The following is a 1,018,125-nucleotide window of genomic DNA, read 5'->3' as shown; positions in this document are numbered from 1 at the left end:
CCAGGTGAGCCACTGAGGCTCAGGGAGGACAGAGGTGAAGGATCTTGCCCCAGTCACAGGAGGAATCACAGGCAGAAAGGGGGAGATGGAAAGAGGTAGGAGGGAGAGCAGGGAAGGAGAGGAGGGACTGGAGGGGGCAGAAGGAAGGGGAGGTGGCTGTCCCAGGATGGGGTCAGGGGCCATCCTCAAAGTCCAGCTTCAGCTTCTCCAGGTTTTTGCCCACATCCTGGGACAGGGGGCTCCTCTCCCCCTGGACATTACTCATCCGGTGGGCAGCTGTGCCTGCTAGGAAGGCCTTCTACCCACCTCCCAGACATCCCACAGGGAAGCAACTTTCACTCCCAGACCGCTGGTGCTCCCCTGCCTCCCAGGCCTGGGGTGGGTGTGGGTGTGAGGATGCTGCAAGGTAGTGGTCAGGACACAAGCATCAGCATCGGACATCCCTGGTTCAAGTCCTACTCAGAGTGGGAAGGACACAGACTTTGCAGTGATTCCTTGTGTGTGACTCCCAGCTTCACCACTCCTGGTTGTGTAACCTCAGACAAATGCCTTGACCTCCCCTGGCCTCAGCTTCCTTATCTGTCAAGTGGGGTATTCCTAGTCTCCCCAGGCCACTGAGGGGCATGGTGGGAATGGATAAGAATGTGGGTGTGAGCTGTATGCATGGGAGGGATTGATTATGTTCCAGTATGTGCCTGCTAGGAAGGCCTTCCACTCACCTCCCAGACATCCCACAGGGAAGCAGCTCATGTTCACTGAGCACTGACGGGATGACTGGTCCTACATGAAGTCCCAGGAAAGACCTGTGCATGAAGTCCCAGGGAAGACCCTGACCTGCTCCCTGTGCAGGCAGGGTAGACAGACACTTGAACAAATAACCACAGTCCAAGACACAAATGCAGATCATTTTCAGATGCATTTAATTCTGAACAGCCCTGTGAGGAGGGCAGGACAAAGATTATTATCCCATTAGACAGATGAAGAAGCTGAGGTCCAGATAAATCAAGTGAGTTGCTGAAGGTCACACAGCAATGAGGGGCAGAGCTGGGTCTTGACCCTGGAGCCCTTTTCACTCTGGGGGTACCAGGCCTGCCAGAAAGGTTATCACCAAAGTGTTCTGGAAGAGTGACCTCCTCAAACTTTTCCTGTCCTCAGACTGGCTTGTGGCCTGAGAGTCCGCTATCAGCACATCATAACCTTTGGCTAAAAATGTGCTAAAAATGTGCCAGCCCCTCCAGTGTCAATCAAATGGCCATCAGTCATTTACACTTGAGTGTGGAGAAGCCAATCAGATTTTATGGGTTGGAGATGAGAAGGAATCTTGAGTGTTTGGACTTTTGGGTGGGAAACTGGAGATATGAGAGGAAAGGTTGACAGCAGAGAGAACTCAGGAGGTGGGTGGGGAGGGAGTCATGGTTAACTGGAGGATGGAGTGAGTCCGCATGACCTAGACACCTCTGCGTACCTCACCTCCATGAAGTATAACCAATATCTGGCACTCGTGGAGCACTTAGGATATACCAGACACTGTGCTCTCTCCTTTTTTTTTTTTTGAGATGGGGTCTTGCTCTGTCACCCACGCTGGAGTGCATTGGCATGATCTCAGCTCACTGCAACCTCCAACTCTCCAGTTCAAGCAATTCTCCTGCCTTAGCCTCCCGAGTAGCTGGGACTACAGGTGCATGCCCAGCTAATTTTTTTAAAAACATATTTTAGTAGAGACCGGGTTTCACCATGTTGCCCAGGCTGGTCTCCAACTCCTGAGCTCAGGCAATCAGCCCGCCTTGGCCTCCCAAAATGCAGCCGCTCTCTCCTTTAATCTTTTTGTTTGTTTGTTTTTAAGACAGTCTCACTCTGTCGCCCAGGCTGCAGTGCAGTGGCACAATATCAGCTCACTGCAACCTCCACTTCCCAGGTTCAAGCAGTTCTCCCGCCACAGCCTCCAGAGTAGCTGGGACTACAGGTGTACACCACCATATTCAGCTAATTTTTTTGTATTTTTAGTAGAGATGGGGGGTCATCATGTTGGCCAGGCTGGTCTTGAACTCCTGAGATACCCCTGCCTCAGCCTCCCAAAGTGCTGGAATTACAGGTCTGAGCCACCATGCCCGGCCTCTCCTTTACTCTTCATGGCAACTGTTATCTTTCTTTTTACAGATGAGAAAAGGGAGGCACAGAGAGGCTAAATAATTTGCCCAAGATCACACAGAAGCAGAGGAGCTGAAGGGTGGACCCAGGCAGGCCAGCTCTGCAGCCCCTGCTCTTGGCCACCATGGGCTCCTCCTCTGGGCTAACCCAGCCCTTGCCAGAATCCTACATGGAAAGTATTATCATCCCATTGAATAGAAGAGGAAATGGAGGCACAGAGGGGCCCCAGGATGGCAGAATTAGTAACTAGGGTTTGGGGGAGCTAGGATTAGACCCAGGTCTGAAAGCCAGGCCTTCCCTCTACCCTTCCTACTTGCCAAACACCCGGGCCCCATCCTGCCCAAGGTCAGCAGCCCAGGTGGCAGGATGTGCTTCTGGCTGGTGCTGGCCTTGGGGAGCACTTGTTTTTCGCTGGAGGAAGCAGCAGGTGTGGCCTTCTTTATGGAAATGATCCTAACTGGGTTGGAGCCAGGACTCCCCACCAACACACACCCAGGCCAGGAGGACTTAAATAGGACTAGGTCAGAGCTTCTAGGCTTGGATGGAGGGGCTGGAATTTGGGAGAGGGGCTCGGAGGTCAGTCCCATTTTCGTAAGCCTCTTGCCCTCTGGACTCCATATCTCCTGCTAATCGCACTCCTTGGATGAGACAGTGACATGGAAGTGCCTCCCAGCTCAGCCCTGGGGAGACCTCTCCAAGGACAGTGAAGGAAGCTGGGGGCATGCCCCTACCCTTCTTTCTGGAGCAGAGCCCTGGGACCTTCTGGAGTCCCAGTCGGGCTGGGGTCTACAAGGGTTAAGACTCCAAGTGACTTCTCTGTCTGCCCCTCATGCTGATAAAAGTTTCCATTCAAGGAAGAACTGCCTTAGGGCTGCCAAGTTATCCTGATTCTGTCATTGTAGCATCAAGGTGGGGGCCTTGGGCCTTCCCAGCCTCTTCAAGGGGGCATTCTTGGGTGGGATGTGGCTCCTAACTGGTGTCACCACCTCAAAGGCCAATATCCCAAGACCCAGAATTCCCATGTTGGACTCAGGGACTAGCGAGATCACCCTGACTCCTTCTGCCAGGGCCCTTTAAGAGCCGCCCATCCCGCCCATGAGTGCTCCTGCTTAGTGAGTCAGACCCTTGCATTAGGCCCCAGGGGAGGAAAAGAAACAGGCCTCAGAAAGCACTTGGAGGGGCAGGGAAGGGCTTGGAAGAAACCTGGCTCAGAAGATGGTGCCCTCCCCTCACATCTTCCCAGACTTGAAGGGGCATCTTACTTCTGAGCTCCCCACAGCCCCAGCCTCCTGGCTGTCTCTCCTGGCTGCTGAAATAAAGGCCAAGCCCTTTTATCACCTTTGTTATGTGACCCTGCCTGCTGGTTGGGCCTCATCTCTCACCCCTAGTTCTTTGCTTTCAGGGCCACACCAGCCCTCTTGACTGTTCTTGAATCCATCATGATTCTTTCTACCCCAGGGACCTTGCACTAGCCAGCATCTTGCTGCGCTTCATCCCATCTCAATTGGCTAATGTGGGAGAGGCATTTTCTTTACACACCCAGAGAAAATAGAGCCTGCTACCTTCCAAGACTGAGATGGTTGGAAGAAACTTTTTGTATTGTAGCTTGAGGGTGGGAAGGAGAAGACACAATTTGAGCATAAGAAGGTGAGCTGGAAGCTGGGCACGGTGGCTTATACCTGCAATCCCAGTGTTAGAAATGCTTGTTCTCCACTGCTGCAAAGAAATAGCACTCAAACATAAATTTAATTTTCTCAGCAAGGCAATTTTTAGTTTCTGTAGAAAGGGTGCTCCTCATAGATGGAACAATGGTGAGAGCACAGTTGAACAAGGGAGGGGAAAGGGTTCTTATTCCTGACCAAGGTAATCACTGCTGCTATGTTGTTCCCCTGTTGGCTAAGGTTGGACCGCACGGTCTAAGCTAATTCCGACTGGCTATTTTAAAGAGAGCAGGGGTATGAGCCAGAGTGGCGAGGTGAGTAGTTTGGCAGGAAGGACAGTTAGGAACAGGTAACTAAAGGTGACTTACATCAGAGCAGGTGACCTACATCAGAGCAGGTGACCAGGGGCGACTCAGGTCAAAGCAGGTGACCGGGATGAGTCAGGATGGAGCAAGTGACCAGGGGAACAGGTGTGAACTACTGAATAAAACTGGTGGAAAAGGTTGTTTACTGAAATTAGAAGCAAGGGGGCGAAGAGAACCAGGAAGTTAAACTTTAAAATGGAGAATTAAAGAATAAGAGAGCTGAACATACAGACATACTGATTCCTTGAAGAAAAACTTGGGGTTAACTATATTTAACATGAGCACTTTGGGAGGTTGAGGCAGGTGGATCACTGCAGGTCAGGAGTTCGAGACCAGCCTGGCCAACATGGTGAAACCCCGTCTCTACTAAAAATACAAAAATTAGCTAGGTGTGGTGGCGGGTGCCTGTAATCCTAAATACTTGAGAGGCTGAGGCAGGAGAATTGCTTGAACCTGGGAAGTGGAGGTTGCAGTGAGCTGGGATTGTGCCACTGCATGCCAGCCTGGGTCACAGAGAGACTCCGTCTCAAAAAAAAAAAAAAAAAAAAAAAAAAAAAAAAAAAAAAAAAAGGTGAGCTGGAAATAAGCTCAGGCTCGTGAGCAGTTTATCTTCTGGAATAAAGTCGTTTGCCTTTTTAAAGGCTCTGTCTTCCTCCATTTCTACCAGAAACCAGACCTCTGAGGGCTCCTTCCCCTCCCACCATCCTCAGGATCTGAAGCCCTGGTCCTCCCTCACTTCCTGTCCAGCACTGGAACCCCGTGGGACAGAGAGTGTGTGACAGCTCCTGCAGGAAGCTGGTCAGACGAGGAGAGTGCTGGGTTAAAGGGGATACATTTGGAAGGTATCCAGGGACCTGATCAGGGAGGACCGTGAGTCCCAAGGAGAGAAGTTTGGATTTCTTCCTCCAGTCACCATGGAGCTTGGAGGGTTTGGGGGCAGCTGCCTTGGAAGGGCTGAAAAGAGGTGGACGGCACTGGTGAGACAATCCCTTCCCCCTCCCTCTACCCTCCAGCCACAGAAGAAGGACTCCCCAGCTCTTGGATACAGCACTTTAATGCCAGTGGGCCTTTAGGATAGGGAGGAGTTGGGAGCCAATCTCCATCTCCGCACTCCTAACCCAACTTCCACCACGCTGGAGGAGACACCAGGGTTCCAGCTGTGAGCCTGGTGCTTGCCTTCTGCTACAAGCCCCATCCCAACCTCCTTGGAGACTTCTAGCTCAAGCTCTGGAGGAAATCCACCAGCAGGTGCTCAGGGAAGCCAAAGTCCATCTGCAGCAGCAGGAAGCCCTGAAGGGAGGGGCAGTAGGAGAGAGGGGCGGGCTGGGCTGACTCCCAGGCCACCAGAAGGGAGCCAAGCTGGTAGAGGCCCCTCTGTCTGTCTCCCCAACAGCCCCCAGTCACCCCAGGAATCCTGTCTGGGCCTCTCTCCCCAGGAACAGGGGCTGGTGAGGGGGGCTTTGTACTCACATCTCGAGTGATAATCTCGGGGTTGATGATGTCGAAGAGGCTCAGGCCTTTGCTGTTCATGAGGGCTGTAAACACTACCTCGAGCCCTGGGGCAGGGGACAGAGCCCCAGTCAGCCCTTCTTGGGGAGCAAGGCCGGCCCGAGGCTCTGCCACCCTGGGTAGTGGGAGATGCTGAGACCCTTTTGGACCAATATTCTGTAAACATGTGTTTCACTTTGATTTAGCAGAGTGAGCAAGTGCTTCTGAGGATGAGGAAGAGCAGAGTTTGCCTGGCGGCAGGGCTTGCCACTCTGCTGCCAAAAAAAAGTTCCCTTCTGTCCCAAACTTGAGCTCCCAACCCATCCACAATGGCCACATGACCTGCAGTTAGCTGAATCTACCCTGCTAGGAAGGAAACTTTCCCACACAGCTTCTCAAAGTGTTCTTTGCAACCACACAGAGTGGTCTCCTTGCAAGTAGTTGTAGGAACCATTTAATCCACATCCCCTAGTTTTAGCTTCATGGTTCAGATGGGGAAAATGAGGCCAAGAGATGCCAAGACACCCCACTAGGATCATTCCAGTTTCCACGCCCTTCCTCTCCTACCTAAGCCATGTGGACAAGCAGATGTTCAAAAGGAAAGCACAGTCAGCTCAACATACTCTGTGGGGAAGGGAGCAGAAAGCTCTCAGCAGAGCCTGGTCCAAAATACCCCCAGCACACGTGTGCTATGGTATCTGAGAGTCTACCATCCGAGTCACCTCAAAGGGATAAATATTCTACCATTTCAAGGTCAAAAGGAAAATTGGGAATCATCAAGTTCAACATTCTTGTTTCACAGAAAGGGAAACTGAGGTTCAGGGCTGGGCTAGAACTGGGTCTCAGATTCCCAGCCCAGGGCTCTTTCTGCTATATCAGGTTACTATTAGGAGACCTGCATCCTGAAAGTGGGTTGAGCCATCCCGCGGGGTGGCAAAGATAATATTCTGCAGGTAAACCAAGAACAGGGGTCTGTGCATCTGGCCGAGTCATTGGCATGCAATGCCACCAGCAGGGAGAGGAAAGGGGGCCAGGACCGCTAAGTATCAATGACTGGGAAGAGGGGCACCTGAAGCTCTGCCTGGGAAGGGCCCACAAGGTGAAATGGGAAGCTCTGTCAGGCTCGGCACCCAGTTTCCCCTCCAGCCCACACTTACGAGACATGACCTCAGGGATGCCCACAGTGGTGATCATTGACTGCAGGAAGCTCTGGATGGACTCGGAGCTGCTCTGCCAATCAAATGCCCATGGTGAGTCCTCCCTGGAGCACAGAAGTGACCCACAGGGCAGATGCTGCACGGCCTCGACAAGCATTCATCCTCATGCCCATCCGTGAAAAAAATACATCCAACCCACTCCGTTTTCCTGCCCCAGACGGTGCCCCTCCTGAGTGGTCTTTCCTTCGCCCTGGGGAGGCCCAGGATTGCTAGCCCATTCCACAGAGGGAAAATTGAGGTCCAGGGAGGGGCTGCTTGGCCAGTACTCTTCTGCCTAAACCCCAATCCATACCACCACACTCTCATTTTTGCAGCTCAAGGGCTCTCCCAAGACATGGCAGGGAGAAGAAGGGTCACAAGAGACACAGCATGGACCACCTGGTCCACATTCTTTTGGTCTGGTTGCCTGATTTCCTTTAGGGCCCTCCGCCTGCTTTCTTTAAGGCAGGAGGTCCCACAGGACTTATTTCCCCCAGTCTATCCAAGACTACCTACCTCAGTCAAGTTGGAAACAGTCTTTGGTGTAATCCTGAAATAAAAAAGAGATGATAATTTGACCCTCCATTGGGCCCCCTCCTGTAACATCCCCTGGGAAAGAAACTCTAAGAATAGCAGCCAGTGCTTCTGTCTCATAGCTCAGGCCCTTTGGGGCACTCTCTTGAGATTTGCTATTCTCTTGAGATTTGCTATTCTGGCGGCCAGGCCTTTGCTCGGGCAGTGCTCTCCTCCTGCCAGGCCCTCCCTCCATTCTTCCTGGAGCCCCTCCTTCCCCACGAAGATTCTACCTAGGCAGGGTCTTATCTCCCTGCAGTCAGCCCATATGCCCCAGAGGAAAGGGGCCACATTTCCCCACCAACACCCCGCCCTGTGCCTGAGACTCCAAGGGGCCAGGGAGAGGTTTGCGGAGTTGACCGCCCCCTCTCTTCTCTGCAGCACATACTGGAAATCCAAGAGGCTTAAGAAGAGCTTTTTCTTAGAATAGGAGGCCTGGATGGTAGTCACGATATCCTGGGGAGAGAAACCAAATTTGCTGTGAGCCAGGGCTCTTCCCGAAGCAGAGAGCAACCCTCCTAGCTCAGGGCCCCTGATTCTTTCCACTGAGGGACTGGAGAGGCAAGGGTGACATGGGAACCAGGCTTAGCTACTGCTCTTCTGAAAACCGAGGAAAGTTCCCCAGCACCTGTGGCTGTGGGGTTAGGACCTGAGAAGTCACTTTCTTTTTCTTTTCTTCTCTTTTTTTGTTTTTGAGACAGTCTCGCTCTGTCGCCCAGGCTGGAGGGCAGTGGCACGATCTCAGCTCACTGCAACCTCCACGTCCCAGGTTCAAGCGATTGTCCTACCTCAGCCTCCCAAGTAGCTAGGACTACAGGCATGTGCCACCATGTCCGGCTAATTTTTGTATTTTTAGTAGAGATGGGGTTTCATCATATTGGCCAGGCTGGTCTTGAACTCCTGACCATGTGATCCGCCCGCCTCAGCCTCTCAAAGTGCTGGGATTACAGGCGTGAGCCACCGTGCCCGGCCGAATAATTCTTTTTTTAACAAATGCTCAATGTTTCAGATTCTTAACAACAAAAAAATAAGTAAATAAAATAATATGTCTACATCCACATGAGAAAGCCAAAAGGAATAAAACAGAAAAAGGAAAATAATACAAAAATTAAAGAGATATTTAAAAGGCTAAATAAACTGGGCACAGTGGCTCATGCCTGTAATCCCAACACTTTGGGAGGCCAAGGTGGGTGGATCACTTGAACCCAGGGATTCGAGACCACCTTGGGCAATGTGGCAAAACCCTGTCTCTACAAAAAAATACGTGGTGGTGCACATCTCTAGTCGGGAAGCTGAGGTGGGAGGATCACTGCTGCACTCCAGCCTGGGCAGAAACAAACAAACAAACAAACAACAACAAAAAAGAATGGCTAAATACAATGTGCTATCCTGGATCAGATCTTGGAAAAGAAAAAGGGTATCATCAGTGGAAAAACTGGGGAGATTCAAATAAAGTTTAGAGTTTGGTTAACAGTCATGCACCAATGTTAATCTCTCCGCTATGACACTGTAGCATGGTTATGTAAGATGTGGACAAAGCGGGAAGTGGGTGGGGGATATATGGGAACACTCTGTATTTTGCAACTTTTATTCAAATATAAAGTTACTCCAAGATAAAAAGTTTATTTAAAAATAACAAAGCACCAGAAGGAAATGCACCCAGTAACCACATCGAAGGCCCCTGGAGAAGGGGGTTATGGTGACAGTGGTTTTCTTCTTTCTATTTTTCTATATTTTCCACAATGTGCTTGTATCGCTCTTGTCTTTAGTTCTTAATGTATTAAGAAATATTGGCCGAGCACAGTGGCTCATGCCTGTAATCCCAACACTTTTGGAGGCTGAGGCGGGTGGATCACTGGAGGTCAGGACTTTGAAACTGGCCTGGCCAACCTGGTGAAACCCCGCCTCTACTAAAAATTAGCTGGGCGTGGTGGCACGCGCCTGTAGTGCCAGCTAGCTACTGGGGAGGCTGAGGCACGAGAATCGCTTGAACCAGGAAGGTGGAGGTTGCAGTGAGCCAAGATTGCACCACTGCACTCCAGCCTGGGTGACAGAGTGAGACTCTGTCTCAAAAAAAAAAAAATTGAAGATATTCTAAGGAGCATTAAAGATAATACTGATTCTTAATTCCTTATTTGTAATTATAAAATCAAACAGGATCTGAAAACTACAAGTTTTTTCTTAAGTTTTGTTGGCAAAACCTGGCCATTGTCTAGGAAGCTATGTATGGTATTTATCTTGCTTCATATGAGGAGAAATGCCAATTGAGGCATTTGAGGAGAATTGATTGTGGGGTGCCACCCCACACCGTATTGGGGTGTTCTGCAATATATCCAGTGTCTATACACTATACTACTTTTACAAATTCACAGAAGTTCTGAATTTGGAAACCCTTGTGGCCCTAATGAATAAAGGGTTGTGGACTCGGGTAATAAACACCATTGTCCACTGCTCAGCTTAAGGAGGAAAATATTGGCTGGGCGTGGGGGGCTCATGCCTGTAATCCCAGCACTTTGGGAGGCTGAGGCGGGCAGATCACTTGAAACCAGGAGTCTCAGACCAGCTGGGCCCACATAGCGAAACCCTGTCTCTACTAAAAATACAAAAAATTAGTCAGGAGTGGTAGCGCATGACTGTAATCCTAGCTACCTGGGAGGCTGAGGCATGAGAATTGCTGGAACCTGGGAGGCAGAGGTTGTAGTGAGCCGAGATTGTGCCACCGCACTCCAGCCTGGGCAACACAGTGAGACTCTGTCTCAAAAAAATAAATAAATAATAAATAAAAATAAGAATGAAAGAACATGTGCTTGGCATGGTGGCTCATGCCTATAACCCCAGCAACTTAGGAGGCCAAGGCAGGAGAATTGCTTGAGGCCAGGAGTTTGTGAACAGCCTGGACAACATAACAAGACCCCGCCTCTAAGGAAATTTTTTTTTTTTTAAATTAGCCAGGTGTGGTGGTGTTTGTCTGTGGTCCCAGCTACTCAGGAGGGCTGAGGTGGGAGGATCACTTGAGCCCAGGATTCAAGGCTGCAGTGAGCTATGAGTGTGAGGCTGCACTCCAGCCTGGATGACAGAGTGAGACCCTGTCTCTAAAAAAAATAAAAATAAGAAAAGAGAGAAAATATTACCTAAGCTGTGGAAACCACGTGTGTACCCCCTCGTTACTTGCATGATGTGATTTTGATTGTAAGGAGCCATGTGCAAGAGACAACCAGTGCCAGCAGAGGTGGTGAGAAGGATCTGGAGGCTTTGGAGACCCCCAGGCCCCTGCCCTCTGCGGCCCATATGTGAGTCAGGTTCCCCCCCTACCACCTCTCCCTGCACCTGCCTCACCTCTTCAAATGTGTAAGCTACAGAATGTTGCTGGTCTGGGCGTGGAAAGAGGAATTTCACCATCACTGAAGAATTGACCACGACTCCCTTGTCTTGGCAGGAGATCTTGGGCATCTTGAGGCAGTGGACGGTGACTTGGGCCTGGCTGGGGAAGCCGCCGACAACCTGTGGAAGACAGGGGTCCCATGGCCAGGACAGGGGCCCATCAGGGCAGCAGCAGTCCATGCCCTCGGAGATGGGAAGGACAAAGCTGACTCGGGGCCCCAGGGCTGGGGAAAAGAAAGTAGCTTGGGGTAGTGCCCAAGCCCCAGGCTGTGCAAATTAGGACTCTTGTCCTCTCTGGGCCTCAGTTTCTCATCTGTGTGCTAGTGAAGCTATTCCTACCCTGAACTCCTCTCTCAGGATGTGCTGAGGATGCCTTCACTTAGCCTTCTGGGCCTCACTTTCCTCATCTGTAAAATGGGGATAATCATAGATCCTACCTCATAGGGTTGTCCTGAGGATGGAATGAGATAATCTGTGGAAAGAGCTTAGAACAGGACCTACTGCATGGTAACCCTCTGAGGGAAGCTGCTGTAGCAGCTGGGCTAGGGGTGGGGATAGAGCAGAGAGCGCAGGAGCTGCGGGCCATATCTGCAGGAGCCCAGCATTTTCCAGGGCATCCCAGAACAGAACGTAAAACTGCAGCTGAGGAGTATTTAAAGGAGAGACACACCAGGCTGTGGCACGAGGGGACCTGACCTAGTCAGGGAGGTGGGAGAGGCCTTCCCTGAGGTGGCAGGAGGAGGAGCAGATGGGATGGGGGAGGGCAAACCATTCTGGCAGAGGGGACAGTGTGGACAAGAGCCCTGTGGAAGGAACATGGCCAAGATAAGGAATGCGCAGGCAGCCAGCGGGGCTGGGGAGTGTGGCCTGAGGACCTTCGATTACAGCCTGTGGGACTGGGCTCAAGGAGATCACATGCCCCAAGAAACCACTGAACCGCTGGATACACAAGAAAAGGTTTCGTTAAATACATAGCTCAGCTCAAAAGAAAGAAAGGGGCGGCGGGGTGCGGGAGCTCACACCTGTAATCCCGGCACTTTGGGAGGCTGAGGCAGGAGGATCATTTGAGATCAGGAGGTCAAGACCAGCCTGGCCAACATGGTGAAACCCCGTCTCTGCTAAAAATACAAAAAAATGAGCTGGGCACAGTGGTGCAACCCTGTAACCCCAGCTACTCGGGAGGCTGAGGCACGAGAATTGCTTGAACACAGGACGCGTAGGTTGCAGTGAGCTGAGATTGCGCCACTGCACTCCAGCCTGGGGAACAAGAGCGAGACTCTGTCTCAAAAATAAATAAATTAATTAATAAAATAAAATAAAATGAAAATCTCAGTGGGTAAGTAAACAAATAAGACACAGCTGTAAAAAGAATTAATGAACTAAAAAGATACTTGGAGAAACTATCCAGAATTTAGGATAGAGATAAAAGAGATGGAAAACACGACAGAGCAACTAAGAGACACAGAAAATGGAATGAGATGGCCCAATGTGTGTCTCATGGAAATTCCAGGAGGTAGGCATGGAGAAAATAGGGATGGGGCAATCATGGAAGAGAGAGTGATGAAGAAATTTCCAGAGCTGATGTGCCAGGTACTGTGGCTCACACCTGTAATTTCAGCACTGAGGCAGGAGAATTGCTTGAACCCGGAAGGTGGAGGTTGCAGTGAGTTGAGATTGTGCTACTGCACTCCAGCCTGGGCCACAGAGCAAGACTCTGTCTTTAAAAAAAAAAAGAAAAGAAAAGAAAAGAAATTTCTAGAGCTGACAAAAGACCTCATCAACTTTCAACTAAACAGTTACAATTACGCTGGGTGGGAAACAACTAGATGAAGAAGTAGACAGGATGAGAAAATGCAGGGCCCTGGAGGCCATGGGAGAGCGTTTAGCCTGTATCCTACACCGGCTTTAAGCAGGCAGGTGAATGACCAGTTTTGTTTCTTGAAAAGATTGTTCCGGCTGCTGTGGGGAACAGATTATTGGAGGGTATCAGGACACAGGGAGACCCACCAGGAGCTACAGATGGGTCCCCACTAGAGATAATGGTAGCCTGGGGAGGAGGTGGAGACAGACAGAAATGGAAAGACTAGAAATAGGACATCAAAGGAACAGGACTCAGACAAGGGGCTAAGGGAGAAGAGCAGGTCAGGGGCCTGCCCAATATTGTGAGTTGCGTATGTGCAGGGAGAGAGACATCACAGAGCCGGGGAAGGCTGGATGGTCTGAGTTCAGAAGGGAAGAGGGACCGTCCTCTGTTAGAACAGGAGAAGGGCCGCAGGAAGGCGCAGGTGTGGGTGAGTGGGTTGCGACTGGCAGCAGCGACGTGGGGGGGAAGTTCTGTTGGTGGCTCTGCTCAGCTCTCTGGTAAGCAGGTTGTGTGTGGAGAGGGAAGTGGAAGGTAGACAGGAGGGGGCAGCTGGAGATTTGAGGATGGCAGGGAAGGCCTGAAGAAGTCATTGCAGTGGGTGGGGGAGTGAGGTGACCAGAAAGCTGAGGGAGGCTTACTCAGAAAGCACGAGGTCCATTTGAGGTAGGAGATCATGGGTTCTTAGTGGAACCCTGCACTGAGGAGTGGGATTATGAACATCATTGCCACTGGGCATAGCAAGAAGAGGCTGCGACCTCCAAGGAGCTTGCCTGAAGTCAGCTTTGGGATCAGGAGTAATCAACAGTCACTTATTGCTGGGGCCCTCTGAGCCCAGAGTTGTTCCTGGGGTTCCAGCCCCCTACAAGTCCCTATGCCTGGGTAATGGAGCAGGGAATGGAGCATTATCTTTGGGGGCAATAGAGCTAGGTTCAAACCCAGCCTTGCCATTCACTAAGTTTCCCTGTGTGTAAAATGGGGACGGTTTGACCGCCGCACTCATAGGGTTGGTGTGAGCACTGAAGGAAGTCACACACACTAAGCGCTTCACTCCATGCCGAACACCCGAGTAGGAGCTGAGTTCGCTGTTATAATTGTTGCCATTGGTGTTGTTATTGGCTGTGTGGGGGCTCTTGAAGCCAGAGCAGGATTGGGGTGTGTGAGATAAACCCCACACAGGGGCAGGGGGCAGTTACCTCTTGGAAGATTTCCTGGTTGGTGTTGAAGCCCCAGGTCTCCAGCACTGCCTGAAAAGAAATGAGGAAGTTGGAGGGTGGGTGGAGTAAAGTCCACTCCTCAGAAGAAAACTTCGCAGGGACCAAGGGCAGTTTCAAGGACTGGACCCCTCCTCAGATGCAACTCCCAACCTCCCAGACAACATGTGAGATGCTCCGGGCAGGGTGTGGAACAGGGAACCCCTGTCCCGGCTGGAGGCCTGGCTTCTGCTCCCCACTGTGCCCCACGCAGGCTGTGTGACCTTGCACAAGTCTCTTCCCCTCTGTGGGCCTCAGTTTCCTCATGAGTTCAATGACAAGCACAGCCTGGAAACTACCTAAGCATTTCTAGTACAGTATAGGTGAAGAGTACAGGCTTTGGGGCCACCTCTTACAGGCTGTGTGATCTTCAGTAAGTCACCTACCTTCTCTGAGCTTTGTGGTTTTTTGTTTGCAAAACAGAGGTAACAGTACTTATTTCACAGGATGAGTGCAACAAAACAAAGTGTAGCAAATATAACTGCAATAAATGTAAGACTAATATCACCTTATATTTAATGCACAGTTACTACGTGCCAAGTTATATCTATACCTAAATCTATTGATCACTCTGTCTATCTATCCATCTATCTATCTGGCAACACATAGTTGACTCCAGTAAATGCTGGACTGTATTTTTTTCTTGAGATGGAGTCCTACTCTGTCACCCACACTGGAGTGCAGTGGTGCCATCATAGCTCACTGCAGCCTCAACCTCCTGGGCTCAAGTGATCCTCCCTCCTCAGCCACCTGAGTAGTTGGGACTATAGGTATGCACCGCTGTGCACAGCAGATTTTTAAACTTATTTTTATTTTTGTAGAGACAGGGGTCTCCTCATATTGCCCAGGCTGGTCTTGAACTCCTGGCCTCCAGGGACCCTCCTGTCTCTGAGAGAAGAGAGACAGACCCTCTCATATTGTTTTATATTGTTTTATACTCAGAAAAAGAAAGAGAAGCGAAACTAAAGGCAGGTAGCCCAATGCCTAGAAACCAGACCCAAAACCAAGGAACCAGACCCAAAACCAGGCCTGGGCCTACCTGACCTAAGCCTGGTAGTTAAAGATGGACCCCTGACCTAACCAGTTATGTTATCTATAGATTCCAGACATTGTATGAAAGAGCATTGTAAAAATCCCTGTCCTGTTCTGTTTCGTTCTGATTACCGGTACATGCAGCCCCCGGTCACGTACCTGCTACTTGCTCAATAGATCACGACCCTCTCATGCAGGCCCCCTTAGAGTTGTGAGCCCTTATAAGGGACAGGAATTGCTCACTCAGAGAGCTTGGCTCTTGAGACAGGATTCTTACCCATGCTCCCGGCTGAATAAACTCTTTCCTTCTTTAACTCGGTGTCTGAGGAGTTTTGTCTGCGGTTCGTCCTGCTACATCTCAGCCTCCCAAAGGATTGGGATTACAGGTGTGAGCCACTGCGCCCAATCTGGACTTTACTGCTATTGCTCCAGCTTAGGTGGTCCCTAGTTCTTTTGCCCACCACCAAGTTTCCGAGTTTCCTCCCTCCTCCCCATGCGTGTGCACACACACACGTACCACATGCCATCTGGATTCCCTAGCAGCCCAGCCCCACCCACTCACCTTGAACTCGTCTCCCATCAGGCTGAGCATGAGGCGGCCATCCTGGAAAGTTACCTTGGCCAGGGAGTGGAAGACTCGCTCAGAGAACCAGAAGTACAGCATGCGGGAGTCCCCCAGCAGTGCGGGCGAGAAGGTGGGGAGGGGGAGGTCCTCTGAGACATTCTTGTAGATGAAATGACCCTGGAGGAAGCCAGGATGCTGGCTGGACCCTGTGTGTCCCTACTGGGCTCAGGTCCAGCTTCAGGGAGATTGGGAGGAGCCCCAGCATTCAGCCCAGAGTGCATATGGGGAAACTGAGGAAACAGCTGTACCCAGTTTCCCCCAGCGGGGCTTTCACTCATTCAACAAATACTTCCGGAGTGCCCACTATGTCTCAACCACTGTGGGAAGTGAACCAGACAGACGTGGTTCCTGCCTTTACAGGGTTATATTCAAGTAACGACATTGGTCAGGAGAGCTGGTGACCACGGACCTCCAGCTCCCACCCCGCCCCAGCTGACCACCAGCCCTGCCCCTGCAGAGGGCAGTCCATTGACCATCAGCTCCTGGAGGCCAAAATCAGGAAAACAAGCTACTGCCCAGTCCCCCGCCCATCTAGATCATCCAGCCCATGGGTTGTGAACAGGCTTCAGGAGTGGCCAAGAACCTCTGAAATGATCCTTCTGTCCAGTTTTCTAGGGAGAGGCTCTGTTACAAAGATGGCTGGGTCTGCCCTAAAATCTTCTCCAATCTCTCCCTCCATTCTGTACCACTTAACTTTTAGCTGGTCTCAATATTTAGCTGAAATAAATTCCTCAGTTTCCCTTGCAGCTAGGGTGGGGTCCTGCGATCAAGTTCAGGCCAACGGGCTGTGAGCAGAGTGGGTGTGGTGGTCAGGCCAGTCAGCCAGGACCCTGGGATGAGGCCACGCCTGGGGCTGGCTGAGAACACGTGGAAGGGGCTTGCGAGCCTGACACCCTGCAGCCTCCAGATCCCCCGGGGCTGCAGATGCTCAGACTGCAACAGAGGGAAATAACTGTCTATTGTGTTTAAGCAGCTATTATTTCAGATTTCTTTGTTACAGAAATCTATATCCTAAGTAATAGAGGGTCCAAAGCTTTTGTCAATACCCCCCGGGGGGGGGGGGGGGCCACAATCCACTGCTGTAGAGGATGACAGAAGCCAAATAAGCCCTCTAGGAAGGAGCTGGTGCTTTGCTGGGATCCTTGTAGTGGGCAGTCCTGGTGCCTGCAGAGAGGGGTCAGGGGCACGTCGCTGTGGCCTGCCCTCCTCACAGCATCAGGAATGCGGAGGAGTATCAGGAATGCGGAGGAGCGCCCCGGAACTCTTGGCTGCCATAAGGTTGAAGCTGGGGGACGGGGTTGTCAAAGCACAGTAAAGGACCAACTCCCCCTGGGGAAGCTGGGCCCTGCCCCACCCTCCCACAACTCCTACCTTGTGATGGGACTCCAGGTAGGAGGCTGTGATGACGGGATCACCTGTCAGGGAAATGTCCACCCCAATGTCTCCATCTGAAAGGATGCTGGCTGCAGGAGGAAAAGATCAAGGCAGGGCCTCAGGATGGGGGAATTGCCCTGAGTCACCGCTCCCCTGCATCCACACAGCTACCCAACCCTCCAGCCTCAGTGTTCCCCTCTGTAAAGTGGGACCTGGGTGTGCGGGGAGGGGTGTGGCACTTTTTCATTCTCTCTTTTCCCAAGTCTGTCTGTCTGGGTAGGTAGAGCCCTTCTAGAAGGTTGGTTCAGAGCAGAGTCCAAGACTTGGGCTGAAACCCAGCTCTGCTCTGTACTGCATAGGAGAGTACAGTACATGGATGAGTGCCCAGCCATGTGAGCAATCTAATTATCTTTTTTCCTAATCTACTTCCAGGAGAATCTTGGAGTCCTCTTGGACTTAATCACCCATTTGTCCTGAGTTCTATAGAGTTGCCCAACGCCACACAGCTTGTGCGGCTGCAGCCCAAAGGGGCAGAGATTTGCCAAAGTATGCTCATAACTAATCATCAATTGTCAGAGCCAGATAGAGCCCATGAGACCTAGACAGGAAGAGTGATGGTCCCAAGGCCACGTAGTGCAGCAGGTGGCTTTCTGGATCCCACTGCTGTCTTCTGAGGCATGCAGACAGAAATGCACTCACCAGCCCTTGTCTGGACAAAATCGGCCATGATGTTAGAGATGACGTTGATCTCTTTGCAGATCTGGGGCAGATAGAGCAGGTGCTTTCCAGGCAGGAAAGGAGGCCAGAGGCAGTGCCTCCTTCCAGCTGCGTGGTGGTGGCAGTGCTGGGAACCAGCACAGGGGACTGGCCACATGGAGAAGGTGGGAGTGGCACCTTCTCAGGGAAGGGCAGGGAGGAAAGGGCTCCAGCCTCCTGGACATGGCCCTGGACCACAGGGAGTCAGCCAGCCTCACTCACCTGTCCCTTCAGGACCAGCTTCAGGGTGAAGGAGATGAAATTTGTGAACAGCTGCTTGATCCACCCAGGCCTGAAGGCAGCAAGCACCACAATGAGCCCCTGACCAGTCCTGTGCATCCATGGAGCGCCTAGTGTGTACCAGGCACCGTTCATGGCTCTGTTGGCCCTGACTCTTGCAGTGCAGGAAGTAAGAATTATCACTCCCATTTTGCAGCTGAGAACACGGAGCCTCAGACCCAAGAATTAACTGTGGCACCATCCCAGAATTCCTCGGGAGGGCCCAGCTCCTGTGACGCTCACACCTGTCACACACACGAGAACGTGTCGAGTCCAAATTCATACATGTATCCGTCTGCTCCAGAATCAGAAAATGGCCTGAATAGAGGTCTCCTCTCCAGACCCCACCCACCAGTTCCCTTCTGCCTTCCAGGTTTGGCATTGGTTACATGACTAGGGTCTCTCCAAACCTTGTTATCTTCCTCTGTGCAATGGGGTTAACCCACAGCTCCTTGACAGAGGGTGTCGGCCAAGACAAAAAGCCCCACCCTGGGAAGCAGGAGAGTAAAGTATCTAGGAACTCAGCTTCTGGGGTCAGAGAATGCTGGGTTCAAATCCTACTCCCATCCCTTAGTGGCGAGCTGTGTGTCCTCAGCAAGTTACTTAGCTTGGCTAGAGTTTTATCTCTGAGTTAGTGTGGTGCTTGGAATGCAGGATGCACTCCGTAGATACGAGCTTTTCCTTTCTAACCTCTCCGTGACTCAGTTTACCCATATGTAAAAAGAGGATGATAACAGAATCTATACCCTAGGGTTGGTTTTAAGGACAAAATCAATTAATTCATGAAAAGGGCTTGGAATAGTGCTTTGCACACAGCAAGTTCTTAATAGCTGTTAGTTACTAGCTGTTGGTTATTGTTGTTTCCAGCCTTTGAGGGTGTATTGATGGGAGGGGGTAGGAAGTGACCCCACTGAAGGTATTGCTGCCCTCAGGTTTGGCCACCCATAAGCATGCCCTGTGTGGGGTTGAGCCTGGAGGGGGCCATGGACATGCTAACAGGATGGGCACGAGCAGGAATGGGGGCCACAGGGTGGTGTACTTACTCTCGCTCCCCTTGGAGATGCAGGAGCAGCTTATGGAAAGACAGGTAGCAGTCAGGGGCATCGGTCCGCACTCTACCAGAGTCACAGGCTGCAGGGAGACCCGACACGACCTCAGGGCAGCCTCCGCTATCAGATGGTATCCACATGCTGCCCAGGCCAGTCAAGAGCTTGGCCAGCTCTGGGGTCCCCAACCCTGCAAACTTCCCAGGCCGGGCCTCCTTTGGTGGCCCCAGAACCCTCTGCCTGCACAACCTCCCCCTCTGCTGAGGCCAAGCCCTGGAGTCCAGCTCCCACTTCCCCAGAGGACGCTTGATACATACTCAGCTGTGTGTTGATCTGGAGGTCAATGGCAGAGTCAATCTCGAAGTCAATGGACTGATCAATACCCAGCCTGGAAAGAGCCAAGGACCCAGGACCCTCATTCAGCCCTCCAGCCCAGAGAGGGCCAGGGCATGGGGCATCAGCTGACAGGAATGCTTACCACCAGGCAGTGGTGTAGCCATACTTCAGGGTCCCCTTGAAGACCACAGACACGTTCTGAATGGAGACATCAATGGACTTGGCTTCCAGCAGCTCCACCTGGCTGCTGGCGATGGACAAGTGGCTGATCTGGATGCTGGGAAGGAATGGAAGTGAGGAAGGATGTCGGGGGTCATCCAGGGAGCCCAAGGAGTGAGCCTCCAATTTTGTCTAGGCGAGGGTGGAAGATAGAATCATGGCCCCCAAAATGTCCTCCTAATCCACAGAACCTGCAAATATGTTACCCAACATGTCAAACCCTGGGTACCACACTCAACTCATGTTACCCATATGCAAGTATGGTTAAGTTAAGGACCTTGGGGTAGGTGGGGAGATGATCCTAGATTATCTGGGTGGTCCCAATACAATCACAGGGTGCCGAAAAGTGGAAGAGGAGGCAGAAGAGGAGAGGAAGGGGAGAGGTGACCAGGGAAGAACGCCCGGAGAGAGTCAACCCTGGTGTGCTGAAGATGGAGGGAACCGTGCTCACAGGGAGATTTATATCTAGAAATGCCTATCTTTAAAAAAGAGAAAGATCTCAACTCAATAATCAAACTTTCCACCTTACGGAACTTGAAAAATAAGGGCAAACTAAGCCCAAAGCTAGCAGAAGGAAGGAAGTAATCAGGATCTTAGTGCCTACGAATGAAATAATAGAAAAACAACAACAATCGGTGAAAACAATAGGTGGTTTTTCCAAAAGATCAACAAAATCAACAAACCTTTAGCTAGACTGGCAAAAAAAAAAAAAAAGAAGACTCAAATTACTAAAAACAGAAATAAAAGCAAGGCCATTATTACCAGTCTTACAGAAATAAAAGGAATTATGAGAGAATACTACGAACAATTGTGTGTCAACAAATGAGGTTAACTAGATGAAATGAAATGGACAAATTCTTAGAAATGTAAATGGTATATGAAGAAGGGTGAAAATTGATTCGGAAGAGTATCAATACACCACCAGAGGTAAAGTTAGATCAAAAATAGGTTGGTGGGCCAGCGTGGTGGCTCACACCTGTAATCCTAGCACTTTGGGAGGCCGAGGAGGGCAGATCACCTGAGGTCAGGAGTTCATGACCAGCCTGGCCAACATGGTGAAATCTCGTCTCCACAAAAATACAAAAAAATTAACCGGGCATGATGGTGGGCGTCTGTAGTCCCAGCTAGTTTGGAGGCTAAGGCAGGAGAATAGCCTGAACCCACGAGGCGGAAGTTGCAGTGAGCTGAGATCGCGCCATTACACTCCAGCCTGGGCAACAGAGCAAGACTGTCGCCAAAAAAAAAATAGATTGACAAAACGTTGCATGTCTATATCAAAACATCTCATGTACCCCATAAATATATACTCCTACTATGTACTCTCATGTACCCCATAAATATATACGTCTACTATGTACTCACAAAAATTAAAAATAAAATTAAAAAAAATAGATTGGCAAAGACTTCTGGTATAGGAAACAACTAGATTGCTCCAAATTCTTCTTCTTCTTTTTTTTTTTTAATTTGTTCTTTCTTGTTTGTTTGTTTGAGATAGGGTGGCTCTCTGTTGCCCAGGCCAGAGTGCAGTTGTGTAATCACAGTTCACTGCAGCCTCGAATTCCAACGATCTTCCTGCCTCAGCCTCTGGAATAGCTGGGACCACAGGCATGCACCAACAGTGCCTGGCTAATTTTTGTATTTTTTGTGCAGATTGGGGGGTCTCACTATGTTGACCAGACTCCACATTATTCTAAATGCTCTAATTTAGAATTAGACCCTACTACAATCTCCAATCCTCTTTCAGTTCTACAGAAATTTAAAGCTCATACCATTGTTTTTTTTTTTTTTTTTTGAGACTGAGTCTGGCTCTGTTGCTTAGGCTGGAGTGCAATGGCACGATTTCGGCTCACTGCAACCTCTGCCTCCTGGGTTCAAGTGATTCTCCTGCCTCAGCCTCCCTAGTAGCTGAAATTACAGGCTCCCGCCACGACATCCAGCTAATTTTTGTACTTTTAGTAGAGACGGGGTTTCACCATGTTGCCAGGCTGGTCTTGAACTCCTGACCTCAGGTGATTCCCCCACCTCAGCCTCCCAAACTGTTGGGGTTACAGGCATGAGCCACCATGCCCAACCCGTTTTGTGTGTGTGTGTGTGTGTGTGTGTGTGACAGAATTTTGCTCTTGTCGCCCAGGCTGGAGTACAGCGGGCAATCTCAGCTCACTGCAGTCTCCACCTCCTGGGTTCAGTGATTCTCCTGCCTTGGCCTCCCAAGTAGCTGAGATTATGGGCATGCACCATCACGCCCAGCTAATTTTGTACTTTTAATAGAGATAGGGTTTCACCATGTTGGCCAGGCTGGTCTTCAACTCCTGACCTCAGGTGATCTGCCTGCCTCGGCCTCCCAAAGTGCTGGGATTATAGGTTTGAGCCACTGAGCCCGGCCGCGTACCAAATTTTTGAGTGGAGTCTCTTCTGGTAATAGCTGCGTAAGCTCCTAATACACTAACCTCCTTGGATGACTAAATTCTTGACCTCCGCACAGAATGCAATAAACACTATCTGAGACATTACAGAGTAAGTGAAAACAGTCAGACTGGGCCAGGCTGTGGCTCACGCCTGTAATCCCAGCACTTTGGAAGGCCAAGGCAGGTGGATCATCTGAGGTCAGGAGTTCGAGACCAGCCTGGCCAGCATGGTGAAACCCCATCTCTACTAAAAATGCAAAAAAAAAAAAAAAAAAAAAAAAAAGATTAGCCGGGAGTGGTGGCATATGCTTGTGGTCCCAGCTGCTCGGGAGGTTGAGGCAGGAGAATCGCTTGAACCCAGGAGGCAGAAGTTGCAGTGAGTCGAGATCGTGCCATTGCACTCCAGCCTGGGTGACAAGTGCAAAACTCTGTCTCAAAAACAAACAAACAAACAAAAAAACCCACAAACAAACAAACAAACAAAAAACCCAGCCGGGCTGCAGGGGAGATGCCGGGTGGAGGAAGAGAACAGCGCAGGGTGCATTTCTCCATTTTCACAGATTCTGGCATGAAGCTGGGCTCCGGCTCTCGCTGTGAGAAAGGACAGTGGGAAAAGTCCCTTTCAAGTTCTTGAACTCTGGTAGATCATAGTTTTTCTGGCCTAGAGAACCAGAGGACAGGATTTGGGACAATCGCAGCTGCTGGAAAGCAGGGGGGAATACCACAAATGAGAAAGTCAGAGCAGGGAGCTTCCCTCGCCCTAAATAAAAGGAGATGGAGGCAAGCCAAGGAATGGGGGAAGCCTCTAGAAGCTGCAGAAGGCGAGGGAATTAATTCTCCCCTATAACCCCCAGAAGGAATCTGGTTCTGCTGACAGCTTGATCTTAGCTCAGGGAGAGTCATGGTGGACTTCTGGCCTTTTAAACTGTAAAATGGTAAACTTGTGTCATGTTAAGCCACTAAACTTGGAGTGATTTTTTTTATGGCAGAAAACAGGAAACTGATACAGACGGCTTCTGGGAGGAGGTGACACCAGATGGAGGGTGGGAGTTTGGAAGATAGTAGGTGGCTCAGCTTGGAGGAGGCCTCAGCTAGGCCCCGGGGGCAGAGGTGGAGCTGCACAATGGGAGAAGCGTTGGCCCTGGGGTCTTGGTGTAGGTACAGCAGAGGATCTGTGCCACCTGTGCCGCCGGGGACTTGGTCAGAGGTGGGGCTCAGTGAAGATCCTTAGGAAGCAAGGATCAGAGAGGAGAGACTGCAGGCAGGGAGGCCAGTGGGCCACATTCACTCTCATATCCCTCTACCCTTGCTGAACTCTCCCCCAGGGCCCGGCTTGAGCACATGGAATATGACACAATAGAAGCGGCCATCACGTACCAAACACATGCTGTGTGGCAGGCACTGTGCTGAGAGTTTATACACATTTCCTGGTTTAATCCTCACAGCTACCCACGAGGTAGTCACTATTGCTGTACCCACTGAACTGAGACAGAAATGGCTCAGACAGCTTATGTGGCTTCAGAAAACCTCAGTAGAAGGGAATTTGATCCTGGGTCCATCCCACTCCAAATCCCATATTATAAGCCACTATGACACACTGTGCCCAGCAAGGAGAATCCACGTATATCTAGCTTTCCCGGTCTGTTCTGTTCTATTTTATTCCATTCGCTTTAGAGAGAATAGTGTGAAGAATTCTCATCTTACCCATGATCCAATTTCATCTGACATTAATCATGGCCAATCATATTTATGGCCAATCATATTTTATTTCTACCCCACTCATATACGTTTGGGATAACAGTTATATATTAATGACTATGACATCTAGTCTATGGCAGTCTGGTCTTACTGAATTATTGCTGATTTATTAAGGATACTATTTCTTTAACTTCTCAACGCTTTTGCCATGTCTGACCTCTTGCAACACATAGGTCTAGGATAGCATTATCCTCTTTTATTTCTTAGCAACAGAGTCTTGCTCTGTCACCCAGGCTGGAATGCAGTGATGCAATCATAGCTCACCGCAGCCTTGACCTCCCCTTGGCCTCCTGAGTAGCTGGGACTGCAGGCACGCACCACCACGCCCAGCTAATTTTTAAATTTTTTATAGAGACAGGTGGTCTTGAACCCTGGCTGAAGTAATCCTCCTACCTCGGCCTCCCAAAGTGCTGGGATCACAGGCATGAGCCACTGGACCTTGCCCATTATTGTCTTTTACAGAAGCCTAAACTGAAGCCCAAGGTCACACAGAGGGCGTGGCTGCGCGAGACCTGGGACGCCCCACAGCACCCGCTAGCGGCGGGAGTTTTCCTGCAAAAGGCGAAATGGCATCCAGCACCGCTGGCGCCCCCTGGTGGCTCAGAAACATTTACCAAGACTCGAGGCCCAATGTGCGCGGGTAGCAGAGACCACCCCTGGGGAGAGTGTTTAGCAGGGCTGGGGAGGAGGAGGAGATTGGCTTTAAGACAAAGACAAGGTCCCTGAACAATGTCTGCCCCACCCTTGGGGCCTCAGACCGACACACAGACCGGGACTCAGGCTCCAGGGCAGCCTGAGGTGCCATGAAGGTGGCTGAGTTCCCGATACTGAGCTGAGTTTGCACATGAGCTCCGCCAGGCTGCTAAACCTCTATCAGCTCCTGTTTCCGTGTTTGTTAAGCAGGGTCATCCGGGCGATGGCATTATCCTCTTTTACAGAAGAGGCTAAAATATATGATAAAGATTAAGATAGGCCGGACGCTGTGGCTCACGCCTGCAATCCCAGGACTTTGGGAGGCCGAGGCGGGCGGATCACTTGAGGTCAGGAGTTTAAGACCAACCAGGTCAACATGGTGAAACCCCGTCTCTACTAAAAATACAAAAATTAGCCGGGCGTGATGGTGGGCACCTGTAATCCCAGCTACTAGGGAGGCTGAGGCAGGAGAATATCTTGAACCCGGGAGGTGGAGGTTGCAGTGAGCTGAGATCGTGCCACTGCACTCCAGCCTGGGTGACAGTGAGAGACTCCATCTCAATAAATAAATAAATAAATAAATAAATAAATAAATAAATAAATAAAATAAAGATTAAGATAGATAAAGGGCCAGGCGTGGTGGCTCACGCCTGTAACCCCAGCACTTCGGGAGACGGAGGTGGGTGGATCACTTGAGGTCAGGAGTTGGAGACCAGTCTGGCCAACATGATGAAACCCCATCTCTACTAAAAATACAAAAATTACGCGGATGTGGTGACGTGTGCCTGTAATTCCAGCTACTCTGGAGGCTGAGGCACGAAAATTCCTTGAACCCAGAGACGGAGGTTGCAACGAGCTGAGATTGTGCCACTGCACTCCAGTCTAAGTGACAGAGGGAGACTCTGTCTCAAAAAATGAAAAACAAGAAAGAAAAAAATATATGATAAAGGTGAGGATATTGTTTGTAAAAGCACCTGGCCCACAACCGACCCTTGACTGTTACCATCATCCCAAATAAAGTCAAGATAGTAATTTTAGGCTTGGGGTGGGGGACTGGTTAAGCCAAGAGTTCAAGACCAACCTGGCCAACATAGCAAGACCTGTCTCTACTATAAGAAAACAACATTTATAAATTTTTTTTAAAAATACTTATTTTGCTGAGATTTTTCTACCCTACCCCCCATTCACTCCCAAATAAGACCTCCATCTTCCCAGGGCAGTGGGAAAGGACCCTTTGAAGCCTGACTCTTAGAGGGGCTGTTGGAGAGGTTGATACACTCCAATAAATCCCCCCAGGGCACCAGGGGATGGATGGTGGGGGTAGGGAAGGTGTCAGGCTCTGGTTCCAAATCAAGGGGAGAGACCTGAGTCCCCCCGCTGCTGCCTTTCCTCCCTGTGGGCTGGGGGCAAGCCCCAGGCTGTTCCTCCTGCCTCCCTAGCCTGGTCACACCCGAGGCCCGACTCACTTGTGCAACCCGTACTTGACTTGGCCAAGGAGCATCATGGCCTTCTCGCCCGTGATATCTGGGTAGCTGGCTCGCTGGAAGGCGGTCTGGATCACCTTGGCAGTCTCTTGGTTCACTAGAGGGGAGGGCAGTGGCTGAGGGGCTGCAGGCCCACGCCAAGCCCCCTGCTCCCACCCCCAACTGGCCTTGGCCATGACTCAGCCTCTCTGAGATGAGGCTCCCAGCAGGCCTTAAACCTGAGGGGTTGGACTGGGCCTCCCTCTGGGTTTAAGGTTGATGGAAATTCTAGGGGACACAGAGAGCTCTGACCCTGACCCCAGCCAGAGATCCTGATCATACCCTAGCCTCTGGATCCTGACACATGGGAACCCCACTATCCTAGCAAATGGGGCAGCCCTGAGCCCAGCCGCACACTAACCCTAGCCTCACCCAGACGATGCTGTGACACTCTCTGTAGTCCTGGGGGCCTATAATTCTGGCTTTTGAACTTGGCGATATTCTATTTTAGAAATTGTATCATTTAGCCTCCCTATACCCTTATTATATTGAGCAAGAGACTGAGGCCCAGAGAGGGCAGGGGAGCTGGCCAAAGTCACACAACAGTCAGTGATGGTGCCTCTGTCACCTGAGCTCATGGCAACCCCTGACTTTGGCCATAGAGTGACCCCCAATACCAAATATACACCAACCTCCTAATATTTACCCCCTGACTCAACCCCCTAACCTGGCTCAGATCTGAACCCTAACTCGAAACCCAGTGATTCTGGGTCTCAGACAAACACAAATCCCTATACCTGGCTGTTTGCTACGCAGCTAGGACCTTCTCACCAAAGAACTTGACCTTGAAGGCGAGGTCAGGAGGGGGTGATGACAGCTCCGCTCAGCCCATCTCCGTCCCAGGGCACTCCTCTCTCTGGGCTAGTGTGGCAGCCGGCTTCAGGGCTGGCTTCAGGCCAGGGAGGCTCCTGGCATAGTGGGTGTCCATGAAAAGATCCCTGGCAGGGCAGACAGATGCACTGATACTTACACACCAGGAGGGCAGGCTTGGTGATGCGGCACACGATGCCTGCCTCGTGCGAGGTGCCTTTGGAGCAGGCATGGGCATTGCCCAGCAGGGCCAGGGTCAGGACGGTGGCAGCCAGCATGGTTATCAGGCAGTGGTGTGTAAGTGGCCTGAGCCGTTCAGCCTGGAGCCCGTATATGTATGTCCGCCCAGCCCCCACGGAACATGAGGCTCTTCCGGGCAGCAGGGTCTTCCTGGCCCCAGAGATTCACCTCCTTCCTGCCCAGCCCCTGCGGCCTCCTCTCGAGTTCAGAGCCAGACATTCAACAAGAGCACCCCAACTTCTACTTGTCTCCCCTCAACCATCTGCACCATTTTTGCCATCCCTTATGTTATCTGGATAATTGCTTAATATGTTTCCATGAATTCATTTATTTTTTACTTAAATACATATATCTAGGAATAAACTTTCTCTCTCAGTTGCCAAAATACAATGACTATGAGAAAAAGACATTGAATTCTTGCCAGATACTGTTGCCCGACAATGACCCCAAGCTTGAAGCCTGCTGTTGCATGTAAAGTAAAACTCAGTAGAAAAAGGGAGAGGGCTTCATGGGTGCTAGAGAAACTCTAGCATCGACCTTTCCCTTGCTCTGATTTGAAAGCTTGAAAGGATAATGTCCTCACTGTAGTATTCCATGGCATTTGACGCTGCATCTGGGTACCCCAGAAACAGTCCTCTATGTAGACTTTCCTTAATATGCATAAAATAACTCTGGGTGGGTATATAGCCTCTGAGATCATTGGCTGCCTCCGGGAGAAACTGGGTATCTGGGGGAAAGGGGCGGAGCAGGGGGAATGTCTGTGGCATTTGAATTCTGAGTTGTGTGAATGTGTTATCTTTCAAAAAATTACAACATACAGTACTTTACCTACAGCTGGGGCCGAGAACTGCCCTGCAGCAACTGTGACCAGATGGCCAAATGCTGCCTCCTCAGAGCCCCTAGGAAGGAGCCAGGGCTGCAGGGATGTGGGCAGGATGCTGTGCCCCAGGCAGGGCCAAGGAAACATGAGTCGGGATGGCCTTGCTCAGTCGCCTCTCAGGGGGTCCTGCCCTAGTCCCGAGTTTGCACCTGCTCCAAGCCCAAAGCTGCCCAGAACCACGTGGGGAGCCGGGCTGACCCTCACTGTTTCCCAAGGCTCAGAGACATAAGCTGATTGCCCCTGGGCACCAGCCCTCGGGTTCGTACCCACAGACCTCTGGAGCCCCCTCACTGAGTGAGCACGTACCATCGGCCCTGCCAGGGTGGGGGCTGGAGGTGAGCCCTTTAGCCCAGGCCTCCCCAGCACCCCGTCCTCCGATCAGGCTGGAGGAACTTCATTAATGGGCTCTATTTATCCAGAAACGTGAGGACTTCCCGGCGGCTATTGTCTTCTTGGCTGTTGTTTCTGTTCCCTTCCTTGGGCCACGGAGGGCAATGACCGAGGGTGCCCCTGGCCAGGGTACTGGCGGTCAGTGGCTGGGCCTGGAGAGAAAAGGGAGGTGGGCCCCATCCTCTAGTGCAGCCTGGGTGCTGGGGGCCTCCCAAGGGTGGGAGACCCTGGGGATAATGGATTAAAAAAAGAAACAAATAACTAAACCAAAAAACCAAAAGAGCCCATCCTTTTAAACTTAGAATCCTGCACCTTAGACTCTTAAAACTTAGTAAGAATTATACTAATATCAGCTGTATTTTAGAGATAATGCTTTTTTGCATTATCGCATTTAATCTTTTTAAAATTATTTTTTAGTCTTTTTAAAATTGTAGTAGAATTTAATTTACTGCATAATGAAAACTTACCACTTTAACCATTTTAAAGTGTACAATTCAGGGGCATTTAGTACATTGACAGTGTTATGCAGCCATGAATTTAATTCCAGAACATTCTCATCACCCCAAAATAGAGCCCCACATCCAATAAACAGTCATTCCCCATCCTGCCCTTTCCCAGCTCCTGGCAACCATAAATGTGCTTTCTGTCTCTATGGATTTGCCTACTCTGAACATTTCATGTAAATAGAGTCATACAGTGTGTGTGATCTTTCGTTCCTGGGTTCACTCTTTTCTTTCTCTCTTTCTTTCTTTCTTTACTTCTTTTTCTTTCTTCCTTTCTTTCTCTTTCTTCTTTCTCTCTCCCTTCCCTCCCCTCCCCTCCCTTCCCTTCCCTTCCCTTTCTTTCTTCCTTCTTTCCTCCCTTTCTTTCTTTCGACAGAGTCTCGCTCTGTCGCCCAGGCTGAAGTGCAGTGGCACAATCTCGGCTCACTGCAACCTCCACCTCCCGGGTTCCAGCAACTCTCTTGCCTCAGTCTCCCGAGTACCCAGGATTACAGGTACCCACCACCACACCCAGCTAATGTTTGTATTTTTAGTAGAGGCGGGATTTTGCCATGTTGGCCAGGCTGGTCTCAACTCCTGACCTCAAGTGACCTACCCGCCTCGGCCTCCCAGAATGCTAGGATTACAGGTGTGAGCCACCATGCCTGGCCTATGTCCCTTAGAGGAATGTCTTCAAGGTTTGTCTGTGTTGTAGGCTGTGTCCATACTCCATTCCCTTATACGCCTATACCGCACTGTGTTGGTCCCTTCACCCGTCGGTAGGCATCTGGGTTGTCTGCTATCTCATTCACTCTTCACAGCCACCCCCAGGATGCCTTGATTGCCCTGCTTTATAGGTCAAACAGTGAGGCAGAGAGACGTTAAACTACAAGCTCCAGGTCACATAGGGACAGAAAGCCAGGATTTGAGCGCTTCAGGAATTTGGGCTCAGTGCTGGTCCCAGCTTCTAAGAATACCGGAGTCAGAGGGCAAGAGGCTTGGGGTCACGGAAGCTCACCCTCTCTCACAGGGGAGACACAGCTCCTGGGGAAGGGAATCCCTGGGACAGGGAGGGGCGGGATAACCTGCACCCTCTCCCGCCTCTGTAATCATAACCTGTAAAACCTTGTCATGGAGGAGAATGCAAACCCCATGTGAATTTTTAAGCAGACTTTGCTTTTCAGAAGAATTTTAGATTTTCAGAGAAACTAAGCAAGTTTCCCATATACAACCCATACTGAGTTTCCATTATTATTATTATTGTTATTATTATTGAGACAGGGTGTCGCTCTGTTGCTCAGACTGCAGTGCAGTGGCGTGATCCTGGCTTACTGCAGCCTCAACCTCCCAGCTCAAGCGATCCTCCTGTCTCAGTCTTCTGAGTAGCTGGGGCTACAGGCATGTGCCACCACACCTGGCTAATTTTAAAAAATTTTTTGTAGAGATGGGGATCTCACTGTGTTACCCAGGCTGGTCTTGAACTCCTGAGCTCAAGAGATCCTTCCGTCTCAGCCTCCCAAAGTGCTGGAATTACAGGCATGAGCCACCGCCCCGGCCTCATTATGAACATCTTGCATTCATACGGTATATTTGTTACAATTAATGAATCAATGTGGATACATTACTGAAATCCATGGTTATTCAGATGTCCTTAGTTTTTACCTAATATCTTTTTCCTCTTTCAGGATCCCGTCAAGAATACATCACATTTGGCAAGGCATGGTGGCTCATGCCTGTAATCCCAGCACTTTGGGAGGCCAAGTTAGGTGTATTGCTTGAATCCAGGAGTTCGAGACCAGCCTGGGCAACATGGCGAAATACATCTCTAAAAAAATACAAAAATCAGCTGGGTGTGGTGGTGCACGCGTATAGCCCCAGCTACTTGGGAGGCTGAGATGGATGGGAGGATCACTTGAGCCCCAGAGTTCGAGGCTGCAGTGAGCTGTGATTGCGCCACTGTACTGCAGCCTGGGTGACAAAGCGAGACCATATCTCAAAAAAAAAATCACATTTAGTTGTCACATCTCCTTGTAGCTGTGACAGTTTCTCTTGTTTCTGATAGTCTTGACAGGTTTGAGGAGCAGTGGTCACGTATACTGTAGGATGCCCTTCTGTTGGGATCTGTCTGATGTTTTTCTTTTCTCTTTTTCTTTTCTTTTTTTTTTTTTTTTTGAGATGGAGTCTCACTCTGTCAACCTGGCTGGAGTGCAGTGGCACGATCTCGGCTCACTGCAACCTCCGCCTCCCGGGTTCAAGCGGTTCTTCTGCCTCAGCCTCCCGAGTAGCTGGGATTACAGGCACCCGCCACCGTGCCTGGCTAGTTTGTGTATTTTTAGTAGAGACAGGATTTCACCATGTTGTCCAGGCTGGTCTCAAACTCCTGACCTGTGATCCACCCACCTTGGCCTCCCAAAGTGCTCGGATTACAAGCGTGAGCCACCACGCCTGGTCTGATGTTTTCCTTATACTGGCATTACGGGCTGTTGTGAAAAGGGTCGCGGAGGTAAAGTGCCATTTCATCCCATCATATCCAGGATGCCCACTATCAACATAATTCATGACAGCTGATGTGACCTCGATCACTTGGCGGAGGTCGTATTTGTCACATTTCTCCACTGTGAAGTTAATTCTCCCCGCTCCCCCTTCCCGTACTGTACTCTTTGGAAGAAGGTCACTAAGGCAGCCTGGAGTTGTGTGTGCCCTCCTGTAGGGTGGAGAATCTACAGAATTCATTTGGAATTCTCCTGCACAGAAGATTTGTCTCTTCTTTCCCGTTTATTTTTATTTTTATTTATATATTTATCTTATTTATATATTTATTTATTTTGAGACAGGGCCTCACTCTGTTGCCCAGGCTGGAGTGCAGTGGTGAGATCACAGCTCACTGCAACCTCCGTCTCCCAGGCTCAAGCAATCCTCCCTCCCCAGCCTCCCAAGTAACTGGAACTATAGGCATGCCCCACCATGCCCAGCTAATTTTTGTGTTTTTGGTAGAGACAGGGTTTCATCACAGTGCCTAATCTGGTCTCAGACTCCTGGGCTCAAGTGATCTGCCCACCTTGGCCTCTCAAAGTGCTCTCCCATTTATTAATATGAATGTATTAAATCATTTATGTTAGTATAGACTCATAGACACTTATTTTATACTTTGGGCTATAATTTGATGCTTACTTTATTTATTTTGTTGTTCAAGTTGCTCCATCTTTGGCCACTGGGGGCTCTTTCAGTTGGCTCCTGCGTCCCTGTGTCATATCCCTATCAAAGTGGGCTTTCCCCCTTTTTTGGGCCCCATGTAAATATATACAGATAAAACACGAGCTTTTTGGTACACTTCCACCTTGCTGTGACAACCCAAACTGGGGCCAGGACTAGGGTAAGGCAAGTGCCTGACAAAATTTAAGGGGTGCCAGAAAAACTTAGTAGCCACCATTTAAAAATCAAAATTATGGACTCGGCATGGTGGCTCACTGTAATCCCAGCACTTTGGGAGACCGAGGTGGGTGGATCATTTGAGGCCAGGAATTTGAGACCAGCCTCCAACATGGTGAAACCCTGTCTCTACTAAAAATACAAAAATTGGCCAGGTGTGATGGCGGACACCTGTAATCCCAGCTACTCGGGAGGCTGAGGCAGGAGAATCACTTCAACCCAGGAAGTGGAGGTTGCAATGAGCCAAGATTGCGCCACTGAACTCTAGCCTGGACAGCAGTGTGAGACTCTGTCTCAAAAAGAAAAAAACAATCAAAATTATGGACTCAAATGAATATTTGCACACCCGTATTCATAGCAGCATTTTCCATAGCAGCCAAAAGTGGAAGCAACACAAGCGTCCATCAATGATGAGTGGATAAACAACATGTGATATATCCACACAAGGGAATATTATTCATCTTTTAAAAGGAAGGGCATTCTGACACACACAACAATGAGGATGAACCTTCAGGACATTATGCCAAGTAAAATGAACCAGTTACAAAGACAAATACTGTATGATTCCACTTATATGAGGTATCTAGAGTAGTCATATTTAAGAGCCAGGAAGTAGAATGGGCAGGGTGCGGTGGCTCAGACCTGTAATCTCAATGTTTTGGGAGGCTGAGGTGGGAAGATCGCTTGAGCCCAGGAATGTAAGTCTGGCTTGGACCATGCAGCAAGACCCCATCTTTCCAAAAAATAAGTAAATTAGCAGAGTGTGGTGGCGTATGCCTATAATCTCAGCTACTCAGGAGGCTGAAGTGGGAAGATCCCTCGAGCCCAGGAGTTTGAGGCTACAGTGAGCTGTGATTGCATCACTGCACTCCAGCATGGACAACAGAGGGACACTGTCTCTAATAATAATAATAATAATAATAATAATAATAATAATAATAGAATGGAGGTCACCAGAGGCTGGAGGAAGAGAGAACGGGGAGTGAGTTCATATTTAATGGAAATAGAGTTTCAGTTTTTCAAGGTGAAAAGAGTTCTGGAGATGGGTTGTATAATAATGTGAATGTATTGAACGCCACAAAACTGTACACTTCGAATGGCTAAAATGATCAATTTTATGTTATATATATATTTTATATAATAAAAAATCAAAATTAATGCAAAAGGTCTATAATGGACAAAGTATCAGAACCTTAAGTAAACACTGAATCAGTATTACTAATTTTCTCATTTGCTTCCATGTCCAACAAGGCCTGTTGCGGCCCTGTTGTTGAGTCAGTTCCACGGCAGAGCAGGGTGACAGCCCGCTGACCCCAAGTTCTTCCTCCATCCACTCAGTCATGCCAAAATCGCGCCTTCAGAGGATAAGCCCAGAGAGAGGAATCTGTGGCAGAGCTGAGCCCAGAACCCAGGTGGAAAATTCCCACCCTAGGTGGGCGTGGTGGCTCACACCTGTGATCCCAGCACTTTGGGAGGCTGAGGTGGGCAGATCACTTGAGGCCAGGAGTTCCAGACCAGCCTGGCGAACATGGCGAAACCCTGTCACTACTAAAAATACAAAAATTAGCTGGGCTTGGTGGTGTGTGCCTGTAATCCCAGCTACTAGGAAGGCTGAGGCAGGAGAATGGCTTGAACCTGGGAGGCAGAGGTTGTGGTGAGCCAAGATCACGCCATTGCACTCCAGCATGGGTGACAGAGTGAGACTTGGTCTCAAAGAAAAAAAGAAAAGAAAAGAAAAATTCCCACCTTACCAATACAGGGATTCCATCCATCCAAGCTTGGCCATATGCATCACGTATTTAATTAATAGCAAGAACTAGCTAATCAGTTAAGAATTTCGAGATGTGGAGATTATTCTGTATGAATATGAACGGAAGAGGTAAGAAAGAATTAATTATTTATTTATTTTGAGATGGAGTCTCCCTCTGTTGCCCAGGCTGGAGTGCAACGGTGTGATCTTGGCTCACTGCAACCTCTGCCTCCCAGGTTCAAGTGATTCTCCTGCCTCAGCCACCTGAGTAGCTGGGATTACAGGTGCGCGTCACCATGTCCAGCTAATCTTTGTATTTTTAGTAGAGACGGGGTTTCGCCGTGTTGGCCAGGCTGGTCTCTATCTCCTGACCTCGAGTGATCTGCCCACCTCGTCCTCCCAAAGTGCTGGGATTACAGGTGTGAGCCACCACGCCTGGCAAAGAAAGAATTTTAGAAGTCCAGGCAAAGAAATCAGGGGAAACTTCCTGGAAGAGGTGGCCTTAGAGGGCAAAAGGGAGAATTGGTGAGTGGAAGCAGCCATAGGCCAGTTGGTGGAGCAAAGCTTTGAGAGCCAGTTGAGCTAGCAGGGCAGAACCTGGACGAAGCCTGCTTTCCAGACTCCAACTCAGTGGTGTGCTGGTAAAAGTTTAACAACCAGCTCTTGGGGGGCCAGGCAGGAACCCCAATCTGTAGTCTTTGCCAATTTATACCACACATATTTACCTCCCACCATGGCCAACTTCAAGCTATGAATGTGATGCCACTGAATGCAGAATTGGTAAGAAATACACAGTAGCACACAATTCTACAGTATAGCCATTTCCACTATACGGATCCAATCAATATCAATAACCACAAAGCATCAATAATAGTATGCTGGACAGTCTCTGAGCCTACTTAGGCTCAAGAGGCTGCCCAGTAAAAATAAATAAATAATAATGATAGTGCACTGTAGCAAAGTAATTCACAAGTGATGAGTTTTGAGTGTTAACTTTGTTCACCTCAGCCTCCTAAGTAACTGGGACCACAGGGATGTGCCACCATGCCTGGCTAATTTTGTGTTTATTTTTTGTACAGACCAGGGTCTCCCTGTGTTCCCCAGGCTGATCTCCAACTTCTGGGCTCAAGCGATCTTCCAGCCTTGGTCTCCCAAAGTGCTGAGATTACAAGCGTGAGTCACGGCACCCAGCCTATTATTTTATTGTATTTTATTATTTTGAAAGACAGAATCTCCCTCTGTTGCCCAGGCTGGAGTGCAATGGCGTGGTCTCAGCCCATTGCAACCTCTGCCTCCTGGGCTCAAGCAATTCTCATGCCTCAGCCTCACGAGTAGCTGGAATTACAGATGTGAGCCACCACACCCGACTAATGTTTTTGTATTTTTAGTAGAGACAGGATTTTGCTATGTTGGCTAGGCTGGTCTTGAACTCCTGACCTCAAGTGATCCACCGCCTTGGCCTCCCAAAGTGCTGGGATTACAGACATGAGCCATCACGCCCAGCCTATAATTTTGTTTTTAATAATAGCTGTGTTCAATAATTGGCTCACAAAATTCCTGAAAATTTAACAATTGACTCCCATGAGCAGACCAGGCTTCTCCAGCCCTCTTTGAACTGCATGAGACTGCCTCTTGAAACTTAAGAAGCTCCAAACCTTACATCCCACCAAGGTTTGCGCTGGGACAATGTTCTGAGCTCTGTCCTCAAGCATGTGTTTCTCCAGGTCATTGACCTACGGCAGGAATGCCCGGCCCCTTCCTCAGCCCTTGGTTGCAAACAGGAGGCCACAGGCTCCTCACGTCCTTCCAGTCAAGGCGAAAGGTCTCTCCTTGCAGCCTAGAGTGAAGCCTTCCTGCCCCAGCTGGCTGACCCCTCATTCTGCCTCTCTCTTGAACCCAGAGGCGTCTTGATCCCCGGGCCCCACCTCTGCAGGACAGAGCCAGGATTTCTGGGAGGGGTTATTACAACCATCCCCCATCTCTTAGCCTGGGACTTTCTGCAAAAGAGTTAGGGGAGTAGGCCACAGAGCAATGGCCTGCCTTAGGTCACAGCTGCTTTTAATCCCAGCTCCCATCAGGCCTGGGTAGAAGCCCTGCCACCTCAAATCACCAGGCACAAAGTCCCCGCACTGGGGCAAATCATAATGTTGGGCCTCTCTTTTGCCCCAGCCTCTCCACCCTAAGTTTATTTTCATCTTGACAGCACCCCATTCCTCCCACCTAATCCCCACATTCATCTTCCCTTCTTCACGATCAACACTCATTGTCTTAATTTTTTGTATTTTCAGTAGAGATGGGGTTTCACCATCTTGGCCAGGCTGGTCTCGAACTTCAGACTTCGTGATCCCCCCGCCTCGGCCTCCCAAAGTGTTGGGATTACAGGCGTGAGCCACCGCACCTGGCCGCAGAGAGCCTTATGAGGACGTGTGCGTGGATATGTGGGCACAGATATGCACGTGTGCACAGATACACACACACCACATACACACTAGCACCCAGCTACACCTGCTTGTGAGACACACACAGGTACACCTGTATGCCCACAGCACCTACCCCAAATACACACACTCAAACATCTTGGTATGCACCTCATTTTTTAAAAGACATTTTCATGGACTATACATTCACAGAGCTTTTAGCATTCAGTGTTTCCTGCAACCTCAATCCTTCAGGAACCACGGTCATGATGCTGTCTTTTCTGCATCTGCCCTAGACTGTTATTTACTTAACCTTTTCAACGGACTGACTTTTTTACTTATGTGGATTTTAAAGGGGAGCTTTATATCCCCACTTTAAATGGAAAATACATTTATCTAATACATTGAAAAATAGCATGCTATTATAATCAAGTGTTTTTGGCTTTGCACGGTGGCTCATGCTTGCAATCCCAGCTACTTTGGTAGGCCAAGGCAGATGGATCGCTTGACGTCAGGAGTTCAAGACCAGTCTGGTCAACATGGTAAAACCCTGTCTCTACTAAAAATACAAAAATTAGCTAGATGTTTTGGTGGGTGCCTGTAGTCCCAGCTACTCAGAAGGCTGAGGCAGGAGAATTACTTGAACCTGGGAGCCAGGGACTACAGTGGGCCAAGATTGCACCACTGCACTCCAGCCTGGGCAACAGACGGAGACTCCATCTCAAAAAAAAAGAAAAAAAAAAAAAAAGAAAAGAAAAAAGAAAAAAAAGGAAAAGAAAGAAAAAGAAAAAGAAAAAAAAAGTGTTCTTCCACCTAGAACGGTTTTGCACACCCGTCCCTGGGTCCCGTGTGCCACTCTGGGGAAGTGCTCCATTATTTCACTCCAGCCTTGTGATCCCTGTGCGGTGGGCAGAGCAGGTTTTATATTTCACAGGGTCTGTTATGATGAGGAAGTGAGAATTCAGTGGGGTGATGTGACTTCCTCCAGGCCCCACGGCTGCAACTCACACCAGCTCCCCTGCCCCACATCTGGTGCCCTTCCCTGGGGACAACCCCTCTGGCCTCATCCCTACAAATCACCTCCCCTTTCAGTCTAATGCCAGCAAGAAGGTTGTCATCAGAAGAGACCATCCACCTTCCCTGCGGCGTATCCTCCAGTAGCACCTCAAGGTGGCGCCTCCTAGCCAGCCAGGGCCACCGCTCACCCTCCCAGGGCTCTGTGCAGCCCTCCCTGGCCCCGCATCCTCCACCCTGCCCTCTGTCATCAGCCATCCAGTGCTTATTCCCCAACCCACTTCTTGGAACTTTCCCTCTACCTTCATGCTCTGACCTGGGGTCTGCTGCCTTCCCTGCAGGCCTCAGTGGGGCTGTTCTTCCTCCCACACGCCTCCTCGCTCTTCCCTCATAGAACTCCAGCTCCTTGAAGTACACAACATCAGACTCTGCTGCTCCCGCCCCATGGTGCTGTGGTGGCTCCCATCCCATCTCGACCACATCCCGTTTCTTACTGCAGGTCTCTGGCCCTACGTGCTGTGGCTCCATTTCTGGGCCTGATCTCCACAGCTCCTCTGGGCTCAGCTTCAGACACCTGCCACCGTGCAGGACACACACATACAGGACACACGTACCCGCTCCTGCCCCAGGGCCTTTGTCCTTGCAGTTCTTTCTGCTTAGAGGCTCTTCCTCCAATCTTTGCTTGGTTTGCTCATCATTCAGGTGTCACCTCTTCAGAGGCCCTCCCCGACCACTGTCTAACCACTCCTCCTCCTGGTGTCGAAACCACTGCACTCTAAAATGTCCCCTGCCACGTTATCCCCTCTCCTTTCCATGCTTTTTATCCTAGCCCTTGTCATTTTATGTCTGCTTGTTTCTTTGTAGTCTCTGTTGACCTGCCAGGGTGTAGAGCCCACAAGGACAGGGATCACCTGCAGCAAGTGAGTCCCCAGGAGCTAATGGGTGAGTGCTGACAATGTGGTACATATGCCTACTCAGGTGCTCTCCAGCCAGCTGTGTGCACACAGATTCGCAGCCTATCCATGTATAGGCACCTACGCAATCAGGCACACAGATTCTCATGTACACAATGGGCTTCAGAGGGTCCAACTCTGCAGCTGGGTCAGTGGTGCTGTCCCACCCCACCCTCCGGGTCCCTACACCATTTAAATCTCATCATTTCCACCCTGGAGACATCCTTCCAGATGAAGCCTGCCTCTTCCTGCCAGCCTGCCTGGCCTGGTCCCTGGAGTGGGAAAGCTTTAGGAGGCACAGAGCAAAGCTTCAGGCCCTCCCCAGGGCCACCCCCACCTGCCTTTGCTCTCAGGCAGAGCCAAGGGGAGGGGACCCTGCCTGAACAAATGACACAGCCTGCCTGGAAGCAATTCCCACCCCCACTGGCCAATGCACTACACAGGGATAAGGAACTGGACCTCACAACCTCCAGAGCCGGCCTCTGTGTCAGTCAGGGTTCCTCCAGAGAAACAGATCCAATAGCGTATTCATTAACTTCTAGAAATTGTCCTACACAGTTGTAGGGGCTGGCTAGACGTGTCTGAAGCTGTAGGGTAGGATGGTGGGCTGGAAACTCAGGCGGAAGCTGAGGCTGCAGGCCATAGACTTAATTGCTCTGTCCTTGGGGAACCCTGAGTTTTGCAATTAAGGTATTTCAGATAATTAGATGAGGCCCATGCAGGTTAATCACATCTGCAAAATACCTTCATAGTAACAACTAGATTCACGGGGTTTTTGTTGTTTTTTCTTTTATGTTTTTTTGTGATAGAGTCTCACTCTGTTGCCCAGGCTGGAGTGCAGTGGCATGATCTCCACTCACTGCAGCATCCACCTCCCAGGTTCAAGCGATTCTCCTGCCTCAGCCTCCTGAGTAGCTGGGACTACAGGCACACACCACCACGCCAGGCTAATTTTTGTATTTTTGGTAGAGATGGGGTTTCACCATGTTTGCCAGGCTGGTCTCAAACTCCTGACCTCAGGTGATCCGCCTGCCTCAGCCTCCCAAATTGCTGGGATTACAGGCGTGAGCCACCAAGCCTGGCCTAGATTCGTGTTTACATAACTGGGCCTAGCCAAGTTCACACATAAAACTAATCATTACAGTACTCTCTTTGTCAACCTGGCACCTGTATGCATCTCCTTAAACCACACTTAATCTCCAGATAAAGACAGTAACAAAGCCATACTTCCACCTAACATGACTCAACCATCCTGCATACAACAGAAAACATGCCAATCCTTTCCCCATAGAGGCTGCAATGTCCTTGGGTGATGTTTACTCTTCTGCTTGACATTCTGTCACTTCAATGCTGTGATGATCCATCTTATGTTCGGTGATAAGGGAATGAGAGAGGAAAGAAACAAAAGAGTTTTTTTTTTTTTTTTTTTTTTGAGATGGAGTCTTGCTCTGTCACCCAGGCTGGAGTGCAGTGATGACCCACTGAGTGCAGTGACTCAGCTCACTGCAACCTCCACCTTCCGGGTTCAAGCAATTCTCCTGCCTCAGCCTCTTGAGTAGCTGGGATTACAGGTGCCTGACACCGTGCCCGGCTAATTTTTGTATTTTTAGTAGATATGGGATTTCACTCTGTTGGCCAGGCTGGTCTTGAACTCCTGACCTCGTGATCCACTTGCTTCAGCCTCCCAAAGTGCTGGGATTGCAGGAGTGAGCCACCATGCCTGGCCTAAAGATTTGTTTTATATCTATAATATGTATTAGATATCATAGCATACAAGTTTGTATATGAATATACAAATATATTAATAACAAAATAAGGAACAGTGTCGGCCACCTACCTTTTGGTCCATGTTTCAGCCAGCCAACCAACCAACGAACCAAACAACCAACCAACCAAGTTAGAGCCCTTTCTAACCCCTCATGCTAAAGCACTGAGTTAAGAATCTCTGCTTAGTGGGCCCATATCATTACGTTCAGCCAGATCCAACACTATGGTCCTTCCGTGATCTCACAACCTTAAAATCTACTCCCATACATGTCTCTTGGATTTGTCTGTGTAAATTGGAAAAATCATGCAGTTCTTTTGGTGTGTAACACACCTCTTCATGGGTCACAGTGTGTACCTTTGTCTCTGGGGCCTGGTGGGACTTGAGTCTAGTTACAGGTCCAGAAGAGGGGAAGGGCATAGGATCCAAGAAGAATCAGAAGTGCCCTGCAAGACAGCTACCTCAGGGAAGGCCACAGGGTTTCTCAAAGGGCTAAGAAATTGTGATGAGGTCAGGCACGGTGGCTTACGCCTATAATCCCAGCACTTTGGGAGGCCGAGGTGGGTGAATCTCTTGAGGTCAGGAATTCGAGACCAACCTGGCTATTGGGGTGAAACCCTGTCTCTACTAAAAATACAAAAAAATTAGCTGCGTGTGGTGGTGCGCGCCTGTAGTCCCAGCTGCTCGGGAGGCTGAGGCAGGAGAATTGCTTGAACCCAGGAGGCGGAGGTTGCAGTGAGCTGAGATTGCACCACTGTACTCCAGCCTGGGCAACAGCACAAGACTCTGACTCAAAAAAAAAAAGAAAGAAAAAGAAAAAGAAAGTGTGATGATTACAAGGGTAGGGAAATAACACCTGCACACTCGCTGCCAATCTGTGTCCACACAGCTGGACCCAGGGAGGGGTAGATGGGCTGTTTCTACTGGCAGGGAACATAACAGAATTTAGGGATTCAATGTCCCCAGCTTTACTGGAATCTTCCCTTATGTTCCCATTCCAATTTTCAAGTTGCCCTCACTTTAACTGAAGACGCCCTGCAAGGCTGGAATTTGGGAATTGGATTTGCGACATAATTCAGCCACGTGCAAGATGAGACTTTGGGTTTCCTTTTCACAAATCTCAGCCCTGGCCAGGCAGGGTGGCTCACAACTGTAATCCCAGCACTTTGGGAGGTTGAGGCAGGCAGATCACTTGAGCTCAGAAATCTCAACCCTGCAGCTACAGGAGATAGGGGTCTCTTCTAAGGAAGTCACAGCAGTTTTTATGCAGAGCTTGAGCTGGGAATTTGAAACCTTGAGCTCCTCCTTTTTTTTTTTTCTCCACTTTGTCCAGTGTAGTTGGGAGCAACCAGCCAATTTAATACTTCCTAGTTTGACTACAATGTTCTAAGGGGTGGGGGGTGTAAAACATAGCCAAGGACAGATGCAGGGGACAATATGGGTGCTAGCTCATGCTTGCACTCTCCCCTGCATCATGTGGGTGGTGTCTTCTCCCAGTTATGACAGGGGTAACGGAAGGGATGCACTGCAGGATTTCTGGACCTGACTGGGTGACTTCCACAACCTCCTCTGAATTCATGCTCAGTCTCCAATCATGGAGGACCCTGAGGCTGGGAGTGCTGTGCTTCCAGTGCTTTGCATGGTCAAAAGGGGAGCCCCGGCTTCCCCTTTTCTCCAGTCTCAATCTCCCTACCGTCTTCATACTTATGTGGAATTCTCTTCAGTTCCTCCCACACCATGTTCCCTCTGCCTTTGCACAGGCAGAGCTCTCTTCCTGTCTTCGCCTGTCACTCCTGCTCACCCTGCAGCCCTTGTGTCGGTGGCACACTTCCATTGCTGCACAGGAGTACTGGGATGGGGCTGTGGATGTTATTTCCCTGTCCTCGAACTCATCACACCTGTCTGCCATCGCTGCTGTACTTGCCACCCACAGCCGACTACAAGACCCAAGAGGGGAGGGGCCACGCCCAACCTATGCCTCATTCTGTCTCCTGGCCCCCAAGCCATATTTGGCACATGAGGACTGCTAAAAAAATTGTAGAGGAGGTCCACTCCTGAGAGGGAGTATTTCTAGTCTCAGATCTGCCAGTTAGGGGTTTGAGACCTTGGACAGGTCTCTCATCTCTGCAAGCCTCTACAAAATGGGAGAACACCTAGATTGCAGGACTAGCTGATAAGACAAAGAGACTATCCTACACACATCCAAGTACTTTGAAAAGGACCAAGTAATTATTACATAAAACCTGGGATTCTCCAGGGGACCTGGAGCCTCCCCCTTTGTCAGTCAGACTGTAGACAGGTATGGCTTCTCATCTCCCTCCTGGCTATGTAAAGAATATTTATCTCCTAAGACTATACTTTCAGGGATCATTTCTGTGGTTGGTTACCAGAGAAGTTTCTCTGAACATGTAGAGCACTGGTAAAAAAAATAAATAAGAAGTCATTTATTTATTTTTTGAGACAGAATCTCACTCTGACGCCCAGGCTGGAGTGCAGTGGTGTGGTCTTGGCTCACTGCAACCTCCCCCTCCCGGGTTCAAGCAATTCTCCTCCCTTGGCCTCCCGAGTAGCTGGGATTACAGGTGCCCACCACGACGCCCAGCTAATTTTTGTATTTTTAGTAGAGAAAGGTTTTCGCCACGTTGGCCAGGCTGGTCTCAAACTCTTGACCTCAAGTGATCCGCCTGCCTCAGCCTCCCAAAGTGCTGGTATTACAGGCATGAGCCACCGTGCCTGGCCAAAAATAAATTAAAATAATTTTATCTCCATTGGTTATTGTGTAAAATGTCACATCTAACACAGTATGTTTGCTACGTAGAATGCCAAAGGTGGTGTTGATTTAGTAACTCATTACTAAATTTCCCAAAATGAGGCACATGGATAGTCCTGGGCCATTCTCAGGAAGGGAAAGCCCCAGCTTCAGGCATATTAAAGGACCCAGAAGGCCTGCAGTGAAGAAATCTATGAACTTGGATCAGCCTGAGGGTTCCAAAATGTACTTGATCATGAAGCTCATTTTTTAGGGGTGGGGGGGGGTGTGTGTGTGGGGGGGGTAGAGTGTTTCTTCTACAGAACTAGGATTCAAGAAATTGCACCTTAAAAACACAGACTTAGAAAGCTGCTATAGCCAGAGCTGAAATCTGGGGCTTTTTCAGTTATTTACTTGTTACTTCATAATAAAGGCCCAAACCAATAATTTTCTAAGTATTCAGAGTGGTGTGTGGCCCATGATCATGGCACATTGAGTAGCTGTGGTGGAAGCACTGAATTTCTGCCATGTCCCACCTGTCAGCCGTCTTAGGCCTTAATTGCTAAGAGTCCTGCTTGCCCCAGTGGGGATGGGGTGTCAATCTGAACCCTGGTTAGCTCTGTTCAGGGGCACCTTCCTGGCACTATTTATTTTGGGCCTGTAGAACCCAGAGTTTAAGCCACAAACTGACATTTCAGGGGGTAAAATCCCCACTCCTTCAGAAACAGATGGTACCACAGCTGCCTGGGGCCTTGGGCCCCTTGCCAAATGGTGATGGCCTTGCCTCTGAAAAGCAGCAGGCTTTTCCACCCAAGACTTTGGGAATTCTTAATGTCTGTTTTCCTAAACCAGCAGGACCTCATTCCCAAGCATGTGCAGAATCCAGCTGTTTGGCAGGAAGAACACGTCCTGTGGCTGAGCTTTTACTCCTGCTGCCACCCTTCTTACCTTGAGCTGGAGAGAAGGTGAGTCATTTCATACCTCATCATTTTTCCCCCATCATTTCATACCTACTCTAGTTACAAGTCATTTCTTCCTTGAAGCAAACTATCTCTTCACAATTTGTGAATATTCATTGCCTTCTGATAGTTCTGTTCTAGAGGCACACAGTTATTTGAAACTTTTTGCTATTTAACTCCTTACAAAAGGGTTTCAGTTGGCTTTGAAAGCATAACCACACATAAAACATCTTTGTACCTACCCAGCGTCTTGCTATGAGTTGTTTAGTGAATGTTTATCTTAGGTAAACAATGTTTCCAATGAGGATTAATTTAAATGACCACAATCGTGATAGAAAAGGCTGATTTATTTTGCCAAATAGAACACCTACACATAACATTACTCACGTAAAAATATATAAAACTTTGCTTTAAAGATTAGTCCCTGGCTGGGTGCGGTGGCTCATATCTGTAATCCCAGCACTTTGGGAGGCCGAGGTGGGCAGATCACCTGAGGTCAGGGGTTTGAGACCAGCCTGGCCAACATGGTGAAACCTCGTCTCTACTAAAAACACAAAAAATTAGCCAGACATTGTGGTGGGCACCTGTAATCCCAGCTATTCGGGAGGCTGAGGCAGGAGAATCGCTTGAACTCAGGAGGTAGAGGTTGCAGTGAGCCGAGATCGCGCCACTGCACTCCAGCCTGGGCAACAGAGCGAGACTCCATCTCAAAACAAAAACAAGACCACCACCAAAAAAAACAAAAAAAGATTAGTTACCACAGTAGTACTTAAAGGATTAAAATCACAAACATAAGCTCAGCTTACAAAAACATGAAATTTGAGCTGGTGAAACTATTGCAGATTTGCCAAGGTGAAACCACTAAATTTACTACATTTAAATTTGGGGAATTTAACTTTGATGGGTTCCTATATAAGCCAGTACTGTTTAAATCAGGAAATGGGGGGAAACACAGGTATATTCTTAGTAAATTAAAACTTTCAAGCTGAGTGTGATGGCGCATGCCTGTAGTCCCAGCTGCCAGGGTGGCTGAGGCAGGAGGTGGCTTAAGCCAGGAGTCTGGGGCTGTAGCCAGCTACCAGCCCACTTGTGAGTAGCCAATGTACTCTGGCCCAAGGAACAAAGCGAGACCCCATCTCAAAAACAAAAACACCAACAAAAACTTTCATGGCCTTACCTGATCATTCTTACCAGCAAAAACAGTCCTCTTTTGAAAAACAAGCATTCAGGTTAAACACCGACAACTCAGTTGTTGACTGTCTAGATACAACAAACGCAGAGTAAACTGCTAGGATGACAGGAGTCTCTGCCAGGGTCATTCATAGTAAAACTTTATTGAACAGAAAACCCAGCAAAGGTTTTCACCTCCGCAAAGTTCCCCTTAGTTTAAAGTAAAGCACTGCATTTTAAAAAGCAATTATACATAAGTCTTTCCTAGAAAAGTCCTGCTAAAACATGTCTAGCAATTTCATTGATTATATAAAGTAGTACACTTAGTGTAATTTAAACATTCCAACAGGAATCAAATCGTACCAGCAGAACCACTTCTGCATCTATGACTTCTATGTACAAACACACATGCAGACACACACATTTGGAAAAGTTCCTCAAGCATAGACATGCAACACCTAAGGCCTTCTACTTACAGTGCTTATTAAACTACATACAGTATATATTAAAGCTCTTCAGAATAAAGACATGAGAAGCCTTGGGCATTTTTTGTTCACCAATTTGTATCACGGCTTCACGTTTCTGCTTTTGCTTGCTCACAAAAGCATATCATCATCCACACTGTTTTTTAAAAACTCATCATTGCCATGTCCAGGAGAGGCAATCTAGCTGGAGTCAGGTGATCCAGTCCATTCCTGTCAAAGCCTCCAACAGCTACAGCACAAACACCATCAGTTTGCGATGGCTGGGGGGCCTTCTGGAAGAAGAGAGGCAAAGAAAGTCTTGAAGACAAGCCATGCTGTGCTCATAAATGAGGGGCTGGTCTGCTCGCCATCTAGTACATCCCTATCTGGAGGGAGGTGGTTGGGGTCTTCAGTTTCAGGATCAGTGCCTTCCTACAGGTAATGAAACAATGAGAAAACAATTAGGGCTGTGATGAACACCAAATAATGTTAGGAAAGGGCAGGGTAAATCCCTGCCCCCTGCCCCATAGGCACAGCAGCAGGCAGCCAGGACCCCAGGGAATGATGCCCTAGGCTGGATAGGGCTGTTTCTCAGGCTTCCACAGCACAACTTTGTTGATGTTGTCATAGTTTTGACTGCTCCTGGCAGCAAATATCAAATGAAACAACTAGATCTGCAACTATTATTATTATTATTTTTGAGACAGAGTCTCACTCTGTCACCCAGGCTGGAGTGCAGTGGTGCGATCTTGGCTTACGGCAACCTCCACCTCCCAAGGTCAAGCCATCCTTCCGCCTCAGCCTCCCTAGCAGCTGAGAATACAGGCACGCCCAACTAATTTTTGTATTTTTAGTAGAGACGGGGTGTCACCATGTTGGCCAGGCTGGTCTTGAACTCCTGACCTCAGGTGATCCACCTGCCTCAGCCTCCCAAAGTGCTGGGATTACAGGCGTGAGCCACCACGCCCAGGCTTCAACTATTATTAAACTAGTAGTTAACCACTTCATACCAGTTCCTATGGTATAACACACTGTTACAGACCACTGAACGCTCAAAATAGTGGGTTTAAAAAAATGTTATTTACTTAAGCCAAAATGCAAATTGCCACATGTCAAAAATATGTGATAGAATGTGATGGCACATTCGACGTTTTAAAAATAGCTGCTGCTCCAAGAAGAAATGTGAACAAATCATGAAATATTTAGCCCAATAAAATGGTAAACCACAAGCTGGCAATCTAAAGGTTGAGCATTGGAGAGCCTGGCATATCACGTCAAGCTCGCCTGGGCTTCGTGGGAGGCTCCATACCTGTAAGTTATTGTTGGGGTCCTGATTTACAACGTCAGGAGGAGGACCATCATTTGGGAAGTTCTGAACCGGCCTCGGTCTAAATGGAAACCACCCAACGTGATGCCTTCAAAGGAAGCACATAAAAGTCCATCTTAGCTGATGTCACAGTGAGACTTACTCAAGAATCCAAGGCTCCCCACCTTTAATCACAGCAGCACCCTGATAAGCTCACTGCAAGACCCATCTACAGAGGCATTTGATCACACTGTCTCCCAGACATTCTCACCAGTCTGTTAGGTCCTTGAAGGCAGGGACTGTGTTTTATTCATCATTGCACACCCAGCCATATAAACAGCACCTGGCACATAGTATGCACTCAATAAATGCTTATTTATATGAACTAAATCTTACCCTTGAAAACCTGAACAGAGCGGGGAGAATGCATATACCTACAAAGCTATAATTATATATAACATAATGACAACCTACATTTGGTCATTTAAATATATGATTCTAGAGACTACAGAAAATATTAACTAAACGTTTTATTTGAAGAAACCAATTAAATCCCAAGTCTTAAATATAATGAAATATTAACAATGATTACTTGTGGATATTTGAGTGTTCATTATATTCTACTTATTCCCCTTTTTTATTTTTAAAAGCTAAAATAAAAATCCATTTCTACTATACAGGAAAATTTCTTCTTTTAGTTTCAACCACGAAGACCCATCACTCTAGGCCAGGCTTTCTCAGCTTTGGCACTAGTGACATATTGAGCCAAATATTTACTGTGGGAGTTGTCCTGTGCATTGTAGAAAATTCAGCAGCACTCTTGCTTCTACTAACTAGATGCCAGCAGGACCACTTCCCCTAGATGTGACAACCAAAAATATCTACACATTGCCAAATGTCCCCTGGGTAGAGAGGGTACAAAACCACCCCCAGTTGAGAACTACTGCTTCGGGCCACAGCTAAAACCAAATGTCAGGTATGTGAAGGTTCCCTTGCCTTTCAGGGCCATGCTAACAGTCAGTGCCTGACTTTACCCTGGAAGGCAGCTGTGGCCTGATAAAGGCAAATGTGTTCTCATTCAAAACAAATACAGTTTTCTGTTCCATGCCTCAGTATGGCTACATAATTGTGGTTTGTGAGCCTGGAAGGTAAGGTAGCTTATCTAGAGGACAAGATAATATTCTTATATTAACACAGGATTGATATGTTCTTGGGACCATACAACCAAGCCATGAATTCCTTGTATTGAAAGTGCCAGAATACATACTATTTATTATGTATTTATTCTAAGACAGGGTCTTGCTCTGTCACCCAGGCTGGAGTGCAGTGGTGCGATCTTGGCTCACTGCAACCTCTGCCTCCCCAGTTCAAGCAATTCTCCTGCCTTAGCCACCCAAGTAAATTACAGGCCCGTGCCACCACACCCAGCTAATTTTTTGTATTTTTAGTAGAGACGGGGTTTCACCATATTGGCCAGGATGGTCTCAAACTCCTGGCCTTATGTGATCCTCCTGCCTCGGCCTCCCAAACTGCTGGGATTACAGGTGTCAGCCACTGCACCCAGCCACAGAGTGATATACTATTTAAACACATCTCCTTCTACAGTAACTGAGACTGCTCAAAAAAGAGCAAAATCTGGCCAGGCGCAGTGGTGGCTCACGCCTGTAATATCAGCACTTTGGGAGGCCAAGGTGGGCAGATCACTTGAGATCAGGAGTTCGAGACCACCTGGCCAACATGACCAAACCCCGTCTCTACTAGAAATATAAAAATTAGCCAGGCATGGTGGTGGGCGCCTGTAATCCCAACTACCCAGGAGGCTGAGGCAGGAGAATCGCTTGAACCCGGGAAGCGGAGATTGCAGTGATTGTGCCATTGTACTCCAGCCTGAATGACAGAGCGAGACTCCATCTCAAAAAAACCAAAAAACAAAAAGAGCAAAATCTGCTTAGTGTGAACACAGTGTAGTGTAATTTATATTAGAGAAACCATCTGCTTACAGGTACATAACAACGGTGGCCCCCATGACCATGAGGAATCTGCTCAGGGAGGAGTAGAAGTAGAGGATACTGAGAAAAACAGAAAATGTAGCTGCTGAATAGGTCCAATCCAACCAATCTCGATTTATTTCATCATCTTCTTCCACAATAGGGCCACCTTGTGCATTCATCCGCAAATTTTGATTGGCTCCAGGATTGACAACCACTTGAGGAGCAGCATTCTGATTGGCAGGCTGGTTTTCAGCTGGAAACTGGTTGTGAATAGGGGCTGGAGCAGGTGCAGAGACCACAGGTATCTCTTGTGCACTTGGTGGTGGAACAAAAGCCCCTGATGCAGCAGTGGCTGCTAAACTAAAATAAAAACGACAGAGGCAGATACTGTTGAGACCAAAGCACCGTGAAGTCTGTGGCTTATTTACACAGCAGTCTTTTACTGTTAAGAATTTCAAGTAGGTAGATATGCCTTTGATTTTTCTTCAATTTAGTGAAGAACTTCCTTACTAACTATATCTATAAATGCCTTTTCTAAGAAAAGCCACAAGGTGAATTTCACCTGGAATTAAACATCAAGCCCACTGTAAGATTATGGCACAGTAGCAAATTAAAATCCTCACAAAACTTTGAAGATAGCACAAATTGAAAAGAAAATAACATGTTCTAAATAAAGTCACTAAACTATGTATCACACAAAAGCACCCTTGTGTCAATATACAAATCAGGTAGCAGCTGTCATTTACACTCTACTCTACCCACAGACCAAACAGAGCAGGGCTCTGCAGACTGATGAAAATACACTCATCCCTCCATTCTGAACTTTACAGGTAACACGGATAAAATTCCCCTCAATTCCCGGGAGCCCTGGCCACACCCAGCATGGCGGGAAGGACTCACTATTGCATGTAGTACTGTCGTGCATATATCTGCTGGAACCAGGAAAGCTGAAGCCACCCATAGGGTGTGTAACCGGAGAAACCAGGACCCAGGCCTTGGAATGCCTGCTGGGCAGCTTCAGGCCTATACATAGATTTAAAAAAACACTCATTTTGAGTGGGTTGAATATGAACAAATGAAAACTAAGTTTAAATTAAAATCAAGAATTCAAATCGAAGAGACAGAAGAATGGAATTTACGGCAGTTACATGGTAAATGACTGCATGATGCACCCATGTACCACAAGCACAGAAGGTACTAAATGACACAGCACTTCTACCACAGTCCCATCCCACAGGAAAACAACAGCCCTTGCCACCTACTTGCTGAGTGCACAGATATATAAACAACCTTTTTGGGTTAAGTAGATCCCACCTCAGTTTTGACTTGTTGAGTCTCACTGCAGGTCTCAACCCACTGTTCATCTTTTAGAGAGCAGCTCAAAAGCCACATTTCTCCCAGTCTTTCCTGAAGGAAATCTCTCCCATCCTCCCAATATCCACTTCTTCCTCCATCCTCCATCTGAATCTATAGTGAAGTGTGCATGTGGTATCACCTGTGCATGCTTACTGACCACCGGGGGTCCTGTACAGGCTGCTGGATCCACAGCAATCTCATGAAGGAGATTTTACAAGGGGAACCCAAGTACAGCTCAGGGAAGACAGGGGCTTTGCACGAGGTCACTGAGCTAGTAAGTAGCAGGGCTGGATTTCAGAGCTGGTCTGATGTCAAATGCACGCTTTTCTTTTTTTTTGAGATGGAGTCTCGCTCTGTTGCCCAGCCTGGAGTGCAATGGCGCAATCTCGGCTCACTGCAAGCTCCACCTCCCGGTTTCACACCATTCTCCTGCCTCAGCCTCCCCAGTAGCTGGGACTACAGGCGCCTGCCACCACACCCAGCTAATTTTTTGTACTTTTAGTACAGACGGGGTTTCACCGTGTTATCCAGGATGGTCTCAATCTCCTGACCTCGTGATCCGCCCACCTCGGCCTCCCAAAGTGCTGGGATTACAGGTGTGAGCCCGCGCCCGGCCAAATGCACGCTTCTTTAATCAGGCCACGCAGCCCTCAACTTCACAGGGCAGGTGTATGCGAGTCATCTTTGGCTTTGTGCTTCTTACACAGTCAATTTCTTCAGTACCACATCACAAAATTGAAATCATAATAGAATTGCCCAAAGATCAGAAATTGGTTATGTGGTCATTCCTGCAGGTCAACTCATATCCTTAAGCAAAGTTGTATGTACTGGCTGTTCAATAAATATTTGTTAAAGGAAATCAAGTTTAAATATGGTGAGATTCAGAGAGTCAAATATGAGCCTCAATTCTCAAGTTAAGAATAGTTGAATCAGAATAAGGGAAGTAGTTTTAAGTTTTTCTAACCAATAATTTTCTATCCAATAATTATCCAATTTATATGCTGACAATCTTTTAACTAAATTCCATACACAGAGTATTTCTCAAATAGTATTCCAATACAAGTAAGCTTTGGTATGATGCTGTTTTTGATCATTTAAGAAAATTACAGTGCATGGAAATAAAATGATAAGTGCTTTTAAGATTTCTGTTAGATTTGATAATGGCATTCTAGATATACAAGATAACTAAAAGGTTTTCATAGTTATATACTGAAGAATATAGGAATGAAATAACATGATGCCTGGGAATTACTTTTAAATACTTTTTTTTTTTTTTTAAAGGGAAAGGGTAATAGATGAGCTATGGTAAAACTCTGATTGTTATTTATTAGGCCTGGGTGATGGTGTGGGGATTAATTATCCAGTCCCCACTGTTGTGTATATTTGAAAGCTCCATTCGGGGGAAAAGGAAGAAAAACTCATTCCTAAAACACCTGGCTTTATAAAATATTGTGTATAAAAAGTACTAGAAAAAGGGGGACGGAGAATTGGAGAGTTACAGAATTGCAACTTGCAGTTAACGAATTTTTCCCCAAAAACAATGTATTCCAAGAGCTATAAAAATCCAAATAACAGAGCATTTAGTTCTGACTTTCGCTCTAAAGAAAAGCTTTAATAGTTATAAGAAATTGGCCAATTTTTCTAGTACCCCCAAGTCTTTGGAAGGACACTTCTTAAACAGTCTCTCCCTTGTTGTCACCCATTGTTACAATAAAGCACAAAGCCACTCAGCAAAGCAGCTGCACAATGCTTACGACAGCTGTTTTCTCCTGCAGCAGCACTAATTTCCTATCGTGACGGCAACCAAGCGGTCAGCACAATGGAAGGATAAAACGCCTACATTTTCTTTTTTTTTCAATATATGCATTACCTACTTTTTAAATTTGTGTGTACTAAAAGGCTGTGTATTAAGAAAAGTTAAACATATAAGAGATCTTTAAAGCGAAGCTATTTATAAAGCAAAATTCTGTATGTTTAAAAGTTGATTATATACGTGTAAACATACCTTATTCTTAAATTGATGCAAACGAGGAACATTCATGTTGCATAAGCCAAGATCTTTATTATAACACTCACCTTGAGATGTTTTCCCATCCAGGGGAAGAAAGGTTCCGAAGAACTTCCCTTTGCCTTAAACCATCACTTGAGGAATCCTCAGGATACTGTCCCCGATTAGAACCAGCAGGCTCCTCTGTGGATTCAGCCACCTAAATAAGTGTAACATGAACACAGAACAAAGGAGCTGATGCAACTGTCTGAAATCAAGCAAAAGGAATTATTTTGCTGTCAAGGGCTTACATCTCCTACCCCCCACCTCTGAACGTGACAAAATTAAATAGAAGCAACGTTATGTAAAAAATAGTCTGACATTTATTCAACATAATTTTCAATACATAGATGCTAAAATATTCATATTTTTTCCCTAGAGTACGCTACACTTTCATTAAAATCTTCCAATGAAGTTGTCATTGGTGAGAAAGCTTCCTGATAATGGTGCTAAATTTACTCATTGCAGACATCTGACCAACAAGATTTATAAATACAACCCAGCCCACAACTTTCTAAAATAGTATTCCAATATAAGTAAGCCTTGGTATGATACTGTTTTTGATCATTTAAAAAAATTACAGTGCAGGGAAATGAAATGATAAAGTGCTTTTAAGATTTTTGTTAGAACTGATAATGGCAAAATAGGGAACTTCCTATGCTCTGTTCAGATGTTCTAGGAAATATAATACAAATTTAGAGTGCATCACTACATTAGAATACTAATACCATATATGTGAATAAACATTGTGAAATGAAAAATAAATGGTTTCGTGTGTCATATGTAAGTCTTTAGAGCCAGGTCTAGTGGCATATGTCTGTAGTCCCAGCTACTCAGGAGGCTGAGGTGGGAGGATCGCCTGCCCTCAGGAGTTTGAGAAAAGCCTGGGCCACACAGCGAGACCATCTTTAAAAAAAAAAAATTCTTTAAAGATCACTTGATAAAGACTCTGATCTTTTCCTATCCAACTAATCACAATGAAAATTTCTAAAAGAGATATATTCACTTTTGTACTCTTTATATAAAACTCTATATTAAAAAATTTTATAATTTTTTATAAAGAGTTCTTCAAAGTTCTCCTTTGAAGAAACTTGCTATATGCTAAATTCAATAAAAACCCAATTAGTGTTAGTTCAGTAATCTAGATACACAGTAACCACAGATCAAATCATATCCCATAAGATAGTGCAATATGTAACTCCACCTTTCTACTGCAGCACTAACGGAACAATCTGCTACTATTAACCCAACACTTGTGTTGATAATACAGTTTCTAATTCCTAGGAAAGAAACAAAATATTACTTGGTAATAACACCATACAGTCTCTCGATAAAAGTTTTATCCAACTTCTTTTATTACTCCCCTGAAAGTCTGAATGATACAAATTGTTACCATCATGAAGAGGCAGACACACCTTGGCGTTGATTTCTGGCATTTTTGAAGGACTCTTCACATTGCACACCAGATGCAAAACATGCCGTTTTTCCTGCTAAAAGTAATACGAAGGTACTTAAGGACCTGAACCTAACCTGGTGAGTGCTTAAAAACATTCAGAAGTTAATGTGTAAGTGATGTACCTTTGGAAGCAAGTCCCTGAGACATTGGTGATCCAACAACAGCTTCCCAGAATAAATTAACCTCTGGTCCTCTGGACGCTGATCATGGAAAGAAAGAGTAACACAGGTCAGCATTTCACCCCTACAAGTTCCTAAACACAGAATAAACTGTTTTATACAAGTAATTTGAATATGTGTGTTTCCCCCCAGCATCACGGGAAAACACTTTCTCAAAAGCCCCATATACAAGACTTCTATTTAGAAAGTGTCTAACTTTAACTGGTCTCTAACACGCAAATAAATACAGAATGGCAAATTATCGGCTGGGCATGGTGGCTCATGCCTGTAATCCAAGCACTGTGGGAGGCCAAGGCGGGCAGATCACCTGAGGTCAGGAGTTCGAGACCAGCCTGGCCAACATGGTGAAACCCCATCTCTACTAAAAATGCAAAAATTAGCTGGGCGTGGTGGCTTGTGCCTGTAACCCAAACTACTCAGGAGGCTGAGGCAGGGGAATCGCTTGAACCAGGGAGACAGAGGTTGCAGTGAGCCAAGATCATGTCACTGCACTCCAGCCTGGGCGACAGAGTGAGACCCTATCTCAAAAAAAAAAAAAAAAAAAAAAAAAAAAAAGAACGGCAAATTATCTCCAGTCCAAACTTAACTCCCAGGTAAACTAATTCCTATTACTAAAAGCAACAAACAGCAAACAGGGAACCTACAACCAAATTGAGTTTGGTTTCAGAGAAAACTCAGAGAACTCCCAAGGCCAGCCTTAACCAAAATCACCCAGCAGTGCCCCAAAATAATGTGAAGCTATTCTAAACTGAAGCCTTCACAGACAATTTCCTGGCATACAATGCAGTTATAGAGGAGATGGCGTGTGGGTGACATTATACACAACCACCCTGTGAGATTTAGTATCCCTATTTTAAGGGAGGAAAGTCTGAAAAATTGACTTGTCCAAGGTCATCTGCTGCCACAGTGTCACAATTCCAACCCCTCTTCTCCTCCATATCAGTGATTTTAACGCCATGGGGACTGCACACTCTTTTATACAAATCTCATTTTTAAAATCTATTTGAAACTCCATCTAAATTGTACTTAAAAATAATGGCCTCAAATAATATTAACATATAATCTGTCTATTGGAGATCACTAACGTGTTAATCTACTCTTGCCAGAATAACTGATTATGCGAAACCTGGAATAAAGGTGTTCCTGCCAAGTAGCTTCAGATAATTAAAGCAAGCTGTTTAAACAAACAAAACAGCAAAAAGTGCATCTACTTATCCACATACATCAGAACTTTTTGACACTGTGTAACTAAACCAAAATAAATATACTGAATGCTGTGTTCACCGTTTTTCTGACGGATGAGAACTTTAAAAGTAAATGCTAATACATACATGAATTTGGAAAACAGTACCTTTTGTATATGTAGGGTCCTGCATTTATTACAGAGTTCAACCACTAGAAAAGGCTGGAAAACCACAGCTGCCAGTGGTTTTGAATTATTTTCCCCCTTTTAAAGGCCTAACTTGATATTGAGTGTTCACACAGATGGCTGATTTGAAAAATATTAAGTAAAGCAAACAACTATTACAAAGTAGGCCTTCTCATATTATGCCATTTTCTACTACAGAAAACAAATGATAAGTATGTTTCAGCCATAATAATTTTTAGACACAAATTTGTATACCTGAGAGGTATTTGTTTACAATGTTAGGTCTTCAGACTGAACAGATGGTAGCGGCATTCCTCATCAAAGGAAGACCTTAAAAATCCTCCTCCAAAATCCTGCCTTTTGCCATATGATGCAACCATAGGCTACACCTGCTTCACCAATTTGTGTACCCAATAGTCATTCTCATGGCAACACAGCCACCCAGTTTCTTGGAAGCAGCTATGGTGAAACTGAAAAATGTGCCAGGGTGAATTCTAGAGGACATGGAATGCAAGCTTACTAAATAAATATGCAAATTTCAAAATAACAACTCAGAAGGAAAACTCACTTCTAAAACATTCTTGACCATATGAAACAAAAACAGACACAGGCGCTACCACAAGCTGGAACTCACGACTTCACTATCTTTTCCTGCCCGGATGCCCTCTCCTGTGTGATGAAGAATTATGCTCGTGGGCAGTGAAGAACACTGCTGACACTTACATAATATCAGAGCAGAAAGTAAATACAGGAAGGGCCAGCTTACAGCCTCATCACGTGGTGGCCAGGGCAGGCGGTGCTAAGGGTGATGTTGACAGATGCGTCAACCAAAACAAAGCAAGGAAGTCTTGCTAATAATGGAGAGGCTGCCGTCCTAAAACCAGACTGAAGGCGACTCCTGCCTGCTTCCCTTCTCAGTCGCTCTTGGTCAGAAAGTGCACGGGGCTCCACCCCGGGACTCGGCAATGGCTGCTCGGTCCAGTGCGACAGGGAGGGGCACGGCGGAAGGTGGCCAGGGAGGAGAAGAGCCACGTCCTGCTTCTGGGTGTGGGGCCTTCCGTCCACAGTGTCTGGGCGGTCCCCAGGTTTCTCAAGCCACGGCCCCGGGTGGCACCTGCCCGCTCCTCTCCCTGCAGAGAGGCTGCGTTCAGAAACCTCATTTTGCAGCACGGATGTTTTCTTACTTCTAGCCATTGGATGCAAGCCCAATTAGGAACACCGAGTTCCCTGGCCGCTGGGGGGAAACAGGCTTGGAGGGTGAAATGACTCGCCCAAGGTCAGGCTGCTGATTACTGACGACTCCTGGGCAACAGAGGGGCGCCCGCGTCGGCGGGGCAGGGAAGGGGAGACCACAGCCCTGGGGGAGGTGACCGGCCGAGCGATCGCAGCCGTCAGCGGGAGGAGGCCACAGGACAGGGCAGCCGGACGTGGCATCCCCAGCAGAGGGCGGGGGGCCACAGCCTAGGGGCGGGAAGTCGGGGCCGCTCTCACCGGACGCTCGGGGTAGACGCGGCTCAGGTGGGCCTTGAGGTGGCCCACACTCCAGCCGCGGTCGCCACTCAGCTCCAAGTCGCGGTGACGCTGGTTGGGGCTCTTCACCAGGAGCGTGACGGGCTCGGGTTCGGTCTCGGACTCCATGGCGGCGGCGGTGTCGGGGCTCCGCTGCGCTCCTAGGTGCCAGGCAGGCGGCGTCTCAGCCGCCCGCAATCTCTGCAACGACCGTTCACGTCTCTGGGGCGCGCGCCCCCGCTTCGGGCGCCTTTTATAGAAGCCCCGCGCCTGGCTCTGCGGACAGAACGCTCTGTGGCTGCCGCCCATTGGCTGAGGCGGAGGCACTGTCCCAACGTGGCCCAATCGGCGTCCGGATCCGGGTGGCAGAGGGCGGACCGAGCACGTGGGCACGGGCTGATGCAACCCGCCGCCTCTGCGTCACCCAGAGGCGCGGCTGTGCCCCGGGAACCTGGGTTCGGTGGCCATGTTTGGGTGCGCTGCAGGCCGCGCGGGGAACTTGGTCTGAGACCTGCGAGGCCCCCAGCTCGGGTGGCTGAGGGCGCCCGAGGCAGGGGGTGGGGAGTGGGGTATCCCAGCAGACCCCAGTTTAGCAGTCTCTGCAAATTATTTCCTCACAAAGCCGCACCCCCACCCTTTTTCACCCCAGGTGTCAGTGCCCACTTCCCTTTTTCCTGCCTCTGTGGCCCCACGTGGAAACCTACGGGGAAGCCCGTCCTACAGGGGGAGCCTACCCACTCGAACCCTCAAAGAACGGCTGGGCGACCCCGAGTGCAAGCCCACCTAGGAGAACTCCACGTGCTCCTAAGAAAGACAACGAAGGAGCAAGGCCAGATTTTCCTTGGGCTGGGAGGATGGAGGCATCCAGGCAGCTGTTGCCAATTTCCCTGGGCCTCAGACTTGAACGTTTGGGACATCACCCTAATGATGATTGACAAGTCAGCCACAGTCCTGCTCACGCTGGAGTCCCCCTCAAAACGCGTCACTTTATAAGATACTCACACATGCAACCGTTAAATTGGGGCTGAGACGAGGAGGGCGGGGTTCTCCGATTCCTGAAGTGGGACCATAAAGGCCTCTTTATTGTAGGCGTTCCCTCCTCCTCCTCTGTAGGAAAAAAAAAAAAAAAAAAAAAGGCTTGAAAAACAAAACTGACATTGCCCCGGCTCCCTCCTTGTTCCAACCCCCTTGGGACATCTGTTTTTTCAGGTGTTGTCAGGAGCTTGTCAAGGTCAGGAAGGTAACAGGAGGAGCCTGGTCTGGTTGGTGGGTATATTCATCTGCTGCAGCTGCCATAACAAAGTGCCACAAACTGGATGGCTTAAGACGGGGTCCCCAACCCCCCTGGGCCACGGACCACTATGAGTCCCTGGCCTATTAGGAACCAGGCGGCACCGCAGGAGGTGAGCCACCAGCGAAGCTTCATCTGTATTCACATCTGTATTTACAGCTGCTCCCTATCGCTGCATTACCACCTGAGCTCAGCCTCCTGTTAGGTCAGGGGGCGTTAGATCCTCACAGGAGCCGAACCGTATTGTGAACTGTGCACGCAAGGGAACTAGGCTGTGCTCCTTACGAGAATCGAATGCCTGATGATGGGAGGTGGAGCTGAGTTGGTGATGCTAGTGCTGAGAGTGGCTGCAAATACGGATTAACATTAGCAGAGAGGTTTCACTGCACAGAGGCCACCATAAATCAATTGCTTGCAGACTCATATCAAAACACTATCAGTGAGTGGCAAGTGACAAGCTGCATCTGGTGGCAGGCTTTACAATGGTAAGTGTATGTACTTCAGTTGTACAGCTGCATCTGGTGGCCTTAAAAGTACGTTTGAGGCTGGGCGAGGTGGCTCACGCCTGTAATCCCAAAATTCTGGGAGGCCGAGGCGAATGGGTCACAAGGTCAGGAGTTCCAGACCAGCATGACCAACATGGTGAAACCCCGTCTCTCCTAAAAAATACAAAAATTAGCCGGGCATGGTGGCACATGCCTGTAATCCCAGCTACTCAGGAGGCTGAGGCAGGAAAGTTGCTTGAACCCGGGAGGTGGAGGTTGCAGTGAGCCGAGATTGTGCCATCGCACTCCAGCCTGGGCAACAGAGCGAGACTCCGTCTCAAAAAAAAAAACAAAAACAAAAACACAACAACAACAACAACAACAAAAAAAACAGTATGTTTGAGACAACTTCAAATCTCCACGTTCTGGGTTAAAGTCTAGGCTTTAATCCTGAGATGGCCACAAAAACACTGAAAAGCCTGCTTTCATTTCCAACATCCTTTTTTTTTTTTTTTTTTTTTTGAGACAGGGTCTCACTCTGTCGCCCAGGCTGAAGTGCAATGGCACGTTCTCGGCTCACTGCAACCTCCGCCTCTCTGGTTTAAGCCATTCTTGTGCCTCATGCCTCCGCCTATCAAGTAGCTAGGATTACAAGAGTGCACCACCACACTTGGCTATATATATAATTTTTATTATTTTTAGTAGAGACAGATGGGGTTGTGCTATATTGGCCAGGCTGGTCTTGAACTCCTCGCCTCAAGTGATCCAGCTGCCTTGGCCTCCAAAAGTGCTAGCAGTACAGATGTGAGCCTCCATGCCTGGCCTATTGCAACATCCCATCTCTGTGAAGCAGGGTTTTCTGCAGTGACAGCAGCCAAAATGTGTAGACTCAACATAAGCACCATACTTCGGGTGTCACTGTCTCCTATCACCCACAGATGAGACCGTCTAGTTGTAGGAAAACAAGCTCAGGGCTCCCACTGATTCTACACCATGGTGAGTAGTATAATTATTTCATTATATATTACAATGTAATAATAATAGAAATAAAGTGCACAATAAATGTAATGTGCTCAAATCATCCTGAAACAATGCCCCCACCACCCCACCTCTGGCCTGTGGAAAAACTGTCTTCCACAAAACTGGTCCCTAGTGTCAAAAAGGTTGGGAACTCCTGGCTTAAGAAACAGAAATTTATTGTCTTGGTTCTGGAAACTGGAAGTCTGAGATCAAGGTGTTGGCAGGGTTGGTTCCTTCTGAGGCCTCGGGGGAGAATCTTCCAGGCCCCTCTCGTATCCTGATGGTTTGCTGGCACTTTTTTTTTTTTTTTTTTTTTTGAGACGGAGTCTCGCTCTGTCGCCTGGGCTGGAGTGCAGTGGCATGATCTCGGCTCATTGCAAGCTCCGCCTCCCGGGTTCACACCATTCTCCTGCCTCAGCCTCCCAAGTAGCTGGGACTACAGGTGCCCGCCACCACGCCTGGCTAATTTTTTGTATTTTTAAGTAAGGACAGGGTTTCACCGTTTGCCAGAATGGTCTCGATCTCCTGACCTTGTGATCCACCCGCCTCGGCCTCCCAACATACTGGGATTACAGGCGTGAGCCACGGCGCCTGGTCGATTTTTTTTTTTTTTTTTTTTTTGAGACAGAGTCTCGCTCTGATGCACAGGCCAGAGTGCAGTGGCACAATCTCGGTTCACTGCAACCTCTACCTCCCAGGTTCAAGCAATTCTCCTGCCTCAGCCTCCTGAGTAGCTGGGACTACTGGCGCCTACCACCACACTTGGCTAATTTTTGTATTTTTAGTAGAGATGGGGTTTCACCATGTTGACCAGGCTGGTCTCAAACTCCTGACTTCATGATCCGTCCACCTCGGCCTCCCAAAGTGCTGGGATTACAGGCGTGAGCCACCGCCCCCAGCCTGCTGGCACTCTTTGACGTTCCTTGGCATATAGAAGCATCACCCCAACCTGTCTTCATCTTCTCATGGGTTCTCCTTTTGTAGGTCTCTTCACATCATCTTCCCTGTGTGCATGTCTGGCTCTGTGTCCACATTTCTTTTTTCCATAAGAGTACCAGTCATCATGGATTGGGACCCACACTAATAACCTCATCTTAACTCCATCATCTGCAAAGGCCCTATTTCCCAATGCTGCCACATTCACAGGTACTGGTGGTTAGGGCTTCAGCATCTCTTTGGAGGACTCAATTCAGTCCACAATAGTCAATCTTAATATAACACACAATACAGGGTGATTTCTTTCTCAGCTGTCTTTATATTAAGATGAGAGGTTGAGGGCTTTGGAAATAAATTGTCCCCACACTCAGCTTTCTGCAAGTGGTTTTGGTCGGCTGAGAAGGCTCTAACCTTTTTTTGTTTTTTGAGACGGAGTCGTGCTCTGTTGCCCAGGCTGGAGTGCAGTGGCATGATCTCCGCTCACTGCAAACTCCACCTCCCAGGTTCAAGCAATTATCCTGCCTCAGCCTCCCAAGTAGGTGGGATTACAGGTGCCCACCACCAAGCCAAGCTAGTTTTTGTATTTTTAGTAGAGACAGGGTTTCACCATGTTGGCCAGCCTGGTCTTGAACTCCTGGCTTCAAATGATCCACCTGCCTCGGCCTCCCAAAGTGCTGGGATTACAGGTGCGAGCCACCACCTGGCCTAACCCTTTTTTCATCAAAGCTGGCTTCATGGGTGTGAGACCCATGTAGTGGATGGGGCCCCATGCTTGGTTTAATGCTCTGCTATTATCTTTAAATTCTTAATAAATTTTAAACAGAAGCCTTGCATTTTCATTTTGCACTGGGTCCCACAAATTCTGTAGCTTTTCACACATCAGGATGGGAGATAATAACTGATTATGATCTGGTAGTCTTGCAACTAGGGAGAAGCTAACCAGTGGAGCAAGCCCAGGTAAAACCAACATAGGCATTAAAGGAGGCAGCAAGGCAGGAGGTGACAGCTGCATTGAGAAATCAAATATGCCAGTAGTGTGGTTTCCCCTCACCTGCAGTGACAAGCCTCAGGGCCCCTTAAGACGTTAAGATATCTTATCCCTTTCCACTCAGAAGAAAGAAAGTTTAGGAGTGTGATTTTGCATTTTCTTCCCCTAGGGAAAAGGCAATCTAATTTCTGTGATTCTCTCTTGAGTTATCGCCTGGTGAGATAGCTCCTTTTAAAGAAATTTGGGGACAGGAGTGGTGGTTCATGCCTGTAATCCCAGCACTTTGGGAGACCAAGGCAAGCAGATAACTTCAGGCCAGGAGTTCGAGACCAGCCTGGCCAACATAGTGAAAAATCATCATCTCTACTAAAAATAGAAAAAAAATAGTCAGGCATGGTGGCGGGCACCTGTAATCCCAGCTACTGGGGTGGTTGAGGCAGGAGAATCGCTTGAACCTGGGAGGTGGTGGCTGCAGTGAGCTGAGATCGCGCCACTGCACTCCAGTCTGGGAGACAGCGCGAGACTCAGTCTCAAATTAAAAAAAAAAAAAAAAGAAAAGAGAAATTCGGTGATTCTGCTTATAGCACATTTAGGAAAATGTTAAATACAGGTCAACAAATGTGCCAGGAATAGAAAGATAAACACAGCATGACCCTATTCTCAATGACTTTACAAGTATAATGAGGATGCTAACAAAAACACAGAAATAAAAGACTATCCCAAAGTCGAATACATTTCTGAAGGACTTATGATTACATTGAGAAAAGAAGAGAGGGAGTCAGAGAAAACTTGATGGAAGAGGTAGAATTTGAGCTGAATTCTGAAGGATGGGTGAGATTTGAATGAAAGTAATAATGGCAGCAATTACTGACTAAACACCATGGAGTGCCAGTGACTTTATACGCAGAATTTGTATGGGCAGGTAGAGCTCAGTGGTTAAACTCATGGGGCCACAGCCCAACTGCTTGTTTTCAAACCCAGCTTTTGCCACTTACTATGTGACCTTAGCAAGTTACTTAACCTCTCTACCTAATTTTCCTCATCTGTAAAATAGGAAAATTAGGAATAATAACAGTATCTTCTGTTTCATAGGGTTTTTGTGAGGCTTAAATAGCACAAGTTGTCAAAGTTCTTGGGACAAACCCAGACATTTACTATGTGCTCAATCAATGTTAGCCATTAATATTTAGAGGACTGGACTGAGTCCAGTACAGTGGTTCCCAAATCTGACTGCAACAAAATCACTCCAGGAACATTTTTTTTTTTTTTTTTGAGATGGAGTCTTGCTCTTGTCACCCAGGCTGGAGTGCAGTGGCGTGATCTTGGCTCACTGCAACCTCCGCCTCCTGGGTTCCAGCGATTCTCCTGCCTCGGCCTCCCAAGTAGCTGGGATTACGCCTGCCACCATGCCCAGCTAATTTTTTTTGTATTTTTAACAGAGACAGTGTTTCTCCATGTTGGTCAGGCTGGTCTTGAACTCCTGACATCAGGTGATCTGCCTGCCTTGGCCTCCCAAAGTGCTGGGATTGCAGGCGTGAGCCACCACGCCTGGCCAGGATATATTTTTAAATAAGAATAATGACCACATCATTATATTAAGATAATGATAATATCAGATAATAGTGATTGGTAAGACTGGAAAAAAGTCTTGGGACAAGCTTAGAAAACACTTTGAATGGTCACCCTTGGGAGTTTGGGCCTTATTTTGTGGACAATGGGAGGTTTTTGAGCAGTAGAAGGGACAGATCAGAATCAGTATGGATCCACGTCATTATGGAGGGGGACAGACTCCAGGCCAGGAGACTGATCAGTTCATTCAAGAGGAGATGAGGGCCAGGATTAGTGGCTCATGCCTGTAATCCCAGCACTTTGGGAAGCCAAGGCAGGCAGATCACCTGAGGTCAGGAGTTTGAGACCAGCCTGGCCAACATGTCAAAACTTTGTCTCTACTAAAAATACAAAAATTAGCTGGGCGTGGTGGTGGGCGCCTCTAATCCCAGCTACTTGGGAGGCTGAGACAGGAGAATTGCTTGAACCCCAGGAGGCGGAGGTTGCAGTGAGCCAAGATCACACCACTGCACTCCAGACTGGGCAACAGAGCAAGACTCCATCTCAAAAGATATATATATATATAGGCCGGGCGCGGTGACTCATGCCTGTAATCCCAGCACTTTGGGAGGCCGACACGGGTGGATCACGAGGTCATGAGATCGAGACCAGCCTGACCAACATGGTGAAACCCCATCTCTACTAAAAATACAAAAATTAGCTGGGCATGGTGGCACGCGCCTGTAATCCTAGCTACTCGGGAGGCTGAGGCAGGAGATTTGCTTGAACCCCGGAAGCGGAGGTTGCAGTGAGCCAAGATCGTGCCACTGAACTCCAGCCTGGTGATGGAGCAAGACTCCGTCTCAAAAAAAAAAAAAAAAAAATAGGAAAAAGAAATAAAGTAGGAGAGAAAGCATGTGAGGGAATGCAAGTTAGCAAGCTGAAGGGAAATCCACAGTGTTCAATGGGATTTCTGGAAATGTGGAAATGAAAGGAACATGGAAACTCTTTAAGTTGACTGTGGTAGTGCTGCAGTGTTGCTGTCTCTCTGCCATGATCTAATTCATGTCTGCATTCTGAGATGGGGACAGGAATGGAAGAATCAAGCGCTATCTTATTTTACAATCAGGCTGTGAAGGTAGAGCCTTTGCAAAACCCAAGTCAGCAAGAGATCATTGCCAGTAATCATGTTTTATTTGAAGTAGTCTGGTGTCTTAGGCCCTGCTGAACTTCTATACTTTGTTTTTTGAACTCTTGGGGTTTTTTTTGTTTTTTTGTGTTTTTTTTTTGGAGTAATTTAAACTCCAACCAGAATCTGTGCTTTTTATGGTCATTCTGAAGTCCTAATTTGACCACCCACATAAGCCACCTTCTTTAGCCCAGGAAATGGACGTCCTGTTCCATACTCATGAAACCCTTCCCACAGCAACTCTCCTGCCCTTGCTAAGCCAGAAGCAGCTTTCCTTCTGTACAAAAAGTAGCCCCCCAAGGCAAACCCTCCCTTAACATTGTGGCCCATGACGGGGAAGTGTTTTTGTTTGAAGGAAGGAGGAATCTCAGACTGTGGTTATCAACTTTTGAGGACTTGGGGCAACCACTTCCCTGTTATTCCCCTGTGCGACCTGATTCTTTTTTTTCTTTTTTTCTTTTTTTTTTTTTGAGATGGAGTCTCGCTCTGTCACCAGGCTGGAGTCTCGCTCTGTCACCAGGCTGGAGTGCAATGGCATGATCTCGGCTCACTGCAACCTCTGCCACCTGGGTTCAAGCAATTCTCCTGCCTCAACCTCCTGAGTAGCTGGGACTACAGGTGCGCACCACCACGCCCAGCTAATTTTTGTACTTTTAGTAGAGACAGGGTTTCACCACGTTGGCCAGGATGGTCTCGATCTCTTGACCTCGTGATCCACCCACCTCAGCCTCCCAAAGTGCTGGGATTACAGGTGTGAGCCACTGCGCCTGGCCGCTACCTGATTCTTAAAGGTGTTTGTTATACACAGTTTTTAAATGGAAGAAAATGAAAACAGAGCTAGTTTTTGAGAACCTCAAAGTGTCTCTTGAATAGGAGACACCAGAGGGTAAGACCAGTCAAGACTGACAACGGGGGCCAAGCTATGGCAGCAGAACAATAGGTCTGATAGTTAAACTCAGCCCTTAGAAAGTTTTACAGTGTACCCAGAGTTGCTGGATAAGTCAATATAGAATTACCAGATGACCCAACAATTCCTCTCCTAGATATCTATCTACCCAAAAGAACTGAAAGCACTTTTCACAAAAATTTGTCCATGAATATTCATAGCAGCATTATTTATAATAGCACAAAAGGTGGAAACCACCTGAAGGTCCACCAGCTGAATGAATAAGCAAAATACGGTATATCCACGCAATGCACTATTATTCAGCCTTAAACAGGAATGAAGTGCTGATACATGCTACAAGATGGATGAGCCTTGAAAACACGATGCTAAGTGAAAAAGCCAGACAAAAAAGGCCACATAAGGCCACATATTGTATCTACTTACATGAAATATCTAGAACAGGCAAATCCACAGAGACAGAAAGCAGATGAATGCTTGCCAGGGGTTAGTGGGGATTTACTGCTTAATGGGTCCAGAATTTCCTTTCGGGGCGATGAGAATGTTTTGGAATGAGATAGTGGTGATGGTTGCACAACACCGTGAATGTACTAAATACCACTGAATTATACTTTAAAATAGTTCAGGCCGGGCACAGTGGCTCACACCAGTAATCCCGGCACTTTGGGAGGCCGAGGTGGGCAGATCACCTGAGGTCAGGAGTTGGAGACCAGCCTGACCAACATGGCGAAACCCCGTCTCTACAGAAAAAAAAAAAAAAAAAATTAGCTGGGCCTGGTGGCGTGTGCCTGTAATCCCATCTACTTGGGAGGCTGAGGCACAAGAATCGCTTGAACCTGGGAAGTGGAAGTTGCAGTAGCCGAGATCTCACCACTGCACTCCAGCCTGGGTGACAGAGTGAGACTTTGTCTCAAAAAAATAAAATAGTTAAAATGGTGAATTTTGTGTTATGTCTTTTACCACAATTTTTTAAAGACCTTGGCCTGGCACAGTGGCTCATGCCTATAATCCCAGCACTTTGGGAGGCTGAAGCTGGAGGATCGCTCAAGGCCAGGAGTCCAAGACCAGCCTGGGCGTGAGACCCCATCTCTCTCTCTTTTTTAATAAAATAAGAAAAGAGAAAGAAAGAAAGAGAAAGAAAGAACAGGAAAGAAAGAGACAGAAAGAAAGAAAGAAAGAAAGAAAAGAAAGAAAGAAAGAAAAGAAAAGAAAGAAGAAAGAAAGAAAGAAAGAAAGAAAGAAAGAAAGAAAGAAAGAAAGAAAAAGAAAAAAAAAAGACCCTGCTTGGGCTTCCCTGTTCGGGCTTCCGTGTTCTGAGTGCTACTCCCCAGCCTTTCTTCCAAGAGTGGGAGGAAGGCAAATAAAATCACCTCCACCACACATAGGAAACTTTCACTGATTACTCCAACAAAGGACTTAGATCCTGGAGAGGACAGGTAGATGGGAGGCATCTACCTGATTTGGTTGTCTCTCCAACAGTAAATACTTGCTTTTGCCCTAGAGCATGCCAGGTTTATGGCTCTCCCTGGCTGACCAGGTTTGGATCCAGGACAAACAAGAGTCAGGTGGAGCCCGCCCTCCAGGCCAGCATCTAGGGCAAGGGTCATGGCTGAACTCGGAGGCCCCAGGTAACCTCTGAAGCCCACATTCTTTTTCTCCCATCACAGCTTCCTTCTAAATATTCTGATTGCTGTCCAGCGTTTTACTTTAAACAGAAAAGAAAAAAACATGTATCTTAAATGTCATGTACCTTTTCTTTCTTTTTTTTTTTTTTTTTTTTCTTTTTTTGAGATGGAGCTTCACTCTTGCTGCCCAGGCTGGAGTGCAATGGCACAATCTTGGCTCACTGCAATCTCCGCCTCCCAGGTTCAAGCAATTCTCCTGCCTCAGCCTCCCGAGTAGATGGGATTACAGGCGCCTGCCATCACGTCCGGCTAATTTTTGTATTTTTAGTAGAGACGGGGTTTCACCATGTTGGCCAGGCTGGTCTTGAACTCCTGACTTTGGGTTATCTACTGGCCTCAGCCTCCCAAAGTGCTGGGATTACAGGCGTGAGCCACTGTGCCCGGCCTCGTGTACCTTTTCTTGTACACAGAATATTCTGTACCCTAAGTAGGATTTTGATCTTGTATTAGTTTCTTTCTTTCTTCACCCAGCAAAACTCCCACCTTCCCCAAGCTGACTTCAGACTAGACCCAGCACTTCAGCAAAGATGCGTAAGACACCAGAAATAGCTTAGGCAACATTTTTGTTCAAATGGTGGGACTTTTGATCTCCTCCATGAATTTATTTCTGCTTGCTCAGCCCTCATATTAAGTCCTGGACTTATCCTCCTGTCTTTATTAGCCCATTGCAAACATCTGCACTTATTCCTGCAACTCTTATCTCTGACGTGGCCCAGTTGGCCTTTCCTGCCCTAGGCCCATATCCATCACTGAGATCTCAGGAATTAACCCCTGGGTGTAGTTCTTTGTGTACAGGCTCCAGTCTCCTCCCCGATACGTGCCTTGCCCCAGTACCCCTGACATTAACCAACCCTGTCTTTTTCCAGGAAAGGACCCTGAATATCACAGCACTGAAGGAGGTTCTTCCCTCCCAGCCCACCTCCTCGGTGTGCTTATAAGAGCATACCTGCATCTAATTTGGTGCATATCTTAGCAGCCTTTTCTTTTTTTTTAATTTCAACTTTTATTTTAAGTTCTGGGGTACACGAACAGGTTATGCAGGTTTGTTACGTAGGTAAATGTGTGCCATGGTCATTTGCTGCAGAGATCATCCCATCACCTGGGTATTTCTTTTTCTTTTTATCTTGTTTTGTTTGTTTGTTTGTTTGTTTGAGATGGGGTCTCACTCTGTCACCCAGGCTGGACTGCGGTTGTGCAATCTCGGTTCACTGCAGCCTCTGCCTTCTGGATTCAAGAGATTCACCTCCCTCAGCCTCCCGAGTAGCTGGGACTACAAGCGCCCGCCACCACGCCTGGCTAATTTTTGTATTTTTAGTAGAGATGGGATTTCACCATGTTGGCCAGGCTGGTCTCAAACTCCTGACCTCAAGCAATCTGCCTGCCTCAGCCTCCCAAAGTACTGGGATTACAGGCATGAGCCACCGCACCCGGCCACCTGGGTATTAAGTCCAGCATCCATTAGCTATTCTTCCCCATGCTCTCCCTCCCCTCAGGCCCCTCCCACACTGACAGGCCCCAGTGTGTGTTGTTCCCTCCCACGTGTCCATGTGCTCTCATCATTCAGCTCCCTTTTCTGATCTGAAGGTTTACCTGTCTGCAGATACAGGTAGTGACCTCCAGGGATCTCTCTCAAGATCTCACTCAGCACCTTTGACAACTGGCTCACAAGCTTCCCCTCCACCCTTTGCCCATTTTAACAACTCCAGCGTCCAGCTCACACTCTCAGGATATTTAGCTCACTTCCCTTTATCTTGTCTCCACTTTCCTCTACCACTCATTGGTATGATCCATTCATTCATCGTTCATTCATTCATTCTGCAAACATTTATTGAGTGTCCACTCTGCTAAGCCCTGTGCTGCACCCTAGGGTAAGAGATGAATCAGATATGTTCACCCTCAAAGCTGACATGCAGTCATTCAGCTGTTTCAGCAGTTAAGATACTGAAATACTCCTGTGCCTGTTGGGTCCATAGCCCCTGCCCCGAGTGCCCTTCGGCTGCCCTGGGCCCTCCTCTGGTCTCCCTGCCATCCAGCAACTAAAAGGTACATCTCAAATCCCGCCTTTGTAGACCTCATAGGCAAATGGTGGACACCTTAGAGTTTGGTGTGCTTAAGATGTTTAGTTCCTCCAGAATGTCAAGCTGTGAAGTGCACACGTACTGACCACAAACTGTGTTCTTCTCCTTCTCCCCATCTCCCACATCAACTGCATATTCTTCTTTGTTGTTGTTGTTTGTTTGTTTGTTTGTTTGTTTGTTTTAGAGACAGGGTCTCACTCTGTTGCCCAGGCTGGAGTTCAGTGGCACCATCTCAGCTCACTGCAGCCTCAACCTCCTGGGTTCAAGCCATCTTCCTACCTCAGCCCCCAAACAGCTGGGACTACAGGTGCATGCCATCATGCCTGGCTAATTTTTGCATTTTTAGTAGAGATGGGGTTTTACCATGTTGCCTAGGCTGGTCTAGAACTCCTGACTTCAAGTGATCCACCTGCCTTCGCCTCCCAAAGGGCAGAGATTATAGGTGTGAGCTACCGTGCCCGGCCCACTGCATGTTTTTGTTGTTGTTTTGGGTTTTCTTGAGACAGAGTCTCACTCTATTGCCCAGGCTAGAGTGCAGTGGCACGATCTCGGCTCACTGCAACCTCTGCCTCCCAGATTCAAGCGATTCTCCTGCCTCAACCTCCTGAATAGCTGGGACTACAGGTGGCCACCATCATGCCTGGCTAATTTTTTTTTTTTCCCCCTTAGAGACAGGGAAAAAAAACCTGTTGGTCAGGTTGGTCTCAAACTCCTGGCCTTAAGTGATCCGCCTGCCTTGGCCTCGCGAAGTGCTGGGATTACAAGCATGAGGCACCGCGCCCAGCCTGCGTGTTCTTTTTGTCTTCATGCTACTAGCATTTCAAGTCTTGTCAAGTCTTGCAGCTCACTTCTGGTCTCCCCATCCAACTGGGAGCTCACGGTCATCATTCTTGAATCCCTCCCTCGTGCCTTCTCCTTCCCTGTTTGCTTGGCCAGCCCCATTGTTGGGAAACATGTCACCTGCAATTTCCATGTTTGCTTTCTGACCTGGTGCTCAGGGGCCCTGCCAGGGCAGATCACAAGGGCAAGGGTCCTGAGAGTTTTGCACCCCAGGGCTACCAGACTTCAGCTACGCCTTTCCTGCTGTGTGGCAAAAATGTCCCCACGTTTTGTTGATTCATCATTGCTACCTTTTCTGCAGTTATTCTTTTGCTTGCATCATCAATCTCTCCCCTCTGACCTATCGATACACTCAGGTCTCTATTACTCGCCCTCACTCTGTAACAGAGACATTTATTGTTCAATGAATATTCATATCTTCCCCCAAATTTCCCAGCACCCTTGCAGTTAGGTGGAGCCATGTGACTATTTGGCTTTGGCTAATGGGCTTTGAGTGGAAATAAATAACGTCCCTTCTGGGTGGAAACACTTAAAAGCCAGTGCGTGACCCTCCAGCTCTCTTTTCCCTTCTTCAGTGAGCTGGAAACTACTGGTCAAGGTGGTGGCTTCCCAAGACAGGAGTAATTTTGATCGTTGAGTCCCGATGTGGAGAAGAGGAACCCCGAAGAGCTGCCTGACTGTGGTAGGAATATTTGTAACAGAAACAGAACTTTGTCTTGTAAGCCTCTAACATCGAGAGGGCAATTTGTTACTGCAGCATAGCCTAGCATTACCCTAATACACGCCCTACGATAACAACAGTCAAAGCACTTTCCTTGAGTCTGTTATTCCCTCAGGTTTCCACTGTATCTCCCTCAATCTCTCCATTGCTGGCTTACTCAAGTATGAAGTCTCTAAGCAGGGCTGCTGTTTTCTTTTCCTGCCCACAAATTCATTCCTCAGTCCCTGGCCCCTGACCTGCCGCTTTACCGAATTATTCACTGCAAGGCTCCCAGTGATGCCTCAACCCCAAATTCAACAGCACCTTCAGTGGCTCCAGCCCCTTTGCAGACAGCTACTACATGGTCGACTCTGAGCTTCTTTGATCCCCTTCTCGGGTGCCTCCTCGGTGATCTGAGTTTTCCTCCTGTCCCTCCAATGCTCTTTTCAAGTCTGCCTCACCACTGACCCTTCTTCATTCTGCCTCCTAAATATAGCCCTTCCCAAGGTCTAGCCCTGTTCTTTCTTTGTACTTTCTCTCTTGATCTCACCCAAGCTATGACTTCCATGTCCCTGACCAAGAGCATGACTGCCAAATCTATTTATGGTCACTGCTCTCAAAGAGCTGCAGGCTAACAGGGGAGCACCTTGAGCCCTTCCCAGGTTCCAGGACCACAGTTCTGACCACCTGGGCATTCTCACACTTAAAGTACCAAACCCAAATCAATTTGCTTTCTCTTTCCCTTCAGCATTAAGCCTGTTACTCTGCCCTTCATATGACAGGACTGCTACTTCTCCTCCTCCTTTTTTTTTTTTTTTTTTGAGATAGAGTCTTGCTCTGTCACCCAGGTTGGAGAGCAGTGACACAATCACAGCACTGCAGCCTCAACCTCCCAGGCTCAAGTGATCCTCCCACCTCAGCCTCTGGGGTAGCTGAAGCCACAGGTGCGCACCACCACATCCAGCTAATTTTTTTTTTTTTTTTTTTTTTTTTTTGTAAAGAAAGGGTTTCATCATGTTGCCCAGGCTGGTCTCAAACTTGTAGGCTCAGGTGATTGCCCTGCCTTGGCCTCCCAAAGTGTTGGGATTACAGGCGTGAGCCACCGTGCCCGGCCAAGTCTTATTTTCCTATACACACTTCCCTCACACTCCAGGAAAACTGGCTTGTTTCTTGTTCTCCAGACATGCCCGGGGCAATCCTCACTCTGTCTTTTGCTCAAGCTACCCCTGCTGCCCAGAAATCCTTCTTCCCACCCCAGATCTCATTTCTCTCTTTCTATTGAATCCCACCAATCTCTGGAACCTATTAGGCCAAATAATGATCTAGACAAACTCGAAATCCTTGGATCCAAAGGCTCACACTACAGGGGAGTAGGAAGTGGTGGGCTGGGAAGGGCAGTGGGTTGGGGGTGACAAAGGAATGTGTACCCCTTTTGTACACCATGTTCCCTATAAAGACTTTCCTAATCCCCTTGACCTTATGTGTTTGCTCCCTCCTTTGCAAACGTAGAATGTTTTATTTGTAACTTTTATGAGTTAAAATAAAACCACTTGTCCTTTCTTGCCGCTGTCTTTCATCTATCAGACATTTTGCTCTCTGGCCTCCCAGCCAGGTGGTTCTTCTGAGAGTATTTACAGAAACTGTATTTGTGATGGCTCCACTTTTAGGAAGTGGGTGCGTATGTTGTACTTTTGCTTTCGGTCACAGGATGAAACCTCACTTCAAGTGGGAAATTACCAATGAAGCCAGTGGCTGGGCTTTCCTGCGCCCCATTTCTGTGAACATTCTTGGAGTTGGCAGCATTTTTTCCCTGATATCCTGAGCTGTACACAGCTATGAACCAAACCTGGCTGCTTTGCATGTGCCTGAAGGCCTCCCAGCCAGGTGGTTCTTCTGGAACATTCCAGCTGGTCTCATCCCTGTGAACCCCTCCTCCCCCTCACCACTCTAGAGAGTCCAGGCAGGGGTCTAGAAGGGAATTCAGTCCACACGGGGACTCTCCATGTGCTAAGGAGGCCCACAGCTTTCTGCCTGGGTAAGCAGAGCCCAGAGAGCCCATTGGGTGAAAAATAGGTGGTACTGCAATTACTTCAAAGCCATAGGAAGTCTGGGCAGGCACTGAGGGAGGATACTAAATCTGGAGGCTGAAATGCTGAGGGCAAAACTGGGAGCTGACTGGGCAGGGATCCCAGGGGAGAGAAGGGAGGAGCCCCTGCTGGGGTGGCCACTGGGGCTGAGGCTGGCCCTGGCCCTGATGGTTCCCTCCTCTGCCAGCACAGAGGAAGGGAAGGCTTCAAGGATAGTACTTCCCACTGCACAAACTCCTAAATGGGAAGCATTTTGTCATCCAAAGGCAGGGACAGAGAGGCAGTGTGGCCCTATATCTCTTATGCTAATAGGCCAAATAATCATCTAGAGAAACTCGAAATCCTTGGATGCAAAGGCTCACACCACAGGGGAGTAGGAAGTGGTGGGCTGGGAAGGGCAGTGGGTTGGGGGTGACCAAGGGATGTGTACCCCTTCCCCTTAACCCCCACCTCCTGATGCAGCCACAATTTTTGTCAACCACTCCTGGGCCAAACCACAGTCACTGTTGGGTCAGCTGGCTGGGGACACCTGTTCTGGTCCAATTCTTTCATTTCATAGACTGGAAGCCTCCCAGAGACGCGAAGGGGCATATCTGAGGTCACACAGCCAGTTTTGGGGAGACATTGAAACTCAAATCCCAGTCACCTGGTGGCCTTGCCATGGCTCCTTCACTCAACCTGTTACCTCTCTGTGTCAGGCAAGATGGGAAATGCTGGGGGACTTTGATAAAGGCTGAGAAAAATGGTTCCCCGTGAGTCTGCAAATGCATGGAAGAGAATCAAAGGGAAAATAAATGGCTCCTATAAATATTTATGTTGAAATCTGGCACTATGACCTGCAGAACCAGTAGGGGCTCCGAGAAGAGTTCAATCCAGGGTTGGAAAAACAATAGTTCATTTTTTCAAAACACTCAGCAGAGTTGAAAAACAGTGTGTTCCAAAACAAATAAGTTCCGTTGACTGAGTGACCATAGTTTTTATTCATTTCATTGTTTATGGCCTCGCTGTTAAAGCTTTTTATTTTTTTACAAAGCTATTATTATTGTTAAAAACATACTATTTCTGACATTGTGAAAATTTTTTTTTTGACACCCAAAGCCAAAACATTCTGTTTTTTGGACCAAGGACTCTTTGAGGTTTGAAGAACCAGAAAATTGTTTTCTACGTGGCTCTAGAAAGGCCAACACTCCCTGATGGATGCTTCCCCTTATTTCGAGTTAAGAATTATCCCAGGATCCAGCTCAATGGCTGGGAGGCAGGCCCATCCTCCAGGTCCCTCAGGAGCACGAGAGCTGTTCCTAGTCAGCTTGGCCGTGCCCCAGTCCCTCGCAGCAAGCCCTGAGGCAGTCAGACAGTGGGGCTTCAGAACAGCCTGGGAGCCCCAAGCCTTCTGGGCTTTGCAGTGGGATGACCTGAGAAATGCTAACATCCTTTGGGTTGTAACTCCAGAAAGGAGACTTCAGACCTCCTTCTAAAGTCTAGAAGTCTTTAGTCTCCTTCTGAAGCCTAAAGTGTAGGCACTGCAGCAGTCTTGGAGGAGGCTGATGAAACCCAAAGATGTCTGTTCCTTCAGCCACCCCAGTGCCATCGGAAGAAGGCACAGGCAGTCGTCCCACCAAACAACTCACCTTTACGCTTCTTGGTTATGTCTAGAGCTGCAAATACCCTCTCACTTGGCCTCACCCACTGGCATTCGATGGCAGTGCTCTTGCACCCTAGCTCTGGGGGCTCAAACACTGGGGATGTTCAATGTGTAGTGACCTGAAGGCCTTCCGTGAGCCAGGTATAGGTCCTTTCTCCATCTCCCTTGTCCTAGCTTCTCTCCCACCTCCAACCCCACTCTTAACAGCCCCTCCCTGCCAGCCCCCTCTGCCGCCTGCTCTTTCCATCTCTTGCAGGTGGCTCCTCCTCCCCTCTCCTTTCACCTGGTCTCGGGCTAGGCTTGGCTCGGACCTGCTCCTGCCTATCTGTTCCTTGCCAACCTTGCCATCTCTACACCCCTCTCCACATCTTCATTCCTGACATCCTTGTCGTCTGTTCTTAACCATGCCTGAAATCTTACCCTTGCCACTAGACTCCTTCAACCTTGCCCCTTCTTTAAAACTCTTTTTTGACTCTCCTGCCATCAATACCCCTCCTCACGTGTTCTGTCAATCTGCTTTTCTTCCCGGTGAGATGAGCTGGGAAAATGGCAATGACACCCAGCCGTGGCCTTTCCCCAGCTCAGCCAGACTCCCTGTGTGTGGACAAATGCAAGGCACAACAGAAAGGTGGCCGTGCCTTTCAAATGTGTGGGTCCCCACCCATGAGTGGATCCCAAAGTCATTTTATTGGATTGCAACCAACAGTGAAAAATAAACAGAACAGAACATACTGGAGGACGTCCCCCAGGGAAGGGTAAGTATTGTTTTGTGACATTTTTGTTTTGGTCGTTTCCGTGTGTGTGCGCTGCAAGTCTCAGTGTGAAATATATTTCTTACTGTGTGTTGCAACCAAAAAAGTTCGAAAAGTCCCTCGTCCAAAGAACCAGTGAAGACATCAAAGACCCCTTATTGAAAGTGACGGGAGTGAGAAGTGGTTCAAGAAATTTGCCTGGGCCGGGCGCAGTGGCTCAGGCCTGTAACCCCAGCACTTTGGGAGACTGAGGTGGGTGGATCACCTGAGGTCAGGAGCTCAACACCAGCCTGGTCAACATGGTGAAACCCCATCTCTACTAAAAATACAAAAATTAGCTGGGTGTGATGACAGGTGCCTGTAATCCCAGCTACTCGGGAGGCTGAGACAGAAGAAATGCTTGAACCCGGGAGGAGGTTGCAGTGACCTGAGATCATGCCATTACACCCTAGCCTGGGCAACAAGAGAAAAAACTTCATCTCAAAAATATATATATATATATATTTGCCTGGCTGTGGAGGCTCAGAGAGAGACCTGCATTCCTTAGAGAGCCTGTAGGTCCTACAGGTGAGGCTCCCATTCTCCTATTGGAGGAAGCAGGGCATGATTTAGGAACTTTCACCCAGGAAGGTCTGTAGAAACTGTCAAGATTCACGCCCAGCATTGGGACTCCAATTTGCATACAAATCAAAGACTGAACTCTTAATTAATGGTCATCAAAATCAAAAGAAATCCTTTAAAAGGAATAGGATGCTTTAGAGAGTTTTCCTTGCAGCTCCATCTGCTATTTCTCTAGCCCATAAACACAAGACCCAGGGAATGTGTCCCATGGAAGTGGAGTCCAGCCAGATTTGGAAATCTACCATCTTTTTCGGTGAGATCATCAGATGCTGCCACTTAAAGTGCAACAGAACATGAGTCTCATCCCTGTGGACTAGAGGCTATCAAGTTCCAACTTATCCCACACACTCAGAGCTGTGGACAGGGATGTCAAAGCCTGGAGTTACTGGCAGTAAAAGGTGAGCACGTTTTCCTGGTTTCCTCGGATCAGGATGACTGGAGGTCTGAGGTCCTGGGACAGGGTCTCCAGCCAGGCCATGTACAGCGAGCTGGGGCACTTCCCCTTCCTCCCTATGGGCAAAGTGCTGCAAGGCATGAAAAAGTGGTAGAAGAGAGATTACCACGGGGCCGCTCCACACGCCCAGCTCCCAGTTTGTTTTCAGAACAGCGAGTCTGTTTACTGTCCCTCAGAGCTCCTTCCACCCACCCTAAGAATGACCTCCCCACTTTCCGCACAAACATGACCCAGAATGGACCTTCTGCCGTGAAGCGTTTCTAAACAAAGCCATGGCCCACAAGCCCTATGGGATCTAGTCCTTGCCAAGCCCACGACCTCACCTCCTCCCACCCTCGCCTTGCTCACCCCCGATGCCCTGTGGCTTTCTTTCCATTCCTAAAAAAATGCCAAGCTCACTCCTGCCTCCAACCTTTGCACTTGACGTTCTCCCCACCCACCGGGAAAGGAGCAGCCCCAGCTCTGCACCTGGTCACTTCCTTTGAGTCAGGCAAGTGCACCCACCTCCTCCCTGATCACTCCTCCAGGGCAGGCCGCCCACGCCTCTTCCTCACATCACCCCACTTTACTGCCTTCAGAGCCCTCCACAGTCCCAACAGCATCTTCTGATTTATGTGCTTGTCTCCCCACATTAGAATGTTCGCTCACAAGCAGGCCAGATCTGTCTTATTCACCCCCCTTTTCCCAGTGCCTAGAACACAGTCTGATACAGTCAGGCTCAGTATATATTTGTTAAGTGGGCGACCCTTCCCTATCAGGCCACCCACTTCATGCCAGGCTTGCCTCTCCAGCCCTGTGCCGGCCTGTGGCCACAGCAATGTGATATGTTCCTGTTCATTCATTGTCCAGCTCAGCGTCTTTGTCCTGCCTCCTGCCCTGTGCAGGAGGCCCTGGGAGCAAGACTCCACCGCTGCCTATGGGGAGGCCCCTTGTCTTAACTGTGCAATGCTGCGTGAATAAAAAGATGCCCTGGGAATGCTGTCCAGCCATGTCTTCCAACTATTTCAGGAAGTGACTTTTCTACTATCTGGAGAATTCCAAAAATGCATTGGGATGGCCACAGCTGCCCAGCTCTGGGCTCCAGGAGGGTCTGTGGGCTCCAGCAGTGTCTCACAGGTCCAGCTGGTGCCGCATGAAGTGGGGGCACCAGCACCTTCCGTGGGACTCACTTGAATGTCTGTTTTCCCCAAGTACATCCCCCTGGGGAATGGGCAGGGCCCGCAGCACCGCACTCCTTCACAGGTGGGAGAACTGGGGCGGGAGGAGGATGCTGGAGCGCTGAGGTCAGAGCCAGGCTCTGGCGTCCGAGTCGTGGCTTTGCCACTTCCTCAGCCAGATGACCTTTGCAGAGTTTCTCTTCCCTAAAGCAAGCACACAAAAACCTCCCTCGCAGGATGTTTGTGATGCTAAAGCCGGCAAAGCACACGCAGGCACAGCACAATGCCTGGCACACAGTGAGCGCTCTGTAAGGTCAGCAGCTGTCATCACCACTTAGTACTGACCAGCACGCGACAGCTAAGCCAGCGGCGGCAAAGCTGGAATTCGAACCGAGGTCTTGACATCTTCCCTCCGCAGCAGCCTCTGCTCACAGCAACTCCAACCTCCTCTGAGAAGGGTAACTGGGATCCTAAACAGCTATGTCACACTTGAAGTTCCATCCACAAAGCTTCACCTGGGACAAGCCCTACCCTCCTTTAGAAAGCAATGTCCCGGGCCAGGCATGGTCACACCTGTAATCCCAGCACTTTGGGAGGCCGAGGTGGGCAGATCACTTGAGCCCAGGAGTTTGAGACTAGCCTGGGCAACATGGTGAGACCCTGTCTTTACAAAAAATACAAAAATTAGCTGGGCATGATGGCACATGCCTGTGGTCCCAGCTCCTCAGGATGCTGAGGCGGGAGGATCATTTGAGCCTGGGAGGTCGAGGCTGCAGTGAGCATGATTGCGCCACTGCACTGCAGCCTGGGCAACAGAGTGAGACTCTGTCTCAAAACAAACAAACAAAAAAAAGGTCTCAAAAATTAGGGAAGTTGGGTTGGACCAAGGCCATTTCGTTAAGCTATAGTCATCTGAGTTCAAATATTTAGTGACTTTCCAGGAGAAAGGGACATAGGAGTACCGAGACCAAACTCTCCTGACTGAGCAGTTATGCAGGAGGCGGACAACATCCAGGAAATAGTACATGATTTCAGGGACTGAATTCAGAAACTTCAAAGGCCACGAGAGAAATGGTGCCTGCACCATGGGGGTGGGGAACATCCAACACACCTGTGGCAGACTTTCAAGCTTCAGCATGGAGTTCCCTCCCCCAACACAGCCTGTCCACCTGTCCGAGAGACAGCTGTCTTTAAAATCACCCCCGCCCCCACACCAATCAATGACGTGCTCTATTCCTGCTCACAGGATGTGCATGCCTTGAGCTACTAATCTTCAGAAATAAAGCTGTTCCAGAACAAAGGAACATTTTTTCAGAATTACATCTCTTAGCCACAAAGAAAGGCGACTTCAGATCTAACCTAGATGTGAAAGACAGCCCTGCATCAGAACCACGGTCACAGGCTCCAGATGCAATTCCCACTTCCTGTCTGCAAGACCCTGGCCAAGTTGCTTAACTCCTCTGAAGCTGCTTCCTCATCTCTAAAGTGGGAGTGAGGGGGTGATTATAATAGAGTTTTGAGGCCAGGCACAGTGGCTCATGCCTGTAATCCCAGCACTTTGGGAGGCCAAGGCAGGTGGATTGCTTGAGCTCAGGAGTTGGAGACCAGCCTGGGCCAACATGGTAAAACCCTGTCTCCATAAAAAAATACAAAAAACTAGCCAGGCCTGGTGGCATGCGCCTGTAGTCCCAGCTACTCGGGAGGCTGAGGTAGGAGGATTGTTTGAGTCCCGGGAGGTGGGGGTTGCAGTGAGCTGAGATCTCACTACTGCTCTCTAGCCTGGGTGACAGAGTAAGACCCCGCCCCTAAAACAAAGAAAATTATAGGACCAAAGAGGCCCAAAGAGGCCTGAGTCACAGGTTACAGAAAGAGAAAAAACAACAAAAAAAAAAAAACAAAGAGGTTGCCGTGAGCTGAGATCCTGCCACTGCACTCCAGCCTGGGTGACAGAGTGAGATGCTCTCTTAAAATTAGGGCTTTGCAAATTCATAAGGCCTATTGCCTTGAGTACCATATAGAGGCCCAAGCCATGAAATGCAATGTTGATTATTACTATTTTGATTATTGCTGCTTGGCTTTGAGGAGGGAGTGTTTTTAGAAAAAAAGAGGCATCTGGACCCAACAGGAATATGTTGCTAGGCTAGTCAAAGCTTGCTGGGCTTTTTATGAGGCTGGTTTATCAGCTGTGCTGGGGTAGCCGAGCTCAAACCCGGGGCCATTTGATAACCCACTGATTAGTGAACAGCAATCAATCAAGTGCTGCCTCAAACCGGCTCTAGAAAATGCTCCAAGCACGCTCTCCCAGATGCTAGACAATGTGATCTAATCATTTCACGGAGGCTTGGGAGATTTTTTTTTTTTTTTCCCTTCCTCAGAATTTCTGGGCTCCACCCTAGAGCCTGGTCTGGAAGGCACTGAGGAACTTGCATTTTTCACAGTCCCCTGGTGGTTCTGATGAAGCGGACCCCCTGACTGAACTTGTAGAGAAACACTAGGCATGGCTCCAGGTTGGAGATTAGTGATGGAGAGATGCAGCTGCTCTGTCCTCCCGGTGGACTTGGCCCAATAGCTGGGGCCTCTTTGGGCAACAGCTGTAGCTACTGGCATGGGGTGGGATGCCCTGGGCAGGGGTCTTCTCTTGGGTCACTGGATTTATAATTACTTGTATTGGCAAATCCCACAAAGGCTGGTGGGTGGGGGATTGATTTTCCCTGTGAGTTTGGGGGATGGTGGTAGGGATGGGGGGTGGGAAGGGAGAGATTCCAACAGGTGGTCACCTCCCGGGATGAAATTCTTCATCTTATGGCTTAAGAGACTGAGAGACTGATTCTTTTTTTTTTTTTTGCTTTCTTTTTTTTTCTTTTGGTAGTGACAGGGTCTCACTATGTTGCCCAGGCTGGTCTCCAACTCCTGGGCTCGATCAATCCTTCAGCCTCAGCCTCCCAAAGTGCTGGGATTACAGGCATGAGCCACTATGCCCAGCTGAGACTGACTCATTTTAATGACAAATAAACTTAGAATCACAGCATGTTAGCGTGAAAGAGAATCTTGGAAATACTTTTGTTAACTCTTTATAATTAGGGAAACTGAGGCTAGAGAGACATGGGGTCTTACCCAAGGCCACACAGTGGGCTAATGGCATAGACAAAATGCACACATGCCTCTCTGAACAGAGGTGGCATTCATTAAGCCGTGGTCTGGCACACCCATGCACACCCACCAGGCACCATGCCCAAGGAAGAGTCTGGGGAGGCGTCCCAGGACAAAGCCATTTCCACTGTCTTGCGCTCAGACCCAGCGCTCACCCTGGACCAACCTTGCCCTAGGAACATTCTCTGCTAGGTGTTGGCAAGAGGTTTGGAGATAAGCCCAGCCCCTTTCCTTATCACCGTTCTCCAAGGAAACATGGGGCACTTTCTTTGTACAAAAAAATCATGTCCCTAAAGCCCCAGGAAGCATTGTTCTGGGCAGAGCCAGCTTCCTGGGTGTGCAACCAGCACAGTCACATGGGGCCTTCTGCTCAGGAGGGTCCCTTGTTTATCTAATGCCCTGCTCTCACTGTCTTGACATTCTTCTTTTTTTCTTTTTTTCTAATGCCTTAAGTCACACAAGAAAATGTTGCAAGTGGCAGTTCAACCCAATTGACTACACTATAAATTATATCACTATCTGCAGCTGGGCACCGTGGCTCACGCCTGTAATCCCAGCACTTTGGGAGGCTGAGGTGGGTGGATCACCTGAGGTCAGGAGTTTGAGATCAGCCTGGCCACCATGGTGCAACCCCATCTCTACTAAAAATACAAAAAATTAGCCGGGCGAGGTGGTGGTATTCAGGAGGCTGAGGCAGGAGAATCACTTGAACCCAGGAGGCGGAGGTTGCAGTGAGCTGAGATCTCACCACTGCACTCCAGCCTGGGTGACAGAGTGACTCTGCCTCAAAAAAAAAAAAAAAAAAAAAAAGTTATATCACTATCTGAGAAATAAATACAATCATTCTTTAAAAAAAAAAAAAAAAAAGCACACACTGGCACTGGGGACATTGGGCATGAGGAATACTGAGTCCCAGGGGCAGACTGACAATGGTCTGCTTCTGGTCTGTTGTTAGACTTCTGCACTCTTACACCCATCTGCTAAGAAGGGTTTGCACACTGCATAGGATATTAGGAATCATGAAGAATTCTACATGCTCTACTGTCTACTGGCACATAGGAAGTGATTGGGAAGAAGAGAAACTATAAGTCAGAACCATTTGCTACAGTCTGAATATTCATGTCCCCCCAAAATTCACACGTTGAAATCCATATCCCCAGAGTGATGGTTTTAGGAGGTGGGGCCTTTGGGAGATGATGAGGTTATGAGAGTGGAGCCCTGTGACCTACGAATAGGATTAGTGCTCTTATAAAGAGGCCCCAGAGAGCTCCCTGGCTCCCTCTGCCAAGTGAGGACACAGAAAGAAGGCCCATCCATGAGTCAGGAAAGGAGCCCTGCCTCTGACTCTGAATTTACCATGCTTTGATCTAGGACTTCCCAGCCTCTAGAACCATAAGAAATAAATTTCTGTTATTGATAAGCCCAGTCTAGGGTATTTTGCTATAGCAGCCTGAATGTTCTAAGACATGATTTCTGAAAACTGCTGTCGTGTATGGAAGTAGCGTTTGAGTATTATCCAAGCACATTTCTAGCTCTGTCATCCAGGCTGGAGTGCAGTGGCATGATCTTGGCTCACGGCAACCTCTGCCTCCCAGGTTCAAGCAACTCTCCTGTCTCAGCCTCCCAAGTAGCTGGGATTACAGGTGTGCACCACCATGCCTGGCTAATTTTTTTGTATTTTTAGTAGAGATGGGGTTTCACCATGTTGGCCAGGCTGGTCTCAAACTCCTGACCTCAAGTGATCCACCCGCCTTGGCCTCCCAAAGTGCTGGGATTACAGGCGTGAGCCACCATGCCCAGCCCCAAGCACGTTTCTAATTGCCTGAACCACTCTCCTGGTGACAAAATTCCGCTAATTGGTAAAAGCAAAAATTTTACCTCTGTCCTGTCAATGAAGAGTAACTGGTGCTGGTGCCTTTTGAATTCTCCTGGGCATCTTTTTTTCATGTGAGAGTTTTTAGTTTATTAATCTTCTTGTAAAAAATCCACAATGGCTGCAGATAACATCACTGCCGCCCCTTTACTCCTTTGGCTGTGATCCAATCTCCAGCCCACCTTTTTTGCCAGCACCAACGTGGCCTTTACAGTCCCCTTAACTTCCTTCATTCTGTTCTTGCATTCCTTTCATTGCTTTCTTGAGGTCTTTTTCTTCTCATACAGGTCATGTCTTGCAAGTCTATGTTTGGGTTCACTTTTCTTTGCATAATCCAAGGAATCATAAATCATGCCAAAGCTAGTTGTCTTGCCACCACCAAAATTAGTTCTAAATCCAAATGCAAAGATGATATCCAGTGTGGTCTTGTATATTTTGGCCAGTTGGTCCTGAATTTCTATCTTAGGTACTGTTGCCTTCCCAGGGTGAAGGACATAGATGACCATTTGTTTCCTCTGAAGTAGTCAGTTGGTCACGACCTTCCTAGTTTGGATACTTACTGATTCATTCAGGATGGCAGTCAGTCCTCAGACATCCAGGGAGGAAAAACCCTCATGGACATCTTAAGACAGACTGGAGGTCCAGAAACCTCCAGGTCAGGTCTCCAAACTGGTTGCTCAGCTTCTAGCCTTTGATGAGACCTAGGAGGATGCGTATCCTCAAGCTTTATCTACTTATCTGCTAGAAGCCATTGGCCAATTTCAGTCTGAACCCATTTGCTGTTTTGATCTTCTCAAAGGGGCACTTACACTACATAAAAGAAACATTGCTGGTGCTCTCCTGAAAGAGGGTATTGCAGACACAGCAGTAAGGGATGCATGCAACTTATACAGTACTCAAGCAACAGAAGTAGGGGGAAAATAGTTTGAGTTGCTTTTATCACCCTCAATGGACCACTTGTTCTGAGGTCTCCTCTCATGAATCTAATATCCTTAGATCCTGGCATCTGCAGTCTAGGTCAAATGGTGACAAGTCTGGGAATGGGTTGTATCACCAGAGCTGAAGGATCCCTCCTATCTGAGCACATCTTCCTAGAACAGTGTGTGGCGCTAGGTTTTTGGGGACCTTCTTGCCAGAGAAAGCAAGCTTGATGAGGCACTTGTGGTTGCTCTCCAAGGCAGGATGCATTTTGCAGATTTATGGAAACGTTCAAACAGGTGAAGGTTGAAAAATGATACCCTGACGTTTCATGCCTACGTCATCATCTGTCTACATCAATGATCAAACTATGATCAGTTGTGTTGAACCCCCACCCCCTCCTCCTTTCCACCACTGTGAGATTTTTTAAAAAACAAATTCCATACATCCTATGTGAGGATGTAAGGGAGACTGCTTTGAAAGGGAAGACCACAGACCTTCTTAATATTTTCTGAGCAAGGTGCCCCACATTTTCATTTTGTCCTAGGCCTTGCAAATTGTGTAGTTGGTCCTGGCTTCAGGCTATGAACAAGCAGTTTCCACGAACATTTCGGCTGTCCTGCAGAACCTGGCATCTGCAGTCCAGGTCAGATGGTGACAGGTCTGGGAGTGGGGTGCATCACCAGAGCCAAAAGATCCCTTCTGTCTGATTCTCAGGTGGTTGGCCCCCAGGAAATGTAGGAGAGGCCAGTTACTTGCCTTGGCAAAGACCCCTTGTCCCCTGAGCTGAGGGCTTGGCTGATCATGTTCTTCTTCTTCCTTTTTTTTTTTTTTTTTTTTTGGAGACAGAGTTTCGCTCTTGTTGCCCAGGCTGGAGTGAAATGGTGCAACCTCGGCTCACCGCAACCTCTGCCTCCCAGGTTCAAGCAATTCTCCTGCCTCAGCCTCCTGAGTAGCTGGGATTACAGGTATGCACCACCACGCCCAGCTAATTTTGTATTTTTAGTAGAGACGGGGTTTCTCCATGTTGGTCAGGCTGGTCTCGACCTCCCGACCTCAGGTGATCTGCCCGCCTCAGCCTCTCAAAGTGCTGGGATTACAGGCGTGAGCCACCACGCCCGGCCAATCATGTTCTTCTTACAGGCCTCAGAGAGAGCAGAGCCACCCTGAGACCTTTGCTGCATAGCTCTCACCTTCCATCCCACATTCTGCTTGCTCAGCCCTGGCTAACACACCCAGGGGTAGCTCAGAACTGGACGTGGGTCCAGTAGGAACAGCCAGGGCTAGGACAGGCCTCTGTTTCTGTTGCTCAGGCTTGGAACCAACATCAGCTGGGAATGGCCGATAGCCAAGGAGGGCCAAGTAGTTCCTGAACAACCAGGAGTTGATGTCCCTCTGGAAAGAGCTGGGTTCCCTCTTTGCCAAGTGGAATTTGGTAGGAAAAGGCAGCCAACAGGAAACAGCAATGGCAAGGGGAGGTCACTGATGCCTGGGACACGTGAGGCCCTCGACCCCTGCCAGCTGGAGCTCAGGTGTGGGGCAGGCTCAGGCCCAGCCACATGCTAAGAATCACCAGGGCTATGTTTATGGGAACTTTGGCCCTTCTGCTTCCTAGGGGAAGGCTTGGGCCCTCCGTGGTGCCCCTGCTGAGCCCCTTCCCAGAGCTGAGACACCTGACTCTGGACAGACTGGTCCTCCCACCAGCCAGGCACTACTTACATGACGATGAGAGCAGCATCTCGGGAGTAATCCAGCAGAATCTCATTCAGCCTCACCTGCCGAAGGGACTGGGCAGGAGAAAGCCGAGTGGTCACTTCCCATATCATCGAAGTCACTCAATCCTTCACCACGTCTATGGCCTCATTAACATTTTCAACTGGATTCATGATTTACCTGTAGACTCTGCTGCCTCATAAATTCTTATAGAGTCTCCTGTCTCCAGGAAGAAGGGGACCCTCAGAGTAATGGAGCACCAAGCTCACCTCCTCCAAGAAGCATTCTGTGGCTTTTCCTTGCCTGACTTTATGACCATAACCAGCAGGGTAGAGGGAAGAGAGAACACCTTACTAGGTTCAGATCTCAGCTCTCACATTTCGTAGCAGAGAGAACTTGAGCAAGTCAGGTTGCCTCCCTGACCTTCACCGTCTTCATCTGTAAAATGGGTATGATGATACCTTCTCCAGGGGAATTTGGGGAGGATCAAATGAGACAACCTATGCAAAAGCACCCGGCAGAGGGCCTGGTACACAAAAATACTCTATAAAAGAGAGGTTGCCCCACTTCTTCTGTAACAGAATATTGGAAGGTCTTCTTCGGACATGAGGTTTTATTCAGCATTTTCCAAAGAGCCAGATGGCTGCATGGGCCCTTTGGGGCAGGGTCTCGGGGCTGACAGATTAGAGAAGTCCCCAAAACTTGCGTGGGACTGGGTTGGGGGTGGGAGACTCCTTCCAACCCAAGGCCTAGCTCAAATTATTCAGAAATGATTGACACTCAGGAACTGATCGTGGACGGATGCCCTATCCTGGAGACCAAGAGACCGAGGGGAAGGGAGTTAACCTGGGTAAGGGATTCTGGACCTTGCACTGTAGTTATTTGGGGCATACAAGTCCTTGTTGTGGGAAGTGTCCTGCACATCGTAGGATGTTTGGCAGCATCGCAGGTCTCTCCTCACTGCCTGACAGTAGCAGCCCCACCCCTGAGTTGTGGCAAACAATAATGTCTCCAGAGATTGCCAAATGTCCCCCAGGGGGTAAGCTCACTTGTGGTGGAGAATGACTGACACTGGGGGTAGAAGTAGGACCCGGCCCCTGCGCCCATCGCTCTTGCTCGCACTCCTAGAGCCTGCCCCACCTTGACACAGTCAGAGCATGGCTACAGGCACACACCCTTTCTTAGCCCTTAGAGTCCTGAAGGTGCTGTCCAGGAAGGGGCACCATAGCTCTGAGCTGTGGCAGGGGTAGGGTCTAGAGGCTAAGCAGGGAAGGTCAGGCAGCCGTGTTGGCCCACAGGACAATTTTTTTTTTTTTTTTTTGAGACGGAGTCTCACTCTGTCACCCAGGCTGGAGTGCAATGGCACAATCTTGGCTCACTGCAACCTCTGCCTCCCAGGTTCAAGCGATTCTCCTGCCTCAGCCTCCCGAGTAGCTAGGATTACAGGTGCCTGCCACCATGCCCAGCTAATTTTTTTTGTATTTTTAGTAGAGATGGGGTCTCACCATGTTGGTCAGGCTGGTCTTGAACTCCTGACCTCAAGTGATCCACCTGCCTCGGCCTCCCAAAGTGCTGGGATTACAGGGGTGAGCCACCACGCCCGGCCTAACAGGACTAATTATACCTTGGCTGTCACCATGAGTCTCAGAAATCTCTTCCACCCGGCATAGAGGAAGTATGGAGGAGGAGGAGGACTCCGGGCAGTCAAGCCCACTGCCGGAGCTCACTCAAGATGGGCAGGAGGACCAGGCTCCCAGGTCAAGGATAGCACTGAGTTCCACAGCCGGGTTACCCATCAGCCTGAGCGACTGTGGCTTGAGGATACCTCAGGGGCCGGAGTGGAAGGCAGGGTGGAGGATCGAGGGAAGGGGCTGGGGGAGCTCAAGACATGCAGGACACCCGTCCTTGACCCAGTGATGTGTCGCGTTTCCCACCCCCACCCCTCTCTGCACCTTGACTCTGTTCTTCGTAATCTCCTCATCTGAGATCTTCCAGGGGCAGTCCCGCCGCATCTCGTTGACAGTGGCCTCATCCTTGAAGCCATCATTCAGACGGAAGGGTGCAATCATGTCCTCAAACCTCTTGGTGCTGGGGACGAGAGAGTGGGTTGAGGCCGGCTGAGATGATAACCCCATTTCTAGGGGTGCCAGGTCCCTGCGGGGAGCTGGCAGTGTTGCCACAGCTCCCATTTTCAGGCTGAAACCCATCGGACACTGCCATTTACAAAGTGGCTTCCATGTTGAATTCAGCTCTGCTGGCTGGGTCTGGCATCCAACTGAACTTTCACAAGTTGCCCACAACCACTGACCTGTGACCCACCCGACCATCCAGCAGGTATTTACAGAGCATGATTCTGTACCAGGCTCTGTGCTACACAACAGTGAACAAATCAGATTGTGTCCCCAGTCCTCACAGAGCCACGGTGATAAGCAAGTAGCAAATAAGTATGAAGTGGAAGCTTATGAAGGGACAACCAAGTACTGGGACAGAGAATAATGGGTGGGGAAGGCCCTTCTGGGACCTGAAGGAACTCTGTCCTTGCAAAACCAGCCATGCATGGGACACAGGGTGCAGAAGCGAACAGAACTGAACATGCAGAAGCCCTGAGGCAGAGCGTGTTTGGCTCATATGAGGAGCAGTGAAGGATCCTGTGTGCTGGAGCAAGGTGAGTGCAGGGAAGGGTGGGAGGAGGTGAGGACAGGCAGGCAGAGACAGCCCAGTCAGGCAGGGCTTCCTTATCTGCCCCAAGTGAGACCAGAAGCTGCTGGGGGGTCTTCTGTGCGATGTGACTCACATCATTAAAGACAGAGATTTAGGGCTGGGGCCGGGCACAGTGGCTCACGCCTGTAATACCAGCACTTTGGGAGGCTGAGGCGGGTGGATCGCCTGAGGTCAGAAGTTCGAGACCAGCCTGTCCAACCTGACGAAGTGCTGTCTCTACTAAAAATACAAAAATTAGCTGGGTGTGGTGGCACACACCTGTAATCCCAGCTACTCAGAGGGCTGAGGCAGGAGACTCACTTGAACCCGGGATGTGGAGGTTGCAGTGAGCTGAGATGGTACCACTGTACTCCAACCTGGGTGATGGAGTGAGACTGTCTCAAAAAAAAAAAAAAAAAGAGAGAGAGAGAGAGATGTAGGGCTGATTGGCATTCAGATGATGCTATCTGAAGCCACAAGGATGGATGAGCTCACCTGGGACAGAGTAAATGGAGAGAAGGGAAAAGGGTCAGGGCCAAACCCCAAGGATGCCAGCAAGGGCAAGTGAGGTCAAGGAGGAAGAACCAGCAGAGGAACTGGAGGAAGGGCCCCTGATGCAGGAGGAAACCAGTGGAAGGGGTGTCTTGGAAGCCAAAAGAAGGAACGGTCTCAAGAAGGATCACTGTCAAGTGCAGCTGAAAGGTAGAGAGAGGACTCTGTGGGTGTGGCAACGTGGAGGTCACTGATGATGCTGGCAAGAGTGGTCTCAGACAGCGGGGGCAGTGGGTTGGGAGCGGGAGGATTAGGGGAAAGGAGGAGGGGTCAACAAAGAGTGCAAACATCTTGGAGTCTGGCTGTGCCAAGGAGGAGAGAAATGGTCCAGGAGCTGGAGGCAGATGAAAGGTCAATGGAGGGGATTTTTAAAATAAGATGCTAGGCTGGGCGCAGTGGCTCACGCCTGTAATCTCAGCACTTTGGGAGGCCAAGGCAGGTGGGTCACCTGAGGTCAGGAGTTTGAGACCAGCCTGGCCAACATGGTGAAACCCCATCTCTACTAAAAATACCAAATTTAGCCGGGTACGGTGGTGTGCTCCGATAATCCCAGCTACTTGGGAGGCTGAGGCAGGAGAATTGCTCGAACCTGGGAGGCAGAGGTTGCAGTGAGCTGGGATTGCGCCACTGCACTCCAGCCTGGGTGACAGAGCAAGACTCTATCTCATAAATAAATAAATAAATAAATATAAATAAATAAATAAATAAAAATCAGATGGTAGATGGGGTCTGTATGTTGCTCCTGCTGTCTCTTCTTCCTGGAAGATCTCCCTGATCTCTTTTTGATCATCAAGGCCAGCCTTTCGCAAGGCTTTGCTTTTCCACCAACAGAGACAATCCTACTCTCCTTGGCACCCTGATCTGTCTCTGCAGCATTGCAACTGCCCTTGGCTTTCACCAGCCTGCAGCCATGCTTGGAGGATGGGGCTGCAGATTCCTCATCTCTGCCTCTGCAGCACCAAGCACAGCTCCTAACAAATGGTTGGAGCCAATGTATGCATCACTATTACACAGCTCCTTTCTGCTTGTCTTGATTTCCTTCCCTGTCCAGATGGGGGACATCCTTATGGCTGGGAGACGTAAGAGAAAAGTTAGGGCTAGGAGGTCAGGAGGAAACATACCTTAGTGAGGAGACAGTCCTAGAAAACCTCACGCACACTGATTGACAAAATACAAATCCTGTTTGTAAATGTCTTATTTGAGGAAGACGGAGTTACACCATTCGGAAAGCAAACAGTCTCTGCTGAACCTGCCATTGGTCACTGCTACAAATTCACACAGGGGTTTGCTTAAAATCTGTGCTCTTGCCCTTGCGTGGAAGGAGGAAGGAAGTTGTTGCCCAGGTCACTCACCTTTTCCCCTCTCCCAGCACCAATGTGTTAACACAATGTCAGGGGCTGCAGCCGCCTTGCCCTGTGGTCCCCTCAGCCCCAGGGAGGGGACAGGCCCCGGCCACAGCCACTGCAGAAGTTGTGCCCTCTGACACATCTAGGAAGGGCTTGGAGGAGAGACCCTTGCTCCTAGTTTACCAAGGAAAAAGGGGGCAGCCGGCGGAGGGGTCTCCAGACACACAGTTGGCCCTTCTGCCTGGAAGCCCCAAAACAGAACTTACTGCTCAGCCCGAGGGTTCTGGTTGATGTCAGGGAGGATGTGGACTTCATGGAATCCCAGTCGGAACTTGCTCAGCAGAGAAATGATCCTGGAGGACACATGGAGAGGTTTATTGTTATTACTTTTTCTTGAGACAGCGTCTTGCTCTGTCTCCCAGGCTGGAGTGCAGTGGTGCAATCTCGATTCACTGCAACCTCTGCCTCCCAGGTTCAAGCGATTCTCATGCCCCAGCCTCCCAAGTAGTTGGGATTACAGATGTGTGCCACCACGCTTGGCTAATTTTTGTATTTTTAGTAGAGACAGGGTTTCGCCATGTTGGCCTCGGGTGATCCTCCTGCCTCGGCCTCCCAAAGTGCTGGCATTATAGGCTGGAGCCACCATGCTCAGCCTGAGAGTTTTAAAAATGTATTTCTTCATTCAACTAATTTTCACTGAGCACCTACTGACTACATAGCAGTGAGGAAAATAGATCAAAGCCTGCCCTTGTAGAACATGGGGGTAGGGGCAGACAGGAAACGAATACCCATAAAATGGGTTAGATGATGACAAGTGAAATGGAAAAGTAATTGATCAGACTTTCCCAAGTATCTGGTGGCCATCTCTGTACTAGCGCACCCCAAATTTTCACATGTCTACGCATCTGCTGAGGATCTTGTTACCACGCTGATTCTGATTCGGCTGGTCTGGGGTGAGGCCTGGGATTCTGCATTTCTAACACACTCCCAGGGGATGCAATGCTGCTGGTCCACAGACAACACTTTGAGTAACAAAGGTCTAGGGAATAGGAAAGTTGAATAAAGGAAATTCTAGAGCGGCTGAGGAAGCGAAGATAACCCACAAGAAACTAGGTACAGACCCAGGAGTAGCAAGACAGACGGCGCTGACTTAGCATCTAACAGGGAAGGAGAAGCCTACTGTGGTTTGTAGCAGTCAGGGAAGACTTCACAGAGGTGGCGGTCTGGCTGGACGGTGAAAGAGGGGTAAGATTGTTACAGGCCAAAGTGGGTGGGGCAGGGGAGGGTCTACACTGATATTACCCAAGAAGCCTTCAAAACAATATACCTGGCCGGGCGCAGTGGCTCATGCCTGTAATCCCAGCACTTTGAGAGGCCGAGGCGGGTGGATCATGAGGTCAGGAGATCAAGACCATCCTGACTAACACAGTGAAACCCCGTCTCTACTAAAAATACAAAAAATTAGCCGGCCGTGGTGGCAGGTGCCTGTAGTCCCAGCTACTCGGGAGGCTGAGGCAGGAGAATGGTGTGAACCTGGGAGGTGGAGCTTGCAGTAAGCCGACTGCACTCCAGCCTGGGTGACAGAGCAAGACTCCATCTCAAAAAAAACAAAACAAAACAAAACAAAATCAAACCAACAAAAAAATACACCTGCCTGGACCCTTCCCCCGACCCCCTTGCCCACCATTGAGTCAGAACCCCTGGGAAGGACATGGTTTTGGTAATGCCCCAGGTGATTCCGATGTGCCAGCCTGGTTAGGGACCACTGGACTGGTTGGTGGGGAACAGTCAAAAGGAGGGAAGGCATCGGGGTGCAGGGGGGTGGAACAGGGCAGTGAGGAGCTGGCTGGGATGCATGGAGTGTGCTGGGAGAGAGGAAGAAATGGGAAACAAGTCTGGAGGACCAGGCTGGGACCCAGCAGGCAAGCCGCTGCTGGTCCCTGATCTTGGGGAGTGAAATTTTGAAAGCAGAGCTGTGGGCAGATTTGTCTTGGTGTGCAGTAGAAGCGGAGGCTGGCAGGCTTGGGCAGTGCCTAGGCAAGGGCAGCATAGACCTGCCCCAGGATTATGTAGAGAGCAGAGGATGTGGCCCAAGAAGGGACAGAGGGAGGCAGAGAAGGGTTACCTAACCTTCCCACCAAGGACATGCTGTTAGCCCAGGCTTCCATAGCCTTGAGCTATACCAAACCTACTGAACCCAGCTTCCATTCAGAGCCAGGACAGGAAGCAGAGACTGCAGAGCAATCTCGTATCTTATTTACTTTTTGGAGATCACAGAGAAGGCAGATGCTGCTTTTCCCAAGCAACACTTTCCTTAGCATTGCTGAAAAGGGGCTTTCCCAGGAGAAAGTTCTTAGTGGGGGTGAGGACAAAGTGATAGGATTGCTGGGTTTCCCTTAACTCACACTGCGGGTGATAGAGAATGGAGCACGAGAGGCCATCCTGGCATAGGACCGGGTGGTGTAGGCCGGGGGATCCCCTCCTACTCTGACCCTGGGGCATCACAGCCAAGATAGTTGCAAAGAGCACTAGAGACCGGGCAGGAGTTCTTCTCTTTGGCTAATTAATTGGATGACTTTGGGCAAACTGCCCCATCTGTCTGTATCCTCCAGCCAACCTCCAGCCTACCACCTCCCACCTCACCTGAACTTGCTCAAAGCAGCAGCTGCCCAATTCCACCTGCCGACATCTGTCAACTCCATACTTGTGTGCCACCTGCCTTACTATTTACTTCCTTTTCTGTTTAAACCAACTCACATTCTGAATTAGATACTTTTTTTTTTTTTGAGATGGAGTCTTGCTCTGTTGCCCAGGCTGGAGTACAGTGGCACGATCTCGGCTCACTGCAACCTTCGCCTCCCAGGTGTAAGTAATCCTCCTGTCTCAGCCTCCTGAGTAGTTGGGACTGCAGGCACATGCTACCATGCCAAGCTAATTTTTGTATTTTTAGTAGAGGTGGGGTTTCACCATATTGGTCAGGCTGGTTTTGAGCTCCTGACCTCGGCTGATTCACCCACCTTGGTCTCCCAAAGTGCTGAGATTGCAAGCATAAGCCACCACGCCTGGACCAAACTTAGATACATTTCAAAGGGAAATTTTATATCATTATAAAATATTATTATTTAAAAAATAGAGATAGCATCTGTTCTTTCACCCAGGCTAGAGTGCAGTGGTGCAATCATAGCTCACTGCAGCCTTGATCTGGGCTCAGTGATCCTCCTGCCTCAGCCTCAAGTAGCTAGTACTACAGGCACATGCCACCATTCACAGTTAATTTTTTTTAAAGTTTTTTGGTAGAGATGGGCTCTCACTATGTTGCCCAGCCTGGTCTCAAACCCTTGGCCTCAAGCAATCCCCTGCCTTGGCCTGCTGCCAGAGTGCCAAGATTTATAGGCAGAGCCACTGTGCCCAGCCAACATCACAATTTTAAACAGAAAACCAGCACCTCTTGCCAGGGAGAGGTGTCCAATAAAACCCATGTCGATAAACCAGGGTCACTAAGTTCTGGCCAGATGCCATTGCCTGCCAAGCCCATGCGTCCAGCCTACTCCTCTTGCTCAGGGAGACAAGCACAGGTTACCAAAGGGAAGGACGGGCCAAGGCTAAACCAGGACTTTCTGCAGAATCAGCCCCAGAATTGGAGGAGAATTAAAAGGCACTTCTCACCAAAAGACTCAGTGGTATTTGCTGCCTCAACCCCTGGCCACTAAAGTCACCTCTTGTCTCACCCAGAGTCTGCATCCCATGCATTGGAGACACTGCCTTAAAGCAGGGGCCCCTGATCCCTGGGGCTGCCAACAGGTACTGGCCATGGCCTGTTAGGAACCGGGTGCATGGCAGTGAACGCAGCTTTATCTGTATTTACAGCCACTCCTCATCGCTTTCATTACCATCTGACCTCTGCCTCCTGTCAGATCAGCAGTGGCATTTGACTCTTAGAGGGCCACGAACCCTCTTGCAGGATCTTAGAGGGCCACGAACCCTCCTGATGATCTGTCACTGTCTCCCATCACTCCCAAATGGAACCATCTAGTTGCAGGAAAACAAGCTCGGGGCTCCCACTGATTCTACATTATGGTGAGTTGTATCATTTTTAAATTATATGTTACCATGTAATCATAATAGAAATAAAGTGCACAATAAATGTAATGAGCTTGAACCATCCCAAAACCACCACTCTCCCCCAAGCCTGTGGAAAAATTGTCTTCCACGAAACCAGTCCCTTGTGCCAAAAAGGTTGGGGACTGATGCCCTAAAGGATTCTAGCCCCTACTTCATTTCTCAGGAGGAGGCGTGTTCTCCAGCCTTCATTTCCTTTTTTCAAAAAATTATATATAAATTTTTAAATATATATAAAATATTTATATAAAAATTTAAAATATTGGCTGGGGGCAGTGGCTCACACCTGTAATCCCAGCACTTTGGGAGGCTGAGGTGGGTGGATCACTTGAGGTCAGGAGTTCGAGACCAGCCTAGCCAACATGGTGAAACCCCATCTCTACTAAAAATACAAAAAAACTAGCTGGGCATGGTAGCGCACGCCTCTAATCCTGGTTACTAGGGAGGCTGAGGCAGGAGAATTGCTTGAACCCAGGGGGCGGAGGTTGCAATGAGCCGAGATTGTGTCACTGCACTCTAGCCTGGGTGACAGAGCGAGAATCCATCTCAAAAAAAAAAAAAAATTAAAATATATAAAAATTTAAAACATAGAGACAGGATTTTGCCATGTCACCCAGGTTGGTCTCGAACTCCTGGACTCCTGGATCCAGCTGCCTTGGCCCAGCCCATCCTTCATTTCATACAGGTTCCTCCTGGAGGAGATTTGTTTTTTGTTTTTCTTTTTTATCTTTTTTTTTTTCTATTTTTCTTGTCTTTTTTTAGCTTTAAATTTAAAAAATGGATTCCTTTTCTTTCTTATTTTTATGCTTCTTGTTATCCAAACCCAGAGATTTGTGACTTTACAACCTAACTCCCCTCCCTGTCGTAGCAAAGCCTAGGGCATCTGCATTTATTGAAGGGGGCAGGAAACCAGAACAACTTCTGGAATGGAGAGAAACCTGCTCCTGCTCCTCCCCACTGCCATGGCCTGGAGAGAGCTGGCCCTGGGCTTTGGGACAATCTCAGTGCCCACCTGGGGGTGGTGGTAGAGGATCTAGGGTAGGGGACAGCCTTGGGTGGAGCTAAGATGACACTGGTCCCTGCAGTCACCCCCGGGCCAGCCCTCCACACTTACGCCTTTCTCTCCTGGTCCATCCTGTTAATCTGGCCGCCTACGAACACACGGATCTTGCATTTGCTCCACCTCTTCTTGCGGCCAAGGAGATAGGGAATGAGGAGGGTGAGGCCTGGCAAGGAGAGTCCCCGTGAGTCATGACAAGAATACACTCAGGACAGAGCACTATGTGAGTTCCTGCCCCGCTCTGCCATTAGCAAACCCCTTCCTCTCCTCGCTGGACCCCAGTCGACCCATCTGTATAATGAACATGGCTGACTGAACTCAAGTCGCACACGGTGCTCTGTGGGGTAGGGTTTATTTGTGCTTGTGCAGCATATTTAAATAAACAAGCTGGCGGCCGGGCACCATGGCTCATGCCTATAATCCCAGCACTATGGGAGGCCGAGGCAGGTGGATCACCTGAGGTCAGGAGTTCAAGACCAACCTGGCCAACATGGTAAAACCCTATCTCTACTAATAACACAAAAAATTAGCCGGGCCTGATGGTGCACGCCTGTAATCCCAGCTACTCAGGAGGCTGAGGCAGGAGAATCACTTGAGCTCAGGAGGCAGAGGTTGCAGTGAGCCGAGATCACACCATTGCACTCCAGCCTGGGCAACAGAGTGAGACTCCATCTCAATAAATAAATAAATAAATAAATAATAAAAATAAAAATACAAAAATTAGCTGGGCGTGGTGGCAGCCGCCTGTAGTCCCAGCTATTCAGGAGGCTGAGGCAGGAGAATTGCTTGAACCCAGGAGGCGGAGGTTGCAGTGAGCTGACATCATGCCACTGCACTTCAGCCTGGGCGACAAAGCGAGACTCCGTCTCAAAAAGAATAATAAAAAACAAAAGTCATTTAATAATTGAGGAGTTTCACATAAAAATCGAGGTCATTGGCAGTTCTTGAAGAGTGAATATTTGACCAGCGTGTGGGAGCCCTCATCCCTCTCTGTTGTCTCTCCACACAAGACCAAGGGCCAGCTGTCACATATCACCTTGTAATCCTCTGTGCCTCATTTTCCTTATTTATAAAGCGGAGTTAATCATGACAGCTCCTACCTGGGGACTGCATTAGGTAGGGAATTCCCTGTCAGGCAGGTAGTAAGTGCTCAGCCTATTTTGGCAGTTATTAATAGGACTCGTTCCATTGGAGCGAAGACATTTTCTTTCTATCTGTGACTCTATCAAAGGTAGGAGCAATAAAGCTGAAAGTCACTTTTTTTTTTTTAATGGGAGAGGTTATATTTCATTGTGAAGTGAAAAATATTCCTCCAGCTTTCCTGGGCACCGCCCATCTCCCCATTTATATCACCTGCCTGTGCCCCTAAGGGCCATCCAGTCAGAAGTTTCCATCTCATGGCGACTTCAGCTCTTCTCTCAAAGCTTCCCATTTTATAACCAAAAAACTAGAGGCCAGACAGAGGGGTCCCTCTGGGCTCCCCTGAGCTCACTGCTGGGCCCAGGAGCCCCTGTCCCCTTTGAGAGCAGGCCAGGAAGGAGAAGGAAGGAAGACCATCACCACCCTGCCCCCGCCGGGCAGGAGGGCTGATCCAAGGGGGTCACTGACCTCCATCGTCAAAGAGCCAGTAGATGTCTATGGTCTTCTTGCCCTGCTCCGACTGGAAGATGGTGGTGGCCTGCTCCTCCTTCACCAGGGCCTTGGGGTCCACTGCAGGAGGTGGGGGCGGGTCAGAGCAGAGCCAGCTGCCACGCATCCAGGCAGGCCTGGCCCAGGGCCCCACCAACGCCCCTTCTGATGTTGAACACGGGTTCTCTGGCAGGTGGAACAGGAACCGGGGCCCAGGACGCTCAGTGCTGTGATGTGCCCCTGCCCTGCTTTCAGCTTCTCTCTCCCGGGATTCTGGTGAGTACTGGGGGTGGGGGCAGTCCCAGAGCCCTCTGGGTAGGTAGGGAAGTGCACTCTCCATTCCCTTAAACACCCCCTGCACCCTTCACAAATGCCCACAGCAGCCCTCCCGCCTGCACTTCAGGCCCCCTGTCTCCCAGAGTGGTGGTGGGAGAGGACGAAGGAAAATCCCACCCCACCCTGCATGGCTAGAGGGGCCTTGGCAGGGGTGGGACAAGGGCCCCAGAGCCTGCTAGGTGGGTCCCCATGATGCCGTGACCCTGAATTCTCCACCTCCTGGCAATATTTTTTCTTTTTTTGAGACAGGGTCTCACTCTGTCACCCAGGCTGGCAATGTAGTGGTGCGGTCACAGCTCACTGCAGCCTGGAACTCCTGCCTCAGCCTCCCACAGTGCTGGGATTACAGGCATGAGCCACTGCGCCTGGCTGCTGGCAATCTTTGACACGGCCAAGCCCCTCCAGTTCCCAACTCCAGTTACTCAGGCACCACTGTCACAAGAAAAAACCACCTGTCCTCGACCAAGTTCCCAAGTGGCCCACCCCTAGCCGCCCCACAGGGCGAGAGTGCCCTGAGCTCTGAGTGGGAACACTGACAAGCGCCAGAGACTGATGGCCTGGCACCTCTGGCGCTGGCTTCCTTCCCGTCCTCCGCTGGGTCAAACACGGGGTTAACTGCAAAAGAAGAGGCAGCTTTGTTCACAGGCTCTCCTTGTCTGAGGGCACCGTGGGTTCCTCCTTGACAGGGCTCCCTTAATGCTAGGAAGAAAGTCCCGACGCCCCGCCTGGCCTCCACGGCCCCACTGCACCTGGCCTTGGCCTCCCTCTGACCTGCCTCCTGCCCGGCTCCTCACATTCCAGTCGCGCCTGGCCTCCTCTTGCCCCTCAAACAGGCCACGTTCATCCCCACCTTGGGCCGTGGCGGTGGGTGCGCCCTGAGCTGGAACATACGTCCCCTAGCCCTGGCCTCCTCAGCAAAAGGCCCCCTCCTGAGGGAGGCCTTCCCTGGCCACTACGCCCTGCACCCGTTTTCTCCAGACACTCTCACAATCTGAAATAACTTATGGGTCCACTGGCAAGTGTCTGCTTTTCCCTCTGGAGTGTCAGCTTCTCAAGAGCAGAGGCTTTTTGGCTTTTGGTGTGCCTGTAACCCCAGCACCAAGAGCAGCGTTGGTCAGGAGTGGAGTTACTGCTCTGTAAATATTGGTGGCATAAATAGTTATTGACCAGCTGCCATGTGCCAGACATGCCCTCAGCAATGGCACAAATGAACGGATCCTGCCCCTGGCTGCAAGAGACGCGGACTCCAAGCTCCCAGTCTCTCCAGCACTGCCTCTCATTTGTTGCCATACACGTTATTGCTTTCACACACCTCTAGATATTTCCTTTTTTTTTTTTTTTTTTGAGACAGGGTCTTGCTCTGTCACCCAGGCTGGAGTGCAGTGGTGCAATCACGGCTCACTGCAGCCTCAAACTCCTGGCCTCAAGCGATCCTCCCACCTCAGCTTCCCAAGTAGCTGAGACTCCAGACACGTGCCACCACACCTGGTTAATTTTTTGTTTTAGTAGAGATGGGGTCTTGCTATGTTACCCAGGCTGATGTTGAACTCCTAGACTCAAGCGATCCACCTGCCTCAGCCTCCCAAAGTGCTGGGATTACAGACACGAGCCACCACACCCAGCCTCTCTAAATATTTCTAATTCAGAGTCTGCAGTCATATATGACTTTAAAATGCAAAACACATCCCTACTCAGTGGACCAAAATGCCCGGTTCCCATGGTCATTATGTATTTTCATATTCTGGCATCTTCCTGCAGGCATTTTCCTCTCCCCTCTTTCCTGGTTTTCTATTACATCTTTTTTTTTTTTTTTTTTTTTTTTTTTGAGATGGAGTCTTGCTCTTGTCACCCAGACTGGAGTGCAATGGCGCGATCTTGGCTCACTGCAACATCCACCTCCTGGGTTCAAGTGATTCTCCTGCCTCAGCCTCCCAAGTAGCTGGGATTATAGGTGTGCACCACCCTTACACCCAGCTAATTTTTGTATTTTTAGTAGTGACAGGGTTTCACCATGTTGGCCAGGCTGGTCTTGAACTCCTGACCTCAGGTGATCCACCTGCCTTGGCCTCCCAAAGCGCTGGGATTACAGGCGTGAGCCACCATGTCCGGCCTATATTAGATCCTTTTGCCCCGACCCAATTGTGATTTGGGGAACCCTGAGTTCCAGTCCTGGCTCTGCCCCAGCTGGGAAGCATGACCTTGAACGCGTTGCTTTCTCTTTCTGGGAAAACTGATGGGCTCTAAGGGACCATTAAGAGGCGACTTTCTACGAGTCTGTAACCTTTTATTTCTTACTCATTTTTCCCTCTGCCATTTAAAAACAAAAAATGTGTTCTAGAACTTTCTGGGAGTGGGTGGGGCATGTACTCACTGTGCGCCTGCATCATCTTGGACACGTTGAGTCCCTCCCGCATCCTCATGACACACACGCCATAGTTGAAATCAAAGGCATCACTGGAAAGAAAGGAGGTGAGGTCTAGCTTCTCCCCCAGCTCCCACTGGGAAGGTGACCTGGCACCCAGGAGACCAGATGTCTAGAGTTGGCTCTGCCTCCTACCACGCCCTTTCTGTTCTCTGGGCCTCAGTTTCCCCATCTGTATCCTGTACAGGCAGAATTGGAGAGTACTCCAGGACTCCTCCAGCTCTACAGTCTGTGGCACTGTGGATCCTGCAGATCCGGTACTCGGGGGAACCAAGTCAGCCCTGTCCTCCTGATACATTTGGATAATCCCCCACAACTCAACTCTGCCCATGGAGGTGGGGATGCTAATTATTCCCTCCATTCTATGGATGCAAAAACTGAGTTTTGGAGAGTAACTTGACCATGGTCACACAGCTAAGGGAGTGAGCAGCTGGGATTAGAATCACATGGCTGAGACTGTGGACCAAAGGACAGACATGCTCATGAGAGGAGCTTTACTCCTGCAATAGGCTGTCTATAAAGATGTCTGGAGGCCGGGCGCAGTGGTTCACGCCTGTAATCCCAGCACTTTGGGAGGTCAAGGCAGGCGGATCACCTGAGGTCAGGAGTTCAAGACCAGCCTGGCCAACATGGCAAAACCCCATTTCTACTAAAACGTACAAAAATTAGCCGGGCGTGGTGGTGGGCAACTGTAATCGCAGCTACTTGGGAGACTGAGGGAGAATCGCTTGAACCTGGGAGGCAGAGGTTGTGGTGAGCCAAGATCGCACCATCGCACTCCAGCCTGGACGACAGAACGAGACTCTGTCTCAAAAATAAATAAAATAAAATAATTAAAGATGTCTGGAAGACTCTTGTTCCAAAGGTGTATGTACTGCCTGATTGACACAGTGCCCAAGAGCCCACCCACCACTGGGGTTTGGGCCAATGGGCTGCGCACTGCCCTCCCTGGGCTCCTTAGATCACATATCTCCAGGACAAGGACCTTTCAGGCCCTGCTTTTTGAAGGTTTGGAATGTTGGAGCTGGAGGGAGGCTGGAGATCAGGTATTCTATCAGTTGCTGCTGTAATTCTGTTAGCACCTGCTGAGAGGATTGCTCCGAGTCCTACAGCTGGTTAACAGCATACCTGGAAGCAGGTCTCAGGGCCCCAATCCTCAGCCTCATGTTGTTCAGTGATATCTCACACAACAACATCAACACAGAAAAGCCACTGAGGGAGGCATCTCTGGACCTCACACAGCAAGCACTGATGAAGAGTTTGGAGTCAGCCCTGAAGTCCCCAGGGAGTTCCGTCCTCAGGGCCTGGTTTCACTTCCCTGTTCAGGGGCACCACCTCAGAGCTCTTGAGCTGGTTCCCTGTGCACCTTCTGGAGCCCACAGGGAGGCATGAGGTTCTCACCTAAAAACTCACATTTGCAGTTACTCTGAAAAATTAAAAGATCTGGCGGCCGGGCACGGTGGCTCACGCCTGTAATCCCAGCACTTTGGGAGGCCAAGGTGGGCAGATCACGAGGTCAGGAGATCGAGACCATCCTGGCTAACACGGTGAAACCCCGTCTCTACTAAAAATACAAAAAATTAGCCGGGCGTGGTGGCGGGCGCCTGTAGTCTCAGCTACTCAGGAGGCTGAGGCAGGAGAATGGCGTGAACCCAGGAGGTGGAGCTTGCAGTGAGCCGAGATCGCGCCACTGCACTCCAGCCTGGGCAACAGTGTGAGACTCCGTCTCAAAAAAAAAAAAATTAAAAGATCTGGCAACATTGGGCCCACATTTCTGCACGGGCACTAGAGCCCATTCTGCATGGACATGAGCCAAGTAGAAGCCACTCTCTCTGGGTTGCCACAGTCTCCACTGCTCCCTATCACCCCATGCCTGGCCCACTTCACTCATGGTGCTATCTGCCTGGCCCCAGCTGGCTTTGGTGTCCATGACTCACAGGTCAGAGACGGGCATCTTCCGCCTCAGCGTGTTTCTTCTTTAGCTTTGAGAAAATGGACTCAACTTCTTTTTCAAAGATGGGGTCTTGCTCTTTCGCCTAGGCTGGAGTGCAGCAGTGCAATCTTTGCTCACTGCAGCCTTCAACTCCTGGGCTCAAGTGAGCTTCCTGCCTCAGCCTCCCAAGTAGCTGGGACTACAGATGCCAGCCACTTTGCCCAGCAGGACTCAACTTTTTAAGCACCCACTACTTCTTTTCCACTTCTCAAGGCCCAATGGGCCCAAATTAACAGACCCCAAGCCCCTTCCTCTCCCCCGACTCACTGGAGGATGCCAATGTAGTCTTCCACTGTGGCCGGGTGAGCCGACTGCCAGTTCTTCTTGAACCCGACCACCAGAATGTTGGGCTTCATTCTCCCGAGACCTGCGGCCTGCCAGGGGATAGGGGTGAGATGGGGAACCCATCAGAGGGGCAGAGTTGGTGATCCACCTGGCCAGGGCCTCAACTTTCTGATGTCTCCAGATGTGCTGATTCTCAAAAAAAAAAAAAGTATATATATATATATAATCTTAAAAATTTTTGTTTTGCACAAAACAAAACTTTATTGGGAGAAAGATGACTGATGGGAGGAAATATCTGAATTCCAGAATCCTCGATTCTAGTTCTCGCTTGGTCACCAACACCCTACATCCCTCCCAGTGCCCCCAAGAGTTAGAATTGGCCAAGGTGACACCAGCCCCCACAGGCTTCCAAGTCAGTTTCCCAGGTCCTGGGCATTCCGAGAAAGTGCCCAGAACCAGCACATCTGGAGACATAAGAAAGTTGGGGCTCTGGCCAGGCATGGTGGCTCATGCCTGTAAACCGAGCACTCTGGGGGGCCGAGATAGGTGGATCACCTGAGGTCAGGAGTTAGAGACCAGCCTGGCCAAAATGGTGAAACCCCGTCTCTACTAAAAACACAAAAAAACTAGCCGGGTGTGGTGGTGGGTGCCTGTAATCCCAGTTACTCAGGAGGCTGAGGCAGGAGAATCGCTTGAACCCGGGAGGCGGAGGTTATTGCAGTGAGCTGACATCACACCATTGCACTCCAGCCTGGGTGACGAGCAAAACAAGTCTCAAAAAAAAAGTTGGGGCTCCTTCTGCAGCAAAAGGGGCTTAAGCAAAGGGGCCGCCAAGACTTTCTGCCTTCCAGGTTGTGCCACCAAGCCGTAAGTCCTGTAGGGGAGCCCCCAGTCCATGGCACCTGCATGAGGATCTGGACGCCTCTGCGGAGGTCCTCGGCAATGACATCCGAGTAGAAGGCCTTGATCTTCCTCTTGTTCAGCCACTTGGTGTGCCCGTTGGCAATGAGCTGGAGCTCAGGCATCCTCTGCTTGTGGGGTCCCTGTGGGTGGGAGGGGCAGGGGACATCACCAGCTGCCTTCACCCTCCAGCCTGAGATCCAACCCCTCTCCTGCCCTGGAGGCTGCCCCAGGGGCTTGGCAGCACCCACGGTGCCCTTTTCTTTTGCCCAGATAAGGGAAACACAAGGAGTGGGGGAGAAAGTGGGGAGGAAGGGAGAGGGAGGGGGCAGAAAAGAGGCAGGGCAGCTGGGGGAGAAGCCAGCAAGAGGGGCCAGGAAGGTGAGAGAATGGGGTCCATGGGGGAAGCCTGGCTGGGTGCCCCTTGCTCCGCATCCCCTCGGCCCCCACTCTGTGGGTGGACATCACACCCAGGCGACTCCCCCAGGAGCTGTGTTGGCCAGGCTGGTCTCAAACTCCTGACCTCGGGTGATCCACCTGTCTTGGCTCCCCAGAGTGCTGGGTTTACAGGCATGAGCCACCATGCCTGGTCCCCTGTGCCCCTCCAGGGGCCACTCACGATGAGCACGTGGCCACAGATCATCAGGCTGAGGTTCCGGGTGAAGGTGCCCACAAAGTCCACCAGGGCCGGGCGGAAGTTGGGGGGCCCCGTGAGCACCAGGCACTGGGGGCTGAGGAGGGAAGGGAAAAGGGCAGGAGCCATCAGGAGAGAGCCCACGGGGGTCTGGGTGCGAAAGGCACCTCCCAGGCTCCCTGAATGGTGGTGTGGCCACCAGCATGACCCTATATGCTTGGGGCCTCGGCTTCCCACCTATAAATCCAGGGTGACTTTTGGGGCCCTTCCTGCTCTTTTGGTGACCTCCACACTAGTCTCCCTGGTCCTTCCTGCTCAGGCCACAAAATGCTACCCCCCATGCATGTCCCCTGCCCTGCCTAGCCCAGCACGGTGGGGGAAAAAACAAAGCCTGGGAGTGAGGAAACCTGTCACTTACAAACTCATCAGTTACCCGGGAAGGTGACTCAGCCTCTGCATCGAGAGGTAGCAGAGGGCAGTGGTCAAGGGCCATGACCTGAGTCAACTGGAGCCAGACTTAATCGGCCACTCGCCAGCTGTGTGACCTGGGGCCAGTTACTTAACCTCTCTGTGCCTCAGTGTTCTTGGGACTGGGTTAGTAATTTCCTGGACCTCAGCCGGTTCTTGTAAGGCTGTGTAAGGCACTTTGCAAGTGCCTCGCTCATAGTAAGCATGACATAAATAGATATTGCCAATAATTATTAGGATCTGGTGGGAAGAGGATGGCAGGTGCATAAACCTCCTCTACAAAGAGGAGAATCAGCTTTGAAGGGTACCCAGGGGAGGTTCGTCACCATTGGCTCTGGTGATACTGTGATGGGAGCTGCAGCAACAATCACCTCAACAACAAAGCACGTTTCCACTGTGGAAACCGAGGCATGGGGAGGCCCCTTGACTTGCTTGGTCCCCATCAGGATATGTCCACCCCTGTCTTGTGGTGGCTGGGTGGCTCCTCCATGTCTGTTCCCTCTCTGAGTGGAGGCTGCACACACCCTGGATCTGCCTGGGTCAGGTGACAGGTCTAGGCTTGGAAACTCCCAGGGTGGAGCCATCACTGGCCCCGGGGTCCCAGATGGGTCCCGGCAGCTCTGCTCACCGGTAGTTCTTGATGTGGTCTTCCACCTCATTGAGGCCCACCGAGTAGCTGAGGGCCAGGTTGTAGGAGCCAGCCTGTACCGAGGAGCCCCAATTTACCTCTGGGAGAGCAAGGGAGCAGCGGGGGTGAGAGCAGAGTTAGGAATCACTAGAAGAAACCAGACACGTGGACAGAGGTAATGTCGGCCTTCTCTAGGCACCGGGCACCCGTGGGAGCAGGGCCACCTGGGATGGGCAGCCTGCAGGGTGGAGGCCTGCGGACCGCGTGGCTGCACGTTGGAAAGTTACACATCAAGGCCAGGCGCGGTGGCTCACACCTGTAATCCTAGCACTTTGGGAGGCCGAGGCAGGCGAATCACCTGAGGTCAGGAGTTCAAGACCAGCCTGGCCAACATGGTGAAACCCTGTCTCTACTAAAAATACAAAAGTTAGCCAGGTATGGTAGCATGCACCTGTAATCCCAGCTACTCGGGAGGCTGAGGCAGGAGAATTGCTTGAACCCGGGAGGTGGAGGTTGCAGTGAGCCAAGATTGTGCTGCTGCACTCCAGCCTGGGTGACAGAATGAGACACTGCACCCCAGTCCCCCCCGAAAAAAGTTACACATCAAGCTCCACACGATATCCTCTTGCCTTGCCAAACCTTTGCAATGGCCTAGAAGCCCGGGTTGACACTTAGAATCCCAGGCTTTCTTAGAGTCCTGTTTCCTGCCCTCAGGTCGCTGCCACCCCAGGGTCCCTGCCTGCAGCCAAGTAGAGACCTTGCCCGGAGTCCAAGCTTTGTCTGCCTGCCATCCACACAACCAGCCCTCAGCCACCTCTGAGGCCTAGGTGTGCACAGCAGCCTGCTGGCCCCTCTTGGGGGACAGCCCTAGGGAAGAGGCTGAAGCAGGCCCTGGAAGCTCACTCAGGGTCCTTCGGACAGGGGATTCCAGGGTCCTGGGTGCCCAGGGGTGGCTTAGAGGTCGAGGCATAGGCCCTGAGTGGGGACATCCCCTGGGGTTTCTTGCCACATCGGGAGGGATAAAGGGGAGGGGCAGAGAGGGGCCCTGGACAGCACAGAGCCTGACTCAGGGCCCTCCGACTGGGGTGGAGGGCAGGGCCGCCTGCATGGCTACCCTGGGGGAGGAGGGCCGAGGCCCCGCAGCTGAGATGCGCACCTGGCTTCTTGTAGATGACATAGAGCAGGAGGAAGAGCACCACGCCAATGGCGATGAGGGCCGCCCACCAGGTGAGGAGGAACATGATGACCACGGAGATGATAGCCCCAAACAGCGCCGCCCACTTGTTGTAGTATTGGAATGAAGGTCTCCACCCTGGGCCAAGGGCACCAGTCAGTGGGCATGCCTGGCAGTCGAGCCTCTTTCTAGGCCAGAGCTGCTGGGCAGGGCCTGGCAGTAATGCCAGCAGTGCCCAGAGCCGGGGTCCCAGCCTGTACCCACCAGCCATGAGCACCACCCACCCTGCCTCCTGGGCTGGGTCTACAGGCTCTGGGGCAAATCACACGCCTGCTTCGGCTGGCATTTCACCAGGAGCATCCAGCTCTGGCCAAATACAGCCACGGGACATCCCATGTCAGCAACAGCACCAGCTCCCATGGTGCCAAGGGGGTGAGATGGAAGGGGAAGGACATGATTCTGCCTGGCTCCCCACCAGCAGGCCAGGCCAGGGCTGCCACTAGTGACAGCTGCCTCATGGTGCAACTCCAGGGCCATCATACACATTGGGGTCTATGTAAAAGGTGGCCTAGTAAAAGACAATGGCAATTTGGAGCTGGTTAGAAAAAGTCTTCCTCAGCCAGGCACAGCTGTAATCCCAGCACTTTGGGAGGCTGAGGCGGGCGGAACATGAGGTCAGGAGATCGAGACCATCCTGGCTAACACGCTGAAACCCCATCTCTACTAAAAATACAAAAAATTAGCTGGGCGCCTGTAATCCCAGCTACTGGGGAGGCTGAGGCGGGAGAATGGCATGAACCCGGGAGGTGGAGCTTGCAGTGAGCCGAGATCGTGCAACTGCACTCCAGCCTGGGCAACAGAGCCAGACTCCATCTCAAAAAAAGAAAAAGAAAAAGTCTTCCTCAAGACTCTTTATTGCCATCTGCCAGAAGTTTTCCATCATAAACATGCAAATGTATGAAGTCTATGATATGAATGGTGCCTCCCAGAGTTATGCAGTGTGCAACCTGCAACACTGTCCGTGACAGCCCTAGCTGTGACTTTGGGCAATTCTCTTTCTCTGAAGAACCAGGCTCCTGATTCCTGTAAAACTGGGGAAGGAAAAGACTGGAAAACCCCTACAGATGGTAAACAATGTATGAATCCATGTAAAGTGCACACTGTCAGTGCACGAGAAAGGAGAGCCGCTATTATTATTATCATTATTATTATTACTATTATTTGAGACAGAGTCTTGCTCTGTCACCCAGGCTGGAGTGCAATGGCGCGATCTCTGCTCACTGTAACCTCCCCTTTCCCAGTTCAAGTGATTCTCCTGCCTCAGCCTCCCGAATAGCTTGGATTACAGGTGACCGCTACCACATCTGGCTAACTTTTGTGTTTTTGTAGAGACAGGGTTTCACCATGTTGGCCAGGCTGGTCACAAACTCCTGACCTCAAGTGATCCGCCCACCTCCGCCTCCCAAAAATGCTAGGATTACAGGCATGAGCCACCAAGCCCAGCCGAGAGCTGCTATTATTATATTAATGTTCCCTTTCAATGGTTTTAAATTGAGAGGTGACCTTGGGCTGCCAACCTCCACCCATGCCTCCCACTCCCACCCCATGCCCCAGTTCCCCCTGCCCCCTGGGTGCCTCCTCCTGAGGTGGGTGAAGGGTTTGCTTACCAGGCGAGTTGGTGATGGAGGCGTGGAAGCAGCTGAAGTTGATGAGGGCATAGGAGCAGAGGAAGAAGTTGGAAATGATGGGGGCTATGGTGTTGAGCTCAGCTTCGGGGACCCAGGGAGAGAGAGGACAGCCTGTTGGGCAACTCTGCCAAGGACTGGCTTGGCACCCTCCTTCCCAGGGTGGGGGGCCCCAGACAGGCCACCAAGGCTCAGTCAGTCTCAACCTTCTCATCTGTGAAATGGGTCCACCTCATCTGTGAGATGGGTCCATCCTTTTGTGAAGCTCAAAGGGATGGTGTCTTGTAAACTGTAAGTGCCCAGCTTTTAAGACAGTGGGGGTCAGTGTGAGAGTAGACCCCATCAGGCTATGGGATGACCAACGGTAGTGGCTGTCACACTGTTTTGACCACAAATGACAGCAAGAAATACTTTTTTTTTTTTTTTTTTTTGAGACGGAGTCTCGCTCTGTCACCCAGGCTGGAGTGCAGTGGCGTGATCTCGGCTCACTGCAACCTCTGCTTCCTGGGCTCAAGAAATTCTCCTGCCTCAGCCTCCCTAGTAGCTTGGATTACAGGCATGCACCACCACGCCCAGCTAATTTTTGTATTTTTAGTAGAAACAGGGTTTCACCATGTTGGCCAGGCTGGTCTCGAACTCCTGACCTCAAATGATCCACCTGCCTCGGCTTCCTAAAGTGCTGGGATTACAGCCGTGAGCCATTGTGCCTGGCCAGAAATACATTTTGCAATGTGGCCCAGGACACCTAAGGCTGTAACACAGCTCCACCCCACTGGTACCCCAGTGGTAACCCACCCAAGAACTGCTTCCTCTTCCCTGTCTCCCTGTTCCCCTCCCCTGCTACTCCCCCAGCACCCCAGATAAACTTTTACATATGAATCCTTGTCTCGGGGCCTGCTTCTGGGGATCCCAAAACACGACGTGCACCAATGTGCCAGGTCCTCTGTCCATGATTTCATGTAATCACCTAAGAACCCTGCCCGGAGCATCTGAGATCATGGTCCTCAGTCTGAAGTCAAGTCAGACCCCCTCTAGATGAAAGGACATCGAATCTGCATCAGGGTACATTGCAGGGAAATGTGTTTCTGGGCCCCGGTGAGCAGGAAGCAGAGACGGGGCCGGGGAACATCAAGTCTGACCAGACTTTTCCATCCCTCCCACCTCTTCATGTGGTCCAGGACCCAGTAGTGCCTGGTGCCTGAAAAGCTTACCTTGGGTAATAGTGACTAGGCTATCAGGGCAAATCTCATGGACTGTGATACCAGCCTGAACGGCATGGATTCACTGTTGGCAGGAGGGTGCCCATGAGCCCAGGGAGGCTGGCCAGTAGTCTACCCCCATCCCACTCCTGCATAGGGAGCAGGGGCCAGGGGACATCATGTTGCAGCATGGCCACTGCCCGTGCTTGGTGTGGCCACCTCTCTCCTCGCAAGTTCTGCCTCCGTGGCTAAGTAAATTAGGCAAATATCGGGCATGTGCACATGTGAGTATGTGTGCACATATGAGTGCGTGTGCATATATGAATGCATGTAGGTCTTCCTGCACAGGTGGTCTCTTCCTGCCCATCTGAGACACACCTGTTAGGCACTATTGCTCCCATTCTGCAGATGAGAAAAATGAGGCTCAGAGAGGTGAAGTACCTTGTCTAAGGTCACACAGCTGGCACATGGCAAAGCCTGGATAGGAAGTTGATCTAATGAACCGATTACCTGGGCTCTTTTCTCTTAAGACATCTACCACCTTGAAGCCCAAGGAGTCTAGAAGCCCTAGGCCTGAGGAACTAGGTTTGTCTAGTTTATATACCTATGAGGATACTGACCAGCCATTGGTATCCCATCCCAAGGAGGGACCAGTCAGCTTGTCCCATGCTCCAAAGGTGTTCTGGGGTTCATTTAGGCCTAGGGAGGGGGATGCTAGCTGCCAGGACACGTGAACGCAGACCGGGGGAACAGGTAAGTTCTCTTCTAACAAAGCAGAAGGCTCTGCTGCCTGACATGGTTTGGGAGCCACCCTGCCTGGAGGTGGGAAGGGGAAGGATCACATGGCCCCCCGATGTCTCCTCCCAGGTGGGGCCTCACCCCTCAAGACTTAGCCTCTTAGTGCCCACTAACTGTCAGGCCCGGCGGGGAGATGAGGAGGCAGGAGAAGAGCCCGGCCCCCAAGACCCTCATGGCCGGCCAGGGGAACAGGAGGCCAGGCCCTGTGAGCCCTGGCAGAGCCTTACCGATGATGATGAAGGCCACGGCGATGGCGTAGGCCAGCAGGTAGCCACGCACGGGCTCCTTGTTCTTGCCGTAGCCTTTGCCGAAGAAGCCGATCAGTGGGTACAGCTGGTCCTCGCAAAGGCACTGCAGCACCAGATGCCGCACTCACCCTTAGGCTGGGACCTGCCACTTCCCCTCCCCTGGGGCCACCTGAGCTCCAGCCCCGGCTCGGTGCCCTCTGTGACCTCCCTAACCTGGGTCCTGGTGTCTGTTTCTATTAAACAGGGATGCTCACCCCCTCCACCCTCCCCGCCCTACCGTAAAGACAGTAAAAGAGCATGACTGGGGGATGGATGGCTTCGGGTAGAGCTTGAATGGTGGAGTTGTGGACAGGATGCTGGTGGCACAGGTGGGAGTTTGGGGTGGGGACTGCAGGTGTTTGTCAAGTCGGAGGGGGCTGCTTCCTTCATGAGTTTGCTGATAGCTCCTTTTCCCTTCTGGCTAGAGACCCCAGTCTAATGACACCTTCAGGTGTTTGTAGCAGTCACCCAGGGACCCGCCCTATTGTGCCTCTAGCCCAGGCTCCCCACCCCCTGTCATCTCGACCCCTTTCTGCGGCCTCACCTGGAAGACTTTGGCAGCAGAGACAAGGCAGGCCAGGGCAGAGGAGAGGGTGGCCCCGAAGATGCCAGCCGTGATCAGGGGCGCGAAGCCTGACACCATGCTCATGGTCTGTGGGGATTTGGGGCTCAGGGACTCCACGGTGGGGGCTGAGCCAGGAGCCCCATCTGTGGCACTTCATTCCCTACTGCGGGCAGGGGCTGGGTCCTGAGCCTCCACCTGAGTCCACAACCCACCCCTGGAGATCCCAGTGTCCACCCACAGGTCGGGACTGGACAGACCTGGGCTCTGAACCCCTCTCTCCTAAGCCTAGGCCTCAACCCCCAAAACTATGTCCCCCCAACAAACTTCCAGGCCTGCAAGGGGCCCTGCAGCCTCCACCCAGCCCCCACTGTGTCTGGTGGGTCAGCTCTCCTGGCAGTACCTGGTAATAGTTGATGAGGCCGTAGTGGCAGCTTTGCTGCTGGGTGCACTCGGTGAAGTTCCAGCCATAGCTGCAGGCCAGCCCCTCGCAGGCACCCCAGCCAGGGGTCACCGTGTCATTCAGGACCCCAGAGGCATCACGCACCACGCAGGAGCCTGAGAGGAGGAAGGAGAGCATGGGGAGGTCTGCCTTCCCTCCTTACTCTGTCCTCTTCCAGCCCCACCTCTGCAGAGGGCGAGGTGCTGCAGATGATGGGCAGCTGTCCCTTCATTATGCAATGATAATGATGACAATGAAGGTGTGCCCGGAGCCATGATAAGTACTTTACAATAACCTACGAGCAGGCATTACTATTATTTTTGTTGTCGTTGCCATTTTACAGAGGCGCAGAGAGCTTGAGTGACCAAGATCACAATGTCCTCCTTAGATCGGAGACCTGGATCTCAAGCCTTGAGTGGCTGTGAGCTGGACCAAGTCCCTTGGCCATTTGTGAACAGCTTGCCTCAAACGGGGCCACTGGGAGGAAGTACACCTGTGAGGATCTCAGTTCAAGGCAGGTGTTAACAGCCCAGACCTGGGCTCAAAGCCTGGCTCCACCATTCAGTGGCTGTGTGACCCTGGGCAGGTCACTTAACGTCTCTGAGCCCCCATTTTCTCCTTGGTGAAATAGGGAAAATGACAATGATAGGACTGGCATGCAAAGGGCGGGGCACATGGGAAGTCAGTTGCTGGTATTATCATCATCATCATCATCATCATCACTCCTAGATTTGTCCTGTAGGATCTTCACACTCATGAATCTGGGCCTTCAAGGGACCCAAGGAGCCTGGTCTGACCCCACCACGCCCACTGCCATGAAGATGCTCTGATCATTGCCAAGATACCCCAGAGATAGGTTCAAGGCTTCACATCCTAAGGTCTCCACACCCTCCCAGTCCAGCTCTCCCTGTTGTTAGAGAGTCGAACCCCACCCTCTGATCCCCTCCAGTGGTCAGGGTTTTGGGACACTGCAGGATGGAGGCCAGGTCCCTCCCCCTCCTGACTGGCTGGGCCGGCCACTTACCAATGGTGGCTGAGATGGCCAGGTAGGAAATGGTCGTCCAGAAAATGGCCATGAGGGTCCCCTTGGGGATGGCTATAGCAGGGTCCTGCAGGAGGGAGGGAGAGAGGGAGGGAGGGAGGGAGAGATGGAGGGAGGGAGGGAGAGAGAGAGGGAGGCAGGGAGGGAGGGAGAGAGGGAGGGAAGGAGGGAGAGAGGGAGGGAGGGAGGACATTAGGCAGCCCCTGGGCCTCCTTCCAGGCCTGTCCTCCTTGTCTAAGGCTGAGGCTGGGGGCAGCAACCTCTGACCTTGGCCCCTCAGAGTCCCTGTTCCAGCACAGAGAGGAAGGAGCCTCATGACTGAGGACCCCCAGAGAGGGATGAATACAACCAAGATCACGGGGCAGAGACTCCACCCAAGGCCCTGGGAAATGGAGGCAGAGAGAAGAAATTCAACAGCTCCACGCCTGCGCCATGGAGGACACTTGGCCAGGGTTTGCTTTGAGGGTGGTAAGGGCGGGGGCAGGGTGGTGGGCTCTGGAGTCGGCCTGCCCGGGTTCACTTCCAGGCGGCCAGCTGGGCAGGGGGCTGTGCTCTCACACCCCGGCCCCTCATCTGTCAGGGATGTTGGTGAAATAAATTAATCCACATTGACATCCTAGACCAGGACTCCCCTCCCCGCCAGCCCTCACGGCATGTTCAATCATTATGCACCAATTGATTTGTCTGGTTCCTCAACCATAAATAGGATACACCCCAAATTTTCTCCTTCCGTTCTAGGAAATAAATCTCTGCTCGTATTTTCTTGCTTTCTTTTTTTAAATTATTTTTTATTTTTTGTTTTTTTTTTTTTTGAGACAGAGTCTTGCTCTGTCACCCAGGTTGGAGTGCAGTGGCATGATCTCGGCTCACTGCAACCTCCACCTTCTGGGTTCAAGCAATTCTCCTGCCTTAGCCTCCCAAGTAGCTGGGACTACAGGCATGCACCACCACTATAGGCGCCCTAATTTTTGTATTTTTAGTAGAGACGGGGTTTCACCATGATAGCCAGGCTGGTCTTGAACTCCTGACCTCAAGTGATCCACCCACCTCGGCCTCCCAAACTGCTGGGATTACAGGCGTGAGCCCCCGCGCCCGGCCGCTCGTATTTTCTTAACAGTGATAACAAGCCTTCACGAACACAGCATGTGTTCCACTCTTCTAGGCACTTTCTCAAATGTAATTTCCTGAGAAGTGGCCTGGGCACCCCTGCACAGCTGGTGGGGAAACTGAGGGCAGAGAGCTGCGAGGAGGACACAGCTCTGGGCCTGACCACACCAAAGTCAACAGCCTCGGGCTCCAAGGACTGATCCTGGGTGCAGCAACACAAGCTGGGATTTTTACAGTAAGTTCAAGACCTGCTCACTTTCCAGACACAGACCCCAACCTGAAGGCAAAGGCCAGGCCTGCCATGGGAAGTCAATTTATAAACCCCCCCAGCCTTCCCTGGGCTGTTCTGCTCACCATCCAGTTAGCAGATGGCACCGCAGATTAGGAGCAAGTCAAGTGTGTTGGGGGGCTGCCAGGAGGAGGTGGGAGGGAGGATGTGGCAGGCCTGGGGAAAATGGGAACAGAGGTGTAGAGCTGGAGTCTCTGGAGCCCAGGTCTGCTGGGATCTCCAAGCCTTGGCCAAGTGCCCTCTGTGGCCCAGATGTGGAGCTGTTGAATTGCTTCTCCCTGCCTCGGTCTCCCAGGGCTTTGGGTGGAGTCTCCACCCCAGGGCTCTGCAGGGCCCCTGTAGGCATGGACCTGCCAGCCCTGCCCGGTAAACCTGTTTGACTCAACTGGGCCATGCACATGGGGTCCCCAGACCCAAAGCCAACAGAACACGCCAGCCTCCCACCCTGCCTCTAGTGGATTGAACAGTGTCCCCCAAAATTCACATCCACCCAGAACCTCAGAATGTGGCCTTATTTGGAAACAGGGTCTTTGCAGGTGCAGTTAGTGAAGCTGAGGTCATACCGGATTAGGGTGGGCCCCAAATGCAATGACTGGTGTCCTTACAAGGAAAGGACCCACAGATGAAAGAAGGCCATGTGAGACAGAGACAGAGATTGGAGTGATGCAGTTGCCAGCCAAGGAAAGCCACTGTCAGCAGCCACCAGAAATTAGGAAGAGGCAAGGCAGGATTCTCCCCTGGGTTTTCAGGGGGAGCTTGGTCCTGCTGACACCTGGATCCCGGACTTTTAGCCTCCTGAACGGGGAGGGAATATAGGTCTGTTTTTAAGCCACCCAATTTGTGGTGAAAACACAAATACACCAGCCATCAGCCCCCATCCTGCCTCCTGCATCTAGATCTGAGATCTCAGCCCCTGGATGTGCTGGGAAGAGGCAGGCAGAGAAGAGGTGAGCTGGGTAGAGGTGGGCTGAGATGTGGACCTGGATGTGCCTAACTCTGAGACTGTTGCCCGGGGATTTAACAACGTTAGGCACATCCAGGTCCACATCTCAGCCCACCTCTTCCCTGCTGTGTGCACTGGGAGAAGCCCCTTAACATCCCTGAGCCTCAGTTTCCCCATCTGTGAAATCAGAAAATAACTTGGCAGGTGACAAGTGCCCATAAATGTGAGCTGTTGGGGTGGGGACAGGATTGCGCACAGGGGCATGCCCTGAGGCAGCACAAAACATATTTGTTAGATGATGAAATTGTGATGTAGTTGAGGCCTCTCTGTTTTAGAAACTGGCATTCCGGCTCCTCTGCCACCTGTGTAGTCCTGGGCAGGCCCCCGAACCTCTCTGACCTTGGCTTGCTTGTCTATATCATGGTAAAAATGACAATGATAACAAGAAGCCCTTAGCTCCTGCTCTGAGCCAGGCACTATTCTAAGCACTTTACATGAATTAGCACATGGAATCCTCCCCACCGCCCTGCAAGATGGGGGCTGTACTCGTCCCATTTTAGAATTGGGGAAGCTGAGGCCCAGGGAGTTTTAAAGGGACTTGCCCAAAATGTCACAGTGAGGGCTCCACAAACAGTGGCTCTGCTGCTGAGGATGCTGTCCCACAGGATGGGTGGAGGCCATCCAAGAGCCCCTTAAAGCTTGAGGGCATTTAGGACAGAGTGCAGGCACGCGGGCCTCATCCAACTTCGAGACAGCTGACGCCTGCTGGTTGGTAACCTAAAAAGCTTGATGAGGCATCGAGATAAATTCCCAGGCAACGATCTATTGAGACTGCATGGAATCCAGGCTGTCTGAGCACAGGCCCAACCTCTGCGGGACCTCAGGGCAGGCAGACCAGGCCTCTGCTGGCCATTCCCCAGACAAAGGAGAGGAGCCAAACCAACGGCTGTTCTCCAATTTCCAGGCCCTGCCCAACACCGCCTGGTGCATAGCTGCTTAAAGCCACGCTGGCTTCACAGTCGACTCCATGTGCATTCCTTTTTTTTGCAGGGGATGGGGTTTGAGATGGAGTCCCGCTCTGTCACCCAGGCTGGAGTGTAGTGGCGCCATCTTGGCTCACTGCAACCTCCGCCTTCCGGGTTCTAGCAATTCTCCTGCCTTAGCCTCCCGAGTAGCTGGGATTACAGGAGCCCACCACCACACCCGGCTAATTTTTATGTTTTTAGTGGAGACTAAAACATAGTTTCATCATGTTGGCCAGGCTGGTCTCAAACTCCTGACCTCAAGTGATCCACCTGCTCTGGCCTTCCAAAGTGCTAGGATTACAGGCATGAGCCACTGTGCCTGGCTCAATGCACAGCTCTTAATTTGCTTAAGAAAATGCATCAAGGAGCGCCTTCCAAATGAGACTGGAGGTTTGGGGTAGGGGTTAGCTGTGATTTCCAGTGTGGGGCTAGCTCCCCATTCATCACCCCCTCTTGCCTGCCACCTCCTTTGAGCAAAGGTTCCGCCAGCTTGTCACCTTTCAAAGCCCAGCTCTGGCGCCTCCTGCACCCAGAAATTCTGCTGGAACCCCTGCCAACATCAGTCTCTCCTTCTCCCTGCTGGTGCAGCACTTTGTGCTACTGCTCAAACACTGCATTTCACCATGATTCAGTCAACAAACATGTACAGAGCACCTAGTATGTGCCAGGCTCTGAGCTGGGAGGGAATAGGGAGACAGAGGCAAGTCTCTGTTCTCCAGATGCCGGGGCAACAGATACGCATTTGGCCCCACATCATTATGCTGGGGGAACCATGACTCTGATGGAAGGGCTGGGAGAGATGATAGTTGAAGGCGGTATTTGAAAGAGAAACAGGCCAGGAGCAGTGGCTCACTCCTGTAATCCCAGCACTTTGGGAAGACAAATCGGGTGGATCACTTGAGGTCAGGAGATCGAGACCAGCCTGGCCAACATGGCGAAACCCTGTCTCTACTAAAAATACAAAAATTAGTCAGGCGTGGTGGCAGGTGCCTGTAGTCTCAACTACTCTGGAGGCTGAGGCATGAGAATCACTTGAACCCGGGAGGCGGAGGTTGCAGTGAGCTGAGATCGTGCCACTGCACTCCAGCCTTCCAGCCTGGGCGACAGACCGAGACTTCATCTCAAAAAAAATAAAATAAAATAAAATAAATAAAAGAGGCTAGGCATGGTGGCTCACCCCTATAATCCCAGCACTTTGGGAGGCCCAGGCAAATGGATCACCTGAGGTCAGGAGTTTGAGACCAGCCTGGCCAACATAGCAAAACTCCATCTCTACTAAAAAATACAAATATTAACCAGGTGTGGTGGCAAGCACCTGTAATCCCAGCTACTGAGGAGGCTGAGGCAGGAGAATCGCTTGAACCCGGGAGGCGGAGGTTGCAGTGAGCCAAGATCATGCCATTGCACTCCAGCCTGGGCAACAAGAGCAAAACTCCATCTCAAAAAAAAAAAAAAAAGAAAGAAAAAAAAAAAAAGAAAGAAAGAGAAACAGAACAGACTTTCAGGGTAAAAAAGCAAGCATACAGAGTTGCAGGTAGAGAGCGCAGCACAGGCAAAGGCGTGGAGGAGGGACAAGGTAACACGGGCAAAGCAGTAGAGCCTCAGGGCTGCAGCAGGCTCATGGGACGGGTGGCACTGGTCAGGGATGAGGCTAGAGCTGGAGCCTTGAATGCCAAGCCAAGAAGCCTGACTGCAGCAAGGCAGTGGGGAGCCCTGGGAGGATGTCAGCCCAGCAAAGATGTGCATGAGCAAGGCTGAGCTCTTAAGGTCACAGCTGGGCCAGTCTTCCCCTAAGGCTGAGAGTTCTGGGAACTAGGGAGGAACCTAGCCATTCTGTGGTGTCCCTCAAGCCTAGAACGCAGCTGGTCTTCATAAACAACCTCAGAACGGAATGGAATCGGTTGGATTGGGTTGAACTGAGCTGAGTTGGACTGGACTGGATTTTAGAAGCCCTGCCTCCCAGGTCAGCGGCAGATGCCACTAGAGCAGGGAGCAGGATTCTGCTCATAGGCCCTGTGCGGTGCCAGGACACAGGAGGGGCAAGTATTCTGCTCACCTTGAGGTCTCCGGATATGTTGGCCCCTGCCAGGATGCCTGTGGCCGAGGGGAAGAAGATGGAGAACATTCCAAAGAAGGTGCCATCTGGACCCCGCCAGTCAGGCACCAAGTTCTGGACAAAAATGTCCGCTGGAAAAGCAAGGCCTGATGAGTAAGGCTCACCTGGAGGGCTTGACCCTCCTTGCTGGGACCCACTGGGCAGGCAGCCCCTGACCATGGGATTGGGTAATCCCATCCTCCCAGTGTCCACACAATGGGCCAGATTCCTGGGTAGAGAGTCCCTGTCCCCAGAGCCATGGTCAGGGCCTTGATCAGCACATACCCCGGTAGCTGAAGAAGCCTTTGGAGGCCTTGTCCTCAGATGGGGGGATCAGCGTCCCCACTAAATAGTTGGCAAAGGAGACCATGATGACAAGGAAGAACAGCACCTGGGCCTGGGGGGGCGAAGGACCCCAGAGGTCAGATAGTCTGGTTCTACCTCTCTGGGAAGCCCCGCCAGAAAATGATTTGCCCAGGGCCCGTTTCTCCATTATTCACTCACTCATTCATTCAACACCCATTATGCAGCAGGATCTGTTCAAGGAGTTGGGAATATAGCAGTGAACAAGACCACCTAAGCCTCTTGTCTTGGCTGATAAATAAGGAGGATGAATTTAAAGTAAGAAGGGGTTTGGGAGGCCGAGGTGGGCGGATCACCTGAGGTCAGGAGTTTGAGACCAGCCTGGCCAACATGGGGAAACCCTGTCTCTACTAAAAATACAGGCCGGAAACAGTGGCTCAAACCTGTAATCTCAGCATTTTGGGAGACCGAGGCGGGCAGATCACCTGAGGTCAGGAGTTCGAGATCAGCCTGGCCAACATGGTGAAACCCCGTCTATACTAAAAATATAAAAATTAGCCAGGCATGGTGGTGGATGTCTGTAATCCCAGCTACTTGGGAGGCTGAGGCAGGAGAATCGCTTGAGACCAGGAGGCGGAGGTTGCAGTGAGCCGAGATCACGCTTCTGCACCCCAGCCTAGGTGACAGAACGAGACTCCATCTCAAAAATAAATAAATAAATAAATAAATAAATAAATAAATAAAGAAAGAAAGAAAGAAGAGGGAGTGTGATGGGGACTGGGTAGAGCTCATTTAGCAGGATGACCTGGGAAGGTGTCACCAGAGAGAAGGTGTTTAGCAGACACCTTAAATGGGAGAACAAACAAGCCAGAGAACTGTCCAGGGAATTCAGCTCAGGGCATCCAAGGAAGAGCGAGGAGGCCACCCTCTGACAGCTGCAGGTCAGAGAATGCGGGGAGAGGACAGGCTGCAGGGGCCAGGTCCTGCCCTGCCTGTAGGGCCTGTCCGGCTGAGTCTGCCAGCAGGATCCATGATTCAGTTGAAGGCCACACCTCCCCAGGCTCCCTCGCAGCCATGTGTGACAGCGATAGTGAAACTTCCAGATGGTGCCATAAAAAGAAAGAGAAAAGGGAATTCCCTCCCTTTCATTTCCCCCTTCTTTGCTTTCCCTCTGACTGGAGGAGATGTGGGTATGGTAGACCAGGTGGACAAAGGCCACGGCGCAGGGATGGAGGGAGCACAAGACGGAAGGAGTCTGGGTGCCCGGCCCCCTGAGCCACCATGCCCACCCTGGGCCATGTGGACCTAGGTTGTCACACAAAAGAGATACAAAGCAGCAGGGCACAGTGGCTCACACCTGTAATCCCAGCACTTTGGGAGGCCAAGGCGGGCAGATCACTTGAGGTCAAGAGTTTGAGACCAGCCTGACCAACATGGTGAAACCCCGTCTCTACAAACAATATAAAAATTAGCCGGGTGTGGTGGCAGGTGCCTGTAATCCCAGCTACTCGGGAGGCTGAGGCAGGAGAATCTCTTGAACCCGGGAGATGGAGGTTGCAGTGAGCCGAGATGGTACCACTGCACTCCAGCATGGACATCGAGCGAGATTCTGTCTCAAAAAAAAAAAAAGAAAGAAAAGAAAAAGAAAAGGCAGAGGACCAGGGAGGGCCCAGGCCTGGCAACCCCCGCTTCTCCACGTGACCACCTCCACCTTTCCCTCCTCCATGGCCTCCTCACCTTGGACTCCCACTCCATGCCAGCCAGGGAGATGGCCAGCAGCACAGTGACCGAGACCACGCCAATGATGCGGATGTCGTTAATGGGGTCCACGATGGGTGCCCCATACTCCTGGGGAGGGAAAATGGGCCAGGCTGCAAGCCACCCTCTGAATTCCCCATCCCCCAGACTCTGCCCACCTAGGAGGCACCTCCTGTGCGGTGCACTCTGCTAGGACGATGTTAACTCAAGCACCACCCCTGCCATCGAGTCCCCAAAGCAGCTGCTGCACGGGCCTGGACAGTGTGGCTCTAAAGGCCACACACACCCCCAAAGGGGACTTGTGGGAAAGCAATGGCCTTTATTTGATGAGATTGTCACTCTCACCCACAGTGATCAGGCTGTGGTTCCTAATGGGTGAAGTCAGGCAGAGCAGCAGGAGGGCCCAGCCCAGATGGGGCAGAGGAGAGTGCAATGGGCTGCCCGGATCCCTCTACCCAGGGTCCAGCCCCCCGGCCTCACCTGGAGCAGGTCCCGCACGGTCTCTGCAAAGCCCACCGTGTGCATGGCCACACCCACGGCATTGGCGAAAGCGAAAATGAGGCCGATGGAGCCCCCAAGCTCTGGGCCCAGACTCCGGGAGATGAGGAAGTAGGTGCCACCTATCAGGGCAGAGCCGGGAACCATGAAACCAGATGAGTCGGTTGGCTGGGGTGGACTCAGGGCAGGCAGAGGCCAGGAGAGGGTGGCCACAGGACCCATGGGGCAGGAGATAGCTGAGGCCATCTCGTGGTGTAGACAGCCTGCCTAGAGCCCTCTCCCGGAACCACAGGAGCGGCTGGGTGTCCCATTGGGTTGGGGAAGTTGGGAGTCCTGTTCCCAGGATTAGGAGCCCACGAGAGGAGGGCCTTGGTGGAAAGGGGGATGGCCCACCTGACTTGACCTTGCCATTGGTGGAGATGGCTGAGATGGAGAGGCCTGTGATGGAGGTCACCGTGACCGACAGCAGGATGATGATCCAGGTCAGGACTGCAGGGGGCACCCAAAGCTTAGGCAGGGCATTTCCCAAGGGAGGAGCCCCAGTTTGCCTACTCATTCACCATGCGATCTACGTTCATCTCCCTTCTCTGAGCTTCAGTTTTCTCATCTGAAAAATGGGTCTCTGTCACTTTGAGAGGCCGAGGCGGGCAGATCATAAGGTCAGGAGTTCAAGACCAGCCTGGCCAACATGGTGAAACCCCGTCTCTACTAAAAATACAAAAATTAGCCGGGCATGCTGGCACATGCCTGTAATCCCAGCTACTTAGGAGGCTGAGGCAGGAGAATCGCTTGAACCCAGGAGGCGGAGGTTGCAGTGAGCCGAGACCACGCGACTGCACTCCAGCCTGGGTGACAGAGTGAGAATTCGTCTCAAAAAAAAAATGGGTCTCTGTCTACCTCCTGCCATACTCTGAATAGCCAGTGAGCCCTTGAGCCAGCATTTATTGGATTGTTAGGTATGGAGGGGAAGCTACCCTCGTTTAATAATAAAAAATAAAGTAGCAGTTACCACTCCGTGATCACCTCTGGGAGCCAAATCTGCGCTGTGTTTTTACTTGCATCCTGTAAAAGCCACAACGGTTCCATGAGGTAGGTTCTGTTATCACCCTCATTTTCCTAATGAGGAATCCAAGGCTCAGAGAGGTTAAGAAACTTGCCCAAAGTCACATAGCAGGCTACAGAGCTAGCATCTGAGTCCTGTTCTGTCCAGAGTGCAGCTTTCTTTTTTTTTTTTTTTTTTTTTGAGATGGAGTTTCACACTCTGTTGCCCAGGCTGGAATGCAGTGGCGTGATCTCGGCTCACTGCAGCCTCTGCCTCCCAGGTTCAAGCAATTCTCTGACTCAGCCTCCCGAGTAGCTGGGATTACAGGCACCTGCCAACCACGCCTGGCCAATTTTTAAATATTTTTAGTAGAGACAGGGTTTCACCATGTTGGCCAGGCTGGTCTTGAACTCCTGACCTCGTGATCCACCTGCCTCGGCCTCCCAAAGTGCTGGGATTACAGCCTCCCAAAGCATGAGCCACCGTGCCCGGCCAGAGTGCAGCTTTCTAACCTGCACGCTTTGAGGTAGAAATGGGCTCTGAGAGGTTAAGTGGCTTACTGAGGGCAAATAGCCCTTAGGCCTGCTGACCCCATGTCCAGCGTGCCTCTGCCACACCACCCTGACCCCTGTCACTGCAGGGGCCCGAGACTGAACCAGGGAGGAGAAGGTCTGGCCGTTTGGTCTCTGCACCTCAAGTTTAATCCTGCAACCTTGGGGTCTGGGAAGAACGGGATTCAGGCAAGCTGGGAAGAACGGGATTCAGGCAAGCCCTCCCTCCTCTTCCCCAGAGGGGCACTCACCGATGCCTGCCTGGGCCGTAATCCAGGGCAGCCGCAGGTAGAGGATCACGCCCCAAATGTTGAGCATGCAACGAATCTGGGAGGACAGGGGGGTCAGAGGCCACCTGGATGGACACCCCAAGGCCAAACGACAAGTCCCTGTCCCTTGCTATGGCAGGGTATCGAGCACCTAGGCCCTGGGGACACCTGGGTCCCTTCTTCACCCACTTCAGTAGGTTCCGAGTCTGGTTCTATGGGGCAAGAGGGTGAGAGGCAACCAGAGACCCACCTATCCCTCCCACCTATTTTCCCACCCTCCCGTTGAGTCCTGACGCTAGGCTACCAGCACTGTTAGCCCTCACTGTATCCATCCCAAGCCCAGGATCCTGTGTCTGCCAGCCCCAACCATGGCCCCAGTGGTCAGCAGTTGATCCAGAGCCTGGCATTTACAGGGAGCTCAGCAAATGCCAGGTGAGCCAGCGCCCCATGTAAGAGCAGATATCAGAGCTCAGGTGGCTGTGACTTCAGCTTCCAAATTTAAAGCAAAGCCAGAGGCCGAGATGGAGGCTGAAGCTTCCAGGTGGGAGGGGCTGGTGTGGTCGCTGGCCCCACTGAGTGGCAGGGCCGTTCCCGGCTCTGGCAACACAGCCCAAGAGGGAGATCCCAGCTCTGAATATGAGCATCTGGGGGTCGGGGAGGGCTCGTGGTTCAGATGGAGAAACGGAGGCACAGCCAGTTGGCAGCGTTAAGATCAGAACCCCAGCCTCCTGCCTCCTGGAGCAGGGCTAAAGCCTTCTACATCCCATAAGATCCCCTCTGTAAAGTCCCATAATGTCTCCAAAGCCAAGTGTCCTTGATTGTCTTACTGTCTGGAAACAATCCTGCTCCTCACTATAGCAAACCTTTTCCTTCCCTTCATGGAGGAGAAAAACACATTTACGGATTTGTGTGTTTAGTGCAGCCCCCTGGTGGCTTTTTAGGGAAACACAGTTTCTTCTAATTACTCCCCGGCAGGCATTAATCTATTGTCTATTGATCTATTAACTCATTGAATTCATTGTACAGATGGGGAAACTGAAGCCCCACCAGGGCCTGAGAGTCAGAGCTGAGCCTGGATGGAGCTCTGCCACCCCACCCCCATTTCTGGACATCACGCATCACCCACACCCCACTCACCATCACCCCCTTGACCCAGCCGAAGCGCACGGGCTCCTCGGGGTTCTTCTCGCTGCTGGTGCCTGCCTCGCCCTCCACCAGCCCATCAGTCATCTCGTGGCTGGGCCGGCTGTCAAAGGCCAGGGCATGCAGGTGTCTGCCTTCCTGCTGGCAGCCCAGAGACCACAAGTCAGGCAGGTAGGGGTGTTAGGGACGGCGTCTCTGCATCCAGCCCACTGACCTGCACCACTGCGCCCCATACCGAGCACCCCCCGACCCCTCAGCCCACTGGGTGTTGAGCTGCTTGAGGGGCTTTTAAAATGCTCCCTAGGCCAGGAGCAGTGACTCACGCCTGTAGTAAAAGCACTTTGGGAGGCCAAGGTGGGTGGATTGCTTGAGCTCAGGAGTTCAAGACCTGCCTGGGCAACAAGGTAAAACCCTGTCTCTACTAAGAAATACAAAAATTAGCTGGGCATGGTGGTGTGCACCTGTGGTCCCAGCTACTCAGGAGGCTGACATAGGAGGATCTCTTGAAGCCAGGAGGTGGAGGTTGCAGTGATCCAAGATCAGACGCCATGGGAGACTGGGAGTCCTGGGCGCTCCTGCTCATAACACCTCCTCCCCCTGGGAGAGCAGTGGCCTTCGAAGTGATTAGGCAGTTGCCCAGACTTGTAACGGGCGACAGGATTATCATCACCCTGGAGAGGTGAAAGCTTGTCCAAGGCCATATAGTTGGTCCCTGGAGGGCTGGGTCTTGAAACCAGGCCTCTACCTCTGGGGCACTGGGAGGTCTCCTAGTTTGTGCCCCAACTGACTGACACCCTCCTCTGGGGCTTTCTTCCTGGCACTTCATCTCAGTATGGAGCCAAGGGCCATGTCTTGGTTTGCTCTGGGGTGGAGAAAAGGCCTGCGAATTTAGTAAGTCTTAGCCTCAGAATCAAGAACAATTCTGGGCTGGGCGTGGTGGCTCATGCCTGTAATTCCAGCACGTTGGGAGGCCAAGGTGGGTGGATCCTTTGAGGTCAGGAGTTCAAGACCAGCCTGGCCAACATGGCAAAACCCCGTCTCTACTAAAAATACAAAAATTAGCTGGGTGTGGTGGTGCGCTCCTGTAATCCCAGCTACTCGGGAGGCTGAGGCAGGAGAATCACTTGAACCCAGGAGGCGGAGGTTGCAGTGAGCCGAGATCACACCACTGCACTCCAGCCTGGGCGACAGAGCCAGACTCCGTCTCAAAAAAAAAAAAAGAAAGAAAAAGAAAAGAAAAGAAAAGAAAAAAGAACAATTCAGCCCAATTGTCATATGGGAAAAGTGAGGCCAGACAGGGGTCATGACAATCCACCTTCCAGCCCTCCACTCTTCACAGTCCAGCCTCCCGGGCAGCAAACCCGGCGAGCCCTCTCTCTGAGGTGAACCTTCCCAGGCCCTTCTTGCCCTGTCTCTTTCAGGGGTGTGCAACCTGCTTGCATGCTTCTACTCACTGGAAGCTCATTACCTCTCTAGGCCTCCCACTCTAGCTTTGGGTTGCTAGTGATTGGCTAATATACATTCCAACATGTGCCCAGATTTCTGCAGCTCCACTATTTCACTGGGGCCTCTCAACCCAGGAAGAAGACTCTCCTCCATCCCCATGGCACAGATGACCGAACTGAGGCTCAGAGAGGTTAGGTAGCTGGGTCGAGGTCACACCGCAAGGAAGTGGCCAGTCTTCTGAGACAGCACTTACCTTGAGGAAGGAGTGCAGGTCAGCCAGTGTGGGCCGGACCTTCCGGGGCTCACCAGGCTGGGTGCTGTTGGCATAGTGCTCATATGCGGGCACCACATCGATCGTGTTGTAGCCAAATGTGCGCATGCAGAAGGTGCTGCTGTGGGTCAGGTGGCTGGGGTGGCTGCTGTCATAGGCAGCTGGTGGAGAGGGCTCATCACTGCTCAGCAGTGTGCTGATGGTGAAGCGCCCGCTGCACAAAGTGGCGTCCCCAGGTGTCTCTGTTGTGGTCAGTTCTGCCATTGTCGCCTGGGTGTCCAGGGAGGGGCCAGGGTCGGCAAGGACACACAGGGTGGTTTTATAGGCTGCGTCTGCACTGGGGAGGAGGCAGGGAGGTTGGCCTAAACCGCCTGTGGCTGGTGAGCAGGGTCCCCGGACAGGGCCGGAGGCAGAACACCATTTGATTGTGGAGATAGGGGACCCGCCTTGGATCTGGAGGGCTGGGCTGGCCCAAAGCCAGCCACTCCCTGAGTCCTGGAGTGGCTCTTCTGAGTCTGGGGGCAGCAGAGATCTTCAGCCAGGATCCAAGAAGGAGTTGTCAGAGAGGACCCTGAGGGGCCCCATAAGGGATCCTAGAGATAGCCTGGTGGCTTTGTAGCAGGACGAGCTGCAGTCAAAACTCCTCAAACACCGAGTTAAAGAAGGAAGGGGTTTATTCGGCCCGGGGGCATCGGCAAGACTCCTGTCTCAAGAGCCGAGCTCCCAGAGTGAGCAATTCCTGTCCCTTTTCAGGGCTCACAACTCTAAGGGGGTGCGTGTGAGAGGGTCGTGATTGATCGAGCAAGCAGGGGGTACGTGACTGGGGGCTGCATGCACCGATCATTAGATTGGAACAAAACAGGACAGGGATTTTCAAAGTGCATTTCTATAAAATGTCTGTAATCTATAGATTACATAACCGATTAGGTCAGGGCTCGATCTTTAACTACCAGGCCCGGGGTGTGGCGCCGGGCTGTCTGCTTGTGGATTTCATTTCTGCCTTTTAATTTTTACTTTTTCTTTCTTTGGAGGCAGAAATTGGGCATAAGACAATATGAGGGGTGGTGTCCTCCCTTAGCCTGAGGACACACTCTGGGTCCTACTCTATGAGAGTTCAAAAACCTCTCATATTAGTATTTGGTTTTAAAAAATTTATTTAATATTGGGAGGCTGAGGTGGATGGATCACCAGCCTGGCCAACATGGTGAAACCCCGTCTCTACTAAAAATACAAAAATTAGCCGGGCATGGTGGTGGGCACCTGTAGTCCCAGCTACTTGGGAGGCTGAGGCAGGAGAATTGCTTGAACCCAGGAGGCAGAGGTTGCAGTGAGTCCAGATCGCGCCATCGTACTCCAGCCTGGGCGACAGAGCAAGACTCTGTCTCGAAAAAAAAAAATTATTTAGTAGTTTTGAATAGATGAATTATATAATTTTTTTTTTTTTTTTTTTGAGACAGGTTCTGGCTCTGTCACCCAGGCTGGAGTGCAGTGGCACAATCGCAGCTCACTGAACCCTCAACCACCAGACTTCAAGAATCCTCCCACCTCAGCCTCCCAAGTAGCTGGGGCCACAGGCATACACCATCATGTTTGGCTAATTTGTTTTTACTTTTTGTAGAGATGGGGTCTCAAGTCACCCCAACCACCTGACCCTGGTTGCCCAGGCTGGTCTCAAACTCCTGGACTCAAGTGAGTCTCCTACCTCAGCCTCCCACCTCCCAAAGTGTTGGGATTGCAGGCGTGAGCCACTGCGCTTAGCTGGTATAACATTTAAAAAGATGTATATATATACACATACACACACACACACACACACACACTCTCACACAAAGTTAGTCTCTCTAGCTCCAACCTGTCTCCCAATGTCTATGTGTACCTCCAGAGACATCTACAAGTAACTCCAAACCAGAGCTCAGCAGGTCAGAATTGTAATCCATATCCACCAATAGACTGACAAGCCCTGGGGCTTGGGACCAGGCGGTGGCCTCCAGGGCCCCTAGGCATCACCCAAAGTGTGGGCCATGTTTCCCTGGGCCCTGCCTGCACGGCCATTGGGTTATAAAGCTTGGGGAGCCAGCGCCTTTCCTGGCTCCTGAAGCCATCCCAGACAGGGCACCCCAGCTCCCATAGGAGCAGTCACCCTACCAGTGCTGGACCAGATCAGGACCCGATTTTGCCAGCACTCTGAGGCCACACCTTGCATGCAGGTGGCATGGGAGCAGCACTCTTGTTACCAGAGGTGCCTAAGCCATTGCAGGGAGGCAGTGGTGGAAATTTGAGCTGTCAGGGGATGAAAGAGGTGAGTTAGGGTCTGGAGAGATGAGTTAGTGGGCGCACACTTGATGTGTCACCAGAAATGGAGGGCGTATTTTCCCAGCTGTTGTGAGGGCTCTCAGTGTCAGCCCCTATGGTGCTGGCCTCACCTGTTGTCACCTTTCCTCCAAGAGGCCAGCATTCAATGACTGACGGATGTGGCTATAAAGAGCTGACACCCTGCCCCAGCTGAGGCTTTGGGTATACACCGAAGCTCACTTCTCCCTCTGCCCAGCCCTGCTTCCTTCCCTTCTACCCACAAGTACTGACCACAAGAGGCTCCCTGTTGAATGCCCTGCACACACTCCCCTATCTTGGAGTCTGCTACTCAGGAGTGGGGTGATCTAGCGGCTGACCAGAAAATCACTGATCTCTTTGTCACCTCTGCTGAGGTTTCCATCTTGCAGCCATTCACCCAACAAACTTTTATTGACCACCCACCATGCCATAGGTGGCGACAGGAGCCAAGGACACACATGGTGGGCACTGCGCCTGTGCTCATGATGCTGCTGAGTTCGTTCAGGAAATCAGCATGGAAACAGATCAGCCCAGCTGTGTAGTGAAGGTAGCAATGGGAGAGATGTCCCTGGAGGAGGGTCAGGGTAGGGACAACCAGGGAAGGCTTCTGGAGGAGGGGACCCCTGACCTGATTCTTAGAGAATAAGTTGCTCTTCCTAGAGGCAGGGGATAGAAAGGCTATTGCCAGGTGTAGACATCTGAGCTTGGCTTATGCTGTAGCTCTGGTCATCCTTGGGAGGGACATGGAGGGACATACTTCCTCTCCCTCCCTACCCCTGCCTCTCGGGCTTGGGCTCACAGAGTTCACACAGGTCCCCCAGAGGACTGGCTCCATGGTGCTCGAAATCCTTAGGGCTCCATGACCCCCAACAGCCAGTCAGCACTGGATGATTGAGAACTCACAGGAAGGCCTGGCTGGCTCACTCTGTCCCTCTTGCTAACCTCTTACTCCTATTCCAGAGGTGCTGGGGACAGGTGTACCCACCCAGCTGTAGGGCCAGGCAGAAGGGGTAGATGAAATGCTCAGCCTGTGTTAGGGCAGCAAACACTGTTGGGGAATCCACCTCCAAGATGAGTGTCTAGGAGTCCCACAAAATCATGGATAAGTTTTCATACGTCAGTGCACTTTTCTAGGGAGGAGACAGAAATTTCATCCACCTTGTTAGACTCACAAGCGCAGGGATCTGGCCCTGTTTTGTTCAGGGATAATCCCAAGCAACAAAACAGTACAGAGTGGGTATTCGACAAACGCTTGTTGAATTATGAAGGGGACGCAGAAGCGAAGAGGGCAAAGGGTGGTTCCATGGAAATCCTTGGCTGACAGAATGACCCCAAGCGGGGCTGATGAAAGTGGCCACTCCACAGGCCCTCCCAGCTCAGCATTCGGCCTCTAGTTTCGCATCTAGAGGTGAGCTGAGGATAACAGGACCTCAATGACAAACCCCAAAGGTTACGATCACTGTGCACTTTTTTTTTTTTTTGCAAAGCTTATACATTTACCATATGTGTTAATTTTTAAATCTTCTCAGGGCGCCTCTTAATGACCCACAGGCCTCCCTACCCACTTCCCTGGATTCCCAGCCCCTCCTCAGAGAGGCATCTGCCAGTGGGGCTGAAGGCTTGAGGGCCCCACCCTGGCTTTGTTAGGGGAGAGGATTTGTGGAGGCCTCTCTCTGCTCATTACCTCCCATTGGGCCCTCGGGGTAGATCTTATCACTCGTCTCCCTTTTAAACTGCCATTTGACTGGCGAAAATCATAGCTGCCCTTTATCTGCTCACACCATTCCTACACACCCTGTCCCTGGGCAGCTGTGGAAAATTCTTGATTAAGATCTCACAGAGGAAGGAGCCTGAGGGGGCCTGGGCTGGTTTCCAGCAGTGCTGTGGTCCTGGGCAGAGTGAGGGGCCCTGACTGTGCTTGCCAAGGGTGACCTTGGGCAAGTCACTTGCTCCTCCCTCCAGAAAACCCTGGCCTAGACAGCTCCAAAGTCCCTTTCTGCTCTGGAGGGGTACATTTGCTGCTTCAAGAAACCTCTTCTGCCCCTCTGCCTCTCTATGGGGTAAGAGAGGGTTTTAGCAGGTCCCCTGGAAGGACTCATCAATAGGACATGCCAAGAGACTGTCAGACACCTTGTCCCAAAGCACAGACCCCCAGGAAGGGGAAGATTGCATTTGGATGGAATTTAATCAATTTCAGAAATGTTTACAGAGGCACTCTTTTTGATGGTTGGTGGGGACACAGTGCTAGGTCACACACAGTCCCTACCTTTCAGGACTCTGGCTTCCAGGAGAACCCATGGGCCAGGCCTTTCTGATCTGAGGTTCTATGTACCTGGAACAAAGCCCTTGATTTGGCCACAGAGTCTCAGTTCTCGCCGTTTCTGTATGACTCTGAGCGTGAAATTGACCTGGGTGAACATCAGCTTTGCAGCAGCAAAATAGAAATGACACTTCTACCAGGCATCCCTCGCCCCTGGCTGAGTGCAGCGGGCCCCTCGGATCTCCTGGCTCTCAGACAGAACAGGAGCAGTGAAGAAACTGAAACTTTCAGCCGTCAGGAAACCAGAGATGCGGAAACCCCAGAGAAGCAGAAACCCCAGATGCAGGTCCTGAAATGGTGAGGACAGAAGGCCCTGCTGCAACCTCAGAATCTCGGGGCCTCCTGTCTTTGCGGCTACAGAGGCAACTCAGCATTTATTGTGCTCCTCCTGTGTACCAAGCACTGGACCTCACAGCCTAACCTGGCAGACAGACCAGCAAGGAGATCATGCAACTGGCCAGCAGAGGAGGAACGCTGTCCAGAGGAAGGAGAGGGGAGAGGGGAAGGGAGGTGTGTGGGTGAGGGTGGAGGGGAGATGACAGGGGAGAGGAGGGAAAGGAGCTCAGGAGGGGTGTGGTCATTGCAGGGGGAGAGGCAGTGGGACTGAGGCCCACATAGTGCTGTGGGGTGGGGAAAGGAGGGAAGAAATACTGGGAGATGAGGCTAAAAGGGATCCAATTGTTTCTTCATTCCACTGCGTTTATTGAGTGCCCACTGCATACCATGCCCTGTGCTAGGCAAGGGAGGCACCACAGGGAACAAGACAGAGACCCTGCCCTCCTAGAGCTCACATTCTAATGGAAGAGACGGTAAATAAACAAGCAAGTATTATAATACATTTAGTGATAAGTGCTGTTAAGAAAACAAAGCTTTTTTTTTCTTAGGAAGGGTACATTAGGCCTCTTTGAGAAATTTGAGCCAAGCTCCAACAATGAGAAGGAGCCACCCACATGTGAGCAGGTATGAGCACAGGGGTTCCAGATGAGGGCAAAGCATGTGCAAAGGCCCTGTGGCAGGACTGTGGTGTGGGCTTCGAGACTGGCAAGGAGGCCTGTGTGGCTGGAGCAGAGGGACCAAGGAGTTGGCATTCAAGACATGTAAAAGGGAACATCCAGCCTTATAGGCCAGGGTTAGAAGTGTCCTATTCTATTCTGCAATGGTCAGGTTTATTTTTACAAGCTTATTTTGGCTGTTGTCTGGAGAATGGGCTGAGGGAGAAGGGCTAGGTAAGACTAGTCAGTGGGCATGGTGGCTCACACCTATAATCCCAGCACTTTGGGAGGCTGAGGCAAGCAGATCACCTGAAGTCAGGAGTTCAAGACCAGCCTGACCAACACAATGAAACCCCGTCTCTACAAAAATACAAACATTAGCTGGGCATGATTGCGGGTGCTTGTAATCCCAGCTACTCAGGAGGCTGAGGTGGGACAATTGCTTGAACCCGGGAGGCGGAGGTTGCAGTGAACCAAGATTTCCCCATTGCACTCCAGCCTGGGCAACAGAATAAGACACCGTCTCAAAAAAAAAAAAAAAAAAAAAAAACTAGTCAGGGTCCATTGGAGGTACAGGACAGTGATGGCCAGACTTGGGGAATAGCTGTGGGATGGCAGGATGGTAAGAAGGTTTGGGAGCTGAGACAGATTGTGAAGGCAGAGCCAACAGAACCAGCATGTGGATTTGTGTGGGGCAGGGTTCAAAGGAAGGAGGGACATGGGAGAGCTCTATGGGGGAAATTATTGTATTGTTTCCAAGTAGAGAACCCTGATGGGAAGGCCTTGAAGGCCAGGGTAAGAAGCCTGGCCTTTGTCCTGGGGTCTCAGGCCCCATCTGTTTCTGAAAAGCTGGCCCAGGGCAGCAGTGGTGTGGTGAATGGTGCAAGGCAGAAAGAAATGGGGCCAGGGAGGGCCAGGTGAAGGCTATGGCAACAATCAGGCTGGAACAGACAATGACCCTGGCTATGAGTTCCAGGGCCCACCCTTGACTACTCACAGACTTCGGCATCACACTGGAACCTCTAACAAATGCTGATTCCAGGGCCCCACCTTGGAGATTCTGTGGACCTGGGCAAGAGGAGGTGAGGGGCAGACATCAGAGTTTTTTGAAAGCTGCCAGGTGATTCTGAGGAGCAGTCTGGGCTGAGATCCAGTGAGCTACAGAGGACAAGCTTTCACACACAGACTCCCACCCCAACCCCATCCCCAGGTCCTTGCGTCCGGCCCGGTCCCACGAGGCTCGCCTGGAGAGGATGGGTATGATGCAACCCTGGTGTCGTGAAATAGCCGGGTAAGAGGATGCGCTGCTCGTCGGCCTGATTCACAACACCAGCTGCAGCAACGATACCAGAACTCCGCCGGCTTCCTCCTCTGGGCTGTGGCTCCTCCGGTTTTGAGACAGTGATGAACCCATACAACATCTTCCCCAACCAATGGCTCCCCCAGGCCAGTATGGCACCAGGGCTCAGGGGTGCATATAGTGGAATCTGGGTCCCTGCCCGCAAGGGGCTCACAGACTTGATGTTCATGGGGAAGAGGGGAACAGACATAAAAAAAAAAAACCTGTACAATGCAGGGGGTGCAGAGAAACAATGGAGGTACTGAGCACTGGGAAGGCCTGGGAAGCCAGAGGCTGGACTGCAACCTCTCCAGCAACCAGGATCAAGAAATTGAGCCTTGAGGACGGGTGCAGGGGCTCACGCCTGTAATCCCAGCACTTTGGGAGGCTGAGGCGGGTGGATCACGAGGTCAGGAGATCAAGACCAGCCTGGCCAAGATGGTGAAACCTCATCTCTACTAAAAATACCAAAATTAGCCAGGCGCAGTGGCAGGTACCTGTAATGCCAGCTACTTGGGAGGCTGAGGCAGGAGAATCGCTTGAACCCAGGAGGTGGAGGTTGCAGTGAGCCGAGATTGCATCACTGCACTCCAGCCTGGGTGACAGAGTGAGACTTTGTCTCAAAAAAAAGAAAGAAATTGAGCCTTGAGGAGCACACAGGTGTGTCTATTGCAGTCCTGGTCCTCTACCTGGACAATGTTATAGCAGTTGGACACTAAGGTAATTGAAGCTATCGATAGCTAAAGCAAAAAAGGAAACATATATGATGAGTTAAGACATTTTCATTGTTAAAGGAAGGACTCCCAGCCAGGTGTGGTGCCTCACGCCTGTAATCCCAGAGCTTTGGGAGGCTGAGGTGGGAGGATTGCTTGAGCCCAGGAGTTCAAGGCTAGCCTAGGCAACATAGAGAGATCCTGTCTCTACAAAAAAATTTTAAAAATTAGCCAGGCATGGTGGTGCACACCTGTGGTTCCAGCTACTTGGGAGGCTGAAGTGGGAAGACCACTTGAGCCCAGGAGGTTGAGGCTGCAGTGAACTGTGTTTGCCTGGCTCCAGTCTGAGATCTTGTCTCAAAAAAAAAAAAAAAAAAGAAAGAAAGAAAGAAAGGAGTACTCCTAGTTCCTTTTTCTTCACGGACAGACTTAAAAAAAAAAACAACAAAACCCTATTTAGCCAACATTCATTCCATACTTGTAGATATTAGTAATGCATTAAACACAATCTGGCTATTTTGAAGGACACACAGAAGGATAAGGCATGGTCATCATCCTCAGAAGCATACAGTTCATCAGAGGAGGTAGCCAACAAATAGCCACAAGCTGAGGCGGGAAGACATAAATCCCTGGATAAAATGCTACACGGGTTCAGAGAGAGGATGATTTCCTCTGGCTTGTACCAGGGTAGAGTGAAGTAGATGACACAGAAAGCAAAAAGATAAGCAATTATTTAAGAAGGACAAAGTCCAATGTTAGCCTGGAGCTTCGTGGCAGCTCCAGGCAGAAAGCACAACGATGATCAGTAGTCACTACCTGATGAAAGAGTGAGATTTACTTTCTTCCCTTCTTCCTCCTCATTAAAAATAAATAAATAAATAAATAAATAAATAAATAAATAAATCCCCATCAACTCTTTATCTGTCCATGCAGGTTTAGCTGGTGCTCAGCCCTACTGCATCAACACGAACTGGAGCAGTAATTCTAATAAAAATTCAGTCCTGTAATAACAGACACAAGCATATGTTCCTCCACCCTGATGACTCTGCCAATGTGCTCTCCAAGAAACCAAGGACTCGAACCCATTGTCTTCACTATCTTTGACCTTTCTTTTTTCTGAGACAGGGTCTCACTCTGTCACCCAGGTTGGAGTGCAGTGGCACGATTACAGCTCACCACAGCCTCACCTCCCAGGCTCAAGTGATCCTTCCATCTCAGCCTCCCAAGTAGCTGGGACTACAGGCTGTGACTACACTACACCCAACTAATTTTTTAAACATTTTTTTGTAGAGACAGGGTCTTGTTGCTCAGGCTGGTTTCGAACTCCTGAGCTCAAGTTATCCACCTGCCTTGGCCTCCCAAAGTGCTGGGATTACAGGCGTGAGCCACTGTGCCTGGCCAGCCTTTCATTTTCAAATTTCATTGGAAACCTTTTCTTTTTTTCTTGAAAGCAATAGGGGAAACATGATCATTCTGTTCCATTTTGAATTCCACAGGTAGACTTCCAATCAGAACACTCTTTAATGGATATTTTTGGAGTCTAGGGGCCTATGACTTGCTCCTGTGACCAGAAGCAGGAGGCCTAGAATCTCAGAGCTGCTTTTGAAAGCTAAGCTCCCCGACCCACTCTCTCAAGCCAGGCCCAGTCCAGGGAGTGAGGAAAGATGTGAGCCGAGAGGCCTGGCTGAGATCTGTACAGCCTGCTTTCTGACCTGGTGCTTTTAGGTCACTGTTTGTCAAATGGAGATAATTCTACCCAGCCATGGGTTTTCCGATGATATTAAGAGGGGATCTGTGAAAGCAGCATTTTGGAGGACATTAATAATGCTCTGCAAATGTAAACTTTCTGGTTTTTTTTGGTTCTAGCCCTTAAACTACCAGAAAAGAAAGGTGGGAGAAAATGTACTCATCCTCTACTTGTTTAAGGCAGTGCTCTTTGGTAAGGGCAGCTGCTACATGTTTTTGTTTGTTGGTTTGTTTTTAATTTTTAAAAGTTGAGGCAGAGGGAAGAGTGGGAAGAGGAGGAGCTCAGGTCCAAAAGCAGAAACGCAAAGAGTTGGCTTTTAGAGTCATCAGAGCCCAGGCCTTGACAGGCATTGCATGCATGTAAAAGCAGAGAACGTTCAGCGTCCTAGAAGCTCAGTGTCCAGAGGCTCTCCAACATCATCTGGTTGACTCTCCGCCAGATACCTGAAATAAGCGGCTTACTTCCTTACCATCCCCCAGCAGAGCTGTAAAGGATCTTCTGCCAGTGGTCACCCAGCACCCCAGGGTTCAGATGCAAGAAGACACAGGGGCTTCCCTCCAATGGGAGTCTGCACTCCAGGCTGGGGCCATGGTGGACCTTCATGCTCTGGCTCGGTGCAGGTCCTGCAGGGTATGGAGCCCCACAGCAGGAAGTTTGAGGGGTGGCCTGGAGAACAGAAGTCGGCTCCTTACCCCGAAGGAGCTTGCAGTTAGCAGCAGCACTGTGCACTGAAGAGGCTCGGGACAAGCCCATTCAGGGCACGTGCCTGCCAGTGGTGAATGCAGGAAGGCCAGGGGCGGCCGAACACTGGGAAAGAGCATCTTTGATCAGGGTCCCCGGGCTCCAGCCAGAGCTGTCAAGTGCTCATTCACTTGTGATCTCCTTAAAAATGTGCCCCCTGAGCCCCTCACACACAATGATGCTCTTTAATGTGTTTTTTTTTTTTTTTTTTTTTGAGAGGGAGTCTCACTCTGTTGCCTAGGCTGGAGTGCAGTGGCACAATCTTGGCTCACTGCAACCTCCAAAGCCATTCTCCTGTCTCAGCCTCCCGCGTAGCTGAGATTACAGGCGCGCGCACCACGTCCAGCTAATTTTTTTGTATTTTGGTAGAGACGAGGTTTCACCATGTTGGCCGAGCTGGTCTCGATCTCCTGACCTCAAGTGATCCACCTGCCTAGGCCTCCCAAAGTGCTGGGATTACAGGCGTGAGCCACCGCGCCCGGCCTCTGATGCCATTTTTAATGGTTAACTTCCCAACATTAAAAACCATGTTGGACGGCTAGGCTGGCTTTGACCTTGATGGGTATAGAGTTGGCAAGCTGACCCAATGGGACTTGGGGTGGTGCATGTTTTTCCCTAACCAGATAGAATTTGTATCTTCCTATTTAGTACATCTCAGACATTGTATGAAAATCTGTGTTGGGGAAGGGGTTTGGGGGATTTCCACATTTAGAAAGATCCACAGGCCTACTTCATCACTCCCTGCTTCAGTCACAGCAATGGTTCCTGACCCTAGCAGGGCATGAAAATCACTCGGAAAACTTCTAAAAAACAAGAATCAGTGCCTCGGCCCCTCCCCAGGCCAATTAAGTGGGAAGCTCAGGGGGCAGGGGCTAGGAAATCAGTAGCGGCAAGAATTCCTTGGATGATTCTAAGATGAAGCCAGGGCTGTGAATTGCAGGGCTGGCGCTGTGAGCTAGAGGAAAGAAGACGTTAACTAAGGCTGTGTGCAGCACAGAATCTGGCTCTTCTTGATAAAGGGATTGCTGATCTCAAGTTGTTTTTTTTTTTAAAGTTATCTTTCATGTTGTAAAATGCTTTTAAAGAGCTTTTTCTCTCCTGGTTAGACACAGGAATACATAAACTGGCTACCAGCCCTTTTGTGCTGGATTCATTGCCCAAGGACAACAGGTAACCTTATAATTATTGGTTTGCACAGAAAGTGTGTGCCCCCAAGTCAGACCACCCCTGACTCATCTCTCTGCCTCATGGGCCACATACACCCCAGGTGCCCTCCATACCTGCCACACACTTACCTCTTGAACAAGGGAGATGCCCTAGTCAGGCTTCTGCTTGGCCAGGGAAGGGATAAACATGAGGCCTGGGACCTCTGGCAGGCCCCTCAACTCACCTGAGTCCTGCTGTTTCTCCTGCTTCAGGGTCATAGGAGAGATTAACAGCTGCACGACACCGCTGGGGCATATGAAGCAGGCCAGCTGCAGCCAGGCCGAAGGGACCTGGGGGTCCCTGCATCCTGGGCTAGCAGGATGGCCACACCCACACAGTGTTCTCCCATCCCTGTAGGTCTGAATCCTGGTCACTTGCAGACAGCTCCTGCATCCCGGCCAGAATCTTTCCCCTTCATATGGCCCTTCCTTGTGGCTTTTTTTTTTTTTTTTTTTTTTTTTTTTTTTTTTTTGACACAGGGTCTTGCTCTGTCACAGGGGCTGCTGAAGTGCAGTGGCTCAATCTCGGCTCACTGCGCCTTGAACTCTGCCTCCCAGGTTCAAGCTATCTCCTGCTTCAGCCTCCAAAGTAGCTGGGACTACAGGCTTATGCCACTACACCTGGCTAATTTTTGTATATATGTATTTAATAGAGACAGGGTTTCACCACGTTGCCCAAGCTGGTCTCAAACTCCTGGGCTCAAGTGATCCTCCTGCCCCAGCCGCCAAAATGTTGGGATTACAGGTGTAAGCCACCATGCCAGGCTCCTTGTGGCATTTCTTAAGGCTTCCTATTTGATTATGGTGTCTGTGTGCACACGTACATAACCTGCTTCTCTCTTTTCCCCAACCACACAGTGAACCTCAGAAAGCAGGGATTGCACCTTAGTCTCAGAAATCACCCCACAGTGGGCCGGGCACGGTGGCTCACGCCTAGAATCCCAGTACTCTGGGATGCCGAGGCTGGCAGATCACTTGAGTCCGGGAGTTCGAGACCAGCCTGGGTAACATGGCAAAACCTCGTCTCTACAAAAAATACATAAAAATTAGCTGGATGTGGTGGCGCGTGCCGGTAGTCCCAGCTACTCAGAGGATTGAGGTGGGAGGATCGCTTGAGCCCCCAAGGCAGAGGTTGCAGTGAGCTGAGATCGTGCCACTATACTCCAACCTAGGTGACAGAGTGGGAGCCTGCCTCAAGGGCCATGGTGGGTGCTAAATGGATGAGTGAAGCTCTTGAGTCAGCCTGGAAAGAGAGACCCTTATAGGAAGAGGCCCCTTATTGTCTCTCACCCCAGTAAGAAGGAAGCTCCTTGACGGCAGAGATCTTGATTCAGGTCACCATTGTGACCCTGTGCCTAGAACAATGCCTGGCACAGGGCAGACCCTTAAACATTTGTTGAACTGCATTCTCCACTTGGCAGTTCCTAAACAAACAGGAACCACAAGTTGAACTTGACATGTCAATGTCTTTCCCCATTAGCAAATTTTTGGCTCATCAATGTTGACCTAATTTTGTCTCTTATCAAAAAAAAAGGCATCCCTGAGGTGGGAGTCATTGATTTGACCTGCACCCATGTGCAGGCCCTGTTGTGAAGGGCAGAAGCCCAGTGGTGGAGGACATGCCTACAGCCTTGGAGACCGTCTCCACAAGGCAGGGAGCTGGGTGGCCACAATGAACTTTTATTTATGGAGAGCCCCCTGTGCGACAGGCAACAGGTTTTAACTTCCTCTTCCCAGTGGCCTGATGGAATAGAAACTGGCGTGCCTGCTTCCTACAAGAGCAAACTGGTTCAGAGCAATGGAAGGACTCGCAGCTCCCAAGCTCTGAAGCCTTGTGGTGCAGGGTGGCTGCCTGGCCAGGACTTGCTCCCTCCGGCCAGGGCACGGTCATTCCATGTTCCTTACCTTTCCCTCTTCCCATCCTCCGCCTCCTGCTGTTGGGAAGACCCTTACTTGCAGAATTTAGTTTTCAAAGAAGTCTGACATTCTTGTGCTTTCTGATGCTACTGGCAGCTGCCAGCCACCAGAGGGCCACATCTTAAACGTCTGTTTTTGAAGGAAAAAAGTGCTCTATTTGGTTTGGTTCGAATTTTCCTAAAAATTCAAGCCAGCTGCTCCGTCAAGCTGATCAGAGACCCACCCCGAGTGTGGTAGGGTCAGTGGTGTGGTGGGGGTGATGCCTCTAGACTGGCGCTACGGGAAGGAGACATTTGGGAAAACTGAGGAAAAAGAATTTCCAGCCAACCTCTCCAACGAAAATGTCTCTCCCCAATAGCACTCCCAGCAGGCAGCTTCCCCAGCCTCTGGGGCCTCACTTCCCACCATCAGTCCTCATATTTCTCTGTGGCTGTTTGCTTCTCAGGGCTTCTATGCAAACCTGGCCATTTCCAGGAACAGCTGAGGTGCCACTCATGTTGGGGGGACCAATGGCCTTAAATTTGTCTTCTTCCCTTGCCATCTGGGTGGCATTTTAATGGTTGTAACTGAGGACCCAGAAAGAATCTTCACCCCACTGAAAAGCCTATAGCTCTTAAGAAACCTGAGGCCGGGCGTGGTGGCTGAAGCCTGTAATCCCAGCACTTTGGGAGGCTGAGGTGGGCGGATCATCTGAGGTTGGGAGTTCGAGACCAGCGTGACCAACATGGAGAAACCCTGTCTCTACTAAAAATACAAAATTAGCTGGACATGGTGGCGCATGCCTGTAATTCCAGCTACTTGGGAGGCTGAGGCAGGAGAATCACTTGAACCGGGGAGGCGGAGGTTGTGGTGAGCTGAGATTGCACCATTGCATTCCAGCCTGGGCAACAAGAACTCTGTCTCAAAAAAAAAAAAAAAAACAAAAAAACCCAAATAAACAGGGCCACCCTTACCCCCAGAGGCCCTCTCTCCATCTGCTCCCAGCCCCTGAGAGTCTCCCTCCACAGCCACAGGCTGCCAGCCCCAGCTCCAGGAGGTGCTGTGCCATCCCACAGGAGGCCATTAAACCGGCTGATGGGGTCTGAGGCCCAGATTCCCAGGTGACTCATCAGGAAATGGCCTCCCAGATGCCAGCACAAGCTGAGGGCCCCAGGCAAAGGGGAGGGGCTGAAACTCTTTTGTGGAGCCCCTTCAGGGATAGCACACAGGTGTGGAGCCCCTTCAGGGATAGCACACTGGGCCACTGGGCAGCTGACCCACGTCACTTCGGAGCTCCTGTTAGGGCAGGTCTCCAGGTGGAGAGATATGAACACCCTACCTCCTTAGCCATCTGCATATCCTTGAGCAGAATCCCATGACCCAGATCCTAAAACATCTGCCCTGGTCAAAAGCACAGGCAGCTACTGTCTAAGAGAGCAGGAGACATCTGTCCCAAGGTCAGGCCCAAGCCTCTTCTGCCACCCCACCAAAACATGGCCCCCAAATTCCGGCTCCCCTTCCCCAAGGCCAATAAGTGGCTCTCAACCCCCATTTAAAATGCTTTCCACTGAAGGTCTAAAATAACGGGTTACAGATCTTAGCTGTTCCTAGCCCCCAGAATGCATGCCACATGCTGGGTTTATCACCAGAATGCTTCTGACTTACTGTCCCACCACAGTCAGAATCTGACCTTTCCCGCCAAGAATTCTGAAGTTCAGGGGGAGAAAGCACAAATTCAGAGCTGGGATGGGAGTCCTGTACTTACAGAGACCTCTGGGGACTTCGCAGACCCAGGGACTGGATAGGCCTTAGGAGCCTTCTTTGCAGGGAGTGGAGAAGGGGCCTGGCTCATTAACCCCCGAGGCCAGGTAGAGGCACTTCTGTCACCTTCTGAGGAGCCCCCAGGCTGTGCCTCAGCTAAAGATATTCCCAGGAAAGGCCTGAGAGAGGTTTCTGCTCCACTGAAGGACTGAACAAAGAGGGCACATGGCACTCTGGGAGAATATTCCAGAAATTTACTGGCTACAGACAGGGATAGTGGTGAAGGAACCATCCTAAACAGAGTAAATGCAGAAGTTACTGTACAGAAAGGAACATGCAGAACACATCCACCAACGCTCTCCCACCCTCTCCCTTCTCCCACAAGCACCACACAGAGTGACTCGAGAAAAGCAAAAAAGAAAAAAAGGAAAATAATCAGTCAACTGAAAAACGCAAAGAATTCTCCCCCACTGAGTTTCTAACACAAGTTACTGATCAAGTGAGAAAAGGCTGTACTTTGACTCTTTCCTTTCTTTCTAAAATACACAGTATTTGAAATTCCTGGTTGAAAAACACAGTAGATGACAGCCACTGAGGTCAACTGGGGCCCACATTATCCCGCTCAGCTGCCTGCCTAGCTCTTCAAAACTGCGTATCTCAGTCATTTCCGATGCCCACACAAGCACAAACAATGCACAAAATCAGGGTAATCCAATTCCACTAGAGAGTTCCCGGCAGCCCGTGGCAGGCCTGAAGGTCTCTGGGCAGCTAGTATCAGCAGAGGCAAGCCCAGATAGGGCAGCCACATAGAACTGGGACATACTTACACTAGGAACTTCTTCACTGTTTATCCAAAATGCAAACTTAATTGAGTGTCCTATATTTTTATTTGCTAAGTCTGACCCGGATGAAGGGGACTTACCTGCAGGCCATAAAGCCCCTGGGTGCCACCTGAAAGCCTGCCTAGGCCAGGTCTGCTGAGGCCACCAAAGCATATGTTCTGATGCTGAAGTCCCCTCTGGGATCACTGGCTCCCCACTTCCTGTTCAAACAGAAGCCAGTGTCTGGGGCAAACTTTTTTGCCCTCCCCATCCCCAAGAAATAGAAGCTCAAGGGCAAAGGCAGCCAGGCGTACAGATTGTGCTAGCGCAGAGCTGGGTTTCTGCCAGCACCCCGTCCCTTTTTCTTTTTAAAGATCCGGCCTTCATTATTCACAGTACATCAAATTTCCACCCCCTTCTCAATGTTTCCCTGCTGCTGTGCAGCTCTGCAAGTTTCTGTCTTTGAAGGAACAGCCCTGAGTCTCATCTGATCCTGGGAGACATTATTCTCCTCCACCTTCTTTCAGACTGAATGCCTATTAAGGGCCCCCATGGTGAATCACGGAGTCTGAATCTAGGCACGTGGAGCTGATCCAGAGGATGTGGGGAGGAGCTTGGCACAGGAGGACAAAGCAAAGCATCTGCTCATTCAAATATCTGCTGAGCAATCTACTGTGGGCCAGATACCCCAGAGAGGGCACACAGGAGAAGCATATTGCAAAAACCAAGGTTAGGACAGGAAAATATCCTCTTTCTCTGGGTTAGCAACTTAGAACCACAAGTACTTCACTTAGGTGATCCTGGACAAAAAACGAAAAAAAACGAGCCTACTTTTAAAGAATTATGCACAACTCTGGGAACAAATCAGTGCTTAATTTACCTCAGATATTCCAGCTACCTAGCACGGCCCAGCACACAAAGAGGTTTTGAAATGATCTGCGGCAATGGAATCTTGGCTGATAAATACATGTGGCCTATCTAGCCAGTCACAAGTTATGTGCGTAACAAGGCAAAAAAGCAGCACAGACCACTTGAAATCTCTTTTCAGAACACTTTAGTAATTTTTAACTTTTTTCCTTTTCAGTTGGAAACAAGTGGCAGAAAGATTTATTTCCTTCCTGTCCCTGCCCTGTGAGGGATACCAATATATTATGGAATTGTCAGAAGATGGCGGAAGATGGGAAGACTTGTGGATTCAGCGTAGGATAAAGAATGGGGGATATTTTCTTCCACAGTTTAGACAACTCCTGTTTAATGAGATGCTGACTTCTTCCTGGTATTTCTGAGATGCAGGAACAAAAGCCCAATTCTGATATAAAACACACATTTCCATCAAGAATTTTATATGTAACACTTTCTCCCAATTTGCTGACACAGGGCTCAATTCCTTTCCCAGCTGACTGAGGCTAAGGGAGAGTTCGCAGTCAGTGTGGGGACTGCCAAGACTTTGTCAGGCCTGGGTCAACCCGCCAGCCCAGGGGTTCATTTTCTGACTCAGCATTCAGCATGCTCAAGTCACTTCCTGAGTGGCATGCTGGAAATTTGGCAACTGATGTGAACCACCTAATGAACTAGACAAAGGTTCTGGTGCCTAGTAGAGAAAAAGGATAGTAGAGATCCAGTCTAAAGCAGGAAGGCGTTGGCAGAGTTGCATATAACTGCTAATTTAGTATTAAGGGTTCTGGCTAGGTGCAGGCAATGGTAAAAATTCAAAGAGAGAAAAATCACCCTCAGGTTTTTTTTGGTCAGCAAATGCTGGACACTGCGGAAAAGTCTGTAGTTCTTTGCTTTAAAGTTGCCTGTTCTAGGATTTAAATGATGCATCAAGAGTTAACAGTGGCTGCCAAATTGTCCTTAAGAGGCTCTAATTAGACTGTAAGTTCGCGGAGGACAGGAGCTGGGTCTGCATCCTGGCCCCAGTGTAAAATGCGCACTTCTTGCTCTTTGATGAGCCCGCCCAGCTCATGAGTGATAAAGGAAGGCATCTGCTGTGGCAGAGCTCACCAGTTTCGCTTCAGTTTTCCCTCTGAGGTTGGGGAGTCAAAGAGTTTTTTGTTGCTGTTGTTGTTGAGCCAAAAGAAGAGAATCTGTGAAATTAAATCTCCAGGCCTCTGAAAAGGATCCAGATCAAGTCAGTACTTTCCTTTGAGTGTTTCAGTGAGTTTATTATGAGCCATTCTGAGACAGGAACAAACCCTGACAGTCTCAAAGTGCCCCCAATTTCATTAGAAAGATCGAAATCTCACATCTGGAAGACAAGACGCCTAGTGCCACTTTCTCTTAGTTTCTCTGGGTAAATAGTGAAATCCTGGCCCAACATCTAAGGAAAGAGTTAGTTCTCTGAAAAAGTGGGCTGAAGATGAGTTTTTAAGATAATAACCTGTCACAGGGTCAGGACTTCTGGGCATAAGCTGTAATGATGGGTACATGACAACCTGATGTTGTGGCCTTGCAAATTCAGCCTGTTTCTCATCTCTGCACAATTCCAGAGGCCTGTGCTCAATCGCACAATCAGCTTGTAGGACAAGAACTGGGATTTGCTCCATCTGAGGCCTGGCCCTTCTGGTATGAACCTACTTATCTTCTTTCTCCTACAAATGTCTCTCTCAGCAAGTCCTTAACTGCCAACCAGTGACCACTTTTCTCCCAACTCACAGCTCCCCTAGCAGAGCAGCTCAAGGTCTGGCTGCTTTTCTCTCCCTTCTCATTTTAGGACTCATCTACAGGTCAAAGAACCTCATCCCCTGGATGCAGGGCTGGTGTGCAGTTCTCTTTGGGACAAGGAGAACTGCAGGATGCAAGGAAAGGCAAATCCACGATTCTCATGGGATAGTGAAGAAGAGGTAAGCCAGGAGCAAACATGTATTTAAACAACTTGAGCCTTCTCATTTGTGGCATTGTTATATTTCTATCCGCAAGTAAAATCTAGTATTAGAAAAACAAAGCACTAAGTTGCACTTTATGAAAAGTCCAGAGTACTCTTATTTTTATTTTTGAGTCAGAGTCTCACTCCATCGCCTAGGCTGGAGTGCAGTGGCATAATCTCGGCTCACTGCAACCTCCGCCTCTTGGGTTCAAGTGATTCTCCTGCCTCAGCCTCCCGAGTAGCTGGGATTACAGGCGCCTGCCACCATGCCCAGCTAATTTTTGTATTTTTAGTAGAGACGGGGTTTCCCCATGTTGGCCAGACTGGTCTCAAACCCCTGACCTCAAGCGAACCACCTGCCTTGGCCTCCCAAAGTGCTGGGGTTACAGGCGTGAGCCACTGCACTCGGCCAGAGTACTCTTTATTTTTTTGAGACGGAGTATCGCTCTTTCACCCAGGCTGGAGTGCAGTGGCATAATCTCAGATCACTGCAACCTTCGCCTCCCGGGTTCAAGCAATTCTATCTCAGCTTCCTGTGTAGCTGGGATTACAGGTGCCTGCCACCATGCCTGGCTAATTTTTGTATTTTTAGTATAGACGGGGTGTCACAATGTTGGCCAGGCTGGTCTTGAACTCCTGATCTCAGGTGATCCACCTGCCTTGGCCTCCCAAAGTGCTAGGATTACAGGTGTGAGCCACCCCACCCGGCCAGGAGTACTCTTTTTTAAAAAGCACTATTAAATCATTTGATTAGCTTAAATCAGCACATATAAGCAGGGCACAACTTGCTAAATCAAGGCCTCTGCAGGGCTCATGTTTCAAGACTTTCTAGTAAAGCTCAATTGAAGATAGTCCTCCAGGGTGACAAGATGGGACTAGAGGAGGAAGGCAGAACACAGCTCCACTGACCCTCAGGCCGCATCCTTCCTGGAACATGGAATCCTACTGATAAGCAGCAGTTGGTTCCATTATCTACAGATTATTTCTTCCCAAAAGAAAAGGTAACAATTATTTTAACAACTGGGGGACAGTGGGGATGACCACACCCTGTGACAAGACAGAAACTTCTCCCTACAAGCAAAGGCACCTTTGGGGACCCTTTGGGGATCTTAATATTCTGCTGGGAAAGAGTCTACCTCAGGGAGCCGTCCATCAAACCAGCAGAGCAGACCACTGCCCAGTGTCTCAAGGCTCCAGTTGGCCCATTCAGGAACAAACACGACCTAATTTGCTCTCTGGTTTAGTCTAGGGCTTTGGGACTGATGGTGGGGGAAACAGAGCAAATGATGGGTGACAACTACTGCTCAGGGAGCAAACACCCATGGTGCTGATGCCATGTGGTGGTCTGGATTCTGTACATTGCAGACTCAGCACGTGACCCATGAGACTGCCTGGCCAATTACCTTAATGAGTGGGGAAGGGGGTCGTCTGAGCAGAGGAACTGACCACCAGAGAAGGGAAACAGGGGCTTAAACGTCTTTCTAGGAGGGGTGTGTACAAGTCCGAGCAGTCAACTCACAGTGGAGCAGCTACAGAGGAGTGCAGTGGCAAGGTTTACCCCTTCCTTAAGTGCAAGCTGGGGGCACTTGCAACCTTCCTTCTTAAGGCTTTTTCTAGGTCTATGCTTTTATCTCCACTGGGTTTGCAACAGAACGGCAAACTGATGAATCCTGCAATCAGAGCTGATGATTTGGGGGATGGTCTTGGACCATCTGGACTTAAGTCACACTCTAGAAGAGGAGGACATGGAGTGCTTGATATTTCACACACAAATCTTATATCTTCAAAGGCTGAGGTTGACTTTCACATTCAAATAAAAATGTGAAAATGAATCGTGACTCTGCTATATGGAATATTATATCTAAATAAAAGTAACTCCCAAAGGCTTTGTTTCCTGGCTCATTTTGGGTAGATTTTTAATTAAGGTCAATTTAACCAAATAATGAATATCTACATAGCCTCTCATTCCCTGGCCCAAGAGCTAGTGATGGTATTTCCCATTACACAGATAAAAATGTAAACAAAATTTCAAAGGAAAAAAAAAAAAAAGAAAATAAAAGAATGTTGAAAAGAAATACAAATCAAAGAAATTTATTGGTGTTGACAAAAATACATAATACAGAAACCAAAACAAAACACAACAGAAACAAAACCAGAAACCCCAGCCTAGTGGGCCCATGTGCCTGATGTACTGACAGTGTGCCGACCCAGACTCCCCCAAAGCATGGCACTTAATTCATGAGGACCTCCATCTGCACCAGCCTCGCATTGGTGTCCCCAGATGTTCGGTATGGTATCATTCCAGCAAAGGTAATCAGGGTGCGGGCTTGACTTCGGAGTTGCTGAGAGAGAAGGGAAGGAAGGGAAGGAAATCGGTTAACTTTCGAGTCAGGGCACTATTTCATATTCTTCCATCCTCTCTTCCATGTTCTTCCCTCCTCTACCCCAGCGTGTCAGGGACAGATCCCTGATGGGTGGATGACAGTCATACCCTCCTCTGTCACATTCCTTCAACATGACACAAAGTTAGCAAAGCTCGTCCCCCGAGTCCCCTGTTCCACAGGCATCCAAACCCATCTATTAAGCAAAAAGCAGATGGGTTTGCCAGGCAAGCCGCCTCGCCCCAACACATTTGGCTAGCTTTTGACACAGCCCTGAGCTTCAGAACTGCCTGCTCCAATCTTCTGAGCCTCTCTCTCTGGCTGGTTTCTGTCCATCTGCTTTCACAGGGATCTGACTCTCCAGAGCCCCATGAAGCCCTTGTAACACCGTGGGAGGCAAGGGCTGTGACTGTGCAGTCCCAATCCAGCTCTCTTCCTCCCATGCATCTTTCCTCTTCCTTCCTTTCATTCCTCCTGTTTCTCCCTTCCTGACATACATGCTTAGCCCTTCTTTCCCCAGGCAACAGTATTTATGGAATTCCCGGATTGTTCAGGAGGGAAAAAGGTGGCCCTACAAATTTAAACCAAATCTGGACTAGAAAGGGAGAATCTACCACCAACACCTTTCTGGACTAGTAACAAGAATTTAAAGAAACACTGAAGAGTCATCTACTAGGCTTACTTAAGGACCATTCCAGAAGAAAACGGAAAAGCAAATGCTTTTTACCTGATGTGTAAAACAAACTAGCGAGTGTATGTCCTTATTAATGTCCAAACAAAAAGAAATCTGACTTTGTGATGTGAATATCCACTGTATTTTCTTTAGAAGTGAATAAAAGGGCTCTCATTAAATGAGCTCTAGGGATGTTCAAGTAAAAGGATTCACCCCCTTACTAGGCAGCATCTCACTTTAAACCATGAAACCAAGGACGTCAGTGGGCTTGCAGACTTCTTGGGCACGCAGCTTTTATACATAACCTTTTACTTAATCCTATCCCTCCCTACCTTTCAGAAAAAGAAAGAAAAAGGAGAGTGGTGGGCAAAAGGAAGGCAGGAGAATGATCTTCAGACATGAGACATGGCCTGCCAGGGGACCAGCTCTTCTCAGTGGGCAAGCCCCACTGAACTGTAAGCAGCACACAGAGCACCAGGAAGTATCCACCATCTCAATACTCACATTCACAAACATCACTGCACTGGGTTTCTATCATCAAAAAAGATTCCTGCCAAATGGTGGGCACCATGAACCCACCGCTGGCACATCTGACATTTAGACTCCTATCTGTCCAGGGTAGGCAGAAGACCAGCAAATGCTCTGGTGCACACCTGGATGGGCTGACCGCTTCAGTGGACCACTCTTGAGCACTGTTACCCACATTCCTAAAGGTGGAAATTTCCGCCATCTTTCACTAAGCACAAGTTTTGTCAACAACAATGCCTGTGGGGTCACAGTGGAAAGAGCTCACAGACATCTTGGAGGCAGAAGACAGATCAAGGCTTCTTGGCTGCCAAAACGAGGTCTGATGTTAGACACTGAGATGCTGAGAGTCTCATCAAAAATTAAGTGGAAAGGTTAAAGGAAAGGTAATTTTAAAAAACACTATTGTGGGGCCCGGATTACAGGTGCTCACATCTGTAATCCTAGCACTTTGGGAGGCCGAGGTTGGGGGATCTCTTGAGCTCAGGAGTTCGAGACCAGTCTGGGCAACATGGTAAAATTCCATCTCTATATAAAGTACAAAACTCAGCTGGGTGTGGTGGTGCGTACCTGTAGTCCCAGCTACTTGGGAGGGTGAGGTGGGAGGGTGGCTTGAGCCCAAGAGGTAGAGGTTGCAGTGAGCTAAGATTGTGTCATTGCATTCCAGCCTGGGCAACAGAGCCAGGCCCTGCCTCAAAAAAAAAAAAAAAAAAAAAAAAAAGCAAACACCATTGGACTGTCCCCTTATGGTTTAATTGGGTCAAAAAAATACCTTTGCTCTTTTTTTTTTGTAATCAGACAACATATGCTGTGAGCCCCAGGGTTCTAGCTACCTGGACTCCACTTGACCCATGCACTGCTGGAGGTCCCACAGGCAGCAGAAAGGGCACAGGTGTCAGAGAGACCCAGCCTCCAGACATGGCCCCTTCACCTACCTGCCACCTGAGGGCAGTTGCTTCCCAACTCCACAGCTGTTTCCTCAGCTGTGAGAGGGGATAAGATGCTGTCCTAGTTACCTCTCTAGGGTCACTGTGAACACAGGTGACAGGAGAAACAAGGGTTCACATTAATGTGTTGATCAAAAATAAAGTATGGTTTTAATAAAAGTGTTCACTAATGAGCTAGGACTAACAAAATAAACTTATCTTTTAAAATGTGCAGGAAGTTCTTATGGAGTCAACTAGAAATTAGCATTCTGTTTGATTTGTTAAAAGGTAAGATTTGCAGACCTAGCACATCTTTTTATTTTTTTAAGCTTGAGAAGAGCAGCAATCCCTTTAATATTTGATTTCCTCTGGGAGCCTCCTAACACGAGATTTATCCAGCTGCCAGGTACTGAGGAGAAAGAGCAGTTTTGGGTCATGTGGTCTCATAAGAGTGCAACGGATTCCAAACCAGAAAGGTGGTGCTTAGCAATGTTTCTCGCGAATGCTGGGATCTTACAGAGTCGCGGTCCTCGATGACTCGCTGGGGCCTGGATGACGAGGATGGACTTGTCCCCTTCAGCCTCTTAAACTGTGTGAACAAGATGTTCATGGTGGCAAGAAGCACTTCTGAGAGGTTGTGCCTGATCTACATAGAGAGAAAAACAGAGTAAAGAAAAAGAACCAAGCCTTTGGGGCCAACCACAGATGGAGGGAGGGTGGGCTGCTCCAGGCAGGCCTGGTTGCATCACTCCTCACCATTGCCAGGTGGAGAGCCACACAGTCACCCAAAAGGAGCTGATGGCACTGAAACGTCAAGTGTGAGAAAAAAACCCAAGCAATGCTGCTCAGGTCAGGTGGTTACTGTTCCTGCTCCTTTATGCTGTTTTTCCCTTAGTCAGGGGCAGTGAGCCAAAAGCATGCTGACATCTGGTTAGCATTAGGCTTAGACTGGCCAGCAGAGTGGCTGCCATTAAATAATTTGAACTTGAATGTCAGGAGGTACAGGTGCACACGCTACTTCTCCACAGTCCCTACCACTCCTCACTCTCTCAAACTCACTGGGCTGTTTCCACTGGATCTGCATGACCCTACCAGAGTCCTTGGGAGTGTCTACAAGGCCAGGCCCTGGTGTACCACTTTAATCCCTGATGCAATGAAGAATGCATTCAAGGAAAGGCTAGAAATAACAAACGAGCAAGTGGCTAAGGGTAGAAGCCACAGCAGGTATAAAGGGAAGGTCAGCAAGGGGCAAGACCTTCTGAACTGTGTGTACCACAGCAGTCAACATCCCTCTTCATGTGCAGAACTGGCCTTACTTCTTTCTCTAAAACAGAAACTTTTTTTTTTTTTTTTTGAGACAAAGTCTCCCTCTATCGCCCAGGCTGGAGTGAAGTGGCGCAATCTCGGCTCACTGCAACCTTTGCTTCCCGGGTTCAAGTGATTCTCGTGCCTCAGCCTCTGGTATAGCTGGGACTACAGGCATGCGTCACCACGCCCGGCTAATTTTTGTATTTTTTAGTAGAGACGGGATTTTACCATGTTGGCCAGGCTGGTCTCGAACTCCTGACCTCAGGTGATCAGTCCGCCTCAGCCTCCCAAAATGTTGGGATTATAGGCGTGAGCCACCGCACCTGGCTGGAGACATTTTATAAAAGGCATCTGCTCAATGAGGAAGAATTGTAAACTGCAAGACCACTAGTGACATCCCAGAGCCAGGCAGCTGGTTCTAGAGTCTATAGTGTCGACAGCTGAGTTGAGTGTTTGTAGTTCTAGAGAAGAATTTACCTGGCCCACACACTGGAATGACTGGGGGAGGTCTGGGCTGCAGCAATCAGGGAAAACAGAATCTCTGGGGTCTAGGCATGAGGGTTTTTAGAAACTTTTCTAGAGATGCCAGTATGCAGCCCAGCTGAGCACCCTAGGCTAGATGCTGGCAATATGCTAGAAACCCAACGGACAGTGGCTCTGGGGCTTATGGGGTGATAGCTTAGTCCACGGTCACTGCATTTGCTTCTTTAGACAAAACAGATTGGCTGGGTACGGTGGCTCACGCCTGTAATCCCAGCATTTTGGGAGGCCGAGGCGGGCAGATCACGAGGTCAGGAGATCGAGACCATCCTGGCTAACATGGTGAAACCCCACCTCTACTAAATATACAAAAAATTAGCTGGGCGCGTTGGCGGCACCTGTAGTCCCAGCTACTCGTGAGGCTGAGGCAGGAGAATGGTGTGAACCCGGGAGGTAGAGCTTGCAGTGAGCCAAGATCGCACCACTGCACTCCAGCCTGGGTGACAGAGTGAGACTCCTCCGTTTCAAAAACAAAAAAAACCAAAAAAAATCCCAAAACAGATAAGGGAGGGCAAAGGTGGCAGTGAATCATGATGTGTTTCATGTACCCAATGGAACTACTTATAAGATGATCAGAGTTAAGCACTAAAATACCCTCTAGCACAAGCGGATAATAGAAGAATTAAACCAGACTTCACAGATCAACCAGAAACCTGTTTCTCCCAAGAACATGTCAATCACTGAAGTGACTGTATTTTCTCAATTAGGAATTCAGACAATAATCTGATGGGGATGTATGCACTCACAGAAAAGCCAGGCCAAGGTATCTGAAAGGGAACCACTCTGGAAAACTCAGTCTGGATAGTTACTGTAACTAGAATTCTTAAAGCTGTTAGGTACAGGAAAAGAAAAAGCTTTTGGTGGAAGTGGGGAAAAAGGAATTCCACAACTCAGGAAGAAGGAACTTACTTCATCACTGAAATTTCTGAAGGCAGCCACTCTCTCTTCCACACTTTCCTGATTCAGGGGCACCAGCTTCAAGCGCTCAATGATCTGTTTAAAACAACCACCGGCCCCATGTAACACAACCATCACAGTCATTTCATCTCTCTACATGTAAAGTCAGCACCTCACATACTCCAAAGGGCTTCTTCATAGAAAACGCCATTCCTCCTTGTACACACAAAGGCTTTGATTCTAACTAGCTAACTTAATTCTTATCCTCATTTCCTGACACAATTTTTAAAATTCTGAGATTGCAAATTACTTTGAGAAACTTATCTGTTTTCAGATTAAAGGGGAAAGGAATAGGCAAAAAAAAAAAAAAAAAGCCACACAGGAAACTCCTTCTAAGTCCCAGGATTGTACTTGTCCTTCTTCATACAACAAACATACTGGCAACAGCTCCTTTGTTTTAAGTAAATTCCATGAAGTGTTTTGAATTTTCGAGGGTGTACATTAACCTGCACTTCAAACACCTTTCCTGAAACTTACATCAAAAGCTCTATCAATATGACCACTATGATACTCGTCAAAAAAGGTGATCAAGTCCAAAAGAAGATAGAACGTGGAGTCCACAAATTTATTTGCGCTTATTCCTTGAGCCCTATACCTGAAAGACAAAAACGGGGTGGGGGTAGTAAGAGTGTATCAGGAATTTCTGTGTAATCCATAACAGTGGAATAGCATTTAAAAAGACAGTGGGGTGTGGTGGCTCATGCCTGTAATCTCAGCTACATGGGAGGCTGGGGCGGAAGGACTGCTTGAGGCCAGGAGTCAGAGACCAGCCTGGACACACAGCGAGACCCCATCTCCACAAAATATTAAAATATTAACTGAGTGTGGTGGTACATGCCTGTAGTCCTAGTTACTCAGGAGGCTGAGGTGGGAGGATTGCTTGAGCCCAGGAGTTCAAGGTTACAGTGAGCTATGACTGCACTACTGCACTCCACTCCAGCCTGGGTGATACAGGGAGACCCTGTCTTAACGTACAAAAAAATGTATAAAAAGCATCAAAACCTCCTGAGCTCTCTGGGTGAAGTTAATTAAAGAGTGTAAAATGGTGTTTATTTTGAAACAGCCAAGCACTGATAGTGGATTTGGTATGAATCCACCTACAGGTACTCCACCGCATGAAGCGTGGTTCTCCAGCCTTGATCATCATCTCAGCATCCAATCTTCATGAAAGGTAGGAGGTCATGATGGGCAAAAAGCCGAGCGGCCCTCACTGGGGATTGTTTGCTAGTTGGAGATATCTCATTTACCAAAGAATGTTCTTTTTTGTTACCCCGGGAAGGCACCCCAAACCCAGTTTTCTCTGGGTCATTTTACTAGGAATATCTACAGAGAGCGCAAAAAGTAATGTTGTTAGCCTCAGCCTGGGACTTAAACTAGTTAGAAGTCTGATAATTCAGTTAACTCACTGGGGATCCAGGTAGTCTGAAACACTGGCCACGACACCTCTAAGAATCTCCCCCATCCAACCATCACTAGCTTTGGTCTTGAATGCCTTTGAGAGGGCTGATGAAAGTATACAACAGTCTACAGGCGAGCATAATGCTTAAAATTAAGCTTTATGTGCATGATTAAAATACTGAGATGCCCTTTCATACCCATTTCTTTGGCAAAAATGTTAAGTTTGATAGTACCAAGTACTAGTTCTGATGCGGGGACAAAGGAACTCACACAGTGCTGGTGGCATGGTGAGTTAGTAGAACCACTTTGGAAAGCTGTCTGCTGTTACCTAGTAAAGCTGAACATGCATTTGGGCGGGCATAGGTGGCCTGGCACTGGCAGTGGCACCCTCAGGGTCCCATGGAGCCAGCTCCTGGCTTACCGTTCGGCAATGGAGAGTGCCATGTTCTTCAGCCTCTCCTTGTTGGATTGCGGGGCACTGATCTGGGGGACGACAGGGCTCAGCAGTTTGTTCATCAGCTCCAGTACCTTGTCAGCATTCTGCTCAAGTTTTTAAAATTAAGGAAGCAATCAATAAAGTAATCAATAAAAGGAACAACTATATAATGCCCCCTACCCACCAAAGAGAACTTTCTGGGGTGATGGATGGAAATGTTTGGTATCTTGATCTGGATGGTGGTTACAAAGATATACACCTATCAACAATTTGTCAAGCTATACACATAATTGTTGCACATTTTTCTACATCTTAATTATACCTCAATCAAAACATTTTTTACCGCCTCCCAAGTTCAAGCAATTCTCGTGCCTCAGCCTCCTGAGCAGCTGGGATTACAGGCATGCACCACCATGCCTAATTTTTATATTTTTAGTAGAGACGGGGTTTTGCCATGTTGGCCAGGCTAGTCTCGAACTCCTGGCCTCAAGTGATGCGCCTGCCTTGGCCTCCCAAAGTGCTGGGATTACAGGCGTGAGCCCCTGCACTTGGCCTATAGCTGTTTTTTTGTCTACTTTTCTCAGTTGATAAAGGAGAGAATGTAATCTTGTTTAGGTCATAGAATCCTTAGCAGTTATCATATGTTCTTAGTCATCATTTGTTCTTCGGTAGAAACATGTATTCTAGTCCTCTCAAAACGCCCAGCTGTGGTCTTATTTTCTTTCACTCCTTCCTGCACACTGATGTGGTCTTATTTTCTAACACCACTGTTCCCCAGTGTGTCTGTGGCTGCCAGGGTCAGCATAATGTAATTTTCAACAGTGGCTTCACCATCGAAATGTGATGGATGCTAATTCTGCTGCCAAGTGAGACAACAGTTCAATGCCTGCAGGACATCCTTTCAATATGTTGTTTGGTCAGAAAAATCTTATGGGCAGAAATAATGCTGTAAAATGGGAATTCTGTCCTGACTGGACCATTAACTGTCTAAGCACTAGAGCAAATGCCTCTGCAGGGAGGGTGCTACAACAATGACACTGTCCAAGTGGCTGCACATTTAATGCCAAAAGGCCAGCAGACCTGTGAAGTGCAAAAGAAGGAAGTGGGCACACTTTACCTTGGCAAGGTCATACAGCTTTGCTGCCTCTTCAAACAGTCCTTTATTTTCTGCCACGGAAGCAACTTTGTTGATTATAGGCTTTGTGTCACTAGTAAACTTATCTATGACTCCAGGCTGACAAGACAAATTATGGAGGGGGAGGAAGAGAGAGACGGGTGCACAGAGCTATTATTTTAAACACAGAGAACCAATTAGGATCCAAAAAATACTTCAAGTGAAATTGCTTGCCCTGGGCAACGCATATATTTCATCAGCCAGACTCTGGCTTTCTTGAAGATATAAAGTCCTATTAAAACTATAAAAGAGACCAAGGAAACTACACATGAAAGGGCAGACTTACTAGAAGCACAGAGGAGTCAGCAATAAGACATCTGTGCTTTCTAATTTTCCAAAATGACCCAGAGAGTCAGTGAAATCAATGATTTTAAGTTTGCTGATAAGTAGGAACTAGAGAGAAAAATCAGGAGGCTTAGAAAAAATATCTGAAAGATTTTGGATTTGCTTTCTAAGACAGATGGCAAAAGGAACTCAGTGCTGAAAAAACACACAGCAAGTGGTAACAGGACATTTCTTTTTTTTTTTTTTTTGAGACAGAGTCTTGCTCTGTCTCCCAGGCTGGAGTGCAGTGGCGCGATCTCGGCTCACTGCAAGCTCTACCTCCCAGGTTCACACCATTCTCCTGCCTCAGCCTCCCGAGCAGCTGGGACTACAGGCACCCACCACCATGCCTGGCTAATTTTTTTTTATTTTTAATAGAGACAGGGTTTCACCGTGTTAGCCAGGATGGTCTCGATCTCCTGACCTCATGATCCGCCCGCCTCGGCCTCCCAAAGTGCTGGGATTACAGGCGTGAGCCACCGCGCCCGGCTGGTAACAGGACATTTCTTAAAAAAAATCACCATCACCACTCAACAGCAACTAAATGGTCAGGAGAGCATGAGAGAGGCCTTAGGCACCCTGGGAGAATGAAGGCAAGTGCATAACATCTCTGCCTGGCCATTCTGCTTCTCCACTAGCGCTGGACTCTCAGGGCTAGACCAGGTCAAGGTGGCTGGACCAGGTTGAGGTGACTTGCCCTGCCACTTGGGAGGTAGCAGAGGATAAGGTCTTATCTATGTTTCTAGCTCTGTCAACTCACATACAGTAGGAGCCTCCTGGCCCCAGTGCAGCCTGTTAAAGAAGAAACTATGCAAAGCGCTCAGCACAATGCCTGGTGATTGTCATTGCCCAATAAGCAAGGCCACTGTCATCAGCACTGTCACTTGCCTTTCTTCTGAGGTAGATGGTGTGAGCAGTGTGAGCTCATCTACAGATTGCTGGGTCCAAATCACTCATTTTTACAAATGAGAAAACTCAGTCCCTGAGGGGCAAGTGACTTTCCAAGGGCCACAGGGAGATTCAGGGTCATGACTGGTCTCTGACAACAGGACCTCTGACCCTCCTGCCATGACAACCAATGGGCATAGTGAGTCCTGAAATCCCTCAAGCTTCCAGAAGTATTTCCAGGGTCACTGTGGAGTTCAAAGCCCTTGGAAACTGCATTTTGAAGGAGGTCAAGTGCACGTCTAACTTTCCCATCTTGGGAGAATGGGTGCAGTAATCAATTTCTTTTCCTTGCATGCTTTCTGAGCCAAGAATGGCAGAAATGTATAATAGCATTCTCAGCTCAAAAAATGACAGGCATGAACAAATGAATATTCTGAACATAATAAAAAAGCTATGTAATCACAAATTAACATATTTTAAGGAGATATAAGTGTGTGTAAAACCAAGGTCATCATTTGGGCCCATAATTTTCATTCCATTTTTTAAATTAAGCAACTCTGTTCAGATTTGCATCTTTAGTACCTTGAATCTTAAAATCTAAGTGTATTTTTTGATATTTATAAATCCCCAATGGCTAACGAACATTTCTCTAAGGATGCATTTAACTCACCTTTCTACTTCCGTCATTCTCTAGTTTCCCAAGAATCATATCGAACTGTGGAAGGAAAAAAGTTTACTCAAATTATTGGACAAAGATATAAACATACTCCATAAGTCTTCAGAGAAAAAAGAGGGGAATCAAATGGGATGAATGGGATAAGTCTTAGGCAAACTAAAAATCAGTGTGACTGAAATAAATATTTTCATTGTTAGAAACCAAAGAAACTCCAAAAACTCCCTAGGCCTTATCCACCACAACCATATTGAAGTAAACACGCAATACGGAATGAGCATGGGACATGCACACTGAAAACCATGGGGAGGAGAGAAAAGGAAACCCACTCACCTCTCGGCTTTCAATCACAAGCTCACTCACACAGCGCAGAAACATGTTTTCTCCTTGACTATCTTTCTCATCCCTGTAAGGGAAATAAACAACTCAGTTTCCAGTCTGGACATGAGGTCTCTAACAGTCATTCTCAGAATGGCAGAAATTGAAACTAGCTGAAGTAAATGGTCAAAAGCAAATGTTACCTGAGGAAATAGAAGTACTGGAGGGCTTCCCTTGGGTCCGTGGACTCAAACTTCCGGGTGTACAGCATGAGGAGCCGCACAAAGTTCAGCCGCCGCATGCAAGGAGGGTCACCAGGCTCGTGGCTGACTGCATTGTGGGGGTCAGAATGGGTCACAACCACACTGCCCCTCTGATCCATGCAACCCAGAAACTATGGAAGCTGAATCCACAGACCCAGCAGCATCTACTCCTGCAGCCCAGTCAATGTTTGCTAATATAAGCTTTGGCCAGTCCCTTTTACCATCCTATCCTCAATTCATCCCCAGGCCCAGAGTGGAGAAAACAGCACTTTGCCATAAATTACTAATATGCTGGTCTTTGAATGAAAACATAATCCAACTGACAATTATGGCATGTGCTCTGGGATGACTTTGCTGCAACAATAAGGAACCCGCAGCCATTCATCCACATTTACTTCCTCTCTCTCCCCTGACTCTCTCATCCCAGGCAGGTATGCACATGCCTGGCTGGGGTTTCCAATGTCATTAAAGCCAGCCCTAATGGGAATCAGACCCATAACTCTAGGGGCTGCTTCTTCAGCATTTTCCAGGCAATCAGACTGGCCACAAAGCTAGTACTTTGAATCACTTTATATACTTAACTTTCAAGGGAATACTAATGCTGGGGGGTGGGGGGGAAGCAGGAACCCTTAACACTAATCATCTAAAAAGCTCAACTGTCCGCATGCTCTAAAATGACTGGTACCCTTTGCTCAAATCCTTATTGGTTGTGGTTTTGTGGCCACCGTCACCCAAAGGGGGACGTGCTGTGGTTACATTACTGTCAATCCAATCCCAAATACTCACGGAGCTGAGCACTCTGTCCAGAGGACTTTAAAAGCAGCTTCAGCTCAAACAGCACCAGTGCTACATGGACAGCATGGCAGCGCAGCCGCTCCATGCGGAAAAGAAAGGCAACTGCTGCTTCAAACTGCGCTGTCAGGAACAGGACTTGGAAGTAGAGGAAGGGTTGCTGGTTCACCGTAAAGTGGGACTCGCCTGGGAGAGAGGAGAGGAGAGGAGATAAAACCAACTTAGAAAGAAGGGGCTCACTGGTGGCCCAACCCCCAGGCAGCAGCCCTGTGAGCCCACAGGACTTGCTGGACAGGAAGAAAGCACCAGATTGAGTCTGAATTGATCAAGGGGGCCCTGAATACAGTAAACTGCCATGTGAAATGTGACCTGGCTCCTCCACCTTCTCTAGACCTCATAACATTACTGGAAACTGTGACTGTGCTGTAGAACTCCAACTGCTTGCATTAGGTGGGAGAGAAACAGAGCTAAGGACCTTAAAATGGACCACAGAGAGTGTTTATCTCCTTTACCCTGTTAAGTCACTCAAGGAGAGAAATGAAGATTTCAAAGGAGCGTCAGTTTACTCACAGTCACAGAAATCTGAATGCAACAACTGGTAACCACTATTTGGAATCTTCTTTTCTTCTCAGTTTTTAAAAAATACGGGAAAAAAGAAGAAAGGCTGTTTCTCTCTCCTTTGTTCTCAGATCTAGTGACTGGTACGATCGACTAGGAAGCAACAGCTAAGTCTTCTTTTTCTCTCCCTGAGCGTATGTCTACTAGAACAGTTCAAAGAATTAGAGAAAACAGATTATTGTGTATGACCATATAAGTTTTATGTATTTCTTAAGGCCACATGCCCTTTATTTGAATTTGGAATGGTAGTTTTGTTGTGTTTTGCCTTGACAATCTATAGGAGTTTTGGAAGAAAGACAAAAGTTCAGAGATGAAAAATTTTCCCAGAGGAAAACTGAAGTAGTCACCTTAAGTGGACAAGAGAAGGGAAAGGTGGTTATGTCCAGAATCTTACCATAGTCTTCCAACAACTGCTTCTGGAACTGTGAGAGAGTGAGCCTGTCTTGTGGGGAGCTGGTGCCATCGTCATCAAAACACACTTGGTTCAACTAAATCCCCAAGAGAAACACATGCATTGGTACAAATGACACCCTGAGCCACATGCACAGAGTTGTAGCTGTTCAGCAGCCATGCTCAACGATGTCAGCTGGAAGCTGTGTTTAAGGCTATGGTTATGAGCTGGGAATTACACAACAAAAAATGGGGACAGAAGACGAGGAACCCACTGGTCCTGATCACTGTATTGGCATCATACATTAAGCAGGTAAAATCTTTGCGGGGACATGAGCACAGAAAAGGGGTAAAGCCCTATGTGGGCAGGGGAAACAGTGCCTACCTTCAGCCACAGGTAATCCTCAGTTTTGTCCGCCACTTCACTCTGGTTGTCGGTGACGTCACATCTGCCAATGATACAGTACACGGCCCGCTTGTAGGGATCTGTATTGTTCCTGAGGGCCCTACGGTAATGCAGCCGGAGCTTGTTTTCCGTAGCTGGGGACAATCTACAGACATAAGGGAACAGACAGATAGATACATACTCAATAAAGATCCTCAAGGGCATCTGAAAGCGTCCCAGGTCCCAAACACATAAAAGCAGGGAAGCCTTCCTTCATCCGGGGTAAGAGACACTGTCTCTGCCCCATCCCCTCCCCTCGGTACCATCGCTTTAACCTGACTTGCAACTACCTGCACCTGTATCTATTGGCCTGCCGGTTTTCTATTTGCTGAGGCCTTCATGGGCAGGTGAGAAATGCCAGGGAATTAGAACTCCATTGCACAACCCAGCAGCACTCAAGCAGTGATAGACAGGAGTGAATCCTTCCCTTAACTGTCTTAGCCCCTCTCTGGCCTCCACACTCCCTTATTCATGTGAGATCACCTCCTAAATAAACAACTTGCACTCAAATCTCCTTCTGGGGGAACCTTAAGACATTAACCCTACTTTAAATTCTAACATGAGCAAGACAGGGGCTTCTGGTTTGAGGCAATCTCTTGATATGACATTATTAATGCTGCCAAGAAAAGTATCCTAGTTTTTCACAAGTACAGCTACAGTAACCGCCATCATTTCTTCTACATACATGTACATATATATAACCTCAGTTTGAGTATGAGCTTAAGTCCAATTACATTAGCAAAATCCAAGGAAAATTAATGCTTAGCAGTTCCTTAATGCAAGAGAACTTAAAGACTTAATGAATCAATTCAATGATTATATTTCAATTTTACTAACTTCTAATTCTAGCCTTTAAGCTACGAAATACATGACAACATATTTTCATATTGGTTGACCAAAAAAGCATTAAGTGTTAACAAGTGTAACTTTTAAAAAGTCCCATTTTATAAAGCATCCTTGATGTGCCTTAGATTTACAGAATAAGTCAAATCATGCTCCTGAACCTGGCCCTCCCTTGTAGGAACAGAAAAATTCCCAAACACAGATGCATGCATGCCTAGACATCAGTGTCAGAATGGGGCATTCTTTTAATGTTTTCACTCCTTATTCCCAAGAGAGTTATATTTGCTTTCAAAACTTCCTTTTTCCCCCAAGCAGAAACTTGTTTTGGGCCCATCCAGGGAAAAGAGAATAATGACAGTGAAGGATGCCCCTTTGATTCTGCATGGCTGCCCCTGGGTGTGCCACCTCATTCACCATACCTTCTGTCCTTGCTGTTCATGTACTCCTGGAACCAGGTTTTAAACTCTCCCAGCTGGTGCTGGGCTCGATTAACTACCTGTGAAGCGGCAAGCAGGTCTCCACAGCGCATGCAGTAGTAAATTAGTGCCCACACAGGATGGCCTTCCACCTCTCCATCCTAAAAGAGGAACAGTTAAGTGCTCAAAATAAACAAGGAAAAGCTGACTGCTTTCATATGTGCTAAAACCGAGCTAAGCCCCTCTCCTTTATAATATGTCACTTAATCTTCAGAACAGCTCCCTGCAGTGAGAACCATTAACAGCCTTTTCCTGTTTTACAAACAAGGAAACTGAGGCATAGAGGGGTTAAGTCATCTGTTCAAGTAAGCTGTTAAGTGGCAATATGGCTCCAGAGCTTTTCCTCTGAAGTGCTATGTACCCAACTTGATCCAAAGCCACCCTGTGGTTTTTCCATGGAATCCCAGGGGCCCATAGTAACTGGGTGATGTTCTTTTGTGATAATATACACACATGCACTCCTACAATCCCACAAAGCAAAGGCTAAAGATGTCACTGACCAGTAAGAGACTATCCTTATAGTACTCAAGTTTATAAAACGTCATAAACATTTTACTCAGTATCTTGGTGTCAGGTACTGCTGGGCACTGGGGATCTGAGAGACAGCTCCGTTCCCACTCTCTGAATACTACAGCTTATTTATCCCAAGTCTGGTTTTGCCATTTGTCTGCACAGCGGCCTGCGCTTACGCTTCTGTCTTTGCTTTTCTTCAACTCCTCCAGAAGTAGACTTCAGGCCTATCTTGGCACTTCCACCCTTCCCTCAACAGGACTCTTTCTAAAACCCAGATCTGAACTTGCCCACTTAAACCCCTTTGAGCTGTTTAAGTCCAAAGTGCTGGGCCTGGCACTTAAGGCCTTCACTAGTGGGCCCCAAGCTTGCCAAGCCCTACTGTGCACCCAGTCCTCCAGATACTCTCTCCTGCCTCCATGCATTTGTGCATGTGTTACCTCCTCCTGGAATACTCTTTTCCAAAACTTCAGGTTGGTGAACTCCTATTCTTTAAGAGCAAGTGCGAATCTCACCTTCTTTATGCAGCTAATCTCCTCTGTATCCTGCCACCCTTTGCATAAGGCTCCAGTTTAGGGCTTTGCATTACTGTATGATAATCTCCCCAACTGGACCACGAGCTGAGAAGAGACCACATCCTAAAAACTACATTCAACTCCATTCTTCCAGCTGTTTTAGCCAAAAATCTCAGAAGTCATCCCTGACTCTGCCTCTCACACTCAAATCCATGTTCTTCAGCAAGTCCTATTGGCTCAGCTTTCAAAACATGTCCAGAACCCAATGACATCTTCTCCATGCACTCTTCTCCACCCGGAGCTGAGTCCACCATCACCTGGACTTCTGTACTATCAGCCTCCTAAGAGGTCTTTACCTTCTGTCCTCACCCCTCTCTGGTCCCATCTCCACACAGTAGTCTCCACAGATACCCTCATTTTAACTGAAAATGCCCATCTGAGGGCAACTGCTCTGGGGGTGTAACTGATCACACAGAGAAAGTTGTCAGTACCTGTAGTCCAGGCAAGGGAGCTGGCAGTTTAATGTTCAGGAAACTTCGAACCAACTGGTAAGTCCCAGGCACCCCGCCCAGCTGGGCCTGATGCAAATTTCCAAAGACAGTCACAAGGGTGTAATTCTTATAACTGGAAAAATTTTAAAGGAAAAAACAGGGAAGACTGAAAACATTTATTACACATCTCTATGCCCATACCCATGACATTACACTGTAGCTTGGAAGGGCAGGGCCTAGACTTCAAGCTCAATGCAGAAGAGGAAATAGTACATGCTTAATGAAGCAAACTACATTATTACTCAGTGGGCTGTGGATCACAGTAGATTTCTCATCACTGCGGAAACTCAAAAGAATCCCTGGAGGAACACAACTGTGGACTTCAAATACATTAAGGGTGGATATACAGAATAATAATTGCTCCAGCTCACAGCCTAATGTTCTGGTTGGTTCTTGTTAAACTTTTTATTTTGAAAACTTTCAAACCTACAAAAAATTAAAAGAATAGTTCAATGAATGCACATAACCTTTTACCTAGATTCACCAATTTTTAACATTTCTTTATGTTTTCTCTCTACACATACACATAACATTTTTCTCCCCTCAAACCCCTTGAAAATATGTTATAAAAATGAGGGGCTACTTTATCCATAAATACCATATGGCTCTGAAGAACTAGGACCTTCTCCTGCCTAACCTCAGTATCATTATGATACCAAGAAACTTAACATTAATTTATTATTATCAAAAATATAACCCACATTTCTTAATAGTGTCCTTTACAGTTTTTAAATCCAGAATCTCATCAAGAAAATATAATTGTCAAGCCACTTTCCCTTAATCTAAGATAATTCCATTAATTCTACCACTATTTTTGTCTTTCATGACAATGATCTTTTTTTTTTTTTTTTTTAAAGAGGCAGGGTCTTGCTGTGGTTCCCAGGCTGGGATGCAGTGTCTATTAACAAGTGCCCTTATTTTTTTTTTTTGAGATGGATTCTCACTCTAGTCGCCCAGGCTGAAGTGCAGTGGCATGATCTTGGCTCACTGCAACCTCTGCCTCCTGGGTTTTCAAGCATTTCTCTTGTCTCAGCCTTCCAAGCAGCTGGGATTACAGGCGTAGGCCACCACGCGCAGCTAATTTTCGTATTTTTAGTAGAGATGGGGTTTCACCATTTTGGCCAGGCTGGTCTCGAACTCCTGACCTCAAGTGATCCTCCCGCCTTGGCCTCCCAAAGTGCTGGGATTACAGGCATGAGCCACCATGGCTGGCCCACAAGTGCCTTTAAAGCACTCTACTGCCTCGAACTCCTGGGCTCAAGCAATCTTCCCCCCTCAATCTCCTGAGTAGCTGGTGCTAGAGGTACATGCCACCATGCTCAGCTGGACACTGACCTTTTATTTATAGAGTCCAGTCCAGCTGTCTGGTAGAATATCTTGTAAGCTGGATCATTATTTGATTCAGGTTCAATTTTTTTGCCAGTAGCCCTACATAGCTAATGCTGGCACTTCCCACTGAATCCCACAATGAAGTAGGTAGTAGGTTTGCTTCTTTATTGGTAACACTAGATATGATTCACTTGCTTGAAAGATGTCCACCAGATTTCTCCGTTACAATTTATTATTCTCTTTGTACTTAATAAGTAGTCTGTGGGGCAATACATGGAAGTCATGCAAGTATTCTATTCACCAACAATCTTTTACTCAACGGTTTTACTTTCCATTGATGGTCCTTGCCGCACCAGTTATTACACTGGTGGTCGCAAAATGATGATTTTTCTACCATTCCCTCTTCATTTATTTGCTAGCATGCTTCTTAAAATCCTCTGCAGTGGTTTTAAGTGTTTCCATACCAAGATTAAATAGTCCAATTCACAGATACCCAAATATGTGGTTAATGTAATAACTTTCTAAATATAATATGTTCTTGTCAAAAACAAGAGACTACCTCAAAAAGTCAGGTGTTCAACACCAGGTTAAGTAAAACAACAGAGAGAGTAAAACAACCTAAATCTTAATAACAGGAAACAGACTCAACAAAAAAAAATTTTTTTTTTTTTTTGAGACGGAGTCTCATTCCGTCCCCAGGCTGGAGTACAGAGGCGCCACCTCGGCTCACTGCAATCTCTGCCCCCCGGGTTCAAGCAATTCTCCTGACTCAGCCTCCTGAGTAGCTGGGACTACAGGTGTGCACCATCATGCCTGGCTAATTTTTGTATTTTTAGTAGAGAAGGGGTTTCACCATGTTGGCCAGGATGGTCTCAATCTCTTGACCTCGTGATCTGCCCACCTCGGCCTCTCAAAGTGCTGGAATTACAGACGTGAGCCACTGCACCCAGCCGACTCAATGAAATTTTATGCAGTTATGAAGAAAAATACACGTCAAGAACAGGGGGAAAAAAGAAATATAACAAGGTAATAGGAGCCTCTAGATGGTATACAGGTCCTCCCCTCTTTTTTCACGTCTTATTTTTAGCATCTTCCAAAGTTTCTATAATAAGGATGTATCATTTTTATAATGAAAAACAAACAAAATTTAACAAATGTTAATGAGTTCCCCATCATTGGAAGTTTTTTTTTTTTTTTTAGACGGAGTCTTGCTTTGTTGCCCAGACTGGAGTGCAGTGGCACGATCTCGGCTCACTGCAACCTCTGCCTCCCAGGTTCAAGTGATTCTCCTGTCTCAGTCTCCCAAGTAGCTGGGACTTGCGCCAGGTGCACACCACCACACCCAGCTAATTTTTTCTATTTTTAGTATAATCGGGGTTTCACGATGTTGGCCAGGCTGGTCTTGAACTCCTGACCTCAGGTGATCCACCCACCTTGGCCACCCGAAGTGTTGGGATTACAGGTGTGAGCCACTGCGCCCGGCCTGGAAGTATTTATAAGCAGAGGTTGGATAAGAAATTGAGGAGTTCTGTAGCAGCCAGGACAAACAGATGCCCACTATGGTCTCTTCCAATTTGAATTAAGACAGTCCATGTGCTGACAAGGGCCTAAGCTGAAGAAGTCTAAATTCCTTGAGGGCTAAGAAATATATATCATGCCTCAAATCTTGGAATGTGGCAGGGAAGAGACAGACCAATCCTGTATTTTCACAACATTTCAGCCTTGTAATTGAAAAATTATTTGGGACTGGTCTACTTTGCCATCTGGTGCATTACATCACTTGAACTATTATATGCATACTGTCAGTGAATCAGCAGCAGAGAAAAATATTTTAAAACTCAGTATAATTATTCTAAAATACCCCCTTTATCAAAGGTGACAATGAATGCTCACAAAAGATGCCATGAGAGAGTGATGCCACTAGAGTGAAAAATAAACTTAAGATTACAATTATGAACAGGAAATTCCCAAATAGCTCCAAGAAGCACCATTAAAGAAATTAATGGAACAAGATAATTTTTAAAACTAAACGAAAAGACTAAAAGAAATGGACTGGCTTACCAGCAATTTAAAAACAAGGAAAGCAGCCCAGTACCATTGGTGAAGTCAAGGACCAATGTTAAGGATTAGGGTGATCAAGAAAAAAGTAGTCATGAGCAGTCATACACTTACACTCACTGAAAAAAAATAAAAATTAAAAAAAATCCTAGGCCAGGCACGGTGGCTTACCCCTGTAATCCCAGCACTTTGGGAAGCTGAGCCCAGTGGATCACCTGAGGTCAGGAGTTCAAGACCAGCCTGGCCAACATGGTGAAACTCCATCTCTACTAAAAGTACAAAAATTAGCCAGGCATGGTGATAGGCAACCATGCTATTCAGGAGGCTGAGGCAGCAGAATCGCCTGAACCCGGGAGGCGGAGGTTGCACAGAGCCGAGATCACACCATTACATTACAGCCTGGGCAACAAGAGCGAAACTCCATCTCAACAAAAAAAAAAAAAAAAAAAAAAAAAAAGCTGGGCATGGTAGCACACACCTCGGGAGGCTGAGGTGGGAGGACTGCTTGAGCCTGGGAGGCAGACGTTGCAGCGAGCCCAGATTATGCCACTGCACTCCAGCATGGGTGACAGAGCCAGACCGTCTTACAAAAAAAAAAAAAATTCCTGGAAGTTTTTATATAGTATAAGAAATTCTGACTCATTTTGCCGACTGGTAACAAATAAATGCTACTATGTATGTAGGTTCTTTATGGCTGAAGATTGATAAACCCAAAACTTAAACACAAAAATTCAGCCAACGCTTGGATGAATTATTTTATAAACCCTTTATTCCTATACTAGGAGAATAAAAATCCATTTTGAGCTCCAGATTTTTCTTAACCAGGGAATGGAAGCTAGTGAGTATAATGTGTCTGATGGTGTTCATTTCAGTAGCTCTCATGTAATTAATACAGTATTTGGTATAAAAACCTATTCTCTGCTGTACCAAGTTTGAATTACCTCAGTAACATACAAGGAAATCTTCTGACTTCCTAATGAAGTATTGTTTTATTGACAAAAGGCGATCTTACTGCAAGGCTGCTGGCAGGTGCAGAGGCTGAGTGGCAAAGGCCTGCAATTTAGCAAGTGTATTCAACTTGGCTTTCTCTTCTCAGGCCAGCAGGGAGGGGCCCAGCACCCTGTCTCTAAAATAAAGAGATTCTATTGCACACTCATGACAACCCCTGCTGGCCAATTCAGAGTTGGAAGGAGTGTCCACAGGGAGGGATGATGGCATGGGTCCTACTAACGAAGGGAACAATACTTTGGGCACAAAGGCACTGCCACAAACCCCTCAGTGACCAGCTCTGATTGGTGAGGAGGTGGCAAAGAAAGCCAGGCATAAATCACAGGCATTATCAGCTCGGAATGACCCTGACTTATGGGAATTAACCAAGTAGAGTCAGAACAAAAATAAGGGGAAACGAGTTTTCCTAGGGTTTGAAGGTAGTAACATGCCTGGGAGTAAAATTAAAATGTGGAGAGAAAAGAGCCTAAGGAGTAATGGCTGAACCACATTAGAAAAAGATTATGACCTAAGGCACTACGGCCTTACGTATTAAGAGTGTGGAGAAAGAAAAAGGGAATTCGAACAGTGCTCATTTACCATGATTTTTTAACGTGTGATTTTTATACCACTGCAGAAACAGTCCTGGTAGGGAAGTGAAACAGGATTTCTGAAACAGGATTACAACTCTGAACCTTGTTCAATTTAACATAATAAATCTTAAATTATACCTACAGCACACTTAGCCTGAGGACAACTTAAGATCTGAGAAACAGTTGACTGCAAGGGATGTGAAAGCCAGCCCCACTGTGCTACTGCTGCCTTACCTCTGCTCAAGGTACGCCAAGGCCTGCCTGACAAACTCCATGCGCACTTCCACGCTGCTGCGGTTCTTCAGGGCATCAGTTGCCGGTGTCAACAACACGTCTGTCATTTGTTTTACCATGGTCCACATGTCAGAAATGCTCTGCACATAAATGAAACTGCATGTGACAATGCTGCAGGGCCAGAGAAATTATCTAGTTCTTTGTGGCACTCTGACCTCCAAAGGAGGCAGAATGTGGTGGGGGATGAGGTTAATGTCATCTGTCTGTGACGGCTAGGCTTAAGCTCAGTGCAGAAGATGCGTCTCTGCTGGCCAGACTTCAGAGTTCCATCTACCGATGAGCACCCCTGCCCCTGCCCTGAGTTGGTTTTCAGATCAATTACTATTCCAGGTCTGACATAACCATGTACATAATTAAAACCACACCCAAGTCACGAGAACACTGAATCTCAGTGGGTCATCCCTTCAGAGACAAGGAATCCATTTATAATCATCCAAAGTTCTAGAAGTTTAAACTCAAAGAGCTGCATTTCAGTCCTTACAAGGTTATCTGAGTTTCTAAAGGCTTAAAATAAGAGTTTAACCTAATAATACAGGTTTTTGTCCTCCCAGAGACGCTCCAGGGGTCACTGCTCTTACCTTACTTGGTGAGCGTCACAGCCTCCCATTTTCCTTCCCACTCACTCCCTTCAAAAGACGCCTCCCAGGAAAGGAGCGGGTGTTCTTTCCTCTGTGTTACCACCACACAGCTGGGACTCCCTCTCCCCAGAATCCTTCTGCCTGTAAATCGCTCCTTAAAAACAACGTGTTCCCTGAACCCTTGGCAATACTTTAAATGTACGAGTCCTTGCAGGATAGCACTGATTGGAGAAAAAGCAGGTTTATACTTGTTCCAAAGCAAAAGAGAAAAGCCTGTTTTCATGGTCTGTCTCAAAAATTAAAACTTTAGAATGTCCAGACAAATGTGACTCTTCCTAAGTGGTGGAATGATTGGTGAAACCTGACTTTCTTCTTTAGATCTGTTTACATTGTCTTATATTTTAGTATTTAAAAAAATTAAGCTTGAGACCATCCTGGCCAACATGGTGAAACCCCGTCTCTACCAAAAATACAAAAAAAATTAACCAGGCATGGTGGCAGGTGCCTGTAGTCCCAGCTACTCGGGAGGCCGAGGTAGGAGAATCGCTTGAACCCAGGAGGTGGAGGTTGCAGTGGGCCCAGATCTCATCATTGCACTTCAGCCTGGGCAACAACAGTGAAACTTCATCTCAAAAAAAAAAAAAAAAAAAAAGAAAAGAAAAGAAAGAAAGAAAGAAAGAAAAGAAAAAGTTACTTTTTTTTTTTTTTTTTGAGACAGGGCCTCACTCTTTGTCACCCAGGCTGGAATACACTGGCATGATCATGGCTCACTGCAGCCTTGGCCCCCCCTGGACTCAGGTAATCCTCCCACCTCAGCCTCTCCAGTAGCTGGGACTACAGGTGCATGCCACCACACCTGGTTAATTTTTCTATTTTTTGTAGAGAAGAGGTCTTGCCATGTTGCCCAAGCTGGTCTTGAACTCCTGGGTGCAAGCAATCCACCCACCTCAGCCTCAAAACGTGCTAGGGTTACAGATGTGAGCCACCACACCGGGCTGAGCAATTTTTAAAAAGACAAAAAAAATCTGTGTATGGGTGCTTGCTTCCATAATAGCCTTCCCTCCCTTCTTCCTTCCTCCTAGCCACCCACCAAGTAGTCATCCATCCCCCTCCCCCCCCCTTTTTTTTTGCCCCTTATGGGAGAAAACTGGCCAGGAATAAGGGGTGAGGCAGGAGAACAAATAAAGGCAGTATATGTGTGTGTGTCAGAGGAACAGAACCAGTGGTATATAAAGAATGCTCACAAAGGCCCCACCAAGTCAAGTTCGAGGGCTCACAGGTGTGAAAAGCCATCACCTTGACAATTCTGCTCTCATTAAGGAGCCTACTAGATTGTGTAAGGAGGGAAACTGGTGAGTGGGGAGTAAAAGCCTGATGGGACTTCAAAGCAAATACAGCTTGAAGAGAACTCTTGTGACTATCAATTGATACTGGCAGGGCCTTTTGAAGATGCATTTTTAAAAATTCATCATCAAGAAAACCACCCAAAGTTATTTAAAATAAAACTGAAGAACAGTTAACATTTCATTCCACAGAATGGCGTGTCTCCGCAGCACATTTCAACCAAATCGGCAAGTTGCTAGCCCCATCGGAACACTGGACCCCGGTTTCTACCTGAGTTAGCTCTAGGTGCTACCTTATCATCCAGCTCTGCGACGGAAGCACAAAGGTCCACCAGGTTAGGCTGCAGGTGTCCATTTACAATTTTCTCATTATAGATATAAATCTGAAATGATAAAAAGCAAAGTAAATGGCAAAGTATCTATTTTCTCTTCTTTTTAAACCTCCTGAAGCAGGCAATGGCCGGCAAAAGCTTCGGCCAACCTTTCCTTCCTTGGAGTGGCTGAGCCATCCAGACTGGCCAGCTCCCCAGTTGCATTGGGGTTGTGGGTAACACACCAAAGCTAACTGCCACCCCGCCTTCCAAACACCTGAGGAATGGGAGCAGCGGGGTCCAGGGGGAGAAGAACCACAGGCAGGTCTGTGCCTCTCTGTCCTAGTGAGGAAGCACCCAGGGGAAGACAGGAGAATGGAAGGGCTCTGGCTGCTGCTTCCTAATAACCAAGGCAAAGGACTCAATTCTTTCAAAAGGACTGAATGGCCCTGGTATAGGGTTCATGGATGGAGTGGGGAATGTTGGGCACTGCCTCCCTCCACACGTGTTAGAATAGCAGGTGTGGCACATGTGGAATATCCATTTCTCCTGGAAAGAATCTCTGTTCTTCAGGTAAAATTTTCTTAAGGAAAATGAACTAAGGTATGGGAAAGCCACTCTTACTTTAGATTTTATTTTCAAGGAGCTAAAATGATGATAGTAGAAATCATAAATTCACTCTTCTAGATTTAGAACTAGTTAAGTCCTGGTAGGGAAGTGAAACAGGACTTCACTAGTTAAGATTCAGAGCTTAACTAGTTCTAAATCTTAACTAGTTAAGCTCTAAATCTTCTTGTGGAAGATTCTACTTTGTATATGAAGTCTTTGCTCTCCCATAGTAGTGATGTTAGACAAATCATGACCCTGTTGAACTGTAGTTTCCTCTACGTTAAATGGGGGAACATCGGTATCATTCATCTTCCAGGGCTGTTATGAAGATTAAATGGTTTCGCTGGGTGCAGTGGCTGAAGCCTTTAATCCCAGCACTTTGGGAAGCCGAGGCAGGTGGATCACCTGAGGTCAGAAGTTCAAGACCAGCCTAGCCAACATGGTGAAACCCTGGTCTGTATTAAAAATACAAAAATTAGCCAGGTGTGGTGGTGCATGCCTATAATCCCAGCTACTTGGGAGGCTGAGGCAGGAGAATCACTTGAATCTGGGAGGCAGAGGTGGAGGCTTCAGTGAGCTGAGATCGCACCACTGCACTCCAGCCTGGGTGAAAGAGCAAGACTTCGTCTCAATCAATCAACCAACCAATCAATAAAATGGTTTTAAACCATGACGTAGTACTTATTCACTCAATGAGCATTTCTTACAGGCCTTCCTTTGCAAGGTACTGTTCAACATGGGATATAAAGCTTCACTCTTTAGTGGAGAGGACAGCCGTGTAAACAGACACAATATTACGGTGTTGTATGTGCTATGAAATGTTAGTTTAATGACATCTTTAGTCTCTGCAGGTGTAGAAGACACACAGTCTCTCTTCTCAGAAGCCTGTATTTCATCAGGCTTCTCTCCATGGCAATAGAGGAGTCAGCCATATAATGAAGGTGAAGGGTAAAGGATGCAGATGCACAGGGGGAGTAAAAAGAGAGAGGTATAAAATTGGAGCAGGAGGAAATAAATGAAGGCCAGTGGCAAAACATGAAGGGGTTGGAAGGAAGGGATCTCATGTGTGGGAAGGTGATGAAGCTGGGGGCTTCAGCTGCCTGGAGTCTGACGTGGCAATGGCACCCCAAAGAAGAGAGACTTTCAAAAAGACATTTAGAAAATTTCTCTCAACAAAGGGTAAAAGAGGGACTTCTGATAATACCATCAGCTAACCAGGTAATTCAATTCATGTGGAATGCCACTGTCTAAATAACTGGCAGCTGAAGAGAGACCCCTTGGTTAAAGAGCCCAGGGTCTAACAGTTTCTCACTGTCCCCTGCTCACCTCCACAGCTTCCCTGTTTTTGCCTCCAACCACCCTACTCCAGGCTGGAGGAGGATGAGGTGGGTAATGTTGAGGGCCACAAGTGGGATCCTTGGGTCCCCCCTCAAAGAATCTGGGAGGTGGTAATGGCTGAGCAGATATTCCTGGACCACTGCTGGTGGAGGATAATCTTAAGGGGATGGAGGCCCACTGCCCTCAATTCAAGAAACAGGATATTTTTCCTTCTTTGTACTTTGTGGGAGAAAGCAGCAAATTACAATAAAGCACAAAGTTGGCTGGCACTGCTTTATTTAAAAAGTCAATTCCAGCTATGTATGGTCCTCAGGGTGGTTTCAGTCCAACAGAATTCCTGTGCTTACCACAAAGCATCTCAGTCCATATCCATACTATTGGACGGTCCTCATCTACAACCAGAAGGATGACCCCTAAAATATTATGAGCTTTTCTAGGACAACAGTGGTATTAAGTAGTGAATACACTATGCTTATTAAGACAAAAAAGCATTTAGAAAATTTCTTTCAACAAAGAATGAAAAAAGGATTTGTTAATACCAACAGCCTACCAGGTAATTCAGTTAATATGGAACTCCATTTGCTAAGCAGCGCAGTTACCTGAAGCTTTACTGTACATGGGACTATTGCCAAAAATGCATACTGAGATGCCATGGTCAGTGTAAAGGACAGATTTCAATTTCCTCAAATCAAATGTGAGTAATTCTATTACCCTATTTGATAGAATTCTCCAGTGGCCTATGCTAAAATATTAACTAGTTCTCTAAATGAAAAAATACAACTTGCTTTCAGGGTTTGACTTTTACAAGTTTTTGTTTCCTTTTACTCCCTAGAGGTTCACAAAGGATTTTCCTGGCTTAATCCCCCTTAAAATCACACTCACTTGCCGCGCATAGGCCATCTCGATGTTATCCAGAGAGCTTCGACCAGGGGGTCCCACATCACTGATGTAGCTTGGCTGTGGATAAATACACATTCAGAATCAGTTAGGGACAGTATTCAGTCACGTGAAGAAATCAAATCACATCATAAACATATTCTTGTCTTTAACAGAGCTGTGAAAAGTCTATTTCCTAGTTAAGAATTCCTCAAAGTGATGATTTTAGGGATTTCAATAACATGCAACTTTTACTATGAACACATGAGAAGAGAGCAGGCATGAGATTGGATTAACTAAAAAAGAGTGAGGGGCTGCATAAACCCTATCGATACCTCAATGACTGTTTCTGGAAATGTACATCTTTCCAACATTCTGTTTGAATCTCAAGCCCCCTCTCTACCTCATCCTCCCTTCCCATGTCTTCACACTAGTGAGGCCATTATTTTTATCAGTGGGCTTCTTTTTCATCAATCGTATCAGGCAGTTGAGGGAAAGCAGTTTATAGAGTCAAACACCTGATTCAGACATTTCCACACTAGAATCCACACTAAGACAACAGCTGCTGATTACTTTTCTGTTATCTGAAGATGTGAGACCAGGGCAAGTTGGACATTCATTCAGTAAATATTTGCTAAGTGCCTGCCACATGCACAGCTGTACATATATCCATCTCCATAAGAACAAAAACCAGCCAGCCTGCGAAGCCTGTCCCCAAAGAGCTTACAATCTGAAGAGGAGAGTGCAATAAAAATACAGTCATATATTACTTAAAAATAGGATAGGTTCTGAGAAATGCATCATTAGGAGATTTCGTCATTGTGTGGACTTCATAAAGTATACTTACACACACTAGACGGTTTAGCCTACTCCACACCTACGCTGTATGCATAGCCTATTGCTCCTAGGCTACATACCTGTACAACATATTACTATACTGGATACTGTAGGCAACTGTAACACAATGGTAAGTATGTATATATTTAAATATAACTAAATATAGAAAAGGCACATAAAAATACGGTATAATCTTATGAAGCCAGCCACCATCACATATGCAGTGCATGACTGTGTATGAAAAAAGTTTCAGTCTTTTTTAAGAAAGAATATTCATCTTTAGCCAAGCTTATTTCTTCTGTAAAGAAGTACAGATCAAAATTAGGTAAATTCTTAAGTTCCCACTGACTAGTTTGTACTGTAGCATAGCAGAGATCAAATTCTTTAAGCTTATCTCATTTATAAAAAAAAGCTGAATGTTCCATACACTAAAATCTAAAATAAATCAAAGTTTAAACTAGGCTTTCTGCGAAACCAATGGGGAAGATAACAGCCAAGCTTCCCAGCACTATGAAGCTGGTAAAAGGAAGAGTACAGTGGGCATGCACCAGGAGAGGGGGAGAGAGGGGAGAGGAGTTATCAGAAAGGCAGTTTGAAGCCCCTGGTTCTGGAGAATGAACACTGGACTGTCAAGGATGCCTGGGTTCCAGGAGGGCCACTTCACTTCCTGGCTTTGGCTTCTGGAGCAAAGCACCTCCTCAGATTCCCATTAGTCAAATGAAGGGGCTATCCTAGGTGATCTTGAGAGGTCCCCTCAGCTCTGATCTCCAGCTATCACTGGTATTAAAAGAGCTTAAACAGTTCACTGATCTGGGTAGATGCTGCTGGCTGGCACAATGACCACTCCCAATTCCTACTTCTCACATCTTTACACTCTGCCACCTTTCAAGCTGGCATTTAGAGTTATTAGGTTGGTGCAAAAGTGATTGCAGGTTTTGCCATTACTTTCAATGGCAATCACTTTTGCACCAACCTAATAAATGTACCCAATAGTGTGCTGGTAAATGTTTTTTAACAGCCAGCTCTTGGGAAAAGGGATGATGGGTAGCATTGCTGGTGTCTGCGGTTTAAATTCTCCCACCATGGCAGATTTCAAGCTATTCAAGGTGATATCAACTAGACTGCAAATTCCTTGAAAATTCAAGAACAGGTCTTCATGTGTTGATCCCTATACACCACTGAATATACCCTTTTCCAGACTCTACTACATCAAGGAATGGCACACCCTAGTTCTAGCCAATGAGATGGAAACACAAGCCTGCTAGTATAATTGAGGACAGCTTCTGCTTTTACTGATTGGAGGGTTGAGGCGGGGGGCCCGTCATGGCTTTTCAGCTCTCTCCCCTTCTTTCTGCCTTGAATGCAAATATAATGTCTAGAGCTCCTGCAGCCATCTTGTGAACCTAAGTAGATAGATGTGCTAGAGAGGGTAGTGTACCAGGACAGAAAGGTGTTGGGTCCCTGACGGCACTGCAGAACAACTGGATTAACATCAACACTCTCCACACCTGCAGACATCTTGGTAGGTGAGAAATATATACCCCTATTCAAGCTACTAAAGCTCAAGGTTTCCACCTGTCACAGCTGAAAGCATTCCTACCTGAAACACAGATTTAATTTAAAAAACCACTGGGTTACAATAATAACAACAGCTATTAATGAGCACTTACTATGTGCCAAGCACTGTTTGAATTTCCATGTTATTAACTCCACAACCCTATGAAGTAGGTACTTTTATTTATTTATCCATCTTACAGGTGAAGACACAAAGGCACACAGAGAGGCGAAGCAATTTGCCCAAGTTCACTTCAGTAGGAAGCAGTGGAGCTGTGGCTTGAATCCACAGTCTGGCACCACACTCTGTATTCTTTGCTACTGCTCTATCCTGCCTGCCAGGGCTGCCCAGGGCAACTCTCCAAAAACATTCATCACAGAACAGTAGAGAGTAGTAGTAGTAGTAGTGGTAGTAGTAGTGGTAGCAGCAGTAGCAGCAGCAGCAGCAGCAGCAGCAGCAGCAGCAGTAGTAGCTGGAAATCCTGGATCCACTACTTACAACAATGTGACCTGGAGCATACTGCTGCCTTTAAGCCTCAGTTTCCTTAGCTGTAAAGTGGGGGTGGTAATGGTATCCACCACAGAGGATTGGGATGAAGATTAAATGGGGAGAAAAATGGTATGAATCCCTACCTCACAGCACTGTTGTGAGGAATAAGTGGAAGACTTCAACACAGTGTCCAAGATATGGTCAATAAACGCTAGCTGTTATTACTTTATAAACAAAAAGAAACCACCACAACGAACACAGGAGCAAATCCTACGCTCAACAACAACAGACAGATATGGACACCTCAGAAATATGACCTAAAGTATTTCACTTTGTGCAGGCTGAAAGTCTCATTTCATTTTTCTACAATGAATACACATTCCTTGTTTGATGGAAGCCCCCCCAAGCCCCCCGGCCAGGGCATTTTATACTTCTGGACTCATTCTGAGTCTTCCTATTAACACTATATTAAGGACTGTTCTCTAAGACAGCCACCTTTCTAAAACAGAGCTATCCAAAAGCTGGAGATTCCACAGTCTTTTTACAGGACACAGCACTAAGCCTGTTAATTCCAGAAACCTAGTCAAGGAGAATAAACAAGGAAATGAAAAGGAGAACAGCACTAAAGCATTTTTGCAAGGACACAGTTGTTGTAGCTAAATATACATGAGCAGCCTTGAGAAATATTTTCCAGTGCTAAAAACCTAATTTTTAAAATTATCCATTTAAACAGTAGCTGGGTATCAGCCTTCAAATTTCCATTTAAATTAATTTTGCCTAATGCTCTTGTTTTCAAACATACCTATCCTTCAGTTGCCCTTGACCAAGCCGCTATTTCACCGCACATAAAGTCAATTATCCACAAGAGGATGTGTACGTGCACATTCCTGAACAGAGGAACCGGCAAATATTTAGCTGGAATTCCACAGCCAGGGACTGCCTGAGGGCTGGGAAAGCCATCAATCTCTGGGGTTCTCTGCACTGGGGCTTGGCGGAGCCATAGCAAGGACGACAGGACAAGATGACAGGAGCAGGGAGCCAGAGACCAAAAGAGCAGGGAAGACAACAGGGTTTCTTCTTTTAGAAGAAAATGAGCAGCTCACCCAGGAGTCTGGAGACAGATACGTGGAAAAACAGCAGCCTCTGGGAGCACAAACTGAGAAAAATCTCGTCAGAGTAGATGGTGTTCCCAAGACAGCCATTCCAGGACAGGATGGGGACCGAAAGTGGCAGGAGGGAACCGCAAACTTGTATTAAGCACCTACTATTGTACAAAGTGTATTCAGGGATGCATAAAACTCTTTTCCCAAGGAAAGCACATTCTAGTTAGAAAAAAACGAAATGCAGGCAGGGCGTGGTGGCTCATGCCTATATTCTCAGCACTTTGGGAGGCTGAGGCAGGCGGATCACTTGAGTCCAGGAGTTCAAGAACAGCCTGGGTGACATGGCGAAACCCCGTCTCTACAAAAAACAAAAACAAAAATTAGCTGGGTGTGGCGGAACGCGCCTGTAGTCCCAGCTATAATACTTGGGAGGCTGAAGCAAGAGGATCGCTTGAGCCTGGGAAGCGGAAGTTGCAGTGAGCTGAGATTGCACCACCGCATTCCAACCTGGGTGACAGAGACCCTGTCGCAAAGGTGGGGGAGAAAAAGAAAAAAAAGGAATGCAACTAGCACTCCTAGCAAAATGAATATAGGGTAGTAAGAAAATATGATACTGCAGATGGAAAAGAATTTAATTTCTAAGTGGAATGTTTTGGCTTTATGTAAGCAAAATGGAAACACGGTGATTAATTTACAATAGTTAGCTTTAAAATTTGTAGGCAAAAGTCCGGTACTACTAGGAAAAAAACACCAACCAGGGACCAGAGAGGACTAGGGTCCTAAATGCAACCCAGCTAATAACTGTGTGACCTTATTAACCCTACTAAGATTGTTGACCATGGACAAAATGAGAGGAATACTTGGGCCACACATAGGCTGGAACACTATTAGAACTACTAAAAAACGACAGACACCTATGTGTACTAACCTAGGAGAAGTTGTAAAATATGTAAAACAAAAAACATAATGCAAAATTATAGGAACTAATATATAAAATGGTACTATTTGAGATAATAAATCGTAAGATATACAGATGTGCATGTAAGCCCCTGGGAGAAACTGGAAGGGTGTACACCACTGACAGGTTGTGTTTGGGTGCAGGATGGGGAAGAGCAGCAGAGTGGGTCTACATTCCTCTACTGTCAGAAAAGCGCACAAGATCAGACAAGGGCCTGTTGAGATGAGGTTTTTAAAAAATCTTTTTGAAAGAGCAGCAGAGCACTTTCTATACCTGAACTCCTACTCAAACCCCTAACAGGTGAACTGGGTCCATCCCCAAGGAAACTGCCAGGGAGCCACAAAATACAGCTCAGAATCCTATGGTCTGCAGTTTTCAAACTGTTAGTTCATATTCTACTATATTTCATTTCATCTAATAGTCCACCTATTGTAAAACACTGTTATGTATCAATAAGAAATTTTAAAATGCTGTTAATGATATACTGCTGAATTTAAGACATATCCTGATTTGAGAGATGTTGAGATGTAAAACAGATGCATGACTGAGAAGTGATGGAATATGGTATTAAGAGTTATCAAAATTAGAGACTATGTTCAACATACACTGTTTACATATCACAGTGTGGAATGTTACCATCATTATCTATACTTATTAAGCCACAGTTTAGCTTCTCTAGTGAGATTTCCTGCTGAGTCATGTTCCAGACAATACATTAAGGGATTGTTCATAGACTATGTCTAATAGCACAAAGCAGCCACTAGACTACACTCAGGTTAAATTTACCTTTAAATGTTGTTTTAAAAGTTGGCTAAGGTACATCATAGATTCCCCAAACTGCTCAAATCCTGCATGCTGTCATGCAAGCCTCAATAGGGAAGTTCTTCCTCATGCTGAGCAGATGCAAAAACTGCGATGTGAGGATTCGTAGCCAGGGGTCTCATTTTTGTTTCAAAGCACATCATTTTTATTCACACCACAACTGAAAGAGTTAGTAACAATCTTTCAATTCCTACTTTCCTCTAAAAAGTATACCTTTTTCTTCCAATGATATCCTAAGGAAATTAATTTCCCAAATTGACTCTATGCTACTGAAGCATCATTTCCTTTATTAAAACTTGCTAGGGGGGCCGGACGCAGTGGCTCACACCTGTAATCCCAGCACTTTGGGAGGCCGAGGCGGGCAGATCACGAGGTCAGGAGATCCAGACCATCCTGGCTAACACAGTGAAGCCCCGTCTCTACTAAAAATACAAAAAATTAGCCGGGCGTGGTTGCGGGTGCCTGTAGTCCCAGCTATTCGGGAGGCTGAGGCAGGAGAATGGCACGAACCCGGGAGGTGGAGCTTGCAGTGAGCCAAGATCGTGCCACTGCACTCCAGCCTGGGCAATAGAGCGAGACTCTGTCTCAAAAAAAGAAAAAAAAAAAACAACTTGCTAGGAACAGATATTACCAATGTCTCCTTTAGAAGGAACTGGGGGAAACTCCTGTTATTGGAAGGTGTGGGGGAAAAACATGTTTCAGAAACCACTATATCCTAGTCTACTTTTTGCTAAACAAACAAACAAAAAAAGCTTTGAGCCTCTCTTCATATTAAATTACCAAAATTTGGACATTTTCCTTCAAGTGTTAAGGTCAGCTCAAAATTATGTGAAGCTGTCTTCTTAACTAATGACTCTGTATTCCAACGACCTTATTCCTGACAATAAGGTGCCCAGAAAATAATGTTTTAGATATTGTCATACCCCTTTAATTATCTCCTCTATTTATATGCAAAGATTTTTTTGATTCCTAACAATACTTTATAAATCAAGGAAAACACTTAAAAAGAGATGGATCCATATTAAAATGATTGAAGTAAAAATGTGTATCTTACCAAATACCAACAATCGCACAAAGAATGCTAGAATATGCTGACTGTGTACACTATGCTAGGCACTGGGCCGGCCACTTTACATATTCTACATTCCTTACAACAACAGTTTTTTAAGAAAGACATTTCATGGCCAGACGCAGTGGCTCACACCTGTAATCACAGCACTTTGGGAAACAGAGGAGGGCAGATCACTTGAGGTCAGGAGTTCGAGACCAGCCTGGCCAATATGGTGAAACCCTGTCTCTACTAAATATACAAAAATTAACCAGGCATGGTGGCACATGCCTATAATCCCAGCTATTCGGGAGGCTGAGGCATGAGAATCACGCCATTACACTCCAGCCTGGGTGACAGAGTGAGACTCTGTTTCAAAAAAAAACAAAAACAAAATGATATTTCATAATGAGGAAGCCCAGGCTTGGGGACCCAAAGCCTGCTGAATACCAAAACCTGTCTTATGCCTTTTACATTGTGTAGTCTCCTATAAAGAGGGTGGACAAGGTGTCCGTCCATGTGAAGTATCACCTTTCCATTATTTTGAAGGAAATCATATGGAAAAGGCCTATAAAAACACGAGGTTCCACATACACACTGGAATGGTTAAATTTAAAAAGACAGAAAACATCAAGTGTGGCAAGGATATGGAACAAATGGAATTCTCACATACTGCTGGTGGGAGGGTACTCCAATATAACCATTTTGGAAAACAGTTTGGCAGTATCTACTAATGCTGAACATATGCATACCCTCTGGCTCAGCAATTACCCTCTTAGGTGTACCCAACAGAGATGCAAATATGTGCTCACCAAAACACACAAAAATGCTCACAATAGTACTATTTATAAAAGAACTGGAAACTAAAAGGTTCACCAATACTAGAATGGATAAACAAATTGCAGTTATACTGTTTAGCCATGAGAATGAATGGCTTAAAAGTACATGCAATAATATACAAAAGGTTACATAAAAGCAGCTAGAAACAACAGTAGATACTATATGACTCCATTTACATAAAGTTCAAAAACAGGCAAAATTAATTTATGATATTGGATGTCAAGATAGTGGTTTCCCTTGTTGATAGTGGGTGGTGACCAGAAAGGACCACAAAGAGGATTTCTGGGGCGCTTCTGACCAGAAAGGACCACAAAGAGGATTTCTGGGGCGCTGGTAATGTTCTGTTTCCTCATCTGGGTGTGTTCTATCTGTGACGATTCATTGAGTTGTACACTTTTTAAAAATTTTTTAATTTTTTGAGACAGAGTCTCACTGTGTTGCCCAGGCTGGGTGTACAGGCTGGGGTACAGTGGTGCGATCACAGCTCACTGCAGCCCCAACCTTCTGGGCACAAGCGATCCTCCCACCTGAGGCTCTTGAGTAGCCCGGACTACAGGAGCATGTAACCATGTCCAGCTAATTAAAAAAATTCTTTTTGTAGAGACGGGGTCCTACTATGTTGCCCAGGCTGGTCTCAAACTCCTGGATTCAGGTGATCCTCCTGCCTCAGCCTCTCAAAATGCTGGAATTACAGGCATAAGCCACTGCACTCAGCCTGAGTTGCATACTTACGTCTGTGCACTTTTCCATCTATACGTTATACATCAGGAAAAAAGTTCAAACAACAAACAACAAATCTGTAAGATTCCAGAAAAGGGCAATTCCCTGGATAATCTTAAGAAAGACCTGTATGCATCACTTGCCAACATTTACAAACTACTCTGCCAGGTGTCACAACAGAGATAGGAAAAGCATAGATAACTCCCTTCCAAGGGGACTTGAGGTCAAGTAAGAAGAGTCTACTAAACAGATTATTCTATTTTTAAGAGAAGAGCAATCAAGAAAGAACATCCCATTATCAATTTATAATTACATCCAAATCCCAATACAGAACACAACCTATTAACACCATTTTAAAAAGTGAAGTTTATAAAACCATGAGCTGTTCTAATTATTTGCTCAGATTCACAAAGAATTGAGAAAGGAACATTAGGCTGACCAACGATATTACACATTTGTTTTTCGTTCCCAAAGACTCTGATTTCAGTCTGAAATCTTTAAGTCTAAGAAATAAGGAACAGGGTCCTTAATGAGCAATTTCCCAACACAATGACTTTGGCATCTATTTATTTGGGGGCTAGTTTAATAAAACAAAACCAAAAACCCTGGTGTTTAAATCAGGAACAAACCAGGAATAGATACCGGATGTGCAGTTAACCTTTGCCAACCTACCTATCCTTGACCTAGACTTCAGTAGAGTAAGAGTCCACAGGCCAACCGTCCTGGGTCTCACGAGCATATTATGTGTCTCTCTGAGCCTCAGTTTTCTTATTTCGATGTGCAAAAAGAATCTTAGCTACTCATGAAACAACTTCTGGGGAAAAAAAGACTTATCAGGAAGCACTGATGATATTACCTGAAAACACCTAGCACCATAATTTTTGTAACGTAATTTTAAATCTTCACCTCTAAATTACATGAAACTGCTTTTTAAAAGATAATAGGGAATGGCTATTATGGGTCAGGTGCTTTACATTATCACTAATCTTCCCCAATAATCTCACTTCAATCAGTAAAGACCCTGAAGGTCTGCAGGGTTAATTAAATAACTTGGACAAAGCCTCAGAACTAGTCACTGCTGATTTGGAAAAGCTAGGAAAAAGCCCAGGGCTGTCCTCCCTCAACACCAGGGTGGTAAATGTGTGGCAAGCCCTGGCTCCCTCTGGCACAAAGGCAAAAATCACAGCTAAAGGGAGACAATCTTTTTTGCTGCTCCTGGATGTAGCCTCAAAATCCCTCTCAGGAAAGACCTCTGGGATACATGAAGGGAAAAAAGAAAAAATGCAGAACAGAGCATGCAGTAAGCTAACGTTTCTGTAAGAAGGAATGGGGATAAGAACATACGGTCTCATATACCTGTATAAAGACACTTCGCAAATTTACACAAGAAAGTACTAATAGTGATTACCTATGGGGAAGACAAAGGGAGAAGAGAATAGGGTATTTGGGGACAGGGTGCTTTAATATCTGAATCATACAACCACACTGCATATATATATATATGTATTTATATATATTTATATATGTATTTATATATATTTATATATACATATTTATATTATGTATTTATATACATATATATGTATTTATATACATATTTATATATGTATTTATATATGTATTTTTATATATATTTATATATGTATTTATATATTTATATATGTATTTTTATATATGTATTTATATATTTATATATGTATTTTTATATATTTATAAATATATGTATTTATATATTTATAAATAGTTATAAAAATGTATATTTATATTTATATAAATTTATATATATTTATAAATATTTATATAAATTTATATAAATGTATATATTTATAAATATTTATATAAATTTATATAAATGTATATATATAAATATTTATATAAATTTATATAAATGTATATATTTATAAATATTTATATAAATTTATATAAATGTATATATTTATAAATATTTATATAAATTTATATAAATGTATATATTTATAAATATTTATATAAATTTATATAAATGTATATATTTATAAATATTTATATAAATTTATATAAATGTATATATTTATAAATATTTATATAAATTTATATAAATGTATATATTTATAAATATTTATATAAATATATTTATATATTTATATAAATATATTTATATATAGTTATATAGTTATAGAAATATATTTATATATAGTTACATAAATATATTTATATAACTATATAAATATATTTATATATAATATATAATATATAAATACACATATATATTTATATAAATATTTATAATATATTTATATGTGTGTATATATTTTTTTATATTTATATATTTTTATATATTTAGAAATATATATATTTTATATATTTAGAAATATATATATTTATATATATTTTTTGAGACAGAGTTGCCCTTTGTCACCAGGCTGGAGTGCAGTGGCGGGATCTCAGCTCACTGCGACCTCCGACTCCCCTGGTTCAAGTGATTCTCCTGCCTCAGCCCCTGGAGTAGCTGGGATTACAGGCACACGCCACCAGGCCCAGCTAATTGTTGTTATTTTTAGTAGAGACCAGGTTTCACCATGTTGGCCAGGATGCTCTTGATTTCCTGACCTTGTGATCCACCCTCCTTGGCCTCCCAACATGCTGGGATTACAGGCGTGAACCACCGCGCCCAGGCCACACTGCCTATATTTTTAAATTAAATTTTAAAAAGAGGGAAAAAAATCTCAACTTAGCACTACTGTCAGTCAATTAACACTGGCAATTAAGAAAAGGGCTACTTAACATAATCATTCTATAATACACTGCTTCAATATATCCCTAATAGTTCAGTTAGTATGAAGTTAGCTACAGCCAAATGATTCACTCAACAAATATTTCCTGAGCATCTACAGTATTCCAGGCACTGGAGATAAAGGAATAAACAAAACAAAGATCCTTATCTTCAATAAGCTTATATTCTAATGGGAGAAAGAGACAATATAAAGACATAAAACATATACTATGGCACATAGAAGGATGTGCCAGAAAGAAAAATACAGCAAGAGAAGGGGATATGCAATGTGTTGAATAAGAAGGGGTTGGTTTGGATTTCAGGGCCTTGGAAGGTCTGAGATAGCAATGGGTAAATATCTGAAGGAAGTGAGAGAGACTGCCATGCAGTCCTTTGGGGGAAGAGCATTCCTGGCAGAAGCAATAGGAAGCACAGAGGACTGGAGGCAGAGGCAGGGCTACCAGGTTTGCCGAAGGAACCTGTAAGAAGCCTGTTCGGCTGGTGCAGCAAGAGCAATGGGGAAAGCAGCACAAGATGAGCTTGGAGAGGCAACAAGACCATGTCATGTAGGGACCCACATGTCAAAGTGAAGACTTTGGTTTTCATTCCATGTGAGATGAGAGTCACTGAAGGGTTCTGAGCAGAGAAGTGACACAATCTAACCTGTCCTTTAATAGTTGCGTTCTTGCTGCTGTGTTGAGAAGAGACTGTAGCAGCGTCCAACAGCAAAAGCAGAAAGAGTGGTCAGCAGCCTCTAAGATGGCCCCAGTAACTCCCACCTCCTGGTAGTCAAGCCCTTGTATAATCCTCTCCCCTGGAGTGTAGGCTGGATTTAGTGACTTACTTCTAACCAACAGAGGTGGGATACTACTTTTAAGTTATAGAAAGATGATAGTTTCTGTCTTGGGGGCTATTTAGCTCTCCCTTGGACCCATTCCCTCTTGTTCTAGGGGAAGCAAGCTATCATGCTGTGAGCAGCACAATATAGAGGCCCATTTGAAAAGAAAATAATGTCTGCAGCCAAGAGCCAGAAAGGACCTAAGGTTTGCCAACAGCCATATGAATGACCTTGTGAGTAGATGCTCCTTGCATCTAGCCTTGAAATGAGTGCAGCCTCGGCCAATACCCTGATTGTGCTTAGAGACCCTGAGCCAGAAATACCAAGTAAGAAGCTACACACTTGTTTTCAAGAAACAAGGTTTGGAGTAATCTGTTACATGGCAATCACAACAACCAGTTAGGAGGCCAAGTTCAGTAATCCAAGCAAGAGATGACAGTGATTTGTACCAGAGTGTTAAAAGTGGAGGCAGTGAGAAGTGGTTGGATTCTGGGTATATTTTAAGGTAGGGTTAACTGGATTTGTCAACATGTGAAAGAGACTGGGTGTGAGATGGGCAAGATGGAGAGGACAAAAGTGAGGCTGAGGTGTCTGATCTGAGCAAGTGAAAAACTGGAATTGCCATTTATAAAGATAGGGAACTCTGTGAGAAGAGAAGGGGGATAGGGAAGGAGTTGCTATCATGACTCAATTCTGGACATATTTAGCCTGTGAGGGCAATGAGACATACAAGCAGAGCCAAGAAGGCAACTAGATAAATTAACACTGGCTAGATAAATTAACCAGATAAATTAACACTAAGGTTCAAGGCTGCAGGTGTAAATCTGAAACTCTTTGACATACAGATGATAGGTATTTAAAGCCCCAAGCCCAGATGAAATCACAGGACAGTGATTGAGAGAGAAACTGAAGAGGTTAAGGACTGAGCCCTGGGACACTCAAACCTATAGAGGTCAGGGAATTTGAGGAAAGCTCAGCAAAGGAGACTGAGAAGCAGCAGGCAGACATGTTGGAGGCAGTCCAGGCAAATGCAGCATCCTAAAAGCTAAGTGAAGAAAGTGTTTCAAGGGGAAGACAGTGATCCAGTGTGCCAAAAATACTAGTCAAGTAGACAAGTATTCTTTGACTTCATGTTTTTATTAACAATAGTTTATCTTTTGCATTCAAGCTACCTCGCTTTCTTGAGTAAAGTCAAGGGCGTCTTCTCCTGATGCCAGCAGTGTGTGCAGAATTCGCTGTTTCACTTGCTCCCACTCAACCAACATTGACTCCCGATGGTACTCCTCAGCCATGCCGAAGGTCTGCCAGAAAGGAACAGAGAACAATGACCCTCAGGAAAAAAACAAAAAAAACATGGTTTAAGACCCAACAGAAACCTAAAGCCCTCCAGACCAACCACTTCTCCATAGGTAGAGAAAAAGCAATCTACTTTAAAAATTATCTTTGAAGAATTTACTGGCTGAGGGTGGTGGTTTACACCTGTAATCCCAGCATTTTGGGGAGCCAAAGCAGGCAGATTGCTAGAGCCCAGGTGTTCGAGAGCAGCTTAGGCAACATGGCAAAACCCTCTCTACAAAAAATTAGCTGGGCACGGTGGTGTACACCTGTAGTCCCAGCTACTTGGGAGAGGTGGGAGGATCACTCGAGCCCAGGAAGTCGAGGCTGCAGTGAGCTGTGATCGCAACATTGCACTCCCTCCTGGGTGACAGAGCAAAACCCTGTCCCAAAACAAAACAAACTGCACTCCAACCTGGGCAACAGAGCAAGACCTTATCTCCAAATAAATAAATAAATAAATAAACTTACTGACAACTGTTTGCAACATACCGTATTTCACTGATTTTAAGACATTTTAATAAAACTTTGGTAAAATATAAACTTTTTTTTTTTTTTGAAACAGAGTTTCACTCTGTCGCCCAGGCTGGAGTGCAGTGACACGATCTCGGCTCACTGCAACCTCCGCCTCCACGGTTCAAGTGATTTTCCTGTCTCAGCCTCCCGAGTAGCTGGGATTACAGGCGCCCACCACCATGCCTAGCTAATTATATTTTTACTAGAGACGGGGTTTCACCATGTTGGCCAGGCTGGTCTCAAACTCCTGACCTCAGGTGATCTGCCCACCTCGGCCTCCCAAAGTGCTGGGATTACAGGTGTGAGCCACCGTGCCCAGCCCACATAAACCATTTTTAAGTGTATAGTTCAGTGGTATTAAGTACATTCTCATTATTGTGCAATCATCACCACCATCTCTTAGCTCCTGGCAACCACCACTCTACTTTGTTTCTGTGAATTTGACTACTCTAGGTACCTCACATAAATGGAATCATACAGTATTTGTCTTTTTGTGAGTGAAATAAGCCAGAGACAATCAGCATAATGTCCTTAAGAGTTGTAGCAAGTGTCAGAATTTCCTTTCTTTTTAAAGCTGAAAAATATTCCACTGTATGAATATACCACATTTTCTTTATCCATTCATTCACTGATGGACACCTGGGTTGCTTCCACTTCTTGGCTTTTGTGAATAATGCTATAAACGTGGGTGTACAAATATCCCTGCTTTCAATTCTTCTGGGTATATACTCAGAAGTGGAACTGCAAGTGGAACTGCATGGTAATTTTATTTTTAATTTTGTGAGGAACCGACATACTATTTCCATAGAGGCTGTACCATTTCACATTTCTACCTGCAGTGCCCAAGGGTTTCAATTTCTCTACATCCTCACCAACACTTAATACGTTGTTTTCTGGTCACACGTGGTGGCTCATCCCTGTAATCCCAGCACTTTTGGGAGGCTGAAGCAGGCAGATCACTTGAGGTCAAGAGTTCAAGACCACCCTGGTCAACATGGCAAAACCCTATTACTACTAAAAATACAAAAATCACCTGGGTGTGGTGGTGTGTGCCTGTAATCCCAGCTACTTGGGAGGCTGCGACATGAGAACAGAGGTTGCAGTGAGCTGTGACTGCACCACTGCACTCCAGCCTGGGCAACAGAGCAAGACTGTCACAGAAAACAAAAACATAAAAACCATATATATATATATATTTTTTCCCTGTTTTTTGCTTGTAACCATCCTAATCGGTGTAAAGTGGTATCTCACTGTGGTTCTGATTTATGTTCCTGTAATGATTAATGATGTTGAGCATCTTTCCATGTGTTTATTAATATAAACATCTTTATAAAAGCTCTGAAATTAGATCGTATGTCATAGCAGTATTTTTTCTTTGTAGCATATAAAATAATGACGGATTATAAAATCAATAGTATCTTACGATATAATAAACATCTAAGATAAGAAAAAACAAGTTTCTCCCAGTGTTTTATTATTATTATTATTTTTTTTTCTGTTGCCCAGGCTGGAGTGCAGCGGAACGATCTCAGCTCACTGCAAACTCCGCCTCCTGAGTTCATGCCATCTTCCCACCTCAGCCTCCCAAGTAGCTGGGATTACAAGCATGCACCACCACACCTGGCTAACTTTTGTGTTAAGACTTTTAGTAGAGACAGGGTTTCACCATGTTGGCCAGGCTGGTCTCGAACTCCTGACCTCAAGTGATCCGACCGCCTTGGCCTCCCAAAGTGCTGGGATGACAGGCGTGAACCACTGCACTAGGTCCCAGTGATTTGATTTGATTTTTTAAAGAAACACTAAACTTTCATAGGAGGAAGCAAACCAGTAAAAGAAAAAGAGCCCTCTGGGATTAAACTGCCTAACAAGCTACTCAAAGTTACTGAAAAGCCACTGTCTACTGGTAGTTGCAGGTAGCTGCCAAAATAAAGGCATTCAGAAGGAAAATAAAAAAGAAAGGAAGTCTGGGGAGGGGTTGGGAGAGGGAAGAAGGAAGATGACAAAAAAAAATCTGAGAATTAAAACAACATAGATAGATTGAATTATGACCATTCTCAGCCTATTATTCTCCAATTGGCAGACCAGGTTTCCCATCAGCTTAAGCCTTTTCAAAAAGCCATTTCATTTACAATCAGATTGGCATCTAATTAGGCAGCAATAAGGGAATGAGTATTAGCAATGCCTGCTTTATTATTGGCAACACAGATAATTTATACTGATAATATTGATATGCATGAGCTTTGGGGAACTGTTAGAAAAATCACATACATATACTCTTCCTACAATTGGGATGTTTCGTTTCAGACCAATATTTGTTAAAATGTGAAAAAAGGACATCAGACATACATACACAGAGACACGTGATTAGGAAGAAGGTTGGTGCATTGCTGGACCCTTTTCTAATACATATTCTGCAGACACAGGAGAAATGATAATTACAAATTTTAAAAACAGTCTTCCAACTGTTTTTTTTCTTTTCACTGAGAGTCAGGCAGAATGGACCATTCCAGTCAGTTAGCCTGAGCTGAAAAATACCCAGAGAAAAACCTTTGCTTCTTGCTCACATCTGTAAACTTTAAACATGAAAGTTATGCATTTTAAATCAAGAGAAGTATGATGGAACACAAAGGTGGGGTGGGGGGGGGGGAAGAGATAATTTTCTTAGAAGTTGTCCAGAAAGAATGGACAAGTGTGAGCCACAATTTTGTCTAAAACTTTCCTACACAGTGGTCAAACCAACTGCCTCCTCAGCCTCTAGCCTCTCCCAGCAAGGTAAAATGTAGGGCCTGGTGGCATAAGGATCAGGTAGGGTAGAAGTTAGGAGGCAGGGGGAGGTTGATACGCTATACAGCCTACTGAGCTGCAACACGAAGTGAGCACACCACAAAGTGTAGCAAGTCTTTTTTTCTTAAGGACAAGACCTCTGGCTAAGAGTGGCAGAGTAGCAAAGGCAATTAAAGAAAACAGACAATACACCACCCACAGAGACTGCTGAAGAGGACAGTGGAGACAGACTTTCAGCATCAGGTAAGGGTCAGAATGACGACAGTGGGAATTAACCATTCCCTGTTAATTGGGCTGCCTGCCTGTGTGCCAAGAACTCCTGCTTAGCACTTTGAAAGTACTTTGAAAACTATCAGCTTTCCGGGTTCAAATCCTCAGATATATCTGAAAGTATGCCAGGCTACTCATTTAGAAACACCCTCACAACCTGAATGAACAGTGCTGTAGTTCTATTTACCATTAGTGTGATAAGGAGCTTCAAATAAAAATAAATGGCCCAGGTGGGCAAATTGCTTGAGGTCAGCAGTTCGAGACCAGCCTGGCCAACATGGTGAAACCCCATGTCTACTAAAAATACAAAAATTAGCTGGGCATGGTGGCAGACGCCTGTAATCCAAGCTACTCGGATGGCTGAGGCAGGAGAATCACTTGAACCCTGGAGATGGAGGTTGCAGTGAGCCGAGATCACACCATTACACTCCAGCCTGGGTGACAGAGCAAGACCCTGTCTCAAAAAATAAATAAATGATCCAATATCAAAATTCTCTTCCCTTAATTGCATCACCCCCAGCTTATCTTAATTAGAGGTAATGGAACATTCAATCTGTGGGCTAATCAGGGATGATCAGCCACCCATCTGTCCCATTCCAATCTATTCTGTTTATATCCACATCTGAACCATTGAACTAAAGTGCAAAGAAGAATGCTAACTAGAGGAACTAATGAGAGGGAATCAACAGAACTGCTCAACTAATAACTAAGAGAAGAGGAGGGCAATGAGAGTCTAAGGTGAGGTGGGAAGCAGTGATAAGAAGAAACTCAATAGAAAAGAAAAAGGATAAACTGGAAGTGTGGAGAGATCTAAAAATTAAAAGGAAGGCAAAACAATCCACAGAAAATGACAAAACAGTGGAGAAATTATTATAAATTAAATCTGAGTCTTTCAAGTTTTTGTTATGTGTGGAAAATATTTCTCTTTGAACACAGTTAAGAAAAAAAGCATGGGAAGAATTGGACAGCTGAATTAAGAGCAGGTGGGGGGCATTTGAACCCCATTTTCATAAAGGGAAGAGGGCAATATGCTGTGACTTCACACCTGTTTATTACTGCACTGTTGCTGGCTTTTAGAAACAATGTATATGTTCTGATAATGTTGTTCTGTTTTTGCCGGGATGTACCAAATGGGGAAAGACAGGACACACTTGTGGTTTTGTAGCTTGTTTTCTTGGCATTTCAGCAGGACACTGGCAAGTTATTCAAACATGAAATCGTCACAAAAATACCAGAAAGTTGCTCACTTTTTGTGTGAAAATGATTCTTGCTCAGTGGCAGTTTCCTGGTGTCCAGACAGGTCAAAGGTCTCCCCCTAGGCTGGCTCCCAACACTGGAATGCCTCCCTCACAAACACATATGCACACATTTTGCACTGTGGTATGTCACCTAAATGTTTTGGCTGGCTGCACATTTAGTCTCAGTATGGCACAATGTTCAGAGACTGCCAATTCCAGAAACACATTCTGCGGGGTAAATGGATTAATAAAGCTTGGTAGCATTCAACAATCCTAATTTAATTTCACTGGTCCTTTACAGCAGGAGAATCAATGTTGGTGAGTAACTAACTTAATGTGTGAACCAAAAAAAACCCTTTTAAAAATATTTTCAGATCTGAATCAAGTGAATTTCTCTGTATCTATGACTAAGTACTATTGCCAACAATATAATTAATGAAATTTTGGGGATTTTATTTATTTTTTTGAGACAGAGTCTCACTCTGTCACCCTGGCTGGAGTGCAGTGGCACGATCTCAGCTCACTGCAACCTCTGCCTCCTAGGTTCAAGCGGTTCTCCTGCCTCAGCCTCTTGAGTAGCTGGGACTATAGGTGTGCGCCACCACACCTGGCTAATTTTTGTATTTTTAGTAGAGACAGGGTTTTGCCATGATGGCTGGGCTGGTCTCGAACTCCTGACCTCAAGTGGTCCACCTGCCTTGTCCTCCCAAATTGCTGGGATTACAGGCGTGAGCCACTGTGCATGATGGGAATTTTATTTTGATAACTAAACATATCAGTCATTTAATGACTTTGGAACATTTCCTTATAAACTGGAGCTGGCAAGTCTCCCTGCTGCCCTATTTCACCTCAGTACTACTGAGACATGTTCACCTTCACAGAATATTTTAATAAAGCACACTGAGAAGCAGCATTTTTTTCACTTTATTATTTTTGAACTACATAATAAATTTCACTGGATATAAGAATTAAATAAGTAAACAGCAAAACAGAGGTGTCACTTCAAGCCTACACCCTTTGCAGAGAGGGCCACTGCTAGCTGATGGAATGTATCCTGCCAGCCTCCTTCCTGGGGAAAGCTGCACTTCTAGAACCAATTCCACAGGACAACTAGCCTTTCTTTTCCCTCACCAAAAGGCCCCAGTAGCCCAAAAATCTCTTTCACTATAATGGGATGTTATGGAAAGGTTTTGATATTTGGATCCTTGTCAGAAATAAATGGAGATAACTCACATGTTAGTAAACAATCTTTGAGTATCTTGCAGGACTGCTTGTTGCAGAATACTGTTGCACATATAATGGCTGCTCTTTGGCGGACTTATTTACCATCTTTTCAAGCATGGAGCTAGTTTCATGTGTGTGTGCTTTTTTTATTTTTTTTTGCTTGGAGAAATTGTTAATATAAAAGGTGGTCCACTCATATTGTGTAATAAAAGGAAACTAAGTTGAAGGAAATTGTCAGCGATCACAGCTGCTTTTCTGAACTGCTGATTCAGTAGAAACCAAAATGCCATTTACACAATAACAATGAAACCACTAATTTTCTGGTCTTTCCATTTTAAGATTAATTTAATAGTTAATTGTCCAGTCCAGTGTCTCAGATGCATTTCAGTCACTAAATACATACAGCGTTATAAAGCATGGTATTCTCCTCAAAAAATGGTTCCTGTAGAACTCTCTCTGTAGGAGAGAACTGGGCATAGGATAGATTCCAGCTTCCAGATCCCACACTCCCCTAGTATATACTGCTACCCCTCATCTGCTTTTTTTTTTTTTTTTTTTTTTTTGAGACAGGATCTCGCTCCTCATTCTGTCCCCCAGGATGAAGTGCAGTGGCGTAACTCGGCTCACTGCAGCCTCTACCTCCCAGGTTCAAGCAATTCTCCCACAACCACTGGAGTAGCTGGGACCACAGACGTGTGCCACCATGCTTAGCTAATTTTTTGCATTTTTTGTAAAGATGGGGTCTCACTATGTTGCCTAGGCTGATCTTGAATTCCTGGGCTCAAGCGAACTTCCTGCATCAGCCTCCCAAAGTGTTAGGATTACAGATGTGAGCCACCACGCCCAGCCCTCTTGCCCTCATCTGTATACATCTATATTTTAGTTAATTTTCTTACCCTCTTCCGGGACTCTTCAATGGCAGACAGCAGGGCATTGTCCTTCTCATTCTTCAGGAAGCCCTATAAATGGGGGAAAATTAACACAACTTAAAATTAACTTTCAAAAAATCGAAAGTATACTGCAGGGCAAACAATAACCATAATGGTATCTACTATGCTACCTACACCTCACAAAACTCTCCCAACTTGAAAACATCAACATAGATGACTTTTACAGATGTTTCTTAGTTTCTTCCATTCTGGGAGCACATGATGATTGTTAGAAAGTAAAGTCCCCATGAAACAACAGTGTGGGGTTCTATATCACATAAACATGTAAAAAGTGGATCAAAACTGTCCTTCAAAATTCCTAAATGGCTCATATTGCAGATATAGCCTTGGTGATGGAGCTAATCACATTTCCTCAGTCTATATTTCTCTGTTGGTTTAAATTAATTTCTTCCTAACATTGATGACATCATCATTGCCCACTTGTCGATGTGCTTTTCACTTGTTGGCCAATATCTGGGAAATTCTAAAAATCCTTTCTTTACACATTTCTTCCAGCATTTTGCCATGTGCACTCTCTGTTTCAGGTCTGATGATGTCCACTGCTCGTTTAATATAGGTGAGGTGAAAAGACAGCCTACAAGTCTAGTTTAATATAAACAGGTTAAATGTCTGTAACACAATGGCCAAAAGGATAGGCTTTGAAATTTGACAGTTTCAAATCCTAGTGCCTCCATTTACTACTAGTAGCAGGACTTTAGCCAGGTCGCCCAAACTCCCTAAACCTCAGCTTATTTGTTTGTAAAAAAAATAAGATAATGTAATCAAGTTATTGACCCAAGGCTCAATACATGTAGCTCTATTATTAGGATCGATTAGATTTAGGTCTGTTGGTGACTTCCATTAGTGAAAGAGATGCCCAGGATGACCTCTTTGCTGCTGTTCATTGTCCTTATTTGCTTCAGCCGAGATCTGACAGGAAAAGGGCTGAGACATTATTCTGATAGCCACAGTTGCAGACAGACAGACAGATATACAGAGTGCACTTCCCCGCCAACACCTTGCTCTTCATACAAGGGGGCAGTTTCTTTTCCATAGCTTGGGCTGGTGGGGGGCTGAGTAGCAACAAGGAAGATGACCCATCAATTGACATGTAGAGATCAAAGTCTTAGTTGTAATATGAAGAACTCAAGTTACCTTACACATCAGATCCACCTATAGGTGGTACAAGCATGCAAGGTACAAGCATGTCACTACTGGTGCATTTATACATGTCTAAAATCACTCTGTCACCCAGGCTGGAGTGCAGTGGCACAATCTCGGCTCACTGTAAACTCAGCCTCCTGGGTTCAAGCAATCCTCCTGCCTCAGCCTCCCAAGTAGCTGGGATTACAAGCATGCACCACCACACCCTGCTAGTTTTTGTATTTTTAGTAGAGACAGGGTTTCACCATGTTGGCCATGATGAGGCCAACACGTTGGCTCAACCGCAAGTGATCTGCCTCCCAAAGTGCTGGGATTACCGGCATAAGCCACCGCACCCAGCCTCGTGTTTCTGCTTTTTTTTTTGAGATGGAGTCTCACTCTTTTGCCAGGCTGGAGTGCAGTGGCGCCATCTCGGCTCACTGCAACCTCTGCCTCCTGGGTTCAAGCGATTATCCTGCCTCAGCCTCCTGAGTAACTGGGACTACAGGCACGTGCCACCACTCCAGCTAATTTTCGTATTCTTAGTAGAGATGGGGTTTCACCATGTTGGCCAGGATGATCTCGATCTCCTGACCTTGTGATCCAACCGCCTTGGCCTCCCAAAGTGCTAGGATTACAGGTGTGAACCACCGTACCCAGCTGTGTTTTTGCTTTCTAAAGAAACTTTGGGAAAATGTAATACAAAGTAGAATTTGGCAAAAGCTTTTCAAATGACAAGCTAAATTAAAACACAATCGTTTTCTTGCATTGGAAACTTACTGTCATGGTTAGTTTTTGATCATTTTATAATTTAGCAACTGTAATGTTTTAGTATATAGTCAAGCATCATTTAATAACAAGGATACATTCAGAGAAAGGCTCCTACTAGGCGATTTCATCATTGTGTGAACACCATACAATATACTTACACAAACCTAGATAGTATAGCCTACTACACCAAGCTGCATATGGTTTAACTTGTTGCTCCCAGGCTACCAACCTGTACAGCATGTTACTGTACTGAATACTACAGGCAACTGTAACACAATGGTAAGTATCTGTGTATCTAATTATAGACAAGGTACAATAAAAATATGGTATTGTAATCTTATGGGACCACTGTTGTATATTTGGGTCTGTCCTTGACCAAAACATCATTATGTGGCACATTAGTGTATTCTGTTCAGTCTTTTTAAGAAGGTGGGGGAGGCAGGTTGGGAGGCAGGATAATATTGGGGATATACATTTAAATAAAACATTACTAATTATAGATTTCCCAGATTCCTTACATATTGGCCTATGTCTCCCCAACACGTGCTGTCACACCCCAAAAACCTGGGCAGTGCACTGGGATGGATAGGAACAATGACCAGCAGCCCAGGAAATAGTTCCCTCTTAAAGACTCCATGGCCGAGCACGGTGGCTCACGTCTGTAATCACAGCACTTTGAGAGGCCAAGGCGGGTGGATCACTTGAGGTCAGGAGTTCGAGACCATCCTGGCCAACATGGTGAAATCCTGTCTCTACTAAAAATACAAAGATTAGCCAGCCGTGGTGGCGGGCGCCTATAATCCCAGCTACTCGGGAGGCTAAGGCAGGAGAATTGCTTGAACCAGGGAGGCAGAGGTTACAGTGAGCTGAGATCACGCCACTGCACTCCAGCCTGGGTGACAGAGACTCCATCTCAAAAAATAAAAATAAAAATAAAAAGACTCCTCCAGCACAGCCTCTCATGCAGCTCTGAGGACACAACATGAAGACTCTCCAAATACATATACTGATAAGGGGGGTAGGATGGGGAATGGCATCGGTCATTTGCCTAATAATGTAATGACATCAATAAACCAGAGCACATAAAGCTAGGAACCCACATGGTTCATTCAGAAGGGCAGCTTGTCACCACCTACCTGCTTTTGGCTATCACAGGGGACCCAGACACAAAACAATGGCAGATTTTAATGGGCCTTGTTTGTACCTTTCACAGCAAATGATTATGTCAAGTCAACAAACCTTTAGTATAAACACATTTTCATTAGTGGTCTCCAATGTGGCTAAAGCTAAAGGCTTTAGTGTCACGGTTCACAAACAAAGCTATGAAACTATTATCAATGACTAATGCTCCCAAACAATGAGTAGGCATGGATTCTGCTCTGTGGCACCTTTTTGTGGCTGCCGCTATGCTGCTGATTGTCCAAACAAGCTACGTTTGGGGGTAGTGGGGGAGGGGGGAGGGGATTACCACTGCCTCACAAAGCCTGGTCTAATATTTTCTTTTTGGTTGTGGGGAGGGGAGGGACCTGGGTTAAGTCTGGTGTTCTGTCATATTCCTTCTCTGGGCTTCTTCTGTTCTTCCCAGTCAATAATGACCAGCCTATCCAATTCTTTTTTTTTTTTTTTTTTTGAGACAGAGTCTCGCTCTGTCGCCCAGGCTGGAGGGCAATGGCACGATCTCGGCTCACTGCAAGCTCCGCCTCCCGGATTCAAGCCATTCTCCTGCCTCAGCCTCCCGAGTAGCTGGGACTACAGGCGCCTGTAACCACGCCCAGCTAATTTTTTGTATTTTTAGTAGAGACAGGGTTTCACCGTGTTAGCCAGGATGGTCTCGATCTCCTGACCTTGTGATCCGCCCGCCTCGGCCTCCCAAAGTGCTGGGATTACAGGCATGAGCCACCGCGCCCAGCCTATCCCATTCTTTTAATGACACCCATGTTCACATCTCTCTGTCTCTCTCTCTCTATCACACACACACTTACAACACAAATGCAAAGCAATGACCACATTTGTTGAAAAGCAAAATAATATTCTGCAAGAAATGCAATTCCCAAATTTCTGAGAGATGAAATTTCAAGTAAGAATGAAACAGAAGAAAAAAAAGACATTATTGTTTTGGGATAGATTACTCTGGTCTTTAAAATATTTACTGTAAAGCTACATTTTAGAACTCTCAATAAATTAAATGAAGCGTGTGTGTGAGTCAAACCTCACCCACATATAAACAAAGACCATTAACCATTACATACTTAAAAAACTGGGCTCTAAGCACAAACTGAGCCCACAAAATAGATTTTGAATTTTAATTTTTCATCCTTTCTTCCTTTCTAAAATGAAGTGCTAAATAGGTTATACATCATATTTTATTTTAAAAAACACACGTGGTCTGTCTTTTCAAAATATTTTTAAAAATAATAACACATCTATCTATCTATCTATCTATCTACCTACCTACCTACATACCTATCTATCTATCTAGAGATGGAGTCTCGCTCTGCCACCCAGGCTAGAGTGCAGTGGCGTGATCTCGGCTCACTGCACCTCCGTCTCCCGGGTTCAAGCAATTCTTCTGCCTCCTCAGCCTCCTGAGTAGCTGGGACTACAGGCACACGCCACCACACCCAGCTAATTTTTGTATTTTTAGTAGAGACAGGGTGTCACCATATTGGTCAGGCTGGTCGCGAACTCCTGACATCGTGATCTGCCCGCCTCAGCCTCCCAAAGTATAAAATAGTAATTTATACATCAGAATACTGCTGGGATCTGTGTGCCATCTAGTGGCAGTGAGTTTCTTTCAAATAACCCACACCTCAAGGAAAAGTAACAGCCCACTGGAATTAAAGAACTAAAAAGCTGGGCAGAACCATACCTGCCTCAGTCCAGGTCCCCCACAGATCTCCTGACTTCCCTTTCCTACCCATGTGTTTCCTTTCTCTCCAAACTCCTTCTCCTGTGATACGCCTCTCATGCCTCACCCAGGAGATGTACTCGTATAGCTTATGGGAAAATGAGTTCTCTGGAGGAGGGAGCTGGAATGTGAAGGATGAACTGGCTCCCTGCCACTGAGATGCCCCGTGGGTACAGAAAAGGCCCAACAGTTCACCTCCCACTGGTAGATGCCAACATCTAATGATGACCCCCAGAGCTCCCCATCACTACTATCCCTTCATTCCCATCAACAAGCACTTGTAATTGCTCACAGTCCCCCATTTGATCCTTCTGCTGTGGGTCAGCTCAATAAAGAACACCTCCCAAAACATCTGCAGGCCAGCTAGGTAAACTAACTCCTCCTGACTTCCCCATCTGTGTACTGCTCCTCACTGCCAGGGTGCTGAAACAGACCCTTGCCTAACTGGCTCCTCAAATGTGTTTTGGTTTCCAGCTTTCTATAACACATAATAGCCACCATTCAGGAAGCAATTAAGGGCCAGACACTGCTCTAGGCAATTCAAAGACATTATTGCTAATCCTTTAACAATATGAAAGAACAGACATGATCATCCCACTCTCCCCTACCCCCATCCCCTGCCCCATTTTACAGGTAAGAAGCTGAGATTTCCACATTTAACTAACTTGAGCAAAAATTCCCGACCAGGAAGAGGCAGAGGCAACATTCAAACATAGTTCCGGCTCTCAAGACCAACTATTTCTGAGATACTTAAGGAAGAGTAAACCTCTAAACAGCAAAAATAAAAAAAAAATTCTCTCTCTAAAAGGATGGAACCCAGGAGGAGAGTAAAATTTCCTTAAATTTGTTTTCATCATCAGGCTACTCTTTACAAACAATAAAGTTGAGGCTCAGAGAATGCTTATGGCATACTAATAATAGCTAACACTTAAATGGTGATCACTTTGTGCCAGGTATAAGTGTGTTACACACATCTGGTTCTAGCCCTCATTTTTAACCCAAAGCTACTATCTCTCAATACTACTTAACTGGATCATACTTTGAAGTATATCCTTAATAGAGATTTAAAAGTTGAGTGAGCTGTACAAAACGGTTTCTTGAGCCTCTACCAACTTAAAAGCTCTGTGGGGTTCTATGTCCAGATGACCCAGTTCATACGTAGCAAAGTTCAGACTCAGAACCCAAATTTTGTGACCCCTTGTTTTCCCTCTTCCACGCTCCATGCTATCTCTCATCATAGCAAATCAAGGTGAGATAAACTGATATTTTATGTTTGCACATTTATTCCTCCCCCCCCCATACATTACATAGGAAAGAAATGAAACAACAAATGTCAAGTTTTTGGCATTCCTTTAGAACAGTGGTTTTCAAAATATGAATCAGAACTCATAACTGGGTCATGAAATCAACCAGTTTTTTGTTTTTTTGTTTGTTTGTTTTTTAAGAGATGGGGTCTCGCCCTGTTGCCCAGGCTGGAGACAAGTGGCACAATCACAGCTCACTGCAGCCTCAAACTCCTGTGCTCAAGTGATCCTCCCACCTAAGTCTCCAGAGTAGCTGGGATTATACATTCTTGCCACATCCGGCCCAATCAGCATTTTTAAATAAAATAAATGCAACAGAGATATGTGGTATGGGTATTGATTTGTGAAACTTTTGTTTCAATTATATATATGTAATTGTATGTGTGTATGAGTCACAGTCTAAAAGCTTGAACTCATTGCTTTAGAGGTCAACACCATAGTGTTCCAAAATAGTGCTATTATTGTTGTAGAACAATAAATGCTACACATCTGTCCAAGCAGTATCTCCAGTCGTGTGTTCCATCTTTGACAGAGAAAGTGCTTCGCTGCCTTGCAATGTATCCTAGCAAAGAACAACCCAGAACGTAACATCGAGGTTAACTTGATTCTCCTAAGGAATGTGTAGTCACATCTCAAGGACCTGGCAGCCAAAGTGGCTCTTAAATGGCTCAGGTCAAGAAAGGCATGAAACTGCCTTATTTTTACCTATCATGCAAACTCTGGGTTTCAGAATACATATGGCAGCTAATTCCTACTGTAGAAAAAGGGAGCGAGCAAAAGGATGTTTTTGCCAAATGGCCAAATTCTCTTGGCTTATTTGTTCCCAAAAGTGAAAACTACAATAAATAAGAGCCTTTGTGAAAAAAAAAATTCAGTGTCCACCTTAGCCAGGAAAGTCAGATGGCAAAAAAGTACTCACATCGGTTCTTTCACAGTTCTGTCCTTCCCACCTATAGCAGATAAGTGATTGGACAGTTGGACAGTTACATAGAGTCTGAATTGATGAACATACAAATTTCCTGTTAAAATAAATAAACAAGAGCCTAATTTGGGCTTACAAGGCAACAGTCATGTTTTCATGACATTCAAAACACAAGAGACTATCTCATGTCTCTTTCCATTAAACAGACCAACCAGCAATCCACCATATCAAAATGTAAAAGTGAGGCATCTACAGCAGGCTGAACATTTACCAGAAGGTACCTGGTATGACACAAAACTAGGTGCCGGGTGCTACAAAAATCATGTGTCATCTCTCATTTTAATATGTACAATACATACAAATTAATAGGAAATCTGCAGCCAACATTCCAAATCAAAATAACATCAACACAAAATGAGCAGTGGCATCAGGAATGGTCATTGTTGTTGAAAAACCATTGCTAAGACACAAGCAACAGCTAGAAAGCAATGAAGGAGGAAAGAAAATATAATAAAGCAGTTAAAAATTAATCAATAAAGGATCTGCTCCAAGATAAAACAAGAAGTCCAATAAGTATTGGAATACTGTTGAGTATTCAGTTGGTACTAAAGTTAGTACTTTAGTTAGTGCAATGGAGAAGTACCCACATTCTAAGAAGACAGGAATGTAAGTTGTACCATTACTTTGCTTCAGCTCATTCTAAGTAAAATACTCCCTGAACCTCTCCCAAACCTTCTTGCCAATTTCTGAACAAATGAATGACCTCTTCTAAAAACTTCTCTTGGATAAAATTGGTACAAAGATAAAAAACTACTTATGGAGAAAATGAGGAAGGATGAAATAAGATACTGTTTTCAGATGAGCACAACAGAAATCCTACCAGTACCTGGAGAGCCTCTGGGCTTATCAGACGGTGTGGACTCGCTTTTCATTAGCTCCCTTTTGTGGTGCCTACACGGAGAGCGCCTCAAGGATTTTTTCAAGTGCAAAGAGATGTTCATTACTGATAAAGCCCAGAAAATGAACAGAGAAATTTTTTAATTTGAGCAGTTTCAAGATTTGGGTGAACTTCTATAAGGGTTTATAGCATGTTTGGTTATTTCATTAGACACTATTACTGCAATAAAATAAGAATACATAAAACGTCAGCTTACAAGGCCCATGAGAAACTGAATTTCCTTCTGCAAGGAATACAGACTGAATAGCAAAAGTCCAGGCTCTATTCTCCAACTCAGATATTTAAAGTCCCACTGCTTGTTTTTTTGTTTTGTTTTGTTTTGTTTTGAGATGGAGTTTTGCTCTTGTTGCCCAGGCTGGAGTGCAGTGGCACCATCTGGGTTCACTGCAACCTCTGCCTCCCAGGTTCAAGCAATTCTCCTGCCTCAGCCTCCTGAGTAGCTGGGATTACAGGCGCACACCACCATGCCCAGCTAATTTTTTGTATTTTTAGTAGAGACAGGTTTTCAGCATGTTGGCCAGGCTGGTCTCGAACTCCTGACCTTAGGTGATCCGCCTGCCTCGGCCTCCCAAAGTGCAGGAATTACAGGTGTGAGCCACTGCACCTGGCCCCACTGCTTGTTTTCTACAAAAATTTTAATACTTTAAATTGTTTGTTCACAGATTGCATATATAACTTCAAAAATAACCCTGCAGAAAGCAGTGCTAAGCGGGCAGAGCTGACATTCGCCAACTGTAATATGTTTTTAATGCTGTTATATGATTTCTTGCTGTGCATTTATGCAAAAGCCTAGCTGCTCTCATTCAGCAGGTGGCAGCAGACGCTGTAAGAGTGGCTGTGGAGTTCCACCATTTGCCAGCTCAGCAGATCCATCACTGCTGCAGGCAGCTCTGGAGCCACAGGTGGCAGACCTTGGCGATATAACATGGCACTGTGTGGGCACCAGGCCATCTGTCACTGTCAGACTGCTGGGTCCCATTTTGTACATGGTTTCTGCTATTGGGCTAAAAAAAAGGTTCACACAATTATGTGATGGATTTGTGTCCATTAAGGCAAAACAAATTATTTGCCCCCATGATTTAAATTGGTTTTCAGAATGGTCTATAAGTTCTCACAGGTTAAAGAGAATTGAATGTGCATAAGGTGATTCAAAACCTGACAACACATGGCACTGGGCAATGCCTCCTTCTGGACCAGCAAAGGGCTTTACAGGCAACACTTTAGCCCAAGTGTGCTGGCATGCTTGGTCCCTTCAGGGGCATGCCATTACAGCTGTGATATAACTCCATTTGCACCTTTGCCTTCTGGGAAAGCCACAAGCCTTAGAGACACTAATGTAAGTCTATCCAAATGCCTTTTGCAGACCCTACCTACTACCACCCCTCCACCTCCCAAAAAAGAAAAAAAAATTATCATGCAACAAAAACCCAACTTCAAAGATTTCAGCATCGGGTAAAAAATAAATAAATAAATTAAGATGTGGGACTCACCATGACCCAGAGGTGAAAGCTACAGGGAAAGTCATCTGCAATAATGGGGACATGCCATTCCTGTGGTGGGGTACTGAGGAGACCAGAGATGCATGACACATCTCCCTTGTCAACACAATGTAGGCACATAACTACTAGATGGCTCTTCTGATACCTACACCACAGTATCAAGCTAGGGCTGCTTAGTGCATCTGTTGCTGCACTTGGGGAGGAAGGCCAAGGTTAAGGGCATTCCTATGATGGCCATTTAAATCTCCGTGCTACTACTGCAAAGCCAGTTCTGCCCTTTTCAGGGGCCCTGGGGCATTTCTGTTATTTGCACTTCTCTCTCTGGTCATCCCAGGAAGCAGTCCTTCCAGCTCAGTTACTGAAGGGCTCTGAGACTCCGTATGGAGTGCAAACAAGTTAAGGGCATAATATAAATGAATAAAATGATAAATGATGGCCACCCAGGCACTAATGGAAAAAATGCTTCTCAGCAGAACCTCCCTCTTCTCCAAAATCCAGCAAAGCCCTATGCTACCCTTTTAGGGTTGTAGAAGCAACTTTCCTTTGGAGGTCACAAGAGGCATAGGGAAAGGAATTGACTGCTCTGTACTGCTACTTTACCACCTCCAGAAAATCAGGCCAGAGCCCGTGTCCTAGTGAGAAGGGCCGTGATGCAGCAGGATGTGCCAGGCTGTGGTGGAAGGGCCTCTGCTGGCCATCCTCTCTCTCCTCTCCTGGGAGGGTAGGGGAAGCAGGACCGACAGAAGTCCAGTGGGGGAGGGAGAGCAGCCAGGCAACTGCTGTCAGACTGCTGAGGTAACCCCAGGAGAGAAAGCAGGGATAACTCTGAGCATTTTATCCCCCTCCCGCAATCACTCCAAAAAGGTTAGGGCTAAACTTTGGAGACACAAGAAAAGAGAGGATTTGGAAGAGAAAATGGTTCAATCTAGCTTCACAAATGGAATATTAACAGTGTGTCACAGTATGTCTGGCTTCAAAGAGCAGCAGCAGAGCCCTCTCCTCACCCAAGGTATAAATAGATCTAAAAAATATGAATCACATAGTCACGCTAAGGTGATGGGCAAGATAAGATAAGGAAGATACATTCAGGGATGATAAAAAATGCTTCAATATGTCTTCAGGGAACTGATTTCCACCTTGGAAATGCATTAATCCACTTCCAAAGGACTCTGGATGCTAAAACCGCACTGCAGTATAAAATGGGAATGCATCAATAGTGGCCTTTATCATGACCAGCATTCCTTCCCACAGCTCCCGAAACCCACCCTACAAGAACCCACTAAAGCAATTCTTTACTATTTAAAGCACACACACAGATCCCCAGCTTTGTCATATCTAGTGTCTTTTTCCCTTTGGAAAAAAGAAACAAAAGCAAGATTTGGGGGCCACGAGCAGGAAAGGATAGCAGAGGGTGTGTCTCGCAGTCAGTCAGGTAGGAGCTGAGCAGCTTTGCCAGGCTGGTTTCTACAGTGCTCAGGATTAAGCCTCGAGTTCTACTTAGCAAGCACAAGGAGCACTGTTAGTCAGGACAATGTTTGGGAACCAAGTCTCACATTTCCCTGCTGGTATACGGTGTCAGTCATTTACACTGCAGTCGAAAATCACAGCTCCTCCTGCTATGCAGCAATGCTTATGCTGATGGGATTGGAGCACCAATCATCACAGATCTGTTACAGAAAAGGGAGCTCTGGTTTTGCTGCAGTTTCTTCTTATTCAAACATTCTTTCTTCAAAAATGGATTTGTTTGGAGACTACTGAAACAAACAGACCTTCCCTTTTGTAATTTCCCGTTCTCTTAAATGGAATTCGTCAAGGTATTCCTTTGTTAACAGTATTGGTGATTTCACACTCTCTAAAACCTTAATTAAGTTTGGAAACATTGTGACTTTACCCTGTCAGAGCTGAGGAATACTGCAGAATGCAACACTCACCATTGTCACCACAGGTATGGAAAACTGGAAACACTGCTTAGCTGGAGTGGCAAATACAGGCAACAGAAAGAGAGATGGTAAGACCATTATTCAAATACAAATTGCCTGAAACTGACAGCGAGCTAAAACCTTTCACCTAGCTCATCCTTACTGGGAGGAGAAGGGGAGACTCTGCCCTGCAGGACCCCTCAAACCTAGAGTTAAAAAGGTTGTGACCCACTAAAAGGACATGTCAGAATGCCTGGCTCCATCCTAGCTTACAGCACATGAATGTAACAACTCTGCCCATCCCAGGAGACTTCACCGTTCATGCCGAGCCAACACAATGGACCCAAAAGCTCAACTTGCAAGATAGAGTTTATTTTTAAATGTTTGTTTATAAATGCTTAGCATCTTCAACACAGGCCCAGCAAGACTCCAAGCACAGCTCTGTAAGTAATTTCTGGCACAGCTGAAAAGGAACATCTCTGTGAGTTAGGTTGCTAAGGCAAAGACAAGACAGACTTTGCTGAAAGCTCAATCCATTAGATCAATCAGTCACCAGCAAGCTGGCAGAGACAGACATGGAGTCAGATGCAGACAGAGACACAGCGCAGCACAGATTAGGAGTCAGGTGGTCCAGATTTAGGGCAAAATCGACTGCTTTCCAGATGTATGACCTTGAGAAAGTTATTTAACTGCAGTTAAGCCTTCCTTTACTTAACTATAACATGAGCTGATTGCACTAAACCCTAAGGCCAGCAACAGAACTCCAACTTCATGAGAGGTGGGAACAGGTGAGAAATCAACACTGTCATTACCACTATGACTATTGTTCACATGCAAAATAATCCATACCTTGAACCACAAAAGAAAGAAAATAAGCTTTGTTTTTGAAGGTGGCCAAAATATATATTTTATATATAAAATAACTAAAACCCACAAAGAGCTAGAATGAAAACCAGAGACAAATAACATAGTTTCGTAGGAATGCTACTTCACCTCACCATAAAGAAGCACACTGTCCTTTGTTTTCTAAAAATTCACCCTATGTTGGAAGGAGTAAATTTTTATACTAAAAAAGAAAAAGAAAGCATAAGGCAAGGCATTTCAGAAGTATTAACACAAAGTACTTTAAATTCTATTTTAACCATACTTGCCATCAATTTCTTAGAAGGAACATTTGAAGCCATCTACATATAGTGCTAATTAAATCTTTACTTCGAAAATCTCAAAATTTTTATCTTCTAACAATAAAAAGTGGCTGTAAATAGGCAAGGCAGAGCTCCTAAAGGTGTCTTCGAACTTAATTTAAAGAAAATAATTCGTGCGGTCCACCCCTTATCACAGTGTTCCTGGTGACGCCATTTTACTCCTTCCTCTCTGCCATCTTAGTACCACGGAATGTTTCCTAGCGAGCTGGCTGACATGCTTGCTTATCCACATTATGGTACTGCCAGAGCAGTAAAAGGTTTGATACAAATACATTTTTTGTTGCAAAAAGAACCAATCCCTGACTATTCACTATCAGCCAGGCTAAAATTTCATGAGAAAACTGAAGAGTTTCCAGATTGAAGAGGTTCAGGAATCCCCTACAAGTACCAGAAAGGAGAGGCTCTTCCGAGCAGCCAAACTTGAGTAGACCATGGTGGAGGCAAAGAAAATAGGAAGAAACTGGGTCTCTCCTACCTCCCCCAGGGTACTTAATACCTAGCCTTATTATAAAGCCAAAAAAAGGAAAAAAGACCAGGATCTTCAACCAAGTTTTACTGCAAAAATTTCCAAGGGAGGCTTTGTGATACCCCCCATGTCATCCAACCAAACATTTTATGCAAACAAATCTGCAGTTAAAATGGAGTTCTAATTTGCTGACCTAAAACTCTTTCATTTTAAGGTGCAAGCCTCATAAAAACCAAGGGAAAAGAATCCCTTTGCATTCTACCATATATTTAAACATGTTAAATGCTGTCCCCATAATTAAAAATAGGTTTTGTGAGTGATTTTAGCACATGATTTTAATTATTCATCAGTAATTTAAGTTAATGAGAAGTATGAATTTATCACTAGTCATAAATGGAAATGACACTTGAGAGGAAAAAGAAATCTGAGATCTAGGCTCTTATTCCGTAAGTTAATATTTGCGCCACAGATTTATGGATCTTGTAGGATTCTAACCAGGGCTTACAACAACCGAACCTTCCTATGTCAATGAAAAGGCTGATGTGAAGAAAATCATTGTCTCCCTAGTTTCCAACATCTATTAATTAGAGAAGACAGCACTCAGTGAGTAGGATAAACAGGAGCTAGTGCAACAAGAGCTAGAAGAACAGCTGGCTTTATAAATTTGATATCAAGTTAAAAGGATTTTCAGATACCCAGTTCTGTGAAGCTTCAACTCCTGAAACAGCTAATAAAGCATGTTGAGCAAATTCTTCATGGTAAAGTTTACTATAAATTACATGCACTATAAATTCTTCGGGGTTTAAAAGATAAAAATTCTTCAGCCTTTAAAAGAAACACAAATCAAAGTTAAAATCCACTTGTTTCCTCTTAGTAACAGTATAAAGGAACAAAGAAATAAGCCGGGTCAAATCCAATTAATTTTAAGAATCAAGATTTATAAGCTTACAATTACAAACAGGAGTTTTACACAAGCAGCTTTGAAGTCACAACTATTAATTAAGCAGAAGGCACTAAAAATTATCCCCATGAGTGAGAGTGAAAGCCTCAATCTATTGATCTTTGAAAACAAAAATCTTGTTTTGTCAAAACATTTGTTTCTTGTGTATTTTAATCAGCTATTATAGGTCATTAACCCGGAAGCATTTTCATTAAAAACAAGAGCAAAAATAAGACACTAAAATTAAAATCCAGCAATTCTTTTCAGGAATGGAAAACAGACTGCTTTTAAAAGACAGTGAAAAGAAACCTGAACTCTTTTAAATTTACTATATTCAGATTTCTTTTTCCTCTCAAGTGTCATTTCCATTCATGACTAGTGATAAATTCATACTTCTCATTAACTTAAATTACTGATGAATAATTAAAATCATGTGCTAAAATCACTCACAAAACCTATTTTTAAGTATATATATCACACCTGGTTTTTGAGAAATACATTAAAAAAAAATCCAGTGTAACGCAGAACCTCTGCGTTACACTTTTCATATTTGCAGCGTTCATTTAAAAGTCTATTTTGCATATTCAACCAAAAGCAAATTTTCAACCTCTCCCCGTTATATGAGTACAAGAAATACTTACTGTAGACAAAAGAATTCCATTTTCTTTCTGGGAATATTCTCCACCTTCCTAAAGAACTCCTCTATACAATGTGCAAATTCATTTTCTTAGTTTTACAGTAACAAAGCTCCTGTGCCATGGAACCTAATGTAAATGAAATGGCCTTGCAGCTGCCTTCAGAATACAGCTCACCTCGACCATGATACAGCTAATTGTTAAAAATGGTGGCTGAGACATTTTCCATACATTAAATTAAGCAGCTCTGATGAAGGCGCTGGCATCCACCCACTTCAGACAAAGGAAAATAATTTGCAACTGTACCAAGGCGTGGATAATTGAGTCATCTCCCATACAGGGTCAGTGTTAGAGGTTTCCTCCATCTTTACAAAATGCAAACCACATCTCATTGTCTCATCTCAGAAATCGATTCTTTGCAATGCTGCACTGGGTCAGAGTTTCAAAGGAATCTTAGTCATGGGTAAATCCAGAACTCCAATGTCAAGAGGAGCCGAATTCTCACAGTTCCTCTCCCTCTGCTGAGCAGCTCTCCTGTATTCCCCAATTGACAGCTCCTCAAGTCTTCCTATTGTTAAGAGTAAAGAAAGTCCCCACACCTCCAAAGGGAAATAAACCCCTCAACTAGGGTGAACAATTTCCAAGTACATGCTTCAGAAAGAGGTCCAGACCCCACAGGTCCCACAATACAAATACATTCCTTAGGATAAAAAGCCATATGCATCATCATATTTTGTTGTTGCTTTTAAGAGAAGACAACAAACAAGCTGCTTTTTAATGCCGAATTAAATGTATTGTATCTTTGATATTAAGGTATTAAAAGTATTGCAGGCAACATTTATAATTCTATCACCCTCCAGATAATGCTTACATGACTTAGGAAGTTTTCATTTCACTTACACAAATTATATTCTCTAGCCAAAAATTTGAAATATACTTAAAGGACTCCTATGATCTCTTTTGAGGCTGAATTTAAGAAATAAAAAAGAACCATCTCAATTTAAATTGCCAATATTTAGTAAATACTTAGGAATCCTCCTCTTTGGTGTTACTGTTTAGTTCTTCTCATTTCAAGCCTTATGCTAAAACATTTCCTGTGAGATAGTTCAAAAAAATCTCTAATAGTACTTTTTCCCTAATCACCAAATATAAAGGACTGAATTCCTAAAGAATCCTACACACAGACACACCACACACACAAACAAACACACACACGCATTCACTCTCACCTGCAATCCCAAAGAAGGATCTGGTTTTAGCAAATAAAATAAATTCTATTTTCATATTCCACCTCATACAAGAATTTTGCACTTCACATGTATCTCCTTTAAAAATCCTAAAGACCACACTACTTGCTACTTAAAGAAGAAGTTCACAAAAATCCCAATAACCAACTATTTAAATATTTAAGCAAATTCTGCCCCACCCAATACATTTTTAAAAGAAAAATATTAGAATGGCAAGATACAAATCTGAACAATTCTCAGAAGAATCAAGTACTTCTTCTATCAAATGAGTTAACTGCTTCCAAATTTATCTCAAATTTTCAACAAACCAAGACCTTGTCTTTCAGAGGCACTGCAACAACATGCTGCCACTCTATTTACCAGGGTGCATTTGTCTTAATTTCTTTACAAAACACGGCCAATCCTACCTGCAGCTCTTAAATTTAAGGAGTTACAGAACGGTCGATGCTGTCGATCACTGCAGCTCTTCCATACCTTCTTACATGAGATGAGCTCTGTCGGAACCAGTGCTCAAGTTTTTCCCACCCCAAACTGCCTGAATTGAGGGATGGGGGTGGGGAGAAGGACAGAGAGAAGAGAAAAAGAGAGAAAGAAGAAAAAGGAAAAGAACAACCCCTCTGCAAGTGCTGATGTGACTGAAGCACTAAAGAGTCAAATTAAACAATGAGATTGCAGGGTCCCTTTAAAAAGGGTGCACTGCAGCCCCCGGAGCACAGCATCACCATTCGTTGTGCGCTACACAAATTCAGAGAAGTCAGCCATCAGTTTGAAAGCACAAACTGATGGGAGTAACAGTTTATAGGTTACAGAAGGGTATTTTATTGTTAACGGACTGTACCAAGTTAAGATTTAAGAGGGGGAGAGACAACATGTAGGCAAGGAATGCTATGATACTTTTTTTCCCCAACCCAAACCACTGCAATTACTCTGATGTGAATCTTTGATGACTTCCGACATCTTGCATGGTTAATAATTGCTTCAGCTGTCATGTTTGGTTAATGTGGAAAATGCATTTGCTGCATTGTGATGCAGTGCTGTGGCCACAGATTGTAACACCAGTTGTGAAGCTGGTCCCTTAACTGAGCAGCAGGAATTTGCACATGCCATGATGCTAAAATAAATGGTAGTTAAAAGATTTTATACAGCAGCAGACAGATTCTGCCATTTTAGTCTACAGTATGTGTAGATACAACATACAGAAGCATCTCGGATCATTGTGCCCTTGTCAATTGTACCGTCCTTCAAGCAGAACAGTAAATTCGCCATCTTAAATGTTTGGCCTCTTAGTAGTTAAAAGATTTTGATACTGTTTAAATAACTATTCAGATTAATTATAGCTTTGAAAAGAACAGAGGTTATTTGCATTTCAGGAATATACAGCCAATGAAACTGTCACTGACACAGGAAAATGCAGACCTTTTATTAACATATGCTCAGCTCAACTGTCACTTCTTTGCACAACATTTAGGGGAAAATATATGATGTGTAAGTAATGAATATTCCCATTCTACTGCAATGATTTTTAAAAGTGCTCCTCAGGAAGGGATTTTTTTCCTCCATGTTTTAACATATAACCTGAAAATTGAAGACTACATTAAAATATTATCATGATTTTCACTGTCAAAAAAGGAAATTCAGTGCGGCAAACAACTGTACAATTACAGGAAAGCTTGTGAAAAAGCAAAGATAGAGCCACGCTAAGACCAAGGCACCAGATGATTAAAGTCAGGCTGGTCAGGTGATGGGCCATCATCATGGTGCAGACTGCAAAAGGAAAATAGAACCATTCTCTCCTCAAAAACAAAAACCACAAACCCTAAGATTGCAATCTGTTGGTTGCAAAACCAACATCTATACTGCAGAATCTGAAAGACACATAATATTTGCCAATTTCATGATGTATTTTTATATAAATATTAACTTGGCTATTTAGCATACAGAATTTGACTACTGACGGTTCTTACTCACCTACCATCATCATTTTTGTATTTTAAGAAGCAAAACCAACTTACATTGCTCCTTTAAAAGAATAAATATAATTAACTTATTTCTTACATCAGAACTTTTGCCAATTAAATAAATACCCAGAGTTGAGATGTTTCAGACATTTCTGCCTTACAAAAACAAACAAAAAACCCCAACTAAACTAAAAAGAATGAACATAGGAACACACTGGTGTCTGAACAGTGAATAACAATGAAAGAACTTATGTTACTAGCATAAAAATCAACTCATGATTTCCTTTGTTTTATTCATTGTGATAACACCAAATGCATAATTTGGAGGTGCATGTGTTAACAAGCACTGTAAAGCTGAAGAGCTTTCTAGTTTTCTTACCCTAACTTAAAATTAACTGCACCAACAGTGCTATGTGGTGCCATAGCAGATGTCACAGTAGTTGTAGCTAACATTCAACAATCAAGCTTTTTTTGTTCCAGACCCAATACAAGGTACCACTAACAGCTGAGAAAACTGCACAAGGAGGGAGGGAGAAACGTGTGTGTTGAGGGTAGCTTTGAAATTAACCAGGCTCAGCTTATGCTCCAATTACTGAACAAAAGACAATCCTGGGGGACCTCTCTGAACCAGTACAAGAAGCAAACTCTTTTGTTTCTGATCAAATAAATACTGTACTGGAGCATGGTGGATATATAGCAATAGGAGTCTCTGCCTGGGGATGAAAAGAACCCGAAGACCCAAGTGTGGTTAAAGTCAAACTATTTCACGGATGTAAAACCTGTTCCCAAGGGATACATCTGAGGTTCACTACAGGGGAGTAAGAAAACCCTCTTTATTTACTGAAAAAAACTTCACCAAGTCACTGTTAAGACATTTTTCCTCTTTAGTATTGCCAACAAATAAATTAAGAGGGTATTTCTTTATGCTAGAATAAATTCTAAATCAGCTCAGCCCCTTCTTCCTCCAACTACGAGTATCCTAAGGAAACTAGATGAGTGGCTGGCTTGGAGTTGCAAGATATGCTGGCTGGAAAGGACCTCTGAGCAGAAGTGTTAACTATCCTGCCTTCAGACCCCAGATGCCTGAATAGGTAAGGAGGTCACAACAAAAATGCTACAAAGAAGCCACCTTACAAAGGAGGTGCTTCTCTACTTATTCGTCACTAACTGAACATAAAGTGATCTATTCCTAAATTTGGTAGTCCATTGTTTAATTTTGTATTTTGGCTTTACATAACCCTAGACACCAAAAACTAAAGCAAAAAGAAAAGGGTTAAAAACTAACGGGTCCAGCATTCATTAATATAAGGGATTAAAGTGGGCTCACTTAAACAAATGTAGAGATTACAGTCTAGAAAAGGGAGCTATTGAACTTTTGTGGTTCAAGTAGAACTATAATAATTGCCAGGTAAAATAATATTCAAGTGAACAACTGTAGAGCTCTACAGTACAGTGACCATATATAGAACTTTACCCAGAAAAACTTTTACAGATACTTGGTGGGCTCTGCTCTGTCTTCTGCCAGGTTCTCCAGGCTGCTGGGAAGATCAATAGTACTGGTGGGTAAGTGCTTTTAAGAGTAAAGAAGGAAGCCAGGTGAGGCTGAGTGATGACTCCCTCTATGAGCAAACTCCCAGCTTTCTGAGATATAGCTGGGAGAGCTGGGTCCCTGCTCCCTTTCCCCCCCACCACTACCAACCTCCTCCTGGCTTCTTCTCCTCACTGAGACCTTGGCCCTTTGCCTCCTGCTAAACATTTCTCCTATTACACATTCATTTCTACTGCCACAATTCTTCTCTCTAGGCCTGTGGCTCTTGAAAATTCTGTATGGAGCTGTTTTCTGAGAAATTTTCTTACCCCATCTCCAAATGCTTCAGGAGCATTTCCACAGTGATAGCTTACCAGAACATCAGAAACGGAAATGAAATCTCAACTCTCAATCTAGTTAATCTTCCAATTCCTTAGCCTCAACAAAAAGCACCCATCCTTCTCCTTGCCCCAAACCTCACATAATTTCTGAACATCCTTCTTAAGCCCATCAGGCACCACGTGTGGCAGATGTTTTATCCCAAATGTCCCTCACACATCTTTTTCCTCTGTTTTCTCAGCTACCACATTGGTCCTGGCTGTTGTCACCTCAAAGCTGTATTACTACAATTGCCTCTGAATGTCATCTAGCAGCTATCCTTCCACTGGCCAAACCAACTTCCATAAGTACTGCCATGCCCTCCCTCCTTTCTGCTCAATATTTACCTGCTTCGAAACTTTCAACACCTACCGCCTACACTCCACTGCCTGGCAGTCACTCCTTCCATGTCTGACTGCCCTTCCCTGACAGATTTTACTTCTTAGCACATAACTTCCATTTCTTACCTCCCTGACTTTGGTCAGGTTATTACTCTTCTTTCACTTCCTGCAAGCTAAACCCATTTCATTTTTCAAGGCCCATCTGTTCCAGGGAGTCTTTCCCAACTACCCCAGAATTCACTCGTTATTAACCGCTTCCACGCCTCTGAATTCCCATGGCATTTAGAATCCTGTGTCGCTCTCATTCAGTCTGTCCATCACTTTTCACAGCTTGGACAGTTTGATCTTGCAGGAATGTCGGTGTTGGCTCTATAGGTAGAAGACAAACTTCCAGAGGGCAGCATCCAGAATTTGTATTTATTCGAATTATCTCCATAGTGCTGTCCTTAACAGGCACTGAACAAAACCACTTCTTAACTTTTATTAGTGTCTACTAGGCCCTGCCCAGGTAGATGCAGGCAGTTATACTTAAAGGGGAGCTAAGTATTACTTTTGCTTGTTCTTTCAAATCTTTTCAGCTCCCTGAGATAATTCCAGCCTTAGGTGGTAACATACTAAGGCGGTTCTTGGCCAATGTGCCGAGGCACTAAGCTCTTCTTTGTGACTAAGCATCATTACCAACAGTATTCAATTCCCAAAGTTGGCTTCCTCATTATATGCAACTAGAGCCACGGAAGTTCGGGGAAAATGAGACGGCCTGACCCAAAGTCAGTGGTATGGCATTCACAGCTCATCTGTCCTTACTAATTAGCTGAGAATGAAGAAGCAATTCTGCTAATTTATTGCAGACATTTCATCCTGAATATTATTTTAAGTGAGGAACACCAGATTTAGGCAGTCAATAAAAAAAAAGAGAAGATTTCTGCACAGCCTTATTTAGCACTAAAACAAATTACAGTTCATTCTCTCTTGCTGATACCCAAACTAGACTGCCCAGGAGTTAAGAAACAACAGGGAAAAGTAAGCTTTCCCAGCTAATAAGTTCCTGCTGCCCCAGAGTGGTGGTTCTGACTTTGATATGACTATAAACCAAAAGGGTGAGAACAGGGTTTATAAGTGGGCCAGATACGAAATGCACCTCGGTGAAAGAAATTTCAGAAGTAAGATTTCCATTTTAAATGTGTTTTCAAGAAGTAGTTCCCCAATAAAAGCAATTACTAATGGGAAGAGGCTAAAATGGGAAGAGGAAGTATAGTCCTCAATATTTCTCCAGGGCAATTCACTACAGTTTTAAGCAGCCTTCCAGATTTCTAAAAATCAAAATGGGAAAGGCTCTTTTCCTATCAGTCTGTCTCTGTTTCTGTCACACACACACACACACGTGCGTGCACACACACACACGCTCACTCTCTCTCTCAGCATCTATTAAGCCTTGGTATTTAGACAGAGGGAACAAATGAGACTTTCAGCAAGAACTTGCAGAATATGTGAAGAAGTTCTACCACAGTAAAAAATAAATGAAATAATAAGATATATGTTAACTGGATTCATAGCCACAAAATTTCAGGCACAAAGAGACTCAAACTCAGGTTCTGGCCCAGGTCCTAGCTTTGGGCCCAAGACCTGGCTTTCTTGTTTCCTTACAGAGAGAGCTCTTGGCACAGCACTATGGGACACGTACTGAGAAAAACTGCATGGGTGCCTACTAGAGCCCCAGATTTCATGGAATTTTAAGTCATTACATGGGGGATGGTGGTGGTTGCACAAGAACGGCTTCTAGCTTGTTAATTCTTGTTACCAATGTACTTTTCACAACAGATGTATTTCTTGCCAGGTTGATTGTAAATAGAATTCTTTTAAACAAATTCTATTTTAAATTCAGCAGGGAAGCTGTTATTTGAAGGAATACTAAAGCTGAACATTGTCCCAAGGTTTCTTTTACAAATCTAGATATTCAGATTTGGATTTGCTTATTAAAAGCAGAGTCCATCATAATTTTACTATTATGTTAAAGAAAAGACACTAAAACCTTAATTTTTATATAGTTTTTGCACATATTTATTATTTGTGCTACTATCTGGAAAACAGTGATATGGCCAGATACTGGTAAGAAAAATACAAAATAAAAGACTCCTCGACAGAAAGAAAAGGTTTATTAAAATTATCCAACCCTCAACGATTTAAACAAGGGGGAAAAAAACTGTATTTCTTTCATTATCAGGTTATAATTTTACACACTGACATAAATAAAATGTAGCTTTCTCAAAGTTTTCTATGAAGAAAACTTAAACGCAAAATTCTATTTTTTCATCAATCCCTATTATAAAATTGAAAATAGCATTCCTCAAAGCAATAAAAAAAAAATCTGGCACCAACAAATAAAAGTATATTCAAGGATATAAACTTTAAGAAAAAAAATATATATATATAAAATAACCAGAGTAAAAATGATGAGAAATGACAGTAAAATGAATTTGAAACAGCAACTATGGTGATGACCTGTGGGTTACTGGTCCTACATAAATGGTGCAAGAGGTGAGGGGGCCCCTGCCTTTCTTTACCCCTACTTCAGGTCAGGATAGACAACCATGGCAAGGGAGGGGTGGCCTTGTCTATGGGGCCCTATAAAATACTGGGTTGGGCTTTCATCGCCATACCTGTGCCCTCCTTATCTCAAAATAGGGGCACAAGGATCTGCAATTCTAACATTTTTTTGGGAAAAACAGGCTGATTCTAAAATCCGCTTTCCCCACACTGTTCTCTCCATCAGGCTTCCAGCAGGGACGGGCAAATGGTTTTAAAAACAATGGCCCAGTTTTATCGACATGCTTCTTAACAGTAAGTCCTCCAGCAAACTACTGAGGAGACCAAAAAGTTTCCAGTTCTACTACTTTGCCATCTCACACCCTTAAGATACTGGAGCATTTTAAGTAGCCAGTTTCCCTCAGGAAAACCTACAACACTGAAACTGTAGTAAGAATGGGGACTATATTATATCTACTTAAAGTGCTTAACACAGCATCATGCACAGAATAAGTGCTCAACATGACTGATTAACCTATAAATTGCTGAGTATTATTATTCAGAAGTTCTAGAAATGTCTACATAACTCCAGATGGTCATCAGCCTTTTCCAACTGTAGTGTTTCTTGGCAAACTATCATTTAGCATTTAATCTGGTGAAGTGTTCCTATGAAGCTACCTACACATTACTAGAACTTAATTCGGGCTGGGCGCGGTGGCTCACATCTGTGATCTCTGCACTTTAGGAGGCCAAAGTAGGTGGATCGCTTGAGCTCAGAAGTTTAAGACCAACCTGGGCAACATGGTGAAACCCCATCTCTAACAAAAATACAAAAAATTAGCCAGGCATGGTGGCATGTGCCTGTAGTCCCAGCTACTCGGGAGGTTGAGGTGGCAGAATCACTTGACCCTGGGAGGTGGAGGTTGCAATGAGCAGAGATTGCACCACTGCACTCCAGCCTGGGCAACAGAGCGAGACTGTCTCAAAAAAAAAACCAAAAAAAACAAAAAAAACCTTAATCTGGTGACTGATAGGACTACCCACATATGATTTCTAAAATCAAGCAGTGATCAAGTCCAGTGGAAAGCATACTGAAGCTAGAGTCAGAAGAACTGGGTTCTAGGCAACCAAATCATCCACCTCATGCCTCAGTTTCTTCATCTGCGAAATGAGAAAATACCACCACACCAGCATAAAGTAAGAGCACTGCATATATTTTCAACTATCTATACAATAGGATTCTCTTCAAAGCCAAGAGAAGCCATTTCAAATGATTTCTAAAACACAGGCAGCACATTTTAATACATTTTTCAAATATGCAGACTGATTTAGACATTTCCAAAGAAATACTTATTCTGCTTCTCTGCTTTCTCTCATGGCATCTGTTGTTACTAGCAGCTAAGGAAAAGTAAAATCTAATGTCATTAACAGTAGACCCAAGATCCCTAGCACACATTTAATGGTGGGGGTGGGGGGCATACAGAGAGAAGCAAATGAAAAGGTGAACAAAATGAGAATGAGAGGAGCTGGGAAAAAGGCAGAGAAATCAGGTTAATGAATAAAAACAAGTCCATCTTTCATCTCTCCTGGCTCCTACTGATGGCAGACGGTGTATTTAATCTGCTGAGAGACCAGATTTAAGGCCTCCTTTTGGCATAGTCCATCCATGAATTATTAACATTTGCAGAAGCAACAGCACATCCGCTCACAGCAATCAGAGAGGATAATGATGATTAACTAAAATGGGATTATTAATCCTCCCACTTCCCTTTCCCATGTCTCCCTCTCTTCTTTATTCTCCTCTGGGCTCTGACTACTTTTTAGGTAGTATATTTTGAGCTACAGCCTTAATATCAGATTCAATACCTCTATGATGAAAACAATTATAACTGACAAATTATAAGTCATAAGTTTTTAAATATATATGTTTTAAACATATATTATATTGAACACTATGTCCTTGATGAAGCAAAGATAAAAACAAAGGTGGTTATAAATTCTTTATGGACTCAAACACTTAAAAGATAAATACACTGCTTTGCAGTCTGCTTTGTTTACAGTTTGTTTAGTGAAAATTCAGTATTAGTCCACAGGTGGACTGAGTTTAAAAGTTGGCAGAGACACCTAGAAAAGCAGGTTTACCTACAGTAGACTTCTGTTATCACTTAATTCAGTACATCTCAAGCTGGAGTACTTGCTAAAACACAGACTCTGGGTCGCACCCTCAGAGATTTGGATTCAATAGGTCTGCGGGGAGCCTGAGAATCACATTTCTTAAAAGTTCCCAGGTGATGCTGATGCTGCCGGTCTGAGCGCCACACTCTACAATCACTGACCAAAAGGCTTTTCTCTGGTTGCCAAAGGTGTTCAGGGCAGGAGAGGAATGGAGTAGGAAATTAAACCCAACCTGAGCTAGAAAGTTAATACAAAGACAGAGATGAGATCAGTGGCTCCTTCCCCTTCCTAACCCCCAAGGAAAAGCCTAGATGCCTGAAAGGCTCTGCAATGCGTTTGTTGCTCCAAAATAAACCCCATCCCATAACACTGCCCCATCCTCAAAAAAGAAAGTAGAATGAATAGTTAACAAATAGTGAAAAGCATATATGAGGTTGGGAGGTAGATTAATTTACAACTTCATTTCCGAAACACAAGAAATGCAACCAAATGTATTCTTTTCCTTGGTCAGTTTCTTCCCCGTTCTCCCCCTACTTAGATTTGGCTTTAATGTATAATCAATCATCTAATAATAAATAAGTTGCAACTCTCACCTCAAACCTTGGCTTACTAAGTACTTGTGAGGAAAAACCAATTCAAACTGTGTCTACTCTGCTCTCACCACACAATGACAATCAACACAGAAGACTTCCTTTTGGGTTTTTATGGAAGCTTCCTTATGTAGGCATGCCTGAGTAAACCACTGGCCACTGGTGATCAACTTAACCTTCAGATCCTCTCTCTTCCCAGCAGGCTGGAGGAAACAGGGTCCAAGACCAATTACATATTTCGCACTATCACAGTACTGTAACAGAAAACTCTTACAGGCCCTCAATACCAAGCTGAGTCAGACACTAAAAAACAAAGGTAGAAAATTAGCAGAGGCTTCAGGCAATGGCCAAAGTAAGGAAATGCACTTCAGGGTACATATTACAAGAGCAGAACATGAGCAAACTGGCTAGACAAATAAAACTAGATTCCATTTATTTGGGGTTTGCAAATGCAGAAAACACAAGTAATGAGAGTATGTAGGGCAGTGGAGAAACAAGGAAGAGGCCCACCTCTGATAGACAGCAAGGCTAGGCTTCCACAGAGCTTCCGGGCCCCTGATGGGGAAATGTCATTCCATAGAAAACAGGTAAGAAATGGTCAGAGGAAAGGCAGGGACAAAACATTAAGAAATTCGACCAGTGGTGAAAGAACTAGCTTAGTGTCTTTGCAGAAAAGAATAATATGGCATTTACCCAATGAATCCATCACTTGATGCCTTCCTCAGCAAGGCATAAGAAAAGTAAGACTACAGGACAAGGTATAAAGAATCTGGAGTCCAATCTCACTCTCCAACTGTGCTCATTCCACAGGAAGATAGCTTTGGTGGGTGCATACTGCCAAGCTGTGGGAGCCATTCTAACAGCCATGTTTTAACAGCTAACACTTGATCAGAAAAATGAGAAAAAATTCTACCCAACCATGTTCTTTACCCTTTTTCTGCCCTCAATACCGCTGAGGCATCTGGTACACTCCCATTAGCAATGGCAGCTCCTGCTGACAGCCAGTCTAAAAAGGCTGAGGCAAGGGGACAGGTGGCAGAGAGAGGGATGCAAAGGACAGAAGGAAAGCAAAAGTGAAAGGAAGAAAGGAGAAAAGACCAAAAAAGAAAAAGAAAAAGAATGAAAGGGAAGGGAACAGAGAAGGTGGTATCCAGCATAAAACAGAAAGCAAAATAATGGCAAAAACAAAAACAAAACCAAGAAATCTTTCCTTCAATCTGTTCTAAAACCCCTGACATTCCTTCCAGTCCACCTAAAGTTCCAAATATGGCATTTGTTTCAGTTTGCTACTTTTCATTTGCTTGGGAGCAATGACCTACTCAGATAGCATAAACCCAGCACCACGTCACATAAAGGAAAACAGCAGTAAACTATGTCAGCAGTATCAACAAACATCAGTATCACTTTTTGTTCCAAAGTATATCTCAGATGGAAAAAATGAGGTTTATCACCACTCAGTGTACAGTCCACAGAAGCCAATCACGCCAAATTACTCTTCTAAGTAGCATTTCCATCCCTAATTTAGTTAACCAGCAAGTCTTCCGTGCTGGAGGGAATAAATGGAAATGTCATCCCATAGAAAACAGGTAAGAAATGGTCAGAGGAAAGGCAGGGACAAAACATTAAGAAATTCGACCAGTGGTGAAAGAACTGGCTTAGTGTCTTTGCAGAAAAGAATAATACGGCATTTACCCAACCAATCCACCACTTGATGCCTTCCTCAGCAAGGCATAAGAAAAGTAAGACTACACGACAAGGTATAAAGAATTATTTGGGTTCAAGTTCCACCTTTTACAGTAACTAATCTATCTTAGTCTCAATTTCTTCCCCTTTTAAATAAAGATGATGCCAACACTCAATCAATCCATCTCATACACTGCAGTGTGGAACAAGAGAATGACAAAGCCCACTGTAAAGTATTATACAAATGAAAAGATTACGATGATGTGTCCCTCAAACTTCATACAAAGTTCCAGGCCTATTACTTCCCCCTAAATCTTCCAAATTAGGACAAAGTCACAGAACTTCTCAATAACCAGCCTTCCAAATAGTTTGAGAGGACAATGAAATGATGTAAGGGTTGTTCATGAAATCAGCACATCTCTGATCCCTTTTAGCACATAAGGAAGCTTTTCCGTTACAGAATAAAGGAACAGACTGTGTGTCAATTTATAGGAATTGACCAATTTTGAGCTAAGAGGGTCACGTGTTTTTTTGTTTATTTTTTTTTTAAATTTTTCAGTAGAGATGGGGTTTCACCGTGTTAGCTAGGATGGTCTCGATCTCCTCACCTCGTGATCCACCCGCCTCAGCCTCCCAAAGTGCTGGGATTACAGGCTTGAGCTACTGCGCCCGGCCTATGAGGGCCACTTTTACAGTCTATTTCTAACACACACTTCATGTACCAGTCCCTCACTTCTCTATTATCAATTTTCCTTGTCATTTCAAACAAAAGATGTCTACCGTTTCAAGTATGCTGTTTAAAAAGTTCAACACTCCCCAAATGGTATCTGTTCTAACAACTTCAAGGGGGAGTACAACAGTCAAGAAAGTGACTATGGAGCCATTTTCCAAATTTTCTGAAGTAAGTCCATCTTATTTGTGTGATTGGAGGGGGTGGTGGAAGTCAATTTCCCCCCCCTTAAAGCCATTCGGTTCTCATTTACTCTCAAAGTCACAGATTTAATGTTTTTGTCATCTCACTCCCTCAGCCTTAACTCAAGGGGTGAAAACACACCCTTTATTCCAGTCAAAAGATGCCCAGTCTGTGAAAGAAGATGGTGAAAGTTTTTTGTGACCAATGATGACTTCTCCAACCACTCCTAAGCCCCTGGCCAGCTCTCTCCATAAACAGGACACTGCACCAGCCCTTCAGCTAGATTCTAATTTCAACTCCATGCCAGCAGAGTGGAACCAGGCAAACCTAATTGTCACCTACTCTTGCATACTCACTGACACCCCTTCTCCCTTCCCTGCTTAGTCTTCTCTTCCTGATTCTGTTATGTTAGTTTGCGTTTGTTTATAAAAGCCAGATAGCCCAAAGAGTACCAGTTTGCAAGACATCAGGTGTTAATGTTCAGCTGAATGTCAATTCCTCACTTTTTTACTCTTAGACGTGAATAATTTTGCTGTAGAGAAATCTGTCTTGTATTCTGGAATATACACACAAAGTTGAGGGCTTTGTGTCTTTAAAACCAAATACACATAATACCCTTAGACAGACAAATCATATTATACAATACAAGATTTCAACATTCCGGCACACTGCCAGGGCTTAATGGCCAGTCAGACGCTAAGTAAGGAAATGGGTTTGCATTAAACCTACAAATAAGTCAACAATCAATAGTTCAGTATTACAGTAAAAATTTGATGTGCCCTTTAAATTGCTTCTAGCATCATGCTTCTAACTCAAGTTCAGCTTCAGAAGCAAAACAAAACAAAGATGATCAAGCAAAAAGCTGAACACAACCTATTTTCACAAGCACAAAGCTTTGGCATTTTGAAACTAAAAGCTGCTCCAGGATTTCACAGAAATCCTTTACAGTGTACCTGTAGGGCAGCAAACCTGAAAAATAATAGGCTGAGCTTTAGACAGTAAATTAAACTGACAGCTCAGCAAGCAGAAAACTATGGCAAAAAAAAGCAAGCACCTGGAGATAAACGGATGAAGCAGGTTTGGTCTTTCTGTAAAACTGAATGCCCCTCAACCACCACCTCCCAACGCTCCGCAAGAGCTCACATCAGGGTTGAGAAAGTACGCTCCAGCTTCTCCCTCAATCAACGTTATTTTACTACCAAGCTTGTGTAAATAAGAGCTATGCCTACCACATCCATTCAAAAGACACTTTTCTCCGGCACTGTGGGCTTTCTACTCTTTATTTTGCTCTAAATGAATGATCAATTATACTTCTATTTTATACTTTCACTAACTTTCCTCCTTCTAATACATCCTGAAAAACTTCCCTCCTTCACTAAAACAGTCTTAGTCTGCAAATGCAATTTAAATCCTAGGCAGCTAAGAGCACAGTATTGGACTCAAATCAACAGACTGGAGCTCTGGTCTGGCATATCTAGCCTCTGTAAGCCTTAGCTTCCTCATCTGTGACATGGGGTTAACAGTAAGTATCCACCTCAGAGGGTTGCTGGGAAGATTAAATGAGCAAGCCTAGGAAGTGCTTAGCACACGTCTGAACATAATAAATGCTCAATAAACCTTGGCTTTGCTTCCCTGATGTTAGCTGGGGTAAGACAAAAGTCAATTTTTTTTTTTTTTTTTTTTTTTTTTTGAGACAGAGTCTTGCTCTGTCCCCCAGACTGGAGTGCAGTGGGGCAATCTCGGCTCACTGCAAGCTCTACCTCCTGGGTTCACACCATTCTCCTGCCTCAGCCTCCCGAGTAGCTGGGACTACAGGCGCCCGCCACCACACCAGGCTAATTTTTTGTATTTTTTAGTAGACACAGGGTTTCACCGTGTTAGCCAGGATGGTCTCGATCTCCTGACCTTGTGATCCGCCCGCCTTGGCCTCCAAAGTGCTGGGATTACAGGCGTGAGCCACCACACCTGGCCAAAAAAAAAATTTTTTTTTTTTGAGACAGAGTTTTGCTTTTGTCACCCAGGCTGGAGTGCAATGGCGTGATCTTGGTTCACCACAACCTCCACCTCCCGGGTTCAAGCAATTCTCCTGCCTCAGCCTCCCGAGTAGCTAGGATTACAGGCATGCGCCACCATGCCCAGCTAATTTTGTATTTTTAGTAGAGATGGGGTTTCTCCATGTTGGTCAGACTGGTCTCAAACTCCCGACCTCAGGTGATCCACCCACCTCAGCCTCCCAAAGTGCTGGGATTACAGGCGTGAGCCACTGCGCCCGGCCAAAGACAAGAACGTAATGTGTCTCTGGTACTACGTTTCACTGCAACGGTGAGAAACAGGGAAGGAAGAAGGAAGGAGAAAAAAACACAACTATTTAAACTTGTGGTGCTCAAAATATGGTCAAAGGAGCACCGGTCCACAAATGGTTTGCTCCCAGTCTGCAGCAGGTAAGTGCAAAGACTGACAATAAGGATTTAGAGATTTTTACAGCAAACTGAGTAATTTTATAGCTAACAAATCCCATTTTAAAAAGGGCTTGTATTTTGCATGTCTTTTTTTCCTAGTAATTTATTTTTGTTATATTTTATAAAAGTATCTCTCAGTCTGAGACAAAGTGAAGAAAAAAACTGGTTTGAGAAGCACTGATTCAGTAAAAGCACCTTTTGAATGAACAACACCCACCACTATATTCATTCAATGCTAAGACATCTGGGGCAGTTTAGGACCTCATTACAGAATTAAATGATCCTGTAAATGCCCATGAACTTTCAAGGGTCCGCCAGGCCCTGCTCATTTAGAGACGGGTCCTCCTGTTGAGAAAGATTGATGTGCACTGTGAGAGAACCTACTAGAAGAAGAGAGAAAACTCCCAGGGAATATCACACTAGTGTATTTTGGTACCTTGAGCAAATCAAGCATATCATATAACCTTCCATGGCGGTTTCTACCTGTCCCTAAGATGGCAACAGCATTTTTAAATAGACTATTTTTTTAAAAGAAAAGGGAGGAGTGGAGGAAACTCTCCCCCATATCCTTTTGTTCATCCCATTCAAAGAAATAAACCAAATTAGTCAGTAATTTTTAAAAATCAGGAAGTAAATCCATACTCCCACTTACATTCTGCTGACCTAACCCTCCCTCCCTTTTGTTTTATAAATTAAACAAATAGTCTAGTCTTCATTGCAAATATGTCTTATAAGACAAGGGTTCTTTCTGAATAATTTCTTGGCAGCTGTGTCACGCCCAGCCCTGCTCAGCAGATTCTGCTGCAGTGCTTCAAGTGCTGCAGCTTTCTGGAAAGCACAGGCAGGATTTTGCTAATGGCATTTCAGCCTCACAGCCACTCCACAGTGAGAGGCAAGGACTGGCCCTTCTGTCCTCCAGGATAATTAAAGTGGTGCGTGCACCACTGCTGATCTTGTGATCGCTGCAGACCAGCAGCTGTCAGAATCAAGGGCCTTAGCCCCAGCATGGCTGTCAGCAACCTGGGCTTGGGGAACACATTCAGCCTCTCCATATCTGAAGTGCAAGATGGAAGCTGAGCATCTGTGAAATGGAAAGATGCTTTAAAAGAAAGCGATACACACTGGTTCTTAGAGCACTGCAGCACAAGAAAATTCTAAGTCTAGGTCTTGTCAGTAGGGGATGTTACCCATCTTACCTCCCAGCTTCTTTTCCTGGTCCCTACCAAACAAACAAATGAAAAGAAGTAAAGCCAAGGGTCTCCCCTCTATGTAATCCCCTCTCTCGGTTCCATCGCAGATCATGGATTTTTAGTGAGACACTACCAACCTGGGCCCCAAAGTTTTGTAACTGAGAAGCCTCAGTTTGCCAACTGCCACATCAGGCTGCAGGCCTGCACAGCTTTGGATTGAACATTCCAAAAACAGAAATAAGAGATCACAAGGTGCTGTGGCAAGCAGATCAAAGTGGCACATGGGTAAAAGGCTGCCATCTGAGAACAACAGACTGGTCTACAGTAAAACAATTCAATATTTGACAAGGCTTTAACCACCATTTAAATCACAACCACTCCAGTATCAAATAGTTCAGCAGATAAAAAGACATGCCCATTTCTGGTTCCTGCAACCGAGCAATTTATAGATGCCAGACTGAAGATGTCAATCTATGTTTCTCATCTCCAGAGTGCTGGGGCATCAGTGGTATCGGCAGGTTAAGAGATAGCTGGTGAAGGAGGGAGGGGATGACTCAACTCCAGTTCAAAGGCACCAGAGCCTGGCCAATATCTGAAGTCTTCTATTAAAACGTTAAATGTTTCAGCCACGGGGCTTGTTCCAGAATACTCTTAGAGAACCATTCCAACTTCTTTCTTCTTTAAGTTGGTAATTGATATTCTCTTGCTCACTACAGGATATAAGAAACCTCCTAGAAGACAAAAAAGCCTGTCATTTCCAGCTCGTTCAGAATGCATTCAGCATCCATTTACTTGCTTCTTCTGAAAGCCTTGCATTCAGGAGTAAGTGTGAATGGATAAATAAAAAGGCTGAAATCTTATATCCCTGGCTCACATAAAAGCAGTTTTTCACATTTTCCCTGACCCATTTTTATTCCAAAGTTACCATTTTTAATTCCATTCACAGAATACTTTAATGTAATTGCATACTTTGCCACCAGACCACAATGCCTACCTTTTCCCTTATCATGGACAGGCAGAAAAATTAAATCATTTCAATTTCTTACCACTGTGATCAGCATTAGGCTACCTAATTATAAACATGAAACAGGATGGCACATTAGCCTGCCTCTGTGAAGACATTATTTTTTTTTGTACAGGTTTACTGGTTTTTACCAGCTCTAAGATTTATACTGGGTCAGGGTTTAATGACAAGGAACAGCAAATATGTTTATTAAGTAGGTGTGATGTAGACACCACTGTGTTCATATAGGGGACAAAGCTTGGCACCACTTATTGTCCCTCAACCAGAACAGGGCACAGTAAGATGTAATGTCTTTTCTACATGCAATTCAGTCACTACACCCAAATCTTGGCCTAAAATGTACCCGGTGTTCCAGGAAAGGATTTCTCTTCAACTAACAGACTTTGGATCTGGTGATAATCAGATTCATCACTCCTACTGAGCCCAGGAGCATTAACTATAGGTTGTTTTAAGTCCAGGATGGGCAGCTGTCATAAGCTGAGAAACAGCAAGATTCAAATATCCATTAAATCCCTCTAAAAACTCAAAAGAAAGGGTATCATGAACATCCTGTTCATTCTCTTAGGGACAAGAGGAATATAACAAAGGAGATCAATAAATGCAAATGCTTAACTAAAAGCCTTCACACCATTAGATTCCACGGAATAGTCTCTCATATTTTTATATTATGTGAAAATATTTAGAGAGCAAAGTCTTATTCCTTCAGGGTCCACAGTCCATTAGTTCAAAATCATCCAATTTGGGCTAGATCACCATTTTGTGCAGAAGAGCCTACTCAGGCATATTAAGAACAGAAACAAGATGGAAGATAGGGATGTTCTGCCTACTTAAACCATTTCTCAGAATCGTTACACAAATTATCAGTAGGCAAACAGATGCAACTCTTAAGAACTTCATCTCTTCCTTAGATTTGCTAAAGCAGCTCTGGTAATAATACTTTTCCTTGGTAAACATGCTTAGCAGTTTCAGTTTCAGAAACAGATGAAAATGACAACTGCATTTCTTTCAGCCTTAGAATTAAGATACTGTTTACCCATTCAGACTGTACTTTCCCTTGACTGATTCAAGCTAAGGAAATTTTACTGCACTTTTTCTTCAATATTAATATTTTGCCAGTAATTCCTGAAGAGCTATTCGCATATTAATCATTCTAGGCAAATCTGACCCTCTTTCCAACAAACTGCCACAGGATTTCCGCAACCTGTTCCCAACCAACAACTTGCCAGTACTACAAACATCCAATTAGTGAGCAACTACTTTTCCTCTTTGCTGTTATATATAGCTGCATTTAAGGAGCAGAAGATAGAAAACTAAAAGATAGACTATAAAAATAATTCAGGTGATAAGGGGTTACAAGACTATTGATTCATTTTTTAATTTTATTTATTTTTTGAGACAGAGTCTCTCTCTGTCAGCCAGGCTGGAGTGCTGTGGTGCCATCTCAGCTCACCACAACCTCCACCTCTCGGGTTCAAGTGATTCTCCTGTCTTAACCTCCTGAGTAGCTGGGATTACAGGCGTGCACCAACATGTCCGGCTAATTTTTGTATTTTTAGTAGAGACGGGTTTCACCATGTTGACCAGGCTGATCTTGAACTTCTAACCTCAAGTGATCTGCCCGCCTCGGCCTCCCAAAGTGCTGGGATTACAGGTGTGGGCCACCGCATCGGCCATTGATTCATTTTTAAACTTACCAAAATCATTTAGTTTCTTCTTTCTATTTAAAAGACAAACTAAAAGTGGTTTGAGCATATTCTACATTTCCAAGGACAGGAAAAGGAAGAAAATAATGAATATGTTATAGATACAGTGTGGCAAGCAAAACAAGTTTTTAACAGTCAATTATTATCACACCTTTAGTCTTACATATGATAGTTCAGTTTCCCTAACTCTAATTTTTTTATGGTTATTTTATCCTGTTTATCACTTCTTTTCCTCTTTACTTACATAGGACAGATTTCCATCTGGAGATTTAGGCAGATTATGAAGACCTTCAGAACAGAGTCTTTTTTTTTTCTTTTGGGTAGAAGGGGCTGAATTTTCACTTAACTATGATTAGAATTGGCAGCTAAGTCAATTCCAACAACATAATCTAGATTTCTATTTACTTTGTAAGGGAACATTCAGAAAGTTTTGTCTTTTCCTAAGCAGGGAAGCCAATATACTATATTTGGAGGCTGTGGGGAAAACAGGTCTATTAAGACTGTGGAAGAGGTGATATCTAAGGAAAGCCTTAGGGTCTTAGACTGAAATTAGGGCTTGGATGTTCCAGGACAAGTGAAGGCAGTGAGCAAAGATATGTTATAAAAGAAAAAAGAATGCGTTGGGCATTTACATACACACACACACACCCACACACACACAAGCAGTTCCTTCTACCTTGGAAAAATGCCAAAATTTAATCCTATCTATACTTACCTTAAAAACTACATATTTAATAATTTAAGAAGCAGAGAGTTTCTAGTTGAAAAATGTCTCTAGATAAATCTCTCAAACACATTACAGACTGTTAACATGTTTAGAAAGAGTAACTACTATTAAATTCTGAAATCAGATATAAGTAGTCACCCTCATTTCCCAAAGGCTCAAAGGAGAATGAGGAGGATGACATGAGAAACTTAGTTGGGACCTGCAGTACTGAACAACTAGCAATGGATATCTTATCCCAATACTGCCCATGGATATGAAATGGAGTTAGATTTGAAGATGTTTCATTCTTTACAGTAACAGTTTTAAAATTTCTGGCACTATAAGTACAGTGGGTTGAAGTGTGTGTCCCACAAAAAAGATATGTCCAAGTCCCAACCTCTGGTCCTTGTAAATATGACCTTACTTGGAAATAGGGCCTTTGCAAATGTAATTAAGGATCTCAAGAAGAGATTATCCTGGATTTAGGGTGGGTCCTAAATCCAATGACTGGTGTCCTTATACGACATGAAAGGTAGACCTGACACACACAAGGAAGAACCCTGTGAAGATGGAGGAAGAGACTGAAGTTACACTGCCATGAAAGGTAGACCTGACACACACAAGGAAGAAGCCTGTGAAGATGGAGGAAGAGACTGAAGTTACGCTGCCATAAGCCAAGGAATGTCAGGAGCCAATCAGAAGCCAGAAGAGGAAGGAGTCTCCCCTAGAGCCTATGGAGAGTGTGTGGTGCTGCCAATACCTTGATTTCAAAGTTCAGGATTCCAGAACTGTGACAGAATAAACTTCTGTTGTTTTAGGCCACCAAGTTTGCAGTACTTTGTTACAGCATCCCTAGGAATTTAATATAGTAAGTTTGGCAATTATTTATTATTGCTCTGCAATGGTCTAATGCCATTAAAAATATTTTTAATTATTAGGGATACATCATATTTATTCATGTTGTACATGTGATACTTTGATACAAGCATACAATGTGTAATGATCAAATCGGCAATCAGGATACCCTTCGCCTCAAGTGTTTATCATTTATTTGTGTTAGAAACATTCCAATTCCACTCTTAGTTATTTTGAAAGTCTAATGCCATTTAAAAATATTATAGCCTAATGCTGGGAAACTGCAGCTCCCATTTTCATGGCCAATTCAGGCTATTTCTGCACAGACTTCTTGAAATATACATGCAATCTAGTGAAAAAACCCAGAATATAACTGGACTACGTAAATTTGCACTTTATTATTATATAATACACGTATCCATGACACATTAGGTCTGTTCAGACCACAGTAAAGATGTGCAATATGCCGTCAATATTTTTTTCTCCAACGACAGAAGTGAGCAAGTGGATCTCTGTGAGAGGACGCATACTCCCAAGCACCACAAAGTCATTTAGAACAGATCCAGTACAGCTGTTTTAGTAGCATGTCCTGTTATCACTCTTCACCTCTATTACACAAATGTAGGCCTTCTTTATGACCATTTCCAAAAAATAAAATCAATAAACATTAAAAAAATTCTACTAGTATCATCCCTACATATATTTAAGTGGCGTTTCTTTAATATACTACCTTTGGTGGTCACAGCAATTTTTTAAAAATGCATTCACAATGCACGCAAACATTATTGATTATGACAAACAACAAAATGGTAACAACAAAAACCCATATTAATTTCAAGATCCATTAGAAGCAGAAGGAAATATAATCAATGTTTACCAAATAGAAAAAGACAATGCATAAGTGGCAAAATGCCTTTAAGCTTATAAGTAATGCAAACGATGGATAGTACAAAGTCCTGGATGGTATTTGTCAAAGAATGCATCAGCATTTCCTTTTTATAACAGTACTTTAAGTGGCTTATAAACTGACATAATAATTTCCCTCTGACTGACAGCACATGGAATTAGGGTGCATTCTCACCTCAAAAAAAAAATGCATTGATTGAAAAACAAAAGTTCAATTACAAAAGTCCACCACATTTATGGTATGTGAATTATATCTCATTTAAGCAATTAAATGAAAAAAAAAGTCCATCAAATAGTATATCTGGCTTTTCTAAAGACAAATCACTGAAAATGTCCAAGTTTACTCTTCTTGGATAACCAACACATTATGAGAAGAATTAAGAGGAGGATCACTCCATGCCAGGAATGCAAGCTGGCTTGGCTCTTATGCTTGGTTACTAAACAAGAAGTCAGGGAAGGATACGTGTATAGGAAGTTTAAGCACAGGTCAACTGAGCCACACAATACAACTTAAAACCTCCAATCCCTACTGATAAAACGGAGTTCCCCCAGATCAGGCCAAAGCTAAATTTTCTCCTTTAAGCCTTTGCTGGCAAGAAGATGAAGTGAACAGAGAATTTATTTCAAAACTAGTAAGCCTTAAACTTTTACTTCAGGTCTAGATGATCAATTCCTAATTAATCAAAAGTTATCTTGGACTGACCATTTTGCATTTTTGAAGCTATTCTGGAACAGCACAACGAAGAGGTGAGTTGTTTCTGGTTTTTTTTTTTTGGTTTTTTTTGAGACAGGGTCTTGCTCTGTCACCCAGACTTGAGTACAGTGGTGCACACAGGAGGGACTCACTGCAGCCTCAACCTCAACCTCCTGGACTCAAGTGATGTTCCTGCCTCAGCCTCCCCCTGTAGCTGGGACTACAGGAGTGCGCCACCATGCCCCGATAATTTTTTATCTTTGTAGAGACAGAGTAACGTAGTTTGAATACATGTCTCTGCCAAATCTCATGTTGAACTGTAATCCCCAGTGTTGGGGGTGGGGCCTGGTGGGAGGTGACTGGATCATGAGAGCAGATTTCTCATGAATGGTTTAATACCATCCTCTTGGTGCTGTCCTCATGACAGTGAGTTCTTACGAGATCTGGTGTTTGAAAGTGGCACCCGCGCCTGCCCCCAACTCTTTCTAGCTCCTGCTTTCACCATGTGACGTGCAAGCTCCCACTTTGCCTTTTGCCATGAGTAAAAGCTCCCTGAGGCCTCCCCAGAAGCAGATGCTGGTTTTATGCTTCTTGTACAGCCTGCAGAACCGTGAGCCAATTGAACCTCTTTCTTTATATATTACCCAGTCTCAGGTATGTCTTTATAGCAATGCAAGGATGGCCAAAAACAGGGGGTATCACTATGTCGTCCAGGCTGGTCTTGAACTCCTAGGCTCAAGCAATCCTCCCACGTCAGCCTCCTACCATGCTGGGATTAGAGGCATGAGCTACTGTGCCTGGCCAAGAGGTGAACTTTTGAAATGGAAGCATCCTTAACCTCAAAGTTCAGAGACTTCCCAGTGGTACAGGACCAAAGCTCTGATGCACTCATTCCAAATTAAGAAATTCTCTTTGATGTAACTAAGCATATATTGTTAGAAAACCATCTAATGGCAGTGTTGAAGGAGAGTATTCTTCCATTAAGTAGAAGGTTAGATGAAATGATCATTATGACTCAATACATTTACAAACCTGTCAATACCTTAAGGTAAAAAAAATGGAGTTTCACATCACTGGAAATGCATGAAGTGCATCACAAAATGCTGTTGAGTATTCCAAATACCTACTCCAAGAATATCAAAGAAAATGTAAAAAACACTTTGTTTTTCAAACAAACAATTTCTCTGGTATTTTCAACATTAAAAACGAACAAAAACCCTTTCAGCAGGTGCCATTTCTTTCCACATTATTAGGGATGCTCCCAAAATACATGGTGATTATTCATCCCTGTTACATGTATTTGTTAACAGAGAGCCTCAAGCAGTTGTACGGGGGAGGGGGGCTAAAACTTAAAAAAAAAGTTTAAAAAGTATACATGCCATTTCAAGATTACATGGAAATGAGAAGGCAACTATGAGTTGACATGCAAAAATGATTTAGCATATAAAACTGGAAAAACTGGATTCTCATACTTTGGGAACATAGCAGCAATAGGAGAAATATCTATAGTTCTTCAACTCTCAACGCAAAGTAGTTTTAGGTTTCTGAATTCAAATAAATGCAGGAGAAATGTGGCCATTAGATGGACTAAAATGGTTCTTAGGAAGGTTACTAGGATAGAGAGTATTAATTCAAATTGAGCCCAAATAATATTGCCCATTTCTACTAGAATTTTCAGGTAAATCCTCTCATTTTCAGGTAAATCAATGATAAAAAAATAAAATGGTGCCCCACTGTCCCTTCACTCTAACGCAAATGTAGTGTTCCAATTCCTCAAAAACTAAACAGACCGTGAGTTTTTTCCTTAACAATTTTATGTCAGTTTCTGATTAGATTAAAACAGCTATCAATTGCTTGTGGCATGTTTGGTTAAATGAGACTGGAGTGCTCTATTAGACTATTTCCTGGTGCCACTAATGCAGCCAAACACTTCTTGGAAATCATTGAGTAGGTTTCAGTAAATAGTACTCTAAGTTTTCCCCAGCTCTTTGCCAACCAATACAAGCAAGATGTAAAAAAGAAATGTGGAAGACGAATAGTAAAATTATTTGAGATCTAGCAAAGAAAGCGAAAGAAACTTGCAACTAATGTCTCTGAGCCTTGGATTAAGCCCAAGGAAGGAAGAGAAATCTGTTCTCCTAATTATAATAATCTAAAAAGTGCAGGTTGGAATTGCTTTCTTAAATTCAGCCACACAGAGAGCTCTGAAAATAACCCAATGTTTTCCACTATACCTCCAAAGCTGAATCTACTGTTCTCTTAATATCTGAGGAAGAAGAAAGTTAACAAAGAAAACTGAAATTCCTCAATCTGCTGGCTAATAAAGGGCCAGGGTCTTCAGCCTAGGTTATATGCTCTGGGTTCCACCTGCACTTGGCAGCCCTTACCTGAATGTCAGTGTCCTTCACAGGCTCAAGAGGCTCAAAGGTGGTGGCTGCACTCAGACTCTCCAATCGCTGGGAGATGTGCGATATGTCAAGTCCCCGAGACCCGAGGAGAACTGACCTATGTAAGGATATAGAATAGGGAGATATAAGTAAGGGGAAAATTAGGATTAGGACATCTAATATGCTTCATCAAATACTAGAGAGCATTTTTAATTCAAAACTTCCTATATACTGCCCAGACACTTTTACATAGTTGTTTTATATCTTTCCATAGACATCACCTGGAATAAGAGCCATAACACTGTACTTTGTAGTAACAGATTCAAGTTCTAATCATGCCTGAATTTGAGAGCCTTGTCTAGAATAAAACGATACTACTACCATAGACTAGACTGCTCCAAACATGTCATAGTAAAGAAACCCATGAGGTACATGCTATCATTCATCCCCATTTTATGGATGAGAGAACTAAGGTACAAAGAGGTTAGCCAGGTTGCCCAAAGTCACAGAGTCAGGAAGTGGCAGAGGCAGGTCATCTAGTTCTGCGGCACAAGCCCCCGCTTTTTTTTTTTTTTTTTCTGAGACAGAGTCTCACTCTGTCGTCCAGACTGGATTGCAGTGGCATGATCTCGGCTCACTGTAACCTCCGCCTCCCAGGTTCATGTGATTCTCCTGCCTCAGCCTCCCGGGTTGTACAGCACAACTCTTAACCACCATCCTACACTTACAGCCTCCGTAGATGAATACAGTGAACTACAATATTGTAGAAGTTTCAGGAGTAACCTAGTATAAACGTCATTCATGAGCTAAGGAAACTAAAGGTTCAAGGTGATCAATGATTTGCCCAGGGGCAATCAAACCAGAATTCAAGGCCAGTTCTCCATGGCTTCCCTTCAAAAGCCAAACACCATGTTCAGCACATCTGCAGGTTCCCTCTCTGCTGCCCAGTCTAATAATATAGGAGGCTGTTATCTGATCAGTAAATGCTTTTGAAGAGAAATGGGAATAATATAGCCATCTTTATTTCTACTCACCTGGGGCAATGTAACAATGCAAGGGTAGTTTTTTAAAGAAAAGGTTGCACTAATATCTAGAACACTCTCTGTAAAAAAGAAACTTAGGGGAACTCGTAGTGTAGCGGTGGGGTGGGGTCGGGTCGGGTCAGGTCGGGTCTAGTCTGGTCTAGTCTAGTCTATTTTATTTTATTTTCAGACAGGGTCTTGCTCTGTTGCCCAGGCTGGTCTCAAACTCCTGGCCAAGAGATCCTCCTGCCTCAGCTTCCAAAAGTGCTGGGATTACAGGCGTGAACCACCACATCCAGCCCATTAATTTGTAGACTGTTCTTGGATTATAAATTAGTACCAAAAACTCTCACTGATAACATTTGTGTTCACTTTGAGTAACTTAGTAGTCAGAGAATTTGGCAGCACATGTAACCCTAACACCTACAGGTATAACACCTAAAAGTTTCAATCCTGAACTAACAGACTTACTGGAGAAGAGAAAGGATTTCGCATATGTAGTTCTAATCCAATAAATACTACAGCAACAGATTACATTTACCCAGAGGTTCCTTCCTATAGATTTTTGTCTCTTCCACGTCAACTATGATGCCATCCCTGGAGCTTTCCCTCCAGGTTGCCATATCTTGCCTCTCTCCTCTAATAATCCTAAAAAGTTAACTCTCTAAAAGAGTGGGTCTCCCTTCTCAAAAGAAGACATTTATGCAGCCAACAAACATATGAAAAAAAGCTCAATATCACTGATTATTAGAGAAATGCAAATCAAAACCACAATGAGATACCATCTCATGCCAATCAGAATGGCGATTATTAAAAAGTCAGGAAACAATAGATGTTGGCAAGGCTGTGGAGAAACAGGAATGCTTTTACACTGTTGGTGGGAGTGTAAATTAATTCAACCACTGTGGAAGACAGTGTAGCAATTCCTCAGGGATCTAGAAACAGAAATACCATTGACCCAGCAATCCCATTACTGAGTATATAACCAAAGGATTATAAATCATTCTACTATAAAGACACATGTACATGTATGTTTACTGCAGCACTATTTACAATAGCAAAGACTTGGAACCAACCCAAATGCCCATCAATGATAGACTGGTTAAAGAAAATGTGGCACATATACACCATGGAATACTATGCAGCCATCAAAAAGAATGAGTTCATGTCCTTTGCAGGGAGCTGGATGAAGCCGGAAGCCATCATTCTCAGCAAACTAACACAGGAACACAAAACCAAACACTGCATGTTCTCACTCATAAGTGTGAGTTGAACAGAGAACACATGGACACAGGGAGGGGAACAACACACATAGGAGCCTGTCAGGGGGTGGGGGGCAAGGAGAGAGAGAGCATTAGGACAAATACCTAACGCATGCAGGCCTTAAAACCTAGATGACAGGTTGATAAGCATGGCAAACCACCATGGCACATGTATATCTATGTAACAAACCTGGACATTCTGCACATGTATCCCGGAACTTAAAGTAAAATATTTTAAAATTAAAAAAAAAAAAAAGAGTGGGTCTCAACCCTGGCTGCACATTAGAATCACCTAGCTTCAGGAGTAACCTAGTCCAAACTTTCCTCCCAATGACTGTGATTAGTTGTGATTAATATTGGACTCAAACTCCTGGGCTCAAGAGATCCTCCTGTCTCGGCCTCCCAAGTAGCAGGAACTAAGGATGCTTGCCACTGCACCCAGCTTTACAATTTATCATTTAAAGTATACAATTTGTTTATTTATTTACTTATTTATTTTGAGACAGTCTTGCTCTGTTGCCCAGGAAGGAGTACAGTGGTGCAATCTCAGCTCTCTGCAACCTCCAGCTCCCAGGTTCAAGCAATTCTTGTGCCTCAGCCTCTCTAGTAGCTGGGACTACAGATGCACACCAGCACACTCAGCTAATTTTTGTATTTTCACTAGAGACAGGGTTTCTCCATGTTGGCCAAGCTGGGGTTGAACTCCAGGCTCAAGTGATCCACCCACCTTAGCCTCCCAAAGTGCTGGGATTACAGGCGTGAGCAACCATGCCTGGCCTACAATTCAGTGATTTTTATGTATTCATAAAATTGTACAATCATCACTACAATCAATTTTAGAATATTTTCATCACCCCAAAAACAACCCCTGACCAATAGGTGGTGATTCCCCATTTCCCCACAAACCTCCCCCATCCCCTGGCAACTACTAATCTACTTTCTGTCTCTATAAATTTGCCTATTCTGGACATTGCTCATAAATGCAATCACACAATATACAGTCTTTCTAACTGCCTTCTTTCATTTAACATAATGCTTTCAAGGTTCATTCATGTTGAAACATGTATCAGTACTTCGCTCCTTTTTATTGCCAAATAGTATTCCACTGCATGGACATACCACATTTTATGTATCCATTCATCAGTGGATGGGCATTTGGATTATTTCCACTTTTGGCTATTATTTTCAAAAGTTGCCATGAACATTCCTTCACAAGTTTTTGTGTGAGTATACATTTCCATTTCTCTTAGGTATATACCTATGAGTGGAATTGCTGGGTCATATAACCCTATGCTTAATCTTTTGAGGAAATGCCAGACTGTTTTCCAAAGCAACTATACCGTTTTACATTCCCACCAGCAAGGTATAAAGATTCCAATTTTTCCCACATCCTCGCCAACACTTGTTACTATCTTTTTGATTACAGCCATTGTAGTGGCCCACTTGTTTAAAGCTATTATAGAAAAAAATTAAAAACACAAAATTTTGGGAGCCTCCGAACAGCTACCAGAGAATGTAGAGAAATGTCTGGATATCCAGGCAGAAGTCGGCTACAGTGGCAGAGCCCTCATGGAGAATCTACTAAGCAGTGTGGAGGGGAAATGTGGGGTTGCAGCCCCCACAAAGAGTCCCCACTGGGGCACTGCCTAGTGGAGTTGTGAGAAAAAAGCCACCATCCTCCAGAATTCAGAATGGTAGACCCACTGATGGTTTGCACCATGTGCCTAGAAAAGCCACAGGCACTCAACACTAGCCCATGAAAGCAGCCAAGGGGGCTGTACCCTGCAGAGCCAAAGCAGCATAGACGCCCAAGGTCTTAGAAGCCTACCCCTTGCATCAGTGTGCTTGGATGTGAGACATGGAGTCAAAGAAAATTATTTTGGAGCTTTAAAATTTAATGACTGCCTTTCTGGGTTTTGGACTTGCATGGGGTCTGTAGCCCCTTTGTTTTGGCCAATTTCTCCCTTTTGGAATGGGAACATTTGCCCAATGCCTGTACCCCCATCGTATCTTGGAGGTAACTAACTTGTTTTTGGTCTTACAGGCTCATAGGCAAAGAGACGTGCCTTGTCCCAGATAAGACTTTGGACTTGGACTTTTGAGTTAATGCTAGAATGAGTTAAGACATTGGGGTTCTGTTTGGAAGCCATGACTGTGCTTTGAAATGTGACAAGGACATGAGATTTGGGAGGGGCTAGGTGTGGAATGATATGGTTTGGCTCTGTGTCCCCACCCAAATCTCATGTCGAACTGTAATCCTCAACATTGGAGGGGGCACCCAGTGGGAGATGACTGGACCATAGGGGCAGACTTCCCCTTTGCTGTTCTCATGACCGTGAGTTCCCATAAGATTTGGTTGTTTAAGCGTACGTAGCACTTCCCCCTTCACCCTCTATCCTGCTCCATCATGTGAAGATGTGCCTGTTTTCCCTTCACCTTCTGCCATGATTGTAAGTTTCCTAAGACCTCCCCAGCCACGCTTCCTGTACACCCTGTGAAAATGTGAATCAATTAAACCTCTTTTCTTCATAAAAAAAAAAAATTAAAATAGTAAACCTCCTTATACCCATCACCCAGCCCCAACAATTTGCATGTCGTAGCCAACCCTGTTTCATCTACATCCCTACCTATTTTTCTCTATCAACAAATATGCTTATTTGTTATATCCAAGATATTGCCTAATTTTTTCACAACTTTTAAAGTTGTGTTTGTTTAAATGAAATCCAAATAAAGTCTCTACTTGTGGATGATTAATATGCCTCCTAAATCTCTTTTCATCAACAGGTTGCCCCTCTATCTCATTTTTTTCTTATAATCTTTGTTGAAGATTCTGGATTATTTCTCTTGTAAAGCAGTGTTACTCAAGCTTTAAATGTACATGTGATGACAAAAGTACAGAGCAGAAAAAAAAAGTGCATATGAATCACCTGGAAAGCTTGTTAAAAATGTAGATTCTGATTTAATAGGTTTGGGATGGAGCCTGAGAGTCTCCATTACTAAAAAGCTCATGGTTGATGCTGATGCTGTTGATCCATTGACTACACTCAAAGTAGCAAGGCTATAGTTCCCCACAGAAAATGTTTTACTGACGGAATCCCCATGATATCATTTAACATGCTCCTTTATCCTCTCTATTTCCTGCAAATTCAAAGTTCCAAGGGTTTGATTAGATTGAGGTGCCACTATTTTTATGGCTAGATTACTATATACTTTTCATCAAGAGGTATTTAATATCTGGTTATCTCTATCTGAAATATTTGCAGTCTTGATGATGATTGCTTAGATCCATTTACTCCTCAGTAGTTGCAAAATGGTGGTATCCTAATTCCATCTTCATTAGCTGGAATACTTCCATTCCAAGAAACTCTAAAATCAACTATGTAATTACCCTGAATAATGAGTTGGTTCTCTAGTATTCTCCAAAGGCGATCAATGAGTTTTGTTTTAGTATATAAACTCATAAATTTTAAACATATTTGATATGTTTCAATCCAATGCAGTTATTATCCTAATTGATGATCAAATAATCTCATCTTTGGCCAGTAGAAGCCTCTTCAACTTGGTTTCTGGGTCCTTCTGACATGTGACTGTCCTAGCATCATTTGTTGAAAAGACTGTTCTCTTCACAATGAATGGTCTAGGTACCCTTGTTGAAAATCAGCTGATCACAGACACATGGGTTTATTTATCTGGATTAATAATTCCATTCCAACAATCTACATGTCTATCCTTATGCCAGTACCATAGTCTTAATTACTGTGACTCTGTAGTAATTTCTGAAATTGCAAGTGTGATTCTTCCAACTTTCTTCTGCTTTTTAAAGATTGTTTTGGCTATTCTAAGTCTCTTGTATCTCTATATGGATTTTAGAATCAGCCTGTCACTTTCGGCAAAAAATCCCAGCTGGGATTTTGATAGAGACTGTGTTGAATCTGCAGACCAATTTAGGGAGTATTAATATCTTACTATTAAGTCTTCTGATCCATGAACATGGAATGTCTTTCACCTGCTTTCTTATACAAATGATAGAGTACTAAATACTTTTCTCTACCCTGCATTTTTTACTTAATAATATGTCCTGGAATCACTCCATGTTACTGTATATTCTCATTCCTTTGTACTACTGAAGAGTACTCTACTACATAGACATACTACATTATTCCACTAGTCACCTACTGATGGACATTTGTTTGTTTTCAATTTTTGCTATTACAAATAATGCTGTAATGAATATCCCTGTGCACAGGGTTTTCTTGTGTGTGTTTTTTACCAGTATATCTTTGGGACAAAACCCTAGAAGTGGAATTGCTGGGTCAATTTTGCTAGCTATGTCTAAATTTTGTCCCATGGTGCTGTACTCTACCAGAGACACATAAGGATGTATCCAGTGCCAAAATAATTTTAATATATACCAGGATTTTGAGAACCTCAGAATTTAAAAATTATCTACTAGAATTGTCAGAAAAGAAAGGTCATTTAAGTAGTTGACACCTGTAGAAACTGTTCAGTGTGTGGCTTATGCAGTGTACGGCTTATACGATGCATATGCAGGGAGAGAAAGGACTGATGAAGGAGACAGGGAATCTAGGGTAGGGACAGCTTTATAAATAAAGCTTGTACTAGAAACTTCAGTCTGTAAGGGTGCAAAAATCCTTGGAAGGTTCCCTGCCTTCTACCTGCTTCAATTCCCAAAAGCCAGGCAGTCCCACATGAGCAGAAAGTCATGGAAGCTGGAGTCTCCTTCCAGTTCCAGGAGAGTAGAAGGACAAGGACTGTTCCCAGCATACAGGGGAAGCATATAAAATGTCAGGAGGCCTGGGTTCAAATCTCACCTGTCACTCACTGAAAATATTGGATACATCACCTTTCTAAGCCTCAGTTTCTTCCTCTGTTGAATGTGGGGGAAAATGCCTATCCTACCTCTCAGGCACTGTAGACCAGTCAGGAGAGTGCCTGTGACAATCCTTCAGAAACTGAAAAGTACCATACAAATATGAGGAATTCCTACTAAGTTGGATTTGAAATTCTGGCTTGGCCACTCACTATTTGACTTTCCTCAAGTTTAAAACACAGATAACACTTTCACAGGGTTATTTTAAAAAGAAATTATATAATGCGTGTAAAGTGTGTGGCACAGCGCCTAACAAACAGTAAGAGCTTAAACAACAGCTTATAGTATTATCACAAGGAGAGTTATAATCTGCTGTAAAACTTTGGGGTAATAAATGTTTATATATGCTTTGCGTGAACATGGAGAAGTATGTGAAAAAATAAGCAAATTAATAACATCCAACATTAATTACGTTGGATGACAAAGTTAGGGAGAAAGAGTGACTACTGGCTTTTTCTTTATACACATCTAGCTTGCCTGATTTCAGAGTTTGAATGGAAAAATCTAGTGTGGTGTCTTTGGTGAGAAAAGAGGGATATGCAATTGATGATGGGCACCCTCCAACCTCCTGGGCTCAAGCAATCCTCCTACCTCAGCCTCCCGAGTAGCTGGGACTACAGGTGTGTGTCACCATGCCCAGCTAATTTTTTGTAGATGGGTTTTGCCATGTTGTCCAGGCTGGTCTTGAACTCCTGAGTTCAAGCGATTCACCTGCCTCAGCCTCCCAAAGTGCTGGGGTCACAGGCATGAGCCACGGCACCCAGCTCAATATTCTGTTTCAGTTGATAAAATGTGCACATGGGTATTCATTCATTTTATTATTTATACCAGGAGTCAGCAAACTTTTTCTGTAAACAGCAGATAGTAAACATTTCAGGCTTTGCAGGGCACATGATCTCTGTCAAAACTACTCAACTCTCATACTGTAGCACAAAAGCAGCACAGACAATACAAATAAGCCTGGCTGTGTTCCAATAAAACTTTAAGGCTGGATGTGGCTCATGGGCTGTAAACCCCGATTTACATTTTTATATATGTTAAGCATACTCTTCTTCATGTGTGAAAAAATTTAACAATAGTAAAAGATCAAACCACACACGTAAAAAAAGCTATCAAAGCTATTCTCTAAAACAAAATATTCAACACAGTGTATTTGGACAAATAAATAAATTTGGCACATAACATTTCAATCTTAAATCTACAATCTAAAATCTTAAAGACAGAATTTTCTTCCAAAACTTATTTCATGTAAGAAAATTTTTCCTACTCAGTTCTCTCTTCTGCCCTCATCTTGTATGTACTAAAATATTCACACCACACTTTATGTCTCTGCCTATCAAGAAGATGGAAAAATACAGTCATCAGCCCTTTGGTTTCTTTTTAAGCACCTGCCCCACCCTATGCCCATTCTTTCAACATTCCAACTTCCTCCTCCCTAAAATAATGAATTTAAGGTAGAAAGAAATGAAAAAGAATGGAAATTTACAAGAGAGCATGACCGATAATTGTTACCAAGAAAACATTTTCCCTTTTTGCTCTTAATAGGCTGTAAAGCTGATGCAATTAAATTATAACTATAGCAACTAAGATGGCATCATGGGCCTTTCGCTCCAGCAGTATCTTTGCATACAGCACAGAGCCTGCATGCTCAAGACTGGGGGTAACTGCAGGCAGCCAGGAGTAGCAGGTAAGGAGCCTGCAGGGAAGGCAAGTTAGTAGAAGTGTCTAAAGGCTGGTTGGGCTGTGAGAAAGCAGTGTAGGGAAGCAGTTGGCTGCATTTAGCTGCAAGGCTGTAGGGTAAAAAATCCCTGCCAGGGTTCCTCTGACTTGCCTTTACCAATGCCAACAGAACCAAAACCAACTAGTTATTTTAGAAAATAACATTTTGGGGAGGTCTACAGAAGAATTTCCACAACATCCTTACTGACTCGACAGAGCAGCCAAAACAGTCAGCTCTCAAGAACAAGAATGTAGCCCACTCCTACATAATACTCCTGTGACATCTGTTAAATGCTTAGAGCAGACAATGTCCCACATTAACACCAGCACTTAGTTCTTTCTCAAGTTCAAGGAATGAAGACTGAGGAGATGACCGACAATTTTCCGTATTTCCTGCACAGAATCTCAGTGTCTTTCCGGACCCATCAAAGGCACAAGTAGCAGCACCCTCTCCATCCTCCTATGCCCTTCCATCACAATCAGAGTAGTATGCACTCTGGAGTCAACCTCACTAGGTTTGAATCCTGACTTTACCACTCGCCAGCTGTGTGATCTGGAAGAGTTACTTGTCTTCTCTGAGCCTTTGTTGCTCAACTCTAATGTGGAGATTGTAGCCTAATGATGGTTGTGAAAATTAAGCAAAATCTCACGTCTAGCCAAGCTTGTAACACACAGTAAATAACCAGTAAATCACATTTCTTAAGGAAAGCAGCATAGTTTTTTTCTGCCCCACTCCCCACATTATAAGCTCCTTGAGAGCAAGAACCATGTCTAATTCATGGTTGTCACCCCAGAGATGGTCCAGACCTGGCACAGCGTGGACCTTAAACACGTTTGTGGAATCAACAGCCCAACTGATGCTGTGTGGCAGCAGTGGCTGCCAGCTCAGTCAGTCAGCACTTTTCCCCAGCTGCACTCTCTTAGGGCTCACCCACTCTCCTGTTCTACAATCAGCTGGGGGCACTGTATTTCCAAGGCCTTTCAGAAGCAGCCTCCCGGGTCACTGACAACAAGCAGACAGAATCACTCCTCACTTGGATGGTTTCTCGTCACTAACTGCTCATCAATTTCTTCCAAATGCTCTTAAAAACTGTCCTCATCACTGAGTGCTCTCTAGCTTTGAAGGTAAAACTTATCTGTGGGGCCCATACATATTAACATAACGGGAGCCATTTATGACCCAATGATCATTGAACCCAAGCAGGAACTTCTGTGACCAGATTCAGCATGACAGGGCTCTTTCACCCCCTCCCACCTTGTGATCATCTCTCCCTGTGATATCAGCTCATAACTTGGTGAGGCAGACAGGCTAGAAAACCTGAGAGGCAGGGAAACAAACCAAGGCTGCTGTCCTGTTTACAACACCTTTCTGAGTTCCGAAGAATCTGGCTAGTGGCTGTCATTCACAGATTGGATCTGAATTCAAGGCAGGAAAGAAGAAACAGATCCTGCCCGCAAGCCACCCAGTACTAATGCTGTCTCCCTACCAGTACTCACGCCTTGACATCTGCCGTCTCCTGGGACGTGCGTGTTAGGGTACGGGAACGCAGGCGCTCTCCCGCCTGCTGGATCTCCTGTAAGTTCCGTTCCACATGGGGAAGCTCTGAGATGCCCTCAGTCTCAGCAGCAAGCTGTTCAGCTTGCTGAAGGAGCTCACCAAACCCCTCAGTATCCATTGGAGATGCAGATCCTAGATGGGAGAAAAAATGAAAAGATCTAAATCAAGGGAAAGACAGGTTTCAAACACTGCCTGAATCTGTTACAAGCTTAACAAAACAGCAGAACTTTTTGTAAACAGACGAGGACACAGCTCATCAACAAGCAGGATTTGTTCCTGAACATAGCCCAAGAACAGGCCCGACAGAGAAAATGAGTCAGGCTGTGAAAAAACAGATCATTTCTGTGCATATTGACAGCCCCAAGATTGATTTCTGCCATCAGAACAAATGCACAGATATCAAGTCACAGACCAGAATTCCTGTCTCCTTTCACAGACTCAAAGCAGATAAGGAAATGGAAACCACTGTGGCAACCTCTAGGAGGCTTAAAGAACAGTCAACCTGCACCTCTTATTCTCCACCCATCTTAGAAAAACACTACCACCCCAAAAGCACCAGGCAATTTATAAGACCTTATCTCAAATGATCCTCATAACCACTCCGTGAGGAACAAAGAAAGAAGAACAAATTCCAATCCACAGAGGCTGAGTTACATGCCAAGAATACTCTCTACTGTGATTTGGCTGAACCAAGACCAGGAAAACAAAGGCATTCTTCGGACTAACCACCACTAACTCTCCCTCTCTCCCCTACTGTTATTCTAACACACCTGCTCCTTCACTAACATAGAAGAAATTCTTCTTTTTTTTTTTTAATACTCATGTCCAGGTCTCCATTCACACATTCTTTATCTTACAAGGTTAATGAGAGCACAGATCTGTGCCTGCTTGTTATATATGACATTCGGGACATTAGATTTGTTACTGTACCTGCTACTTTTAGAAATGCCAATAGTACAGAATATATACTGCACTATTCTTATATAAGGTTCTTGACCAAGAGAATGTTTTTAACTCCTACCACTAATTAAATCAACAGAAAATAAAAAGTAGCACCATGGTAAGAAAATTGGGCACAGTGGCTCACGCCTGTAATCCCAGCACTCTGGGAGGCCGAGGCGGGCAGATCGCCTGAGGTCAGGAGTTCGAGACCAGCCTGGCCAACGTGGTGAAACCTCCATCTCTACTACAAATACAAAAATTAGCTGGGCATGGTGGCACACACCTATAATCCCAGCTACTCGGGAAGCTGAGGCAGGAGAATCACTTGAACCTGGGGGGCGGAAGATTGCAGTGAGCCAAGATCACACCACTGCATTCCAGCCTGGGCAATAGAGTTGAGACTCTGTCTTGGAAAAAAACAAAAATTTACATTGCTAAAAGGTTAAGAAGAAAATCTTTTATTAAAAAAATTACTTGTACAATAGCTCTTGTTATACTTTTTTTCCTTCTTTTGGGAGACAGAGTCTCGCTCTGTCAGCCAGGCTGTTGTGCAGTGGTGCGATCTTGACTCAACGGCAACTTCCGCCTCAGATTCAAGCAATTCTCATGCCTCAGTCTCCCAAGTAGCTGGGATTACAGGCATGCACCACCACACCCAGCCGGGGTGACACTACCAGCTTTTTTGTATTTTTAGTAGAGATGGGTTTTGCCATGTTGGCAAATAATTATATGTCAGCTATGAAGCACAGGTTAATTGTCAAAAGGACACTGTTACTGCCATAAATCCATTAAGAACTTTTAAAAATGAGCATTAAAGGACATTAACTTTAAAGGCAAAGGCAAAAGGTTAAAACAAAAATAGCTCAGCTGGAGTAAACATAAAGACACTTTGGTATTCTTTATGAAGTTCCAAGCTGACTTTAATATTCAACAAAAATTCACGTACACAATAACTCTTAACCTCAAGTTTCTAAACATATATTGTAATTTTTTTGACCCATATAATCAGGCTGTAATTCGCAATCTTTATTGTGAGAAAATGGAGATGAGAGAATTAGGAAGGTATCCTCAGGGAGAGAGAAGGAAACACAAGAATTTTGAGAAGAGGGGCATTTTTAAACAACTACTCCGGCCTGATAGAGAAATGTGTTTTCTCAGGAATGTTCAAGGCCAATGACATTCTACTAATTACACGAAACCATGGTCATTCACCAGAAAGGGAAAAGAAAAACAAAGCATTCCCTTCTCCAGAATCCCACCCCACCCCTCCGCCCATTATTTTTACTCTAAGATAAAAATAATTTTTCTAACAGAGTCAAGGAAAAGAAAATACTTTTTTCTTTCATGAGGAAAACTTTGGAAATCCCTAAATAAAGAACTGAATGAAGCAAAACTTTTCTATGATTAAAAAAGAAGACAAAAAAAGACAAAGGAAGAAAGAAATACAACTAATATTTCATTCCTACGTCAGACAAAGGAAATGCTCACCTTCTCAAATGACCAGCCCACCCCCAAGATTTTGAGCAATGAATTTAAGTAATTAATACAGAATCAGTCATTTCCTTTAACATGGTCTAATAAAGATTTTTTTAAGTTAATTATATAGAATTGTTTTTGACAATGGTAAAATAAAGGTTGAATCTCTGAACAACACCCTAAACGTAATATCCCAAAACTGGGCTCTAACTTTTCATCCACAAAACCTGCCCCTTGGCCTTCTCAGTGTGTGAAGACTTCATTATTCAGTTGCTTGGACCAAAACCCATGATGGCCCCATAACTCACATCCTACATCCAATCAACCAACAAAGCCTTTCAAATCTACCTTCAAAATATATCCAGAATCTGCCTGTCCTTGCCATCTCTACCTAGACACCTCCCCACATCCAAGCTGCCTCCCTAGACTCTCTCAGCAGTCTCCCTCCCTAACCTCCCAGCTTCAGCCCTTGCCTCCCACAGTCTATTCAGTCTATAGCAACCCGGCAACCAGTGATCCTTTTACAGTCAGTCAGATCACATCCCTCCTGCTTAAATCTCTTGTACAGAATGAAACCCTACAAAAGGGGCCCCACCCCCCTCATCACTCAGACTCATCTCCAGCCCTATCTCCCTCCACTCCTTTCATGGGTGCCAGCCACTCTGGGGCCTCTTTGCTGGTCCCCAACAGATCAGGCACATTCCTGCCTTACAGCCTTTGCACTCTGTGTTTCCTCTACTGGAATGCTCCTCCCCCAGAAACACTCAAGGCTGACTCCCTATCTGTTTCGGCTCACCTGTCACTCTGCCTTTGAGGCCAACCTAGAAAGCTATTTAAAAATACAAGCCACCCCCCAGCAATCCCCCATCTCCTTTACTGTCTGTCACCTCTGCGAGAATATAAGCTGCACAAGCACAGTGTTTTGTTCACTGACGTACCCCAAGCTTCTACAACAGTGCCTGGCACATAGCAGGTACTCATTTTTTGAATGAATAGGAGGTGTTTTTTCTTCCGTTGGTGAGAGTCTGTCCTTCTCAAAGGCTTCCTGCACTCCTTTGCCAAATGGGCACCCACTAGCAAGCAGAGATCTGAACAGAAACATTCCCTTCCAGTTGGTATCAGACTACCAACTGATACTTAACATTTCTGAGGCAGCACAGCATAAGGCAGTGACAGTCTAAATGGCATGAATTCATATCACACTTGGTCCAGACTAGTGCTTTCCCTCTAAATACCAAGACCAAAAACCAGGTGAACAGAATTACAAACCAAAAGAAACAGATATATATAGAAAGAATTTTGCTACATAACTTCAGGGTAGGAGTAAAAAGAAAATAAGCTTGTTCCACATCTGCACAGAGGAAGAGAGATATGTATGAAATACTATATTTGGGAAAAACTGGATCTGTCCTGCATTATTACTCAATCAGTAGAAATTAATTATACAAAAAAGTTTTATTAAAGTTTCCAAATTTATACATTTTTTGTTACCATCATTGTGCAACTAAATCTATACTTTGATATATTAATCATCCCACTGCGCTAAAATGCTTCAATTTATGGCTAATTTCATAAATTTAGGACAATTTTTATCCTCACCACAAAATATCAATTTAGCCACAAAATAGAGAGATTAAACCACTAAATCAACTTTGACCCAAGAGACTAAAAACTAATCATGAAAATAACCTCGGTAAGCTTTGTCCAGCAGAAACAATTAAAATGATCTATGGGGGAAAAAAATTGAAGTCCAAGCCATGTGTTGGGAAAATCTGGCCATGTAGCCTGGACACCAGCTGCATCCTTGGGGAACTATGGAGGAGAGGCACAGGAAGAAGCAACACTAAGAAACCACGGAAGCAGGACCCGGAGCAGTCAATGCAGCACAATTGGGGCTGGACAGGAAAAGGAGCAGCAGGGACAGCAGAACAGCACTAGGGCTCCTCTATGACAGCAGTGACTAAGACCTTGAGTGTGATTGGGAATCTTTTGGCAAGGCAACACTGGCAGGCACTTCAGAGAGCATCGCAAAGTATCAGGGCCTTGGGCAACAAATTACTCTCCCTATAAGTAGGACTTGGCAGAAGTGCTACTGAGCCTCCATAGAAACTCCTCAACAACCTGGGCAACTGAGAACCTTAAAATGAATGGCAAACTTATCATTGCTGTTAGAAGGCAGGATTGGTTACACTTGTGGGAGGAAGGACAGAAGTGGAAGGATGAGGAAGGCTTCAAGGGGGCTGGCAATTTTCAGTTTTTTGATCTAACCGTTGGTTGATAGTATGCTCACTTTTCAGAAAATTAGTCAATCTAGACTCATGATTTGTGCATCATACTTCAATAAAAAGCTCCCCACCCCACTGCTGCTGCCAATCAAACAAAGGACAATGACCCACCTTTTTTCAGAAGCTGCAGTAGGATACCCCACTATGCTAAAAATAAGGAAGGTTCTCAGTGGGAAGCTCCCATAATGCAGATCTCTTCACCACACCTAGAGGATGCTGAGCAAATAAACTAAATGAAAACAGTAAAACCCACAGTTTGAAAGAGAGGGCTCCTACCTAGAGCTAAACCAAGGGCTGGCCAAACTTCTACTTCCTCATGCTGGTCTGCGTTCACCTGTCATTTAGTGTCTAAAACACATGTCCCTTTAGGGCATATCAACATTCATAAATGAGGTGGAAAAAAATTCCCAAACTGCATATAAGGTGAAATGAACTAAATATAAAGGCAGAGCAAAAATGCACAAAATAATTTCAGTTCATTTACTATTAACATGTGAGTCTTATGAAAAATAAAATCATTTCCACATTCCAAATATAACTATGTTAAATATTTAATCGAGCTAGAAAGAGTAGATACTTAAATATTCAAACAGCCAAGCACTTCTAAACCATTGTAAATCAGTATTCTCAAAGAGTGGCCCCCTTCAGGATTTTGTAGATGGTCTGAATCTTAATCTGTTATAGTATTCATGCTTATTATATTAAAATCCCACATATCTGTTTTCTGATATTATTAGTTCATTGGTTTCTTTTATTTTTAAAGCATCAGCCATGAGTAGAATACCTCTCTTCCTTTACTCAGGGCTTATGGACTCTCAAGCTGGGGAATCACTGAGTCATCCCAGAAATAGCTGTTACTCACTAGTTCTCTAGACTTAAGCCTATGTTACTCCGAGGATATACTCCAGAAAATTAAAGCACCAAAGCTACAAAGGGAAAAGGAAAATGAAACAAAGGAAGCTACAAAAGAGCCTCAGAGCCATACATCCTAGACATATCTGCCAAACGCTTGCCCAGTTTCTAGTATCCTAGGGCAAGAGTGAGCAAACTCCTTCTGTAAAAGGACAGGTAGTGAATAGTTTGGGCTTTGTAGGCCAGGCTCTGTAGCAACTACTCAACTGTGCTGTTGTAGCTTGAAAGCAGGCATAGATAATATGTAAACCAACAGGCGTGGCTGTACTTTAATAAAACATTAATCATGAACACTAAAATTTGAGTTTCATATAATTTTCACATGGTTATAAAATATTTTTCTCTGGATTATTTTTCCCCCGAGGATCCAAAGACGTAAAAACCCTTCTTAGTTTATTTGGCACATAGGCCATAGTTTGCCAACTCTTGGGCCTAAGGTATTTAAGCTAGACTTGATAAGTAAGCTACCCTAACTAGGCCCCAGTGTGAAAACACTGTTAAAAAGATAAAATGAATGACACAATAGGTGTGTTGCCATCTCGTTTCCTCTTTAAACTGTTCATTTGGAGAGCATATTTCGGGAAGAAATCTGTTTTGTAAATGATGATGCCTGTCCCATTGACCTAATGCACAGGATGCTAAAGGGAATCCACTGCTCTTTGTAAGTATAACGCAACATGTTAAACCCATGTGAATTTTCCCTTTTCCTTATCACCCACAATCCAAACAGCCCAGTTATGCAAGAAATACAAAGGGCTGAGAAAAAGATGAAAGAACAAAGACAAAGCCATCTGTCTTTTCTTCCATGTTAAAGAAATCTCTCTCCATTCACTGACTTGCATGGGGAGATGACACCAGCTATTTTCCTGCAGAATTTCAATATAATCAAACAATACTGACTGAGGAATTCTAATTTAGTAAAATGTATGTAGTAACATACCCAAATATTGTCTCTTTCAACTTCAAAGATCATGCAACCTAAAAAAGACAGTTGTTAGCACTGCTATTTTTTTTGATGTTGTCAAAGGGGGAGATTTTATATACATCAGAGAAAGTAACAGATGTTGCTATTTATATCCTTTCTTCCAAATGTACAACTGACAATGATCTTCCTTTTTTGATTATTTTAAATAATTATTTTTGATTATTTTCAATATTTTAAATAATAACAGTAAAATAACAGTAAACAGTACTGTTTTTAATAACAGTAAAAGAAATGGAAAATAAAAACATATTTTAGACGGAATGGGTGAGAAGATTACACTGTGAACCCAAACACCTGGTTCCAATCCAGACTGTTCATTTACTAGCAGATAAACTGATTTACCTCTGAGATAAAACCCCAATTTCTCTGTCTCAATTTCCTCATCAATCAAAAATGGTAATTCCTACCTACTTCAAGGAGTTGTTGATACATAAAATTATCTTATAAACTCTGCTGATTTATATCATTGTAAAATGCTATTTTAGCTTTTTTCCCAAGTTGCCAATTTGGCAACATTTTGTCATTTAATCATAAACATCTCTGCTTCAAAAAATCTTTTAGTAAATATTTAATCCCAAATTATAACTTATTTAATCACAACTTTATATCATTAAGTAAGAACTTCTGGAAGACAATTAAAATGTTTAAATGTATGTTGTATTGCCCACTACCAAATATGCTTTTTATTATAAATCCAGATTTCCATAATGAAGGTGTGATTCAAAAGAAATTTAGCATTTAATTTTAAGCAGAAACTTTGCCCTCAAACCTTATTAATCAGACTATGACAGGAGTAAAACACAAGAATGGTGTTCAACATTCTTGTGAATGATTCTTTCTTTTCTCATCCAAGATTGATGAGAAAAACCTCCACCCAAGGTATCAAAAGTTTAATACTGATTCTGTTCTCCTCTCTTTTGAATACATAAACTAGCTAGATGACAATATCATTCCACTTTTTACTATTATCTGTCAGCTGTCAATTACAACAACAACCCCCAAAAAATTAAATCTTGACAGACATCATTGTTTCAGATGCCTCTGGAAGAGAGAGGAGAGGAAAAAAAAAATTGTTGGAAAGTGCTTTAGAGCCCTGTGAGACTAAGTAAAAGAGACCTTATCATTATTCAGAAGCTCTGGAGAAAACAAAGACCTAAAATAAATTAACCTAGACAGAAGAAAAAGACTTGGGTGATTTAGTAGCAGTACTGCCCTCAGTGACTCAATGTTTGCAATAAGGAATGGGTAGTATCAGCTTTCCTGATACATAAAATATCACTTGTATTATTTCCTCTTCAATGAGCAAAGAGAAGTAATAACCTGGCATCACAAAGAAAAATAAATTATCCACATAGTAACTTTCTGATAAACTCTTGGCTGTCCAGCAGAAGGCCCAGCTGGGAAGAAAGTGCTGTGGACTACAGCTTGGCTCCATCCCACGCCAGCCCTCTGACCCTGGGGCTGGATCGTCTCTGGATGAGGGGGTTGCTCAGGTGATCTCTAAGGGCCTGCTCACCTTAAAGAATTTACAAATGTGAGATGTTTTAATTCGGTCTTTAAACTTACTTGATGCTTCCTGGGAAACAGCCCCATTTTAGTGGTGATGGAAATTATCTCTACAGAGAACCTTAGGAATGATACTAGTTCTGTCTTACAACTAGCATAAACAGGGGCAGATCACCAAGTCGGCCCCAAAGGGCCTGTGGCTTTGGCTCTGGCTCTGGCTCTTCTCTCTAAACCAATGCTACTCAACTTTGCCCCACAGGGGGCATTCAGCAATAGCTAGAGACATTTTTGGTTGTCACAACTTGGGAGGCAGAAGGTGTGCGGATTCTAACAAAAGTCTGGGTCCCTACCATTATAATTTTAAAACCATTGCATTTACAGAATTATCCCACTTGGGCTTTTTATGGCAGTATATTCATACCTTGGTATACCACACAGCAATGGAAAAGAAACTACAGACTACACAGAACATGGATGAATTTCACAGACATCACAGTGAGCTGAAGAAGCCAGATACAAAAAGAAAAAAAAAAAGGCACCGTATGACTCCATTTATATGGATCTTAAAAACAGAAAAAATGAATCTATGGGACTAAAGATCAGAATACTGGTTATCCTTGGGAGTGTAGGGGGAGTGCTGATTGGGAGAAAGCACAGCAGAGCTTTTCGGGTACTAAGGACTGAACTGTGTTCTCTCAGAATTCCTGTGTTGAAGCCCTACCCCACAATGTGATGCTATTTGGAGATGGGGTCTTTGGGAAGTAATTAGACTCAGATGAGGTGACGTGGGTGGGGTCTTCAGGATGGGATAAGTGCCCTTAGACACACCAGAAAGCTTGTTTTCCTCCACCTACCTCTCCCCACACATACACATCAAAGAAAGGTCTTGACTACACACTGAGCAGCGAGGAAGAGGGCCCTCACCAGAACCCAACTATGCTGGCATCCTGATCTCGGACTTCCAGCCTCCAAAACTGTGAGGAAATAAATTTCTGTTTAAGCCAGAACAACAGATATTTTGATATTTTATTATGGTGATCTGAGCTGACCAAAGTACCAGAAATGGTTTATATTTCAATATGGACAGTGGTCACATAAGTGAATAAATGTGTAAAAATTCCCTAAGCTGTATACTTAAGGTTGACTCACAGTTTTTTAGAAGGAATAGCAAGAAACAAAGCACTGACTTAGCAAGAAACAACCTAGCATTACCAAGGTGAGAGTTGGGAGACTTTTCTACTTTTCATTTGATTCCCTTGTCAGGGCAAATTCTTTTCCATGAGTATATGTGATCTTACATAATTTTTAATAACTTGTTAATTTTAATATTGCTCTAAATTCCCTACTTCAGAGTGTGTGTCTCACCACTGCCCTTGAAGCCTCAATGGCAATGACTGTCAAATCCACACCTGCCCCCGTGCACTCAAACTCCAACCGTGAGTTTCCAGGCACCACTGGTGCATCTCCTCTCAAGCACATAACTGTCACACCCACCATGTCTCCAAATGCAGTTATCCACCCCCAACTCCTCCTCCGCCTCTGCCCCTGGCTTCTGTCTCCCAGGTTCTAACTCAGCCTGTTCCTTTGCATCTCTGTGTTACCTCAGATTGTTTACTTACAGGTGTCCCTCCACTCTCAGACTCAGAAACCAAACACATGTAGATACATTTTTCCATAGCAAGCAGGCAGGTATTCCTCATTATCCAAACTATTGCTACTCTCTAACTAAAACTCAGGAAACGAAATACTACAGACTCAGATAATATGATATTCCTCACTCTCCAAACTCTCATTACCGAAACAGATTATTTATTTATTTATTTTTGAGATGGAATCTCGCTTTGTTGCCCAGGCTGGAGTGCAATAGCGTGATCTGAGCTCACTGCAACCTCCACCTCCCGGTTTCAAGCAATTCTCCTGCTGACTCAGTCTCCTGGGTAGCTGGGATTACAGGCACGTGCCATCACGCCAGGGTAATTTTTGTATTTTTAGTAGAGATGGTGTTTCACCATGTTGGCAAGGCTGGTCTTGAACTCCTGACCTCAGGTGATCTGCCTGCCTCAGCCTCCCAAAGTGCTGGCATTACAGGCGTGAGCCACCGCACCCAGCTCCTAAAAAGATTTAAATAGCATGGGGTATTTATATTTTTGCAACATCCTCTAACTATTGCTTTCATCCCCATCACTATCACCTAAGGCCAGACCTTCATTCCTTTAAGTCTAAGTCCTTCTTACATGCTAGAACATGGCCTTCCTCCTCCTAGCCCTGCCCCCAACTCTATGCACCCTACTCTCTGTGGCCACCTCTAGCTTCCTTTTTTTTTTTTTTTTTGAGACGGAGTTTCACTCTTGTCCCCCAGGCTGGAGTGCAATGATGAGATCTCAGCTCACTGCAACTTCCACCTCCCAGGTTCAAGCGATCCTCCTGCCTCCGCCTCCCGAGTAACTGGGATAACAGGCACGCACCACCATGCCCAGCTAATTTTTGGGGTTTCACCATGTTTGCCACGCTGGTCTCGAACTCCTGACCTCAAGTAATCCGCTCGCCTTGGCCTCCCAAAGTTCTAGGAATACAGGCGAGGGCCACTGCGCCCAACCCCACCTCTCTTTCTGACACGGCTGTTGCCCCTGCTCAAAAAACCTCACTGGCTCCCATTCACAGGGATCCATCCGGGTGAAACACTGCTTTTAACTTTCTACCTCCCAGAATAAACCTTGTGTACCAGTCACTTGATTTACTTGGTCCCTGACTATCCTTGCACATGTCCTGCTCTGTGCCATTTTTCCCAAAAAGAAACACCTACCCAATCTTCCACTGCAGCCCTGAGCTCCAGCCAGCTCCTTCACTCTTTAGCTCGATGACTTTGGGCAAATTAATTACTCTCTCTGGGCCTCATCTGCGAAATGGAAAAATAACTGCATCTCCCTCGCCTGTCACAAAGTAACCACTCAATAAACATTAGCTATCATTATTACCACCAACTCAAGTCCTACCTACCAAATGGTCTTCCTCAATACACATTACCTACAGAAATTTTCCCTCATCTAAATTCCTTTTACTCCATTCATTTATTTGCCCGACATCATCTCCTGAGCTCTGTCTGTGTATGAGTCCCCACTATGGGCTTTATTTGTATAATCTAATGTCATCCTCACAGCAGACCTCTGGTGTCCAAAGGGACCAACTGGTACACAGGTTTTTCAGCAGGGCAACAGCCGTGTCAGAAAGATAGAGATGGGCACAGACAGTAGGGTGCATGGAGTGGGAGGGGTTAGGGGGAGGAAGGCCGTATTCTAGCATCTAACAAAGACTTGGACCTTCCCCATCTTCCTCATTTCAGTAAATAGTATCTTCATGCTAGAAGTTGCTCAGGTCTAAAACCGTGGCATTGTCCTTGACTTCTTTTCTCCTCTTATACCCCACATTAGCAATTCATTTCTACACTACATTTATTCATATATACATGAGTCAGACCCACTTTTTGTCTCTTCTACCACTATCATCCTGGTGCAAGCCACTCTCATGTGTCACATCTGGGTGATACAGTAGCTTCCTGTCTCCCTGTTCTTACTTTGTCCCCTCCCACTTCCCAGTCTGTTCTCCACACCACACTGGGAAGGATCCTCTAAAGGGGCTCAAACCTTCAATAGCCCCCGTCACTCACAGGCTGAGATCCAAAGTCCTTACCCTGTGCTGTGAGGCCTACATGACTGTCCCCGACCCAACTCCTTCTGTTACCACTCTTCCCCAGGATTATGTACTTTGGTCCTATGGCCTTCCACTCTTCTTCAAATATGCTAAATACACTGCTGACATGGGCTTTCAGTCACTGTTTCCTCTGCATCTGCAGGAATATTCTCCTCCAAAATACCTACCTAGCTAACCCCCTTAATTCCTTCAAATCTCTGCTCAAAGGTTTCCTTTTTAAAGAAGCTTCTCAGCACACCCCAGCTAAAGCAGCCCCACCGTCCACTCTACCACATTTCTGTTTTACCTCGTTGGTAGTATGTTATCAATTTCTGGCATCACATGCCTACCTGTCTGTTCATTTATTGTCTGTCTCCTAACAGGCTCCTTGAGTCTGGGAACCTTGTCTGGTCTGTCCACAGCCCCATTCCCAGTGCACTGAACAACAGCACCTAATGCTCAATAAATATGTGTTAAATGAATGAAGGAAGGAAGAGAAGACTATAACTTTGGTGTACCTAACAGATCAATGTAGGAATTTTTGGCAAGGTTTGAGAAAGTTTCTTCTGGCTGTTAGCAACTGTGTATGGGGGATCTAGCTGTTGGAGGACACTGTTGAAACTATAAAAAAGTATAAAGCTATAAAATATTTCAAACGTTATGTTATTCAGGGGAGAAGAGATGGAGGTATTAACAGACATTAATACAAGGCAAATAAGTGAGCTAGGAGGACTCTAATCTATCAAAACAAAGGGGATTCTCATATCTCTATGTCCAGCCCAACTCTTTTCCCAAGCCAGTGTTTCCAACTGTCCACCTAATACCTACACCTGGATGACTCATGGGTGCCTCAAACTACACATGTCCCAAATCAGACTCATCACTTCTCTCTCCTTAGCCACTGCCACCAACAATGCTTCCTTCTCGTGGGTTCCCAGTCTCTTTTGGTAAAACAATTAGCACACAGTCAGGTAAGCCAGGAACCACCTTCGAGTCACCCCAGCGCCCCTTTCACCTCCTCAACACTCAGCCAATCTCAAGATCTACTTCTCAAACCTTTTGCAAAGTCATACCCTCATCTCTCGCCCCTTCTCTGACTTGCACGCCGACTAAGCCTTCTTGTTCCTCCAATCAACCTCCCCATGGTAAGGGAGGTCTTTCTGAAATGCTTTCCTGCCTTAAGTCCATCAGGGACACCTTCCATCCCCTACAGAATAAGATGCTCATGTTTTGACAGAGCTATAAAGGGTGCTCTCCATAGAACAGACACTGCCACCCTTACTATCCTCATCCCTTGCTGCCTTCCCCCAATTATATACCCTAGCAATTCTCTATTCTTTGGGGTGCCTGTTTCCTCCCTTCATACTCCTGTACATGCTAAGTACACACTCTCTATAACACATCCCCACCCCTATCTTGTCACATGGGGAACTCCTATGTATGCTGCAGCCAGCTGGGAAAGTCCCACCTATGCCAACCCCTCCCACACTACTCTGAATCTTCTATACTGTTCTTCCCTAGTGCAGCAGTTGTGATTATTTCATCACACATATGTCTCCCTCTCTAGTGGCAAATTTCCTATAGGGTAAGGTCCACAGATGCTCAACTCTGAGTCCTCAGCATTAAGTCTGGCACATAATAGGATCAGATACATATTTGTTGAATTAAAGTGACCTGTTCCCTGAACACACCAGTGAAAGATCTTCCCTCTAACTCCATATTCTTTAAATAAACTTTTTCATGAGGAGTGGGCCCTCTCACCTTCGGATCTTTGCTCCAACCTGTCCCCCTCCTTGGCACATCCATCTTTCTGTCAACCTTATTTTCTACATCAGTCTATCAAGAGGCTGGTTCAGACCCTCAGGCTCACCACATCTCCAGCTGCTCACACTGTAGGGTCTTTGCACCTGCTCTACCCACTACCAGCAATGCTCTCAGATAGTCCCATGACCTGCTCATTCATTTCAAGCAGGTCTCTATTCAAATATCCCTGTCCTCCTTTAAGAAACAGCCCTGACATCACACTTCCTATCTGTGCTTTTATTGCTAGTGGTACCCTCCATAGGCTTATCAGTTCAATGAGGGCAGGCCTGTCTCATTCACCACTGCATCCCCATGCCTGCGAGAGTGCCAGTAACATTCATCTAGTTCATATTTTTTGAGCACCTACTGTGTGCCAGACCTAGGTGCTAGGAACACATCAGTGAACAAAACAGATAAAAATCCCCTCACTCACATTCTACAGGGGGAAGACAACAATACACAAGAAAAATACGTGAAATATAAGTGCTAAGAACAACTAAAGCAATGAAGGGAGGCGGGAAATGGGGAAAGCTTCACTAGGTGCCTCCCTAGTGAAGACCTGGAAGAAGTGAGTGCAAACTACATGGATATTAACTTGCAAGCACAAATGCCCTGAGGCTAAAGCATGTCTGACGTTTGGAAAGGGAGGGAGCAGAAAATGAGACTGGGAAAGTAACAGTGGGTCAGATTATGTAAAGCCTTATAGCTCACTGTAAAGGGGTTTGTCTATCATTATTAATGAGATGGGGACCCATTGGAGGGATTTTTTTTTTCTTTTAAGTAAAGGAATGATACGATCTGACAGCCTGTGTTTTAAAAAGATCCCTCTAGCTGCTGTGCAAAAAACAGGGGCCAGGACAGAAGCAGGAAGACCAAATGGGAAACTATTTCAATAATCCAAACCAGAGGTGGTGACCTGGCCCAGGGTGGCAAGTATTATTTGTGGCGTGAAAAACAGAAGGCTGGGTGTGGTGGCCCACACCTGTAATTCCAACACTTTTGTGGGAGGCCGAAATGGGCGGATCACTTGAGGCCAGGAGTTCAAGACCAGCCTGGCCAACATGGTGAAATCCTGTCTGTACTAAAAATACAAAAATTAGCCAGGTGAGGTGGTACACGCCTGTAATCCCAGCTACTTGGGAGGCCGAAGTAGGAGAATCGCTTGAGCCTGGGAGGCAGAGGTTGCAGTCACACGATGACACGAGATCGCACCACTGCACTCCAGACTGAGCGACCGAGGGAGACTGTCTCAAAAGAAAAAAAAAAAGGAAAGAAAAGAAAAAGAAAGACAGCAGTCAACGATGGCTCAAAGGTTATTAGCCAAGGTCTTTCCTATTATTGACATGAGAAAAAAAAGGCAACAGGAGCAGTTTGGGGAGAGTAATGAAGGGGAGCTTGCTAGCCCTCTCTTGGCATGTTTAATTTGAGTTGCCTATAACCCATCTCAGTGGAGATATTAAGTGGGTGGCTGGATAAAGGTCAGGGGTGAGGCCTGCGATGGAGATATAAATACGGAATCTGTTAGCCTCTGATATGTAGGTATTTAATGCTATGAAATCACCATCAATGAAAATAAAAATATTGCAAACACAAATGCACAAAGGAGAATTTAAAGAAAAAAAAATAAAGAAGAAAAGCTAGGATGACCGAGGATACCCTCCCACATACCCTGGAAAGAATACAAAAAGGTGACCCTCGCTTTTGCTGAAAGACAACTCGGTCAAAATAAAAATTAAATAAATAAAACCTCCTTCCCACGTCTAGCAGAAGGGAAAATCCAGACCAGAGGCTCTGTCAACGTGTCTTTCATACTTTCACCAAGGACCCATGGGGTCGGCCCCATAATTTTTTCAAAAGAAACCCAGTGAACTTGGGCATCGCCTCTGCAGGGAACGGGATGGAGTAAGCACAGAGAAGGGCGGACCACCCCTGGGTTCCAATCACCAGCATCCTCCTGGATGTACAAAAGGTAAGCCAAGGGTTGGGAGAAGTTCCCCTCGCCCCAAAGACCCCTTCCCTCGCAGAGCAACGCCTCCCTACAGGGTGTGCCCACGAGGCGTAGGCAAGCAGGCAGGGCACGGTCAAGAAGGTAAGCAGGCGGGGCGTTGTGGCGCAGGCTTAGGCAGGGTGGGCTCGCGGGGCACGAGGTGGAGGTGAGGGCAGGGGGGTGGCGCGAGGGCACCACAGTGGGGAAGGGGGAGTCGGGAGGCCTAGGTTCTGCATTCAGAAAGTGGACGAATGAAAGGCACCCCCAGGGATGCAGCCCGACTCCAAGCCTCGGGGGCGGCTCGACAAGGCGTTGTGTCGCCGGCGTCAGGCGTGCCCGGCTGCCATGAGGAGAACGGGAAGTGTGAGCGGCGGGGTTCCGAGCGTGGGGACGGCGCTCCACCCCGTCACGGGGTCCTGGGTTCAAGGACAAGCCCAGGGTCGCAAGGACGCGACCAGACACACCCTTACCTTGTGCTACAGCCGTCTCCGCCGCTCAGGTGCCGGCTTGAGGACGCGGCCGCCGCTTCTCGCGCCGCTCTCCCCCGCTTCCTGATTGGCCAAGGCTGGCCGCTCCCAGAAGCCCTCGCGCGGTGCGACGCCAAGTGAACTTTATGGAGACCCGTGGGGGAGGACAAGAACAGGGGCGGGGCCGGGGGCGGGGCGGAGGTGGGGCCTTGGGCCAAACCGTCACCCCTGGGCCACAGGCAGCCACGGACCTCGCCTTTCCCACTTGGTTAGAGTCGGCTCTGCCGGGAAAAAGCGATTCCAGAATTCCCTAAGTTAAAGGAATTTCTTACTCCTTCTTGAGCGCCATCCAAGGGCCAGGCCTTAGTCTAGGAACTGGCAACACGGTAGCGACCACGTCAGACAAGATCGCTGCCCTCATTGAGTTACCAGGTTGGCAGGGGAAACAAAAATGTAATAAATAACTGCACTTTGCAAGAAGAGCTATGAAGAAAAAACAGGGTGATGGGAGAGAGAATGCTTGGATGTTGAAGGGAGGCCTTTCTGAGATGGCGACGTCTTGAGCTGAGTAAAGAAGGATGAGAAAGGATGGGGCTTGCAAAGTTCTGGCTTCAAAGAATTCCAGGCAGAGGGAACAAGAGTGAAGTCTCCAGGGGAAGCCAGCTTAGTGTTTGGAGACTAGAAAGAAGGGGTGTGCGGCTGGAAGATGGTGAGTAGGGACAAGTGGGGTCAGACTCATCCATATGATGGCTTATACACAACAGAAATTTTTTTCTCACAGTTCTAGAGGCTGGGAAGCCTTAGATTAAAGCACCCGCAGATTCAGTGTCTGCTGAGGGCCTGCCTCCTAATTCATAGATAGCACTTGATATGGTTTGGCTCTGTGTCCCCACCCAAATCTCACCTTGAATTATAATCCCCATAATCTCCACATATCAAGGGTGAGACCAGGTGGAGGTAACCAGATCATGGGGGGCAGTTTCTGGCATGCTGTTCTCACAATAGTAAGTCTCATGAGATCTGGTGGTTTTATAAGCGTTTGGCATTTCCCCTGCTTGCACTCATTCTCTGTCCTGCTGCCCTGTGAACATGTGCCTTCCACCATAATTGTAAGTTTCCTGAGGCCTCCCCAGCCATGCGGAACTGTGAGTCAATTAAACCTCGTTTCTTTATAAATGACCTGGTCTCAGGTATTTCTTCACAGCAGCATGAGAACGGACTAATATAGCACTCTTCTCCCTGTAACCACACACAGAAGGGTGAGGGGAGCTCTCCAATATTTCTTTTATTAGGGGTCTAATCCCATTCATGAGGGCTTCACTCTCATGACCCAATCACCTACCAAAGTCCTCCCCTCTTAATACCATCCCAATGGAGGGCAGAGTTTCAACATATAAATTTGAAGGGGGAGGACACAAACATTAAGAAGTCTATAGCAACTAGTGTCCAGCTTTGTTTATTTTTAATACCTCACACCAGCATATTGTGAGTTCTCTATAAATAATTGGTGCTGATTAACAATATGTATGAATGTGGCCTTTGCCCTGAAGCTATTATATATGTAACCAGACCCCGCTATGGTCAGAGAATATCCACAAAGATAATAGTATCTTGCATCTGAATAATGTTTTATACTTTTACCTTGCTTTTCCTTTATGTAAAAAAAAAAAAAAAAAAAGAACTTTTAATGACATAGACAAATGCTTGTGCAATATTGCCAAATGAAAATTCCGGACACTTGGCTTTTAAAGCTGAATATTTCTACATTGTAAAACCCAGCAATTCAACTCCTAGATATATGCCCTAGAGAAACTCTTACACATATGCATCAGGAGTTATAAGCAAGAATCTTCATAGCAGCACAGTTCATATTAGCAAAAAACTTGAAACAAGCCAAATATCTGTTAACCAAAAAAAAAAAGGATAAATAAATTGTGGGATATTAGGCAATGGAGCATTACACAGCAGTGAAAAATGAGTGTGCTTCAGCCACAGATACACCATGGATGAATCTTGGAAACATAATGTTAAATGGAAAAAGTGGCCAGGCGCAGTGGTTCACGCCTGCAATCTCAGCACTTTGGGAGGCTGAGGCAAGAGGGTAGCTTGAGCCTCAGAGTTCAAGACCAGCCTGGGCAAAATGGTGAAACCCTGTCTCTACAAAAAATACAAAAAAATTGGCTGGGCATGGTAGTGTGCAGCTGTAGTCCCAGCTACTGGGGAGGCTGAGGTGGGAGGATCACCTGAGCCCAGGAGGTCAAGGCTGCAGTGAGCCCTGGTCGTGCCACTGTTCTCCAGCCTGTGCAACAGAGTGACACCTCATCTTAAAAAACCTTGCAGTTTTCCAGATGGTCTTCCCATATACCTTCCTATCCCCAGAGATAACCACAAACTGACATTTCATATTTATCATTCCAATGTTTTATAGTTTTATCACAAATGTATCTGTGCATAAACAATATATTATTTGTTTTTTTTGGTTTGTTTTTTGTTTTCTTGTTTTTAAGAGAACTGGGTGCATTGGCTCATGCCTTGCCAGAAGAGCTTCCTTAAACATCACTTTATCTGAGCTCAGAATCTTTCAAGAGCCTTTGCCTTGAGAATTGTTCTGAGATGTGCCCCAGAGCCCCCGCAAGGCCCCTTTCTCAGAGGTGGGGATTTTCAAGCTCTTTCCTACTTAAAAGGGAGCTGGGTGGTGGTGGAGAGTCCTTACCTTCCCTCATTTAGTCCTACTGGGTCCCAAACATTATTTAACAGAATCCTGTTTTTCAAAGGAAGTATTTGATGGAACCCTGTATTGTAACACAGATTTTGCATGTCTTCTATACATACCAAGTGTATAACTCTACCTTTTTTGGCTGCATGATGATATCAAACAAACACATGCCTTTGTACTCTCGTCTGGTTGAATTGCGCTTTTGAATATTCTTAGTCTTCAGATGAACTCATTGAGTATATGGGATGTGTATTCAACGCACTATACCGTATTACCAGACATTTGCTCTCTAATGGGACGTCTTTTAACACTTGGACTCCCCTGTGGAGCGTTCCTGCCCCAAATCTCAGTCCCTGTGTTTTGATTGGTGGCATGTGACTCAGGCCTCGCCAATCAGAGCAGAGTAGTGCAGTACCCTGGCCACAGGGACTGGTTCAGGAACTGGTTTATAACCCAATAGGATCAAGAAAATGCACTCTTAAGATGTTCTGCTCAGACACTTATCTTTATGACTGGAATAAATTAGAACTGTGAAGATGTTTTTGTAGGCATTATCATTCCTTTCAAATTTTTGTTTGTTTGTTTGTTTGTTTATTTTGAGACAGAGTTACACTCTGTTGCCCAGGCTGGAGTGCAGTGGCACAATCTTGGCTTATTGTAACCTCTGCCTCTCAGGTTCAAGTGATTCTTGTGCCTCAGGCTCCCTAGTTGCTTGGATTACAGGTGTATGCCACCACGCCCAGCTAATTTTTGTATTTTTAGTAGAGACGGGGTTTCACCATATTGGCCAGGCTGGTCTGGAACTCCTGACTTCAAGTGATCTGCCCTCCTTGGCCTCTCAAAGTGCTGGGATTACAGGCATGAGCCACCATGCCCGGCCTGTTTGTTTATTGTCCACAAGGGAAGAATTTGTCTGGGGAGGAAGACAATACAGAAGAGAGCAATGTAGTGATGGAGAGAGAGCCTGTACTCAAGTGACATTGTGACACAGCTTCTGGATCAAGCTGTGCCTAAAGCTAACCCTATCCCTGGAATGTTTTGTTGCATGACCCAGAAAATTTTATTTTTTGCTCAATTTCACTGAGGTTTTACATCACTTGCAATCAAAATAATCCTGAAGGATGCAGGTATTACTTGAGCCCTTATAACGTCTCATCTAACATGCTTGTTATAAGGTCAATAGGCCAGAATTCAGTAAGCTTAATTCAGTAAACTTTTCCCAGTCGAATTGCTTTTCCATCACATGCAATATAGGGAGGTATTTTCCACAATGTCAAGAAGAATGTTTTCACCATCAGATTACATTTTATTCTACCCATTAACAAAATAATATTAAACAGTTCCATTTACAAAGAAGCTGAGAAAGTCTTATTTTCATGTTCATTGCATTTTGTTCCACAATGACATTGTAACTTGGCAAGGAATACAGAATTATATTGCATGGTTTTGTTTCTGTGTAAGTTCAATGAAGACAATGGTCAACTTTAATTATTAAAAAGATGAGGCTTTTAGATACACGGCATTACAAATTTGCTTGAACCCACAGAATGTACACCACCAAAAGTAAACCCTAATGTAAACTACAGACTGGGTGATCATGATGCGTCAAATGGGCTCATCAGTTGTAAGAAATGTACCACTCTGGTGGGGGATGTTGGTAATGGGAGAGGCTAGGCGTGTGTACAGGCAGGGGGTATGTGAAAAATCGCTATACCTTTGGCTCAATTTTGCTGTGCTCCTAAAACTGCTCTAAAAAAATGTCTATTAAAACATTTTTTAAAGTAAGGCTCAGCCGGGCACGGTGGCTCATGCCTGTAATCCCGGCACTTTGGGAGGCTGAGGCAGGCAGATCACTTGAGGTCAAGAGTTTGAGACCAGCCTGGCCAATATGGTGAAATCCTGTCTCTACTAAAAATACAAAAATTTGGCTGGGCGCGGTGGCTCACACCTGTAATCCCAGCACTTTGGGAGGCTGAGATGGGCGTATCATGTGGCCAAGAGATTGAGACTATCCTGGCCAACATGCTGAAACCCCATCTCTACTAAAAATACAAAAATTAGCTGGATTGTGATGGCACGTGCGTCTAGTCCCAGCCACTCGGGAGGCTGAGGCAGGAGAAGCGCTTGAACCCGGGAGGCAGAGGTTGCACTGAGCCAAGATCATGCCACTGCACTCCAGCCTGGTGAAAAAATAAATAAATAAAAATACAAAAATTAGTTGGGGTGGTGAGCACCTGTAATCCCAGCTACTCAGGAGGGTGAGGCAGGAGAATTGCTTGGACCTAGGAGGCAGAGGTTGCAGTGAGCCAAGATTGCACCCCTGTACTCCAGCCTGGGCAACAGAGCAAGACTCCATCTCAAATAAAAAATAAAAGTGATTCATTGTTCTTCTTGTGACTTTGTGGGGAAAGGGCCTCCATTTGACCTCCTTTCATTTAGTCTCTTGAAAAATATTTGTTGAGTGCTGCTGTGTGCTGAGTGCTGGGGATTCAGAATGAATGAAATTGATGAGATCCCTGGCCCCATGGAGCTCACATTCTAACAGGGCAAACACACAATAAACAAATGAACAGATTTTGGGGAAGGTTAGTTTCAGGGAGTGATAAGCCTGTATATAAAAAAAATAGAAAGGGCCAGGGGCAGTGGCTCATGCCTGTAATCCCAGCATTTTGGGAGGCTAAGGTTGGGGATCACTTGAGCTCAGGAGTTCGAGACCAGCCTGGGCAATATGGCGAATCCTCATCTCTACAAAACATACAAAAATTTGCCGGGTGTGTGGCACGTGTCTGTAGTCCCAGCTACTTGGGGGGCTGAGGTGGGAGCATCACTTGAGACCAGGAGGTCGAGGCTACAGTGAGCTATGATTGAGCCACTGCACTCCAGCCTGGGCGACAGAGTGAGACCTTGTCTCAAGAAGAAAAAAAAAAAAAATAGAAAGTGCAGCTGAGGGGAGTGAGTGCTGCTTCAGCTGGGGAAGTAATGGAAGACCTCTCTGAGGAGATGGCATCTGAGCAGAGACCTGGATTCCCAAAGGAGCAGCCATGTGGAGCTATGCGGGGTCAGCAAGTGTCAAGGCCTCTGGGACAGACAAGATTTCAAAACACACCTTCTACTTACCACCAAATCAAACAAACACACCAAAACCAGAAAACTCCAGGCCCAGGTGTCTTCACTGGTGAATTCCTTCAAATATTTAAGGAAGAAATAATACGAATCTTACATGAACTCTTCCAGAGAACAGAAAAAATAAGAACACGTGTCAACTAGTTCAATGAGGCTGGCATAACCTTGATTCCAAAACCTGGCAGGACCCTACAAGAAAAGAAATGGAAGAACAGCCCTACTAAACATAAAGGCAAAAATCTGAAATAAAATATTGAGAAACCCAATCTAGCAATATAGCAAAAGGATAATACATCAGGATCATAGGAAGAATTATTTTTTACCAAGAATGTAACATTAGAAAATGTATGTAATTCTCCACACTAACAACATAAATGAGAAATATAAATGTTTATCTTAATAGATGCCAATAAAAAGCATTTAATACAATTCAACATGTATTTATGATAAAAACTTTTAGCAAAGTAGGGATAGAGGGGAACTTAATCTGATGCAGGGTATCTATAAAAAACTTTCAGCAAATATCACTTAATGGAAAAATATAAATATTTCTCCTAAAGTCGTATAAACATAACAAAGATGTCAGCTGTTACCATTTATATTCAACATTGTATTAGAGGTCTAAGCCAGTGCAGTAGGCAAGAAGGAGAAATAGTAGGCATAAAGATTGGCAAGAAAAAAATAAAATCACCATCATGGACAGATGACATGAATACATAAGAAGAAAACCCAAAATAATCTACAGACAAAATATTAAAATTAATTAACGAAGTTAGCAAGCCTGTAAAAAAAGGTCAGTGTACAAAAATTAATTATATTTCTATATATTTGTGAAAAATAACTGGAAAATGAACATTTTAAATGATATCATTTGCATTAGCATAAAAATCATATAAATAGGATTAAACCTCACAAAAAGATGTACAAGATTTTGATGCTAAAAACTACAAGGCATTAATGAGAGCAACTCAAGAAGACCTAAATAAATGTTGAGATAAGCCATGTTTTTGGATCAAAGACTCAAGATGCCAGTTCTCCCCAAAGTGATTTATGGATTCAGTGCAATCCCAACCATAATCCTAGCACATTTTTAATGGAAATTGACAAGCTGATTCTAAAATTTATCTGAAAATGCAAAAGGCCAAAAACATTCTTTTCAGACATTCTTAAAGAAGAAAATGTGGGAGAGGGACTTATGCCTCAAGATTTCAAGACTTATTTAAAAGCTGTCATAATTTAAAAAGGATGATCTTGGCAAAAAAATGAATAGACCAATGAAACAGAATAGAGAGCCCAGAGACAGACCCACACTTATATAGTTATCTGATTTTAAAAACAGTAACTCAGGTGGAGAAAGGATTCTATTTTCAATAAATGGTATTGAATCTATTGGCTCTATAAAAAATTTAAAAAGAACAGCAGCATTCATCTCATCCTTACCTCACACCATAAACCAACAATGAATTCCAGATGGCTTATAGACCTGAATGTGAAAAAAAAAGTACAATAAACTTTCTTAAAGACAAGATAATAGGCTTAATGACCTAGAGGTTCTGGGGGTTGGCAAACATTTCTTAAACAAGACACAGTAAACATTAACCGTAATGAAAAGACTGATAAATTAGATGGAACCGAGAGAGTGAAAGGCAAACCACTGGAAGAAGTTTGCAATACACTAATCTAAGACTCATATCTAGACTATATAGAGAACTCTTATAAATCAAGAAGAAAAAGACAGATCCTGTTAGAAGTGGGCAAAAACCTAAACAGGTATTTCACAAAAGAGGATATGTGATGGTTAAATTGTATGTGTCAACTTGACTGGGCTATGGGATGCCCAGACATTTCATCAAATGTTATTCTGAGTGTGTCTGTGGGGGTGTTTCTGGATGAGATTAACATGTGCATGGGTAGACTGAGTAAACAAGATTGCCCTCCTTAATGCAGGTGGGCTACATCCAATCAGTTGAAGGCCTGAGAAAAATGCAAAGGCTGAGTAACGGAGAATTCCTTCTACCTATCTTTAAGCTGGGACATGGGCTTTTTTTTTCTGTCTTTCGACTCAAGCTGAAACATTAGCTCTTCCTGGGTCTTGAGACTGTCAGACTGGGACTGGAACTACACCAACCACTCTTCTAGGTCCTGGGTCTCCAGCTTGATGACTGCAGATCTTGAGACTTGTCAACTTTCATAATCATATTAGATCAATCAATCAATCAATCAATCTATCTATCTATCTATGCACACACATCTGATTTGTTGTGTTTCTCTGTAGAACCCTGACTAATACAATATCTGACTTGCCAATAATATATGCAAGGTGCTTAACACAGTTGGTCATCAGGATAATGCAAATTAAATCCATAATGAAAAACCACTACATATCTGTCAGACCAGAATAACTAGATATTTTATGGAGGATACTTCCACACAATAAAATGCACTTGTTTTAAGAGTACACTTAGATATGTTTAGTACATGTATATATCTGTATGACCATCACCACAATCAAGACGTAGAACATTTCCATCATCCTGATGTTTCCCTCATGTCCCTTTGCAGTCAATGCCTGTTGGCTAAATTTCATGTAAATGTAATCACCCTTTATCTTTCGTGTCTGGCTTCTTTAGCTCAGCATCATTTTTTTTATGTTTGTCCATGTCTGTATCAATAGTTCATTCCTTTTTATTGATGATTAGAATTCATTATATGGATATATCACATTTTATTTATCCATTCATCTTTGTTTTGTTTTGTTTTTTTGAAACAGAATCTTGCTCTGTGGCCCAGGCTGGAGTGCAGTGGTGTGATCTTGGCTCACTGCAACTTCTGCCTCCCGGGTTCAAGCGATTCTCCTGCCTCAGCTTCCCAAGTAGCTGGGATTACAGGCATGCGCCACCACACTCCACTAATTTTTGTATTTTTAGTAGAGATGAGGTTTCGCCATGTTGGCCAGGCAGGTCTTGAACTCCTGACCCAAGTGATCCACCCACCTCGGCTCCTAAAGTGCTGGGATTACAGGCGTGAGCCACTGCACCTGGCTTATCCATTCATTTTGGTGGATGTTTGGGGTTATTTCCAGTTTTTGGCTATGAGGAATAAAGCTGCTGTGAAAATTCTTGTATAAGTTTTTGTGCAAACATATGTTTTCGTTTCCCTTGAATAAATACCTAGCAATGGAAATTCTGGGTCATATGATGCATATATATATATAACTTTATAAGAAAATGCCAAATTATTTTCTCAATGGTTGTATCATTCCCACCAGGAGCAATGTATGAGTTCCTGTTGCTCCAATCTTTGTTCACACGTAATATTGTCAGGTTTTTTCTTTATTTGAGGCATTCTAATAGACATACAGAGTATCTCATTGTGGTTTTAGTCTTCATTTTCATGACAACTAATGATGTTGAGAAAATGGCTACACTTTAAAACTGACAATACTAACTGTCCAAGAGGTTGTGGAGCAACTGGGACCATCATATGCAGCCGAGGGTTTATAAACAGGGACAACCACTTGGGAAAACTGGCAAAATATATTAAAGCTAAATATACACATACTCTATGACCTAGTACATCTATCTATCTATCTATCTATCTATTTACCTATCTACCTATCTTCAGCATAAATGTGTACATATTTTCATTAAAAGCCATGTACACCAATGTTCATAGCACCATTATTTGTACTAGCCCAACAGGGGAAACAACCCAGAATTCCATTAACAGAAGAAGGGAAAAATAAATTATGTTGTGGTCATATAATAAAATAATTCAGGAAAAAAAAGAATGAACTCCATCCTCAAGCAACAACATGAATGAATCTTGCAGACATAATGTCATACAAAAAAAGCTAGACACAAAAGTATAATTTCATTTATATAGAGTTCAAGTAAGGAAAAACTAATCTATGGTGACAGATGTCAGGACAGTGATTATCATGAAACAGGGAGAGGTTGTTGCCTGGGAAGAGGAATGAAGGAAACTTCTGAGATCTCTTAATGTTCTATTTCTTCATCTGGATGCTGAGTGCATGGATGTATTCACTTTTTAAAAATTCATTGAGCTGCACATTTAAGATTTGTGCACTTTACCATACATATGTTATTCATTATGCTACAATAAAAAGTAAAAATAAAATAGAATATTCCCTTCACCATGGAATATTAAATATTTTTGCAATCCGAAATTCATGTCACTTTCCCTGATAGTTTGCAGTCTGGAACCTTGCTTTCCTTCTTTGGTATTCCCCACAATACCTAGCATGTGGTTCATGGAAGGAAAGCAAGAAATATTTCTTAAATAACAGAATCCAGCTCCACTAATTGTTACCCCCTATCTTGAGCTGCTGCTTCCAGAGACGATTTCTTAGTGGGGAGTCGCAAATTACATAAAGCTTGGTGAGCTGTGGATGAGTGATTAGCAATATTCTTCAAAAGTCATTAAAAGCTTTGGCTAGGCAAAGTGGCTCACACCTGTAATCCCAGCACTTTGGGAGGCTGAGGCAGGGAGATCACTTGAGGTCAGGAGTTTGAGACCAGCCTGGCCAAAGTGGTAAAACCCCGTCTCTACTAAAAATACAAAAATTAGCTGGCATGGTGGCACGCACCTGTAGTCCCAGCTCTCAGGAGGCTGAGGCAGGAGAATCACTTGAACCCAGGAGGTGAAGGTTGCAGTGAGTCAAGATTGTGCCACTGCACTCCAGCCTGGGTGACAGAGTGAGACTCTGTCTTAATTTAAAAAAAAAAAAAAAAGCCATTAAAAGCTTAAAAGGGAAGCTTCTTACTTTGCCTTTCAGATGGGTTTCATGTCAGCGGCACAGAAGGTGACTTGACATTATCCAGGATAGCAAACAGGCTTTCTCTAGAACACCAACCCCTGGCAATTGGTTGAGTTTGTGGGAAGCCAAGGGTTAAGGATAGTGAGAGCAAATCCCAAATCCAGGCCTGGCTAGTTTTTATATTTTTAGTAGCGACAGGGTTTCACCATGTTGGTCATGCTGGTCTCAAACTCCTGGCCTCAAGTGACCTGCCCGCCTGGGCTTCCCAAAGTGCTGGGATTGCAGGCATGAGCCACTGCGCCCGGCTTAGGACTGGACTATTTTGACTAATCAGAACTGAACCAGTTTGAATCCTTCATTTGTATAAGCAGACCTAATTGAGAATTTTCCCTACTGAGGCCAGACTCTACCTTTATTCTTCCCAGGGTAAGCTTTCACTTATGCTGAAGACTGTGCCTCCCCATTCTGCAGATTGTTTTCCATATATGTAGAGAGAGAAAATAAAGCTCTCCCTCTTCCTCTGCAGATCTCATGGTCTTTTGTTAATGGCAGCTTTATTCATAATAATCCCAAACTGGAAACAATTCAGATGTCTACCCACAGGAGAAAAATGGATAAACAAACTGGAATAGCCACCCAGTGGAACACTACTCAGCAATGGAAAGGAACATACCACTGACTGCTGCACCAATAGAAATGAATCCCCAAAACCTATGTCAATTGAAAGCCAGACATAAAAGAATACATACTATGAGATTCGACTTATCTCAAATTCAAGAACAAGCAAGCTTATCTCTAGTGATAGAGGTGAGAATAATTGTTCCTTGAAACTATGGGCCAGGAAAGAGCACAGGGAACTTTTTGAGGTGTCAGAAATATTCTATATCTTGAGCTGAGTGGCAACATAGGAGTATACATACGCAAAAATTTACTTATTTATCTATTTGTGTATTTATTTATTTATTTATTTTTTTGAGATGGAATCTCGCTCTGTCACCCAGGCTGGAGTGCAGTGGTGCAATCTTGGCTCACTGCAAGCTCTGCCTCCCAGGTTCAAGTGACTCTCTGGCCTCAGCCTCCCGAGTAGCTGGGACTACAGGCACCCGCCACTGCGCTGGGCTAATTTTTTGGTTTTTTAGTAGAGACGGGGTTTCACCATGTTAGCCAGGATGGTCTCGATCTCCTGACCTCGTGATCCACCCACCTCTGCCTCCGAAAGTGCTGGGATTACAGGCGTGAGCCACCGCACCCGGCCCTATTTGTGTATTTATTTAATGTATTTTTTTTGAAGTAGGGTCTCACTCTGTCACCCAGGCTTGAGTGCAATGGTATGATCTTAGCTCACTGCAACCTCTGCCTCCCCGGCTCAAGCTAACCTCCCACCTCAGCCTCCCAAGTAGCTGGGACTACAGGTGCAGGCCACCACGCCCAGCTAATTTTTGTATTTTTTGTAGAGACGAGGTTTCACCATGTCACCCAGGCTGGTCTCCAACTCCTGGACTCAAGCAATCTGCCCACCTCAGCCTCCCAATGTGCTGGGATTACAGGTGTGAGCCAGTGGCCATGGCCATAAAAATTTATTAAGCTGTACACTTAAGATTTGTGCATTTTACTGGATGTAATTATTTCTCAAAAATTTTAAATTAAGGAAAAAGTGATTGACAGCAATTATTCCACTTGAGCCTTGCAATAACTTAGGAGTAGACAGGGCAGAGTTTATCATCATTATGTATCCTATGGGGAACCTAAGCTCCAAGGGGATTGAATGACTTACCCAAGTCATATAAGGAAAGAGTGGCAGACCAGGACTTGCACTCAAGTCTTCTGAAATCAAGGCCAATCTGGGCACAGTGACTCATGTCTGTAATCCCAGCACTCTGGGAGGTCAAGGCAGGTGGATCACTTGAGGTCAGGAGTTCGAGACCAACCTGGCCAACATGGTGAAACCCCATCTTTACTAAAAATACAAAAATCAGCCAGGTGTGGTGGTGCAGACTGTAGTCCCAGCTACTCGGGAGGCTGAGGCATGAGAATTACTTGAACCCAGGAGGAAGGGGTTGCAGTGAGCCGAGATTGCATCACTGCACTCCAGTGTGGGCAACAGAGTGAGACTCTGCCTCAAAATAAAAATAAAAAAATAAAATAATAAAAATCAAGGCCAGTGCTTTTTATCTCAAGAAAGCCTCCAAGGTGAATTTAGAGCCCTTCGTTAACTCTATTAAGGAATTATCCAGAGAAGTCCTTACATGGACATTTCTGCCAGCTTTCTGAATTGAGATTGGAATATATCCCACACTCATTAATCAGCAGCAGCTGACTATCAGATGACATTGTCAAGGTGGTAGGTTTTTTTTTCAACATCTGGTTGTTTTATTTGTTATTAAACATACTGACTGTTGAATGAGAAAAATCCCCATCCTACACATCTCTCCATTGCTGCTGTTTAAAAACAGCTTTGCCGACATCTATCAACTTTGTTTATGTCAAATTGCACAATTTGTCACTGATGCTGAATTTGCCAAAAGAAAAGTGAATTTGATTGACAAGGCCCAAGGGCTTCTCTCTCTTCCTTTTCAACATTCCAGATGTTTAAAAAAGTTGGATCCACTCCCAGGAAGGCTCATCTGTGGGTGAAAAATGTACCAAAGGAGCTTGGAGGATATGGTTTCGGTTTTTGTAGAAACTTTGCCTCCAAGAGACCCCATCTTCTTGATTGGTTCAAATTACCCTCCAATTTTAATTGCCGCCTTTCAATGGAGCCATCTGTTTCAAGGCCCATCTGTCAAGGGCTCTCTTGTGGTTGATTATTAAATGTATTTGCAGCTGGAGTTTCAAGAAAAAAAACTTAAATGATAAAAGAAAAGTGTCCCCAAGAGTGAAAGTAGAAAACAGAAACAGACTTGTAGCTATTGCCACTCTTAGAAATCAGAGGACTTAGGCCAGGCACGGTGGCTCACGCCTGTAATCCCAACACTTTGGGAGGCTGAGGAGGGTGAATCACTTGAGGTCAGGAGTTTGAGACCAGCCTGGCCAACATGGTGAAACCCCATCTCTATTAAAAATACAAAAATTAGCTGGGCATGGTGGTAGGCACCTGTAATCCCAGCTACTTGGGAGGCTATGGCACAAGAATCGCTTGAACCTGGGAGGCAGAGGTTGCAGTGAGCTGAGATCACACCACTGCACTCCAGCCTGGGTGACAGAGAGAGACTCTGTCTCAAAAAGAAAGAGACAGAGAGAGAGAGAAAGAGAGAAAGAAAAAAAGAAAGAGAGAGAAAGAAAGAAATCAGAAAACTTAGTCCTTCTCTGCAAACCCAGAAGAAAATTAATATCAGCAAACCAGTGTGGAGAACAGTAGTGAACACAGCTGGCTTTGGGGCCTTCCAACACCCTTCTTTGGTAACTATACCAAGAACCTCTCCCCGTTTACCTTCCAGGGATTTACTTCTTTCACATTGTGGGTATTCTTATGGAGATAATGGTAACCCACCATGAAAGGTTGTTACAAGGATTGAGCTACTTAATACATGTTAAAGACTTAGAACAGAGTTTTGCATATGGTAGGTGCTCAGTAAGTGTTAACCATTTTATTTTTGGCAAGGCCAGTGGCCCCAGTATTCTAGAATTGAGTAGAGGTCTCCTCGCCCCACCAGTGCAAAGCTGTCAAGTACCCTACACACATCATAAAAAGTTGCAATTTTTTATTTTTATTTTTTAGAGACACGGTCTTGCTGTGTTACCCAGGCTGGAGTGCAGTGGTGCAATCATAGCTCACTGTAACCTCACACTCCTGGGCTCAAACAATCCTCCTGCCTCACCTCTGGAGTAGTTAGGACTATGGGCACATACCCACCATGCCCAGTTATTTTTAAAAATTTTTTGTTGAGATGCGGTCTTACTATGTTGCCCAGGCTGGTCTCAAACTCCCTCAAGTGATTCTTCTGCCTCCGCTTCCCTGGGATTACAGGCGCAATTTTTGTTTTGTGCATAAATTTCACTAGAATGGAAGCCCTTGAAGGCTTTGTGTCCATTAGTGGGTGTTCGGTGAATGTTAGTTTAAAAAGGTCCTGAATGAGCTGCCAGGAGACTCTCAGAATGGAGGCTCCAATCACACAAGTTATCCAATTGCTTGAAGCAGAGTCTTAACTCAAATTTGACCCAAACTGGGGCTAACACTGGCATGTGTGGCATAGCAGGGAAGACCAGCTCCTATACATGACCTCTCTTGGGGGTCAGCCAGTTCAGCTGTTCTGTAATGTAACTGTCTAGATCTTATCAGCCTTGAGGGATAAGACTGTGCCCAATGCTGGCCACTGGGCAGAACTCAGACTTCAGTAAACCAACACCACAGTTCTGAAAACCGTGGGACACACAAGCTGGAGGCTGTAGCCCCCTGGTTGATGGCTGTCTTAGAGGTCTCATTCTTTTTTAGAATAAGAAATAATTTTTTAAAATCGTGAAAAAGTCAAGCAAAAAGTCAGGAAAGAGAGGATGCGCAGGCAAAACCAAAACTTTCTTTATCCATCTGGCTGACAATGTTGTAATTGCTTTTCATGGAAAAGTATGTTTACGTGCTTTTTTAATCCCTAAGTGTCTTCACAGCATTTACTTTTTGTAATGTATTTGATTTTGTATTATGAGAAGTCTGATTTTTAGTTTCATGGTTCAGTTAAAATTGGGAAGTATGTGGCCAGGTGCGGTGGCTCATGCCTGTAATCTTGGCACTTTGGGAGGCCAAGGCATGAGGATTGCTTAAGGCCAGGAGTTCAAGACGAGCTTGGGCAACATAGTGAGACTTGTCTCTACAAAAAATGTTTTAAAATTAGCTGGGCTTGGTGGCATCTGCCTGTAGTCCCAGCTACATGGGAGGCTCAAGCAAGAGGATTCCTTGGCCTGAGGAAGTTGGGGCTGCAGTGAGCTGAGATCGTGCCACTGGACTCCAGCCTGGGCGACAGAGGGAGACACTGTCTCAAAAAAAGATAAAAATTCAGAGGTGTGAAGGAAGAGTTTTTATTCCAATATGGTCTTAATTTTTTTTTTTTTTTTGAGACAAGAGTCTTGCACTGTTGCCCAGGCTGGAGTGCAGTGGCGCGATCTCGGCTCACTGCAACCTCTGCCTCCCGGGTTTGAGAGAGTCTCCTGCCTCAGTCTCCTGAGTAGCTGGGATTACAGGCAGGCACCACCATGTCCAGCTAATTTTTTGTATTTTTAATAGAGACGGGGTTTCACCATGTTGGCCAGGCTAGTCTCAAACTCTTGACCTCATGATTTGCCTGCTTCAGCCTCCCAAAATGCTGGGATTACAGGCCTGAGCCACCACACCTGGTCATGGTCTTCATTTTTTAAATAACCAAATTCTCTGCTGTTTTTTGAAAATCTATGCTGGCAAAAATCAACTTTTCTATTTTGTTTTTCCTGAAATTAATTACCACAAATAAAATGAAAATATGTTCACTTCAAGCAAAGCCCTGTGTAGAATAAGCCATTACTATACGTGTGCAATGAATAAAAGAACTACAACAACCTGATCAGAACAGGAATAATTTCTGTGCTGTGGGTTTGGCTGGGCAGGGCTTAGCCCATTGTTTCATTACACCTGTTGACAACAATGACATTTATAGAGGCTGCAGGGAACTAGTTAGGCCTTTTTGGCTTGTTTTTGTCTTGTCCTTCTGCCTTCTGCCATGTGAGGAGACAGTGTCCAAGGTGCCATCTTGGAACAGAAACCAGACCTTCACCAAACACTGAACCTGTTAGCACGTTAACCTTTGTCTGCCCAGCAGCTCCAGAACTGTAAGAAATAAAGTTCTATTATTTATAAATTACACCGTTTGTGGTATGCAGTCATAGCAGCACAAACAGGCTAAGCATCCATTAACAAAAACCAAGAAGTTGATTTTCCCTATCCCCTCACAGGAATAGAAATTAGACTTCAAGCCAGGTATAGAAATTAGACTTCAATTCAGCTACGTAAAGAAACAAAAAGCAATGGTGACAATAATACCAACACTTAGGGGCTTGAACAAGATAAGACATTATTTCTGTCACATGAGAGAAGTCTGAAGAGAAGCCATCTAGGCTAGGTGGTGGCTTCAGTCATCAAGGACCCGGCCACCTACATTGCTGCTCCCCCATCCTTAGCATCCTGCCTCAGTCTCCAAGATGGTTGCTGGAGCTCCAGCCATTATGCTCTTGTTCCAGCCATTAGGAAAGAGGACAGGGACCAGAGCGGCACCTCGTCCCTTTCAAGGATACATTCCTAAAGTTTTACGTCCACTTCCACTTACAAATCATCGGACAAAACGGTCACGTGGCCACTCTTGGCTGCCAGATAGTCTGGGAAATGTGGTTTTGGCTGTATGTCTACGTCCCAGACACTTGTGAGGTTCCTATTACTAAGAGGAAGAGGGGATAGATAGTGGGGCAAACCCATTGTCTCTAACCCACAATTTCTTGGGTTCTTAAATTCTGGGTTTCTTGTTCTATGTGGCAGGTGTGTGTGTGTTTGTGTGTGTGTGCGTGTGTGTGTGCGTGCACACTCAAAGGCATGTATGTTAGGGGAAATGTTGTCAACCAGGGCCAAAAAAAAAAAAAAAACCAATAGTGCTTCATTATCTGAGACCAGTGGACCTCAAATTTTAGTGCATAACAGAATTACTTGAGAAGTTCATTAAAAATATAAGTTGTCAGTAGGCAAATATTCTTAGAAAACTAGCACTAAACAAAAGAGACAAAACGATAAACTGGTCCTCAGGAAAAATGAAAACTTCTGATAATCAAAAGATACCATTAAGAAAATGAAAACTGTGGCCGGGTGTGGTGGCTCACGCCTGTAATCCCAGCACTTTGGGAGGCCGAGGCAGGCAGGTCACTTGAGGTCAGGAGTTCATGACCAGCCTCGCCGAGTTGGTGAAACCCCATCTCTACTAAAAATACAGAAATTAGCCAGACGTGGTGGCACATGCCTGTAATCCCAGCTACTCAGGAGGCTGAGGCAGAAGAATGGCTTGAAACTGGGAGGCGGAGTTTGCAGTGAGCCGAGATTGTGCCACTGCACTCCAGCCTGGGCAACAGAGTGAGACTCCCTCTCAAAAAAAAAAAAAAAAAGAAAATGAAAAGTGGCAGTTTTCTTGGTGCAGCTGGCAGCATGTTGGTCTCATAAGCTGAAGAAAATGAAAAGGCAAGACATAGACTGAAAGGACATCTTCTCAATACACATATATGACAAAGGACAGGTATCCAAAATATACAAAGAACTTCTGTAAATTAATAATTTTAAAAAACCGATTTTTTTAACGAGCAAAAGATTTGAATAGGCGCTTCATAAAATACAATATAAAAATACCAATGAACACATGAAAAAATAGTCCACATCAGTAGTCATCAAGGAAATCTAAGTTAAAGCCACAATGAATAACACTTCATACCAGTAGAATGGCCACAGTTTAAAAGTCTGACACTAGCAAGTGCTGGCGGGAATGTGAAGCAACTGGACCTCCCATATTCTGCCAGTCGGGGGTGTAAAATACTACAACCATTTTAGAATATGGTTTGGCAGATTCTAATAGGGCCCCAGCAATTCCACTTCTTGGTATCTATCCCAGAGAAATAAAAGAACAAGTCCACAAAATGACTTGCACAAGAATGCTTATAGCAGCTTTATTCATAATATCCCCAAACTGGAAACAACCTAAATGTCCATCAAAGAAGAACGGATAAACAAACTGTGATACATGTATACAATGTAATACTACTTAGAGATATGAAAGAACAAACTCTTGACACATACAACCATATGGATGGATTTCAAAAACACTGGGTTGACTAAAAGAAACCCGAACAAAAAAGTACACACTCTCTGATTCCATTTATATGAAGTTCAGGAACAAGCAAAACTAATATGGGATAAAATCACAATAGTGTTTTCTGGTCAGGGAGAGGTGAGGTATTGACTGGCAGGGGGATGAGGGAACTTTCTAGGGTGATGACATGTTCTAGATCTTGAATGAGATATGGGTTACATGGTGGTGTACGTTTGTCAAAACTAGTCAAACTGCTGTTAAGATTTGTGCATTTTAGCTGGGTGTGGTGGCTGACACCTGTAATCTCAGCACTTTGGGAGGCTGAGGCAGGTGGATCACCTGAGGTCAGGAGTTTGAGACTAGCCATGGCCAACATCTCTACTAAAAATACAAAAACTAGCCAGGCGTGGTGGCATACACCTGTAATCCCAGCTACTCAGGAAGCTGAAGAAGAAGAATTGCTTGAACCCAGGAGGGCGAGGTTGTAGTGAACCGAGATTGTGCCACTGCACTCCAGCCTGGGTGACAGGGCGAGAGTCCATCTCAAATATATATATATATATATATATATATATATGTGCATTTTATCAAATGTAAATGTAATTTTACCCCCAAAATTCTGTGTATGTGGGCGCAGTGGCTCACGCCTGTAATCCCAGCACTTTGGGAGGCCGAGGCGGCGAATCACTTGAGGACAGGAGTTGGAGACCAGTCTGGCCAACATGACAAAACCCTGTCTCTACTAAAAATACAAAAAACTAGCCAGGTGTGGTGGCGTGCTATTGTAGTCCCAGCTACTTGGGAGGCTGAGGCAAGAGAATTGCTTGAACCCGGGAGGCAGAGTTGCAGTGAGCCAAGATCCCACCACTGCACTTCAGCCTGGGCAACAGAGCGAGACTCCGTCTAAAATTAAAAAAAAGTTATGTGCGTGTGTACGTGTGTGTATATAAATTGCTAGCCCTGAGCTCAGAGATTGTGACTAATGAGATGGGGGAATTGACATTTTGGGGCATTTTTATTACCCCTTCTCCCCTGGGGAATTTTGATGTAAGTAGACAGGATGGACAGGGGTTGCTCACGCTGGGGAGGAAGGTGTGGAGGCGTGTGGCTCTGAAGGGAGTGGTTCCCCAAAATCTGGAGGACCACAAGGTCTTGGGTCTGCTGCACACAGTGCCCTGGAGGAGGCTCTCAGATACTGCTGGTACCAGAATGTCTGGGGACACTGGTGCCTAATACTGGGATCTTGGGGGAGTAGACAGGGTCCCATTGTGGAGGCTTGTGGTCAGTGGTGAGGGTGGCTGGGAGGGCATCTTTGTGGCCTGCTGAGAGCAGCTGCGGCCAATGGCCGCACAGTGGAAGCACAGCCCCGAAGCAGCCTTGTTTGTGCAGCAGGATGCCTGGTGACAACAGTGTCCGGGCTAGTAATCACAGTCACGGGTGACATTAGCTGAGCACTTCATCAATGCTAAGTTTTACATGTATTTACTCATTTCATTATTCCCATTTTAGGGATGAGAAAACTAAAAATCCAGGGGGATTTTAGCAACTTGCCTACCTCACACAACTAGCAGCAGAGCCAGGATTTTAACCCAGACAGTTCCAGGGCTCAGGTCCTTACCCTCTGGGCTGGCCTTCCCCCTCCACTGCCCCCGATACCCTCACTTTTCTGAACATTGGACTCATTCCTGTAGCTGGAGGTAGAGGATGGAAACTCAAAAGATGATTGAAGATTAAAAAACAAGATGATTGAGGCTGGACTTCTCAAAACCTTGGTGAGTGGGAAGCCACAACCGCCTGCATGGCCAACCTGGTCTTGTAAATGATTAAAACGGCAGGTGTGATGCATTAGGGAATAGTGGGGCCCGTGGCAGGACTGCTTTAAAGGGGGTGGCCATTACTGAAATGTGCCCTTGGGGCCATGCAGAAACAATGGCCCAGGGCTCCAGAAGATCCAGGTTTTTTAAGATTTTGATTTTTATAGCCCATGTTGCAGAAAAATAAAACATATCTGTAGGTGTGCTGCAGCCCAGGGTGATGGCAATATCTGCTCTCCTCTCACTCCTGGGTGATCTGCACCAGGATGGGCAGCAGGCCAGTGACCTTCAGAGGCCCAGGCCTTTGAAGGATGAGGGTGCTTAGCCCTGTGTGAACCCACTCTCCCCTGCACCTTGAACCAGGGCTTTCTGAGACTGCTCTCCTGCCTGCATGCCCCCATCTCCTAACAAACAGGAGCTCCATCTCAGACTCAAATGATCCTCTGCCAGGTCTTTCCGTTGCTTTGTCCAAAGGCCTACACATGTGCCAAAGTTCAGGGTTATCTCCCCTCCACCTTTCCCTTTGTCTCCAGCCACCTTTCTGCTGACTGATTTTGTTGTTTCTTTTTATAATTCCATTTGGGCTGTCATGCGGCCCGATCTTCCATCTCATTCCACATCCAGCTGCAGCCTGAGCTTGAGTGTTTGTGAGCTTTGCAGCCAGATATGAACAGAAGACAGATTCATTTCCTGCTGCCTGCTTCTCCAACCCCAGATCTCCCAGTTTGATCCGAGAGCCCTGAAGATTTGCCTTCACCCGGCGCCCCCCAGATGCTTCTTTTTAAGCCTTGCTTGTAAATAGGTGTCAGTAAGGGTCTCACCATGCAGGATGTGGGCGTGTGGGTGCTCCAGATCCCCCCACCGGCTGTCACCATCCCCCTGCTGTTGCCAGTGCATCCCTTGAGGATGCCTGGCAGGTTACACCCCACCCCGGGGGCAAATGGTGACTGACAACAGAACAAGCGCTCACCTGCTTGCCCCACAGCAGGACAGTTCAGTGGGAGGAATTTGTTCTAGAGCACTCTGGATCAGGCCGAGGCTTTCCCCTTCCATATTCGGCTTCTTTTGCTCCTCTAATAAGTCAGGCATGTGGAGCCCTAAGGAGCTAAAAGAAAATTGGAAATGAGCTTAGCTGGCAAGAACAGACACAGGGGTAGAGGGGAGTGAATGTTCTGAGAAATAGGGTCAACAGCAAACAGCTCACTAGCACCCAAACATCCTGTTGCAAGCATTCAGCTCACAGCCCACCTGCACCCAAGCTTCCTGTCTGCAAGCCTTCAGCCCAGACAGCACAACTTTATAAAGTCCCCTGCAGCCCCTGCCTTTTTGCAGACAGCATTCCCTCTGCTATGTTGCTCGTTGCTCCCTTGGAACATATGTCCCGCTTTTCTCTAATAAATCTACCTTTCTTTCCCCACAACTGTCTTGGTAAATTCCTTCACCACCTGTGACACTGACCCCAGAGGGTCAGTTTTTTATTTGTTTGTTTGTTTGTTTTGAGACAGAGTCTCACTCTGTCGCCCAGGCTGGAATTCAGTGGTGCCCTCTCGGCTCACTGCAAGCTCTGCCTCCCAGGTTCAAGTGATTCCTGCCTCAGCCTCCTGAGTAGCTGGTATTACAGGCATCCACCACCACGCCCGGCTAGTTTTTGTATTTTTAGTAGAGATGGGGTTTTACCATGTTGGCCAGAATGGTCTCAAACTCCTGACCTCAAGTGATCTGCCTGCCTCGGCCTCCCAAAGCGCTGGGATTACAGGCGTGAACCACCGAGCCCAGCTAGCCCCCAGGCAGTCGTTGACCATGATAACGTGCACCCGAATCCCTGTCTCCAGCTCTGCATCTGAGAAACTCGGACATAAGACAACTCCTTACAACACTACAGTGGGAGAAGGGGTGTCTGTGGGCAGAAAAGGGGCAGCGGTGGGCTAAGTGGAGACCAAGGCAAAACACTCCCATGCTTCCATTACCAAAGGCAAGGCATGTAAATCCTACATGTCATAGTGAAAAATTAAACAATCTCAACCCTCCAACAACAAGGAACAGACTCAATATATCATAAAACATGCTTATGATACATATTATGCCATCATTAATGGTGCTGTATGAAGTATTTAAAAAGGTGATATTTATTGAAGCTCAAGAAATGGGTACATGGGGGTTCATTTTACTATTCTCTCTACCTTTGTATATGTTCGAAATTTTCCATAATAAAATGTATGTTAAAAATGGATGGAGAAATTGCTGTAGTATATTGAGTGGTATTTAGAAAGAACTCACACTGTATAGTTAGGTGAAAAACTGGCTAATATATAACATAGTAAGTCTATATGTATGTGGATTTTTTTAAATATTAAGAAATTGAGAGGCCAGATGTGGTGGCTCACGCCTGTAATCCCAGCACTTTGGGAGGCCGAGGTGGGCGGATCATGAGGTCAGGAGTTCGAGACCAACCTGGCCAACATGGTGAAACCCTGTCTCTACTAAAAATAAAAAAATAAAAAATTAGCCAGACATGGTAGTAAGGCCTGTAATCCCAGCTACTCAGGAGGCTGAGGCAGGGGAATCGCTTGAACCCAGGAGGCAGAGGTTGCAGTGAGCCGAGATCACGCCACTGCACTCCAGCCTGGGCGACAGAGTGGGACTCCGTCTCAAAAAAAGAAAAAAAAAGAAAGAAAGAATTTGAAAGCTGGGTGCTGTAGCTCACACCTGTAATCCCAGCAACCGGGGAGGCTGAATGGGAGGATGGCTTGAGCCCAGGAGTTCAAGGCTTCAGTGAGCCATGATTACACCACTGTGCCCCAGCCTGGGTAACAGAACAAGACCCCAAAGCTTAAAAAAAAAGAAAAGAAAAGAAATTGAAATGTACTTTCCCATTGACCCAGCAATTCCACTATAGAGAAATCCACACGGGAAAGGACATAGGTACAGCCTAAATGTCCGTTAATAGGAAAATGGCTTTTAAAACTGTACCATATTAAGCTGGGCTCAGTGGTGCATGCCTGTAGTCCCAGCTACTTGAGAGGCTGGCTCATGCCTGTAATCCCAGCACTTTGGGAGGCCAAGATGGGAGGATCACTTGAGGCCAGGAGTTTGAGACCAGCCTGGGCAACACAGTGAGAACCCTGTCCCTACAAAAAATAAAAATAAAAAAATTAGCCAGATGTGGTGGCCATTGCCTGTAGTCCCAGCTGCTTGGGTAGCTGAGGTGGGAGGATCACTTGAGGCCAGGAGTTGCAGGCTGCAGCGAGCTATGATAGTGCCATTGCACTCCAGCCTGGGGGACACAGCAAGACCTTGTCTATAAAAAAGAAAGAAAGAAAGAAAGAAAATAAAGAAAAACAAGGGCCGGGTGTGGTGGCTCACACCTGTAATCCCAGCACTTTGGGAGGCTGAGGCAGGTGGACTGCTTGAGGTCAGGAGTTCGAGACCAGCCTGGCCAACATGGTGAAACCCCGTCTCTATTAAAAATACAAAAATTAGCCGAGTGTGGTGGTGTGTGCCTATAGTCCCAGCTACTCAGGAGGCTGAGGCAGAAGAATCACAGGAGAATCGCCTGAATCTGGGAGGTGGAGGTTGCAGTGAGCCAAGATTGTGCCACTGTACTCCAGCCTGGGTGACAGAGCGAGACTCTGTCGCAAAAAAAAAAAAAAAAAAAAAAGAAAAGAAAAGAAAAGAAAAAAGAAAGAAAAGAAAAGTGTCTATATTTCTATGTATGTAAAGAATAGTCCAGAGTGCTATTTATTACCCTGATGAAGTGGCCATCTGATCTGAGAGGTGACAAGGGTTGAAGGGAAAGGACCAGGAGTGGGGCTGGCTGACTACTGAGACTTAAGACTTATCTGCTATATTTTAATTTTTTACAAGAAGAATATATTTGTCTATCATGCATAATTAAAAATTAATAATGCCCAAGACTACATGTATATACACTAAAGTGTTCACAAGGATCCTCTCTGGGTGATGAGTTTCTTAGTTCTTTTCTATAATTTATGAATTTTCTACTGCAAGCACATATGACTTCAGCAATCAAGGTTGGGGGAGGGAGGAAGGGAGAAGAAAGAAAAAAGAAACTAAAGTATCATTATTGTGCCAAGATATGCCCCCACTTTCACCTCCGGGGTGCATCCAGTTCATTCTGCCTACTCAAGGCCTCCCCATGCAAGGTTTCCTGATCCCCAGCCCCTCCCTCCTAAAAGAGGCTGCTCTTTCCTCAGTGCTCTCTGAGCCTTGGATAAGACCCCCCATAGCAGACACAAACCCCACAGGCCCACACTGGATGGATGTGTAGGTTTCCATACCCAGGGCAGGCCCTCCCTGCTGGCCTCTGACCTCCTGGCAGCATCCCCTGACCCCACTCTCCACCCTGAGCCTGGCCCCTGGGCATCAATTATAGTTGGTGAAATTTACATTATTCAGAGACCTTCAACAGAGAAGAGGAGTCCTTCACATGTGCCTTTCCCTCCCCACTTGGGGCTCCTTGTGCATCCCAGGGGTCTTCTTACCATTTCTCCCACCCCAGTACTCCCAAGGGTGCATTGCCACCCCAGCTTCTTGCTCACCTGTTCTTTCTCACTAAGCACCTATTGTGTGCCAGATATTGTTCTGGGCACTGAGATACAGCAAATAAGTGAGCGGCCCACAGTGACATGCTCAGTAAATGGCAGAGACAGGACTTGACCCTAGGCCTTCAGATGCCATGTCCGACACTGACTCCAGAACCTCATACCCCAGAACCATTGAGGGTGAAATTCTTGTTTTTATTAGAGCCACAGCAGCAATCACGATTCATTTCTTGGCACTCATCTGCCAGTGCGGTTATTCTGAAGTTCAGGGCAATTACTTCACAATTGCCTTTGCTGTTCTTATTCCTTCCTTGACTGAATAAATCTTTAAGGTAATAAGAAGGGAAAATATAGTCAGATCTCCTCTGGGCCTGTAAAACCAAGATGTGAGATCATTATATTGCTTCATGTTCTAAGTCAAAAAGATAGAATATTTTAATGCATCATTATAAAGCATCTTTTCCTATAACGACATAATATATGTCAACTTATAATTGCTTTCCTTCAAATACTGCTCCTATTTCCAAAGAAGGAGATCTTTAATTTGCAAGTTTGCCTTGTCTGACTTTTTTGTTTTGTTTTTGTTTTTTGTTTTTTGGAGAAAGGGTCTTGCCCTGTTGCTCAGGCTGGAGTACAGTGGCATAATCACGGTTCAATGCAGCCTCGACCTCCTAGGCTTAAGCAATCCTCCTGCTTTGGTCTCCTTAGTAGGTGGGACCACAAGCACATGCCACCATGCCTGGCTAATTTTTTAAATTTTTATTTTGTAGAGACGAGGTCTTGCTACGTCCCCCAGGCTGGTTTCAAACTCCTGGGCTCAAGCAATCTTCCCATCTCAGCTTCCCAAAGTGCTGGGATTATGGGTGTGACCCACGGTGTCCAGAGTGTGACTTATTTCTTAAGTATACACCCTGCCACTTAGGTATTTATTTATTTATATATTTTTATATATTTATTTATTTATTTTGAGACAGAGTCTCGCTCTGTCGACTAGGCTGGAGTGCAGTGGTGCCATCTTGGCTCACTGCACCCTCTGCCTCCCAGGCTCAAGCAATTCTCCTGCCTCAGCCTCCCAAGTAGCTGGGACTGCAGGCCTGCACCACCAGGCCTGATTAATTTTTGTGTTTTTAGTAGAGATGGGGTTTCACCATGTTGGCCAGGCTGGTCTCAAACTCCTGGCCTCAGATTATCCACCTGCCTGGGCTCCCAAAGTGCTGGGATTACAGGTGTGAGCCACTGCGCCCGACCACACCTTGCCATTTAATGTCTGCATTAAGAAAGAATTTTTCCATTTACAAGATCCCTGCCCTTATGGAGTGCGGAGTCTGTCAGGGGAGATAGACAACACATCAAATAAAAATATGGGAGGTTAGATTATGACAGAGGCTCAGGGAAAAAAATAAAGCTGGAAGAGGAGTGGGATGGGTTTCTGACGGGGAGGGAGCTGAGTGAAGACTTGAGAGAAGTGAGGGAGGGAGGGAGGCAGCTGGCAGAGCATCCCAGGCCCCCAGGCAGCAGGTGCAAAGGCCTCAAGGCAGGAATTCTTGGTGATCTTGGGGAAAAGGAAGAGGCAAATGTGGGTGGTGGGAGAGAGTCATGAAGGGCCTTTTGGGCCAACATAAGGACTTCAGCTTCTACTCCAAGAGAAATGGTGAGCCATGGAAGGGTTTGGAACAGAGGAGTGACCTGTTCTGCCAGGATGAATCCCGTGGCTGTGCTGAAAATACATGATGGTTCTGGCTGCAATCGCCTGAAGTATCTCCCAGCCTCTTGAAACTTCATTGTTATTGCTATTAAACACCCAATTAATGATGGTTTCCCTTAGGATTTCTTGACTTTACAATGGTGCAAACACATTCAGTAGAAACTGTACTTCGAACACCCATACAGCCATTCACCTTTTCACTTTTGGTGCAGTATTCAATAAACCACATGAGATGTGCGACACCTTCTTATAAAATATGCTTTGTGTTAAATGATTTTGCCCAATTGTAGGGTAACGGAAGTGCTCTGAGTGTGTTTAAAGTGGGCTAGGCTAAGCTATGATGTTCAGTAGGTTAGGAGTATTAAATGCATTTTCAACTTACAGTATTTTCAACTTATGATGGGCTTATCAGGATGTAGCACCCGCCTGCCCCCTGAAGTCAAGGAGCATCTGTATTGTTTAATCTAAAAACAGCCGAAGAAGTTGACTTCTGCCCAAGTCTAAACCTCAAATAACCATTTTATCTGGGCTGGATGGACAGGGAGGTGGCCCAAGCCTGGAAACTGAGAGTCAGCAAGACTCCTCACCCTCAAGGTCACCCAGCTCACTGAGTCACTATAGCAACAGCTCTGACACCCCACGACACAGGATTCCCAGATGGTCTTGCTCCTAACAATGTGCTGGAAGGTTCTGCGCATTAATTTGTCTATTTCTAATGATCAGACAAATTTGGAAAACACTGCTTTGACACATAAGATGTTCCTGTCTTATGGCACCCTAAGTGTGTCTAATTATCTCCAAGTATACAAAATTCTCAAAAATATACTCACAGAAAGAATTCAGATGCACTGGATCATAAGTTATACATGCATTTCAAGTAGAACCTTTAGCAGCAGGAAGGGTAGGGGCAGAGTGGGTGTCCTAAACATTCAAACTACGGTAGGCCCGAGGAAAATGGGCAGGTCACTGCTTATTCCAGCACTTGCTAACTCCAGACTATTTTCTCAAGGGCCTGTGTGTGCACCTCTCACGTGATCTGAGCTGTGAGCCCCAGGGCTTCTTTCTAGAATCTAAGGAAAGCAAGTCTGACTGTCTTAACCTTTTTTTTTTTTTTTTTTTTGACAGGGTCTCACATTGTCACCCAGGCTGGAATGCAGTGGCACAATCTCAGCTCACTGCAGCCTCGACCTCTCAGGTTCCAGCGATTCTCGTGCCTCGGCCTCCCAAGTAGCTGAAGTTACAGGCATGTGCCACCAGGCCCAGCTAATTTTTGTATTTTTAGTAGAGACAGGGTTTCATCATCGTCTTAACCTTTGCATGTGCTACTTGGGGTGACTACGCACACTGAATTGGGAGCTCCATCAGCTTGCAATAAAGAGAAATGACCACCAGGGGACAGCAAACGTCCAGTAAGCAAAGTCAGTGCCTTTAGAAAAAGTACTCAGGCTTTGCGGAAGTGAACAGAAGGGCGGGGAATCTGTGACAGTGGGCGGCGGAGCACTTAAATTCTTGGTAACCATAGCTGAATTGTGTTACTGATTTTTTTTTTTAACATACCCAGCTTTCAACCTGCCTAGAATCCCCCTACCTTTATCTAGGATCTTAATTTTAAGAAGGTACTTACTTGATAAACTAATCAATGCGTTAAACTAGTTCTCAACTGGCACTGGTATTATTTTGCTTCCCAGGAGCATTTGGCATAATTTAGGAAAATTTTTGTTGTCACAATTAGGGGTATATAATACTACTGGCATCTAGTAGGTTGAGGCCAAGGATAATGCTAGACATCCTACAATGCACAGGACGGCCTACAGCAAAGGATGATCTGAACCTACATGTCGATGGTGACAACGCTGAGACAACTTGGGTTAAACCAACAAAGTCCTGCCTCTCATGATGTGAAACTTGAGCTCCCCGTGTCTCTTCTCTCTGTAGCCCAGCGCTGATCTAGGATGTAGCAGGGGGAATCACCCGTAATGTCTGGGAAAATAAGATATTATCGCTGTCCTCAAGGAATGACAGTCTGCAGGAATTGAAATTTCAGATGCCTACAGGGCCAGGGAGGTAATATAAAGAGATGAAGCAGGCAGGTAGGAGATGGGATGAGGAGTGGTGAGGAATGGGGCAAGTTGGAGAACGCGGCTCTAAAAGAACAACCACCACTTAGCTCAGCTTGTTGCCATGTATAAAAGTGGGCCCACAGGCCAGGCGCAGTAGCTCACACCTGTAATCCCAGCACTTTGGGAGGCCCAGGTAAGTGGATCACCTGAGGTCAGGAGTTTGAGACCGGCCTGGCCAACGTGATGAAACCTTGTCTCTACTAAAAATACAAAAATGAGCTGAGTGTGGTGGTGGGCTCCTGTAATCCCAGCTACTCAGGAGGCTGAGGCAGGATAATCACTTGAACCCAGGTGGCGGAGGCTGCAGTGAGCCAAGATCGTGCCACTGCACTCCAGCCTGGGTGACAGAGTGAGACTCTATCTCAAAAAAGAAAAAAAAAAGTGGGCCCACTATTGCCAGACCTCCAGCAGTGGGGAATAAAAAGCGGTGACATTTGGGCCAGTTCTTGAAGGATCAGCAGAATTTTGCTGGGTGGAAAGGAAATAGGTGAGAATTAGTATTTCAGACAGGGATGTTCCAACCAGAAGCTGCAAATTGACCAGATCTGGCCCTCTGACTTTTCTTTGGTCCACACAACCTTTTTCTTTCTTCTCCTTTCTTTTCTTTTTCTTTTATTTTACTTTATTTTATCTACTTACTTACTGAGACAGGGTCTCACTCTTTAGCCCAGGCTGGAGTGCAATGGCACAATCACAGGCCCCTACAGCATTGACCTCGCAGACTCAAGCAGTCCTGAGCCTTGGCCTCCAAGTAGCTGGGACTCCAGGTGCAGGAACAATGCCCAGCTAATTTTTTTTTTTTTTTTTTTAGTAGAGATGGGGTCTCTGTTGCACAGGCTGGTCTCCAACTCCTGAGCTCAAGCAATCCTCCCACCTTGGCCTCCCAAAGTGTTGAGTTTGAGGTGTGCCTCTTTTATCTTATCTTCTTTTTTTTTTTTTAGTTTAAGCTCTTAGAACTGACACTTTTCTTTTAATGCAACTTTTTATTGCGGTAAAATATGCATAGCATAGAATTTACCATTGTAACCATTTTTAGATATATAACTCAGTGGCATTAAGTACATTTACAATGTTGTGTAACCATCACCACCATCCATTTCCAGAACATTTGCATCATCTCAAGCAGAAACTCTGTACCATTAAACAATAACTCCCCATTCCCTTTCCCACTAGCCCCTTGTAACCTCTATTCTGTTTTCTATCTCCATGAATTTGCCTCTTCTAGGCACCTCATGTAAGTGGAATCATAAAATATTGGTCCTTTTATGTCTGGCTAATTTTAGTTGGCATAATATTTTCAGGGTTCCACACAATCTTTTTAAAACTTGGATATTTTACATAAAAATCTGGATTTCTGGCTTGTCCTAAAAAATTGCAAGATTTGAGTGGCCTAAGAATGGTTTCACATTTTCAAAGGTTTTTTTTTTTTAAGAGAAGGAGGAGGAGGAGGAGGGGGAGGAAGAGGAGGAGGAGGAGGGGGAGGAAGAGAAAGAGGAGGTAAAGAAGAAAGAGAATATGCAACACAGATTGTATGTGGCCCACAAGGCCTAAAATAATTACCCTCTGGCCCTTTACAGAAATGTTATGCAGACTTCTGGCCTGCATAATAATAAAATACAGTATAGCAATTAAGAACTGATGAGTTTTGAATATTTATTCCCTTTATTTTATTTTCTTTATTTTGATTTTTTCTAAGATGGAATCTTTCCTGTCGCCCAGGCTGGAGTGCAGTGGCATGATCTCGGCTCAATGCAACCACCACCTTCCAGGGTTCAAACAATTCTCCTGCCTCAGCCTCCCGAGTAGCTGGGATTACGGGCAAGCACCACCACACCTGGCTAATTTTTTTGTATTTTTAGTAGAGACGGGGGTGTCTCACCATGTTGGCCAGGCTGGTCTTGAATTCCTGACCTCATGATCTGCCTGCCTCAGCCTCCCAAAGTGCTGAGATTACAGGTGTGAGCCACCGCACCTGGCCTATTCCCTTTATTTTTAATATAACTGATGTAATTGTAAGTTTATATAATTTTTAGCAAAGGCTGGGTTTGAAAGTGGTTTGCAAACTTTCTGAAAATTTAACAATTGACTCCCATGAGCCAGTACTGGCTGGCTTCAGAACCACTGTTTATCTTTCCATTTGTTTAGAAAGTCTTAATATCTCTTAATAAAGTTCTATAATTTTCCCTGTAACAATTTTGAACATCATTTGTTAGATTTATTCCTGGGCACTTGGTATTTTCTGATAATGCTGTACATGGGATTTACTCTTTCATTGCACTTCTTAGTGGTTTGCTCCTGGTATATAGAAATACAAACAACTCTTGGAGGTACACAGTCACTTTACTAAACACTCCTATTATTCCTAACAAGTTAAATGTATATTCTTTTGTTTTTCTATGTAAATGAATGCATTACCTGCAAATAATGACATTTTATTCCTCCCTTTCCAATCTTGATGCTTCTAATTCCTTTTTCTTTTTTTATTCCTCTGGCTGGGACCTCCAACAGAATGTGGAGAGGAAGTGACAGTGGGCATCTTTGTCTCATTCCTGACTTTGAAGAGAATCGCTCTAGGTTTTCTGGCATATTTGGGTTTTTTTGGGTTTTTTTGTTTTTGTATTTTGCTTTGCTTTGTATTTTGTACTCCCTCTGTCACCAGGCTGGAGTACAGTGGCAATGATCATGGCTCACTGTAGCCTCAGTGGGCTCAAGTGATCCTCCCACCTCAGCCTCTTGAGTAGCTAGGACTCCAGAAGCCTGCCACCATGCCTGGATTTTTTTTTTTTTTTTTTTTTTTTTTGGGTAGGGATGGGGGTCTCGCTGTGTTGTCCAGCCTGGTCTCAAACTCCTGGGCTCAAACAACCTCCCCACTGAGCTTCCCCAGTTACAGATGTGTGAGCCACTGCACCCAGCCTGTTTTGTTTTTTAAATGAATATGCCTTACCAGGTAAGCCAGTGACCAGTTCATTGGCTCTTCGCTCCAGATCTACCCTTCTCTTTCTGCTCTGTGACCATGGAGGAGGGCTTCATAAATATTTCTCCTGGGCCATCCGGAGCATGGTGAAGCATGTCAGAAGGCACTGGAGGGACAGTGGAGGAGGAAGGCATTTTCTCCTCCGGGTTGCCGGGTGTCTTTTGATGGGTTCCTGTAGGGCGCTTTCTCCAGCACAGTCTGTAGAATGCAGTTTCTCCAGCACCCAGCTCCTACGGGGCACGGTTTCTCCAGCACTTGGCTCTCACAGAGAGTGATTTCATAGACTGAATGCTCATGTCCTCACCCCTAAATTCCTATATGGAAGCCCTAAGCCCCAAGGTGATGATATATGGAGATGGGAGCTTAAGAAGGTAATCAGGGTTACATGAGGTCACAAGAGTGGGACCCCCATGATGAGATTAGTGCCCTTATGAGAAGAGCCATCAGAGAGCTCTCTTTCTCTCTGCATGTTAAACTGAGGAAAGGCTATGCAAGGACACAACAAGATGGAAGCTGCCTACAAGCCAGGAGGATGGCCTTCCTCAGAACCCAACCATGCTGGCACCCTGATCTCAGACTTCTGGCCTCCTGAACTGTGAGAAAATAAATTTCTGTTGCTTAAGCCACCTAGTCTATGGTATTTTGTTATGGCAGCTAGAGCTGACTAAGACAGATGTTTCTCTAGCTCCCAGGTTCTATAGCATGGTGTCCAGCAGCAGCCAGTGGCCCAGCAGCTCCCTGGCATCCTCTCAGGTGACTGACTTTGTAGCAAGTTTCAAGGTGCGATGCCATTCTGTGGACAACAGCTTTCCCCAGCACCCCAGATGGCAGATTCCCAGCAAGTCCCATCAGCAAGGCACTTTAGTGACGTCTCCACCAAACACTAAGCCAGGGCTGAGCCCTCCCCATCAAGGTCTGCATCCCAGCCCTGGGGTGGCTCTGCTTCCTCCCTGGGTTCTCTAGCATCCGTCTCTAGCACAGGCCCAGGGTAGCAGCTGCTGCCTATATCTGCCATTCCTGCATCCTTTCGAGTTTCCTTTACTCTTACCATCAGTTCTGTTACTCCAATCCCCTGTTAATAAGTCTTTACAGTAAACTTTAACTTTCTCTGTTCAAAATACTGTCTCCTGATTGGACCTTGGCTGATTGAGCAGGTTAAGAAAATTACCTTGTAATTTACAAAGAATCCTTATCATCAATGGTTGTCAAATTTTATCAAATGGCTTTTTTCTCCTGTACCTATTGACACAATCTTATGTTTTTTTTCTCTTTTACTCCCCTGTGGTAACTAATATTTATTTACTTTATCATATTCAACTTTCCTTACATACCAGAACAACTTCGTCATAATGTATTTTGTTATGCATTGTTGAACTAGATTTTTAAAAGATCATATTAGGCTGGGTGCAGTGGCTCATGCCTGTAATCCCAGCACTTTGGGGGGCCAAGGAGGGCGGATTGCTTGAGCTCAGGAGTTCGGAGTAGCTTGGCCAACGTGGCAAAACCCCGTCCCTACTAAAAATAGAAAAAGTAGCTGGGTGTAGTGGCACACACCTGTAATCCCAGCCACTCGAGAGGCTGAGGTGCAAGAATTGCTTGAAACCAGGAGGCAGAGGTTGCAGTAAGTTGAGATCGCACCACTGTACTCCAGCCTGGGCAACAGAGTGAGACTCTGTCTCAAAAAAACAAAAGATCATATTAAGCATTTTGCAACCATATTTATATATGAAATGGGCCTAACAGGAAGCCTTTAGTTCCTACTCAGGGTAGCACTGCATATTAACTGGATAATTAGAAATTACTTCAACTGCTTTCCAGGCTTCCTTCAGTTCTTTCGCAGGTCTTACCTGATAGTAGCAAGTTAGCTCAGTGGTGGAAAGGAGAACACTCAATAAATGGACCTGACGGCTCACCAGGAAACATGGAATTGGATCCGTCTCAACTCCATATGCAAAAATACATTCCAGATGAGTGAAGGACTTAGATATCAAACACAAAACTTTAGAAAAAATATTTTAGATAGTTTTAGATATTCAAATATCTTTTTGACCCTGAAATAGCAAAACATTCCTTAAACAAGTCACAAAAGAATTGATTATATAATAAAATGTGATACATTTGACCACTTTAAAAGTAAGACCTTGGCCAGGTGTGGTGGCCTCACACCTCTAAGCCCAGCACCTTGGGATGCTGAAGCAGGAGGATCCCTTGAGCTCAGGATTTCAAGACCAGCCTGGGCAACATAGGGAGACTCTGTCTCTATGAAAATTAAAAAATTAGCCAGGTGTGATGGCACATGCCTGTGGTCTCAGCTATTCAGGAGGCTGAGGTGAGAGGATGGCTTAAGCCCAGGAGGTCAAAGCTGCAGTCATTACAGGATCTTTGGGGTGTCAATTTTCTGGCCGGACACCTCTGTGGCTGGTGGCACCTTTGCAAGAGTTCTTGTCCTGCATCCAGGAAGAATGAGCTATGCAGACAAGCGAAGGGTGAACACGATGAAGAGGAGCTTTATTGAGTGTTAGAACAGCTCAGACGAGACCCACAGTGAGTAGCTCCTCTCTGCAGGCAGGTTGTCCTTACTGTTCAGCTCTCAGCAGGGAGGAGGCCTTGGAGAGGGTAGCTCCTCTCTGCTACTGGTTGTCCTGTTGTCTGCCCAGCTCCTAGGAGAAAGGAGGCCCTGGAGTGGGTTGCTGGTAGTCCTGAGGTCTCTGCAGGTCTCTGAAACTCTCAGCAGAGAGGGTAGCTCCTTTCTGCAGGTGGTTGTCCTGTAGTCTGCTCAGCTCGGTCTGGGGCTTTTATGGGCCTTGAAGGGAGGAAGGGCACACTGATTGGCCCATGGGTAGCCATGGGCGGGCCCAGAAAAGACACTGTAAGTTCCTACTCTGGTCAGTGGGACAGGCAGCTTGGCCCCCAGCCTTCAGGCCCTCCTTGGCTTAAAGGTGGGGTCTCACCAGGACCACCCACTTCCTCCCAGGAATCTGTCCGCTTTCTGCTGTAGTTCATGGCCCCCAGGCTCAGCCCAGACTTTGCTCCCACATCCCAGTGTGCACTGACAGCAGGGAGAAGCCAGGCAGTGGGAGCAGACACTTCTGAGCCTGTGTGGGCATAGGGGGGCCTTCTCGCTCCCCCAGGAGTGAAGGGATGCCTGAGTTTGCAGCCACAACTTGGGTGGTTGCAGCCCCACCCAGGGGGGCAGAACTCCTGCCTGCTTCTGGCCCCCCAAGAACACAAGGTGGCTCAGATCTGCAGCCAGAGTTTGGGTGGCTGCAGCCCCATCTAGGAGGGTGGGGCTCCTGACTGATCTGTGGAGTGTGCAGCCTGCATGATGGCAACGGCAGCCATCTGGAGTGGTGGCAGCTGCCATGACAGTGAGCCCTGATGGCATCACTGCACTCCAGCCTGGGTGACAGAGTGATAGCTTGTCTCAAAAAATAAAAGTAAAAATAAAAACAAATAGAAGTAAGATGTTTTGCCCATGAAAAGACTCAGTCAGGCAGGAGATGCAATTCAAACATATATAAAGAGCATCTATAATGCAATAAGAGTCATACAAGTAACTCATAGAAAAATGGGTGCAAACAGAAAGTAATGAAGTACTGAAAAAAAAAAAAGATAGTCTGTAAGGATAGGGATATGTCAAAGGGACACAAGAGCCACCTGAAAGAGCCCCCAGTTCCCAAAGCTGGAACAATTAGAGCAATGCAATAAACTGGTATTGGATTATAACCCAAAGTATAAAATACACATCCATGAATCCATTCTGATATAACTAAATAATTGAATATATAAATAAAGGAGAAGAAAAAATATCTCCTGTATAAAGGAATTCCAAATAATTTACATAGGTCCTTGCCCTCAAGGAGCATAACTTCCCATTCCTTAAGTGTGGGCTGCACATAGTGACTTTTTTTTTTCTTTGAGACAGGGTCTCACTCTGTCACCCAGGCTGCAGTGCAGTGGTGTGATCAGGGCTTACTGCATTAATCTCCCAGGCTCAAGCAGTCCTCCCACCTCAGCCTCCTGAGTAGCTGGGACTGTGGGTGTGCGCCATGACAACTGGCTAATTTTTTAAAATTTTTACTAGAGATGAGGTCTTGCTATGTTGTCCAGGCTGGACTCGAACTCCTGAGCCCAAGCAGTCCTACCTGCCTCAACCTCCCAAAGTGCTGGGATTACTGACATGAGCTACTGTGCCCAGCCCATAGTGACTTCTTTCCAAAGAATACAGCATGTAAATGGAAAGAGGAGGAAAAAAAAAAGAGTAACTTCACAGTGGAGACACCAGACAACCACTAGCTCAGCCAGGTAATCACGGTCATCATCAATAGTGATAAGTCATATTGATAGTATTATACCATTGATACTGCATGATGAGGAAGACCCTGTTGCTTTCTTCCCAGAAACCCATAATTCCAATTTAAGAATGAGGAAAACATCAGAGAGATTCCAGCAGAGGGATATCCCACAAAGCATCCGCTCAGGACTCCTCAAAACTTTCAAGGTTACCAAAGCAAGGAGAATCTGACAAAATGATCACAGCCCAGAAAAGCCTATGAAGATCCACAAACTACGTGGTATCTTGGATGGGACCCTGGAACAGAAAATAGGCATTAGGCAAGAAATCGAGAAAATCTGAATGGCATTGGACTTTAGTAAATTTTTTAAAAATTGTTTGTTTGTTTGTTTTTTGTTTTTTTTTTTTTGAGACAAGGTCTTGCTCTGTCACCTAGGCTGGGGTGCAGTGGCACCCTCACGACTCACTACAGCCTCAAACTCCTGGGCTAAAACAATCCTCCTACCTCAGCCTCCCGAATAGCTGAGGCCACATGTGCATGCCACCACGCCTGGCTAATTTGTTGTTGTTGTATTTTTTGTAGAGACAGGGTTTTGCCATGTTGCCCAGGCTGGTCTCAAACTCCTGAGTGCAAGCGATCTGCCCATCTTGGCCTCTGAAAATGCTGGGATTACTAGGGCCGTCACGCCTGGCCTAGTAAATTTTTTTGAATGAGGCAAGATATAGACAGGCATTTCTCAGAAAAGGAAATATACAAATGGTAATAAATATACGAAGATCACTAATAGACATCATTAGTGATCAGGAAAATGCAAATTAAAGTCACAATGAGAAACCATTTTGGACCCATTCGATCTGCAGAAATTTAAAATTCCAATGTACCAAGAGAGGATGTGGATCCATAGGTTCTATTTCAGCCCTGAGGGCCATTATAAGGACTCTGACTTACACGGAGTGAGACAGGGACCAGTGAAGCTCCTATAAATAAAGGAGAAGAAAAAAATCTCCTGTATAAAGGAATTCCAAATAATTTATGTAGGTCTTTGCCCTCAAGGAGCATAATTTCCCATAGTGGGAGAGGAAGATCCCCTTAGCTTCTGGGCTGAGCGTAGGGTTCAGGTAGTAAGGACAGACTAGGGAGAGCAGGTTGGAAGCTGGGGCAGTCATCCAGGAGAAGCAGGTGGTGATTTGGACTCATAGGAGGGGGGATGGTAGGAGTTTATGGGGTGGTGGGAAAGTGACGGGAGCTGGTTTGATGCTACACTGTCTTCTTTCAGTCTATGTTGAATTTATTTGTGTCCTTGACTCCCCTGTCTTCATGCCATAGACTGAGGACCCCAGGAGGGCAAGGATTATCTTATTCACTATTATTAATAAGTCCTTGTCACAGGCCCAGCACAGTGGAAGTAGCCAGGAATTAATAAATTAATACCGCCAATCGCGTTGTTTCCTTGTCCCTTAACCCTTTGTGGCTCCCTATCACCTGGGAGGTGATCAAACAAGACTCTTTCCCATCTCTAGGCCTTTTCTTATCATCCCCTCCTCCATGAGAAGCAACGGTCCATACCGGGGTGGGTGTGCTGGAGGGGAGTCAGGGGTGCCAAGGACCCTGCACACATGCCCTCTTTGGCCTGTTTCCCTCTAGGTGAGCTTGCCTTGGGGATTTTGGCTTGGCTTTTTCTTTTTCTTTCTTTCTTTTTTTTTTTTGAATCAGAGTCTCACTGAATCACCCAGGTCACTGAGACTGGAGTGCGGTGGCACGATCTTGGCTCACTGCAACCTCTGTCTCCTGGCTTCAAGCAATTCTCCTGCCTCAGCCTCCCTAGTAGCTGGGATTACAGCCACGTCCCACTATGCCTGGCTAATTTTTATATTTTTAGTAGAGACAGGATTTCACCATGTTGGCCAGGCTGGTCTCAAACTCCTGACCTCAAGTGATCTGCCTGCCTCGGCCTTCCAAAGTGCTGGGATTACAGGTGTGAGCCATCATGCCTGGCCTTGCCTTGGCCTTTTCTTCCGTACCAGGGATTCAGCCCATGTGACCCACCAGAATCTGAAGAGCCACTTTGGACTGTTACAAACTTTGAATCCTTGCCAGGAAAGTAAGTTTTCCCAGGTCTGAGAGTGGCAGGCCCCAAGGGCAGGAAACGCCTACCTGCTCACTCAAGGGCGTGTCTCATAGGCCCAGACAAGAAGGAATGTTGCCCCAGGATGAGTCAAGATATCCAGTTCCCCATCCAGTTCCGCCCTCAGAGTCTCAGGCCCTGGAGGTCAGGTGAGGACAGTCTTGCTTGGTCACAGTGGCTGGCCCTGTGATGCCATGGAGAAAGCCCCCTCATGCCACCAACACCTTCCCCACCAAAGGGATGTCTGTCCAGACTCTGGTTGCAAGCAATAAAATTAAGCTGAGGCAGGAGAATCGCTTGAACCTGGGAGGCGGTTGTTGCAGTGAGCCAAGATCACATCACTGCACTCCAGCCTGGGCGAGAGAGGGAGACTCCATCTCAAAAAAAAAAAAAAAAAAAAAAGAAGAAGAAGAATTAAGCTAAGGGTCATTTGCTAGAAGGGTAAAAGGTGGGGGCTGTGGGGTCATTCTCAGGAATCAACAAATGCTGTGGGGTTGGGGTGTGCGCCTGCGATGGGTGCCCTTTGAGACACATTCTACTCCACGTCTCAGAGTTCCCAAAGGGAACATCCGATCGACTGAGGCTCCCTGGAGAACACGATTCTGGCCCTGCAGCTTTTATAGCTGAAGCCAGACCCTGGCTCTCCCCTCCCTTCAAGGCTGTGCCCAAAGGAGGCGGGGGAATTCTCCTAAAGTAAATTGGGGAGATGGATACCAGACAGTCAAACTTTACCAAAGCCCATGCCAGCCCAAATGCACCCCCAGAGAGTCACTTCTCTGGGTGAAGCATTGCCCTGTCTCTCTGAAGGACCACTGATGCTGGCAAACTCTCCCAGGCTGGGAAACCCAAGATCATTGACCCACTGGTGTAGGTTCCGGGTTAGCCTTACTCAGGTTTCAGGGGGGTACACCCACCCCCAGGATGGAAATGATATTTCGAATGGGCAAAAGTGGCTGGTGATGGGGCACAGGTCTATACCCCGGCTTTGTGAGGCTGCCTCTGGAATCCCCAGGGGACCAGTCCACTGAGCCCTTCATATCACATAGGCCTGGGTGACAACAATAGCTTCCCAGCCTTGTCTCTGCTCCTTCCCATGCGGACTCAAGAATCCCCAAGTCTGTCCAGCAGAGGCAGAGGCTCAGAAGAGGGAGGGGCTCTGACTCCTGAAAAGCAGCCAGCCCTTCCATCCCACCCTAGCCTCCCACTCCCTGCATAGAAGAGTTGTGGGTTTCGGCAGGGAGGGAGAATCTTTCTCTATGGAGGGTGAAGGGGGCCAGAAAGGAATTAAGGATGGCTGATGAGGGTGAGGGGAACTAGGGCCAGCCTTGCTGACTTCACGGCTTTGCCCAGGGCAGGAGGTGGATGTAGTACTTCGGCCATCCAGGGATGGCCCCAGGGATCACCCTGAAAAGGTGGCTCTTGTAGCACCATTCACAATAGCAAAGACATGCAATCAATCTAAATACCCATCAGTGACAGACTGGATAAAGAAAATGTGGTCCATACACACCATGGAATAGTATGCAGCCATAAAAAAGAACAAGACCATGCCTTTTGCAGGAGCATGAATGGAGCTGGAGGCTATCATCCTTAGCAAACTAAAGCAGGGACAGAAAACCAAACACTGCATGTTTTCACTTATAAGTTGGAGCTAAATGATAAGAACTTATGAACACAAAGAAGGAAATAACAGACAATGGGACCTCCTCAGGGGAGGCGGAGGAGGGAGAGAAGCAAAAAATATAACTATTGGAAACAGCTTCATACGTGGGTGATGAAATATTTACAACAAACCCCCATGACATGTGTTTATCTATGTAACAGACCTTCACATGTACCCCTCAAACCTAAAATTAAAAAAAAAAGAAAAGAAACCTGGAAAGAAGGAAAAAAAAAAAAAGGTGGCTTAGTAGGTATTGTGATGCCACAAATGAAGCCAGGTAAGCGTCCCATGGGGACACACAGGTGTGTGATTCAGGTTCTTCCCCGACCTCCACTCCTCACGGGAGTCTGAGCAGACTTGCTCAGCCACATCTGCAGACAGACATTCTGAGAGCCCTCACATGCCTGCACTACCTCCACCCCACCCTGACTCCTGCTTCCACCATACATGGCTTCCACCATCACCCCGACCCCCTCCAACCCCGTAAGCTGAATTTGTCTTTAGATTAGTTCCATTCTCCCAGGGTGTAAGGAAGAGACGCACATGGCCTTTAGTGACGGGACACAGCCTATTTGCAGGTGTGCTGGGTATTTTCTAGACGCACTCTCCACCCTCCTCCCGCCACCCAGAGAGAGGGAGGGAGCGGTAGGGCCAGCATCTGTTTGGGTTCAGCCAATGAGTGCATTGGCAGGAGATGGGAGACGAGAAGAGGAGGTCACAGAATGGAGAGGAGGTCACAGAATGGACTCCCTCTTCACCGAGTTGTGTGGCAACCTGAGAGTCACAGCTCCCATTGGGACACCCTCTCCTGCAGCTACTTTCTCTGGGTTCCAGGGATAGCCACGCCCGGGCCTGGCAATTGCTCCCCAGTGTTGCAGGCCTGGGAGTCTTTGCATCTTTTGTTCATTTCTTTTAATCCTTCCTGCTCCTTTGTAAAGAACCCCCTTATTAAACTCTCCCCAATGACTCACTGATCTCCTGCCAGGACTCTTCCTGGTATAGGAAGAAACTCTACAGTGAGTCTCAGGGTGTGCAGAGTCCCACGTCCCACTAGGGAACCTGAAGGTGGCCAGATTCTCCTCCCCACTGCCAGCCAGTGGACTTCCTGAGACTTTGAATCCTAAGCTGGAGGCAAAGAATTCAGTGAATAGTTTAGAACTCATTCATAGTACCAGTGGCCAATGGCAGTGGTGGGGGCATTTGGGAACAGCAGAAGCAGTGGTGACAGCTGTGTAAACTGCTGCAGCCCAGCCGGGCTGCTCCTGTGACATGACCTGCTACCTGACCCCTCACAGCAACCACCCATTTTCTGAGCCTAGTTTTCCATCCTTCTAGTTGACTCCATGGGTCTCCAGTATCTTTCCAATGAATTTGTTCTGCCTAATTTAGCTGGAGTCCATTTCTGTTGCTTGCATCCAAGGAACCCTGACTGATACAGAGTTTGCTTTCAGGATTCAAAGGGAGGTGGGTATCACTGGGATCCCAGTCAGCAGATGTTCAGCCTCTCTGGGTCCCTAGAGGACTGAGATATATAGCAGTTCCCACGGAAAAGCAGGCATGTGGTTTGGTCTAATTGTCCTCATGGCTACTATTTAGGGTGGGTTCTTTACTATTCTCATGATGCAGCTCCAGTTTTATCATGAGCTCTGGCAGCCCTGTTAGCCCCTCAGGTCTCTCAGAAGAGAGGATCTGAGTGGTTCAGTTTGCCTTTGTCATCCACATTGGGCAGTGTCAGGGCAGCCCCCCCCCAGAAGAGTTAGCTTCCTGCTTTGTCCAGCCTACCCATCAATGCTCTATCTGCTGTGGCCAAGATGTGACCGTGTGAATGAATGAATGAGTGAATGAGTAAATGGGTTTTGTTTTGTTTGTTTGTTTGAGATGGAGTCTTGCTCTTGTCGTCCAGGCTGGAGTGCAGTGGCGTGATCCTGGCTCACTGCAACCTCTGCCTCCTGGGTTCAAGCGATTCTTCTGCCTCAGCCTCCTGAGTAGCTGGGATTACAGACTCGCGTCACCACACCCTGCTAATTTTTGTATTTTTAGCAGAGACTGGGTTTCACCTATTGGCCAGGCTGGTCTCAAACTGCTAACCTCAGGTTATCCACCCACCTGGCATCCCAAAGTGCTGGGATTACAGGCTTGAGCCACCACGCCCAGCCTGTTTTTGTTTTTGTTAAGGCCAATTGCAGTAACTTTATTTTAATGGGTTTTCAGACTCACTTTCTGTGGGGCTCTTTAGGTGAGGCTGTGTCATTAGTCAACCATCTTCACTGTGGAGTCCTAATCACTATGATTTTGTTTTATAGATCATGAGGATTCATTCAAATTGTCTTTGCTTCCATTCCTTCATAGTATGTTACATGGTGCGAAAGTACATCTTTCTTTCTCTAGTACATTGTATTCAAACAGGTTGCTGCTGCTTCTCCATTGTCATTCATCTTTTCATCATCTTCTTATTCTTCTTAGCACAGTTAGCACACGACATATTATCTTCTATGCCTAGGGATGGAAAAACGCAGGCAGGTAACATGAAGAGAGAAATCATCTTCCTGTGAGTGGTAGGCACCCAGGCCTGACCTGCATGAAACTGCAGGTGTACCCAACCCTTTGTGTCTACCGAGATAAGTCTGCCATGGACCATATGACACCCCACACCAGAGGCTTACCTCAAAAAGGCCTCAACAGAAGCAGGAATAGAACATGAATTCACAGCCTTAGGCTGAACAGCTCTCACAGCAATTCTTGCCCATGATGCCAACATGGCTTCCTGAGTTGAACTTATCACTTCAAATGTATTAGTCTCTTCTGCTTTCTCATTCATCTCATGACTTTTCTGAAGCCTTGCTCTCCTGGTCAATGCCTTGTGTTTCCTCAACCATGGCTGTAATCTGGTCTCCTGTGACATTTCAGGAATATCTTGCTGTTGTTCAGGGTAAGCGTGTCTATGGAGCCTCAGATAAACTTCTTTTTTTTTTAGATGGAGTCTTGCTCTGTCACCCAGGCTGGAGTACAGTGGCGTGATCTCGGCTCACTGCAGCCTCCACCTCCCAGGTTCAAGTGATCCTCCTGCCTCAGCCTCCCATGTAGCTGGGACTACAGGTGCATACTACCATGCCTGGCTAGTTTTTTTTGTTGGTTTGTTTGTGTTTGTATTTTTAGTAGAGACAGGGTTTCACCACATTGGCCAGGCTGGTCTCGAACTCCTGACCTCAGCCTCAGCCTCCCAAAGTGCTGGGATTACAGGCGTTAGCCACCACGCCTGGCCCTCAGATAAACTTCTATTTTCTTGCCATTAGGACTCAAAACTCGTTGTTGACACCAGTTCCACAAAGTCTCCCGACACAACTTATTAAGGGAGGCAAAATGATTGGCAAGGGAAAGACTGGTATTTTGCATCTAGCTTTTGTGGAGCTGTGAATTGTTTGTTTGAGGTAGATGAACTTTATTGTGTTTCTTAGGCTTCTCCGGTTTGACATCAGAAGTTGAAGAAACACTTATTCTATATTTGGATCATCTTTAACTGGCACCAATGTCAAAATCACACTTTCCTCATCATCTATTTCCCCCTCAAAGAAATTATTCTTGCTGCTATCAAAATTTGAGTCTGACATTTTCAGCAACACCCCTGTCTTGTCCATTCAGTGACAAGTTTTTTAAAAAATTAAGCCAGGCACGGTGACCCACGCCTGTAATCCCAGCACTTTGGGAAGCCCAGGCGGGTGGATCGCTTGAGTCGAGGAGTTTGAGACCAGCCTGGGAAACATGGTGAGACCCCCGTCTCTACCAAATAATCTGTTTTTGTTTTTTGAGACAGGGTCTTGCTCTGTCACCCAGGATGGAGTGTAGTGGCATGATCACAGCTCCCTGTACCCTCGACCTTCCAGGCTAAAGTGATCCACCCATCTCAGCCTCCTGAATAGCTGGGGCTACAGGTGCACACCACCATGCCTGGCTAATTTATTTGATTTTTTTTTATTTTTGTAGAGACGTTTCGCCATGTTGCCCAGGCTGGTCTCAAACTCCTGGGCTCAAGCGATCTGCCCTCCTTCACCTCCCAAAATGTTGTAACTACAGGCATGAGCCACTGTGCCCAGGCGAGTGAATGTTTTTCTCCTGCTCCCCTGGCCCAGCTAAATCGCATTCTTCTCCCAAGGCGTCGATACCTCTGTCTTAACCTGTCTCACGCCCAGCCTATCCCAGAGTCAGCGTGGAATGGGTGCTTCTCCTGGCAGTAGAAATCTTTAGCCCCCATGTGGCTCTCTGTCTCAGCCCAGCAGCTGCATCTTGCACTGGTAAATAACTGCTCCCTGAATTCAACAGAGACTTGAATAAGATCTCCAACAAAGGAATTGGCTCTTATTTATATATTATCTTACCTCTCTGTGGGCAGTACAATGGTTTACATACTGAACGGGGTCCCATAAGTGCTCATTGAATTAAGTAGAGAACATTTATGGATCACCTACTGATTGTCAGACACCACACCTGGCCCATACTTACTGAGGACTTGATATGTTCCAGGGACAGTGCTCGCCACATTCAACCTCACCACAACTCTATGGCGTAGGTCCTATTATTGTCCCCACATGGCAGTTAAGAAATGTGAGGCACAGAGAGACCACATAATTCGACTAACTAATGGAGCTGAGGGTCTAGCCAGGCAGCCTGGCTCCAGAGCTGACGCACTTAACTGCTTTACCAGGCTGTTTCATGATGGTGTGCTTGACACTGAAGCCTCTGGAAATTAAACAAGGCATTCCAATAAGAGCCACATCAAAAAAAAATTGAATGACTGTACATTAATCTCTCCAACAGACATCACAATAATCATGTCCCACCCAGCCCCAAGGAAGATGGGGCTCAGGACTGGGGGTGACGGATGGAACAGGATGCCACTTCACACCTGACTTGGAAAAGAAGCCGTAAGTTGAACGATCATGTTTGTCAGACCTGGCAAAAACATTTTGTACCTATCCCTTCAGAGTTTTGGCAGCTGCAGTTTCCCAAAACAGAGTTATGAAACCAGCAATGGCTGGGTGAATGAAATGCACCAGCAATGGCTGGGTGCATTTGTGACTTTGGCACCAGGGCTTCTGGATCAAATCTCAGACAAACAGGGCAGTGCCCACATCACGCTCCTGCCCATGCCTTATGAGGTCTCTGTCAGATTCTCTCCCCAGAGAATGGCACCTCAGACACCAACCCAACCTCAGTGAAGTGGTGTTTCCCTAGCATGAGCCCCCGAGGAAGCTTAAACCTACCCTCTGAGCTTGGTTTGGTCTCCATGAAGACATTTGCCACACTACATGTTGAGGATTGCCAGCCTCTCCCTCCACAGCCAGCTGGAAGCTGGGCACCTCCAGGTTCCCTCGGCCACCAGGACAGGCAGCCACATGTTGGAGAGTTGCCCAAATACCAACTGGGATGGAAAATATCTCCTGGTCCTGAGACCAGAGAGGAACTGGCAGAGGCCATTTTATTTCACCAAATAATTCCGTGTGACTGCTTCAGTGGGTTGCAAACCTAGGTACTTATTAAAAATTAAAAGGTAGGTTCCCTGGGCCCACTTAGCCCTAAACAAATTGGAAAGGGGGCTGCAGGGGTGGGGGAAGTGGAATACCGGCTGGAGCACTTTTCCAGCCTCTCCAAGTGATTCAGCTGTGCAGCCAGTGAGGCCATCCTTCAGATGAATGAGGCACGTGGCCTCTGCCCTCCCCTCTCCAAACGGAACATGGGCTTCTCCCCTCACACAATCACACATTGGTCTTCTGTTCCCCCAGTGCCAGACTCTTCCCCACTTCCAGACCTTTGCTGGAGCTGTGCCCTCTGCAGGAATGCAGCTCTCAGATCCCAGTGGAAAGAGTTCTTCATTTGGGCTCACCCCAAGTGCATTCAGTCACAGCACTTTCTCCTTTATAAGATTCCTTATTCTATAATTCTCTCTCCCCTCAGCAGTCCATAAGCTCCCTGTTCCCCTCACCACTGAGGACCCCATGCCTGTGTATGCAGTAGGTGCACCATAGGTGGCTGGTGAGTATAGGCTGTGTCACAGCTACACAAAAAGGGCAGCTACTACCAGTTAACCGTTGCTAGAGGGTGGTAGAATAAACCCCCTAGTTTGCCATAGTTCACAAAGGAGAGCCAAGGCCAGGCAGGATTGCAGGAACCTTGCACCCAGACCCCCACTGCCATGGTCCCCTCTCTGAAATGCCCCACAATCTGGGTTTCCTACAATCCAACTGGAACCAAGTGCCATATACCCAGTGACAAATGAGGTGCCCAGAGCCAGAATAGTCTAGATGAATTTATTGCCATTCACATATTTCATAGAAAAAAAGATGAAGCAAACGGGTCAGGGTTGTACAAAAAAAAAAAAAAAAATCCAGGTTTATATAGGTTGCTCTATTTACATCTGAGAGCACAGCTGTCCTGGCATCAGGCACAGCAGCTGCACTTGTCTGACGTCCCTTTGCAGATGCAGCCCTGGGCACACTTGGCACAGCCCACAGGGCAGCAGGAGCAGCAGCCTGGAGAAGAAGGGGAGAGTGAGAGGTCAGAACAGACTCAATCAGGCACCTCCCTGCCCCAACAGAGGCCTGGCTCGAGCCCTGCCTCCAGCCCCAGAGGACCATCATTTCAGGATGGCATGGCTTTGTCAGAAGAGAACTGGTAGATCTTTGGGATGAGGGTTTTATATGAAAAAGCTGCCCAGCCCCACCTGAGTCTGGGACAGGACAGAAGACTGGACAGGTAGAGATTGGGGGTACAGGAACAAAAGGAGGCCAGTTCCCCAAAACCTACCCTTAAATGAGGAAAGTCTTCACAGCCAGACAGGGGGCAAATCCCTGACACAGCAGTTCTGGGGCAGGCTAGGGAAGCTCTGGGCTGCCCCTGCAGAAAAGGACTGGATCATTAGGTTTGAAATCACCCGGGGTCTTCCAGATCCTGGGCCTTAAGTGCTTCAGGACCCAGAAGGGTGAAGAAGGCTGCATCAGGAGGCAGGAGACCTAGGTTCACATTCCAGCTTTGTTCCCAACACTATCTGGTAACCTCTCTGGGCCTCAGTTTCTAGTTTGGTAATAAGAGGCTGGGACTCACCCATTTTTAAGGCAATTTGAGGTCTGATTCTGAATCAGGTGTTGAAGGAGGGGTTTGGGGAAGCTGGTCATTGGCCTGCCCCTGCCTGCAGAGCTCTGGGTTCCCTGCTCTAACTTGGCCCATCCCCCAGATTCGCAGGGAAGGCCCTGCACTCACTCTTCTTGCAGGAGGTGCATTTGCACTCTTTGCATTTGCAGGAGCCGGCACAGGCACAGGAGCCAACTGCAAGGAAGAGAAAAAGGCAGTGAGCGTGGAGTGAGATGCAGAAGGTACAGCAGCTGGTCAATAACGCTTCAGTGACCCCTCCTCTGTGCTGCAGGACCAGCCCTCAGAGCTCCTTTCCCACTCAGGGGAGAGGAAGAGAAACCCCATCTCCTCTCCCTTCATTTTGGGAAGGGCAAGTGTCCTGTTGCTTTTACCGCACAAGCAAGGTCCCAGGCTCCAGACACAGCCCAGGAAGGCTAAGACAGGAGGCCAGAACCTTCTGTCCTGAACTCCGAAGAGGCAATGGCCCCCCACTTCCCATCCACCCTGACTGCTCAGAGCCTGGTCAGAGCATTGGGGCTCAGCCAGCAGCCCCCTGACCAACTGGGTGACATGGAGCAGGACAGCCTTGGGCCTCAGTATCCTCAACTCTAACTTAGAGGCACAGGGAGGCGAGAAGTGGTCTCAGGGACGTGATCGGGAAGAAAGCACCTAACGAAATAAAGGAGCCCCTTCAGCTCAGAACTTTAAATGCGACTTCTTCAAACCCAGGAAGAGTCTGTACTGTGGCTGGGAAACGGGCATCCCAAGGCGCGGAGCTAGGTGTCCCTTACCAGGCGAGCAGGAGCAGTTGGGGTCCATTTCGAGGCAAGGAGAAGCAGGAGTTCCCGATCAAGAGGAAAACACGCAGCGGGACAGATGAAAAACGTGATGGAGCCCAGAAGCCGGCGGCTCTCTTTATAGTCCGGGAAGAGGGCCGGGCGCAGAGGCCCCTCCTCGTCCTTGCACCCGCCCCTGCTGAGTCTGCACCGCCCGCGATCCTGGGCCGGGTGCAGCAACCCGTGAGCCCAGCGCCGGGCGCACCGCGGGGCCTGCCCCTTTGGCTCCACCTCGTTGTGAACCTGGCAGTACGTGGCGTCCCTGGCGTGTTGCCTGCCCTTCCCAATTTCCCTGACATTGCCTGCCTCTCCCTCTCCTAGGCGTGCCGGGAAACTCGGAATCCCGGTGGTCTACACACCCCCAGCCCCCGCTCCACTGTGTGTAGCTTTGCATTTCCCAGAGTCCCTGGATCACGTCCCTGGATCGGCGGGAGCGGTGAGCATAGCGAGGGAGCAGTGTGCAAATGAGAGGCAGAGGATGTGACACTCGGATTTCCTGCATTGCCGGTCCCTGTCCCCGTCCCCACCTCGGTCTGTTGGCCACGTTTCTCTTATGTCTAGGGACAGAACAGACACAGGGCTCTGGCCCCGTCCTTGCATTCTCCACTCTTGAGAGGCTGAATGGGCACATTTGCCCAGGTCCTCCTTTGCATAAAACTCTCCAGGTCTCCCCACAGCCTAGCCGGGCACCCCACCACAGGATGACAGTTTGGAAAATGTGGAATGCTCCCAGAAAAGGGATCATTTTAGGTGATATGCGGATTCCGGATTAAATTAAAATGCAAGAAACAGGGTTATTTTTCCTTCCATATTCCTATTACTCGACATAACATTAATCCGTGTTAGGCCCTTTTTAGTCACTTTGCATCTTTGAACCCTCACAGCAACCCTAAAGGGACATACTTCTATTTATGAACCCATATTCTAATCTGAACAACAACAATAAAAGGAGTTCAAGCCACCAGCCCAGGGTCAGAGGGCTGCGAAGTGACACTGCTGGGTCTGAATCCGGTCAGAGTCCCAAAGCAATGATGAAGCTTCCCTTTGGCCTAGGTATATTCATCTCTTTACTGCTTGAAATCTTTAAACAAAACCAAGCATCAAGGTCAGTCCTGGAAGCAAAACAGAGATGCAGAGGGGATATGAATAAGCATAATTTGATGGCAACCTTCTATGTCTGGAAGTTAAACTGATTCTTTTTTCAGTGGTGCTAATGAGTTTGCTTTTCATATAAAAATATCTAAGGAAATAGGAATCATTTGAAAGAAAAACGTTAAGTCACATATTGGTGCAGGTGGTAGCAGAACTGGCAGGCATCCTTCCGTTTCTGTGATGGGGACAGGGACTATCTTGCTCATGGCTTTATATTTCTGGAGTGAATCCCTATTTTGTGGGCAGAGTGCAGGACACTGTCAGGACCACAGGTCAATGCTCATGTGGCTGATGAGAAAGACAGAGGACACACAGGGAGGGACTCCAGGCCTGGCTCTTTTGTCTGGAGTAAAAATGTCAACTATGCTATCGTCTGAGTCCATTTGGGCTGCTATCACCAGATGCCTTAGACTGGGTAACTTAAAACAGCAAAATATATTTCTCTCAGTTCTGGAAGCATGGAAGTCCAAGGTCAAGGCACCAGCATATTTGGAGTCTTGTGAGGGCCCCGTTCCTCATGGATGTCTCTTTCTTGCTGGGTCCTCACATGGTGGAAAGAGTTAAACAAGCTCCCTCAGGCCTCTCTAATTAAGGCACTAATCCCATTCATGAGCACTAGGTCCTCTTATTTCAGTCACCTCCCAAATGCACCACCTCAATACCAACACACTGAAAATTAGATTTGCACATATGAATATTGGAGGCACACGAGCACCATAGCAGCCATGAATAAAAATAACAAAATAATAGTTAATATTATAGATCATTTGCCATGTGCAAGGCACCATTCTAATTTCTTTATACCTATTAAATCATTTATTTCTACAAGTCAGACCCCATTACAGTCATATGCTGCTTAGGGATGGGAATACATTCTGAGAAATGCATTGTTGGCTGATTTCATGTTGTGCAAACAGTGTAGAGAGTGCAATAACAAACCTAGAGATTATGGCCTACCACAGACCTAGGCTATGTGATATGGCCTATTGCTCCTAGGCTTCAAACCTGTACAGCATGCTACTGTACTGAATACTGAAGGCAATGATAACACAGTGGTATTTGTGTATCTAAACATAGCTAAACATAGAAAGGTAGAGTACAGTTACCTTATAACCTTATAGGACCACTATGCTATATGCAGTGCATCTATAACTAAAACGTCCTTATACAGCACATGATGTATTATTATATTCTGCCCCTTTTACAGTGCAGGAACTGAGCCACAGAGAGGTTGTGTCACCCAGGTATACATGATGACACATCCGGGATTGGCACTCACACAGGCTGACCATAGAATAATGCCCTCAACCACAAGCCTGTGTCACCCTGTCGTGTGACACATGAGGACACTAACTCTGGCACAGAGGCACAGTGGTAAGAGCACTGAGCTGGCAGTCAGAGCCTCTGAATAGCTGTGTGTCCTCTCTGGCTTCAGTTCACCAGCTATCAAGTCAGGGTCACAATTGGGCTAACTAACCATGGGCCCTTCCAGCTCTGGAATGTGAGGGGCCGGGCTTAGCATCCATTGACAGCGTGATATTTCACTATGGCGAGGGCATGAGGACACCCACAGCATAGATTGATTCATGCCTTTACTTCTAAACTATGTGACCTTGGGAAGATTGCTTAACTCCTTTAGAAGACAGTACAACTCCTCTAGAAGACAGCACCATCTCACCAAACCCTTCACATTCACTGTTCTCTGGTTTGTGTGAAGATCAAATGACTTGAAAGGTGGGAAAGGCTTGTTCTCTGTCTGAATGCTGGAGCAGTGTCTTATCCTGGAGAGCAGGTGCAGGAGGTCATCCACATGCCCTTGAGACCAGAACAGCAAGACTCCAAATCCATCTCCAACTTCCAGTCCACATAATACCTGCAGGCAGATGGGCCTTTTCCAAGGAGCTTGATGGGAGCTAACAGGATTGTCTGTCTAGAAAGTCCACATGGACAAATGATTATAATAGCACTGTTCAGTAAGCCCTAGGCCACTAGTACCAGGCCACTGTCCCATTTGATCCCTACATGGAAATATAATCTCCTGTATACAGATGAGGAAATGGAGGCTCAGAGAGGTTAAGTGACTTGTGCAGGCCACACAGCCAGTCAGGAGTGAAGTGGGCTGTGAACCCGGTTGTTTGACACCAAAGCCTGCACTTGGCCCAGGCTACCTTCTGAAATTCCCTCATCACAAAGAGCACCTGCAGCCCATCTAGGTCTTGACTCCTGGGCCACTTGTCTCATCTTCCCTGTGATTGAACCTCGAATAACAATTCCCTGAGCAGATAGCTGGAGGTACCAGCTGTTGGTAGCAATGATCAATCCTCATCCTTCTCAATGAACACCACACACCTTCAAAGTACAGAATATGCCATCACCCCTGCAGAGGCGGAGTCAAAATACTTCACCTGGGAACCCCAGTTGCTATCTATAGTCAGCTTGCCAGGACGATGCTGGACACTTTGCTCCACCTGCCTATTCACTGCACTGGCCTGAAGTAACCAAGGGCTGGAATTTGAAGGAGACTGCAGCCTGACCTTGGGAGAAACTTCCAAAGATTCAGAGCCAAGTCAGAACAAGGAGCTCTCAGGGGTAGCGAGAGTTCCATGAGTGACATGGTGCCGTTCAGGACTGATAGTTCCTTTTGGACATGTCCAGGCCAGCACTGCTGAAGGTGTGTGATCCACGCACGAGGGTCAGTCTACAAACTGTTCCCAGTCTGAAATACGCAACCTAGAACATATACGCAATGTTTGTAAATTTTTATTTTTCTGTTTTTTTATATATTTATTTAAATATAGTCATATATTTTGTTTTTCATACATTGTTTTTTGTATGTTTTTTGTTTTCATATATTTATATTTATTAATAATTTGCCTGTTTAATATTAAAAAGTAGATTTTGTTTTTATATTTCATACTAATTCATTTTAGTTCATTTTCCCAAAGCTTAGGTCTGTTACAGATGCCCACGCCTATGCCATTATATCTCTTACATGTATACTGTTTTTTTGGGTTTTTTTTGAAATGGAGTTTCCCTCTTGTTACCCAGGCAGGAGTGCAGTGGTGCAATCTCGGCTCATTGCAACCACAACTTCCCGGGTTCAAGTGATTCTCCTGCTTCAGCCTCCCAAATAGCTGGGATTACAGGCACCCGACGCCACTCGTGGCTAATTTTTGTATTTTTAGTAGAGATGGGGGTTTCATCACGTTGGCCAGGCTGGTCTTGAACTTCTGGCCTTTTGTAATCTGCCCACCTTGGCCTGCCAAAGTACTGCAATTACAGGTGTGAGCCACCATGCCCGGCCTACATGTATAATGCTTTTACATTTTTTTAGCAGAGACAGGTAATGTGATTTGTCTTAAGGCACTCAGTGTGTAAGGTGATAGGACATGGTACCAGCACCCATGTGTCTGGACTCTCAATGCAATTGCTTATCCCAGCTCTGTTGGGTATCAGATCACTTTTTTCCAAGGCACACAAAACAAAACTGAGCCAGAATAAAGTCAACTTTTATTATCATTAACATATTTTATTTTTAAAAACCCAAATGTACTAATGGGTCAGGGTTGTATGGAAAACAATTCCAGGTTTGTACACTTTCTACTTCTGGGAACAGAGCTTTCCCTACATCAGGAGCAGTAGCTGCACTTGTCAGTGTCCCTTTGCAAACACATCCCTGGGCACACTTGGCACAGCCCACGGGGCAGCAGGAGCAGCAGCCTGGGGAAGAAGGGGAGAGTGACAGGTCACAGCAGACTTGAACAGGCACCTCTCTGCCCCAACAGTGGGCCTGGCTCAAGCTCGCACCCAGACGCAGAGGAGCTTTAGTTCCGGATGGTGTGCTCTGTGAGACAATGGTGGATCTTTGGAGTGACAGCCTTCCTGTGAAAAACTTGCTCAGCCCCACCTGAGCCAGGACAGAGCAGAAGACTGGACAGGCAGTGACTGGGACTGTGGGGACAAAGGAAGGGCAATTCCCCAGGACCATACATTTCAGTGAGGAAAGCCCTCAAGAATCAGGTCTGTGGTTGGCCAGCTGGTACATTCTTGTGACCTCAGTTTCCCCATTGTTAAGAATGAAGGTTGGGTAGGAATCAACCATCCCTAATGTTCTTCCAGCTCTGATCCTGAATCCGTTTCAGGGGATGTGGGAAGCTAGTGATGAGCCTGCTCCTGCCTGCAGAATCTGAGATCCCTCCTCTGACTCAGCCCAGCACCCCCGCTCCCTGTGATTCCCAGGGAAGGCCCCGCACTCACTCGTCTTGCAGGAGGTGCATTTGCACTCTCTGCATTTGCAGGAGCTGGTGCAGGTGCAGGTGAAGAGAAAAAGGCAGTGAGCAGTGAGTGTGGTGCAGGGTTAGGAGCAGGCCCTCAGCATCCTCCTGCTCAGTGCATGGGAAACCTGGTACCTTGTTCCACTCAGGCACACGGAAGCCCAGCTCCACCTTTTTTCCCCACAGGCTGGGATGGGCAGGCGCCCTCCTAATTTTACTCCCCAAGGCCTTATATCAGGAATCCCTAAGAGGCAATGCTCCCTGCCTCCCATCCACCTCAGGCAGCTCTAATGCTGGACAGAGCACTGGGTCCCAGCCCGGGAACCCACTGGCTATCTGGGTGACCTGGCAGTTTTGAGCCTCAGTCTTCTCGCTTCAAAAATGGGAGGGCCACTTTGGGAGGCCGAGGAGGGCGGATCACGAGGTCAGGAGATCGAGATCATCCTGGCTAACACGGTGAAACCCTGTCTCTACTAAAAATACAAAAAAATTAGCCGGGCGTGGTGGCGGGCGCCTGTAGTCCCAGCTACTCTTCAGGCTGAGACAGGAGAATGGCGTGAACCCGGGAGGCGGAGCTTGCAGTGAGCCAAGATCGGGCCACTGCACTCCAGCCTGGGCGACAGGGCAAGACTCCGTCTTAAAACAAAACAAAACAAAACAAAAAACAAACAAAAAAACAAAAAAAAGTGGGGGGGCGCTGGGAAGATGGCAACATTCCAAGTGGTAATGAAGGCGCTTGACAGGGAAAAACACGAGAAGTGCAAAGTAAAGGAGGCCACTTTAGGAAGAGCTAACATGCACCTCCCTCCTGCCCCGGGTACATTCTATCCTCTGGAATGGAAATGGATACTCTAAAGCCCCGAAACCCGGTATCCCTTACTAGTGGAGCAGGAGCAATTGGGGTCCATTACGAAGCGAGGTGAAGCTAGAGTTCCTAAGGGAGAGGAGAAGAAGCAGTGGGGCAGGTGAGAGGCGTGGTGGATTCTAGGAACCGGAAGCTCAATTTATAGTTAGAAGAGGGGGCCGGGTGCAGAGTACCCCTCTCACCCACCCCCACGCGGAATCCGCGGCGCCTGCGGTCTTGGGTTGAGCTGTGCGCAGCAGGCGGGTCAGGCGCACCATCCCCTGAGCGCAGCCTGGTGGGCTCCCGGGCACCGCCCCTTTGGGGCCCGCTCGTGCGGGAGGGGCTATGCTGCCAGAGGTACGCGCCGCCCCTGCCACCCTGAGGGCCATTTCCCATTCCCAGGTGGTCGCGCTGTCCCCACCCCCTCCATTCTCCCCGCCCCGCACAGTCGTCCTCAGCTTCGCCTCTCCCGGGTCCGTGTGCATCCGGGTCCATCCTCTTGCTCACCTTCTTCATTGGCTAGAGCCGGGAGCAGAGCGAGTGAGCAGTGTGCAGATGAGCCATGGTGGAGGTGACTTTTGCTTCTCCCTCGCCCTCCCCCCTCATTACCTGTAACTCTTCCCACCTAAGACCCTCAAACTCTTTTCCCCTGTAGACAGATCGTGGCGACCACGGGTCGGCCTCTCTCTCTTCCCTCCATGCTCCTCCTCTGAGGTGATGGCGGGCACATTTGTCAGTTTCCTCCTTTTCATATAGTTCTCCAGGACTTACCAGGCCTGCCAGCCACCCCACTGCAGGATGGCAGTTTTGAAAATGAGGGATGCCCTCCAAAGAGGATGACTTTAGGTGACATGCAGACCCTGCGGTCAATCAAGGAGAGAAGTGGGTATTTCTGTTCAATGTTCTTATCATGTAACATTTAGAATGTGCCAGGCCTCTTTGAATCATTAATTCCTTGAACACTCCCAACAATCCTAAAGGGAAATTTTCACTCGCATCCTTGTGAAGAGACCACCAAACAGGCTTTGTGAGAGCAACAAGGCTGTTTATTTCACCTGGGTGCAGGCGGCCTGAGTCCGAAAAGAGAGTCAGCAAAGGGAGATAGGGGTGGGGCCGTTTTATAAGATTTGGGTAGGTAAAGGAAAATCACAGTCAAAGGGGGGTTGTTCTCTGGCGGGCAGGAGTGGGGGGTCACAAGGTGCTTAGTAGGGGAGCTTTTGAGCCAGGATGAGCCAGGAGAAGGAATTTCACAAGATAATGTCATCAGTTAAGGCAGGAACAGGCCATTTTCATTTCTTTTGTGGTGGAATGTCATCAGTTAAGGCAAGGCAGCGCATTTTCACTTCTTTTGTGATTCTTCAATTACTTCAGGCCATCTGGGCGTATACGTGCAAGTCACAGGGGATGCGATGGCTTGGCTTGGGCTCAGAGGCCTGACAGAAATACTATTTATGACCTGTTTTACTAATCTGACTGTCAGGCCTCTGAACCCAAGCCAAGCCATCACATCCCCTGTGACTTGCACATATACATCCAGATGGCCTGAAGTAACTGAAGATCCACAAAAGAAGTAAAAATAGCCTTAACTGATGACATTCCACCATTGTGATTTGTTTCTTCCCCGCCCTAACTGATCAATGTACTTTGTAATCTCCCCCACCCTTAAGAAGATACTTTGTAATCTCCCCCACGCTTAAGAAGTTTCTTTGTAATTCTCCCCACCCTTGAGAATGTACTTTGTGAGATCCACCCCTGCCCACAAAACATTGCTCTTCACCGCCTGTCCCAAAACCTATAAGAACTAATGATAATCCACCACCCTTCGCTGACTCTCTTTTCGGACTCAGCCCACCTGCACCCAGGTGAAATAAACAGCCATGTTGCTCACACAAAGCCTGTTTGGTGGTCTCTTCGCATGGACGCGCATGAAACTGACAACTATAACAAGAAGTTTAAATAACTTGCTCAACATCACAGAGCTAAACAGTTTACACTGATTTGAATGTAGCCAGCGTTTCAAGAGAAAGTGTCCAAGATCAAGCCTTCCTTTGGCCCAGGTTTGTCAGCACTTCTCTATTGCTGGTAATCTTTTTTTTTTTTTTTTTTTTTTTTGAGACGGAGTCTCCCTCTGTCGGCCAGGCTGGAGTGCAGTGGCGCGATCTCGGCTGGCTGCAATCTCTGTCTCCCGGGCTCAAGTAATTCTCCTGCATAAGGCTCCAGAGTAGCTGGGACTACAGGCGTGTGCCACCATGCCAAGTAATTTTTGTATTTTTAGTAGAGACCGGGTTTCACCAAGTTGGCCAGGCTGGTCTCCAACTCCCGACCTCAGGTAATCCGGTCGCCGTGGCCTCCCAAAGTGCTGGGAATACAGGCGTAAGCCACCGTGCCCAGCTTTTTCTGACTATCTTCTATGTGTGGAATAAGACTGATTTTCATTTTCACTGGTGGAAAAGAGTTGGCTTCAAATAAAAAAAATACTTAAGAAAATATCAATCACTTCAGTGTTATACGTTAAGTAAAATACAGTGACTGTGAGTGCAGAAATGACATTCTTTTTCATCTGACATGAAGCATGGAATCTTGCTTATAGCTTTATATCCCTAGTGTTGATGACTATTATATGGGAAGAGCAAATGTCCCTTTTGACCACAGGACACATGTTCATGTAGTAGATGAGAATAGCAGGATACACAAGTGAGCATATCTGGCCTAGCTGTTTTGTCTGTGAGTAAATAAATATCCCCCATGCTATATGTAATGAGAGAAAAAAAAGCAACAGTTAATGTTATAGATGACTCACTGCTTGCCAGGCACCATTCTAAGTTCCTTACATGAATTAAATCATTTAATTTTACAAGCAGCTATTATTATACTCCAGCTGATGAGACTGAGACACAGAGAGGTTGCGTCACACACATCGTGGCAGAGTTGGGATTTGCACTCATACAGGCTGACTGCAGCATCATGTCCTTACCCCATGCTCTATGCCACCAAGTCAACACAAACATGATGATGCTGAATGTCCTCATATTCCACCTCTGGGATGCAGCGGTGGAAGCACGTTGAGTTGGCAGTGAGACCCCTGTGCATAGCCGTGACCTCCCTGGGCTTCCGTTCCTATCTCTCAAGCCAAGAGCAAAATTTGTTCATCTCAGAGAGTATTAATCATTTCAATGTGAAATGATACATAAAATATGCACATGGCAGCAGAAATGGCAGTCATTCTATATGTGACATGAGGCACAGCATCGTGCTCATAGCTTTATAACCCTGTGTTGATGACATTTTTGTGGTTACAGTGACTGACTCTCTGGTCCACAGGACCCGTGTTTGAGTGGTAGATGACAGTTACAGTATACACAGCTAGGCACTCCAGGCCTGGCTGCTTTGTCTGTGAATAAACAAATATCCCCTACGCTATGTGTAATGATTGTTTTAAAGAAGCAATAGCCAATATTATAGACTACTCACCACTTGCCAGGCATCATTCCTCATTCTCTCTCTCTCTGTCTTTTTTTTTTCTTGAGATAGAGTCTTGTTCTGTTGCCCAACCTGGAGTACAGTGGCACGATCTTGCTGACTGTAACTTCTACCTCCTGAGCTCAAGTAATCCTCCCTTCTCAGCCTCCAGAGCAGCTAGGACCACAGGTGCATGGCATCACATCGTCTAATTTTTGTAATTTTTGTAGAGACGGGGTTTCTCCGTGTTGCCCAGGCTAGTCTCAAACTCCTAGGCTCAAACAACCTTCCCACCTCTGCCTCCCAAAGTGCAGGTATTACAGGCATGAGCCACTGTGCCCGGCCCACACTCTCATTTAATCCCTGCATTGAGATATAATCTCCTTTCTACAAATGAGGCACTAGATGCTCAGAGAGTGTGGGTGACTTGCCCAAACCACACAGCCAGTAAGTGCTGGAGTGGGCTGTGAACTAGGACTGCCTGACAACTAAAACTACACCCTAGGCGCTGGCTGCCTTCTGAAATCGCTTCACAGGGAAGCAGCAGGTAAGCGTGGTCCTGACTTCTACACAAGGAGATTCATCTTCCTCTTTGACTGAACATCAAATAGCATTCCCTCCAGAAATGGAGGGACTAACTTGTCATTAACAAGACATCCAGGGACTCTTTCCTTCCTAAGGAACATCACCACACTCAGCAAGCTGCACAATCTGCCATAGCTGTATTCTGAGAACTTGTGTAAATAAAGTATTAGTAATTATGGAAATGATGAAATCACAAGCAAAATTCCAAAATAACTTCATCTGCAACCCACGATCACATTGCCTCTTGCCAGGAGCATGCTGGTTTGAAGTAGTCAAGGGCTGGAGCTTGAAAGAGGAACAAATGAAGCCTGACCTTGGGAGGAACTTCCAAAGATTCTGAGCCAACTCCCAACAGGGAGCTCTCAGGGTTCAGCGAGTGTCCTGAGTGTGCTGTCTGTCTGTGACGCTGGCTAGGCCAAGCCTGATGGTTCCTCATGAGAATGTCCTGGCCTGTGCTGCTGAAGGTGTGTGGTCCACAGTGGGGCCAGTCTGCTGTTTCCAGTCTTTAATGCAAATCACCCATGAACTTAAGTGCAGAGTTTGTAAATCTTCCATTTTTCTGTTATTTCTGTATGTATTTATTGATTTTTTTGTGTAAAATGTAAAACATGGGTTCTATATTTTGTGCTTCATTATCTTCATAATTAATATTACTTTATTTACAAAGGTTTAGTCTGGGATGGATAGAAAATGAAAACTGTCCCTTCACCATGGAGTTTGAGAAGCCCCGTGGAGGATTCAAGTAATTTAGGCATTGGAATCCACCTCCTGTGGTCACTTTCAAGCCTAAAATCTGCTGAGGAACTGAACTTGGGCAGGGAAACCTGAGAATAAACATGAGGAATGGAGAAGTCTCTGTACCACATTTAATATGAGTGGAGCTGATCGCGTATGTCCCCATCCCCATATGAGCCAGGACAGTGCAGGTTCATTTTACAGAAGATGGAGGTCAGTGATGTAACGGGGCTCACCTGAAGGCACTCAGACTGCTCAGCACTCACATTTCCATCCAGAGCCCAGTCTTTAAACTCCCAGTTCAATCTCCCACCCCAGTCCCTCATTCCAAAAAACACAACAGGAACCAGAACGGGAATCAAGTCTAAGTGTTTAATTATTATTCACATATTTCACAGAAAAAAAGGAATGTAGCAAATGGGTCGGAGTTGTAGAAAAAAAAATCCTGGATTTTACGTGTCATTCTGTTTTCATCTGACAGCAGGGCTGTCCCAACATCAGGCACAGCAGCTGCACTTCTCTGACGCCCCTTTGCAGATGCAGCCCTGGGCACACTTGGCACAGCCCAGGGGGCAACAGGAGCAGCAGCCTGCGGAAAAAGGGAGAGAGAAGTCACAGCAGACTTGACCAGGGAGCTCCCTCTCCCAACAGCAGGCCTGGCTGGAGCTCAGACTCCAGCCCCAGAGGAGCCTTAGTTCAGGATGGCACGGCTTTTTCAGGAGACAACTGGTGGATATTGGGGTGAGTCTTCCTATGAGAGACTGCCCAGCCCCACAGGAGCCCTGGACAGAGCAGAAGACTGGAAAGGCAGTGACGGCCTAGGGGGACAAAGGAAGCAGGCACTCAGGGCCAGCCTTGGGTTCCCTCCCAACCTTAGCCACAGCCCCAGATTCCTGGAGATGGCCCCGCACTCACTCTTCTTGCAGGAGGTGCATTTGCACTTTTTGCACTTGCAGGAGCCGGCGCAGGCACAGGAGCCACCTGCAAGGAATATAAAAAGCCAGTGTGTTGTGAGTGAGATGCAGAAGGTACAGCAGTGGGTCAATGAGTGTCCAGTTCCCCCTTCTCTGTTCAGGGCCAGCCGTCAGAGCTCCTTTCCCACTCAGCAGAAGAGAAGACCCATCTCCTCTCCATTCATGCTGGGAAAACCAAGCACCCTCCGTTTGTATTCCAAAGGTAAGTCCCAGGCTCCAGGCACAGCCCGGGAAGACTGCGACTTCGACTTTCTGTCCTGAACCCTGAAGAGGCAATGTCCCCACCTAGCCAGTGCCTCCCATCCAATCCGGCTGCTCAGAGCCAGGTTAGAGAATTGGGGCTCAGCCAGCAGCCTCGTGACCAACGGGGTGATGTGGAGCAGGACAGCCTTGAGCCTTAGGACCCTCAACTCTGACACAGAGGCACAGGGAAGAGGGACATGCTCTCAGGAGCTTGGCCAAGAGGAAAGCAGTGGACGAAGTAAAGAAGTCCCCTTCAGCTCAGATCGCAAAATATGACCTCCTCAAACCCAGGGACACTCTCTATGGTGTCTGGGAAAATTTGGCATCCTAAGGCACAGAACCCGGGCGCTCCTTACCAGCCTCGCAGGAGCAGTTGGGGTCCATTGCAAGCCGAGGTGAGACTGGAGTTCCCAAGCGAGAAGAGAAGAGGCAGTGGAACACGTGGAGGGCGTGGTGGAGTGCAACAGTTGGCAGCTCCTTTTCTAGTCAAGGGAGGGAGCCGGGTGCAGAGACCCTGCCCCGCCCTTGCACCCGACCCACTGAGTCCGAGCCGCCCGCGGTCCTGGGCTGGGCTGTGCGCAGCAGACGGGTCGGGCGCAAAGTACCCTGAGCGCAGGTCGGTGCACACCGCGGGGACGGCCCTTTCGCAGCGGCTCCCGCGGGAGGCGCTGTGCACCCGGGTGACCTGCTTGTTTCACCCTGCCGGGCCTGCCCAGTTCCCTGAGATTACCTGCTACTCCCGCCCTTTGGCGTTCCGCGTGCCCCGAGATCCTGACCTGCGCCCCACACCCCGGGGCCTGCCCACCCCTGTCAACAGCTAAGGCTTTCCTGGAGTCCCAGTGCAACCCCAGTCTCTTGTTCAATTGTCTGGATTGGTGGGAGCAGAGAGCACAGCGAGGGAGTAGTGTGCAAGGGACATGCCGAGGATGCGACCTTCAGATCTCTGGCATCGCCTGTTCCTGTCCCCGTCCCCACCTCAGTTCTTCGGCCACGTTTCTCCTGTGCACAGCAACACGGAAGACACAGGACCCTGCCTCCCTCCCATCAAAGTATACTTATTCATATCCCTCTATGTCTCTGTTTTGCTTCCAGGACTGACTGTAATGCTTGGTTTTGTTGAAAGATTTCAAGCAGTGAAGAGATAAGCATACCTAGGCCATAGAGAAGCTTCATCACTGACCTCTCTACCTAGGGAAGCTGACAGGATTCACACCAAGCAGTGCTACTTCCCAGCTCCCTGACCCTGGGCTAGTGGCTTGAACTCCTTGTCATTGTCCAGATTAGGAATACGGGTTCGTGAAAAGGACTCACGTCCCTTTAGGGTTGCTGTGAGGGTTCAAAGACAGAAAGTCATTAAACAGGGCCAAACACAGACCCGTGTAACGTAGAGTTATTAGGAATATGGAAGGAAAAATAACCAGCGCTCTTGCTTTCTAATTTAATGCAGGATCTTCATATCACCTTCAATGATCCCTCTTCTAGGGACTCGCCACACTTTCCAAACTGCCATCCTGTAGTGGGGTAGCCGGCTAGGCTGTGGGGAGACCCTGGAGAGATTTATGCAAAGGAGGACCTGGACAAATGTGCCCATTCAGCTCCTCAAGAGTGGAGAATGGGAGAGGCAGATCCCTGTTTCTTCCGTGTTACTGAGCACAGGAGAAGCGTGACCAAAGGACTGAGGTGGGAACGGGGACAGGGCGGATACTGCCAGAGATGCGAAGTTCGCACCCTTGGCCTGCCCTTTGCACACTACTCCCTTGCTATGCTCCCCGCTTTGGCAGATCCAGAAAGTGGAGCACAAGACTGGGGTTGCCCTCGACTCCAGGAAAGGCTTAGCTATTGACTAGAGACCTGGGCGTTGGTGAAGGTGAGGGGAAAGCCAGAATACTGGGGTAGGCGGAACGCCAAGGGGCGGGTGTAGCAGGCAACCTCAGGGAAGCTGGGAAGGCCTGGCAGGGTGAGAGAAGCCGCACACGGGGGGCACAGCGCCTCCCTCGCGAGCCGGTGCGAAAGGGGCGGTCCTGCGGTGTGCGCCCAGCTGCGCTCAAGGGACCTTGCACTTGGCCCATCTCCTGCGCACAGCCCAGGCCAGGACCGCGGGCGGTGCGGACTCAGCGGGCTGGGCGCAAGGGCGGGGCGGGGCGTCTGCGCCCGGCCCCGTCTCCTGACTATAAAAGCAGCCGCTGGCTGTTGGGCTCCACTCCGCCTTCCACGTGCATCACTGCCTCTTCCCTTCTCGCTTGGGAACTCTAGTCTCGCCTCGGGTTGCAATGGACCCCAACTGCTCCTGCGCCGCTGGTAAGGGACGCCCGGGTTCTGTGCCTTGGGATGCCAAATTCCCAGACACCATAGAGAGTGTCCCTGGGTTTGAGGAGGTCGTATTTTGCTATCAGAGGTAAAGGGGACTCCTTTATTCGTCCAGTGCTTTCCTGTTGGCCAAGCTCCTGAGGGCATTTTCCTCCTCCCTGTGCCTCTGTGTCAGAGTTGAGGGTCCTGAGGCTCAAGGCTGTCCTGCTCCACGTCACCTGGTTGGTCACAGGGCTGCTGGCTGAGCCCCAATTCTCTAACCTGACTGAGCAACCGGATTGGACAGGAGACATTGGATAGGAGGGGACATTGCCTCTTCCAGGTTCAGGACAGAAAGTCGAAGTCTTCCTGGGCCATGTCTGCAGCCTGGGACTTTCCTTTGGAGTAGAAATAGGAGGGTGCTTGGTTTTCCCAGCATGAATGGAGAGGACATGGGGCTTCTCTTCCTCTGCTCTGAGTGGGAAAGGAGCTCTGAGGGCTGGCTCTGCACAGAGAAGGGGGAAGTGGACACTCATTGACCCACTGCTGTACCTTCTGCATCTCACTCACCGTTCACTGGCTTTTTCTCTTCTTGCAGGTGTCTCCTGCGCCTGCGCCAGCTCCTGCAAGTGCAAAGAGTGCAAATGCACCTCCTGCAAGAAGAGTGAGTGCGGGGCCATCTCCAGGAGTCTGGGGCTGTGGCTAAGGTTGGGAGGGAACCCAAGGCTGGTCCTGAGTGCGTGCTTCTGGGGAACCGGCCTTCCTTTGTCCCTGTAGGCTGTCACTGCCTGTCTAGTCTTCTGCACTTTCCAGGGCTTATGTGAGGTGGGGCAGCTTTCTCAAAGGAAGACCCATTCCAATGTCCACCAGTTGTCTCCTGACAAAAACCATGCCATCATGAACTAAGGGTCCTCTGGGGCTGGAGGGATGGAGACAGGCCTCTGTTGGGGCAGGGAGTTCTCTGGTCGAGTCTGCTCTGACCTCTCAATCTCCTTTCCTCCCCAGGCTGCTGCTCCTGCTGCCCTATGGGCTGTGCCAAGTGTGCCCAGGGCTGCATCTGCAAAGGGGCATCGGAGAAGTGCAGCTGCTGCGCCTGATGTCGGGACAGCCCTGCTCCCAAGTACAAATAGAGTGACCCGTAAAATCCAGGATTTTTTGTTTTTTGATACAATCTTGACCCATTTGCTACATTCCTTTTTCTGTGAAACATGTGCATAATAATTAAACACTGACTTGATTCTGGTTCTGGTTTCTGTTGTGAATAAGGGTCTGGGGTGGCAGATTGAACTGGGAGTTTAGAGACTGGGTTCTGGATGGAAATGTGAGTGCTGAACAGTCTGAGCGCCTTCAGGCGAGCCCCGTTACATCACTGACCTCCATCTTCTGTAAAATGAACCTGCACTGTGCCGGATCATATGGGGATGGGAACATATGCGATCAGCTCCACTCACATTAAACGTGGTACAGAGACTTCTCCATTCCTCATGTTTATTCTCAGGTTTCCCTGCCCAAGTTCAGATCCTCCGCGGATTTTAGGCTTGAAAGTGACCACAGGAGGTGGATTCCAATGCCTAAATTACTTGAATCCTCCACGGGGCTTCTCAAACTCCACGGTGAAGGGACAGTTTTCATTTTCTATCCATCCCAGACCTAAACCTTTGTAAATAAAGTAATATTAATTATGAAGATAATGAAGCACAAAATATAGAACCCATGTTTTACATTTTACACAAAAAATCAATAAATACATACAGAAATAACAGAAAAATGGAAGATTTACAAACTCTGCACATACGTTCATGGATGAGTTGCATTGGAGACTGAAAACAGCAGACTGGCCCCACTGTGGACCACACACCTTCAGCAGCACAGGCCAGGACATTCTCATGAGGAACCATCGCCAGCGTCACACACAGACAGCACACTCAGGACACTCGCTGAACCCTGAGAGCTCCCTGTTGGGAGTTGGCTCTGAATCTTTGAAAGTTCCTCCCAAGGTCAGGCTTCATTTGTTCCTCTTTCAAGCTCCAGCCCTTGACTACTTCAAACCAGCATATTCCCGCCAAGATGTAGTGTGATCGTGGGTTGCAGATGAAGTTATTTTGGAATTTTGCTTGTGATTTCATCATTTCCATAACTAATATTACTGTGTTTACAGAAGTTCTCAGAATACAGCTATGGCAGATTGTGCAGCTGGCTGAGTGTGGTGATGTTCCTTAGGAAAGAAAGAGTCCCTGGATGTCTTGTTAATGACAAGTTAGTCCCTCCACTTGTGGAGGGAATGCTATTTGATGTTCAGTCAAAGAGGAAGATGAATCTCCTTGTGTAGAAGTCAGGACCACACTTACCCGTTGCTTCCTTGTGAAATGATTTCAGAAGGCAGCCTGCGCCTAGGGCATAGTTTTAGGTGTCAGGCAGTCTTATTTCACAGCCCACTCCACCACTTACTGGCTGTGTGGTTTGGGCAAGTCACCCACACTCTCTGAGCATCTAGTGCCTCATTTGTAGAAAGGAGATTATATCTCAATGCAGGGATTAAATGAGAGTGTGGGCCGGGCACAGTGGCTCATGCCTGTAATACCTGCACTTTGGGAGGCAGAAGTAGGGAGACTGTTTGAGCCCAGGAGTTTGAGACCAGCCTGGGCAAGATGGAGAAACCCCGTCTCTACAAAAAATACAAAAATTATATGGCTCTGGTGGCCTGTGTCTGTCCGAGCTACTCTGGAGGCTGAGATGGGAAGATTGCTTAAGTCCAGGGTATAGAGGCTGCAGTCAGCCAAGATTGTGCCACTGCACTCCAGGCTATGCAACAGAATGAGACTCTGTCTGAAAAAAAAAAAAAAAAAAAAAGGAAAAGAAAAAAAGAAAATAAGGGAGTGACCTGGCTGCTGCCTAGGCTTTAATAAACAATGGTGATTATGATCATTCTCTCTGCACTGACTTTCTTGGAAAAAGATACCATTAAATCCTAACTCACTCCTGGAGAAAGGCTCATTGGTTTAGAAGCATTGCTCTGGGTGGGATGCAGTGAAGCGGTTGCATACCTGGCTGATCCAGTGCCAGGAAGAGTGTGGATGTTCTCCTGCAGAAAGTCCTCTGTGATAAGACGCTCCCCCAACATTTGAACACACATAAAATCCTTTCCCATTCTTCATGTCATTTGACCTTCATGTAACCTGTTGAATGAAGGTCACAAGCTTCAGGACAGGGACAGAAAATATTCAGGGGCTGGTGTGCCTGAGTCATCTTTCAGAAGAATTAAGCAACCTCCCCAATGCCACACAGCTGAGAAGGAAAGGGATGGATGAACCTATAGTACGGCTGGCCTCTGGCCCTGCCCACAGCTGGCAGATCATGGCATCCCTAGATGCCTAACCCTGCCAATCTCTGTTCAAAGCTATAAAGGACTTTGGAGATGAACAAATTTTGCTCTTGGCTTGAGAGATAGGAACTGAAGCCCAGAGAGGTCCATGGCTGCTATGCACAGCGATCTGACTGCCAACTCAATGTGCTTCCAAAGCTGCCTCACGGCCAGACATTCAGCATCCTCATCCTTGTATTGACTTGGTGGCATAGAGCATGGGGTAAGGTCATGATGCTGCAGTCAGCCTGCATGAGTGCAAATCCCACCTCTGCCACTTTGTGTGTGACACAACCTCTGTGTCTCAGTCTTATCAACTGGAGTATAATAGTATCTGGCTTGTAAAATTAAATGATTTAATTCATGTAAGGAACTTAGAATGGTGCCTAGCAAGGGGTAAGTCATCTATAACAATAACTGTTGCTTTTTTTTCTCATTATACATAGCATGAGGGATATTTATTTACTCATAGACAAAGCAGCCAGGCCAGATGTTCTCACTTGTGTATCTTGTTATTCTCATCTACTACATGAACATGTGTCCTGTGGTCAAAGGGACATTCGCTAACACTAGGGATGTAAACATATAAGCAAGATTCCATGCCTCATGTCAGATCAAAAAGAATATAATTTCTGCCCTCCCAGTCACTGTACTTTACTGAACATACAATATTGAAGTTATTAATATTTTCTTAAATATATTTTCATTTAAAGCAAACTCTTTTCCAGCAGCAAAAATGAAAATCAGTCTTATTCCACACAAAGAAGATAGTCAGAAGAAGTATAAATGTGTGTCGTATGTGTGTGTATATATATTACAGTTATAGATTGCTTTTGTCACGGCTTATGGTTCAGCTTGTGGCTTGACATTGTTTAAAAGATTTCCAGCAATAGGGAAATGCTGATGACATACCTGGGCCAAAGGAAGGCTTGATCATCGACACTTTCTCTTGAGAGGCTGGCTGGATTCAAATCAGTGACAACTTTTCCATTCTGTGATGTTGAGCAAGTTACTTAAACTTTATGCTATAATTGTCAGATTAGTAAAACGGGGTTCATAAACAGTGTTTCCCTTTAGGATTGCTGGGAGGGTTCAAAGAAGCAATGATTTAAAGGGGCCTGGCAAAATCTAAATGTTATATGATCGCATCGAAGGAAGAGAGAGGGGATGATCCGTGGTCGCCAGGTTCTGTGTACAGGGAGAACCAGTTTGAGGGTCCTAGGTGGGAAGAGCGACAGGCAATGTGCGGGGGCGGGGGGGGGGGGAGCGGAGGAGAAACAAAAGCCACCTCCACCGCCGCACATCTGCACACGGCTCACTCTCTCGGCTCCCAGCTCCCGCCAATGAAGAAGGCGAGCACGAGGATGGAGCTACACACGGACACGGGAGAGGCAAAGCTGATGACGAAGGTGCAGGGCGGGGGATGAGGATAACGCGACCACCTGGGAATAGAAAATAGCTCTCAGGGTGGCAGGGGCGCCACGTACCTCCGGGAGCATAGCCCCTCCCGCACTAGCGGGCGCCAAAGGGGCGGCCCCAGGGGGCCCACCAGGCTGCACTCAGGGGATGGTGCTCCCGACTCGCCTGCTGCGCACATCCCAACCCAGGACCGCAGGCGCCGCGGATTCCGCGTGGGGGTGGGGGAGGGGGTGCTCTGCACCCGGCCCCCTCCTCTAACTATAAATTGATCGCCCGCTTCATGGAATCCACCATGCCTCCCACCTGCCCCACTGCTTCTGCGCCCCTCCCTTAGAAACCCCAGCCGCACCTCGGCTCGAAATGTACCCCAAGTGCTCCTGCTCCACTAGTAAGAGATACCGGGTTTCGGGCCTTAGGATCTCCATTTTCATTCCAGAGGATGGAATGTCCCCGGGGCAGGAGGGAGGTGCGTGTTAGCTCTCCCTAAAGTGGCCTCCTTTACTTTGCACTTCCCGTGCTTTCTTCCTGCCAAGCGCCTTCATCACCACTTAGAATGTTGTCATCTTCCCAGTGCCTTCCATTTCTGAGGCTAGAGGACTGAGGCTCAAAACTGCCCTGCTCCGGGTCACCCAGATAGCCAGTAGGGTCCTGGGCTGGGACCCAGTGCTCTGTCCCGCATTAGAGCTGCCTGAAGTGGATGGGAGGCAGGGAGCATTGCCTCTTAAGGATTCCTGACATAAGGCCTTGTGGAGTAAAATTAGGAGGGCGCCTGCCTATCCCAACCTGTGTGGAGAAAAGATGGAGCTGGGCTTCCGTGTGCCTGAGCAGAACAAGGTACTAGGTTTCCCATGCACTGAGCATGAGGATGCTGAGGGCCTGCTCCTAACCCTGCACCACACTCACTGCTCACTACCTTTTTCTCTTCCCTGCACGTGGGTCCTGCACCTGCGCCAGCTCAGAGTCAAGCATCATCTTGGCACACGCCTGTAGTCCCAGCTAACTCTGGAGGCTTAGGCAGGAGAATTGCTCGAGCCTGGGAGAGGGAGGTTGCAGTGAGCCGAGATTGAGGTTGCAGTGAGCTGAGACGGAGCCGCTGCACTCCAGCCTGGCCGACACAGGGAGAATCCGTCTCAAAAAATAAAATAAAATAAAATAAAAAATAAAAGATTTCCAGCAATAGAAAAGTGCTGATGACATACCTAGGCCAAAGGAAAGCTTGATCATGGACAGCTTCTCTTGAGAGGCTGGCTAGATTCAAATCAGTGATAAGTTTTCAGCTCTCTGATGTTGAGCAAGTTACTTAAACCTCTTGTTATAGTTGTCAGATTAGTAAAACGGGTTCATAAATAGCATTTCCCTTTAGGATTATTGGCAGTGTTCAAGGAATGAATGATTTAAAGAGGCCTGGCACATTCTAAATGTTACATGATAAGAACATTGAAGAGAAATACCCACTACTCTCCTTGATTGACCGCAGGGTCTGCATGTCACCCAAAGTCATCCTCTTTGGAGGGTGCCCCTCATTTTCAAAACTGCCATCCTGCAGTGGGGTGGCTGGCAGGCCTGGGATAGTCCAGGAGAACTATATGAAAAGGAGGAAACTGACAAATGTGCCCACCATCACCTCAGAGGAGGAGCATCGAAGGAAAAGAGAGAGAGGCCGACCCTTGGTTGCCACATTCTGTCTACAGGGGAAACGATTTTGAGGGTCCTAGGTGGGAAGAAGGACAGACAATGAGAGGGGAGGGCGAGGGAGAAGCAAGTCACCTCCACCGAGGCTCATCTACACACTGCTCACTAGCTCTGCTCCCTGCTACAGCCAGTGTAGAAGGTGAGCACGAGGATGGAGCTGCACACCGACCCCAGAGAGGGAAAGCTGGTGGCGACGGTGCGCAGAGGGAGGAAGGGAGGGGTTGGGGATAGCATGTAAGAGATATAATGGTATGGGCATCTGTAACAGACCTAAGCTTTGGCAAAATAAACTAAAATGAATTAGTATGAAATATAAAAACAAAGTCTACTTTTTATACTCAACAGGGTGGGAAAGGATTGTTCTCTGTCCAAATGCTGCAGCAGTGTCTCATCCTGGAGAATTTTGTGCAGGAGGTCATCCACATGCCCTTAAGACCAGATCAACAAGAGACCCATCCTCAACTTCCAGTCCACATAATACCTCCAGGCAGATTAGTGTTACCCTAGGAGCTTGATGAGATGTAACAGGATTCTATCTCCAGGAAGTGCACGTGGACAAATGATTATAACAGCACTGTTTATTAAGCCCAAGCCAGGTGCCAGGGCACTATCACATTTAATCCCTACATATATTTATAATCTGCTTTCTACAAGTGAGGAAATGGAGGCACAGAGAGGTTAAGTGACTTGTGCCAGCTACACAGCCAGGAAGGTGTGAAGTGGGCTGTGAATCTGGTTATGTGACACCCAAACTTGCACATGACCCACGCTGCCTTCTGAAATGCCCTCTTCACAAAGGGCACCTGCGGGCAAGCATGGTCCTGACTCCTGGGCCACTTGACTCCTCTTCCTCTGTGATTGAACATCAGATAGCCATTCTCGAACCAGTAGCCAGTGGAACCTACTGTTGGCCTAACTACCAGTCACCAGGGTGACTCCTCTCTCCTTCTTGAACAGCAACACACCTTCCAACTGCAGAATATGCCATCACCACTGCGTCAGCACACTCAACATCCTTCATCTGCACCCAGTCCTTCTCATGACTCTGCGTTGCCGAGATGACGCTTTCCTCCACATCTCCAGTCACTTTGCTGCCCTGAATTAATCAAGGTTGGAATTTAAAGAACAAAAATAGCTTAATCTTGGGAGAAACTGCCAAAGATTCAGACACAAGTCACTACAGGGAGCACTCAGGGGTCGGAGAGTGTCCTGTTGGTGACACTGGGCCAGCCAGGACTGATGGTTCCTTGTCAGGATGTCATGACCACTGCTGCTCAAAGTGTGTAATCTACACACTAGGGCCTGTCTGCTGTTTACAGTCTGCAGTGCACGGCATCCATCAACATATACATAGTTTATAAAGTTGTAATTTTCCTGGTATTTCTTTTTATATTTATTGAACTTTTTCCTGTTGAGTCTAAAAATGGATTTTGTAATTTTTTTTATGAGCTCTCCTTCTGTCACCCAGACTGGGATGCAATGGTGCAAACATGGCTCACTGCAGCCTTCAATTCCTGAGCTAGATGGATTCTCCTGCCTCAGCCTCCAAGTAGCTACGATTACAGACTTGCTCCACCACATCTTGTTAAGTGTTTATTTATTTATTTAGAGACAAGGGTCTCCCTATGTTGCCAAGGCTGGTCTCAAACTCCTGGTGTCAAGTGATCTTCCCTTTTGAGCCTCTCAAAGTATGGGGATTATAGGTGTAAGTCATCCTGCTCCGCCAGATTTTGTATATTGAATTTAATTTCATGACTTCCATCATTAGTATTATTTCATTTACCAAGGTTTAGATGTGGAATGGATAGGAATTAAAAACCCCTCCTTCACCCTGGAGTTTGAGAAGCCCGGTGTAGAATTCAAATAACTAAGGGGTTTGATTCCATTCCGTGTAGTCACTTTCTAACCTGAAATCCAAAGAGGAATTGAAGTTGGGCAGAGAAATCAGAGAAGGAACAGGAGGCATTGAGAAGTTTCTGTGCCACATTTGAGAATGAAGGTGATCCTGTATTCTGGATCCCCACCAATGACCTGATGAAGTGTTATTCCATTCTACAGAAGAGGAAGCACAGTGAGGCAGCCTGGCTTGCCTTAAGGCACTCTGATTGTTAGGGACTCAGATTTCCATTTAGAGCCCAGGAGTCTGCAACCCTAGTTCGATCCCCCACCCCAGTCTCTGATTTCTGAAGCACATAAGGGAAACTGAAGTCAGAATCGGGTCTAAAGTGTTTAATTATCACTCACATATTTCACAGGAAAAGGAATGTAGCAAATGGGTCAAGGTGGTATCAAAAAAAAAAAAAAATCCAGGTTTGTACATGTCTCTCTGTTTACATCTGGGAGAAAGGCTGTCCTGGCATCAGTCGCAGCAGCTGCACTTCTCTGACGCCCCTTTGCAAACACAGCCCTGGGCACACTTGCTACAGCCCATGGGGCAGCAGGAGCAGCAGCCTGGGGAAGAAGAGGAGCATGGGAGGTCACAGCCAACTTGCCCAGGGACCTCCCTCCCCAACAGAGGCCCCCAACAGAGCCTCCAGCCCCAAAGGACCCTCAGTTCAGGAGGGTATGGCTTTGTCAGGAGACAACTGGGAAATATCTGGGGTGGGTCTTCCTATGAGAAAGCTGCCCAGGCGCCCTGCACAGGGCAGAAGACTAGAAAGGCAGTGACAACCTACGGGGACAAAGGAAGGCCAGTTCCCCAGAAGCATGCACTCAGGGCCAGCCTTGGGTTCCCTCCCAACCTTAGCCACAGCCCCAGACCATGGAGATGGCCTCACACTCACTCTTCTTGCAGGAGGTGCATTTGCACTCTTTGCACTTGCAGGAGCCGGCGCACGTACAGGAGCCACCTGCGAGAAAGAGAAAAAGCCAGTGAGCGGCGAGTGACCTGCAGGAGGTACAGCAGTGAGTTAATGAGTCTCCATTGCCCCCTCCTCTGTGCGGGGCCAGCCCTCAGAGCTCCTTTCCCACTCAGAGCAGAGGAAGAGAAGCCCCATGTCCTCTGCCTTCATGCTGGGAAGGCCAAGCAGCCTCCTGTTTGCACTCCAAAGGAAAGTCCCAGGCTCCAGGCACAGCCTGGGAAGACGGCGACTTCGACTTTCTGTCCTGAACCCCGAAGAGGCAATGTCCCTGCCTCCTATCTAATCCTGCTGCTCAAAGCCTGGTCAGAGCACTGGGGCTCAGCCAACAGCCCTGGGACAAACCGCATGACGTGGAGCAGGACAGCCTTGAGCCTCAGTACCCTCAACTCTGACACAGAGGCACGGAGAGGAAGGAAATGCTCTCAGGAGCTTGGCCAAGAGGAAAGCACTGGACTAAGTCAAGGAGTCCGCTACAGTTGAGATCTCAAAATACGACCTTCTCAAACCCAGGAACACTCTCTATGGTGTCTGGGAATCGAGCATCCCCAGGCACGGAACCCGGCGTTCCTTACCAGCGGCGCAGGAGCAGTTGGGGTCCATTGCAAGCCGAGGAGAGACTGGACTTTCCAAGAGAGAAGCGAAGAAGCAGTGGGGCAGGTGGAAGGCGTGGTGGACCCCAACAGCCGGCCGCTGCTTTGATAGTCAGGGGAGGGGGCCGGGCGCAGAGACCCCGCCCCGTCCTTGCACCCGCCCCGCTAGTCAGCGCTGCGGGAGGTCCTGGGTGGGCTGTGTGCAGCGGAAGGGCCGGGCGCAAGGTGCCCTGAGCGCAGCTCGCTGCACACCGCGGACCGTCCCTTTGGAGTCCGCTCAAGCGGGAGGCGCTTTGTGCCTGGGTGAGCGGCTTCCCTGCCCTCCTGCCCGCCCTTCCCAGTTTCGCCAAGATTGCCTGCTACACCCGCCCCTTGGGGTTCCGGGTACCTGGAGATCCTGGCCTTCGCCCCGCCCCCCGGCCCCGCCCCGGTCCTTCGTCAACAGCTAAGCCTTTCCTGGAGTCCCAGTGCAACCCCAGTCTCTTGCGCCACTGTCTAGATTGGCGGGAGCAGGGAGCCTAGCAAGGGAGTAGTGTGCAAAGGACAGGCCGAGGATGTGACCTTCGGATCTCTAGCATTGCCTGTCCCTGTCCCCCCACCTCAGTCCTTTGGCCATGTTTCTCCTGCGCACAGCAACACGGAAGACACAGGGCTCTGCCCCCCTCGCTTCCATTCTTCACTCTTGAGAGGCTGAATGGGCACATTTGTCTGGGTCCTCCTTTGCATAAATCTCTCCGGGGTCTCCCCACAGCCTCGCCGGGCACCCCACTATAGGATGGCAGTTTGGAAAATGTGGGATGTCCCCAGAAGCGGGATCACTGAAGGCGGAGTTTGCGGTGAGCCGAGATCGCACCATTTTTGCACTCCACCCTGGGCAACAAGAGTGAAACTCCCTCTCAAAAAAAAAAAAAAAAAAAAGAAAAAGAAAAGAAAAAGAAAAAGAAAAACTTAACATAAGAAGTAAGAAAGACAAGTGGTTAATTCCCTTCAATATTACTAGCAGTTGCTTAAGGTTGAGTCTGTGCCAGTCTCCTTTTAATCATTTTCATTGTTTGAACCTTTACAACAATTGTAAAGGGAAATACTACGCATGAACCCATATTAATAAATGGACACCTACAACAAAGAAAGTTCAAGGAACGTGCTCATCATCACGGAGCTAAAAAGCTGTGCACTGATTTGAATCCAGCCAGCCTCTCAGGAGAAATTCTCTGAAATAAGGCCCAGCTATGTCTTCTCTATTGCTGGACTTCCCTATGGCTTGAAATCTTTTAAATAATAACAAGTCAGGCCGGGCACCGTGGCTCACGCCTGTAATCCCAGCACTTTGGGAGGCCGAGGTGGGCAGATCACTGCAGGCCAGAAGTTCAAGACCAGCCTGGCCAACATGGCAAAACCCCATCTCTACTAAAAATACAAAAATTAGCCAGGCGTGGTGGCACGAGCCTGTAATCCCAGCTACTTGGGAGGCTGAGGTTGCAGTGAGCCAAAATTGTGCCACTGCACTCGAGCCTGGGTGACAGAGAGAGACTCTGTCTCAAAATGGTAATAATAATAATAATAATGACAAAGTCGCCAGCTCAACCATGGGCAATGACAAAAGCAATCCATAAGTGTAATAAGCATATATATATACATACATACATACACATGCACACATATATTCTTTTCTGGCTATCTTCTACATATGGATAGGACTGATTTTCATTTTTGGTGGTGGAAGAGAGTTTGCTTTTCATAAAAATATATTTAAGAAAGTATTAATCATTTCAATGTGAAATGATAAATAAAATGTGCACATGGCAGCAGAAATGGCTGTCATTCTATTTGTGACATGAGGCACAGCATCTTGCTCATAGCTTTATAACCCTGTGTTGATGACATTTTTGTGGGAATAGTGAATAACTCTCAGGTCCACAGGACCCGTGTTTGAGTGGTAGATGACAATGACAGCATACACAGCTAGGCACTCCAGGCCTGGCTGCTCTGTCTGTGAATGAACAAATATCCCCTATGCTATGTGTAATGATTGTTTTAAAGAAGCAATAGCTAATATTATAGACTACTCACCACTTGCCAGGCATCATTCCAAGTTTCTTACATGTATTACATTATTTAATCCTACATGCCAGATGCCATTATTATGCACCTTTTACAGGGGAGGAGACTGAGACACAGAGAGGTTGCGAGGCACAGCTAAAGTGACAGAGGCGGGATTTGCATTCATGCCTGCTAATGACAGCATCATGCCCTCACCCACCACTCTATGCTACCAAGTCACAAGAAAGATGAGGACACGGAAAATCTGGCCCAAAGGCAGCCGTGGGAAGCACATTCAGTTGGCAGTCACTTTCCCCCTCCACAGCTCTGTGACCTCTCTGGGCTTCAATGCTCATCTCTCAAGCCAAGTGCAAAATCGGTCTATCCCGAAGCATCTTTATAGATTTGAACCAGGGTAGACAGAGTTTAGCATCCAGTGATTAGCAGATCATGCTCTGCCAGCTGTGACCAGGGGTAACATAGGTTCATGCATCCCTTCACTTCTGAGCTCCGTGGTCTTAGGCAGGTTGATTAACTACTCTGGAAGACAGCACAGGCACTCCAGGCCCTGCATATTTGCTGTCCTGGTTCTGAGGTCTGTGGCTCTCATTCCCAAGGTTCTGTGAAGATCCAGTGATATGAAGGCTGAGAAAGGCTTTTGTGTCTGTACAAATGCCAAGCAGCAGCATCTTATCCAATACCACATTCCTCCCGGCAGGATCACCAGGCTGCAATCTCATTCCCAGCATCTAATCCAGAGTAATGCTTCCAAACCTATGAGCCTTTCTCCAGGAGGTCGTTGGGATTTAACGGAATTTGTCTAAGAAAGTAGTGTAGGCTATGTGCAGTGGGTCACACCTGTAATCCCAGCATCTGATAGGCCAAGGTTGGCGCATCACTTGAGATCAGGAGATCGAGACCAGCCTGGCCAACAGGGTGAAACACTGCCTCTACAAAAATACAAAGCTTAACTGGGCGTGGTGGTGTGCGTCTGTAATCCCAGCTACTCAGGAGACTGAGGCGGGATAATCGCTTGAACCCGGGAGGCGGAGGTTGTAGAGAGCCGAGATCCCACCACTGCCCTCCAGCCTGGGCAACAGAGGGAGACTCCATCTCAAAAAAATTAATTAATTAATTAAAAATAAATAAAAAGAAAGTCAGTGTAGAGAGAATAATCATCAGCCTCATTATTTATTTATTTTTTACATTTTTCTTCTTTTTTTCTGTTTTCTTTCAGAGATGAGAATCTTACTTTTTTTTTTTGGCGGTGAAGCAGGCTGTGAACCAGGACTGCCTGACACGAAAATCCATGTCCTAGGCTCAGGCTGCCCTCTGAAATCTCCTCTTCACAGGGAAGCAGTGGGTAAGGGTGGTCCTGATCTCTAGGCCAGGAAATTCATTTTCCTCTTTGATTGAACATCAAATAGCATTCCCTCCACAGAGCCGGTGGGACTAACGGTTGGCTTTTATTATAAATCAGCCAGGGCCTCACTCCTTAATGAGCACCACCACACCCTCCAAACTGCAGAGTCCTCCATCAGCCCTGCATGGGCAGACATGAAGAACTTCTACTGCAACGCACAATCACACACACTGCACCTTGCTGGGAACATGCTGGGCATTTCTCTCCACATCTCTAGTCGCTTTGATGTTTTGAAGTAGGGAAAGCCTGGAATTTAGAAAGAAGAACAAATTCAGCTTGAGCTTGGGTGGAGCTTGCAAAGATTCAGAGCCGGCTGGGTGCGGTGGCTCACGCCTATAATCCCAGCACTTTGGGAGGCTGAGGCAGGCAGATCACGAGGTCAGGAGATCGAGACCATCCTGGCTAACATGGTGAAACCCCGTCTCTACTAAAAATACAAAAAATTAGCCAGGCGTGGTGGCAGGCGCCTGTAGTCCCAGCTACTCGGGAGGCTGAGGCAGGAGAATGGCGTGAACCTGGGAGGCGGAGCTTGCAGTTAGCCAAGATCGCACCACTGCACTCCAGCCTGGGCAACAAAGCAAGACGCCGTTTAAAAAAAAAAAAAAAAAAAAAAAAGATTCAGAGCCAAGTCACAACTGGGAGCTCTCAGGGGTCAGTGAGTGTCCTGTCAGTGACACCAGGCAGGCCAAGCCTGATGGTTCCTGTGGGGACGTGCTGGGCAGTGCTGCTCAAGGTGTGTGAGCCACACCCTGGGACCAGTCTGCTGATTCCAGTCTGCAATGCACATAAGCAAAATATGGGCAAAGTTTGTGAATCTCTCATTTTCCTGTTATTTCTGTGTATACTTATTGAAACTTTTCCTGTTGAATCTTAAAATGGTTTCTGTATTTTGTGTTTGATTTCATTATATCTGTAATTAATATTATTTTATTTACAAAGGTTTAGGCCTGGGATGGATGGGAATTAAAAACTGTTTCTTCACTGTGGAGTTCGAGAAGCCCCGTGTAGAGCTCAAGCAACTGAGGAGTTGGATTCCACCCTGTCATCACTTTCAAGCCTAAAATCTGATGAGGGACTGAAGCTGAGCAGGGAAATCAGAAAATAAAAATGAGAGATGGAGAAGTTTCTCTGCCACATTTGCACATTTGACATGACCGGAGGCGATCATGCATGTCCCCCCGACCCCGTCATGTGATCCCACACAGTGCAGTTCCATTTTACAGAAGATGGAGCTCAGGGAGGTAACCGGGCTTGCCTGAAGGTATTCAGACTATAGGGGCTCACATTTCCATCCAGAACCAGGTCTTTAAATTCCCAGTTCAATCCCCCACTCCAACTGTTATTTCCAAGCCACAGAAAGGAAAAGGAGAGTCAGAATCAAGTCAAAAGTGTTTTATTGTCTTTCACATATTGAATAGAAAAAAGAATGTAGCAAACCCATCAGGGAAGTTAAAAAAAAAAAAATCCAGGTTAGTACTGGTTGCTCTATTTATGTCTGGGAGCAGGGCTCTCCCAACATCAGGCACAGCAACGGCACTTCTCTGATGAGCCTTTGCAGACACAGCCCTGGGCACACTTGGCACAGCCCACGGGGCAGCAGGAGCAGCAGCCTGGGGAAGAAGGGGAGAGTGAGAGGTCACAGCCGACTTGACCAGGAACCTCTCTGTCCCAACAGCAGGCCTGGCTGAAGTTCAGCCCCCACACCCAGAGGATGCATTTTTAGGTTGGCACAGCTGTGTTCTGATGGTACATTTGAGGTTTGTGTCCCAATAGAAAAAGTCTGCCCTGACCCATCTGAGCTCAGAGCAGAAAGCCTGGAGAGGGAATGACACAGCCAACAGGGGCAAAGGAAGACCAGTTCCCAAAAGCATGCACTCAGGGCCAGCCTTGTGTTCCCTTCCAAGCTTAGCCACAGCCCCAGATTCCTGGAGATGATCCCACACTCACTCTTCTTGCAGGAGGTACATTTGCACTCTTTGCACTTGCAGGAGCCGGCGCAGGCACAGGAGCCACCTGCAAGGAAGAGAAAAAGGCAGTGGGCAGTGAGTAAGATGCAGAAGGTACAGCAGTGAGTCCATGAGTGTCCAGTGCGCCATCCTCTGTGCAGGGCCAGCCGTCAGAGCTCCTTTCCCACTCAGAGCGGAGGAACAGAAGCCCCATGTCCTCTCCACTCAGGCTGGGAGGGGCAAGCACCCTTCTTTATATACCCCATCAGGAAGGTCCCAGCTCCACACACAGTCCAGGAAGACTGGGGCTGGAGGCCAAAACCTTCTGTGTTGAACTCTGAAGAGGCTATGTCCCCCACCTCTCACCCTTCCCGGCTGCTCAGAGTTAGAGCAGAGCACTGGGGCGCAGCCAGCAGCCCCCTGACTAGGTGGGTGACATGGAGCAGGACAGCCTCGATCCTCAGAATCCCCAACTCTGACTTACAAGCACAGAGGAGGGAAATGCTCGCAGGAGCTTGGCCAAGAGGAAAGCACTGGCAAAAGTAAAGGAGTTCCCTTCAACTCACATCTCATAATGCAACCTTCTCCAACCCAGGGACACTGTGGACAGTGGCCGGGAATGGGTATCTCAAGGCCCAGAGCCAGGCGTCCCTTACCTGTGGTGCAGGAGCAGTTGGGATCCATTTGGAGCCAAGACAAGCCTGGAGTTCCTAGGCAAGATATGAGAAGTCAGTAGGGCAGGAGGAAGGTGTGATGGAGCCCAGGAGCTGGCTGCTTCCTTTATAGTCAGGGGAGGTGGTGGGGTGCAGAGGCCCCGCCCTGGCCCTTGCACTCACCCCTGCTGAGTCTGCACTGCCCGTGGTCCCTGCCTGGGCCGTGAGCAGTGACCTGGCCTGACTCAGGACTGTTATCATCGTTACCTTCCCTGGATACCGTGTGCAACCCCAGCCCCGTGTTCAACTTTCAGGATCAGCAGCAGCGGGAGCACAGGGAGAGAGTTGTGTGCAAAGGACTGGTGGAGGCTGTGACCTTTGGATTTCCCACCTTGCCTGGGTATGTCCCCACCTCGGTCCCTCAGTCACATTTCTCCTGTGCACAGCAACAGGACAGAGACACAGGGCTCTGTCTCCCTCCCTTCCATTCTCCACTCTTGAGAAGCTGAATGGGGATATTTGTCCAGGTCCTCCTTTGCATAAATCTCTCCAGGGTCTCCCCACAGCCTAGCTGGCCGCCCTACTACAGGATGGCAATTCGGAAAATGTGGGATGTCCCCAGAAGAGGGATCATTGAAGGTGACATGCAGATCCTGGATGAAATTAGAAAGCAATTTCCTTCCATATTCCTATTATTGTACATAACATTAATCCATGTTAGGCCCTGTTTAATCACTTTCAATCTTTGAACCCTCACAGCTACCCAAAAGGGACACACATTCTATTTATGAACCCATATTCCTAATCTGGACAATGACAATACAAGGAGTTCAAGCCACTAGCCCGTGGTCAGAGGGCTAGGAAATGATACTGCTGGGTCTGAGTCCTCTCAGCTTCCCAAGGGAGAGAGGGCACTGATGAAGCTTCCATCTGACCTAGGTATATTCATCTCTTTACTGTTTGAAATCTTTAAACAAAACCAAGCATCAAGGTCAGTCCTGGAAGCAAAACAGAGATGCAGAGGGGTATGAATAAGGAGAATTTCATGGCAACCTTCTATGTCTTCATTGAGTCCTAACCAGGCGCTAGGCCACTATCACATTTCATCCCAATGTAGATATATAATCTTCTTTCTACAAATGAGTAAATAAAGCCTCAGAGAGATTAAGCACCTTGCCCAGGTCACACAGCCAGTAAGGGATGAAGTGGGCCGTGAACCTGCTTGTGTGACACCAAAATGCCTGCACTTTGCCCAGGCTGCTTTCTCTTCTTGTTTTATTTTAATTTTTTGTTTTACATAGAGAGAGGTTCTTACTGTGTTACCCAGGCTGGTCTCCAACTTCTGGCCTCAGGCAATTCTCCTGCCTTGGCTTGAGCAGAGCATGACGTGAGCCACTGAAGTGTTGTGAGCCACTGTACCTGGCCAGGCTACCTTCTGAAATCCCCAATTCACAAAGCACCTTTAGGCCAGCATGATGCTTACTGTTGGGCCATGTGACTCCTCTTCCTCTTTGAATATCAAATAGCAATTCCCTCACCAAACAGCCAGATAACTAACAGTCGCCATGAAGTACAAGACACCCAGGGCCTTCCTCCTTCCTACTGAGCATCACTGCACCTTACAACAGATGTGCAGCGTTAGTATTTTATTTTTCCTGTTATTTTGTTCTTCACATCTGTTTTGAGATTTCTTTGTTGAACATAAGAAATAACTTTGTATTTTTATTTTTCATACTTATTCATTCTATTTATCTCACCAAAGCATAGGTCCATGACTGATTCCTGTGCCCTCATATCATCTGGCCCGATGCTCTTACATTTTTAGCTAGGAAACGGACCTGAGACAGGTGACCCGACTTGCCTTAAGGCACTCAGCATAAAGGATGATCCCAGCTCTGCTGGGTCTGAGGTGTCTTATTTCAGGACACCCCCTCAAAAAAACCAGAGGCAGAATAAGGCCAACAATGTTTATTATCATTCCCATATTTCACTTAAGAAAACAGACATAGTAAATGGGTTAGGTTTGTGTTTAAAAAAAAAACTAGATTTGTAGGGGTTGCGTTATTTACAACTGGACGCAGGGCTGTCCCAACATCAGGCATGGCAGCTGCACTTCTCCAATGCCCCTTTGCAGGTGCAGCCCTGGGCACATTTGGCACAGCCCATGGGGCAGCAGGAGCAGCAGTCTGGGGAAAAAGGGGAGTGAGAGATCAGAGCAGGCTTGACCAGGGATCTCCCCGACCCAACAGAGGCCTGGCTCAAGCTGTGCCTCCAGCCCCAAAAGACGCTTAGTTCAGGATGGCATTGCTCTGTCAGGAGACAACTCCTGGATCTTTGGGGTGAGAGTCTTGCCATGAAAAAGCTACCCACCCTTCCTGTGCCCAGGACAGGGCAGAAGACTCCAGAGGGAGTGACATGCTCTTTGCAGTAAAAGGAAGGACAGTCTCCTAGAATAATACACCTAAGTGAGGAAAGTCCTCAAGTATCAGGCCTGTGCTTGGCAGGCTGGTGTGCTCTCTTGGTGTCAGTTTCCCCCTGGTAAGAATAAAGATTGGGAATTAACCATCTCTCGTGTTCTTCCAGCTGTGATCCTAAGTCATTTGCTGAAGCAAGGGGATGTGGGAAGTTCGTCATTGGTCTGCTCCTGTCTGCGGAGGTCTGGGATCCCTCCTTTGACTCTGCCCAGCCCCCAGATTCCCAGGGAAGGCCCCACACTCACTCTTCTTGCAGGAGGTGCATTTGTACTCTTTGCATTTGCAGGAGCTGGCACAGGTGCAGGAGCCACCTGCAAGGAAGAAAAAAGCAGTGAGGAGTGAGTGTTGTGTGCCTCCCGTCCACCTCAGGCAGCTCAGTGCTGGACAGAGCACTGGGTCCTAGTTCAGCACACCTTTGGCCTTGAGGGTGACCTGCAGCCGGGCAGTTTTCAGCCTCAGTCCTCTCGCCTCAGAAATCGGAGGCACTAGGAAGATGGCAATGTTCTAAGTGGTGATGAAGGCTCTTGGCGGGGAGAAAGCTCGAGAAGTGCAAAGCAAAGGAGTCCACTTTAGGAAGAGCTCAAAATGCACCTGCCTCCTGCCCCAGGGATGTTCTATTCTGTGGTATGAAAATGAAGATCCTAAGACCCGAAACCAGGCATCCTTTACCAGTGGCTCAGGAGCAGCTGGGGTCCATTCGGAGATCAGGTGAGGCTGGAGTTCCTAAGCCACAGGCGAAAAAACAGGCGGGCCGGTAGGAGGCGGAACAGGAGCAGGCCGCCTGACTTTACAGTCAGGGCAGGGTGCTGGGTGCAGTGGCCCCGCCCCAGGTCTCGCACCAGCCCAGCTCAGTGTCAGCGCTGCCCAGGGTTCAGGGCGGGGCTGTGCGCACCAGGCGGGCCGGGCGCAGGATCCTCCTTAACGTGGCTGTTGCGCACCCTGGGGGCGGCCCTTTGGCTCACGCTCGCTTAGGAGGGGCTGTGCTCCTGGCGGTACGCGGCGTCCCTGCTATAATCCCGGCCCTCCCGAATTTCCCGGAGATTGCACTCCATTCCTGCCCTTGGGCGGTCCGGGAACCCAGCCTCAGGTGGTCGCGGTATCCCCACCCCCGCACCCCGCACCAGTGACGTGAGCTTCGCCTCTGTGGGAGTCCATGTGCTACCCCAGCCTAGTGCTCACGTCCCTAGATAAGACCGAGGCGGGAAGCGCAGCGAGGGAGTTGTGTGCAGAGGACCAGCCTCCCATGTGACCTTCGACCCACCTGCATAGTCACCCAGGTCCTTTGGCCTCATTTTTCCTCTTCACAGCAACAGGCCAGATACAGGGCTCTGCCTCCCTCCCTTCCATTCTCCACTCCTGAGGGGGCGATGTGCATATTTGCTTAAGTCCTCTTTTGCTTTAACTTCTTTTGGGCTTCCCACAGCCTAGCTGGCCCACCAGGACTAAGGACATCCAAAGCTTGGGACGTCACCAAGGGAGGGATCTTTTCCCTGATGTGGTGACCCTACATTAAATCAAGAAGCATGAAAAGTGCTTATTTCACTTTCAGAATTCCTGACTATTGCCGAGCTTTTGGTCTTGGCCAGACCCTGTTTAGTCACTTTGGCTATCTGAACCCTCTCAGCAACCCTCGAGGATAATACTCTTTATGACAGCATCTTACTAATCAGACAACGACAACACAAGGAGATAGGTAACTAGCCCGAAACAGAGGGTGGAAGTGCTGAGGCAAGAGAATAGATTCTGGAGGCAGTGAACCTAAGGCTGATTCACAGTCTTTCTAGAACTAAACCAAAAGGAAAACCCCAACTTTCCACACCCAAGTAACAAAAGGACCAGAGGCTACTTCGTTTGCAACTCCTCCCCACTTTGTCTGCATGGGAGATGAGAAATTGAAAGTACCTCTGATTTGCCCCTTATGGCAACCAGTTGGGCTGGTCTTGGGCTACGTCTTCATTTGCACAGGAGTAACTTTGTAACTTCACTTCAGCTTCTAATTGGTTGATTTCTGCAATCAGTCAGACTGATAGCGGGCCACTACTTCATGTACATAGGGTGTACACTAAGTAACCAATGAGAAACCTCTAGAGGATATTTAAACCATAGAAAATTCCATAACCAGGCCCTTGAGCCACTCGCTGGGGCCAGCTCCCACCCTGTGCAGTATACTTTTGTTTTCAATAAATCTCTGCTTTTGTTGCTTCATCCCTCCCTTACTTTGTACATTTTGTCAAATTCTTTGTTCAAGGTACTAAGAACCTGGGCACCCTGCACCGGTAACAGTAGTACTGTGGGTCTCAATCCAGTCAGCTTTTCAAGGGAAAGAGGTCAAGAGCAAACTTTCCCTTTGGCCTGGGTATGTCTTCAGCACCTCTTTACTGCTTGAAATCTTTAAACATAAACAAACGTCCAGGTCAATTCTGGAAGTGACAGAAGGGATGTATATGTAATTTTATGGCTACCTTCCATATCTGCAAGTGTGACTGATTCTTTTTCTCAGTAGTGTCAAGGAGTTTGCTTTTCCTATAAATATATTAAAGAAATATGATTACTTAAGAGAAAATGTTAAGGAAAATAACAGTGCAGGCGATAGCAGAAATGGCGGGAATCCTTTTGCATTTGTTATGCAGACAGGGACTGTCTTGCTCGTGGCTTTATATATCCAATATGGATCCTTATTTGTGGACTAGTGGAGGACCCTCTCTGGGCCACAAGTCACGTGCTCCTGTTATTGATGAGAACAACATGGGACACACAGCTAAGCCCACCAGGCCTGGCTTATTTGTCTAGAGGTAGAAAAATATCCCTATGCTATGAATAAAGATTAAAATCAAAGCTATTACAGGCTAGTCAGCACAAGCCAGGCACCATTTTAAGTTCTTCACATGTTTTAAGTGATTTGCTTCTACCAGCAGACTCTATTATTATGTCAATTCACAGTCGAGGAGACTGAGCCACAGAAAGGTTGCGTCACCCACATATAAGTGATGCAGCTGGGATTTGCACTCATGCATGCTGACTGCATCATGGTGCCCTCAACAACCACCCTATGCTACTGTGTCATGTAAAACCCAAGGACACTGAAAATCTGGCACAGAGACAGCAGTGGGAAGGACACTGAGCTAGCAGTCAATCCCTCTGCATAGCTCTGTGACCTCTCAGCCTCAACATGCCATCTCACCCATCAGAGGCACAGCTGCACTAACTAACCAAGGTCCCTTCTAGCTCTGAATTGTGACAGACAGTTCTACAAAGGAAGAAATGGAGGCTCAGAGAGGTTGAGCAACCTGCCTAGGTCTCACAGCCAGTAGGTGGTGAAGTGGGCAGTTAAACAAGACTGCCCTGACCCTGAACCCCATGCTCTTTGCACAGCCTGCCTTCTGGAACCCTCTCTTCAAAAGGAGTACCTGCAGGCCAGCATGGTCCTGATTCCTGGCCCGCTTGACCCCTTTACTTCTTTGAACATCAAACAGCAATTCCCGCAACAAATAGCCAGAGGAACTAATTGCTGCCATTAATTACAAGTTACCTGGGGCCCCCTACTCCTTCCTAGTGAACACCACCACACTTTAGAAACTGCATAATATGCCATCACCTCCGCATAGGCGGACTCAAAGTACTTCATCTGGAACTAATCCTTCTCTGTACTCCATCTTGCTGGGAGGATCCTGGGTAATTTCCTCCACTCCCCCAGTCACTTTGCTTGCCTGAATTAACCAAGGGCTGGACTTGAAGGGGGAACGGATTTCAGCCTGACCTAGGGAGAAACTTCCGAAGATTCAGAGACGAGTCACAACATGGAGCTCTCAGAGATACCCAGAGTCACATCAGTGACCCTGGACAGGCCAAGACTGATGGTTCCATGTGGGGATGTCCTGGCTGGTGGTGTTGAAGGTGTGTGACCCACATACTGGGGCCAGTCTGTGAACTGTTTCCAGTCTGAAATATACATCCTAGAACAAATGTGTAGTGTAATTTTATTTTTCCTATTTTGTCTTCCATATATTTACTGAAATTGTCCTGTTCAATATAAAAAATGGATTTGGTGGGTTTTTTTTTGTCATACTAATAGATTTTATCTTACCAAAGCTTAAGTCTGTGACAGATTCCTGTGGCATTATATCATCTGTCATCACGCTGTTAGATTTTTATTTAAGAAACTGACCTGAGGCAGGTACCTGATTTGCCTTAAGGCACTCAGTGTGTAAGATAATAGGACAAGGTCCCAGCACCCAGGTCTCTGGACTCTCAATGCAATCCACCATCCCAGCTGTGTTGGGTATGGGGTCCCTTATTTCCAAGGCACACAAAGAAAACCAGAGCCAGCATTAAGTCAGCAACTTTTATTATCATTCACATATTTCATTAAAAAAATACAGTAAATGGGTTAGGGTTGTATGGAAAAAAATTCCAAGTTTGTGCAGGTCACTCTTTCTATATCTTCCAGCAGGGCTTTCCAGACATCAGGCACAGCAGCTGCACTTCTCTGATGCCCCTTTGCAGATGCAGCCCTGGGCACACTTGGCACAGCTCATGGGGCAGCAGGAGCAGCAGCCTGGGGAGAAGGGAGAGTGACAGGTCAGACCAGACTTGACCGGGGACTTCCCTGCCCCCAAAGAAGCCTGGCCCAAGCTCTGTCCCCAGCCCCAGAGGACACTTAGTTCAGGATGGCATGCACTGTCGGAGATGGGAGATAAGTGGTGGATCTTTCGAGTGAGGGTCTTCTGTGAAAAGCTTATCTCCATCTGAGCCCCAGACCTGGCAGAAGGCTGGAAAGGCAGTGACTGGGGTTATCAAGGACAAAGGAAGGCTGGCTCCCCAGAACCACACACTTAGGGGAGGAAAGTCCTTAGGTGTCATGTCTGTGCTTGGCAGGCTGGTGCACTCTCTTGGCCTCAGTTTGTCTATTTTAAGAATGAAACTTGGGAATCCATCATGTCTAAAGATCTGGCTCTGATCCTGAATCAGTTGCTGGGGAAGGGGATGTGGGAAATGGATCATTGGCCTACTCCTCCATGCCCAGCTCTGGTTTCCTGCCTCTGACTTGGCTCAGCCCCAGATTCCTGGAGATGGCCCCACACTCACTCTTCTTGCAGGAGGTGCATTTGCACTCTTTGCATTTGCAGGAGCCAGTGCAGGTGCTGGAGCCACCTGCAAGGAAGAGAAAAAGGCAGTGAATTTTATACAGAAGATAACAGCAGTTGGTCAACAAATGCTCCCAGCTGAGTGCATTGCCAGGCCTGATAGATAGCTCCTGTCCAACTCAGGGCTCTATGAAGCCTAATCTTACTTCTATCTGTAGAGGCTAGGATGGGCTTTATGTCCTTAATCCTGAAAAACCAATAACTCCTGTCTCCCATCCACCCCAGGAACTGCGCAGAGTACTGGGGCTCAGCCTAGCAGTCCCCGACTACCTGGGTGACATGGAGCAGGAGAATTATGAGCCTGAGTCCTCTTGCCTCTGAAATGGGAGGCATTAGAATAGGAATGTTCTAGGGATGATGAAGGCGCTGAGTGGAAAAGCACTAGATCAATGAAATAAATGACTCCACTTAGCTAGAACTCAAAAAACACCTCTACTCCTAGGGACATCTATCCTGTGGTGGGGAAATAGGTATCCTAAGGACCAGAAACCTAGCATCCCTTACCAGTGGCGCAGGAGCAGTTGGGGTCCATTTCGAGCCGCGGTGAGGTTGGAGATCCCAAGCAAGAAGTTGAGAGGCTATAAGGCGCACGTGGAAGGCCTGGTAGGGCCCAGCAGCCAGCGGCTGCTTTTATGGTCAGGGGAAAGAGGGCCGGACGCAAAGGACCCGCCCCGCGCCTGCGCCCGCCCCGCTGAGTCCGCCCAGCCGAGTCCGCCCCGCCCGAGGTGATGACCTGGACTGGGCTTTGCGCAGCAGAAAGGCAAGGCGCACAGTCCGCTGAGCTCCCCTGGGTGCGGACCACGGGACCACCCCTTCCCCGCTTTGGCGCCCGCTAACGCGGGAGTGAGTTTACGCCCGGGGTACGGGGCGTCCCCGAGGTTCCGGTCGCCTTTCCCAGTTTCCCCGAAGTTGCCTTCCACCCTAGTCCCCGCGCGTTCCGGGAACCCAGCCTTGGCGTTTCGGTCGCCTCCACCCCACCCCTCTCACGGTTTTCAGCTCGGCCTGTCCCGAAGTCTGAGTGCAGCCACAGCCTGCTGCTCCAGTCCCCGGATCGGCGTAGTGCAGAGCGTGGAGCGTGCGGTAGCGAGCGAGTTGTGTGCAGAGCACCCGCCACCGATGTGATTTTCGTTTCTCCTCGCTGTCGCCTTGCCTGTCCCTGTCCACACCTAGGTCCCTCGGACCCGCTACTCCGTACACAGCAACACGGGAACACGGGTCGGCCTCTCACTCCGTCCATTCTCCTCGCCTGAGAGGATGTGGGGGCACATTTGTCCAGGTCCTCCTTTGCAAATAAATCTCCATGCTCCCCACGGCCTAGCCGGCCACCCCACTACCGTCTGGCAGTTCTGGACATGTGGGATATCCCCAAAAAGGAGATGACTTCATGTGATGTGCTGACCCTGCTTTAAACTAAAAAGCAAGATGGGGGAGGTGGCGGGAAGCTGTAGTCCAAGCTACTTAGGAGGCTGAGGCGGGAGCATCACTTGAGCCCAGGAGTTCCAGTCCTGCCTAGTCCACATAGCAAGTCAACTTCTCTAAAAAAATAAAATTAAAAAGCAAGACATCCAGTTATTTCCCTAAAGTATACCTGACTAAGGCATAACATTGAGTCTATACCAGTCCCTTTCCAATCACTTTCATTCACAGCCACCACTGGAGTGACCTACCAGAGGATGAACACACTCTTCACCATGGGAGGGCACCAAGCCATTCTTTAGGGATCTGTCCTCATGACCCCAAAAGCTCCCACTAGGCCCCACCTGCAATAGTGGAGGACACATTTCAACATGAGATTTGGCAGTAACAAAATATCTAAATCATAGCACGCATGTAGGATTCAAGAAACTAAGAAGTTGGGTTCCAGCACTATAGCCACTTTTAAGCCTAAAATCCAATGTGGATCTCAAGTTGTGGAGGAAAATCAGAAAATAAAAATAAGGGATGAAGTTTCTGTACCACGTTTGGCATGAGACTGGAAGCGATCATGTATGGTCCCCACCCATATGGTGTGGCAAAGTGCAGTACCATTTTACAGAAGTGTAAACTCAGTGAGGTAACCTGACTGGCCTGAAGGTGTTCACATTATTAGTGACTCACATTTCCATCCAGAGCCTGGTCTCTAAGCTTACGGTTTAACCTCCACCCCAGTCCATTTTTTCCAAGGCACACAAAGAAGACCAGAGTAAGATTCAAGTCAAAATTGTTTTATTGTCACTCACATATTTAATATAAAAAGAAATGCAGCAAATGGCTCAGTATTGTATAAAAAAAAAATCCGGGTTGTGCAGGTTGTTCTATTAACATCTGGCAGAAGAACTGTTCCCACATCAGGCACAGCAGCTGCACTTCTCCGACGTCCCTTTGCAGACACATCCCTGGGCACACTTGGCACAGCCCACGGGGCAGCAGGAGCAGCAGCCTGGGGAAGAAGGGGAGAGTGAGAGGTGGCAGCTGATTTCACCAGGCACCTCCCTGCCCTAATAGCAAGCATGGCTCCAGCTCAGACGCCAGACCCAGAGGAAGCTTTTTTCGTCTGGCATAGCTCTGTTCTGAAACCATAGATGGTACAGTTGGAGTTTGCATCCCAAGAGAAAAATGCTGTTCTGCCCCATCTGAACTCAGGGCAGAAAGCTGGGAGAGGGAATGAAATGGGCAACGAGGGCAAAGAAAGCCCAGTTCCCCAGAAGGATGCACTCAGGGCCAGCCTTGAATTCCCTCCCAACCTTAGCCACAGCCCCAGATTCCTGGAGATGGCCCCGCACTCACTCTTCTTGCAGGAGGTGCATTTGCACTCTTTGCACTTGCAGGAGCCACCTGCAAGGAAGAGGAAAACGCAGTTGGCAGTGAGTGAGATGAAGAAGGTACAGCAATGGGTCAATGAGTCTCCAGTGCCCCCTCCTCTGTGCAGGGCCAGCCTTCAGAGCTCCTTTCCCACTCAGGACAGAGGAACAGAAACCCCATGTCCTCTCCACTCACGCTGGGAAGGGCAAGCACCCTCCTGTTTCACCTTATCAGGAAGGTCCCATGTGCACATACAACCCAGGAATTCTGAGATTGCCAGCCAGAACCTTCTGTCCTGAACCCTGAAGACTCAACGTCTCTAGCTCCCCATCGACCCTGATTGCTCAGAGCCTGGAGGAGAACACTGGGGCCCAGCCAGCAGGACCCTGACCAACTGGATGATGTGGAGCAGGACTGCCTTGAGCCTCAGTATCCTTAACTCTGACTTAGAGGCCCAGGAGGGAGGGCAGTGCTCTCAGGGGCGCGATCAGGAAGAAAGCACCCCAAGGAAGTAAAGGAGTCCCCTTCCGCTCAGAACTTAAAATGCCACCTCCTCAAACCCAGAGACCCTCTGTACTGGGGCTGGGAAATGGGAATCCCAGGGCGCAGAGTCGGGCTTCTCTTACCAGTGGTGCAGGAGCAGTTGGGGTCCATTTCGAGCCGCGGTAAGGCTGGAGATCTCAAGCGATAAATGGAGAGACTGCAAGGCGCACGTGAACGGCGAGGTGGAGCGCCTCAGCCTGCGGCTGCTTTCCTACTCAAGGGAGGGGGCCGGGCGCAGAGGCCCTGCCCCGCGCTTGCACCCGCCCCGCTGGGTTCGAGCCGCCAGCGGTCCTGGGCTGGGCTGTGCGCAGCAGAAGGGCCGGGGGCACCAACCCCTGAGCTCCACTCCCGGCGCGCCGCGGGACCGCCCTTCTGGCGTCCCTTCGCGCGTGAGGGGCTGTGCGCTCGGCGGTATGCGGTGTCCCCGAGGTCCTGGCCGCCTTTCCCAGTTTCCCCGAAGTTGCCTTTGCCTTCCACCCTCCTCCCCGCACGTTCCGGGACCCCAGCCTTGGCGTCGCGGGCGTCTCCACCCCACCCCTCGCCCCGCCGTTTTCAGCTGGTCCTGTCCCGGAGTCCCGGTGCAGCCCTCCTGCTCCTGTCCCCGGATCGGCTGAGTGCGAAGCGGGGAGCGTGCGGTAGCCAGCGAGTTGTGTGCAGAGCACCCGCCACCGATGTGGCTTTCGTTTCTCCTCGTCTCCCGCCTTGCCTGTCCCTGTCCACACCTAGGTCCCTCGGACCCGCTCCTCCGTACACAGCAACACGGGGAACACGGGTCGGCCTCTCTCTCCCGTCGATTCTACTCGCCTGAGAGGATGTGTGGGCACATTTGTCCAGGTCGTCCTTTGCTGATAAATCTCCATGCTCCCCACAGCCTAGCCGGCCACCCCTACTACCGGCTTGCAGTTCTGGACCTGTGGGATGTCCCCAAAGAGAGATGAGTTCAGATGATATGCAGACCCTACTTTAAATTAAAAAGCAAGGTGGGAAATTAGCCGGGCGTGGTGGTGGGCACCTGTAGTCCCAGCTATCCCGTGGCTGAAGCAGGAGAATGGCATGAACGCAGAGGCGGAGCTTGCCCTGAGCCGAAATAGCGCCACTGCACTCCAGCCTGGGCGACAAAGCGAGACTCGGTCCCAAAAAAAAAAAGAAAGAAAGAAAGAAAGAAAAAGAAAAAAAGCAACGTGGGGAAGGTGGCGGGAAGCTGAAGTCCCAGCTACTTAGGAGGTTGAGGCGGGAGGATCACTTGAGCCCAGGACTTCAAGTCCTGTCTAGTCCACATAGTGAGTCAACGTCTCTAAAAAAATAAAATTAAAAAGCAAGACATCCAGTTATTTCTCTGAAGTATACCTGACTAAGGCATAACATTGAGTCTATACCTGTCCCTTTCTAATCACTTTGACAGACAGCTCTGGAGTGACCTACCAAAGGAAGAACTCACCCTTCACCATGGGATGGCACCAAGCCATTCTTTAGGGATCTGTCCTCATGGCCCCAAAAACTCCCACTAGGCCCCACCTGCAATAGTGGAGGACACATTTCAACATGAGATTTGGCAGTGACAAAATATCTAAATCATAGCACCCGTGTAGGATTCAAGAAACTAAGAAGTTGTGTTCCAGCACTATAACCACTTTTAAGCCTAAAATCCAATGTGGATCTCAAGTTGTGGAGGAAAATCAGAAAATAAAAATAAGGGATGAAGTTTCTGTGCCACATTTGGAATGACACTAAAAGCAATCACGTATGGCCCCCACCCATATGGTGTGCACAATGCAATACCATTTTACAGAAGTGTAAACTCAGTGAGTAACCTGGATGGCCTGAAGGTGTTCACATTGTTAGCGACTCACATTTTCATCCAGAGACTGGTCTCTAAACTCCCGGTTTAACCCCCACCCAGTCCATTTTTTCCAAGACACACAAAGAAGAACAGAGTAAGATTCAAGTCAAAATTGTTTTGTCACTCACATATTTAATATAAAAAGAAATGCAGCAAATGGCTCAGTATCCTATTTTTAAAAAATCCAGGTTGTGCAGGCTGTTCTATTTACATCTGGGAGAAGAGCTGTTCCCACATCAGGCACAGCAGCAGCAGTTCTCTGACATCCCTTTGCAGACACAGCCCTGGGCACACTTGGCACAGCCCACGGGGCAGCAGAAGCAGCAGCCTGGGGAAGAAGGGGAGAGTGAGAGGTGGCAGTAGACTTCACCAGGCACCTCCCTGCCCCAATAGCAAGCCTGGCTGGAGCTCAGAACCCAGACCCAGAGGAAGCTTTTTTCGTCTGGCACAGCTCTGTTCTGAAACCATAGGGGATACAGTTGGGATTTGTGTCCCGAGAGAAAAATGCCGTTCTGCTCCATCTGAACTCAGGGCAGAAAGCCTGGAGAGGGAATGACATGGCCAACAAGGGCAAAGGAAGCCCAGTTCCCCCAGAAGGATGCACTCAGGGCCAGCCTTGAGTTCCCTCCCAACCTTAGCCACAGCCCCAGATTCCTGGAGATGGCCCCGCACTCACTCTTCTTGCAGGAGGTGCATTTGCACTCTTTGCACTTGCAGGAGCCGGCGCACGTGCAGGAGCCACCTACAAGGAAGAGAAAAACGCAGTGGGCAGTGAGTGCGATGAAGAAGGTACAGCAGTGGGTCAATGAGTCTCCAGTGCCCCCTCCTCTGTGCAGGGCCAGCCCTCAGAGCTCCTTTCCCACTCAGGACAGAGGAACAGAAGCCCCAGGTCCTCTCCACTAACGCTGGGAAGGGCAAGCACCCCCCTGTTTTACCCCACCAGGAAGGTCCCAGGTGCACACACAACACAGGAATATTGAGATTGCGAGCCAGAACCTTCTGTCCTGAACCCTGAAGAGTCAATGTCTCCAGCCCCCCCATCCTCCCTGATTGCTCTGAGCCTGGACAGACCACTGGAGCCCAGCCAGCAGGAACCTGACCAACTGGGTGATGTGGAGCAGGACTGCCTTGAGCCTCAGTATCCTTAACTCTGACTTGGAGGCCCGGGAGGAGGACAGTGCTCTCAGGGGCGTGATCAGGAAGAAAGAGCACCTAACGAAATGAAGGAGTCCCCTTCCGCTCAGAACTTAAAATGCAACCTCCTCAAACCCAGAGACCCTCTGTACTGGGGCTGGGAAATGGGGATTCCAGGGCGCAGAGACGGGCTTCCCTTACCAGTGGCGCAGGAGCAGTTGGGGTCCATTTCGAGCCAAGGAGATGCTGGAGCTCCCACCGAAGACGCGAATAGGCAGGCAGGCAGCTGGAATGCGCGCCGGAGCCCTGCAGCCCGCTGCTCCTTTTTTCAGATGGAGGTGGGGCCGGGCTTAGAGGTCCCGCCCTGCGCTTGCACCCGCCCCTCTAAGTGCGCGCTGCCCGCGGTCCGGGGCCGGGCTGTGCGCAGCGAAAGAGCCGGGCGCACCACCCGCTGAGCTCTGCGCGGTGCGCACCGCGGGACCGCCCCATTTTTTGGCCGCTCGCGCGGGAAAGGGCTGTGCGGCTGGCGTCCCAGAGGTCCTGGCCGGCTTTCCGAGTTTCCCCGAGGTTGCTTACCAGCTTTGTCCCCGCGTGTTCCGGGACCCCAGCCTTGGCGTCGCTGTCGTCTCCTCTCCACCCCTCCCACCGTTTTTAGCTGGGCCTGTCCCAGAGCCCGGGTGCAGCCCTCCTGCTCCCGTCCCCGGATCGGCTGTGTGCGGAGCACGGAGCGTGCGGTAGCGAGCGAATTGTGTGCAGAGCACCCGCCACCGATGTGGCTTTCGTTTATCCTCGTCACTCGTTTTGCCTGTCCCCGTCCACACCTAGGTCCCTCGGACCCGCTCCTCCATACATAGCAACACGGGGAACACGGGTCGTCCTCTCTCTCCCGTCCATTCTCCTCGCCTGAGAAGATGTGGGGGCGGCACATTTGTCCAGGTCCTCCTTTGCATATAAGTCTCCATGCTCCCCACAGCCTAACCGGCCACCACAATACCGGCTGGCAGTTCTGGACATGTAAGATGTCCCCAAAGAGAGATTACTTAAGGTGATATGCAGACCGTGTTTTAAATTAAAAAGCAAGATGGGGGAGGTGGCTGGAAGCTGTAGTCCCAGCTACTTAGGAGGCTGAGGCAGGAGGATCACTTAAGCCCAGGAGTTGGAGTCCAGCCTGGACAACATAGAGAGTCAACGTCTTAAAAAAAAAATACAATTAAAAAGCAAGACATGCAGTTATTTCTCTTCAATATAGCTGACTATTGCATAACATTGAGTCTATACCAGTCCCTTTTTAATCTCTTTCATTCTTTGAATCCTCACAGCAATCCTAGAGGGTAATACTATTGATGAACCGGTTTTGCTAATCAGAGGACTATAAAGAAAATAGTCCAAGTAACTGGCTGGTGGTCACAGAGATAAAGCTGTGCACTGATTTAAATCCAGCCAGCCTCTTAAAGGAAAGTGTCCGTGATAAAGCCTTCTTTTGGCCCAGGTATGTCATCAACACTTCTGTACTGCTGGAAATCTTTTAAACAACAGGGGCCGGGCAAGGTGCCTCACACCAGTAATCCCAGCACTTAGGAAGACTGTGGCAGATGGATCACCTGCGGCGAGGTGTTCAAGACTAGCCTGGCCAACGTGGCAAATCCCCGTCTGCACTAAAAATACAAAAATTATGGTGGTGTGGTGGCAGTCTCCTGTAATCCCAGCTACTTGGGAGGCTGAGGCAGGAGAATCACTTGAACCTGGGAGGCAGAGGTAGCAGATTGCGCCATTGCACTACAGCTGGGTGACAAGTGCGAAATTCTGTCTCAAAAAAAGAAAAACAACCAAAAAAATCCCCAAATAAGCAACAGGAAGCTACCAGCTCTACCATGGACAGTGGTAAAAGCAATCCATAAGTGTGATACACACACACACATATTAATTTGGGGCTATCTTCCACGTGTGGGACAAGATTGATTTTCATTTTTTCTGGTGGAAAAGAATTTGCTCTTCATAAAAATACGTGTAAGAAAATAGTAATCATTTCTGTGTAAAATATTAACTAAAACATGGTGCAGGTGGTAACAGAAAGGGCAGTGATTCTTCTGTATCCGACATGAAACACAGAATCTTCCTCATAACTTTATGTCCCTAGTGTTGATTACAATTTTGTGGAAACAGCGAAAGGCTCTCTTTGGACCACAAGACACGTGGCATGTGGTAGATGGGAATAACAGGATACACAGCTGAGCACTCCAGGCCTTTGTGTGCAAATAAATAAATATCCCCTATGCGCCATAAAATGATCAAAAAAAGCAATAGCTAATATTGTAGACCGCCCATCCCTTGTACCATTCTAAGTTCCTGATATGTATTAGATCCTTTAATCCTATAAGCCAGAGGTTAGTATTATGCCCCTCCCACAGTGGAGGAGACTGAGCCACAGAGAGGTTGTGCCATGCAGCTGAAAGTAACAGAGGTGGGATTTGCACTCATGCATGCTGACTCACCCACCACCCTCTGCCACCAAATCACATGAAAGATAAGGACACTGAAAATCTAGCACAGAGGCAGCAGTAGGAAGTGCACCCTGTGGACAGTCATGTCTCCCTGCACAGCTCTGTGACCTCTCTGGGTTTCAGTTCTCATCTGTCAAGCCAAGAGCAACATTCGTCCATTCCAAGGAGGCTTTGTGTCTTTGAACTGAGATAGGCAAGATTTAGCATCCAGCGGCATCGTAATCTACCAGCTGTGGCCAGGGCCACAGGCCAGGTGTAGAATAGGTTCATTCATCCCTTTACTACTGAGCTATGTGACATTGGGTAGGTTACTTAACTAATCTGGAAGACAACATAAGCACTCCAGGCCCTGCATATTTGCTATCCCAGCCTTGAGGCCTGTGACTCTTGTTGCTGAGGTTGTGTGATCAGATGATATGAAGGATGGGAAAAGCTTTTATGTCTGGTCAAATGTGAGGGCAGCATCTTATTGAAAAGCACTTTCCGCAGAAGGTCATCCACACTCTTCCTGGTAGGATTAGCCAGGTTGCAATCCCATTCCCCGCATCCAATCCACGGTAATGCTTTCAAACCCATAAGGTTTCTCTTATCTTTGGGATTTAACAGGGTTCATTGTCCATATAAGCCAGTGTAGAGAGAATGATCATAATTGATACTATTTATTAAGCCCTAGCCAGGGGCCAGACCATGCTGTCATTTAATCCCTGCTTGATATAATCTCCTTTCTACAAATAAGGAACTGGAGGCTCAGAGAGTTTCAGTGATGCACTCAGGCCACACAGCCAGTACGTGGTGAGGTGGGCTGTGAACCAGGACTGCCTGACACCAAAACCCATGCCCTAGGCACAGGCTGCCTTCTGAAATCTCCTTTTCACAGGGAAGCAGTGGGCAAGCATGGTCCTGACCTCTAGGTCAGGAGGATCATCTTCCTCTTTGACTGAATGTCAAATAGGATTCCCTCCACATAGCCGAGGGAACTAATCATTGGCTTTAATTAGAAGTCAGCCAGGGCCTCACTCCTCCCTAATGAGCACAGCACACCCTCCAAACTGCAGAATCTGCCATCATTCCTGCACGGGCAGGTGTGAAGTATTCATGTGGAACCCATGATCACACACACTTCATTTTGCCAGGAACTTGCCGGGCATTTCCTTCCATATTCCCAGTCACTTTAGTGGTTGGAAGTAGTCAAAGGCTGACATGTCAAAGAGGAACAAATTCAGCCTGAGCTTGGGAGGAATTTCCAAAGATTCAGAGCCAAGTCACAACAGGGAGCTCTCAGGGGTCAACGAGTGTCCTGTCAGTGACACTGGGCAGACCAAGCCTGAGGGTTCTTTGTGGGGATGTGCTGGGCAGTGCTGCTCAAGGTGTGTGAACCACACACTGGGGCCAGTTTGCTGTTTCCTTTCTTTTCTTTTTTTGAGAGAGAGTCTCAGTTGCCCAGGCTGGAATGCCGTGGTGCAGTCTTGGCTCACTGCATCCCCTGCCTTCGGGGTTCAAGCGATTCTCTTAAGCTTCTGCAGGCTGTGCATAAGTGTGGTACAGGCATCTGCCTCTGGTGAGGGCCGCAGGAAGCCTACCTTCCTGGCAGAAGGCCAACAGGGAGCAGGCACATCACTAGAGAGACAAGAAACAAGAGAGTAAAAGGGATGATGCCTGGCTCTTTTAAACAGCCAGCTCTGGAGTGAGCTACCAGAGGAAGAACTCACTCTTCACCACGGGATGGCACCAAGCCATTCTTTAGGGATCTGTCCTCATGACCCCAAAGTTCCCACTAGGCCCCACCTGCAATATTGGAAGTCACATTTTGACATGAGATTTAGTAGTGACAAAACATCCAAATCATAGCACACTTGTAGGATTCAAGGAACTGGGGAGTTGGGTTCCAGCACTGTAGCCACTTTTTTCTTTTTTTTTTTTTTGAGATGGAGTCTCGCCCTGTTGTCCAGGCTGGAGTGCAATGGCGGATCTCGGCTCACTGCAACTTCAGTCTCCCGAGTTCAAGCAATTCTCCTGCCTCAGCCTCCCCAGTAGCTGGGATTATAGCTACGTGCCATCACGTGTGGCTAATTTTTTGTATCTTTAGTGGAGACAGGGTTTTACCATGTTGGCCAGGCTGGTCTCAAACTCCTGACCTGGTGATCCACCCACCTGGCCTCCTAAAGTGCTGGAATTATAGGCGTGAGCCACCGTGCCTGTCCTGTAGCCAATTTTTTTTATTTTTTTTTATTTTTGAGATGGAGTCTCGCTCTGTCGCCCAGGCTGGAGTGCAGTGGCATGATCTCGGCTCACTGCCAGCTCCGCCTCCCAGGTTCACACCGTTCTCCTGCCTCAGCCTCCGGAGTAGCTGGGACTACAGGTGCCCACCACCATGCCCGGCTAATTTTTTGTATTTTTTTTTAGTAGAGACGGGGTTTTCACCGTGCTAGCCAGGATGGTCTCGATCTCCTAACCTCGTGATCTGCCCACCTGGCCTCCCAAAGTGCTGGGATCACAGGCGTGAGCCACTGCGCCTGGCCTATAGCCTTTTTTTTCTTTTTTTTTTTGAGATGGAGTTTCGCTGTTGTTGCTCAGGCTGGAGTGCAATGGCACGATCTCGGCTCACCGCAACCTCCGCCTCCCGGGTTCAAGCGATTCACCTGCTTCTGCCTCCCAAGTAACTGGGATTATAGGCATGCGTCACCACGCCTGGCTAATTTAGTATTTTTAGTAGAGACAGGGTTTCTCTATGTTGGTCAGCCTGGTCTCGAACTCCTGACCTCGGGTGATCAGCCCGCCTCAGCCTCCCAAAGTGCTGGGATTACAGGCATGAGCCACCATGCCTGGTGTTTGTTTTTTTTTGAGAGGGAGTCTCACTCTGTCACCCAGGCTGGAGTGCCCTGGTGGGATCCCGGCTCACTGCAAGCCCCGCCTCCCGGGTTCATGCCATTCTCCTGACAGCCTCCTGAGTAGCCGCGCCCGGCCTGTAGCCGATTTTAAGCCTAAAATCCAATGTGGATCTGAAGTTGAGCAGGAAAATCAGAAAATAAAAAGGAGGGAAGGAGTTTCTGTGCCACATTTTACGTGAGACTGGAAGCAATCATATATGCCCCCCCACCAATATGGTGTGCACAGTGCAATGCCATTTTACAGAAGTGTAAACTCAGTGAGGTAACCTGGCTGGCCTGAAAGTGTTCACATTGTTAGTGGCTCACATTTCCATCCAGAGCCTGGTCTCTAAAATCCCGGTTCAACCCCCACCCAGTCGTTTTTTCCAAGACACACAAAGAAGAACAGAGTAAGATTAAAGTCAAAATTGTTTTTATTGTCAGTCACATATTTAGTATGAAAAGAAATGCAGCAAATGGCTCAGTGTTGTATTTTTTAAAAAATCCAGGTTGTGCAGGTTGTTCTATTTACATCTGGGAGAAGAGCTGTTCCCACATCAGGCACAGCAGCTGCACTTCTCCGATGCCCCTTTGCAGACGCAGCCCTGGGCACACTTGGCACAGCCCACGGGGCAGCAGGAACAGCAGCCTGGGGAAGAAGGGGAGAGTGAGAGGTGGCAGCTGACTTGACCGGGCACCTCCCTGCCCTAATAGCAAGCCTGGCTCGAGCTCAGAACCCAGACCCAGAGGATGCTTTTTTTCGTCTGGCACAGCTCTGTTCAGAAACCATAGGGGGTACAGTTGGGGTTTGTGTTCCACGACAAAAATTCTGTCCTGCCCCATCTGAATTTAGGGCAGAAAGCCTGGAGAGGGAATGACACGGGCAATGAGGGCAAAGAAAGCCCAGTTCCCCAGAAGGATGCACTCAGGGCCAGCCTTGAGTTCCCTCCCAACCTTAGCCACAGCCCCAGATTCCTGGAGATGGCCCCGCACTCACTCTTCTTGCAGGAGGTGCATTTGCACTCTTTGCACTTGCAGGAGCCGGCGCACGTGCAGGAGCCACCTACAAGGAAGAGAAAAACGCAGTGGGCAGTGAGTGAGGGGAAGAAGGTACAGCAGTGGTCAATGAGTCTCCAGTGCCCCCTCCTCTGTGCAGGGCCAGCCCTCAGAGCTCCTTTCCCACTCAGGACAGAGGAACAGAAGCCCCATGTCCTCTCCACTAACGCTGGGAAGGGCAAGGACCCTCCTGTTTTACCGCACCAGGAAGGTCCCACGTGCACATACAACCCAGGAATATTGAGACTGCGAGCCAGAACCTTGTCCTGAACTCTGAAGAGTCAATGTTTCCAGCACCCCCAACCCCACTGATTGCTCAGAGCCTGGACAGAGCACTGGGGCCCAGCCAGCAGGCCCACGACCAACTGGGTGATGTGGAGCAGTTCAGCCTTGAGCCTCTGTATTCTTAACTCTGACGTAGAGGCCCAGGGATGAGGGCAATGCTCTCAGAGGCGTGATCAGGAAAAAAGCATCTAACGAAGTACTGGAGTCCCCGTCGCTCAGAACTTAAAATGCAACTTCCTGAAGCCCAGAGACCCTCTGTAATAGGGCTGGGAAATGGGGATTCCAGGGCGCAGAGCTTCCCTTACCAGTGGCGCAGGAGCAGTTGGGGTCCATTTCGAGCAAAGGGGATGCTGGAGCTCCCACCAGTGAGGCGAACAAGCAGTCAGGCAGTTGGAAAGCGGAATGGAGCCCGGCAACTGGCTGCTCTATTTATAGACGGAGGTCGGGCCGGGCGCAGAGGCCCAGCTCCGCGCCTGCACCCGGCCCGCTGAGTCCGCACCGCCCGCGGTCCTGGGCTGGGCTGTGCGCCGCAGAAGGGCCGGGCGCACCACCCCCTGAGCTCTGCGCGGTGCGCACCGCGGGACCGCCCCTTTGGCGCCCGTTCGCTCGGGTGGGGCTGTGCCCCCGCAGGTACGCGGCGTTCCCGAAGTGCAGGCCGCCTTTCCCAGTTTCCCCGAGGTTGCCTCCCACCCTCCTCCCAGCGTGTTCCGGGACCCCAGCCTTGGCGTCGCGGGCGTCTCCACCCCACCCCTAGCCCCGCGGTTTTCAGCTCGACTTGTCCCGGAGTCCGTGTGCAGCCCACCTGCTGCCGTCTCGGGATCCGCTGAGTGCGGAGCGGGGAACGTGCGGTAGCGAGCGAGTTGTGTGCTGAACATCCGCCACCGATGTGGCTTTCATTTCTCTTCGTCCCCCGCCTTGCCTGTCCCTGTCCACACCTAGGTCCCTCGGTCCCGCACCTCCGCATATAGCAACACGGGGAACACGGATCGGCCTCTCTCTCCTGTCCATTCTCCTCGCCTGAGAGGATGTGTGGGCACATTTGTCCAGATCCTCCTTTGCACTTAAGTCTCCATGCTCCCCACAGCCTTAGGGCCACCACAATACCGAATGGCAGTTCTGGACATGTGGGATGTCCCCAAAGAGAGATTACTTCAGATGATATGCAGACCCTGCTTTAAATTAAAAAGCAAGGTGGGCGAGGTGGCGCCTACTGCTGTAGTCCCAGCTACTTGGGAGGATCACTTGAGCCTAGGAGTTCGAGTCCAGCCTGGGCAACATAGGGAGTGAACGTCTCTAAAAAAATAAAATTAAAAAGCAAGATAGGCCGGGAGCGGTGGCTCACACCTGTTATCCCAGCACTTTGGGAGGCCGAGGCGGGCGGATCACGCGGTCAGGAGATGGAGACCATCCTGGCTAACATGGTGAAACCCCGCCTCTACTAAAAGTACAAAAAATTAGCTGGACTTGGTGGCGGGTGCCTGTAGTCTCAGCTACTCGGGAGGCTGAGGCAGGAGAATGGCGTCAACCCGGGAAGTGGAGCTTGCAGTGTGAGCCAAGATCGCGCCACTGCACGTCAAAAAAAAAAAAAAAAAAACAAAACAAAACAAAAAAAAAAACAGAAAAAGAAAAAAGAGAATAAAAGAAAAAGAAAGAAAGAAAGAAAAGAAAGAAAGAAAGCAAGATAAATGGTTATTTCTCTTCAATATTGCTGATCTCTTCAATATTCCCGGCTGAATGCACAACATTGAGTCTGTGCCGATCTCTTTTTAACCACTTGCTTTGTGATCTTAAAGAAAAATACGATTTATGAACTTGTATTACTAAACAGACAGCTACTACAGAGTTAAAGTAATTGGTTCAAGTCACAGAGCTGAAAAATTGTCACTGATTTGAATCCAGCCAACCCCTCAAGAGAAAGTGTCCATGAATCAAGCCTTCCTTTGGCCCAGGTATGTCATCAGCACTTCTCTCTTGCTGGAAATCTTCTAAACAATGGCAAGCCACAAGCTCAACCATGGGCAGTGGCAAAAGCAATCCATAAGTGTAATATATATATATATATATACACACACACACACACACACATTTATAGTCTTCCTAGCTATCTTGTATGTATGGATAGGACCGATTTTCATTTTTGGTGATGGAAAAGAGTTTGCTTTTCATACAAATATATTTAAGAAAATATTAATCATTTAAATATAAAATGATAAGTAAAGTGTGCAGGTGGTAACAGAAATGCCAGTCATTTTATATCTGACATGAGGCAGAGAATCTTGCTCGTAGCTTAATAACCCTGTGTTGATGATGATTTTGTGGGAGCAGTGAATGGCTCTCTTTGGACCACATGACACATGTTCATGAGGCAGATGACAATGAGAGAATACACAGCTAGGCACTCCAGGCCTGGCTTCTTTGTCTGTAAGTAAATATCCCCCAAGCGATGTATGATTATTATTATTTTTTTTAAAAGCAATAGCTAATATTGTAGAATGCTTGCCAAGCAGCATTCTAAGCTCCTTACATGTATAAAGTTCTTTCATCTTACAATCCAGATGCCATTATTATGCTCCTATTACAGGAGACACAGAGAGGTTGTGAGGCACAGCTAAAAGTGACAGAGGTCGGATGTGCACTCATGCATGCTGTCTGCAGCATCATGCCCTCACCCATTGTATTAGTTTGTTTTCACACTGCTGATAAAAGACATACCCGAGACTGGGCAATCTACAAAAGAAATGGACTTACAGGTCCACATGGCTGGGAGGCCTCACAATCATGGCGGAAGGCAAGGAGGAGCAAGTCATGTCTTACGTGGATGGGAGCAGGCAAAGAGAGAGCTTGTGCCGGGAAACTTCCATTTTTAAAACCATCAGATCTCATGAGATTCATTCATTATCACGAGGACAGCACAGGAAAGACCTGCCCCCATGATTCAGTTACCTCCCACTAGGTTCCTCCCATGACACTTTGGAATTGCGGGAATTAAAATTTAAGATGAGATTCGGGTAGAAGCACAGCCAAACCATATCTTTCCACCTCTAGCCCCTCCCAGATCTCAGGTCCTCACATTTTGAAACCAATCATGCCCTCCCCACAGTCCCCCAAAGTCTCAACTCGCTTTAGCATTAACTCAAAAGTCCACAGTCCAAAGTATTATCTGAGACAAGGCAAGTCCCTTCTGCCTATGAGCCTGAAAAATCAAAAGCAAATTTGTTACTTCCTAGATACAATGGTGCTACAGGCATTGGATAAATACAGCAATTCCAAATGGGAGACATTGGCCAAAATAAAGGGGCTACAGGCCCCATAAAAGTCAAAAATCCAGCAGGGCAGTCAAATCTTAGAGCTCCAAAATGATCTCCTTTGACTCCAGGTCTCACATCCAGGTCATGCTGATGCAAGAGGTAGGTTCCCATGGTCTTGGGCAGCTCTGCCCCTGTGGCTTTACAGCCCCCCTCCTGGTTGCTTACATGGGCTAGCATTGAGTGTCTGTGGCTTTTCCAGGCACATGGTGAAAGCCGCTGGCGGATCTACCATTCTGGGGTCTGGAGGATGGTGGCCATCTTCTCACAGCTCCACTAGGCGGTGCCCCAGTAGGGACTCTGTGAGGGCTCTGACCCCACGTTCTCTTCCACACTGCCCTAGCAGAGGTTCTCCATGAGGGCCCCACTCCTACAACAAACTTCTGCATTTCCATACAACTTCTGAAATCTAGGCAGAGGTTCCCAATTCTTGACTTCTGTGCACTCACAGGCTCAACATCATGTGGAAGCTGCCAAGGCTTGGGGCTTGCACCCTCTGAAGCCACGACCGGAGCTTTACATTGGCCCCTTTTAGCCATGGCTGGAGTGGCTGGGATGCAGGGCACGAAGTCCCTAGGCTGCACACAGCACAGGGACCCTAGACCCGGCTCATGAAACCACTTTTCCTCCTAGGCCTTTGGGCCTGTGATGGGAGGGGCTGCTGTGAAGTCCTCTGACATGCCCTGGAGACATTTTCCCCATTGTCTTGGGGATTAACATTCTGCTCCTTGTTATTTATGCAAATTTTTGCTGCCAGCTTGAATTTCTCCTCAGAAAATGGGATTTTTTTTTTCTATTGCATTGTCAGGGTGCAAATTTTCCAAGCTTTTATGCTCTGTTCCCCTTATAATTCTGAATGCCTTTAATAGCACACAAGTCACCTCTTGAATGTTTTGCTGCTTAGAAATTTCTTCCACCAGATACCCTAAATCATCTCTCTCAAGTTCAAAGTTCCTCATATCTCTAGGGCAAATGCAAAATGCCACCAGTGTCTTTGCTAAAACATAACAAAAGTCACCTTTGCTCCAGTTCCCAGCAAGTTCCTCATTTCCATATAAGACTACCTCAGCCTGGACTTTATTGTCTGTATCACTATCAGTATTTTGGGCAAAGCCATTCAACAAGTCTCTAGGAAGTTCCAAACTTTCCCACATTTTTCTTTCTTCTTCTGAGCCCTCCAAACTGTTCCAACTCTTGCCTGTTACCCAGTTCCAAAGTTGCTTTTTTTCCTCTTTCAGAGATGAGACTCTCACTTTTTTTTTTTTTTTTTTTTTTGATGAAGTAGGCTGTGAACCAGGACTGCCTGACAGCAAAACCCATGCCCTAGGCTCAGGCTGCCTTCTGAAATCTCGTCACAGGGAAACAGGGAGTAAGTGGGCCCTGACCTCTAGGCCAAGAGACTCATCTTTCTCTTTGATTGAACATCAAATAGGATTCCCTCCACATAGCCAGGGGGCACTAATCATTGGCTTTAATTACAAGTCAGCTAGGGCCTCACTCTTTCCTAATGAGCACCCCCACACTCCCCAAACTGCAGGACCTGCTATCACTCCTGCATGGGCAAACAGGAACATCTGCAACCCATGATTACACACACTGCATCTTGCTGGGAAAATGCTCGGCTCTTCCCTCCACAGCCCCAGTCACTTTGATGGATTGATACAGTCAAGGGCTGAAATTTGAAAGGGAAAATTCAGCTTGAGCTTGGGCAGAACTTTCTTTTTTTTTTTTTTAATTGTTACTATACTTTAAGTTTTAGGGTACATGTGCACAATGTGCAGGTTTGTTACATATGTATACATGTGCCATGTTGGTGTGCTGCACTCATTAACTCGTCATTTAGCATTAGGTATATCTCCTAATGCTATCCCTCCCCCCTCCCCCCACCCCACAACAGTCCCTTGGTGTGTGATGTTCCCCTTCCTGTGTCCATGTGTTCTCATTGTTCAATTCCCACCTATGAGTGAGAACATGCGGTGTTTGGTTTTTTGTCCTTACGATAGTTTGCTGAGAATGAGCTTGGGCAGAACTTTCAAAGATTCAGAGCCAAGTCACAACAGGGAACTCTCAGGTGTCAGCAAGTGTCCTGTGATGCTGGGCAGGCTAAAGCTAATTGTATCCTTTTTTCTTTTTTCTTTCTTTCTTCTTTCTTTCAGAGTCTTGCTCTATTAACCAGGCTGGAGTGCAGTGTGAAGATCTCTGCTCACCGCAACATTCACCTCCTGGGCTCAAGAGATCCTCCCACCTTACCCACCCCCCCTCACCCCCAACCCGAGTAGCTGGGAGTACAGGCACATGTCACCAAGCCCAGTTAAATTTTGCACTTGTTGTAGAGACAGGTTTCGCTGTGTTGCCCCGGCAGGTCTCGAACTCCTGAGGTCAAGCAATCTGCTGGCCTCACCCTCCCAAAGTGCTAGGATTACAAGGTTGAGCCATTGCCCTCAGCCCAGCTGATGGTATCCTTGTGAGGTTGTCATGGCCAGTGCGGATGAAAGTGTGTGATTCACACAATGGGACCAGCCCAACGTTTCCAGTCTGCAGTGTACATCACTCATGAACATATGTGCAGAGTTTGTAAATCTTCAATTTTTCTGTTACTATTTTTTTTTTTTTGAGATGGAGTCTTGTTCTGTCACCCAGGCTGGAGTGCAGTGGCACGGTCTCGGCTCACCGCAACCTCCACCTCCCAGGTTCAAGTGATTTTCCTGCCCCAGCCTCCTGAGTAGCTGGGATTGCAGGTGCCTGCCACCACGCCCGGCTAATTTTTGTATTATTAGTAGAAACGGAGTTTCACCGTATTGTTCAGGCTGGTCTCAAAATCCTGACCTCGGGTGATCCGCCTACCTCGGCCTCTCAAAGTGCTGGGATTACAGGCATGAGACACCATGCCTGGCCAATTTTTCTGTTACTTCTTTATGCATTTATTGAATTCTTTCCTGTTAAATGTGAAAAATTGTGTTTTGTATTTTGTGTTTGATTTCATTTTCTCCATAATTGACATAATTATTTTTATCTTCCCACCTAAGAGGACATATCCTCCACCACACCTCTCAGCAGGACAGTTTACTCATCAACTTGCCATGTTTTGGCCAAAGCCAAAATTTTGAAACAAGTGTCCATCTGGAGCACCAAGGCTCAGGCCGTGCAGCCTTCCCCAGCCTCAGTGTCACTTGGTGTCAGGGGTCGGGGGTTGGGGGAGCAGGTAGCAACATCTCAGCCTTGAGATGGCTTCCCTTTTCTTCTTTGTAACCAGATTTTGAAACATTGTTAGTTTATTTTTATTTTATTTTACTTTTTAGTTTTTGAGATAGGGCCTCACTCTGCCACCCAGACTGAAATGCAGTGGCACAATCTTGGCTCACTGCAACCTCCGCCTCCCGGGCTCAACTAATCTTCTCACCTCAGCCTCCCAAGTAGCTGGGACTATGCCAGGCTAAAATTGCTAGTTTCATCAGGCTCTGATCCACAGTGACATTTTGCTATCTGCCTCCTGAGTGTTTTACATGCCAAAATTAAAAAAAAAAGGTTTATATCTGGGATGCCTAGGTAGTAAAAATTTCCTTCACCATGGAGTTTGAGAAGCCCGGTGTGGGAATCAAGCAGCTGAGGAATTGGATTCCACCCCTGTCATCTCTTTGAAGCCTAAAATCTGAGGAGGAAACTGAAATTGGTCAGGGAAATCAGAAAATAAAAACGAGAGATGGAGAAGTTTCTGTGCCACATTTGATATGACCAGAGGTGATCATAGATGTCCCCCCATTATGACCTGGCACAGTGCAATTCCCTTTTATAGAAGATGAAGCTCAGTGAGGTAACCTGGCTTGTCAGGAGGTGCTCAGATTGTTAGAGACTCACATGTCCATCCAGAGCCTGGGTCTCTAAACTCCAGGTTCAATCCCTAACCCTGGTCCATTAATTCAAAGCCACATAAAGGAAAGGAGAGTCAGAATCAAGTCAAAACTGTTTTATTGTCATTTACATATTTAATAGAAAAAGGAATGTAGCAAATGCTCAGGGTTGTATGAAAAAAAAAAATCCAGGTTTGTACAGGTTGCTCTGTTTACATCTGGGAGCAGGGCTGTCCCCACATCAGGCACAGCAGCTGCACTTCTCCGACTCCCCTTTGCAGACGCAGCCCTGGGCACACTTGGCACAGCCCATGGGGCAGCAGGAGCAGCAGCCTGGGGGAAAAGGGAGAGTGAGAGGTCAGAGCAGACTCAATCAGGCACTTCCCTGGCCCAACAGCAGGCCTGGTTTGAGCTCAGACTCCAGACCCAGAGGATGATTTTTTAGGTTGGTACAGCTCTGTTCTAAGACCACAGGTGGTACCTTTGGAGTTTGTGTCTCAAAAGAAAAAGGCTGCCCTGCCACATTCGAGCTCAGAGCAGAAAGCCTGGAGAGGGAATGACATGGCCAACAGGGGCAAAGAAAGGCGTTCCCCAGAAGCATGCACTCCAGGCCAGCCTTGAGTTCCCTCCCAACCTGAGCCACAGCCCCAGATTCCTGGAGATGGCCCCGCACTCACTCTTCTTGCAGGAGGTGCATTTGCACTCTTTGCACTTGCAGGAGCTGGCGCAGGCGCAGGAGACACCTGCAAGAAGAGAAAAAGCCAGTGAACGGTGAGTGAGATGCAGAAGGTACAGCAGTGGGTCAATGAGTCTCCACTGCGCCATCCTCTGTGCAGGTCCAGCCCTCAGAGCTCCTTTCCCACTTAGAGCAGAGAAAGACAAGCCCCATGTCCTCTCCACTCATGCTGGGAAGGGCAAGCACCCTCCTATTTCACCCCACCAGGAAGGTCCCAGATGCACACACAACCCAGGAGGACTGGGATTGGGGGCCAAAACCTCCTGTCCTGAATCTCAAAGACGGTGTTTCCTGCCTCCCACCCACCCTGCTTGCTTAGAGCCTAGACAGAGCATTGGGGCTTGGCCAGCAGCCCCCTGATCAACCAGGTGATGTGAAACAGGACAGCCTTGAGCCTCAGGACACTCAACTCTGACTTAGAGGCACAGTGAGGAGGGCAATGCTCTCAGGAGCTATTCCAAGAAGAAAGTACTGGACGAAGTAAAGGGTTCCCTTCTGCTCAGAGCTCAAAATGCGACCTCCTCAAACGCAGGGACACTGTACTGTGGCTGGGAATTGGGCATTCCCAGGCGCAGAGCCGGGGTTCCCTTACCAGTGGCGCAGGAGCAGTTGGGGTCCATTTCGAGCCAAGAAAGGACGGGAGAGGCGAAGAGGCAGTCAGGCAGCTGGAAGGCGCGTTGGAGCCTGGAGCCAGCTGCTCCTTTTGCAGGCGGAGATGGGACCGGACGCAGAGGCCCCGCCCCGCGCTTGCACCCGCCCCGCTGAGTCTGGGCCTCCTGTGGGTACGTGGAGGGACTGTGAGCAGCAGGCGGGCCGGGCGCAAGGTGTGCACCGCGGGTCTCTTGCTTGGCACCCGCTCACTCGCTCGCTCGCTCAGGCCTGTGCGCCCGGTCGTCCGCGGCGTCCGTGCCGTCCTGCCCGCGCAACTTCCCCATTTTCCCCATTTTCCCCATTTCCTTGTGGTTGCTGGCCATCTCCGTCCCCGAGCGTTCCGGGAACCCAGCCTCTGGTGGTCGCGATATTCCCACCCCCACCACCCCATGTGCGGTATTTCGCCATTCCCGGAGCCGGTGTGCAACCCCAGCTTCGTCCCTGGGTAGGCCTGAGCTGGGGAGCGCAGCGAGGGAGTTGTGTGCAGAGAACAGTCATGGACGTGACCCTTACTTTCTGTCCTCCTGCCCTCCAGCATTGCCTGTCACTATCCCCGCCATGGTCCTTCTGCCACTTTCTCTTGAGCCCAGCAACACGGTGGAGGCGAGCCCTCCCTTCCATTCCCCATTCCTGAGAGGTTGTATGGGCACATTTGTCTGGGGCCTCCTTTACATAAAATTCTGCAGGGGCTCCTCCAAAGCCCCTAGCGTGCCCACCCAACTCCAGGAGAGTAGTCCTGAAAATGCGGAGTGCTCCCAAGGGCGGGATCTGCTTAGGTGACTCCAGACCCGGAGGATGCAGAAGCTACGTTAAATAAGAAAGCAAGAAGTGATTATTTACCTTTCAATTTTCCTATTACGCAACAATCTGCGTGAGTCTGTTTAATCATTTTAGTTTTTTGAGCCCCCTCAAGAACAATAAAAGGGAAATACTATTCTGAACACGTTTTTCCAATGGAAAAACTAAGGCACAAAGAGCCTTAGTAATTTGCCCAAGGTTATGGCTCTATGAAATGGTGCCACTCTACCTGAATCCAGCCAGCTTCCCAAGAGGAGGAAAGAAAACATAAAGATTTGGTCAAGATATGTCTTCAACACCACTGTGCTGCTTACACTTGTTATTATTATCATTGTTTTGAAACAGGGTCTCACTCTGTCATCCAGGCTGGAGTTTAGTGATGAGATCATGGCTCACTGCAGCCTCAGTCTCCTGGGCTCAATCTATCCTCCCACCTCAGCCTCCCGAGTAGCTGAAACTACAGGTGCAGGCCATCATGCCTGGCTAATTTTTTGCTCTTTTTTATTTTTTTGTAGAGACAAGATTTCATCATGTTGCTCAGTCAGGCTGGTCTCAAACTCCTGGGCTCGAGTGATCCACCTACCTTGGTTTTCCAAAGTGCTGGGATTACAGGCGTGAGCCCCTGCGCTGGTCTGCTTGAAATTTTTTAATCAGGGGCCGGGCACAGTGGCTCATGCCTGCAATCCCAGCACTTTGGGAGGCCGAGGCGGGCGGATCATGAGGTCAGGAGATCAAGACCATCCTGGCTAATATGGTGAAACCCCGTCTCTACTAAAAAAATACAAAAAGTTAGCCGGACGTGGTGGTTGGTGCCTGTAGTCCCAGCTACTCGGGAGGCTGAGGCAGAAGAATGGTGTTAACCCGGGAGGCGGAGCTTCTAGTGAGCCAAGATTGCGCCACTGCACTCTAGCCTGGGTGACAGAGCGAGACTCCGTCTCAAAACAAAAAAAAAAGAAATTTTTTAATCAGGGAGAAGCATCAATCTCGACCCTGGACAGCTTGAAAAGTGATGGAGATGGGAAATTTATTAAATATGTATATATACACAAAATACACATTAGAGTAATCGATATGTCTGTAAGTAAGACTGATTCTTGATTTTAGCATTGGTAAAGACTTTGCATTCATTTAAATATATGTGACGATTAATTTTATGTGTCAACTTGACTAGGCAAAGTGCCCAGTTCCTTGGTCAAATACCAGCCTAGATATTGCAGCAAAGTTATTTTTTAAGATGTGATTAACATTTAAATCAGTAGTCTTTGAGTAAAACAGATATCAGAGGGGATTTATCAAGTGTTACCTGCCCATTCAACCTGGGAGTGTCCAAAGGACACCACTTTCACCACATCTGTGAGAAATAAATTTGTGAGGGGCGCCCTAGCATCCTGGAAGAGCTCTGTGGTCACCCTTTTCTGCAGGTAGAAATTCAGTGGAAACTGCTGCCACTGAATTGGGAATCCTATATGCAATGGCAATAATTTGGTCCCGATGTGGCAGGGGCCAAGGGACAGCACTTAATTGCCAAAGGCAGCATGGGCCTGGTTATTGTCATGGATGGCACAGTCAAAGCAGAATAGGATGACTTGCAGGCCAGGTGCAGTGGCTCACGCCTATAATCCTAGCACTTTGGGAGGCTGAGGCACGTGGATCACTTGAGCTCAGGAGTTTGAGACCAGCCTGGCAAACACGGGGAAACCCTGTCTCTACCCCTCCAAAAATACAAAAATCAGCTGGATGTGTTGGTGCCTGCCTGTAGTTGTAGCTACTTTGGGGGCTGAGGTGGGAGGATCATTTGAGCCTTGGAGGTTGAGGCTGCAATGAGCCATGTTGGTGACACTACTTTCCAGCCTAGATGAGAGAGTGAGACCCTATCTCAAATAGAAGGAATAGTATGAGTCACAGAGACCTGTGGTGTTGGTTAGTTGATCATGGTAGTCATATGAGCAAATAGAGGAGTCAGCCTACAAAAATCTTACTCATCTGTAGAATCAAAATATCTGTTTCCTGTCCCCATGACTTTATGCTTTACTGGTCTCAAGGTATTAGTCCAAAAGGAGGAATGCTTCCTTGGGAGACACAATGATTCCATCAAACTGGAAGTTATGACTCCCACCAGGCCACATTGAGTCCTCAGACTTCTGGATCAACAGGCAAAGAGGCCAGCACTGTGGCTCACACCTGTAATCCCAGAACTTTGGGAGGCCGAGGCGGGTGGATCACCTGAGGTCAGGAGCTTGAGACCAGCCTGACCAACATGGAGAAACCCCATCTCTACTAAAAATACAAAATTAGGCGGGCGTGGTGGCGCATGCCTGTAATCCCAGCTACTCAGGACGCAAGTCAGGAGAATTGCTTGAACACAAGAGGCAGAGGTTGTGGTGAGCTGAGATGGTGCCATTGCACTCCAGCCTAGGGAACAAAAGCGAAACTCCGTCTCAAAAAAAAAAAAAAAGAAAAGAAAAGAAACAACAAGAACAACAAAAAAACAGGCAAAGAAAGGAGTCACTATTCTGGCTAGGGTGATTGTGGCTACTTCTTGGTAATCACAATCTCTGCAATCAAGGTAAGGAGGAGGATGTCTGGAATACAAGAGATCCCTTAGGGTGTCTCTTATTACTACCATGTCCTGTGATTGAAGCCAATGGAAAACTTTAACAACCCAACTGGGACAGGAATGCATGGCCCAGACCCTTCCAGAATGAAGGTTTAGGTCACCCCACCAAGTAAAGAACCACCATTGGCTGAGGTGTTTACTGAAAGCAAATGGAATAATAGGTCATAAAAGAAGGAAGTTATAAATAGCAGCTATGACCATGTGACCAGTTACAGGTAAGGAAATGAGGAATGTCATTGTTATGGGTATTTCTTCATTATGTTGTTATAAATGTGTACGTGTGTATGTGTGTGTGTGTGTGTGTGTGTGTGTGTATGCATGTGTGGCAAATATTTTTGTTTTCTTCCATCTCTTATCCCTTTGTCATGTAACAGAGGATGTATTGACTTTACATCACAATATTTAAGTATTGCTAACTTTATATCATAGTATTTAAGTTATAGGATGTCAAGGAACATTCCTCAAGGATTTTGCAGTCACTTTTGGGGAGAGAGTTTGTGTCATTTCAGACATACACAGGACAGTTGTTTCACATTAGGTGGAGGTGTGACCTTGTTTTAACGTTAAGTATAGTTTAAGGAGATGTTTATGTATGCCAAATTAACAAGTGGTGGACTGCAATGGTTAGTTTTATGGGTCAGCTTGGCTAAGTTATCACACTCAGTTGCTTGGTCAAACATTAATATAGATGTTGCTGTGAAAGTGTTTTTTAGACCTGATTACCATTTAAATTAGTAGGTTTTGGCTGGGCATGGTAGCTCATGTCTATAATCCCAGCACTTTGGGAGGCTGAGGTGGGTGGATCACTTGAGGCCAGGAGTTAGATAACATGATGAAACCCTTTCTCTGTTAAAAATACAAAAATTAGCTGCTTAATCTGTTAAATAAAATACAAAAATTAGCTGCTCTTTGAAAAATACAAAAATTAGCATGGTGGTGCATGCCTGTAATCCCAGCTACTTGGGAGGCCGAGGCAGGAGAATGGCTTGAACCCGGGAGGCAGAGGTTGCAGTGAGCTGAGATCGCACCACTGCACTCTGGCCTGGGTGACAGAGCTAGACTGTCTCAAAAAACAAAATAAAATAAATCAATACATTTTGAATAAAGCAGATTACTCATTATAATGTGTGTGGGCCTCATCCAATCAGTTGAAGGCCTTAAAAGGAAAGACTGAGGTCCCTGGAAGAGAAAGGAATTCTACCTGTAGACCGCCTTCAGATGAAAGACTGTAACATCAACTTCTGACAGAATTCCCATGCTGCCAGCCAGCCTTGCAAAGTTTAGACCAGCCATCCCCACAATCACATCAGCTAATTTCTTAAAGCTTTCTTTTTATCACTGTCTATCTAGGGACATTTTATTGGTTCTGTGTCTTGGGGAAAACCATGAGTAATACAAATATATCTTGGAAAATATGAATCATTTAAAGGAGAATTTTTAGGTAAAATTGTGGTGTAGGTGGTAGCAGATATGGCAGGCATCTGTTTGTATGTGCCACAAGGGCGTGGACTGTCCTGCTCATGGTTTTCTATATCCAGTGCTGATCAGAATTTCATGGGAAGACTGAAGACTCTCTGGACCACAGTTAACATGCTCAGATAGTTGATGAGGAATGTAGAGCTCACATGGCTAGGAACAGCAGGCCTGGCTTATTGGTCTGGAGGTAGAAAAACGTCCCTATGCTATGAATAAAGATAATAAAATTATAGCTAGGTTGGGCGTGGTGGCTCATGTCTGTAACCCCAGCATTTTGGTAGCCCGAAGTGGGTGGATCACTTGAGCCCAGAAGTTCAAGACCAGCCTGGACAACATGGTGAAACCTCATTGCTACTAAAAATATAAAAATTAACCAGGCGGGGTGGCATGTGCCTGTAGTCCCAGCTACTCAGGAGGCTGAGATGGGAGGATCACCTGAGCCTAGGAGGTGCAGGTTGCAGTGAGCTGAGATCACCCCACTGCACTCCAGCCAGGGTGACAGGGTGAAACTTTGTCTCAAAAAAATAAAATAAAATAAAATAGAATAAAATAAAACAAAATAAAATAAAATCATACATAATATTGTAGTCTGCTTGATACATGGCAGGTGCCATTCTAAGTTCTTTGCATGTATTAAGTCATTTGCTGTCACCAGCCAGACCCTATTATTCAGCCTATCTTACAGTAGAGGAGACTGAGGCACAGAGAGGTTGTGTCACTCAGGTATAAGTGACACAGCTAGGTTTTGCACCAATGCATGCTGACTGCATCATAATGCCCTCAACCACCACCCTATGTCACCATGTTCCGTGAAAAACAAGGACACTGAAAATCTGGCAGTGAGGCAGCAGTAGAAAGAGCACCGAGCTGGCAGTCATGCTCTCTGCATAGCTCTGTGACCTCTTTTGGCTTCAGTATGCCACCTCTCAAGCCAGGGACACAATTGGACTAACTGACCAAGGGCTGACCCAGCTCTGAACTCTGAGAGGCAGGGCTTAGAGCCCAGTGACATCATGATCTGCCAGCTGTAGCCAAGATGAGAGGCCAGCTATAGTGAAGGTTCCAGCCTCTGACTTCTAAGCTGAGTGACCTTGGGCAGGTTGCAGGTCCAGAGAAGTTACTTGTCCAGGGTCACACAGCTAGTGAGTGGCACAGCAGGGTGAATGCAACCAGGCCCCAGCAGATGCTAACGGCCTTCTAACATAGAGACACCAAGGAGGAAGAATAAGGGCAAGAAGCCACAAGCTTGGTCCTCAGGAAGCTCAGGGGCTGGGGGAACAGAGAGGAGGAGACCCCATCCAGCCTGGGATGAGGTGGGCCATTGCCTTGGGCCTGAGGGTCAGAAGGTGTTTGCCAGGCAGGGAGGGGGAAGGATTTGTGTTCTAGCCTGGGGAGGGAGGAACTAGCGGGAACACTGGAATCACCCTGAGACATTTGGAAGGGAAAATGACGTCTGGAAGATGACAGAATCAGTTTCGTCCCTGCACGGTCACTCTTTCACTGGCTCATGGGGTATTCAAATGATAGGAAAAATTAGAATGGTTCTTACGTTTGTTCAAATGCTGTGGCAGCATCTTAATCCCAGAGGGCTTTGTGCAGGAAGTCATCCACCCTCCCCCTGGTACACAGTCAGGAAAGCTTCATTCCACTCCCCAGCCTCTGACCCAGAGTAATTCTTCCCAGACCCGTTTTTCCCCAAGAGCTTATCAAGAGAGATTCTGTCTCCAACAAAGTCCATGTAAACAGAGTGATCCTAGTGGTCATTAAACCCTAGCCAGGAGCCAGGCCAAGATCTCATTTAATCCATAAATAGGGATACCATCTTTTTTCTACAGATGAGGAAATGTAGGCTCAGAGAGGTTGAGTGACTTGCCCAGGCCACACAGCCAGTGAGTGGTAAAGTGGGCTGTGAACTAGGACTGCCTGACATGAAAACCCATGCCCTTGGCGCAGGTTGCCTTCTAAAACTCTCTCTATAAGGAGCACCTTCAGGCAAGTGTGCTCCTGATTCCTGGGCCAAGGCACTCATCGTCCTCTTTGAACATCAAATAACATTCCCTCCGCATAGCCAGGGGGACTAACCGTTGGCTTTAATTACAAGTCACTCAGAGCTTCACTCCTTTCTAAAAAGCGCCACCACACCCTCCAAACTGCTGAATGCCATCACCCCTGCGTGGGCAGACAGGAAGAACGTCTTCTGCAACCCATGATCACACACACTGCATCTTGCTGGGAACATGCTGGGCATTTCCCTCCACATCCCCAGCCACTTTGATGGTTTAAGTAGCCAACGGCTGAAATTTAAGAGGAGTAAATTCAGCCTGACCTTGGGAGGAACTTACAAAGATTCAGAACCATGGCAAAACGGGGAGCTCTCAGGGGTGTGCGAGTGAGTGTCCTGTCAGTGACACTGGGCAGCACAAGCCTGACGGTTCCTTGTGGGGATGTCTGGATCAGTGCTGCTCAGGGTGTGCCAGCCACGCACTGGGGCCAGTCTGAGAACTGTTTCCAGGATGCAATGCACACCCTTGGACAAATGTGTAGTGTTGGTAATTCTTTTATTTTTCCTATGTTAATTTGTTCATATATTTATTGAAAAGTTCCTGTTGAATCTAAAAAATTGTCTTTGTATTTTGTGTCTTTTAAACTTTCATTTTCTTATTAACTCCTTATTTTACCAGAGTTTAGGTCTGTGACTAATGGAGAACAAAACAAAACAAAACAAAACTGGTCATTCACCACTGGGAGTTTGGGAAACCGGATGTCAGATTCCAGCCACTGGGGAGTTGGATTTCACCCTCTGTAGTCACTTTCAAGTCTAAAATCCCACGAAGAACTGAAGTTGGGCAGGGAAATTGAAAGTAAAAGTGAGGAATGAAGAAGTTTCTGTGCCACATTTGACGTGAAACTGAAAGTGATCATGTATGTGTCCCTCCTGCTCCCATATGATCTGGCACAACGCCATTCAGTTTTACAGAAGCTGAAGCTCAGTGCAGTAGCCTGGCTTGCCAGAATGCACTCTTTCTTAACGGCTCACATTTCCATCCACAGCCCAGGTCTCTGCCCTCCCAGTTCAATCCCTCACCCCAGTCCCTTATTTTTAAGGCATATAAAGGAAACCAGAGACAGAATCAAGTCAAAGCTGTTTTATTATCATTCACATTATTTCATAGAAAAAGGAATATAGCAAACGGTCAGGGTCAGGGTTGTACATAAAAAATCCAGGTTTGTAGAAGTCGCGTTATTTACATCTGGGAGCAGGGCTGTCCCAGCATCAGGCGCAGCAGCTGCACTTGTCCGACGCCCCTTTGCAGATGCAGCCCTGGGCACACTTGGCACAGCCCACAGGGCAGCAGGAGCAGCAGCCTGGGGGCAGACAGGAGGCGGCAGAGATGAGTACTAGGGACACCGGGAATAAGGATTCCTGCTCTCCCTGATAAGGATCACTGAGGAGGCAACAATTTCCGCGCAATGGGGCATCCCCGGACTGCTTTAATTCCCCTGAGGATGGTGGAGAGGGGACAGGCTGGAGGACAGGGAAAGGGTAGAGGAAAGAGAGGATCCCACTTACTTTTCTTGCAGGAGGTGCATTTGCACTCTTTGCATTTGCAGGAGCCGGCGCAGGTGCAGGAGTCACCTGCAAGGAGAAAAGACAGAGGTGAGAACCGTCCCTGGATACCTGAACAAGGGACGGCGTACTAAGAGCCCGGGGCCGAGTTCCTCAGTCCACAACCGATTCCTGGGAACTTGAGCAAGCCATTAACTCAGATCTCCTTAACGGTAAAAAGGGGGCTCCGAATAACCTAGAATGGAGAGAAAGATACCCCAAAACTCTTTGGGAAGGAGCAACTCCTGTCCTGCAATTGAGTGACCAGAGAAAGAAAGAGGGGTCAGAAATTGCTTCTCTAGCGCTACAGTCTACACTGGGCATCCCCAGCCTCTTACCGGCGGCGCAGGAGCAGTTGGGATCCATGGCGAGCTGAACAGGCGGCTAGAGTCGGGACAGGTTGCACGCGGGTTCGCTGGGACTTGGAGGAGGCGTGGTGGAGTGCAGCGCGGCAAGCAGTGTTTATAACTAGAAAGAGCCGGGACGAGTGCAAAAGCCCCGCCCCGGCCGGGCGCTGCCTGCACACGCCCCGCGCTGAGTCACTTGCGGCTCCAGGCGAAACACCCGGCCGCGCGCACTGGGCCGGGCGCACCCGGCTCTGCACACGGGCCGCGGGCGGTCAGTTCCCTGAAGGCGGCCCACTTGCGCCCCGGGGACGCCTCGGCGCGGAAGGGGCTGGGTGCATCGGCAGGACACAGTGCAGCGGGAGGACACAGTGTACCGGCCGCTGGGTGCCCACGCCGTGCGCCTCCGCCGTGTGCACAGCTCCCCTCCCTCCTGTCCTGTACTCGAACCTGAGCCGTTAGCGCGCGGGTGAAAGCGGGACTTGGGAATGCTGCTTGCATTCCCAAACCGGTTGGAAGTGCAGACAGGTTACAACTCTGTAGCAGCCAAGGCTTAATAATTGTGCAGCATCACAGTAAACCCGTGGGGTGGTATCCGTTGCATGTTGAGTACTTTTAGCGTGTAACAGGGACTGTAGGAAGTGTGTTGTGTGTGAGATGTCACTTAATTCTGTAGCAACCCATAAGATAAGGACTCTCCAGTATTCTCATTGTAGAGAGGAGAAACTGCAGGTCCAGAGAAGTTAACTTGTCCAGGGTCACACAGCCAGTGAGTGGCAGAGCAGGGTGAATGCGACCAGGCCCCAGCAGATGCTAACGGCCCTCTAACATAGAGACACCAAGGAGGAAGAGTAAGGAGAAGAAGCCACAAGCTTGGTCCTCAGGAAGCTCAGGGGCTGGGGGAACAGAGAGGAGGAGACCCCATCCAGCCTGGGAGGAGGTGGGCCATTGCCTTGGGCCTGAGGGTCAGAAGGTGTTTGCCAGGCAGGGAGGGGGAAGGATTTGTGTTCTAGCCTGGGAGGGAGGAACTAGCGGGAACACTGGAATCGCCCTGAGACATTTGGAAGGGAAAAACCCCACAAGAATATTCTTCCCCTGTGGAGGCTGAGGGGAAGAGCCCAGGTGGCGTCCACATTCCTGTCCGGAGAGGCACATCCTGCCTCCCTGCCTGCGCGTGTCTGGCGCTGTGTAAGGGCCTTAGATCGTCAACCTTGGAAGGCCCAAAGTGTGTCATGCTAGGAGTCAGGAAGTGGTTACTGGAAGCTTCCTGGCAGGCTTAGGGAATGCCGATTGCCACAGTGGAAGTTTAGTGAGGTGGTGGGCGGGGGAGGACAGGCTGTCCTTGCAGCCCTTACTGTAAGTTCCTGTGGAAATGTCTTTCTAGCTCAGCCGAATCGTCACTTCCTCTGGGGACCCTGTCCTGACCCCCATGACCGTGGCTGCCTGTGGAAGGTGCTGGTAAACATCCTGTTCTTTCCCCTCCTGGCGCTTTCCGTGCCTGTGGTATGTATAAACTGCGGGGACTCTTGGATTGGTGTCTCTGCCCCTCCTCACCAACCCCTGACCACTGGAAATGCCAAGGGCAGTCATTGTCTGCCTCTGGAATTGTGTCTTCAGCTTCCAGCACCGGGCCAAGTTTGCAGTAGACGCTTAATAAATATTTGTCAAATGAATTCATGGGGGTAATGGCCTGGACTGTTCTTCCCTTCCCAGCCCCCACCTTGTATGAAGGCCGACTACAAAATGAAAGTAAACACCTCTTGACCACCCTGGAACCTGCGTGCTCACTCAAGTAAAAACACCGCACAGAGCAGGGGGGCGAGCTCTCAGATGGACTAAATTTCAGTGGTCACTCGGCCACTCAGTTGCTCAGTGACCTTGGGGCAATTACATGCCTGGACTCTTCTGATCCCTGGTTTACTCATCTGTCAAATGACTGGGTTGTACTAGAATTTATATCCAAACATCCTCTGATTTTAGAGCCAAGATCTTTTGAAATCTCATGATGTCTGGCAGCTCTGTGGATTGAGAGCTCTCTGGGCAGTGGACCAATTTTGTTGTTGTTATTTATGTATGCACAGTATTATATACCAAATCCCTGGTTGCTAATAACTCAGATGGTCACCTATCCACTCAAGGCAAACAATCCAACTCTGTGAAGAAACAGAAGGGCTTATTTTGCCCTCAAAAGCATTGGTTCTAGCCCTAAAGCATTGGTTCTAGCCCTGGGTTTGTGCCAGCCATGTTGGCGGTAAAACTTGCTTGTGGGCCTGAGCTGTCTCTTTTGAATCACTTTGACTCTGAGGGGAGAGAAGGATAGTGACTCAGGGAAGGTGGAGCAGGCCACAGGCCTAGTCTGTTCATCTCCATGCCCCCAGAAGCTTCACTGTGCTTGGGACAGAGGTGAAGAGGGAGGACCCACGTGCACGTTTGCATCCCTGACTTGGCAGAGGATAAGGGAGTGAAACCAAGCGACATTAGGTAAGGAAAAACATCCCCCTGAATATCTGTTGTGAGTCATCAATGTGAAGTGATGACGTGACCCTGGGCTGCATTAAGAGAGGTATGCCATGTAGAATGAGAGAGGTTATGTTTTTCATTCTCCTTTTAGCTGCAGGGGTGGATATATATAGATCTGCTGCCCAGCCATCCACTTGTCCTTCCCCTGTGATGATATCCTTGGTTTTCCTTTGAAGAACTACCCCTCCTTATTACCAGTCCATATGGTTTTGATGGCGTATGTCCCATCTGTGAGCTCCTAGGCCATTCCACCTACCTAGTCACAGTAATTGGCTCTGATTGGGCCACACAGCCACGAACCAAAGAGAATCAGTGATACTTTTGCTGGGAATGCTGGGAGAATGGCAGATAGTCTTTCCATCTGGACTTGAACCTGAGAGAATGTGAAGCTGAGTGAGTTTCTAAAGCTTTTTGGCTCTGTGAGAAGAGCCCAAAAATAAAATAATCACAAAGGAAATGGAGCCTGACAGTATCTTGGAACACCTGGATCCAGCCATGCCTGAAGCCATTATGAGCCAATCATTTCCTTTTTTGCTTAAATTATTCCAGATAGAGTCCTAACTGGCATAGTTGGGCAGAACCCCCCTCTGCCCTGAAGGCTGTGTTCATTGTTGGGCTCCCATTGTCCAGAAGACAGCTGATCACAGGGGTCCTAAGGCCCAAAACCCTCTCATGTGAGCATCAGCTGAGAGAGTTAGGCAGGTTCAATCTGGAAGGGAACAGTTACCTTCAAATATTTGGCAATGGTTGCCCCAGTTATCTGTAGCTATGCAACCAATTACCCACAATTTAGGAGCTTAAAACAACGACCATCTTATTGTCCTTCCTGGATTCATGGGTCAGGAGTTGGAGCAGCGCTCACTTGGACGATTCTTTTGTTTTATTAGCTGAGGTCACTTGGTGCTGTTCGGCTGGTGGATGGGCTGGTCTGGAGAATCTAAGATGGCTTCAGTCACACATCTGGCACTTTGGCAGGGATGGCTGGAGGCTGGGCTCAGCTGGAACTGTTGACCAGAGCTCTACATGTGGCTTCTTCAGCATGGTGGCCTCAGGGCAATTAGGGTCAGGTCATACAGTTGAGAGTTTCAAGAGATGGGAGTGGTAGCTGCAAGTCTCTTAAGCCCTGGACCCTGAAACTAGCACAGGTCGCTTGCACCATATTCTATTGGTCAAGCAGTGACAGAACCTGCCCAGATTCAAGAGGAGGGGAACAAGACCCCCTGTCTTGAAGGGAGGAGTCAACGAATTTCAAGCATGTCTAATCTGCCATAGTAGTCATGGGGAATAATATTGAGCACCTGCTGTAATTCAAGATTTGTGCTAAGAACACTATGAGTTTATCTTAAAGCCTAACATAGCCCTACAAGGCAGGTGCTGTTATCTCCATTTTACAGATGATGCACTGAAGAGTTATGGGACCTGTTCAGGATAACGCAGCTTGTAAGTGGCAGAGCTGGGATTTGAACTCATACCTACATGTTTATACCATGCTGAAAAGAGGAAATTAGGCTTGCTTTCTGTGGTCCTAAGGGCAGAATCAGGATAATCGCAGGGGTGGGGTAAGGTTACAGGAATAAAGGTTGTGTTCTAGGTAGCAGGGTCTTTCCCCTCCTCTCCTCTCCTTCCCTCCCCTCCCATCGCCTTTCTTTTCTTTTCTTTTTTTAAAGACAGGGTCTCAGCTCTGTTGCCAGGCTGGAGTGCAGTGGTGCGATCATGGCTCACTGCAGCCTTGACCTCCTGGGCTTAAGAGATCCTCCCACTTCAGCCCTCCTGAGTAGCAGGGACTAAGGGACTATAGGTGTGTGCCACCACACTTGGCTAATTTTTTGTATTTTTTTTGGTCGAGATGGGGTCTCACTATATTGCCCAGGCTGGCCTCGAGCTCCTGGACTGAAGCAACTCTCCCACTTCAGCCTTCCAAAGTGTTGGAATTACAGGTGTGAGCCACTGCACCCAGCCAGAAAGGCCTTTCTTGGCAATTAGAGCTGATTTTGAGTGGAAGGGACTCCTTAGGAGATAGTTCCCTGTTACCACAGCAGAGGACAGCAGATGCCAGCATTAAATAGGGGGATAGGAAGAGGTTAGTTTCCTTCTTCCCCAGGAGATTCTGTGACTCAGTGGCTCCCATCACAGGTACCATCTATCTGCTCTTAGTTCTTCCTCCTTCAGTGGACACTGCCTTCATTTTGGAGGTGTATTAGTTATCTTGCTGCATTACAAATTACTTAGCAGCTTAAGACAACATACATGAACTATCTCATAGTTTCTGTGGGCAGGAATCAGACAGGCTTAGCTAGGCCCTGTGGCTCAGGATGTCTCCTGGATAGCAATCAAGGTGACAGCCAGGGCTGCAGTCAGCTCAAGTGTCAGCAGGGACAGGATCTGCTTCCAAGCTCCCTCATGTGGTTGTGGACAGAATTTGGTTCCTTGTGGGCTATGGTACTGCGGCTTCCTTCCTTGTCGCATGGGTCCCTCCACAGAGCATCTCACCGCAGAACAGCGAGCCAGTGAGAGGGCCAAAGAGTGGGAACAAGGGTGGGAGCAAGAAAGAAGTCATGGTGTTTTATTTTTTTTTAATTTTATTTATTTATTTATTTATTTATTTGAGATGGAGTTTTGCTCTTGTTGCCCAGGCTGGAGTGCAATGGCACAATCTAGGCTCACCGCAGCCTCCGCCTCCCAGGTTGAAGCAATTCTCCTGCCTTAGCCTCCCAAGTAACTGGGATTTCAGGCGTGCGCCACCACGCCCAGCTAATTTTGTACTGTCATGGTCTTTTATTCATTCATTCTTAGTGAAAGATGATACTAACTTTATTCAAGAGGCATCCAAGGCATGGAATCTCAATCACATGGCCTCCAAATAGTGATATGATAGCGGCCCAGGGCAGGATATAGTCCCCTTCTCTCCCCTGCCATATGGGGCGGGGATGAAGAGGAAATTTTTCATTTTAAAACATCAGGAAAATTAGGCCGGGCGCAGTGGCTCACACCTGTAATCCCAGCACTCTGGGAGGCTGAGGCGGAAAGATCACGTGAGGTCAGGAGTTTGAGACCAGCCTGAGCAACACAGTGAAACCCCCGTCTCCACAAAAGATTTTTAGAAGTTGCTCGAACCCAGGAGGTTGAGGCTGCAGTAAGTTGTGATTGTGTCACTGTTCTCCAGCCTGGGCAGGGAGAACAAGACTCCAGCTCTATTTTTAAAAAATTAAAATAAATAAATAGGCCAGGTGCAGTGGCTCATGCCTCAATCCCAGCACTTTGGGAGGCCAAGGCGGGTGGATCACCTGAGGTCAGGTGTTGGAGACCAGCCTGGCCAACATGTTGAAACCCCATCTCTACTAAAATTAGAAAAATTAGCTGAACGTGGTGGTGGTGCCTGTAATCCTAGATTCTCAGGAGGCTGAGGCAGGAGAATCACTTGAACCCAGGAGGCGGAGGCAAGAGAATCGTTTGAACCCAGGAAGCGGAGGTGCAGTGAGCCGAGATCGCGCCACTGCACTCCAGCCTGGGTGACAGAGCGAGACTCTGCCTCAAAAATAAATAAATAAACATCAGAAAAATCATACCATTGACAACCTATAGTCAACCTAGATGGAGGTTTTCATTCTACAAGATTGTTTCCATATAGTAGAAATCCTCTTTGTGAACCTTCACTTCTCTCAGTACTCTCCATTGTTCCATAAAATAGATATTTCTCCCTTTCCAAATTATTTGGAAAACAACTTCCTCCCTTCTTTTTTTCTTCCAATATTTGAATTAAGAAGTCATCATCTTTTGTAACCTAATCACGGAAGTGATCTCCCATCCCTGTTTCAGTATTCTATTCTTTAGAAGCAAGTCACTAGGTCCAGGCTGTGCTCAAAGGGAGGAGATTACACCAGGGCATGAATACCAGAGTCTGGCATCACTGGGACCATCCTCAAAGCCTGGCTACCACTGGGCAAAGGCGCTGGTATGTATGTGACTTCAGGCTCTTTGCATGTGCTGTTTGCTTTGTCTTGGATGCTCTCCCTAACCCTCTGTCTCCTTCATCTGGTGGGTCTCAGTTTAAAGGCAATTTGCTCAGGAAAGCCTTCCTGGAACCCTAAATAGGCCAAATCCCTCGGATACCAGCAAGCACATCCCTTCTTTGTAGCACTTATTGCAATTACAGTTGCTAGTAAGAAAGAAGCTAACACTTTTCTTTTTATTTATTTTTAATAGAGATAGGGCCTTGCTATGTTGCCCAGGCTGGTCTTGAACTCCTGGCCACAAGCAATGCTCTTTCCTCGGCCTCCCAAAGCACTGGGCTTACAGGTGTGACTCACCACACCCAAACTGCTAACACTTTTCTATATCACACATCCCATGCCAGCTGTTCAATTCTTTGTATATGTGAACTCAATCCTTTCGACGGCCCTATAAGATGGGGACTGTTATTATCCACATTTGACAGAGGGAGAAACCGAGGCTCAGAGAGGTTAAGTAACACTGCCAGTCACTCACTAGGAAAGGGTCACACCAGGCGTTGGAGCTCCAGAGCCTGAGAGCTTGGCCTTCTGTCCCTTAGCCTCTCCCTGCAGCCGGTGCTGTGTGTGGCTTTTTGTTTAATCCTTCTCCCCAGGAGGCTGTGGGCTGTGCCTGCTGCATTCACCGTCGCAGCTCTGGCACCTGGCACTGCGCCCGGCTCATGGTGGGTGCTTAATAATGCAGAGGAATGGAGAGAATCGGATCCTGCCAGGAGCTGGAAGGAGGCTCTGTGAAGGGCGAGGCCTGCCTTGTGGAGAGCCAGCTTGGAAAACCTGCATTCAGAGAGAAGCTAAATTCCTGCTGCATCATCCCTTCCTCACCCATCTGGCCTCAACTTTCCTTCTCTGTCTTACCTGTCCCCAAGCCCTGTGCTTCTGCTGTTGGGTCAGACCCTGCCATGCCACACCCTTCTCCAAACACACACTCCATGTTTTTGCTCCTCTTCTACCATCCCCCAAATGCCCCCTCCTCCAAGGAGTCTTTACTGAGCCCCCAACCTAATGGCATCTCTCCCTTCTTTTTTTTTTTTTTTTTTTTTTTTTTCTTCTGAGACAGGGTCTCACTCTATCACCCAGGCTGGAGTGCAGTGACTCTGTCACAGTTTACTGTGGCGTCAAGCTCCCAGACTCAAGCAATCCTCCTGCCTCAGCCTCCCGGGTAGCTGGACCACAGGCATACCCTAGCATGCTCAGCTAATTTTGAATATTTTTTCGTAGAGACAGAGGTCTTACTATGTTGCTCAGGCTGGTCTCAAAGTCCTGGCGTCAAATGATCCTCCTGCTTTGGCCACCCAAAGTGCCAGGATTACAGGCATGAGCCACTGCACCTGACCATCTCTCCCTTCTTAAAGCCCCCAGAGATTTTGGGTTTCACCTCCCCTCCCTCCCTGAGCCACAGTCTTCCCATCTATCAAATGAGCACAGCCTACGTGCCTTGGCCTGGACTTTTCTTCCAGCTCTAAAGCATCCAGGATTCCACTCAGGTTGTTCTTGCAACGGTCTTATCCTCCCCATCAGTCTGTGAGCTCCCCGAAAGGCAGAGACTGTTTCTTTTCATGTATCCCCAGTGACCAGCAGAGGGCATGGTGACTTTTGGGCATCCATAAATATTTTTGTGATGAAACGGTGTGGAGGGCTGGGTTGAGATGCAGACTCAGTGGATATGTACGTCTCCTGTGCGTGCCCAATCCCATGCAAAGTCAGAAAAGGTCATTCGTTAAAAGGCTGAATGGCAGAAGTTAAAGAAGAACCCAACCAGGAAAAGAACAAAGTTGGAGGACTCACACTATCCAATTCCAAAAGTTACAATAAGCCACAGTAATCAGGGCTGTGTGGTATTGGTACAAGGACAGGCATAGATCGATGGAACAGAATCGAAAGTCTAAAAGGAAATCACATGTATGGTCAATTGAATTTTGACAAAGATCTCCAAACGATTCAATAGAGAAAGGGTAGATGTTTAAACTAATGATACTGAGACAACTGAATATCCACATGCAAAAAAAAAAAAAAAGAAATTAGATTTTTACCTCACATTATACATGAAAATTAACTCAAAATGGATCATAGACTTAAATTTAAGTGCTAAAACTATAGAACATAGAACACCTAGAAGAAAGCATACGAGAAATCTTTATGCCCTTAGGTTAAACAAAGAGGTCTTAGATATGATACCATAATCACAATTTATCAAGAAAAAAATTGATGAATTGGACTTTCTTAAAATTAAAAAGTTTTGTGCTTCAAAGACATCATTAATAAAATCAGAAGACAGTCCCAGAAGACTGGGAGAAAACATTTACAAAGCATATATCTGATTAAGGACTGGTATCCAGAATATATAAAGAACTCTTATAATTCAATAATACAAACAATGGAATTTTAAAAAGGGCAAGGCCTGTAATCCAAACACTTTGGGAGGTTGAGGTGGGTGGATCACTTGAGGTCAGGAGTTCGAGACCAGCCTGGCCAACAGGGCAAAACCCCGTCTTTACTAAAAATACAAAAATTAGCCAGGTGTGGTGGTACACGCCTGTAATCCTAGCTATTCAGGAGGCTGAGGCAAGAGAATCGCTTGAACCCGGGAGGCAGAGGGTGCAGTGAGCCAAGATCGTGGCACTGCACTCAAGCCTGAGGAACAGCAAGACTCTGTCTCAAATAATAATAATAATAATAATAAAATAAAAATAAAAAATAAAAATAAACTGGCAAAAATGCATACTCAAAATAATCGAAAGCAGGGACTCAAACAGATATTTGTATAACAATATTCATAGCAGCATTACACATGGTAGCCAAAAAATGGAAACAGCCTGAATGTCCATTGATGAATGAATGGATAAACAAAATATGGTATAGACATGCAATGGAAAATTTATTCAGCCTTAAGAGAGAATGAAATTTTAACATATCTTACAACATAGATGAACCTTAAAAATGTTATGATGGCTGGGTGCGGTGGCTCACACCTGTAATCCCAGCACTTTGGGGGGCCGAGGTGGGCAGATCACGAGGTCAGGAGTTCAAGACCAACCTGGCCAATATGGTGAAACCCTGTCTCTACTAAAAATACAAAAATTGGCCAGGCGTGGTGACGCACACCTGTAGTCCCAGCTACTCGGGAGGCTGAGGCAGGAGAATTGCTTGAACCCGGGAGGCGGAGGTTGCAGTGAGCCAAGATCATGCCATTGCACTCCAGCCTGGGCAACAGAGGGAGACTCCATCTCAAAAAAAAAAAAATTATGCTAAATGAAATAAGCCAGACACAAAAGGACAAACACTGTATGATCCCAGCTTATATGAAGAAAGTAGCATAGTCAAATCCACAAAGACAGACAGTAAAATGGTGGCCCCAGGGCTGGGCGGTGGGGGATGGGGGGGGTGGCATGGAGTTAGTATTTTATGGATAGAGTTTCAGTTTGGCAAGATGGAAAAGTTCTGGAGTTGGATGATGGTGACGGTTCACAACAATGTAAATGTACTTAAAGCCACTGCACTGTACACTTAAAAATGGTACATTTTATGTTGTGTATATTTTACCACAATAAAAGAGGAAAAAATGGGCAAAATCTTCTAATAGACATGTCACCAAAGAAAATACATGAATGGCTAATAAGCACATGAAAAGATGCTTAACATCATGAGTCACTAGGGAAATGCAAATTAAAACCACAATGAGGCCGGGCGTGGTTGCTCACGCCTGTAATCCCAGCACTTTGGGAGGCCAAGGTGGGCAGATCACAAGGTTAAGAGATCGAGACCATCCCGGCAAAACTAAAACAAAACAAAAATTAGCTGGGCGTGGTGGCACACGCCTGTAATCCCAGCTACTCGGGAGGCTCAGGCAGGAGAATCACTTGAACCTGGGAGGCGGCGGTTGCAGTGAGCCAAGATCGTGCCACTGCACTCCAGCCTGGCGACAGAATGAGACCCTGACTCAAAAAAAAAAAAAAAACCAAAAAAACCAAAAAAACCCCACCACAGTGAGATACTACTTTATACCTGCTAGAATGGCTATCATAAAAAAGATAGATAACAAAAAGTGTTGGTGAGAATGTGCAGAAATTGAAATGCTTATGCATTGCTGGTGGAAATGTTAAGTGGTTTAACCACTTTAGTACCATATGACCCAGTAATTCTACTCCTAGATATCAACCCAAGAGAAATAAAAATATATGGCAAAGCAGAGCGCAGTGGCATGCACCTGTAGTCCCAGCTACTCAGAAGGCTGAAGTAGGAAGATCAATTGAACCCAGGAGTTCAAGGCCAGCCTTGGCAACATAGCAAGACCCCCATCTCTAAAATATACATATATGTATATATCCACACAAAGACTCATGCACAAATGTTTACAGCCATTTATAAACATAGCTATCATCCAAAATAGCAAAAAATGACAGCAACTCAAAAGTCCATCAATTGGTGAATGGATAAACAAAATACAATATCTAAACACTACTCAGTAATGTAAAGGAAGAACAAATTAGTAGACATACAACAAAGTGGAATGAATCTCAAAAATATTATGTTAAGTGAAAGAAGCCAAATGCAAAAGACTACATATTGTATGATTCCATTTATATAAAATGTCTAGAAAAGGCAAACCTATAGAAACAGAAGGCAAGTCAGTGGTTGCCTAGGGGTGGGGTAGGAGCAGGGATTAACTACAAATAGGCACAAGGGAACTTTTGGATGATGGAAATGTTCTAAAACTGGACTGTGGAGTTGGTTTCACCACTCTAAAAATTTGCTAGTATCATTGGATTGTACCCTTACAATGGGTGAATTTTATGACATGTAAACTGTACATTGATAAGGGTGTTAAAAAATGAAAGAATACCACAAGGAGGCCAGAGACTTTGAAAACTTTCTGAAAAATGAAAAGCAGATGGAAGACAATCAGTGACCAAAATATATAAAGAGCTTCTACAAATGAATAAGAAAATGACAAATAACTGAATGTAGAAAGAACAAAGAACGTGAAACAGCAGTGCACAGAAAATGACAACTAATAAACCAGTGGGAAAATGCTGAACCTCACTGCTAAAAGAAAAGATGCAATTTAGAACCTAGGATGTCATTTTTCACCCACCAGGTCGACAAAATGTAAGGTTAATACCTAGGTCTGATGGAGGGATAAAGCACTGAAAATTCTCAGACACTGCAGGTGGAATGCAAATTGGAACAGCCTCAGTGGAGGGCTGTCTGGCAGGATATGTGAAAAGTAATAAGGGCTATTTCCTGTGCTCCAGTGATTACACATCTCAGCTTATAACTCAGAGAAACTCACTGGCACAGGTGCACAGTCTGCATATTGAAAAAAGTGGAAGCCACCTAAATGTCCATCCATGAGTCTGTAAGACAGTTGCAAAATGAACTATGATATAACCATTCCATGATGTTTTCTGTAGCAGTTATTAGATCTTTATCTCTTAACATGGAAAAATTGTCAAGACATTTTCTTTTTCTTTCTCTCTCTCTTTTTTTTTTTTTTTTTTTTTTGAGACAGGGTTGTGCTATGTTGCCCAAGCTGGAGTGCAGTGGCATGATCATAGCTCACTGCTCCTTCAAACTCCCAGGCTCAAGTGTTCCTCCCACTTCAGCCTCCCAAGTAGCTAGGACTACAGGTGTGTGCCACCATGCCTGGCTCATTTTCTATTTTTTTGGAAAGACGGGGTCCCACTTCTCACTATGTTGCCCAGGCTGGTCTTGAACTCCTAGGCTCAGGTGGTTCTCCCACCTTGTCTTCTCAAAGTGCTGGGGTTATAGGCGTGAGCCACCATGCCTGGCCAAGACATATTGTTGAGTGAAAAAAAGGTAAGTGGTACTATTCACTTGCATACTTAAAAATTAGTCAAACAGAAGTGAAACATTAATACGTGTAAAGCTAAAGATTCTCCCCCTTGATTCTCCTGGAAAATCCCATTCCCTTTCTATACATTTGTATTCATATATACACAAATGTGGAGTTTTTATTTCTCTTTTTACATAATTGGCGTTATACTATATGTATTGTTTAGCATTATATGATACACTCTGTTCTACGGCTTCTTCTTTTTTTTTTTTCTTTCACTTAATGGTAAGTTGTGGAGGTGTTTCCACTGCATTATCCAAGCGTTACCTCATTCTTTCTATTAGATGTTCATTATGATCTTTTTTTTTTTTTTTTTTGAGACAGGCTCTTCCCCAGTCTGGAGTACAGTGGGGTGTTCTTGGCTCACTGAAACCTCTACCTCCTGGGTTTAAGCAATTCTCCTGCCTCAGCCACGTGAGTAGTTGGGATTACAGGCATGTACCACCACCTGGCTAATTTTTGTATTTTTAGTAGAGGTGGGGATTCGCCATATTGGTCAGGTTGGTCTCAAACTCCTGGCCTCACGTCATCTGCTTGCCTCGGCCTCCCAAAGTGCTGGGATTACAGGCGCGAGCCACCGCACCTGGCCCATTATGATCATTTTTAAAAACTACTTCTCTACTAAAGGGTATTTAGCTTGTTTTGAGACTTCTGCTGATACAGATGATAATACAGTCCTGGGTGAAGGTATATACTTGTTAAATTTCAGTAACTACTGTTAAGTAGGTATATCCCCAAAGCGGCTGTACCTATTTACACTCCAGCAGAGGATGGAGGTATGTAACCAGTCCCCCACCCCTCACTATTAATAAAAAATAACAACCTTTTATGATTTTGCCAAGTGAATGACAAAATGTTATTTTAGTTTCTATTTCCTTGATAGAATGAAGTAAAACATTGATTCTATTTCATTTCATTTGTTCTTTAGCCTTTGGAGTTTATTTTTCCATGAATTCCTTAGTTATATCCTTTGCCTAATTTGTTTTTTTCTTTTTTTGAGATGGAGTCTCGCTCTGTGGCCCGGGCTGGAGTGCAATGGCGCGATCTTGGTTCACAGTAACTTCCGCCTCCTGGGTTCAAGTGATTCTCCTGTCTCAGCTTCCCAAGTAGCTGGGATTACAGGCACCCGCCACCACACCTGGCTAATTTTTGTATTTTTGGTAGAGACGGGGCTTTGCCATGTTGGCTCAAACTCCTGACCTCAGGTGATCCATCCACCTTGGCCTCCCAAAGTGCTGGGATTACAGGCGTGAGCCACTGCACCCGGCCTTTTGCCTAATTTTTAAATTGTCGTCTGTTTCTTATCTATTAATAGAAACTATTTATATATTGTAGATAATGATCTTTTGTCAAACGTGTGTGTGTATGTGTACAAAAGATCAATATGTACGTAGACAGTAGTACCCCTTATCCACAGGGGATACTTTCAAGATCCCCAGTGGGTGCCAAAGCTGTGGATGGTACCGAACCCTATATATACTATGTTTTTTCCTATGTGTACATATGTATGATAAAGTTTAATTTATACATTAGGCACAATAAGCGATGAACAAATAATAGAACAATTATAACAACATACTGTAATAAAAGTTCTTTGAATGTGATCTCCCTCTCTCATCTCATAACATCTTATTGTGTGTAATATTTTTGGACTGCAGTTGATTGTAGGTAACTGGAAAGTGAAACTGTGGATAAGCGGGGACTACTATATACACACACTATATGAGTCAGCTCAGGCTGCTATAACAAAATACTGTAGACTGGACAGCTTAAACAACAGATTTATATTTTCACAGTTCTGGAGGCTGGAAGTCCACGATCAAGGTGCCAGCATGGTCAGTTTCTTGTCCTGGCTCATAGGCTGCCCCCATCTTGCCATCTTCACAAAGAAGAGGTGTACTCACGTGACCTCTTCTTTGTGCACAAGAGGAGAGAGTGAGCAAGTGAACTCTTGGTGACTCCTCTACAAGGACACTAACCCTATAGTTGGAGGGCCCAACCCCTGTAACTTCATTTAACCTAAATTACCTCATTATAAACCCTGTCTCCAAATACAGTCACATTGGGGCTTTTGGCTTCATCATGAATTTTATTGAGGGGACACAATTAAATCCACAGCACACAGTATATTAATAGAAACTATTGTCCTTCGTCATTTAGCTTTGTTTGTTGTTTAAAATTGTAAAATACGATGACATAAAATTTGCCATCTTAAAGATTTTTAAGTGTGCAGTTCAGTAATGACAAGTATATTCAGATTGTCTGCGACCCATCTCCAGAACCCTTTTCATCTTGCAAAACTGAAACTCTATACTAATTAAACAACTCTCAATTCCCACCTTGTATTAGTTTGTTTTCACACTGCTATAAAGATACTACCTGAGACTGGGTAATTTGTAAAGAAAAAAGATTTAATTGACTCACAGTTCCGCATGGCTGGGTAGGCCTCAGGAAACTTACAATCATGGTAGAAGGCAAAGGGGAGGCAAGCACCTTCTTCACAGGGTGGCAGGAGAGAGAGAGAACAGAGGGGGAACTGCCGAACTCTTCCAAAACCATCAGCTATCATGAGAACAGCATGAGGGAGACCATCCCCATGATCCAATCACTTCCCACCAGGTCCCTCCCCTGATTACAATATGAGATGAGATTTGGGTGGGGACACAGAGCCAAACCATATCATCCCTCCCTCCAGCCCCTGGCAACATCCATCCTACACTTACAACTGTCTCTGTGTAGATAGACTATAACGGCTCTAGGTGTCTCATACGCATGGAATCACACAGAATTTGTCTTTGGGTGATGGGCTTGTTTCACTCAGCATAATGTCCTCAAGATTCATTCATGTTGTAGCATATGTCAAATTTCCTTGCTTTTTAAGGTTGAATAATATTCCTTTGTATGTATATAACACACTTTGTTTATCTGTTCATCTGTCAATGGACACTTGGGTTGCTTCCCCTTTTTGGTGATTATAAATAATCCTATGAACATGTGTATAAGAATACCACTTCAAGACTCTGCTTCCAATTCTTTGCCGTATACCTAGAAGTGGAATTGCTGGATCATATGGAATTCTATTTTTAACTTTGGGAACTATAGTTTTCCACAGCACTGCACCATTTTACATTCCTACCAGCAAGGAACAAGGGTTCCAATGTCTCTACATTCTGGCCAACACTTTTTATTTTGTTTTTCCGATACTAGCCATCTTAGTGTATATGAGGTGATTTTGCTTCTTTTTTTATGCTTTTTGTAACACGAGGCAAGCCAGAAGCAAGAAAACAATGCGTGCTTAAGTTTAGGGGGCTACCCTATAGTTAGACAGCCTGTGTTCAAATCCTGGCTATACCATACCACTCTAGCTGTGTGTCCTCATGCAAATTTCCCCAACCCCTACTGCCCCATCTGTAAAATGAAGTTAAAAATCATACTGATAGCCTTGGCAACCTAGCAAAACCCAGCCTCTACCAAAAAAAAAAAAAAAAAAATTAGCTGGGAGTGGTGGGATGCACCTATAGTCCCAGCTACTCGGGAGGCTGAGGTGGGAGGATTGTTTGAGCCCTGGAGGTCCACACTGCCCTGATGGCACCACTGCACTCCAGCCTGAGAAAAAGAAAAAAAGCCTGCCTCTAATCCCAGCACTTTGGGAGGCCAAGGCAGGTGGATCACTTGAGCTGAAGAGTTCGAGACCAGCCTGGGCAACATGGTGAAACCCCATCTCTACAAAAAGTAGCCAGACATGTAAATTGTTCCAACACCTTTCACTGAGTAGTGTGTACTTTCCCACTGGTTTGATCATCTCTTACTTCCAGCAACACAGAGGTTTGTTTTTGAACTGTCTTCAGTCCAACTGATCTCTTCCTGACCCTCCACCATTTTCCAGAGCTTTGGGAACGAGTGGAGCTACCAGGTTGGCGCGAGCTCCCTTTGTTGTTCCTTTTCAAAGCTGGCTTGACTTTCCTTGCATTCTCCTTTTCTAAACTCAGCCTGTTAGGCCATATATGTATGTACGTATGTGTATGTATATATATATATATATATATATATATATATATATATATATATATATATATATCCTGGTGAGCTTTTGAATTAACTGTCAGCGAAAAACTAACTTGGAGGAAAAGTGATGTGTTCACAGCATTGTATCCTCTTATTGGGAAACTTTTGTTTCCCAGAATTCATTTCTCCCTTCTTAGCTCACCTAGGTAAACCTGAGTGTTCTCTTTCACCAAGGACTGGATCACAACCACTGTGGATAAAAGCTCTTATTACCCTACTTCCTCTTGAAGACAGGAGGGGCTGGAGACAAACTGCCAAATGAGAAGATGTGAAAGGGAACTGAACAACGTGCTTTGGGGAAACAGGCTATTCAGGGTGGTGACCTCGGGAATGCAGCTGACAGTCAGCCAAGACAAGCCCCTGGGCCTCCTGGACTCTCCTCTAATAACTCTGAAAACAGGCAGCTTTGCAGGAGCAACTAGAAAATCCCCAAATTCACAGGCCCTACAGGCTAGGGGCTGGCCTTAACTCCCCCTAACTCTATCCTACAGATGAGGAAGGTGAGGTTAGGAGGTTGGAGAGGGACAAACCTAGATGAGCCTGGTCTCTCCTGTTTCCCAGACTTGAACTTGACTTAGCAGGAGGGTGGGGTGCCATCTGAAGGTGGGGGAGAATGCACTCTGTCCCCTGGGCTCCACCCCAGCCCCAAACAGACCAGTGGCCAAGTCTCAGTGTTTCTTTTTCTTTTTTTTTTTTTTTGAGACAGAGTCCTGCTCTGTCGCCCAGGCTAGTGTGCAGTGCCGTGACCTCAGCTCACTGCAACCTCCACCTCCTGGGTTCAAGCAATTCTCCTGCCTCAACCTCCCGAGTAGCTGGGATTACAGGCACATGCAATCATTCCCGGCTAATTTTTTTATTTGTAGTAGAGATGGGGTTTCACCATGTTGGCCAGGCTGGTCTTGAACTCCTGACCTCAGGTGATCCACCTGCCTCGGCCTCCCAAAGTGCTGGGACTACAGGCGTGAGCCACTGCACCCAGCCAGGGTTTCACTCTTAACTGTGTGGCTCCCTTGGAATAGGCTCCCCCACTGCTCCACATCCTTCCCCCCTTTAAGAAGAGACCAGTCCTTGGCTCATGCTGTTCATGGGATTTATTGTCATTCCCCCAAGGTCAGCAGGGGAAGGGGACACCAGCCACACCTCACCACAGGCATAGGTGGCACTGAGCCACCTGGCACTATCTCCACGTGCTCCACACGGAGGGGTGCCTTCTCACTGGCAGCAGCTGCACTTCTCTGCCTCTGCCTCAGCCGCCTCTCCGCCTTTGCACACACAGTCCTTGGCACACTTCTCACACTCCGCAGGGCAGCAGGAGCAGCAGCCTGCAGATAAAATGGAAGATGACCAGTCTCTGATGCACACTCCCCCAATTCGTCCCCATCAAAGGGGAGGGAAGGGTGCTGGGTGGGGAGTCATCCTGGTTCATTCAGCCAGGGCTGGTCGCAGCCCCCTTCTTAGTCTCACACCTGCTTTGACTCAGCATCTATGTCGCGGCAGTGGCATCCTGCACCACCATAGGAGTGAGGTACCCAGGAAATAGACCAGAGCCCCTTGGGTGGATGCCAGGAAGTCCTGGGGGCTGGTGGGCTTAAGCTCAGGTTAGGTGGGTACTAGGCCTTAAGGAGAAAGCATCACAGGGTAAACGACCTTGAAAGGGGCCTCAAAGGATAAACTTGGGAGGGGCAGATATGGTGCAGATGTAAGGGGCCCAGGAAAGCCGTGGGGAGGCGGTGGGGACCTGTGCCTGGTTTTATACCTAGGGAAGAAGGGAGCCTTCCTCCCACCTCTTACTCCCTATGCATATTACACTGCCGTGAGCTGGGGAGATTTTGAGATCAAACTGAGAGGATCCGTAAGGCCCGAGAGAGGCCAACGGACCGGAACTCCAGAGCTGAGCCCCAGCCTCACTAATGGCTTCCCCAGGTTTTGGGGAGTTTTTGAGGGGTGGGGCGGGAAAGGTTGGACCAGTGTGGCAGTCCTCAATCCCAGCTGCCATTGGAGTCTTCTGGGGATTTACAAAAACCTCTCGTCCCACGCCTAGGCCATCAATTCCTGGGTGTGGGGCAGGGGCATCTGTATTTTAATGTCTGCCCGGGTGGTTCTATTCCAGCAAGAGTCAGAAACCACGGGATCGGGGCCTGGCTGTCTCTCCACATCCTGCGTGGTGAGACACCGACTCCGCAGAGCAGAGGGGGCGGCGGCAGAGGGGAGGGGTCCCCGCACTCACTCTTCTTGCAGGAGGTGCATTTGCATCCCTCGCACTTGCAGGAGTCCGCGCAGGTGCAGGAGCCACCTAGAGAGGGCGACGCCACAGGAAGGGTTAATGTGGACGAACTCGGGTCCCCACGCCTGTCACGAGGAGATGGGGTGCCAAGTCTCCCTGTTCTCCGCGACACAGGCATGCCCGCCCTTCACGAGGTGAAGAATAGGGAATCAGGAGCCCTTCCCCCAAGTGTCCTTGAGCGAAGGCGCAGGGCGTGGGTTTCTTTGCAGGTACAAGGGCGCGCAGTGCCGCAGGATGGGAGCGGGGGCGGGGGCTCACCAGAAGGGCAGGGGCAGGTCTCAGGGTCCATGTCGAGGCGAGCAGCAGCTGGAGGCGGTGAACGGGCTTCTCCAAGCAACTGGACGCGCGGCTTGGCTAGTGGCAGCAGGTGGCGATGCTTTTATAGCCTCGGGCGGGGGCGCGCATGCCAAGCCCGCTGGGCGCCCGCCCCTGCGCACCGCGCCCGCTCTTTCCGTTTGTGCGCTTGGGCCCCGGCGCACGCACTGCATCTGTCGCCCGCCCCGCATCTGTCGCCCGCCCCTGCCGTGTGTGTGCACTGCCGGGGCCCGCTCGCCCACGCCCGCGCGTGCGCCCCCACTCCCACCCCGCATCCTCGTGCACGACCCATTCGCCGCCGCTATGCGCGCACTGCCAGCCCACTCCCCGCGTGGGTCCCGCAGGGGACGTGCTCGCCGCAGCACCCGCCACTGCGTGGAAGCGCGCACGTACCATCTCCGAAAGTGGAGAAAAAGGCGCTTTGCGTATTTCCCAGCTCTTCCCCGCCTCTCTTCCCCTTCATTCTAGAATTCTCCAGGACGCCAGATCTGTTCAGACGGGTTGCTGAGCTGGGGGCAGAAAGAACCTGCTCACGTTGAGCCCAACACTGACTCTTGCGCCCTGGCGAGGGGCGTGTTCCATTTCCCCGCTGTCCTGCCTGGCATCTTCAGATCCTTGACTCCTAACCCTCCATTATACAGATAAGAAAAAGTGAGGCCAGAGAAGCAGAAATGTGCCTGGGTCCCAGAATAAGCCTGAGGCCGAGCCAGGCCTAGAACTCAGAACTCAGGTATCTAGAGGGATTGTCAGTGGGGGGCATGTTAAACTCGAGGCAGGTCGGTGAGATTTTTCTATTTATAAAAAGGAGGCCGGACGTGGTGGCTCACCCCTGTAATCCCAACACTCTGGGAGGCCGAGGCCGGCGGATCACCTGAGGTCGGGAGTTCGAGACCAGCCTGACCAACATGGAGAAACCCCATCTCTACTAAAGATACAAAATTAGCCGCGCATGGTAGCAGGTGCCTGTAATCCCAGCTACTCAGGAGGCTGAGGCAGGAGAATCACCTGACCCTGGGAGGCGGAGGTTGCAGTGAGCCCAGATCGCACCACTGCACTTCAGCCTGGGCAACAAGAGGGAAACTCCATCTCAAAAAAAAAAAAAAAATTATCTGGATGTGGTGGCATGCACCTGTAGTCCCAGCTACTTGGGAGGCTGAGGCAGGAGGATTGCTTAAGCCCAGGCGGTTGAGGAGGCTGCAGTAAGTAAGCCTTATTGCACTACTGCACTCCAATCTGGGTCACAGAGCAAGACCCTGTCTCAAAAAGAAAAGAGAGCCTAGGTAGAATAAGATTGATCAATGTTTATATGAATATAAGGGATTTGGGTGCAAAATGAAAGGAAAAGAGGTCTAAGCTGCCAAGGAGAATCATTTGTGACTGAGCCGGGTAGCATGAGTGAGAATGAGACCCCGAGAAGTGGAGAGGAGAGAGGTCATTGCTCCTCAAAAACGAGGGCCATTCAGGGGTCTAGATGAAGTTTGGGGGGCAGCAAAGAAGGGACCAGAGCTGGGAGAAGACCTCTGTAAAAAGCATTTTAAAAAATGTTATTGTGAAGTGTGTGAGTGTCACTCTCTCTGCTGTCCCTCTGAGATTTTCTGAAAATCTTCCTTGCTTGCTAATGCTTTCACAGAAGGGGTTGTGTTTCGGGGTACGTGGAGCCGAGCATTAAGATGACTCCCAAGGCCAGTGGCTCACGTCTGTAATCCCTATGCTTTGGGAGGTCAAGGTGAGAATCACTTGAAGCCAGGAGTTTGAGACCAGCCTAGACAGCATAGTAAGACCCCATCTCTACAAAATAAATAAATAAAATAAAAATTTAAAAAATCAGCCAGTAGTGGTGGGGAGCACATGTACCCCTAGCTACTTGGGAGGCCGGGGTGGGAGGATTGCTTGAGCCCAGGAGTTTGAGGCTGCAGTGAGCTATGATAACACCACTGAACTGTGGCCTGGATGACAGAGCAAGACCCTGTACCTCCCCCGCAAAAGAGATGGCCCCCAAATGAAGGCAGGGACAGAGGAGGTGTTTGACAAAGAACTAGTCACACTGGAGTAACCCAATAAGGAAATTCATCCTGAGATGAGAATTTTTAAAGCAAAGCCCGCACTGGGCAGGGCGAGAGCAGCTGCATGCTGTGCTACCACAGGAGAGGGGTAGCCAGGCCAACCAAGGCTAACCAAGGTCCAAAATAGAGCCTTGTATGGAGAGTCAGAGGCTATATTCAAGTGTAGGCCCTCACACGGACAGTGTAGGTTCCAGCCACTGGACAATTGGAATATCAGATCTCAGAGTTCGCCAACTCTAGCATCAGCCAGTCATCTGTTTCTTTGCTTCCATTTTGCCTAAGGGCACTCTGGCCTCTGACTTCTTTGCACTAGGCCCTGAACCTCAGGGTTTCTGTATCTAGGACCTTCACGCTTGGGATGCACTCAACTGAAGCTGCCTCCCCGGCAATCTCCCTCAGGTCTCTCAGATTTCTTTGGGGTTGAGGCTTCAGAGCTGGCATAGCAACCTCCTTCCTGCCCCAAGGGTGGCCAGGATATTGAGGGGTCTGAAAACCACAGCATCTTTCTGATACCCCCTACCCCTCATCCTCCATGTGGCCTTCCGTTCTAAGCCCCCATGAGGAGCAAGCCATGCAGGTCTATCGCTCCAGGAGGTCCCTTTCTCCCCTACCTTTATCCTCTCTGACCCCTTGTTAATACTTACATCTCGAAGTGGCCAGGTGCAGTGGTTCACACCTGTAATCCCAGCACTTTGGGAGGCCGAGGCAAGCGAATCACTTGAGGTCAGGGGTTCGAGACCATCCTGGCCAACATGGTGAAACCTCATCTCTACTAAAAATTAAAAAAAAATTAGCCAAGCATGGTGGCGGGTGCCTGTAATCCCAGCTACTTGGAGGCTGAGGCAGGAGAATCGCTGGAACCCAGGAGGCGGAGGTTGCAGTGAGCCGAGATCGCACCACTGCACTCCAGCCTGGGCGACTGAGTGAGATTCCATCTCAAAAAACAAACAAACAAACAAAAAACAGCTCAAAGTTATTTTGTCTATGTTTCCGTAGCCTGTGATTCTCCTTCCACAGATAACCATGCAAATCACTCCTTTCTTTACTTCTACATCTTTGTTCAAATCTGCTTTCTCTGTGAAGCCAATCATGATCACACTACGTAAAATTGCATGCCTCGATGCCCCAGTACTTTTCATCTCCTTTACCTTGCTCTATCTTCCCTTTTTCCATAGCATTTAACATTTACAAGCAAACTAAATAATTTACTTATTTGTAATGATTATATGTCGTCTGTCTCCTGCTAGAATTTAAGCAAGAAAGAGCAAGGATCACTGTTTTTGTCCACTGGTGTCTCTGAAGTGCCTATAACAGTGCCTGGTACGTGATAGACATTCAGGACACATTTACTTGATGAGCGAATGAATGAATGAGTCTGAGATCATGCTAGTTGAGTTTACAGTGTGACTCTGCCACTTAATAGTAATATGGCAGCCAGGCATGGTGGTGTGCACCTGTAGTTCCAGCTACTTGGAAGGCTGAGGTAGGAAGATCATTTGAGCCCAGGAGTTCAAGGCAAGCCAGGGCAACATGGCAAGACCCCTTCTCTCTCTAAAGCAAACAAACACCATAGCAAGTTACTAGCCAGGTCAACTTAACATTTCTGTGCCTTGAGTTGCTCAATGGTAAAACGAAAATAATACTAATAGTAATAATAGTTCCTGCTTAATAGATTTGTCAGGGACTTAAATGGGATGGCATTGGGAAAAGACTTAGAGCAGCGTTCTCACCACATTGGTTCTCACCATTTACAAATGAAGAAGTCAGGTGAGGACTCTGCAGGGGGCCTGGGTTCCTAAAGCTCCTGCTTGACACCCAGTCTCACGGTTGGCCTCAGCTCTGCGCTTCCTGAAACACAGTCACCTGTGGCCTGTAGTTGATACAGTACTGCAGACATCAGCATGGGCCACCAGTCATAGACATCAGTCCTCAATCGAGACCTTGCACCCAATCCTAGAGCTTCCTGGCAGAAGGGAGTTCACAGAAACTTTTACTTTTTCAATTAGACTGGGGCTAAGAGGCAAGACCAGTAGGCTGAGGGGTGGAGATCACTCAAGGTCACACTAAGGGATTTTCCATCCCCATATGATCCCCAGATGATCTCAGAAAAAAAGCAAGACCCCCCAGCAAGTCCCACACCCTGACTGAAATTGGTCCAGTGCAGCATTAAGACTATTGCATCGCTCTCAAAGAGTTTCCCAATTTACTATCCTGGGACTGAACAATTGGCTAGGATTTTAGGAGCCTGGGCATACAGTGTACAAAAAGAGTTTGCAAATATGCAAATCTACAAATAAAGTCATTTCTTGGAGAGATCCGGATTTATTAATGAACAATTTTGTGCACAGGGCAGCTGAAGCTAGAGAAAAGGCGGGGGTCTAGAAGTCCCGTGGTTTCTAGTTTCAGCTTGTCTAGTAAGTGGTATAGTGAACCCAAGGAAGCCTCTCCCCAGTTTGTGCCCCACTTTTCACATGGGTTGACCAGATGACTGCTAGTGGCTGCTATGGACAATGTCTTCCACTTGCTGGGAGTTTACCATGTGCCAGGTACCATATAGAGCACCATGGGGAGCTGATCTCATGTTATCTCACTGACTCCTTCACATATTATCTCATTGACTCCTTCCAGTTACCCTTATGGTAGGCATTGCTAACTCCCTTTTGTAGGGGAGGAAATCGAGGCTCAGATTCAGTGGCTTGTCCTGGAGGCAGACCCTGGACTTAAATCTAAGTGCATTACTCTTCAGCCTGCCCCGGTGTCTTTAATTCAATCCACTATGAATTCTAGTTATTAGGCATGCTACCCGCCAGGCTCCTGGATACTTGATAATGCTTTGATACCCCAAGCAAACTTTACGGAATTGCAGAATCTTCATCTGCAACAAAGAAAGTCATCCTGCCTCCTCTCTCTACCCATAAGGCAGGTCCTCGACCTCTGGAAATGCCCCATTCAGGCCCTACATGACCTGCACAGTCCTGACTCAGCCCACAGCCTGGCCTGTGATAGTGTATGTGGTTTCCTACACAAGAGAACATCAAAGCACTGACTTTAGGCCAGGCGCGGTGGTTCACGCCTGTAATCCCAGCATTTGGGAGGCCAAAGCGGGTGGATCACTTGAGGTCAGGAGTTCGAGACCAGCCTGCCCAACATGGTGAAACCTTGCCTCTACTAAAAATACCAAAATTAGCTGGGTGTGGTGGCGGGCATCTGTAACTGCAGCTACTCGGGAGGCTGAGGCAGGAGAATCACATGAACCTGGGAGGTGTTGCAGTGAGTTGAGATTGCATCACTGCACTCCAGCCTGGGTGACAGAGTGAGACTCCATCTCAAAAAAACAAAAACAAAAAAACAGTACAGAACAAAACAAAACACTGACTTTAGACCTCTCTGTGAAGGTAGATTCTCCATTCCAAGCAGATCCTGGCCCGGACCAAGTTCCAGCCCACAACAACGGGGTCCCAGCACTTATCTGGAGGAGACCAAGTCTCTGAGCTTAGTGCAGTCACTGTGAGCCACAGGAACTAGCTTCTGGGAGCCTACATTCTTTTAGGTCTTTTGTGATGTTGTCTTCCCAATTTTCACTGGATCATTGATGCTCCGAGATCTTGCCCTCAAGTTGACAAAATGCCCCTCCTCCCCTGTCCTATCCTTTGCGGAATCCTAATTAGGGAAAAGGGGTCAGACTGGTGGGACCAGAGAGAGCAAAGAGATAAAGTAAATAAGTTCTAGGTCTACCTTGGCCCAGGACATACGGCCCTCCCATGCAGATAACGTACATAACTCGCAGACTTCCTGCTTACCATCAAACGCCTCAATTTATCAAACACCCCCGCTGAGGAAAGAATGCAAGTTAAGCTCCCTGCTGCATTGGTGTTATCAATCAGCCCAAGTTCCATTCTATAAAATCCTCAGAAAGCCTTTGCTTCCTTGCAGTCGGTTCCTCTTCCGTTGGTTTTGCCAGTTGCTCCCCGGCAATGTATTTTCACACTTTCTTTAATAAATCTGCCTTCCTTTATCTACAACTGTCTTGGTAAATTCCTTTACCCCCGCGTCCCTAGCCCAGATAGCTGTCACTCACCTATGACATCCTTGCCCCACTTACACCAGGGTTTGAGTAGGGATCCTGAGATTCTTTCTGAAAACTCATCCCATGAGTACCATCTGCCTTATTTTAGCAGATAAGGAAACTCAGAGACAGCAGAGATTTTGTCCAAAGTCACACAGCAATGTTGTAATGAAGCCAGTACCTGAACCATGTCTCTTGACTCCAAGCCTGATTCCACTGGTCTAGCTTCCCAAAGTGAGATGATTGTATGAAATAACCTCGAATCACATTAAAAATTATTCTCTTTTCAGTCTTAATGAATCTTCCTGGTTGCTCCAAGGACACTCAGCTTGGAGCTAAGATGTCTTCAGTGCCTCTCCTTCTGTCTCTCAGTGCCCAGCTTTTCTCCCTCTCTCTCTCTCTCACTCCCTCCCTCCTTCCCTCCCTCCCTCGTTTTTCCTTGAGACAGGGTCTTGCTCTGCCACCCAGGCTGGAGTGCAGTGGTACAATCATGGCTCACTGCATCCTTGACTTCCCCGGCTCAAGCGATCCTCCCACCTCAGCCTCCTAAGTAGCTGGAACCACAGGTACACACCACCATGCCTGGCTAATTTGTATGTGTGTGGTTTTCTGGGTATTTTGTTGTTTGTTTGTTTTGGTAGAGTCAGGGTTTCACCATGTTGCCCAGGATGGTCTGGAACTCCTGGGCTTAAGTGATCCTCCTGCCTCAACTTCTCAAAGTGCTGGGATTACAGGCATGAGCCACCGTGCCCGACCCCAGCTCCCCTTTTTAACAGAGAATGGGCTGAGGAGTCAGGAAAGAACAGGGGAGCCCTACCATGCCACAGTACCTAGCTAGACATTTAATAACTTGGCTTTATGTTCTCTGTATTTGTCTCCATGGTTACCTCCTGTTTATGGCAAATGATTCAGCATCTCTTCTACAGTAGTGATACGAGATTTCCTTTTAAAAGAAATTTCAGGCCGGGCGCATTGGCTGATGCCTGTAATCCCAGCACTTTGGGAGGCCAAGGCGGGCAGATCACCACCTTGATCAGGAGTTTGAGACCAGCCTGGCCAACATGGTGAAACCCTGTCTCTACAAAAAATACAAAAATTAGCTGGGTGTGGTGGCGCATGCCTGTGATCCCAGCTACTCAGGATGCTGAGGCAGGAGAGTCACTTGAACCTGGGAGGCAGAGGTTGCGGCAAGCTGAGATCTTGCCACTGCCCTCCAGCCTAGGAGACAGAGTGAGACCCTGTCTCAAAACAACAAAACAAAAAAAAACACTACATATCATTTTAGGCCCTGCTCAAATACCACAACCTCCAGGAAGTCTTCACTCCTGCCTGCAGCCAGCTGTAATGTAACCTCCCCTCCTTGGCACTTCTGTAGGGTCTTGTCTAGATATATTCTCCCCTACAGGAGAGGAGACAAGACATTCTGACATCTCCAAGACAGACTCTGAGGTCCCTGAAGTTGGGGACTAAGAGGGATGATTCCTTCCCTTCCCCACTCCTGTGCTTAGCAAAGTTCCCTGAGTACCTGAAATGTCCTTTGAATGTTGAGTGAATGAATGCCTGTGAGAATTGAGTGAGTCTGACTTTGGGCTAATTATTTTTGTGGGACCCCTTGAAGGTTGAGTCATGAAGAGTCAGGCTTAGTTAAATACGGAGCCATGAAGTTACCCTGTAGCCCCCACCATCCTGCTTGGCTTAAAAGAGTAACATGGTGGTGAATTTCATTTCAGACCACAAACATCTGTTGAGCATCACCTTAATCCAGACTTTGTGTTAGGAATGCCAGATACAAAGATTAGTAAGAAATGTCCTTCTTCAAGAACCCACAGCCTGGGTAAAGAGAAAGCTGCTTAATAAAAGATCCACACGTGGGCCAGGTGTGGTGTCTCAAGCCTGTAATCCTAGCACTTGGGGAAGCTGAGGCGGGTGGATTGTTTGAACTCAGGAGTTCAAGACCAGCCTGGGCAACATGGTGAAACCCCGTCTCTACAAAAAATTAGCTGTGTGGTGGCACGTGCCTGTGGTCCCAGGCATTTGGGAGGCTGAGGCAGGAGGATCCCTTCAGCCCGGGAGGTCGAGGCTGCAGTGAGCGGGGATCATGCCACTGCACTCCAGCCTGAGTGACAAAGTGAGACCCTGTCTCAAAAAATAAAAAAAAGAAGAAAGGAAAGAGGGAAGGAAGGAGGGAAGGAAGGAAGGGAGGGAGGGAAAGAAAGAGAGAGAAAGAAAGAAAAGAAAAGAGAAAAGAAAAGAAAAGAGAAAAGAAAAGAAAAAAGAAAAGAAAAGATCAAAATGCTGCTAGGAGTCTGCATAGTAGATTGGTAGCACCCACGCCATTTTACATAAACCAGTATCCCCTCTCTGCCTTCCTAATTATTAGCTTCCCAGGTGCAGGAACAGGCAGCATTCCCTTCTCCCAGGAATGACTTCGGGGCATCAAAGATCCCTCTCACACCTCATTTATCTCAGTGGTTCTCAGCAGTGGGTGGTTTTGCCCCCAGGGGTCATTTGGCAATGTCTGGAAACATTTTTGATAGTGTTAGGGTTTTGGGGGCAGTGGTGCTACTGGTGTCTAATGGATAGAAGCCAGGGATACTGCCAAATATCCTAAAATGCACAGGATAATCCCCCAAAACCAAGACTCATCTGGCCCCAAATGTCAATATTGCCAAAGCTGAGAAATCCTGCTCCACTTTTTCCTGTAACAACCCTGCCTTGATTTTTAGCAGCTCAAACATGTAGGGAAAAGAGCCAGGGAAATCAAAAGACCTGCTTCGCAATCCCGGCCTTATGGCCAACTTGCATGTTTGGCCTCTATCAAATGTAGAGTGTCATGAGCTGCCCCTGCCCCCAAAGGTGTTTGGGGGTTCAAATATGTCAAATCGAAGGAGGACACTTGGGGAAGTAATTTTCTTTTCTTTTTTTTTATTATTATACTTTAAGTTTTAGGGTACATGTGCACAATGTGCAGGTTAGTTACATATGTATACATGTGCCATGTTGGTGTGCTGCACCCATTAACTCATCATTTAGCATTAGCTATATCTCCTAATGCTATCCCTCCCCCCTCCCCCCACCCCACAACAGGCCCCAGAGTGTGATGTTCCCCTTCCTGTGTCCATGTGTTCTCATTGTTCAATTCCCATCTATGAGTGAGAACATGCGGTATTTGGTTTTTTGTCCTTGCGATAGTTTACTGAGAATGATGATTTCCAATTTCATCCATGTCCCTACAAAGGACATGAACTCAGCATTTTTTATGGCTGCATAGTATTCCATGGTGTATATGTGCCACATTTTCTTAATCCAGTCTATCATTGTTGGACATTTGAGTTGGTTCCAAGTCTTTGCTATTGTGAATAATGCCGCAATAAACATACGTGTGCATGTGTCTTTATAGCAGCGTGATTTATAGTCCTTTGGGTATATACCCAGTAATGGGATGGCTGGGTCAAATGGTATTTCTAGTTGTGGATCCCTGAGGAATAGCCACACTGACTTCCACAATGGTTGAACTAGTTTACAGTCCTACCAACAGTGTAAAAGTGTTCCTATTTCTCCACATCCTCTCCAGCACCTGTTGTTTCCTGACTTTTTAATGATTGCCATTCTAACTGGTGTGAGATGGTATCTCATTGTGGTTTTGATTTGTATTTCTCTGATGGCCAGTGATGATGAGCATTTTTTCATGTGTCTTTTGGCTGCATAAATGTCTTCTTTTGAGAAGTGTCTGTTTATATCCTTTGCATTGGGGAAGTAATTTTCAAGGGAAGGTGGACAGTAAGGCTGGGCACAGAGAAGGGGGAATCCTCCATTTAGCCTATATCTCTTGTCGTCAAATGGCCCAACTTTTCCAAGAAGGTTTCAATTCCAAATATTCTATCCTTTCCTTGTCTTCAAAATTAAATTTGATAATTCATGTCATCTGTGCCTCAGATTTTAAAAACACCTGGGTCTCCACCTGGATCTAGCTCTTCTCCTCAACTCCTCCTCCTTCTTTGTTGATTGTAGAAAATTCTGGAAAAAAATGAAAAGTACATATATAACCCCTTTAAATATAAAATTAGAAGCCCACAGTACATGCTGATTTATAAATGACTTTATTCCTTGCTTATCAGTAGATCGTGAACATCCATGACATGAATTTCACTTCTATAATTTTATTTTAATAGATTTATTCCATAATTGACTTATCCAGTACCCTACTTTGAGACATTTTGATTGTTTCCAAATCTTCACTATTATAATCCATGCCATGATAAACATCTTGGGAGCATTCGTATGTGTATATTCATGGTTCTTTTTTTCCTTTCCATACAACATTTCTTAAAGTAAAATTTCTGGCTCAAAGAATACATACTATTTTTTTTCCTTTTCAGAATGTATTTATTTATTTTAAAACATGCTACTTCAGAAAATTTTGGGGAATTCTAAAACACAGAAAGAAGGAAAAGTAAAAATTATCTTTTACTGTGATCTGAACACAATCCCTGTTGACATTCAGTATAGTATATTTTGTATTCTATGTGGCTTGAAAAACTACTGCATAACTAATTTATGGCCTATTATCTGTTTAGGTTTTGCTATAACCATTTTCTGTGTTTTTTTTTTTTTTTTTTTTTGAGACAAGGTCTCACTCTGTCGCCCAGGCTGGAGTGCAGTGGCGCGATCTCGGCTCACTGCAACCTGTGTCCCAGGGTTCAAGCGATTCTCCCACCTCAGCATCCCCGAGTAGCAGGTGTGCACCACCACTTCTGGCTACTTTTTTTTTGTATTTTTTGGTAGAGACAGGTGTTTCACCATGTTGGCCAGGCGGATCTCGAACTCCTGACCTTAAGTGATCTGCCCGCCTCGGCCTCTGAAAGTGCTGGGATTACAGGCATGAGCCATAGCACCCGGCCTGTTTTTGTTTTTTTTTTTTTATAGTCTTAGCTTACTTGAACATTTTCATGGACTTGGACTTTAGGTTGTTTCCAGTTTTTCACAAATGTAAATAGTACTGCAATGAATCTTTTTGTGAGTAAGGTTGTCTTTCTCTTTTTTCAGACAGAGCCTCACTTTGTCACCCATGCTGGAGTGCAGTGGTGCAAACATTCACAGCAGCCCTGACTTCCTGACTTCCTGGGCTCAAGTGATCCTCCTGCCTGATCCTCGCAAGTAGCTGGGATTCCAGGTGCGCGCCACCACATCCAGCTAATTTTTGTATTAAAATTTTTTTTTTAATAAACATTTTGACAATTGAGATGGGGTCTTGTTATGTTGCCCAGGCTGGTCTTGAACTCCTGGGCTCAAGCGATCCTCCCACCTCGGCCTCCCAAAGTGCTGGGATTGCAGGCATGAGCCACCATGCCTGGCCAATTTTTGTATTTTTTGTAGAGATGGGGCTCTGTTGCCCAGGCTGGTCTCAAACTCCCTGGGCTCAAACGATCCACCTGCCTTGGCCTCCCAAAGTGCTGGATTACAGGTGTGAGCCACCGTGCCCAGCCTTCTTTTTCCTTCTTTTCTGAATTTGTGGTGAACTCCTTAGAATAGGTTTCTAGAAGTAAAACGACAGGGTCAAGCAAGAAGAATGTTTTTATGGTTCTTTGATGTACTCATATTGCCAAATTATTTTAAAAGCCCATGCCTTGTGAATCTGGGTGATTTGCACGTTGTTATGGCCTGGTGAGCCCTTGGAGAGCTTGTCCTGATTTGTACTCCCAGCAGCCATGTCTGAAGGTCCCAGGACTTTTCTAGGCTCTCTTGGGCCCCAACAGCGGCCAGAGTGAAGTGAGAACATCCGCCCTCAAAACGCAGATGATTCCTGCTGCCCCGTCTCTGGGCCTGGAGCGCCCCCTACAGCCCACCTGAGGACTTTGTCCAGGTATGGCCTGAGCAGGTGCAGAGTGGGTCACAGCCTTTCTGAGGTTGCCATTGTGCCTTAGGCAGTACAGGAACACAAGCCATGACGTGTCAGCCTCCTGACACAGCACTTTCCTGCTCTCGGCTGCTCTGACATGAGAGAGCTCTTCTTTTTCTTGACCTAAAATCTGTTTCCTTGGTGTTTCCTCTTAATGCTCAAGTGTTATCCCTCAGGGCCACACGTAGCCACTCTGCTCACTTATCCCTGTGGCCTTTCTTCCCCTCCATCTCACCTTCCCTCATGGCCTTCAAGCTTCTCCACCAGCTAGTTCTGCTTGAGCTTGGGGCAAGGTCTCTCACTTCCTTGAGTCTCAGTTTTCCTCATCTGTGGAATGGACAATTATCTCTATCCTGCAGAGTTATTGTAAAGATTCAAAATCATACCAATGAAAAGCCTGGCTCAGATTTTTGGCTAAAGATGAGAGGCTGAGCACATGGATTTTCCTCTCCTCCTCCTGAATATACACTGAAAGAAAGTAAGGAAGGATAAAGAGGAAAAAAGAAAAACCAATAAAAGAGCTGTGTTGGGGGAGATGGCTTGGACAGTACATCAAGAGATCAGAGATTTTACCATTCTGGAATACTGGAATGAGTTAAATCACATTTATGGGTAAATGGGAGTAGAGAAAGCCACAGCTCAAATCAAGAAGTGTGGAAGTCTATAGGAGATTTTGGGGTGCTTTGTTTTATTTTGGTGGGGTGAGGTGAGGCCAAGAAAGCAGAAGAGGAAGGAGGAGTAAAAACCAAGATGGCAGTTAATGGAAGGTCTGGCTGTAGAACTGACATGTGTTTGTCACACTTACCTCCTGTACACTAGTTTGGGCAGCCCCACCATTTTCCCCCAGTCTGAGACTGCAAGATTTTCTCTGAAGAAATTGAATAACCAGCCTAGGAGGAGCCAGGGCTTCCAGAGGTGGGTCAACTCCACAGAAGATGGCCCTTCTTGTTTTGACCCCAAGGGGTGGCCAAACTTGGCTACCATCTCTCCACCTGGGCATGCTAAAACCAAGCTTGCCAGTCAGCAAACTCCGCTCACCCACAGAGTCTGCTTTCAGCTCAAAGAAGCAGAAATAATTCAAGGAAAACTTAACAATATATTATCCCTAGGTCAGAGTATAAAATCTGGCTTATAATAGGAATTTAATAAATATTTGTTTGGACCTCCAAAAAAAGAGAAAACAATAAGAAATTAAAACCGTTTAACTCATCAGAGTGATTCAAGAAATAACTCCAGGCTAGGCGCGGTGGCTCAGGCTTGTAATCCCAGCACTTTGGGAGGCAGAGGCGGGTGGATCATCTGAGGTCAGGAGTTCGAGACCAGCCTGACCAACATGGAGAAACCCCGTCTTTACTAAAAAAGAAATGCAAAATTAGCCAGGAGTGGTGGCACATGCCTGTAGTCCCAGCTGCTCGGGAGGCTGAGGCAGGAGAACCGCTTGAACCCAGGAGGCGGAGCTTGCAGTGAGCCAAGATCGCACCATTGCACTCCAGCCTGGGCAACAAGAACAACACTCTGTCTCAAAAAAAACAAAAACAAAAACTCCACTCATAAAATAAAAACAGAATATTATGATGAAGAGACATTCAAAGAAGAAGAGGCCCTTATATATTTAAGTATAGTTGACAAAATTTTTAAACATCAGTGAAAGTACTACAAAAAGTACTTTTCTAATGTCCCACTTAAAAAGGTGAAAGAGAGAGAGACACATACACACAGAAAGACAGAAATAGATGCATACTAAAGGAAAATATTTTGAGACATAGAGGATTGATCCAGGAAAACCAGTAACCACTGATAGGAGTTTTGGAAGAGAAAATGGAATGGAGGGGTGAAAATTACTAAAGAAATAATCGTTTTCCAAGACTTTAGGGGAAAAAAGTCAGTCTTCAGAATGAAAAGGTCTAGCAAACACAGAGCAGTTTGAATGAAAAAAAGGAACATTCAAATTTGGACCCATACTACATATCCTAGAGTGCCAATGATAAGTTAAACACCCAAAAGCTTCCAGTGAGAAATAAAAGGCAGGTAATGTTGGTGTTCACAACAGCAACACTGACTCTCAGAAGACATGGAGCAATGCCTTCAAAAGTGCTAAGAGAAAATGATATTGAACTTAAACTGATATCCAATCAAACTGTCAGTAAGGCATGAGAGAAAAATAAAGATATTTTCTGACATTTAGGGACTCTGAAGTTTCTCCCAATTCATCCTTTTGGTAAAAAATTGCTTGAGGATGTACTCCAGCAAAATGAAAAGGAGTCCAAAATAGAGAATGATAGGGGAATCCAAGAAGCAATGGTTCTAAACTAGGAGAGCAATGAAAATACATCCCAGAATGACAGTTGTATAGCAGATCTGGAAACAAGTCAGTGAATATTAGATCACTCAACAAATAGTGTGATTAAAAATGGAATTATCTTCATGATAGAGTAAAAAAGACATATCTGCCCATGTGCCTATACAAGGGGGAAAAAAGACAGTTGAAATGCCAGGAAAAACATAAAAGTCCTGTAAGGAAATAATAGTCCAAACTGTAAGCAAACTAAAATGTGACCTGATTCTGAGCAAGTCTCAGAAGAGAATATTCTTCTTTCTTTTATTTCTATTTTTTTATGGGTTTTCTGTTGAGAAGCAGAAAATCTGCTAGACAAATTCTGAAAGACCTTAACTTCTTTCTCTAAGTGGCCCACGTTTATTGAGTTACATATTCTTCTTTGTGGATCCATTTATCCTTGGCTCTCCAGTAAACAGTACTTACATAATCATAATATTGTAAAAATGATTTATTAATTTTATTATTATTATTTTTTAGAGACAGGCTCTTACTGTGTCAGGCTGGAGTGCAGTGGCATGATCATAGCTTGCTACAGCCTCAAACTCCTAGGCTCAAGCAATCCTCTTGCCTTAGCCTCCCAAAGTGCTGAGATTACAGGCATGAGCCACCACATCTGGCTTTAAAATTTTATTTGACATTTTATTTCAAATTTTATTTTATTCCAAATTTCATAACAACTTAAGAGACAGAGCATGGAAGACTTACTCATGGTTGTACAATATATCAGATTGCTTTTAGCTGAACAGTGGCTGAAACCCTAAATAGGGGTTTATTTTTCTACTGTTATGAGGCAGCTGAAGTGGTCATCCCAGAGATGCACGTGCTTAAGAAAGCTGCCAAGATCATCTACGTTTCTTCATCCAGCTTCAATGTCCTGTATTATTTAATTTCTTTTTCTTTCTTTCTTTCTTTCTTTCTTTCTTTCTTTCTTTCTTTCTTTCTTTCTCTTTCTTCCTTTTTTTTTTTGAGATGGAGTTTCACTCTTGTCGCTATGACTGGAGTGCAATGGCGAGATCTCAGCTCACTGCAACCTCTGCCTTCCAGGTTCAAGCGATTCTCCTGCCTCAGCCTCCTGAGTAGCTGGGATTACAGGCATGTGCCACCATGCCCAGCTAAGCTTTGTATTTTTGTAGAGACAGGGTTTCACCATGTTGCCCAGGCTGGTCTTGAGCTCCTGATCTCAAGTGATGCGCCAACCTTGGCCTCCCAAAGTGCTGGGATTACAGGCATGCACCACCATGCCCAGCTAATTTTTATATTATTAGTAGAGATCGGGTTTCACCATGTTGGCCAGGCTGGTCTTCAATTCCTGACCTCAGGTGATCTGCCCACCTTGACCTCCCAAACTGCTGGGATTACCGGCTTGAGACACCACGCCTGGCCTATTTAATTTCTTAAGGATTTAATGAAATTTTATTAAATATTTTTATTAAAATAAAATGATTCATTGTTCTAGAACTTGATGTTCATCCAGTTGAAATATTTAAAAATTCTATCTACGTATAGAAAGGTATAGCTCACATATTTATGTATGTCTTAGTCAATTCAGGCTGCTATAACAGAATGCTATAGACTAGGTGGCTTAAGCAACAGAAATTTATTTCTCATAGTTCTGGAGGTTGGAAAATCCAAGATCAAGGCACAGACATATCTGGTGTCTGGTGAGAGCCCACTTTCTTGTTTATAGGTGGCCGTTTTCTGTTTGTATCCTCACATACAGTGAAAAGAAAGACAGAGAGATCACTTCATGCCTCATTTTTTTTTTTTTTTTGAGACAGGGTCTCACTCTATTGCCCAGCCTGGAGTGCAGTGGCAAAAACACAGCTCACTGCAACCTCCTCCTCTGCCTCCCGGACTTAAGCAATCCTTCCACCCCAGCCTCCTGAGTAGCTGAGACTACAGGTGTGTGCCACCATGCCTGGCTAATTTTTTTATTTTTTTTTAGAGATTTTTTAGAGATGTTGCCCAGGCTGGTCCCGAACTCCTGGGCTCAAGCAATCTGCCTGCCTTGGCCTTCCAAAGTGCTGAGATTATAAACATGAGCCACTGGGCCTGGCCCATCTCTTCTTATAAGGGCACTGATTCTATTCATGAGGACTCTGCCTTACAACCTAATTACCTCCTAAAAGCCCCTCCTCCAAATACCATCACATTGGGGATTTAGGCTTCAACATACGAATTTTGGGGGCACACAGACATTCAGTCCATAGTATGTATATCTGTATATTTATCTGTAGCTATAGCTCTATCTACACCAATTTAAGAGTAATATGAATTTATATGAATAATATGAATTGCTTAATATTACAAAACATTCCTCAGTTGCCTTGTGCAGCTTCTGCAATTAGCATAAAATCATAAATATTCTGGAAACACAAATTGGAACACAAAGAAAAGCAAGAAAATGGACAAGTCACACTCATGGGAAATGATGGTGTGACATGAGAGTCTGTTGCATTCATGCTTTTTGAGGATTTGATGAGTTTGTTAATTTGTCTTTTTTCTAATTTCTACACTTAAATCCTCCCTGTAGTTTGAAGACAGTGTCTATCTCTGACATCAGCATTGGGACAATCTATAAAACCATCCTGGCATTCAAATATCGTCACTCTTTGTTTTGAGGACATAGAGCAAGAGATGGAGAAGTGTTTCCCCAGGGCCTGAACAGTGTTAGTAACCAGAGAAGATATTTAGGATTACTTGATAACACTGTAACGGCAAATACAAGCTCCTGAGTGACAGGGGCCCCAAGTATTCTTTAATACGGGCTTCTCCAAACCCGGACTGCAGTACTGCTCCGTGACCTGTTAGGAACCAGGCCGCGGGGCAAGTGAATGTTACCGTCTGAGCTCTGCCTCCTGTCAGATCAGAAGTGGCATTGGAATTCCATTGGAATGAGAACCTTATTGTGAACTGCACGTGCGAGGAATCTAGGTTGTGAGCTACTTATCAGAATCTAACTACAGTTTCATCCCAGAACCATCTCGCGCTGCCCCACTGCACTGTCCGTGGAAAAGTTGTCTTCCACTGAAACTGGTCCCTGGTGCCGAAAAGGTCGGGGGCCGCTGCCTTAACACATTTGTGTGCTTGTGGTGTGTGTGCTCTCTAAAGTACAAGGCCCCAGGCAAAGACTCTTCTCCCCTGGGTCTGGGGCAGCATTGCCTGCAGCCTCCTCTCTGCCTCATCCATATCGCATAGACAAGAGCATGGCCTCTGGGTCAGGCAGACCTGAGCTCAGTTCCCAGTTCTGCCCCCTGGAAGTCTTGTGACTTTCAGCCATTGACTTTCCTGGAGCCTCAGCATCTCCATCTGCAAAGTGGGGGATCTAACAGGATCCTATTATGTAACAGGATTGTCTTCTAGGGTTGTTAGTGCAGGTCTGCCCCTACACTTGCAGAGCCTGGGGCAAAAGCAAGAATGGAGGCCTAGGTGCACTTCGCCCCCTGCTCTTCCCACACTGACTTCTCCACTCTATGTAGACATAAAAACTCATGTGTCCAATGTCTATTCACACATCCTCCCGTCTCTGAATACCTCTACCCTTGGCCATCGTTCGGGCCCAGGAGTGTACAGACTGATGGCATGGTGCACCTTAGGGAAGGACAGACTGCTGGGAGTGGGGGCCTACGCAGACCCTAGAACTAGCCTTTGGGGTCCCAGGTACCCAAAGCATTGTCTAGATGGTGCTAGATGGGGGACTTAGGGGAGGAATGAGCATGAGTTCTAGTTGGACAGATCTCGTGGGACCCTTGGACTCCTCTCCTGTGGGGACAGGAAGACCAGGTCCTCTAAGGCAGAGGGCCCAGAGCAGGGCCCTGGTTGTCTGGCTCTGAAGTGGTCCTGATAGTGCAGAGTCCATGAGATGATGTTTATAAACTGCTTAGGACAATGCTTGGCACTTATTAGGTGTTGAATCCATATTAAGTGCTCAATAAATATTAGTTGTTAATATTATTATTATTAATATAAGAATCTGAAGGCTGAATCTCCTTTTCAAGGTTGTGATGGGAGTAAGTGAGATCGTGCAGAAGTACCGACTCTAAAGGCATTTGGATGAGATGAGTTGGCATCCCAGTAGGTACCGAGGCCAAGGTTGCAGGGTGAGTGTCCAACCTGCTTGCTGGAGGCACAAGGGACTGTTCTGTCCGCTGGAAGGTATAATCCCTTGCGTTGTGTCCTTCTCAAGGTGCTTAAGAGCTCTGCAATGACAGAGAATGGCTTGGTAGGGGCCTTTTCAGAGATCAATAAACAGAAGCCTAGGATAGGCTGTAGCTCTGCTAAAATCTATGTTAATGGGGCACTGCTATGTGCACAGATTCTGTGCTACAGTTTCTCTCTACAACTCTGTGAAGGAGACGCATTTCACAGATTAGGAAACTGAGCCTCAGAAGGTTAAATGACTTGGTCAAGGTCATGTTGCCAGGGAGGGGTAGAGTGTCTGACTCCCAGGGCCAAGCTGTTTCCACTGCACTATGATTCTGTGTCTAAGGCACAACTCATGGACAGAGGGTGAAAATCTTCCTAGGGAAGCTCGAGCTAAGTTCCAAACAGGGATAATGGCAGTGTGGATTATGAAAGTGATCAGTTCCAGGAAGCATGCAGTAAATCCTGCTAGCTGAGCCCAGCCCAACCTGGGGCTGCTCTGTGACCTTGGCAAAGGCTCTATTCTCACCCACTCCTGTATCTGATGGTTGCTTGACAGAGGCTGGTGGAGGAGGAGGCCGCTCTGGTCTCTGATGGGCCCTAGTTCAGGCCCTTGATGGCATGAATGAAAATGATCTCAGAGCTTGGGTTTGTCTTCAGCTGTGTTGAGGATGGTGGTGTGGGTGAGAGCTGGGGATCACCCCCAGTCCCCAGTGCCAACCTCCAGGGACTTCAGCTTTCTCAGCTGTTTAGCTAAAAAGTCATCTCCTAGGGGGTCTGCTTAGGATGCTGTTTCTGCACCTCCACCACCATCTTCTTCCTGGTTCATGCCTTCCAGGTCATCCAGTCCTAAAGACTGATCCAAATAACCAAACCAGGGCAGCTAATGCCCTCAATGTCTTGACCTTGGAGATTTCCTTTAGATACACACAGCCTCCGTTCATGACTGATTCCATGCTCAAGCCCATTAAACAGCCACATTTGCACAATGAGGCATTCTGGGCTATGCCAGGAGAGCCTGGCCAAGATTAGGTTACCCAGAAAGCGGACCCTGTACAAGTAGTTTCTTTGGGTGGAGATCCCAGAAAGCAATGGTGGGGAATTGGGGAGGTGAGGCAAGGAAGGAGGCCACCGTAAGTTACATTAATGAGCAGGTTACTGCTGTGAGCTTTTGAAGCTCAGTGCTTCTAGAGACTTCTGGGAGACAGCATAGAATGAGTCTCAGAGTTGTTCCTTTTGAGGGGTAAAGATGCTGGGATATTTACCCACCGACCTACAGTTGTCATTGGCTAAGGGCTGTTCCCAGTGACTTTAGCTCCTCCGTACTCCTGGCCTGCCCTGTGCATGGGTCAAGCAAGCTTGTGCAGGAGGAGAAAGCCCCCAGGCAGAGTCATAGGACCTTGCAGTAGGCAGCCACCTGTCACAGGTACATGTGGGTGGTGGTTACAGGATCTGCAACAGAAGCAGCACCTTTTGGTCCTGCTGGGTTAGGGTAAAACAATGCTCTGAGCCACCAGGCAACCAAGAGTGAAAACTTTATTGCCCCAAGTACTTTACATGAATGTGACCAACACCACATTTGGGCAAATATATAAAAAGCACAACCTATTGTACAATTATTCCACCTTCTCGATTCATGCACTGTACAGACACTTCCCAGGTTTCTCTCCTTGGAAGGGGTGGGCACGATGGATGGGTTTCATGGGCAGCAGCTGCACTTGTCTGAGCCTCCTTTGCAGATGCAGCCCCGGGCACATTTGGCACAGCCCGGAGGGCAGCAGGGACAGCAGCCTGAAAGAGTCAGGAGATGCGCAGATCCACTGTGGGTCAACACTTCCATCTCACCACTGCCCCTCCCACTACTTAGAGGAAGTAGGAAAAGAGGGGTGTGTGCATGAGGTTTCAAGCCACATTAGCAAAAACGCTGGGATAGGAGGTTGAGGGATGTTAGAACTGGAAGGGATCCCAGGGACCATCTAGAGTCCATCAGAAGCCCACAGAAGGGAGGGGGTTTGCCAAGGTCATGAGACAGTGGCAAAAGCAAGACTAGAACCTAGGGCTCATGACTCCAGGCCAGTGCTCTATCCCTGTTACCACTGGGCAGGACAGAACTTCCCCTCAGTCCTCTTCCTGCTCCAAACACTGTGGATGCCCTCATCCCTGGGTAGAGACCTGCCATAGGTCTCTACATGGTTCTCATTTCAGATCTCTCCCAGATGGGTAAAAGGCATCTAGACCCCCTCCCCACAAGCCCCAATCCACCATGGCTGGAGGATTGAGGGTGGGGATGGGATCTTTCTTTCTTTCTTTCTTTCTTTCTTTCTTTCTTTCTTTCTTTCTTTCTTTCTTTCTCTCTCTCTCTCTCTCTCTCTTCCTTCCTTCCTTCCTTCCTTCCTTTTCTTTTTTGACTGAGTTTCACTCTTGTCACCAAGGCTGGAGTGCAATGGTGTGATCTCTGCTCACTGCAACCTCTGCCTCCTGGGTTCAAGCAATTCTCCTGCCTCAGCCTCCTGAGTAGCTGGGATTACAGGTGCCCACCACCATGCCCAGCTAATTATTGTATTTTTAGTAGAGATGGGGTTTCACCATGTTGGCCAGGCTGGTCTTGAACTCCTGACCTCAGGTAATCCAACCGCCTCGGCCTCCCAAAGTGCTGGGATTACAGACGTGAGCCACTGCACCTGGCCTGGATTGGACTTTTCTAACTCCCAGCCCATGGTGCCCCCAGTCACCATACTCACTCTTCCGACATGTTTTACAGTTGCAGGTTGTGCATTTGCAGTTGTCTCCACACATGCAGATTCCTCCTAGAAGACAGGACAGAGCCACCACAAACGTGAGGATGGAGATGGAGTGGGGAACATAAGGCATGATGCCGACTGTCAGAGTGGAAAGGCTCCTGGGCTGTCCTTGGGGACTGGCTGGACAAGAGGGTGACAAGGCTGCTGAGCATCAACCCAGTGTCAAGGACTCTGCAATAGTCCACAGTCACAGGCCATGGATGGGAACTGGCATGGCTGCATCAATCATGCCTGGGATAACTGTGAAAATGCAGATTCCTGGGACCAACCCTTGAGATGTTCTGATTCATAAGTCTTGGTGGGGAAATGGAGTCCATATTTTTGAAAAGCAACCCAAATAATTCTTATGTACAATGAGAACCAACAGACGAGGCCAGCGTTTCCAAGCCCAAGGTTCCTCTAAGAACTATCAAAGCCTTTCACACCCTCTTGGCTAGGCACAGTGGCTCACGTCTGTAATCCCAGCACTTTGGGAGGCCAAGACAGGTGAATCACATGAGGCCTGGAGTTTGAGATCAGCTTGGCCAACATGGAGAAACCCAATCTCTACGAGAAAAAAAAAAATTAGCCAGGCGTGGTGGCACACACCTGTAATCTCAGCTACTAGGGAGGCTGAGACACGAGAATCTCTTGAACTTGGGAGATGGAGGTGGCAGTGAGCCGAGATCACACCTCTGCACTCCAGCCTGGGTGATGGAGTGAGACTCTGTCTTAAAACAAACAAACAAACAAACAAACAAAAACCCCTTTCACACCCGTGTCACCTTCACAAGTCAAGATGAAAACTGTGAATGGTTTAAGAAAGGTCAAGGAACGTCAGTGAACTCAAAACAAGAGCCACAGAGCCACACCTTGTTTTGTTTGTTTCTTCCTTTCCTTTCTTCCTTCCTTCCTCTCTCCCTCATTACTTTCTTTCTTTCTTTCTTTTCTTTCTTTTCTTTTTCTCTTTCTCCTTGTCTTTCTCTCTCTTTTGTCTTTCTCTCTCTCTCTCTCCCCCTTTCTCCCTTTCTCTTTCTCTCTTTCTCTCTCTCTCTCTCCCTTTCTCCCTTTCTCTCTTTCTCTCCTTGTTTCTTTCCTTCTTTCCTTCCATTCTTTCTTCCTTTCTTTTGACAGGGTCTTGCCCTGTCACCCAGGCTGGAGCGCCATGGTGGGAACACAGCTCACTGTAGCCTCAAGCTCTTGCCTCAGCTTCCTGAGTAGCTGGGACCACAGGCACGCACCACCACACCTGGCTAATTGTTTAAAGTTTTTGTAGAAACAGGGCCTTGTTATATTGCCCAGGCTGGTCTCAAATTCCTTGGGCATAAGTGATCATCCTGCCTTGGGCTCCCCAAGTGCCAGGATTACAGATGGGAGCCACCACCTTGTTTTTATATCATAATGATCATCTACACTTAAAAAAATTATCCCATTTTTCATTTTGAGTTTCAAAATGCTGGAAGCTTCTGCCTCTTTTGCAAGTTTTTCGTACAGAGACATCCTGTTAAGGACAAGGGAGTCTTGTGAGACTTCGTTTTCTTTCTTTCTTTTTCTTTTCTTCTTTTTTTTTTTTTTTTTTTTTTTTTTTTGAGAAAGGGTCTTGCTCTATTACCTAGGCTGGAGTGCAGTGGTGCATTCCTAGTTTGCTGCAGCCTCGAACTCCTGGGCTCAAGTGATCCTCCCATCTCAGCGTCCTGAGTAGCTGGGACTAAGGTGCACCCTACTACGCCCAGCTAAGTTTAAAAAAAATTTGTAGACATGGAGTCTCGCTATGTTGCCCAGGCTGGTATTGAACTCCTGGCCTCAAGTGATTCTCCTGCCTCAGCCTCAAAGTGCTGGGATTACAGTTGTGAGCCACACCACCCAGACTTGTGAGACTTCTTCATACCATTTCCATGATTGTAAAAGCCCAGGATGGCTTTGAACCCTGATTTCTCTCCTTCTGGCTAACATGCTCCGTGGAATTAAGCAGTTTCAGAGACTCAAGAGTCCACATAAGTTAGGGGAGTCCACAACTCCCCTGACATCTGCAGGTGCTTAATGGTTTTAGCACTTTCATAGCAGCTCTGGGATGTGGTTGGCTGGGAATAAGGAACCTCAGTCTACAGATGAGGAAACGGAGGACCAGAAAGAATAAGCGCCAGGGAGGGGATGGCAGCAATGGACCCAAACCAGGTTGCCAGGTTCTGGATTAGAGCTCTTCTCCTCACCCTGGTGACTGCCCTTAGGGGCCAACGCTAGAAAGACCAAAGTTTGCAGGTCCCCCTCTCAGCCATTCCCTGAGCTAGGATATCGATTCTAGAAAATCAGGCTGGGAGCCAACAGAGAGTGGGAGCTGCCCCACAGGTGGCCAGTCCACCTGTCGGCTCCCAGGACGAACCCCATTGGTGGCTCCTAATTAGAGGGAAGAGAAGTTTTCATCAGGGACCTGCAGGCTCCCTGTAGGAAGCTGGTCCAAGGTTCCCAGACCCCAAGGAGGGCTTCTTTACTCACCAGACATGCAGACACATTCCCTGGGGTCCATGGTCCAGGTGTCCGAAAGGCTCCAGTGCTGTCACGGCTGGGGAAGGGAGGCTGAGTGAGCAGCAGCCAGAGGCTCCCCATTTATAGCCATGTGGGTGTAGTCTGCAGCTCACCCCACCTCTCCCTGGGGCCAGACGCCCTGCACCCGGCCCAGCCAGACGCCTTGGGCTGGGAGTTGGGAAGAGCAGGCGGAGGAGGGCAGAGGAGAGGCCGAGCAGTACGGTCATTTGGGTGGCTTTTCACCAGGGGTGCAGGTGGCTGCACCCACCTCACCTGCCTGCCTGGCAAGGTTTCAGGGAACCAGGCTCAGGCTGAAATGCACACATGGAGCTCAGGTTGGCAGCTACGTCCACCCTGTCCCCAAGTCCTATGCATTCTATTATCTGCCATTTCTGTTCCCTCCTTCACAGGGGCTCCTCCTGCCTCGGCTCGGGGCCTCATCCTATCTCCCTGGTTGACTGTAAAAGCCCTTACTATGGGCAGGCAGGGGCCTCTATCCTTGGCCCTGAGATTTAGAAGTTCCCACCAAGAACTTCTACTGACCGCACCCTCCCCATGAGTGAGAGGGTGGAAAATCAGGGAGTTGTGCCCATCCAGAGCATGCAACCTTTCCTTCTAGACCACACACAAAGCAGAAGCAGCAAGAGGGGACTTGGAAGAGATTTAACCACCTCTTCATCTCCATTATAACCCCAATCTTTGGTATGGGCAGCTGACTACTTTTCAGTTTGTTTGTTTGTTTTGAGTTGGAGTTGCATTCTGTTGCCCAGGCTAGAGTGCAGTGGCACGATCTCGGCTCACTGCAACCTCTACCTCCCGGGTTCAAAGGATCCTCCTACCTCAGCCTCCTGAATAGCTGAAACCACAGGCACAAGCCCCCACACCTGGCTAATTTTTTTGTGTATTAGAGATGGGGTTCTGCCATGTTGCCCAGCCTGGTCTTGAACTCCTGAGCTCAAGTGATCTGCCCACCTCGGCCTTCCAAAGTGCTGGGATTACAGGCATGAGCCACTGTGCCCGGCCTACCTTTCAGTCTTTTGTAAAGTGCCCTGTAGAGGATGCAGCTACTAGCTTCCCTGACAAGCTGCCATCCATACCCAATCCCCATGGAGAAATTCTGGAGCTGGTGCTGATTACACTTCCTCCGGGAAGCCACCTCTGATCACTCCCTTTCTTAGTTGGGAGAAATCTCCCTCTCTGTATCCCTTGGCTAATGTGTCTGTACATTTCTCATGACATTTACTACTTGCTAAGCTGCTGTATGATTATTTGTTTTCATGGCTCTTACCTTTCTCACCCCAATCTGGGAGCTCTCAGGTAAAAAACCTGTGCCTGAAGCATCTCTAAACCTGTTCAATGTTCTGCACAATGTTGGATGAATGGATGAATTAAACAGATGAGTAATCAAATGACTGAAGGCATGAGTGAGAGAGTGGATATATAAGTGAACAAATGACTAAGTGAGTGACGAGTGGACAAATGCATGTATCTCCTGCATGTGGCTCTACTGAGGACCTCTGCTGAAATATGCTGTTGCCATTCAGAAAGGCAAAAAACCGGCCTGGCCATAAACAGTGGAGATCATTGCTCCCAGTTCTCAGCTTGGTGGGGTCTCCATCATTCACCCATAAGGACCACCTGGGCCTCAGTCTGACCCATGGAACCACGGATTTTGGGCTGAGAGCTTCTAATGAGGAGAAAGGGATTTGGATCCATGGTCATCAGCAGGTCACTGTGGCAGGCACTGGGGAGGGGAGGAGGGGGCAATACTGTAGTGATCCCCAAGTGGTGCCTCCCTTAAAGGAGTTCACAGCCTAGTAGGGAACATGTATTCATTCATCACCCTCCAAGGGCCAGACACTGTGCTGAGCACTGGGGAGCCAATGGTGAGTAAAAGCAGTTTATGGTTCAGAAGTTTGGGAAGACATCTCAGTCCAGGAGACCCATGACCAGGTGTGGCTGCTCCCAGAGTCTTGAAGCTGGATCCATCTTCCCGGGCTTGCACTCCCAGCCCAGTTCCGGCACATCTCTCGTGGCAGGCCCAGCCTCCTCCACCTCTTGGGCTGCCCTCCAGCAAGTATTAATGGTTTAGAGGGTCTGGCCTAACCAAGTGAGACCAGAGAGAGGAAGTGATTTCCCTTCACCCTTATTGAAGCCATCTCTCTCCCTCCTCTGCCTAGGCCAGGAATCGCTTTTTCTTTGGATGATGGACAGTGTGAAGTTGCTTAAGGCCCCAACTAAATGATAATATCAAAACCAGGCCAGATGTGGTGTCTCATATCTGTAATCCCAGCACCTTGGGAGGCTGAAGCGGGAGGATTGCTTGAGCCCAGGAGTTCAAGCTGCTTGACTTCTCTGAGTCTCAGTTTCCTGATCTGTGAAATCTAGCTCGTGCAAATGACAACCCTACAGCACTGTTGTTGTGGAGGTTAAATGAGAGAATATATATTAAGCACTGAGTTCAAAATCTGGCGCAATATTATTATCACCAACATTATTACTATTAATATGATTATCACAATCTGTGTCTAATACAAATTGGTAGTTTGGTTTGGCCACTCACCCATTTGTATGTTTCAGGCTCATAGATCCCCACATGGTTCTGCAGTCCTGAGCAGGATGCATTCATCAGCCATAAATACTGTGGCGTTTTAGTCTCGGGGCTCCCAGCTTTTATACTCAACTTAACTTTTGGGTCCCAGGGCCAAGAGAGCACGGGGCACTGTCCTTTCTGATTCTCTTTGCCGCAGTTTCTGTTTGTTTGGAGGCAAAGTTGACCTTTCACCTACAGAGGCCTCTCTTGGGGGTATTTCTGGCCTTATATATAGGATTAGGCAGGAGAGCGTGGGGGTAAAATCAGAGTGGGCAGAGCGGCCTGTGGGGCACCAGCTTGACTCCTAGATGATCAGCACTAGAAGAACCCTGATAAGTCGGAAGCCAGCCCCTTGTTGTCCAAATAGGAAAACAGGAGCCCAGAGAGATAGGGCCAAGCCCTGCCACTGAGCTTAGGTTGGTGACAGGGGATATTTGAATTTGACTTCTCAACTTGTTGCTGGCAGTCATGCCTTACGTCCGAAGCCCCTGTGACAGAATGGTTCAGCACGTTAAAGCCTCTGTGGCTTTATAAGCTGTTTATTAATTAATTTTTTGTTAGAAAAAAGTTCAAAGATACTAAAAAGTACAAAGAAAAGTATTCCAAACACCACTGTATCTACCACCCAGAATTAACAGATGTTGACACTGCCCTATTTACTTCAGCTCTTTTAATTATAAGAAATAAAAATTTAACAGGGCTGAGCACGGTGGCTCATGCCTGTAATCCCAGCACTTGGGGAGGCCATGGCGGCAGGATCACTTGAGCTCAAGAGTTCGAGGCCAGCCTGGCCAACATAGCAAGACGTTGTCTCTACTAAAAAAAAAAAAAAAAAAAGCCAGGTGTGATGGCGTGTGACTGTAGTCGTAGCTACTTGGGAGGCTGAGGTGAGAAGATTGCTTGAGCCCAGGAATTCAAGGCTGCAGTGAACTATGATTGCACCACTGCACTTCAGCCTGGGTGACAGAGCAAGGCTCTATCTCAAAAATAAATAACTAAATAAATTAATTAACAGGCTAATGGCTCTAAACACCACCTATGGGCTGGTTGCCCCCAACTTATGCTTTCAACCCAGCCTCTCTTCCGATCTCCAATCTCATAGCCTGGCTGCTACTCCACACCTCCATGTGAATGTCAAACAGCATCTCAAATTCCTCCTGTCCCCAACTGAGCTCCTGCTCCTGCTTACCTCCTGCTAGATCCTCCCGCAGTCTTGTCTGCCTCCATGGCTGCCACCTGATTCCAGCCACCATCATCCCCCATAGACTCAGCACTTGTTTCCTAATTGGCCTGCCCGCCTCTGCCCTTTTTTCTGTCCTTTTCACCTCTCTCCAAACCCTCTAATTAGCCACACAACACTCAGAGTGATTCTATTAAAATAAAAGTTACAGCCAAGCATGGTGGCTCATGCCTGTAATCCCAGCATTTTGGGAGGCCGAGGTGGGTGGAACATGAGGTCAGGAGTTCGAGACCAGCCTGGCCAACATAGCGAAACCCCGTCTCTGCTAAAAACACAAAAATTAGCTGGGCATGGTGCCGTGTGCCTGTAGTCCCAGCTACTCTGGAGGCTGAGGCAGGAGAATCGCTTGAATCTTGGAGGCGGAAGTTGTGGTGAGCTGAGATCCTGCCACTGCACTCCAGCCTGGGCAACAGAGCGAGACTCTGTCTCAAAAAAAAGAAAAATAAAAGAAAAAAAAGTTACATTGTGTCACTGCTCTGCTCAGAATCCATTAGAAGCTTTCCATCTCACTCAGTAAACAAAAAAGCTCTTGGCCACCGGGTCAGCCCCTGTTCCCTCTGCCTTTGGCACTTCCCAGCCTCTCTGCCTGCTTAGTCCTTGAACTTGTCAATCATGCCTCAGCCCCAGGGCCTTTGCACATCTCTAAAACATCTTCCCCTAGATATCTGCTTGAGCTATCTGGAGATATTTTTCCTCTCCTTCAGGTGAGGTAATCTCTGGCCACCTTATCTAAAATGTCCACACTATGTGCATGGCATTTTGCTTTCTTTTTCCTCTTTGGTACTTATCACCATGAAACATACTATATATTTTGCATATTTTCCTTGTTTATTGTCTGACTCCTTTTCCAAAATGTGAGCTTCACATGTGCAGGGATTTGGGTCTGTTTTGCTCACTGCCATACACTCAGTGTCCAGAAAAGTACCTGGAACAAAGCAGGGGCTCAATTTGTTGAATGTAATATATTGAAGTTCCTTTTATATTTCTTCCCAGACTCCTCCCCTCTCTCTCCAAAGGAAGCCAATGATAAAATTCATGTGTATTCTCCCCATTCTTGTTTTTATTATTTTCTTATATATGTGTATACATATATACAGTATTGCTTTATAGGTTTTTAAAAAGTACATAAGTGGTACCATAACATAAATATTGTTCCACAACTGTTTTTTCCTTCCATCATTATGGTTTTTTTGTTTTTTGCTTTTTTGAGGTGGAGTCTCGCTCTGTTGCCCAGGCTGGAGTGCAGTGGCGCAATCTCGGCTCACTGCAACCTCCACCTCCCAGGTTCGAGCGATTCTCCTACTTCAGCCTCCCAAGTAGATGGGATTACAGACTCCAGCCACCATGCCCAGTTAATTTTTGTATTTTTAGTAGAGACGGGGTTTCACCATGTTTGCCAGGCTTGTCTCGAATGCCTGACCTCAGGTGATCCGCCCGCTTCAGCCCCACAAAGTGCTGGGATTACAGGCGTGAGCCACCATGCCCAGCCCCATCATTATGTTTTTGAGATCTATCTATGCTGATGCCTGATTATAATATCATATTGTATAAATATGCCATATTTTACTTATACATTCCCCTACTGACATTTAACTTGCTTCCTGGTATCCTCTATTACAAAAATGCTGCAAGGAATAGCCTCGTTCACGTCACGCAGATGAGTGTTCATTCCTCCCTAGAAGGATGGCTAGGTTGTATGGGGCAATTGATCTCCAAAGATCCTATGCCAATTTATGCTCCTTCTAGCAATTTCTGAGAGTCCCTATTTCCCCAGTACCTCCTCCGATACTTCCTTTATTCAGACTTTGAAAAGTGTGCCCATCTAATCAGTGTGAAGAAGTGCAATGGTATCTAACTGAGGTACAATGTGTGTGTTTCTGCCTCCCAGCTTCATCAACCATTAACATCTGGAGAGTGAGCCACGGTCCAGTCTTCCCCCTGATGACTGTGCGTATCTCATCAGCCCTTCACTCCCTAGCAAGAGACAGCACGGTGAAGATCATGGGCTGCAGACCTTCAGACTTGGTTTTCATCCTGGCTCCTTTCTCTGTTTGCTGTACAACCTCAGACACGCCCCCTTGTCTCTGTGAACTTCAACTACAAAATGGGGATAAGTGGGTCTACTCATGAAGTTATGGTGAGAATTGAGAAAATAAAGGTCTGATGTTTAACACACCAAGTGTTCAAGGAATGGCAGATGATATTAAGGTTTCATGTTTATAGTGGAGGGATAAGGCAACTTGATATGGAGTCACATATATTTGGAGTTCAGCCCCAATGCTCTCAACAGGGCACATCACCTTTCTAAACACAGTGTGTCATCTTTAAAAGGAAGATGATTATAAATGGAAGAAATACTGTCTTAGAGTAGTTCTAAGAAAGCCTCTCTCCTCAACCCAAATATATGCACACACACACACACACACAATTCTGCTTTTCTGGGCCCCTATTCCACTCTGGGAGCCCCGGTAAGGAACTCCACAGAGAATGTGTAGCCAGCCTCCCAGGAGGTGGGTCTCAGCGCTGTGGATTGTAAAAACCAGGCCAAGGCTAATTAGGAGTTGCCTTGCTCAGGGCCCAAACCACCTGTGCACTTGGCAACCTTCACAGACTCTCCGGGGCTTGCGGCTGCTGGTTAATTACATGGGACTCGGCTCCACAGCTATAATTCAGTACCCACTGGGCAAGTGAAATCCTCTGCTTTGCACACGGCCCCCAGGAAGGATGAGTAAGGCTGAAGCCAACAATTACCCACACTCATTGCCCCCAGCAGCAAAGTGACTGGTCCAGGTTGGCTGGCAGCCCAGATGCAGGCTTCGGAGAGGGTGAAGAGTCTCCCTGTCCGTCCTTTCCTCCTTCCCTCCTCTTTTCTTTCTTTTCTTTGTTCTTTTCTTCCTTGCTTGCTTTCTCCTTCCTCTGTTTTTTTTTCTTTCTTTTCTTTCTTTCTTTCTTTTAAAGACAGGGTCTCACTCTGTCACACAGGCTGGAGTGCAGTGGCACAATCAGAGCTCACTGCAGCCTCAAACTCCTGAGCTCAGGGGATCCTCCTGCCTTGGCTTCTGGAATAGCTGAAACTACAGGTGTGCTCCACTGTGCCCAGCCAATTTTGTTTTTAAATTCTTTGTAGAGACAGAGTCTTGCTGTGTTGTTCAGGCTGGTCTTAAACTCCCGGCCTGAAATGATCCTCCTGTCTTGGTCTCTCAAAATGTTGGGATTATACATGTGAGCCACCTTGCCCAGCCATTTTTTTCCTTTCTTTCTTTTTTCTTCTATGCTTCTTTAATCAATCTTTCAGCAACAATATTTAAGACCTACTGCATGCCAAGCTTTGAGCTTGCCCTCTGGATGGGGTGAATGAATCAGACACAGAGCTGAGCCGTGGTCCTTAGGAGCTTGCTTTTTTAGTAGGGGTGATGAGTATGTCCATGACCATCAGAAAAGGAGAACACAGGCAGGATTTCTGTGAGGGCACACAAGGGCAAGTAGGCACTTGAACTACCCCAAGAGTGAGCACCTCCTGAAATGCTGTTTCATAGGCACCTCACCCATCTCACTCTAATCTTGTCCCTTCATTTCTGCCAGTCTAGGTAGCCTCCAGGTTCCTCATGGGATGTTGGGGCTGGACTAGGGGTATTCAAGCTGTGCATGCTCAGAGCCCCAGGGGTTCATGGAGAATGGTAGGGGCTGCTGCGGATGGGATGCTAGGTCCATCTGTCCCCCACTTTCCCTATTTACACAGGCAACTCCTCTTTCAAAAATCCATTTTATCCTGTACAGTCCACCTTTCCCCCCCTCACACATAATGCTTTTGTGGTACCAGGGGAGATAGTGCTGAGTGAGAATCAGTTGGAAAACTGTTGAATACAAGCCCTGCCTAGCAAGGTTAGTGGACTTGCCCAGGACAACAGAGGGATTGTAGCAGATCTGCACCTGCAGTCCCAAGTGGAGGGAGCTCATGGCCCAGTGCTTTTCTATGTTTTTTCTTCTTTTTCAAATTATTTTTTCGGCCGATGTGGTGGCTCATGCCTATAATCCCAGTAATTTGGGAGGCCGAGGCAGGAGGATCACTTGAGCCCAGGACTTCCAGACCAGCCTGGGCAACATAGGGAGAACTTGTCTCTATAAGAAATTTTTAAAATGATGGCCAGGCGTGGTGGCTTACGCCTGTAATCCCAACACTTTGGGAGGCCGAGGCAGGCAGATCACAAGGTCAGGAGTTCGAGACCAGCCTGGCCAACATGGTGAAATCCCATCTCTACTAAAAATACAAAAAATATTAGCCAGACACAGTGGCACCCGCCTGTAATGCCAGTTACTTGGGAGGCTGAGGCAGGAGAATCTTTTGAACCTGGGAGGTGGAGGTTGCATGAGCCATGCCACTGCACTCCAGCCTGGGCAACAAAGCGATATTCCATCTCAAAAAAAAAAAATTAAAAAAATTAAATGAGCCGGGCATAGTGGCACATACCTGTAGTCCCAGCTACTTTGGAGGCTGAGACAGGAGGATTGCTTGAGCCTAGGAGGTCCAGCCAAGAGGCTGCAGCAAGCCATGATTGTGCCACTGCACTCTAGTCTGGGTGACAGAGGGAGATCATGTCTCTAAGAAATTTTTTAATAGAATAGAAATTATTTTTTTATTCTCAACTATTTTTAAAACAGACCAGAATTGAGAATTAAATATGAAACCTTCTCACATTATCAAATATTAGCATTAAGTTCTATTCATTTCAATGTTTTAAAGAGTTGGAAAAAGTCAAAGACTGTGGAAACCCCCTGCGTAATCTTTCCTGATCTCGTTCTTATCCCACCACCAAACCAGGGAAACAATTTTACAAATTATATGTTTATCATGCCCACACATAGTTTTCTTTTATTTTTATGACCTATACTGTCTCCAGACCATGCACAGTTTTCTGCTTTTACTGCATATGTATGTATCTATAAAAATTACATAGTCTTGTGTTACAGGTTTATAAACCTTGTATAAAATGGCATCATTCTCCATGTAGCTTATTACCTTTTTTTGTGTGTGTCTTTTTTGTTCCTAAACTGGGAAGTTATTAAAAATCAGAGGTGTGGAAAGACAGAGGCATCCCGTGTGTCTGAGAAAATGATATAAACTGGTCCCAAAGTGGGACTGGCGAGTGCTGTGTCCCACTGAGCAATCAGAGGCTGCAGCATCAGCATGTTAGAAAGAACGCTGGACCACAGAGAGGAGCCCCGCGTGGCCAGAGATCTTACAACAGTGTGAAATTTCAAAATTTACCCATGATTTTAACTGCTTTATGGTATTCTACTGTAGAACTATTTCACAGTTTATCCTTTTCCCTGTTGATGGGCATGTAGACATTTCCGCTTTTGCATTATGATGAACACTGCTGCAATGAATGTCCACATAGACATATTTCCTTATTTGAAATGCATCAGTTTCTCTAGGGGGCATGCCTAGGAGTGGACTTGCTGGTTTGAAGGGAATGTGCTTATTCTACTTTACTAGATATTCCCAAATTGCTCACTGTGGAGGTTGACACTCCCATAAGCAAAGTATTCAAGTATCCATTCCTCTACATCCTTATCAACACTTGGTATAATCAGACTTTCTAATTGGTTTTTTTTTTTTTTTTTTTTTGCAGAAATGGGGGTCTCACTATGTTGGCCAGGTTGGGCTCAAAATCCTGGGCTCAAGTGATCCTCCCACTTCAACTTCCCAAAGTACTGGGATTACAGGTGTGAGCCACCATGCCCGGATTCTAATTTTTGCCAGTTAAATAGTGTGCTAGGTTTTGGGTTAGCCCAACCAGATACAACAGATATGAAATGTCACTTTCTTGGTTGTGGATTTACATTTCCCTAATGACTACTGAGGCTGAGCATGCTATCGTAAATTCTCTGGCCATGTGGACCTCCTCTCTGTGGTCCAGTGTTGTTTCTAACATGCTGCACCCCATGATTGCTTAGTCGGATACAGCACTCACCAATCCCACTTTAGGACCAATTTATATCATTTTCTCAGACACACTGGGTGTTTCTGTCTTTCCACGCTTCTGACTTTTAATAACTTTCCAGTTCAGGAAGCTCAAAAATGCCGTTGGAAGATGAAGATGCTGAATATACTGGTATATCCCCAGGGAGGTCGTCCAAGGTAGCTGGGGAGTGGAAGGAGGTGGCAGCCTGGATCAGCACCCTTGGCCTTCATGTCCACTGAAAGCAGTTGCTAACCCCATGGGGGATGGTCTTACTGACTTGAGCAAGGTCAGTATTAGGCTCCTGGCACTTTATCCCCCGTTCATTTAGAACCTTTTCCTTCCGGTTGTAATTAATTCATAGCAAGGAGTTCTGGACTCAGTCTGTAATGCCTCTCACAAATACTTGAAGAAGAAAGAGGGAAGCAGAATAACTTGGAATTGACATAATTCTAGAATGCCAGAGCTCTAAGAGCAGGAACGTGGTCCAAACTTTCTCTTAGTCTCAACCCCATTTGCAGATTGGGAGCCTGAGGCCCTACAGAGGAAGTGTCTTGCCTGTCATTCCACCCCAGTGCGACCCAGCTGAGTGGGCTGGCGAATTGGGGAGGAAACTCCAGGTGCCTTTGAAACCTCTTAGGCGGCTATGGAGTGTGGCCCCTCGCAGAACCAACTTCTTGGATGAAGCAACCGCGAGGACCCCACAAAGTGCCATATGGCTCAACCCGTGATACAAAGAAGAATGTTTTATGATGTCATTGAAGAGTTCAGATACCCAGAGAAGAAGCCATTGGCGGGCATCACAGAACCGTGCGCTCAGATGTGAAATTAACTAAGGCACCCCCGTGCACCTTAAAAAGAGTCTCTATCTCTTCTCTTGCACTCCATCTGTCTTTTGTTTGTTTGTTTCTGTTTTTGTTTTTTTGAGACTGAGTTTTGCTCTCATTGCCCAGGATGGGGTGCAATGGTGCAGTCTTGGCTTACTGCAACCTCCACCTCCTGGGTTCAAGCGATTCTCCCGCCTCAGCCTCCCAAGTAGCTGGGATTACAGGCACCTGCCACCACACCTGGCTAACTTTGTATTTTTAGTAGAGATGGGGTTTCACCATGTTGGCCAGACTGGTCTCGAACTCCTGACCTGAGGTGATCTGCCCGCCTCGGCCTCCCAAAGTACTAGAATTACATGCATGAGCCACTGCGTCTGGCCTCATCTCTTCTTCTTTTCCTTCTTCTCCCTTTTCTCTCCTCCTCCTTTTCTCTCATTCCTCCTTTACCCTCTCACCTCTCATTTGTCTCCTGTCTCTTCTTTTCTCTCTCCTAGTGCAAGAACACCAGCCTGGGACTCAGAGCATCTAAATCCTCCAGACTCACCCACTGGCATCGCTCACTCACGAGTTCACTTCCCTGCCCCGGCCTCGATTTCCTTGAAAGAATGAGGGGTTCACACCTGGAAGACTGCTCAGGCCCCTCCCAGCACTGTTGCTGGAGTAAGAAAACAACCGTTTGGAGGATGCCTGTTCCTAAGATTTCCAGAGGGGCGACCCCCCAGCCAGTGTTCCCCAAAACCAATTTGTATAGGAGGCATTGGGATCATAGACCCTCTTGGGAGAAACTTCACTGATTGTTCCTTGTCCCTAGGCACTTTTTGCCCATGCTTTTCCCCCAAAGATATGGGTGTGAATTCAGCAGCTCAGGCCCTGCAGCCCTTGCAGGGTGCTCGACACAGAGCGGGTTTGCCAGATTTCCGCCATTTCCTCCTGTTCTGAAATCCGTGGGGTCTGTGAGCTTCTGTTTGAACAACCCTCAGGTAGCGGGACCAAGGCTCAAACCAGAGAGTCCTTACCCACCTAGCAGGGATTTCACTACAAACCCAGACCGTTGTACACTGGTTGTGTGTTGATTTCTCCAGTATGAATATATAGTTCTCTGAAAATAATAAGATCATTGGCTGGGTGAGGTGGCTCATGCCTGTAATCCCAACATTTTGGGAGGCTGAGGCCAGAGGATAGCTTGAGCCCAGGAGTCTAAGACCAGCCTGGACAACATAGCAAGACCCCCATCTCCACAAATAAGTTTAAAAAATTAGCCAGGCCATTGTGGTGTGTACCTGTGGTCCCAGCTACTTGGAAGGTTGAAGCAGGAGGTCCACCTGAGCCCAGGAGGTCGAGGCTGCAGCGAGCCATGATCATGCCACTGCAGTTCAGTGGGTGACAGAATGAGACCCTTTCTTAAAATATATATCTCAGGCTGGGTGTGGTGGCTCATGCCAGTAATCCCAGCACTTTGGGAGGCTGAGATGACCTGAGATCAGGAGTTCAAGACCAGCCTGGCCAACATGGTAAAAACCACATCTCTACTAAAAATACAAAAAAATTAGCCAGGCATGGTGGCATGTGCCTGTAATCTCAGCTACTCAGGAGGCTGAGGCAGGAGAATCACTTGACCTGGAAGGTGGAGGTTGCAGTGAGCCGAGATAGCGTCACTGCACTCCAGCCTGAGGGACAGAGTGAGACTCAGTCTCAAAAAAAAACCAAATAAAAAAAATAAAAATCAGATAATATCCATTTAATGTTAAGTAGAAAAAACAAAGGCGACAGTTTGAGCATCAATAGAAGGAGAATAATTACCCACAGCTTTCATTTCGTGTGTTGTAAAGGGGCTGACAGAGCTTGTTGCCCCCATCAGTAGTGCCTGTGGGTTACTGACCTAATGTCCTCACACAGATTGGATATGGGAAGCCCAGCCTGAGAATGAGGCAGGGTGGCCACGACAACCCTGGCTGGGCATGAAGGCCTGGGTGTGCTAGAATTCCTGGGCCAGATACAGGTCTGAGGGAGCCTGGGATGTACACAGATATATGCTGTCACTGCTTTGATTCTCTCTCTCTCTCTTTTTCTCTCTCTCTCTCTGTAGCCTTGGGCAAGCTACTTGTCCTCAGTTTCTCTGCCAATAAAATAGGGATAATAACATATCCCTTTAAGGGTGCTTCTTAAGAATAATTGGCCAGTTTTTGCAGGGCACTTTGAAGAAAATTGCTGTGGGGATGTTCTACTGGCCCTGGAATTTTCCCTCGTGCAGATATCAAACAGACAAGGATGGCCAATGTTCTGATTCTGGCACTCCCAGCCGAACCACTTTCCCCAGTTCAGTTGGAAGAGAGGAAGCGGGAGGGGCTGTGATCACAGCCTGGGCCTGCCTAGAATATTAAAGGCACAACCCAGCCTTTGATGCCTGCCTGCAACGCTTGTTAATTTTAATAGGAAGTGAGCAGAGTCCAGAAGCCTCTGCCTGGCAGAAGAAAACAGGTCGAGGCCAAAGAGGATGTGTGCCAACTAAATTTAGATCTTGTTTGGCTTTGAAGTGCCTGGCCCCAGTGCTAGAATTACAGGACCTAGAGGTCAGCGGTTGGGAGGCAGGGAGCTGGGGAAAGTGTAGACCTTAGGCCCCTCAGTTCCCAGCTCAGCCAGGAGCAAATGGCCCCGTCTCAATTTGGGAATCACCTTAGAGTCAACAATATCCAGAGCTGATGAATTCTTGGGAAACTTTGAATTAAAGATTTCAAACTGAAGTGCATTCAGGGGCTAGGTGGTTAATACACAAGAGTGAAGTAGGCTGATTGTAGGTAAAAGGGGGTGGTGGGGATATGGCAAACTGTCTGAGCTTCAGTTGAATATTGGGATTTGGGAATAAGGATCAAATTTTGCTGGCTCTTCTGATTTTTTGGGGGTGGAGGAGGGGATTGGGGCAGGGATGGAGTCTCACTCTGTCTCCCAAGTAGGAGTACAGTGGCGTAATCTCAACTCACTGCAACCTCCATCGCTGGGGTTCAAGCGATTCTCCTGCCTCAGCCTCCGGAGTAGCTGGGATTACAGGTGGGTGCCACCACACCTGGCTAATTTTTGTATTTTTAGTAGAGATGGGGTTTCACCATGTTGCCTAGGGTGGTCTTGAACTCCTAACCTCAAGTGATCTGCCCATTTCAGCCTCCCAGAGTGCTGAGATTACAGTTGTGAACAGCCATGCCCAGCTTAGCTCTTCTGATTTTATAGAGAAATTGAAAATCAGGACTGTGTGTGTGCCGGGGCAGGAGGGCAGGGTAATATTGCAATTTTTAAACATGGACAAGTTTTAAACAATGACAAGGAGCTGTTCCTTCTGGGATTTGATACTTCAGGAGCAGAACACTTCATAAGATCCTTCTGAGTCAAGTCAGTTGGAGGAGATGTTTCTTTGCCTTGAACACTTTTAAACTTCAAGGGAGACCTTGAACCCTTCTAATTGTCAAAGCTTCCATCCCTCTGCATCCACTTTGGGACTTTATAGATCTAATTCAAGCCAAACCTCCTTTTCTCCACGTGGAAGAGGCCTCATTTCATAGCTCTGTCATCTCTGTAGGCATCTGCAGTTGCCTGACAAATATACCCAGGTTTGAATGCAAATGCTCCTAAAGTGTCTTCACCCACCTTTCATCCCAGGGCTTCTGGAAAAGTAGAACACATGTACCTGCTGACATGGGCCCGAGGACATAGGGAGGCCAGAGAGTGGCATCCTTTTACCAACCCCACAGGAAGCAGGAAGATGGGATGACTGGACACTTCTTTTTTGTTGTTGTTTGTTTGTTTGTTTGAGACGGAGTCTCGCTCTGTTACTGGAGTGCAGTGTCAGGCTGGAGTGCAGCGGCGCAATCTTGGCTCACTGCATCCTCCACCTCCCAGGTTCAAGCAGTTCTGCCTCAGCCTCCCAAGTAGCTGGGATTACAGGCATGCCACCACGCCCAGCTGATTTTTTGTAATTTTTTTTTTTTTTTTTGGTAGAGACATGGTTTCACCATGTTGGCCAGGGTGGTCTCAAATTCCTGACCTCAAGTGATCCACCCACCTTGGCCTCCCAAAGTGCTGGGATTATAGGTGTGAGCCACTGCACCTAGGAGCCACTTCTCACAGAATGGATGCCTGGCAGAGACCCACTCATATATTCATTCATTCATTTATTTCACAAATATTTACCAAGGTCCTAAGATGTACTGGGTTCTAGACTGTATGCTTCAGAGGTAGCAATCCTTTAAACTAAGCAAGTCCTTGCCCTCCTAATTCTAATAGAGGAGAGAGAAGACAGACGAATCATCACACCCATGAGTAATCACAAAGTGTGACATCTGACATGGAAGAATACAGATGCATAAAGGGAAACCCAATTCAGACAAAGGAGGTGACCCTTCAGCTGCAACTTGTGGAGGAAGGAGCGTTCCTGGCAGAGGGAACAGTATATGCAAGGGCCCGGCGGCTGGAAAAAGTTTGGCTTTGAGAAACTGAGAGAACACCAGTGTAGCTAGAAGTAGTGACTAAGGGGAAAGCATTTACTGCAAGAGCTATGAATCGAATGCCCACAGGGTTTAGCAGGTTTCACAAATGAGTAATGTGAGCCAGGTCAGAGACAACAGGGAGGAGTGCGGACTGTGGCAAACTGGAGAAAACATGACCTGTAGAAAAGAGGCAGCTACTGTTCAACTGCAGCCAGTTTTACACATATGGAGATGGAAACAGTGAGTCCAGTGTTGCCAGATATATTGATTTTTCAAAAGAACCTCTAAATAGGTAGTTTTACACAAAATCTCCAATTAAAAAAACAACATTGAGATCCTCACAACACATCTGACAGCCTGGGTGCTACCTCCTTGCAGCCCCTGAACTGGGTAAATCCACAGGGGAGAATCAAGGAATTGTACAGCAGGGAACGTCTCACACTCATGTGAGGAAACTGAGGCCCAAAGAATTCTCAGCCCTCAGCCCTTGTTCCATAGGTGGTTTCCTGAGGAACAAGGGACATTTCAGGTGGATTTTCTCTTTGGGACCCAGGCAAACTTTTACTTTGGGGCTTAGTTTTCTAATTTGCAACTGGGAGTGTTGAGGCCAAGTTTGGCCAAGTTTGGCGGCTGCCTGGGGCTATGGTGTGTGGGGTAATTAGGGCTTGGAAATGACTTTGAAGCTTTCCAAAGCAGAAGAAAGAGCTAAGTACCCAGTAAAGCTCAGAAGGGGATTTCAAAGGCTTGTTCCTTAAAGTGCTACCATATGCTTCGTCTCATCCCATGTCCAGGGGACCTGATCCAGAGGGTATATGAACAAGTGGCTGCACTCTGCTGTGGGAACCTGGGGAGCACACCAGTATATTCACATCTCCCCTATCACCCTATCTTTTCCTTTAGTTCCCCTTTTCTTTCTCACCCAGGTACTCAGTGAGCCCCTTCTGTGTGCCAGCCATAGTACCAGGTAGAAATACATCCCCACGGAGCTTGCAAACCCAGCAAGGAAAATAGGGAGTCAGAAATTCCACATGCATGGCTGGGTGCGGTGGCTCACATCTGTAATCCCAGCACTTTGGGAGCCCAAGGCGGGTGGATCACATGAGGTCAGGATTTCGAGACCAGCCTGGCCAACTTGACTAAACCCTGTCTCCACTAAAAATTCAAAAACAAACAAACAAATAAAATTAGCCAGGCATGGTGGCATGTGCCTGTAATCTCAACTACTTGGGAGGCTGAGGCATGAGAATCCCTTGAACCTGGGAGGCAGAGGTTGCAGTGAGCCGAGATTGAGCCACTGCACTCCAGCCTGGCCGACAAAGCGAGACTCTGTCTCAAAAAAAAAAAAAAAAAAAAAAAAAAATTCCATGTGTAGTGTGTGTTACAAGGTGGAACTTCTAGGGGCCCTAGAAGCCACAGAAGCAAATAACCCTTTTAGGAGCTTCATACCCCCTAGTCCTGGGTAAGTTATGCTACAGTTGAAATCTGAACATTGAGCAGGAGTTAGCCAGCGGGGAGGAGAGGATGGGAGAATATCCCAGGGAGAGGGAGCTTCCAGGATCAGAGGTTGGAGGGAGGATGAGGGAGCTTAAGGAGTCTCAGACCTCAGAGATGTCTACACTGGCAGAGCCCCAGAGCCCAAGGCCAAGCCATAGACTGGCAGCTAGGAAGTGAATCACACACTCCCAGAGCCTTCGGAGCCAGAGTAAGGGTGTTTTTGTTTTTGTTTTGTTTTGTTGTTGTTGCGTGTGTGTGTGTGCGTGCGTGTGTGTGTTTTTACCTTGAGGGTAATAGGAAGTTTCTGAGTTTCAACCCAAAAGGAAATGTTAGGATTTGATTGCATTTTTTTCAGAGCTCAGTGGTTACTTCCTTGATTTCATCTCCTTACAGGAAAATCTTGGCCAATGAATTGCTTCTAATTGTATTCTTCTCTGGTCACCAAATCTCATTTTTGCATCTTTTCTGCATCCTAAGACACCGGCACCTCACTTGCAAAATAGGTACTATTGTAAATCTGTATTTGAGATGAACACTGGCTCAAAGAAGTCATCTGCAAAGGTCTCCCAGCCAGGAAGAGGCAGAGTGAGGATTTGAACCTCAGTCTATCTGGTTCCAAAACCCAGGCTCTGTGAACAATGCAGGGATGGTCAAGATAATGGATCAGGATACCACTACGTTTGTAGGGGGATGAGGAAATTGGGAGGAGGCAAGCTAACCATACTCATCTGTTTATAAATAGAATACATCTGCCAGGAGACCACTTCCTGTTTGGTACTGAAATGCAGAACCTGGCAGAATGCTTGGGAAGTGACCTGTCTCAGCTACATTTCCAGGTAGAAAAAAATCTCCTACCTGTGCAGCAACCCCACAGATGCTGAAGGGAAAAAAAAAAATCCCGCCTCTAAAATCAGCATCTGCAAAGAGCTAGGTTCAGGAGGAGCTAAAGCTTTGCTCTGTGTGTGTTTGCATACTAATGAGGCTCATTACCAAGGGCCTGACCTCCAGGGTTCTTAAAATGCCAGCTTTTATCCAAGCCTTTTTTCTTTCAGAGAACACTGAGCTGGTTCCTGGGACGGATGCAGCACAAAAGGGCTTTTCAGGGCCTCCTGTTGAACGAACTGTTCTGTTCCCATCGAAGCTTTGAAAGACGTGGGGAGAAAACAAACCCAGAGTGACTAAGAAGTGCTGCTTCTCAGGGATGGGCAGATAGACGCCCTGCAACGTCCCGGGACAGGCCTGCCGTGGGATAGGGAGGCGGCCCTTGGCATGGGCTGCCATCACGTACCCAGCACCTTTGGTAAATTATCGCTGTTGGGCTTATAGCTAGAAAACCTGAAAGGAGACGTGAGTCACTGGACATGTTGAGACACACATTGGTCCAAATGTACCAGAAGATACAGATCCTCCTCTTTCCAGCACCCAGAGAGGACCAGAAAGGCTCAGCCTGGCATTAATACGGTGGGTTTCCCTGTAGAAGGGCTGGGTCCACGGTAGAAAATCAGACCATTCCTATAAGCTCAGGAAGAGATCACAGAGGAAAAAAATAATACAAGTGACTTTTAGAGCAAATGATAAGATTTTCACCTGCACTTTTAATGATAGAAATGAGAATTAAAACTACGAACAGATAGCATTAAAAAACACATGTGACCCGGGCTCAGTGGCTCACATCTTTAATCCCAGCACTTTGGGAGGCTGAGGCGGGCAGATCACCTGAGGCCAGGAGTTTCAGACCAGCCTGACCAACATGGCAAAACCCCATCTCTACTGAAAATATGAAATTAGCTGGGTGTGGTGGCGCATGCCTGTAATCCCAGCTACTCAGGAGGCTGAGGCAGGAGAATCACTTGAACTCGGGAGATGGAGGTTGCAGTGAGCCGAGATCGTGCCATTGCACTCCAGCCTGGGCAACAAGAGCAAAATTCTGTCTCAAAAAAAAAAAAAAATCCACGTGATTAGCAAAGATCAAAAAATGTGAACTGTACTGTGCAGGGTAGCTGTGAGAAGGTATGTGTGATCAAGTGCTGATGGTGATGTGCTAACTGGAGGGTGACCACTGTAGCTTCCAAAATGTAAAAGGCACATGTATGTTCACAAAGCAGCTCCACTTGTGGGAGATTATTCTGTATATTTCTTTACACATTGTGCACAAAAAAGTGGCTGTCATTCATTGCAATCTTGTTTGTAAGAGACTGGAATAGGCTTAAATGTTCATGACAACGGGAATGGGTTCAATGAGTTATGATACGTCCGTATGGTGGAATTCTAAATAGCCCATAAAAATATAAGGTATGCTGGCCACGGTGGGTCACAACTGTAATCTCAGCACCTTGGGAGGCTGAGATGGGAGGATCGTTTGAGCCCAGGAGTTCGAGACCAGCTTGGCATCAGAGTGAGATCCAATCTCCACAAAAAATAAAAATAAATAAAAATTAGCTGGGTGTGGTGGCACATACCTGTGATCCCCGCTACATGGGAGGTTGAGGTGGGAGGATTGCGTGAAGCCAGGAGGTTGAGGCTGCAGTGAGCCATGATCACACCACTGCACTCCAGCCTTGGCAACAGAGCAAGACCCTGTCCCAGAAACAAAACAAAACAACAACAACAACTGCAAATACACAGTAGCTCTATGTGTCACCAAATGGAAGGATCATGAAGATATTATGTTAGAGGAAAAACAAAGTGTAGATTGGTATGGATCGGGATACCACTATTTTTGCTGGGGGGATGAGGGAAGTGGGAAGAGGCAACCTAACCATATGCGTTTGTTTATGAACAGAATATATCTACTGGGAGACCACTACCTGTTCAGTACAGAAACGCAGAACCAGCCAGGTGCTGTGGCTCACGCCTGTAATCCCAGCACTTTGGGAGGCCAAGGTGGGCGGATCACCTGAGGTCAGGGGTTCGAGACCAGCCTGGGCAACATGGTGAAACCCCGTCTCTACTAAAAATACAAAAATTATCCGGAGGTGGTGGTGCACGCCTGTAATCCCAGCTACTTGGGAGGCTGAAGCAGGGGAATTGCTTGAACTTGAGAGGTGGAGGTTGCAGTGAGCCGAGATCGCACCACTGCACTCCAGCCAGGGAAACAGAGCAAGACTCCATCTCAAAAAAAAGAAAAAAAGGAAAATAAATGCAGAACCTGGCAGAATAGAGGTGTACTTCTGAACCAAACAGGTAGTGGTAGTGCCTCTGAGAGGACTAGGGAGCCGAAGGCACACTCAGCTGGGAGGGAAACTTACACTGGAGGTGTTTTTTTTTTTTAGCATTTGGATTATTTTTACCATATGCTTGTATTAACGTTTTCAAAAAAAAAAAAAGTAAGCGAAAAAAAAAGATAAAAGAAAAGCAAAAATAAAAGAAAATATAACATCACTCAGAAATAAGCCCTGGTAAGATTTTGACTCAGAATTTTCTGTTGTTTTGGAATTAATTTCAAACTTAAAGAAAACTGGCAATAACAATAAAAAGATCTCTTTACTCACATGTGTGCCTGGCCACATCTGCTTTGTCATTCCTCTTTCCCCTCTCACTCTCTACATATATGTAGATATATACAGTACATATATATACATATATATATTATATTTCCCTCTGAACTATTTGAGAGTACATTGCCCCTTTACTACTAAATACATCATTATATATTTCCTAAAGGCAAGGATATTAATTTATACAACCATAACGCAATTAACAATATCAGGAAATCTAACTTTGATATGATACTACCATCTAGTCTACAGACCTTACTTAAATTTCCACAATTGTCTCACTCGTGGCCTGTATAGCAATTGTTTTTCTCATTCAGGATCTAACCCAGTACCAACAATTACATTTAGTTGTCCTGTGTTTTATTCTCTGTTCACGTGAAATAATTCCTCAGCTTTTCTTTTTCCTCATGACCTTGACAGGTTTCTTTTTTTTTAAAATAGAGATGGGGTTTCACCTGTTGCCCAGGCTGGTCTGGAACTCCTGGGCTCAAGCGATCCGCCCGCCTTGGCCTCCCGAAATGCTGGGATTACAGGCGAGAGCCACCAAGCCGAGCTGACCTTGACAGTTTTGAAGAGTATAGGCCAGTTATTATGTAGAGTGCCCCTCAAGGTTTGCCTGATACTTTCTTAAAATTAGATACAACAGGTTCTGCATTTTTGTCAGCAACAGAAATGATGCTATGTCCTCAGTCCATCCTGCTGAGAGGTGTGTGATGTCAGTTTGTCCCATTACTGGTGACATACATACATTTTTAAAACACAAAAACAGTTAGCTTATATTAAACAAGCTACTTTGCAACTTTCCCTCTCCCCAATCATAGACGGTCATCATTTTTATTTTTTAACATTAACCATTTTTAGTTTTAATTTATTATTTATTTATTTATTTATTTATTTATTTATTTATTTGAGATGGAGTCTCACTCTGTCGCCCAGGCTGGAGTGCAGTGGCACGATCTTGGCTCACTGCAACCTCCACCTCCTGGGTTCAAGGGTTTCTCCTGCCTCAACCTACTGAGTAACTGGGACTACAGGTACCCGCCACCATGCTCCGCTAATTTTTGTATTTTTAGTAAAGACGGGGTTTCACCATGTTGTCCAGGCTGGTCTCAAACTCCTGACCTCAGGTGATTCGCTCACCTTCGCCTCCCAAAGTGCTGAGATTACAGGGGTGAGCCACTGTGCCCGGCCAGTTTTATTGTTTTTGAATAGGTAATATAGTCATATGGTATAGTCGCTGGAACCACAGACATGTGCCACCACACCCAACTATTTTTTTTCTTTTCTTTCTTTCTTTCTTCTTTTTTTGTTTTGTTTTGTGTTTTTGTTTTTTGTTTTTTGTTTTTGTAGAAACAGTCTCACTATGTTGCCAAGGCTGGTCTCAAACTCCTGGGCTCAAGCAGTCTTCCCACCTCAGCCTCCCAAAGTGCTGGGATTATAGGCATGAGCCACCGCACCTGGCCAGCAGGCTCCTTTGATCCCTCTGGAAACAGCCAAGATTTCTTGGAGACCAGCCTAGTAGATGAGATGGGACATTCCTTTGGGCTCAGAAAGCAAGGTCTGGGTTTCAAGTGATGCTGTAACCATCTTTCCATGGTGAATAGATATACTTCCACATCAGCATCTAAGGAGGCTCATTTCAGTCCTGTTTCAGGGAAGCCCAAGATCCACACGTCAGAGGCAAGCAGCGGGAGGGAGGGTCTGGGAGCGCCATGAGCAGGAGCTATAGACTGGGACCATAAGCCTAAGCCTGAGCAGGCCAGGGTTCCAGCCAGACTCTGCTACTAATCAGTTAGCTGGGTGACCCTGGGCAACTCACTCTTTTTTTCATCCTTCTTTCCTCATCTGTACAATAGGCATAATTCTACCACTACATTTATTTGTATTTTTGTTTTTTGGTTGGTTTTTTAGAGACAGGTCTTCACTCTGTTGCCAAGGCTGGAGTACAGTGGCGCCATCAGAGCTCACTACAGCCTTGAACTACTGGGCTTAAGCAGTCCCCCTGCTTCAGCCTCCCGAGTAGCTGGGACTATAGGTGGGCGTCATGGCACCTGGCTAATTTTTTTATTTTTGTAGACATGGGGTCTCTCTATATTGTCCAGGCTGGTCTTGAATCCTGGGCTCGAACGATTCTCTTGCCTCGGTCTCCCAAAGCACTGGAATTACAGGCGTAAGCCACCATGCCTGCTCAGCCAACATTTAGCTGTTTTGAGGAATAAATGAACTAATCTGTAGGAAGCCCCTGGTGCTTAGCAGGCACTTACTAAAAGTAACTACAACTTCCCAACCCAACAGGGAGGTAGAAATCACAGCCAGCAGGTGACCGTGGGGGCTCTCCCAGTACACACCCCTTTCAAAACCCACAGAACAGCAGCCCCGCCCACATCTGCTGGACTTGCTGAAAGGCATTGATTTTAATGACAATTTCACTTCCTTTGATGTATCGTTAGTACCTCTAGAAAGCCCAAAATACTGCCTTCCTTTGAGTCAGAGACTCTTCCCTAATAGCCCCTATTCCTTCAAACTATGAAACTGAAGGGAATACTTTCTTTGGTAAGGGGTTTTATTGACTTTTCCTGGGACGTGGGGTTCTTACGCCATGTGGGAGGCTATGAGACTCAGGAGTCATTCAGTCATTCCCTTCATTCAAGAAATATTAATTGAGGGCCAGGCAGTCTTCCACCTGGGTACTTGGAGTAGATACAACAGCAAACAAAACTGGTGAATATCCCTGGCCTCGTGGAATTTACATTCTCAGAGAGAGCAGGAGGAAATAGAGGAAACATAACCAGTCAATCATGCAGTTTGTTAGATCACGCAGTTGTTTGTTAGAAGGTAATAAATGCTATGGGAAAAAGTACAATAAAGAGGCCCAGAAGTTGCTGGGGTAGGCAACATGTGGTGTATACAATCAAATGGTCAGGGTGGGCTTCTTAGAGGAGATGCAAAGCCCTTCAACAGCCCTGTGAAGTGGTGTCCATTTCACAGATGGTGCAATTGGGGCACAGATGGGCTAAATAACTTGCCTGAGGTCACACTGCAAGAAAGGGCAGGGCGAGGATTCTAACCCAGGCTGACTGGCTTGAGGCTGCATTTCACCAATTCCTTATATAAGAGCTGCAAGGAATCTGGGGATGAGGAAACTGTGGCTCAGAGAAAGAAGAGAAAGTTGCCAAAAGTCATGGAGCAGGAGGAAGTGTGGGGTTAGTGAATCTTCTCTCACCAGGGAGAGAGGTGCCCTAGCCTGGCGTTCCCAAAAGGGAGAGGCTTTTAGATGATCCACGGAAAAACTTTTTGTTGTTGTTGTTTTAATAGTTTTAACTTATGTATATGAAAAAGAAGTTATAAATGCATTGAAAATAATTTCACAAAGATTAAGTGCTTAGGATGAAATTTTTTTTTTTTTTTTTTTTTTTGGGACAGAGTTTCGCTCTTGTCCCCCAGGCTGGAGTGCAGTGGCGCAATCTCAGCTCACTGCAACCTCCACCTCCCAAGTTCAAGCGATTCTCTTGCCTCAGCCTCCTGAGTAAATGGGATTACAGGCATCTGCTACCACACCCAGCTAATTTTTCGTATTTTTAGTAGAGACGGGGTTTTGCCACGTTGGGCAGGCTGGTCTTGAACTCCTGACCTCAGGTGATCTGCCTGCCTCGGCCTCTCAAAGTGCTGGAATTACAGGGGTAAGCCACAGTGCCTGGCCAGGATGAATAATTTTTAAGTGAGTTAATTTAATAAAGATAGTACTAAATAAACTATAGCACAGGTGGAATGTAGTTATGGCAAAATTCAGAGGACAGTGCTTCATGCTGAAGTTTGGAATGTTTTGCCTTCAATCTGTTGTGGGACCAACAAGTTCGTATGTCCATGGTACAGTAACAGAAAAATACACTAAGACAGCAGGGTTTGCAGCAGAGAAAGTTTTTGCAGAGCACCAAATGAGGAGATAAAAGAAGACTCAAATCCATCTCTCCAAGGAGTGCTGGGCTGGGGTTTTTTTTTTTTTTTTTTTTTTGAGGCAGAGTCTCACCCTGTCTCCCAGGCTGGAGTGCAGTGGCGCTATCTCAGATCACTGCAACCTACGCCTCCCGGGTTCAAATGATTCTCCTGCCTCAGTCCCCCAAGTAGCTGGGACTATGGGTGTGCACCGCCATGTCCTGCTAACTTTTGTATTTTTTTTTTTTTAGTAGAGACGAGGTTTCACCATGTTGGCCCGGCTGATCTCGAACTCCTGACCTCAGGTGATCTGCCTGCCTCGGCCTTCCAAAGTGCTGGGATTACAGGTGTGAGCCACCACACCCAGCCTGGGCTGGGGTTTTTAAGAGGATCATGGCAGGTAAGGGGCTAGAAAATTGGGGCCATTGATTGGTTGGGGTAAGAGGAATGAAATCGTCAGGATGTAGAAACTGCGTTTTTTGGTGAGTCAGCTTCTCATGGTGTCCTTCTGACCAGCTGATGTCAGCGGAGTCCTTCTGATCAGCTGACGTCAGTAGTTTCACTGTTACGCAGGACTTGAAAGACTGTCTCAAATGGAAAACAACGTTTCACAACGTTCCAGTTGTTATCTATAGAGCAGTTAAGGGGTGGCAGGGTTTACGTCATTCTAGGGCAAGAGGCAGTGAATGACCATGAGGAAGGAGGCCAGGGAGCAAGGTGACCTAGTGATTAATGCTGAATGTCCCGAAAGCTTGGTTTATTTTCACTTCTCTCCCTCCCTTGTCAGCTGATTAATTTTATAAACTTTATAGGGTTGGTTTCAAATCGTAGCTTCCTCTGGGCCAGAGAAGGAAATTTTTGGAAGGGCCTGGAAACTCAGCCTCCTTTCTCAAGGATCCCACGTTGTCATCACCATAAACCTCCCCACAAACTGTCCCTGCCTCGCTGCCTGCACCTGTGGGAACCAACCCTTTTTATGGATAATTTTATCTTCAAAGTGCTTTTGGCTCGTTAATTGCCCGGTGCGGCCCTGCCAAGGATGTGGTTTGTCCTGATGGAGGAAGGCTGATGTGAACAGCATGGGGAAGACCTTGCCAGGCTGTCTTGGCAAGGCACGGCTCTGAGTTAGAAGAGCCTGGGAGAGAATCCTAGCTCCACCACTTTAATGCATCTCTGGGAGCCTTAAATAATTTTTTTTTTTTTTTGAGACAGGGTCTCACTCTGTCACCCAGGCTGGAGTGCAGTAGTGCAATCATGGTTCACTGCAACCTTGACATCCTGGGCTCAAGTGATCCTCCTGCCTCAGCCTCTCAAGCAGCTGGGACTACAGGTAGGCACCACTATACCGGCTAATTTAAAAAAAAAATGTGTAGAGTCTGGGTCTCACTATATTTTCCAGGCTGGTCTCAAACTTCTGGGCTCAAACAATCCTCCAGCCTCAGCCTCCCAAAGTGTTAGGATTACAGTAATCTTTTTAAACCTATGAAATGGGGATGATAATGGAATTGTCAGGAAGACTCGATGTAACAAATGGCTGTGGCTCCCTTTCACATCTAAGTGTCACATCCTCCACATGGCATTCAGTGTTCGGTACCATCCCTCCTCTAGCCTCCAGAACATTCTATATGTTCCTCTCGTATAACGCAGATCAGTTGTCTGCCTTGTATTGGGGTGAACTGTGTCCCTGTTGCTCCTCAAGGGTGAAGTTTATGGCTAAGGCATCATTATACCCCTCTCATTAGGAAGCCCAGGGCTTGGCACAAAGTTCAGTAAATGTTTGTGTGCCTGAGAGGCAGCTCATGTAGTAAACAAGAGCAAGGGCCCTAAAGCCCCACTCTGTGCGTTCAATCCCCTGTTCTGTCCTTCATTGCCAAGTGATCTTAGGCAAGATACTTAACCTCTTTCTGCCTCAGAGTCCGGACCTGTAAAATGGGGATAATTAATAATAGCACCTACAACATCAAGTTGTTGCGATGATTAAATAAGTCAACATGCTTAAAGTGCTTGTAACAGTAGCTGCTGTGGGATGACAGCCATACAGTTGTTGGCTGTTATTGATTGTAACCAGCATCTAGCACAGGGCCTTTTTCCAGATGTGGCCCCCATAAACTTTGTAAAGCTGACCTAAGAGACTAGACTCCTATCTCATCCTTTCTCCATGCATACACATATTTTGCAGGTTTATGAAATTCTACCATTTCTTTTTTCCTTTTCTTTCTTTCCTTCCTTCTTTCTTTTCTTTTCTTTTTTTTTTTTTTTTTTTTTTTTTTTGGAGATGGAGTGTGTTGCTCTATCACCCAGGCTGGAGTGGCAGAGGTGAGATCATGGCTCACTGCAGCCTTGACCTCCTGAGCTCAAGCAATTATCCCACCTCAGCCTCCTGTGTAGCTGAGGCTACGGGCGCACACCACTATGCCTGGTTAATTTTTTATTTTTGGTAGAGGTAGGGGTCTCGCTCGTTGCCCAGGCTGGTTTCGAACTCCTGGACTTGAGCAACCCTCCTGCCTCGGCCTCCCAAAGTGCTGAGATTACAGGCATGAGCCACCACGCCTGGCCTGAAATTCTACCATTCCTAATTCATTCTTTGGAGTTAAGACAATGTACTTATTAAAATGCAAGTGTTGTCATCTTCAAGTATTATTTGAACACTTCCTGCATAAAAGGCTTTGTGCAAGAATACTATGTGGCCTTAAAAAAATGAGGATGCTCTCCAAAGCATATGAAATGAAAAGAGAAAAATATAAAACCGTGCATGTAGTATGCTACCATTTATGGAGTACACAAAATCTAAGGAGGGCGTATGTATAAGAAGAGAGGACTTACCTGTGTAACCACAGACCATCTGTGGAAGGAGACCCAGGGAACTATCTCAGTGGGGGGTCTCCAAGGAGGGGATTTTTGTGGTGAGGACTGGGATGGGAGGGGGACTCTCTTTCATTGTACATATTATGATTATGTCCTTTTTAAAGTAAATATACTTTTGTTTTTTGTAGAGATGGGGTTTTCCCATGTTGCCCAGGCAGGTCTCGAACTCCTGGGCTCAAGTAATCTACCCGCCTTGACCCCCCGAAAGTGCTGGGATTATAGGTGTGAGCTACTATGCCTGGCCTTAAAGTAAATATCCCAGCACCTTGGGAGGCTGAGGAGGGCGGATCACTTGAGGTCAGGAGTTCGAGACCAGCCTGGCCAACACAGTAAAACGCCGTCTCTACTAAAAATACAAAAATTAGCCAGGTGTGGTGGCGGGCATCTGTAATCCCAGCTACTTGGGAGGCTGAGGCAGGAGAATCACTTGAACCTGGGAGGTGGAAGTGGCAGTTAGCTGAGATCATGCCACTGCACTCCGGCCTGGGTAATAGAGGCTGTGTCTCAAAAAAAAAAAAAAAAAAAAAGTAAATATACGTTTTATTGTGATAAAATATATATATAACAAAAATTTTACCATTTTAACCACTTTAAAGTATTCAATTCAGTGGCATTAAGCCACAAAGTTGTGAAACCATCACCATTATTTCCAGAACTTTTTCATCATCCCACACAGAAACTCTGTACCTATTACGTGATAACTCCCCATTCCCTCCTCCCCCCAGCCCTTGGTAATCTCTATTCTACTTTCTGCTTCTATGAATTTGACTAGGTATCTCACATAAGTGGAACGATACAATATTTGTCTTTTTGTGAGTGGCTTATTTCACTTAACATAATGTCTTCAAGTTTCATCCATATTATAGCAGGGATCGGAACTTCATTCCTTTTTTATGGCTGAATAATATCCCACTGTATGTACTGACCACATTTTGTTTCTGCATTCTTTTGTTGATGGACGCTTGCGTTACTTCTGCATTTGGGCTGGAAGCATTATCACAAATAATGCTGTTGTGAGCATTAATACAAGTGTTTTTTTTTGAGTCCCTGTTTTCATTTCTTTTGGGTATATATGTAGGAGTGGAATGGCTGGATCATATGGTAATTCTGTTTAATTTTTGAGGACTTGTCCTGTTTTCCACAGCACCATTTTACAGTTCCCCCAGCAATGCACAAAGATTGGATTCCAATTTCTCCACATCCTCATGTATTTGCCTTTATACCTTTTAATTTGGTATATCAAAGTATTACCTATTCAAATAAGAAATTAAAGAAAATATTTTTCAAAGGCTCTGGGCTAAAGAGGTCAGGTGGGTGAGTGGAAGGAGAAAGACACCAATGATGAAAAGCAGCCCCGCTATTCAGAAGGAGCGCATGGCTGGGAGTCAAGAGAACTGACTTAGTCTTGACTCTGCATTGATTGGCTGCGTTGTTACATTCCTCTCTGAGACTCAGTTTCCCCAGGGGTCAAAGGAAAGGTTTGGATCAGGTGCTCCTGAGTTCCCTTCCTGCTCCATTAACTAAGGACCCCACATAGATAGGTCAGAAGGGAAGCATGGACGACGCCCCCTCCAAGTGGGTGCATACTCTTGGCTTGCATCCCCCACCTCCTTTCCTCACCAGCTTCCAGTTGGCTTAGGCAATGCAGGAGACAAGGGTGGGAGGAGAGGGAGGTTGAGATTTTCCGTGCCCGCTCCCTCCTTACACTGCTGCCTCCAGCAGCTCCAGCCAGGTGCCCTCTCACTGGGTTCCTGAGACAGAGTTTCCTTATTAGGCCTAGGGGTGGTATGTTCATTTGCTTGGGCTGCCGTAACAAAGTACTACAAACTGAGCAGCTTAAACAACAGAAATGTATTTTCTCATAGTCCTAGAGGCTACAAGTCCAAGATCAAGGTGTTGGCAGAGTTGGTTCCTTCAGATGCCGTGAGAAAGAATTTGTTCCACGCCTCTGCTGGCTTCTGGTGGTTTGCTGGCTATCCTTGGCATTGCTTGGCTGGTAGAAGCATCATCCTGATCTCTGTCTTCATCTTCATGTGGTACCCTCCCTGTGTGTGTGTCTCATGTCCAAACTTCCCCTTTTTATAAGGACACCAGTCATATTGGATAATGCATTCGATTATGACACCCTACTTTGATTTTGTCTGCAAAGCCCCTATCTCTAAACAAGCTCACATTCTGTGGATAAAGAAACTGTGGTATATATATATGATGGAATACTACTCAGCCATGAAAAGGAATGAATTAATGGCATTCACAGTAATCTGGATGAGACTGGAGACTATTATAAGTGAAGTAACTCAGGAATGGAAAACCAAACATCATATGTTCTCACTCATAAGTGGGAGGTAAGCTATGAGGATGCAAAGGCATAAGAATGACACCATGGACTTTGGGGACTCAGGGGCAAAGCGTGGGAAGGAAGTGAGGGTAAAAGACTACAAATTAGGTGCAGCGTATCCTACTCAGGTGATGGGTGCACCAAAATCTCATGAATCACCACTAAAGAACTTACTTATGTAACCAAACCCCACCTGTTCCCCAATAACCTATGGAAAGAAAATTTAAAAAAAAAATTTAAAAATGCAGTTTTTCTTTCATTGGTATCTATGCCTAAACAACATACTCCTGAGTTTTGCTTGTTTCTTTTTTTTCTCCAATAAAAAGAAATTTACTTTAAAAAAAAAACTTACATTCTGAGATACTGAGTCACCCCAAAACAGGTGGCCCCAGCTTCCCCTTTTGCCTGTTCATCCTGTGTGGTGTCCCAAATCCTACTCTCCATTTCATGTCTTCACAGTCACAGGTGAGCACGCCTTCTGCAGGTAAGCATGCCTTCTGCAGGTGGGCACACTTTCTGTAGGTGACCACACCTTCTGAAGGTGAGCATGCCTTCTGCAGGTGAGCACGCCTTCTGCAGGTGAGCACGCCTTCTGCAGGTAAGCATGCCTTTTCTGTGTTCTGCAGGGATCCATCAAGCCTCAGCACCTCGGCCAGTTCACTTTTGTCAATGGATTTGTCATTTAAGACCTAGTCAACCACACTGGGAGGGTCCAAAAGACATGCTTTTTCCAGTACTGTGAGAAATAAATCTGTGAGGGAAGCCCCCGCATCCTTAAGAAGCTCTGTGAGGGTGGGCATGGTGGCTCACGCCTGTAATCCCAACACTTGGGGAGAAGGCTGAGGTGGGCAGATGTCTTGAGCCCAGGATTTGAGACCAGCCTGGACAAACACGGACAAAACCCATGTCTACAAAAAATACAAAAATTCTGGGTGTGGTGGCACACACACTTGTAGTCCTAGCTACTCAGGAGGCTGAGATGGGAGGATCACTTGTGCCTGGGAGGTAGAGGCTGCAGTGAGCCGTGATAGTGCCATTGCACTCCCACCTGGGTGACAGAGCGAGACCCTGTCTTAAAAACAAAAACAAAAAAAGCAGCAGCACTGTGATTTCTCTGCAGGCCAGAACTTAACAGTGGGAACTGTAGTCACTGAATTAGGAAACCTAAATCCAGTGGGAGTAATTGGATCCCAGGATGGCAGGGCTAAGTGGTAGCAAGCAACTGCCAAGGACAAGCTGGGCATAGTTGCTGCTGCTGAAAGAAGAGAGAATCTGGGGACCCCAAACTCACTACACTGGAGGGAAGTTAAGTTTGGAAACTGAGTCATGCAAGAAACTGCCTTTTTTGTTCCCAAATAGATAGCTATAATTTCGCATGCTTACGTTATCTTATGTAAAATAGAGAGTTACTGAACACGAGAAAATGCTTCATTGACTTTTCCCCTACTCCCTCTTTCCACATAAAAAATGTATAGATTCACTGAGTGCTAATCAGAGTCTCGCAAAAATGTAATCACTTGGCTTCATTGCCTACCCTCTCTCCTTTTTATTTCCCTTCCTCTCCTTGAGGAAGAGGAGAGAAAGCTCTTTCCCCTTTACGTATCAAAGGGGATATTGCTCTTTCCCTTTAAATATCAAAGTTCCTAAAATCCTATTTGGAAAAAGCACAGGTCTCAGATCCTACTGTGACTTGTGTTTCTTTTTCCCAGGCACATCCTCGACCTTGGCAAAATAAACCTCTAATCAATTGCCAAAAAAAAAAAAAAAAAAAGGAGTGCTGATCTTTGTTTCTTGGTGTCTTCCTCTGGAGAGTTCTACAGTGTTGGCACAGCCCTGATCTCTGTGTTACCTCTTGCTTGCACCTGGGAGCTGAGGCGGGTAGAGGGAAAGGGAGACTTTGGGTGTAGGGAGCCAGAGGGGGGTCTCACGACAAGTCCACATCTGTTTTAGAGTTCTGTTTCTCTGGGAGCTGGCCCCTTAAGGAAGATGTTATGCTAAAGTGTGCCAAGGTTGATAAAGAAACTAGGAATTGCATTCCCCAGGATCCCATGAAGGGGCCACATGCGGGTTTCAGCATCAAGAAGGCTTGGAGGGAAGATGATACATCTTCAAATACCTGAGAAGCTGACATGGGCAGAGTGATGAAGCCAATCCGTTTCCACAGACAGACTGATAATGTGGCTCATTATAAGTTGGGCATTTCTGAGAATTTCTTTTCCAGAGACAGGGTCTCATCTGTCACCCAGGCTGGAGTGCAGTGGTTCGATCATAGTTCTCTGCAGCCTCGACCTCCTGGGCTCTAGCGATCCTCCCACCTCAGCCTCCCAAGTAGCTGGGACTACAGGTGTACGCTACCATGCCCAGCTAATTTTTTTGTATTTTTTTGTAGAGACAGGGTCTTGCTCTATTGTCCAGGCTGGTCTCAACCTGGGAACTGCACTGAAATGTAATGGCCTCTATGTGAGATGTGAGCCACCCGCACACGGGAAGTATTCAAACTGGGGCAGGATGGCGATTCTCGCCTTGGGCAGAAGCCTGGGCTGGTGATCTCTCTCGCCGCTTACTACTTGGAAATGCCATGAGTGGGGAAATGGAACTTGGAGTTTCCTTTAGTCTTCTGTATCCCCTGAGGACGTGATGTTCAGATTCACAAAGCTGCATATTGCTTTCAGCTATAGGAGTTCGTACCAAAGTAGACAAACTCAAACCTTCCAAAGCAGGTGCTCCAGAGGTTGGCTTCCCGCTCAGATAGGTAGTTACTAAAGCTGAGTCAAGCCTGAGCCAGCATCTGATGCTGGTCACACCCAGGAATGGCTCCAGGGGGCTGTAAAGAGCACACTCCTTGGAAAATGGAACAGACTCCAGCTATCAGCTTTGATCTGAACCCAGGACAGGATGGTCCAGAAGCCGGTTCCTCTGCCCCTTGAGACCTGGGCTTACTGCATCCAGGTGTGGCCTCCTCTAATTTCAGAATCATTTGAAGATCTCTTAGCTCTTCGTTGCTCTGGCAAAGCAGGCTTGTCATTGTTAGCACATCTCAGGTCACACCTTCCCATCAATTTCATTTATTACTGTGGGTCTGGCAGGTGGAGATGAAAGTGGGAGGAGTTTTTCACAGATCCTAACAACAAAAAGATTAAGAAGAGTAGGTTGGTAGATCGAAAACAATCACAACTCATATAAGTTATATAGTCATTTCAAAATCAGAAGCTTTTGCCTGGCCAGGCATGGTGGCTCACGCCTGTAATCCTAGCACTTTGGGAGGCCGAGGCAGGCGGATCACTTGAGGTCAGGAGTTCGAGACCAGCCTGGCCAACATGGTGAAACCTGGTCTCTACTAAAAATACAAAAATTAGCCTGGTGTGGTGGCACACATCTGTAACCCCAACTACTCGGGAGGCTGAAGCAGGAGAATCGCTTGAACCCAGGATGGGGAGGTATGGAGGTTGCAGTGACAGAGCAAGACTCTGTCTCAAAAAAAAAAAAAAAAGCTTATGCCAAAAGCCAGAGAATGTTAGAAAAGTAACAACCATATCAGCAAAAATTAATCAAAATGCTTTGAGGGAATTGTTTAGTAAGGCTGTTATGATATTTGCATCCTGATGGGTCAAATCTTTCTTATTTATTTTCCTAAGACTAATTGACTGAATAAACCTTTGAATAATTGAGGATGCGATGCTTTATTGTTATTTATTAAAACATGAAGTCCTGGTCCTCATATGTGTGCAAATGGTGATCACTCTCCCATGGCTTCCTTTCTTTGCTTCTGCAGTCTCTGGCTCACTCATGTGGCCTAGAATCTTAAGGATACCATTGTATTATAGCAGGTAATAATATGCTATAATATTATTAACCAAACTATACTCTCCAATCAGATTTCACCAATTTTCTCACCAATGTCCTTTTTCTGCTCCAGGATCCAGTCCAGGATTGTACCCAGAATTGCATTTAGTGAATGTCAGGTTATCTACATGATATAGAGGTGGTAAATGGTGCAAAACAAGAAAAAGAACCATCACTTCTCAATGCTTATTAGTGCAAACCCATATATTCTGTACTTTTCAATGGGGAGAAGTTATGTAGGTGAATCCTACAGGCTGGGATTGATAGAGCAGGGTGATGTGAGAGACTAGGGGTGCAGGGCAGTCCTCTCTGAGGAAGGGAGTGTTGAGCTGAGATCCAATTGTAGGAGCCAGGTTTGAAACAATCTGGGGGCAGAGCATTCCAGGTGGAGAGAATTGTAAGATGGTATAGTAGGTCCTGCCAAATGAGTTATTCAAGATGTGAATATTGATTTATTGGAATAGGAAATGATTCATTCACCAAATATTTAAAGAGCACCCACTAGTGCCAGGAACTGTTGAAGGTGCTTGGATGATGTTAGGCTAGAATGTTTCTTGCAGGGGAAGCCAGGCCAGGGAAGTGTGGGAGGAGGGGTAGGCTGATGTTGAGCTAGGATGTGGAGCTGGGAGTGATGCTTAGTGAGACTTTTGAGTTCGACCAAAGTTAGGAGGGCCTGCAGAGCCATCTGAGTTCCACTGGGGATGGGCAGGAGTCAGGGGTGGATGCTTGAGTCTTGATTCTCAGATGAGCCGAGAAGCCTAGGCTGGAGCTTGAGATCTGGAACCTGGAGTAGGAGGTGCCTAGTTTCAGGCTGAGATTGGTGCAGAAGGCTCAGACTCCACCCCTTCACAGCTAGACTTGAAAAGATTTGGGGCAGAACATTTCAGCTGGATTCCAGGTGGAGGGAACTGTAAGTGCCAAGGCCAGGAGGTGAGACCAAATTTGATATGTTGGGATGATTTCCAGACACCAGAGCTCTGTAGACCAGGTTAGGAGTTTGGATTTTATTCCATGTGTAACGGGAAGCCACTGGAGAATTTTATATATGGGATTGACATGATCTTATTTTAAAAAATTAACTTATTTTCTTGAGACAGTCTCACTCTGTTGCCCAGGCTGGAGTGCAGTGGTGTGATCCTGGCTCACGGCAGCCTTGACCTCCTGGGCCCAAGCCATCCTCCCACTTCAGGCTCCCAAGTAGCTGGGACTACAGGTGAGCACCACCCCACCCAGCTAATTGTTTTGTATTTTTTGTACAGATAGGGTTTTACCTTGTTTTCCAGGCTGGTCTCAAACTCCTGGGTTCAAGCAATCCACCCACCTTGGCCTTTAAAGTGCTGGGATTACAGGTGTAAGCTATCACGCTTGGCCATTTTTTTATTAAAAAATATTTTAAATCACTTCTCTTGAGGCATAATTTACAAATAACAAAATACAGTTACTTTAAAGGTACAGTTTGGTGAGTTTTGACAAATATATCCAGCTATATAACCACCACCACAATCAAAATACAGATAGAACATTCTTATCACCCCAAAAAGTTCTCTTTACAATTGATTCTCCTATTACTACCCCAATCTCCAGCCTTAGGCAAGAGATCCTGCAGACCCTTCACCCAACTTCCCGGAGTTACCATCTTGCATAACCATGTACGTTTTTCAAAACTGAGAAATTAACATTGCTACAGTATCACGAACCAAACTATCAGCTCTAATCAGATTTCACCAATTTTCTCACTAATGTCCTTTTTCTGCTCCCGGATCCATCCCAGGAGTGCACCCAGGATTGTATTTAGTAATCATGTCTCCTTAATCTGTTCCAATCAGTGACAGTTTCTCAGAATTTCCTCATTTTTCACAAACGTGGCAGATTTGGGGCAAACTGGTCAGGTGTTTTGTAGAATGTCCCTTGATTTGGGTTTATCTAATGTTTTCTTATGATTAGAGTTTATAGATTTGGGGAAGAAAACCACAGAGATGATGTGCCCTTCTCATCCCAACATATCAGGGAGTATTTGATACCAAATTCTATCGCTGGTGATGTTAACCTTGGTCACTTGGTTAAAATGGTGTCTGCCAGGTTCCCTCCTATGAAGTCACTATTTTTCCCTTTCCATAATCTACTTTTTGGAATCAAGTCGTGAAGTCCAGCCCGTCTATCAATGGGAGGTGAGTTAAGCTCCACCTCCGGAGTGGAGGAAGTATACATACACTATTTAGAGTTATTTATTCACAGAGAAAGCTTCTTTTTTTTTTTTTTTGAGAAAGGGGTCTCACTCTGTCACCCAGGCTGGAGTGCAGTGGTGCAATTTCAGCTCACTGAAACCTATGCCTCCCCAGCTCGAGCAATCCTCCTGCCTCAGACTCCTTAGTAGCTGAGACCACAGGCATGTGCCACCACGCCCAGCTAATTTTTGTATTTTTGGTAGAGACAGAATCTTGCCATGTTACCCAGGCTGGTCATGAACTCCTGAGCTCAAGCAATCCACCTGCCTCAGCCTCCCAAAGTGCTGGGATTACAGGCATGGGCCACCGCGCCTGGTGGAGAAAGCTTTTTCTTTTTTTTCCCGATAGGGGAAATAGCATATTTGTATTTTGCTGGAAGTGATCCAAAAGGGAACAAAATACCTGTGAGAGTTTCTTTGGTTTCTCCAGTAAGTGCTGAAAATGTTTTCACACCAGGACTTTTCTCATTTATAAAAACCTTAATAATATACCTTATTTAGCACAATATATGCAAAATACTATGATTTCAAAATATGATCAATATAAAAATATTAGTCAGATATTTGAAATTCTTATTTTATGTGAATTCTTGCAGACTTGTCTTGTATTTTACACTTACAGCTTATTTCAGTGAACTGGCCACATTTCAAGTTCTCAATGGCCATATGACTCAGGCTACCATATTGGAGAGCACAGCTCTAGACCTTTTTGAAACCAGTGCAGGGCAGGCCAGGATCTTGGTGAGTGTGCACTTCATTCTCCAGTCCCCAGTCTCTCAACTCTACTATCTTTGTTGTATTTCTGTGACTGCAATTCCTGAAAGTTCATGTTGAGGAAGCATCTTGATAGTGACTTTTTTTTTGTAGTTAAAATGATATTTTTACTTTATTTTTTCTCTATTTTATTTTTTAATTTTTAAAAATTTTATGAGTGTATAGTAGATGTATATATTTATGGGGTACATGAGATGTTGAGATACTGGCATGCAATGTGAAAAAACACATCCTGGAGAATGGGGTATTCATCCCCTCAAGCATTTCTCCTTTGAATTACAAACAATCCAGTTACACTCTAAGTTATTTCAAAATGTGCAATTAAGTTATTATTGACTATAGTCTCCCTGCTGTGCTATTAAATAGTAGGCCTTATTCATTCTTTCCATTTTTTTGGTACCCATTCACCATCCCCATCTCCCCCCGATATCAAAATTCTGAAGTGCCAGTTTTGGATGCTGATAAAGCTGAGTGCTAGCTACCTAAGTACCTTGAATTGTGACAACAATTCTTCTCCCTTTCCTAGCATGGTGATTTCATAGTCATGCTTTCTTTCTGTGTTTTCTTCATAGTGCCTTTCACGCTGCTCCCTGATCGTCCTCTGTTCTTACCTTTGAACTTTTAAAAATTGAACTTCTCATTTTGAGATAATTATAGATTCATAAGCAATTATAAGAAATAATATAGAGAGACCTTAAGTCTCTTTACCCATTTTCCTCTAATGGTCACATCTTGCAAAATAAGTTATTCTCTCTCCTTTTAAAATAAAGATATTTGGCTTCTTTGTGACGGCAAAATGGGAACAGAGAGACTGCTGAGAGGTGACTGTGATTGGGCAGAGATTTGGACCAGGAGAGAGCATGAGAGGATGCTGGACCATGCTGCCATTCTGGGGGAAAGGTGGAGGTGAGCTGTAGCCACACGACCCTCACAGGAAACACTGATGCTAAACTCCAAAAAGAACCTCCTTTACAAAGGCCAAGTCAAAAGCATAGTCTGTGTATCAGTCAGTTTCCAGCAGGAAAGAGGGGGTACAAAGTGTTTACAGTTTACAGGGGAGGAAAAACAATTTTCTCTTTACCCTTCTGAGTTCTTAGCTGGGACCCCTGCTAACATTTGCCACAAGAGACAGATTAGCAAGAGAAAAACAAGATTGTATTAACACGTATATATTATATGTGCATGGGAGACAGCCAGGGAATGAGTAATTCTCAAAGAGATGATTTAGAATTCCAGCTTATATAGTATCTCTGACAAAAGACAATAAATTTTTAGAGAAGTGACAGGACAAAAAGGACCTTGAGTCTCTAAGGGATCGCAAATAGTAGGAAGGCAAATATACAAGAAACTAATGGTAGGTAAAGGCTGGTTAGTAAAATTTGTTAGGAAGATTCCTCTGGTCTAAAAGGCCCTGAAGACATCTTCATTGATAGACCTTTGTGCTTCCCAGTAGAAAGGGGAGGAGGACACCTATGTCCTGCTTTAGGCAAATAGAGGCAAACAGCAAGCTTTTCGTATATCTGCTTCTTCTCAACTGCTTTCAGCTTAAAATAATCCTCATGTCAAATGGTATATTTGGTGTGGAAGAGCCTGCTACCTTTCAACAGAACCAGAGTTTAATGAAGGGACAATTTACAGAGGTGTGGGCAGGATTAGGGACATCCAGGAGAGATGATGGGGCACCTAGAGACAAGCACAGTGGGAACTGTCATTGTCCCTAGCCCTGAAGGAAGGAGAGAGACAGGTGGCATTACAGGGCCCAGGGAAAGTTGGAGTAGAGGTTGAGGAATTGCCCAATAGAAGCAGTGGTGGTAGGTAGAGGAATATAACCACTGCCAAAATTATACCCAGCAGCGGAAAAGGAATCAATTTTCTGACCTTTCTCCCCTCCCATCATCTGACTACACGGGCCATGAAATCTGCCAAGGTTGGCCTTCTCAGCATAGACCAGGACAGAGGAGAGAGAGGATGGATCTGGAGAGGTGAATGGAGAATAACAAAATACAATTTCAAAAACTCTACAGTGGGGGAGCTTTAGAAACAGTTCTATTATCTGTACAGGACACATTCTATTTTTTTTTTTTTTCGAGATGGAGTCTCGCTTTGTCTCCCAGGCTGGAGTGCAGTGGCATGACCTCGGCTCACTGCAACCTCCACCTCCCGGGTTCAAGCGATTCTCCTACCTCAGCCTCCTGAGTAGCTAGGATTACAGGCACGTGCTGCCACACCCAGCTAATTTTTGTAGTTTTAGTGGAGACCGGCTTTCACCATGTTGGCCAGGCTGGTCTTGAACTCCTGACCTCGTGATCCACCCGCCTCGGCCTCCCAAAGTGCTGGGATTACAGGTGTGAGCCACTGAGCCTGGTCTGTACAGGACACATTCTAGATGTGCAGTGATTCCATTTTAATGTAAGTGCTTCTCACTTAGTCTCATTTTCAGCAACTCTTTCCAAGATTATTTACAGGCTTGATCTACATGCATCTAGGAAACACCGTGGACCCTGGCTTCACCTGGGGGTGGAGCAAGGGCCTGAGAGGAGGGCTGCACGATGCTTTGAGCGATAGGGGATCCTGGACACTGGGATGTGTGGCCTCCCCAGGGATTTTCGAGCCCATGAAAATGTCAGAGAATCCCCCATAACAAGAGGCCACTGGGAGCTTGGCCAAGGGTGTCGTGTGGTTGAATATCTCAAGATTGCTTGTGGAAAACATGAAACTGGAGGTCCGAGACCCTCTGCCCCTTTTCTGGCACCACTAGATATCCAGGGTTCTGATGGGTCTTTGAGGGTGGGGGTGGGAGGTAACTAACACTGATTTCGGTGGCTTTTCCTACCACTTCCATGGGATATGTGTGTGTGGGGGATGGAATTTGGGCTTGAATTCGTTTCTGATCCATAAATTGGGGATAATAATATTACCTCTTTCACATGATTATTGGGAAGATTGAGATGATCATATAAGTAAAGAATTTAGCAGTCTGGCATGTAGGAAGTGCTCAACATATGTTAGCTATTAGTAGCAGTCGTAGCTTTTCCTCCTGTCTACTGACCGGAAGGTGCTGTTTCTGTTTTTCATATGACACATTGCAAAGTGACTTTGAACGTATGATTCTTAATTTCATTTCTTGCAAGTGTGAAATGAGCTGACAGAAGAGACCAACATGGAGAGCCTCACCCCCACGGCCCACAGCAGACACATCACAGAGTTACCAGGAATTCCAGAAAGGAAGTCAAGTGATGAAAGACTGAAGGATGGGAACCCTGGGAGGACTGCTCCCTAAGGGAAGCTGGGTGGAAAGTTCTCACGGAGTCCAGCCCCGTTCCGCCTGCTCTGCCCTGGGGGTCTCCCAGCCCCTGTCCCTCTGCAAATTGAGGAGCGGTCCTAATTGCCAGTTGCCTTAAAGAGTTTGGGGAAACTGAAGACTGGGGTCCTTTATAGGCAGGTTCTGGATCAAGAGGGGTGGGGAGAGGCCCTGGATTTGGATCCCTGAAATCCACAGAAAACCCTGCCCTTACACTACTTTATTTTAAAGGTTTTGTTTTTTTTTTTAAATTACAAAAGTAAAACAAGCATGCTGTAAAAATAGCATAAACATATACAGTGCATAGGCTGGGCTCGGTGGCTCATGTCTGTAATCTCAGCACTTTGGGAGGCCGAGGAAGATGGATCACGAGGTCAGGAGTTCAAGACCAACCTGGCCAAGATGGTGAAACCCTGTCTCTACTAAAAATACAAAAATTAGCCGGGCATGGTGGCAGGCACCTGTAATCCCAGGTACTCGGGAGGCTGAGGCAGGAGAATCGCTTGAACCTGGGGGCAGAGGTTGCAGTGAGCCAAGATCGTGCCACTGCACTGCACTCCAGCCTGGGCGACAGAATGATACTCCATCTCAGGAAACAAACAAACAAACAAACAAAAACCATATACAGTGCATAAAGAAAAAGGCAGAAGTCCTTCTCCAGGTGGCCTCCCTGCCCAAATCTGCTTCTCAGGGTGGGCCCTGAGGCTGCTGGAGTCTCCTGTGCTGGGGAGCCCTCCACGCTGCCTCCCTCCAGGCCTTTAATCCAGTCTTGAGGTGCCCGAATCTCTGTTTTGTACACCTGCACACCTTCTAGTGGGGGTACTTTGCAAACTCAATGTGAGGACAAGCAGATGGAATGGCAAGTGGCAGGTGTGGCCTAAGGTATCCTCCCATCGGGCTCCCCCACCCTTGGAAATTAGGATCTTAAATTTTGGTCCTGACCAAGTCCCGCTAAAACTTGGCTACTAGGTTGGTTTTCCAATTCCAGGGCCAAAAGGAAACTGGGAACAATGCTACCTACTAGCAAAAGAAAAAAAACCAAATTTGTTAGAACAGTGACCCTAACTAGTCAAAGGCAGTGCTTTCACCTAGAGGTAATAATAATAACCACTTCTGGGAGCCCTTATTGAAGGCTGGGCTTTGCTTTAAGAGTGAGGACTGCTAATATTTCTCTTTTCTAGATGAGGACACTGGTGCTCAGGGAGGTTCACTGCAGGAGGCAGGAGAGTGCAGTGGTGAGGAGCTCAGGCTCTGCGGCCCGACCACCTGGTCATCCATCCTGGTTCTGCTGCTTATCAGCTGTGTGACCTCAGACTTACATTATGGAGTCTCTCATGACTTGGTTTCCTCTCTAGTAAAATGGGGATGATGACAGTGTCTCCCTCCAAGGGGGGTGGTGATTAAATGAGTTACTATGTGGCTGGGCATTGTGGCTCATGCCTGTAATTGCAGCATTTTGGGAGGCTGCAGCAGGAGGATCACTTGAGCCAGGAGTTTGAGGTTACAGGGAGCTATAATCGCACCACTGTGCTCCAGCCTGGGTGACAGAGTGAGACCTTGTCTCAGAAAAGAAAAAAAAAAAAAAAAAAAAAGAGTATGTGTCAAGTGCCTGGCACAGAGAAGATGCTCAATAAATATGAGAACTGGGATTAAACAATGGGCCTAAGTCTCAGCTAGTGGCTGATGGAGAAGGCATCTGAATCCAGGTCTGATGTGGTTGAGGGTCAAGGGCTTACCCGCTATGTAGTGCTGTCTCCCTAGAGCCTGCCGGCTCTCAACTCCTCTCCCACCTTCAAGGCCTAGATCCTCGGGAGTCCCAGCTGTCACCGATGTGAGGATGACACGTGTCTCCTCTGAAGAACCAATGATTCCTGGTGAGTCATGGGAGGCAGAGAAGACTCTTGGACTTTTGGCAGAAGATGGTTAGCCCTGGGCCTTTCTCCTCGGAGGAAAGCCTGTAAGTCCCTTGCCCTGATCGGTGCTTGTCAGGGAGGATGGGGGATTCCCTATCTTTCTAGGGATACCCTAAACTCAAGTACCCTCATTATGATACAGGATCTGACGCAAGCGCAGGGGAAGTGTGGCTGCCTCCTAAGGGTGGAAATAGCAATGAGGGAGGCTGTCAAACATGATTTGCTGGAGTGGTGATGTCCAACCTGAGTCTTCAAAGATGGGGGGAGGTTATGAAGGGAGGGGAAGGACATTCTGGGCAGAGGGCACAATCTGAGCAGAGAGGCTAGACATGGCATCTGAGAAGGATCAAGTCTGAAGAAAGAAGCAGCAAAAGATGAGGCTGCAGAGGTCAACAGTGGTCAGAATTTGGAAATCTTTGTATAATCTGCTGAAATGCTTGGACTTTTTTTGATTGAAAATAGGGAGCCAATGAAGAGTTATAGAGGAGATAACAATGGTAAAGTTTTGTCAGGTGTAAAATGGGATAACCATACAATAATCCTACAATCATAGGATTGTAGGATTATTGTATGGTTATCCCATTTTACAATCCTGCGTAGGATTGTAGGATTATTGTATAATCATACATTATTATATATTATATATTATAATCATACAATAATCCTATGTAGAATTGTAGGATTGTAGAATTATTGTATGATTAAGTGAGATGATGCATATGAAGTTCTTAGAATGGCACCTAAAAAATGCTCAGTAAATGTTAATGATGTTGATGCTGATGACTGTAATGTCCTATTAGGAAGAGAAACCGCAAAGTTAGAGGCCACCAAGGCAGTCCATACAGTAAGTAAGGTGTGGCCGGGTGGATGAAGGCCAAGACCAGCCTTACATAGAAATCCAGTCCATGCCAGTCCATGGACTTGACTGCCTGCTGGAGTAAAACCCAAGCTCCTTGGCGTGGCTCAAAAGCACTAGGTGACCTGGCCCCTTCTCACACGTTAGGCTCCAGCCACATTATTTTCTTTCTGGTCTTCAAACATGTCCAAACTTGTCCTGTGTCCTTGCTGTTCCCTCTGTCTAGACTGTCCATCCCTCACATCTTTGAATGGCTGCCACTTTCTTGTCACAAAGCTCTTGGTTCAAATGTTACTTCCTCTAAGAGAACTTCTTGAGCCCTAGAACATCAGCCTTCTCGCCAAATGAAATGACCTTACTTGTTTTCATGTTTAGTGTCTATTGCTTCCTATCCCCTAGAGGATGTAAACTCCATAAGTGTATGAATTATATCTTTCTTGTTCACTGCTGTATCCCTAGGTCCTTCAACACCGTCTAGAACATGGATACCCTCAATAAATGTTTTCCAGGAAAAAATAAAGGATCTGAAATGATGTCTATTAGAGTCATTCCTTTCAAGCTATTCCTGGGAGAGGTAGCTGATCAAGCTGTGATCAGCTAGTAACACAGCTGAGTGAATTCAGTGAGATGATGACTTTGTGTAGGTAGAATCTGGGGACTAAAGAGAAGGGACATCACAAAACGAAGTAAGTTCCAATGACCCAGGGTAATTTCCATGGCACCGCTGGTCAGGGAGCTGCTATAGGACTTGGGTGTAGACAGGTGACAGAAGGGTGGGGGTGGAGACAGGATAGAAAGAGGCTGGGTCTTAGAAGCATGGTCCATCAGAGGGGGCCTGGAGGGCCACTGACTCAGGTCTTACATTCCATCAAGATCTTTAAATTTAGGCTGGGAGTAGTGGCTTACACCTATAATCCTAGCACTTTGGGAGGCCGAGGCTGGAGGATCACTTGAGGCAAGAGTTCGAGATTACAGTGAGCTGTGATGGCACCACTGCACTCCAGCTTGGGTGACAGCATGAGACCTCGTCTCTAAATAAAATAAAATAAAAATCAATTTTTAAAAAGTAACGACTTTCAAACTTAGTCTTTTAACATTATTTAGTATTTTGATATTATCTCCAAAAGAGGTTACAAATAGTCACAGACACACCAACAGGGTTGAAAAAAATGCTCATTTGTATAACTGTAATTACAAAATGCAAGTATCAAGAATATTCCAGAACTCATCTTTCTTTTTTTTCTTTGAGACGGAGTCTCGCTCTGTCACCCAGGCTGGAGTGCAGTGGCACGATCTCAGCTCACTGCAACCTCCGCCTCCTGGTTCAAGCGATTCTCCTGCCTCAGCCTCCCGAGTAGCTGGGACTACAGGTGCCCACCACCACACCCAGTAAATTTTTGTATTTTTAGTAGAGACAGGGTTGCATCATGTTGGCCGGGCTGGTCTCGAACTCTTGACCTCAAGTGATCCGCTCGCCTCGGCCTCCCAAAGTGCTGGGATTACAGGCGTGAACCACCGCCCCTGGCCCAGAACTCATCTTTCAAAACTGGCCCGCAGCATCTGACACAGTTGTTTTCCTCCTTCTGGCCACCCTCTCTTCGAGCTTCCTGGACACTATACTCTCCTGATTGTACTTCCTTGCTGGCTACTCCAAGTCTCCACTAGTGGTCCTTGCTCATCTCATCATCCACCCCAGATTGTCCATTTCCAGAAGGCAGCAGAGTGAGCCCCGGGGGCCTCACCTGAAGTTCCTCTGCAGGAACACCCTCCCTCGAGGCTGGCTTCCTCACTTCCTAATAGTCCTAGGCTGAAGGTCACTTTCTCAGAGAGGTCTCTTTCCTACCACCCTACTTAACACTGCATTCCCTCCAATCCTCTCTCCCCTCTTCCTTCCCTTAATTTTCTCTAGTGCTCACTACCAAATGACATGCATTTCTTGTTTAGTGCTTGTCTCCCCTGACTAGTATGTCAGTTCCAGGAAAGCAGAGGTTTGTCTTTTGTTTACTACTATTTATTATCTAGAACAGTGTCTGACACACAATAGGCCCTCAAGGAAATTTTGTTGGTCACTTTTCAATTTTGCTGGTTTGCACTTAAAAATATATAGGGAGCCTTACCAGGAGCCCTAGACCGAACGTGAGTCTAAGGATTGGTATGGTTTTCCTCCACACAACGGCTAAAGCAAGGGACAGAGCCGACACTCAAGGAATATTTCTTGAATTAATGACCTTCTGGAGTGGGGTAGCATTGTGTCAAGTTTGCAGGGTGCAGCTTGGATGTGGTGCTAGAAGGGAAAGCCTCTGGGCTGGGCATGTAGGCTCGTCAGTGGAGTTCAACCGGCAGGAGTAAATTACTGCAATGGGAAACAACTGCACCCGCGGCCCAGCAGGGGTTCCACTGCGCAGCCGCAAAAGGCGCCGAGGCTCCACCGCGCAGCCACAGAAGGCGCCGAGGCTCCACCGCGCAGCCGCAAAAGGAGCGGACGGGTCTGCGCCGCCGCAGGAGGAGCAGGCGGTACCTGGACGGGTTCGTCCCGGGCTGTTTCGCGTCCGGCCTGAGGCGGCTGGGGCCGCGCAGGTAGTGTCCCTGCACTTCTTGCCCGGGCGCGTGAGGCCAGCTCCGCTGCGCTGGCCTCCAGTTTCCAGCCCTCCTCCCCTAAGCCGCCGCCATCATGCTGCTGCCTGTGTTCACCCTGAAACTGCGCCACAAAATCAGCCCCCGAATGGTGGCCATAGGGCGCTACGACGGGACTCACCCGTGCCTGGCGGCCGCCACCCAAACGGGCAAGGTAACCGCTCCCACCCGCAGGGAGCCCGGGCCCCAGGGAACCACAGGACCTCCGCTGGCCGCGCCCCTGGGATCCCGCCCCCTCTCCGACCCCGCCCCCAGCCCGTGTTGCCCGGCAACCGGTCGGCGAGCACCTTGTGGCTCCATCCTGCAGAGGACAGTGGGGTCTTAGAGGAAGAGCTTTTCTGAGAAGTTGACGTTTTCTTGTCATCAGGCACTTGGAGTCAGGCGAGGTCGGGGTCCCTGGACATAGGGAGCTTAGAAAAGAGACGTCTCCTGAGGGAAGGGGTTTGGTTCGGGTTAGCAGTAATAACCGACCCCAGATTCAAGCCAGGGGCCTCTGCTTGTCACTTGGAACTCGGAATTCCTCTGACTCTCTAACACTGCTTCTTCTTCCTTTTTTTTTTTTGAGACGGAGTCTTGCCCTGTCGCCCAGGCTGGAGTGCAGTGGCGCAATCTCGGGTCGCTGCAGCCTCCGCCTCCCGGGTCCATGCAATTCTCCTGCCTCAGCCTCCCGAGTATCTGAGATTACAGGCGCCCGCCACCACGCCTGGCTAATTTTTGTATTTTTAGTAGAGACAGGATTTCACCATGTTGGCCAGGCTGGTCTCGAACTCCTGACCTCAAGTGATTTACCTGCCTCGGCCTCCCAAAGTGCTAGGATTACAGGCGTGAGCCACTGCACCCAGCCCTTCACAGCCCTTTACCGAACAACGACAAAAGAATGCAATACAAAAATTAACTTATTCCAATTGCACTTTTGATCCTTGCCCATGTACATTCAGTTCTTTCCCCGTAATTTATTCACTAAGTGTTAGGTGTTTGCTATGTGCGATTACTGGGCAAGGTGTGAGAGTCAAAGAGATAAAAGAGAAATCATTTAACATTCACCAGACTTCTACTAAACACCTTCTGTATAGATTTTGGAGACTCGGATGTAAAAGGAGTCCCTACTTTCAGAAAGCTTATAGTCCAGAAGCTAGCAGACAAGGCAAATCAGAGCCCTGTGTATTTGACGGAGGCATGCCCAAAATACATGGAATGTAGTGACAACGCTAATAACTTATAACAGGCACAAAACTTTATTACATGAGTCATCTCAGCGTCGTTGTCACAAGGCCAACGGCAGCAGCATGGCATAGGGATGGTGTTTCTTGGCTCCAGTACCTACTAATTTCATGACCTTGGTCAAGGCACTTAATAATAGTACCTAATACATGGGGTCATGAGCTTTAAAAAAGTTAATACATGTAAAATGCTTGACATATAGGACGTGGTCACTGATTGTTACCTGTTATTTTCTTTTTATGATTCTCACTTTATTGACTAGAAATTGCAGTTCAGAGAGGTTCAATACAGTGCTTGGAGCCACTCAACTAGAAAGTGTGGAATGTGGTCAGAGTGCATGTTCTCTGATCCAGTGTGGATTTAATAAGCTAGGATTTGTGTAACAATTTATAGTTTTTAGGACACTTCCACGTATATTGTATGTTATATGCCTTGGGATACAGAAGTAAAAAATAAGGCTTCATTTTCATTAAGTAGTATAACAGAGTTAAGCTATTAATACGGGGTCTGGCACATCATGATGTTATTGTTACAGTTAGAAGTCACTGACAGGCTGGGTGCAGTGACTCATGCCTGTAATCCCCGCACTTTGAGAGGCCGAGGCAGGCAGATCACCTGAGGTCAGGAGTTCGAGACCAGCCTGGCCAGCATGGTGAAACCCTGTCTCTACTAAAAATACAAAAATTAGCCAGGTGTGGTAGGTGCCTATAATTCTAGCTACTCGGGAGGTTGAGGCAGGAGAATCACCTGAACCTAGGAGGTGGAGGTTGCAGGGAGCCGAGACCGTGCCATTGCACTCCAGCCTGGGCGACAGAGTGAGACTCGGTCTCAAAAAAAAAAAAAGCACTGATAAATGCCAAAAAGAACTTCATGTTGCTTGTGCTGTAGGTGCATAGCAGATTTATAAATGGGCTGAAAATATCCCATTGGTATTAACTCAGCCCCTAATTTGAGGGCTTACTATGTGCTGGGCAGTCTTCTTAGCTCTGCAGGTGCATTGGAGAATGTGACAGACAAGTTTTTGCCCCCTTGAAGCTTACATTTGAGAGGGGGAACCAGGCAGTTAACTGAATATGCAAGTGTTTTCATAGGAGAAAAAGAATAAGGGATTCAGTGTGATGGGAGCTTGGCGTTTTAGACAGGTGGTCAGATGGCCTCTAATAACATTTGATAAGAGGTTTGAAGGAACTGAGGAAACAAGCTCTGCAGATTTGTGGGATAAGCGCCTTGCAGGCAGAGGAATCTGCAGGTGCAAGGGCCTTGAGCTGGAGATATGCATGGTGTGTTTCAGGAGCACAAGGAAGCCGCTGGGGCTGGAAGGCAATGAGGGTGGTCATGAGGTAGACACAAGCCAGATCATATAGGAACTTGTAGGCCATGGCAAAGACCTTGGTTTTTATACTGAGTAAGTTAGGAAGTCCCTGAGGATTTTGATAAAGTGGGTGTTGGAATTTGCTTTATGTTTTAGATAAAGGCTAACTGGCTGGTATGTGGAGAACAGATGTTCTGTGACGGGATGTAGGGAGGTAGGTGTCGGAGTAGAAGCAGGGAGATCGGGCAGAGGTCCCTAGGGCAGCCCTTAGATAGAGTGTGACCTGGAGTGGAAGGCAGGAATGCTTGATTGTAGGGCTGTTGTCAAAAATGGCCTAATAATAATAATAATAAATAAAATAAAGGAGATCCCTTGTCCTGTGTAACTGGATGGATACTTTGTGTTCAGCTCTGTAAACAAATCTAAAAAGTTCTGACCTGATCTTTTATCTTGAGACCTTAAAAAGAATTAGTAGTATTTTATGACTCAAGTAATGCCATGAATATATTCTCTTAAAAGCAATTAAAACATTCCAGCTAGGGTTAAAGCCTGCATGTCTAGAAACAGGACTTTATCCTTACAGCTGGGACCCTGTTGTGAACATGGAGCTGACTCTGAGCCTTAGCAAGGATTTTTTTTTAAAAGGAATCTCTGGCCAGGCATGGTGGCTCAACACCTGCAATCCCAGTACTTTGGGAGGCTGAGAGGGGCAGATCAACTGAGGTTAGGAGTTCGACACCAACCTGGCCGACTGAAACCCTGTCTCTACTAAAAATACAAAAATTAGCTGGGCGTAGTGGCGCACCCCTGTAATCCCAGCTACTCTGGAGGCTGAGGCAGGAGAATCGCTAGGACCCAGGAGGCAGAGGTTGCAGTGAGCTGAGATTGCACCACTGTACTCCAGCCTGGGCAATAGAGCAGGACTCCGTCTCAAAAAACATATAAATAAATAAAAGGAATCTCTTGCATGGTGAATATTAGAGTTTTCCTCTGGGGACATTTTTTCTCTCATGGTAATGCTTAGGGGTCAGTTGAATTTATATTGTTTGCAGCACCTCCTCAGCTAGAACAAAAGTGTGAACTTCAGCAAGTCCTTTGAAAGCCCTGGGAGTGGTCTTTTTGTCGTATGACTGAGATTGGCTTTCTTTCCTTGCCTGAAGGGACAGACTTGTCTCCCTGTGGACTCTCTTTGAGTGTAGAGAACAGCAGGAGGGAACTGGGGGAAAGTCTGACTCCTGAGATCCTTGTTGCTCTTGACAAAAATTGCAAACTCTTTCCATTCCGGTAAGAATGAATATGGAGCCCGTAAGCTATTTCTGCTCCTGTACTTTCTCAGCATATTGGATTTCTGGAAAACTTCGTAAGAATTGGTTTGTTCAGAACTGTTATAAAAGGAAGTATGATGTGGTGGTGGCTGGAGCGCAGGGCCTGGAGCACACCAGGCTCTTGTCTTAGCCCTGTCACCAGTCTCAAGACCTTGGCAAAGGGCCTTAACTCTTCCGACCTCATATGGAAATGAAGGGTTGGTGTCAGGTTCAAATGCAATTAACATTGACCAAGGCATGTTATAAAGTGTTACACAAACGGAACATGAAGGCAGTGTTCAGTGGCTGCACATGTTTTCTATGTTTTTAGTCAATTCTTTTGAAAATTATTTTTTGTTGAATAGGCTGCCTTGGGTAGGTGTTCATTTAAAATTAATTCTGTTTGGATTTATGTGAAAGAGATGAAATACTCATGTAAATTTAAAAAATTTTAGAACTAGAAGGGGCTAGAGGGATCCCTAGTCCAGTGTTTTTCATCCCCCCAACCTTTTTGGTCATATTGCCCACCTTGGAACTTTTTTAGACCAAGAAAATTTTCCCAGTGAAATTCTGATACCTCAGATATACTTTGTATCTCTTTTTGTACTGTGGTCCTGTGAAAGGCCACACGATTCCCCATCGCAAACCCATTTACCTGTCCTGGGAGTGATCTCGCCCCTCTTAAGAATGCATTCTATAGTCCAAACCTCCTTTTTACAGGTGAAGTCTAGGAAAGTTGAATAATTTATGCAGACACTCAGATTATATTTATGATAGTTGAAACTGTTGAATTTATTATCTTTGGGCTAATTACTTAGTTCTGTGTCACTGGTATAAACTGTGAAAGCCTTCAAGATACTTGATTTGCATGACTCGGTTTAAGTTTGTGAAACAGGTTTACTAACTAGCAGACCATTTTAAGGTCTAGGAAGTGAATTCATTAGGTGCTCGGATGAAAGATAATAAAGGAAGTGTTTATTCTGTTTTCCATGATCTTCTTGGTGTGTGGCAATCACACTGAAGGTGGTAGCAGCTTATTCTAGGTTGATCAGGAAAAGGCTAGCTCCTAAGAGTGCTTTGACATCCTGCTGGTGGGTAGCATGTAAGCTGGCCTGGTAAGCAGTGACTAGATCTTGTTCATTACCTTGTTCCTTACAAGGCTAAGAACCACTGGATTTCCGTGATTTCATAATGACTGAAAGTTGTCCATGCATTGAACTATGTGCGAGTGTTTTAAGTTTCATAGGAGATTAAAGTGACTTCTTGTTAATGTTGATGTGTTAATAACCTGGTTCTTTTTTAAAAAAATGTATGATACTAATTTTTTATATTTTAAGGGAATGCAATTCGTTATTTTTGTTTCAGGTTTTTATTCATAATCCTCATACACGGAACCAGCATGTCAGTGCATCCAGGGTCTTCCAGAGCCCCCTGGAATCTGATGTTTCTCTTCTCAACATTAACCAGGCAGTCAGCTGTCTGACTGCAGGCGTATTGAACCCTGAGCTTGGCTATGATGCCCTTTTAGTGGGGACACAGACTAATCTTTTGGCTTATGATGTCTACAATAATTCGGATTTGTTCTACAGAGAGGCAAGTATAACCTTTATAACCATAAAATTGTCATTACTCAATGTCCATTTTTTATGCTTGGAAGAGATCAGATCATTTATTTTGGTCTGTTTATTGTATGACTGTTATAGTATAGGTAAACAACATGGAGATTTTGCTGTTAACATCTGCTTTATGTACTCGGAACTTATTTATTTGGTTATGGTTGCTAATCACTTGGTGACACTCGAGCTTATCTCTATGAGGTATATCTGTGATACTGCCATCTGTCAAGATCTCCTGTTGAGAATTCAGCCAAGAGCTGGGAAGCCAATAGACAGGTCTCCTGGTGGACTTGCATTCAAGTTTAGTGCAATAGTTTGTAGAAGCCCTTACTGTAGCCTGCCACCTACAGGCTGCTCCAACTTTAATACCCAAGCAATTCATATTTGTTACAGAAAAGATAAGGAAGTAAAAAGTAAAAGAAATTACACCTATTTTTTCATCTAGAAAGAACACTTAACTGTTGGATTTTTGAATCCAGATTTTTTACCAAGCATATATGAATACATTTTGTAGTAAAATGGGGTCATATATACATGTAGCCTTTTACTTGTTTTTACCCTGTAGCAGCTTTATTAAGATATGATTCACATGTACAACTAACCTACTTAAAGTATACAATTCAGTGGTTTTTAGTGTATCCAGAGAGCTGTACAACCATCACCATCATCAATTTTCAACATTTTTATTACCCCCCAAAAAAACCCATACCCATTAGTATCACTCCCCATTTTTCTTTAACCTCCTAACCTTAGGCAACCAGTTATCTACTTTCTGTCTCTAGAAGTTTGCATATTCTAGACATTTCATAAATAATGGAATTATATAATATGTAATCATTTGTGACTGCCTTCTTTTTCTTAGCATAATATTTTCAAGGTTGATCCATGTTGTAGCATGTGTCAGTAATTCATTTTTATGGCTGAATAATATTCCATTGTATGTATATACCACATTTTATTTATCCATTTATCAGTTAATGGACATTCCACTCCCTGGCTATTATGTGTGGCTCTTTCATTCAATAATATGTTGTGAACATCTTTATATGAAGTTACTACATACCCGTTATGTCATTCTTATTGGTTCTGTAGTATTTCATTGTGTTAATGTAATTTGTTTAACCGTTCCATGTTGTTGAACATTTATGTTATTTCCATTGTTTCTGTATTACAGTTCATAGTGTAATAACTGTATCTCTTTGACCACTTCCCTGATTATTTCCTGAGGATAAGTTCCTGAAAATGCAGATGGTTTTCTTTCTTTTCGTTTTTGTTTTCTGAGACAGAGTCTTGCTCTGTCACCCAGGCTGGAGTGCAGTGGCATGATCATGGCTTACTGCAGCCTTGACCTCATGGGCTCAAGCAATTCTCCCACCTCAGCCTTCTGAGTAGCTGGGACTACAGGTGTGTACTACCACGCCCAGCTAATTGTTTATTTTTTAGAGAGATAGGGTCTCACTGTGTTGGCCAGGCTGGTCTCAAACTCCTGGGCTAAAGCAGTCTTCCTGCCTCAGCTTCCCAAAGTGTTACAATTATAGATGTGAGCCACTGCATTTGGCTGGTTTTCTTCTTTGTCTATTTTTTGTTGAGGTAAAATGTACATACATGAAAATGCACAGACCTTCTGTGTACAGTTCAATGAGTTTGGATCCCTATAACCAATACCCCCAAAAAAATAGAGAACATTTTCATCACCTCAGAAAATATTGTAGTACCCCATTCCAGTCAATTTCTATCTCCCATAGACAATCACTGTTCTGACTTCTGTCAGCTTAGATTAGCTTTTCCTATTGTTGAACTCCATACAAATAGTGTCTGGCTTCTTTCACTTAACATAATACTTGCAAGAATTATCCATATTGTTGCATATAAAAGTAGTCTTTTGTTGTTGTTGCTAAGCAACAAACGTAGTATATTCCATTGTGTGAATATACTATGGTTTGTTTATCCACTGTCTTGGTGATAGACAAGTGGATGGACATTTGGATTGTTTCAGTTTTTAACAACCATTTTTGTTTAAGACTTGTTTTTAATAAGACTTTTTTGTATAAGACTTTTTGTGGATATATGTTTTAATTTATCTTGGGTAAATACCCAAGAGTGGAATTGCTGGGCTATATGGTTTATAAGAACTTTATGACACTGCCAAACTGTTTTTGCAAAGTGGTTGTATCACTTTATACTCCTGCCTGCAGTGTAGGAGAGTTCCAGTTGCTCCACATCCTTTGTCAACATTTGTTGTTGCCAGTCTTTAATTTTAGCCATTTTGGAAGGTGTGAAGTGATATCTTAGGTGTGGTTTCATTTTGCATTTCCCTGATAATCATTGATGCAGAGCACCTTTTCTTGTGCTTATTGTCCATTTATGTGTCTTCCGTGAAGTGTCTTAAGTCTTTTGCCTATTTTTTATTGGTAGTTTGTCTCTTTATTATTGATTTGTAGACATTTCTTGGATATACTGGATACAAACTCTTTGTCAGATTTATATATAATAAATATTTTCTCCCAGCCTGTGGCTTGTTCCACTAGGCATGTGTCTTTTGATGAGCAAAAGTTTTGCATTTTTGTGAAGTCCAGCTGATCACATTTTTTCTTTAGTGGTTAGGACTTTTTCTGCCCTTTGCCTATTTCAAGGTCACATCGTTTTTGTTCAGAAGTGAGATTGAGTTTAGGACTGTATTAGTCAGGGTTCTCCAGAGAAACAGAACCAATAGGACATGTACATATTAGAGGGGGAAATATTTATTTTCAGGAATTGGCTTATGCAGTTGTGGAGCCTGGCAAGTCAAAAATCTGCATGGTGGGCCAGCAGGCTGGAGATCTAGGAGAGAATTGATGTTGAAGCTCAAGTACAAAGGCTGTCTGTTGGTAGAATCCCTTCTTCCTTGGGGGAGGTCAGTCTTTTTTCTATTAAGTTCTTCAATACTTGATAGAAAGTTCTTAATAGAAAGTATTGAAGGACTTAATAGTAAAGTAGATTATTATCCATATGTGCGTGGGCCAGTTAATGTGTGAGGCCCACCCACATTATGGATAATAATCTGTTTTACTCAAAATCTGCTCAATTTACTCAAAATTTGGCCCAATTAATGTGTGGGCCAAATAATGTGTGAGGTCCACCCACATGATGGATAATAATCTGCTTTACTCAAAATCTACTGATTTAAATGTTAATGTCATCTGAAAAATACCCTGACAGCAGCTCTAGAATAATGTTTGACCAAATATCTGAGTACCATGGCCTAGCCAAGTTGACACATAAATTAACATTACAAGGACTCAGCTTTACGATTGCCTAGTCAAAGACTTTTTTAAAAATGAGATTTTCGATAGGCATTGGTAAATTGCTCCCTAAAAAGACTACCATTTTCCACATCCCCCTCAATAATGATCGTGCCTGTTTCATTACACCCTAACTAGTAGTGGATATTATTGTTCTTTTTCATTGCTAATCCAAAAACTGAAAAATGATATATTGTGAGAAAGAACATTTTTCATGTTTGTTGAGTGTATTTCATCTCTAATATGTCCTGTTTATTTTTTTGGTTGGGGTGTTTACCATTTTTGTATTTATTTGCCTTTTATTAACCTTTTTTTTGTATTTTTGTCTTATATATTGCAAGGATTTTTTCCCACTTCATTGTTTACCTTTTAACTTTATTATTTCTTTGGCCATTTAACAGTTTTAATTTCTTATGAAATCTTTTCTTTCCTATATAGCCAATCTTTATAGTTTTCCCACTTAAAGATTATGTAAGTAACGATTATTTTCCTGTACCATAAACAGTGTTTACAAAGATGTCCTTGAGTCTTTCAAAAATAAATTAACTTATATAATTTATTCAAGAAGTCTAAGATAATTTATTTTAGGTGGTGGGACCATGGGTTTTTTTTATTCTTTGTACTTTTTAGTACAAAGAATAGTAAAGTTAAAAAAAGTAGTAAATAAGTAGATTACAAGTATTAAAAAGATTTCCATCCAAAATGGTTAAAATAAATTACAAAGTTTGGGTGCTTAAAGGCATAAGTCTTGATTCTCTGGAGAATTTGCCCTCTGGAACTTGTGGTCCCAGAGAGCTCCCAGAGTATCGTAGCAGCATTTTGTAGTGGCTTAGTGTGAAAGCCAAGGCTCTGATTTACTCTGTATCTGTGCTCACCCTTGCAGGAGCCACAGGGTTAGGTCTCGGTGGACAGCCCTGGCTGGCTGCCCTCTCAGGAGACCATCTGGCTTCTCACAAATGATGACAGAGGAATTTGGGTGTCTGAATAAAAATATGGATATAACTTACCTTCAGTGTGCCTGCATATTATCGTGTCTAAGATAATGTGTCCTTTTACTTTTCTTAGGTAGCAGATGGGGCAAATGCAATTGTGCTGGGGACATTGGGAGACATTTCTTCCCCTCTTGCGATTATTGGTGGCAATTGTGCTCTGCAAGGTTTCAATCATGAAGGAAGTGATCTCTTTTGGACGGTATGAAGAAGAAAACATTCTTTTTGGTACCCTTAAGCATTTTTACTTCTAATGTTCTTTTTTAACCACCAACTCTACTGAGTAATGATATTTATAATTCTGTGCATTAAAAAAGGATATGAATAATTCGAATAGCATTCATTCGTGTTTTGTGTAATCCTCTCCTTCATGTAGCTAATATATTTGGAGTAAATGGAGAAACGATGGCATGCTAATGGTTTGGGGTTTTATTTTCAGGTTACTGGAGACAATGTTAATTCCTTGGCCTTGTGTGACTTTGATGGTGATGGAAAGAAAGAGGTATGTGGGGGAGGAGATACCTCTCGTGTGTTCAGCCAAATGAATTTTGCCATGACAGTGACATTAGTGTTGACAGAAGTGTAAGCTTCTCCTGGTTGATTTTGGTGCTCTGTTGCCTAAATGCTCAGCCAGTTGGCCTCATTCGTCTTTCTCTTCTCTTTTGAACAATAAATCACTTGTGCTTGTGTAATAAATACAAAGATCAAAGCCATGGTGTTTCAGAGACACAGGAGAGGGCAGAGAGGGTAGAAGAGTTGGGATTTCAGTCATATTCACGGTCTTATGAATTGCTCCTGATGCTTTGAAACCATATTAGTATATAGTTTTCAATTTTGGCCAACTGTTTTGAGGAATCTAAATGTTTTAGAGATTGGCTTTTAGCCTTTGAAATTATTCTTATGGTTACCCTAGAAATTAGCTTCTTGAGCAGTTAGTAGGTGTGATGTGCTGTGTTGGGCACCGATTTCCCCCTCTCTTTTCCATGGACACTGGACTCTGGTGTTTGAACAGGGCTTCCATCTGTAGGCAGAGAAAGTTGCTGATCCAGGGAGCCTTTTCAGGTACTCAGGGAAATAACGTATTCTGGCAAGATGTGCAGCTCCCATGGCAGGATAAAAGCTGCAGTAGCCCCTGTTTCTTCATTGATTGAATCTGCTGATCCTCCCATTAGAGGGAGCATTTCTGAGCATCAAACGGTTATGAGGTTGTCAATCTTGGGTGGCAGAAGCAGCATGCAAAGTACTGTGCAATTTTTTGTTTTGTTTACAGAAATTTTGTTGTTTGCACTTACTCACCTGAACACGTATGATATTTCCCCTTCAGCTTCTTGTTGGATCTGAGGATTTTGATATCCGAGTTTTTAAGGAAGATGAGATTGTGGCAGAAATGACAGAAACAGAGGTAAGAAGCTCCACCTCGAACTACGGTAACCTTGAGCAAGATAGATCAGTACTGTCAGATGAAACATCAAGTGAGAGTGCTGGGGCATCTCCAAACCCAGGTGGTTTTACGATAAAAACTCGGGGAGGGGGTCAGACAGAGCTGTATGTTATGGAAAGAAAAGCAATAAAAGCCCTAATTAAGATATATTTTGAAAAGACTGATTAAATAGAGAAAAATTATTGCATATAGTTGAATACATAAAGGCATTTCTTTTAATGAGTTAATACATGCAAATAATAATAATGGCAATCATTTATTATGTACCTATCGTATGCCAGGTAGTGCTCTAAGTACTTTATATGAAGTAACATATTGAATCCTTACAACAACCCTAATAGGAAGATAAATTATTATTATTTCCATAGATGAGGAAAATGGTGTTCTGGTTTTTTGTTTGTTTGTTTGTTTTGAGGCAGAGTTTTACTCCATCACCCAGGCTGGAGTGCGGTGGTGCGATCTCAGCTTACTGCAAGCTCCACCTCCCAAGTTCAAGTGATTCGCATGCCTCAGCCTCCTGAGTAGCTGGGACTACAGGCATGCACCACCACGCCTGGGTAATTTTTGTGTTTTTAGTAGAGACGGGGTTTCACCATGTTGGCCAGGCTGGTGTTGAACTCCAGACCTCAAGTGATCTGCCCACCTTGGCCTCCCAAAGTGTTGGGATTATGACCCACCACGCCTGTATTTTTTGTTAAGTTACTTGTACATAGTCTTGGCTATGAAATGGCATGGTCAGCATTTGAACCTTTATGCCCCTTCCTCCTCATCATGTGTATTCAGTAGGGCTGAAGTGCGTAAATGAGATGTTTATATTTTTTCTTCCTGCAAATTCAGTACTTCTTTGGCACATTTCTGTAGGTAAACTTAAAAATTATAGAACTTGTGATTAGAATCACTCATGTAACTGAACCTGAGATATTTCTTAATATCTCAGGTTGTTTAGGCCTGATGTTTAGGCCTGGTGCAATGGCTCATGCCTGTAATCCCAGTGCTTTGGGAGGCCAAGGTGGGAGGATCACTTGAGGCCAGGAGTTTGAGACCCGCCTGGGCAACATAACAAGACTCCATCTCTACAAAAAATATTAAAAAATTAGCCGGAAGGTGATGGCACACGTCTGTAGTCCCAGCTGCTTGGGAGACTGAGGCAGGAGGATCCCTTGAGCCCAGGAGCTTGAGGCTACAGTGAGCTATGATCACGCCACTGCATTCCACCCAGGGCAACAGAACAAGACTCTGTCTCAAAAATAAAATTTTTAAAAAGTAACAGTGTTAAGAGTTAGGAAAATAAAGACAAAAATAAAGCAAAAAGCAGTATCTAAAGATTACCTGTATCCTTTATGGTTTTGACATTCTTAGGATATTTATTTGCTGCTAGTTTTCCAGGATTGGGCAAGACTCAAACAGAAAAAAATAAGATATTCTTAATTAAGGAATAAGAGGATAAAGGAGCAATAGCTTGTGAACGTTGTAAGTGGACAGAAAGAAACCAGTAAAAGAGAGTCTTAGAGATCAGAATGGTGGGATTCTGCAAAATTTAGTTATGTGGTATTTAGGAGTCTGTATCAGAAAAGCTCGAGGGCACTAGTCTCAAAACTGACCTTGGCCACTTGTCTTTAAATTACTTGCTTCATGTCACTCATAAAAGCTGTCTAAGAAGGTCAGACTTCTTTTCTCCTAACTATAAAAGGAGACGAAAAGCAAAACCTACACATTGACATACAGTGCTACCAATGATTTTAACTAAGTTATCCTATAGCAAGAGTCATCAGTTTTTATTTAGTCCTACTGTACTTTTTATATATTCACAGTTATCATGATGTAAGATGATAGTTGTGGACAGAGAAGAAATGAAGAGGAGAAATGGGTGCCAAAAGGAGCAGTCTGAGGATGTGTGTTTATACAGGGAGTCTGTTTTTTATTTTATTATTTTTTTGAGATGGAGTTTCGCTCTTGTCGCCCAGGCTGGAGTGCAGTGGCGTGATCTTGGCTCACTGCAACCTCCGCCTCCCAGGTTCAAGTGATTCTCCTGCCTCAGCCTCCCGAGTAGCTGGGATTACAGGCACCTGCCACCACGCCCGGCTAATTTTTGTATTTTTAGTAGAGATGGGGTTTCGTCATGTTGGCCAGACTGGTCTTGAACTCCTGACCTCAGGTGATCCACCCGCCTCAGCCTCCCAAAGTGTTGGGATTACAGGCATGAGCCACCATGCCTGGCCCGGGAGTCTGTTTTGTGTGTATGTGCTTATATGTGCTTTCTGAAGAGAGGGCCCGGAGCCTTCATTACATTCTTAAAGGGGTTTGCAACCTCCTCCACCACCAAAAAAAACAACTTGAGAATCCCTGGCTGATAGATGCTGTGTCCCGAATTCTCATATCCCTTTCATTCTAATTTGTGGTAAATCTTTTCTCCTTTGGTGGGAATCATCCAGATTTTGTTGGATTTTTATTGCTTGTTAATATTAGATTTGAGGAGACTGAATTCTTTGAAACATCTCTTTCCTAAATCCTAGAAAAGAGGACAAGAACCTGGAATAGAGTTAGGGATTTGAGGGGACTTGTTGATCTTCTAGTCCACAAAAAGAAGAAACTGGTGAACTAAGGAAGCAGTAAAAGAGCTGAGGAATCTGGGGCTAAATTTATGAAAATATGGACTTCATAACATTGTTCATTTGCAGGGCCATTTTCCTGTTCTCTTTGTTAGGTTTGCTCCTAGTTCAAATATCATTTCCCAGATCAGCAAAATCATGATTCATTTGGCAGTTGAACAGTATGAAGTATTGTCAGAAGAATGCCTTGAGCTAAATAATTCTGGAATCCTACACAGCACTTTGTATTCATAGTTAAGTGAAGTGGGTGGTTTTGTAGAAAAGCTGTAGGTGTAAAGGAAATTATATAACTATTCTCTGCTTTATACAATTTATTTCTTAATATCTCTTGTATTAGGAACAGAATTAGAAAGTAGATCTGCAGGATCATGGATATCATTAAGCTTTGGTTTTAACTTTAAAGGAAAGTTTTGTTCAGTACCTAAAATTTTATCCTTTTAAGGATGTCAAATCCTTGAACAGTCCTATAAATATTTCTGTATCATATATGCATTCTGTATATTGTTATATACTACACAAATCCATGTGCCTGGGTTTTTACTTTTCAAAGGATTATGTGTTCTTTCTTTTACCTCTAGCAAACAAATTATGTCATAGAAAGAAAGGTGTATACACGAAGTAAGATATTCAATTGTGGATTGTTATAAGTCTTTTAAAAATTGAGACTGTAGGATGTTATAAGTTAAGTAATAATCATTAAAGCCTCTTGGGTGAACATATATAATATCTATTGTATATGCATATTCTCGATCTTGTGTAGTTAGCTTATGTTTTCCTTAGTCCTTCACTTTTCATGTGTTTTTTAAAAATAATTTTCTGAAACTTGCCACATAAGGTTGCTCTAAAACACCAAACCCTGTGAGTTTATTTAAATCTGATTATACAGCTCTGAAGTAGATGACATGTATCGTAGAGAAGAGGAATACATTCCCCACTAATGGATTGGAAGCACTTTTAAATCTAATTTTAACATAGTTGTAACAAGGAGTGTGAAGTCATATAAAGCCGTACTTGACAGTAAACTGAGTCTTAATGAAAAGATGTTGTGTTTTTGTGGATTGTTTTGCAGATAGTCACCTCTCTTTGTCCCATGTATGGCAGTCGGTTTGGTTATGCCCTTTCCAATGGCACAGTTGGAGTTTATGACAAAACATCCCGATACTGGAGAATTAAAGTTAGTATAATTTAGCCTTTGATATTCAGGCACTTGATAGTTATTGTGAGACTTCTGTGCTAATTATTAAAATTCTTTTTCAGTCGAAAAATCATGCCATGAGCATTCATGCTTTTGACCTTAATTCTGATGGAGTGAATGAACTGATAACTGGTTGGTCCAATGGGAAGGTAAGTTTGAATAGCAAAGTTCAGGTATAATTCAGAGTAGTAATTGTCCAAGGTGTATTGGCTGTAGGACTTAGAACAGTAACATTGGGATGTAAACTTCAGTTCGTTCCTTGGCAATGTTTTTACATTTAACTTAATAATCTTGACACATTCTTCCTGCTATCATTGTCAAGAGCTGCACAGTGAGGAGAGAGTGTAAGTCTTATAAGCGGTGTTTGGGGGAAATCTTCGGGGAGATTCTGTCTAAATCACTTATTTGAAGTGCTGAGAATCCATCAGCCAGATTGATTCCAGGTAGTACAACAGTAAAAAAGGAGTTTTAAGGAATTGTTTGAATAGCTCTTTTCCAGTACATCTTCAAAACTGCCTGAAAACTTAGCACTAATGGGAAGAATCATGTTAGCATATTGTTTTCTGAGCTATAACTTTAAAATAAAATCCTTTTGCTTGCTTTCCTTTTTTAACTTCAAATCAGAATTTTTTACAGTCTTTTGGCAAGTCAGGATTGTCTTCTTAGAAGCTGCCTAGGTAGCTGCCAGATCTCCATGGATACCATTTGCCCTCGCTTTCTTGTCTGTCAGTGTTGGATTGCCTGAAGGGGATCAGCAAATTCTTATCTTTTCTTCTTTGATTTATCTTTACTTTTCTCTAGCACCTTGTAAGCATTCCTTTGGTGTTACGTGAAGAACGGATTCTAAAAAGCTGTTATGTTGGTTTCTGCTTCTCCACTTAGTTTTGTCATTAGTATGGGTACTAAAAATTATAAGACTGTATAGTTGCTTATTAAGAAATATGAAAGTCTGTGAAATGGATGTCTTAGTTGGTTTGGGCTGCTGTAACAAAATCCATAGGGTGGGTGGCTTATAAACAACAGAAATTTATTTCTTATAGTTCTGGAGGCTGGGAAGCCCCCATCAAGGTGTTGGCAGTTTCGGTGTCTGGTGAGGGACCACTTCCTCATAGGAGCCTTACAGGGTGGAAGGGGCAAGGGATCTCTCTGGGCCTTCTTTTATAGGGCACTAATCCTGTTCATGGGGGCTCTGCCCTTATGACCTAATCACCTCTCACAAGCTCTACTTGCCAATACCATTCATTACCTTGGCTAATAGGATTCAGCATAGGAATTTGTGGGGGCAAAAACATTCAGATCATAGCAGTGGATCATATTTTGAGGGAATATAAATTATTATGACTGACTTAAGAATTAGAAAACTACTAGACTTGAAAACTTGTCAGGTTACCTTGAAATATAATTCTTGACCTAGATGTTTTTATAGTTAAATGCTTTTGAAATTTTAAGGAATTTCTATTATGTAATCTGTTCCTGAGCATGAAAAAGATAAGAAAATTATATAAGTGGAAAAACCAATTATCTACATTTAACAGAAATATACAAAAAGGAAATATACAGATCCAACTTGTGAATACAGGTGTGAAAATATTAAATAAATACTGCTAGACAATTAACTTTGTCTTTTGTATGTCATTTGATGAGTTGGAGGGCCATCCTTTCCTTTCAGGGTAAAACCTCCTAGTTGGATTAAGCAAAAGATCAGAATATCCACAGAAATATTAATTTGTAGTCCTGCTTCTTAGTTAGCAAATGAGCCTTCTTATTTGCTAAATATTGTGGAAATGCAGTGGTAGAAGCCATTAGGTAGCTAGGCTTTAACTAGAAAGAAGCAAGTTCAGGTCAGTCTGAGTTAGAGGGCTACATTAATGTGCTTTGTTAAAAATGCAGGTCATTCGTTCTTTCACAGGCTTTAGCATTCATAATTTTCAGGCTTCCATGATGTTATTAATAGCATTAATACTTGACAGTGATATACTGTAGACAAGGGGTAGGCTGTAACCTAAATTACTTTATGTTTTGGTTGCAAAGTTTTGCCCAGAAGATTGTTTATGAAAAGACAAAACTAGTGAGTAGCATTGGTCATCGAAATGATTGCTGTGCTAGATTTTCTGTAGCTAGCCTTTTGTTGATAATACCTGTGTCCTTGCCTGGAACATAATCATCTTTTTTTTTTTTTTTTGAGACTGGAGTCTCGCTTTGTCACCCAGGCTGGAGTGCAGTGGCGCAATCTCGGCTCACTGCAACCTCCGCCTCCCGGGTTCAAGCGATTCTCCTGCCTCAGCCTCCCTAGTAGCTGGGACTACAGGTGCGTACCACCACACCCAGCTAATTTTTTGTATTTTTAGTACAGACAGGGTTTCACCATGTTAGCCAGAATGGTCTCGATTTCCTGACCTCATGATCCGCCTGCCTCGGCCTCGCAAAGTGCTGGGATTACAGGCGTGAGCCACTGTGCACGGCCTCATAATCTTCATTTTAAGTGATGGTCACTTATTATCACTTTTGAGATGCATTTGTTTCTGATCAGTCATTTATTTATTTGTTCTCTCTCTTGGAAATGGGAGACTTAGAGAATAGGAGAGCTCTCTAAAGTATCTGAATAGTTTTTATGTGGAAGAGGAACTCTTAACAGGGTTGTTGTAAAAGGTTGCATGGTGGAAGACTGGGCTAACTCCGTAGTTTCTGAACTTCAGATTCAACATACTTTATACATTTATATATAATAAAGATACAATTTTTATATAGAGCTAACATTTATTACGTATTTCTGTGTGTCAGGCCCTGTTGATATATGTTAACTTCATTAGGCCTCAGTTATACCCAATGAGATATAGTACTGTTAATTTCTCCATGTTCTGGTTATTGATCCCCAGATGAAAAGACCAAGCACAGAATGGTTAAGAAACTTGCAAGATGCCGTGGATAGTACGTGGCAAAGCTAGATTCTGAACCTGAGCGGTTTGGCCATTAAGCCCATGCCCTTTTGCACTGTGCTGTGTGTACTATATGTACTGGCTCTTAGCAGACCCGTTTCTTCAAATGAAGCATTGTGTGAAGGCCAATATGAAAAACAGCTTTTATTTAAAAAGAAGGAAGCACAGCTGGTTGAGGCTCTTTAGGGTCCCTCTTGGCCTCAGCAGTCATAGGTATCTCCTGAGAAGTCGTAGGGCTTCGTAGAATACTCTTCAAAACTGCTAGACTAAATGACCTTTAAAGCTGGTTTTTATTTTTAAATTTTATGGTTTTTAAACATGTAGCATAAGCAACTTTTAAATTTGTGTTTTATTTGTAGGTTGATGCTCGAAGTGACCGAACTGGGGAGGTCATCTTTAAGGACAATTTTTCTTCTGCAATTGCCGGTGTGGTAGAGGGAGATTACCGGATGGATGGCCACATACAGTTAATCTGCTGCTCAGTGGATGGGGAAAGTAAATTGGGATGAGAAAAATCCTTAAAAAGTCACATTTTCCATTTGATTGGGTCAAAATATCAGGAAATTTCACCTGAAGTATTTGTACCGAGATCCTGTAGTTCTAATAAATTCACCAAAGTTGGGGAGAACTTAGGTTTTTGTTTTTAAGAGCAGGTAATTGATGACCTAAAAGTATACCTGGTTATACTTGGGGTTTTTTCCTTCTGTTCAGTCCGGGGCTACCTGCCTGGCACGGCTGAGATGAGGGGGAACCTCATGGACACCAGTGCAGAGCAGGACCTGATCCGAGAGCTGAGTCAGAAGAAGCAGAATCTGTTGCTGGAACTCCGTAACTATGAGGAAAACACCAAGGTAGGTGTAGGTCCTAATGTGACCAGGTAATGGAGGCTGAAATGTTGAGACTGACCGGGAGGATCAGCAAATATGGAAGAATGAGAGTGTCATTGCCAGGGTGTGGCCTTTTTGCCAGTGTCAGAATTGAGAGGGGATATATGCTTTCATCTTGAAATTTCATTTCCAGGTAGTTAAACTGTAGAAATGTTTTCCTGAATGTTTAAGGACATTTCCTGCAGCACTATTTATAGCAGTGAAAACAGCTGGAAGAAACTTAGATGTTCATCAGCAGTAGGGAGTATGTGCTAAGGAATATTAGGCAGCTCAAAGAATGAATACTTGGACTGATATGGAAGGATATCTGTCGTCTTACTAAGTGACAAAAGGCAAGAACAATATAGAATGTCTTTTATCTTTTTCAAAAACAAACATATTAAAAACTGACAGCTGTAAAAACGTGTGTGTGCATACAGCAAACTGGCTGAAATATTCCTTTAATTTGTCTTGTAATGCATTACTGTATTTGAATTTGATGTACCAAGGGAATTTGTTTGCTTACTTTAAAAGAACAATACTTCAAAAATGTTAAAGTCATGATGGGATACAGTGGACCATACCCATAGAAAGAGGCAAGGGTATTTTCCCACAGGGCCAGATAGAGCAAGGGAGCACTAATGAGGTGAGTTCTCTGAATTCTAAAGGATCAGATTACTATAATAATAATAATATACTGGAGGCTCTGTCTTTTGAAGCTGAATAGCAATATTATTTAAAATTGATATTAGTTCAGTGTTTTGGTGACTGAGTAGGAAATGGGTGGGGTGTTTTGCAGGCTGAATTGGCCAGTCCACTGAACGAGGCTGATGGGCATCGGGGCATAATCCCAGCCAATACCAGGCTCCACACCACGCTCTCAGTCAGCCTGGGGAATGAGACCCAAACTGCTCATACAGAATTACGCATTTCCACTTCTAATGGTAAGACAGTACTCACAGCTGGTATTTAGAGGCACCTGTGCCATCTTGGAGTCATTCTTTTTTTTTTTTTTTGAGACAGAGTCTTCCTCTGTCTTGGCTCACTGCAAGCTCTGCCTCCCGGGTTCATGCCATTCTCCTGCCTCAGCCTCCCAAGTAGCTGGGACTACAGGCGCCCACCACCATGCCCAGCTAATTTTTTGTATTTTTAGTAGAGATAGGGTTTCACCATGTTAGCCAAGATGGTCTCGACCTCCTGACCTCGTGATCCGCCCATCTCGGCTTCCCAAAGTTGGAGTTGTTCTTAAACTGTTTTTACTCTTCCCTGCAGACACCATCATCCGAGCAGTATTGATTTTTGCAGAGGGAATTTTTACAGGTGAAAGCCACGTGGTACATCCCAGCATTCACAACCTCTCCAGTTCCATCTGCATCCCTATTGTGCCTCCCAAAGATGTCCCTGTGGATCTGCACTTGAAGGCATTCGTGGGTTACAGAAGCAGGTGACCCTTTGCAAGTCACAGTTCATTTCAGGACAGCACTTAGAGGAGGGCAAGATGTATAAATTTTCCATATGCCCAGTGGATTCTTGGGGGCCTGAGAAACCATTTAATGGTTCTATCTACCCAAAGTTTCTCATGACCTTTTATTTCCTCAGTTTGAAACCTGTAAAAAGAAAATGGAAAAACTGATATGTAAGTTTAAGATGGTTCTTTTTTTTTTTTTTTTTTTTTTGAGACAGATTCTAGCTTTGTCGCCCAGGCTGGAGTACAGTGGGGCAATCCCGGTTCACTGCAACCTCTACCTCCTGGGTTCAAGCAATTCTTCTGCCTCAGCCTCCTGAGTACTGGGACCACAGGTGCCCACCACTGCGCCCAGCTAATTTTTGTATTTTTAGTAGAGACAGGAGTTCACCATGTTGGCCAGGCTGGTCTTGAACTCCTGACCTCAGGTGATCCACCCGCCTTGGCTTCCGAAAGTGCTGGGATTACAGGCATGAGCCACCACGCCCGGCTAAGATCATTATTTTCTGTTTTTAGTCAGGTGATCTCATAATCACAAAATGTTTAATTGATGATTTGTCAATTTGTAGTTTTGGCCACTAGAACTACAAGAGTTAGGATGCACCTTTATATTACAGTCATACATAACCTCAGCTAGTGAAGAAAAAAACTGCTCTATTTGTGGAAGATAAGATACTTTTTACATCCCCTTTATGATATTTTAAACCCTTAGTGCATGCAGGTATATATGTAGACTCATGCTGTCTTTAAATCCCAAACCTAATATATTACTGTAGTACTTTAACCCTCAAGTGTTTTGGGGGTTCCTTCTTAAGTGAAACCCTTAAATATCAATTGATGACCCAGAAGTGGCTTTATTTTCTGGGCCTTGCATTTTGAAAGAACATTCTATACAAAACAAGTCTCTTGTGTTTCATTGATTGGCCATAGCACCCAGTTTCATGTATTTGAATTGACAAGACAGCTCCCTCGATTCTCCATGTATGCGCTGACCAGCCTGGACCCTGCCAGTGAGCCAATCAGTTATGTTAACTTTACCATTGCAGAACGGGCACAGAGGGTGAGTATCTCGCTTTTCTCTTTCAATGCTTTTACACAGTAGAATCCTTTAGATGTTATTTCATAGAAAGGGAAAATTACATTAATGTGTTATATTGGTAGCAGTAAATATGATATGAAAGAATTCTCTAACTTGGGGGTGGCTTGTAACCTGTAATAAAAATATTGCTAAAATACCTTCTCTCACTTTGAAAAAGCATCTGAGCAATCCTCAGTTATTGGTGAATTCTTACCAGTGTTTAATTCCTCTCTTTCCGTTATGGTCTTAGTGTGGTTGTCCTGGTGTAGTATTTCAAGAGGAACCTGCAGCAAGATGAAAAGAGAGTGGGACTTGGAGCTAAGAACGTTTTTTGGCTTTAAGTGCTACGTTAACTCATTAAATTCTTAGTGATCTTGGGGAATTCCCCTCACCAGTGTGAGCCTCAGTTTTCTTATCTAATAAGTAAGGATAATCTTACCCACCTTATTGCGGGGGCCCGAGGATTACATGATTGGTGTAACAGTAGCACCTTGTACATTTGAAAGGACTAATACCAGTGGACTTTAACCTTGGCTGGGCTTTGGAATTCTTGGTGGGACTTTTTAATCATGTAGATTCTCAGGCCCCTGCCTGGCCTGTGGAACCACAGACTCTATAGGTGGGCCCTTCCAGAAGGCCTCATGGGTGGTTCTCATGTGGAACCTGTGTTGCAAGCCACTGCATGGTGTTACTGCTATTAACATTAAAACTTATATTTTCCTTATTGTGTGGATATATCTGTGGTGTTTGCCCATGTATACTTCATTTTACATTTCTTAAAGAATAGAATGGAATGGTTTTAAGCACGCTACATTGTCCAGGTTATACCCACAGAAGAGCTGTTGTGTAACAGCATCAGCATCATACCTGAATCATTTGTACATTGCATATAAGACTATGTCTAAGTAGAAGATGCTATGAAATCATGTCTGCTGTGGGGCCAGGCATAATTATGAATGTTACTTAAGAGCATAGGTGAGGTGAGAAAAGGGAGGGTGACTAGTGTTTTAGTATTTTCTTGGTGTGGGATGAAGTATAATTCTTTTTTTTTTTTCTCAACAAAGCAGTAAAAATAGAAAGAAGGAGAACTCTTCCCTCAAGAATGGCTGTACCTTCATATCTAGAGGCACATTAAAAAAAAGAATGTCTGTACCTTAAAGATGGAGGTCATTTCATTGTGTTCATTTTCAAGGTTGTCGTATGGCTCGGTCAGAACTTTCTGTTACCAGAAGACACTCACATTCAGAACGCTTCATTTCAAGTGTGTTTCACATCTTTACGGAATGGTGGCCACCTGCATATAAAAATAAAACTTAGTGGAGAGGTAATGTTTAATATCATGGGGCATAGATTTCTTTTTTGAATTTATTTATTCAAACACTTAGACCATGGAATGAGAGGGGCATAGATTTCTCATGTGGTGTTTACCATTCAATCCAAAGTGAGGTGGGGGACATCAATGTCAAGGTCATAAAACCACATGTTTTGTTTTATTTTTTTCACATGGTTTAACTTAGTCTGTTAGTGTTACCATTTTAGACACTGGGGTATAATCTGGAATAGATGTTTTCTGCCTCCTTCCCTTCATCTCTTCCTTGTCTAATTTGGAAAGAATTGGGAATACAGAGGTCAACAAAAACATTTTCAATGTTTGGATGATTTTGTCATTTAATTTCTAAGGCCAGAGGATTTACCTTTTAGCTAGCTGCTGAAAATAATGCAGTTTGTAATTTCTTTGAGAGCTAAACTTTCCTTTTTCAACACTGCGTATAAATATATGCACAATAATTTTGTTGAGTATGGGGAAATTCAGGTACTATTTTAGCTAAGTTTGTCTAACATCTGAGGATGCTAAACTTGTCTATTTTTTCTCTGGGTAGATCACTATAAATACTGATGATATTGATTTGGCTGGTGATATCATCCAGTCAATGGCATCATTTTTTGCTATTGAAGACCTTCAAGTAGAAGCGGATTTTCCTGTCTATTTTGAGGAATTACGAAAGGTGCTAGTTAAGGTGAGGGAATGCGGTAGATGCATTTGTGAGAATGTGGTAGTCTAATAATATTTGAGGAGATTAATGGTATACAAATGTACTTATGTTATAGTGATGTTTTCAAGAATTTTTGCAATTCTTGAAGTAAAAATTGAACTAGTACTGGAAAGTTTACTACTTAAGGATTTATTTTATAAAAGGAAGTGTTTAGCTCCTGAGCACCATGCTTGCTTTGTTTGGTTTAAAGTGATGCATTTAAATATTAACATTTTCCTTTGTTAGCTCTTCATCTTATTTGTAGTATCTGCTTTGGTCTTCAGTTTGGGTCTTTCCAAAAACCCAAATTCAAGATAAAAGAGCAAAATAAAGATGATTCTGATTGGCCCCAAAGTATACAATATTCCCACTGCAAATCCCTAAAATATTAATATGTGTGTTGTGGGGGCTCCTGGTGCTAAAGCATGGGGAAGATTCACATGGAGTGTCCTGTTGAAATTGGAGGCAGCACAGATGAGCTAACTTGTTGAGACAGAGATGAAATAACGGGAAGTAGCTTAATTGGTATAAGCGAACAGGGGAAAGAAGGGGGTCTCTGTATCTGGTAAATAGTGTCTTTTCATTTGTCTGGGTTCAAGAAGTTTGTGAGGCCTTTTTCATTCCTGAGTGTTCATGGTCTCCAGGTGGATGAATATCATTCAGTGCATCAGAAGCTCAGTGCTGATATGGCTGATCATTCTAATTTGATCCGAAGTTTGCTGGTCGGAGCTGAGGATGCTCGTCTGATGAGGGACATGTGAGTATTTGTCATGGTTAGTACAGGTGCAGGGTTAAAAATGTGAGCAGTATGGAATAGCAACTCTCAGATGTTACCAGTAGAAGTATAAATTGTTACAGTGACTTTGGAAAATAACTTGGCATTATCAGTAAAGTTGAAAATGCATGTCCTCTATGACCCAGCAATTCTATTCCTGGTTTATAGCTTAGGGAAAGTTACAGCTTAGTTATATGTATGCTTATAAACCAGGATATTTATATGAGAATATTTGTAAAGGCATTGTTTATAAAAATCTCAAAGTGGAAACAATCCAAATTAGCATGAACAGTGTAGCGACAGTGGATGAATTGTGATATATTCATGCAATGGAATACTACACAGCAGTGAGAGCACATGAATCTCCATGACACATAAGAGCAAGGAAAAATCTGATAAGCATAATGGACACTGAAAGAAGACAGACTTAAAAGACTATAGAATGTATCCATGTGTATAGTTAGAGAAAAGAGTAAACTATAGTTTGGGAAACATGCAATAAATAAAAATATAAATTCAGGGAAGAGATTATATAAGATAGTATTTTCTCCTAGAGAAGGAGGGATTATGTTCAGAAAAAACACATTGGGAAACTTCCTGTCTGATGTCTTGTTTAACTTCATTAAATATTCTGTGAATTTTTCTGAATATGTAACATTTTACAATAAAAAAGTTAAGTATGTACAGGTCTTCCTTGGTGCTTGCTAGGATACCAAATTTACCTTGCCAATAAAATGTACTGAAAAAAATTCAGTAAAATAGTTAACAAATTATAGATGAAATTTATGTGTATATATTAGGGGCAAGAGTTCACTCAGAGTGCTGCTTGTGTTTTTTCCTGAGAGGCCTGAATTATTGGCAAATAATTATAATGGTTTTGCTCAGAGGTAAATGGTTTTTAAAATAATTGTATTGTTGAAAATTTCAAACACATACAAAAGTACTTAAATATAATGATTTCATATATACCACCCACCCAACTTCAACTGTTATCAACTAAAGACTGATCTTTTTTCATCTCTACACTCACCCTCTTTCCCTCCCAGGCACTAGATAATTTTGAGGCAAATTTTGGACATTGTGTAATTCTAGCCACAACTATTTCAGACAAAGGGCCTTTCAATATCATATATATATATATACATATATATATACACACACATATATATACATATATATACACATATATATACACACACACACACATATATACACATATGTCTGTATAAAAACCACAATGCCATATCACACTTAGAAAAATTTACAATAATTGCTTAATATTACAAATACCTCATCTGTTTAGATGTTCCCAGTTGTCTTATAAATGTGGACATGTGTGTTTTAAGTTGGCTTGCTCAAATCAAAATCCAGATCAAAGTCCATACATTGAATTTGGTTGGAAATCTTTTAATCTTTTAATCCACACTTTTGCTTGCCCACTCAGTCTCTTCTCTCCTTCTCCTGTGGGGTGCCATTTTGGATTTTGCTGGTGGTATCCTTGTGGTAATGTTTAGTATTATTCTTTTGTCCCCTGTGTAGAAAGATAATGGTAGATCTGGAGGCTTGATTAGATTCAATTTCAAATTTTGGCAAGAATACTTCGTGAGTAGTGTTGTTTACTTCCATGAGGAAGCATGCAATTTTTGATTGTTTCTTTTTATGATATTATCAGCCATTGATGATCATTGCCTAGATTCATTATTTCTTTTGGGGTTTGCAAAATAGTGATATTCTAATTCTGTTATTCTTTTCTTCATATAGTAGTTGAAATACTTCTATGAAAAATAATGTTCTCTCATGAATTAATGAATTATTTGGTTCCCTGAGGTACAGTTTGTACAGGAAAGACAGTTTCTTTATCAGCTTTAAAATAATGTGTTGGTCTCCAGCATGCACTAGGTGACCAATGAGATTTTTAAGTCCTTATATACTCATGTATTTGAACATATTTAATGTGTTTCAATTTATATCTGTTGTTATTATTTTTTATGGCTAGTTTTTTTTTTTTTTTTCGAGACTGAGTCTCGCTCTGTCGCCCAGGCTGGAGTGCAGTGGTGCAATCTCGGCTCACTGCAACCTCCGCCTCCCGGGTTCATGCCATTCTCCTGCCTCAGCCTCCCGAGTAGCTGGGACTACAGGTGCCCACCACCAAGCCCGGCTAATTTTTTGTATTTTCAGTAGAGACAGGGTTTCACCGTGTTAGCCAGGATGGTCTCGATCTCCTGAGCTTGTGATCTGCCCGCCTCAGCCTCCCAAAGTGCTGGGATTACAGGTGTGAGCTACCGCGCCCGGCCTTTTATGGCTAGATTTTCCAGTCTGTGGGCAATGGAAGTCTCTTTAGGTTGGATACAGTTGCCTTTGGACATTGTCCCATTAATTTGGTTGGTTCTTTGTTTTCTTGTATGATGAAATGTTTCAGGCTTATCTGGTACATTTCCCAGTCTTCATATGGAACCAGCCATTTCTCTCGAGTCCTGGTTCTTTTACATGAGAAATGGTATTTAGAGATCATGGTCTGACCACTAAAGATGTTCATTGCTACTGGGTTGATTATTGTTTTTAGGCCTTTTCAATGCGTAGAGCTAGGAAATTTTTTTTTCAATGAGAAAATGTGAGTTCATACTATTTACCATTCAGATTTATGAATATAGGCTCTTCGATTTTATTACTGCGTCTCTTCTCTCTCACATTGAAAATCATGGCTTCAGGCTGGGCACAGTAGTTTACACTTGTAATCCCAGCACTTTGCGATGCCGAGGTGGGAGGATCACATGAGCCCAGGGATTCGAGACCAGCTTGGGCAACATAGTGAGACCCAGTCTCTGCAAAAAAAAAAAAAAAAAAAAAAAAATTAGCTGGGCATAGTGGTGCATGCCTGTAGTCCTAGTTACTCAGGAGGCAGAGGTAAGAAGATCTCTGGAACCTAGGAGTTTGAGGCTGCAGTGAGCTATGATCATGACACTGCAATCCAGCCTGGGATGACAGAGCAAGATCTCTTAAAAAAAAGTGGGGGAATATCATGGCTCCAATCAGTATCAACATAACTATTTGCTTCATTTAAGACACAACATTTAAGAATATTAGCCAAGTTGTTATCAACAATATGATTGCTGAAAACAGTTTAAGATTTTTTTTGTGTTAATTCTTTGTGTCTTTAGGGCATATCCCAGCAGGGAGTTTCCGTCAAATTACTGTATCTTAAAGTCATTTGAGATTATTTCTCTTTTGGTTATGCCACAGATTTGATAGAGAGTTAGGTTCATTGTTTTATTTTGCTCTCAGTTTTGGAGGATTGGCATTTTTACCTTTTTGGTTTAATTCTATTACATATTTACTAAAACCTTTTTGTGATTCCAAAGTTAGATCTATAAGACAGGCATGCACAGAAAAGTCTAACTTTCCATTCCTGTGACCTTCATTCTGTTCTCTCTCTTTTACTATAAATAACCAGTTGAACATTTAAGTATATATACACAGATACACACAGATATATACAGACACACCCCTCTTCATGTATTAGATTAAGTCATAGTATGTATACATCTTTTTCTCCACCTTGGTTTTTTTTTTTTTTTTTTTTGAGACAAGGTCTTGCTGTCACCCAGGCTGGAATGTAGTGATGCAGTCACAGCTCACTGCAGCTTCAACCTCCCGGGCTCAAGGGATCATCTCACCTCAGCCTCCTGAGTAGATGGGACTAAAGGCATGAGCCACCAGCCCGGCTAATTTTTTATTTTTTTGTAGAGACAGGGTCTCACCACGTTGCCTGGGCTGGTCTTGAACTCATGGGATCTACTGATCCTCCCACCTTGGCCTCCCAAAGTGCTGGGATTACAGATGTGAGCCACTGTGTCCAGCCTCCACCTTGCTTTTTACATTTAAAATATATCTTGGAGATTTCTCCACCATGGTGTAGAGAAATACATCTCATTTGTCTTTACGGCTACATAGTACTCCATTTTCTGGCTGTTTTTCAGCCAGTTTCCTCTATTTGGATTGTTCTTTTGCTACTGTAGATAATGCTTAAGTGAATAGTTTTGTTATGTAAATCTTTTTATATTTTTGCCAGGATAGTTTGAGAAAAAGGCTTAACAAATGGGATTACTGCAGTAAATGATACCTGCATACAGAATTTTGCAAGTTCTTGTCAAATTCTCCATAGGTGTTACCTCATTTTGTATTCCCATAAGCAATGTATGAGAGTGCCTGTTTCTCTTCAGCCTTGCCAGTGGAGTGTGTGGGCATACTCCAGGGGATGAGAAATGGTCTCTTAGTTTTAATTTTTATTTTTTAAATTTTATTTTATTGTGGTAAGACCACAGCATCAGATCTACCTTCTTAACACATTTTTAAGTGTATAATACATTATCGTTGACTATAGGTGCAGTGTTGTACAGCACATCTTTAGAGCTGATTCTTCTTGCTTAACTGAAACTGTTGGTAAGCAAATTCCCATTTCTTCTTCCCCTCTTTCAACTATCATTCTACTCTTTGATTTTATGAATTTGACTATTTTAGATACTCCATGCAAATATATAATATTTGTCCTTCTATGACTGGCTTATTTCACTCAGTGTAACATCCTCAGAGTTCGTCCATGTTGTCACATATTGCAGAATTTCCCTCTCTTTTAAGACTGAATAGTGTTCCATTGTTTATATGTACTAAATTTTCTTTATCCATTCACCTGTTGATGAACATTTATGTTTTCTCCACATGTTGGTTATTGTAAATAGTGTGGTGATGAACATGGGAGTGCTAATAGGTCTTCAGGGTCTTGTCTTCAGTTCATTTGGATAAATACCCGGAAGTGAGATTGCTAGATCATATATGGTAGTTCTATTTTTAATTTTTGATTAAATTTTTAATATTTAATCATTAAAAATTAAAAATTTAAATTTTTAATATTTAAATGTTTTCCATAGTGGCTGCACCATTTTGCATTATAATCAACAGTGTACAAGGGTTCCAATTTCTCTACATCCTTGCCAACACTTGTTGTCTTTTTTTTGATAATTGTCATCCTGACAAAGGTGAAATGATACTTCATTGTGGTTTTGATTTGCATTTCCCTGATGACTAGTGGCATTGAGCGTCTTTTTATATACCTGTCGGTCATTTGTTTTTCTTGTTTGGAGAAATTTCTATTCAAGTCCCTAGCTCATTTTTTAATTGGATTACTAGTGTTTTTTTTTTTTTTTTTTTTTTTGCTGTTGAGTTGTAGGAGCCATTTATTATGTTCAGTATTGGGCATTTTTCGTTGTTTTAATTCAGGGCCATTTGCGTTTCTTTTTTGTGTGAACTATTTGTCTGTTTACATATCAGGTACTGTTTTAGTCCATTTTGTGCCTCTATAACAGAATACCCGAGAATGGGTAATTTATAAAGGAAAGAAGTTGATTTAGCTTATGGGTCTGTAGGCTGGGAATTACAAGAAACATGGCACTGGCATCCGCTTGACTTCTGTTGAGGGCCATGTGTGAAGTCAAAACATGGCAGAAAAGGTCAAAGGAGAAGGGGACATGTGTGAAGAGGCAAAGCCTGAGGGGTGCCCTAACTTTATAACAACCTGCTCTTTTGAGAACTTCATTCCTGCATGAGCGAGAACTCACTCCTGAGAGATGGCATTAATGGCATTAATCTATTCATGAGGGATCTGCCCCCATGACCCAAACACTCCCTACTAGGCCCACCTCCCAACACTGCTGTGCTGGCATTTCAACTTCAACATGAGTTTTGGCGGGGACGAACCACATCCAAACCATAGTGGGTATATTAATCTCTTATGTGTGATATGAGTTGCAAATATGTTTTCCGGAGTTTGTCATTTGGGTTTTCCCTTTGCTTAGATTTTTAAAAAATTTTGCTTTAATGGGCCAGGCGCGGTGGCTCACGCCTGTAATCCCAGCACTTTGGGAGGCTGAGGCAGGTGGATCATGAGGCCAGGAGATCGAGACCATCCTGACTAACATGGTGAAACCCTGTCTCTACTAAAAATACAAAAAATCAGCCGGTCGTGGTGGCGGGCGCCTGTAGTCCCAGCTGTTCGGGAGGCTGAGGCGGGAGAATGGTGTGAACCCGGGAGGCGGAGGTTGCAGTGAGCTGAGATCGCACCACTGCCCTCCAGCCTGGGTGACAGAGTGAGACTCCATCTCAAAAAAAAATTTTTTTTGCTTTACTGTTGGTTTTACCTTGTAAGAGCTTTTAAAATTTTGTATGTAGTCAAATTATAAGAAAATTTGACTACATTAAGAAAATGTAAGTCATTTTCTTAATACTTTATTTATTTATTTTTGAGACAGAGTCTCACTCTGTTACCCAGCCTGGAGTGCAGTGGCGTGACCTCGGCTCACTGCAACCTCTGCCTCCCAGATTCAAGTGATTCTCCTGCCTCAGCCTCCCAAGTAGCGCTACCACACCTGGCTGATTTTTGTATTTTTAGTAGAGACGAGGTTTCACCATGTTGGCCAGGCTGGTCTCAAACTCCTGACCTCAGGTGATCTGCCCGCCTTGGCCTCCCAAAGTGCTGGGATTACGGGTGTGAGCCACTGTGCCCAGCCACATTTTCTTAATACTTTTACATTTTGAATTACTGTTAGAAAAGTTTTCTTTAACAGCAGGGTATAGAGTAATTCACCTGTTTTCCTTTAGTACTTGTACATTTTGCTTTTTTACATTGTCTCTGTTCCGGTTGGAGTTTATCCTGGTGTTCATATAAATAATAAACTCAGTTTTATCATTTTCCTTATGACTATCACATTATTATTATATTATTATTTGTGTGTGTGTGTGTGTGCGTGCGCGTGTGTGTGTGTGTGAGATAGGGTCTCACTGTGTCACCCAGGCTGGAGTGCAGAGAGATCACAGCTCACAGCAGCCTCGATCTCCTGGGCTCAAGTTATCCTCCCACTTCAGCTGCTGGAGTAGCTGGGACTACAGGTGTGTGCCACCATAGCCAGCTAATTTTTGTGTAGACCCAGGGTCTCACTCTGTTGCCCAGACTGGTCTTGAACTCCTGGGCTCAAGCGATCTGCCTGCCGTGGCCTGTCAAAATGCTGGGATTTCAGGCGTGAGCCACTGTGCCTGGCCACATTGCATTATTTTAATACTACTACTTTTTTTTTTTCTTTGAGATGGAGTTTCGCTCTTGTTGCCCAAGCTGGAGTGCAATGGCGCTATCTTGGCTCACTGCAACCTCTGCCTTCCTGGTTCAAGCCATTCTCCTGCTTCAGCCTCCCGAGTAGCTGGGATTACAGGCATGCGCCACCATGCTCCGCTAATTTTTTTTGTATTTTTAGTAGAGATGGAGTTTCACCGTGTTGGCCAGGCTGGTCTCAAACTCCTGACCTCAGGTGATCCACCAACCTCGGCCTCCCAAAGTGCTGGGATTACAGGTGTGAGCCACTGTGCCCAGCCTGATACTACTTCTTTTAAAGTTCATCATGCTTACAATGATTTCAGATACTGCCCTTATCATATATCATATTTCTGTACACAGTTGAATCTATTTCTGGATTTTCTGTACTATTCCATTGGTCTGACTTGTCACTTCATTTGACAATATCATTCTTTTTTTTAAAAAATTATTTTGAGACAGAATCTTACTCTGTTGCCCAGGCTGGAGCACAGTGGTGTGATCACAGCTCACTGCAACCTCAGCCTCCCAGGTACAAGGGATCCTCCTACCTCAGCCTCCTGAGTAGGTGGGACTACAGGCACGTGCCACCACACCCAGCTAATTTTTTTTTTATTTTTGGTAGAGACAGGGTCTCACTATATTGCCCAGGCTAGTCTCAAACTCCTGAGGTTAAGCCATCCTCTTGTCTCGGCCATTTTTTTTTTTAATGTTTGGCTGGGTGCAGTAGCTTATGTCTATAATCCCAGTGCTTTGGGAGGTTGAGGCATGAGGATGGCTTGAGGCCAGGAGCTCAAGACCAGCCTGGGCAACATAGCAAGACCCCATCTCTAAAAAAGAAAATAGAAATTTCATTGTGATATTGTGAAACATATATTTGATCTTCAACCCTGTTTCCTGACATAATAACTCCTAAAATCTTAGGATCTCCAAAGTGATGTCTTTTTGTATGCTATTGATTGGTTTATGGCTGGCAGCTCCTAGGTAGCTTCAGGATAGGGGTCAGTCACCGGAACGACCAAGGCAGGATTAGAGGATTGGGACTTTCTGCCCACCCCTCTCCCAACCTCCAGGGAGTGGAGAGGGGCTGAGAGTTAAGTTGATCACCTATGGCCAGTGGTTTAGTCAGTCATGCCCAAATAATGAAGATTCCATCAAAACCCAAAGGGACAGCATTCAGAGATTTTCTAGACATCTGAACACACAGAGTTTCCTGAAGGTTGATGCACCTAGGGAGGGCATGGAAGCTCCAAGCGCCTTCCCTAATACTTCGTTCTATGCATCTCTTCATCTGTATCCTTTGTAATATCCTTTATAATAAACTAGCAAATGCCATTAAGTTTCCCTGGGTTCTATGTACTGCTCTGGTAAATTAATCAAACCCGCAGAGGGGGTCATGGGAACCCTAACTTGAAGCAGATCAGTCAGAAATTCTGGCAGCCTGAACTTGTGATATGTGTCTGAAGTCGGGCAGTCTTGTGGGACTGAGCCCTTAATCTGTGAGATCTGACAGTGTCTCCAGGGGAATCGTGTCGGAACGGAATTGGAGGACACCCAGCTGGTGTCTGCTATAGAACTGATTGTTTTCTTGGTGTGTGGGAAAAACCTCTACACAGTTGAGGACAGAAGTCTTCTGTGTTGATTGTTGTCGTGTGGGAGCAGAGGAGGAACAGTTTGTTTTTTTCCCACTCATGGTGAACTACACAATGTGAAATTTACCATCTTAACTACTGTATACTACTTTTAGTGTACAGTTCAGTGGCATTAAATACGTTCATAATGTGTAACTATCACTACCACCAGCATCTCTATAATTCTTTATCTGTTAAGCCTGAAACTCTGTACCTGTTAAACAGTAACTACCCATTCTCCCTTCCCTTTAGCTCTGGCAACTACCAGTGATGGTGCCATTCTTTCATGTATGGATGTTTTGTATGTTTCAATATCTGGTGTGGGTAGGTGCCCCGTCCCCAACCCCTGTTGCTTTTCTTTTTCATGGTTTTTCCTAGCTACTTGTGCTTGTTTGTTCTTTCCAATGAATTTCATCAGCAATTTTTGTAGCTGCGTAACAAAAATAGGTATTTTAATTGAGATGATGTTAAATCTATTAACTTAGGGAGAACTGACGCTGCTGCAGTGATGTTCGGTCTTGCTAGCTAAGAACATGCTATGTCTTTATATTTACTCAAGCCGTGTTTTGTGTCTTTCTGGAGTGCTTTCATGGTTTACTCTTGTAGATACTGGATGTTACCAATTTTAAGTTTCTGCTTAGGTATTTTCTGTATTTTTAGACAATTATGAAATATTTTATAATTGTAAATATTGTTTACATTATCTTATTCTATAATTATGGTTTTGTGTTTGTACATATGAACACTGATTTTTATCTGTTGATTTTATAATGTGCCCTTTACTAAACTATCTTATAGTTTTTCCAGATGTATTCTTGTATCATCTGTAAATTGAGATAGATATTTGCTCTTTTTGGCCAACTATCTGTAGGGTCCCTAGTTTCTCTATCTCTCTATCTCTCTCTTAAGTCAAAAATGGTTGCTGGCTTTAGGCATTTGATTGCAAAATGTCAACTTTTTTTTTTTTTAAATCAAATTAATTGATATATAACTCATACATGCAGAACATTTATGCTTTTAAGGTTTACAGTTTAATCAATTTTGAGAAACTTATGTAATCATGTTGCTACTACTACAATCGAGATATAGGATATTTCTATCACTGGCCGGGTGGCTCACGCTTGTAATCCCAGCATTTTGGGAGGCCAAGGTGGGTGGATCACTTGAAGCCAGGAGTTCGAGACCAGCCTGGCCAACATGGTGAAACCCAGTCTCTACTAAAACTACAAAAAATTAGCCAGGTGTGGTGGCGGGTACCTGTAATCCCACCTATTCAGGAGGCTGAGGCAGGAGAATCACTTGAACCCGGGAGGTGGAGGTTGCAGTGATCCGAGATCGTGCCATTGCACTCCATCTAGCTTACTGGGCAACAAGAGCAAAACTCCATCTCAAAAAAAAAAAAAAAAAAAAGAATATTTCTATCACTCTTGTGACTGTTTGTATCAATACCTCTTCTAACCTCCAGTTCCTGGAAACCACTCATCTTATTTCTTTTCCTGTAGTTTCAACCTTTTCAAAATACCATATAAATGGAATCATACTGTATCTATATCTATATATCCTTTTGAGTCTGGCTTCATTCACTTACATAATGTCTTAGAGATTCATCCATGTTGCTGCATGTATTTGTAGTTCCTTTTTTATTGCTGAATAGTATTCCATTGTATGGATATATGATATTTATCTATTCACCAACTGAGGATAATTGGGTTGTTTCCAGACTTTGGTGAGTAGAATAAAGCTGCTATAAATACTTGCATAAAAGTTTTTTATAGACATAGGTTTTCATTTCTCTTGGGTAAATACCTTACAATGGGATTGCTGGGTCATACATTGTGTGTTTAACTTTATAAGAAACTGCCAAATCACCTGTCAAAGTAGTTGCAGCTTTTTGTATTTCTGTCCACAATGCATGAAAGTTCCAGTTGTCCCACATCTTTGCTAGCATTTGGTATCTTCAGCTATATTTTTCTTTAGTCATTTTCATTGTTGTGTAGTATAGATCTCATTTCTGTTTTAATTTTATGACTTTGTTTTAAACCTTTGATAAAACACAAGGCTGAGTTGTCAACCAGGCCACTTCAGTCTAATGAATATTCATCTGAAACTTGGAAGGTGGGCTGTCACCTTGCTCACTTGTCCCTACTCCCAGCACAGTGGGCTTGAGAATTCTTAACCACCTAAATCAACCATTGACCAGTAACCAAGGAAGGCCACTTGTCTTTTGTTTATTTGGAAGGAAAAGAATATTTTTATGGAACTTATCCGTATTTTCAAAGCAAACTAGCAGTTACTCGATTTTAATGAAAATATAGCTTAAAAATGGTGTCTTTTCTTTGTATGTCTAAGAAGTTTGCAAGTTTTTCTTAAGCTTGCCATATCAACATGAAATGATGTCAAATTTCTACTGCTTTGCACAGGAAAACAATGAAGAGTCGTTATATGGAACTCTATGACCTTAATAGAGACTTGCTAAATGGATATAAAATTCGCTGTAACAATCACACAGAGCTGTTGGGAAACCTCAAAGCAGTAAATCAAGCAATTCAAAGAGCAGGTCGTCTGCGGGGTAAGTCTCTTTTCATAACACTGCACTTTGATCTGTAATGTTTTTGGTGGAACTCATTGAAGATGATGGTAGCATCCAATAATTCATATTGGGGCTGAAAGTAGCATACCTTTCACACTCCAGAGCTGGCACCAGTCACTTATGTTTCAGTCAGTCAGCCTAGTGTTTGGCTTTTGTCTCCAGACTTCAAAGGGAGAGAAAACCTTCAGCTCCTTTTCTTAGACCTTCCTGCATCCTCTAAAGAAAAACCTACTATATATAACCCAAAGGAAATATATAAACATATATATATAAATAAAACCATCAAGGCCCAATTAGCAAAAAAGAGACTGAAAATTAATGCTAAGTGTCTAACTTAAAAATTTAGAAAAAGAACAATAGGATAAACCCAAGGAAGCAGAAATATAGCCAGAGATTTATACCTGAATTCTGCTGTTTTGGGTCGATGCTTTGTCTTCTTTAGAAATAATCTTTGCTAGGTGACTATGAGCTTTGATCCTTTTCTGTAAAACCGACTGTTGGTTTCTAGGTTTGAGACAGTCTCTAAGTCAGTTTTTTCAATAATTCCCTCACCAAGTTATTTTTTTTAGGGAATGGTAAGATAAATCATATTTCAAGTATAACTCTTTTCCCTCCTGGTTTTATGTTGTTTTAAAACTGACCTCTAATTTTCTAATTTCATGTCTAACAATCTTTTGGTTCCTGATGTTTCTTCTTATGCAGTTGGAAAACCAAAGAACCAGGTGATCACTGCTTGTCGGGATGCAATTCGAAGCAATAACATCAACACACTGTTCAAAATCATGCGAGTGGGGACAGCTTCTTCCTAGGAGAGGAAAATACAGGTCATGAAGTTCCTGGCAAAGATTTTCTGTTAAAAACCTATGCTGGTTTGCTTTGGATCACACCCTGGTGAACCCTGGGTGCTAAGAACGAAAATAACCTTGGTGAGTTGTACAAATTAAAGACAGAACTACATGTGAAGATAGACTTGCTTTCTATTTTTAAATCAGTAGTAGTACTGTTGCTGAATAATACTAGGTTTTTATGGAATAGGATGAATGCTTTTGAAGTATTAGGGCTTCAGAGTCCAATTTTTGCTTATTTATGGTATATAAATACATATTTTTTTCTTGAAATTGCAATTGAGTTTGTACTTTTCAAATAGATTATCTACTTTTTCATTAAAATGTAAAGATGTTAAACTTTGTGTTGATTGATTATAAAATGACCACCAAATCAGAATTGCCCATTTGTATTTTGTAGAGAAAAAAATGTGGGCTGGGCGCAGGGCTTATGCCTGTAATCTAGCACTTTGGGAGGCCAGGGCGGGCGGATCATAAGGTCAGGAGATCGAGACCATCCTGGCTAACACGGTGAAACCCCGTCTCTACTAAAAATACAAAAAATTAGCTGGGCATGGTGGCACTCACCTGTAGTCCAAGCTACTTGGGAGGCTGAGGCAGGAGAATTGCTTGAACCCGGGTGGCAGAGGTTGCAATGAGCCGAGATCGCACCACTGCACTCCAGTCTGGGCGACAGCAAGACTCCCGTCTAAAAAAAAAAAAAAAAAAAATATTTGGGCTGAGCTCAGTGGCTCACACCTATAATCCTAGCACTTTGGGAGGCCAAGGCGGGTGGATCCCCTGAGGTCAGGAGTTTGAGACCAGCCTGGCCAACATGATGAAACCTGGTCTCTACTAAAAATACAAAAAATTAGCCAGGTTTGGTGGTGGACACCTACAATCCCAGCTATGCAGGAGGCTGAGGCAGGAGAATTGCTTGAACCCAGGAGATGGAGGTTGCAGTGAGCAAGATTGCACCACTGCACTCCAGCCTGGGTGACAAGAGCAAAACTCTGTCTCAAAAAAAAAAAAAAAAAAAAGTGGATATTTGGATTTGTGTGCTTTTTAATCACTGAAAGATGGGTGCAAACAACAAATTTACATTAAGGAAGAGTCAATTTAGAGTGATTACTTTGTTGGGCTAATGTTAGCTGCTGTAACAAATAGACCTCAAAATCATAATGACTCATTTTTCATTTATTATGTAAGGATTTCTCCATAGTTATGCAGGGACCCAGGTTCCTTTAATCATGTGGCTCTGTCATCCCCTAGGACAAACTTTTCTACCTGAGTTCACTAAAGGACTAAGCCTAAGGAAAAAGGTTTGGGTGACTAGTTTCACATTCAGTACATACAGTGGAGGGAGGTCTTAGGGCAGTGGGGCTTTATTATCTCACTTGGAACACTATTTGACAAGGGCTGTCCTAGGGCCTTGTGGTTATTTACAGCCATGTGCCAGATAATGAAGTTTAGGTCACCATAAGATTATAATACTGTATTTTTACTGTACCTTTGTGTTTAGATATGTGTAATTACACAAATACTTAGCATTATGTTACAGTTGCCTACAGTATTCAGTATAGTACCATGCTGTACAGATTTGTAGGCTGGGAACAACAGGCTATACTGTATAGCCTAGGTGTGGAGTAGGCTATACCATCTAGGTGTGTATAAGTGCACACTGTACAATGTTCACATGATGACAAAGTAGCCTAACAATGCATTTCTCAGACTGTACTGCTGTTGTTAAGCAGAGCATGACCATATAGCTGAGCCGGTAGAAGAGAGTAAGAGGGAAACATGTCTTCTTCTTTTAAAAGTGTGGTCTGAAAGTAGCACACTATCATTTCCACTCAGAATTCCATTGAGTCACATGACCACATCTGCAGGGGAGGCCGGGAGATGGAATCTAGCTGTGTGCCTGTAGGAACGCTGGTATTTGTGCCAATAGCTAGTAGTCTCTTCCCTAGGAAAAATTTCGCCCTAACGTAGATTTCAGGACTGGTTTAATGAGTGAAACTTCAGTTAGTTTTAATATCTTAATAGCTGTTTAGGGGAAGTGGAGCATTTCCCTGAGGTTAGTAAACATTAATTTTATTGATTTTGATGTGGCCACTTTACGATGGCCCCTCCTATATCTGAAATGTAAGCCTTATGGAGTCCTAATTATGAGAATATGCTAATACTTGTGTTTTTCATTTTCAACCTATAAACTCAAGAGATTACTGTATTATTTTCAATCTCCAAAGTAGTAAAGTATCATCGTAAATCTGCCTCACACAGAGGTTGCTGTGAGCCGAGATCACGCCACTGCACTCTAGCCTGGGTGACAGAGGGAGACTCCATCTCCAAAACAAAAATAAATAAATAAATAAATGTGCCTCACAGAGGAGGAAACTGAGGCATAGATAACCTCCTTTTCAGGTCACAGAGTTAGTGACCTGTGTGACCTGTCTAGTGACTCAAGAGGAAACTTGAGTCCTACTGTTGAGTCTTTGTTTTAACCATAGTCTAATTTATACCATTTGAGATTAAAATCTCTAGTTGGTGCTAGTTTTAAATTATATAATGCCATTCATTTTTAGGGAGTCTAATAACATAATCTCATCAAAGGTCACTCTGTTGTTCTTTAGCTAAAAAACTTCCTTCTTAGACCTAAAAATACTCATGGCCAGGCTAGAAGGCATTGACCTGCAGAAAGACATATTAAGTTGTTCTGATTCATAGGTTATTTTCACAGTAATTTGATCCTGTTGATGTTGGTGTCTGTTTCACAGATGAGGCTCTGAGCTCTAAGACAGAGTGTCCTGTACAGGGTCCCACAGCTGGGTAAGCCCTGGTGTGAAGGAGGTGTTGGAAACAAGTAGTCACGGCCTCTTCTACTCCAAACTTCCCAAGCAAGTAAAGACTGGCTGAAGTGAAAACATTCATAAAACATGCAACTACCTTTTTTCCCCCCACTTAGAACTCATCCTGTTCAGCTTAGGAGTGAGGAAAAACTGGACAAGGAGAAATGAGTTTATCAGTAACTTCTCTATTTTGTTGCCATATGTTTCTATCCTGATAGAATCTGAGTACTTCCAGAAGCTACAGCAAAGCTGTATTTCACTGCTGAATTACATTGAAGCTTTAAGTGAGCACTGAGCTGTCATTTAAAAGCTGACTTTGAGGATTTTGATATCTGAGAGAAAGCTTTCAGTACCATAATTCAGGTTCTGAGGATTTTTAAGAGTATAATTTGTATTATTTCCCACCATGACTGCCTATCCAGTACCTCAAAGCCCCGCTCAAATGCTCTCTCCTTAGGTGACCTTTCCTCTCCCATGTTTACTCCTTAACCCTTATTAAATTCTTTACTTAAATCTTAATCCCCTGTTAAGCAAGAATGGTGTCTGCATCTTAACCAGCGTCACCCTCGCCCCAGTGCTGAGCCAGTGCCTTGAGCATAGAATAGCATCTGCCGCTCTGCTTGGGATTGTCTGTCCTTAATACGCCTGTCAGCAGCTTCAGAAATCAAAGAACTAGGAACTTTAAAACTATTATGCAACCCTAGAAGTGTTTTACAAGAAAGATTTTCAACATTGTTATTAATGTTTCAAATTTTATAATTAGCAGTTACAGATCTGCCAATGCACAGTCCTGTCATTATAGAACTAAATTACCTCCAATTTCATTTGGAAACTCAAGTACAGTAAGACACCCATTACAGCCTGGTGTTTCGCATTTTGCCTCTTTTCCATCTGGCCCCTGCCCACACTCTATGCTCTAGCTCCTAAGTCATCTTGTAATCTGTACAGTACAGAATCTGCTTTTCCTAAAAGTGATGTCACATGGACAGTTCCCAAGTCGTTTTTAAATTGTCTTTGTGGACTGATTTTGCATCAGAAAGGGAATCATCAGGACACCCATTTCCATGCAGACTGGAGAGCCCTCCTCTGGCATCACTTCACTAGATCTCCTCGACCCTTTTCAACAGGGTTTGTGCTTCCTCATTGTTTAGTAGTGGTTAAGTATGTCATGGTGTTGAAGCAATAATGCACCCCAAAACTTCTTATTCAAGAAATACTGCCAGAACTTTGGGAGGTCAAGGCGGGTGGGTCACTTGAGGTCAGGAGTTTGAGACCAGCCTGGCCAACATGGTGAAATCCCATCTCTACTAAAAATACAAAAATTAGCCAGTGTGGTGTTAGGCACCTGTAATCCCAGAATTGCTTGAACCTGGGAGGCAGAGGTTGCAGTGAGTTGAGATCATGCCACTGCACTCCAGCCTGGGTGACAGAGACTCCGTCTCAAAAAAAAAAATAAAATAAAAAATACTGGTCTAGGAGAGGTAACCCAAACTTTGTTTTTTTTTTTTTTTTTTTTTTGTGTGTGTGTGTGTGTGTGTGTGTGTGGGTGGGGGTGTCCTGTGGGGAAGAAACCCACATTCAGTGGAATTTTGAGAGGCAATCTTTAAACAGTAGACAAGCGCAGTTCAAAACTAACAGATTCTTTCTTTTGGAACCCTACTTTTCCACATCTTTAAAATTAAGGACTAGTGTTATTTATAGGGTACTTCCTTAGACATTTTATTTTTCTTCTTATTCAAAGATGCAAATATGTTCACAAGTTTTGTTAAAACGTTCCTAATTTCCAGTATGGTTAACATATAAAGAAGTAGTAGTGAAGTAGTCTCTGTAAGGCTGTTCTCTTCCTGTCCAATGCTGGAGCTTGAAGCCCATAGGGCGGGTAGTCAGAAAAGATGTGGAGTTGGGGAGAACAAGCTGCAACCCACAGGCATGGGCTGGAGCCCGTGAGGATGCTAAAATCTGTCCGTTCTTGTTGCTTCTGACCTTGATGGTGTGGGCATTCTGCTGAAACTGAGACCCTTCACAAAGGAGCTGAAGGAAGATCCATCCAGGGGAAGGTGGAGCGTTTGCAGGCCCAGGCACAGGTGTGGTTCACACCAGCAAGGTGTGCCAGCTACTCAAGGGCTGCTGCTGCATTGGGCCCTGCAGATCTGGCATAGGAATTTGTGGCTCATCCTAACCTGAGACATAGGGAAGAGAGTTTTGGGAAATGTAGTTCAGTCTAGCCAAGTTGATACATGACAAAGCTACCAGTGGCTGTCATAGGATGGTGGGATTTCAGGTGATCTTTAGATATTACATGTTATTACCTCACAATGAGCATGTGTTATTTATATAGTCTGAAAAAACAGAAAGCTATTTTTTTTGAGACGGATTCTTGTTCTGTTGCCCAGGCTGGAGTGCAGTGGTGCGATCTCGGCTCACTGCAGCCTCTGCCTCCCTCCTGGGTTCAAGCGATTCTCCTGCCTCAGCCTCCCAAGTACCTGGGATTACAGGCATGCGCCAGCACACCCAGCTAATTTTTGTATTTTTAGCAGAGATAGGGTTTCACCATGTTGGCCAGGCTGGTCTCCCAACTCCTGACCTCAGGTAATCTGCCAGCCTCGGGGCCTCCCAAAGTGCTGGGATTACAGGTGTGAGCCACTATGCCGGGCCCATAGAGCTATTTTCTTTGGGGATAAAAATGGGAGTTATAAGAATTGGAGACTCACTATTAAGAATAAAGAGAGAAACCATGTATTTTACAGGTGAACATCATAGCTTTTATCTGAAAGAGGTATAAAAAAGATGCCCATGTTCTAATTCTTCTTTTGCTACCTAAGAGTTGTTGACATTGGCCCCAGGCCCTAAAAAGCAATCAAGATGCAAAATGAAGTACTATAAGGAAAACAAACTTCACTATCACTGTGTATCTATCTTCAGTGCAGAAACACAATCTTTTAAGTTACACCATCCTTCACAATCTAAGAGGTGCTGCTGTAGATGATGTAACTGACAGCAACATCAGAGTTGGGCTCCTAGGGATTCTCTCCCCTCAGACAGACACCCGAGTCCCTTTTTGTAGTGTATAAAAGATGATTATGTGTTGACAGATCATAAACACACTGAGATAAAGGAGACACTAAAAAGCACATTTTAACACTTGTGAGGTATTCTAAGATTCAGATTTGGCTTTCCAGAATTGGAAAATTGGCCTTGGATGGTGCCTACAGCCATGAGTCTCAAACTATTTTCCAAGCTTGGCACACATGACAGTTTCACCTACCCAAGCACTTTTCCCTGGGTCTTCCTGGAGTTATGCCGCCGACACCCTTTCCCCTCAACTCATGAAAACACATCAGAAGGCAAGTGAGTGAGATGACCTTTAGTCAGCTGGAATATAGAAAAGGCAAGCTGTGACATTAACCATTAGTAACAAAGTATTCGCAATCCCACTTGAGTGTTGCTACACTGTGGTTAAAAAATTGTGGTCTCCAGCCTGGCCAACATGGTGAAACCCTGTCTCTACTAAAAATATAAAAAAATTAGCTGGGTGTGGAGGCAGGCGCCTGTAATCCCAGCTACTTAGGAGGCTGAGGCAGGAGAATTGCTTGAACCCAGGAGACAGAGGTCACAGTGAGCCGATAGCATGCCACTGTACTCCAGCCTGGGCCACAGAGTGAGACTCCATCTCAAACGCAAAAAAAATTGTGGTCTCCAAAATAGTATGGTGTAAAATGGTTCGTTACCATATGCATAGGGGAAGACAATGTTAGAACTAGTTCTAGATATTTCTTTTTATCTCATCATTTAAAAATTAGTGTTTTATAACAGTAAGTTATAGAACTAATATTACTACATGTGTAAAATATATAAATACCCATATCAAGGGCATACCTGCTAAAACATTTCTTAACTGGCTAGGGTCCAGAATTAAACCTTTTTGAAACTAAACCTAAAAGCCAAAGCGAAAGTCATTTTCATTTAAATGCAAACTTCAGAAAAGAATGAATACTCAAAGTTTTAGGAGATGAAAGAGAAGAGTGGTTAAGTTTAAAGGCCCAGTGCTTTTTCTATTAATTAGTAAAACCCACACTAAACACTACTGCAAAAGCTAAAAATAAATGTAAAAAAGAGAAAGGAAACAGAAGACTCTATTGGGATGGAATGAGAACAGCATCTTTCATCCACCCATGCATACCCACACACAGGTAATTATGATGTAACTCCCTGGAACAGTTCAAGAAAAAAATTAACAAGATGCACAGCCTCTTGGCATTCTGATGTGGTTTTAGCATTCCGTCTCTTAAAATAAAAAGCAATTAGTTATATAGTTGACCCTACAGTATTTAGGAAAACAGAAGCAACATGTGAGGCTAAAATCATTTAATTATACACAGGCCACAATTGCAGGATGGAAAGGCAGTGGGCACTTGGAAGTGACTACACATGGCAATAAGCAGCCTATCTTCTTTACCAACCAGAAGTTTCTTGGGGCATGTGATGGTAGGCCAGACCCTTTCCAAGGGAGTAATACTACACTAAGCCTACACTGTATTGTGAGAGTCATGGTGGAACAAGGCCACAGGCAGTGGGAGGAAATGTGATGACTCACTGTGTCAGAATTCTAAGGCCCAGCATGATCAGGATGTAAGGCTCCATAATTTTCTAAACCAGCATGATTGAGAAGAACAAAATTCTGCAATCATTTATGTTATGTTTTTTTCTTTTTTCTTTTTTGAGACAGAGTTTCACTCTTGTTGCCCAGGCTGGAGTGCAATGGCACAATCTCGGCTCACTGCAACCTCCGCCTCCTGGGTTCAACCAATTCTCCTGCCCCAGCCTCCTGAGTAGCTGGGATTACAGGCATGTGCCACCACGCCCAGCTAATTTTGTATTTTTAGTAGAGATGGGGTTTCTCCATGTTTGTCAGGCTGGTCTTTAACTCCTGACCTTAGGTGATCCGCCTGCCTTAGCCTCCCAAGTGCTGGGATTACAGGCGTGAGCCACCATGCCCGGCTGCAATCACGTATGAGTTTTTCTAAAAAAACCGAAACACTGGAAACATGGATGAATCTTAAAGACTTTATGCTAAGTGAAACCAGTCACAAAAGGACAAATACTGTATGATTCCACTTATATGAGAAATATGAGTAGTGAAGTTGATGATTGATAGAGACAAAAAGTATGGCTGTTGCTAGGGGAAGGGGAGGTGGGGAGTTATTGTTCAATGGGCACAGAATTTGGGAAGATGGAAAAGTTCTGGAGATGGATGATGGTGATGGCTGGACAACAATGAGAGTGTACGTAATCCACTGAATTGCATATTTAAAAATGGGTAAGCTGGTCAGTTTTATGTTATAAATATTTTACCTCAATAAAAAAAAATTGAAGTTAAAAATTCACTGAAGAAGCCAATATGGAAAAAGGACTCAATGTTAAAAAAAAAAGCCAACTTTTTTTTTTTTTTTTTAATCAAGAGATAAGTACGTAGCTGCAAGCTCAAGGTCTCGGTTGAGGACAATCATTATGAGTCCTAGTAAAAGACAACCAGTTTTAAGAACACTGTCAGGCAAGGTACCATGTAGTTCTCCTTGACTCCATGCTTAGCTCTTCCAGACTTCCCAGTAATTACGAAGGGTCACGTTTTTGTTCAGCTTTGCCCAGTGCTGTCATTCATAATAGATGAATGAAAAGTCCCAGAAACCTGTTCTGTTTGGGAAGGTTTTCTTTTGTTCCAGGCTTCGGTGGTTAATATGCTTGACAAATTTCAGAGTCTCTCTATCTCTGTAGACCAATGCCAAAGAATTGCTTTCTGGATTCACTGTTAGCAGCTGAAAAAGACAAATACAGTGACACATCAGAACACAGAACTTATTCTCAAATCTTGGATGATTAACCATGGAACAGATGGTTTCCATATCAAGCACTTAATCTGGGGATAGAGGGGTCCTCTGAATGAACATTTACTAGGGGTGGCTGTCAAGCCATTTTCCAACAAGCCCTATTCCAGCATATACCTAGAAAGGTACTTACCTATTACATTTATTTCTTACTACATTGTAAGATTTGTGGGAATGCACCATATGGCTCTTAATTTGGAATTTCTCAGGAGGGTAAAATAAATGCTTACTGAGTATCCTTTAGCATCTTTATTCCATCCTGAGTATTTTCTACTAGAAATTAGAACCATTGCCTGGCAGAGATTTATTAGCTGAAGACACTGGTAGAAGGTCATAAAAATTGGGTCTTTGAAAAATGAAAGCATTCTCAATAACTAAAAACGATAGTTTGCTATCAGAAGAAACTTACCTCTTCATCTTCACCTTTGGCAATGTAAGAAGTAAAACCGCCATATTCTGGCTCCCAGCCTTACAAGAGAAAAACAAACAGCATTCAGAAAGCTCCTATTGAAAGAGTTGCACCATCTACTTAAATCACTGATCCCATGCTGCTTAACAGTGGGGGATCTGGGAGTTCAGCAGTAACTGGTTCTATGACTTATGAGCTTGAACTTATCAGCTAGTTTATCATGGATTGCCTTCCCCTAAATGCCTAATTTCCTGAGACAGCTGAACTGAAATGCAGTCTTATTTCAATAAACTTTGAATATGAAAATTAAGAGAGAATTAAATGCTAAATATTCCCAGAAGGGCAATTACATAAAATCTATAGATCTGGGAGCACACTTAGGGGAAAATTATGGTGTGGTCCATCTCCCCATTTCCTAGTCACAGATATAAATCCTATTTTGAGCTGGGAGACTGGAATTCATGACCCGTAAAATCCCTTCGACTTTGAGATCCCATGATGTGAGATTCTGAACTAGGCAAATTACTTATGAATTGGTTCAGCTGGAAAGGGTCCCTCAGAAGAGACTGCCCCTCCTACGGGGAATAATCCACCGCTTGCTTTCCTCCCTCTTACCTTCACAGCCACAGTACAGAATTAAGTCTAGGGCAAATTCAGCCTTGCTATGGTCATGAATTAAAGTATAGTGACCGGTCTTCCAATGCCTCAGTTCCCCTTGGCACATGGGAACACTTGATTCTAAGGAAAAAAAAAAAGATGAGAAACTTTAAAAAATAACCTTGATAGAACTGTTGGATTGCAAGGGAATGATAATTAGGAATGATACAGCAACACAGGGAAACCATTCCCACAAACCTTTGATTGAAGTGCTATTCTACCAATCCAGCCTTATAAAAGATTGTCAGGAATTACCAGCTCTATTTTGGGGTAAAAAAGTTGAATTTTGGGCCGGGCATGGTGGCTCATGCCTGTAATCCCAACACTTTGGGAGGCTGAGGTGGGCGGATCACCTGAGGTCGGGAGTTCAAGACCAGCCTGACCAACATGGAGAAACCCCATCTCTACTACAAATACAAAATTAGCCAGGCGTGGTAGTGCATGCCTGTAATCCCAGCTACCCAGGAGGCTTAAGGCAGGAGAGTTGCTTGAACCCGGGTGGCAGAGGTTGTGGTAAGCCGAGATTGTGCCATTGCACTCCAGCCTGGGCAACAAGAGTGAAACTCCATCTCAAAAAAAAAAAAAAAAAAGTTGAATTTTGATTTCTCTCTATAATAATAAATTTCAGATGGAAAAGAAGTCTAGTTGCAAAAAAATAAAAAATACAACATGAATATTATTTTATCTAACCTTAGAGATTTCTCAGCATGTTACTACCTAAAGTAGAAACCAGGAAAGGCAAAGATAGACCTGATTACTAAAATATTTTATAAAATTTAAACCATGCTGAACAAAATTAAAAAATGAACTATTACAATCTGTTAAACAGAAGGTTAATACTCCTCTGAGGCAGGCAGATCACCTGAGGTCAGGAGTTCAAGACCAGCCTGGCCAATATGGCAAAACCCTGTTTCTACTAAAAATATGAAAATATTAGCTGAGCATGGTGGCGTGTGCCTGTAATCCCAGCTACTTAGGAGGCTGAGGCATGAGAATCGCTTGAACCTGGGAGGCAGAGGTTGCAGTGAGCTGAGATCACACCACTGTACTCCAGCCTGGGTGACAGAGCGAGAGTCCACCTCAAAAAAAAAAAAAGGAGGTTAATACTCCTATATGTAAGTTTTTAAAATTAACTAATAAAATGACAAAAAGCCCAAAGGAAAAATACACTGAGGTAATGACAGGCAACTCATGAAAAAAAAAATCAAGTAACCAATAGGAAAAAATATACAACCACGCACCATTAGTCGATGATAGGCGAATGCCATTTTCACCTAAAGAATAAGCAAGTTGGAAAAGAAAATATAACAGTTTGCTAGGAAGAATGAAAACATCATCATGTACAATGCTGGTGGGAGTGCAGACTGACACAAGTTTTGGGGAGGCAATTTGGCAACTGCCTTAAAATTTTGAGCAGTCTTTGATGTATCTGTACTTCTGAGAAGCATTCTGAAGACACAATGGATGTGTCGTTTATTTATGACAGTGAAGAACTGGAAAAAGTCTAAATGCTCAACACAGGACTGGTTAAGGTCATCTGATCCAATAGATTGCAAGCATTAAAAATTATACTAGAGAACAGTGTTTTTCAAAACTTAATTGTGGCATACATTCTTGAAATAAAAGCTTCTAGAAATGCAATGTTGGAAAGCAGATACATGTAAAACTGCTTTGGTGGCCAGGCGTGGTGGCTCACTCCTGTAATCCCAGCACTTTGGGAGGCCAGGGTGGGCGGATCATGAGGTCAAGAGATGGAGACCATCCTGGCTAACACGGTGAAACCCCGTCTCTACTAAAAATACAAAACATTAGCTGGGCGTGGTGGCATGCGCCTGTAGTCCCAGCTACTCGGGAGGCTGAGGCAGGAGAATCGCTTGAACCCGGAAGGCGGAGGTAGCAGTGAGCCGAGATCATGCCACTGCACTCCAGCCTGGCAACAGAGCGAGACTCTGTCTCCAAACCAAACCAAAACAAAACAAAAAAAGCAAAACTGCTTTGGTGGAAGGTTTCCTAAGTGAGGAGGGTGTGCAAACCTGTTCTATTGTTATAAAGGATGTAAAAGGATCAGAAAGAGGTTTATGAAATATTAAGTGGAAAAAATACAGAACAATATATATGGTATAATCTCATTAAAAATACATGTGTAAAAATATACCCCCCGTATGTGTATACATGTATATGTCTACATAGCAAAAAAACAGTGGAAGGATATATTCCAAATGCTAATATGGCCACTTGTAGATTATTATTTTCCTTTTTCTTGTTTTCTTAACATTCTGAAATTGACGTATTTTTATTTTTTAAAATCATCTTCAAGTTATCAGGTCTGTAATGTTATCTCACTAGATGTGCCCTAGCTATGCCAATGTTTAGCACTGCTATCATATGCCCAGCAATTTGATAGCTTTTGCCAAGCTTTATAGCTTTTCTTCAAGATGGTAAACTTCGTCAACAGTGACTTTTCTCTTTCACTTTTGTATTCCCCACTCTGCTTTCACCCAAGGCCCCCTGTATACAGTAGGTGCTCAACAATGGAATAAAGCATCTTTTGGCTGCCCATATAGATTTTATCCTAAGTTGCAGGTTCCCGTAAAAATGAAACCAAAAAAGGAATAGAACTGGACAAGTTTTGGCCAGGTGTGATTGGTCACGCTTGTAATCACTGCACTTTGGGAGGACAAGGTAGGAGGATTACTTGAGCCTAGGGGTTTGAGACCAGCCTGGGCAACATGGCAAGATCCCATCTTTACAAAAAAAAAAAATCAAGAAAATTAGTTGGGTGTGGTGGCATATGCCTGTGATCCCAGCTACTTGGGATACTGAGGCAGGAGGATCGCTTGAGCCTAGGAGGTCAAGGCTGCAGTGAGCTGTGATTGCACCACTGCACTCCAGCCTGGGTGACAGTGCAAGACCGTGTCTCAAAACAAACAAACAAACAAACAGAAGTGGATAAGTTTTTTAAAAAATCCCTTTGAGACAGACTCCATGGATACTGACTCTGGTTCCTCTTAGGGTCTGGGCATAAATGCCAGTATCAATTAACATGGAAAACTAATCTTTCAAAGAAAGGCTACCCTGTGTATTAAGATAGCACAGAAAAAGCCACCTGGGTCTGGTTTTACTAAATATCTGCAGTGGCCAAAGTGACTGTTCAGTTAGTTTTGGAAGGCCACAGAATGAGTTATGTTGCTTTCAGTTAGCATCTCAAACCACTGATTTTGTTTCCACAAGTATCCACCCCTTGTCTTTGCTCTCCTAACTGCACAGGGTTCTCAAGAAATTTGAGTGGAAGCAGGGAATGGTAAACTGGGTGACAGATGTTCTCACTGACATAGTAATAAGTGCTGAAACATCTAAGCTGAATTTGTTGCTACTTTTTAATGGTGCCAATATTTTCACAGGAGTGTTACCTCTTAAATTTCTTGTATTTCTCTCTTCTCCATCTTGTTGGCAGATGACTAAACTTCTACTTGTAATAATTTCCTTCTACTTGTTTGTCCAAATTCAAGCAATGTTCTTAGGCTGTTATATTCAGATCTGAGCTTAAATGGCGCTCCTCAGAGAGACTTTTCTAGATCATCTATTCGCCTAAGAGGCTACTCAGTCATTTCTTTTTTTTTCTTTGAGATGTAGTCTCGCTCTGTTGCCCAGGCTGGAGTGCAATGGTGCAATCTCGACTCACTGCAACCTCCTCCTCCCCGGTTCAAGTGATTCTTCTGCCTCAGCCTCCTGAGTAGCTTGGATTACAGGCGTTCACCACCATGCCTGGCAAATTTTTTTTTTTTTTTGTATTTTTAGTAGAGACGGGGTTTCGCCATGTTGGTCAGGCTGGTCTCGAACTCCTGGCCTCAGGTGATCAGACTGCCTCTGCCTCCAAAAGTGCTGGGATTATAGGTGTAAGCCACCGCACCTGGCCTACTCAGTCATTTCTTGTCATATAACCCTATTACAATGTTTTGCATAGCACTTATCATTACTTGACGTTTTCTTGTTGTTTGTGTATACATTTAATCTCTGTCTTCTTCTACTAGAATGTAAGCTCCCAAAGACCAGAGACCTTGTCTGTTTTGTCCTTCAGTTCCTGAAATAGGGCTTAGGGCACAGTAGATGCTCAATAAATGTTTGTTGAATGAATACATGTTTGAATGGTGAATGGTTAATGGTAAGTAAGGACAAATCCTAACAACAGCTTACCTTTCTTTGTTTCATTTTCCTCTGGCTCTGGGTCTGTCTGCTCACTGCTCTGTTGGCTGTTGTTGCTGATGGCCGTCTGATTATTCTCTGGCTCAGGAGGATTATGGCTAGTCCCTTCTTCAGTGATATCAGCGGTTTCTGCCTCTTTTTTATCATTCATCTCATCTTCTTCCGAAGGGGCCAAGAAATGAAGCTTCAGGCCTGTGAAGTTGGAGAGCAGCAAGAATAGTGCCTCAGAGCGAAATAACTTCATGCACTCCTTCAATATCTCAGGAAGCGTACTCTCCTCAGCTTTCTCATAAAACCTGAAAAACAGCAACGTCAAGTTGTTCATCAAAGCCACAGATGTAAAATGACTCATAGAATAAAAGCTGATCATTAGCTTTGTACCTCTCTTCCTAAATCTTGGCACAGCTTACTAAGGCACAAGTTATTACAATAGTGAGATTTTGTTAGGACATCCTGCTACTGGATGTCCCTGAGAACAAAACATCATTAGGGCAAGTGTCCTATTATTGGGTGTGAGCCTTGGTGCATGATTGTATATTTTTTCCTGTTGGTTATTTGATTTTCTTTCATGAACTGCCTGTCATCACCTCAGTCTATTTTTCCTTTAGGCTTTTTGTCATTTTACTAGTTATAAAAAAATGTTATAGGTGCTGAATGTAGAAGCAAATATCTCAGATGACGGGTTCTACCTTTTGTTAGGGGGACCTCGGCTGCTCCATTCCACATCTCCATGCTCCAAGGCCTCACAGACTTTCGTGAATTTCTCAGGCTAGAAAATGAGCAAATAAAGAAGCATTCAGCAGATCTCCCTATTACCCCACACTGGTTTGGCAGGTACAGCAGCTCTGCCAAACATCAATCTGGCTGATTCCTAAAAGGTGCAGTTGACTCTCATTCCTTTTTTTTTTTTTTTTTGAGACGGAGTTTCACTCTTGTTGCCCAGGCTGGAGTGCAATGGCGTGATCTCGGCCCATCACAACCTCCACCTCCTGGGTTCAAACGATTCTCCTGCCTCAGCCTCCCAAGTAGCTGGGATTACAGGCATGCACCACCATGCCTGGCTAATTTTGTATTTTTAGTAGAGATGGGGTTTCTCCATGTTGGCTGGTCTCGAACTCCCGACCCTCAGGTGATCTGTCCACCTTGGATTCCCAAAGGGTTGAGATTACAGACGTCAGCCACTGCGCCTGGCCGACTCTCACTCCTTTCATACAAGATCCCCTACTCCTCCTGTGGTAAAGCCAGGGTGAAGACTGGATACATCATTGGCCTGCTTTAGCCAAGAGACCTGAGTGCCATTGTGGCTCATTCTCTTAAGTAGTTATATACCTTACGTCAATCTGTTCAACCTCCCAAACTGCTGCATTTATAAAATGAGGATCATAATACAGACCATAATACAACTCACAAGATGTTTTGAGGATAAAAAATTAAACTGCATTACAATCAAGGTCATTACCATGACAATCTCTGTATAACAATTCCGATTCTCTAGGCCCCTAATTTAATAACCATTCTAAATTCAAAAAGTTAGGTACGACACAGGAAGCTGGTTAATCCATTGAAATATTCTCCACAAGAGGCTTTCCATTTATTTGTTTAATGCAGTTTCCCAAGCAGTCCTATCAGTTATAAATGCATGAAAAAGGAAAGATCCCATAGGATGGTTTAGGTAAACTGAATTGAATAGGGTATTCAGTTTATTTACTATAATACTTCTCAAAACCTTAATATGCTAATGTCAGCTATAAAACTGCTAGAGAGAGACAGGATGTAGAGTCTCTCAACCTTTTTTCATGGAGGAATAGCTCTTGGGACCATGGCTCCATGGGACCCACAGTCAACTGTAAAGTGCCATGCCAGCAAAAGTTATCTTATTGGCCTTCACAACAACTCTATGAGAAAGACAAGGCAGGTATGAATCCCAGTTTAACTGAAGACAAAATAAATACCCAGAGTGATTTAGTGATCTGCCCAGGTTAGTAAAACCACAGAGCCAGGGCATGAGAATAAGTTTTCTGTTTTTTTTTTTTTTTTTTTTGAGACGGAGTCTCGCTCCGTCACCCAGGCTGGAGTGCAATGGCGCAATCTCAGCTCACTGCAACCTCTGCATCCCAGGTTCAAGTGATTCTCCTGTCTCAGCCTCCCGAGTAGCTGGGATTACAGGTGCATGCCACCATGCCTGGCTAATTTTTGTTATTTTTTCTAGTAGAGATGGGGTTTCACAATGTTGGCCAGGCTGGTCTTGAACTCCTGACCTCAGATTATCTGCCCACCTCGGCCTCCCAAAGTGCTGGGATTACAGGCATGAGCCACTGTGCCTGGCCAGTCTTCTGATTTCTAATCTCTTTCCACTATAACAAGCTACCTCATCACTGTCAAATGTTCATCAACAGATACTGATCTATTAGTAATCTATTTTTAAAAGTAATAAGAAGCACCATATTTGTTAGATGAATAGAAAGGTAACTACACACAACTCCTTTTCAGGGTGGAAGCTTCTCTGTGTGTGTGTGTTTAAGACTCTAGAGAACTGGGGAATATCCAAGGGATTCTTAACCCACTAAGCATACCGCTGATACTAATGTTAGTGTTATCATCATTTCTATGTTTCATTTGAAGAAGGGAATGACAAAAACATTCTAATCAGGAACAAAACAAAAACTCCCCAGTGATGCCTATTCACCCATTTGGGAAGCAAAATTGCATGCCAAACAAAATATTCAGAACAACATACGCTAAGCTTACCTTAAGAAACTCCTTCAGGAGAATTTCAGAACTTTCTTCAAACTCTTCTTGAATTTGAACTTGGTAATCCATGTCCAGATAAGTAGGGTTGATCCAATCATACAAAATCTCATGCTTACGAAGAGGCAGCAGATGCAAAATGTGAGTTAATAATTCCTATTGCTTTTGCTCTTACATCATTTCACACTAATAAAATACATGCAAATCCTCATTTTATAAGTTTCTCCTATTAAAGTACTGGAAAACTCTGCTTGAGAAAGACACTCTCAAAAGTTTACTTAAGAAAAGTGTAGGCCGGGTGCAGTGGCTCACACCTGTAATCCCAGCACTTTGGGAGGCCAAGGTGGGTGGATCATTTGAGGTCAGGAGTTCGAGATCAGCCTGGCCAACATGGTGAAACCCTTTCTCTACTAAAAATATGAAAATTAGCCAGGTGTGGTGGTGGGCACCTGTAAGCCCAGCTACTCAGGAGGTTGAGGCAGGAGAATCGCTTGAACCCAGGAGGTGGAGGTTGTAGTGAGCCAAGATCGCACCACTGCACTCCAGCCTGGGCGACGGAGCAAGACTCTGTCTCAAAAAAAAAAAAAAAGGAAGAAAAAAAAAAAGAAAAGTGGAAAGGGGCAAGCTCAAGGTCCAGTTTCATTAAATGGAACAGCTAATTTTAAAATCAGAGAAACAAACGATATGCTATAGCTCCTAAGATAAGGATATCAGCAATTCTTCTTACATCTTGTGGGATGTGAGGGCTCCGAGGTACGGGGGGTTCAAAGTAGTTGGGAGGCCGAGTCAACGATGGACCATGAAACCAGCCACTTATAGACAAACGTGACTTTTCTTCAGACAGGACTTCAGACACCTGAAAGGAGAAGCCCAGCAGCACATCAACACAAAGAATAGGGGGATTACCGCCAATGCACATTAATTTCAGGGTCCTCCATGCTAAGCATTAAAACAACATCAGATAACAAGTCTAACAGGAAGCTGTCATGTTTGGATAATGGGTGATTAAAAAACATAATCCTTGGTACTCTATTTGTGGCTTACAATCTTTACCTGGTGAAAGGACACAGGAGATACTTCAAAGAAAACCAGTTTGTTCCACGAAGGGATAAGAGACTTGACAATCTGCTTCGGCTGAAAGTGTTCTGCACCAGGAAAGAACACATCAATAAATTATCATTAACCACTTCCAGCCTGCCTCATTTTACTCTTGACAATTTCCAAACTTCTGAGGGCATCTAGATGTGCCCTTCAGACCCTGAAATACCGCCCTTTCCATCTGCTTCACTCATACTTGCGAGTTTGACTACATGGCATCTGTTCTTACTACACCATCCATCTATTATTGAGAAGGGCTGGAATAAGTTCTCAAAGTTTCCTGGAGTCAACTTCTGGTGCTAGACATTCAAAAAAACCTAGACTTTGTCAAATGGACTGGTCCTGGCAGATTCATAGCCACAGGCAGCCTTATATGCACTCCACCCTTCCACAGTCAGTATTCAGAAGCTTGGTCTGACTATTTCTCATCTTAAATGGATTCTAATTGATCTCTGGAGTCATTTTTAAGTCCAACTTAAAGAGGTGGTTGTCAGGGCTGGCATTTATTCCTCTTGAGGTAGTTACTATAATAAATAGCTTCCACTTCGAGGAGTACAGACATTGTATACAAAAACATGATACTGAATCGACTCAGCTTTAACTGAGAAGTGGCCACTGGTGGTGAAGTGCATGCATTTATACTTATCTTACCATCAATGCTGTACAGGTCCAGGGTACCACCCAGGCTCCTGTCCCAGGGAGGAACCAGGTACAGGATGAAGGCAATCCGGCGCCCTTCCAGCTCATCATCATGGCACAGCAGGGCATCTGCAATAGTTTAATGGACACCTTAGATCCCTGCAGATAGTGACCAGCTGACACCTGACTCTGCATTTAATATCAGTCCGTTTGACATTCAACTGTAATGTCAGCTCCAGCTTTAAATGTCCTCCAGCTTTAAAATGACACTTATTTCTCCTCTTTTATAAGTAAACAAATAAGTCAATATAGAAAACTCTAAAAATAAAGAGCACATAACTAGATAGGCCCAGATATAATCGCTAACAATATTTTTACATATCATCTTCCAGTATTTTTCCTACATATATGTATTTACTTAAAAAAAAATAGCATCCGACAGTGGCTATTTGTGGCCTGCTTTTTAAATTACATGGCAAGTATCTTTCCCTATCAATATACACACTTGGTATCACTTTTAATGGCTGTAGTTATTCTACTATATGGATTATGAACTTACCTCCTTCCACCCTTAATAGATTTTCTATTTGTTAAGTTGTTTCTATTTCTTGGCTACTATAAAGACTAATTTAATGAACATTATTGTACATGGATCTTTTGCACTTGTTGTCCTGGGGCTAGCAAGATAGGCATCTGTGCAGGCTGAGAGGGAGGGAAGGCTATGGTGAACTGCAACCAATTACACATGGAGGGATTGTTTCAATAAATACATTGAAGATAATGGAAGCCAGGTTTCTCACTGTTTAAGAAGAGAGTTACAAATATGGAAATGCAGAAATCTAGAATGAACCCTGTGGTGTTCAATTGGAACTTGAGGAATCAATGGGAATTCAGTTTCCTATATCTATAGTTTTATATATCTATATATAGAAATACAGGCCGGGCACGGTGGCTCACGCCTGTAATCCCAGCACTTTGGGAGGCCAAGGCAGGCAGATCATCTGTGGTTAGGGGTTGGAGACCAGCCTGGCCAACATGGCAAAACCCCATCTCTACTAAAAATACAAAAATTAGCAGGGCATGGTGGTGCACGCCTGTAATCCCAGCTACTCAGGAGGCTGAGGTAGGAGAATCGCTTGAACCCAGGAGGCAGAGGTTGCAGTGAGCCAAGATCGCACCACTGTATTCCAGCCTGGGCAACAGAGTGAGAGACAGTCTTAAAAAAAAAAAAAAAAAAAGAAATACATTCCAAATGTAAATGTATGTGTGTGCATCCACATGTGTATATACATGTATACAGATATTCACCACCTCTTCAAACTGAAAGGGTCTGGGAGCAGTGACACCCTAATAGCAAAGACACTTAAGAGTCCAGATCTTGATTGTTAAGTATCTTTCTTCACTAAAAGGAACCAGGATTCTCTGGAAGAATGGCCAACTCCAGGTCATTCTAGGACGTTGGCATGGAAAATACAAAGATAAGCTTGGAAAATCTTGTTTTGCAGAAAGTAGGAAAAAAAAAAGAATGATGGGGACATAGCAAAAGAATGCAGAAGTCAGTTTGACGGGGTTCTCCTTGGTAAACCAGGGACAGTATGAGCATCAATATAATGATAGTAACTGGTAACAGCTCATTACACAAACAGCAATCCATAAATCCATACCAATATAAACGAATGAATAAATAAATCAGGAGAAAGGTCTTCTCTAGAGTGGAATGACAATAAATGTAGAGAAATGATTGTGTTATAAAATCACCATCTGGCAACCTTCATGGTAATAATTTAGCAAGAAACATCAGAGAATGCTAAAATAAGCACATCGAACTTTGATGAGAAATGGGATATTTACATAATCTTAAAGTATCTCCCCACAAAATATATACTGATAGGGAAAAAGAACAGTGGAAAAACCTGATGTCAGCCACCACATTAATCAAGTGATCCAAGTTAATATCACTAATAATGTGACACATTGAAACCATGCACCACCTGATACAGTGAAAAGAATACAGGATTAATTTCTGTAATCCTGCCAAAAATATATGGCCTGAATCTAATCATGAGAAAACATCAGACAATCCCAAACTGAAGAAAATTTTCCAAAATAACTCATCTTTACATCTTCAAAAGCATAAAGATCATGAAAGTCCAGGAAAGATGGAGGGGCTGTTCTAGATTGAGGGAGGCTGAAGAGACAATATTATAACTAAATGCAACATGCAATCCTGGACTGGGTCCTTTTGCTATAAAGGACCAAATAATGAAACCTGAATGGAGCCTGAGGATTAGATAATCCATTGATGTGGAATAAGGCATCAACGTAAATTTCCTGATTCTGATGGTTTATGATTATCATGTAGGAGAATGTCCTTGTAGAAATTACTGAAGTATTCAGGGGTCATAGAACATCATGCCAACAACTTACTCTCAAGTAAAATAGGAAAAAATAAATTATTTGTACTATGCTTGCCACTTTTCTGCAAGTTTGAAATTACTTCAAAGTAAAAAAAAAAAAAATTCTGGTATGGTGACTCACACCTGTAATCCCACTATTTTGGGAGGCAAAGGCAGGCGGATCACTTGAGGTCAGGAGTTTGAGACCAGCCTAGCCAACTGGCGAAACTCCATCTCTACTAAAAATACAAAAATTAGCCAGGCATTGTGGCATATGCCTGTAATCCCAGATACTCAGGAGGCTGAGGCAGAAGAATCACTTGAACCCAGGAGGCGGAGGATGCAGTGGGCCGAGGTCACGCCACTGCATTCCAGCCTGGACAACAGAGGGAGACTCCGTCTCAAAATGAACCAACGAACCAACAAACCAAAAAAAAAAAAAAAAAAAAAAAAACCCAAAAAAGAAATGACATGGCAGTAAATGAAGATACATGATATGGCTTTTCCTATGTATCACCAAGTCATCCTCTAAAAGTTGTGAGCCATCTATACTTTCAGGACAGTGTATGAGAGTACACTCAAAGAATTATTTTATTTAGTAAAATTTAAAAAAGAAAAAACCTTTTCCTTCTGGGTGAAAAACCAAGCTTATATCCAAAAAGACCACTTATATGCTCAGAAAGAGAAATGGAAGGATGCACCCCAAACTGGTGACAATAGGTACCTCTGAAGAGAAGAGGGAGCAGGGAGAAGGTGAAGAAGGCTATCATGGTTTACACCATATACCTGCAATATTGTTTGATTTTTTTTCCTTTAAGAATGCATTCACTTATTGCCTTCAAAATAAAAAAGAGAAGGGAGAATGGCATTGAAGGAGATGGTTGTTCCTTAGGAAGTCTAAGAATAGAGTTTATATATCACTCTGAATTTCTTGATATTGTATGTACAGTTGGTGTGTATGTATGTTATGGGGATTTTGCTGAAAATATGGTCAGTAGCTTTCATCATATTCTGAAAGACAACCACTGCTTATGCCTTTCAATAAGGTGGGTATTTCTGTCTATGAACTGGGTCTTTATCAGGAAGATCCGGATGCTTTGCAGGGACATTCAGTCGAGTGTTTTGGTACACAGATTCCATCTCTCCATTAATGTTGAGTTAAAGCCTTTATATCTTACAGACACCAGGCCTTTATCTTCCTTACCAGTGAATTCATATTTAGCACAGGACATGTCAATGGTTGATTCCAGGTCAATTTTAGAAATATCAGAAAGCCAGGACCGGAAATCTTCAAACAGAATTTTCCTAGAAATGTAAACAAAAGATAACTTGTTATGCCACAGTGTGGGATCTAGGTCACAACTGTTTGGATCTAGGCCACAACTTTTCTTTCCTGGAGATCACATTGTATTCAAGAGATCCATTCTCAGATCTCATTTGAGACATTCTGAGAAATGTTTCTCAGTTCAAATTTGCATAGTTTAGGTCTAATGTTCCCAGAAAAATAAATGTAAGTCTCTACCTACATTATATTTGTTATTTTTTGTTCTAATGGTTCATGTTTTCTCAGTATTTTCTTTCTCCTAAATTTAAAGTATGCCCTGTCATGGCAGCAGTTTGGCCTTTGTCATAACAACTCATCACACCAGTGGTCTAGTCCAAGTTACTGATTTTCAGACAAGTTTTTCAGCACTAAAATGGAAAGCTCAACTGTTTATCTTTTCTTTTCTTTCTTTTTTTTTTTTTGAGATAGAGTCTTGCTCTGTTGCCCAGGTTGGTTGGGGTACAGCAGTGTGATCTCGGCTCATTGCAACCTCTGCATCCTGGGTTCAAGTGATTCTCCTGCCTCAGTCTCCCGAGTAGCTGGGACTACAGGCATGCACCAGCACGCCCGGCTAATTTTTATATTTTTAGTAGAGATGGGGTTTTGCCATGTTGGCCAGGCTGGTCTCCAACTCCTGACCTCAAGTGATCCGCCCGCCTCGGCCTCCAGTGCTGGGATTATAGGCATAAGCCACAGCACCTGGCCTCAACTGTTTTTCTTTACACACTTTACTTCACTTCCAATGCCAAATGTGTGGGCTTATCCCCCCACACTGACCAATTCTCTGACACCAGCTGAGTGTCTTAAAATTCAATTCAATTCTGACACTATCTACCAGGCATTAATAAAGGTTAAGGGCTTAGTCCCATGAGACTGCCCCCAGTGTGCCCTCTCCCCCAACCCCACTTCAGATACTGATTACAAGTTCAAGTTGTGACCCATATGCTTCTAACCAAACAGTTATAAACTGGAGGTTCACACTACTGCCTCCTTGGGTTTGATAATTTACTAGAATAGCTCACGGAACTCAGAAGAAGTTTGTTTACTAGATTACCAGTTTATTATAAAAGGACAGAACTGAGAAACAGCCAGACGGAAGGGATGTATAGGGTGAGGTATGGGGAAGGGGTGTGGAGCTTCCACACCACGTCCTCCCCAGGTACACCACCCTCCCAGCACTTCCATGGGAGTTCATCAATCCTGAACTCCTTTGGTTAGGGTTTTTGATGGAGGCTTCATTATGAAGGAATCATTGATTAAGTGATTGGCTATTGGTGATTAACTCAACCTCCAGCCTCTCTTCCCTTGCAGGAGGTCAGAGAGGTCTGTGCCAGGAATAGAGACCAAGACCAAATATACATTTATTATAAATCACAAGCACTAATACTGGTACTGCCATTTAATGAACACTTGGGTGGCACTGTTTTAGAAGATTAAAACAACTTTAAATGGCAATAATGATGAGTGTTGAATTAAATGCATAATAATGAGTGAAATCCTTCATAGAAGTTCTGATGCTAACAGGATACCAGTAGAAGATGGTGAACGTTTCCATTTACCAGCTAAACTGGCTCTCCATGTAGAAATCTCTTAACACAGTTTATAACTCACTCAGCCAATCAACTTTGAAATTATGAATTATTACTAACCTTGAGGAATTAAAAACATTTTAAAAAGATTTACATTAGTTCAAGTTACGCTTACAAAGATACTTAATATTTTTTTGGATCATCCTACTCCAAATGCACATTACTCAAATTCCCATAAAATAGAACTGTCCTGTTTATAACTAAGTATCAAATCTCCAGGTTGATCTCTAAGATTTCATTACCAAATACCTTTTTATGTTATATACTATCAAAACCAAAAAATTCCATTATCAGCTGCGAACAAGCTTAAAGAACATTCCATAAAATAATTGTGCTCAGTCAGTCCACTCAGAGGTGCCATGTAACTTTTAAAGGCAGAGCTGGAAATTATATAAAATGGGTCAGGATAGCAAACTGCTGAACCAGGCTTCAGATAATGTGAGTGATAAATATTTCTTCAAAGTCTTGATACTCTAAGCAACTAATAGTCTTAAATCCTTTACTGGTAACATTAGCTTTCACAAATTCCAGAAAAAGCTCTTCTATTCATTCTATGAAAGTGTCACAAGGACAGGCTTATTTTGTCATTGTTAGCATTTGTTAATTGTATTCATGAAGGAACTCACAGAATCCAAGTGGGAAATAAAAAGATCAGCTCTCTGTAACGATTACGGAGTTGCAGCTTGCTCACCATCTGGCTGTAAGCCTTTGGTGTGGAATGTAACTCAGTTCCACATGAAATGCTTAGCAGAGGGGTGTTGTGAACTAAGGAGATAATGCCTTAATTCATGATAATCTTTCTTTAGGGGGAAAAAAGTCTAAGTAAATATGAAACATAATGCATTACAATTAACACACAAGCAATACTTCAGGATTTAGAAGAAATTCTGCAAGCTGCCTATAATACATGGAAGTACTGCAGAGAAAAAATATAATGAGAATAAATAATTTATACCATATAGGTGAAAAACAGCTATTACAAAGCAACATCTATTCATTATAGAAACTAGGAAAAAAATCCCATGTAAGTAAAAAACTATTTAAAAAAATCTGTATTCCTACTAGCAAGAGTTAAATACTCTATTTTTCCAAATCTTTTACTTTATACACACAGACATCCAAATGTAGGTGTGTGTATCTCTTTTTAAAATAAGATCACGTGATGTGAATCCATTGGTCAGAAAAAACAACAAAGCATCAAATTGTGTGTATTTTTTTTTCTCTTGACAAAAATGTGTTAAGTATCATTATTTCATATATCACTAAGAAAAAAATGCTGTCAATTAAAGTAGGACACAAAAGTGATTGTGTGAGACACTAGATCCCAGAGGTGTTAAAATGTTAAAAGTTTCTTAGAATTGAGAACATAGATAACTACCACATTCATGTGTCAAAACTCATGTATATCATATTTAATGGTTGTATAGTTTCCACTTTATGTTTTGTACTATTATGTTTAAATCTCCATGGGCGATCAAATTTGTATAAATTTTTCAATATTATAAACAATATTACAATAAATAATCTTGTATGGAATCTTTGAGCATATCCTTATTTTCTCAGGATAACTTCTTTTTTTTTTTTTTTGAGATGGAGTCTCGCTGTTGTCGCCCAGGCTGGAGTGCAACGGGCTCGATCTCGGCTCACCCCAACATCCACCTCCCCGGTTCAAGCGATTCTCCTGCCTCAGCCTCCCGAGTAGCTGGGATTACAGGCATGTGCCACCGCGCCCAGCTAATTTTGTATTTTTAGTAGAGACAGGGTTTCTCCATGTTGGTCAGGCTGGTCTTGAACTCCTGACCTCAGGTGATCCACCCGCCTCAGCCTCCCAAAGGGCTGGGATTACAGGCGTGAGCCACCACGCCGGGCCCCCAGGATAAATTCTTATAAGTGAAACTGTTCTACAAAAAGATATGCATACTTTTAAGGGTTCTGATACATCTTTCAAAACCATCTTTGAAGAAAGACTGCAGCAGTGTATAAAGTTATCTATCTATATCTGTCAACACTAGGGTTTTTATTTTTAATATTTACCAACCTAACATGTGAAAAATGGTATCTCCAGTGTTAACTTCTGTTTCCTTGATTACTAACAAGATTGAGCATTTTATCACTGAGAACTTGGGCCTTGGAATCAGACAGACTTAGGTTTGTATGCTAGCTCCCTTAATTTTAAGCTATGCAAACTCAATTTCTCGGTCTCTTTCCTCCTCTACAAAGTGGGTTAACAATGTCAACAAGAATTATATGACATACACAATGTTGTAACATTTAAAGCACTTACTACTCTGCCTGGCACATATTAGCACCCAACAAATATGATTACTTGTTTACCTTAAAGTGGAGATGTGAGGCTCTCTTCTCTTCTTCAAATCATCAGACTTGATCATGAAAAGAGAGAAAAAAAAAGGGATTTCCTTCACATAAGAGACACACAAAGGAGAGCAGTTTAGTGAGTGTTCTGGTCCTAGCATTGTCATTAAGAGCCCAGACTCTGAAGCCAGGCTGCTTAGGTTTAATACAGGGCCCCTCCATTGGATGGGTCTGTGACTTGACAAGTTATTACCCTCTGTGCTTTATTCATTAAACAAATACTTAAGTCGTTATTATAGTCTAGTTTCCATGCCCACTGAAGGAGACAGACAACAGACACAAAAAGCAGATTAGTATAAAGATGGTGAGAAGTGCATAAAGGAAAAAAAGAAACCCAGGGAAAGAATGGGGAGTGCTAAGCCTGGGGAGTGGTTTGCAATTATAAACAGGTTGGCCAAGGTAGACTTCAGGGAGGTGATACAAAGACTTGAAGGAGGCTGGGAAGTGTGGCAAGGCAGTATCAAGGCACAAAGCATTCAAGGTCCTGAGCATGAAGCGCGCCTGGCCTATTTCAGCTATTGCAAGAGCAGAGAGGGAGAGGGAGGGCAGTAGGAGATGAGGCCAAAAAGGTAATAGTGGGGCCGGGCACGGTGGCTCACACCTGTAATTCCAGAACTTTGGGAGGCCGAGGCGGGCGGATCATGAGGTCAGGAGTTCGAGACCAGCCTGACCAACATGGTGAAACCCCGTCTCTACTAAAAATACAAAAATTAGCCAGGTGTGGTGGTGCATGCCTGCAATTCCAGCTACTCGGGAGGCTGAGGCAGGAGAATCATTTTAACCTGGAGGCGGAGGTTGCAGTGAGCCGAGATCTCGCCATTGCACTCCAGCCTGGGCAACAAGAGCAAAACTCCGTCTAAACAAACAAACAAACAAACAAAAAACTAATAGGTGACTTAAAGCCATTTTAAGTATTTTGGCTTTGACTTAAAGAAATGAGAAGATTTCTGAAGCAAAAAAAAGAAAAAAAAAGTCATTGGAGTTTTTGAGAACATTTTTTAAGATAATATCCACATAACACAATTATCCACATAATTTCAATTTCTTGAAAGTGTATAATTCATTGGATTTTAGTATATTCACAATGTTGGGCGATCATCAGCATTTCCTAATTTCAGAACTTTTTAACACTCCAAATAGAAACCCTTGTGCCAATTTTGTTAGTCATTCCCTCTTCTCTCCTCCCCCCAGCTCCTCGCAACCACTTGCCTATTCTGGACATTACACATAAATGGAATCATAATATGTAGCCTTTTGCATCTGACTTCTTTCACTTAGCCTAATGTTTTCAAGGTTCATCCATGTTGTGGTAGTATCAGTACGTCATTCCTTTTAATGGCTGAGTTGTATTCCATTCTATGGGTATACCACATTTTGTTTATTCATTAAATTGTTTCCACTTTTTGGCAATTATAAAGCTGCTATGAACATTTGTGCACAAGTTTTTATGTGAACATATTTTTACATATTTTTAATTATCTTGGGTCTATTTACATTTTAAAAGAGTACAATGACTTCAGTGACTGTCTAAGCAGGTGACAGTAGAAGGGAAAATGGTTGATACACTAATAGAATAATCCCAGGGAGACACAGATAGCTTGAACCAGGTGTTGGCCTTTGGCAGTGGAAGTAGTAAGAAGTGGGCTTCTCTGGATATACAGTGGTATGTCATTTACACTCTGAGAAATTTATTGTTAGGTGATTTCATTGTTGTTTCAGCATCATCGAGTGCATTTACATAAATCTAGATGGTAGAACTTACTATATACCTAGGCTATATGGTATAGCCTATTGTTTCCAGGCTACGAACAACCTGGCATTTTACTCTATTGAATACTATAGGCAATACAATAGGAAGTATTTGTGTATCTAAACATATCTAAATATAGAAAAGGTACAGTAAAAATAGGTGTTACTTTATGGGACCACTATTGTATCTGTTGCTGACAGAAAATATCATGTGGCGATTGCCTGTATTTTGAAGGTAGAGATAGCAGAGTTTCATGATGGACGGGATATAAGGGGAGAGAGGAATCAAGGATGACCTCCTTTTTGGCCTGAGCCCTAGGAAAGATCAAGCTGATATTAACTGTGATGGGGAAAACTGCAGGTGGAGCAGATTTAGAGGGAGAAGACCAGAAGTTTAGTTTTGAACTTAAGTGTCAGAAACTCATTAGACATCAAAGAGGAGGCAAAGCCATGAGACCCAATAGAAGCCTGTGTACCTAGGGAAGGAGGCCAAGCATTAGGATGCAGAATACTCTATCATTAAGAAGTCAGGTGGAAGAGGAAAACCTAGCAAAGGAAGCTGATAAGAAATAGCCACTGAGGAAGAAGAGAAACCAAGAGAGCATGGTAACCTGAAAGTAAAGTGAAAAAAAAGTCTCCAGGAGGAAGGAGTGATATAGCAGGTCAAATGCTGCTGATGAGACAAGGAAGAACTGAAAACTGATTATCGGATTTAGTAATGTGGAGGTTATGGGTGATCTTTGCAAGTGTAGTTTCAGTGCAGTAGTACAAGCGAAAGCCTGATTAAAATGGGCTTACCAGAGACTGACAGGAGAGGAAATGGACACAGTGCAGACAACTCTTATAAGAATAAAATTCTGCTGTCAAGAGAAGCACAGCAATGGGATGGTAGCTGAAGGGAAACTTAGGTCAAGAACTTTGTTTTTTTCTTATGAAAAGAACAGTTTTTTTTTCTTTTTGTTATGTTGAAGGGAATGATCCAGAGAGAAAGAAAAACTAATGTAGTTTCCTCAACTGTGAAACAGGTATAGTAATGGGATTGTTTTGAGGATTTAATGAATAAATATAAACCACTTAGCATGGCATAAAGTATGCACTCAATAATGCTTGCTTTAAAAAATACAGAATACTGGGCAAGTCCTAATGACAGAGTTGGTTATGGGAGTTGGAAGATGTCAGAGACCCAATTATCAAGTCAATTCATACCACAAGCAAAGAAAAGAGCATGGATGAGGATTAAAGGAGCAGGAGAATGAAACCAGATTTTACATCTACTGTCTTAGGGTGAAGAGTTCCTGTCCAAAAGGGATCAACAGTAAAAATTATTCACAGTAGAGTTTCACCAAACTTCCATGTGGATCCAAAGTAATGGCAGCTCCTTTTTTTTTTTCAATCACCCAAGGCTCTTTTTATTATTTTGCCTTATATCTTCCAGTTTTGTTTTTTTTTTTTGAGGTGGAGTCTCACTTTGTCACCCAGGCTGGAGTACAGTGGCGCGATCTCAGCTCACTGCAACCTCCACCACCTGGGTTCAAGTGATTCTCCTGCCTCAGCCTTCCGAGTAGCTGGGATTATAGGCGCGTGCCACCACGCCTGGCTAATTTTTTGTATTTTTAGTAGAGACGGGGTTTCACTGTGTTAGCCAGGATGGTCTCCATCTCCTGACCTCGTGATCTGCCCGCCTCGGCCTCCCAAAGTGCTGGGATTACAGGCATGAGCCACTGTGCCCGGCCATCTTCCAGTATTTTTAATCTTCCAAATTGCATGAAGTAAAAATTATTGTGATGTTTCAATTTTAATAATCAGATGCATATGGCCCCAAATCAACAAGAGGCCAAGGGTGCGATAATCACAACAGCAGGTAACTGCGGTTTTTAATTAACCTGTGCAACCTTACCATGGAAAGCAGTTTAGTTTTCAGCTTTCTGAATTATTAAGAGTCATATCTTTCATGTATTTACCCTGGTTAATTCAGTCATGTGTATAAGGTCCAAAGACAGAAAGATCTGGGGAAGGTCAGGATACAACCATCTGACCAATCAGCTCTAGTGTAAAAGAATAAGAGAGAGAAATTCGTTATTTACTCTCTTATCCCAGATAAAATAAAATGGGAAAATGCAAAAAAAAAAAAAAAAATTATTCTTCATCTTTTTCATCTTTCTTTTTTTTTTTCCCCCAATTTGAAGCACAGATGTCCCTGAGGTTTACAAAGGATTTCTAAGAGTGATATCCTCCATGTACTGAAAGATATACCCCCAAACTGGGGAAACCAATGACCTGTATTTCTATACCTAGACTAGGCTGTGTCTTCCAGAGTAGAAAAACCAAACTTAAAAAAAAAAAAAAGAGATAGTCTTTTCTGCCCAATTAAACTGTCCACCAAAAAAAAAAAAAAGAACGGATTTAACGCTTTGCCCTACTGCAATGTAGAGCATACTGTAATACAGCAAGTCACCTGAAACAAAAACATGAACTCAAAACTCTATTTTATTTTGAGATGGTATTTTGCTCTTGTGGCCCAGGTTGGAGTGCAATGATGTGATCTTGGCTCACTGTAACCTCCACCTCCCGGGTTCAAGTGATTCTCCTGCCTCAGCCTCCCAAGTAGCTGGGATTACAGGTACATGCCACCACACCCAGAAAATTTTTATATTTTTAGTAGAGATGGGTTTTCACCATGTTGGCCAGGCTGGTCTCGAACTCCTGACCTCAGGCGATCTACCCGCCTTGGCCTCCCAAAGTTCTGCGATTACAGGCATGAGCCACCACACCTGGCCCGAACTCAAGATTTTAAATGGTAATTGTCTCCCAACGTACAACTCTCTTCATCATCATACCACTTACCCACATGTACTTAACCCCTTTGTTTATAACATACTTACTCATCGGCTTAATTTGTTTCTTCACTATCTCTATCACCATCACATTCACCCTTATTATTACTTCTGGCCTGAGCAACTGGAAAGATCACGTTGCTATTAACTGTGATGGGGAAAACTACAGGTGGAGCAAATTTAGAGAAGACCAAGAATTCAGTTTTAGACTTAAGTGTCAGACACTTACTAGACATCCAAGAGGAGGCAAAGCCATGAGACCCATAGAAACCTGTGTACCTAGGGAAGACATTATCACTCTCTCCATCCTGCAGATGAAGAAACTGAGAAGTCTTTGAGAGTACAGAGCTTTCACTTTGAACACTAGATTTTAAAGTCTTACAGGGCAGGCACTGTCTAAGGCTTCCATATAATTATAGCACTTAACACATAGTTAACACTCAGTAAGCTTGGTTAAATGAAGGCATGCTCTTAACAATGTCAATGCAAGGACTGTTCAAGGCAAACCCACCCTAAAACCTCAAGTCTAAAGGTATTCAATGATTTCATAGACAGTGAATTTCCAAGCTGGAAGAGTTAATGTGGCAGGGGAATAAATACCTGCTGGAACTTATATAAATCATTATACTTCTCATGGAAGTCCAAGTTCATCAGTTCCTTCTGAAGCCCTTCTAAGAAGTCTTGGCTTTGGATGAAGTTTGGGATCACACAGTGAAGAAAAGGGTCCATGTCCATGACAATGACTTCTGTTGGAAGAAAAACATTATCTATGGCTTTTTTCCTTTTGTATTTTTGACATCCAAGTAACATAGCAGAGCTAATACAAAAGGGGATGGTCATGAATTTTGGGGAACCTATTACTTAAAGTCTAAGATTTGGGGAAAAAATCATAAGCTCTGACCTTTCTTCTTTACCCATTAAATACTACTTTTAAAGATACCATGCTTACAACTCCAGTCCTTGAGATGAGTGATGGGTGATGTCACTAAATCAAGGTTCCTACTCTTTTTTTTATGTGTTTCAATGATTACATATTGAATTGAATGTATTTTAGATTTTTAATTCATTTCCCTCAAACTTTGGGTAGCACATTAAATGAGAGTAGCAATACTGGTCGGCAGTTTCCCTGCTTTTGCTTTTCCCAAGTTACTGTCAGAGGCATTCACTACTTACTGTACTTAAAAAAAAAATCAGTTCAGTTCAGGCATAACCACCTCTAATTCCTTGATTTCTACCCCAACATTTACCCACTGCTTCCGGCTGGCTAGATCACCATTCTGTAATCATCGGCACCATCTATCTACCAGGTGCCAGGCCCATTATCTCATTCAATCTTTTTAACAGCTCTGAGGGAGACATTATCACTCTCCCCATCCTACAGATGAAGAAACTGAGAGTACAGAGCCTGCACTTAAACACTAAGCTATCGTTTTCTATAGGCATCCAGCCTACCCAGGACTCACCTCTTCAAAGCACTTGACAACGGAAAGAAAAATTACGGCAAACTCTAGAAGGGGATGCCTGGCGCATGAAGCAGAGCTCTGAACACCTAAGGTGATATTTAAAGCTGAGGCTGGAATTGTTCAACGTAGGCTCCTTTCCTTGGTCAAAGCGCGTTTATTTTCATACATCATGGAGTCAAACTACAGGCGCGTAGAGACGAGTACACTAGGGAGCCAAGCTGGCAGCTCACGACAAATGCCCTGGCTAGACTCTCCTGGGACAGCTGAGCAATGCCCTTGCAGGAGAAATGACATCAGCCACTCCTGTATTTGTCCACATGTGTAGTATTGGGCCTTACTCAGGGAAACATTTACTGAATCCTGCAAGCATTAGTGTGTCGCTCCCATTCACCGACTTTCCGAGGTAAATATTATGAACTATCCCATTTTACTTAGGAAGCAACTGAAGTTTAATAAGGTTAATTCCATTGCCTGGCGACGCCCAATCAGGGGAGAGGATTCTAACTCAGTAATCTGTGACTCCAGAATGCAACTATCTCTTGCATACCCTCTGCTTCCCAAAACTCTCCGGCCTCCATTTCTCCCTCTTCTCACGTTTCTAAATTGAAACCGAATTTGGAGTGAAAGGGAGCAGCAGCCGAGGCAGGAGGGTAGGAGGTGGCCAAAGTCCTCTAAGAGCCTCTTCCCTTGCGGCCCCGCTGCCCAGGGCTGGGCGCGAGTCCCAGGGCTTTTTCAGAGGTCCCTAGACCTCTGCGTGGCGGCCACTCCCTGAGAGCACCCGGTTACCGTGACTGAACGGCGTCCTGCGGCTCCAGGCCTCAGCCACCTGCTTTTTCAAGGTTTCTTCCGTAACAGCGTCCGAAAACTCCGCCATCACCTCCTTCTTTCCCTTTTTTCCCACCCGGGCTGCGCCGGGCTCCGCTGGCCGCTTCCCATTCATCTCTTCCCAAGGCACAGAACCACGCCACACAGATCAAGACGCTACTTTCCTGAGGGGACTGCAACTCCCGGCATGTCCCCTTTACCGTGTTTCCCGGCCCTACCCAATGGGAAGCACCAAAGTAAGAGAAGGCGGAACCTATACCCGGTTTACCAATGGGAGCTCCAGCTATTGCAACCATCCCACCAGCAATTGGCCCACTGGAGCTCGGTCTGGCAGGCCACCGCCCCTCTACTTCCTGCCGCCAGAGGCTCCGGGTTCACTTCCGGCGTGCCTACGCCTCCTCTTGTGCTGTCCTGTTAATGGCGGGCAGTAGGCGCTGAGGGGATTGCAGATAACCGCTTCCCGCACGGGGAAAGTCTACCCTGCCTGCCACTTTCTGCTCGCCGTCAGCGCCGGAGCTCGCCAGCATGTCTGTGGTACCGCCCAATCGCTCGCAGACCGGCTGGCCCCGGGGGGTCACTCAGTTCGGCAACAAGTACATCCAGCAGACGAAGCCCCTCACCCTGGAGCGCACCATCAACCTGTAAGTGCGCCGCGGCCTTGGCGGGCATTTCTCTCGTGAAAGCTCCTATAGACTCTCCGACGCGCCCCCGGCTTTTCGGCGCGCTTCACGCCTCTGCACCTCCCCGCCTCCAACTCCCGCTGGCGGATGCGCGCCTTCCTCCCTGCTTCAGGCCCCTTTCTCATCCTCCAGCCTCCAGGGTTAGAGTCCTTTTCTGAAAGGAAGGCTTGTTCCCATCCTATGTATTCGGTCATAACGCGGAAAAACGGAGTTTGCTTTTAACTCATCCTTTCCCCACCTCTCCAGAGGTAACCGACTTCAAAATGTGTGTTTTTTTAATCCTTCCAGTGAATTGTTTATGCTTTCGCATCACGTATATGGTATTGCTTTGTGAGTGTTGATGTGATACGAATGGTATAACCTAGTATCATTTTTGCAGATTTCACTCTGACAGTAAGCTTTCGAGATCTAGCTGTAATGCCTAGGTCTAGTTTTCTTCCTTTTAGGTGCCACTTAATACTTCAGTTTATGAATACAACACATTTTATTCATGTGCTCAGGGCTGTCTGCGCTGCCCCATGCCTTATGCCTTCGCGTCGTCTGATGTCTCAATGCCGGCATCCCAGGCACCACAAGTAGGCCCCTCCTTGGGAGTAAGGATGCTGCTGTGGTTGGGCTTTCAGACTGGAGGGAACCAGAATGTTTGTACCAGAAAACCCATTGTGGGCTGTGTTTTATTTTCAACACCTTTCTGTTTCAACACTTCAAACCATTGCTTTTCAAGGTCATTCTCGGAAGCAGACTCGCTGTAGCAGGTAATTGGCGTTTGGGGTGTCTTAATCAAGAAATTGTCAGTAATGCTTTTTAAAATCGTTTCTGAGGATTTGTTTTCGAGGCAACGCGGTGCCTCCATTTTATGCCAGGATGGAGGAAAGTGGCCAGTTTATGCCAGTCAGGGTACAAGTGCAAGGATTTGGTGGTATTGATGTTTTCGTAAGGCAGTTTAGGTGTTTCTCTGTTTTATATTAAAATAAACGGACATTCTCTCCCCGTCCCCCAACCAAAAGTGATTTGAAGTTGAAAAGATGGTTAACGTTGTTTTATTTTGCAAAACGTGTTGGCTTGGAAATTTAGATAATGGAAATGCTGGGTTTATAAAATCTGGAATTAGTTGATAGTTGTGTGTATAAAAGTCCTCAGGAGTGGCGGCTCACGACTGTACTCCCAGCACCTTGGGAGGCTGAGGTGGGAGGATCACTTGAGGCCAGGAGTTGGAGATCAGTCTGGGCAACGTAGGCTGTCTCTACAAAAATTTTTTTAAAAATTAAGAAAAAATCCATCAAATGGTAAAGGCAAATGTTATCCTTTTTAAAAGTGTGAAAGCACAGCTTCTGGATTACTTTCGGTGGTTATTAGAACTAAAACCCACAGTCTTTTCTTGTTTTGTCTTGATTACTGAATTAATTTGCATCCAACCATTTTGTAGAATTGGCAAAATAGTTAGCTTTCAGTAAGATATTTTAATCTTCGCTCTATTAAAATTATGGGTTGATTTCCAGTACATTTCCTCTCCTGTGTAAATACAAATATTCAGAAATAATCATTGTGTTGTGAACTTAAGTTCACCTGAGTTAATATTAAGTTGAAAACAAATGCCCTCTCCCCCAGTATATTTTATTTTAGGAAATATTGCATGAATGCCTACTTTGTACCAGGCACTGTGCACAATACTGGATATACAGTGGTGAGGAAGTAAGGTGTAGCCCTTGCTTTATGAAGCTCACAGTATGATGAGAACAGTATGTATGTCTGGGCTGGCACTCTGAGTTCACAGGTGAAAATTCTGACATTTCATCTTGACATCTCCTTACTGATATATTGGAGCTGGCTCTTGCAACAGAGATGTGTAATGGCTATCCTTAATTCTTTCTAACTCAGGTTGTCAGAATTAAATGTTAATATATGTAAAGCGTTTAAAAAAATTGCTTGGCACGTCGTGCTATGTAGCATATCTGCTGCTGCTATGGATGATGGTTTTAGATTTAGTGTTGGATCTACCGGGATGTTCTTTAAATTTTTAAAGCATCCTGGAATGGTATATTTTAATTATTTTAGAGCTTTTTCATATGCCTAGAACTTGGCTTCTGGAATTAAAGTAATTTTTAAAGTTTTGGCAACCTTGATTTGTTCCCCTTTCAAGAATGGCTGAGTGGGGTAGATACAATAATGTTGACTATTAATGTCAAGGGCTTTTGGTAGAATAGATACCTTGGATGGGCAAATGTGGCCTAAATTCTTACTCAAAGGCTTCTTGCTGTAAGGCTTTAATTAAGGGCTTACAACATATAAGTATGGATTTTTTAACTATCTTTAAAGAAAAATTTGATCCTTATTAGGCAAGATGAAAACTGTCTTTAACAGTTTGAGCCATATTTTAAATTATTGGTAAAGGAAGAGAGTTTTCGATTAGATATGGTGGGTAGAAGATTCAGATGAGGAGAAGGAAACAATAAGGAGACTGAATAGAATAAATGCCAAAGGCTAGTAAATAGGTTTAGAGGACAAAAAGAGAAAGTAGAAGAGTTGCTGTGAAAAGGAAAGACTGTGGTGCAAGAAAAATCTGAGGATAGTTGACTGAGAGAAATAGAAAATAACTGGAGGGATGTTGATGAAAAACGGTGGCTTAGTTTTAGGAAAAAGAGATTAGCCATTAGCACCCATAATTAAAACTTTCTGATTAGATTAGTAGTCAGTGGAATGCAGGGGGACATTAATTATTAGCCAAATTGGTAATGTTGGAATAGCAGCCATGGTATAAAACCAGAGGATTACTAATGTTCAGATAACCATTTCTCTAACCATTTAAGGATAGTGTTATCTACACTTGAAAGTTAAAGTATGGAGGAGCAGCTTGATCTAATGGAAGCTCTGGCTTTAAGAGTCCAGAGAGCAAGATTCCAGTCTCTGCTGTCTCATTAACTTTAGTTAACTGTACAAATCCTGTGTCTGAGTACAATATATGCACTTTTTTTGTACCATGGTTTCTTTATGCTAATGTCTGTCATGGTAAATTACATTCTTCAGTTCTCATGTTAGATGTTTGTCTTCGGATCACAGGTACCCTCTTACCAATTATACTTTTGGTACAAAAGAGCCCCTCTACGAGAAGGACAGCTCTGTTGCAGCCAGATTTCAGCGCATGAGGGAAGAATTTGATAAAATTGGAATGAGGAGGACTGTAGAAGGGGTTCTGATTGTACATGAGCACCGGCTACCCCATGTGTTACTGCTGCAGCTGGGAACAACTTTCTTCAAACTGTAAGTAGTGTTGGAAATTAACAGCAAGACAGTTTTTAGTAGGATTGCTGTTTATGCAGCTCTGGAATACAATTTTAGCCCTCGGTCATTTATTTCAACAAACACTGCTGTTAATGATGTCTTTAGAAAGAGAAAATCATGAGTAATTTTTCTCCATTGCAGTGCTCATTTATTTTCCTAACTAGTAATCTGTATGTTTCTGTATGTTGTTGATGTTAATGATTGAGCTTGGTAGAAACCCCATGGAATAGTTGAGTCCAAGATCAATGTCTAGATGTCATTGTAGCATTACCAAGAACAATTGATATTTCTTTCTTGGTATGATTAGCATTTCCTGTTCTTAAGATGACTTAGGTTTTTGTGGATAACAGTTTAGTGTTTTATCATTTAAGCTCCTACATCTCTCAAACATTTGATCCGTAACTATTTGACTAGATTATACCAAAAAGAAAAGTCTCCAATACTTAGATGACGTTCTTGAAAAAGTGTCCCATTCTTTAGGCCTAAAGAATGTGATCCATTCCTCTCTGAGCATTTCTAGATTCCATTATCATCAGATAGCTCCCAGAGAGGAGATTGGGATGGACTGGTGGTTAGCAATTTTGTTTCTGTTTGTGCTATGTTATATATTCTGTTTGTTTAAAACTAGGGTTTATGTGATGGGTGCATATGGACATAAAGTTGGAAAAAATAAACACTGTATACTCCAAAGGTGGGGAGGGTGAGGGGGAGGCGAGGGTTGAAATACTTCCTGTTGGATGTTATGTTCACTGTTTCAGTGATGGGTTCACTAGAAGCCTAAACCTTAGCATTACACAATATACCTATGTAACAAACTTGTACATGTACCCGTTGAATCTACAATAAAATAAAAATAAATATATACGAAGAGGAAAAAAACCTAGGGTTTGTATACTGTTAGTCTGGGGAATTGACATGAATTCAAGCATATTCTCCCCCTTCACTTTGATACTTGTTTTGATTGCCTTATTATGCTGAAATATGTTCTTAGTGACTTGGTAGAAATAACAATTATTGTGTTATTTGTTATCTCCAAATTGTATTAAGTTGAAAGCTGAAATTCTTAACTTTTATACAGACCTGGTGGTGAACTTAACCCAGGAGAAGATGAAGTTGAAGGACTAAAACGCTTAATGACAGAGGTATTTTTCTGTTTAACCACTTTGAATACCATCAACTTACTAGTTAATTTGGCTTTTAATGTCTTGTAAAAAGGATGCTTATTTTGGAATATTTAGTTTTCAATAAATACAACTTAAACCCCAGAAGGTTAGTACAATGTTGATTTTTTTTTACAAGTTGAAGTTACACTTATTTCAATTTTTAAAATGTTAAACTGTGTCACAGCAATGGTAAATTAAAACTGACATTTAAGTATTACTGTGCTAGACACTGTTCTGAGTGCTTTACATGCGCTAATTCCTTTAATCACCACCACAACTGTAGGAAGTAGATATTATTAAGTTTAAATTACTTCTTGTTATATAGCTAGTGTGTTGTAGAGCCAGAGGTTTGAATGCAGGTAGTTTTGTTCAAGAGTAGGCCTCTATAGAATTTTGAAAAGAGAAAGATGCCTGTGTTTTCACTTTTTTCACATATTTTTTAGACTTTGCCCAAATTATTCTACTTTTTAAAAATCATTGTAATGCCTGCATGTAAAGACTTGGGGCCAAATGCATAGATACTGAGGATTTTGAGATTGTAAATTGTTTTCAATGTTAGTTTTCTTCTTTAACATTCAATTGCCGCCTGCCCCTGTTACAAAGCTCATATATTCTCTGTGCAAAAAGCTTGGCAAACACAGAAAAGCAAAGGAGAAACAAAACTAAAGTCACCCGTAATTCTCCCACTTTTGACCTATTGGTTTGTCTTTCTAGTATTTCTAAAAATGTATTATAACTCTTAAACATTTTCCTGTGCTTGGACTTCCATTTATATAATGTATGGTACAAAGATATAAGTCCATTAAGGTTGAGGGAGTGCAAAATGAGAGAATCACAAAAGCAAAATTTTTGGAAACTGGAAAACAGATGGGCAAATTATAACTAACTTAGCAGAAACCTTAGTCCAGCAGACAGGCAGGCAGAATCTAGCATTGCAGAGTACCAGAATGACTGAGGAACTGAAGGTGCTAGGTACTTATGAAAGTGGGGGCATGCATGGGCTGAAAACTGGACTGGTTCAAAGTATATATGGAGTATATTTTTACAGGTTGTGTATTCCTTATCTGAGAGCTTGGGACCAGAAGTGTTTAGCTGCTATTTGATAGCACAACAGGGTGACTATAGTCAATAATCACTTAATTGTAAATTTAAAAATAACTAAAAGAGTATAATTGGATTGTTTGTAGCACAAAGGATAAATGCTTGAGGGGGTGGATATCCCATTCTCCATGATGTGAATATTACGCTTTGCATGCCTGTATCAAAACATCTTGTGTACTCAAAAAAATTTAAAAAGTGGTTAGGATTTGGGATTTTTTTCAGGTTTTGGAATATTTGCATTATACTTACCAGTTAAACATCCCATATACAAAACTTGAAATGCTCCAATGAGCATTTCCTTTTTTTTTTTTCTTGAAACGAAGTCTCTCTCTTGTCACCCAGGCTGGAGTGCAATGGTGCAATCTCGTCTCACTGTCACCTCCACCTCCCGGGTTTAAGCGATTCTCCGGCCTCAGCCTCCCGAGTAGATGGGATTAAAGGCGCCTGCCTCCACGCCCGGCTAATTTTTGTATTTTTAGTAGAGACAGGGTTTCACCATGTTGACCAGGCTGGTCTAGAACTCCTAACCTCAGGTGATCCGCCTGCCTTGGCCTTCCAAAGTGCTGGGATTACAGGCATGAGCCACCACGCCCGGCCTGAGCATGTCCTGTGAGCATCATGTCAGTGCTCAAAAAGTTTGAGATTTTGGAGTTTCAGATTGGGATGTTCAACCTGTGTATCTAGATTATCTTCCCCACTCTGTAATTAGGCAAAGACTGGCTGATGATTCTCTGTAGTAATTGAATCAGAGAAGAACTAGCAATGAAAAAAGTTTAGGGGATGGGGAGAATAATTAAGAGTTCCTATTCTGAATAGTCAGACTCTTGGACCTCTATTAGGCTGACAGAATGTTAACAATTAGGCTTGTTTTTTTTGTTTGTTTTTTTTGTTTTTTTTTTTTTTTGAGGCGGAGTTTCACTCTTGTCGCCCAGGCTGGAGTGCAGTGGCGCGATCTCCAATGTGAGCAATGGTTGCTCACTGCAACCTCTGCCTCCTGGGTTCAAGCGATTCTCCTGCCTCAGCCTCCAGAGTAGCTGGGATTACAGGTGCCCACTACCATGCCCAGCTAATTTTTATATTTTTAGTAGAGATGGGGTTTCACCGTGTTGGCCAGGTTGGTCTCGAACTCCTGACCTCAGGTGATCTGCCTGCTTTGGCCTCCCAAAGTGTTGGAATTACAGGTGTGAGCCACTGTCAGTCTAGGCTTACTTATTTTTTTTAGAGACAGGGTCTCACTCTGTTCCTCAGGCTGGAGGATGGTGGTGTGATCATAGCTCACTGTAACCACAAATTCCTGGGTCAAGCAATCTTCCTGCCTCAGCTTCCTGAGTAGCTAGGACTGCAGGTATGTGCCCATGATGCCTGGCTAATTAAAGAAAAGTTTTTTATAGAGATGAGATCGTGCTATGTTGCCCAGGCTGGTCTCAAACTCCTGGCCTGAAGCAGTCCTCCCAAAGCATTGGGATTACATGCATGAGCCACCAGGCCCAGCCAACAATTAGATTTATATATCCCAGGCTGAGGGTTGGAATTCTTGTTTCTGGAAAAAGTGACCAGTCCAAGAAAAACTTCAGATACTGCCATTTGGGAGCTATCTTCGTCTGTTTAATGTTGCTATAACAGAATACCTGAGGCTGGGTAATTTATAAAGAAAAAGATTTATTTGGCTCACCAGTTCTGGTGGCAAGATTGGGCAGCTGATGAGGGCTTCATGCTGCTTCCACTCATGGCAGAAAGCAAAATGGGAGTGGGCATGTGCAAAGAGACATGGCAAGGGAGGAAGCAAGAGTGAATCTAGGAAGCCACACTCTTTAACAACCCACTCTCCAGGGAACTAATCCATTCCTGATGGAGGAAGGGTATTAAACTATTCATGAAGGATCCACCTGCATGACTCAAACACCTTCCACTAGGCCCTGCCTGCCAACACTGTCACATTGGGGATCAAATTTCAACATGAGTTTGGGGGCAGGGAGACAAACCATATCCAAACCAAAGCAAAAATTTTCTATAGAAATAATGTAGTCCTGGGCCAGGCGCGGTGGCTCACACCTGTAATCCCAGCACTTGGGGAGGCCAAGGCGGGTGGATCATGAGGTCTGGAGTTTGAGACCAGCCTGACCAGCATGGTGAAACCCCGTCTCTACAAACATAAACAAATTAGCTGGGCGTGGTGGCGGGCGCCTGTAATCCCAGCTACTCGGGAGGCTGAGGCAGGAGAATCAGTTGAACCCGGGAGGTGGAGGTTGCAGTGAGCCAAGATCATGCCACTGCACGCCAGCCTGGGCAACAGAGCAAGACTTCGTCTCAAAAAAAAAAAAAGAAAAAAAAATATTGTAGTCCTATCACTCATGCACACAGAGGTGACAATTAAGCATCTTGTTGCTTCTCCCTTGTGAGTACACAACCAACTATCACCAGGCTTTTGGAGAAAACTTCTTAACAAGAAAAAGATCAAAAGAAGCAAAAGGACCTCAACAGAAGCAGAAAATTCAACCATTGACAAAACTATGTTTAATATTCTTGGGGAGGTGAGAGGAGATTTTGCACCTGTGAAACAGTGCTATTAAAAAGACATTTTAGCCAAGAAAAACCTCATGGATATTAAAAAAATGTTGGAAGAAATGAAAAATTCAGTAAAGAGTTAAGAGGTTCATTCTACCAGAAAATAGAATGAAAAGATAAAAAGATAGAATGTAGGTAAGAATAGATAAAATTAGTGGGTCATTCTAGAAGGACCAATATAAACTATAGATAAATAGAACAGAGTAAAAGGAAGAATTAGCAAAGCATAATTAGAGAAAATTTCTCAAACCTCAAAGGGCATGAGTTTTGAGATTGAAAAGACCTACTGGCCTTGCCTCTATAGTGAATGTTTAAAGATCCACGCAAAGGCATATCATCATGACGTTTTAGATCCTACAAACGAAAATAAAAACAAAAAGATGTAAAAGCTTCCAAAGTGGGAGGTGGAGGATTGGTAAGCAGAGAGGTTAAATGCAAAACATCAAAATCAGAAATTGCATTAAACTACCCAGAAATAATTCTGGAAGCTAAGGGATGGTGGAGTGTTGTCTTTGTAATTTTGAGAGAATATAATCTCTGTCCTAGAATTTTCTAATCAAACTATAAATCAAGTGTGTGGGTAAAAGTTACTTCTAGACATGCAGAGTTTCAAAAAGTTACATCTCTTGTACCTTTTCTCAGGAAGCTACTAGAGGGTGTTCACCCCCAAAATGGAATAAAATAAGGACTCCAGCTGTGAAGCAGAGTTGAGACTATCAAGTACAGATTACAGCAGGATGATAGAAAAACGTGTCTTAGGCTGGGTGTGGTGGCTCATGCCTGCAATTTCAGCACTTTGGGAGGCTGAGATGGGCAGATCACGTGAGCCTACGAGTTTGAGACCACCCTTGGCAACATGGCGAAAAATTAGCCTGGTGCTGTGGCTTGCATCTATAGTCCCAGCTACTCGGGAGGCTGGGGGCAGGGGAGGCTGAAGTGAGAGAAGCGCTTGAACCCATGAGGTGGAGGTTGCAGTGAGTGGAGATCGCACCATTGCGCTCCAGCCTGGGTGACAGATCTTGTCTTGAAAAAAGGAAAAACATGTCTTAGAAAAGATGAAATTGGTAGAATAACTGACAATTGATATTTGAATTGGGAAGAAATTTAAGTTATCATGGAGAATGTGGGAAATGAATTTAGTGATAGCAAAGGAAATGAAAGTTATTAACTAAAGAATAGGACAGTTGAACAAGTAACGAGATACGGTTTGCTAATCATTGCTCTGTTGTGACTGATCTACCGGATCATACTAACTTAAATACTGAATATTGACTTAACCAAATATTGATAATGGGAAGATGGTGGAAGAAAAAGTGTAACTAAGATGTGTGATTTTAATATCTAAATTCTCATTCATAGTAGAGGGTTATAGGCTTTTAAAAAATGTTTTTAAAATGAAAATCAAGAGGCCAGGCGCGGTGGCTCACGCCAGTAATCCCAGCACTTTGGGAGGCCGAGGCAGGTGGATCACAAGGTCAAAAGATCGAGACCATCCTGGCCAACATGGTGAAACCCTGTCTCTACTAAAAATACAAAAAAGCTGGGTGTGGTGGCGGGCACCTGTGGTCCCAGCTACTCGGGAGGCTGAGGCAGGGGAGTCGCTTGGACCTGGGTGGTGGAGGTTGCAGTGAGCCAAGATTGTGGCACTGCACTCCAGCCTGGGCAACAGAGCGAGACTCTGTCTCAAAAAAATAAAATAAAATAAAATGAAAATCAAGAAACTGTCATAAAAGAATATTTTGGCTGGGCATGGTGGCTCACACCTGTAATCCCAGTGCTTTGTGGGGCTGAGGCCGGAAGATTGCTTGAGGCCAGGAGTTGTAGTGAGCCATGATTGCGTCGCTGTGCTCCAGCCTGAGTGACAGAGCAAGACCCTATCTCTTAAAAAATGTAGTTTTGAGGCCCGGTGCAGTGGCTCATGCCTGTAAGCCCAGCACTTTGGGAGAGTGAGGTGGGCAGATCATCTGAGGTCAGGAGTTCGAGACCAGCCTGACCAACAGGGTGAAACCCCATCTCTACTAAAAAGACAAAAAATTAGCTGGGCATGGTAGCATGTGCCTGTAATCCCACCTACTCCGGAGGCTGAGGCAGGAGAATCACTTGAACCTGGGAGGTGGAGGTTGCAGTGAGCCGATATTGCGCCATTGCACTCCAGCCTGGGCAATGAGCAAAACTCCGTCTCAAAAAAAAAATTTTTTTTTTTGAAAAATATGACTTTACATTGAAGAAACGTGATAAACAGTACCTCAGCCAGGTGATCAAGGTTGGCATTAGTGATAAGCCATATTGATATAGCATGTACCTTTGATATGATGTGATGAGAATGGCCCTTTTACCTCTGTAGTTTTCTTCCCAAAAGCTCATAACTTCAATTTAATTGAGGGATGTTTTACAAAATACTTGACCAGTATTCCTCAAAGCTATCAAGATCATCAAACACAAGGAAAGTATGAAAAGCTGTCACAATGTAGAGGAACCTCGGAAGAAATGAAGATTAAGTGTAATATGGTATCTTAGATGGGATCCTGGGACTGAAAAATGAAAAAGGACATTAGGTTAAAGACTATGGATATCTGAATAATATATGGACTTCAGTTAATAATCTTGTCTTGGTATTGGTTGATTAGTTTGACAAATGTGCTTTACTAGTGTGAGATGTTAACAGTCGGGGAAACTGTGTAGGGTATATGAGAAGTCTCTGAACAAGTTTTGCAAGTTTTCTGTAAATCTAAAACTATCCTAAAATAAACCGTTTATTTAAGACCAAGAAGAATGCTTTTAAAAATAGAAGCAAACATGAGGGGAAAAACAACCAAGAGTTGAAAGTTACAGCCAGTGGGAATGGGTGAAGCAGGACAGAGAACTGCAGTTTCTCACCATGAACATTGTAGAACTATTTTTGGCCACTTAAAATATGTAGAGTATGACTTTGGTTAAAATAAGTTTAGTGTTCTGCTATACAAATTAATAAAAATGAAAGCTGAATTTTGAACACAATTTTTATGTTGATACTAGCTTGCCAGTTTTGAACTAATATTGTATGTCTTGGGCAGAGTGACATCTATATTAACAAATCATAGAAAATCTGTATGGAAGGCATATTATCCCTATGTTTCAATTAGGAGCACTGCTAAGAATTTTCTGTTCACTGAAGAAGGGGATTTGTGAGTACATATATTTAGTTGTTTACTGGCTTATTTCTTTTTGACAGATACTGGGTCGTCAGGATGGAGTTTTGCAAGACTGGGTCATTGATGATTGCATTGGTAACTGGTGGAGACCAAATTTTGAACCTCCTCAGGTCAGTGTTCAGTTATATTTGCTGGGCATTTTGGAAGCAGAAAGCTCGTTTAATTCTAGCCACTTTAAAAAAGATTAAAGTAGAATTTGACTTGAAATTTTTCTTTTCTTCCCTCCTTAGTTTAAATTACAAAATTAAGCCAAGCACTTCTTATTTTAAAGGAAAATGTAAAACAAATACAAGGCCGGGCGAGGTGGCTCATGCCTGTAATCCCAGCACTTTGGGAGGCCGAGGCGGGTGGATCACCTGTTGAGGTCAGGAGTTTGAGACCAGCCTGGCCAACATGGTGAAAGCTCGTCTCTACTAAAAAATGTAAAAATCAGCTGGGTTTGATGGTACAAGCCTGTAATCCCAGCTACTCCAGAGGCTGAGGCAGGAGAATTGCTTGAACCTGGGAGGCAGAAGTTGCAGTGAACCGAGATTGTGCCATTGCACTCCAGCCTGGACAACAGTGAGACTCCTTCTCAAAAAATAAATAAATAAATAGAACAAATACAAAAGAAGAGAGAATCGTAAAAGTGAATGAATTGCGCTACCCGTCATCCGCCTTTAACAGTTAGCACATCACAACCCCTCATTCCACTGCTTCATTCTCCTGCCCTCATCTTGGATTATTTTGAAGTATATCCTAGCTATTCATTTCAATTGTAAATATTTCAGTGTGAATGATAAAAATAAGGATCTCTTTAAAAAGATAACTGTAGTACTGTTATTATCATACTAAAAATAAACAGTTCCATATTATTGTCAAATATATAGTCACTGTTTGCGTATCCTGATTATTTCAATTTTCTTTTTATAATTTGTTTGGATTAGGATAGTCTCTAAAGTCTCTTTTACACACTTGGCACCTTTTTTTTTCCCTTGTGTTTTATTTGTTAATGAAAACAGGCTAATGTTTCCATTTCGATTGCATTCCCCTGTTGTTGTTGAATATGTAGCTGTTTCCCCTGTGTGTCTTGCAAATTGATAGTTAGATCTAGAAATTGTATTCAGGCTCAGTTAATTTGGGGAGGGGTAACAAGGCTTGTCATAGGCGGTATATAATCTATAGCTGCATAACAAATTACCTCAAAATTTAGCAGCCTTTAGGCCTCTGGGAGTTGCTTAGGGTGGTTCTGGCTTAGGCTCTGTCATGAAGTTACAGTCAAGTTGTCAGCTGGGACTGCATCATAAGGTGGAACTGGGGTTAAAGTATCTGATCCCGAGCTTACACGTGTGTGTGTTAGCAAACTTCTTAGTTTCATCTGGGCTGTTAGACTAAAGCTTTGCTTCAGGTGTTGCTGGCTGTTGTCTCAAGGTCTCCCTCAGTTCCTTGCCATGAGAACATCTCTAAAAGGACAACTCTCAGGCAGCTGGCCTACCCAAGGCTGTGTGATCCAAGAGATAGTGAGAGACAGAGCGCTAGAGGAGTGCCCAAGTAGGAAGCCTCAGTCTGTGATAACCTAATCTTGGCAGTGGCATACCATCACTTCTGCTGTATGCTATTGGTCACACAAGCCAACTCTGGTACGCTATAGGGGGGACTACACAAAGCAGTGAATACCAGGAGACAGGAATCATTGGGGGTCATCTTAAGGCAGTCTACCACAATTGGTATAGTGTACTTCCATCAGGAATTTAAAAATATTTGGTTGTTTCTTGTTGTAATGTTAGCAGCTCATTGATGATCATTTCCTGGTCTATGAATTCATAAGGGTTGTGATCCTCATATAAAAAGAAACTTATGTATTACTGAAGTGTGGTTTGTGTAGAAAAAAAAAATATGCTGCTATTCCTTTACTTAACATTTTTCAGAAGAATGACTTAATTCCTTAGCATCCTCTAAAGACTTGACTTTATTCAAAAGAGAGGGTAAGACCAAGACTTGGGTACAGGCAGTTTGAGAGGTGATTCCAGGAAGCAGCAGAATACAGGGGAGAGAGAGACCAGAAGCAGCAGAAGTAAGACAGGGCATGTTATTGATCTTTTTACACCTGTGGGCAACTGGATTTGTTCTGTTAAGGACCAGGAACCATGTAGGGACTCCTATCCCCCATTGGATAAGGGTTGCATGAACTCCCTTGCATTTCCATGTTGAGTCTGAGTGCTTGTTGAGACAGTGGCAGCAAACAGGGAACCCTCTGATACTTTTCAAACATAGCTGCCCCGAAATCGGAGGTAGTGTAATGTGGGGCGCACACACACACAAAAAGCATGTTTCAGTGACCTTCAAAGTGTCAGTATGACCTTTTGGATTTAAATAATTTGAAATATTTTAATCCATGATAATGAGTGATGATGTTACTGATGCTCAAATATTCCTATTTTTGCTAATGGTGGAACTTCTTAAAGTTGGATCCTGAATTCTTTAGGCAAATTAAAAAGCCCTATGACTTTATAGCTCCTTTACATGACAAGATGTTTCAGGTCAAGCATTGCACAAAATATCAACCAAGCAAAAGATCGTTCTTTTCTCTTGCTTCTGACTCCCTTGTATGGCAGAGGGACAAGAAGATAGGGGCTGTGGAAGCTGATGCTGGTGTTCACTACCTAAGAATTGCCAGGAACACATCTTGGCTTTAAGGAAGAACAATTTCATATGGAAACAGTGAAGTTACTTGTTCAAAGATACATAGTACAGTTATTCTAAACTTTTTTTGGCTTCCTGAACATTCCTTGATCTAATTGGAAAATGCTTAGTAGTGACCCCAGTGGTTTTCCAGATAACTTTTCTGAATATCTTCACTCATCTCCCCTACCACTGTCCTAGGACAGTTCTCTTCGTTCAGTAAGGCCTAGAGTTGGCCCTGGTGGTATTTGACATAAGGTAAGTGTATTGATTTATTTAGGAAGCCTAGAGTATTAGTTAGATGTCAGTGGAAAAGGAGCATATCATCTTCCTATCTCAGTCTTTTTGTATAAAGTACAGTCAACTTAAACATTAAGACCAGAGAAGAAAGGCTTAAAAAAATAGGAACATGTAGCCTTGAGCAGAAGAAATTTGGGGAAATGCTACTCATTTTGTTTGATCATGGTTTGGGAACTTTTATTGTATGTGATCCACAGATCTCTTAGCTTGTGCTATTCAAGCCACTTTCTCTGTGACTGTTAATGTATCTGGTTTTCATGACAGTTTAAGGAACCTCCAAAGCCTGGGACAATTGCCTCAATTCATTGTACCCTAGGGATGGCTCTGGTATATAATTATTCTAACTGGAATAGTGGTTAGGTGCCAATGAGTAACACAGTGGGAAATAACATAGGCTTTTATAATTAGATAAGAGTTGAATAGATACAGTTAAATCTTGGCTTCACAACTTGGCTGAGTAATCTTGGGAAAGATACTTAGCCTCTCTTAGCATGCGTTTCTATGTAAATTGAGGATGATGCTAATACCTCCTTTTGGCAGCTTCTGCTTTTATCTCACTTTCCCCTTATATCTGTTTTCAGCAATTTTAAATTCCCCAGCTCTCAGATACAACTCCAACAGCAAAAGTAGATTTCTGAATGTATTGTGGAGAGATTTATACAAGAATTGTATAACCCTTAGACTTTTTTTTTGTTCTGTGTCAGAATTTTTCCTTCCCGGGTAGCAACTTCCCTCTCTAATTCTCTTCATCCCTTTAAATTCTCTAAAATATACATATATATTATATATATATTTTTATATTTGTTTCCTCGAGTAATTTGGCTTTGCCCGTCTGGCAAAACTTCACTTAGACTGCTCTTCTGGTATTCCTGAAGCATGCACCTTGGCATACGGGGAGGTTTGAGGTTGGGGCTGGAAGGAGGAGCAAGAAGCATCTTGTCAAATGCCTCACAGCTTATATTTGAATTTTTAATGTAGTAAACAGGTCTACAACAGGATTCTAGACTGTTTAACTTACTGATCATATATATATATATATATATATATATATAATTTTTTTTTTTTTTTTTTTTTTTTTGGGAGACAGAGTCTCACTCTGTTGCCCAGGCTGGAGTGCAGTGGCATAGTCTCGGCTCACTGCAAGCTCTGCCTCCCAGGTTCACGCCATTCTCCTGCCTCAGCCTCCCGAGTAGCTGGGACTACAGGCGCCCGCCACCATGCCTGGCTAATTTTTTGTATTTTTAGTAGAGACGGGATTTCACTGTGCTAGCCAGGACGGTCTTGATCTCCTGACCTCATGATCCGCCCGCCTTGGCCTCCCAAAGTGCTGCGATTACAGGCGTGAGCCACTGTGCCCAGCCTATATATATATTTTTTAAAAACCAGCTTTTAGGCCGGGCATGGTGGCTGATGCCTGTAATCCCAGCACTTTGGGAGGCCAAAGCAGGTGGATCACCTGAGGTCGGGAGTTCAAGACTAGCCTGGAGAAACCCTGCCTCTACTAAAAATACAAAATTAGCCAGGCATGGTGGCGCATGCCTGTAATCTCAGCTACTCAGGAGGCTGAGGCAGGAGAATCACTTGAACCTGGGAGGCAGAGGTTGTGGTGAGCCGAGATTGCGCCATTGCACTCCAGCCTAGGCAACAAGAGCAAAACTCTGTCTTAAAAAACAAACAAAAAAAAGCTTTTATTAAAGATACTAATTAAAATCAGACTTCATTATGTTTTAAGTATCTCAAGCTATAAATCCTGTGACTACATATTTTATCTCGAATGGTTGACTGGTTTACTGCTTGTTATTTTATATGCATTAAAGCATTTATTTACTAGTGTATCTGTTAGATAAGTCCTGGTAAAGAGAACAGAAAGTAGTATGCTTCTCCCAACAGTTTATACTATACTGGGGAGTAAACATGTAAAGAAATGAAGCCATGGAATACATGTTAAAGTTGTATTCATTTGTAATTTCAGTATCCATATATTCCTGCACATATTACAAAGCCTAAGGAACATAAGAAGTTGTTTCTGGTTCAGCTTCAAGAAAAAGGTAAGTTATTTTGTTTTCGAAGGTAGCCATCTAAAAATTCTGTAGAATAATTTCAAGGATACCTCTATTTGTGTTTTCTCAAAGTTCCTTGAACTTTTGGGTTTATTGTAAAACTAAAGATGTATACCATGCTTTTAGTTTCAAATCTGTGGCTAGGAAATCTACCTTGAAAGACACAACTAAAATGTATTAATGAGAATTATCTTTTTTCTTACACTTTTTATTAAATGTAAAATTGGTAATTTAAAAATGAAATGGAAGCAGTGATTATATAATAACTTATAATAATGAATTCTGTTTTATTTTAGCCTTGTTTGCAGTCCCTAAAAATTACAAGCTGGTAGCTGCACCATTGTTTGAATTGTATGACAATGCACCAGGATATGGACCCATCATTTCTAGTCTCCCTCAGCTGTTGAGCAGGTACAGAAAGTTGAACATTTTTTGGTTCATCCATATTAACTGTCAAATTTAAAATATTCTGAGCCACTTGGGAAGGTATAGTTCATGAATTTTGGTCTTTAAGGAAACTAAGAAAGTAGATAGACTCTTAGATCATGTGCAAGCCATAGATTAATTGTGACTAATACCATCCCCAGACTCTTAAGTTTCGGCATGACATTCTGGTATTTGTGCAACTGCTCTTCCCTAATTCTGATATTCTCAAGAGTTAAGGTTGATGTCTTTATTCAAAAAAGAGATGGTTAAATAGCAGTCAACAGTGTGTAAATATGAGCGGAGTTGTCTGTATTAAAATGTGGCAAATTGGCTGGATGCAGTGGCTCATGCCTGTAATCCCAGCACTTTGGGAGGCTGAGGCGGGGGTGTATCACCAGGTCAGGAGTTCGAGACCAGCCTGGCCAAGATGGTGAAACCCCATCTCTACTAAAAATACAAAAATTAGTGAGGCGTGGTGGCCAGCGCTTGTAATCCCAGCTACTTGGGAGGCTGAGGCAGAGAATTGCTTGAACCCGGGAGGCAGAGGTTGCAATGAACTGAGATCACACTACTGCACTCCAGCCTGGGCGACAGAGTGAGACTCCATCTAAAAAAAAGAAAAAAAAGGTGGCAAATCGAATATCTTGGTGTAATATATTCGCTTTCCTTTTTTGAAACTTACTATATTTTGGCCCAAATTGAGGCTTGTGGGATTAGGTCCTGAACTTTTACGTGGGGTTTGAATCTTTAGGCAGTTAGAGTGATAAGAAATGCAGTTTTTTAAAAGTTGACTTGTACTGGTTGAGGTCTCTATTAGAGCCAGCCATATATAGGAATTGCAGAATAACATGGTGGTTATGAAAGTAGATTCTGCAGTCAGTGTTTTGGATTTGAAGCCCAACCTCAGTACTTGCTGGCAGTGTGACCTTGAACAAACTATTATATCTATTTGACTGTTTCTTCATCTGTAAATGGGGATAGTAGTCTCTACTTCAGAGGATTATGAGGACCAAGTGAAATAATGCATATAAAATGCTTACAACAGTGCCAGTAATCTGGTACATACTTAATAAATGTTAGTGAAATTGGCCTTTTGTGAAAGCTTATTGAGTATGAAATTGCTCTTTCTACTTCATCACTAATCAAACCTTATCTTTTGCCACTCCACTTTGGCCTCCTGATAGGTTACAAGTTGAAATGCATATGGGGGGAAAAGAGTCATATTATTTATTCAAACACCTACTTGTCAAGTGCAGGAACTGTGCTGAGTAGTCAGAGTATAAGGACATGTAGAAACTTTTCCTGCCTTAAGGAACTTATTAGTGGATAATTAATCAAATTTATAGTCAATTTTTTTATTATAAGTATTCAACAAGTGTTTTTAGTGTGTAAGATGTGACCAGTGAGGGAAAATTGGTGTAGAAAATGCCAAACGTGGTAAAAAGGCATTCGAAGGGGAAAAAAAGAAAATGCCAGACATGTTAAGGGAGGGTAGAAACATCCAGATAAATTTATTTATCTAATATGGAAAGTAGTATGTACTGTCTTTAATAAAGGTATTGTTCTTTTTAAAATTCAGGTTCAATTTTATTTACAACTGAATTCCTGCGCAGTGGAGAAGTAAAAGAAGCCGCTTGTCTCTGTGAGCACAGCTATATACAGTGTAGAATAAATGTGGTAGAAAAGTTTTTTTGGTTTTATCTCTTTTGTGATCCCTAAATTGCCACCTTTCTATTGTTTGAATAGTAAAATTAATATGAAGAACTAGATAGTGGTGTAAACAAATGTGATAATGTTTATTTACTTTCGGTTCTGCTCATACTTTTTTGTACAACATTAAAGAAAATGGACTTCTTTTTTTATTTTAATTTCTCATTAAACTTCTAAAATTCTTATAGGTGAGGATCATTTTTCCCCCCACCTTAGGATGGTGAATGTTGCAACACAATGACAGGTTTAAGTCAGTCAAATTTATCGGACCCTTGCTTTGATACCATTCTTGGGCACATACTCCAAGATTGTATTAGATTTTTGTGATGAAGAGCTTCCATTACTTCTGAAAACTATATTTATCTGAGTGAGTCCAAGGTGCAACTCCTAAATGAATTGTGTTGCAGAGAACTCCCAGTATAATTCACTGACCAGTACATTTTATAACCATCCAGGCCTTGGTTTGCAAGCAACAGACCTTAAACATACAGGAAACTATTAAAATTGGCTCCATCAGTAGTCATAGGAATTGGTATAAGAAGAGACTCATTTAGAGCTCAGAGTTTTCTTCACATAATGGGGGTATTAATTATTTGTGCTGTTGCGAAATTATGTGTCTTATTCTTAAAGCCATGGTAAAAATAGGGATCTGTGAAGGAAATTTCTAAAATTGGATGTATTAGGTTTTGAACTCTGAGATTGCACAAATATTCAATTAACTTGAAGTTGTGTACATAGAGAAGAAAATTTGGTTTTAGCAAATGACAGAGCCTTCAAAAATATTTTTGGAATAATGTGAATCAACCAAAAACTGGGGGCAAGGCAGAGGACAGGTTTTCTCAGGTTAAGAGAAAAATATGAAATTTTAAAAACTTTAAAAAATACTGATAAATTTGGATCAAATTTGGGGGAATAAAAAATATTAGAGCAAAGGAGTTTGCTGGTTGTGTCATTATTTAATGATCAAAGTATAGCATGTATGCCTTATTACAGACTTGTTGACTATAGGCTTAATGTAAAAAAGGAATCTTGCCAGATGTAGCTACTTAAGGAAAAGGTTTTTAATAGAAATGAACTTTTGATTAGTATGGTACCAGTCACAGGGCTATTTTCCTGAATATTGGGTGATGTCAAAGGTATATGATACTTGAGGAAATCAGGCCAAGTGTAGCTGAGCAATTAATAAACACTCAAGTTTTTTTAGTTGGGGTCATGTGGTTAAGTAGTGACTAACTGTGCATGTCCTTCGTGGTAGGTGAGCACCAGTCTCCATGATCAAAAATGCCCCAGTTTCCTGTGAAAAAGCCACTAGTTCTGTGAATTGTCCTTTTCCCTCCTGCCCCTAACAGTCCTACCCCTGTAGCCTACATTAGCATATTTCTCATGTAATGTATTTTGCTAGTAAGCTCATCCATTAGCTGCGTCCTTCAGCTATTCCTTTAGATTGGAGGAAGTGGATATGAAGATGAATTGATTCAGCTCACCTTCCATGATTGCTTTTGAGGGAAAAGCTACAGTGGCCACATTTCAGATGTTCACTTTTGCAATTTGTGGAGGGTGGAGAGAGGTAGACTTTTGTTGTGTGTTTTATAAAGTACTCTCAGTAAGGAGTGTTTGAGTTGAAGAGTCATCTGATTCGAGGACACTCATGTTCTTTGTAACTTAAACTTTGACCAAGAAATTCTTCACTTCTCACTTCTTCACTTCTTCCCAATATACAGTAAGTATGTGAGCCAGTCATCCATACACTAAGGCCTAGTTGAGAAAAACCTTTGATTCAGGATGGCTGGGTTACTAACCTTGAAATGTAAGACATCTGGTTTTGAATGTAAAAGTTGCAACACACAAACGGAAGTCTTAAAAACTTTTTGCTCTGGTCAGTTACAGGTGGATCCCCAATAATCTGTTTTTGGTTTTCTGATGGAAATAATAGAATTAGGGGAAATCAAATCTGGTTGGTAGGTGTCTACAGTATTAGAAGAGGGTATAAGGGCACTGTTTAACACTAAGTTCTAATACTTCCAGAAACTGTGCATTCCAGATCTACATACTAAATGCTCTTATCATTTTGAAATGGGCTCTTGATTAATAGACCCATATTTTTTAGTGGCTTCTATGTTGTATATTTGTCTAAAATGAAAGCTCTTTTGCGTTCTAAAACTACAATATATGTCATCTTATTTTCCGTGAGTATCCAAGTATAGTGCAGATTCTATGTAAAACTACTAAATGACACTGGAATATGTTTAGTAGATTAGGGGGAAAAACTATAAAGGTTTATACAATTGTTTGTAGTTACATTTAGGATGGACTTATCCCTTTGGAGAAGAGTGAAGTTTGTTTTTTCGCCATGTGATGAAGACCACTGTGATTTTTTTAAAAAGTAGATAATACTTAAAATGGCGTAATAATTCTGCACTTGAATTTGCACTGTTAACAGCACATTTGGAAGATTTTAAAACTTTTTATTGTCTTATAAATAGCATTCACTTATTATTTTGGATATTTAAGGGTTCCATTAAGTTAACACTGTATTTGGACAACGTGTGACCAAATTAGCCAGTCTGTTTTCTTCCATGTTTAATTAGAAGTGAGAGGTAGAAGTACTTCAAATTCAACAGGCCAGCAAGCAATCGGCTTAAAATTCCCTTTCTTAAATGTTGTGCTCTTATGTTCTCGGCTTTTTAATGACTTTATTTTTACAGTACTTGTTCAGTCACTTGAGATGAAATGCTTGGGGTAGCTTTTCCATCCTCAAACTTAATGTTTTTACTAGTTCATAGTGTTTGGAACAGTATATGCCAATCACTGAGACTGCATCAGAGTTTGCAATTTTGTATGTTTCATTGCCAAAGAAGGCTTAGTGGTTGTTGACTGTAGTATAAGTCAGCTTTCTGTAGCATAAGATTTGATTTTCCCATACTTACTTCACTTGTTATACATCACTGATTATTTGGGTTAAACTGGACTCATTTCAAGCAGTTTGCTTTTGTTCAAATCGTGATGAGAAACCTAATACTGTAATTTGATTTGAGCCATAAAACACATTTTAATATTAGCTTGTATTATAGTTATTAAGCTTGTTTTTGTGGGAAAAAACTTACTAAAACCTAGGTAACTCTAGATTAGGCCAGTTCAGGTGTATTTTGTATTTTAGTAATGGATCATATCGTAAAAATAGAGATAAGTTGGGAAGATATATTGATTATGCTGTTCTGTTGAGGGAAAGGTCATGTATTTAGAAATTTAAACTTTTGGTTATTGTGTTCACATCATAGTATTCAAGCATCATTTATAGTTTGGCTTTGAGAACTTTTCTGATATTACGTTTATGGAAAATGTATAAAAGAAACAAGTTTTGGTTATTTTTTATATTTGTAAAGTAAGTTTGGTTAAAGTGATCACTGTTCTTTTTTTATTTTATTGTCATTTCAATAAAAAATATTTGAAAGAGAATGACTCTGTGATTGTTTTGGGATAGTCCTGTATGTGTGGCTGCTGATCCTACTGTGCTAGTAGAAATCTTGCATGGTTCATCATTGTGAGTGGCCGAGGGCCTTTAGGTAAGAGACAGCTTAGCATAATAGCAAGGGCCTGATGACCTGGGTCACTGATGTTGCCCTCTCCTTGTGCCCCACACACTCCCTCCTCCCATTGTGTGTTAGCAGTGTTTTAGTTTCCTGAGGTGTGAAAGGGTCACTAGATTTGGAACATGAAGGCCACAAGTTAGAAGTTGCTACACAGTTGTGTTGTTAACTGTGTGTAGTCCATATCATTGGGGACTGAGTCCGAGTTTCCTCATCTGTAAAGGGAGGGTTGACTCCTTTAGTTTTTTTTCTCAAACTTGCCTGAAATTCATAATGTTCTATGACACACACCATGCCTGCTGCATATGTAATACTGTGTAATTCAATGTCATCTTAAATAGAAAGTTTACCCAAAATACGGGAATATATGTGTGTCTGATAAAACTATAGCCTTTTCAGCCTTTATATCTGAACAGAAGTGTGAATGAAACCTGATAGAAATTGAAAGGTTTTTTCTGAAAACTTTACTACTTGTGTATTTTATAGCAGGCACCAAAGATCTATGAAAAATAAATATGAAAGAAAAGCTACAAATGGAAATATATCCATTAGTTTAGTTTTTCCTCTAAAAACTTGAAGAGTTGGTTATTTTTCTCTCTGCTAGATTTAGCTGTGGAACATTGGTCCAGCTGATGAAACACTAGCATGCCATGGGAATACATTTAAAGCTACTGGATTAGATAGTGAAGTTCAGCTTCTAGGATTCTGAGAATCTTAAGCAACAACAAAGCCACCCAACCCGTCTCACATGATGGTGAATGAGGTCTTGAATATGAAAGGACTTCAGATATTTTAAAAATGAAAATAGCATTGTATCTAGGTATGAATCTTACTCCACCCAAACTGATTTGTCTGAAGTAATTATTTTATTCCCTTTAAATCAAACCAAGTCAGAACCACCATCCCACAAAGATGGCAGGAAATTAAGTCTATCAGTCATAATGGAAATGAAGGACCTATTTGAAGTCTCAAATCTAGAAGGCATAGTGTTACTCTGAAATCAAGGTTGTGGTGACGGGGGACCTCTAGCTTTCATCATGGACTCTATTGATTCTTGTCCAAGCAGGACCAGCCTCTCAAAGTCTGATGCTGTCATCTGTCTGCCACACTTGGGGCTTGGGACACAGCTGACAGGTAGCCTGTATGTTGATCTAGTCTCCCCAGGCACATTAAGCATTCATCCCTTTTGGGTCCTGCCTCCTTCCCGGTCCTCTCATGGAGTAAGATGCAGTTACCAAGAACTAGAAGTATTGGTTAAGAAGGCTTGTTTGGTTATTGCCAAAATGTCCTTCCTTGGGAACAACGGTGTGCAAAGTACCTTCTTGGAGTGTGTCTTGGAGTGGGAAAGGAAAAAGTAATGGTAGAAAAATTACTAATTCTAGTAAAAGATCCAAACACAAACCATTTACGTTCTTTTGGGTTAACTTCCCCCATTCATGTGAAGTTTCAGAAAGTTCAAGCTTCTAAAAGTTTAAGAAGGGCAGCTCTGTTAACAGCAGCCTGTTTCTAAGGGTGACGGGACAAATTTGGTTTGTGATAGTTTAGAACTACTGTGGCTAGGATTGAATAAAGATTGCCAGTCAGTGGTTTAAAAGTTATGGTGGCTCAGATCTTGACCTGTAAAGGAGAACACTTCCCTGGAAAATTACAATAGTTTTTCAAAATAAAGCTTTCCTTTATTTTACTGATAAAGTTTAAAGTTTAGCATTTTAATTGCATGGCTGTGAGAAGAGAACCAAAGTGAATTCAAGTCTAGTATTCATATAGACCTTGTATTAAAAAAATGCACGTGTGCAAAGGCAAGGCCTCTCCCTGTCCCGGTAAAGCCAAACGTTCATCAAAGACCCTTTAACAAGATGTTTCTAAAATTTCCAAAGTGGAATTGTAAGCTTGAGAGATCTTTTGTTTTCTAGTTAATAGACTTTTAGAATATTAGGCATGAAAAAGACCTTGAAAGATAATTTGGTCCTTTTCTTTAGAAAGTTTGGAAAATCCTACAAATATTTACAGAGCACCTACTCTGGGCTGAGAACTATTACAGGCCCTGGGGATGCAAAAGGAATAAAACTCCCAAGGTAACATTTTTTTCCTTTGGTAACAGCTTATTGAGATACAATTCGCATATTGAGATAGAACTATTTAAAGTGTACAATGATTTTTCAATTCAGAGTTGGGCAATCATCACCTCAATTTTACATTTTCATTACTTTGAAAACAAACCTATCCCAGCCAGTGACTCACGCCTGTAATCCCTGCACTTTGTGAAGCCAAGGTGGGAGGATCACTTGAGCTCAGGAGCCACAGACTGGTCTGGACAATATAGCAAGACGCTGTCTCTACCAAAAATTAAAAATTAGCCAGGTGTGGTGGCATACGCCTGTAATCCCAACTACTGGAGAGACTGAAGCAGGAAGATTTCTTGAGTCCAGGAGATGGAGGATGCAGTGAGCATGCCACTGTACTCTAGCCTGGGCCACAGACCCTGTCTCTTAAAAGAAACCTGCACCCTTTATCACCCCCTACTCCCCTCTTCCTCCCATCCCTAAGCAATCATTAATCAACTTTCTGTGTCTGTATATGTACTTGCCTATTGTGGACATTTCATATCAATGGAATCACACAACACGTGGACCTTTGTGGCTGTCTTCTTTGACTTAGCACGTGTTTAAGGTTCGTTCCTATTGTAGCATGTATCAGTAGTTCATTTTTATGGCCGAATAGTACATTTTATGGATATATCACATTTATCCACTCATCGCTTGACGGACATTAGCGTTGTTCCCATCTTTTGATTGTTAGAATGTAATCAACATTTGTGTACAAGTTTTGTGTGGAGGTATGTTTCCACTTTTCTTAGAGGAGTGGAATTACTGGGTCAAATGGTCACTCTTGTTTGACTTTAAGGAAAGGACAGGTTATTTTCCAAGACAGCTGCACCATTTGACATTCTCACTTCTTGAGGGAACACATTTTTATTTCCCGCTAAATCAGGTTCATTTTTTAGTTTCTGCTGGAGGCTACTAGCAAACAGCAGAAACTTGAAAGACTGTTAATATTCTTTCTTCTGGGGTTTCGGGCACCAGGGAAGCTGCGCGGCCCCTAGGAGTGCTCGGGGTAACCTCTTCAGAGGGTTAATGGGGTGGGGGGGGGGGCAAGTGGCCGACGGCTTGGTGGCCAGGGTCCCCCGCGCCCTGAGGCCCTGCCCGCCTGCCAGCACCTGCGAGCCCGAGTGACCCCTGCGCCGCGGCCGGAGCAGGTGCCCTCTGTGTCCGCGGGCCCAGCCAAGCCGTGGTGCGGACGGCGGATGATGCTGGGTGCCGGCCCCCGGGCCTGAGGCCCGGGCCTACGCCCGCTAGGCGGCGGCGCGACCGCTGGGAGCGGGGGACGAAGGCCGCGCCCCTGCGCCCGTCCCGCCAGCGTCCCGCTGGGGGCGGCGGCCTGCCCCGAGCCCGCCGAGGCTCTTCCGCGCCGGCAGGGGCAGCAGCGGGAGCAGCGCGGGGCGGAGCGGCGCCAGCAGCCAGGAGCGGCCCGGCCCGGCCCGGCGCGGCGGCGGCGGCGGCGGCAGCTGCAGCGACGCCAGAGCCCGTGGGCGCCGTTCGCGAGGCCGCCGCAGAGGCCCGGCCGCAGCGCAGGGAAGCCTGGGGGCCAGAGGTCGCCGCTGCCGCCATGCCGCTGCTCTTCCTCGAGCGCTTCCCCTGGCCCAGCCTCCGCACCTACACGGGCCTCAGCGGCCTGGCCCTGCTGGGCACCATCATCAGCGCCTACCGCGCGCTCAGCCAGCCCGAGGCCGGCCCCGGCGAGCCGGACCAGCTAACGGCCTCGCTGCAGCCTGAGCCGCCGGCGCCCGCCCGGCCGAGCGCCGGGGGACCCCGGGCCCGCGATGTGGCCCAGTACCTGCTCTCAGACAGCCTCTTCGTGTGGGTGAGCGAGGCGGCCGGGCCCGCGGGGCAGGGGCGGGGTCCGCTGCGTCACCCTTTATCCGCGGGGGCGTGGTGGGCCAAGGGGCCCCTCCGCCAGGGACCCCCGAGGGCGAGCGCCTGGGGGGCGCGGCCTTGCTCGCGGGAGCGCTGCTGAGGGAGAGTGGTGAGGCGCGGGGAGGGGGAGGGGGCCGCGGGCGGGAGGAACATCGCGTGGGGTTGCGAGGAGGAGGCCCCGAGGGGCAGGCCAGCGTTGAGGGCTCCGGGAAGGGGGTCGGGGAGGCGGCGGGTGATGGTCTGCGCTGGGGCGCGGACGGGGCCCGGGGCAGGGGAAGGGGTTAAGGGGCAGTGGGGAGGAACGGGCTGGGTTTTCTGAGGGACCCTCGGGAGAAACTAGAAGATCTCAGAGGGCAGGTTCAAGGGGAGGTCGGGATCTGGGAGTGCGTTATCCCGAGGGTTGGACGAAGTAGAGTGAAGTTGAAAGCTTTTCCCACTTGGTCAAGCATGGGATTGTTAGCGGATTTTCTTCCGACGAAGAGGAGAGGGCAGAGGGGAGAATTCAGACGTTGAGTATGGGGGAATTTTCGGCACTCAGGTGTCCTTGGACATTCCGGTTGGAGAGAGGCCGTCTCCCACAACTTTTTTGCCGCTTAGTATTCGATTGTCCCCTTTGGGAGCTGTGTAATGAAACAAACACCAAACTGTGCTTCCTTTTCTGCTGCCTTTACCTGATGTTCATGACAGTTTTCCTTTGATGTCTGAACGCAGCAAAACATTCACAGTGTCAAGAGGCAGCCCATCATTTTAACTGAATGTTTCTTATTTGAGGATCTATTCTAACACAGTTTCCAGGTTGTCTGCCCCTGCGAGATAAGCAGCATTGATAAGGCACACATGCTGGTTTCGTTCATTAGAACACATAATTTCAGACTGAGCAGATCAACGGTATTTTGGCTAGAGAATTTTGCTTTCATCTTGGCCTTGAATACTTATGTAAATCCCGCAGTGATCAGAAAAGTTTCTCCGGGATTTAAAGCCTCACTTGGATTTAATATGGCTTCTTGGATCTTGTCTCCTTGCGAGTTCCCATTTGGGGTTGAAAGTAGGCTGTAAATGACTGAGAGATTAATATTCCAAGTTGATAGTATGATATGCAACTCATTTGTTATAATTAGTCCCACTGTGCTTCATCAGGAAGCGGTGGGATTTATGGACTCTGTGGGCTGTAGATTAAGTCTCCTGGTCCTTCTGATGGAGAGTTTAGTAGAAGGCAGTGAAGGGTGAAGTTCCTGTTTGTCTACTGCTGTGTAAAGCTGAACTTCACAGTCCTAAAGAAGGGAGAAGCGAAAGAACTCAACTCACATCTCTTGCTTAATTTCAAATCTGTTTTTGCATTTGAGTTAGCAGGTAAACAAGGTGATATGGAGAGTTTTTGCCATGTTAAGATTATAATGTAGTCTTTGATATTTTTTAAGTCTAAGATATAAATAAGCCTTTGAGAAGGAACCCTTATTTTATTTATATAACAACACTGGTATTGTTTAATGGATTTCCCCCCGCAGGACTTTATTTTGATAAAAGCCATGTTCAGATTCTAAGGTTAATATCTCTTCAGAAAACGTTACATAAAAGCTGTTGATTTTTCTGTGATGATGATTACTTTTTAGGAAATTTCCTTTTCTTCCAGCATTTTCAGTAGAGGTCTTACCTCTGGCAAGTTTATCACTTCTTACTCTCTGCTGATGATATTTTCATTTCTCAGTTGATCCTAGTGCTGTTTTTCTTCCATCTTTCCTCTGGGGTCTCCACGTGTTTACTTTGGCCTGCTTTGGTTTCTCAGACCCTCCATGTGCTCACTGTTTGTCTCATCACTCAGTGTATATGTAGTTTCTGCTTTAGCAGCTGAGTAGAAGTGACAATCTCAAAAGCCTTCCCCAGTGGGGGGACAGATTAAGATTGTTGAGTGAATACCCTATGTGGTGGTGCCTTTGTCAACTGGATCCTCCTTGCGCCCTCCCCTAGTTCTATTGAATTCAGATTCAACTTTTTCACAAACACTGCCTGCCAAGGCCAAGCAAGACAAAACAAAGACTGATCCTTCTGCCAGTGCAAGTCCTGCTAGATATTGTTTAACATATTGTAATTCCCAAAACTTATCTTTTTAGAGCACAGTTTAGAATAATATCGGTCTGATAGCATCACAGGAGGTTTTTCATGAACAAACACAATTTAAAACCTTTCGAAGGTGTTATTTTGGGCACTTTGGAGGGCATATCTGTGAACAACACTTTCCCCTACCCTCAGTAATATGGCAAAATTTTATAGGGGATAATAGATAAATAAAATGAAGCAGAGTTTGGAAGAAAAAGAAAGGAATTGTGCCCAGGGAAGGGTTCATGGAAGGTGGTGTTTGAACCAGCTTGGAAGGTGGGAAGGGTCTCAACCAGTAGCAATGGGTATTCCAGATAGAGAAACCAGCATGTGGAGCTCGGTCTGGCGTGGGGAGGACAGTGCTAGGCACAGGCAGGGTGGTCCGGAAGCTGGGCTGTTAAATTAAAAGTCTGTTGAATCTTCTGATTTAAGAGGGAGGTTGAGAAGGTGAAGAGGAGACCGGGGATGAAGGAGGTGGGGAGGAGGTGAAGGAGGTGGGGCAGGTGGCTCTGCTGTGAGAGGAGGAGGTGAGCAGCCCCCTTGAAGGTTTCTTTCTCAAAATATGGACCTCTGGCATCCTGGTATGTGGTCATCTGGGGTACTTGTAAAATGTAGTTTCCCTGGGGATCCATTTCAGAGAGAAGGGTGGAGCCTTGGAATCTTCATTTTAATGAATGCCCTAGGTGATTTGAGGAACACTAGTGGTTGAAAAACTGACCTAGGCAGAGGCTAGAGTGTGATGTCTTGTAACCTTGACCTTGCTTGCTCTACCAAGTGTGGACAGTATTTTGTGGAGTGAGAGAAGCCATTGATGGGGCTTAAGTGGGGGTGGGGCATGGAGGAGTGGGGGTGCTGGCATGATTTCTTTTAGAAGATTGGGAGCAGTGTGGAAGATAGATTTATGTAGAGTGGGAAGAGGACGGGAGATCTAGTGACCTAAAACTTCCTCCTCCCAAGGGGGCCTCTCCAGGTGGCCCTCAGGCATGACATTGAGAAAGGATTTGGGAGGAGACTTCAGGGTTTTTACACTTAACAAATATGTGGGTTTGACCTGAGCATTTGTTTCTCCTTGTCTTTCTAAAACTTCCATCCTAAAGTTTCATTTCAGATGAGTTTTTATTTTGTTACTCATTTCTGGGCTATTTTACATTGCTCAGATAATGCTTCCATTCAGCTACCTCTTGGTCCATTCTAGCATGGTTTTGGATTGTTCAGGTGTTTTGGCTTTTTCATTTTTTAATTCTTACTCATTACTTTTATTAGTTCCCTTTTCTGCTTTCTTAAATATCTGCTTCTAAAATTCTAAGAGCAAGATACGTGAATGGAGAAATAGAAATATGAAACTAATGTCAAGGTTCTGACTTAATTATGCAAATAATATCATTTAAATAGAACTCTCAAGGGGAAAAATGACCACAAACAAAAGTGGATAAAAGTGAATTGACCATTTAGAACAGGGATTGGCAAACTCGTGGCCTATTTGACTAGGCCTGTTTTTGTCTTAACAGCTAAGAATGGTTTTTATATTTTTAAAGGGTTGTAAAACAAATTAAATAAATTAAGGAAGTTGCAGAACCTAAAATATTCACTATCTGAGAGCACTTTAGAGAAAAATTGGCTGAATCCTATTTTAAAGAGCCGATTTTCGTATTATTATAAAACTTAAGGGCTGGGTTCAGTGGTTTACACCGGCAGTCTCAGCAGTTTGAGAGGCGGAGGCTGAGGCAGGAGGTGGGAGGATTGCTTGAGGCCAGGAGCTGCCCAGGAGTCTGGGCAACATAGTGAGACCCCCTGCTCTACCAAAAAAAAAAAAAAAAAATTAGTCACCATTATAATTATGTGAAAATAGGCTTTTTAAAATAAGAGTCAGCCAATTTTTCTCTAAAGTGCTCTCAGATGGTGAATATTTTAGGCTCTGCAACTTCCTTATTTAATTTGTTTTACAACCCTTTAAAGATGTAAAATACCTGCTTCTAAAATTCTAAGAGCAAGACATGTAAATAGAGAAATAGAAATATGAAACTACTGTCAAGGTTCTGACTTAATTATGCAAATTAAGTGTAGTGGCCTGTGCTGTAGTCCTAGCTGCTTGGGAGGCTGAGGCAGGAGGATTGCTTGAACCCAGAAGCTCAAGGTTACAGTGAGCTATGATTGTGCCACTGCACTGCAGTTTGGTCCAGAGTGAGACTCTGGTCTCAAAAAAAAAACAAAACAAAATTAAGAGCTGAAAGTGACTTCCTAGGTTTTAGTCTTTATGAGTTGACTATTTCAAGGTATATGAGGGAAAAATGTTAGCTCCAGAAATGTTGGGGCAGCTGAAGGAAAAAAGACTAAACTTGTGAATAATTGGATGTGAGCCTAGATAAATTAAAAATAAAAGGAATGTCTTCCGGGTGAGGGAGAAGGGGACTGCTATTTGATCACCTCCTAGGTATGCTTTGCATGCGGACTCTCGTCTATTTCCCTAGTCTTGTTAAAGAAGGAACACAGTTATCATCTATGTGATGAGGGGGAGTGTGTGCATGTTTGTATTATGTGTTTGTTTCTGGGAGCCTGCAGAGAGGTAACAATACGTGAATTGTCCTTAAAGGGAGGAAACCACCAAATGGTAGGGGGCGCAGGGGAGTGGTGCTGGTGTAGGCAGGAGTCTAAGAAATATCCAGATTGACCATGTCTTGGAATAGGTTCCTAGTAGTTTAATCCCATGTCTTTGCAAGGTCATACATAAGCCCCTGTTGGTGGCCAACATTTTACAGGGTCAAAAACACCTGTAGGGTTACATGGTGATAAATGCACCTTCCTCTCTTTTTCTCCCAGGCAGGCCTAACTATTTTATAATTTAGTTTCTGTTTTCTCCAGTGGAAGAGTAGAACCATTCTGGAAGGGACATTTTCCTGCCGGGCCTTGGAGTGAAGGGAATTAACTTTGAGCCTTGAGTAAGTCAGGGTTGCTGGGATCACTGCTGCCTGACCTGCTACACTCTGAACGGGGACAAGTAAAACTTGTTTTTATTTTGTGTAGACTTGAAAAAAAAGGCATTTGGTGAGTTTTTAAAAAATGACTTGAAGCTTTGACAGCACTATAGCTATGAGAAACATTCTGAAGTGTTTTAATATAGTTGAATTTTTTTTTTTTTTTTTTTTTTGAGTCAGAGTCTTTCTTTGTCACCCAGGCTGGAGTGCAATGGCACAATCTCGGCTCACTGCAATCTCCGCCTCCTGGGTTCAAGCAATTCTCCTGCCTCAGCCACCCAAGTAGCTGAGATTACAGGTGTGCACCACCATGCCCAGCTAATTTTTTGTATTTTTAGTAGAGACGGGATTTCACCATGTTGGCCAGGCTGGTCTTGAACTGCTGACCTCAGGTGATCCACCAACCTTGGCCTCCCAAAGTGCTGAGATTACAGGCATGAGCCACCACGCCTGGCCATAGTTGAAATACTGTGCTGTAACAGGAGAACTTGTTTTGGTTTGTTACTCATCAGTTTGTCATCATATGGTGAGAAAAATAATGTGGAATTGCAGAACTAGTCAGGTTAGTTTAGTAGATTCTAAACTTTAAAAAAATTTAAAAAAATAGATAATGCATGCTCAGGGTACAAAAGTTAAGGGGTACAGGCCCGGCATGGTGGCTCACGCCTGTAATCTCAGCACTTTGGGAGGCCGAGGCGGGAGGATCACCTGAGGTCAGGAGATTGAGACCAGCCTGACCAACATGGTGAAACCCGTCTCTACTAAAAATACAAAAATTAGCCAGGCATGGTGGCAGGTGCCTGTAATCTCAGCTACTTGGGAAGCTGAGGCAGGAGAATTGCTTGAACCTGGGAGGTGGAAGTTGCAGTGAGCCAAGAATGCGCCGCTGCAGTCCAGCCCGGGCGACAGAGTGAGACTCTGTCTAAAATTAAAAAAAAAAAAAAAAAGTTAAGGGATACAGAAGTAACATGCAGTGAAAAGTAGATCTCTCTCTCTCCCTGTTACCTGCTTCTCTCTTCCAGAAATGGCAATTATCAAATTCTTGTAATAAGTACTGTTGTTAAGTAGGAGACTAAGAAATACCCAAATTGATCAAGTCCTTGACAGTTCACACCTACATATTATACAAACGTGTGTGCACATATTTCCTTTTTTTTTTTTGAGACGGAGTCTCGCTCTGTTGCCCAGGCTGGAGTGCAGTGGCGCGATCTCGGTTCACTGCAAGCTCCGCCTCCCAGGTTCACTCCATTCTCCTGCCTCAGCCTCCCGAATAGCTGGGACTACAGGCGCCCACCACGTGCCCGGATAATTTTTTGTATTTTTAGTAGAGATGGAGTTTGACTGAGTTAACCAGGATGGTCTCGATCTCCTGACCTCGTGATCCGCCCGCCTCGGCCTCCCAAAGTGCTGGGATTACAGGTGTGAGCCAGTGCGCCTGGCGTTTTTTTGTTTTTGTTTTTTTTTTGAGATGGAGTCTCATTCTGTCACCTAGGCTGGAGTGCAGTGGCATGATCTCGGCTCACTGCAACCTACGCCTCCCGGGTTCAAGCGATTCTCCTGCTTCAGCCTCCTGACTAGCTGGGATTACAGGAGAGCACTACCACCCCTGGTTAATTTTTGTATTTTTAGTAGAGATGGGGTTGCACCATGTTGGTCAGGCTGGTCTTGAACTCCTGACGTGATTCTCCCTCGTCAGCCTCCCAAAGTGCTGGGATTACAGGCATGTTCCACTGTGCCTGATTCAGGGATTTATTTTATTTTAGTTTACTTTTTTTAAGCAGTTTTTTTTTTTTTTTGAATAAGAGTCTCACTCCGATTGCCCAGGCTAGAGTACAGTGGTGCTATTTGGGCTTATTGCAGCCTCAACCTCCCTGTGTCTAGGGTGATTCTCCCACCTTAGCCTCCCAAGTAGCTGGGACTACAGGCACACACCACCACGCCTGGCTACATTTGTTGTGTTTTTAGTAGAGATGGGGTTTTGCCATGTTGCTCAGTCTGGTCTCGAACCCCTGGACTCAAGCAACTCACCCACTTTGGCCTTCCAAAGTACTGGGATTATAGACATGAGCCAGTGCTTTTAAATGAGGAATGCTCCAGTTATGTTTCTTTCAGTATAGGTTGAGAATACTTTATCCAAAATGCTTGGGACCCGAAGTTTTGGATTTGGGATTTTTTCCTGGATTTTGGAATATTTGCATATATATAATGAAATATTTTGGGGATGGGACCCAAATGTAAACATGAAATTCCTCTGTTTCATATACATCTCATTCATACACATACCCTGAAGGTAGTTTCATTTTTCCCTTAGGGACACTGAGTAAACTGTTGTAAGTCTGCATTTTGACTGTGACTCGTCACATGAGGTCAGGTGTGGAATTTTCCACTTGTGGCGCCATGTTGGTGCTCAGAAAGTTTTGGATTTTGGAGCATTTCAGATTTTGGATTTTTGCATCAGGGTTGCTCAATTGTATTTACAATTTTTCAAGCCTTTGTTAACTGAAGTTGAGAAGTTATATGTATGACACAATATTATTTATTTATTTATTTGAAACAAGGCCTCACTCTGTTGCTCAGGCTGGAGCAGTGCAGTGGTGCAATCACGGTTCCCTGCAGCCTTGACCTCCTGGGCTCAAGAGATCCTCCCACCTCAGCCTCCTCAGTAGCTGGGACTACAGGTGCACACCACCCCACCCGGCTAATTTTTGTATCTTTTGTGGAGATGGGGTTTCACTATGTTGGCCAGGCTGGTCTTGAACTCCTGAGTTCAAGCAATCCCCCCACCTTGGCCTCCGAAAGTGCTGGGATTATAGGTGCGAGATACTGTGCCGGGTCAGTATTTGTAATTAACATATAATCATTATAATTAAGGCATTTTTCTATAAATAGACATGGAATAGTTATTAATAATCATTAAGGTGTTTTAAAAAACTTTGCTTATAATCTTAAAATAAGGATTGCTTTCAATCCTTTGTAGCTTTGGTTACAAAGTTCACAACAGCTTATCTACTTTTTACATAAATTCCCTTTTTAGTATCAGTATACTCAAGCTTTTTTTTTTTCCCTGGTTAGCCATGTTAATTTTCAAATCTTCATCTAAATTAAAATAGGAAGTGGTTGTTCTATGGGTGATGGGATTATAAGAGACGTTTACCTTTTTTTTGGATAAATTAAAGATACACATTTTTTATACCTTATTTGAATTCAAAGACTTATTTAGGCTGGGCGCAGTGGCTCATGCCTGTAATCCCAGTACTTTGGGAGGCCGAGGCAGACGGATCACTTGAGCCCAGGAGTTCGAGACCAGCCCGGGCAGCATGGTGAAACCATGTCTCTACAAAAAAATTCAAAAATTAGTGTGGTAGCTCACACCTGTAATCCCAGCTACTTGGGAGGCTGATACAGGAGAATAGCTTGAACCTGGAAGGCCGAGGTTGCAGTGAGCGGAGATTGCACCATTGTGCTTTAGTTTGGGCAACAGAGTGAGACTGTCAGAAAAAAAATAAATAAATAGACTTTTATTTAAAGAGTTTGAGAAATAGTAAATAATACTTTATTTTTTATTTGATAACTTAAGATGTGTGTGACAGTGCTGTTTTGAATAGAGAAATGTTTAAGTGACCCTAAATTTGTTTTTTTTCTCCATCATTACTCTCATAGTAGCCTGCTTGGCCTTCTGTTAAATTGCTTACCATGCTCTATCTCTTGTAGATTCTAAAAGCTCTTTGAGTTTAGGGTTCAGAGCTCCCTCATTTTTCTGATTTCCCACATGCCTCGAACAAGTGCTAAATGTGTTGCATTTATTTTTTAAATTCATATGACTGACTACATGTAAAAACGGGCAGAATTATTTTAAGAAATGGCGTCGTAATAAAGCTGGGGCATGTTTGGCTGGGGGATGTGACATGAGGGGTTGTGGTTTTGTCTTATGACATTTCTCTTAGTTAATGTGGCTGAGATTGGTTAGATCACAATGAAGGTGAGTCTTTTTAGCATCTATTTCATCACCTTAAAAATGAACATTTCAAGTTACCTGAATTGTTTTTTCTTTTTAAAAAATTTTATATATTTTTCAGTAGGGGCAAGGTTTTGCTGTGTTGCCCAGGCTGGTCTCAAATTCCTGGCCTCAAGCAGTCCTCCCACCTTGGTCTCCCAAAGTGCCAGGATTACAAGTGTGAGCCACCATGCTCCTGGTGATCTGGACCATTTTGAATAGGTCTGTTACACAGATTAGGATATTTGGGGCAACTAGTTTGGGCGTTTGTTCCTGGTTGTTTGAAGGATTTAAGTACCAAAACAGTTTATTTCTTTAGCAGAACTGTTTTCGTTTCAATCCTTTAAAAATATATTACATACTTCCTTGGCCCATTAGGCAGACAGAATAGAACTAAATTTAATCATTTGTAATGAATCAGGGCTGCCCTTAAGTGTTCTCCCAAAGGAGGGATGGCATGAGGTACTAAACAGACCCTGAGGTGATCTCAGGGATCTTGCTTTCTTAAATTACTCTCCTCTATCCCCTTTCTTTCTTCTTTAAAATTATCATTTGCTTTTAAAAGTAGAGGGAAGAATGACTTGGCAAGGGTAATATGGTAAACGTAGTGAATCAGAGGCAGAAGCAGCTTTACATTGAATTGGAGTTCCTTTTCATTTGCTCTCAACAAGTCATCTGTACTGTTTTTATCAAGGTCCTTTTGGCTTTTTGGAGTCATTCAGAGTAATGTGATACCCCACACTAATCTCTGGGTTGGGGACAGCCAACTCTTCCATTTTGTAAGCATTAAGATTTGGCGTTTAGGTGTAAGGATATTCATTTAGAGTTTTGTTTTGTTTTGTTTTGTTTTTCAAGTTTTCTCATAGACTGTTGAAGAAGGCCTTGGTTTTGCATTGGTATCCCCAGGTTGCCTTTCATCTCTTGGCCCCTCTCGCTGGTTTTCTTTTCCTTCTGTTGAACCCATTCCACCCTGCTGCAGTGCCACAAAACCTTTACTTCAAAGCCAACACCAAGCATGGAGAACATTTATCTTTTGGTTGAAAGATTTTTCCATTCCAATAAATATTAAAATATTCTCTCTGTATATATATATTTTTGTTATTAGTTCCTTATGATGAGACTTTTTTGTGACCATCCACACTCCTACCCCTACCTCCTATTTGTTTGGCAGGGCAGAATCTCTGGGTGCTGGGTTTTACTATTCACGGTAACTTCAATTTCTAGAACAGTTTTCTTCAAGGCTGTCAAAATAATGTCGGAAATGAGGTACTTGGGAAGGACCTGCAGTTTACGAGGTTAATGTAGTTTTGCACATACAGTACAAAGTATACACACAATTCAGTTAAGGATGAAAGATAAGGTGGCCTGCTGGAGGGTGCGTATTGGGACAAGAACTATGACTTAGCTGGTGAGCTGGTGCCTCTCTTTCCGGTCCTCATCCCTAACACCCACTCCCCAGAACAGTATGCCTTTTCAGATATTACTTATCTTGCATTGGGAGAGAACCAGAAAGGCTCAGTCACTGGAAATGATGGCTGAATTCCTAATATGAGATTTTTAGAGCTGCTTTTATTTTTCAGCAGGAAGAAATAAACTTCCTTTCTCTGATTTGTTTACAGGTTCTAGTAAATACTGCTTGCTGTGTTTTGATGTTGGTGGCTAAGCTCATCCAGTGTATTGTGTTTGGCCCTCTTCGAGTGAGTGAGAGACAGGTAAGTCTACACTGAAAGGATGGATTCTTGTGACTAGATTTTTTTTTTTAAACTTTGTATTATGATTTCAGATGTGTGGAAAAGTTCCATGAATACTACAGAAAACTCCTATATACCCTTTATCCAGATTCGCCAGTTGTTAATATTTTGTTCCATTTGCTTTAATCTTCACTTTTTATTTATACATACTTTTTTTTCTGATTCATTTGAGAGTAAGTTGTGGACATCATTACCCCTTTACCCCTAAATACTTCAGTTTGTATTTTCTAAGAGCAAAGGCATTTTTACAGCACAGTGATTAAAATTAGGAAATTTAACATTGAAAAAATACTTTGTCTAATCCACAGTCCATATTCAGTGTAGCCAAGTTGTCCCAATATTGTTTTTTATAGCTGTTTTTCTTCATGACTTTTAGGAATGTCATTTTTAAAGAAGCCTAGATTTGTTTTATTTTGAATGATCATAAATGTCACTCTGTAGAATGTGGGTTCTTTTCCAAAAGAATTTACCAAGATAATTTTCTCTGTGGGAAGGTGAATTAAGAATCATTGTTCTAAAAGCATAAAATTAGGAGATTTGTTCTTGTTTTGGGTGAGATTGTCTGACATTGGAAAGTGACTCAGAATGGGCAGGGGATGCTTTCAATGAAGAATTATGCCACAAGCATACTGTATAGATTGGCAGTTCGCTGAGGATTTGAGTGGGTAGGGTGTAGAATAATTTTTTTTTTTTTTTTTTGAGACGGAGTCTTGCTCTGTCACCCAGGCTGCAGTGCAGTGGCGCAATCTCAGCTCACTGCAACCTCTGCCTCCCGGGTTCAAGCACTTGTCCTGCTTCAACGTCCCAAGTAGCTGGGAATACAGGTGTGCACCACAGCTAATTTATATATTTTTAGTAGAGACAGGATTTCGCCACGTTGGCCGGGCTGGTCTAAAACTCCTGACCTCAGGTGATCCGCCTGCCTTGGCCTCCCAAAGTGCTGGGATTACAGGCGTGAGCCACTGTGCCTGGCATGGTATGTTTTAAAGTAAAAATTTAGAACTGGCCTTCAAAATCACAACATAAGAACAAAATTGTGTTTTATTCTATCTTATCCCAGTGATAAAACACAGGAACCTACTATATGAAAAGCACAACAGCAGCTTTACTTTATGTTCAGAGTGTTCCATTCTCTCCTTACCTACCCTTTTCAACCCAAATTTCCTTTTATAAAATCAGCTGAAGTCCTAGTTTAGAGCTGACATGTATTACTTGGTGGTTGAGCCCTTGGATGCCATTGTGAACAGGACTATTTTGTATTCTCAGAGATTTTTCATTTTCAGCACTTTCTCCAGTATCGACTCTAGAGGTCTCCCAGATAGGTTGTAAATGCTGCCTTTTTTGTTTTTGTTTTTGTTTTTTCTTTTGAGACAGCATCTTGCTCTGTCACCCAGGCTGGAGTGCAGTGGTGCGATCTCCGCTCACTGCAGTCTCAACCTCCTGGGCTCAAGCGGTCTCCTCCCATCTCAGCCTCCTGAGTACCTGAGACTACAGGCATGTGTCACACCCGGCTAATTGTTTAGGTATTTGTAGAGACGGAATTTCACCATGCTGCCCAGGTTGGTCTCAAACTGTTGAGTTCAAGCAGTCCGCCCACCTTAGCCTCCCAAAGTGCTGGAATTATAGGCGTGAGCCACTTCTACTGGCTTAAATGCTTCTTTTGATACTTCTTCAAGTTTCTCTTCAAATTTTTTATTTGTGGACCAGAAATTGGTCAGGCCAGGCAGGCTTGGTGGATTGATCTGGCACCAGTGGGCTTTATATACTTTCTTTTCCCTAAAAGGTTACTTCTATCAGGTTGAAATTTATAGAAAGTATAACCTTGGAGTATTTTAGAGATTTTTTAACTAGATCCAGAGGTAATTATAATGAGCATATTTCTTATCCAGCTCCACTTTCATTTTTTTCAGCATCGATCGCATCTTCCCTGCTGTTCTATGTTGGTTTATTTATGTTTAATGTCATCCAGTAGCATCAATTAGGAACCATTTTGAGTTAGAAATCTCTAGGATTGACATGGGTTTGTTCTTGGGTGCTTAAAGTTCTGGAAATAGAGTAATGCTAGAGGCAAAGACATCAAATATCTAAAATGATTAAAATGTTAAGTGGAGGTTTAGAGCAAGGAAGCTTTTTGATGTTTTTTTAAGTGCTTAGTGCCTAGTATGGCACTTGTCTAACCATTTCACATATATTATTTATAATTCCCCCAACAATTCTATGAGGTATATGCTGTTATTATAAGACCTATTGTATGGATGAGGAAACTAAAGCACAGGGATGTTAAGTGACTTTCCCAAGGTCACACAGAAACTAAATGGCAGAGCCAAGTGGCAGTGTCATTCAAAACCAGGGCACAAAATGTCCTAAGTTCACCTTGTACTTTCCCTGCACCAGGTCTGGAAACAGACATTTCACCAACGATTCCTAGTTCACGTTATTGGGCAATGATATTTAGAAGCCAAGCTGTATACTGGCTGAGTGTGCTCATTACCACTATGGTGTCTCTGCCCTTTTGATGGATAGAGTTAGGGCATACTCTATGATTTTTTTCCACTTTATTTTGTTCTCTACAAAAGATATCTGGTCAGAGTACAGTGTGTTTAAGTTCTCAAAATCTTTAAGGAGTCACGTTGTTAATTTGTAGTACATTTTGCTTTTTTGTGTTTATTTTTTGAATTTGTGAAACATTTACGTGGTTCCAAATTACATATAAAAGCATTCTTTTGGGAGACCAAGGTGGGATCACTTGAGCCCAGGAGTTTGCGACCAGCCTTAGCAACAGAGGGAGGCCCCATCTCTGCAAAATATAAATATAAAAAACATCAGCTGGGCATGATGTCATGTGCCTGTAATCCCAGCTACTCAGAAGGCTGAGGTGGGAGGATCGCTTGAGTGCAGGAGTTTGGGGCTGCAGTGAGCTACTACTGGGCCACTGCACTCCAGCCAGGATGACAGAGTGAGACCCTGTCTCTTTAAAAAAAAAAAAAAGTATACTTAGAATCATGCTTCCATTCTTATCCTCTTCAGTCAGTTCTCCCTGACCCTCCTAGATGGCTTGATAGTCTATTTTAACATGTGGGGGAACTAGACCCTCCTTATTGCTCTCCTATTTCAGGGTTAGTGAAGATTGTCAAAACTGGAAGCCCTCTGTGTAAAAGAGTACAGTGAAGCAAATATGCATACACACTGCCCATGGGAATGTACACTTACAGGACTGCTTTGGAAGTTAGGTAGATTTTACTATAAACCATAAAAATCTTTGCAATTTTTGATTTGACAGTGCTGAAGTAACTCATACAAAGATACATACAAAAATATTCATCACAATTTTTTTTTTTTTTGAGACAGAGTCTTGCTCTGTTGCCCAGGCTGGAGTGCAGTGGCATGATCATGGCTCCCTGCAACCTCGACCTCCCAGGTTCAAGCAATTCTCATGCCTCAGCCTCCCAAGTAGCTGGGATTACAGGCTTGTGCCACCATGCTCAGCTAATTTTTGTATTTTTAGTAGAGACAGGATTTTGCCATGTTACCCAGGCTGGTCTCGAACTCCTGGGCTCAAGTGATCCACCTGCCCTGGCCACCCAAAATGCTGGGATTTCGTGCATGAGCCACCACGCCCGGCCCTTATTATAATGTTTTTTTTTGCGTGGTGAAAATTTTAAAACAGTTTCAGTGTCCATCTTTAGCCATTGAAATGGTACATTGGTATATTCAGAGAATATTCATTGACATTGTTAAGGTTCTAACAATACAATAGGTGAAAGAAAGCATTGTACAAAAAGTAATGTGTTTTGTACATAGGGAAAAGACAAGAAAATTCATAAAAATGTTAAGGCAGCATTTTTCATTTTCTTTGTACTTTTTATGCCCCCTTTATTATGGGCTGGCAAGTGGTTGTGTTGTGTTATTTTTTAATTTGAAGAATTTTTTTAAAAAAGTCTAATCTTTTCTATTGTGTAAGAATCTGGAAGGTAGAAGTAGTAAAAATGATAGCCCTTGCCATTCTTTTTCATTGTGCATTAAAAATGTAAGCATTTTTTTCTTTTTTTTGAGAGAAGGTCTTGCTCTGTCACCCAGGCTGGAGTGCAGTGGCATGATGATGGCTCACTGTAGCCTCGACCTCCTGGGCTCAAGCAATCCTCCCACCTTAGCCTCCTGAGTAGGTGGGACTACAGGTGTGCACCACCATTCCCAGCTAATTTTTGTATTTTTTTTTGGTAGAGATGGGGTTTCCCCATGTTACCGAGGCTCATCTCAAACTCTTGAGCTCAAGCTGTCTACCCGCCTCAGCCTCCAAAAGTGCTGGGGTTACAGATATGAGCCACTGCACCTGGCCTATTTCTTAATATATAAGTTACTAAACTAATATTGCTATCCTTTGAATAGCTAACATTCCATAATTGATTTAGGGTTATAGTCCAAAGTCTACAGATTAGTTTCTGGGTGTCTTACCTCTATTCTTCAGATGGCTGCTTTTTTTTTTTTTTTTTTTTTTCTGTTTTCTTGAGGACAAGTATTAGAAAGCCAAGTGCAGAATATATCTTCCATAGAAGCCGGCTTTTGTTATGGTAACTTCCCTCAAATGGGGTAGGTGTGATGGTACTCACCTTCATAAACATTTTTCTTTTTTAGCATCTCAAAGACAAATTTTGGAATTTTATTTTCTACAAGTTCATTTTCATCTTTGGTGTGCTGAATGTCCAGACAGTGGAAGAGGTGGTCATGTGGTGCCTCTGGTTTGCCGGACTTGTCTTTCTGCACCTGATGGTTCAGCTCTGCAAGGATCGTTTTGAATATGTGAGTTTTTAGCCAAGCTTTTTGCTTGCTTAGTCACCACGTTTGCCAACTTTGAATTGTGTAATGTGAATGAGCCACAGCAGGCATGGTCAGGGTAGCTCTTCTGGGAAGACTTCTAGATCAGGCCCCCATTGCCTGTTTCTTGAAGAACTTTCTACAGCAGCCAAGAGATGCAGAATCGTTGTCTCCTGGGGAGCTTTCTTCCCAACCCCATAGTGTTTACTTACTGCTAACATGGGGTCACTTCACCTATGCAGACTGTTTTGTTCACAGTGCAAGGAAACCTTGATACATAAACAATAAAATCTGGTCTTTTCTAGATATTTTCTGTTCTAGTCTCCTTCTGTCTCTCCCAGCTTACTCTAGTTCGTGGAGCTCTTCTTTCTGAGTAGTTTATACTATTTCCACCCCGGGCCAGGACTGAATTAGCTCCCTCAGCTTCCTTGGTTGCAGAAGTGAATCCTTTTATGTCTGGTACAAGATCTGTCACTTGGTTTCAGATCATAGCTGTATGAGTGAACCTCCAACCCATTAGTGACCTGAAGTAGTCTCATGAGTCCCAGATAAATGTGCACCTACAGTGCTGCCCCTCAGTTAAACCCACTCCAGGGCCTTGTTTTTCCCTGTCTTTACCCAGTCCACATGGACCTTGCACCTTGGTTTGAGTTAATCTCACTCTCACAGCCTTTATTTCTTTCACATTCAACCCTCATTTGAAGTCACAAACAGGAGCTTCTAACCTCCCAAACTATTTTTTTTAATCTCCGCCTGTGACCTCAGGAGTTGCAGCTCTAGGCCTTCTTTTCAGACTGTTGCCTCTCCTTGCATAATGCTGACATCACGTTGTAGTAGTGGTAAACCTGTGCCTGGATTGCATTTCAATTGTGCTAGCCCTAATAGACTAGGAATGCCAATTTCAGAGAGGAGGACTAGAGCAAGATTGAGAAAGAAACAGAACAGAACAGGCACTGTCCTGAGTCCTGTTGAAGGTGAGAGGAGAGAGTTATATACCCTCGGAACATTGCTTCTAGAGGTTTATAATCCCAGTGCTAGGAGGATCTTTGAGAGTAAGGGATGAAAATATAATGCATATTGTTATACTCAGTAAATTAAATGACAAGGATCTCTAAATATGAGCTCATGCTCATATTTGGGTTATTGGAGAGTAGGACCATATAGTAATGGGATGCTTTTCTGTGCTTAGCACAGAACCCTAAGCAGAGAAGCCAAGATTGACCTTTAATTTCTCAGTGAAGTTTAACACTTCCATGAAGAAGAATGAGCAGTTTCCTACTGTGTGCATTTCAGCTTTCCTTCTCGCCCACCACGCCGATGAGCAGCCACGGTCGAGTCCTGTCCCTGTTGGTTGCCATGCTGCTTTCCTGCTGTGGACTGGCGGCCGTCTGCTCCATCACCGGCTACACCCACGGAATGCACACCTTGGCTTTCATGGCTGCAGAGGTGAGATACTGGACGCAGGACTTGCTCAGATTGTATTTCTGTCTGTTTTCAAGGAAGCTGGATGTTTGACAAGTTATTTTCACCCATGAAATGACAGGTGGATATTTGGTCTTTCATTTTAACAAGCATTTCAGTTCCTTTTTGTGTGTTGGGTACTGGTACTGAATGCTTTTGTGTGGTATTTTATGTAACTCTTTCTTTACGTAGGGTATAAAGATTTTACAAAATAATGAATAAACTGTACTCATCATTTTGAAGGAAAAATCTGGTCTATTCGTGAATATTTTAAGATTTAAAAATTTTTCACTCTTTTAAACCTTTCTGAAAATACCAATTTCTGTTCAGTAGAAATAAAAATTCTCCAGCCTGGCCAATATGGTGAAACCCTGTCTCTACTAAAAATACAAAAAAAAAATTAGTTGGGCGTGGTGGCGCACGTCTGTAGTCCCACCTGCTTGGGAAGCTGAGGCAGGAGAATTGCTTGAACCCGGGAGGCGGAGGTTGCAGTGAGCTGACATTACGCCACTGCACTCCAGCCTGGGTGACAGAGCGAGACTCCATCTCAAAAAAAAAAAAGAAATAAAAATTGTTTGTATGTCCTTATATTTAATGGCTATATTTGCTTTTTCTTCAGGCCAAAGGCAAAATACTTTTATCTTACCCATAATTAGTATTATTAATTAAAAAATGAGATATTAGATAAACTGAAGCTAACTGGCTAATATCAAAACACTACATTTGAACTACTCATTGGGAATTTGGTAGAGCAGAGTTAAAGTTTATTTCTGTTTGACAGCATTCATTTTTGAGTACATTTAGTAGTGTAAGTAAAATTAGAAAAGGAACATTTAAATACATAATGTTAATTATCATATTATAATATTGTAATTAAAATACAATAGTCCTAATATAAATAATAGGATATGTAATCTTAGGTGAATACTTCTGTATATGAAAAATATACAACCGTATTTCGTCTTGACAGAAAATCTGTTGAAAAATCCATTTACACTGACTTATTTGCTTTAGATTTATTGCAAAGCAAAGTTAGAATGATACTTATGTTTGCCTTTTTTTGATTCTCTAACTTTCAACTAATATAATATTATCCAAACTTTGAAAAGGGTATACCTAAAAATAAGCACATTTAACTTAGGCCCGTCAGCTCATACTATAGTATATACTTTTATTTTAGCTTGTTACTGTTTATTCTTTTAAGATAATTTATCATATTACAGATTTGATATTTTAAACTAAATCATTTCTTATATTCATAGTGTTTCTCTCTCCTGTAAAATATTTTTCACTTACAAATGGGAATTTAATCTAAAACATAAATAATGTGATAGTTTTATTCTACTAGATTAAGAGGACTTTTTTTCTTAATGAAAAATTTCTTTTTTTTTTTTTTTTTTTTTTTTTTTTTTTTGAGACAAGGTGTCACTCTGTTGCCCGGGCTGGAGTGCAGTTGCTTACTGCAACTTCCACCTTGTGGGCTCAAGTGATCCTCTCATTTCCTTAGTAGCTGGGACCACAGGCATGAACCACCATGCCTGGCTAATTTTTTATTTTTTTGTAGAGATGGGGTTTTGCCATGTTACCAGGCTGGTCTTGAACTCCTGAGATCAAGCAGTCAGCCTGCCTCGACCTCCCAAAGTGCTGGGATTACATGTGTGAGCCACTGTACCTGGCCGTCAATTTCTGTAATAAAAAAAATACCCTTCAAGACCAGCCTAGCCAACATAGCAAGACCTTGTCTCTACAAAAAAAAAAAAAAAAAAAAAGCCATGAGAGACTTATTTTGTCCCTCTCCTCTCCTCTCCCCTCCCCTCTCCTCTCTCCTCTCTCCTCTCTCCTCTCTCCTCTCTCCCCTCTCCCCTCTCCCCTCTCCCCCCTCCCCTCTCCCCCCTCCCCTCTCCCCCCTCTCCCCCCTCCCCCCTCCTCTCTCTCCTCTCCCCTCTCCCCTCTCCCCCCTCTCTCCCCTCTCCCCCTCCCCTCTCCCCCCTCTCTCCCCTCTCCCCCTCCCCTCTCCCCCCTCTCTCCCCTCTCCCCCCCTCTCTCCCCTCTCCCCCCTCCTCTCTCCCCTCTCCCCCCCTCTCTCCCCTCCCCCTCTCCCCCCTCTCCCCCCTCTCCCCCCAATCCCCCCCCTCCTCCCCCCAATCCCCCCTCTCCTCCCCCCTCTCCCCCCTCTCCCCCCTCTCCTCCCCCCTCTCCCCCTCTCCTCCCCCCTCTCCCCCCTCTCCTCCCCCCTCTCCCCCCTCTCCCCCCTCTCCTCCCTCTCCTCCCTCTCCTCCCCCCTCTCCCCTTCCACTTCTTCCCCTTCCCCTTCCCTTCTGACAGGGTCTGGGGTCTGGCTCTGTCACCCAGGCTGGAGTGCTGTGGTGCGATCTCTGCTTACTGCAGCCTCCACCTCCCAGGCTCAATCCATCCTTCCACCTCTGCCTCCCAAGTAGCTGGGACTACCGGCACGTGCCACCATGCCCACCTAATTTTTGTATTTTTTGTAGAGATGGGGTTTCACCATGTTGCCCAGGCTGGTTTTGAACTCCTAAGCTTGAGCAATCCTCCTGCCTCGGTCTCCCAAAGTGCTGGGATTAAAGGTGTGATGTGGCTGGCCTTATTTTGCTTTTGATTGCTTTCGTTCTTTTTTCTGCTGGTGGACAAAGGGAGTGCACAAAGCACTAGGGAGAGAGCAGGTCCTCGTGTCTAGGATAGCAGTACCTGAACTATACTTGGAGTTACGGCATCACCCTTCTAAGTAATCAGTGATAGTGACTTAATGCTGTGTGAAATAGAATTGATGGTCAGACTACCAGGGTAAACCTCAAGATTGTAGGGGGATTCCGGGGGGTAGGTGTAATTGGTTGTCACCTATTAACAGGACTTTTCCTCAATAAAAGTTGGGTTTCTAGGTCATAAAAATATTTTACAGAAATTTGAAGCAGAGAAAATAAAATAATGGGTAAACTTGAACAATCTGCTTTTTAATTGAACTGAGAAATGTTTGTCTTTTATCATTTTATAAAAAGTTTGGCCTGAGCAATGCTACATTTTACTAAAAAGAAAATATCCTTTTTTATAGTCTCTTCTTGTGACAGTGAGGACTGCTCATGTGATTTTACGGTGAGTGAAATTGGGGAGGGAGGTGATGGAGGCCTACTCATACAGTTGATTTTAAGATGTAGCAGGTATGAAATATATAAAAATCGGACTAAATTACAACATGGTTAAACCAAATTCAGTAGTAACAGTAAATTACTAAGGTGTTTTCTCTCTTCATTACAGATACGTAATTCACCTCTGGGACCTCAACCACGAAGGGACGTGGGAAGGAAAGGGGACGTATGTCTATTACACAGACTTTGTCATGGAGCTCACTCTCCTGTCCCTGGACCTCATGCACCATATTCACATGTTGGTAAGTTTCCTCAGAAGGAGCTCTAACAGAGGGCAAGCCTTTCAGAATCAGGAACAGTAATGGTTTCTTCATTAAAAAATGAAACTTTAGAAATAAGATGTGGATGGACTACTTAAAGACTAAAAATGAATGTGGCTGCAAACCCTCCCTCTTTTTGCCACTGGGTGTAAGGCAGTGCCGTGGAACTGCTTTGGCTGGTGCCTAACTCGGGAAGTGTTTGCTGTCCTGGGAGACTTAGTTAACTCTGCTGACCAAGTCAATAGATTATTCTTTTAGCATGAAATTAAGGAGCTGCCTTTCCCCATAGTTTCTATGGCTTTAAATATTTAGCAGGTACTTTGTAGGTGGTAATGGGAATTCCTGCAGTGTTAGCTACTTCACAGATTTATACATTTTCCATCTTTGTAATTAAAAAAAGTCTTTATACTTAATTCCTACATTCCTACCACCATCATTGTTTACATTTTACTTTGGTATGTTAGAAGTTACGGTGTCATAGATCTGCTTCATTGGTTGGCCCTTCAGTGATCTAATAATGGTGAGAATTAAAATAGTTGGTGGGCAATTTATTTAAATTATAAGCCTAGCAAGTAGCATTTTAAAATTATTGAGCTAGACGTGGCACATTTCTAAGTCTACTTTTTGAAAGAAACTTTGAAAACATACTTTTTAAAGAAAGTATGTAATTCTTTTTTTAAAAAAAGAGCCTCGGCTGGATGCGGTGGCTCATGCCTGTAATCCCAGCTACTGGGGAGGCTGAGGCAGAGAATTGCTTGAACCTGGGAAATGGAGGTTGCAGTGAGCTGAGATCGCGCCACTGTACTCTATCCTGGGCGACAGGGTGACACTCCGTCCCAAAAAAAAAAAAAAAAGCCTCCCTCCCCCCTCAAAAAGGGGACAAACAAATGGCCAAAGATAACTGTTAAGATTTTTTATCTTCTTTTTTTAAATTTTTTTCCTCATGCTTGTATTTTTTGTATTTAACTGCTTCTTTTTATGTATTTTTTGTATTTATGTATTTTGTATTTTTATGTATTTTGTATTTAACTGATTCTTTTTATGTATTTGAGTACATACATTCATGAATTGAGATCATATTTTAGACATATAGTTTTATTCTTTAAAAACTAATGTATTATGAACATTTTCCTGTGCTAGCATCAGTTCTTCTAAGCCATTTTAATACTTTCAGGATAAAAATATCATCAGATAGCTGTACCATGATTTAATAAACCGCATCCCACAATGGGTTATTTATAGATTATATTTGGTTGTTTGCTATTTCACATTTTACATATTTTTTATCATGTATTAGTTTGATAAAGATAGTTATATCTTGCTTTTTTCATTTATCTAGTACTATCTTCCCATAATTGACCTTCAGAACTGTTATATATACAAATATAATAGTAATATGTAGTTATATAGTATAATAAGTGTAATTAATGACTATATAATTTTACATTACATGAGTTTACAACCTAACTGTTCTTCTGGGCATTTTGTTCATTTTCATATTTTCTGTTTTATAATTGCATGGATAGACATCTTTTTGCATAAAGCTTTTCCATTTCTGATGAGTTTCTCAGGAAAGATGACTGGCATTGGAGCACCTAGGCTGACGAGGATGTGCATTGTTTAGAGTAATGAGATAAATCTGTGTATTTCCTTTCTGAAAGACATTGCAGTTCACCATCACCAACAGTGAAGAGCTTCCGCTGCATACTGCGCCTTCATCACTAGCAAGTTCACGTCCGCTTTTACCGTGTGTTTTATTCTCTTTCTCTCTAAGTTATTTGGCAACATCTGGTTATCCATGGCCAGCCTGGTCATCTTTATGCAGCTGCGTTACCTGTTTCATGAGGTGCAACGTCGAATTCGTCGGCACAAGAACTATCTACGTGTGGTTGGAAACATGGAGGCCAGGTAAGGAAGCACAAGTTGATGTTGCCTAAGTTTACTCATTTTAGCTTTTTAATAACAGCAGATCCCAGAGTATGTCAGAATGTATGTTTGTAAACTGCTAACAGAGTGGTGGAGAGGAAAGGCTCTGGAGTCAGACTGCCCGGGTGTGAATCCCCACTTAGGTGCTGTGTGATTTGGGGCAATTTACTTCACCTCTAAATTAGGGATGAAAACAGAACCTTCTGCCTGAACTATTGGGAGAATTTGGTGAGATAATTCATGTACTTAGAATGGTACTGGGCAGATAGTGCTCAGTATTAGGCTCTTATTTGTCATGATTTTATTGTCATTATTATCAAATAGACACTTCATTGGGCTTCTGCCCTGTTCATTTCCTGAAAGTGGGTCTGTTGTTCTTTGCACATGCATGTTTACACACACATACTTAACCTCATTGAAGGAGGCACTCTTTTGCCAAGCTGGGGCTAAGCCACGCCTGGAGGTGCAAGATTAATGGGTATCCTCTTTGCGCCCAGGGGGACAGCTTGGATCTCTTCTTTGTGGCCAGGGACACAGATTGGATCTCTGGGGGCCTTACTCCTCTGATTTGTCCGGATATGGTCTCCGAGGTCTTCACTAACAGCAGCCATTATTATTATTATTATTATTATTTTGGAGATGGAGTCTCACTCACCCAGGCTGGAGTGCAGTGGCACAATCTCAGCTCACTGCAACCTCCGCCTCCCAGGTTGAAGCAAGTCTCCTGCCTCAGCCTCCTGAGTAGCTGGGATTGCAGGCGCCCGTCACCACGCCCGGCTAATTTTTGCATTTTTAGTAGAGACGGGGTTTCACCATGTTGGTTAGGCTGGTCTTAAACTCCTGACCTCATGATCCCCCCGCCTCGGCCTCCGAAAGTGCTGGGATTACAGGTACAAGCCACCGTGCTCGGCCTAGCAACCATTATTTAGACAAAGTTCCTGTGCATAAGTTATTCACTTTTGAAAGGGCTTTGAAGGTAAGTTATATTTTTGATTATCAAGAATGTTTTGCTGAACATGCTTTCTCTGTAACTGTGTTGTGATACAGGCGCAGTCTATCAAGTGGTGTTTAGTGTGCTTGTGGAACTGACTGAGGTTCCTGCTGGGCTTGTTTTGTTTCCACAGGTTTGCAGTTGCAACTCCAGAGGAGCTGGCTGTCAACAATGACGACTGTGCCATCTGTTGGGACTCCATGCAGGCTGCGCGGAAACTGCCCTGCGGACATCTTTTCCACAAGTAGGAGCTTTGTGAAGGGCCATGTGGGACAGGTGTTCTGTCCAGGGCGTGTGTGTGCTTTGTGTACCCAGGCTCGAGACTCATCCTAGTGGAGGAGTGGGGACATTACCTCAGCCTGGCCTTGCTGCTGGCACTGAGTGTTCTGGGAAGCTCTTGGGTATCCTTCTTTGTTCCTTAGCCTCTTCCCTACATCATAGGACTGTTTCCCACCCATAGTTTGCCATCTTAGTTTCTGGGTATGGTAGCTGTCTTCATATTTCTTCTCCATTTTAGCTCTGAAGTATAGCAAATAGGCCTGTAAGATTTAAAAGAAAGGATTAGCGGGGAGTCCTTGCTTTCAGACAGCTTATTATCTAACTGGGAGAGAGAATATAGAATTTTGCATTTTGTACATGCCCAAAAGAAGCCTTAAAAGCACACCAGAGAAGTGGATTGAGATGGGACTAGACCAGGACCGCTAAACAGCACAGAAGAGCTGTGTCTGTTATCGAGGATTACAAATAGTCTCTTCTGTAATCCTTCCAGATGGAAGTAGATCTGAGATGTCATTGGGGTTCTGTCTGTCTCACGTAAATGACTGTGTGTATAGGTTTGGTGTTTTGATGTTGATGGACCTTGAGGTATCTTTTGGCCTTTTGCATGTGTTTTCAATTTTGCATATTGGGAAAGTTCTGATCTTTGCATCTTTAATCTTCCTTTCTTTATTTTATAGTCTCAAAGAGATTTTCTTCTTTTTCATATGGGAGCTAGAGTCTCGGTAACTCAACACATATGTTGACAGATTTTTTTTTTTTTTTTTTTTTTTAATGTGCTGAGTGCTGTGTTAGGCTCTGGGGATAAAATGAAAATGACCAGTGTGGTCATTGCTTTCCTGTAGCTTACAGTCGAATGGAGGAGTCAAAAGTGAATGAACCAGGCATATTTATGAATTTTAAAGTATCAATGAGATAAGTGCTTTAAAGCAAAGGAACATGGTTCTTGAGAGCTTGTAATGAAAAAATCCAACTCAAACTTGAAGGAAGTGACTCTTGAGGATAAGTAGGAGTTAAGTCAACAAAAAGGAGGGGTCACGTGGTACTAGGTACTTGAGAGAGAGGGAGCATCTGTGCAGCAGGAAGAAATGGAAGAGACTAAAAGAGAAGCTGTGTGGCCGATCCCAGAGAGTAAAGGAGAGGGGTGTCTGCTGAGGCAGGAGACACATAGGCAGGGTCTGGAGGACCTTTGGGAGTGGTGAGATGCTGTTGAATGTTAAGGACTGGCGGGTTAGATTTGCTGCTTGAAAAGATCCAGGGGGATTGGTTAGTAATGGCTGCAGCGGTTCAGGGGTAATCCCAGCACTTTGAGATGCTGAGGCAGGTGGATCACCCGAGGTCAGGAGTTCGAGACCAGCCTGACCAACAAGGTGAAACCCCACCTCTACTAAAAATACAAAAAAATTAGCTGGGCATGGTGGCGGGTGCCTGTAATCCCAGGTACTTGGGAGGCTGAGGTAGGAGAATTGCTTCAACCTGGGAGGTGGAGGTTGCAGTGAGCTGAGATCATGCCATTGTACTCCAGCCTGGGCAACAAGAACGAAACTCCATCTAAAAAAAAAAAAGTAGCTTGGACTCTGGTGGTAGAAGTAGAGTTAGTGAGAAGACAGATTTGAGGGGATCAGGAAGGGTGTGATGCTAGACCGGCCGAGGGAAAGTGAGAAATGAAAGAGGTACCAGGGTTTCTCTAGTTATGCAGGTTGGGCAGTTGGGTGTAGAGTGGTGCTGTTTGTTGAGGTTGGGAAGACGGAATTTGCACACATTTCTCAAAATTAGCCCCTAAGGAGCTTGGAGGCTAGTTGGGAAGAATAACTCAGAATAACTCTATTTTAGCTCAGAAATAATATTTTCAAGCATATGGTTAGATTAATTTTAGGATTTAATTTCTTTGAGGCAAAATTCAGATAATATACATTTAACTATTTTAAAGTGTACAGTTCAGTGGCCGTTAATGTGTTCACAATGTTGTGCAACCACCCTTCTCGCTAGTTTCAAAACCTTTTTATCACTCCACAATAGTGCCCCACAGTCACTAAGTAAGTGCTCTCCATTCCTTCCTTCTCCATCACCTGGCAACCACTGATCCACTTTCTGTCTCTATGGATTAACCTATTCTGGACATTTCATATAAAGGAATCATATAACATGTGACTTTTTGTGACTGGCCTCTTTCACTTAGTATTTTTTGAGGTCACTCAAGTTGTAGCATGTATCAGTACTTTTTATGGGTGAATTTAAATAATTTTATAAATTAAACAATTAGTTTATCCATTCATCCATTGGTGGACATTTGGGTTGTTTCCACATTTTGACTATTGTGAATAATGCTGCTAGGAACATGAGCTTGTAAGAAGTATCTGTTTGAGGACTTGTTCTCACTTCTTTTGGGTGTATGCCTAGGAGTGGAATTTCTGGATCATATGATAATTCTATGTTTAACTTTTGAGGAAACGCCAAAGTGGTGCAGCAGCTGTACCACTTGATATTCCCCCAACAATACCTGAGGGGTCTAGTTTCTTCATACTCTTGCCAACACTTGTCATTTTCTATTTTTGTTATTATAGCCATTCTCGTGGGTGTGAAGTGTTTTCTTATTATGGTGAATTTTTTTTTTTTTTAGTAATAATTCTTAAATATATTTTTTTTATTCTGGTAAAATATAACATAAAATTTACCATTAGTCATTTTTAAGTATATGGTCTGGTGGCATGAAGTACAATCACATTGTTGTACAGCCTTCATCACCATCTATCTCCAGAACTTTTTTGTCTTATGAAACTGAAATTGTCTCCAGTATATAGCAAGTCCCTCTCTGCTCCTCCCAAAGCCCTTGGCAACCACCATTCTATTTTTTTGACTCTATGAATTACTCTAGTTACCTCTGTTGGCTTTGGGTTTAGTTTGCTATTTTTCTGGTTCTATAGGCATAAAGTTAGGTTTTTGATTTGAGAGCTTTCTTCTTTTTAGGCATTTTCTGCTGCAAATTGGCCTCTGAGCATTGCTTCCGCTGCATCTCATAAGTTTGGATATGTTGTGGTTTTGTTTTCATTTGTCTCAAAGTGTCTCATTTCCCAAGTGATTTCTTTTTTTTTTTAATATCTGTATATTTACAGGTAAACTATAGTTTATTTTTAAAATAAGAGCAAACTTCAGTTAAATTATCAAAGAAACATGTAGAGATATATGTGTATAGGTGTATATATATGTATATACACATATATCTCTACATTTCAAGGGATATATATATCTATATCCTTATATATGTAGAGATATATATATCCCTTGAAAATACATATCCCTTCAAAATATTCACTTCCTTCTCCAATATTGGAGTGCAGCATAGTGTATCATATAATGATATATTATATATATGATACATTTATATATATATAAATGATACATTTATATATGATACATTTATATATATATAAATGATACATTTATATATGATACATTTATATATGATACATTTATATATGATACACTTATATATATAAATGATACACTTATATATATAAATGATACACTTATATATATAAATGTTACATTTATATATATAAAAATGATACATTTATTATATATAAATGATACATTTATATATAATTGATACATTTATAATATATAAATAATACATTTATTATATATAAATGATTATATATAAAATATATATGTATGTATTTATTATACTTTAAATTCTAGGGTACATGTGCACAATGTGCAGGTTTGTTACATATGTATACATGTGCCATGTTGGTGTGCCGCACCCATTAACTCGTCATTTACATTAGGTATATCTCCTAATGCTATCCCTCCCCACTCCCCCAACCCCACAACAGGCCCTGGTGTGTGATGTTCCCCTTCCTGTGTCCAGCTGTTCTCATTGTTCACTTCCCACCTATGAGTGAGAACATGTGGTGTGTGGTTTTTTGTCCTTGTGATAGTTTGCTGAGAATGATGGTTTCCAGCTTCATCCATGTCCCTACAAAGGACATGAACTCATCATTTTTTATGACTGCATGGTATTCCATGGTATATATGTGCCACATTTTCTTAATCCAGTCTGTCATTGTTGGACATGTGGGTTGGTTCCAAGTCTTTGCTATTGTGAGTAGTGCCACAATAAACATAACGTGTGCATGTGTCTTTATAGCAGCATGATTTATATTCCTTTGGGTATATACCCAGTAATGGGATGGCTGGGTCAAATGGTATTTCTAGTTCTAGATCCCTGAGGAATCGCCACATTGTCTTCCACAATGGTCAAACTAGTTTACAGTCCCACCAACAGTGTAAAAGTTTTCCTGTTTCTCCACATCCTCTCCAGCACCTGTTGTTTCCTTTTTAATGATCGCCATTCTAACTGGTGTGAGATGATATCTCATTGTGGTTTTGATTGGCATTTCTCTGATGGTCAGCGATGATGACCATTTTTCGTGTGTCTGTTGGCTGTTTCATGTGTCTTTTGGGAAGTGTCTGTTCATATCCTTTGCCCACTTTTTGATGGGGTTGTTTGTTTTTTTCTTGTAAATTAGTTTGAGTTCTTTGTAGATTCTGGATATTAGCCTTTTGTCAGATGAGTAGATTGCAAAAATTTTCTCCCATTCTGTAGGTTGCCTGTTCACTCTGACGGTAGTTTCTTTTGCTGTGCAGAAGCTCTTTAGTTTAATTAGATCCCATTTGTCAATTTTGGCTTTTGTTGCCATTGCTTTTGGTGTTTTACACATGAAGTCCTTGCCCATGCCTATGTCCTGAATGGTATTGCCTAGGTTTTCTTCTAGGGTTTTTATGGTTTTAGGTCTAACGTTTACGTCTTTAATCCATCTTGAATTAATTTTTGTGTAAGGTGTAAGGAAGGGATCCAGTTTCAGTTTTCTACATATGGCTAGCCAGTTTTCCCAGCACCATTTATTAAATAGGAAATCCTTTCCCCATTTCTTGTTTTTGTCAGGTTTGTCAAAGATCAGATGGCTGTAGATGTGTGGTATTGTTTCTGAGGGCTCTGTTCTGTTCCATTGGTCTATATCTCTGTTTTGGTACCAGTACCATGCTGTTTTGGTTACTGTAGCCTTGTAGTATAGTTTGAAGTCAGGTAGCATGATGCCTCCAGCTTTGTTCTTTTGGCTTAGGATTGACTTGGCAATGCAGGCTCTTTTTTGGTTCCATATGAACTTTAAAGTAGTTTTTTCCAATTCTGTGAAGAAAATCATTGGTAGCTTGATGGGGATGGCACTGAGTCTATAAATTACCTTGGGCAGTATGGCCATTTTCACAATATTGATTCTTCCTATCCATGACCATGGAATGTTCTTCCATTTGTTTGTGTCCTCTTTTATTTTGTTGAGCATTGGTTTGTAGTTCTCCTTGAAGAGGTCCTTCACATCCCTTGTAAGTTGGATTCCTAGGTATTTTATTCTCTTTGAAGCAATTGTGAATGGGAGTTCACTCATGATTTGGCTCTCTATTTGTCTGTTATTGGTGTATAAGAATGTTTGTGATTTTTGCACATTGATTTTGTGTCCTGAGACTTTGCTGAAGTTGCTTATCAGCTTAAGGAGATTTTGGGCTGAGATGATGGGGTTTTCTAAATATACAATCATGTCATCTGCAAACAGGGACAATTTGACTTCCTCTTTTCCTAATTGAATACCCTTTATTTCCTTCTCCTGCCTTTATTTCCTTCTCTGCCTTCTCCTGGCCAGAACTTCGAACACTATGTTGAATAGGAGTGGTGAGAGAGAGCATCCCTGTCTTGTGCCTGTTTTCAAAGGGAATGCTTCCAGTTTTTGCCTATTCGGTATGATATTGGCTGTGGGTTTGTCATAAATAGCTCTTATTATTTTTAGATACTTCCCATGAATACCTAATTTATTGAGAGTTTTTAGAATGAAGGGCTGTTGAATTTTGTAGAAGGCCTTTTCTGCATCTATTGAGATAATCATGTGGTTTTTGTCTTTGGTTCTGTTTATATGCTGGATTACATTTATTTATTTGCGTATGTTGAACCAGCATTGCATCCCAGGAATGAAGCCAGCTTGATCATGGCGGATAAGCTTTTTGATGTGCTGCTGCATTTGGTTTGCCAGTATTTTATTGAGGATTTTTGCATCGATGTTCATCAGGGATATTGGTCTAAAATTCTCTTTTTTTGTTGTGTCTCTGCCCAGCTTTGGTATCAGGATGATGCTGGCCTCATAAAATGAGTTAGGGAGGATTCCCTCTTTTTCTATTGTTTGGAATAGTTTCAGAAGGAATGGTACCAGCTCCTCCTTGTACCTCTGGTAGAATTCGGCTGTGAATCCGTCTGGTCTTGGACTTTTTTTGGTTGGTAAGCTATTAATTATTGCCTCAATTTCAGAGCCTGTTATTGGTCTATTCAGAGATTCAACTTCTTCCTGGTTTAGTCTTGGGAGGGTGTATGTGTCGAGGAATTTATCCATTTCTTCTAGATTTTCTAGTTTATTTGCGTAGAGGTGTTTATAATATTCTCTGATGGTAGTTTGTATTTCTGTGGGATCGGTGGTGATATCCCCTTTATCATTTTTTACTGCATCTGTTTGATTCTTCTCTCTTTTCTTCTTTATTAGTCTTGCTAGCAGTCTATCAATTTTGTTGATCTTTTGAAAAAACCAGCTCCTGGCTTCACTGATTTTTTTGAAGGGTTTTTTGTGTCTCTATCTCCTTCAGTTCTGCTCTGATCTTAGTTATTTCTTGCCTTCTGTTAGCTTTTGAATGTGTTTGCTCTTGCTTCTCTAGTTCTTTTAATTCTGATGTCAGGGTGTCAGTTTTAGATTTTTCCTGCTTTCTCTCATGAGCATTTAGTGCTATAAATTTCCCTCTACACACTGCCTTAAATGTGTCCCAGAGATTCTGGTATGTTGGGTCTTTGTTCTCGTTGGTTTCAAAGAACATCTTTATTTCTGCCTTCATTTTGTTATGTACCCAGTAGTCATTCAGGAGCAGGTTGTTCAGTTTCCATGTAGTTGAGCGGTTTTGAGTGAGTTTCTTAATCCTGAGATCTAGTTTGATTGCACGGTGGTCTGAGAGACAGTTTGTTATGATTTCTGTTCTTTTACATTTGCTGAGAAGTGCTTTACTTCCAAGTATGTGGTCAATTTTGGAATAGGTGTGGTGTGGTGGTGAGAAGAATGTATATTCTGTTGATTTGGGGTGGAGAGTTCTGTAGATGTCTATTAGGTCTGCTTGGTGCAGAGCTGAGTTCAATTCCTGGGTATCCTTGTTAACTTTCTGTCTCGTTGATCTATCTAATGTTGACAGTGGGGTGTTAAAGTCTCCCATTATTATTGTGTGGGAGTCTAAGTCTCTTTGTAGGTCTCTAAGGACTTGCTTTATGAATCTGGGTGCTCCTGTATTGGGTGCATATATATTTAGGATAGTTAGCTCTTCTTGTTGAATTGATCCCTTTACCATTATGTAATGGCCTTCTTTGTCTCTTTTGACCATTGTTGGTTTAAAGTCTGTTTTATCAGAGACTAGGATTGCAATCTCTGCCTTTTTTTGTTTTCCATTTGCTTGGTAGATCTTCCTCCATCCCTTTATTTTGAGCCTATGTGTGTCACTGCACGTCAGATGGGTTTCCTGAATACAGCACACTGATGGGTCTTGACTATCCAATTTGCCAGTCTGTGTCTTTTAATTGGAGCATTTAGCCCATTTACATTTAAGGTTAATATTGTTATGTGTGTATTTGATCCTGTCATTATGATGTTAGCTGGTTATTTTGCTCGTTAGTTGATGCAATTTCTTCCTAGCCTCGATGGTCTTTACAATTTGGGATGTTTTTGCAGTGGCTGGTACCGGTTGTTCTTTTCCATGTGTAGTGCTTCCTTCAGGAGCTCTTAGGGCAGACCTGGTGGTGAGAAAATCTCTCAGCATTTGCTTGTCTGTAAAGTATTTTATTTCTCCTTCACTTATGAAGCTTAGTTTGGCTGGATATGAAATTCTGGCTTGAAAATTCTTTTCTTTAAGAATGTTGAATATTGGCCCCCACTCTCTTCTGGCTTGTAGAGTGTCTGCTGAGAGATCAGCTGTTAGTCTGATGGGCTTCCCTTTGTGGGTAACCCGACCTTTCTCTCTTGCTGCCCTTAACATTTTTTCCTTCATTTCACCTTTGGTGAATCTGACAATTATGTGTCTTGGAGTTGCTCTTCTCGAGGAGTATCTTTGTGGCATTCTCTGTATTTCCTGAATCTGAATGTTGGCTTGCCTTCCTAGGTTGGGGAAGTCCTTCTGGATAATATCCTGCAGAGTGTCTTCCAACTTGATTCCATTCTCCCCGTCACTTTCAGGTACACCAATCAGACATAGATTTGGTCTTTCCATATAGTCCCATATTTCTTGGAGGCTTTGTTCATTTCTTTTTATTCCTTTTTCTCTAAACTTCTCTTCTTGCTTCATTTCATTCATTTGATCTTCAATCACTGATACCCTTTCTTCCAGTTGATGGAATTGGCTACTGAAGCTTGTGCATTCGTCACGTAGTTCTCGTGCCATGGTTTTCAGCTCCGTCAGGTCCTTTAAGGACTTCTCTGCATTGGTTATTCTAGTTAGCCATTCGTCTAATCTTTTTTCAAGGTTTTTAACTTCTTTGCGATGGGTTCAAACTTCCTCCTTTAGCTCGGAGAAGTTTGATTGTCTGAAGCCTTCTCTCAACTTGTCAAAGTCATTCTCTGTCCAGCTTTGTTCTGTTGCTGGTGAGGAGCTGCATTCCTTTGGAGGAGGAGAGGCACTCTGATTTTTAGAATTTTCAGTTTTTCTGTTCTGGTTTTTCCCTATCTTTGTGGTTTTATCTACCTTTGGTCTTTGATGATGGTGACGTACAGATGGGGTTTTGGTGTGGATGTCCTTTCTGTTTGTTAGTTTTCCTCCTAACAGTCAGGACCCTCAGCTGCAGGTCTGTTGGAGTTTCCTGGAGGTCCACTTCAGACCCTGTTTGCCTGGGTATCAGCAGTGGAGGCTGCAGAACAGCGAATATTGCTGAACAGCAAATGTTGCTGTCTGATGGTTCCTCTGGAGGTTTTGTCTCAGAGGGGTACCCCGCCGTGTGAAGTGTCAGTCTGCCCTTACTGGGGGGTGCCTTGCAGTTAGGCTACTCGGGGGTCAGGGACCCACTTGAGGAGGCAGTCTGTCCATTCTCAGATCTCAAACTCCATGCTGGGAGAACGACTACTCTCTTCAAAGCTGTCGGACAGGGACATTTAAGTCTGCAGAGGTTTCTGCTGCCTTTTGTTCTGCTATGCCCTGCCCCCAGAGGTGGAGTCTATAGGCAGGCCTCCTTGAGGTGCGGTGGGCTCCACTCAGTTCGAGCTTCCCGGCTGCTTTGTTTACCTACTCAAGCCTCAGCAATGGTGGGCACCCCTCCCCCAGCCTCGCTGCCACCTTGCAGTTCAATCACACACTGCTGTGCTAGCAACGAGCGAGGCTCCGTGGGCATGGGACCCTCCGAGCCATGCGCAGGATATAATCTCCTGGTGTGCCATTTGCTAAGACCATTGGAAAAGTGCAGTATTAGGGTGGGAGTGACCTGATTTTCCAGGTGCGGTCTGTCACAGCTTTGCTTGGCTATGAAGGGGAATTCCCTGACCCCTTGCGCTTCCCGGGTGAAGCGATGCCTCGCCCTGCTTCGGCTCATGCTCGGTGTGCTGCACCCACTGTCCAACAAGCCCCAGTGAGATGAACCTGGTACCTCAGTTGGAAATGCAGAAATCACTCTGCATCACTCATGCTGGGAGCTGTAGACTGGAGCGGTTCCTATTCGGCCATCTTGGAACCCATGATTTCTTCTTTACTCAGTGGTTGCTTAAGAGTTAGGATTTAATTTTAAAACACTTATCTGCCTCGGGTTGAGTGAACAAATAGTTGTTAGGATATGCTCTTGGTTTGCTTTGCTTTGTAACTTCGGGAATGATTGTGTGCTGAGAATCTAAGGCAAATTCATTTTAATTTGTGATAAAGGTAATGTCTATATTCCTGCAGGCACAATAGCTAGATAATTTGTTGCTGTAGAGGATATTTTTGCAACATTTCAGAGTCCAGTGAATAGATCTGTTTTCTCTCTAAAGTTTGATTTCTCTCAGTTAAGGAACTCTAGCATTTCTTTTTTTTTTAAACAGAAAACTATATCTAACTAGTTGTACTCACCTTGGAGTTTTTAGGCTGTTATATTTTATGTGGGAGGATTTTGCACTCTGTGAAATAAATTTAGATTTGCTTATAAAAAGTATGTCACAGTGTAGCATTATTGGAAGGCAAGGATCTTACATATTTTTATAATCTCCCACAAGGCTAATTTTATTATACTAGTGGTGTGATTTAAAGGTGTCAGTAGGAGAATTGGACTTAAAAAAATCATTTATTTGACTAAATTACCACATACAAATTATAGGTATTTAATTATTGCAAAATATGAGAGTTGGGTATACACATACAGACAGATGACATTATTTTGGAACACGACTGTCACACACTCTTATGACACAGAGTGATTAAGAAGTAGCTCCATCTTGGCCTCTAGGAAACTCCTGTTACTTATGTACCATTTAGTTGCTGGAGACTCTGAGGATTATCATATTATGGTGAGGTTTTCCTTTATAACTTTATATCTACACATGTTTGTAGATATTTAAAAGAAGATACAGCATTTTTATTCAGTGCCTACTTGAGCCCTTAGAGAAAGATAACAAATTCTCATAAAATGGGAGGGACCTTGGAGATTAATTCATCCAACCATTTCATTCTTTAGTGGAGAGGACTAGTCAATAGAGGTTGAAGGGTTTGCCTGGATCACACAGCTAGTTAGAGGGAGAATTGGGACTGATCTCACATTTTCTGCTTCTTACTCTAGTACCCTTTCCTTTCTTTAATGGACACCTCAAGTATTTATTGAATGTCTACCATAATTAAGGCATTATCATCTCCTGAGAGAGGGCAAAAGAAGCTTCGGCCTTGTTGGGAAAGCAGCATGCAAAGAGAAGAGGGTGGAGGACATTGAGGTGGTGAATGGAGAGGAGAGGTTAGAGGTGAGCCAGGGGAACAGGGAGGTAAGGACCTGTACGGCTGTCATGCTTGAGGAGAAAGCAAATGGGAGGTCTTGGTAAGTTTGGTGCCAGATAAGTGAGTTGGAAGGAGAGGAGCTTGAGTGAATGAGTGAGAATTTTGACATCAAGATTTTGAAGACAAGCCAAGGTGATGACTGTGCTGGTGGTAGCTAAAGCAGAGTGAAAGACATGAGCGTCAGAGTGGAGGACTCAAGGACATGAGAGGCCAGGGTGTTGGATGATTCAGCCACATGGATTTTGAAGTAGCCAAATGGAGTTGGATGAGAAGATGGTGAGCCATGCTAGGAAGCCCCATTGAAGAGGGGTCACAACCAGGAGCTTGGTAGATGACTTCATATGGTAAAGAATTCATGTTCCCAGCAGGACACACTGGAAGTGTATTAAAGTGAAGTAGGGCAAGTAGGTAATGTCCATAAATGCTTCTCAACACTTAAATCTCACTAGTGGTAGAGAGAAAATCAAATTGGAGCACATTTGGTATATCCAGAGTACTTCTGGGTGAATTCTCACAAAGTATGCTAAGGAACAATCAAGGATGCTGACGTATCTTCTTTTGGACTTTTTGGTAGCTCCTGTCTTCGTTCCTGGCTAGAACAAGACACCTCCTGTCCAACATGCAGAATGTCTCTTAATATTGCCGACAATAATCGTGTCAGGGAAGAACATCAAGGAGAGAACTTGGATGAGAATTTGGTTCCTGTAGCAGCAGCCGAAGGGAGACCTCGCTTAAACCAACACAATCACTTCTTCCATTTCGATGGTTAGTTGGTTTCAACCTCTGAAACTATACCTAAGGGGTGTTCTCCCTTAAGCAGATACTATTTTAATTATAAATTGCCCTGTATAGACCAGTTTAATATTATACAGTCATGTGCCCCATAACGACATTTCACTCCATGACAAACCATATATATGGCAGTGGTCCCATAAGATGATAATGGACCTAAAAAATTCCTGTGGTCTGGTATTTACTACAATTTTTATCATTATTTTAAAGTGTACTCATACTTACATACAAAAAAAATTTACTGTAAAGCAGCCTCAGGCAGGTCCTTCAGGAGGTATTCCAGAATAAGGTATTGTTATTCTAGGAGATGACAGCTCCATGTGTGTTACTGCCCCTGAAGACGTTCCAGTGGGACAGGAGGTGGAGGTGGTCGACAGTGATACTGATGCTCCTGACCTGTGTAGGCTTAGGCTAATGCGTGTGTTTGTATCTCAGTTTTTAGCCAAAAAAATTTAAAAAGTAAAATTAAAACTTTTAGAAATAGAAAAACTCTTATAGAATAAAAAAGAAAATATTTTCGACAGCTGTACAGGGTGTTTGAATTTTAAGCTAAGTGTTACTACAAGAGTCAAAAAGTTAAAAAAAATTAAGATTATGAAGTAAAAAACTTATAGTAAGCTAAATTTAATTTATTGAATATAGAAAGAAACATTTTGTCATGAATTTAGTGTAGCCTAAGTGTACAGTGTTTATAAAGTCTGCAGGAGTTCACAGTAATGTCCTAGGCCTTCACATTTCACCACTCACTGACTCACCCAGAGCAGCCTTAATCATGCAAGCTTCATTCCTGGTAAGTGCCCTATGCAGGTGTACTTTTTGTGTACCATATTTTTACTGTATGTTTTCTATTAGATATGTTTAGATACACAAATACTTAGCACTGTGTTATAATTGCCTCTACAGCATTCAGTATAGTAACATGCTGTACAGGATTGTAGCCTAGAACAATAGACTATATCATATAGCCTAGGTGTGTAGTAAGCTGTACCATTTAGGTTTATGTAAATACACTCTATGATGTTCGCACAACGATGAAATCACCTAACAACACATTTCTCAGAATGTGTCCCTGTTGTTAAGCTACGCATTGACTGTATTTCAATTTTAATTGAAAGTGTTTAGGTGGGATGGATGGATGGATGGATAGAGATAGAACAAACAGAGGGGTTCCAGGCATTTTGCCTGATTCCATGTCAATATGGGCAGGGTGGGGCAGGAGGGTGGAGGAGTAAAACTGAATCAACCATGCCTTCAAGGAGCACACTTAATTAGCTCAATAGTTAACCTTTGCTAATAATATATTGCATTTGTGTAGCATTTAAGCATATAATGAAGGATCATTGAGAAGCCTTTCTGGTGAGTACCAGAAGCAGAATCAGAGCTGGAACCCTGTTGCTTTGTCCATAAAATATAAATGTTCTGCCTCCCGGCAGTGTTAAAAGGAGTTGTAATGAAAACCACACTTAAAATTCTAAGGCTATGACATATCAAGGTCTGGTTGATCATCCTTCCTTAATTCACATTAAGCTGCTGTTGATTTTCAACAGTCCAGTACTGCTAAATTCTGTGAGTTCATGTTTATAATTATTACTGTAACACAAGCATCCCTGGAATTTTGTTAGCAGTAGTGCTATTCGCATCCCCGATTTGAGTTTCAAGAATGGGGTACAGTGGGGATGGTGTCGTGTTGGTGAAATCCCTCAAAGAAGGGACTAGGGGGAGTAGAGTCATGTCTCCCAGAAGAGTAGGTGGGGCTACTTGGCTGGCTGGGCCCAGAATGCTAGAGGGGTTTAGAGGACCTGGTTTGGTGGCTGTGAATGAAGGGCTCTTCCAGGTAAAACTTCTGAAATATACTAGCAATATTAGAGATGAGACCTGGCTATGTAATCCATTATTTTGTGAATTATGACTACTAAAAATTTAGTCAAAATAGATAAAGTCAACTTTATTTCTCCCTAGTTAGTACATGAAATAAGTATCCATTTCTTAAATGGGTACATTTTGTTTGTACCCATCTCAAGACCTTTGAGATAGCCATTCCACTTGATTTTTTTTTTTTTTTTTTTGAGATGGAGTCTTGCCCTGTCGCCAGGCTGGAGTGCGGTGGCATGATCTCAACTCACTGCAACCGCTGATTCCCTGGTTCAAGTGATTCTCCTGCCTCAGCCTCCCAAGTAGCTGGGATTACAGGCACGTGCCCCCATGCCTGGCTAATTTTTGTATTTTTAGTAGAGACAGGGTTTCACCATTTTGGCTAAGATGGTCTTGATCTCCTGACCTTGTGATCTGCCCGCCTTAGCCTCCCAAAGTGCTGGATTACAGGCGTGAGCCACTGCTCCTGGCCACACTTGATTTTCTGTTCCGTGCATCAGTGTTTCTTTGTGAAGGAATGAAAAGCAGCCTTAAATGTGTAGCTTAATAATTGGGTTGTTTTACAGCCAATTCTTGGTGCTGTTGTATCTTAGGCTCCTGTTTTCTTCGGGAAATAACAGAAGCAGCAGACTTCTTGGTGCTGTTAGTCTACAAGCCTTTTTGTAGAATAGCACAATTTAAAAAGAATTTTGAATCAGAAAACCACGGCTTTTAAGATTAAAGAAAAAATACTTCCTAAAAGTAAATGTGAAAATGCCTCCAAGTGAGTAGTCATTTGTGTAGCTTGTGAAAGAGGAGCCAAAGCTCATGTGTTGTAGAAGCTTTAGAGCCTTGAAAAGCTTCCTCATCTCCCAGGCTGAGCGTGTGAGGGCGCTGGGCTGGGCTGCATCCAGCCCCCCTGGAAAGCAGGATTGCTCAGCAGTGAAGGGTTCTAGAGCTTGCCTGTCTGGCTTCACATCTTGGCCATCATAGTTAAACTGTGTGATCTTGGACAAGTCCCCTAACTTCGAAGTGCCTCAGAGACCAAAGACCAAGGGTACTAGTGCTATATCTTTGAGAAGGATACTATAAGAATGATAATAGGAGGTACCATGTGGAGTGTAGTGAGGATTAAATGAGCTAGTCCACGTGAAACACTTGGCATGAGAAGCCTGCCATACAAGAAGCCCTCAGTGAACACCAGCCATTACAGTGGCTACCGTGAGAGCAGATGACGGGGGAAAGAGTCAGGGCTCTGAAACTTACACTGGATTCTTGTTTGTTTCAGGGTCTCGGATTGCGAGCTGGCTGCCGAGTTTTTCGGTTGAAGTGATGCACACCACCAACATTCTTGGCATTACGCAGGCCAGCAACTCCCAGCTCAATGCAATGGTAAGGTCTGCTAGCTGCTTTAAGAAGATCACTGGGAATTAGGAGGGAAAGAACAGCTAGAGCGTGTGTGCCGGGTATATGACCTTGTTGGTCTTACTCTGCTCTGGCAGAGTAGGATTTTTAGGGGCTTCTTTTTATTTACTGGGACCATTTACATTCCTGTGTTTTAAATTTTGAAACGTTCATTTTATTTCTGTGGCGGATAATCTAACCTTTTCTGAACACTACTAGGTTCACTCTGTTGTGATCTAGGCCTACCTTGGGACTCCTTCGATTTTAGCCAAAAAAAAAAAAAAAATTTTTTTTTTCTGGAGGCAGAGTCTTCCTTCATTGCCCAGGCTTGGAGTGCAGTGGTGCGATCTTGGCTCACTGCACCTTCTACCTCCCGAGTTCAAGCAATTCTTTTGCCTCGGCCTCCTGAGTAGCTGGGATTATAGGCGTGGACCACCATGCCTGGCTAATTTTTGTAGAGACGAGGTTTCACCATGTTGGCCAGTCTGGTCTCGAACTCCTGGCCTTAGTGATCCGTCCACCTTGGCCTCCCAAAGTGCTTGGATTACAGGCGTGAGCCACTGCGTACAGCCTTTAGCCAAAATATGTTGGGGAATTATCGGCTGGAGTGAATGATGTGCCTTTTATTAAAAATTTTATGAGGCTGGGCACAGTGGCTCACTCCTGTAATCCCAGAGCTTTGTGAGGCCGAGGCAGGCAGATGGCTTGATTGCCCAGGAGTTTGAGGCTGCAGTGAGCTGTGCTCACACCATTGCACTACAGCCTGGGTGACAGAGTGAGACCCCATCTCTAAAAAAAGCAAAGAGACTGGGCATGGTGGCTCATGCCTGTAATCCCAGCACTTTGGGAGGCTGAGGCAGGTGGATCATCTGAGGTCAAGCGTTCGAGACCAGCCTGGCCCATATAGTGAAACCCTGTCTCTACTAAAAATACAAAAATTTGCTGGGCATGTTGGCATGCACCTGTAATCCCAGCTACTTAGGAGGCTGAGGCAGGAGAATCGCTTGAACCTGGGAGGTGGAGGTTGCAGTGAGCCGAGATCAGGCCATTACACTCCAGTCTGGGCAACAAGAGTGAAACTCTGTCTCAAAAAAAAAAAAAAAAAAAATTGCATGAGGCTCACCAAATGTGTGTTTTTGTTCCCCATCTTTTCCTCCCTCACCTCCAAAAATTGAGTGTGTGTGTGTGTGTGTGTGTGTATGCATGCATGTGTGTATATGCCTTGAAATGTTGAGGCGTGCTGTTGGCTCAAGGATATTGTTTGAATACTTCAAGTTTCTTTGTATTTTTCCAAAGGAATGTGTTATTTTACAATGATGGAGAAACGTGTTTCACCATTGTTGAAATCCAGTGCAAACCACCTTAGTCCTGCTTGGATTAGGGCCTCTGGCTGACCCGGATAAGCCCAGCCAGTGCTTTGGAAGGTCATTGGTTCATTCGTTAATTAGTTAATCTTTATTGATTGATTGAACAAATTTGAACTGAGAGCCTGTTCCTGAGACAGGCACTGTAGTGAGCATAGCACCTGCAATGTCATTAAGGTAGACACAAGTCTTACTCTCAAGTAGGGTAGATACTAACTGGGGAGACAGGTCATAAATATAAATAAGGTGACTGCTGATGGTGATGAGTGCTCTGGCAGCAGTAAGGTAGGCAGTGTGGTGGAGTGGGTGGGTAGAGGCCAGAGGAAACATTTTAGAGGAGGCATTTGGAGATGTTCTCTCTGAGGGGTAATATGTAAGCTAAAACATGAAGGATGAGATGGAGCTGGATCAGGGGGAAGGAGGCCGTGGAAACAGTAGGTGCAAAGGCTATGAGGTGAGAAAGTTCTGGGAACTGAGAAAGGTCATTATGGTTGGGGCCTAGCAAGTAGGGGAACAACACTGTGATAGGAATTGAGATTTCAGAGCCAGAACATGCAGGGTCTTATAGGCCACAGGCAAATTTAAATCTTGTAAAAGTATTAGAAGGCCATTCAGAGCTTCTTACAGACCCCCACCACCACCACCAGGGGACTGACAGGATATTTAACAGAATGATTTTGCTTCTGGGAGAAGGATGAATTATAGAGGGTCAGAAATGGAAGCAGCAGGACCAGCAGTTAGGATGTTGCTGCAGTAGCCAAGGGAAATTCACATGGGGGCTTGGACAGGGGTATTTGTAATAAAGGTGAAAATAAGTGGCAGGTTTAGGACACTTTTGTAAGATGAGCTGGCAGGACTTGGTGCTTTGGTTGGATATGGGGGATGAGAGAAGTGGCTGAATGGAAGCTGCCTTGCTGGGTTTGAATTAAGCAGCTGAGTTGACAGTGGTACCATGTACTGAGATGTGAAGACTCAGGAGGAACAGGCATGAGGATGGGTCGCGGTGTTCTATTTGGGTAAGTCTGGGTTGCTCTGTAGGCAGTTCTGGACCTCAGTGAGGAGATCAAGTGAGAGATGCACATTTGGGAGATTGACGCCTGGAGGTGACATCTAAAGCAGGGGGTCAAAGAGAAGAGGGCTGACATCTGAGCTCTAGGTTCTGCCATGTTCAGAGGTCTGGCAGAGAGGGAGGAGCCATGACAGCCGGTGGAGAGGGAAGAGACCAGGAGAAGGTGGCAGCACAGCACAGAGGAGTTGGGTTTCCAGGAGGGAAGAGTCAAGCGTGTGGAATTCTTACAAGATGAGCTCATAGAAGTGCATGTTGGATTTGGCAGAGTGGGAGTGATTGATTAGCTGGAAAAGAACCAGCACTTTCCATTGCCCGAGGGGTTGGACAGTAGATTGTGGTAGATTGAAATGAGTGGGAGCTGAAGAAATAGACCATACCAGGAAGTATGTTATGAAGAAGGACACAGAGCAGTAGAGGTGGTAGCTTGATAGGGTGTGGCATCCAGGGAAGTGTTTTCGTTTGTTTAAGGTTTTTGAATAGGTCATTTATTTACAAGTTTCAGAACCTAGAGAGGAGTATACAGTGAAGTCATGCTCCCTTCCTTTTCCCATGTGCCCAGCTCCCACGCCCCCTTAACAGCCTGGGTTAGTTTCTTATGTATTATGTTGCTCCAGAAGGCTTATAGGCACATACAAGCCAATGCTACTCTTTTTCAGACAGAAAAAAATAAGAAAGTGAATTTTTTTTTCGATTTTTCTATTTTAGTAAAATACGTTATATCTACTGTTTTAATATTTTTCAGATGTGCATTTCAGTGGTGTATTCACATTGTGCAACTATCACCACTGTCCATCTACAGAACTCTTTTCATCTTGCACAATCGAAACTTTGTACCAAGCCTGTCCATCCTGCAGGCTGCATGTGGCCCAGGACAGCTTTGAATGCAGCCCAACACAAATTTGTAAACTTTCTTAAAACTAAGATTTTTTTGCCTTTTTTTTTTTTTTTTTTTTTTTTAAGCTCATCAGCTATCGTTAGTGTTAGTATTTTTATGTGTGGCTCAAGACAATTCTTCTTCCAGTGTGGCCCAGGGAAGCCAAAATATTGGATACCCTTGCTCTATACCCATTAAACAATTAACTACTAATTCTCCCCTCCCTCTAGCCTTTGGCAACCATTATGCTACTTGCTTTCTCTATGAGTTTAACTACCTAGGTACCTCATATAAGTAGAATTCTACAATATTTATCATTTTGTGACTGGCTTATTTCACTTAGCATAATGTCATCATGGTTCATCCACGTTGTAGCACAAGTCAGAATTTTCTTCCTTTTTAAGGCTGAGTAATATTTCATTGTATGCATATACCACATTTTATTTATCTATTAATCTGTCGTTGGACACTCACATTGCTTCCACATTTTAGCTATTGTGAATAATGCTACTGTGAACATGAGTAGGCATATATTTCTTTGAGACCCTGCTTCTAATTCTTTTGAATACTCATGAGTCTTTTTTGTTTGTTTTTAAGACTAATTTTTTAGAGCAGTTTTAGGCTTACAGCAAAATTAAGAAGAAGGTACAGAGATTTCCTGTATGCTTCCTGTGCCCACACACACACAGCCTTCCCCATTATCAACATCCCTCAGCAGAGGGTATGTTTGATAGAGTTGATAAACCTGTGTTGGCACATCATAATCACCCAAAGTCCATAATTTACATTTGTGTTCCCTCTATAGGTTTGGACAAATATATAGTGACATGTATCCACATGATACAGTCTTTTCACTGCCCTAAAGATTCTGTATGCACTCTGCCTTTCCTTTCCTCCCCCTAGCCTCTAGCAACCACTGATCTTTTTACTATCTTCATAGCTTTGCCTATTCCAGAATGTCGTACAGGTGGAATCCTGCAGTATGTAGCCTTTTCAGATGGCTTCTTTCACTTAATTATTTGCATGTATGTTTCCTTTATATCTTTAAGGGATTGATAGCTCATTTCTTGTTAGCACCAAATAATATTCCATTGTCTGGATATACCACAATTTGTTAATTCATTCACCTACTTAAGGACATCTTGGTTGCTTCCAGGTTTTGGCAGTTATGAATAAAGCTGCTATAAACATCTATGTGCAGGTTTTTATGTAGACGTAAGTTCATAACTTCCTTGGTTAAATGCTGATATGGTTTGACTAGTGTCCCCACCCACATTTCCTCTTGAGTTCCCACGTGTTGTGGGAGGTACCCAGTGGGAGGTAGTTGAATCATGGGGGCAGGTCTTTCCCATGCTGTTCTTGTGATAGTGAATAAGTCTCACAAGATCTGATGGTTTTATAAAGAGGATTTCCCTGCACAAGCTCTCTCTCTTTGCCTGCTGCCATCCATGTAAGATATGGCTTGCTCCTCCTTGCCTTCCACCATGATTATGAGGCCTCCCCAGCCATGTGGAACTGTAAGTCCATTAAACCTCTTTCTTTTGTAAATCATCCAGTCTTGGGTATGTCTTTATTAGCAGCATGAAAATGGACTAATACAGTAAATTGGTACCAGGAGTGGGGTGCTGCTGTAGATACCTGAAAATGTGGAAGTGACTTTGAAACTAGCTAACAGGGGTTGGAACAGTTTGGAGGGCTCAGGAGAAGACAGGAAAATGTGGGAAAGTTTGGAACTCCCTAGAGACTTGTTGAATGGCTTTAACCAAAATACTGATAATGATGTGGACAATGAAATCAAGGCTGAGGTGGTCTCAAATGGAGATGAGGAACTTGTTGGGAACTGGAGCAAGGGTGACTCTTGTCATGTTTTAGCAAAGAGAATGGCAGCATGTTGCCCCTGCCTTAAGAGATTTGGGGAACTTTGAACTTGAGACATATGATTTAGAGTATCTGGTAGAAGAAAATTCTAAGCAGCAAAGCATTCAGGAGGTGACTTGGATGCTGTTAAAGGCATTCAGTTTTAAAAGGGAAACAGCATAAAAGTTTGGAAAATTTGCAGCTTGACAATGCGATAGAAAAGAAAATCCCATTTTCTGAGGAGAAATTCAAGCTGGCTGCAGAAATTTGCATAAGTAACCAGGAACTGAATGTTAATCCCCAAGACAATGGGGAAAATATCTCCAGGGCATGTCAGAGGTCTTCATGGCAGCCCCCTCTCATCACAGGCCCAGAGGCCTAGGAGGAAAACATGGTTTCGTGGGTCATGCTCAGGGTCCCTGTGCTGTGTGCAGCCTAGGTACTTGGTGCCCTGTGTTTCAGCTGCTCCAGCCATGGCTGAAAGGGGCCATTGGGCTTCAGAGGGTGGAAGCCCCAAGCCTTGGCAGCCTTCAGGTGGTGTTGAGCCTGCGAGTGCACAGAAGTCAAGAATTGGGGTTTGGGAACCTCCGCCTAGATTTCAGAAGATGTATGGAAACACCTGGATGCCCAGGCAGAAGTTTGGCACAGGGGCAGGGCCTTCATGGAGAACCTCTGCTACGGCAGTGCGGAAGGCAAATGTGGGATCAGAGCCCCTACACAGAATGCCTGCTAGGGCACCGCCTAATGGAGCTATGAGAAGAGGGCCACTGTCCTCCAGACCCCAGAATGGTAGATCTGCTGACAGCTTGCACTGTGTGCCTGGAAAAGCCACAGACACTCAACGCCAGTCTGTGAAAGCAGCCGGGAGGGAGGCTGTACCCTGCACAGCCACAGGGGTGGAGCTGCCCAAGACCACGGAAACCCGTCTCTTGCATCAGCGTGACCCGGATGCGAGACATGGATTCAGCGGAGATCATTTTGGAGCTTTAAGATTTGACTGCCCTACCTTATTTTGGACTTGCATGTGGCCTGTAGCCCCTTTGTTTTGGCCAATTTCTCCCATTTGGAACAGCTGTATTTACCCAATGCCTATACCCCTATTGTATCTAGGAAGTAACTAACTTGCTGTTGATTTTACAGGCTCATAGACGTTAGGGACTTGCCTTATCTCAGATGAGATGTTGTACTTTGGACTTTTGAATTAATGCTGAAATAAGTTAAGACTTTGGGGGACTGCTGGGAAGGCATGATTGGTTTTGAAACATAAGGACATGAGATTTGGAAGGGGCCAGGGGTGGAATGATATGGTTTGACTGTGTCCCCATCCCAATCTCATCTTGAATTCCCACGTTTTGTGGGAGGGACCTGGTAGGAGGTAGTTGAATCACGGGGGCAGGTCTTTTTCTTGCTGTTCTCGTGATAGTGAATAAGTCTCACGATATATGATGGTTTTAAAAAGAGGAGTTCACCTGCACAAGCTCTCTCTCTTTGCCTGCCACCATCCATGTAAGATGTGACTTGCTCCTCCTTGCCTTCTGCCATGATCGTGAGGCCTCCTCAGCCATGTGGAACTGTAAGTTGATTAAACCTCTTTCTTTTGTAAATTGCCAGTCTCGGATATATCTTTATCAGCAATGTGAAAACCGACAAATACAAATGCTAAACAGCATGATTGCTAGATCAAATGGTAAAATTGTTTAGTTTTGTTAGAAGCTGCCGAATCATCCTCCAGAGTGGCTGTATCATCTTGCGTTCTCACCAGCAGTGAATGAGAGTTCCTGTTACTCCACATCCTCTCCAGCATTTGGTTTTGTCAGTGTTCCAGATTTTGGCTATTCTAATATATATGTAGTGGTGTCTTGTTTTAATTTGCATTTATCTAATGACATATGATGTGGAGCAACTTGTTATATTCTTATTTGCCGTCTGTACATCTATCTTTGGTGAAGTATCTATTAAGGTCTTATACCCATTTTTTGATCAGGTTGTTTTTTTATTGTTAAGCTTTAAAAATTCTTTGTATATTTTGGATAGCAGTCCTTTATCAGATGTGTCTTTTACAAATATTTTCTCCCAATCTGGCTTGTCATCTTATTTTTGACATTGTCTTTTGCAGAACTTTTTACTTTTAATGAAGTCCAGCTTATCAATTATTTTCTTTCATGGATTGTGCCTTTGGTGTCGTATCTGAAAAGTCATTGCCATACCCTAGGTTATTTATTTCTCTGTTATCTTCTAGGGGTATTATAGTTTTGCATTTTACATTTAGGCCTGTGATCCATTTTGAGTTAATTATTGTGAAGAGTATAAGGGCTGTGTCTAGATTATTGTTTTGCATGTGGATGGCCAGTTATAGCACCATTTGTTGAAAAGGCTATCTTTTCTCTATTGTATTGCCTTTGCTCTTCTGTCAAAAATCAGCTATGTGGGTTTAGTATAGCTGTCAACCCAGCTATGTGGGTTTAGTTCTGGGCTCTCTATTCTGTTCCATTGATCTATTTGTTCTTTTGCCAATACCGCATTGTCTTGATTACTGTTGCTTTGTAATCTTTTAGACAGGCAGTGTCAAATCCTCCAACTTTGTTCTTCTTCAATATCGTATTGGCTATCCTGAGTCTTTTGTCTCTTCATATAACTTTAGAATCATTTTGTCAATATCCACAAAATAGCTTGCTGGGATATTAATTGGGATTGCATTGAATCTGTACATCAAGTTGGGAAGAATGGACATCTTGACAATATTTAGTCTTTCTGCCCATGAACATGGACTATCTCTTCGTTTATTTCATTCTTCGTTGATATCATTTATCAAGATTTTGTAATTTTCCTCATATAGAACTTATATGTATTTTGTCCTATTTTGTTTTGTGGGGGCTAATATAAAGCATACTGCGCTTTTAATTTCAAATTCCACTTGCTCGTTTCTGTATATAGGAAAGCAATTGACTGTAGTATGTTAACCTTGTATCTCACAACTTTGCTGTAATTGCTTATTAGTTCCAAGAGTGTTTTTATCAGTTCTTCCAGATTTTCTACATAGGTGAGCATGTCATCTGCAGAGTTTTATTTTTTCCTTCCCAATCTGTTTGCTTTTCTTTTCTTGTCTTATTGTATTAGCTTGGACTTCTAGGATGACATTGGAAAGCAGTGGTTAGATGGGACATCTTTGTCTTGTTCCTGATCTTAATGTGAAAGCTTTGAGTTTCTCACCATGAAGCATGATGTTAGTGGTAGGGTTTTTGTAGATATTCTTTATCACAGTGACAAAGTTTCCCTCTATTCCTAGTTTACTGAGAGTTTTTATCATGAATGGGTGTTGGATTCTGTTGAGTGATTTTTCTGCATCTACTGATACGGTCATGTTACTTTTCTTTTTTAGCCTGTTGATAATATAGAAGTATATTAATTGATTTTCAAATGTTGAACCAGCCTTATGTACCTGGAATAAATACCACTTGGATGTAGTTTATAATTATTTTTATGCGTTGTTGGATTTGATTTGCTAATATTTTATTGAGGATTTTTATATATGTGTTTATGAGAGATGTTGGTCTGTAGTTTTCTTGTAATCTCTTTCTCTGGTTTTAGTATTAGGGTAATGCTGACCTTATAGTATGAATTAGGAAGTATCCCTTCTGCTTCTGTCCTCTGAAAGAGATTGTAGAGAATTGATACAATTTCTTCCTTAAATGTTTGGCAGAATTCACTAGCGAACTCATGTGGGCTGATGCCTTCTGCTATGGAAGATTATTAATTATCTATACAACTTCACATTGTCTATTTGTTCTTGCATAAGTTTTGGCAATTCTAATTATAAAAAGTTATCTGTATAATATTTCTTGTATTAGTAATTTAGGTCCTCTCTCTTTTTTTCTTAGTTAGCTTGGCTTAGAGGCTTATCTATTTTATTGATCATTTCAAAGGACCGGCTTTTGGTTTCATTGATTTTTCTCTGTTGACTCCTTATTTTCAATTTCATTGATGTCTGCTCTCATTTTGATTATTTGTTTTCTTCTGCTTACTTTGGATTTAATTTATTCTTCTATTTCTAATTTCCTAAGATGGAAACTTGTTTATGTCTTCTTTTCTAATATATACATTCAGTGCTATACATTTTCCTACAAGCACTGCTTTACTACATCTCACAATTTTGATAACTTGTGTTTTCATTTTCATTTAATTCAAAATATTTTAAAATTTATCCTGAGATATCATCTTTGATCTATGTGTTATTTAGAGGTGTGTTGTTTAATCTTCATGTATTTTGGGATTTTCCGGTTTTCTTACTGTTAATGATTTCTGCTTTAAGAGCAGACATTGTGTAATTTATATTCTTTTAAATTTATTTTAAGATGTGTTTTATGACCTAGCTTGTGGTCTGTCTTGAATGTTCTATGTGAGCTTGAGAAGAATGTGTATTCTGCTGTTGTTGGATGAAGTAGTCTACAGATGTTGATTGTATACAGTTGATTGATGGTGTTATTGAGTTCAGCTATGTTCTTAACTGATTTTCTGCCTGCTTGAGTGTTCATTTGTGATAGGTGTTGTAGTCTCCAAATCTATTTTGTTTCTCTTTGTGGTTCTTTTAATTTTTGCCTCAGTTTGTCTGATGCTTTGTTGTTAGATGTATATAGTTTATTTATTAAATTTATTTATTTATTTAATTTATTTATGTTTTGGAGACAGAGCCTCACTTGGTTGCCCAAGCTGGAGTGCAGTGGCCCGATCTCGGCTCACCACAACCTCCACCTCCTGGGTTCAAGCGATTCTCCTCCCTCAGCCTTCTGAGTAGCTGAGATTACAGGCGTGTGCCACCACACCCAACTAATTTTTGTATTTTTAGTAGAGACGGGTTTCATCATGTTAGCCAGGCTGGTCTCAAACTCTTGACCTCAAGTGATCTGCCCTTCTCGACCTCCCAAAGTGCTGGGATTACAGGCATGAGCCACTGTGCCCAGCAGGTGTATATACTTTAAAGATGTCGTGTCTTCTTGGAGAATTGACCCCATGATCCCTGATAACTTTGCTTGCTTTGATGTTTGCTCTGTGAAAGTAATATAGCTGCTCCTGGTTTCTTTTGGTTAGTGTTGGTGTGGTATATTTTTCTTAATCCATTTTCTTTTAATCTGTATGTGTCTTTATTTTAAAGTGGGTAAACAACATTCAGTTAGGTCTTGGTTTTCTTTATTTACTCTGACAACCTCTCTTATTTGGTACATTTAGGCCATTGATGTTCAAAGTGATTATTAATGTATTTGGATTAATAACTACCATTTTGTTACTGTTTTCTATTTGTTGCCCTTGTTTTTTGTTTCTATTTTTGTCTTCCACTCTTTCTCTGCCTCTTGTGGTTTTAACTGAACATTTTATAGAATTCCATTTTTCTCCTTTCTTAGCATATCAGTATACTTCTTGTTACTTGTTTTAATGCAGGTGTGTCCAATCTTTTGGCTTCCCTGGGCCACGTTGGAAGAAGAATTGTCTTGGACCACACATAAAATACACTAACACTAATGATAGCTAATGAGCTAAAAAAAGAAAATTAAAAATATAACGTTTTAAGAAAGTTTATAAATTTGTATTGGGCTGCATTGAAAGCTGTGTGGGCCATGAGTCGGACAAGCTTGTTTTAATGGTTGCCCTAGAGTTTGTAATATACATTTGCAACTAATTCGTTTATTTTCAGATAACACTGTACCACTGCATGGGAAGTGTGAGTACCTTTTGATAACAAAACAATCCTAATTCCTCGCTCCTGTCCCTTGTATCATTGTTGTCATTCATTTCACCTGTATGTGAGTACATAAGCACACACGTGCACAAGCACACATAACTGAATGCACTGTTGCTGTTATTTTGAATCGAATGGTCTGTTAAAGAACAGTTTTTATTTATTTATACCTTCTTTGATGCTCTTCCTTTCTTTATGTAGAGCTGAGCTTTCTGACCTATATCAATTTCTTTCTCTCTAAACGACTTTTTATTTTTAACATTTCTTGTAAGGCAGGTCTCACAGCAACATATTCCAACTTTGGTTTGTCGGAGGCAGTCTTTGTTTCTGCATCCTTTTGGAAGGATAATTTTGTGGGGTATAGAATTCTCTGTTGGTGAGTCTTTTCTTAACACTTTAAATATTTCCCTTCGCTGTCTTCTTGCTTGTGGGGCTTCTGAGGAGCTGTCGATGTCATTCCTATCTTTGCTCCTCTAAAAGTAAGGTGTTCTTCCCTCTGGCTTCTTTCAGGATTTTTTTCTTAATCTTTGATTCTCTATAATTTGAATTTGATGTAGTTTTTTTTTTTTTTTTTTTTTTTTACCTTTGTCCTGCTTGGTACTCTCTAAGATTCCTGGATCTGTGGTTTGGTGTCTGACATTAATTTGGACAAGTTCTCAGCCATTATTGTTTCAAATATTTCTTGTGTTCCTCTCTCTTTTCCTTCTGCAGTTCCCATTAAGTGCGTTTACACCTTTTGTAGTTGTCCCACAGTCCTTGAATTTTCTGCTCTGTTATTTTCAGTTTTTATTCTCTTTGCTTTTCCATTTTTTTGAGATGGAGTCTCACTCTGTCACCCAGGCTGGAGTACAGTGGCACAATCTCGGCTCACTGCAACCTCCACCTCCTGAGTTCAAGCAGTTCTTCTGCCTCAGCCTCCCCAGTAGCTGGGATTACAAGTGTGCACCACTATGCCTGGCTAAATTTTTGTATTTTTAGTAGAGACAGGGTTTCACCATGTTGCCCAGGCTGGTCTTGAACTCCTGACCGCAAGTGATCCACCTGCCTTGACCTCCCGAAGTGCTGGGATTACAGGTGTGAGCCGCTGCACCTGGCCTGCTTTTCCATTTTCAAAGTGTGTATTTCAAGCTCAGAGATTCTTCCCTTAGCTGTGACCATCTATTAATAAGCCTGTCACGGGAATTCTTCACTCGTGTTGGTGTTTCTGGTCTCTGGCACTTCTCTTTGGTTCTTTCTTAAGATTTCCATCTGCCTGCTCATGCTGCCCGTCTGTTCCTGCATGCTGTCCACTTTATCCATTAGTGCTCTTTGCATATTAATCATAGTTTTAAATTCCCAGTCTGTTAATTTCAGCATCTCTGCTCTATGTGGCTCTGATGCTTGCTCTGTCTCTTCAAATTGTGTTTTTTTGCCTTTTAGTATGCCTTATAATTTTTTCATGATAGTTGAACATGATGTACTGCGTAAAAAGGACTGTGGTGAACAGGCCTGTCGTGATGTAGGTGTCGGGGGAGGGAAAGAAGCATGCTGTAGTCCTGGGATTAGGGCTCCGTCTTTTAGTGAGCCCGTGCTCTGGACTGTGAACTTCAATCTACTTCTCAGTTTCCCCTCCTCCTGTGGGACAGGATGGTTCGAGTGGACTGGAGTTCCCTCCAGTCGGTGCAGCTTTGATCAGACCCCAGCAGATGAGGTTCTGGTTGAGTAGTTTCTCCTGAGGGCAGACGTTGTTAAGAACAGTGTGCCCTGGCTGATTTCATTGAGGTGCTTTTTCCCCTCCCTGTGCTGGAAGCAGGAAGGGATGCTTGTTGGATACTTACTGAGAAACCTGATCACTCCTGGCACTGAATCTCACAGTATTACAGGGGAGCCACCTCTGCCTGAGTGCCCTGGAATGTTTACATCTCAGAGTTGTTACACTGAGTCTGTACCAATTTGTCAGTTATAAGTCAGGTTTTCCTCCATGGTTTTTGTTTGTTTGTTTGTTTGTTTGTTTGTTTTAACACCGAGTCTCGCTCTGTCGCCAGGCTGGAGTGCAGTGGCGAGATCTTGGCTCACTGCAACCTCCGCCTCCCAGGTTCAAGCAATTGCCCTGCCTTAGCCTCCCGAGTAGGTGGGACTACAGGCATGCACCAACCACACCTGGCTAATTTTTTGTATTTTAGTAGAGATGGGGTTTCACCATGTTGGCAAGGATGGTCTCTAACTCCTGACCTCAAGTGATCCACCTGCCTCGGCCTCCCAAAGTGCTGGGATTACAGGCGTGAGCCACTGTGTCAGGCTGTTGTTTTTTAAGGGTAGATTCGAAAGCACGTCTGGTATGTGCATAGGAATGATCACTGAGGGGCAGAGATTGATGGGACAGAACAAATAGAAGAGTCAACTGAAAGAACAGGCTAGGGTGGGGAGCTGAGTAGGAGAGAGGGTTGTGAGGAGGGATGGATATAGCTACGGGCGTATTGAAATTTGGTTTAAAAAGAAGGCGTGGCTCACAGCCAAGGGGTGGAAGCAACTGAAATGTCTACTGGAGATGGATGGATAAGGAAGATATGGCAAACCTGTACAGTAGAATAGTACTCAGACTTCAAAAGGAAGGGAATCCTGTTGCATGCTGCAGCATGAATGAACCTGGAGGACATTATGCTACATGAAATAAGTCTACCACAAAAAGACAAATACCACATAAAACTCTTACAGACAGCAGAATGATGGCTGCAGGAGGGCTGGGGCGAGGCGAGGCGAAATAGGAGTGTTGTCCCTTAGTTATAGTTTCAGTTTTGCAAGATGAAAAAGTTCAGATCTGTTGCGCAGCCATGTGCCTGTGGTTAACTCTGCCACACTATGTAGTCATCCCTTGGTATCTGGGGGTTGGTTCTAGGACCCCCTCCTTCAGATACCAAAATCCATGAATGCTCAAGTCTCTGATATAAAGTGGGACACTTTAACCCTTAATAGTTTAAGGTAAAAAAAAAAAGATGGGGGAAGGATACTGTTTGTATATAACCTGTGCACATCTTCCATATATTTTAAATCATCTCTAGACTACTTCTGATACCTAATACAATGTAAATGCTGAGTAAATGGTTGTTATACACTGTATTGTTTAGGAATAATGACAAGAAAGCCTGTGCATGTTCAGTACAGACACAGCCATCCTCGGCCTAACTATACAGTACATGTCAGCAACAGTGTAACACTTGCTCCAGGGCTGGCTGAATCAGCCTGTGAAACTCACCTATATAGTGGTACTGAGGGCTCACTTGCACTGACAAATGGTTAAGATGGCAAATTTTATCTGCTTGGGGCCATAATAAAAGAAGAAGGGGGAGCATGACTCTCCTGGCTCCTCTTTCTCCTTAAACCTCAGCTGGACTGCCAACAGAGAGTGAGGGTGACATCTTGGTACATATAGGTGGCCTGGGAGTGTGGTCGCCCAGTGCAGCTACTGCTGGGCTCATGGCAGGCATTACAGGGGTTCTTTGGGGTCAGGCAGCTGTTGAAGCTCTGCAGCTGGACCACCCCACCCACCTCCTTTAAAAAGTCAAGACTTCAAGGGTGTTGGAATCAGAATTCCCTTCTGGGAGTTGTTTAGAATTCTCAGGCAGGCCCTGGCTGTTCTTCCTCCAGTTCTGTGATGGTTTGGAGTGGACTACTTTTGGTACAACTAATTTACTGGAACCATGCATTTTTTATTAAGATCTAATAATTAACTTGCTGGATTTTCTGGTAGAAAAGCTTTGGTCTAGTAAAATGAATCCTAGGCATTTTTTTTATTTGGGAAATGAGGAGGAAGCTGTTTAAGAATAAAGAGAAGTTTTATCTGATTTTAGAGGTTTTTATGGACTCTTGCCCAGTTAGATTTGACCTGACCTGGGAAAATAATGATCAACTCATGTTTACATAAACAAGCTGACTGCAGGAATGAGGAGGCCCTGGGGGCCCTGGGCACTGCTTATGTTGCCAACATTCCACCCCCAGCAAGAGCTCTAAGCAGAGCCCGGTGCCGACCTTTTCCTTCAAGGTCCTGACGTTGACATACTCCCTGCTCCTTCTGTAGTCAGAACAACGTGTTCCTAGGAGCTAATATCTCAGGAGGGTTTTATTGTGCCCCTAAGGCAATTATTTTTTTCTTCCTTTTTTTGTTATAGTTATTAGAACTTTTCCAAAAATAAAACCTTGAATGTAAACATTTATAGAATTAATTTACATATGTGGAAAAAAAATCCAGAGCTGCTTGGATGAAAGTATGGGTGGTGGTGTGGCCAGGCCTATGCCTGCTCTCCCTACACACACACCCACCCTAGAGCCCTACATAAACTCTGAGATGTCTCCAGAGTACAGTTGGAAAACTCAGCTCCAGGGCCGTATAAGGAATTTGCATTCTCTATAATTTTTAAAAATTGAGATATAATTGAAATAGAGTAAAAATTTACCCTTTTTAACATCCAGTTCAACACATAATTGTGTATCATCATAAATAAGATGTACAACAGTTTGATCCGCACCCTCCAGAACTCCACTAGGTCCTTTTGTAGTCATGTCCTTCCCCAACCTTCAGCCCCTGGCAACCACTTCCTTCCCTGATCCTCAGCTCCTGACAACCGCTTCCTTCCCTGACCTTCAGCCCCTGGCAACCACGTCCTTCCCTGACCTTCAGCCCCTGGCAACCCCTTCCTTCCCTGACCTTCAGCCCCTGGCAACCACTTCCTTCCCTGACCTTCAGCCCCTGGCAACCACTTCCTTCCCTGACCTTCAGCCCCTGGCAACCGCTTCCTTCCCTGACCTTCAGCCCCTGGCAACCACGTCCTTCCCTGACCTTCAGCCCCTGGCAACTGCTTCCTTCCCCGACCCTCAGCCCCTGGCAACCACTTATCAAGTTTCTTTCCCCATAATTTTGCCTGTTTCCAGATGCCATATAAATGGAATCATATGCCTGGCTTTTGAGTCAGACCTCTTTCACCTAACATGATGTATTTGAATTTTATCCATGCTATGTGTATCAGAAGTTTGTTCCCTTTAGGAATTATATCTTTAAGGAAAACACATTTTTATACCCAAGATATTTTGAGCTTTAAAATGAATACTTTTAAAACATTTATTTATTTGATGTGTTTACAGGTTACAAGTGCAGGTTTCTTACATGCAGGTATTGCGCAGTGGTGAAGTCTGGGCTTTTAGTGTTACCGTCACCTAAAGAGTGAACATTGTACCCAATAGGTAGTTTTCCAGCCCTCCCCCACTCCCCTCCCCTCCCTGCCTTTCCACCTTTCATAGTACAATGTCTCATTCCACTCTGGATGGCCATGCGCACTTGTTGTTTAGCTCCCACTTATAAGAACATACGGTATTTGAGTTTCTGTTCCTGAGTTACTTCACTGAGAATAACGGCCTCCAGTTTCATCAGTGTTGCTGGAGAAGATATGATTTTTTTTAATGGCTGAGTAATATTCCATGGTATATATGTGCCTCATTTTCTTTATCAAATCCTGTGTTGAAGGACGCTTAGGTTGATTCCATATTTTTGCTACTGTGAATAGCGCTGCAATAAACATATGAGTGCAGGTATCTTTCATATATAATAATTTCTTTCCTTTTGGGTATATACTCAGTAGTGGGATTGCTGGTTCGAATGGTAGTTAAAATGAACACTTTTTAAAACTGGAATATTCTAGTCGAGCCTCTCTTGGGATCCAGTTGGTTTTCTGAGCTCTCCTTATGTTGAAATTGATGCTGTCCACAGTTGCCTGTTTGGCTTCCTGGAAAAATACTAAAGGGACTGCAGTGTGAAGGTGACCTACCGAATAAAGGTGGCTCCCTTACCTGTGTTTTCAGGGCATGATGCCACATTCACTGCCCAAAGCCTGCCAGACACTGTGACGTCAGTGAGCAACTGTTAACAGTGAACGTTTCTGTGGACTCTGTATTTGTATTCCTGTAGGCTCATCAGATTCAAGAGATGTTTCCCCAGGTTCCATACCATCTGGTACTGCAGGACCTCCAGCTGACACGCTCAGTTGAAATAACAACAGACAATATTTTAGAAGGACGGATTCAAGTACCTTTTCCTACACAGGTAAAACTGGGCTTTTAAAGCATGATAAATGGGTTCTATCTTCACAAAGATTGAATACTGTAGGTTAACTGTTTTAGTTACTTAACAGCTGAATATCATTTATGACTTAATGAAGGGTTTCTATAAACTCTCTAACTTTCCCAAATTAATAACTGAGAACAGACACACCAAAGATAAGGTGAGTATTTGAGTCACTTTTTGTTCAAATATACACTCTACACCAGCCTGCCCTTGCCAGTCTAGGAAGTCATAGTATTGGTTCCTGTTGGACAAGGATTGGCCACATTTTTTTCTTTAAAAGGCAGATAATAAATATTTAGGCATTTCAGGCCACACGATCTTTGTTGCTTCTCAACTCTGCTGTCATACAGCAGCCATGGATAGTATTTAAGTAAATAAGCAAGACTGTGTTCCAATAAAACTTTATTTACAAAAATAAATAGAGTAGTGAACTTGGCCTTCAGGCTGTAGTTTGCCAACCCCCTGCTCTAGGAGCTGTGCCATCTGTCCCTAATTGGCTTTGCACACTGGTGTGGTGTTCCACTAGCTACCGTTCATCTATCTGAGGTGGTGTTTTTGATTTTTGAAAAGCTCAGATCTCTACTTTGATGAGCATAAGAAGTATTAATATAGATGAGCCTTCTGGCAGGACCGTGGAATTTGTGTATGACCAGGGAATAATCTACCCCAAATGATTCAATTTTAGTATGTAAAAATATGTGGAAATCTATTAATAAAATTATAAAACCTGAGACTCTTTGAAGAGGAAAGAGCATAGACTCAGTCACATGGGCTGAGATATTAGATGTGGTTCCCAGTTCTCAGCTCTTTGACCTGGCTGTTGGCTGTGGATTTCCCCAGAAGCGGACCCTGGGACAAGGATTTGAATGCACATAGTTTGGGAAGTGGTCCCAGGAATCACAGGTTGTGGGTGGGGACGTGAGCTGGGGAAGGGAGAGTGGCCAGTAATGGGTTTGTTATCAAGCAGGTTTGTTATCACTGTGGGTGACAAGCCCCTTCCCATTTGGGGCCTCTGGGATCCAGTGCAGAACATATCCCTCGCAGGAGATGAGGAACTGGGGTGTTCACAGAGTAATTCCCTCCCTCACTAGTTGAGGGCTGCCTCTGGGGGTGGCTGAACTACCTCACGCAGCCAGAGAAAGTCCTCAGGCAATGAAATACAGACACTGGCCAGCCAGCACTGAGGTGGCGAGACCTTACTGGCTGGTCCCCAGAGTGTCTGCAGCATTGTGTGAGATCTTAAACTGGCTAGAAGGACGGTAACAGCAGCACCTGTTTCATAGGACGTGAAGATAGACGAGACAGCCATGTCCCAGTTTTCCTTGGTGCCATGCCGAAGTTAGGTGTTCAGTCAGTGTTCTCTGCTGTTATCATTGTTTTTGTTGTCTAATTACTGTTATTCAAAAGGAAACTAAAGTGGGACCAGTTGCTGACTCTCAAACTTGGAACTCTAGGTTAGGCCCCAGGCTCCTTTGTCTTGCTTTTAATCTTTATGGCATTTTAATTTCTGTGGTGCAGTAGACTTCCTTAGAGTTACAGGTTGGATTGGGTACCACAGCTCCCTCTGCACACCAGGGTTTCCCTGAGTCTGTGATTTGATTTCTGTGTGACTCTGGACTGTTTTTGGTACTGTTTCTCTTCCAGCGGTCAGATAGCATCAGACCTGCATTGAACAGTCCTGTGGAAAGGCCAAGCAGTGACCAGGAAGAGGGAGAAACTTCTGCTCAGGTAAAACCCGCACTCTAGTGAGAGTGAGTTCATGGAGCTGTGGAGGGGGAATGTGGTCCCGGCAGTGGTCTTCCTCAGTCCTGAAGCTTGCAAGGCTTAGGGCACGAGTACAAAAGAAACTGTGCTGTATCCATCCCAATAATGAAGGGTAGCAAATCAGGCTGTGCCCGTGGTGTGGCCTTTGTTTCCACGCAGGGCTGGCAGTCACTCCCTGGGGATTGCCCTCATGTGCTGGAAGAGAAAGGGGTTGTGTTCCCCGGGGCCAGCCCTGCCACCTTGAGCCTGAGTGAGAGCCCGTGGAAGGACAGAAGGAAGCTGGGCTCGGGACTGTGAGGGTGCCTGGACCCATCTAAACTCAGATGGGGATGGCCTAGGGCAAGCTCTCCAGGGAGCCGAGGCCATTGAGATGCCCTCCCCCACACCTCACTTGTCAAACTCAGGATTTCCAGATACATCCATGCATTTTGCAAAACTGAGACCGCCTGAGCTGAGTGGGGCTGGGGGGAAGCATGGCTTTCTTGAGAACCAGATCTGTTTGTTGACCCACTTTGGGTGCCTTGAGGTGGCCACCCTAACTCCAAGCAGCAGGGCCGAGGTGCCACCTCCCCCCACCCCCTGCCCGTGCCCTCTGCCCTACACCTGTGGCCCTGGATCCCACTCCTCTTCTGTGGTTCCCATTCGCTTCCTCAGCTACCATACTGTCAGAGCACTTTCTTATGCGACCACAAATAAAAACTGGACAACCCTACCTTGGCCTTTCTGTGTTTGTGCCGTGTGGGGCTTTCCTGCACACAGGCTTGGGTCTAGGGTGGTGCTGCCTTCCTTACTGGGGTGCACAAGGTCTCCTCTAGAAGCACTGGTAAATGACACAAGCTTTCACCTCTTGTGTTTTTCTCTACAAAGAGGAAACAGTAAACACTACTAGGCCTTCTTCAAATCTGTTGCTGGGTTAAGATTTTCATATCCACCTATGTAATTGGATTATGCATCATTTGTGAAATGGTGCATGGCTTCTAAGGGGTCCATGTCTACATTTCCAGTTTTTGAATAGCTGGCGCAGCTGAGATATGGACGCTGTGGGCTTGGGGGCATCTGTGGGTACAGCATATTCAGTCCCTGTCTTGATTTTCCACTGCTGCTTCTAGAGTTAGCATGAAGAGTTCTGGATTTTATATATATATATGTATATATAATGGAGGAAAGTATGTGTTTCACAGGGAACCTTGCTGTGCAACATTTTTGGTCATTTGTGAAGAAATACAAAGTCCTTGAATAACAATTAGTTGACAGAAACCTCAGTGTAGCCCAGTAAGCTTGTCAGCTCCACTCTCCCTCTGTTCTAATCTCTGCCCTGCCCCGCTCAGGCTGGTATTAGTCAGGCATGCAGCTGCACAGAGCAGGGGTTGCGGTGGGCGGCTCTTTTCTTTCTAAGATCTCGCCTCCTCACTCACCATTTTTTCTAACCTGCTCTAGGGTCAGGCTTAGAGGAGAGGGATAGAATAGGACAGTGAGACTCCAGCGTGTGTGTGTGTGTGTGTGTGTGTGTGTGTATGTGTGTATGTACCTACATGTTGTGCCAACTACGTCTGTGTGTGTGTGTGTGTGTGTGTGTACATGTTATGCCAACTATCTCCCTGTCCCCATCTGGCCCCAGAAACAACTCCTTTGACTCTGGGCTGGCTATTGATGACCACTCCCACCTTCATGGGGGTCCTGTTACCTCTCCAAGTGGTCCTTTTGGGCACAGTTGTTTTCAACAACCTTAGGTTGGTTCCCTCGTGCAGGAGCCCTATCCAAGCTCCAGGACACACACAGTGTTGTCTGGAGTCAGTGGAAGGTGAACGTGCTCCCGTCACAGCTCCCCCGGCCCTGTATTTTATTGGCTCCTGCCAGTTTCTTTCTGTAGATTTCTCAAGTGTATGCAGCCACCAGTTCCCCCGTCCTTTGACTCTAGGGAATACGAATGGTTCTCTTGAAGTTCCCTCTCGAGCTTAGCTGAAGGCAGGAAAAAGTGAGGGTAGGTCCAGCAGGAACTCTGAAGTAAAACAGCCTGCCTGTCAGCTGCACCCACCTCCACTCTGTCACAGCCTAGAAGCGGGCGATGGGCTGACCCTGGCCAGCGCAGGTCTGCATCTGGGAGCATGAGCAGCGCAGATGGTCAGGCACCTGCTAGGACCTGGGGGTGCCTGGGCATTGTCGTGGACTTTGGAGCTTCAACCAAAGCCAAGGAACCATATAATCCATCCTGTCTCTTTTCAAAAGATCCTTAGGGCTGGGCACAGTGGCTCATGCCTGTAGTCCCAGCACTTTGGGAGGCTGAGGTGGGTAGATTGCTTGAGTCCAGTAGTTTGAGACCAGCCTGGGCAACAAAGCAAAACCCTGTCTCTACAAAAAATACAAAAATTAGCCAGATGTGGTGGCACGAGCCTGTGGTCACAGCTACTTGGGAGGCTAAGTTGGGAGGATCCCCTGAGCCTGGGGAGGTTGAGGCTGTGGTGAGCAGAGATTGTGCCACTGCACTCCAGCCTGGTTGACAGAGTGAGACCCTGTCTGTAAATAAATAAATAAATAGATGCTTAGCAGTTTTCCTTTTTACCTCTGTTTTCAGAGTCAATTGAGGATATAAAATTTGTGCAGAAGATTGGATAAGACTGGTTTAAATGTTTGAGCAATTAGTAGAAGTGAACAGAAAATTCCCAGGATGTAAACTCACGGTTGTCGTGTTGGTAGCGTATTCTAAGAGTGCAGCTTGAAGGTGCTTACGTTTTTCATGCTGGTAATCATTTACTTACCCTCTGATGCCGAACATTCTGTGTGAGTCAGGTCCTGTTCTTAGTACTACTCAAGCCATAGGCAGCAGGCTTGCCCTCAGGGAAGCTGCTGCTCCATTATCCGTAGCTTGTGGTTCCTAGTTTCTGCCTCCCTGCTTGGCAGCAGCCTTCTCTTTGCGTCCAGAACAGCCGCGTCTGGGGTGCCCTGTAGGTGAGGAACCTGCTTAGGAGGGAGGCCTGTGCTCACAGCTGCCTCCTTGCTTCCTGCCCCGTGTCCAGACCGAGCGTGTGCCACTGGACCTCAGTCCTCGCCTGGAGGAGACGCTGGACTTCGGCGAGGTGGAAGTGGAGCCCAGTGAGGTGGAAGACTTCGAGGCTCGTGGGAGCCGCTTCTCCAAGTCTGCTGATGAGAGACAGCGCATGCTGGTGCAGCGTAAGGATGAACTCCTCCAGCAAGCTCGCAAGTGAGTCGCTTCTCCAGACCACCTGGCATAATCCAGATCAAAAACTAGTGGCTGAAGGCCGTTGTCAGGCCCACGTCTTCTCTTTTTAAACAGATGCCAACAGTGAAACGGCATTACATGCCACCCCAAAACTCAGATTTCAAGCCTCTCTTGAAAAAACCAGAGCATCTGGTAACACTGGGCCCCACTGGTCTACCTCTGATGCTGGTACTGTCAGTCATCTCCCGTGGACCCCTTTGGCCACGCTTGCCGAGAGAGCACTTGTGTGCTAACCTGATCTAAGCCCTTTATATGAATTACTTTAACAGCTCTAAGAGGGAGCACTGTTAACCCATTCAGCTGACATACAGCTGAAGAAATGGAGGCTGGAGAGGTTAGCACTGGCCTGGCCCTGGCGTCTGTCTCCCAGGTCCTGCCTGTTGACTACTCTGCCTTTCAGCTGAGCATTGTACACATACTCGGCGCATCTGTGCGTCACACGCCCATGGTTGGTGGCAGCTACAGCCGGTGTGTCCTGTGGATAGAGGGGGTTTTGTTCCAGCTCTTAAGGACAGGGCCAGCACTGTGTTCCTCAAGTGGGTTTGGGCCCTGGCAGACCCTGTGATTGTGGGAGTTCTGTGCTGTGTCTGTGGGTGGAGGGGATGGGCAGGAAGAGACAGCACGGAACAGCACTGAAGGGTTCCTCCCTGGTGCAGAGAGAATTTGCGCCCATCTGTTGTGGGCTGGATGTCTTGGTCATTGGGTGGTGCTGAGTGACAGCTTCATGAAGGTGCCTGGACATGGGGAGATGTGAAATCAACCTTCTGGCTGTGTTCCACAGCTCCCCATCTCTCCTATGAGAGAGAAAAACTCTTCTGTTTTTTCTAGACGTTTCTTGAACAAAAGTTCTGAAGATGATGCGGCCTCAGAGAGCTTCCTCCCCTCGGAAGGTGCGTCCTCTGACCCCGTGACCCTGCGTCGAAGGATGCTGGCTGCCGCCGCGGAACGGAGGCTTCAGAAGCAGCAGACCTCCTAGCGCTCCCTTGCCTTCCTCAGCTGCCTCCTGCGCCCTGTGCCAGACTGACTGGAGGAGGCCTGTCCCAATTCTGCCCGCTCCATGGAAAAGCGGGCTTGACTGCATTGCCGCTGTATAAAGCATGTGGTCTTATAGTGTTTGGACAGCTGATAAATTTAATCCTTCTTTGTAATACTTTCTATGTGACATTTCTCTTCCCCTTAGAAACACTGCAAATTTTAACTGTAGGTATGATCTCTTCTGGTGTTGACTGGACTGCTTGGGGTGGGGGACGATCAGGAGGAAGTGAGCAGTCGCCTGCCTGCAGCAGGCAGCTTCTACTCCTGCCTCATGCGTACGTCCCACAAATGCAGGTGTCCTGAGCACCACATCCAGTGGGAAGAGTGTGGGGGAGGTGCACAGTGTGAGCCCGCCCCCACGTCGTGGGGTAACATCTGTTATCAAACTGCTGTCGTTGTTGTGGAAGCATGTAGACTGTGCCAGAGGCCAGACCCACGGGCTCATGCACCCCTGAGCCAGCAGGGCATCTTGGAAAAGGAACTCTTGGTTCGATACCTGGAGCAGAGGAGGGGAAAGTCCAGGGCTATAGGGTGTGATGAAGTCACCCCTTTCTGTCCCACTACATCTGGGACTGACTTTCCGAGCCTCCAGTCCAAAGCCGGCTTGATTTCCGTGAACTCTGGTGCTCCTGCATCTCATGAGTGTGCCCCATGGGTCCCCTCCCCTCTCAGCATTTCCTTGTCCCGTCTGGACCTGGGGAGTGGTTAGGCAGCAAGCTTTGGTTTATGGTTTTCATTCATTGGTGAAGTAAATTAGGCAGTGCTAAAGCCTGTGGGTTTGGTCCTTGAACAAGATATGGGCCTTGCAAGATGGGAGAGTAAACCTTGAAGGGCTTTATTAAAGAAATAAAAAAGAACTTTTGTATCTTTCATCCTGGGAGCACTGCGTTTTCCTAGCTGTGTTATTCCTGGTTTAATTCAGCAGAGAAGGTAAGGTGTGAACCTACCTGCCTTGGAGAGGGCCCAGGTCCCAAATCTCTTCAAATTCTTCACATGTTTAACTTTAAGGATTTGAACCATGAAGTCATAGGTTACAGACTTCAGTTTTATGCCCCATTGGATTACTTTTTTTTTTTTTTTTTTTTTTTACTCTTTGAAAGCTTTGTTTTGTGGTAGTCCTTTTGGGAAGAATCCAGTATTATCTACAATTATTGGCAAAGTTTAAATGTATTTTACACAACGGAAAGTTTTTAGAATGTTGAAAAGTAATTGAAAAAGGTGATAGGTAAATTTTTAGGCAAAGATAATTTATTTCAATAAATCTTTCAAAAGCCTTACCTTGAAATGCTGTTAGTAAATTTCTGTGATTTTTTTTTTTAATTTGTTTTGCTGAGAGCATAGCTATTTGTTTTTATTGTAAAACAATAATAATAATAAAAAGCAAACTCTACTGGTGTGTTGTGTGTGGCTGGAAGCTAAGGCATGTTTTTGTGTGGCTGGAAGCTAAGGCATCTTTTTCCAGAGGTGCCAACGTTAAACCCCATTTTGATTTGGATTTTGTGTATACTATTTTGGTTGGAGGGTTTTTTCCCATGTTTTTGAATTGGGAACTTTTGTTTTTCCTAGTAGTGTATTTGGGGAAGGCAGAACTACATTTTTCTTCCCCTTGTATTTATATCTTTTTTTTTTCAGGTAAGTGTGTAGCGAAAGATTATTTTACTGTCCTCGAATTACATTATACTTCACACGTTGCACCCATTGTAGGTGCCACTAATTCCACATGTTCACAGGTTTCTGATGTGTGAAAAGAGAAAATTATTTGGATCAATTTTAGAGGGTCTTGACACATTGCAAAACAGCCATATCACAGTGTTTAGAGCAGGAGCTTATTAAGTAGCTTAAAATGATGCAAGAAGTGAAGTTCTCAGTCCGCCCTTCCATTTTACACCTGGATACTTGAGGATTTCACCACTTCCTGGGGGCGTCCGGGACAGGTGCTGAGGGCAGTGGCAGTTATGCTGGGGGCTTCCCCTCCCAGGACCACTTTTGCTGCCCTGCCAGCTGCAGGGTCAGGCAGATGGTCCTCACGCCCAGCCCCTGGAGAAGCAGCACTCAGGGCTGTGGGTCCAGGTTTGTAAGCGCAGCAGAAGGAGCATCCGGGTGCTCTGGTGAATGGTGGTTGGGCTGCCCCTGGCCTCTGTGGGCTCTTTTGGAATGAGGCTGTGTTGCCCTCTCCATTTTCTTAGTGGCCCTGTTTTGACCTCCTAGGTTCTCCTCAGTTTTTGTTTTGTTTTGAATTTTGAGGCTCTTCTGTACCATAGAGGATGGTGGACCATGTGGCTGTTTCACTTGTATTGATGTGAATCCAGGTGCCCAGGCAGCCTCTTGGGCCTGATTTTCCACTTGGGCTAAGTAGACAATGTGTCCTTTTATCTGTAGCCAGCCAACTTGATCCTGTCTGTGGGGACTTTCAGTCCTGCTGGAGCCGGACACACATGGAAAAGGAAGCCATGGCCTTGCCGACAAGCCCTGGCAAGGAGCAGCGGCCGCCTGCCTGCCCTCGAAGGCCCTCCGTCATTTGGAGCCTCCATCTTGCAGGGCTGCTGCTCATCTGTTAGGTTAGACATGGTTCCAACCTTGGCTGCATGTTAGAATCACTTGTGGAGCTTTTAGATAGAGTCATTTACTGTAAACAACTGCAGTGAGCCGCCTCTGGCAGCCATCACACACGCAAGGTCAGGCTCTCACAGTGCGGGACAGAGCAGTCTCTGGGACCAAGGAGACCCAGTCATGAAATACAAAAGAGGGCAGAGTTGACTTGAGAGGTATCTGTCCACTTGCAACTCTTGGGGTTCCAGTTCTGTGGGGGAAAAACAGGTTTCTCCCCAAGAGAGGAGTCTGTGGTGCCTTTTCTATTTTCCTTAAGAGCTCTGAGTCATTAGAGGTCCCCTCTAGGTCTTTTCATGTGGTAGCCAAGATGGCAAAGAAGAAAGAGGGAAGAGGGGAAGTAAGCGGGAGGATGATTTTTAGGAACTGAAGTGCACAGAGGAAACAAGCACATCATTTTTTTTAAAGAGGGGGTTCCAGTCAACTAGAAAAAAAATTACCAAAAACAGGATCCCAAAAGAGAAAAAGCAGGAAGGCCTTACCAAGATAAACATATATCCTGAATATCAGTTTTTAATTAAGCTGACTTCTAACCGTAGAGCTCTTAAAATCCTTTGAAATCTCATATTACTCAATTTTAGCTGGGACAAACAGCTGATATTTCTGGCTTTTGAGTCGTTTTAACCAAAGATACTCTCCTAAGTGGCAAAGCCTTATCCCCAAACATCAAAAGTCACATGAATATCAAACCAAAGGAACTAATTCTCTGGGAATGGAATTGGCTGTAGCAGTGAAAGGACCACTTTTTTTTTTTTTTTTTTTTTTTTTTTAAATCTTGCCTGGGATCCGAAGCAGGCGGATTGAGCGTTTAAAGGATTTTAACTGGTTTCAGATCTGATCTGATCTCAGCCGGAATATTGCTCGGATCATTCTCTGGATGTTAGCATTCCAACATCAGTGTCGGTTATTAGTCCTGGTTTAGAAAAAAAAAAGTGTTGGATCTGCATTTTTATAATCTCGGTAGTTTTGTGTGCATTTCCCCCCTTTAGAGAATTACTCTTTTAATTACCTGTCTTATTGCCTTAAGCAACTGCCAGCTAGGCAACAAAAGTGCATTTTGGAGCCCCTCTTCATTGGGTGGTCTAACTGGGCAAAGAATGGTTCAGGAATCTGGCAGCCCCCAGAGCCAGTAGAGGTTCACAGCGACTCTGAGACTTTCTCAGTAGAGTTTCAGGGCAGAGATCAAAGACCTGGAGGGATTCCACAGGTGGTGATGATGGATACCTTTTGTTTACCTCCTGAATAGAGGCAATTTTCTCAGAATTTCTTTTAGAAGCTATTTAGGTGCCATTGGAAGTAAATCTCCTATTTGATTTGGTTCTAATTAGAACTAGCTTTTTACAATTGTGTGCACAGATAAACTAGGGGGGAAAAAGGATCTTTAAAAATATATATATAACAGATAGGTTCTGCCCCCACTCTCCTTGTTCCGATTTAATTGGCCTTTTTGCTGCATCCTTTCCAAAAAATGCTATGACCTCCCTTCTAAGAAAAATGAGGCAAATAAACTTCTGTTGGTTTTATTGCAAAACTCATTTGAAAGTTGGGAAGAACCCTATTAGAATATGGCTTGGTTTTCAGAAAAATTCAAATGTGCCATATATAGAAAATGTCATGGTTTCCTTCAGCCTTCCATGTGGATCTTGGTTTGTTACAAAGTCAAACTGTGGCCTGGATTGCAAACCTTCCCCTCAATGGAGAGGGTAGGTCATGTGCCCCTCTCTGCAGATAAGCTGGGGTTTGGGGAACCAGGGGGAAAGCAGAAGAGGTTTAAGGGGTGCCTGTATTGGTTGGGTATTTATCACAGTGCCTCTTGTTCTTCCATAGTCTCTGAAACAATATCCCCTGCCTCCACCCCCTTGATTCAAAAGACTGCTGGAACTTGCCCGAGAGAGGCCCTTCTGAGCCTCTGATTCCCATTTGTTGAGATGTGGAGAGGATTCCAGGTAACTGACCTCTTGGCGGCTCCCCCATCTCACTGAAGACAGCATGATACATGATGCTCTTGGCTGCTTGTACAGGAAGTGGCGTGTGGACATGATGCAAGGAGTTCAGTGGGCTGCCGTTGCCTCCAGGTCCCCATTGCAACCCATTTGCTAATTATTACAGCAAAAGCGGGCCAATGTAGGGGATGGGTGAGACCTGCAGTCTAGGGGAGGAACAGGGATCAGACTCCGTGTGCCCCACTGCACTGCTGGGTTACCTCCTGTGTGTTCGGCCTGCAGGGGGCTTCCTGGCATCCAGGTGCAGTCAGGGAGCAAATCGAAGGCAGCTTTCCTGGTCAGGCTGGGCCCAAGCTCGTCCTGGGCATGTGAGTGGCTGGGAACTCTTGGGTGCAGATGGGCTCAGGCAATTGGCCTCATTCTTGGGACGACCCATCCTCCCACTGTGGGGGAACCGCTGGCTACAGAAGAAAGAGGATCCTGCATGATAGGAGAGGGGGCTTGCCTGCCCTTCTTGCATTTCTTCCTTCCTAATCCCCACTTCCACCTCATTTCTCAAAAGCAAACAAAACCTACTGAGGGTGAGGAGGCACCGGGAGCCGGGAGGAGAGGGCATCGCAGGAGAAAGTGGCGGCTCCCCTGCCCTCATTCCCAGGCAGCACTGGGCAGTGGTCGCGTCAACTGTGCTCTGAGCTGGGGCTCCAGTGACGGCACTGAGGGGATGGGAAGGTCCTGTGGGGGACTCCTAACCACCGGCCTACCAGCGTGTGTAGCCGAGTCCCTCCTTCCCTCTCCTGCCAGAATGAAGCCCACCCCAAATAACCATCATTGGAAGGCACAGGGTGAGACTCAGGAGTACAGACAAACATTCTCTTTTATTGAGCTACACAGGAATTTTCCATTAGTCAGAGAAGTAGACTGGCAGTGTGTAAGATATCACAGAAACCTCACCGATTGGGAATAGAAAGGCTTACAAAGACCCGTGGGCTTTTTTTTCTTTTTTCCTTTTTTTTTTAAGTTTTTTTTTTTAATTTTTTGTGTGTTTTGTCTTTTTGCCTCCTCTTTATTTGAAATGGCTGTGACTGGTCTTCTTCAGCAAAGATTAAGTCTTAAAAGTGAAACCGTGAAGAGGTTTAGGGTTTGGGTATTAGTCAAAGTAGAAATGACATAGGATTGGTCATGAAAACGGCGGCTTTAATGTAAACACTACATTCCATCTTTTTAATTTTTTTTTTTTTCCATCTTGTGGTATTTAAAAATTTTTTTTTGTTCTTTTTGTCTGCAGCACAAACATCCCCACATGAGAGAGCGGACACAGGGCACCGAAACAAAGGCAGGGGTGGGGAGGGGCGCACACACGAAGGGAGGTGTCAGCCGGGACCGGAAATCCAACACGGCAAAGGAAAAAAAATACAACCCGTTTCCCAAAGACTAGGAAAACTGATCTGTGGGGTGGGGGGCTGGTAATACATAGTACTCTGCGGGACAAAAGTAAAAACAAAAACTGAAAAAAAAAAAAAAGGAACCAAAAAACCCCTACAAAGGCTATCCTTAGAAAGGGGGTCGGTGGGCAGATTGTTTTCTATGGGGCTGGATTTCCTTATACAATGGGTGTTCTTTTTGGCAGCTACTGGCCAGTGAGAGCTGTGCTTTTTCTATACGAACCTGGAGTGAGCGTGTGGCGGGAGTGGCTTAGGGCCGCCAGGTGGCGTCTGTGGTGTCTGGGCGGCCGGCAGGCAGCAGGGTTTGCAGTGGCCTGTGGCCTTCTGGAAAGCCCGGCCTGAGCACACTCCTCGGACCAGTGCACCGCACCGGAGCCCCAGGCGGCAGATGGGCCCTGCCCCCCAGCAGGAGCGCCAGGGGCTGCGCCGCGAGGTGGGACGGGGGCAGGCGTCGGTGCAGATGGGTATGTTTGTTTTGCAAGAAAAAGAAATATGGATGAAATGGTGAGTTTTCCTTTTTGTAAGCTACAAAGCACATGAGAAATGTTCTGTTTTTCCTTTCAAATTCTAAATGTGAAGACTCAACTAAAACCGGATTCTACAGCATTCTACAGAAATACACAGCCGTCAGTCACTCTGGGGTCGTAGGTTAGACAGGGGCTTGATACAGAAAGGCTGTGTGTCTTACAAAGGCCAAAAGGTCATGCTACCAGGAGATCAACGTCAACAGCAAAGAGTCCGTGAAGCAGTCTGTAGAGAGAGAGATAAGGGGTCCAGTCTGACCATTTTCTTTGATTTTAAAAACCAACCAACCAACCAAAAAACCCTAGAACATTTTGACTACTGCTGGGGTTGGGCGAGATGGGGCAGCAGCACGAGGGGTCAGGAACCCCATTGAAGCCCATCCCGGGCACCTGGGGAAGCCTGGCCCCCCCCCAAGACCCTGACTCGGGTCAGGCCCACAAGTCCGGCCCTCCCCGCCACGCCTGTTCCCCTCGCTCCCCACCTTCCCACATGCCCTCTTGGAGCGGGGCTGGTTTCAACTCTGCAGGTGAACTTGAGTCCCCTCCTGTCAGCTGCTTTTAGAAAGCAGACCAAGTCTCCCTGTTCTCTGATTCTTGCCTTCTTAACATGAATAAAGAAAACTCAGGAGACAGTGGATTGGTCGGAGCAATGATTCTTCTAAATTCCTGAAATTAACAACCACCACCACCCGAAAGAGAAGCATCCTTAAATTGTTCTGTTGTTGGGAGTGCAGAGTGAGGAGAGGCTTAGGGCTTCGGCCATTTCTGAAAGGGTCTGGAATTTGCCAAGAGCAGGACGGAACTGAGGGCGCAGAGGCTCTGAGGGCGCAACACAGAGAGCTGGCTGGGCCAAGGCCAGGGCTGTTCTGCCATTCACCTGTTCTCAGAAATGGGGCTGAGAGGAACACCCCGGGGCTATCCTCAAAAGGAGGGACTCCCAAACCAAGCTCCCATCTGGACATGTGTGAGTGTGTGTACACACACACACGTGCATGCTCACGTGCCGTCCCAGGAAAACCTCCATGAGCTATGGGATGGTGGTCAGTTCTGTCCGCAGCTCTTTCTAGTACAAACTAAAAAGATTTTTTAAATATATATTTGTATATATATATATATATATAAGGTTTTGTTATGCCTCTTTAAAGTTTATTTACCAACTTGCATTTGTTAGTGGTGTGTGTGTGTGTGTGTGTGTGTGTGTATGCGCGCGCACGCAAGCTGTTCTGTGGGTGCTGGAATCATTACCAAATAGGTTGCTATACAGGACAAGAGGTCAGTACAAGCCGCAGCCCCGGAGGTTGTTGGCAATGATGATGTCGGTGACGGCGTCGAACACCACCTGGATGTTATTCGTGTCTGTGGCACAAGTCATGTGACAATATATTTCTTTGTTGGGTGAGCGGTTTTTGCTTTCAAATTGTGCTTGGATGTAGGCGGCTGCGTCTTCATAGGTATTGGGGCCTGTAACAAGACACAGAAGAACGGGGAGAGGCCCTGATGAGCGCTGTGGGTGGACAGGGCTGGGGACATGAAGACAAGAAGTGGGTTGTGGCGTGTCCCAGGAAGTGGGATGAGACAGGAAGGGAGCAGTAGGAACTGCTGGGCAGTTCCAAGCCATAGTTGCATTTTAAATTAAAGAACTATTTTTTTGAGACAGAGTTTTGCTCTTATTGCCCAGGCTGGAGTGCAATGGCACGATCTCAGCTCACTGCAACCTCTGCCTCCCAGGTTCAAGCGATTCTCCTGCCTCAGCCTCCCGAGTAGCTGGTAATACAGGCGCGTGCCACCACGCCCAGCTAATTTTTGTATTTTTAGTAGAGACGGGGTTTCACCATGTTGGCCAGGTTGGTCTCGAACTCCTGACCTCAGGTGATCCACCTGCCTCGGCCTCCCAAAGTGCTGGGATTACAGACGTGAGCCACCACGCCTGGCCTTGCCATTACTTTTGATAGCAAAACTGCAATTACTTTTGCACCAACCATACACAGGCTGAGCATTTGCCTGGCTTTGGACTTTGCAAGATCTCTTACTGTTTTCACACCAGATCCACCCGGAAGCCCCGCCTGGGACAGCAGTGGCCACAGATGAACGCTTTTGCTTCCTAGATGAGCAAATTGAGGCACCGCCCCATGGTCTAAACCAATCCTGCTGATTCCAGTAAACCATGAAAACAAAGTCTGGAGAGGGGCCTGCCCAAGAGGGTGGTGGGCACTCAGAGGGACCTGCACTCCTTCCTCATTGGTTTCCTTTAAGAAGAGGCCACTTGGCAGGGCTGGCAGCATATCATTAGTAGTCGTGGTTCTTGAGCGAGTGGCCACGACATTGGGGCATTGATGTCCCCAAGGTGGGAAGTTTAAGGGGACATCAGCATGTATGATGCCAACTGGGGGCCCTCTGTCCCCACCAATTCCTTGGGTGTACAAGGGGCAAGGGGCAGGGGGTTGGGACAGCCTTGGGTGGGTTGTCATGGCTGAGACCAGCTCTGGGCAGCCCAGCAGGAGTGCCTGGACCCACAGCGCAAAGCCTCATCCTTGATCCACTGGTGCAGAGATGCCAGGCCCACAGCACAGCTGTTAAGGATTGGACAAAGCAGCCCGTGTGGACCCTGCCCAGGAGCTTCCTGTCTGGAGAGAGTCGAACTGGGCACAGCCCAGGGTGGAAGGTGGCCACAGGAAGCTGTCCAGGTGGGAGGAGCGCCTCGTGCCTTCGCTGTGTCTGCCGAGCCCAGCGTCCTCACACAGCCCTGCTGCCACCCAGCCACGCTGGCCCACACGTCCCTTAGACAGCCGGCCACCTCCCGTCCCACCCCTGCTGCTTGTTTTGTGCCCTCACAGGTTTGCACTCCATGGGGCCACTGCACTGGTGACCATCTGTCATCCATGATACCTGAATTCAAACTGGATTCCTCTGAAGGCCCTGGAGAACTTGTTTCTCAGGTTCCGACTGCCCTTCGCTGGGGCATCTAGTGCTTGCACTCCACAGCAGTGAGACTGGCCACTCCCAAGTCAGGCCCCAGTGGGACACTGGACAAGAAAGAGCCGTAGGGTTGGGCCTGTCTCTGAGGGTAGCCCTGGCCTGAGGGGGCCTACTGGACTCCATCGTTGTGGCTGGGAGAGGTCAGGAGTGGCTGCCAGAGTGGGCTACAGCCTGGCTCTGCCCAAGGGCCACCTGGGGCTGGCCTTTCAGGGCTTGTCCTGTGCCCTCCTGCCCTCACTCCATCCTGCAGAGGGCACCTTCTCCGTGGCCAGTTCCCCCTCCCCTAGTTTCCATCCTCTGAATGATACCAATGGCAACCACAGCCAGCGCTTCAGTAGACCTGGCACCAAGCAGCTGTCTTTCCAGTCACCCTTGGGGTGGGCATGATTACCCACTGTGTTGACCAGATTAGAATGAGGCACAGGTGACTGAGCAACTTGCTGAGCTGCAGGTGGTCTGGCTCCAGAGGCTACCTGGGCTCCCTGCCCTATTGGGACTTTGTTGGAGAGCCTCGAGTGCGGGGCACAGTTCCTGGCCCCACCTCCTGCTCTGCACCTTGGGAAGGGCAAGAACCTTGCAAATTCACATTAGCATGGACCATCAGTGAGGACACGGTTTGTGCTCAGAACAAGCTGACAGCCCTTCTTCACACACTGCTCCCAGCTGTGGGGAAGGGTGGGGAGACCAGCATCGACCTATGCTGGATGTAGGCACCCTGTGGCTGAGCTTGGGGACCCGTGTGGCCCTGAGACTGAGCCCATGCCCAAAGCCTTACTCCAGGGCTGTCAGAACATGGGTTCCTGGCCGAGCCAACCTGTGCCCTGACCTGGCGGATGACAGGACACCTCCTCCTCCATGGCAGGGTGCTGGCCCTGTGCACTCTGTAGTCTGCAGAGGCAACTCCTACCCCAGGGACCCCTAGAAGATTCCCAGCCCCTAGAGGGACCAGGGCTGGGCTCTGGCATCCCATCAGTGCTGCTTTTAGGCATTAGCAGCAGCCCAGAGTTGGCCCATTCCACGGAAGCCACCATCCCTCATCCATCCATTTGGAAAGAGCGTCATTGAGCCGGGTGGGGGGGAAGGTCTGTGACACATTCCCCTGAGAGCAAGAAGAAAGCCCCAGAGAAGGCAGAAGAAAGGGAGGCAGGGATACAGGAGGCTTGCAGATAGCTGGAGTGGTTGGATTTGGGGCAAAGACCAGGGACGAAGGAAGAAGGGGAGAGAGGAGGCGCAATGGGGCTGGGGTTGGGGAGGGAGGGCAGGCACGATGTGGGATGGGTGGAGTGCTCTGGCTGGGCGGCTGCACAGAGATGAAGCATGTTCCGGGCACCAAAGCAGGGAGCAGAGAAAGCAGGTGGGGCCAAGAGGCAGTCCAGGCCCTGTTCCCAGGCCACGTGTCCACTTTTCGGTTTCATGCAAAGGTGCTGTGGGGCTCTGGGCAGGGGTGAGGGGAGGCCACTGCTGAGATTACAAGAGGCTGCCCTGAGACCTCTTCTAGAGGGTGACCAGGAGGAAGGGGGAAGCCTGTGATCCTGTCCTGCCCCCTGCTCCCCACCACTCCTGAGTCACTTGTTCCTAACACATATATCTTAGGAGGGGCCATTTCCACCACGCTGAGGGCTATGTCCTGGGAAGCCCAAACCTGGTGGCACAGCACTGTTTTTCTTTTGCGCCCCACCAGACTCCTGCAATGGGTCCCGCTCGCCAGCTAACCCCAGCAGTGCTGGCCGAGCAGCCTGTTCTCTGAGCCATGGGTCCCTGTCAGGGGCAGGCTTCCCCCTGCACAGGACTGCCTGGCACCCACCTGTGTATTCAGGAAAGCAGATGGTCAAAGGTGACTTCTTGATCTTCTCGCCAAAGAGATCTTTCTTGTTGAGGAAGAGAATGATGGAGGTATCGATGAAGAACTTGTTGTTACAGATGGAGTCGAAGAGCATGAGAGACTCGTGCATGCGGTTCTGCGGCCGCAGGAAGGGAGGAGAGAGGACAGACAGCGGGAGGGAGACACAGAGACAGGGAAAGAGAAGGAGAGAATTAGGCTTGACAGAGAGGGACTGGGCTACTCGGCAGCTCCTCCGAGAGGCTGCCAGATGGAACCTGAGTCAGTTACACCTCACAGCACATCTCATTCCCTGCTTCCGGAGAACCCGTCATGTCGGGGCCAGAGGCAGAGACTGGACTGGACACCAGCCATGGCTCTCTGGGGAGGCTGAGGACAGGGTGACCCGGGCTCTCCCCACTGCAGAGTTCCCAGCTATGTGACGGTCTCCCAGCACACGTGTGTGTGGCTGTGTGCATGTGCCTGTGTGTGTGTGCATGCATCTGTTATGTGTGCTTGTGTGTGTTCGTGTGCATGTGTGCCTATGTGTGTGCACCTGTGTGTGCATGCCTGTGTGCATCCATGTGCTTGAGTGTGTGTGCGTGCCTGTGTGTGTGCCTGTGTGTGTGGGTGTTGGGGGAGTCTGGACTGGAGCCGGAGAGCTGGGCTTTGGCCCTTCCTGCCTAGACCTCTCCTCCTGGGCCCATCCTGGGTGGGGGGATGTTCTCTGGGAGTGGTGAGAGCCTCCGGGCCCTTCCTATGGTCTCAGGGGAAGGCATGCCAGGTCCTGCCAGCATCCTGGGGGCCACCACTCAGGGGAGAGGCTCCTGGCAGGGCCACCTCCAGGAGCACCTGGGGGACTGGCCACACCTCCTCTGGCTGGGTCCTACTCAGCTGCATCTGACACTGCATGATGTTCTAAGCAAGGCAGATGTGGAGGGCTGCCCTGCACACAGGAGCCTGTTTGGCAAATGGATGAACATGATGGGCGCCCCACAGATGCCGAATGGGGGCAGCCTCTTGCCCTGGGCAAAAACTCTGCTTTGGGGCGCTGAGCTCATTCACTTGGGCAGAGTCTGTCTCTCAGCAGCACAGAGGGCATCTTTCTCTGTGAACGAATCCATTTTTGCACAGGGAGTGGAAGGAAGGGACAGTTTGCCTTATTTCCCCCAAGAACCCTGTCCTAGCCCTGGGAACTTGCTCACTGTGAACCCAGCTCTCTGGATCTAAAGCCCAGAGGTGAACCAGGCTAAACTCTACCTCTGAAATAAGAAGAGTGACACAAGTAACAAGAAAAAGAAGACAGCTGGTGTAGATGCCACTGGGCATCTACGGGGAGATGACCTCCTCCCCCAGGGGTGAGCACACCGTGGGTGCTGAGGAATTGCTGGTCCCACTGCCACACTGCCCCCCTCTGAGCAGAAGGAGGGCAATGAAGATGAAGTGACCACACCAGTCACTGAGGCCCACACTGTGCCAGCGCTCTCCCTGCCCATGTCACTTAACCTCATCTGGCCTGAGGGGACACTGCGGTGACACAGCTGGGCCAGATCCAGAACTTATGCAATGGGTCTCTCCAGTCCATATCAGCAGGCTGTGGGGCTTTCGAGGAATCGATACTAACAGCAGCATGGCGGGCTCCGTGCGTCTTACGGCCTGTCCTCCCTTCAGCATCTCCCCTGTGCCTACATCATTCTACCATGACCTGTAGAGGCGGCCAGCCCCAGCCCCTGGTTCCTATTAGCTGAAGTTGGTCGGTGGAGGGCAGCGTTCTCAGCTGCCTCTCAGGGGCACCTGGACAGCTGGCATGGCTTTATTCCCCACCCCCCAGGAGCTGTAGTACACGGCACTGCCCTTTCATTCTGCTAAACAGATTCAGTAAACTCATATGATCTCATCACTCTCCTATCCTCAATCAGTAAATTTCATTCTGATTCCCCAGGAGCATTTCCCTGTCATCTGTGTGATCCCTCCGGGGAGGAGCAGGTCTCGCTTGCCCTGAGCCACCTCACTGGGGTCTGTTCAGAAAAGGGCAGCCGGAGGCTTCTGGGAGGCCCAGTGAACGTGTGTCCAGGGCCTCGGGCTGTCCACACTCAAGCTCATTGAGCCACATTATGAGGCCAGAGTGGTGAGGCTCTGAGACCCCAAGGATTCCACAGGAACACGCTCCCCACTCCACAGAGCCACCTTGGCCTGCAGCTGCCTAACAGAGAGCTGGAAACCCACAGCCAGAGCCAAGCTCCCTCCTCCACTGCACATCTTCCCAGGCACTGCCAGGAGCAGCCACTAGAGTGACCTGAGCTGGGAGTGGGGACTGTGCCCCCTTGGCCACTGAGCTTAGGTGTGGAGGAGAAATCAAGTCCGGCTCATTTAGGCTCCACAGTTCCACTGGTTAAGGCTGAGCCCCCCCCACAGCCCCTACATCTCAGGGCCACAGAGCACGACTCACACACACTCACTCCTCCAGTCAGTACTGCCTGGCATCTGTGTGCAGGGCTCTCTGCTGGGCTGCCCCGAGGATGTAAGAATGACCACACCAGGCTCCTGCTCTCCGAGAGCTCAGAGTCCAGCTAGAGAAAGATGATCACAGTCTGTGGTCCCAGGAGTGGCAGTGCAGGGGAGGACTTGGGGAGCAGAGGACAGGCATAACCAAACCTGGTTTTATGGGGAGAGGGCCTTGGAGGGAGCCCCAAAAGGCGGCTGGTCCTGGAGACTCGGGGAGGGCAGTGAGGAGGGGAGATCCTGCAGGGCAGGGGAGGCGCCGGCACTGAGACCCCTGCCAGCCCCCCAGGCCTGACTGCCCTCCCTCGGCACGCTGCCTGGAACCCATTGCCAAGGAGCTGAGAGCACAGCTCATCCTTACAAGCTCCCCAGAGGAAGCAGACGCCGGGGTACATTCAAAGAAGAGATACCACCATTTGAGAAAAGAGAAAGAAGTCAGAGATCATAGATGGCTGACAGCCAACCCCCTAGACCTCCACCTGCCCCAGGCTGCAGTGGAGGCCCAGGAGCAGCAGGAAGCAGTGCCAGCGCAACCATGGCCACTGCCACGTCACCCACAGCAGTGTCCAGGTGGGCACCAAGCTCTCCAGGACAGGAAGGTGGCTCGGCGCAGAACGGAGCAACTTCCCTCCAGATGGCGATCCTGACAGGGGGGCAGGGCGCCCAGTCGCCCTGATCCTCTGTCCCCAGCAGGAGTGTGCCCACTCCGCCAGGCTGCCTGCAGTCCTGGGACCAGGATGGGGCAGGGCCCGAGGACACACATTGTGCAAGTGCACCTGGCAGGAGCTCCCTGGGCCCTGACAACACATCACACTCACGCTAGGAAAGCGGGCACTTTTTATTAACGGTAGGCGACTAATAAATACATTATGGAAGCCAATAAATTATTACAATAACTAGAGGTTTATTAAACCAACAAGTCACTCTTCTTACAAAATTACAGTTAATATGGGGTGGGCAGCAGTGATGGGGTTGGGAGGTGGGACCACTGCACTTGAGAGAGACGGCTTTTCTAAGGAGGGCCTGGGACGCCCGAGCCCACCTCGCCTAGATGGGGGAGGGGGGTGCGTGGGGAGGAAGAAGATACTCAGCAGGGGCAGGGTGGGGGACGGCGGGCAGAGCCAGGGGATGGGTCAGAACCAGCGGAGTAGAGAAGACCAGGAGGCAGGAGGGGAGGGCCTGGCTGCCCAGAGCTGTGGGAGTAACAGGGCAGGTGTGGAGGGGAGGGGAGCGGAGGGAAAGGGAGGGGAGGGGTGGGGAGGGAAGGGGAGGAGAGTAGTGGTGCCTCGGAGCTGCACTGCCAGGAAGTGGTGCTCTGCCAGGAAGGGCGGTGGGTCTCTGCTGGTGGTCTTGTGCACTGGGCCTGGGGATGAGAGCTTCTGTTCCAGGGGGAGCCCCTCTCTCATGGAGGGGATCCAGGAGTTTGGACTGGGGGCCATTCTTTCTGCTTTTCCCCCAGCCTGCCCCTTCTTTGACAGGGGCCTTCATCTGGCTGCAGTGGGGTCTGTCTGGAGGCCCCAGCTCCTCTCTGGGCAGGGTGGGGTCAGGGGTCAGGACTCTTCTTGCTGAGGGGTGGGAGATGGGGAGCCCTACCACAGACCCCACGGCAGCAGCTCACACCCCGGCCCTGTTCCCTGGGCTGCTGGGATCCCGCACTCTAGGCTTGCGGCCTGACAGCAGGAACTGCCTGGGGGTGACTGCCTTCGGCACTGCACACTGAATCTCTGGTGGCCGCGGAGCTGGAGCCTCAGGTCTGGGTTCCTGAGAACTGCCAGGTTTTGCCTGAAGGCTCCCAGAGGCTCAGAGAAGAGAAGAGGCAGCCAGAGGAGGCTCTGTGCCCCAGACTTCTTGAAAAGGAGGAGGGCAGGCCACTAGCTGACTTGGAGGAAACAGTCCGAGTGCTCATTAAATATCCACCTTGGACTGCAGTGGACTCACTTGCCCAGAGTGCACCAGGTCAGACTGAGAAATAAAGGGGGTGGCCAGGAAGGATGCAGGCTAGAAAAAGGAAGAACTTCCTGAATCAACCCCTGGGTGCTAACTGTAGAGTGTTAGGTGGGAGCAGGGGCTAAGCTCCCCACTGCAGGACTCATGTTGGCCAAAGGGAAGGGCATGGGTGAGACCATCCCTTGGCCTTCCCTGCTGGGGTTTATAGACAGCTTAGTTACAGGGCTTGCAAGTTGGAACTTGGGGCTGCCTCTGCTCCTAAGAGTACTCAGAGAAGACCAGTGCAGACCATGGAGGGCAGGGATGTGTCCAGTTCCTGCCAGTGGGAGCTGGGCTGTGGGGAGGGCCTGGGAGACAGCTGCGTCCTGGCAGCAGGTATGGTGTTGTTCTTCTGCCTGAGCTCTAGGGTCCCCATGGAACCCAGAATGCCAAAGCTGTTGGTCAGGGGCCCAGACTGTGCTCTCTGCTTGGGGCTGGGCAGACCCCACACCCTCCTCAGGCCAGAGAGCCTTGGGGACCTCTATCAGTGCTCAGAGGGAAGGCCAAGACCTGGTTCTTAGGATGGTCAGCGGCGCAGGTCACAAAACTGGCCCATAGGCATGAAAGTGGCAGGCACAATTTTCATGAGTTTGGCAAAGACGCTCTTTGTAGAAATCAGTTTCTGCTTGGCCTGCTAAATCCGAGCCATCGGAGAGGTTACCACGGCCCCTCAGGGCACACGCAGGACCACTGTGGATTAGAAACCCACACGTGTCACTCACAACATTCCTCCCACATCCACATCCACGACGGAGCCAAATCTCATTTGTCACCCTCAGTCACCACCCCACAAGATGGAGCCGCTGGTTACGACATGGATGACAGGCGTCATGCACAGGGAGAGAATTTCTCCCCGGATGCCCCTGAGGACCAAGGACCACCCCCAGGCTAGGGTGGGAGGATTGAGAGCAGTGCAAGAAACCAAGGAGGATGGAGCATCCAAAGGAAGAGAAAGGCAGGCTGGGGATGGAGGGCAGGAAGGGCTGAGCACCCACTCCTCCAGCCCCAATTCTAGGGACAGGGAAGGCCTGGATTGGAGGCCTGGACCCAGCCTGGTGCTCTGGCCACTGTGTTCTGAGGGCGGCTGCTGGGGGACATGGAGAGCCCTCCAGCCCAGTGACTTCCATCTCCAGGGTGATGGCCTTAGAGGTGGAGCGTGGCCAGCATCCCCCTTTTGCCGGCTGCTTCTGAGCCTGGGGTTACAGTTCGGAGCAGAGTTAGGGGAACAACTGGCCTCACCCAGCGTGGTGCTGCTGAGAAATAACTGCCATGTCTTCTGTGTTGGGCGGGATAGCTTAGCTTAGCTGGCCCTGGCTGTCCATGGTAGGACACTGTTGGTTCCCAGGGCCTGTCCTCTGCCACGTCCCGGCACCTGGTGCAAGGTCCAAAACATGACCGAGGTGAACAAAACAGAGGTGGACTTGGGCTGATGGGGTGGCTCCTGCAGTCCGGCTGCCAGAGGCTCCCCAGGCACCAGTCCCTGCAGGCATTTGGCACTAGGGAAGGTTCCTGGGTCTCCTGGGCACCACTCAGAGCTCTGTGCCTGTGGGTCCAACAAGTCCAGAGCTGTTGGCACTGGTGCTTCCCGGCTCTGGGGCAGTCCGGGGGCTGCAAGTGGAAACCCAGGGGCCCTGCCTGGCTGGGGACTAAGCAGTGTCCAGAGTGGGGGCAGGGAGAACAGAGGGCTTGAGGAGGGAGGCAGAGGCCTGTCAGTGGGTACCCTCCTCCCTCCCATGGCACATCTAGGTCCCCAGGCACAGCCTGCTGTACAAGCACACGACTGGCCTGGGTGTGGGCGTTGGCCTCAGCCACCTGGAGGCATCTTGGAGTGGGAGAGGTGTGTTGGTTGCCCAAGGCCAGCCAGACCTGCGTCACCGGGAGAAGCTACCCCGCCCCCTTCTGCTCAGGGATCTCCGCAGTGAAGCCTCCTCTAAGGAGTCCTAGGACTCTCCCTTTAGAGTGGGGGACAGGGGGGTGTGTTTGTGCTGGCCTGGGTCCAAATACTCCAGGGTGTCAGCTCCATCCCCCTGCTGTCCTCTGTCCCCAGGGGCTGGGAAGACACCAACGGCTGTGAACAAACTCCCTGATTTCTTCACCAAGACAGTGAGGCGGGGGCACTGGCTGCAAAAGTCCACCCCCTCTAGACCTCTGCAACTACAGAATCCCCAGCCCAAAGGCCTTTGCTGGTTTGAGTTGAATTCAGTGTGGACTGAAGGAAAAACATTATCTATTCACACCTCAGAGTGACCATCCGAGCTCCTGGTGACTGGAAAAAGGAAATGGGTCACCCTTTGGCCTGCAACCTTTGGCCTGCAAGGACTGGGCGGGAGGCCCCAGCCCAGGCGACACAGGAGCTTCCACCTCCCTTCCCCGCACCTCCCATCTCTCCCTCCCCCCGCTCCACGCCACCATCTATCTGAGCCATAAATCAGTCTCAAGAAGCATTTCCAGAACTCGGAGGAGTCAGGGATGGGAGTTCTCTGGGAGAGCAAAGGCAAGGGAGGATGACCCAGAGAAGGAAGGGCTGAGACCCAGGGGAGGGAGCAGGGAGACGGAGGCCATCGCCAGGGCCTGAGTCCTCCAACCCATACCCAGTTGGCCTGATCCCACCCTGGCTTTTGTTGACGGAACTGCCCTCCACCAGAGACCTCAGGCAAAGCTGAAGGATGGCTCCTATGACCCCACCCTGCCAGCACCCTGCTGCAGGGCCATCTGCGCCCCTGCACCACCCAAGATGACAGGAGGACACTCCGAGGCTTCCAGTGAGTCATCAGGTGCAGGGTGTGCCCATCTGGGCCCTGCCCTGTCCCCCCAGCTTCCCGATCAAGCACTCAGAGATGACACAGAGGCTGTGAGCGTGGAGTCTCCTGGCCTTGCAGCATGCACTCAGCAGCCCCGCCCCGCCCCTGCGTTACCACGAGTTCTGTTGGGGGGTGCGGGTGGAGGATGCTCCCTCCTCCCTCCCTTGGTGCCAGCCTCTGAGGTCTTCTTCCTCAAGTGCAAAGAGTGGTCTGAGAGTGGTGGAGCCTGGTTCCAGGGGAGGGGGGGCGGCAGGCCAGGCAGGGCAAGGGTGCCGGGCAGGGTGGCTGGGCTCAGTAGAGTCCACAGCCCCGCAGGTTTTTGGCGATGATGACGTCCGTCACAGCATCAAAGACAAACTGGATGTTGTTGGTGTCCGTGGCGCAGGTGACGTGGGTGTAGATCTCCTTGTGGGCTGACTTGTTCTTGCTCTCGTACTGGGCCTGGATGTAAGCCACGGCTTCTGTGAAGGCGCTGGGGCCTGCAGAGCAAACAGGCAAGGTGTGGTGAGGCGAGAGGCCCATGGGACTGCTTGGCATGGACGACCCCAGCCTGGCCTGTGTGGCCATCCGGCCTTGGGCCTCTCAGAGACAACTGCACAGGGAAAACCTGATGGAGTGGACCTGAGGGGTCAGCAAAGTTAATAGGGGGTCCTGGATCCAGTCAGTGGGACAAATCCAGTGTAAAAGTCATGAAAGATACAAAATATCAGGTCTCCCAGTATATCACTTGTATTTATCTTTTTTTTTTTTTTTTGAGATAGGGTCTTGCTCTGTTGCTCAAGCTGGAGTGTGGTGGTACGATCAGGGCTCACTGCAGCCTCTACCTCCTGGGCTCAAGTGACTAATACTCTCTTCTCAGCCTCCTGAGTAGCTGGAAACCACACCTGGCTTATTATTATTATTATTATTATTTTTAATACAGATGGGATCTCACTATGTTGGCCAGGCTGGTCCTGAATTCCTAAGCTCAAGTGATCCTCTCATCTCAGCCTCCCAAAGTGCTGGGATTATAGGCGTGAGCCATTGTGCCCGGCCAATCACCTGTATTAAAAGGAGCACGTTTTGTGAAACTTCCATTTTCCTTTTATACATGCATTTATGGACTCCTTTTTTTGTTTTTCTTTTTTGTTTGTTTTTTTTTTGGAGATGGAGTCTTGTTCTGTCGCCCAGGCTGCAGTGCAGTGGTGTGATCTCAGCTCACCGCAACCTCCAACTCCCAGGTTCAAGTGATTCTCAAGTAGCTGGGATTATAGGCGCGTGCTGCCACGCCCCACTAATTTTTGCATTTTTAGTAGAGACGGGTTTTCGCCATGTTGGCCAGGCTGTTCTCGAACTCCTGACCTCAGGCGATCCACCCTCCTCGGCCTCCCAAAGTGCTGGGATTACAGGTGTGAGCCACCATGCCCAGCCATTTATGGACTCCTAAGGCAAATGTTATATCTTATCATGGGTCATGAGCAAGGAAATTTGAGGGCACTGGGCTCATGCAGGTAGCCCTGGTCGATGCACGCCCTGTGGGTGGGCCTTTTCCTTTGGGAGTCCACAGAGCAGGCCTTGATATCACCTCCTGTGGCCACTGCTGGGCCAGATGGGAGAAGAAGCCTATAAACTTCTTGTTTCTGCTGTCCACTCACAGGGGATTAACAACCGCCTGGCTCACATGCTGCCTTCCTCAGGGGGCAACACACTGAGCTGGTTCTCAGGTAGGCTCAGGGAGAGGAGAGTCTAGGAGAGAAGCTTCTAGTTTGGGAAGGGGCAGAAGAACAGGACCCCAGCTTTGCACTGAAGGCCCTCAGCCTCCAGGAATCCATGCCAGGTGCAAGCAGGGCTGTGGAGGGGGCAGCAGGGAGGGGAGCTGGAGTTCAGAGCCGCAGCTCTAAGCTGGAGTGGGCTGCTGTGCAGAAAGCCTGGAGGGCCTGCCAGACCTCAGCTCTTTGCTCAGTCTGGGCTGGAGGTTGGGGAGTGTCCTAGGACTGCAGCTGACTACTCAGCCTCCCTTGTCCCCTCCTCCTTCCCCACTCCAGCCCCAGACTGGCCTTGGTAACTGACCGACCCCACCTGTTTCCACTGCCCCACAGGCCACAAGCCCGGGTCACTAGGGCAGGATCCACAGGCCCTCAACTATGGCTAGAGAGGAAGCTGGCTGGGAGCTTCCAGGGAGGCTGAGCCCTACTCAACTGCAGCTGGACATGCCTGGGTCCTGGCCTGCCAGGCACTCAGCCTGATATGGGGGGATGGGCGGCGGCAGGAGGTAGGAGAGCTGTGCTGCTTGCCTGGCCCCAAGCCCCCGGGATGCCCCACTGGGACTCTGTCTGCCCCTGCTCTGTGCCCTCCAGGCCTCAGGGCAGGTCGGGCTGAGGGTGCCCCACTTCTCCTCCCACTCACTTCTCTGGACAGGGTCTAGCCATCTCAGAAGAGCTGATGGGCACCCGGGCTATGCTGGGGCCCTGTAACCGCTCTGGTGTCACTGACCAGAGCTGCCACCCTGCAGCTCCTCAGGGGCCCTGGTCATGCTGCCCTCCTGGCTGCCCGCCCACCCCATGGTCAGGTAAACCCACCACAGCACTGGCAGGGCTGGCCTCTCATCCCCAGCACCCTATATAGGGGGCCAGGGCTCTGCTGCTTGCAAAGCTCTGTGATTTGAGTCTTGCAGCAGCCCCGTGTGAGTTACAGGCATAACCCTAAAGGCAAGAGCAGACAGGCAGGGAGCGCTTCCTATGTGCGGCACCATGCGAAGCTCTGCGTGCCCATCAGCTCATTCCCTCTTCATAGCACCTGGTGAGGGAGGCGGGGGCAATCACAGCCATCACCCCACCTCACAGACCCAGAGACTGAGGTTCAGAGAGGCTGCATGACCTGCCTGAGCTGCTTGTGAGTGGTGGAGCTGGGGCATAAACCTTGGGCTGCCTAACTCCAAGCCTCTGTGCCCTGCCCCTCATCTTCTTGGCGTTCGCTCGTCTTGTCACAGAGAGCCCCTGTGCGCAGACAGTGGAGCTCAGGCTCCCAGAGGCCGCCATGGTCACACAGCTCGTAAGTGGCAGAGCCAGGGCTCCACCGGCTTTCCCTGATGAGGAAGCCCCGGCTAGCTGCCCCTCCTCTCTAGAGCACAATCTGGGGGCAGGGTGGGGGACCGTTTGTGTGGATTCTCTGTGGCAGAGTCAGGGGCATCCACAGAGCACAGGAAGGGTGGACTGGGCTTTGGGAATGGGGCCCGCTCCCTCAGGGGCCTGCTGTCCCTGGAGGGGTCTCTACCTGTATATTCAGGAAAGCAGATGGTGAGCGGGGACTTCTTGATCTTCTCTTCAAATATGTCCTTCTTGTTAAGAAACAGGATGATGGACGTGTCTGTGAACCATTTGTTGTTGCAGATGCTGTCAAAAAGCTTCAGGGATTCGTGCATGCGGTTCTGCAACAGAGTGGAGGGGTGAGTGAGGGGCAGCAGCATCCAGGGCCCTGACCCACCGCGGCCAATGACACAGCGGGACAAGCAAAGGGAAGGTCCACCAATGTGGCTGGATGCACCACTGGGACGGAGACCACCAGGACGGAGACGGGAGGACCCACAAGGACAGACGGGACGTGGTCCTGTTTCATTCCACACGCAGGCAGGGTGGGGCGGAGCAGGGCCGGGTAGGGTTGGGGGATGCTGCCCCCTTCCAAAGAGAGCTGGCCCCAGGTGGGGGCAGTGAGGTCACTGGAGAGGCTCCAGCTCACGGAGAGGACATGCACCATGCACGTACAGCGCAGGGGCCGCAACCACCACCGAACGCATCTGCGCGGAACCCTGCTCATGCAGATTTCTCTACCAGGGTCTCATTCGGCTTTGACAGCAAGGTTGGAAGGGTGCACGCATTCAGTTGGGAAACATTAACCGAGGACTAAGAGATCCTCGAATTAATCCCGAGTTGGAAGCAGACACCAGGGAATAGCGTCTCGGGGGTGAGCTTGCTGTGGCCTTGGTGTGGTTGGTGGTCTCGTTGGTGGGCTGGAGCGGGGGAGGCTCCGGGAGAACTGGTTGTTGGGGCTGGTTTCTCCGTAGAGGGGCCAGGGGAACCCCAAGATGAAACACAGCAAAACAGATGAAAACAGAGAAGAAGATAAAAACCCAACAAGAGAAAGAGAGAAAAATACTGAAAAATTGGTTCAACCAGTCTCAGGGCCAGGGCATCCTGGCTAGCTCCTGCAGAGAGCCCGGTGCGGGCTCACAGGGGCCATGGCCATCCTGGGCCTGTGGATTGCAGGGCAAGAGATGCAGGATGGGTGGGATGAGCCCAGGCCAAGTGGCTGGAGAGGAGTGTGGGCGCAGGGGCAGGCTGGGCAGGCATCACAGCAAAGTCACCCAGTGGTGCCCTGAGAACCTGCTGCTTTCAACTCTTAGCTGATGGATTCAGTTGGAGGGAGGTGCTTCATACCTTCCGGGCTTGGAGGGTCTCTCAGAACTGGTTTTGGCCTTGGTTTGGCAAGATAAGGCCCTGCAGGCAGTGGAGGCGACCGTGGTAGTGGAGAAGCTGTGGCAGCCGCAGGCCCGGCTGGGTGGTGCTGAGAGCAGGTACGAGGCCAGGACCAGGCTCTCGGGCTCCCGGGATGCAGCGGACAGGGCGGCTGGATGGCCAGCGGCAGCCAGTAGCCCCAGGGCTCTCCTGGCCTGGCTCCAGAAGCTGCTTCCAGACACCTTTGTTGCAGGCTCTCACCCCAGGCCAGAGAGGGATGCACAGCGCTGACCAGAGAGGACCGCTGAGGACCAAGGCCTGAGTTCCTGGGGCCTGGCTCTTGCCTCCCTGAGGCAGACAGAGCTCCCACATCCTAGAACCTGACCTCTAGCCATGGCATCTGAATGTAGTAGCCACAGGAGCTATTCACTGAGTGATGATTCCTGTGTACAGGCACGTTTACAGCTTTTAGCCCGGTGGTCCATTCTACCATTGTCACCATTTACAGAGGAGGAGGTGCAGGCCCGGGCAGGGTGGGGCGGTTGCCCATGATCACACAGGCGGCAGGGGTGATGCTAGACCCTGGACCAGATCTGTCTGACTCCCAAGCTGTCCACCTCTGCATGCGCCCCCAGCGCACGGCGATGACTGCTTGGTTCTACAGCGCCAGTATTGTTCTTGCTGCCACCACGGCAATGAGCTGCCTTTGTGGCTGCTGTCAGGTTGCAAAGTCATCCCCATTCCCTGCACGAGCTGCTACTCTTCCCCGGGCTGCAAAGGTGGCCAGCTTTGGGGAAGGAAGGACACAGGAAGAGCCTGCCTATGACCTTGGCTCCATTTGCTTTGGCTTCTCCAAGGTCCTCTGCTCCAGCCCTTGTGTGGAAGGGTGGGGGAAATGGGGAAAAAGGGAGGTGAGAGAAGGTGGAGAAGACCGGAGGGCAAGTGCTCCAGGCAGCAAGGCCCGCAGGCTGGAAGGTCACCCAGTGTCAGGCCCAGCACCAGGCTCATGCTCACTGGGGACCCATGGGCTGCAGAGCTCAGGGCCTGTGGCTGCTAGGCTCACCCAGACGTCCCTTGCTTCCATCTTCCAGAGGTGAGCGAGAGCCCAGCCCCATGGCCGGTGGGCCTGGGACTTGGGTTGAAGCCATCCACAGGCCTGGCAGGGCAGGTCCAGGGAGAGGCTGGATTCCAGGGGGAAGGGCCCTCCTGGCTTCCTGCTTCTAGCTCCTTTGCTCTCTTTGAAACCATAGTGGACATGGGGGAAAAAAGATGAGCCAAGTGGAGCTCAGACCCCAGGAGTTGGAGCAGTGGCCGTAATAGCATAGAGTCTAGCAGTGGGGAGTGGGAAATGTCTGGGCAGTCACTGTGAGGGGCACATGGCCAGGAAGCTGACCTGGGCTTTGGGTGGTCAGTGAGTCTGGGTCCAAGCACGGCCCAGGAAGCGCATCCACCCTTGCCCCACTCAGCATCAAGACTGGGCTGGTGACTGACATCACTGCCTGCAGATGCCATTGAGAACAATTACAGCAGAAACCCAAGTCAGGGGTACAGGTGAGCCTGAAATAGGAAGAGCCAGGTGGGTAAGCCTGTACACGGAACGGGTCCAGACTACCCACACCACCAGCCCAAAGCCCCATCACTCTGTGTAAGCCCCTCAGGGCGGCGGCTCCTCCTCCCTATAGCACTGTGCCCCGTAGCCCACACCCCAAAGTTGATCCCATCCTCACAAAGCCCATTGGACCAGCTGGGCCAGAAATGACGAGGAAACAGACCCAGAGAGAGGACAGGCCTCGCTCAAGGCCCAGCATGACAACAAGCCCCACCTCCAACCTCAAACCCTCGGTGCCAGCCTTCAGAGGCGTGGGGTGGGGGATTTGCATGTGTTCCAGACAGAAGGAGATGACAGACGCCAGGCTGTGACCCCATAGCCTATGGGCCCCGCTGTCAGGAGTGTTGGGGCTTGTCTCCAGTGACCCTGTGGGCCATGCTCGGTGCCTGGCGGGCTGCAGCCCAGAAGGGGACCACGCAGTGGACCTGCAGGCTCAGGGCAATCATCAGCAACTGTACAACCACCAGCTTGGCGCTGCTGTCCCAGAAACAGCTCCAGAGCGCTTCACACGCATCACCCACCCCACTGCCAACAGCCCCCCACAGGCAGGTACTATTATTATCTCCCTTTTATGGAAAATAGTAACTGAGCCAGAAAGGGTGCTGCCTAAATTCAGCAGCAAGCCAGTGAGTAGCAGAGCCGGGACTAGACCCAGAGGAAGGCTGCACTCTCCCAGGGGAATGTCCCCTCACTGAGGCCCTAGGCTGAATGTGACGCAAGACAGAAGGTAGGAGCCTGGTCTGGCATTTGGCAAAGGAGCCCAGAGCCATGACTGTCACTCACCAGCATGCCTCATCCCCATTGCCCTTCCTGGCCCATCAGCCCCACACACTGCTCCCCAGCACCCCCAACCCCACGCAACTCTCCTGCAGCATCCTGGGCCCTCCCCACCTCTCCCTCAGCATCCCCGGCCCCACGCTGCTTCAGCAGCATCTGACGCCAGTGCCCCAGGGATGGCTGTCAGGCTAAGACTGCTATTTCTGTTGCCTGTACATTCTTGCTTGGCTGCCTCCTGGTTTTTTTAGGGTTTGCTTAAATTTGCTCTGGCCTGATGGCCTCTGTGACTCCACCAAGTTTACGGAAGAGGCACATTCTGCACGGCTCTGTGTGATCAGGTTGCATACACAGGCTCTGCCACACTGGCATCATGAGGCATTTGCCTTGGCAATACAGAATTGGTGGAGTGCCGGCACGGCCTGTCCATGATGGACACCTCTAACCACAACAGCTGGCTGGACCCCAGAGCCATTGTGGGCACCCGAGGCCCAGTGCTCAGAGGGCTGGCCTATCCTGCGGCCGTCTCCTCAGTGCTGCCCCCTGCCCGGGGGGCCCAGGCCACTCACCGTGGTTTCGTCTTCGTGGAGCACCTGGTCATAGCCGCTGAGCGCGACACAGAAAATGATGGCCGTGACGTCCTCGAAGCAATGGATCCACTTCTTGCGTTCAGATCGCTGGCCTCCGACGTCAAACAGCCTGTAGGAGGCAGGGAGCTGGTAGGCGCAGGGTCCAGGCAGGTGAGGGCTGCCTGGGGATTAAGCTGTGAGCATGCTGAGAGGCAGAGGATGGGGGCCATGGTGCTCAGAGCCTTGCTAAAAGCCCTCACTAGAAGACCTTGTCACTCCAGGTGCTGACAGACAGCTGGATCACTGCCATCCCCAGGCACTACCCCTGGAGTCTGTCCTGGGACTGGCTGTGCTCACAGATCATGACTCAAAGACCTGCCCTTGCATCTGAGGAGCATTTTACTAAGAGGGCGCACCTGAGCCACCCCCAGGAAGTGCCTCTGAGAGTCCTCCTCGCATGAGGACCCTCCTCTCAGTCTATTCCTTCCTGGGTTTGCTCTGGGCAAACTCCAAACCAGCCTGGGAGGGAGGCAGGCAGGAGATGTCACCTGTTATGTGGATGGCAGAAGTGAGCCACCCATGGGCTTAGGACATGCCCAAGCTGGCGAGAGTCCAGCTGTGGTGGAGCTGGGTCTGGCTGTGGACAAAGCTGGCGCTCTCACCTCTGCCCAGTACGGCCCCTTTCTGGCAGATCAGAGCCTGGCCTCTTCCCCCTCTCAGACTCTACTCCCGAGGGGGCACAAAAATTCTGGGAGAGACTGTGGGCAGGTGGGACTTACGTCCTGGAAGTAAAAGGTCAGTCTCCCACCCCAATCCCCAGAGCGAGGAGTCCTGTAGCCTCCTAGATCTGGGATGCCTGCTGACACACAGCCTGCCAGAGGGGGGACAGGGAAGGATCCCTGGTCCCACCGGACACAACGGAGTGACTGCAGGCAGAGATTAGAGTGGGCTCAGAGCAAGGAATGGGTCTGGTTCTCATTCCATCAATCAGGGGATCCTCCCCTGGATCCCACCTCCCCATCTGAAATGCAGGGGCGTTGGCAGATGGCCTCTGTGGCCCCTCCAGAATGCTTATTCTCAGACCCCGCCTTGCTGGGCTGGGTTGAGCTGAGAGCCCCATCCTGTGCTCCCAGTGGGGGAGCAGGAGAGACCAAGGAGCCTGGGAAGGCAAGAGAGGCCCCCCAGGGCTGCTCTGCCCAAGGTTTTGCTCCCCAGATCTGCGGAGGCCTAGGGGTTCCTGGGCCCAGAGCCTCGGCCCCTCAGTCTGAACAGGAGCGGGCAGGAGCTGGGGACATGGGAGGCAGGGAATATTAGAATCCAGCTCTCCCAGCAGGGGTCCCTGCCCTCCCCTTCTCTGCTGGCCTCTCTTCCCCACAGGACGGAGCCGGCCTCAGTGCATGCATGTTACTGCAGGTGGGGACACAGCGCTGCAGCAGGACCCTGGGAACCAGCTCACCCGTCAGGCCCCTGCTCTGAGGCCCCAGAGCCCCTGGGTTCTAGCTGTGCTCTGTGCCTGGGAAAAGCCCTGCTCTTGTCAGGCCTCAGCTTCCCAAGCGTACTAGGAGAGGGTGGGTCAGCTGTCTCTGCTCCTTCCAGCTCTGGGATTACGTGGGTCCTCAGGGGCTCACAGAGGTAGCTTGGGCTTACCCAGCCCCACTCTTGGCTCCTCCCGGCAAGGTGACCTTGGAAGGGCCCCCTGGTAGCCCACCTCCTCCTCCTCCTTGGAAGTCACCTCAGGGACAGGCTGCCCCTCCTTGTCCAAATCCTCCCTGTTCCTCACAGCCCCACTCTGGGAATCTTCTTCCAGAAAGCCTCCCTGCTCACTCCAGCCCCTAAACTTGGCAGAAACACAGACAGGTTCCTTCTAGTATCTAGCTGCCTGCCCCAACCCGCAGGCTCCCTGGGGCAGGATGATGTTTGGGCGCTGTAAACGCAATGCGCTGAGAGGCTGGGCATGTCCCATCTTAGCCCTCGCCAGGGCCCGGGGGCCTCTCTGGGCCTCACCTGAAGTGGAGGTTCTTGAATGTGAAGTGGGTTTCTACGATGCCAGTGGTTTTGACCCTGGTTCGGAGGATGTCCTGCTCGGTGGGCTGGTAGTCGGCGGCCCCAATCCGATCCAGGCTGTCCAGGTAGCTGAGGATGGCAACAAACAGGGGACTATGGACCAAATGCCTGGACACTGTTCGGGACTGGCCAGGCCACCCATCTTCAGAGTCCAGTCTCGGTCAGGGCCCCTCCAGGTCACTGTGGAAAAGACATCACCTCCATTCCAGGCCATGGGGAGTGGGGGCGACTGAGGAAGAGGGTCTTAGAGTCTTGGCCTCACGCTCTCATTCACAGCCGAAAGGGCTATGCATGCAGCTCCCGGGACACTCAGACAAGATCAAGCTTTTATATGAGACTACCATGTTTATTATAATACTGTTTTGTCATTTTTTCATTTAAAAGATAATAATGGCCAACAGATAGGTTCTATTCTTTGCATGTGTAACCATGTTTCATGTGTAATTTCCCTGAGTTAAATGTACTAAAACTGGGGCTCATCGAAGGTAAGTACCTTGCCTGAGGCTGTGACCCGGACCCTTGGCTCCAGAGGCCATAATTTTATTACTGTCTGGGGCTTCAGCGGCCCCTGAGCAGTTCCCTGCCTTCTCCACACTTCCTTCTCACTTACCAAGGGGTCTGTGTGCCCCTTCCAATTTGACGCTCTTGGAGGCTCAGGGATGCACAGCCATACAGCGGCTGGGCCTCCCTGGGACCCGGTCTTTGGAATCAGGGCTCTTTACCCCTGCTACCTCCTGCTGTGGGGACAGACCAGGCTTTTGCAAGTCACCTGCCCAGGCCTCAGGCCAAGCACTCAGAGGACGCTGCCTGCAAGGGCTTTGGGGTTCATTGTGGGTTAAGTTTGAACCTAAAGCCAGGGTAGGATCTGGGAAATCAGGAAGTGGGGAGCTGGGCCAGGCCTGAAGGAAGACTCAGTGATCCATGGAGCCTGCCAGGCCACCCATCCCTGCTGCCGGGGTAAACCACAAGCAGCCCACAGGAGGAGCCCCGAGTGTTTGAACCACAGAACGATGTGGGGTCCCAGGCTGCATCTGCTCCAGGACCTGCTGGGGGCCAGCTTGCTGGCTGGACCTGCAGTTACCACTGCATGAGAGATGGGCATGCTGACCAGCTCATGGATGTCCACAGGGCTGGAAAGGGCAGATGCCTTCGCCAGCTAGGGTGTTCACTGATAGAACCCAGTGACAATCCTTGTGAGAATGCCCCTAAGAAAAGAAAACAGAAGGGTGGCTTCCAAGGCTCAGGGAGGTAAGCTTGAAGTCACACTGCGAGAAAATGAACTTGGCAGCCGGGTGCGGTGGCTCACGCCTGTAATCCCAGCACTTTGGGAGGCCAAGGTGGGCGGATCATGAGGTCAGGATTTCGAGACCATCCTGGCCAACATGGTGAAACCCCATCTCTACTAAAAATGCAAAAATTAGCTGGGCCTGGTGGCAGGTGCCTATAATCCCAGCACTCAGGAGGCTGAGGCAGGAGAATCGCTTCAACCCAGGAGGCAGAGGTTGCAGTGAGTTGAGATCGTGCCACTGTACTCCAGCCTGGGTGACAGAGCAAGACTCTGTCTCGGGGAGAAAAAAAAAAAAGAAAAAAAGAAAATGCACTTGGCTGGGATTCCAGCCCAGTTCTGACTGGCTCCAGACCCCATGCTCTTAAACTGGACATCATCAGCATTTTAAAAATCCAGAAAAAAAATTTAAACAGGACTCCTGGCCTCCTCTCCTGAGCCTGACTGCCCTCTGTGGACAGGAACGGTGTGGGGATGAGGTGAGAGAGCCGAGGCTGCAGAGCAGACCTGTACACGCCCCCGGCCTCACAGCCTCCTCGCCAGCCAGTGGTATCTGGGCAGGCTCTGGTCTCAGCCAGAAGGAGCCTCTCCCAAGCCTCTGTGCCTGCCCCGCCCTGGCGCCCATGACCTCTGCTTCCAAGCTATGAGGACGCCCTCTGCTGTCATCTGCAGCTGGACACCAGCCTGGAAGCGTTTGGTCCTGCTCTTCCTTTCCCAGCCAGGGCAAACCTCCTTTAGATGGGCAACCTGGCCCTCTGGCCTCTCTGTGCTGGCCGAGCCTCATGCAAGGAGACGGCTGTGGAGGGTGGGCGAGGTGTGGGAGAACTGCTTAACAACCCAGTCGGGAAGGCTGACTGTGCACCTGCTGTCCATCCCCCCTAGCCACTGTTCCAGGAGCTGGGGACGGGGCGGTCGACACAGCCCCACCTTCCCAGGGCCTGTGTTCCAAGTGAGTGTGCACACGTGTGTGAGGTGGTAAACAGAAGAGTCAGAGATATGATACGTCAGGAGGTAGTGTGAGAGAACGAATCAGGCTATTAGTGATGGGGGAGAGCTGCTGGGGGCTGCTATTTGATGCAGGGTGGTTGGGGAAGGCGTCTGGACAGGGGAGACTGAGGGGAATGAGGGAGCAAGTGGGCCTCGAGTGGCCCAGTGGAAACACTGGCAGGCATGGCGGCAGGAAGCACACGTGGAGGGGCCAGGTGGTGGGTGAGGCTGGGGAAGGTGGTGGAGGTGAGGGTGGCCGGAGTCCGGCTGGGGCAAGCAGGCCCTTGAGGTCATTGTCAGGGCTTGAGCTTTTGCTCTGAGTGAGATGGGAGCCCCTCGAGGGTTCTGGCCAGAAGCATGTTGACAACGGCCCTGTTGCTGCCATGAGAGCAGGTCAGCGGGTGGGGCCTGCAGAGCTGCTGTCGTCACCAGATGGCACTGGCACAGTGGGGGTGGCTGTGGAGGGTGTGAGTGGTCAGAATCTGATGTACCTGCCAGGGGAGCTCCATCTGCTGGTGGCCTGGGTGTGGGATACAGGAGGACGAGCAGAAGTAGAGATACCTCCACGTGGTGGAATGAGACACATTTAGAGGGAGGGAGGAGCACACAGAGCAGCTTCTAGTGGGAGGATGGGAGCCAGGGGTTCCACGGGCTCATGTTAACTTGAGACTCATTTGATGTCCAAACAGACACTGAGTAGGCAGAAGTCAGGAGGGAGGGCTGGGCTGGCGATATGAATTTGAGAGTTGTCCAAGTGTACAAGGTGTTTAAAACGAGACAGGAGAAGGTCACCAGGCGCCAGGCCTTGAGAGGAGGTGCTTCTGGGATGGAGCTTGGGGACGGGATACAGCAGCCCCCAGCAGACCTCCCCCATCACCAGTTGCCTGGGTGGGTGGGCAGGAGGCATCGAGGGAGTCTGGAAAGGGCGGCCCGAGAGGAGGCGGGGGCTGGAAGTGAAAGGAGGTACCAGCTACTAGGGGACTGAACCCTGAACCCTGAGTGGGAGGAGGCTGATGGAGCAGCCCCCAGGATAGGACTGGGCTATGAGCCGTCTCAGCAGGCGGAGGAGCAAGAGCTTGATAGGAGTGGGGTCAAGAGAGAAGGCGAGGAGAGGAAACGTCAGACGCCAGCATGGACAACTCAGTGGGGAACTGGATTTGAGGAAAGCCAATGCCAACCAGGCCCCAGAGCACCTTTCACAGCCCCTGGTTGGATGTGCCCAGGGTTTCTGGGACCTGCCTCTAGGTAGTTATCCAGAAGGGAGAGCCAGCCCTGTTCACAGAGGCCGGGGTGCACCAAGAGCCTGCTCAGGAGCCTGTGCCCTGGTCCCTCCCCTGTAAAGGGCTGGGCAGAGAAGTGCTTTGGTGGTTGGGGCATTAGGGTGTCAATGGCACCCCCTGGAAGCACGTGCTGTGGCAGCCCTGTGAGTCCTCCCTCTCCTTTCCAGCACAACAAACCTACTCTGATCTGCTTTCTATACTGGGCCCAAGACTTTGTCAGAAGCTGAGGTCTAACTGCTAAGACAGGAAACGTGCCAGGCCCTTCCGGCCCTGACCACCTGTGTGTCCCCTGTCTTTCCTGCCCTCTCCCAGAGGGGAGACACGGAAGGCCCAGCCACAGTGACAGAAGAGAATGGTAACATCATCAACCTGGGAAGTGGAAAATTTGAAAGAAGGCAGAGATGAGGCTGCAGGGAGGAGAATTTCCTCAGCTTACTTGGTGGGGAGTTGACAAATACTGACTCAAGTTTCTTATTTAAAGTTATAAAGGTAAGCACCGGAAGAACTAAAAATAATCCTGTAACTAGCAAAAAGCCGGAGGTGAAGGTGGAGAGCGATGGAAGGAAGGAAGGTGAGCTGAGCTCCCTCGATTCCAGAGTGGGTGGCGGTAAATACTATTTTGAGTCAGAGGATCAAGTTTTTCTGGATGCCACTGGGACAAATAAATGGAAGTGGGTAAAAGTGGGAGGGGTAGGGCTGGTGGGGGGAGTAGGAAGATTACTTCTCATTTTACATCCCTCTGCATTTGTTTAATTTTTTTTTGGTAATGGATTCATGTTATAATTAGTGAAATGGGTAAAAATGTAAGTGGAGGGCAGAATTTGCTGAGCCACTAGAAGACAGATTTGGGCCAGCTGGCCCTAAAGGCCCTTGAGGGTCTTGCTGGCCCTCGGGGAGGAGGCCCTGGACTCCAGGGCAGGGACAGGGAGTGGGAGAAGGGAGGAGAGCAGCTGAAAGTCACTCTCTCCTGCCTAGCTCTGGTCTGTGATTTGTGCATATGGAATGGTGGACACTGAGCTTCTGGGCTCACTGCCCTGACCACCAGGGTGTCCCTGGGAGCTCATCAGGCCCGGGGGCCTAGGTAGTCATCACCTGGGACTCACAGGACTTCGGCATTTGCCCTGTGGACAATCTAGGTGTGCAGAAATGGGAAGCCGCTCCCGGCCTTGCTCAAGTCCCTAGTCTGTTGGCTGCCATGTGGCCCGTGGAAATGTCCAGGAGTGAACATTGGCCTCAGCCTCTGTCCATTGGCATTGCGTAGATCAGGGTTTCTTAATCTTGGCACTATGGATGTTTGGGGCCACGTAACTCTTTGTTGTGGGGGCCGTCCTGCACACTATGGGGTGTTTAACAGCATCTCTGGCCTCTAGCTGCTAGCTGCCGGGAGCACCACTCTAGCTGCAGCCATCAAAAATGTCTCCCGATGTTGCTGAATGTCCCCTGGAGGCAAAAAGGCCCCAGCTGAGACCTGGTGAAAATGGCTGGACTGGATCATGTCAGAATCTTCCCAGCTAGTGGGATAAAGCTCAAGGGCTCCTTGCAGAAAGCCCCCACTGAATGTATAGGTACCAGATTGCAATTGCAAAGGTGGGGTGCATTTCCCGAAAGCCAAGGGGGCAATCCCAGTATCTCCATGACAGAAGACATGTCCCTGACCAACGCTGACCATCCCAGGGCTCTGGAGCCTCCAATCTAGGGGCCAAGGGCATGGAAGCAGTGAGGATGTCCTTGGAGATGCCTAGAGTGATAAAGCTGCAGCCAGGGGACCTGTGACCTGCTGTGATGGGAAGAGCCGGGAGCACCTTCTAACCAGCTCCAGCTTTTACCACTTCCCACCTCTCCATCTTCTCTTCTCTCCTCTTCTTTCCCCTCTCTCCCCTTCCTTTCTTCCTTCCGTCCTCCTGCCCTCCTGTCATCCCTCTTATTTAGTTATAAATAGTATTAAAGTATACATTTATTATATTAATTAGACTTACATATTCCTTATTTTTAATTTTAAAGATGGGGAATGGAAAGCTTATTATTTTTTCTAAAATAAAACAAAATGGCACCATTTCCTTTCTGCCTATATGGCTGTTGTTTTGGTTTGTATTTATGCGGTCAGGGGCTCCCTATAAAAAACGAAGCTGCTACACTTGAAAGCTGTCTTTTTGCAGTGCCAGGCACTCTCCAGGACAAGCCAGTGACAAGGTCCCGGCCCTCTGGGAATTTCCACTGTTTGGTTGTCTCTTGTGTCCTCTGCCTCCTCTGGCCTCTTTCTCCTCCTGGGGGGCAGGAAGAGAGGCCCCTTCTCATTCCTTCCTGACACCCTCTACCTATGGGAGAACATCTCCCGGCAGGCGTGACCTCAGCCGAGAATCCTCCTTGCTCTGCCAGTCCCCATCACCAGTCCCTTCCACTCCCGCATCACTGCCCGGCTCCAGGCCATGCGCCCGCTGGGACACTCACTATTTGGCAGAGTCGTTGAGCTGATACTCCCGGGACCGGTTGAAGCACTCTTGGATTCCTGAGTCGCCCCAGAGCCGCATCATGGCAGAAAGCAGCTCTGCAGAGAAGGGCTCGGTGTCTTCCATCCGACTCACCACATCACACACCATCTTGGCGTCAGCCTGTGAGGAGAGGTGGATGGTGGGCTGTGACGCTTTGGTGGGGACAGAAGACCCCTGCCAGCCAAGGGCTCTCCCCTAGCGGGGACTGTGATGAGAGCCCAGCCAGTGCAGCAGGACCGCAGCTCAGCCCACAGCCTGCTCCAGGGAGGGCCACGACCTGAGCATGCACAGTTGGGGTTCGTGGGGCCTGTGGGGCCTTCTACCACATGGATGTCCTAAAGCAGGAGCTCCAAGCCGCAGCCCATGGGGCCCCAGAGTTTTCTGGGGCAGGAAGGGAGAGTGGGCCCGGCTCTGTTCTCCACTCTCCAACTCAACCAGCAGGAAGGCAGAGTGGGCCCGGCTCTGCTCTCCACCCTCCAACTCAACCAGCAGCTCTGCTTTCATCCTGAAAACTCGGTTATTTTGTTCGGGGGAGAAATTTGTTCTTGGCTGAGCTGTAATTTTCTATACTTCTTACACAGGGTGGAATGCAGTCCCTAGAACTGGGCTATGTAGAGGAGCAGGTGTTTCGGTAGAGAATTCCGGTTAGCTGAGGGATGGGCCACAGCGGGGCTGTGCCTCAGGACTGGGGGAGGGGAGGGGCTGGTTGCCAAGTTAGTGCAGATGGCAAAAATATCTCATGCCAACACTAAATCTCAAGAACTTTGGCCCTTGGACTGCTCAAAGCCAAAAGTCCATTTTATTAATTTTTCTTGATTTGTTTGTGACCTGGGGCCTACCTTTCTCTGGGGGCAGGGGAAGCTCCTAGGTCAGGTGAAACATGGAAATGGGAAAGGACAGGTAATGAGCTTGGAGCACTCTCCTCCTCTGCCTCCTCCCTTCCTCCTTGTCTGAGTGGGTGTAGATGAATTTGCTTAAGGTGCACACGTGTAGGCTGAGCCTTCTTGAAATTACAGAAAAAGTACTGCATAATTAACAGGTTTCTTCCCCTTCCCCCCATCCTGGATATCAAAGTGGGGTCGCCTTTTCAAAGACTACAATCACATGCATGTAACATCACAACCAGGAGTGTGTGGTCTTTGAAGATAAGAAGGCTCCTGCAGACATCCCAGGACTGCACCGTCACCGCCACCTTGCACACGGGAGTAGTACTTAGCGTACAAAGGATTTGGTGAACACACTCTGTCCTCAGAACCTCCCCCACCTCAGGAGCGAGTGGCAAGAGCTGTGTCGTTGGGCCTTTCACCCCTCCTCTGCCCACACCCTTTGCCCTGCGCCTCTTCAGCTCCTCCTGCTAAAGGCTGAGTATATGTCCTGTCTGCTTGATGTTGAGTATGGCACAGGACTCGCCATGGCCCACAGAATGGTGCAGCAGTGGCACTGTGCCAGCTCCTTGAGAGGCCGTGTTTCTGCTGGTCCTCGTGGGCCCTGCCATTGCCATGAATACGCCCGGGCTCTGTCATTCATCCTGGGAAGAGGACTCGGGGAGCCTGGTACAGAGTGGAGCCTGCCCTGGGTCTCTGATCTGCAGAACTAAGTGGCTGGGTTTAGGAGAGGCTCATTAGACACCATTGCTGTGGCACAGCTAATACAGTAGTCGCTGTAGTATTACCATCTCCACTTCACAGTGGGGAAATTGAGGGCCACAGAGAGGAAGGCACTCACTTAACAACCCGATGGTGAGTGGCAGGGCTGGGACTCAAGATGAGGTGCCTTTGGACTCCAGGCCCAGCTTCTATGATCAGATCCACCTGTGCCAAGAGCTCCCTGGACGGCTGACAGCGCCTGGTAGAGGGGTCTAGACCACAGCTGAAGTGGCCTTGCCCAGGAAGATATGTGCTCCGTCTGAGGCAGCCACAGCCTTTAATGTCCAACGCAGAGTAGGTGAGAGCAGAGCAGGTGCTGCCCCGGGCCGCCCTCCTGGCTCTGCCCATGGAGCTCACTGCCTCGGGTGTATAGCTGGCTGCAGTTTGAGTCGGTGCCCCGGACAGACAGGAATGGGCAAATAACCCGGCTTCCTTGCCCTCCCAGGGAGGCAATTCTGAGACAAGCTACACATTCAGACAGGATCCCCATGGGATGGAGCCCCAGCAGCCAATGTGGCAGGCCACCCATGAGCTCCCCTTCATGGCTTCCCTCCCTTCCTGTGTGGCTTCCCCACTTCCTCGGTGCTTCCTGAAATGACCTCCCAAATAAACTCCTTGTCTCACCCAAATCCTTTTCTCAGATAAGCTTCTAAAGGAACCTAAACCTCTAGAAGCTGTCTTGAGGACAGCAAGCCCCTGTCTCAGCCCAGGCACCAGACATACCCTGTCTTCTTGCTCTTCACATGTCTCTGTGGCTGACAGGACTTTGCTCAGACCACTCTCCTAACCAAAATGCAAGGTGACCACCATCCGAGTGGCCCCTCTGTTCCTGGCTGAATCCTAGCAGGCCCTGAGAACACCCCTGCCTAGTGACTACTGCCCGCCTGGGGCACCATGCTTCAGGGTGTGCACCAGCAGAGTGGCACTGCGAGATGTCCCAGCGACAGGAAGAGGCATGGCTGGGAACACAGGGCCGGGACAGGAGTGTGCTGGACCCTGAGTCCTGTGGAGCCCAGGCCAGCTTCCAGTCCATGCCAGGCCCTGGGAACCAGGTGTGAGATGCCAAGGCAAGGAAGAGGGTCGATGAGTGGAGGAGGTGGCTGGTGGGCATGTGACCATGCTGGGCCACCTGTAGTCTTTCCCTGGGATTTTTCAAAGTGGGAAGCTTAGGAGAATGTGGCCCCAGAGTCGCTAGTATCACTGAGACAAGCATCCCCCAACCCATGAAGAAGACTCTCAGAATAAAGCTACCAGAAAGAAGCAGGGAAGTGTCATGGTATTTAGGTCCCCAAGGCTGGGTCCCTTTACCCTTCATGTGACCTGTCCCGTGAGCCCTATCCCGTTAGTTTCTGCCACTCGCACTCACAGAGACCCTGACTACTACCAGGCCCAAGACAAGATGCTCAGCACTGGAGGAGGTGGAGGCAGGGAGCTGGGGTCCTTCCTCCAGCTGCCTTCCCCCTGGTTTCAGACTGCACGAGTCCTGGAGCCCAACAGAGAGACTGAGACCCCACTGGGGTCTGGGAGTCGCATACACCAGGCCTACCATCTCCCCGATTTCATGGGCTCTCCAGAATTGGGATATTTTATTCATGTGTGCATTATTATTATTATTATTAATTTGAGATGGAGTTTTGCTCTTGTTGCCCAGGCTGGAATGCAGTGGCATGATCTCAGCTCACCACAACCTCCGCCTCCTGGGTTCAAGAGATTCTCCTGGCTTAACCTCCTGAGTAGCTGGGATTACAGGCATGTGCCACCACGCCCGGCTAATTTTGTACTTTTAGTAGAGATGGAGTTTCTCCATGTTGGTCAGGCTGGTCTCGAACTCCCAACCTCAGGTGATCCACCCGCCTTGGCCTCCCAAAGTGTTGGGATTACAGGCGTGAGCCACAGCGCCCAGCTGCATGCAGTATTATTATTAGATAATTATTCTGCCGCAACCCCCTTCAACTCCCAACCCTCTGATTAGGCCGGAGAAGAGAGACTGACTGCCCAGCCCATGGCACGTGGCTCTAGAAGTGAGTGGGAGGTACTGAAAGTCTGCAGGCATCCTTGGGGATGGGAGAGACACAAAGAAAATGAGGTCAGCATCTGGAAGTTTTGTCGCCAACGAAAGGTCTGTACAAAAGAAGTGTGAGGCCAAAGCTCTTCCAGAATTGAGCTGTCCAGCTAAAGTGCTATTTACATGTCAGAGCCTGTCCACTGCAGAAGGGCAGTGAGAAAGTTCTGGAAGCTGTGCCCCTCCCACTGCCTGTCCTGGGAAGGAAGCTACAATGGTGCAGAGGCTGGAAGGCCAAGTCCCCATGCTGACCTGACCCAGCTCCCAAGGGTCAGTATCGCCAACAACCCAGCCCTTGGGGTCTGACTTCGCCCTCACTGGGCATGAAGGCTGTCCGGGCCCCCCTGGCAGCAGTGACCTGGAAAGCCGGCCCTGGGGCCTGGGCTTTGGGTGCCCCAGGCAGGCAGGGATGACTCAGGGCAGCAGCAGGTGGGTGAGCAGGGGTAGCGCCTCCACCTGGGGCTAAAAACAATGCAAGGCCTAGGAGTCAGGGACCTGCAGCGATCCTGCTCCTCACGCCTGGCTGACCTCGGGCAATCTTGGGGTACTTTCCCATCTGAGGAATGCGGGTGGTGGACCTGGCAAGAGTTTTCCAACTCTTCCTTCTTTGGGCCCTACCTTCATGGTTTCTGTAGATCTGTGGAGCACCTGAGTCAGAACAAGTCAGGACCTGAGAGCAGGGTTGGGGACGCCTGCGAGGCAAGACCTTCCCTGGACCTGAGGATCACACGCTAATGTGGGGGCCCTGGAGCCACAACAGGCTTTGTAGGAGGACACTCAAGACGGTGTGATTTACAAACCGAGGCCACAAAGCTACTGTGCTCCCATGTTTGAGCTTCCATGTGTGGCCTGGAATTTAATGGGTCCCACTCCAGTAGGATGCATTCTACAGCTTGGGGACATCTGGGATAAATGATTTCCTGGGATTCTCCAGCAGACAGCCCAGGGGTCTAGGCCTTCCTGTTGTGGGACGGGGAGGGGTCCTGTGCTGGCAGCAACACCCCCTGGCCCCCCGCCCTTCCCACTCTCTCCTGTCTTCCACATTGGCTCAACTGCTCAAATTCAAAGACCAGGAGACCTGCTTGATTTCACTGAGTCCTTCCCATGCCCAGTGCCCTGCAGTTCTTCTTTCAAATCTGCTTTCAGCTGTCTGCTCCTCCTCATCTCCTCCCCGACTTCTAAGTCCAGGCCTCCATGGTTCCCTCCCATGGGCTCCCTGCCTCGGTCCTTCTCCTCTTCAGCCTGCTCCCCACACAGAAGGAGACCATTAGTTTCCTATTAACATCAATTCTCCCCTTCTTCTTTACAAAAAGAATCCAGAAATTTTTAGTTGGGCACACTGATATCCAACTAAAAGGCTGGATTTTTTTTTTTTTTTTTTTTTTTTTGCTTACAGCTAGTTGTGACCATGTGACAAATTCTGCACAAAGAAAGGTAAGCTGAAGTGAAGTAAGGCCTCAGGAAAGGTTGTTTTAAAGGTAAGGGGCACCCTTTTTCTCTCATTCCCTCTTTCCTAATGCCTGGAACTTGGATGTGATGGCTGGAGCTCTAGCAACTAAATGGGATCATGAAGACAAGGTCAACACCCTAGGGATAGTGGAATAGTGATCCAAAAACAGCCTAGGTCAAGGATCAGACTCCACACTATCTGAAGTCATCCTCACACTATCTTCAGTGTGTGTTTTCTTAATACTTAAATTCAATTTCTATCTTATTTAAGGCATAATTTCCAGAGTTTCTCGTATTCAGTTAAACTTAATCATAATGGGTATAGCTCTTCCTTTCAACAGCTGCCCATCATTCCCGCATTCCAGACTCCTTGGGGCCTACAAAGCCCCTGACTGCCTCTCTGTCCTGACATCCTCCAACTTGCCCCCTCTCACGGGGCTTCAGCCATACAGCCTTACTCCTGTTCCCCAAATAAGCTGGGTGCTCCATCTGTCCAGATCACTCTGGTCTCAGTCCCACCCTATCTCAAATGTCACCTCCTTAGGGAAGCCCACCTCCCTGCTCCCACAGCGCACAGCAACACCATGGTACAGCTGGTGCTGTATGAGCCTGGTCCTCAGGGCAGGGATCGTTTCCTGATTTCTCATGGTACCTGGGCCTCGCACCCTGCTTGGTAGAGAGTTGGTGCTCAGCCACGTCTGCAGGATGTATGGATCCTTGGCATTTTAATATGAGGCTTGGCCCCAGTTTCTCACTCAATCCTATCTATCCTCCAGCTCTTGTCAGTTTGTGTCTCATTTAATGATTACGGCAGGTGGGTATCCTGCTTAGGCGAGGGAGCTTCCTAAAGATCACATCGCCAGTAAGGAGAGCCTGGACTCAAAGTCAACCTCCTCTTGTGCCACAGCCAGCAGCTCTGGACTTCACATCTCAGACAAGGCCTGGCCACCTGAGGCCCAAGCTGAGAACTAACGCGTACCCAGCCCAGCCCCCAAGCAGAGGGAAGGGAGATGCATAAGACAGAAGGGCCAGGCCTGAGGGGAAGGAAGGGCTTTGCCAGCACAAAAAAAAGGATGGCGGGCTTCACAAGCAATTACTAGAGCCAGGGGAGACCCTACTCCTTCGTTTGCCTGCTTTTAGGGGTCTGGGGGACGGGGCTCAGGCTGAGCCTGAATTTCCCAACCAGGGCTCCTCCTGGGCCTATGGGTTGTGTGTGGTGGGTATTTTCTAGCACCATTCTTTCTGCTATGGCCCCATCACACTGCTGTTTCTTGCTGGTCAGAGCGTGCCTGGGTGCCCAGGCCATATGAAATGTGACAAAACACACGCATGTCCTCTGGGCAGACTCACCAGGTGCTGTAGTCTGATTGTTTATGTCCCCCTAAGATTCCTATGCTGAAATCCTAACCCCCAAGATGCTGGCGTTCGGAGATGGGGCCTTTGGGAGGTGATTAGGTTTTAAAGGTGGAGCTCTCACGAAGGGGGTTAGTGCCCTTATAAGAGAGGCCCCAAAGACCCACATCCCTTCCACCACGTGAGGACGCAGCAAGAAGGGGCCGTCTAAGAGAAAGTAGCCCCCACCTGATAGTGATCTACCAGCACCTTCATCTTGAACTTCCCGGCTTCCAGAACTGTGAGAAATAAATTTCTGTTGTGTATAAGCCACCCAGCATATGGTATTCTGCTATGGTAGCCTGAATGGATGAAGATACCAGGTCTGGCCTGTGAGTATTTTACGCGGGGCAGACGGCTAGAGCTGACTTCTTTAGAAAACTCACTGCGTGCTCCCACCCAGGCAGTTCTGCAGGAGAGACAGCAGTGACCGCTACCAGGTGGCAGTGAAGGCCTGCCCGCTCCTCTCTGCCCAGTCCTGTTCTCCTGGGCAGCTGCCCTCTCTGCCTTTGTGGCTTTTTTCTCGTTTTACGGCAGCAGAGCCCCAGTTCCCAGAAGTGAAGCACCCTTCTCCAACCCAGTCTGAGTGGTTTGCGTTGAGCTAAATCTCCCCTGATTCTAGGGGTGGACACATGCTCTGGGCTTGGCCAACCCATCTCACTGGCCTGTGAAGAGTCTGGGGTGGACAAAGAATCCCTATTTGTCAAATGAGACTAACAATCAGTCTCTAGTCCCAGCCAGCCCCAGGACACTTGTAGCAGCTATTAGGAAAGAGAGGCTCTCAAACGGAGGCCCCCTCTGAGTGTGCAGCCAACATTGAGGAAAGCAGAGCTGAGAGGGAGGCACCTGAGTCATGATAATATGTCAACGCCTGGATCAAGCTGCGCCTGCAGCCACAGAGACCTCTGGGCTTTCTAGTTACTTGAGTCAATCAATCCCCTGCTTTTAAAAATCCATTGGAGGATATGTTGTTTGTTTGTTTGTTTGGTTTATTTTTGCACTTGTACCCCAAATAGTCCCATTATGCCCCCTAGTCGGCCAAGGCTAATGTGTGGCCTACCTCCTGCAGGAAGACCCCTCCCATTCCTGCAGCGCCACTGGCTTTCCCGGCATCTGAGCCCGCTCCTCTCTTACTATCTGACCACACCCCGTGCACAGTGCCCACACGCCGTGTGGTGTTTCCTGTGTGGGTGGCCCCTCTCTCTCCCATGGGACTGGCATGGCACTAGCTGTGTTGTGAGCACTGGCCACATGCTGCACACTGAAGGCAGTCTGGGGGATTCAGTAGCAGGCAGTCCTGTAAGGAGTTCATGGACATGTGTGTCTGCCTGAGGCATGAAGGAGTGGGTCCCTCTTCCCACCACTGTCCCCATGGTTCTAAGGCCCAGCTACAGAGAGGAAGGGAGGGGGCTCTCTGCTGTGTGTGTGAGGGAAAACCTGACTGCATTTCCTCAGATGTATAGGTGCGGGTGGGATGGGTTTTGTAATCATTAAGGGCCCAGAATGCCCCCACCTCATCATTCCGCACCTGCTGGAATCCACCATGGAATCCAACATCTGATTCTCTTGCCACCCCACACCCTTCGAGGAGCCTCCTCTGCCAGCTTCCTTTGCTCACTCCCTCCTTGGACTTTTAGTGCTGCTCCATGCAGCTTTCTGGGGGCTTCAGACTGTAAATTCAGGAGCTACCCAGACCTGAGCTCCAGCTTTAGCTTCCAGCTTGAGCAAGGGGTATCATCTTTCTGAGGCTCAGTGTTCTCACCTGCAAAATGGGGATGACAGCACCATCATTTTCTCTGCAAGGCTGTTGCGTGAGCAAACGGAGGGCACTTAGCACAGGGATGGCCCTGAGGGGTGGGCTGCGCTGCTGTCCACCCAGTGGACGAGTATACATGGCTCCACCTCATAGGCTGCCCAGGGCTGCCACATAGAGATAAGAGCAACCCGCCCACCCTCATGATGATTGGGCGCATGGGAGGAGGATGGGACTCTTCTATGGGACATGGCTGGGACTGTGTATTTCTGAATGTTAACAGTAAGCGAGATGCCATTCTTATGGGTTTAGGATCAGGAGGCCAGGAGAGGTTGTCATTTCTCAAGGCCACCTACAGGACTCTTTTCCACATCAATGATTTAAAGACAGCTTTTTTTTTTTTTTAATCATATTTTTTATCATAGTAACCACTACAATCTTTCTGGTTAAATGATATCTCACTCTTAATGTTGACAAATAAATGGCTCAAAGCTGCCACAGTGGAGATGAGGCACTTTTGGGGAAGCTCAAGGCTCCGGAGAACCCCCTATGTAAACCTTTGCACGGCACCTGTCAGCAGCTGGAGAAAGGGGTGGGCAAGGAGAGGAACAGGCCTGTGGAGACAGGGCCCAGGGGACATTCCAGCATTGAGAGGGGTGGGGAGCATGGTACAAGTACCCCCCAGAAGTGGGTTGCTTTGGGCTGTTGCTGGGGAGCAGGATGCCTGGGAGGTGGTAGGGTAGTGATGCTCCAGAACTGGCATTACACAGGGGGTCCCTTATCCTGGCACACAGGCCCTGTGTCCTGCCACGAGGACATGTGCTGCTGGCGGCTGGTCACGAGTGTGCTGGGGAAGCAGCACCCTGGTGACAATCAGTATAACAGCCCATGGTGCGCAGCAGGGAGGGGTGCTGCTTCCAGAAAGCTCTCTCCAGTCAGCCAGCTGGTCCCTGGAGATAGAACCCATGCTCCTAGGAGGGGCGTAGGCTCCCAGAGCCCAGTCAGGGCCCTGCCCCCTGTGTACCCAGCTCCTACCCACCAGGACACAGACAGTCCCCCTGCACCAGCTTCTCCTGTCATAGCACCTTCTTCCCCGCTTCTCAGAGATGCAGCAGATGCCTGTCTGTCCTGTGCCACACCCCAGGGGTGGTGGTGGTGACCAAGAGAACCTGAGCGAAAAGGATAGAAGACCACATTCTCCACTCACACGCCAGGTACTGCAGGGACTTGGAAAAGCCCAGGTATATTCTTAGTGTGAAACTGGGATGGCAAACTGCACTTTTAACACTTGAGTCTTCAAAACCCTTCCCTTCTCTTCATGGCAATGTAAGCTTTTCAGCAAATATCAGTGGCAAAGAGGCTTGGAGCTAAAGCTTAATAAAAGGCCTCTTCCCTCTCAAGGGATGAGGTGCCAAGGATATGATGGGGAAATGAACAGGGATTTTCATTGTGTGACCCAAGTTCAAATCCTGGCTTCTGCATCTTTTTAGCCATGTGACCTTGGACTGAACAGTTAACCTCTGAGCCTCTGTTCTCTCACTACTCCCCACTGCACAGGGCTGTTTGTGCAGATAAAACGGGCTGAGGATGTGACACAGCTTTGCAACATGAAAGAAGCCTGCCAATGTTAGTTATTATAAGCAAAGATGAAATGCCTCAGACACAAACAACAAGCTGACACAAAATAAGCCTGCTTTGTACAAGACTTTCTAGGCAAGCATGATAATCTTGATAACAATAATCATAGTAATTATAATAATAACCCCTTCCATTTGAGGAGCTGCTTTGGATCATTCAGAGCTTTCCTCCATCTCTAATCTTTTAGGCCAAGTGAAGTGTGAGTCTGCAGACATGCACGCGCACGCAAACACACACACAAACCCAGTCCTCCAGTTGCAGGGAAAAACCTCCATCTGGCCCCACCCTGCCCCATGTACTGTAGTTGTCCCTGTACCCACCAGGGGGCAGGAGTGCACAGGCCAATGGGAGAGGGAGCGTGAGCTGGACCCGCCGAGCCAGAGACCAGGCATTGCAGGGCCGGGCCCGGCGGCCATCGCGCCTTCCTTGGGCTGCCGACTTGCTCTTCAACGCGAAGGGGCAGAGAGACCCCAGCCGCTGGGGGGGCCCAGCCTGGCCACTACAATTCCAGCTGGCAAAGAATTCTGGGTACTTAGTAACTAGCGCTCCCACCCAGGCCTGCACATCTGAGGAAACACCGTCACGTTCTCTCTGTTCTCTCCGGCACAGGAGAGAGCCCCCCGCCCCTCCCTCTCTGCAGCTGGGCGTCAGAACAGTGGGGAGCACTCCCTTCCGGGGCGGGGGTCTGCTTTCCTGGCCTTGGGCTGGCAGATGGCTCTCTGCCTGTGACTCTCAGTGGAAGTGCTACCAAATTGCCACCCCGGGCGCACGTTAGACATTTGTGACCAGTCTTTGGTAGTGGCAACAACTGGGGTGCTGCAGGCATTTGGCGGCTGGGGCTCTTTCCTCGCTTGGGCTTAGGATTCTGAGCAAGGCCTGCGCCTACAGAACGTCCTCAGCTCACAGGGTCTCTTGAGGAGGTGGGGGACCTCATGGGCTCACCATTGCTTTAGGGAAGGGAACCTTCCTGGTTCCTCAAAAAGATCCTGCAGCAGAACCAAGGATTCAGTGCCATCTCTAATCTTGCTTTCCTTCTCCATTTAGGATGATGATCCTCCCACTCTCTTCTTTCAAATCCACCCATCATCCCTTCTCCAGCCAGCCAGCCACACATCCTGCACCACCTACCCATCTATACATCATCTACCCATCAGCCACCCCAGTTCATCCATCCACTCACATCCCTTCCAACCCACCACCATCCCCTCCACTCTTCCCTGGCATCTATCTATCCCTTAGTTACTCATCCACTCCTGTTTGATCCAACTCGCCTCCCACCCATTCATTCTCTCCTTGATCCACTCATCCATTCACCCATCTACTATGTATCCATTTACACCTGCTAGGTGGCAGACACTGAGTGGGGTCTGGGCCTTAAGGACTTTAACATTTGACAAAGGGAATCTCCCCAGCTCAGTAGTTGGTGCCTTGAACACATCAGGGTGGAGGGAGAGCAGCCCCTGTGGTTTTCCCTGCCTCTGTCCCATGGTCCCTTCTGGGTCAGGGGTCTGTGACTGTGTTAAGCAAGGCTTTCCTGAAGTCCCCACCTGGGTTCAGAAAGCAGTTCAAACCTTCTGGATGCCCCAGGATTTGTCCTAAACCTTTCTGAGAACCTTACCTGCCTGGACCCAGGCTGTCCCCTGTGGAGTAAAGAAGGCTTGGGTTTTTTGATCCTTTCTTTCCTTTTCAGCCTCAGAACTCAGGGATCTTCCAATGACTGAGAAGCAGGTTTTTCCTAGACAGAAACTGCTTACTATGTTCCTTCCAGAACCAGGGGCCAGGGGGTGGGAAGGCGACTGTGGCCCAAGTCCTCTGAGGCCCTGTCACTGGTTCCCGCACACCTGAAAGTTTTCACCCAGAAACCACCTGTCAGTGGCTGGTACAGTTTCTTACTCCTGGCCCTGGCCACAGTTAAGCAGGAGCCAGGGCTAGACCTAGGAATCTTCCTTCCCCACAGATTGGAGGACGTCTCTGTGTGAAGCCCAGGGCTGAGTGCTGGGGACAGAACTGCCAGCAGGAACTGGACCCTGCCCTGCCCATGCCTGCAGTCCACTAGGGGCGTCAGATCCATCAGCACCAGCTGGGGAGTGGGGAGGCCACCCCAGGGAGGCAGGGTCTGGGCCTCAGGAGGAACAGGTTTGTGGATGGTGGGAGACATGGGGCTTCTCGGGAGGTGAGGAGGGAATTAAAGAGAGGTGAGGCGAGACCCAGGCAACACTGAGGGCCTTGACAGGCAACAGTGGGTCCTGGAGGCACCAGATGCTCTGGCAGCCATCAGCAGGGCCTGAGGACAGCAGTGGGGTCATGCAGCCCTAGAAGGTTAAACTTAGGACAGCCACCTGTGGGCACACAGATGGCTCAGGGGCTCAAGCACAGACAGCCTCTTGGCCAGGTTGCTGGTCATGCCTGTGAGGGGGTGCCCTACCCCTGGTGGGCAGGCCAATGTCCATCCTGGGGCAGCCCTGATGGAGAGAAAATGCTTCCCCATAGAGCCTGGCAGAGGAAATGCCAGGCCTTCCATGTGTTGGGGCCTGGGACATTCACGTTTTCTGTGTGGCATGGGCTCCTGGCCTCTTCCTGCAGGAGCAGGGGAGCTGTCAGCCCTGCCAGCATCTGTGTAGAGTGGGCATGGGGGCCCTAGAGGAGCTAGTGGAGGCCTGGCAGGGCACGCCGGGGAGAGGAAACGCAGGATGGAGGCCCTGCTCACTCTTTTTTTTTTTGAGTCAGAGTCTCACTTTGTTGCCCAGGCTGGAGTGCAGTGGCAAGATCTTTGGCCTACTGCAACTTCCGCCTCCCGGGTTCAAGCAATTCTCCTGCCTCAGCCTCCCGAGTAGCTGGGATTACAGGTGCCCGCCACCATGCCCGGCTAATTTTTGTATTTTTAGTAGAGATGGGGTTTCTCCATGTTGGCCAGGCTGGTCTCTTGGCCAGGCTGGTCTCGAACTCCTGACCTCGTGATCTGCCCGCCTTGGCCTCTCAAAGTGCTGGGATTACAGGTGTGATCCACCGTGCCTGGCCCCTGCTCACTTTCACTAGCAACAGAAGCCTGTCCTGGGCCCCCAGAGGCAGGGGTGTTTTTATGTCAGCAAGGCTTCTGACCACCAGGAAAGGGGTGGGGACGCTGTCTGTCCAAAGCTCCAACCACTGCCCCTCTGGGACAGCCTTACGTGGTGCCTCTTTGTCTTGGTGCCCTTCTCCCCTCAGTGGGTCCAGACCCCTGTTCTACACCTCCTGGGTATCTCTCCTGGATGGGGGCTCTCTGGATAGCTGCACCACCAAGCAGGCACTATCCTGTCCCAAAAAAGCTTTAAGGTGAATGGGACAGAAATTTCCAAATCCATGATGCCCCTCATCCTCCACCTCCTTTCCCCTGAGCCCAGTGTTCTAAGAGGAAAAAAGAACTAAAATTGGATAGACAAAATTTCTAAGAAATGAACAAGGCAGAGCTCAGTCAAAGGGAAGGAAAAATGATAATGGCCGACCTCATCTCTTCAGAACACGAAGTGACGATGGTGAATAGTTTAATTACAGCCGCCTCGGCTGGGAGACATTAGCAACACAGCTATGGAAGAGAAAAGATGGAAGATGCAGCGCTACACATAAGGTGCAGGGTGGGAATAGGCAAGTCCTGAAGTTGACAGGGTTGGCCAACTGGTGCCTATCCCCAGGCTGGTTCATCCCTCTTGCCTCCTCATCCTTTCCCCGGGGACACTGGCTCCTGTGCCATTCATCAGAGTGGGCACATACTGTTTTGTTAGAAAAGGTGCAGATCACGTTGCTTCCAGGATCTCAGAGCTTTGGGCTTCAGGTCACTCTGCCTCTGACTGGCTTTGGGACCCTGGGCAAGTCTCTTCTCCTTGTGGGGTCTTAGTGTCCCTAGTGCATAAGGAAGGGATTGGCTAGATCAGCGGTTCTCAAAGGGTGGTCAGTGGACCCCGAGGGGTCTCTGAGATCCTTTCAAGGGGGTCCATGAAATCAAAACTATTTTCATAACAAAACTAAGATGTCACTTGCCTTCCTAACAGTGTTAACATTTGCACGGATGGTGCAAAAGTAGCAGCAGCAGATACAATCGTGGTCTCCTTAGCCAGAAGCCAGGCGCCGGTGCTGGACTCGGCGCCGGGCTGCAGAGCTGCCATTGCACTCCCTACCACCATGCATGCCAAGAAAGCAAATGCTGGCTGGACTGAAGAATGTCGTTGGTGAAGAAGTAAAAATTACGACTTAAAAAAAACTCCACTCAAGTACCCGTCTTGAGAATTCTGTGAGACGATGACATGGGAAGTAGGCACAAAACACGTGCTGCAAATGTAAGGGTGGCGGCTGTATTGGGGAAAGGCTGAGTTGCAAGCCGGACTCATCCCTTCCTTCATGGGACACTGCTTTTCCTTGAAAAGCCGGAGCGGCAAGCAGTGGGATTTCAGACTGGGGTCTCTGGCAGAAGTTCTCCCAAAAATGAACCAGTGAGCCACGATTTCAAAGAAAACCACTGACATATTTGTTACCAAAATTATAAAATTCTGGCTTTCAAGTGAAAATGCAGAACTGTGGAAGACTTGTGTTTACCACTGTAAACTTGGTAACTTCCCAATACCTAAAGCTTTTCTCAAAGATCAGTGTTGATATTAACAAATGTGAGTTTTTGATATAATATGCTGAAATGTGTCAACATTCAGATCTGTGTAACTCATGAACCAATATTTTCCAAATGACCAAAATGGTGTTAAAAATCATTCATAGTAAGAGATCCATTCAAAGGGCAAGGTAGGCCAGTGAATTTTAATGTAACAGAACAGGAAAGGGTCATTGACCAGCACAGGCAACACAGTGAGACCCCGTCTCTATAAAAATTAAAAAAAATTAGCCAGGCATGGTGGCCACCTGGGAGTGGTGTGTACTTGTAGTCCCAGCTACTGGGGAGGCTGAGGTGGGAGGATTGCTTGAGCCCAGAGGTTGAGGCTGGAGTGAGTTGTCATCGTGCCACTGCACTCCAGCCTGGGCGAGACAGATACTGTCTCAAAAAAAGTAAAAAAATAAGGGTCATTGATATACTTTCAGATTCCACATTGCAACTCTCCTTTAATAAACTACCATTTGCCAAGTCCTGGGAGTTTCAAAGAATAATTATCTGAAAAGGCTAGTAAAATACTCCTTCCCTGTTCGTGTGGGGCCAAATTTTTCTTCAACCAAACAACACATCACAACAGAGAGAAAGCAGAGACGTGTGAGAACCGAGCCATTTTCTATCAGGCTGGACATGAAAGACATTTGCAAAAATGTAAAACAATGACATTCTCCTTACTAAAATATTTTTGAAAAATACAGTACTTTTCCATAAAAATTTTATTTAATGTGTAATGGACTTATAGTTATTTTCAAATAAATATATATTTTAAATTTTCCTTAATTTTAATTTCTAATACAATAAAAATTGATAGATATAACCTACATAAACAAAATGCTTACTGGGGTCCTTGATAATTTTTAGGAGTATAAACAAAAATGTTTAAGAGCTGCTGGACAAGAGCATTCTTTCCCAAGCATCATACCCTAATATCTTCATAAGTTCTGCCAAAGTCCTGCATCAGCGAATGAGTAATACTTATTATTTTTCCTAGACACATCTTTTTACCTTATAAACATCATATCCCTATGATAAGTGAAGAACTTGTATAAAGTATTTTAAATAGAAAACACCCATAAGAATAACTATAATGAGAGCAGAATAGGATGCTAAATTCTCTGGATCCCCTGCCTGTAGAAGGCTCTGGGCTTGAGGCCTTGCTCTCTTTGTTGACCTAGGAGATAGGTTCAGAGGTGTTATGAAGGTCCAAGCACCAGCCTGAGACTTTCTTTTTGAGGCTCTCAGACAAGCTGAGAGAGAAGGAACCACTTTCTGACTCGGTGAGCCCATGCTATTAAATGTGTGAGCCTTGTCCCACTGAGCCATCTCATCTCACAGAGCGGTGGCACGTGCCCCACTTGGAAGGCCCTGGGCAGACCGTCCCATGCAGCACATCCCAGGGCTGGATGGCAAGGCCTCCACCTGCAGAGGTGTGGCTCATTCTCAGGAGACCTTCTCATGGGTGAGAATGGGGCTTTCGGCCACAGCCACCACCTCAGGTAGGAAATCCAGAATTATGAGTCTTTGCAAAAAGTCAGTGGTGGCAGGAAGGTTGTCAGAGTTGGGGTTGAGGAGGGACCTCTGGGTTCAGGGGTCAGAGCTGGCTGAGCCAACCAGTCCAGAAGGATACAGCAAGCCCAGGCTGTGGCCGCCTCAGTGTTTGCTGTGAGCCTTGGGACTCAGATAGACAGACAAACACCCACACATGCACTCAGGGGCCTGGTGTCAAGGAGAGGCCCCAAGAGATCATGACAGCAGCCAGTATCTATTGAGCACTTACCAGGAGGCTTACTCCATTTGATGTTCACAAGTATTATCATTTCCCCCATTTTATATTCAGACAAACCGAAGATCAGATGGGTTATGAGACTTGCTGACGGTCCCTCAGCCAGTAGGTGGTAGAGCTGGGACTGAACGCCAGCCGCCTGACTCCGGAGCCCACATCGCCAGCCCCGTGCAGCCCTGCTTCCCTGTGATTTAGTGGCCTGGTCTTCTGAGAGGAAATGGAGGCCTGTGAGTAGGAGGTGCGGCCATCAGCAAGCCAGGGGCAGAGCTGGCCCAGAGCCCGGCAGCCCTGTCTCCCCGAGGGCAGGGTCAGGGAAGGCTGGCCCCTGGGACCTCTCCAGCTGCTATCACCTGCTCTTCTCAGCTCCCAGAGGGCTTGGCTGGTGCCCACCCAGGGGAACTGGCATTACCGTGTTGATGCTGGTAGTGTTTACATGCAGCAGGTGGGATGGTGACAGGTGTAAAAACAAGGGTGACAAATACTCCTGTCAACTAAAACACAGGTGAGGCAGAGTGGCACCCATGGCCGTGCAGCAGCTGGGCCAGGCAAGGAGGTCCCAGCGGGCCGTGCTGGGCGGGGCAGGAGGTGGACAGCCCAGTGGAGCCAGGGCTGGATGCCAGCTCCTCTGACTCCCAGAGCCTGGCCCCTGGGGTACAGGGGGTCAGGGGCTGAGCCAAGCCTCCGGGGACTCATCTGCCAAGCTATGTCAGCAGGGAGGGAGGAGGGAGGGGATGCGCCCCTCGGGTTCTCAGTTCAGCGCAGGGCCAGGTGGGTGGCCTGCTCCAGCCAAGGCGCCATCACCCTGACAGTTTTTCTCTGAGGTCTGGGATCAGGGTGCATGGCCTCTACTTAGCCCCTGCCATCCTCATCTTCCCTGACAGACACTGGGTGACTCTGGGTATGGGGTCAGGCCCGGGTGGGGAAGGGTATCAACTCTGCCCTCTGCTGGGGAAGAGCTGCACAGGGCTCACTGGGTGAGAGGTTGGCACTGCAGCTCCTAACCCAGTGGGGGCAGGGGGAACCAGCTCAGGTTGGCACTCACTCTCTGAAACTACAGGGCCACCAAATGCCACCTGAGCTCAGGTTCCACTCCCCTCCAAGGCATTTCTTGCTTTCCTTCATCCCTGTCACTCCTCTTACCCCCTTCCATGCCTCTCTCCCCCATCTCTACCCCCAAGCCCCGCACCCTGGCCAGGGTAGATAGAAGCCAGCCGGTACAATTAGAAAAAAGGAGTTCCTTTCTGCAGGTTGTAAGGCTTAGAAAAGGGAAGGTGCACTGGATTTCAGCCCTCTCATGGTCTGCTAGTCGGGAACTTTTCTGTAGGCCACAACCTGCCATGTAACTAAGTTGAAATCAATGAAATGTGAAAATGAAGCATACCACTTCTGGGTCAAGGCTCTTAAGATGTGAGTGTGTCTCCTGTATGCAGATGATGACAAAATCCTAGGGGGTGGTGGTGCCATAAGATGGAAGGTGTTGGTCCATGAGTCACTGTGTGGAGGAGAGCCACCCACCTACCAAGAACACCTGCCCCAGACTAGTAGATGAGCAAGAAATAACCTATTGCATCTGAACCACGAAACATTTTGGGTGTATTTGTTATAGCAGCTAGGGGCACCCTTACTAACACATTCTGCCATTGTCCTTCTTCTCCTGGCTTTTGTTCCCTATTTGACATCTGACCTCTGTTTATCCTGCATTGTGGATTACTGAGTACGGTCCCTCTTCTAATGCTTCAGTGAGCAATAGAGTGCCCTCTCAATAAGACTGTAAGCCGGTGAAAGAGCACAGGTGAGTTTTCTGGAGTCTCAGAGATCTGTGCTGTGCCAATACTCCCCCTAAGAAGGGTAAAAGTCATGCTCCACAGCAGCATCTCCCAAGCCTCAGTTACTCGCATAATTTTTGTTCACCACTGTATCCACAGAACACTGCAGCACATAATAGGTGCTCAATAAATGATCATTAAATTTCTGCTGTTTGTATAAAACTTGTACTTTAATTTACTTAATATTTTTCTTAGATGGGGTCTTGCTCTGTTATTCAAGCTGCAGTGCAGTGGCAAGATCATAGCTCACTGCAACTCGAACCCCCCAGGCTCAAGCAATCCTCCTGCCTCAGCCTCCTGCGAGTACCTAGGACTACGGGAGCACACCACAATGTCCTGCTGATTTTTTCTCTTTTTTTCTTTCTTTTTTTTGTTTTTTAGAAATGGGGTCTCACTATGTTGCCCACGCTGGTCTTCTTGGCCTCAAGTGATCCTCCTGCCTTGGCCTCCCAAAGCACTTGGATTATAGGTATAAGCCACTGCATCTGACCTAATATTTTCCTTCAGACTTTTTCTACTTAAATTTATTTCAAGCAAAAGGAAATTTAGTACCAACAATGTCTGGGAAAGGATGTATTTAATATGCTAGCTTTTATCTTTTTCTAATATCCATGAAAATGAATTCATAAATATTGAGATAAAAATCAACATGTTAATCCATCATGCCAGCTAAAACTGACGTCCTTTCTCCACTCTGGGGAGCACTGCCCCAGCACCCAGCACAGCAGGCACTGCTGCACATTCCTCAGCTCTGAGGGAGCAGAGCGGCACGCACAGGAGCAGTGGGTCCGGGTCTGGCCCCTGGGTGGTGGGACTGGAAACAGGTCACTTCACCTCCCTCTTCTCCTAGCAGAAGGGCCTTGGCTTCTGGTCCTGTGAGGCCTGAGAACAACCCTGATTGGCTGGGAATGTACAGTGCTTGCAGGCAGGCGGCAGTGATCTGGTCATGCCACTGAGTCCAGGCTTCCAAGCCCGCAGACCTCCTGCTCCCTTCTCTGTCCTTGTCCCCACCCTTGGTTCCTTGGTCTTGGTTTCAAGGTGGAATGAGCCCACTGGTGGGCTCCCCAAGGAGTGTGTGGCATCCTATGGGAAGGGAAGGGGCATCCACACGTTCCTTGGCTGGGTGGGAGAGCTGGCAACATGAATCTGTCCCTACCTCCTCCTATCATCTCTCCCCATCTCTAAAAGCCAACTTGGGGCCTCATCCTTTTTGAGAGAAGATCACCTCAAATATCTGTTCTGTGAAGGAGCTTTGTTGTCATGGTAACTTCTGGTCTCCTAGTGGCCACTGTCCTCGTAGAAGGGAGCTGGGAAGGAGCAAGAGGGAGCCCGCCCTGCCTGTCTGTCCCCACAGCAGCTAGGAGAGCACTTGAGCTTGAGTGAGGCAGGTGGGAAGGGGGCTGTCTCCTGTGACTGGGAGAGGGCCTGCGGGGAGCCATAGAAACCAAGTCCAGGGCTGCTTCCTCCCAAGCCTCTAAAGCCCCATCCAGCCACATGAACTTCAGGGAAACCCCCAAAAGGAAAGTCTGTACCCTTCACCCCAAGTTAGACTTGACCTGATGAAAAGGTGGGGGTGGGGGTCTCTGGCCCCTCCATCCTAACCCGTCCTCTGAGCCGGCCTCCCCGTGAAGCCACTGTCCTCCCCCTCCTCCTCCTTCTGTCTTGCTGCCTCCCTCTCCACTCCATGAGGGCTCGCAGTGCCCTCTCCATCACGCCCACTTCTCCTCTTCTCTGGGCGCCCAGCCCCGTGGGTGCCGGTTCACCTCAGTCCGCTGTGATCCCTCCTCTGTCTCCAACTGTGGTCCTGTTCCTCCACCTAACATTTAGGTGCCAATGTTCCCAAGGGCTCAGTCCTCAAACCCCTTCTTGCTTTCCCGAGCCACCTTCTCCCTGAGCCAGATCCTGCCTGATTTTCCTCTGTGCAGGGAACAACTGGATTACCCCTACCTAACCTCTGGGTCACTGGCCTTTCAGACTCAACTCAATGTGTCCCCAGTTAGACTTCCCTCCTGGTTTCCCATCCAAGGCTCCAGCATCGCATTCCTTCCTGCCTCATTCTCCAGCTTTCTGCCCTATCAGCAAGTCACCGTCACTGCTGACTCAATATTTTTGAAAATGTTATTAAATTGGACTCATTTAAAAAAGCCAGCTTACCCTAGGCCACAATATCCACAGAACCAGAGGTTTGTGTGCTAATTTTTCTAATATACACTAAAATAATAAAACTACTAAAACCAAAGCTGTTGGTCTGTAAAAACTGCCAGGTCATTTGTGTGCCCCAGGAAAGCGCACACCACTCTTTGGGGACACACAGCCTCTTTCCAATGGCATTTCTGTGCTTCCCATGACACAGGCTGGGGACCCCAAAGTTGGCTCCACTCTTCCTCCTTTCCTGCAGCTGGCTGATTCCCAAGGTCATTTACCCTCAGGAAGGTGTGAATCTGTCCCTTCTTCTTACCTTCCAAAGACACCCCTGCCTCCCTGCATGGATGAGGGCAGCGACTCCAGACTGGCCTCCTAATCTCCCTCTCATCCACCGCTGAGTCTTTCAATGGCGCCACAGTGGAACCCTCCGTGCTCCCCACTGGCAGCCATGGAAGAACCAAGGTCCCTTGCCCACCAGCTCCTTCGACTCTTCCCATCTGTTAGCTCATGCTCATCTCACCATCCTTCCTATGGAGGAGCTGGGGAAAGACTTCTGCTGAGAGAGAGTGAGACAGTGGCCAGAGGGAATGGAAGACAGACACCATGGTGGCTCCACCAGGAAATGTCAAGTGGGAAGCAGTGACTCCAGCAAGGTCACAACACTTGTGGGAAGTGTCAGGGTGAGGCCTCAGAGGATCTGGGTTAGTCATGTGATGCCTTGTGACTCAGTTTCCTCAACCGTAAATGGTGTTCTTCATGCCATGCTCTCCTCCCAGGGCTCCTGTGAGAGAACCCAGAGTCTGGGGAATGGGCTTTCTGACTGTGGAGCACTTAAATCGTGGGGTGTGTGCATGTGCCCAGATCTATGTCAGTAGAATGAGTAATAATAACAATAACTACAAAATCTGCTGAGTGAAGCTGGCTTTGTGAGACAAGCTATGGTGCACAAAAAGGAGAGACATGCAGGAGCCTCTGGGGGCAGATGCTCCATCTCCCAGGCTAGCTGGCTGCCATGTCTCCCTACCAACGCGGAGGCCCAGCCGCTGCCCTCCAATCTGAAAGGGACTGGGGCTGCCCCTCCCGGGATTCTGGGAAGGAGGGAGCTGGCCTTCTTCGCCTGGTGAATCTTAGAGGCTGGCAGGAGAAGTCCCCGGAAGGGAGCAGCCCCCTCCTGGAGAGGGCACTGGGCACTTTGCATAAGAACCAGGCCTGTTTCTGTAGCTCCTGGGGGAGACTTGGGTGGGGGCATGCCTGGGACCACCAGGCCAGAGTTCTGTCCAGTGACTGCCCCCAAGATGGGTTGGGGTGGACCAAAGCTCACTCTCCAAGGAGAAGTCGCTACCTCAATTAGCTCTCCTCCCAGGAGCGGCTCCACTGATCTCCTCAGAGGCACAGCAGGCTCCCAAGGGCTGCAGCCCCCCGCGGCCCCCAGCCTTTGCCCAGAGTTCCCGGCCACATTGTGCCCGAGGCCCCACGCTGCCCTTTTCACTCCCCTTGCCTGGCCAGCAGTAGGCAGTGCCTTTGAAGTCCTGTTTTCTGGTCCAACTGGAATCTTTGCTCAGAACCAAAATTAGGCTGCACAATCAGCTTGCAATTTAAATGCCACCCAAGCCTCCCCCCGTCCCCCCTTTTTAAAATGTCATCTTAATTAGACGAAGCCTGGCTTCATGTTTTCTGAATTTCAAGGTAGTTTCTCTAGGACATTTCCCGCCTTGTAGTTATTTTTATCTTTAACATAAGGTGGAGGCAGTGACTGGAGGCTGGTCTGTGTGTCTGCAGGCACCTCGGCCCTCAGCAGGTTAGCCCTGGAGGCTGAAGAAACACTGATCTCAGGGGTCTTGGGGACAGCTGGTCATAAGTCCACCTCACTGAATTCAGCACTACCCTTTCTGGGCCTCTCTCCAGCAAAGGGTTCTGCTAGGGGTTGGGAGGAAACCCTGAAGGAGCGGGGGCAGCTTGGCCAGCTCTCCTGCGCCCTGGCCAGTCAACTCACTTCCCTGCCTAAACTCTGCAGATTCCGCCACAACGATGAAGGGGACTTCCCAGAGTGTGGGCCGCTGAAGATTCCAGGTTGTTCTGGGACCCTGCATTAACACCACTAACTCACGCTAGGAAGGCTTCTGACTGACCTTCGGTAAGAAAGGCTGCTTGGTGCCCTTTTGTCTTTGACACCCATCAACACCTGTGAATCATTCCTTTCAACAAAGAGGGAGCAGGGAGCAAGCAGTGGAACTGGGCTCTTCAGCCTGCTGCAGCATTCAAAATATGCTGATCCACGAGCTTCATCTCAGAGGACGGCAGGGAAACTCCCTGTTAGGAGCTGAACTGTGTTCCCCCAAAACTCACAGGCTGAAGTTCTAACCCCCAGGACCTCAGAATGTGACTGTATTTAGAGACAGGGTCTTTAAAAAGGCAATTCTGTTAAAATGATTAGATGGGTTCTAATCCAATAGGACTGGCGTCCTTATAGAGATTAAGACACAGACTCACACGGAGGGAAGGCCATGTGAAGATGGGGAGAAAACAGCCATCTACAAGCCAAGGAGCAGAGGCCTCAGAAGAAACCAACCCTGCCAGCACCCTGATCTCAGACTCCCAGCCTTCAGAACTGTGATTATGCTTTGTTATGACGGCCCTGGGAAACAAATACAGCCCCTGAGGTGGAGCTCTCCGTGGGGCTGGGAGTTGGGGTTCTCTCTCCATCATTCCAAACTCTATCTACAAGGCCATGTGGGGTCAAGGTCCTTCCTCCCCTGAGCCTCACCCCCTGCCCTCAGCCCATCCCTTTCTAGGCTTTGCACACACACCAGCCTCATTTCCACTAGGGGCCTCTGCACTGGCTCCTCCTGGACTCAAGTCTTTGCCAGATTGTCTCCTTCTTATTTTTCCAGTCTCACTTTAACCCCCAAGATAAGGCTTTCCCTGATCACCCCCACCTCCCAATCTAAAGCAAAAGTTTTTCTCATCCTAACATGATTTTCTTTTTTTTAACAGCACTTATTGCAAGGTGTAATTAGACAAGTTTGTTTCCTTGATGACTGTTTCTCTTCCTAGGGGAATTGTAAGCTCTGTGAGGGCAGGGCCTACATCTGCTTCATTAACTGTTGTGTTCAGTTACAAGATGCTGCTCATGGAATAAATGGACTCCAGGCTATACGTTGAGATGGGCACTAGGTACCATCTCCTCATCCTTGCAAGGTCTGGCGGGGTGAGCTGAAAGTGGGGTCAGGAAGCAGAGGAGAAATGGCCCAGAGCCTGTTCTCAAGGTCTCTGCTTACCTCAACAGGAGATCCAAGAGAGCCAGGCTGTGGGGCATACCAGCCATGAGGGTAGCTGCAATGTCACAGGGGGAGCAGGATAAGGGGCCGGCTAACCCTACCTGTCCTGGATGCTTCCAGAGCAACTGGAGAAACGAGTGCTGATGCACTCCAGTGGAGGTGGACAGTGTCCTTCCTTGTCACCCACCTATTCAGCTGAGTATCAACACAACCCCACCTGTGCAGACTGCACGTGTAGGCATGGGCCAGGCCACCAGCTCTCAGCCAGCCGAAGTGGTTGGTCGGTGAAACTCTGAAACTGAGTCATGGATGATACAGGGCTGTCTTCTGGGGTGGAGGCATTTGTTTATTATGTAAATTTCAAACCCGCTAATATTCCTCCTAAGAAGTTATCTGGTTTGGAATGTTGTGAATGAAAACAAGAAAAAACATGAACTAGACAGAAAAGTGAAGTTTGCCCACATTAAAAAAAAAGTTGTAAACTGATGTTTGAGCCTAATTGTGTAATTATGGGCCCTTGTCCTTTCAGGGGCTGTGAGGCACCAGTCTTCTCTTGTTAGGAACAATGGACATGAAAGCCAGCTCCCAACAATGTTAAAGTGTTATGTTAAGTCCAGCACATCTAATATATCCCTTATTTTGAACAATAAAGAAACAAGTTTCATTAATGGCATCTTCCTGGACCTGCTGAATAAATGATGAACAATATTTCAAGAGCACCAGCTTGAAGAGGGACCTGCAATCTGCCTGCCTGGGATGGCAGGAAGGATTAAAGAGAACACAGGCCCTCAGTACCATGGGCAAAGCCCTGAGGATCAAGAAAAGCAGACGCAGGGGGCTCCCTGAAGTCTGGGGCAGCAGGGTCTCTGCTCTCCCCGGTGAGGGTGGCAGTGAGTGTGGCTCCCACCAGCCTCTGTGTTCTGTGTTTACAAGTCTCTCCACTGGATGCTGGGCTCCTATACCAGGCGCCCTCTTGTATCCAGGATGTACCAACAAACTGGGCAAACAGTAGGTGCTCAGTAAACATTTGCCAAGTGAATGAACTTGGTAGGGCTTGGTAGGGAAAGATCTAAAAAGCAATGAAGTAGGGGGTTAGAAAGCTCGGGGTGCAAGATAGGTGTTCTGCTGTGGCTTTTCAGTGCCCTTTCCCTTGCCAGCGTCTATAAAATGAGGGTGTCGCATTGGGTAGATCAGAGGTGGGAAACTGGCTTCAACTTGAGGGCTGACTGCAACCAACCGGTAGTGGCTGCCTGGGGCAATGGCTATCCTGAGAGAACTCTGAGGGCAGATTCAGTGCCATGAATGAAATACAGTGACTGCCGGGGACAAGAGCTGGGGGTCAATGATAGCAAGCACACAAGACAAATCCGTGTCACCCTTTAGATGTGATCATCTCTGAGGTCGCTGTCAGCCATCACGCTTTGTGATGCTTTGTCAAGGGTGTAAGTCCATAAACTGTCTGACAGTCACGAGGGGCTCTACTGCTCCAGAGGGTGAAGTCACTGCCCACCCAAGATGCCAGCTCATGCTCTGGTGCTTCCCAGCCTCTCCCATGTCAGGGTCTGTCCACACAGAAAATGCTGGCCTCAGCAGAGCCCCTTGCAGGGAACACAGAGAGCTGACTCTTGGGGCAGCTGGTCACCCGTTTTGTGTGGCAAGCCTCGCTGGTGGGGGTCTTGCTATGGGAAGGCTGCCCGCCAGCCTCCACACGGGGCTCTCCTCTGACCCCACCCTGAGCTCGGCATCACACCACTTGGTTGCTTGGGTCTCCAAGTGTCCATCTGGAAAACAAGACTGTCATTCCTCTGGGGCAGGAGTGATGTCTTCCCCTGGCACACCCCACCCCAGCATGGGACAGGGCACAGAGCTCAGCATACAAAAGGCAGTGGTGAAATCATGGGAAGCAGTCCACAGGCAGGCAGAACGAGCAGTCAAAAGCTGCTCAGGAATCCTGCGACCCTTCTCCACCGACCCCACTTCGGCTGCGCGTGGAGGTCCCGTTTCAGGCCGGGGAGAGAACCAGAGATGGTTCAGATGAATTCAAGTCCAGGCTGGGGAGGAGATAGTAGATGCCAGGTGTGTGCTGGTTCCTTGTCACAGCATTTTATCCTCCCAGAAAGGTTAAGGTGGAATTATTTATAGACAGAAAAAAAGTGTTTTTCTGTGATTTGCTCAATTAATTATAAAGCAGCTGTTTTTAATAATTTGGAACATGTAAGAGAAGGGAAATGTCAGGGCAAGCCATAAATATGAAGTTAAGGACACCAGTTGGGTGAGAAATCAATACACACAGTGATGGTATTGGCAACACGGCAGCAGCTCCTAGCAGCCAGGGGCTGGTGGGCTGGCTGTGTTCAAAGCACCTTCTGAGGAGAGGGAGCCCGGGCGTGACCCCCAGTCATGTAGGGTACTGTTGGCCATGGGAAGGAGTTTGGCTTTTATTCTATGTGTGGTAGGAAGTCACAGAGGGTTTTAAAGGTGGGAACGAAATAATATTGTTTCAAAAGCTCATGCTGGCTGCTGTGTATAGCCAGATGGGGCTGGGAGGCCTGGAAGAGTGGCTCCAGGGAGCACTCCAAGGAGGCCACTGCAGTTGTCAAATGAGAGATGATGGGGGTTTGGAGAATGTCTGAGCTGGAGGGGCCCATAGAACTGCTTCTGTCTGTGCTCCCTCATCATACAAGTTGGGAAACTGAGGCACAGAGAGGCAGGGCTAGCTTACTGTTCCAGGGTCACTGGTGGCTTAGCTGGCGGATCCTGGGAAGGAGGTAGGGCTGGCTGGGAAGCAGAGGCTAGAGAGGAGGTGGGTGGTGGGGGGTGTGTCGAAACCCTTCAGGGAGAGGCCAGTGGTTTGAGCTATCAAGATTCTAGAACCCAGGGAACCTTAGTCTGCTTGGGCTGGTTCTGGGGTCCCTGAGAACTGAACACGGCACACAAGTGGGGAGAGGGTGACAGTGGGGCTGAAGTAGATTGTGAGCTGTAGATCAGAGAAGACTGTTCACATCAGTGTGAGACTGGACAGAGGTGCTGCTGCTGGATGACCACAGGCAGGACCCCTGGGCGGGGGCGTTCAGAGCCCCAGGACTTTCTGCCCACACCTCCACATCAAGGGAGTAACGCTGTGAGCAGTCATTTGGGAGCAGGCCTATTAGGGTCTCTGTATCTTCGTCTGTAAATTGGGGATGGTGACAGTGTGCACCTCACAGATGGCTGAGTTCTAAACGAGTTAGTGCAGTCAGGTGCTCAGCACACTCAGTGACAATAGTAACAATTCAACATGATGGCCACTACGGCTTATGAATCACCCACATCTGGCACTCTGACTGAGCCACTCTGCCGGGCAGAATGGTTTAGCTGTTTTCCACTGGGAAGAGAAGCACAATAAAACAAGCACACGTCAGGGTTTTGGTGAAGAAGAACTCACCAAAACAAAACAAACAAAATGCAACCGAAAAATTAAAAAAACCCAATATCCCTCCACACACATGCACATACATAAAAATAATGGAAAAATGCCAAGCTTCTGTGGTAAGTGCTTAGAGGGCAAACAGAGAAAGCCCTTCCTGCAGCCTCTTCATGCCCTGAAGAAATCACTGACAGCAAGTCAGAGGAAAAAGGGGGCCCAGGGCTCAGAGCTGGAAGCAAGAGCTGGGGTTTGATTCTAGATCTTTCTGACCCCCGAAGTCTGTGCTTCCGGCTCCCCCACAGCCCTTCTGTAAGGCCTTTCTTTGACCCTCAAAAGCAAATCCAAGTCACTTTTGTTTTGACTGAGGTATGTGACACGGTCCACTGGTATTCTTGGTAGGGCTTGAAACAAAAAAAGGTCAAACCCACCCCATCTATCGTATTGTTAGCGTAAGCTCAAACTCTGTTTACCTGACTGCCATGGCTATCTGTTATTTTTATTGTTCACCGGTATCCTCTGTCCACATCAGCTGGCCTGTATCCACCCCAGCCACACAGGCTGACTTCAGAGCTCTCAGAGGTCTGAGGAAATGTGGCCTTGCCCTGGGCTGGGAGATGGGCCCGTGGCTGCTCAGCAGGGAATGGGCTGGTGAGAACGCCCATCTCAGGGAGCCGGCAGTGGCAAGCATCTGGCTTCTGGAACTAAAACTTGCTCACTGGAACTTTGACAAGTTAGTGGGAGACAAGTCAAATGGTCTAATTTATAAAATGAGGCTTAAGTAAAACTCCACACATTGGTGGTTCAACTGGCAGCCCTGAAGGAATCTGAGAAAACTCAGGAACCACCCAGACAGACTTCAGCTCCATCAAGGGCACCAGGGCCAAGTGGGAGCAGGATGCTGATTTTCAGATCGATTTGTGTAAAAGTTTATATTTTTAAAAATATTATTTTTTTTGGTCAGGGATAGGCCAAATAAGAATCAACCCATTTTAAAGATGAGAAAAATAAAGTCTGGAGAGGCCAGTATTTTACCCAGGGAAGCATTTGGAGGTGAGTAACCCCAGATTCAGTCTGGACTCTGTCACTCGCTCTCTGTGTGACCTCACAAAACCTTAGCATTCTAATCTGTTTAAATAGTCCCAACTTCTCAGGGTGTTATGAGGATTAAAGGAATGAATACAAGCCACTTAAGACAGTGCCTGGAGCATGGTGACCAGTCAGTGGAGGTTAACTGTTACTATGTCACACAGTTGGCCGTGGTGAGCTGCAGCCAGGGGCCAGCTGGTACCACTTTGACTGAGAGAAGCCACCCATTTATTTAAATTCTCTGTACCGCCTGACCACTATCTACAGCCTTTCCTGTTTGTTTCTCTTTTCTCAACTCTAAATTCTATGAGAATTATCCTGCTCAGAGGCCTCAGCTAGCAGCTTACACAGCTGGTACATAGTAGGTCATTAGTGCAAGTGGCCCTTTTGACATGGGACAAAAGCTACAGCCTCTCTCCTTAGAGAAGGCATGTAGTCATGCACACAGTAAACCACCCACAGGAACTACACATCCAGCTACACGTGGACACAGACACACTCACATGCACATGTGCACGCACGCGCGCGTGCACACACACACACACACACACACCCCAATCTGCCTTCCATTTCTGAGGTGGCAGCTCCAGAATCCCAGGTTAGGAGGCTGGCCAATTATAAAACACAGGCATCTGAGTGGTTTCTAAGCCACAGCATTTGCTCAGATTGTCTGGGTCAATGCTGCCTCTGGACCCCCAGGTAGACTGTGCTGATTTCTCCCAGCAGAGTAATAAGCCAGGCAGAGTGGCTTGTGGAACTATTTCCATCCTCCTGAAGATGCTGCTTCCTCATCATCTGGATTGTGTGGAAGTGGCTACTCTGCTAGTTCCCCATGCAAATTTAATAATGTTCTAAAAGCTCAGTTCCACATAAATATAAATGTGTTTCCAACTCTGAGGTTTCAGTGATCAGGAGGCTTTTAGAAATCATTCAGAGAATTATTCAACAGACAATCAACAGCTTATTGGAAAAAATGATTCAGAGACAAAAAAGAAAGAAAGGAAGAGCTAAGAGAGACCAGGGAAGAAAGGAAGGTGGGGGCTGCCTCGGGCTGGGTGGGGCTGGGGCAAGGGTGAGGAAGCACAGTGAAGCCTTGGCAGTCACAGCCCTGCCAGTCACATGCAGCCTCATGCCAGGCCCTTTCTGAAAAGGCTTTTATTTGAGAGAGTTAGACGCAGCAGATTGGAGGAAGCAGGCCCCAGGGCCCTACCTCCCTAGAGTGGGATCCGCTTCTGTTCATGCTTCAGAAAGCAGTGAGAAAGGCCTTCTCTCTCCAGGGTTGGACAGCCCCAGGAAGGCTAGGTAACCCAGCGCTGAGGGCTTCATCTGGAGAGTGAAGGTAGGAATGTTCACCTGGATGGCAGCCCCAAGCCTTGCCTTTGGAGTTAGGCAAGCCTGGGTCTTGTTGCTGGCTCTGCCATCTGTCAGCTGTGTGACTGTAGGCAAGTTACTCAACCTTTCTGAGCCTCGGTTTCCTGATCTGTAAAACGAGGTTAATCATTTTACCTGCTCATATGGATGAGGCAAGCCTTCCCAAACTCCAGATCTTTCTGTCTTGTTTTCACAATTTCTGCCCAATCCACATGACACCCCGTCCTTATATTCATATGTTTTATTTAATTAACCCTTTTTTTTTTTTTTTTTTTTTGAGACAGAGTCTCACTCTCTCGCCCAGGCTGGAGTGCAGTGGCATGATCTCAGCTCACTGCAAGCTCCGCCTACCGGGTTCACACCATTCTCCTGCCTCAGCCTCCCAAGTAGCTGGGACTACAGGTGCCCGCCACCATGCCCGGTTAACTTTTTTGTATTTTTTAGTAGACATGGGGTTTCACCATGTTAGCCAGGATGGTCTTGATCTCCTGATCTCGTGATCTGCCCACTTCGGCCTCCCAAAGTGCTGGGATTACAGGTGTGAGCCATAGTGCCCGGCCTAATTAACTCATTTTTTAAAAAAAGTTAAACCCATACTTTGGCCCCATTCTAATATCTGGGCAGTCATGAGCTAGATGGGCTATGTTTTGGATTCTTATTAAAATAAGCATATCACTATTAAAATGAAGACTGTCAGGGTAACACAGAAATGACAGAGTGTCTCAGAGCCTGGCATATATGCCCCACATGTGGGGGAAGTTGTTACTGCCCTTGTCATCATCACTGTCGCTGATCAGTAAGGGCAAGCTGGAAGGGAGGTGACAATGGAGTCTCTCTGCACGCACCTGGTTTGAGAGCCCTTAACCCACATCTGGGGCTCGCATCCTCTTTCTGCCAAAGCCTGGGACCCAGCCAGGGTTCCTCTTCACCTGTTTCCTTACCATCTTTCACAGGCTGCCTCATGTCTGCACATACAGAAGATCATCCTACACAAAGATAACTATTTTATTTTATTTTTTGAGACAGGGTCTCGCCCTGTTGCCCAGGCTGGAGTGCAGTGGCGTGAACATGGCTTACCGTAGCCTCGACCTCCTGGGCTCAAGTGATCCTCCCACCTCAGCCTCCCCAGTAGCTGGGACCACAGGCACGCACCACCATGGCTGGCTAATTTTTTATTTTTATTTTGTAGAGACAAGGTCTTGCTGTGTTTCCCAGGCTGGTCTCAAACTCCTGGGCTCAAGTGATCCGCCCACCTTTGCCTCCCAGAGTGCTGGGATTATGGGCGTGAGCCAGCACTCCCACTCGATAACTATTTTTTTAATCGTCTAGTTCTACATAAAGAAGAGAATACACACTCCCTGACCCAGCCCAGCTGCACACATTTTTCCATCTTCACAACTCCCTCCTCCCTAGTTTGACAAAACCTGAATTTCTAAGGAGGGGAAAAAGTACTCCAACCAGCACTGCCGGGTTATTTTTCAATTCTGCCTAGCTGACTAACCCAGAATTTCCTAATTACAACTCCACCAGGATGCTATAACACTTTCATTTAAAAAAGAAAAGAACTGAAATTCAAACTTAACAAAAAATTACCACCTTTTAAACCCATGCATACACACACACACACACACACACACACACACACACCAGTTAGACAAAACAGGTGCGCAGTGTCCATGTCATCCACCGGGTGGGTGGCTGTGCGCACAGGAAACAGGCTTGGGTTTGGATTTAGAAATCCCAGGTCTGAGTCCAAAATCTGTACTCCCCAGCTGTGTGATGCTGGGCAAAGTGGTTGGCCTCTCTGAGCCTTGGCTTCCTTGTCTGCAACCGGGGGTCAAGGTGGTGCCGGCTCATGAGCTTGCTGTATGGATGAGGGTACAGGGCAGGGCGTGAGTGTTCTGTGAGCTCTGGTACATCACACCAGATACGAATGTTAGAGATATTAATGTTTCTGGTGCAAGAGGTCACATTTGGATCTCGCCTCAAGCAAGCTGGGAGGCAGGTGGAGTTTATCTGACCCCACCCTGGGTACAGGGAATCCCGTGTCCTACTCCCAAAGGGCGGTTTTCTCAGTTAGCTGATGGCTAATCCCTACTGGTAGACGCTTCTCCTTCCAGGAGTATTAGTACTTTAACCAGGATTCTTAGAGACCTAAAAACCTTTAACACCCAAAGGGCTCTAACTGTGAGCTTTTAGGCATGAGGGAGACGCTTTGAAGTGGGGCCCCACCATCTCTCCTGAATAATGTATACCTTGTAGGAAGAGTTGTGGGATGGCTACAGCTTCCAGAGAACTGGGATTCCCTCATTTTATTGCTAGGGAAGGAACTTGGGTCTCCAGAAACAACTCAGATTCTGACCTGGAACTCCAACCTGGTCCCATCACGGGCTCTGTTTGGTTTCCCAGAAGTATCTAAAAAAGCAAGTACTTTGGCTAGAGACAAAGGGTTGCTTTTCAATCCCCACCTGTGCTGGGCTCTAGTTGGAGCCCAGCAGGCTGTCACTGGTTGAAGGCCAGTCCTGCAGGTTCTAGGGTGAGGGTGACCAGCTGGGCAGAAGCACCCTGAATAGCCTTGATCCTCAGGCTCAGCATCTGTGTGTCCCCCTGGGTAGGTCCTAGAGGCAGTTAGAGCCCAGACACGCCGCTTAAGATCCTCCAGCAGGCTCAGCGACCCCCTCTGCATGCCTGTTCATGCAGGCATCCTTGAATGCAGCCTTGTTGAGGGCCACTATAACTCAACTCCACATGGGAAACAAGCGCTTCTCCCTTCAAAGCTGAAGGACTTTGTTTAGCTGAGCTCAATTCCAGCCCGTCGCTCTGGCAACCAGTCTTTGGAGGATTTACATCTCATGCATCACAACAGAGGAATAGCCATTCAGCAAGTAAGGGGGGCTAAAAAAACCCACAACACAACACCAGTGTGCCTGCCCCCACCCCAAGAGAGCTGCCACAAAACAGGAACAGAATCAGCAACAACAGAACTCTCCCACAAGCCCATTCGGTTTTGGCTGTCAATCAGCCAAACACAAATTCAAACTTAATCAAACTTTCCAGTCTCCCTTGTAAAGCTCAGGAAATCAGTAATTGGCTTTATAATTGAATTTTCTGATCACGTATCAAAGGAATGGGTCCTGCCAAAGGCCAAGGAATGGCCTGTCTCCAGTAAGGACGGCCAAGGTCCCTAATAGAGGCTCTGGAAGGTATGGGAAGAGAATTAACTGCTGTTTGGCTAAGAATAGAGCCTGTTATTTATAACCAAGGAAGACGCCAGTGACAGCCGAGCCTTGCCTGTGCAAGGTGGTCTCCCCCAAACAACTACCCAGGAGCCCCGGGTTTCTGACTCAGAAAGGAAGCCTTTGACAACAGTGTCAGCGGCAAGCAGGGTGGAATATTGGGAGGAAGAGGCAGGGAGACCACCTTGGTGAGGAGCACCGTACGAACACCGGGAAGAGGGAAGGCTGCCTCACTGGGGCAGTGGCCTGGGCAGCGAGAGGAAGGGCTGATTCAAGAGCCATTCTGGAACAGGAAGCGAGACATGGAGGGGAAGGAGGAGTCCAGGGTCTCTTCTTGGATAACTGGGAGAAAGGCGGTGCTTTCGATTTAAAGATGGAAGGGAGAAGAAGCCTGCTTTGTGCGGAGTGGTTTCACATGGGCTGGCCCTGGGGTGCTAGCGTGCCTTAGCAACAGGAGTGCTAACAGGTACAGCCCAGCCTTTGTGTGCCCTTGATAGGTGCTAGGCCCCTGAGATCATCATCTCATTTAATCTTCCCAGCAGCACAAGGAGGTAGGTGACTTATTATCCTCATATTACACACCAGAAAAGCAAGGCTCAGAGAACAGACGAGAAGGACCCGCCCATCTGCGAGCCACGGAGCTGGGACTTGGACCCAGGACTGTCTGACCCCAGAGTCCACAAGTTCAACCTCTGATGCCATGATCACTTCTTTATCTGCAGATGAAAACCTCTCACAGCCAAATAGAAATAACTAGCAAAGGGCTCTCAATGCTGGAAAGGGAGGTATGGACTAGACGTGGAAGCTGGAGGGTGGACAAATCAACATTCATTAAACAAACCATTTAAAAATGCTAATTGTAAAGGCAAGCCAAAGACTGGGAGAAAATATGAAATAGTACATATAACTGACAAGGAACTTGTATCAGGGATATTAAAAAAATCTTAAAACTCATTAATAAGGAGACAAACAACCCAATAAAAGGGAAGAATAAAAGACCTGAATAGTTACTTTACAAGAGAAGATATACGCATGGCCCAAAAGTATGTTAAAAGGTGCCAAATATTATTAGTCACCACGGAAAGGCAGATGAAAACCACAGTGAAATACCACTGTGCACAAACTTGAGCAGCTAATGAAAAGGGCTGGCAATCCAAATGTCAGCGAGTGTGCAGGACAACAGGAATCCTTATATGTTGCTGGTGGAATTTTCAACAGTACCACCACTTGGGGAAGTAGTTTGGAAGTTTCTTATGCAGTTAACATACCCTCCCAACGTGACCCAGCAATTCTATTCCTGGGTAGTTACCACAAGAAATGAAAACATATGTCCCCACAAAAACTTGTACATCAATGTTCTGGCAGCATTATTCATAAGAGTCCCAGAATGGAAACAAGTGAAATGTCCATCACCAGATGATGGACAAACAAATGATGGTTTACACTTGGGGTAGGTTGGAAGCTTGGTCATAAAGAAGTGTGACAAGAGAGGCAGCAGAAAGAATCCAGAGACAGGCAGAGGATCTGGGACGGGCATTGCATGCAGACACCTAGCTCACACCCAGTCCACTTTTTTTTTTTTTTTTTTAAAGCAAAGCCTTCTGCTGTGGTTGGAGCAAAGAGAGCAGCCCCCACATTCTGTGAGACTTATCCTGCACAAAGAGTTATGCTGGTCCCCCATCCCGCCTATGGGAAGCTTGAAGCCCAGAGAGCGACGGGGCCTGCCTGCAGTGTCCTGCTAAGTTAGTGCCAGAGCCAGGATTGCAAGTAAACTCCCCTTGCAGAGCCTGGCCTAGGTAGGAGTCAGGCACACTGGGGGTCAGCGCATGGCTCTGCTGCCAGTTGGGCAAGCGACTTAACCTTTCTTAGCTCATCTATAAAGTATAGTAATAACCCTGTCTCAACACTGTTGGCACAGTTAAGTGATATGACTTGGTGTTTCCTAAGAACATTAGGACCTATCACCTACTAAGCATGAAATATGTGCCAGGTACTGCTGTTAATCACTTGACACACCAACCTTCCTATACCCTATGTTCATGTGGGAACATGCTACAGAGGAGGAAAGGTGCAGAGAGGTCACACACTAGCAAGTCCGGTGAGGCGGCTGGGCATCTGAGCCTTTTCACCCCAGGCAACGTTCCCAAACCCAGTCATTCATTCATCGCTTTCCCCAACCTGATATCAGGACAGCTCTGAAATTAGCCTCATCTTCAGTCATAGATATGAAATTATGGGTTTGATATGTTATGTGATCTTTTTTCAAGTACATATTAAAACCGATATGCAACTACAAAAGTAGGAATAAAAGGTTTATCCACGTACCATTTAATCTCATATTCCACCAAAGTATGTGTGCCATGCCAGGGAAACACTGACATCACACAGGAGAAGCTGCTGGCACACTGTCTGCACACAGAACATGGGACTCATGTTCCAGAGATGTCATGCATGTTCATATCAGAAGGGCAATCCATTTTTAGAGCTGGGACAGGAGACAGGGTGAGAAGCCACCACCATAGCCACCAAGAAATGAATTTTCAGGTGGGCTCTGTCATGTCACAGAGAAGCAAAGCTGTTGAACTGCTCAGCTGGGCCCAAGTGAGGAGCAGAAAACAGCCAACAGAGCCAAGAAAATGGACCTGTCACCCCAGCAGAGGTGCTGCTTCCAGTTGGCAGCAGTTTGGCTAAAATTCACACCTGAGCACTATGCCAGAGACTGGCTCCCTATTGACAAAAGTATTTCATCTCTTCTTCCGAGGTCACAGCTAGGCATTTCACAGACTTCCCCGCAGTTAGGTGTGACCAGGGACCAAGTTCTGGCCCGGCCCCAAAAATTCCCCTTGTGACCTTCCCCAGTCCACTGGCCTGATACCAGGAGTCCAGCAGAAGACCCTCAGCTGAGGCTGAACCACTGACCACAGGGGAGTTGGCTCGGGCCTACGTGGGACAGGGCAACCCCCAGCACTTCCACATTAGACTGTGGTGGGAGCAAGGAACTAACGTTCACTATGTTGAGGCCTTGAGATTTCGGGGCTGCTGGTTACAGCAGGTGGAGTTGGGCATTTTCCAGAGTGTCAAGAAACTTCCGTTGCTACCATACTAGGGCTTATACCTAGGGAGGTATTAATACTTTCTCCAGTATTTTTAAATACTTTTCAGAGTAGGCAATTATCAAAGAGGACAGCAGAGCTGAACATGCAGCTCATAAGCTATGAACATGCTGAGTAGGAAGACAGCGAACAGCTCCATTTTAAATTCTAAATTTGGCCAGGCATAGTGGCTCATGCTTGTAATCCCAGCACTTTGGGAGGCTGAGGTGGGTGGATCACTTGAGCTCACGAGTTTGAGACCAGTCTGGGCAACATAATGTAACCCTATCTCTACAAAAAATACAAAAATTAGCTGGGTATGGTGATATGTGCCTATAGTCCCAGCTACTTAGGAGACTGAGGTGGGAGGATGGTTTGAGCCTGGGAGGCAGAGGTTGCAGTGAGCCAAGATCATGCCATTATACTCCAGCCTGGGTGATAAAGCTAGACCTTGTCTTAAAAAAAAATCCAAATTTAAATTCTGACTCCATTTTATCCACAGGGTAGAAAAATACCAGTATCTTTTGAGATTGTTCTGGGGATGCAGTGGGATATATCCATGCCTGCGAGGCATCCAGCACGTGGGCACAGGGGGATGCTCAGTGAATGGCAGGCTCCTCCTGCTTCAGGCACAACTCAGCACACAGCCTTAGAAGCCCCCAAACTCAGGGATGACTGCAGCCTGGGTGCAGTTCAGATTGTCTGCTAGGCAAGAGCCTGCTGGGGAACACTGATGGGGAATGTGGAGCAATGTGGAGCAAGAAAGAGCCAGTTCCTTCAGCTCCAGAAGAGTGTAAGTCCCAAAGGCAGGGCAGGCAATGGTGCTATGGTCAGAATATCTGTGTCCGTCCACAATTTGCATGCTCAAAACCTAATCCCCAAGGCAATGATATTAAGAGGTGGGGCCTTTGGGAAGCGATTAGATCATAAGAGTGTTGCCATCTCGAATGAGATCAGAGCCCTTATAAACAGGCTTGAGGGAGCCTTTTGTCCCTTCTGCCACCTGAGGATGCAGTGATAGGGCACCATCTATGGAGCAGAGAAGAAACCCTTACCAGACAGCAAATCTGCTGGTATCTTGATGTTGGACTTCTCATCCTCCAGAAATGTGGGCAATTCATTTCTGTTGTTTCTAAATTACCCATTCTAAGGTATTTTGTTGCAGCAGCATAAAGGAACAGAGACAGATGAGTAGGTCTGGAGGAGTGAGGGACTCTGGCAAGGGGGCAGAGGCAAGGGCAGAATGAGGTGAGACTTCAAAGGGCACCATCACAAAATTTGAAAGATAATGCACAGAAGGGGAGAAAATATTTGCAAATCGCATATCTAATAAAGGACTCGTATCCAGAATAAAGGACTCTTACAACTTAACCATAAGACAAATAACCCCATTTAGAGATGGGCTAATTCTGAATAGACATTTCTCTGAAGAAAATACACAAATGGCCGAAAGCACATGAAAAGATGCTCAATATCATTAATCACTGGGGAAATGCAAATGAAAACCACAATGAGTTATAGCCACGAGGATGGCTATAATAAAAACGATGAACAATAACATGTATTAGTGAGAACGGGGAGACACTGGAACCTCCATATGCGGAAGATGGGAATGTAAGACGGTGTAGCTACTTTGGAAAACAGTTTGATGGTTCCTCAGAAAGTCAAACACGGAACTACCTTATGAACCGTCAATTTTGCCCCTAGTTATGTACCCAAGAGAAATGAAAACATGAGTCTGTACAAAACTTGTACATGAATGTTCATAGCAGCATTATTCATAGTAGCCAAAAGGTGGAAACAACCTCAATGTCCATCAAATGATGAATAGATGAATGAAATTTGGTATATCCATACAACGAAATGTGATTCAGCTACAACACGGAAAAACCTTGAAAACATTATGCCAAGTGAAAGAAGCAAGATGCAAAAGAGTACATAGTGTATGATTCCATTTATATAAAATGTCCAGAATAGACAAATCCATAGAGACAGAGAGCAGATTAGTGGTTGCCAGGGGCTGCAGGCAGAGGGTTAGGGAGGGAATGCTAATGGGTATAGGGTTTCTTTTGGAGGTGCTTGCCTCTGTGCCTTGCCTGGAGAGGGGCCAGGTTCCAGGAGTGGATGCACAGAGCCAGCTTTCAGGAGGCACTCCCTCTCACATGCCTCACGTGTGTGACCCCTACTCCTTGCTTCCTGCACAGTGCGTGGGCAGGTGTGGTTTTAATTCAGCAGGTGAAAAAACTGAGGCCTGCAAGAGGGCCTATGAACAAGTGGGTTCTAGAACTCAGGTTCCAAACTCATTCTGGGTCTCCAGGATCTGATTTTAACTACCTGCTCTGATTTTACAAGGGGCCATACAGAAAGCAATGGGCCAGGTGCTCAAACATCTGGGATCAAGAACAGCTCTACCACGGACTAGCTGCAGACTTCAATAGAGCACCCACCAATTCTGGGCCAGGCACTGTGCTGGGTGCTGGAGACTGACTCCAACTGAAGTCATATAGGCCCTGCCCCTGTCCCTTACAGCCTTGTTGGGTCAGGGGGCACAAACATTGATCAAATACTCAGGTGAGCACACACACCAGGGGTCTGAGAGTCAGGACAAGAGGCCCAGCCTATTCGGAGAGTCAGGGAAGGCTTCCAAGCGAGGGGAAGTGATGGTGGAACCCAGGCCTGGGGGAGGGAAGCAGTGGTGGAGAAGTCCCCTATGGAGGAGATAACTCACTAAAAAGCCCTGAGGCCAGGAGGTCGTGGCATTTAAAGAGTCAGCAGCAGAGCCTGTGGCAGGAGCTACAGAGATAAGGCTGGGTTTATCCTGAGAGCGAAGATGCCACTGAGCGCTTTTAAGCAGGGGATTAGATATACATTTTTAAAAGCTCACTTTGGCTGTTGTGTGGAGCACAGATTACGGGGTGGGAGGCAAGAGAGGCAGTGGGAAGCTGGAGAGGCTGGTGCAATTGTTTGGGGGACTGGGGCAGGGACATTCCCCACTGCTCTGTGTTCCAGGTACCCCCATGGGACACTTGTTTATGTGCTCTGGGTTTGAGGAGTGGGCCAATCAATAAAATGTGTGCAAAATGTTTGTAACAGTGCTGTCAGCCAGCTGCCCAAAGGCCTCCCTGGCCTCCGTACCCCCTCCTCAAGCCTGCGCCGTATGCTCTGCCATCTCATCCTCATCTAGCAAGCTGCTACTGAAATCCATCCTTCCTCTCCCCACACCGGGAGCCTTCTGGACTGATCAGACTAAAACTGACAGCTTTGCATGGGGCTGCTCATCTCCTGCGTCCCTGAGACATGGTTACCCTTGACACAGATGCTGCGGTGCTAACACTTGACAGTGTTTTTCTGCCTGATTTAGTGGCTTCACCCCGATGGCTCCGTGGCCCATGTGTGCCAGTCCACACCGGTGTCCCCATCCCCACCGGGTGGGGACCATGCCCATTTCTACAGTCCCCAGCCCTGGGCTATACTCCCGTCTTAGACTGACAACCCTGAACCACTCTCATTGATGGATGGCAAAAAAGAGGTCCCGGCCCCAAACTTGAGTGTGTCATTCTCAGTGACAGGCTGATCTGCCCCCCAGTGCGCTGGATACTGTGGGGCAAGTGGCCCAAGTGGCCTGCACTGGGGGCTTACCAAGGCTGCCCCTCCTGCTAGGCTGCTTTTGCTGCTAACAGCCCAGCGGCTGTGGGAACATCAACTCCCTCCTTAAGAGAAAGTCAATCTTCAGTTGAACACAGGAAACTCAGTGTTTTTTTCTCTTTTTTCCGCCCCCCCCCCCCCCCTTTTTTGGATACAAAGGAAGAACCTTGTGCTTGGCAATCACCTAAACTTAGCAATTAAGTTCTGCCAGGGGAATTTATAGAACTAAAAAGGAGGTACGGTGGGGGAGGGGCGATCTTCGATGTCGTTCCTCAGATCTAATGGATGAAAAAATGGAGACCCTGTAGGGTAAGGGATGGGCCTGAGGTCACCCTGCCAGCCGAGGCAGGGCCTAGGGGCTGGTCTTTCTGTGAGGGGTCAGTGTTCTAAGGGAAGGCCTGGTATGCTTCCGGTTCATGACAAAGACCCTACCCCCCTCCACCCCTGCTGCTGAGTTCCAGGGGACCCCAGGCTACCTGAGCTCCTGACTCTCCAGAGGCCAGAAAGTAACGCAAAGGGAAGACTGGCCCCCACGCCGGCCACTCTTGCTATCAGAGCTGAGTGGCTTATGACACAGGGCTGTGAAGGCTGCATTTTCCCACCTCCCTGACTTTTCCCCAAGAGGAAGCAGCCTCCTTTTAGAGGCCAGGCCTGATTCTCCTCTCCTTATATAGCTTGGGAACTTCTACAGCCAGGAGCCCAAGTATGTGCTCTGGTCTTACTTCCTGGCGTGCCCCATATGGGGACACTTGGGAGCAGTCTTTTCACCCTCCTATCCTGGTGGCTGGTGAGACCCCATGAGCCAGCCAAGGTAGTAAAATCAGCCTCAACTGGAGCAGATGAGGCCTCCATTGCTCAGAGGCACCTCGGCCCCGACTGCCAGCAGGACGTGACCATGGCGTGGCCAGCCAGCTGCAGGCACAGCTGATGCCAGAGTCACTCTGATGGCTGGCTGAGGCTGCCCTCTTCCTGGTTTCTCAGTACTCACTGGCTATCAACTATGTGCTAGGCTCAGTGCCTGGTCCAAGGCTATGGCTCCCAGTGATTTTCCTGGTAGGAAAGTCGAGGTGGATGATGTGGGCGTGCATCCTCGTTGGGTGGGTTAAAAGCAGCGGTCCCCAGCCTTTTTGGCACCAGGGACCAGTTTCATGGGAGACAATTTTTCCACAGACTGGGAATGGGGGATGGTTCGGGGATGATTCAAGCCCATTACATTTATTGTGCACTTTATTTCTATTACTATTACATTGTAATATATAATGAAATAATTATACAACTCACCATGACGTAGAATCAGTGGGAGCTCTGAGTTTGTTTTCCTGCAACTAGACAGTCCCATCTGGGGGTGATGGGAGACAGTGACAGATATCAGGCATTAGATTCTCATAAAGAGTGCACAACCTAGATCCCTTGCATGCACAGTTCACAATAGGGTTTACGATCCTGAGAATCTAATGCCTGCTTATCTGACAGGGGGCGGAGTTCAGGCAATAATGTGAGCAATGGGGAGTGGCTGTAAATGCAGATGAAGCTTCGCTCACTGGCCCACTGCTCACCTCCCACCGTGTGGCCCAGTTCCTAACAGGCCACGGACCGGTACTGGTCTGTGGCCCAGGGGTTGTGGACCCCTGCTTAAAATCCACTCTGAAGCTGAATTGCTTGGGTTTGAGCTCAGCTCCACCACTTATGAGTGGTGTGACCTTGGGCTAGTCCCTTCCCTGAACTTTTCTCACGTGTAGAATGAGAATAATAGAACCCACGTATCAATCAGGGTCCTGGCAAGAAACACGGTGCCCTCTAAGGTGCAAGAGAAGAGGATCAAATGGGTTGACATGAGGAATGTGTTTGCAACGGTGCAGGCACACAGAGGTGCCAGTGCCGCCCTTTCCTGTCACTCCTGGAGGCAAGTGGAGTGCAAGTGAGGGTGAAAGTCTTAGAGTGACAACCTGAACCACTCTAATTGATGGATGGCAAAAAAGAGGTCCTGGCCCCAAACTTGGGTGCTTCATTCTCAGTGACAGGCTGATCTGCCCCCCAGCAGGCTGGATGCTGTGGGGCAAATGTGGCAGCAGGAGAAGCGGAAGACAGCAGCCCTGCCCTCCGACTGCTTGGGGGGCCAGATGCCGATGGGTGCATGGGACAGGAACCATGGAGCAGGGAAGACAGACCTGGAGCAGTTTCTGGAAACTGGGAGCGTGGTTCTTGCTTTCAGTGGGGACAGGCAAGAGGCACACAGGTGGGAAAACCCCTGGCCTAGAGCACAGGAAGCTGGTTCTCTTCCCAGCTCTGCTGTCACCTGGTAGGATGATCTCAGCCAAGTCCCACACTATGCCTCAGTGTCCCCTTTGTGAAAGGAATGACCTGAGTGAGAGCAACAAGTTCCAGACAGTGGTTATATAACTTAATAGAATTACTCGAAACAAACAAACAAACAAACAAACAAACAAAGGCTTGTGAAGCCCTGGGTGGGACGTGTGTCGACAATATCCTCAGCTAGAAGAGCATCAGTGATTCTTCTAGCACAAAATTGCTTGTTCACAGCAAAGTGCTTACCTAGAAAGCAGTCTGTGGCAGTTAAGCTCCCACAAAGCTGCCACGGACTACAAGGGACAGGGACACACAATGAAGGGACGCACCGGGCAGTCGGCAAAGCCTCCCTGGGGAGGTGGGGGAGTGCTGGACATAGCAAAGCCTCCTTGGGAGGCTGCACAGCCCCGGTGCAGTCCACTAGGAGCTGCCCAGCAAGGCAGGGAGTCTCGTCATGTGAAGGGAAGCTCGCCCCTCTGTGGCCGAGACAGACGGGGCTAAGATTCTGATGTTCTGGGTCGGGAATAATCACTGGGCCATGGATAAAAAGTAAATCTGATATGTCATAACCAGGTCTAGTGAGGGGACTTCCAATCATCCCTGTGGAACACTGCTTGGCATCAGCTCTTCCTCCAACTCAAGACAGCTCTTGACCCACACCATGGAAACTTCCTACAATCCAGTCACCCTTCTGCAAAAGACAGCCCTCCATTTCCCCTACTCCCTTTGCTGCTGGCTAGAAGGGACGGCTGGAGTGGCATCCTAGACCTGCAATGGATGCAGAGACCCCATGTGTGACAGAGCAACATGGCAGAGGGCTCAACCCTGTGTCACATCTGGGCTGCTCAGGCAATGCATTTCTGTCTTAGTCACGTCACTGTTATTTTGGGGGTCTTTGTTACAGCAGATGAGCCTGTATCCTGACTGATATACACTAGTATTATTGTCATTTTACAGATAAAGAAACTGAGGTTTAGGATCATTAAGGAACCGGCCTGAGGTCACAAAGCTAAAAAACGGGGAGGCAGCTTTTACCAGTGGGCCTGTGTGACACCAAAGCCTGTGCTCTTTACTGCATCACACAGAGCTTCACGTCAAAAATGTGCACGGTGGTTCTCCACGAGAAGACACAATAGTCTGTGACCATATCATCAGGCTTCTGGCTGCAGAGTATAACTCTTGGACTTGGTCCTGGGGAGGGAAATATCTGGGAGTCAAGGACTTAATCATTCAAGTCCATAACCACAGACTAAAAACAGTGATGAAGCCCCAGCCTGGACTGTGTCCTCAGCAGGTGCTCTCGCCTGAAGGACTGTGCCCAGGGAGCCAGCCTGGGCCCGGAGAGCCGCCCTTCCTCTCCTTGGCCAGTAATCATCAGGGGAACCAGTTGGTCTAGGCACCAGGCAGGGAGTGGGGTTGCCATGACAAGTGCAGCAGGAAGGAGAAAGGGAGATAGAAAGCTGGGAAAGAAGGGGGAGGGCCCCCACAGAGCTGGGAAAACTACCTAATTCGGCAGGGAGCTATTTCAGGACTGTGCCCTCGGACCTCAGACCAGAGATACTGGGGAAGGGGAGTCTGTTGGTGCTGACGCTCCCAGTCCACATCTGCCCCCAATCCACATCTCCTCAATAAGCTCCTCCTGCGCTGGCTTGGGAGGGAGGAAGGAGAGCTCTGGCCTGGGTGATGCGAGATCACCGTCTGGGCCAAGAAAGGTCTGTGGGTGCCAGTGGTAGTGACACATTCATGCTGTGTTTGGTGAAGTGCAGTGTATTGCAAGGGTGCCCCATTCAGGGTTACTTTATCATTGTAAATATATACTTGATCCCTATTGTACAGATGAGGAAACTAATGCTGGAGTGGGGACGGAGGGAGTAGAGGTCAGAATACCCAGAAAGGGCCGTGGTCAGGGGCTGTGGGAGGGAGGTGGCCACTCTCTGGATGCATAGAGTCTGGAGGTGGTTTCTCCCAGGACTCCTGGTGCAGGGAGGCCAGGGCTGCTGTTATGCTCTGGGTCTGGGGGCCCATCTGTGTTGGTTAAGGGCGGTGGACTTCTCTCTGCCTACTCAACAGACACCTGCAGGGTCTGGCATGCTCTGTGCCATGCCACAGGGGTTCCATGTTGGGTGGATGACGGAGACCCAGAGCAAGGCCCAGCTCTCTCTCTGGACCATCCCTGGATGCCTGCAGGAGCCTCTCAGCCCCTCTCCCTGCTGCCATTCTTGCTGCTCATGTCTCCCTTCTCCCCATGGCCACTGCAAGGCTCTCCTAAGGGAAGCCATGTCTGCGCCTTGCTTAAAACCTTCAGTGGCTCCCTGCTGAGCCAGGAACAAAGCCAAAATTCCTTCCATGGCCTGGAAGCTCTCTCACCTGAAAGAGCTGGCCCCTGCCTCTTTCTTCTGCCTCATCTCCTGCCATTGTCCCCACGGACCTCTGGGCTCCAGCCACACTGGCTTTCTCTCAGACCCTTACACTGGGATGGAACTCCCCTGCCTCAGAGCCTCTGTACAGGCTGTTCTACCTGCCTGAAATGTTCTTCCTTCCCACCTCCCAGTCTTGTTTGCCCCACCAGTGCCAATCCCTTCAGCTCTTTGTCAGATACCCCATCCTCAGCACAGGCTAGGACAGGCCCACTGTCAGGACACTCTGCTCTCTGGAATCACTGAGGCTGTCCACCTGCTCGCCAGCTGAGCTCTGAGCAGCAGTACACCTGCTTGCATTAGTTCACCATGGTGCACAAAGCACTCAGCATGCTGCTGGCACAGAGAAGGCCACGTCCATATTTCTCAAGTAAATAAACCAGTGAGTGAATGAGAGAGCCAGGTGCTGAGGGCATCCAGGGGGAGAAAGAAGACACGTCTGGCTGGAGGGGCTGTGGAATGACATTCACAGAGTCATAGGCGGCCCTAATGAAAAGGAATGGAGCAATAGCCATTTCAGCAGCATTTACTCTGCGCAGATGCTGTGCTGAGTGCACCACTGACACTGGACACTGGTGCACGGTCTATGCAGCATGCCATCTCAGTGTTTCTCAGTCACACAGTGTCTGCCACTCTCCTCCCTCTCTGTGATCTCTCCTGCTCTCTCCTTGTCTCTATCTCTTTGGGTTTCTCTCTCAGGCCATGCTGGGCCCTGAGTCAGAAGCAGCTCTCCTCAGCTCCACTCCTGCAAAGCCAGCAAGAGGGCAGGTGCTGAGGCATACTGTCTTCCAGCCTGAAATCAGAAGGGACAGCTGATTCTGGGAGGGGATGACACCACCTCTTTGACCTGTAATAGCTAAGAGGCCTTGACACCAACCCTTTGCTCTGGTTCTGAAACAATTGTCACACCCAGGCTCCTGTCCTGGCCCTTCACTAACAGGCAGTGAGGTATGGGCAAGAGGAGGGAGATGGCAGTAGCTGTTTCCTGAGCACTTACTTGGTGCCAGGCACCTTGCTTAGCTGTTAACATGCATCATTTCTTTTAGCCACAACAACCCTGTGAGTAGGTATTATTATGATCTCCAATTTTCAGATGAGGAACCTGAGGGTCAGTGAGTCAGGTGACTAGTGCTAAGTCCACTGCCTGGCAGAGGGCAGGGCCAGGATTCAAAGTCACATCTCTGACTCCTGCTGCCCGCCCTCTGGGGCAGTGCCTCCCCAGCTCTGAAGCGAGGTGTTGACTAGCTCTAAGGCTGTTGCTGGCTGGGGCAGGCTCCAAGGGACCTGACTTCTAGTGGAGGCCTCTTCTGTTACCAGCCCATCTCCCCTCTTCACCTCCCACTCTTCCCTGGCCCCCTGCTGCGGCCACAGTGGAAAGGCGAGACCATTGGTCAGTGGTGGGCTGGGGGCTGTGCACCCATGTGTCCTGCCACCTGGGACCTCAGGGGAGAGGCTGCCATGGGAGCAGCAGTGCTGGCTTGCCGCCAAGCTCAGCCATCTCATGGTCCTGCTGCAGTGGACTCAGCCTGGCCGGCCCTCCACCCTACGACATGAGTCATCTCCTGCATGGGGCAGCACAGCTGGTAGCCCCAATGGCAAGGAGAGATCTGTGGGCGGCTGGTGGCCTCCCCAGCACCCATTTCCTCCTATTCTATTTCCTTTTTCAGGAGCTTCTGGTTTTCCTCTAGGGGATTCACTCTTATCCCAGGAACCCCTCAGCCCCCTTGGTCATGGTGATTGGGTCAAGGAGGGGCAATGAGAGAGAGAGAGAGACAGACAGACAGATACACACATACACACACACACACACACACACACACACACACACACACAGAGGTGACACAGGCAGAAAGAGACTGAGAGAGAGAGAGAGACTTGCAGGACTTGGTGGTTGCTCAGATGCACCTTGTGCTTGGTGATGTCCTAGGATGCACACAAGGTTACAAGTGATGACTTAGCTGCTGGAGCCATTTTCCTCCTTGGTGCAGGAGTGATGCTGTGGAGTCGAGGGTGAAAACCACACAGTGCGGCAGAGTGGAGAGATGGGGGAAGCCAGGGACGTCCCCTGAGCTGCTGATCAAGCCCCCACTCCCCACGTGTGTGTCTGAATTTCTGACTCTCTGGGCCTGTGGCTGTTTTGTGTTTTATTTTGTTTGAATAAGCCAGTTTGCCAGTGTGGTTGTATCTTCCATCACTTGCAACCAACATGTCCTAACTTACTCAGAGTGGGGGCTTCAGCAGTGACATAAGACCACTGTTGGTTGCCCGGCAAAGAAAGAAGAGGGAACGGAGCTGAGTAAAGCAGAAGCTGATGAGCGTGTGTGCAGATGTGTGTAGTGGGAGGATGGAAAGTGGCTCTGGTTTTCCTAGGGAAGCCATCTCCATCTCACATGTGTGGGACTGTGACCCCCACTACACTCCCAGCAGGGCAGGGGCAGATACCACCTTGGCTGTCCCCACCCCACACAGCCTTCCCCACGTGGTGCTGCTGCCTCAAACCTAACCCTTTCTCAGTCCCTGGCGCCTCTTCCTTCAGCAAACTAAAATCTACCTTCCTGGTTTCCTAGGCTACTCCACGGTATATCTGGTGGCCAGAAAGGGATTATACATCCACAAAGGGCTCAATTCTGGGGCTTGGACCAAATGAGGTCCCAGACATAGTCGGGAGAGAGATCTCTCACAGTGAAAGCTACAGTGCTCAGCACAGGGCTCTGACTTGTGTCCCACTACAGGACCACAGGGCCAGCACTGCACTGTCAATTAATATTTTTGTAAATCCTATAATTGTCTTTTTAGGGAGCACAATTATATTCCATTGCATTTGTGGTAGGCCCAAAGTACTGATTTGTTAAGTAGATGCATTTAAAATACAACACGATTTTGTGACCTTGTTTTGGGAATTCTTCAATTTTCAATATTCCAGAAATCCCAAAATATAGGGCACTGGCCAGGCAGGCCCCTCTCTGCTGTGGCCTATGGCTTCTAAGGCTGAAGTCTGCTTGGCAGCTGGTTTGCCACCTTGAAACAGGTACCACAAGCCCAAAGGATGCTCACACAATGGCCCCTCTCCAGAGGGGAGGCGGTCAGTTCCCCCTGTGTAGCTGCCAGGTGGGGGTCGGGTGGGGGTAGAAGAGGGGCTGCAATGGGGTGGCTCTTGGACATCCAAGATTGGTGGGGGCCACTTCAGTCCTGATGCCGAGGAATATTTATTTACGTGGTTATAACATTTTCCCACCATCAGAGCAGAGTCATTACGGCTTATGGTGGCGGTGGGGGGTGGGGTTGGAGTGTGAAAGACAGAAAGAGAGCACACAAGCGCAAGGCATCACCGCTTGCAGTTTTCGTTTACTGTTTGTTGAAGTCTTTCATTTAAATTTCCTTTTTAAAATTCCATGCCCTTTTCTACAGGCAATGAACATGTAGAGACTGATGGCAGCCCAGCCTTGAGCATCCACTCAACTCTGCACGCCACGGAAGAGAAGGCAGGCCAGGCCAGATGAAGGCTAGGTGCTGGCTGGGGCCTCTGCAGGGGCCAATGTGCTGGAGCCCTGGAGGCTGAGTGCCTGCTCCAGGCTGAGCCACCGCTGTGGGAACGCATGAATGGAAGCACGCATGGCAAACGCTGTGGAGGGATCAGGAAGGCATGGAAAGAAGCATATTCTGCATCTTTCATCCTTTCTTCCCTGGACACATCTGTTCAGGCCATGCATATCCCTAGTACCAAGCCAGCACTTGACCCAGAAGCACACACCCATTGGATGAATGGAATCACTCAGGCACAGGATTCACTGACCCCTGCTAGCACTGGGCATGATGAACAAGACTGACCTGTTCTTCCAGACCTGCTGTCTGGCCCCAAGGGTAAGACAACCATGAAGTAGAGTGTGCTGCTGGGGGGCAGCTGGGAGGGGTTGGGGGGAGGGCACCACTTTTAGCTAAGGAAACCCAAGACTCTAATGAGGAGGAGCAGCTAAGAGATATTTCAAAAATCTGACACTTTAGTCCTTCTTTCTTTCCCATACTGAAAACTGCAGTTCCTTTGGGTTGGTTCTTCCTTTTAGATGACGGTCAGGGAAAGCCACTGATGCTGCCATCCCGGGCCAAAGTACCAGTAGCCGGGTCTCAGGCTCCTTGTGGCAGGGCTTAGATGGTGGATGCCTTCCCTCAAACCAGGAGCTTGTGGCCCGATCCAGCCTTGGATCAGGGAGCTGTGCTGATGCTGCACTGAGCCCTGGAGAGCTGGAATTTCAGAGCTGGGAGAAGCCCTGGAAACCAAGGCGTTTACCTTCTCATTCTGGGGCTGGCATCTCTGCCCAAGACCAGGAGCCTCTTGATCTTTGCATCTTTGTACCCATCTCTGCCATCTTGTGCACTTCCCCAGGAAGTAAGCATTTGTAAGTAATAAGTAATTGAGTGATAAGTATTTGTGGAATGATTGATTGACCAACTGAATGAAAGAAAATGAGTCCCCAAATTGGCTGGGTAACTGGAAGCAGCCTGCTGAGATGGAAAGAGGACTGAGCTGCGATGCAGGAAGCTGAATGCTCTAGTCCTGGATCTGCCACATATTCCCCTGGGTAAGTCTCTTTCCAGTTTGGACCAGATGAAACCTATGTTCCATCTGCAAAATGGAGCAGCAGAATGAGATGGGCTTGAATGGAGCAGTTTCAAGCTCTATTCACCTGGCTGGCAAAGGGTCAGGGCAGGCTCTGGGGCTGCTGTAGGTGGAGAGCCTCAGCACCCAGCATGGGACACATCTACATCCTCTTCCTGGCCTCGTGTTTGGGCTATGGGAGTATGAAGCCTTCATCTATTACATCCTCCAGCCCTTGTCAGATCTAACAACTACCACTAAAGTATCTCTAAGCCCCAGAGGACTCAGGGAGACACAGGCCAGATAGCATCCTTGTTTTTATCTGTTTCAGAATTCATGCAAACCACAAGGTGAACCGCACTGCACTGTAGAGGTGGCACCACAATATTTCCATGATTATTAAAAAACATAGTGTCCTGAGCTCCATTGTGTGACTTAAATGTCAAGATTTCTTTTACCAGAGGAGATCCAATGACATTCTGAAAACTAAATGTGAAATCTGATTCTGCCTCCCAAAGAGCTACCATTATCTCTAGGGGATACAGCTCCAGTGAAGGCCCCTGGTGGAACAAGAGCATGGGCGGCAAGCCCAGCTGGCACCCATCTTTCATCCTGCTTAGGTAGGTGACTGAGATAGAGCAGGGAGCCCCCCTGTTAGGGTCGTGCTGCCCCCCACACCCTGAAAAAGCATGGAAACAGAAAAATCTTGAGTCTCTTCAAGGGAAATTCCAGGCACCTAGGTAGCCTTGAGAAGTAAATGAGCAACTTGAGAAGGAAGGAGGTTGTAATAGCTTAAAATAATAGCCACCCAAGTAAGTTAGAGCCACAAGATGTTTGGTTCCCTATGGAAACTAAAGATAACATCTTAACATATGTCCCTGAGTTGTTTTTCAGAAACCTGGACCCCCACCAGATGGAAAATGCCCATTGCAGTCAAGTAGACCTCAGAAGAGTGGTAACTAAGGACAGAACACTGACCGCCGGTCTTTCTTCTAAATTTCTTCCTGAGGGGCCTGGAGAGACTCATACCTACAGGCCAGACCTTAACATTCATTTTGGCTGTTCCCAAGATTTTAGACAAAGGCTTGCTCCTTAACCAACTGCAAATCACAGAATCTCTGGATCTACTTATAACCTCAAAGCCTGCCCCACAAGATATCCTGCTTTTTTGGGCCAAACCAATGTATAACCTCCATGTATAGGTTTACGGTTTTGCCTGTAGCTTCTGCTTTCCTAAAATATGCCCTTGCCTTTAAAAGCCCTTGCTTGTAGGGCCATTGAGGAAGTGAGATGTTAAGCATGAGCTGCCTGACTCTCCTTGCTCAGCCCCCTGCAGATAAACGCAGTCTTTTGTCTTGTTGTAAACGTTGGTGTTTGGCTTTATGGCACAGGTTCAGCAGACCCAGGCTTGGTAACATGACCTTGGGTGGCCAGTTAAGAACCTTGTGCTTCTGTTTCTAACCTGAAAAGTGCAGATAAAACCTTGCCCATTCCTCACTAGATTGCTGTGAGTAGAATTCATCAATACTTTATCAAAAATAATGATTTTAGACAAATAATGAGAATAATTGCCAACACATGTTGAGAAGTTGCTATGTGACAGGCACTATCCTATGCACGCTACAGGCATTATCTCATTTACTCTTACGGCAGATATGAATGAGGGAGGTATCAGGATCATTACTATTTTACAGTCCAAAATGCTGAGGCTTAGAGAGGTTACATAATTTACCCAGGGCCATATAGCTGGTGGTAGAATTGGGGTTTAAACTTAGTATCCAATACTTCCTGTATTAGGCATTGTGCTAGAGGAATAGGATCTATACTCTGCCCTTAAGGAGTTTATAGTTGAGAGAAACAGGCATAGGCACAAATAGTGAAAAAATGAAAACTGGAGTATTTTCAACTGAATAAAGCCTCATACAAGTTCAATGCATGACTGCTACTAGTCCATTTGTTTACAATATATTTTACATATGCAAGGATGTACACACATACACACGTATATTTTACATATGTTTATATAGACACATGTGTGTGTATGATGAACTATATTAATACAGGCTTGTTCAAGCTTTCCCCATCCCCCCCACTGGTCCAGTGAACCTTCTAATCCTGTAATTGTTCAGTTTCTCCTCAACCCTTTCTTCCAGTATCAGAGTTTAGGCCAGCTCAGCCAGAACAAGGCCCTCTGCTTTTGTGATGCAGATGTAGGCCCTGGGCTAAGGCTAGGGGAAGGAGGAGGGGGAGAGCTTGGCTCAGAAGGTGAAGACAATTTACATAATAATGAGCTGGAGTGAGGAGGAAGGGAGGGAGAGAGGGAAGGGGAGGAGGAAAAGGAGACTGAGAAGGAGGGAGGAGGACAGAGGAAAAGGGAAAAAGGGAAGGCGGGAAAGGGAGAGATAGAAGGGGAGGGGAAAGGGAGATGAAGAAAAAGGGAGGAGTGAAGGAGAGGCAGAGCAGGAACCCCTTTAGTGGGAGAGAGAGAAGGGGAGAGAGGACCAGACTTGTTCGCTGGGGTGGAGAAGAGGGTCCATGGAGAACCCAGGGGGGTAAGGCAGCTCAAGGGAGTGGGGGTGGACAGATGTAGGAGGCAGGAGAGGATGTTTGAGAACAGCAGGGGGAGCTGTCTCTGGTCCCTTTTCATATTTTTAGAGAGACTTAGGATGAAGGATGGGATTCTTTGAATGATTTGTTTTGCCTCATCATACTGTGCCTATCTAAATGGGACTCTGCTCTGGACCCGGGCCACACAGGTTCTAGTCTTGTTAGGCTTCCATGTCTACACTGTATACATATATAATTTGTATTGCATGACCCTGGGCAAGTCACTTAGCCTCTCCATGCCTCATTTTTTTTAACCTATAAAATGAGGACAACAATAGCACCCACAGCACAGGTAGTTGTTAGGATTAAATAATTTAAGCATTAAGGAATATTTTTTAAATAACAGGACAAATTAGGCCCATCCTTTTCCAATAAAGGCTCTGAAACATAAAAATGGAAAGCCGTTATTATCCTGGAGTCAGTAATTCCCAGAGCTTCAGTTCTCTGAATCCATCCATCTGATATGTGCGGACCTCCCCCACCTGGAAACCCCTTAGGTTTGGAAGGGGACTCACCCTCTGTGGTCCGGCCCCACCCGGCCTCCTGGCTTTCTGGCCGAGGTTCTACCTTGTGCCCATCCTTTTCCAACAGCCAATTAATCACCAGGCCCCTGTATTTCCTTTGTTGCTACGCATCACTCTACTGCCTTTCTGACCCCTCACCTAGCCCCTTGCACCTTATTCGTGGTTTGTTGCTGGAGCTTCTTCACCTGCCTCCCATCTTTAGTCTCCCCCCGCCATCCCCCTCCCTGCCCTGTCCACTCTGCACATGCCATCATCATAATTTCCTAAAATTTCACTTTCATCCCATCTCAGCTCAAAATCTCTCCATGGCTGCCTACTGGTAACAGGATAAAACCCAAACTCCATGGCCTACGTTCCAGGGCCCACCAAATCTGGACCCAACTGGACCTTCTAGTTTTCCCACTCCTTGCTCAGACCCCAGTCCTCTGTTCTGCCCACTGGCTTCCTCTGCCAATTAACTCTCCTTTCCCTCATTACCAACCATGTTTTTTTCCTGGCTTCAAGGGCCTTTGCTCACCTACACTGCACCTGTCAAACTGTACCTGTGCTTCAGGGACAGTTCCAGCTTCACTCCCACTAAGCAGCTCTTCCTGCCCACCATGTGCAAGGGCTGTGCTCACTCTGCCTGTGAGCTCCATCTTCCCAAGAAGATGACCAGCTCCTTAAAGGCTCCAACTCACATGCCTTTGAATCTTCACACATGGCTTAGTACCAGCCCTACACATGGTAGGTACTCAATCAACAGCTGTTGATGTAGTGACAAAGTTACAGGCACTTTGCCTTTTTTTCTCTGAAAACTGGGAAAGTTAGAAATGTCATTCCATTAATGGGATGGGTCTTGAAGTCCTACTAAGTGCTGAGCACTGTGTTGGCTGCTGGAGTGAGGAGGTGACCCAAAGATAAACGACATAGGCCTTGATCAAAAGACCTTAAATGATGAAGGGGTTCTTAGGCTGGACTCCATTGGTGGGCCAGGCCCCCCTGAAATTGCATGCAGAATCTCCTAGATGTGTGCTGTGTCCCCTGTTCTGGAGGGAAGGCTCGCGGCTTTCATGAGCTGCTTAAAGGACTCTGACTACACTTTAGGGCCCACTGCTCTATGGAAAGAAGCATAAACAATTCATCTTCATGCCAGTGTGTGAGATAAGAGCTTCATGGAGAAAGCCCTGAGCTGAGTTTCTTCCTCAGGGAAGGAAAAGGGAAGGAGGCTTCATGGACAAGATGAAGCATAGTGGGCCCTTACTGAGTGGGGCAGTTCCATGTGGAAGAGGGGAAGAAAAGAGGAGGGCACTAGAGGCAGAGAGCACACCCCAGCGAAGGCCCAGAGGAGTGAGAGTACATGGGGTCCCTGGGAGTGGTCTGTAGTCTGAGGCTGGGGCCTGGGGTGTGGAAACCACAGACGGATGTAAGGAGGTCCCTGCTGTTTGCTCTGCACGGAGGCTCTTTCAGGTTCAGGCTCACACACAGTCACGGGGCCCCAAGTGACTCCACACCAGAGAGGCTGAAGGAAAAACCAGCCAGTCCTCTTTCCTCTGGGGGAAACAGACAGGACAGGTGGTGAGTCAGCTGCCGGGGGAACTCAGGGACACCTACCTGTTCTAGGGGCTGACACTGAGGTACAGCAAGGAAGCTCTTAGGTGCTTTTCTGTGTGGAGAGTGCAAGGCTGGCTGGCCCCGGCAGGTGCTGGGAGTGGGGTTGTCTTCCTCCAGACATCCCCTGATGAGTGGTGGTGGGTGGCAGAGGTGAAAAAAACATGAGAGGGAAAGAGGTCTCTTCTTCAGAGACCAAAACACGGATCTGGGCTCCTGCAGCATAAGGTGGTTTCCCCAGCATCCAAATGACAGATCCCCTAGGTGGAGAGTGGCTGGGGACCCTAGAGACAGAAAAATATGGGGACCCAACCCTGGGCTCAGGGCATCTGGACATCAGCAGCTGCCTGGCTGCAGGTAGCTCCAGCTGAACAGAGCTTTATATTCCTCTGCGCCAGGCTCATTCCTCCCTCAGGGCCTGGGTACTTGTCTGGAACTTTCTGTCCCCTCGTCCTCCCACTCTAAAGTATCTGCTCCTCCTACCCCCAGATCAGGCTCTCACATCACCTTATTTTGTTTTCCTTGCAGCCCTTAGCATTATCTGACATTATGCAGTCACCTACTTGTGGGCTTGTTTGCTGCCTGTACTGCTAGATAGGAAGCTCCATGAGAACATAGAAAGGGAAGGATGTTGGCTCTGAGCTGCCCCCACACCAGCAGGTACTGCAGCCCTTTCTGGCCTGGCATGTCTCCTCATCGAGAGGGCAGAAGTGGTGGCTTCCACTCTCTTCTGCCCAGCTCCACAGGCTGCGAATCCACACCAGCCCACTCCCAGGAACGCCTTTTCCAGCTGTCTGGCTTGCTGTGGCCTGGGTCTCGGGTTCACTCCTTTCCTGCTCCTCACAGGTGTGAGAATACAGGAAGGGGGTGCCTGAGTGCCAGGGAGGCCTTTGCCTACCAGGAAGCTCACACCAGACAAGGCTGTGTTGCCCTAGGGATGCGCCAGGTGCCGGCCATGGTGCTACCTGCCATAACGGAACTGTGCTTGGACTCGACTGTGTCCAGTGGACTCTCCAGGGAGTCCCGCTTAGCTCTCAGTCTCTCCTTCCATTGGAGCCTTCCCCTCCTTCCTACTTGAAGGCTGACTTGACTGGGAAATTCCATGGAGGAGAAATAGCCAGAGAAGGGACCCTGTTTCCCAGGGGCCTGCAGTACAGTCCTTAAGGTATCATAGTCCTAGCGATTCCCAAGCAATCATCTCTCCATTCAGGATAATAAAATGGAAAAAAAAATCCCATGGGAACACTGAATGTTTTCCAAAATGGAAGGAGAAAAGTATTCCAAAGCCACACTGACTTTTCTGGGTTATAATCAGTATAGGAGACTTTTAGGAAGAGCTGGCTGGGAGATGAATACATTTGCTCCTGGAAGATCTCACACACCGTGTGTGTGTGTGTGTGTGTGTGTGTGTGTGTGTGTGTGTGTGTGTGTGTGTGTAGGGGGTGTGCCTTTTGTACTGTGTCTGCTATCTGGCTGAGATTCAGATATCACGCTCCCCACTTAGTCAAAGGGAGACAGACAGACCAGAGGCCTGTGGCTTGTGCCATGCCTGAAGATGAGGCACTCCTTGCTCTGGGCTGTAATAAAATGAGTTAAATAAAACGAGTCATTATGTGTAAAGTGCTTAGTATGTGCCTGGCAGCCAGTAGGTGCTCAACAAATGGTAGCTGTTTTTATTCCTACTATTGTTATTAAGAAGATGAAGCACTGTACTCATCTGGGTTAGTTCTAATGATCTGAATAGGTGTTTTCTGCAACCAGACACCATTCCCTGCTGTGCTCATTCCTGTATCCACAGCACCTAGCTCAAAGCCTTGCACATCATAAGCCTGCAGTGAATGGACCCATCCACTCCCCCATTCCCTCCTTCCACAGGCCCTGGCTCTGTGACCAAACCCAAAGCCGGTCTTCCAGGAAGAAGTGCTTCCTTTGCAGAATCCACTTCCCAACTTGACCTCCAGGAGGAGCGGCAGATGGGCCCAGGTCCCCCTGCTAGTGCCCAGCTTCTCCACCTCAGGCTGGCCTCGGACACACCCTCAGTCACCCAATTCCCCAGTACCTGGAGAAGCCAATGCCTGGGCTGGATGACTCTGCCCCATGGAATTAGGATTTTGTGCATTACATATCAAATTTTACATTTAAAGCCGTCTATCATGGATGATTTATCAGACACAGAGACAACCAGGACAGTTTCCCTCTGTGAGGAAGATGATTTTTAGCAAAGACAGGACATGTGTATAATAGAAAATCAAATCACACAGCAATCAGAGATGAATGCTCTCCATCCAGAGGCTCAGATGCAGAGCCCAGGTGCTTGGAGGCTGTACCTGCCCTCCGCCCCCTTCTCCAATCTCCAGGTCCCAGAGGGAGGATCACTGAGATTCAGTCCCAAACAGGGACAAAGAGCTGCTTCTGGAAAGAATTCTGAGGCTATTTTCTCCTCTCCCTCTCTCCCTCCCTCCTTTTATTTAGCCTTGCCAGTGTAGCTGTATATAGTTCAGTCTTAACAGTTAATATAAATGTTTGCAAATTAGAGGCTTTTATATAGTACTTATTCCATTCACCACTTAATAGAAGCCTGGAAATGTTACCCCCAAACAGTCCCTGTTCTAGGACACTGACTTTCTACAGGAAGGAGAGCCCTGTAGGTCCTCATACTTACCCGGGGGAGGCAGAAAACATAGCCCTTGGTGTAAAAGAGGAAAGACAGTCAATTCAAATGGCTATCCTCACTCCACAACAAGGCAAGGAAAGTTCTTCTAAGGAGGGGAGATGGTGGCCAGACAAGGCTTGTTTTGTTTAATACATATTTTTTTCTGTACAAGTTAATTGCCCAAGGACAGGTACTTAGACAGTGTTGTGGCAGCCCCAATTTAGAACTGTCACCAACTCTTCCTCATCTGCAAAATAAATCCGGGAGTTTTGTAGCCCCTGCAACTTGCAAAGTTGGTGAGTTTGCTGGGAGTTTGCCAGAGGGGTGGATGCAATGGCTTAGGTTGGTGACTGTGCCACCATATATCTTTCATACATAGCGGAGTCTCTTCTCGTTCATTTAAGGCAGCCCAGCACTATAAAGAGGAGGCAGTGGGGTAACACAGACAGAACCTCTTGTTGCTGTGCTTATGGGCTCAGGGGCCTACCTTTCTCTCCTTATCACCATATTCGATGCCCAAAGTGTCCATGGCCCGGACGATGGCTGCCAGGGACTGGATGGTGTTGCTGTAGACAACAGGCTTGTACTGTTTCACGTCTTCTCCGGAGAAGCCATCTTCATGGATGATCCTAGAGAAAAACCACACACACCACACCTGATGAGAGCATTGTCCTCATCAACACAGACAGCACAGGCATGAGAAGCACTGGCTGACTATGGGCCAGGTCCAGCCGAGATGCTGAGTTACTGAGTTGCTACATTAATGTCATAAAATCTAAAGGAAAAAGCTACCTAAATTACTGGAAAACAGAATCTTGGAAAAAAGAAATGCAGTCTTTTCACATTCCCTACATAATGAAAGAAAAATCCGTCAGTGAGGTGTGATAATACTTGAAAGCACTTAGAACAGGAAGGGCATACATTAAGCACTCAATGTATGTTAGTCATGAGTATTTTAAGCAAAGTTCGGGGTCCCAACTTAGGTGTACACCCAGAGGCATATTGTTGAAAATCCCTGTAAAAAGTCTGCAAGTGGATGATGCATTTTTCTTTCACAGAAAACTCACCGCTTTTAATGAAGGTAAAATGATTCACTTAAGACAAACAAATAACCATCTTTATCTTTGACAACAGAAAAGTCAATAAAAGGGTTTGCCTACTTTTTCATCCTTGGCTAGGATTTAACCACATACCACCCTCGTTCTGGTGGATCTGAACAGGGACAAAGAAGACATAAAGGGGACATCACAACTTTCAGAGGCCACGTGGCACTGCCTGCTAGCCACTCAACATGTGCTCACTGCTGAGAAGGATCCGGGCAGGAGAGAAAGCTAGAAGGAGGGGCTCACGCCAAAACCACAAGAATCCTCTTATAACTAAAGTAATCCAGAAAGAGCAAATGAATTTTAAGATTAACATCCTACATTTGTCCTCCCGCAATGAACTATGTAAACTCTTCTGTGGTCACATTTTCAGTCCCAGATAGAACACTACTTGTGACACGTTCACGCACCAATATAATAACTGAGACCTCCTTTCTACCATACCAAGGCTCCTTCCAATTCCTTCATTACCTTCATGCAGGAGAAAATGGCTAAAGATTCTTCTTCTTTTTTTAAAAACAACAGTTTTATTGAGATATAGTTCATATACCATAGACTCTACCCACTTAAAGTATACAATTCAATGGTTTTTAGTATATTCACAAGATTGGTCAATCATCACCACAATCTAATTTTAGAACATTTCAATCTCCCCAAAAGGAACTTTGTATCCATTAGCAGTTACTGTCCATGCCCTGCCCCTACCCTAAGCAACCACTGATCTACATTTTGTTTCTATAAATTCAGCTATTCTGGACAGTTCATATAAATGGAACCATACAATGTATGGTCTTTTGTGACTGGTTTCTTTCACTTAGCACAATGTTTTCAAGATTCATTCATGTTGTAGCATGTATCAGTAGCTCATTCCTTTTTATTACTGAATAGTATTCCACTGTATGGATGTACCACATTTTATTTATCCAGTCATCAGTTGATGGACAATAATGATTCCTGCTGCAAATTCCACTTGGTGCTGGTTTGCGGGTCTTCACCCTGAATTTCTCTAAAAAGCAGATCAGAATGACCCTATTAACTTTCTGTCGACTTTCATTATTCCTAAGTCCAGTTTTGTAAAAGTATCTTGAGGGAGTATATAACCAGTACAGGCCACTGGTGCACCACCCCAGAGAGATCTCAAAGGGATCTTTGCTAGCTCCCACTGTAAACAACTAGAAAACCAGACAAAATATATGAAACAAGCATCTTCAAACACTGGAGAATAGACAGTGCAGGACTGTGATCCCTGAGAGAAGGGAGACCAAGGAGGAGAGTCCGGTGATGGCCTGGGCGTCCGCCTTTAGGTGTTTACTAGACCACAGTGCAGGAGGGAACCCAGGCAGAACACAGCCATTTCACTGAGCTGAAGAGAAAAAGTGAGTTCAGGAAAGCTGAGGTAGCTGGAAGGGCAGCGTACCAGAGGGGAGAAAACTGCAAAGAGAGAGCACTTCAGATGCTTCAGAGAGTGCACAGGGGTCTCCTTGGAGTCTGTGGCTGGATAGGGTAAGATTCCACAGCTGGTCAAGGAACAATTACTAAAGAAAGAACAAGCATCAGGGAGCTTATCAGTTGAACACTTCCCAGAGCTCATTCAAGGCTGGGAGATATTCAAGTTCCAAACAGCCAGAGTGAAGGGTCCTTGTTGAATGCCTGGGGCACTCAGCAGAGACGCCAGAAGGCTCATGCCATAGCAACGGGGCTGAGCTAGCTCCAGAGTAAAGGCTGCTTTAGACCTGCCCTCATGAAGCTTAAAAACAAAGTTAAAAAAAAATCAAGCTGATCTACAAGTAACTTAACTACCTGGAGAATAAAGTCCAACAGTCTTCACATGAGAACAACAAAATCTAGACATTCAACAATATAATATTCATAATATCAGCATCACACAAATAATTCCTGAATATGCAAAGAAGCAGAAAAGCATGACCCATAACTACGATAAAATGCAGTCAACAGAAACAGACCCAGCAGTGACAGAGATCATGGAATTAATAAGAATTTTAAAACATCTATTTTAAATATTTCTAAGAAATTGAAGGGAATTATGAACATAATGAGGAAAGAAATGGAAGATGTTAAAAAGAATAAAAGGGAATATCAACTGATGAAAATATAATATCTAAAATAAAAATTTCACTGGATGGGATTAACAGCAGATTAGACATACAGAAGATGAGTGAACTTGAAAACATGGCAATAGAAACTATCTAAATTGAAACAAAGAGGGAAGAAGCTGAAAAATGTATTATGATGTTTATAACATACATAGAAATAAAACTTCAACAATAGCACAAAGGATGGGAGGGATAAAATGAAAGTATACTCTATACTGTAGAAAGATTCTTGTATGTGAAAAAGTAGTATTAATATAATATTATTTGAAAGTAAAGTGTAATAAGTCAAGATACACATTGTAAACTCTAGCGTAAATACTAAAAAACAGAAAAGAAAGGCAACTGGTACCTAGATTCCCCTAAGAGGGTGGGACCCTTTGGGTGACCTGAGTGGTGCAGGCAGGATTTGCTGGTCCCCATGCTATGATATGCTTCCCCAGAAGCCAGTGCATTGAGTTTCTCATGCTTCATTTGGGACCAGCAGACCCTACCACTCTCCTGGGAATGTTCTCTAGACCTATGGCTGGCTCTGGGACTTCCTTCAACCTATTTCACACCTATTGATATCATTAATCTTTATACGCACTTGATCAGGTGGAAAGGGTGGGATTTTATTATACCCATTTGACAGAAGAGAAAACTGAGGCTGAGAGAGAATAAGTAATTGCCCCAATATCTCTCAGCAGGTAAGAGCCCGGACCAAGAAGAGGATACAGGTCTCCAAGCTCACAGTCCTTTCTATCACACCTCAATTCATGGGCTGAAAATACTGCCCGGCAGGTCTCAATCTGTTGCCTGGGGTGTCCCAAGATAAAGAAGCTTCATTTGCAGTTTGCAGAAATGTTGCAATTTGGGGGAAATTGCTCAAATCATGATTAGCCCTATAAGTTGTTCAAACTGGCTTATATTAGGTTAAAAATAGGCTTCCTGTTTCTGGGTAGAATTTTATATCCCCTTCTACTACAATGTAATAAATACTTAAGACCAGAAAATTTGGTCCATACAGAACAACAAGAAATATCCTTTTTTTTTTCAGATGGAGTCTCGCTCTGTCTGTCGCCCAGGCTGGAGTGCAGCGGCGCGATCTCGGCTCACTGCAAGCTCTGCCTCCCTGGTTCATGCCATTCTCCTGCCTCAGCCTCCCAAGTAGCTGGGACTACAGGCGCCCGCCACCACGCCCGGCTAATTTTTTGTATTTTTAGTAGAGACGGGTTTCACCGACAATAGGAAATATTATTCATACTCCCAAAACTCAGAAAAACACTGAATTTTTAAATGTTAAGTCATCCCTCTAGCTTTTTTTTAATGCCACATTCCTCTTCTTTTTTTCTTGCTAGCATTGATTTGAGGCAAATATCCTTAAATGTATCAATAAAGACCCTCTTTATTTTCTATTTCCCCACACCATTTTAGAAAGGCCGAGTAGAGCGGTGGTTAGAGGTTGGGCATTGGACAGGATGAGCTGTGTGTCCCTGGTAAACAATTTAATCTCCTGAGCCTTGGTTTCCTCATAAGCAAAAGAGTTGGGAGGAATAAATGTAAAGTGCCTACCATATAGTAAGTATAAAACAAATGGTAGCTATTAATATTTTCCACCGGACGCAGTGGCTCATGCCTGTAATCCCAGCACTTTCGGAGGCTGAGGCAGGCAGATCATGAGGTCAGGAGTTCGAGACCAGCCTGGCTAACATGGTGAAACCCGTCTCTACTGAAAAATACAAAAATTAGCCTGGTGTGGTGGCATGCACCTGTAGTCCCAGCTACTTGGGAGGCTGAGGCAGGAGAATCACTGCAACCCAGGAGGAGGACGTGGCAGTGAACCAAGATCGTGCCACTGCACTCCAGCCTGGGCGACAGAGCGAGACTCTGTCTCAACCAAAAAAAAGTAATAGCATTTTCATTCTAAAGTTAAAATCCTGCAAACATAATTTCTTTCATTTGCAGTATAAGATAAGCAGAATAATTGCAGCTCATGTTTGAGGGTTTACCCTCTGTGCTAAGTGCTTTACATATGTCATTTCATTTAACCTTCAAAACAATTCTAGGAGATAAATTATCTCCTCTTTACAGATGAGGAAACTGAGGCTCAGATAGGTTAGGCCACTTACTCGACATACAGCTGGTAAATGGCAAATGCTGAAAGGCAGGGCTTCTCCTTCTGCCCTGAGTCCCTATATCCAGGAGAATCCAGAGATTTCACCCACAAAACAAGCATTGGAACTCGCCCTGTTGTATCTGCCCAATGTTCTGGCAAGGAAAGGAGGCCTCTGGGTTGGAGTTGGAGATACAGCTCTGGAGAGTTCAGTCTTATGTGACAGCCCAGGTCTGAGTCGTGGAGGTGACAAGGCCAGGATTTGGAAATCAGGAGCGAGGCTCCACGAGATACCTTAGCAACAGTCAGTGGCATCTCACATTGCAGCAGCCCCAGGTGGGCTGTTCATCTACATAGCTGAGCGATAGAGTGCAGAATCAAGTCCCAGAAACATCATTTGAGCCCCTGGGTCCAACCATGCCTGAAGCCCACCCTATACTTATACTTTTGAGTGATATGAGCCAAATAATTCCCTCTCAATTTTGCATAAGCTAATTTGATTTGGGCTTCTGCCACTTAGAACCAACAGAGACATGACTAAAAGGTACATATTTTGTACTCTGATAACAATAATAATCAGAGATCATCTCCCAGAAGACTTGTTTACTAATTTTTAATTTTTAAAATTAATGCACCACATCTCACCTATCTCTGCTTTCTTCCCATATCTCCTGGCATAGGGTTGAGCTCCAGACAGTGCTTGGATAAAGTGGGACATAACTACATGAGTCAGGAGTATACAGATGCACCAGACCTGTCCCTCTCCAGAGCACTCACTAAAGGAGGCAGATGTGTGTGTCCCTGTGTGTGTTATGTGTCTGTGTGTGTGTGTGTGTCAGGGTGGGGACCTACTAGATTTCTTATGACTGCAAAGCCAGGGTATCAAAGGGAGATCAAGCTAGATTCTGAATTCATGTCCACCCAAAACTCAGGGACGCTCAGGGGTGTTCCAGGCCACCAAACCAGAAGCACCATAAGGAACAGGAGGTCTGAACAACCAAGGACTGACTGTGGAGTGTTTGACTTTGGACAGAAACCGCCAGCTGGACTCTGGAAACCTGGCAACGCTGCTGAGAGGAGATCTCACGTGGGTATGGGGAGAGACAGAGGGTGGCAACCAAGCCCGCCTGCACAGGTCTGAGCTTTCTGGGAAGAGGCAACCAAGGAGAAACCCTGGTTCTCCCCGCACCTCCATTTCTCTCTCTGCTGCCTTAGGGACCCTGCAGGAGGCCTGGACTTGGGCTCCCTTTGCTCTCTGCTTCCCCCTTGCAGTGTAGGACTGCACTTAGCTGCAGTGAGACTCCACTTAGCTGCAGTGAGACTCCCCAGGCATGCTGGCCTTATATGGTCACAGAACCACAGGCTTGGGAGCTGGAAGGGACCTTGGAGGCTCATCTGGCCCAGCAGCCATTCTCCTTCTCTGAATCATAGACTCCTCTGACAGTGTGACAATGTACCAACACATACAGTTTCCCCCCCAACTTCTGGAGGGTCACAAACTCAGAGGCCCTAGGCTGTTGGGATACATGGTTTTTCACTCCATCTCCAGCTAGATTAAATGCCCCTCGTCTGCTCCCTTTATCAGCGCCCTGGCTCCTGCCCTGGGACTGGACTGCCGCTCCTCCTCTATCACAATCCCTTTAATGATCCACAGGAAGCGGGGGCTTCTAGAGCCAGACTCTAGCTGAGACCGGGTGCTTGTTTCCGCATCTGTTCCTGGGAGATGGGCGTGGTAACAGAGCTGGTTCATGTTTAGGATCAAAAGAATGAATCCATGTAGAGTGCCCAGCACAGTCGGCAGTCAATCAGTGCTAGCTATTATTATTGTTGCCATACTTGGTACGAGGGATGGGGGAGAACGTGCAGTCAGTCAGGTGTCCCGCGTCTGTCCTCTTGAGGAAGAGGATGTGAACTGGGTCCATGGGGAGGGAAGGCTGGGAGGACCACTGCTTGTCAGGAGCAGGAGGAGGAGGAGGAGGAGGAGCAGCAGCAACAACAGCAGCAAGGGTTAACAAGCCACAGTGGAGAAAAGAAGAGCGGCAGAGGGGGTTTCTCCGGACCAAAGCAGAGAATCTGCTCATTTACCATTTACCAAATGAACACGTTGGGAGTGGTTGTGGGATGAGAAGGTGGATTTCCTGATTTGAGGCTGTCTTAACGTGTCATGAAATATGTTTCTGAACACTGACGGAGAGCTGTGCTGTGGCTGCCTGGGTTAGGGTCAGGGCCCAGTGCTTCACTCCCATGCACAGCACCAATGGTTTCCAGCCGTCAGGGAGATCTCGGCAGTAATGGGACGTGGCCCCTGAAGCCATCTGTCTCCCCAGTGGAGGTAGGGACAGACCTGCCTGGCCTCATATGACACATTTTTAATCAAACAACTGTCAGATGTCAGTGAGGGAAGAAGCCACATGCCAGGAATTGGGGGCTCCACAGAACCTACGAGACCAGGATCTGGACAGGACGGTAAAGTGAAAATGCTGGTTACAGTGTGTGTCCTGTGCAGCTGTTTTCATAAAACTGTTTGTGGGTGGGGGCAGGAGGTAGGGTGTGGTATGGAGGGAGAAGGAGGGAGAGGGAGATATTATGTGAGGATGTGTAACAAGATGTATTAATAATCACTTTTGGGTGGTGGCATTCAGTGATTTTTTTAAACTTTCTTCTTTGTATGTTTTGTTTCATGTTTAAAAATGTATACTTGTTATCTGGAAGAACAACTAGTCATTTCCAATGGAAGACAGACACTTCGTGTTTAACCTACTAGGGACCATTTTGACCTAGAGAGAATACTTGAGTAAAAGGGGTAGAGTCATTGATCAATACGAATCTCCTGGAGTGACACATTTGGGTTCAGCCTGCTGGAAGGTCTCTTCCGACTTAAAGCCTATGAGGCCTGGTCCCTCCCTTCCAGAGCTTCTCAATCTAGATGGTAAGATAAGGCTAGTGCCAAGAAATGAAAATTAACAACAAAAAAGTGGCATCTGCCAAGGGCCAGTTGAAGGATGTGCTGGCTGCCACCTGAAAGCCACTCCCTTCTCATGAAGAGTTCCTTTCCCTGCCTCCTTTGCCATGAAGACTGGCCAAATAAATGGTTCTGCTTAGAGCCCACACAGAAATAGTCATTTTCCAGATGGAAAACTGTGATATGGAGAGGAAGAGATGTGCCTACAGGCACATTTAGTTTGTGGCAGAGCAGGGACAAAATCCCCAGAGGCCTTTCCATTGTGCTACAGGCGTCTTACCTCCCTTGATGCTCCCCTGGGAGAGGGGAGGTGATGGGTGACACCAGGTGAGAAAAACATCCAATCAAATGCAAAATGGAAAGATGTTTTTACCTTCTGTCTTAAAAGATCCAGCTCCCAATAATTTAGAGGTGTTCCTGTAGGGGTGGGGGGCAGGGGTATATTCTGTAAGCATCTCTATTCATTGATTCCCTAATTCATTTTTCATATATTATTTGCATACCTACTAGGTGCCAGCCATCATATCATGGGCTGGGATAAAAGCGACAGACACAATCCCTGCCCTTGTGGAGCTTGCATTCTAATAGGGAAGAACAATATGAAAGAAGTAATGTCAAAAATGGTTCTATAAATCATAATGGGAATAAGGGGAAAATACGACCTGAAGGAGCACCTACAGTACAGGTGCATGGTGGAGGGTGGGACCGGCCTCTCAGGAAACAGCAGTGACCACAGAGCAGGTGCTGGCTGGACAGACAAGGTAGGACAATCCAGACAAGAGAACAGCACCGGTGCCTGGAGACAACGCTGTGTGGTCCCTTCGCACCTCCCAGAGCCCCCCTTGTCCCACAGAGTGCTTGGGAAATGTGTGTGAAATGCATGAAGGCAGCTCACGTGCTGGCCGGTGGGACTGGAAGCCAGAGACCCCAGTCAGCAGGGCTTCCCTGGAGCTGGCACTGGCACGGGTCTGCCGTTCCCTCCTGAGGGAGGCTTCCATTGACTCAAGGAGAAGGCATGAACAGCAAGCTGACTCAATGGGGGAAATGTCACCAACACCGCCTGGTTGAGAGGCACTGGCAGGCACTGGCAGCATACCCACTTGGAGGTGGGCTCAGCAGAGGGCAGGCACCCCAGGGGAACGGGGAGAGAGGGCCCCGCCTGGACCCTCCGCCCTCTTCTTCTACCTGTTGGAGCTCCCATTAACTCTGCTCTTGTATTTCCTTTCCCTGGAATGTGGTCTTGTGGCCAGTGGTGCTGGATCTGCAGGAGGGACCTGGCTTCCTGACTCAGGGGATACCATCAAGACTGAGGACTAAGCAGAGTGGTCTGCAGTGGTCCAGAGGGCACACGATGTGGACACGGTGGCGGCTGGGGACTGGGAGGGCTTTCTAGGAACTGCAGCAGCCCAAATCCCCTAGAGAACACCACTCATTCCTTTGTTTATTCATTCCCTCCATGAATATATATATACTGAGCACCTGTTAAGAGTGGGGCACACCCTGAGTCTCTTATTCACTGACAGTTGGACTGTGGGCAAGTTCTCAACCTTCCTGAGTCTAGGTCTCTCCCCTGTAAAATGGGGACAATGATCTTGTCCTTCACAGGGTCACTGGCAGTATTAATGTGTGGGGAGGGTCTGGCACTCAGTGGGGCCCAATAAATGTCAGCTGCTAATATTATTTAAAAGTCTCAGGCAATTCAGTGCCAAAGCAGGGCTAGACCACTAGTCTTGTTTCCCAAGCCACGGGCCCTCCTTCCATCTGGTGCAGCAGTGCCTTGACTCAACTGAATGGGGTGCTGGGGGGCCAGACAGTATCCATGTTTTGAATGACTGGCTCAGAGGGACCACTGGTTGGGCAGAAGTAAGATGTGTATGTTTTGCAAAGCAATTATTCTGGGTCTTAATTTCTGATTTCCCAGAATTCCAAGAGCGTAGAGGCCCCTGATGGGAAGTCAGAAGCTTTGCTCTTTACCAGGCATAAAGGCTGCTTCCTTGACTGGCAGAGCTCAGCCATCCCTGAGATTATGGCCTCCTTCAATCCCCCCACTGACGGCATCCTCCTCTTCTCATCTAACAGAACTGACTGCTATGTACCAGGTGCAGTTCACACAGCACCCAGGAGACTGGCGAACAGGACAGACAGAGGCCCTGCCTTCAAAGGACTCACAGCTCAATAGGGGAAAGCATAAAGAAGTAAACAAATATTACAGAGTAATAAACACAAAACTAGTAGTTAGTGGGGAAGGGTAGAGTTAAGAGCCATGAGGTGGCATGAAGCTGAGGCCTCAGTGATAAGAAGTGGGCCTTGCATATTGGTGAGGAAGAACACAACAGGCAGAGGGAGCAGCAAGAGCAAAGGCCCCAGGGCACCTTTAGTGTTCTAATGATGAGGAACCAGCAGGGCTTGAACCTAGTGAGTGATAGGGAAAGTGGGGGATGAGGCCAGAGGAGCAGCAGGGACCAGTACTATGGCTAATGTAGTACTCAAAATTTTTTCTCAGCTACACATTAAAACAAATGCTCACCTGTTAAAAAAAAACACATTCGTCCCCAAACCATCTTGCCTCCCACCAGTGGTTCTGCTCTAATTGTGGATCACTTTTAAATGGCAGCTTTCCCTCCTCTTTCCCTGACTTCTCCAGCCCTGACTGAAAGGCCTGTTCTTGGAACACTTATAGATTATAGCCCACACAGCTAAGCAAAAAAGAAGAAAAAAATATCAGCCATCAACCCACCAGCTGGAGGGAACCACCGTCCACATGTTGGGGTATATTTCAGTCCTTTTACCTGGGAGTCCGCACGAGTATTATTTTCCCTAAAATGGAATCCCACTGTACATGTTGTTTTCTACACTGAACTGTATATTCATTTTAACAGCTGTTTATGAAGTGCTTTCTTCATTCCAGGCACTGGGTACAGGGCAGTGAGCCCGACCTGCATGGCCAGGCCTGCCTTCTGGAGCTGCTGTCTAGCCCAGGAGCTGTGGGCGTGCATAAGAGGGGCACCAGGCTCCATCCAGCATGGCCAGAGATGACTTCAGGAAGAAGTCATTGATGTGGCTCCATGTGACCCTGGGGTTCTATTAACTGCTTAGTCTCATCATCTGAATGGGCCATGAGCTATTCAACCAAACCCCTCACGGTGGACATTTGGGCTGCTCACGAATGAGAGCTCTTTCCAGCTTCAGATTCAGCTGCTCGGGCTGGGGGGCTTGTCTGACCATGAGGGTGCTTCTCCCAAGGGAGGGAGAAAACCACAAAACCTAGATGGGACAAGATAGAGGCTGGGTGACACCTAGGCCTTACAAAGTGAGGATGAATAACTTGAGCACAAATGGATCCCTTGGCTATTTGGAAAGAAGAGAAGACTCAGCTAAAAATCCAGCTGTTTAATTGTGGGGTGAAGCTGTATGGTATGCGAACATTTATTTAAAAAATAATTATGACCACTTTAGTAATTATTATTAATTAATACTATATAATTAGTATACTATACTATATACTATATTAATACTATATACTATACGATAAAAATATATTAATTAGTAATAATACTATATTAAAATACTATATTTAATACTATATTTTTAATACTATATTAAAACTTGATATTCTAATATCAGAATAATATAGAATAAAAGGGTATTCTAAAGAGTTCTAAAATAATAGTAACAGGCAAAATCAGTCCCCCAGAGGAATGATTGGTACAAAACAAGAAGGATGTCCTGTTGACAATGACTTGCAGAAATCTATTATAAAGATGCCATTTTTAATAAGGGGTAGCTCTGGCCAGAAGCAAAGATGTCAGCTGCCAATTGTCACCAGACAGAGCCAGGGGCAAGGCCAGGACTTGTGATTCCAGTGCAGAGCCTCTGCTGTCATTATCTGAAAAACAACATGGACCCTGCCCTTTCCCTCAGCTCACAGTGCTGGGGTGGGTGGAGGTGGGGGCTGCACAGGCCAGCTGTCAGTCCACGGCAGCGGCAGCGTAATGCTCAGAGAACTGCCTGCTAGAGCTCTGTTCCTTCTCGCCTTCTGGGTAGCATTGCTGGTCTGGGGCCCCCGGCCCTAGATTACAGATATCGTGACTTGAACTTTGGAGATATAAGACTCAGATTCTTATGCAGATTGGCCATCAACACTGCAACCCCAAGTGATGAGGGCAGAAGAATCCTTCTCGGGCCTGCATCATCGGCCCTGGCCTGGGGCTCCCCCTTGGTGGTGGAGGAAGTCCTTCAAGGCAGCTCTGTCGGCCTCCTCTTGGGAAGACCTCAGGCCTCCTGACCCACCCTCAGATTCCAGCCACTGCCTTTTTCATGCCTGTGTGTTTGGGAAATACTGCCACTGACTGTGGCAGCTTCCACCCCAATTTCGTCACCCAGGAGACCCGGGGTCTAAGTCTTAGCTCTGCTGCTGACCAGCTGGCATAAGCTTGGACAAGCCACCGGGACTCTGGACTCATTTTCTATGTGTATTGCCCAGCCTCTTGGACAGGTCAGGTGTTGGCTTTGGGGCTGGGTTGCATCAACTTCCTGTGGTTGCCCCGTTTCTCAGGTTGACCAAGGGTCACGGTCATATCTATGTCTATGTCTACGTCTACATCTTTGCCAAATGCATCCTTTCTGGGATACACCAGCTCACAAAACATAGTGACTCATGGGGGCAAATAATCAAAGGGGTTCTTGTTGGACAAAAGATTGAGGAGCTCTGAAATAGAGACCTGCATACCTCACTGCATTCAGGGCTCTGCTCGGATGTCACCTCCTCAGACCAGTCTGACTACGGCCCCTTCCCTACATTATTCTGTGCCTTTATTCTTCCTTATTTTCCTTCATCACATGTATCACCACCTGGTATGTATATTTTTATTTGTATACCATCTGTTTCCCCATATATCGACGTGAGCTCCATGAGGACTGAGTTCACAGACTGTAGTGCCCAGGGCAGAGCTTGGTACATGGCGAATGATCAATCAATGCTGGATGAATGGCTGAATGAAACAGGTGATTGCTTGGGACCTCTTTGGCTCTAAAATGAGGGCTCCACGTATAACTCCTTTCTGTGAAGGTGGGTAGCCTGTAAACAGTGGCCCCAGATGGACATATCTCTCTCCACCATCCCCCACTCGTAGCCCTGGCTGCCAATCCCATCTCCACCTTGCGGACTGAATAGTCTTCCCCCTTGGGCCCGGAGTCTGTGGCCCTTTCCTTGTGATTGTAACTAGACTCACTCCCTCATTCACTGGCATGGGTTCCCCTCCTTCAACCCTGATGTCTTGGTTCTCACAGGTTTCTAAGGGTCAGGACACACAGCTGCCTTATGCTGTCCTCTGTAGGCTTACTTCCAGGAAAATCCAAAACTGTTCTTTGAAACCCAACGGTTAAATTCACTGGTTATGTTGCAGAGACATGACAGAGAGCTTTATGGCTGCTGAGTCCTCTTCACAATGCCTTATGTGCAGACATGAGCTTTTGTTAAACACAGTAAAAGCGGCACGAGTGAGGCAAATTGGTTCAATGTCAATTTTACTGCCTAGATCTAAGTAACATTTCTGGTCTCCCATCTGCCTGATAAGGGCAGCTGCTAGATCTCCCTTTCGTATTCTGCTGACATAATGAAGTGAGGTATTCCTATTAGTACATTATGTTTAGTATATAAACAATACTGTACATTGGGAGCAGTCTGCATAGCTTTTTAATTATATTTTGTGGAGAATGTGCAAGTACGGCTGCAGAGCTTTGCTCATCTTGTTCAGTCTTTGGGGAAAAAAAAAACTTCCTGCCTTCCTGTTGACGGTATGTTTGTTCATTATTTATGTTCCTGCTCATTAGCGCCTAGATGTGTTCTCATGAACCACAGGAAAGAGAAAAGACCACGAAAGCTGCTGTCTTTGGCTGACAGCTCACAGACAAGGCTTTTACAAACCCAGGTTACCTAAGACATTGTCCTTTCTGACACCAGGCAAGTCCAAAAGGCTCTGTCATCCAAGCAGACCAGGTGGGGCTCTGACAGCCTGTGGGAGGGCTCCTATCTGGGTTCCTCCTGGCTCCCTTGCGACTTGCTGTGGGGCGCGGTGGTGACTCACTGCAGAATATACCTGAGGGAGCCTGAGCTCTGCAAATGGCAAATGAGGGCTGTAGTGGACATCTGCTGGCTGCCTGTGCAACTCCTCCCTTCCTTGAGAGATAGGAGCTCAACTTTCCTTGGGGGAACCATCCTTTCTCACACTTTGAGGATTCTCCCCACTTCTAGCCTAAGTCCCAGGGCTGAGTGAGTTCCTGATCCACACCTGTCAGTTAGTATCACACACATGTGGATCCAGCCATGCCTGAAGCTAGTGTACCCCTAGGCTAGTCAGTGACATGAGACAACACGTTTCAGTCACTCTAGGGCAGGTTTCTGTTCTTAGCAGTCAGAAGTCTTGACGGCATTGAAGCTGCATAGCCCTTGGACGTTTGTTTGGAAAGATGGCAGCAGGGCATCGGATGGTCACACAGACTTGCTGATCTGAAAGGGGGTGCCTGGTTACTGAACAGGTTCTGAGGGCTCTGAGGGTTACACCACCATAGGACAGCAGCTGCCCCCATCCCATTTTGCAGCGGCTGAGCCAAGCAAGCCATACTGGAGGTCATTTTCTCTTTTGGGCATTTCAGGGATCAGCTGATCCCAAAGGACTGTCCACTCCTCCCCCGACTCCACCTAACCCCAAAACATGGGGAATTTCACTCCCTTGTGTCTCTTCTACATTACAGACCTAGCCAGCCTGGAAAATGCTTTTCATAGGCTCTTGATTTTTCCCTTCCTGTTCTTTTTAAATGAAGACTTGTTTTTCTTCTCCTTGCCATGTGATTGGGCAGAGAAGGACACCAATACACCACCAGCAACCTGAAGAGACAAAGGGGCATGGACAGAATCCCTCATTCTCCAGTGCAGGCTGCTTGGCACACGTGCCTTTGAGATTTGCCACAGAGCCTCCTAAGCGTTGCCCCAGATGGTGGACCATTTTAGGTGAGTGTTCTGAAACAGACAAAAGACGCCCTTCTCAGTTCCCTGCCTAGGAGAGTTCAAGGCAAAAGGTACAGATCACCCGAAATGGGGGCTCCTCAGGGAAATCATGATTTCTCATGTCCTCTGGGAGGACTGCTTATGGTAAAGTCTGCCAAAAGCAAGTCTGAATGCACATTCCTCTCCAGGGTAACTCATGTCTCCTCAAATGAAACGGCAGTGGTCAGTTGCCACGCCAACTTTTGCTGGACAAAGATGGCTATGTCTGCATTGGGTCAGGTCCCCAAACATCTCTGACTACATGGACGTGAGCCACATCCTTCTGGTTCCCTCTGCGCCACCCCTTTGTTGGGCCTTTGAACAAGAGTAGGGGAGAATTCCAGGTGACAGCATGTCTTGCCAGAGAAATACATTCACAGAGAGACACAGCAAAACCCAGCCCAGCCAGTCTTCCTTTTCTGGTGGTAGACATGGCCCAGAAAGGATGCCACTCTCTGTGTGGTGGATTTAAATAGCCCTGCCGCGGCTCCCAGGCTTCCCACTCCAGGCCTTCTCAAGCATATGGAAGTTCCTCATTAATAACCATGATAGTGTGGTCATGCCCCCAAAAAAAGAGTCCACAAAGATCACTTTGTGGGCTTCCACATCGATCCCCTCTCTAGGGATGTTTGGGTGGGGCAGTGTGTTCTGGCTGCCAAAGCACATACTTGGCTGTAGGGGTGGCAGACCCTGTGGTGAGCCCAGCCGTTCCCTCTCAGAGTCGGGCTCAGTAGAGGCTCTGCTGCAGTCTGAGAGGCCAGCAGGAGGGCAGGTATGCTCAGCCTTCATCATGGTCTCTGGGTCTCTCTGAGAGAAAGGCCTGCTTCTGGCCCAGCAGCCGGCAGCTGAGGAATTTTCAGTGTGAATCAAGCCTAAAATTGGTGCACATTGAAGACAAGCAGGCTAAGGAGAACAGGCCCTTCAAGCTGCCATCCTGAGACTCTGTCCACTCTCTCAGACTCTCATCTGGATTTCAGGTAGAGACAAAAAGAAAAAAGGCCCACAGCCCACACTGCCCATTGTCACTTAGCCACGCCACAGTAGCGAGAGCTGGGCCTGGGAGAACAGAGTAGCGGCAGCCTCTGTTGAATCCCTTCAGGTGCAGGCACTGTGCTAAGGGCTTCACGGACACTGCCACACTGAATCCTCCCAATAACCCCTGCCTCCTGGCATCAGCCGTAGTCAAAGCTATGCAAGTGTTAGTGCTAGCTCCACTTTGAAGATGAAGAAACTGGTTAATAAGAAAGTTAATGAGCTTTCCCAAGGTTATATGGCTATCAAACATGGGTGTTCTCAAGAGCTCTCCACTTTATGGACAGCCCTCAGACTAAATATCCAAGGAATACTGATGACTTCAGGCACATTCAGAGGAAGCAGACCAGGCTGGTGAGAGTCAAGACTTCTGACCAACTGTGAAAAAGGGTAAAGGCATTAAACAATGTCCACATTAAGAAGGGGTCCCAACAATTAGAAGATTTCTGTTGTCACACTGGCCCTGAGTCATAAACTCTTACCCCTCTTTAAAGGCCTTTCCAGTTTTCTAGCTTAATCCTTATCACATGAACCCCCGCCCTGCCCCTTCTGCAGACCACTCCCAGCACTGTCTGCTCAGCCCTGGCCAGTGCCAGACACATGGCTACTGAAGGAATGAACAATGGATGCATGGATGAAGACTGTCTAGGGAGAGCTCTGACACTGTCGGGATCACCATCACAGTCACATCTGCTTATTATCACCACGGCCAGCAATGCTGAGACAACTGTCCCAAGACACTTCTGTATCCACTGAGCTTCAAGCTCCAACATGCATGTGGGTCAGGCTGGTATGGAACAGGGCAGTTGGAAACCAGGAAGGATGGTGAGAAGGGGTAGAGAATACACATAATTTCCAGCATTAGATGTGGCACAAATAGGGCTCCCAAGAATGGAATTCAGTTCAGTAAACATTTACCCAACACCTCCTGAGTGCAAGGCCTGGCATTTGCCTCTTTGACTGGTGCAGATCACGTTCCCTGACAAGGAGGCGGCATTCACACAGCATGTGAGGCTGAAGATGCATTTGGTCCTATTTCAAGTGTGTTGCTCTCATTCCTGAGGGGCTTCCTAAAGTGGTGCTATCCACGCCCTCTGAAACAAGGCTTTCTTCCTGCACTGGTTCCTGCATGTCCCCAGCTCCAACATGGACTTGCTGACGCCCACTGATCACAAAATGTCCCTAAGGCTCTTCAGCTGGTCATGTAAGAATGTATACACCATCTAAAGCCACGCGTATGTGTGCCTGGCAGCACTTTCCATAAAGAACAAAGGGCTGTGCACAGGAGTGGCCTTGACTGGGACATCTGTGTCAAAATGAGAAGCACTAACAATGGGGCTCTTGAGGTCAGAAATGCACAGGGCTTCCCTGTCTAACTTCAGACTGAAAGTTCTCCTGCCTACTCCCACCCAAGAGCTATTGCCTGCCCCAATCCCCTGTCTCTCCCAGAGGAGCTGCAGGAAACTCTCCCCTGCCTTCTCAGCACCTTTCAATCTTGGGAAGGGCTCTGTAACAGGCAGGGGCTGCCCAGAGGCTGCAAGTCTGTCCAGACCAATTTGTGGGAGAACAGCTAGGCCTGCCTCTGACACCACCCCACAGGGAAGCTGCTGGGGAACAGGGCTCTTCCTGAATGGCAAGTTCCAGGACTCTAGGAATATATCCACCATCATCAGGCCCTGTTGCCCCTCACTATGACAGAACCATGGGCAAGGGGTTTTCTGCTCTGGGTGGTGTGCCACTACCCATAACTGTCAAATGCCCAACACTCCCTTTCAGGTTTTCCAAACATTTCACGTGTTACTGAACAGTAACAACAGTTCCTCTTGACAAAACACCAACTTTGTGCTGGACATTTATATATATATTCTCATGAAGTCCTCATGATAGGAATGAATAACCCAGTTATCCTCATTTTACAAATAAGGAGACTGAGGCTTAGGGAGGTTAACTGACTACTTGGCCACCATCTCAGAGCCAGTAAGCAGCAGAGCTGGGAGCTAAAACAGAACCCCACTCATAATCTCCACCTCAACAAGCCTGGTAGTGGCTCTGTTTCACAGTAATGGTGGGAAGTATAAGAATCAGAGTGATTGGCTGGCCTGCAGTCACGTAGCAGAGGTCTCAAACTGGCCATCTGCAGCCTGGATTTGGGCCAGGGAGATGTATTTTGTTTGGCCTGCAGTAGTTTTGAGTTTTTCTTTTCTTTTTATTTTTTTCCTTTAAGCAAACATTTATAAATCAGAAGAACTGTCACAAAAGGACACTGATTTCTGGTTCTCCTGAAGAATCGGACATGCTGGTCTGCCTCCTTAGGTGAGGCCTGAGTTTGGCTGCCTGCCGTGGGCTAGGCTGGTGCTCTCGTGATCCACACGCCCCATCAGGTGTCAGTCTACGCCCACAGCCCTCAGTCTACCAGCCTGCTGGCCTTGTCGGCATTGGGACTCCTTCACAGAGTCAGTTAATGGCATCAGCCTCACGTTTCAGGTAGAAATGTTTCCTGCATGTTGTTAAGAAGGAAAAGTGCTAAACTAATGGAAGATTTTTTTTTCATCCTAATAAATACGGGCTGTAGTCAGAAATTTGACAGGTCCAGTGAATCATTAATGTGAACCATGTTCAAACTTGTGAAAACGGTTCAGCTTGCTTCCACCTTTTTATGAAGCCTCACTGGGGGATACCACACCCCCTCAAGGACCCAACAAGATGCACAGCCAGAAGGCTCTACACAGCTGGAAGGTTGGCCACGGTCCATGTTTGCACTTAAGGGCTGCTTGGTCAGACACACGGAACACTAATGACAATCACGTGGCCTTGGCTGCCGAGAAGTGGCCCAGAGTGATGGGAAACAAACCTCCTGAGCTAGCCGATGCAAAGACATTCAGCCAACAAGTGGGAAAGGCACCTTCTGCATTGGTTGGCAAAGGGGAAGGAATCCAATATCTAAACACTGGAGTGCCCCAGGGCTAAGACCATGGATTGCCAACTCAACATCTCCACTTAAATATGTACTAGGCAGGGCAGAATAAATGGGTTCCTAACTGAACTACCAATATCCCCCCCCAAACCCAGTCCCCTTTCAGCCTTCCCCACCACAGAAAATACTGTTGCCTACTGAAGACTGGGCATGACATTTGATCTCTGTTTTATTAAAAGGGAAGTTAATGAGTGCTAAAGATGTATCAAAGGCATAGTAATGCCAAACGCGAGACTATTTGCTATAATTAGAAGAACTAAAAGAGAACTGAACAAACAACTTTCCCACCACGGGATTCAACATTCTCAAACACTGTCCTTGCACCACTGCAACTCATCTTGGGCCACTGGCAGTGTCCGTCCTGTAATTTGAGGCACTCTGGAGTACATGATTCTGGAAGCTAGTCCAGTGTCTAATCAGATTCAACTAGACAAAGAGTAATGGGGGGTGTTAGTGGCCCCTGAGTGCAGCCATAGGGATAGCCTATCCAGAAAAAAAGACAAACACACACACACACACAGAGAGAGAGAGAGAGAGAGAGAGAGAGAAAGAGACAGAGAGAAAGAGACTGACCTCCAGTCTCAGTTGATCCATCAGTAACTGAGAAAAGACAACAGATCCTGAGAACATGGCAACCTGAAAGAGATTATCATCTCTAACCTATCTGTTCAATCCTAAATTAGAGAACTGCTGAGGCCTTTGGGCAGATGGGGGTACATGCGGGAAACAAGGCTGAAAAACTGGTGTGGGGATCTCCCTTACTTAGAGACCAGCTTCAGAGAGCTTTGGAGCAAGGATCAAAAGCCATGGATGCTGGAAAGAACTTGGCCAAGGAAGACCAGTGGATCCCTAGTGTGTGTGTGTATGTGGGTGGAATTTGGCACGTAACGGAGCGCAGGTAGAAACTGGCTTTGCCTGATTGACCCAGGTCAGACCAAGAAGTGGCTGAACCAGTGGGCTGCAACCCCCTGCCCTGTAGCCAAAGGGGAATGGGAAGTAAGGGAGACAGATGTCTCAGGAGTAGACTGGTGGCTCACCTGCCTCAATACCACTGGCTCCAAGGGTAAGGACAGCTCCACTCCCACCAGCTGTGGACTGCTGCCACTCTGGGCTCCATAACCAGAGGTACAAAGAACAAAGAACACTCACAACATGCTTCAAAGTCCTGGCAGAAGAAGATCTGTCAGAACGAACAGTGCACAAGCCCAGTGAAGTACAGCTGCTCCAAGAGACAAATGAAAACTCAAGCAGAACATCACATGAGCCCTACAGCAACTCAGGGCAGACTTAAAAGATTTCTCACATATTAAAACAATGTCTTCCCAACTATTGCAGGTGAGTCCCTGTTGAGATGTGAATTGGTGGTCTGGAAGACAAAATGGAAAACCTATCTCCAAATATACAGTAAAAATATAGAGATATAATTTATAAGGGAAAAGATAACAGACATGGAGGACAGATCCAGGGGGATCTAACTTAAAAATATTGGGAGTTCTAGAAGTAGAAAAACAAACTGAGAGAGGACAGCCAATAATTAAATAACAAACAGAAGACAATTGCCCTGAACTGAAAAAAGAACTGAATCTACAGATTGAAAAGGCTCACACAGTTCCAGGAAGGACGACAAGAAAAGACATACACATAGGTTACCTTGGTACAACTGCTAAACTTCAAGATGAACACAAAATCTTAAAAGCTTCCAGACAGAAAGAACATATTGCCTATAAGGAAAAAAGAGTAAGACTGACATTGAACTTCTCATCTGAAACACTACAAACTAAAAGAGAGCAGAATACCATGTATACACTACTCAGAAAAGATAACCAAAGACCTCAAATAGTTTGCCCATCATTTTTTAGAGCAAACACACAAGAATTCATAGTTTATCACCCATACATCTCATCTATGGAAAATACTTAAAGCAACAAACAACAAATGTGGCAGAACATTTTTCCTTGACCTGGGGAAAATGAACTGGTCAGGAAACCGTGAGGAGTAAGGAAGATTGCCACACACCTGCCCCTCCCTTTTCTCCTAAATCTAAATGGAGAATGGTAGATGTTCTGGGAATGGAACTGCTAAAGAAGGACTCTGAAAATAGAAGGGACATACTACAAGGGAAATTCCACCAACAGCTCAAAGCTAAAAATATTAAATGTTCCTAACAGAATCAAGGAGTTGAAGAGGACGGGAGCAAAAGTGTTCCAAGGTCTCATCTTAAGTAGGGACAGGGAAACAATTTTAACGTCTCATCCCACTGAAGCAGGGAAGAGCAGGGAGAGAATGGAACATCTTGGAGGGAGGAAGAGTTATTTCATGTTATCTTGTGTTCAAATAACATTAAAGCAATATGTGTTTGATTATGAATTAAGGGAAAAAGAATGTAACCTTTAATGAAAGGGAAAAGTAGAGAACTTTCCCTGTGTTCTCTATGGGAACATAGAGAATATGGGGAAAAGATGAAATTTGAAGCAACTACATTAAACCAGCACAAGCAAGGGAAACAAAATACTGACAGAAAGAAATTATAAACATACTGTAGATGGAAGAAATAAAATCCAGTACATCAGTCAACAGATTAGATTACTCATTAAAAACAGAAGATGCCAGATTGGGTTAAGAAATTAAAACAAAAACCAAGCTCCAGGTGCATGCTGTTTATAAGAAAACTGATTAAAATAAAGGTATACAGAAATGTTGAAAATAAATGCATAGGCAAGCAGATACTAGGCAAATGCAAACAAAAGGAGGGAGGAGTGTCAAAATTAATTAGATAAGGGAGAATTTTAGTTTAAAAAAATGCTGCAGAGGATACAGATGTTTGTAATGATAAAAGGAACACTTATTTTATGAAGACATTAATGACCATCAGAAACTTTAATGCATTAAACACAGAAGCTAAATATATGAAGCATGCATTATTAGAAATGGAATAAATAAAATTTTAGTGTGAAATTTCAAAGATGTCTATTTCAAAAATAGACATATAGGCAAAAATTAAGATAACAGAGAAAATAAAAAATATAATTTGAATTACTAGAAATATATAGGGCCCTACATTCCTTGAATCTGGAATAGATCATTTGTTGGGACCTGAATCACTTACAAAACTTGATCACAGATATAAACTTAATAAATTTCACAAGATATGTTTATTTTTTTAATTAAACAAAATTTTATCTTCCCCAAACAAATAAACAATGTGTGTATGTTTAATAAAAAAACAATTTTATGAAAGGGCATAAAACCAGATTTGAAGAAAAGGCATATGTTCTTAAATGGGAACATTTAACATTATAAAAAATGCCCCCTGTGTACACTGGAACTTAATACAACTTTTAAGTAGAATTTCAACACTTTTTTTTGTTTGTTTTTTAAGTAGAAGCTCAATCCCAGGAAGAGTTGGCATCTCCCTGCTACCCCAGGCTGGGGAGAAGGCAGGGCCCAGGTCTGGCCCCTTCATCCCACAAGCTGCCACATGTCCCCCACTCTGCTTCCACGTGATGGCAAAGGGCATGGCCCATCGGTTCAAATCCTGGCTACCCATGTCTGTGCATACCTCCCACAGGGACTGAACTTGAGAGGGACCCAGTAGGTAACAGGGCTCAGCATGGAGGCCGAACAGTGGCCCAGTGAGCTGGCCTGCTTTCACCTACCAACACCAAACAGATGAAGAGTGACCCACACCCGCCCCACAGGGCTGTAAAGAATATTTTCATCTTTCACTCAAACACACCTCTGGCTTGCTTTAAAAGCTTCTCATCAGGCAACTCTGCATTGCATTACAATTAATCACACTTGCCCAATTAAGAAGAAAGAATAAAGATTCTCTTCTCCCATCTTCCAGAAGTGTGGAAAGGATGGGACCTGCTCAAGGTCACAGGCCAGCAAGTAGCCGGGCTGGGGCTCCAACCCAGGTCTTCTGACTCCACATCCCAGCTTCCTCCCTGCTAATCTTCGTGATAAGACAAAGTGGCAGGAGGAGTCATCAGTCACACACTGCTGCGGGTGAGATGGAGGAACGAGGAGGGTGAAGGGTCCTGGCACCAGATCCAGGCTGCCCTGGGGAGTCTTTTAGGCAGAGCTGACTGGAACCTGGGCCAGGCAAGAGGGGGCCCAGGACCAGGAGTGGCTGTTCTCTGCTCAAATGCTTGGCTCCAGAGATGGCTGCTGCTGCCGCTGCTGCTATCTAGTCAGACACTCAGAGGTTAGCCGAGGGCAGCTCCCCAGCAGAACTCCTGGCAGAAGGCAAGCAATGTGAGCGCATCAGCCCAAAGTTCCATTGCAGCCTCAGAATCTGGCTCCAGCACGGACGGCACCTCCTCAGGGTGACTTGCACTTCCCATACCAAGAGGCCCTGTGAGCTGTTGGGGTTGGTGGGGGGGGACAGGCCAATGCACGCAAGGGCAACAGGGCATGTCTGCACTGAAGACAGGGCCCACCCCACTGCCCACAAGAAGGAACAGCTGGATGGGGCTGGGGCCAGGAGGAAGGTTGGGAGGGGAGAAGGGTCTACTTGAGCATTCCTGATGAGGGGGTGTGGATGAGCTGTGATGAGAAGTTCTTCCTACGTCAGCCTCACTATGCGAACGTATCAAGCAAATACCCTGTGCCAGATGTTGTGCTGGGTGGTTTGTGTGCACCTCCCCATTTCATCCTCACGACTCTCTAAGAAAGGTACTATTAGAAGATTCCTCAGAGGAGGAAATGGAGGCCAAGAGAGATCAACTCACTTGCTCAAGGTCACTCAGGTGGTGAGTGGCAGAACTGAGCTTCTGTGTTACTTGGAAGCTTGTGCTCTGAGCAAGGCACTAGAGTGCCCACCTCATCTGAACTGCTCTCCTTGCAACCCAGTGCCCTGCTGAGGCTGGCCCAGGAAGCACAGCACTTACTGCTTTCCCTAGCCTTGTCTGAGGGTCCTGTCCAGCAGCCTGGCATCTAGGGGGCCAGCCTTGGGGACTTGGAGTCAGAAGACTTGGGTTCACAGGGGCCATCCCACCTTGTACTGCAATTGGCTGTGCCATCCAGAGACTAATAACCAAGAGGAACACAGTATAGTACTTGTAGTTTACCATGTACCTGCAAATATGTTCTCAATGAGAAGTAAACACACATTTTGGCCTGATCAGCTCATTTGATACAGAATTCCCTCTACCTTCCTTGGTGTGGCCCTACTTTGAGGGCGGGAGGATGATTTATTATACTTCCTATAATTTCTGCTTATAGCTCCTTCTGGAGGCAAAAAGTCTCATTTGTTGCCCATGCACCAGGGCCTCAGAGGATTGGTGCCTCTGGCTGGAGGCCTCTGTTTCTGTCTGGGCCCCAGAAAAGGTCCTTACAAATGCCAGGAAATCTAACAGGGGTGCTTTACAGTTCACTCTGGAGCCAGCTCTTGATCAGGGAAGATGGCAGCCTCGCTGACTGGTGCTGGAGTGCAGAGTGAGAGGGAGACAGGCAGACCCTCTGACCAGGTACCAAAATGACACCTGTGGGGAAAAGCTAAGTGGACCAACCTTCCGAGCAGATTAACTTCTGTCCTGGGATCTGCAGAACTATTAGTGGGCAATGGTTTGAGCATAGCCAAGGGGAGGAAGGTGAGGCTGGAGAGTAAGGAAACAAAGCCACGGGCAAGCTCTTCTTTATAAAGGAGGCTGTTAGGAAAATCCAATGTGCACTTGACCACCTGGGGTTCTATATTACAATCCTTTTTCCTAAGACCCATTTCAGCAGAATGGGAAAATATTTGCTATTTTGTAAAAGTTATTTAACTGTTATTAAAACATGCCCTTGAGCTTAATGATGTTGTTTATTTTACCATTTACATATTGCACTCCTTGAGCTGACTCTTCAACTTGATTTCACTTACAGAAGTGAACTTGATTTCACTTGTAGAAGTTTTAAGAACTTCTCTCCTCGAATATGCAGGCAGATGCATTGTAAGTCATCAGTGTAATGGGCAACTTCACTGGAAGAGGGTTACAAGTCCCAGGTTCAAAGGCCAGACTTGCCAATTTCGATCGAGATGGTCCTGGACAAATAACTGAATTTCTCTAACCCTCAGTCTCCTCATCTATAAATAGGATAATTGCCACCCAGCCTCCTTTATAGGGGTGTTATTAGGATTAAGTGGGATGCCTATGATAGCCTGTTGTAGACTGTAAAACACATAAAGTGATGCTGAAGTGAAAAATGTGAGATCTTTCTTAGACTCGGGGGTAAAATCATAGATTAGACATTTGTGGCTTGGGGCCACCTTATATTCATTCTTTCACCTGTTTGCCAACATCAAGTGTTTGAAGAGCCACTTCTCCCCAGCTCTTGGCCAAATGTCATTAAGGTGGGGACTAAGTCAACATATTCCATTCCCCAAAACCACAATGGTTGGTTCAGGGATGGGAACATAAGTCAATCAGAATCAGTGAGAAGCATTAAGACTCTTCCTGGGATATCCAGTAAAGAAACACTTTGCATGGGGATTTGAAGCTGAGGCTGAGGGGTGAATCCACCTGAGAGTGAAGTTAACATGGAGGAAAGCAGAGCCTAGAGAGGAGCCACTAGGTCCTGATAACATCCTTACAGCCCCAGGAGCCAGACTTTTCAGTGAGAGAGGTGGCTAAGCTTATTTTTTAAGTCAGTGTGGCAGGATTTCTGCCATTTGTACCTGAAAAGGTTTGATACGCAATCTCAACGAAAGCAGGATGACTGATACTCAGGATCAGCTTCTGGCTATGTTTTCCAAAGGAAAGCTCTGTCTTGCATGCTCTGTTTTCTACCCAAGAGCCACCCAACTAAACCTGGCATCAGCATAGGGACTAAGCTGAGGACATTCCATCTTCCCCCAAAGTGGAAGTGCTCAGAGGAATATTAACAGTGGCTTTATCTAGTCTAATTGGCCAAGGCTTACAGTTCTTCAAGAATTCCTTCCTTGAGATGGTTGGCCTTCTAGATCTGTGGTTTTTAAGTACTGGTCTGAAGACCCCTGGTAAGCCAAGAAGGTCCCCAAATAAGGTTAGCAATTACGGTTTCTTTCTGGCCTTCGTTCCATGCCACACTGTATACAACTCATCAACCCCGCCAACTTGTCTGAGGGACATACCTTGTATCTTCATGCTTCTGTGCCTCTGCTCATGCTTTTCTCCCCACCTAGAACGCCCTCCCTTCTTACTTCTCAGTACCAATTCTTCCTGATGGTTTGGGGCTGGAGCAGACACTGTTGGTGGCCAAGCCATCCACCACTGTTCTCTCTCTTCCTTGCTGGCCAAGTCCGAGCTGTGTCCTGGTGTCCCTATCTCCTCCTGATTGGCAGAAGCACATCATGTAAACCCATTGCCCTAACCAGTGATTGGCTTAAGAAGAGACATGGGACCCAAATCTGTGCAATGAGGGCTAAATCTGTCCAGCGTAAGGGCCAGTCTCCCAGCAGGGCTTCTAAAATAGGGAGGGGCTCGACCCTGTCATTTCCCTTGATTTAGGTGGTGAAACCATAATGCCTGGAGCTGCTGCAGGGAGGAGCCAGCTGGTGTGCTGAGGCAGGCACAACGAATAGAGAGAAAAGACTTGGGTCCCTGATAGCTTCATTGGGCAACCGTGGGCCTGCTTAATTTCCAGACTTCTTGATATATGTGTTCATAATTTCCTGTATGGTTTAAGCCCTTCTGAATTGGGTTTTCTGTTACTTGCAGCCAGTGGCTCCTTGACACAAAAGCTCTGTTCCAGCTCCTCTCCCCCTTGGTGCTTTCCCTGATCATGCCAGTTGTCCACAGAACAGCCTCCTCCCCAGCACTCCTCTCCCCTCCCCAGTGCATATGCCTGGATTGTCTGTCAATGCCAGGAAAGTGCAATGGTTTTCATTCTAGGAGTGGGTTCTGCGGCACTGTGTTGAGATGGTGAGGCCATGCTGGGGCTCTGAAGGAAACGGTGTCGTAGCAGCACCTGCCATGAACTTCGGAGGAGCCATATGCAGCTTCGAGAATCCAAACAAAACTCCTGACTTCACTGCCCAAACTTGTTCCCCCCCATTCCATGTATCTCAGAGACCATCACCTCCATTTTATCAGTTACTCAGGCCAAAAACCTTGGATTCAACCTTGACTCCTCTCTTTCTCTCACACCTACATTCAATATGAAAGGAAATCTGTTGGCTTTACTTTCAAAACACATCCAGGACCTGATTGCTCTGCTACCTCCCTAAATCACTACCACCATAGTTTCTTGTGGACAGTCCCATGTCTCTGAATTTGTGGGACCTAGTAGAGCACCTTATATAGGCCACCAGAGCCTCTCTCCTAAGAAACTTCAGCAGCCCCTTAATGATCTCCCTGCATCTATTCCTGTCTCTGGGCTGTTCTCCACAGTGAGATCAACACTTCCCATGGGCTCCCATCACACCCGGAATAAAAGTCCAAGTCCTTCTGCAGCCTCTAAAGTAGCCCAGTCCTCCGGCTCCCTCTCTTGACTTCATATTTCCCCACCCTATCCCTCCCGCCATAGAGGCTTCTGTTTCTTAAAAACCACTCCCACCTCAGGGCCTTTGCATTTGCTGTTTCTTCTGCCTCGAACACTCTTCCCTCACCTCCACATTTCCTTCAGAGGCTGCTTAAATGTTATCTTGGAGAGAATGTCCCTGACCACTCTCATAAAACAATGGCCCCCTCTAAGTCCCTCCCTGTTTATTTTTCTTCATAGCCCATCTGCCCCTGACATATTATTTTTCTGTTTGGTGTCTGTCTTTCCATCCTGGAAGCTGAGGACCTGTCTCACCCACAGCTGTTATCGTGGACCAGAACAGCTCTAGGCACAGGGCAAGCATTTAGTGTATACTTGTGTAGTGAACAAACTCTTTTTGTATCTCCCGCCATTCTCAGTACATGGCTTTGGACACAGTAGGTGTTCACAAAGTTTGCCTGTTAGATTTGATGTTTATAACGGGAAAACATCAGAAGTTTGATCTCATTTCTGGCAGAAATGAAAGCTTCTTTCATACACATGGACAAAGACTGGAAGGTAGCACTGGAAAACAGAAATGAGAGTTAAGAGTAGTGAAAGTTTTTGCATATTAATTTCTCTAAATGTTAAGACAGCACAATTAAAAGGTATAAATATGTTTTACTGTTAAAAATTGTTTCAAAGAATTGTGCATGCTTTTCTTAGTGTTGTCTAAAGAAAATCAGTTTGGGTTTTCTTAAAGGAACTAACAGTTGAGACTGGGCCAACAGAATCTCCCTCAAAATTCCCTGTCCCCAAAGAGATCTACAGAGAGACATCATGCCTTTATGAACAACCTTCTGAGAGCTGTAATCCTCAACCAATGTGTGTGAGAATGCACATTCAGTATCATAATTGTTTTGCCTTTATATGATACCTAGTTGGCAATTCCAAATATCCTAATGTAGTGATTATTTATCAAGAAGTGATAGAGGTTAAACAACTTTCTGCCCCAGGAAGCACTGAGTCCAACCCTCTATCTTAGGCAGGATGTTTGCAAATATTCGTTCATCCAGCTATTATTTATTAAGCATCAACCACATTCCTGCTCCAAGAAGCCCTTCTCCCTCGGGAGACAAGTGCTTATTTTTATAGGATTTCAGGGAAGGAGATGTGAGGTGAGCTTTAGGGGAGGACTGTTCAATCCATTCTAATCCAATTATTTGTTGAGGACCTATTATGTATGCACAAGATGCTCTACTAGGCCCTACAAATTCAAAGACATGTGGCTGTCCACAAGACACTTATAATCCAGTATGTGAGATTAGAAATGAAAAAAAAAAAAAAAAACCTCACCCTAATAAAAGGTAGCAAAATGTCAGATACACTGCAAGAGAAAAGCAAAACCACCTATGTTTTAAAGGGGCTCAGAGAAGGAGGAAGTACAGCTGAGTGGAGAAATTGGGTACAGCTTTGGGAAAACCATGACATTTTGCGGCCTAGAAGGAAAGGTGGGTGTGACAGGCAGAGACATGGGACATGTGGGTGGGGTTATTCCAGGTAAAGGAAACTGTGTGCCCCAAGACAGGGAGATAGCAGGGTACAGGACACAGGCTAGCACAGTTCTGTTCTGCCTGGATGGCCGGCGCCAGCCCATGTGCTCTGCTGACGGGCCATGCTGACCTGGGTAGCTGGTGACAGCAATGGAGGGGAGCTGAGGCGGGCAAAGATGGCCCCAGCAGTCAGGTGGACAGTGGATTAGACTGCGGGGAGAAGAGGAAAAAAGGGTCACTTAAGGAAGCTGTTTCTCTGGCAGAGGGCCACATAGATAGGGGACTTAACTTGGTAAAGTGGGCATTTTATTTATTCTTAATATCTTCTATTGATGTCATATAATCTTTTGCATGTACAAGGCATTACATAATGAAGAGCCCTACTTGATTAATTCATTTAGTCAACAAACACAAATTAAACATTCGCTCTTTAAAAAACCTTTTTGAAGAGAATGACACCCAGGGAGGGGAGAGGAGAGGCATTCTGGGAAAGGGCTGTCAGAGAGGAAGAGGGACAGGAGGAGGGAAGTGACAGCAGCAGACTAGCAATGATCACTGGAGTGGGAGGGCACATGACGGGGAACACGGACACACACAGAACAAGCTCCACAGCAGGGCGCTGTGGGGACAGCGGTGCCGTGAGCTTTTCCTTATGGGAAACCCTAGGCAGAGGACAAAGACCTCTGGTTCGTGGACACACTGGGTCCTCGTGCTTCTCAGGCTGCAGCTGCGAAGTTTACTTCAGCTGCCTTTAGCCAGGAGACACTGAACTTGATCGTCCAGCATCCAGAAGTACCCTCCAGGACTGGGCGATGGTGGGGCCAGGGTGCCTGCAACAGGATCTGTGTTTCTGTGAACGGGACTCTGATGTTCCAGATTGTGACCTGGGCATGTTACCAAGAACAGACATTCCCAGGAAAAGGCTTTCTCACTGATGCCCTTTGTGATTACAGCTGGGAGGCTGAAGTAGGGGTTTTCCACAACATGACCTTTGAAGAAAGGTTAACGACTGCTTCAGGAGGGCCTGAGCCTTGCATATCCGCCCTAAGCAGTCTGGGTGCTTGGGCTGTCCCTGACCTCACCTCCAAGAGCACACTGTGGAGTCAGCCACTGATGGGAAACATCAGCCAGGCAGACAGGCATGTGCCCTGAGGCAGCAGCTCAGGCAGCAGGTAGGCTGTGAGGAAAGAGGGCTGACCCAGGGAGTTGGGAGGCCTGACTTCTGTCTCTGATTCACCCAGGGGCCCTGCAGAGATCTCAGCTGGGAGGAAGCAGGGCAGTAATTATGGGTGTGGGCTCTGGAAACATTAAGATCCGAGTTTGAATCCTGGTGCCCCTTACCCCCCTACACACCCAATCTGAATTATAAACCTCCCATTAGTCTCTCCTAAAAGGCCTGCATTTTCCTTTCCCAACACTTTTCACAATTTTTGTAAGTCTACCCTCCAGACTTGGTACTGTGTCTCAATTGCTATGTTTTTTGTTCTCCATGGGCCATGTTTTGACAGAGAAAGTACACCATATCAGTTTCCCAATCTTATTGATTCTATAGGGGCCAGCTCAAATGCCACCTCCTCCAGAAAACTTCCCTTGGGCTTCTTGTACCCAAGAATTGCTCTCTTTCTGTTCAAGTGCCCTAGCCCTCTGTCTGGCCTAAGCATTCTCTGCCTTTGCTGAGGGTGGCTGGTGCTCGTATCTACAAAAATGCTTACCTTCATAGATACAACCATCAGCTCCTTCTGGGACAGGAACACATCCACATCAGCTTCTTTCATACCCCCAAATACTTAGGGCAATGCCTGTTCTGTTTGTGGGTTAATGAATGAGTCAGTGGACAAGATTTTCTGACTGCCTGAGGGCACACCACCCTTTAACTGGCCAGTGTTGTGAACTCTTCTACAAAAGACCTGAGCGTTACCCCAGCCAAGCTGAATCAAATGGAACGTCAGGGCTGTGATTCCAAGCCAAATCCATACAAACTGAATTTAGCAGTTGCACAGAGCCGAAGCAGGGGTCACCCGATTTCTAAGAATGGATAAATTGCCCTGATCATCAGCTCAGCCGCAACAGCCTAGCAGAGGCCACATGTCCCTGGAACAACAAGGGTAGATGAGGCATCTTTAACAGAGTTTTTTTTTTTTTATCTATAAAATAAATAAATGTTGTCCAGGGCTTTCTCCTGGCTCAGCTATCCTAAGACTCTAGTGTAGGCTGATTCTAAAGGCATGATTTTGCCCAATGGAAAATGTTTTAGTGAAACTTTCTTTGAAAATTAGTGCCAGAGAAAATGCACTGGATAGACCCGAGGGGCCATCAGTAGCCCACACCCTGACTATTCCCAATCTGGTTTATTTTCAGAGCTCCCCAGGCATGACTGGAGAAGGTGCTATTCAGTGGGAAACAGGCCTTTGCCTTCTGCCTGTAGGAAGAGCAGAAGCGGTGGTGGACTCTGAGCACCGGGAGCCCTGTCCATGCTCATGACAGCACGTGCATTTGCCCAGCTTGGCTGTACTGGCCAGCCCACACTCCGCACATCCACCTTAGCTTGGGCCTGCCACAGGGAACCCTGGGTGTGGTGGAAAAAATAGCTGGGACCCTAGAGACTAGAGGAAAGCCAGGGAGTCCAAGGGAGGGCAAGTCCCAGGGGGTCAAATGACCTTAGAGAATCGCAGCGGAAGCCCCTAGACCTGAGGGTGGCCTTCCCCAGCAAGTGGTCCCAGAACAAGCAATGAGGGATCCAGTTTCTTATTCTTGTCAAGCAGAGTCAGATATGTGACTGCTAATCGAAGCTTCTCATCAGCTGGAGGTAACCAGGGTTACTACCCTGGTGGGACGTAATTTCAGCCAAGAGCAAAGATGCTCTATGGTCTCCAGGCCTGAATGCAAATATAATGTTAGTTTTTTTTTTTTTTTTATGCTAAGTGTTATCCATAGACCAGCATTACAACTTTCATGAACCCCAGGATGGGGCCCTTTTATCCAGTCTAAGACTTGGTTTAAAAGAGGAAGAAACTGAGGCCCAGGAATTCTGTGCCTTAACTGAAGTCTCAGAGCGAATTAGTAGGTGGTCATCCTGACAGTTTCTCAACCTCTTTCCCATTTATGTGCCTACACTCAAGTAGATTACAGCTCCCCATGGGCAGGAACCCTTTGCTTTGCCTGTAGTATAGCATGGCGAGTGGCCAAGAGTGGGGTCTGGGATCACACTGTGATTCTGCCTCCGCTGTACCAGCTGTGTGACCACAGACAGAACACAAACTCTAAACTCTGTGCCTCATTTTCCTTATGCACTAGAAGGAGATATTAATAGTGCCCTGGGCAACTCTGCCTCAGTTTCCTCAGCTGCAAAATGGTGACATTTGTATAACAGGGCCTACCTCATTGGGTGACCGCAAATGAGTTAATACACGTAAAATGCTTAAGAACTGTGCCTGGAGCTCAATAAATGTTTTCAACAGCTTCATTGAGATATAATTCACACATCATACAATTTGCCTAGAGTATACAATTTAGTTTGTTTTGGTATAGTCACAGATATGTACAACCATCACTATAGTCAATTCTGGAACATATATCTGCTAAAAAAAAAAAATAACCCTGTAGCCTCTAGCTGTCACCCCCTACCCTCCTGGGCTCCCTCCAATTCCTTGGCAACCAGTAATCTACTTTTTTTCTCCATCCATTTCCCTGATGGCCAATAACGTCAAGCATCTTTTCATGTGCTATTGGTCATTTGTATATTGTCTTTGGAGGTGTGTGTATTCAGATCCTTTGCCCATTTTTAAGTTAGGTTGTTTTTTTATTATTGAGTTGTAAGAGTTCTTTATATATTTTGGGTACAAATCCCCGATCAGACATATGAGTTGCAAATATTTTTTCCCACTCTGTGGGTTGTCTTTGTACTTTACTGACAATATCCTCTAAAGCAGCAGTCCCCAACCTTTTTGGAACCAGGGGCCAATTTCATGGGAGACAATTTTCCATGGACTGGGGTTGCGGGGGATGGAGTGGTTTCAGGATGACTCAAGTACATTACATTTATTGTGTACTTTATTTCTATTATTATTACATTGCTATATATAATGAAATAATTATATAACTCACCATAATGTAGAATCAGTGGGAGCCCTGAGCTTGTTTTCCTGCAACTAGATGGTCCCGTCTAGGGGTGATGGGAGACAGTGACAGATCATCAGGCATTAGATTCTTATAAGAAGCATGCAACCTAGATCCCTTGCATGCACAGTTCACAACAGCATTCCCATTCCTATAAGAATCTAATGCTCCTTCTGATCTAACAGGAGGCAGAGCTGAGGCAGTAATGTGAGCGATAGGGAGCGGCTGTAAATACAGATGAAGCTTTGCTCACTCACCTGCTACTCACTTCCTGCTGTATGACCTGGTGGGTTCCCACCAGTCTGTGGCCCAGGGATTGGGGACCACTGCTCTAAAGCATACAATTTTTAAATTTTGATAAAGTCTAATTTATCTATTGTTTTTCTTTTGTTGCTTATGATGTTTTATTTAAGAATGCTTTGCCAAAGTCATGAAGATTTACCCCTATGTTTTACAGTTTTTGTTCTTTTGTTTAAGTCTTTGATCCATTTTGAATTAATTTTTGTATATGGTGTGAGATAAGGATCCCCAAATTTATTCTTTTCCCTGTGGCTATCCAGTTGTCCCAATATCATTTGTTGAAAACACTATTCTTTCCTCACTGAATGATCTTGACATCCTTGTCAAAGATCAGTTGGTCATAGATGTATACGTTTATTCCTGGACTCTCAATTCTACTCCATTGATCTAGATGCCTATTCTTTTGCTAGTACCATGTTGTATTGATTATCATTGCTTTGTAGCAAGTTTTGAAATTGGGAGGTGTGAGTCCTACCTTATTCTTCTCTTTCAGGATTGTTTTGGCTATTCTGAATCTCTTGAAATTCCATTTGAATTTTAGAATCAGCTTGTCAATTTCTACAAAGAAGGCACCTGGGATTTTGATAGGGATTATGTTCAATCTATAAATGATTTGGGGGTGAATATTCAATAAACGTTAACATTTTTTTCATCTTCTTCCTTCTTCTCCTCCCCTTATTACTACCACTACCACTGTTACCTTTCAGCATTATGAGAAGTAAATGACTCAGGTGAAGTGCCAGAATGCAGTGAGAGTCCAATGCATGTTTGCTATTAGCATTTCTGCTATCACTGCTGTGCCCCAGAGACTGTCCTGGGCTGACAGGAGAGTGGGATGAATGAATGACACAGCATCCCCTAACTGGCAGTGACCACCCTGGGATTTTGCCCTTTTCCAGGTACAGGGCTTCTGAGGCCAGGGCTTTTCATCTTCCCAGTGTAGCTTCCCATTGCAGCTCAGGCCAGTTTCTGCCAGCAAGCCGCACAGCTTCTGCTCATGCCCAGCTCCCACAGGCTTGTAACTGGGACCTCCTCGTGAGTGGTATAAACATACACTCAATCAAAATACCTTCTCAAATGCCTTGTCACGAAGGGACACTGGACTGCAGGATAAGGAAAGCAGCAGGTCTGGTTCAGCATTTCTCAAACTTGAGTCACTCAATTACCCTCATGATTTTTGGCCATAGCCTATACCATTATGCTTCATTTGCTTGGTAGTTTAATTCTATACACTGGAAACAAATATTATTATTATTTGTTATTATTTAAAAAGGAAATTTTACATTGTTGCCTTAAATGGTATCACCTGCTTTAAATAGGAGATAACCATGGAAACAAATACAACGCAAACAAACCTATAACAGACGCTTTGTTTCAAAAGATTGGCAAGCTTTAGAGGGATATTAAGCTGTTCTAGTGCCCAATGGACTCTCCTCAACTCGATGGGAAGCACTGGAAGAGAACTAAAAGGGGCTCACTTCCCCTCCTCAGTGACTGAGTGGCATGCTGTGTGCAGTCAGTGCTGCATCGCTAGTGCTGCACATGAGCCTGAGGACAGGGCTTGAGAAGTGATGCTTTACTCCCCAGCACTGCTACTCATTCACGCTGGCCTTCCCTGGATAGCAGTGGGACTCACAACACAGGCTCCCAGCATCACTGTGGCCCTCAAAGTGCTCTGAATTGGTTGGGAAAAGTTCCATGGGAGCAGCGTCAGAGCGCTGTAAGGCCTGTGGCAAAGAACTGCATGCTCCCCTTGGGCTGCAGTGGCAGGACTGCTTGGTTCTCGAGGTCCCACTCCAAAAAAGCAGGAAGTAGAGCCTGGGCCACCAGGTACACAGAGAGTACAGAGCCCTAGAGAGAGCTGGACGGTGCTGATGCCACCTCCTGGAAGGAGCACTCTTCCCTGTGGAAGCATCCTGGCCTTGACTGTCATTCCCTTGGCTTCTACCTGCCTTCTCCTTCTCCATAGGGGTGGGCTTCCTGAGCTGAGGCAAATCAAACCATATCCCACAGAGTCTCATCCTGTTCTAGTTTTATAAGCATCCTTCTCCTCGTGACTGTGCACGAGGATAAACACCCCAGCCTGCTCTATAGCTCACAAGCTTGTCACCCTCAGTGCCCAGCTATGAGGCACCCTGAGCCTGGAGAGGGAGGGGAAATCTAAGACCAACCAATTAAACCCAAATCAGACCATGGAGTTCCTCTTCAGGTCCTGTGTAGGCATTACATGGAGGACTTGGCAAAGATTGAGAGAAATGGGAAAAATTCGATTCTGATATGAGGCTCAGATAAAAGTTCAAGACAAGAGAAGAAATGCTGTCAAACTGACATGCTCAAATGTATACACATATGGGACCCACCACTCAATAAAAGCATTAAACAGCACCATGGTTCAAAAACCAAGCAGTTCTAGGAAAGTGGTTGAAAACTGCTATCACCCTGGGATGTGAAGTTCCTGGTGTTCATACTGCCTCTCCAGCCAGACACCAGAGGCAAGGCACCAGCACGGGTGCCCAATAACAGTCTGCTAAGCTGAATTTGGATGTGAGGAGGCAGAAAAAATCCTTCCATGACCATACAGACAAGCACATTCCAGGGAATGGTGTCTGCACGAGCCTGCCTCTAACCATTCCCGAGCCCTCCACACACTGAGCTGAGACCAATGAGAGGACACTTCCCTGGAGGCTGCTGAGGTGGCTTTCAGACACACCTGAGGAAGAGATCCCATCTCCATTGTAAGATTACACTGGGGCTGGCTGTGTCCCCGCCCTAAATCCAGGGTGTGTTATGTGAAGCCTCCTGCTTCTTCATTTTCCAGACCACCTACCCAATCAACTCCTGTGGCCCCAGAAAACAACTGCAAGTTGTTCTTCTGACTCAAAAGCCTGACCTATGAACATCTTTGTGGAGACAGGACTCCCTTTTGAAGGGCTCAAGGATAGTTGCTGAGACCTGCACCCCCTACCCCAAGGCAATGCTATAGCCTCTGCCCAGCAACCAGGCCTAAGAGAAGCCATGTGCTGTCTCTATCTTTAGTGAATAACTGGCAGTCCTATTCATCCAGCTTGGGAAAGACAACCATAGCTGAGGCTCCAGTGATAACAATGACATTTACAAGGATCTAGCGTGTGGATTATGTGAAGTGGTTGCCACATTTGTCAATCTGCTCTGAATACAGAAATTCTTAAATTTTCCTCAGAATAATAAACATTAAATGATTATTTCTACAATTCATCACTGCAATAATTCTTCATTAGAACCTGAAGAACGTGATGCCTCAGCACCTACAGATGTAGGCTCCAAAAGGGTACAGACATTCTTATGGGGTGGTGCCTTGTCAGTCCCTGTGGGCTCAGCGGCTGGGAACAGGGCCTGTCCAGTATGTCCCTAGAACCCTCTCTGTCCTTGGAAGGTTTTTTCCAACTGCAGAAAGTCTAGGCTGAGGAGGCAGACAGTGACCCAAGTGGCCTTTTATTAAAGCACCTAATTATTAAAGGGAGTTTTATTAAAACATAAGTCTTTTTTCTCTTTTGAGACCACCTATTTGGGGCTTGTGAGTAGCATCAGTGCAACTTTGCATGGTTTTCATGGTGCCAAGCTTGTGGGCATTTTACAGAGCTAGGCTCTACCTTGGCAATGAATTGGCTGATGAACTGGGCACTCATAATCACAGCTAAAGCAGGAAGGGTCTCAGGCAGAGTGTCTGTGATGGGCTAGTGCAAAACTTACATCAGTGCTCAAGATGTGAGTCTGTGATGTGACACTGAAGTGTATTTTCTATTGTCTCCATCTCTGATGGCAGGGAGAAGGACACAAAAGGAAAAATCTTCCAGAGATTTACAGAGATGTCTGCAGGGCATAAAGTGATATGCAATCATATATGTAGATACGGGAAAATGTTCAGAGTGTACAGTGAGAGTAAAGAGGGCCAATAAAATTATGTGTTCGGTTTGATACTAGCTTTTGTTTAAAAACACATACACATGCATTGAAAGAAGTCTAGAAACATATATACCCAAACGCAAATTATGATTCGCTCTGAGTAATGGAAATACAGGCTATATTTATTTTCTTCCATTTTAAAGTCTGTATATCCTACATTATCTATGAGAAATAAGCATTAATTGTGTAACAAAATTATTACTTTAAAAAATGCGTGTGTGGGAAGCACATGCTATGCCAATGGGCCTGAGTCTACTGCTGTCTGCTGTGTACCTTGCAGCATGGAAAGAGATCAGGAGTGGAGGCAGACTTGAGGGGGAACAATTGCTCCCCGAGCCTGTTTTCCAAAAGAAGTATCTTTCCAACAAATGTTCTTGCAGCAGTGGGATGGCCACCACTATGCTGACATTATTAACATGAAAAAAGAAAGTCAACAGGATGGGGAGGAAGACTCTGTGACTGTGGTGCTGTGGTCATGTGCTTGTCCCCCACTCTCCAATCTGGTCTCAGCCCCAAGGTGTTAGAACCCGCTGTGCCTCTGGCCACATGCACAGGCAAGACTGGACTGCAATCAAGGATAGCTGTGTGTCTCCAGCCTTTAGGAAAGGATGGAGTTTTCTGGATTAAGAGAGAAGAGAAGGAGTAGCCAACCTTGCTCCAATACCAGGCCTTGTTGGTACCTCAGAGGCTGTCAGACTGGGGGAAGCCTGATCCTCTTGGTCCCACATTTTGAAAACCTCCACTTGTGGCCAGATATCAGGAGGATGCAGCAGGCCTGCTGAAAAAAAGTCGTCCCACAAATGTGTGTGGGGCGGCGGCGGGGGGGATCTGTGATGGGACCCATGATGGAGACCCTCTGTCACGAGCCTCAGCCCAAGCACCTCCTTTCACTCTCGCTTTCTCAGAATATTGTAAAATGTATGAAATAATGCTGCTGGCCCAAAGCTTTGAGAAAGATGGAGAACAAAGTTTATATCATAGCTAGTTACGGATCCCACAGATGAGACTGTACAAGTGGTACCCCAGGAACCTAGACACTAACTTGGGTCTTTTATCCGTTGCCAGCTGGCCTTGCAACGTGCAGCTGCTAAACAAACAAAAAAGAATTCACATTTTCATTTAGACGACTTTGTGCTTCATAATGTGTCCATTTTTTTTTTTCTGGAGCCAGAGTGTTTGTTATTTCTTTGCAATTTCAGAAGTTATGAAATGATTCATGGTTTTGTTGGAGCTGAAGTCAAGCAAAACCATTCATAATTGTGAACAATCTCTGTTATTGTTAGAGGGAAAACTCCAAGGCATCTGTGCTTCCCAAAAACACATTGGGGGAGAATTCCAGTTTGGAAATGGACCGGCTGTGTTTTTCCCCTAGAGTTAAATTTATACAGAATGATTTCCAGGGAGATGGCTGTGTTCTTCTGGTTGCAGCAGTGGGGTAGCCACCAGAACTCATGGTTTCTCCTCTCTCCTTCCTCTCCTTTTTCTTTCAGATACAGGCATCCTGTGGCATTGCTCTGCACAGCCGTAGTTACTCATTAAATGTCTGTCTCCCCTACAAGAGGAGGGGTTCATGAAGGTAAGATCACATCTATCTTACTCAGCTCCAATATTCAGCTCCATGTCAGGTACACAGATGATGCTTAACAAATATCTGTTTAACGAATGACTGTATAAACCCCACCAGCTAATGTCATTACTCTTTAGTCTTTTGATTCTTCATATTCTTGATACCATATTAATTTGCACTGGTTGATAGCATGTACAATTATAAGAGAGACTTACCTGAAAACAAAAGAATAAAATACTGATAGTAAATATTTTTGAGTACTCATTTTGTGCTAAGCAATGTGCTAAGTACTTCATGTACAGCATTCCACTTAATCCTCACAAAAATTTTATGACCTAAGTTCTATTATAATTCTACTCTTACAGATGAGGCTACTGAGGCACAGATAAATTAAGTAAACTTATCCAGGATCACCCAGCAATAAGTGATGAAGCTAGACACAGATATCCAAATGCACAATCCTACACGTTCCTGGGACACGGCCCTTGGCTAAAGCACTTCTGACTGCCATTTTCAGAATGTATTGAGAATCTGAAAACTTTAAATGGTGGTGAGACTTTGTTTTCTCTTGGTGAATCTGCCTTTGTGTTCAAAAGTCCCTCAAAGCCATAGGTATTTGGCGATTACTGAGGATCACTGCGTTTGGAAACAAAGCGCTGGTGTAACTATAATGCCACGAGACCAATTTGCTCTGGTGAGCCATGGACTAGCTTGGAAAGGTCACTCTAGGAAAGAAGTAACATAGTAGAGTGAAAAGGGCACTGGACTGGGAGTCAGGTTTTTTTGCAGGGTGACCTAAGACTGGTACTTCATCTCTCTGATGTTGGCCAATATGAACTTGACTGGGTTGGCCTGGAACACTGAGGTCCAGACCTATCTGGAAGTCATACCTGGAAATGTCTAAAGCTCCTAAGAAAGCCACCTCCGCTTTCCCTTTCCCTCTTCTAATCTGCCTCCCAGGGTCAATTCTATGGATTCAAACTGAATGATCTCTTTCTCTCTTTCTCTGTCTCTCTCTCTCCTTCTGTATGTGTGTGCGTGCCTGTGTTTTGTGAAGGGACTAGAAAAGATACAGTTAACCCAGGCTCTCTTTTCTCCAACACATCTACTTTGAAACTCATATCTAAGGTTCAATTCTGTAATTTAAACTTCAGCCAGAATTGCCCACACCACTCACTTCTTCTCCCCACAGCAGACTAATGTGGACTTGCCAGCAAAGGTCAACCAGTTCATCATCTTTAGGAAAGATCTAGGAAGCAATAATGGGAGAACATGCCTCTTTACCTGAGAAGTGAAACCAAGAATGACTGCCTGAACTTGAGTGGAGACCTGGTACCCAGCTTCTCCAAGTCAAAATAGGCTATGACTCAAAGAATCACCATCTCAGTGAAAACGGGAGAGCCTTGATCCCCCTTTGTGAAAATTTCAAATGATAAAGGTCCAAGTCGTGTACATAAAATGCCCATCTACCAACTTCCACCACTCCATTTCCCTTCCTACTTCACACAGAGCCAAGAAATCCATGCATGTCAAATAAATAAGATAAATATCTTATCTCCTACCAGAATCATGCATATTCATCTTAATCCAAAGGGCAAGTGGCTACCTACAAGGCTGGGCCACTCTCTTAGCTCCCAGGCAGGGCTGGGTGATCCCAGCAGAGTAAGGACACAGAGGCTGGTTGCACAGCAGGACAGTCCTGACAGATTATCCAGGGAGGCCTGGGAGGATAGGACACACTCCGCATTTCCACCCAAGTCCTATGTTAAATGAAAGCCTCCCTCTCAGCAGGCATTCCCCTAGGAGCACTGCCTTTAGGAACAATTGTCAGACTGGTTGTGCTCTCAGGGGATGTTGAGGAGAACTGACCAGGCAGGTGCCAGGAGCCAAAGGGAAATGGTAGACAGGCACAGGCTGCAGCAGCAGAGCCCCTTGCCTGGACTGCGTAGTGTCCCGCCGGCCTTCAGTTCTGCTAGCTCTACCTACCTCCTTGTAGTCCCTGCAGGATTCAACTTCTTCATCTGTTGATGGTCTGGGCTACATGCTCTGTCTAAGCTTCTGTCTTCTTTAAGATTCTAAATCTCTATCAAGTTTCTAGGTGATCTGAGTGGATTGAGCCACCTGCAATCAGAGGGAAGTCCTGCAATCTCTTTGAGGGAGTCAAATGCTAGAAGACATAACTTGTCTCAATCACCAGCCTTCAAGGGAGCATGAGCTTTATATACCATGCTGCTTCCTCCTCTTCGAACTGCACCCTGAGAGTTGTGAGTTGTGGCTAAGCATCTTTGTCTGGTCAGCGAATAGGTGTCTTTTGCAGAACTCAAGTGCCGCAGCACCTTATTTAAACTCCCCGAGGGGCTGTGGGGTAAGAAAGACATAAACAGCATTTTCACAGGCAGCTGGTGGCTGAACATTAACTAGCCAATGGGGCAAGCAAATAGCCAGTGTAGCTCCCAATGGCCACACACTGCCCACCCCCAAAGTGAAACAGATTCTCTGGCTCAGGCAGATGACCAGGGGGACAGAGGTAGACTGTTTTCCTCAATTTTTAAGGCTAGAATGTTTTCTCTTGGAGGATCTTTGAGTTGGAAAGGGCCCCCTGCATGCCCAATGTGGTCACTGGAATAGGAGTTGGGGGGGAACCAGAGGGGAAGGGGCTGGTCCCATTCTGAACCACACTCCCTCAAAAACTCCTGTACCCTCGGAGAAGACTCCCTGGATTTGAGAAGCAAACCACCCAGGGACAGGGGAAAATGGAAGCTGCAGAACTGGGAAGCTGGGTCAGCTGTGAAACAGTTCATGGGTTCATGCAGACTTTCAGTGAGCTCTCCTTAAACTGGCTATTAGAGCCTCATGGGCAAGGCTGAGGAACTGCAGGCCTGGCTGAATCACAGCTAAACCCTCTTTCCATCTGCACTTCCCTAAAGACAGTATTCAGCTGCAGGCCCCGAGCATGTCTGTCAATCCCCTCTTTGGAGATCAGTATGAACTTCCCCACCCCACCAACCATGAGTACCCTCAGCCTAAGGGCATTCTGGCCAGAGGGCCAAGGCCATGAGGCTGGCTGGCTGCACAAGTGTTTGCTTAGGCCTTTGGCATTCCCTAGGCTGGTGGCTACTGGGTTTTCCCACCAGAGAGGTTGAGACAGGTAGACTCTCCTTGGGGTGTCACCTCCTGCCTCCAGCCAGACCAGGAGGGTTGGGCATCTAGGGCCAACTCACAGTCCTTAAAAATAGCTAATGCTGGCTTCTTTAGGAATATAAACAAAGTGGGTGTGGGTGTTTGGGTGAACACACTGCCAAGGAAAGAAGTGAATCAACCTCCCAGCTTAGGAGCCTCAGGCAGAGATGAGGTTACTGAAGGCAGAGAGGCTGGGGGCAAATCAATACCATGCTTCCCAGCAGAGCGGGGTCAGCACAGCATCTGGGCTGTTTATTTTGGTCCAGTGCCTTGGTTATATTCCCTCAAGAGAAGGTAAAATCAACATCAGCAGGCCAAGGGTTCACATGTCATTATGTGGTGCCAACCCACAGACAAGGGGGCGTGGAGCCTTTGGGGAACAAGAGTGTCAAGGTGGCCAAGGGGCCCTCAGCCTGCCTCAGACAGCTAGAAGCACTTCCCCTTCAAAAGCAGCTCCATGGGCAGCATCTTCGCTGGGAGGCTCCAAGGGTAAATGGTGGCAACTCTCTGGCTGGGCAGACACAGACCTGCCTGTAGTAACCAGGAATAGAAATCCACAAGCTTGGATTCTTGAGGCCTGAAACATTCAGATGACACTGCCACCTTCCAGGAAATCACCTCACGCTCTGCTTCTGAGTTCCACACCATGACTTGCATCCTTTTGGGCGCTGGCTTCTCATTCATACACAGAGAGGACACAGCAGAGGAAGCAAAAGCCTTGGCCTATAGCAAGCAGCTCACTTTTAATCTGGTGCCTTCTCTGCTGGAATCTGACTCTCAGAAACGTGTATTGCTCTCCATACATAGAAGACCTTCCATTCATTTTTTCATTCACTTATTCATCCAACCAAACTTTACTAAGCACCTACTATGTGCTAATCCCTGTTCTAGACACTGGGGCATGCAAATAGTGAACAAAACAAAGTCACTGCCTACACAGAGCTCTCATTCTATGACAATAGCAGTAACAGGTAAGTATCGGCTTTGTATCGGACCCCATTCTAAATGTTAAACACAGATCTCATATAATCCTCAAAACAACTTTAGCCAGGTACTATGAGCACTCCATTTTACAGATGAGAAAACAGACACAGCTAGATTAAGTAATGATGCCTGGTGATGGCAGGATTCAAATCCATTTAGTGCAATGATACTCCACCTCCCAAGCTACAGGAGTGTCATAGATGCATTTTCCTTATGGTGAAGTCCTTCTGGCCTGTCTTGAAAGCCATTTGAGTAAGGGGCATATTTTATTGTACTCACAAAATGGAAATGGCCTATAGGCTCTTAGAGCAATAAAAATAGAATCACAAGGATATAAAGAAGAAGAGATGTCTTCGTGAAGCTGTCTTTTGTCTTTCTGGTTATAAGAAGTAAAAAGTTAGTTGGAGGGCGCTTCACCCCAACCCCTTTTGAGGAGGCCTATTGTATGTCATGTTTTTTTTCCAACGTATTTTATACTGAAATAACAAAAAGCCATAACTGTATAAAATGAAAAGTAAGTGCTGAGTACTCCCTTGTGTGAGTGGTCTGTTGGGTCTGTGGTTGGAGGAAGACCAGCTCTGTGAGAGGCCAATAGTTTTTCATGCAAAAAGAGTTCTGAGGTCAAACAAGTGTGGGAAACTGAATTACACAAAAAGAGCTGTTGGATTTTTCTTAATTATAGAACTTCTCAGAGCCTTTAATATGCTAAAGTCCATTGTGTCTCTCCAAGAGTTTTTGTAGCAGGCAGCATTTTCTACACTTGCTTGACCTTACAACTCTTCTGAGGGGAGGTATAGAACACAAGTTTAAAGCTCACAGAACCAGAATTCCAAAGGATATGAACCTGGGAAATGCCTGACTCATTAGAGCCACTCTCTCTAGACAGAAACACTATTCGTCTTACTGGGCGCATTTCTGAAGATCCATGAACTTCTCAGAGCTACGAGGCTCAAGAGGGTCAATTATGTTACAGCAAGCATTAGGAAGCCCTTGCTAAGCTTTTGTGGAATTTTTTTTTTTTTTTTTTTTTTTTTTTTTTTTGTAGGAGAGGCTGCAGGAGGGAGGATGCATCAAAAGATGAGCAATAGTAAAGGAAACTTTTTTTTTTTAAAGCAGACATCCGTCAACGCCTTGCTGTGTTTCCTTAGGTAGGTCCTTTACCCTCTCTAGGCATCAGTCCCACTTGCCCATCTGCAATAAATGGGAATGGACCAGATGGTCTGGGCCCCCCTCCTCCAGCCCCCACATTCTCTTTCTCTCTCTGATCTGCCAACCAGATGGGAAAAGCACTGACAGGTGGCCACAGGGACGACATCGTCACAGAGGTGCACCTTCTCCTGGGACCAGGCTCCATTTTGCCAAGGGCCCTATCCTGCCAGGTGGAGAGAATATTGAGCGTCAGAGGAGTAGAGGGCCCTTGGGAAATACAGGTTGGACTGCCAGGGAATCAAAAACCCCTGACTTCAGGTGCCAGTGCCTAGTACCAAGCCTGGTGATTTTTCAAGGAATCACAGATGAGCTCCTTGAAGCAGCTCTTTTCAAACACAGTCTGCATTCAGATTTATTTAAGTGGTTCACAAAAGGGTGCTCATTCTCTTCCTTGACCGCGTCCCTCCCACTTTCCCAGTTCTCTTAGTCCCTCCCAGTTGTTCCCCAAGTTCCACTCTCTCTCTAATCCCCGCTCACAGAGAACATGCCAGGTACTCTTCTAGGTGCTAGGGACAAAACAGACCCGGACCTGGCTCTCAGGGAACATATATTCTAGAAAAGGAAAAGAAAAAATGAACACACAAATACAGGAAAGGTGGTAATAAATGAAGAATTAAGTAGAGCGTGGAGATGGCAAGTGATGAGGACTGCTATTTAAGACAGGGTGTCAAGGAAGGCCTCTTGGAAGAGGTGACATATGGGCAGAGACCTGAATGGAGTTCTTTTCTTGGGTAAGGGTGAGTCTGCTCTGAGCCTACCCCACGGTGGATTTCAGAGGGCTGGGAGGTGAGTTGCCAGTCAAGGTCTGGGCCTGGCCATGGAGTAGGCTGGGCTGAGTCTGAGCATGGACCAACAGAGTCTTTCACATAAAGCATAAGCTACACTGCCCAGGTAATGGTGTCATCCTGTTTTGGGACTTGTACATCCTCATTCTCCTCATCTCTTCCTGTCTTTGGGTCCTGGCTATATGACATACCCACAGGGTGGGGATTAACCAGATAAGAAACGCTGAACAAAGCCTCAGCTGTCTCCTGACAGGGACAGACACCCAGGGCACCAACTCCACAGACCCGGGCTGAGAGGTTGCAGACTGACAGAGCACAATGGGGCACAGCCTCCCTTTCTGTCTCTGGGCCTCAGTTCCCCATCTGAGAAATGCAAGGGCTGGATGGTCTCTATAAGCCTTTCCAGTTTTAAACCACACATGACTCTGGACATGCCTGAACTCAGTTTCCAGGAGGAGGAAAGCAAAGACACAAAGAATGAAGAAACCTTATCGCGAGTCAACGGAAATCCTGGAGCCTGGACCCCTACATTAGAGAAGATGCTCAGAAACCCAGTCACTGAAACATGAACCAGAAAAGGGGCCCTTAGCTATGTGACATCAAAGTCTTGTGGGCTGAGTCTCAGTGGTCCGTTTCACATGCCACACCAGAACACAGGTTTATATACAACAAACCATAAAGGCTATTCCAATAGCTTCAGGGATATTTCATACTCTCTGTCTCTCCCCACCCACGCTCTGATTATGGATGAAGGGCAGAGCTATAAAATCTGCTGGAGAGGTAAACCCCTTATCAGGGGACCAGGCGAGGCACTGTTTGCTGAAGGCCCATTCACCCAGATGAAGCCCTCATCCAGGCCTGAAACAACAGATGGCTGGGGCTTGGAGGTGAATGTCCCGCTTCCTCTGGACAAGCTGTGTTTGCACAGGGGGCGAGTGGCACAAGATCCCACTGAGGGGCATGGAAGAGGCCAGGCCCCACAGCAGCCTCCACTGTGGTCATTGCACACCAGGCTGGGCAGCTCGTAGGTGCACAGAATTCACGCCAGGAGCATGCCACTCCCGCAGTACATGCAGAGCAGCAGCTTTCATTGACATTTTTTTTTTAAAGTTATGGAACATAAGTGACCAAATGATCAAAAGCATCATTTTTCCTGTAAAACAAACAGGAGGAGTTTGTTTCACCATATGAAGGATAATACAGAAATTCACATGGATTTTTAAAATAAAAAGCCAGATGTTAAAAAAACACAACTCTGGCTTGAGGTGGACTGCTACAGGCGATGCCCTTCGACTCTCCTGGGCACACACTCACCATCTTCTTCCACAAAAGCTACTTGGTGGAAAAGCTCGAGAAGTTCTAGGAGTGTAACAAGCTAGGATTTCGTTCATTCCACAGACACTCACTGGGTACCTGCATTCTGTTAGTCATGGTTTTAGGTACTTTGGAATTAGATACACTTGAGTTTCTGGGCCTCAAGGTTTTGCATTTTTGTTTTGTTTTTTAATCTGTGAAATGGAGACAATGAAACTTAATCTCAATGGGTTATTGTGAAGATTAAATTCTATCTATTCATCCATCCATCCATCCATCCATCCATTCATCCATCCATCCATCCACCCACCCATCCATGAACAGTGCCTGGTTGTCAGCAGAGATCCAATTATTTATAGCTCCTGGTCCCCAGTACTTGTTTTCACATGGGTAAAAACAACAATGGGGGCAGGGCACAGTGGCTCACGCCTGTAATCCCAGCACTTTGGGAGGCCGAGGAGGGTGGATCACTTGAAGTCAGGAGTTTGAGACCAGCCTGGCCAACATGGTGAAACCCTGTCTCTACTAAAAATACAAAAAAAATTAGTCAGGCGAGGTGGTGTGTGCCTATAATCACAGCTACTCAGGAGGCTGAGGCAGGAGAATTACTTGAACCTGGGAGGTGGAGGTCGCAGTGAGCTGAGATTATGCCACTGCACTCCAGCCTGGGTGACAGAGTAAGTGAGACTCCATCTCAAAACAAACAAACAAACAAAAAAACAAAAACAGCAATGGTGTCGGCTATACAAAGCAGATATTCCTCAAAATGATTCTACCTCTAGCCTCCAAATCCTCCTTTCAAGCATTAAAGTCTTTTTCATTTCTCCTCCATTACAAAAGTTTACTAAGTAGCATTGGGTTATATAAAACAAAAGTTAATTCATTCAATCAACAAATATATACTGAGCTCCTACTATGTACCACGCACACAGCAGAGAACAAAAGATAATCCTTGCTCTCATGGAGCATACACGAGTAAAGATAACTAACAAACATGTATAACAACAAACCTATGAATAAACTTTTATCTATATATACACGTCAGTAGCACTACGCACTTTTAAGAAATATGAAGCAGGGTAAGTGAAGGGGCGGTAACAGTGGGATGCTAATTTACATAGGGTGGTCTTAAAGTGACATTCATGCAGACCTGACAGAAGTGGGGCAGTGTGGCCAGGAGATGTGCCCGCAGCATGCTGCAAGTGAGTTAGCAGAACTGGGGCTTGGAGCCAAGTTTTCTGAACGTGAAGCTCTTCCCATTGCCCTGGTGGGAAGCAGAGATGCAATTACTTACAGCTCCTGGTCCCGGCTCAGGGCCGGCAAGCTCAAGGTGTGAGTCAGGATCCATAGGGGCACGGAAGAAAACATCACATTTCTAGTTATGATAACTTCCAGTTAACTTTTCTATTTTTCTATTTTTCTTTATGTATTTTAATATACATAATCTAAATAAATAAATATATATGTGTATATATATACACACACACACTCACATATATACACACACACACTCACATATATACACATACATATGCATATACACAGGGTTACCAGCTCAAACATCTTTTACTAAAGAGGTACATACATGGAAATGCCAGGAGAACCCTGCCACTCTCTGGGTATGTCTCGGCCTATTCCAGTCTGGCCTGGTGGTGGCCCTGGCTAAGCCTGGGGAAGCCTTCCTCTGGTTGCACTTGGAACACATAACTGTGCAGACGGAGGCAGATGGATGCAGGCTGGCCTCCCTTTTCGGCTCTGCAAAGTGCCATCAGCCCTGGCATCATGCTCAGGGCTATCTGGTCATGCCAACCGTGGGGTGAGAGCTTCCTGTCAATCCTGCTATGCCTCTTCAGGTAACCAAGCCCAGCACTGCCCAGGCAGGGAATGGAGGCTTCTCGGTCCAAGGGAGCCAGGCAGACACAGCCATTTACGCAGTTGTGTGCTCCTCTCAGACTACCTGATGGCAGCTTCCACTCAGCTCCAGCCACGCCTAGTGACACTGAAGAACACCATTAAATTGAACGTATCACCAGCAAGAAGGCCAAAAGGCAGAAAAACCATGCCTCCAAGCCTCATTATGTTAGCAAAATAACAACAATAATACCAGGGAAAATAATACCAATAAAGCCAGGGAAAGAGGTGGGATTGCTTTAGTATGTATAGAATCAGAAAGACCATAATTCTTTTTTTTTTTTTTTTTTTTTTTTTTTTGAGACAGGGTCTTCCTCTGTCACTCAGGCTAGAGCATAATGGCACTGTCACGGCTCACTGTAGCCTTGACCTCCTGGGCTTAAGTGATCGTCTTGCCTTGGCATCCCAAAGTGCTGGGATTACAGGCATGAGCCACTGTGCCTGGCCAAAGACCACAGCTCTTACCGTTGAAGCACAGTGATGTCTTAGGTAGCTGGCAGTGGTCAGGAAGGGAGCAGCAGAGAGTGCAAATCAAACGCACCCCAGGCCCCAGTGACTGGCTCAGGCCTGGAGACAGGGTGGGAACCAGGTGCTCACCCCCTGAGGTGCAAGGATGAAGCCAAGAGCCTGCCTGCAGAGGCCACTACACCTGGGCTCCTCTAGAGCACGGGACACTGGATGCCTCCTGAGCCAAGCAAGTGTCACGTGTGTCAAATGGGCAGGTGGTGAGACAGCAGGGAATGGAGGAGGCCAGGAGCAGCGCGCAGACTTGCCTAAAACAATTACATTTCTCTCTTTCTTCTTCTACTTGTTTTCTTTAAAAAACAAAAACAAAAAAACTGCATGGGCCAATAAAACAAAATGAAACAAACAGTTTCCCTTCCCCACCTTCCTCTTTTTCCCTACCCGCCACACCCCTTAAAAAACAAAACCACACAACACATCAAAGGGCAGAGTCTGGTCTCTGAGCAACCATTCTGTGATTACTTCTCCGGTATAAAGGCTGTTCAAAACTTCCTAAAGATCCCCTTTTAAATCCCAAAAATGTAGCATCAAGCTAAGAGTGGGATGCTTTCTGGAGGGCAGTGTGGGCAATGATTCGGCCCTTGGGGCAGGGTCAGACCCAAGTTCAAATCCAGCTCTGTCATTTACTGATTGTACAACCTTGGTTAAGTTTCTTGGTCCCTTGCATCCTCGGTTTATTGTTCTGTGAATGGAGAAGAAACCGCCAAACACATAGTTATTGAAAGGACTGACACTTAAATGACATAAAGGATGCAAGTGCCCAAAACTTATAAAATAGATATCTAATGTGCATTTAAAAATTAACATGGCCAGAGCAAAACCATTTTTTCCTGCCACTGCCCCAGGCTCTTTCTTTCCACCTCTAGTCTTTCCTACCTCAGTAGACGGCATCCCCATCTACCCAGGTGCTCAGAGCAAAGCCATGGAATGCTCTTCAGTCCTTCTTGCTTCTATCTTCCACGGCCTGACCCAGTGGTGTGCTGGAGTGAGTTGTGCTGGCTCACGAGAGCTAACGTTGCATCACTCACTGGCCAGATGGGTAGCTTGAAACCAGCTGTGGTGGGAATATTACACCACAGAAACTGGCAAGCTCTACCAACAAGGGCCTCCCTCCCACCCTTGGCTGGTTTACCAGCACACCAGTATCCTAATCATAAGTAGGCCCTATTGACTCTAACTCCAAAATACTGCCTGATTCTAATAATTTCTCACTGTCTACTGCCACAACCTTGGTCCCAGTTACCACCATCTTTCACCCAACTGAAAGGCTATGATGCCCCCTCCTTGGTCTCCCTGCTCCCTCTCTTGCCCCTCCACAGCCCGTCCTCCACACAGCAGCCACAGCAAACTCAAAGTAGAAGTCAGATCATCTCTCTCCTAATTAACTCCTTCCAATGGCTTCCCCGCACACTCAGGCTTACCACTGGCTCTGTCTTTGTACTGTCTTTGTACTCCTGTTCCTTCTGCTTGGAAAGCTTTTTCCCCACACCTTTCCATGGCTGCCCCATTCTCATCATTTGCATCCTGGCTGAGATTTCATTCCTTCAGGAAGCTCTCCCTGCCTACTTTAGCTAAAGGAGCTCCTCAACTATCCTCTACCACATTCTTCATGGCACTCAGTGCTGGCAACGATCTCATTTAGTTAACTTTGTGTGTTTCTCTGTCTTCATGAAACTAGAATGGCAGCTCCCTGAATGAGGTATGTCCCCAGTGACTACAACAGAGCACACAGAAGACACTCAATAAATGCTTACTGTCTTACTAATGGATGGGGCTATCATTTTTATACCCCTGTTTTACTGATTCCCTATCCACCAGAATGAACTCCACCCTCCCATTAGAAGGCAGAGAAGATGGCTCCAGCCCCATCAGATCTCAACAGAGTGCACACACACAGATGTTGACTTGGCAACTGAACTAAGCTCATATTTAACTAGCTAGAGCCCAAACAATTTCTGCTAGTTCCCTCTGGGTGATCAGGGAGAGTCACCACCTCCCAACCTCCATTTTCTCTTCTGTAAAACTGGGCAAATCACACCTGCAGTAAACCATGGCAAGCAATGCACAAAAGTGCCAAGCCTGGAGCTGGTATGTAGTAGGAACACGCATTAGCTCCCCTTTCCAGGCACCACCCATATATTCCATTCCTCTACTCAGTTACCTGGTAACCCTGATATCATGACACTTGGCATTTCTTGCCTAGGAAAACCAATCCAGATTTTGCTCAATCCTCCTCAAACAAACAGACAACGAAGCCCTGATTCCAATGAGACAGCATAAATGCCACATCCTGCTCTACAGAGATATAATGGCTTTTCCTGTGGCTGCCTTGTGTCAGGGGCAGCCTAGCACAGCAAAGTTACTGGTTAGCACCCTGTCCTACCTTAGCTGGCTCCCATGGAGATGGGGGACACTACCAGCTGTCCAGAAAGATTTCACTGGCTGCCAAGTTGTGTTCAGCCTCAGTGGAGCCAGAAGCCCTTGGAATGACAGCACAGCTCTGTCCCTGAGGCTGATGTGAAAGTTTTTGAACCATTCTCTAAAGGGCACCTGAAACGAGGATTGTTTGAGACCTTATAAGTGTCCAGATGGGCTACAGATGAAATTAGTCCCAAGGAGCCAAATGCCCTAAATACCACAAAGCCGTAAGTGTAAATGGGCAGACTAAAACCCAAGTCCTGGGCCGGGCACGGTGGCTCGTGCCTGTAATCCCAACACTTTGGTGGATCACTTGAGGTCAGGAGTTCGAGACTAGCCTGGCTAACATGGTGAAACCCCATCTCTACTAAAAATACAAAAAATTAGCCAGACATGGTGATGCACGCTGTAGTCACAGCTACTTGGGAGGCTGACAGAGGCACAAGAATTGCTTGAACCTGGGAGGCAAAGCTGCAGTGAGCTGAGATCACAACATTGCACTCCAGCCTGGGTGATAGAGTGAGACTCTGCCTCAAAATAAATAAATAAAAATAAAACCCCAGTCCCCCATCTATGCCATGCAGCCTTAGGTCAGAGCAGAAGGTATTAACATGGGCATGAGTGGGCCATGGGCATCTATCTGGCTGCTATCCTACTGGGTAGCAGCCTCAGGAGGTCTAGAGAAGCCTGAGAACAAGCTTCAGATAGGCTTCTCCAAAGGCCACTGCAGGAAGAAAGGCAGGACTCTCACCTCTCACTCTTCTACTGAGCTCCTCTGCCTGACGCTGTACCAGGGGCCAGGCCAGAATCAATACTTCTATCCCACTGGACCAGCTTCTGGCTTGGCTTAGACCACAGGATCTAGAGACCTCCAGGGAAATGAACATGGCCTGGTCCAGAGGAAGACGTACTGGCCAGACAGGCACTGGCCTCATCCTGGGGCTCTGCACTGCCCATCTTCTGAGGCAGGCCCCCCTTCCCCACTGAGCCTCAGATTCCCAGGTATAAGATGAAAGGCTTGAACTTGACCCCTTCTGAGAGTCCCTTCATCTCTGACCTTCTCTAACAGCACTCAGACAAGTCATTTACTCTTTCTGGTTCCCCTCATTCATTCAACATCCATTTACTGAACATCTTTTGTGGGCCAGCCCTGTGGGGGATGAAAGAGATGAATACAGTGCAGTTTGTCCTTTCTCGCAAGGAGTTTAAATCTTGTTCTTCAGGTGAGTTACTCAAAGTCTTAAATCTCAGTGTCCTCAACCGTAAAACAGGTTTGATAACAACCCTCACAGCTAACACCAACTAAGTATTTACCAACATTCCAGGTGCTATGAGGGGTTCCACATCCCATCCTCATAACCCAAAGGTGGGTACCATCATCTTTCCCACTTAAACCAAGAAGTCAAGCAAATTTCCCTAGGTCACTGTGATGAGCAGAATAATGCCCCCTCTCCCAACAAAGAGGTCCACATCCTAATCCCTGGAACTTTACAGGGTCAAAGGGACTTTGCAGATGCCATTAAGGTTATGAGATGTGGAGATTATCCTGGATTATCCAGGTAGGTCCAATCTAATCACATGAGTCCTTAAAAGCAGAGAAGCTTTCCTGGCTGGATCAGAGAAAGAGAGAGAGATATAACAATGGAGGAAGAGTCAGATGTGCCTGAGAAAAACTCAACTTGCCACTGCTGGCTTTTAAGATAGAGGAAAGCAGGGGCCTCTGCCAAGATATGTGGCAGCCACCTCTAGAACCTGGGAACAGCCCTCGGTTTCCAGCCAGGATGAAAAGGGGGCTCTTATAACGGCAGGCACTGAATTCTGCCAAAATCTCCAAGAGCAAGGAATGGATTCTCCCCCCTAGAAGCCCCAGAAGGGAACACAGCCTGCTGACACCTTGATTTTAGGCTGGTGAACTTGAATGGGGCTTCTGACCAATAGAATTGTAAAATAATACATCTTATTGTTTTAAACCACAAAATCTGTGGCCAATTGAAACAGCCACAATAAGAAACCCAGTTATACACCCAGAAGGTGCTGGAGCTGGGTGCTGGGGCTCTAGCACCAGGGTCTCTGTATATAATACAGATACTCAACCACGCTGCAAAGCTCATCTCGCAGGGTGCACAGGTGATATCAGGCACCATGCCTGGGACATGGCACTCAAAACATGCTAGCTATCATTATCACCTCATCGCCAGTCTTCACCATCTAGCAGCAAAGCCGTGTCACATTGCTCTCCCACGTGTCAAGGGAAAGGACTGGACGAAATGCTCTCCGAGGATCTGTCGCTCCTGGGTTTTTCCTCGGCTCACTCCATTTCTGCATTTCCTTTCTCACACACACCTGCGATGGAGGCTCAAGTTACCAGGCTCCAGGGCGAGCCTCAAGCCTGGAGTAGGGCTGTCAGAATTTCCTCCACCTAGTGAGCATGCTTGAGGGGTTACAATCTCATAGAAGGACAAGCTTGTATGCTTTTGTTCTGAAGAGGCCACTGACACAAGCAATCACAAGACTCCAAGGTCTGGGGAGTGGGGAGGCATTCTAATCTAGGTTATCACATTATGTTGGTTGCAGAGGGGCAAACCCAGGGGCCATCCAGTTATTATAAGGACACCTTTAGATGGACAGCCCACTACCTCCTAGTGTTCTACAATTTGTGGGGAGCAGGGTGGTTCTCTACCAATCTCATGGGTCTGTTGCAGAAATAATGAAAAAGGACTGCAAAGCACTTTGCAAATCAAGGAGGCTGCCTCACTTGCCCTCCAGAGCTGTGAACACGCTGCTGCTCCCTCCCTCCCTCCCACTGACATGCTCTGTTCTTAATAAGGCTCCCATAAAGATCTCTCCTGCGAGATAATCATAGACTCTCAGGGGCATGCCACTCTTAGCTGTCAGCATCACTTAGGAAGACCTTATAAAGGCTTTCTCAATCTCCTGTTCATCTCAAAGTTGAGTTATCTTAAAAACTCTTGTAAACTCCATTGCAAAACTTCTGTGCTTGACTTCCAGCTCTTTTCCTAAGTTTCCCTCAACATCCCACCTAGCCTCTTGCCATCCCTGCATAGAAGCAGAGCACTGGGGTTGGATGGCTAGATTCTCTCCAGACACCATTACTGGCTCTGGTGCTGGCTACCTCTCCTGCCTTGGTTTCCCCTCCAACCTGGGAAAAAATCAAAGACCACAGGACATTGACATGTGTACAACTTTGACTCCTGAAACAATGATGACGATGACCAGAAAAATCATACCCATGCTTTTATCCTTGTACCCTGTGGTACAAGCTTCCTTTGGAGAATTAACAACTGTTCTCAAGAACAAGACTATAATTTCATCATCTGCATCATCTGGTCCCATGATTTTTTTTTTTTTTTTTTTTTTTTTTTTGAGATGCAGTCTCCTTTTGTCACCCAGGCTGCAGAGTGCGGTGGCGTGATCTCAGCTCACTGCAACCTCTGCCTCCTGGGTTCAAGCGATTCTCCTGCCTCAGCCTCCTGAGTAGCTGGGATTACAAGTGTACACCACCACACCCAGCTAATTTTTGTATTTTTAGTAGAGATGGGGTTTCACCATGTTGGCCAGGCTGGTCATGAACTCCTGACCTCAAGGGATCCACCCACTTTGGCTTCCCAAAGTGTTGGTATTACAGGCGTGAACCACTGCACCTGGCCGCATGACTTCTTCATCTGAAATTGGTGAACACTTGAGGCAGGGTGTGGCGGGTCCCCAGACTGCCTCTGGGAGACTGCTAACCCCTGTCATAGTCTGTCCATGCTGCTATAAAAAAAATACCTGAGATTAGGCATTTATAAAGAAGAGAGACTTATTTTCTCGCAGTTGTAGAGGTTGGGGAGTCCAACGTTGAGGCACTGGCATTCAGTGTCTAGTGGGGCCTTCTTGAAGCATCCTCCCATGGCAGAAGGTAGAAGGGCAAAAGGGCATGGAAGGGGTGAACTTGCCCCCTTGAGCTCTTTTATTAAAATGCTAATCCAAGGCTGGGTGCGGTGGCTCATGCCTGTAATCCCAGCACTTTGGGAGGCCAAGGCAGGTGGATCACAAGGTCAGGAGTTCAAGACCAGCCTGGCCAAGATGGTGAAACCCTGTCTCTACTAAAACTACAAAAATCAGCAGGTCGCGGTGGCAGGCACCTGTAATCCCAGGTACTCAGGTGGCTGAGGCAGAAGAATTGCTTGAACCCGGGCAGCAGAGGTTGCAGTGAGCCAAGATTGTGCCACTGCACTCCAGCCTGGGTGACAGGGTGAGACTCTGTCTCAAAAAACAACAACAACAACAACAACAACAAAAAACCCACGCTAATCCCATCCACGAGGGTGGAACCCTTGTGACCTAAGCACCTCCTAAAGGCCTCACCTCTAAATACTGTTGCATTAGAGATTAAGTTTCTACATGAATTTTGTAGGGGACGCACATTCAAACCACAGCAACCCCCATATGCAAACATTTGTTTTTTAAATTAAAAAATGCAGGAGCATTTTTCTAAGGAAATTCTTCATAGTTTCCATCAGTTTCTCATAGGGGTTTGTGACCCAAAAGACATTAAGAACCTCAGTTTTGGACCCCAAACTTCTCCAGAATGCTGTGAATGCTTGCAGGAGAAAGTCCATATGTCATTTTATACTGGAAGCCTGGACTTACCAGGGAACCTGGCCACAGTAGGCTCTAGTGAACAATTTTTGAAAGAATGATCTCTGAAAGCACATTCTGAGGTACTTTTTTTTCAGAGGGGAGGAAACAGCATACGTGGGAGGAAAGGGTATATGTAGGATATAGAGGTGATTTTTTTGTAAGCAGGTAGGTATGATGGCAGACCCCCAGGCTAGGACTCAGGAGCCTTGTCCCAGCCTGCCTCCAACCTCAGATTCTTTATCTGCAAAAAGAGGCCAAAGATATCTGTTCACATGGCTGTCCAAAGAGCTATGGGGAGATTTTACAAAAATAATAGGTATGGAGAAGTTTTGTCAGGGGCCATCTTCACCTCTGCCCTTTCTGTTGATGTTTCTGGGGCTATGGTTCCACTCCTTTTGTTCCTCTGCATTAAAAACAAGATTCCTAATTTTCCTCTGCTCTGACTTTTGAACTGACATGGGCCTTCTCTAGTTCTAGGAATTCAAATTCTCAGACTTTAGAGAGTCCAGAACCTTACCCTACTGACAGCAGCCATGTGGCAGAATCCCCCCATTGCTCTGGGAGCTTTAGCACACACTTCCAGATGCTTCTCTCTCAAGGGCTATTTTGCAGGCCGGGGGTTTCAGCCTTCTTCCCGAGAATGGGGGAGGTCAGAGCCATGAAGGAGCCACACAAAAAGTGGAATGGGACAATGGACAGGGCCTGTATCAAGGGTCAAAAGATGTGGGTTCAAGTCTTGACCTCTGGTTTGCTGTACACCTTAAGAAAATCTAAAGTTCCACTCTGTGCATTAGTCTCTTTTTCTGGGAGAAGGGGCAGAGGGTAGGTGAAGGATACATTTCCTAATATCCGATACCAAAGAAAAAAAACTCTTTTAAAAACCCTGGTTTTTCTGGAGGACATACAGTCATGATGAGCTGACAAACTAAGGACTCCCCCAAGAAGCTTTCTGCTGTGAGAATGGTAAGCAGGAGAAGAGATGCAATGGGGTGCCTTGACTTCCCAAGCCTGACAGGCTTTCTTGCCACACAGGACCTTCCTCCCTGACCTAGGGTCTTGCCAGAGAGGGGAGGGCTAGGTGAGAACTCACTGCCAGAAGGTCTTTGGAGCTCCAAGAAGGCAGGGCAATAGGAAGGGTTAACAATAGCAGACCTAAACCCAATGTGGTGGTTTCAAACAAGACCCAGTGGGATGGAAAAGGTATGGTCATTGGGCACCAGTACACTCCCGGGGTGCACTAACATGTCCGTCGGCACGTGTCCTTGACATTAGGTGGTCATGCCCCATGATATTCCTAGGGTGCAATGGCTTCTTTCCACAATGGGCCAACTCAGAAGAGCAGCTGGGTTGGGGGGTGGGTGTGGTGAGGGCAAGAACAGCTCCAACTGAGCATATTCCCCTAAAGTGGTGTGTTTCACATTTTAAAAAATGTGTGGGTGCATGCCCACAATGAAAAGATAATAGAAGGAGCAGTGTAAAGTGAGGGGCGGTCTGTTCAATGTGCAACTGAAACACCAGCGGTCTGTGGGTTCAAAGAAGGCTTCCGCGAGGTGACATCTATGCTGAGGCATGGGCTGTGAGTAGCCTTTGGCCAAGCAAAAATCAGGGTGAAGATGCCTCCAGGAATAGGGCACACCATGGACAAAGGCCTGGAGATGAGTGAGAGAGCACACACAAAATCTTACAAACATGGATGGAAGACCAGTGTGGTTCCAGCATAGAGAGAGACATGGCAATGGGCAAGGGAAGAAGCTGGGCGGGGGCAGGCAGGGTCACACCAGGCAGGAAGTACTGGGCAGCGGGTTGCTGTCAAGCTCTCACAGGGGCAGAGTACATGCCCTGCTCAAGTGCTGGTGGCCCACTGAGCCAAGTATCACGGTGATGGTATAGTTGGGCCCCAAGTTCACCAGGTCTCGTCATCTCTCATTTTATCTGCCGAAAATCTCTCCTGCCGAGCCTGCTGCAGCAGGGCACGTGTGCTCCACTTGGGTTTTCTCCACCGATACTGTCACCTCAACATCCCTGCAAGAACCAAAAGACTGGTGGGTGATGGTCTGTCCTCAACTACCACACAAGGCAGTGGAGGCCCAGATACAACTCACCTCTTTGTTCAGGAAGGTGTGAGCCAGATGGCCATTGAGCTTAGGGAGAGAGCAGCTCTACTCAGTACAATGGGACATTTTTCATTTTCAGCAAAGGACAGAAAGGAAATAAAGAGACATGCTACAGTGGGACATTTGAGAGGATCTCTCGCCCACCTGGGGCTAGGCACAGCTTCATAATTATTTTTGGCAATTCTTAGAATATCAGAAATACATACTTGGACATTAGGATAAAAATGCCAGGCCCAACAAAATGAATTTCAGATGGTGAGTTGTTTGGCATCTTCCTTGCCTCCATCTGAACAAATGCCTCTTTCCTCCTAGGAACATACACAGCACATTCTCTGTCCCTTATGGGACTTTACCATGCATTGCTGTTAATTTGCTTACATGTTTTGTCTCTCCTATTTGATTTTAAGCTACTCAGGAATAAGATCGTTCATACATAACATACTGTTAATGGTAACCCTAAAATAGTGCAATATGGGGCTTTAGGAAAGCTCTCAGGATCACATCCTGGCTCAACCCTAAGAGAGTGAACTTGGACACCTGACTTAACCTCTCTAGTTTTAGTTTTCCCATCTGTAGACAGGGAGTCATAATACCTAACTCATGGTATAATGCCTGATGATTAAATAATCTTACATCTAAAACACCTGTCGCTCACCAGCCCTTCAACAAATGTAACCCCCTTACCCAGGGCCTCACAAACACTCATTCAATACTTCACTTCACTTACTTTATTCACTAGATGGAGAAAGAGTCAACACTTGACTCTAATAACAAGGGTCTCTTGCCCCCTTAGGCAGCAAAGAATCCACTATGTCAGTTTTATGTGATTTTTAAACTCACAACTCACAATAGAAAGATGCAGAGAGCCTCAGCCCGTATAACCAGCATCCTGAATTTAATATGCACAATACCTCACTGCAAGCGTTTAGCTAAATCTGATGTCTTGTTAAAAATGACTATGCAGCAATCATCTTGGATTGAACAAGAATACCCAGTCTGTCACTTTTTTGCTGAATTGTAAATCAGAGGGCTCACGATAGATGGTGCAGCAAAACTCTGAAGGCAAGAACATGTCACAGGGACCTTTATTTATTAGGAAAACTCGAAAGATGAATGGTTTCAGCATGAAAAAACTTACCAATCAATCTTGAGCTCCAAATTATGGAAAATGTAGCCAGGACATGAAGCATTATATCCAAATGAGATCTGTTCAGTTTTTGTCTGTTTCTGCCCAATAAAGATGTCCTCTCTCAAGGCTCAGCAGAGACCCTTGCTCCCAGCAATATTAGCTGCATAGCTGAGCCCTAAGCCAAGTGCTTTATCTGGATTAACTCATCTAATCCTTACTACAATCCTGTGGGTAAGTGCTATCATTATTCCCATTTGACAATGTAAGAAACTGAGGCACCAAGGGGATAAGCACTTGGCTGAGGTCCCACAGCTGTTAAGTGGCAGGGCCAGGACCAATGAACTAAGGCTGTCTGCCTCCAGAGCCTACCTGCTGAACCACTAGACTTTACTACTCTTCCAAACCTTGTGGCTCTTGAATACTGTGGAAATAAGCTGGGCTTGGAGGTGCACTTTGTTGACAGCTTATATTTTACAGTCCTGTGAGACTTTCACATCCATTATATCATTTGATACTCCTAACAGCCACATCAGGTCTTATCGCCATTTTATAGTGGGTAAAAAACCCCAAGGTGGCAGAGACAAGACTTGAACACTTAATGATTCACAATGGCAGGCAGGTTTGTGCCAAAGAAAGAGCTGTGGCCTGAAGCAGGTGCCGGGGCATCTCTTCCCTGGTGCAAATGTGAAGAATGAAGAAGGTTCATGGATGGCCAATGCCTAAGAGTTGAGTAGGGAAAACTAGGCTGCCTGGGGTGTATCCTTGACTTTTAAGGGTTCAAATACCTCCCCCGGCTGAGTGGCCCTCCCAGTGGAATTGAGGCTGCTGAACTCAGAGGGGCAATGCTTAATTCCCTGGGACTTCCTTTGCTTAACAAAAAGCATTATGATCACCTTTTAAAAAATGGAGATATTATTTACCTATAGTAAAACATACACATCTTAAGTGTACATTTTAGTGGATTTTTATAGCTGTGTCACCTGTGTAACCACTGCCTAAACCAAGATGATGTTTCCTTTGGATTTTTTGCTCCTAGCAGTAGAAATAAGTGTAAAGAATGGTGCACTTAGCACTACAACCCTGCCACCCACTCCTCTATTGCTGAGACCTGGTCCTAGCACCTGTTGGAGAGCTAAAAACTCCAAGATCTGTAGAGATAGGGAGCAGAGGTACACATCCAAGCTGCGGAGAAAGGAGATGGGACAGTCAGAGACAGCAGTCTTCTCATCAGGAAGAGAGTGGGGGTATACACTTCCCTCTCACCTGTATACAGTAAGTACTCAATAAAGAACTGTGGTTTGATAAGCTCAACAATTCTTTACCCACTGTGAACCAAACACACAAATGATACATATCATGTATGTATACTGAAGTTTCATATAAGCTTGCAAAAACTTCTACACCTAACAGCCAATTTATGAGAGAACCCACAGCAATGTAAATGGACCACTCTACTTATTATGTAAATGTACCCTGAATATTCACTGTGCCCCAAGAATCCACAGGAGGTTTACAGCCTAGACAAGGAAACAAACGTACATATAGCAAATGTTTGCCAATTAGTGAACAATAACAACCACAATTATTTTATTATGTTCCTAGTACTGGGCTCAGTAATTTCTACACTGTTTCATATTATCCTCAAACCTAGTTGCCCAAGGCCACAAAACTAGAAGGTAGCACTGCCAGGATTCAAGCCAGGCTGGTACCCTTCATTGTGCTGAAACCGCTTCTCTTCAATTGGCTCCCGCACAGAGCTCTGTGTCAGGCTCATGGTGAGCAAGACTATTCTGTTCTGGTAGTAGTGCATGTGTGTGTTTGCTCGTGTGTCTACGAAACTCAGATAGACAAAGAAGTCATCTCTATGGGACCTTGAGGGCATATAAAAACTCTTAATGGTGGGGCACAGACATCCTGTGTAAAAGAATTACAGAACTGGAGAGACCAGTGTGGTTCAGCTTCCAGAGGAACACCCCATGGACCAGATGAGACTTGAGCGGCCCTTGGAGGCCAGATCTACAGAGAAAGAGGAGGAAGCATGCTTTGGCAGCCACCAGCTACGGGTATGGAGGCAGGAGGTGGTGGGTGCCAGGGAGAAGGCGTTCTGTAGGAGGGGGAGCCAACTCAGGATCAGTGTGGTGCACTACACCATGGTATGTCCTCCAAGCCAAGCCAATGCCCAGACCCAATGCAGAGGGTGACTTAGCATGGCAGTGAAGGGCAGAAACAGCATTTCTAGAAGGCAGCTGAGGAGACTTTATGCACCGGACCCAGAGGAAGGCTGGGAGGTGATGGCAGTGAGGGGGCCCAGGCCAGGCACAGGCCATGGGACAGAAACACCCGGTACGCAAGTGTTGGGAAGAAGTGAGAATTGTGGACAGCTCACAGGCTTGGGGTTGGGACAGAGGGACAGCTACTGTGTTCCCAGGATGGCAGAGGAGGACTTCTTCCAAGGCATTCTCATCCCTAAGAGATGAGAACCCCTAGACAGAAATTGGTACTCCCATGCTGAGGGCAGACTTGAGGTTAGCACTACTTAGATAGGATTTTTGTGCCACCCACATGATTTTTAGTGTCTTTTTAAAAACGTCCTGTTTACTTTAACTTCATCCTAAGCAATAATTATCTGTAAAACTATGGTTTTGATGTGTTAGGAACCTTTTGTCCTAAAACACATTAAAATAAAGTGTGTATTTGTATACCACTAAACTTTCAGGCTACACTTGGGGAAACCTGCCCCTGTGACTCTGCTCGCAGGTGTCTGCCCCTAGACCCCAGGCTTGCTTACTGAGCACGTCTACGGTGGAGCCCAAAGCTGGGTCAGCAGCCCTGAATGAGGTCTGGGGCCAGGCTCCTTGTCCTGTGACAGCCTCAGTGCTCATGGTCTGGTAATGCTGATATGGGAGAGCAGATGCAGAGCTAGGGCCAACGGGAAGCCCCAGCAATGAGAGCCTCCTCCACTAGGAGACCAGTAAGGCAAGGCAGCCCAACATGTTCAGTGTTTGTCTCCTGTAAACCAACCAGAAATAACTGAGTCTTCCTAGAATTCTTCCTAGATTATGCCAGAGTCAACCCCCTTCATTCATGGAAGGGATCCTTCCCTTCCATGTCCCTCCTTTGTCAGGATACACACACACATCCACAGGACACCATCCCCAAGCCCTAGGCCTGGCAGGGGAATAACACAAGTCTGAATGCCCACAAGTCACAGGTCTACACGAGTCTGTGACGGGGATTTCTTTCCCGCCCCTGTCTTTAGTGAGACCACACCCAGAGAAACTACTGACTCCATGAGGGCACCCATTGTTCCAGTTTTTTTTGTGACTCCAGACTTATAAACCTCCTTGTGGTTTGCACACGGGCAGACTCGGGACTTGGAGCCTCTGTACTATCTATTTCTGGCTGCCTGGAGCACTCTTCCCCCAAGTGCACATGGCTGGCTCCTTCACCTCCATCAAGGCTTTTCTCCAATTTCATCTTCTAGTATGGCCCTCCCTGACGACTTAAAAAACTGTAATATCAAGGCATGCATGGTGGTGTGTGCACCTGTAATCTCAGCCACTTGGGAGGATCACTTAAGCTCAGGAGTTCAAAACCAGCCTTGACAACATGGCAAGACTCATCCTCCGCCATCCCATCTCAGAAAAACACCCCCAAAACCAAAACTAACATTCCCTCCCGCTCATGCCCCTTGCCTGCTTTATTCTTCTCCATAGCACTTGTCACCAGCTGATGTATAATACTACTATGTATTTTCCTTATTTATTGCCTGTCTCCCCTAACAAGAATGTCAGAACACTCCAGGAGGGCAGAGATTTTGTGTGTCTTGCTCAGTCACAACACTTAAGATGGTGCTCGGTACAGAGTAGAAGCTCAATGGATATCTGCAGAGTGGGAAAAAAAAAAAAGAAGAAAGAAAGAATAACCTCGATGGAAAGCATTTTAACCAAATAATTTCAAACACTTTTGTGTAAAGGCTACAAATATCTGAAAACAGACAAATTCACATTCCCTCTTCCCTGGAAGAATTCCTAGAGCGGGTCTTGACCAAAAAGTAGCAACTGGGTCTGGCCTGGCTTAGCTGTGAGACTCCGAGTTCTGCCACAGGTGAGCAGATGTCCGTGGTGCTGGTCACCGGGCAGGGCTCCTGGGGACGTCTCTGCCCACAGGCAGCCTGACCCTGTGTGTATCCATGTCATTTTATAGAAAAAGCCTGCCAGATCCCCTGTGCTCTAGGGAGTCTTCTGATCGCCTCCTTGCTGCCACAGCCAGTCCAACATCTTTTGTCAGAAATGATAGTTCATCACTCTTATCTGGAAGCTACCTGTCCAGTAATTTCTGTGAATCGAAACCCTACCAGGAGCCAGGAAGGACAAGCACAATGAAGAACTCTGAGCACCCACATAGCACAACAGCGACCTTGTCACCATCACTTACATCTGTATAGTAACTGCCAATTCATTTTTACATACTTAATCCTGTGTCATAGATGGGCAGAAATGCAGACAAGTCCAAGCACTAAAGCACAAACACTCTACTTCTAGAAGAGTTCCTCAGGTCCTCAGTTATATCCTATTCATTCTTGCTCTACACACTATTGTGACAAATCTGGTCGTTTAGTTTTCTGGGCCATCGCAGATTCAGAGCAGAACAAGAGAAGGGGAATAACGCTTGAGGTGGGACCACTGAAAGCAGCAAGACATGAGAGATGACAGTCAGCCAAGAGACAGGAACATTCCACAAAGCTTATCGAAGCAGAGTTCACTGCATTCCAGGACCATTGCGGGTGGAGGAGAAGGTGAGAATCTGTACAATTGCCCTTAGGAGCACCAATTTTTAGCATGAAGCAATAATAAAAAAGGACGAGTTGGAGCCATCGGGACAAAGGTTACATACCATGTATGGCATTCAATTACTTTTGGTAACGCATGTGACTACTTTCTTTTGTAAATGTCCCTCCAAGTTTTTAAAACTCTCCCTGAATTGATAAACAGAGTTTGAAAAGAACATTTACATTTTTTAAACAGTAAAAGCCACTCTCACAAGTAGTCCCCTGACAGGACTTCCTGGTTTTTCTCAGTCGTTGAAGACTCTCCTCCCATCAATCGCCAAGCAGCCTGGGTCTCCACACTCACATTTCAGATCCAGGCTGAAGTTTGCAGTTTGTCCCTTCCTTTCCCCCATTATTCCTCATTCTTTGACTCTGGAGTTGCATAATTTACAGTCACCCCGTGAAGAGCCGTGTGTTCCAAAGTAGGAAGTTGTCACGCTGAATAGAGCACTGCTGGGCTGTGTTCACACACAGAGCATTTCCCCATGCCTTTGCACAGCCAGCAGAAGCAAACCCTCTCCTTGTATGCAGCCAGCTCTGGACAATCAACGAGAAGCGGGAGGGGGTGCTGGGAAGCACTGCGACCATAAATTCTCTCTAGGCCACTGTATAACAAAGCAGTCATAAAACCTCAACCGCATTTTCAAGTCGCGACTGAAACAAGATGCCCAGAGCAACTCCTAATTTGGTTCCTAGAACCCAACAAGTTGTGAACTCATTTCCTTGGTTGGGAGGGAACTATGTAGAAGGGCAGGGGTGGAGACTGACCTCAGAACTTTGGGCAGAAACTCAACCCAAGAGTTGACAGTAACCAGGCCTGCACAAGTCTAGAGATGCTAGCAGAGCTTTAATAGAGGCAGCCCCAGAGCTGGGCTGGGAGGGGACCCTGGAGGACGGCATAGCTGGAGGTAGGAGGCCCAGGGAGTTCTGGGGGTGTCTATGCTCAAATGCAGAAGGCATGTAGTCTGGTGTATGCTTGATAGAGCAACAGCACTCCTCCAACCCTAGACTGTTCTTTCAGTGATGTGCCTGAACACGTTTATTTCATCATCTCTCTGAATCTTACTTTCCTCATCTATAAAAAGGGGTTATCAATAATCTGCCTCCAATGAGAGTTAAGCTGATCTGAATATTAAGCATCGTAAATAACAGGTGTTCAATAAATGTTATTTCCTACTCCCCACCTGGCTTTCCCTAACCCTTCCTGAATATTCTCTCCTTGGAAGTCAGCAGAAATAGGACCACATTCATGCTTGCTCTGCTACTAGCTAGCCATAGGAACCTAGTCAGATCACTCCCCTCTCTGGGCCTTAGAATCCACAAATTAACTATTAGAAGTATACAACAATTAAGGTGGATCAATTTAAAAATCAATACACAAAAGTCAACTGTATTTCTATATACCAGAAACAGATACAAAATGCAATTCAAAAAATGAAGCAATTAACCAGAGACTGAGAAGACAAACCACAGGCTAGGAGAAAATATTTGCAAAAGACCAGATAAAAGGCTGTTATCCAAAATATACAAAGAACTCTTAAAATTCAACAATAAGAACACAAATGACCCAATTAAAAAGTGGGCCAAAGCCCTTAACAGACACCTCACCAAAGGAGATATACAGATGGCAAATAAGCATATGAAAAGATGCTCCGCATCATTTATCATTAGAGAAATCCAAATTTCTCTAACAACAAGATACCACAACATACATATTAGAATGGACAAAATCCAAAAACGGACAACACCAAATGCTGGTGACGTTGCAGACAACAGGAACTCGCATTTGTTGCTGGTAGAAATGCAAGATGATATATCTATATATTTTGGAAGACAATTTGGCAGTTTCCTACAAAACTAAACCTGTTCTTACCACACAATCCAGCAATTGTGCTCCTTGGTATTTACCCAAAGGATTTAAAAACTTATGTCCACACAAAAACCTGCACGTGAATGATTACAGCAGGTTTATTCATAATTCCCAAAACTTGGAAGCAACCAAGATGTTCTCCAGTAGGTGCATGGATAAACAACTGTGGTATATCCAGACAGTGGAATATTATTCAGTGCTAAAAGAAAATAAGTTGTCGAGCCATGAAAACACATGGAGGGGCCTTACATATATATTACTAAGAGAAAGAAGCCAATCTGAAAAGGCTACATATTAGAAGTCTTTTGAGTCCAACTGTATGATTCCAACTATGTGACATTTCTGGAAAAGGCAAAGCTATAGCGACAGTAAAAACATTCCTGGTAGCCAGGAGTTGGGGGAAGAACAAAGAACAGGTGGAGCACAGAGGATTTTTAAGGCAGTGAAAATACTCTGTATGATACCAAAATGATGGATACATGTCATTACATATTTGTCCAAACCCATAGAATGTACACCACCAAGAGTAAAGCCTAAGGTAAACCATAAACTTTGGGTGATTATAATGCGCCAGTATAGGTTCATCAACTGGAATAACTGTGCCCTCTGGTGAGAACTGCTGATAAGGGGGAGGCTGGGCATGTGTGTGGGGAGGGACGTATGGGAATTTTCTGTACCCCTTTCTCAATTCTGCTGTGAATCTAAAACTGCTCTTAAAAAAAAGAAGCAATTACAAGACCATTGTAAACATTAAGTATCTAGTTATAAATCTAACAAAAAGTACATGAGCTCTTCATGGGAAAAATTATAAATATTTCTTAAAAGAAATTATGATAAATAATGGTGAAACATATCATGCTCATGGATCAGGAAGACTCAAGATTTAGAGATGTCAATTCTACTCAGAGTAGTGGATTTGAATAAATACTAATCAACAGATCCTAATATCCTAATAGGGATGTGTGTGTGTGTGTGTGCATGCATCACAAAAACTGATTCTAACATTTACATGCAAGCACAAAGAGCTGAGAACAGCCAAGACACTCATGAAGACCAAGGGGAGTGGGATTTGCTAAACCAAATATCAAGACATGTTACAAAGCTATCATAATCAAGACAGTGTGGCACTGTCATAAGAATAGAGTCCAATGGGATGCTATATGAGCCAAGAAACAGGTCCCTGCATGCTTATCACATACATGTTTAACCTATGACAGTGGTGGCCCCACAGAAACAGTGACAGAAAGCTGGAACCAATGAGTATCCATTAGAGAAAAAACAACTTACATCATACACAAGAATCAACTACAGGTAAATTAAACAGTTAAATAGAAAAGAAAATAAATCGCCGAAGCTTTTTAAAGAGGCGGGAAATAGAGGGTAGCCTTTGAGCCTCAAGATAAGGAAAGACTTCTTCTTAAATAGGACACACACAAAAAAAACACTAACCAAAAAGAGGGAGACTGAAAGAATGACTACATTAAAAAAAGAGAAATATTGGTTTAGCACAAAACACCATTAACAAAGTGAAAAGACAAGCCAGGGAATGGGAGGTAATATTTGCAATGAAAAAAAAAAACAAAAAAACAAAAAAGACTAGTATTTACAACATATAAAGAACACCTACAAATTAATGAGAAAATTACAACCTAATTTAAAAAGTGGCAAAAGAACACGTACCTCACAAAAGAGGAAATCCAAATGTCCAATAAATATAGGAAAAGCTGTTCAACCTCTTTAGCAATCTAGACTATGTAAAGTAAAACCACAATGAGATCTACTACTTGCCTATTGGTTTGGTAAAATTGAAAAAATTGGACAGTACCAAATATTGGCAGCAAGAATTTATAATAACAGAAATTCTTTCTGCTACCGTGAATATAAAGATGGAATTACCACTTTGGAAAACACTATGCAGTTGAAGATTCCCAGCAATTCCTCTTCAAAGAACCCTTCACAAATGCATGTGCCCCAGAATACACACACACACACACACGCACACACACACACATTGATAGCAGCATCTTTCATAACTGCTCCAAACTCAAAATGATAAAATGCCACATCAACAGTAGAATGGATAAATAAATTACAGTATAGTCACAGCTGGTGTGTAACAAAGAATACTATATAGCAATGAGGTGAAGAATAATATATAGCGTATTCATGAATATTCACTAATATTTATGAATGCTACATAGGAAAATTAAAAATATTCATAAAATGAATACCACAGAATACTATATAGCAACGAAAATCAACTCCAGCTACATACAACTGGGATATTATGAATGTAATACTGAAGAAAAGATACAAATAGCATGATTCCAATTATATCAAAACCAGGAGAAACTAGACTAAATGATTAGAGGATGCATATGTAGGTGGTAAACTCTAAAGAAAGGCAAGGACCCATGAAACTTACCACGAAAGTTAAGGTAGTAAGGAGTGAGGCAGGGAGCTGTGATCAAAAAGGGATATTTAGGGACATTCTTGGGCACTAGCAATGTCCTACTTTTTTACCTAGTGATGGTTACCTGAGTGCTTGCTTTCTAAAAATCTGTAAAACATATAAGATTAATGTACATTTTGCATGTATATTGATCTACATCACAACAAAAATGTTTCTTTTAAAGACAGTGTCAATGTTACCTCCCCTAGGAAGTCTTCCCAGACCCCACACCGAGGTAGGTGCTCCCTCACCATTCTGCTTTATTACCTGTAGGGGCAGAGGTGGAGCCTATTTTGACTTACTATTATATCCTGTGTCAACAACAGTGTTGAACATATGGTGAGTGCTCAATAAATATTTGCTGAATAATCAACAATTGTATTTAAGCATCCGAGTTGGTAAAAAGTAGTTAGCCCTGGACCAATTAATTGATAACAATTAAGAATGTTCTGAGTGGTGTGATGGAAAGAGAAACACACCTAGAATCAGAAAAACTAGGCTCTAGTTCTACCATGTACTGGCCACATCACCTTAAATAAATCATGTTTTCTCTGATAGCAAAAATGTTACAAATAGCTACCATTTAGGGAATTTCAATTATCTGCTACCTGCTTTTAGCTGTGTTATCTCACTTACTCCTCACAGTGTATCTGCAGTGTGTTTATTTATTTATTTATTTTTTGGTCTTTTCTTAACAATCAGTAAACTGAGGTTCAGAGAGACCGAATAATTTTCCCAAATCACACTGATAGCCAACAAATGGCAAAGCCAAAATCTCCAAAGTTCATGCTTCTTTCACACTGCTATACTGACTTATTTTTGCCTCAGTTTCTTCATCTGTAAAATGGGAACATGGTAACATACGTGCAGCCTGATGTTGTCAGGTTCAAAGGAGATCATGAATTGCTTGCAAATGTTAAAGACTACTTAAATGTAAGGAGAGTAATATGTAATAAGCATCTCCCATGGGCACATACAAAAGAAGCAGATGGTTTTTATCCACACTGAGGTTTCAAACCAGTTTTGAAGGAAAAGCTAGGTAAACAGGAAAACTAGGAACACACATCAATAAGCTGGTGTAAGGAAGCCACTGGGATCAGCAAATAATACAGGCTGAATTGTAAGCACAGCATTGAAGGGGCGTATGGCTTGGACTGTGCAACCGCCCCTGTTTCCAGACTTGCTCCCTGCCATGTACCTTCCACAGGACGGCCAGAGGGATTCTGTTAAGCCTTACTGCCATTCTTTTTTTGATTAAAAAATATGCATTTTGTAAGTCAGGTTTATTGAAGTATAATTTACTTAGAGTAAAATTCACCCTTTTTAGGTATACAGTTTGATGACTTTTGATAAACATACACAGTAGTGTAACCATCACCGCAATTACGAGAGAAAATATTTACATCACCCACAAAAGTTCCCTTGTGCCCCTTTGCAAGCTCCATCCACACCCAATTCCCTGGAAACCACTGATGTAATTTCCATCCCTGTGGTTTTGCCTTTTCCAGGATGCAGAGGTATCTTTTAATGTATAAGTCAGATCAAGTTGTCAATCTCCCACGGCATTCAAAATGAAACCCAAATGTCCTTCCATAGCCAACAGGCCTTCCCTGAACATTGGCTCCTAACTGCCTTTTTTTTTTTTTTTTTTTAATTGAGATGGAGTCTCATGCTGTCGCCCAGGCTGGAGTGCAATGGCGTGATCTCGGCTCACTGCAACCTCTGCCTACCGGGTTCAAGCGATTCTCCTGCCTCAGCCTCCCGAGTAGCTGTGACTACAGTCGCCCACCACCATGCCCGGCTAATGTTTTGTATTTTTTGTAAAGACGGGGTTTCACCGTGTTATCCAGGATGGTCTGGATCTCCTGACTTCGTGATCCGCCCACCTCAGCCTCCCAAAGTGCTGGGATTACAGGTGTGAGGCACCACGCCCGGCCCTAACTGCCTCTTTAACCTCATTGTGTGCTATTTTTCCCTCCCTGTGGTCTAGAGCTCCACTGGCCTTCTTTCTGCTCATGTCTGTGCCACAGCCTTTGGATCTGCTGTTCCCTCTTCCTCAGATCTTTCCTGATCTGCTTTTTTACCCCTCATGTCCCCCAATCCCTCTCCATTATTTAATCCCAGTTTCCTCCTTTAGAACGCATGACTATATGAAATGACCTTTGCCTTCAATTATTCCTGTACCATCTTCCTTCTCTAAAACTGTAAGGTCCTTGAGGCAGGGAGCTTGTCTATCTTAGTAAAGAATCTATTCCTAGAAACTGAGAAAGTGCCAAACTATGGCTGGTCTTCCAATGGCCTTCACAGAATGAACAAACCCACACCAAAGAAGACAGGGAATAGCAAGGGCCATGTGGTCGAAACTCTAAGGAAAGGATTCAAAGAAGAAACAGGCCTTCCATAGCACATGGGGAATTAAGAGTAGGAAGAATGGCCACAGCTCAGAACTAGGCTCTCCACACATCACCATTCTACCATCCCTTCCCCAAGGTCCTCCCACCAATGAGGCCACAGAGTACCAGGGAGATAGAGTGGGTGCCTCTCCTGCCCTTGCCCACTGGTGCCCTCAGGCTTGTCCATCTCCTAATGCATGGGTCCCTCCAGCTCTTGTTGTCTGCCCTGGCTGGAGCTCCTGCACACAGCCAGCTCAGATTCACAGCCTTCCTTTTTCTTTCCACGTGAATTCAGAAAGAGAGGGACCCCAGGAGTTGTTTTGTCTTTGTACTGTGGAACCACCTTCAGCATTTCTCCCTGTGGAACAGCGTCAAACCATCCAGGTCTCATAACTCTGACAGTATTACAAGACAAATTCCTACATCGCAGGGCCCCACATTCTCAGTGGAGAGTCCATATGGACACAACATGCACTGGTGTCCACAATTCCCTGAGCTGATGTCCCAGTTTTCTTTCTCAATTAGCACTAGAGTTCTGAAAGCTTAATTTTTTTTATAATTTATTATGTCAGTTGGGGGTGGCCAAGGGAGAAGGAGGGGAATTCCTTTGCCACAAGAACATCTGTTTTGCTGGACAGAAAGATATAAATTATGACCTCAAGACTTGAGTAGAAGCTTATAGATCACGCGATCCAGTTTCCTAATTTTATATGTGAGGATACTAAGTCCTAAGGAAGTTAAGGAACTCGCCTGGGGACCATCAAGCTAAATAGGAACAGAGCTGGGATGAGAACTTGGGTTCTTGACTCCCAGTCCAGACCTATTTCTACCATAAAAATTTTTTGAGTTTGGCTTTTATCCCTCTCCCTCCACTGAAACTGCATTTTTAAAAGCCCGCAATAGCTTCAAATACAATGGTCTTTCCTCAGTACTATCTAACTTGGCAATGCCATGAAACAGAACCCTGCTCGCCACCCAGAATTCCTGAAGCACATTCCCTTCCTGGGGATCCACTGTGGCAGGGCGCTCTGGGTTTGCCTCCTGCTCCTCTGCTCTCTGGCTCCTTTTGCCAGTTGGAGCTACCTGTGGGTCTACTGAAGGAAGGTTCCCTTCCTCACTGCCACAATGGTGCACCCCTTCCCTGGGCCCTCCCTCTCCTGGCCATATGTATGCTCACCCCAGGGACACCACATCCACCCTCATGGCCTGACCACAAGGGCAGCTAAGCCCACTTTTCCTTCTAGCCCAGATCTCTCTTCTAAATGCCAGAACTACCTCCCAAGCAAACAACTGAACATTTCCTGTTACCCTGTAAGGACCTGAAATTCATGCTTATGGGTTCACCTGCCATATTCTCTCTGCTATCTCTTCCCTGCTCCTGTGTTTCCTAACTTGATGGCATAACTAAATCCCATCTCACAGGTTCAAAATGGGGAGGAGTTCTCTGATATACTCTCTCCTTCTCATGTTCATTCAACTAGACACCAGGGGTCATCTCTCCTGCCTCCAAAATCTCTCCCCCATCCAACTTCTCATTGCCTTTCCTACCAATTCCTTAGGTCAGACTACAGAAATCTCTTTGCTCTAAAGCCTCATCTCTGGCCTCCTACTGGTAGGCTCTCCTGACTTGGCACCCTATATACCCCTTAGAAAAACTATCAGGGAACCCTATAATCTAGCCCTACTCTTCCTTTCCAGTCACTTCTCTTCACATTCCCACAAACCCCAGCTCTTCAGCCACATGAGCCTGCCCACTACTCCCTGGTGGTGTCCTGAATGTTCCAGGCCTGCTTCTGTACTTTAGCTCATACTAGTTGTTCAGATCCTGGAAGGCCTTGTGCTTTTCGTCAGCGTGATCTTGGTCATAAGGGACAGAATCCCAGCTCAAATTAGTTTGTGTAAAAGAAGAGATTTATTGATTCACATAACTGTCAGCTCCAAAGAACCTGCTTCAGAGATACCAGTATCACCATCAGATGTCTTTCTGTCTCCCTCTCTCTTTCTGTTTCTTCTCTCCATTCTCTCTTTTGTCCTCCAGTCTCCCAAAGCCTCAGTCTCTCCCATGATAAGCACGCTTCCTCCTTGCAGAGGGCAACTGAGATGTGGAAACATGGCCACAGACAGCTAGCTCAAGCTTTCATCATTCCAGCCCAGTGAGGACCTTGCTGGGATCCCAGGGAAAAGAGCTTTTTTCTCATAGTGACTATAAAATTCCAGAGAAGGATGATGATTGGCCTCACTTGAGTCACATGCCCATCCCTGGGCCAATCACTGTGGCCAGAGGAATGAAATGCTGTGAATGGCAAGGCCTGAGTCATGAACCTACTTCTCTCTTCAAGCAGCAGGGGGCAGTGACTGGCAGCCCCACTGGAGCAGCCTGTGATGAGTAAAGCTCGGCGGAGTAAAACAACAGTGTCCGTGCAACTTTCACTTCTCCACCCAGTTCCCTCCCAGCTTAATCCTGAGCCTGTGTCCAAATTAAATTCCATGACTGCTTCTTCTGCACCTTTGAGAATTGAATTTGTCTCCTCCAACTGGTGCAACTCTCTGAAGGCAGAAATTGGATCCCTCTGTGATCAGTACGAGGCCTCCCCTAAAGGTGTAACCCCAGAAAAAAACTTTCAGTCTGCAATTACTGCGTCCGATTGTTTGTGTATGAGGTTATTACCCAGTTCCTCTGGGACTTGATTTGTTCATCACTGACACTCCGAGCACCCAGAACAGTGCCTAATGCATAATAGGTGTGAGACAAATATTAGATAAATGAATAAATGAGTGGTTTTAATAGAATAAATGTTATTGGTCTTTGGTGCTCCAGTAAATAAGCACAGCTGCTTTTTAATTCTTCTCACTTCACAGAGAAAAGAAATGCTAAGGCAGGAGCTCCCTCAACTTCCTGTCCTCATCATTATGCCCTAGAATTTCTCTACAGACTTCCCATCCTTACTGCCCTCCTGTCTGTCTTAGGGAAGGAGATGCACGTTCATGTCAAGCTCAAGCTACCCATCCCCTAAGGGGTTGTGTTCCTTCTACCACTTCCTCCTTCCTATACCTTCAACTTTTCCATTCATCAGGGATCTGGATAACTTCTCAATGGATCCAGCTACTCCCATGTTAGCCAAATGAACAATAAAAGCAAAGCCCTCCCAGGAGGGCTCTCTCCCTCCCTACCTCTCACTCCTTTTTTTCTGTAGCCCACATTTCTTTTGGGCTGGGAGGGGGGTTCTCCATGGATTTCCTCAATCCCATACATTTCTTAACTCCACTGCAATTTGGCTTCCCTCCCACCAGTCTATTGAAACTGCTCTTGCCAAGGTCACCAACAACTTGCCAGACTCCATGGACATCTGCCAATCTTCATGTTATTTGTCTACTGAAATATCTGACTCAACTAACCACTTCCTGCCCTTGAAAGTCTTTTCTTCCTTGGCTTTCATGATGCTACTCTGCCTTGGGTTTTCTTTTTCATTTCTCAGATCACCCCTTCTCAGTTTCCCTCACAGGTTCCTCTTCCTAAATTATTCTCATTTCCTGGAGCTGGAATGTGTGTGTGATGGGAGACGCATGCCTGCCTTCTCTCTCCTTCTCACTCAGCCTACTAAGGTTACCAACTTCTATGGCTCTCGCCACTCAAAAGCACCACAGAATTTCAAATTGACCCCTCTCCCCAGGTGTGTCCTATCTAACCCACTACCAGGAGCTGCACTCAGATGATCCACAAGAATCGTCAACATGACCAAATGCAGTCATCACTTTTCTCCCCAAGTCTTCTCTCTTCCTCCTGCATTTAACTACCATCCACCAGTAGCCCAAAACCAGGAATCCTGGACTCATTTTTGTCCATACTCATTAAAATTTATCTCCTCCTCAATGCTCTTCCAACTGATCAACAAATAAGTTCAATTATTCCACTGCCCAAATATCTCTTGAATCTGTTTCCTTTCCCCACCCACACTACCACTGCTTTAACTTAGTTCTTAATCTTTTTCCCAACTGGGTCACAGAAGTAACTTTCCATCTGGTCTCCCAACCTCCAGAGCTGATCCCCTCCAGTCTACGTAGGTGATCTAATGCCAACCCTCAGGTGGCATCTCATTATCTTCAGAATAAAATCCAAAGTCCTTAGCACAATAGATAAGGCCTTTCATGATCTGGTTTCTGTCCAATCTTTCATTCCTCATTTCTTAACACTCCTCTTACATATTTTGCTCTAGTCAAATCAAACTATTTTACACTCCTAGCATGTTCCATGTGGTGACATCTTAATGCCTTTACACATGCCAGTCCCTCTGCCTGGCATTCCTTTTTTTCGACCTGGTGAACTACCACTTGTTTTAAAGGCTCAGTTCACATGCCATTGTCTCTTGGCTGTCTTCCCTGAACTTCCTGCCTAGAGAAGGTGCCTTCTGTTCTACCATAGCACACTGTGTATACAGACATTGTGGCCCTTCCTACCTGAAGTGCAAGAGTCTTTTTTGTGTAGCTCCCTCCAGACCATGAGTTCCTTCAGGACAAGGACTGAGGCCTTCCTCTACTTCCATGACATTGTGTGTATGCTACCCACAAAATAGGCAATCATAAATGCTTATGGATGGACAGATGGATGGATCCCCTACCATCCTGTCTTTCCATAGTTCTCCAAGACACCTGCCTCCACCAAAGCCAGGGCCTTCTCTCTGTTGCAATCTGAAAATGGCCCCCATTTTTGAGGTGGTAATGGAAAATCATTTCAAGGCCTGTCCAGATGGTTGCTAGGGAATACTCTGGTATCCAAATCAATGTGATATATGATGACCATTACTACCACCTCCAGAAGGAACTCAGCACCAATTAGGCACTTTCTATTCTCTCAGCCACTGACCTCAACCACAGCTGGTACCATCAACATCTGGGTGTGAGGTCGTAGACTGCCAGGTCTCTACTGCCCATACTGGGGGTGGTCTAGTAAGAAAGGTGTGGAGTTACAACGAAAAGAACACAGGTTTTAGAATTAGACAAATCATTGTCTGAATACAACACTGTCACCTACTAAGCTGTGTGGCCTTGAGCAAGCCACCTTACTTCTTTGAACCTCACTTCCTCATCTGTAAAATGGAATTGATGACTATATTTGCTCACAGGTTGATAAACAAATGAATATAATAGATTGAAAATGATGAACACATTCCATGGCCACCAAAAGCTTTCAACATGATTATTTTGGTTTATGGAGAATAATAAGGTTCATTCCTTATATACCTCGTATTCTTCCTTTTCTTTAACTAACATTTATTAAGACCTCCTTTGTGCCAGGCATTGGGCATGGTGCTGTACTATGAGCAAAAATAAGTAACATCCTTGCTTCAGGGAGCCCTGGTGGGAAGGGACACCCAGGCTAGCAAGGGATACAGACAAATAAACACCTAATTAATTCACAATGTGCAATATGCATTAGTGCTCTGAGACCCTGGGGTCAGGTGACCCCAGGATCAATTTTAAAGCATGGAGAAGCTATTCTCATAAGTAACAATATTCTACAGAAAACCTATCTGTTGGCTAAGACACAGGCAGAGAATCCAAGGTAAATTGTTAGCTATGAAATCCTAGTCTTATGTATTATTCTCCCTTTCTCTTTTCTCCATTCTACTTATTTCTAGGATGGTTGACAAATCAAGAGAGTAAGGGGCCAAATTCAGGGCACCAACTATTAGCCTTGCAGGATTTTATTTTACTTTAATTTTTTGGTGCTATGAAAAGCACAATGTTTTTCCTCTTCTCTGTAAAGAAAATTAGAACTAAAGATGGCTCAGCAGATAAAAGCTGTGGGTGGTAAATACTCCCACTATTCCCCACTGCCTTTTAGGCTTCTAAGTTTCTCTTTGCATTTACTGCATCTTAGAGCTGGAAACCCGAAAGAGCCCTGAGAAATTCTATGGTGAAAACCCATATCCCAATTAACAGATGAACAAATTGAGGCCCAGGGTGGCCAAATGATCTGCCCAAAGTTAAATGAGAGAGTGAATCAAAATTAAAATACAGTTCTCCTGAGCCTCCCCTTTTACTAGTCTGCAAATCTCTCTGCTCCCTGGGTTTTAGGCACCTTAACCCAGGCAAGTTTCTTCATATGCAGCCATCTCTGGTGAATGCTAGGGCTGTCTCCACTTCTGAGCATCCTGGAAGCCATGGAAAAACCACTTCTCTTCTAATGTCACTGGCTCTCTCCTCCCAGAAACATCCTGTTTCTTACTAATGAGATACTTTCAGATCCTCCTCTTTGGTTTAAGAACCACGTCTGCATGAAAAGTTTGGTTAGAGGTGTTTTTCTCAAATTGACTCTCAGAACTACAAATTTCCTGGCTGACAAAGCTTTGTGGCTGAGGTTGCTATACTGCAATTAACTTAGTCTTAAAAGAACTTTCATGGATACCCTACACCCCCATGGGATAAAATCATAATTCATGCTTTAATATTGAGAACATCAAGACCCTGAAAACAAAGGGAATTCCCAATTTCATACACCGTTGACAACAGGAAGGGCGCCTGGGGTAGCCCTGGTCCAACTCTTTCAGGAAACTGAGCCCTCGGAGGGGCAGAGGCAGAGCTACTGACCTGGACTCCTGGTTCAGTGCTCTTTCCCACCCTTTGAAATGTCACCCCAGCTCTTGGGCTGAAGCAGCTGCGCCATCAAAAATGTCACATCAGTTATGACAACACAGTTTGTTACATAACTGGTGCTGCAGAGCAGGCAAGGGGAAGAAGCCATGAACATGAACCACAGCACCCCCCTTCTGCTTCTCAGGGTGGCTAAGTCCCACATACTTACTTGACAAGAGAACTCCACATGGGAAGGGAACACCCACTAATCAAAGGAATAAAAACTAGAGCTAACATTTGTATAATGATTTCTACATTCTAGACACTACTCAAAGCACATTTCATATGTTAACTCATTTCATGCTCTCCACAATCCTATTAGTAGTTATTTTCATTATCAGTCCCATTTTACAGGTAAGGAAACTAAGGCACCAAATGTTATGGGCCTTGTCTAAGGTCACATATTTAGTTAGCAGTAGAGCCAAGATTTGAAGCCAGGCAGCCTGTTTGCAGAGTCTATGCTCTTAACCAACTCTCAATTTTAGAGAAGCATGCTAAACTGCTTCTCTAAACACAAGAAACTACCTATTTATCTGAACCAGTTAACAAGCCACTGCTCTCTCCTCTCCTTCCCCTCAGTGCTAATCACAGATCTGTTGGACAGCTTCCTTTCTACCAATGCTGTGTGTGAATGAGAGGGATGGAAGAAAATAAGAATGTGACACAGATTTGAAGAAATTCTTAGGATGGAGTTCATTTGAGCATCTTCAAGCTTTTTAAGATGATGCAATCAGTAAGAAAGTGAGGTGAGTGCTCTTCTCAACATCTGCCATTTGTAAACCCACACTCTGTGGGTATGTACAAACAGGCACACTTTCTTTTTTCAGAATCAAAAGTTTTCTCTATTAGTGTCAATTCTGAGGGTAACTCTTTCCAAAATGTGGTTTTTTTTGTTTTGTTTTGTTTTGTTTTTTCAGTTTGGAATCACCCCTTCACCAGCTTTTCTGTTGTCTTTCAGATCAAGATGTATTCTGGTGATAATGGCCTGTCTGGCTCCATAAGAAATGAGAATGAAAACACCCTAGGAGACAGGGAGTCGAGTCCCAGTATCCAGATGGGCTGAGCACATATCGGAAAAATAGGGCCTCATTCTACTCATATTAAATCTCCAGTGTTAACGGAGATAGGGTATTGTGAGCAGCTGAAAAACATGAGTGATCTTGTCCTATCTTTAGCAGATGTGGCATGTGAAGAAGCACAAAATAATCTGCGAGTTCCATGTGTTAAAAGAAACAAGACACACTCCCACTCTGAGCATCGTAAATCTAATCCAGCCCTGTTCACACATAGAACAGACGTTCTGCATTCTTTTCCAGCCATGTTGGTTCTCATGAAGCTTCACCCATTTAATCTAACTGGCAACAACCCTTTTCAACAAGCATATAGGTTCTACTTTAGAATCCAATAGGTAACCCAGGCTCAAGAATTCCACAGCTGACTCCTGAGGAGATCGGGTGGACTATTTGCCACTCTTCTGGCAGGAAGGTCTGCTGGTATTTACAGCTCAGTGCACAGTAAGGAGGGAGAGAGCACCATCCATCAGGAAAAGAGAACTCATCTGCTACTTGATCTGACATTCCGTTCGCACTCTTGCTGTCTCCAGAGAGCAAGGTGCATCCATTTGAATAAACATAGAGAGGGACGAAGGGAGGGAGGCAAAGCAGCCATTGAGATGACTGCAGAAATAACAAGTCTACAAATCTAGAAGAGTGGCTCTCAGTGGAATACTAACCCAACGTGCGACCCTGGGGGCCAGTGTGGGAAATGTCCTTTTAGACGGACGCACTTTCATGGAGTAATGGCTGTAGGTTGCTATTCACCTCCATTAATGCCTGTCATTTAGTAGGTGCTGAAGAGCATTGTGCTGAAAGAATGCAAGCTTGACCGCTTCTCAGCCTTTTGGCTAAGATCAAGTGAAGACTGCAAGCTTGCCCTGAACCCATACCAAACAGTAGATACCCTAATTACAAAGTCAGGGTCAGCTGGGAGGAAAAAGCCATCAGCTTTTTGGTGACAGGTGACCTTTTAAGACAGCCTTTCCTGACAGGGTAGGGTCTGTTCTCTGAATCACATCCCACTTGTCAGGCTGGAATATTTGTATGAGCAATGACATCTTCATCAGGCAAATTCTTAAATTTGTTTTAAAATGGCACTAAGCAGGTACTGTGGGAATGGACGCACAACCAAAGTGCTCGATTTTATTGTGCCCATTTCGGTAAAGACTACCAGCTAGCATGCAATGCCTCATGGCCACCTTCGAACTCCCTTTCTAAAAATTCCACTTAATGCTCCAGAGACAGATAGCCTGAACTCAACATTACAGAAAATTCAGCACCTCGAATGAGGGCAAACTGTGGCTCCCAGAGCAATTCCGCAGTCCATTTTACATTTTCACCAGGTACATGGTCCAAGTGGGTGTCACTATTTGTTCAGAACTGGGAAGTCACTTAAAGCGATATTCTGTCAATTCTACACCTCATAAAATTACAACTTGTTATGGGATTTCTTTGTAAGGTTTTGGCAATTAAATAAAATTGACAATTCTTTAAAAATTTTCTGATTAGTCTGAATAACTCAGAGTCTTATTGACTGACTACAAAATGATGAGGCTGTATCACAGGTGAGGTCACAACCCCCTAACAAGCAAAATTATTTAAAATGCCATGCAAAAAAAGAGTCACTGATTACTCACACATGGTATGTATAAAATTATATTTGTGCTGTCTCAATTATCACTGTTTATTTCTCAGTACTGAAATGTTTTGGATTGTCTGACACAGAGCTCCCTCACACGAATTCACAATCACACACACAAGGGGGGGGAACCCAAAACACTATGTTCAAATACAAATTTTAATATAAGTACTGAGAATCAGGCTTTTCAAATGACACTCTAAACTGGTATCTCTTAAGCAGATGCACGTTTCCCCTTACAACACGTATCAAGCAGAAGAAATTTATGTCAGTATCTCTGCAATGTTCCTAGGCTGATGAAGATGTTAACCCTTTGTTCTAAATAGCAATTGCCAGCCGGTCCTTTATTATTTCACTTCAGTTACTATGGGAATATACGGAAGCCAGTTTCTTCAAATTAGCACACCACAACAAGGATGAGAACACAGGCTCAATGGAATGACTCTTTGCTCTTCTGGAAATGCTAAATAAAAGGAGTTTTATTCAGTGATGTCTGAATATCCATATTCTTCCTCTCAATCCAATGTGCTGAGCTATTAGACTGCAGCCCCCCATTAGGAAATCACTGGGTTATCACAGGGTATAACCTAAAGAGGGCTCTCTGTTGAATTTCATCTGTCCAGGTGAAACAACACAGCTTCCTAATTAACCTGTACATATGGCCTGATAGGTTGGTCACCAATTGTATTGCACAAGGAAGTTGGAAACTGCTTTCTATAAATGCCACCTAGATTTTCGGGCCTGGCCCCATCCACAGTAGAATTCTCCTGACTCAAAGTGACTCTCAGTCAAGTGGCCATCTCAAAAACCATCTCTGCAAGGGAGGACTCAAAAAAATTTGTTACTAGGATACAGTGACACCAATCCCACATTTTGTGGTTAACAAAACAAGTCCTGCATTCAGCTTGGCACAAGGCCCTGATCTGATGTATTTCAAGCCAAGCTGGAGGGCTCACAGGGAAAACTGCCATTCATGAATGCTTCAGGAGGACAGGATGCCAGGGTCCCTTGTGGCAAACCAGGAACCAGAAACTTTTGTGATGGACCTTTTGAACAGACCTACCCTACTTCCTAAAGAGAGTTGGTGTATTGTGCTTTAAAAAAAAAAATTGTTTTACCTACAAAATCTGTTTTCCTGACATTTTTCTTGAAAAAGGTGTCCTGTAAGGTTGAAAAAAAAAAAAAAAGGAGAAGTAAAGGGAAAGAGAAGAAATGCTCTGATTTCTGATTTAACAATCTCAAACATCACTCACTTCATTTTCCCCCCTCCTCGGTGTAACCAAATACAAGACACATAGGACTTTCCTGGGGAAGTCTACATCCAGCCTTCATTTAAGATTTCCTGCCCAGTACATAATTAGGAATTTTCATTCTAAAGTGGCACACCTATTTCCTCAGAGAGCTCAGCTCTCTTTGAATAAAAAAAGGTGAGGCACCCCTTTGGGGGATTCAGTATATATTTTTAAACTTCTCATTAAATCAACCTAATTTATGGGGCATGTTCAGGAAAAGCAGTTGCTTTGGCAGATGCAAAGTTAATTTGCAGACTCTGGCCTGTCCCCCTCCTCCTTCCCCTCCTGCGCACTCCCCTCCCCCGAGTATTTCCGAATGCTTTCGACCCCCTCCGAAGCGGCTCGGCTCTCTCCGCCGGAGCACCGACTCGGCTCCGAACACCGCCGACTCCCTCCGAGCCCCGCGCCCAGACCGCACCGAACCTAGCCGAGCGTCGCCGAACTGAGCCCCATCGACTTTTCCGGCCTCGGCTGGGCGCTGTCCACCACTTGCAACGCCTGAAACCTCATCTAGCTCAGGTGGCTGGGGCTTCTACTGGGCTCCGAGTCCGCCACTGCTGATTACAGACTTCTGAAGTTTTAAAACGTCCCCCCTTCGGGAGAAAGGGGTGGCGCGGCTTGCATTTACAGATCTGCAAGGGCTCCAGACAGATGCAACATGCACCTTGTTGCAAAGGGCAATTCCCCAGGCCCCGCCTCCCCATCAATTTGGGTTGCACAAGCTCAAGAGAAGCCCCAAGCTAAATTACTCTTGGCTCAGAAGGGTGCGGCGAGCCGAGGGGGGCTCTGCGAAGAAAGCCCCAGGGAGCTCTCGAACAAAAATAAGAACATGTCAAGCAGATGGGAAAATTGTCTCCGAGTCGCTACTCCCTACCATCATGGCGCCGCCTAGAACCCGCTTGTCATGCCTGTTACACATGCAAGATTTTTTGCATCTTGGTTCTGAAACCGCAAGCATGCTTCGTCTCCCACTCCCACCTTCCCACGAAAGGGGTTTTTATTTTCCATTGTTTCCCTACGCGATGCAATTATTTCGGCTATTCTGTCAAGTTGAAAAATAATCATTTTTGTTTACTGCACAGCAACCCCTAATTAGGAGCTGTGTGTGCACGAAGGTGTCACAGCAAAGCGACGTGGAATCTTCGCTAAACGGTCTAAACGAACTCCTCCGTCTCGAACTGACAGGCCAACCGAAACAGGAGGCCCGGAGGGCGCACACCCCTTCGCTGCCGGCCACCCCCTCCCCAAGCAAACCTGCCTGTGGGATCACCAGGAACCGCCGAGTGGATAGGGCAAGAAGCGAGCCTGCAAGTGGAAAGGAGGGGCGAGGCTCCTTATTGAGAAAGTGTGGAAGGGAAGGAATATCCCATTTTGTTTTAATTTTCAACCATCACTCAAATCCACCCCCAGTTAATTAGGAGGGGAAACTGATAGCTAAGGCAGAAGGGGGCGGCGGCAAGTGGGGCCTGAAATCCGCATTGTGGGTAGATTACATGGAACACGGCCTATGCAGAGTGTAAATAAATACACTGATAAAGGCCACGGAGCGAACGAAAACTGCGGGTGTCAGGAGAGCAATGCTGGGAGGGTGGGGGAGGAGAGGAGCTGGGGGCAGCAAGGGGCGGACATTCAGCCTCACAGGCAGCTTCCCTCCCCCTTCCACCTCTACCTTGGATAAAACTGTGCCCGTCACCTACGTTTGGAAACCCACTCCTTCCCCTAGCACACGACCCCTCCCCTAACCCTGGCCCTCTTTTTTTTTGGGGGGGGTGCGAGGGGATGTAGAAACCACAGCCTCCAATTCAGCACCAAATGCATGAACAGCAGACACTTGATCCTCCACCCCAGTCTAGGGCTGGGTCCCCTCCATGTTAGCCAAGTTCAAAATCACTGCCCCAGGAAAAGAGCAGGGGGAAGTGGGATTACGGACCTTGGGGGATAGGGAGGTATGGAGGGAAGAGGAGAAAGAAATAGAGACAGAATGAAACAGAGACACAGACAGAAATGGAGGCAGTGAGACACAGAAAATATTCCACAAGCAAGAGTAATGATCATAATCATGCCAATAGTGTGATGTTCTGATCAATATGGCGGACACTGTCATTCATACAACTACAGGCGCTCCCCTTCCCCCTCCCAAAAAACACCCACCCAGGAGTTAGGGTGGAGGACCCAGAACCAACGTAGGGAGTGGGGGAGGGGAGTCAAATATAGGGGTGTGTGTGTGTGTGTGTGTGTGCACGAATTAAAAAACAGGCCTGGAGAGCAATGTGGAGTAAGCAATGTAATAAAAACGATTTAAAAATTATTCTTAATAAAAGTACGAATCCCAATGCCACAGGGACTTACTTCATCTGCTTCACAATGGTGCTTTTTCCTGATTCTCCAGCCCCTGTTGGGACACAGACAGTGGGGAAAAACTGGTGAGTGTCAGCTTAAGGGAACAGGGGGAGGGGGGGACTAAGGCATGCGAGGGGGTGGGCGATCCTGGGCACATGGTGGTGCCAACTTGGGGACCAGGTCTCCCGGGCGCGAGTGGGGTGGGGGAGCTGGTGGCAGGGCGTGCGGAGTGGCCGGGGTCGGGGGATGGGGGTAGCAGCGGCGGTCCTTACCGAGCAGGAGTAATTTCACGTCTTTGGCGGCGCTGATGCCATCCTCTTTGAGGTTTTTCTCAATCGCCTTGCTCCGCTCGAGGGCGGCTCTCTCCTCTGCGCTCAGAGTACATCCCATGGTGGCCCCTTCCCTGCCACAGCCCGCACGACTCGGCTGGCACGGCTCCCCGGCTTGGAGCGCCCCCCACCCCCCCAGAGAGCAGAGCCTGGGCTCAAGGGGGGAAAATCACGATATCCTCTCCTGGGCTGGAAACAAAAATGTCGGGAAACCAGAACCCTCCAAAAAGACAGCCGCTAACAAGATTCCAGCAGCGGAGACTCGCGGCAGCTGGCAGGGGTCTGGGGTTGTCGAATCGAGGGTGGCCGGGGTCTGGGGCTCCGGAGCCAAGGGAGGAGGCGCCCGCGGGCCGAGGAGGCGCGGACTGCAGGCACTGAGGCTTGTGCACGACCCAAAATAAATAAAATAATAGTCGAGGCTGGAGCCGCAGCCGGAGCCGACAGAGGGTGGGGTGGGGGGCAGGGTGGGTCCTGCTGCCGCGGCTGCCGGAGGAGGAGGAGGCGGCGGCGGCGGAGGAGGAGGTGGAGGAGGCGGCGGCGGCGGCGCGGGATGTGGAGGGAGTGAGTTAGGGGGTGCTGCTAGTGCATGTGCATCGCCGCTCTTCAGCCGTCGGTGCGTCCGCGGCGCCTTCGCCGACCCCCGCGCGCTGGGCAGGGTTGGGCAGGGGGCCGGGCCGAGGGGCAGGTCTCTAGCGGGAGGCGGCGTCGCTGTCTCCCAGAGCTCGCATCGCTCGGTGAGCCTACCGGAGAGAGAGGGAGAGCGCCAGGGAGCCGCAGCCAGCCGGGAGCTCGAGGGAGAGGGAGAGAGAGAGAGAGGCAGGGAGGGAGGGGAAAAAAAAAATGGGAGAGCGAACAAGCGCGCGCGCGCCTGGGCCCGGGCGCGGGGAGGAGGCCAGCGCAGCGCGCGAGTGCGCCAGCGGCTCTGCGCACCCGGCTCCGCAGGCCGCCAGCTGACGTCAGCAGGGCCGCGCGCCGGGCCCCCGGGACGGGGAGGGCGCGGGGCGGGGGAGGCGCGCGCCGGAGTTCGCGTCAGCCGGCGGCGGCGCGCACACGCGCTCGCGGAGCGGCCTGCCCCTCCCCCCAGCGCCCTCCCGGCCCGCGGCTCCCCCGGGGTGGGTGCTTGCGGGACTGGCGGGGGCGGGGAGTGGGGCCGGGCGCGCGCCGGGGCGCCCCACCCCGCCCCCGCCCCCGCCCCACGCGCCGGCGGCGCGGACCTCCTTGTCAATGGGAGCGCGGGGCCGGGCTGCCCGCAGGACGGTCAGGTGGGCCCCCCAGCTCGCTGCCAGCGCGGCCTCTGTCCCTCTCGGGCCGGCTCTCCATCTTGTCGCCCGCAGCCCGCCTTCTCCGTGGCTCTCCAGCCGCTGGGGCCGCAGAGCCGAGGCCGGGTTACCTCAGGAAACGCGATGTGGTAGTGGGTCGGAATAAACCCGCGCGCCCCAGAATTCGCCTTGGGGGCGTAAGGACAGATTCGGACTTCTCGTTTCCTATGTCCACATTTATTGAGCACCTAATAGGTGAGACCCGAGGCTGTAAGAAGAGGAACGCAGCGGGCGGAGAAAAGCCAGAGCTTTTTCTCTGTGAGCCGCTGCCTCCAGGGCCATAGCCGACCCTGCTCCGAGATCCCAGCCGCCGCTCTCCGTGCAGGAGGGGTGCCCACCCTGGGGAGGCCAGGGTGCGCGGAGTGGAGGGACAGGGCTTCAAGCGACCGGGAGTTACCAGCAAACCCCTGATCCCTGAGCAGTTTATTTTAAAAGCTTTTGCAAATGTTGGACGGTTTCGTTTGGTGGAGGCCGTCTTTGCACTAAATTCTCCTGTCCTCCCCCTTCGAAACGCACAAAATGAATTTTGAACAGATTTTGGATGAGAGGTTTTCTTCCTTTTTTCATCTTCTGAAACATTTCCCCCTCATTTCTTCTCAGATAAAGACCCAGAAACCCGGGACAGTTACTCGGTGTACAGCTAGTCAAATACTGAGGAAACCAGTCGATATTTGCCAAAGATTGGGCATGTTCTGGGTGGTCTCAGATTTTGAAGAAACGACTTTTTTACTGCACAAAATAGTTTTACAATCAGTTCCATCAGACAGCCCCAGGGGCTCTCCTAGGGAAAGGGGCCAATAGGCAAGGTTGCATGGGGATAAGAGAGGCAAGCGGCCAGTGGAAAACGTTTTTTGTTTTTTTTTTCCTAACAGTTGGGCATTTCTGTAGCTCTGAAAGCAAACTTGTTTGTTTCATTTCAACGATAGAAAAAAAACCACTCCTGTTTTGGAAATGTAACCCAGCATAAAAATACATTTGCAATGGGGAAAAAGAAAGCAGTTTAGGGCCACCCAGAAGAAAATATTTTTTCCCTGATTTTTTTTTTAATTTGGTATTTCCCAGTGTGGGTTTGCCTCATTTTACAAATAGCTGCCCATGTCAAGAGGTGGGTATGTGATTTAAATATTTTAATTTGAATCACATTTTACATAGTCTAGGAAACTGACAAAAGAATCCTATAGAGAATTGTTTTATAAAGTGAATAACTGCTTCTCTACCTACCTGCCCCTCTCATTCTTCTTTTCTGTGCGTGTTTTTGGGGGGCTGTTATGGGATAAATCTTGTTTGGCTTAAAAATCACTAAAACGCAGCCTTTCAAATCCAAAACAGAGAGCTTAGGTACCCAACATTCTATAGAATGTATTATTTCCTCAAGAGGTTGCTAGGAACAGTTATGTAGATCTACCAGGTGCAGGGAAGCACTCCACACTCTCACCCAGGTCCTGTATCCCTGCAAGACTGCGTTGGAAAGACTGAAGAGGTAAGAATATACCGATTTAATTGCGGATTCCGGGTCACATTTCACGTTTCCATGCTCTTTCTTTGAAGTAATTTTTAATTTAAAATCTTAGGCTCTTGGATTATTTGGGTTTGTATGGTTGAATGAAACTATCATTGACCTTAGGTATATTTATTTCTTCTTGGTATCAGACCTAGTATGATGGAGGCACAAACCTGTTTTGCGTTTTTCTTTACTCACTCTACTTATTAAGCACCTACCTACCATGTACAGGGTAACTGTTCTAGGGGCTATAGATGTTGTATTTCAGGTTTGTCTACTCAGTTTTCTTTTTCTGGGTCACTTTGCATCTTTATCGCTGGGCTTCGTAAAAGACTAATAATAATCCGCTTCATCTGTATAGTGCTTTACAGCTTACAGAGCACTTTTACAAAAATTATCTCATGTGATCCTCCCACATAAACCTCAGTTAAGCACATGGCGTGGGAAGCATCATGGCTGAGTGCAAAGAACCTGGACCATGAATACAGATCAACCTGAGTACCCATTTTATAGCTGAAGAAGCTGAGCCACTGTTTAGGGTCACGAACAGTTATTCTTCTTACTACTACCTGTAAGTAGTAAGCCAGTGCTCCTTTCACATGTTTGTGGACTATCTGAGAAACTGCATGCTATATGCACATATAAAGTGTGCTTCCCAGACTTACAGAAAGTATACAACCCGAGAACCCACTCATATTCAGGTTCCCCCAAAGGACGTGAGGATAAGAATCTCTCAGTTCTCTGTGAATTATTAGTAATTAGATAATACCACAAGTGTTTAATTGTTCACAATTAATTCCTGTGGGAATGAGGAAATTACTATCCTAACATCAGCAGCGGGAGATGCTTAGACCAAGGACAGATTCTATTTGGTTTTATTTTATATGATCCTCAGAATTTTATTTCTCGGATTATTGTTGATGTCCAGAGAATAACTCTCCCTCCAACCTCAGCCATTCCCTTTGCTACACACATACATCATTCAGTATATTTTTAATTTTATAAGTAGGTAATTAGAGTATTTTATATACTCTCTAAAAGAAACAACGGCAAAGCCCTTTACTGCATGTGGCTCCTGGATCTGGAGGGCAATTCATTATATCAATAAGATTCCCCAGCTCTGACTTACAGAATGTGGGCTCTGATTAGGTAAACTGACTTCCCCTGTTTGTTCCCTTTTATACTTTAATTAAATATAAAATTACTTTAATTATTTAAATATGTATGCATTGGCAGTCTACTGTGTTTAATATATTGATTTAGACATGAAGACAGGTTGGGATGTCATGAGCTTGGAATCTTGAAATCTTGAAAATTCTGGAATGTTTTCTCAAAACAATTTACATTAGAATTAGCTGGGGTGCTTGTTAAAAATTCAGTTATCCATCTTACTTTTACCAACTCAGATTCTTCAGCCATTTGCATTGATAGCCACTCCCCAGGTGATTTTTCTGTGTACAGAGTTTGGTCTTGTGCAGAATCTGTATGTGCCAGTTAATTCTGTTAAGAGCTTACTTTCTTAAAGCCCAGATACCTCACATGTTTCTAAATTCAACATTTTTTTATGTTTAGTAGTTTTTTTGTATTTCTGTGAAAGGGAAAAAAACTATGAAAATTGCTTATGAATACTACTCTCATGGGAAGAAAATAGGCTAAAATATGTGGTTCATAACCTAAATGAAACTAAATATCCAGTGAATTAGTCATTTTATTATTATTATTATTATTATTATTATTATTATTATTTTTGAGACGGAATCTCACTCTGTTGCCCAGGCTGGAGTGCAGTGGCACAATCTTGGCTCACAGGAACCTCCGCCTCCCAGGTTCAAGAGATTCTCATGCCTCAGCCTCGCGAGTAGCTGGAATTACAGGTGAGCGCCCATGCCCAGCTACTTTTTTTTTGTATTTTTAGTAGAGACAGGGTTTCACCATGTTGGCCAGGCTGGGCTCCAACTCCTGACCTCAAGTGATCTGCCAGCCTCGGCTTTCCAAAGTGCTGGGATTACAGGTGTGAGCCCATGCACGCAGTGAATTAGGCATTTTAGGGAGAATGGTAGGTCACTAGAAATTTTGGGTTTCTGCACTAAGTGTTTCTGTTATAAAATTGATAACTCACAATCCAACTTAGTGGTGAATATGATTTAGAAGAATGTCTGGTTTTGGCTAAGAGATGACTTTTCTTTTTTTTCCAGTTTGTATCTGGCATTAATGAGGGAAGGTGCTGATCAATTTTTTTATGTCCCTAAAAGATGAGTCTTCTATTCAGCATTTCCCTAACTCATACTTGTGCACATCTCTCAGACCTACCAGAGTGGTGGTTCTCAAATGTTGTGCACAAGAATTACCCAAGATGCTTTTTAAAGAGCAGATTTCTGGGTTTAATCCCTAGAATTTCTGAATCAGTAAGTTTGAGGCTAAGCTTAGAAATCTTCATTTTTACATTTATACCTTCTCCCTAAGTACTCAGGTACTTTGGGAAAACATTAGTAAACTGTAAACTCCTTTTAGGGGACAGAGTTGTCTTATTACTTTGTATATATCCCCAAAGGTCAAGGATGGCCCACTGCCCATAAGTCATCAGTTTCAATATTTGTTAACTAAACAAGGGCTGATTTAGCAAGGGCTAAATCAGACAATGTGACAAAGCTCTTCCCACCTCTGAGACTTTTTTATTTTTGTGGTAGAATTTTTTTTACTTGATTATTCTAGAAAATGCTTAGGATTGGATGAGTTCAAAAAGGTAATGGCTTGTCTTCAAGTAAGGCTCTGAAAAATGAAATGATACAGATTTTAAACAAACAAATGGGAGATTTATAGGCCTATGCCAGCTTGTGAGAAGAGTGTTTGCCAGGTGTTTTTGACATTCCCGTCAGAAAATTTTTTGCTCAATTTTGTGTCCCATTTTGTTATTTTGTAGAATTCATGAAAAATTAGTTTTCTTATTTATAATTTTAGGGATAAGAGATGTCATAAGAAGAAATAAAGGTTTTGTGTACTTTTAAGTGAAGGGATTTTCATGAAGGAGCAGATTAAGGTTTATAGGTAATTGAATTGAGCTCTTAAGTTATTGAAGTCCATTATGTGGTCACTGTTGACAACATAATTTGTTGAGTGTTCTTTGATGGTTGAAGAACCCCAAAGAGGGTGTGCTTTGTGATTTTTTTTTTTCAATTTAGGATAGCTAGAGAATCCCACAGGGATGCCTTTGGCTTGAATAGAGTGAAAAGTTGGAGGGGGCCAAGACTAGTGCTTTCACATTGACAATAAAATGGACCAAGAGCTGAAATTGAAGTCAGAAGCTTGGCTTAATATGAAAGCGTTACCTAAAGTCATGGATTCCAATTGGAATTTTCTTGGAAAACTTTTCATTAGAAACTAAGATTCTTATTTGTTTTGATGGGAGTAATAGTCCTTTTCAACCTACCTGGGCTGGAGTTGACAGAAAAGATTAGCAGGAACATATTTGTAAAATATTTATTTAATACTTATTATATCCTCCAGAAGACAAGAGCTTTCCTGACACAAAGGTTAGTTGCATTATTTATCATGTTTTCTGTCTCCATAGAGTCTTTCACACATGCAGCTCAAACACATTTTAGACATTATCTCATTAGTCTTCTGTAAGCTTCAAGGTCCAAAGTTTTATTACTGCATTGCTTTTTACAGATAGAACTGTTTTTGTTTGTTCCTGTCAGTTATATTTGTGAAAGCAAAAAGTAGGTGAATTTTATGTGAATCCAGTTAAAACCAATTGAATTGGCTATAACATGTGTAACTGAGGGAGGAGAGGCTATCAATTAGTTCAAATTTAGAAGTACATTGAGAGTGTTTGGCCAGACTAGACTGAATTAATTTTGTGACTTGTCTGCATTCTCTAAAGTACATGTGGTTTGAGGTGTTCCCAAAGTCTGCCAAGTACCAAGATTGAGACGTTCCAGTCGGGTAACATGGTTCTTTAGTTGAGCTGACATTTAGGTGTGTTATCTATTCTCCAAAGGCCTGCAAAACCCTGACCTCTGTGGCAAAGAAAAACATTTTTATGAAATTCCTGTGTGTGTGATGGAGCACATCTATAAAACTAAAAAAGGACAACTCAGTGAGAGATACATTTTCAACCAGGCACCTATCCCATAGGACTTTTACCTAGAGTCATTTTAGTTGAAGTAAAAAGAAATGAACTGTACTGATTTTCCTCTCAAGTAGTCCCTGAAGTCCACTGTCTCTCCCGCTGGCCATTGTAGTCTTTGGAGAGGGCTAAGAGGAAAGAACTCTGAATTAGTTACATCCAATATAAATGAAAAACAGCACTGTTTCTAATGACTACAGAGAGGACATATACAGGTCTTAATAAAAACACTGAAAGCAATGGCTTAACCATGACTCTGAAATTAATGAGGTCAATGCCCAAAGGCAATCTTAAAAAGAAAAATCAATGGTGGGATTGAGAGGTGGGGTGAATGAGGCAATGAAAGAAAAAGGGTAGGTTTAGAGACTGGTCACTTTGATCATTCTTTTTTTTGATTCTGTAACCTCTGCTTCTGTTCTAGGAAGGAAGTGATACCAATCATTTTGTTCCTTTTCTTGCCTCCCCCGCCTCTGCTCTATTTATATACTTGGCTTTATCCCCCCATAAACATTTCCACAGCAAGAAATAGTGATAAGAATGATATTTTTTCCTATAATTATCTTCATTTATTTAATTCATGAATGTCTTCCATATTTATTGTATGCTTACCATGTGCCAGACACTATGTTAGATGTTGGGAATATACTGTTGAATACAACGCACATGGTCCTCTGCCATCATGCAGAGGCATATGGTCTCAGATTTTTGAATTGTAATAATCTCTCATATATTATTTAATTCAATCCTTATAACAGCTACTTGAAATAGCCAGGATTTCTGTTTTCCATTGCATGCATAATGAAATTAAGCTTAGAGAAGTCCAAGTGATTTACCTAAGATCACATAGCTCATAAATTGAGTAATCAGGATGGACACCTTAATTTTCTGAATTCCAAGACAGTGTTCTTTCTGCCACATCATGCCACTTCCCGAAGATCCAAGGTTCATCTCAGTTGCTTTTTTAAATAGCACAGGCACCAATTATGCTATTCATATTTTAGTGGGTTTTTACTTTACTCAGTAATCCTTCTCCTACTTTGTTGGATATTGTTGATCATCATAATGAACTTTACCCAAGAATTTACAATCCCATGATATCTATTCCAATAAATCATTCCTAGCTCTTAAAGTAGAATAGATTATCTTTGTAGTGTATATTTATCAGAATATTCTCCATGTTTTGCAGCATCCGCTCCCTCAAAGGTGAAAACCAGAAATTGGCAGTAGATGATATGCAACTATTAAATATAATGTGAAGCTTTAGTCTCAATAGGTTTGGACAAATAATAAATGAAAGTAATTTTCAAAACTGAAGGGAAGTAATACCAAGAAAGTCAGCAGAGTGAAAAGAACACTGGATAGAATGAAGAGACAAGACTTTTAGTCTCTGGCCAACTTTGGGAGACTTAATTCACTTTCCAGGCCTCAGTTTCCTCAATCAAGAAATTGGATTTTAGGCATCTTTTATCCGTAATTCTAAATCCGAGTTGCGAGGACAGAGAACCTGGAGGACTGACACTGGGAAGATTACAGAAGGCAGAGCTCCAGAGGGCAAAGCAAGAAAATGTTACAAATCTATTTATTCAATCCTTGAAACTGAGTGTATCTGTTCCACTATCAAAATGGTTCCCCTTACTTTTTTCTTCCCTTTAAGTCAAGCATGAATTTTTCATATTTCGTATAGTGTTTGCTTTAGAAATATAACACCTTGTAAACGTAACAAGCCAATAGTATGAAAAGACTATGGATTGGCTTTGATTTTCCCACTTAGAAGTGACACCACTCCTAGATATACTGGAATATTTTTTTAGCCCGTCATGAAAGGTTTCTGCAGATAGCCCTGTATCCTTTTCAGCACAGCAGGCAGATAATGGCTCCTAATCATCACCCAATTGATTTTGACAATATTTCTTTGTGAGTGAATAGGATGAGTGGGGAACATCCCAGGGGGCTGGGAAAGTATAGCTAAGGGAGTCACATAAATCCAGGAGTGAGACAGCCAGTGGTAACTAAAGGGGCAGATGAGCTTAAGAAGGGGTTTACCTTTTCTCACAGCCTCCACTAGATCTTTGCAGTCCTGCCTTTCTTGTGATTTTCTCTGGTATGGCTCTAACAGTTCTCCTGATTCTTCACTTACTTCCTACCAGTCACTCAGTTAGCAAATATTAGTTGCTATTACTTGTTGAAAGGGTGTCATTGAGGGGATGGAGGAATTCAGCATGATGCTTTCATAACCTTAGAGATACTAGTGGCTCTGAGCATGAAGGAACCAAGGATTTATGAATTTATCCAATTGTAAGTTAAAAATTAAGTTTTTTAGAAATCGGTAGAGAGAATGTCGGAACTCCAATCAAATAACATCGAAGAATACATCTTTGCTCTTCACTGAAAGTCTGGTTCATGGGCCTGGCGTGGTGGCTTATGCCTGTAATCCCAGCACTTTGGGAGGCCAAAGCAGGTGGATCACCTGAGGTCAGGAGTTCGAGACCAGCCTGGACAATATGGTGAAACCCCGTCTCTACTAAAAAAAATACAAAAAAAAAAAAAAATTTGCCGGACGTGGTGGCAGGCGCCTGTAATCCCAGCTACTCCAGAGGCTGAGGCAGAAGAATTGCTTGAACCTGGGAGGCAGAGGTTGCAGTGAGCCGAGATCGCGCCATTGCACTCCAGCCTGGTGACAAGAGCAAGACTTCATCTCAAGAAAAAAAAAAAAGTCTGGTTCGTGAATGTATATTTATATGTTTTAGGTTAAAACAAAATGCTTAATGTATGTATATAAAAAACTTAAAATTTTTTTTTTCTTTTCCTTTTTTTTTTTTTGAGTCAGGGTCTCACTCTGCTGTCCAGGCTGGAGAGCAGTGGTGCGATCTTGCCTTTCTGCAACCTCCAACTTCTGGGCTCAAGTGATCCTCCCGCCTCAGCCCCCCAAAGTAGCTGGGGTTGCAGGTGCAAGCCACCACGCCAGACTAATTTTTGTATTTTTTTGTACAGGGTTTCACCATGTTGCTTAGGCTGCTGTAGAACTCCTGAGCTCAAACAATCCATCCACCTTGGCCTCCCAAATACTAGGATTACAGGTGTGAGCCACTGCGCCCAGTCGAAAAAGGCTTTTTTTTTTTTTTCTACAAAAGTAGTCTGCTATTTTAAAGAAAATCAGAATTGCACAGAGAACATCTGGGTTCCCTGGCCTAGAGGACTAAGCTGAGACATTTCAGAATTTCTTAGGGTTGAAGATAACTTGCTGTTGGCTCCAGAATCCAGCTCCAGCTGCCTCCTTCTTCCCTTAGGGAGCTCCTCTGTTTAGGAATCAGCTTCTTTTACATCTAACTGCTATGATTGTAACTACTTAGAAAAACTACCATCACTCCTGTGACAACATCCTGAGGCTGACACCTTAAACAGAATTCAGGTAGGGCATGGGAAGTTGAGCCAGGTAGGTCTTTTCTAGGCTTTTCAGCAGGGCCACTTAGCTCCCTAGGGCAGGCTAACCCTTGGCACAGGTCCTGGACTAATCCAGGCCATAAGCAAGAAAATCCAAATGCTTCTGGGTGGTTGAGCATCAAATCAGTCTCTGTGCTGGTCCTTTTTTGAACTTACCCTGGCCCTACGGAGTAGGCGATTGCCTTGGTGCTTGTGACTAGTTCTAGTAATGAGCCTCTTTTAGGTTCTGTGTATCTGCCTTTGACCCTGCTTTGAGATTGCGGTTCTATGTTGATTCCTTCAGCCTCATTGAAATTAGAAGCCAATCCCTAAACCAAAGCCTCCATGACTAGTTTCTTATTACAAGCTGCTATATCTCTAATGCCCATCATCTGTCTGTTTGGAACTTTGCCTATTGTCGATGCCTGACTCCCTACGCATCTCTTCGCTTTTGGATATCTGCCTGTTGACATCATGGTGCCTTCCTCTCACCTCTATAATAGCCTACAATAATCCTTTGCTTACTGTCAGACTCCCTTCACACCATGATTAAGGCCTAACAGACATCTATAGCATGAATCCCACATATCTGGATTTTGGATGCCTACACATTTGGATTTTTGGTGCCTGTCATGTGAACCTGCTATCTTGCCTAGTCCCAATGGGATTGCCTATAGTCATTCTCAAACCTTAATGTTCATAAAAATCCCCAAATGTGCTTATTAAAAATGCAAGTTCCTGGGCTCCATCCTTAGACATGGTGATTCAGTAACCCTGAAGTGGGCCTTAGAAATCTGCATTTGAACATGTACCTCCAAATAATTTTGAGATACCTTGGGAAAACCACATTTTGAGAAACCTAGTGTCTGGAGCTTGATCATTCCTTATCAGGGCCATTCCATCCCCAGGCAAACTTGATTTTGACAGATCATAGGAAAACTACTTTTCCATGAGGAATTTCTGAATATCATAATATTGCTACATTTTGGAATATTATTTTGTTCGTATTTTTCTGCTTACTGGATTGGGGAAACTTTATAGAGGTTATAATGCCCAGCTAGATGCACTCTGGCTACTAGTTCATACAAGTACATCAGAATTTTAAGAGTTCAGATTTTGCCTCATAATTTGGGCCCTGCTGTCTCTAAGGTAAGGATAACATAGTGACTTAGAAATGCATGAATCAATGATATCTCCATCAGTGGCCTATATTTTAGGACAATGGAGGAAAGTGTCTTCTTCCTCTTGGATCTGGATTCATGCTTAAATATTGACTTCATCAATGTGCCTATGTATGCCATTATAGGTGTGACATATAGTCATATATATACAGATATAAAGAGAAAGGAACTCTGGAGACAGGAGGAGCCACTACAACTGCTCTTTGTTGTAGGATGGTAGCTTACGTGAGGCCTACCCTGACTTGGATGCAATAGTCTTCAGATTCAGATTAAACATTTTTGGAAGGAATACTTCGAAGAGCATTTTGTAGACTTCCTTTTACATTACATCAAGTGTGTCATAAGGTACCCCCCATGGTTTAGAAAAATTCTCAGCCATTTGGAGCCCATGGGAGCCATCAAGAAACCCAGGGAAAGACTTCTGTTTATTGTCAAGATGGAATAACAGTTACTGCCTGTTTATCTACCATCCCATCTGAAACAACTGTAAGAAAGAGCAGACAAGATACATGAAATAATGATTTTCAAGATCCTGGACATCGGGCGATGAATAACAGTGATTCCTGACAGATAGGAAACAAAAGAGGTGACCTCATGATTACACAGCTTACTGCCTTGAGGGATATTTTAGGTTGTGGTGCAGAAAGGAGGAACCCAGGTAAAGCTTAGCAGACTCCATGGGTTGAGGAGATAGAGCTGGGAGTCTGGAGAGACCAAGGAAGCTAGAGTTCTTAGGACAAAATACTGGAGAGGAGAAAGCTGCACACAGAACTCCAAAGATCTGCAGAGAATCTTTTGAGTATTCCAATTAATAATTGGCACATGCATATGAGGAAACTGTTAAAGACTGGGGAAATAACCATCAAAGAGAGTTAGGGGGAACAGTGACAGCACTTACACAGGTCTAATAATAGTGCCTATTTATGTCAGCCAGACCAGAACATCTCCTAATTTATAAAGTGTTGGAGAGAGTGCTCAAAAGGGTCTTGCTACAGTAGTGGGGAATAATTAGTTCTAGACTAAATGTTATTATACATTGGTCTTGCCTCACAAGCAAGATTCAAAATGATCAAATTATTTCCAAGGAATTTAACCATGTCCTGAAACAAAACCCAAGGATATTTTTTAAAAATATGAAAATATCCAGCAGCCAAAAAGGCAACATTCATAATGACTGGATCCAAATAAATATTTCTGGGCATGCAGAAAACCAAGAAAATCTGACCCACATTAAGAAAGGTAATCCATCCATCTAAAAACTGATGCAGATGTTGGAATTAGAAGACAAAGATATTAGAAGTTATTATAACTGCATTATATCTGTGAGTAGAGACTTCAAATATATTTTTTTAAAAGAGGCCCAAATTAAATATCTAGAGATAAAAACTGTAATGTCTGAGATAAAAAATAAACTAGCTGGGGTCAATAGCACATTAGATATTAAAGAAAAAAAGATTAATGACCCCGATGACATAGAAATACAAACTATCCAGAATGAATACACAGAGAAAAAAGAAAATTTTAAATTAGGCAGACATAAATTATACCAGTAATTACATTAAATGTAAATGGATTAAATATGCAAAGTAAAAGGCAGAGATTTGCAGAATGTATTAAAAAATAATACAACTATAAGCTGTCTACAAGAGCACACTTTAGATTCAGAGATACAAATCTGTTGAAACTAGAAGGATGAGGAAAAAAGAACCATGCAAACAGTAACCAAAAGAGGTAAGGGAGCTATACTAATATCAGACAAAACACAAATTGTTTTGTGTTTTGAGACACAAATTGTTACTAAAGACAAAGAGGGACATTTTATAATGATAAAAGGAAGATAAAACAGTTGGACATATAATAATTGTAAACGTATATGCACATAACAACAGAGTCCCAAGATATATGAAGCAAAAACTGACAGAATTGAAGGGAAAAATAATTCAATAATAATAGACTTCTGTATCCCACTCTCAATCATGGATAGCATAACTATACAGGAGATTAAAAAGGAAATAGAAAACTTGAACAATATATAAGTCAACTAGGCCTAGCGGACATCTATAGAACTCTCCACCTGACAGCAGTGGAATATACATTCTTCTCAAGCTGACATGAAATACTCTCCAGGCTAGACCAATGCTAGGGCACAAAATAAGCCTCAATGAATTTAAAAGGATTGAAATCAACAAAGTGTATCTCTTACCACAATGAGATTAAATTAAAAACTAATAACAGAAGGAAATTTGGGAAATTCACAAATACATAAAAAATAACACACTCCTAAATAATCAATGGACTGAGGAAGATATGACAGGAGAAATTAGAAAATACAATGAAATAAGTGAAAATATAAATACAACATGCCAAAACCAGTAGAATTCAGCTAAAGCAGTGGCTATAAATACCTATATTAATATTATATTATATATAGCTGTAAATGCCTATATTAAATAAGAAAAAAATAGTCCATATTCTAATCTTCATCATAGAAAACTTAAAGTGAAGAGCAAACTAAGCCCAAAGTAAGCAGATGATGGAAATAATAAGATTAGAGAGGAAATAAGTGAAATACAGAATGGAAAAACAGTAGATAAAATTAATGAAACCAAAAGTTGGTTCTTCAAAACAATCAACAAAATAGATAAACTTTTAGCTTTTCGGACCAGGGGGAAATAAAAGAGAAAATTTAAATTACTAAACCTAAAATGAAAGAGGAAACATTACTACTAACCTTAATATTAGTAAAACATTAATTGTCATTAAATGTCATGACATTACATAATTAAAACATTAAATGTCATAACATTATTATGAACTTAACATTAGTAAAACTGTAAAACTAACCTTAGCAAAATAAAAAGATTATAAATGAATAATTGAATGCCAAAAATTAGCTTAGATGAAATGAATAAACAACTAAAACTGACTCAAGAAATAAAAGATCTGAATAGACTTATAACAAATAAAGAGATTGAATTAGTAATAAAAAATTTTCCAGAGAGAAGCTCAAACCCAAAAGGCTTCACTGGTGAATTCCTCCAAACATTCAGAGAATCAGTTGCAGATTTAATATTGTTAAGATGTCAATGCTGCTTAAAAGATCTACAGATTTGATGGAATCCCTATCAAAATCCTAATGACAATTTTTACAGAAATAGAAAAACTCATCCTAAAATTCATATGGAATCTCAAGGAACCCTGATTAGCCAAAAAAATCTTGAAAAAGAACAAAGCTGAAGAATTCACACTTCCTGATTTCAAAACTTACACCAAAGTTACAGTGACCAAAACAGTGTGGTACTGGTATCAGGACAGCCATATAGACAATGGAAGAGAAAAGGGAGCCCAAGAATAAGTCCTCATATATATGGTCAAATGATTTTTGACAAGAATGCCAAGACTATTTAATAGGGAAAAAAAATTCTTTTCAGCAAATGGTGCTGGGAAAACTGGATATTTACATGAAAAAGAATGAAGTTGGACCTTTATCTAACACCATACAAAAATTAACTCAAAACGAATCAAAGGCCTAAATTTAAGATCTAAAAATGTAAAACTCTTACAAGAAAGCAGGGCAAACCTTCATGATGTTGGATGTAACTATGTTTTCTTGGATATGACACCAAAGTCTCAGGCTACAAAACAAAAAATAGACAAATGGGATCTCTTAATTTTTTAAAAAACAATTTTTAAAAACCCAATTTTTAAAAAAAATTGTTCATCAAAAGACAATATCAACAGAGTAAAAAGGCACCCCATACAATGGGAGAAAATATTTTCAAATCATATATCTCATAAGGCATTAATATCCAGAATATGTAGAGAACTCCTAAAACTCAACAAGAAGGCAACCTGATTAAAAATGGACAAAAGACTTAAATAGGTATTTCTTCAAAGAAGATATACAAATGGCCAATAAACACATGAAAAGATGCTCGACATCACTACTCACTGGGGATATGCAAATAAGAACTGCAGTGAAATACCACCTTCACATTCATAAAGATGGCTACTATTAAAAGAAAAACAACAAGTATTGCTGAGGTTGGGAAATAATTGGAACCTTATATACTCTTGATGGGAATGTAAAATGGTACAGCTACTGTGGAAAACAGTATGACAGTTTCATAAACAATTAAAAATAGGATTAACATATGATCCAGCAATTCAGTTTCTCAACATAGACCTAAAAGAATGGAAAGGGCCTTAAAGAGATGTTTATACACCCATGGTCATAGTAGCATTGTTCACAATAGCTAAAACGTGGAAGCAACTCAAGTATCCATTGATGGATGAATGGATAAGCACAATGTGGTATATACATTGAATGGAATATTATTTAGCCTTAAACAGGAATGAAATTCTTACATATGCTACAATATGGATGAACCTTGAGGACATTATGGTAAATTAAATAAGCTAGTCACAAAAAGACAAATTCTCTGATTACACTATATGAGGTAAATAGAGTAGTCAGAATCACAGAGCAAAATCACAGGGACAGAGAGGAGAATGGTGGTTGCCAGGAGCCAGGGAGAGGGAGGAATGGGCAGTGGGCAGTTATTGTTTAATGGGTATAGAGTTTCAGTTTTACAAGATGGAAAGAGATGATCTGATGGTGATGATGATTGCTCAACATTATGAATGCATTTAATACACTGAACTATACACTTAAAAATTGTTGGCCAGGTGCGGTGACTCACGCCTGTAATCCCAGCACTTTGGGAGGCCGAGACGGGTGGATCACGAGGTCAGGAGATCAAGACCATCCTGGCTAGCATGGTGAAACCCCGTCTCTACTAAAAATACGAAAAAAAAATTAGCTGGGCGTGGTGGCGGGCGCCTATAGTCCCAGCTACTCCAGAGCTGAGGCAGGAGAATGGCGTGAATCCGGGAGGTGGAGCTTGCAGTGAGCCGAGATTGCGTCACTGCACTCCAGCCTGGGCGACAGAGTGAGACTCCGTCTCAAAAAAAAAAAAAAAAAAGATAATAAATTTTATGTTATATGTATTTTACCACAATAAAAAATTGGGAAAAATCAATTTTAATCTTTCTCAAACTCTCAAAATATAGAACAGGAAGAAACACTTCCCAACTTAATCTATGTCACCAGAGAACCAAAATCAGACAATGACATCATCATAAGAAAACTTAAAGCCCGTATTCCTCATGAATATAGATGCAAATTTTTGAACAAAATATTAGAAAACCAAATCCAGCCATGTATAAAAGGGATACACAATGATCAAGTGGGATTTGGTCAAATGATGCAGAAAAGGCATTTCACAAAATCCAACAGTTCTTTTTCTGCATCAGTTGAAATGATCATGTGGTTTTTGTTCTTTTTTCTATTAAGATAGCATATTACATTGATTTTCAGATATTAAACCAACTTTGTATTCCTGGGATAAATCTCACTTGATCTTAGTGTATCCTTTTTATATAAGAGAGCTAGTGTCCAACATGATGACTATAGTTGGTAACAATGTGTTGTATACTTGAAAATGGCTAAGATAGTAGATTTTAAGTGTGCTCATCACACTAAAAATGGGAAGTATGTGAGGTAATGCATGTTAATTAGCTTGATTTCGCCATTCCACGATATATATATGTGTTTTAAAACATCATGTTGTACACCATAAATTTATATAATTTTCATCAATTTAAAAAGTAGTTAGAAAAAGAAATGCAAGACTAATACATTCAAAACTATAAAATTTGGCCAGCTGCAGTGGCTCACACCTGAATCCCAGCACTTTGGGAGGCTGAGGTGGGAGGATTGCTTGAGCCTAAGAGTTGAGACCAGCCTGAGCAACATGTTGAGACCCTGTCTCTACAAAAAAATTAAAAAATTAGCCAGGAGTGGTAGCACATGCCTATAGTCCCAGCTACTTGGGAAGATTGAGGTAGGAGGACTACATGAGCCAGGGAGGTCAAGGCTAAGTGACTCCTGATCATGTCACTGCACTCCAGCCTGGGTAACAGAGAAGACCCTGCCTCAAAAACAAAAAAAAACTACAAAATATTGTTGACATAAATTAAAGAGGATCCAAATAATTGGAAAGACATCTCATGTTAATGGGTTAGAAGACTTAACTAATAATGTTAAGAAAGCAATACTCCACAAGTTGATCTACAGATTCAGTGCAATTTCTATCAAATCTCAGCTGGCTTTAAAAAAATTATCAGGCTGATCCTAAAATTCATGTGAAACTGTAAGGGACTCAGAATGGACAAAACAATACTGAAAAAGAAGAACAAAGTTAAGGACTCACACTTCCTGATTTTAAAATGTACTGTGAAGCTAAAGTAATGAAGCCAGTGTAATACTGGCACAAGGAAAGCTATTAAGAGACATGTATAGATCAATGGCATGGAATTAAGAGTCCAGAAAGAAATCCTTACTTTTATGGTCAATTGATTTTTGACAAGGATATCAAGACAATCAGACAGAGAAAAAAATAGTCTAGATTCCTACATTTTAAGGAATCAATCGAACCTCTACCTCACACCAAATGCTGAAATTATTATATCTCGAAATTGATCATAGACCTAAATTTAAGAGCTAAAACTAAAAAAAAAAAAAAATCTCATAAGAAACCATAGGAATAAATCTTCCTGTTATTGGGGCAATTGGTTTCTTAGATACAATGCAATAAGTACAAGTGACAAAAGAAAAATAGGTAAGTTGGACTTCATCAAAGTTAAAATCTTCATGCTTTAGAGGACACCATCAAGAAAGTAAAAAGACAACCCACAGATGGGAGAAAATTTTTTTTATTATACTATAAGTTCTAGGGTACATGTGCACAACGTGCAGGTTTGTTACATAGGTATACATGTAAACCATGTTGGTTTACTGCACCCATCAACTCATCACTTACATTAGGTATTTCTCCTAATGCTATCCCTCCCCCAGCTCCCCACCCCCTGACAGGCCCCAGTGTGTGATGTTCCCCGCCCTGTGTCCAAGGGTACTCATTCAATTCCCACCTATGAGTGAGAACACGTGGTGTTTGGTTTTCTGTCCTTGTGATAGTTTGCTCAGAATGATGGTTTCCAGCTTCATCCATGTCCCCGCAAAGGACATGAACTCATCTTTTTTATGGCTGCATAGTATTCTATGGTGTATATGTGCCACATTTCTTAATCCAGTCTATCATTGATGGACATTTGGGTTGGTTCCAAGTCTTTGCTATTGTGAATAGTGCCACAATAAACATATGTGTGAATGTGTCTTCATAGTAGCATGATTTATAATCCTTTGGGTATATACCCAGTAATGGGATTGCTGGGTCAAATGGTATTTCTAGTTCTAGATCCTTGAGGAATCGCCACACTGTCTTCCACAATGGTTGAACTAATTTACACTCCCACCAACAGTGTAAAAGTGTTCCTATTGGGAGAAAATATTTTTAAATTATATGCCTGTTAAGGGACCTGTATCCAGAATATATAAATAACTCTTATAACTCAATAATAAAAAGACAAATAGCTCAATTTAAAAATGGACAAAGGGTCTGAATAGACATTTCCCCAAAGAAGATATACATATAGCTAGTAATGACATATAAAGATGCTCAACATTCTTAGTAAGGAAATGCAAACCAAGACCACAGTGAAATACCAATTTACACTTACTGGAATGGCTATAATAAAAAAGAAGACAATTATAAGTTCTATTGAGGATGTGGAGAAACTGGAACCCTCATCAATTGCTGCTAGGAATGTAAAATGATACTGCCTACCAGCAAACTGGAAAACAGTTTGATAGTTCCTCAAAAAATTAAATATACCTTACAGTACAACAGTTCCACTTCTAATTGTATACCCAATAAAAATGAAAACATATGTCCACATAAAAACTTAATCTTCTTAGCAGCATTATTCATAAGCCAAAAAGTAGAAACAACCCAAATGTCCATCAGTTGATGAATTGATGAATAAAATGTGGCATATCCATACAATGAAATATTATCCAAAAGAAATGAAGTGCTGATACATACTACAACATAGATAAACCTTGAAAACATTATGCTAAGTGAAAGAAACCAGGCACAAAAGACTAGGTATTATATAATTCCATTTATATAAAATGTCCAGAATAGGCAAATCTATAAAAACAAAGTGGATTAGTGGTTGCCTAGAGTGGGAAAGGGGGAGGATGAGGGAGTTTCTGCTAGTGGGTGTGGTAGGCAGAAGATGTCCACATTTTAATTCTAGAACCTGTGAATATGTTACCTTACATGACAAAAAGAACTTTACAGATGTGATCAGGTGTACAGGCCTTGAGATGAAAAGATTATCTTGAATTATCCACTTGAATATTTAATCACATGCATGTTAAAACTAGAGAACTTCTCCCAGGTTTTGTCAGAGAGAGAAATGTTAATAATTAGATACAGTGTTGCTGGCTTTGCAGATGGAGGAAGTGGGGGTCATCAGCCCAGAAATGTGGGTGCCTTCTAGAAACTAGGAAAGGCAAGGAAATGAGTCTTTCTCTATAGCCTCCAGAAAGGAATGCAGCCTTGCAGACACTTTGGTATTTGCCCAGTGGGACCATTTCAGACTCCTGACTCTAGAAGTCCAAGATAATACATTTGTATTGCTTTAGCCACTAAGTTTGCAGTAATTTGTTGTGGTATCCATGGAAAACTAATGAAATATGAGTATGGGATTTCTCAGTGATGAAAACATTCTAAAATTATGTAGTAGTGATGGTTGCATAATTTTCTGAATATGCTAAAAACCATTAACATGTACACTTTAAGTGACTGAATTTCATGGTATGTGAATTACATCTCAATAAAGCTGCTTAAAAATAAAGAGCAGTGAGGGACAACTTTAAGCCAGCTAATGTATGTATAATTAGAGTTCCCAAAGGGAAATCAGGAAAAAAATAAGAGTCAATAAAGAAATAATAAAAATTTTGAATTTTGATGAAAACTACAAATCCATAGATCCAAGGATCATGGTTGCATTAGTCTGTTCTCATGCTGCTAATAAAGACATACCTGAGACTAGTTAATTTATAAAGGAAAGAGGTTTAATTGACTCACAGTTCCACATGGCTGTGGAGGCCTCACAATCATGGCAGAAGGTAAATGAGGAGCAAAGTCACATCTTACATGGCAGCAGGCAAGAGACAACTTGTGCAGGGGAACTCCCCTTTATAAAACTATCAGATCTCATGAAACTTACTATCATGAGAACAGCGTGGGAAAGACCCACCCCCATGATTCAATTACTTCTCACCAGGTCCCTCCCATGACATGTGGGGATTATTATAATTCAAGGTGATATTTGGGTGGGGACACAGAGCCAAACCATATCAATGGTGAACCCCAATCACAAGAAATTTGAAGAAAACTACACTAAGTCTCATTATAATGAAACTGCTCAAAACCAATGATAAAGAGTAAATCTTACAAACAGCTATGGAATAAGGATGCGTTATGTACAGAGAAAAAAGATAAGGATTAAAACCAATTTCTCTTTGGAAATGCTACAAATGATAAGACTGGATCAATATCTGAAAAATACCAAAAGAAAAATACTTTCAACCTAGAATTATATACCCAGAGAAAATGTCTCTCAAAAATCTAGACAAAATAATCACCTTTTCACACATAGAAGACAGAATTATTTATCAGCAGTAGACCTGTACTCCTAGAAATTCTAAAGAAAATCTTTCAGGCAGAAGTAAAATAGCACCAGTGGAAATAGGTACCTACAGAAAGAAATAAAGAACACCAGAAATGACAACTACATTTCTTATTTAAACCTCTTTAAAAGACAACAAATAATATTAGGTTGTGCAAAAGCAATTTCGATTTTTAGGTTTTGCCATTACTTTTAATAGTAAAAGCTGCAATTACTTTTGCACCAACCATATAATGTGCCGTGGAGTGAATATTATAAGTAAAATATATGACAAAATGGAGTTTACAGCATAAGTAAATATATGACAAAAAAAGTAGGGGGGAGAAATGGAAGTATATAATTTAGGGATCTTCTATATAAACCAGTATCACTTGAAGTTACACTGTGGTAGGTTAAAGATGTATACTATAAACCCTAAAGCAACTACTAAAATAGCAAAACAAAAGTTATAGATAATAAACAAAGGAGATAAAGTGGAATAATAAAAATAATCCAAAAGTATGCTGAAAAAGAGGAGATAAAATAATAGAACAAATAGAAAATGAATAGCATGATGTTAGACTTATTTAACCATATCAATGGTTAACCTTAAATGTACATGGGATAAACACTCTGATTAAAAGGCAGATATTATCAGATTGAATAAAAAACAATAAAAAATATATGCTGTCTACAAGAAACAGAGTTGAGTTTAAAAGTAGAAAGACGAAAAAAGATATACCATGCTAACACTTATCAAAAGAAAGCTGGAGTGGCTAATATTAGAGAAAGTAAATTTCACAGCAAAGACTATCACCAAGGATGAAGAATGTAATTTCATAATGATGGAAGGAGAAATTCATCAAGAAGAAATAATAATTCAAAACATTTATGCACCTAATTACACAGACTCAAAATGTATACAACAAAAATGGACAGAAATTAAAGGAGAAATACACAATTATAGTTGGAATGATCAACACTGCTTTCCCAGTGATTCATAAAATAAGTAAATGGAAAATTAGTAAATATATAAATGACTTGAAAACCACTATCAACTAGACTTCCCTCAATGACATTTATAAAACACCTTACTCACAAGGGACAGAATACATGTTCTTTTCAAGCATATATTCTAGACCATAAAACACATTTTTACACATTTAAAAATTAAAACCATACAAAGTATGTTTTCTAACCACAATGGTATTAAATGAGAAATAAGCAACAGAAAGATGTATGGAAGATCTCCAAATTTTAAAAAACTAAATAGCATACTTCTTAGTCACCATAATCAAAGAAGAAATCAAAAGATAATGTAGAGAATATTTGAACTAAATGAAAGTGAACATATACTAAAATTTGCAGGATGCTGATAGAGCAGTACTTACAGGAAAATTTATAGCATTAAAGAAAGGTCTCAAATTAATAACCTAACTTTCCATTTTAAGAAACTGGAAGAAGCTAGGTGCAGTCTTGCATGCCTATAATCTCAGCCACTCAGGAGGCTCAGGAAGGAGGATCGATTGAGCCCAGTAGTTTGAGGCCACCGTGTGATCATGCCTGTGAATAGCTACTGCAGTTCAGCCTGGGCAATCCAGTGAGACCCTATCGCTTAAAAAAAGGAAAAGAGAAGGAAGGAGAAAAAAGGAGGAGGAGGAAAGAAAAGAAACTGGAGGAGTAAGTTAAACTCTCAAAGTATGAAAAAGGGAGGAAATAATAACATACCAGAATGTTTCAGAACAGATATCAGTGAAATATTAAACAAAAGAGTAGAGGGAAATCAATGAAATAAAAAACTGCTTTTTAAGAAGATAAGTAAAACTGCTAAATCTCTAGCCAGAATGAAAAGGAAAATATATAGGACACAAATTACCAATATCAATAATGAGAGAAGTTACACCACTACAGATTACACTGATATTAATAGGGATGAGGGAATATTTTGAACAACTTTATGCCAATAAATTCAACAATTTAGATTAAATGGACAAATTCATTCTAAAAGACTCAAACTAACAAAGCTTACTCAAGAAGAAATAGATAGCCTGAATAATCCTATATTTATTAAAGAAATTGAATTTATAGTTAAAAACTTTCCATGAAGAGAATGACAGTGAAGCCCAGGTGGCTTCACTGAGAATTTTACTAAACTTTTAAGGAAGAAAAAATAACATTTCTTGTCTGGAAAATTGAAGAGAAGGAAATACTTCTGACTTCATTCTATGAGGCCAGCATTAGCCTGATACCAGAACCAGACAAAGACATTACAATAAAAGAAAATTACAAACTAATATTCCTCATGAATATAGATGCAAAAATTCTAAGAAAAAGGAACTCATAGTTCTTTACTAAAAGCAAAACCCTAATGCCTGTCTTAATTCATTTGAGGTTTTTGGTAGAAAGCCACATGCATTTATATTTCTACTAAAGTATATACTATAGACATGCATTTTGGTGTTTGATGTTTTTGTAAGAAACTGATTCAGTGTAAGGAAGCACTGGAACATAAAAAAGCCACAAACAGAAATGGCTTTGTCCCCAGGGAGCTTTTTCAGCTGCCTTCGCTATGTGTAGATAGGAATTTGGTCATTTCTGCTAATATATCATTTAATTTATTTGACAGTCTGAATAGGATTTAACTTTAAGGTAAACTCAATTCTTTGTTTCTTTTGGCAATCACTTTTATATTTTTTAATATCAGAAGTTATTACCTCACTTAGTCCTAGGATTTTAATTCCTCTATGACTATTCTAGAATATTTTTAATTTATGATATTTAGACAATATTTCACTTACCTTTGTCTTATTTCTCTTGAGCTCTGTTAAGTTTTACACAAATGAAGGTAAAATAAGTATACCATATCTACATTTTAAAATTGATAGGATTTATATTTTATATTTTGCTGAGGACCCAATATATTAAAGAAACTTATTCAATGCTTTATATTTGCCTATGCATTTTTCATAATATATATATATATATATTTTAAGATGGCGTTTCATCTGGTTACCCAGGCTGGAGTGCAATGGCGTGATCTTGGCTCACTGCAACCTCTGCCTTCTGGGTTCAAGCAATTCTCCTGCCTCAGCTTCCCAAGTAGCTAGGATTACAGGCATGCACCACTGTGCCCGGCTAATTTTTGTATTTTTAGTAGAGATGGGGTTTCACCATGTTGTCCAGGCTGGTCTCGAACTCCTAACCTCAGGCAATCTGCCCGCCTCAGCCTCCCAGAGTGCTGGGATTACAGGCGTGAGCCACAACACTCGGCAATAATCTTAATAGATGAAATTGTATTTATTTATTTTTTGAGACAGAGTTTCACTCTTGTCACCCAGGCTGGAGTACAATGGCGCGATCTTGGCTCACTGCAATCTCCACTTCCCAGGTTCAAGTGATTCAACTGCCTCAGCCTCCCGAGTAGCTGGGATTACAGGTGCCCGCCACCACACCCGGCTAATTTTTGTTTTTCGTTTTTTGTTATGTTTACTAGAGGCGGAGTTTCACCATGTTGGCCAGGCTGGTCTTGAACTCCTGACCTCAGGTGATCCACCCGCCTCAGCCTTTCAAAGTGCTGGGATTACAGGCGTGAGCCATGACGCCTGGCTGATGATAATCTTTACTCATAATATTATGAAGCAAATATATGTTATTCATATATCGTTTTACTATAAATATTTTGGTTAACTTTTGAATTTATGCTAGTCTATCATAAATCTTCAACTAACTGTGTTATTTAAAGGATACACACAGTAATATTCTTGATCCAAAGGGGGATAAATGATTTTATTTTGTTATGTTTTAGTCTTTATGTTTGTTTTAACTCTTCTTTCTGACCACATTATGTACTTTTAAAAAATAAAGATTCTAGCAACATTACTAAGTTCCTGCTAATATTATTGTTTTTTTAATATCACCACTTTTAATTTTGAAACTCATGTAAGTTTTATACTAAATTAACTCACAAAATCATATGGATTCTATGAAAAATATATTGCAATTTATTGTTGCAAACGTATTATTAACACTCTTGGTTCAGTAATTATTTAAATAAGATTATGTCATGATTAAACTATGTGTCACTTAAGAGAGAAGCAAAAAGCTGTTTGGTGAGATATAGAAAATTTTATTGTGGTAATTCAGAGTACCTTGATTAGGCATGGAGATAATAAACAAATTAAGGATATAATTGGAGGAAGTGCCACCTTTACATAATGGCTCTGCAAAGATTATATTCAAATAATTATCCTTCATTTGTAGGCTGAAAAAATAATTAAGATAACAAATATGACCCTAAAACTGTTTTAGAAAATTACTACTATAACAACAACAAAAATCATCCTATTTACAAACAATAATAAAAATTATTATTACTCCTAGTACCACCATTTGTTGAGCACTTATTTTGGGCCACTCATTGTATCCATCAGGCAATATATACTTTATTTCATTTAATCCTCACCTCAGTACTATGATTTAAGAGATACTATCCTCATTATACAAATGTGGAGCAGTCCCTCTGTTTTCTTTTGTGGAACCACATCTCCTCTATTGTTTATCCGTATGGTTCAGGTAGGGTTACCCCCAACCCCAGATTGCAGAAGGGGCAACAAAGCTGAGGCCTGGCCTATTTAAGAACCTCATCCCACTGGCCACAATGTTGCTTTAATGGACACATGACCTAAACTGAGCCAGTGAGTCTTTTCCCAAGTCCGTTTCTGGAACTATTGTTATTTACAGTAACAAATGGCTTATCCTAGACAAGACTGCAGCAATACACATGGAACAGGATGTGAGATTCAATTGCTAGTATACTTGTACTAATAGCACTTATGCTCTAAAATTATGGCAGAAGGCTGAAAACATTCATAGGCACGCCTGAGCCCTGCCCCTGTAATTCATGTGGGCTACGTAAAGGAAACGATTACAGTGCTACCTACTTCAGCCTCATACAAATATCAGTGAAATAATGTTTTTTATATTCAGAGTATATTTTATTTCTGATACACATTAAAATAAACACATAACTATTAAGAAAGCTTTATGTACCACCTAAAATGATTTCATGTCTTTCAGTGGTCTACATACCATATTTGGGGAAATACTGGACTAGAGAAGATGTCACATTTTCCTGTGTTGTTTAGAGTGCTGCTTTTGCTTGTGCATTTGTGTTTAAAGTAATGTCTTTACATTTATAGCATAATACCTCCCTTCAAAAAAAAAGTCACTATGAGCTATTGTAGGGGGAAAAAGCACACCTAGAGGAAGGAAGAAACTTCTGGATTGTATTTTTAGCTCATATTTTGAGCCAACATAGATATGAAGCAGTGATGAGGTGTTTTTGCACATTTAATTACGTTTTTCTCTTGTAATCTATACCATTTCTCTACTTACCAGTAGCTTGGGTAAAAGGAGGCTACATCCTCAAGTCTCCAAGTTAGAATGTCTTTCTCTGACTCTTCCTGTTCAAATAGAACCTTTTGTTTTTGTTCCCTTTTGTTAATTCTCATAGACTGAAATCATGAAGTCAGGCTCACGTCTGTTTTGTTTACTACCAGATCTGCAGCACCATGCCAGTGAGCAGCACAGAGTAGGGGCTCAGTGAATATTTGCTGAATGAATGAATGAATGAGCATTCATACAAGGGTTTGTCAGGTGGGCAGGTCAAATATTATAATGGCTGACTTAGGCAAGGAATAGTTATGAGATGTCTTTAATGTCATATTTTCAGTGACAGAATTGGGGCTCATAAGTACTTTTCCCTTTCACAGTGTTGATCCTTGAAATATGTTTATTGAAGAAATGAGTTAATGAAAGAACAATGTGTATTGTTCCTTAAAGACATTCATATTTTATTGGATGTTAAAGGAATATTTTAAAGAGAGACAAACTCCCTTTTTGGCTTAAGGTTGTTGGAAACTAAATAGGGGTGGAGGAGGGGACAAGAGGACAGAATGGGCAGATTTAAAATGAAATGTGTTAAATATCTTAGAAGTAACTAAACATATTATCTATTAATAGTAATTTAATCATAAAGTAACAGTGAATGTCTTAAACTAGCTCCAAAATCAGTTTTTGTCTTTGTCATAAAAACGTGATTAATAAGAAACTCATCTCATCCTGGAAAATGGTTCTCGTAAGATATGTATTTTGGTACACAATGCACCAAAACATTTGTTTCTATTTACTTTGAAAAAAATCCCCTTCAGAGATAGCATGTAGAGAGCAACCATCTGTTCAGGATGACACTTTTGAATTGCTGTTTTTCTGAACTCTCCTGACTCTGTAAATGTTAATTTAAAAAATATAGATTGTTTTCCTCTTGTATCAAGTTCGTTTATCAACTGTGTCATAAGGATATACTTATATCGTAGTATACATTAATAACAATTAATTGGCTATTGAGTAACAAACTGGAACCCTAGAGTTGCTGAATTCAGTTGCTGTTTTTAGTCTGCCGTCAGACTTTGGAAAAGTAATTAAATGTGTCTTACCTTTCCCCAAAATAGCTTTGAATGTTCATGAAATTAGGGGCAACTCAGATGCTGTTTAGCTAGTTAGGATCCTAGTAGTGCTGGGCTGAGGTACAGTAGAAGGTGAAGGAGAAGTATGTGTGGCAGTGATCTTAACTCCTATACCCACTACTCCAATTTGACCCCTAAGGCTCTGATACTACACGAGTGGAGGTAGATCCAACTATCCCAGTAGATCTAACGTAACCAACTAAGCATCTCTTCTGGGTGAAACTATATTGTCTCAACACTGATACAGAGTTTTAAAGGACTATCTTCGTGTGAATAATCTCACAAAAACCTCAATTCAACCATGGAGGGCAATGAAGCAAGTCTTATTATCCTATCAGTTTTATTTTACTGGTGGCAAAACTGAGGCTCAGACTGACCTCAGTCTGATTTGATTTGATTTGAGGCCATGTAATGATTGGATGGTAGAGCTGGGACCTGAACTCATACATTCTGATCCCTCTTTATATTACATTAATTCTTTGATTTATCTGGGAAAAGACATTATAAGGAGTTAAATGAAGCTATATATTTCACTTATAGTTGGCAGAGTGTTAACTCCTTCGACTCTCTTGCAAGATTTTGCCTTCAGTTAAAATCCTTTTACTTAAGCAAAATGACATCAAACAAAACCATCTTTATAATACGTAATATGCATGTGAAGAACAAAAGAACAACAATCCTGGTTAGAATAAAATATTTTGTGTTTCATTACAGAGCAATTTTGAGAGCAAATAGAAATGATTATGGGCCGGGCGTGGTGGCTCACACCTGTAATCCCAGCACTTTGGGAGGCCGAGGCGGGCGGATCACAGGGTCAGGAGATTGAGACCATCCTGGCTAACATGGTGAAACCCCGTCTCTACTAAAAATACAAAAAAATTAGCTGGGCATGGTGGTGGGCACCTGTAGTCCCAGCTACTCGGGAGGCTGAGGCAGGAGAATGGTGTGAACCCGGGAGGCGGAGCTTGCAGTGAACCGAGATCACGCCACTGCACTCCAGCCTGGGTGACAGAGCGAGACTCCATCTCAAAAAAAAAAAAAAAAAAAAAAAAAAAAGATTATGAACTGGCCATTTTTCCTGTTACCTTATTTGATGGTATTTCCTTACCCAATCTTCAAGGTCTCCCCATATAAAGAAAGCAGGGTAACATCTGGATTTCAGAGAAAATTAACCACTTTCTTAAAGCTGTCCAATTATTCTGTTAGAAGATGTCATTATTAAGACATTAAAATGGAAGTACCAGTGGTTCCTTCTTGAGATCCCATTGGAATGAGAACCTTCTGGATTCTATTCTGCAGTGTTGTTTTTGTAACTTTGGACACATTTCTTTTAACCTTTCCCACTCATCTAAAACATGTCTCATAGAGTTTTATTTTGAGTTTAGAAAGACTGACATTTTTGGATTAAGTGGTGGGATAAATGGAAATGCTGTTCCTAAAGAAGCTTGGAGGTAGTGAAATTATTTTATTGTTTTTTTCAACTTTCTTCTCAGGAAGGTCAGGGAGCATTTTAAACAACTGATAAGTAAATGGTTGTTTATTTATTCATTAAAAATTTGTTAAGTACCATGTACCAGGCCATGACCAGAACCTTCTTCTGCTCCCTGGTGCTGTGCTGTCAGATGATGCTTCTGAGAACTCAACAAAGACTTTATCTCCATTATGGAATGTGAGTGTACAATGGCCATTTGCAAGAATTTTATCTTGCTGTGTTGTCAGAAGTAGAATTTTCTGTCTCTCAGTGTATGATTAGTACTTAACCATATCCTGCCTTATTACTATTAACTGTTTCACATGCATTTGCTATTAGAAAGTAAGGTCCTTGAGGGAGGAAACCATGGCTTATTTCTCCATTTCTCTACTCAGTAAAAAATAGGAGTGAGGGAGTCTTTACCTGGGGGTCTGTGGATGAAGGGGCTTCACATAACTTGCAAGCTTTCTGAAATTGTGAGAAAAATTATTTTTCATGTGTAGTTTTCTATGAACAGGGCCCATCATTTTTATTAGATTCTCAAAGGGGTCAGTGGCTCAATGGTTAGCTACTATAGATTAGTCACTCTACTAGGCTTATGATAAATATTTGAATGGTAGAAACTACAGGAAGACAGTTATTATCTTGATGTATGAGACAGCATTGTTATGATTGGAAGGCATGCCTTTTGGATGGCTATCAGTTTCCCAGCACTGAAGATAGTAAGTTAATAGCTGGATACCCCATCAATTATAACATTGTTGGGATTTTGACCTACTCTTTCTGTTCTGTGATTCTATGATAATATCAATCTACATTAGAGAATACTTCTAATTCTTCACCATTCCCCATCTCCATTTTTGTATGACTCATTCTTTGAACTATTTATACATCTAAAGAAGCTTTTTGTTTATTTGTTTTTTGAGACGGAGTCTCGCTCTGTCACCCAGGCTGGAGTGCAGTGGCGTGATCTCGGCTCACTACAAGCTCCGCCTACCGGGTTCACGCCATTCTCCTGCCTCAGCCTCCCAAGTAGCTGGGACTACAGGCACCCGCCACCACGACTAATAACCAGAGGCCTAGAAATCAGGTTTTGAGAACCATGGCCCTAAGGATATGTATGAAATACTGAATAGCAGGTAGGGAGCTTGGTATGAACTCAAGAAAATAAAGAGAATATAGAATGGTTTTTGAGGTGAGGTTAAAAAAAAATCAGAAGATAGTAGTTGACAAGCAGGTTGACACAATTGCCAACAGATTAAACAGAGTAGCATTAATTGAGTACTAAATTGAGCTGGTTACCTTTAAATTTAGGCCTCTAAGCAATTTTAGTTTGTGCTGCAATTTCACTACTTTCATTCAAAGAAATTAGGACAATGCAACTCCAGAGATGAGTTTCAGAAGTGCAAAGTGGTCAAACCACATTTCGTTTTCAGGTACATTCACTTTCGGGTATGTACATATACAAATTTGTGCATGAGTATATACATGTATGCAATATGTTCATGCCTTGATACTCATGAACATATGGATCCATCCACATGAATATATTTATTTATACATATACCAGTTGTAAGGATTATTAAACATAGTTAATAGAAAATTTTCACTTGTAGGGAAATAGAGTATGTCAAAGTAGTTGAATAATAGGTGAAAAGGATATTTTAGGTAATATATCAATGCTACTTTCAGGGTTAATATCAAACAGCAACACAGGATATATAAGGAACTGAGTACAGGTAGAACCCAAGCTGACAGTGTCATACCAAGAGATAATTTAGGTAAGAGAAGTCCAAAAGATATTCATTGTAATCTAAAGGAAATTGGCTATGTTATATGCTCCGGTTTTCCTTGGAAAAGCGTGGTTGTTAAATCATCATCACTAACAGCTCTACTTTGTTGAGTTAGGCCTGGGGCCCTTTAATTAAATGCTTCCTCAAAATGTTTTCTGGTGATCTTCTGAGCTGGCTGTTTTATTTACTGTTTAGCATTCTGCAAAGTCTCAGTTAGCATCCTTTAGCTGTGCATTTTTGATGAGTGTGGCATTACTATTTTTACATGGGTTTTGTAAACTCCTTTGAGGAATGCAGGAGTACATGGAGAGAAGAAGATGGTGGTGAGCTTCTTCCTTTATTTAATTCATCCATTCCCCAATCTCACAGAGACCAGTATAAAGCTGTACCTATAAAAGCTAACTGATTTGCCAAGTGTTTTTGCTCTGAAGGGACATCACTTATTTTTAGCAACAAAGAAGTGTTAGGAAGGGGAGGGAGGCATACCTCAGAAGGACAGATCTGAAATGAAGCCCAGAATACTGATGAGAGTAGAGTGTAGAACAAGAGTGTCTAGTGAAAGGTTGCCGAAGGGGAGAGTGCAGATCTAAGGTTTTGGATGATTGCAGGAAAGCTTCTATTAAGAGTTCTGTTAATAGAAAATTTAGGAAATGTTATTAAAATTTTTTAAGGGAATCTAATAAAGGAAAGCAAGATATGGCAAACTGAGCTGGTTGCTTAATTTGTTCAGTAATCTGCAATTTATTTTTAGATTGAGGTAAACTACTAACATATTTATTGAGCAACTATACTTGTACAAAGCGTTGTTCTAGGAAATGTGTGTAAAGGATGGCAGGATAGTATGAAAAAATACAAAATAAGGTCCGTGTTGTTAAAAAAATATGTAGGATTCTGTGTGTTAGAACTCTATTGAGTGCTTTCTGTATATTATTCTATTTAATCTTTGCAACAATTAGAAAGTAAAATTATCCCTATTTTGCAGATGAACAGTCTGAGAGAGAGGTTCTTTTCCTTTTTTCTTTCCTTCCTTTCTTCCTCTTTTCCCTTCTCTTTCCTTCAACAAAGTTAGACTCAAATATTAATAGAAAATAGTGCTTTCTTCCAAGGTTTCACCTTTTCTAAAGGTAGCAGAATTATAGCTATGTAATAAGTGCTATCATAGAGGTATGAACCCAGTAATATGGGGGATCAGAAGAAGAAGAATTCAATTCTGCTTGGTTATATCAGAGAAGGCTTCCTGAAAGAGGTAATATTTGAGCTGAATCTTAAAGGATAAGAAGGAGTTTGCCTAGTAGACAAGAAGGATAAGGTAGTAACAGCAGTGTGGCAGATACCTCTGCCTGCCCACCCAATACCAATTACCTTCCTTTTGGCAGAGTTGAGATTTTGCTCAAGTGTCCCCTCCTCTACTTGACCCAAGGGAGAGTGACTCTATCCCTGCCTTTAGGAATAAGGAATAAGCACTGATTGGTCTAAGATAATTATGATAGGCCCATTCCTCTTGTTTGATTAGCTTAGGGAAGTGGGCATATGAACCAGTTCTGGCCAGTGAGATATAAGAAAAAGTCTGCTGGGAGGGCTTTGGAAATGTCTCTTGACCTTAAGAGGGAAACATTGGAAGAGGTAGCTCTTTTATTTTTATTTTTTATTTTTGTCTCTAGGCATTGCTGTGCTGGGAAGGAATGCTTAAACCTGCCACAGCCATGTTGTGATTATGAAGGGAGCCAACCTGAGGACAAATCACATTTTCTGAGGATGGCAGAGCAAACAGATGCAAAGATCCTGGGTCTTTGATGGCATTGTTGAGTTGCTGGACAGCTTCCCTACTTTTCACGTTCCTATGACACAATGTTATCATCATCCTTGTTGTATCAGCCAGGGTGAGCTGGAGTCTTCTATAATGGTCTCCTCACTGATAATAGAGCATGTGTAGAGGCATAGGGCTCAGAAGGGTCACAGGGCACTTAGAAATCGCCAGTAGTTCATCATGACTGGAATGCAGGATATTGTGGAGTGGAGTGTGATGTGATGGCTAGAGCGAAAATGAAATAATGGGCAAGGCTTAGATCATAAGAGCCTTATATGTTAAGGGTAGACATTTGGATTTTGTAAATAATAGGGAGTCATTGAAAAGTCTTAAGCATGGTAATCGTATAATTAGATTTGCAATTTAGAAGTGTTAAAAGAAAAACTTCAGCCGAATTAAATTTAAAGGAGTTTAATTGAGCAATGAACGATTCGTGAATTGGCCAGCCCCCAGAATCACAGCAGATTCAAAGACACTCCAGGGGTGCCTTGTGGTCAGAACAAATTTATAGACAAAAAAAGTAAAGTGACATACAGAAATCGGAAGTGAGGTACAGAAACAGATGGATTGGTTACAGCTTGACGTCTGCCTTATTTGAACACAGTTTGAACACTCAGCAGTCTATGACTGGTTGAAGTATGGCTGCTGGGATTGGCCAAGACTCAGTGATTGTTAGAGGCACATACTCTGAAGTTAGGTTTTCAGTCTTGTCTACCTATTAAGTTAGCTTGCAGTTCATCCACAAGGACTCAAATATAGAAGTACAGAGTCCTTCTCAGGCCATATTTAGTTTGTTTTAACAGAAGCATTCCTCTGAATACAGTGTGAAGGACTACAGAAGGTAAGACACCAATGACATTCAGCTCAGGAGCAAATGGATTCACATACAGGCTGGTCTCTCCCCATTATTGTTCCATTTTGGCTTGGAAAGACAGCAGTTATGACAATATGTGCTAAGTGGAAAATTAGAGGAGCATCTAGAATTTCATGGAAGAAGAGTGTGTTGGGGATCATGGAGGATTTCAGTGAGCAGATTGGATTTGAGCTGAACACTGAAAAAGACTTGGAAAACATGGGGGAGTGGAGTGCAGCAAGAAACAACAGGGAAGAATGGCAAGTTGAGCTGAAATGGAGGGTTTTATGGGAGGAGAATAAAACTAGAGTGGTCACTTGCAACCAAAATGGCAGAGAAAAGAAATTAAACTTTATCCTGGTTCTGCCACTTAGCAGTTATGGAACATTAGGCTTGATAAACTTGTTTCCTTTTTTTTAATATATATATATATTTTTTTCTTTCTTTTTTTATTATTATTATACTTTAAGTTTTAGAGTACATGTGCACAATGTGCAGGTTAGTTACATATGTATACATGTGCCATGCTGGTGTGCTGCACCCATTAAGTCGTCATTTAGCATTAGGTATATCTCCTAATGCTATCCCTCCCCACTCCCCCCACCCCACAACAGTCCCCAGAGTGTGATGTTCCCCTTCCTGTGTCCATGTGTTCTCATTGTTCAGTTCCTACCTATGAGTGAGAATATGCGGTGTTTGGTTTTTTGTTCTTGTGATAGTTGACTGTTTACTAAGAATGATGATTTCCAGTTTCATCCATGTCCCTACAAAGGACATGAACTCATCATTTTTTATGGCTGCATAGTATTCCATGGTGTATATGTGCCACATTTTCTTAATCCAGTCTATCATTGTTGGACATTTGGGTTGGTTCCACGTCTTTGCTATTGTGCGTAGTGCCGCAATAAACATATGTGTGCGTGTGTCTTTATAGCAGCACGATTTATAGTCCTTTGGGTATATACCCAATAATGGGATGGCTGGGTCAAATGGTATTTCTAGTTCTAGATCCCTGAGGAATCGCCACACTGTCTTCCACAATGGTTGAACTAGTTTACAGTCCCACCAACAGTGTAAAAGTGTTCCTATTTCTGCACATCCTCTCCAGCACTTGTTGTTTCCTGACTTTTTAATGATTGCCATTCTAACTGGTGTGAGATGGTATCTCATTGTGGTTTTGATTTGCATTTCTCTGATGGCCAGTGATGGTGAGCATTTTTTCATGTGTTTTTTGGCTGCATAAATGTCTTCTTTTGAGAAGTGTCTGTTCATGTCCTTCACCCACTTTTTGATGGGGTTGTTTGTTTTTTCCTTGTAAATTTGTTTGAGTTCATTGTAGATTCTGGATATTAGCCCTTTGTCAGATGAGTAGGTTGCGAAAGTGTTCTCCCATTTTGTGGGTTGCCTGTTCACTCTGATGGTAGTTTCTTTTGCTGTGCAGAAGCTCTTTAGTTTAATTAGATCCCATTTGTCAATTTTGGCTTTTGTTGCCATTGCTTTTGGTGTTTTAGACGTGAAGTCCTTGCCCATGCCTATGTCCTGAATGGTAATGCCTAGGTTTTCTTCTAGGGTTTTTATGGTTTTAGGTCTAACGTTTAAGTCTTTAATCCATCTTGAATTAATTTTCGTATAAGGTGTAAGGAAGGGATCCAGTTTCAGCCTTCTACATATGGCTAGCCAGTTTTCCCAGCACCATTTATTAAATAGGGAATCCTTTCCCCATTGCTTGTTTTTCTCAGGTTTGTCAAAGATCAGATAGTTGTAGATATGCGGTGTTATTTCTGAGGGCTCTGTTCTGTTCCATTGATCTATATCTCTGTTTTGGTACCAGTACCATGCTGTTTTGGTTACTGTAGCCTTGTAGTATAGTTTGAAGTCAGGTTGCATGATGCCTCCAGCTTTGTTCTTTTGGCTTAGGATTGACTTGGTGATGCAGGTTCTTTTTTGATTCCATGTGAACTTTAAAGTTGTTTTTTCCATTTCTTTGAAGAAAGTCATTGGTAGCTTGATGGGGATGGCATTGAATCTATAAATTACCTTGGGCAGTATGGCCATTTTCACGATATTGATTCTTCCTACCCATGAGCATGGAATGTTCTTCCATTTGTTTGTATCCTCTTTTATTTCCTTGAGCAGTGGTTTGTAGTTCTCCTTGAAGAGGTCCTTCACATCCCTTGTAAGTTGGATTCCTAGGTATTTTATTCTCTTTGAAGCAATTGTGAATGGGAGTTCACTCATGATTTGGCTGTCTGTTTGTCTGTAATTGGTGTATAAGAATGCTTGTGATTTTTGTACATTGATTTTGTATCCTGAGACTTTGCTGAAGTTGCTTATGAGCTTAAGGAGATTTTGGGCTGAGACAATGGGGTTTTCTAGATATACAATCATGTCATCTGCAAACAGGGACAATTTGACTTCCTCTTTTCCTAATTGAATACCCCTTATTTCCTTCTCCTGCCTAATTGCCCTGGCCAGAACTTCCAACACTATGTTGAATAGGAGTGGTGAGAGAGGGCATCCCTGTCTTGTGCCCGTTTTCAAAGGGAATGCTTCCAGTTTTTGCCCATTCAGTATGATATTGGCTGTGGGTTTGTCATAGATAGCTCTTATTATTTTGAGATACATCCCATCAATACCTAATTTATTGAGAGTTTTTAGCATGAATTTTGTCAAAGGCCTTTTCCACATCTATTGAGATAATCATGTGGTTTTGTCTTTGGTTCTGTTTATATGCTGGATTACATTTATTGATTTGTGTATATTGAACCAGCCTTGCATCCCAGGGATGAAGCCCACTTGATCATGGTGGATAAGCTTTTTGATGTGCTGCTGGATTTGGTTTGCCAGTATTTTATTGAGGATTTTTGCATCAATGTTTATCAAGGATATTGCTCTAAAATTCTCTTTTTTGGTTGTGTCTCTGCCAAGCTTTGGTATCAGGATGATGCTGGCCTCATAAAATGAGTTAGGGAGGATTCCCTCTTTTTATTTTGATTGGAATAGTTTCAGAAGGAATGGTACCAGTTCCTCCTTGTACCTCTGGTAGAATTCGGCTGTGAATCCATCTGGTCCTGGACTCTTTTTGATTGGTAAGCTATTGATTATTGCCACAATTTCAGAGCCTGTTATTGGTCTATTCAGAGATTCAACTTCTTCCTGGTTTAGTCTTGGGAGGGTGTATGTGTCGAGGAATTTATCCATTTCTTCTAGATTTTCTAGTTTATTTGCATAGAGGTGTTTGTAGTATTCTCTGATGGTAGTTTGTATTTCTGTGGGATCGGTGGTGATATCCCCTTTATCATTTTTTATTGCGTCTATTTGATTCTTCTCTCTTTTCTTCTTTATTAGTCTTGCTAGCGGTCTATCAATTTTGTTGATCCTTTCAAAAAACCAGCTCCTGGATTCATTAATTTTTTGAAGGGTTTTTTGTGTCTCTATTTCCTTCAGTTTTGCTCTGATTTTAGTTATTTCTTGCCTTCTGCTAGCTTTTGAATGTGTTTGCTCTTGCTTTTCTATTTCTTTTAATTGTGATGTTAGGGTGTCAATTTTGGATCTTTCCTGCTTTCTCTTGTGGGCATTTAGTGCTATAAATTTCCCTCTACACACTGCTTTGAATGTGTCCCAGAGATTCTGGTATGTTGTGTCTTTGTTCTCATTGATTTCAAAGAACATCTTTATTTCTGCCTTCATTTCGTTATGTACCCAGTAGTCATTCAGGAGCAAGTTGTTCAGTTTCCATGTAGTTGAGCGGTTTTGAGTGAGTTTCTTAATCCCGAGTTCTAGTTTGATTGCACTGTGGTCTGAGAGACAGTTTGTTATAATTTCTGTTCTTTTACATTTGCTGAGGAGAGCTTTACTTCCAAGTATGTGGTCAATTTTGGAATAGGTGTGGTGTGGTGCTGAAAAAAATGTATATTCTGTTGATTTCAGGTGGAGAGTTCTGTAGATGTCTATTAGGTCTGCTTGGTGCAGAGCTGAGTTCAGTTCCTGGGTATCCTTGTTAACTTTCTGTCTCGTTGATCTGTCTAATGTTGACAGTGGGGTGTTAAAGTCTCCCATTATTATTGTGTAGGAGTCTAAGTCCCTGTAGGTCATTCAGGACTTGCTTTATGAATCTGGGTGCTCCTGTATTGGGTGCATAAATATTTAGGATAGTTAGCTCTTCTTGTTGAATTGATCCCTTTACCATTATGTAATGGCCTTCTTTGTCTCTTTTGATCTTTGTTGGTTTAAAGTCTGTTTTATCAGAGACTAGGATTGCAACCCCTGCCTTTTTTTGCTTTCCATTTGCTTGGTAGATGTTCCTCCATCCCTTTATTTTGAGCCTATGTGTGTCTCTGCACGTGAGATGAGTTTCCTGAATACAGCACACTGATGGGTCTTGACTCTTTATCCAATTTGCCAGTCTGTGTCTTTTAATTGGAGCATTTAGCCCATTTACACTTAAAGTTAATATTGTTATGTGTGAATTTGATCCTGTCATTATGATGTTAGCTGGTTATTTTGCTCGTTAGTTGATGCAGTTTCTTCCTAGCCTCAATGGTCTTTACAATTTGGCATGATTTTGCAGTGGCTGGTACCTGTTGTTCCTTTCCATGTTTAGTGCTTCCTTCAGGAGCTCTTCTAGGGCAGGCCTGGTGGTGACAAAATCTCTCAGCATTTGCTTGTCTGTAAAGTATTTTATTTCTTCTTCACTTATGAAGCTTAGTTTGGCTGGATATGAAATTCTGGCTTGAAAATTCTTTTCTTTAAGAATGTTGAATATTGGCCCCCACTGTCTTCTGGCTTGTAGAGTTTCTGCCGAGAGATCAGCTGTTAGTCTGATGGGCTTCCCTTTGTGGGTAACCCAACCTTTCTCTCTGGCTGCCCTTAAGATTTTTTCCTTCATTTCAAGTTTGGCAAATCTGACAATTATGTGTCTTGGAGTTGCTCTTCTTGAGGAGTATCTTTGTGGCATTCTCTGTATTTCCTGTATCTGAATGTTGGCCTGCCTTGCTAGATTGGGGAAGTTCTCCTAGATAATATCCTGCAGAGTGTTTTCCAACTTGGTTCCATTCTTCCCGTCACTTTCAGGTACACCAATCAGACGTAGATTTGGTCTTTTCACATAGTCCCATATTTCTTGGAGGCTTTGTTCATTTCTTTTTATTTTTTTTCTCTAAACTTCCCTTCTCGCTTCATTTCATTCATCTCATCTTCCATCACTGATACCCTTTCTTCCAGTTGATTGCATCGGCTCCTGAGGCTTCTGCATTCTTCACGTAGTTCTCGAGCCTTGGCTTTCAGCTCCATCAGTTCCTTTAAGCACTTCTCTGTATTGGTTATTCTAGTTATACATTCGTCTAAATGTTTTTCAAAGTTTTTAACTTCTTTGCCTTTGGTTTGAATTTCCTCCGGTAGCTTGGAGTAGTTTGATCGTCTGAAGCCTTCTTCTCTCAACTCGTTAAAGTCATTCTCTGTCCAGCTTTGTTCCATTGCTGGTGAGGAACTGCGTTCCTTTGGAGGAGGAGAGGCACTCTGCTTTTTAGAGTTTCCAGTTTTTCTGCTCTGTTTTTTCCTCATCTTTGTGGTTTTATCTACTTTTGGTCTTTGATGATGGTGATGTACAGATGAGTTTTTGGTGTGGATGTCCTTTCTGTTTGTTAGTTTTCCTTCTAACAGACAGGACCCTCAGCTGCAGGTCGGTTGGAGTTTGCTAGAGGTCCACTCCAGACCCTGTTTGCTTGGGTACCAGCAGCAGTGGCTGCAGAACAGCAGATTTTCATGAACTGCAAATGCTGCTGTCTGATCGTTCCTCTGAAGTTTTGTCTCAGAGGAGTACCCGGCCGTGTGAGGTGTCAGTCTGCCCCTACTGGGGGGTGCCTCCCAGTTAGGCTGCTCGGGGGTCAGGGGTCAGGGACCCACTTGAGGAGGCAGTCTGCCTGTTCTCAGATCTCCAGCTGCGTGCTGGGAAAATCACTGCTCTCTTCAAAGCTGTCAGAGAGGGACATTTAAGTCTGCAGAGGTTACTGCTGTCTTTTTGTTTGTCTGTGCCCTGCCCCCAGAGGTGGAGCCTACAGAGTCAGGCAGGCCTCCTTGAGCTGTGGTGGGCTCCACCCAGTTTGAGCTTCCCAGCTGCTTTGTTTACCTAAGCAAACCTGGGCAATGGTGGGCGCCCCTCCCCCAGCCTCGCTGCCACCTTGCAGTTTGATCTCAGACTGCTGTGCTAACAATCAGCGAGAGTCCGTCGGCATAGGACCCTCCGAGCCATGTGCGGGATATAATCTCCTGGTGTGCTGTTTCCCAAGCCTGTCAGAAAAGTGCAGTATTAGGGTGGGAGTGACCCGATTTTCCAGGTGCAGTCCGTCACCCCTTTCTTTGACTAGAAAGGGAACTCCCTGACCCCTTGTGCTTCCCGAGTGAGGCAATGCCTTGCCCTGCTTCGGCTTGCGCACGGTGCACGCACCCACTGACCTGCGCCCACTGTCTGGCACTCCCCAGTGAGATGAACCTGGTACCTCAGATGGAAATGCAGAAATCACCCATCTTCTGCTTCACTCACGCTGGGAGCTGTAGACTGGAGCTGTTCCTATTTGGCCATCTTGGCTCCGACCGATAAACTTGTTTCCTATTTGGTTGAATTGGGATTACAAGCATAGACTTTATTAACATCACCAAGTGATATCATATAGATATTATGTACCCCTTGATAATTAGGTGATGAGAAAGACACTTTCCCGTTGTTGTATTCTCTCTAAAAACCCATAACCCCAGCCTAGTCATGAGAAAACCATCAGACAAACCAAACATAAGGAACATTCTACTATTTTGTGCTACTTTGACCAGGACTCCTAAAAACTGTCAAGGTGATGAAAAACAAGAAAAGAATGAGAAACTGTCACAGATCAGAGGAGACAAAGGAGACAGGACAACTAAAGTAATGTGGTATCCTGGACTAGATTATAGAACATACAAAAATACATTAATGAAAAAGCTGGTGAAATTTGAATAAAATTGACAGTTTAATTGACAGTAATGTACCAATGTTGTGCTGATTTTTTAATTTTGACAAACTAACCAAGGTAACATAAGGTAATAACAATAGGAGCAATGAAACTGGGTGAGGGGTGTGTTATCACTGCTGTCTTTGCAACTTTTCCATAAATATAAAAGTACTCCAAAATAGTTTATTGACAAACTATCTATGCATATATAGTATTATATTTATATATATGCACTTTATTGAGTTGTTATGCATATTGAATGAAAGAGCACATATGAAGCAGCCAGGATAGTGCCTGACACATAATAGGGCCTCAAATGTTAGCTCCCTTTACACACTGGAGACTCTAAACAGTGGGCAGGTGGGAGGGGTATGAGGATTGAAAGACTACCTATTGGGTTCACTAATCAGGTGATGGGTGCACTAAAAGCCCAGACTTCATCACCATACAATATATGCATGCAAGGAACCTGCACTTGTACCCCCAAATATATTTTTTTAAACTAGTGATTTGCAAATTTAGTTTATATAAAAACCACATGGAGATGTTATGTCAAAAATGCAAACAAATCTCAGGGCCTCAGCCTTAGAGATTCTGATTTAGTGGGTCTGGAATAGAGTCCAGGAAGAGGAATTTGTAATAGGTGTCCTTCAGAGACTTTATGCAAGTGGCCTATGACCATGCTTGGAGAATTGCTGCTGTAGACTATGGGAATCCTAGAGTGAGAATTGTACATTACCCTGAGGAGGAAAATAATGGAGATAAAAATGCCTGCCCTACTTACCTCACATTGGTTGATGGGAGAAAAATATAGAAGCAAGCACTTCACAAACTGTAAGTTACAATCGAAATCATTACAGATTAATTTGGAAGAGAGGTCTGATTAGGTAGCCATTTAATATTAACTACAGTGTGGTTGAAATCTAATTTTTATCCCTGTCACCCGCCTAAAAATGTTTAGCTGCTTTTCCTGCTTAAATGCTCAGATGACCCATAGGACAAAGGCACAGTTCAACTCCTTCAATTACAGATGAGCTAACTGAAGCTGAGAGAAGAGATGTGACTGGTTCAAGGTCGTAGAGATAGTTATTGAGAGAATGGGATTAATACCCACCCTTGCAAGCTTCAGTCCAACTGTTTTTTCTGCTACCAGATAATTAATAGGTGCCACACTCAGAGTCTCAGACCTTTCATATGGGCTCTGGAAAAAGAGAATGTGTATCTGACTTATTGAGGAGGATGCCAGGAGTTTGTTTGCCTGAGTCCTGCTGACAGTTTTGCTCTTGGTCCACTGTGTTCTAGAATAACTCAGTTTCACTTCAGTGAGGTAGAATAAAAAGGGATCATCTGAACAGGAAAATGGCCCTTCATGGACAGTCTTGTATCATACTCAGCTTCTACATCCTCAGCCACGTCAGCTATGTGTCGTCAGCCTGGAAGAGCTCACCACGCCTTCACAACACTGACCAACAAATCAGGCACACTTCCCTGTTGTGTCCTCCTGAGTACCTACAGGACGATCTGAGTTCCTAGGTGGTTTCTGATACTTCCTGGGGAAGAGTATCTGGTTTTTCTGTTTTGACCCGCAATTGCAGTAAAGCAGTCCAGCTGGCTTCCCTTCTACCTTGAGCATTGTGTGTTGGCATCTTCTGGGTGTAACTGGGATCCATAGCCATAAGTATCATGTAGTGACATCCTGCCATGACACTGTCTTCCTCTCAACACGTTTTGCCTTGCCACTCTGCTGTATTGCGGCTTCCTGGGCTATGCTCTGAGAAGTGGAGCACGAGCATGCCCACTTGTTTTGTAATGCCTGTCTGTGAGTCTCTATCATTCCCTGAGATTTTGATTCCAAGATGGCAGGGGGGAAAGTAGGCTCTTGTTGTGTCTCCATTCTTTTACTCTCTTGTTTTGTTTGTTTGTTTGTTTGTTTTCTCTTCTCTTTTTTTTTTTTTTTTTTTTGGTCCCCCCGCCCAAAGATGCCCTCCTGGAGCTCAGAAAGGGCTTTTACTTTCACCCTTTGTATTGGGAAATGCCCTTACTTCATAACTTATAACCTACCTACTTTATGACTTATGGTAAAGACCCCTTTTCTCTGACTACTCCAAGCTTTGGACCTATAAATTCATTTTTCCTAGAACAAATCCTGTCTGTTGCAAATGAAATATATTTTAGTTTTGACAATTACTTTCCCTGAAATAATTTTTATTTCAGAGCCTATCATGAAGAGGTTAAAAACGGAGGAAGAAGGAAAGGGAGTGACATGTTGGACTGGAAATAGGAGGGTTCAGTTAAAATGTGCATTTTGAATGGTGACACCCCTCAGCTCCCTTCCTTATCCATTTGTCTTTTCTCAGGAAGCTAAAGAATGATGCGCTCCACCACAATGAGGGACTAAACAACAAAAAGGAGGCATGAGATTCAGGAAGCAAAAAAGGTGTGTAGAGAATTCTCAGGATGATGCTGAAGGAAAACCCCAGGATGACAGCTATACATTAGGCCTAGAGAGCAACCAGTCCCAATTGGAAGTGGAGGATGGAGGGCTCTAGGGCAAAATAATCTTCTGATTGGTTTTACCATGTGGAAAGTTGAATTGAATTGCTATTAATGGGTATGGTAGGGTCTAGAAGTCTCAGCAAATTTTAAGGAGGAACAATTATTGACTCAAAAAAAAAAAAAAAACCAGTTGCACAAAAAGGAGAAGTAATCATAGTTAACAACTTAACTCAGCACTGAGTGATATTTAAATATCCAGTAAATACAAATCGAATATTGCTTTAACTAAAAAAGAAAATAGATATATTTGTGTTGGAAAAAATGGGGATAGGAAATGGATGTAAGTGAAAAATGATATGGTAAGTCAATAGTTGAACACCCAGAATTGATGAATCAAGATATAGAAGTTTAAACATATTATTTAGAAATATGAAGATAACCACAAAGAGAAACAGCTAAAATATTTGAAAATGTTTGCCTCTGGGGAGTGGAATGTAACCTCAACTTTTTTGTGTTTTTTTTTTTCTAATAACATTATCTCTCCAACAAAAATAAAACCTAAAATTCACCTAATAAATCAGTTTGTTTAGAAACAAATGTGTATGTATTTAAAGGCTTACACTAGCAAAAAACAAAAGCAAGCAAACCCAAAACACTTCAAACTGTACATGAACCTAATTAATATTTCACTTGGTTCAAGGCTTCTCACATTTGCTTCTCATCTACTTTTGGAAGAAACTCAGGGAGATGAGGTTTTTACGTAGTCAAACCTATGAGGTTACGCCATAGTCAATATCCTCAGTGAAGCTGACATGAATCTGTTTAGGGCTGAAAAGCAACTACTAATAGACATTGATTTTAAGCTTGTGATGATACCATCTTCTTTCTACTTTAAGTTTTGGGAAGCTCTGTTTATGCCTCAAATCTGTGATACTTTGTGGAAGTTTGCATTATGATTTTTGATATCTCCAGAGATTAGTGACATAAACTACTGAACATATGTAGTTCTAGCAGTTTTTGTTATTCATAAAATAGCAACACATTTTATTCATATTTATTTATATTTCATGATAAACAATCAGCTATCTTTGATACAACACTTAACTGGTATGATTGTTAAACTCAAAATAGTCACATGGTTTATTGTTAAATACAGACAGTGATTCCATCTTTGTGCCCTCTTGTATATAAATTGTTTCACATTTTTTTGCTTCTTGTGTGTGTAATAAAAATAGCTCTCATAACTGAGTGGAGGTTTCAGTGAAATATCCCACTGTGACATTTAATATATTTATTTGATGCACTTACCTTTGGTTCCCAGTACCATGAAATGTAGTCTGCAGGTTAGTATTCTCATTTTACATGATAAACTGGTCCTCATCGTTTACAGCTAGTGAAGCATTTGTATCTGGGACTTTTCTTTGATGAGCCCTTCAGCACGTTACTCTTCTCATTTTCAGAAGCTCCCTTTCTTCTTCCTTCTCTGACTTCTTTTTTCCTAAGGCTCCATTTCAATCTCCTAGTCTTTGTGAGCTCTTCTCTGATGTCTCATTTGCATTTTTCCTACAATTTCTCAGAGTTCTTAACACTTTAGCAGCTTTTGCATTTCTTCAAAATGTTGATATATTTGAGTAGGTATTAATAGCTAAATATTAGCAATACATAAAATTTTAATACACATAAAATTAGTAAAAATACTTTTGTGCTATTAAGTTCACATGGGTGATACTTTATTTATTTTTGTTTTTAACCTGGTTCTTAGTAAGTATACAGATACATTTTAATGTTACCTAGTAGAAATTCTAAGTTGATTTTTTTAAGATTAATAAAATCCTAGACATAATGCAATTCTTACAAATCATTATTTCTTTTTTTTTTTTTTTTTTTTTTTTGAAACGGAGTCTCGCTCTGTCGCCCAGGCTGGAGTGCAGTGGCGCGATCTCGGCTCACTGCAAGCTCCGCCTCCCGGGTTCACGCCATTCTCCTGCCTCAGCCTCCCGAGTAGCTGGGACCACAGGCGCCCGCCATCACGCCCGGCTAATTTTTTGTATTTTTAGTAGAGACGGGGTTTCACCGTGCTAGCCAGGATGGTCTCGATCTCCTGACCTCGTGATCCGCCCGCCTTGGCCTCCCAAAGTGCTGGGATTACAGGCGTGAGCCACCGCGCCCGGCCCAAATCATTATTTCTTACCTGTCATTTGTCAATGCAGTATTTATAAATTAACAGTCATGGATTTTCACTTGAATGCAAAATGCTGGAACAGTCTGGAATGGACATGTGAAAGCCATCTCAGAGGATTACCTGAGCATCAGATGGATGGAAAAAAATAGTAGATATATGAGCAAATAGATGGGTAGATAGATTAGTCTCAGGTTTCAACTCTGTTCCTCCAAAGCATGCTTGAGTTACTCTTTCAGTATTGTGGAAGGTTAACAATGCTGGAAAACTGAGTTCTCTACTTTTGAACTTTTATAGGTATGTAACATATCAAGAAAATAAAACATTTGAAACTGGGAACTTACAAATAGGTTCAAAAACAATTATTTATTTTACAAAGAGATTTACCCAGACTCCTCATTTAAGGAACATTAGATCTCAGTATTTCATATATAGACAGTCCTGAAGATGTGTTACTCCTGTAGTTTTCATTTGGGATTGATATATTTCGTCCTCCCTATGTTGATGACTGCCAGCAATTCCAGGGATTTAGTTGAATATAAACTGAACTGAAAAATATATATTTACTGAGGTGTTTACAGTATTCACCTTTGATTGTAGACTGAGTTTCTATCTGGCAATAGGCCTCTGGAAATGAAACACTGCAACATTACTGGATGTTTTCTAAAACCATTTTATCTGCCAAATTTACCAAGTGAAAGTGAACTTAAAGAACAAACATGTATCTTACCATTTAACTTATGATTTTTCAAATATGAAGAAAAGTATAGAGAATATGACAAAAACTCATGAATCTGTTATCCAAAATGCTACCATATTTTCCCTATGAATTATCCCAAGCCATTTTTCCCCTTCCTTCTGAGAAGTAACTACCGTCTTGAAATTGGTATGTGTGATCCCCTCAATGTTTTTGTGTTTTAAAAAAGCACATGTAATTATTGTAAATATATGACCTCTGGTGTTATGTGTTTCAAAATTTTAAATAAGTGTTATCATGCCATATATATCCTTTTGCAATTTGCTTTTACCATTCAGCATTAGATTTTTGAAATTTATCTGTGGAGATCTAGTTCATTCATTTGAACTAGAACTATATAGAATCTATTGTAAAACTAAGCCACTTTACTTAATTCCGTTCCCTTACTGATGATGCTAAAGTTGTTTCCACTTATTTTTGTATTACAAATAGTGCTGTAGTAAACATCCTTATATATTTATTCTTGTACACATGGGCAAGAATTTCTCTAGAGCAGTAGTTCTCAAACTTAGGCGTGCATCAGAATCACCTTCAATGCTTATTAAAACACAGGTTGCTCAGGTTGCTGGCTCCAGGACTACACATCCTTTGCCATAATATAGAAGCTGCTAAATCCAGGCTTCCACTGCTAAGAGTTCCAGATCCATGCTGCTTCTGTCATGATTTCTATCAGTCAAATATATCTCTACATGTTGCCTTTTTGCCTATGTAATGGAGCAAATGCACAATTTATTGTTCATCTCTGAACTCTTTTGAGTCTGAAAGGGAGTGTTTTTAATAATTGTAACAACATCTGACTTACAACCCAGTTCTGGATCAAAGCCTCCAGTAGGTGCCTCTGGTGGGAAAATCAAAATTACAAATCTACACCTAACAGCCAAGGAACCTGAGTCTGGAAATTGTAGTTTTTGGGATTCTAGTTTAGAAAGGTAGACTTTGTGCAGAAATGTCAAAATTAGCTAAAGGCCTTAAAAATAGTTTGGAACTACCTACAAAGCAATGATTACTTTGTTATTATTTTAAGTTTTATTTATTTATTTTTCTGTCTTATTCCACTGGCTAAGACTATCAGCACATTGTTGAATAGTTGTGCTGATGGCAAACATTTTTTTCTCTTCTTTCTTGTCTTGAAGGAAGTGCTAATAAAGTTTCATTAGGATGATATTTTCTATAGGGTTTTAAAATATGCTTTTGTCAGGTTTAGGAAATTTCCTTTTATTCTTGATTTTCTGAGTGTTTAAAAAATTATAAATATGTATACATTTAATAATACCTTTTGTACATGCAATAAGATAATGTTTTTTCCTTTATAAATGTGTTAAATTACATTAAAATATTTTCTAATGTTAGAGCAGCCTTGAATCCTTGGGATAAATTCTACTTGGTAATGATACTTTTTTTTTTTAAGTATAAATTTTTGGCTTTGGTCTGGTAATATCTTATTTAGCACTTTTGCAAATATGTTCATAAATGAGCTACAAATTTCCTTTTTTTTTTTTTTGAGACAGTGTCTTACTCTGTCGCCCAGACTGGAGTGCAGTGGCACAATCACAGCTCACTGCAGCCTCAAACTCCTGGGCTCAAGCAATCCTCCCAACTCAGCCTCCTGAGTAGGTGGGATTACAGGCACCTGCCACCACACCCAGCTAACTTTTGTATTTTTTGTAGAGTCAGGGTTTTTCCATGTTGCCCAGGCTTCTCTTGAACTCCTCGGCTCAAACAATCCCCCTGCCTCGGCCTCCCAAAGTGCTGGGATTACAGGTGTGAGCCACTGCACCTGGCCAAATTTCCTTTCTAATACTGTACTTTTTCAGTTGTGGTGCCAAGTTATGTCAGTCTTATTAAAATCAGTTAGTGAAGTTGCCGTGTTTACGTACTCTCTGAAAAACTTTAAAATGATGATTGTTGGAAGTTTGACATGTTCTCCAATAAAACCATCCAGCATGGTGTGATTTTTATTTATAGAGGATGATATAGATTTTTAATGATCAATTCCAATTCTTTAATGGATATAGATCTGTTCAACTTTTCAATTTGTCATGAGTCTGTTTTGGTAAGTTGTATTTTTCTAGAGAATGGTTCAATTTTTATGTTTCCAGTTATGGGTATCAAGTTACTCAGCCTGTTCTCTTGTGATTTAAAAAAAATGTCTATTCTATCTGTAATTATGTCACCCTTTACTTTCAGATCTGTTTTGTTTATGCTTTGTGTTTTTCCCCCATGATTAGCCCTGATTACAAAATAGTTAATTTCTTTTAAAAAGCAACTTTAAGATTTGTTTCTGTTGTTTCTCATTTCATTAACTTCTGCTCTGATGTTTATTTTTTCATTTCATCAACTTTCTCCTAATATCTTGAGTTGCCTACATCATTAATTTTCAATTTTAGGATTTGTTCATTTAGCTGCACACATTTTGAAATATAGGGTTTTCTTTGTGGATCAGTACTAAATATTTTATAATTTTTATTGAGATTTCTTCTTTGACTCATAGATTATTTAGAAATGCATTAAAATTTTCCAAATGAAAAATTCTTAGATAATGCTTTGTTATTGATTCCTAAATTTACTATATTTTGAGTAGACATCTTGGTTTGTGGGATATTTTATTTGGTAGTTTTTAAAATTTTTCTTTGTTCTAATATGTGTTCCATTTTTGCTTGAAAAAAACATTAGTTCTCAAAATGCTGGATGTAGTATTCTATATAATTATTGTCATTGCATCAAGTCTCTTAATTGGGTTATCAAATCATTTATAGTCTCACTTATTTCTGGTCTTTTGATCTATCTGTCATGAAGAATGGCATGTTAAGAAAATCTAATATGGTTGTGGATCTTTCCCTTTATCTTTTTAATTCTGTTTTCCTTGCATATATTTTGGGGCTATGTTGCTAAATTTATATAAGTTCAGAATTATTATGACTTTCAGTAAATTACTCTTTTACCATTATGTATTCCTAATGATACTGTACTGTTTTTTCTTTAGGGTTTTTTTCTGCTTGATATTAATATAAATGTACTTTGGTTAGCATTTTTTCTGATGCAAATTTCCCCATCATTTATTCTTAAACTTTCTGTGTCATTCTGGTTTAACTGTAGCTCTTAGAATTAGCATATAGCTGGATTTTATTTGGAAATCCAACCCGAGTCTTACGTGTCTAGTATTGAAGTTCTTTCTTGTTTTAATATCCATGAAATGAGACATATCTTAATGATTTTGTTGTTGGTGTTTTACCAGTTTCTTACCTCCTCATTGTTTCTCACACTTCATCTTTGCTCTGGGTTCAATTCTGTTTTTTCCTGAAGTACATCCTTAGGTAGTTCTTTTAGCCAGGGTATCTGAATGGCTTGCTGTCTCACAGCGGCATTCTCTCTAATCAACGTTTCAGGCAGGTAAAAACTGCTTTACTGCTTTGCTGAGCTGGTGGGTGGAGTTTTCATAGTTGACAGCAGATAATTGCCAGTCTGAGCAGCCCTTCAAGGGCCTTTGTTTTATATGGAAGCCTCAGTTCCAGCTCCTCTCCTCCTTCTACCCCATAGGTGTCCAATCTTTTGGCTTCCCTGGGCCACATTAGAAGAAGAAGAATTGTCTTGGGTCACACATAAAATATACTAACACTAACGATAGCTGAAGAGCTGAAAAAAAAAATCACAAAAATGTCTCATAATGTTTTAAGAAAGTTTACAAATTTGTGCTGGGCTGCATTCATAGCCTTCCTGGGCCGCATGTGGCCTGCAAGACATGGGTTGGACAAGCCTGTTCTATCCTGAAGCAGCATTTCTTGGCTTGTGTGGGTGGTGGAATCCCAGCTCCCAGGCTCTAGGACCTGTTCCTAGGTTTGAAATCGCCTCCCCATGCACTCCCCTACTGCCCTGGCTTTATGTTCGCATTGTATTCCCATCACCTGGGGAATTCTCACTTTCTTTTAAGCTTAGCTATTTGTTAAATTTTGGGAGGGTAAATATTTTACCCAGAAGTCATATGCGTGTGGTGTTAAGAAACAGTTTCATATTTATTTAGAGCATCGTATGTGCAGAATTGGAATCCTAACCTTCTTTACTAAACACATTTGTTTTATTCCCAATGTGATTTCCAGTTGAACCATATTTAGGAAATTAAATAGATGGATACTATTATTTTGTACCTCTATTTTCACTGTTTTTCCAGTGAAACACCTTTTCAATGCATAGGTATCAGTCCATTATTGCTAAATGTCCTTCCTCCTTCGCCTCCCCAACAGACCTCCCTGTCATACCTGTCTGCTATCTTCTTGTTACCTATCTTGTGTTTAAGTTCTTCTCAGCTTCTCACGCTGGAAAATGATATGATGGATATAGAATTTAGTGACTGAACATGGCCTCTAAAGATCGCCTTTTCTAAAATGTTTGCGTTTTATTAGAGGATTGAGAAATACAAAGAATGAGGAGACTCATGGCATTGAAGAGGGCTGTTATGAAAGATACTTTGGGGTACCAATAGTCAAGAAATATTCCCTTCTGGTGCCTCTAGATTACATTATTTCAGAAACTGCCATCTTTGCTATTTCTATTTATGTGTATCTACATTTCCCAAAGAGCTCAATGTCAACTCTTACGGACTTTGATGGGAATACAAACTCAAAAAGGAAATAATTATTTTTCTAAAAGGAAAATTTCTCTCTTCTTCTGATCTTTTCCTTCATTTTTTCAAACAAACACAAAAAAAGTCCATATCTACAAAGCAACCAATTACTACAAAGATATCTGAAATAACTTATGCCCTAACATTATGATATGGTGAAAATTATAATCCAAAATGTAGAATAATATCTGGGCTGGCTTTCATCACAGCACTAATATGAAGCCTATTTCAAAGAGAATGAAGTAAAGAGAGTTGCAATTTAGTATGTGAAAGGCTAGGTGAAATTACATGGGCTTTGTCATATTTGCACATCTAAATCTAATGGGAAATTAAATAACTCAAGCTGTGCACTGTCATCTCCAGGAATTCATCATATGAAGGAATGAAGATGTTCAAAAGAAAACCTTCAACCTCATGCCAGAAGATGTTCCCAGCTGTATAAATGCCTAACTCAGCTTCTAGTCCTTGGAAATTAAGCAGCTCATTGAAAATTCAAGAGTTCCAGCCAGAAGCTACAGCTAGGCTCAGATGTTGAAATCAGTCTCTCCTGCTGATTAAACTGTGACATAGCCAAAGCAATAGGCCTGGCTTTTCAGTTAATTCTCAGCGAGCCCTTCCTTTCCCTCTGTAGTGGTTGGTGTGGCATTTATAATATAACTCCTTTATGTACACTGTAAACCATTCCTTCTCAGGGCAGATGGAAGTATGAAATCTATCTATTTCAGTCTATAAAATTATATTTAGAGCGTTAGGTAATGAATGTCCTAGTAAAGTCGGCAGAGGACAGGTAGGTTAAATGACAAGTAAGGAATGACAGGCAGGTAGTAGATGATAAGAGTTGCAGAACAGTTTGGGGAGAAGGACTTTATTTTTAAATGCCTTTAGTAACACTACTACTACTAATATAGCAGTAAAGTACTTTTTACCCATTAATAAATGGGTAAAAGTAATTTCAAGTTAGCAAATTTCTCATTTATATGCAGTGTTTCATATAACAATGGCTCAATCCTGATCCCTGTAGGAAACTACCTTAACCATTGTGTATTTTTTCAGCTTTTAATGACTATACGAGCACATCTTATCATATTTTATATTTTTTACATAAAGAAGTCATGCAACTTACACCATGAACATCTTTCCATATCAGGTCATATGGAACTTTTTCATTCTTTTTAACAATTGCAGAATATTGTGGGAAGTAGTTTAATTTACTCAGCTAGTCTTCTAATGATGGACATTTGGCTTGTTTACAATTTCCATTCTTTCACAAAGCCTGCTGCAACAAATAACATTATTCATATGGCATTTTGTTTAAGTGTGAGTATATATGTAGGATAAATTTCTAGAAAGTAGACTTGCTGGATTAAAAGTTATGTACATTTTAAATTTTGATAGATATTGCCAAATTTCCATGCAAAGGATAAATTTCTTTATGTAGAATTGCTTGGTTGCATGGTGTATGCATTTCATCTTTCAGAAATGTTGTATCAGTTTATATTCCTGGGCAATATGGGCAAACAAGATAACCTGAAAATCCCCCTAAAAAGACACCTAAAATATTAAAAAATATGTAACAAATATCTCATGTATAGAACTAGGCTTGCAAAAAAGTAAGGCAAATCCCCAGGGATCAAAAAATGAAGAAGCTGAAAACCAAGGGAGGAAGCAGACATTGTAGCCACTGATGCCCTGGGGCATTTATAGTTGCAGGTAACCAAGATGCTTGGTGTTTAACAGCCACATGAAGATAAGACCTTGGACCCAGCAAGGTGTAGAGAGGAGCCAAGACCCTCACAAGAATCTGGAACCCTCAAGCACTAAAAGATGGATAGAAAAAAATAACGAGCGAAAGGAGATAATAAGGCAAATTGTCTGGCTTGGCTTAGGCATACAGAGTAAAAACGAAAAGTATGTACTGAGAATTTATAACCGCAGGCCTGCCCTCAAGTGGGATAGGAGTTCTAATACATACTACCTTGGGACACCTTGAGTGCCTAACAGAGGCAAATGCAAATCCTCTCCAAAGACTCATGTCTTCAACCTAGGCTACCTAAGATTCTGCTATGGTTTGAATATTTTTCCCTCCAAAACTCCTGTTGAAATTTAATCCCCATTGTGGCCATATTGAGAGGTGGGGTCTTTAAGAGGTGATTGGGTCATAAGGGATCTGCCCTCATTAATGGACGAATCCATTCATGGATTAATGGATTAATGGGTTATCACAGGAGAGGGACTGGTGGCTTTATAAGAAGAAAAGAGACCTGAGCTAGCATACTCAGTCCCCTTACCATGTGATGCCCTGCACCACCTTTGGACGCTTCAGAGTCCCCACCAGCAAGAAGGCCCTCAGCAGATGTGGCCCCCTGACCTAAAACTTCCCAGCCTCCATTATTGTAATAAATAAATCCTATTCTTTATAAATTATCTAGGTTCGTTATTCTGTGATAAGCAGTAGAAAACAGACTAAGACAATTCCCATGGATAAAAGGTTTGATTGAACATAAATTCACAATCCAAAATTTCATACCAAAAGAAAGATTCCCATGCCTGAATGCAAGCAGTAAAAACAGCTTTATTAGACTTCCAGGAACTTCAGATAACGAGCAATCAGATAGAGAGTATAAAATGAGTTTTATATTTTTAAAAGGTTTAAGGAAACAGTATCAGGAATAAGATGTAACTAAGAACACACACATAAACAAGGCCTGACAGGTTTTATAAAATAAAGTAGAACTTCTAAAAATAAAAAAGTGATAATCAAATTTTAGAATACAATGGAATACTTAAATAACCAAATTAGATTCAGTTGTAAAAAGAATTAGCAAACTGGAAAGATCTGAGGGAAGTACCTAAAGTGCAGCACAGAGTTGCAAGAATGGAAAAATATAAAAAACATTGAATATGTGAGCATTTGAAGGACACATATATGTTGTACTGATGATATTCTACATGGATGAAAGAGAATGAGGGGATATGAGAAATATTTAAAGAGATAGTTGGTGAGAATTTTCCAGAACAGGTAGAAGACATGAATCATTAGATTCAGGAAGCACAATAAATCTCAAATTCTCCTACTGCATTTCAGCATACATCACACATTTTAATGAAATATAACTATATTTCCCAAAACAAACTGTTAATGAGAAGAGTGGCGTTGTTTTACATTTTTGCTAATCTCTTTAATGTCTAGTTTAGTAGAATACTGTTGGATTCTCATATGTGCTTTTGCATTCAACCTGTTCCAATATCACATGTCATATAGCCTTTGGAAAACAAATCTGCAAGAGAATGAGAATGAAAAAGACAAATTATGTCTTAGCATTATTATAAATATACTTTTGGCCTTGTGTAACTCCTGAAAAATTCTCCAGGTTCTTCAAGGGTCTTTAGAACATACTTGGAGGAACACTGATTTATGTATTTATTTAAAAAAATTTTCTTTAGAGATTAGGTCTTGCTTTGTTTCCCAGGCTGGAGTGCAGTGGTGCAATCATAGCTCACTGCACCCTTGAACTCTTGGGCTGAAGCAATCCTCCTATGTCAGCTTTCCAAGTAGCTGGGACGATAGGGGCACACCACCATGCCCAGCTAATTTTTAAAATTTTTTTAGAGGTAGGGTCTCACTATGCTGTCCAAGCTGGTCTCAAACTCCCGGCCTCAAGTGATCCTCCTTCCTCAGCCTACTGAGTATCTGGGATTATAGGTGTGAGACACTGTGACCAGCTAGGACCACTGATTTTGTGTAAGTTTTTTATTATGGGTTATGGGTGGTGGACTGGGTGTGTTACAAACAAATATTCTACACACATACACACACAGGTACATACACACACACAAACAACCCTATATGCTCTACATGAATCCCAGTTTTTCAGGGAATTAGAATACATACAATAAGATACACTTGGATTTGAAACTCAGGGGATTTCATTTCTCTTCCACGATTTAAAGGGTACTTCAGGATCCTGCAATACCATCTTTGTGAACATCAAGAATATTACGTTGGTACATACAGAAAGAAGTCTTGAGTAATACCAGATATTTTTGGTTAATAAGATGGTAAGTAAATTACTTGTTACCATAATCTGATTAAGACATATATATCAAAGGTGAATATGATTCTCCACTACATAATTGCAAAACTGCCCTGGAAGTGGAAAACAAAAATCATCTACCAGGAGACCAACACACCGAGTTTTATTTTCTGGTTTGCATTTAGCACCCAAATGTTTCAGAATCATGAGGAAACTGATGCAACTATTGTAGAAACATCGACTCTGGAGACCAGCTGGAGAGAATGAGAAGATATTTTTTTCATTCCCTGGGAAGTCTCATTTACATAGCTTGAGTTAAATTTTGCTATCAAATTTTCTTTAACTAAAATTTTCTTTTCTGCATCTGATATTTCTCATTTTTGATTTTATATCATTAAAGAGATGGCCCCCTTCTGAATCTGTTAAGGGATCACATCTTGTACTCTTTGATCTCTTTCATATTGAACAAATATGACCCACATATTTTTCCTATCTTATTTATCTTATTATATAAAACCTAAGATGCAAGACATTATTTCAGCAGTGCTCAGGAGAAGAACAGTTGTAATAACTCATTAGATCTCAGACATCTCAATTTCAATTAAAAAGACTCACAAGAACTATTTACAATAGCAAAGACTTGGAACCAACCCAAAGGCCCATCAATGATAGACTGGATAAAGAAAATGTGGCACATATACACCATGGAATACTATGCAGCCATACAAAAGAATGAATTCATGTCCTTTGCAGGGACATGGATGAAGCTGGAAACCATCATCCCCAGCAAACTAACACAGAAACAGAAAACCAAACAGCATTGTTCTCACTCATAAGTAAGAATCGAACAATGAGAACACATGGACACAGTGAAGGGAACATTACACACTGGGGCTTGTCGGGGGTGGGGGAAGGGGAGGGAGAGCATTAGGACAAATACCTAATGCATGTGGAGTTTGAAACCTAGATGATGGGTTGATAGGTGCAGCAAACCACCACGGCACAGGTATGCCTATGTAACAAACCTGTACGTTCAGCACGTGTATCCCAGAACTTAAAGTAAAATAAAAAAAGGCATTATCTCTAAATATTTATTTGAATCCACAAGTCTCCATCCCTATTCATTTCTGCTAAAACATAGATAGTAGAAGATTAACTGGCCAGTTTTTAACATGGGACACTGTGACATGCAAAATGACATTATCAAAAGGGTATGAGATAAAAAATGATTCAGTCCAGTAGAATTGCATTTATTACACAAACACATATTGAGTATCTCCTGGGTACCAGGCACTTAGCTAATCCCTGGGTTTCAGAGATAAATAAGAAAGAGTTTGTGCCTTCATAGCCCAGTAGAGGCAGTAAACCTGTAAACAAAAATTGATATAAAGTGTGATAAGACTTACAATAAAGATATGTATGAGGTATATTTATGGCACTAAGGGAGCAATACATTTTGCTTGTGGAATCAGAAAGTCTTCACCTTTGAGCTGCTCTTGAGGAGTAAGTTGGAGTTTTCTAGGCTGTCAAGGAGGGTTAGAGTATTCTAGGCAGAAAATAACTACATGTGCAAAGCTCTGCATGTCCAGGCATGGCAGTAATTCAGCCTGTCAAGGCTGGAGTGAATGGTGAAGACGGAGATCAGTCAGAAATGATGTTGGAGGGTAGGTGAAATTTGTCAAAGGTCTGTATCCCATGCTAGGAAGCTTACACTTTATCACATAGGTTTCTGGTTTTCCAGATATGCTGTAGATCAGTAGGGGGTTCACAGAGGTACCTGGGGGTACTGGTGGGGTATGTTCAGGGTAAGCAGGGAGGATTCTGCTCCTACCCTTGTCTCAATAGGAACTTCTCAGCTTTACTGTGTGCATGCTTCAAGTTGGACTTCATTGTAAGATTTCATTTTACTCAACAGTGGTCTATTGAGCACATACTTGGTGCCAAGCATTTTGCTGGCATAGCCTGCACAGAGCTTACCTCCCAGTGCAGAAAAAATATTCCTTTTTTTTTTTTTAAGACAGGGGCTTGCTCTGCCACCCAGACTGGAGTGCAGTGGCACAATCACGGCTCACGGAAGCTTCGACCTCCTAGACTCAGGAAATCCTCCTGCCTCAGCCTCTGAAGTAGCTGGGACTACAGGCATGCGCCACCATGCCAGGCTAATTTTTAAATTTTTTTTTGTAGAAATGAGGTCTCACTGTGTTGCCCAGGCTGGTCTCCCATTCCTGGGCTCCAGCAATCCTCCTGCCTTGACCTCCCAAAGTGCCGTGATTTAAAGGTGTGAGCTACCGTGCCGGGCCTAAAGATTTCTTTTTTAAAAACTTATAAATCAACAATAATAGGTGAGGGAGAACCTCTAGAAGGTGGTAAGCAAGAGAGTGATATGACCAGATTTGCTTCTTAATCTCTCTCTGTTTGCAGTGTGGACAGTAGGCTCAAGAGCAGAGAGGCTGGGCAGAAAATGAAAGTACAAAATCAGTAGGACTTGAGGTGAATATGGAGATGAAGATGACATTGTGTTAGGATAAGTCCCAGGCTTATAGCTTAGATGAATGCATCTGCCATAAGGAATCTAGGAGGAAGAGAGGGGGATAAGGAAGAACCTCTGGGGCATTCAACAATTAGGGAGATATTGGAAGAGGAAGAGGCAGTGATGGAAACTGAGAAGAAGGAGCGGGGGTGACAGTGAGAGACAGTGAGAGAGAGCAGAGAAGAGCGTTATCTCGATGGCAGAGTTTCAAGAAGGCAGAGATCAGTAGTGTCTGATTCAGGGAGACTTTATAAGATAGACCAGGAAGTCTTCACTTGATTCGGCAAATGGAGAAGCTTGGGTGACTTCAGCAGGATCAGTTTCAGTGGAAGCCAGATTGCAGTGGGCTGAGAAGTGAGTAAGTGGCGAGGAAGTGGAGATGGTGAGAATAGATATCTCCTTTAGGAGAATGGCTGTGAAGGCAGAAGGAGGGAGAGCATGATTGCTTGAGAAAATGCTGAAGTGGGAGGCATGAGTTTATCAATATGCACAAGAGAGGGATCCAGAAGGACAGAAAATTGAAGTGTGTGTGTGTGTGTGTGTGTGTGTGTGTGTGTAATTGCTAAAGGAGATCCCTGAAGATGTGGGACGGATCTCAGGACTCATATCCAGCATCAGTCTTATTGAGAAACCCTAAATATATGAGAATTTAATATATTCAGCATATATATGTGTACATGTATCCACATATACACATATTTGGGATATTTTGGGGGGACAAATTTATTGATAAAAGTTTGAAAATTAATTTCAATTTTTTAGAGTACTGTAGGATTTTGGATATCAAAGAAACTGCAAAATCTAAATCATGTCTTTTTAATTTTTAACTTTCTCTATTTAGAACATATGAATTTCTGAATAGCAAAACCACTTTTGTTTGAGGATACCTTAGTAATTCATTCTGGAGGTCTCAGAAAATGAACACATTTTTGTCATTGGAGACTCCTTAAGAAACTCTTCCCTCTCTCGCCTTTTAAAATCCCTTTATCCATGTTAACTCTATTTTTTTCCATGAGTTCCTAAGCTCTAAATTGTACATGGGTGTAAAAATGTACTTTACAGCATTCAACAGCGATTTTTTATTTGACAGCTAGGATCCACTTCTTAGATGAAATATTTTTTCTATTCCACAGTTGGATTCTATTAGAGATGTTGGTGACCCTTTGAGACAAACAAAGTATGTAAAGTTATTAGCCTTAGGGATGACTTTAAAATGAGAAATGGCATTATATTCTCTAAATAATTGCTGTTGGTTCTGTGTTTTATAAACATCATGGGTATGTAATAACCTATTAGCTGTTGCTTGCTATCATCCTGCCTGCAGGGCCAATGGTGAGGGGCAAGCATGGGAAGATTTGGTTGACAGATAGTTCTGAATGGGAAATTAAAATCCTGTATTTGTTCTTGAATCTGCTTCTAATTTTCAGCGTGGCATGGGGGAAATATATTAAATCCCACTATGTGTCAAGTTCTCACTCTGCAGAAAGGAGAGTGATACAGCATCTACGGGTGGTTCATAGGGAAGGTAACGCCTATGTATCAATTAAGAGGAAACTCAACCTAATATCATACAATGGCCCTGACAGTTGGGCTTATTAGTGTATGAAATGGCCATGGGGAGAGATTCATTTGGCAGAAGGCCCCTGCCCATAGCTTTTATTCATGATTATGAGAGTCAGGCTAGGTCTCCCAGTCAAAGACAAGCTTGGTTCCTATGGTTTTGACATTGATTGTGAGTCAAAGACTTATCTCTGACTGTTACCGTCTCCCCACCTTAATTTTCCAAAAGAAACATGTCCCTAGTTTATTCAGCACTCTCTCACTCCACCCCTGGGTATTCCTCCTGAACATGTGTTATTACAATTTCCAGTCTGTATTCACTGATTTTATAGTGGCAATAGTTGTTGACTTATCTTTTGCTGGGCCACTTCTCTTGTTACCTGCCTTGGTTTTTATTTTTCCCCAAACATATAGAATATATTTTCTCCAAACAGTACCCAAATGCCAGATTGTCAAAAGGAAGTTGACAAGAGTATGCTGTGCTACATACTGTGAAAGGAGCTAATCAAAGCAGCTTTTTAATTGCTATAGTAATGATTTAGATGTGCAAAAAAATACTCAAGTTAAATTTGCATGACTAATTAATTAAGCAAAGCTCACAATTGACAAACATAATTAGCACATCCAAAATTGAAACCACATTCTGATCCTTTTAACTTGGTGCCAAAAAAAAAATGTGAAGTGCTCAGCACCCCCTTCTTTACAGTATCTGTAGGTCCAGTTGCCAATTCTCATATTTAGGTTTGTTATACATGGAGCATAGTTAATTGCAAAAACATTCCTGAAGATCTTACTTTTTTTAACCAGAGAATTCTCATGAGTTTTGGCATATTTGTTCAATCCTTTAGCAGCTAAATTTATCTAATAGAGTGAAACTCTTAAACAGGGAAAAGGAGATCTGCCTATCTATCTATCTATCTATCTATCTATCTATCTATCTATCTATCATCTATCTTAATCTAATCTATCTTTCATCTATTCATCTGTCTTCCTATAAATTGCTGTTAGATCAGCTTTAATGGTACATACATGTTTTATGTGGGAAAGTGGTTTGATCTGGAGACATGGAAACCTATATAATGGTAGGTCAAGTTACCATGGAGCTTCATTAGTAGAGATACATAACAGCATTCTGTGGCAAATCCGTAATTCAGAGTCTCCTGGAGTCCTTGCTGAGCTAAAGCCATGCTGTGTCTGAGGACTTAGGGAAAAATCCTTCCTCCAACTCTCTCCTACTCATGACAGCTTGTGACATGGTTTGTTACTTGGCTACCAAAGTGGAATTGCTGTGTTCACAGTAACATGGGGAAAAGTCACTTCCCCTGTAGCCTGGATACCCTTTCTCCTCCCATAAAGCTAAGACCCCAGTTGGACCAAAGATCAATATATGGGTCAGGTATCGTATTCTGCTTCCCATGGCCAGTTTCATCCTTTGAATTATCTGGAAAACCAAGTGTATATTTTTAATTAATCACAGCACAAGTGTGGCAAACCTCCTTTGGTGCAAATTGACTCTTGAAGGTCCCATCCACCAGTGCAACACACTTCATGCATTCATGGACTCAGTGCTGATTAAGGGACTGCTATGTTCCAGACACTCTTCTAGACACAGGTCAAATATCTAGATACTAGACTGGACCTGTCATTCACGCATGTGTTGGTATACACACAGATCATTCATGTGTAGGACTTCATTTCCTCTAAATTTCCTTTTAATGGAAGAGACTCAGTCTGTGTAGCAAGTAAGAATTTTTCATCCGTGATACACAGCAAGAAGCATTATATAATTATAATTGTGAAAATGTTAAAAAATACAGAAAAGTGCTAGGGACAATACTGTATAATACTTATGTAGCCATCAAATAGAATTTCCAGATGACATGTTATATTTACTTCATTTTTTAATCAAGAAAGTAATATTTTACTGATAAATCTTTGATCTCATCCTTTCTCATTCTCATTTCCTTCCCTCTGTTCTTTCTGAGAAGCACCACTATGATTATTATGCTGTGTAGCCATCCACTATATCTTTTATATTTTTACTAGATATAGAATATGCCTAAAATATATAGAGATTGCTTTTATACATTTTAAAAATTTGACATAAATTCTATCATAATACACAAATTGTCCTTTTTTTTGAGCTTGATCCATTTTAGTGCATATACATTTAGTTCATTTTAACTATGGTGTATTATTCCCTTGTGTGTGTTTACCTCAATTTCTCTTTCCTTCTTCTACCTACAGACATTTAGAGTTTCCAGTAGTTTTTCCTATTACAAACAAAGCTTATGAGGACATCCATGAAAAATATTTATTTACACACTTGGGGAAGAATTTTCCTAAAGTATATATCTAGATGTGGAATTATTGGACTGAATATTATATACCTCAAATTTATTAGATATTGTTCTCCAAATGGTAGGGTGCTTCTACCAACAGTGTATAAGAATCTTCCTTCTTACCAATACTTGACATTCTCAGACTTTTTAATGTTTGCCAACCTGATGCTTTTCCCTGACTACGCATGAAGTTCAGTACATTTTCCCATGTGCCTACTGAGCATCTGAAATGTAGCTGCTTTGAGTTGTGCTGGAAGTATAAAATACACACCAGATTTTTAAAATTTAACATGAAAAAATAATGTAAAATATCTAATTAATAATTTTGATATTGATTGTATGTTGAAATGATAATAATTTGGATACATCAGGTTAAATAAAATAAATTATTATGATTAATTTCTCCTGGTACTTTTTACTTTTTAAAATGTGCCTACTAGAAAATTTAAAAATGCCTATGCAGCTCTTAACTCTTAGTACACTTCTATTGGATAGCACTGGGTTAGAAATTCCAGTATAATGTTGAATAATCATGGTGAAAGTAGACTTCTGTGTTTTGTGACTACAGTGGAAATCCTTCTACAGATTCATCTGCATTTCTGAGGTTTACTTTTGGTGTTTTATAGTTACTCTATTAGATTGAGGAGGTCTCTGCTACTCCTACTTTGATGAGAGTAATTATAATGAATGAAGATTAAATTCTATGCGTCAACTATGTATTAGGATGATCATGTCATGTAGTATTTTCGTTTAATTTTTAGTATGGTCAAATATATATGTATTTTAGTATTTAGTATGGTCAAATATATATATATACACATATAATTTTTAGTATGGTCAAATATATATACACACACACACATATATATACATATATATATATGTCAATGAGGAACTATCTTGGCATCCTGGGATAAACTTACCTAGCCATTTTGTACTCTTTATACCCTGCTGGGTTTCATTGGCTTAACTTTTCTTGGGAATTTCCCATTTATATTCGTAGATGAGATTGTTCTATAATATTGATTTTTTTATACTCTCCTTATTGGCATTAAGTTCACTACAACTGCTGCCTCTAATAATCAGCATTTATTGAGTACTTAGTAGTGCCAGGGGCTTTCATGCAGTCCCTCATTGACTACCCCCACCAAACTTATAAAATAGATTTTATTCTTATCCTCATTTTATAGAGGAAGAAACTAAGACACAGAGGGGATAAGTAATGTGCCTAAGGGTGGCACTCCATTTTGGACAAAATGGTAGACTAGTTATCCCAAGAAAGCCCCCCAATTTGAAACTTCTAAAATGCTGGATAAAAAATATTTTTTTAATCTTAAAATAAGTTGTGAACCTGGAGAGAAAGTTGAGGAAAGCCTCAGATCCCCTTGTTTTCATCCTTTGAGCTTCAATTTTCATAGACCTTAAATGGGGAGCAGGAGACAAACCTGAGGTCCCCAGCAAAGTGGAAAATTGGATTAAAGACCTCCAGGATAAATACAGGACCTTGAAAAATGACCCATGCAGTGATTAAATTGGAAAAAATATCTACCCCTCTTGTATTCTGAAGATAGGCAGAAAGGAAATTACCTTGGCTCCAGGTAAGTGGGTTGAGTGATAGGTTGGGGAAAAGTCCAGAGCTGGCATTGCTGCATACTATAAGTTTTAAAAGAACACTTTCAGAAATGAGCATTTTCACTGTTAATTCAGTTCTAAATCTTTTATAATTCCATTATCATTTCCTCTTTAATTCTTGATTGTATAAAAATGCAATTTTTATTTCCAAACACAGGGGTGTTTTCATTTTTACCCTCTTTTCTTGTTGGTCTTAGTTTAATTGGATTGTGATAAGCAGAGTATGCAAACTGCATGCTATTGATTTTTTGAATTTTCTTGAGACTTACTTTGCTACTTAGCAATTAATTTTTGTAATTATGCCACATACATATGAGAATGTATATTCTCTATTTTGGGGGGGTAGTATTCTTTTGATGTATATGTCCAATAGATCATGTTTGTTAATTGTGTTTCTGATTCTTCATCTGATTTATCTATCATTGTCTGAGAAAGTTGTCTTAAAATCTTTCACTGTGAATGTGAATTTATCCAATTTTCCTTGTAATTCTATCAGTTTTTCATTTAGGTATGCTTAAGCTGTATTAGCAGATGCATACAAGTTAATGATAGTTATATTTCTTGTAGACTTTAAAATGTTGTTTTAAAGTGAAGATCTTTATCTCTGGTAATGCTTTTAGCCTTAAATTCCATGTAATCTGCTATTAGTATTGCTCACTAGAATTCTTTGGGTTGGTATTTGCCTGGTCTATATTTTTTCATCTTTTTATTTTCAATCTTTCCGTATTTGTTTTAGGTGTGTCTCTTGAAAGTAGCCCATCACTGGTGTTTGCTTTTTTATCCATAGTTATGGGAACTTTCTGGATTAACTGAGTTTAATATGTGTCCATTGATTATGATTAATGACATAGTTTGGCTTATTTCTACCATCTTATGTTATTTTCTATTTTTCAAGCTTTTTACCTACTTCTTTTTTCACTCTTTCTTCCTTCATTTTGGATTTGTACATTTTTATTATCCTTTCCCTTGCCTCTACCCCAGTGGTTTGAAAACTTTAGATTCTATTTTTTTATTTCTTCACATGTTTAACATGCACTGTAAGCTTTCTACTTTGTCTATAGTTTTTTCAGTTTCTCTATTCTTCTTTTGAACAAAACAAGGAATTTACCAGGTACCAAACTTAAGTTATCCAGAGTCCCTTCTTTCATCTGCCATTTTATTGTTATATAGAATTTAGTTTTACCTGTTTTAGAAGGCACAAAATCAGTTGTTATTATTATTAACAACCAATACATAAAGAGATATGCCGATACATTTTGTTAATTTATTTGCTAACTATGCTCCTTATATCCCACTCCTTCCTTCTGGGTTCATTTTTCTTCTTGCTGAAGTATATCCTTTCATGACTTACTGCAGTGAAAAAAAAAACACTGGTTTTGCTCCATATATAATTCGTGTTATTTCCCTTATTACTTGGAAGCTATTTCCCCACTGTCCGCTGGTGTCAATTTACCAATGAGAAGTAAGCTTTCAGTCTAATGACTGGCTCTTTGTAGGTAATCTGTCTTCCCTCCTGGTAGTATTTAGGATTTTCTCTTTATCCCTGCTGTTCTGAATTTTCAATATGAAATGCTTAGAGGTGGATTTATTTTTGTTTTTCTATCTCAGCAATTGATATAAACATTCAGTCTGAGGGCTCATGTCTTTCTTTACTCCTCAGCCTGGAAAATTTTTGGCCATTCTCAGCCATTATTTCTCCTGATGGTGCCTCTCTGCCCCTTCCTCTATTCTCTGCTTCTGGAATTACATAAGACACATGTTGGAGCTTCTCCCCTTCTTTTATATTTTTCTGGCCCTCTATCTTTTTATAGTAATTATTATGTTTTAATTTTGAAACATTCTGAAATTTATGTGTGCAAGTTATGTACAAGTAACTTCCCTTTCCCAAACAATTTGAGAGTAAGTTGCTGATCTGATGCCCTGCTACCACAGAATACTTTAGTGTATATTTCCAACGTACACATTTCTCCTACACGATTGCAATACAATCATCAAAATAAAGAAATTAACACTGATATATTACTACCACCTAATCCTCTGATCTTGTTACAGCTTCACTGATTGTCCCAATAATGTCCATTACAGAAAATAGGTCCAGTTCAGAAACATGTGTTGTGTTTAGTTGTCAGATCTCTTTTAATCCCCTTCAGTATGGAAGATTTTTTTTAACTTTAATGATCTTGATGTGTCTGAAGATTTGTAGACCAGTTATTTTGTAGAATGTTTCTCAGTTTGGGTTTGTCTGATGTTTCGTCATGATTGGGTTTCGGTGATGCCTTTTCGCAGGAGTATCACAGAATTGATGCTGTGTCAATCATGTCAAAATGTCTTACCAGAGGTGGTGTTAAATTTCATCACATAGCTAAGATGGTGTCTGCAAAGTTTCTCTACTTAAAAATTATGATCTTCCCCTTTGTAATTAGTAAGTACCTTTGGGGGAGAGACTTTGACTCTATGCAAATATCCTGTTTCTTATCATAAGCCCAATAATTTTAGCATCCATCAATAGTTCTTGCTGCAGCAATTAGTATTCTGATGTTTGCCTACTGGAGATTTTCATATTTTTGCCTTATTTTCTCTGTATTTATTAGTTAGAATTCTACTATAAGAGCTATTTCCTCCCCCTGTTTATTATTTATTTCTAAATATTGTTAAAATTTATTATGGTAAAATATGTATAACATAACATTTGTCATTCTAACCATTTTTAAGTGCATGGATCAGTGGCATTAAGTACATTCACATTGTTGTGCAACTATCACCACCGTCCATCTCCAGAACTTTTTCATCTTCCCCAGCTGAGAATCCACACCCATTAAACACTAACTCGCTATTTCTTCATCCCCTAATCCCTGGAAACCACCATTCTACTTTTTGTTTCTATGAATTGGACTACTCCAGATACTGCATATAAGAGGAATCATTTAATGTTTATCTTTTTGTGATGGGGTTATACTCTATTTATTTAATTAATTATTTAGATCAACATGGACTCATGACTATTTTATTCTATGGATTATAATCCAATACTATTATTATCATCTTTATTGTTACTCAAATTGTCAGCTTTGGCCATTGAGAACTTTAGCTATGGGGAGCTCCTTCAGGTTAGCTTCTGTGTCCTTTCAACAGGCCCATCATTTTTCTGAGCACTTCTTTGCGCTCTGTCATCCCAAGATATTCCAGGCTCATTTGTACTTTTCCTGTCCCAGCTCTAGAACCAGCCACTTCTCCAAGGAGCCCTTGTACTTTTCACTGGAAAATGTTATTTAGAGACCAAGATTTGGGCACCAGGTATTCTTATTGCTACTGGTGTCCCTTTTTCTAGGCTCTCTCAAAGTGGACAGAACAAGGAAACATATGTATGCATTCAAATGCATGCATATACATACGTACACACAGATATATGTATCCATCTGTGTGTGTGTATATATATTTTATATATATATATATATATATCTTACAATCCATGAGTTTTTATGATGCCTCTAATTCTAACACCACAGGGTTTGTTCTAGCCACTCTCCTTTCCTAATTTGTTTTTTTATTTTATCTCTATTTTCAGAGACAGTCTCTCACTCTGTCACCTTGGCTAGAGGGCGGTGGTGCAATCACAGCTCACTGCAGCCTCGAACTATTGGGCTCAAGCGATCCTCTTGCTTTAGTCTTGCAAGTAGCTGAGACTACAAGCATGAGCCACCACACCCAGCTAATTTTTAAATTTTTTGTAGAGAGGCAGACTCAGTCAAGCTATGTTGCCCGGGCTGATCTCAAACTCCTGGCCTCAGGAAATCCTCACGCCTTGGCCTCTCAAAGTGTTAAGGGTTACAGGCATGTGCCAGCACACCCAGCTTCCTTTCCTCATTTGTAACTTCTTTCTTAGTTCTTGTGATCTACAAGCTGTATATTACCATGAAGCTTTACCATGGTTCTAAGAGTCAGAGGTGTACAAAAGGTGTATTCAGGCCGGGTATGTTGGCTCACGCCTGTAATCCCAGCACTTTGGGAGGCTGAGGCAGGCGGATCACCTGAGGTCAGGAGTTGGAAACCAGCCTGGCCAACATAGTGAAACCCCATCTCTACTAAAAATACAAAAATCAGCCAGGCATGGTGGTGGGCGCCTGTAATCCCAGATTTTTGGGAGGCTGAGGCAGGAGAATCGCTTGAACCGAGGAGGTGGAGGTTGCAGTGAGCCGAGATCGCGCCACTGCACTCCAGCCTCGGTGACAAGAGCAAAACTCCATCTCCAAAAAAAAAAAAGGTTTATTCAGAGGAATATTGCTCCCCTAGTCTTACTACTATTTCTCATGCCTTTTTCCTCCTTATTCCCACCTACAACTGTAAAGTAACCATGTCATTAGCTACCAGTTTATCCTTCCTGTATTTCTTCTGCACAAAATAACAGATATTTTCTTAAATCCCTTTCTTTCCTACGTGAAGCATACTATAGATACTCTTTTTTGCACTTTTGTTGTTGTTTGAAATTACTCCGTATCAATTTGTAGAGATCTTCCTTATTCTTTTTCTTTTTTTTTTGCAGCTACAGTATTTCATGATAGCTTTTCAACTACTGTCCTGTGGATGGGCAGTTAGAGTGTCTTCAATATTTTGTAATTAAAATATTGCAATGAATAATCTTGAGAATATGTATTTTTGTGTTGTTGGAGGTATATGTTCAGATTAGATTCCTAGAAGTGGCATTACTCAATCAAAAGTTTTGTGCATGTGTGGTTTTTTTGGATAATGTCCAAATTCTCTTCCAGAAGGGTGGCATCTGCTTGCCTTCCTACCACCAGTGTATGGGAGTGCTTGTTTCCCCACAGCCTTGCCAAAAGAATGTGTTGCCATGCTTTTAAAATTTTTTTACCAATCTAATAAATGAGAAATGGTATTTCAGTGTTGTTTTAATTTGCATTTCTCTATGAGTTTATTTTTCAAACATTTAAGAGCCACTTTAGATTGTGTGTGTGTGTGTGTGTGCATGTGTGCATGTGTGTGTGTGTGTGTGGTTGCTCATGTTGTTCTTCCATTTTTCTGCTCTACTTTTGGTCCTTTGTCTCCTGATTTTTAATAGTTCTTTATTTATTAGGGATATTAACACCTTGTCTGTGGTATATGCTGCAAATATTTTCTCCTAGTTTGTCAAAGTCTTTTGATTTGCTTACGGTGTTTTTATTTTTTTCTTTTGCCATACAAAAAGTTTTATGTAGTCACAATTATTAATCTTTTATTGCTGCTGAGTTTTGAATCATAGTTAAGAGCCTTTCTTTAACCTGTAGATTAAATGGGAACTTAGAGGCTTTATGGTATGTTTGACTGTCTGATGGGGCTCTTTCTCCCTCCCCATTCCACCCTCATTGTTTCTCTTTTTCACCATTTTTCTGGCTATTCTTAAAGATTTGTTTTCCATATGAACTGTAGTTTCAATTTGTCTAACTCCTTAGAAAGCCTTGTTGTTATTTTTATTGGAACTGACTTCAATTATAAATTAACTTAGGAAGAGCCAACAAATATGCGATGCTGAATCATCCTATCCAAGAATAGAGGATATTTTTGCTTGTGTTCAAGTCTTCCTTGTGTCTTTCAGGAATGTATGCTATTTTATTTTACTGATTTTAATTTCTGTGTCAATTGTTGCTATATTTTATTATTTATTGACCTCTTATTATTGGTGTCAATTTTCCAGATTATCTTAATCCTTATTTCCATTTCTTAGTAATCTATGCTCCCATATGCCATGTACAGTTCTATAGTTAATCCAATTTCATTTTCATCGTCCTTGCTCCTCATGGTAGATTTTGTAAAAAGGCCACCTGGAAAAGATTCTTAATGGGGACACTGGCCTTGGTTGGGGAATCCTGGGCAGGAGCTATAACCTCCCTGGCAGGGCTGGGATGAAGTTACAGTAGTCTTAAGTGAAAGACCTGGTCAGCTACACAGGAATGAGGCCTTGCTAAGAACACAGATCGGGCTTCTTTGTAGACTAGCTCATAACAAGATTCAACTGGTGGCAGCTTGAGATTTGAGAAAGTGGGAGAATAAGACTAGATAAATAGGCCAGGGCTAGGGTGGTGAAATAATGTAGTAGAATGAGTATGGACTTTGGAGTCAGTCTGGGTTTGTATCCAACTCTGCTATTTCCTGGCAAGGCTATCCTCAGTTTCTAATGTCTGATAGATATTAATAGTACCTAACTCAGGGTTGCTGTGATGATTAGAGATGGTGCACATGAAACACTTAGAGTCTGTTTGATATAGATAACAATATAGACCTATAGATACATGAGTCACAATATAACATAAAAATCACATCACATAGATCAGACTAGAAAAGACTGTAATTGAACATAAGCCTGTGACCTGTAACTGGGATTCTTCTACTCTCCCTTCATTGTCCTGGAACCATGATGAACCTTTCAGGCTTTGGTGGGAGGTGGGGAGAACAGCTGGTCACTACCCTACAGGTTTAGGGCTGTGTCTAGGATCCTGTGGTTTCTAATATTGGGCACAAAATTACAGGCTTAACAGGGGTTTTGGTGCCCCCACAGAGCTAATGGAAGATGAATCCTATGAGTTTGGGGTATCTTATTCATAGGCATACTGTTCCCTGGGGATCCTTCCTTTCTGTGGTCTGAGCTTTTGATAGAATTTTTAACAATTTAAGCTGCAGGAAATTATTGTAGCTTTGGCTGATGAACAACCCATGGTGTAGGAGGCAGAACTGAAAAAAGTAATGCTTTGATTTATATCCTATTGGCTAAGAATTTTGTCATGTACAGAGGAACATGGTGGGAGTGGGGTTAGAGAGAGCTGGATGGCTGGATATTGGGTCATCTTAATATCTACATAAATAGCTAATGTGACAAGATTTCAGATAGGGGATTAAAGAAATGATAAAATTTGCAGCCCAGGAGGGGTCACAGGGCTGTAGCCAATTCTCTACTAGGGGTAGCATAGAAGCATACAGAGCTGGGGTTTAGCTTAGCAAAGCTACTAAAGTATGATAGAAAAGGCCTGGAAATCCCAGGGATTCCCCCTTCAAAGGCAAAAATAAAAGGACTCTCATTTAGTGAATGAATGTAACTCCTGCTAACAGTGAGAAAGTAAAGGGAGAAGGAAGGACAAAGGGAGGAAGAGCTGAGAGACACAATCCATCAACCAAGTGAAAAAATAGGAAGGTCAAAAAGTCAACATCAAGTTCTATTTTACCTGTACTTAATTCAAGACATCTGGTCAGCTTATCACTGGAGACAGAGAGAGCACGAGAGAGCACTGTGAATAAATCAAATACATTGAGAACTTCCATCTTCATGTTAACCATTCATTTCATCTGCCTTCTCTATCCCATAAGTTTTAGTAGATCATGTGGGAAGTTAAATTTTACTGATTTGAGTTTCATCTTTTTTTTATTTCCTCTTCCCTGCATGTGAAGAGGCCAGTGAACCTTAAAATAACCAAATGGCAGAAAACCAAGGGAATAAGGACAAGCTTAAGTGCCTGGCCTAGATAATTAGTCTTTGAATAATCAAGAATGGGGTGCATTATAATCTTTATATGGGCACAGTAATTAGGCTTAGAGGCTTTCAACTATGATGTTATAATTTATGTATGTAAGTGTGAAGTTGGATAGTTTGGGGACAATTTAGTTTTATATTTAGCAACAAAAGAATTGATCCTGCATTTTCTAAACATATAAACATCTGAGTCCCTGTTTCTAGAAGCTCTCAAAGGATGAAACAAAAGCTTAGAAAGATGGCTGCAGTGACCACAGGTGCTCTGTTGCTTCACTCAGGGAGTCCTTCACCTGCATCATTTTGAATGCATATAGTGTCATCTCCAGAAGTAGCTTTCAGATTCTCTGTTTTGAGTCACAGCTGACTCCCAATTATAAAACTAAAAGCAATTATCTGAGTTCTCACCGTGCATTTAAGATTATAGTTTTATGTTTATTTATTTAAAAAAACACAAACTAGGCAAACAACTACTTAAGATGCAGTGTGTGCTCAAACTGATTTAAAGCAATAACAGCAGGCATATCCCTTGCAATTTTCTAAAATATTCCCTTTCTTCTTCTGCAATTTGAATCCAAATGTTCAACTTTGATTTTTGTCTTTTCTAAGTGTTGTACCTTTCTGGGCTCTTTGTATACTAGAGATGAAGGGAAAGAGAGAATGAAGAATCCCAAACTATGACATTTTAAAACTCAAGTTTAAGAGTTAATTTGGTTAGCAATTAAGATTTCTATTTTGTTAGAACAGAAGTTACAAGTTTGATTGTTAATTAAAGCACCCACAAAATGGAATCTCTACTTCTCCCAAACAACATCTTTATTCATTTATTAGGTACAGAATGTGTTTGTGATTCTTTAGCTCCTACTATAGGTTTTAGAGAACCCAGAGAAGGTAATAATCATGTCAACTATCCTTAAAATAAAAGAGACCAGATGAAATACAATTGAACAATACAGATATTCCTTAATTAGTTGAAACTCTTTAAATTAATTAATTAATGGAAACCCTTTTGCGGCTTGGATAAGGAAGAATATTTATAATATTTTTAAATGTCATATTATGTTTAGAATAAAGCACACAATTAAAAATACCACAAACATAACACAGTAACTGAAACTCTTGACAGTACTGCCATCAACTTTACCATTTATCACAATGATTCTAGCTGAAAGGTAGAAATTCCTAAAGCCTTGGTGATTTTCCAACAACCCCAAGCTCTTTTGAAATAAAGTCTAACATTTACACTCATTATTTTCCATCCCTTAAACTCTCTGGACTTAGTAGACATCTTGGTACTGTTCTAATATTTAATTCTTACACTTAATTTGAGTATATTTTAAAACTTATCTTCCCAACTAGATTATAAGCTTCTTAAAAATAGGATCTGTGTGTTCAACTTAAAAAAAACTTATACAGCATCTAACAATATACCTTAGTACATTAGAAGCCTAGCAGATAGATACTTCTTCATCAATTTCATTGCTAACATTTAAAATAATGTCATATACTTGAAAAATTTTATATTATTTAACTGTATGATCTTAAGAAGTTTGCACTATTCTGAAATGTGATTGCATTATGTTTAGGAACTCTGTTCCCGGGTAAATGTGTTCTATTAACTGAGAGACAGCTGTATAAATGTGCTCTTCCCACCACTAACACACGCAGAGGCAAAAGCAAATGTAATAGTGGAAATGATGGAGAATGGGGCAAGCCTATCTCTTATTTGCATGAATTAAAGAGGTTTCATGAAGAGGTGGACATTGGTAACTGCACAGGTAGCTAGCAACATAAGCTTGTTTTCCGTGTCAGAGCATACATAGAAGAGTAAGAGAGCTGGCTGGGTGCAGAGGCTTATGCCTATAATCTTAGCATTTTGGGAGGCTAAAGTGGGCAGATGGATTGAGCCCAGCAGTTCAAGGCTAGCCTGGGCAACATAGCAAGACCCAGTCTCTACCAAAAATACAAAAATTAGCTGGGTGTGGTGGCACATGCCTGTAGTCGCAGTTACTCGGGAGGCTGAGGTGGGAGAATCGCTTGATCCCAGGAGTTTAAGACGAGCCTAGGCAACACAGAGAGACCCTATCTCTACAGAAAAAATAAAAAATTAGCTGGGTGTGGTGGTGAGTGCCTGTGGTCCCAGCTACATGGGAAGCTGAGGTGACAGGATCACTTGAGCCCATGAGTTTGAGGCTGCAGTGAGCTGTGACTGAGCCACTGCACTCCAGCCAGGGTGACAGAGCGAGACGCTGTCTCAAAAATAAATAAATAAATAAATAAATAAATAAATAAATAAAGGGTAAGAGGGCTTGTATTTTAAGCAGCAAAATTAAAACTCCTTTTTCTAGTTTTCTTGGCTTAGAGATACGAAAATTTAGAAGGTATGAAAATCTCCTGCTCCCAAAGACATTTATCTCTCAAGCCTTACTACAGTATTATTGATTTCTCCCTTGAACTCTGATTATGAGGGTTAGGGAGAACTAGTATTTCTACAGACAAAATTAATCTCCTAAATAAATCCAATGTGTAAGTTCTGGAGTGGTATGGGGAAGGGGAAGACAGTGTTGTTGGTATTAATATGGTAAATGCCTTCTCTAAGCTGACTTGGGAAGAGACAGGATGTCAGCTACTTCATCCTGAGACTAATTTTTATTCCCCTCCTTTAAAGAGTATTTTAGGGCAGGGCTTTTGCACCTTGCAGCAGTTGCAGGATAAACAAAGTGCCCTGTGGGCATAGGCAGGAGAAACGATGGTGGATCTCACTGGGAAGTTGCATGAACTCTCCCTTCCACCTTCCTCCATTAGAAAAAAGTCAGTCGTCTTAATATCCACTATTGTTAGCAGCCTCGGAGTGCAGCTCCATTCAGAAACTTCTCATCTTCCTGTTGCCACTGTGACCTGCTAGTCAATATCAGCTGCTGGCTCTGGGCATTAATGGAATTGTCAGTTAGTAAAATCACAATGATCATCGCTGTCCAGGTCAAGCTTTAAAATAAACGTGCTTAATAAAAATAGACCATATATATATATATATATATATATATATATATATGATTTATTGGCATAATAATATTCTTTAAATATGTTTAGCATGGTCCTATAACACTTCATCTGCTCCTCTGTTGTGGCTTTTTATTACTTTGTGTCCTGTGTTATAATGTCCAAGTCTCATCACATCTACCAGAGTAAGCCACTCAGGGTGAGTGTGCATATTTCACCCTTCTTAATATTGCTCCCAGGCATTAGGATGGTGCCTTGCATTTAGCTGGTTTGCAATAAATATTAAATGCATGAGAAAACTAGTAATCATTACTGATACTTAAGTCACATCGAGTGCAAAATACTGTAGCTAGTCTGGCGGACAAACAGGAGATGTGCGAAAGTGCCAGCAGGTTCTGCTTTCTGTTTCTTTGTGCATGGCCATAAAACCACATGGCATTTCAGGAGTGGGTGTGCCTCCATTTTGGTTAAGAGGGGTGAAGAATGGTGGTTTGCTTCCTCTTTTGCTTTTAGTGACTGTCATGATGATACTCTAATTTTTCTGGCCTTAATAGACTAATAGGGACCACACCATAATTCCAGGTGTTGCTTTGGGGTTGTAACTGGTAGTTCATTTACAAGTGAGATGTGGACTGTTCTCTTCCAAATACACTTACATCACACCTGTTATTCTCCTCTCCACTCCTGCTCTAAGTTGGTTGATGCTGACTTGGCATTAAACTACCCAGAAGTGCTTAGGGTTGACTGCATCAGAGATTTATTGCTTGCTTGTTCTTCCAGATCATTTGTAAGTGTTGAATCATGTCAGTGCTCACATCCATCCCATATGGACTTCACTCTAATACTTATTCATCTCAAGAAGCCTTGATTTGTTCTTATTCAAGTTTCCCTTAGAGGTCAGGTTTAAAGAAATAGTGCAGAAGAAGTGTGTATCTTGCATCCCATATTAGACAAAGCTCTGTTCCTATGGTTCATGCTTGCTTTTCCTCTGTTAGAAAAAAAGAGATCTGCATTCTACAAAAATCCAGCCAGGGCAGGGCGAGTTGTCTGGGATTTTCTGTAATCTAATAGAACAAGTTTAATGACTCAAGAGAGGCCTGCTGTATATTGCAGCTCATGGCTCATGAAAAGATATAGTATGTTAATTTTCTGAACTGGGTCTCTGAGGCTGAATTAGATTATTTTTGTAATGTCTTTCCTGCAGTTATTTGAGCATCCAACATCTTGAATGCACCAAAAGAAGGGAATCCCTGGATATTAGTGACCAACAGAACCTTATCCTCTATAGAGGAAATTGGCTAGTGGTTGTAGAGTCTTAATGCTTTGGGGTAAAATAAAAATACTTTTTACATGGGCAGCACACTTCTCCCCTACTAATAAATGTGAGAGTGAACATCATGACCCTCTCCTTTGAGAATACTTCAGTGCTCCTCATTTCTTCAGGATGAAGTCCAAACCCCTTCACACAGCATAGAGGGCCTTTCACCCTCCAGTGCCTGCCTTCCACCTTCCACTCCAACCTTATCACACCACTTCCTCCCACTCTTCTCTCCATTTGGACTGGATGCCTTTCAGGATGCCAAAAGGCCATATTCTTTGTCCCCTTTGGGCTTGTCTATGCACAGGCTTTCTGCCTGGAATATTACCTGTCCTCTCCCCACATCTGTCTCACTATCAGTAATGACAGTAATAGTAGTTATGTTCTGTGTTAAGGAGGGCTTGCATGGATCCTTTCACTGAATCTTTACAACAACCCATGAGCACTGTAATTATTCCCATTTCACAAATAAGGAAACCGAGGCTTAGCAAGCTTAAGAGCCCTACCCAGGCTCACACAGTTATTAAGTATAGTACAGGGAGTTGAAGCTAAGTAGCCTGACTCCAGAGCTTGCTCTAGGCTGCGGTGCCTCCTAGCCCTGAGCTACATATAGTCATGTGGCTAACTCTTACCCATTGTTTAGACATCACTTGCTCCAGAAAACTTTCCTGGCAGGTTATGTGCCCCTCCTGTGACTTTTATTTCTCTCTTTGCAGCACGTACAATATAACACCCCTGTAATTGCTTGTTTATTTGTCTGTATCCTCCACAAGCTTCAGAGGCCCCTAGGGGAGGACCTAGTCCGCCCCCTTGCCATTTTATCCGCAGTGTCTACTGGGAAGCTTGGCATCCAGTAGGAGCTCAGTACATGTTTGGGGAATAGGTGATCCTTTGACTAAACTTAGATCCACTGAAAACCCTGCACAATTCTTTTGGCAGGAAAAGGTTAATTCTAGTCTTACTGATTCCAGACTTTAATGGAGGAAATAATTGACAGCTTCTCCTTTTTGCGGGGACTACAGAATTTTGTGACTAGACTGAGACTTTCTTGTGGTTAACAAGGCCTAGTCATATGAGTCAAGGTTATCACTCAGTCAGACTTTTGCTCACTCCAACTACCCCTCTTCCCCCTTAAATTCTTGAGATAAACCGGGAAGTGGCTTGTTGCTTTACAGAAAGATTCACCAAAGGATTCTCATTTGTCATTTGTCTTACTACCTAATATTAGGTTGGTGCAAAAGTAATTGCAGTTTTTGCCATGAAAAGTAATTGCAAGGCCAGTTGTGGTGGCTCATGCTTGTAATCCCAGCACTTTGGGAGGCCAAGGCAGGCATATCATTTGAGGTCAGGAGTTCGAGACCAGCCTGGCTAACATGGTGAAACCCTGTCTCTACTAAAAATACAAAAATTAGCTGGGCATGGTGGCAGATGCCTGTAATCCTAGCTACTCAGGAGGCTGAGGCAGGGGAATCGCTTGAACCCGGGAGGCGGAGGTTGCAGTGAGGTGAGATCCTGCCACTGCACTCCAGCCTGGGCAATAGAGTGAGACTCCTCAAAAACAAAACAAAACAAAAACAAACAAACAAAGAAAAGTAATTGCAAAACTCTGATTACTTTTGCACCAATCTAATACCATATATTGAAGCTGGAAGAGACACTGGACTGTAGCTCACCCAGCCCTTTTTAATTGAGAGAAAATTGAGGCCTATAGAGAGGCTCAAATTCATCCACTAGTTAGTGGCCAAGTCGGAGATATAATTCACATCTTTCATTTAAATAATGAGCTTATCTGATGCACTTCACAATGTGATTACTTTACAAAACTTTTTTTAACCTTCACATTGATAGGAATAAATGTGTTGTTTCTAAAGCAACACATAACTGTGTATAATTCATCTGAGATCAGCAGTGCAGAAACAAGAGAAGGTTTTTTAAAAAACTTTTTGTTGAAGCCTAACATTCAGAAAATTGTGTGATGACTTTTTCTTTTCTTTCTTTCTTTTTTTTTTTTTTGAGACAGAGTCTCACTCTGTCAGCCAGGCTGGAGTACAGTGGCACGATTGTAGCTCACAGCAGCCTTGACCTCCTGAGCTCAAGTGATCCTCCTGCCTCAGCCTCCCAAGTAGCTGGGACTACAGGCACGTGCCGCCACACCTGGCTAATTTTTTCTTTTGTTTTGTAGAGATGGGGTCTCGCCATGTTGCCCACGCTGGTCTCGAACTCCTAGCCTCAAGCAATCCTTTCACCTCAATCTCCCAAAGCTCTGGGACAAGTGTGAGCCACTGTACCTGGCCCTGATGAATTTTTATAAAGTGAATGCACCCATGTAACCAGCACTCAAGTTAAGAAATAGGGCATTGACAAAGGGAGATGTTTAGTATTGAATATATAATTATTTTTAATAATGTATTCTCACCTAAATCTGTTCTATAAAACTTATTATAGCTTTATAATAGTAGGAGGTCATTATTGGGGGGTGAGGAGGAGAGGGAACTTTTGAGATGACAATTTCATTCCCATGTCCAACTCTCACAACTTCATAAGACAGTGTTTAAGGCATAAATTCCTTAGATTTTGTGTAATAAAGATGCAGCTTACTATTGGCTATTTGTTTGCAAAATTAACATGTCATCAGGCTGATATTGTAGAGTCATGAACAGAAATACTTGTGTGACTCTAACTCATATTCTATAGTGCTCAAAAATCTACTTAGAGCATTTTTTGATAATTCGCTACATGGGATTTGTAAGCATAGGTGTGTACTTTATTCTTTTTAAAGGAAGGTGAAATCTCAAATCTGTTATCAGTCATGTGTCTATGCTGAGCTGTGATGGGTTTGCATGGAGCTTATTATATATTTTTGCTTACTCTTTTGGCAAACTTGAGTGTATTTCTGAGTGGACTGACTGGCATTAGGATGTCTGACCCTGGAGCTACCCTGTCTCTGTTCTAAGCCAGCTACCCCATGCATTTGACCCCATTCATTAGTACACGCTTTAAATGTCCAAGTCTACATTTTCCAGCAAAGGTTTCTATTCCCAATGTAGGCATTGCCCACAACTTTGGACAAATTATTTAACCTGAAATATTTTCTTCATTCTAATTCTGTCATAATAATAATAAACATTTGGGGAGTGAAACTTCTGCCTAAAATTGGATCAGAATGTTATACTCGTTTGAAAGGCACAAATATGTTCATTGTACATTTCAATTAATAAAGCAGTAACTGGGCAATTTCTCAAAAAGTTCTCATGATCTAAAAAAGTTTCTTAGCCCAACAGATTTTTAATAACATCTAACATCCTAAGAAAGCTTCTTTTCCTATTCCCTATTTCTACTCAAGGATAAAATTTATCTAATTATTCAGAGGAATGTCTCAACTAACCTCAACCCAGGAAAGAAAAAAAAAGTTCTTACCTGTTTTAAACTTTGTTCCTGCTGTCTGGAATAGCCCCTCCAGCTAGCAACATATTAGTCTGCTTAATTAATATGTATTGTGCCTTCCTCAAGGCCAAGCAGAGTCCAATTATGGGCTTCAGCTAATTTTATCTTTTTTTTCTCTTTGTATCTCATTCTGCTTTCCCTTAGCTCCCCGTTAGCCTTATTGGCTCACAACAAAAGCTCAACAGGAGACTAGCAGCAGCATGACAAAATTAAATAGAATGCCACAAAAAGGCCTGGGAATTTGAAAGGTGCCTCTTAACTTTAGCAGGGAAACAGAGTAACCTGGCCGCTGTCTGTGGCTTGGAGAAGTTTGTGTGGCACATGCAGATGATGGTTGTTCTATTTGTTTGCTATTATGAAACACTATTTTTCTTTATTTGAGAACCATATCTAAGTGGAGTCACTATTGAGGGTACACATTTCCCAGTAAAGGGAAGTGTTGTCATCCTGTTGACGCCACTGAAGGCTGTTAGGACTATTAATTTTGTTGTTCATTTAGGCATGCGTGGTTGCCACAGCAACAACAATCTCATAGTTCCTTCAAGCCCTCAGTGCAGTGAGCATCTGTTGAGAATCCTACAAAGGTGTCGTAGTTCCTCTCCTTCCTGTCATAGATTGAACCCCTTGCTTGCTTTCCTTATAAGCTACATATTTATCAAGAATCCCTAGAGAGACAGAGAGAAGAGATTCTTTGCTAGAGCCAGTCAAATGAGAAATCTAAATGAAAATGAAGGCTTTTGTTTCCCGTGGGCTGCTGCAGAAGGCCTCAGAATAAGTGGTTTAGAAGTCAGACGATTATTAAAGATCTTGATTAGCTGAAATATGAATAAGTCCTTGGCAAAATTCACAGCCAATCTTTTATGCAGGGTGGCCAGGACACTGAGTATCCTGTGTAAAGCCAAAATTGTAAATTCTAGCCCAAACTCCCAGTGGTATACAGTAATAAGGTGCAATCTCTTGCCAATTATTTCTCATAATCCAAGACCTTCTCCTTAAGAACCACGTAGATTTCAGAATACATGTTTCTTAAATGGACTCATTTCCTCTGTGTGTGTGTGTGTGTGTGTGTCTCTCTCTCTCTCTCTTTCTTAACGAGCAGTTGGTACAGAAAGCTTATGTTTTCCAAAGCATTTGTTGGTACTGATAGACAATCATCTTTGAAGACACTACTCAGTATGGGTCTTTGTCTTTGATTCTGTCCTAATTTATCTCATTTGCAAGTTATATAGTCAGAACTAGAGGAGAGTTACAATTTCTAGATAAATTGCATACTAACTAAGTGAAAGGAGCCGAGACTGGGCAGGCTGTCTTTATAGCTATTGAGAGGAGGTATCTTAAGTCCTTGTAGAATCCTTATTTGAAATTTACATGTAAATGTTAGGGCACCTGACTGAGCAAGTTTATCAAAACATCATTACAGTTTCCTCCTCCTTCTGTCATTATTCTGATCAAGATGATCAAGAACAGATTTCTGTATTCATTTCTGCAGAGAAGCTTACTCATTCCTCTTCAAAATTCTTTTATCTAATGATACCTATTGTTCAATCATAAGTAATATTTAACTGTAAAATCTTTTACTTGGAGTAAATTATCTTTGGGGTGAATTCAACTAAAGATTCTGTGTTGATTAAGTAATTGTCATTTTTCCTGTTTTGGGTTTGGAGAAGAAATTTCTAGGTTATATACTGTTTTTAGGCAAGAAGTCTGAGCCTGGGTTACTCTGGCTTTCACAAGACATTAGTGTGTCCTGAGGGCTTCTTTTTTGCAACTCTTTGTGGGGATTCCTGGGATCGATTTTTGTAAGACTCTTCCATCCCAACCAGCCTTTTTGGTATCTTTTACTTTTTCTTTCCGAGTTCTTCTCTTCATTTTATTTATTTACTTCTCTAGGATCATAAGATCATAGTACTTCTGAGCTGGAAAACACCTCCCAACTTCTCTTGTACATTTCTATCCTCACAACTTGCAATGTTCAACTGTGCTCATGTTGTCTACTTTTAAAAACTCATATACATAGATATGTTAATAGCCAAGCACAAACCAAACATTTTATTATATCCAATTTATTATACCAATGTGGTTTTAATGAAATAGCTTTAATACAAATGAGAAATTTTTTTTCTAGTTCTAACTCTGATTTTAATTCATAGACTGACCCTGGACAAATCTCTCTAATTTTGCTTGGTCTCCATTTCTTTATCTGAAGATGACAATAGCCTTCTCTCATAACTTATTATCGAGTAAATGAGCTAATATATGTAAAGGCTCCTTGGAATATGTGAGGTACTATGTGTAAGCTATAGGGATACTCATTCATAATGTCTGTCTCTGGAGTCCACTTCAGCTTGGTGGCTTTAACTGTGACCTTATCCAAGGTGGCAAAACCCTATCAGAAATCTACAAAAATGTGCATTTTCCTTGACCAAACAATTTCACTACTAAAAATCTATACTACAGAAATATTCATATGTCTGCATACAGTACCAAATATTAACTGAAGCATTGCAATTGAAAACCTGGAAACTTAATTAAATAGAAACTTAATTTTCTATCAGTAGGAAGAAAGTTAAGTAAATATCCATATAGTGGAATACACTGCCATTATAAACAAATAAGGTTGATGTATTCTAAAATTACATGGAAATATCTTCAAGACATGTGTTATATGAAAAAGCAATTCATTAAACAGTACATAGTGTATGATCCCATTTATCCTAAAAAAAAATGCAAACCCCACACAGAAAGGAAACAAAGCCACACCTATATATGTGAATACATTTGTTTGTAAATTTGTGGTGTCCCTATGTCATTGAGCTTCCCTCTCTTATTGTATTATGTAGTGTGGAGAGTTGAGCTTAAGAATGAGTTCTGCAGTCACAGTGACTGGCTTCAAATCCTGGCATGAAACGTACTATGTGTGTAATTGTGGATAAATCACAATTCTTCCATGCTTCATTTTTCCCACCTTAGAATGGGTTTGGCAATTTCACCTAACGCGAAAATTTTAAATGCATAGAAAAAAATCCAAAATACTTTTGATTACCCTGAGAGACAGCAGGGTAGCTGGAAATGTGAAGTTCCTTTTAAAGTACTCAACTCTACACAATGCAGATAATACTGAATAAAGCTAACCTGCTTCTATAGGACAGCATGGGAAAGGTCCTAGAGGCTCAGAAAAAAATATAAATTTTGGTAAATGCAACCATGAACTGGAAGGATAGGGAGAAACAGCCATCATCTGGGTGTGTGAGCATCAAGAATATGACAAAGGCTTTCTGGCAGAACTATGGGAAAACCCATTTTCTGAAGAGGCAGAATCATGAAGGGGGCTTGTGTCCCCATCCCAGAGTGGTCCAGTGGTCTCATATGTGGCTTTCCTCTCAGCCTTATCTATCCAGTCCAGCTCATTTCCTCCTGTATTCTACTATCTCTACTGCGGAAACTCTCCCTGAGAAGGAGGCAAACCTTCCCTCCAGGGAGGTCAAGGAGGATTGCACCGCTTTGCTTCATGCAAACAGCTTCCCAGGGAGAGAGCTTTTGCTCTCCTGCTGTGTGAATAGATTGAGGAGTCCCCAAGGCTTGGCAGCAGGTCAGGCCCAGCCAAGCTTCCAGAACCAGAGAGAGGCATAGCTTTTTATCTGAACCTAATTTCTTCTCCAGAAGAGCACTGCCTCTTGTTCTTACTTGAATTTAATCTCCATGGATCACAATTTTGTTTGGTGGATCTATCTGTCAAAATTCACAATTCAAGGGCTCCTGGTCCTTGGCTGACTCACAGAGATCAGTCCCTTCTCTACAGATGAGGAGCTAGGGCTCCAGAGGGTCTAGTGACCAGCGAAGGTCAAGAGGCCACTTGGTGAAAGTGCTGGGCTAGAAACAGTCACTAGTCTTCATCCAAGGTTTTTTCCATCGTACTAACACATATTTATTAATAATAGAAAAATCTGCTCAAAAATAACTCACTCTCCTAGAAGAAAGATCTCAGATATTATAGGTAAAAGAAAGTATAGAGATCATGTCATATAGGCCTCTGAAAGAAGTTTTAAGTCCTCCCTCCCCTTATTTTACTTAAAATAATGTCTGTCTTGACATAGTTGTGAATCCAAGTTGTATTCTACTGGGTGAGCCTGTGTGCATGCCTCGGGGTGATGTCAGCTTGGCTCCCTAAAGATTTCAATGGGATGACTCCTCTTGGGTTTTATTCTGTAGTAAAAATAATCTGTGGTGGTTTTGGTTTTCCTTGTCTTATAAGCTAGAGGAGTCAGCCAGGAGGCCACTGCCTTCTGATTTTCTATGTGGTCATTATCCATACTCCATTCAGACCACATTTAAGGCCACTGGATCTCAAATGATCCCTCAGGGACTATTCATGTGGTCATCAGTTGGGAGGTGTGCAGGCAAGCAACACTAACCAAAATATTTCTTCAGAAAGCTCGCATACTTCCAATGTGAATTCACCTCTGAAAGACTGCCATATTTTCTGTTTTAAGGTTCCATGTCCTTTATGTCACTGAACTACTCCTTCTTATTCTACTATGTAGTGTAGAGAGTAGAGATGAAGACAATGGGTTCTGGAATTGGACTGACTTTAAATCCTAGCTCTGCATTTACTAATGGTGTGATTGTGGATAAATGACTTAATCTTTCTGTTTGTTTCCTATCTGTAAAATGATTTGAAAATCTTATCTAACACAGATGACGATGGGAGAACTAACTAGATATAGTACAGACACACAAGAGAGAGCACTTGGCATGTGGTAGTCACTCAATGAATGTTATGTCTTACCCTTGACATCTGCTCATGCAGCCCAGCATTGTGGAAAGAACATTAGATTGAGGGATCAGGAGACACAGGATCTGTTCTAGGATCTGACTTCCATGCAGCTTCATGAACTTAGGACAGTCACTTGATCCCAACTCATAGAATGCAAGACATGGAAGCAAGTATTTGTTCCAACCTCCTCATTTAACAAATGAAATTGGGTTTTGGAGAAAGGAAGAGACTCACCCAAAGTCCCCAGGGAGTCAATGGCCAGGCCAGGATCAGCCAGCACCACTCTCCTGACTTTTGTCCCATAGTTTTCCCATCATTCCTCTGGAGACAGAAGACCTTGCCAAGTGGTCCAAGCTTTGCTGAAGACCTAAGGACTTTGGGATTGATAGGTAAGTGGTTCCTAACATGCTGTCTTGGGGTTGTGGCCATCTGAGAAGCAGCAGCCAGTGCCTTCTACTATGTCATTGTTGGCATAACTATCAGAAGCAGAGCAGCACCTTTAAGATGCTACTGGGTGAGAGCCACTGCAGTAGCAGTTTACGGAGCACCCAGTAAACTCATTCCAGGCCAATAGGGCAAGGCTGGGTAAGCTCTAGAGCCCAATAGCTTAATAATTGGCTGTGTTTCTTCTTTCTCTTTCTTGGCTCCTGCCAGAGACACTTAGAGTGACATTATCTCTATCTTAGGCTATAGAAGTCTCCTTTTGAACTCTCATTACAGGCCATTGTCACTCCTTTCCTTTTCTCCTCTCACTCCCACACAGATTCCGAGATCACAGGCTGACCATATTATCCATTCTTGGGTACACGGCTTTGACCTGCAAGATCCCCTTTCTGTTCCACACTCTGGCCACAGCAGACACTCGGCAAAACTAGTCCTGTACTGATTATTCTAAATATATACCAGGCTTTTGGCTTGGGGACAGTGCATGTATTATGCCTCTCCATTGATTCTTGCTCAGTCCTCACAGATTGACTATTATTGTTTCTGCAGAGCCCATAATTGTCCCCCGACTTAGAAGTGGTCTCCTGTGCCTTAGAACTTAGAACAAGTGCTTGCCACAGGTCCGTAGAGGTCCTACCTCCCTTAACAAACTTCTTAACTTCTTAACAACCATGTACTCAACCTGGTTTTTTTTTTTTTTTTTGGAGACAGGGTCTTGCTCTGTCACCCAGGCTGGAGTGCAATGGCACGTTCACAGCTCACTGCAACCTTGACCTCGTGGGCTCAAGTGATCCTCCCACCTGAGCCTCCCTAGTAGCTCCTTCAGGCATGTACCACGATGCCTGGCTAATTTTTGTACTTTTTGTGGAGATGGGGTTCTGCCATGTTGCCCAGGCTGGTGTTGAACTCCTGGGCTCAAGTGATCCACCTGCCTTGGCCTCCCAAAGTGCTGGGATTACAGGTGTGAGCCACCACACCACTGGGCCTCTTTTTATCCCCCAAAGCATTTAACAGAGTTCCTTGCCCAGTGCAGAAACTCAGTTGGGCCTGCTTGAATAACTGTTGGCTGGTTGGTGGAGTTGGAGTAAGGGGCTCAAGACTTAATAAAAAGGTTATGTCTTCATAATCCAGAAATACTTTATCCCCAAGTGTCATTGTTAGTCCTTGGTAAATCAGTCAGCCACACATCTTTCTCCAGTTACAGATATTCTAAGGCTTCTTGAAGCCTAGTTGTTAATGCCTAGTTGTTTTGAGAATGCAACTTTTTAGAAATCTGGTGTGACACATTTTTGAAATTAAAGTCAATTAAAATTAATTTTACTCTTTTTTTTTTGGTGGCAGAAACTGACAGTCCAAGATGGACAAGCAAAACAATTTACAAACTTTAAAAAATTCAAATAAAAGTTTAAGGATGTTAAAGAAAAGTAGGAAGAGTAAAGGAGCCTGGAGTTTTCACTGATTGACTCACTCATTCACTCACCCAATCAGCAAACATACCCGTGCAGCTTGATTTCCTGCATTTCAGGAGGAAACGGTTGTTATTTAGTTTGTGCAAAATTCTGTATAGCCCTCTGCTAGAGCCTTATGCTTCTAAAATTCTGTTTGCTAAAATAGTGTTCAGAAGTAGCTTGCGTTCACAAACCAAACTCAATGTTTCCCTAAGATCAAATTCCCTGCGACAAATTTTATCCCCAAATTCGGGGAAAAAATGAGAAGAATGCAAAGATTAATCCTTGGAGGCCCTTAAATAAGCCTTTCTTTCCCTATTTTCTGTTTGCTTTTTAAGTTTTGTATTCAGAGAATAATAGGTGAACCCTTCTGTGGCTAATTAAAATACATGTAAATTGAAACCAATGTTCAGGCCAGTAATTAAAGTGAGGTACTCTCTGGGTAATATTTACTTTCTAGCTCCCAGATTGTGAGTTCAGTTCCTCTTCAAGCAGCACTTTTTTTTTCTTTCTTCCTTTTTTTTTTTAATCACAGAGATTAAAGCAGCCTGAATTTACAATAGCATCTTGTGAAAGGAGAGTGGAAAAAAGCTGCAGTGGTTTTAGTAAATAATGCACTTTGATGTCTCCAACTTGAAATCCATATTTTGAGAGCCCTGATGCATCTAAATAGTATTCGGAATAAAATTTTAAGTCCAAAAGCTGGTGCCATTTGCAGAAAAAAATGCCTGTGGCAAGTGAAGGTTAATATTCCTCTCACATCTCACCACTCTGTCTTACAATCAAGTGCTTCCATTCTTCTCTGTGAAGCTTGTATAGGGTACGTGCCACATGACCATGGCATGTCCACTCTTCTTTTGGCTGCTGACCACCAAGTTGTTTATAGCTGGTAAGCTTGGCTTGAGGTTTTGGGCCATTCCTTTATTTTGGGTAAGAAAAAGATAGGAGAAAAAGACTTCTTAGGAAGACCTTGTTTCTATAAAACAATGGAGCCATTTCAAGAGCCCCTCTTTTGACCATTGGAAAAGACAGTGAGATCTAGGTGTAGTTAAGGATTTATGTCTATAGGCTGGACTCTGTTGGTCCCTCCAGTTTGCATTCAGGTTCATCTGCTGTGGTACCACTTTGGAAATTTCATGGGCCTTTGACCGTATTCACAAGCTCCTGGGCAGCAAGAAGCTTTGAAATCCAATAAACGTCTAAATCCAAGAATAGATTTCAAAAATTACTTTTCTGCTAAAATCTCAGACAAAATTCCTTTTGTTCCTGCTGTGGAGGCCCTTAGGTCATACAGGGCATTTGTATCCAGCAGGGTCTCAGGAGCTCTTATTTCTTCTGCTATCACATTGTGTTTGTGATGTCATGAGTGGTTACCATGGAGGTAATTATCATGATGTGGGAGATGTGTGAATTCAGGTGTGGAGAAACTTAGCAGCGAGAGATGGGTTTTTGAGAAAAAGAGACAAATCTCCTTTCATTCCAACTTCCTTAGTAACAAAAGGGTGAAGCAGAAAAAAAAGGAATGTAAATACAATGACTGAAATTTAGCTTTTGAACAGCATGTCTTTTATTTTTTGCATGACATATTGGAAAGTCTTTTATTTATTTATTTTTTTAAATTACATTTTGATCACATATCTTGGAGTATGGTATTAAAAATAAATGTTATGTTCTTTCTTGGAGAAAAAGAAATGGCTTGTGATAGCAGAAGAGAATTCTGTATTATGAAGTCCAAGGAGAATAGGAAAATCTTTTGAGTGATATACCAGGAAGCTTAAAGGTGATATGTTTTCACCTAGCTGGAAAAAAAAAGCTGCTGCAATCTGCAAAACACTACAAAAATAAGAGGCAGCCAAGCTAACAATGCAGCCAGACTGGCTTGCTGCTGGCATTTGACAAGCTAGGGAAATGAGACTGCAAAAATCCACAGGGAATTCTTCTCCCCTTCATGTTAATGAAGTACTGTACATATCTTTCTTGGGACCAGGGGCGGTGGGGGTGAGGACCCGGGTGCTGCTGAGCAAGTATTTTAAGGAAATGATCCAGAATCCCCTGCCTCTGGCTTGGAATAATCAATGTCATTACTGCTTGTTTGGAAGCTTTGTCTTTTCTTGGAAAGGACCCAGGGCTGGCAAACTCAAGTAGTCAGCGTGGTGACTGGTGAGAGAGGGACCCTGCTGAGGCAAGTGCAGGGAGGCTGAGTGCCCTTGAGCATCAGATTCTGAGTGATAGACCTGGGTTCAAGTCACAGCTTTGCCCCTGTGGATTTTTTCTTTGACCTTCACCAAGGTCCTTAATTGCCCTGCTTTCTTATCCTGTTAATCAAAGGAGACTATTGTAACAATAAATATATTGGATATAAAACATATATTTTTATGCAGGCTACAAATGCAAGGGATTCGACCTTATTAGGGGTTCTGTGTCAGCACAAAGATATTTAGTTGTTTTCTTGTCACCTGGTATCTTTCATGACCTTCAGGGTGCAAGTGGGCACTTTCTTTGGTGAGAATTGATACTGGCAGCCAATGCTCTGTGGCACTACTTTGGTGAAAGGAGGATAATGACCCTAGGCAGGGGTCAGTTCCTGCAAGGTCAAGTGCAAACTCCTTAGCCTGGTGTTTGAGGCCTTCCCTAATTACTTCCCAACTAAGCTTCCCAATCTCATTTTCTTACTCCATCAAGTGTACCCTTTGCCTTGGTCAAATCTGATTTGTCACTGGATATGCCTCTGGCATTCCTTGTAGTTGTTTCTTCTGTTCTTACCCAATCAGTTCTAGCTAGTCTCTGTTCATCCATCCTATATCAATCCCTCCTTGTTATCAGCACCTGCTACTCCTGTCATATATGTGTTGTGCAGGTTGTGCACTGCACAAAGATGTCAGGTCAGTGTAGGGGGACATGGGCTTAAATCCAGAATCCAGCCAAGTCACATACCCTGCTGACTGAGGTGCCATGTCTGCCTAGAGGAAAGGCACCTTTTTCTAATTAGAAAAAGGCACTGGAGAGGGTAGGGGTGGCTCTGTGTGTATTGATAGAGTTAAATTTTCATCTATGTTTGTTCTATATTTTCTTGAAATTATATGCTCCTTGAGGACTGAGGCTTTGACTTTTTGTAGATATTGCACATGAAATACACATAACTTTGTTTTGACTTATAATGAGCACAGCGAGTTCTGAGTAAGAGATGGTACTGGAAGCTCCTTGAGGACCGAGCTTACCCATTTCTCTACCTGTCAATCCATCTCCCATAAATTCCCTGAGTGCTTGCTTATCTGTAGTAACAGTGGGGAAACATCAGTACCATTCTCTTTTTAAAATTCTTCAGTGCCCATCTTGGTTTCTATGTGCAAGTGAGATACTTTCCCCTCTGAGGACTCTGAGACTGGGTTTTAGATGAGGCTCTTGGGTCTGGGCCAGCATTTTCACCTCTTTCTGGAGGAACATTGCACTGGGGCTTTGTGGTGGGTCGGAAAAGTGGGCCTGTAACTTACTGCTCACAAAAGGGTCAGGATGTGCTCTGTGTGCTGAGGACATCAGAAGGAGAGCCATGTGTCTCTGTCCTCACGGTGTTCCTGGATCATAAGTGGGGAAAACGGACATGTAAGCGAGTGGCCATAAAACAATACAAGAGGCACTGTAGCAGCAGGAGCTCGTACAGGGGCCTGTGGGGTCACTGTGAGGCAGCAGAGTCCTGTCTCCCTGCATGGGGGCAGGCACAGGTGGAGTGACTGGAGAGAGAAGGTGGCTTTAAGTGGTGATATAAAGCAATCTGGTTCATGTCCATATCTTCCATTGCAGTCTGTGCGCAGATGACTCTCAAAATGCATGTCTCCATCCCAGACCCATCCATCACTGTTATTTCCACTTGGAAGCTTCAAAGGCTTCCTAGACCCATTCTGTCCCAAACAGATCTCAGGATCTTTTCACCCAAATCCAATCATCTTCCAGTGCTCCATCTTTCCAGATGGCACCACCCATCCATCTGCCTTGGTAAACTGGCTTGGTCAGTTCATTTGCTCCGTTTTCAGTTCCCAGTCCAAGTTGGCATCCATGTGTCTTGCTCAGAATGGAGGCAATATCTACCTCCTCGATGGACCTCCCACATCCACCCTGAGCCCTCCAGCCCCTTCTCACTGCAGCAGGAATGACCATTCTGAAATGCAAATCTGCTCACGTCACACGGTCCCCAAACTACCTCCCTCCCAATGCTTAAAACCCCTTAATGCCTTCTAATTTCTCTTAGGATAAAGACTCAAATCCTCAGCAGGGCATCTAAGGCCCCTCATGATCTGGCCCCTGGAGACCTTACCAGTGCCCCCAGCCCTGTCCCGAGTGGCGCCAGTCTGCTCACAGGCCCCCAGCCCAGGTAGCTCCCTCAACCTGGAATACTTTCTCCTGTTGCTGCCATCCTCCCCTCCCACCCCCGTTACCTAATTCATCCCTTCTCATTTTTCAGGTTTCAGCTCAAATATCACTTCTTCAGGGAAACCTCCCTGGATCCCCCTGACTGCTTCAGCCCTTCTGCCTAGTACATCTCAGAGCACATTTCCTTATCAAATATCATGGTTTGTAATCACACATTTATTTTTGTGGTTATCTGATTGATGTTTGTTTTCCCTGGAAGGTTGGGAGCTCCAGGATCCTGCTGGGTTTGCCTTTACTACATTTCCAGTGCCCAGTGCAGTGCCCCAATACACCTTAGACTCTCAAGTAAACATTCATTGAATGAATAGATACATGAGGGTTGTTCAGGAACAGAGAGCCACCCCTTGGGGCTGCCATGTTGGTTATGTGAGAGGAAGCAGCTAGAGGTGAGGTTGGGAACAAGCCTATGGCTGAGATGGTGCCCTCTATGTACAGGGGCACTGTGCAGCCTGCAACCCAAGGACATGACTAGCCAAGAGCTGTGTTTTAGAGCAGAAGCTCTGAGAGGAGTGTGGGGTGGAGGTGTGGAGGGTAACTCGTCTTGGGACCAGGGAGACACATTAGGAGGCATCTGATGCAGATGATGGGAATCAGGACGGTGAATGAGAATGGAGAAATGGGAACAAATGCATTTAGTATTCTCTATTTCTATCTTCCCCCTCCTGTAAGGGCAGCAAGGGATCAAGGAACTTTACATTATTTCAACATTTTTAACCTGCCTAACCTGACCCTCACCAATGGTCAGGGGAAAAATCAGAGGGGATTTGGAGTCAGTGGAGTAGTGGGCAGTGGCAGAGTCACAAATCTGTGGTTTTTCTCCTTTCTCAGGCAAAAGTGGCCTGTTGGAAGGTTGGGAGGTATCTGAGTCCATTTGGGTTGCTGTAACTAAGTATCTTGGACCAAGTGGCTTATGAATGATAGACACTTATTTCTCACAGTTCTGGAGGCTGGGAAGTCTGAGAGCAGGGTGCCAGCATGGTCAGGTTCTGGTGAGGACTCCTCTGGGTTGCAAGCAGCTGACTCTCATTGTATCCTCACCTGGCAGAAAGAGAGCAAGCTAGCTCTCTGACCTCTTCTTCTAAAGGCATTAATCTCATTCATGAAGGCTCCACCCTCATGACCTGAATACCTCCCAAAGAGGCCCTGCCTCCAAACACCATCACATTGGGGGTTAGATTTCAGCATATAAATTTGGAGGGGACACAGACATTCAGTGCATAACAGTAGGAGAGGGTGTTTTCAGGACCTGCTGCCCTGAGCTGATGGTGAGTTGGTGTGTGAGAGGGTGTGACATCCAGGGAAATTACTCTTGGGTTGGACATTTCTGGTCCTCCTAACCTGATCTGAGATGTCCATCATGGTGGCTTGCCTTCACTGAGATCCCTTGAGTGTCTTATAATAAAGAATATTTCAAAAGGCTGATAGTACCAAGGGCAAAGTGGGCTTGGGACCAGGGAGACACATCATGCATAAGGACGAGTATTTGCCTCACCCTAGGTTTGGAGCCACACCTATTTTGCTATTCTTTTTAATGCTTCCTATAGTCTGAATGACAAAGATAACACTAGAGTGATATAATGGTTGAATTGGATAGAATGCAAAACTTGATGCTACTAAATTTCAATTTTCAAGAATATGTGTTTTATATATCTAGCACCCTCTTCTAGAATGTGACCGATATAATAATACTGCTGTGTTAATAGTGTTTATGGCTAATGTAGCTTATGTCATTTGACATTTTAACTACAAGTCAGGCTGCTACATTTGGCTGTGCAAGTTGCGCATTGCCTAGGTCTGGTGAGCTCAGTTCATGTAGACTCCTGTGGGCATGGCACCCCCTGGAGTTGTGCAAGGTGGCAACCCTGCCCATGGAGTGTGCAAGGTGGGCATTAGCCTTATTTTGCTGGCTTAGAATGGTAAATGCCTCATTCAATGTCATATGACAATTAAATACTGGCATTGCTGCTAGGGCCTAGCTTTATGATCTAAGTCTATTTTTTTGTTTGTTTGTTTGTGTTTCTAGAGACAAGGTCTTTCTCTGCCACTCAAGCTGGAGTGCAGTGGCATGATCATAGCTCACTGCAGCATCAACCTCCTGGGCTCAAGCCATCTTCCAACCTCACAGCCACCTGGGTAGCTGGGACTATGGGTACCCACCCCATACCCGGGTAATTTTCATTGATTTATTTCTTGTATAGACGAGGTCTTACTATGTTGCCCAAGCTGGTCTTGAACTCGTGGTCTCAAGGGATCCTCCCACCTTGGCCTCCCATAATGCTGGGCTTTCAGGTGTGAGCCACCACACTTGGCCCTAAAAGCAGTCTTAATTTTTCTGTACCTCATTGCCTCCTGAATGATGGGTGAGTGAGTACGTGAGTGAATAGGGTAAAGATGAAGCCTCGTTTCAGGAGTCAGATATGCACACATGATACGATTTATTTTGCAGGCCCCTGAGCTCCACCGGCAGAACCAGCTGCCCTAATCCGCAGCCCTTTACCTGGACCTCACCCATTCTCAGATGACATGGCCTTGAGTGTCTCTGCACCTCCCTTCCTGAACCCCTTGCATCTTCCTGGTTACTCCTCCTTTGCCTGTCCTGTTTCCTCAGGGCCTTGCTTCCAGCTACTAACAGGTCTTCCTCTCCCACAAAGTGTGCATTAGTAAAGTAGTAAATTATAATTTCAATAGGGAAGTATGAAAGATAAAACAGCCTTTACCACACAAAGGAATTAGTCTATAAGGGTGGAATTCCTGGCTGGGTTGGAGAGTCATGAATCTATGAATTTATGTGGGAGAGCAGGAAAGAACCATATAAATCACATAATGCAGATGAGGAAATAGAGTTCCCAGAGAGTTAGTGGGATTGCTGGGTGCCAGAATCCACAGTTTTTCCATTATATTAGGTTAGTGCAAAAGTAATTGTGGTTTTTGCCAATACTTTCAATGGCAAAACCGCAATTACCCCTGCACCAACCTAATATCATATTTTCTTGATCCATTTTAATTTGGGGTCTTCCCTGACATCTTTTTCATCTTACCTGGCTGAGCGTGGCCCTGCATTTTGACCATGTGGTCCCCATCACTGGTTGGGGGAGCAGGAGGGCAGTATGAAGGGGGAGAGGCAGTTTGGCCAGCAGTGTCCTGGACTCTGGCGTGACCTGGGATCCGTGCTTTTAAATGCCATTATGAAATGCAATTCAGTGGAGAGCTCAGCCTCTTCCCATCAGACTAATGCAGCCGTGGTGGAGAGGCGGGGTAGTGGCTGGCTGCCTAGCAATTGCCTGGAGTCCGGCAGAGGGATTATGCCCGCTCAGGCAGCCTCATCACCGTAATAAAATGGGAGTTATGCTTATCGACTCATCAGGACTGCCCATTTAGACGATTACCCCATTTCCAATCCCATTTCTAGAGAAAAGAGGATTGCTGGACACTTCGTCCCACCCCCACCCCTGGCAGGGCTGTGTTCAGCCCTGGCTTCTGGAGGGGACGTGCTAGAGACAGGCACTCAGCAGACTGAGAGTTTTACCCTCTTTGTCTTCCAGAGCTGACAAGCCATAGCAGGACGGCTATCCCCTGAGAGATAGGAGAGGAGGAGAAACAGCCTGACAGGGGCCTGGAGCAGCTGGCTGGCGTCAGTAATTTCCTGCAGGAGACTCTGCTGGCCGAGCACACATCACCCTTCTGTTGCTCCTCTGTATTCTCCCTTGTGCTACTAAAATACGCTAATGTAACTCCTGGGCTGTGCTAAGCTAAATGCAGTTATTTAACCTCATTTCTATGGAACCCAGGTCTAAAGCAGCAACATCTATTTGGAACAAGATGGGGAGGAGGTAAGCCTCAAACATCCCTGAGCAGCAGGAATACACATTACAAAGTTTCTCTTTCCACCCAGAAGAGACTTCTGGGCCCTTGCTTGAGACCACTGACTTTTACTTAACACCTAGGTCTAGTTAGCTTGGTGAACTGTTTTCTGACACCTGAACAGATTGGAAGCAGGGAATCGAAGGTGAGGAAAGACTGCCACAAACAGGAGCCAAGAATTAAGAGCCAAACCAAGGAGGTGACATTCACGACGACAACTGTGGATGGAAATCCTGCCCAAAGGGGGATGTTGGATGAATGGCTCCTAAGTCCCCTTCCAACATTTCAGTTCATGGCTCTGAGTGTCCCTGGTTTGATTGTGATGGTAAAGGCAGATAAGAGGGCGAGGGAGACCTCTGTGGAGAGCTGGTGCCCAGCAGGAGGTATGGCCCTATGTTTTAGTGCCCAGGAGTACTTGCCTGCTTTTGCTGGAGTCCTCTGGGCTCAATATGTGCTCTTGACCCCCACTTCATTTTTTTTTTTTTTTTTTTTTTGCCAGCAAGAGTGAATTCATGCTCTTCTTCATGGAGGTGGATGTTTCTGGAAGGAGGTTTGTGATGTCCTTTGCAGGGACATGGATGGAGTTGGAAGCCCTTATCCTCAGCAAACTAATGCAGGAACAGAAAACCAAACACTGCATGTTCTTACTTATAAGTGGGAACTGAATGATGAGAACACATGGACACATAAGGGGAAATGACACACACTGGGGCCTGTCAGAGCTGAGGGGTTGTGGGGAGAGGGAGAGAATCAGGAATAATGGCTAATGTATGCTGTGCTTAATATCTAGGTGATGGGATGATCTGTGCAGCAAACCACCATGGCACACGTTTACCTATGTAACAAACCTGGACATCCTGCACATGTATCCTGGAACTTAAAATAAAAGTTGAAGAAAAAAAAAAAGAAAAAGTTTTGTGAAGTCTGGAGGTGTAATGGACAGACACAGGCTTAGGGTGAGGCAGGCCCATGTTCAGATCCTTGCTTCCTCACTAAGCTAGCAGGGAGACTGGCTATATCACTGAGCCTCAGTTTCCTCACCTGTACATCTGCTGTAGAAGTGGCACATCATATGCTGTCCTGGCTGTGACCTTTGGTAGCTCATCACTGCCCTTCTTACTGTTCTCAGGGTAAACCCCTTTCCAGGCAGAGTTGCCAAGACACCCAGTAAAATTTGAATTTTGGGATAAACACTGAATAATTTTTTAGTATAATGATGCTCCAAATATTGCATGGGATATACTTAACACTAAAAAAAAAAATCATTGTTTATCTGAAATTCAGATTTAACTGGGCAACCTGCATTTTTAAATAAACTTTTAATTTTAGAATCATTTTAGATTTACAGAAAAAAATATAAAGATCGTACAGAGTTACCACACACCCTGCACCCAGTTTTCCCTATAACTAATATCTTACGTCGAGCCAGTGCAGTGGCGCACATTTGTAATCCTAGCTGCTCAGGAGGCTGAGGTGGGAGTATCGTTTGAGCCCAGGAGCTCGAGGCTGCAGTGAGCCATGATTGCACCATTGCACTCCAGCCTGAGTGACGGAGTAAGACGCCATCTTTTAAAAAAAAATCTTATGCCAGTATGATACATTTGTCACAATTAATGAACTAAGATTGATATATTATCATTAACTAAAGTCTATACTTCATTAGATTTCCTTAGTTTTTCCCCAGTGTCCTTTTCTATTCCAGGATCCTGTCCAGGACACCATATCATATTTAGTTGTCAAGTCTCCTTAGTTCCTCTTGGCTGTGACAGTTTTTTAGACTTCCCTTGTTTTTGATGACCTTGACCGTTTTCAGGAGCACTGGTCTGGGGTTTTGTAGAATGCCCCTCAATACAGCCTGTCAGATGTTTTTCTCATGATTAGGCTGGGGTATTATTTTTTTGGGAGGAAGACCACAGAGGTCAAGAGCCATTGTCATCACATCTCGTTAAGGGTCTGTACTGTCCATATGACTTACCACTGTTGATGTTGACCTTGATCACCTGGCTAAGGTAGTGTTCATCAGGTTTAGCAACTGTATTTTCATTTGCTAAATCTGTAACTCGATTCCAGGCCTGTCAGTCTTTCATGACCAGACCTTTGCTTACTGCTGCTGCCATTTTTCTGCTCCAACCATAGTGAACTGCTAACAATTCCTCTAATGAACTATTCTCTGTCTCTCTTACTGCCAGGCCTTAGGGCTTGCTCTTTCCTTTGCCTGGAATGTTCCACTCCCCCACAGCCTCCCATCCACACCTCCCCTTCACCCGATTAACTTACTTTTCAGTTGGGCTTCAGTGTTCTGCTTAGGTCTCACTCCTTCCGGGAAGATTTCTTGCACCCTCCTCTGCCAAGACCAGGTTAGGTGTTGCTTCTCTGCCCTGGTCCTACTGTGTTGTGATATTTACCATCCTGTGGTTGTGAACTGTTTGCTTGTCTCCCTGACCCCAGTGCATCCCTGCACAGTGCCTTGTTGCAACTCAATAAATAATTGCTGAATAAATGAATGGTTACACCAGGCACTTCAGGTAAAGCCTTTAACACACTACCTGCCTTGTAAACAGTAGATGCTCAGTAAATGCTTGTCTTTTTCAATGTAGGAAAAATAATCTTCCCTAGATCTGAGCAACTGTAATAAGTTTGTGCTTGCCCGACACCCGCAACACATGCCCCTACCTGGAGAAGAGATTCTGGAACAGTGGTCTCCTAGGATTCCCTGAGAGCCACAGTTACCTGTATCAAAGTATCAAGGAGGCCACTTAATGACAGAGATATTAGGGTAAGTAGGCTACTTTCCGTCAGTTTGCAGATTAAAAAGGCATCTTTCTCCCAGTGGAGAAACTGAATTATGAACCCCTTCACCCAGATTTCCATAGTTGGACGCCCTGACCCATTGTTTTTTAGTGAAAGGGACAAAGGGACCCACCTCATTCTCTTTTTGCTGCCCATGTGCCACACACATGTAAATGACATGTGTACCTATTGTTGCTTGTCCTTGATGATGAGTACACTTGTACATTGATATATTTATTAGTGTTTTGCTTTTCACTAATCCAGCATAGTTGTGACCCCACCCCTGAGACCTAAAGGAAGGAGACACCTCATAGGGGGTCTCAGGAATCTCTGATGAACCTTAGGACTAATTATAATTCTTTCATTTATTATAACTTCATGCCAGGTATTTTATCTGCCTCACCTCTAATCCTCTCAATAACCTTGCATGTTTTTATTCATCCCGTATTACAAATGAGAAAGCTAAGGTTTGGGTGCTTAAGAAATTTTCCCCAAGTTTTTTTTGTGGTGGAGCCAGCTTGGAGCTAGGGCAATAGACTTCAGAGTCTCAGCTCCATCCTCTCCATGGTTCAGAAAGTTCTCTAGTTCTGTAAGAGACAGCCAACATCCCCCAAGGGCTTGTGCTCATTGGAATGGCTCTCGGGTCCACTCCTCCCTTTGTATCCCCAGGTCACCTCACTAGAGCAGACCTCCATCAGTCAGTGTTTACCCACCTTCCAGAGCCTCCTTCCTGGACTCTTGCCCCCGGATTCCCCACCCATAGCACTCTCACACTGCCATCGCCCAACTCAGGGTCCCAAGAATGCCCATTTTCAGCCTTATAAATCCTTTGCCTTGCTTCCAAGACCCTATGGTCTATTTCTTTTCCAAGCCTTCTCTCCGTGCATCAGATTCTTCATGAAACTTACACTGACTAGTCCCCCACCCATCTCCCTTTCCTTGGATCTTCATGGCACCTAGGTATGCAAGGCATAAAGTAGTGTAGAATGCCCTTCTGGCTTGTGTGGAACCACAGGGGAGTCCCCTGGGTTTCTAATATGGTTTCCCCATGTGGATTGACACCCCCTGAAGGACAAAAACCTCTTGTTAAAAAAGTCAACTTTATTGAGGTATAACATACATACACCCTGTTTTAAGTGTTCAGTTTGATAAGGTTTGACAAATGTATACACCCATGTAACCACCATCACAACCAAGATATAGAACATTTCTATCACCCCAGAAATACCTCTGAGCCCCTTTGTAGTCAATTCCTCCACCCCCGACCCAGGCAGCCACTTGCTGGATTTCTATTAATATAGATTAGTTTTGCCTGCCGTTGAACTCCACAAAAATGCAGTCACAAAGGGTGTAGTCTTTTGTGTCAGCCTATTTTGGTTAGCACGATATTTTAAAGATTCCTCCATACTGTTTATTACTTTCTTCTTGCTGAGTAGTATTCTATGGTAGAGACTATACTACAACTTGATTGTCCATGTTGACTAAATTTGAGGCTGTTTCACATTTTTGGCTATTGTGAATAAAGTAGCTATGAATGTTTACACACAAGCCTTTTGTGAATGTGTTTTCATTTCTTTTATTTGCATACCTCAGAGTGAAACTTTTAGGTCGTATAGTAAATGTATGTTCAACTTTGACACTGCCAGACTGTTTTCCAAAGTGATGTTTCCATTTCACACCCCTATCAGCGGTGTATGAAAGTTCCAGTTGTTTCACATCCTCACCAACTCTCAATACTGTAAGTGTTTTAAATGTTAGTGGGTATGTAGTCACATCTCATTATGGTTTTACTTTGCATTTCCCTGATGATGTGCTCATTGGCCACTTGTATATTTTCTTTTCAAAGTGTCTGCTGGAAAATTTATCTGTTTAAAATTTTCAATTTGCCTTTTTAATTATTGTATTATGAGTTCTTTTTATATTTGTATACAAGTCCTACCAGATATATGTATGAGTATTTTCTTCTGGACTGTGGATTGTCTTTTCACTTTCTTATTGTCTTTTCACTTGTCTTTTGAAGACAAGAAGTTTTAAATTTTGATGAAATCCAATTTATCAATTTTAATCGCTTTCTTTCTTTATGTTTAGTATATTTTCTGTCCTGTCTAGGAAATCTTTATCTGCCCCAAGATTGTGAAATTTTTCTCCTAAGAAACTTTATAATTTTTTTTTTACATTTAGTTCAGCATATGGCCTATTTGCTGAATGTCCCATGTGCACTTGAAAAGAATAATAAATCTATTGTACATTTCAAAATAGCTAAAAGAATAATTAGAACATTCCTAGCATAAGGAAAAATAAACATTGAAGTTGGTGTATATCCCAATTATCCTGAGTTGATCTTTATATATTATATGGACGTAACACATTACCACATGTACTGTGAAAATATGTAGATCTATTATGTATCAATTTAAAAAAAGAACATGTATTTTGTACCTGGTGAGTGAATATTGTTTAAGTCAGGTTGGTTGACAGTGATGTTCAAGCCTTCTATGTTTTTATTAATTTTCTGTCTACTTGTCCTATGAATTATTGCAAAAAGAGTTTTGAAAAACTTCAACTATAATTTAAATTTATCTATTTACCCTTTCATTTATGTCAATATGTGTTTCATGTATTTTAAAGCTCTGTTATTAGGCCATTACCTATTTATGTTTGTTCTATCTTTTTGCCTTGACTTATTTATCATTATGAAATGTTGGTCTGGTGCGGTGGCTCATGCCTGTAATCCCAACACTTTGGGAGGCTGAGGCAGGCGGATCACGAGCTCAGGAGTTCGAGACCAGCCTGACCAACATGGTGAAACCCCGTCTCTACTAAAAATACAAAAATTAGCCAGGCATGGTGGCACGCACCTGTAATCCCAGGTACTTGGGAGGCTGAGGCAGGAGAATCGCTTGAACCCGGGAGGCGGAGGTTGCAGTTAGCCGAGATCGCATCATTGCACTCCAGCCTGGGTGACAGAGTCAGACTCCATCTCAAAAAAAAAAAAAGAAAAAAGAAAAAAGAAAAAAAAGATGTCTCCCTTTATCTCTGATAATATTCCTTGTCTTGAAGTCTATTTTGATACGAATATAGCTCTTCCAGCTATAGTGTGTGCATGGTGTATCATTTCCCTATAGTTTTACTTTTAAACTATGTTTGTATATATAATGTTAATTTCTTGAGGAATATAGCTGGGTCTTACTTTTTTGTCCAGTTTGACAATTTCTGCATTATAATTTCTTCATTTAGTCCATTTACATGTAATGCAATTATTGAAATGGTTGGCTTTAAGTCTACTAACTTGCTGTTTGTTTCATTTATTTTTTGTTCTTTTCCTGTCTTTTCTTGAATGATAATAATTGAATGTTTTTTGTATTCCATTTTATTTTACTATTTTTCATTTTATTATTAATATATTTTATTGTTTATATTACTATTATTTCATTTCTTCTTTTTCTGTGTGTGTTTGTTCTAGGGATTGCAATATGTGTCTTTAACTACCAAAGTATATCTCCAAAAACTATGCTACTTTACATACAAGACCCTTAAAACAGTATACTTCCATTTCTCCTCCCATGCTATGTGCTATTATTGTTACATATTTAATTTCTACATGTGTTATAAATCCCACAATACATTGTTATTATCTTTGCTTTAGACAATGATCACTTAAAGGAATTTTTAAAATGAGACACAAAATGTCATTGTGGCCCTCCAGTTAGAGTAGGGGATTATGTGGGCTAGGTTAATTAATGGAGTTTTAGCTCTGTTCCAATTTACAGTGGGTCCAGTAGGTCCCTGGACCTATCCTGTAGTTATTTCCCCAATTCCAGAATGCATAATTGGAATAGGCATAATTGGAATAGACATAGCTGGCAGAATTTCCACATTGGTCCCCTAACCTGTGGGAGTGAAGGATATTATGGTGGGAAAAGCCAAATGGAAGCCATTAGAGCTGCCTCTACCTAGGAAAGCAGTGAATCAAAAACAATATCACATCCTTGGAGGGATTACAGAGATTAGTGCCACCATCAAGGACCTGAAAGATGCAGGGGTGGTGATTCTCATCACATCCCCATTCAACTCTCCTATTTGGCCTGTGCAAAAGACTGATGGATCTTGGAGAATGACGGTGGATTATTGTAAGCTTAATAAAGTGGTGATTCCAATTGCAGCTGCTGTACCAGATGTAGTTTCCTTACTTAAGCAAATTAACATGTCTCCTGGTACCTGGTATGCAACTATTAATCTAGCAGATGCCTTTTTCTCCATACATGTCCATAAGGCCCACCAGAAGCAGTTTGCCCTCAGCTGGCAAGGTTAGTAATATACCTTTCACTGTCCTACCTCATGAGTATATCAACTCTCCAGCTGTATGTCATAATCTAGCTCCCAGGGATCTTGATTGCTTTTACCTTCCAAAGCTATCACACTGGTCCATTACATTGATGACATTATGCTGACTGGACCTAGTGAGTGAGAAGTAGCAACCACTGTGGACTTACTGGTAAAATATTTGCATCTCAGAGGGTGGGAAATAAATCCAACTAAAACTCAGGTGCCTTCTACTTCAGTGAAATTCTGGGGGTATAGTGATGTGGGGCTGTCAGGATATCCCTTCTAAGGTGAAGGATAAGTTGTTGTATCTGGCCCCACCTACAACCAGGAAATAGGCACAACACCTAGTGGGCCTATTTGGATTGTAGAGGCAACACAGTCCTTATTTGGATGTGCTTCCTTATTTGGATGTGCTACTCTGGCCCATTGATCAGATGACTGAAAAGCTGCTAGTTTTGTGTGGGGCCCAGAACAGGGGAAGGCTCTGCAACAGATCCAGGCTGCTGCACAAGCTGCTCTGCTTCTTGGGCCACATGATCCAGCAGATTCCATGGTGCCTGAGGTGTCAGTGGCAGATAGGGATGCTGTCTGGAGCCTTGGCAGGTCCCTGTAGGTGAATCACAAAGGAGGCCTTGAGGGTTTGGAGTGAGGTCTTGCTTGCATCTGCAGGTAACTACCCTTTTTTGTTTGTTTGTTCTGTTTTTTATTTTTTGGTTTTTTTGAGACGGAGTTTCGCTCTTGTTGCCCAGAAGTGCAATGGCGCGATGTCAGCTCACCAGTCACCGCAACCTCCGCCTCCTGGGTTCAAGCGATTCCCCTGCCTCAGCCTCCTGAGTAGCTGGGATTATAGACATTTGCCACCATGCCCAGCTAATTTTGTATTTTTAGTAGAGATGGGTGACTTTACTAACCATGACTAATGCAGCCATGTCCTCTTAGTCTTTCTTCGTTTATTCAGCCTTTTTACCCCTGTGTGTATCCGACTGGTCAGGCTGGTCAGGCTGGTCTCGAACTCCCGACCTCAGGTGATCCGCCCGCCTCAGCCTCCCAAAGTGCTGGGATTACAAGCATGAGCCACCGGGCCCAGCCCACTACTCTCTTTTTGAGAGACAGATCTCGGTCTGCTACTGGGCCTTAGTATAATAGAAACTGAATGCTTAATCATGGGCCACCAAGTTTCCATGCGACCTGAGCTGCCCATCATGGAGTAGGTGTTATCTGACCCATCTAGCCATAAAGTCAGGCATGCACAGCAGCATTCCATCATCGAATGGAAGTGGTATATACATGATTGGGCTGAGCAGGCCCTGAAAGCACAGGTAAGTTAGATGAAGAACTAACTTAGCCCATTCTCTCTCTCTTCCAGAGTGGAATGCCTTTTCTTCTCCTGCCCTTGGGCATCAGACTCCAGGATCTTTGGCCTTTGGACTCTGGGACTTGCACCAGTGGCTCCCCTAGGATTCTCAGGCCCAGGGCCTCATGCTGCAGACTGCACTGTTAGCTTTCCTAATTTTGAGGCTTTCAGACTTGGACTGAGCCACGCAGCTAGGTTTTCTCATTCTCCAGCCTGCAGACAGCCTACCATGGGACTTTGCCTTTGTAATCATGTGAGTCAGTTCTCCCTAATACATTCATATGTATATATATATTCTCCTCTGCAGAACTATGACTAATACAGCCATGTCCTCTTAGTCTTTCTTCGTTTATTCAGCCTTTTCCCCCCATGTGTGTCAGACTGAATAGTTTTTACTGCCCTGTCTTCAAGTTCACTGATCTTTTCTTCTGCACTATCTAATCTGATCTTAGTCCTATCCAGTTAATTTTTTATTGCAGATGTTGTATTTTGAGCTCTAGAAGTTCTATTTGGATTTTTAAAAGTAGTTTCCATTTCTCTTCTCATTTGGTTCATGTTTTCCTTTAGCTCCTTGAGACTATTATAGCTGTTTTCAATTCCTTGTCTGCCGATTCCAACATCTCTGTCATTCCTGATCTGCTTGCAAAGACTGATTTTTCTGTTAGAGCTTACATTTTCCTGGTTCTTTTCATGCAGAACATTGTGAATGTTAAGTTATTGATCTTCCCACCTCAGCCTCTGGAGTCACTGGGATTACAGGTGTGGGCCACCACACCCTGGACCACGTGTAAATTCTCATAGTTGTTCAGTTTACAGCTTACTGGGAATTGTTCTTTTTCTGATAATTGTTCTCTGTGTGATCTTTTGGAGCCCTATCCTACAAATATGCAGCTTAATATTTAGACAAATACTTAGGGCACCCAACAAGGATGTCTGGAGCTCTTTCTCCTTATAGCTACTTCTTCTTTGGTACCGTATCCCTCAAATTCCAGCCACCTCAACCTCCCTTAACTTTGATCCTTGTCTCTTCATCTCAGGAAGGTTCCTATCTGATTGGGTTCCTCCTGTGTTCTGGGTTATAGGCAGAAATCCAGGGTCTCACCTCAATTGTTTATATTTTCACAAGCATCACAAACCTGTGATGTGTGTTGACAATGTCTGAAAGCATTAATAGTTGTTTCATACATTTTGTTTAGCATCATAAAAATTTGTAATAGCAGAACCAGTTGATACCAGTGGTTCCATCATGGCCAGATGCAGAATTCTAGGAGCCACTTTACAAACTTCTCTACTTGTCCTTTTTTAAACTGTGCACTGAGCACAAAACAGAATTAGAGAAGTCTCATGGGTCTGCCCACCTCTGATGTTTTGCTGATGTTCTAGGACAGAACATGACATTGGGACAGGATTTTTTTTGAAGAACCAAAGCCCTGGAGAGACTGGACCTCTTCCTTTGGAAATAGACTGTCATACCTATAAGGTCTTGTCTGTCAGCTCCAAGGCCAAAGACTTAATCTTTGTGTCGAGAAACCATCATAACCGGTGCACAGAGGGCCAAGTGTATGGTGACTCCAGTCACTGCCATGTGGTTGTCTGTCCTCAGGAGTAACTGGTGATTGTGTGGTCTCTGAATTTATTCTAACTACAGGTCATGAATGGCTCAGCAATCCAACAGAAAGCCCAGGGTCAGCTGGGCCAATATGCTAACAGGAGTGAAATACATTGGATAGAGAAAGATAGGAGCAAAGGATGTGGGAGATGATTATCAAACCCAGGAAGATTTCATAGCTCAAAAGTTGAACAGGGAGAAGGAAGGAGGGATGAGCATGTTGATTCATTCATTACATAATTTGAATGCCTATAATGTACCAGGCACTGGCACTGACAATTTCTAGTGTCTTCAGTGAAAGATAATGTTGACACACATATATTTCTGTGTGATTAGGAAAGGAACCAAACAGGCCATGCCTCCCCTTGTGGTTTCCATGGCTGCATCCTATTCTGTCTGCATCTTTGCAAGTTTCATTTTCCCCTCCTCACCCTGTTTCACCTCCCTGCGGTCTGAATGATCTGAATGTCTGGGCTTCCCAGCTGCCCCTCTAGAAACAGTGAGAGTATGTTCAGAGTTAGGGTAGGGAGAAGTTGGGTTGAATCAAGGAAGGAATCACAAGAGCTGGGTTAGACTATTTGTATTTAACTGACAGAGAAAATTCATATGATCTGGCCGGGCGCTGTGCGTGGCTCACACCTGTAATCCCAGCACTTTGGGAATCTGAGGCAGGCAGATGACTTGAGGTCAGGAGTTGGACACCAGCCTGGCCAATATGGAGAAACCCTGTCTCTACTAAAAATACAAAATTAGTCAGGCATGGTGGCAAATGCCTGTAATCCCAGCTACTTGGGAGGTTGAGGCAGGAGAATCGCTTGAACCCGGGAGGCGGAGGTTGCAGTGAGTCGAGATCACACCATTGCACTCCAGTCTGGGCAACAAGAGCAAAACACCATCTCAAAAAAAAAAAAAAACAAAAAACAAAAAACATTCATATGTTCTTAAGATACTGGCTGGAGCCCTCTGGGTTGAGGCCCAGTAACATTTTATGACATCACTGGAGAGGATTTTCCAGGCAAAATTTGATGTGGTAGAAAGCCCATGGGCTTGGGAGCCACACAGAAATTCCTGTTTTCAAATTCCCACTCTGCCACTTATTACCTGTGTGATCTTGGACAAGTTATTTAATCTCCTCAGACCCCAGATTCCTCACCTGAAGTGGGGATGTTTTACTTCTTAGTGTTGTTAGCAAGGTCAAAAGAGGAATGTGAAAAGGGCCAACTGCTGATGCAGGATATGTGCACATTTACTGGCTCCTTCCTTTTATGGTTTTGTTCCCTTCACTCCTAAAACTACACAAGAAAGAAGATTCCTGGTGGGGGCAGGGGTAACAGTGGTACCTGTGCAGTCTCTACTTCCTCAGTGCTTCTCAGGTGGGACAGGTTGAGGCAGGGGAAGTGGCAAACCCAGGAAGCAACTTGGATTTGTCCACCTGCAGGCTTTTGGGGAAATTGAACCCAAGGGTGCTTTGGTAACATTCTCCCCGCTGTGTGTTCAGATTTCTGACCTTAAAAAGCACTGTCTCTTCTATTCTCTTCTGACCTCTGAGGCAAGCACATAGGTAATTACCTCCTTTTGGCCGGATAAGGAGACTGACTCTGATGTCATTTGTTCATGATGACCAGAGCCTTCATTATAGAGCTGTCCCACACCTTCATCAGTGCTTGGTCAGCTGCCAGCCTGCTTCCAGGAAGCTGTGGGGTCCAGACATGAAGGGTCAGATGACTGTGGTCCTAGCAGAAGCCCCAAATGCTGATTGCCTCATTTTCATCTTGTTTTGAGGACCTCTGGTTCAGATGTTTAGGAGTCCCTTTGACTACTTCACCATAGCTTTCACCCTCCTGTGATCCTGAATTCTGGATGCTGTGTGGTGATCATGGATCCAGTGGGGACACATGTGAGCCAATTCCTTGGCAAGAGCATGGCTCACAGAACATCCAACTGAGGGCTGAGAGCACTGGCTATTTTCCACCAAGGGCCATCCCTTAGTGGATGAGATTTGCTCCTTCTGAGATATTAACTCCCCAGCACTTCCAGTTTGCCCCAGGCATTGGTCAGCCTGCTCCTGTCACCAGAGGATTCCTCAAGCAGTAAGACACAGGTGTTTGAAGTAGGAAGCTGTCATCATGTGTAAGGATTGCTGATGATGGTCCAGGGTGAGTCACAACATTTGCAGTAATCTCCAACCTGGTTATCAAGTTAATATGTAGTATCTCTCTTTTCCTTCATTCCTTTACTTATTCTTTGATAAATATTTATTGAGCATCTATTATATGCTAGCTGCTGTGCCTGAAGTACTGGTACTGGGGATCCAGCAGTCAACAGGACAAGCTAGTTCCAGTTCCCAAGGAACATAACATCATAATAGCTTATGTTCATTAAGGTATGGACATATAATCACACAGCACTTATGACAAATGCTAGAGCATTTTTACCTATGCCAAAAACACAGCCCAACAATCTTATGTTTCCCCCCCAGTGATTTCAAGCCATCTTCACACACCTACAATCCTCTACTGCACCCAACAACCCTCTGAGCTCCATTCCCACCTGTCTACCTTGCATTGACAGTTGGGTGTCTCCAGGCACCTTGGATGTGGCAAGTCCCCCAAGCCCACTCCTCTTCTCATGTTCCCTGACTCGGGAAATGGCATCACTATCTGTCAGCTGCCATGAAATGCAGGTTTCATCCTTGTTTTCTCCCACTCCTTTCCCATGCTCCCCCCATCCAAATGGCTGCTGATGGTGACACACTTACTGAGCACTTAATCTATTGCAGGCACTACCCTGAGCACTTTGCCTCTATTATCTCATTTAATCCTCACAACCCCGAAAGGTACAGAATCTCACTGTCTACATTTTACTGATGAGGAAACTGAGACCAGGAGAGGGTAAGTAAGCCACGGTTACCCAGCCAGTGTAACCAGAGCCAGGATAGAATCAAGCAGCCGGTTTTTAGAGCCTGCTGTCTTAAGTCATTACCATAGTGCTTCTCAGTCCAGTGGGCGAGACAGGCATTAAACCAAGAATTCTACAAATAATTATTTAATTACCATGGTGACAAGTGCCATAAGGAGAAGGGAAAGAAGCTTTGCTTAAGACAGCAGAGAACCCACTTAAGGAAGAAGGGAAATGTTTCTTTGAAGATGTACCCTTTACACTGAGCCTTGTGGGGGGCTTGTTCATGACATCAGCAAGAGGGGGGACACGTTGAGGGATAGCAGACGTCCATCACAGATCCAGAAGGATCAGGCCATTGCCAATACCTTCACACCCCACAAACGGCCAGCCACCTGTGTTTCTTAATGTGCAGTGTGGTCTGGTCCTTTTAACTTAATTCTTTTCTGAAATGTAGACTGACAGGAAGTTGCTCTGGTGTTGCTGTTCTATGCCCTAGACCAAGGATTGGCAAACTTTTACTGTGCAGAGCCAGATAGTAAATATTTTAGGCTGTGCAGGCCAATGGTCTCTGTCCCAACTCTTCAACTGCTGTAGTAGCGCAAAAGCAGCCATAGACAATATGGAAATGAATGAGTGTGGCTGTGTTCCAATAAAACTTTATTTATGGACACTGAAATTCAAATTTCATATACGATTTACATGTCACCAAGTATTATTCTTCTTTTGATTTTTTCCAACCATTTAAAAATGTAAAAGCCATTCTTAGCTGGTGGGCCAGCCATACAAAAACAGGTGGCAGGCTGTATTTGGCTCGTGGCTATAGTTTGCAGATGCCACCCCAGACCTGTATTTCCAGCTACCCTGCAGACATCTCTCTACCCTTGCCTGCTCCACAAGCCCCCTGCAAAATGAACATCTCCAAAAATCAAGCTCATCGCTCCAGTGAAATCAACTCCTCCTCACACTCTGATGTCCATTAATGACCTGGAGTGTCTGTCCATCAGGGGATGTTGGGACAGAAAAAAATGTGTAAGAACCTCTCTGTTCTAGCCACGCTAGCCTGTTCTTATTGCTCAAATGTGCCTGGCGTACTCCTGCCTTTGCTCAACATCTGCCCCACCTCTCTCCTCCTAAGGCTTGAGTCTACTCCCTGTCAGTGTTTCATCACCTCCCACTCCTCACCGCCTCCAATCTGGCTTCAACCCCATCGCTCCACAAAAAACAGCTCCCACAAAGGTCACTGATGACCTCAGTGTTGCTAAGCCCAAAGGACATTCTTCAGTTCTCATCTTACTTGCAGTTGACACCGTTGACCACTCTCTCCTTGAAACACTCCCTCTGACTTGGGCTGCTGTTTCTCTTTCTTCTTTACGCTCTTTCACTCCACTCCTGGATCTGACATGCTAGAATTCCTCAAGGCTGATTCCAGAGCCTGTTGAGCTTCTCCCTCTTTCTGCTGTCCTTGGCCCATCGTGCATCTGTACCTCCCAGCCTGACTCTCCCCTGAGCTGCAGCTCATATATCTAGCTTTTTACCTCACATTTCCTCTTGGATGCCTTAAAACACCTCAAACTACATGTCCAAAACCAGAATCATTCATCCAACATCCATTCAATTAACAAGCAGTTACTGAGCACTTGCTATTTGTCAGACATTGTATTACTTGCCGAGGTCACAATTTTGAGCAAAAAGAAACAGGGTCCCTGTCCCTGCCCTCAAGGAACTTGTAGTCTACTGGGGAAGACACAATATTAGCCAGATTTTCACACATCTGTCTTCGCACAGTGCATCTCTCTCTGTCGTAATAGCTCCTTTCCTTACCTAGGGATTGGCACCACCGTCTATGTGGTCCTGAATGCCAGAAATATCCTTAACTCTTCCCTTTTCCTTACCAAAGTCCCCAAATCTACCTTCTAGTCTGGTTGACCTACTCCAGATATCTCTTGGCATCATTTCTCCCCATTCCCCCTGCTGTCCTCCCAGTCCTGACCTCCACCGTATCTCCTGCCAGTCAGGTTCATCCACTCTGGCCCTCATCTAGTCTCCACACTTCAGCTAGATCATCTTTCTAAGATAAAACTCTCACCTTACCACCTCCTATCTCTTCTCCACACAAGGACACCAATAAAAATATTTCCAATGCTATCCATTGGTCTTAGAATAAATGATGGTGGCTTCTCACCAAGACCCTCAAGACCCCACCTGCCCCTGTGGCCCTGTTTCTCATGCACTATTTCCCACTTGCCACACACCAGCCTCTGGACCTGTTTCAGACCCTTACTCTCACTCTTGTTTCTCGCTTTAAAGCATGTCGCTCCCCATTTTGGGAATGCTGCGGTCTCCTCTTTCAGCGTGGATGTTTTTGACTCTCCCTTCGGATCTCATTCTGCTATCCTCAGCAAGGATTTTGAATTTTTTATTGGGCTAGGTGTTGCTGTCAGAGCCTTGGACAGAAACTCAGAGCGCCCCTCATGGCATTGGCTAGATGCAAGTTACATCTGAAGGTTTGACACTTTGGTTAACATCTGCCTCCCATGTAGTTCCCCAAGGGCAGGGACTTTATCTCTTTTTACTGGAAAGTCTGTTGTCAGCTACTAGCACAGTGTCTAACAGAAAGTAAGTGCCCAATAACTATTTGTTAATTGGATGGATACTTGGATGGATGAATGCCATTTTCCTGCCTGAAACACTTTTCCTATTCTTTTTTTCTATCCCTTCAAGGTCAGCTCAAATGCTGCCTCCCACAGGAAGCCTTTCTTCATACTCTCAGGGCAAATTATGTCCCAGCATTCATGGCCTTTTCCCTGGGTTACTGTTAAAGCTGTTGTCTTCATGGTCCCAATGTTTCCTAAGATCCAGAACCAGTCTTGATCATCTTTGTATCTCCCACTTGGCTTGTTGCCTTGGACATAGGAAGAGCATAAAGAACACTTGCAGAATTGATTTCTTTTCTTTTCTTTTCTTTTTTTTTTTTGAGACGGAATCTCGCCCTGTTGCCCAGGCCGGAGTGCAGTGGCATGATCCTGGCTCACTGCAACCTCCGCCTCCCGGGTTCAAGCAATTCTCCTGCTTCAGCCTCCTGAGTAGCTAGGATTACAGGCGCTTGCCACCACGCCTTGCCAATTTCTGTATTTTTAGTAGAGATGGGGTTTCACCATGTTGGCCAGGCTGGTCTCAAACTCCTGACCTCAAGTGATCTGCCTGCCTCAGCCTCTCAAAGTGCTGGGTTTACAGGCGTGAGCCACCATGCCCCACCTTGATTCTTTTTATAGTCTTGGTCATTCTAATTCTGACCATAATCCATCCTCTAAATATGATGCCCAACCACTGAGGGGGGTCGAGCAAGGGGCACTCCCTGCACTGCTACCTTTGTCATCTCGCTGTGCCTCTTTACCTGGAAGCAACTGAGCTGCCCAAAATGCCTCCGTCTCCCAAGCTCCCTATAAGACTTAATGCAAAATTTCCTGTTATTACTATACTTTCGTGATTTGTTCATGATTCAGCAAGCTTTTTTTTTTAAAACAAGTTTCTTCACTGCCTAGGGATCCATTTTATTCCACCTGCTGATTTGTTACACATAATTTTTCTAAAAATTCCCTTACCTGTGTTTTTGTCAACAGCTGTTTCCAAGGCCTTAATTACTTTCTTAGTTGTATTTGTTTACCCCTCCCACTTCTTTTTCGTACTAAAGTCTGATGACTAAAATAAGCATGTAGCAATTCAGCTTCCTCTCCTCCCTCTTGCAATTTTGGAATAGCTCCTACGGGATACCTGTTCCCAAAGTCATAATTTCATTTAAAAAATTTATCATATGATTTTATTTTAGCACTGCTGGTGTCTTATAATCCTGATTAAATCCACTAATTACAGATTCCCACTTTGTTTCTTCTCCCTTCAGTGCTTTCATTTGTACTGTGAGCTCCAATCTACTTGGCATGTTGGGAGAGTAGGATGTTCTGATTAATTGAATATTCTGGGTAGCTGAGTTACTGTAATTGGTATGCATGGACTTCCAATTTTCATAAAGTTAAAAGTACAGTACACTTTCCTTCGCTGTATTCCCAAGCTAATTGTTTAAAACACTATTATTTTTATTTTTATTTTTTATTTTTTTTAGAGACCGAGTCTCTGTCTCACTCTGTCACCCAGGCTGGAGTGCAGTGGTGTGATCTTGGCTCACTGCAACCTCCACTTCCCAGGTTCAAGCAATTCTCCTGCCTCAGCCTCCCAAGTAGCTGGGACTACAGGCACATGTGGCCACACCCGGCTAATTTATTTTGTATTTTAGTAGAGATGAGCTTTCACCGTGTTGCCCATGCTGGTGTCAAACTCCTGAGCTCAGGCAATCCGCCCACCTCAGCCTCCCAAAGTGCTAGGATTATAGGTGTGAGCCACCATGCCCAGCCTAAAACACTATTGATGCTTTCTACATGCCAGGTACTGTCTGAAGGGCTTAACATGTTTCCGCCTTTCATCCTAACAGATAATCTACAACTTGGTTTGATTGCATAAACCACAGGTCCAGAGAAGCTAAGTAACCTGCATAAGGCCACAGGGCTGGTACATGGTCAAATCAGGATTTTTGACTCCAAAACCTTCAAATGTCATAATGAAATTCCTGGTTTGCTTTTTTCTTAAGATCCAGAGGGCCCCTCAGACTTTCTTAGTTCCTCCAGGCTGTTATGAGGACACCACTTATCACTGTGCCATGGTCCAGATAGTGTAGAGGCTTTTACTAGATTGCCTTTCCTTTCCTTTTGCCCTCTGGTCCCCATAGGGGCTTTGAAACTCATGCATTATAAGTAGGTTCTAAGATTCTGGGCTCAAGGATTATGAGAATTGAGAGGTTGGTGCATAAAGAGTTTGTTTTAAATCTTACTTTAGGCCAGGCACGGTGGCTTTTGCCTATAATCCCAGCACTTTGGGAGGCTGAGGCGGTCGGATCATGAGGTCAAGAGATTGAGACCATCTTGGCCAACATGGTGAAACCCTGTCTCTACTAAAAATACAAAAATTAGCTGGGCGTGGTGGTGCATGCCTGTAGTCCCAGCTACTCAGGAGGCTGAGGCAGGAGAATCGCTTGAACCCGGGAGGCAGAGGTTGCAGTGAGCGGCGATCATGCCATTGCACTCCAGCCTGGGCAACAGGAGCGAGACTCCATCTCAAAAAAAAAAAAATCTTACTTTAAATCCCCTGAAAAATATCTAAGAAACTCAGGCTACACCTGATATGGAAGACCTGGGTCAATCAGTCCATCAACAAATCTTTATTAAATGCCACTAAATGCAAGGCACCATGCTCAGTGCTGTGGGCAGCTATCTGAGTAGCTCTTGTTTTTACAGTAGAATTGTGATTTGCAGATTCTGATGAAAAGGACTATTTATGGCATGCCAGAGCTTATAAAGCTTATGGCTGTTAAGTCTGTTTAAGCCTGAAACTGAGATTGAGGCATTTTCTTGGGGGAAGAAGAAAACAAAACTGAGTACCCATCCCTCTGTTTGGAAGTGTGTAAGTTGAGCTCTTGTGTTATGAAACAGTGGGAACTGAACTGAAATTGGCTTCCCTGGGAAAAACAATAAATAGGAGGCTGCTGGAGCTCACTACATCTGCAGGGAGGATAAGGATGAGATTTAAGAAGAAAGAAAGAAAAGAAAGAAAAAGAAAGAATGGAAAGAAAAGAAAAAGAAAGAAAGAAAGAAAAAGAAAGAAAGAAGTAAGAGAAAAAGAAAAAGAGAAAGCCCAACATTTTCATGGTATGTTTCAAGTGCACGTATTTTTTTTGAAATAACTCTGAACTTATCTTGCCATTTGGAAATGTTAACTTTGGAAAGGGCAACTAGCATAGGGACATGTGGACTGGTTGAGAATGTGAGGATCGTGGGGTAGAGAGGAGAGAGTGGCAATGGATTGTCAAAACTTGCAGGGCTGCCTGGAAACATGATATCCAATGAGCAAACCAAGTTTCACAGATCAGTAGGTGGGAATGAAGGGTGTAGAAGGGGCACTACATAGAGAAAACTGGGGCATCCCAGAAGGACATTTCACTTGAGAGTCATCCAAAGGTGTGCTAACATGGCTAGCAGCAGAGTGCCACCATGGCAGGTGGCAGGGGGAACCCAGTGAGGTTCAGAACTTTTTTCTGAGACCCTATCCTGTGGATTGAATGTTTGTGTCCCTCCAGAATTTATATGTGAAGTCCTAATGACCAGTATGATGGTATTTGGAGGTCAGGCCTTTGGAAGGTGATTAGGTCATGAGGTCAGAGCCCTCATGAATGAGGTTAGTGCCCACAGAAAAGAGGCTTGAGAGAGCTCCCTTTTTCCTTCCACCATGTAAGGATGCAGTGAGAAGATGCTGTCTATGAACCAGGAAGAGGGCCCTCACCAGCCACCAAATCTTCTGGCCCCTTGATCTTGGATTTTGCAGTCTCCAGAACTGTGAGAAATAAGTTTGTGTTATTTATAAGCCACCCGGTTTATGATATTTTGTTATGGCTGCCCAAACATACAATGACAGAGATTGGTACTGGGAGTGGGGTGCTTATGTAACCAATACCTAAGATTGTGGAATTGGATCTGGAACTGGATAATGGGTACAGGCTGGAAGAGTTTTGAGATGCATCCTACAAAAAGATTACATTGCTATGAATGGGCCATTAAGGGAAATTCTGGTGAAGGCTTAGAAAAGAAAAAGGAGAGCTTTAGGGGATGTCTCAATCTTCTTGGAGAATATGTAAGTAACCCTATATATAATATCGGTAGAAATGGAGACAGTAAGGACCATTCTCATGAGACCTCAGATGGAAATGAGGAACATCAATAAGATGTTTCTCCATTATTGGATAATGGAGAAAAGACCATTCTTGTTATAAAGTGGCAAAGAGCTTGGCTGAATTGTATTTGTGTCCTTGTGTTTTGTGGAAGGTAGAACTTGTGAGCAATGAAATAGAATATTTGGCTGAAGAAATTCCTAAGAAAGTGTCAAAAGCATGGCCTGGCTTCTCTTGACTGCTTATAGTAAAATGCAAGAAGTAAAAAATGATTTTAAAATGGAATAATTAATAAAAAGGAAATCAGAACTTGAAAATTTGGAAAATTTTCAGCCTATCTATATTGTTTAAAATGAAAATGTGTAGTCAGACAAGAACTCTAAGGGTGTGGCCAAATGACCATTTGATAAGATTAGTATGGATCAGCCATCTCAACAGAATCCACAAGCTATTGTTCAAGACAATGGAAGAATGAGCCCAAAAGCAATGCAAAAATAATCAACTGCCACCCCACCCCCACCACTTCCCATCACAGACCCAGAGTGTAAGGGCACCAGGGGCAGAACAGTTTCAAAATGGAAGCCACCAGTACCTGCCTGACCTTGGCACACCCTACCTGGCACTGCCTCACATCATGGGCTCCACTCCCCACACTGGTGCCATGCTCCTTGGCCACCCCAGATGTGACTCTGACAGGCTCCAGTATGGTGTGGGTGTGCTAAGTGGAGCCTCTGGCTTGGGACCCCAGCCCTAGGGAGCCACGAGGCCCAGGTAGAGAACCACTAGGGGAGAGTCCATGCACAGAGCCACCCTCGGGGTGGGGCTGCCCAGAGCCTTGGGGGTCCAAATTTTGTCTGGAAAATCTTTGGGGGCAGGAACACAACACCAGTGGGTCCCAGGGGTGAGACCCCCATCCTAGAGGGCCTGGAAAACAGAGAATGAAGCCAAATAGGATTATTCTTGAGTGTTAATGTGTAATGGAATTTGCTCCACTGTTTTGTCTTGCTCGGAACCTGTCACTCCTATCTTCCTTTCTATTTCTTCCTTTTGCAATGGAACTGTCTATCCTATGTCTGCCCCACCATTGTATTTCGGAAGCACATAATTTCTTTGGTTTTACAGCTTATAGCTGGAGGGGAATTTGCCTTCTGATGAATCACATTTTGGGTCTCATATATGATTTAGATGACATTTAGATGAGATGTTGGACTTTGGACTTTTCAGTTGATGCTGGAATGAATTAAAACTTTTGGGCCTACTGGGATAGAATGAATGTATTTTGTGTGTGAGAAGGACATGAATTTGGGGAGTCAGGGGTGGAATGCTATAGACTGAATGCCTGTGACCTTTCAAAATTTTTATGTTAAAACCCAAGTCCTGGCTGGGCATGGTGGCTCATGCCTGTAATCCCAGCACTTTGGGAGGCTGAGGCGGGTGGATCATGAGGTCAGGAGATCAAGACCATCCTGGCTAACACGGTGAAACCCCGTCTCTACTAAAAATACAAAAAATTAGCTGGGCGCGGTGGCAGGCACCTGTAGTCCCAGCTACTCGGGAGGCTGAGGCAGGAGAATGGCATGAACCCGGGAGGTGGAGCTTGCAGTGAGCCGAGAGAGCGCCACTGCAGTCTGGCCTCGGCGAAAGAGCGAGACTCCGTCTCAAAAAAAAAAAAAAAAAAAAAAAAAAAAAAAAAAGAAAGAAAGAAAAAGAAAAGAAAGAAAAAAAACCCAGGTTCCAATGTAATGGTATTTGGAGGTAGAGCCTTTGGGAGGTGATGAGGATATGAAGGTAGAGCCTTCATGAGGGAAATTAGTGCATTTATAAAAGAGGCCTGAGATAGCTCCCTTGCCCCTTCTGCCAAATGAGAACAAAGTGAGAAGAGACCATCTATCAACCAGGAAGTGAGCTCTTACCAGACATCCAATCTGCCAGCACCTTGATCCGGGGCTCCCCAGCCTCCAGAACTGCGGTTAAAAAAAAATTCTGTTGTGTTTTAAACCATCCAGTCTGTATTTTATTATAGCAGCCCAAATGGAAGAACACACCCTACCTCTTTAAAGAGATAGCTGTGGATAAACTGTGAAGAACTGTTCATTGCTTTCCTCCAGTTTAGCAGAGCTGTAGCTATCCATACAGTCTCACAGTGTAGCAGAGTGTTGGAGCTCCGCCTGTGTGCTCTGGAGCTAGACTGTTTAGGTCCAAATACTTACCAGCTGTGTAACCTGAGGCAAGTGACTCAATCTCTTGTGCTTTAGTTTCTCCATCTGTAAAATGGGAATATTAGCAATACCTACTTCAGAGGGATTTCAGGAGGATTAAGTGACATAATACATGGAAACAACTGAGAGCAGTGCTTGCACACAGCAAATGCTTAAATAAATGAACTGTGTATTATTATTTTTAATTATTTTGAAGTACTCCACTGTATGGCTGAGAGGAACAGATTTCAGGGACAGGGCTAAGCAGATTTCAGCACTTTTAGCTACCTGAGAGAGGCACTCAGACATTGGGTAAGGCTGTCCTGACCAAAATGGTGCGAAGACTCAGTGTGATCGTGAATAGATTATTACTACTTTCATTCTCACTTGTCTTTTGGCGAAACATCACCGTTATCTTTGATCATAAAAGACAAGTATATATTTGTACATAGAGAGGGAAAAAAAGAGGAGATTTCAACCTCCAGCAGAGTAGTAGGTGACTTCGAGTACTCATTTCAAACTGCTTTTATCTTCACAAAAACAAAGATGGGGGAAAGAAAATGGAATACTACAGGTAGCATGGCAGGGGAGTGATTACAACCAAAAAAAGGAGAGGTTGGAATCTGAAAGACTTTGATCCGATATTCCATTTTAGTGACTTTAAGGCTTGGCTCTGCTGTAACTGTAAATGTGTATTTTCATGGTCATCATATCATGTCTGCATGAAGCCTACTGAGGCTGTGAGCATTCAGTGTTCGTAAAGCCCCTCTGTGCTCAAGGGAGAGATTTGGGAAGCCATGTGGATGGTCTGTTATTGTGTGAAGAATGGGGTGTACTTCTTCGAGGACAAGTTCCCTATGGTTTTGGTGACTAGGTCTGGACAGATACTAGGAGGAACAAGATTAGTCCATCTATTAAACTATGGAGCCAGAAGTGGTGGCTAACCTCAAACAATGGGATGGGTAGGGAGGAACTCTGAGGAGACTCCAGGTTCTTCTCTAGTTATCTTCAGAGCCCAAGTATGGTCAGCTGTTCTCCTGTGGAAGTGGTACCAGGGAGGGAACCAGCTCAGAGAAACCAGAGAGCTGTGTTGCACTTAGAGGAGAAAGTCGTGCCCTTCGGGTTGCGGTGGTGGTGGGGGTGGTTAGAGTGTATCCTAGGCTGGATGCAGTGGCTCACACCTGTAATCCTAGCACTTTGGGAGGCCAAGGCAGGGAGATCACTTGAGCTCTGGAGTTTGAGACAAGGATAGGCAATAAAGTGAAACCCAATCTCTAAAAAACACACAAAAAATTAGCCTGGCATGGTGGCATGCGCCTGTAATCCCAGCTACTTAGGAGGCTGAGGTGAGAGGATCACTTGAACCTGAGAAGCGGAAGTTGCAGTGAGCCGAGATCGCACCACTGTACTCCAACCTGGGTGACAGAGCGAGACTCTGTCTCAAAAAAAAAAAAAAAAAGAATGTATCCAGTTAGATGAGGAAGGAAGCATCCAGAATCTGACCGGGCTGTCCCCAGAGAGGGTGGCAGAAGCTGTAGACCTTGAGAAAAAGTAGAAACAGCCCTGCTAGGAGAGGCCCTGCAGAATCCACAGCACTTAGTCCCTACTTCTGGCAAAAATAACTTGGTCTAGAATGATGGTTAATCGGAGACCCAGAGGTGGAGCCTCAGGCTGTCGTTAGTGTATGGCCTGGTTGTTCACTGTGAAAGCTTTATCCGGTGCTTTGTGACCATAGCATCTGGAAATGGGAAAGCCCTGGGGCGTTCCATGTATGGCCACAGCCTGCGATGTGAGGATGCTCTGGAGCTCTCCAGGGCACAAGGTACACATCTTTACATGGCAGCTCTGGTCCTGTGGGAACTTCTTCCTGTATTTTGGGTGGAAGTTTGATAAAAAAAACCTAAATATAGAAAAGAGAAATATAATACACATGTTTTTTTCTCCTTCTTCTGCTTTCAATTCACATCAATGAGTGGTAGCCAACTATTTGTGTAATTTGTGTTTAAAGTGAATTTCTTGGAGGGAGGGAATTTTATAATAATTTAGCCTGTAATCAATCTCTCAAGTGAGACACTTTGCCCTCTGAATTGGTCCATTTTGCATTGCTATAAAGGAAGAATACCTGAGGCTGAGTGAGAAAAAAACTTTATTCGGCTCATGATTCTGCAGGCTGTACAAGAAGCATTGTGCTGGTGTCTGCTTCTGGGAGGGCCTCAGGAAGCTTTCAATCATGATGGAAGGGAAAAGGGGAGCAGGTGCCATCACATGGCAAGAGAGATGCCAGGCTCTTTTAAACAACCAGCTCTTGTGTGAACTAATAGAGTGAGAGCTCACTCATTACCACTGGGAAGGGCACTAAGCTGTTCATGAAGGATTTGCCCCCATGACCTAAACACCTCCCACTAGGCCTCACCTCCAAGATTGGGGATCACATTTCAACATGAGATTTGGAGGGGACACACATCCCAACCATATCACCCCTGTGGGAATTTCCACCTCTGGTCACTGCTCTCTCCGTGATGTTCACTGATCTCCCGTGATTCTTTCCACTTGGGTCTCTCTGTTTTAGGGCAAAGCATTCTCAAAATGGTCCTGATGCACCAGCGTGTGGCCAAGTAATTAACTTGGCTATTCTCCACAGCAGTGTGGCCAGTTCTGCTGAATTTTGCTCCAATCGTGTAGTGGTAGGCCTGTGGCTCATATTAGATTTGGCCAGTGCTAGACTTTTTCATCAGTAGAGTAGGGAGCTATAGCCAGGACATTTTCATTTTTCAGTCTTGAACCTTAGGCTGTTATTTATAAAAATGCTCTTGAACCCAAACCTCGCCTCTGATTTTTCATCAGACCCCAGAAAATATAATCATGCCTATTTATAGAAATCCTGTCCAATTAGAGTCCTGGCAAATTAGAAATATTGTTTTCTTCTCTCTTAACAGGAACTGTGTCTGGGCTCAGTTTCCCTTGCCTTGCGTCATTCAGTCCATCTTTCATCTCTTAAATCCCAGCATTGGGTGGAGACTGAGTGGCAGAGAAGGAGACTCATACCTCTGTTCCCTTAGCCTGGTGGTCTGCCTGGAGGAGCTGGACATTTCCAACTTCATCTGAAGATCGCCATTTTGGATGTTGGATACTTCTCCTTTCTTTTTTTTTGGTTTTTTTTTTTTTTTGAGACGGAGTCTCTCTCTGTCACCAGGCTGGAGTGTGCAACCTCCGCCTCCCAGGTTCAAGCGATTATCCTGCCTCAGGCTCCCAAGTAGCTGGGATTACAGGTGCCAGCCACCACGCCTGGCTAATTTTTGTATTTTTAGTAGAGACGGGGTTTCACCATGTTGGCCAGGATGGTCTCGATCTCTTGACCTCGTGATCTGCCCACCTTGGCCTCCCAAAGTGCTGGGATTACAGGCGTGAGCCACCGCGCCTGGCCTTCTGCTTTCTTTATCATATTGTAGTTCAGTTCCTGTAGTTTCAGGTTACTTATTGTTAGGGATGGGTGCTGACATTTCGGGTCCCCTGGCTGGCAGCCAAGATTCAAGAGCACTGTTTTCTTGCTGTCAAATCACATTGCACCAACATCAAGTTGGATATAAAAGTCCCCACAAGTATCAATAAAAGACTGATGGTGCCTTTTATTATTCTTTGGGCTGAAGTGAGAAACTGGAAGGCTAAAAGACATGCGGATAAATGTGACAGGCCGAGTATGCTCTGTAGTGTCAGCTCCTTCCCAAAACCCCACTAACACTATGGCAAAGAAAAGGTATAAACTTACAAGAACGAAGAAAAATGGAGAGAAAAAGATATCAGAGAAGAAAGATCAGCAGAACTTGGGAACGTGAAAAGTGGAAGGCTGAGTGCTGTCTTGGCAGAAGGGAAAGCTGAGAGGCAGCAGGCCAGCTCACATCCAAGAACCTCGGAAGAGCTCAGGAATTGAAGGTACCAACCAATGATCAAAGCCGGGAGAGGGTCGGGCGGAACACAGGCAGATGCGTCGAAGATCTGTCTCAGGGGATCTCCTTCCCCAGTCCAAACAACTGTCAGCTGTTTCTCCCTTGCTCCAGCAGGAAATAGGAGATTTAATCCCTGGATAATTGAATGAGAGAGAATTCAGATTGAGGGAATAGCCAGGAACAGTTGTGAACAGCACTGAGCTGAATGAAAAACAAGGGATAAGGTCCAAGTCTCTCCTGCTAAGTGATTCCCAGGATGTTGACTTGTACATCCCCACTCCCTCCAAGCAGGGAATTAGGAGATTTCTCCCTGAAGGCATGGACTTCCCCAAGAGGAAAGATCCACCGATTCTGCCATGTGGGGATCCCAGAATGAAATGCCTAGTGATGGATCAATAACCCCACAGGGAAGCCACCAGCCAGCAAGCCCTACACTTAGATACAGAACTCCCAAACACCTTGTTGTGCTTTTTCCACGTGTAAACAGTCTGAGATCAACAGGAATAAATCACACCCCAGACTTGATGGCCTAAGCGAGATGAGAGGATAGAACAGCTATGGAATAAGACCGGGATGTTATCAAAGGGAATGCAGCAGCAATAAAATAGTCATGGATGGGGTCAGAAGATCAAACTGAGGAAATTATGCAGAAAGTAGAACAAAAGCACAAAAATACAGAATATGATTTCACAATGAGAGGATTAAACCAGGAGGTCTAGCACCTGACATTGAACTGAAGCAAGGATTCAAAGTATTTTTTTATGCTATGGACCCACAATCAGATGAGGCATATGGATCTCTTCTCAAAATAAGGCTGTTTTAACAAGTGAAAAAATTATTTTATTAATAGACTTTATTTTTAGAGCAGTTTAAGGTTTATAGAAAATTGGGGGGAAGGAGGAAGAGAGGAATGAAGACAGAATAATATTTTAAAGCACATAAAATGCATAGAAGTACAAAGGAAACTGATCATATTGAAATATAGTTCTCAAAATATCAAAAAACAAAATAGGGATATAGCAATGTATGTGCTTTTTAATGAGCACATTAAATAACAAGAAGGGCAGAATGACTGTAATTTTGAAGTAGTGATGAGCATGAGTGCTATTTTAAGATATTTGCATCAATGTGATGTGAGATGAGCATATCTGTTTTTTGGTTTTCTGTTTTTGTGACAGGATCTTGTCTGTTGCCCAGGCTGGTGTGCAGTGACACTATCATAGATACCTCACTGCAGCCTCCAATGTCCGGGCTTAAGTGATCCTCCCGCCTCAGCCCCCCAGAGTAGCTGGGACTATGGGTGTGCAACACCACACCTGGCTAAATATCTGGGATTTCTATAGATGACCAGAAGACTACTGTTTTAATCACGTATTTGTCGAACTAAGTGCCTTTGAAAACTATGTGTGTGTATCACTTTTACAAAGGACCATAATTAATTAAAAAATAATTAGAAAGCATAATTTTATTTTTATTCAGGTAGAAGAAGTGAATGAAAGAAAGTTTAATGAGAGTGATATAGAGCCTCAAGTGTGAGATGAGGTGAACGACTTTGAAATAGCAAGTTCTTAAGTTTGTATGGTACTTTACAGTTTGCAGTGTGCGCTTTTCACACATTCCATTATGTGATTTTCACAAGAACTTCTAAGAGAAGGCAGTACAGATATTATCCACACATTCAGTTTATAAATGAGAAAGTGAGTCAAGGCTCAAAATCAGGTGCTTGAGTCCTAATCCAGTGCAGCTTTATAGGTGAGAAAGGTTGGAGGTTCTCATGTGTCCCAGCAAGGCTCAGAGACCCACTGACACAAGGCTGATTGTCACAAGAAGCAGAGTTATTGGCTGGGCGTGATGGCTCACATCTGTAATCCCAGCATTTTGGGAGGTCAAGGTGGGAGGATTTCTTGAGCCCAGGAGTTTGAGACCAGCCTGGGCAACAAAGTGAGACTCCATCTCTACAAAATGTTTTAAAAAAATTAACCAGGCATGGTGATGCATGCATGTGGTCCCAGCTATGTGGGAGGCTGAGGCAGGAGGATTGCTTGATCCCAGGAGGTCAAGGCTGCAGTGAGCCATGTTTGTGCCACTGCACTCCAGCCTGGGTGACAGAGTGAGACCCTGTCTCAAAAACAAAACCCAAACAACTGGAGTTGCCATTTGAGGTTCAACTCTCAGGCCAGAGGTAGAGTTCAAAGGAGCTGCTGGGTTGAGATCTTTTTAAATAGGGTGTCCCTAGGAGACAAGAGTCCAAAATTTCAGAGGGGCTCTCTTTTGCTGCCTGGAAAAACATCCCTGGTCTTGATATCATCACCCCGGCCTGAAGTTATTTCTAAGTCCTCCCCATCATCCCTTCCAAGAGCCCATCCCAGAGCCCTTGTCTGCTAGTGTAGCGAGACTCTGACATTCTTGTTTTATGCCTCCGTGTGGCCCTAGTGGAGCTGTCAATCATGGTGCCTGGCCTCCTTCACACAGTTGGGCCAAGAATGGTGTCACATCCCTGGACACAGTGACTCGTCCAAGGGGTGGATGCACAGAATCCAGGCCAGTTGGGGGCCTCCCATGGAATCTTCTGATTGGAGGTGGAAAGCTAGTTTTTCTTAGTTTTAAATCATTAAGGGTTTATATCTGGAGTTGCTAGGAGCTATTTTCTCTGGCATGTGGAGAGAACTTTTCTGATGTAAAAGAGAGTGCTATTAAAATAGAGACAGTGAAAATGAGATGGAGAGAGAGAAAGAGAAGGAAGAGAGGGAGAGAGATGAGGGGAGAGGGGAAAAAGATGGGGGAGGGGACAGAGGAGAAGGAAAAAGGGAGAGGGAAGAGAGGAGAGGAGAGACATCTCCTGGATCCTTAGTGGGTTTCACTTCCTATCCTGGGTTTGGTTCCTGGAACACTTCATTTCATTCTGTGAGCCATTTCAGTATCCTTCCCATCCAAGAAAGCCAAGAATACCCTTCTTGCTGAAGCCGGTTTGAACTGACTCTTGTCTCTTGCAACCCAAAAGGTCCTGACTGCCTACCAGGGGCCCCCAGGCATTATCGGATGCCAGGATTTGCTTATGAAACCCCTCCTTTTCCCTGCTAAGGCCTTTGGTACCCCCAGAACATGCAGCATCCTGAGACACCCTCCAAGCTCCTCAGCACCCTTCCTGGGCCTCCTCAGGCATGCTCTCCACAGATCTATGCTTGGACCTTCTTCTCTGATTCCAGACTGTCATCTGTTCATTTATTCAGCAAACATTTATAAGCATGGTGGAAACACAGCAACCAGTAGAATGGAAATAAAGACATGCGTAACTATGAGTCAATGTAAAAAGTAATTTACTTCTTAAAATAAATGAAAAGCTATGAGAGGTCAGAGGAAAGAGTGACCATTATGGGTGGGGTCTGGAAATGCTCCCTGGGAGCCGTAGATGGGCAGAGAGGTGGGATTTGGACAATGGAATGGAAGGAAAGTGTGTGAGCTTGGTGGTGGCTGTGGTTGCTCCAGGAAGGAGAGGTCTGGAGAATCACAGTGGCAGCCTAGACCTGCAAAGTGCTGTGGGGAGCCCCAAACATGGTGCTGGAGCAGCCCTTCCTTTCATGGCCATGCTGTCCAGCTGGGCCATCCGGTAGTTCACTCTCAGCTCTAGTGCTAGTGCCTGGCTGGAGGAGGGCTTTACACATTTGTATCTTAGTAGTATGGGGGGCTGTCCATCCTTAACCTGAGGGGCTGACTACAGGAGTAGTTTCAGGCCTGGGGAGATGGGTGGATTTGTTGACTTGGGGACTCAGGAAACTTGCCACCACCGCCATGCACAGGGCTCATGGCACAGTACTCCATCCACGCCAAGGCAGGCATTGCCTCTGTGGCTGTTCTTGGCGGGGTCTGGGTGGGGGCAGAGTGTCTCTGCTTGCTGAAGGAGGTGGTTGGCAGGGTGCCTACCTTCCTGGAAGCCTTGTGTGCCACCTCCTGCAGGAACCTACTCTTTGCCCCACCTGTTCCACCAAATGTAATTTTCCATGGGAAGACAGAAGCATGGCTTTCCCCCATTGGTACCACTTGCTGGTACCAATTCAATGGCTGAGATGGGTCAGATTCCCATGAGATAAGGAAAAGAAGTATTTTTAGCTGGTTCTGGAGAGGAAAGATCCAGCCTGTGTGTCTCTCCATAAAGCTTTTCTCTATAGAATAATTTGATACAGGTAGATCAACTTACCAACATCTTTCAAAACTAAACCATCTCGAACAAACAGAGATTTGAGGTTCTTTGTCATTCTTTCTTTCCTTCCTTTTAAAAACTCTGCTAATCCTAAAGTTTCAATAAGATGATAAAATCAATTTTAAAATAATTTGAATAATCAAACACTCTTACTTTAGTCCAGACTAAAAAAATGGCAGCAAATATGAACCCATTGAATATCCTCTGCTCTGTCTAGATTGTTGTGTCCTGGAAATTGGTTACTGCAAGCCCTTACCTGAAAAGAATTGAGTACTACAGGTTTAAAAGTAAAAGGAGAGCCTCTGAGACCCAGCAGGAGGGTCATCTCCTCCAGAAAGCCTCTTGGCCATGACACTCTTTCCTTCCTTACCTCTTGTTGAGAGCCAAGTACAGTGATGATGATGATGATAAATACCATCAATTGACAGCCTGTTATGTTCCACGTCTGTACGCATTATCTTGTTGGAATCCCCAGAAAGCCCCCATGTTGCAGGAGTAATAATAATAATGATGATGATAATGTCGATAAAACCAGAGGCAGATTTATCACAAACTAAGAAAGCTTAGGTTGTAAATTTCAGGGTCCCTCCTTTACATAATCCCCATTCAAGGACCTGAAAAGTTCTCTCTCTCTCTCTCTCTCTCGGAGACAGGATCTCACTCTATTGCTCAGGGTAGAGTGCATTGGTGTGATCATAGCTCACTGCAGCCTCCGACTCCTGGGCTCAAGTAATCCTCCTGCCTCAGCTTCACGAGTAGCTGGGACCACAGGTGTGCACCACCATGGCCAACTAGAAACATTATTTCACTGCAATCAGTTAAGATTGCTGTCTCTTTTCATGCCAACTTCCCCTCTGTCATCATCCCCTTGTATTAGGTGGCTTTGTAATAGCTATGGGAATCTTTAGGGAATACCTAATGGGAAGTTGAATTGGGAATGTTGGGTTCAGTGGGTATGCCTCTGTGTCATTCAGTCACTTCACAGTCTAGTTAAGTGGTGGCATTTAGGGATACTCCCAGTGTCCTATAGGCCAAGTCACTCAGTATAAAGAAACAAGGACATCGACAACAAGTGGTTAGTGGCTGCTGTCCTTTCAGAGTGTATTTTTAAGGTTAATCACCTCATGAGAAAACTTGAAATACCCTTAAGTCTTAGTTCACATGCAGAAAACACTTAGAAGTTTTTTCCATATTTGACCACAGTCCTAAAGATGGGCATCTCACTATAAATAATGAGTTGTAAAGCCAAAATAAATTTTTCTGAACTATGAAAAATAAAAAGGTAAATTTGGTCAACTATGTTGAAGAAAATGCTGATTTATCTTTCTAGTCTCTTGATAGAAGATATCACAGAATTATTGTATGAAGGGATAATCACAAAGTGTAAAAAAGTAGGGAAAGTATTAACACAAAAGCATTACATTCTAGATTTTGTAAGTTTTAGGCATCTCTTGGCTTTTAACAATTTCCTAATGTGTTGTGATCTCTTTTCTCATTCTAAATGGATAAACATTTTTATACCTAAGTTGGTGGTCCTAATTCTGCATTCTTTTTCTTAAGGAGGGCCCCTAGGATTGTATCAGGCCCCACATAGCCTGGATGCAGACTTAAAGGAAACTCATGGAGGTCACAGGATATAGGATTTTTCTTTCTTGTCTTTAAAGCCAGGCACCTGGCAAAATTAACAGGTACTCTTTGTTATGCAAATGTATTTCACCTCATATCCATAATGAGAAAGTAAGTATTAAGACTTCCTGGCCATTAAATGTCTATTGCTGTCAATTGCAAGGCTATTTTAAATTATTTTTATTTTATTTTATTTTATTTTTTTCAGAGACAGGGTCTCACTCTGTCTGTTGCCCAGGCTGGAGTGCAGTGGTGTGATCATAGCTCACTACAGCTTCAAATTCCTGGGCTCAAGCAATCCTCCCACCTCAGTCTTCTGAGTAGCTGGGACTACAAGCACATGCCGCCACGTCTGGCTAATTTTTGTGTTTTTTTGTAGGTTTTGCTATGCTCTCCAGGCTGGTCTTAAATTCCTTGCCTCAAGGGATCTTCCTGCCTCAGCCTCCCAAAATGCTGGAATTACAAGCATAAGCCACCATACCTGGCCTTAAATTTCATTAGTTCTGGAAAAAATATTTTGAGGGGGACAGAAGGGATTTTACTCTGCCTGCTTCGGTTTCCACAAGTTGCTTTCTCCCTGGGATTAAGGTCAGGGGCAGGCCAGAACTGTGCTGTCCTGCAAGGAACAGAGTCTACCACTCTCCCTGCTGGTCTTGGGGATTCAGTGGGAGAAAAACATCCCCCTTCAGGGGTCCTTAACCAGGGAAGCACTTCGGACCCTTTGGGAAGGAAGATAAGCATCCGCACGTTTCCATGGATTTGTCTGCTAAGGTAAGCAGGACTAGCCTTACAAATACCGAAGTTCCTTCACATAAAGCATACATTTAAAAGGAAACAAGGAAAATAAGCTCACCAGAAATGTTATCTTATTGCTAGTCACTGAAAATCCTTATATTGCAATGTTCCTTGGTTTTCAAGTAAGCTCTCTGAAGACATGACTGCCTCTAGGAAGGGTCTGCCCTGGCTATCAGATGAAACAATTCTCTTCAAGTTTTGCCAAGGTGTCCCTCTTGGAAAATGGTCTTCTTCTCCCAATTCAGAGAAAAGATGAAGCTTTCAGGTAGACATTTAGCTTTCCACTGATAGATTTCTCTAACAACTTTAGCAGCAGCAGATGGTCAAACCTTAAGGGAGAAAATAGGAACTGGGAATTTTTTCCTACTTTCTCCCTCACCTCTTTGTGACACTCTAACCAAATGGAATCAAAGCAAATATGAGAAAAGTGAGGTTCCTCATCAGTTCAGTCTTCCCCTACTCCCAGGTCCATGTCACTAGTCAGGACATGCCCTTTTCATATTTTTATGACTCAAGGCATGGATACGTAGCCAGGCTGAATCGTCTGGAATTATAAGCATACATTAAATAAATATCCAGAACCCCCAGATGGGCAAATTTAAGATGGGCAGTCTCCCACAATTGAATGTTTTCATAATCAACTGGGCCTACTTGGGTGAAGGGCATGTGATATAGGATTTTTATGTGTGTGACGTCCTTTTTCCCTCCACAGAAGATATTATAAAGTGGTTAAGGGGGTGGATTTAACCAGATAACAAGTCATTTTACTTGCTAATGTTTGTCTTTGGAAAATAATCTTTCTGTGCCTCAGTTTTCTTATTAATAAAATGGGTATAGAAGTACTCCACGAATCAACTGCTAGTTTGCTCTCAGGTTCATCTCTGTACTTCCTCTGCTCTTCTCTGAATCACAGGGGAACTCATTTCCCAGAATCCTTTGACTTCTGGCCCCAGATTCAAGCCAATAGGAGAACTTGACAGAAGGTCTGAGGGTAGGAGACAGAGAGAAGGCAGGGCATTACTCCCTCTTTCTCTCTTTGCTTCCTGTGATGTGCTGGTAGCAGTCTCATAGGTCCAGTGCCCACCAGATAGTTCCTGCCCCTCAGGAGGAGGCTCCAGGCTGCAGCTCCAGTGTCCTCTTAACCACTGACCCATGTCCTGGGCTTGGTGACCATGACACGGGGTTGGGTAAACAGAGGTTAGTGTTCTGCTGTTGTTGGATTTCCTTACCCCTTGATACCCCTTTACGCCAGTGAGCATGTTTCTCTTTTCCTGAAATAGAGAAAGAAAATCTGGTGTCAGCTTTCTCAACCTCTACCAGTAGAGCTCTAAAAACAAGCTTAACTGGAAACTTGGTCTCAGCTCCTACATGGAGTCCTCATGATAGTTCTAGCTCATGCCACTCCGTCTCAACTTGGCACAGGAAACATGACCTCTTCCCATTGTCTCTCCAGCCCCAGGGTTTAGAGTAGCTCCTTATATTTTCTACTCTCTGAGCTGCCTCCCAGCCCCTTGTTTGGCCTCTCAGCAATTTCAGTGTATTCATAACTAATTCCTTATATTCAGTTCCTTCTATTTGAGACACCTAGAGTGGTTTCTGTTTTCCTGGCTGGACCTTGATTGTTACAGATACCAAACCAATGGGGCTACTGGGAAGATGAAGTGAGCGAAGATATATAATTGCTTAGAATATGTCCTGGAACACAGCAAGTGCTCAATAAATGGTAGCTATCAACATAGACTTTCTCAGCAATAATTATGTGAGCACAACAAATGGATTAGTATTACTTTTTCTTTTAATCTTTGTGGTTAAAACATGACATCACTTAAATCAGAGATATCTGAAATGGACACATCTGCCAGGAAAGACTACTGAGTGTCTCTAACTCATGTGCAGCCTCCAGTTTCCATAGAAACCAAGCAAAGAAAATTTGCTAAAGGAAGCCTACAAAATAAGTAGATTCAGGTCTGTATGATTGTCTCAAGCCCTTTTAGCATATAAGCAGACTGTTATTACTAGTATCTTATTGTCTCTCTAATATCTTTTTTCTTACAAGATGCAATAGACCCAGATTCTTTTTCTATGCAGAGGATGACACAAAGTATAGGATTTCTTTGCCACAATACATTCCCTATCACATTCCCAATAGCAGTGCTTCAAAGGCTACTGTTATTGTGTCTATCTGCCAAATTGCTGGATAAACCCAGCTCTTGTCATTCTGTGGCTAATCAGAGGTTGTTTGTTGTCTGCTGTTAAGATAGAGAAACAAAGAACCAAAAATATTAGTTTAAGCAAAACCCCAGAGTGAGAGGCACCAACCGAAATCCCAATTAACATCCTGCAATAGACCTCAGCTGGAATGGAAATATGAAATTCTCCTGCATGGAGGTGGGGTGGGGGATGGAGAGATTCCTGGATCATTTGGTTTCAGCCCAATTCCTCAGGATTCCTCTTTAGCCATCGGAATTGGTGACAGTAACAAATGAGACAGCTTCAAGTCAGGCCTGCCAGAATTTGAATCAATAACCAGGCAATCTTGCTTCAATTTCCAAGCAATTTTAAATCTTTTTCTTTAAAATACTTCTGAGAGAGGAGGAATTGAGAGAATGGGGAGAAAATGCAGGCATCTTGAATACCAAGGTGAACTTCACTACTTTTCTGTGCAAAAGAAGTGTTGCAGGTGTCCCCTAGAGGTATCCCTGGGGCAGTGGGGAGGCTGGGCTGCCCCTAGCACAGTCAACAGAACCTCCTGCTCAATGGCCTCCCTTGATGAATGACTGTTGCTGAGTGAACACTTAGCTTGTTAGAACACAGAGAAAATAAAAACAAGCATGGGGCATAAGTCCCCTTGAGTGCTTGTGATTGGATTGCAGCATGGTTATGGAGGGCAGGAGGGCAGAATAGAAGAAGCTCTAGGCTTGGTGTCAAAAGCTCTGGGGACATCTTGGTTCTGTCATTTTTAAGCTGCATGACTTTGAGCAAATCACTTCTTCATTCATGTGTTTTTTCACAAGGGGCTCAGGAAAAAAAGCATGTGATTCAGTGCAAAGCAAAGGCAAAATTGGAAAAGCTTGCTTGTGAGTAAGCACGTAATGCACACACAAACACCAGAACATCAATCAGTCAGCATTTATTAAACATCTACTCTGAAACCAGTATTACTACAATAATGACATTATGAAAACAACCCAGAGAACTCTTTCCACATGGACTGGCTATGGGAGTGAGAGAGAGCTAATGTTTCCCTAATGGCAGTAAAGAGAACTCCAGATCAGAACCACAAAATCAATGCCTCCTATATGGCCTCTCTTGAGCCCCTAGTTGGCAGAGCCCCTTTGGCCATCTTTGATTATTCTAAGTGTGACTCTTCCACCCATGACTTCTGTGGCCACAGATAAGAGTATTGCATCTAGTTGGAATTCTTAAAAGCATCCTACATTTTTGCCATGCTCCTGCTGCTTTTAGGGGCCAAAAATCAAATGCTTTTTGCTGCACTTTTGTTTTATTAGGAAAGGGAAGTCTTCACCTTAGGGTTGAGTTAAAGAATACAGAAGTGCACAGGGAGCAGAGGGATGAAGGGTTCCATCAAGCAGTTCTTAGTTGCTATGGCATCCAGATTACTACTTAAATCATTCTAGGGAGAGGCATCCCAAAGGGCGTAAGGTGAGTCTCAAATGTGCTATCATTTGTGCTCCTTCATTGCAAAGTTTCTTACAATTGCCGGTGAGCTAATCCTCCCAACAGGACTGATGAGGCAGATCAATACTAATATCCCCTTTAGAGCTCAATATTATTATCTACTTTAAGGCTCATTATGTTATCAGCCAATTACTCCATCTTTAAAGTCTCATCAATATCCCTCATAGCAATACCCCATTTTGTGATTGTAAGTCTGTGTTACCTGTGACACACTGGACCTGTTCTCACAAGAGAGGCAAGAACTAGGGTAAGTGGTACATGAGACACCGTGGGGTTGAATATCATCAGCATGCAGAGTTGCTCAAACGTGAAGACTCTAAGCAAAGGCACTGGGGAGCAATCCAGAGAACAGAACCACCTGCCTACTCACTGGGTGACCTTGAGAAAGTCACTTCTTTCTGGGATCCTGTTTGTGCACCTGCAGAATGGGGATAACTAAAATTTCGATCTCTCCTTCTTATCTTTTCTCTTTTACAGAGTTGTTAGGCTAAAATGAGACCATAGCTGTGAATATCCTTTGGCAGGAAATGCAGTAGAGAATGCAAGAGGCAACAATGATGCTGTGTATCAAAGCAGTGATATTAAACCAGCTTTGTTCTTCATAAATATTGACCCTGGAGTACAAACCAATGGACTCAATAGAATGCTTAGCTGGTTGGTTTTAATAAGATGACAGGCTGCCATGTCACACATGAAGAAATTAAGACTTGCTCGAAGTCACCCAGTGAGACAACTGGCAAGGTCTAGAAGGCAGAATTGAAGGTCTCCTGTAGGGTAGCCAACTTGTCCCAGTTTTCCTGGGGCTTTCTTGGAAAACGAAGATGGCTGGTCACCCATCTCCGAGGCTGATGCTCCATATCTGCACCCTCCCTGGACCAAGGAAGCCCAGGCAAACTGTGGATAGCTTTCTCAGGCCTGGTTCACTGATGGGTTCACCAGGAGATTCTTGGTTAATGTCTAGTGGATGATGTCTGAATGTTGGAATCCTTGGTGGTCACTGAGCCTATCTTTCCATCACCGAGACCATTCTGGGAGCTTTCCCTTTTCAGAAAGGCCCCGAGAAGGAGAACTTTGTAGGCTCTGTGAGGAGATTTCCTGAGGAATGAGGGGGTTGGGAAGTTAAACTTCAACAACAACCTACCTTCCACAGGTTGGCAGTGTCTGCTTTCAGATATCTCCTTCAGGGTGCTGGCTCCACCCAGCAGCCTTGTCCTACCTTCACTGACTCTGAAAACCCACATGGGCCACACACACATAGTTATGTGATCATGTTCTCTTGCAAGGAAAGTTCAGGTACCATTTCATAAGAAACATAAATATTGAAGATCTTAACCATATTGCCAACTGGAGCAACCCAGTCCTGTCCTCCATATTTATTCTAGAGGTTTCCATGTATATATGGCTTAGTCAAAAGTCATGTGACCTTTTCAGGATAGTACCTTAAAGTCTCCCAAATTCCTAAGTGGGAATTTTAGATTCAATGCCTCTATTGAATCTAGGACATGGAGATGCTCGGACCTTAGGGGCAGTAAATGTGGCCTCTCCATACAAAGTCCAATGTGGTGCTTCCTGTGTGAAGCAACATGAGCCCCCCATCTTTCTTGGATAGGCAGGGAACATGGATTTAACTTAGTAAAGATGACATTCTTGCAGGAAACAGGAGTGGGAAAGGGCAAGAGGGTCCTCTTGGGCTATCAGTCCTTGGGCCCTGGCATTGCATCCCTTCCCAGCCCCCATCCTGAAACTGAACCTCCAAGGTCTCTAGTAGAGTCCATGGGCCCTGACATCAAAGCCCTCCTGAGGCTGGCTGGGTAAGGGTGGCTGGGCAGCTCAAGATGCAGGCCCCATGGGCATGGCAAGGGCACTGCTGGTCAGGCAATACTAGGGAAAGAAATGAGTGCTGCTGAGGATTCAAGCATCAAGTGCTAACACAGGGCCAGGAAGGCAACACAAACTCCCTGTTCGTCCAGGAGCTCTCCATTCCCAGTGAGCTGATGGGATACAGGGAGCTGGCTTTAGCCCTCTGCACAAGAGAACTGGCCAGAGCTGGGTGGGAAATCAGGACTTTGCCAGATGGGTCCTCTTTCTCCTAGAATTGGGACTTTTACCCTTTTTGGGTCATAAACCTTCTGGCAGTTTGGCGAAGCCCATAGACCTTTTTTCAGAATATATATGTGTTTCTTTTTTAATACTTTAAAATGACAAGATAAAATGATGGGTCTAATAATTGCTCTAATTCTGAAATAATGATGAGTATACATGATATTTCAAAATATGTAACAATGCAATGTTATGAAAATACCTGTGAATTCTATTGGTGACAAAGTCACAGGTACTGTGACCACTCTGGTTATTGCCTTTATTCATAATTGAAGAAAACGCTAACTTTCAGTTATAGCAGAGGTCAGCAAACTTTTCTGTAAAGGGCCAGATAGTAAATATTTTAGGCTTTGTGAGCCATATGGTCTCTGTCAGCAACTATTCAACTCTGCTGATATAGCTTGAAAGCAGCCACAGATAATATGTAAATGAATGAGCATGGCTGTGTTCCCATAAAACTTTATTTATGGACAGTGAAAGTTGAATTTCATATAAGTTTTACAAGTCATGAAATATTATTCCTCTTTTGATTGTGTTTTCCAACCATTTGAAAATGTAAAAGACAATCAGAGCTCATGGGCTACGAAAAAATAGGTGGTGAGCCAACCAGATTTGGCCTGTGGGCCATAATGTGCCAACCCATGAGTTAGGGGTTAGTGAGAATAAAAATGCAACCTTTGTTTACCATCCAGGTTTGTAGGCCCCAGATTAAGAATCACCATCTTAGAGGAGACTGGGGGAAATTGGCAAACCCCAGAGAGGGAACCTCAGCAGAGGTCCAGGCTCATGAACAGCCTGATTTAGAGAACTGGTGGGGTGAGGCGATGTGCAGTGCTGGAGGCTCCCTGGAAACTTAGAACTGCCCTGTAAGGGGTGTCTCCAGGAAAGCTGGTTGAATAACACAGATGCTAAGTTCCCACTGAACGGTGGGTGATAGCTGTTGGAACACCTATTGCTGTGGCCAAAACCCGTGCTTCAGAAACCAGCTTATCTCCAGTGCCTAGCGTAACATCTGGCACACAGTAGGTGCTCACACACTGTGTGTTAAATGAATGACTGAAACCAGCCAAGGTTTCTGCAGGTGGGATCAGCAGGAGATGTAACTTCAGGAGCTAGGGAAGACAAAGGCCAAAAAGAGGTTGCTGCTGATGGCCAATACCATTTCCTTGACCAGGGCTATGGCCTGGAAGTCAGGATTCTCCCATTCTAGGCTCCAGCCAGATGCCTTGTATATCTGTATGGAAAAGACAATGGGATGCTTTCATCGACCCCTTTACTTTCCCCCTGGACACACAAAAGGCATTCAGGTAAAATCATGTGACTGAATTCTGAATGTGGGTGGAAATGATGTAGAATACTTCCAAGCTTGCCCCTTAAAACATCTTGTAATTTTCCATTCTCCCTCTTTCCATCTTCCACAAGGCTGGAAGAGAAAGGCCCCAAGATAATAGAGCCACACATGGACCGGGCAGAGATCCCTGAGTGGCCACTGGAAGGTGAGCTGCCTGAGAAGAGTCACCATATCTTCTTTGACTGGAGAAATAAACTTTGTGTTAAGTCACTGAAATTATTTTTGTTACAGTAATATAACCTAGCCTATTCTGACAATGCACTTTGTTCTCAAGGCCAGTGAGAATGCACTTTACCTGTCTATCTATGTATGTACTTATTTATTTAGAGATGAGGTTGTACTCTGTTGTCCAGGCTGGAGTGCAGTGGCGTGATCATGGCTCACTGTAATCTCTAATTCCTGGGCTCAAGCAATCTTCCTGCCTCAGCTTCCTAGGTAGCTGGGACTACTGGTGTGCACCACCACACTTGACTAGCTTTTTAATTTTTTAGAGATGGGGTCTTACTGTGTTTCCTAGGCTGGTCTTGAACTACTCAACCAATCCTCCTGCTTTAGTCTCCCAAAGTGCTGGGATTACAGGTGTGAGACACCATGCCCAGCCAAGAACGCACATCTCTTATGAAGCTTTCTTAGTTTGGGTTCCCTAGAAACAGACCTCGAGACAAGGAGTCAAGTACAAGTAGTTGTTTGGGAGGTGTAGGAAACACCAGCAGGAGAGAGAGAGTGAGATGGCAAAAGAAATGAGCCAATACAGGGTGTTCATCAGAACAGCTACCACTGTGAATGAGGAGCTTGATCCTGTGAGGAAACTCTGAACTGGTGTAGAAACATGCCTCCAAGTTATCCTATTGAAGGGAAAGGGGGCTGGGGTATGTATACACTACCTTCTGTCAGTCATTGTTTGAGAGCTGTTGAGAGTGAGAGTTTACCTCCCCAGCACTGGAGGCTCATGGTGCCTTGGAGTAAGTCAGCTAGAGAAAGGTACAAGTCCCGGCAACTGGATGTAGGCTGGTGCATCCTCAAGGGTATTGGGAGGGTGGGGAACTAATAGCATCTGCCACATAGTGGCCTTTGTTTATAAGCTTTTTTGGTTTTGTTTTTGTGTCAAATTTGTGGATCACCTGAAACCACTCAGGACCCCATGGTTTTGCTTTTACTCATTTGGGTCCTCAGCTGCTGATAAGGGAATTGTCTGCCGAAATAGGAGAGAAACAGCCTGGGTGCAGTCATGGAAATGGCACCAGAGAGAAATGATATATTTTTCTTATGCTTCCACAGTCCTGTGCCATTGGGCCTCTCATCCTTTCTTTTTGAACCTCAATTTCACCATCTGTAAAATTCAGAGGGCTTGAGTGATGACCGCTAATTACTCTCCCAACTCTAAAATTGCAACTCTGAAATGTTCCAACTGTAACATTGCACCCAATGCACCTGTTAGTGAAGATTCCCTCAGTCACAGGGTAGGAAGGAAGCACATGATTAGAGAAAAGGGGATGCACACAGGAGAGGCTCTCCTGGGCCTGGGGGATGGGTGATTATAATCACCTTGACTGGGATTCAGCCAAAGCATTAGCTGAATATTTTTAGTCCACCAGACTAGGTTATAACCTTGATGGACTCTCTGAATATGTCATGGACCTCAAGGCATAATATTGATGGGGACTGCAGATATAGCGTTAATCTGTGTGTATGTATATATCACGTTGATTTTAATTCCTATTCAAGGGGCTTGATGTCTATTTCGTTTGTTGGACGAAAGGTACTCCAGGTTAATACTGTGGTTTCAAGGTGAGATGGAAACCCTGGGACTGGGAGTCTGAGATCCAACTGTGTGGGTCCTTGCTTGACCATGTACTTGACCTTGAACTGTTTTATAATTCCATCAAGCCCCAGTTTTCTAACCTGCAGATGATGGGCCGAGACTAAATGATCACTAAGTTTCAGCTGAACTCTAACCTTCTAATTTTTTCTTTTTATTAAACCCTTCAAGATATGCAATGGATGGAAAGATCAATGGAACCTCAAGTGGCATCACTTTAGTTCAATTCCTCTTCTACTGACCTGGTCAAAACCTGTTTCTCCGGTTGTGAGACAGGGGATATCTACAAAGAGAGTATATGAGACTTTTTTGCCCGGCCCACAGCCTCTTTCCTGAACTCTGCCCTTCATCCCCATCACTCAAAGAATTAGACCCTGAGCAATCTTGTGTGCCTGACTAGAGGATCGGACTAAGCTGGGTCAAATGGATACTCTCTCCTTCAGATGTTGGTTTGGGACAGAGAAATATAAGTCATGCCTAGTTGGTCCCTTGAAAGGAGAACATGTACATATGGAAGCCATAGCAAAGATATGTACCTGTCTTTGAGGGGCAAAGAAAAGCAGTCTGCAGAGAGCAAATAAGGCAACTGTGTAGACAGGGAGCTTGACTACACGGTCCTGGGGAGAATAACGTAGGCCCCATGTCACTGTCATTCATAAGCCTGTTTGGCATTTGCATGCCCTTGAGTTTGGTGAGATAGATCTCCTGTAAACTTCTCATAAGCTGTCATATTTTTCTTAATCTAGACTGAGAGGATTGATCCCCTATGCAGACAAAGAGCTCTGATTGAGAGAAAGAAATTGGGGGATTAGGACTAATCAGGGTTTAAAGAAGACAAGATTAACTGGGGACCCAGGGACTTCATCTTAAAAAGTGACACGCTGGACCTATCCTCAATGGGAAGAAACGTATTTTTGTTTTTGTTTTTTGTTGGCTGGTTATTTAACTGAGCAGCTGATTGTTGAGTTAGTCTTACTCCTCAGTTTATGATGAGTAAAGATCAAAGTTCCTCTTCTTTTTTCTTTTAGTATTTTCACCCCTTTATTTCCAATTCATATTCCCATATTTCCTCATCCTTTCTTCATCCCAGGCAACCACTGTAATGTGTTTTATATATGACCTGGTATATGCTTGTATCCTTGAAAACACACAGTGTTGTTTTGTTTATGTATGTACTTTTATTTCCACAAATGGCCTTGTGTTAATCTCATTCTGTATTGACTATGGTTTCACTCAACATTGTGGTTTTGACATCTGTGTTGCTGTATACACATCCAGGTCATGGCTTCAATCAAAGTATCTGATTCCATCATATGTGCCTATTACTTTTTGTTACCTGCTCCCCTTGTGATGGACACTTAGGTTGCCTCTAGCAGCCTGTTATCACAGTGCTGCAAAAAAGCATCCTTGTACATCTCTGCTTGTGGTCTTTTACACATGTTTCCAAGGTATATACGCAAGAATGGAATTACTGGATCATAGAGTGTAAATCTATTTAATCCCATTTCATACTGTCAGATTGTTTGCTAGAGAAATTACATCATTTAACACTTGCCAATTGTACCCATCCAGCTAAAACTTGGTATTACATAGTTTTCTAATTTTTGCAGCCTTAATGGGTAGAAAGTGGTATCTCATTATTATTTCATTTTGCATTTATTTAATTATATTATTACTAATAAGGCTAAGCATCTCTTCACCTCTTCTATTAGCTATTACAGTTTCCCCTTCTATGTAGTGACTACAAGTCCTTGTTTCCTTGGTACAGTCCAGGTTTTTGGCTGTTGCCCTGGTGAAGTTATTCAAAGTGACTTTTTTCGCTGTTAAGGTGTCCCGGTTAAGTTAATAAATGATATGGCCACCCTACCCTTCTATAACTTATATTCTTTGTTTTTTTATTGCATTTTCTATTTTTTCTTTATTTGTAGGATTCCTATTATAGTGTAGATATCCATCTCTTTGTTTAAATGATGAAAAATCTTCTTCCAATTTGCCACCTATTTATCAGCTTTGTGGGGTTGTTAGTCAAGCATAATTTCATTGATGTAGTCAGATGGATCAAATTTGAATATGTTTTATGATTTGGGCATCTTGTTCAAAAAGTCCTTTTCTACCCCAAAGTCACAAAGATATTCTCTACATTCATTTGTATTATTTTAATAATTTTACTTTTCACATTTAGGTCCTTAACATATCTGGGACTATTTTTATGTATGGTCTGAAGCAAGGACCTAACTTGCTTTTTCTTCATAGAATCAGTCAGTTTCCTCAACAACATTGAACAAACATCCCATCCTTTTCTCACTGGTTTGTGATCCTTCCCTATTTTATACTATTTTTTTCAGAGCTCCTTATTTTGCTCTGTTGATCTCCTTCTCTGCAACTGTGTCACTAGCATCCTTCATAAAAATATATTTTGACTTGTAGTGCATCTTACTATCATATAGAACAGATATCTTCTCTTTGCTCTCAAAATAGATTTTGCTATTTGTGTACCACTATTCTTTCATATAAATGTTAGAGTCAAGTCTTCAAGTTCCTCAGAATACTCTGCTGGAATGTTTATTGGAATTGCATTGGATTTATGGATTAATTTAGTGAGAAATGACATTTCTACACTAAGTTGCTCCATCTAATAACATGGAATGGCCCTTTACCTTTTTCACATCTTCTTTAATGCCTTTTAATTGTTTAAATTTTTTGAATACATGAAAACTCTATGTATTATATGTATTCTTTGTGGGATTAGTTTAGAGATATTTACAGTTTTGTTGCTATATTGGCTATTGTATGTTCTACTATATTCTCCAATTGGCTGTTCCTGGTATAAACTATTTTTTCTGTGCTAGAACCAGTAAGGCAATCTGTCATATTCTTTCATCCTGCCCTCTTGGTGACCAAAGACATGTGTTTATGACACAAGCAGATGGGGTTCAGGGTGTGGTCTGGACAAAACTGAAACAAAACTATTGGCTTATATGGGTCCCTCACGTGTAGATATTTAATGAAAATTTCTAACCAATGGAACTATCTGGCTATGGATGTCAAGTATAAATCCACCAGAAGAATACAGCTCTCCAGAACTGGAGTGGTCTCAAGCCTCATCTAGTTCATCTACTGGATGCTTTTGTCTTCCATATGGCGTATTAGTTTGGTGGCTGGCCAGCTGGTGCTTGAACACTTCAGGGACAGGAAATCCACTACTTTGTGAAGCAGCCCAATCCACATCTGTACAGCTCTCAAGTTGTTTCTCCTTCTGCTTGAGCAATAGCGTTCTAGCATGCCTCTGTATTATGCCTTCTATATACTGTGCTTATCATTTTATCATTTTATATTGCAATAATTTGCCCATGTCTCTGTTGCATCTACAGAGCTGTGCATGCCTTTGAGGAAGTGGCTGTGACTTAGTGAGATTTATTAATTTATTTTGTAGTCTCAGGGTCAGCAAGTGCCTGGTACGTAGTCGGCACCAAAAGATATTGAACAGAGGAGCCTGTATAGAACATCTCTTATATACCTCTTCTGATCTGCTTGGCACCCTAATCTCTGCACCCTCAGCTGCTTGTCCATCTCAGCCACCACCGTGTCTGCCCTTCTTTGAGAGACCACTCATAGTAGAGGCCACTCTGAGAATGACAGCTGCAGCTGCTGAGTCAGCATGGGTCCGTATGGTTTCATTTCCTGGGGCCCACCAGTCACTTGTCCAGAAAGCGGGCCCATCTCCTTTTACTGTTGCTTTGTAGCCTGGCCAACCAGTTACGCATCTGGAGTTTTTGGCTACTCCTACTCCTATACTTAGATGAAATGCTCTACCATAAGGTGTGGGATCTGACAGCCCAAATAGCTCCTGAGGGGCCACCTGGACATGCAGGGGAGTTCATTCCCTGTGTGGTCAAATTTTGACCAATGCAAACAGATAAGAGGGTAAATATCCTTCTGTTGCTTCCTCTCATAGACCATTCCAAGTTACACTTTTGCCGTTGTCTCTGTTTGAAAAGAACCTGTGTGACGAAGCATGTCGACTGAACAAGTGATCAGCTGTGTCTCTCCATGGCTCATGATATATGTTAACACATGACATTAGTCACACAGTATATTAACATGTCACACAGCAATCACCTCCTCTTTCCCCCTCTCTTATTGCCCTGGGATTGCACCTCTCAAATAGAATCTCAACCCTTAAACCTTAGCTCAGGCTCTCTGTTTCCTAGGAAACTTGAGTTAAGACAAGGACCTATAGAAAACAAAACAAAACAAAACAAAAACAAACAAACCTGACCCTTCAGGTTCACAATGGTCCTTTCAGAAACTGACCTTAGCTATCATTGTACCTCTATCTGCAAAATAGTCTTCTTTTTTCCTATTTTTTCTCTGCTCTTTCAAAGCACCCACCTATGCCATCTTGAACTCTCTCCTCTAAATTGGCTCTTTGTCAATATCCCTCTCATATGTGGTGGTGTTGGGAATGGAAAGCCATATAAAATATAAAATTCTCCTTTTGAAAGCAGCATAAACTGAGATCATATTTTTCCTTGCTTTAGAAAGAACAAGAAATATTAGTACGCTGAAGTGGGACTAGATTGGATTAGACTTGTTGAGAAGACCTCTTTGATGATGATTGTTATGATTGAGATTTAAGGGGTAAGGAATTAGGATATAGGGAAATGTCGTAGGCTTCCTGGAAAATTTTATAATGTGCCTGTGCATAGTACTATTTACAAAACATTTACATCACTTTATTTTATTTGACCCCAACAGCCACTGTGTAGTGCAAATTATCATTATCCCCGTTTTACACACACAAAAAGCTAGTTCAATAATATTAAGTGACTTCAATATGTTATTGCTAGTAAGTGGCCTGGTAAGGATTGGAACCCATCTCCAAACCTTCTTTAAATTGATCCTAACCCATTTAGAAAGGTGTAAAATCAGTTATAGGGAGTAGACCTATTAATTTAGGTCTCTCCCCCATCACCAAACTGAAGAGTAGTTAATAAATTAAACACCGGGGCTCAGAAACACCAAGGCAGCCTGATGAACATGGTGTTCCCAGAGAGCATGGGAGTAGCCTATTGCTGTTTCTCCAAGACATCCTGGCTGCTGAATCTAATTCCTAACAGGTGCTCCATAGGTGGGAGAAATTAGTAAATAACACTTGACCTTATGATACAGGCAGTGTAACTGGAACAAAAGATGATAATCAAGGCCAGAAATGTTTATTGTACTTACACTGTGTGTCTAACAAGAGAAGCAGGCATCTGTGTAACTGAGGAAGCTAAGATACTTGATAAGACCAGGTCTGCCCACAGACAATGAGAAAATGAAGAAAAAATAATCAATGTCAAGAGTATGGCTGAGATGGACACCAGTCAGTGAAAGCGATTAAGGAAGAATCAAAGGAATTGAGGTTCCCTCTGACCTCAGCGGCAGCTCTGGCATGATACTTGCTGTGTGGCCACCAGCAGGCCCCTGCTTTTCTCTTAGACTTTTCTTTTTAAGCAAAGAATCATCCTGCCAGCAGGGCGAGGTGGTTCACTCCTATAATCCCAGCACTTTGAAAGGCCAAGGCAGGCAGATCATGAGGTCAGGAGATTGAGACCATCCTGGCTAATACGGTGAAACCCTGCCTCTACTAAAAATACAAAAAATTAGCCGGGCATGGTGGCATGAGCCTGTATCCCAGCTACTCGGGAGGCTGAGGCAGGAGAATCGCTTGAACCTGGGAGGCGGAGGTTGCAGTGAGCTGAGATTGCGCCACTGCACTCCAGCCTGGGTGACAGAGCGAGACTTTGTCTCAAAAAAAAAAAAAAAAAAAAAGGTATCATCCTGCCTAGGATCAAAGATAGAAGATAAATAGCCATGTCTTGTAAATGAGAAAGAAATGTTAGGAATTGATAACCCAACACAGCTCAATCGGTATCACCAAGCAATGTTCATTGATGGGTTTTCATCTAGTTATTTCTCGGAGTCAAAGCTCTCCAGATGGAGAAGCAGTTAAGACATCTTCAGTCTGTTCTCTCTTCCACTAAGTTCCACTGCTGTAGTTCATGCTCTTGTCATCGCCTGAATGAATTATAACCATAATCCAAACTAGTTTCTTTACTTACATTTTCTTCTTCTCCCATTCACTCCTTACATTACTGCCTGAGTTATGTTTTAAGAGACATCTTTTTAAAGACACATTTGGAAGAATGCATTAATGTCTCCATTTTTTCACCTCTCCCTGAACCTACACCCTTTGCCTCAGCCTTTGCAGTTCCTACCGAAAAGAGGGAGGATATTACTCACACCTTGATTTTGGGACTGACCATGTGACTTGTTTTAGCCATCAGAATGGGGTGAAAGTGATGATGTGTTAGTTCCCAGCCTAGGCTTTAAGAAGCCTAGGGACATTCCCTCTTGCTTACGTGTGCTTCTGCTATTGCTAGGAGAGGAAGATACCTTGGCTAGTCCACGGGTTCTAGAAAAAAGATGAGAGACACATGGAGCAAAACCTCCCTAAGATGCCCTAACTAACCCTGGCCTAGAGCAGAGCTCCAGTCAACCAGCAGATGCATGAGTAAGCCCAGCTGAGACTAGATTAGCCAACAGCCTTGAGCAGTGTCCCAGCTGATTTGTAAACTCAAGTATAGTATATTATTTTTGCTTTAAGCTACTGAGATTTTGGAGTAATTTGTTATGCGGCAATAGCTAACTGATATATTTACTGTCTCATTAGTTTACTTAAAAAATTTTCTATGACTCCCTATTGTATGCAGGATAAAGTTAAAACTCCTCAGCATGGCATTGCATACCCTTCAAATTCCTCTCTACTCTCCTCGTGTGCCACAGCCTCTAACACCTCTTCTCTTCCTGTATTAGCCATTCACCAAATCTGTCAAGCACTTCCCCACCTCAGTGCTCCTGGCTCCAGATCCGTGGGGCATCCTCTTCTCTAACCTGCTGAAAGTTTGATCATTCTTCAAATCTAGCTCAAGTCTAATTTTCATGGTGAAAAAATGTCTCTGTCAACCATATTAGGTGCCCCCTATCTACCCCTGTATGAGAATTAATCTCTTCTTTCTTTATGCTTCCACATCACTTGATTCCTATTTTGGGCACAGCCCCCTTAAGCTGTATTAGAGTTGGTTGTTCTGGAAGACTGGTTAGTGCCCATCTAAATCTGTGTTCTTCCTGTCTTTTTTTTTTTTTTTTTTGAGACGGAGTTTTGCTCTTGTTGCCCAGGCTGGAGTGTAATGGCATGATCTTGGCTTGTCGCAACATCTACCTCCCGGGTTCAAGTGATTCTCTTGCCTTAGCCTCCTGAGTAGCTGGGATTACAGGCACCGCCACCATGCCCAACTAATTTTGTATTTTTAGTAGAGACAGGGTTTCTCCACGTTGGTCAGGCTGCTCTTGAACTCCCCACCTCAGGTGATCTGCCCGCCTTGGCCTCCCAAAGTGCTGGGATTACAGGCGTGAGCCACCACGCCCGGCACTTACCTGTCTTTCTTCATGCCACAAATCCTGATTTTGTTCAGAATAGCAATGTCCCCAACTAGCCCTGAATACCTTTCTCTATTTTTCAGGATTGCGCTGCATACAGAACAATGAAATTCTGATGGATGTAGTTGTTTTCATTCTACCTCCCCCAAAATGCATAACCTCCACAAGGGCCAGGAAATAAATCATAACCATGTTGTATCAACATTCAGCAGAGTGGCAGGCACACAGCAGGTCCCGATAAATCCTTGTTGAATTGAGTTGAAATATTCTCATGACCTGAGAGCCAAAGGTTTAGGGGTTCTATGTTTAAGTTTCATCCTTTTAGCAGAGATCATAGAACACCTACCTACCTGTCTGCCCTCCAGCTCACCTCCCTTTTTCTCTGCCTCTGATACCATGCCTTCATGTCATCTAAAGAGAATTGAAAAAGGTGGACATTGCTAACAAATGAGACAGAAGGCTTAAGGACAGTATTTCACTATCTACAAAAATGAAGCCAAGGCTAACAAGCTTCTCCACCTGTTAATGATTTGACACCTCATCAGTACTGGAATGGGGCCCAAAATGGTTAGAGGGATAATTCTTACCTCCCCTACCTCTATTGTCATCTAAGAAGTGTTTCTAAATAAACCCTGCAAACTTAAGGGAAATGTCAAAGTGACCCAGCAGGATGCAGCCCCCTACCCTCACCAATGGACCAGTGAAGAGGGGAGGGGTGGCCTCAGGGCTAACCCTGGAGCTGTGTTCTCAGCCACCTTCCTCATCCTGAGAACAGTGTGCCAGACCAAAGTTGTTTTTACAAGTTGCAGTTCACGAATATCACCTCATTCTCCAGGATTTCTGATTTTGCCCTTTCCTCCTCTTTTTCTCTTTCAAGTATGATCAGATTTCTCTTCTCTTGAACAAAACCAAACTCCATCTCCTGACTTTTTCTGACCGGTCACTCTTTTTAGAAAGAGTGCCCATTTCTTCTTATTTTTCTCCCCTTCTCTCTTGCTGTGCCTCCAATTCTTACCCATCCATTTTCTCCTGATTTGCTGGAGCCTGGCTTCAGTCCTGCTGTTCTACTGTAACTGTGCTGGGTAAGGTTTTGGGTGAGCTGCCTCTTGCCAAGCTTCCTGCCCTCTCTTAGCCTTCATCCTCCTCAGCGCATCCCCACCTCTACTGGCTGTTTGAAAGAGCGGGTGACTCATGTAAGGCCCCCTTCTCCTAGTGAGGCGGCACTGACCACAGCTTACACTGAACTCCTTTTCCCAGTGGAAAGCAAGTGAGTGGTATATTCACTGCTTTATGCACATACATGTTTCATTTCCTAATACTTTAAAGGCTTCTTGAGACACAGACTAAGTGTTTGGGAATTTGGGGACCCAAATTTGGGGACAGAGACCAAGTGTTTGGGAATTTCAATCCCTACAGATTGAAGGACTTAGCACAAATATGAGCTTGTAAATGATGCTTAATACGAGCCTAATTGATTATTTTCATTCTTTTTGTTGATCAATGTAGTGCTCTTCTTTCTCTCTTCCTGATCAAACTCTGTCCACATTTAAGCTGATCCTAACTCCGTTATCCTCAAACCATCTTTCCTGGTCAAAATTGATTTATCCCCATCACCACCCCCCCCAACAATTGGTGCTATTGAGGACTGTGATAAGCTGAACTGTGGCATCCAAAAATATCCAGGTCCTAATCTCCCAAACCTGCAAATGTTGCCTTATATAGCAAAAGGGACATTGCAAATGTGATTAAATTAAGAATCTTGAGATGGTGAGATTATGTTGGATTATCTGAGTGGTGCTATATGTAATCGCAAATGTCCTTAGAATAGGTAGGCGGAGAGAGCTGTGACTGCAGAAGAGGAGAAGGCAGTGTGACTAGGAAAGCAGAGATTGGAATGGTGCCTCCATACACCAAGGAAGGCTGGCAGCCATGAGAAGCTGGAAGAGGCAAGGAACAGATTCTCTCCCCAAAGCGTATAGAAAGAACTGGCCCTGCCAATTCCTTGACTTTAGCCTTATAAAACATAGTTTATACTCCTAGCCTCCAGAACTGTAAGAGAATACATTTGTGTTGTTTTAAGCCACCAAGTTTGTGGTAATTTGTTGCAAGTCATAGGAAACTAATACAGGGACTTTAAATGCCGTCTGGTGTTTGGCTTAAACACTGCCTTGAATTGTCTTCTGGTTGACTCAAATACGTAAGTTTATTTCTCCAACCAGATCAGAAGCTCCAAGACGGCAGGCATCCACCTCCAATTTCTAGTCCAAGTCTGGGCACAAATGATTTGTTGGCTTTAATTTAGTTGAGTCTCTCAGGTGGGTCTGCTGCGATCTGCCTCCTAAGTAGAAAAAAATGGTGCTTTAGTTGATCAGAACACAAAGTCCATGGATTTGACTCTGAATTATTTGTCAACATAGTTAGGGAGAAGATTTAAGTACCAATAAGGACTATCTAGATCAGCAGTTCTCAACCTTTTGGCACCAGGGACTGGTTTTATGGAAGACAATTTTTCCACGGATGGCGTGGGCATGGGGGATGGTTTAGGGATGATTCAAGGGCATTACATTTATTGTGCACTTTATTTCTATTACTATTACATACTCACTACAATGTAGAATCAGTGGGAGCCCTGAGCTTGTTTTCCTGAAACTAGATGGTCCCACCTGGGGGTGATGGGAGACAGTGACAGATCATCAGGCATTAGATTCTTAAAAGGAGCACACAACATAGGTCCCTTGCATGCACAGTTCACGATACGGTTTGTGCTCCTATGAGAACCTAATGCAACTGCTCATCTGACTGGAGGTGGAGCCCAGCTTCGCTTGCTCACCTGCCACTCATCTCCTGATATGCGGCCTAGTTCCTAACAGGCCACAAACCGGTACCAGCCCATGGCCCATGGGTTAGGGACCCCAGATTCAGATACTTTCTAAGTTCCTCTTGATTTCAATATTCTTTGATTCTAAGAGGCTCTGCTTTTCTGAATATTGATGGGTCTTCCCACATTGCAGTGGTATGGCCTCCATGTGACCACAGATACCCTCACGTCTGAGAGTTAATGCCCTATGGCCAAAACTAACATTGTTTCAGGATGGAGATTAGTTGGAACAAACCTTTACATGTGAAAAGTATTTTATATTATTCAAAGCATTTCCCATCATTATTTCACTTAATCTTTTTTTTTTTTTTTTGAGATGGAGTTTCGCTCTTGTTGCCCAGGCTGGAATGCAATGGTGTGATCTCGGCTCACTGCAACCCTCCACCTCCTGGGTTCAAGCAATTCTCCTGCCTCAGCCTCCCAAGTAGCTGGCATTACAGGTGTGTGCCACCATGCCCAGCTAATTTTGTATTTTTAGTGAAGATGGGGTTTCACCATGTTAGTCAGGCTGGTCTTGAATTCCTGACCTCAGGTGATCCACCCATCTTGGTCTCCCAAAGTGCTGGGATTACAGGCATGACCCACCATGCCCAGCCTCACTTAATTTTCAGAACAAGCCTCAGAGGGGGCATGGCAGGAATTAATTTCCTGCTAAGAAGTTGAGCACTGCCAAAGTCAAGCAACCTACCCAGGGTCACACAGCCAAGGCTCTATAGCACCGATGGCACCAAATAACCACTGCATTCTGAAAGAGATCCTGCCAGGGAATATGGGGGTCACAATGAAGACAGAACCCGAGGGTCTTCTAGGTCCCCGGCATTGTCCATCTCAGTAGCTCTGGGAGGCAAGCTGAACCCTTTGTCGCTGCCTCAGGGAAGTGTGACTAGAAGAGAAGAATCTTGAAGTATTAGGACACTTTCTCTGCCTCTTGAAGGCAAATATCTAACAATACAGGACCAAAGATTGTCTCCTGTTTTCTATTGTTCATTAGGGTGAGACTTCTATAGCTGATTATATTTCTATTTTATCATATCATGTCAAAAAAAACCTCTTCGGTATATCCAGTTTCCATCATTCTTGTTTTTGGCTGAAACATTATCCTTTTCCTGGACCTCTGTAGCTGTAAAAACACCTGATTTTCATCTGCTTGAGATTGAAATGTGAGGCGAAATGCGTTAGGCAATTACTTCCCACTTTTGTGAGAACATCTCTCTGCAGTAAGAAAAGGAGGAAGGAGATAATCAGAACTTTCACTTCCACTTTCTCTAGGGCTGTGTAAGAATGTAGTCCACTTAAATACCTTGTGAGCTTTATGATATTGCATTATAAAGCATATTTAAGGAATATATTCATTTTAAACAGCTTTATTGAGATATGATTCATACACCATACAATTCACCCATTTAAAGTATATGATTTAATGTTTTTTAGTATATTCACAGGGTTGTGCAACCACTATCACAATCTAATTTTAGAACATCTTTCTCTCATTTAAATGAAACCCCATATGTATTAGCAGTTAGTCACTCCCCCATACCGTCACCCCAACCCTAAGCAACCACGAATCTACTTTCTGTCTCTATAGATTTGCCTATTCTGGGCATTTCATGCAAACGGAATCATACAATATATGGTCTTTTGGAACTGGCTTTTTTCACTCGGCGTAATGTTTTCAAGGTTCATCCATGTTGTAATATATATCAGTAATTCATTTTTTTAATGGCTGAATAATATTCCATTGTATGGAATTACCACATTTTGTTATTCCTTCATCCATCAATGGACTTTTGGGTTGTTTCCACTCTTTGGCTATTTTAACAGATGAATGCTGCTATGAACCCTTGTGCACAAGTTTTTGTATGGGCATGTGTTTTCAATTTTGGGGTGCATATATACCTAGGCGTGGAATTGCTGGGCCATATGATAATACTATACTTACCTATTAGAGCATAGCATTTTAAAAATATATTCATTTTAAAGAAATTCATGGTAGCTTTATGAGAGAGAGAGAGGAAACAAAAATAAAGAGAGACAGAGAGGGGAAGAGAGGGAGGTTCATGGTGTTGGTGCTACTGGGAGCTGTAAAGTATGCTCAGCCAAAAGCATCAGGTCCCAGGCTGATAGCTGTCATGGGAACAGATCCAAATTAATCTGCAAAAGTGCAGCACATCATGAAGGATGTTGGTTGTGCTTTGCCAAACTCAAAGAGTGGCCTAGAATCAGATTGTTTGATTAGGATAAAGATGGAACAGGAGGTTCATTTTTGACCTTGGAGCAAGATGGAGAGACCAACATATTTTGTTTGTTAGCCAAGGCCATTGCTGTAAACTGGGAACTCGTTGCCAAGGTTCTTCTCGTACCAGCCCGCCCCACTCAATGGCAGGGCTGGCTACCTTTGTCCTTTCAGCTGCTTAAGCTAGTTACGCTGTCACTTTGAGCTCTGGCTCTGCTCTCTCTGGCTCTGATTCCTCTGGAAAGGCTGCTGTCCAGATGTTTAGGTATTTAGCAAATGCACTTTTCTGATGCCTTGGCAGGGTTGCTTTCAGATGGGGATGAATATTTGATGCTGTTGGTTGTTGGGAACATGTACACTGAAATGACCAGCAAAGTTCCTGTCTCAAACTCCCTGTGTCTCTAATTCCCTTTATAGTGACAGCTGATACATCATTTAAAGGAAAACTCACCAGGGAGCAGAGGAAAAGCTATTCTTGTTTTTTTTTTTTTTTTTTTTTTTCGGCTTTGCCCTCTCTCATTGGTTGTGCACAAGCTTCCCAGATTATAGAGAAGGCTTTGGGTAGTTCCTTCTCTGCCTCCCCTGCCCCCATCCCCCAGATTATAGAGCAGGACAGAATGGATCTTTCCATCTTTCTTCAGGAGCTTGCTTTTCCTCTTTAAACCACTCCTTCTCTACATATACAGAAACTCCTATCCACTGTGTTCCGCAGCCTAGTCCACTACTTTATGTTTTTGATCCTTTTTGATCTAAGGATGTCTTAGAGAATATTTAGGTCACCCTCACATTTTACAGACAGAGGAACAGAGGGGAAAAGCCACTGGTGGATCAGTGGGAGATCTACCTCCCACAACCCTCCCACTGCCTTCCTGGCCTCAAACTTAACCTTTCACCATCCTGGCACTCTGCACAGTCTCCCACCATTGTATCCCCTGGCACTCTGCATGGTCTCCCACTGTTGGCTCAGTGCCTGGCACATGTTCCTGGAGCCAGGTGTCTAGGTTTGAGTCCTGACTCCTACAGGTACTTCTTGTGTGTTCCTGTAGAAGTGACTTAGCCATCTGTGTTTCCATTTCTTTACCTACAAAATGTAGCGAATCATGGTACCTATCTTAAAGAATCTTTGTGAATTGCAAATGTATTACTACATTTAAAGTGATTAGAATAGTATTGACTGGGCGAAGTGGCTCATGCCTGTAATCCCAGCACTTTGGAAGGTCAAGGTGGGAGGATCACTTGAGCCCAGGAGTTTGAGACCAGCTTCAGCAATAAAGTGAGACCCCATCTCTACAAATATAAATTTTTTTAAAAAAATTATCCAGGCATAGTTGTGCATACCTGTAGTCCCAGCCACTCAGAAGGCTGAGGTGGGAGGATCCTTTGAGCCCAGGTGTTCGAGGCTGCAGTGAGCTAGGATCATGCCACTGCACTTCAGCCCTGGTGACAGAGAGAGAACCTGTTTTTACTTTAAAAATAAATAAAAATAAAGGTAAAAAGTGATTAGAATAGTGTCTTTTACACAATAAGGGCTCAATAAATATTGACTATTACCATTATTATGGAATGAATGAATGAATGCATGTGTTCAATTTTTATCCTCTCAGGGGCCAGCTCAGTGTCTGTTACTCTCTTTTAAAAACAACCATTTCTTAAATCTGGGCTGTGAGGCTGGGCTAAGGAAGGGCAGACATGCAGGGCTGATGCTTTAGTTGGGAGGCCGTTTGGATGCATCAATTCCTCCTGGATTCCAACCCTTGCTATTCTCATGAGCATTTCATGGAGATTTGGAGGCATATGCACAGTCTTTGTGCTCTGGATGCATTTCTTTGCAGTCATTTATTACTAGTCTGTTTTATAGTAGATCTTGTCTCAACCATTTCATTCATGCAAAAGCCTTTGGATGCTTAATATTATTTTGTGAAGGTTTCCAACTCCTTTGGGCTTTGCTTAGGAACCTAGCAAACAAAGTTCTCAGCATCTCAAAGGGAAGCTTAAGCTGATAAAAATGTGAATTATAGACAGCTGGAGCTTTGCTGAACATTTCACTTCTGGATATGCCGAGCAATGGTCTAACATGAATGCTCTCATGGGGAGGTCACCTCTACCCTTGACGGCCAGTGGCCTAGCTGTATTGTGCTAGGGGACATGCGGATCTGTGCAAGAGGGTTTGTGGATGGTCTATGTCATGGCCACCGTTCCTGAAAAGCAGCTCAAGTATGTGGCATATCCAGAGCCATGCAAGGCAAGAGAGTGGCAGAGAAACTTGTATTTCTGGCACTTTCCTACCTCTTTCTGCATTACCTACTCATCCTCCTTTCAATTCAAATTCATTCAGATGAAATGGGCTGGATGAAGTTATTGGACTCCTAGACAGAGACATTCCAATGGAGGATGCTGTGGGGAAATGAAAAACTCCTAGATGTTGATATTTCAGATTGACCCTTTTGTCAGAAAAACAGCATAGAGGAGCAGCGAGCCTTCCTGAGACCCCTCAACTTAACATGTAATAGCTACCTGTGATTTCTAAATATCAGTCTAAGGCCTGACTGCAATAAACTTATTTGGGAAGTTTGCAAACATGGAGATGTCTTGGGCCCTAGAGTTTCTGACTTAGTAAGTCTGGAGTAGAGCCTAGAAATCTGAATTTTTATAAAATTTCCTAAAGTTATTCTGTTACACATTCAGGCCTGTGAACATCTCAGTCAGTGGTTTTTTTTTTTTTTTTTTTGACAGAGTCTCGCTCTGTCACCCAGGCTGGAGTACAGTGGCACGATTTCAGCTCACTGCAACCTCCGCCTTCCAGGTTCAAGTGATTCTCCTGCCTCAGCCTCCCGAGTAGCTGGGACTACAGGCACACACCACCACAGCTGGCTAATTTTTATATTTTTAGTAGAGACGAGGTTTCACCATGTTGGCCAGGCTGGTCTTGAACTCTTGACCTCAGGTGATCCGCCCACCTTGGCCTCCCAAAGAGCTGGGATTACAGGTGTGAGCCACGGCGCCTGGCCCTCAGTCAATGGTTCTTATTCCTAGCTGCACATTTGTATGACTACCTGGAGAGATTTTAACAAAGTGCCCATTCCTGGGCTGTGTTCTTAGGGACTCCCATTCCATTTATTTGGGTGAGGGGCAAAGGGGGTTCAATACTCTCTCTTTTTAAGGCTGCTGTGTGAACCTAGGTGCAGCCATAGTTGAGAACCACTAAAACATTGAAAAATGGACAACTACTTTTCTTAGTAAGGGCAGTGTTGGACTTTCCACTAACAGGTGTGGTGTTCAGACACAGTGAGAATCCCAGCCAGGAGGGAGCTTAGAGAACATCCAACCCAGTGGTTCCTAGTTCTTTCAATTTCATAGACCTGTATAATTCTAAAGATATTTTGAGGACTGATAAGGAATTGCTGGGTTTTTTTTTTTTTGGGCCAACTTTTAATTTTGCCAAGTTAAGACATTAAAAACAAAACAAAACTCAACTATCATTTATTTGCAACAAAACTCAACTATCATTTATTTGCACCATTACTTAATTTTTTAAAGTGAAGTTTTAACATTATCTGTAAGCAAGACCTGTGGTCAAGATAAAGGACAGTCCTTAAAACTGAATACATATGGCTTTAAGAGGAACTCACTAGGCAGGCCTCATCTTTCCTCATTTCAGGGAAAACTTTATTATGGTTCAGAATTGGTTCAAGAGCAGCCTGCTTCCAAGCCAAAGTTGTAATTTTACAGATGAGGAAATTGAGACCTGGAGTGGGAGGTGCTTGGCTCTGCTCCCAGAGCTCCACTGGCAGAAAGCTTGTTAAGAGTAGAACCTGCTCTCCTGATGTCTGGTCATGTCCTCTATAGGGGGCTCAGATGAGAAGCCTGACACCCCAGGCTCTTCTCATTTAACATGCATGGGACAGAGCCACTGAGTGTCACTGCCCAATCCTCCCAGACACACTCAGACATATTAAAGCAGTCACCATGGTAATGATCAAGGACAGGCACCCTGTTAGAAGGGCACCATTCTCAAACCTTCAGCAATGATGGAATATGATTATGTGGGTCTTTTGGGTGACACGGTGCAACTTCAGTTTGCCCCATTTGCAAAACAGAGGAGCATATGATTACTCCGTCATGCTAGACTACTGTGCTTCAAAAGTTACAAATCTGTGAAGAATTAATTTTCTGATTTTCTCCTGCAGAATCCAAACCATCTCTTTCTTTATAATGCTGTTATTTTTAAGAAGTCAACAAATTGGCTAATTATCTTGGAAATATTTTGATTTGAGGAAATGGACATTTTACACAATTCCCTTAGAGAAGAAAGAAAACAGATTTCCAAGTGCATTATCAATAAGCAGGGCATTTGAACTCTGTGATCGGAAATGGAGAAGACATGGTGAGCTCTTGGGTTCAGATGTTCAATATTTGAAGGAGATGTTGGAGAATGAGCATTGGCAGGACACGTGCTTCCCCTGCATGACTGAGGGTGGTTGAAGGGCAGGCCTCAAGCCAACTTGGATCTCAAGTCCACCTAAAAGAGTTATGTTCACAGCCTTTGAACTGTCAGGGAATGGAGACAGGGAGGAACATAGTTGAATGTCACCCATGGAGTCCCTTGAGGGCAGGGTCTTGCCCTACTTGTCTCCTAGCATAGGTCTGGCCCCTCATAGATAGTATTACCTATTTTGTTGAAGTGAAGTGGTTTTTCAGGACGCAAATCCACTTTCCTACATTGAAATCAGGTGACATCTAGAGATCTAGACTTAACCAGGGCAGTTTTCCGGGGGTGGGAAGAGAGCCTGGGAGCGGTCAGGAGGGAGTTGCGTCTGCCACGAAGCCATTGGATGGCTGTCTTGAAAATGGGTCATGAAGGTGCCCTCAATGGGAGGAAGGAACACAGAACAGAAATGTCACTGACCTCATAATTTTGCTGAAATCTGGTCCTGGTTCTCTAGCCCATCCCTCTAAAACCTATTTCCTAGAACAAAAAAACTACAGGCTTAATATCCCAGCTCCAAATCTCCCCAGAAGCTCAGGTTCCTATGGGATCCCACCTACCCGAGGCAAAAGACAGAATGAACTCAGTTCCCTTTAAAATCGTCATCTGACTTCATTTTTGACCTCTTTCCTGATTTCTAATTTAGTCAAATAAACCCATATACCTCAAAATGATGCCCTACACGCCATCGGTGCCTAAAGTCATTTTAAGTACCATTGGAAGGAGGAAGGGAGCTCCTCCAGCTCAGCTGGCTTTCTGCCCTCTGTTTCTCAGGGATTGGGCAATAGAGCGAAGACAGGGCACCTCCCCTGTCTGTGATTAGGAAGATGAAGGAAGCAGGGGAGAACAGAGCCATGGAGATTAAAGTGTGCATGGAATGTTGAGACCAACGTCCTTATTTCATGTTAGAGACAGCTGGAGCACAGGAAGATAGTACTTGGCCTTAGGTCACATCAGACAGTGGTATGGTTGGTTGGGGCTAGAAAAGGTTCTTTGATCTCTAGACTGCAGCACCCTGGTCACTTAATTGCACCAACTCCTGGTTGTCTGGTGGAACAGACTCATCTCTTCGCTTAGTTAAAAAGAAATTTCAGGCTTTTCAACCTCAGGCAATTGTCTTGTTGTTGTTGTTGTTCAATATAGATGTTAAATGGCTTAAGCTATAGTAGTTTGTAGGGATTCACTTGAAAACTCCCTACTGTGTGTATCCACATGTGTGTTTGTGTGTATATGCATGTATGCATGTGATTGTGCATATGTGTGTATGTGTATGCTTGCATGTCTCTATGCCTACTTGTGAGTACGTATTTTGGCCATGGCAGGGTTGGGGGTGGTCACTGGGGTGGAGGAGGAGGATAAGAGTGCTTATCCCAGGTATCAGAGGGCCTGGCCTATGCTCCTGACCTGCACACATGCACAGGAGTACTCACCCCTCCATACTGGGCCTGGGTGTGGACTGAGATGAAGTCACCACTGCCCTCTGCTGTACTGAGAGGTGAATGCTGCTGACATGTCAGCCTCACCTTGTCCCAGGTTGGTGCAGGGACGCTGAGATGAAAGAAAAGGCTTTGCCCAATTGTGGGGCTCAGTTGGTCCATCCCTCTTGGGATCATTCCACTCTACCTTTGAAGTTCTTAGCTGCAGGTAGTGAAGCAAAAGCACCAGGTACATGACTATGAATCAGGTCAGTCACTGCCCCAAGGCCTTCCCAGGCAGGGTCTGCAGGTGTTGGAATAGCGCTAGCAAAGATTGCAATGCATTCCTTATCTTTCTGGCCTTGTTGGGGGTCAACACTCAGAATTCTTTCGGTGTCACTCAAATTGAACACTCTTTAATGGTAAAACCACTGTTGGCCTTGGGCCAATCCTCCTGTAAACATAGCATCCTGGGGCAAGAAGCCCAAATACTACTTCCAAATAAGAACACCCTACATTTGCACAGTGCATTATAATTTGTCAACTGTGTTCCCATTAGTTGTCTCAGATGATCTTTACAAACCTGTGAGTTAAACAGAACAGCAATTATTATTCTCATTTAACAAATGGGGAAACTGAGGCCCAGAAGGTTTGATGCTCCTTGATTGACTTGGAAGTAATTAGCTAAGACATAAAATGTACCTCCCTCTGGAATGAAATCCATCAGGCTTTAGATTAAAATAAAAGCTATTAGACCTAGTGCCAAACAAAACATTCAGTAATCAACTGGGTACTATGAGGGCAAAATTCACAGCAGTGTTGTCCAGCCACTTTCTAACAACCTCAGCTTACAGCTAAGCTCCTGAGTTCTATACTGTGTCCATCTAACAGGGCCACCAGAGAGTCTCATAATTGGTTACTTTTTAACTAACACCTTCCTTTTGATAATAAAAATGTTTATAGCTTTTTGGTCTTAAATGTAAAAATAATCTATCCTGTTTTATACTCCTAATATGTTTGTAATGCAAGGGCAGTTGTTACTATTGCCCACATTTTGCTGATGCAGTAACTAAGGTCTGAATAACTTTCATAACTTTAGCAATCAATGTCTGCTCTGGTGTTTACTCTGTGGTAGGCTCTCTGCTTATTCAGAGAATACAGCAGTGGACAAAGATGGCCATGGTCCTGGCTCTCATGAAACTCACAGCTAAATAGGGGGAGAGAGAGAAAAAGATAAGTACATACTCCAGTTGATGATAAATATACATCGTGATGAGTGCCATGGACTTGAATGTGGGGCTGTGAGTACAAATGGCCAGGGGAGTTTGCTGGTTAAATGGAGTTGGCCCAGCATGTAGGGTTGAAACTTGGGGTGCAGAGTGGTCCAGGCAGAGGCCTAGGCAATGTGAAGATCCTAAAGAAGGAAGTTACTTGGGACATCCATTGAACTGAGAGACAGCCAGGGTAAGCTGGGGCTCAGAGAACAAAAGGGCAAGTGATCCAAGGTGAGATTGGCAAGGTCTCCTCTTAGCCCGGCCACACAACTAGTTGGAGGCAAAATGGGTACTATTATTATATCCTCTCTGTGAGTCTTTAATATCTACATTGCTTTTCTTTTCTTTCTTTTTTTTTTTTTGAGACGGAGTCTTGCTGTGTCACCCAGGCTGGAGTGCAGTGGCTCAATCTTGGCTCACTGCAAGCTCCACCTCCCGGGTTCACACCATTCTCCCACCTCAGCCTCCCAAGTAGCTGGGACTACAGGCTCCCGCCACCACGTCTGGCTAATTTTTTTTTTTTTTTTGTATTTTTAGTAGAGACGAGGTTTCACCATGTTAGCCAGGATGGTCTCGATCTCCTGACCTCGGGATCCGCCCGCCTCGGCCTCCCAAAGTGCTGGGATTACAGGCGTGAGCCACCGCGCCCGACCTCTACATTGCTTTTCTTTCCCTATTCCTCTCTTAATCTCTGTCCAAATCTAACTGCCTTGATTTTCTAGGGCCACAGCTCCTCCCACCTGTTTTATTGTTCCTGCTGGGCTTTCCACCTGGAACGCTTACCTCTGCATCTCCGTAAGTCAAAAATCCTACTTACCCTGTAAACTAGGGATTATAAATACAAATGTTTCAGCAGGTGAGGTAAATGAATGACATGACCTAATATATTATCACGTGGTAAGGATATGGCATACTGGGACATGCATGTTCCCATCACACTCAAATCCAGTGCTGTGTGAAGAACTTTCTGTTCTTCATGATGGAAATGTTCTGTAGCGGAACTGTCTAATACAGTAGTCACTAGTCATATGTGGCCAGTATGACTGAGGGATTAAAATTTTTATTTACTTAATTTAATTAATTTTAAATGTTTATAGCCCATATGTGGCTAGTGGACTACCATATTGGACAATGCAGCTCTAGCCATTTACTTCCATTCTGGAATGTGGGCCCAATATTGCCAAATATTCCAAGTTTTCAAGAGAAGCCATATATCTGAATTCTCACATTTGAAAACTTATGTTGGCAACAAATTCAAATTTTAAAGATAGACTGTGAAAGACTCTTGCTTCTGGACAAATGGAGTAGTTACACATTCCCCTATTCCTCCTAATAAGTACAACTAAAATCCTGGATAGTATATATAACACAAGGATACGAAGACTTTGAAAAATGGAGAGAAGAAGACAGACTTAGGATCTCAGGAATCAAGATGTAACATACCAGTGAGTTCCCTGGGCTTTCTTTTTATGTCATATATCCCAGACTTGGAATTGAAGGAGTCAACAAGCCAGAAACACCAGTGGGCACAGAAAAACTAAGCCCCAACAAAAGCTATCTCTGACTGATGTACCAGGAAAGGGGCAGCCTAGCAACACAGAAAATTTTTAGACAATAGCTATTATACTCCAGCCAAACATTATAGGAAAAACTGTGGTCCTGTCCACAGCCATGTCAACAAAGGCCAAGTGGGGAGCGTTGAGTTCTATCCTCCATGAGGGTGTAATAAGGCACCCAACATCCTTATCAGGGTGGTGTCAGATCGAGCCAAGTAGAGAACTTGCACGACCAGCTCTTTGCCTTCCTCCTCCATTCAACCATGTGTTGGTAGAGATCACTTGTGGAACTTTGTAGCATTGACTTTTATCTTCATCTGGCAGTAATGAGGTTCTCTTTCCCTCCCTGCTAGGGTGGTGTGCGAGGAGGTCTGGTGGAGAGTCAGGACTTTCACTATCAGCCAGCAGTAATAAAACCATGCCACCCAAGTGTTAATGGAGACCACCTGGGGAGCCAGAGCTCCTACCACTGCCAGGAAGTAACAAGGAACTCTCCCCACAACCTGCATCATCACTTTGGGTGTCAAGAAAGGCTCAGTGGGAAATCTGGCCTTTTACCTCCATTTGCCAGTAACAAGCAAGTGCCATTCCTCCCCCTGCTGAAGTGGCATTAAAGAAATGAAGTTAAAACAAGAGGTTTAAATGAGATCTAAAGTCTTATCACTTAAAAAATGTTCAAGATTCAATTTAAAAAACTCACTTTTCATACCAACAGCCAGAAAGATCTCAAACTGAATGAAAAACAATCAATAGAGGCCAATGCTAAAATGACAGAGGTATTAGAAATGTCTGACAAAGATTTTTAAAGTGACCATGATAAAAATGCTTCAATGTGCAATATAAACATGCTTGAAACAAATAAAAAAAAGACAATCTCAGCAAAGAAATAGAAGATATAAAGAACTATATGAAAAATGAAAAGTAAAATGACTGAAGTAATAAACTCAGTGGCTAGGCTTAACAGAATGGAAGTGACAAAGGAAGGATCAGTGAACTGGAAGACAGAACAATAAAAATAACTCATTTAAACAACACAGAGAAAATAGACTAAAAAAAAAAACGAGTTTCAGTGACCTGTGGGACTACAATAAAACATCCAGCATTTATGTTATCAGGATCCCAAAAGAACAGGAGAGACTGAAGATGACAAAGCACTGAAAGAAATAATGGCTGAAAACTTCCCAAATTTGGCAAGAGACATAAATCTACTGAGCCACAAACAGGACAAATCCAAAGAAATTCATGTCAAGATTCATAATAATTAAACTTCTGAAAATTAAAGACAAAGTTCTGAAAGCAGGCAGAGAATGACATCTTACCTGAAGGGAAAAAACACACAAGCAAGCAAGTAAACAACATAATAGCAGACTTTTTTTATCTTAAATCATGGGGGCCAGAAGAAAGCAGTACAGTGTTTTTTGTTTTGTTTTATTTTGTTTTGCTTTCTTCAAATGCTGAAAGAAAAGAACTGTCAACCCAGAATTCAATATCCAGTGAAAGTATCCTTCAGGAATGAATGGGGCCAATGAAGATATTCTCAAAAGAAGGAAATTTAATAGAATTCATCACTAGCAGACTTACCCTAAAGAAATGGCTAAATGAAGTTCTCTAAATGGAAAGTAAATGGTAAAAGAAGGAGCCTTGGAACACCAGGAAGAAAAAATAAAAGCTAAAATACAGGTAAATACAATAGACTTTCCTTCTTTCCTTGAGTTTTCTAAATTATGTTTGACAGTTAAACTAAAAATTATAAAACTGCATAATGTGATTCTAAGTGTATATAGAGAAAACATTTAAGATAATTGTATTTAAATTGGGGAAGGTAAGGACATGTTAAGGGAGGTAAGTTTTTTATACTTCACCCAAATTGGTCAAATGACACTATTAGAGTATAACAAGTTATGTATATATAATGCAATACCTAAAGTAACAATTAACAAGTAAAAAGCTATACAAAAATATACTCAAAAAGCATAAATAAAAATGTAATTGTAATAAATGTTCAAGGAGGCAGGAAAACAGGAATAAAGTTAGGGAAAAGAAAAGAAGGCAGGAAGAAGAAAACAGAGAACCCAAAATAGAGAGAAAAGAAAGCAGAAAGCAGAAAGCAAAATGGCAGACCTAAGCCCTTCTGTACATGTAATTACATTAAATATAAATGGTCTATAATAGTGTAAAAGACAGAGATTGGCAGAGTGAATTAAAACACATATTGAAACTATCTACTGTCTAACAACTCACTTCAAATATAATTATATAGGCAGGTCAAAATTAAAAGAATGGAAAAAGATATATCCTATAAATATTAATCAAAGGAAAGCAGGAGTGGTTATATTAATATTAGATAAAATAAACTTCAGAGCAAAGAATATTACCAGAAACAGAAAGGTCATAAAAGGGTCAGACCACCAATAAGTCATAGCAATCCTAAATACACATGCACTGAACAGCAGAGTTGCAAAATATGTGAAACAAAAACAGAATTGAAAAGAGGGATAGACAAATCCATAATTACAGCTGGAATCTTCAACATCACTCCCTCACACATTTATAGAACAATTAGACAGAAATGAACAAGGATATAGAAGAATTCAATGACACCATCAATCAACAGAATCTAATCTAATATTTGCAGAACACACCATCCAACAACAGAATACACATTGTTTCCAAGTGCCCATGAGCACATACCAAGATAGGCTACATCCTGGGCCATAAAACAAATCTCAACTAATTTAAATGAAGTGAAATTATAGAAAGTGTGTTCTCTGACCACAATGAAATCAAACTAAAAATTAATAACAGAAAAATAACAGGAAAGTCTCCAAATACTTTGGCACTGAAAAACAGACTTCTAAATAATCCATGGGTCAAAGAATAATTCTCAAGAGAAAGTTTAAAAATATAATAAACTGTAGAAAATGAAAATGCAGCATATGATAACTTGTAGAACACAGCTAAAACAGTGCTGAAAAATAATTTGTAGCACTAAATATATATACTAAGAAAGGCTGGGTGGCTGTGGCTCACACCTGTAATCCCAGCACTTTGGGAGGCCAAGGCAGGCGAATCAACTGAGGTCAGGAGTTCCAGACCAGTATGGCCAACATGGCAAAACCCCATCTCTACTAAAATACAAAAATTAGCTGGGCATGGTGGTGCATGCCTATAATCCCAGCTACTCGGGAGGCTGAGGCAGGAGAATTGCTTGAGCTTGGGAGGTGGAATTTGCAGTGAGCTGAGATCATGCCACTGCACTCCAGCCTGGGCGAAAGAGTAAGACTCCATCTCAAAAAAAGAAAAAAAAAAAAAAAGAAAAAAGAAATACACACACACACTAGGAAAGAGAAAAAGCTTAAAATCAATATTCTAAGCTTCCACCTCAGGAATCTAGAAAAAGAAGAGCAAAATAAACCCAAAGCAAACAGAAAGAAGGAAATAATAAAGACAAGGGATGAAATTAGTGGAATTAAAAATAAGAAAACAATAGAGAAAATCAATTAAACAATAGACTGATTCTTTGCAAAAATCAATATAATCAACAAGCTTCTCCAAGAACTGATTGACTAACAAAGAAAAAAATAGAAGATATGGATTACCAATATCAAGAATAAAATGTGATATTAATACAGATCCTGCAGACATCAAAAGGATAATACAAAATACTGTCTACAACTTTATACATTTAATGTTGAAAACTTAGATAAAATGAGTTAATTCCTTGAAAAACATAAACTAATGCCATTTACCCAATATTAATTAAATAATTTGAATAGTCCTCAACTAAGAAAACAGAATGCAGCCGGGCGTGGTGGCTCACGCCTGTAATCTCAGCACTTTGGGAGGCCAAGGCAGGTGGATCACCTGAGGTCAGGAGTTCAAGACCAGCCTGGCCAATGTGGCGAAACTCCATTTCTACTAACAATACAAAAATCAGGCAGGGTGTGGTGGTGTATGCCTGTAATCCCAGCTACTCAGCAGGCTGAGGCAGGAGAGTTGCTTGAACCCGGGAGGTGGAGGTTGCAGTGAGCCAAGGTTGCACGCCACTACACTCCAGCCTGGGCGACAAAAAAAAAAAAAAAAAAAAAAAAAAAAAAAAAAAAAAAGAAAAGAAAAAGAAAGAAAGAAAAAGAAAACTGAGTGCTTAATTTAAAATACTCCACCCAAAAAAAGTTTCCAGACTTAGATAGTTTCACTGGAGAACTTACCAAATGTTTAAAGAAAAATTAATACCAATTCTACACATCTTTTACAGACAATAGAAAAGAAGGGAACACTTTTGTTTTATGAAGCTGGGATTAACTAGATAACAAAACAAGACAGACAATACACAAAAAGAAAACTACAGACTAATACCCCACATAAATTTAGATGCAAAAATCCTTAACAAAATATTAGCAGATAGAATTCAGATAGTATACACACACATACAGAGAGAGAGGGAGCATTGTACATGACGACCATGTGGGGTTTATTCTAGGGATGAAAGGCTGGTTCGATATTTGAAAGTCAACCAATATAATCTAGTATATCAACTCGCTAAAAAAGAAAAATTACAAAATTATGCCAATGAATGCCCAAAAACACTTGTCAAAATTCCGCTTCTATTCATTTCAAAAAATCTCAGAAAACTAGGAGTAGAGGGGGACTTCCTCAACTTGATAAAGAGCATATAGAAAAAAGTTACAGCTAAGATTATACTTAATGACAAAAGACTGAATTATTTCTCCCTAAGACTGGTAATGAAACAATTATTTCTGCTTTTACCACATTCAATATATTGCAAATGCAATAAGGCAGAAAAAGGAAATAAAAGACAGACATATAAGAAAGGAAGAAATGAAAGTATTCTTAGTGGCAGATAACATGATTGTCTAGTTGGAAAATCCTAAGAAATATACAAAAAACAAACAAACAAAAAACAAAACTCCTAGATCTAATAAGTTAGTTTTGCAAGGTCACGAGATAAATGTTTGTTAGAAAGTTAATTGTATTTTTATATTCTAGCAATGAACACATGGACACCAGAATTAAAAAATACTATTTACAATCACTCAAAAATAAAATGCTTGCATGTAAATTGAATAAAACATGTACCAAACTTGCATTCTGAACACTGCTGATGTTCAAAACACTGATGAAGGAAATCAAAGGCCTAACTAAATGGAGAAGGATACAAACTTATGAATTGGAAAACTCAACATAGTAAAGATGTCATTTCTTTCCAATTGATATACAGGTTTGCTATGACCTGAGTTTGTCCCCATTAAAGCACATGTTGGAGTTTGATCTTCAATGTGGTGGTATTGAGAGGTGGCGCCTAGTAGGAGGTGTTTGGATCATAGAAGCAGATCCTTCATGAATGGCTTGGTGCCATTCTCACAGTAGAGTGAGTTCTGGCTTGCGGGAGACTGGATTTGTTCTCTTGGAATGGGTTAGTTCCTGTGAGAATGGGTTGTTTTAAATACAGGATTCCCTGGGGTTTTCCTCTCTTTACATGTGCCCACTTCCCCTTCAACCTTTCACCATATTGTGATGCCACAGGAAAGCCCTCACCAGAAACTGAGCAGCTGCTGGTGCCATACTTTTATGCGTCCAAGCCTACAGAATCATGAGCTAAATAAACCTCTTTTCTTTATAAATCTCCCAGCCTGAAGTATTCTGTTACAGCAACACAAAATGGACTAGGACGAGGTTTAACAAAATTCCTATCAATATCTCTGCAGGATATTTTTTTGTAGATTTAGATAAGAGTATTTGAAAATGTATATGGAAAGGCAAAAGAACTATAAGAGCTAAAGCCACTTTGAAAGAGAAGAATAAAATAGGAGGAACCAGTCTACTCAATTTCAAAACTTATTATATAGCTACAGTAATTAAGATTGCATCTTAATTATGTTAGCAGATGGATAAACACATAGACCATTAGAACATAATAGAGAACACAGAAATAGAATCATAGAAATATGCCCAGCTGATTTTTGGCAAAGGTGCAAAAATGCTACTCAGTGGAGAAAAAAGATAGCCTTTCAACAAATGGTGCTGGAGCAATTGGATATCAGTAGGGAAAACAAAAATGAAAAACCCTGATCTATGTCTCACATATCATACAAAAATTAACCCAAAATGATTCACGACCTTAAATGTAAAATGTTAAACTACAAAACTTAAAAAAATTTGGAAAAAATCTTTAAGATCTAGCATTAGGCAAATGGTCTTTAAACAAAAGCATAATCTATGCAAAGAAACATTGATACATTGGACTTCATTAAAATTAAAAAACTTTTGTTCTGTGAGATTCTGTTATGAGGATAAATAGACAAGCTACATACTGGGAGAAAATAATTGCAATAATATATCCAACACAGAACTAGTATTAATATATAGAATATATAAAGAACTCTTGGCCGGGCGTGGTGGCTCATGCCTGTAATCCTAGCACTTTGGGAGGCCGAGGCGGGTGGATCACTTGTGGTCAGGAATTTCGAGACTAGCCTGGGCAACATGGCGAAACCCTGTGTCTACAAAAAATACAAAAATTAACCCAATGTAGTGGCATGTGCCTGTTGTCTCAGCTACTCGGGGGGCTGAGGTAGGAAGGTCACTTGAACCTGGGAGGTTGAGGCTGCAGTGAGCCAAGATTGTGCCACTGCACTCTAGCCTGGGTGGCAAAGTGAGACCATGTCTCAAAACAAAACAAAACAAAACAAAGAATATATAAATAACGCTCAAATATCAATATCAAAAAGTTAATCCAATTAGAAAATGCACAAAAGACACAAACATACATTTTACTGAAAAGGACATATATTAATAGTTGGCAAATAAGCACATACAAATATTTCAACATCATTAGCCATTAGACACATGCAAAATTAAAGCCACAATTAGATATCAGTACACCTATCAGAATGGCTAAAAATAAAAGTAGTGACATTATCTAACACTGTTCAGAATGTAGAGACAGTGAATCATTCATTCACTGCAAGTGGGAATGTAAAATGGTATAACACTTTGGAAAAACGGTTTGGCAATTTGTTAAAATACTAAACATGCAATTACCATACAACCCAGCAATTGCACTCCTGGGCATTTATCCCAGAGAAATGAAGCTTGTATTTACACAAAAACCTGTATATAAATGTTTATAGCAGTTTTATTCGTAATAGCCAAAAACTGGAAACAACCTAGATGTTCTTGTTCTTCAAAGGGTGAATGATTAAACAAACTATAATACATCCATACCATGGTATACTATTCAGCAATAAAAAGGAGAGAACTGTTGATACATGCAACAACGTGGATGAATTTCCTGAGAATTACGCTGAGTGACAGAAGCTAATCTCATTGTTTCACACTGTATGATTTCACTGATACAAAATCTAGAAATGACAAAATTATAGAAATGGAAAACAGATTAGTGGTTTCTAGGGGTTAATGGTGGGATGAAGGCAGGAAATTGTTGTGGCTGCAATAGGGAACATGAGGGATTTCATGTGGTGATGACGGAAGTGTTGGCTATTTTGACTGTATAGATTCTCATATCCTGGTTGTGATATTGTACTGTCATTTTACAAGATGTTACCATTGAGGAAAATGAGGTAAATGGTACATGGGATCTCTTCGTATTATTTCTTACAACTGCACGTGAATCTGTAATTATCTCAAAATAAAATGTTTAAAGAAATACATTGTGAAGGTCAAATAAAGATATATTTGCTGGCCAAAAATGACCACTGTTTTACGACTTATTCCTTAAAGAATATTTCAAATGCTGCCTCCTTTATTAAGCATTTTCTGGTTCCTCCATTTATAGGTGATCTCTCTTTTTCTTGGTTGTTTGGAGTAGGCTGTGATTCTTTGATGGCACCTACATTTTTTCCCAGTTGCATTCCCATACATGTATAGTTTCACATGTATGTATGAGTCATATCACCCTAGTTGCTGTGAGCTTCTACCGTTTTTCATTTGTTGAAATTCCATTTGGGTAATTTTTCAAATCTGCTTTGTCTCTTTTTTCTCATGTTGCTGATTCCTCTTTGTTTCTTTGATAATGTAAAAGACATACATTTTATTGTCACTTCTATAGTTCAGTTAGTTAATGTTTTCTTGGCGTCTATTTCTATAGTTTATTATATCTTTTTCTCAGGATCATTTTTTCCTGTGCTGTACAGTTCTGCATTGTGAGTTTATCTTAACAAGACTTTACCTGTAGGAATCCTATGAGGTCTATTTTGAGAGTGTTTCCTCTTAATGGAGTGATTTTGAATTAATTTCTTCCCAGGACCTCAGGAGAAGTACTTGCTGAGGACTATTTGTAATGCTGATTTCTTGACTTGGAAATTCCTGTACTGTATAGTTAATATAAATGTGGACCTCAAACCCGTGTACTTAGGCATTGTCATAAAGCCTAGGATGATCTTTAATGCTTCTTTATCTTTTTTCTCTTTTCGATTATTTGCAAATTTTTTACTATTATCTTTTTAGATACTATTTACTCCTATTTGTTGTTTTTAGTGTTTCTGAGTGTACATTGTATGAAGTTTTCTTAGTGTTTTTTTCTGGCATTACAATATACATATTCCATATCATCATCTAGTGTCGATATTTTATCAGTTCCAGTGAAGTGTGAAAACCTTACTTGCCTTTGTCTTCCCCATTTTTAAATGTTATTGTTTTAAGTATCAGAAGGAGTTATAATTTTTGTTTCAACCATCAAATATTATTTCTACAAGTCATGAGAAGTGTAGTCTATTGTATGTGCCTATATTTTTATTGTTGTCTCTTCTTTCTGAAAGCTTCAAGTTTCCTTCTTTAATTTTTTCTCTCTACATGTTAAACTTCCTTTACCCATTCTTAAGAGAAGTCCTTCTAGTGACAATTTCTTTTAGTTTTCTTTCATTTGAGAATGTCTTTTTTTTTTCTTAAATTTCTGAAGGATAGTTTTGCTTGCTATGGAATTTATAGTTGACAATTCCTTTCTTTCAGCACTTGACAAATATTATGCCACTTGCCCTGGCCCCCATGGTTTCAGCTGAGAAATCTGCTGTCATTCAAATTGTTTTCTGCCATAATTAAACTGATGTTTTTCTCTGGCTGCTTTCAAGAATTTTTTCTTCATTTTTAATTTTCAAAAATTTAATCACATTGTGACTTGGCCTGGATACTTTTTGATTTATCAAATTTGAGGTTAACTCACCTTTTCGAATTTGTCAACTTATGTTTTTCATCAAATTTTGGAAGTTTTAAAAAATCAATTATTTCTTTAATATATCCGTCAGTTCCACTCTTTCTTTTTGCTTCTGAGTCTCCAGTAATACCAATGCTATTGTTCCACAAGTCTTGCAGGCCCTGTTTTTTTTCCTGTTTAACAGGAAAAAATTTGAATAATTTTTAAAAATGATTTTCTCTCTGTTGTTTAGAATGGGTAAATTTTATTGATCTGTCCTCTAGGTCACTCATTCTATTTTCTGTCATTTCCATTCTACTATTGAACACATCCAGCATGTTTTTAATTTCTGTTATGGTATTTTTCAGTTATATAATTCCCACGTGGTTCTTTTTTACAGTTTATATGTCTTTGTAGAAAGATTCTAATTTTTCCATTTGTTTCCAAATAATTTATAATTTCTTATTAAAGCATTTTTATGATGGCTGCTCTAAAGTACTTGATGGACAATCTCAACATCTGATATATCTTGATGTTGGCACCAGTTGATTATTTTTTCCCATTAAAGTTGTGGTTTTTCTGTTTCTTGGTATGACCAGTGTGATTTCTGATTGTATCCTGGACATTTTGGTTATTATATTAAGGGTTTGGGTTAGTACTGTTTTTTATTTTAACAGGCAGTCATTTTAAGTTTAGCACACAGTTCTGGCCTACTGTTACTGGCTGTGGTCTGATAAAAGTTTAATTTTTAGAGCTTTGCAGTGTCATTTTGGTCTGTTTGGTTTATTGGATGTTGCTAGCCCTCCCACTGGTCCCTGCTGGTACTGCCTGAGACAGCAGAAGAGGTTTTCCCATACTGTGCCAAGAGTATCCATGGGATAGGGGAATCTCAGGCCTACGGGAATCAAGAGGCTTACTAGGCTGGGCCACTTGTTTTGGTAGAATCCCTTTTGCTGGTGTTCCTTGGATACCTGGTGTCTCTCATTGAGGGAGAGGAGTCTCAAGCCCAATGGGGTTGGAGACCACTTTTCCTGGTCACTCATTGTCAGTGAGGTTCTTGTTTGATTCCAGTTGCTGGTGCCATCAGGCATACCAGGTGTTGACAGTGGGGCTCCCATTCAATCTAGGGGAGGAATGAGCTCCCTGAGTGCTTTCTGTTTATAGATTGGGGATTGAAAACATTGGACCCAAATTGCTTTTTTCTGCTGGATGGGAGATCAGAAGATGCCCTGCTGCTATGCTTCTCTGTGGTTCTGAGGTCCCTAGCAAGTCCTCTTTCCTCTTCACAACACTCAGAATCCTTTGACTGCCTCTTGCATTTTATATGGGTTTATGGTTATACTTAGCAGGGAGGATTAGTGAGAAACAAGTCTATGTAATCTTGTCCAGACTGGATGTTCTCTTTTTATTCATTTTCAAATTTTGGAATTTTAAATTCCCATGGTTCTATTACCTAATCAAGTCAATATTTTTATCCATGTTACTTTTTAGATCTTTCCCATTTACAAATGATACCTAGATTTTTATATGATACATTTTCAGTTTACATTTTGTCAAACATATATTGTTATGTTGCCCTAGGTTTTTTTCTTTTTCTTTTTAGTTCATTTAATCACAAAATATTTTTTAAATGATTTGAGAAATTTGTGAACAGTTATGTTTGGGGAAACTGAAACTTACAGTCTGAAATTATTTCATAAAGGTTGCCTCTTCATGTCTCTTTATTTGGTTCCCTTATTTGTAAAACAAGAGAGTTAGGACAGATAAACTATAGGAGCCAGTTGAACTTTGAAAATGTACTGTGGCTAGAAAATAGTGATGACCCTGGCCAGTCTGAAACAGTAGGTGGATATTTTGGAGGCTGTACTAAGCAGCAGGAGAGAAACTGCTAATATTTCCATTCCCAGGCCAAAAAGAGGGACCAGGGGTAGCTGGGCTGGCTGAGATGTGGGAGTGATTAGGTGCTCTGTTCTAACTCGGGCAGTGAATTGAGGAGGAAATCCTACGTGGCATAAGTGCTCTGAGCAGGTGTTCACAGCACAAACACCAGGAAAGCTTTAAGCAGCTCAGATTGATCCTCTTAGAAATGATACTAAAAAGAAGCTCATGAGAAATAAATTCATCTTGGTAAGGATCAAGGAAAAATCTAAAAAGCTGAAAACACACCTTTATAATGAAAAATTGAGGAAAGTAGGGTTAGACCATGTTAAATAAATGGTTTTGTGGGTGGAAGTATTTAATTATCATCTTCAAGGATACCTTGAGAAATTTTCTATTTCAGGATGTAATCATCAAAAAAAAAAAAAAACTCTCTCCCTGGTATAAATGTACTTTTTTCCTACATCACTTAAAAAGCAGTAATTTTCTTCCGGTGAAATACCTGACAGCTAAGAGGAGCACAGAGCGATGGAGTGATTTGCCTCAGGTACTGCTGGCAGGGATGGAGAAAAGACTAGACAGCATCTTCTCACCTTCAACCCGTGGTGCTCTCCATTGCCAAGGGAGTCACCATGTTTCAGCTCCTCAGAGGACAGAATCAGTAGAAACAAACTTAACACGCAGTGAAATGGGCTTAAATTAGACAAGAAGATTTTTCCTATAAGCCACAGATGTAAGAGAATGAGCCTGGCTGGAGCGCTTCTGTAAATCTCTAAGATTGGGATTCTGGGCCTCTAACACTGGGTGTGATATTTTACCTGGTGGCAGGAAGAGGAGACGGCCTTTGGGAGGAAGGACTTTCCACTTTCAATGTGATTGCCAAGGTAGTTTTTAGAGATGGAGAGCATTGGAGTAAATTGTGCTGATATCTCCTATTTGCCTTGCCAGTGGCATCGTCCATCATTTTCCCACTCAGAGCAGTTATCTGTTCAGATTAAATCCAAGAACATGTTTTTCTTCTGGCCAATGGGAAGCCCCAGTGGGAAATGTTGAGAGAAGGAGAAAAACAAAGTCAGGGTGTTTATTCCCGCATCTCTTTCCCTGTGGTTTCTCTATAAACTGGCTGCTGCCTTCCACTGAAAAGCAGGTCCTGTCAGATGGTTCTCTCCCAGGATGGTCCTCTACTTTTGGGATGCATGACTGGTCCCCAACCCTACTCATGCAGCCCTGCTGTTATGGGCCCTGGGATAGTGCACTGTCTCTTGTGGTTTCTCCACACCTTGGTCACAACTTCATAAATAGTCCCTTTGTTAAACTATCTCCAACTTATTGTGTGTGTGTGTGTGTGTGTGTGTGTGCGTGCCATCTATTCCCCCCCACCCCCCGCACTCTGACTGATGCACCTATCCTACTAGGTGAAGATGCCCGGTGACCGTGTCGGAAGGCTGCAACGTGCAGCAAGGGGGTCACCAACTGCAAAGAAGTCTCATGCTCTTTTCTTTCTGCAGCTGAGAACTTCTGGAGAAGACCCTCCAAGAAGGCATAGTGGCATGTTCTAAAACAAAAATTGGCCAATGCTTCTAGGCAGAAATTTTCTCCACACACACAGAGAAAAGTATCTCCCTAAATAACACTTAGTCATTCAACTGCATTATCAAGGTTAGAGCAATCAGATTATAAACAATAATCAGTAACGGTCTTTACCATTCCTTAGACACTTAGTGTTATTCATTAGTAAAGTGAATGATAAGATTCTCCTCCATATTTCAGAGATTTGGAAGAATGGAAGTACAGCTGCTCTAGAATCAGGATCTCTGAGCTTTCCTTTGACATAAGAGGTCCTAGGAAACAGACTGTTTAATTTCTCTGAAAATCATTTCCACATTTAGAAAATATAGGGCCTCTAACCCGGCTATTCCAGAAGCTGAGGTGGAAAGATCACTTGAGCCTGGAAGTTTGGGGCCAGCCTGGGTAACATAGTGAGACCCCATCTCTAAAATAAATAAATAAATAAATAAGATATGCAGTTTGAACAAATGAGTCCCAAGTTCCTTTTTAGCTGTAATAGTCTATGTGATTATGAAGAGGTGGAATGGAGGGTATAGTGTGGTGTGTGGATGTATATTGTGTGGATGGAGAGGACTGGGTAATATTGTACGTGAATGGGAAAAACTGGAAAGTGTGGTATATGGATAGGAAAGACTGGGGAGTGTGGTGCATGAATGGGGAGGACTGAGGAGTGTGGTGCATGAATGGGGAGGACCAGAAATTGTGGTGCATGAATGGGGAGGCCCAGGAAGTATGGTGCATAAATGAGGAGGACTGAGAAGTGTGGTGCCTGAATGGTGACGACTAGGGAATGTGGTGCATGAATGGGGAGGACCAAAGAGTGTGGTGCATGAATGGGGAGGACCAGGGACTGTGGTGCATCAATAGGGAGAACTGGGGAGTGTGGCGCATGAATGGTGAGGACTAGAGAGTGTGGTGCATGAATGGGGAGGACTGTGGTGCATAGTGCATGAATGGGGAGGACCAGAGAGTGTGGTGCATAAATGGGGAGAACTGGGGAGTGTGGTGGATGAATGGCAAGGACTAGGGAGTGTGGTGCATGAATGAGGAGGACTGAAGAGTGTGGTGCATGAATGGAGAGGAATGAGGTACATGGTGAATGAATGGGCAGGATCAGAGAGCATGGTACATAAATGGGGAGGACTGAGGAGTGTGATGCATGAATGATGAGGACTGAGGAGTGTGGTGCATGAACAGAGAGGACTGAGGTGTGTGGTGCATGAATGGAGAGAACTGAGGTGTGTGGTGCATGAATGTGGAGGACTGAGGAGTGTGGTATATGGATGGGAAGGACTGAGGAGTGAGGTATAAGGTTAGGGAGGACCAAGGAGTGTGGTGTAAGGATGGAGAGGACTGAGGAGTGTGGTGTAAGGATGGACAGAAGTGTGGTGCATTAGTGGGGAAGACTGGGGAGTGTGGTGTATGAATGGGGAGGACCAAGGAGTGTTCGTAAAGGTTGGGGGGACTGAAGTATGTGATGCATAAATGGTGAGGGCTGGGGAGTGTTGTCTGTGGATGTGGGAACTGAGGAATATGGTGTGTAGATAGGGTGGACTGTGGAACCTATTGCTCAGACAGAGAGAACTGAGGAATCTGTTGTGTGAATGGGGAGGACTGAGAAATTTGGTGCATGGGTGGGGAGGACGCTGGAGTGTGTTGTGCAGAGGGTGAGGATTCAATAGTGTGGTGCCTGGATAATGGGAAGGTCTGGGGAGTTGGTGTGTGGATTGGGAGCTTTGGGAGGTGTGGTGTGTAAAGGAGGAGGACTGAGAAGTGTGGTGCATGCAGGGGGAGGACTGGAGATTGTAGCATGTGTATGACGTGGGCTGTGGAGTATGGTGTGTGGATAAAGTTGATTGGAAAGTCTGTTGCATGGAAAAGGAGGACTCAAAAATGTGGTTTGTGAACAGGGAAGATTGGGGAATGTGATGTATGGATGGGGAGGACTTCAGAGTGTGGTGTGTGAATGAGGATTGTAGAGTGTCTTGGGCAGAGGCTGAGGACTGGAGAGCATGGTGTGTGGATGGGGAGGACTGCAGAGTTTGGTATGTAGATGGCGAGAACTGGGGAGTGTGGTGCATAAATGGGGAGGACTGAGGAGAGTGGTACATGATTGAGGAGGTTTGGGGTGTGTGGATGGAAAGAAATGTGGAATGTGTGTGTAAATGGGGAGATCCGAGGTGTCTATTTAATAAACAGGGATGATTGAAGAATATTGTGGGTAGATGAGGAGGACTGGGGAATCTACTGAGTGGATGAGATGACCCAGGAATGTGGTGCATGGTTGGAGAAAAGTGGGGAGTCTGTTGTGTGGATGGGATGGACTGGGGGGCGTGCTGCCTTTGTGGGAAGGATTAGGAAATGTGATGTATAAGGACTTTCCCCTTGGCTTTGCCTTAAGTCTGGAAACTGAGGTAAAGATGGTGATGATCAGTGTTGAAAGGATAGAGATATTTGGTGTGCAACTTGGGATATTGCTTGCTGGTGCAGGGCTAGGAAGTAATGACATCTCAATAGTGACACTGACACCACTTCTCATCTTAACTGGTCTTGTAATACGTTTCCCCAAGTAATATGTATGTATTTAATGACCCATGTGAGAGATACAAAGAAAAGTGTACTGACTCAAAGTTTGGAGACCTGGCTCTTCCTGTTAGTTGTGTGACCTTGACAAGTCCCTCTCCTCTTTAAGTTCTCGGATTGGGCTAAATAATACTATATGACCTTTAAAACCATATCCAAATCTAAAATCTTAGAAGCCCATAGCTCACAGTCTATGTTCTCAAGTAGTTTGTGATCTAATGGGGAGGTAAGACTCAAGCTCAGATAAAGCAGGAGGTGGCCAGAGGGCTTGGGGCCAAGAGAAGAAGATGGGCAGAGGAAGCCTAGTCATCATCACTCTCTCCCTAAGCCTTATTTTTTAGGTCAAACGCTATCCATCGGCTGGTTCTATATCAGCTTGGTAGAACAGAATAGCATGTTTAAAAAGCTCATTTTACATAGGTAATTCTCATTATTCTTCGCAGCTATTCACAAACATTCCGGTGGTTCTTCCTATCTAGAACAGATTCAGGTTTTATGAGGCCTAAAGTTTATATAAATGTATAAAATATACAAAAAGATCTTACTTTACACATTTAACAAAGTGCATGGCCATGTAAATGTGTTGCTTCGGCGTCTCCTGGGGACTGGAAGGGGCTTGTGTAAGCAAGGAGACTAAAACTTCGGGTTGATTAGTTTTACAGAGCACCTCTGCTCTTAACAGAATTGTGCTTCTTCATCTCTTTGAAGGTAGGCATGGCCATCTGACTTGATTTAGTGAACAAAATGTTAGCAGAAGTGATATCTGCCCCTTCTGGATGGAAGGTTCAAGAGCTTGTGCATGATTCACTACATCCCTGTCCCCCTGGCATGGGAACTGTGGAAGCAGCTGTCAGCATACAGCCCCATCACCTGCGTCCCTGGTACCATCAGGAGTGGAGCCCCACTGCCATGGGGAATGTACCATGAATGAAATAGACTTTGGTGGTGGTAAACCACTGAGATGTTTGGGATTGCTTGTTACTGCACCATACCCTAGCCTAACCTGACTGAAACAAAAAATTATGAAGCGTTTTCACAGGTGTAGCCTCGTTTCTTTCTGGAAGGAACATGGGCACTTTTCATCCTCATTTTTCTAATGAAATTATCAGGCTCAGAGAGGTTAGGTATCTTCAAGAAAGGTCATAAGTGAGCAGGTGGCTGGCCTGGATAAGCGCCCAGACATTTTGGTTCTCAGGCCTTGTTTTGCCCACGATGGAATGGTCTCCACAGTGGTTGATGCAGTTCCTTTGCTTGGTATCTGCACTCTCCAGTTCCTTCATCCCTCCCCTCTGATCCCAGATGAAGCCTGGGCTTCTGCTTTGGGCAGTTGTCTCAGATACAATTGGACAATCCAGACAGGTCCCTGAAGGGCTCCATTCTCGTGAAGCACTGGTGTGACCATAGCTCACTGCAGATGAAGAATCCTAGAGAGAGGCCACAGAGAAGAGGACTCTTGATAGAGTCCAGATGGATTGAAAAGTGTACATTTTGAATACAAAAAAATGTAATCACAAAGACTTTTCTCTTGTCTATTTACGGAGTGCAACCTATACTTACATACAGTACCTTGTCAACCTTTTCCCTAAGCACACACGTGTGCACATTTTACATGGGAAATTGGGTTCGGATTAACTCTGGTAATTTAACTGAGCTTGAGGGGACAATCCTTAGTTTGAATGGTCTAAAATGTATGTTAAGTGAATGGGTGGAATGGTTTTGACTTAGGGAGAAAAGGTAACTTGGGACAAGCGTCACTTTCCCGGCAGGGTAATAAAATCCTCCAGGTGTGCATCCTGCTCTAGTGAAATGGTAAGGGAGAACCAGACTGGGGTGAAAAGGAAAAGGAACCCCATTTAGCTGAATGGTGGTTAACACAGGGCACTGATGGAAGCATCTCAGTAAACAGTGACGTAGCTGCCCAGATCATCTGGCAGGAGATCAATAGGCTTGAGCTGAAATGAGAATCATCTGAAAAGCTAAGAAATATTGCCTGGAGAATTCCATTAGACAGCATTACACTCAATAAAGTCTGATTCTGTCAGCCACTTGCAATGTGCTTCAGGATGATTCTTAGATTAGAATTGGTGTAGCTGGGAAAGGCTATTAGATATGTGTAGACTTTTGCTTTGTGAGAATTGCAGTCAGCCCTGTAAACTCTCTTGGGAGGCTTAGAAATCCTTTCACTCACAGGTGGGAACTTGATGGTACAGGATTTACCGGAAGAAGCACTACTGTTGGCTCAGTTTCTCTTTCTCTCTCTCTATCTTTCTCTCTCTCTCATACACACACACACACACACACAGACACACACACACACACACATTCTGTCTTTCTCTCCTTTTGGCTGTTCTTCTCTTTTATTGTTGGAAGCCTATTATTTGGTGAGACTTTCCTTCTTTCATTTTTTTTTTTTTTTTTTTTTTTTTTAGAGACAGGGTCTTGCTCTATTGCCCAGGCTGGAGTGCACTGATGTGACCATAGCTCACTGCAGCCTCAACTTCTTGGGCTCAAGTGATCCTCTGGCCCCAGCTTCCTGAGTAGTTGGGACTATAGGTGCATGGCACCACACTTGGCTAATTCTTAACATGCTTTTTAAAAATGGGGTCTTGCTATGTTCCCCAGGCTGGTCTCAAACTCCTGACCTCAAGCAATCCTGCTTCAGTGTCCTGAGTAGCTGGGATTACAGGTGCATGTCACTATGGCTGGCCCTTAGTGAGACTTTCCATACCCCATCTCATTAAAACATTATTCACTGCAACCCGTATAATATGAAACATAAAGCTAGACCAAAAGTTAAAACTCAGGGAAAATAAAATTTTTCACCCCTCAGCACCCACGTCCTCAAAAAAGTCAATGACAAATCCAAATAATTCTCCAGTAATAGAATAAAATTCCCATTTTTGCAAAATAATTAGGGAAAAAGGCAATATTCTGTTAAAAGAGGGCTGCCATACATGCAACACATAGATTACCAATGTCCACATAATGATACTACAGTGAAATCTGCTGTATACAAATCTAGGGATGTGCTTCTGGTGATTCAGAAGGCCTGTCACGGTCTGGTAGGGCCTTTTTCATCATTATGAGTAATTCTCATTATTTTGGACACCAACTGGGTAAGTATAGGAGGCTGAGCTGAACCTTTGCTGACACGTGGATTCCCAGGGGAAAATTTATATATAATCTGTCTGAAGTAAACTTGATTTCTTTGACATTTATCTCTTTCATAAAAGTGAAAAACTGCAAGAAAAAAATGTGCCTGTTTATTTTAGCTTTACTTTTGTTTGGGTTCTGAGAAGCAGGAGGCTTATAATCCTCTGGGCTTCTTACCATCTTCCTGATGATTTTTCTCATCCACGATCTCATCGATCATTCCAGCATCCCTATGTGGCTAAGAAAAGTCAATTAGCATTAGCACCATCCCCACACTACAGATTGGAAAGCAGAACTCCTTGTCACAAGTGAAGTGTGTTTCCCAAGGCCCCCACCGTGTCATCCAAGCTGGGCCTCCTCTGGATCTTCACCCATTGCCTGGCATTGAGAGGTCAGTTGTGCAGAGACATCTTCACCTTTTCAAACTATGTTTCCCAACCCTCTGCCACTTGGGCAAATGGTTTGCAACCTTGGGAACTGTTTTCTAAAGAGGCAACACGATATAAGAGGAAGAAGCACTAAGCCAGGAGTTGGGAAATTACAAACTCTAGCTTCACCTGAAACTTTTCTGTGTTTTACCAAGAGCCTCAGTTTTCTCATCTATAAAGTGGCCTTCGTCATCCTGCCCTGCCATCCTCATGAAGCTCTGATGAGGAATGAATGAGCAAATTGGCAGAGAACCTGGCGCTTGCAGGGCCATCTTGTTGAGAGGGCTTGTTCTTTTACTGCCCTCTGGTCCCCTTTGTGGAGTTTCAGTGAGCGGCAGGTCCCAGGAAAGAGGTGTTTGGAGTTTCCTCCAAGGTTTGGAATTTTGCAAGCCCTCAGCTGCTGAAGAGTGATGACGCACCTGCGAAGAACTCCCAGTTGATTTCAAGTTCATCTCTAGACAGGAGGCTGGTGAGGTGGACATCAGCCAGGCCCTAAGAGATTGACCTGGGCCTCTTGTCCTGCTCCCCTCACTTATTCTGGCTCTGCAAGTGACTAGACCTCACTCATAGATGCAGCATCTGGAGGCCCAAGGGGGATGATTCGAGAGCCTTCAAAAAGTGCCTCTGTTCACACTTATCTCCTTTCCTAACAGTTCTATAACTGTGCTGTCAGATGCAGCAACCACTAGCCACATGTAGCTATTGGACACGTGACGTGTGGCAAGTAACTGAGGAACTAAATTTTTAATTTAACTTAATTTGAATTAATTTAAATAGCCACATATGGACATACAGATCCAAGTGTTTCTCCTTTTCATTAAGTCTCTGTGTCCAGAATATCCTTGTTAAAGTGCTTATCTACTATTATTATTATTATTTTAAAGTGAGGCCATATGGCCAAAGATGAAATTCTGGCATATGCATGGGGGTAGGGGAAGGGAGAAGAGAGGAAATGTGCCAGAAAGGCCAGTTTGCTGGCTCCCAAGAGGCCTCCAGGGGAACATCTGGCTCAGTCTCACAGGCGCAGAAACAAGATTTTTCAGGGCAAGGAGAGTCAAATTGATCTTCAGTGGTGGGAGCCCTTTAATCAAGCTCCCCAAACAGATGCAATCCATTAAAAAGCTAGCACGACACAGTACAAGGAAACTAGTACTCCCGTCTCCTTCGGGCAGGGTGAGGGTGAGAGAGGCTGGTCATTTTCTACATGGAAACTGAGATCTGAAGTGGAGTTGGTGAGCATGGCATCAGAGCAAGTAGCATAAAATAATTCAAATGATTAATGGGCTATGCAATCATTGCAAGGTGGAACTTATCTGTCCTGGGAATGGTCCAGCTGTGTTTCTGACTACAGCCCTCTCTTCCTGAGTGGTGCTTGAGTGGTTATCAGCAGTTTTTGCTTCTGACTCTACTTTGTTTTCTAAGCGTTCATGGTTGATCAACCCCACAAGATTGTCTTAGTCCTTTGGGACTGCTATAACTGAATACCATAGACTGAGGGGCCCATAAACAACAGAAATGTATTTCTTACAGTTCTGGAGGCTGGGATGTCCAAGATCAAGATCCAAGTATCTGGTGAGGGCTCACATCTGGCTCATAGATGGCTGTCTTTTCACTGTGTCCTCATTTGGTGGAAAGGGCAAGGGAGCTCTCAGGGGCCTTTTACATAAGGGCAATCATTCCATCCATGACCTAATCACTTCACATGCCCCATCGCCTAATAGCATCCCAGTGGAGACTAGGTTTCAGCATATGAATTTGGGGGAGGGGACACAAACGTTCAGCCTATTGTACCCATTGGTACATGCTTTCTTTATGTTACATTTAGGTTCCTGTCCTGTACCACACACTCAGGGCACATTTATTTCTTTAAGATGACTTAGCCGGAACAACTGTGGGTTGACATCACAGTTTGTCTCCCAGAAGACAGTCTTATATCCCTTGTTTCCAAAGTCTTGCAGTCTCCAGCTACTGACTGCATGTATTTTCTGTGAGGGGTAGCATGTTTATTAGTTGTTGATATCCATGCATGTTCTCTTTGAAAAAAATAGCTTGTGTGATCAGGCGTTGATACTTGAAGTGCTTACTGGGGCCAGATAGTGACTAAATGAGAGTAGCATGCATGATGTCAGGTTGGTTGGTGTGGACCCCTTGGACGTACAGAGCCGCATCTCAGTTCAGGCTGCGTGTAGACGTCCTAGAATGTGAGTCCAGAGTTGCCAGATCTTCTGATTTTTAAACAGAAGTTGAACATCTGGACATTAATATGAAATCACCTGGTTTTTCAAAGTGGGAAATCAATTCAGCTATAACCCAACACTGAATACAAGCCCAACAAAATACATTAGCAAGTTGGATTTAACCCATGATCTCTGGCTTGTAGTTTCTAGGTGTCGTGGGAGGCTTTGGTCTGGGAGTTTGCCATTGTGGGTTCTAGTCCACACTCCGCCTCTACACTGCCATGAGGTGTTGGGGACAGAACGTCCCCCGTTGCTGCTCAGACTCCTCCTCTGTGAATTCGGACTCTCAGATGGGATGTTCTCCAAGGTTTCCTCTTGCTCTGTTCCAGTCTGCTGGGGCTATCTTAACAAAATGCTGTAGATTGGGTGGCTTAAACAACAGAAATTTATTTTCTCACAATTCTGGAGACCAGAAGTCCAATATCAAGGTCAGCAGGGACCACTCTCCTTGGTGTGTAGACAGCCACCTTCTTGCTGTGTCCTCACCTGGCCTTTCCTCTGTATGTACACATCTCTAGTGTCTCTTTCTCTTCTTATGAGACACTAATCATATTGGATTAAGACCACATTCTTGTGAACTATATAACCTTATTACCTTCCTAAAGGCCTGATATGGTTTGGCTCTGTGTCCCCAACCAAATCTCATCTTGAATTGTAATCACCATAATCCCCATGTGTCAAGGGAGGGACCTGGTTGGGGGTGATTTGATCATGGGGGTGGTTTCCTCCTGCTGTTCTGGTGATAGTGAGTGAGTTCTCACAAGGTCTGATGGTTTTATAAGTGTTTGACAGTTCCTCCTTCACATACTCTCTCTCTCTCCTGCTGCCTTGTGAAGAAGGTGCCTGCTTCCCCTTCTGCCATGTTTGTAAGTTTCCCGAGGCCTCCTCAGCCATGCAGAACTGTGAGTCAATTAAACCTCTTTCCTTTATGAATTATCAAATCTCAGGGAAGTTCTATATAGCAGTGTGAAAATGAACTGATACAAAGCCTTATCTCCAAATATAGTCACATTGGGGGTTAGGGCTTGAACATAAAAATTTGGTGAAGGGGAGAGCAAAATTCAGTCCACAAAATGCTCAGAGAGTCTGTACTTCATTCACAAGGTCACTGAGGTTAGACTGTGACTCTAACTCGGCCATCTTTCCCTTGCCCCTCCAGGTCCACTCTCTGCCCTCCTGCACCTTGCCCTATGTCTTTAACATATATTTTCCAGAGCAAAACTACAGAGTCCACCTATATTGCCAACCTGTGGTGCTGGCACTGAGGAGTCAAGAGCCCTCTCTTGGATATGGAGTGGCAGAACAGGGCATATGTGTCCATGCTCTTATGTGAGCAGCTACATCGAGTAGTTGTGCCTGGGAATGCTGCCCTCTGCTTTGGTTAGGTTTAGCCAAAGAGGAGTCTAAGTAGGTGATTAGAGGGAGACAGGAGAATGAGGTTCGGAGAACCTTGCTCCAAGGTTCCTGTGGGCTGGCCGTGAAACCTCACTGAAGGTCACTGCTCCTGTTAGACAGCTTCTCTGCCTCCACATTCCACACTTTTTCCCTCTTACCCCATTAAGCCCCTACTGTTATTCACCCCAGTACACAGCACCCTCCATCCATGAATTCCCTACCACCTACCACACTCTTGAGAAGAGTCCATTTTCTCAAATCAGCCAACTTGTGGGTGCTGGGACCCTGACCCATACAGCCAGAGTATGAAGGAACCCATTGGTGGGTCATCCTGTCTATCCCTTCCCCTTGTGTCCTCACCCTCCAGTTTTCAGTCAGCTCTGCCTCAGCCTTGCTTCCCCCAGGCCACATACTTTTTTCCTGAGGTGAACCACATCATGACTCTTGCTCTCTGAGTTAGTTTGCTATTATCCCTTTGCAGTCCCTATGGACAAGGGTAGAAGAAAGAGCTGGCTGGAAAATGCAGTTCCCTGCAGCTGGGTTCTGGGATTTGCCTGGCTGAAATGATGTTAGCTCCTTGACCATTTGCCCCACGCAAGTAGGCATTTCTCTAGGGACTGTAGAATATGTTTAGAATGAGATTTACTCTGGTCCTTCTCATGGTCACAGACCTCTTGGGGCAGATCACATTCTCTCCTTCATCTACAATATCCATGCTAACAGCCCCCTCCCCACTTTTTATTGAGGTTCCTCCCACTGAAGCTTTAGGTACTGTGCTGGTTATGGACACAGATGAATAGAGCAAAGTTAGTAATGCTTTCAGTATCCAGAGTAAGGGAAAGGAAGACACGTACATCATGATAATTATAGTGCAGTATAGAGATGGAGTGGAATAAACACTGTAAGAGTTTGTCAAGTGCTAGGGGTTGGGTATAGCAGAACAGGAGAGTGGTTTAAAGGTGAAGACCCTGGACTCAGGTCACCTGGGTTCAAATCCTGCTTCACTGCTTAATAGTTCTGACATCTTAGACAAACTGCCCAGCTTCTTAAACTTTAGTTCCCTCATCTGAAAAATATAGGCAGTAATAGGTTATCTTTGCTAGGAATAAATGAGATATAATGCCTGTAATATGTTTAGCCCAGTGTCTTGCATATCCTCGTGCTTAATAAATGTTAGCTTTTATTGCTACTTAGCAAAGATTGTGCAAAGGAATGGGTTTTGTGGTAATAATTCTCCCATTCCTTAAAAAATGGGAGGATTTTATGGGAAGGGGAAGATCATTCCAGAAAGACAGAGGCGCATGAATAAAGGCACGAGGACAAGCATATTTAGGAATTGTCAATTAATCCAGCTGATACATGGTGGTTACTTATTAGGAAAAAGGGCAGGAAAATCTAGTTCGATCTAAATCAAGGACACCGAATATCAGGGTGAGGGGTCTGTAAGTAATTTTGTAGGCAGTAAAGAACCATTAAAAATAAGGATTTTAAGCGGGGCTATGTATACTTAGATAAACTTTAGGAGATTTAATCTGGCAGCTTTTTCTAAACTGGGTTGAAGGTGGAGAAAAAAGATGGAAAAAGAAGGCATGAGGCTGTTACTATTGTCCATGGAAGTAGTAACAAGACCTGTCTTAGGGAAAAGCTGATAAATAATAATCAAACTCGTAACATCTGACAGAAACAGTTTGGCAGGAGGCAGAACATATGCAAATGAAAGTGTTAAGAGCCACACACAGTCAGGGGACAACTGGGAATGAAAAGCATGCACTTAATCCTGACATCAACTAATGACAAGGTAATATTGATTTTTACAAAATTCTGAATTTAACACGTATTTTCCAGATCAAAACTGCAGAGCCCACCTATATTGCCAACTTGTGGTGCTGGCACTGAGGAGCCAAGAGCCCTGTAGTGTAGATGGGGTGGAAGACCAGGGCATAAATGCACATGCTCTTATGTGAGCAGCTACATGGAGCAGCTTGTGGCAGGAACTCGAGCAGCTGATGACTGTCCCCAAAGAGCACATCTACATGTTTGTTCAGCCCCCCTCACAGCTCCTGCCCCATTCTGACGAAAAAGCCTGCTAACATTTAGTCAGCGTTTTATTTAGAAAGATAGTGCCTTGGCTGGTATTTTCACTTGTGGGAGCTGGCTGTCCTAAATGTAGCAGGAAAGTGCCCTGAAACCCACACACTAGGTCAAAGAAGGTACAGAGTAGGGCCAGAGTATTCCCTCTGGAAGTGAATGCTAGTCAAGGAATACAGTAAGGATGGAGCCAGATATACAAAGAGCCCTAAGGTCCCTGTCCTCACCTCCAGGGAATAAGGATTTATGAAGCATGGCTGGTGGGGAATTAGCCACAGGACACTAATGGAAATTCCAAGTATTGAATCCAACAAAACCTGTGAGAACTTAGATCCCTTTGATGAGCCTCATGTTGATGGGTTGCACCTTCAGATAGAAATGAAGAGGATCATTTCCTTAACACAGAAAAGGAAGAGGTGGTCAAGGTTCCTTTTAGAACCGCAGAGTCCTTCTCCATAGAGCAGGGCAGCCTGGTGAAGCAACCGTCAGCTGTAGGAAGGAAGACCATCTCCAACATGACTGGGCTCAAGGAGCTGTCCGTGGTGCTGCAGCGGCCTTTGTGTGAGCCCTCTTGGAAGATGTCTATTAGCTGCCGTATGACAGGTGTTGTGTCAGGTAATTTAAGCACATTGCATTCTTTAATCCTCACAGCAACCCTGTACTGTTAGTGTTTTTATCAGCCTTGTTTCTACAGATGAAGAGACTAATGCTCAGAGCTTCACTTTCTGCCTTATCCAATTTGGATGTTATGAATAACATTTTCAGACATCAGATTTGAGGAATTCCAGCCTAACAAAGACAGCATATTTGTTAACACCCTTTCTCTGGTCTGGATAGAGATATTTTGTTTCTTTTGGAGGTGGAAGTGGTGGGAACTTACACCAAAGGCAACAGAGTTTAACTCATAGGAGAGTCTTTAAAGAGAAAGATTAAGTATTTAGACTTAATCTATTTTAGACTGTTGATTACAAAGTCATTCAGGAACTTTAAATATGTTTGTTAAAAGAGAAGGAAAAATTAACCCATCCTAATTAGAAGGAAGCAAATCATGAGTTTTTGTAAAAATCAGCAAGACCTTTTTACTCTTTAACAATTTTCTCTTTTCTTTTTCTTGGGTATAAGCTGAAAAAAAAAAAAGGCTCCAAGACAGAGAAGGTAGAGGGCAAATAAAGGCCTATCTTTCTTTTTTTTTCTTTTATTTATTTTTTATTTTTTATTATACTTTAAGTTTTAGGGTACATGTGCACATTGTGCAGGTTAGTTACATATGTATACATGTGCCATGCTGGTGCGCTGCACCCACTAACTCGTCATCTAGCATTAGGTATATCTCCCACTGCTATCCCTCCCCCCTTCCCCCTCCCCACCACAGTCCCCAGAGTGTGATATTCCCCTTCCTGTGTCCATGTGATCTCATTGTTCAATTCCCACCTATGAGTGAGAATATGCGGTGTTTGGTTTTTTGTTCTTGCGATAGTTTACTGAGAATAAAGGCCTATCTTTCATTAATTTGGGAGAAATCTTTGCTAGGGCAGTTGAAGCCTTAATAAAGAAAAATCCATGTGGGCCTTTGATGCCAAACATCAGTAATTCTCAGGATCTAAAACATCGTTTAGGCTAGGGAAAGGATTTTGCTCAAATCTCGATGTTACAAAAATTCAGGGGGTGTTCTTAATGCATGGCATTTAAGCTAGGACCAAGGCTGAGACCAAGTGAGGGGTTCTCATCCTGGGTCCCTAGACCTGGGGGATGGGGGAGGAAAGAAGTCCATGGATGGGCTCTGGACAGTCTATGCATACCTTAGAAATGTAGGCAAAATGTTGTTTATAAATGCATTTTTACAGGGAGGGGATGATAGCTGTCAAGAGAATCTCAAGATGTTCAAGAACATCCATAAAGTAAAGATCTACTGGTTTAAATATTCACTCCAGAAAGTTAAAACTTGGAGAGTAAAGCATCTAATTATATCTATGTATTCATATTTCTGGATTTGAAATAGGCAGACCCTATCAGTATGACATTTATGATAATTCAGATTAATGATTTGTACTTGTATATTTTAGTAAAGAGTTCTGGTTTTATGGGAGACAGGCCTAATTAAGTAGAAACCGTATGTTGTTTTTTTCCCCAATTAAATGTATTCCTCAAGGGAGCCTATAAAGTGAGAGAAAACATCAGTCAGGAAAGACCTGATGAGAGCTCATGATGTGGCAAAGCTATCACTCACTTGCCTGAAATTCAGTAAGGCTTCCTATGTTAGACATTCACATTCTAGCACAAATTCTGGAGGTCATTCCATGTCCCCATCTATCACCACGTGGCCCATTAGCCATCGCAGAGACAGGGGAGCAGGGGCAGCACCAAGTGGAGCCCACTCTCCTTTTTGCCCACTCAGCAAAGTTGTTTACTAAACTCTGGTGGCCAAACATTTTACTCAGCTAGAGGAAGGTAAGAATCAGGACTCAGCTGGATTTTTAAAGCCCACAGATTCAGCCTGGAGGAAGAATGGATGAGTGCATATAAACTTCTCTTCTTCCTGAACTCCCATCCTCTATCTTTGCCTGGCTTACTATACAGTGATTTACAGAGCAATGTGTGAGAGAGTGTGTGTGTGTGTGTGTGTGGCCACACCATCCACGAAGAACATTTGATTCCTCTCAAGTGTCTTTGACAGCTCAGTGAGCTGACACAACCCAGAAAAATGTGCTGTTATTTTGATAAGGACAGAGATGCAAGTATAGCTTAGTTATCTCAGGGTTTCCCCTGAAAAGAGCTAAACTTACTGAAGGCAAAAAGGGAGTGATCAATAGGCTGTGATCCTTGGGGTCCTAAAAGCTTCTGGGGTCCTAGGAAGTTGGGGATTCTGGCAATGTGGAGGATTTATATCCTCCACATAAACTTGTCCAGCACCATCACTTTCTCTCAGGACAGAGGCAGGTGTGAATGGGAGGCAGATGGGACCTGGAATGAGCCCAACCCTGTGAGATAAAGCAGGCACAAGGGCTGCAGATCTAGTTGTAGAGACGTTGGTGGTGAGGGGATGATGGCAAGTCAGAATTTTCAAAGGGGAGCTGTGGTTGTCAGCACCTCATTTCCCAAGAGTCGGGTATTGGGCAGGGGTGCTAGGCCTTAGTGTGTCAGAGTCTTAGCAGGGGAGACCACAAGGCCACCCAGAACAATCCCCACAGGGGTCAAATATATAATCCAAGGAAGAACCGAAGCTGGAACCCAGTGTCTTGACTGTCCAGTCATTGCCCTTGTCACTCTCCTGTATGTGTCAGGTCCCACTCCCTACTCCCCTGCCTTCTACTGCCCTTCCCCCACTCTGCAGAGAAGAGGCCAGGAGCTGCCCCTGACTTGTATAGCTCCCCAGTGGGGAGGACCTGGAAAGGTTGTTCTTTCTTGGCTGGCCACAGTCTACCAGGAGGCCAGCAGTTGTGAAACCAGCTTGATTTTATGGCTTTCTTGGTAGCTACTGAAGTCCCCACAGCAATAAGATAGCAAACATAGGCCATGTTCCAGGAATTGCTCCAGGGCTTCATATGTCTGATATTTAACCATCTCAACATCCCCATGTGATAAGCACTGTAACTTTCCCTATTTTACAGATGAGGGACCTATGAACAGAGATGTTAAGTAACGTGCCTAACATCGCACCGATAATGAGTGGCAGAGCTGAGATTCAAACCAGAGAGTCGGGCTCCGAAGTCCACGCTCTTCACCATTATCTTATCCTGCCTCTCGACTCTTAGAACCATGCATTAGGCTGTCTTTCTCCTACACAGTTGTTTTGTCCCCCAAAACTAAGCATTGCCTTTGCTTACCCCAAATCTCTCTGGCCCAAAGGAGAAAGCAGGAGAATGCCTTTGGGCATTCATCAGGATGCATATTAAAGGGAGGGGTTCAGAGTGAGCTCTGCTTGGGGGTCCCATTTCACCACTGCTTTCTGCAAGTCATAAATGATGAGGAATTCCTAGTGGAATCCCCCAGTTTCTTTGACTCCTACCTTGTTGCTCAGCAAGAGAGAGAGGTGGTCTGTGGTGTTGTCTCAGCTGACACAGGTGAGGAGGAATGGCACCTACAGAGAGGGTGGATGGTGCATCATTTCTGAAGCAGCACAAACTGACCATGTCCTAGTGCCAGCAAATGCCACCTCCACCCCCTTTCTGGGCCTTAATCTCTGAGACAGGGAACCCTTGTTGGTGTATAGGAAAGTGCATCTTGGGACTCAGACCTAAGGATATTGAGACCTACACTGTTGTGAAGTTTCGTGTGAACTCCACAACTTCGTGTTGTGAAGTTTTTGTTTAAATAAAACTGATAGTGCCTCTTTGAATTAAAGAACTGAGAGCATTCAACTTGTAAGTCAGTGAGCGGGTAATTTCCTTTATCATGAGTTCATGGCTTCTTGCTTATAGTAATTTTACTATAAAAGTTAAATATTATCAAGAAGCTGAACATTGTTTTTCCAAGTCATTGAAGTAAATTTATGGTACAGTGAAGTTGTTACATTACATTCCCAACAAGTGAAAAAGAAAATCTGATGAAGAATATGTCCCCTTTCCTAGTGAAAGTGTCTTTGTGCATGAGGCTAAATCTACATGTATTTCATTGAAGCATGCAATAATGAAATTTGACCTCAGGAATGAGAGATACCCAGGGGGAAACTTGTGGTCATAGTTTCCAGATGCCTTGGGGAAAAGTCAACTGTATGGGAATCTGAGATTTGATCTTATTTTCAGCCAAACACTATGATGCACAGCACTAGCAAAACATTAATGCCATTAGTACTTGGTCTGAATTCCATAGGTGTGTTCCATAGATGGCAGATACGTGAGAACCTCTTTTCTCCACTTCATTTAATGTGCCTCTCTCTCATAGAATCATGAAATGTCAAAACTTAAAGCAACCCCAGAGATCCTCTGTTCTGTGCAGACGAAGAAACTGAGGCTCAGTGAGGGAGAGTGACTTACCCAAGTTTACGCTGCAAATGACCAGCAGAGCTAGGAACCCAGGTCAGCTAATACTCTGGGGACAGTACCCATGACCCTTCTCCAGCTCCAACTTCAGCCTTTCCCTAGAGGTTGAAATGGGATCGATTCTTTCACCCATTAACTCTGAGCTATGATCATGCCCTCCCACCTAAAAGCGTCTTCATGGCCCATCAATATTAATGGATGGTGAAGGTGTGGACTTTGCTACAGTTCATAAATACAGTGGGGGTGCGCTTTATACACAGACACATGTGCACTTTGAATTCCTTGGAGATTTATTTAGATTTAACTCTTGCATTCTTGAATCTCTAGTCTCTCAGCAAAGCGATAAGCTTGCAGTTGGGAGCAAGTGGTGACCAGATTGGGGCAGAGGATGTAGATCACACTGACCCCAGCCTTCAGGGACATATTGACAGTGTAGCCCAGAGGGCTGCTGCTCAAAGAACTGCGTCCCAACCTACCCAGCCAGCCCTACTGCCCACCATTCTCCCTGGGGACCTAGCCTTGGAAGCCCCACTTCCAAGATTGTCACTTCCACTGCATTTTGTTGGTCAAGCAGGTCACTAAGGCCAGCTCAGATGCAAGGAGACGGAGTAGCCTATGTATGCAGGGAGGGCAGGCATTGACAATGCCCATCTTTGCAGACTATCCAACTACAGTAAGCAGACACATTATCGTAGAGGGTAACCTACCTGTCCCTTCCCTCACTAAGTTAGTGACTGCACTGCTAGCACCGAGAACAGCTTCAATACTAGGAAATATTTTGGGGAGGTAGATGGCAGGAAGAAGGAGGGAGAAAAGTCATTAGTTTGAGATAATGGTTAAGGAATTAAGCCTGGGGAAGATAAGGCAGGATGTAAATTGTGGATATTAGGCAGGTAGGGGTGCGGTGAGTGCTGGAGAAAAACTTTGTCTACTTCCTTTACGGGCTCAGCGTCTGTTCGGGTGGATTGGAGACAAAGGCTGGCACAGTTCAAAAAAGTATGGCAAAATGTATTTATTTATTATTTATATCACATACAATTGTAATGAAGATTATTTTCAAAGACAAAAAAAGCATCCAACATCCCACCAGCTGGACACAGTTGTGTTCATTTTTCTTTTCAATCTTAATTCCTCCTTAAATATGTTTTACATCTCTGTTATCATCCTGTGTTGGGCATGGGTTCTGGGCTTTTCACCTGGGCTCATTTTATAAATGCTGTTCTGATGTGAGCTGCCGCCTTTGTCTACATCCTTTTAGAGGCCACATTTTATTCCGGTTGAGGGAGATTTGTAATGGGCCAATGATCTGAGCACGATTAACAAGGGTGACTCAGGTCTCCTGTGGTCCTGTCACCCACTGGTGAATGGGTAAGGCCCTGGGGAAGCTAGACCTGGCCCCTCCCGGGCTCTGGGGGGCTCTGTCCCTGCCCAAGATGCCCTGCTGGGGTTGAAGCCCTCAGGGTGCTCCATGAATGTTTACAGCTGCCAGCAGGAAGCACTCTTCCTTTAAGCGGAGAGGCAAGCTGAGTTTTTTCCTCCTTTTCTCTTCAACCTTTCAAGGAGTTTGTTGGTTTCTGAAAACTATTAAGCTAGGGCACGAAGGTTTAGATTTCTCATCTCTTACAAGGGCTTACATTTCTTCCGGGAAGGGGGATTTAATTTTACTGTTGTAGCAATTTTTCACCACAAGAATCTGCTGACTTCTTTTTCTGACACTGAGATGCCAGGTTTGGCACATTCTGGGCAGGTGGAGGGCATCCTCCTCTCTCTGCAATGTCCTCTACTCTCTGCCCATTTAAATTCCACCTATTCTTCAAAGCCCATTTCACATCCTTCGATGTCCTCCTTGAAGCCCTCCCTGGCCTTTTGCACCCATACTCAGGTTTCTGACATCTTAAAATATTTACCGCTTGCTCATAGTCACATTCTCCTAGAAGGCATCATGGTGTCATAAACAGACCCTGGGCTGGAAAGCAGGATACTTCAGATCTTGTCCCATTGCTAACCATCTGTGTGACCTTGGATAAGTGTTTGTACTCTCTGGGCTTTAGCTTCTTCATTTTAAAAAGACGGCTAATCTCTGTTGTTCCTTTCTGCTATGAGTCTATGATCCGAGTTCTTTGACCTTTGAGGTCACCCTTGCACATCACTCTAGAGACTGTGGAAATTGCCCTGGTTAATTTATGCTTATTTCCTCCAATGACCTTGAATCTTTCTGCTCATAAGACATCATTTGGACAATGTGAAAATGTGCTTGCTATTGAAAACATGGATTGGGTCTCTTCCACAAACTTCTTTATCTCCTACCCCTGCTTATCTACTTCTCTTCATCCAATAAGTAGACTTCAGATTTCGTTCTTTCTTGTGGTTGACGCTGAGTCTCTGACTATGATACAGTGCTGCAAATGGAAGCATACTTTCTGAAGGCTGTACTTCAAACACTCTATTAATGCAACACGCCACATACCAATCCCAGTAGAATGCCCACAAACCAGTTTGGCTCGTCTCTGATGAGGCAGAGATGCAAGGCAATAACTACTCCTCTCCAGGGGAGAAGGGATTAGTGTGAAGGCGGCTGAGATCCTACCATCTCCATCACTGGAGCATGAAGGCCCACTGCAAGGACAAGCAGTTTGCCCCTGGACATCCATGTTTGCTCAGCTTAAGATTGCTCAAGATTTGGCTGTGCTAAAAAAGGGGATAGGAACAGTATTGAGGAAGATGGACATGATTTGGCTTAAAATCAGAAAAAGCCAGAAATTTCTAAGGCTGGTTTTATGTCCAAAAATGTGAGGCCCTCGGGGGGAACCACCATGGTGGTTAGCCTGTAGCCACCAAATGAGAGAACCTCCTTGGTACCCAGTCAAAGCCTCCACCTGCTCTCAGGACTTACTCCAGCACATTCCCTCCTCTTCTATCCTTGGCACAAATCCTACATTTCCCTCTTCTGATACCCCATTCTCTTCCCTCTGCTTGGGATGCACGGGCCCAGATCACCCCCCTCAACATTCCACTCACTCACTGGGGCAAAAAGAAGCTTACATAATGCCTCTGCTATGGGCTTTGCAGTCTCCATGACTTCAGTTTAAATCCCAGCTTTTCTTCCTCTAGGGCAGGTGACTTAACCTTTCTGAGTAGCCTCCATTTTCTCCTTTGTAAAATGGGGCTAATTATCGCTGCCTTGCAGGGTTGCAGTAAGGATTATATGAGATAGTGAAGACTTGCAGCATTGAACACAGTGCCTGGTATATCACAGGGGCCCAGTGAGTGGCATTCTCACCATTGTTTCCCTTCTGTAAACGTTTTATGGGCAATAGTATGGTGTTATATTTATGTAGACATAGAACCTATCCCACTGCTAGAGAGAAAACTTCTTGAAGGTAGTAATTATTTGACGCTCTTGTTGATCCCTTTCAATGCCAAGCACGGAGCTTTGCGTAGAGTAAATTCTTAATATACTTTGTTCAAATGAATCCACTAAGTCATTTTATCTGCCTTTTCCCTCTGATTATACACAACAAAGACATGAGAAAGTCATTGTTGAAAAAACAGGGCAAAAAATAATTTCTTTCTACATTTTTAGGCCACATTTTATTAAGAGTGCAGCTTTGGGGTCTTGCCTCTTAAACTGTAAATCCAGGGAGGAGGGAGGGGATGGAGACCATGACCTTTTATGTGTGCTTTCAGTATTTACTGCTCTGCGGGGCACTTGCTGAATATTTAAGTGTGTTGTTATTCAGGATAAAAGCTTGTAGAGTGACAGATCTGGGAGCAGAAAGGCAACTTGGTAATGGATTTTATCTCAGACAAATGCAGGAGAAAGCCTGCTTAAAGGCTATAATTGCCCCAACTACTCCAGCCCCATCCTGCAATCCTATTCTCCCCTCACCAATGCAGCTCTGGGATCCTTTCTGTGATAAGCCCCTGGGCCTCACTCTTCACTCCCCACCACTAGGAGGGAGAAACCTGGTGGATGAGCAGCCCCTTTCTTGGCATGCCAAGTTGAGATCCATTGTGCAAGAATTCTCTACATTCTGCTGAGGAGTGGTCCAGCCGATGAGGAAGTTGTGACCTGATCTGACTATGGGTTGAATGTTGGTAACCCTGGCAAGATACAAAAAAGCTCAGATCAACAGAGGCAGCATAGAACAGACTTGTGGTTAAGAGCACAGACTCGAGTCAGACTGCCTGAATTTGCATCCTAGTTCCATCCTTTGCTTTCTTGTAACCTTGGACATGTTATTCAGTTTCATTGAACCTCAGCTTCCTTATCTGTAAGATGGGAATGATAGAAAGAATGCCTACTTCGTAGGTTAATTATGAGGCTCCAAGGCACTATCATAAGTTAAGTTACCTAGAACTGTGCCTGAAATATAGTAAGAGCTATGCAAGTATTAGCTATTATTATTTTAGAGCTATGGGAGCCATTCCCCTAAATTGTATGCAAAGCTGTGTATCTCATGTTTCATTTGTGCCTTAGCTTGGTTGATTCTTATTCCTATACAGTGGAAAGGGTTAACTTCTGCAGTGTCCACGCAGGAGATGAAGGTAGATGTGGCAGCAAGGATGGAATAGAGAAGGATAAGGGAGATCTATAGGAGGAACTCATGGCAGTTACATGTGGAGCTGAGGGAAAGGGAAGATCCAGGGATGTCACCCACGGGACCAAGGCTCAAGATCTGTGGGTGATGATATCATAAATGAGACAAGGGATGCCATAGGAAGAGAGGTTCCTATGGGGATATTGAGCTTGGAAATCCTGCAGAATATTGGGACAGCAGGTGGAGATGCCCCCAGAATGTTGAAATTATGATTTTGGAGCTTTGGAAAGAGGTGCAAATAAAGCTATAGATTTTAAGAGTCACTAATATTTGCAGTGAACTCCATGAGAACCAGTAGGATCCTTCAGACAATTTGCCACAAAATGTCAAATGGCTGATCCAGTGACAGAGAGTAAATATTTCAGGCTTTATGGGCTATGCAATCTCTGTTGCAAGTACTCAACTGTGTCACTGGTTTGAAAGTAACCATAGACCATATGTAAATGAACGGGTGTGTCTGTGTTCCGATAAAACTTTACTTACAAAACAGATAAAGAGTTAGTCTACACCTACCCTACTCCTGATCAGCATCTTACACATTGCAGGTATAGGATAAATATTTGTTGGATTTATCCACTAGCTCCAGAAATCGTCTCAAGTTCAGGCAGATTTAAAAAAAAATTAAATTCCTAGGTGCTCAAAGTTTTGTTAATGACACATGAAAACAGCCACAAAAACAGGTAAGGGAGAGAGTGTTTGGATTTCTGCTGCTATACATAAAACAAACCACCATGAATTACAGACATACTGTTGGGTTGTGAAGTATCCAGCCAGAAACCTTTTCTGAACCAAGTCCTAGGCCCTCAGCCAAGTGTGATAAATCAGACGGGTGAATTGCAGGGCCAGGTGATGTGAGAACCATTTGATTTTAAACCTCCTGAGGGCCGATGCTGGTGGGCAAGGTGAGAAGCCTTGGCTTCCAGAAGTGCACTCTTAGAGCCCTCAGGGACCTTGAATGGCACTCTTGTTATGTCCAGGAAATCAACTGCAAATACATTAAATAATTAAGAAACTGCCCACAAGTATTGGAGCTTCCATTGCAAAGAAGTGGTGATGGGAAGAAATGGGAGAAAATCAGCACTAGAAGAGGAGTAGAAGCCGTGTGAGGGAGTGGGCATTTTTCACTCATTTCTAGTCATAGAAAATGACAGAGAGAGAGAGAGAGAGAGAGAGGCTTCCTCATAAACAATAGAGTAATACAGCGGATTATGAGTAGAAGTTATTAAAAGAGTTGAGTCGACACAAGAGCTGAGGGTTTCAGCTGCTAAATTAAACTTAGTAGTAGCTCAGGTGAACCACCCTGAGGACGGTTCACATTCCTTCTTGTCTTATACTTTTGGTTGGTAGATCAAACCACCCAAGTCTCTGTTTTGCTTTTGAAGTCTGAACTGTACATCTCAATTCTTTGGTCACCTTCCTGGGGAAAATTCCAGGGTCTTGGACATCAAGCAATGGGAGAAAACCTAGAGAAGAGGCTCATGTTTTACTGAAGGCTGCAAAAAGTATGTGTCTTAAGAGCTTGATGAAGCCCAGGGTTCCTGGGCAGGCTGTGTAACTCCGAGATACTGAGTGTTTGTAGTTCCAGTAACGGTAGTAGCTGTGTCATGTGCCGTAAAATTATGTTTATGTTAATGACATAGATGGTGGTGGTTTCATAAGATTCTAATGGAGCTGAAAAATTGCTATTGCCTAGTGACATCTTGATGATCCTGACCCTGCATAGGCCTAGACTAACGTGTGTGTTTGTGTCTTAGTTTTTAACAAAATAATTTTTAAAAATTTAAATAGAAAAAAGCGCTTATAGAATAAGGATTTAAGAAAAATATTTTTGTAAAGAAAGAAATATTTGAAAGAAAATATTTTTGTATAGCTGTATAACGTGTTTGTATTTTAAGCTAAGTTACAGATGTCAAAAAGTCACAAAAAAGTTTTAAGTTTATACAGTAAAAAAGTTACAGTTAGCTAAGGCTAATTTATTATTAAGGAAAGAAAAAATGTAAATAAATTTAGTGTAACCTAAGTGTACATTGTTTATAAAGTCTACAAGTAGTAATGATCTATGCCTTCACATTCTGTCACCACTCACTCACTGACTCACCCATTGCCACTTCCAATCCTGCAAGCTCTACTCATGGCAAGTGCCCTATACAGTTGTGCCATTTTAAATCTTGTATACTCTATTTTTACTATACCTTTTCTCTGTTTAGTCATATTTAGATACACAGTAGTTACCATTGTATTACAGTTGCTTACAGTATTCAGTACAGTAACACGCTGTACAGGTTTGTAGCTTAGGAGCAGTAGGCTATACTATAAAGCCTAGGTGTATAGTATACAATCTAGGTTTGTGTAGGTGGACTGTACAACATTTGTGCAATGACGAAATCACCTATTGACACATTTCTCAGTTTGTGTCCCCATCGTTAAGTGACACATGACTGTATATGCACATATAAACATACATAAACATGCACACATGTTTACATGTGTGTATATATGTATATATGTGTGTATACATGCATATGTGTATTTGTATGTGTGTGTTTATACATATGTATCTGTATTCGTATTATGTATACTGACAAGTTTCTTTTTTTCTTTTTTTTAAAGACAGGGTCTTGCTTTGTTGCCCAGGCTAGAGTGCAGTGGCACAGTCATAGCTCACTGCAAGCATGAACTTCTGGGCTCAAGTGATCCTTCTGCCTCAGCCTCCTGAGTAATTGGGACTACAGGTACACACTACCATGCCCAGCTAATTTTTAAATTTTTTTGTAGAGACAGGGGTCTCGCTTAGTTACCCAGGATGGTTTTGAACTCCTGGCTCCAAGTGATCCTCCCACCTCAGCCTCACAAATTGCTGGGATTACAGGTGTGAGTCACCATGCCCAGTGAACAAGAAATTTTTTTTTTTTAGATGAGTCCCGCTCTGTCACCAGGCTGGAGTGCAGTGGCATGATCTCAGCTCTCTGCAACCTCTGCCTCCTAGGTTCAAGTGATTCTCCTGCCTCAGCCTCCCGAGTAGCTGGGACTACAGGCATGCACCACCACGCCCAGCTAATTTTTGTATTTTTAGTAGAGATGGGGTTTTACCATATTGGCCGGGATGGTCTCGATCTCTTGACCTCGTGATCTGCCCGCCTCGGCCTCCCAAAGTGCTGGGATTACAGGCGTGAGCCACCGCACCTGGCCCTAACAAGTAATTTTTTAATGCTTATATTGGTTGCTGACAGGTCCCACACCATCCAAATCTGTCTCATCTCTTTTTTAGGGCAGTGAGAGTTCAGATACAGAGTAAGCACAAGAGAACAAGTGAGTCTGTATTTGGTTCCTGAGTCTAGGTAGTATTTGGATAGCAAGAATTGAAAGGAATACTTGATTTTAAAAAATCAAGATATTAAAAAATTTAAAGATTTTAAAGTCTCTATTTCTAGGCCCATTCTCCAACATGGTAGTGCCTGCCAGAATTGATCAGTGGTAGCTGAGACCACTTCAGACTCAACTTACACTCTTCCATTCACATGGGCCCTCCTGGCCTACTTTTTGGGTTGGCAGTACCTGCTTGTCCTGAGACTTTTTTGTTTAGTCCCTTGGCCTCCATGATCAAGCCTGTCTTCTCCACTTTGCCACCAAACTGTTCTTTCTAGATCTCAAGTTCAATCAGACCACATCTTGCTTAGGGCTCCCCAGTCCCTAAAAGGAAAGCCTAAGCTTTCTTTTATGGTAACAGGGCTTTCCGTCACCTGCCACAGCCTCCTCCTTCTTAAGGGCAGTGATTTCTCATCACTTTCTGCTGCATGCCCTATAATCCCATGACATTCAACCCTCTGATTCTTCTGGACAGAACCCTTTTCTTTCATTAGGGCACGGCACATGCATTTTCCACCAACTCAAATACCTGGTGGATGTCTACCCATGCTTTAAAGCCCAGCCTATTTGCTACCTTCTGTGTGAAAGCTTACCTGATCTCCACTCCCTTTCTCACGTCTTCTGCTGTTTCTGTGGTATGCCACTTATTACTTTATTAAAATTATTTGGGTATGACTTTGGGGTTCTATCTTGACTGAATCTTAGCTCTTCTGCTTTTTATCTGTGTGGCTTTTGTCAAGTTATTTTAACTTCTTTGGGCCTCAATCTTACAATCTGTAAAATGTGGATGTTAAGAAGAACTACTCATAGGGGTGCTGGGAGGTCTCAATGCAGTTATGTGTACTCATAGGCTTACTTAGCACAGTGCCTAGTATATAGTAAGTATTCAATAAATTATAACTTTTCTTCTCCACTTCACCTTGAGTTTATAAAACTTAGGGATATAACTCAAATATCTTGGTAAATAAAATGCCTTGATTTGCTACTACAGTATGGCTGCTTCCAATTTTATGTTGCTAATAAAAACACACTCCAATGAAAAGTAGGAATGAATATTTTCCAGGATTGACTATATGTTAGGACACAATCCAAGTATCACAAATTTTTTTAAAAAATCAAAATCATACCAAGTATCTAATCTGAACACAATGGACTAAAACTGGAAATCAACAATAGAGGAACATTTTAAACTATACTAATACATAGAAATTAAACATGCTCCTGAATGACCAATGGGTGAAGGAGAAAATTAAGGATAAAATTTTAAAAATCCTTGAAACAAATGAAAATAAGACACAACATCTCAAAATGTATGAGACACAGAAAAAGCATTATTAAGAGACAAATTTATAGCAATGAATGTCTACATAAAAAAATTAGAAAGACTTTAAATAAACAACCTAATGATGCATCTCAAGGAACTAGAAAAGAAAGAATAAGCCAAACCCAAAATTAGTGGAAAGAAATAAATAACAAAGATTGTAGCAGAAATAAATGAAATGAGACAAAAATACAAAAGATCAACAAAACAAGAATTTTTTTGAAAAGACAAACAAAATTGAGAAATCATTAGCTATATTAACCAAGAAAAAGGAGAAAAGACCCAAATATGTAAAATCAGAAACAAAAAAGGAGACATCACAACAGATACCATGGAAATACAAAGGATCATTAGAGACTACTATGAATGGCTATATGCTAATAAGTTTGAAAATCTGGAGGAAATGGATAAATTCCTGGGCACATACAACCTACCAAGATTGAACCAAGAAGAAATAGAACACCTGAACAAGCCAATAACATGTAATGAGATTGAATCAGTAATAAGAAGTCTCTCAATAAAGAAAAGTCCAAGACTAGATAGCTTTACCACTCAATTCTACCAAACCTTTAAAGAATAATTAATACCAATTTCTTCTCAAACTATTCAATAAATTGAAATGGAGGGAGTTTTTCTTAATTCATTTTTTGAGGCCAGCATGATCAGGATACTAAACCAGACAAGGCAACAACAAAAAAGGAAAACTACAGGCCAATATCCCTGATGAACCTAGACATAAAAATCCTCAAAATACTAGCAATTTAAATCTAATAACACACAAAAAAAGATAATACACAATGATCATGTGGGATTTGTCCCAGAAATGCAAGGATGGTTCAACATATGCAAATCAATAAATGTGGTGCATCATATCAGTAGATTGAAGGACAAAAACCATATGATCATCTCAATAGATGCAGGAAAAGCATTTAATAAAATTCAACATCTCTTCATGATAATAATTCTCAATATATTGGGTATAGGAGGAAAGTACCTCAACAGAATAAAGGCCATCTATGACAAATTCACAGTTATCATATAGATTGGGGAAAAGCTGAAAGCTTTCCATTTAATAATTGTAACGACCCAAAGACTCTGACAAAAAACTTCTAGAACTGATAAACAAATTCAATGAAGTTATAAAATACAAAATAAACATACAAAACCAGTATTGTTTCTATACACAAACAACAAACTAGCTGAAAAAGACACCAAGAAGGCAATCCCATTTGCAAAATCTACATAAAAAATACATAGGAATAAATTTCACCAAAGAGGTGAAAGATCTCTATAAGGAGAATTGCAAAATACTGATGAAAGAAATTGAACAGGATACAAAAAAATGGAAAAACAGACCATGCTCATGGATTACAATAATTAATATTATTAAAATGACCACACTACCCAAGTAATCTACAGATTCAGTGCAATCCCTATCAAAATGCTGGTGACATTCTTTACAGAGATAAACAAAAATCTAAAATATTTATGGAACCACAGAATCTTCCAAATAGCAAATAGCCAAAACCAAAGCAATTCTCAGGAAAAAAAGATGGATGCATTACACTAGCATTACACTATTTTAGACTTCAAAATATACTACAAGGTTGTAGTAACCAAAACAGCATGGTACTAACATAAAAACGGAAGCATAGACCAATAGAACAGAATAGATAACTCAGAAATTAATCCACACATCTATAGCCAACTAATTTTGACAAAGGCACCAAGAACACATGTTGGGGAAAGTGCAGTCTTTTCCATAAATGGTGCTGGAAAAATTGGATATCCATATGCAGAAGAATAAAACTAGACTTTCACTTCTCCCCTGTACAAAAATCAACTGAAAATGGATCAAAAACCTAAATGGAAGACCTAAAACTATAAAACTACTAGAATAAAACATAGGAGAAATGCTTCAGAGTTTTGATCTGGGGAAAGATTTTATGAATAAAACTTTAAAAGCATAGACAACAAAAGAAAAAATAAACAAATGGGATTATATCAAACTAAAGTTTCTGCACAACAAAGGAAACAATCAATAAAGTGAAAAGACAACCTACAGAGTGGGAGGAAATATTTGGAAACTCTCCCTCCAATAGGGGATTAATATCCAGAATATGTAATGAACTCAAACATCTCAACAGCAAAAATCCAAACAATCCAATTAAAAAATAGGCAAATAATTTGAGCAGACATTTCTCAAAAGAAAACACACAGATGGCCAACAGGTATATGAAAAAATCCTCAGTATCACTAATCATCAGGGAATTGCAAATCAAAACCACAATGAAGTATTATCTCATCCCAGTTAGAAGGGCTATTATCAAAGACAAAAAATAACAAATGTTGGTGAGGATGTGGAGAAAAGGGTGCTCTTATATGCTTTTGGTGGGAACATAAACTAGTAGAGTCACTATGGAGAACAATACAGAGGTTCCTTAAAACACTAAAATTAGAACTACCACATGATCCAGCAACCTTACTACTGGATATTTATCCAAAAGAAAGAAAATCAGTATACCAAAGAAGCATCTGCACCCCTATGTTTATTGCAGGAATATTCACAATAGCCAAGAAATGGAATCAGCCTAGGTGTCCCACAACAGATAAGTGGATAAGGAAATTGTGGTATATATACACAATGGAATACTATTCAGCCATAAAAAAGAATGAAAGCCTATCATTTGAAGCAATGCGGATGGAACTGGAGGACATTTTGTTAAGTAAAATAAGCCAGCAACAGAAAGTTAAACACTGCATGTTCTTACTCATATGTAGAAGCTAAAAAAAAAAAGTTGATCACATGGAAGTAAAAAGTAGAACAGAGGATACCAGAGGTGGGGGAAGGTAAGGGAAGTGGGGAACGGGGAGAGATTTGTTAAAGGATATAAAAGTATAACTGGGTAGGAGGAATAAGCTCTAGTGTTCTATAGCACTGTAGGATGACTTTAGTTAACAATAATATAGTACATAGTTAGAATATACAAATAGCTATAAGGAGGATATTGAAGGTTCTCAACACATAGAAGTCATAACTGTTGGAGATAATGTATATGCTGATTTCCCTGATCTGATCATTACATTATATGTATTGCAACATCACTATGCTATACATGATCATACCCAAAAGGCTGAGAATAGATGCAACAGCACTATGTACCCCAGGGGATATGTTCAATTATTATGGGTCAATTTTAAAAATTAGTAAAAAATAAATTTAGTTGTTCTGCTGTATGATCTTGGATAAGAGCAGAGTGGGATTTTGAAGTCAGATACACTTGTTTTTGAATCCCAACACTGTGACTTTAAGAATTTACTCACTTCTGCATCTCTCATTTCTGATAGAAAATAGAGACAATGAGAATCCCTACCTTAACAGATATTAGGATGGTTAACTGGGCAGCAAAATGGCATATCCAGTATAGTGCCTGGCACCAACAATAATAGCTTCCTTCCCACTTTGGGACGGCACAGAGTACATGATTCTCTGCTATGTGAAAGCTCATCTGACATCTCTATTTAGGGGGAGGGAGAGAACCAAGCCAAGCTCCAACCAGGCCTCTTCCTTGTCCAGTCCTGATCCTGACCCTGCAGTCCTGAATCAACTCTCTCCTTCCCAGCTCATTTGATGGAACATTACAATTTTAAATTGTCAGTCATCAGCACATTTAAATGTCCCAGGACTAGAAAAACACCAGAAGGAATTATTGAAAGCTTTATTGATTTAATCAGATAATTTTGCACAAATTATGGTCCACAAAATTCTGGGTGCTTTGTAGTCTTCCATGAGACAGAGTTTCAGTGTAGCTTAAAACAGAAGCTACCGTCATCCCTCTAGGTAGGATCTAGAAGAGCAAAGAAGGATTAGTGTGCATTAAGATACGTGCATGAAGCATAGGGGAGGCATTTGCTGGGAGAACAGGGAACAGTTTCTAAGTAAGCTGGACTATGAGTGTGTAAGGAAATGAGAAGGTGAGAAAAGGAGGTTGAGGGCAGGTAAGAACATCCTTGAATAATATTTGAGGCATTGGGACTTTGTAGGCAGCCGGGAACCATTAAAGTTTTTCAAGCAGAAAGCGGCATCGTCAGAGCTTTGCTTTAAGAAGATAACCGGCAAGAAGGTGAGAATGGATTGCTTTGGTAGGGGGCAGAACAACTAGAGACAGGGGAATACTTAGGAAGTCTATTGCAATTGTCTGGACAAAAGGTGATAAAGGTTGCACTTGGGCAGTGGAAAAGAGCAAACAAATAGAAAGCATATTGCAGTGCAAAATCTACAGAACTTTTTGACTGACTAGGGAAAGGCAAAGAGAGACGGAGAAGGATGACTCAGGATTTTAGCCTGAGGAAATTGCCTGAGTTATCTAATTTAGCATTCAGAATGCAGAGCCTATCTATCAACACCTGGCTTTATTCATTTACTCTTAATGTGTGTGTGTGTGTGTGTGTGTGTGTGTGTAGTTCTATGTACATATGGAATGCTCTACATCAATAACTGAATATCTCTCTCACACACACACAGTCTCTCTCTCTTCTATTTCAGTCTTCATTCACCTTAAATGTATGTAATTATTGGCATTGTGAAATGAGGATGTGAGGCTTTCTAACTTTGAGAAATTGCAGTTTTTATACTGGCAGTGTACAGACTATGTTTTATGATTTTGAAAATATTTAAGCTAGCCATATTGATAATAGTAGCTTCCATTGACTGAGTGCTTATGTGCAATGCTTTACACACATTGCTTTACTTATCCTCACAACAATCTGTGAGATGGACACCGTTAAGGCCCCACTCCCCTTGCCGCATTCCCAAACAATTCCCAACTCCCTTCTCCCTTGCTAACCACCATAAAGACTGACCTCGTTTGCAGCAAGGGTGGCCATAGAACCCAGGTCTGGACAATGAGAATATAAATGACATCTGTTTAGAGAGTTCTAGGTAAGTCATTGGTTTCCTTATAAAGGGACTAGCATAAGAGCAGACAGCTGGTATACTTACTCTGTTCCTTCTTCCTGGCTTGAACATGGTGGATGTGATGCTTAAAGTTCTGGCAGCCATTGGCAACCACAGATGACAAACACAGAGGTGAAAAGCCAATGAGCACGAGAAAGAAAGAGTGTGTGAGCTGTGATCTCAGTGACAGTGCTGGGTGACTGAACCAGCCTTGGAACCCCTATGCCCATGTTTCTTGATAAGTGTTCAAGCCACCTTTAGTTGTTTTTTTTTTCTGTTACTTGCAGAAAAATGAACTCTGAAGTGCAGTTATTTGCTCAGGGCCAAACCAGGAAATGGTGGGGCTGGGATGAAGACACAGGTGTCTTTCTGACTCCAGAGTGATGTTATTAGCTTTTTAACATATAATTAGAAAGATATTTGGTCTTTGCTCCTGGTTCCTGGTACAAGGCTCTTAAAACCCTTGGAATTTCCTGAATAATAAGGGTGATAGAATCATCTTTGTTCTAATGAGCTGATTCTTAGTGGGACCCTAGAAGGCTTGTCACCAGAAAGACCAAGCCTTGGTTAGAAGCTTGGAGCTTCCAACCCCCGCCCCTCTTCCCCACCCACCCAACAGGGAGGGCAAAAGGGGTGAAGACTGGATCAGTCACCAATGGCCAATGATTTAATCAATTGTACCTACATAATGATGCCTCCTTAAAAATTAAATGATGGGGTTGGGAAGCTTCTGAGTTGGTGAACACATCCACATGCTGGGAGAGGGGCACACTCCAACTTCATGAGGACAAAAGCTCCCATACTTGGAGCCCTTCCAGACCTCACCCTATGTACCTCTTCATCTGGCTGTTCATTTGTATCCTTTATCATGAACTGGTAAATGTAAGTAGAGTCCTTTCCTGAGTTTTGTGAGTCATTCTAGCAAATGATCCAACATGAATTAGCGAATTTGGGAACTCCAAGTTTACGCTTGGTTGTCAGAAGTATAGGGGGCCTGGGACTTGCGATTGGTACCTGAAGTGGGGCCACTCTTGTGGGACTGAGCCATTTAACATGTAGGATTTGATGCTAACTTCAGCTAGATAGTGTCAGAATTGAATTGAATTGTTGGATACAGAGAGTTGGTGTCAGAGAGTTGGAGAACTGGTGTGGAAAATTCCCCACACATTTGGTGTAAAAAATGTCAGGAGAAAAGAAGAACCCTGCTACCACATGTTCTCCCTTCTAGTACCCACTCTGAACAACATAAAGGGCTTTCTTGTTGTGTGTGATGGATTCACCTGCTGTGTTTTCCATGGCTTTTGTCTCTCACTTCTTCCTCCACAGTTTTGGATGTCTTCTAGGTGTCAAGCAGTGAAGCCCAGCCTTAGGAGATAGTGAGATGATTATCATTCAGCCCTGCTCTCAAGTTGCTCATGATATAGAGGAGGGGTTGGCAAAGTATGTTGGCCTGCCGCCATTTTTGCATGACCCATAAGCTAAGAATGGTTTTCACATATTCAAGTGGTTGAAAGAAAATCCAAAGAAGAATATTTTATGACCAGTAAAATGATATGAAATTCAAGTTTCAGTGTCCATAAATACAATTATGATGGAATAAAGCCTCACCGATTTGTTTACTTGTTGTCTACAGCAACTCTTGCACTACAATCATAGAACTGAGTAGTTGCAGCAGAGATCATATGGTCTACAAAGCGCTACCTGGCCCTTTAAGAAAAAGTGTGCTGACTTCTCATCTAAAAGGGGTGGAATTTATGGATTAGGCAAATGAATACGTCATTCTAGGTAGAGAAAGAAAGGATGTAGTCTAACTAAGATACTTAGAAAATTTTCCCAAAATAGCAGGTGGATCCAAAGCTCTGAGTCTTATCTGTAGACATTTTTCCTTTACAGATAGATTCTATACAAGAGGTGAAGTTGGACAAGGGAAGGGTAATCTGGGATATTTATTAGGTGTAATTACCTTTGCCTAATGAATGTCTTTTGTTACTCATTCCTTAGAGGCAGGAGTGTGTGCTTCAGTCAGTTTGAGCTCCACCCAGGGAGAACAGATCATGAATACTTCTAATGCACACGGTAAAAATCCTGAGTTGAATAATTTTACTTTCAAAAAAATTTACTGACCTTTTAATTAAGGTCCCCAGAGTCTCCCACGAATTGGCTGTCACCTGAAACTACTGTGTGCTTGGAATTTCTGTGAGCACACAAGACACCCTGCTCAGATCCTGATTCCTATAAAGCAGGTACTGTTGTCCTCATGGATCCCATAGACCTTGTGCACATCCCTGGGATGGTGGAAGATTTCTTTCCATGAACCCAACTCTTGTAAAAATCAAGAGAACTGTTTAATTTTTTTTTTCTTTCCGAAAGAAAGTAAGCGCCAGGAAATCTTCCATAGTAACAGTGCTTGTCATTCACCCACTGTCACATGACTTAGAAAGCACTTTTCTGGGCATTTTTGTTCTGAGCCTTAAAATAACCATGACCTACATAATGTGATCATAATGAAAAATGGTTGAACTATGTAAAAATCCAATTCTGATACACCGATGAAATAAACTTTTGAGACCAATGAACTCATCCCCTTTTTGTCTTTATTTTACCGAGGAGGAAATTGAGCCTTAGCCAGAAAGGCAGCCAATCAATGGCAACATCAAGGTGTGGGCTTTCCATTTACAATGATGATGATGGCCAAGGCTACCTTATCACTGGCCTAATTAGATATGACATAATTGTCACATTTAATGTGTGTGGGCTATAGGTGGGATGATTCTATAATTTGTTATCCAAACTGAAATACCTTGGTTCATCAGGCATAAAGCAACCTTGTTCCCTGAGACCTATGGCCATGCTATAAGCAGGGTAGGCAGATGCCATAGGCCATGTGACTCATTCTGATAATCAGGTATGTCCCTAAAACTTGCTTCTATTTCCTGACTTGTGTTGCCATTCCTGTGGACCCAGCACCTTAGAATGTCAGCATTTGATGAATGCTGGCCCTGTAGAGATTCAGTTCAGATTTCTCCCACTAATCTCTGGTTTTAGGCCATATTCAGAGCCTGAGCAATAAACAAATCAGGATATAACAGGGAAATATGAATGTGTCATGTATTCTTGCATTGACTCAACCCTTCTTTATCTCCAAGGCATTAAATTTCCTGTCTTTAGGTCAGAGAGAATGTTTTCAAACAGGAGTGGGAGACGATTCTAGACAAACCAGTGTGGGATATCCATGCAGAAGAGGAAAGAGAATGAAACTTCTTTTCTTGACATTGTGTGTGCATTTTGTTGTGTTTTGTTTTTAGAAAGTAGTAACAGCTAATCAATGTTTATTGATTATCAGAGGTGTCCTCATCTCTGAGCTATGTGGGAGAACGAAGAAACATGACAGGGAAAGAAAGAGAAAATATAATTATTTCACTATTGCTTATAATAAAGAGCTAACTAAGGAAATAGATAGCTAAGAAAATTAAAAAATACTACACTTATAAAGGCAACTGTTAGAACACAAATACAGACTTTCTTAATATTGGAATAATTACATGTAAAAGCTATAGTGTCTTAGTTCAGGTTGCTATAACAGAATACCACAGACTGAGTGGTTTATAAACAGCAGTAATTTATATCTTACAGATCTGAAAGCCGGAAGTCTGAGATCAGAGTGACAGCATGGTCAGCCTCTGCTGAGGACTGTCTTCAGGGTTGCAGACTGCAGACTTCTCATTGTATCCTCACATGGTGGAAGGAGCAAGATAACTTTCTGCGGTCTCCTTTAGAAGAACACTAATTTCATTCATGATGCCTCCTCTCTCATGACCTAATTATCTTCCAAAGTCCCCACCTCCTAATACCATCACACTGGGGTATGGATTTCAACATGTAAATTTTGGTGGGGAGTGGGAGAGGAGTACAAGCATTCAGTCCATAATAACTACATAATAAAAAGATTTAAAAAATGAAATTATTCAACAGGAACACAGTACAAATAATATGATAGGACAAAGACAAAATATATTTTATCTGTTAATAAAAGTAAATATTCATTAAGATAATTTTCAGAATGGATCACAAAGCAAATCCAACTTTGTTATATGTAAGAAATACGTGTAAACAAAGATATTCACAAAGTTTAAGAGTTAAATATACACCAGAGAAATACAAACGCAAAGAAAGCAGTGATGGATATCTTAATATCACACAACATAGAATTCAAGACAAATATCATTAAATAGGGAAGGAAGGGTACCTTTTTACATAAAGGATATAAATCAGTTTAAGATAATATATATAAATAACTATATGCCAAATAATATAGCATCCACCTTCATAAAGCAGAAATTAGACAGAAGAAATAAGCGGATACACTAATAGAAAGGGAATTTAATTAACTTTTCTCTGTCTATTTTATACCAAGAGGACAATAATAAACAGGAATATAGAATACCTAAGTAATTAATGAGACAGACATGATTAATCCATGTAACTAAAGAACACAGAATAAGTTTTTTGTTTTTTCAAAAGCTGTGAAAATATTCATAGAAAGTGATCATATATTAACTCATAAAGAAATATTTAATAAATTCCAAAAAGTAGACATAGTATGGATAACATTGTGTAACTATAATTCATTAAAACTAAACACTGATAACAAAAGAGAAAGCAAAAACTCCTTCCATCTGGAAATTATAAAGGATCTCTTAATGCTCAGAGAGGAAATACAAATCAAAATGGAAGATTGTTTTAGGAAAAAACAGTAATGCAAGTACTCTTTATCAGAATTTGTGGGATAATATGGGTTGAGTTGTGTACCCAAATTCATATGTTGAAGTCCTAACCCTCATTATCTCAAACTGTAATCTTATTTGGAGATAAGGTCTTTACAGAGGTAATCGAGTTAAAATGAAGTCATTAGAAGGGGTGTCCTCACCAAGTATGACTGGTATCCTCATAAAAAAGGGGAAATTTGGACACAGATACACACATATAGGGAGAACACTATGTGAAGAGAAGGCAAGATCAGGGTGATGCTTCTACAAGCCAAGGACTGCCAAAGATTGCCAGCAAACCACCAGAAGCTGGGGAAGAGGCATGGGGCAGATTCTCCTTCACAGCCCTCAGAGGGAACCAACCCTAATGATGCCTTGACACTGTACTTCCAGCTTTCAGAAAACTGCGAGTCTTGAACTGGGTTTAAGATACCCAGTTTGTGGTACTTTGTTATGGCAGCATTAGAAAACTACTACACAGATAAAGCAGTGTACAGAGAAAAAAAACATAGCCTTAAATAGCAAAAGAAAGAATAAAATGAATCAAGCATTATGCTCAAAAAGTTAGAAACAGCATACCAAAATATATTGAAGGACTCTAGAAGGAAAGTATCAGTAGTGATAAAAGTGGGAATTAACAAATTAGAAAACAGATTAAAAGTACTAATAAATAAATTCCAGCTCTAGTTCTTTGAACCAATGAAATACATAAATCATTAGATAACATAATTAAGAAATAATGGTCAAAATGTAAACACACAAATGAGAACTTGAAAGGGCGAAATAACAAAGAAATAGAGAAATTTTTTTTTTTTGGTCTTCAAGCATCTGTTTAACAAAGCACATCTTGCACCGCCCTTAATCCATTTAACCCTGAGTTGACACAGCACATGTTTCAGAGAGCACGGGGTTGGGGGTGAGGTTATAGATTAACAGCATCCCAAGGCAGAAGAATTTTTCTTAGTACAGAACAAAATGGAGTCTCCTATGTCTACTTCTTTCTACACAGACACAGTAACAATCTGATCTCTCTTTCTTTTCCCCACATTTCCCCCTTTTCTTTTCGACAAAACCGCCATTGTCATCATGGCCCATTCTTGATGGTCGCTGTCTCTTCGGAGCTGTTGGGTACACTTCCGAGACAGGGCGGCCTGGCAGAGGTGCTACTCACTTCCCAGACGGGGCGGCCGGGCAGAGGCACTCCTCACTTCCCAGACGGGGTGGCGGCCAGGCAGAGGCGCTCCTCACCTCCCAGACGGGGTGGCGGCCAGACAGAGGTGCTCCTCACATCCCAGACGAAGAGTGGCCAGGTAGAGGCGCTCCCCGCCTCCCAGATGAAGGGTGGCCGGGCAGAGGCGCCCCTCACTTCCCATGCGGGGCAGCAGGGCAGAGACGCCCCTCACCTCTCAGATGGGGTGGCGGCTGGGCTGAGGCGCTCCTCACTTCCCAGATGGGGTGGTGGCGGGGCAGAGATGCCCCTCACCTCCCAGATGGCGCGGCCGGGCAGGGGTGCTTCTCTCCTCCCAGACGGGGCTTCCGGGCAGAGGCGCTCCTCACTTCCCAGATGGGGCGGCTGGGCAGAGGCGTTCCTCTCTTCCCATTTGGGGCAACGGGGTAGAGGCGCTCCTCACTTCCTCCCAGACGGGGCGGCCGAGCAGGGGCGCTCCTCGCTTCCCAAACGGGGCGGCCGGGCAGAGGCGCTCCTCACACCCCAGACGGGGCAGCCGGGCAGAGGCATTCCTCACTTCCCAGACGGGGCGGCCAGGCAGAGGGGCTCCTCACATCCCAGACGATGGGTGGCCAGGCAGAGACCCTCCTCACTTCCTAGATGGGGTGGCGGCCGGGCAGAGGCGCTACTCACTTCCCAGAGCGGGGCAGCCAGGCAGAGGCGCTCCTCACTTCCCATTCGGGGCAGCCGGGCAGAGGTGCTCCTCACTTCCCAGTCAGGGCGGCCAGGCAGAGGGGCTCCTCACATCCCAGATGATGATGGGCGGCCAGGCAGAGACGCTCCTCACTTCCTGGCCGGGGTGGCGGCCGGGCAGAGACGCTCCTCACTTCCCATTCGGGGCAGCCGGGCAGAGGGGCTCCTCACATCCCAGATGATGGGTGGCCAGGCAGAGACGTTCCTCACTTCCTAGACGGGGTGGCAGCTGGGCAGAGGCGCTCCTCACTTCCCAGACAGGGCGGCCGGGGAGAGGGGCTCCTCACATCCCAGATGATGGGCGGCCAGGCAGAGACGCTGCTCACTTCCTAGATGGGGTGGCAGGCGGGCAGAGGCTGTAATCTTAGCACTTTGGGAGGCCAAGGCAGGCGGCTGGGAGGTGGAGGTTGTAGCGAGCCGAGATCACGCCACTGCACTCCAGCCTGGGCAACATTGAGCATTGAGTGAGCGAGACTCCGTCTGCAATCCCAGCACCTCAGGAGGCCGAGGCAGGCAGATCACCTGAGGCCAGGAGCTGGAGACCAGCCCGGTCAACAGGGCGAAACCCTGTCTCCACCAAAAATACAAAAACCAGTCAGGAGTCCAGCGCGTGCCTGGCATCCCAGGCACAGGCAGGAGAATCACCAGAGTCCGAGGCAGGAAGGTTGCAGCGAGCGGAGATCATGGCAGTACAGTCCAGGCTCCGCAAGAGAGGGAGACCATAGAAAGAGGGAGACAGAGAGCAAGAGGGAGAGGAGGAGGGGGAGGGGGAGGGGGAGAAAATTTTTAAAAAATTAAAAGAAACCACTTGGTTCTACTTTAAGCAGATAAATGTAAAAATCTAGATGACATAGATATTTTTCTAGAAAAATATAATCTATCAATACTAACTTTAGAAGAGGTAAATTACCTAAATAAACAAAATTGAAAAAAATAATCAAAGAGCTACTTTCCAAAAAAGCACCAGGTATTGATGATGTCATACTTTATTTTTTGTTGCTATAACTGAATACCTGAGGCCGGGCAATTGAGTAAGAAAACAGGTTTATTTCTTACTGTTCTGGAGTCTGGGAAGTCCAAGACTGGGAGGCTGCTCCTGATCAGCTTCTGATGAGGGCCTTATGCTGTGTCATAACAGGGCAGAAGGCATTGCAGGATGAGAGGGACACAAAAGCCAAACTGGCTTTTATAACAGACCCACCCTCATTATGACTAATGCATTCCAGAAATAATCCATTAATTCATTAACCCATTAATCCATGAGTAGATTAATCTATTTCTGAGGGCAGAGCCCTCATGACCCACTCGCCTCTTAAAGACCCCATCACTTAGTAGTGTTACACTGGGTCATGAATTTTAACATGAGTTTTGAAGGGAACAAGGAAAAACTCCATAAAGCTTTCAAAGAGCAGATAGTTCTAGCTTTGATTTAAAAAAAAGACACTTAATAAAATGGATATAGATGGTTACTTTCTTAACATGATAAAATATATCTCTCTCAGCCTAAAAGCCAAAATCGTCATTACTCAGGAATTTGTAACATTCTAATTAGAAACAAGGGCAAGGCAAAAATTCTCACTGTTGTTGAAAATTGTACTGGAGGAATTATCCAATTTAAACAGATGAGAAAAAGAAATTGACAGTAAAAAAATCAAACAGCAGGGAGTAAAACTATTACTATTTGCAGATCTTATGACTGTGTATCTGGAAAACTCAAGAGAATTAACTAAAAAAATTACAAACAATAAGATAATTTAGTATGGTGGCAGGATTTAAAACTATAGAAATCAATACTTTTATGTATGCAAATAGCAGCCGGTTAGAAAATATAATGGGAGGTCACCCTATTACAGTGGCCATGCATATATAAAGACATAACACCTAGGAATAAACTTAATAAAAAATGTGCACTACATATAGGAACAAAAAATTTAAGTCCCATAAGATACAAAAGAAGACTTCAAAAAATGGAATAACTATGCACTTGGAGAGACAAACTCATAATAATAAAATGTCAGTTCTTACTAACTTGTTTTTACAATTAATATAATTATAATAGTATACACAGGGTTTTGTTTTTAATTAGATAAGCTTATCCAAAGTTCACTTGAAAAAATAAACTAGAATGGTAAGAAGGATACTTGCAAATAAAAGAAATGGCTAGCCTAACCAGGTATAAAAACGTACTATAAAGCCTCAATAACTAAAGCAAGGTAGTTGTGGTGAATGAATAGCGCTGCCCATGAAACAAAATAGAAAATCCAGAAATAGGTCCAACTACTATGGTAATTCAGAATATGATAAAGAAGATAACCCAAATTATAGGACAGTTCAGTAAATGATGTTGGAATAACTGCATAGCCATTTGGAAACATTTCAAAAGTGTCAAACATTTAAATGCAAAATACAAAACCATAAAAGTATACAATGGAAATACAGCAGAATATTTAGTGTTCATACATAGGAAGACAGCATTTTTAAGATATCAGTTCTTCCCAACTGGATCTATGAATTCAATGCAATTCCAATCAAAATCTCAGCAAGTTATTTTGTAGTTAGGAAGAAACTGATTGTAATGTGAGTTTTTATATGGAAAGGCAAAGACCCAGAATAGTCAACACAACATTAAAGAGAAGAACAACATCAGATGACTGACGTTACCCAACTTAAAGACTTACTATAAAGCTACAGTGATTAAGCAATGTGGTGAAAGAACAGACAAATAGATCAATGGGACAGAATAGACAGCCCAGAAACAGACCCACATACATTTGGTAAATTGATCGTTGAGCAAAGGTAATATAATGTAGGAAAGGCATTGCAATACATATGAGCAAAGGCAATGCAATGGAGAAAATAGTCTTTTCAACAAGTGGTTCTGGAACAACTGGACGTCACATGCAAAGAAATGAATCTAGACACAGACCTTACATCTTTCACACACAAAAAAACCCCTCAAAACTGATCACAGACCTAAATGTAAAGTACGAAACTATAATATTCCTGGAAGATAACAAGAGATGACCTGGGTTTTGGCAATGACTTTTTAGACATCATACCAAAGGCATGATCCATGAAAGAAGGAATTGACAAGCTGGACCAATAAAATCTAAAATTTTACCTATGCAAAAATCATGATCAAGAGAATAAATAGACAAGCCAGAATGAGATTAAATATTTGCAAAATATGTATCAGATAAAAAACTGTTATAAGATATGTAAAAACCTCTCAACCTCAACAGTAAGAAAACAAACAATCCAATTTAAAAATGGGCCACATGTCTTAGGAAACACCCCTTCAGAGAAGATATATAGATGGCAAATAAGCTTATAAAAAATGTTTCACATCATATGTTATCAGGGAATGAAAATTAAAACAACAATGAGATACCACTACATATCTATTAGAATGGCCAAAATCCAGATCACAGACAACACCAAATGCTGGCATGTGGAGGCATCATGCTACATAACTTCAAACTATACTACAGGGCTACATAAGCAAAACAGCATAGTATTGGTACAAAAACACACACCTAGACCAATGCAGCACCATAGCGGGCCCAGAAATAAGGCTGCATACCTACAACCATCTGATCTTTGACAAAGCTGACAAAAACAAGCAATGGGGAAAGGACTCCCTATTCAATGAAAGGGGCTGGGATAAATGGCTAGCCATATGCAGAAGATTGAAACTGGACTCCTCTCTTCACACCCTACACAAAAATCAACCAAAGACAGATTAAAGACTTAAATGTAAAACACAAAACTATAAAAACCCTGGAAGACAATCTAGACAACACCATTCAGGACATAGGAACAGGCAAAGATTTTATGACAAGGAAGCCAAAAGCAATTGCAATGAAGCAAAAATTGACAAATAGGATCTAATTAAAGAGCTTCTGCACATCAAAATAAACTATCAACAGAGTGAACAGGTAACCTACAGAATGAGAGAAAATTTTTGCAAACTATGCATCTGACAAAGGTCTACTATCCAGCACCTATAAGAAACTTAAATTTACAAGAAAAAACCAAACAACTCCATTAAAAAGGGGGCAAAAGACATGAACAGACATTTCTCAAAAGGAGACATACATGTGGCCAAGAAGTATATGAAAAAAAAAGCTCAACATCACTGATCATTACAGAAATGCAAATCAAAACCACAATGAGATACCATCTTACACCGGTCAGAATGGTATTAATAAGTCAAAAAATAACAGATGCGTCTGGGCACGGTGGCTCACGCCTGTAATCCCAACACTTTGCGAGGCTGAGGCGGGTGGATTACGAGGTCAGGAGATCGAAACTATCCTGGCCAATATGGTGAAACCCCATCTCTACTAAAAATACAAAAATTAGCCAGGAGTGGTGGCGTGTGCCTATGGTCCTAGCTACTAATGAGGCTGAAGCAAGAGAATCGCTTGAACCTGGGAGGCAGATGTTGCAGTGAGCCAAGATTACACCACTGCACTCCAGCCTGGGTGACAGAGCGAGACTCCGTCTCATAAAACAAAACAAAACAAACAAACAAAACCCCCCAAAAACAAAAAACAAAACAAAACAGATGCTAGCAAGGTTCTGGAGAAAAAGGAAAGCTTATACACTGTTGGTGGGAGTGTAAATTAGTTCAACCATTTTGGAAGATAGTGTGCAATTCCTCAAAGACCTAAAGACAGAAATATCATTAAACTCAGAAATTCTGTTCCTGGGTATATACCTAAAGTAATATAAATCGTTCTATGATAAAGACATATACATGCGTATGTTCATTGCAGCACTGTTCACAATAGCAAAGACATGAAATCAACCTAAATGACCATCAATATTAGACTAGATAAGGAAAATGTGGTACATGTATACCATGGAATACTCTGCACCGTAGAAAAGAACAAGATAATGTCCTTTACAGGGACACAGATGAAGCTGGAAGCCGTTATCCTTAGCAAACTAATGCAGGAACAGAAAACCAAATACTGCATGTTCTCACTTATAAATGGGAGCTAAGTGATGAGAACACATGGACACATAAAAAGGAACAACAGACACTGGGCCTATCAGATGGCGGAGGGTAGGAGGAGGGAGAGGATGAGGAAAAACAATTAATGGATACTAGGCATAATACCCGGGTGATGAAATAATCTGTAAACAAATCCCTGTGATCCAAGTTTACCTATATAACAGACCTGCACATCTACCCCTGAACTTAAAATCAAAGTTAAAAAGAAAAAGAACTTTTATTCATTGCTGGTGGAATTTCAAAATGATGCAGCCACTTTGGAAGACAGTTTGGTGATTTCTTATAAAACTAAACATACTCTAACAATACAATCCAGCCATTGCACCCCTTGATATTTACCAAAAGCAGTTGAAAACTTATGCTCACATCAAAGCCTGCACGTGAATGTTTATAGCATCATAATTGCCAAAATTTGAAAGCAACCAAGATGTCTTTCTGTAGGTGAGTGGATAAATAAGCTGTAGTACATCCAGACAATAAATATTAATCAATGCTAAAAAAGTTGGTTTCCGTTTTTATAAAAGTGGGCCAAACGAACAAATGAAAAAGGAAATGAGCTATCAAACTATGAAAAAGCATAGAAGAAACGTAAATGCATATCACTGAGTGAAAGAAGGCAATGTGGAAAGCTTTTATACTGTATGACTCCAACTATATGACATTTTGAAAGGCAAAACTATAAGACAGTGGTTGCTAGATCACTGAAAAGATCATTGGTTGCTAGGGGTTGGGGAAAGGGATGAATAGACAAAGCACAGAAGATTTTTAACGCAATGAAAATAACCAGTATGCTAGCATCGCGGTGGATATATGTTATAAAACATTTGTACAAACCAATAGAATGTGCAACACCAAGAGTAAACTCTAGGTAAACTGTGGACTTTGAGTGATAAAGATGTGTCAATATAGATTCATAAATTTTAAGAAATATACCACTATGTTGGGGAATGTTGGTAATGGGGAGACTATGCATTTGTGGGGGCAGAGGGTATAAGGGAAATCCTGTACCTTCCTCTCAATTTTGCTGTGAACCTAAAACCACTCTAAGAAATAAAGACCAAAAAAAAAAAAAAAAAAAAAGAAAAACCTCATAAAAATTCTGCATGAGGGAAAAATAAGGAAACAACCAACTGGGAAGAAGTATTTGCAAATCTTAACAAAGAAACAGCAGTAAGTTTTGTTATTAAAAAAAAGTACCCTTCTTACAACTCAATAATAAAAAGACAAATAACACAATTAAAATAGGGACAAAGAATCTGAGTAGACATTTCTCCAAAGAAGACTTAGAAGTGGTCAATAAGCACATGAAAAGATGCTCAGCATTATTGGCTATCAGGGAAATGCAAAGGAAAACCGCAATGAGATACCATCTTATGTCAACTAGGATGACTATAATAAAAAAGGCAGACAATAACAAGTGTTTGTGAGGTTGTGGAAAAATGTGAACCTTCATACAGTGCTAATGGCAATGTAAAATGGCTTAGCCACTTTGGAAAATAGCCTGGTTGTTCCTCAAAATGTTAAACACAGAGTACTGTATGACTCAGAAATTCTTCTCCTGGGTAAATATCCAAGAAAATTGAAAACATACTTCTATGCAAAAAATTTCTATGCAAATGTTTATAGCAGTATTATTTATGATAGGCAAAAGGTGAAACAACCAAAATGCCCATCAACTAATAAACAGATAAATAAAATGTGGTATATTCATACAATGCAGCATTATTCAACAATAAAAGGATATGAAGTACTAATACACGCTACCCATGAATGAGCCTTGAAAACATTATGCTAAGTTAAAGAAGCCAGTCACTCCCACAGGTGGTATAAAGAAAAAAAAAAGAAGCTAGTCACAAAAGATTGCATATGGTGTAGTCTGTTTATATGAACCGTCCCCAAACGGCAAATGTCCAGACACAGTAGCTTAATGGCTGCCTAGGGTTGGGAGTGGGAAAGGGGGAGTGAGGTTGGATGAAGAGGTGGGGAGTGAAGGTGGGGGAAGGGATGGAGCGGGGGATGTTTTTAGGGGAATGAAGCGTAGTTAGGAGGTGATGGCTAAAGTATACAAGGTTTCTCATTGGGATAAAAATGTTCTAAAATCAATTGTGGTTATGATTGTACAACTCTGAATATACTAAAAACCATGGAATTGTGTATTTTACATGGGTGAATTATATGGTTGTGAGTTATATCTAAATAAAACTGTTATATAAAAAATAAAACTGTTATGTTACCAAATTTAAAAAAAAGTCTTATCCATGGTATCACTTAAAATCATCCTGGTGCTACTTAAACCATCCCACATATCACCAGTAATGTACATTCCAAGTCTGAAAAGCACTGATGACTCAAGTAAAAGTAGCATGGGTTATTCCTAGAAAAACGGTTTAAACTTCATCTAATCACGATGATGCAATCAGAGAAATCCAGAACATGGGGCATTCTATGAGACAACAGGCCTGGATTCTTCAGAAACATCAATGTCATCAGTGACCACAAAAAGGCAAGGCTACTGCTCTGGATTAAAAGAGATAAAATAGATGTGACAACTAAATTAAATGTAAGATCTTTAGTGGATCCTAGATAAAAGAAAAAAAGAAGAAGCCATAACGATATATTTGGGAAAACTGAGGAAATTTGAAAATGACTGAATGTTGTATAATATTAGCTGTTAAACTCCTTAGATATGATAATGGTGTTAGTGACATATAGGAGAATGCCCTTGTTGTTAATAGAAATACACTTAAATATTAGAGAACAAAGTGTCATGGTGTCTGACACTTATTTTAAAGTGGTTTAGCTACATACACAGACACACACACATGTGTGTATAAAACAAAAGTCATGTTTTCACTATGATATTCTTTCATCTTTCTGTAGTTTTGACATTTTTCAAAATAGAAACTTGGAAAAAATTAAAAGAAATTGAATCATTAAAAAATAAATAATTGAAGGCCTTTGGCTTGAATAATTTACACGATTGTCCCAATACTTAGTTCACTTCTCTTTGTATGAGCATTTCACTTTTCATAACACAATTTTACTATTTTTTATTATTTTCTGAAGAAAATTATAAGTTGATTACCACTAATTTTTTCAAGTTTTCTTTGAAAATCATTTCTTACTGCACAGAGCTGTATCTTGGGACCTGAATCATATGAGCTTTTCCTCCCATTTTGTACCACTGGCGTTTTGGGACATCTTGGTCAAGTTGCCTCCCTTTGGGCTTTATATCTCTCCTCTTAAAAAGGCAAAAGATTGAAAGAGTGAAAAGGCAGAACACAGGGGGAAAATGTTTATAATACAATTATCAGGACATATAAAGAACTCCTACAGATTAAAAATAGGCAAGCAACACAATACAAATAAGTGGGAAAGACTTGAAGGGGCACATCATGAAAGAGGATATCCAAATGGCCAATAAGCACATGACAAGGCCGGGCGCGGTGGCTCACACCTGTAATCCCAGCACTTTGGGAGGCTGAGGCTGGTGGATCACTAGGTCAGGAGTTCGAGACCAGCCTGGCCAACATGGTGAAACCCCATCTCTAAAAACACAAAAATTAGCTGGGTGCAGTGGTGCACGCCTGTAGTCCCAGCTACTCAGGAGGCTGAGGCAGGAGAATTGCTTGAGCCCGGGAAGTGGAGGTTGCAGTGAGCCAAGATTGTACCTTTTGGGTAACAGAGTGAGACTCTGTCAAACAAAACAAAACAAACAAATAAACAAAAAAACACATGACAAGGTGCTCAGCTTCATCAGTTATCAAGAAAGGGCAATTAAAATATAATGAGAACCGGCTTGGTGACTCACGCCTGTAATCCCAGCACTTTGGGAGGCCGAGGTGGGTAGATCACGAGGTCAGGAGTTCAAAACCAGCCTGGCCAGCATGGTGAAACCCCTGCTCTACTAAAAGCACAAAAAATTAGCTGGGCATGGTGGTGCACATCTGTAATCCCAGCTACTCAGGAGGCTGAGGCAGGAGAATTTCTTGAACCCGGGAGGTGGAGGTTGCAATGAGCCAAGATCATGCGACTGCACTCCAACCTGGGTGACAGACTGAGACTCGTCTCAAAAAAAGAAAAAGTAATAATAATAATGAGATACTATTGTCACCCATCAACATGGTTGAATATTTTAAAAAAGACTTACAAAATCAAGTGCTGGTGAGGACACAGACCAATAAAAATTTTCATACACTTCTGCTTAAGTATAAATTAAAAGAATCACTTTGGAAAATAATTTGCCCATATCTGATAAAGCTGAACATTCACCACTCTAGGTATGACTTGGCATTCCTTTTTCAGTTATGTATTCAAAAAAATCTACATGTATGTCCTTAAGGACACATACAGGGGTGCTATGAGCAGCTTATTTTTGTTAGTCTCCAACTGAGAACAACCTACATGTCCATTAACAGTAGAGTAAATAAATAAAGGTATTTTCATACAGTGGGATCCTGATAAGAATAAATGAGCTACTGCTATGCAGAATGTTCAGTCAGTTTACCCACTAAAGTAGGTTGCAGTTCAGTTACATAAGGTAGCCTACTTTAATTTATGTAACTAATGTAAGTTACGTAAGGACTCAAGTACAGAAGCATCCTCAGGCCACTTAGTTTCATTGAACAATTCTCCCCTTTGGTCAGATTCTCAATGCTGAGAGATTGTCCAAAACTTTGGGCATTGATGCCACTCTGTAACCATTATAAAAGGATTCTTTTGGTTTCCATGTAAGAATTCACAAGTCAGACATCACATAAGCTAAATAATTATTTATGTTCTTGCTTGTTTAGTTGAAGTAAAATCACTCAGTGCTTGATGGATGGCTGTATCCAAACACTTTAGACTTTACAGAATAGAGAACACCAGGGGGACTATTATAATGACTATCAGGAGGAAAATACCAAAGGACCGAAGTGTATACCTTAACAGGAGTCCTTACAAACTGAACTGATCTAAATCACACAAGTCAAAGTTCAGGCCAATATAGTTAGTTCAATATTATTTGAGTTCACTTGGCTATAGTCAAATTGTATGATGGCAATTCAGGGCCATTTTTCTCTGCAGAATGGTCTGATTTAATGAGGTATCCACTTTTGTTCCTAGCCTTTAATACAAATCATAGTAAACTGGAGACTTACTAGAAGAACATCAAGATTTGAAAACCTTGGAAAAGTCAAGTTTGCCATCCCCACTTAGGATGTCTGCCAACCGTTAGTTGCTCCTATAAATACATCATGTGTTCCTTTCCCTTGACAAATTCCCTTAATGCATTTGGTAGCAGTGTCTAAAGAAACAGCAGTATCAGCCCCCTTTATAGTTCAGCTTTCTGTAGTAGCAAAATCAGGTGAGAGGTAGGTACAACATTCAATTTTGTTCAGTACCATACACAAGCTCCCAGCTTGAGGAAAAAGGAGATAGGAATCATGATGTCTCATTAAGTAATTTTGTTGAACCTAGATGTCATTATCCACCTTTTGGAGAGTGACTTCTACCCATTTGAGCCCTTAAGAGGTCTGGTTGGTCACAAAGTCCAAGGTTGTTTTTTCAATGTGTGGATTAGCTTCAAATTTCATATTACTGGTACTCCACTACCACCGAGAGTGAGTTCCCAGGAATCCCACTGGAATCTTTCCTCAGTGATAACTAGCTTATCTTCATAAACCCAACTGTCACTCTTTTTTTTTTTGCTAGAACATAAGCCTTAACAAACACCATATATCTATCTACAAATTATGTTCCCTGGATTTTTTTTTGGTAAAAAAAAAAAGAGAGCAAGAAGAGATTTGGACATCAGGAAATAGGGGGAAAGGGAAAAAGATAAGAGTTTTATGACAGAGAAGGCTTGATCCATGATCTTGGGAAAGCTGTCCATATCAAAGATGCTGTCTGCCTCTGGGGAAAAACCTTCTCTGGTCAGCTTTACTGTAATGTTTTCAAAAGTATGTAGTTCCCAGGGTCTGGAGGGACCCTTTTGAGTTGAAAGATGTGGATCTAAGACTTGAGACCCTAAAGTTTGGCTGCAGAGAAGAATTTGGCATGGTCCCTTCCAACAGAGTTCAAGGGCAGTCATTCTCTGATGATTCCAAAATATCCAATGAAAAGCTTCCTTTACCTGTTGAAAATATACTTTGGCATAATGCATTAAAGCCTTGCAGCATGTAATCATGTCAGCTCAGGAGAGCAGGAGATACATGAGGTTTTATTATTAGAAACATAGGCCTTTTGGTGACTATTTCATAAGGGATCAACTTATGTTTTTCCACTGGGGCTGGATCTGGTTGCCATTAAGGCCAATGGTAATAACTTTAGCCAAGGCAATCTAATCAATTTAGGTAACTTTGCCAATTTCAGTTTTTAAGTTCCCATTTGTTCTTTCAACCTTCCCAGAAGACTGCAGATGACAGGGACAATGATAGTGCCATTATGTTAACAACAACTGATTTAATTGCTTTATAGCTTTCCCAGTAAAATGGGTCTCTCTATTGCTGTAGATTTCTCTGGAAATGTCCCATAAAGGAAACACATTTTTGAATAACCTTTTGCTTACGGTTGTAGTATTGGTCTTCCTGCATGGAGAGCTTCTGTTCAGCCAGAAAACATAGACTATTACAAAAACATATTCATATCCCTTTGAAGGTGGCAACTGAATAAAATACCTCTGTAAATGTACAAATGACTCATCAGGTAGCAGAAATGTACCATTTGAAGCTTTGATTATCTTCTTAAGATTAGGATTTGACAAACCAAACATTGGTTATAAACCAGTTTAGCAACTTTAGAAAAATCACCATACCAATATTTTTCTATACTTTGTCTCATTTTGTCTAGTCCATGATGAGTTATGGAGTGCAGAACTTTTAATAACGGACCCTTTAAGGACTCACAAAGAACCAGGTAGCCAACCAGGTAGCTGTCTAAACTCTTCATGAGTTTAACTCTAGATTCTTAAATCCAATTTTGTTTCTCCATCTCAGCTGCATAGCACTATTTATTAAATAGGTTATCATAGGTAATTTGAGGATCAATCATAAGGAGTTCACTTAAATGGACTATCTTAACAACGTCAGTACTGGCTAACTTAGCCTGAAAATCTGCCAAATCATTTCCCTTTTATTTAACTACTTCTTGTTCTGCTTGATGCTGTGTTAGCAGTTTCGTGAACCAGTCAGTTTCTTCATTTAGAGTTCTGGGAATCCTTACCCAGGCCAATAGTATGACCTTAAAGTTATCAGAAACCTGAACTTGTCAGAGTCCTTCCCATAAATATTCTTAAAGATGAAACACTTTAGGCTTATAGTTGCTCAGGAAAGTACCAGAGTAAACAATTAACTGTGAATAATAAGACTTAAAAGTGGTCATGGTTAAAGATCCAAGGAGAGTTCATTACAATGATGACACAATTGACAAAGATACAGTTATTTCTCTTGCATATAATAATTTAAGATAACTAGAATTTTGACTGATAGCCATATGCCAGGACTTAGATTTCTATGAATTTTATATAATTTATAAAATACATATTAATAATACATTCATACAAGTATGCTCAAAGGAGATAAAACATCATTTCTTATTTGACAATGCTTCCCATATAATTTACCATATCAAATAAGCCTAATTAGCTTAATATCTCTTTTATAAGAGAGAGCAATTTTCTTTTGATCAGTTCCAAGGGCCCATTTGGAAAACCCCACAGTTCAAAAGGTCAAAAAGACTTAATTTAGAATTTGATTTTTGGGAAGCATGGAAAAATCCAAAGTGTGTTAAAACACTTAATCAAAATGGAATCACAGGTTATTGTAAACAACAGTCACTCATTTAACATGATAATGAAAAGACTTCAAGGCAAATACAGAAAGTTACAAAGTTGTAGAATAACGTTAGCTCTTTTCATAGTGAGAACTCAGTTTTCTTAAGTGATCAAAACCCTAATAAAGACAACATGGAGCACAGAAAATTATCTCGTTAAAACATAGAATCTTTATTTTCTAGGCCAGTTACCCTAAAAAGTAAAGAAAAACCGTTCATAATTTCCTATTGAAAACAGAGGCCAATACTCCAAGAAAACCTTGTTGTTTTAACAGAAAGGACTAAATTCTAGTTTTGCCTCAGTATATTATTGCTCAATTTTTAGAGAAGCTTACAAATAACTTTTTCTCATATTAGCTAGTTTGATTACACATAAAATTTATTTCACAAGATTCATCTTTCACAAACTTTCTACAATTTTCTTGTCCATTCAGTTTTTGTCCTACACTTCTCCTCTTCTCATTTTGGAACAACCAGTCATTCTACTTTAGAACAAAACTACTCTCTTTTTTCTTTTTTTAAATTTTCCAACCATTTATTTATTTATTTATTTTATTAGTATACTTTAAGTTCTCGGGTACATGTGCAGAACTTGCAGGTTTGTTACATAGGTATACACGTGCCATGGTGGTTTGCTGCACTCATCAACCCGCCATCTACATTAGGTATTTCTCCTAATGCTATCCCTCCCCTAGCCCCCCACCCCCTGGTGTGTGGTGTTGCCTTCCCTGTGTCCATGTGTTCTCATTGTTCAACTCCCACTTATGAGCGAGAACATGCAGTGTTTGGTTTTCTATTCTTGTGCTAGCTTGCTGAGAATGATGGTTTCCAGCTTCATCCGTCCCTTCAATGGACATGAACTCATCAGTTTTTATGGCTGCATAGTATTCTATGGTATATATGTGCCACATTTTCTTTATCCAGTCTATCATTTTTTTCTTAATAAAACTAAACTTCCTTATACCTGTCTATTTTCCTTACCAAAGGCATATTTTACTTTCATTTCATGATGGTGTTGTTTCCCTTGTTACTTCCATTTTTAATGACCATATATTGATTAGAATTTTAGCTCTTTGTAGCCTTAATTCTAATGAAAACCCAACAAGCAATTTTTAACTGTCATGTACTGACATTTTATGAATATATAGTTCATAATTTCTAGAAACATGTGCTTCCTCAGAGAGCAATGTTCTTATGTTCACTAACAGATCCAAATATATTTAGCTTCTCTATATCACATAAAAACAAGAAGCTGAAGTATATGTATTTTAAACTTATGTTTAGAAATTAATGTTTCAGTATTTTAACTTAGAAATGACTCAGATATTTCATAAATATCAGCTATTTAATTTAACATAACATAACTTTAAAATTTCAAGTTACTGAGAAGGATTTTTGAAACTATGACAAATTTATTTATAAACTTTTATCTCATCTACATTCACCTGGTTTATTCACTTATAAAAGTTATGTTTGAATTTCCCATTAGGCAAAGATAGCCATTGAAGGAGTTCAGGAAATGCCATCTACACTGGTTTGAATGTGGTTTATCCCCATCAACGCTCATGTTAAAATTTTATCCCCAGGAGGGGTATAGGAGTTCATGCCTGTAATCCCAGCACTTTGGGAGACCAAGACAGAAGGATTGCTTGAAGCTGGGAGTTCAAGAACAGCCTGGGCAAAAAAGTGAGACCCTGTCTCTTAAAAAACATTGATCCCCAATGTAGCAGTGATGGGAGGTGGAGACACAGGAGTGTTTGGGCCATGGGAGCAAATCTCTCATGCATAGATTAATGCCCTCCCTCAGGGGTGAGTTTTCACTAATGCAGAAATGGATTGGTTTCCATGAGAGCAGGTTGCTATAAAGTGAGGACGCCCCTTGGGTTTTGCCTCTTCGCATGTGTCCACCTCCTCTTTGACTCCTTCTGCCATGTTTTGACCCAGCACATGGCCCTCACCAGAAGCCAAGCAGATGCTGGAAACATGTTTTTGTACTTTCATCTTGCAGAACTATGAGCTAAATAAATCCTTTTTTCTTTATAAATTATCCATTCTCAGATATTTTGTTATACCAATAAAAACTGGATGGAGCTGGGTGATGGACACAGGTTGGAAGTGTTTGGAGGAGCAAGATAGAAACACACTGTATTGCAGTGAATACAGCATTAAGGACAATTCTGGTGAGGGCACAGAAGAAGACAAAAAGAGGAGGGAAAGTTTGGAATTCTTTAGAGATTGGTTAACTGGTTGTGACCAAAATGCTGATAGGAATATAGATAGTAAAGGCCATTTTGATAGGGCCACAGATGAAAATGAGTAACAAGACATTGGGAACTGGAGAAAAAGCCATTCTTGTTACACTGTGGCAAAGAACTTGACTTCACTGTGTTCATGTCCTAGGGTTTTGTGGAAGGCCAAACTTAAGAGCAATGGAATAGCATATTTGGTGGAAGAAATTTCTAAGCAGCAAAGTGCTAAAGAAGAGATGTGATTACTTTTAACAGCTTATGTTCAGTTATGGCAGCAAAAGAATGACCTAATGGAGGAGCTTATAATTAAATAGGAAGCAGAGTATAAAAATTTGGAAAATTTGTTGCCTGGCCATGTGGTAGAGAATGAAAGAATATTTTCAGGAATGGAATCCAAGGGTGTGGCTGAGTAACTGGTTGCTAAACAGATTAGTAGTGATAGAAGGAAGCCAGTTCCTAATTGTCAAGACAATGGAAAGACATCCTAATGGCATTTCAGAAGTCTTTCGGGCTGCCTCTTCCATCACAATCCCAGAGGCCTGAGAGGGCAGAATGATTTGGGAGCACAGGTTTGGGGCACTGCTGTCCTGCACTGCCTCAGGATTCTGCTCCCCAAATTCCAGCACAGTGTTCAGCAGTTATTCCAGCTGTGGCTCAAGCAGCCCCATATGCAGCTTGTGTCACTGCTCTGGAGGATGCAAGGGATAAGCCTGAGGGCTTCTATGTGTTGTTAAGTCTGCAAGTGCCCAGAATGCAAGAGCTGTGGAGGCTTAGCTGCTTCCACCTAGATTTTGGAGGATGTATTGGAAAGCCTGGGAGACCAGGCAGAAACCTGCTGTAGGGACACAGCCATCCCAGAAAGCCCCAACCTGGGCAATGCCTAATGGTACTGCAGGGGTGGGGCCACCACTGGGACTCCAGAATTATAGAGCCACTGGCAACATGCAACTTTGGCCTGGAAAAGCTGCAGGCATTTGACTCCAACCTGTGTGAGTGAGTAGGTATGTGGTCTGCACTCAGCAAAGCCGTGAGGGTCAGCTGTCTTAGGCCTTGGGAGCTCACCTCTTGCACCAATGTACCCAGGATGGAGTTGAATGAGATGTGGAGTGAAAAGAGATTATTCTGGAGCTTCAAGATTTAATGTCTGCCCTGCTAGATTTCAAAACTGCATGGGGCCTGTTACTCCTTTCTTCTTTTGGCCAATTTCTCCCTTTTGCAATGGAAATGTGTACCCAATGTCATTCCACCATTGTATGTTGGAAGTAAATAACTTCTTTTTGATTGTATAGGTTCAAGTTGGAACTTGCCTTGAGTCTCAGATGAGACTTTGGACTTTTGAGTTGATGCTGAAATGAATTAAGACTTTTGGGACTATTGGAGTGAAGTGATTCTATCTGGTATGTGAGAATGACTTAAGTTTTGGGGGACCAGGGATGGAATGCTATGGTTTATCCCTGGCAAAATTATATTGAAATTGGATCCCCAATGTGGCAGGGTTGGGAGATGGGGCCTGGTGGAAGGTGTTCGGGTCATGGGGGCAGATCCCTCATGAATAGATTAATGCCTTCCTGTAGGGGTCAGTGAGTTCTTGCTGTCATAGGAACAGACTAGTTTCTTGAGAGCAGGTTGTTATAAAGCAAGGACACCCCTTGGGTTTTACCTTTTCACATGTGTCAGCTTTCCCTTTGACTTTTTCTGCCATGTTTTGACCACGCACATGGCCCTCATCAGAAGCTGAAAGAATGCTGGTGCCATGCTTCTTGTACTTCCATCCTGCAAAACTGTGAGGTAAGTAAACCTCTTTTCTTTATAAATTACCCAGTCTCAGATATTCTGTTATAGCAACATAAAATGGGCTCAGACCACCCCAAAATAAGTTGCTTTGCTGTATTGATCACCAATAGGTAAGAAGGGTGAGGCTTTCTGAATTCATTTTATCTGCCTAAGGACAGATTCTCCTAGAGGAACTTAATTGTTATCAGTCCTCCCCACAGGGAGTCTCAGCAACCAGGGAAGTTTAACTTTTATCAGAGGAGAGGAGACTTCATCCCATCCAGACAGACCTTGCCACAAACCATCATCTCTTCCTCCAAGACCCCTTTCATCCTTCCCAAAAGTCACTTATTGTGAGGATATCTCTCTTCTTTAACTTGTGAAAGCAAAATAAATCTTGTGACCCCAAACTTATTAAGCCCAAGGGAAAAGTTAAGCTGGGAACTGGGTTATGCAAACCTGCCTCCTCCTTTTGGTTCCTAAATAAGGTGGCTACAAAATGAAAAGCTACATGCCTTCCCCGTATTTTGCCCATAAAGAATTTCCTAGAAAGTTCCAAGATCTTTACCCTAAGGTGTTTCTGTTAAAACTCACCATGGCAATGTAAATTGATAGCTTATCTTTACAGGTGCAGTCACCCACCACCCCCCCCGCCCACCTGGCACAAATGCATACCTGATTGTTTCCCTGCCCCATTTTGTCTATGTTCGCTTATGTAAAAATGCAGATTCCCTGCATTTTTGCTCTGCCCCCTTTGTCTATGACGTCTCATGTAAAAAAATGCAGATTCATTGAGCCAGACAAAGGCATGGACGATTATTTTTCCCACCTGCCTCTTACATGAAAATTGTGTACATCTTAATATCTCGCCCTTTCCCCTTTAAATTTGGAGCCCTCAAAGTCATCTTGGGAGAAAGGCATTGACCTGTCTCCTGGGTGCATGTCCTTAACTTTGGCAAATAAAGCTCCTAAAATGATTGAGACTTGTTGCAACATTTTTCTTGATTGACAATCTCCTGACCATTTTACCCATTCCAGTGAGGAGATTGAGGCAAAGAACCTGTGCCCTTTTCTAAACTGACCTGCCTGGTTACTTCTCTAGCCATTGTCAGCAACGTTGTTCATTGTTATCTCTACTTTTTGGCTTTTTAACTTTCTCCAAACTTGGATAAATGGATCAGGCTGATTTGGGGCCTTATGTCAGGGGACCAGCAGGGACTCCCTTTGGTCAATCCAACCTTCAATAGTGTCGTATTAAAACTTTCTTTTAACTCCACAACTGTCCATTTTACTCATCTTGTTTGTAATAACCATCTAAAGTTTTTCTATCCTAAATTTGTATTTCCTAATGGATGGCTTTTAGGTAAAACAAGGTAGGAATTTTTCATCTCAAAAGCATAGCATTTAGGTTTCAGGCCTAAATATTATTATTTGCCTAAACCAAGAAAGAAGCGCATAGGTTAAGGCCCAGTTAAGACAAGATGGCCAGAAAAAGCACCTTAAACAAAGGTAAGTCTTCTTATGTAAATCTAAGCCAA

General features: G+C 44.9%; 21 protein-coding genes, 1 long non-coding RNA gene, 2 other non-coding genes and 6 pseudogenes across 55 annotated transcripts; 7 read left to right on the top strand and 23 right to left on the bottom strand.

Moving 5' to 3' along the window:
* Window positions 1-5,210: 5,210 nt before the first annotated feature.
* On the bottom strand, window positions 5,211-27,185 carry CETP (cholesteryl ester transfer protein). Of its 2 annotated transcripts, none has more exons than XM_016929890.3 (16): window positions 26,943-27,185; window positions 25,916-26,030; window positions 19,517-19,651; window positions 19,356-19,426; window positions 19,036-19,123; window positions 17,936-18,005; window positions 17,657-17,717; window positions 16,955-17,046; window positions 15,521-15,700; window positions 13,870-13,920; window positions 10,768-10,932; window positions 7,820-7,887; window positions 7,375-7,408; window positions 6,820-6,892; window positions 5,645-5,730; window positions 5,211-5,464 (listed from the first exon to the last, which is right to left on the bottom strand). In XM_016929890.3, the coding sequence occupies exons 1-16, from the start codon at window positions 27,058-27,060 to the stop codon at window positions 5,390-5,392; spliced, it is 1,482 nt and encodes a 493-aa protein (XP_016785379.2). In that variant the 5' UTR covers window positions 27,061-27,185; the 3' UTR covers window positions 5,211-5,389. The 2 variants fall into 2 exon arrangements, with proteins under 2 accessions (XP_016785379.2, XP_024205617.2); XM_024349849.3 differs by having other exon boundaries at window positions 15,521-15,574; window positions 26,943-27,160.
* A 15,265-nt stretch (window positions 27,186-42,450) lies between these two features.
* Window positions 42,451-42,561, top strand: LOC112205979 (small nucleolar RNA U3; annotated as a pseudogene).
* A 2,559-nt stretch (window positions 42,562-45,120) lies between these two features.
* Window positions 45,121-58,151, bottom strand: HERPUD1 (homocysteine inducible ER protein with ubiquitin like domain 1). Of its 6 annotated transcripts, none has more exons than XM_001141795.5 (8): window positions 56,640-58,151; window positions 53,723-53,800; window positions 53,560-53,634; window positions 52,174-52,304; window positions 49,642-49,764; window positions 48,751-49,101; window positions 46,754-46,859; window positions 45,121-45,876 (listed from the first exon to the last, which is right to left on the bottom strand). In XM_001141795.5, the coding sequence occupies exons 1-8, from the start codon at window positions 56,964-56,966 to the stop codon at window positions 45,712-45,714; spliced, it is 1,356 nt and encodes a 451-aa protein (XP_001141795.2). In that variant the 5' UTR covers window positions 56,967-58,151; the 3' UTR covers window positions 45,121-45,711. The 6 variants fall into 6 exon arrangements, with proteins under 6 accessions (XP_001141795.2, XP_009429125.1, XP_009429124.1 ...); XM_009430850.3 differs by having other exon boundaries at window positions 45,121-45,737; window positions 56,640-57,243; XM_009430849.3 differs by having other exon boundaries at window positions 53,560-53,631; window positions 56,640-57,223.
* A 16,534-nt stretch (window positions 58,152-74,685) lies between these two features.
* Window positions 74,686-124,234, bottom strand: SLC12A3 (solute carrier family 12 member 3). Of its 4 annotated transcripts, none has more exons than XM_510983.8 (26): window positions 123,672-124,234; window positions 121,967-122,113; window positions 120,812-120,887; window positions 119,361-119,456; window positions 118,950-119,089; window positions 118,449-118,559; window positions 116,694-116,805; window positions 116,370-116,500; window positions 110,932-111,016; window positions 109,869-110,023; window positions 109,448-109,555; window positions 108,844-108,967; window positions 106,602-106,703; window positions 104,917-105,072; window positions 103,761-103,860; window positions 102,650-102,761; window positions 102,033-102,173; window positions 101,113-101,219; window positions 98,802-98,884; window positions 96,968-97,045; window positions 96,074-96,175; window positions 94,520-94,631; window positions 89,553-89,639; window positions 86,641-86,776; window positions 84,695-84,762; window positions 74,686-75,947 (listed from the first exon to the last, which is right to left on the bottom strand). In XM_510983.8, the coding sequence occupies exons 1-26, from the start codon at window positions 123,951-123,953 to the stop codon at window positions 75,806-75,808; spliced, it is 3,093 nt and encodes a 1,030-aa protein (XP_510983.5). In that variant the 5' UTR covers window positions 123,954-124,234; the 3' UTR covers window positions 74,686-75,805. The 4 variants fall into 4 exon arrangements, with proteins under 4 accessions (XP_510983.5, XP_009429122.4, XP_001138088.4 ...); XM_009430847.5 differs by having other exon boundaries at window positions 121,967-122,110; XM_001138088.7 differs by having other exon boundaries at window positions 96,995-97,045; window positions 123,672-124,233.
* LOC104002634 (small ribosomal subunit protein eS24-like) lies at window positions 75,865-83,245 on the bottom strand (annotated as a pseudogene).
* Window positions 124,235-130,592: 6,358 nt separating the features above from the next.
* Window positions 130,593-130,675, bottom strand: MIR138 (microRNA mir-138). The gene has a single exon (NR_035672.1). It is a non-coding gene; the product is annotated as a microRNA mir-138 (primary transcript).
* A 13,821-nt stretch (window positions 130,676-144,496) lies between these two features.
* On the bottom strand, window positions 144,497-257,507 carry NUP93 (nucleoporin 93). Of its 3 annotated transcripts, XM_510982.8 has the most exons (22): window positions 257,355-257,507; window positions 241,241-241,433; window positions 230,850-230,967; window positions 190,887-190,949; window positions 183,796-183,924; window positions 170,668-170,742; window positions 167,821-167,910; window positions 165,547-165,686; window positions 160,286-160,418; window positions 158,713-158,870; window positions 157,391-157,556; window positions 157,010-157,103; window positions 155,992-156,183; window positions 155,146-155,272; window positions 154,958-155,030; window positions 154,622-154,666; window positions 152,683-152,799; window positions 151,551-151,669; window positions 150,209-150,326; window positions 149,684-149,767; window positions 147,444-147,572; window positions 144,497-144,763 (listed from the first exon to the last, which is right to left on the bottom strand). In XM_510982.8, exons 2-22 carry the CDS (start codon window positions 241,417-241,419, stop codon window positions 144,653-144,655), a joined length of 2,460 nt encoding a protein of 819 aa, XP_510982.3. In that variant the 5' UTR covers window positions 241,420-241,433; window positions 257,355-257,507; the 3' UTR covers window positions 144,497-144,652. The 3 variants fall into 3 exon arrangements, with proteins under 3 accessions (XP_510982.3, XP_003315162.1, XP_003315163.1); XM_003315114.6 differs by lacking the exons at window positions 230,850-230,967; window positions 241,241-241,433; window positions 257,355-257,507 and adding an exon at window positions 207,244-207,630; XM_003315115.6 differs by lacking the exons at window positions 230,850-230,967; window positions 241,241-241,433; window positions 257,355-257,507 and adding an exon at window positions 205,596-206,013.
* Window positions 257,508-299,428: 41,921 nt separating this feature from the next.
* On the bottom strand, window positions 299,429-300,043 carry LOC100615853 (developmental pluripotency-associated protein 2-like; annotated as a pseudogene).
* A 3,279-nt stretch (window positions 300,044-303,322) lies between these two features.
* Window positions 303,323-305,028, bottom strand: MT1X (metallothionein 1X). The gene is given in 3 exon segments (NM_001301279.1): window positions 303,323-303,554; window positions 304,282-304,347; window positions 304,944-305,028. Coding segments are annotated over 3 exon segments (186 nt in total). The 5' UTR covers window positions 304,972-305,028; the 3' UTR covers window positions 303,323-303,462.
* A 4,606-nt stretch (window positions 305,029-309,634) lies between these two features.
* On the bottom strand, window positions 309,635-311,396 carry MT1IP (metallothionein 1I, pseudogene; annotated as a pseudogene). The gene is made up of 3 exons (NR_125723.1): window positions 311,295-311,396; window positions 310,398-310,441; window positions 309,635-309,860 (listed from the first exon to the last, which is right to left on the bottom strand). The product of NR_125723.1 is annotated as a metallothionein 1I, pseudogene (transcript).
* A 4,999-nt stretch (window positions 311,397-316,395) lies between these two features.
* MT1H (metallothionein 1H) lies at window positions 316,396-317,709 on the bottom strand. The gene is made up of 3 exons (NM_001252040.1): window positions 317,611-317,709; window positions 316,953-317,018; window positions 316,396-316,626 (listed from the first exon to the last, which is right to left on the bottom strand). The coding sequence occupies exons 1-3, from the start codon at window positions 317,636-317,638 to the stop codon at window positions 316,535-316,537; spliced, it is 186 nt and encodes a 61-aa protein (NP_001238969.1). The 5' UTR covers window positions 317,639-317,709; the 3' UTR covers window positions 316,396-316,534.
* A 1,750-nt stretch (window positions 317,710-319,459) lies between these two features.
* On the top strand, window positions 319,460-320,780 carry MT1G (metallothionein 1G). Its single transcript, NM_001252595.1, is given in 3 exon segments — window positions 319,460-319,552; window positions 320,139-320,204; window positions 320,546-320,780. Coding segments are annotated over 3 exon segments (186 nt in total). The 5' UTR covers window positions 319,460-319,524; the 3' UTR covers window positions 320,638-320,780.
* A 7,446-nt stretch (window positions 320,781-328,226) lies between these two features.
* Window positions 328,227-329,640, bottom strand: MT1F (metallothionein 1F). The gene is made up of 3 exons (XM_003315112.6): window positions 329,446-329,640; window positions 328,796-328,861; window positions 328,227-328,463 (listed from the first exon to the last, which is right to left on the bottom strand). The coding sequence occupies exons 1-3, from the start codon at window positions 329,471-329,473 to the stop codon at window positions 328,372-328,374; spliced, it is 186 nt and encodes a 61-aa protein (XP_003315160.2). The 5' UTR covers window positions 329,474-329,640; the 3' UTR covers window positions 328,227-328,371.
* Window positions 329,641-334,303: 4,663 nt separating this feature from the next.
* On the bottom strand, window positions 334,304-338,707 carry MT1B (metallothionein 1B). Its single transcript, XM_016929875.3, has 5 exons — window positions 338,669-338,707; window positions 338,245-338,310; window positions 335,529-335,582; window positions 334,874-334,939; window positions 334,304-334,536 (listed from the first exon to the last, which is right to left on the bottom strand). Exons 3-5 carry the CDS (start codon window positions 335,554-335,556, stop codon window positions 334,445-334,447), a joined length of 186 nt encoding a protein of 61 aa, XP_016785364.1. The 5' UTR covers window positions 335,557-335,582; window positions 338,245-338,310; window positions 338,669-338,707; the 3' UTR covers window positions 334,304-334,444.
* LOC736304 (putative metallothionein MT1DP) lies at window positions 337,479-338,696 on the bottom strand (annotated as a pseudogene).
* A 3,620-nt stretch (window positions 338,708-342,327) lies between the features above and the next one.
* Window positions 342,328-343,748, bottom strand: MT1A (metallothionein 1A). Its single transcript, NM_001301278.1, has 3 exons — window positions 343,648-343,748; window positions 343,085-343,150; window positions 342,328-342,554 (listed from the first exon to the last, which is right to left on the bottom strand). The coding sequence occupies exons 1-3, from the start codon at window positions 343,673-343,675 to the stop codon at window positions 342,463-342,465; spliced, it is 186 nt and encodes a 61-aa protein (NP_001288207.1). The 5' UTR covers window positions 343,676-343,748; the 3' UTR covers window positions 342,328-342,462.
* A 1,663-nt stretch (window positions 343,749-345,411) lies between these two features.
* MT1M (metallothionein 1M) lies at window positions 345,412-349,807 on the bottom strand. 4 transcript variants are annotated; one of them, XM_054667969.2, is made up of 6 exons: window positions 348,436-348,545; window positions 347,906-347,982; window positions 347,480-347,761; window positions 346,551-347,378; window positions 345,910-345,957; window positions 345,412-345,562 (listed from the first exon to the last, which is right to left on the bottom strand). In XM_054667969.2, the coding sequence occupies exons 4-6, from the start codon at window positions 346,576-346,578 to the stop codon at window positions 345,471-345,473; spliced, it is 168 nt and encodes a 55-aa protein (XP_054523944.1). In that variant the 5' UTR covers window positions 346,579-347,378; window positions 347,480-347,761; window positions 347,906-347,982; window positions 348,436-348,545; the 3' UTR covers window positions 345,412-345,470. The 4 variants fall into 4 exon arrangements, 3 of the variants coding, with proteins under 3 accessions (XP_054523944.1, XP_009429102.1, NP_001288206.1); XR_008539693.2 differs by lacking the exons at window positions 345,412-345,562; window positions 345,910-345,957; window positions 346,551-347,378 and adding exons at window positions 348,984-349,049; window positions 349,643-349,782 and having other exon boundaries at window positions 347,393-347,761; window positions 348,436-348,635; XM_009430827.5 differs by lacking the exons at window positions 345,910-345,957; window positions 346,551-347,378; window positions 347,480-347,761; window positions 347,906-347,982; window positions 348,436-348,545 and adding exons at window positions 348,984-349,049; window positions 349,643-349,807.
* Window positions 349,808-355,225: 5,418 nt separating this feature from the next.
* On the bottom strand, window positions 355,226-356,603 carry MT1E (metallothionein 1E). 2 transcript variants are annotated; one of them, NM_001252596.1, is given in 3 exon segments: window positions 355,226-355,458; window positions 355,807-355,872; window positions 356,456-356,554. In NM_001252596.1, coding segments are annotated over 3 exon segments (186 nt in total). In that variant the 5' UTR covers window positions 356,484-356,554; the 3' UTR covers window positions 355,226-355,366.
* Window positions 356,604-363,404: 6,801 nt separating this feature from the next.
* MT1L (metallothionein 1L) lies at window positions 363,405-365,168 on the bottom strand. The gene is made up of 3 exons (XM_003339281.6): window positions 364,632-365,168; window positions 363,981-364,046; window positions 363,405-363,636 (listed from the first exon to the last, which is right to left on the bottom strand). Exons 1-3 carry the CDS (start codon window positions 364,657-364,659, stop codon window positions 363,545-363,547), a joined length of 186 nt encoding a protein of 61 aa, XP_003339329.1. The 5' UTR covers window positions 364,660-365,168; the 3' UTR covers window positions 363,405-363,544.
* Window positions 365,169-372,712: 7,544 nt separating this feature from the next.
* MT2A (metallothionein 2A) lies at window positions 372,713-373,623 on the bottom strand. Its single transcript, NM_001252594.1, is given in 3 exon segments — window positions 372,713-372,947; window positions 373,153-373,218; window positions 373,527-373,623. Coding segments are annotated over 3 exon segments (186 nt in total). The 5' UTR covers window positions 373,555-373,623; the 3' UTR covers window positions 372,713-372,855.
* A 17,431-nt stretch (window positions 373,624-391,054) lies between these two features.
* On the bottom strand, window positions 391,055-392,746 carry MT3 (metallothionein 3). The gene is made up of 3 exons (XM_001139417.6): window positions 392,521-392,746; window positions 392,206-392,271; window positions 391,055-391,300 (listed from the first exon to the last, which is right to left on the bottom strand). The coding sequence occupies exons 1-3, from the start codon at window positions 392,549-392,551 to the stop codon at window positions 391,191-391,193; spliced, it is 207 nt and encodes a 68-aa protein (XP_001139417.1). The 5' UTR covers window positions 392,552-392,746; the 3' UTR covers window positions 391,055-391,190.
* A 14,474-nt stretch (window positions 392,747-407,220) lies between these two features.
* LOC112205933 (U7 small nuclear RNA) lies at window positions 407,221-407,282 on the bottom strand. The gene has a single exon (XR_002940071.1). It is a non-coding gene; the product is annotated as a U7 small nuclear RNA (small nuclear RNA).
* A 5,438-nt stretch (window positions 407,283-412,720) lies between these two features.
* Window positions 412,721-416,446, bottom strand: MT4 (metallothionein 4). The gene is made up of 3 exons (XM_024349584.2): window positions 416,360-416,446; window positions 413,828-413,893; window positions 412,721-412,877 (listed from the first exon to the last, which is right to left on the bottom strand). Exons 1-3 carry the CDS (start codon window positions 416,388-416,390, stop codon window positions 412,786-412,788), a joined length of 189 nt encoding a protein of 62 aa, XP_024205352.1. The 5' UTR covers window positions 416,391-416,446; the 3' UTR covers window positions 412,721-412,785.
* A 34,959-nt stretch (window positions 416,447-451,405) lies between these two features.
* Window positions 451,406-457,326, top strand: LOC107968738 (uncharacterized). The gene is made up of 4 exons (XR_001710135.4): window positions 451,406-451,625; window positions 452,304-452,422; window positions 453,226-453,361; window positions 455,587-457,326. It is a non-coding gene; the product is annotated as an uncharacterized LOC107968738 (long non-coding RNA).
* A 3,637-nt stretch (window positions 457,327-460,963) lies between these two features.
* Window positions 460,964-511,838, top strand: BBS2 (Bardet-Biedl syndrome 2). Of its 4 annotated transcripts, none has more exons than XR_008540039.2 (18): window positions 460,987-461,313; window positions 466,362-466,593; window positions 470,963-471,084; window positions 471,322-471,384; window positions 472,207-472,284; window positions 476,002-476,106; window positions 476,190-476,276; window positions 479,423-479,558; window positions 479,775-479,914; window positions 480,729-480,873; window positions 481,202-481,373; window positions 482,325-482,454; window positions 483,665-483,796; window positions 484,353-484,490; window positions 485,150-485,262; window positions 496,467-496,615; window positions 497,339-497,562; window positions 511,548-511,838. XR_008540039.2 is itself a non-coding variant. In XM_054669357.1 (17 exons), exons 1-17 carry the CDS (start codon window positions 461,197-461,199, stop codon window positions 497,443-497,445), a joined length of 2,166 nt encoding a protein of 721 aa, XP_054525332.1. In that variant the 5' UTR covers window positions 460,964-461,196; the 3' UTR covers window positions 497,446-497,820. The 4 variants fall into 4 exon arrangements, 2 of the variants coding, with proteins under 2 accessions (XP_054525332.1, XP_510980.4); XR_010152347.1 differs by having other exon boundaries at window positions 461,057-461,313; window positions 466,362-466,589; window positions 470,959-471,084; XM_054669357.1 differs by lacking the exon at window positions 511,548-511,838 and having other exon boundaries at window positions 460,964-461,313; window positions 497,339-497,820.
* OGFOD1 (2-oxoglutarate and iron dependent oxygenase domain containing 1) lies at window positions 504,660-530,865 on the bottom strand. Of its 2 annotated transcripts, none has more exons than XM_001135958.8 (13): window positions 530,460-530,865; window positions 528,811-528,956; window positions 523,589-523,635; window positions 519,546-519,646; window positions 515,958-516,074; window positions 515,262-515,353; window positions 514,936-515,064; window positions 514,209-514,322; window positions 512,150-512,229; window positions 511,452-511,756; window positions 507,216-507,338; window positions 506,601-506,659; window positions 504,660-506,122 (listed from the first exon to the last, which is right to left on the bottom strand). In XM_001135958.8, the coding sequence occupies exons 1-13, from the start codon at window positions 530,611-530,613 to the stop codon at window positions 505,961-505,963; spliced, it is 1,629 nt and encodes a 542-aa protein (XP_001135958.1). In that variant the 5' UTR covers window positions 530,614-530,865; the 3' UTR covers window positions 504,660-505,960. The 2 variants fall into 2 exon arrangements, with proteins under 2 accessions (XP_001135958.1, XP_009429120.1); XM_009430845.5 differs by having other exon boundaries at window positions 529,674-530,807.
* NUDT21 (nudix hydrolase 21) lies at window positions 530,804-553,090 on the top strand. Of its 2 annotated transcripts, none has more exons than XM_510978.7 (7): window positions 530,804-531,139; window positions 534,236-534,436; window positions 535,536-535,599; window positions 542,498-542,587; window positions 547,411-547,486; window positions 547,795-547,909; window positions 549,504-553,090. In XM_510978.7, exons 1-7 carry the CDS (start codon window positions 531,024-531,026, stop codon window positions 549,523-549,525), a joined length of 684 nt encoding a protein of 227 aa, XP_510978.2. In that variant the 5' UTR covers window positions 530,804-531,023; the 3' UTR covers window positions 549,526-553,090. The 2 variants fall into 2 exon arrangements, with proteins under 2 accessions (XP_510978.2, XP_063653209.1); XM_063797139.1 differs by lacking the exon at window positions 530,804-531,139 and adding an exon at window positions 531,679-531,933.
* A 3,582-nt stretch (window positions 553,091-556,672) lies between these two features.
* AMFR (autocrine motility factor receptor) lies at window positions 556,673-620,423 on the top strand. 6 transcript variants are annotated; one of them, XM_063796277.1, is made up of 16 exons: window positions 558,105-559,870; window positions 562,149-562,225; window positions 566,338-566,477; window positions 567,875-567,967; window positions 572,639-572,803; window positions 574,112-574,264; window positions 577,347-577,387; window positions 577,550-577,682; window positions 579,475-579,608; window positions 580,751-580,861; window positions 592,538-592,728; window positions 595,895-595,998; window positions 612,841-612,975; window positions 614,641-614,724; window positions 617,775-617,959; window positions 618,827-620,423. In XM_063796277.1, the coding sequence occupies exons 4-16, from the start codon at window positions 567,905-567,907 to the stop codon at window positions 618,972-618,974; spliced, it is 1,647 nt and encodes a 548-aa protein (XP_063652347.1). In that variant the 5' UTR covers window positions 558,105-559,870; window positions 562,149-562,225; window positions 566,338-566,477; window positions 567,875-567,904; the 3' UTR covers window positions 618,975-620,423.
* A 4,016-nt stretch (window positions 620,424-624,439) lies between these two features.
* GNAO1 (G protein subunit alpha o1) lies at window positions 624,440-794,500 on the bottom strand. Of its 5 annotated transcripts, XM_063797137.1 has the most exons (11): window positions 793,462-794,500; window positions 793,199-793,241; window positions 750,697-750,829; window positions 750,458-750,592; window positions 709,735-709,876; window positions 653,080-653,240; window positions 647,020-647,148; window positions 645,016-645,145; window positions 630,330-630,483; window positions 626,795-627,010; window positions 624,757-625,775 (listed from the first exon to the last, which is right to left on the bottom strand). In XM_063797137.1, the coding sequence occupies exons 4-10, from the start codon at window positions 750,490-750,492 to the stop codon at window positions 626,823-626,825; spliced, it is 939 nt and encodes a 312-aa protein (XP_063653207.1). In that variant the 5' UTR covers window positions 750,493-750,592; window positions 750,697-750,829; window positions 793,199-793,241; window positions 793,462-794,500; the 3' UTR covers window positions 624,757-625,775; window positions 626,795-626,822. The 5 variants fall into 5 exon arrangements, with proteins under 5 accessions (XP_510976.3, XP_063653207.1, XP_063653206.1 ...); XM_063797136.1 differs by having other exon boundaries at window positions 750,458-750,829; window positions 793,462-794,442; XM_510976.9 differs by lacking the exons at window positions 750,458-750,592; window positions 750,697-750,829 and having other exon boundaries at window positions 624,440-625,775; window positions 793,462-794,476.
* A 531-nt stretch (window positions 794,501-795,031) lies between these two features.
* Window positions 795,032-1,000,467, top strand: LOC104002630 (5E5 antigen-like; annotated as a pseudogene). The gene is made up of 11 exons (XR_010152346.1): window positions 795,032-796,317; window positions 798,115-798,212; window positions 884,676-884,820; window positions 886,195-886,896; window positions 887,013-889,289; window positions 890,897-891,041; window positions 894,996-895,236; window positions 926,245-926,318; window positions 948,486-948,558; window positions 949,673-950,999; window positions 996,677-1,000,467. The product of XR_010152346.1 is annotated as a 5E5 antigen-like (transcript).
* Window positions 1,000,468-1,018,125: the final 17,658 nt, after the last annotated feature.

This window comes from Pan troglodytes, chromosome 18 (genome assembly GCF_028858775.2).
Source record: "Pan troglodytes isolate AG18354 chromosome 18, NHGRI_mPanTro3-v2.0_pri, whole genome shotgun sequence".
Taxonomy (NCBI): Eukaryota; Metazoa; Chordata; class Mammalia; order Primates; family Hominidae; genus Pan; species Pan troglodytes.
Note: the sequence above shows the minus strand (reverse complement) of the source record. Positions and strands in the feature narration are given on the sequence as shown.

Coding starts and splice junctions, on each gene's coding strand:
- MT1A (NM_001301278.1), bottom strand. CDS start 343,675: ATGGACCCCAACTGCTCCTGCGCCACTG. Junction 343,151..343,647: donor CAACTGCTCCTGCGCCACTG/GTAAGGGATGCT, acceptor TCTTCCTTGCAG/GTGGCTCCAGCACCTGCACT. Junction 342,555..343,084: donor ATGCACCTCCTGCAAGAAGA/GTGAGTGTGGGG, acceptor CCTTCTCCCCAG/GCTGCTGCTCCTGCTGCCCC.
- MT1L (XM_003339281.6), bottom strand. CDS start 364,659: ATGGACCCCAACTGCTCCTGCGCCACTG. Junction 364,047..364,631: donor CAACTGCTCCTGCGCCACTG/GTAAGGGAACCC, acceptor CTCTTCTTGCAG/GTGTCTCCTGCGCCTGCGCC. Junction 363,637..363,980: donor ATGCACCTCCTGCAAGAAGA/GTGAGTGCGGGG, acceptor CTTTTCCCCCAG/GCTGCTGCTCCTGCTGCCCC.
- BBS2 (XM_054669357.1), top strand. CDS start 461,197: ATGCTGCTGCCTGTGTTCACCCTGAAACTGCGCCACAAAATCAGCCCC. Junction 471,085..471,321: donor GAAGTGATCTCTTTTGGACG/GTATGAAGAAGA, acceptor TTTTATTTTCAG/GTTACTGGAGACAATGTTAA. Junction 480,874..481,201: donor ACGCATTTCCACTTCTAATG/GTAAGACAGTAC, acceptor TCTTCCCTGCAG/ACACCATCATCCGAGCAGTA.
- NUDT21 (XM_510978.7), top strand. CDS start 531,024: ATGTCTGTGGTACCGCCCAATCGCTCGCAGACCGGCTGGCCCCGGGGG. Junction 531,140..534,235: donor CTGGAGCGCACCATCAACCT/GTAAGTGCGCCG, acceptor TTCGGATCACAG/GTACCCTCTTACCAATTATA. Junction 542,588..547,410: donor CAAATTTTGAACCTCCTCAG/GTCAGTGTTCAG, acceptor TTGTAATTTCAG/TATCCATATATTCCTGCACA.
- MT1F (XM_003315112.6), bottom strand. CDS start 329,473: ATGGACCCCAACTGCTCCTGCGCCGCTG. Junction 328,862..329,445: donor CAACTGCTCCTGCGCCGCTG/GTAAGGAACGCC, acceptor TCTTTCTCGCAG/GTGGCTCCTGTACGTGCGCC. Junction 328,464..328,795: donor ATGCACCTCCTGCAAGAAGA/GTGAGTGTGAGG, acceptor CTTCTTCCCCAG/GCTGCTGCTCCTGCTGCCCC.
- NUP93 (XM_510982.8), bottom strand. CDS start 241,419: ATGGATACTGAGGGGTTTGGTGAGCTCCTTCAGCAAGCTGAACAGCTT. Junction 165,687..167,820: donor TCGCAGAGCTGGATGATAAG/GTAGCACCTAGA, acceptor ATTTATGTGCAG/AGCATTTCTGACATGTGGAC. Junction 154,667..154,957: donor TTGTGATTGAAAGCCGAGAG/GTGAGTGGGTTT, acceptor TTCCTTCCACAG/TTCGATATGATTCTTGGGAA.
- HERPUD1 (XM_001141795.5), bottom strand. CDS start 56,966: ATGGGCGGCAGCCACAGAGCGTTCTGTCCGCAGAGCCAGGCGCGGGGC. Junction 46,860..48,750: donor GCCACCGTTGTTATGTACCT/GTAAGCAGATGG, acceptor CTTCCTTTGAAG/GCATCACGTTGGGTGGTTTC. Junction 45,877..46,753: donor ACCCCAACAATAACTTACAG/GTATGGAGCCTC, acceptor CATTACCTGTAG/GAAGGCACTGATCCTGAAAC.
- GNAO1 (XM_510976.9), bottom strand. CDS start 793,579: ATGGGATGTACTCTGAGCGCAGAGGAGAGAGCCGCCCTCGAGCGGAGC. Junction 793,242..793,461: donor CGTGAAATTACTCCTGCTCG/GTAAGGACCGCC, acceptor GTGTCCCAACAG/GGGCTGGAGAATCAGGAAAA. Junction 647,149..653,079: donor CTCAACGACTCTGCCAAATA/GTGAGTGTCCCA, acceptor TGCCATCCTCAG/CTACCTGGACAGCCTGGATC.
- MT1B (XM_016929875.3), bottom strand. CDS start 335,556: ATGGATCCCAACTGCTCCTGCACCACAG. Junction 334,940..335,528: donor CAACTGCTCCTGCACCACAG/GTAAGGGACGCC, acceptor TCTTCCTTGCAG/GTGGCTCCTGTGCCTGCGCC. Junction 334,537..334,873: donor ATGTACCTCCTGCAAGAAGA/GTGAGTGTGGGA, acceptor CTTCTTCCCCAG/GCTGCTGCTCCTGCTGCCCC.
- MT1M (XM_009430827.5), bottom strand. CDS start 349,670: ATGGACCCCAACTGCTCCTGCGCCACTG. Junction 349,050..349,642: donor CAACTGCTCCTGCGCCACTG/GTAAGGGAAGCC, acceptor TCTTCCTTGTAG/GTGGCTCCTGCACGTGCGCC. Junction 345,563..348,983: donor ATGCACCTCCTGCAAGAAGA/GTGAGTGCGGGG, acceptor CTTCTTCCCCAG/GCTGCTGCTCCTGCTGCCCC.
- CETP (XM_016929890.3), bottom strand. CDS start 27,060: ATGCTGGCTGCCACCGTCCTGACCCTGGCCCTGCTGGGCAATGCCCAT. Junction 13,921..15,520: donor TGATGGGAGACGAGTTCAAG/GTGAGTGGGTGG, acceptor ATTTCTTTTCAG/GCAGTGCTGGAGACCTGGGG. Junction 10,933..13,869: donor ACCAGGAAATCTTCCAAGAG/GTAACTGCCCCC, acceptor TGTCTTCCACAG/GTTGTCGGCGGCTTCCCCAG.
- OGFOD1 (XM_001135958.8), bottom strand. CDS start 530,613: ATGAATGGGAAGCGGCCAGCGGAGCCCGGCGCAGCCCGGGTGGGAAAA. Junction 514,323..514,935: donor GCCCTCACATCCCACAAGAT/GTAAGAAGAATT, acceptor CCTCTTCGTAAG/CATGAGATTTTGTATGATTG. Junction 511,757..512,149: donor CGAGGTCCCCCTAACAAAAG/GTAGAACCCGTC, acceptor GCTGTTTTTCAG/GTTTTATGAGAAAGCTGAGG.
- MT1E (XM_016928444.4), bottom strand. CDS start 356,483: ATGGACCCCAACTGCTCCTGCGCCACTG. Junction 355,873..356,455: donor CAACTGCTCCTGCGCCACTG/GTAAGGGAAGCT, acceptor TCTTCCTTGTAG/GTGGCTCCTGCACGTGCGCC.
- SLC12A3 (XM_510983.8), bottom strand. CDS start 123,953: ATGGCAGAACTGACCACAACAGAGACACCTGGGGACGCCACTTTGTGC. Junction 120,888..121,966: donor GCTGGGTCAAGGGGGTGATG/GTGAGTGGGGTG, acceptor CTGTCCTCCCAG/ATTCGTTGCATGCTCAACAT. Junction 108,968..109,447: donor CTGCTGCCAAAGTCTTCCAG/GTGAGGCCGCAG, acceptor CTGGTGCTGCAG/TGCCTTTGCGAGGACCAGCT.
- MT3 (XM_001139417.6), bottom strand. CDS start 392,551: ATGGACCCTGAGACCTGCCCCTGCCCTTCTG. Junction 392,272..392,520: donor GACCTGCCCCTGCCCTTCTG/GTGAGCCCCCGC, acceptor CGCCCTCTCTAG/GTGGCTCCTGCACCTGCGCG. Junction 391,301..392,205: donor ATGCACCTCCTGCAAGAAGA/GTGAGTGCGGGG, acceptor TTTTATCTGCAG/GCTGCTGCTCCTGCTGCCCT.
- MT4 (XM_024349584.2), bottom strand. CDS start 416,390: ATGGACCCCAGGGAATGTGTCTGCATGTCTG. Junction 413,894..416,359: donor GGAATGTGTCTGCATGTCTG/GTGAGTAAAGAA, acceptor CCTGTCTTCTAG/GAGGAATCTGCATGTGTGGA. Junction 412,878..413,827: donor CTGTAAAACATGTCGGAAGA/GTGAGTATGGTG, acceptor TGACTCTTTCAG/GCTGCTGTCCCTGCTGCCCT.
- AMFR (XM_016928540.4), top strand. CDS start 556,888: ATGCCGCTGCTCTTCCTCGAGCGCTTCCCCTGGCCCAGCCTCCGCACC. Junction 572,804..574,111: donor GCAAGGATCGTTTTGAATAT/GTGAGTTTTTAG, acceptor TGTGCATTTCAG/CTTTCCTTCTCGCCCACCAC. Junction 579,609..580,750: donor GTTGGAAACATGGAGGCCAG/GTAAGGAAGCAC, acceptor TTGTTTCCACAG/GTTTGCAGTTGCAACTCCAG.
- MT1H (NM_001252040.1), bottom strand. CDS start 317,638: ATGGACCCCAACTGCTCCTGCGAGGCTG. Junction 317,019..317,610: donor CAACTGCTCCTGCGAGGCTG/GTAAGGAGCGCC, acceptor TATTCCTTGCAG/GTGGCTCCTGTGCCTGCGCC. Junction 316,627..316,952: donor ATGCACCTCCTGCAAGAAGA/GTGAGTGCGGGG, acceptor CTTTTTCCGCAG/GCTGCTGCTCCTGTTGCCCC.